This window comes from Schistocerca nitens, chromosome 2 (assembly GCF_023898315.1).
Source record: "Schistocerca nitens isolate TAMUIC-IGC-003100 chromosome 2, iqSchNite1.1, whole genome shotgun sequence".
NCBI classification, from domain to species: Eukaryota; Metazoa; Arthropoda; class Insecta; order Orthoptera; family Acrididae; genus Schistocerca; species Schistocerca nitens.
In genome coordinates this window covers 225,384,235-226,537,667 of record NC_064615.1, presented here as the reverse complement: position 1 = coordinate 226,537,667, position 1,153,433 = coordinate 225,384,235, and the positions used below count along the sequence as shown (strand labels likewise).

Here is a 1,153,433-nt window from a genome sequence, read left to right as displayed (position 1 = left end):
TCTTGGTCTTCCGTGGCTGTTACCGTAAACCTGCGGTGACGTTAACAGTAAATACGAAAATGCATGTCAAGGCTTTCAGGTCAGTTATGACCTTACTATCAAATGGTTGAGCGTGTCCACGTGAAATATCGTCGCGAGACGAAGTGCAATAATATCGTGGTCGGGTAAACCATCTACAATGTTTGATCAAAAGTATCTGGACACCTGTTATGAACATTAATACAGGGTGTGTCCACCATTGGGCTGTATGCCGACTTGAACTGCCTCAGGGACACTTTCAATGATATGTCTGAATATATATGGAAGAATAACAACCCATTCTTCCTCAAGAGACCAAACCAGGTATGCGACAATGGAGTCTGGAGCGTATTGGACGTTCTAAAATGACTTACCAATCTATAGAGGGCCGACTTTGCTCAAAACCCTGGAATAATTTGGCACAGCTAAGACAAAACTGAAATCTTAAAAGAACTGTTAACAGATATACGATATAAAGTAAAATTTAGGAGAGAAATTTCAGAAGTTCAATAAGGTTAATAACAGAAGCAGCAACCAGCCTCAAGTATGGTTTAACAACGTTTATTTGGATCAAACAATGACTGGTTTCGAATTTTTTACGAATTCATCTTCAGATTGCTGTTAAACGTTTCGTTTTTTTTTTTTTTTTTTTTTTTTGTATCTGTTATTGGTTTGCTGTATTAAGACAAACAGAATTCCTTTTATTCAGTATTTCGTAAGCTTCACGGTAGTATATGTTACTCGTGTGAAGCTGGGCCACATTTCATAAGTTTTTATCGTGTGTACTGTCTCCAGGCAGAGAATGGTGTGGTGTAAGATATTTTTCAAAAAACTGAACAGCACTTTCATAATATACATCCACAAATGTATAAACGTGAAAATTCAAAATAAAAACGGAGGTCGATTTCGTCACACAGAAGCATACAGCATATAAGTTTTCACAATATTCCACGTTGTAATAACTTCAAAACCTTTTAATAACGCTTTGCTAGAGGTCATAAGAAATAAATCTGCGGTGAATTTTACCAAATAGTAAACAACAAACCTTCTCGTGGAAATCGGGTTTTCTGCCGGATATCAGCGTCTTCGACTAGGGAACGGCAAACACAACACCAGACTTCGGGCAGGCATAAATATGCGACCCGGTCCAGCAAGCAGCCAGTCTCAGGGAACACTTGATGAAGACGTCAAGTAATGACGTCGAAATTTCGTGTTTGGAAAACGCTGATATCCGGCAGAAAACCCGATTTCCACGAGATGTCATCAAATCGCCAGGAAAGTCTAAGAAATTACAACAAACCTTCTGTCCGTGTGCAGCAAACCAGTAACGGGTACAAAATCGAGGCCCCAGCAAGAAAACAAAACGAAACGTGTAACAACCGTCTGAAAATGGATTTGTAAAAACTTCGAAACCGGTCATGGTTTCTCCCAAATAAACCTTGTTAAACCATACTAGCAGCTAGTTGCTGTCTCAGTTATAAACCTTACAGTATTACAGCCATAGTTCTCAACAAGTCAATTTTCGACAAAAGAGCTTCAAACTCCAATACTTCTCAGTCATCTGCCTGAAAAAACGATCAGAAAATTGGCGTGCGCTACTATGAAAAGAGCATCAAAATTGACACGAAATGGGGTAATTTCACAAGCTGGTTGGTTAGCATCTGCAAATGATTTCGTTATTTTACAAACAGTGCAGAGGTAGCACACAAAACGTAGCAACAGATAAACAGAGAGAAAAGCGGGACTACAAATCTCCTTCGAGAAAGCAGAGCTATTTAAAAACAATAAGTCTGAACCATCAAAAATTATGTTCAAAGTATTGAAATTTGAAAAGCACAGACAATATATTTTCTTTTTCTCGGAGAAGTCCTCATGCCTGAAGGAAGGCAGAAAGATGCCATCAGAGCAAAATTATGAAGCATGGACTTAGCAGTTCATTTAACACAAGGAGTTTGTAATAAAAATATAAGCAAAAACTCGTCATTACTGGGCAGTAATTCAGCCAAAATGAAAATATGCGCCACAAGCACAAATTTCAGAATTAATGGAACATACTGGAGAAATCATGAAAAAGGAAAGGCAGATTGTGAGAAAGATGTTAGAAAATAGAAGAGTAGTAGTAAAATTTAAGTTAAGAAGGATCAGACAGAAACAAACTGAAATTAGGAGAAGAAGGTTAATGTCCTACGATCACATCTAAAAGTGAGACTCAACAGACAGGTCAGGAAAAGCATTTGGTAAAAATTAAATGGCAGAAAGAGGAATAGATATAGAGTGAACAGATGAAGGAGTATTGACCCAAGTGTAAAGCTTACTTACAGGCTTTAATGTGCTCTGTAATGTGCCTGTAACGAAAGAAGAGAATTGATTGGAAGTATGACAGAACGAAAATTTGATGAAATAACGTAGAAACAGTTTATTGCCTGTGGTTTTTTTTCTCCGCAATGGTGTGTGGATGCGAGTGAAACGAGCTCCACTGGAAGATTCAGCAGAATCCAGAATTCTACGTTTCTACGAGCGCCACGCCGCGGCATTGCCTGGCCTTAGATGCGCACCGCCCCTCACCCCCCCCCCCCCCCCAGCCCCCTCTACACCACTCTGGGTACTTCCCAGAATTGTTTCCACAGGACGACGAGGCTAGCGGTGAGCATTCCCGCAACGTTCATGCAAATTCGCGCGTAAACAGGCGGGCCTGAGCTCGCTAATGTACTGCCGCCGTATGCAAACTGACGCCGCCATCTTACTTTCAATAGCCCCCACCCGCACACTACGGCCGAGCGCCGCCGCTACCTACAGCCTCTTCTCTTCTCTCTCTCTCTCTCTCTCTCTCTCTCTCTCTCTCTCTCTGTCCCCCTCCCTCTCTTTCTCTCTCTCTCTCTCTCTCTCCCTTTCTCTTACTGTTCTCTCCCGTTCTCTGCTTCGCCTATTTTGCATCCGAGGATTGTCACACGGAAAGGAGTAGGGCCGCTCTCCGACTATAACAGCCTTCTCTGTAACTGCACGGTTCCTTGCTGCGAGGCGCTTCTTCTTACTCATAGAATTTGGCCTCCTACACGGAAGATATACAGGCCGATTACTTTAACTTTTCTAGCCTTTGATTCCTCCTGAAAACCAACACGCAGGGCGTTGTTGGCAGTTAAAAGTTTCACTGACGGAAGTTGTCAGAGCGGCGCAGGGACGGTTTATCCTGTGGTAATAGCTGAAACGTCGAGCAGTAACTTTCCTGCGCTTTTCTTCTTGAATGTGTTCATTTCTTTCCCCATAAATACCTTACTCTGTTAAGTTTTCTGCTTTCTACTTTCCTATCCATGTGACTGTCTATGTGTAAATTTTCGTCTTTGTTAACTTCTCAAAAGAGAGTTCTTAGCTTTGCATGTCAGAAAACCTGTAGTCTTTAATCTGTGTATGTGATGTACCTTTATGCTCACAAGTGGCTCTATGTAACCATTACTTTTAATGCCTACGAAGATCCTGTGTTTAAAATATCTTGATGCACTATTACGTACATTATATGCAGTCCTTATGTGGATAAAGCATGTGACCAACCAATGTGAATTATCTCACTGTTTAGACCTCTAATGCAAAACACACAGCCACTAAACTAAACAACATCAGAATGTTAATGCAACTTGAATGGACAATCACTGTACCCTAAGTGCGTAAACAATGTTCATCTCTGGCCCTTACAGTCACACTGACTTTCCTGCATGACAGCGGATTACTAGGCTACGCCTTGTGGTTGCTTTCGACTGCTCCGATCTGAAATAAAATATTAGAATAAATGTTATCATGTGCAATGAAAGAGTGTTATGCGGCAGTTAAGTACAAATTTAACAAATGGATCTCGTGAACTGCAATATGAGTTCGATTTAAAAAGTTTTGAATAGCAAGTGGGATGTGAATGTCGAAAAACTTGAAAACTGCTTTGGTCAGTCGTATATTAGCTGATTTGCTGATCATTGTTACTACGAGTATAATTTGAACATCAAACACAAAGCTCTTCTAACTGATTCTTTAGACAAAAATTTCAACATAGAATTAAATCTAAAAGGAAATCATACACTGCAAGCTTTCACTGCTAATACCACTTAAAACTTCCGAGATGATAGGCCGCGGTCGATGTACAAAAATTTCTCCTACTATTTCCTCTCCGACTGCGGGAGTCATCTTCAGATGTAAAGTGGCGAACTGCAATTAGAATTCTATGGAGCGCCGAATATATGGGCAGTGTGGAGGGAACCACAGTCCACTGCGTGACGTCGGCTACGAGATTATCTCTGGTAGTGTCAACACTCTCGATTGAAAGTAATCGATCGTCATTCATTTACCAAGAGGGCGACCACAAAATAAAATTCACAGAGACGAGTGTCATATCGAAAACATAATATTGTCATGCCCCAATGTATAGAGAGGCTATTGAGATTTGTAGACACCGTAATAATTGTAACAGAAAAGAAGAAGGTGTTAAATTAGGTAAAATTTGGATGTCAACATTACAACATAAGAATGACGATCGATTACTTTCAGTTCAGAACCTTGGTACCATCAATGCAGCCGGCACGCCGCAAGCACCACACATCGGAGGGTCCTGTTGCCGGAGTAAAAATCCTTGCGTCGTAGGGCTGTGGCCGATGCGAAGACGAGTACGAATGACCTCGTGCCGTCGAGGGGGCTGGAAGGAAGTACGCCACGGCCGAGTTGTGGACTTGATGACACGGAGCTTGTTGTCGGTCACTTCTAGCCACTCATGTTCCCAGCGACACAGGACCTTATACCTCAACAGCGAGGTGAGAGCATGCAGTGGGATAGCACGCTGAAAGACCTGACGGTCACGACACGCCTCCTTAGCTGCTCGATCAGCCCTTTCATTCCCCAGAATTCCCGCGTGCCCTGGTACGCAGCAGAAAGACACTTGCTTCCACAGTCGCTGTAGTTGGAGGAGGGTGTCGTCGATAGTCTGGGTTCCTTTATCTGCTGGGTACAAATGCTGGAGAGAGTGAAGGGCGCTCAAAGAATCTGAACAGACGAGAAATCTAACACTGGGAGAAAGTCTCATCTGCTCCAGTGCCCGCAAGATGGTATATAATTCTGCGTCGAGGATGGTAAATTCGGGAGGCAGTCTGACCTTGAGGACACGATCCGGGAAGACGACAGAGCAACCAACAGAGTCACCTTGCTTAGAAACATCCGTAAAAACAGCTACATGGTCGTGGTGCTCAGATAAAACGGCAGAAAAGACCCATTAAAAACGGAAGCAGGAGTGCTATCTCTCCTGTACTGCACCAAATCTAAAATCACTCTGGGCCGCTCCAGTAACCAGTGTGGCAGGCGGTTAAAACCCTGGATTTGGGGTCGTACAGACTCCACACTGAGGGACTCTAGCTCACGTTACATACGGATCCCAAACGGCATCGTAGCCCGGGGACGGTGGGAGAAAAGGCGGTCCAGAGGCGGTTGAGCAACAATATGGTGAGCAGGCGAGGTTGGAGCTGCAAGAAACTTACAAGCCTGGCGCACCAGTAGGAGCTGCCGCCGGATGGTAAGTGGCGGTTCCCCGGCCTCAGCACAGAGGCTGGGTATGGGACTGGTCCGATAAGCACCCGGGGCCAGTTGAATCCCCGCATGGTGGACAGCGTCAAGGATCCGCAAATAAGACTGCCTCGCTGACCCATACACCGTGCACCCGTAGTCCAGCCGTGAACGCATAAAAGCCCGATAAAACTGGAGTCGACGCGCCCTGTCCGCTCCCCAAGACCTGTGGCTGAGGCACTTGAGGATGTTCAGTGCCTTCAGGGTTCTGGCTTTCAAGTCTCGTAGGTGTGGTAGCCATGACAACCTGGAATCAAACATTAGGCCCAGAAATCGCACCGTGTCTCTAAAATGTAGTACAGTGTCCCCCATATGCAAGGCAGGCAAATTAAAAGGTCGACGAGAACGATTAAAATGAACACAAACACACTTATCGGCAGAAAACTGAAAACCAGTCTTTGCGGCCCACTCCTATAACCGCCGCACTGTTAGTTGCAACTGACGGCTCACTGTTGCACCACTGGAGGAGGAAGAGAAAACAGTAATGTCGTCCACAAATAAGGAGCACTGTACCGGACTCCTCACTGTAGACGTTATACTGTTGATGGCTATGGCAAAGAGGGTACCGCTTAAAACACTGCCCTGGCGGACGCCATTCTCCTTCTCAAATCGGTCAGACAGTGTGTTACCAACCCGGGTCCGAAAAAACCGCTGAGAAAGACCGAATGAAAATGGGGAGGTGGCCACGAAAGCCCCATTGATACAGTTGTGCAAGAATACAGTGTCTCCAAGTAGTATCATATGCCTTACTGAAATCAAAGAATATGCCGATAGAGTGGTGCTGACGGAGGAAAGCCTTCTGAATAGCCACTTCTAGGAGGATCAGGTTGCAGGTTGTCGACCGTGGACCGATATTTCCGGAATCCACACTGAGAGCGGCTAAGAAGTTGCCTGGTCTCCAAAAGCCAGACCAGACGACGGTTAATCATCCGTTCCCGGGTCTTTCCTATACAGTTCGTTAGGGCGACGTTCCGATAACTACCTGGACACGTGGTGCGGTCCTGGTTTGAGCTGGGGCATCAGAATTGCCTCCCTCCACGAGTTGGGGAAGTTACCCCCCCCCCCCCCCCCCCACATCTTGTCTTAAGCCACTGGACCGATTCCAATCAAACTTTATTCACATATCACTTACTGTCTGGAACGAATAGCTGCGGCGGTCTGGACGACCTACGTATCAAAGGGATGAGGTTTAAAAGCCGACGACGATCGAATACCCAGACTGTATTGATCCGGTATCAAGGGGTGAGAGCACTTAGTGACGTGCAGCAAACTTTACACACAATTTCAAACCCTTAAGAAATTTTTCACCCTGACAACCCTCACCAAATGATGACAGGGAGAAGTTTGTCGCTTACAAGGCCCACATTTTCGCTGTTTCGATTGGAGCATGACACTTTAATTTACTACCTCTTTACTACTAACTGTATTCCCAACACATTCTGAAGACAATTCCCCTGAATGTACCTGAAAAATTCTGCCAATCTTCCATACATAAGTTAGGAAATATGACATCATAAACACCGGGATATGTGAAAAACTTCCGCACCATCATGAGGTTTTAGTTTAGTACGTCTTTACTACTAACACTATTCGCAACGAACATCGTAGACAGTGTCCAAATGTACCGCTGAATTTACCTGAAAAATTGTATAATTGTTCGATGGATTATTCAGTAGATATGACGTCGTAAAGATTGAGTTGCGTAAAAATGTAGCTACAAAGTGGATTTCTCTACAAATATAGGTGAGATACGTGCACAAGTGTGCACCTTGGTTTACTATCGGACATATTTCGTATTGTGAGTCATTAAAACACATTATGTTATTTGTAACCCTTTTTAGTTATTAGGCGTACTTTCAGACGAAAGATATTCTTTTCACTTGACATGGAAGTAGTAAAAATCTATAATCTACGATATACAGCTATTTTTCTTCTGAAACATACATTATTTTTCCAAAATCGGTGAATGAAAATTCCATGAAATCACAGTAAGGTGCTAGGAGCACATCGCGAATTTAATCACTAACTGTTGAAAATTTTTATTTGTGTCTTCAAACAGAACCAGTTCTCAGCGTGCCGAAGTATCATGTTCACGACAAAGGTCTGGAGTGAGCTGCAAATACATGTTGTTCCTGTTCACCGCAACTAGGAAGATGAGTTGGGTAAATTAATAGAAAAATGACAGCAAAATGCAAGCAGCAGAAATGAGATTCTTGAAGAGAGTGAAGGGCTGCACAAAAAGACAGCAGAAACGAAAACTTTCGTAACGTGTTGAACCTGCATGCTGTTTATAAGGAAATAACTAAATAGGTGGAAACAAAGATTGAAACGGGATGAGCGATGAAAGAATGCCCAAAAATATCCTGAAATACAATCCGAAAGAAAGGACAGACGTAGGTGGACCGAGGAAATTGAGGATATCAAATATCTGATGGAGCAGACAGATTCCCAATCCATGCATACAAGACGACTTCAACAAATAGGTAAAGAAAAAATTTTTTTCAGTTTATACTCAGGATGATTCTTATTAACGTTACAAAACCACGAAGCGACGTATACAACGTTAATACAAGTAACTTAATATAAGACACGTGATGCCCCAAATCTCGGGAAATACCTCAAAAGTGGATGACAGATGTTGAACATGTGACGTCATCCGATGGCGTACCTCGCCGCACGTGCAGCGATGGAGCCTGTCTGTCTATAGCACTTGATTATCCCAGACCAAGTCAAGTATTCACGTTGGTGTGGTTCCAGGCCTAATTGCACGATCTTAGCGAGTGGGGCTCAGGGTTCGAGTCTTGGATCTGGCCAGCAGTACTTTTCTGCGTTGCGTTAGACAGTTATGTGTTTGCAGTGAGGCGAGATTTATGATTTGATTTACCGGTCTCGCGGTCTCTGCTGGTTAACTCCATAAACCTCACGTGTGGCGTCACAAGTAAATAAGCTTCCGAACTGCATCGCTACCAGTAAATGACTGATGTGTTCGTTACTAAATAAAGTCGGTAAACAAATAAAGAAGCGACAAAAGACAAAATTACAACAGCCTTTGCTTGTTTACGGCGAGGACAATAATTTTGTGGCTTCTATGTTTACGACAGGTAAGATTTGCAAAAAAGTTTGAAAACAGAGTAGCCTAGCGGAATGATGTGTAGCACTGCCCCCTACTGGAGAGGGTAAGGTCGACAAGCTCAGTCGTTGCATGTGAGGCGAGGTACGTCATCTGGTGACGCCACATGTTCCACATTTGCCATCAACTTTTGGATATTGTCGCGTAATCTCCACCGCACACCCATTTTACTTTATATGGCATAATATTTTAATTAATTTTATATTACTTATTGTTGAGCGCACGACCGATAAAATACGATTTTCACTATTAGTTTCTGCAGTTGAAAATATTTTAACTTTACGCACTTTGTCCTATTATGTGGGGATAGGCACAATACTGAAAGATTTCCTGCTGTGGACGTACGATCTTTAATTTGCGAACTATTTGTATATAACACTGATCTGGTTTGTTAGATATGGAACATGGTATCATTATTGTAACTAATTATGAAAAAAAATGCCCTTTCGCTACTTTCATCTCTTGGAATTCACAGAAAATTACTCTTATTGCCTGTACGGAAGTTACAATATGTTATGTTCACTAAACGTAAACGCTGCAGTGGATTTTTCTTTTTTTAAATATATGAACACTATTAACTACCACGACTAACATGAGAGCAAGAAACTAAAAAAAAAGAAATTTGATTATTATGTTACTAGCCAGAACAGGGTTTGCACAGCAGTCTTTGATCACACACAAGTAAAATTTTATCAGTCATGAATTTTTTACGTAACTGATAACATAATAGCAGCTGCCCATGACCACCTGAAAATGACATCATAAAATCCACAATTTCCCTCTGAAGTCTCCAGGAAGCTGAAAGAGATAATTTTAATGTACCGTTACCTACCCGCTATATTGCGGGAAAACTGCTTTCATTCAATTTAGTTTGAATCTGCCGCGGCAACGGTTCCACAATCGCCGCACGGCTCTGCGTCATGAAAAATTCCTGATATGCTCAAAACGGCTAAGAATGTGGAATGAAATCTTGGGCAAGCTAGCAGTAAATATTACAGGTAATAATTTCTATATTCAAAAATGAACATAAATTGAAAGTACACACCTTTTACAAATATCAGCCTCCAATGGCGTCTTTCTCGATCAAAGGACAAACGAAGGCTACCTACGCATTCCAGCGAGCGTCACAGGCTCTTACAACTTGAACGGCTACAAGAAGACAGAGAGAATAATGTTTTAACCACCACTATTTATAGGCAATTTAATAAGCATCTTTGTAATTGTTTTTCATTATCTGCTTTGATACATACATTCGCCGACTACAGACGTTATTTGTGAAATATACGAGGCCTGTTCAGAAAGTAAGCTCCGATTGATTGCCAAATTGAAACCACAGTGAACATCAGAAATGTTTTACTTGTAACAATTAGCTACACCTTTCAGCTACTTCTCTACGTAGTCGCCGTTCTGACTTAGACTTTTGTCATAGCGTTGTACCAACTTTTCAATAGCCTCATCATAGAAGGCAGCCGCCAGTGCTTTCCGCCAATTCTCCACGCTGGCCTACACCTCGTTGTCTGTGTCAAAATGTTGTCTTCAAAGACAGCGGTTCATGTGACCAGAGATGAAACTCAGGGGGAGACAATTGCGGACTGTATTGTGGGTAATCTCACATTTCCATTTGAAAACGATGCAGGAGCATCTTCATTGCCCCTGCAGAATGCGGCTGAGAATTGTCTTGAAGAAGAAACAGCACGACAGTTATGTAATGTTAGCTGCATAGCTTTAGGCGAAATTTCTCACCAGGCCCTCGTACTTGGCGGCAGACACTATTTTCTAGACATCTTTACGCACTCACTGCGAGCTCAGAAATGAGAAGAGCGACGTGATGCTAACTGGGGTTATACTAGAGACACTACCCAACACATCTGTGCAAAGCTTTATCGGATTTTCATAGTCGTTTCCATTTCGCGACCGATCGGAGCTTACTTTCTGAACGCCCCTCGTAGATACATAAATATTGTACAAACATAAAAAATGAAAAAATTATCTCCTTTTATACATAATCTACAACCATTCATACAGTAATTAAATAATAACAATAACAATACAGATAAATGTTTATTTTTATTGTATTTTTATATTCTACCGATTTTGTAAATGTCTTGCCAGGAGACGTCACAATATTTCCTGATTTTTGCTGCCCCATATGTCTTGTATTAAGTTATCTCAGCGTCATATACGTCGCTTTGGTATTTATTAACGTAAATAAGAGTCATACGAAGCTCTGGAGTCCTTTAAACGTTAAGTTGTATATAGTTATGTTGAATGTCTGTTTACATGAAATCTATTACAAATTCTCTAGTCCTGTTGTTGATGCTTCTTTGATAGACGTAATTAAGACTCTTTCATTGTCTAGAATGGCAATTGTTTTATCTTCATCGATATGAAGTTAGTGTCACTTGAACATAAACAGAGTAATAATAATACCTGTGGATCACAAATGCTAGTTTGCCGTTGTCGGTAGATTATTCATTACCGGAAGTGGTGGGAGTGTCTATCTTGACTCTCTTTTTTCATTTAGTTGTATCAGTTACCAGTTGCCGGTCGCGGTGGTCTCGCGGTTCTAGGCGCGCAGTCCGGAACCGTGCGACTGCTACGGTCGCAGGTTCGAATCCTGCCTCGGGCATGGATGTGTGTGATGTCCTTAGGTTAGTTAGGTTTAAGTAGTTCTAAGTTCTAGGGGACTAATGACCACAGCAGTTGAGTCCCATAGTGCTCAGAGCCATTTTTTGAGTTACCAGTTATATCAATTATACATCGAAAACCAAAAACTTCAAGTTTTTCGAGAAGTCTGTTGTGATTTACTCAGCCGTGGTGTTGGTAACAGCGTGACTCAACTGTTCTAAATGCTACGCTCTTCGCTGGCGCCATTTCAGTCTTACTGCTCAGGCTACACAGTAAACAACTGCTCTTCGCAGCCGGGATTGCTCGACTAGGGAACACCCGTTGTTGAGTATTCACTGCGCCGGCTCGCGCGTGTTAACACTTGGCAAATAAAGCGAAATGGCCGCTACACCACTCAGCGCCAGTACTAACAGCGCGTCATCAAAAAAGCAGAAAGCAATTTGCATTAATACCTGCATTCAAATTGTTTGCATGCACGCTGATTCCGCGGGAGACAGAAAAAAATGAAACACTGCCAGAAAGAACGCTGGCTTAATTTTGCCGCGCTTCGCAGTCCGCTAGTGCTGTAAAACAAAATTTTCCCGAAAAAAAAGAACGAAAAAGAAGCGTAAAAATTGCTCGCATTACGTGGTGCAATTAAGGATGTATTGCATTTTAATTTCGGGCTTAGTTTATTTAAATTAGCCGACTGTTTGTTAGAGTTGACGTATTCCGGCTTGCCGGTTAAATGGAAGAGCAAATTAGGAGGTCGGTCGGAATAAAAAACAGGTTGGGCGCGTGAAACGACGGCCGGCAAAAAAAAAGGAAGGTTCCTTTTTTTCCGTTTATTAACATCAGCGGTTTACGGCTGCCGCCTGGAACGGTGGCCCACTCGCGACAAATGAGAATAGCACTTCGTTTTAATTGGCTCGCGCGCGCTATGAATGCGTCCGCCTTTATGAAGAAACATGCCGGCGTGTTTAGCACTGGTAAATAAGAGGGCGGACACGCGTTTAATGCGGCGTGCTGCTGGTTTGGGCGGCCCAACTGCTTTGCAGGGTGGACGGCATGCATAATGATTACCGCACAGTAACACCCAGGCCTGTTCTGAACAAGTGACGCTTTTCAGATTGGTGCAGCTCCACCTTGTTATCACGTTACGAGTGGTCGACTACAAACAAATGTGTCTGACAAAGGAAGGCCACGACGTATGGATCTCTGATTTATTTGTTCACTTTCAGTAGTCCAATAGCACAACATAACTTGCAAGAAGTAAGGCACACTACTTAGGCGATTTCGGGTAAAGCCGCAAGAGGAGTTTTACGCGTCAGTGATGTGCCGTTTCGTTATGTCTCTCAGCACGAGCTGGTGGCGGTCATTTGACTAGCGTTCAAGTAATTGGCGGAAATAGGTGCTACAGTCCCTCGGCTTGACCAAACAGTATGGATATGAAGATAGTAACTGTTCTCGAAGGAACAGATACCATTGATGACCTTGCAGCTTCTGTAGAATAAATGATAATTACTTGAAACTCTCAGCTGCCGACAGGTGTTGTTGATATACCTCGATGGGGACAGCTGAAAATGTGTGCCCCATTGTGGTATATTAACAACACCTGTCAACAGGTGAGGGTTTGAATTAATTATCATTTACACAGTATGGAGTCTTGCAGCGTTCTGAACATGTAGAAATCGAGCATAATTATCGTTAGACAAGGAGTGGACGGGGACCTAGGCCCATTACGAGTGATGAAGTTGAGACGCCTGGGGATTCTACTCACCCATGATCTATGGAGGACAGCGGCGGCTGGTTACAGGCATCTACACCAGATGGTTTGGGTTCGGGGTGTGAGATAATTCCTTACGAATCTTGGACACGATACAACGCTTTCAATACGCCAACGTATTTGTTGTCTCGCGGTTGTCACATACTGTACTGATATTTCCACTGCCGATGGAACTGCGGATCACCTGCTGGTGGCTTTGGGGTATTTTGTCAGTTACTGGATGATATTCAAGATTCATTATGCCACTTTAGCCTTGGTATGTGGGACGGTGGCCTTGGCATTCCGAACGTCCGCCTTAAAGCTTTGACCCTGTTCATGCTTCCGGTGCTGAGAATATCTCACCGTTTGATGCATGCAGTAACGTCGGCAGCGACTGACAAGGGAACCTCCCCATCGCACCCCCCTCAGATTTAGTTATAAGTTAGCACAGTGGGTAGGCCTTGAAAAACTGAACACAGATCAATCGAGAAAACAGGAAGAAGGTGTGTGGAACTATGAAAAAAATAAGCAAAATGTACAAACTCAGTAGTCCATGCGAAGATTGGCAACATCAAGGATGATCTAAGACGAGGAGAGCCGTGGTCCCGTGGTTAGCGTGAGCAGCTGCGGAACGGGAGGTCCTTGGTTCAAGTCTTCCTTCGAGCGTCCGATTTTATTTTTTATTTTCAGACAATTATCAAAGTTCAGGCACTCACACATAATCAAATTCGCTCTCCAAAATTCCAAGACATGTTCAGATTTGCTTGGAGATATGCAGGATTTGACAGTCTACACACGGAAAAATTTGAAAACGTTAAAAACATGTTTTGACAGAGCACAGGGAAAATTGTGCGACTGTGAAACTGTTGGATTCATTTGTTGCAGTTCATGTGACAAACTCCTATGTTTTCATCACTTTTTTGGGAGTAATTCTCACATCCACAAGAAAATCTAAATCGGGCAATGTCGAAGAATCTTTTTACCCATTCGCCAAGTGTACAAGTTAGGTGGGTCGACAACATATTCCTGTCATGTGACGCACATGCCCTCACCAGTGTCGTATAGAATATATCAGACGTGTTTTCCTGTGGAGGAATCGGTTGACCTATGACCTTGCGATCAAATGTTTTCGGTTCCCATTGGAGAGGCACGTCCTTTCGTCTACTAATCGCACGGTTTTGCGGTGCGGTCGCAAAACACAGACACTAAACTTATTATAGTGAACAGAGACGTCAATGAACGAATGGACAGATCATAACTTTGCGAAAATAAAGAAAAATTTTTCACTTCAGGGGAGACTTGAACCAAGGACCTCTCGGTTCGCAGCTGCACACGCTAACCACGGGACCACGGCACTGCTGAGTTCGGGTCATCCTTGATGTTGCCACCTATCTTCGCATGGACTACTCATTTTGTATATTTTGCTTATTTTTTCATAGTTCCACACAACTTCTTCCTGTTTTCTCGATTGATCTGTGTTCAGTTTTTCAAGGCCTATCCACTGTGCCAACTTATAACTAAATCTGAGGGGGGTGCGATGGGTAGGTTCCCTTGTGAGTAACCAGTGTCACGCTCTTATGATCAGACTGTTCCATTCGGCAACGTCTCGCTGAAACCTGCTCACGTTGCAAAGTTTCTTGTAGGCTGCAGCTACGTCAGCCATGAGCTGCCGTCGTCCAGAGAACTGACGGTCCCAGATATTTATCGTATCCTATAGAGGTGTCATGACATGAACGTGACGTAGCGGCGATACCAGATGCGAGTTTGGGCCATCCTCTGGCATTCTGTGCACCCCGCTCCCACCCAACCGTACTTAAATTCAGCAATTTTTCCTCGTGGTATGTTCTAGTTAATCACGTAATATGCATGGCTCATTCGCCCCTTTGCACATGTTGCTAGATGATGAACACGAATGAACTCCGTTTAGTGTGTGGAGAGGCGATGGAAGTGTGCACTCTGACGTGTCGTATCATAGCGCCTCTTAGCCGTAGCACTTACACAGATACCACACCAGCGCTAACGCTTTATCCGTATGTGACGTGTTTCCCCCCAACAAAAGACTAAAGCGATCAGTTGGGTCGCAGGGCAGGCGGTGAGTAGCGTATATGGCGACAGCAGCATGGACGTGCTGCTGTTTTGGAGGTACTTCACACGGACAGCACGAGAAGATACAGTGCCGAACGAAATATGGAAATCATTATGCCAATTTCTCAAGAAGAGTATTCACGGATCCTCCCAACAGTTGGGGAGTCCAAGTTCTGAGAAGTCAGTTACAAAAGGATACACGAACGAACCTTACGGATTATGAACTCTGAGAAGCCGACTGGCCCTCTTCTTTTCGAGAATTGGAGATTGCGATGTTCCTTTTCTTTGGTATAATGTTGAAACTGAGCTATTTTCCTTTATTGCCGGAGTGCGTAACTGATTACTCTGTTACAATTGTCTGCCTTCAATTGCATTCTGCAATTTTTTAACGTGGTTATTTTTTTTAATAATGCAAAGAAGAAAACAAAGAAAAGAAAAAAGTGGTTATGCACATATCTTGTCATACAATAGCGCTGTGAGTTGTGAGTTCTAATCCCCTTGAATCCAAATCCCTAATCCAAAGCTGTTTCACAGAGGAAGACCGCACTGCAGTTCCTTCTCTAAATCCTCGCACAAACGAAAAAATGGCTGACATCGAAATAAGTGTCCAAGGAATAGAAAAGCAACTGGAATCACTCAACAGAGGAAAGTCCACTGGACCTGACGGGATACCAATTCGACTCTACACAGAGTACGCGAAAGAACTTACCCCCCTTCTAACAGCCGTGTACCGCAAGTCTCTAGAGGAACGGAGGGTTCCAAATGATTGGAAAAGAGCACAGGTAGTCCCAGTCTTCAAGAAGGGTCGTCGAGCACATGCGCAAAACTATAAACCTATATCTCTGACGTCGATCTGTTGTAAAATTTTAGAACATGTTTTTTGCTCGAGTATCATGTCGTTTTTGGAAACCCAGAATCTACTCTGTAGGAATCAACATGGATTCCGTAAACAGTGATCGTGTGAGACTCAACTCGCTTTATTTGTTCACGAGACCCAGAAAATATTAGATACCGGCTCCCAGGTAGATGCTATTTTTCTTGACTTCCGGAAGGCGTTCGATACAGTTCCGCACTGTCGCCTGATAAACAAAGTAAGAGCCTCCGGAATATCAGACCAGCTGTGTGGCTGGATTGAAGAGTTTTTAGCAAACAGAACACAGCATGTTGTTATCAATGGAGAGACGTCTACAGACGTTAAAGTAACCTCTGGCGTGCCACAGGGGAGTGTTATGGGACCATTGCTTTTCACAATATATATAAATGACCTAGTAGATAGTGTCGTAAGTTCCATGAGGCTTTTCGCGGATGATGCTGTAGTATACAGAGAAGTTGCAGCGTTAGAAAATTGTAGCGAAATGCAGGAAGATCCGCAGCGGATAGGCCCTTGGTGCAGGGAGTGGCAACTGTCCCTTAACATAGACAAATGTAATGTGTTGCGAATACATAGAAAGAAGGATCCTTTATTGTATGATTATATGATAGCGGAACAAACACTGGTAGCAGTTACTTCTGTAAAATATCTGGGAGTATGCGTGCGGAACGATTTGAAGTGGAATGATCATATAAAATTAATTGTTGGTAAGGCGGGTACCAGGTTGAGATTCATTGGGAGAGTGCTTAGAAAATGTAGTCCATCAACAAAGGAGGTGGCTTACAAAGTACTCGTTCGACCTATACTTGAGTATTGCTCATCAGTGTGGGATCCGTACCAGATCGAGTTGACGGAGGAGATAGAGAAGATCCAAAGAAGAGCGGCGCGTTTCGTCACAGGGTTATTTGGTGACCGTGATAGCGTTACGGAGATGTTTAATACACTCAAGTGGCAGACTCTGCAAGAGAGGCGCTCTGCATCGCGGTGTAGCTTGCTCGCCAGGTTTCGAGAGGGTGCGTTTCTGGATGAGGTATCGAATGTATTGCTTCCCCCTACTTATACCTCCCGAGGAGATCACGAATGTAAAATTAGAGAGATTAGAGCGCGCACGGAGGCTTTCAGACAGTCGTTCTTTCCGCGAACCATACGCGACTGGAACAGGAAAGGGAGGTAATGACAGTGGCACGTAAAGTGCCCTCCGCCACACACCTTTGGGTGGCTTGCGGAGTATAAATGTAGATGTAGATGTAGAAGACCAGTGCATTCTAGGTGATTATTTTCCGTTTCATTTAATGGATCTTTAATTCCTAAAAAAAAAAATACGAAAAATAAAGAAAGCACCGTAATCGGTAGATCGCCACAGGTTTGTTCATCATTTTTCTTATCTTATATTTCTTTCAAGACTAATCGTATTATTTCGTACATATTACATCTCATAGGTAATAAGATGGAAAGACACGTGTATTTGCATGAATTTTTATCGAATTTCCAATGTTATTTGGCTCTGAACTAATTTTTATTATTATCACAAATATTATGTGACTTTTATTGCTATAGGCAAGTTAAAAACTTTTTAAAGCGTCTCCAAACTTGATCATATTTGGTTGATGAATGAGAAATTATTTCTTGTTAAGATGTTACTGAAATACAGTAATCGTACTTCGCCAGTTTTCGGCACCGATGTTTACTAAACTCATGTGAAACTGTAGGGTTCCAAAGCCTTTTAAATTCTCAAACATCAGTGATGTATATATGCAGACTAAATGATGAATGAAAATTTGTATCAAGGGCAGGATTCGAATCCGGGTTTCTTGCTCACTGGGTAAAAGCACTAACCACTACGCCACCCTAGCACAAGGGCTTTGCAGAACTGCACGGACTATCTTCCCACCTCAATTCAAATTCCTACTTACGCTTCAGCCCACTTGGTATTCCTCCTAAACTCGAACAGCGTCGCAAGGCTCTCCAGCTGTACTGGAATAGTATCTCAGCATCGAACGAAGTGGAGTGAGCTTGCCTGAAACGCAGGCCTAGGTGCTTTAATCAAATGAAACTACAGGGAGATTCACGAAGTTGTGCAAATATAGTGATATGTTATTCTACAAGTAAAACTAAAGAAAAAAGTTCAGATAAACATAGGTCCGCAAATGTTTAGTTACAGAGTTAAGGATATCAAAAAATTTTCCTGAAATGTAGTAGCTTCGCTAATATGAAGCCATCGCAGAACTATACGAGGTTAAAGTAAAGCACGATTTCCATTTATTTTGTTGTTATTGGTCTGGTGAATCGAAAAAAATATGCCCCGGACGTGTATCTGCAGTAGTTTTCCAGAACATCTAGAGAAGCAAAGAAGAACAACGCTATGAAACTGAAATGAGCAACAAAATCTGTGCATACACGTGCAGCTAAATACACTGAACTCGTGAAGACATTTTTGAACATTTATTGTGGATGTATTGTGAAATTTTATGTACACTGTACGACTTCCTTAGCAATGAGCTTTGTTTTTTCCGATTTAACATGACTTCACGTTTGCTATGGTATTAATAAAAGCGGATTATCTGATACATTCAATTTCAGCTAACGTTATTACGATCATTCTTCCAAAATTAAATTCTCTACAACTTCTGAGGAAAACTTTGTGCAATTGTCTTGAATTTAAAAAACAAATTGGGTCAAGTAGTTAATAAATCAAAATTTTTACGAAATTACTTCTTTGTTTCTCTGGATGTTCTGGAAAACGACTGCAGATACACGTCTGGGACATGTTTTATTAGATTCACCAGATCAATAACAACAAAATAAATGGAAATTGTGCTTTACTTTTACCTTGTGCAGTTTTGATATGGGTTCATATTACCGAAGTTGCAAAATTTCATACAAAATCTTTATTACCCGTAACTCTGTAACTAAACATTTGCAGACCTATGTTTATCTGAACTTTTTTCTTTAGTTTTACCTGTAAAATAACATATTAAAGTATTTGCATGTCTTCGTGAATCATCCCGTTTATGGTTCCATAGATGTTCCCAAGTCTCAAACATCTGTGATGTATATAAGAGGACTGAAATGCTTGGATAATGCATGCAGTTGTACAAAGCCATTGTGAGAGAGCATTTGGTTAGCGCATTTGTCTAATGAACAGGACACCTGGGTTCGATTCCCAGCTTTGATTCATGTTTTCATTCGTCACTTCACTCTGCACGTTTACATCATTTGCTAAACTGGTGCATTACGCAGCGGTTGCTTCCAACTTTTCGGAAGAAGAGAATTTTTTCAAAATGTCAGTGAGCTTTTTTTTCTATAGAAAAGCTTAAGATTCCTTGTACATGTGGCAAAACTGTATTCATTGGATGTAGCAGATGCCGTTTTAATTTACGTTTTCCGTGCCTGTACGAAAAATGAAAGCACATCCGACGATTAATCGTACATTCCCCTCGTCTTATAGTGTATTATAACTCACTGCATTACTAAGTACAGTTATTTACCGCTTTATTTCTTGATGTCTGGCAGTCTGGCTGGGGCTTTGAGACTCTGTCTCTCGTCTTTGGAACTTGTGAACCCAAGAACGTCTTTCAGAGGCCTGTTCAAGAATCTATGGGTACTAACTACTGCTCCTCAGTACATTTGTTCCTTACTGAAATTTGTTACAAACAGTATAGCTCATTTGAAATCAACAGCTGACTTCATGGAATCAACGCTAGAAATAAGAACACTTTCCTCAAAGAAGTCACTTTGGTCCAGAAAAGCGTCCATTATTCAGGAATAGACTGCCAGCAGCCGTTAAAAGTGTGAATGGTAATAAACTTCAGTGTCAGAAGATCCTGAAGATTTCATTGGTGGTCAACTCCTTCTACTTCAGTGACGAATTTCACAGTAGAACCGACATGCGTGTGTATCATTAATGATAGCAAATAAGGCGACTGACTCATAAAATCTGACCTCTGCAGATATTCAATATAGCAAAGTGATCACTGAAAGAAAGTGCTGTAAACTAATTTTCTCTTTCATGATGCATAATTACACTAACCTAAGCGTTGTCATATGCTTCTCTTCGTGAAGGGTTTATTGCCTCTTGGATGAAAACATGTTCAAGAGTGTATACTTACTCGATATTCACAAGCACTATTTCACTCGGAATGTATGGAAAGGACTGACCTGTTTATAAATTCATATTTAATATTCTTGTTTTCCGACGTGTTCTACATCTTTGATGGTCTCCTAACTAAGATTCTATGGCAGAAAATGTGCATCCAGTGGAGGACCCACCTGGACACTGTCAATATTCGGAAATATCTCTTCGTGCGACATAAGTATTTAACTGGATGAAACCAGTTTAAGTAATCACTGTAGGTTATCAGATTTTTTAAAATATAAGATGACGTTTATTGCATCATTTAACATGTTATATCCAGGTGAAACCACAATCGTTCAGCCATAACTGTGGGTTCCGTAATTGTTCTGGGTGATGCCTCGTCGGAACTGCGATGGATGAAATGTTAGTTCACTTTGTTACCCGAACGATAATAAGATTTACTTAACCTCATACAATCCTTTGCCACAGGAGTGCTTCATAATCTATAGCTGTCATTGACTATTAAAGCATCACTTGATGCACTATTTAACAGACTCTTCTCCCGAACTACAATGTTCAACATTTACAAAAGTACATTTTTCCTTTTTTTTTTTTGTCATCAGTCTACTGACTGGTTTGATGCGGCCCGCCACGAATTCCGTTCCTGGGCTAACCTCTTCATCTCAGAGCAGCACTTGCAACCTACGTCCTCAATTATTTGCTTGACGTATTCCAATCTCTGTCTTCCTCTATACTTTTTGCCCTCTACGGCTCCCTCTAGTACCATGAAAGTCATTCCTTCATGTCTTAGCAGATGTCCTATCATCCTGTCCCTTCTCCTTATCAGTGTTTTCCACATATTCCTTTCCTCTCCGATTCTGCGTAGAACCTCCTCATTCCTTACCTTATCAGTCCACCTAATTTTCAACGTTCGTCTGTAGCACCACATCTCAAATGCTTCGATTCTCTTCTGTTCCGGTTTTCCCACAGTCCATGTTTCACTACCATACAATGCTGTACTCCAGACGTACATCCTCAGAAATTTCTTCCTCAAATTAAGGCCGGTATTTGATATTAGTAGACTTCTCGTGGCCAGAAATGCCTTTTTTGCCATAGCGAGTCTGCTTTTGATGTCCTCCTTGCTCCGTCCGTCATTGGTTATTTTACTGCCTAGGTAGCAGAATTCCTTAACTTCATTGACTTCGTGACCATCAATCCTGATGTTAAGTTTCTCGCTGTTCTCATTTCTACTACTTCTCATTACCTTCGTCTTTCTCCGATTTACTCTCAAACCATACTGTGTACTCATTAGACTGTTCATTCCGTTCAGCAGATCATTTAATTCTTCTTCACTTTCACTCAGGATAGCAGTGTCATCAGCGAATCGTATCATTGATGTCCTTTCACCTTGTATTTTAATTCCACTCCTGAACCTTTCTTTTATTTCCATCATTGCTTCCTCGATGTACAGATTGAAGAGTAGGGGCTAAAGGCTACAGCCTTGTCTTACACCCATCTTAATACGAGCACTTCGTTCTTGATCGTCCACTCTTATTATTCCCTCTTGGTTGTTGTACATATTGTATATGACCCGTCTCTCCCTATAGCTTACCTCTACTTTTTTCAGAATCTCGAACAGCTTGCACCATTTTATATTGTCGAGCGCTTTTTCCAGGTCGACAAATCCTATGAAAGTGTCTTGATTTTTCTTTAGCCTTGCTTCCATTATTAGCCGTAACGTCAGAATTGCCTCTCTCGTCCCTTTACTCTTCCTAAAGCCAAACTGATCGTCACCTAGCGCATTCTCAATTTTCTTTTCCATTCTTCTGTATATTATTCTTGTAAGCAGCTTCGATGCATGAGCTGTTAAGCTGATTGTGCGATAATTCTCGCACTTGTCAGCTCTTGCCGTCTTCAGAATTGTGTGGATGATGCTTTTCCGAAAGTCAGATGGTATGTCGCCAGACTCATATATTCTACACACCAACGTGAATAGTCGTTTTGTTGCCACTTCCCCCAATGATTTTAGAAATTCTGATGTAATGTTATCTATCCCTTCTGCCTTATTTGACCGTAAGTCCTCCAAAGCTCTTTTAAATTCCGATTCTAATACTGGATTCCCTATCTCTTCTAAATCGACTCCTGTTTCTTCTTCTATCACATCAGACAAATCTTCACCCTCATAGAGGTTTTCAATGTATTCTTTCCACCTATCTGCTCTCTCCTCTGCATTTAGCAGTGGAATTCCCGTTGCACTCTTAATGTTACCACCGTTGCTTTTAATGTCACCAAAGGTTGTTTTGACTTTCCTGTATGCTGAGTCTGTCCTTCCGACAATCATATCTTTTTCGATGTCTTCACATTTTTCCTGTAGCCATTTCTTCTTAGATTCCCTGCACTTCCTAGACCCGTGGTCTTGGGGGAGCGGTTTTGATTCATAATCAAAACGTCTTCGGTCCCGGGTTCGATCTCCGCCGCTGCCTAAATTTTGATAAATTTTCTTCTTAGGATTGATTAACTCTTCAGTCCGAGTTGATGGCGCGCATTGTTTTAGCAGAGGTCATGAAGTGGGGCAGAGTGCTTCATGCTCGACTCTATATTGACCTCCATGGCCTCTCCCATACGACGCTGCAAGTTGCAGCGAGTAGTCGCTAACGTCTTTGGTATCGATGTGAGTTACTGATTTTGGTGAGGCGCCCCAATCTTTGAACGATACCACATAACGCATTGTATTATTGGCCAGTTTTCATTCACAGTTGTGTCACTGATACGTAAGTCGTGTTTGAAAGGTTTTTACTGCTCCGTGCGAACAGAGACTTGGATCCAGATACACATGACGAAAATCTGCGTATATGAAAGGGAATGATTGTGTGGCGTTGTTGACTGAGAGGCCCCGCCCGGGGAAGTTCGGCCGCAAAGTGCAAGTCGTAGTTCAGTAGAAGCCACATTGGGCGACTGGCGTGCCTGTGATGAGGACGTAATGATGATGAGGACAACACAACACACAGTGCACGAGCGGAGAAAATCTCCAACTCGGCTGGGAATCGAAGCCGGTCCCGCTGCATGGAGGCAAGCACGCTACCACCTAGCTAAGCAGACGGACACTGTGTGTGTAGTCTTACACGTCGTATTCCGCATACAGCAACACACTTTGTTCAAAAATGGTTCAAATGGCTCTGAGGACTATGGGACTTAACTGCTGAGGTCATCAGTCCCCTAGAACTTAAAGCTACATAAACCTAACTAACCTAAGGACATCACACACGTCCATGCCCGAGGCAGGATTCGAACCTGCGTCCGTAGCGGTCGTGCGGTTCCAGACTGTAGCGCCTAGAACCGCTCGGCCACTCCGGCCGGCAACACACTTTGAAACACGTCCTGTAAGTAAATTACTATTAACAAACGGATTCCAAGTCCTTGCCTTAGCAGCATAACATGTCCTTTCGCCTCTGCGTCGCGTCCTCCAGTCCCCTCACAATGGCCGCAGGTCCACTCAGACTGTTACCAAATTGAGTGCTAGGGATCTTCTCTACGTCTAAAATGTGACAAGGATGATGGCCTCGCCATCCATTCCCTCCTAGTGCTGAGACTAGGCACTTTACAACTACTCAGGCCAGAAGCCGCAGACTTTATGGGGAGATCGCATCACAAGAAGCAAATAAGTGTGACTCCAGGATTAAATAAAAAAATAAATAACAAATAACAGAAAATAAACAAAATACCAATCCATACAAATTATAAAAATGTGCGTATGTATATAAGTAAGTATGTATGTTTCGTATCTCAAACGAAACTGCTGGACCGATTTCAGTCGGACTTTGTACACGTATTACTTATTGTATTAAAAGAATCATTGTGAAGGTAAGAGGTAAGAACTGCCCACCTATCAAAGGGGTGAGTGCGGGAGTGAAAGAGCACTGTAGCACACAATGTGCAAACACCCATACTTCAGTCATCCAGTATTTGAGCACGAGAGCACTTAGAGATTTGCAACAAATATAACTCATGATTTCAAACTTTTAAGAAAACAGATACCATCTTAGTATATATATATATATTGGAAAGAAGTATTGTACAGATAAGAACAATCAGCCTCCTAAAATATTGGGACGACTGTGATCACATGGAGAGAGAAGGGGGCAGAAGACGATGGCTAGACAGTGAGGGGGAAGGAGATAGATGCAGGTAGGAGGAGACGGACAGAGATAGGGGAGCAGAAATGGACACAGAGTGGAGGAGAAAGGAAAGAGTAGGAGATGGGCACAAGCAGGGGGGAGAAAGCGACAGGCAAAGAGAGGGGGAAGAAGAGATGAAAAGACAGAAGGAGGAGATGTTTAAGGGAAGAGAAGGTGGACAGAGAGAAAAGGGAGAGGAGTAGACACAGAAAGGAAGGGGTAGGAGATGACATGGGAGAGGAGGGGGGAGTAGATGAGCAGAGGGGGAAGCAGCAGATGGACGGGGTGGAGGGCAGAGGACGAGATTATTGATAGAGGGGCAGCAGGAGATGGACAGAGATTACAACAAGATGGAGGAGGTGGACAGGGTGAGCGGGGGGGGGGGGGGGAGATGGACAGAAAGAAAGAGGGTGAAAATGGAAATGGAAATGGGCAGAGAGTGGTGGAAGGGTGAGATGGACAGAGCAGAGGTGAAGGTGGTCAGGCAGAGGGGGAAGAGGGAGACGGACTAATAGAAGAATGGTATAAATACATACCCGGGCAACGTCAGGTACTCAGCCAGTATATAAATAAAATGGTGCAAACGCACGTTTTTGCGGTGGCACTGAACTCTTAGCGAGCCAGTTAGAATCCTTTGGGGTAAAAATTTTGTCAGAAGTAATTGGCTAGCAAGGAGAGGAGGCGTGATGCCACACAGTTTCTGATCTCTTCACGCTCATCAACGTCATTGGTTAAATTCCAAACCTAATGTCCAGCACCCTGCAAACATGTGACACAGTTGGTGATGGGAACGTTACACTTGGCAACCCACTTGGTGCTTTTCGAGAAGAGCAGGCTTTTTACTAGCATCGGTTGTTGCCATCTCAATGACACAAACTTCTCGTTCACTCGTCAGTCACTCACATCTAACGAGTGTAACACTCACACTTCGCGAAGGATAGGTACCCACCTGCGTGAAGAAGGAAAACCTTTCTAATTTGGATGCTGAACCCGCTACTCGTGTCCCATAGCTGACAACACCATACGACTTCAAACCTAGGTTATACAAATGGCGGTAGCATCGCGTACACAAGGTATGAACCGGCAGTATATTGGCGGAGTGTCATTTGCACTCAGGTGATTCATGTGCATGAGGTTTCGACGTGATTATGGCCGCATGACTGTATTTAAGAGACTTTCAACGCGAAGTGGTAGTGGGAGCTAGACGCTTTCACTTAATGACCGAGAGCAGCGTCGTTTGGGTAGAGTTGTCAGTGCTAACAGACAAGTAACACTGAGTGAAATAACAGCAGAAAGCAATACGGGTCGTACGACGAACCTATCCGCTGGAAAAGTGAAGCGAAATTTCGCATTAATTGGCTGTGGCAGCAGACGACCAACGGGAGTGCCTTTGCTAACAGCACGACATCGCCTCTTCTGGGCACATGATCATATCGGTTGGACCCTAGACGCCTGGAAAACCTTGATCTGGTTGGGTGAGTCGTGAATTCATTTGGTAAGAGCTGATGGTAGGGTTCGAATGTAACACAGACCCCACGAAACCATGGATCCAAGTTGTCAATAAGGCACTATGCAATCTTGTGGTGGATCCACAATGGAAAACCTTGATCTGGTTGGGTGAGTCGTGATTTCATTTGGTAAGAGCTGATGGTAGGGTTCGAATGTAACACAGACCCCACGAAACCATGGATCCAAGTTGTCAATAAGGCACTATGCAATCTTGTGGTGGATCCACAATGGAAAACCTTGATCTGGTTGGGTGAGTCGTGAATTCATTTGGTAAGAGCTGATGGTAGGGTTCGAATGTAACACAGACCCCACGAAACCATGGATCCAAGTTGTCAATAAGGCACTATGCAATCTTGTGGTGGATCCACAATGGAAAACCTTGATCTGGTTGGGTGAGTCGTGAATTCATTTGGTAAGAGCTGATGGTAGGGTTCGAATGTAACACAGACCCCACGAAACCATGGATCCAAGTTGTCAATAAGGCACTATGCAATCTTGTGGTGGATCCACAATGGAAAACCTTGATCTGGTTGGGTGAGTCGTGAATTCATTTGGTAAGAGCTGATGGTAGGGTTCGAATGTAACACAGACCCCACGAAACCATGGATCCAAGTTGTCAATAAGGCACTATGCAATCTTGTGGTGGATCCACAATGGAAAACCTTGATCTGGTTGGGTGAGTCGTGATTTCATTTGGTAAGAGCTGATGGTAGGGTTCGAATGTAACACAGACCCCACGAAACCATGGATCCAAGTTGTCAATAAGGCACTATGCAATCTTGTGGTGGATCCACAATGGAAAACCTTGATCTGGTTGGGTGAGTCGTGATTTCATTTGGTAAGAGCTGATGGTAGGGTTCGAATGTAACACAGACCCCACGAAACCATGGATCCAAGTTGTCAATAAGGCACTATGCAATCTTGTGGTGGATCCACAATGGTGTGGGCTGTGTTTACTTGGAAACGACTGGGTCCCCTGGCCCAACTGAACCGATCATTGACTGGATATGACTATGTTGGGCTACATGGAGACCATTTGCACTTATTCATGGACTTTTGTTCAGAAACACCAACTGAATTTTCATGACCGACAATGCGCCATGTCACCGGGAAACACACGTTCGTAATTGGTTTGAAGAACATTCTGGACATTTCGAGAGAAAGATTTCGTCACCCATATCACCCAAGATGAACCCTATAGAAAATTCATGGGACCTGATCGGGAGATCTGTTCGTGCACAAAATCCGGCACAGGCAACACTTTCGCAATTTTGGACGACTGTAGGGGCAGCATGGCTCAATATTTCTGCAGTGGACTTGTTGAGTCCATGCCACGTGGAGCTACTGCACTGCGCCGGGCAAAAAGAGGTCTGAAACGAGATTCGGAGGTATCCCACGATTTCTCTCACTCAGTGTATATCGCAATCACTTAATTTCAGGATCACTTAATTTAATCTGTCATTTTTTTAATGTGATCACTGCAAACTTGGCAATCTGTGTATTCAATAATATTTACTTTTCTTTACTTACTCCATTATTTATGGAGTGTCGTTTTACGGAGGCACATAATTCACTCCCGAAACCAGACAAAAAAAGCAACTTTCGAAAACGGTACGTTCGCGTACAAGGGCCGTCTCTTAACGAGCAATGCCGTTATGTTGGAGATACGGAAATTATTTCCTCGGGAATATGCTCATCTACAGTGGACAGACTTGGATAATTGGTAAAAATTGCAAACATGTGTAGAAATCGTCGGGTACGGATCAGTATCGTTAGAATGACTTGTTCATTGTTCTGTGTGCTGTGTGTAGTCCTTATTTCTTCAGGAATACATTCCAGCAACATTTGTTAAGACGAATAGAAAAACCATGTAAACATCAAGGAGCTGGTATATGCCAGCTACTCAGCATATGCGGAGACGACAGGTAGAAATTTCAAAACAACGTACAAGGAACACAAAGAAGCTCTAAGTATGAAAACATTCTTTTCACCTTTGCTGAACCTAGACGCCTGGAAAACCTTGATCTGGTCGGGTGAGTCGCGATTTCATTTGCTAAGAGCTGATGGTAGGGTTCGAATGTAACACAGACCCCACGAAGCCTTTGCTGAACCTCTAATAAAACACAGGTGTGAACCGCTTCACCTGGAACAGGTTAAGAAAATAATTAAAATGAACAGTTAGAACAGAGAAGTCCTATTATTACGGGAGAAATTTAATATTCAGAATGACCTTGGATTGTTCAAGAAAGTTCAACAAATAGAGATGTAGAATATAACTATACAAAATAGTAACTTGTTCTCACCCCCCCCCCCCCCCCCCCACACACACACACACACAATACTGTTATTGCGATTCCCTGCGCTCAGATGTTCGCTCCTTTCCCAGAAGATATTCAACCACACACGCGCACCATAAAAAACAAATGAGTAACAAACTACGTGCAGACACCACTACACGCCGACAGACAAACGAAAACACATAGTGACGGTACCATTATATACTTTAAACACAAACAACGAACGCACAGTGAAAGTGAAGTGGTCAGTTAAAGCATGTCCGAAAACGCCGAAAATTGGACATCCTGGCGTACGGATGCCATCTCAGTACATCTCCAAGGCAGTACATATGGAATAATGGCATAACAAAATCGTAAGTAGAACCAAACAGACACAAAATTTACTCGGCAGAACGATGTTTTTTACCTGCGAGGAAAACTTTAATATTATAAAATGTCTTGAATCACTATAAATTATGTTTGACGTGCATTAAACCTACATATATTACAAGCCACTCAAGATGCTTCGTGTACAAAAAACGCGAAACGCGTATAGTACAGATCAAACAGCCTTCCGTTTACTCGTAGTAGGACCTCATCTCCGAGAATATAGAACCAAATGAAGTACGATGGAAAGCATAACAAATTAAGTGATAGAATTTTGCTTTCATATTCACTGAACGCATCTGCGCACTTTTGCGTTGTTCAGATTTTTTTGTCAATAACGCTTGGCATATTATCTCCAACGATCCTCTCTTTGCTATTGTCGTAACTTTAGAACACGGTTATTGTAGAACGGCTGGTTTTCGACATTTCTAACAGCCTTCATAGTCTATCTTCCACGTTGTTTAATGCAAAGTCATTTGTCATTTGTTATTTTCCAGCTCCATCACCACATAATAGGTTTACAAGAAACGGTTCAAATGGCTCTGAGCACTATGGGACTTAACATCTATGGTCATTAGTCCCCTAGAACTTAGAACTACTTAAACCTAACTAACCTAAGGACAGCACACAACACCCAGCCATCACGAGGCAGAGAAAATCCCTGACCCCGCCGGGAATCGAACCCGGGAACCCGGGCGTGGGAAGCGAGAACGCTACCGCACGACCACGAGATGCGGGCAATAGGTTTACATAAACAGCTAAAAGACACAGAATGCAGTTTACACAGTAAGCTCTCCGATTATGTAGACGACATTACTCCCACTGAATCAAATTAACGTTGTGACGTCAAGAGCGGTATTGACTGCAAATACTGGTACCAGATAGGCAACGTGCAAAGACTCGCTCAGTCCGCAACTCTGGATAAATTCACGAAGAAATAGGAAATACTCACCTATTGTCCCGTAAATTAACTGTTCGTTCTGGCCACGTATTGCTTCGTTCTTTCTATATAGAACTGAGTTTTGCCGCAGTAACACACACAAGCGTCAATAAATCTCCATCGCAGATAACGTAATTACATTGGGTTTCAAATTCACTGATGAATGAACATAACCTTCGCCCTTTTTAGGGGTAATTTGCGCAGCTTTGGACATTGCAGCATTTTGCCACTTCACGTCCTAATTCTCCGCTAATTTGATCTTATTAAAAGCGGCTCCCGGCCCCTGACGTAATTCGGATCGTAACTCAAATGTGAGTTTTTTAAAATTCTGGCAATTTTTCTCGCTTTTTGGCGTTTTTGCGCTGTCGTTTTGCCGTGGAAAGGCTCGCTGATAGCAGTTATTCATTAGAGTGAAATTCGACTAACAGAGAGTTGTCATACGTGTCGTGCGGGTAACATGATGTATCAAATTTCTCGTTGCTTCTAAATAGCTAGTCGACTTATGATAAAAATTTTACACGTGTTATCTTGAAAAAGAGAAAGAATCATTTTGTGGCGTTTTTGTTCAAATCTGTTCTGCAGCTGTGTTTTCGATGTGTATTTACGCAGTCAGCTTGTCACTTTTTTTCCGTAAGCGACGACCACCAGACGAAATTAAACTATAGTTGTAAACAATTTGCTGTAGACGCTTTAAATAATTTGCGGAGTACATTCGTGTATTTATTGGGTTAAAAGTGCAAAGGTTAGCCGAGGGTTGCTAAGATCATATTATTATCCACGCACTTTTGTTCCCACTTTGTGATCATCCTCTCCATAGACTCAAATCCACACTGAAATCCAAGTAGCACGACATATCTAATTATATTAAACAAGATGGAAAGCTCTCTAAATGGTATTCACTCATCCTGGTAAGATATTTGATGGATTTCAGTATCAGGTCTACATAACGAAGTGTTCCCCTGTCATCACTTCAGTTCTTTACCTTCTTTCAGTTCATAGCTTCACAAGGTGGGTTTACTGACAATTCTCGAGGTAGCTCCATATTTTGAACATAATTAGGGACAGTACTGGAAGTAATATAAAGGCAGGAGCCCTGCGGAAGTAATATATGTCTGAAGCATGTATCTAAATTATTATGAAAGTAGTAAATACATATAAGACATAAACAGTCACGACGGAGTTACAGTTTACTTCAGAACACAAGTAAAAAAAAAAAAAAATGTGGCGTCTGCTTTTCCTGGATGGGAACTGATATAAAGGCACTCGCCATCCTGCTGTGTTATTGCATTGTTAATACTTTGTCCAACCTCCATTCTTCCTAAATACCTCAAAAATATTCGGCATTGATTTTGTTGGGGTTTGTAGTTCTTGCAGCGAAGTTGTTGCTTACTCTTCTCGTACCACTCTTTTCAGCTCACACACGGCCTCAAATTGCCATCCGTTGCGACAGACACGCGTTGCATGTATTCCCAAAATGTTTACAAAGGGATTCAGATCCAGGATACGTCAGATCGGGGTAAGATAGCGATATATTTACCTTCAAACCACTTTTTTGTTGTAATAAAAACATGCACAGATGCATTATCTTGTTGAAACGTTAGTTTCGTGCCCTAGGTCCTCGTACATTCTAATCCAGTCTGTCCCTAGCATATCAGTGAACATACTGGAGTTCATTCTAGTGTTCAGCCAAGCAATGCTTGATTTACCTCTACTGCAGAAGCAGCCAAATCATTCGCGTCATCTTGAAATCCATCCGGAAAGTCTAAATTAGACTTCTCATAAGTAAAGATCACTTTATTCCAGCCTCAAGTCCACGACATGCGTTTTTCAGCAAACTGCATTCTACCCTCTTTATGTTTGGGTGTTAGAGCACGTACCTGCAGTCATTTCTTGAATCTGTTTGTCGTTTGACGAAATTTGTCTTAGACGTCTGGTATTTACTGCTATACCATTTGACTGCATTTGTCAGTACACTGGATCTCATGATATTACATGCACTGTGCCAAATCATGCTAGCTGACAATGTCAATTTTCCTATAAATATTCATGCCTTTATATTGATTTCCACTACTGTATACTGGTACAAGTAGGGGATAAGCGCAATAACTACACTAAGTGATCAAAAGTATCCGGACACCTCCAAAAACATACGATTTTCATATTAGGTGCATTGTGCTGCCACATGCTGCCAGGTAATCCCCATCAGCGACCTCAGTAGTCATTAGACATCGTGAGACAGCAAAATGGGACGCTCCGTGGAACTCACGGACTTTGATTGGGTGTCACTCGCGAGATTTCCACACTCCTGAACATCCCTAACTCCACTGTTTCCGATGTGATAGTGAAGTGGAAACGTGGAGGGACACGTACAGCACAAAAGCGTACAGGCCGACCTCGTCTGCTGACTGACAGAGACCGCCGACATTTTGAAGATGATCGTAATGTTTAATAGACAGACATCTATCCAGACCATCACACAGGAATTCCGAACTGCATCAGTATCCACTGCTAGTGTTATGACAGTTAGGCTGGAGGTGAGAAAACTTGTATTTCATGGTCGAGTGGCTGCTCACAAGGGAACCTCCCCATCGCACCCCCCTCAGATTTAGTTATAAATTGACACAGTGGATAGGCCTTGAAAAACTGAACACAGATCAATCGGGAAAACAGGAAGAAGTTGTGTGGAACTATGAAAAAGTAAGCAAAATATACAAACTGAGTAGTCCATGTGCAAGATAAGCAACATAAAGGAGAATGTTAGCTGATGAGCGCCATGGTCTCGTGGTTAGAGTGAGCAACTGCGGAACGAAAGGTCCTTGGTTCGAGTCCTCCCTCGAGTGAAAACTTTACTTTCTTTATTTTCGCAAAGTTACGATCTGTCCGTTCATTCATTGACGTCTCTGTTCACTGTAATAAGTTTAGTGTCTGTGTTTTGCGACCGCACCGCAAAACCGTGCGATTAGTTGACGAAAGGACGTGCCTCTCCAATAGGAATCGAAAACATTTGATCGCAAGGTCATAGGTCAACCGATTCCTCCACAGGAAAACACGTCTGATATATTCTTTACGACACTGGTGACGGCATGTGCGTCACATGACAGGAATATGTTGTCGACCCACCTAACTTGCACACTTGGCGAATGGGTAAAAAGATTCTTCTACCTTGCCCGATTTAGGTTTTCTTGTGGATGTGATAATCACTCCAAAAAAAGTGATGAAAACATAAGAGTTTGTCACATCAACTGCATCAAATGAATGCAACAGTTTCAGAGTCGCACAGTTTTCCCTGTGCTCTGTCAAAACATGTTTTTTACGTTTTCAAATGTTTCCGTGCGTAGACCGTCAAATTCTGTATATGTCCAAGCAAATCTGAACATGTCCTGGAATTCTGGAGAGCGAAGTTGATTATGTGTGAGTGCCTGAACTTTGATAATTATCTGAAAATAAAAAATTAAAATTTTCACCCGAGAGGAGATTTGAACCAAGGACCTGTCGTTCCACAGCTGCTCACGCTAACCACGGGACCACGGCGCTCGTAAGCCAACACTCTCCGTGATGTTGCCTACCTTGCGCATGGACTACTCAGTTTGTATATTTTGCTTATTTTTTTCATAGTTCCACACAACTTCTTCCTGTTTTCTCGATTGATCTGTGTTCAGTTTTTAAGGCCTATCCCTGTGCCAACTTATAACTAAATCTGAGGGGTGTGCGATGGGGAGGTTCCCTTGTCAGAAGCCACACAACACGCCGATAAACGCCAAACGACGCCTCGCTTGGTGTAAGGAGTGCAAACATTGGACGATTGAACAGTGGAAAAACGTTGTTTGGAGTGACGAATCACGGTACACAATGTGGAGATCCGATAGCAGGGTGTGGGTATGGCGAATTCCCGGTGAACATCATCTGTCAGCGTGTGTAGTGCCAACAGTAAAATTCGGAGGCGGTGGTGTTATGGTGTGGTAGTATTTTTCATGGATGGGGCTTGCACAGCTTGTTGTTTTGCGCGGCACTACCACAGCACAGGCCTACATTGATGTTTTAAGCACCTTCTTGCTTCCCACTGTTGAAGAGCAATTCGCGGATGGCCATTGCATCGAGCACCTACTCGTAATGCAAGGCCTGTGGTGGAGTGGTTACACGACAATAACATCCCTGTAATGGAATGGCCTGCACAGAGTCCTGACCTGAATACTGTAGGGCACCTCCGGGATGTTTTGGAACGCCGACTTCGTGCCAGGCCTCACCGACCAACATCGATTTCTCTCCTCAGCGCAGCACACCGTGAAGAATAGGCTTCCATTCCCAAAAAAACCTTGTATGTGGGATTCGACCCCAGGTCCCCTTCTCACTAGGCAAATACGCTAACTGCTAGGTTGCTCTCGAACAATGGCTCTGTACAACTGCTCGCATTATCCAAGCACTTCAGTCTGCTTATATACATCACAGATATCTGGAACCATATACAGGGTGACTCACGAAGACCTGCAAATATTTTAATATGTTATTCTACAAGTAAAACTACAGAAAAAGTTCATATAAACATAGGGATATACCTGTGGTCTCAGTCTGGCTTTAGCTGTCGCAGCGGTCGCATGCTCCTCAAGTTTTCTCCGTGAACGTTCAGTGTTTACGCCAGCGTTTTCGAGTTTCGTGCTCGTTTATTGAGGTTTTGCACGTGAATTAAGCGTTATCAGTTGAGCATTTTGTCTTCGTCGTGTCATCTTTCTACGTAGTGCTGTTGGGATTTCGGCGTTGTCCGAGATTTCTTCGCTGCAGAACACCATGGCAAACTCCGGGAGAAAAAACACCGTGATTTTCACCTTCGACAAGTACACCCGTCGAGTACAGCCCTCTGCACTTGAAATACACGACTGGATTACCGAGGTAATTGGCCTTAATTCTGAATCTGTTCATACCATGCAGCTAGACTCTGATGAATACTGCATTTTTGTAAAGTTTAACGATTCCGTGAGTGTAGACCGCTTTCTGGGAAAATTTGGTTATGAAACGGAATTTATACACCGTGATGGTACTAAAAGTACTGTAAAACTCCGGAATTCCGAGTCTGTAATTTGGAATGTTAGGGTTTTGAATATTCCCATAGAAGTAGACAACTCGAAAATTAAAGATGTCCTTTCAAAGTATGGGGTTGTCAGGCAAATAGTCAACGAAAGGTGGGCTTCGCATTTCAAGCTGCAGTGCTTTAACAGCATTCGCTCCGTGGAGATGGAAGTGAAGGCAAACATTCCCTCCCACATCTTTGTTGACAGGCACAAGGCGCATGTTATGTACTCAGGGCAAACCCCTACATGTCATGTATGTAACGAGTCTGGTCACCTCCGTCAGGACTGCCCTCGCCGTGTTTTTGTGCTAACAAATAACATTACGCAACGCCGGAAATTAACACTCAACGATTTGTTGCCAGCCAGTAATACAACAGAGCCGGCGGCTGTCGTCGATCCTGTTACTACCTCTGAAATTGTTGCACTTAATGTTAATGACTTTCCGTCTTTAAAACCTGCATTAACTGCTGAAATTCCGTCCCGTGACAGCGAGATTCCCACTAAAAAGCGTCCTCTAGAGTACACTGAAAAAAATGTTGATGAGGACTCTTCCTGTGAAACACCCGTTGCCAGGAGGCCGAAGCCCAGTCCTGAAGATCTGTTGGAAGTGGAAAAAGGAGATGGAATGCAGGTCGATGTGGCTCCCACTTCCGCACAAGGACTTATACCGACACGAACAGATAGTGACGCAGCTGGTAGTGACCTTTCACGGAAATGTGACCCTGAGCCTGAGGTCACGACTGAAATAACCCCATCAAGTGCACAGCCCATACAGTGCGAACAGTACGAGGAAGTACCAAGTAAACAACCTGCTGACTCCGAAGCGCAACGCCGCGCCGAAGGAGGAAATAAACAAGCATCACCGCCTCGCCAGCAAGACAGCACAACAGACACCACGCCGGAACCAAATATTGACGACTAGCAAGCCACGGCCGTTGCCCCATTCAGCCACAGCCGGCGGCAGCGACCGACACCTGGTCTTGCTGTCACGCGTCATGAAGCGAAAGCCACACCAGAGAAGAAAGACATCAAGAACAAGAATATTAAATATGAAATCATCAGGGCCAACACTGACGAGGAGAAAGAGAATGGCCACAGTGACTTATAGCAATGCATTGTCAGGATTTCAGGATACTTTTCTTCTCAAGCTCTTTGTTTAAAAGCAGTGCAGATTTTTCTCGGAAGTTAGTACATGTAATGGGCACACAGCTTGTAAAGATCGTGCCTTGTAGGGAAGCACGTTGCTGCTATAATCATACCGATCCTCATTCCAAATAGCTTCTTCTGGTATGTCTGTGATGCAAGCTTATAGCATTACTACTATTAACATTAATAAAATACAGTCACCTTTGAAATTGGCAGCACTAAAAGAATTCTTGTACCAGTCCGGGACAGATATCGCGTTGCTACAAGAAGTTGCGATAACGGAATTTAGGATCCCAGGCTTGTTTGAAATTGTTAATGTTTCTACGGAAGCCAATATCGGTACAGCCATTCTTATAAGGGAAGGCATTCCGGTGACTGAAATCGAACGACTAGAATCAGGAAGAGCCATAGGCATAAAAATTTTCGATGTGACAGTGCTTAACCTTTACGCCCCATCAGGAAATTCCCACAAATTGGATCGTGCGAAGTTTTTTCAAGATGAACTGATTTATTTATTGAGGAAAAATCCGTGTTCTCTTATACTAGGTGGAGATTTTAACTGTGTTTTAAACCAGAAAGATCAACAACCCAACTTCAACTATTCGCCACAGTTAAAAAAGTTAGTAAGTGATCTACACCTTATGGATGTGTGGGAACTTCAGTACCCGACGTCAGTCGGGTTCACGTATATAAACAGCCACTCCCGCAGCAAATTAGATAGAATTTACGTGTCACCAAATTTGCAAAATTATTTATTAAACGTTGAAACTATTCCCGTGTATTTTAGCGATCACAGTACAGTTTTAACTTGCTTTAATTTAAGTGTACAGCCAACTCGTCGATTCAGAGGCCAATGGAATTTAAATATCTCTGTTTTAACTGACGAAGAACTGGAACAGGAAATAAGAGTAGCGTGGACTATGTGCCTCCGCACAGTAGACGAGCACCCAACAGTCATTGACTGGTGGACTAGGAGGGCTAAACCAAGGCTGCGGAAAGTTGTCATGCAGTATAGTGCAGCGAGGCACAGGGAGTTGAGGAATACAATGGAGTTTTATTATAAAGTTTTAAGAGACTTATATCAACAGGCCCATGATGACGTAATTCGTCTGAATGATATCAAAAAAATAAAAGCCAAGTTATTAAGCATTAAACGGCAACAGATGGAGGGACTCAAAATTAAATCGAAAGCCACATCAGTCGTAGCAGATGAAACAGCTTCTCTGTATCACTTGGTGCGGCATGCTAAAAACAGACGTCTCACTTTAATTGATGAAGTCCAGACGCATACTGGTACGAGGCTCACATGCCAGAAACAAATACTGGACGAAGTCCACAGGTACTATGAAACCTTATATGCCCCTACCACAGTGGAAGATGCAGCTCTCGAGGACTTTCTCACTATTTTAGGTCCACAATTGTCGGGAACAGACAACGCTGACATCCTGTCACCTATTACTAAAGATGAAGTGCATGAGGCAGTGCGTAACTCACCTCTCAAAAAATCTCCGGGACTTGATGGCCTCCCTGTGGAGTTTTATGCCCGCTACTGGTCTATAATTGGGGACAAGATCACTTCCATGGCAAATGAGGTCCTGAACGGAAAACCGATCCCTGCAGAGTTTAAGAAAAGTAAAATAGTACTGATTCCTAAGAGTAAAGGCAAAACCAACTTAAACAATTTTCGGCCTCTTTCGCTACTAAATTCTGATTACAAAATAATTTCGCGTATTATCAACAAAAGACTCTCTGCCTTTTACAACAAAATATTGAGTTCTAATTAATCTTGTTCTCCGACCAGAACGATATTCGAAAGTCTATCTGCATACAGAGACGTCATTGCAATTACCTCAGTGACAAGTATAAAATGTGCGTTAATCTTTATAGACTTCAACAAAGCTTTTGACCGCGTTAGTCATAGATACCTCTTTGCAACGCTGTCAAGAATGGCTTTCCACCCCCAGATTGTGAACATGCTAAGGAATATTGCAACAGGTATAAATGCGAAAACAGCAATCAATGGCCAAACATCTAAACCCATACAGATAAGGCGAGGGGTTCCACGTCTGCTCTGTCCCTTATCTATGTTTTTATTTTCCGTATCTTTAGAGCGCTTCCTCCGCACTGTCAACGCAAGATTAACAGGCATAACATTGAGTGGTGAGAAAACTGTCATACGAGCTTATGCTGATGACGTGGGCGTTGTAATAAGGAATAAGGAGGAGACAGTTACACTGGAAAGAGAAATCCAAAGGTATTGTCTAGCGTCGGGAGCGACAGCAAATGAAAACAAAAGTCAAATATTGAATCTACGGGGCCTAGATCACCTTCGACTGGCATGGGCAAAACAAGACAACAAACATAAAATTTTGGGAATAACCTTAATGGCATGTCCGATGAGGATGGCTGCTTTTAACTGGACGGAAACTAGGAGGAAAGTTCATGGTGCTGTAATGGAGAACATCCATCGAACTATGGACCTGGTGCAAAAAGTCAGATTTATCAACTCCTGCGTTTTGTCTAAAGCGTATTTCACTGCGCAGGTATTTCCAATCCCTAAACTAGTAGCGAAAGGGATCATGTCCACTGTTACCAATTATTTATGGCGAGGAGACATATTCAGGGTTGGTGCGACTACCGTTATACTGGATGTCAGAAACGGGGGCCTCGGTTTGGTGGATATTCGCAATAAAGCGTCTGCTCTGTTCCTCAAACGGACTTTCCATATACTCAGAGAACTTCCACAATGTATAACCGCAAAGCTCTTTGAGGCTGTGACACCCCATAGCCTGCAAGCACCGTTTGATGTGCGAAGGATTAATGCCCGTCTGCAGTATGTGAGGAACTTTTTCCTCGAAGCAAGTTATCTTAGTGACGAAATCAGAAGCAACACACGTATCACAGCGCGCGACATCTTACTTGCAAGGAAGTTAAATGAGGGTAGAAACAAAATCGAAACGAAATTCCCAAATTGTGACTGGAAAGCTGTATGGCGGAACATCAAGTATGGCGGGCTATCTACAGACGCTATTTCCGCATGGTACAAAACAGTTAATAATGTCAAATAGGCTCTGAGCACTATGCGATTCAACTTCTGAGGTCATCAGTCGCCTAGAACTTAGAACTAATTAAACCTAACTAACCTAAGGACATCACACACATCCATGCCCGAGGCAGGATTCGAACCTGCGACCGTAGCGGTCACGCGGTTCCAGACTGAAGCGCCTTTAGCCGCACGGCCACACCGGCCGGCTTAATAATGTCATCAGCACCAACGAGAGACTGTATGGGATCGGTTTAAACCAGACACACCTTTGTGGAAAATGCAATCTGGTGGATACACTCAGCCACAGATTCACCTGTGGTGGCAATGTGCATAACTGGAATTGGATCAGGCAACAAATCGCTTTTCTCACCAGGTCCTCTACGGAATATATAACGCCATCGCTCCTCCTGAGACCAGACATGACATACTTTCCGAAATTAAAAACCAACGCCATTAGCTGGTTACTGGGAAAATATGTTAGTTATGTCATCCACACTATTGGGTCGGACAACGAGATAGAATTCCGCGTTTACATGAAGTGTGAATATGCAAAAATCAGGACGTATCGCAACCACAAGAAGCACTACGGCAACATGCTGAAGATCATTTTTGAAAGAATGGGTGTTGGTTGAATATGTGGAACCACTACAACACCTTGAACGAGAACGAACAGAAGAAATTTAAAAGTCACTTGGTTTCTTATTATTATTTACTATTACCTTGCTTCCGGAACATTTTTTTTTCAAAACATTTTGTTCGAAATTACTCGTGTTCGACTTCCAAAGTATTTGTGTGTTTCGGGAAGAATTGTTAAGTTTTTTTTTTTTTTATCAGTGTTCAGTTTCTACTCAGAGAAGAGGTTTCTTTGTCTTTCTTACATCGGAGAATGGAAATATTGTGTTAAGATTTCTGCACACTTAGTGCTATGACCCAACAGGGAACATGAAAAAGGGGTGGGAGGGGTTTGGGCCTCGACGCACTCGCAGTGCCGTGAACAGACCCCACTGCTAGTGCGGCGTGTACCACGCCCTGACCATCCTAAAAATAAAAAATAAAATAAATAAATAAAAAATAATAAAAAAATAAATAAAAAATAAAAAGAAAATGAAAGTGGTTAATAAAAATTGGATTGCTGAAAAAAAGGAAGGATAAAAAAGTGGATAGAAAAAAAACAAAAAAAGATGGAACAAAAGTGGTAAAAAAGTGGAAAAAAATGGTAAAAAAAGTGGTCTTGGGGTAGCGTCTTTGATTCCTAATCAAAACGTCTTCGGTTCCGGGTTCGATCCCCGCCACTGCCTAAATTTTGATAAATAATCAGCACTGGCAGCCGAAGACTTCCGGCATAAGAAGTCAGCCTCATTCTCCCAACGGCCTTGTCAAAGAGGGCGGAGGAGCGGATAGAGGTTCAGGGCACTCTCTTGTCCTAGGGGTGGGAAATTGCCCCTAAAGGCGGAAGAATCAGCAATGATCAACGACATGAGGATGCAGAAGGCAATGGAAACCACTGTATTAAAGACACGTAACGTGTATCCACAGGACATGTGGCCTGTAATTGAAGAAGTGTCATGATGATCTCTCCATTGGCAAACGATTCCGGAATAGTCCCCCATTCGGATCTCCGGGAGGGGACTGCCATGAGAAAAAGATTGAATAATCAACGAAAGGATAACGTTCTACGAGTCGGGGGGTGGAATGTCAGAAGCTTGAACGTGGTAGGGAAACTAGAAAATCTGAAAAGGGAAATGCAAAGGCTCAATCTAGATATAGTAGGGGTCAGTGAAATGAAGTGGAAGGAAGACAAGGATTTCTGGTCAGACGAGTATCGGGTAATATCAACAGCAGCAGAAAATGGTATAACAGGTGTAGGATTCGTTATGAATAGGAAGGTAGGGCAGAGGGTGTGTTACTGTGAACAGTTCAGTGACCGGGTTGTTCTAATCAGAATCGACAGCAGACCAACACCGACAACGATAGTTCAGGTATACATGCCGACGTCGCAAGCTGAAGATGAAGAGATAGAGAAAGTGTATGAGGATATTGAAAGGGTAATGCAGTATGTAAAGGGGGACGAAAATCTAGTAGTCATGGGCGACTGGAATGCAGTTGTAGGGGAAGGAGTAGAAGAAAAGGTTACAGGAGAATATGGGCTTGTGACAAGGAATGAAAGAGGAGAAAGACTAATTGAGTTCTGTAACTAGTTTCAGCTAGTAATAGTGAAAACCCTGTTCAAGAATCACAAGAGGAGGAGGTATACTTGGAAAAGGCCAGGAGATACGGGAAGATTTCAATTACACTCCTGGAAATGGAAAAAAGAACACATTGACACCGCTGTGTCAGACCCACCATACTTGCTCCGGACACTGCGAGAGGGCTGTACAAGCAATGATCACACGCACGGCACAGCGGACACACCAGGAACCGCGGTGTTGGCCGTCGAATGGCGCTAGCTGCGCAGCATTTGTGCACCGCCGCCGTCAGTGTCAGCCAGTTTGCCGTGGCATACGGAGCTCCATCGTAGTCTTTAACACTGGTAGCATGCCGCGACAGCGTGGACGTGAACCGTATGTGCAGTTGACGGACTTTGAGCGAGGGCGTATAGTGGGCATGCGGGAGGCCGGGTGGACGTACCGCCGAATTGCTCAACACGTGGGGCGTGAGGTCTCCACAGTACATCGATGTTGTCGCCAGTGGTCGGCGGAAGGTGCACGTGCCCGTCGACCTGGGACCGGACCGCAGCGACGCACGGATGCACGCCAAGACCGTAGGATCCTACGCAGTGCCGTAGGGGACCGCACCGCCACTTCCCAGCAAATGAGGGACACTGTTGCTCCTGGGGTATCGGCGAGGACCATTCGCAACCGTCTCCATGAAGCTGGGCTACGGTCCCGCACACCGTTAGGCCGTCTTCCGCTCACGCCCCAACATCGTGCAGCCCGCCTCCAGTGGTGTCGCGACAGGCGTGAATGGAGGGACGAATGGAGACCTGTCGTCTTCAGCGATGAGAGTCGCTTCTGCCTTGGTGCCAATGATGGTCGTATGCGTGTTTGGCGCCGTGCAGGTGAGCGCCACAATCAGGACTGCATACGACCGAGGCACACAGGGCCAACACCCGGCATCATGGTGTGGGGAGCGATCTCCTACACTGGCCGTACACCACTGGTGATCGTCGAGGGGACACTGAATAGTGCACGGTACATCCAAACCGTCATCGAACCCATCGTTCTACCATTCCTAGACCGGCAAGGGAACTTGCTGTTCCAACAGGACAATGCACGTCCGCATGTATCCCGTGCCACCCAACGTGCTCTAGAAGGTGTAAGTCAACTACCCTGGCCAGCAAGATCTCCGGATCTGTCCCCCATTGAGCATGTTTGGGACTGGATGAAGCGTCGTCTCACGCGGTCTGCACGTCCAGCACGAACGCTGGTCCAACTGAGGCGCCAGGTGGAAATGGCATGGCAAGCCGTTCCACAGGACTACATCCAGCATCTCTACGATCGTCTCCATGGGAGAATAGCAGCCTGCATTGCTGCGAAAGGTGGATATACACTGTACTAGTGCCGACATTGTGCATGCTCTGTTGCCTGTGTCTATGTGCCTGTGGTTCTGTCAGTGTGATCATGTGATGTATCTGACCCCAGGAATGTGTCAATAAAGTTTCCCCTTCCTGGGACAATGAATTCACGGTGTTCTTATTTCAATTTCCAGGAGTGTAGATTACATCATGGTCAGACAGAGATTCCGAAATCAGATACAGGATTGTAAGTCGTACCCAGGAGCAGATATAGACTCAGATCACAATATAGTAGTGATGAAGAGTAGGTTGAAGTTCAAGACATTAGTCAGGAAGAATCAATAAGCAAAGAAGTGGGGCACGGAAGTACTAAGGAATGACGAGATACGTTTGAAGTTCTCTAACGCTATAGATACAGCAATAAGGAATAGCGCAGTAGGCAGTACAGTTGAAGAGGAATGCACATCTCTAAAAAGGTCCATCACAGAAGTTGGGAAGGAAAACATAGGTACAAAGAAGGTAGCTGCGAAGAAACCATGGGTAACAGAAGAAATACTTCAGTTGATTGATGAAAGGAGTAAGTACAAACATGTTCCGGGAAAATCAGGAATACAGAAATACAAGTCGCTGAGGAATGAAATAAATAGGAAGTGCAGGGAAGCTAAGACGAAATGGCTGCAGGAAAAATGTGAAGACTTCGAAAAAGATATGATTATCGGAAGGACAGACTCAGCATACAGGAAATTCAGAACAACCTTTGGCTACATTATAAGCAACGGTGGTAACATTAAGAGTGCAACTGTTAAATGCAGAGGAGAGAGCAGATAGGTGGAAAGAATACATTGAAAGCCACTATGAGGGTGAAGATTTGTCTGATGTGATAGAAGAAGAAACAGGAGTCGATTTAGAAGAGATAGGGGATCCAGTATTAGAATCGGAATTTAAAAGAGCTTTGGAGGACTTACGGTCAAATAAGGCAGAAGGGATAGATAACATTCCAACAGAATTTCTAAAATCATTGGGGGAAGTGGCAACAAAACGACTTTTCACGTTGGTGTGTAGAATATATGAGTCTGGCGACATACCATCTGACTTTCGGAAGACGGCAAGAGCTGACAAGTGCGAGAATTATCGCACAATCAGCTTAACAGCACATGCATCGAAGCCGCTTACAATAATAATATACAGAAGAATGGAAAAGAAAATTGAGAATGCGCTAGGTGACGATCAGTTTGGCTTTAGGAAAAGTAAAGGGACGAGAGAGGCAATTCTGACGTTACGGCTAATAATGGAAGCAAGGCTAAAGAAAAATCAAGACACTTTCATTGGATTTGTCGACCTGGAAAAAGCGTTCGACAATATAAAATGGTGCAAATTGTACGAGATTCTGAAAAAGTAGGGGTAAGCTATAGGGAGAGACGGGTCATATACAATATGTACAACAACCTAGAGGGAATAATAACAGTGGACGATCAAGAACGAAGTGCTCGTATTAAGAAGGGTGTAAGACAAGGCTGTAGCCTTTCGTCCCTACTCTGGAGTACAGCATTGTATGGTAGTGAAACATGGACTGTGGGAAAACCGGAACAGAAGAGAATCGAAGCATTTGAGATGTGGTGCTGTTGACGAATGTTGAAAATTAGGTTGACTGATAATTTAAGGAATGAGGAGGTTCTACGAAGAATCGGAGAGGAATGGATTTTGTGGAAAACAATGATAAGGAGAAGGTACAGGAAGATAGGACATCTGCTAAGACATGAGGGAATGACTTCCATGGTACTAGAGGGAGCTGTAGAGGGCAAAAACCGTAGAGGAAGACAGAGATTGGAATACGTCAAGCAAATAATTGAGGACGTAGGTTGCAAGTGCTACTCTGAGATGAAGAGGTTAGCACAGGAACGGAATTCGTCAGTAGACTGATGACCAAAAAAAAACATAGGTCCGCAAGCCGGTCGGGGTGGCCGAGTGGTTCTAGGCGCTACAGTTTGGAACCGCGCGACCGCTTCGGTCGCAGGTTCGAATCCTGCCTCGGGCACGGAGTGTGTGCTGTCCTTAGGTTAGTTAGGTTTAAGTAGTTCTGAGTTCTAGGGGACTGATGACCTTAGATGTTAAGTCCCATAGTGCTCAGAGCCATTTGAGCCATGTTGTTGTTGTTGTTGTTGTTGTGGTCTTCAGTCCTGAGACTGGTTTGATGCAGCTCTCCATGCTACTCTATCCTGTGCAAGCTTCTTCATCTCCCAGTACCTACTGCAACCTACATCCTTCTGAATCTGCTTAGTGTATTCATCTCTTGGTCTCCCCCTACGATTTTTACCCTCCACGATGCCCTCCAATACTAAATTGGTGATCCCTTGATGCCTCAGAACGTGTCCTACCAACCGATCCCTTCTTCTGGTCAAGTTGTGTCACAAACTCCTCTTCTCCCCAATCCTATTCAGTACCTCCTCATTAGTTATGTGATCTACCCATCTAATCTTCAGCATTCTTCTGTAGCACCACATTTCGAAAGCTTCTATTCTCTACTTGTCCAAACTATTTACCGTCCATACAAATACTTTCAGAAATGACTTCCTGACACTTAAATCTATACTCGATGTTAACAAATTTCTCTTCTTCAGAAACGCTTTCCTTGCCATTGCCAGTCTACATTTTATATCCTCTCTACTTCGACCATCATCGGTTATTTTGCTCCCTAAATAGCAAAACACCTTTACTACTTTAAGTGTCTCATTTCCTAATCTAATACCCTCAACATCACCCGACTTAATTCGACTACATTCCATTATCCTCGTTTTGCTTTTGTTGATGTTCATCTTATATCCTCCCTTCAAGACACCATCCATTCCGTTCAACTGCTCTTCCAAGTCCTTTGCTGTCTCTGACAGAATTACAATGTCATCGGCGAACCTCAAAGTTTTTATTTCTCCTCCATGGATTTTAATACCTACTCCGAATTTTTCTTTTGTTTCCTTTACTGCTTGCTCAATATACAGATTGAATAACATCGGGGAGAGGCTACAACCCTGTCTTACTCCCTTCCCAACCGCTGCTTCCCTTTCATGTCCCTCGACTCTTATAACTGCCATCTGGTTTCGGTATAAATTGTAAATAGCCTTTCGCTCCCTGTATTTTACCCCTGCCACCTTTAGAATTTGGAAGAGAGTATTCCATTCAACATTGTCAAAAGCTTTCTCTCAGTCTACAAATGCTAGAAACGTAGGTTTGCCTTTCCTTAATCTTTCTTCTAAGGTAAGTCGTAAGGTCAGTATTGCGTCACGTGTTCCAGTATTTCTACGGAATCCAAACTGATCTTCCCCGAGGCCGGCTTCTACTAGTTTTCCATTCGTCTGTAAAGAATTCGTGTTAGTATTTTGCAGCTGTGGCTTATTAAACTGATTGGCCGGTAATTTTCACATCTGTCAACACCTGCTTTCTTTGGGATTGGAATTATTATATTCTTCGTGAAGTCTGAGGGTATTTCACCTGTTTCATACATCTTGCTCACCAGATGGTAGAGTTTTGTCAGGACTGGCTCTCCCAAGGCCGTCAGTAGTTCCAATGGAATGTTGTCTACTCCGGGGGCCTTGTTTCGACTCAGGTCTTTCAGTGCACTGTCAAACTCTTCACCCAGTATCGTATCTCCCATTTCATCTTCATCTACATGCTCTTCCATTTCCATAATATTGTCCTCAAGTACATCGCCCTTGTATAGACCCTCTATATACTCCTTCCACCTTTTTGCTTTCCCTTCTTTGCTTAGAACTGGGTTTCCATCTGAGCTCTTGATGTTCATACAAGTGGTTCTCTTATCTCCAAAGGTCTCTTTAATTTTCCTGTAGGCAGTATCTATCTTACCCCTAGTGAGAAAAGCCTCTACATCCTTACATTTGTCCTTTAGCCATCCCTGCTTAGCCATTTTGCACTTCCTGTCGATCTCATTTTTGAGACGTTTGTATTCCTTTTTGCCTGCTTCGTTTACTGCATTTTTATATTTTCTCCTTTCATCAATTAAATTCAATATTTCTTCTGTTACCCAAGGATTTCTACTAGCCCTCGTCTTTTTACCTACTTGATCGTCTGCTGCCTTCACTACTTCATCCCTCAGAGCTACCCATTCTTCTTCTACTGTATTTCTTTCCCCCATTCCTGTCAATTGTTCCCTTATGCTCTCCCTGAAACTCTCTACAACCTCTGGTTCTTTCAGTTTATCCAGGTCCCATCTCCTTAAATTCCCACCTTTTTGCAGTTTCTTCAGTTTCAATCTGCAGTTCATAACCAATAGATTGTGGTCAGAATCCACATCTGCCCCTGGAAATGTCTTACAATTTAAAACCTGGTTCCTAAATCTCTGTCTTACCATTATATAATCTATCTGATACCTTTTAGTATCTCCAGGGTTCTTCCATGTATATAACCTTCTATCATGATTCTTAAACCAAGTGTTAGCTATGATTAAGTTGTGCTCTGTGCAAAATTCTACCAGGCGGCTTCCTCTTTCATTTCTTAGCCCCAATCCATATTCACCTACTACGTTTCCTTCTCTCCCTTTTCCTACACTCGAATTCCAGTCACCCATGACTATTAAATTTTCGTCTCCCTTCACTATCTGAATAATTTCTTTTATTTCATCATACATTTCTTCAATTTTTTCGTCATCTGCAGAGCTAGTTGGCATATAAACTTGTACTACTGTAGTAGTTGTGGGCTTCGTATCTATCTTGGCCACAATAATGCGTTCACTATGTTGTTTGTAGTAGCTTACCCGCATTCCTATTTTCCTATTCATTATTAAACCTACTCCTGCATTACCCCTATTTGACTTTGTGTTGATAACCCTGTAGTCACCTGACCAGAAGTCTTGTTCCTCCTGCCACCGAACTTCACTAATTCCCACTATATCTAACTTTAACCTATCCATTTCCCTTTTTAAATTTTCTAACCTCCCTGCCCGATTAAGGGATCTGACATTCCACGCTCCGATCCGTAGAACGCCAGTTTTCTTTCTCCTGATAACGACATCCTCTTGAGTAGTCCCCGCCCGGAGATCCGAATGGGGGACTATTTTACCTCCGGAATATTTTACCCAAGAGGGCGCCATCATCATTTAATCATACAGTAAAGCTGCATGCCCTCGGGAAAAATTACGGCTGTAGTTTCTTCGCAGTACCAGCACAGCAAGGCCGTTTTGGTTATTGTTACAAGGCCAGATCAGTCAATCATCCAGCCTGTAGCTCTTGCAACTACTGAAAAGGCTGCTGCCCCTCTTCAGGAACCACACGTTTGTCTGGCCTCTCAACAAATACCCCTCCGTTGTGGTTGTACCTACGGTACGGCTATCTGTTTCGCTGAGGCACGCAAGCCTCCCCACCAACGGCAAGGTCCATGGTTCATGGGGGGGGGGGGGGGGCGGATTTGAGAAATAGGTCCGCAAATGTTTGGTTACGGAGTGACGGCTAATATAAGATTTTACCTGAAATTTAACAACTTCGCTAATACGAAGCCATCGCAAAACTGTACGAGGTTAAAGTAAAGCGCACCTTTATGAGCTTATGAGGACAAAGTCAATACACGTGAAGCATTGCTTGCTCGCTTTATGAATTCAATAGACGAAATAAAGCACAACCAGTGAAACAAAATTTGTTCATACACGTTCAGCTAAATGCATTGAACTCGGTGGAGACATTTTTGAACATATGTTGTGAATGTATTGTGAAACTGCATGTTCATTGTACAACTTCTTTAACACTGAGCTTTGTTTTCTCCGGTTCAAATTGAATTCACGTGTGCTATGGTATTAATAAAAACAGATTATTTGACACATTCATACAGTTTCAGTTTACGTTATTACCATAATTTTTCCAAAATTAAATTCTCTACAACTTCTGCTGAAAACTTTGTGCAATTGTCTGGATGTTAAAAAAAAAAACTAATTGGGCCAAGTAGTTAATAAATTGAAAATTTTACGAAATTACGTCATTGCTTCTCTGGATATTCTGGAAAACTACTGCAGATACACGTCTGGAACATGTTTTATTAAATTCACCAGATTAATAACAACAAAATAAATGGAAATCTTGCTTTACTTTAACCTCGTATAGTTTTACGATGGCTTCATTTTAGCGAAGTTGTTAAATTTCAGGCAAAATCTTTTATTAGCCGTAACTCCGAAACTAAACATTTGTGGACCTATGTATATATCAACTATTTTCTTTAGTTTCACCTTTAGATTAACATATTAAAGTATTTGCATATTTTTGTGAATCACCCTGCATATATATACACACATCAAAAAAGTTTTGCATCACCCCCGTTCCCAGAACCCCTGGAAATAGGCGTTGACTGCGGATATTGTATCACAGACGCAGTCCCTTTGTTCAGACATGTCACTAAACCGGCCCAAAGATGTAAACAACGATACACGAGCAGCGCCTATTAGTGAAGGGGTCTGCCGGCCGCGGTGGTCTAGCGGTTCTAGGCGCACAGTCCGGAGCCGCGCGACTGCTACGGTCGCAGGTTCGAATCCTGCCTCGGGCATGGATGTGTGTGATGTCCTTAGGTTAGTTAGGTTTAAGTAGTTCTAAGTTCTAGGGGACTGATGACCACAGATGTTAAGTCCCATAGTGCTCAGAGCCATTTGAACCATTTAGAGCCAAGTGAAGGGGTCTGGCAGCCGATCAGTTCCAGTCATTCCACCAGTAAGGAGGTACACGGCACGTGTTGTCTGTAGTTCAAACGTACCTAGACGGTCAATACCGCTGTTCTATCGCGTTCGCATTGTTACTTTGTGACAGAAAGGGCTTTGAAAATGGGAAGTGTCCAGGCGTCTCGGAGTGAACCAAAGTGATGTTGTTCGGACATGGAGGAGGTACAGAGAGAGAGACAGGAACTGTCGATGACATGCCTGTCTCTGGCCGCTCAAAGGCTACTACTGCAGTGGATGACCGCTACCTACGGATTATGGCTCGGAGGAACCCTGACAACAACGCCACCATGTTGAATAATCCTTTCCGTGCAGCCACAGGACGTCGTGTTACGACTCAAACTATGCGCAATAGGCTGCATGATGCGCAACTTCACCCCCGACGTCCGTGGCGAGTTTCATCTTTGCAACCACGAAACCATGCAGCGCGATAAAGATGGGCCCAAAAACACGCCGAATCTACCGCTCAGGATTGGCATCACGTTCTCGTCACCGAAGAGTGTCGCATATGCCTTCAACCAGACAATCGCCAGAGACGTGTTTGGAAGCAACGCGGTCAGGCTCAACGTCTTAGACGCACTGTCCAGCGAGTGCAGCAAGGTGGAGGTTCCCTGCTTTTTTGGGGTGGCATAATTTGGGGCCGACGTATGCCGCTGGTGGTCATGGAAGGCGCCGTAACGGCTGTACGATACGTGTATGCCATCCTCCGACAGAGTGTGCAAACATATCGGCAGCATATTGGCGAGGCATTCGTCTTCATGGATGACAATTCGCGCCCCCATCGTGCACATCTTATGAATGACTTCCTTGAGGATAGCGACATCGCTCGACTAGAGTGGCCACCATGTTCTCCGTCCTATCGAACATGCCTGGGACAGATTGATCCACCAACCACTCTGAGGGATACACGCCGAATCGCCGTTGAGGAGTGAAACAATCTGGACAAGCATTGCCTTGATAAACTTGTGGATAGTATGCGACGACGAATACAGGCATGCATCAATGCAAGAGGACGTGCTACTGGGTACTACAGGTACCGGTGTGTATAGCAATCTGGACCACCACCTCTGAAGTTCTCGCTGTGTGGTGTTACAACACGCAATGTGTGGTTTTCATCAACAATAAAAAGGGCGGAAATGATGTTTAAGTCGATCTCTATTCCAATTTTCTGTACTGGCTCCGGAACTCTCGGAACCGAGGTAATGCAAAACTTTTTTTGATGTGTGTGTATAAGAGAGAACACCGACATGTTTTAGGGCTAAGTTCTTTACACTAAAACAAGAAGGAAAGTGTTTGGCAAGCATAAGCTGTAAAATACATACGTCACGAGCTATGAGTACTTGTTCATCATTGATTCTATTAAACCTCTTCTGCTCCAAGGTCTTCGCTTTCGATATTTCGGGAGGAGGTATTATGAACCAAACCAACAAGAAAAGTCTAGAATGCATACTTTAAGAGATTTGAGCACTTGACCATCTTCGATATGGTGAAATGTATCTCTTCTACTGAATAAATGCCCACAGTTCTTAAGGTATCCGTTTTAGACCCCATGTTTACTAAAATTTTTTCTTGTTTTGGTTCATACTATTTCCTTCCAAAATATGGAAAGCAAAGAGCGTGAAGTAGAAGAGACTTATTTCATAGTATCGATGACGAACAAGTGCTCATAGATCTTAGGGTATGCATTTTAGAGCCAATGTACACTTGACGTTTTTTTCTTATTTTCGTCTAAGGATCCTGTCCCTAAAGCTTGTCGATGTTCTTTCTGGGACACCATGAATCTACAGGGTTTCTCTCTCCTAAGAGTCATCAGGCGCATTTTCTCTGCTTCTTCCGAAGACATCTGCAATTTCGCTTTTGCATTGTGTGGCTAGAGTCAGCCCAAACAAATAATGCCCATCATGTTTCTCGTGAGAGGCGCATTTTCGACCGAAAGCGTCGGTTCCTTTCCCTTGAGAAACAAAACGATTTTTAAAGAAGAATTATACGTGCCCATTCGACAGAGCGGTTCTAGATCATTCTAGCAGTACATTTGTTTTATGGATACGTATTAATAGGGACAGCAAAACTCGAAGGGAAGCCAATATTCCAGTAGTGACAGCACCGTCCTGGACCGCTTTGACTGCTGCCGCCAAGTACCCAGCGCTACTCAATCGTTGCTGGATTGCTGTTTATTCTTCATGTTATACTGTCCCTATTAATACATATCGATAAAACAAGTATCGCAATGGAGTAATTTGAATGCACTTTATCGAATGGGCACTTGAAATTCAGTTTTAGGAATAATTTTGTTGACAATGGGAAACAAATGGACACTTTCTGTTGATACCAGGCGTCGCTTGAACGACCTGATGAGCAATAATCGTTTGGGCTGACTCTAGCTACACAATGCAAAAACGAATCGAAAATATCCCGCGAAACATTAGAGAAAATGCGCCTGACGTCTCTTAGGAGCACACACTGTACATACACCCACTAGTTACGCGCCCTTTGCTTCGCTCGCGTAGACTATATGGCCTTCACATAGTTTTTTTTTCTTTAATCGAACTTTCATGTTACTCAAAAATTGCGACATCTTATGCACTTTTGTCTTCTGTGTTTGGTCTTGTTCGAATGTACTTCAGACCAAAAAGCGGTTCTGGCAGCTGCAGTCCTTGTTAATCCTGTCTTTTTTCATGTGGTGATATTTCCATAGAAACCTTAATCCCCTAATTGACAGATCTAGCTTTATGTATGCTTAATAGGGCCTTAGAGGGTAATAATATTGGTGCGAAAGATGGAAATGTGCAATACACTGGCCTGGATCTACATTTACGTTTACATCTGTGTCCAATCTCAATAAACCGCTGCTAAGCGCATGGCACGGGGTACGTTAGGGCTTCTTCCCATTCCATTCACGTATGGAGTGCAGGAGTAATGGCTGTTTAAATGATATTAAGGACTTTTATTAATCTAATTTTGTTTTCAGGATCCCTGTGGGAGCGGTACGTACGGAGTTGTAGTGTATTCGTAATAATTTAAACTGGTATTGAAACTTTAGTAGGCAATCTTCGGATAGTCTCTTTCTGTATTCAAGTGTTTGCCGAGTTAGTTTCTTCAGGAACTCCGTGACACTTGTAACCTCCCCCTCACTTCTCGACCTTAATAACAGTGAAAACGTAAACCGCGTGTACCTAATGGAAATTTTGGAAAAGCAATCGTCACTGAAGTTAATCCGTCGGTAAAGAGGGAGGAAGGGTTACATCTAAATGAAAGGAAAAATGCAAATGAAACTGAGGAAATTAATTTTGAAAAAGGGTTAAGTTAACAAATAAAGTAAATGTGGGGTCGTTACGTTAACAATTAACTGGTGTTAATTAGATATTTGAGATTTGGGTAACATTACGGTCGCCAGTCCTATGGACAACTACTATAATAACTGGAAAAGAAAGGTTAATGCACATATAATTTGCACTAAAAGTGTGGCAACTGAAGGTTCACACGTGTTGTGTGAAAACTGAATGTTTGTCAGAAGTAATAAATTTCACTGCACTCTGACTTAATTTAGCGAAAGAATTAATAAAACTGGAAAATTGAAAGTTAATTTAGTGACTGAAATTAATAGTGAACTTTGTTTCTGAAGCACTACGAAATAAAATAAAATAAAGTTAGTCTTGGGCTACCTCAACAATCATCTCAAAAGCAACTTGAATCTACGCAATTTAGAATTAAGAGATTTAACTTTGAACTTGAATTAAATGATTATGAACAGTTAACAATAGTAAAATTTAGTACGTACCAAGCTGAGCTGCAGTCACAGGTAAGCTAAAATATGGTAACAAAACTCGCACTCTTAATTTGTGCTTGTGTAATCTAAACATAGTTATGTTTGGTTATTGTAGCCAGCTATGAATACTTAAACTAAACTTTGAAATTAAAACAGTGAAATGGAATGATATCACTTTAATGCTGGCGTTTGAATTTCAACGACACTCGGGTTCATTTCGGAAAAGGAAGGGACCCTGCTTGGTAATGCAATTGGGACAATGAGCAACAAAGTTTCATGCTAAGTTGCTGTATTTAAGTGATGCAAATGGAACAGTTTGAAAAGCAGAGGTCTGCCATACAGTTCTAAAACTTTACGTGCTTTCAGTCTTCCTTGTTAGTTGATTGAAGGTTTGAAGTCGTCGATCGAGGAGGTGGCGAAAATCACTTATTGCCGGCTGTCGCTGTTGCAGAAGCTGGATGTTGGCGCGCCTTCTTCTCGACACGGTCACCAGGCGAAACGGACTCTTGATGTGTGCCAGCTAATATTTCCCGTCCGCGACACCGTGCCAGAAACTATCATATCACGTCGAGCGCAATTACATGCTGCCAAACCCCGAAAGCGCAGCAACTCGCGGGAGCGTCACTCAACACACGTGCTCCACCGTCCTATTCTCGCCAGATTCTGCTCTGCCCGCGCTCCACGCGTAAGAGTTAACACTTGCCCAAGATCATAACCACTTTGGTTCTCGACACGACCTATCGATGTAATCGTTCGATAGCGTAGTTTTCCCTAGGCAAGACCCAGCGTAAAAGCGTAAAAATCGACATAAATGCATATATATATATATATATATATATATATATATATATATATATATATATATATATTGTAAGACAATTACAATATATAAAGCCACCGAAATGTCATATCTTCAGGTAACAAAATAAGGAAAAAATTTATAGTAAAATAGATGGAAATAGGAGGAAATGCATTTCCGGCGTTACACACTCTCCACAAGTCAAATAAACCTGTTACCATTCGTGCTGGTTCTTCTCTGAACACTTTTGATACCCCCTGTTAGTCATATTTCGTACGGATTCCACACACTTGAGTAACACTCTTTGGTGCGTCGAAAGAATGATTTGTAACCAAGCTCCTTTGTCGACAGATTGCATTTCACCAAATAACAGAAGTTTGCCACGTCCTTTACCCAGGGCTGAGCCTGTGTGATCGTTCTATTCCATATCCCTACTCACTGTACAACCATCTATTTGTATGAGTTGACCAACTCCAAATTGTAAATAGTTGATACTGTAAACATGGATGCTATGCCCCCTTCGTTATATGAAGTGTTTAATTTTACATTTCTAAACCACTTTGAAATCTAATTGAGATCCGACTGAATATTTGTGCAGATTCTCTCTGACTGTACTTCATTACAGATAATTGAATCATCTACAGTCGTCTGAGCTTAATATTACCTGCAAGGTCATTAAAATAGAAAGTGAACCGCAAAGGGCCCCGTCATGCTTCCCCGCAGAGGTCGATGACTGTCCGTTCAAGATAGTTTGCTGTGCCTTTTCTACCAAGAAATCTTCAGCCAAATCACAAATTTCGTTTGATGTCCCACACGATAGTACTTTCGATAAAAGGTGCAGGTGTGGTACTACCTGACTTCCTTGGACCATGTGTTTCAGGACGTCGTGTGTGAAAAGCTCGTATTCGGTTTGAGATGATTAGTTTTTTCGGAATCCATGCTGCTTACAAGGGAACATCCCCATCGCACCCCCCTCAGATTTAGTTATAAGTTGGCACAGTGGATAGGCCTTGAAAAACTGAACACAGATCAATCGAGAAAACAGGAAGAAGTTGTGTGGAACTTGCGAGGTGCCGGGGCTATCAGTGTATTTATCACTAAATTCTACTAGAATCCACATATGTAAATCATGCTCTAAGCCCCCCCTATTCTAACTCCGACTTTTGCTGTTGCACAAGGATAAAAAAAATACGCGAACTGACTCTAATCAACCCTGCCAGTGGAGTAGAAGAGAGTTTGGCACCTGCAATAATTTAATTTGATAAATAAGTTAAATAAACAAAGGTTTCATTAGCATAGTGAGGAATGATAGGGTTGCTCTATCGATTAACAGAATGAAAGTTCTGTCCAAAATAACAATATGATTTATTAAGACTAAACACAGAATAGTAAAAGAAACACAGGAAATATAATACATCAAATTGGCTCAAATTTGGAGATTCATACAAACACTATAAAGGTGAAGTTGTCCCTAAACTAGATCGTGAGGATTAAGACGAGGTGGTATGTGGACCCAATTCCTTGTCACTCAAATCTCAAGAGAGTCACACAGCTAATCCAACAGTAATTGCTGTTACTCAAGACAGAACAAAGTTAGAAAAAGACGAACAGGCGCGCTCTGCTGAGCTCTGATTATCACCCAGGAAAATTCCTATCTGCCGGTGCTGCGGACATACATTACCAAAAGTGTCTTCTTGACTGCCAGAACACGATCTGGCGTACCGCAGGCGAGGGCTGGTTGCTTCGACGTCCTCGACCGAAAGGCGACTGCCGACCCCCACAAGAGCACCCGTATAGGCCGAACACAGAACATTTCCGCCCCCACGACAGTGGCCGAGGTTAAACGTTCCAATCAGCAACTCGAAAACCGGCGGAAATTCCACTCCATTGCCGGAGCACTACCATTCCACCAATGGAGATTCTTGGCGCCAATTTCTGTGCTGATTTTGCTACGTCACGGCGCTATGCCCTGAGCAAACCAATCACCGTTACTATTTTGCAGAAAGTGCGGGAATTTTCCCGCCACAACTGCCAGGGTACACAAGTCATTCCCACGCCTCGCTGGTAGCCCGCCAGAAAGTGTTTTCGCTAAGTTTCTCCGAAGTAACGGAACCTCTAGCCCAGCCGCTACTTCACACCCCAGCGGGCGTGTCTCTTGACAATGTCGGCGTCTGCAAAGCATTCACTCGACTGCCTCACACACGTCGGCTTAACCCGCCTGTCACCGGACCACCCGGGTGACGAGAGACGCTGCGTGGGAAGTCCGCGTGTGAAGGAATAGCAGCCCTCCACCGCATGCAAATAGAGAGGAGAGTCGTAAGATAGAAATATGAGAGGGGGCTCATGCCACCTCTCATAGCCCCTACGCCATTTTAGATTGTAATTGGTGAGCGGTTGGCTCACTTAGGAGCAAGGTAGTGAGTCAATCCCCCAAGAACAATCTCGCAACTGGCTCCACATGCCGCACTCTATAAAGAAAATCACTGCAACTGAAAAATGCAGCTCATAGAGGGAGGATTATTTATGATGTAGCCAACTTCACCTTCTTAATATGGAACACTAACACTCACATCACACATCCATACCCAGGGAGCCCCTTCCAAACACCGATTCACGCAGACATTCACGCTCTAAATATGGCCCGGGCATCTGAGCCAAATATGGAGCAGTTTATTCTTTACAATCAGAGTTGGAGTGCTCCGCAATTAAATGCCCAAGATGTTACAACAATTTTAATCATTAAACTAACCTGAACTCACTCACACATGATACTATTTAAGTTAACAATCTCTTTGTGAGCTTTCAGAATCTAATTACAACCTCCGATTCATTCTGTCTCCCTGCAGCAAGAATAACCTTTACAAAATGTTCCCTGAACTGATGGTCCATTCACAATGACAGTGGTGGTATCTGCTTCAGTTTATGGGGACTTCAGGCACACTGTTCGCATACACACAACAATAAATACAAAATACAAAAAAAAACATGGTGTGGAGAACAATACAGTAATTTGTAATAAGAATTACAGTGTAAAACACAAACACATACAAGGTATAACATACATTACAAAACCAACACTAGAGAAAGAAATTTAAGAAAGAAAAAAAAAAGGTTCATGGGGCATCAAATTGTGCATGCACATTGCACAAAGTTCACGACTGTGCTGAGAATGAGGCACTAAATCACATTGTTAGAAATATCCGTAGCACTTCACTAATTACACAGTACTGACATCACATAAGGCTAAACGTCGGGTGTTGTTGCTACGTTGTGGCAACAGCAATAGGGAGTTCTGGAGTGTCTGCAGTACGCTGTTGAGATTGTAGTCAGACCCACGCATATGATCACGGCAGTACGGTAGGAAGACACAGTGATAGGCTCTCCTCACGTCGATTAATTGTCTCTGAGGTATATTTGTTGGGATACATCACTAGTCTAGGTCTCTTCTCTCGCTGGACAGTACTTTACGTTTCCCAATATTGCAGTTCGACAAGGGATGATGGCACGTGGAGTGACTCCACAAGTGTGTGAGGTCATCCATACAGGATCGAACTAGGAGTGACGATTGCTAAAACTGCTCTCTAAAAGAGAGGAGAAGTTAGAAATGAGACCATACATTTGTTAGTGTGGCACGATACTGCTTTGTGTATGCAGATCGGCCAATGCTAGTGAGTTGTAAAAACCCAAACAGGTGAGTATGCCATATAACCTTGTTTATTAGGTGTTCAGGGATGCATACCCCCCATTCAGTGTCATTGGTATAATTTCGGTGGAAAATTATGCCTTTCCGCAAGAGGTAGAACTGCCTGATGGTGGCGTGTCTTCTGTCTATCCATTTCTGTTTCAATAACACTAGGGCAGGGTCCTTGTCTTGCTCCTTCTTGATGTCCTGCATACTACAGGTAATAAAATTTTCAAAGGCTACTTTCTGCATATAGTAAAGGCAGTAGTGATTTTCCTCCAGATCTTCTTCCATGTTGTGCTCAAATCCGATCGGTGACCGTGATAAGGCGTCTGCAATGATGTTCTGACTGCCGGGGATATATTCTATCGAAAAATTGTACTGCTGTAGATGCGATGCCCACCTAATGAGCCGCCTGTGATTAAGCTTTGCAGTCATCAAGAACTCGAGCGCCTTGTGGTCTGTGTAGACCCTCGTCTTGCGACCAAACAGAAGGTATCTGAATTTTTCAAACGCCCATACAATAGCCAGCGCCTCTAACTCGGTTACTAATTCCTCTCACTCTTGGCTAGTACTCTGCTAGCAAACGCAATTGTCTTCCACACCCTGTTTCTTTCATGTACATAGTCTTGGAACACCATGACACCCAGACCGGAGTATGAACTGTCCGTTACTATGCAAAGCTCTTCTGCTAAATTAGGGTGTGATAGGATGGGTGCTTGTAATAATGCGAATTTTAATGCTTTCCATTCGGATTCAGCCGCCTCATCCCATTCCCAAGGAATCTTCTTTCCTGTAAGTTGATGCAACCGAGGACTGCTCTGAGTTTTGACATGTATAAAGCGGTTGTAAAAATTTATGATCCCCAAGAACCCCCTTAACTGCTTCTTTGTCGTTGGAATGGGAAACTTTTCAATCGCTTCGATCTTTTCGGGATTTGGCGCAATGCCCTCACCCGTGATGATATGTCCTAGAAATTTCACAGAGGACGTCCCAAAATTCGATTTTTCGATATTGATAGTCACTCCGTATTCCTTGAATGTCGCTAGGAGTTCACCGAGGACCGCATTGTGCTCTCCCCAAGATTTCTCCGCGATCAGCAAATCGTCCACATAGCTGGTGACATGACGTTTCAAATTATCGCTTAGTATGCCGTCCAGCCCCCGAATGAATGCGGCAGATGAAACGTTCAAACCAAATGGTAGACGACGAAACCGGTAACATCTTCCAAATGCTAAAAAGGCTGTGAACTGTCTGCAATTTGGATGGAGCTCGATCTGCCAGAAACTCGATTTTAGATCAACTGATGAGAAGATTGATATTCCATGGAAGTTTTGTAATAGTTCCTCTAATCGTTCCGGTCTGTCTGTTTCGGGTTCTATTATGGTATTAATTTGTCGCGAGTCCAAGACTAAACGAATACTACCATCTGCCTTCTCGACTACTCTTAACGGGTTATTATAGGCTGAAGCCGTAGGTTCAATTATTCCTTCACTCAGCATTCGCGTAATTTCAGCTGCTACTTTCTGTCGATATGCCAAGGGGATTGGATAGGGTGGCACACGAAACTGGTTGTGCGGACGAACACGAAATTCATATTGGAAGTTCTTTATTGATCCTGTCTTGGGAAGGAAGACCTCCGCATGTTCTACTAGTAATTTATGAAGTTCTTTGCGGTGGTCGCTCCTTATATTCTTTATTGCTTCCACTTTTTCTCCTATTTTCTCCTTTATTTCTCCCATTATTCCGACTTCATTCTCATCCGTGTCCTCTCCCTTACCCGCAACGTCGACCTGTTCTTCCTTTCTGTCTTTCAGACACGCATAGTTTATCCGTACACAGTTAGACGGTAGTTGAGCTGGGATCAGCTGGTCGTCGAACTTAATGTGGACGGGATTCCCTTTCCTCAAAACCACTTCACCTCGTCCTAGATCAACTATCGCTTCATGTTCATTTAGGAAGTCCGTTCCTATTATCATGTCGATCGCCAGATTTGGCACGATCCAGAAGTTAGACTCTATTTTGTGTCCTTGGCAGGAGAATTCCAGTCTTGTTTGTTGGGTGACCTCCGTACATTTACCCGCTAATGCCCCTTTTATTTTGGTTTTCTTAACCGATAGGACAGGCCAGTCCATCTCCTGAGAGCACCTCTTGTATGCTGCCTCGGATATTGCTGTTATGTAGCTTCCACTATCTATTATCGCATTCATACTCTTTTCAGCTATTGCTACTGTGATAAGAGGCTGCCGATCTTGTCGAGGAGTTGCTTTATGTTCCTCGAGCAGGATTTCTGATAAATCTTCGTAATGTATCATCCGTAGTTGGCCAGGTCCGAGATTACGTGCGAAATTCCGGCGGCCTGTGTTCGCACTAGTCTGGCGTCAATCCCTTGTTAAGCTCCCCCTCCTCTGACGTGCATTAGGATTTGCGGGTCTAGTTTCAATCTCCTGGTTCCACTGTTGTCCTTGGTTTCGCTCTCTCCAATTACGGTCGCTTTGGCGTTCGTTATTCCTCCTATCCCAGATTCCTTGTCTAGATTGACCCTGCTCCCTGACGTTCTGGTTTCCGTGTCTTTGGTTTCCATAACCTTGAATAACGTAACCTTGACTTCCGTAACCCTGGTTTCCTAACTGACCAGTGCGATTATGCGATCTGTTGTCGTCTTCTGTTCCTGGCCGGTGGTATTTGTTACTTTGCCCCTTCTTCCTGTCCTTTGCGTCTTGTTTATCAAAGACTACTTCGAGTTCGCGCAATAGACTCTTGAATGCTTCTATGTCAGATCCACACTTGCCGACAAGTGTCTGTTGGTACCTAACTGGCAATTTGGAAAAGCAAAATTTAATGATTTCTCCGTTACTATATGGACTATCTAAAAATTGATTCTTCTTGAGTAAATCATCAAGAAATTTGGTTGCGCTCCTATGCCCGGACACTTCCAGTTCAGGACAAAATATTATTTCCTCTTTAATCCTGTCTTGCGTTTCCTTTGACCAGTAGGTCCGCAGGAATGCACCAACAAATTCCTGATAAGTCCGACACGTCACTGCCACACCCCGCATCTTTTCCGCGGCTTGGCCTTCGATGTGTCCACACATGAATTCTAATTTAGCCTGGGTTGGCCATGATGCCGGTAATGAATTTGTGAACTGCATCACCCAGCTCTTCGGATGCATCGACCCTCCATTTTCTTTGAACTTCTGGAATTTTAGCAACGACAGGAAGTGATTGTGATCGAAATCCGTTCTGATCCTCGCACTGGTGTTGTCACTCGTTTCCGATACTTGCACGTCTGCTGAGTGTCCTGCTCTATCTTGCTGATAACTGTGATGTGCTACCTCTGTATCACAGTGGAAGTGGCACTCAGAATTCACTCTCCTAAGTGGGCTATAATTATTGGAGCTATTACTCGCTGTTTCTGCGTGTGCATTGTTAGTTCCGCACTCGGTCATTGGGCTAGAGCACGGCGGGCTTTTCCTCGGAGACACAATTCTGTGTACTCCATCATGGGTATCCGAACGCGCAGTGCTCGTGTGCCCGTTTTGCTCCAGTTTTGCTATCCGACTCTCTACTTCTTCCATTCGTTTCGTGGTGTTCGCAACCGCGATATTACCTTGAGTTTTTAAGAATGCTAGGGATTTTGAGTGGGATTGTGTTGTACGTCGCAAGCGCCCTGCGAGTTTAGAAGTTGCTTCCGCGACTTTCATTGCCCCTATTGCTGCCGTTTTGGCCAGGCCTGCTACTTTTTGTGCAGCCATTGACATTTGTTTTACTTCTCCACATTCTTTCTTTATTGTTAGTAATTCCCCACGAATTTCCCCTATATGCGAAATTATTGCCTCAGTGTCCTTCTTACGCTGTTCATCAGCTTCTTCCTTCTCCTGCTTACGTTGTTTCTCCTCTTCTTCCTTCTCCCTCTTACGCTGTTCGTCAGCTTCTTCCTTCTCCTTCTTACGTTGTTTCTCCTCTTCTTCCTTCTCCCTCTTACGCTGTTCGTCAGCTTCTTCCTTCTCCTTCTTACGTTGTTTCTCCTCTTCTTCCTTCTCCCTCTTACGCTGTTCGTCAGCTTCTTCCTTCTCCTTCTTACGTTGTTTCTCCTCTTCTTTCTTCTCCCTCTTACGCTGTTCGTCAGCTTCTTCTTTCATTGATCGTAGGAAGCTAAGTATTGGGTTTACGTCATCTTTTTGATCCTCTTCAAACGTGGGAGATGTAACTCTGGACACCTGGGCGCTAGAGCTCTGACGTGACCGAGCTGGCCCCTGTCAGCTCTCGTTCGTTTGATTATAAACTTCTGCTACCGTCTCGACCTGTGTGCCTGTCTCTGTTTCATGCTCTACCTCACTATCATAATCACGGCCGCAACGCTGCTCTGAGATCGCGTCCAAATCACCTTCCTCATCAATGACCCTGTCGTCCTGTGCTGCTAAAAATGTGCCCATCTCATCTCTGAACCTATCCTCGTCAGTAACCTGCCTCTTATCCATTATGCTATTCTCTTTTGTTTTAGATTCGCTCGCTAATAGTCGTGCCTTACTTCTCGTTATCATTCATGAAAAACAAATTTATCTAGAATGCACAATTAAATTAATCTACTCCATATATTTTTACACATAGACATAAAATTTCAACAACGCTGTTCCAACGCTGTAATCACAAACACAATTTGATGTGGTACAGAAACCGCACACAAATCCGACAAAGTGCGATGTGGTACGGACACCACATCAACGAAACACAAAAAAACAATGAACAAAAAAAATATATACACTGAAAACAAAAACTGTAATCATGCGCCGCTACTTAAAACTAAACGCGGAACTACCAGAAAAAACTTGGGTATTAATCAATAAAAAAAATTAGAGAAAAAAAATTTGAATGTTCGTACTAAGAATACTGTTTGTTAATCAGTGATTCTCAGGAAAGATCCGAGGCTAAGGGTCGCCATATTATGCGAGGTGCCGGGGCTATCAGTGTATTTATCACTAAATTCTACTAGAATCCACATATGTAAATCATGCTCTAAGCCCCCCCTATTCTAACTCCGACTTTTGCTGTTGCACAAGGATAAAAAAAATACGCGAACTGACTCTAATCAACCCTGCCAGTGGAGTAGAAGAGAGTTTGGCACCTGCAATAATTTAATTTGATAAATAAGTTAAATAAACAAAGGTTTCATTAGCATAGTGAGGAATGATAGGGTTGCTCTATCGATTAACAGAATGAAAGTTCTGTCCAAAATAACAATATGATTTATTAAGACTAAACACAGAATAGTAAAAGAAACACAGGAAATATAATACATCAAATTGGCTCAAATTTGGAGATTCATACAAACACTATAAAGGTGAAGTTGTCCCTAAACTAGATCGTGAGGATTAAGACGAGGTGGTATGTGGACCCAATTCCTTGTCACTCAAATCTCAAGAGAGTCACACAGCTAATCCAACAGTAATTGCTGTTACTCAAGACAGAACAAAGTTAGAAAAAGACGAACAGGCGCGCTCTGCTGAGCTCTGATTATCACCCAGGAAAATTCCTATCTGCCGGTGCTGCGGACATACATTACCAAAAGTGTCTTCTTGACTGCCAGAACACGATCTGGCGTACCGCAGGCGAGGGCTGGTTGCTTCGACGTCCTCGACCGAAAGGCGACTGCCGACCCCCACAAGAGCACCCGTATAGGCCGAACACAGAACATTTCCGCCCCCACGACAGTGGCCGAGGTTAAACGTTCCAATCAGCAACTCGAAAACCGGCGGAAATTCCACTCCATTGCCGGAGCACTACCATTCCACCAATGGAGATTCTTGGCGCCAATTTCTGTGCTGATTTTGCTACGTCACGGCGCTATGCCCTGAGCAAACCAATCACCGTTACTATTTTGCAGAAAGTGCGGGAATTTTCCCGCCACAACTGCCAGGGTACACAAGTCATTCCCACGCCTCGCTGGTAGCCCGCCAGAAAGTGTTTTCGCTAAGTTTCTCCGAAGTAACGGAACCTCTAGCCCAGCCGCTACTTCACACCCCAGCGGGCGTGTCTCTTGACAATGTCGGCGTCTGCAAAGCATTCACTCGACTGCCTCACACACGTCGGCTTAACCCGCCTGTCACCGGACCACCCGGGTGACGAGAGACGCTGCGTGGGAAGTCCGCGTGTGAAGGAATAGCAGCCCTCCACCGCATGCAAATAGAGAGGAGAGTCGTATGATAGAAATATGAGAGGGGGCTCATGCCACCTCTCAAACTATGAAAAAATAAGCAAAATATACAAACTGGGTCGTCCATGCGTAAGATAGGCAATATTAAGGGCAATCTGAGGCGAGGAGCGCCGTGGTCCCGTGTATAGCGTGAACAGCTGCGCAACGAGAGGTCCTTGGTTCAAATCTGCCCTCGAATGAAAGTTTTGCTTTCTTTATTTTCGCAAAGTTATGATCTGTCCGTTCGTTCATTGACGTCTCTGTTCACTGTAATAAGTTTAGTGTCTGTGTTTTGCGACCGCACCGCAAAACCGTGTGATTAGTTACGAAAGGACGTGCCTCTCCGATGGGAACCGAAAACATTTGATCGCAAGGTCATAGGTCAACCGATTCCTCCACAGGAAAACACGTCTGATATTTTGTATACGACACTGGTGACAGCATGTGCGTCACATGACAGGAATATGTTGTCGACCCACCTAACTAGTACACTTGGCGAATGGATGAAAAGATTCTTCTACCTTGCCCGATTTAGGTTTTCTTGTGGATGTAATAATCACTCCAAAAAAACTGAAAATAAAAAGTTAAAATTTTCGGTCGAGGGAAGATTTGAACTAAAGACCTCTCGTTCTGCAGCTGTTCACACTAACCACGGGCCACGGCGCTCCTTGTCTTATACCGCCCTTAATATTGCCTATATTACACATGGACGACCCAGTTTGTATATTTTGCTTATTTTTTCATAGTTCCACACAACTTCTTCCTGTTTTCTCGATCGATCTGTGTTCAGTTTTTCAAGGCCTATCCACTGTGCCAACTTATAACTAAATCTGAGGGGGGTGCGATGGGGATGTTCCCTTGTTAGTACGGAGGAGGTCATTCTGTTCGAGATATCCAAGATTGTATTATGTTATAATGTTCAGTCTGTTGCAGCCCCGCTACAGGAAATCAGTTTACCATTTGTTTCATTGAATGCAGTGCTACACTGGAGATACGCATGAGCCAGATTTGAAGTTACACTCACTTTTGTTAATGTTCTGAACATAATTTATAATAAGAAATTTATCATCGGGGTAGGTGTTGGCCACGAATGAATTTTTATGCCCTTCGTTAACTAAGCATTAGCAGGTGGTTAATGTAATTGGGGCCCCTGGAAAGTTATTGAAAACGTGTGCTCTCGAATAATGCGCACCCTTGTGAATTTTAAAATTTTCCCGACGAATTGACCAGACAAATTTCGGGCTTGCAACCGGTCGTCGTTCAATACTTCGCACGATATTTCAACTGGGCACCAGGCAGTCATCGTCGCGACGGCTCACCTGAAGATGACTGGCAGGTGCCCAGTTGAAATATCGTGCGAAGTATTGAACGACGACCGGCTGCAAGCCCGAAATTTGTTTGAACAGTGCGCACCCTTGTGGACCAAAGAACTTGACCTTAAATCTTGATTAAGATTATTTTTATTTCGTCTGTAGCTCGTGAAGTAGTGGTTAGCGCCGCTACCTGTAGATAGCGAAGTCCATGGTTCGATTTCGGGCCGGGTCGGAGATTTTCTTCGCTCGAGGGCAGAGTGTTTATGTAGTCCTAATAATTTCATCTCACCTTCATCACAAAGACGCGCAAGTTGCCGAACTGGCGTCAAGTAGAAAGACTTGCACTGAGTGGCCGTCAACCCCAGACGTGGTGTTGCGATCAGTAATGGTATATGGTCATTTCATTTCTTTGTTATTTCGAGTATGGACTCCATGCACTAAGCCTGGTTTTGAAATGAACTACCTCGAGACACCTCTAAATTGCCTGCCCTGATGGCCTAGGTGTCCCCAATGAGGGGGTGGGGGAAGGCGTCCCCCCCCCCCAATCCCCCATCAGGAAACTGGAGTACAGAATTCTCATGTACTTTCAGCGGTGGTCTTTTTCTGGAGAACCCTGGGGGCGCTACCCCAACGCTTTGCAGACCCAAAAGTAATGTCTGTACAGTTCTGGAGAACTTCAATCTTTGACTGCTATTTATTTCGCCGCATGAATTGGATTTGATTCATTTTTTCATGTTGGTAATTGCAATATGAACGATTCCAGTGCACTCTGTGGTGAGAAAGGCGAGACATTTTATTTCGAACGATTCGATGCAGCGAGCATCAGTTTTCGACAACTGAAACGCTGCCAGCCAGTCAGTGAGTCTGCTTTCCTGTTCTGTGAGTGATCAGACACACGGGACACAGGCATACTTGGTCATTCGCTTATTGTTCGATTCTTCCTGACTGTATACGTGATTGCACGGTCAACGGTGTGCCCCGCGTTTCTCTTAGAGGCGTAAGGTGAGTACCAAAAGCCGGCCGAAGTGGCCGTGCGGTTAAAGGCGCTGCAGTCTGGAACCGCAAGACCGCTACGGTCGCAGGCTCGAATCCTGCCTCGGGCATGGATGTTTGTGATGTCCTTAGGTTAGTTAGGTTTAACTAGTTCTAAGTTCTAGAGGACTAATGACCTCAGCAGTTGAGTCCCATAGTGCTCAGAGCCATTTGAACCATTTTTGAGTACCAAAACAGAAAGCTGGCTTACTTGCTCTCCTGCATGTAAAAAATTAAAATTTGCCGATCACTCTTGTGCGAGTCAAAAGTCAGGAATTTTGACACTATCGTTGAATGAAAAAAGGTGAAAATGTAAATCTGAACACTTCAAGAATTATGAGAAATAGGTGACTACAGAAACAAGTCAGCGAGACATTACACTGTATACCGCCCAGCTGAAGACCAGACGCCGGCCGCGGTGGTCTAGCGGTTCTGGCGCTGCAGTCTGGAACCGCGGGACTGCTACGGTCGCAGGTTCGAATCCTGCCTCGGGCATGGGTGTGTGTGATGTCCTTAGGTTAGTTAGGTTTAAGTAGTTCTAAGTCCTAGGGGACTTATGACCTAAGATGTTGAGTCCCATAGTGCTCAGAGCCATTTGAGCCATTTTTTTGAAGACCAGACGCCAGCTGGTAGCGTTCTAAGAAAGGAAACTGAACAATGGTCATTACTGCTAAGTATGCGAAGCTGTCAGAGCAGTAGAAGAGCTGAACTTCAAGGGAAATACAAGGGAAAAAAGTAGACGTCTTGAGCCCAAGGGATTTTATGATTGTCTAAAACAGTGGGTTGTAGAATCTTCTGCAGACAGAGGGTATTGCTACCGCTATGTTGGACACATCGACGTGGCCTGAAAATGGTGGAATGACACGTAGTGAAACAAGTATAAAACCCATATGTCGTCGTTTCGGTCTTCTAAAGAGAGGGATACTTAGAGGATTTCGGGATTATTTGAGGAAGGAATGTCAGCGTCCCTCCTTCCTCTTCTCAGTGCATGGATTCCATGCCTACTAGTGAATGTGAAAATATTTACGACAACAATCTGATGTTTGTTAAATTGGTTGATCCTCCACTGCAGTTGTGTAAATCTATGGGTTATTTACGCTCTTGGTTTGTGAACGGCAGACATCTCCCTACTGATACCAAGAGTAAAGAAAGTATGAAGAGTATAGTAGCCAGGAACTGATGTCAACGTGGAAAATACGCTAATGCTAGGCAATATTAATTACAATATACTTTTATTGTTAAATAAGTAATCTGAACAATCAGCTATATTGGAAACGTCGGTAAACGTCGCTGCATTTTATTTATTTATTTATTTTGAGCGCTACTTTTAGAAGTGAATAGATAACCATCAGTTTTCTGGGGTGTAATAAGCGTTTTGTGTCACGTATAAGATTTAGTTTTAGTGACATGACTCGTTTTGAAACTAATCAACTCATTTGTATAAAAAATGACATTTCTAGAATCTTGCTCCCCCCCCCCCCCCCTCCCAAACTCAGTCCACCCCTTAGCAAGAATTTCTGCGGCCGCCCGTGCCTGAAGGGGCGTGTTGACGGCTATCTGAAGTTAATTACAGGGTCCGTTTGCAGAACGCCGCTGGCGGCCATTGTTTAGAAAGCAAAGCGCAAGGGGTGACGGGCCGGTCACGTGTGCGGCACGTGCTACACAGCGCTAATGCGCTCAGGGCGGGCCTAATCCCGAGACACGTGCCGGCCGCAAACAGCGCTAGCGACCCGACCGAGCCCACAGCTGGCGACGATACACTGCTAGGGAGGGGGGGGGGGGGGGTGGCGGGTCACGCAGGGTTGATGTGTAGGGGCAGCAGCACGGCAACTGTCCGCTAAAAGACGTGTTCAGGGGGCGTAGAGCTGATGGGTAGATTCCGCTAAACCAATACGAACGTGTAACTCTTTGAACTCTTATCGTATGGGTAAAACACAGGGTAAGAAACTGTATTACGAGAGATCATAACTTCAACTGCCTACAGGCATTGAGATATAAGTCAATGGTGAAGGCTGAAAATCTCAGCCAGACCGGTACACGAACCTAGATGCACCGCTTCTCTGGAGCAGTTGCTTTAACCTCCTCTGCCGTCCGGACACGCTTCCAGAGAAATCCAAACTGGACACTTTTGCGCCTCAGTTCTGCAACGAACCGTTGCAGGGCCGTGGAACGCGAAGTAATGGCTGTGATGGTAGGCATACACTGTGTGTACAAAAACAAAGAAACACCAAAAACACAAAATATTACCAACAGTAATATCGTGTAGGCAAAACGGTTGGCATTCAAAACAGGTTTCACTCATCTCTGAATGTTAAATACAGACGCTGTATGGTATTGAAGAGTATACTGTAATATTTCTGGCTTTGTAGGCATCATACTCAGGTACAAGAAGCTCTTTTTAGAGAACCTGAGAAGGCAGCTGTGACAAGATGACGTAATGTGGTGTGAGGTACCTATGGCGGATGATTTGTTCGGTACGGGTATCGTGAGAAAGACCGCATAAATTGTGGTCCTTCTCTCCGACTGGCTGATGCATTCGGAAGTTGCGCGCCAAAATAACAATCTTCTATTATTAATATTAGACAAACTAAACAGCGTATTCACTTGCATGTCCTATTTAAAGCATCTCTCAGTAGCGTGCTATCGTTCCATTATTTCACAAGTATTAGTAACCAACTGAATAATAAAACGACTGCGAAACGAAAAGGCAGACGAAGCATTTCGGAGATCTTCGGATCGCACCTATCTTGGATGGCGGGCGAAGTGATTCGGCTGTAAGATGAGAGCTCCTCTCGGAGGACGGATATGTTGTCCGCCGCGGTATCAGTTAACACTTACAAGGGAACCTCCCCATCGCACCCCCTCAGATTTAGTTATAAGCTGGCCCAGTGGATAGGCCTTGAAAAACTGAACACAGATCAATCGAGAAAACAGGAAGAAGTTGTGTGGAACTATAAAAAAACAAGCAAAATATACAAACTGAGTAGTCTACGCGGAAGATATGCAACATCAAGGACAATGTGACCTCACGAGCGCCGTGGTCCTGTGGTTAGCGTGAGGAGCTGGGGAACGAGAGGTCCCGGGTTGAAGTCTTCGCTCGAATAAAAAATTTACTTCTTTTATTTTCGCAAAGTTATGATCTGTCCGTTCGTTCATTGACGTCTCTGTTTACTGTAATAAGTTTAGTGTCTGTGTTTTGCGACCGCACCGCAAAACCGTGCGACTAGTAGCCGAAAGGACGTGCCTCTCCAATGGGAACCGAAAACATCTGATCGCAAGGTCATAGGTTAACCGATTCCTCCACAAGAAAACACGTCTGATATATTTTATACGACACTCGTGATGGCATGTGCGTCACATGACAGGAATATGTTGTTGACCCACCTAACTTGTACACTTGGCGAATGGGTAAAACAATTCTTCTACCTTGCCCGATTTAGATTTTCTTGTGGATGTAATAATCACTCCCAAAAAAGTGATGAAAACATAAGAGTTTGTCACATAAACTGCAACAAATGAATGCAACAGTTTCACAGTCGCACAGTTTTCCCTGTGCTCTGTCAAAACATATGTTTTTCATTCAACGTCCCCATACTACGGCGCAGTTACCTCGCATTGGACGAACAGATAATAATTGTCTGAAAATAAAAAATTAAACTCTTCACTCGAGGGGAGACTTGAACCAAGGACTTTCCGTTCTGCAGCTTCTCACGCTAACCACGGGACCACGACGCTCTGGGCTTCGGATTTCCCTAGATGTTGCCTATGTTGCGCATGCACTACTCAGTTTGTATATTTTGCTTGTTTTTTTCATAGTTCCACGCAACTTCTTCCTGTTTTCTCGATTGGTCTGTGTTCAGTTTTTCAAGGCCTATCCACTGAGCCAACTTATAACTAAATCTGATGGGGTTGCGATGGGGAGGTTCCCTTGTTAGTTAGCAATGTCTCGTGTGTGAATCAGAGCTCGTTCGGCAGTGCCGGATAACAGACATGTTGTCTGCCGCTGTCGGTGTTAGTTAAAACTTTATTAGCAACGTATGGTTATTTGGACGCATAGTTGAGAACAGTGTGAAATATGCAGTTCATTAATTTGTTGAAGAATAAAAATATTTGTGACTCTAAACGGAATGTAATTGCGCAGTCTCTCGTGTTCTGCCAATAATAAGCGAGTGGCATCCCCGTGTAAACAAACTGATTGGAAATTCAATCACTTCTAAAAGAACAGTTCCTCGCTAAGAGTGTCCGCAGCTCGTGGTCTCGCGGTAGCGTTCTCGCTTCCCGGGGACGGGGTTGCGGGTTCGATTCCCGGTGGGGTAAGGGATTTTCACCTGCCTCGAGATGACTGGGTGTTTGTGTTGTCCTCATCATTTCATCATAAATCACGAAATTGGCTAGATTGGACTGAGCAGCGGTTGGAAATTTGTATGGGCGCTGATAACTGCGCAGTTGAGGGCCCACAATCCAAACATCATCATCATCGCTGAGAGTTTATTACAGTCTCAAGATTACGTTATGTTTTCTGCACAGGGGACAACAACTACAGAAGACTGCAGGTTGGTGAACATTTATTAGAACTTATGCATTCCACTCAGGGCGGTGGAAGCAAATAGGCACCTCGCGTGTATTGCAATCTTAGTACAAATGAAATCAGTGAAACTTCATCTGTGGTAACAGAGAGGAGGTATGAACAAGAAAAATATTTTTGAGTGAAATGGTTTATCATACACACATATGTGTCTCCATCATTTCACCATCAAATGGTTGAAATGGCTCTGAGCACTATGGGACTTAACTTCTAAGGACATCACACACATCCACGCCCGAGGCAGGATTCGAACCTGCGACCGTAGCGTTCGCTCGGTTCCAGACTGTAGCGCCTACAACCGCTCGTCCACAGCGGCCGGCTACGTTGCATCATCCGTAGAAGTGCATAGAGGTGATCCTGTGGTATTCGTTTCGCTTCTTCAATGAGAGTTTACGAGAGTTCTTGGAGAGTCTATTCTGGAACAGGACAAGCACTAAAATGTCTGTCAACCATGTCCCATATATGCCCCATTTGGTGTAGGTCGGGACAAACCTCCGACCATTCTATTACTTCCACGTCCAGGCTTTGCAACACACCCCTGCTGACGCCGGTGACATCGGCGTTGGCATCAGAAGGAATTCAGGGCCACTACCGTGTGCAGCAATTACCACATGGTCCAAAAGGATCTGTTCGATGTACTGCCTGGATGTAAGGCGACCATGCACAACGAGAAAACCCGTACGGCTATCACCACTGAAACTTCCCCACATCATCACAAGGCCTTCGAATTCTGTCGATTTTCTGGACGACATCTGGCAAGTACCGGTCACCACGCGTCTTCGCACTTGAACACAGCCATCACCTTCTGTCAGAGGATATCTGGACTATCCTGTGAATAACATGTTTCGCCAGTGACGAAGTTTCCAGTTCTTACAGGAACGGCAGAACTGAAGACGAGCTGCAAGATGTTGTCGTATCAAGTGGGATACTCGAACCTGTTCATTAAAGTCTGATAGGACACAGTGACTCAAGGGTTCCAGTGGCCCTTGTGAGATCGTCTTGCAGTACTCTGGTGAAATGCACAAGACACCGCAAAGCAGAGACGGCCAGATACTGCCGGATATTGGTCTTCATGGGGGTGGTTGTAATGCGTCGGCGACCTTGTCCAACTCACGTTGTGTACTGACCTGTCTCCATTGTAGCGTGTCCACAACCTATGGATGACACATGGAGAGGCATTGGCATTTACAGCAACACGATCGACAGTCCATCCTTTTTGGAGCTCACAGATCGCCCTTGCAGCTTGCACTGCATCAAGATATCGCATTCCATGTACTCGGTTGATTACAACGTCCACAAATGACAACCGACATCTGAGTAACTTTGTTACTTATAATCCTACCAGTCTGCCCAATATATTGCAGTCAGCACAAATGATCTCATATACACCTGAATCCTGAACTTTCGAACCAGGTTCAGAGAGCACACCTACTCTAGAAAAAAAAAAAAAAAAAAAAAAAAAAGGTAAGCTGAGTTTGGGGCGCATATGGCTGCCTTAAAGCGCTCAGTCACGAACATTGAACAAAATTTACACATCCTACATACAGCTCATAAGGGACGGTTTCTTAACATTTTGGAAGAAGTTGAAATATACATCCACAAAAAGAAAGATCTGGATTTAATTCTCAACGAGCAAAGCGAGTTCAATCATAACGTCTATTTTAATATTTATAACGACTTACTGAGATGATCACTTTCAATCCTAAGACTATTAACCCATATTAGCACCAAAGGACCGTATGGTTAAAATATTTTTATGATATTGATTAATATTAATTAATTTACTATTTTGACAGATTAATGTGTTGAATTTTAGAGTTCATTTATGTAGATTTTTTTCTACAAATAATATTGATACTTTTATGATTTATTTATGTTAATTTTAAACTTTCTTTTGTTGGTTATTTGTGTTTTAATTAGTGTGGCTTTTCTAACTTTATTGGGGCGAAACGTTTTAGGCTACGTTCAGATTCGTAAAGGTCCAAATAAAGTAGGATTTATAGGAATTCAATAGCCTTTTAGTGATGCTATTAATTCCAAGCCGAAGGATGCATGGTGAAAAAGCTGGAAGACGTGTGCAGCGCTTAACGTCGTTGACGGGGCCCTCCTTGCATGGCCCTCCTACCCACGGCGATGGGCATCAGACGACTGAACGGCCCACGGCGCAACACAGACATGGCGGGAACCACGGAAGCAGATCATGGAGGAAAACAAGTCTACACCTGCGCCATGGATATAGAAATCGCCCTTTGTTTTAGATCCTACAAAAGTGATAATTTTATTGTGTATTTCAATATTGACAAGTACATATTTTAACCTTGACATCTACAGATTTTAATTAAGTATTTTTAGAGATAAAAGTAAATTACAAAAATCTACTTAACACAGTATGTGCATATGTAATGTAACAAATGTACCAGGCGCCACCTGTCGGTAATAGCTTTATAATTAATAGAAATGACGTGCATTCCGCCAACGAATTTTATGTGACGTAGCATGTGAAGGTTTCTGTGTGTGGACGGGTTACTCCTACAACCGAAAGTGCAGGTATGTTCTGGTACATTTGATGTTGATAGGACAGGATGAAAAAGGTTTGTATTTGTGAAATAGTAAATTAGCATCATTATCGTTTCAGATCTGAAGATGGTTCTAGAGGAACCGAAACTGGTCATGTAAATAAACATTTTTGCAATCAAGACGGATTATAAGTAACATTGTCTAACCAGTGATTGCAATATCCCATCAGAAATTATGTCTGTTTTTGCAAAATCTGTGTAACTCACTAGAAAACACTGGGATACCAATATTCACTTGCTCCTTTGGGGTCACCTGACTCTGTAACAGCTAACAGAACACGAATGATTTTGATTATTGCCTACCTCTAAAGCGAAGGTCTAAAACCATGCAATAAGACGACACAAAGTACTGTCCGTGTCAAAATAGATTTGACGCACGGAACCTTAGTACATCTGTTCCCCTAATTCTTTGGAACGGTGTCTTTAGCACCTGAAACATACAAAAGGAAGATTGGAAATCACAGCCAGTTAGGGATGCAGGAGGTTCGCAGCTTTCAGTGTGTCTTCGATTACTACCACAGGTTCCTTTCAAGCGCCGGCCGCAGTGGCCGAGCGGTTCTAGGCGCTTCCGTCTGGAACCGCGCCACCGCTACGGTGGCAGGTTCGAATCCTGCCTCGGGTATGGATGTGTGTGTGTGATGTCCTTAGGGTAGTTATGTTTAAGTAGTAATAAGTTCTAGGGGAATGATGACCATAGATATTAAGTCCCATAGTGGTCAGAGCCATCTTTTTTTTTTTTTTTTTTTTTTTTTTTTTTTTTTTTTTTTTTTTTTTACGAATCGTGCAGTCACGCCTCGATCTCTGAGTCAACAGATGGGGATTTTGCAAGACAACAACCATCTGCACCAACAGTTCGACGACGTTTTCAGCAGCACAGACTATCAGCTCGGAGACCATGGCTGCGGTTACCCTTGACGCTGCATCAGACAGGAGCGCCTGCGATGGTGTACTCAACGACGGACCTGGGTGGACGAATGGCAAAACGTCATTTTTTCGGGTGAATCCAGGTTCTGTTTACAGCATCATGATGGTCGCATCCGTGTTTGGCGACATCGCGGTGAACGCACATTGGAAGCGTGTATTCGTCATCGCCATACTGGCGTATCACCCGGCGTGATGGTATGGGTTACACGTCTCGGTCACCTCTTCTTCGCATTGACGGCACTTTGGACGCTACATTTCAGATGTGTTACGACCCGTGGCTCTACCCTTCATTCGATCCCTGCGAAACCCTACATTCCAGCAGGATAATGCACGACCGCATGTTGCAGGTCCTGTGCGGGCCTCTCTGGATACAGAAAATGTTCGATTGCTGCCATGGCCAGCACGTTCTCCAGATCTCTCACCAATTGAAAACGTCTGGTCAATGGTGGCCGAGCACCTGGCTCGTCACAATACGCCAGCCACTACTCTTGATGAACTGTGGTATCGTGTTGAAGCTGTATGGGCAGCTGTACCTGTACACGCCATCCAAGCTCTGTTTGACTGAATGGCCAGGAGTATCAAGGCCGTTATAACGACCAGAGGTGGTTGTTCTGGGTACTGATTTCTCAGCATCTATGCACCCAAATTGCGTGAAAATGTTATCAGATGTCAGTTCTAGTATAATATATTTGTCGAATGAATACCCGTTTATCATCTGCATTTCTTCTTGCTGTAGCAGTTTTAATGGCCAGTAGTGTATATGATTGTATTTCGAAATCAGGAACGTTTCTCTTGTAAACCCTGCGAAAGTAAGCAGCAGTGTGGATGCTATCCCCAGATTAACAAGTATTACATTCTGTGTCTGTGGGACGCCGCCCTGTCCAGGACAGCAGCCACCGGCGCCGCATAGTGGCACTGCGCGCGCTACCGCACGGCTCCATCCGCGGACCCACGAAATTTAATCTGGAGGCGCGGGCCGTCGCGGTGCGGTGCGGCGCTGCGCGGCGCGGCGAGGCGGTCGCGTTATTTTTTATTTATTTATTCCCGTTGTCCTCGGGAACAATGCGCTGCCGTGACAGATTCGTTCCATAAATTACGGCGCGCGGGCGAGGGTGGCGCAGATAATTCACGCGGGCACCGAAACGTCGCGGCTCGGCGCGGCGGCCGCATAAATCACGGCTCGGCCCCCTGGCCTCAGCTACTCTGCTGCGGTGCGGCGCCGCCGCCGCCAAAATTCGCTCTGCCGCCGCTGATACCGGCCCCTGCAGCTGCCCCACACCACCAAATTATGCGCGGAATTGTCTTCCAGCCGCCTGCGCCCCTGCCCAAAAACACTGCCGCCTCTCCTCCAGCACGGCTCTCTGCGCAAACAGTTCGTTAAGTGTCCGGCTGCACCTGCTACTTTACCGAGATGTGGACTGTGGGAAGAAATGAATCATCATTATACACTGAAATTAATTGTAAAACGCAAGGGCGCATTTATTACAAGGTGACCAGTTTCGATCATCGTATGATCATCTTCAGACCTCCAAAACATACTGATGGACAGTGCCTGTACAGGAAGCAGGAACCACTGAGTGATGACTGAAGCTATTGACTATTGTCATTAGGCAGTTCCTGCTCCATGTACAGGCATTGTCCCTCAATATGGTTTTGAAGAATATAATAATTCCAGTCCCAAAGAAAGCAGGTGTTGGCAGATGTGAAAATTACGAAACTATCAGTTTAATAAGTCACGGCTGCAAAATACTAACGCGAATTCTTTACAGAAGAATGAAACAACTGGTAGAAGACAGCGTCGGGGAAGATCAGTTTGGATTCCGTAGAAATATTGGAACACGTTAGGCAATACTGACCTTACGACTCACCTTAGAAGAAAGATTAAGGAAAGGCAAACCTACGTTCCTAGCATTTGTAGACTTAGAGAAAGCTGTTGACAATGTTGACTGTAATACTCTCTTTCAAATTCTAAAGGTGGCAGGAGTAAAATACAGGGAGCGAAAGGCTATTTACAATTTGTACAGAAACCAGATGGCAGTTATAAGAGTCGAGGGACATGAAAGAGAAGCAGTGATTGGGGAGGGAGTGAGACAGGGTTGTAGCCTATCCCCGATGTTATTCAATCTGTATATTGAGCAAGCAGTAAGGGAAGCAAAAGAAAAATTCGGAGTAGATATTAAATAAAATCCATGGAGAAGAAATTAAAACTTTAAAGTTCGCGGATGACAATGTAATTCTATCAGAGACAGCAAAGGACTTGGAAGAGCAGTTGAACGGAATGGACAGTGTCTTGAAAGGAGGATATAAGACGAACATTAACAAAAGCAAAACGAGGATAATGGAATGTAGTCGAGTTAACTCGGGTGATTCTGAGGGAATTAGATTAGGAAATGAGAGACGTAAAGTAGTAAAGGAGTTTTGCTATTTTGGGAGCAAACTAACTGATGATGGTCGAAGTAGAGAGGATATAAAATGTAGACTGGCAATGGCAAGGAAAGCGCTCCTGAAGAAGAGAAATTTCTTAACATCGAGTATAGATTTAAGTGTCAGAAAGTCGAAAAAAAAATGGTTCAAATGCCTCTGAGCACTATGGGACTTAACATCTATGATCATCAGTCCCCTAGAACTTAGAACTAATTAAACCTAACTAACCTAAGGACATCACACAACACCCAGTTATCACGAGGCAGAGAAAATCCCTGACCCCGCCGGGAATCGAACCCGGGCGCGGGAAGCGAGAACGCTACCGCACGACCACGAGATGCGGACTCAGGAAGTCGTTTCTGAAAGTATTTGTATGCAGTGTAGCAATCTATGGAAGTGAAACATGGACGATAAATGCCTCAGAATACCCAAATGTGTTCAGTTTCGTTCTTTAGATGTCCTGCTTTCTGGTATTTTCAAGTTGTTATGTGCGATTCAGTTTAGACAAGAAGAGAACAGAATCCTTCGAAATGTGGTGCTACAGAAGAATGCTGAAGATTAGATGGGTAGATCACATAACTAATGAGGAGGTATTGAATAGAATTGGGGTGAAGAGAAATTTGTGGGATCGGTTGGTAGGACATGTTCTGAGGCATCTAGGGATTACCAATTTAGTATTGGAGGGCAGCGTGGAGGGTAAAAATCGTAGAGGGAGACCAAGAGATGAATACACTAAGCAGATTCAGAACGATGTAGGCTGCAGTAGGTACTGGGAGATGAAGCAGCTTGCACAGGATAGAGTAGCATGGAGAGCTGCATCAAACCAGTCTCAGGACTGAAGACCAGAACAAAAACATGGTTTTGACAACCTGAATTTAAGCATGTGATGATCGAAACCGAAACCTTTTGATAAACGTGGCTTTCCGGTGTACACTGTTTTATAATTAATTTCAAGTATTTTGTTAAACGCTTGCTTTTTCCGCCTATGTCTTCAACAAAAACACTGAATCACACACTACTGAGGCCAATGTAACTTCGATCGACAGTTATGTAAATGAAAGATGAAATGAAACTACGATTCCAGAGACCTTTTCAAGTGTCAAACTTCTGTGATGGATATCTGCAGAATGAGGCGATAGATGAAAATTTATACCAATGCCGGTTCCTATGCCTGGGTTTCAGACATGATCTCCCGTTTCGTTCGATGCTGAGGTGTTGTTCCAATAGAGTTGGAGAGCCTCTGCTATGCTGTCCAAGTACCATGGAGCACAGCATTGTATGTTAGTGAAACATGGACTGCGGGAAAACCGAAACAGGAGAGAATCGAAGCATTTGAGATGTGGTGCTAAAGATGAATATTGAAAATTATATGGACAAATAAGGTAAGGAATGAGGAGGTTTTGCGCAGAATATGTGGAAAACACTGACGAGTAGAAGGGACTGGATGATTAAGACATCAGGGACTGACTTCCACGGTACTAGAGGGAGCTGAAGAGGGCAAAAATAGTACATGAAAGAAATTGGAATACATTCAGCAAATGAGCACGTGTGATTGTGAGTGCTGCTCTGAGATGAAGAGGTTGGCACAGGAGGGGAATTCGTGGCGGGCGGGATCAAACCAGTCAAATGACAGATGACTCAAAAAAGAAAGAAAAAGAAAAACACGTAACTTGATGCGTGAACGGGAATTTGGATCGAGGGCGACGTGTTTGGGTGTTCAGTTGTGCAAAGGGTGGCGTAGTGGTTAGCACGTCTGTTTGGTGAGCAGTAGACCTGTTCGACTCCCAGTTTTGGTACAAAATTTTCATTCGTCTCTTCAGTCTTTCTTTATATACACCATAGATATGTGAGACTTGAAAAGGTCTCATTAGATGATTAGAGCTGCAAATAGAATGGCCTGTAAAACGCATTAGCATTGTTAGTGTTCAGTGCTGTTACCACGTCTGGTAGGGTCGAGAACTGAGTCAGATGTTGAGTGATCACTGTGTGAAGGTCGTGGAGACGTCGCGTACTCACACGAGGCAGTGTTATCAGCACCTGACACTGTTTGAAAGGAGTCTCATTGTTGGTCTACATTTGGCTGACTCGTGAAATCGTGCACTATCCTGATTTGTGGAGAATTTGGATATGATAGTGACCCGAAGTTTAACTGAAGGTGAACGTGACGGCACACATATAGGGCGTCAAGGATCCTATCGATCACTTCTGACCACCACGAGTAAGGATCACCTTATAGTGCACCAACCACGAGAAAGAGTAATGGACTCCCGAAAACATGCTGTGTCATCCTGCTCTTTTGTTCCGATGCCTGCGCTGCCATTAACATCACAACATAAACCACTGCGTTTGTAGTGGTGTCGTGATCAGGAAGTATGGGTTGCTGATGGTTTTCAGCGACGTACAGAAGTTCTGCACTACTCCGGATGACCATCGTCGGTGACAATGGTGACCTCCTGGGGAGAGATCACGTACTCACAGTGTTTTAGATAAGAACAGCAGTGTTACTACTGGCGTCATGGGTATGGATTTAGGACACGGCTGGCAATATTTGAGAGAATTCTGGAGGCATAACGAGTCCTCTTGTACTGCCTTTCAAATGACAGTATGACGGTGCCATTTTCCAACGGGACATTGCTAGTCCACGCAAGGTATATGTCTCTACGGAACGTCTGCGCGATTTTGAGGTATACCCATTGTAACGTCCCTTAGCAAAAGACATATTTTGTAGTAAAGAGAAAATATTGTGTATCATGTTTTGTTATTGTATGGAATTATGTATTTTTTTTATTATTATTTGTTTTAGATAATATCTGTGTCGGCGAGTACTGAAACCGCACAGACGATAAATATCAGCAAAGATGTGAATATACTACTAGTATAAATAATACAGAACGAACATTAATTTCTCTGTCTTCTTCTTGGAGTTGTACGAGTAAGATAGCCTGTGACGTTGCAGTATATGCTAACGTAGTCTTCTTTTGTCATGGTCGATAGATGTACGCCATTACGTACTCATTGTAAAAGGTGTGTATTAGTTAACATATTTGAATGTTTTGAATAGAGTTATTTAATGAAACCTTGCATTATTATTTGTAGTAGCTTGCTTGGAATATTATCCCATCCTTTCGAGACATTTTCAGTTATTTAAATATTATCCGTGGTGCAGAGCTGCGCTACGAACGAACGAGCCGCTGCCGCGGCGCATTCAAACTGCATTAAAAGAAATCTATCATACCGCAAAGAAGCGGGAAGGTAATAGTGAAATAAAATCATCTCTTTCAGCTTCCGGACTTGCAGAGCAGAGCAGCAGATTTTATGATGTGTTTTGCAGGTTGACGCGGGCTGCTGATAATATATTGCTAACAGTACAAAAGAGATAATTTACCTTCGTAACATAATAGGAATTTCGCTGTGCTTAGTTCTGGTCTGGCAAACCTTATAGTAAAAACGTATTTTTCTCCGACAATAGTCTCATGTTCTTGTGCTAGCCGTGGTAATTATTGGTGTTTTATTCTTAACAAAAATCCACTGCAAAATTTTGATGTTGAACAATCTTTGCGAACTGTAACGTCAGTATTTCATAACAAAGTAATTTTCATTTTCAATAACTATAAAGTAGGGAAGATATGTTGACTTTTATAGTGAGTTACAGTAACTAAAAATGTTCCTTTAATAGAAAGCCAGATACAGAACAATAAGAACCCAATATATTCTGTTTTGTTGAAAATTAATGATTATAAAGAAATTCAAGGCACAGCATTACCAAAAGGTATTTCGTGGCTCTTTTCGTATATGCGTTATTACGCGAGCAATAATAAAACAAAATAATAGAAAAGAGTTGACAAAAAGCGAAACCATGGCTATCAAGATCCCCACATCTGTCCCCGATTGAACATGTGTGAAATCAGCTCGGACGTCAGTTGTGTCCCAGAGCCAGTATCCAGGCAATCGAAGAGCAGTTACAACAGTTGTGGGCCATATTGCCTCAGAAGAGGATATGAAGACTTTATGACACCCTTCCCAGCCGACTCAGTGCGTGCATCTAGGCCAGAGCAGGTCCAGCGTCATACTGATAAGTGGGTGGATACTGCCAAGGTCTCTTTAAACTTTAGTCGATATTGTAATCACTCAAATATACTCTCTAATCCCGTCAAATATCTTTTTTTCCTCCTCCCCTTCAAGGTGCTCCTTTTTTGTGAAGCAATGTATGCTGGAATGTAACGATATGACTACACAAACTTTTTCGGCGTAATAACTGATGATATCATTCTCGTGTCTGCCGGCGGATCAACAGTTAATTATCTTGAAACGATATTTCAGCTGACTATCTGGAAGCAGTGTTCAGGTGAGGAAGTCTGGCAGTAGTATTCAGGTGAGGAAGCTGTTTGCTAATCTCTTCAGAACTGATTCCTAGTGCGAACGGTGTTCCCTTTCATACACCGCGGGAAACTAGCAGTGAGTGCACCAGAAATCGTCGCTGTAGTCCGCTAACGCAAAGTTCCTAAATGTCGTCCCTTCTATTCGTTCAGTAGCGTCATGAGTTTTACCAACGCACTGGACTCCTATGAAGGTTGGCAAGGAAGTGTTACACCATCTCGGACGAGAACAACTTGACACAAGAGCTATAACACGTCAAGCTCGTGTTCAAGATGAATGGCTAGTCTGACGAAGAGATTCACCGTGCTTTGGATTTTGTTCTTACGTGGATCACTTTCTTTCCTACCATATGCTAGCCAATATCCAAAAATAGCCAGGGTTTTAAAACGATAGAATATTAGAAGTGTGTTTTCGTCTGCCAGCAGGCGTTAGAACTCTCCTAGGCTCGGTGGCTTGGTTAAAGATTATATAGCACTAGGGAAGTCCACAGGTTAAACGTCCCTTGACATTGATGGGAACTTACATTGCCCAGAAAATTCTCATCGTTAACGACAGATGTTTTGAGCACAATCGCCACATATGGCTGCTGCAACCCGAGAAATCGCAGTGGTGGAGCGTGGTTAACCGAAGGACATAGAATGGTGACGAGACAGATATTAGCACAGGGCACGCTATAGAATTACAACAGTACTGTACGTGAATAATCAAAGACATTTACTTTCTTTTGAGAAGCAGTCTTGTAGAATTTAATAAGCTTTTCCGATTTCTGAATAACGTCTTTTCAGCTCAACAGTAAACTATCGATCTACACTGAAGCTTCAAAGAAACTGGTCTAGGTATGCGTATTCAACTACAGAGATATAGTGCACGATTTGACCAGTCAGCCACATGTAGACCAACAACGAGACTCCTTTCAAACAGTGTCAGGTGCTGATAACAGACTGAATATGGCGCTGCGGTCTGTAATGCCTATATACGACAAAAAAAGGCGGTGCAGTTGTTAGATGGCAGGTTATCAAGATTTAAGTGAGTTTGAACATGGTGTTATAGTCGACGCACGAGCGATGGGACACATCTCCGAGATAGCGATGACGTGGGAATTTCCAGTACGACCATTTCACGAATGTACCGTGAATAACACGAATCCGCTGCTGCTTGAAAAGATCCTGCAAGAACGGGACCAACGACGACTGAAGAGAATCTTTCAACGTGACAGAAGGCAACGCTTCCGCAAATTGCTGCAGATTTCAATGCTGGGCCATCAACAAGCGTCAGAGTGCGAACCATTCAACGAAACATCATCGATATGGGCTTTCGGAGCCGAAAACCTGCTCGTGTACCCTTGATGACAGCACGACACAAAGCTTTACGCCTCGACTGGACCCGTCAACTCCGACATTGGACTGTTGATGACCGAAAACATGGTACCTGGGCAGACGAGTCTCGTTTCAAATTGTATCGAGCGGATGGACGTACCCTCCCGCCGGTGGTCCGAGTCCTCCCTCGGTCGTGGGTGTGTTCACAGCATAAGTTAGTTTAAGTAGTGAGTGAGTCTAGGGACCGATGACCTCAGCAGTTTGGTCCCTTAGGAACTCACACACACACACACACACACACATTAGGATGGACGCATACAAGTGTGGAGACAACCCCATGAATCCACGGAGCCTGCGTGTGAGCAGGCGACTGTTGAAGCTGGTGCAGGCTCTGTAATGGTGTAGGACCTGTGCAGCTGGAATGATACGGGACCCCTGATACGTGTAGATATGACTCTGACAGGTGACACATACGTAGGCATCCTGTCTTATCACCTGCATGTCCATTGAGCATTCCGACGGACTTGGGCAATTGCAGCAGATCAACGCGACACCTCACACGCCCAGAATTGCTACAGAGTGACCCCAGGAACACAATTCTGAATTTAAACAATTCCGCTGCCCAGACATGACCATTATAGAACCTATCTGGGATGCCTTGCAACATGCTGTTCAGGAGAGATCTCCACCCTGTCGTACTCTTACGGATTTATGTATAGCCCTGCAGGATTCGTGGTGTCAATTCCCTCCAGCACTACTTCAGATACTAGTCTCCATGCCACGTCGTGTTGCGGCACTTCTGCGTGCTCGCGGGGGCCCTACACAACATAAGGCAGGTGTATCAGTTTCTTTGGCTCTTCAGTGTAGCTGTGCTGGTTCTCTTACCCAAACTGACTCTCCCATGGAGCTGAGCTGTGGAACTGAGGAGACTCTGTGCTGACGGACTGGGCCCCATGCGCTGCAGTCGGAGTCATTTACGCCTGCGCTGGAGAGGGCGCTAGGGTTTTGTGGTCATCCGGAGAGGGGAGGAACGGCGTCTGATTTGTATCTACTGCCACGCTGGAACCACCCGTTGGGGTTCGCTGATACCGACGTTCGGGCTGGTGGGCTTTTGATGGTCAGCGCACAAGTGGTGTCTTACGACGATATCACAGTTTTTTTTTTGTCATCAGTCTACTGACTGGTTTGATGCGGCCCGCCACAAATTACTTTCCTGTGCTAACCTCTTCATCTCAGAGTAGCACTTGCAACCTACGTCCTCAATTATTTGCTTGACGTATTCCAATCTCTGTCTACCTCTACAGTTTTTGCCCTCTACAGCTCCCTCTAGTACCATGGAAGTCATTCCCTCATGTCTTAGCAGATGTCCTATCATCCTGTCCCTTCTCCTTATCAGTGTTTTCCACATATTCCTTTCCTCTCCGATTCTGCGTAGAACCTCCTCATTCCTTACCTTATCAGTCCACCTAATTTTCAACATTCGTCTATAGCACCTCATCACAAATGCTTCGATTCTCTTCTGTTCCGGTTTTCCCACAGTCCATGTTTCACTACCATACAATGCTGTACTCCAGACGTACATCCTCAGAAATTTCTTCCTCAAATTAAGGCCGGTATTTGATATTAGTAGACTTCTCTTGGCCAGAAATGAATTTTTTGCCATAGCGAGTCTGCTTTTGATGTCCTCCTTGCCCCGTCCTTCATTGGTTATTTTACTGCCTAGGTAGCAGAATTCCATAACTTCATTGACTTCGTGACCGTCAATCCTGATGTTAAGTTTCTCGTTTTTCTCATTTCTACTACTTCTCATTACCTTCGTCTTTCTCCGATTTACTCTCAAACCATACTGTTTACTCATTAGACAGTTCATTCCGTTCAGCAGATCATTTAATTCTTCTTCACTTTCACTCAGGATAGCAATGTCATCAGCGAATCGTATCATTGATATCCTTTCACCTTGTATTTTAATTCCACTCCTGAACCTTTCTTTTATTTCCATCATTGCTTCCTCGATGTACAGATTGAAGAGTAGGGGCGAAAGGCTACAGCCTTGTCTTAATACGAGCACTTCGTTCTTGATCGTCCACTCTTATTATTCCCTCTTGTTTGTTGTACATATTGTATATGACCCGTCTCTCCCTATAGCTTACCCCTACTTTTTTCAGAATCTCGAACACCTTGCACCATTTTATATTGTCGAACGCTTTTTCCAGGTCAACAAATCCTATGAAAGTTTCTTGATTTTTCTTTAGCCTTGCTTCCATTATTAGCCGTAACGTCAGAATTGCCTCTCCTCGTCCCTTTACTTTTCCTAAAGCCAAACTGATCGTCACCTAGCGCATTCTCAATTTTCTTTTCCATTCTTCTGTATATTATTCTTGTAAGCAGCTTCGATGCATGAGCTGTTAAGCTGATTGTGCGATAATTCTCGCACTTGTCAGCTGTTGCCGTCTTCGGAATTGTGTGGACGATGCTTTTCCGAAAGTCAGATGGTAAGTCGCCAGACTCATATATTCTACACACCAACGTGAATAGTCGTTTTGTTGCCACTTCCCCCAGTGATTTTAGAAATTCTGATGGAATGTTATCAATCCCTTCTGCCTTATTTGACCGTAAGTCCTCCAAAGCTCTTTTAAATTCCGATTCTAATACTGGATCCCCTTTCTAAATCGACTCCTGTTTCTTCTTCTATCACATCAGACAAATCTTCACCCTCATAGAGGCTTTCAATGTATTCTTTCCACCTATCTGCTCTCTCCTCTGCATTTAACAGTTGCACTCTTAATGTTACCACCGTTGCTTTTAATGTAGCCAAAGGTTGTTTTGACTTTCCTGTATGCTGAGTCTGTCCTTCCGATAATCATATCTTTTTCGATGTCTTCACATTTTTCCTGCAGCCATTTCGTCTTAGCTTCCCTGCACTTCCTATTTATTTCATTTCTCAGCGACTTGCATTTCTGTGTTCCTGATTTTCCCGGAACATGTTTGTACTTCCTCCTTTCATCAATCAACTGAAGTATTTCTTCTGTTACCCATGGTTTCTTCGCAGCTATCTTCTTTGTACCAATGTTTTCCTTCCCAACTTCTGTGATGGCCCTTTTTAGAGATGTCCATTCCTCTTCAACTGTACTGCCTACTGCGCTATTCCTTATTGCTGTATCTATAGCGTTAGAGAACTTCAAACGTATCTCGTCATTCCTTAGTATTTCCGTATCCCACTTCTTTGCGTATTGATTCTTCCTGACTAATGTCTTCAACTTCAACCTACTCTTCATCACTACTATATTGTGATCTGAGTCTATATCTGCTCCTGGCTACGACTTACAATCCAGTATCTGATTTCGGAATCTCTGTCTGACCGTGATGTAATCTAATCGAAATCTTCCCGTATCTCCCGGCCTTTTCCAAGTATACCTCCTCCTCTTGTGATTCTTGAACAGGGTTTTCGCTATTACTAGCTGAAACTTGTTACAGAACTCAATTAGTCTTTCTCCTCTTTCATTCCTTGTCCCAAGCCCATATTCTCCTGTAACCTTTTCTTCTACTCCTTCCCCTACAACTGCATTCCAGTCGCCGATGACTATTAGATTTTCGTCCCCCTTTACATACTGCATTACCCTTTCAATATCCTCATACACTTTCTCTATCTCTTCATCTTCAGCTTGTGACGTCGGCATGTATACCTGAACTATCGTCGTCGGTGTTGGTCTGCTGTCGATTCTGATTAGAACAACCCGGTCACTGAACTGTTCACAGTAACACACCCTCTGCCCTACCTTCCTATTCATAACGAATCCTACACCTGTTATACCATTTTCTGCTGCTGTTGATATTACCCGATACTCATCTGACCAGAAATCCTTGTCTTCCTTCCACTTCACTTCACTGTCCCCTACTATATCTAGATTGAGCCTTTGCATTTCCCTTTTCAGATTTTATAGTTTCCCTACCACGTTCAAGCTTCTGACATTCCACGCCCCGACTCGTAGAACGTTATCCTTTCGTTGATTATTCAATCTTTTTCTCATGGTAACCTCCCCCTTGGCAGTCCCCTCCCGGAGATCCGAATGGGGGACTATTCCGGAATCTTTTGCCAATGGAGAGATCATCATTACACTTCTTCAAATACAGGCCACATGTCCTGTGGATACACGTTACGTGTCTTTAATGCAGTGGTTTCCATTGCCTTCTGCATCCTCATGTCGTTGATCATTGCTGATTCTTTCGCCTTTAGGGGCAATTTCCCACTCCTAGGACAAGAGAGTGCCTTGAACCTCTATCCGCTCCTCCGCCCTCTTTGACAACGCCGTTGGCAGAATGAGGCTGACTTCTTATGCCGGAAGTCTTCGGCCGCCAATGCTGATTATTTATCAAAATTTAGGCAGTGGCGGGGATCGAACCCGGGACAGAAGACGTTTTTGATTATGAATCGAAGACGCTACCCCTTTTTTTCCATGAGTAATAGAAGAAGCAGCAACCTACGTTTCTAGTAGTTCATTATAAAAATAAATTCCGGTACCGGGAATCGAACCCGGGCCTGCTGGGTGAGAGCCAGCTATCCTAACCACTTTTTTTTTCATTCGAGTTGGGGACGCACATAACTAAAACCATGCTAATAGTTGTAGAAAAGGGCATTAAGAAAGAGAGCAAAGTGCGGAGTGAAGGAAACCATAAAACAAAACTGAATGGTGGAATCCATACCACCATTAACCAGTGCTACATCTTGCACCGGATGGGAAAACTAAAACTGCGAAAACCTTTTCGCACTGGGGACAAAAAGAGGAAATGGGGCAAATACTGCTACAGAGTGTGAGGGTTCACAACGAAACTCTCCATCTGCTGTATCATCCAGGTATGACTTCTCGTAATGATGAAAGTAGATCCCACGTTATACCGTGTAGTGTTCTATCATCGTATTGTAATTTTAGCTTCTCTTACCCGTGATGTTACAGCTACGTGAAGGGTCGTGGAACGCACTCCACAAAAAATTGGAAAAATATTGTCGATACTTTGGGTTACGTAGGATCTTGCAATGTCGTTCCTGCAAATAGTTCCAAAAGTCTAAAGTGTCCTTAGTGCCCTCTTGAAACAAATAATGTCCACGAAGCCACGTCTTTGCATTAGTTTTAGTGCGTGGGTAATACGTTTCATCCGGGAATAAGATAGTCTTGGGGTCGATATGATTCGGCGTTACTCGAAGGAAGTATGCTGACATTTGCCTCACTAAGTGCCACACTGCCGTAGACTCGCCACAGCTAAGACGGTGTTCATCGTTGTCTTGAACGCCACAGCTCGTGCACGTGGGTGAGTCTACCATGTGGATCGCATGTAGCCTTGATCTGGTCACCTACTTACCATTGACAGTGATATACCACATCGCTATGACGTCAGTGTCCAGTGTTATGTGGTGAATTGTCCTCCACACTACTCGCCAGTTGACGTTCGGGTGCTTCCTCTCCACGACGTTATCGGGTCGTCCACGTTGCAGGACCCGATAAACCGTCTTTGCCGTCGCCAGTTGAGTCGCTGGTAAGGCAAGTCGAACGTAACTGAGTTCGAGGTAAAAGACACCGATGTAGAAGAGCGAGGATGGGACGTGGTGTATCGGCACAGGCGGCAACAGGGAGGGCGGTGCTAGTTCTTCTATTAACAAACTGGTCAGACTGTCCGGACGGCGGTGCCATAGTTTGACTAATGTGCTCACAAATAGGGCGACCGCTCTGTCATAAACGTGATAAAGGCCAAGCCCTCCCCGATCCGGGGGAAGGGTGAGAGTCTCATATTTGATCTTGAAAAGTATTCCAGAACTCACGAAGGACCCAAAAGCCGCAAGTATACGGCGAGCTAACATCACCGGTATAGGTAATATCTGGGCGATGTGCGGAATGCGTGACGCTAAATGTGTGTTAACATACTGGGTCCGTTGGACGATGTCCAGGGCTCGTAGGCGGTTGTTGGCAATTCCAGTCCGAACATTTCGTAAAAGCCGCCGAAGGTTGTGAGCAGCGGTCCGTCGTATATCGTCTGTAAAATCAATGCCGAGAAATTTCAAACTATCTCTGAGCTGTAAGGGGGTCACACTGTTCTCAGACAATCCGACCCCGATGTTCATCGCCACCGATTTTGCGACGTTGATACGACTACCAGTGGCCATGCCATATCTCGCTATCCAATTTAGTGCGCTAGCGGTGTCATCACCGTTGCGGATGACAATCACCAGGTCGTCAGCGTACGCTTTACATCGGAAAGTGTGGCCTCGTAACGTCATACCCGTTAGTCGTTTTCGCAGGCCGCAGAGGAGAGGTTCCATGGCCACAGCGTAAAGTAAATGGACAGAGGGCAGCCTTGGCGTATCGATCGAGAAATGGTGAGGGGCTGCGAAGGTCGGCCGTTGACGATCACCTTGGACGTCGCGCCACGGAGTAGTCGCATGACGACAGTGACGAATGGCTGTGGGTACCGCATATGTTGGAGGACCGCTTCCAAATAGTTGTGGTCCACTCGGTCGAAAGCTTGCCTAAAATCGATTGCCGCCAGTGCACCCTTCAGACAACAGACCCTCGCCAATGAGATCAAGTCACGATATTCACTGAGTGCTGTTTTAATATTATTGTCGCCTCCTAATGACGTTTGATCGGGTGAGATAACATTTCGTAGGGTCTGGCGTATCCGCGCCGCCAACAGTCGAGGAAATATCTTAAAGTCGCAGTTCAATAGCGTCAACGGGCGGTAGTCCTGCAGTCGTGAGCCACCGGACGACGGTTTGTGAATAGGAATAATCATCCCTTCCACAAGGGCCGCAGGGAGCGGCACGTCCGGGGATAGTAGTTCGCGACAGATGTCCGTCCATCGGGAGGCTAATAAATATTGAAAAGTCCGGTAAAATTCCAAGGGGAGGCCATCAGGATCCGGAGACTTGTAGACAGCTCCTTTTCTAATGGCGTCGATCACTTCTTCTTCTGTAATTTCTTCCATCAAGGCCGCTTCCATTGGTGGGGTGACGGTGCCGTAAATCGTCTGAGAGACGTCCTCCAGTGCTGTCGGATCAGGGATCTGAGCGGAATAGAGTTGGGAATAATGATTGTAGAACGCTGTGTTTATGTCTTGTTGCGTGGTGAGGCGATGACCGTCCTCCGTGTCGATGAAGCGTATCAGCGCTCGTTGGCGTCGTTTACGTTCACGAAGGACGTGGAACATTGACGGGCGTTCGCTAGGTGTCCGATCCTGCGTCCTCGAGCGGATGATTACCCCCTTTAGGTGGTGTCGCATATGAGCGAGGATCTGAGCCTTAGCACGGTGGACCGCCGTTTGTCGTTCCGGAGACGGCGCCATAGCATCGCAGTCGCGCAGGACCCGGAAGTAAAAGTCGAGTGTATGTCTTCGCCAAGTAGCGTGGTCGCCTCAGTGCCGGTTTGGCGCAGTCCAACCACCAGCGGATCGTTGTGGGATATGCACGGAGGCGATTTTCACACGAATGCCACGTATCCTCAACGGCTTGGCGGCAATCCGGGTACGACAGGTGAGCGACGTTTAATTTCCACGGGCTGCGACTTCTCCACACTTGTTGCCGCCGCAGGGTGACGGCACAAATGTAAGCTGAGTGGTCCGAGAATGCTTCAGGCCACAGTTCCGCATCGTGTGTTCCAGCGGCGAGAGAGCGTGAGACATAAATCCGATCGATACGACTGGAAGAGTGACTCGTGAAGTGCGTGAATCCCGGTCGGTGGCCGTGAAGATGTTCCCAAGTGTCCACCATCTGCAGGTCTCGAATTAGCGTCTCGAGTTCCGGGCACGGATTATGTCGTGGGAGTTGGTCTCTGGGCGCCAGTACGCAATTGTAGTCACCTCCAAACACCAGATGGTCGTGGCGGCCTTGGAAGAGCGGGGCGACGTCTTCCGCAAAGAATCGTGAACGTTCGCGACGTTTATCCGTCCCGGAAGGTGCGTAGATATTGATAAGGCGGACACCCAGTACTGTGAGTGCCATTCCTCTTGCCCCAGGCAGAAACAGGATATCATCCGCCACTATCCCTTCCCGAAGAAGTACAGCGACACCGCTGCCTGTTGGGGAAGCTGGAGAGACGCAAGCATCGTAACCGTACATGCCTGGGAAGACGTCGACGTACACTTCCTGGAGAAGGACTATATCGATGGAAGCAGAGTTCAACATATCCTGAAGCAAGGATAACTTAGCACGCGTCTGTATAGTGTTGATGTTTATAGTTGCAACGCGATTAGTTTGAGGTCTATCCACAGCATCCATGTTGGCCATCAATACCCTTGTAAGGCTGTCTCGTCACTGTAACTGATGGCGGGAAAGGATCATCACTGGTGGGGTAAATTTCCCCCCGTGTCGTCCGACACGATGGGCAAGGAGTGTTCCTCACAGTCGTCCGCCCAGTCGCCATGAAATACCATCGGCTGTAGGTGGCTGTTAGTGGCTGCTGCGGCACTCGGCGCTGACTCCATCGGCTCTGCTGGCTGGGAATCGGCAGCGGCTGTCTGCTTGTGATCCTGTTGTTCTGTGGGGTCGGAGGGGCTCAAGCCGTCACGACGGCGATCTGTTGAGTTTGAAGTTACAGCGGCCTCTGTACCGCCGGTACCGTCGTCGGAATTTCCACAGTCCATGTCAGACGATCGCTGCAAATACCCGTCCGATGGAGCACGCCGCCGTCTCTTGTGTTTTCGCGGGGAACGCTGTTTACGGACGTGTGTTTCAGTATCTGAATGTGGGTGGATGTCTTCAGCTGCTCCGGTGTCTGGAAGAAAAGCCGCTGTCGGCACAACCCGTGGGTCAATGTCCATCCTGGCATCCACGCCTTCTTGCAAGGTCGGTCAGTGATTATCTTCAGGTGGGGGCGCCGTTGTAGAGGCCGGATCCTGTACTGCAGAAGCCATTATGGTCTCGCCATCGGGGGCGGCTATCGGACTAATGTCGTCAGCATCGGAAAAGGTTGCTGCCCGTGTAACTTCGGCGTAATTGAGAGGAAGGGTCGTCACCGTAGAAGGAGTCATAGATTCACCTGTCGGGATTTGAGTAAGCCGTCGTCGGAGACAATCCGACCGGATGTGCCCTACTTGGCCACAACCAGAGCGAGTGCGTGGCTGACCGTCATACATAATGATCGCCCTACATCCGCCGATGACAAGATATGACGGAACATGTTTGGTCAGTTCAATTTTAATCTGTCGTACCCCGTTAAGAACGGGGTACGTTGTAAAGGTGGTCCATTTTTCGGCCATATGGCTGATCACTCTGCCGTAGGGCCGGAAAGCCGCGGTGACTACGTCCGGTGGTACTTCGAAAGGGAGTTCGAAGACGCGTATCGTACGGAGGCCAAGCCCCGCGTGATCGATAGAGACCGCCCCAATACGGCCATCAGAATGTTTGAATATAATATCGTTCGCATGTGCGCTCACGATGCTGTTGCACACCTCGTCACTTACTAGCTTGACGTAGACAACGCTGCTCGTGATAGAGAGATGGATACCAATTATGTCTCGCGGGTCAATTTTAACGTCGTCACGTAGAAAACGTTCTACTTCAAAAGCTCGTGGTCGTGCATGATCGGGTTGAAAACTGATCTTGACGGTGGTTTGTCTGTATGAATGTGCCATGTTGCGTCGGTAGTGATGGACTCTAAACTAGCGGCAACGCAGTAGTAAACAACTACGGGCACTCGCGACCGCGCGGACGGGACGTAAACAAGACGTCCTCGCCGCAGCGCTGCGGAAAGCAGACTGAAATTTGCTTGTGGTATTTCCATTTGAGCAAGATACGAAATGAAGCTCCGTAGTTAGAGAGGATACGTTATGTTTTTGCGGTGAATACAAAATCGAGTCAAATTTACAAGGAACTTGGCAGTATGAACCCACTTCTCACTATGATACTGTACCCCTTATGCATGAATGCATTCACTGATTCGGTTGGAAAGGGTGTCATGAAGGCTTTGTATCCACTCGTAAGGTAAGCTGCCTACAACTGTTGTAACAAGTCTTCGGTATCGTGGATGCTGGCACTGGAACGGACTTCACGTCCGAGCTGGTCCCACCCATGTTCTACCAGGGATAGATCAGAAAATCCTGCCGGCCGCGGGAGTACCTTAACGTCACGCAGACAATTCACAGGTATGCGTGCTATTCGTGTACGAACATTGTCATATTCAAAAGACGGCACCACGACATTGTAGTATGGGAGGTAACAGGTGAGAATGCAGAATTTCCAGAATGTACCACTGTACTGTCAGAGTTCTCTCAGTCAACCATTACCTCACGTCATACCCAATGGGGCCCCACAATACGGCGTCACGAATAACACCGCTGTGCCCCTCCGCAGCACTGTAACAGTGGGATGTTCCCTCAGATCGCCACCATCGTCGATTGTCATTTGGGGTCGTACAGAATTGCAATTCACCGCTGAACACAATTCATCGTCGATTACGGAACCACTCCAAACGCAGCCGTCTGTGTCGTGGTGTTAACAACCTACGAACGGAACGGTAATTCCCTAGTCGCCATTAGGGAGGGCGACGGTTCAAACCCGCGTCCGGCCATCCTGATTTAGGTTTTCCATGCTTTCCCTAAATCGCATCAGGTAAATCCTCATCCTTCCATAATCCGATGGGACCGATGAGCTCGCTGTTTGTTCCCCTCCCCAAAATCAACCAACTACCAACCATAGTCGGGCTGCTGTCAGTCTCTGACCAATGGTGTGGGATGATACAGAATGTCGCAGGAAGTTCATTGCTTGTTCTCGGATGGCAGGCGCAGATGTGAAGGGATTACGATGCGTTTGGTGCACAATGCTCTGATCCTCCGGATGTGGTCGATCAGACGACCTTATTGAGGAGTGCGCTTGCCCTCATGCTCTCGCGCAGTCGTACACTGGGCGCACGTAACGTCCGATACCGTACAAATCTGGATGTTACACGATTAAACCAGCTGGCCATATTCAGATCCACTGTTAAGATGCGACTCTCCAACCGTTATGTCCCGAGGAGCCACTTTGTCCTCGTTGCTATGATAAATGGGTGGAAGGTCGCCAAAAGGACTTGTCACCGTTGGAATCTGGACAGGCCAATGAAAGATAAGTTGACACAAACGCACGCTATTGTGTACTGAACTGGGGACCTAGGAAAGACGGAGAAGCTTCGTCCTGCTGTAGCCCTCAGTTGTTCACAACTCCACAACAGGCCACAGCAGTCCACCCACCTCACCGCCGCCCCACCTCGAGCCGAGGGTTCGGTCCCCAATTGACACCTCCTCCCCCCTCCTACCTCCCCTTCCCCTCCCCGAAACGTTTCATACGGGATGAGTGTAGTCCGAATTGTTTGTGTGGTAGATTAATTATGGTGTACGCCTACGTGGAGACTGTGTTTTTGCGCAGCAAACGCCGACATAGTGTAACTGAGGTGGAATAAGGGGAACCAGATCGCATCCTCCGAGGCAGATGGAAAACCGCCTAAGAACCATCCACAGGCTGGCCGGCACATCCGACCTTGACACTAATCCGCTGGGTGGATTTGTGGCGGGGACCGACCGGCACGCCTTCCTGCTCAGGTTAGACCACGCGGCTAGCTGGGCGGGGAGTGCACCCTAACTGAATATGTTTTACTCAACTTGTGCAAAAGGTTACATTGCTGACATCGTGTGGCAGCCACTGATACCTATAGGCAGAGGCCCAACACAGGCAAGCCTCTATGTACACTGAATATTTGCCGGTAGAACTACCAACAGCTCGGTGTAACGTTCGGCACCAACTAGCGACACTGTTGTGATTTGAAGACTGGCGCCAAGTTTCCCATTGCTTATAACACCGTCCTGACGGTCTTCATTCGTCGGCATGCAGGAGGTTCTCATTTTTGGAGATACTGAAAGCGCCACTCGGGGCGCCCGCAGAAATCTTCGAGGCACTGGCTCCTGCAGTAGCGATAAGCTAGAGTAATACACCCACATACAAGCCACTTTCAGGCTCTGTTTCACAAAGTGGCGTCCTTTACAGTGAAAGCACCTGACACTTTTCACACCCATTTCACATCCAACCAGTCTTGATAACAGCATTAACCAAGGACAACCCTAATGCACACGGTTGCCATTATTCCTGTAACAGAGAACTGTACCTCTAATCACTTGCATACCTGCTGGTGGTGGCGACCTGCTGATGGTAGGCGGGTGTATACGTTGACATCCGACGGAGTTCTCTGGGTGCACCACTGCTTGTGTCAGAATAATTCCAGTACGTCGTCATAGCTGGTGTCACCCTGTCGTGTTTTAATTGTGTGTAGGTTATGCTGGCGAAATGGGACTACCCAGCTGTTGGACATCCGTTCACTGGGCAGCTCTTGTAGTGCCTTCTCTCCCGCCAGATGAAGGAAGCCGTTGGTCTGCTCCCAGTGGGACGCACAGTGTTGGAGACACCTCTACTTCCCCCCACCTCCCAACTTATCACTCTCAGCCCGACCACTGGTCCTCCAGTCCTGGAGCAGCGACCTGTTTTTATTCGCGCGCCGCAGCCACTGCCGCCGCCGGACGCGACGCGACTAGACCGGACGTGGAGTTACGAGTCCCCTGGGCGAGTGCGATATGCGCTGCCCCTAACTCACGCGCGAGCGATTGATTTCCCGCCATTACGCGCGCGGCTACAATTACTTTTGAGAGTTGCGTCGCGTGATTTATCAGACCGGCCTGCGACGGCGCGACTTATCTCGTGGGAGTTTGACAGGCCAGGGGTGGGGGTTGTTGGGATAGGGGGAGGGGGGCGGGAGCGGCACGTCCGCGATCGACGCTCTGCACTGCTGGGACGCACTTCGGCGTCGCTCTCCGCTGGACACCACAAGCCCTAACAACAGTAGCTGTGTGGCAGCGTCAAATGCACCGCCTCACCAGAGCGGGGCCGCAACACTGCCGCGCATTGGACAAGGCTGAACTCCTGCAAATTCTGATGCAAGCTGTCATACTGGAATGCTTTATTACGTGACCCAGTGAAATCAACTACTGATTGTACGAGACAGGTAACATTAAACATGTCGGCGAAACATGAGGGATGATCAATAAGTAATGTAACATTTCCTTTTTTTTTCTCAGCCAGTTTTGGTTGAAAAAATGAGGAATTTGTTAAGGGACGACGTGTAATATTCCTCTATAGCAGGGCTTAACAACTGGCCGGTTTTGAGCGCGAGTACTCGCGTCTGCTCAGGCACGTGCTCGCGAGCAGGTCCAAGGTCACGGAGTAGGGTGGGAGGGGAGGGAGGGGAAATGCGCGCGCACGTTTGAATGTGATCTCGGGTTCTTAGCAGATTTAACTAGCCATCTGAATGCTTTGAACATTTTACTACAAGGTAAAGATCTGCTAATTACTCATTTCATAGATCGAATACGAGCTTTTAAAATGAAATTGACACTTTGGGTGAGTCAGCTGGAAACAGGAAACCTAGCTCATTTTCCTAAATTATCATCCATGCAAGATGTTCACAAAGACTGTGAAAGTTATTCACATAGTTTAGTTGATCAGCGCTTTCAATATCTGACAGCACTAGACAGTGATTTTGATCTGTTCTCTCCATATTCAGCAAATATTTAAGAGATTCGTCCTGAGCTGCAGCAAGAAATTATTGACCTGCAGGGTGACAGAGAATACAGAGACAAATTTCAGAACAAGAAAAACATTTTGGAATTCTACAGACGCTTCCCTCAGGATAGATTTCCTCGTTTGCACAAACTGGCGGCTACAATAATATCAATGTTTGGTTCCACGTATGTTTGTGACCAACTGTTCTCTGCAATGAAATGCAACAACACGCGCCTGAGAAACGCATTGTCTGATCGAAATTTAAACTGCACGCTGCGCCTAAAATGCACAAGAACAATTACTCCGAACATAGACGCAGTTGTAAAGGGCAAAAAGTACAAGATAACCGAGAATCCCACACTTCAGTGACACCTTTCATTGTGTAAAAGTTCACAAATTAATGCGAATGTAGAGGCATACACTAAGCTAATAAAATTATGTGGCATGTGTACATTCTCCTTTATTTGTTTCATTTGTCGCAGTAATAATTCGTGAGTGATATCCCTGCAGGTGGCCGCGGATTTACATTGACTGGCGGCAGCTGTTGTGTGCCCCACGTGACTCTCCCCACTGTCCGCTCTGGTCCGGTAGTGGGGGTAGCGTGCTCGCGCTGCTCCGTGCTCGCGCCTTGCTGCTCACAGCTTGCTCCGCGAGCACGTATGCTGTGAAGCCCTGCTCTATAGCTTCATTAAGTTCCAATAGGTCACGACTCTACACGTAGCGTTCAAAATGGCGTCTGTAACGGAGGTGTGTTACAAGCAGACAGCTGGCATTGAGTTTCTTTTGGTGGGAAACCAGAACATGGCAGGTATTCGTATGTGCTTGAAGAATGTGTGCGGAGACCTGGCAGTGAACTAAGCACGGTGAGACTTTAAGCGAGGGGTATGGCATCATCGCAACTACTGTGGGTCGCGCAATCCTGTCCGATCGCCGGCCGCTGTGGCCGAGCGGTTCTAGGCGCTTCAGTCCGGATCTGCGCTGCTGCTACGGTTGCAGGTTCGAATCGTGCCTCGGGCATGGATGTGTGGGGTGTCCTTACGTTAGTTAGGTTTAAGTAGTTCAAAGTCTAGGAGACTGATGCAACACCGACTCAAAGGAAGGCCTCGGCGCTTGTTGCTGACGTCACGTCAGCTAGGCACGGCGAACACCGGGTCTGTTGCAGGCAGAAACGCCTGGGCGTGCTTATCACTGTAAATCTCTTATTTTTGAACAAAATGTTGGTATTGTTTTGGATTCTGCAGTTTTATTTAGATGAAAGATTTTCTTACTATCGTAAAACTACAATTGAAGATCATAGTTCTGTATTACTGAATCCTGTCGAAACAAACGTAGATCAATATGAGAAGATGCTTTGCCCCATTGCAAGCTTCGGAAATTTTACATTCAAGTAACTATATTTACTTGATCCATTTTGCTATCGAAACTTACCCCAACCCCCTTACAATTAACTCGTTTCTTTTATTTATTTATTTATTTTCTTTGACATCGTCACTGGAAATGTGAACTAATTTACATGTGTAAATGTCCAACTGTTGCCAGTCATTAGATTACAGTCGTTTTCAACGAAAGCAATTCTAAACAGGAAACAAAATAGCTTCATACATCGAAAATACTGCTGAGCTTAAACTTTTTTAAACATGCACATTAGAAAAGACAAATATTCCCCTATTGCAACTGAAAGGAGAAACCTTATAAGATAAAAAAAGTTTATTTGATAAAACAAGTATCTCTCTTTTGCCTCTACTTCTGTCCCCCACCCCTCCCCCAACGTGTACAATCGCAAGATATTTCATTAACATTCAGTGCTCCTCACTCCATAGTCAACCAAGATACCTAAAGAAGAGCACCAATATGTTCACAGTTTCTTGTAAAAGCAACCCAGTACAAACGTAACTTCCTCAGATTTACAAATAAGGTAAATAAGCACGAATTCTGTTGCTGCTGGACCATGAAGTTGTTTTTGTATGTCAATCCTTAAAACAGGTGGAAATTTAAGTTCAGGAGTAAACTATTTGTTAAGAAGTGTAATGAATTGCACAATTAATTGATTCTCTCAGAACAATGTTTGTTGGTCAACTACCGTCAATAATTTCACATTTTCCTGTGTCAGAGAGGGAGACACCACCATTAGGAGTATGCCTGCAACAGAATTGGCGTTCGCCGTGCCTAGCTGACGTGACGTCACGAACAAACGCCGAGGCCTTCCTTTGAGTCGGTGTTGACTGATGACCTCAGATGTTAAGTCTCATAGTGCTTAGAGCCATTTTAACCATTTTAACCTGTCCGATCTCCAGGGTGCCGGCTTGCCACACAACAGCTGTGACTCCTGCAATGCTGGATCATAAGACTCTCATTCGAGGTGACCGACGGATCGCAATCAAACACCTCGCCGCTCGATTGAACGTCTATGTTCGTAGAGCTGGCACACTCGTCCAGAGGTTGGGTATTCAAACGTTTGTGCCCCCTGTGTTCCTCGCCGCCAAACAGTAGACCATAAAGAGCAACGAAGGACCATCTGTGCGTAATTGCTTGCATGTTACAAGGTTGATAGTTACAATTTTTTGTCGAACATCATAACAGGCGATGGAACATGGGTTCATGTTTTCGACGCCACTCCACCTGTCCTGGAAGAAAAAGTTTAAAGCCGCATCGTCGGCCAGTACAGTCATGGCGACGGTCTTCTGGGACTTTGATGTCCTTCTTGATGGTGCCACGATCAACTCTGAAGTGTATTGTACTATCCTCAGCAAATTGAAGAAACGATCTTCACCGTGTTCGTTGCCACAAAAGTGCAAACGAACTTTTCCATGACAACGCTAGTCAGCACAATCGCGAGGAGCTGACAAAATTCCATTGGAGTGTTCTTGACAGCCTGCCTACAGCCCGCATCTCGCACATTTCGACTTCTATCTATTCGGCCCAATGAAGAATAAACTCAAGGGAAGCACTCCGTTGGCTCCGACGTCGATCAGTAGAGTGGCGCCATGAGGGCATACAGGCTTTCCCAGTAGCGTGGCGTAAGGACGCCGCACTGAGCGGTGAGTACGTCTAGAAACACGATTTTGTAGCCAAAAGAGAGGGGAATACCTGCATGGTATATTTTAGTGCTGAATAAAACCAACCTCCTTTCGTAAGAAACAAGTGTTGCATTGCTTATTGAACACCCCTCGTATTTACAGTAATAATGACTCTCGATTGTCGCTTGTTAATGAACATCAAAGAAGTTGCCGGAAATGGTCACCGCTATCGATGCAGCTCTGTAAGACACGCCAGCAGCCCCGCCTGAAGAAACAGACGCAATAGCGCTTTCTGTGTTCTGCTATAGCTCTTAGAGTGAGTGACGATTTTTTGTGTACTCCTGAACCTTCAACTTGCCCATCAGGTACATCTCCCAGGAGAGAGCACTGACTGTTATGATTGTCCTCTCCTCACCGAACACAGCATGAATTCTTGACTAGGTTCTCAAGACAGTCTATGTTGTTGTTACGTTTTGCTGAAAATAGCCTTACAGTCGTTAATTTTCTGTGAAATGATCGATACATGGGCTGAACGTTCCTGGGCGTACTGGTTAGCAATAACAGTTTGGTGAATGAATCGTGTTACGATGGGGACGCCAGATATTGTCTACAAAGCACTAATCCGGAGATTATGCAACGTCTCCTCGAAGAATTGACGGGGATTTCGGCGAGTTCACATCCACTGGCAGGCTGAACTAGGCCAAAGAAATAAAAAAAGAGTAGGAATCCTAAAATTTTGTTTCCACTTCACTCAGAAATCACCGACAGAACTCAACACACCAGCGTTCATCTGCGCCGTTTAACTCGTGCACAAAAGTTATCGTAAGGATACAGAAAGATCTCCTTTTCCACACTATTTCGGTACGACGATCTCTTGGTTCAAATGGCTCTGAGCACTACGGGACTTAACATCTGAGGTCATCAGTCCACTAGAACTTAGAACTACTTAAACCTAACTAACCTAAGGACATCACACACATCCATGCCCGAGGCAGGATTCGAACCTGTGACCGTAGCGGTCGCTCGGTTCCAGACTGAAGCGCCTAGAACCGCCTGGCCACACCAGCCGGCTCTCTTGGTTCGCACACTCCACAACGAACATGTGCTTTTTTATTGTGACTACATTTTATGTAGCAGTCAAGTGACCACTAAGCACTTTTGCTCCTGCCATTAACTCGAAGGTAATGACGAGCGAAGATGCGTTTTGTTTACGAAAGAAAAAACGGAACAGTCTTTCTCAGTACACTAAAATGGCTAAAAGTCTGAGAACTATGTGGTCTCACGAACCCAATGAAGACCGTAGGCGATAATTTGTGCAGCACGAGAACATCAGGCTTTAAGTCATTCTTTGGAAACTCCTTGTGAAAGAGAGGTGTGACAGAACTCCGATTAAGAGCGTCATGCCTTATCCCACTCCTCGCTATATGTTATAAACAAGTCGTCCAGCCACAGATACTTAGTGCTACATTAAAAGCGTGTTGGTACAATTACCAGCCCAAGGAAAGATAGTGCTTACTGTGTCTTCGTGGGGAATAGGACCCGCTTTGTTACTGCTCATACAGTGTTCAAAATCCCGTGGAATTGATTGTTAACGAACACACAGTACTTGACATTTCCAGTAACAAAACAAAGCCTGGGTTCTACGTGGTTGCTGCTTAATAACATAGGACGAGTGCACCATGACTTATCGAAAAACAGTAAACATGATTGATAGAACCATCAGAGATATTTGACAAAATGATCACCGCAAGGGCAGTGTTAAAATCCTTTTCCGTAGATATTACGAGTTTGTACCACGGGGAACAAGGGAGGATAAGGGCATACGTGAATAGCTCAAGTGTGTAGCGATACACTACACGAATGCATATCACAGCGAACTTGCGGTCGTGAATAGGAGGCACCACAAATGCACAGGTATTTTCTGACTTATTGTTAGAAATTGGCGACGGATCATACCCAGAAGAAGATGGTCAAATCGTTTTACCTGGTAAGTTTTGCCACACAGTACTTTGACTTCAAGACTTTCATCATTTCCGTTTATGGAGATCAAATGCAAATAACTCATGAAAACGCTTGGCTTTGGCACCTAGAAACGATGAAGCTGCAAGAATTAACTTGGACATACTTACTCATGTTGAGGGAGATAATGTAGAGAATATCTCTATGAACAGGATTATGGAACAAGAGGACTCTACCAATTATCCGGACGAATTTTTAAACTCTTTTAGTGCACATGGTCTTCCATCACAAAAAATTTATTTGAAAAACGCCGTACCGACTCATCTGTTGCAAAATTTAAGACCAATGGTACAAGACTTAGTTATTTCTAGTTACTTCTCGCCAATGTAACATCATAGTAGAGGAAATTTTGTTGCGAAGTGGGTGAGCGAGTTTTATATCCTGAATGTTATTTCTCTTATCGCTTTAAACGTGTACAGTTTGTAGGAAGCTTGTTTTATTTCATGACCATAAACAGACCACAAGGCCAGACGCTATGTGTTGTGGGCGTGGACCTTAGTGCAAGCTGCTTTTTGTGGGTCTCTGCCGTCTTAGTGAAGCAAAATTCTCTTAAATTTTTCCATGTTATGTGGATGTTATTTGCGTTATAAAACTTTTTTGTGAAGTAATATATACTGCAAAAGTCACTTGTTAATAATATTTTATTAGCACGACGTGGCCGAGCGGTTCTAGGCGCTTCAGTGCGGAACCGCGCTGGCTCCACGGTCGCAGGTTCGAATCCTGCCTCGGTCATGGATGTATGTGATGTCCTTAGGTTAGTTAGGTTTAAGTAGTTCTAAGTCTAGGGGACTGATGACCTCAGATGTTGTCCCATAGTGCTTAGAGCCATTTTTTTAGCACGACGGGTTTCGGCAGCACGCTGCCATCATCAGGTGCATTTACAGTTATTTTTATTTTGTAATTATATGAAGTGAGGTTAGTTTGTTTTGCCGTATATGCTAGTGAGATTATGTGTCGAAAAGACGCCTGTTCAGGAATATAAATATGTTATAGTGTATACATTTGTGATAAGTTTGATTAGTCATTTTCTTAGTGCATTTACTTACATTTTTGTTGGTAATTTCGTGGTCTGGTGCTCAGATCAAAGTGACTAGTACATCATAACTTAACACTTCCATAATTGTTTGTTTACATCAATCAAATGGTTCAAATGGCTCTGAGCACTATGGGACTCAACTGCTGAGGTCATTAGTCCCCTAGAACTTAGAACTAGTTAAACCTAACTAACCTAAGGACATCACAAACATCCATGCCCGAGGCAGGATTCGAACCTGCGACCGTAGCGGTCTTGCGGTTCCAGACTGCAGCGCCTTTAACCGCACGGCCACTTCGGCCGGCTTACATCAATCCAAAGAGTCTTAATGGCTTAGAAAAACTAGCATCTATGCTAAAATAGTAGTATACAGTGAAGATGAAAAATTCGTATCTCGATGTTAATAATATTTTACTGGCAAATATTAGGTGAGTAATAAGTTTTTGTCAATGAAGTAAACACTCAGTGTTGGAAAAGGTTTTAAAGAAGTTAATATTATTAGTTTTAAGTTTATCATTTTGTAATATGTCTCTGTGTCTTGTGCCATGAATGAATATTTTCCAATATTTCCATTTCCCCGTCCAAAAAAAAAAAAAAATAATAATAATAATTAAAAATTAAAAAACGTCTTTACAAAATACTAACGTAATATGTTCCATGATATAAATACAGTTAGATATAAATCTTTTACTTCACTGTGTACTACTGTTTTAACAATAGAAACAATTTTATCTCAGCTTTTGCGTTAATGTAACCAAATGATTATAAAAGTGTTAAATTTTTATAATCTGTGTGTCAGACAACGGCATTACCAACATAAATGTAAGTAAATGCACTAACAAAATGACTAATCATGCTCGTCATATAGCGTACACACCATAACATATTTATCTTCCTGAACAGGCGTCTTTATCGACACAAAACCTCACTGGTACACACAGCAAAGGAAACCATCCTCACTTCATGTTATTTACAATGTAAAAGTAACTGTAAATGCTCAAGATAACTGCAGCATGCAACCGAAACGCGTTGTGTTAGTAAAATATTAGTAAAAAGTGTCAGTTGCAGTATACTTTATTTCATGAAAAACACGCTTTATGTTCATGTCCCCAATCATACTACTTCAGATGTACCAAAGAAGCTTCGTAAGTCAAAAATAAATTCCACATGTACGTAACCTCGGGCACAGGATTTTTCAGCCAATTGTTAGTAAAAATACTAGCTGAGGAAACTAAAGTTTCCCGAGGATTTATTTACTAGCTGAGAAAGCCGCCGTTGCCCTGGTATTTATTTATCATGTCACCCACAATCATTTTTTGGCAAAAATTTTCCATGTAAAGTCACGACGGCTTGTAAAACTTTATTAGTAATATTGATAACATATCCCACGGTCTAAAAATGATAAATATTCATTAAAGACATCATAAAGAAAAAGTAGACACATAATTCGTTGATTTAGTATAAAAAAACTTACGTGCATCTGGCGATATTAATATGCGGCCGAGGTCAATATACAGTATGATGCATTTCCACCCCAACTATGGTATAATCTTTAACGCTGTTGGGTCAGATTGGGTAGTTTCGTATTCTTCCCCTTAGTAATTTAGTGCTGAAGAACATGAATCGGATCAAATCGTATTATGCGTACCACCGCTTTCGGCTCAAAAGGTATTATTTTCAAGACATATTTCCCACCCTGTATTATTAGCCCACTCATTTTTTTGGCTGTTCCCACTATTTTCATCTCGCAGCTCACAGTGTGGTGTGGATTGCATGACTTCGAACTTTCGATCATTCTCGAGGGCTATTTACCCGTGGGAGAACGATCGAAAGGAAGTGAAATCAGAATTAGAGCTGCGAAAACTAAAAGACAGAGTGAAAAGGAAGTTCAGTAAGTAATAACATCTTATGTACTTTGCGAAAGTAATTTTCTGTCAAATATGTGACGTCGGAGCATTGGCGTGTTACTCGTGTGGGAAAGATTGCATAACTGCTTAACTATCTGCACTTAAGATGTAAGGAGACGTATTTCGCTTTAGGTAGTTCAACCGAGATACACATTTAAGTAATTTGGAGCCACCTTGTAATCACACAGAAAGTAGGTTCGGGTGTGGAAGCACCTGGCGAAAGTAAAAAAATAAATTTTGCACCGTACCGAATAAAGTGGAATAATATCGCGGACTCAGTTACACGATGAAAGTTACATCTTCAAAACCAAGAAGAACTGGAAAGCATTATGAAGCAGGATAACGTAGTCGAAATTCCATTGTGTCGAATGAGGTAGGTTACAGTGTTGTTTATAATACTGCTAAAATGCGTTAAAATTTTCTGCTGGTTTTGAGACACCGTTAACATTCTGCAGTAAATGTCTGAGTAATTCATTATTGTAAAACAATAAGTGTCTGGCATCTGATCCTTCTCTAGCACGAGGAAAAGGACTGTAACACATCGATCTACCGTCAACATGTTAATAACTATATTTTCTTATGTGATGGGCTGCGTCGAACAATAACATGAACAAGAAGTTGAAATAAACGTGTGAAACAAAATTAGTTGAAAATATAATTAGATCAAAATTTATTTTGTTCAGTTAATTGATTCAAAACGTATTAAGTGCAATTTAAAAACTAAAATGACGCCGTCATGCATTGGGAATTGACTGCCGTCGTGACTAATTCTGGAGCGTAATCTAAATACCTAGTTCCTGCAGTCGAGGATTTTGTCATATTTCATTTGGTCAGGAAGAGGAATGTTTTTATTCATTTATTTTATTTTATTTTCTCCTTGCTTCCTGTCAAATTAAGATGTGTGCACTTAATACGACTTGAAACGATCTTCTCAATTAAAATGAATGCTTTCGATTGAGTGTTCAGAATTAATGCCACTTCCGTACAGGAAGGTGGAGGGATGCCGTTATAAAACATGCATGGAACAGTCTAGAAGGGGTTTTTACCTAGCAGGAGACGTCAGTTGGCTGTTGCTAATGAAGACTCTGTCACTACAAGATTGGAATACGTCGTGCACCATCGAATTTCAGCAAATAATAAAAACTTTCGCCGCCTTCCTTCTGTTATCACTCCTCTGATTATACTACCTGCAAGCCTCGTCGCATTTCGCGGGCGGCTGTAATGAAATATTAATGCCCAGCTTGTCCGTCTGCACGCCTCCCTCGTCTTAAAGCCTGATTTTTCTCGAGATTCGTGTCAAGCGGAATACCGTCGAGCGGCCGAGTCAACTGGAATTAACGACTCATTCCTGTGAGCGACGACGACGACAACAACGGTAATGGGCTAGGAACAAATGGAGGCGCTGACAAATGAGCAGCGGACACCCGGCCACCGTGCTCACAGGTAATTACGCGGCCGTTCGTTATTACCTGCTATCGATCACTGTGCGAACCGCCCGCGCGCGGAACGGGGCGTCCGAGCCGGTAATAACTGCCGCTTCCTGCGAATACCGGAGGGAAGGGCGCCAAGGCTTCCAGTCTCTCGGCTCATTTACTTTAGAGGCACCGTTTGCAGTTCTGATACTCCATGAGCGCTGTTTCTCAGACGGGTAAATATACGTATGAAGTGCGACCTTGAGAACAATTGAAACGGAAAATTTAATCATCCACACGAAACTTTTATTTATTTTTTATTTTCGTTATGGCTTCTTCAAGGCACACGTTGAAGAGGAGGGAGAGAGACCGCATCCATGTCTTATGCCCTTTTTAATCCGACGAGGGGGACATGGCAAGTGCTATAATCTGATTTCCCAGAAACTTCGCTGAGCGGAAGAAGAGTCAAAATAAGTTGTAACATTCCTTAAAAAAATTATGTGTGTTTGTCTGCCAATGAATACGCAATGCGTAATGTTTGTCTTATGCAAATTTACTGTGTGATGTGTTGTTGAGCAGATAACTTAATCTGTAAAACTAACAGGTGATGCCCAGTTGTTAAACAAATAACTTGATCTTCAAAACCAACAGGTGATGGTTCAAATGGCTCCAAGAACTATGACACTTAACATCTGAGGTCATCAGTCCCCTAGACTGAGAACTACTTAAACCGAACGACATCACACACATCCATGCCAGAGGCAGGATTCGAACCTGCGACAGTAGAAGCAGCGCGGTTCCGAACTGAAGCGCCTAGAACCGCTCGGCCACAGCGGCCGGCAACAGGTGATGCCCATAATGAAATCAATCCCCCAGAAATTTTCCCAGTCTCGTGAACACCGAATTCTATTGCTCTGTACAATAAACGGATAAAATATCTTGTGCAAATAAACAATGTAATAAATTTTCCTTAGATCTAGAGTCGCAACGGATGTAATCATTGTATTCTCTTCTCTCCTCAGTAGGCGTATAAAATATTCAGTCTTGGTACATCGAAGTGCAATGCCGGTCGTAAAAGACCTTCATACAAATAACATTAGTATATTAGCTGATAAATGTATAACATTGCAAATGTTCAGTGAAAATACTGGATACTGGCTCAGCGCTGTGCAGTGCTGCCCAAATTGAAACTGCTACAAACATTAAAACTTTCTAGTTCTGGCACATTAATATTTTTCTGATTCTGATTGAAAAATGATTTCCTTAAAAAATTATTATTGGATGTAAACAAACACGACGTGGAAATGGATAAGGTACCGATAAGGGGATCTCCTAAGACCGAATGCTTCAGCTTGAAAACTGTATTCAAAATAAGGCTTCTCCTTCACAAAATCTTATATCAAACATTTTGCATTATCTTCAAAATCAGTGAACTTCTCAAATGTTCTACAATTCTCACTTACTGGCGTAATTAAAGAATACTTGGATTGTTACATGAGAAACGTCTGACAGCGTTTCACAAAACAGATTCCAAAATTTAACTTCGCTGTTTCAGGATTACAAAACACACAAAAATTACAAATCTGATGTACCTAATCAACCTGATCTAAAATACCTGGTACCTACATTCAAGAGTCAGTACTGTAAAATTGAGCAAAATCCACATATCGCGTTGCTGCATACTTAAAACTAAATATACAAAATTTCATTACCTTACACATTGGTTCCAGTTGCTTTCCTTTTGAGTCACAGTATCAATTCATTACTCTTCTCTAATTGCCATGGACAATGGACAATATTTGTTAACGATCAGTACCATTACAATTCTTGATAATCTTATAGCCTTACAAATTAATAAAACAAACTTTTATCGAAATAACTACGACCTAACATTTAATGGCTCTGTGTGAGAACAGACAATATCATTCATCACTTCATTTCATAAAAACTGTATTACGCTGCGTCCATAGATCAACTACTAAATTCTCACAGCTAGCCACTAGCTGTAAGTCTTGCATCCCACCTATAACAGAGTGCAATGGCAACTGCTACTGCGTTCCGCGCACTCTTACTTTAAATCGCTTCTGCCACTCAGGCAACAACTTTGGTTCAGTGGTGTCAAAGATACAATTTCTTCTACATATGGTAATCGTCTCAGATCATTTTTCATGAAATATACAAGGGTCATCCAATAATTAAAGAGACAAATTGGTGTGGTGGAAAAACTGTTAGCAGGGCAAATTTGGTACTTTTATGACTTTAAGTTGGCATCACTGGGATGAGCCCTGATCAGCTGATGTATAAACATTGTTTTGTTTATAACCTCAAAAGTACATTTCAAGATGGCGAGCCCGCTTGAAACGTCCACATTAGTTGAACAACGTTCTGTTATTCGTTTTTTACTCGTTGAAGCCGAGAAACCAGTGAATATGTACTGCAGAATGTCTGAAGTTTGTGGTGCAGGTTGTATCAATCGTGCAAATTTTTACAAGTACGTAAAGCAGTTTAAAAATGGTCCCGACTCAGTGACTGACGAATGCCGTTCTGGCCGACCAGTTGCAGTTTCAACTACCTCACTTGAAAGTCGTATTGATGATATTATTCGTGCCGAACGCCATTGACTGTGGAAATCATAGTTGATAAGGTTCAAATTAGTACTGGTACACCTCATAACATTATCCATAACAAGCAGAATTACCGCAAAACATGTGCAAGGTGGGTTCCAATTGAGTTGACTCGGCTATACAAAGAAACAAGGTTGAGAGTGTGCACAGAGCTGAAGGATCTTTATGAAAGAAAGGTGAGCACTTCCTCACTAAAATTTTAACTTTTAATGAAACTTGGATCCAAGATTATGAGCCAGAATCAAAAAGACAAAGCAAGGAGTAGAAGCACACCACCTGTCAAGAAAAAATTCAGAACTCAAGCATCAGCAGGAAAAGTCATGTTGACGGAGTTTTGGGATGCTGAAAGTCCAGTTTTTTGTGATGATCTCGAGGAGCAGCGTACAGTGAACAGCCAATACTACACGGATTTGCTTTTAAACAAGGTGAAGCTATTCATGAATGAGAGACGTCGTGGATCTAAGAGGAGAGGTGTGATTCTCCAGCAAGACAATGCACATCCTCATGTTGCTCAACTAACCCATGAAACCATAGACAAGAAGGGCTGGGAAGTACTGCCTCATCCCCCCTTAGAGTCCAGATTTAGCACCTAGTGATTATCATTTGTTTGGTGCAGTGAAGGAGGTATTGCGTGGGAAGAGGTACCAGGACAACGAGGACGTGAAAAAGTTTGTGGGAAATTGGTCCAAACCTCAAGATAAAGAGTTCTGTGCAGCCGTAATAAAAAAGCTTTTAGTCTGTTGGAACAAGTGCATAAATGTTCAAGAGGATTATGTTGAAAAGTGGAAAAAAGAATTTATTTGTAAAAAAACGCCTTTTTCTCCAGACCAATTTGACTCTTTAATTACTGAATGACCCTCGTTTTACAAAATCAGGCTCCACGTACAAGTGGACCCCTCACAAAGTGAGCACCAGTTTCGGCTTATCCGTAGATACTCGACTGTCCTTGAGATCACGAAGATTGGATTCTTCGAGGTGCTTTATGTGTCTTACATTTCAGTCTAGATGGTGACACATATCGGCGTAACCCGATTGTTGTTTTTATTTATATGATTTTATATTATTCATTTATCTCTCATGTGCATAGGAGGTTACAATAAGAATATTTCTTATCGAGTTCGGGGGTACTAGAGCGTTACATTAACTGTAAAATTACAGATGGGTTTAACAATAAGTCTCATACATTTATTATACAGGGTGTTTCAAAAATGACCGGTATATTTGAAACGGCAATAAAAACTAAACGAGCAGCGATAGAAATACACCGTTTGTTGCAATATGCTTGGGACAACAGTACATTTTCAGGCAGACAAACTTTCGAAATTACAGTAGTTACAATTTTCAACAACAGATGGCGCTGCGGTCTGGGAAACTCTATAGTACGATATTTTCCACGTATCCACCATGCGTAGCAATAATATGGCGTAGTCTCTGAATGAAATTACCCGAAACCTTTGACAACGTGTCTGGCGGAATGGATTCACATGCAGATGAGATGTACTGCTTCAGCTGTTCAATTGTTTCTGGATTCTGGCGGTACACCTGATCTTTCAAGTGTCCCCACAGAAAGAAGTCACAGGGGTTCATGTCTGGCGAATAGGGAGGCCAATCCACGCCGCCTCCTGTATGTTTCGGATAGCCCAAAGCAATCACACGATCATCGAAAAATTCATTCAGGAAATTAAAGACGTCGGCCGTGCGATGTGGCCAGGCACCATCTTGCATAAACCACGAGGTGTTCGCAGTGTCGTCTAAGGCAGTTTGTACCGCCACAAATTCACGAAGAATGTCCAGATAGCGTGATGCAGTAATCGTTTCGGATCTGAAAAATGGGCCAATGATTCCTTTGGAAGAAATGGCGGCCCAGACCAGTACTTTTTGAGGATGCAGGGACGATGGGACTGCAACATGGGGTTTTTCGGTTCCCCATATGCGCCAGTTCTGTTTATTGACGAAGCCGTCCAGGTAAAAATAAGCTTCGTCAGTAAACCAAATGCTGCCCACATGCATATCGCCGTCATCAATCCTGTGCACTATATCGTTAGCGAATGTCTCTCGTGCAGCAATGGTAGCGGCGCTGAGGGGTTGCCGCGTTTGGATTTTGTATGGATAGAGGTGTAAACTCTGGCGCATGAGACGATACGTGGACGTTGGCGTCATTTGGACCGCAGCTGCAACACGGCGAACGGAAACCCGAGGCCGCTGTTGGATCACCTGCTGCACTAGCTGCGCGTTGCCCTCTGTGGTTGCCGTACGCGGTCGCCCTACCTTTCCAGCACATTCATCCATCACGTTCCCAGTCCGTTGAAATTTTTCAAACAGATCCTTTATTGTATCGCTTTTCGGTCCTTTGGTTACATTAAACCTCCGTTGAAAACTTCGTCTTGTTGCAACAACACTGTGTTCTAGGCAGTGGAATTCCAACACCAGAAAAATCCTCTGTTCTAAGGAATAAACCATGTTGTCTACAGCACACTTGTACGTTGTGAACAGCACACGCTTACAGCAGAAAGACGACGTACAGAATGGCGCACCCACAGACTGCGTTGTCTTCTATATCTTTCACATCACTTGCAGCGCCATCTGTTGTTGAAAATTGTAACTACTGTAATTTCGAAAGTTTGTCCGCCTGAAAATGTACTGTTGTCCCAAGCATATTGCAACAAACGGTGTATTTCTATCGCTGCTCGTTTAGTTTTTATTGCCGTTTCAAATATACCGGTCATTTTTGAAACACCCTGTATATTATGTGTGGATGTGGTATTTTCAGGGGCCACAACATTTTTAATTTCTCTTATTAGTATACATTATTCTTATATCGATTCTGACATTACTTCTTACTTTTTATTCTTATTGGAAGGGTACAGTACCGCCCGACATTGAAAATAGGTACAACATTCTTCGTTATTCTTCTCAGAACAACATATTTTTGTAATAATAACTCAATTTCACTTAATACACCAAAGCCGGATACCAGTGTAGGAAAGAATGACAATTTATTTATTTAATTGATCTCATGTGCACTCCCACAAAATAAATCCATACATCCAATTTGCTGAGATCTGCGAAATGAATGAATGTATGGTCGTCAGCTAACTGCAAATAGTGAATGGGAATATATGATCATCTTTGAGACAGTCGTTTGGTCACCTTTGGTGGAACCAAAGAGATGAAATTTACCTGAGCTTTGAGAGCCTGAAATGTGGCTGACCAATACGGTACCAAGGTGCTCCCCCACCTCGACCGAGGTGCGAGATGACCTGAAGAACGGCCTTGTTTCAGCACTCTGGCGCTGGATCTTGTGTTGGTATGACCTGTCTTAGGTGTGCTCCGTAAAGACAAAAGAGTGGAGAAAATGGTATGCATGTGAAATTCGTAAGAGTAGTTTGGAATAATTATCTGTCTATTTCAGGAACTTTTTTTTGGGGGGGGGGGGGAGAATTAAATGACAGGCAGGTAATATTAAGGGGCTCGTAGTAATCTTCGGAAGTGACCAACGGTTACAGTGAAACCACGTGTAGCAATAAGTTGAAATACTTGCGAGTGCTAGTACTAAGTTGGAATACTTGTGAGTGCTAGTACTAAGTTGAAATACTTCCGAGTGTTAAAGTTAAGCTGTATTACTGGCGTGTGTACTATAAGTTGGAAATATTTAAGAAATGGCGTGTGTAGGACTTAAAATTAGAGACGAGTACTTCCACGTGGTGAGTACTATGTGAGTCTCAATCTGTATATGAGACAAAGGATAAAGAGAAGTACTCGTCCATGGTATCAGTTGAGGACTCGCGTGTGTGACGAATATGTTTTTAATATTACTTTGCGTGTTATGTTTCCGTGTGACACTGGATTCAAACTCTAATACTCTGAGAGAGAAGCGAGGTGAGTCAGCCGTCTATCCAGCATGCCACTTGGCTTGCATTGCACAGGAAGATGTGCATATATCCTCCAGAGTTCGTAGTAGGAAAGAAAAGTTACGAAGTGAGGTAGTGTCGTGTGAAACTGGGATGAATATTAATTGACGTAGGAAAGCTGAAAGTGATGTGATTCTAACGTTGTGACTATTCTTTGTGTTGTATTCTATGTTGTCAGTGTGATGTATTTCATGTAATTTAAGTATGTGTGGTTTGCATGGGAGAGTAGCAAGAGAGGTTAAGAAGCAGTGGGTTATTCATGTTCCTTTTGTACCGCTCGGTCTGGAGGAAATTTTCGTGATGATGGGTGTGAGAGTCGAAGTGTGAGATATAGCAAAAGATCCACCATCCTATCCAGAATGTGTGATGAATTTCATGTAATTTAAGTATGTGTGGTTTGCATGGGAGAGTAGCAAGATAGGTTAAGAAGCAGTGGGTTATTCATGTTCCTTTTTGTACCGCTCGGTCTGGAGGAAATTTTCGTGATGATGGGTGTGAGAGTCGAAGTGTGAGATCTAGCAAAAGATCCACCATCCTATCCAGAAAGGGCACTGTAGCGTTAGATCATTACGAGACCATAAGATAATCACCAATGTAAAGCCATGCCCACTGGGCGGAGTTTCTCATGTGTAATTGTAGTATAAAATGTAATGGTGTGTTTAGGTTATCTGTGAGTCATAATAGAATTTATCTGAATAAAAAAGATAGTGAAAAGAAAAAGATTGGTGGCATTGTTCTTCGGATAGTGTGTAGTCATGATATCCAGAATTTATAACATGTGCGCCATTCATATTCAGTGCGATGGCCACGTGTTGATCAAAGCAGTTGAGTGAGAAAGAAAATGTGGTATTGCCAGTGCATAGTAAACAATCAGAGTTGTGTAAATTTTTAATAGTCAGATGTGCATTATCCGTTTCCGTTGCGTAATATTCAAACAGGAGAATAATTTGTAGCTTAATTGTGGCTACTAGAGCTCACAATCAGTCATTGACGTTTTGCGATCATCAGCATCATCATAATTTAAGACGGATTATGCCTTTCAGCGTTCAGTCTGGAGCATAGTCCCCCTTATAAAATTCCTCCATGATCCCTATTCAGCGCTAACATTGATGCCTCTTCTGATGTTAAGCCTATTACTTCAAAATCATTCTTAACCGAATTCAGGTACCTTCTCCTTGGTCTGCCCCGACTCCTCCTACCCTCTACTGCTGAACCCATGAGTCTCTTGGGTAACCTTGCTTCTCCCATGCGTGTAACATGCCCCCACCATCTAAGCCTGTTCGCCCAGACTGCTACATCTATAGAGTTCATTCCCAGTTTTTCTTCGATTTCCTCAATGTGGACACCCTCCTGCCATTGTTCCCATCTACTAGTACCTGCAATCATCCTAGCTACTTTCATATCCGTAACCTCAACCTTATTGATAAGGTAACCTGAACCCACCCAGCTTTCGCTCCCATACAACAAAGTTGGTCGAAAGATTGAACGGTGCACAGATAACTTAGTCTTGGTATTGACTTCCTTCTTGCAGAAGAGAGTAGATCGTAGCTGAGCGCTCACTGCATTAGCTTTGCTACACCTCGCTTCCAGTTCTTTCACTATGTTGCCATCCTGTGAGAATATGCATCCTAAGTACTTGAAACTGTCCACCTGTTCTAACTTTGTTCCTCCTATTTGGCACTCAATCCGTTTATGTCTCTTTCCCACTGCCTTTACTTTCGTTTTGGAGATGTTAATCTTCATACCACAGTCCTTACATTTCTGATCTAGCTCTGAAATATTACTTTGCAAACTTTCAATCGAATCTGCCATCACAACTAAGTCATCCGCATATGCAAGACTGCTTATTTTGTGTTCACATATCTTAATCTCACCCAGCCAGTCTATTCTTTTCAACATATGATCCATAAATAATATGAACAACAATGGAGACAGGTTGCAGCCTTGTCTTACCCCTGAAACTACTCTGAAGCATGAACTCAATTTACCGTCAACTCTAACTGCTGCCTGACTATCTATGTAGAGACCTTTAATTGCTTGCAAAAGTTTGCTTCCTATTCCATAATCTCTTAGAACAGACAATAACTTCCTTCTAGGAACCTGGTCATATGCCTTTTCTAGATCTATAAAGCATAAATACAATTCCCTGTTCCACTCGTAACACTTCTCCATTATTTGGCGTAAGCTAAAGATCTGGTCCTGACAACCTCTAAGAGGCCTAAATCCACACTGATTTTCATCCAATTTGTCCTCAACTAATACTCCAACTAATACTCGCACTTTCCTTTCAACAATACCTGAGAAGATTTTACCCACAACGCTGATTAAAGAGATACCTCTGTAGTTGTTACAATCTTTTCTGTTTCCATGTTTAAAGATTGGTGTGATTACTGCTTTCGTCCAGTCTGATGGAACCTGTCCCGACTCCCACGCCATTTCAATTATCGTGTGTAGCCATTTAAGACCTGACATTCCACTGTATTTGATGAGTTCCGACTTAATTTCATCCACCCCAGACGCTTTATTGCACTGCAACATATTGACCATTTTCTCCACTTCCTCAAATGTGATCCTATTTCCATCATCATTCCCGTCTCATTGTACATCGAAATCTGAAACATTACTGATCGTATTTTCACCTACATTGAGCAACTCTTCAAAATATTCCCTCCATATGCCCAAGGCATCAACAGGATTCACCAACAGTTTTCCTGACCTGTCCATAATACTTGTCATTTCCTTCTTACCTCCCTTTCAGAGACTGCTAATTACACTCCAGAATGGTTTTCCAGCAGCTTGACCAAAAGTCTCCAACCTGTTTCCAAAGTCTTCCCAAGATTTCTTCTTGGATGCTGCAATTATCTGTTTGACTTTGTTTCTTTCTTCAACATAACTTTTTCTGTCTACTTGAGTTCTAGTATGTAGCTATTTTTGATACGCCATCTTTTTCCTTTTACAGGCTGCCTTGACTGTGTCATTCCACCAAGCTGTTTGCTTTATCCTACCTTTACACACAACTGTTCCAAGACATTCTTTAGCCACTTCTAGTACTGTGTCCCTGTACCTTGTCCATTCCTTTTCCGTGACTGTAATTGACTACATTCAACTAACCGGTACCTTTCTGAGATCACTGTTATGTACTTGTGCCTGATTTCCTTATCCTGAAGTTTCTCCACTCTTATCCTCCTACATATGGACCTGACCTGCTGCACTTTCGGCCTCACAATACCAATTTCACTGCAGATTAAATAGAGATCAGTGTCATCAAAAAATCCCCTGAATACACGTGTATCCCTCACAGCCTTCCAGAATTCCTGATCTGTTATTATATAATCAATGACAGATCTGGTTCCCCTGCCTTCCCAAGTATACCGGTGAATGTTCTTATGTTTAAAAAAGGAGTTTGTGATTACTAAGCCCATACTGGCACAGAAATCCAAGAGTTGTTTCCCGTTCGTGTTAGCCTCCATATCCTCTCCAAATTTACCCATAACCTTTTCATACCCTTCTGTTCGATTTCCAATCCTGGCATTAAAATCACCCATGAGAAGAACACAGTCCTTGTCCTTTACTCCAACAACCACGTCACTGAGTGCGTCATAAAAACTATCCATCTTATCTTGATCTGTCCCTTCACAATGCGAATATACTGACACAATCCTAATTTTCTTGTTAGACACTGTCAAATCTATCCACATCAGTCGTTCGTTTAAGTACCTTATTGCAAATACGCTGGATTCCCTTTCTTTTCTGATGTAAAGCCCTACACCCCATTGTGCTATTCCTGCTTTGACTCCAGACAGGTAAACCTTGTATTCTCCCACTTCCCCTTCTTTCTCACCCCTTACCCGAATGGCACTAACAGCTAAAACGTCCAACCCCATCTTACTTGCAGCCTCTGCCAACTCTACCTTCTTCCCAGAGTAGCCCCCATTGATTTTAATAGCTCCCCATCTCGTTACTATTCGTTTGCCGAGTCGTATCTTAGGAGTCCCTGGTTTGTCAATTAGAGGTGGGACTCCGTCACCTCCAAAGGTCCGAGGCATTTTGCTCTGATTGTTGCCAGCATCATATTTAAAGTACCGGGGAAGCAGGTTGCTAGCCTTACTTGCCCCGGGTCTCATTGGGTTTTACCCCTAGTGGTTGAGGGACTAACCGGTGGATTTGGTGGTCTTTGCCGTCTGAGCACAAAGGTGCCCACAACTCAGAATATGTCCGAGATGCCCAGCCTTATTCCAAAGTAACTGGTATCCTGACTGTCAGGACCACTTACTTGGCCACTCATACGTTGCCCGTGGTTCATGAACTAGGACATGACAACAGGAACCCACTCCATGAACCACGTTTTGCGATAAATAAGAATAAATCCACTCGCTTGGCAGACCACTCATCTTGCAGGCCTGACTGCTTGATGCCACAGTATGAGCAAGGCATGTGGGTGCCTCTCATTATGTTTATTCTTCAGGAAGATTTGGTGCATTCCTTTTGATGATACTGATGTAGAAACATTCGAAACGTAGACATTCCGAACACAACGTGCATCGTGCGAAAGCAGGTTTGCCACAACGAAATTTTTTCGTATTAATCTCACTCGGGAAAGGAACGCCGTTAATGTTGTTGGTGATTTCACGTGTTGCCAATAATATAACAGCAAATCAGGCACAGCGGATCACTTTACCGATTGCAATAGGAATTTCAGGAAAGCAACTTAAAATAATTTTCTAATCCATTTATTTATTTTTTAAAGTCTTTCACCAGACATAAAATTAGTAGACGAATAAGGACAACATTGTTTCAATATACATTGGAAACATTCGCTTAGTAATCTTATACAGACATAAAATAAAAATTATAATCGGGTGTCGAAGATGAAGCGCAAAAAGTGTGAAGCCGTGACGTTACCAACTGTACCACTGGTTCCGTTGAACTGTTTACTCCCTAAAAGGCACATAAAATGCCTCGAAGACTTTGACCTTCGTTTCCTCAGAAATGGTAGAGTATCTACGGATAAGCCGAGAGACGTGTTCAGTTGACTTTTCTTCGCCGGCCGAAGTGGCCGTGCGGTTAAAGGCGCTGCAGTCTGGAACCGCAAGACCGCTACGGTCGCAGGTTCGAATCCTGCCTCGGGCATGGTTGTTTGTGATGTCCTTAGGTTAGTTAAGTTTCACTAGTTCTAAGTTCTAGGGGACTAATGACCTCAGCAGTTGAGTCCCATAGTGCTCAGAGCCATTTGAACCATTTGATTTTGACTTTTCTTCCACTGAGCGAAGTTTCTAGGAAATCGGGTTATGGTACTTACTGTGTTCTCCTCTTGAGTACTTCCCCCTTAGACGCCCGGGTTCCCGGGTTCGATTCCCGGCGGGGTCTGGGATTTTCTCTGCCTCGTGATGACTATGTGTTGTGTGGTGTCCTTAGGTTAGTTAGGTTTAAGTAGTTCTAAGTTCTAGGGGATTGATGACCATAGATGTTAAGTCCCATAGTGCTCAGAGCCATTTTGAACTTCCCTCTTAGTCTTCCTTTCTTCCTTGTACGAGGGCGTGCTGATAAATAATGGCTCGGAAGTTTTTATTCTCTTCTCATTACAGGCTGAGATATCATGCATATTACTCAGTCGACTTTCCTGCTTTGCTGACGCAAGTTGCTACCCCCTGCTGCCATAGGGCTCCGATCTATAGTATGTAACATGGCGGTGTGTAACATAACCATGTCGGTGCGTAAGAAACGGAGTGCTGTAATCGAGCTTTTAAAAGCACTAATTCTCCTTCAGCATGACGGTGCCAAATCACACACGAGTGCAGCGATATCTGCAACAGTTCGACTCCTTAGGTTCACTGTCATCGATCATGCTGCATATGGTCGAGACTTGACCCCATCTGATTTTCATCCGTTTCCAAAACTTAAGACCTTTGAGGACTTCACTTTGATACTGATGAAACGGTGAAAGCAGATGTGAGGTTGCGTCTCCATCTAACGAAGTCAAACATTCAACAGTGAGCGTATGAAGAAACTGTTATCTCATTTGGACAAATATGTTCGTTACCAGGGTGACTATGTGGAGAAATAAATGTGTACACTTGAAGAATAAAGATGTAGAATGTTACTAAAATGTGTTTTACTTAAAAAGCTTTAAAACATTTCACGGAAAAATAATTGAAGCGTTATCTTTCAGCACGCTATCGCATTTTTTTCCATTGTGGTTTATACCCATTTCTCTAAAAATTTCAAACATTAAATTCATTGATGACAGTGCAGCTCTCATTCAGAATGAGAAAGAAGTACGTGACCTGTTGAGTAGAACGAACTGTCTAATGATCTCATAATAAGAATTGAGACTAAACCAAATAAAGAAAACATTTATGAGGAGTAGTAGAAATGAAATTTGCCATAAAAATAACGTCAAAACTGGAGATGACGAAATAGGTGAAGTGAAGGAATTCTGCTATCTTTGGAGCAAAATAATGCATGGAGGATGAAGCATCGAAGACACAGAAAGCAAGATAGCACAGGCAAGCAGGACGTTAGTAACTAAAAGAAGCCTGTTAGCGTCAAATAGAATTTATCGAAGAAATTTCTGAGAATGTAAGTGATTCAGCTGCCCCTACCGATGTGTTTTATGCAACCTTCAACGCCTTCAAATTCAACATGCAAGATTTTTCACATTTGGTGGTCACTACATGCAAACTATTAGTCCTACAGTAAGAAATGGACAGGCCCTTTGTGTAGGGAATTTAATGTACTAAAATTTTGTAGTTTTGAAATTATTCAACGAAAATATTAAAAGGTGACCTTCAAACGCGTTTTTCTTGAATAACTGGAGAACCATATTCTCGCACGTGGTTTTCGAAGGCATTGTTGGTTGCATAAAACCTATCGGTAGGGCCATCTGAATCAAACTGTATTTCTGGATCATAGCATTATACACTGTTTGGCAAAGAAGTGTAGCTCCCAGAGGAGGAGGAGGAAACAAAACGAAACTTCATTCACTGAGGAGGTACGTGATGTTATTACGGTGATTAAAAACTCGAGTCCAACGTACAGAGAACGTGGGACTATGAGCCATTAGCAGTGTGAGGTTGCATCCTCTCTTGCCTGTATGCATGTACAGAACGGTCTCAGAAAGTTTCAGATGCAAGTGTCTTGACTAAGGTTAGTCCAGCAATGCGATACTCTTCCGCAGGCCTTTCTGAATAACTCTGTAGTCATCTGACATTATAATCTTCCTAAAAACAACAACATCGTTTGCTGACACCCTTACAGAATTCCCTGTCTCTTCTGCTGGATCCTTTATGTACGACGGTTCTTCAGAAAAGTAAGTTACTACACTTCAAAATCAAACAGATACACTACACTGTTTTTCAACATATTCATGAAGTGTCTGTAAACAACAGTAGGAATGTTCTCCCGGCCGTTCAGTATCTCGCGGGTAGACATCCTCTACTTTAATGTAAGAGTAGGCTTCCGCGGCCGTTGTCACTGTCAATAAAATTCTTCTGAGATACTGACCCCATTGTCAACACCCTGAAGAAGAACCATCACTTAGAAGTGATATAGGCAGACAAGGGCAAAGTCCCCGTGGTACTGGACACAACATACTAAAACAAACGAATGGAGGATCCGCTTAATGAACGTATTTGTCGGAAACTAAAGGGTGATGCGACGGCCAAGATAATTAATTCGACACAAGTATTGACTACAATGAACTTCGTCACGGCGAAAAGACTAATACTCCAAATTCCACAGGCACCAAGGATGTAGGGGGTACCGAAGGTCCACAAAGAGGTTCACAGTGGATAGTATTAATTCACCGACCTACAAAGTAGCGAAAGAACAGACACCGAAGATTTGACATGTAGTGATCCACAGAGATTCGTATGCCTAGTACTCCGCCGGCCGCGGTGGCCGTTGCGGTTCTAGGCACTTCAGTCCGGAACCACGCCGCTGCTCCGGTCGCAGGTTCGAATCCGCCTCGGACATGGATGTGTGTGATGTCCTTAGGTTAGTTAGGTTTAAGTAGTTCTAAGTTCTAGGGGACTGATGACTTCAGATGTTAAGTCCCTTAGTGCTTAGAGACATTTTTGAACCTAGTACTCCACCCATTTACTGGCACTTTTAAAGGAGAAAAGTACCTTAGGCACGGATCTGATGGTTAGCCGTGATGTGAAGTCTCTATTCACGAGTTTATCAGTATCGGATACCTTGGTCATCTTAGAGAAACGTGTAGCACCTGACATCTACGGACTAGTGCGCAGCTGTTTAGCGAGCATCTATTTCAGGTGGAAAGTGGAATTTTATGAACAGACAGACGGTGGAACTATGGGTTCGCTCTTGCCTATTGCAGCAGATATCTTCATGGCGGCGTTTGAAGAAACATCTCTCCAGTCCGCACCATTACGCCCTCATTGTCGGCTCCGGTATGTTGATGATACCTGCGTCATCTGGCCATATGGAAGAACTACAGAAGTTCCACCAACATCTCAACCAACAGCGTAGTAAAATATAATAGAAATTTCTGAAGGCGGATCACATGTGGACTGCTGGAATTGCTGCAGTCTCATCCGAAATGCTCTGCTGCAGTTCTTGAAGACTATGAGGGCTGTTGCGATACACCTTAGACTTGAGGGATCCCCAGACAATGTAATCGCGCACTGACAGATTAGGTGACCTGGGTGGTCAGCTAAGGCCGCGACCAGACTGACCTCTGTTAACAGCTCTGTCAGACGTGAAGACTGTATAAATGTGCTTCAAGGTTCGGCCGGCTGTGTGGGCAGCTGCTCCATCCTGCTGGAAGTAACTGTAGGTATTTTTCTCCTCCGTCAATGCTGCCACAAGTGGTTTCAAAATGTTGGCAACGTAACGCGTAGAAGTCACCGCCTGACAAAAGAAAGTGGGACCAATAACGCAGCTTGCACACGCCGCATATCAAACCTGAACCCTCTGATCATGGAATGATGTTTCGTGGAAGTTGTGCGGATTCTCAACTGCCCAGAACCCGTGATTCTGTGAGTTGACGTAACCACTCAGCGAAACCAGGGTTCATGAGACTTAAAGAACAGATCCGTGTCCAAGCTATTGATTGTTGGCTCACTGAACACCCACTCACAAAATTGGAGGCGCTGAGGAGCATCTGCCGGTTTTAATGCGTAAACAACAGACACTTGGTAGGAATGCATGTGCAGGTGCAGGCGGAGTACTTGTCCGCATGATCGGCACGATACGCCGGTCTCTTGCAACTGGCGTCAGGTTGATTCGGTAGGATTCTGAAGCGTTTTATGGTGAAATGCGGAATGTTTTTTAGGCTTGTTCCAAACTGATACGGTTTGACGCCATTTTCGGATTTAGTGTTTCATGGCACTCTTTGCTGGCACTAAGCCTCTCAGCAAACAAGTGAACACAACGTTTCCACGACTTTGTTGTCACGTAAACTTTCCACAGTGAACACCCGCTGCTACATTGTGAGTGCCGTCGCCCCCTTTTTACTGCTCCACGCACCCTGACACAGGCCGCACAGCTTTCTGAAACGGCGTGGATGACTTGGCGGGCGTACTCGTCGTGTGCATACATTGACGTCCAATTGTATCCACTCGTCCGGGCCACTTTTATTTGGCATTATCTTGAATGTGAATAGGCGGCACACCAGGAAGAAACAATGCAACCGTTCGCCTGGCGACACGCCAAACGACTTAGATAGCTAGCATACAGTGCGGCCGGTTTCGTAATTTCACAGCCGTTTGTTTAGCAAGATGCGTTGCCAAGTGAGGTACCTGTAAGCTAAGTGGGCCGCGTCCGTTGTGTTGGCGTAGTCTTAAGCCGTCGGCAGACGTACCGTGCACTCAAGCGTCAACGTTGAGCATGCCCTGCTCACCGTGCTTCTGAACGCTCAGAAACGATGCGACTTGTGCACACGGTACGTGAGCTCAACGTGCCATACGGGACTGCAGCGTTCTCCAGGGGCAGCTGTCGGCTGTATCTGGCTCGCAAAGCGCACTCTACACGAAAACGACCGGCATAAAATTCCTACATTAGCTTTATTAAACACACATCTTCTCCTTTGTCCACGTACTGATCATGTTGTTCTGTCTGTGGTACACACAAATAACAATTTCTATATCCATGAACATGGTGTAAGGCAAAAAGGAAAGTACCATGTCTTGTCAATAAGGGCAACGGTTTATAAACGTTCCATTGCAAATAGTGCGATACAAATTTACAATAGTTCTTCAGATAATATAAAAATCATTTCATCATTCTCACCTTTTAGTAAAACCGTAACGCGTTTCTTACTTGATCACTCTTCCTGTTTAGAAGCAGAGTGTTTACAACGTATGAAATACAAAACTTGAAACAAGAAAGTGCAAAATATAGTACTGCATGTAGCCCAAGCCGTCTTGTAGGTAAAACCAATGGAAGAATCGCATTCCTCAGAAAGAGTGCACTTTCATTTACATGACATCGAATATTATAGAACATTTTTTTATTAAGCTAATAATAAATTATCAGAACTTATTAGAGAACGCAAACGTCAGTAAAATAAAAAATATTTGAATAAGAGTACACTGGGACGCGAAAGAGCAAACCATAACGTGTTACTTACAAATCTGCATCTCTGCTGGTTACATACACAGACCAGACATGATTTATGGTCATGTTTTACGTCTTATCGTATACTGAAACCTGTAACAGTATATGTCTTATTAACTGACATTTAATAATAACAAATTGTACCAAGGACAACTCGTTTTTGATGGATCCTTGATATCCTTGTACCGTGCGTGGAAACCTTCCGCAAACTTTTGGTATTTCTCGCCTCTGTGCCTCTCTGGTGGAACCGCTGGTTGTGTAGAATCTCTTTGCCAAAGAGGCTTGTGATGCGTATGCGGTTCAAATGGTTCAAATGGCTCTGAGCACTATGGGACTCAACTGCTGAGGTTATTAGTCCCCTAGAACTTAGAACTAGTTAAACCTAACTAACCTAAGGACATCACAAACATCCATGCCCGAGGCAGGATTCGAACCTGCGACCGTAGCGGTCTTGCGGTTCCAGACTGCAGCGCCTTTAACCGCACGGCCACTTCGGCCGGCCGCGTATGCGGTTCGCGAGGTGGAATGTGTCAGGGAGCGACGGGAGTCTCGAGTTAGCAGCGGTACGAGGAAGGTGGCGAGCGGGGCCCTGTGCTGGCAGCAGCCTGCGTATGAGCCGAGAAACATCCTGGAGTGATAGTGCGGCCTTGTTCTAGTTGAAAATGCTTCAAATGGCTCTGAGCAGTATGGGATTTAACTGCTGTGGTCATCAGTCCCCTAGAACTTAGAACTACTTAAACCTAACTATCTTAAGGACATCACACATATCCATGCCCGAGGCAGGATTCGAACCTGCGACCGTAGCGGTCGCGCGGTTCCAGACTGTAGCGCCTAGAACCGCTCGGCCACTCCGGCCGGCTCTTCTAGTTGAGAGCCGTTGTATGGAAAGTTGTAATTTGGGAACGAGATCCCCTTTTGTATGCAAAAGTACTTCGGTTGCACAATACTGGTGCTGCCCGAAGGAGATCGGCGGTTAAAGCGACGGCTGGAGATCTGTACAGCCGTCACTATACTGTCGATGTGCCCTCGTTGCATTGACACACGAGTACTGCATAGTTCCACCTGGAGCTGAGTAACTTTAGTATTGAGTACTTGCCCATCTCTGTGTTTTAGTTGTTGTTACTGCAAAATTCTAATTGAGTCTGTCCTTGTGGGACGCCATTAGTTCCACTGTTTCGTGCCTGATCATTTGTTTATTTTAACTGTTCATATTACCATGTTGTCATTGAGTTTACCCTGGTGAGGGCTATTATTTTGTATGCATGTGTGGGACCCGTGGTAACTCATTTATGTTTCAGGCCTTATCACGCCAATTTAATTATGTGTATAACGTATTTCTAGGATGTGTACGCAAGACGGACGTGTGAAATAGGATTGCAAGATTACGGCTCTGTAAATCCACTGAGGTAGTAGCGGATGAATTATAATGCTGCAGATTTGTTCTTGCGTTAAGTAATTAACTTCTGTAATTGAAAAGTTCACGTCTCTTATTTTTGTATTCATCTGAAGGAGTTTCGCACCTAAACTTTCTTTGAAATTGTTCGGTACTCCTGTACAGTAAATGAGCAAATGTTTAAATTGTGGCACAAGAAAATCCAGTGCGTACAAAACTCTTGATAAGGGGGAGAAGGGGGGGGGGGGGGGAAGGCGCTGTAATTTGTTGTTGGGTACTTGAAGTTATTTTGCTAAATTGGATTTGGTTCAAATGGTTCAAATGGCTCTGAGCACTATGGGACTTAACATCTGTGGTCATCAGTCCCCTAGAACTTAGAACTACTTAAACCTAACTAACCTAAGGACATCAACACATCCATGCCCGAGGCAGGATTCGAACCTGCGACCGTAGCAGTCGCTAAATTGGATTTGTCTGAATACTGTTTTTAGGTCTGAGTTGCTTGTTATAATTACTTTCGGTTCCAATTTGACACTACTGTATCACCGGTATTTTACCCTTGATACATTTAATCCGTGTAAATATTATCAATTAAGAGTAAGGCTTGGTTCAAAATGGCTCTGAGCACTATGGGACTTAACTTCTGAGGTCATCAGTCCCCTAGAACTTAGAACTACTTAAACCTAACGAACCTAAGGACATCACACACACCCATGCCCGAGGCAGATTTCGAACCTGCGACCGTAGCGGTCGCGCGGTTCCAGACTGTAGCGCCTAGAACCGCTCGGCCAACCCGGCCGGCAATAAGGCTTGTAATGGTTACCCTTTAAAAGAAGAAAAAAATAAAAGGGTTAGGACAACACGTTTTTAATAGCTGTTGGGTAAGAATTGTTTGCTACAAAGTTTTTGTTTTAAAGGATGTCTGAATTAATGTCAGCCCGGCAACTTACCACTCCCCGACAGCTCTTACCATACCAGTTCCATTCCCTGGAAACGAAATACTTTCACAAAATGCGAGTTACAATAATTATTTAAACACCAATATAGCGTTTCTCGTCATTACAACAAATGGAACAGTTGACGACGGGTTTTCGAGAATCTGCAATTTGTTGGTACTTGGAAACGGGATGTGTACATATGTACTTCAACGGAAAGGCAGTATAATGTCTAGAGACTCTGTACTGAAGAGAGATGGCGTCATCTGACGTAAATAGCGTCCTTCCATCTCACTGTTATACGTTCAAACGCACGTTATTGGTATATGACATGCTAGGTATTGCCCCGCACGTTCGGAAAGATTCCCAAACATGTTTTCCCTACGCTGTGACGTCAGAAGCTCGACACACTCAACGCTCTACCTTCCAATGCACAGTCGTGCGCCGACGCCTTTAGGGGACAAAAGATCTGCAGTTAAGACCTGCTGACAGGGCAGTGCCACAGAATGGACAAGTAATTCAGTTTAATTTTATTCACTTCGCAGACGTCAATAAATTTCGCAGTAATTTCCACTAACGCTTGAAAGCGATATGTATCGGAAGCGGGACTGTCGCGGAGCAAGATATCGATTTTGTTTGCAGCGATGACACATAATCTGCAGCAAAGAATTTCTCTTCGAGCGACAGCATTGACACGTAATAAGCGATAAAGAATACTTACTTTCAGTAGTCTCAGGAAGATGACCGAAGCATCTACAGTTTCCAGTAGTGTTGGTCTCCATGGCGTGATTTGACTCCTAGATGGAGTACCGTTGAAAATTGTTTAGGCTTCTGTTGGGAGTACCATCTACTGCCAAATCACTATACTAGAAATTGTGTGAATTGTCATTGGAAGAACTGCGTCAAACCTGTTTTAGAAATAAGCGATTGTGAGTTCCCATTACACCTGTATTGTAGCAAATGTCGGAAAGGAACAAGAATACGGAAAAACACATGATTCGATAATTCGTGGTTTGCTGCTGGCTACTACATTACATACTGGAAAACACAGTGTCGGAAACTGGACTGTCGGTTAATAATGTTTCTAACTGTTAAGATTTCTGTGAAGAAGTGTTACCTAATTGTGACTAATGACAGTGGTCCAATAGGAGGTGTAAACAAGATTGTGGAAACAGATGAGTCGCACATGTTGTTGTTGTTTGTCGTTGCTGTTGTGGTATTCAGTCCAGAGACTGGTTTGATGCAGCTCTCCATGCTACTCTATCCTGTGCAAGCTTCTTCATCTCCCAGTACCTACTACAACCTACATCCTTCTGAATCTGCTTAGTGTATTCATCTCTTGGTCTCCCTCTACGATTTTTACCCTCCACGCTGCCCTCCAATACTAAATTGGTGATGCCCTGATGCCTCAGAACATGTCCTACCAACCGATCCCTTCTTATAGTCAAGTTGTGCCACAAATCTCTCTTCTCCTCAATTCTATTCAGAACCTCCTCATTAGTTATATGATGTACCCATCTAATCTTCAGCATTCTTCTGTAGCACCACATTCTAAAGCTTCTGTTCTCTTCTTGTATAAAGTGAGTCGCACATAACAACTTGAAAATACGGGAAAGCACGACTTCTAAAAAGCGAAACTGAACACATTTGGGTTTTGTGAGGCATAGAAAGACACTCAAGAATATATTTTGTTGTGGAAGTGTATTCCAGAGCTAAATAAACTTTAGTGTCTCTTGTTAGGAACTTCATCTTACACGGCACCAAAGTAATTACAGATGGACGGAAATCGTACAAGAGGGATTTCACCACGAGTTTGTTAAACATTCTGTCGAATTCGTATCTTCTGATGATCCGCCAGTGCAGAACAAAAAATATAGAGCGATTACGGGATTCCCTGAGATCATCCTTCAAAGGAGAAGGACGACCGAGATGAACTGCACATTTTTGCAGTATATCTACTTCCACAATTTGCGGTTACGTGGCATAAAACTTCCCTGTGAAACTTCGTCAATTTTCTTATGAGATATTGTTAGTGTGTCACACGGCTGTGGAAAAAAAGGACTTATACCGGGAGCACACACTCATGCGGATTTGTCCATGACGAAGACACCGATGACGTGTAAGTGAAATTACATCTGATGTCGTCATTGGACAGTTTTCATCTATTGTTTTTGTTGTTGCCAACGCTGTAACCAAAATCCACATCGTTCGTCTTTGTTCAAATGTGTGTGAAATCTTATGGGACTTAATTGCTAAGGCCGGCCGGAGTGGCCGAGCGGTTAAAGGCGCTACAGTCTGGAACCGCACGACCACTACGGTCGCAGGTTCGAATCCTGCCTCGGGCATGGATGTGTGTGATGTCCTTAGGTTAGTTAGGTTTAAGTAGTTCTAAGTTCTAGGGGACTTATGACCACAGCAGCTGAGTCCCATAGTGCTCAGAGCCATTTGAACCATTTGAACCTTAATTGCTAAGGTCATCAGTCCCTAAGCTTACACACTACGTAACCTAAATTATCCTAAGGACAAACACACACACCCATGCCCTATGGAGGACTCGAACCTCCGCCGGGACCAGCCGCACAGTCCACGACTGCAGCGCCTAGACCGCTCGGCGTTCGTCTTGAATAGTTCCGATTGCTGTAAACAAACTCGATATCTTGCTCTGCAACAGTCGCGCATTGACATTTATCACTTGCAGACGTTCTTGGAAATTACCAATTTCGCCAACCCTACACTCTCGTAATGCACTTTCAATCGTCCGTTCGTTTTTTTTTTTTTCTTCGATAAAGCGAGTATTTTTGATGTAATGATTGGCTTTGCGCACGATTCGGCTCTTTAGAAGAGATGGGGTAAACTGGAGGGTTCGAACGAGCACGTACACACACGTCTTGTGATGGGACAGGTAACGCGTGGCCGGTCGCGCTAGCAGATAGAGCCGTCCACGGACGAACGGCCTACCCTGTGGTTGCTGGGGGCGGAGCCTTCCGCCCGCCCACGTGTATTACATATAATAAAGCGCCGGTGCACAAAGTAAATAAATAACTCACGAGATTACCGCCGCCCGGACGATGTCTCTATTACACGGGGCGTAGCCCCTAAGTAGGCGCCATTATGCGTTTATCACTTCATTATTTGCTTTCGGCCGGAGCAGGGCTTTTTCCGTGGGAAACGTGACCGCGGCAGTACCGGAGTTAAAGTGTTAACCTCTGGCGAGCGGGCCCGGCTGGCCACTAATTGAATGGTCCGCGGCCCTATCGCGACTCGCTGGTCCGTCCTTTTTACAATCACGGTAATTCCGGCGCGCAGGTAATGCCAGTTATTTGCCGGAGCGCTTCGCCGAGCGCGCAGCGGCCCCCTCTAACCACTCGCCGTTCTTCGCGGTGCGCGCCCGGCCACGGACTGTGGTGTAACAGCCGCGGGGAGGTCGTTCTGCCCTCGCGTCGCCGCTTGACCCGTCCGCTGTTATTAATATTCCGAGCGCGGGCCGCCCTCTGCTATAAGCGTCTCCCTTGAATGGCTTCGAACAAGGAGCGCCCCGTTGGCCTCCTTCATCTTGCTGCTCCAAACGAGTGTTTACTGCCCGGGTACGCTGCACGCTACACTGGCGCGCTTGCTATTTTGTAACATCGCGACCTTACCACGCTCCAGGCTGTTTACCGCAGAAGAAGACGTGAGCAAACGTCCCTTCTTCCTTGTCCTCGCCCCCCCTCCCCCTCACCCTCTTCTTCTTCTTCCTACTGTTCTCCCATGGTCACGACACATGTCTCATTCTGGAGAATGTCTTATTTTCCCGTTATTTAAATGGACGAAAATCACAGCTCTTTACTGAGCCAATTGCCGGTTCCAACTCTAACCTACAATCATCTCCACGCCCATAAAAAGTAAGAAGAAAACTAAGCAAACAAATATTTTTCCCGATGGGGATGGCGCTGTCTGCTGGAACAGTGCTATTTGCTTTTGACAGCTTATTCAACATAATAAATCGCAAGGTTCGAATCCTGCCTAGGGCATGGATGTGTGTGATCGCCTTAGGTTAGTTAGGTTTAACTAATTCTAAGTTCTAGGGGACTAATGACCGTAGAAGTTGAGTCCCATAGTGCTCAGAGCCATTTGAGCCATCTAGCGCTACTTTCCTTTAAATTTCAAGTAAGTGCTTTTGGAAGTAAATTGCATTACATTCTACACAACAATTCACTGAGGTGACAAAAGTCAGGGATACCTCCTAATATCGTGTCGGACCTCCCTTTACATGGTGTAGCGCAACAACTCGACGTGGCATGGAGTCACGGCACTGGAAGTCCCCTGGAGAAAATTTGGAGCCACGCTACCTCTTTAGCCGTAAATAATTGCGAAAGTGTTACCGCGCAGGATTTTGTGCACGTACTAACCTCTCGATTAAGTCCTATAAATGTTCTATGGGATTCATGATGGGCGATCTGGGTAGCCAAATCATTCACTCGAATTCTCACTGTTCCCCGGTGACGTGGCACATCGTCGTCTATAAAAATTGCATAGTTGTATCGGAACATGAAGTCCACGAATGGCTCCAAAAGGTCTCCAAGTAGCCGAACATAACCATTTCCAGTCAATGATCGGTTCTGTTGGATCAGACGATCCAGTCCTTTCCATGTAAACACAGCCCACAACGCTATGGAGCCACGACCAGCTTGCACAGTGCCTTGTTGATAACTTCGGTCCATGGTGTCGTGACATCTGCGCTGCACTCGAACCCTGGCATTAGCTCTTATCAAATGTAATCGGGGCTCACCCGCCCAGGCCACGGTTTTACAATCATCTAATGTCCAATCAATATACACTACTGGCCATTAAAATTGCTACACCAAGAAGAAATGCAGATGATAAACGGGTATTCATTGGACAAATATATTATACTAGAACTCACATGTGATTACATTTTCACGCAATTTAGGTGCATAGATCCTGAGAAATCAGTACCCAGCATAACCACCTCTGGCCGTCATAACGGCCTTGATACGCCTAGGTATTGAGTCAAACAGAGCTAGGATGCCGTGTACAGGTACAGCTGCCCATGCAGCTTCAACACGATACCACAGTTCATCAAGAGTAGTGACTGGCGTATTGTGACGAGCCAGTTGCTCGGCGACCATTGACCAGACGTTTTCAGTTGGTGAGAGATCCGAAGAATGTGGTGGCCAGGGCAGCAGTCGAACATTTTCTTTATCCAGAAAGGCCCGTACAGGACCTGCAACATGCGGTCCTGCATTATCCGGCTGAACTGCAGTGTTTCGCAGGGATCGAATGAAAAGTAGAGCCACGGGTCGTAACACATCTCAAATGTAACGTCCACTGTTCAAAGTGCTGTCAATGAGAACAAGAGGTGACCGAGATTTGTAACCAATGTCGCCCCATACCATCACGCCGGGTGATATGCCAGTATGGCGATGACGAATACACGCTTCCAATGTGCGTTCAGCCCGATGTCGCCAAACACGGATGCGACTATCATTATGCTGGATTATTGGAAAAAAATGACTTTGCCATTCGTGCACCCAGGTTCGTCGTTGAGTACACCATCGCAGGCGGTCCTGTCTGTGATGCAGCGTCAAGGGTAACCGCAGCCAAGGTCTCAGAGATGACAGTCCATGCTGCTGCAGACGTCGTCGATCTGTTCGTGCAGATTGTTGTTGTCTTGCAGACATCCCCAGCTGTTGACTCAGGGATCGAGACGTGGGTGCACGATCCGTTACAACCATCCGGTTAAGACGCCTGTCATCTCAACTGCTAGTGATACGAAGCCGTTGGCATCCAGCACGGCGTTTCGTATTGCTCTCCTGAACCCACCTATTCCATATTCTGCTAACAGTCATTGGATCTCGACCAAAGCGAGCGGTAATTTCGCGATACGATAAACTGCTATCGCGATAGGCTACAATCCGACCTTTATCAAAGTCGTGATGGTAGGCATTTCTCCTCCCTGCACGAGGCATCACAACAACGTTTCTCCAGGCCACGCTGGTCAACTGCTGTTTGTGTATGAGAAATCGGTTGGAAACTTTCCTCATGTCAGCACGTTGTAGGTGTCGCCACCGGTGCCAACCTTGTGTGAATGCTCTGAAAAGCTAATCATTTGCATGTCACAGCATCTTCTTCCCGTCGGTTAAATTTCGCGTCTGTAGCACGTCATCTTCGTGGTGTAGCAAGTTTAGTGGCCAGTAGTGTAGTTACGAGCCCAGGAGAAGTGCGCAGGCGTTGTCGTGGTGTTGGCAAAGGCACTCGCGTCCGTCGTCTGCTGCCATGGACCATTAACGCCTCATTAAGCAACATTGTCCTCATGGATATGTTCGTCGTACGTCCCACACTGATTTCTGCAATTACTTCACGCAGCGTTGCTTGCATGTTAGCACTGACAAGTTTAAACAGCCTCCGCTGCTGTCTGTCGTTAGTGAAGGCCGTCGGCCACTGCTTTGTGCGCGTTGAGAGATAAATTTGGTGTACTCGGCACACTCTTGAGACTGTGGATCTCGGAATATTGAACTCCCTATCGGCTTCCGAAATGAAATATCCCATGCGTCTAGCTCCAACTACCATTCCGCTTTCAAAACTCGTTCCAGTCAAACGGCCTTAATCACGTCCGAAATTTTTTCACAAGTATCACCTGAGTACAAATGACAGCTTCGCCGATGCACTATCCGTTCATACAGAGTGTTTCAAAAATGACTGGTATATTTGAAACGGCAATAAAAACTAAACCAGCAGCGATAGAAATACACCGTTTGTTGCAATATGCTTGGGACAACAGTAAATTTTCAGGCGGACAAACTTTCGAAATTACAGTAGTTACAATTTTCAACAACAGATGGCGCTGCGGTCTGGGAAACTCTATAGTACGATATTTTCCACATATCCACCATGCGTAGCAATAATATGGCGTAGTCTCTGAATGAAATTACCCGAAACCTTTGACAACGTGTCTGGCGGAATGGCTTCACATGCAGATGAGATGTACTGCTTCAGCTGTTCAATTGTTTCTGGATTCTGGCGCTACACCTGGTCTTTCAAGTGTCCCCACAGAAAGAAGTCACAGGGGTTCATGTCTGGCGAATAGGGAGGCCAATCCACGCCGCCTCCTGTATGTTTCGGATAGCCCAAAGCAATCACACGATCATCGAAATATTCATTCAGGAAATTAAAGACGTCGGCCGTGCGATGTGGCCGGGCACCATCTTGCATAAACCACGAGGTGTTCGCAGTGTCGTCTAAGGCAGTTTGTACCGCCACAAATTCACGAAGAATGTCCAGATAGCGTGATGCAGTAATCGTTTCGGATCTGAAAAATGGGCCAATGATTCCTTTGGAAGAAATGGCGGCCCAGACCAGTACTTTTTGAGGATGCAGGGACGATGGGACTGCAACATGGGGCTTTTCGGTTCCCCATATGCGCCAGTTCTGTTTATTGACGAAGCCGTCCAGGTAAAAATAAGCTTCGTCAGTAAACTAAATGCTGCCCACATGCATATCGCCGTCATCAATCCTGTGCACTATATCGTTAGCGAATGTCTCTCGTGCAGCAATGGTAGCGGCGCTGAGGGGTTGCCGCGTTTGGATTTTGTATGGATAGAGGTGTAAACTCTGGCGCATGAGACGATACGTGGACGTTGGCGTCATTTGGACCGCAGCTGCAACACGGCGAACGGAAACCCGAGGCCGCTGTTGGATCACCTGCTGCACTAGCTGCGCGTTGCCCTCTGTGGTTGCCGTACGCGGTCGCCCTACCTTTCCAGCACGTTCATCCGTCACGTTCCCAGTCCGTTGAAATTTTTCAAACAGATCCTTTATTGTATCGCTTTTCGGTCCTTTGGTTACATTAAACCTCCGTTGAAAACTTCGTCTTGTTGCAACAACACTGTGTTCTAGGCGGTGGAATTCCAACACCAGAAAAATCCTCTGTTCTAAGGAAGAAACCATGTTGTCTACAGCACACTTGCACGTTGTGAACAGCACACGCTTACAGCAGAAAGACGACGTACAGAATGGCGCACCCACAGACTGCGTTGTCTTCTATATCTTTCACATCACTTGCAGCGCCATCTGTTGTTGAAAATTGTAACTACTGTAATTTCGAAAGTTTGTCCGCTGAAAATGTACTGTTGTCCCAAGCATATTGCAACAAACGGTGTATTTCTATCGCTGCTCGTTTAGTTTTTATTGCCGTTTCAAATATACCGGTCATTTTTGAAACACCCTGTACCTTGTGTACGCGATTCTACCGCCATCGGTATATGCGTGTATCGCTGTCTCACGACTGCACATCTGCCATTAGCAACGCTGAAACAACACTGAAGTATCGTACAACAAAACTGACCCAACTGCTCTAAAAGGGAAAAATTGCGACACGGAGACGTGACGATTTTCGTGCACGTTGGGGCACTTCACAAGTATTTTTCAGTGACATAAACTAAAAAGTGCCGTTCCTTGACTTTTGTCACTTCTCTTGCCGGGGAGTGATAATGTTGAATCAGACTCATTTTACCAATATTGGAAAGCAGGTAATGTTGATCGGAGGTTTTCCACTGTCTGCTTGTACAAGATATGCATTATAGCGATACAGGCTTCCAGTGCAATTAACCAATATAACTTAAGAGCGCTGGATATGTGAATTGTCTACGTTGGGTTCATTGCAGTGCGGAAGCTGCGAACCTTGCAGAACTAGCACTCCTGAAAGAAAGGATATTGCGGAGACATGGCTTACCCACAGCCTGGGAGATGTTTCCAGATTGAGATTTTCACTCTGCAGCGGAGTGTGCGCTGTTATAAAACTTCCTGGCACATTAAAACTGTGTGTGGAATCGAGACTCGAACTCGAGACCTTTGCCTTTCCCGGGCAATTACTCTACCATCGCTTTTTTTTTTTAATCTCATTTTTGTTCGATTTTTTTCGTTGCATCTACTCGGGGCGGACGTCGTAAGACATCCGTTGAAGTTCGTTGTTGATCGATTAGCTCAGTCTTTTTATTACAGCGGGGTGCTAACCCTCTGACTGAACACGCTGAGTTACCGCGCCGGCTACTAAAATGTGGATGGCCGGACGCGGGTTTGGACCCTCGTCCTTCCGAAAGTGAGTCCAGTGTGCTAACCACTGCGCCACCGCGCTTGGTACCATCTGAGCTATCCAAGCACGACCCACGCCCAGTCCTCACAGCCTTACTTTTGCAGGGGAGCTTCTGTAAAGTTTGGAAGGTAGGAGACGATGTACTGGTAGAAGTAAGGCTGTGAGGATCGGGCGTGTGTCGTGCTTGGATAGCTCAGATGGTAGACCACTTGCCCGCGAAATCAAAGGTCCCGACTTCGACTCTCGGTCCGGCACATAGTTTTTATCTGCCAGGAAAGGAGTTTTAAAAGTAAAAACCTTTAATGTCTATTACCGCAATTTTCCTATCGCAGTTAAAGTTCGATAACTAGTTTCGGTTGCTGTCTGTAACCATCTTCAGATCGTCCAACATATGAAAAGACGGTGAATAAGCATTGAAAAGAATCATTAGCTGAAGACATGGAACAGCATGCATTCCTAAGCACGAAAACAATTACAGTTTTTTTTCTCGGGTCATCAGTCTTCTGACTGGTTTGATGCGGCCCGCCACGAATTCCTCTCCTGTGCCAACCTCTTCGTCTCAGAGCAGCCCTTGCACTCTACGTCCTCAATTATTTGCTGGATGTATTCCAATCTCTGTCTTCCTCTACAACTTTTGCCTTCTACAGCTCCCTCTAGTACCATGGAAGACATTCCCTCATGTCTTAACAGACGTCCTACCATCCAGTCCCTTCTCCTTAGCAATGTTTTCCACATATTCCTTCCCTCTCCGATTCTGCACAGAACCTGCTCATTCCTTACCTGGCCGGCCGGTGTGGCTGAGCAGTTCAACGCGCTAGAGTCTGGAACCGTGCGCCCGCTACGGTCGCAGGCTCGAATCCTGCCTCGGGCGTGGGTGGGTGTTATGTCCTTAGGTTAGTTAGGTTTATGTAGTTCTAAGTCTATGGGACTGATGACCTCAGAAGTTAAGTCCCATAGTGCACAGAGTCAACATTCCTTACCTTAACACTCCACCTAATTTTCAACATTCGTCTGTAGCAGCACATCTCAAATACTTCGATTCTCTTCTATTCCGGTTTTCCCACAGTCCATGTTTCACTACCATAGAATGCTCTAGTCCAGACGTACATTCTCGGAAATTTCTTCCTTAAATTAAGGCCGATATATGATATTAGTACAGTTTTCTTCGCCAGGAATGCCCTTTTTCCTATTGCTAGTCTTTTTGATGTCCTCCTTGGTCGATCCGTCACTCGTTATTCTACTGCCTAGGTAGCAGAATTCCTTAACCTCATCTACTACGTGACCATCGATCCTGATATTAAGATTCTTGCTGTTCTTATTTCTACTACGTCTCATTACATTCGTCTTTCTTCGATTTACAGTCAATCCATACTCTGTACACATTAGACTGTTCATTCCATTCAGCACGTCATGTAATTCTTCCTCCCTTTCACTCAGGATAGCAATGTCATCATCGAATCGTATCATTGATATCCTTTCACCTTGAATTTTAATTCCACTCCTGAACTTTTATTTCCATCATTGGTTCCTCGATGTACAGATTGAACAGTAAGGGCGAAAGAACTCTCCTTGTCTTATACCCTTTTTAATACGAGCTCTTCGTTCTTGGTCGTCCACTCTTATTATTCCCTCTTGGCTGTTGTACATGTGGTATATGACCCGTCTCTGCCTATAGCTTACCTCTATTTTTCTCAGAATTTCGAACATCTTGCACCATTTTAGGTTGTGGAAAGCTTTTTCCAGGTCGACAAATCCTATAAACGTGTCTTGGATTTTCGTTAGTCTTGCTTCCATTATTAACCGCAACGTCAGAAGTGCCTCTCTCGTGCCTTTACCTTTCCCAAAGCCATACTGATCGTCATCTAGCGCATCCTCAATTTTCTTTTCCATTCTTCTGTATATTATTCTTGTAAGAAACTTGGATGCATGAGCTGTTAAGCTGACGGTGAGATAATTCTCGCACTTGTCAGCTCTTGCCATCTTCGGAATTGTGTAGATGATGTTTTTCCGAGAGTCAGAGGGTATGTCGCCAGAGTCATACATTCTACAGTCGTTTTGTTGCCACTTCCCCCAACGATTTTAGAAATTCTGATGGAGTGTTATCTATCCCTCCTGCCTTATTTGATCTTAAGTCCTCCAAAGCTCTTTTAAATTCTGATTCTAATACTGGATCCCCAATCTCTTCTAAATCCACTCCTGTTTCTTCTTCTATCACATCAGACAAATATTTCCCCTCATAGAGGCTTTCAGTGTATTCTTTCCACCCATTCGCTCTCTCGTGTGCATTTAAAGTGGAATTCCCGTTGCAAACTTAGTGTTATCACCCTTGCTTTTAATCTCACTGAAGGTTGTTTTGACTTTCCTGTATGCTGAGTCAGTCCTACCGGCAATTATTTGTTTTTCGATGTCTTCACATTTTTCCTGCAGCCATTTCGTCTTAGCTTCCCTGCACTTCCTATTTATTTCATTCCTCAGCGACTTGTACTTCTGTATTCCTGATTTTCCCGGAACATGTTTGTACTTCCTCCTTTCATCAATCAATTGAATTATTTCTTCTGTTACCCATGGTTTCCTCGCAGTTACCTTCGTTGTACCAATGTTTTCCTTCCCAACTTCTGTTATTGCCCTTTTTTGGGATGTCCATTCCTCTTCAACTGTACTTCCTACTGAGATATTCCTTATTGCTGAATCTATAGCATTAGAGAACTTCAGGCGTATCTCGTCATTCGGTAGTACTTCCGTATCCCACTTCCTTGCGCATTGATTCTTCCTGACTAATGTCTTAAACCTAAGCCTATTCTTCACCACTACTATGTTGCGATCTGAGTCTATATCTGCTCATGGGTACGCCTTACAATCCAGAATTCTGAATCTCTGTCTGACCATGATGTGAACTAACTGAAATCTTCCCGTATCACCCAGTCTTTTCCAAGTATACCTCTTCCTCTTGTGATTCCTGAACAGAGAATTCGTTATTACTAGTTGAAGTTTATTACAGAACTCAATTAATCTCTCTCCTCTCTCATTTCTTCTCCAAAACCAATATTCTCCTGTAACTTTTTCTTCTACTCCTTCCCCTACAACTGCATTCCAGTCCCCATTGACTATTGGATTTTCATCTCCCTTTACATACTGTATTATCCTTATAATATTCTTATACACATTCTCTGTCTCTTCATCTTGAGCTTGCGACATCGACATGTGCACCTGAACTATCGCTGTCGGTGTTGGTTTGCTGTAGATTCTGATATGAAAAACCCTATCACTGAACTATTTACAGTAATACACTCTCTGCCCTACGATGCTATATATAACGAATCCTACCGCACTGTACCATTTTCTGCTGCTCACCGATATTACCCTATACTCATCTGACCAGAAATTCTAGTCTTCTTTCCACTTCACTTCACTGACCCCTACTATATCTAGATTCAGCCTCTGCATTTCCCTTTTCAGATTTTCTAGTTTCCCTACCACGTTCAAGCGTCTGACATTCCACGCCCCGACTCGTAGAATGTTATCCTTTCGTTGATTATTCAATCTTTTTCTCAAGGTAACCTCTCCCTTGGCAGTTCGCTCCCGGAGATCTGAATGGGGGACTATTCCGGGATCATTTGCCAATGGATAGATCATCATGACACTTCTTCAGTTACAGGCCTCACGTCCTGTGGATACACGTTACGTGTCTCTAACGCAGTGGTTCCCATTGTTTTCTGCATCCTCATGCCGTTGGTCTATGTTGATCCTTCTGCCTTCAGGATCAGTTTACCACCCCTAGTACAAGAGAACTTTCTGTCCGCTTCTCCACCTGGCCGTTGGAAGAATGAGGGCGACTTCTTATGCCGGAAGTCTTCGGCCGCCAATGCTGATTATTAATCAAAATTTAAGCAGCGGCGGGAATCGAACCAGTACCGAAGACTTTTTAATTATGAATCAAAGACGCTACGCGAAGTACAGTATGTAGTTTAAAACGTCAATGTATATAAGCCAGGTAGTCAACGGTAATTTCGCAGGTTGACTGTTATATGGGAAACTGCCCCGATGCCTTCCCATGTTTATTCACCGTCTTTTCATATGTTGAAAGATCTGAAGATGGTTGTAGACAGCACCTGAAATTAGTTACCGAACTTTGATTGTGATAGGGAAATTGCGTTGAAGACATTAGAAGTTTTTACTTTTGAAAATTTTTTGTTTAATAAACCACATTAAGATCGCCGTCTCCCCTCCTCCTCCCCCCCCCCCCCCCTCTTCCCTCCGTCCCTGACCATTTCAGGCTTGACTGGTATCTTATTTTTCTCATGTCTTGTTTCCGTCATCAGATGCAACGTCTGATCTTTTTCTTCGATCCCTTTGTCTTTCATAAAGCGAAACTGATCGTCAGCTAACCCGTACTCAACTTTCATTTCCATTACTTTGCACATTATTCTTGTCAGAAAATTGTAGCCAAGAACTGTTAAGCTGAGTGTGCGATAGGCCTCACATCTATCTGCCTCCCTGACTGTGTAGGTAGAAGTCCGAAAGTGTGTCTCCAATCACCTAGATTCTACTTACTAAGTAGAATAAGTACTTCAGCAACACTTCCCCCTCCCCCCCTCCACCCCCCCCAGTTATGTTAGAAAATCCAAAGGTATATTACCTATCCTTTCTGCCTTATTTGATCTCAAATCGAACTACGTCTCGAATAACGATACCTATTTCTTCGTCTATTACGTCAGTTGGTATTCCCTTACCTCCACAAAAGCAGTGTGCAGAAGCTAATCTGTGCGGGCTCGACGGAGAATGCAGCACAGTACCGGCTCGCTCACTCTGGCTATTGCGCCCTGTCTTGTCTATCGCCTGACTGCTCCAGTGAGAGGGGCGCGCACCCTTATTAACGCCTGTTGGCGGCCCTTCGTTATCTCGTAGAGTGCACGGAGGGCCCGCAGCCCCCATTATTTAGGACCGGACCTCTGCCCGGCGTTACCTGTAACACTTATTAGCAGCGATTACATTCTCGCCTCCGCCCTTTATACCTGCTCCACAAATATTTTCATAGGCGTCAGTTGCTGGGGCGTGATCTCTTACGTGGGATCTGGTAACCCCAGGGAGAAGGGGTGCAGTAACGTGAGCCGCGTAAAAGTCACTCGGCTCATCCATTTACCTTAACTGTTCGTTGTGGTGGAACACTGGTTTCAGGCAGCCCTCCACGCTGGTCTACCCTGTGCGAACCACTTTATCTCTGCAAAGCTAACGCAACCTACATCAATTTGGATCTCCTTTGTGTACTGAAGCCTATGTCTACCTCTACAGTTTTTACTTGTCTCACTTTCCTCCACTGCTATATACAAAATTTTTTCTTGACGCGTCAGGATGTGTCATATCGTTTGGATAGCTGTGATACGAATTTCTGTCCCCCCCCCCCGGAGTTCGATTCATTAACCCCTCATTAGTTATTGGGTCTACCCGTATAATTTTCAACATTCTTTTGTACCACGACATTTCAAAAACTTCTATTCTATTCTTGCCTGAACTGTTTATCGTCTTCACTTCCGTACATGGTTACTATCCATGCTGATAACTTCAGAGAAGAATGTGTTAATGGACTTTAATTTTTTCAGAAACTCTTCGCTTACTGTTGCAATTTACGTTCTCTATTTCAACCTTCGTCATTCTATTGCCCATATAACAAAACTCATCGAATACATTTAGCACCAACATGCTAATCTAATTTCATCACATTAGTTAAGTCGACTACATTCTGTCACCCTTGTTTTACTTACGCTGATATTCATAATCTCTTTTCAAGATACTATCCATTTCCAGTAAACTGATCTTGCAACTCTTTACCGACTCTGATATTTCGATGTCATCGGGAGCCTCAATGTTTTCAGTCATTCTCCTTAAACTTTAATCCATTTTCCTAATTTCTCCTTGGTTTCCTTTACTCCTTGACTATGTGTACAAATTCAATACCATAGGAGATAAGAAACAATCATTTCCGACACCTTGCTAAACTTCTGCTTTCCTTTCTTCCCCTTCTATTCTTCTAGCTGCTTTGTGGTTTGCGTACAAATAGAAGATAAGCTGTCCCTCCCTAAATATCACCTCCTACCATCACAATTTTAAAGATTGTATCAACAGTGTCAAAAGTTGTCTTTAAATCTATAAATGTTATAAGCGTAGGTTTGCCTTCCTTCCACTTCCAATATAAGACGTAGGGTCTTCATAGCCTCGTATGGCCCTACATTTATGCGTAAAAATGGAATATAAGCTGTCCTTCCCTGAATATCACCTTCACAATTTTTAGGTCTAATGGGACCAAACTGCTGAGGTCATCGGTCCGTAAGCCAACATACTGCTTAATCTAACCTCCGACGGGAGAAGCCGCGCGGGCCGTGACAAGACGACTCAAACCGCGTGACTACCCCGCGCGGCTTGTAATACAAGACGTACTGTTACTATAGCATCGTATGACCCTACATTTCTACGGATACCAAATTGATCTTTTGTAACTCATTCGTGACCCTCAGGTACTTTTGCTAAAATGTGACACTGTTCATTATACACCGCCTTTGACAAGAAGGCAATTTATTTATACAGCATACACAACTTCAAGCACTGTGGCAAGAGCTAATTTAAGAACTTATGGTAGGAAAGGTAACTGAGAAGCTCAACCAAGTCCTCTATGTACAAAATAGACGAATGCACAAAAATACACAAAAGAAAAAACAGGTATAGACACTAAGTATCAGAACCTAACAGGTTTTCCAGTGCTCACTGAAGGACGTGCGCGACAACTTCACTCAAGAAGAACATTGGTAGTTCCACTTTATGATGACTGAACTTTATGCATATCACATCCTTCATTGAAAAGCTTCTGCTTCACAGTCTTTATGAAGGACACCACATACTACTAAAAATCTCTGCTGTGTTGCAGCTACATTTTACAGTCTGGCATTTTTTAAGATTTTTATAATGAGAGAACTCCACAAGTACTTTGGAAAAACAGTATCTATTTAGTGCTGAGAAAGTAAGTAACCGACGAGTACGCCATCTATCCCAAAACACAATGTTCTTCCGGAACAGATGGTGTCTTACCGTAACAGACGACTACTTACTTTCACAACAACGCTTAGATATATATTTTCAATTTTTGGTGAGATTTCGAGAGGAGAAACTAAGGCATTTTGCAAATGAAAAATTCCAAAAATTATGCCCACGGGTAAAACATACAAGAGTAGAAAACAAACAACGAAATGCGCTGATTAAAAAGGGTGTAAGGGAGAGATGTAGTCTTTCACCCTATTGTTCAGTCCATATAGCGAAGTAGCAATGACGAAAATAAAAGAGAGTTTTAATAGTGAAACTAAAACACAAGGTGAAAGGATATCAATGATACGATTCACTGATAACATTACTGAGTAAAAGTGAAGAAGAATTACATGATCTGCTGAATGGAATGAACAGTCTAAAGAGTACAGAATATGGATTGAGATTAAATCGAAGAAAGATGAAAGTAATGAGAAGTAACAGGAATGAGAACAGCAAGAATCTTAACATTAGGATTGGTGATCACGAGGCAGGTGAAGTTAAGGAATACTCCTACCTAGGCAGCAAAATAACCCGTTACAGACAGTGCAAGAAGGACAAAAAAGCAGACTATCACTGCCAAAAAAGGATATTCCTGACCAAGAGAAGTCTACTAGTATCAATGACACGCCTTACTTTGAGGAAGAAATTTCTGAGAATGTACGTTTGGAGGTACAGCTTTGTATGGTAGTGAAACATGGACTGTGGGAAAACCTGATCAGAAGAGAATCGAAGCATTTGAGGTGTACGTACTACAGACGAATGCTGAAAATTCTGCGGAGAATTAGAGAGGAAAGGAATATATGAGAAACACTGAAAGTAAGAAGGGACGGAATGTTAGGACATCTATTAAGACTCCAGGGTATAGCATCCGTAGCAGTAGCGGGAGCTGTAGAGGGTAAAAACTATAGAGGTAGACAGAAGTGGAATAAACCCAGCAAATAACTGAGGACATAGGTTGCAAGTGCTACTCTGAAATGAATAGGTTGGCACAGGGGAGGAATTCGTGTCAGTTCGCATCAGACCGCATCAAACCAGTCATAAGACTGATGACAAAAAAAGAATAAAATATTCAAGTACTTAGTGTTAGAACAGATGAAGTAAAAAGTCTTTTCAAAATTGTTACAAGAAGAAGTGTTGACCGGGCAAGAGCTAAAGTAGACAGATGTAGTTAACCTTGTGAAGTAAGATACGATATACGGAAAAAAAGGCCTGGGGAAAGAATGGTTTGAATTTGCAGTGTTGATGTACGAAACAGGAACATATTCAGAGATTGAGATGAAATGAAATTCGACAGCTAAGTGATCGATAGACTGAAGACTACAAAACAACAGAGTGACGCAATCAAGACTCATCAGTGAATAGTCACGCTGTTTATCATTATATGGTACTTACCTACTACTACTACTGATATGTTTACATTTGTCATTTGTTCAATAATCATAACTTTGATGATTACACGACTTGTATATCTGTGCTAATTATTTATTTTGGTTACAGGCACAATTCTCCAGAACGACAGTGTAGCTTTAATCTCCAAGTTTGTAAATATATCACAAGAAAATTAGAATTATCACTTTTTATGTTTCTTCTTTGGTAAGTGGTAATGTAGAGTTACAAAACCTTTTGCGTTTAATGTGGTTCGTTTCCTTTACTCCTGCAACTAAAACTCAAACATTTTGTTGGCTACCGGCACGCTCTTCTAAACGTAGTAGTTTAACATGGCATTATTTCCTATTTCCAGCCGGGATCCCTTCTCCCTGTGACGAGGAAGGAGCCACGGATGTTCATTGTGTTCTACCTGCTCTTAATTATTAGGCTGATGCATAAGCTCGTAGCGTTTTTGCTTTGCATGTTGGTATTCCGGTTGTCATTTTTTATTTGTCGTTCACTGTTGCTGTTTGAGTTTAGATATTGTCTTTGTGTCATTGTGTTATATAAAGATGGAGTGGAGGTATGGACGTCAAAAATGGAGTAACAAGTGGAGAAATCGGGATAATTCCGATATATTATTCTGTTTGATTTCGATAGAGGGTTAATAGCAGATGAGGTAGCAAGAAACATTTGCGCGGTATGAGAGGATAATGCCATCGAACAGAGCACGACAAGAAAATAATTTTCTCTTTTTAAGGAGAATAGTTTTGACATTAGCAACCCTCCACGTTCAGGAAGATTTTCGGGGTTCGATGGAGATCGTTTAAACGCATTAGTCCTCAATGACCGAAGCCATTGTACTCGAGAACTGATGTATCTGATGACATGTGGTCATCTCACCATCGTGCGACATTTGCATGCAATTAGGAAGCTCAAAAATTCGGGTGTATGGCCACCGCATGCTTCAACCCAAAATCACAAAAATCAGCAAATGGCCATAATCGCATCTCTGCGTGTTTGTCATCAGTTGTCAAGGTGAGCAGTACTGACCATTCCTATCCTGTATTGTTCCTGCTGACGAGAAACGGCGAAGAAAGAAATGGCTGAGCTCAAAGTACCAATTCCTCACACAAACAGCTGCACGCATCCACAAGACAATGTTATGCAGCTAGTGGAACAGCGACAGTGTGGTGTAGTACGAACTGCTTCTCCAATGAGCAGTGATCACTGCTAATATTTGAAGGGCTTATTTCAATAGTGGTACAAGTCCATTACCTCCACTTTTCTGTCTAAAATGCTTCCGAAATTAATGGTCGAAACAAACAGAAAGAAAGGTTCATCTCTAGTAAGAAGCCATATGCTTGAATGTTTTTGGCATCTCAAATGCAGATTTTTCAGCGCTCATTTAACTTTAGGACTCTGTATCTCAGAATGAACAAAAATGAACTTGCACCACTATTGAAATAAGCCCTTCATTTGTTGTCAACAAATGAGAAGTCTTGCACATGCGGTGTTAGTAAAACGACCAGGAAGACTGCGTGAAGTGATGCTACACGATAACGACAGCCCGCATTCCGCTAGTCTGACCAAAAACACTATACAGGAACTGGGTTCGGAAGTCACTGCGCACCCACTATATGCAAGTGATTTTGCGTATCCAGATTATCTTTTTCGCTCTCAGTCGAAGAACCATCAAGGAGCTCCGAACATGGCTCGAGGAGTTCTTCGCCTTAAAATCACATTATTCTTACGGTCGTGGAATCGAAACGTTACCCTAGCGTTGTCACACTGCTGTAAATAATGAAGGAGAATATATTATTGACGGCTAAAATTGGTTCAAATGGCTCTGAGCACTATGGGACTTAACTGCTGTGGTCATCAGTCCCCTAGAACTTAGAACTACTTAAACCTAACTAACCTAAGGACATCACACACATTCATGCCCGAGGCAGGATTCGAACGTATGACCGTAGCGGTCGCGCGGTTCTAGACTATAGCGCCTAGAACCACTCGGCCACCCCGGCCGGCGACGGCTAAAATCTTCGTTATATTATCTGTTGTGTTTAGTAAACGTATGGAAAAACGCTACTAACTTAAGCACCAATTCAATATTTTACATGGTGGTCTGACGCCAGTATTACTACTATTACCAATGCTATTACGTAAACTGAGTTGAAAAAAGTCATGACATAGCGTTATGCGCATATGCAGGTGGTGATAGTATCGGATACACGAGATATACAGGGTGATTCAAAAAGAATACCACAACTTTAAAAATGTGTATTTAATGAAAGAAACATAATATAACCTTCTGTTATACATCATTACAAAGAGTATTTAAAAAGGTTTTTTTTCACTCAAAAACAAGTTCAAAAAATGGTTCAAATGGCTCGGAGCACTATGGAACTTAACAGCTGTGGTCATCAGTCCCCTAGAACTTAGAACTACTTAAACCTAACTAACCTAAGGACATCACACACATCCATGCCCGAGGCAGGATTCGAACCTGCGACCGTAGCAGTCGCGCAGTTCCGGACTGAGCGCCTAGAACCGCTCGTCCACCGAGGCCGGCAAAAAGAAGTTCAGAGATGTTCAATATGGCCCCCTCCAGACACACGAGCAATATCAACCCGATACTCCAACTCGTTCCACACTCTCAGTAGCATATCAGGCGTAACAGTTTGGATAGCTGCTGTTATTTCTCGTTTCAAATCATCAATGGTGGCTGGGAGAGGTGGCCGAAACACCATATCCTTAACATACCCTCATAAGAAAAAATCGCAGGGGGTAAGATCAGGGCTTCTTGGAGGCCAGTGATGAAGTGCTCTGTCACGGGCTGCCTGGCGGCCGATCCATCGCCTCGGGTAGTTGATGTTCAGGTAGTTACGGACAGATAACTGCCAATGTGGTGGCGCTCCATCCTGCTGAAATACGAATTGTTGTCCTTCTTGTTCGAGCTGAGGGAACAGCCAATTCTCTAACATCTCCAGAGGGCAGCAAACTGGCGAAGGTGTAATTTGCACTCGGGTGGCTCATGCACGAAGGTGTCTGACGTGATTATGGCCGCCCGCCGGAAATTAACAGACTTTGAATACGGAATAATAGTTTCAGTTAGGAGCATGGGACATTCCACTTCGGAATCTTTTGGAAATTCAATATTCTGAGATCCAGAGTGTCAAGAGCGTTCAGAGAATAGCAAAATTCAGGCATTAACTCTCACCACGTACAAAGCAATCTCCGACGGCTTTCACTTAATGACCGACAGTAGCTGCGTTTGCATAATCAGTGCTAACAGAAAGCTACACTGCGAGAAAGAACGATGGAAGTTAATGTGCGACATACGACGAACGTATCCGGTAGGACAGTGCGGCGGAATTTGGTGTTAATGGGCTGTGGCAGCAGACGAGCGACGCGAGTGCCTTTGCTAACAGCTTGACGTGGCCTGCAGCCCCTCTCCTGGGCTTCTGACCATGTCGGTTTGACGCTAGACGGCTCGAAAAATGTGGCCTGGTCAGATGAGACCCCATTTCAGTTGGTATGAGATGATGGGAGGGTTCGAGTGTGGCGAAGACCGCACGAAGGTTGTCAACAAGACAGTCTGCAAGCTGGTGATGGCTCCATAATTGTGTCGGCCGTGGTTGCACGGATCATTAACTGGAATTGGTTATGCTGGGCTGCTTTGAGACCATCTGCTGCCATTCATCGACTTCATGGTCCCACACAACGATGGAATTTTTATGGATAATAATGCGCCTTGCCAAAGGGCCACAATTGTTCGTCATTAGTTTGAAGAACACTTTGAAGAATACAAGCGAATGATTTGAGCATCCAGATAGCCTGACACGTATGCCATCGAACACATATGAGATATAATTAGTTCAGGCACAAAATCTTGCACCGGCAAGAAGTGCTCACTTATGAGCGGCTACAGTGGCAGCATGACTCAATATTCCTGCGCGGGACTTCCGACTTGATGGGTCCATGCCAGTCAAGTTGCTGCACTATGCCGGGAAAAAGGAGATGAGACACTGTATTAGGAGATACCCCACGACTTTCGTCGCCTCAGTGTATAGTTATGAGATGTTAGCGGTTGCCACTGAAGTCAGTTGACAATCTCCGTGACGCTTCCCCACTCGCTAAATGAACTTGTGACGAAACGCGTTGTTCTTCTTTGGATCTTCTCTATTTTCTACATCAGTCCTATCTACTATGCATTACAGAGTGACGCGCCATATTCAAATATTGATCGAACGAGGGTTTTGTAAATTTTACTGCACCTTCTGAAGGTTCTTCCAAAGAATCTGTCTGGCATGTACTCTAGCTGCGATTAGTTTCACTTTCAACTGCTCTGTCCGATTACTACCAAAGATATACTGGATATAATTGTTTCCGGTGATTGTTCTGCAACCGTTGTTGTTGTTGTGGTCTTGAGTCCTGAGACTGGTTTGATGCAGCTCTCCATGCTACTCTATCCTGTGCAAGCTTCTTCATCTCCCAGTACCTACTGCAACCTACATCACTCTGAATCTGCTTAGTGTATTCATCTCTTGGTCTCCCTCTACGATTTTTACCCTCCACGCAGCCCTCCAATGCTAAATTTGTGATCCCTTGATGCCTCAAAACATGTCCTACCAACCGATCCCTTCTTCTAGTCAAGTTGTGCCACAAACTTCTCTTCTCCCCAATCCTATTCAATACCTCCTCATTAGTTACGTGATCTACCCACCTTATCTTCAGCATTCTTCTGTAGCACCACATTTCGAAAGCTTCTATTCTCTTCTTGTCCAAACTGGTTATCGTCCATGTTTCACTTCCATACATGGCTACACTCCATACAAATACTTTCAGAAACGACTTCCTGACACTTAAATCTATACTCGATGTTAACAAATTTCTCTTCTTCAGAAACGATTTCCTTGCCATTGCCAGTCTACATTTTATATCCTCTCTACTTCGACCATCATCAGTTATTTTACTCCCTGAATAGCAAAACTCCTTTACTACTTTAAGTGTCTCATTTCCTAATCTAATCCCCTCAGCATCACCCGATTTAATTTGACTACATTCCATTATCCTCGTTTTGCTTTTGTTGATGTTCATCTTATATCCTCCTTTCAAGACACTGTCCATTCCGTTCAACTGCTCTTCCAAGTCCTTTGCTGTCTCTGACAGAATTACAATGTCATCGGCAAACCTTAAGTTTTTACTTCTTCTCCATGAATTTTAATACCTACTCCGAATTTTTCTTTTGTTTCCTTTACTGCTTGCTCAATATACAGATTGAATAACATCGGGGAGAGGCTACAACCCTGTCTCACTCCTTTCCCAACCACTGCTTCCCTTTCATGCCCCTCGACTCTTATAACTGCCATCTGGTTTCTGTACAAATTGTAAATAGCCTTTCGCTCCCTGTATTTTACCCCTGGCACCTTCAGAATTTGAAAGAGAGTATTCCAGTTAACGTTGTCAAAAGCTTTCTCTAAGTCTACAAATGCTAGAAACGTAGGTTTGCCTTTTCTTAATCTTTCTTCTAAGATAAGTCGTAAGGTTAGTATTGCCTCACGTGTTCCGACATTTCTACGGAATCCAAACTGATCTTCCCCGAGGTCCGCTTCTACCAGTTTTTCCATTAGTCTGTAAAGAATTCGTGTTAGTATTTTGCAACTGTGACTTATTAAACTGATAGTTCGGTAATTTTCACATCTGTCAACACCTGCTTTCTTTGGTATTGGAATTATTATATTCTTCTTGAAGTCAGTGGGTATTTCGCCTGTCTCATACATCTTGCTCACCAGATGGTAGAGTTTTGTCATGACTGGCTCTCCCAAGGCCGTCAGTAGTTCTAATGGAATGTTGTCTACTCCGGGGGCCTTGTTTCGACTCAGGTCTTTCAGTGCTCTGTCAAACTCTTCACGCAGTATCTTATCTCCCATTTCATCTTCATCTACACCCTCTTCCATTTTCATAATATTGTCCTCAAGTACATCGCCCATGTATAAACCCTCTATATACTCCTTCCACCTTTCTGCCTTCCCTTCTTTGCTTAGAACTGGGTTTCCATCTGAGCTCTTGATATTCATACAAGTGGTTCTCTTCTCTCCAAAGGTCTCTTTAATTTTCCTGTAGGCAGTATCTATCTTACCCCTAGTGAGACAAGCCTCTACATCCTTACATTTGTCCTCTAGCCATCCCTGCTTAGCCATTTTGCACTTTCTGTCGATCTCATTTTTGAGACGTTTGTATTCCCTTTTGCCTGCTTCATTTACTGCATTTTTATATTTTCTCCTTTCATCAATTAAATTCAATATTTCTTCTGTTACCCAAGGATTTCTATTAGCCCTCGTCGTCTTACCTACTTGATCCTCTGCTGCCTTCACTACTTCATCCCTCAGAGCTACCCATTCTTCTTCTACTGTATTTCTTTTCCCCATTCCTGTCAATTGTTCCCTTATGCTCTCCCTGAAACTCTGTACAACCTCTGGTTTTTTTCAGTTTATCCAGGTCCCATCTCCTTAAATTCCCACCTTTTTGCAGTTTATTCAGTTTCAATCTGCAGTTCATAACCAATAGATTGTGGTCAGAATCCACATCTGCCCCTGGAAATGTCTTACAATTTAAAACCTGGTTCCTAAATCTCTGTCTTACCATTATATAATCTATCTGATACCTATTAGTATCTCCAGGATTCTTGCAGGTATACAACCTTCTTTTATGATTCTTGAACCAAGTGTTAGCTATGATTAAGTTATGCTCTGTGAAAAATTCTACAAGGCGGCTTCCTCTTTCATTTCTTCCCCCCAATCCATATTAACCTACTACGTTTCCTTCTCTCCCTTTTCCTACTGACGAATTCCAGTCACCCATGACTATTAAATTTTCGTCTCCCTTCACTACCTGAATAATTTCTTTTATCTCGTCATACATTTCATCGATTTCTTCATCATCTGCAGAGCTAGTTGGCATATAAACTTGTACTACTGTAGTAGATGTGGGCTTCGTATCTATCTTGGCCACAATAATGCGTTCACTATGCTGTTTGTAGTAGCTTACCCGCGTCCCTATTTTCCTATTCATTATTAAGCCTACTCCTGCATTAACCCTATTTGACTTTGTGTTTATAACCCTGTAGTCACCTGACCAGAAGTCTTGTTCCTCCTGCCACCGAACTTCACTAATTCCCACTATATCTAACTTTAACCTATCCATTTCCCTTTTTAAATTTTCTAACCTACCTGCCCGATTAAGGGATCTGACATTCCACGCTCCGATCCGTAGATTGCCAGCTTTCTTTCTCCTGATAACGACGTCCTCTTGAGTAGTCCCCGCCCGGAGATCCGAATGGGGGACTATTTTGCCTCCGGAATATTTTACCCAAGAGGACGCCATCATCATTTAATCATACAGTAAAGCTGCATGTTCCCGGGAAAAATTACGGCTGTAGTTTCCCCTTGCTTTCAGCCGTTTGCAGTACCAGCACAGCAAGGCCGTTTTGGTTAGTGTTACAAGGCCAGATCAGTCAATCATCCAGACTGTTGCCCCTGCAACTACTGAAAAGGCTGCTGCCCCTCTTCAGGAACCATACGTTTGTCTGGCCTCTCAACATATACTCCTCCGTTGTGGTTGCACCTACGGTACGGCCATCTGTATCGTTGAGGCACGCAAGCCTCCCCACCAACGGCAAGGTCCATGGTTCATGGGGGAACCGTATAATCACACAATAAATGTCTTTCCACCTATATATGCGCGATTTGTTACATTTATACAACCACATGTATATACATAACCAGGAGCCTCCGTATGGTGCGTAGTAGAAGGTACCTTGTACCAATACTGGACCTTTACAGTTTCCATCGCAGAAAGAGCGAAGGAGAAACGACTGTCTATATGCCTCCGTACGATCTGTAATTTCTCTTATCTTTCTGATCCTTACGCGAAATGTACTTTGATGACAGTTGAATTGTTTTGCAGTTGCCTTCAAATGTCGGTTGTGTATATTTTCTCAATAGCGTTCCTCGAAAACAACGTCGCTTTCCCTCCCGTTTGAGTTCCTAAATCATCTCCGTAATATTTGCGTGTTTATCGAACCTACCAGTAACAAATCTAGCAGCCCGCCTCTGAATTCCTTCGATGTCTTCCAGTAAGCGGCAGACTGAGCTGTTCTTAAGAATGGGTCGCGCTAGTGTTGTGTATGCGGTCTCCTTTACGATGAACTACACTTTCCTTAGATTCTCCCAATAAACCGAAGTCGATCATTCGCTTTCCTTACTTCCATGTGTACATTCTTGATCCACTTCATATCGCTTTCCAACATCACAATTTAATCGAGGTTGATGTGTCAAGCAGGGCACTACTAATTCTGTATCCGAACATTACGGGTTTAGTTTTTCCTTCTCAGACTGGGTGTTGTGTGATGTCCTTAGGTTAGTTAGGTTTAAGTAGTTCTAAGTTCTAGGGACTGATGACCACAGATGTTAAGTTCCATAGTGCTCAGAGCCATTTGAACCATTTTTCCTACTCACCTGCATTAACTTACATTTCTTACGTTTCAGAACTAGCTGTCATTCACCACACGAACTACAAAATTTTGTCTAAATCCTCTTGTATCCTTCTACAGTCACTCAGCGACGAAATCTTGTATGTAGGCTGTTTAGGTTTTTATGTTGGTAACGCCACGTAGAGCTTTGTATAAAAATCAGTTACTGTGCTGTGCGCAGTCTGTTTCTGGTTTGCATTGTTGGAATATTTGTTATTGTAGTTTTGGGCAGTTGGATGGGAACAGCATGTAGCGTTGCGCAGTTGGAGGTGAGCCGCCAGCAGTGGTGGATGTTGGGAGAGAAATGGCAGAGTTTTGAGAGCGGACGATCTGGACGTGTGTGCGTCAGAAAAAGGAAATTTGTAAGACTGGATGTCATGAACTGAACACTATTAACGTAAATACATTGTTTGTTCTCCATCAAAATCTTTCATTTGCTAACTATGCCTATCAGTTAGTGCCTTCATTAGTTAGAATCTTTTATTTAGCTGGCAGTATTGGCTCTCGCTGTTTTGCAGTAGTTTGAGTAACGAAGATTTTTGTGAGGTAAGTGATTCATGAAAGGAATAGGTTATTGTTAGTCATCACCATTCTTTTGTAGGGATTATTGAAAGTCAGATTGCGTTGCGCTAAAAAATATATTGTGTGTCAGTTTACTGTTGATCAGAATAAGTAAAGAGAGAAATGTCTGGGTACGTTCAGTTTTGCTCAGCTGTTTGAAAATCAAATAGCGTGAGAGGTTTACCAGCACAGTCAATTCATAATTTTTCTAAGGGGATTTTTCAACCTTCCCGTTTAAGTCATTGTCAGTGTCATCAGGGGACAGTCGCAGATTGCTGCTCAATCCATCCAGCAGATCATTTATGTACCGGGTGGTTATAATTAAACTTCCCCTATTTAACACGTCATAACGCGGAAACTAATTACTGTATGAATACCAAACTTGGTAGTATTAATGTCAAGGATATGGGGAAGAGAAATAATGCGGAATCAGTTCAACTGAAACACTTTTAATGTGTTGCTACGGTACGTCACATCATTGCATACCGGTAACATTACTGTTACAAAAAGGGCTCAGTATGGCACCGACCATCGTCCAGAAGAGACTGACAGCGCACGATTGCATTCTGGACAGCAGAAGAAGCTTGTGCGTAGGTATGCTGGCTACCTCTCTTGATGTGCTGCGCTACAGATAAGAACATTTGTGAATGTTTCCCTTGTAGAACCTGTCCTTCAGGTAGCCGCTGGCAGCTAACGTCCCAAAGATATGGGCGCACATGCGGTTCCCCTTCACCAAAATGTCTTGGCTCAAACTCGTGTAGGGGTTGAACCGCACGTGTCGGATGACTCGCCCTAAATTAGACACTTGTGACGCTTTGGTTAAATTGTCTGGCTGATGGCAAGTTTGCGAAATACGAAGTTAACATAACATATAATAACAGTAACAATAATATCTGGGGCTGAATTAACGACCCATAAGGGATGTAGGCCACACAGTTGCGTTTTGGTTGCAATAATGTTAATTCAGAAAGCAAACTAACAGCGAAAGTGGTCGTATTTAGAGTTACTGTTACACTCGAATGCATATCCATTTGACACAGTTCGATCATTGACAATCTCATGGCGAAATTCAAGTTATCTGCGCGAAAAGTTAAGAGTTCAGATCAGGCACGCGGCTGCTCACGGCTGCTCACGGCTCAGAGACTAAGTCCCGCGATACCACACAACGCGAAATTTTCTGTCGTTTCAATTCCTAGCCACCCCCACAAACAGTAATCCAATGGTGTTAGACCGTGTGAACTCGGTGACCAAGCAATGACTCCACGGTGACCGATCCAACGACCAGGATACGTTGTGTTGAGATACTTTGTCACTGGAGCTCTGTCATGCTGGAAGCACATACGAGCTCGTGTTGCCAAAGGGATATCCTCCACGTATTCTGGTAAACATTTTGAAGAAACTCAAGATACCGTGTTCCAGTAAGATCATTATCTAAAACAACTGGACCCATGAGTTGGTCATCAATAATACCGCACCATACGTTGACTGAGAAACGCCGTTGACCATTCGTTTCCACAGTAGCGTGCACATTTTTATTCGCCCATACATGAGAGTGGCGCGTTTGTTGATTCCGTTGCGGGTAAATGTTGACTCATCAGTGAACAGAATATATGGAATTAATCGCTCACTGGCAGTGATCAATTGACAGAATTCTTGCCGGGCGGCAGCGTCTCCTTCATGCAGATGTTGTACCTTCTGACGATGAAAGGGATACAGACCGTTCTCGTGTATTGTGCGTATCACTCGTGTTTGTCGAACACCAAGTTGGGCAGCAATTCTTCTTGAGCTGGTAGTGGGGTTGTGTTCCACTACTTGAAGAATGTTCTCAACATCATCAAGAGTTTGTTGTACGCGACATTCAGAGACAACATTTACGCTGGGAAGCGTACGACGCTGGGAAGCGTACCACGTTCATGCAATTCATGAAACGCCTTGCTAAACACCCTGCTATCTGGCACTCTGCGATTCGGATATCGTTGTTGGTATTCTCGCACAGCAGCTCTGGAATTCCCACTGGACAAACTGTAGACAAACACCATGTCCCCATACTCTCCATATGTGAAGATCCGCCGGTGGGAGTGGCCGTGCGGTTCTAGGCGCTGCAGTCTGGAACCGAGCGACCGCTACGGTCGCAGGTTCGAATCGTGCCTCGGGCATGGATGTGTGTGATGTCCTTAGGTTAGATAGGTTTAATTAGTTCTGCGTTCTAGGCGACTGATGACCTCAGAAGTTAAGTCGCATAGTGCACAGAGCCATTTGAACCATTTGTGAAGATCCGTGGCATTTTCACTACACAAAAATGTATTCGTTGTTCACGTAACAACACTGTAGTACAGTGCACTACGACAAGCAATGTCGGACCGAGACTTGAGGTAAACAACTGTACGATGCGCAAGTGAACTGCTTACTAACAAGGTTAGTATTTACGACGCTACACGTTCCCGTTCCTAGTTGTTTTCATTGGTTTACCCATAAAGGGTTAAGAAAAGGGCATATGTTTATTAGGAGTTTTTTGTTCAGAATCACCACTAGTACCACTCCTGAAAGCATGTACGTTTCATCCTGACTCACCCTATATATATATATATATATATATATATATATATATATATATATATATATATATATATAATTTCCTGAGAAGAAGGGCTCTTCAAAGATGGACAAACAGAGAGAAAGACAACAAATGGCAAGAAATATTTTTTATGTCGCATTATTAGAAATTAAAAGTTTAGGGTTTTTTCCTTTACCTGTAGTGCTAAAGCTTGCTTCTTGTTAAATTTCATGATTCTGTTTCACCGACAAGTACCTCGTAGTTTTTGATGGGGTTACATAAGTGGCTGCATCTTTTGACGGCATTGAGTTAGAAGCTTAAAGCCAATTGACTGCAGACCTTGATATACGGCATAAATTTCAACTTGATATTCCAGAGAAAAAGGGGCTTCATAGATAGATGGACAACAAATTGATGCTGTAATGGTTCCGCTTTCATCGATAGAGGTACAGAATCTTTAAGATTGGTCGTACACTGCCAGCGACTGAAAGGGTATCTGCATTCGTGCCCCGATCTGTAAACTGGTACAAACGGTCAACACTACCAAAGTCAAAACAGGTGTGTGTGTATGTTTGTGGAAGGAAGCAGGTATGTCTGAGATGTATTTGAGTGTACGTCCGATGGCGACCCTGATAGGATAATGTGGGTGTACTTGTAAGGAGACACGGCAGAACGCGACAGTCAAAACAGGGGGCGGGCAGTTGGGACGTCACATTGCGTTGTTAGCGCGGCGACAGCCTGCCCCTTAACCGCTCATTGTTCCTCTCTCGGGCGAATCCGCCCCTCCACCACCCCCGCGGCCCCGCCCACCCTCTATACAAACAAGCGGCTCGCTCTTACACCCTCATCACTCACTCGTCTAACGCTCCGACTCGCCCTTTTTTGTTGCGCTATTATTGTTATTATTTTCTGGGACGTTCGGTTCTGGCGAGAACAAACCGGAGATCAAGTGATTACCCGCGACGCTGTGGTTAGCCCCGTGGTGGCGGGCCCGAGAGCTACGATTATTAGTTAATAATTTATAAGTCTTGTGTTTCGAGCCCTTGAATAATGCCGGGTTATTACGGCTGGGCGGCGCGCCGGGCCTGCTGTAATTTTCCGTGGGCGCGCGATATGGCACGAGATAAACGGCCCGGCACTGCCCCGGTTCCGGGTTCGATCACCGGCGGACCCGGCAATTACCCAGTGCGGGGGTTGCCGAAGCGTCGGTAGGGCTGGCGCCAGGTGGCTAAGCGCCTCAGTTCAGCCAAATCGCCTCTCCGTCCCTTCCTAGTCTCCTCAACTGCCTTCACTAACACTCCTTTCACCTTCCTCGTCTCGCTTGTCTACCTTTTACCCGTGGCTGTGCAATGTCCGTTCCTCACAGAAGCCTAATGAAGAAAATACGAATGTGCCGAATATCAGACCACCTGTGATCGAATATCGTTCGAGCTGAGTGATGGGACTGAAGAGTTTCTAGCAAACTGAACACAGCATGTCAGTCTCAGCCTAGAGAAGAAGTCAAACGTAAAAGTAAATTTTTATACGTCTTTCTTGCATTCATATTGCTAACTTTGCACCTGGTGGCTAAAATTGGAACTAACATTTTTCCAGCGTACATCAGTTTCGCATTAACGCATTCACAAATCTACCAATTTTCGCGGCCATACGATAATAACAGAGCACACTTGGCCTTTGCCAGTAGCTGCACTTAAAATATAGCCACCCGGTACATAAATGGCCTAGTAAATAATGGAAAAAGTTCGATGCTTTTCGCGCATGATGTTGTATACGAAGAAGTTGCAACGCTAGAAAATTGTACCAGAAGGTGGGAAGACCAACAGAGGATTGACACTTGGTGCAGAGAAATTCAATGGACCCTCAACATTAGCAAATGTAACGTATTATCAATACATAGACAGAAGGACCGTTTATTGTATGACGATACGATTGCAGAACAATCACTAGAAGCTGTTACTTCCATGAAAAGTCCAGGAGCACGCGTACCAAGCGATCTGAACGACCACATAAAATTAATAGCGAGTAAGGCAGATGCCAGACTGAAATTCACTCTAATTCCTCAGGATTCCCCAGGGAAAGTAGTCCATCGACAACAGAAGTACTTTACATAACGCTCGTTCGACCAGTACTGGCTCGCCAGTCAGCGATCCGTACAATATAGGATTCATAGAGAAAATAGAGAAGATCCAAAAAAAGAACACCTCGCTTCGTTATAGGTTCATTAAGTAAGCGCGAAAGCTTCGTGGAAATGCTCAGGCGACTCCAATGGCAGACGCTGCAAAAGAGACGTTCTGCATCATAGTGTGCCGGCCGCGGTGGTCTCTCGGTTCTAGGCGTGCAGTCCGGAAGTGTGGGACTGCTACGGTCGCAGGTTCGAATCCTGCCTCGGGCATGGATGTGTGTGATGTCCTTAGGTTTGTTAGGTTTAAGTAGTTCTAAGTTCTAGGGGACTGATAACCACAGCAGTTGAGTCCCATAGTGCTCAGAGCCATTTTGCATCATAGTGTGGTTTACTGTTAAAGTTCCGATAGCGTGCGTTCCTAGAAGAGTCAAGCAACATATGGCTTACCCCTCTGTATATCTCGCGAAAAAATCATGAAAATACAAATAGAGTGATTTACCAGCAGTTGTTTTCCCCCAAACCGTTCGCTAGTGGAACAGGAAATGGGGGTAGTGAGTCTAGCGCAAGAAGTACCCTACGCCACTTGCTAAGTATAGATGTAGATGTATGTTACAGTATTTCGACCAGTCCAATATGGACAGCAGAGTACGGGAGTGATAATTATATTCCCTTATAAAAAGCAAGGTTAGCAAGCCATGGTGGCCGAACGATTTTGAGCCCGACGTTCCGTTGTGCGAAAGGATTCTTCTGTAGAATACAACATGGTAAACAATTCGAATCAGCCGCCAGCATGAATAGCGTGGCTAGGTACTATCGGTATAGCGAGACATATTAAGACAATAAAGGCAAACTTATGATCCAGCTCTTAGACCAGTTAGATTGCTTTCTGAATAGGCTGGTAAAACGGCTTGATGTTTAGCAGTCATTTATAACAGCTCGCTAGACACAAGATCTGTACTTGAACACTTGGCCCTCAATGGACCATTGCACAGCTCAGACTATACACAGGAAAGTAAATAAAAGTATTTCTGTGGTTTACATCCATATCATTCACGTGGAAATGTGGTAGAGTTTTGGAACATGTAATCTGTTCCAATATTATGAAATATATCATCGAACAATAGGATCTATTCACACATAATTAGCACAATCTCACAATATATCTTTCATACGAAACACCTGCCTCTTCAAAAAAAATGGTTCAAATGGCTCTGAGCGCTATGGGACTTAACTTCTGAGGTCATCAGTCCCCTAGAACTTAGAACTACTTAAACCTAACTAACCTAAGGACATCACACACATCCATGCCCGCATACATCAACCCTTGTTCCATATATCATGAATACGACATTTCGTGGCAGAATTCGAACCTGCGACCGTAGCGGTCGCGTGGTTCCAGAATGTAGCGCCTAGAACCGCTCCGCCACCCCGGCCGGCTACTGCCTCTTCGTTCACAAGAAGTAATGAGTGCCACTGACAGGGGAACTCCAATCGATTCCATATTTCCATGAACCTTTATGACATTATTTCTCACAAGCGGCTTTTAAACAAATCCATTAATTTAGACAACATTGTCTATGGAGCTCAGCGATCTGGTGCTAGCCGGCCGAAGTGTCTGAGCGGTTCTAGGCCCACCCACCCCTCCTCCTCTCTCCCCCTCCTCCCTCCTTAAGAGACAGAAGGATTACTTACAGCTGTTTAGTATTCTGAAAGAAGTAGTAACTGTTAGTCCACCTCCGTAGCGCAGCGGCAGCGTTACCGCCTCCCATGCAGGGGACCCGGCTTCGACTCCCGGCAGGAGACTGGGTGTTGTGTGTCCATCATCATTTTCATCATCAGTAATTCGCAAGTCGACGAAGTGACGTCAGCTAAAAAGGACTTGCAATACGGCGGCCGAACTACCCCGAATGGGGACCTCCCGGCCAACAATGCCATACGATCATTTGCAATATCTGTTAATACATTTATCCCCCTGAAGAAATGTTTGCAATTGCCTACGGAACAATCATTTACCCCGGCGCGAACCTCTTCGTCCGTAGCAAATGGACGGCCAGGAATGCCTTTCTTCAGGCCTCCAAATAACGGAAATCCCATTGGGAGAGATGGGGACTGCACGGAGCATGTGTAAGGGCTTCCCAGCGAAACTTCTGCAGCGTTGACAAAACAGATTTGACAACATGTGGCCGTCGATTTGCTTCGAACGAAGAGATGCATGCCTGGGTACAATCATGCTTCCCTAGGCAACCGCAAACATTTTCCCAAGCGGGCACTGACCGACTTGTCTCTCACTGGGATAAATTATTAACAGTTTTGACGATTACTTTTGAAATAATAAACAGTTTATTACTTTTTTTTCTTTGCCTCGTTGCAATTTGACTAAGCCCTATAGCTGCCTTGAATTTTTATTCATGTTGCTCATTCCGTAAGTAATCTGCCTCTACACCTAAATAACGGCACTCACGCTTTCCACTCGATGGACCTGAGTTCCGTTACTGGTGACACATTTAAAATGACCCGCCTGACACTCAGTCGGTGTCGAATGGAAGTTTGTACATAAAGCTGTGAACCGCACAAGCTTTATTATTTGTTTACCCACATACATTATAAAAATTATATTAATTATACTATATATAATTTTTATAATTATACTATATATACAAAAGCAAAACGAGAATAATGGAATGTAATCGAATTAAGTCTGGTGATGCTGAGGGAATTAGATTAGGAAATGAGACACTTTAAGTAGTAAAGGAGTTTTGCTATTTGGGTAGCAAAATAACTGATGATGGTCGAAGTAGAGAGGATATAAAATGTAGCCTGGCAATGGCAAGGAAATATGTTATCATCGAGTATAGATTTAAATGTCAGGAAGTCGTTTCTGAAAGAATTTGTATGGAGTGTAGCCATGAATGGAAGTGAAACGTGGACGATAAATAGTTTAAACAAGAAGAGAATAGAAGCTTTCGAAATGTGGTGCCACAGAAGAATGCTGAAGATTAGATGGGTAGATCACACAACTAATGAGGAGGTATTGAATAGAATTGGGGAGAAAAGGAGCTTGTGGCACAACTTGACTAGAAGAAGGGATCGGTTCGTAGGACATGTTCTGAGACATCGAGGGATCACCAATTTAGTATTGGAAGGCAGCGTGGACGGTAAAAATCGTAGAGGGAGACCAAGAGATGAATACACTAAGCAGATTCAGAAGGTTGTAGGCTGCGGTAGGTACTGGGAGATGAAGAAGCTTGCACAGGATAGAGTAGCATGGAGAGCTGCATCAAACCAGTCTCAGGACTGAAGACGGCAACAACAACAACATACTATATATAAAGTGTGGTTCACAGTTGATAGCGATAACTGACATGGAGAAGTATACGAAAACAGAAACAGAAACTGTCAAACAAACATAGGTCATAGCTGTGAATGTAATGGGCTCAGATTTCGCCCTTGGTCTACTTTCCCTTATGCAGCGTTGCTCAGTGTGTTACATGGGGTACAGACGCATTTTGGTACTGGTATAAGTCTGAAGCGCCAGTATGGTTCTACGTGGATAGACCGAGTATACTTTGTATCTTCGTCCCCAAAGTCATTTTTCCCAATCCCTTGAATTTTCTTTATCAGAGTCATCTGAAGAGTGAAGTGTGTAGCAATGCCACTGATACTGTTGGAGAACTGAAGCAACGAATTGCACAATCTTGTCAATATAAACTTGATGTTATAGACCTTACAATTAAATGTTTCCCTGAGACATTTAAGTCTCTTTTTATTATCTACGATAATAATCGAAGCAGGCGAAATGAATTAAAATTTGTGCTGCGTCCGGTACTCGAACCCGGATTTTATTGCCTGTTAGGCAGAAAACTTAACCTTTACACTACCACAGCACAACGTCCAGGAGACCCTGGCAGTAGTGACAATATATAAGGAAAATGAATTGAAGTTTGTGTTGGCTTAGGTAGATCGTGCAGCAATGTTGACCATGGTGCAGTGGTAGTGTATTGGTTAGCATTTCTGCCTAACAAACAAGAAGACCCGAGTGTGAACCCCGGCCGTAGCACAAATTTTAATTCATTTCGTCTGCTTCTGTTATTATAAACGTGATGATCCGAAGGTGTTAAAAGGATTCATATAACTACAGAGCGTGCAGAACATGAAACTTGCTGAAGTAGTAAACCCTAAAAAGAAACAACGCACCCCGAAAGAGTTATGCGAAGGGGACGGAAATCGGTAGGTGTGGCGTAAATCAGCAGACAAACAAATGATTAAAATTTCAGAAAATTAGTATGCTCTGCTCAAGAGAAAGGGCTTCACAAACTTACCAAGTAAGTGACGCATTGGTCCTTCTTTGGCCCTCATGTAAGCGTTTATTCAGTTTCGTATTTATTGATCTGTTGGATGACATACTGAGAGATATCATGCCAAATACTGTGCGATTGGTGCGTTGGATCGTCTAAATCCGGAGCTGGAAGGAAAGTCCTGCCCATGATCCTCTCAATCTCCTCAAACGGCGAGGGATCTGGTGACCTTGCTGACCGTGCTGGGGGTTTGGCAAGCGCGAAGACAAGCAGTAGAAACTCTCGCCACGTGCGGGAGGGCATTGTTGTTTTTCCAGAATGAGATTTTCACTCTGCAGCGTAGTGTGCGCTGATATGAAACTTCCTGGCAGATTAAAACTGTGTGTCCGACCGAGACTCGAACTCGGGATCTTTGCCTTTCGCGGGCAAGTGCTCTACCAACTGAGCTACCGAAGCACGACTGACGCCCGGTACTCACAGCTTTACTTCTGCCAGTATCTCGTCTCCTACCTTCCAAACTTTACAGAAGCTATCCTGCGAACCTGCAGAACTAGCACTCCTGAAAGAAAGGATATAGCGGAGACATGGCTTAGCCACAGACTGGGGGATGTTTCCAGAATGACATACTGGCAGAAGTAAAGCTGTGAGTACCGGGCGTCAGTCGTGCTTCGGTAGCTCAGTTGGTAGAGCACTTGCCCGCGAAAGGCAAAGGTCCCGAGTTCGAGTCTCGGTCGGGCACACAGTTTTAATCTGCCAGGAAGTTTCATTGTTGTTTTTGTTATGGTCTTACAGTCCAGAGACGTTTTTGATGCAACTCTCCATGCTACTCTGTCCCGTACAAGCTTCTTCATCTCCCAGTACCTACTGCTGCCTATATCCTTCTGAATCTGCTTAGCGTATTAATCTCCTGGCCTCTCTCTACGTTTTTTGCCCTCCACGCTGCCCTCCAATATTAAATTGGTGATCCCTCGATGCCTCAGAACACGTCCTACCAACCGTTCTCATCTTATAGTCAATTTGTGCCAGGAATTACTCTTCTCCCCAACTCTGCTCAGTACCTCCCGTGGTCTAGGTGTAGCGTCTTCGGTCCCGGGTTCGATCCCCGCCACTGCCTAAATTTTGATAAATAATCAGCATTGGCGGCCGAAGACTTCCGGCATAAGAAATCAGCCTCATTCTGCCAACAGCCTTGTCAAAGAGGGCGGAGGATCGGATAGAGGTTCAGGGCACTCTCTTGTCCTAGGGGTGGGAAATTGCCCCTAAAGGCGGAAGAATCAGCAATGATCAACGACATGAGGATGCAGAAGGCAATGGAAACCACTGCATTAAAGACACGTAACGTGTATCCGCAGGACATGTGGCCTGTATTTGAAGAAGTGTCATGATGATCTCTCCATTGGCAAAAGATTCCGGAATAGTCCCCCATTCGGATCTCCGGGAGGGTACTGCCAAGGGGGAGGTTACCATGAGAAAAAGATTGAATAATCAACGAAAGGATAACGTTCTACGAGTCGGGGCGTGGAATGTCAGAAGCTTGAACGTGGTAGGGAAACCAGAAAATCTGAAAAGGGAAATGCAAAGGCTCAATCTAGATATAGTAGGGGTCAGTGAAGTGAAGTGGAAGGAAGACAAGGATTTCTGGTCAGATGAGTATCGGGTAATATCAACAGCAGCAGAAAATGGTATAACAGGTGTAGGATTCGTTATGAATAGGAAGGTAGGGCAGAGGGTGTGTTACTGTGAACAGTTCAGTGACCGGGTTGTTCTAATCAGAATCGACAGCAGACCAACACCGACAACGATAGTTCAGGTATACATGCCGACGTCGCAAGCTGAAGATGAAGAGATAGAGAAAGTGTATGAGGATATTGAAAGGTTAATGCAGTATGTAAAGGGGGACGAAAATCTAATAGTCATGGGCGACTGGAATGCAGTTGTAGGGGAAGGAGTAGAAGAAAAGGGACAAGGAATGAAAGAGGAGAAAGACTAATTGAGTTCTGTAACAAGTTTCAGCTAGTAATAGCGAATACCCTGTTCAAGAATCACAGTAGGAGGAGGTATACTTGGAAAAGGCCGGGAGATACGGGAAGATTTCAATTAGATCACATCATGGTCAGACAGAGATTCCGAAATCAGATACTGGATTGTAAGGCGTACCCAGGAGCAGATATAGACTCAGATCACAATATAGTAGTGATGAAGAGTAGGCTGAAGTTCAAGACATCTGTCAGGAAGAATCAATACGCAAAGAAGTGGGATACGGAAGTACTAAGGAATGGCGAGATACGTTTGAAGTTCTCTAACGCTATAGATACAGCATTAAGGAATAGCCCAGTAGGCAGTACAGTTGAAGAGGAATGGATATCTCTAAAAAGGGCCATCACAGAAGGTGGGAAGGAAAACATAGGTACAAAGAAGGTAGCTGCGAAGAAACCATGGGTAACAGAAGAAATACTTCAGTTGATTGATGAAAGGAGGAAGTACAAACATGTTCGGGAAAATCAGGAATACAGAAATACAAGTCGCTGAGGAATGAAATAAATAGGAAGTGCAGGGAAGCTAAGACGAAATGGCTGCAAGAAAAATGTGAAGACATCGAAAAAGATATGATTGTCGGAAGGACAGACTCAGTATACAGGAAAGTCAAAACAACCTTTGGTGACATTTAAAGCAACGGTGGTAACATTAAGAGTGCAACGGGAATTCCAGTGTTAAATGCAGAGGAGAGAGCAGATAGGTGGAAAGAATACATTGAAAGCCTCTATGAGGGTGAAGATTTGTCTGATGTGATGGAAGAAGAAACATGAGTCGATTTAGAAGAGATAGGGGATCCAGTATTAGAATCGGAATTTAAAAGAGCTTTGGAGGACTTACGGTCAAATAAGGCAGAAGGGATAGATAACATTCCATCAGAATTTCTAAAATCATTGGGGGAAGTGGCAACAAAACGACTATTCACGTTGGCGTGTAGAATATATGAGTCTGGCGACATACCATCTGACTTTCGGAAAAGCATCATCCACACAATTCCGAAGACGGCAAGAGCTGACAAGTGCGAGAATTATCGCACAATCAGCTTAACAGCTCATGCATCGAAGCTGCTTACAAGAATAATATACAGAAGAATGGAAAAGACAATTGGGAATGCGCTAGGTGACGATCAGTTTGGCTTTAGGAAAAGTAAAGGGACGAGAGAGACAATTCTGACGTTACGGCTAATAATGGAAGCAAGGCTAAAGAAAAATCAAGCCACTTTCATAGGATTTGTCGACCTGGAAAAGGCGTTCGACAATATAAAATGGTGCAAGCTGTTCGAGATTCTGAAAAAAGTAGGGGTAAGCTATAGGGAGAGACGGGTCATATACAATATGTACAACAACCAAGAGGGAATAATAAGAGTGGACGATCAGGAACGAAGTGCTCGTATTAAGAAGGGTGTAAGACAAGGCTGTAGCCTTTCGCCCGTACTCTTCAATCTGTACATCGAGGAAGCAATGATGGAAATAAAAGAAAGGTTCAGGAGTGGAATTAAAATACAAGGTGAAAGGATATCAATGATACGACTCACTGATGACATTGCTATCCTGAGTGAAAGTGAAGAAGAATTAAATGATCTGCTGAACGGAATGAACAGTCTAATGAGTACACAGTATGGTTTGAGAGTAAATCGGAGAAAGACGAAGGTAATGAGAAGTAGTATAAATGAGAACAGCGGGAAACTTAACGTCAGGATTGATGGTCACGAAGTCAATGAAGTTAAGGAATTCTGCTACCTAGGCAGCAAAATAACCAATGACGGACGGGGCAAAGAGGACATCAAAAGCAGACTCGCTATGGCAAAAAAACATTTCTGGCCAAGAGAAGTCTACTAATATCAAATACCGGCCTTAATTTGAGGAAGAAATTTCTGAGGATGTACGTCTGGAGTACAGCATTGTATGGTAGTGAAACATGGACTGTGGGAGAACCGGAACAGAAGAGAATAGAAGCATTTGAGATGTGGTGCTATAGACGAATGTTGAAAATTAGGTGGACTGATAAGGTAAGGAATGAGGAGGTTCTACGCAGAATCGGAGAGGAAAGGAATATGTGGAAAACACTGATAAGGAGAAGGGACAGAATGATAGGACATCTGCTAAGACATGAGGGAATGACTTCCATGGTACTAGAGGGAGCTGTAGAGGGCAAAAACTGTAAAGGAAGACAGAGATTGGAATACGTCAAGCAAATAATTGAGGACGTAGGTTGCAAGTGCTACTCTGAGATGAAGAGGTTAGCACAGGAAAGGAATTCGTGGCGGGCCGCATCAAACCAGTCAGTAGAATGATGACCAAAAACAAAAAAAACACCTTTTTAGTTATGTGATGTACCAATCTAATCTTAAGCACTCTTCTGTAGCACCATATTTCGAGAGCTTCTATTCTCTTCTTGTTTAAATTATTTATCGTCCATGTTTCACTTCCATACATGGCTACACTCCACACAAATACTTTCACAAACGACTTCCTGACACTTAAATACGTATACCCGATGTTAACAAATTTCTCTTCTTCGCCGGCCGCGGTGGTCTCGCGGTTCTAGGCGCGCAGTCCGGAACCGTGCGACTGCTACGGTCGCAGGCTCGAATCCTGCCTCGGTCATGGATGTGTGCGATGTCCTTAGGTTAGTTAGGTTTAAGTAGTTCTAAGTTCTAGGGGACTGATAACTACAGCAGTTGAGTCCCATAGTGCTCAGAGCCATTTGAACCATTTTTCTCTTCTTCAGTTTAAGCGTCGCAATTCCTAATCTAATCCCCTCAGCATCACCGGATTTAATTCGACTACATTCCATTATCCTCGTTTTACTTTTGTTGATGTTCGTCTTATATCCTCCTTTCAAGACACTGTCCATTCTGTTCAGCTGCTCTTCCAGGGCCTTTGCTGACACTGACAGAGTTACAATGTCAACGGTGGACCTCAAAGTTTTTATTACTTCTCGATGGATTTTAATTCCCATTCCGATTTTTTTCTTTTGTTTCCTTTACTGCTTGCTCAATGCACAGACTGAATAACATCGGGGATAGGCTATAACCCCGTCTCACTCCCTTCCGAACCATTGTTTCCCTTTCATGCCTCCCGACATAACTGCTGTCTGATTTTTGTACAAATTGTAAACATCCTTTCGCCCCCTGTATTTTACCCCTGCCACCTTTAGAATTCGAAAGAGAGTATTCCAGTCAATATTGTCAAAACTATCTCTACGTCTACAAATGTTAGAAACGTAGGTTTACCTTTCCTTAATCTTTCTTCTCAGATAAGTCGTAGAGTCAGTATTGCCTCACGTGTTCCTATATTTCTACGGCTGTTCTAAGCTGTTCTTCCCGGAGGTCGGCTTCTACCGGTATTTCCATTCGTCTGTAAAGAATTCGCGTTAGTATTTTGCGGCTGTGACTTATTAAACTGATAGTTTAGTAATTTTCGCATCTGTCAACACCTGCTTCCTTTGGGATTGGAATTATTATATTCTTCTTGAAGTCTGTGGGTATTTCGCCTGTCTCATACATCTTGCTCACCAGATGGTAGAGTTTTGTCAGGGCTGGCTCCCCCAACGCTGTCAGTAATTTTAATGGAATTTTGCGGGCATTATCTTGCTGAAATGTAGCCCAGAAAGAGATTGCCATGAAATAAAAAAAAAACGGAAAGGGGGGGGGGGGTAGAATATCGTCTTTTTACCTCTGTGTTGCACGAGTCCCGTGGACGATAACCAAAGGTTCAATAATGGTTCAAATGATTCTGAGCACTATGGGACTTAACTTCTGAGGTCATCAGTCCCCCAGACCTTAGAACTACTTAAACCTAACTAACCTAAGGTCATCACACACATCCATGCCCGAGGCAGCATTCGAACCTGCGACCGTGGCGATCGCGCGGTCCCAGACTGTAGTGCCTCTGCGGCCGGCAATAACCAAAGGGATATTGCTATGAAATGAATTGGCATCCGAGATCATGACTCCTGGTTGTCGGGCCGTATGGCGGTACCCCATCTTTGTTCAGGTCATCGCCAGGCACGGCTTTGGTCTGATATCTCATTGACCGCGGTGGAACTGTCTTCAGTGATGTGTCCCGCTTCGTAGTGAACCCCGGTGATCAACGAAAATGGCTCTGGAGACGCTTCGGACAGCGGTGGCATACCAACCTAACTGTCACTCGCCATACAGTCCGACGACCTGGAGTGGTCGTCTTATCATAGGGGAACCCCTTTGTCGTCTACGAAACCGCTACAGCACAGCGGTAAGTCGCCGACATTCCACGCTCTTGTTTTGTTACCTTTCATGGTAAGCCATCCTAGGCTTTCATTTCACCAAGATAAGTGTCCGCCCAAACACGGCGAGGGTTTCCTCCTACCAAAGTACTGATAAGTTGACTCTCGGCGCAGTGGCTGGTGGGAGCGCCCGTAAAGGCATTTCCCATTTACAGTCGCTCCCATCAGCCACCGCGCCGATTGTCAACAAAGTTTGCGCGCACAATACTTCATCAGACACGCTCTCTATTCGTGATTGGGTACTGTCTACTAGCGTACACACGGCACAAGGCACGTATTTGCTCAGAACACTGCATTAACCCATATGAGAATGGACACTCAAACAAAGGAACATGCAAATGAAAAAAATAGCGTAAATATTCGCACACATGCATTGAAAGCGAATGAGAAGAAACAAAATAAATATTGACGGTTTTAAGGTCACTAATACTAATACTTTTTCGCAATAATGAGGATGGTGAGATTTTATTTAATCGTATGGTGATTTTATACAATATAAAGTTGATATAAGCCAACTGATTTTATACAATATACATATGACATAAGACGAGATTAAACCTTAAAGTCCGTGTTTTTCAACCAATTGATAGTGAGATAATGGGCTTGCAAAAAATTATGCAGTAGACTGTTGTTTAAGGAAAGAATTTTTTTATAATTTTGAAATTGCTGAGAAATAGTGTTCATACTTGAACAGCATTTACTTGAAAGACAGTCACTATAGGAGACTGACATACTTTAACACAATTAATAACTCTGAAATTTTTCTTAGTGAATATTTGGTGGCTTGTGCTTTTGTGGGATAGGTCAATCTTTTCTTAATTGGAGCGTGCTGTAGGTGGATCGTCGACGTCAGCGTTATTGGTCCATAGCCTTTCAGTGAGCAGTCCAATAATTATCGTGGTGGCGCTGACCCTCTTGTTGGTAGACACCCGCTCGTGGATGCAACAGGACGGCGCGATATTTGTAGAACCCTCTCAGTTACCGTATTTGCAACTGGCGACGTAGGTGAGACATGCTTCAGTCCATTAACAGGTGACGTTTCCCAACGTCATAACGTTCATTAGCTATTAATAATCTTAGTTTTGGGTTTAGAGTTTCCTATTCTTTCGCTACTAGGAACATTTTACAGTAAGACAATCAACAATGGGGCTTTAATATACTGACGGCAAAGAGAACATCATACTAAAAAATAATTAAAGTAGAGGAATGTTCGAGAATACATTTATCCAGTTAACATATTTAAGTAATTAACATTGCAAGATCACAGGTTAATGTAAGCGCGAGATAAGCCACTGCAAATGTGTGTTTGTTGGTACATTAATAACAGGTGAATCCGCAAGACTGTTGAATGAAAACATGTAAAAGTGCATGCAGCGTGTTGTACAGGTACCGGATGTCAGTTTGGAGGAGGGAGATTCATGCCTGTTTCACTTGGTCGGTCAATACAGCGATGCTGGTTGTAGATGACGCTGAAGTTGTCGTCCGATGAGGTCCTTCCCATGTATAATCGACTTGAGACAGACCCTGTGATCGAGGAGGCCAAGGCAACACGTCGACACTAAAGCATGATAGGTTTCAACAGCGATGCGTGGGCGAGCGTTACCCTCTTGGAAAATATTCCAGGGGTCCTTATAGTGAATCTAGCAAGCAGGCAGGTTGCTTGCAGACCATCAACTGGCCTCCTTCTTTTTGGACAACATGGTTGTAGAGAGAAGCAGCGATTAGTATGATTAATCAATAATTCAAAACAGTCTTAATCGCATTTATTATTATTATTATACCGCCAACCGGTTTCAACCCGACGTAGGGGTCATCTTCTGGGCGTTTACACCATTGGTCGACTGGTGGTGGTGTCACTCCTGTCTACATAACGGCAGTTGGGGTCATCTTCTGGGCGTTTACACCATTGGTCGACTGGTGGTGGTGTCACTCCTGTATACATAACGGCAGTTGGGGTCATCTTCTGGGCGTTCACACCATTGGTCGACTGGTGGTGGTGTCACTCCTGTATACATAACGGCAGTTGGGGTTATGTTCTGGGCGTTCACACCATTGGTCGACTGGTGGTGGTGTCACTCCTGTATACATAACGGCAGTTGGTGTCATCTGGGCGTTTACACCATTGGTCGACTGGTGGTGGTGTCACTCCTGTATACATAACGGCAGTTGGTGTCATTTTCTGGGCGTTTACACCATTGGTCGACTGGTGGTGGTGTCACTCCTGTATACATAACGGCAGTTGGGGTCATCTTCTGGGCGTTTACACCATTGGTCGACTGGTGGTGGTGTCACTCCTGTATACATAACGGCAGTTGGGGTCATCTTCTGGGCGTTTACACCATTGGTCGACTGGTGGTGGTGTCACTCCTGTATACATAACGGCAGTTGGTGTCATTTTCTGGTCGTTTACACCATTGGTCGACTGGTGGTGGTGTCACTCCTGTATACATAACGGCAGTTGGGGTCATCTTCTGGGCTTTTACACCATTGGTCGACTGGTGGTGGTGTCACTCCTGTATACATAACGGCAGTTGGTGTCATTTTCTGGGCGTTTACACCATTGGTCGACTGGTGGTGGTGTCACTCCTGTATACATAACGGCAGTTGGGGTCATCTTCTGGGCGTTTACACCATTGGTCGACTGGTGGTGGTGTCACTCCTGTATACATAACGGCAGTTGGTGTCATCTTCTGGGCGTTTACACCATTGGTCGACTGGTGGTGGTGTCACTCCTGTATACATAACGGCAGTTGGTGTCATTTTCTGGGCGTTTACACCATTGGTCGACTGGTGGTGGTGTCACTCCTGTATACATAACGGCAGTTGGGGTCATCTTCTGGGCGTTTACACCATTGGTCGACTGGTGGTGGTGTCACTCCTGTATACACAACGGCAGTTGGGGTCATCTTCTGGGCGTTCACACCATTGGTCGACTGGTGGTGGTGTCACTCCTGTATACATAACGGCAGTTGGGGTCATCTTCTGGGCGTTTACACCATTGGTCGACTGGTGGTGGTGTCACTCCTGTATACATAACGGCAGTTGGTGTCATCTTCTGGGCGTTTACACCATTGGTCGACTGGTGGTGGTGTCACTCCTTTATACATAACGGCAGTTTGTGTCATTTTCTGGGCGTTTACACCATTGGTCGACTCGTGGTGGTGTCACTCCTGTATACATAACGGCAGTTGGGGTCATCTTCTGGGCGTTTACACCATTGGTCGACTGGTGGTGGTGTCACTCCTGTATACACAACGGCAGTTGGGGTCATCTTCTGGGCGTTCACACCATTGGTCGACTGGTGGTGGTGTCACTCCTGTATACATAACGGCAGTTGGGGTTATGTTCTGGGCGTTCACACCATTGGTCGACTGGTGGTGGTGTCACTCCTGTATACATAACGGCAGTTGGTGTCATCTGGGCGTTTACACCATTGGTCGACTGGTGGTGGTGTCACTCCTGTATACATAACGGCAGTTGGTGTCATTTTCTGGGCGTTTACACCATTGGTCGACTGGTGGTGGTGTCACTCCTGTATACATAACGGCAGTTGGGGTCATCTTCTGGGCGTTTACACCATTGGTCGACTGGTGGTGGTGTCACTCCTGTATACATAACGGCAGTTGGTGTCATCTTCTGGGCGTTTACACCATTGGTCGACTGGTGGTGGTGTCACTCCTGTATACATAACGGCAGTTGGTGTCATTTTCTGGGCGTTTACACCATTGGTCGACTCGTGGTGGTGTCACTCCTGTATACATAACGGCAGTTGGGGTCATCTTCTGGGCGTTTACACCATTGGCCGACTGGTGGTGGTGTCACTCCTGTATACACAACGGCAGTTGGGGTCATCTTCTGGGCGTTCACACCATTGGTCGACTGGTGGTGGTGTCACTCCTGTATACATAACGGCAGTTGGTGTCATCTTCTGGGCGTTTACACCATTGGTCGACTGGTGGTGGTGTCACTCCTGTATACATAACGGCAGTTGGTGTCATTTTCTGGGCGTTTACACCATTGGTCGACTGGTGGAGGTGTCACTCCTGTATGCATAACGGAAGTTGGGGTCATCTTCTGGGTGTTTACACCATTGGTCGACTGGTGGTGGTGTCACTCCTGTATACACAACGGCAGTTGGGGTCATCTTCTGGGCGTTCACACCATTGGTCGACTGGTGGTGGTGTCACTCCTGTACACATAACGGCAGTTGGTGTCATCTTCTGGGCGTTTACACCATTGGTTGACTGGTGGTGGTGTCACTCCTGTATACACAACGGCAGTTGGGGTCATCTTCTGGGCGTTCACACTATTGGTCGACTGGTGGTGGTGTCACTCCTGTATACATAACGGCAGTTGGGGTTATGTTCTGGGCGTTCACACCATTGGTCCTATGCTGGTGGTGTTACTCCTGTCTAAATAACGGCCGTTATGTAGACAGGAGTGACACCACCAGCAGTCGACCAATGGTGTGAACGCCCAGAAGATGACCCCAACTGCCGTTGTGTATACAGGAGTCGGGTTGAAACCGGTTGGCAGTAATGCGATTAAGACTGTTTTTGAATTATTGGCCTCCTTCTAACCAAAACACGGCCATCACTGGCACCGAGGCAGAACCAGCGTTCGTCAGAAAACACTACAGGCCTCGACGCTGCCCTCCAGTGAGCTCTCGCTTGACATCACTGAAGTCACAAATGGTATTTCGGGTCGGAGGAAAGCACTCTACACTGCGCCCCGCTCGGAGCAGCCCTTGGAAGTAACGGATTTGTAACCTTACTGGAAGCCATTAGCTGTGAGAAAGTACATGATGAGATCGCACAAGGTGCGTTGAATCGGTCCCCAGGCATTGATGGGCTTCCTGCTGAATTATATCCAGAATTTCGCAACGAAATGGCACCGCGATGGACGGAAATGTACAACGAGATGTTAAATTCCGATGCGCCTATTCTACCGGCTTTTATGGAAGGCCTCCTGGTGCCAGTACATAAACCGAAGTCAGGAATTACGGTCACACATTATCGCCCCATGACCCTGCTTAATGCCGACTATAAGATCTTTGCACGGTTGCTAGCGTCCCGATGTCGTATGTTAATTCGTAGCGTTCTCTCTCCAGAACAGACGACACCGGATGGATCGGCGAATGTGCAAACAGGTACTGGCAAATGCCGTGATGTGATAGCGCTGGCGGAGGAGTGCCGGCTTAAAGCGGCGATGGTGGCGGTTGATTTTGAGAGTGCTTTTGATAAGGTGCGCCACAACTATCTGTATGCTGTACTGGAACAAATGGGTTTTCCAGACCGTTTTACTGGTCTCATTAGAAGGTTTTATGGGGGCGCACAATCCTTGGTACAGGTTAATGGTCGTATAGCAGCGCCCATTCAAATTCGACGATCCATTCGCCAGGGCTGCCCTCTTTCGATGCTGCTGTTCGCGATAGCGTTGGAACCATTAATTGGGAGGCTCACCAATTCTCTATCTGGGATGGAACTACGGGTCTACACCTTCAAATGTCGTACCTATGCGGACGACTTCCTGCTGCTCGTTCGTTCTGAGGAAGAGGTGAAGACGGTCCTTGAACTGTTGTTGGACCACAGTGTGACGGCGGGTGGTGCAGTGAACATGAACAAATCGGCGGCAATGCCGGTTGGAAGGGGCTTTACGCCGGAAGAAATCAGTCCGTTTCCTTATGTGCAACGATTCCGCTATCTCGGCATAGACTTTACCTCATCTGTAAAACATACTGCGGCAGTTAACTACCGACGTATTTTACAGACAACACGTACCATGGTCCGACAACATCTCCTACGGCGCCTTGATCCTTAGCAGCGAGTCGAGTACCTGAACACTTATGTGGTTTCTCGAATGGTGCATATTTCGCAGATCCTGCCCCTACCACTTACGCTCGGACGTCGACTGCAATCAGCACTAGGCTATTTTGTGATGATTGGGTCGCCCCTCAAGGTGCGATACGAAACGCTCACTCTCCCTACGGACAAGGGGGGACTCGGACTTACGAATGTTCACTGCCGAGCGACGGCGCTCCTTCTAGCCACGATGTACAAGCAATGGTGTAGCGGACGTGATTCCCTTACATCCCGTCTACTGGATCTCCTGGTTCCAGCGTCCCTCACACCTCCGGAGGCGGTGGGCAACATTACGCCACATTTTGCGCATGTCTCAACATTTATCGTGGAACTTAGTTATATCAGAGACGAGCTTCCGCGCACGAGACCGCCATGCGCGAAGGATTTTTATGTTTGGCTGATACGACGGATAAGTCGTAATGTCATTGAACTCAAACACCCCAGGTTGCATTGGCCGAAGATTTGGAGACATGTGCACCAAAAATTCCTTCCTATCTTCATTCGGGCACTGTCGTTCTCTGTCGCCTGTGGCAAGTTCAACACCAACCAACGGCTCCATGCAATTGGACTAGTGGACACTCCACTATGCCCGAAATGTCACCAAGTGGATGACGACCATCACCGCTTAACTTGTATCGCGGTGGTGGACGTCTGGCTCCTAGGAAGAAAGATGGTGGCTTGCTACCTCCGTGTGACCCCGCGACATATTACCCCTGCTTCCTTCTTACATCCGGAGAGTGACTACTTTCCGGCGACTAAATCACAGTCGATCATCTGGATCAAAGGTTCGACGATCGCGTACCTCTATGGGGATGCAGCCAAGTCGCGACTTGACTTTTGGTATTTCCTGCAGCAAGCCCACAATGAGGTTCATAGATGGTCACACTATCGGAAAACCTTTGCCAATTATCTTCAGGCAGTCTTTCTTGACCCCCCACGCAGTTGGGATGTGCCGGGTGCAGTCGATCTGCTCATTTGACAGCTGATGATGAACCTCACGCTTCTCTCACCACTCAATATGTAATGCACATACTGTACGATGAAATGATCTACATGTTCCTTTTAACAATCTTTTTAGACAATAAATAAATAAAAACATCCCTGTTCCTTTAAATTTGTGATTTGTTTTAATTTTTTTTTTTTTTTTTTTTTTTTTTTTTTTGCAGAGGATGCATTTCATTTAGTATTTGTGAACTGCCTAATTTTGTATCCAAATAGAATACCAATAAATAAATGTTACAAAAAAGGTCGCAGAGCAAAAAAGAAAAAAGAAAAAAGTTGGTAGAGCACTTGCCCGGGAAAGGCAAAGGTCCCGAGTTCGAGTCTCGGTGCGTCACACAGTTTTAATCTGCCAGGAAATTTCATATCAGCGCACACTCCGCTGCAGAGTGAAAATCTCATTCTAGAAAGATATAATTGCTAAAAGGAACATACAAAACCTACTCTATAATGTAAAGCACAGAAAAAAGGAATAAACTGATAGCGCATCGTAGCGTTATCTCCACAAACTACTTATCATTATAGACCTTCTGGGGGCTCTCGTATCGCTCGACCCTTAAGCCGATCCTGTATACAGCCTTTTAAAATAATTTATTTGGTTAGCTCATTGGGAAAGCGACAGAATTAGAGGTGACTGTTGCCACCACAGAAACGTGCTCCCGAACAGCACAGTGTGACGCAGGCAGTCGTAGTTGGGCGGACAGCACTACAGCCCTCGCACATATAGTGGTGACGCAAGCCGGGGGTTCCCCGAGGACAGGAGAGGAGGTCAGGGCTGTTAATAAACCGCAATAGAGAGCAGGCGGGCTGTTATTGTGAGATTCCGGCGCGGCGATAGGGCGACATGTGGCCTGTCGTGGCTCCCTTGCCCTTGCGCCCTTCCCTCGCTGCACGGGCGCCCTGCGGCGGTATTCCTGGGGAAGGGCACGAGCTGCCTGCTACCGGGAGGGGAGGCGCTGTTTGTGCCAGACCTGCACAACTGCCACAGAGAGCTACGGCTTCGAAGGCTGCTTACAAGGGAACCTCCCTATCGCACCCCCCTCAGATTTAGTTATAAGTTGGCACAGGGATAGGCCTTGAAAAACTAAACACAGATCAACCGAGAAAACAGGGAGAAGTTGTGTGGAACTATGAAAAAATTAAGCAAAATATACAGAGTAGTCCATGTGCAACCTAGGCAACATCAAGGAGAGCGTGAACTTACAAGCGCCGTGGTCCCGTGGTTAGCGTGAGCAGCTACGGAACGAGAGGTCCTTGGGTCAAGTCTTCCCTCGAGTGAAAAGTTTAATTTTTTTTATTTTCAGACAATTATCAAAGTTCAGGCACTCACATATAATCAACTTCGCTCTCCAAAATTCCAGGACATGTTCAGATTTGCTTGCACATATGCAGGAGACGGTCTACACACGGAAACATTTGAAAACGTAAAAAAACATATGTTTTGACGGAGCACAGGGAAAACTGTGCGACTGTGAAACTGTTGCATTCATTTGATGCAGTTTATGTGACCAACTCTTACGTTTTCATCACTTTTTGGGAGTGATTATCACATCCACAAGAAAACCTAAATCGGTCAAGGTTGAAGAATCTTTTTACCCATTCGCTAAGTGTACAAGTTAGGTGTGCCGACAACATATTCTTGTCATGTGACGCACATGCCGTCACCAGTGTCGTATAGAATATATCAGACGTGTTTTCCTGTGGAGGAATCGGTTGACCAATGACCCTGCGATCAAATGTTTTCGGTTCCTATTGGAGGGGCACGTCCTTTCGTCTACTAATCTGACGGTTTTGCGGTGCGGTCGCAAAACACAGACACTAAACTTATTACAGTGAACAGAGACGTGGCTGGCTCTGAGAACTATGGGACTCAACTGCTGTGGTTATCAGTCCCCTAGAACTTAGAACTACTTAAACCTAACGAACCTAAGGACATCACACACATCCATGCCCGAGGCAGGATTCGAACCTGCGACCGTAGCAGTCCCACGGATCCGGACTGCGCGCCTAGAACCGCGAGACCACCGCGGCCGGCTGAACAGAGACGTCAATGAACGAACGGACAAATCATAACTGCGAAAATAAGGAAAGTAAAATTTTCTATCAAGGGAAGACTTGAACCAAGAGCCTATTGTTCCGCAGCTGCTCACTCTAACCACGGGACCACGGCGCTGCTCAGCTCACGATATCCTTGATGTTGCTTATCTTGGGCATGGACTACTCAGTTTGTATATTTTGCTTATTTTTTCATAGTTCCACACAACTTCTTCCTGTTTTCTCGATTGATCTGTGTTCAGTTTTTCAAGGCCTATCCACTGTGCCAACTTATAACTAAATGTGAGGGGGGTGCGATGGGGAGGTTCCCCTGTTAGTAACGCTGTTGATGCTCTGATATAGCGAAAAGTTCCGCAGTTGAGAAGTAGATGTTGCGATCCACAAGACAGTAGATAACAGCATCCAGTACAATGCAGTGTTTTCTCTACATTCGGCAGACACTCCGCGCAGTTGTGCACTCCCATGTGACACAGCTGACAAATTGTTCCTGGCTGTTACGCCGTGGTGCCGATAAACCCAGGAGGAACAATACTTAATTGGCAAGTTCAAGTGGTAGCATATGCGGATGACGTAGCATTAATGGCAAGAAATATAAGGGCATCAAAGGGGAACTACGATACGTTAGAGGAAGCAGCAAGAGAAGTAGGTTTAGAAGTAAACGTCAACAAAAAAGAGTATATGCTGATGGGGGAGCCCAATATAAACGGACAAACGAATTCAATAGTAATGAATGGGAAAGAATATGGAAGATTAAAAACATTTAAATATTTAGGTTCTGTAATAACGGAGGACAATAAAGTGGCAGTATAAATACAAGAAAGGGTAGCGAGTGGAAATCGTTGCTGTTTTGCCTTGCAGAATGTTTTTAATTCCAGGAGTGTTAGTAGGAATACAAAAATCAAAATATACACGACCATATTAAGACCTATAGTAATATATGGATAAGAAGGCTCGGTATTGACATCAAAGGAGGAGAACTGGTTATTGAGATGGGAAAGAAAGATACTGAGAAGGATTTTTGGAGCAGTGAGAGAGGAAGATGGCTCGACAGTAAGAACAAATGTAGAACTACAAACTCCTTGTGGACAGATGGATATTGTTGTTAAAATTTAGAAGGGAAGAATAAGATGGGCAGGACATATACAGAGACTGCCAGAAATTCGGAGTGTCAAGAAAGTTTACAAAAATGGTTCAAATGGCTCTGAGCGCTATGGGACTTAACTTCTGAGGTCATCAGTCCTCTAGAACTTAGAACTACTTAAACCTAACTAACCTAAGGACAATACACACATCCATGCCCGAGACAGGATTCGAACCTGCGACTGTAGAGGTCGCGCGGTTCCAGACTGAAGCGCCTTGAACCGCTCGGCCACACCAGCCGGCAAGAAAGTTTTCATGGGAAAACATGATGGGAGAAGGAGAAGAGGTAGACCCAGGAATAGGTGGCTGGACCATATGGAAGAAAATCTAAAGCGATGGGAATAAGAAATTGGAGAAGGAAGGCGATGGACAGAGAAGAATGGAGGCAGGTGATACAGGAGTCCAAAGTTCTTCAAGGACTGTAGAGCCAACCAACAACAAGAAGAAGAAGATTACGCCGTGGTAGTCTGGATTTCTCCTTAAGGCCCTACATTTAGCCCCCATAAGCGGAGGACATTTTCAATCGTCCCCATAAGCGGAGGATATTTTCAATGGGAATCTTATCTTTTTTGAATATCCGATTCACTTCCTGGCTCGCTACTGACTACAGCAAAATTCCGCTTCCGCGAGATCCCGTGCAGTGACGTACATCACATGTTTTGAATACGCGAGCGGAATTGACCGTCGTCGACTGCCTCGTCCGCTGTTGCTATCACCCCATGGTGGAAGACTGGTACACATCTTCTTCAGCACTGGAATCCAAATGTCATTCAATTTTACACCATTCTCCTCCCAACAGAAATTCCTGGGGTGTTTTACCATCTCTATGGGTCTCTATGCAGCCGTTCATAATATCCGCTTATGGCTACCAGTACTTGAGTACTATCAAAATGAATTTGGTGGTCTTCTGGCAGCAAAGCATTTTCCGAAACAGCTAATCTGTCAGTCTCCCCTCTTCTGCAGTTGCCTATTGCTCTTTTAGCCGTTAACTGACCGATCCTTTTGTAGTAACCAATTACACCTCCCCACAACTACACGGAATCCTATAAATTCCAGCTTTTTCCTGCGGTTGGCGAGCATCCTTGATCAATTTTTGGTGATCTTATATCTTCTGTGTGGGTGTGTAGGTTACCGCGATGTTCTGCTTTTTCAAAATTTTTCCTATGCGGTCAGTTAAAGTGTAACATGAAGGTAATGACTGTAGTGAGTGGGATCAATCAAAGAGAAAGAATATTAAGAACTTAATCTAATTTCCCATGACATTCATCCATTGGTCGTTGAAGCTGATATATGGAACAAAGTAGAAAATTAAGCGAAGATGTAACTGCCTGACAATCTTGTGAATAAAAAATAAAATGAGAGAGGGCTGTCGAAAATGGGCTGCCGTCTCTCAACTTCTCTTCTCTGAACTTGTCTGCTTAAGCATAATAAAGAAGCGAATAAAATTTTTAGCTATAATTGGCATTGTCTCGAGATATAAAAAAGCATGATAATACTATGACGAATACTCGTGGCAGGCCGCCGTTAGATCTCTGTGCTCAGTGCTGCAATACAAACGACTGAGGGGCTTGGCCGCTAGATGTCGCTGATTATAAGCACAGTATACGATGGTGTATTACAAAGCCAGAAATAGCTGCCAGAAGATGGGTCTGATGTGAACATTACCACTTGCTCAGCGGTGCTCCGTGGGTATGCAGATTAGACGGGCGCCCAATCTATCACCCCACATGATATAAAATGATGGATTACCCACGTGAAGCTAACTGGCTACTTGTGAACGCTCAACGGTCGAGCACTTCAGAAAATGTTTCTGAACTTGTCAGGCGTCTCTCGTACTGCTTGTGGTTCGAGAACCTGGAAATTTAAATACAATAATTTACTTTAATGGTAACTGCATGATGCAGTTTGATCTGGTAAAATAATATTTATTCAAACACTGTGAAAAAATACTGACAAAAAAACCGTCGAGGTTATAATACAATCTGAGAATGAATTTACATAATTAAAACAGAACAGTGACAAGAAAAAATCGCCACCAGTATGATGTGGACAATTAGGATTGAGATGGTGCCGGGACACACAAAAAACACAAATTACCTTTTCAACCTTGACTGCACAGTTACGTAATTACACAAAAAAGGTATGAATTCGAGCAAAGACACACAACAGATCGATGAATAAAGGAAGAATTAAACTACTGGCCATTAAAATTGCTAAACCACGAATATGACGTGCTACAGACTCGAAATTTAACCGACAGGAGGAAGATGCTGTGATATTCAAATGATTAGCTTTTCAGAGCATTCACACAAGGTTGGAGCCTATGGCGACACCTACAACGTGCTGACATGAGGAAAGTTTCCAACCGATTTCTCATACACAAACAGCAGTTGACCGGCGTTGCCTGGTGAAACGTTGTTGTGATGCCTCGTGTAAGGACGAGAAATGCGTAACATCACCTTTCCGACTTTGATAAAGGTCGGATTGTAGCCTATCGCGATTGAGGTTTATCGTATCGCGACTTTGCTGCTCGCGTTGATCGAGATCCAATGACTGTTAGCAGAATATGGAATCGGGGGGTTCAAGAGGGTAATACGGAACGCCGTGCTGGATCCCAACGGCCTCGTATCACTAGCAGTCGAGATGACAGGCATCTTATCCGCATGGCTGTAACGGATCGGGCAGCCACGTCTCGATCCCTGAGTCAACAGATGGGGACGTTTGCAAGACAACAACCATCTGCACGAACAGTTCGACTACGTTTGCAGCAGCATGGACTATCAGCTCGGAGACCATGGCTGCGGTTACCCTTGACGCTCCATCACAGACAGGAGCGCCTACGATGGTGTACTCAACAACGAACCTGGGTTGACGAATGTCAAAACGTCATTTTTTCGGATGAATCCAGGTTCTGTTTACAGCATCATGATGGTCGCATCCGTGATTGGCGACATCGCGGTGAACGCACATTGGAAGCGTGTATTCGTCATCGCCATACTTGCGTATCACCCGGCGTGATGGTATGGGCCATGGGGTGCCATTGGTTACACGTCTCGGTCGCCTCTTGTTGGCATTGACGGCACTGTGAACAGTGGACGTTACATTTCAGATGTGTTACGACCCGTGGCTCTACCCTTCATTCGATCCCTGTGAAACCCTACATCTCAGCAGGATAATGCACGCATGTTGCAGGTCCTGTACGGGCCTTTCTGGATACAGAAAGTGTTCGACTGCTGCCGTGGCCAGCACATTCTCCAGATCTCTCAGCAGTTGAAAATATCAGGTCAATGGTGGCCGAGCAACTGGCTCGTCACAATACGCCAGTCACTACTCTTGATGAACTGTGGTATCGTGTTGAAGCTGCATGGGCAGCCGTACCTGTACACGCCATCCAAGCTCTGTGTGACTCAATGCCCAAGCGTATCAAGGCCGTTATTATGGCCAGAGGTGTTTGTTCTGGGTATTGATTTCTCAGGATCTATGCAACCAAATTGCGTGAAAATGTAATCACATGTCAGTTCTAGTATAATATATTTGTCCAATGAGTACTCGTTTATCATCTGCATTTCCTCTTGGTGTAGCAATTTCAATGGCCAGTGGTGTAGAAAGAAACGTCACGTAGTTAACCTGATTACGAAACCAAACATGTGTGGTTACGGAAAGAATCCACTTTGAAGCAAGAATCAGATTGCATAAGAACTTGCATACCAGTAAGGAAGCCTAAAATAGAAACCAGGAAGGGGCTTTTTTCCCTCGCTATATCGCTATTTTCAAGTCGGGAGTGTGCACTGCAAATGCGATCTTACGGTGACTGCCGCTGAGCAATCAAGTCGGGGTGCGCCGAACTGCCAGCCGCTGCTAGCTGTTATTGGGCTGAGCCGATGTCATCCGCTTCGATTCGAGGATCTTGTATCATGCTGATAACTCACCGGGAGTGCGCCTAAGTTCAGTGTGAAACATCGAAGACTTTGCAGAGCACCGAAGTCGAGAAAAACAGGCACGAGCCAAGTATAAGTTCGAATTAAAACACCCATACTAATGCGAATATCCTTCCTTCAGACCTCGGAAAGGCACAACACAATCTTTTCTAGCCAATCCAAAAAAGGAATTAAGTGCTCTTCCAGTCAGGGGTCTGGAAGTCCGTACCCGTGCCTGTTTACACATCTCTGTGTTTGGATACGCATGCCTATACCAGTTTCTTTGGAGCTTCAGTGTATAAATGTTGTGTTTTGATTTTCTATTAAAAAAATGGCTCTAAGCACTATGGAACTCAACATCTGAGGTCATCAGTCCTCTAGACTTAGAACTACTTAAACCTAACTAACCAAAGGACATCACACACATCCATGCCCGAAGCAGGCTTCGAACTTGCGACCGACGCAGCAGCGTGGTTCCAGACTGAAGCGCCTAGAACCGCTGGGTCACAACGGCCGACCTTTTCTCGTAAACCTTAAAGAATATTGAAAGGTCTCTGTTGGATTCTTTTCATGTTAATTTCTTAAATCTGTTATCATTTACGGAATAAATTCCTCTTCTAATTTTATTGTGGTGTTTCTCACTATCTGGGAGGAGACTGAGCAGTGAAACGTGTTACTTTGACAAATAAACAAGAACGATCTGTCACACTACTACACTTTAAAACACAGTTTATATGTAATTCATGTCACACAGTCTCATACGGAACCTACATCCGCTTTCTTTTATATACTGTATATGATAAGATACTGTCATCCCCCTTCCCTTCTTTGTGAGAGGATGAATGAGCAAATGTATTTCTAGTTTCATGCTGGATGGTAGCAGACAAGCCTGTCTGCTAGAGAACAGTAGGACCAACGTCGGAACAGGTAGCTACGCTTTCTAAAAGCAAAGAGGTTTCTATCCTTAGTATGGTCCTGTCCGTCCCTTCTCATGTTGGTATAGGAAGCTGCCTCTCTGGTCACTTCCGTTTGTACACTCCTGGAAATGGAAAAAAGAACACATTGACACCGGTGTGTCAGACCCACCATACTTGCTCCGGACACTGCGAGAGGGCTGTACAAGCAATGATCACACGCACGGCACAGCGGACACACCAGGAACCGCGGTGTTGGCCGTCGAATGGCGCTAGCTGCGCAGCATTTGTGCACCGCCGCCGTCAGTGTCAGCCAGTTTGCCGTGGCATACGGAGCTCCATCGCAGTCTTTAACACTGGTAGCATGCCGCGACAGCGTGGACGTGAACCGTATGTGCAGTTGACGGACTTTGAGCGAGGGCGTATAGTGGGCATGCGGGAGGCCGGGTGGACGTACCGCCGAATTGATCAACACGTGGGGCGTGAGGTCTCCACAGTACATCGATGTTGTCGCCAGTGGTCGGCGGAAGGTGCACGTGCCCGTCGACCTGGGACCGGACCGCAGCGACGCACGGATGCACGCCAAGACCGTAGGATCCTACGCAGTGCCGTAGGGGACCGCACCGCCACTTCCCAGCAAATTAGGGACACTGTTGCTCCTGGGGTATCGGCGAGGACCATTCGCAACCGTCTCCATGAAGCTGGGCTACGGTCCCGCACACCGTTAGGCCGTCTTCCGCTCACGCCCCAACATCGTGCAGCCCGCCTCCAGTGGTGTCGCGACAGGCGTGAATGGAGGGACGAAAGGAGACGTGTCGTCTTCAGCGATGAGAGTCGCTTCTGCCTTGGTGCCAATGATGGTCGTATGCGTGTTTGGCACCGTGCAGGTGAGCGCCACAATCAGGACTGCATACGACCGAGGCACACAGGGCCAACACCCGGCATCATGGTGTGGGGAGCGATCTCCTACAATGGCCGTACACCACTGGTGATCGTCGAGCGGACACTGAATAGTGCACGGTACATCCAAACCGTCATCGAACCCATCGTTCTACCATTCCTAGACCGGCAAGGGAACTTGCTGTTCCAACAGGACAATGCACGTCCGCATGTATCCCATGCCACCCAACGTGCTCTAGAAGGTGTAAGTCAACTACCCTGGCCAGCAAGATCTCCGGATCTGTCCCCCATTGAGCATGTTTGGGACTGGATGAAGCGTCGTTTCACGCGGTCTGCACGTCCAGCACGAACGCTGGTCCAACTGAGGCGCCAGGTGGAAATGGCATGGCAAGCCGTTCCACAGGACTGCATCCAGCATCTCTACGATCGTCTCCATGGGAGAATAGCAGCCTGCATTGCTGCGAAAGGTGGATATACACTGTACTAGTGCCGACATTGTGCATGCTCTGTTGCCTGTGTCTATGTGCCTGTGGTTCTGTCAGTGTGATCATGTGATGTATCTGACCCCAGGAATGTGTCAATAAAGTTTCCCCTTCCTGGAACAATGAATTCACGGTGTTCTTATTTCAATTTCCAGGAGTGTATTTGTGAGGCACCTCTCAGGTAGGCGCCCAGGTCAGTCTGTCTGCGGCGAGCGTCTGAAGTGCTAAGATCTCCGGCTAAGCGCGTGTCTGCTAAGTCCGTAGGCCAATGGATTTCTTAAGATCAGCCCAACTGAAAATTTAATCACCTTTATTTCAGGTTTAGCTCTAAAATATCTAATGTTATCTTAAATTGCAACGCAGTGTAATTCGAGTGTCAAGTTCAGAATATATTCCGGTAGCTGCTTTGTCACTACTTTGTGAGTAAAGTGGAACCACGTGTTGATCAGCAACTCTAACTAGCATCATCAAACTTCAATGCGAATGTGCGTGAGATTATAACGTCTCGTCTTGACAATATTTTTCAATATAGCAACTTTTCTTTATGTTCAACCCACGTGTGGTATACTTTGTGAGACCAGTACCACGTGCTTATACAACTGTTTGACCCATCAGGTTAATAGTAAGACGATAGTTGATGTGTTGGCGGAAGAGCCAACACCGTGTTGCTAGAGGAGGCCGAAATGCAAGCGTTTAAGCTCACGCAGACTGGCGTGAGGTCTGGAACAAGGTAACGTAATTATAGTAGCCAAAAATAGTAAATAGCTTCTGGAATACTTAACTTTAATCCATAATTGGAGAACATCGCTCTTGATGATACATTAATTACAATCTCAATATGAACTGGTAATGGCGCCTTGCTAGGTCGTAGCAAATGGCGTAGCTGAAGGCTATGCTAACTATCGTCTCGGCAAATGAGAGCGTATTTGTCATTGATCCATCTCTGGCAAAGTCTGCTGTACAACTGGGGCGAGTGCTAGGACGGCTCTCTAGACCTGCCGTGTGGCGGCGCTCGGTCTGCAATCACTGACAGTGGCGACACGCGGGTCCGGCGTATACTACCGGACCGCGGCCGATTTAAAGGCTACCACCTAGCAAGTGTGGTGTCTGGCGGTGACACCACAGTAGTAACCAGTTCGAGGTTTTTCTTTAGTAGGTTGCGTTTCGATGTAATTTATTTTAATTATCAAAATTATTGTGAAGTTACACTCTTTGTGTAAACCAAGTTGACCACGTGAAGCATGTGGTGAAAGCATCAAAGTAGGCCTCAGCTATTCTTTTCGGGAAGATTTCACAGAGAGTTAGTATGAATTTAGTATACCAGTGTGTGGTAATTTCATGACGGACAGGATTGCGCTACGAACGTAACTTCTTTGGGTGAAAATTGAATCGGTTGGTTGTGGTTAATTGCCTCTTGCATATGTTTCAACGTTCTTTGTGTGTTATTTTATGAATGCAGTGTTGTATAAAGTCTCCCAATCTTGGCTCCATATTTGATGTGTTCTGTAAGATTACAAACTCACATTTTCACAATCCTAAATAAGGCACCAGTTTAGTTATGAATCAAGTTTAATATGCTGAAATTTCAATGATCAATGTTAAAATAAATTTCCAAATATAAATTGATTTATTTCTTTTTATTTAAATTATATATATCACCGGTTGTCGTATGACTATTAAAAGATTATAATTAATGTTATTCTGGTTGGGAATTCGGTAAGCTAGACTGGATACACAGGTGAAACAGTTGCGAAGTAATGCAAGGTTAACTTTCCCAGACAGCTTACAGCTTTTAACCCGCTTTTATTGAATATCAGCACTGTAATCAGAACAAATGAAAGCAACAACATTACAATATTTGTATGTGTCAAGAATATTTCTTGATCTGTCTAAATAATAATATAAACAACTATAATTTATAATTTGTTAGTGCTGGTTAGGAAAATGTTTCGGATGTGTATCAAAGAGTAAAAACGCGCTGTGTAGTGGCGTGGAGTGACGTCAAGACACGCACGCTCCACAAGCACTTGGCTGCGGATTCTGACGTGATCGGACGCGCGAGTTGCTTGTTAAGCCAGTGTGATGAGAAGTTTTCATTAGCGGCACGACAGCAATCGACAAGCGTGGACAGATTACAAGGCGGCTCCGTTCACATCAACATCCTGCACTACCAAATGTCACTGCTAGGTCAATCCGTGCTCTCAAATGTTGTCTGGAGGTACTGCAACTCTGTCGACGACGGCTGTAGCTTCATCTCTTCAATGACGATCGATGGTAAGGCTGTTATTTCACGCTTTTTAGAACTGTAACGGCATCACCCAGTGATATTGGTGAACTTTTAGTTTTAATAATAATTACTGCTAAACTTTCGTCCTCTGTCATTATTACCCTGGTAGCTGAGTGTTAAAAAAAATGTTGAGCGCGACAGAATCAGTCCTAAGGGTCCACGTTCGATTCCCGTTGTCCTGATCATCATGATTTCATCCCCATCGACGGACAAGTCGCCGAAGTGGCGTCAAATCGAAAGACTTGCACCCGACGAACGGTCTACCCGACGGGAGGTCCTAGTCACACGATATTACCAAGTAGGTCCCATGTCCATTCCTATTACTGAAACAAGCCGAACGTCGTTTATTTGAAAAGAAAGAAATATATCAAAATTAATTTCTGTGCCAGTTCCTTTTTATATTTGTTAATAATTTTGAAAGCAGAATTTCTCTGTTGAGGTACATATTGTTTAGAGGCAAAGTTATTCTTGTAAATCAAAAATAAATTCAAGCATCTGAAAGTAAATTAATTCCTGGTACGTCGAACTAAAGATTTGATTTAAAAGAAAACAATTATTCATACATGCTAATTTATGTAAATTTGTGATTCTCTTTTCCATGTTGGCATGGTTCGTATTTCATGTTGCAATTGTGTTGAGGTTCAGTGGTAGTTGTTTTACTTAAATAATTCTGAAGTTCTCTTTCGTGTTTCTTTGCCAATTCCCAAGTTAGCAAAAGCGAGTAAACGCTACTGTGAGGTTTCGCAACATTACAGTAGGCAGCCTGCAGTTAGTAAGTGTGAGAATTACTTATTCCCAATTCATTTCACTGTGTTTCAAAACGAGTGTAGCAATAAATTAAATTCTTTCTCATTATTATTCCGTGACATTTTTTGTTACTAAAAAGGTGTGTGTAGACTTCTGTTGCCGCACGTATTCAAATTACTCCTTAACTATTATTGTTCGCAGTTTTAATTACTTTGTAAACAGACAGCGCCCAATTGGCCTGGCAATCGTTTTTTCGTTTATTTCAAAAGTATCAGTAAAGTTTATTTTGTATCCCGAGTCCCGTGGTACTCCTTTTCGTTGGAACAATACCTGAATGATTGACCAATTTTTGATAATTGAACGAAATTTAACTGAAAGTTGTCCTCAGAGATAATTTGTTGTAAGCCTCTCCCTCATTAAGCGATGATACATTTTCCTACGGAAACTATTGTCTTGCCAAATTTTTCTTTGTGGTAGGGACACGCGAATGCTGTTAAACATGCCTCTTATGTAAAGGAGAACGTTACAATGCGATTCACCATTTCAGGCTACCAAGGGGTGCACTATGTCATACACCACAGCAGATGGACAAGGATTCGTACTGAATGCACGACCCATGATTGGCGTCATTGTTTTTTACAGACGAAACACGGATCAATTTGTACTTTGATATACACAGACGCCGGGTCTATTGATAACCCAGTAATATCAAACACATTCGACACTGTGTCCCACATGTGGAACAAAGTCATGGTTCAGTTCTGGGGTGGCATTTCATCGAACCACCATATACTTCTCGAGGTTTTGAGGGCAATTTCATTACTCTACGTTACGGGGACGTTATTCTACGACAAATACCATGAGATTGCAAAAAAATACAAAAGTTCTCGTTTTTCATTTGGTGATCTGGACATACTGCAAGAAACATATATGCAGGCCTCAGAGTCAATTTTTGTTTTCTGTGCTGTATTTTCTAAACAAAGAAGTGATGCGGAACTTATGATGAAGTGTGTACATAGACTAAATCATCCGGTTGACAATTTTGGAAAATCGGTAAGACTTTTGTGCATAAAAATGTCTTTAGGCAAAAAATGTTTAAGTATGAAGCGAAATTCGAGGCTGGAATGATGAACATTTTGGTAGGGAAGACGCAGCGTCTTTCTCTGTATGCAGAATTATTGACGAAAGTAGAACCAATTTCCAATTTCAGGTCCCTTTCAAACTCTGTCAGGTGACGACAACGCTGCCTCAGTCGAGTACGAGGCATCTTCGTGTCCTTCACAGTAATCACTCAATATATGTTATTGTTGTTTTTGTAGTCTTCAGTGCAGAGACAGGTTTGATGCAGCTCTCCATGCTACTCTATCCTGTGCAAGCTTCTTCATCTCCCAGAACCTACAGCAACCTACATCCTTCTGAATCTGCTTAGTGTATTCATCTCTTGGTCTCCCTCAACGATTTTTACCCTCCACGCTGCCCTCCAATACTAAATTGGTGATCCCTACCAACCAATCCCTTCTTCTAGTCTCGTTGTGCCACAAATTTCTCTTCTCCCCAATTCTATTTAATATCTCCTCATTAGTTATGTGATCTATCCATCTAATCTTCAGCATTCTTCTGTAGTACCACATTTCGAATGCTTATATTCTCTTCTTGTCCAAACTATTTATGGTCCATGTTTCACTTCCATATATGGCTATACTCCACACAAATACTTTCAGGAACGACGTCCTGACACTTAAATCTATACTCGATGTTAACAGATTTCTCTTCTTGAGAAACGCTTTCCTTGCCATTTGTCAGTCTACATTTTATATCCTGTCTGCTTCGACCATCATCAGTTATTTTGCTCCCCAGATAGCAAAACGCATCTACTACTTCAGTGTCTCATTTCTTAATCTAATTCCCTCTGCATCACACGACTTAATTTGACTACATTCCATTATCCTCGTTTTGCTTTTGTTGATGTTCATCTTATATCCTCCATTCAAGAAACTGTCAATTCCGTTCAACTGCTCTTCCAGGTCCTTTGCTGTCTCTGTCAGGATTACAATGTCATCGGTGAACCTCACAGTTTTTATTTCTTCTCCATGGATTTTAATACCTACTCCGAATTTTTCTTTTGTTTCCTTCACTGGCTGCTCAATATACAGATTGAATAACATCGGGGATAGGTTACAACCCCCTCTCACTCCCTTCCCAACCACTGCTTCCCTTTCGTGCCCCTCGACTATTATAACTGCCATCTGGTTTCTGTTCAAACCCCTGCCACCTTCAGAATTTGAAAGAGAGTATTCCAGCCAACATTGTCAAAAGCTTTATCTAAGTCTACAATTGCTGGAAAGGTAGGGTTACCTTTCCTTAAAACGTTCAAAAAATGTCCGACAGATGGCGCTTCATCTGATCAGAATAGCAATAATTAACATAACAAAGTAAGACAAAGCAAAGATGATGTTCTTTACAGGAAATGCTCAATATGTCCAGCATCATTCCTCAACAATAGCTGTCGTCGAGCATTAATGTTGTGAACAGCACTGTAAAGCATGCCCGGAGTTATGATGAGGCATTGGCGTCGGATGTTGTCTTTCAGCATCCCTAGAGATGTCGGTCGATCACGATAGACTTGCGACTTCAGGTAACCCCAAAACCAATAAGCGCACGGATTGAGGTCTGGGGACCTGGGAGGCCAAGCATGACGAAAGTGGCGGCTGAGCACACGATCATCACCAAACGACACGCACAAGAGCTGATAGTCCATGCTGCTGCAAACGTCGTCGAACTGTTCGTGCAGATGGTTGTTGTCTTGCAAACGTGTGTGTGTGTGTTACGTACCAACAGAGCAGAATTTACTTCGGCTGACAGTCGAAAGAGGCTAAAATCGTATTCTTGCACAGTTGAGCGCGTGTTGTTGTTACAGAGAGGTGACTGCCCGGACGGAGCCGACCACTTTGCAGCGAGCGACCTGCCAAGTGGCTGGTAATCCTGTTTCTGCAGCCACCGCAGGACGGGGTGGGACTGCCGGCGCACCCTCGCGCCTGCTTCCCCCAGCGGGCCGCCGACAAACAATGCAGCCCAATGATAAGTCGCCCCACATTCCCCCGGTGGTGATTGATCAAGGCCGCCCCGGGGGTGAGGGACGGGGTGGTGGCATGCCGCATTACGGGTAACGAGTGCCGCGGCCAGCCGGTCGTAAAATCCATTAACGGCGTCCGCGTGTGCGCTCGCCTAGTTTACTGATGATCTCCATAAACTCGCCGACACGTGCAATCCGAAATAATAAAGTTAATGTCGCGCCGACTTAACCACGAGTTATACGCGCAGGAATCCGTGACAGATGTGATACGACAACTGTTTCTGCCCCGCAACTATTGTCGCAGCTGCCGCGGGCGGTTCGCAGGTCAGTAAAATGCAAATGCAAAAATCGTTGCGCTGTAACTTCATATGAGCTCGCCTAAATGGGGTGCAAAGCGACTGAATGTCGCACTCGGGTGCTGTCTGTCGCATTACCACAAGAGCGTGAGTCAGCTGCATGAGTACAACTTCCTGTTATAATCGTGTACCTACGTGATGGACTTGTAGATTGTAGCTGTCCTCCCAAATTCTTCTTTGTTTATTAAAATGAATCTCCCGAGTGATTTAACATCTTGCTAACAGTTCTTTCTACCTGTATCCGAGCAGTCACGGACCACGTCAATAATACTGTCAGAGCAGTATTTCAGACATAGCTGCGCAACAGCAACGGTTCCATGTATTAAGATTAAAAAACAGCCGACCAGTTGCAAAGGATAAAGTAATCTTCACGTAGGTTTCGATAGATTTAAATCTATCTTCTTCAGAAGGCGCCTGCGGACAATGAACATCGTAATTTATATTAAAGGTATGAAACATAAGCCAAGAATAAAGTTTAACATATATTGGGAGAATCTCGTGTTACAAAATATGAGAAGAATTCCTGGTACTTACAGTATTACATTGACATGGAGTGATATGTCATTGTCGTTTTTACAAACATCTGCATAGCTCCATTAGTCCAAATAAAATATAGCCCTGAGAATAGGGTTTGTCAGACAAATAAAAATAAGTACATGGAAGTTTGAGAGCGCATAAGCGACTGAGTAAAATCGGCCTGCGCGGTAGCACTGCAGCCAGGGCAGGTGGCGCTCAGGTCGTGAACTATGTGCCAATTGGCGTACTGAAGCAACATGTAAAATATCAATATTAATTGCGTCCTTAGATAGAGTGACAATAAATAAAAAGGAAAGCATTTAACACTCCCGTTATGACATTGTGGTAGCCTTAGGAACAGTAACGTAGATACATACATCAAAAGGCAGGTGGCGCTTACGCCGTGAGTTACATGCATGGCATATACAGCCAGAATATTAAAGTTATATTACCATATGAGTGAAATACACATAGAACGTATATAAATCAAGACTTTAAGAATAATCAGTAATGGCTCTTAAGAAATAGATTACGAAACGTGGTCAATAATCCAGTTAATATACATTCTCAGGGAGCGAAGGTTCAGAAAAAGAGAAAATTACATGAGGGCCGATGTAGTGGCAGCCATACATCGTGAGAAAACCACATTGCATAAAAGGTAGTGAGCTTAAAGATTTGAAAATGCATTATAGCTTCCTGAGGAAATAGACTACTGAGGTTACCAACATTACTGTTATATATTAAACAGTACGGGTTTGAAGCCTTCGAAGAATTGTCTACAGGCAAGGTTCAACTGATCGTTCAGTATATTACCGTCTTTGAGCTCTAGATGTTTAAAAATAAATAACTCTTCCCACAGATCTAGTTTCCGTCCTTTGACTTGTCTGTGTAGGATAACCGTGTCTTCTAGCTGTTTACGCGTATGGCCGGCTATCAAGAGGTGTTCAGCAAAAGTAGTGAATATTCGCTCCTTTTTTACCTAATAGATGTTCTTTATATCGTGTTTTCACAGCTCTGCCTGTTTGACCAATATAGTATGAGGGGCAGTTATTACAGGTTAGTTTGTAAATACCTGAATTAGAAAACCAATCGCTGGCAATCTCTACTGACTGTACAAGATTTCTTTTTAAACTGTTATCTGTAGAGAAGGAGACGTTACAGTTATATTTTTTATTTAGAAGACGTTTAATCCTATATGATATGTTACCTAAGAAAGGGATGGAAATAAATTTTTTAGTTTCTGTGGTATCTGTGGGGAGGTTATTACTCAAAGTCGAACAATTTTGGGAAATTTTCTTATTGAGCAGGTAATCGATCATATTCTGGTTGTACCCATTATTAACAGCGATTGCTTTGATGACATTCAATTCCTTTTGTTGATCCGCAGGCGATAAAGGAGTGGTTACCATTCGGTGAATGGTGGAATGAAAAAACGCCAGTTTATGTGATTTTGGATGAGTTGAGTCAGCAGGAATGACATTATCTGAATATGTTTCTTTGCGGAAGATATTGAAATGGAAGGTATTATCTTGTGTAGAAACTGTTAAATCGAGAAAATTAAGTTCACGTTTATCATTTTGAAGTTCTTTTGTGAAGGAAATTTTTTCATGTAAACTGTTGAAAGTATTGAAGAGCTGATCTAACTCATGATCAGTGCCATCAAAAGCAATGAAAATGTCATCAACATAACGTGCATAATAGCGGATTTTGTGGCGTAATTCTGAACTTGAATTGAAGAACGTTGTTTCCAGGGCGTTAATGAAAACCTCTGCTAGAATACCGGCGAGGGGGCTACCCATTGCTAGACCATCTGGCTGTACATACATTTTCCCGTTAAATGTGAAATAATTGTATTTTAAAATGACCTTAAGCAAACCAATGAGTTCCGCAATCTGAGTTTCACTTAGTTTTTTATGCTTAAGAAGATTCTCTTTTACAAGGTCTATGGTTTCATCAACCGGGACATTTGTATAAAGGCTGACGATGTCAAAGGACACCAGTCTAGTGTCAGGTATACAAAGTATAGACTGAATATTGTTAATTAATTCCTTACTGTTTTTTATGGAAAAGTTATTTTCAAATGTGAAAGCATCTTTAATTTTAAAATGGAGGCGCCTAGCAAGCGTAAAGATGCTTTCACATTTGAAAATAACTTTTCCATAAAAAACAGTAAGGAATTAATTAACAATATTCAGTCTATACTTTGTATACCTGACACTAGACTGGTGTCCTTTGACATCGTCAGCCTTTATACAAATGTCCCGGTTGATGAAACCATAGACCTTGTAAAAGAGAATCTTCTTAAGCATAAAAAACTAAGTGAAACTCAGATTGCGGAACTCATTGGTTTGCTTAAGGTCATTTTAAAATACAATTATTTCACATTTAACGGGAAAATGTATGTACAGCCAGATGGTCTAGCAATGGGTAGCCCCCTCGCCGGTATTCTAGCAGAGGTTTTCATTAACGCCCTGGAAACAACGTTCTTCAATTCAAGTTCAGAATTACGCCACAAAATCCGCTATTATGCACGTTATGTTGATGACATTTTCATTGCTTTTGATGGCACTGATCATGAGTTAGATCAGCTCTTCAATACTTTCAACAGTTTACATGAAAAAATTTCCTTCACAAAAGAACTTCAAAATGATAAACGTGAACTTAATTTTCTCGATTTAACAGTTTCTACACAAGATAATACCTTCCATTTCAATATCTTCCGCAAAGAAACATATTCAGATAATGTCATTCCTGCTGACTCAACTCATCCAAAATCACATAAACTGGCGTTTTTTCATTCCACCATTCACCGAATGGTAACCACTCCTTTATCGCCTGCGGATCAACAAAAGGAATTGAATGTCATCAAAGCAATCGCTGTTAATAATGGGTACAACCAGAATATGATCGATTACCTGCTCAATAAGAAAATTTCCCAAAATTGTTCGACTTTGAGTAATAACCTCCCCACAGATACCACAGAAACTAAAAAATTTATTTCCATCCCTTTCTTAGGTAACATATCATATAGGATTAAACGTCTTCTAAATAAAAAATATAACTGTAACGTCTCCTTCTCTACAGATAACAGTTTAAAAAGAAATCTTGTACAGTCAGTAGAGATTGCCAGCGATTGGTTTTCTAATTCAGGTATTTACAAACTAACCTGTAATAACTGCCCCTCATACTATATTGGTCAAACAGGCAGAGCTGTGAAAACACGATATAAAGAACATCTATTAGGTAAAAAAGGAGCGAATATTCACTACTTTTGCTGAACACCTCTTGATAGCCGGCCATACGCGTAAACAGCTAGAAGACACGGTTATCCTACACAGACAAGTCAAAGGACGGAAACTAGATCTGTGGGAAGAGTTATTTATTTTTAAACATCTAGAGCTCAAAGACGGTAATATACTGAACGATCAGTTGAACCTTGCCTGTAGACAATTCTTCGAAGGCTTCAAACCCGTACTGTTTAATATATAACAGTAATGTTGGTAACCTCAGTAGTCTATTTCCTCAGGAAGCTATAATGCATTTTCAAATCTTTAAGCTCACTACCTTTTATGCAATGTGGTTTTCTCACGATGTATGGCTGCCACTACATCGGCCCTCATGTAATTTTCTCTTTTTCTGAACCTTCGCTCCCTGAGAATGTATATTAACTGGATTATTGACCACGTTTCGTAATCTATTTCTTAAGAGCCATTACTGATTATTCTTAAAGTCTTGATTTATATACGTTCTATGTGTATTTCACTCATATGGTAATATAACTTTAATATTCTGGCTGTATATGCCATGCATGTAACTCACGGCGTAAGCGCCACCTGCCTTTTGATGTATGTATCTACGTTACTGTTCCTAAGGCTACCACAATGTCATAACGGGAGTGTTAAATGCTTTCCTTTTTATTTATTGTCACTCTATCTAAGGACGCAATTAATATTGATATTTTACATGTTGCTTCAGTACGCCAATTGGCACATAGTTCACGACCTGAGCGCCACCTGCCCTGGCTGCAGTGCTACCGCGCAGGCCGATTTTACTCAGTCGCTTATGCGCTCTCAAACTTCCATGTACTTATTTTTATTTGTCTGACAAACCCTATTCTCAGGGCTATATTTTATTTGGACTAATGGAGCTATGCAGATGTTTGTAAAAACGACAATGACATATCACTCCATGTCAATGTAATACTGTAAGTACCAGGAATTCTTCTCATATTTTGTAACACGAGATTCTCCCAATATATGTTAAACTTTATTCTTGGCTTATGTTTCATACCTTTAATATAAATTACGATGTTCATTGTCCGCAGGCGCCTTCTGAAGAAGATAGATTTAAATCTATCGAAACCTACGTAAAGATTACTTTATCCTTTGCAACTGGTCGGCTGTTTTTTAATCTTAACTGTCAGAGCAGCTACTTTTCCTTCCTCGTATTTTATCTACGCAAGCCCGAGTAACAGTTCCTTACTCTTAAGAGAAAAAGTCGTTTGGAATATGGCATATATTTCTTTCCTGACAGCAAACATTGTTATAATGCTGTTCTCGAGAGTAACGCGCTTAGAGTATGCCTGCGGGCAATGCAGTCTACACCGAGAAACGCTCTTTTAGTTGAAGCAAACGAGCCCACTTCCGCCTCCCTCCCTCCTCCTCTTCCCCCTGCATCGAAGTCGCAAAGACCTAAGGGCGAAATTTCTACTAAAACAATCACAGTTCACACAAGACCAGATATTACAAGACATCTGTAGTTAATCCTGTTTTGTAATACCTCCAGATACTGGCTCAACAAAAGTCTTCCTTCTGTTGTTGCCGCATACGTGGAACCTCGTCCTTTTCTCAATAGCACTGTGTCTGCACCGAGATTACTCTGCTTTGTCCTACTAGATTACCGTACCAGTATTTTTGGACCACAAGTTGTATTTGACCTGGACTTTGGTTATGGTTATTCACCTCCACAAACATAAAAACTTGGGGTTTAACTGCACTGGCAGTTTGAGGACTGCAGATGGACGTGATTATTGGGGTAGCAGCTGTCATATTGGAATGATATTCAAGCTACGTAAGGAACTAATGATTATGAAAGCTGAACTTTTGGCTACACTACGGGCCCTTCAACTCACCGAGAAGCACCTGGGTTACAAGCTCGTTATCTTTCTGATTGGAGATCAGCGTTAGAGCTATAAAGACATCTGCACAGCGGACGATCTAACCATTCCGTAGCATATGGCATCATAAATGTAATACTACAGATCACAACCTCGAATCAGGAAGTTACCATGTGTGGGATGAAAGCACCCTGTAGCATTGCTGGCAATGAAGCAGTAGACAGCTATCCAAAGCAGCTATCTGTGAGGAAACGTGGAATTATCAGCTGCAGGATTCTATAGTAATTTTATCTGTATGCTGATGTACAACGTATTAAACTCTCTGTGAACGTTGCTCTTCAATGCGTTAAACCTTATATGTACGATGATGTCTGTATGAGTCCTGCTCAGATTTCAAAATTAAAAAAAAAAAGTGATGTGTCTATTCATCACTGCCACAAGATCACCTGCGCTGTGTGTCCGAGGAATCTTTTGCCTGAAATAGGCCTTGTAATAATATCCAGTAAACTACGATGTTGCAAGTACGTTGAGAGTGTTTTTTAAATTTTTATAATTTTTATTTTCTTTTTTAAATTTTTATTTATTTTTTGTTGGTAACGTTTTTGAGAATATAAAATAAACTCGTGATGAAAACGTAAGAGTTTGTCACATAAACTGCAACAAGTGAATGCAACAGTTTCACAGTCGCACAGTTTTCCCTGTGCTCTGTCAAAACATATGTTTTTTCAAATTTTTCCGTGTGTAGACCGTCAAATCCTGCATATGTCCATCGGACGGACGGACGGGCAGATAATAATTGTCTGAAAATAAAAAATGTAACTTTTCAGTCGAGGGATGACTTGAACCACGGACCTCTCGTTCCGAAGCTGCTCACGCTAACCACGGGACCACGACGCTCCTGAGTTGATATTGTCCTTGATGTTGCCTATCTTACGAATGGATTACTCAGTTTGTATATTTTGCTTATTTCTTTCATAGTTCCACACAACTTCTTCCTGTTTTCTCGATTGATCTGTGTTCAGTTTTTTGAGGTCTATCCACTGTGCCACCTTATAACTAATTCTGAGGGGGGTGCGATGGGGAGGTTCCCTTGTTAGAACATCGCCAGGTGTCATGTTCCATCATGTTTTTACAGAACGGTCTGTGTTCGAAAGCTAATTTGTAGGAATTCAAAACCTATTATGCAAAAGCCATTTCCCTTATAGCCCTAATATGTTTCGGCACGTTTCCGATTCTCCTGCTGGTGAACTTTTTGGGGTGTAAGATCGTGGTCCACGAAACTCTTTTATTCCTAGCGTTTCGTCCAGAACTGCTCTGGACATCTTCAGAAGAATTGCTCCTCCGTTGAGTCTTGCGGACTGACGAATCGGACAGCGACATACATGCTGTAGAAAAAGGGACGTGATCAGAGTTACACTTGATAAGCAGAGATGGTTCTTGTCAAAGATAAAACTTAACTATCACTTGTCGTATTGTCAGGGACAAAAAATGTTATGAGGCAGACCGATGGAAGCATGGAACATACAATTTTTCGAAAAGTAACGCAAACGGATAGGTATTTACATAAGATCTCTAATCACTATCCACAACAAAAGAGAGGTGTCATTAAAAGTCTGGCTGATAGAGCCACAAGGATTTGTATGCCGAAATACCTAGACGCCGAATGAAAACATCTAGAGCAGGCTTCGGGGAAAAAGTAAACAGAATTCTATGACCAAATAATGGAAGGTAGAAGGACAAGAATGAGAAACAACGATGGAAGAATACAGTTTCTCTTCCTTTTATTAAAAAAATAACCGGTCAGATCGGAAAGATTTTACAGAAACATGACATTAGACCGGTTTTTACAACAACAAAGAAAATAGATGAAGCACTCCGATCTGCGAAGGATAAACGCCCTCATCTGCCAGCATGTAGCGTACATAAAATTCCGTGTTCATGTGCGAAATCTTATACTGGAAAAATCAAGAGAAGCGTGAATACAAGGCTAAAGCAACACATAAGTCTTTGCCGACTGGGGAAAATAGATAAATCGGCCAGGAAGTCACGAACTGAAGTTTACTGAAAAAAAAAAATTTATCTACGACGACGAACTACTATCCACGGTTATGTAGAGAAGCCGTTGAAATATACACACATCAAAAAATGTTATGCATCACCTCGGTTCCGAGAGTTCCGGAACCTGTACAGAAAATTGGAATAGCGATCAACATGAAAATAATTTCCGCCATTTTTATTGCTCATGAAAACCACACATTGAATATTTTACGGCCGTACAACGAGACCTTCAGAGGTGGTGGTCCAGACTGCTGTAAATACCGGTACCTCTGACGACATTCAGTAGCAAGTCCTCCTGCATTGATGCCTGCCTGTATTCGTCGTGGCATACTATCCACGAGTCCATCAAGGCACTGTTAGTCCAGATTGTCCCACTCCTCATCGGCGATTCGGCGTAGGTCCCTCAGAGTGGTTGGTGGGTCACGTCGTTCATAAAACAGCCCTTTTCAGTCTATCCGAGGCATGTTCGATAGGCTTCATGTCTGGAGAACATGCTGGCTGGCCACTCTAGTCGAGCGATGTCGTTATCCTGAAGAAGGTGATTCACAAGATGTGCGCAATGGAGGAGCGAATTGCCGTCCAGCCGTTACTGCGCGTTCCATGAACACTAGCGGCGTACATCGGCCCCACATAATGCCACCTCAAAACAGCAGGGAACCTCCACCTTGCTGCACTCGCTGGACAGTGTGTCTAAGGCGGTTCAGGCAAATGCCGGGATAGCTCCTTTGAAAGGGCACAGCCGACTTCCTTCCCCACCCTTCCTTAATCCGATTGGACTGATGATGTCGCTGTTTCGTCCTCTCCCACGACTGTTTCTTCCCCAACCAAAGAAGGGACCATGAAACCTAGTGACATATGGACAGTATCTCTGCAGAATCTCTGCACAATTTTTTATCTTTGACGACAGTCGATAGTTATGTTATATCTTTGACAAGGTTCCTCTTTGCTTATCACGTGCAACTCCGGCCACGCCCTTTTTCCTACGGTATATATGTCACTCCCAGACGATCGGCCCGTCAATCGGCAAGAATTAACGGAGGAGCAACGCCTCTGAAGATCACCAGCGCAGTTCTCGACGAAACGTTAGGAACAGAAGAGTTTCGTGGACCACGGACTTACACCCTGTTCGGTTAACCAGCAGTAATGTCACCCAGTCGTGAAAGCCTTCATTCTTCGTTTGTGTTCTGACCAGCAAGTAGTTTTATTTAGGTCTGTAACATATAAACATGATTTAGGTAATAATTATCGCAACGAAAACTAGATATAAAACGTTCTATGTCTATTGCGATTTTTCGTTCACTCTTTAGAAACGTCCGAGTGTTGTACATAACAGAACATGTACCGTGTTGATAATCGTATTTCTACAACACATTAGCATGCGGATGAAGACAGGAAGCAACATAAAGAACTGTAAGCAATCAAAAAGCATAACTGTAAAATATTTTCAAGTAAAAATATATATAGAAAAAAGTGCTTACAGATAAAATGATTTCCTAACTCACCAACTTCACTTTCCAACTTCACGAAACAGAAACGTCATTTTGTTGCAGAAACCAAGTTACACAATACTGTAAGGAAGTTCCTACAGTACGTAACAGTCTAGAGAATGAGGTAATAATCACAGTAGTAAAAAATGTATTTGGACCTGCCTGGTTGTTCTATTACTTTTTACTTAAAACGTTTGTACTTCCCACAATGAATGTATGAGCACACTGATGATGGCAGAAAAATGGCGGAAGATGTCTGAGCTATGAAAGTAAGTTTTGTTTGCGTATTGGGAGGACGTAAATTGCCATAATTAATAACATAATTATCCGGCAGTTCTCCCGTGTTTTTATGGAACAATAACATAATGCTTTGACAGATCTACGCAAAACATCTAGGAAGATAGTTCTACGTATCACTTAGGTATTTTGAAGATGTTTGAATTGCTAGACCCACTAATACACTGCTGGCCACCGTAAACGCAACACCAAGAAAGACAAGAGGTATCACAACAAAATTTACTTTGTAGATAACATGTTGACCAAGCATCAAATGATTACGTTTACAGACGTCTGTAACATGTGGTTCCTGCCAGAATCAGTAGCCAGAGTAGCCGCCATTGTTGGAGATCACCGCTGCCACACGTCTCGGCATTGAGTCAAAGAGACGTTGGATGTGTTCCTGGGGTACAGCAGCCCAAGCAGCTTCCACACGTTGCCAAAGATCATCTGGTGTGGCAGCTGGGGATGTAATCTGGGTCACTCGTTGAGCAACCATGGACCACATGTTTTCTATCGGCGAAAGATCCGGAGAGCGAGCCGGCCAGGGAAGCAATTCAATCTGGTTATTGACGAAGAACCTTTGGACAATGCGTGCCACGTGTGGTCGCGCATTATCCTGTTGAAATATGGCTGTGGCCGAGCCCTGAAGATAAGGAAGGACAACTGGCTCCAGCACCTCGGATATGTAGCGCCGGCTATTTAAAGTACCGGCAATGCGTACTAGAGGCGTGCGAGAGTAATATCCAATACCGCCCCATACCATAATACCCGGTGCAAGACCAGTGTGGCGGAGCATAATGCAGCTGTCCAGCATCCTCTCGCCACGGTGTCTCCACACTCGAATCCGACCATCGTGGTGCTGCAGACAGAAGCGTGCCTCGTCAGTAAAGAGAACGTCATTCCATTCTGCCGTCCACATCCGTCTGTCATCACACCATTGGCGACGGAGACGTCTGTGGTTCTGCGTCAGTGGTAGACGAAGCAATGGACGTCTTGCGGACAGACCACTCTGCTGTAAACGGCGTCGAATGGTACGCGCAGACACTGGATGATGCGTTACAGACGCAATGTGTTGTGCTATGGTTCGGGATGTCACTGAGCGATCCGTTACTGCCATGCGCACAATTTGCCTATCAGCACGTGCAGTGGTGCACCGAGGTGAATGCGATCGACCACGTCGGTCCGTCGTACCCTCCTGCATCCAACGGTCACATATCCGCATTACAGTTGTTTGGTTTCGTCCAACACGACTAGCGATTTGTCTGTATGATAATCCACAATCTCGGTAAGCCACTATCCTTCCTCTGTCGAACTCGGATACTTGATCAAAAGATATTCGCTGTTGTCTACGAGGCATAACTGATCTTGTGAAACAACCACAAGGTAAACACACGTGCCGAACGTACACTCGTCGAAATCGCCAAGCCTTAAATGGCGCTATGAGGTGGCGCCACAGGCGCGCGTGATGTGCGTCTGCGCTGAAATTCTAATCGGTTGCATATCTCATCGCTGCAAATCCATGGTGTAAATTTCACTTGATTCGGATGCTTCCTTCAGGGTGTTGCATTTACGGTGGCCAGCAGTGTAATAATATACTTCTCTGAGAAGACACAGCAGATAACAGTTGAACAGATACAGTAAATATAGAACTGTATCAATAATTTTAAATTAAATGAAGCAGTGAAATTAAAGAATTACGCAGTACATGTCAGAGAACATGACCTGGATGGAACACAAGATTTGCGTTAATTACTTCATGAGGGCGTCTGTATACTTTATATGATCATCAAGAAGCTGAGAGAAGAAAAGTGGCAGCAAGTACACCACAGACTGATGGGACGAAATATTTGGCAGATCAGAGTTGAGCTATATCAGATGTACAGTAACATAACTTCCTGTATGCATAGTCTTTCAACTGTTCTGTCTCCACTCTTCTGTAACTTCTGGACATCAGTTTTCTCCCATTTATATCCTCTTGGGTAAAATAGTCTCCCTTTCGGACATACAGGAGAGAATTAATCAGGGTACATCAGAAAAATGCATCGAACTAGTGAAGAATTGTTTGATATCGCGCTCTTTTCTGATAACGTCCTCCTGTGTAATTCCCCCCCCCCCCCACCCCCCCCCACCCACTCCTTCGTATATGTGGAAGACCGTTTCTCCTCCGAAATATTTCAAGAGGATGCCATAATCATACGGTTGAGGATAGCATATACAAGGTCATATAGCTAAGCGGTTGCAAACTTTCAGGAAAGATAGAATACACCTACAGTAGATAATGGATAGCAATGCATGGTCGGAAACGCGTTTCTGCTATGGTTGTGACGACGCAAAACACGAGTAATAAAGGAGATGAACAGGGTAATAAAATCTGTTTATTATGGTTGGTATAGCAGTACCCAGGAAATAGGAACAAATACCGACACGGACCGTCATCAAAGAAGGTGTTCGAAATTACGACCCTGGACTGTGTTGCAGGCCTTACATCTCCGGCACAGGCAAGATCTGCTGTTCTGGAAAATACTGAGTGTGTCCCGGACTTCCCCGTCCACTGCCACGATGCGTGCAACAAATTCCTCAGCACTGAAAACGGGGGTTTCTTACACCAGCGTCTTGACGTATCCCCGGAAGAAGTAGTCAGCACAGGACCATCTCTGCCCTTCCAGTGTTGACGATACGTTCCATTCTGGTGGCAATACACATCGAGACTGTAATGTGAGATGTCTCCATCATGCTGAATCCATATGACAGAAAGCATCGCAGTGGCTACATGTACGTCTTCCAATAGCTTCTGCAAGGTGAGGTAGGGTGTACTTTTGAAACATTGGGACAACAAGTACCATACGACGAGGTGGCCCCCGACGATGCCGGAACATACACTAACTGAAAAACGTTTCTGGGCTGCACGGGTTCTTGATGCATGTGGGTTCTCCTCCAATCACACATGGGAGAAGGTTGCGTCATCGACGAACAAAATAGTCCAGAATGAGATTTTCACTCTGCAGCGGAGTGTGCGCTGATATGAAACTTCCTGGCAGATTAAAACTGTGTGCCCGACCGAGACTCGAACTCGGGACCTTTGCCTTTCGCGGGCGAGTGCTCTGCCATCTGAGCTACCGAAGCACGACTCACGCCCGGTCCTCACAGCTTTACTTCTGCCAGTATCTCGTCTCCTGCCTTCCAAACTTTACAGAAGCTCTCCTGCGAACCTAGCAGAACTAGCACTCGTGAAAGAAAGGATATACTGGCAGAAGTAAAGCTGTGAGGACTGGGCGTGAGTCGTGCTTCCGTAGCTCAGATGGTAGAGCACTTGCCCGCGAAAGGCAAAGGTCCCGAGTTCGAGTCTCGGTCGGGCACACAGTTTTAATCTGCCAGGAAGTTTCATATCATCGCACACTCCGCTGCAGAGTGAAAATCCCATTCTGGAAACATCCCCCAGGCTGTGGCTAAGCCATGTCTCCGCAATATCCTTTCTTTCAGGAGTGCTAGTTCTGCAAGGTTCGCAGGAGAGCTTCTGTAAAGTTTGGAAGGCAGGAGACGAGATACTGGCAGAAGTAAAGCTGTGAGGACCGGGCGTGAGTCGTGCTTCGGTAGCTCAGATGGTAGAGCACTTGCCCGCGAAAGGCAAAGGTCCCGAGTTCGAGTCTCGGTCGGGCACACAGTTTTAATCTGCCAGGAAGTAACAAAATAGTCGCTGCGAAACGTGGGTCTGTCATGCGGATCTATAAATACCACAGTGAAAGACCACTCGTGGAGCAAAATTGTCTTCGTTCAGTAACTACACGCGCTGGGAGCATGGAGTTGCCACGTAAGACTGCGCCAGATGTTGCTTGTGGGATATCCCAACATGACTGGCCACAGCCCACAGACTGGCACCGGGATTGTTCGGTACCAGCCCCAGCACAATCTTCTCGTTGGCTACTGTTGTTTCTGTTCTCTCAAGTTGCCCTATCTCCTTGCTGAAGGGCCCCTTCTGGGCAACAATCTTCTGTGCAAGCATGCCAAGAACATGTGGCAGGGAGTTTGCCTTTTGTGGTAACTTTAGACGAACAACCGCTGTTCAACTCGCACACTGTCGTCAGCGGCCCCATAAGCCAGATGCATGTCATAGGTTTTTTTCCCACGGCACGAGCCTTGGCACTTTTTTTCCCTCTGCTGTTCAAATTGCTACCCTCATTCGCGTTTCGTCCACTATCTATCACCTGATGGACCGTGTTAATGCGTAGTCTTACCCAGACGCACGGATAACATCACAGCCCAGCATCCTGTGATCCACTTACTAGATAACTAACATGTTGACGGAGGTGACAGTAGAACTTTTGGTCTGGTCACCACGTTGGTGCGGGCGTGGAGGGGCCCCATCTCTTATATATAAAAAAAAAGCAAGTTCTGCGTACGTGTAACGTGCCATGCTACATCCACTATGTCGGCAGCCGAAATGAACCTTCACAGTGGAAGCGGACGCAACGACTGTGCACGTAGTGCATCTGACACCAGCCAAAGCCGTTCAAGATTATTAGCTGTATTAAGCATAATAAAAATGTTTCCTTTCGTGTGTTTAGTGTCGCCACTAACGCGCGAGGAAAGCGTTTCTGACCATGCACTGCTATGCGATTTTGCGTCTCCAAGGTGTACTCTATCTCTCCTGAATGTTTGTAACTGCCGGCCGAAGTGGCCGTGCGCTTAAAGGCGCTGCAGTCTGGTACCGCAAGACCGCTACGGTCGCAGGTTCGAATCCTGCCCTGGGCATGGATGTTTGTGATGTCCTTAGGTTAGTTAGGTTTAACCAGTTCTAAGTTCTAGGGGACTAATGACCTCAGCAGTTGAGTCCCATAGTGCTCAGAGCCATTTTATTCTTTCTAACCGTTGTTCTGTAACAGCCTATATAGGGCGATTTTTGGTAAATGGGGACAAACTACAGGAAACGATGCCTGACAGGATAAGAAGCAGAACGGGTCATATGGCCATATGTCTGGAAAAGCATTCCGAGAGAGGTACATCCTGCCGGCCGCGGTGGTCTCGCGGTTCTAGGCGCGCAGTCCGGAACCGTGGGACTGCTACGGTCGCAGGTTCGAATCCTGCCTCGGGGATGGATGTGTGTGATGTCCTTAGGTTGGTTAGGTTTAAGTAGTTCTAAGTTGTAGGGGGACTGATAACCACAGCAGTTGAGTTCCATAGTGCTCAGAGCCATTTTTTAGAGGTACATCCACTTGAAGGTGGAGACGAAAAATCTTTGACAGTCTAGGTTTCAGTGATTGGAAGGACACACGAGAACACACCAGGCAAGTGGGGATGTTCTGCCTGTACCAGTGTTTTTGCTCCACACTCAAGGGGGCTGTACTGTCGTCCACGACAACAGCTACTATCCGTATCATTTACAACGCATGCAGCTCTCAGTACATACGGACTTGCCTCCGATCGCCTTCCTTTCCGATCAGCATCAACCGGGTCCGTGCGGCCTTGGTCAAATTGTTGGTACCGTTTCAGTACGGCTGGACGCCACATCGCGTTCGGGTCATATACCGCCAGAATTTCACGGTGAGTCTTTGTGCAGTTTAGTCGTTTTGCATACAAGAACCAACTTTATGTTTCGTTGCCACACAGTTTACACGCACTGTGATGCGCCTGTTATCCGTAGCGTAGTAGAGCTGTGTCAGCAGCGTTAACATGTACTCTATCCTGAAGTTTTGGCGCTCTTGTTGCTCAATGGTCTGACCGTGGGATGACATGTGTAGCTTAATTTCTGAAGTTCCTACCAATATTACCCAGGTAAGGTCTATTGTTTATTCACGTAGATACTCTTTGTTCCGGAAGAAATGGTGCTAGTCCACATGGAATTATATCCCAGTAGGAAGACGAATCATAATCTAATCGTGTGTCTATCTGACTTATACACCTTTGTTTACAATTACTAAAAATATTCGTTGAATAATTATGCAGTATTTTACATGACAACATTGTATTTCGTCTGACAAAAAAGCCAGTCGAAAATAAACTTACGCCTTGCGTTTGTAAAAGCTTGCTGCGGTGTGTAACAGAAAGCGCTTCACCAAAACCGTCTTATCCCTCCCTTCGGCGAAAGTCAGTGTTTCGGTGACAGATGTTTCCATTATCCAGTGGCGGCACAGTGAGGTGTGACCTCTGTTTCTGGGAGGGGCCGAGTTTCCCTCAGAGGCTATGAGTCGTGCATTCATTAACGAACGACAGTGATGTATCACCGCAAGCGTTCTCGGGGGAACCAGGGTGGCGTAAGTGATATAACCAAACGGCGCTACAAACAATGAACAAGTAGTTTACGCTCTGAGTGAATACCAATGGCAGCGATACGTCAGGAGGTCAACGATCCGAACCCGTCGCTTCAGAGAGAGTGCTTCTACGCTTCCTAAAGCATACCTATCGTATTTGTAACGGCATTCTAGTATAACACATTGCTCTCAAAACACCAACGTATCTCTAAAAATTGCCTTATGATTGGACTCTTTAGTATCTTGCAGATAGAGCACAAGACGGTGGCACGTATTTCTTGGTCGTCAATATAATTTATATTTATCGTCTAACGATGCATTTCGGGATAACCCCATCACCAGATGTGATATATGAAACAAACAGTATAAGATATTAGAGGCCTGCAGTGTAACAATACGGAGAAGCGGAAAGACGTACGTTTCAAAACCAATACATTGTGCCATGTCGCCTCCTACTCTGTTTCATAGCACCCTTAGTGTCCTATCTGGCACAGACAACTTTGCACGATACAAAGTAAGAATTTTGCCAGTAAGTGGCGTCAATGACAATGCCTGTAACGTCAGGCAAGCTGTTATATGACAACGCTCATTGTAAAAGTACATGTATTTTTTAACTGAGATATATCTATAAGATTTTGTTAATAAAAGAGTCAAGTTGAACGAAGTAGGCCATAGTTGTTACATTTCAAAGTTGCTAGATTCTGAACAGAGGAAGTGACACAAATCGAAATACCTCAGTACATAAATTTCATTTTTTAAAATTTTTGATTTTTTATATATTTTATTTTAATTTTTTGGTTGGGGGTGGGGGGTCTCCAGCCTCAACGAGTTTTGAGAAAGGAAACATGGTCCAGGTAGACTGCACTATTTTTATTATTTATGCAACTGGCCATTTTCAACCTTTGATCGTTTTCAAGCACCTGCGTGCCTGTAATACGTTCAAAAAGCGGGGCATTGGTTTATAGATCATCTGTCTACAAGCTGTCGCATATAAATAAACTCTACAGCCCAAGTTACTTACGTATCTTAAGCTCCTAGTTCTGTGTCGACAACTTAGGTGCATGGTTTCGTGAAGTTTGCAACGCATTCGGACAATACTATTAGCTTTTACCAACAGAAATCGGGACTCATATGACCAGGTCACGGTTTTCCAGTCGTCTATAGTCCAACCGATATGATCGCGATACCAGGACATGAGCTGCTGTCGTGTTGTTAGCAAAGGCACTTGTATGGTGGCGATAATTTCGCATCTTACAAGAACTCATCCACATACTTTGGCTGATCTACAAACACAATTAGGTATCATGTGACATGTTGTACATCGTATATATGACTATATAAAGGAGACTGACATTGTCACGTATGTCTTTTAAATAATTGTTAAAGCTTACAGCATGAAAGGTGAGGGAGTGGCTTTACTATAAAAACGGCGTAAGAAATGATTGCCTATAGTAGTACAAGTTGGAACGCCAATGGAGATGAAACGGCAGGCAGCTCTGGGTGGAAGGCCAGCACAGTTGGGCAATTGATCAGTAATTTTACTGAGGAAATGTAAACTTTGTAATATAAAGTTTTTTTTAAATCTACAGTAAATATATAAGCAGGAACAACGTTCATCATATAGTAGGATTAGTTGCCTTCATCATTCGTTTATGTTTCGATTGTAATTTATAGAATTAAGAGATCCTAAGATCTGCTTCAGGGGGTAGTGGTTCAAATGGCTCTGAGCACTATGGGACTTAACATCTGTGGTCATCAGTCCCCTAGAACTTAGAACTTAGAACTAACCTAAGGACATCACACACATCCATGCCCGAGGCAGGATTCGAACCTGCGACCTGAGCGGTCACGCGGTTCCAGACTGTAGCGCCTAGAACCGCACGGCCACACCGGCCGACAGGGAGGGGGTAGTCATTTTGGTGTTTATTATTTTCCGTTGCGCACATTCACTTTACACCCGCCTGGAGTAGCATCTTGGACACTCATGTCGGTCGTCTGCTGACATAGCGTATTAACGCCAAATTTCGCCCCCCTGCCATAACGGATACGGCCGTCGTACGTCCCCCTTCGATTTCTGCGGTTATTTCACGCAGTATTGCTTGTCCGTTAGCACTGACAACTCTACGCAAACGCCGCTATTCTCGGTCGTTAAGTGAAGGCCGTCGGAAACTGCATTGTACGTGGTGATAGATAACGCCTGAAACGTGGTATTCTCGACACACTCTTGACACTGTGGATCGGAAATATTGAATTCCCTAAGGATTTGCGAAACTAAATGTCCCATGCATCTAGCTCCAATTTACCATTCCGCGTTCAAAGTCTGTTAATTACAGTCGTGCGGCCATAATAATGTGGGAAACTTTTTCATATGAATCACCAGAACACTAATGACAGCTGTGCTAACGCGCTGCCCTTTTATACTTTGTGCACGCGATGATACCTCCATCTGCACATGTGCATATCGCTGATACGTGACTTTTATCATCTCAGTATACAAAAGGGAGAAATGAGTTGCATTATCCATGAGTCTTCCTTCGTGTGCCGCAGAAAGGGGTAAGGTATTCAGCCATAATAACCTTTGACAATTTTTCCAGCCATGAGAAGAATCTAATACATAATAAAATTAGTGACCCATATATATATATATATATATATATATATATATATATATATATATATATATATATATATATATATATATACGAGGTGTGGCTAGAAAAAAACCGGACTAGTACTGGTGAAACAATAAAACGAATGCAATAAGGCTGAAAGTCGCGTGGCCTGTCACGTGACTCTCGCTCCGCTACTGCTCGAGTTTCATCTGCCTCCTGCACTCAGTCTGCCCGTGGCGTCTGTTTTAAGTAGTTGACGTTTTGTCTGTGCGTCGGAAAATGTTGAGTGTACAGAAAGAACAGCGTGTTAACATCAAATTTTGTTTCAAACTAGGAAAATCTGCAAGTGAAACGTTTGTAATGTTACAACAAGTGTACGGCGATGATTGTTTATCGCGAACACAAGTGTTTGAGTGGTTTAAACGATTTAAAGATGGCCGCGAAGACACCAGTGATGACACTCGCACTGGCAGACCATTGTCAGCAAAAACTGATGCAAACATTGAAAAAATCGGTAAACTTGTTCGACAAGATCGCCGTTTAACAATCAGAGCAGTGTCTGAGTTAACAGGAGTTGACAAGGAAAGTGTTAGGCAGATTCTTCATGAAAGTTTCAACATGAACAAAGTGTGTTCAAAAATGGTTCCAAAGTGTCTCACAATTGAACAGAAGGATCGCCGAAGAATGATTTGTTCTGACATCCTGGAAAACATTGAAAGTGATCCCACCTTCTTACAAAATGTTATTACTTGCGATGAATCGTGGTTTTTTACTTACGACCCCGAAACTAAACGCCAATCGATGCATTGGAAAACTCCTGGTTCTCCACGACAAAAAAAAGCACGAATGTCAAAATCGAAATTCAAGACAATGATGATTGTTTTTTTTTTGACATCAAAGGGATTGTGCACATTGATTGGTTACCAGAGGGACAAACAGTGAATCAGCATTACTACATTAGCGTCCTGGCTACCCTACATGAGCGAGTACGGACAAAACGGAACGATTTGTGAAGAAAAAAGTCATGGATCCTTCGCCAAGACAATGCCCCAGCTCACAGTGCGTTGTCAGTGAAGACGTTTTTGGCAAAACACAACATTCCCATCTTAGATCATCCACCCTACTCACCTGATTTGGCCCCCTGTGACTTTTTTCTTTTCCCTAAAGTCAAGTCAGCTTTGAAAGGAACTAGATTTGAGACTGTTGAAGCAGTAAAAGAAAAAGCGACGGAAGTAATGTATGGACTTACCGAAAATGATCTCGCAGCATTGCTATGAACAGTGGAAAATTCGTATGGAGCGGTGTAGAGACCGAGGAGGAGAGTACATTGAAGGAGATAACATGAAATTGTAAATAATTGTAAATAAATGTTTTTTCCAGCATCAGTCCGGTTTTTTCCTAGCCGCACCTCGTATATATATTCACGAAATCATATATTGAGTAGAAGCAATTGTCAAGTGGGTATAATTCGAAAAATAATTGAGGTGGGTAATCATGCAAAGGGGCAAATGATTAGTATGTTCCAATATTTATACTTATGACTCTTGTAACCTGTCTCAGACATTCTTCATCAAATGAAAGATCGTGATTACGATCCTTGGGACGTACAAAAAACTGAAAAGCTCAAACGCAGCAGCAACTCAGCCTATGATCTCTACAAAGAACCATGGAAAACGTAAATCTGGTTGGCAAGACTGATGTTGAACCTAGTCGTCTATAAACGTGCCTCAACCAAACCACCAGAGCAATGGCTAAATTAGGCGGCGTGCACCAACTGTTGGATCTATAATGATTAATTCATTTCATAAATGAATAGGTGATGTCCACAGGGCAGCGTGACCACCTACAATGTACAAAAAGACAGACACCGTTTAGGTCACTTTTTGCATTAGGAAAGGTAAAGGCATCAGAAAGACAATTCTGACGTTGCGGTTGATAGTGGAAGCAAGGCTAAAGAAAAATCAAGACACATTCATAGGATTTGTCGACCTGAAAAAAGCGTTCGACAGTGTCAAATGGTGCAAGATGTTCGAAATTCTGAGGAAAATAGGGGTAAGCTGTGGAGAGGGATGGGTAACATACGTGTACAAGAGCCAAGAGGGAATAATAAAGAGTGGAAGACCAAGAACGAATTGCTCGGATTAAAAGCGATGAAAGGCAAAGATTTAGTCTTTCGCCTCTTCTGTTCAATCTACACATCGGAGAAGTAATAAAGGAACTAAAAAGCAGGCCCAGGAATGGAATTAAAATTCAAGGTGTAAGGATATCAATGCTACGATTCGCTGATGACATTGCTATCCTGAATGAACGTGAATGAGAATTTCATGATCTGCTGAATGGAATGAACAATCTAATGAGTACCGAATATGGAGAATAAATACGGATTAGGAGTAAATCGAAGAAAGACGAAAGCAATGTGAAGTAACAGAAACGAGAACAGCGAGAAGCTTAACATCAGGATTGATGGTCACGACATGAAGTTAAGGAATTCAGCTATCTAAGTAGCAAAATAACCAGTAACGGACGGAGAAAGGAGGAGATCAAAAACAGACTAGCACTGGCAATAAGGGCATTCCTGGCCAAGAGAAGTCTACTAATATCAAATATCGGCCTTAATTCGTGGAAGAAATTTCTGAGAACGTAGGTCTGGAGTACAGACTTGTATGGTAGTGGGCATCGACTGTGGTAAAACCGGAACAGAAGAGATTCGAAGCTCAAAATGGCTCTGAGCACTATGGGACTCAACATCAGTCCCCTAGAACTTAGAACTACTTAAACCTAACTAACCTAAGGACATCACACACACCCATGCCCGAGGCAGGATTCGAACCTGCGACCGTAGCAGTCCCGCGGTTCCGGACTGCAGCGCCAGAACCGCTAGACCACCGCGGCCGGCAGATTCGAAGCATTTTAGATGTGGTGCTATGGACGAAAGTTGAAAATTAGATGGACTGATAAGGTAAGGAATGAAGAGGTGCTGCGCAGAATCGGGGAGGAAAGGAATATGTAGAAAACACTGACAAGAAGAAGGGAAGGGATGATAGGATATCTGTCAAAACATCGGGGAATGACTTCCATGGTACTAAAGGGAGCTGTGGAGGGTAAAAGGTGTACAGGAAAACAGAGACTGGAATATAGCCAACAAATAATCGAGGACGTAGGTTGCAGTCCTACAATGAGATGAAGAGTTTGGCACATGAGAAGAATTCGTGGTGGGCCGCATCAAACCAGTCCGAAGAAATACAACCAGTGCGAACCCCGCCTTTTTTTGGTCATCCTCAAATCACTTTACCTTACTACCCACTTAAATTGGTCACACAATCCCAGCTGGATTTTATCTACTTGAATCAGGTGAGACAAAAATTTGTTTTTCAGTATTTCATATCATTATTAACAGAAATTAAAAAAATAGAATTCTGTCATAATCTACTCATTAGGACGAACAATCTTATGTTAAAGGTTTAAAATAACAAGAAAGTCAGAAGTTGACTCTAAGTCTTGGGGCAATATAACCTTTTGGAAACATTCTCTCTGACATCCTCAAAGAATAAAGAAAGGAAAAACGTTAATAACCAACAATATTTTCGTAGTTCATGTAGTAAAACTTTAGCATAAGATAAGACGTTTTATTACTTATGCACTACTAACCCTAGTCTCAAAACTCTACCCACATGTACCACTATATTTATCTGCAAAATTATATAACTGCACGACACATATTTTAGTGATGTTATAAACACTGAGTTAAGTGAGAAACTGTCTTTTCTTAAAACGCGGGGTAAATTACCACAACTGTACTCATCCAAATATTGACAATGAGATAACTTCGCGCCTTTCAACAAACATAAACGTTCAACTTTTTCACTATCCTATAAATGTGATGCTGATATTATAAACGCTACAAAGTCTAACTTGAGATATTTAACACTAAGTTACTTGCGAAATTATCATGTATTTAAAGTTATTTTATACTAGAAAATTCGTTCTTTAAGGAAATGATGATAGTGGTGTTGCTGGTTAATTACTGGAGTGGGAAGAAATTGAGTGACGATAACAGGGGGTACAGTAGCTGTAAAGTGAATTAAAAATACATACGATGACAATATGCATAATAAAAAAAATGAAACAAATGATACCCAATTTCAGCGAAGCGTAGACTGTCATTTGGAAAATATTCATTTTGGTTCAGCTTTTGTTTTCAAATGTTAACTTATTTTCCGAGTAACTTTTAGTACGTTAGGGCAATAAACTGCGTACTCGGCAACGTGGCAATATAAGCGAAATTAATTTTCTCTGTAGTCTTGTAGAGAGGAAGTAATAACTAGGATGGAAAGTTCAAAATTGGAAAAACATTTTGGAACTCCTAAATAAACTCTGCACTTCGAATAATTAAAGATCTTCGAGAGAGAGAAATCAGCAAGTCGACATATTTTGTTGTGGGGTACTTCATCTTTGAGAAACCAAGGCTTCATTGCTCAAAAAAGGCGCTATAAGAATAATATGCGATGTTTACCCTCGATCATCCTGTGGACATCTATTTAAGTTGGATATTGTGACCACTCATTCACAGTGTATTTATTCCCGCCGTTTTTGTTCCTTGCGACGTCTTGTAATGACATCATTACGATAATGAATTACCACTTTAATGAGTAAATCCCAATGAGTTCATTTCGGTATATAGCCATCGTCACGTGTTCTTACGTGTAATACCGATGCTGCCATATACTGTTTTCTATGGAATTTATATTTAAACGTTGCTTAGACGTTCGTTGTAGACGCACTGTTTATCTGATTTTTTAGATATATACTATCTAGGCTATAGAAAGTTTCTTACCAAGTAAAGCGCCTTCAGTTATGGAAGCTGTCAAGAGGGAAAATAACGCAAAAAATTAATTAATCAATTATTTTGTATAAAGAAAACTTATGTTAAAGTGACACGTTCCACGAAATGTCGTATTCATGATATATGGAACAAGGGTTGATGTATGCGGGCATGGATGTCCTTAGGTTAGTTTGGTTTAAGTAGTTCTAAGTTCTAGGGGACTGATGGCTTTAGAAGTTAAGTAACACAGTGCTCAGAGCCATTTGAACCATTTGATTGATGTATATATGTACTGACTCACCTAAAATACAGAAACAAATGATAATCATTACCCAACCTTAAGGTTGTCTTTAGCACAGAAATGGGTGCACAATGCAGCACCAAAAACTTTTTATCACTTAATAATACAAAACGTCTGACAGACAGCACAGTTAAACTTGAAAACAAACTCCTTAACAGCAGCTTCTACCACACAGAAGAATTCCTGTTTTTGTAATCTGTAAAAGATGGTGGGTAGGAATTACTAATTCACTTCTGTACTTAAAGAAAAAACTTGTAAATGATTAGCATGTAGTCGTACTTAGAGAGGTTTGTGTATATGTGAATGTAAGATGACTGCTGGCCTAAGTGGCCGAGCGGTTCTAGGCACTACAGTCTGGAACCGCACGACCGCTACGGTCGCAGGTTCGAATCCTGCCTCGGGCATGGGCATGTGTGATGTCCTTAGTTTAGTTAGGATTAAGTAGTTCTATGTTCTAGGGGACTGATGACCACAGCAGTTAAGTCCCATAGTGCTCAGAGCTATTTTGAACCATTTTTTTTTTTTTTGTAAGATGACTCGTTCGACCGTCATTACGATTAATCGTACGAATGATGAGTGGAACATGAAATTAACTAACTAACCAGCTTCCATAACAATTTCAACTGAATCTTTGCGAAGTGTCGAGCTGTGTTTTGTAGTAATTCTACATGATTTGCTTCATGTTGTTTTGTTTTTATTTTTATACAGTATTTTCATTTAACCCTACATCTAGTGCTATCGCACTCCCTCTTCTTTCCTCTCTAGTAATTAACTGATCTGATGGATCGAAACTAGCTGTCGAATAAGGCTAACAGAATAATCTGCGCAGAGAATGACGGAGAGGCGAAGATTTACAGCAACTCGCGAGCCGAGTGGGCGTGCGGTCGAAAATAGAATTATCAGGCGCTGCCCGTCCAGCGGGGGGAGCGGACTCGGAAGAAGTCGTGGAGGCGGAGTTGAGCAGAGCGGGTTGGGCTGGGCTGGGCTGGCTCGCAGGTCCGCAGCGCACGAGATAGGGCGGCGCGGCCTCCATCCATCAAACTCTTATCACGGCGACCTCCCGAATTTTGATTGAAAGACATTGAATTAGCGAAAACCTCTTCTGCAGCGGAAATTACATCGGACGATGCGGAGCCCTGCGCGGCGCGGCCGCTTCATCCATCTTGCGCGCGCAGACGTCTCTCCGCGGCAGGCAGCAGCCCGGCCGGGCGGCGGCGCTGTAATCACGGACCACGCTAGCTCTCTCGCCTCGTCCGCCAGCAGATGAGGGCGGGACAGAGCGGCGAGGGCGCAGAGTTTCCACAGGCACGTAGACCCGCCCTACCCACCGTACAGAGGGTGATTTAAATCGCCACCACGGAACGTCGGGCGCAGCAATATACCCTACGAAAACAGTGCTCATACCAACAAGGGCGATGTACTTGCGGACAATATTATGGAAATGGAAGAGGATGTACATGAAGACGAAATGGGTGATATGCTACTGCGTGAAGGGTTTAACAGAGCACTGAAAGACCTAAGCCGAAACAAGGCCCCGGGAGTAGACAACATTCCATTAGAACTACTGACAGCCTTGGGAGAGCCAGTCATGACAAAACTCTACCATCTAGTGAGCAAGGTGTATGAGACTGGCGAAATACCCTCAGACTTCAAGAAGAATATAATAATTCCAATCCCAAAGAAAGCAGGTGTTGACAGATGTGAAAATTACCGAACTGTCTGTTTAATAAGTCACAGCTGCAAAATACTAACGCGAATTCTTTACAGACGAATGGAAAAGCTAGTAGAAGTCGACCTCGGGGAAGATCAGTTTGGATTCCGCAGAAATATTGGAACACGTGAGGCAATACTGACCCTACGACTTATCTTAGAAGATAGATTAAGGAAAGGCAAACCTACGTTTCTAGCATTTGTACACTTAGAGAAAGCTTTTGACAATGTTGACTGGAATACTCTCTTTCAAATTCTAAAGGTGGCAGGGGTAAAATACAGGGAGCGAAAAGCTATTTACAATTTGTACAGAAACCAGATGGCAGTTATAAGAGACGAGGGACATGAAACGGAAGCAGTTATTCAATCTGTATAATGAGCAAGCAGTGAAGGAAACAAATGAAAATATCGGAGTAAGTATTAAAATCCATGGAGAAGAAATAAAAACTTTGAGGTTCGCCGATGACATTGTAATTCTGTCGGAGACACCAAAGGACTTGGAAGAACAGTTGAATGGAATGGATAGTGTCTTGAAACGAGGATATAAGATGAACATCAACAAAAGCAAAATGAGAATAATGGAATGTAGTTGAATTAAGTCGGGTGATGCTGAGGGAATTAGATTAGGAAATGAGACCCTTAAAGTAGTAAAGGAGTTTTGCTATTTGGGGAGCAAAATAACTGATGATGGTCGAAGTAGAGAGGATATAACATGTAGACTGGCAATGGGAAGGAAAGCGTTTCTGAAGAAGAGAAATTTGTTAACATCGAGTATAGATTTAAGTGTCAGGAAGTCGTTTCTGAAAGTATTTGTATGGAGTGTAACCATGTATGGAAGTGAAACATGGACGATAAATAGTTTGGACATGAAGAGAATAGAAGCTTTCGAAATGTGGTGCTGCACAAGAATGCTGAAGATTAGATGGGTAGGTCACATAATGAGGAAGTATAGAATAGGATTGGGGAGAAGAGAAGGTTGTGGCGCAACTTGACTTGAAGAAGGGATCGGTTGGGAGGCCATGTTCTGAGGCATCAAGGGATCACCAATTTAGTACTGGACGGCAGCGTGGAGGGTAAAATTCGAAGAGGGAGACCAAGAGATGGCTACACGAAGCAGATTCCGAAGGATGTATGTTGCAGTAGATACTTTGAGATGAAGAAGCTTGCTCAGGGTAGAGTAGCATGGAGAGCTGCATCAAACCAGTCTCAGAACTGAAGACTACAACAACAACAATCCACAAAAGAAATACAGGCCTTTTGGTACAACAAAACAGAAACGTAATATTCTCGGCGTGCATGTCCAAGTCAATATAACTTGCATGTGCTGCGAATACATAGAAAGAAAGCTACAATATAGCAGGCCACCAACTGGAAGCAGTTAATGCCATAAATTATCTGGGAGTAGGCATTAGGAGTGATTTAAAATGGAATGACCATATAAAATTAATCCTCGTTAAACCAGATGCCAGACTGAGATTCATTGGAAGAATCCTAAGGAAATGCAGTCCGAAACAAAGGAAGTAGGTTACAGTACACTTGTTCGCCCACTGCTTGAATACTGCTCACCGGTGTGGGATCCGCACCAGGTAGGGTTGATAGAAGAGATAGAGAAAATACAGCGGAGAGCAGCGCGTTTCGTTACCGGATCATTTAGTAATCGCGAAAGCGTTACGGAGATGATAGATAAACTCCAGTGGAAGACTCTGCAAGAGAGACGCTCAGTAGCTCGCTACGGGCTTTTGTTCAAGTTTCGAGAACGTACCTTCACCGTGGAGTCCAGCAGTATATTGCTCCCTCCTACGTATATCTCGCGAAGAGACCATGAAGATAAAATCAGAGAGGTTAGAGCCCACACAGATGCATACCGACAATCTTTCTTTCCACGAACAATACGAGACTGGAATAGAAGGGAGAACCGATAGAGGTACTCAAGGTACCCTCCGCCACACACCTCAAGTGGCTTGCGCAGTACGGATGTAGTTATAGATGTAGATGTAGAAGAGACACTGTTGACGATCCACAGCTGCACAAAATAATTCGAAATCAGTTTCCTGCATGGGAATTCCTGGACAACAGGTGTACAGTGGGGGGGGGGGGGGGGGGGCGTTCAATAAGTAACCTAACACATCCCTTTCTCAGCCAATTTCTGTTGAAAAAGATGCGGAATTTGTTGCGGGAATTCGCGGAATATTCCTGCTTTAGCTCCTGTTATTTCCTGGAGTTCGGACACTTTGTGGCCCCTGTAACGGAGATGCGTACCAAGCACAGAGGTGCTACTGAGTTTCTTTTGGAGGAAAACCAGAGCATCGCTGATATTCATAGACGTTTGCAGAATATCTAGCGAGACTTGACAGTCAACAAAAGCACGGTGAGTCATTGTGCGAGGAGTCTGTCATCATCGCAACAAGGTAGCGCAAGACTGTTCGATCTCCCGAGTGCCGGACGGCAGAAAACTGTGAAGGCCTGCAGTATTGAAACGTGCGGACACTCTTATTCGAGGTGACAGGCGGACACCCTCATTCGAGGTGATGGACGGATCACAGTCAGCTACCTTGCTGCATAAGTGGGGTACTCAGAGGCGTGTGTGTGTGTGTGTGTGTGTGTGTGTGTGTGTGTGTCCGCTGGGTTCCCTGCCTCCTAAACAGCAACGAAGGACCATCTGTGAGGAACTGCTGTGCATTGCGAGGCTGATGGTAATTATTTTTTGTCGAACATCGTTACAGGCGATAAAACATGAGTTCACCTCTTAGAATCGGAAATAGAACGGCAGCCTATGGACTGGCGCCAAACCTCCTCTCCTCAGAAGAAAAAGTGCAAAGTCGCACCCTCAGGAGTGCACCATCATACCATGACCTTCATACAGGTCCCTTTCAAGGACATTAAGGGGTTCGTATCTGGTTCCTGGTTCACGCAAGTTGAAAACCCGGCGAAAATCACTGTTCAGACTATACCTGGACTCGTCCGTGAACATAACCTGGGACCACTGTTCCAGTGACCATGTACTGTGCTCTTGACACCAGGCTTTAGGGCCTCTCCTATGACCAGGGGTCTGTGGAATGTACCTTGCAGGTCCCCCGGCGAATAAACCACAGTCGTCTGTAGACTGTGTGTCTGGAGACAGCTGTTCCAGTGGCTGCGGTAAGGTCCCGAGCAAGGCTACCTGCAGTACTCCGTGGCCGTCTGCGGGCACTGATGGTGAGATATCAGTCTTCTTGCGGTGTTGTACAATGTGAACGTCCCGTACTGTAGCGCCTGGACACTTCAACTGTCTGCTGGAATCGTTGCCATAATCTTGAGATCACACTTTGTGGTACACGGAGGGCCCTTGCTACGACCTGCTGTGTTTGACCAGCCTCCAGTCGCCCTCGTATTCTACCCCTCATAACGTCATAGCCGTGGAAAAATTTGCTGTTTTGAGGAGCGCGCCGCAGCGCGTAGCGTGAAGCAGTCGCCCTCCGTTTCTGGAGGTGGCGCCGCTGTGGCAATCGCAGCTTTAGTGTCTTCCTCTGGTGGGAAAGGGGAAAGGTTGCCCGTTCACGTGCATTTAAGGGGCGCTATGAGCTCGGCAAGGGCAGTCTGTCAGTATTGGAGAGTCTGGTTCAAAAATGGTTGAAATGGCTCTGAGCACTATGGGACTTAACATCTGAGATCAACAGTCCCCTAGAACTTAGAACTACTTAAACCTAACCAACCTAAGGACATCACACACATCCATGCCCGAGGCAGGATTCGAACCTGCGACCGTAGTACTCGCGCGGTTCCAGACTGAAGCGCCTAGAACCGCTCGGCCACTCCGGCCGGCTGGCGAATCTGGTCAGTTGGTCAGCCGTGTCAGTGTGGGGCAGTCAGTGTCCGTCTGTCGTCCGGAGTGCTAGTATGTGTTAGGCCGCCAGTCTGCTCGAGTCGGCTCTGGCAATGGTCATGGACAGTTGGATCGATCGGTTGGTCGGTCGAGCACTGGGACACACGATGACTCGTCCGTCTTGAGCGTCGGTGCACGTGAGGTCGCCACGTCAGTCCAGTCGGCCGCGCCGTATAGCGAGGGGTTGTGGCTTCGCGTCCGACACGAGAGCAACAGGAGTCAACCCACGACATCGGTCTGGCCGGGGCGAACTGCGACGCCGTGAGACGGGAGATTGGCGCGCCTTCCTGCGTCCGTTGAAGTGGCTGGCAGCGGACGGTTCGGGAGAGCATTTTTGGGGTGCTGCGCCAGGTCTTCGCTAAAAATCGCAGTTTATTAGAAGTTAAGTGACTGGAGAAATGCTGTTCACTTGTTAAATTCTATTTGTTTTCTTGGTCAGTCCCTCGTCCCCAGCTTGCTCGTTTGTCTCTCGTCCGCATTTGTTAGGCAGTTACTGTCTGTCTGTCTGTCTGTCGTACGTTAATAGCTGCCTTTGTCATTTTTGTCGGAATCGGTGTTAACGAATTTATTGTTTAAAGTGTAAAGGCTGAATTCCTTAAATATGTTTTTATTTTGCCTATCATTTTGCGAGCGGTATATGTGTAATGTAGAGCATGTTGTACATTTTATGTAAGTCTGAATTTCATGGGTTTTATTTAAATACTCATTTTTATAAAGTTTCCACCCTTCCGCCGTAAGAGTCCTTTTAAAAAAATTGCACTTTCGGTGGCAAACAATTTCTTACAAGGGAACCTCCCCATTGCACCCCCGTCAGATTTAGTTATAAGTTGGCACAGTGGATAGGGCTTGAAAAACTGAACACAGATCAATGGAGAAAACAGGAAAATAAGCTAAATACACAAACTGAGTAGTCTATGGCAAGATAGGCAACATCAAGGAAGGTGTAAGCTCAGAAGCGCCGTGGTCCCGTGGTTGGCGTGAGCAGCTGCTGAACGAGAGGTCCTTGGTTCCAATCTTCCCTCGAGTGAAAATTTTAATTTTTTATTTTCAGACAATTATTATCTTACAAACTCTTATGTTTTCATTACTTTTTTGGGAGTGATTATCACATCCACAAGAAAACCTAAATCGGGCAAAGTATAAGAATCTTTTACCCATTCGCCAAGTGTACAAGTTAGGTGGGTCAACAACATATTCCTGTTGTGTGACGCACATGCCGTCACCAGTGTCGTACAGAATATATCAGACGTGTTTACCTGTGGAGAAATCGGCTGACCTATGACCTTGCGATCAAATGTTTTAGGTTCCCATTGCAGAGGCACGTCCTTTCGTCTACTAATCGCACGGTTTTGCGGTGCGGTCGCAAAACACAGACACTAAATTTATTACAGTGAACAGAGACGTCAATGAACGAACGAACAGATCATAACTTCGGGAAAATAAAAAAAAGTAAACTTTTCAGTTGAGGGAAGACTTGAACCAAGGACTTCTCGTTCCGCAGCTGCTCACGCTAACCATGTGACCACGGCGCTCCTAAGTTCACACTCTTCTTGACGTTGCTTATCTTGCACATGGACTACTCAGTTTGTATATTTTGCTTATTTTTTTCATAGTTCCACACAACTTCTTCCTGTTTTCTCGATTGATATGTGTTCAATTTTTCAAGGCCTATCCACTGTGCCAACTTATAACTAAATGTGAGGGGGGTGCGATGGGGAGGTTCCCTTGTTAGTGTTCAAATTCAAATGGCTCTGAGGACTATGCGACTTAACTTCTGAGGTCATCAGTCGCCTAGAACTTAGAACTAATTAAACCTAACTAACCTAAGGACATCACACACATCCATGCCCGAGGCAGGATTCGAACCTGCGACCTTAGCGGTCGCTCGGTTCCAGACTGCAGCGCCTAGAACCGCACGGCCACTCCGGCCGGCAATTTCTTTGTGTGTTTGTACCATTTCCATCCCTCCTACTGGATGCATAGTTAATGTATTTGTGTGGGTTGTTAACATTTTTAGTTTAAAGTAATCTGGTGTGTTGCAGATTTGCAAAAGATTTCTTTCAGAGGTTGTTGTGACTACGGCAGTGCTGAAAGGGAGCGGCAAGCTTCTCAGCCCGAAGGCTCATACTGTCAATATTGTTCTTTCTGCCTCTAAATAAAATTGTAACTTGATATTTCGAGGGTACTTTTCTGCTTATAAATTTTAAATCTGTTTTTGAAAAGGCTTTTATCAATAAAATTCCCATTTGTTAAAGGTAATTTCATTTTCACCGGTTACTCCCTGGCAACTGCTTCCACGCTCAACTAGTGTGAATTAATGTGTTAATGTTCTTGATGAATCGCTAGTAAATAAAGTAAATTCTTTAAGAAAAGATTTTGAAAGTAAATTCGCGGTTCAATCAGTATGTGTTCTTTGAGTCATTTTCAACACACAGTCATCATTAGTGTGGTGTCACCGCCAGACACCACACTTGCTAGGTGGTAGCCTTTAAATCGGCCGCGGTCCGTTAGTATACGTCGGACCCGCGTGTCGCCACTGTCAGTGATTGCAGACCGAGCGTCGCCACACGGCAAGTCTAGAGAGACTTCCTAGCACTCGCCCCAGTTGTACAGCCGACTTTGCTAGCGATGGTTCACTGACAAATTACGCTCTCAATTGCCGAGACGATAGTTAGCATAGCCTTCAGCTACGTCATTTGCTACGACCTAGCAAGGCGCCATTATCATTTGCTATTTATCTTGTGATGCATGTACCGTCAGACAGATGTTCACCAATTATGGATTAAAGTTAAGTATTCCAGAAGCTACGTACTTTATTTGCTAGTCTCCATTACTTGTCCTGTTCCAGACCTCACGCCATCCTGCGTGAGCTTAAACGCGTCCCTTTCGGCTTCCTCTCATTGTGGGTTGGCGCTCTGGCCAATCCACAACAATTAGCACGTCTGAAAACGTCTGCACCGTACTCTGGCATGCACCAACACGCCTCTCCGTAGGTGGATTGCTGCCAGTGCCACCGTGCGACGACCGCAGGTCAAATGCACCGCATGGTCATACGCCGAGATGATTTTAACCCGCAAACGGCCCACCAGAGCGTTGTTTCACCATGTATCAGCATTATCCTTAATTTATGAGCATTAGTGTAGTACCAAACAGTGGCATATGAAAATGTGTACCAGTCCTGGACTCTGTCCGGATTTCTAGTTAATGGCTAGGGTTCACTGCTGCGGGAATCCAAGTAGTGTTGTGAGCATTAGGAGACGAGCTATGTCGATTACGATATAGGATATGGACAGTTGACATACGGGATTCTGCGTCGGTACATGGAGCGTGCATGGATTGGTTCAAATGGCTCTGAGCACTATGGGACTTAACATTAGTGGTCATCAGTCCACTAGAGCTTAGAACTACTTAAACCTAACTAACCTAAGGACATCACACACATCCATGCCCGAGGCTCCATTAGAACCTGCGACCATAGCGGTCGAACGGTTCCAGACTGAAGCGCCTAGAACCGCTCGGCCACAACGGCCGGTTGCACGGATTGCCTAAGTGATTAAGGCGACCACTCGCGATAATTGAGAAACCAGGGTTTGAGTCTCGGCCCAGCACAAATTGTCTTACATCACTACTGGTAAGTAGATCTATAGCTAATGCAGCTGACGTACAGGAATTCGCATTAAGCGAATTAATATCTAAATACCATATTCTCCCAGAGCACCAACTAGGAAAAAAGATAGAAATTATCATACGACGTTATTGGCAGAGGTTGTACCGCCGCCAGGTGCAAGTATTTCTATTTGAAGCCACTTCGGTGAAATAGTGAGGACAACATAAATACCAATCTCCGAGGTAAGAAATTCTTCCATCTGGCCAGGAACCGAAGCCGATACTCCACGTACTAGAGGCTGCGCTAACTAAAGGAAACAACATGAAATCTGACACTGAAATAAAAGGTAAAGTTAATACACATATTTTTACTGTCCGTATATTGCTACACGGCCCGAATTCTAAACCTACCCCAAGCACTAGGATGAGCTAAAATCAAGTGTGTCTCAGCTACTGTGGCGAGGAGACGTTTATACTGTAGTCAGAAAGAGACTGAAAAGCTTCTAAATCTGTTGCAGGATAGGCTGTTCTGAGAAATAATTGTTAAGAAACAATATCGATACGTTGTGCCGTTACTGAATTAATTAGTACTGAAGTTAGCAAATAAGACCGTTGCGCGCTAGAATTCAAACGGCCCGTCAGAGACGGTATCGTCAAAACTGTTCTTCCTTTAGTTTCCTAAAATCTAACGAGAGAGTTATATTTTTTCTTAAGAAATATTTTTCAACACAACCTACCTTGTAACATCCTTATGAAATTTCCAGATTGTTTCTGAGCACGCTGAATAAAGTTGCATTGACCACATGCACACTAAAACCAACAGAAGGAGGCTTGGTCTTCATAGAATTTATCTGATATGTAGTGACCATAACAGCTCTAAGATACAGTAAGAGCTACTGTACCAATATACAGCATAAGTCACGTAAGACGTAACACGCCCCTTTTATTTGGTGAACGGTTGCAGATATCTAAACTCGGATTTCCGCAACTGACAATGTGCCGAGGGCTGCATATTGTTTTGTATTGACAATGCTCCGAACTCCGGTATCAACCGAGATATTGAAACAAATGTTATTTTTTAAATGGAAACATACAGTTTTCGTAATTGCGTTCCACAGCTCTTCGAAAGACATTTACAGTGATATAGTGCTTGTTAGTACTGAAGTTGAAACCTTTCGCAAAATAGTCCGAAAAGAAAAACAAAAATTGGAAATCAATGCGGTCAGAGTCGACTATTGCGGTTTAGATAATTCCAAGCTGAGCTCTTACACCAGCCTCCCTCGTTACACGCAGCAAAGTAAGCCTACGCTACTAACAAGGGAAACCTCCCATGGTTTCTCCCTCGATTTAGTGGTAAGACGGCCCAGTGGATAGCCCGTCAAAACCTGAACACAGATCAAGCATGAGAACAGGAAGACGGTGTACTTCACTGTGAAATGGTACGAATCCGTTACCGTCTCAAACAAATGTGATGAATAGTGAGATCAGGCGAGATACCACATAGAAGTCTCACAGAAATGAAAATAACAAATAAATGGCTGTCAACGATATCACAACAAAGGAATTCAAGAGTCAAAACTTCCAAACGGAACGCAACTTCAAAAGCGTTAAGAACATACACTCCTAGAAATGGAAAAAAGAACACATTGACACCGGTGTGTCAGACCCACCATACTTGCTCCAGACACTGCGAGAGGGCTGTACAAGCAATGATCACACGCACGGCACAGCGGACACACCAGGAACCGCGGTGTTGGCCGTCGAATGGCGCTAGCTGCGCAGCATTTGTGCACCGCCGCCGCCGTCAGTGTCAGCCAGTTTGCCGTGGCATACGGAGCTCCATCGCAGTCTTTAACACTGGTAGCATGCCGCGACAGCGTGGACGTGAACCGTATGTGCAGTTGACGGACTTTGAGCGAGGGCGTATAGTGGGCGTGCGGGAGGCCGGGTGGACGTACCGCCGAATTGCTCAACACGTGGGGCGTGAGGCCTCCACAGTACATCGATGTTGTCGCCAGTGGTCGGCGGAAGGTGCACGTGCCCGTCGGCCTGGGACCGGACCGCAGCGACGCACGGATGCACGCCAAGACCGTAGGATCCTACGCAGTGCCGTAGGGGACCGCACCGCCACTTCCCAGCAAATTAGGGACACTGTTGCTCCTGGGGTATCGGCGAGGACCATTCGCAACCGTCTCCATGAAGCTGGGCTACGGTCCCGCACACCGTTAGGCCGTCTTCCGCTCACGCCCCAACATCGTGCAGCCCGCCTCCAGTGGTGTCGCGACAGGCGTGAATGGAGTGACGAATGGAGACGTGTCGTCTTCAGCGATGAGAGTCGCTTCTGCCTTGGTGCCAATGATGGGCGTATGCGTGTTTGGCGCCGTGCAGGTGAGCGCCACAATCAGGACTGCATACGACCGAGGCACACAGGGCCAACACCCGGCATCATGGTGTGGGGAGCGATCTCCTACACTGGCCGTACGCCACTGGTGATCGTCGAGGGGACACTGAATAGTGCACGGTACATCCAAACCGTCATCGAACCCATCGTTCTACCATTCCTAGACCGGCAAGGGAACTTGCTGTTCCAACAGGACAATGCACGTCCGCATGTATCCCGTGCCACCCAACGTGCTCTAGAAGGTGTAAGTCAACTACCCTGGCCAGCAAGATCTCCGGATCTGTCCCCCATTGAGCATGTTTGGGACTGGATGAAGCGTCGTCTCACGCGGTCTGCACGTCCAGCACGAACGCTGGTCCAACTGAGGCGCCAGGTGGAAATGGCATGGCAAGCCGTTCCACAGGACTACATCCAGCATCTCTACGATCGTCTCCATGGGAGAATAGCAGCCTGCATTGCTGCGAAAGGTGGATATACACTGTACTAGTGCCGACATTGTGCATGCTCTGTTGCCTGTGTCTATGTGCCTGTGGTTCTGTCAGTGTGATCATGTGATGTATCTGACCCCAGGAATGTGTCAATAAAGTTTCCCCTTCCTGGGACAATGAATTCACGGTGTTCTTATTTCAATTTCCAGGAGTGTATGTGTGACAGAGCACTGAGATACTGTGTGATTGTGAAACTGTTGCGTTCATTTGTTGCAGCTTATGTGACAAACGGTTATGTTTTCATCATTTCCTTGTGAGTGATCACATTCGCGTTCATACGAACACCTAAATTCGGCAAGGAGGCATATCTCACTCGCTTACCATGCATACAAATTAGGTACGTCAATGAGTGATTCCTATCATATGACACATCTACTGTCACTAATGCCGTGTATTATGACACACTATTTGTGTTTCCCGGTGGAGGATTCGGTTGACTTGTCGCCTTGTCTTAAAAAAGTTTGCGGTTCTCATTCTGTAGCCAGTTTTGTTGCCGCTGTTAATAGAGTAGTTGTAAGAATCAAGTGTCAATTTAGGTCCCTACCTTACACCTCGCTGTTGCAAACGTATGTTACACCACGACACAGACACAAATTTGAATACAGCGAACAGTGAAAGAAAAAAAAATTGTCTCGAGGGAGGTTTGAACACGGCTCGTCCGCTTGGCAATCCAACATCGTGACCTCTTTATTTTTTTTAGAGAAAAAAGGAACCTTCCCGGCGCCCAAAGGGAGGTGTGAAGTCAAAGTGGGCAGGGGTCGCAACCCGAGACCTGGTCACGATATCCCGTTCCCACCCTTCAGAAACCAAGGAAAGCTTAGGAACCGTGGAATAGGGGTATAATGAACATCGTTAACTTATTTATTTATTCTTTCTTTCGTTCTTTTTTTTTTTATTTATTTAGTTTTGGAATGAATACCACCGAGAATACCAGGAAACCGCGTCACACGAGGAGGAGGGCGTAGCAAGACTTCAGCCTAAGAAGAACATTCCGATTAACAGTGCATATATCCGTACTAAATGTGGAAGAGACGGGGATTAACTATTCATGACAGGAACGCTCGAGCTATGAGGTGGGTTAAGGAAGACACAGCAGAGAAAATTGGAGAAAAATTGTATTTTGGATTGCGGACAACTGCACAGGCGTTCATTAAGGAACTGCCAAAAGTCAAGGACACATTTCTCGCCATCAGGGAGCAAGTAGTTTGCTGCGTGACCACAAAACCACCTCACAAAGTCCGTCTTCGTTTGCGGGAAGTATCCAGCATGCGGAAACAGCAGCTGTTGAGTAGGTATCTGATGAGTCGTACGGGTAGTTAGGGAAAACACCTGTCGCACCAATAACCAGAAACTTCTCGCCGATCTGCATACCAGGCGGTGCTCGTCTGTGTCCATAATATCACAGTCCACACACAACGGGGTGTGTGCGAAGTGAGTCCTGTGAAGGCGTGACCGGCATGCTTGCTTCCCATTGACAGTACGGCACCATGCAAATTGGACGTCAGTGTCAAGATAAGGAGCGCACACCGATCGCAAAACGGCACGCCAGTCGGCTTGGGGAAGTTTGCCCTCAACCACATTTGGTGACGTGTGATGCTGAAGGAAACCATAGATCGCCTTCGTGGATGTGAATTGCGCCAGTAGTATCACAGTACGGATGTTGCTCAGTTCAAGGGCGGCGGGACTTCCGAAAGCTGAACAGGTACTGTAGGGAAGCAGCCTACTCACGCTGTAGTAAATTCACATCAGTTTCCATTGTGTGTCAGCCAGTCTGCTGTAACTAGCTCTGACGTCATAAATGTTGCGCAATACTTTAAAAATCAAGCAAAGAACCTAAAACTTTTCTAGCATGTCAGGAATAATACTAAATTAATGTGTGTTGAATATCAGTTCGATAACTTAAGCCATTTCCGAAATTTGGACGTTTTTCTGTAAAAATCATTGGCGCAACAGAAAAGAGCTAGAGACTTCAAAATTTATATTTAGATTCATCTTTCATAATGATTTAATAAAAACAGTACTTTGGATTTCACAAATTAAGATTTTAGTGGAAATTCATGATTTTTGTGGTTTTCGTCTCAAAACTGAAGGAAGCAAGATAGATTAAGTAGGCTAGTAAATAAGGCTAGGAAGTTAAGATTTAAATAAGTTGGAGGTCCGCTATGACTATGAAGATGTGAAAAGTTTCTTTTGATTACCTATAAAATTATAGCGATAGCGGATCTCAAAAGGGACAGTTCAGAGCTCATCTGCTGCGTGTAGGGTAATTAAATTAATTCTCTCGCCCAAAATACTTAACTTATCCACGTCAAAATTTTATTATCAATACTTACCTGCGTGCTGAATGCACATTTAAATTAAGAGCTTCATCGGCCATCAGCAAAAGAAGCTATAATTTATTATGTAACTTGAAGTGGTGCGTTACTAGCCCAGCGGCTAGTCGGGAGAGCCGATTTGATCAGGCGTTCCCTTAGCCGTCCGCACCGCGGCTTTATATATAAGAGCGTTGCGCGAGGAAGGAAGGCCCCAGTTCTCTCCAGACGCTGAATAACACGCCATCTGTGTCGGCAGTCGCGTCGCGTCGGTATCACTGCTACAAACAGCCTCGGATGCCGTATTCAGTTACTCAAGATGCGCGTAACCATGAAATCATTTCAAGTGAAGTGTTAATTCTGGGTTGACTTTCATTATCTAGCTTCAGTTTGCGTATTGTCGTATTTTCACGTGCCGTCGCGGGACAGACATTCTACCAATAATTTAGCGTGGCGTTTGATGAAATACTCTCATCAAATTATGGCGAGCATTCTTTTCAACATGTAATTCGGACATTTATAGTTGCATCAGCGCATTGGACTCTGAACTGCTCTGTTAGTTAGGTTGTAGGGATACTTGTGTGTTTTTATTTGTGACTTTGAGAATATACTCAACTATTTTGGAAAATCGTTTTGATTAGAAATCCCGGACAATCTCCTAATTCCTCAGAGCTATAAGCTGCAGCTATAATTATATTCTCATCTGAAGTGGGCACTAGGAACTCTAATTACAGGCTTCACGTTTTGTTAAATCGCTTTCTGGGGGCTACAAAGTAAATAGAGAGCCAGTGTTGAGAACGGCGAAAGACAGCATTAACAACACGGTAAAAGCCAGAAACTGAATCAACAAACAAACTTTTATACAGCAACAATATTTCCCTTCTTAAGCGCCGCCCCACATATGGTGCATCGGCCGGGAAATCAACTACGTGAAAGTGATTTTAACTATTCGGATTCGCGAGGGAAATGCGACACGCAGCTGGGCAATAGAACAGTGAAAGTGTTACATGTGCATGTGGACGACGCAATTGGATTAACAACGCATCTGGATTCACGGAGCTGGCACTGAGTCTAGCGGTGCTGCCGGCATCGCGAGTAGCCAGTTTCGCCGCACCGCAGCCGTCAGCCGCAGCAGCCGGAGCCGCGCCTGTAGTTACGGGCCACGCAAACACACAACAGCCGTCGGAGTGCCGTCTGCAGTTGAACGTGCCACGTCGCATCAGTAGTCTTGGTACTCCGCGCCGACTACGTCGTGCAGAAGGAACTAAGTTAAGTGAAAAGCTGTTAAAAATTTTACTAACCTGCACTAAAAGACTGTCGGCGATGGAACCGCCAAAAGAAACTGAGTTTAAACTTAAATTAGAACCTATGTCTGTAGAGGGAACTGTAAATTCAGACAACGTTTCAAGTGGAAATATGCATGGAAGTAGTAATGTTAAGGTGAAATATGAAATATTGTCTCCTGACAGTAGTGTGCGAAGGGGCAATGATTCAATAATAGAGACCCCTGTAGTAAAGCAGAAAGTAGAAATTGTAAATTTATTGGATGATAGTTTCTCTGATGAATTAAAAATGAATCAGTCAGCAGAGGTGGTAGAGTTTAAGAAGGAGAAGTTAGATATAACTGATCAATCTGAAGTTTCATTTAGTTTTGATGATTCTGGTATTGGAGCTAGTTTTTCGTCACCTGAGTGTGATAAAAAGCCAGCGAGTGAGCAACCCAAAAATGCTGGGGCTGTTGATTTAAATGTTATATTACAAGCAATAGCTGCCAGTAATGCTGAATTAAAATCTGAAATAACTGAGGTCAAAAGCAGTAATGCTGAATTAAAATCTGAGATTATGGCCAGCCAAACTAATTTTAATAAACGATTGGAGGTAATGGACGATACCTTCAAGGCTGGTTGCAATAAGTTGAAAGAGGATCTAGACAGTTTGAATTATAAAATTGATTACAATCATGAGGATATTAAGAAAAAGGTTGCTCAACAATTTTCAGAAATGTATAAAACAATAAAATCCGAAGTTGCTGAGGTTCGCAAAGACTTCCAAATGGAAGATGCGAAGCTGGAGCACAAGTTAACAGAAATGATCGAGGCGGAGTCTGAACTGTGCTCAGATAGGTTTAAAGATGTTAATATAAAAGTAAACATACGTCAAGCAGACATAGATGCAATCAAAACTGATACTACTCATATTGTACAAAGAGTAGAAAATGTTGAAATGAAAGTAGAAAATATCAGTACTAACATTGCTAACCTTGAGAGTAAAGTAGCTTAGTAACTTCTGGTAATGGTAGTATACAACAAGTTGTAGCTGCAAACGCCGCTTTTATCGGGTGTCGGCAGTTCTTGCGGTTCGATCCAGATAATAATATCCACCCGCTAGATTTCTGGAACGATTTTGAAGATGTGATTCCACCAACTTGGTCTGAACGAGAGAAAATCTCATTTATTAGAAGCCATTTAGCAGGTGACGCCATGCGTTGGTCAGCTGATGTTATGTTGAAGTGTAAAACATTAGCGGAGTTTAAAACTGCTTTCATTAATGAGTATTGGTCTAGTAACAAGCAAAATGAAGTGTTGAGAGAATTTTGGAGTGGAAAACGCTTCAATGCAGGCAAGGAATCAATTAAAGAGTTTGCTAGGTCATGGATCTCACGTTTGTCACATTTGGCGGAAAAGCTAAAACCGGAAATGATTATATTAGGTCTTGAAGCCAAATTGCCATGGTATTGGCAAACTAGAATTATATCTGCCCCTAGAGACAATCTGGATCGTTTCATTGAGTATCTGGAACGTGTAGAACGTGTTGCTGCCAATGAGGAGCAAGCACGTAATAATAGAAATGCTAATAATAATAGTAGTAATTTTAGGAACGAGCAAAATGGCAATGTAAACATCAGAACAGTAGGTGTTTGCCATCCTAAGAGAGGTAGGAATTGGGGAAATAATTATCAGAACCAACAATGGCATCTAAATGACAGTAATGTTGTTCCAAACAGAATTATGCAGGTAAACAACAGTGCGGAAGGCAATGCTGTGCCAGTTAATTATAATGGAAGTAAAGCAAACAGCAGTAGGCCGAGGCAGGAAAACTAGTTCCCGTCTATGAGGACACTGGCGCTCACCAGGTGGTTACTTTTCCTAAGCCAGTAGTTAAGGGAATTGGTAAGACAGATCAGAATACTCAAACTGAACATGTAGATGAAGAGTCGGTAGCACCTAAGGATACAACAGAAATATTAGATCACTCACAGTATTTGATAGATACCGTGTTAGAGACGCTTTCTAAGTGGGAAGAGCAAGAGAAGGCGCAGCTGTGTAACGATAGGGAAGAGCTACAAAATACTGAATCGTCAGGTGAAGAAGCAGAAGAAATTCATGCTTATATTTACGATGAAGATGGTGTGCTCTTATCTAAAGTGCCTGTGCAGGATGTTGATAATGTACTAATAGATTTAGGACAGGAGGTAAGTGAGAATGTAGAGGGTAGGCCGTTGAGGGTCGATGAACCCAGTAGCTGTGACCAGTTGTCACTTGAGAAGGAAACCGACGATAATGGTGAAAGTGGTTTAGCTGTAACTAATGTTATGCCCGGTCTGGAGGCGCAGAATCGCCCAGACTACAGTAATTTGGGTTATGTTCAGCAAACTAAATGTAATGAAGTCGTGCGGTGTTTAGATTTGAAATTAATAGACCGACTGGAAAAGGCAGCTGAAAATGTAATTCAGGAAACCCCTACACACTGTGACCTAAATGTAATGAAGACAGATGTTGATCACTTTAGTTGGAGACAAATCCAAAAGGAACTATTAGATGAATTTGAGGAACCACCTGTACAACCTAGAATAAGCCACCCTATAATAATAGTGAATATATTGGGTATCAATGTACGTTGTCTCTTAGAGAGTGGAAGTGAGGTGAGTGCGATATCACAGTCCTTCTTTGATGCATTACCAGGTAAAGACAAGCTTACAGTAATGAGGGTATCAGGACTAAGAATAATTGGTGCTACTGGCAAGGTGTCAAAAACAGTAAAGCAAGAAGCTTTGCTGCCCTTTAACATTAATGGTAATTTAATTGATCATCCATGTTTAATTGTAAACAATCTCAGTATTGAGGTTTTAATTGGCATAGATTTCTTGTCAAAATATAAGAGTGTTGTTGACTTTGAAAGAAGCCAGTTAAAATGGTCTTGCCGATAACCGGAGTAATTACAGTCCCTTTTAGTGATAAACATGTAGTAACTAATGATGAAACTTGGGAGCTGCCTATACGAGTTTTGAAAAATAGGAGGTATTGGGACGCAAGTGTTAATCTTAGTAACAGTAAGCTAAACACAGAAGAAGAAGCAATTATTGTGGACAAAATGGAAGCTAAATTGCAGGAAATCGATAAAATTTCCGCCAATCAGAAGGAAGAACTGATACAGGTTCTAAAAGGGTATCATAAAGTATTTTCAGATCGACATGGCGTGGTCAAAAATTATGAATGAATGCTGTAGGGAGGAGGTTGTTCTGTAACCTCTACACAGTGTGGCAGCTGTGCGGTCCCAGCTGTGTGAGATCTTCTTTCCTTTATAGGTCTCACTCACTCTTCATCTTTCCTATCCACAAAAATTTCGACCTCTTCTTTCCAACAAATTAAATTTTCCGGTATGACTATTAAGCCAGCATTCAACTAATGAATGCTGTAGGGAGGAGGTTGTTCTGTAACCTCTACACAGTGTGGCAGCTGTGCAGTCCCAGATGTGTGAGATCTTCTTTCCCTTTCAGGTCTCACTCATTCTTCATCTTTCCTGTCCCCAAAAGTTTCGACCTCTTCTTTCCAACACAAAAATTTTCCGTCATGGCTATCCAGCCATGTGTTCTGTAATTATTCTATCCACCGATTAGTGAAGAAAAATACCTAATGTGACAAACCTAATAGTGACAAACAATAGAGAAGTATGACGTAATTAAGAGAAAATGTATTTGAGTAACAATTATGTATAGTACCCTGGTAATATAGTAAGTACAAAGTATTGTTGTATTGGAAATGGTCCCACAATAATATTTTAAAAAAGATGTACAAATTCGTGTACAAGCAGGATCTGAAGTGGTAGTGGAACCTAGTGTATGCATTAGAGCTAACTAATAAATAGTAAGAAAGAGATTGCTTAGTGTTATGAAAAATATGCAGATAAGTTGTAAGGATGAACTCACCTTGGGTAGCAAGGAAAGGCAGTGTAATAGAATTGAGCAGTGTTTGTGGTTGAGACGTGAAGGACACGTCCCTGAAGTATTTATAAGGTTGGAGCTGGCCATTATTTTGGTGTAGTGTGTGACAGGATACACCTACACGTATTGAGGTTATGAGTTGGAGGCGTGAATGCGACCATAGGTACCCTTATGTTAGATGAGACAGAGCAGCCCATGGTGTCCTATAGGTTTAAGGAATTTAGCATTACGCACGTCCATAAATACTTGATGCATTTTAGTGGTAAGTCGAGAGAGACTACCTGTGGTTTCAGCGTCCGATCGAGTGGAAATGGATTGCCACGTGAGCAAACTGATCAGCTGCAATGCACTAAAGATATGAAATAAATGTGCTATCCTATGCTTTAAATGTTAATAGAGTGAGTGTTAAATAAGTACATACACTAGCAAAGTAAATAAGTAACATAATGGCAGACGTAAAACATTATTTTAGCTCAGCATAAATACACTTCAAAGTAAGTAAGTACCTAATTGCAGATGTGGAACTGACAACAGCAGAGGACCAATAAGTGGATTTTGTAGTCAACTAAACGTAGTGTGTTTTGAACACTCACAACTGTACTATTACCAAAAGTTACTCACATGTACAAAGAAGCTGAGAAAACAACCACTAATCATACTCATACTATCTCTAAGAATAAGGTAATCAAAGATGTCAGCTAAGTGAATAAAATACAGATTTGTCAGGAATGTACCGAGCATTGGTTCAGTGTTCCGACCCATAAATGATAAATTCAGATTAAATAAGATTTATGATTATATGCCTTGAGCATAAATTTTCTCTAGTACATGACTAAAGGCGCCTTGAAAGCTGCCATCGCCAGGAGGACAAACCATTCAAACAGGGATAAGCACAAGGAACTCTCTGTTAGGCCCCACGGAAGGGCATATAACTGTGACGGGGAGGGAGCCGACCCCCGCCAACGGGGGACGATCGTCCTGTACACCTCCAGAATGTCCATCCTCAGCATGTCATGGAGTACAGCCAGTTTGTGGCGTACCCAAATACCATGCGATACGTCTGGAAAGCTGCCATCGCCAGGAGGACAAGCCATTCAAACAGGGATAAGCACAAGGAACTCTCTGTTACGCCCCACGGAAGGGCATATCACTGTGACGGGGAGCGAGCCGACCCTCGCCAACGGGGGACCATCGATCTGTACACCTCCAGAATGTCCATCCTCAGCATGTCATGGAGTACAGCCAGTTTGTGGCGTACCCGAATACCATGCGATACGTCTGGAAAGCTGCCATCGCCAGGAGGACAAGCCATTCAAACAGGGATAGGCACAAGGAACTCTCTGTTGCCCCACGGAAGGGCATATCACTGTGACGGGGAGGGAGCCGACCCCCGCCAACGGGGGACCATCGTCCTGTACACCTCCAGAATGTACATCCTCAGCATGTCATGGAGTACAGCCAGTTTGTGGCGTACCCGAATACCATGCGATACGTCTCGAAAGCTGCCACCGCCAGGAGGAGAAGCCATTCAAACAGGGATAAGCACAAGGAACTCTCTGTTAGGCCCCACAGAAGGGCATATCACTGTGACGGGGAGGGAGCCGACCCCCGCCAACGGGGGACCATCGACTCGTACACCTCCAGAATGTCCATCCTCAGCATGACATGGAGTAGAGCCAGTTTGTGGCGTACCCGAATACCATGCGATACGTCTGGAAAGCTGCCACGGCCAGGAGGACAAGCCATTCAAACAGGGATAAGCACTAGGAACTCTCTGTTAGGCCCCACGGAAGGGCATATCACTGTGACGGGGAGGGAGCCGACCCCCGCCAACGGGGGACCATCGACTTGTACACCTCCAGAATGTCTATCCTCAGCATGTCATGGAGTACAGCCAGTTTGTGGCGTACCCGAATACCATGCGATACGTCTGGAAAGCTGCCACCGCCAGGAGGACAAGCCATTCAAACAGGGATAAGCACAAGGAACTCTCTGTTAGGCCCCACGGAAGGACATATCACTGTGATGGGGAGGGAGCCGACCCCCGCCAACGGGGGACCATCGACTTGTACACCTCCAGAATGTCCATCCGCAGCATGTCATGGAGTAGAGCCAGGTTGTGGCGTATCCGAATACCATGCGATACATCTGGAAAGCTGCCACCGCCAGGAGGACAAGCCATTCAAACAGGGATAAGCACAAGGAAGTCTCTGTTAGGCCCCACGGAAGGGCATATCACTGTGATGGGGAGGAAGCCGACCCCCGCCAATGGGGGACCATCGACTTGTACACCTCCAGAATGTCCATCCTCAGCATGTCATGGAGTACAGCCAGTTTGTGACGTACCCAAATACCATGCGATACGTCTGGAAAGCTGCCATCACCAGGAGGACAAACCATTCAAACAGGGATAAGCACAAGGAACTCTCTGTTAGGCCCCACGAAAGGGCATATCACTGTGACGGGGAGGGAGGCGACCCCCGCCAACGGGGGACCATCGTCCTGTACACCTCCAGAATGTCCATCCTCAGCATGTCATGGAGTAGAGCCAGTTTGTGGCGTACCCGAATACCATGCGATACATCTGGAAAGCTGCCATCGCCAGGAGGACAAGCCATTCAAACAGGGATAAGCACATGCAACACTCTGTTAGGCCCCACGGAAGGGCATATCACTGTGATGGGGAGGGAGCCGCCCCCCGCCAACGGGGGACCATCGTCCTGTACACCTCCAGAATGTCCATCCTCAGCATGTCATGGAGTACAGCCAGTTTGTGGCGTACCTGAACACCATGCGATACGTCTGGAAAGCTGCCATCGCCAGGAGGACAAGCCATTCAAACAGGGATAAGCACAAGGAACTCTCTGTTAGGCCCCACGGAAGGGCATATCACTGTGACGGGGAGGGAGCCGACCCCCGCCAACGGGGGACCATCGACTTGTACACCTCCAGAATGTCCATCCTCAGCATGTCATGGAGTAGAGCCAGTTTGTGGCGTACCCGAATAACATGCGATACGTCTGGAAAGCTGCCACCGCCAGGAGGACAAGCCATTCAAACAGGGATAAGCACAAGGAACTCTCTGTTAGGCCCCACGGAAGGGCATATCACTGTGACGGGGATGGAGCTGACCCCCGCCAATAGGGGACCATCGACTTGTACACCTCCAGAATGTCCATCCTCAGCATGTCATGGAGTACAGCCAGTTTGTGGCGTACGCGAATACCATGCGATACGTCTCGAAAGCTGCCACCGCCAGGAGGACAAGCCATTCAAACAGGGATAAGCACAAGGAACTCTCTGTTAGGCCCCACGGAAGGGCATATCACTGTGACGGGGAGGGAGCCGACCCCCGCCAACGGGGGACCATCGACTCGTACACCTCCAGAATGTCCATCCTCAGCATGTCATGGAGTACAGCCAGTTTGTGGCGTACCCGAATACATTGTGATACGTCTGGAAAGCTGCCATCGCCAGGAGGACATGCCATTCAAACAGGGATAAGCACAAGGAAATCTCTGTTAGGCCCCACGAAAGGGCATATCACTGTGACGAGGAGGGAGCCGACCCCCGCCAACGTGGGACCATCGTCCTGTACACCTCCAGAATGTCCATCCTCATCATGTCATGGAGTAGAGCCAGTTTGTGGCGTACCCGAATACCATGCGATACGTCTGGAAAGCTGCCACCGCCAGGAGGACAAGCCATTCAAACAGGGATAAGCACAAGGAACTCTCTGTTAGGCCCCACGAAAGGGCATATCACTGTGACGGGGATGGAGCCGACCCCCGCCAACGGGGGACCATCGACTTGTACACCTATAGAATGTCCATCCTCAGCATGTCATGGAGTACAGCCAGTTTGTGGCGTACCCGAATACCATGCGATACGTCTGGAAAGCTGCCACCGCCAGGAGGACAAGCCATTCAAACAGGGATAAGCACAAGGAACTCTCTGTTAGGCCCCACGGAAGGGCATATCACTGTGACGGGGAGGGAGCCGACCCCCGCCAACGGGAGACCATCAACTTGTACACTTCCAGAATGTCCATCCTCAGCATGTCATTGAGTACAGCCAGTTTGTGGCGTACCCGAATACCATGTGATACGTCTGGAAAGCTGCCATCGCCAGGAGGACATGCCATTCAAACAGGGATAAGCACAAGGAAATCTCTGTTAGGCCCCACGAAAGGGCATATCACTGTGACGGGGAGGGAGCCGACCCCCGCCAACGTGGGACCATCGTCCTGTACACCTCCAGAATGTCCATCCTCAGCAGTTCATGGAGTACAGCCAGTTTGTGGCGTACCCGAATACCATGCGATATGTCTGGAAAGCTGCCATCGCCAGGAGGAGAAGCCATTCAAACAGGGATAAGCACAAGGAACTCTCTGTTAGGCCCCACGGAAGGGCATATCACTGTGACGGGGAGGGAGCCGACCCCCGCCAACGGGGGACCATCGGCCTGTACACCTCCAGAATGTCCATCCTCAGCATGTCATGGAGTACAGCCAGTTTGTGGCGCACCCGAATACCTTGCGATATGTCTGGAAAGCTGCCATCGCCAGGAGGAGAAGCCATTCAAACAGGGATAAGCACAAGGAACTCTCTGTTAGGCCCCACGGAAGGGCATATCACTGTGACGGGGAGGGAGCCGACCCCCGCCAACGGGGGACCATCGTCCTGTACACCTCCAGAATGTCCATCCTCAGCATGTCATGGAGTACAGCCAGTTTGTGGCGTACCCGAATACCATGCGATACGTCTGGAAAGCTGCCATCGCTAGGAGGACAAGCCATTCAAACAGGGATAATTACAAGGAACTCTCTGTTAGGCCCCACGGAAGGGCATATCACTGTGACGGGGAGGGAGCCGACCCCCGCCAACGGGGGACCATCGTCCTGTACACCTCCAGAATGTCCATCGTCAGCATCGACGGCGTCCGCCCCGGAGACACACGTGTCACCGGGCCGGTTCAGTGGAACATTATCAGAGCTGCGCTCACAGGTAGCGTCAGACGCAGAAAGGGAGGTAACCGCATCAGACGCAGGCGGGGTAAGGGCGGAGTCGGGGGGGGGGGGGGGAGGTGGACGCTGACTGGGAGATGAAGGTAGACGTCGCGTCGTCAGGTGTCAGGGCGTCACAGGACAGCGCACCATCAGTAGCAGAGTCGTGATCCTGTGCAGAGATCCGATGAACGCAGTCATTAGAAGGGGTACGGCGTTGTCGCTTCCGTTTCCTCGGCGACCGTTGCTTCGTAACATGTTGTTCCGTGTCGGATGGCGGGCGGCTATCGTCCGACATGTGGCCAGGTGGCAGAAAGGCGGAGGCAGGTACAGCTCCATTATCAACAACTATGGGTTCGGGACAGGCAGCTTGTGCCTGCTGACGGTTGTCGTTCATTTGTACTGCCTCCGGCAAGGGTGTAGGAGAGACAGGCGAAACGTCCATCACGTCATCGAGAGGAGCCAACACGGGTACCGACTGATTTAGAGGGGCCGTAGCAGGCAGCAGCGCCGCAGACGCGTAAGACAGAGGTAACACAGTGGGCGCCGCAGGAGGAGCGACGTCTCCGGTCGGCGTCTGAACCAATGTCTGTCGGAGACATTCAGAACGGACATGGCCTTCCTGGCCACAACGTGAACATGTACGCGGCTGGCCATCGTTCATGACGACACCCCTGCAGCCGGTAAGAGCCAAGTAGGAAGGAACGTATTTCCGAAGTTCAATTTCTATCTGACGAACACCACTGAGGACGTGGTACGTTTCTAATGTCTTCCATGTGTCATCCACGTTTCAGCCACGTCACTGACTACGTTGCCGTAAGGTTTAAAAGTGGCCACTACAGCGTCCCACGGCACTTCAAACGGGACCTCGAAAACACGCAGTGTTCAGTGGCCAAAACCAGCTTGATCAACCGCGACGCTCCCTATATGTCCGTCAGAGTGTCAGAACTTGAGATCGTCGGCCCACAGCTCGTAATTCGCCAGCGTTATGTACACAATAGTACGGAGGATCTAAAACTGTATTCCGAGAACATCTTGTGGCGGGAGACGAATTTCTTCCCGTATAAAACGTTCAGCTTCTTAAGCCTTCGTTCGTTCGTGATCTAACGTAAAAGTTAATTTACTTGTCTCTTCGCGGTAAGAAAACGCCATGATGGTCAATGAAGTCGGATTGGGAAACAAGCCGCTACCCGTGAAACGTCCCCTTATAACAATTATACAAGACTGTGCTTAAACTGACACACAATATTTTTAGCGCAACGCAATCTGACTTTCAAAAATCCCTACAAAAAATGGCCTTGACTAACATTAACCTATGCGTTTCACAAATCGCTTACCTCACAAAAATCTTGGTTACTCGAACTACTGCAATACAGCGAGCGCCACTACTGCCAGCTAAATAAAAGATTCAAAGTACGGAAGGCACTAACTACTGATAGGCATAGTTAGCAAATGAAAGATTTTGATAGAGAACAAACAATGTATTTACCTTAATAGTCATCAAAAGTCATAATATATATAGGAGTTCATAACATCCATTCTTACAAATATCAAAACTCCGCCATTTCTCTCCCAGCATCCACCACTGCTGGCGGCTCACCTCCAACTGCGCAACGCTACGCGCTGTTCACAGCCAGCTGCCTAACACTACAATGGCGAGTATTACAACAATGCAAAGCAGCCACAGACTGCACACAGCACAGCCAGTGATTTTCATACAGAGGTGGCGTTACCAATAAAAAAACCTAAACAGCCTACTTACACCCGGATGCAAACTGTAACACCCCACCCGTCACTTAGTTGGTTTTGGCGTGTGTTCACCCCAACTAATTGACTAACAGATCAACAGAGAGTGCAAAACTGCCGCAATATCGGATAACGCAAAAAAGTAAAATGGCCCTGTGACTCCTGATAGAACTGCGGTGGCGGTGTTGACATTAATTTATTCAGAATTGATCTCTTTTAATTAAAAAGGGGTGCACATTGATGTTATTCAGCTATTGAACACCATATGCAAATGTTGAACTTAAAATTAATTAAGAAAGTGACTTGGGATTTCAACTACTTGATTGAAAACAGATGCAGCCGATTAGCACAAATTTATTTTAACTTCCGACCTTCAATCATCACATTACAAGACTCTCCTATCAGGCAGTGGTAATAAATTGCGTTTGCGTGGAGTAAAGCGCGATAACTCAAAAGTAATTCCTATTGACTGACCCAGGCGTAATGCGAAGTGCGAGAAGAATTGTACAATACACGGCCCATGAAACCCTCGTGGAAACTTTGCCGACATGATCCAACAAATTAATCAGTGGCCGGAGAGGGTGCAATATCACCGAATACAGCGTGGCGGAGCGTCGTCGTTGTGTGGACGTCGGCCAACCTCGTGGTACTGCAAGGCTGCGCTCGTCTATTCACTCCTAGCTATCTTTCTCAGTACATAGCTGAACCAAAACTTCCTATCTCCAAGCTCAATCGTTCCCTTTGCTAAGCCCTAAACTGTAGAGGTGCTCACACTTTCCCAGGCAAGCCGAGTCAAGAACGCCACGTCCGCCCTCTAGGCAAGCTGGGAACGGAAGACCGCTACAGGGACTTCTCCCAGTCCGCTCTTCGCCTCGGTTTCCCCTCCAGCAAAATCACTTACGCCAATTGCAGCGCAGGTCTCGTTAATTATGCGTCGCTTCCCAGCGCTGACCATTGCCTGCTCTGGGAAGTGAACAAATTCCCACAAAATTTCCCTTCCTCTCAACTTCTGCTATTTAGCACCTCCCAGGCCACCCATCAAGGTTAGCGTCGGCACAAACACCAATTTTTCCGGAATTCTGACTCCCAGGAGAGTATTTCAAATTCCTTGGTTCTACGTTCCCATCGGAGGCCGGCGTATTTCATTCTGTCGCTCTTCACCTGATTTACTTCAGACCCTGTGGACCGTGAATTCAGCGTGAAGTTGCTGTAGTCACGAACACGCGTATTTTGACCTCTGTTGAACGCTCCACCGCAGCTTTGCGCGGCTTTCTCGCATGTTTCACTGAAAACGGGACGACGGACATTTATCAACAGGCGTACAAGCTCCCGGTACACCAGCATGGGGTCAACCATCTACTCACTGTCACTCATCTTAAGGCGGCTGGAGGCCGCGCCCCGTTACCACTTTCTCAGAGCTTGAGCCGCACTAAGCTGCCTATTGTCGCTTCCCTTAGCCGCTCCACCGGCGGCCACGGTCAATTCTGGGTACTTCCCTGGGATAAACTAGCCTGCAGTAATCGACGCGTTTCCACAAAGTTTTCATGTCGTGTGAATTACTTTAAAGCCATCACCCGACAATAATTATTTCAATACGTTCATACTATACCCTCTACAAGATGCACTGTGCTTTGTCAGTCGTTTTTGTTCAGCCCTACTGTTGGCTCAACGTGAGTTAGGTGATCTTTAATGACTTCATGTAACGGGCATAGTTCTTGCCATCTTACAAAACAAATGCGGGCTCGCTAGCAAGCTTCACAACAAGCAAGACGCAAACAAGACGTGGGCGCCTCACCACAGCAAAAGGCCGAGTGATAACCACGACGCCGTTGCTGTTTCACCTTCCTCTATATTACGCTTCTTGTCTTTGTAACGTTCACTATTCGTCTTTTTTTTTTTTTTTTTTTTTTTTTTTTGACAGTTCAGTAAACTTTCTTTCTGTTTTCATGCAAGATCTGTGTTCAGTTTTTGATGGGCTGGGCCCTCTTACCAGGGGGTGCGATGGGGAGTTTCCTTTGTAAGATAAAACGTCATTCCCTACACGACACAGATACAGTGTCAGCTATGATTTTTACTTATGCAGCTGCGGTGTGTGCTGGAATCCTGCGAATCAGATGGGTCATAGTAAAACTATTTCAAATGTGCGTACGTTTCCAGATTTCTGTGGAAACAACTGTGGTTTTGTCAGGCAGTTTTCCAAGACCATTTCAACACCATTTATTTGACATACGTCGTATTGAAGTTGCATGTCTAATTTCTCCACAGTGATCTACATGTCTGTATGCGAGAAATGCTGAAGCGGAAATGACCTGCAGATGGACAACATAGTTCCTGCTAGTTTAGCATTGGTGACGAGTAAACAGTTGAAAGGCTTGATACGAAGACGTAGACTCCCATGAAGGTGTTTACAAAGCAACAGACGATTTCGGCCTACTTGATCTTCACTGTTTTAAGCTCCCTCGCATTCTTTTGCGACGAGTTGCAGTCTCCTAATTAACGAGCATTGCATAATTCTACTCGCCTTTTCAAGCATTTTCGAATGCAGTTAAAAAGTATACCATTCTGTTTAAAAATCTCACTTATCTCAATCGATACAAGAGTTTAAATTCTTTATTATATACCAAAGTACGGGCCCCTTAGCGTACTATCATTTGCCGAAAACCTCGTTTCGATATCTGACACCTTTCACGATATGTAAGGGGTGTTATGTCTTGCCGGCCGCTGTGGCCGGGCGGTTCTAGGCGCTTCCGTTCTGAACCGCGTTGCTGCTACGGTCGCAGGTTCGAATCTGCCTCAGGCATGGATGTTTGTGATGTCATCGTTAGGTTTAACTAGTTCTAAGTCTAAGGAACTGATTACCTCAGATTTTAAGTCCCATAGTGCTTAGAGCCATTTGCACCATTTTTACGTCTTACGTGACGCACCCTGTAAACCAGAAGATGGAGATTGATCTTATTTATGTCAAAGTTCTCTGCTCTTCTGACACGTAGAACTTCCACTGTCATAAAAAGCAAGACGACAGTTCCGACAGTGGCCTTATTCAACAAATACAGACCAAAGTCCGCAACAGCGCCTATGCACCGTACAAAGATTCCATTTACACGCGGCAGCATGCGACAACACTACGGTGGTCTGCTCGTTTCCGTGAAAGTGGGGTAAGTACTGAGGGTAATGCAAGAAGTGGAAGGCCACCAGCTGCCACATGCAACTTTCAGGTTACTGTTAATGACATTTTGATAGAGAATCGATGAAAAACGTTAGAGTATATTTTATATGAGGCAAAAATGTCTGTCACTTTAGTTTACAGAATCATAACTGAAAAGATGAGAAAAATTGCTGCCAAATTGTTTCCTCCTGATCTGAGTGAAGAGTAAGAAGCAGGACGAAAAATAATCGCAGAACAATTGCTTCAAAATTATCGATCGGAAGGAGAACAGTTTCTGAAAAGGATTGTTGCAATTGATGAAATCTAGATAAGAGATTTTGAGACGGAACTGATATCTCAGTCGTCACAGTGGAAAAACTGTGACTCTCCACGGCCGAAAAAATACCACCCCAAACAGTCAAAGGTGAAACTGATGAATATCTTTGCGTATGGCATTAATGGAATCATAGCTACAAATACAGTGCCTTAGGGGACGTCATCAAAAGGCACCTGTTACAAGCTGTGTCTGCAAAATGTTTTCCGCCCGAAAATTCGTGAAATAAGGCCCGTTATGCTGGAATCTGGTGTCCTCATTTTGTACAAATTTGCAAGACTGCCTGCTGCTTTACTAGTGAGAGAAATACTCGTCGAGTATGAATGGAAAACACTCCCCACCCACCATACAGTCCTGATATGAGCCAACCAGATTTGACTTGTTTCCTAAATTGAAGGAACAAATCAGTGGTAAACGCTTTGACGTAACTAATGTAACTTCTAGTTAGGTGATCTAATTAATGAGACAGTACATCACTGAAGGTGACCTATTGGAATACAAAAGCTACCAAAACTTTGCGAAGCTGCAGAAGCAAGAATCAACATTATACTGAAGGCCTGTAAAGGTATTTTGTAAAATAAATGATTTTCTTCAGTTCTATTTTAAGGTGTGCAGAGCATTTAAAATGTCCTTCGTACATGCAGAAGAACCAGCTAACAGGAAGTCCCCTCAATCCGAGAGAAAAGACTGCAGTAAAATTATACGGCTCTATCAAAAGTAACCCACTCAAGAATATCATTGAGTCAAAATTTCTGCAGTACCAATTGGAATATGCTAAGCAAAATGTATCGGGGCGTTTCTTAGTACTAGAATTCTGCAGAACGCGGTACGAGAGTACGGTACTGACGAATGGAAAACTGACAGGTATGCGAGCGACCCGGACACACGCGTGCGTCTCCTGCAGTGGACTACACTCTTTGCAGCACAGGATTTCCTGTCAGACGATCGCAAGCGCTTCGAAAACCATTAGACAAATATGAAGCCTAATGAACGGATGCGCACCGAGCCATTTCGACGCAACTACAAAAACGACTTCCGACTTTACGTCATTCCCTGCTTGCAAGAGTTCGGTCACCATTTACACTACTGACCATTAAAAGCTACACCACGAAGATGACGTGCTACAGACGCGAAATTTAACCGACAGGAAGAAGATGCTGTGATATGCAAATGGTTAGCTTTTCAGAGCATTCACACAAGGTTGGCGCCGGTGGCGACATCTACAACGTGCCGACATGAGGAAAGTTTTCAATCGATTTCTCATACACAAACAGCAGTTGACCGGCGTTGCCTGGTGAAACGTTATTGTGATGCCTCGTGTAAGGGGGAGAAATGCGTACCATCATGTTTCCCACTTTGATTAAGGTCGGATTCTAGCCTATCGCGATTGCGGTTTATCGTATCGCCACATTGCTGCTCGCGTTGGTCGAGATCCAATGACTGTTAGCAGAATATGGAATCAGTGGGTTCAGGAGGGTAATACAGAACGCCGTGCTGGATCCCAACGGCCTCATATCACTAGCAGTCGAGATGACAGGCATCTTATCCGCATGGCTGTAACGGATCGTGCAGCCACGTCTCGATCCCTGAGTCAACAGATGGGGACGTTTGCAAGACAACAACCATCTTCACGAACAGTTCGACAACGTTTGCAGCAGCATGAACTATCAGCTCGGAGACCATGTCTGCGGTTACCCTTGACAGGAGCGCCAGCGATGGTGTACTCAACGAACCTGGGTGCACGAATGGCAAAACATCATTTTTTCGGACGAATCCAGGTTCTGTTTACAGCATCATGATGGTCGCATCCGTGTTTGGCGACATCGCGGTAAACGTACATTGGAAGCGTGTATTCGTCATTGCCATTCCGGCGTGATGGTATGGGGTGCCATTGGTTACACGTCTCGGTCACCTCTTGTTCGCATTGACGGCACTTTGAACAGTCGACGTTACATTTCAGATGTGTTCCGACCCGTGGCTCTACCCTTCATTTGATCCCTGCGCAAACCTACGTTTCAGCAGGATAATGCACGACCGCATGTTGCAGGTCCTGTACGGGCCTTTCTGGACACAGAAAATGTTCGACTGCTGCACTGGTCAGCACATTCTCCATATCTCTCACCAGTTGAAAACGTCTGGTCAATGGTGGCCGAGCAACTGGCTCGTCACAATACGCCAGTCAGTATTCTTGATGAACTGTGGTATCGTGTTGAAGCTGCGTGGGCACCTGTACCTGTACACGTCATCCAAGCTCTGTTTGACTCAATGCCCAGTCGTATCAAGGCCGTTATTACGGCCAGAGGTGGTTGTTCTGGGTACTGATTTCTGAGGATCTATGCCCCCAAATTGCGTGAAGTGTAATCACATCTCAGTTCTAGTATAATATATTTGTCCAATGAATACCCGTTTGTCATCTTTATTTCTTCTTGGTGTAGCAAGTGTAATGGCCAGTTGTGTAGATAGTCGCCACAGAGCTCACTCCATCGTCCAGCTCTGACACAATGCGAAATTATAGTTTCTACATCTCTAGCAGCAAATTAAAGAAAAGATGAAAATAAATGGAAATCTTGATGGAAATCTTGATGGAATTTCTATTGATTGCACTAGCCACAGCCTGTAAAAAAGGGGAAAAAAAACTCTGGTGAGCGTCTGCAAAAAGACCGGCCAAGAACCTGTTTAACACCAATACCAAAACTAAGGGCTCGTATCTACCTCAACACGCAGATCTGGAAGGACAGCTGCAACAGCTAAAAGTACGATGCATCCCTGTACGTGGACTCGCTTTCCCAGAACGATGCATCCCTGTAAGTGGAGACAGCTTCCCAGAAACGTCCAGCAACAACAAAAATTCCAGCAGCGAATTGCACGTATAGACAAGAATCAGGAACACTGAAATTGAACGACAGCCCATGAGTTAAACCGATTTTTTATGTTAAATAGCTATGTACGTTCATAAGATAATGATAAAAGTGAAGAAAGATGGTGTTTGTGCACTGCCACTCACATCCAGTTGGACGTGTGTCATGTACACGAGTGACAGCAGAGATATTGTTTTCTTCTTGAACCGATGCCAGAGCACAGCACAAATGATGAATGAAAACTGTGGTAGGAAAAAGTGTTATCAGGCTCCAAAATAGATAGCCCTGTTATCAAGAGCGCAACGCGAAAATGCTTCTCTCACTAGAACATACGGCGTATCAAAGATACGACGCTCAATAGGTAATGCAACGCATGTTTTTCTGAAAACAGGCTGGTTTTGATCAAACATAAAATTATAAAATATTTAAAAGTTTTTAAAACTTTAAAAAATTTTCCGTATATTGTCTCATTCGAATTTCCATGAAAAATTTTTAGAAAGTGGTAACAAGTTCGGTAGCTTAACCACCATCACATGTAGTATTATAAATGCACTCGCAGTGTGTAACAAAGTAGCATCTTCTATGAAATTCTCATTTTAAATCTTCAGGTAAAGTACTCTACGTACAGCCACGCTATCTGTGACAGCAATGCAAACAAAAAGCCTGGACAGCGTCGTAAAATAAGATTATACTTTGAACTGTCGGTATAATAATTTTCGTTACAGTCGGTAATTGCAAGCAGAGATTTGCTGCGTAAGCTGTAATTGAAGTCAGAAGTAAAACTTAAAACACATATGTTGTACAATCATGGTTGAATCCACACACAGAAGGCCAGTTTTGTAGGGTCTCCTATGTCAATCTCTTCATTTCAGACAAGCACTTGCAACCAACGTCCTCAATTACTTGTTCGATATATTCCAGTCTCTGTCTACCCCTACAGCTTTTATCCCCTAAAGCGCCCACTACGATCGGGAAAGTTACTTCCTTAAAAGGTCTGATACCATACCGTTCCTTATTTTTGTCAGCGTTTCCCACGTGTTTCTCTTCTGGTCAATTCTGCGGAGAACGTCCTCATTTCGTGTCTCATCAGTTCGCCCAGTTTTTAACATCCTAGTATAGCATCGTATCTCAAACGCTTCTTCTTTTCCGGTTTTTCATGGTATATGATTAATTTCCACACAATGCTTTGTTACAAAAGTACGTTCTCAGAAATTTCGTCCTCGAATTAAGATCGATGTTTGCTACTAGTAGACTTAGTTTAAATTTTTGAATCCGATTTTTTTACTGTTGCTTTTATTTTCTTCATGCGTAATAGATGTATCGACTGACCTGTAGGTGCGTAAGACTACATCGCTGTAGTACGCCATTCTTTATCCGAGCACTTTGATATTGGTTGCCCTTTCTTATATTTCCGGTGGTTCTTGTACATATTGAATATTACCTGCCAATCCCTAATGCTCATACCTTTTTTCTACAGAATTTCGAAAATCTTCTCCATTTTAAAATGTCGAATGATTTTTCTGGGTTGACAAATACTATGAACGTGTGTTGTTTCAAGTCCTGCTTCTGTTATCAAGCACAACGTCAGAACTGCCTCTTTCCTCTACTATTATTCCTTTCATCAGTTACTGCAGTTATACTCTTTGCTGAGGGACAGAGAAACACATACAAGTATTTGACTTTTATCTGATTATAAATGGCAGTAATTTCGGGCTAATTATGCTAGATTAACCATGCTGTGCCGCTTATCTTTTGGATGCATTTAGTTTTAATTCCATATTCAGTCCTGTTTTGATAACGTACACAGGTCAACACTGATATTCTTGATAGCTGTTCTCGCTTTGACTGATTTTGCTCTTACGAACAGCGGGATGTCTACAGGATGTCACGTTATTGATAGGAGAGTATCGGATCTGACACCGAAATCTGGGGTCATGCCGAGAAAAACAGCCTTACCTCCTCCCTCATCCAACCTTTTCCTTTCCGCCCCCCCCCCCCCCTCTCTCTCTCGTTCGTCAACACACACACACGCACACACACACACACACACACACAAACACACACACACACACACACACACACACACACACACATGCACACCTCTCCCCCCCCCCCCACACACACACAGAGAGAGAGAGAGAGAGAGACCTCTGAAAATATACGTTCAAAACAAGATTCAAAAATCCGTCCAGAACACATTCAGCTGTTCACCATCAGGTACAAAGTGAGACAGTGCAAGTTATAACTGGAGTTTCATAATGAAGAAAACCTAAAAAACCTAGTGTGTAGACATTTTCTTGCACACACGTACAGAAGACAACTTTCGCATAGAGAAAAATGACTTAAACCACTACAGTTTCTCGTACCAGGAGTAATTTTCGATATTAAGTTCTCGATGCTTACAGAGGACAAACTGTAAAGGAACAACTGCAACACAGTAAAATACAGAAATCTACAGAAACCACAGCAGTTGTTAGAAAGGTATCGAACTGTTTTTTGTTTTCAATTTAGGAATATTAAAGACTGAAATTCGATATGTGCAGATAGCAAAACGCAGTTTTTCCTGTATTGCGCAGAAAACAAGTAATGCACTGAAGATGCTGTACAGTAAGCGAAACATGCCGGGTAAAAATAGAAGAAAATTATGTTTGCGGATCCAACTCAAAAGTACATTTAACTTTCGGCAATTTGTGCTTTGGAGATTCAACAGATTTTATAGGTGGGTATGGTAATAATTCAGTTTTAATGAAAAACGCAACTTAAATGTACTCTCTTGCATACAACATATTAAATATATCATTTTTGTAGTTAAATTACAAACTGCAAATTGTATAGATTTCCTAAGTAAATTTAAATTGTAACAAAATCTGTAGCTCATTATTTATAGCAGTTAGATACCGGGTAATCAAAAAGTCAGTATAAATTTGAAAACTTAGTAAACCACGGAATAATGTAGATATAGAGGTAAAAATTGACACACATGCTTGGAATGACATAGGGTTTTATTAGAACAAAAAAAAACACCCCATATTGCTAGACGCGTAAAAGATCTCATGCGCGCGTCGTTTGGTGATGATCGTGTGCTCAGCCGCCACTTTCGTCATGCTTGGCCTCCCAGGTCCCCAGACCTCGGTCCGTGCGATTATTGGCTTTGGGGTTACCTGAAGTCGCAAGTGTATCGTGATCGACCGACATCTCTAGGGATGCTGAAAGACAACATCCGACGCCAATGCCTCATCATAACTCCGGACATGCTTTACAGTGCTGTTCATAACATTATTCCTCGACTACAGCTATTGCTGAGGAATGATGGTGGACATATTGAGCATTTCCTGTAAAGAACATCATCTTTGCTTTGTCTTACTTTGTTATGCTAATTATTGCTATTCTGATCAGATGAAGCGCCATCTGTCGGAAATTTTTTGAACTTTCGTATTTTTTTGGTTCTAATAAAACCCCTTGTCATTCCAAGCATGTGTGTCAATTTGTACCTCTTTGTCTACATTATTCCGTGATTTATTCAGTTTTCAAATTTATACTGACTTTTTGATCAGCCGGTACATTGGTTTTAGTCTTGTGTTTAATGAAACTGAGAATTCATTTACTCCTCATAAATTGTTGCTAGTGCATAACATATTAATTAGAAACAGAACGGTCTAAGGCGCTGCAGTCATGGACTGTGCGGCTGGTCCCGGCGGAGGTTCGAGTCCTACCTCGGGCATGGGTGTGTGTGTTTATCCTTGGGATAATTTAGGTTAAGTAGTGTGTAAGCTTAGGGACTGATGACCTTAGCAGTTAAGTCCCATAAGATTTCACACATATTTGAACATTTCTGAGAAACAGAAGAAAAAGTTCTACGGTTATGAGTTGGGAAAATATTCCTGTATAGATGGGCCGAACAGAGTCCGTCCTAGCCGCCGAGCTACAGGGCCAGATGCCAGACGCCAGACGCCCGCCAACCAGAAGTCGAGGTCGGGGGTTGAACCCTGGATGTATATCCCCGGCTCCCTGGTAATGGCTGGGCAAGTCCTGGCAACCTCATTGACAGCCCAGACCACCAGGCCACCACCTGGCACAGCCCTGTAGCGTTTACCAGGCGAGGTCGCGCCGTGCTCAAGCTGTGCTGAGCACAGCAGCTACTGCGTCGCCGCCGAGGTAAATGAGATCGACGCCTGAGCGCGCCCATAAGGCCTGGACGCAATGGTCGACACTAGGCTGCTCTACCAAACAAGAGACTGACATGTAGCTGCTCTAGCTTGTTAGAACAGTAAAGAGTTTTCGTTAACGCCGTCTGCCTTGCTGCAACCACCTTTCACCTCCGACGGACTCTGTAGCCCTAGGCAACCCATCGAACCCACAATGCCCAGTTGGCTGAGCCTAGCGCCAAGCCGAAGAACGCCTCTCCACTCCTCAGTAGCGGTCATTGTACAGCAGTCCATTACATTAGATGACTTCCTCGTTCGTAGGCTGGACTATGTAGCGGTACAGATGTACTTCATGGTCAGGGGATAGACTGGGCGGCCATTGTCGGTCGGAGCAGACTGCGCGGCGCGTCGTGCGCCGTGTCGTGTTGTTGTGTTTTGTTGTTTTCACGATAAGGGCACTCCAGCTGGGAGCGGCGTGACCCCTGCCGGAAGCGGGGTCGACCAGGATTCAATCTGGCCGCTAATGAACGCCGGCCGCTGGCCGGGCTGATAAGCGGCGCACAGTAGTCGCGCCACAGCGGACGTCCCCGCTCTCTACGGACAGAGCGTCACTGTACCCCCACGATCCTGTAAGCAGGGCAGCCACTCTGGAAATTAAAGCCGTCGGCACATGGGACGAGTTAGCTAACATTGACGTGGGGCTCTATGAGTTTTGTGACGTCACGAGAAAGACGGGCCGTGGCCATAGAGCATAGAAGTAACTAGAGCGGTCTTCCCGCGGCGAAGGACCAGAGACCGTGTGTCCAGTACCCCTTGGGTACCTACCGCGCCTAGCGCAGCGTCAGTCGCCTAACTGTTTTCCCTGTGTCTGCTTGTTTACTCGTTACCGCATATCGCCTTTCTGTCGGGTTTGCTTTAGATTTGTTGGTTTTCGAGTTATTGCCGACTACAGAAGGCGGAGCTAAACTTTGTTTACCTAAAGACAGGACCAAAGGTTTCCGATAGTACTCGACTAGAATTTGGTATGCTGGCTAACGGTACTGATGGACAATGAAACCGGGTTGAAAGCCGTGAGCTGTCTGGGGAAGTTAATCTTGCATTACTAAGCAACTGTTTCTGCTGGTAACTAGTCTAGGTTTACCACATTACCAATCAGACTAACATTGATTATAATCTTTTACAGTCATACAACAACCGGTAATATCTCTATCTATAAAAAAGGAGAATTTAAATAAAAAGAAAGAAATCAGTTTATATTTGCAAATTTATTTTAAGATTGATCATTGAAATTTCAGCATATTATACGTGAGTTATACTGAGCTGGTGCCTTATTTACGATTGTGAAAAAGTGAGATTGGAATCTTACGGAACACATAAAATATGGAGCCAAGATTGGGAGACTGGATACAACACTGCATTCATAAAACAACACACAAAGAACATTGAAACACATGCAAGAGAAAGTTAACCACAACCGACAGATTCAAATTTTCAGTCAAAGAAACTACGTTCGTAGCACAATTCTGTCCGTCATGTAATTACCACACACTGGTATACTAAATTCATATTAACTCTTTGTGAAATCTTCCCAAGAAGAATAGCTGAGGGCTACTTTGATGATTCCACCACATGCTTCACGTGGTCAACTTGGTTTACAGAAAGCGTATAACTCCACAGTACTTTTGATAATAAAATAAATTCGATCGAAAAGCAATTGACAAAAGAAAAACCTTGAACTGGTTAGTAACGTCTTACTGTTAACCTGACGGGTCAAACAGTTATATAAGCACGTGGTACTGGTCTCGCAAAGTACACCCCACGTGGGTTGAACATAAAGAAAAGCATAAAGAAAAATTGCTATTTTGAAAAATATTCTCAAGACGAGACATTATAATCACACAAGCATTCGCATTTAAGATTGATCTTAGTTAGAGTTACTGACCAACACGTGGTTCCACTTTACTCATAAAGTAGTGACAAAGCAACTACCGGAAAATAATATGAACTTCACACGAGAATTACACTACGCTGCAATTTAAGATAACCTTAGATATTTTAGAGCTAACCCGAAATAAAGGTGATTAAATTTTCAGTTAGGCTGAAGTTAAGAAATCCATTGTCCTATGGACTTAGCAGACACGCGCTTAGCCGGAGATCTTACCACTACAGACGCTCGCCACCGCCAGACTGCAACTGCCTACTGCCAGACTGCAACTCTGCTACTACCAGACTGCCACTGCCTACTACCCAGCGTGCTTCCTGAGAGTGGCTCACAAAGACAAACGGAAGGGGCCAGAGGGGCAGCTTCCTATACCAACATGACAAGAGACGGACCGGACCATACTAAGAATAGAAACCTCTTTGCTTTTAGGAACCGTAGCTACCTGTTCCGACGTTGGTCCTACTGTTCTCTAGCAGACAGCCTTGTCTGCTACCCTCAAGCATGCAACTACAAACGCATTTGGTCATTCATCCTCTCACACAGAAGGGAAGGGGGATGACAGTATCTTATCATATACAGTATATAAAAGAAAGCGGATGTAGGTTCCGTATGAGACTGTGTGACATGAATTACATATTAACTGTGTTTTAAAGTGTAGTAGTGTGACAGATCGTTCTTGTTTACGTGTAAAAGTAACACGTTCCACTACTCAGTCTCCTCCCAGATAGTCAGAAACGCCACAGTAAATTTAGAAGAGGAATTTATTCCTTAAAAGACAACAAATTTGAGAAATTAAACATGAAAGGAATCCAACAGAGACCTTTCATAACCCCAACGCTCCAGGAAAAGACTGTGCAGGGAATTTTCTGGCCATGCTAGGACATTCCCAAGCAGGCTTCTCACACCCTACTTAAACCAAAATTGTAAAGAAAAAGGCAAAAGGTCACCAGCTACTTGCTAAAACACAATAATTTCAAACATCTTTACAATCTACCAATTTCAAAGAGAGAAAGAAAAAAAAAACACACAATCTGTGACACCTATTTAAAAGATCGTGTAGACCTAAATCGGTCAGCAAGTAAAAACAATGGTTCCTATGTCATTAATATGAAAACAATTTCTGGTTGCTACCCTTATGGAGTTCACCAGTGTTTGCTCATTGCAAGAGCCAACTGATCACAGGCAAATTTATGACTGTTTATTAACAAGCAAAATTTATGAAAATAGCAAAGGTGCCACAGCAATTAAAAAGGAACATGAAATAACATCAGTATTACAAGGCAGAACATTACAATGCACAATCCGCAAAAGCAAAAAAAATGATAAGAGGAAAAACATGTTTTACAAAGTGGTTATCGCAAAAAATTCTATATCTTATAAAACTAATAATTTGTCGAATTAAAATAACTATGTGGCACTAATTTAATCACTCTACAATATTTCAGTTAGTTAGCAAACAATGAGCACTGTGTCATTATACTGAAACTACAATAATTATGTGATTGTTACCCTTAAGGGGTTCCTCACAATAAATATGCCCCATGCAAAGGCTAATCGATCACAATCCAATGAGAATGAATAGCAATCTGACTGATAAACGAAGCAATGCCACTTGAATGAATTTACGAAACAAAATAACACAAATCTAATATATCACACAAGAACAAACATTGATCAATAAAACAGTACAATAGTCAACATCTAAAACAAAACTCCAATAAATAAAACACCTGCAAAATACAAGAGTCAAAGTTTAAAAAAAAATATAGAACACCTGCAAAATACAAGAGTCAGGGTTTAATAAATACCAATAAATCGAGTCCCTGCAAAACACACGAGTCAAAGTTTCTGTGACAGAATCACACGTATATGCATTGAACTAAGAACTGTATAATCACTGTTCACTGATACACTCACTAGTTCCACTGTTCCGAGGCACAATATAAGGGGAGGGGGAGGGGGTTCGTCGCCGCAGCTGTCAGTAGGGAGTTTTGTCCATCTGTTGCGTGCAATCCCGCCGTCTCTGCCCTCTCATGAAGTCTCTCCCGTGTCACGTACATCTCGATTTGGTTCCATGTTTGTGTTGTCAAATTCGTGCGGTATCCTCGTTTGACACGCCAGGTTGATATTCTTGGGCAAGGATGACACTTAATGGCTCTTCTTTTGTGCCACCCTTAGCGACCAGAGAACATCGAACCATGATTTACTGTCGTTTGACAGTGGGCATCCGTCAGGAGATGTTGATAGGCGTCATTGAAGTCTGCCAGTTTCTCTGGACAGTATGTGCCAAAAGGCTCCACGCCCTTTGTGTTGTTACATTCTTGAGTTATCCTCAATTGGCTCGCCGGTTTGATATTCCTGGGCAAGGATGGCACTTAGTGGCTCTTCTTTTGTGCCACCCTTAGCGACCAGAGAACATCGAACCATGATTTACTGTCGCTTGACAGTAGGCATCCTTCAGGAAATGTCGATAGGCGTCGTTGACGTCTGCAAGTTTCTTTGGACAGTACCTGTCAAAAGGCTCCACGCCCTTTGCGTTGTTTCTCCGCGGCCGTCTCGTCACGGTCGCGTGCGTGTGGTGCATTGCCAGCAGATGGATTTCCGCGCGGTGGACCGCTCGCCCATCTCAGGTCATTGCCTCGAGGAAAGGGTCGCATGGGGCGGCCGCCCATTAGCTCCAGGTACAAGGGCAAGTGTTTGCGGCGACCCTTCTTTTGTTGTCGGCCGCGCTCCCGAAGTGGCCTGGCTGACAGCGTGTCCTGCTGGGAAACCCGCCAGTTTACAACTAGTCCGGCTGCTCCCGCTGTCTCTTAAGAGTTTTGCCGGTTCGCTTTCACGTTCTCAACTGCATTCACAGAAATTTTTCATCATTCTTATGTGATTACACAATGTCATACATAATACCACTTAGTATTGTCTTTCACAATTTTTAAGAACAAAGTGAAACTTAATTAATTTTTTTTATAGAAATAATTAGATGAATCGACAATATAAAATAAAATTTAAATGACTTGACCATGTAAAAAAAATAAAAGTGAAATGACTTGACAATGTAAAAAAATTAAAATTAAATGAACTGACAATATAATATTTAAATCCACATCACTAATGTGGTTCACTTACGTTTTAATAAATCAAGTGCTACTTATTAATTCACTAAAATGAATAGGATTATCCCTTGTGCAAGTATAGGTCAGGACAGCATAGGGTTCACATGTTATTTACACACACACATGCACACCTGTTGTCTATTCTACAAACTAACTACCCATAAACATGCATTACTCATAATTCTACTTCTATCCACTCCTAGTTAAGCCCACAAGCTACTCCAATTCTATTTCAACACCGTGTATATACCACTACAGCAATGTTCTAATTCGCCCTCTTCTTGACGCTCGCGGCATACGTCTTGTCATATAATGAATATGGAGACTTTCCCTAAACATACACATTAAAAAGAACAATGGTTATTTGCACACCAAAACGTTTATACCAGTACACACACCTGAAAAGAGACTCGCAATTATACATTTATCATACTCATATATTCACACATAAAACAGTAAGAAAATTTCATCTAAAATTACGTTATCACAAGAATTAATCACACAGATGGCTCTGAGAAGGTTACAATGTCTGCACTATACAAGTTATACTACATTTTCTTACCCATTTTGCTGCGATTTCGTTCCTTCTTTAAGTTACCTTTCGCTTCCAAATCAGTTATTTCGCGTGTGGTGGTTATTCTGGATTCATTTCTCATGAATGGCAAAATTGTGGTCACCTCTATTCTGTAAAACAGTATCATCTTAACATATTGAACTTACAACAGACACAAAAGATTCGAATCCTCCTGTAGTTTAAATGACAAATGTTTTGCTTCATCCTTATTACCTTAAACCAAGCTTTCCGTCGTTCCCATAATCAAAATTATTTAATCATCCTCTACCTTCAAGAGGGAAATTTCCTCAGTACAAATCATATAGGCTGCAGTGCATCCCGCACCAGCGAAAACAGTAAGTAGGCTGTAATGCTCACAGCATCAGCAAAACACATAAACGTCGCTTTTCTGGGACAAGTATTAACGCAGAATAAGTTTTCCAGGCTTTGGCTCTACATCAATCAAGACTACAAAAAGGATCCATATTTCCGTTCCATTCTCCATTTGCTGAAAAACTGCTCGTATTTGACTACCACAATAATATTTCAGAGCCACGTAAATTACACAAACCACAATTCTTCTTTCACCTTGAAGGGAATCAATATACTTACGAAATCCACAGACAGCACTTTACGTACTCAGCTATAAAGAACAAAAAAAAGACATATATCATCAATATTAACATATCATCGCATATTGGGAAGCCAATGGTTAAACAATCGTATTATCGCATCCTGTTTTCAAGATTCCAGATTTACTCATTCCTTTCTCAGAGTTCTCCTATCTTAAAATATTCATACATCACGCATACTGACAGATATAGAATAGTAATAGAAAGATAGTAGCACTGAAAGCAGAAAATCGGAAACAAGGCTACTAACAGCTGGGGACCTGGGTTTGCCAGACCCATAATACCCACAGATCGGATATTCCCCTGAGTTTTGCATTAATTCAACACAGATTTTGCTTCTCTCAGGAGCGACTCTTTTCAATTTACACAAAAAAAAAAAAAAAACATAAACAGCATTTCACTCGTTCACAAAGAAACCTTTTATCTTCACATTTGGAACCAACCTAAATCCTAATTGCACAAGGAGAAAAAAATTAAAACATCACTTCAATCAATCACATAAAAACATCTTTATCATTAATTTTTACCAACATATTATTCAAAATGCATGTCACAAATTTTGACTAATCAATTGTTCCTATTCACCGTCCTCTCTACTCCTCACTGCCCTTTCTACTCATTTGCCATGTCGCTCATTTGTTCCGATTTGGCGCTTTCTGGGCTGATCATTTGTCATTGCCAGTTTCGTTCATTTCCATTTACTGGATTATGTCTAGGGTTGGCCGGCCGAATTTCAACATCATGTGGGGCTCCGCCTACAATCCTACTCCCACCGTGTTCATCGTAGTAACGATGCTGGTTGCCGTACCTGTTGCGTTCACGATCTTGTCTACGTCCTCGATCATTTCTGTTGTCCCACCTGTGCTCGCGATTGTTACCCCTGTTTCTATACGGCCGGTCCCGCTTATTGTTCCGTTCGCGTCGCAACGACCAGTCACGCCGCTGATTAGTACTACGGCCACGACTGCGATCGCGCTGCTGTGCCCCGTAATAACTTTGTGCCTGATTAGGCGGGCATTCTGCTGTATTATATTCCAACTCTTGGAGAAGTGTTTTAAACGTTTCCACGTCCTCTTTGCATCGTCCCGCAAGAATGACGTGGCGCAAGTGCATCTGCAATTTGGTGATGCATATCCTAATTAGTTCCGCAGGCCCGTATGGGTCGTATACAAATTGATTTTCCTGCAGCATGTGATCGAATAGGTGTGCAGGGCTGCCGAAACCAGGCTGGTTCAGCTCGTGAATCGCTAAACTGTTGTCCGCTATTGTGTTGCTAACGGACGTGGGACAATGCGTTTCCGCCTCCTGGACCCTCGAGAGTACCTGCGGGTGTTCCCTTTGGCATTCTTCTCTTAGCTCTTGGAAATTCCTAAGTAGCCGTTCTTCGCTTTCTTTAGATTCGGCCTCGCCACTCCGCTTGTCCTTTTCTACGGCTTGCAGACGGTCATCGATTTGTTCAAATGTACGGCCTAATTCTTGGATCGATTTTTCTGATTTATGCGTCATTTGTTCGCCTAGCTCGCGGATCGATTTTTCAAATGTATGCGTCATTTGTTCGCCTAGCTCGCGGATCGATTTTTCAAATGATTCTTTTTGTTCTCGGAACGATTTTTCTGATGATTCTTTTTGTTCTCGGAACAATTTTTCTGATGATTCTTTTTGTTCTCGGAACAATTTTTCGAATTTATCTGCGTTTTCTTTACTTTGTTGCATAAAGGCTTTCATGAGTTCTGCCAAATCAATTTGGTTAGTTGGAGGCAAATTAATTTCTGGCTCTGATGTGAGACCGTTCGATGCTGTTTTGCATTTCGTCTGAAGTATTTCCCATTGTATTTTCGGAACCGCCCGACGCGTTAATATTGGAAATCAAATTATCCCCTTGGTCCATGTTGCTTAAGTTGTCGGACCGCTTACTTTTAGCTTGGTTACGTGTCAGCATTAGTGCAATTTACACCCAGTATGCAACACACTAATCTCAATAAATGTGTCCCCCAAAAATTACGACAGTCACACGAAAGATACTCAACCTAGTACACACTTTTTCACACGCAAAACAAATTTTTTATCTTTGATCGAAACAGTGCAATGTAAAAGCGAGAACAAAAAACACACACACACATATAAAACACACAAATATAGAAAACAAAACAAGACAAACAACACAACGCCGATCAACAACGCCGTGAATCTTTTGAAAGTCTGCTCAGAACAACACAGAAGTTGTTTGAGCGCTGTAGGGAAAAAAATTAAGATTATAACACGCTCGCAATCTAACGTTTCAGAGATTCCAGAGTCTAGCGGAATCACAGAACAGGGTCGCCATGTGTAATGTTGCTACATGAATTTGCTATGCTGAAATCGGTGCTAATATACAATGAAACCGGGTTACAAGCCGTGAGCTGTCTGGGGAAGTTAATCTTGCATTACTAAGCAACTGTTTCTGCTGGTAACTAGTCTAGGTTTACCACATTACCAATCAGACTAACATTGATTATAATCTTTTACAGTCATACAACAACCGGTAATATCTCTATCTATAAAAAAGGAGAATTTAAATAAAAAGAAAGAAATCAGTTTATATTTGCAAATTTATTTTAAGATTGATCATTGAAATTTCAGCATATTATACGTGAGTTATACTGAGCTGGTGCCTTATTTACGATTGTGAAAAAGTGAGATTGGAATCTTACGGAACACATAAAATATGGAGCCAAGATTGGGAGACTGGATACAACACTGCATTCATAAAACAACACACAAAGAACATTGAAACACATGCAAGAGAAAGTTAACCACAACCGACAGATTCAAATTTTCAGTCAAAGAAACTACGTTCGTAGCACAATTCTGTCCGTCATGTAATTACCACACACTGGTATACTAAATTCATATTAACTCTTTGTGAAATCTTCCCAAGAAGAATAGCTGAGGGCTACTTTGATGATTCCACCACATGCTTCACGTGGTCAACTTGGTTTACAGAAAGCGTATAACTCCACAGTACTTTTGATAATAAAATAAATTCGATCGAAAAGCAATTGACAAAAGAAAAACCTTGAACTGGTTAGTAACGTCTTACTGTTAACCTGACGGGTCAAACAGTTATATAAGCACGTGGTACTGGTCTCGCAAAGTACACCCCACGTGGGTTGAACATAAAGAAAAGCATAAAGAAAAATTGCTATTTTGAAAAATATTCTCAAGACGAGACATTATAATCACACAAGCATTCGCATTTAAGATTGATCTTAGTTAGAGTTACTGACCAACACGTGGTTCCACTTTACTCATAAAGTAGTGACAAAGCAACTACCGGAAAATAATATGAACTTCACACGAGAATTACACTACGCTGCAATTTAAGATAACCTTAGATATTTTAGAGCTAACCCGAAATAAAGGTGATTAAATTTTCAGTTAGGCTGAAGTTAAGAAATCCATTGTCCTATGGACTTAGCAGACACGCGCTTAGCCGGAGATCTTACCACTACAGACGCTCGCCACCGCCAGACTGCAACTGCCTACTGCCAGACTGCAACTCTGCTACTACCAGACTGCCACTGCCTACTACCCAGCGTGCTTCCTGAGAGTGGCTCACAAAGACAAACGGAAGGGGCCAGAGGGGCAGCTTCCTATACCAACATGACAAGAGACGGACCGGACCATACTAAGAATAGAAACCTCTTTGCTTTTAGGAACCGTAGCTACCTGTTCCGACGTTGGTCCTACTGTTCTCTAGCAGACAGCCTTGTCTGCTACCCTCAAGCATGCAACTACAAACGCATTTGGTCATTCATCCTCTCACACAGAAGGGAAGGGGGATGACAGTATCTTATCATATACAGTATATAAAAGAAAGCGGATGTAGGTTCCGTATGAGACTGTGTGACATGAATTACATATTAACTGTGTTTTAAAGTGTAGTAGTGTGACAGATCGTTCTTGTTTACGTGTAAAAGTAACACGTTCCACTACTCAGTCTCCTCCCAGATAGTCAGAAACGCCACAGTAAATTTAGAAGAGGAATTTATTCCTTAAAAGACAACAAATTTGAGAAATTAAACATGAAAGGAATCCAACAGAGACCTTTCATAACCCCAACGCTCCAGGAAAAGACTGTGCAGGGAATTTTCTGGCCATGCTAGGACATTCCCAAGCAGGCTTCTCACACCCTACTTAAACCAAAATTGTAAAGAAAAAGGCAAAAGGTCACCAGCTACTTGCTAAAACACAATAATTTCAAACATCTTTACAATCTACCAATTTCAAAGAGAGAAAGAAAAAAAAAACACACAATCTGTGACACCTATTTAAAAGATCGTGTAGACCTAAATCGGTCAGCAAGTAAAAACAATGGTTCCTATGTCATTAATATGAAAACAATTTCTGGTTGCTACCCTTATGGAGTTCACCAGTGTTTGCTCATTGCAAGAGCCAACTGATCACAGGCAAATTTATGACTGTTTATTAACAAGCAAAATTTATGAAAATAGCAAAGGTGCCACAGCAATTAAAAAGGAACATGAAATAACATCAGTATTACAAGGCAGAACATTACAATGCACAATCCGCAAAAGCAAAAAAAATGATAAGAGGAAAAACATGTTTTACAAAGTGGTTATCGCAAAAAATTCTATATCTTATAAAACTAATAATTTGTCGAATTAAAATAACTATGTGGCACTAATTTAATCACTCTACAATATTTCAGTTAGTTAGCAAACAATGAGCACTGTGTCATTATACTGAAACTACAATAATTATGTGATTGTTACCCTTAAGGGGTTCCTCACAATAAATATGCCCCATGCAAAGGCTAATCGATCACAATCCAATGAGAATGAATAGCAATCTGACTGATAAACGAAGCAATGCCACTTGAATGAATTTACGAAACAAAATAACACAAATCTAATATATCACACAAGAACAAACATTGATCAATAAAACAGTACAATAGTCAACATCTAAAACAAAACTCCAATAAATAAAACACCTGCAAAATACAAGAGTCAAAGTTTAAAAAAAAATATAGAACACCTGCAAAATACAAGAGTCAGGGTTTAATAAATACCAATAAATCGAGTCCCTGCAAAACACACGAGTCAAAGTTTCTGTGACAGAATCACACGTATATGCATTGAACTAAGAACTGTATAATCACTGTTCACTGATACACTCACTAGTTCCACTGTTCCGAGGCACAATATAAGGGGAGGGGGAGGGGGTTCGTCGCCGCAGCTGTCAGTAGGGAGTTTTGTCCATCTGTTGCGTGCAATCCCGCCGTCTCTGCCCTCTCATGAAGTCTCTCCCGTGTCACGTACATCTCGATTTGGTTCCATGTTTGTGTTGTCAAATTCGTGCGGTATCCTCGTTTGACACGCCAGGTTGATATTCTTGGGCAAGGATGACACTTAATGGCTCTTCTTTTGTGCCACCCTTAGCGACCAGAGAACATCGAACCATGATTTACTGTCGTTTGACAGTGGGCATCCGTCAGGAGATGTTGATAGGCGTCATTGAAGTCTGCCAGTTTCTCTGGACAGTATGTGCCAAAAGGCTCCACGCCCTTTGTGTTGTTACATTCTTGAGTTATCCTCAATTGGCTCGCCGGTTTGATATTCCTGGGCAAGGATGGCACTTAGTGGCTCTTCTTTTGTGCCACCCTTAGCGACCAGAGAACATCGAACCATGATTTACTGTCGCTTGACAGTAGGCATCCTTCAGGAAATGTCGATAGGCGTCGTTGACGTCTGCAAGTTTCTTTGGACAGTACCTGTCAAAAGGCTCCACGCCCTTTGCGTTGTTTCTCCGCGGCCGTCTCGTCACGGTCGCGTGCGTGTGGTGCATTGCCAGCAGATGGATTTCCGCGCGGTGGACCGCTCGCCCATCTCAGGTCATTGCCTCGAGGAAAGGGTCGCATGGGGCGGCCGCCCATTAGCTCCAGGTACAAGGGCAAGTGTTTGCGGCGACCCTTCTTTTGTTGTCGGCCGCGCTCCCGAAGTGGCCTGGCTGACAGCGTGTCCTGCTGGGAAACCCGCCAGTTTACAACTAGTCCGGCTGCTCCCGCTGTCTCTTAAGAGTTTTGCCGGTTCGCTTTCACGTTCTCAACTGCATTCACAGAAATTTTTCATCATTCTTATGTGATTACACAATGTCATACATAATACCACTTAGTATTGTCTTTCACAATTTTTAAGAACAAAGTGAAACTTAATTAATTTTTTTTATAGAAATAATTAGATGAATCGACAATATAAAATAAAATTTAAATGACTTGACCATGTAAAAAAAATAAAAGTGAAATGACTTGACAATGTAAAAAAATTAAAATTAAATGAACTGACAATATAATATTTAAATCCACATCACTAATGTGGTTCACTTACGTTTTAATAAATCAAGTGCTACTTATTAATTCACTAAAATGAATAGGATTATCCCTTGTGCAAGTATAGGTCAGGACAGCATAGGGTTCACATGTTATTTACACACACACATGCACACCTGTTGTCTATTCTACAAACTAACTACCCATAAACATGCATTACTCATAATTCTACTTCTATCCACTCCTAGTTAAGCCCACAAGCTACTCCAATTCTATTTCAACACCGTGTATATACCACTACAGCAATGTTCTAATTCGCCCTCTTCTTGACGCTCGCGGCATACGTCTTGTCATATAATGAATATGGAGACTTTCCCTAAACATACACATTAAAAAGAACAATGGTTATTTGCACACCAAAACGTTTATACCAGTACACACACCTGAAAAGAGACTCGCAATTATACATTTATCATACTCATATATTCACACATAAAACAGTAAGAAAATTTCATCTAAAATTACGTTATCACAAGAATTAATCACACAGATGGCTCTGAGAAGGTTACAATGTCTGCACTATACAAGTTATACTACATTTTCTTACCCATTTTGCTGCGATTTCGTTCCTTCTTTAAGTTACCTTTCGCTTCCAAATCAGTTATTTCGCGTGTGGTGGTTATTCTGGATTCATTTCTCATGAATGGCAAAATTGTGGTCACCTCTATTCTGTAAAACAGTATCATCTTAACATATTGAACTTACAACAGACACAAAAGATTCGAATCCTCCTGTAGTTTAAATGACAAATGTTTTGCTTCATCCTTATTACCTTAAACCAAGCTTTCCGTCGTTCCCATAATCAAAATTATTTAATCATCCTCTACCTTCAAGAGGGAAATTTCCTCAGTACAAATCATATAGGCTGCAGTGCATCCCGCACCAGCGAAAACAGTAAGTAGGCTGTAATGCTCACAGCATCAGCAAAACACATAAACGTCGCTTTTCTGGGACAAGTATTAACGCAGAATAAGTTTTCCAGGCTTTGGCTCTACATCAATCAAGACTACAAAAAGGATCCATATTTCCGTTCCATTCTCCATTTGCTGAAAAACTGCTCGTATTTGACTACCACAATAATATTTCAGAGCCACGTAAATTACACAAACCACAATTCTTCTTTCACCTTGAAGGGAATCAATATACTTACGAAATCCACAGACAGCACTTTACGTACTCAGCTATAAAGAACAAAAAAAAGACATATATCATCAATATTAACATATCATCGCATATTGGGAAGCCAATGGTTAAACAATCGTATTATCGCATCCTGTTTTCAAGATTCCAGATTTACTCATTCCTTTCTCAGAGTTCTCCTATCTTAAAATATTCATACATCACGCATACTGACAGATATAGAATAGTAATAGAAAGATAGTAGCACTGAAAGCAGAAAATCGGAAACAAGGCTACTAACAGCTGGGGACCTGGGTTTGCCAGACCCATAATACCCACAGATCGGATATTCCCCTGAGTTTTGCATTAATTCAACACAGATTTTGCTTCTCTCAGGAGCGACTCTTTTCAATTTACACAAAAAAAAAAAAAAAAAACATAAACAGCATTTCACTCGTTCACAAAGAAACCTTTTATCTTCACATTTGGAACCAACCTAAATCCTAATTGCACAAGGAGAAAAAAATTAAAACATCACTTCAATCAATCACATAAAAACATCTTTATCATTAATTTTTACCAACATATTATTCAAAATGCATGTCACAAATTTTGACTAATCAATTGTTCCTATTCACCGTCCTCTCTACTCCTCACTGCCCTTTCTACTCATTTGCCATGTCGCTCATTTGTTCCGATTTGGCGCTTTCTGGGCTGATCATTTGTCATTGCCAGTTTCGTTCATTTCCATTTACTGGATTATGTCTAGGGTTGGCCGGCCGAATTTCAACATCATGTGGGGCTCCGCCTACAATCCTACTCCCACCGTGTTCATCGTAGTAACGATGCTGGTTGCCGTACCTGTTGCGTTCACGATCTTGTCTACGTCCTCGATCATTTCTGTTGTCCCACCTGTGCTCGCGATTGTTACCCCTGTTTCTATACGGCCGGTCCCGCTTATTGTTCCGTTCGCGTCGCAACGACCAGTCACGCCGCTGATTAGTACTACGGCCACGACTGCGATCGCGCTGCTGTGCCCCGTAATAACTTTGTGCCTGATTAGGCGGGCATTCTGCTGTATTATATTCCAACTCTTGGAGAAGTGTTTTAAACGTTTCCACGTCCTCTTTGCATCGTCCCGCAAGAATGACGTGGCGCAAGTGCATCTGCAATTTGGTGATGCATATCCTAATTAGTTCCGCAGGCCCGTATGGGTCGTATACAAATTGATTTTCCTGCAGCATGTGATCGAATAGGTGTGCAGGGCTGCCGAAACCAGGCTGGTTCAGCTCGTGAATCGCTAAACTGTTGTCCGCTATTGTGTTGCTAACGGACGTGGGACAATGCGTTTCCGCCTCCTGGACCCTCGAGAGTACCTGCGGGTGTTCCCTTTGGCATTCTTCTCTTAGCTCTTGGAAATTCCTAAGTAGCCGTTCTTCGCTTTCTTTAGATTCGGCCTCGCCACTCCGCTTGTCCTTTTCTACGGCTTGCAGACGGTCATCGATTTGTTCAAATGTACGGCCTAATTCTTGGATCGATTTTTCTGATTTATGCGTCATTTGTTCGCCTAGCTCGCGGATCGATTTTTCAAATGTATGCGTCATTTGTTCGCCTAGCTCGCGGATCGATTTTTCAAATGATTCTTTTTGTTCTCGGAACGATTTTTCTGATGATTCTTTTTGTTCTCGGAACAATTTTTCTGATGATTCTTTTTGTTCTCGGAACAATTTTTCGAATTTATCTGCGTTTTCTTTACTTTGTTGCATAAAGGCTTTCATGAGTTCTGCCAAATCAATTTGGTTAGTTGGAGGCAAATTAATTTCTGGCTCTGATGTGAGACCGTTCGATGCTGTTTTGCATTTCGTCTGAAGTATTTCCCATTGTATTTTCGGAACCGCCCGACGCGTTAATATTGGAAATCAAATTATCCCCTTGGTCCATGTTGCTTAAGTTGTCGGACCGCTTACTTTTAGCTTGGTTACGTGTCAGCATTAGTGCAATTTACACCCAGTATGCAACACACTAATCTCAATAAATGTGTCCCCCAAAAATTACGACAGTCACACGAAAGATACTCAACCTAGTACACACTTTTTCACACGCAAAACAAATTTTTTATCTTTGATCGAAACAGTGCAATGTAAAAGCGAGAACAAAAAACACACACACACATATAAAACACACAAATATAGAAAACAAAACAAGACAAACAACACAACGCCGATCAACAACGCCGTGAATCTTTTGAAAGTCTGCTCAGAACAACACAGAAGTTGTTTGAGCGCTGTAGGGAAAAAAATTAAGATTATAACACGCTCGCAATCTAACGTTTCAGAGATTCCAGAGTCTAGCGGAATCACAGAACAGGGTCGCCATGTGTAATGTTGCTACATGAATTTGCTATGCTGAAATCGGTGCTAATATACAATGAAACCGGGTTACAAGCCGTGAGCTGTCTGGGGAAGTTAATCTTGCATTACTAAGCAACTGTTTCTGCTGGTAACTAGTCTAGGTTTACCACATTACCAATCAGACTAACATTGATTATAATCTTTTACAGTCATACAACAACCGGTAATATCTCTATCTATAAAAAAGGAGAATTTAAATAAAAAGAAAGAAATCAGTTTATATTTGCAAATTTATTTTAAGATTGATCATTGAAATTTCAGCATATTATACGTGAGTTATACTGAGCTGGTGCCTTATTTACGATTGTGAAAAAGTGAGATTGGAATCTTACGGAACACATAAAATATGGAGCCAAGATTGGGAGACTGGATACAACACTGCATTCATAAAACAACACACAAAGAACATTGAAACACATGCAAGAGAAAGTTAACCACAACCGACAGATTCAAATTTTCAGTCAAAGAAACTACGTTCGTAGCACAATCCTGTCCGTCATGTAATTACCACACACTGTTATACTAAATTCATATTAACTCTTTGTGAAATCTTCCCAAGAAGAATAGCTGAGGGCTACTTTGATGATTCCACCACATGCTTCACGTGGTCAACTTGGTTTACAGAAAGCGTATAACTCCACAGTACTTTTGATAATAAAATAAATTCGATCGAAAAGCAATTGACAAAAGAAAAACCTTGAACTGGTTAGTAACGTCTTACTGTTAACCTGACGGGTCAAACAGTTATATAAGCACGTGGTACTGGTCTCGCAAAGTACACCCCACGTGGGTTGAACATAAAGAAAAGCATAAAGAAAAATTGCTATTTTGAAAAATATTCTCAAGACGAGACATTATAATCACACAAGCATTCGCATTTAAGATTGATCTTAGTTAGAGTTACTGACCAACACGTGGTTCCACTTTACTCATAAAGTAGTGACAAAGCAACTACCGGAAAATAATATGAACTTCACACGAGAATTACACTACGCTGCAATTTAAGATAACCTTAGATATTTTAGAGCTAACCCGAAATAAAGGTGATTAAATTTTCAGTTAGGCTGAAGTTAAGAAATCCATTGTCCTATGGACTTAGCAGACACGCGCTTAGCCGGAGATCTTACCACTACAGACGCTCGCCACCGCCAGACTGCAACTGCCTACTGCCAGACTGCAACTCTGCTACTACCAGACTGCCACTGCCTACTACCCAGCGTGCTTCCTGAGAGTGGCTCACAAAGACAAACGGAAGGGGCCAGAGGGGCAGCTTCCTATACCAACATGACAAGGGACGGACCGGACCATACTAAGAATAGAAACCTCTTTGCTTTTAGGAACCGTAGCTACCTGTTCCGACGTTGGTCCTACTGTTCTCTAGCAGACAGCCTTGTCTGCTACCCTCAAGCATGCAACTACAAACGCATTTGATCATTCATCCTCTCACACAGAAGGGAAGGGGGATGACAGTATCTTATCATATACAGTATATAAAAGAAAGCGGATGTAGGTTCCGTATGAGACTGTGTGACATGAATTACTTATTAACTGTGTTTTAAAGTGTAGTAGTGTGACAGATCGTTCTTGTTTACGTGTAAAAGTAACACGTTCCACTACTCAGTCTCCTCCCAGATAGTCAGAAACGCCACAGTAAATTTAGAAGAGGAATTTATTCCTTAAAAGACAACAAATTTGAGAAATTAAACATGAAAGGAATCCAACAGAGACCTTTCAACCGCATATCGCCTTTCTGTCGGGTTTGCTTTAGATTTGTTGGTTTTCGAGTTATTGCCGACTACAGAAGGCGGAGCTAAACTTTGTTTACCTAAAGACAGGACCAAAGGTTTCCGATAGTACTCGACAGAACACAACTGACACACGTACCTCGACACTGTGCAGTCATGTTAGAGTCATTGTGCATTATTAGTTCTGCGTATTCTTAGTGTCTGCTGAAATCGATAGTCATAGAGCAAATAAACATTACAGTACAGTATGCTCATATGGAGAACAGTTAATAAATAAGTAGTTCATTTCTGTCCAAATGAAAAGCGCAAAGGTTTGCTTCGTTTACAAATATATAAAAATTTGACATCTCCTTTTGAGAGGGACGACATTGTAGCATGTCGTGCACAGTTTCTTAGAAAAATGAGAGAAAACGATAAAGATGCGTAAAACCTACAACTTTGATGTGAATCCAAAGTCCAGTACAACAACAATTTCATTTTATTTTCGTACACTTGTGTTATGTGTTAATATCGCATTAAACATTCGTTTCAGTTATTAGACGGTAACACAAGTTTCGTTTTATTTTCTACTTTCCTACGCTTTCCTCTGGAATATATTAAAAGCGAAAATACCATTATTTCGCCGGCCGGAGTGGCCGAGCGGTTCTAGGCGCGTCAGTCTGGAACCGCGCGACCGCTACGGTCGCAGGTTCGAATCCTGCCTCGGGCATGGATGTGTGTTATGTCCTTAGGTTAGTTAGGTTTAAGTAGTTTAAGTTCTAGGGGACTGGTGACCTCAGCTGTTAAGTCCCATAGTGCTCACAAGGGAAGCTCCCCATCGCACCCCCCTCATATTTAGTTATAAGTTGGCACAGTGGATAGGCCTTGAAAAACTCAACACAGATCAATCGAGAAAACAGGAAGAAGTTGTGTGGAACTATGAAAAAATAAGCAAAATATACAAACTGAGTAGTCCATGGGCATGATAGGCAACATTAAGGAGCGCCGTGGTCCAGTGGTTAGCGTGAGCGGCTGCGGAACGAGAGGTTCAAATCTTACCTCGAGTGAAAATTTTACATTCTTTATTTTCGCAAAGTAATGATCTGTCCGTTCGTTCATTTACGTCTCTGTTCACTCTGATAAGTTTAGTGTCTAAGTTTTGCGACCGCACCGCAAAACCGTGCGAGCTTTATTTGCTGGATTCATATTGCCCACGGAATACAACTCACGTATTTAATGCACGCTCGTCCAAAGTAGCGAACAGTCAACTGCCAGCCAGGGAGCCTCGTTAGCAGGAATACTCTCTCTTCCGTGCGCTGTAGTCGACTGACGTCGTGTGTTTCGATGTTTGGTAAGGTATAGCGTCCCCATACTACGGCGCAATTGCCTCGGATCGGACGGACGGACGGACAGATAATAATTGTCTGAAAATAAAAAATTAAACTTTTCACTCGAGGGAAGACTTGAACCAAGGACCTCTCGTTCCGCAGCTGCTCACGCTAACCACGGGACCATGGCGCTCCTCAGCTCATGCTGTCCTTGATGTCGCCTATCTTGCGCATGGACTACTCAGTTTGTATATTTTGCTTATTTTTTTCATAGTGCCACACAACTTCTTCCTGTTTTCTCGCTTGATCTGTGTTCAGTTTGTCAAGGCCTATCCACTGTGCCAACTTATAACTAAATCTGAGGGGGGTGGGATGGGGAGGTTCCCTTGTCAGAGCCATTTTAACCATTATCTGCTACACGCACAGCAGCTTTGTACGACCGTAAAACAAGTTTTATTTTCCTGTTGTTCATTTCGATTGTTTTTCTGTAGACGTGAGTTAACAAAATGACTGTTTGTTTTATTTGCTGCGTTTATACGAAGTATGGTTCAGGAACCGTGTTAACATTTTGACTGAGCTCCGTTAGATCGCTCGAGCGTCATTCGAAACAGCCAATGGCAGACACAGCGCGCTCCGCTAAAACGTCAATTGTAAAGCGAACATGCCAATAACTCCAGTAGTAGGTAACGCTGTTTCCTGAAATCAAGCAGCATAGACTGAAAAAAAAAAAAGAAAAAAACATAGCGTCATGTACTGATGACTTCCGATGTCTTTTTATGTCATTTTTTCTTTCACTTCCAGCTTCTGTTTGAAGTGGCAGCATACGAGGAAGAGAAACACGAGGCAGCTTCGCACTTCGCTTAGCAGGCCTTAGCAGATGACAATAGCCACGCATGTGGCGCATAACTGCCAAACTCGTTCGTGGAGAATCTCCAATGTATCTCACGTATTTTCTCGAGAATGGGAACAGACACGACCCTACTTCTACTGTTAAACAGTTGTACAATTTCGATGTGTTAGCTACATTTCGCACACAGCAAGTCCTAAAACCCACCAAACGTAAACTGGCCAGCGACTATATTTTTCACTGCAAGCTTTTCAAAATATGACCGATGCTGGACTTTACTTCGAAGTGTCACAATAACTATGATCCGTAACGGAAAGAAAACAAGTTCTTTATCAATTTGCAATGTGTGGCTATAAGGTGCAGCAAAATAATATACTCGTATTTGTTTACCGATTAGTTTCCTCAAAATCGAATGAGAAAGCCTCCATGGCGGAGAACACGTGCGAATCCCAAAAGAGTGGTTTTTATTTTTCTACATTAAAACTAAAAGTTTTACTGAGAAACTAACTACAGAAATGGATGCAGTTTTGCTTCATTTACGTAAAACAATATTTTGAAGGCATTGTGTTACGTGCGATACGTGTTGCGTGGTTGTGGGTACCCAGGTGGATGGGGAGCCTTGACACATCTCATGCGGCCCGAAGGCCTCTCTGTTTACTTCTTTGCTCTGTGTCCATGGCGCGTTCGTCACAACAGGTAACTGCCAGTTCCGGCGGAGAGCGAGTAATTATTTCAGACGAGTTTAATAACTCCTAACTGCGTGTTTAAATGTATACAAGCTCTCGATAGACGTTTTTAGAGGGTACCTTTTCAATTACAAAAAAAAATGTTCACATGTGTGTGATATCTTATGGGACTTAACTGCTAAGGTCATCAGTCCCTAAGCTTACACACTACTTAACCTAAATTATCCTAAGGACAAACACACACACCCATGCCCGAGGGAGGACTCGAACCTCCGCCGGGACCAGGCGCACAATCCATGACTACAGCGCCATAGACCGCGCGGCTTGTCAATTGCACAGGGCATAAATTTTAAGTTGACAAACCAGAATAACTCGAAAAATAAGCATCACACGAAAAAATGTGTAGAATCCAAAGCTGAATAATTTCGAGGGGGACATCTGCTGGTGCTAAAATTAGTCCGCCACCCCAGCCCCCTGGGGGTGGGGCTGGAGGCAACTTTAAAATTTCAAATGGGAACCGCCATTTTTTATTGCAGAAACAGATTCTACATAAAAAGCTACGTACATTTCGTCTCAAACATTTCTTTGATTCTTGGTAGTTGGCGCTGTAATTCAAGAAAATCCATGTTCTCATTTTTGCGTGGAAAATAGTTACATATACATAAAGAATACTTATTTACTTCGTAAATTTTGATTCGCTAAAACTAAAACTCTCCCTCTCTCCTCATATGGTGAGGTTTGAGAGAGAGGAATTAGAGTTTTACAAATGTTGACTCAAATTAAGCAAGCACCCCAGTTCTGAGACTTCTCGACAAACAAGAGTGATTACTCCGAATCTAATAAAAAATTAGGTTCGTGAGTCAGATAGTTTTTTAATTAACGAGCTGACGCGTTAGTAAGTAGGATGTTTGGTTAGTTAGTTAGCTATGCAGATTATTTGTTTGATAATTAAAAGTTGTGTAGCCTCATGACCACGAAACAAAAAAAAAAACTTATCAGAATATGCGGAAAAAATTAATATTTGGGTCAACATTTGTAAAACTCTAATTCCTCTCTCTCAAACCCCACCCAATAGCGAATCAAAATTGACGAAGTAAATAAGTATTTTTTATTTATCCGTAACCATTTTCCATGCAAAAATGAGCACATGGATTTTCTTGAATTACAGCGCCAACTACCAAGAATCAAAACAAATGTTTAAGACAAATTGTACGTATTTTTACGTAGAATCAGATTCTGCAATAAAAAATGGGGGTTCCAATTTGAAATTTTAAAGTTGCCTCTCACCCCAACCACAGGGGACTGGGATGGCTGGCTAATTTTCGCACCTGCAGATGTCCCATTCGATAATAATCAACTTTGGATTCTAAACATTTTTTCGTGTGAAGCTTATTTTTCGAGTTATTCTGATTTGTCAACTTCAAATTTACACCCTATGTAATGATTTCCCTTGGGGCGAGCGTTCGCGAAGTGTGGCTCACATGCCGACTAGTATGACGTCACAAGTTCGTTACACAGCCGGTATTTCTCGTGGGCCCCGTGCTATTTTCGCGTTGAGGAATCATTTCATCACGTGAAACGAAAATAAGTTCTGCAATATTTCGCAAACATGCCACATAAAGGAGAAAGAATACGAAGCAAGAACTGCTCTCTACGTCACAGGCAGAAAGCAAGACGCCATACTGCACTTTTCGTGTTCAGTAGAACCCCATATTCGGTAGGTTTCGTGTTATACGTTACTCCCTTTGAATATACACTATGTGATCAAAAGTATCGGGACACCCACACATTACGCCGGTAAATACCAAGCGACGCCTCGTTTGGTGTAAGGAGCGTAAACATTGGACGATTGAACAGTGGAAAAACGTTGTGTGGAGTGGAGTGACGAATCGCGGCACACAATGTGGCGATCCGATGGCATGGTGTGGGTATGGCGAATGCCCGGTCACCGTCATCTGCCACCGTGTGTAGTGTCATCAGTAAAATTCGGAGGCGGTCGTGTTATGGTGTGGTCGTGTTTTTCTTAGAGGGGGCTTGCACCCGTTGTTGTTTTACGTGGCACTACCACAGCACAGGCCTACATTGATGTTTTAAGCACCTTCCTGCTTCACACTGTTGAAGAGCGGTTGGGGATGGCGACTGCACCTTTGAACACGATCGAGCACCTGTTCCGCCTATGGCGGAGTGGTTACACGACAGTAACTCTGTGTAATGGACAGGCCTGCACAGAGTCCTGACCTGAATCCTACAGAACATCTTTAGGATGTTTTTGAAAGCGGACTTCGTGCCAGGCCTCACCGACCGACATCGATTTCTCTCCTCAGTACAGCACTCCGTCAAGAATGGGCTGCCATTCCTGAAGAAACCTTCCAGCAACTGATTGAACGTATGCCTGCTAGAGTCGAAGAAAATTCCTGAAGAAACCTTCCAGCAACTGATTGAACGTATGCCTGCTAGAGTCGAAGAAATCATCAAGGCTAAGGATGGGCCAACACGATATTGAATTCCAGCATTACCGATGGAGGGCCGCCACGAACTTGTAAGTCATTTTCAGCCAGGTGTCAGGGTACTTTTGATCACATAGTATATGTTGTTCCCAAGCACCAGCACATTGAATGTCTCGAGAATGAATCGTCACTAGTACACTCTGTTATAATAAAATGCGGAAGCATCATACTGGTGGTTGAATAATTTTTGTGTTAAGTTCTTTTCACGTTATAAGGCTTGGCTCTGAGCACTATGCGACTTAACTTCTGAGGTCATCAGTCGCCTAGAACTTAGAACTAGTTAAACCTAACTAACCTAAGGACATCAAACACATCCATGCTTCACCTTATAACTCACATGTTATGAGATTAGGTCGTTTTTAGGGCAAGAACTCAGTGGAGATTCATGAAAACGTGTCGTTCTTATTTGTGGTGTCACCGCCAGACACCACACTTGCTAGGTGGTAGCCTTTAAATCGGCCGCGGTCCGGTAGTATACGTCGGAGCCGCGTGTCGCCACTATCAGTGATTGCAGACCGAGCGCCGCCACACGGCAGGTCTAGAGAGACTTCCTAGCACTCGCCCCAGTTGTACTTTGCTAGCGATGGTCCACTGACAAAATACTTTCTCATTTGCCGAGACGATAGTTAGCATAGCCTTCAGCTACGTCATTTGCTACGACCTAGCAAGGCGCCATTATCAGTAGCTATTGATATTGTGAAGAATGTACAGACAAGAGCTACGTTCAACATTGATGGATTAAAGTTAAGTATTCCACCATCTGCGTCCGTTTTTCTGGGTTCTGATTTCCTTGTCCTGTTCCAGACCTCACGCCAGCCAATCCACAACGTTATTACTATTTGTTATAATTGAATTTCAGCTAATAACATTTCGGCGATTAAAGCCCTCATAACAATGTAACATAAAATACGAGGTCAATCTCAGCAGAGTTTTAGCGAAGTGTAGTTGTTTGGGGGGCTGCGATTTGGGTCGGAGAGTAGATCAGTAGCAGTTTCACGTACAACTGTACACAATTTTTTTTTTCACCTTAGGATTTTGTAAAAGATTGTGGGTCTTTGCTATGAAATTAACAGAAATAATTTCTGTAATGTTTGATGTTATGTCAAAATAAGTGCGCTCTCTGTCAGGGGTGAGTGTGTTCGATTTGGTGATCTTTTGTAAGTCGATGAACTTACTCAGTGGACAGATATCTTTCATTCCTGTTTTATTACAAGTTCAAGTATAGCGAAGGTCTTATTTATGTATACTAAAGACAGAACAACGTGGCTAATATGTTGTCAAGAAAGAAACTGTGCGTTTTAATAGAGTTTAGAAAGAGTTTAGATAGGTAGATGGATAATAGAGTTTAGATATTGGCATCTCATTAGTATCTGTTCCATATAAGATTCTCTCCAAAGTGATGCAGAACAGAATAGAAGGTCATCTTGTCCAAGTGATTAGGGAATATTAGGCTGGTTTCCGAAAAGGCTGTTCTTGCCCAGAACTGATCTTTAACCTGAAGAACATCATCAGGTAAAAAAAAAAAAGTACTTGGTCGTGTTTGTTGATTTTCAGAAGGCATATGACTCCATCGACCGACAGGCATTAATGAATATTTTGATATTTTGGAAGAGTGTGGGGTGGATGATACATAAAGAAAGCTGATCAAACAATCTCTCACTAACACAAGTGTCAAAAATAAAATTTATGGGTGATATATCAGGACTCTTTACAATCGGCTTGGGCGTAAGACAAGGAGATGGACTATTCCAACTTCTTTTCAACTGCCTCTTGGAAAAGGTCATTCGAGAGTGGAGAAAGTTGTTAGCCCAAGAAGAAACAAATGAAGAGCGGTTCAGACTTTGTCCTAAGAACAAAGGGGTGTACGTTGACTGCTTGGTCTTTGCGGATGTCCTGGCCGTTTTCGCTAACGACATACAGTCAGCAGTCAACAAGATCAATAGGCTGTCAGAAATTGCTGAAAAAGTTGGACCCCAGATCTCTATTCAAAAGACAAAATATATGACGAAGACCTGGGAAAAATCGGACGAGTTACGAATTTCAGGTATCTCGGTGTAGTCATCCGGAAGAATGGATTAGAAGAAGAAGCAATTAATGTCAGGATGAGGAAGTTAGACCAAGCATACCAACTGACAAAGAATACCTACAGCAAAAGGTCTATGAGTATAGGGGCTAAGTTCCGACACTATAATACAGTTGTAAAACTTGAGGGCTTATACGCGTCTGAAACTTTGACCATGAATAGACAAGGTCAAGCTCAACGGCTGGAAAAGCGAGAGCGTAGGATATTAAGGAAAATCCTAGGTAACAGATGGGTTGATGGACAATGGCGAATGAGAGCAAAAGAGGACTTGTACAGCAAGACAGAACTCATCACAGTCATTAAGAAGAGACGATTGTTATTTTACGGTCATCTCGTGAGGATGGACGGTGACCGACTAACAAAAAAGAATATGGAGTTTCATCCAGTCTAAGAAAACAAGGTCAAGATGGTTCGAAGAATGTGAATAAGATCTGAGGCAGATTGGTATCTCATAGTCCTGGCAGGAACAAATTTAGAAGACTGGTGAACAACTACCAAGGTTTTAAAATGACATCATCCGAAGAGCATAAACAAGCACATCTTGGTGGGTTCAAATGGTTCAAATGGCTCTGAGCACTGTGGGACTTAACTTCTGAGGTCATCAGTCCCCTAGAACTTAGAACTACTTAAACCTAACTAACGTAAGGACATCACACACATCCATGCCCGAGGCAGGATTCGAACCTGCGACCGTAGCAGTCGCGCGGTTCCAGACTGTAGCGCCTAGAACCGCTCGGCCACCATGGCCGGCTTGGCCGGCTTCTTGGTGGGTTCAGAAGGTACTGGCAGGAAGTCAAAGCTGGAACAAGAATAAGAATTAGACAATAAAATTAAATTGATTGTTACCACGCAGTCCACAGAGGCTCAACTCGACAAAAAAAAAAAAAAAAAAAAAAGGTTATCGTAGAAAATCTGGGCGCGTCCATTTCCGTGAACAAGCTGTATGGTTTTCGAGGCAAATAAGACCGACAACTTCCGTTGGAGAGCACTGAGAATGCGAGATCACGATAACCAGCTAGGGTACCGGAGGCTGGATATTCCTCCTCCGTCCATGTCAACGTTAGCTGTGTCGTCCCGTGCGCTTGCGGCTTAAGGGGCTCCGGAACGCCCTATACTTGCAATGTTAAAATAACGCTTATAAATTACATCTTTCCTCACAAAGTATTTGAGGTAGGAAGTTGAACTTTTTACAGATTATTTATTGGAATATGGGCTACAACTTAACACAGGGATTTTACAAAATTTTAGTTCAGTTATTAAAGATGATTTTTTTTTCAATTGTAATGAAAATTCACAACATTTTTTTGCAATTTTTTATTTATATATTCAGAAATATACAGGTTTTTTTTGGAAAAAGGCTGTGTTAAATTATGCAGAAGGTACTGTGTAACATTTACTGAAAGTTTGAAACAAATATGTTTGGAAGATCCTTAGAAAACATGTAATTAGTATGAGAAAATAAAAGTTTTGGGAATCGAGCGACAAAGATTGGATTAAGTTTTTAGTGCATTCCAGGTCCATAGGATGGATTATCTTCATCCTCTGCAAACTCCTCCTCCATCTTCCTCTTGTTCCTCTTCCTGTTTACTCTTGCTTGTATTTCTAGACTCTTTACAGCCCTGTCTGCAGCCCGAAGGCGTTCCTTGTCTAAAGCAAGCATCGCTCGTACCATGTTAGAACCTATCTTCATTCCCATATTTCTAAAATACCTTTGGCTTTCCAACATTTCTCCTTTTCTTAAAAGCCTTCAGAGGATTTCTAATAACTTTACTTTTACTCATTATTATACTTCAACAAAACAGAGACTCAAGAAACAGAATTAATTACGAATATTTTCGAGATAACGACAGAGTAAATAAACATGAAACAATCGACAATCACACCAGCGATATATATTGAACCATCACAGGTTAGCCAGAACACATACTTTATCTCACATCACTAAAATGTACCTGATGAACACGGACGTTAATAATAACACCATTTGACAGCAGTTTAACAGCGCCACAGTGGGTCACGCCCATGTAGAACACATTTCAAAAAAAAAATTTAAAAATAGTTGTAGTCTTCGGAATTGAATAAATGATATGTCTAATAAAAGGTAATAGTCTGCAGATTCAGAAAACGCAAAAAAGTAAAAATTGAACTTTTCATGATTTTGAGCCTTTCCGGAGCCCCTTAAGCCTAAATTTACGCTGCAATCTCGCAGCCAGCGCCTCGCTGCTGACACATCACTGGTCGACCAGGGATCTCGATTCTCTCCAAGGATATTCTGTCTTGTGGTTGTCCACATCGCCAGCTGAGTGGGCTACTTTCAGTGTGTGAAGCAAAAATGATTTCCGCCGGATCATCTGACAACCGATAGTGGTTCGTTCACGAAAACAACATGGTCAGAGACAAGGTGAAAGAAGAAGGGGTGTACATGCAGCCTTTAAATATAGACCGTTCACACCACAGAAAATTTCACCAACTCTACGAGCAGCTCAAAAGTTATACAAGGGACATTTTCAGACTGTTACCAATGTCGCAATAAATTTTCTATTTTATTTTAAGCATTATTGAAACAGAGAAGTTAAAGATATGAAAAGAGGACCAAAGATTATTAATGTAAGTTCTATAAAAAAGCAACCCGTTAGCCGACTCAAATTTTAAATTGCGATTTGATACAACATTATACTCAAATAAAAAAAAGTTTTGCCTGTATTCGTCGTGGCATAATATCCACAAGTTCATTAAGGCAATGTTGGTCCAGATTGTCCCACTCCTCAACGGTGATTCGGCGTGGATCCCTCAGAGAGGCTGGTGGTTCACGTCGTCCATAAACAGCCATTTTCAATCTATGCCAGGCATGTTCGATAGGGTTCATGTCTGGAGATCATGTTGGCCATTCTAGTCGAGCGATGTCGTTATTCTAAAGGAAGTTATTCACAAGATGTGCGCGATGGGTGTGTGAATTGTTGTCCATGAAGACGAATGACAGCCGTCACGGCGCCTTCCATGAGCACCAGCGGCGTAAGTCGGCCCCACATAATGCCACCCTAAAACAGCAGGGAACCTCTGACTTTCTGCACTCACTGGGCAGTATGTCTAAGGCGTTCAGCCTGACCGGGATGCCTCCAAATACGACGATTGTCTGGTTGAAGGCACATGCGACACTCATCGGTGAAGAAAACGTGATACCAATCCTGAGCGGTCCATTCGCATGTTATTGGGCCCGTCTGTACCGCATTGCATGGTGTCGTGGTTGCAAAGATGGACCTCGCCATGGACGTCGGGAGTGAAGTTGCGCATTCATGCAACATATTGCACACTATTTGAGTCGTAACACGACGTCCTGTGGCTGCACGAAAAGTATTATTCAGCATGGTGGCGTTGCCGTCAGATTTCCTCCAAGCCATAATCCGTAGGTAGCGGTCATCTGCTGCAGTAGCAGCCCTTGGACGGCCTGAGCGAGGCATGTCATCGACAGTTCCAGTCTCTGTATCTCCTCCATGTCAGAACAACATCGCTTTGGTTCACTCCTAGATGCCTGGACACTTCCCTTGTTGAGAGCTCTTCCTGGCGCAAAGTAACAATGCGGGCGCGATCGAACCGCGGTATTGACCGTCTAGGCATGGTTGAACTACAGACAAAACTAGCCGTGTACCTCCTTCTTGGTGGAATGACAAACTGATCGGCTGTCGCAGCCCGTCCGTTTAATAGGCGCTGCTCATGAATGGTTGTTTACATCTTTGGGCGGGTTTAGTGACATCTCTGAACAGTCAAAGGGACTGTGTCTGTGATACAATATCCACAGTCCACATCTGTCTTCAGGAGTTCTGGAAACAGGGGTGATGCAAAACTTTGTTTGATGTGTGTAGTTATTTCTCTCCTATCTTCCCAATCTTCAGCCTCGAAATTCCTCTCTCTCATGGCTCCTGTCATCTCTCTTCCCACGCTTTCTTCTTTTAGTAGGTATCTATTCCTTCTTAGAACATCTGTTCTCACTCATGCGGCATAGATGCTCAAAACATTTTCTTCGACCGTTCCCATTATAATGGTGTCCAACTTCATTCTCTTACATATGTCTTTTTCAAATCTTATTCCGTAGTGCCGACCTACAGCAACTCCTGGAAAATTCCATCGCCCTTGACAATATCTACCTCTTAATTTCTCTTGTTTCAGTTCCATATGTTGCTATACTTTCTGCAGTAGTTTTAAATGTTTTAAATATCTAAATCTTCGTTTCTGATCTAATATGCATGCTCCACGGAACTCCAACTGTTTGGCTGCTTATCTGTTTCGGCCAATGCTGCTATTAATTTCGCTTTTACTGGATCAATCCTTTTTATTAATGCCTCCCGTATGATTATAGATTCTACATGCCTTAGTACCCCAGGATCCAACGTCAGATCTTGACCCATTCCTTCACTAACCACATATTCTGTTTCCTGTAAATGAGTAGTTCCACCCCAATTCTCATATTCCCAGTGCAGCTTTCTGCCGTGTACTTTTTGTCATCCTAGTCGTCCGCAAAAATGACTTGGTCATCAGCAGTAACGCAAAGTGTAGAACCTGTTGTCATTTATAGATTCACCCATTCAAGGGCTGGACCATTTCCATAACATGAATGCAGGATTAAAGTTTATTTTAAATAATGCAGATGCTATCAGGCATCCTTCTCGTAACCCTTTGGTCACTGCAACCTCTCCAAGCCTACTCTCTTTGAGGTAACATTTCATAAGTTTTTATATACATATACTTTATGTGCTACTTCTGTCGCATGTAGATTTTAGCGATGATATTCTGTCGAAAAAGCAAAACAATAAATTAGGTGAAACAGTGGAACTAATTTCCAAAAGTTATGACACTCAGTACTCTCCACCATGAATCGGTCTTCATGATCTCTATGACTCTGATGCCACCGTCCAAAAACTGCTGAAATAAGTATCTGTTTAAAACAGTCACTTGTACTTTTTACTCTTGAAATTACATTGTAAGTTCACAACGGATATTACTGTCTGTATTTGTAAGATACTGGGAAAATGCAGCCTCACAGAAAAGAAACCATCATAGAATATTGTTCAAATGGAATCCGTACCAGATACGATTATCAGCAGACTCTGAACGCATACCAGGAAGGTGCAATACCAATGCTCACATGTTTACACGTCGATGTCATCACGCATAAAACAAGTTATCAAGGCTGATGGCGAACCCTGTGCCTACTAGGCAACAGGACACATGCTGAACCGAGGTGACTGAACTCCTACTCATTTCTGCAGAAAATACTGATGTACGTGTCCTCTCTGGGGTGTTGTGCAGAAAAGCTATGGCTGCGGCTCATTCACTTAGGTCACACTGACCACAGTGCCCTGGACACGCACGACTGTGATTTTTTTTTTTTTAAAAAAAAAAAAAAGAACAGAACCTCGATCCGCCCGAGAACACTATCTCATGCCATAACTGCCCCCGCCCCCCCCCCCCGCCCCCCCAGCGATGTCATTCCACACCCCATTGCCGTCTAGCATGTTTCTGAACATTCGTGGAACGTAGGCGGAGAAATGGATGACGCGCACGTAACCCATAGCGTAAAACGGCGTCGGAGTGTCACCCCTGATAGTGAACGATGTGCTACACTGTTCCACTATTGCGCCAGGGCCGAGTAGGATGTAGATCTGTTCTGCAATGGCATTCGGATGTGGTGTCGATCTTCTCGGTGGTGATCTGGGTGGTGCGACCTGAACCATCTCGTCGGGTTCTACGGCGTTTCGTGAACCATTCGTTACACACCCGTTGCACGGGCGAAACACTTCGTCCCACATGTGTAACCACTTTCCGAATGGATGCAAAAAACTCTCTCATGGCAACAATGCGCCCTCTTTTAAACTCGCTGATTTGACGGTACGATTCGCGCAAAGGTGTGCAAGGCATCCTGCACGTCTGCTACTTCTACATCATACTCCGCATGCCACCTAATGGTGTGTGGCGGAGGCTACTTTCGGTACCACTATCTGATCCCTCCAACCCTGTTCCACTCGCGAATAGGGCGTGGAAAGAATGATTATCGGTAAGCCTCTGTATTGGCTCCAATTTCTCGAATTTTCTCCTCGTGGTCAATAAGCGAGATGTTTGGGGGGTGGGGGAAGTAATATGTTGTCTGACTCCTCCCGAAAAGTGCTGTCCCGAAATTTCAATCGTAAATCTCTCCGTGATGCACAACGTCTCTCTTCTAACGTCTGCCAGTGGAGTTTGTTTAGCATCTCCGTAACGCTCTCTCGCCAGCTAAACGATCCCGTGACGAAACGCGCCCGCCACTCTTCGTTGGATCTTCTCTATCGCCTCTATCAGTCCTACCAGATAGGAATGCCAGATAGATGAACAATACTCAAGAATCGGACGAACATGCGCCCTATAAGCCACTTCTGTCGTGGATGAGTTACATTTCCTTAATATTCTTCCGATGAATCAGTCTGGTGTCTGCTCGATCACCAGATCTGTCTCCAATCGAACTCATATGGGAAATCATCGGACGATAACTCCAGTGTCATCCACAAACTGCAATAAATGTCTCTGTACTGACAGACCATCTGCAATAGTCATGGAACTCCATCCAAAATCCTGTCATCTGACACCTACACACCATAATGCATACATGCTTCCACGCTTGCATTTAAGATTCTGGCGGTTACATCGATTATTAATGTAGCAGCATATTACATTTGCCATGGCTTATATCCCACTTACATTAATATGTGATCTTGCAGTGTTAATGATTTAAATATGTTACATAGACATGGCCAAGCGGTTCTAGGCGCTTCAGTCTGGAACCGCGCGACCGCTACGGTCGCAGATTCGAATCCTGCCTCGGGCATGGATGTGTGTGATGTTCTTAGGTTAGTTAGGTTTAAGTAGTTCTAAGTTGGAGGGGAGAGCCATTTTTTTTGTTACATAGACAAATGTCTTCCCGAAATTTCATTGCCCTCAAATAATTATTTTTAGGTGTTGCGATTTTACAAAAGATAAATAAGAAAGGTATTAAAATTAATATTGTATTATGAAAAATTACTAAAGATATCAACAGGTCCTTTAGGACGCATGAATGCGTTATTTGGATGGTACAGTAGCATAACTTTGGACTGGGACGGGGAGAGGGATTAGGGAGGGAGTGTGACAGTGGTCAACTGTACAATGTACGTAACAACATACAGTGACATATGTATTAAGTTACATATTACTGAAAACCAAGTATAGCTACAAAGTAGTATATTGTTGTCTATTACGTAGAAAGGAGAGGAAAAAGACTGTGTTGTGCAATAAGTGTGAGTTACTGATAGCGAATACTCTGTTCAAGAAACTAAAGGGGAGGAGGTACACTTGGAAAACGCCAGGTGATACGGGAAGGTTCCAGTTATAATATGTGACTATCAGACAGAGATTCGGAAATCAGATATTAGATTGTAATGTGTACTCAGGAGCAGGTATAGACTCAGATCACAATTTAGTAATGATGAAGAGTAGACTGAAGTATAAGAGATTATTAAGGAAGAACCAGTACGGAAAGAAGTGGGATACGGAAGTTGTGAGGAATGAAGAGATACGCTAGAAGATCTCTAAGGCTGTAGATACTGTAACAAGGAATACCTCACTACGCAGTTCACTTCAAGAGAAGTGGACATCTCTAAAAAGGGCAGTCACATAAGATGGAAAGAAATACATAGGTACAAAGAAGGTAACTGCGAAGAAACCATGGGTAACATAAGAAATACTTCAGTTGATCGATGAAAGAAGGAATGTAAAGATATTCAAGGAAATTCAGGAATACAGAAATACAAGTCGCTGAAGAATGAAATAAATAGGAAGTACAAGGAAGCTAAGACGAAATGGTACGTAAAAAAATTCAAGAAATCGAAAAAGAAATGATTGTCGGAAGGACTGACTCAGCATATACGAGGGTCACTCCAAAAATCCCTTTTATTCTGCATCTTTGAAAGTTTTACAGTGTTTAGATACATCCTTTAGGAACAATATTTTCATTTCTCCACATAGTTTCCATCCTTCTCAACTGCCTTACGCCATCTTAGAACCAGCGCCTGTATACCCGCATGGTAAAATTCTGGACCAACCTGTTGGAGCCACTGTTTCGCAGCGTGCACAAGGGAGTCATAATCTTCAAACCTTGTTCCACGAAGAGAGTCTTTCAGTTTCCCAAAGAGATGATAATCACATGGAGCCAGGTCAGGACTGTAAGGCAGGTGTTTCAGTGTTGTCCATCCGAGTTTTGTGATCGGTTCCACGGTTTTTTGACTGACATGTGGCCGTGCATGTCGTGCAACAGCAAAACATCCTGCCTTTGCAGATGTGGTCGTACAAAACTGAGTCGAGATGGAAATTTCTTCAGTGCCGTCACATTTGCATCAGAATTTATGGTGGTTCCACTTGGCGTGATGTCCACAAGCAAGAGTCCTTCGGAATCGAAAAACACCGTAGCCATAACTTTTCTAGCAGAAGGGTGGTTTTGAATTTTTTTTCTTGGGTGAATTTGCATGATGCCACTCCACTGATTGCCTCTTCGTCTCTGGTGAAAAATGATGGGCCATGTTTCATCACATGTCACAATTCTTCCTAGAAATTCGTCTCGTACTGATCCAAAAGTTCGCTGCATACCGTTTTTCTTGTTTCTTTGTGAGCCACTGTAAATATCCTGGGAACCCACCTGGCACAAACTTTTTTTAACGGCAACACTTTCAGTATTCTGCTAACACTTCCTTCCCCTATCCCAACGTAGCGTGACAATTCGTTCACTGTGATGCGTCTGTCAGCAGTCACCAGTTCGTTAACTCTTTGCACATTGCCTGGAGTGTGTGCAGTACGACGCCTGCCACTGCGAGGACGATCCTCAATATTGCGGTGCCCGCTTTCATCACGTAACCTGCTTGCCCACCTACTAACTGCACTGCGATCGACAGCAGCATCTCCATACACCTTTTTCAACCTCTTGCGGATGTTTCCCACTGTCTCGTTTTCACAGCACAGGAATTATATTTCAGCACGTTGCTCCTGACGAACGTCAAGCGTGGCAGCCATCTTGAAGACATGCTCTGATGGCGCCACTCAAGGGAACAGGTTGAACTGAGTTTGAAAACAAGCGGGAAGGATGTATCTACACACTGTAAAACTTTCACTCATCCAGAATGAAAACTGTATTTTTACAAAAATAGTGTGCATTTCTTTTGGAGTGACCCTCGTAGAAAAGTCAAAACAATCTTCGATGAAATTAAAAGCAAAGGTGGTTATGTTAAGAACGCAATGTTAATTCCACTGCTAATTGCAGAGGGGAGAGAGGGTGTGTGGAAAGAGTACAGTGAAGGTCTCTGCGAGGGGGAAGACTTGTCTGAAATGATAGACGAAGAAACAGTAGTCGATAGAGAAGAGATAGGGGATCAAGTGTTAGAATCAGAATTTAAGAGAGCCTTGGAAGACTTAAGATCAAATAAGGCAGAAGGGATAGATAACATCCCATCAGAATTTCTAAAAGTTTTGTGGAAAGTGACAACAAAACGACTATTAATGTTGGTGTATAAAATGTATAAGACTAGCGATATACCATATGACTTTCGGAAAAATATCATCCATGCAATTCCGAAGGCTGCAAGGTACAATCAGCTTAACAGCTCATGCATCTAGGTTGTTGACAAGAATAATATACAGAAGAATGGAAAATAGAGGATGTGTTAGATGATGATCAATTTGGCTTTAGGAAAGGTAAAGGCATCAGAGAGGAAATTGCAGTTGGTATTGGAAGCAAGACCAAAGAAAAATCAAGACACGTTAATAGGATTTGTCAGCCTGGAAAAAAGCGTTCGACAATGTTAAATGGTGCAGGATGTTCGAAAATCTTCTAAAAATAGAGGTAAATTATAAGGAAAGACGCGGCCCGAGCCCCGACACGAATTCCTCTCCTGTGCCCACGTTTCATCTAAAAGTAGCACTTGCAACCTACATCCTCATTTGTCTGATGGATGTATTCCAACCTCTGTCTTCCTCTATAGTTTTATCCCTCTACAGCTCCCTATAACACCATGGAAGTCATTCCATGATGTTTTAACAGATGTCCTATCATCCTGTCGCGTCTCCTGTCCATATATTTCTCTCCTCTCTGTTTCTGCACAAAGCTTCATTCCTTAGTTTCGCATTCGTCTGTAACACCACATCTCAAACGCTTCGATTCTCTTCTGTTTTGGTGGTCCCACATTCATGGAGGACGTCAAAAGCAGACAAGCACTGGCTGGTTCTCTGGAGAATGGGCGAAGAAAAAAAATATATGGAAAACAATGAGAAGAAGAAGGGACAGAATGGTAGGACTTCTGTTAACACATCACAAAATAACTTCCATGGTACTACAGGGTGCCGTAGAGGGTAAAAACTGTGGAGGAAGACAGAGATTGGAATACATCCACCAAATAATTGAGGACGTAGGTTGTAAGTACTGCTCTGAGATGAAGAGGTTTCCACAGGAGAGAAATTCGTGGCGGGCCACATCCAAGCAGTCAGAAGACTAATGTCTCAAAAAGAAAAATTGCAGTGTATGGTTTAGGCGTATAATATAACATGCTGATGCACTCTCTTGCAAATTTGTATATAACCTACAATTTCTGGTGCGTATCTTCATATGCTGTAAGTAGTCCGAGTACATCAATATGAGTCTAATGGAAATTCATGTAACATCGCAGTATATGGTCAGGTATATAGTATAGCTCACAGATGCACCATGCTCTGCCAACCCCTGCCCACCTCTCCTACTTGCCCCATGCCTCCCCAGATCAGTCTAGCCATCTGCCACCCCAACACCTCCAACTCCCCCTCAACTGTCCTTTTCCGGTCCTCTCCCCCACTTTTTAATTAAACAGAATTAAGAGGTATAACATAGGTTAAACGTGACGTACGACACCCGCAGGGTTTAAAGAAACACAGCACCTGTAGTTAAAATAATCTCAAATTATACGTAACTCGTTGTGAGGTGCGGCGCCATTAAAGGGGGCAAGTCTTCCATCCTCATACTTATTAAACAATTTATATCCGTGTCAGGCGTAACACCGCTGACACCTCAATAGGACAGAAAGAGCAGTCCGTAACAGCCAAAGCTATCTGGGAGACACGCAACGCTAAATGCCACATACAATCTACACATTAAAGTAATTCATCAAAATTTTGGAATAATCAGCACTCCATACGAAAGCCTTAACAACAAGGTTTAATATCAATTACTTCAGTGGCGCAAGCAAATATCAGAACATGTTTTGATTAAGGCGTAGTTTCTGAGGTGGGTCAATGCCTGCTGTTGAAATCATGTTAGTTAGCTTCAAAACAAGATGTTAAATCCTCAAGGTGATGCTATTTGAGGAATTAAATTACTCATCAGGCCGCCTGGTCCCGATCCTCAACAAGCCTATTCGCAAGGACCTCAACTGCAGTTATCAATACTAGCGACGAGAGAACACGTCGCACTCTAAGGCAGAATGGCTGGGACGACACACAGATTTGAACTGAGCCAACGACGAACTGTCATCTGGGCTCAGCTGACACTTGATAACTTACAGCTGTGCTTTCACACTGAAACGGGAGTACTCAGCAAATTACAGCAATTAAGTACAATACAAAGAACAGATCACAGTCACATTGGCATGAAGTACTGGCATCAATAACACAGTGGCTGCAACTGCGTCTGAACATTAACAAACTTCGTGCAAACAACAGGTCCATCAATCTAGTATATATCAGTGACTCTTGCGGTTTTGAACCAAATTAAACAAACTTCACCTCAAACTTACGACGACATTTAGACACGGCCAGACAATACTTCAAAACTTAACAGAAACAGCTCCAAGGGCAAAATTCAATACAAGGAATTTGTGGCTGGAAATGACTGGAGCTTTGCACGAGCTGAGATTTCATTTCTCTATGTTAATGAGAATTACTAACACATAATCGTGTCTCAGAATATTTAACAGCAGACACTCAAGATAATAAACTGGCAGACGCATTTGCACCTCGCAATCCTCTCTACCGTGACACTGGCAGTGAACTGGAAGGCGAAAAAAAAAACAGGAGCTTGACATGTTTTCCAAAAGCGAGACTGTATAAGGTTTGTAATTCCATTATGGCAGTGTTGAATAGCCCAGACTTCTCCCAGGTTCAGGCACTACTCTACATCAACATTTACATAGATAATACGCAAGCCAACGTGAGCTGCGTGGCGGGTGGTAGCCAGTAGCACTACTGGTCAGTTCCCTCCCTATTCGAATCGCAAACTGAGCGAGAGAAAACGACTGATTGTCTATATGTCTCCGTATGTGCCCTAATTTCTCGTATCTTATCTTCGTGGCCTGACGTGCAACGTACACTATGTGATGAAAAGTATCCCGACACCTGGCTGAAAATGACTTACAGGGTCGTGGTGCCCTCCATCGGTAATGGTGGAATTCTATACGGTGTTGGTCCAGCCTTAGCGTTGATGACGGCTTCCACCCTCGTAGGCATACGTTCAGTCAGGTGCTGGAAGGTTTCTTGGGGAATGGCAGCCCATTATTCATGGAGTGCTGCACTGAGGAGAGGTATCGATGTCGGTCGGTGCAGTCTGGCACGAAGTCGGCGTTCCAAAACATCCCAAAGATGTTCTGTAGGATTCAGGTCAGGACTTTGTGCAGGCCAGTCCATTACAGGGATGTTATTGCCGTGTAACCACTCCCCCACAGGCCATGCATTATGAACAGGTGCTCGATCATGTTGAAAGATGCAATCGCCATCCCCGAATTGCTCTTCAGCAGCAAGAAGGTGCAAAAAGGTGTAGGTCAGTGCTGTGCTAGTGCCACGCAAAACAACAAGGGGTACAAGCTCCCTCGATGAAAAACATGACTACACCGTAACGCCACCGCCTCCGAAATTAACTTTTGGCACTACACACGCTGGCAGATCACCGGGCATTCTCCATACCCACACACTGCCATAGGATCGCCACATCGTGTACCGTGATTCGTCACTCCACACAACGTTTTTCCACTGTTCAATCGTCCAATGTTTACACTCCTTACACCAAGGGAGGCGTCGTTTGGCATTTACCTTTCGTGATATGTGGCTTACGAGCAGCCGCTCGACCATGAAATCCAAGTTATCTCACCTCCCGCCTAACTCTCATAGTACTTGCAGTGGAATCCCGATGCAGTTCGTAATTCCTATGTGATGGTCTGAACAGATGTCTGCCTATTAAACACCCTCTTCAACTGTCGGCGGTCTCTGTCAGTCAACAGACCAGGTCGGCCTGTACGCTTTTGTGCTGCGCGTGTCCCTTCACGTTTCCAGTTCACTACCACATCGGAAACAGTGGACCTAGGGATGTTTAGGAGTGTGGAAATCTCGCGTACAGACGTATGACACAAGGACACCCAATCACCTGACCACGTTCGAAGTCCGTGAGTTCCACGGAGCGCCCCATTCTGCTCTCTCACGATGTCTAATGATTACTGAGCTCGTTGATACGGTGTACGTGGCAGTAGGTGGCAGCACAATGCACCTAATACGAAAAACGTACGTTTTTGAGGGTGTCCGGATAGTTTTGATCACATAGTGTATGTTGGCGGCAGTTAATCGTGCAGCAGTCAGCTTAAAATTCCTGTTCTCTAAATTTCCTCAATAGATTTTCTCGAAAGGCACGTCGCCTTCACTGCAGGGATTCCCATTTGAGTTGCCGAAGCATCTCCGCAACAATTAAGTGTTTATCGGACCTATCGATAACAAATCCAGCAGCCCGCCTCTTAACTGCTTCGATGTCCTCCTTCAGTCCGACATAGTACGGATCGCAAACATTGAAGCAGTAATCAACAATAGGTCGCACGAGCGTCCTATGTGCTGTCACCTTTAAAGGTGAACAAATCTTTCCTAAATTTCTCCCAAACAAGCCGAAGTCGACCACTCGCCTTCCTCACCACAGTTATCACATCCTCCTTCCATTTCATATGGCTTTGCAACGTTACGCCCAGATATTTAAACGGCCTGACTGTACCAAGCAGGATGCTAGTAATACTGTATCGTAACACTATAGGTTTGTTCTTCCTACTCATCTGCATTACATCTACATCTACATCTATACTCCGCGAGCCACCTTACGGTGTGTGGCGGAGGGTACTTATTGTACCACTATCTGATCCCCCCTTCCCTGTTCCATTCACGAATTGTGCGTGGGAAGAACGACTGCTTGTAAGTCTCCGTATTTGCTCTAATTTCTCGGATCTTTTCGTTGTGATCATTACGCGAGATATATGTGGGCGGTAGTAATATGTTGCCCATCTCTTCCCGGAATGTGCTCTCTCGTAATTTCGATAATAAACCTCTCCGTATTGCGTAACGCCTTTCTTGAAGTGTCCGCCACTGGAGCTTGTTCAGCATCTCCGTAACGCTCTCGCGCTGACTAAATGTCCCCATGACGAATCGCGCTGCTTTTCGCTGGATCATGTCTATCTCTTCTATTAATCCAACCTGGTAAGGGTCCCATACTGATGAGCAATACTCAAGAATCGGACGAACAAGCGTTTTGTAAGCTACTTCTTTCGTCGATGAGTCACATTTTCTTAGAATTCTTCCTATGAATCTCAACCTGGCGCCTGCTTTTCCCACTATTTGTTTTATGTGATCATTCCACTTCAGATCGCTCCGGATCGTAACTCCTAAGTATTTTACGGTCGTTACCGCTTCCAATGATTTACCACCTATGGCATAATCGTACTGGAATGGATTTCTGCCCCTATGTATGCGCATTATATTACATTTATCTACGTTTAGGGAAAGCTGCCAGCTGTCGCACCATTCATTAATCCTCTGCAGGTCTTCCTGGAGTACGTACGAGTCTTCTGATGCTACTTTCTTCATTAATTTAAGTTTTTCCACATTTAGAGCTAGCTGACATTCATTACATCCAGTAGAAATTTTGTCTAAGTCGTTCTGTATCTTCCTACAGTCAGTCAACTTCGACACCTTACCGAACATCAAGGCATCATCTGCGAACAACCGCAGACTGGCGCCCACCCAGTTCGCCATATCATTTATGTGTGCAGAAAACAATATCGGTCGTATCACACTTCCATGCGGCGATCCTGACGATACTCTTGCTTCTGAACACTCGCCGTCGAGGAGACCATACTCGGTTCTGTTACTTAATAACAACGCGTGACTCCACTCCGTGCCGTCCAGCCAGCAATCGTCAACCCAGTTCAGTCCAACAGCCATAGCGGCACTGCCCGGCACGTCCCGCTCCACACACTCCTTAAAACGCCTCTGACTTCAGCCGGGCACCAAAGACCTTCGTAGCTTGTAGCTCACAAGCGTCTTCAAACCAAACTGGATGCGTATGGAATATTGCCTCAGGGAGAAAATCTGAGTAGCCCACTTAGATTGTTTGCAGATGATGCTGTCATTTACTGTCTCGTAAAGTCATCAGATGACCAAAACGAATTGGAAAATGATTTAGATAAAATATCTGAAAGGTGCTCACATTGGCAATTGACCCTAAATAAAGAAAAGTGTGAAGTTATTCACATGAGTACTAAAAGAAATCCGCTAAATTTAGATTACGCGATAAGTGACACGAATCTGAAGGCTGTAAATTCAACTCAGTACTTAGGGATTACAATTACCACCAATAACTTAAATTGGAACGATCACATAGATAATGTTGTGGGTAGAGCAAATCAAAGACTGGGATTCATTGGCAGAACACTTAGAACGTGCAACAGGTCTACTAAAGAGACTGCTTGCACCACGCTTGTCCATCCTATTCTGGAGTATTCCTGTGCGGTGTGGGATACGCATCAGGTGGGACTGACTGATTATATCAAAAAAGTTGAAAGAAGAGTGGCTCGTTATGTATTATAACGAAATAGGGGAGGTAGTGTCACAGACACGATACATGATTTGGAGTGGCAATCATTAAAACACCTACATAAGGAGAAATGATCATCACGATAAAATAAGAGAAGTCAGGGCTCGCTCATAAAAATGTAAGTGCTCGTTTTTCCCGCTCGCCGTTCGACTGTGGAACGATAGAGAGTCAGCTTGAAGGTGATTAATTGAACTCTCTCCCAGGCACTTTATTGTGAATAGCATAGTAATCACGTAGATGTAGATGTAGGCACGGGTATATCAGTACCCAAGAATCCATCGATATACCCGTTGCACGGCTCAAAAGTCTTTGTACTATCTTTGAAACCTCGATGCGTGCAGTGCTCCATAATATGTGCTGATGTTTTTTCATCCGAACCAGTGTCACATACGGAAAATTTCCCAGTCACATCACTTCTTAGAGTTGTGGCTCCGTCTCGCGTTCGGATGTGGTTGCGTCCCGACTATTCGTGACGGGGAAGAACAAACTCTGCAACCTTCGTCGTTAGGTAGGCCTTCTGCATTGGACATCCATTCCAGCGTTCCGCAACTCGGCGACATCGGAAACGACGAAGGTCGACGTCAGGTGGCTTGCGTGACTTCAAGCGTAGAGCTCGTGGATTCTGCAAAGCTGCACTTAGAGATAAATTCTACCTTCTAAAGACTTTTCACCCTTCCAGCTTTTCTTTTTAGATTCGGGGATGCAATATTGGATAGAACAGGCAGCCACGGAAAGGGAGTAGATCTGACAACGCCACGATCCCCTTGACGCTATTGCATGGGGGCTTAATTAAATGAAAATGCAAATAATTTTTAAATTGATTTAGTAGGTGTATGTTCGGTTACGAAGTCTCGTAAACGGTTGGCCCTGACTAGTATTATTACGCTATCTGACTGTATAGAACAATAACAAAGAATGAAATGGAAATTTTCATTAACACAATTAATTAATTAAGTCCCCAGCAACTATAAAACCTACGAAACCAAAGCACAAGTATAACTGTTCTGTGTGTGGAAGTATGACTCAACGTACGCATCTGGCACGGTTCTTCTTCTACAACACAAGAAATTTTAAATATCATTTATACTGAATTAATTAAAGGAAATAGAAATACCATAATTACTCAAGAAAACCAGAATTACACTCTAATCCCAGAACACAAGCCAGATGCCTTGTTGACTGAACCTGTAACGAAGCATTATTTACGACATTAAATAATGAAAAATAAATCAAGTTTCGTTACCTTCATATATTGACCAAAATCACTCTAATCATTACAATATATCTCCACACCGACTCGCTATTACCACATCTCAACAAGAACTTTTCAGTATCACATCTCAGCAAGCACTCCCTACTAGCACATCTCAACAAACACTCTCTGCTACGAGTTCTTAACAAGCACTGACTACCACGAGCTCTCCCCAAGCACTGCCCACTACGACATCTCAATAATCACTCCCAGTGGAGGCGGCGGAACAATACTCTCTAGCGCGATCTCTGGCGCTGTGGCTCAGTGTAGCCACCTTTCACTATTCAGACCTAAATCTGCAAGATGGCTGACAGAAATATAGAAACACCTAAAACATAATGCATTACCATGCCTAATACGATATGGACAAAACGTTAACATTTAAAACAACTTACAGGTGTCTCGAAATGGACAAATACAGATCCCAGTGACTATAGGAGATGTGATAATTTAATTCATCCTGTACTCACAAAACCAGCCGTGGGCGTTGTTAGCTGTGCGAACAGGTGTCTGTCATCTGGGAAAACATAATCGCCACAGGGGAACAGACGTGCCACGGGATGGACCTGATCGTCCAGAATGATCACATAGTCCTTGACAGTAATGCGGCCTTGCAGAGTAAGTATGGGGCTCTTGGAATACTAGGCTATGGCTTGCCGAATACATTACCAAACACCCGCCCTGTTTCGCTCTTGGTATGTAAATTCGGCCACAATTTGGAAACACTATGGAAGAAGACTCATCAGACCGAATGACTTTCTTTCATTGCAGTCAAAGTTTTATGGCTCTGCTTGTTACTGGAATTTGCATTACTGATACGTGGTCTTGGAACTGCAGCTTGACCTACAGTTCCCATCTTATCGAACTCCTTTCGTGTTGTGCTGGTGCTGATAGGGTTCGCGAGTGCGACATTTAGTTCTGCAGCGGCTTTTGCAGCTGTCGTCCTCTTTATATTTCGTCACATACCCTTCAATGAGCATCTGTCACGATCAGTCAACACAAATATTCGCCTTTGACATAATGGATGATGTTTACTGTTTCCCATTTACCACGCAGTATAAATTTTCGATACCGGTACCTCCTGAGACACCGAGCACTTTAGGCGACCTCACGGAAGCACCCGACATACGAGCACAACAATTTACCCACGTTCGAACTTACTTTGCTCCGACATAATGCACTCACAACGGTACAGAACACGACTGGCACTTGCAACGCATTGAAGACACTGCACGGGTGCCGCTCGTGGTCGAATACAACAGCTCAACCTGCAGGCCTGGCTGACACCTGCGTTTATGTTCAAGCATGCGTGTGTTGCAGTATTTCCATACAACTGTCCAACCCCTGCATCTTAGTTACATGCGTGCTGTTTTACGACGCAGAGGCACGATATTCTGGAACTGAGCATTGCAACATTGCATAGTCTATCTCCATTAGTTTTCCAGCTGTTCCCGACTATTTTACTGAGTACATTTACATTTGAGCCAAGCTGCTTTGACATGCAAGTGCAGTGCTGTTTATATCGCAGTGCCCGGTTAGGGACGTAGTTAACAGAAACGTCGACCCCTTTAAATAAAATATGTGCCTCTTTACTACGGAGATGGAATGCTGTTGCACCTGTTTCCGTGAGTTTGGGTGGAGTCTCCATTTGCAAAAGTACTAGTTCAGTATGCTGAGATAGCTTGAGAATATACTTTCATAACGCCTCATTCCTTTACTCTGACATACTAATCTCTGGTAAACTGCATACTAGATTTTCTTGGAGGTTGCAACTGGAATGTTGTGTACATATTTATTAAACAGAATGGGAACCTGAACTGATCTCTGAGGGAGATGAGCCGACCCAGACAGATTCCGCCCAGAGGATTAACGAAGATGGTCGGCATGGTACTTAAGCGGTTTTCCACACCCCATAGGTGAATACTGGGCTAGTACCAAACTCTCACCTCAGTTACACAATTTACAAACATTTAGGTAATTTTCACTCACATTCAGATGAATAACGCTACGCACAGTCCTGGGGGAAGGGGATGGGGGGAGGGCGTGGGATGGTTGAAACTAACCATGCCAATCCGTTAATAACCACGCTCATCCTGCGCCGATACGGGGCTAAGGAACAAGAAAATAAGATTTCTGACTTTTCTTTTACTTTAAAAACTACACACATCAAAAAACGTTTTGTATCACATCGGTTCCGAGCGTTCCGGAACCTGTACAGAAAATTGGAATAGTGATCAAGATAAACATCATTCAAGCCCTTTTCATTGCTCATGAAAACCACACATTACATGTTGTAGCACCATACAGCGAGACCTTCGGAGGTGGTGGTCCAGACTGCTGCACACTCCGATACCTCTAATACCCAGTAGCACGTCCTCTTGCATTGATGCATGCCAGTATTCGTCGTGGCATACTATCCAGAATTTCATCAAGGCACTGTTGGTCCAGATTGCCCCACTTTTTAATGACGGTTCGGTGTAGGTCCCACAGAGTGGTTAGAGGGTCACGTCGTCCATAAACAGCCATTTTCAATCCATCCGAGGCATGTTCGATAGGATGGAGAACATGCTGGCCACTCTACTCGAGCGATGTCGTTATCCAGAAGGAAGTCATTCACAAGATGTGCACGATGGGGGGGGGGGGGGAAGGGGCGAATTGTCGTCCATGAAGACGAATGCCTCACCAATATGCTGCCGATATAGTTGCACTATCGGTCAGAGGATGGCATTCACGTTTCGTACAGCCGTTACGGCGCCTTCCGTGACCACCAGTGGCATACGTCGGACCCACATAATGCCACCCCAAAACAGCAGGGATCCTCCACCTTGCTGCACTGCTGCACAGTGTGTCTAACGCGTTCAGTCTGACCGGGTTGCCTCCAAAAACGTCTCCGACGATTGTCTGGTTGAAGGCATATGCGACACTCATCGGTGAAGAGAATGCGATGCCAATCGTGAGCGGTCCATTCGGCATGTTGTTGGGCTCATCTGCACCGCGCTGCATCGTGTCGTGGTTGCAAAGATGGACCTCGCCATGGATGTCGGGAGTGAAGTAGCGCATTCATGCAGCCTATTGCGCACAGTTTGAGTCGTAACACGACGTCCTCTGGCTGCACGAAAATCATTATTCAACATGGTGGCGTTGCCGTCAGATTTCCTCCGAAACATAATCCCTAGGTAGCGGTCATCCACTGCAATAGTAGCCCTTGGGCGGCCTGAGCAAAGCATGTCATCGACAGCTCCTGTCTGTATCTCGTCCATGTCCGAACAACATCGCTTTGGTTCACTCCGAGACTCCTGGACACTTCCCTTGTTGAGAGCCCTTCCTGGCACAAAGTAACAATGCGGACGCGATCGAACCGCGATGTTGACCGTCTAGGAATGGTTGAACTACAGACAATACGAGCCGCGTACCTCCTTCCTGGTGGAATGACTGGAACTCATCGGCTGTCGGACCCCCACTGTCTAATAGGTGCTGCTCGTGCATAACTGTTTACATCTTTGTGCGGGTTTAATGACATTTCTGAACAGTGAAAGGGACTGTGTCTGTGATTCAACATCCACAGCCAACGTCTATCTTCAGGAGCTCTGGGAACTGGGGTGATGCAAAACTTTTTTGATGTGTGTATTATACTTACAGCCTTAACATCATTTACTTCCCCTGTCCACCATTCTCCCCCCCCACCCCAAAAAAAAAAAAATCCAAGTAAATATCTAGGGATTAGAATAACGAACAACTTAAATTAAGCCATCACATGGAAAATGTTGTGGGGAAGGTGAATGCAAGACGGCGTCTTATTGGCAGAACACTTAAAAGATTCAATAAATCTACCAAAGATAATACCTGCATTAGGCTAACCGCGCCAGATCTGTTCATTACCGTGGCGAACCCCCGTCGATGCGGGACAAGGCTCAAGAAAAGAGATTATTTCGTTGAAGAATCGTTGTAGCCTCTTTTTCATCTGCTGGTCTATAGCTTTAAGGAACTCTGAACACACCCAAACAAATGTCTTCAGAGATCCCAAGGCTAAGTTGAGTACACAATCTTTAATAGAATCAGGATACATAGTGAGTCAGCTCATTTTACATAGATCAATGAACGAGTTTTCTATCGAAATAATGAGGTAAGAATAAGTTTATGGGCTATGCGTACATGGTTAATATTAATGAACACGTTATTTTTAGTCCTACTCATTCGACTGCCCTTACAACTAGGTTTTTTTAGGTTACCAGATTTTAAATAAAAATTCGTCTATGAAATAGGAGTTGTCCAGGAGAAACAATTTCGTGTTAAATTTAAAACTTACTTTGCTACCTGTCAGGCATTTTACGTACTGGGAAAAGGATCAAAAATTTTTGTTGCTTCTTATTTAACTCCTTTCTCAGCGTTGACAGCATTGTTAATGGGTAATAAAGGTCATTTTTTCCTCTAGTTTTGTAGGTATTGATTCTTCACAAATTGTGATGGATTAGATTCATTTATGATGAATTTCACTAGCGAGTCTATGTATTATGATGGTGCAATAAAAATGCTTAACTGCTTTAAGACTTACTTACAAGATGACATAGTATTTTTATTTCCAGCTTTTAGGCAATCTATACATTCTTTCTAAGTGGTTTGTTACCCTAGAAAATTGTTCCATAAGACATTATTGAGTGAGAAATTGAAAAATACATTGCCGGAAAAAAATGTAACACCCCCAAAGGACAAGGTCAGTTTATTGACAAGTGAGATGACAGGTAGTCCATCATTGTGGCAAACAAATTCAGATCACACACAAATAGTGGCATTATCATCTCATACTGTATCGCCTTTTGGCGCCAAAGCATGCATGTACTCTCGCATGCAAGCGATCATAAAGGTGACGTATGGCATCCTGCTATAGATGATCCCAGCCATCTAGCTGCTCTTGTTGGAGTTCGGAAATGGTTCTTGCAGGCCTTAGAGAACGAAAAAGTTCCCGCTTCATCATGCCCCATACATGTTCAATGATGAGAGATCTAATGACCTTCCTGGTCCATGGCAGTTGCTGCACCCAATAAGCAGCACGTTTCTCCGCGGCAACCATACGTGCATTGTTCTGCTGAAAAAGCGCGTCACCCTCCCAGGCAAGAAACGGCAGTACCACGGAGATAAGAGGCTGTAAAATGTCGCAGGCACTAGTTACCTTAAAAATGGTTCAAATGGCTCTGAGCACTATGGGACTTAACATCTGAGGTCATCAGTCCCCTAGAACTTAGAACTACTTAAATCTAACTAACCTAAGGATATCACACACATCCATCCCCGAGGCAGGATTCGAACCAGAGACCGTAGCAGTCGCGCCGTTCCGGACTGAAGCGCCTAGAACCGCTCGGCCACCACGGCCGGCTCTAGTTACCTTATCCTGCAGAAATACCGAATGTGACCGTGAGCTGTATCTGACTGGACACCCAAACTATGAAGACTTGGGTGAGACCTGTGTGTCGTGGGCGGATGAATGCACTGTAGAAAAGGCCGTGCACCACGTATGCGTCATACATGTGTACGTCCATCAGTCACATACAGACAAAACCTACTCTCACCAATGAACAGAGCGCTGTTCCACTCTCCAGTGATCTCATTCATGGTACTAGAGTAGCCAGGACTGACACTGTTATGATGTCAGTGGTAGCGTGGCTAAAGGCACACGTGAACTTAATCCTGCAACAAGTTCCCCGACGTCGTCGCTTGATGTTCGGACGGCCACCGCCGCTCACACAATGAGTCTACGTCTCTACTACGTGAACATCCAGAACCTGATATAAAGGTATAGGGGTGTTCCACAGACCACTGTTGAAAGCAGCGACACACTACGGATACATTGGTCCCAGCAATCCCTCGATATGTCTACGAAGCCTTCCTGCAGGCTCACAGTGCAACCCTGTTCAAATGGCTGAAGCTGTTCAACAGGAGTACTTACTCATCGGTGGGGATCGTTGTTCCCTGCGATGAATGTTGCAAACTCCGTTCACCTCTAAACTCAGCTGAGCTACTGCCTGCAAAGTCAAAACAGAGGGTACACAGACAGGACTCCTGACCGCCAATGACCGTGACAAATGAATCACTAACACTACAACACGTTGGTATGCAAATATCATACCCTGGTGTTGAACACAGTCCTTGAGGGTTTTTGTAACATCGCAAATGCTGTTTAACATCCGTTGATAACTTATACTGATTCTGTAGGCCTTGTTACAGAAACTATGGTTAATATGTAATGGATGTAATAGTGTATTTACTTCCGACTGTACATAATTAATTGTAATTATACTAGGTCTACAACTTTGCTTCCGCCGTTTTTTCTCGAAGTTCGGGGCTTTATTGTGAAAAACTTACAAAAAAATTATGATTCATAATATTGCCCATCTCTGACCACTACAGTCTCCCATCTTTCGGATAGCATACGAATCCCGTGGCGGAAGAACTGAGCGTCTTTTGTGAGGATCCATGAATCGATTCAATTTTGCACTTGTTCATACGATCAGGTGCTGGTCATCCAGACCGTATGCCACTGATCGAAAAAGGTGGTAGTCAGAGAGAGCAACGTATGGAGAATACGGCGGGAGATATACCACTTCTCATTTCAACGTTTCCATGTGTATTTTGACGGGTTTTGCGACATGGGGTCGAGCACTGACCTGCTGCAAAATTACCTTTACGTGTCTATCGCCGTTTGTCTTTCAGTACTGGGCTCGAACGCATTAATTGCCTTCGATAATGATGTCATGTGACTGTCTTTGTCTGTTTCAGTAGCTACGAAAACATTCTGTCTTCCACCGCCATGCGGTCTTCGACATCAAAATCACTGTTCTTAAGGCGTTGAAAACATTCTCTGCACGTTCTTCCATTAATAGTTCCCTCACCATTGGTCTTACCCAGCATTTTAAGAGCCACAGCCGCAGACTTATTCGTGTTAAAGCAGAAAATTAAAACTTCCCGCAAATGACGAGAAATGGGAACGTAAGTTGACGTACTTCATCGAGAATAACCTTATGATGCAATCACAAATCGACCAATATTTTTATGGCATTATGTTAACAGATGGCTAAGCTTATTGTGTTACACCTATGACCAACGACCCTAACCCCACTTGCCGCTACTGCCATCTATTGCAAAACGGGGGAAGCAAAGTTGTAGACCTATTAATATAAATATTGTAAATTGCTGGGTAATAGCCAAGGGAACTTTATTTAAATGTAGCAATACCAAAGACGAAATCGCAGTAGCTGTGCCGTTGTTTATCTTTGTGTATGGAGAGTTGTAAGTAGGCTGTTTAGGTTCTTATATAGGTAACGCCACCGCCAGGTAGCGCTCTGTATGAAAATCACTGGCTGTGCTGTGTGCAGTCTGTGGCTGGGTGGAATTGTTGGAATTTGCTATTGTAGTGTTGGGCAGTTGGCTGTTAACACCGCATAGCGTTGCGCAGTTGGAGGTGAGCCGCCAGCAGTGGTGGATGTGGGGAGAGAGATGGTGGAATTTTGAGAGCGGACGATCTGGACGTGTGTCCATCAGAAAGAGTAAATATGTAATATTGAATATCATGGACATATATATTATGACTTTTGAACACTATTAAGGTAAATACATTGTTTGTTCTCTATCAAAATCTTTCTTTTGCTAACTATGCCTGTCAGTAGTTAGTGCCTTCAGTAGTTTGAATCTTTTATTTAGCTGGCAGTAGTGGCGCTCGCTGTATTGCAGTAGTTCGAGTAACGAAGATTTTTGTGAGCTAAGTGATTTGTGAAACGTATAGGTTAATTTAGTCAGGGCCATTCTCTTGTAGGGATTATTGAAAGTCAGATTGCGTTGCGCTAAAAGTACTGTGTGTTAGTTTAAGCACAGTCACGTATAATTTTTCTAAGGGGACGTTTCATATGTCGACCCTTAGCAGGGGATACCTCACTGGAATCTTCTGATTTTTTCTTGTAGTTTGTGTAATTAGTGTAGCTATTGTTTATTGCTAGCGCGTAATTGTAGAGATAATCTTCTTTGTAGTTGTAGTTTTTCATTGTTGTACAGTAAAACAGTTGTGGCATGCATGCAGATTTGCACCAGGTATTTCGCAGCTGCACTTGCAATTAACTAGATATTATTTTCAGTGCTATGTTAATGTTTTTTTCTTATTTTGCTCTTCAAATTGTGCTTTTCTGTGTTATTGTGTGAAATATTGTGACAATAATGGCGTGTGAAAAACGTAATACTAGGCTCAAAACTAAACTAAGAATTGACAGTGAAGACGAAAGCAGTGTGTTAGCGCCACCGTGTAATAAATTAACTAATGTTCAAAGTAGTAATTTGGTAATTGTGCAAGGGAAATGGAGCGGGCTGCAAATAATGGTGTAGACAGTGAAACAATTAGTGAACAGGGAAGCATTATCGATCGATTGGTTGGCAACAGCACGCCTCAGGAATCCGAAATGACAGGACACAATCTCGCAAATACTGTAGATTCAGGTTTTGGGTCCTCACCGTTTTCTCAAATAAGTCAAGACACATTTTCTGCTTTTCAAAATGCGATTATTGCCCGTTCAAATGCACTACCGAATAGCACTGAGGAACATGTTTCAGACACCAGTACATTGTTATTACAGTTACTGCAACAAATGGGACAAAGGCTACAAAAGTTAAACACAACGCTTGAACAAAATCAGAAACAAATGGTACAAAATCTTCAAAAGTTAGACACAATGGAACAAACGCTTGAACAAACACGTGAAGGTTTAACTGCTGAGTTACTTAAAATCGAATCGAAATGTCAAAAAGTCTGTAATGACGTAAAAACTCAAATTTGTGATCATTTTCAACCTATTTTTTCGCGTCATGAAAATGCATTACAGAATCACGAAGCAGCCGTAAAAGAACTGCAAACTATTGTTCGTGAAAACCACGACATCTTGCAAGCTAAAATTGATTCAGTTGCATCTACCGATTCGGTTACGCAACTTGCAAAAACTCAGGAAAACTTAAAGGACACAGTAGATATGATTTCAACACAAATGGACACACTGTAACTTGGTTTAGAAAAACACACCGAGGAAATAAGTTCACTATCGGAGAAAGTAGCCGAACTTTCAGATCAGTTCACTAACTTACACTCCTGGAAATTGAAATAAGAACACCGTGAATTCATTGTCCCAGGAAGGGGAAACTTTATTGACACATTCCTGGGGTCAGATACATCACATGATCACACTGACAGAACCACAGGCACATAGACACAGGCAACAGAGCATGCACAATGTCGGCACTAGTACAGTGTATATCCACCTTTCGCAGCAATGCAGGCTGCTATTCTCCCATGGCGACGATCGTAGAGATGCTGGATGTAGTCCTGTGGAACGGCTTGCCATGCCATTTCCACCTGGCGCCTCAGTTGGACCAGCGTTCGTGATGGACGTGCAGACCGCGTGAGACGACGCTTCATCCAGTCCCAAACATGCTCAATGGGGGACAGATCCGGAGATCTTGCTGGCCAGGGTAGTTGACTTACACCTTCTAGAGCACGTTGGGTGGCACGGGATACATGCGGACGTGCATTGTCCTGTTGGAACAGCAAGTTCCCTTGCCGGTCTAGGAATGGTAGAACGATGGGTTCGATGACGGTTTGGATGTACCGTGCACTATTCAGTGTCCCCTCGACGATCACCAGTGGTGTACGGCCAGTGTAGGAGATCGCTCCCCACACTATGATGCGGGGTATTGGCCCTGTGTGCCTCGGTCGTATGCAGTCCTGATTGTGGCGCTCACCTGCACGGCGCCCAACACGCATACGACCATCATTGGCACCAAGGCAGAAGCGACTCTCATCGCTGAAGACGACACGTCTCCATTCCTCCCTCCATTCACGCCTGTCGCGACACCACTGGAGGCGGGCTGCACGATGTTGGGGCGTGAGCGGAAGACGGCCTAACGGTGTGCGGGACCGTAGCCCAGCTTCATGGAGACGGTTGCGAATGGTCCTTGCCGATACCCCAGGAGCAACAGTGTCCCTAATTTGCTAGGAAGTGGCGGTGCGGTCCCCTACGGCACTGCGTAGGATCCTACGGTCTTGGCGTGCATCTGTGCGTCGCTGCGGTCCGGTCCCAGGTCGACGGGCACATGCACCTTCCGCCGACCACTGGCGACAACATCGATGTACTGTGGAGACCTCATGCCCCACGTGTTGAGCAATTCGGCGGTACGTCCACCCGGCCTCCCGCATGCCCACTATACGCCCTCGCTCAAAGTCCGTCAACTGCACATACGGTTCACGTCCACGCTGTCGCGGCATGCTACCAGTGTTAAAGACTGCGATGGAGCTCCGTATGCCACGGCAAACTGGCTGACACTGACGGCGGCGGTGCACAAATGCTGCGCAGCTAGCGCCATTCGACGGCCAACACCGCGGTTCCTGGTGTGTCCGCTGTGCCGTGCGTGTGATCATTGCTTGTACAGCCCTCTCGCAGTGTCCGGAGCAAGTATGGTGGGTCTGACACACCGGTGTCAATGTGTTCTTTTTTCCATTTCCAGGAGTGTATCTGCAAAGGTGGATGATGATCTGAATGACACAAGACCTGTAGCCTTCACTGACACAGAAGAGTATGAACAAATTAAGAAATTCAAACAAAATCAGAATCAAATTAATATTCAACACAAAAGAGAAATCCGGGAAGTACAAGATCAGTTGACGCAGGTAATACAAGATTTATATATTTCAGAGGACACTCGCGCTCCAATAAGGGAACAGGGACATAGAAATATGGAACAGCCACAAAATAATAACACTAGAGACTTAGGAAATTATGAAAGAAATTGGCAAGGTACACCGAATTTTGAGATGGAACCGCCGAAACGAAGTAACAATGACCGATATGCGACTTGCTGATATGATGATTTTGACTATAATCTGTTTATTACTACACGTAAATTCAAAACATTTAAGAATTCCGTCAACGACATTCATCCACAAGCGTGGCTTCATCAATTCTCTCATTGTTTTCCCCCCAAATGGTCATTAGAGCACAGATTAGAATTTATGTGTGGCTATTTAGAGAATGAACCAGCTGTAAGAATACGATCGGTCATTCACGATTGTCACAGTGAAGGAGAATTTTACCATGCCTTCCTCTCAGCATATTGGTCTCAAGCTACACAAGACCGAGTAAAACATAGCATGATAATGATGAAACATTTCGAACAATCTGAATTTTCCAGTCTTGTGAAATATTTTGAAGACATGTTGCATAAGAATCAGTACCTGTCAAACCCATACAGCCCCTCAGAACTCATCTGCATTTGCTTAATCAAATTACCTGAACATTTACGACATATTATTTTGGCAGGACGTTGCAAAAACGACAATGAAGCTTTTCAGGGACTTTTACAAGAATTGGATATCGACACTGACAATCGCGGGACGCGAAAACAGGAACACAAAAATTACAGGTCACATCCGTAACAATTCCGCGAGGAAAGAAATAATAACTGGACACGACAAGGCTATTCTTACAACGTAAATCGTGACCAAAACAGACACCACCCGTATGACAACCGTTGGCAGAGTAGTAATAATTACAGGGAAAGATCACCTCTCCGCGGTAATGACTATCACAGAGACAATCAGAGAAACAGACAATATGGAAACGGAAATAATTATTATCAAGGGAGACAGAATAACGTCAGACGCAACGGTCCACCGCGCAGTTGTGATTCCGGGAGGAATTCTCCACCACATGACCGACAAAAAAGAAACTATGTAAACTACCGACAAAACGGCAGACCTGAATTTCATCAGAACTGGTGGAATTCTAACAGGGCAGGGCCCTCTCGACAAGGTGAATTTGTAGAAGTTAGGTCTCCTAATCCCAATAACGACGCGCGCCAACAAAGAGACAGACAATGACTCGCACCGCAGCCAGCCACGTGCACCGGCTGGCTCAGAGAAAAATAACATAGACGCTAACATTGAGAAAAATTTCAGTATTACTTACCGACCTATACCGCATGATAATTGCGTTGAAGTTGAAACTCTGCGTACTAGGAAGAGTAAACGATTGCACCACATTTCACATGTAAAACCGTTTATTGAGAGATAATCTGTTTTTTAACTCACTCTTTGGCATAAAATTTTTCGCTTCACGCTACTAGTACGTTTTGTCACACTCAGAAACTGTTAACATGCAACAATGTTTTGAAGTTAACTATCCAGTCTAGAACCTAAGGAACATATTTAGACAGTGTGCATTGTTATAGTGAACAGACGAGACAGTGTTATTGTGTGTACATTCTTGCTTATTAGTTGCACGATTACGTAACAGCTATGAGGCTTACATACTTACAACATGTACCGGTACTGCTAATGAGATTTTAATGCAACATTTCGGTTTACTTGAAAATACATTCTGGATTTAAAGTACTTTCTGAGAGATACCAGATGACACAGTGGTTAGTTTATTTGACAGCTACACGATTATATCACGACGCTACTAATGAGTGACACAATTTATATTATTGTTTTTGCGCTGTATCTGTTTTATATCTGCACAGTTTTTCTGAATTCTTCTGGAAAGTAAAACATGTTTTAGTAGTAACTTTTGTGGTATAGCTACAATGAGACAGCCTTTTCTGTAGCACAACAGTACGTTACAGCACAGTACTTCCTTCATCACGGCAATAAGCGTGATAACTAAGATATCTATACGCAAAGCATTTCACTTTTGATTATGAGGAGGTGAGTACATTGTCTTCAGCAGATTTTAGCTTACAGAGGACGATAGCTACGACAGTTCCACAGAATTATCTTACAGCAAGACGCACATTTAACGATACAGGACATGCATTTGAGTGATAAATTTTGTACTTAAAACATTTATTTTTGAAGATTTTTTAATTACAATGATACAAAGGTTTTCCATGATACATTTCATTTCATTGCTGTAATCTGTAACACCTCAAGGGGGTACATACCTACTTTGTGTACCATGTGTTTGGCAAGCACAAGGAGCCCTAGCTAATATGGTATTTGCTTATACAACTCTACACATCGGTATCATATTTATTTAACACATAAATTACACAGCTATCTGATCATTTAACTGAGAGAGAGAAACATATTTTTACTACATCAGTGACAGATGTTAACGCAATTACACAGCTAGATAATTTCACACTTATGATATTGTATTTTGTCTGCACTGTGTGAACTGTTCATATTTTTTCGGAACCATTGTGATACTATAGGAGCTTTGAATGTCGTATTTGGTGAGGGAGCATGATTTTTAATGTTCGTTGGAGGCAGATGACACTATTGAAATGAACAGAGAATTTTTTTTAGGTTTTGACATTATTGCAGAAAGCTACGACGTTTTGGAGATTTGACTGAGGTGTTATGATGTTATTTTTACGACGACGATGTGTATTATGCTGTTGAGGTATGTTTATGATCAATAAGCTAATGTTGTATGCGAAATTTGATTGTTGTTGTTGTTGTGGTCTTCAGTCCTGAGACTGGTTTGATGCAGCTCTCCATGCTACTCTATCCTGTGCAAGCTTCTTTATCTCCCAGAACCTAATGCAACCTACATCCTTCTGAATCTGCTTAGTGTATTCGTCTCTTGGTCTCCCTCACGATTTTTACCCTCCACACTGCCCTCCAATATTAAACTGGTAATCCCTTGATGCCTCAGAACATGTCCTACCAAACGATCCCTTCTTCTAGTCAAGTTGTGCCACAAATTTCTCTTCTCCCCAATCCTATTCAACACTTCCTTATTAGTTATGTGATCTACCCATCTAATCTTCAGCATTCTTCTGTAGCACCGCATTTCGAAAGATTCTATTCTATTCTTGTCCAAAATATTTGTCGTCCATGTCTCACTTCCATACATGGCTCCACTCCATACAAATACTTTCAGAAACGACTTCCTGACACTTAAATCTATACTCGATGTTAACAAATTTCTCTTCTTCAGAAATGCTTTCCTTGCCATTGCCAGTCTACATTTTATATCCTCTTTACTTCGACCGCGACTGCTACGGGTCGCAGGTTCGAATCCTGCCTCAGGCATGGATGTGTGTGATGTCCTTAAGTTAGTTAGGTTTACGTAGTTCTAAGTTCTAGGGGACTGATGACCACAGATGTTAAGTCCCATAGTGCTCAGAGCCATTTCAACCGTTTCTACTTCGACCATCATCAGTTATTTTGCTCCCCAAATAGCAAAACTCTTTTGCTACTTTAAGTGTCTCATTTCCTAATCTAATTCCCTCAGCATCACCCGACTTAATTCGACTACATTCCATGATTCTCGTTTTGCTTTTGTTGATGTTCATCTTATATCCTCCTTTCAAGACACTATCCATTCGGTTCAGCTGCTCTTCAAAGCCCTTTGCTGTCTCTGACAGAATTACAATATCATCGGCGAACCTCAAAGTTTTTATTTCTTCTCCATGGATTTTAATACCTACTCCGAATTTTTCTTTTGTTTCCTTCACTGCTTGCTCAATATACAGATTGAATAACAGCAGGGAGAGGCTACAACCCTTTCTCACTCCCTTCCAAACTACGGCTTCCCTTTGATGTCCCTCGACTCTTATAACTGCCATCTGGTTTCTGTACAAATTGTAAATAGCCTGTCGCTCCCTGTATTTTACTCCTGCCACCTTTAGAATTTGAAAGAGAGTATTACAGTCAACATTGTCAAAAGCTTTCTGTAAGTCTACAAATGATAGAAACGTAGCTTTGCCTTTCCTTAATCTAGCTTCTAAGATACGTCGTAGGGCCAGTATTGCCTCACATGTTCCGATATTTCTACGGAATCCAAACTGATCTTCCCCGAGGTCGGCTTCTACTAGTTTTTCCATTCATCTGTAAAGAATTCGCGTTAGTATTTTGCAACTGTGGCTTATGAAACTGATTGTTGGTAATTTTCACATTTGTCAACACCTGCTTTCTTTGGGCTTGGAATTATTAACTCCTTCTTGAAGTCTGAGGGTATTTCGCCTGTCTGATACATCTTGCTCACCAGATGGTAGAGTTTCGTCAGGACTGGCTCTCCCATTGCCGTCAGTAGTTCTAATGGAATGTTGTCTACTCCCAGGACTTTGTTTCGACTCAGGTCTTTCATTGCTCTGTCGAACTCTTCACGCAGTATCATATCTCCCATTTCATCTTCATCTACATCCTCTTTCATTTCCAAAATATTGTCCTCAAGTACATGACCCTTGTATAGACCCTCTATATACTCCTCCCATCTTTCTGCTTTCCCTTCTTTGCTTAGAACTGGGTTTCCATCTGAGCTCTTGATATTCATACAGGTGGTTCTCTTTTCTCCAAAGGTCTCTTTAATTTTCCGGTAGGCAGTATCTATCTGACCCCTAGTGAGATAAGCCTCTACATCCTTACATTTGTCCTCTAGCCATCCCTGCTTAGCCATTTTGCACTTCCTGTCGATCTCATTTTTGAGACGTTTGTATTCCTTTTTGCCTGCTTCATTTACTGCATTTTTGTATTTTCTCCTTTCATCAATTAAATTCAATAGTTCTTCTGTTACCCAAGGATTTCTACTAGCCCTCATCTTTTTTCCTACTTGATCCTCTGCTGCTTTCACTACTTCATCCCTCAAAGCTACCCATTCTTCTTCTACTGTATTTCTTTCCCCCATTCTTGTCAATTGTTCCCTTATGCTCTCCCTGAAACTCTCCACAACCTCTGGTTCTTTCAGTTTATCCAGGTCCCATCTCCTTAAATTCCCACCTTTTTGCTGTTTCTTCAGTTTCAGTCTACAGTTCAAAACCAATAGACTGTTGTCAGAATCCACATCTGCCCCTGAAAATGTCTTACAATTTAAAACCTGGTTCCTAAATCTCTGTCTTACCATTATATAATCTATCTGAAACCTGCCAGTATCTTCAGGCTTCTTCCATGTGTACAACCTTCTTTTATGATTCTTGAACCAAGTGTCAGCTATGATTAACTTGTGCTCTGCGCAAAATTCTACCAGGCGGCTTCCTCTTTCGTTTCCGCAATCCATATTCACCTACTATGTTTCTTTCTCTCCCTTTTCCTACTGACGAATTCCAGTCACCCATGACTATTAAATGTTCGTCTCCCTTCACTATCTGAATAATTTATTTTATTTCATCATACATTTCTTCAATTTCTTCGTCATCTGCAGAGCTAGTTGGCATATAAACTTGTACTACTGTCGTAGGCGTGGGCTTCGTATCTATCTTGGCCACAATAATGCGTTCACCATGCTGTTTGTAGTAGCTTACCCGCATTCCTATTGTTTTATTCATTATTAAACCTACCCCTGCATTACCCCTACTTGATTTTTTGTTTATATCCCTGTAGTCATCTGACCAAAAGTCTTGTTCCTGCTGCCACCGAACTTCACTAATTCCCACTATATCTAACTTTAACCTATCCATTTCCCTTTTTAAATTTTCTAACCTACGTGCACGATTAACTGATCTGACATTCCACGCATCGATCCATAGAATGCTAGTTTTCTTTCTCCTGGTAATGACATCCTCTTGAGTAGTCGCCACCCGGAGATCCGAATGGGGGGCTATTTTACCTCCGGAATATTTTACCCAAGAGGACGCCATCATCATTTAACCATACAGTAAAGCTGCATGCCCTCGGGAAAAATTACGGCCGTAGTTTCCCCTTGCTTTCAGCCGTTTGCAGTACCAGCACAGCAAGGCCGTTTTGGTTAGTGTTACAAGGCCAGATCAGTCAATCATCCAGACTATTGCCCCTGCAACTACTGAAAAGGCTGCTGCCCCTCTTCAGGAACCATACGTTTGTCTGGCCTCTCAACAGATACTCCTCCGTTGTGGTTGCACCTACGGTACGGCTATCTGTATCGCTGAGGCATGCAAGCCTCCCCACCAACGGCAAGGTCCATGGTTCATGGGGAGGGGGGAGGAATTTGATTATGCTATGTATTTATTATGATGATATATTGAAGAAGTGTCGACAAATATGTATATGTGTGATAAGGTAAGGAATAATGAGTAGTGGTTAGGATGTCGGAAACCAAGAACCGTACTTTAAGAGTTATGAAATGTGTGTAAATGCGTGAATGTATCACAATGCCAACGAATATTTTTTGGACACTGTTATATTTATAGGATTTTGTTTCTACACATTTGCAACGCAAATTCTCGACCTGTGAAATTTTTATATGAGACTGTCACTGTAGTGCAAACTGGTGTCGTAAATATTTCGGTAAGAAATCTAAGTGACCTTGACGTAATGCGCTGTAGGCGCCAAGCTATGCTACAGTCACCGGAAAAAAAAGCCGTGCCTTTCAGAGGCACACCAAAAAAAAGAGAGGCCATTAACCTTGCTATTGACATTCCTTTCTAGAAAGCATCACAAATACGACACGCTCATTACTTGGAAAGATACTTACATCTGCACACCTGATTATGACAAGCACCTTTCTACAAGAGTTGAGAGAATTTCTACTAACTTATGAAATGCCACATGACTATTGAATGATATTTTTGTGCTTTACTTTGTACATAGTTGTTTATTTCATTTGATATCTGGTTTCCAGCTGTGTTGCAGCATTGGTTTTATAAAATAAAATTAAATGCATATGCTAATGTGAACACTTTCTGTCAACAGATCTATTAAATAATAATTTTATGATCCACATTCTTCGATAAAGGAGCACTTGGAAAGGAAAGAACAACAAGAAGGAACTAATAACAGTAACTGCATATATAATTTTCTTTTCAAGTACTTGGTAATTTTTTGTAGAATAAGTTTTTGTGGTGCGCCACTTTAATTACATAGACATTAAGATGTGAATAGACATTTCCCTTATCTGCATTGTTGTCTTTATTGTACTATTTTTTTGCTTGAGCTTTGTCATGTTTAGATATAAGTTACTGCATTTGCTGCTGCTGTTTGCCAGGCATAGTGCTACTAAATTTCACTTTGTACTACTCTGTTAAGCCAGTTTTACTACTGATTTATTTATCTTGTTGCTGCACATTGGCTCATATTAGTTGTAATGTTGTATTTGCTCTGCTAATTTAGATTTACTGCTGCTTGCTTTGCCAATTTGCATTTTTTGTCATTGCTGTTTGTGTTAATTGTTTTGTACTGCTGCATTGCCTCATCCCTTAGCATATATATCTGGGCTCAGTAGATTTAAGTTAGCTTAAGAGGGGGTAGACTATACAAGAAACTGACTATGGAGAATAGGGAAAAAAAAATGGTTCAAATGGCTCTGAGCACTATGGGACTCAACTGCTGTGGTCATCAGTCCCCTAGAACTTAGAACTACTTAAACCTAACTAACCTAAGGACATCACACACATCCATGCCCGAGGCAGGATTCGAACCTGCGACCGTAGCAGTCGCGCGGTTCCGAACTGCGCGCCTAGAACCGCTAGACCACCGCGGCCGGCGAGAATAGGGAAAAAATGCATTGAGAAGTTATATGAAAAATATTAGGGCCAAAATGAGTATTGTACAACGAGAAATAATTATTTTGAAAGAAATATGAATAGAATACAGAAAGGAGGTATAGATATGACTTTTTGGGAATAATGATGAATGAAGGGAGAGCTCCAAGAAGTAAAGAAAGTTTTGTTTGCAAAACACTGCAGTAAAACAGACCCTGTCCTTTCCTTTTGTATTATTCCGCTATATGTTTGTGTACCCTTGTGTATTTGTATTCTTCCTGTCTTTATGTGTTTAGCTAATAAGATTTATGATGTAGAATTTTTCTGGTACTAAGCTACATTCACTGTGATGAGGAATACTGTTATCCTCAAATATAATTTGCGTTAATAATATATTCTTTACTTTGTAAAGATGTTTAGACTTTATTTATTCTCTTTTGTTTTAATGGTCACGTGTGAAGTTGATGTTTCGAAAGTTATTCTGACCTTTTATATATTTGCTTATGTCATAATACCTGTATCACTGATGTATATGTTATTTCGATTCTTTTGTAAAGCCCATATTACTACAAATGTTATCTCTATTTTTATGTTCTTTAATGATGTATTTTGTACCTTTGTTATTGTATTCTCATGTTATAAAATTGTAATTGACACCAGTTCCTCAAATTAAGTATCATTTCACTGCACACGTTTCTGTTGGTCATAATATATGCACAGTATGTGAGAAGTTGGGACTGTTAGTGTTTGCACGTGTGTTGATAATTCAGCTAGGGACTGGTTAACAGCATTGCTGGTTCTAAGGACAATTCCAAAAACTTCGTGACTGCACAAGTGGTGGTATGGGCTTGCTATATTGTCCGCAAGACTCTTCGGTGGTGGTTGTGCACCTGCACAGTCTCAACAGATGGCTGCTGGCCGTCTCTACAAGGGCTACAGTGGGTCTGCATCTTTGATGGCCCACCAATACCATTATTTCTACAATGACTACAGTGGGTCTGCATCTTTGATGGCCCACCAATACCATTATTTCTACAATGACTACAGTGGGTCTGCATCTTTGATGGCCCACCAATACCATTATTTCTATAAGGACTGCAGTGGGTCTGTACCTCTGGTGGCCCACCAATACCGTAATCTCTAACAAGACTACATTGGTCTGCTCTGTGATGATCTACCTACCAATATTCTTCAAAACTTCGACTGACTCTGCTGTGGGTTTGCTCTGTTGTGGCCCATTACCTGTCTGCATGTCAAGAGTCAGTCAGCACTGTCTTTCCATTGGAAGGACAACACTACTTCTTCAAGACTGCGTGGAAATCCACTACTTCCGTGTGCATTTTCTTTTACTGCTCAGACTTTGAGAAAAACACTGCAATTTTACTATAATGAACGATCAGGGCTGTCTTTGTGGGCTATGAGAAAATTTTAGCTTTTGACCAACATTGTATCAGTAAGTGTGTGCATTTGATTTCTTTGTTATTGTAATTGTGAAAAAGTTTTAACAAATATGTATTGGCCAGTGCCCAAAACAATTTGTAAAATTTTTTGTGGGGAACATGGGGGCTATGTAAGTAGGCTGTTTAGGTTCTTATATTGGTAACGCCACCGCCACGTAACGCTCTGTATGAAAATCACTGGCTGTGCTGTGTGCAGTCTGTGGCTGGTTGGCATTGTTGAAATATTCTCTACTGTAGTGGGCAGTTGGATGTGAACAGCGCGTAGCGTTGCGCATTTGGAGGTGAGCCGCCAGCAGTGGTGGATGTGGGGAGAGAGATGGCGGAATTTTGAGAGCGGACGATCTGGACGTGTGTCCATCAGAAAGAGTAAATTTGTAATATTGGATATCATGGACATATATATTATGACTTTTGAACACTATTAAGGTAAATAAATTGTTTGTTCTCTATCAAAATGTTTCTTTTGCTAACTATGCCAATCAGTAGTTAGTGCCTTCAGCAATTTGAATCTTTTATTTAGCTGACAGTAGTGGCGCTCGCTGTATTGCAGTAGTTCGAGTAACGAAGATTTTTGTGAGGTAAGTGATTAGTGAAACGTATAGGTTAATTTAGTCAGGGCCATTCTCTTGTAGGGATTATTGACAGTTAGATTGCGTTGCGCTAAAAGTACTGTGTGTCAGTTTAAGCACAGTCATGTATAATTCTTCTAAGGCGACGTTTCAAAGTCTCTGCCAGCAGAGAGTAAGCAGAGCAACTGGAGTGATGAAAGAGTGCGGAAGTATTCGTTGGGCCCTCTCGCAGACGCGGTGTGCAGCTGTGCTCGCGCCCATTAGGCGCGCCTGATTCGTTAACCCGCGAGTATTGAGAGCACGCTAGGAGTGGACAGGCGGAGGAAGCTGCAGTTCTAACTACTACGTCTCTCATAAATACTCGTGGTTCTGGAAATGACTCGTGGTTCGCAAACAGCAGCAAAAGCAGCAGCTCAGCCTTGTCATTGGCTACATTCTTCGTTGTCCGCGCAGCTACAAGACTGTTAACTGACAGAGCATTAACTATTTACTGCCAGTTTTGTTTGTTTGCTAATTACAGTTTCAGTCTAAATTTTCTGACTCAGTAACTGCTCATTCTTGTATTGTATTACAGAGGCTTAACAGATTTACAATTTTGAGTATTGACTTCACTCACTTAAAGTAACGTAAAATTTCACTGGCAAAACTAATAAATAAAGAGACAGCACTAATTAAGAATAAGCAATTTCATTTATTCTGTATTTAGGAGTTGTTCATTTGCTAAAAGTAAATTCAATTCAGTCATATAATAATTAACAGTAAATTGCTTGCCCTTTCCCAAGTTTTACGTTACATTGCGCTGAGGTTACTGAAAGCCAATTCTTTTACGTAACAAAATTTCAGTTACTGCCAATCATTTATTTAACCAGAGACATCATTTAACTTTGCTTTAAAAATTTAGTATTTCAGATTAAGTAACTATATACTCAGTGCTTTCTGATTCATTTATTTTCTCGTGCCCTGTTGTTGTGGAAAAGCGTGACAAACTTCTGTTGCCCCGCCATTGATTATTTGCTTGGTTTTCTTTGCCATTACCTTTCTTAAGATTCTAGAGCTTCATTGCCATGGTAGGCTGGCGACAATTCAATTACCCCTTTTTCGCTAACCTTTTATATTATCAGTATTTTATGTATTAAAATTTTATGTGGTTCCCTTTTCCCCCCGTGTGATTCGTGAGTGATTGAACTATATTCCACATATTTAAAAATTGTTGTCAGTGTTCAGATTAGGTTTACAATAGACTCTTCCTTCAAAAGGGTGTGTTGTACAGTTTCGTCCTACTAACCTGTATTATTCTCTTCGGTAACGGTAGACTTACTCACTATAAAATTTCTTAGGCATACACTATCACGGTCAGTTAAATCGCAATCCAGTAGGCCGATAGGAATGGAGAGATTAAATGTTGCCTTCTTGTTTTTTTTCCTGCACTGTATGGCTCTGAGTACTATAGGACTCTGCCGGCCGCTGGTGGCCGAGCGGTTCTGATGCTACAGTCTGGAACCGCGCGACCGCTACGGTCGCAGGTTCGAATCCTGCCTCGGGCATGGATGTGTGTGTTGTCCTTAGGTTAGTTAGGTTTAAGTAGTTCTAAGTTCTAGGGGACTTATGACCTCAGCAGTTGAGTCCCATAGTGCTCAGAGCCATTTGAACCATTTGAACTATAGGACTCTACATCTGAGGTCAACAGCACCCTAGGACTTGGAACTACTTAAACCTAACTAACCTACCCTAAGGACATCACACACATCCATGGCCGAGGTGGAATTCGAACCTGCGACCGTAGCGGTCGCGCGGTTCCAGACTGCAGCGCCTAGAATCTCTCGGCCACATCGACCAGCCCCACACTGTATGTTAGTAGGCTGATTTGCTTGTTTCCAAAAATGGTTCAAATGGCTCTGAGCATTATGGGACTTAACTTCTGAGGTCACCAGTCCCCTAGAACTTAGAACTACTTAAACCTAACTAACCTAAGGACATCACACATATCCATGCCCGAGGCAGGATTCGAACCTGCGTCCGTGGCAGCAGCGTGGTTCCAGACTATAGCGCCTAGAACCGTTCGGCCGGCCGGTGTGGCCGTGCGGTTAAAGGCGCTTCAGTCTGGAACCGCGTGACCGCTCCGGTCGCAGGTTCGAATCCTGCCTCGGGCATGGATGTGTGTGATGTCCTTAGGTTAGTTAGGTTTAAGTAGTTCTAAGTTCTAGGGGACTGATGACCACAGATGTTAAGTACCATAGTGCTCAGAGCCATTTGAACCATTTAGAACCGTTCGGCCACTCCGGTCGGCTGCTTGTTTCCAAGACTAGCAATTACAGGAATAGCAAAACTAGCTGAACTTCATTGTTTAAGGAGCTCAGTAATATAATAAGGGAAGCAGTGTACTGTTCCAATCATCCTTCGGCTCGACGGCAGCCTGTATTTTATTTGTTTCAAAAAGTCACAAACAATCAAACAGAATTCGGATCACTCTGATATAATGTTACGCAAATGGGTTGCTTAGAAACAAACTACAAGATCACAATTTTACCAGCAGCGAAACATTATTTCTGGCAAACTCAATCAATGAATCCGACTGTGCAGTCTAGACACGGATAAGAAGCCAATTAGTGGTGCTGTAGAAATTGATTGTCGGTCGAAGACCCCCGGGACGTGTACAGAAACTGCCTTGGCAGCAGTTTTTACGACCGGGCGGATGTTGACGACTTGATTGCGGACTTGGGGGAAGAATGATGTGGGAGAGGTCATCGACACGACAGCGGAAGTTCCGCGAGTGCTCCGACTGCTATATCTCGCGGGCGGGGAAATAACAGCGGGCTTTGTACACACGGACGGCTCTGAGAAGCGCGCGCGCTTCGTCGCGATGACAACAGAGCGCGAGGGGGTCAATGATCGCTGTCGGCCGTCGCGAGCCGAGCCGGCGTTCGCGTCCGGTGATGGCGCGGCGGCGGACCGACCGCGGCAGAACAAGGCGGGCATTCGGGCCAGCGCTGGCCGGATGTGGCCAGGGGTTATCTGGCAGGAAGGACCCCGCGCACCGATACGAATTAATTAGCCCGTCTTTGGCCCCGCCCTGCCGCCCTCAACAGCCTCCCCGGTCAGCTGTGTGTCAAGAGATCCGGCCGCTGCCAGATGGCCACTGCAGTCGTTTCTTCGTCTCCACATGCCGCGAGTATCAGCAGGTACGTAACTGGCTCACTCCATTCATTCGCTTAATTTCGCAGGTGAGACGAGAGCAAGTTGAGGAGTTTGGTGCTTAGCCAGTATTTAAATTCATTTTTGCACATACTTTTCCTTGTTTACTGGCATTCGGTTGCACCCATACAACAAGTCCACATGTCTAAAAGTCTCAGAAAGTTAAAAAAAATCTTCAGTTACAAGGTGAATAGTACGAGAAACCAAATGTACACTAAGGTGGCAAAAGTCATGGGATACCTCCTGGTACCGCGTCGGATCTCCTCTTGTCCAGCGCAATGCAAAAATGGTTCACATGGCTCTGAGCACTATGGGACTCAACTGCTGTGGTCATCAGTCCCCTAGAACTTAGAACTACTCCAACCTAACTAACCTAAGGACATCACACACATCCATGCCCGAGGCAGGATTCGAACCTGCAACCGTAGCAGTCGCACGGTTCCTGACTGCGCGCCTAGAACCGCGAGACCACCGCGGCCGGCCGGCGCAGTGCAGCACCTCCATATGGTATGGACTGAACAAGTCATTGGAAATCCTCTGCAGAAATTAAGAGGCATGCTGTCTGTATTGCCGTCCATAAATGCGAAAACGTTACGGCTGCAGGGCTTTGAGCACAAACTGACCTCTCGATTATGTCCCTATAAATGATCGATGGGATTCGTATCAGGCGATCTCGATGGGCAGATCATTCGCTCGAACTGTCCAGAAAATTCTTCAAACATATCGCGAACAGTGGTGACCCGGTGACATGAAGCACTGACGTTCATAAAAATTCCAGCTTTATTTGGGAACATTAAGTCCATGAAAAGCTGCGAATGCTCTCCAAGTACCCGAACGTAACTACACTCCTGGAAATTGAAATAAGAACACCGTGAATTCATTGTCTCAGGAAGGGGAAACTTTATTGACACATTCCTGGGGTCAGATACATCACATGATCACACTGACAGAACCACAGGCACATAGACACAGACAACAGAGCATGCACAATGTCGGCACTAGTACAGTGTATATCCACCTTTCGCAGCAATGCAGGCTGCTATTCTCCCATGGAGACGATCGTAGAGATGCTGGATGTAGTCCTGTGGAACGGCTTGCCATACCATTTCCACCTGGCGCCTCAGTTGGACCAGCGTTCGTGATGGACGTGCAGACCGCGTGAGACGACGCTTCATCCAGTCCCAAACATGCTCAATGGGGGACAGATCCGGAGATCTTGCTGGCCAGGGTAGTTGACTTACACCTTCTAGAGCACGTTGGGTGGCACGGGATACATGCGGACGTGCATTGTCCTGTTGGAACAGCAAGTTCCCTTGCCGGTCTAGGAATGGTAGAACGATGGGTTCGATGACGGTTTGGATGTACCGTGCACTATTCAGTGTCCCCTCGACGATCACCAGTGGTGTACGGCCAGTGTAGGAGATCGCTCCCCACACCATGCTGCCGGGTGTTGGCCCTGTGTGCCGCGGTCGTATGCAGTCCTGATTGTGGCGCTCACCTGCACGGCGCCAAACACGCATACAACCATCATTGGCACCAAGGCAGAAGCGACTCTCATCGCTGAAGACGACACGTCTCCATTCGTCCCTCCATTCACGCCTGTCGCGACACCACTGGAGGCGGGCTGCACGATGTTGGGGCGTGAGCGGAAGACGGCCTAACGGTGTGCGGGACCGTAGCCCAGCTTCATGGAGACGGTTGCGAATGGTCCTCGCCGATACCCCAGGAGCAACAGTGTCCCTAATTTGCTGGGAAGTGGCGGTGCGGTCCCCTACGGCACTGCGTAGGATCCTACGGTCTTGGCGTGCATCCGTGCGTCGCTGCGGTCCGGTCCCAGGTCGACGGGCACGTGCACCTTCCGCCGACCACTGGCGACAACATCGATGTACTGTGGAGACCTCATGCCCCACGTGTTGAGCAATTCGGCGGTACGCCCACCCGGCCTCCCGCATGCCCACTATACGCCCTCGCTCAAAGTCCGTCAACTGCACATACGGTTCACGTCCACGCTGTCGCGGCATGCTACCAGTGTTAAAGACTGCGATGGAGCTCCGTATGCCACGGCAAACTGGCTGACACTGACGGCGGCGGTGCACAAATGCTGCGCAGCTAGCGCCATTCGACGGCCAACACCGCGGTTCCTGGTGTGTCCGCTGTGCCGTGCGTGTGATCATTGCTTGTACAGCCCTCTCGCAGTGTCCGGAGCAAGTATGGTGGGTCTGACACACCGGTGTCAATGTGTTCTTTTTTCCATTTCCAGGAGTGTATTTCCAGCCGATGATCGGTTCAGTTTTAAACACAGCAGGTGTTTCATGCAAACACAGCCCACAACCAATTTCCACAGTGCCTTGTTGACAATTTGGCCCCAAGGCTTCGCAGGGTCTGCACCATATCTGCACCACACTCGGACCCTACCATCCGCTCTTACCAATCGGGACTCATCTGACCAGACTACGTTTTTCCAATTGTTTAGGGTCAAACGGATGTGGTTATGAGCCCAGGAGACGAGCTGCAGGCGATGTCGTGTTGTTAGCAAAGGCACTCGCATCGGTCGTCTGCTGCCACAGCCCATTAACGCCAAATTCCGCAGCACTGCTCTAAAGGATACGTTCGTCGTACGTCCCACATCGATTTATGATTTCATTTTACTCGATGTTGCTTGTTTTTTAGCACTGACAACTCTACGCAAATGCCGCTGCTCTCGGTCATTCTGTCAAGTTCGTCGGCCACTGTGTTATCCGCGATGAGAGGTCATACCCGAAATTCTCGAATTCCCTGACAATTTCCGATATGTAGTGTCCCACGCGTCTAGCTCCAACTACCATTTCGCATTCAAGGTCCGTAAATTCCCATTTTGCGACCATAACAAAGTCGAAAAACTTTTTACATGAATCACTGCGTACAAATGGCAGCTCCGCCGAAACACTGCACTTCTTATACTTTGTATACTGTGACCACCTTTCTATGTGCACATCGCTATCCCATGACTTCTGTGACGTCAGTGTACAACGTCTCACAACAATACCGAAATAAATGCATCGGCCCCGTAAGTTCGTAAATTAACAGTCAGATGTGTGTGTGTGTGTGTGTGTGTGTGCGCGCGCGCGCGCGCGCGCTTCCCTGTGTTTATCTCCTCCTAAGCCGTTGGACAGAGCTAAACTTAACTCGGAACACATATCTCTTAGTGTCAAGCACCAATTGTTATGGAGATAGGAATCATCTACCCGTCAGAGTTCAGGATCTACACTCCTGGAAATGGAAAAAAGAACACATTGACACCGGTGTGTCAGACCCACCATACTTGCTCCGGACACTGCGAGAGGGCTGTACAAGCAATGATCACACGCACGGCACAGCGGACACACTAAGAACCGCGGTGTTGGCCGTCGAATGGCGCTAGCTGCGCAGCATTTGTGCACCGCCGCCGTCAGTGTCAGCCAGTGTGCCGTGGCATACGGAGCTCCATCGCAGTCTTTAACACTGGTAGCATGTCGCGACAGCGTGGACGTGAACCGTATGTGCAGTTGACGGACTTTGAGCGAGGGCGTATAGTGGGCATGCGGGAGGCCGGGTGGACGTACCGCCGAATTGCTCAACACGTGGGGCGTGAGGTCTCCACAGTACATCGATGTCGCCAGTGGTCGGCGGAAGGTGCACGTGCCCGTCGACCTGGGACCGGACCGCAGCGACGCACGGATGCACGCCAAGACCGTAGGATCCTACGCAGTGCCGTAGGGGACCGCACCGCCACTTCCCAGCAAATTAGGGACACTGTTGCTCCTGGGGTATCGGCGAGGACCATTCGCAACCGTCTCCATGAAGCTGGGCTACGGTCCCGCACACCGTTAGGCCGTCTTCCGCTCACGCCCCAACATCGTGCAGCCCGCCTCCAGTGGTGTCGCGACAGGCGTGAATGGAGGGACGAATGGAGACGTGTCGTCTTCAGCGATGAGAGTCGCTTCTGCCTTGGTGCCAATGATGGTCGTATGCGTGTTTGGCGCCGTGCAGGTGAGCGCCACAATCAGGACTGCATACGACCGAGGCACACAGGGCCAACACCCGGCATCATGGTGTGGGGAGCGATCTCCTACACTGGCCGTACACCACTGGTGATCGTCGAGGGGACACTGAATAGTGCACGGTACATCCAAACCGTCATCGAACCCATCGTTCTACCATTCCTAGACCGGCAAGGGAACTTGCTGTTCCAACAGGACAATGCACGTCCGCATGTATCCCGTGCCACCCAACGTGCTCTAGAAGGTGTAAGTCAACTACCCTGGCCAGCAAGATCTCCGGATCTGTCCCCCATTGAGCATGTTTGGGACTGGATGAAGCGTCGTCTCACGCGGTCTGCACGTCCAGCACGAACGCTGGTCCAACTGAGGCGCCAGGTGGAAATGGCATGGCAAGCCGTTCCACAGGACTACATCCAGCATCTCTACGATCGTCTCCATGAGAGAATAGCAGCCTGCATTGCTGCGAAAGGTGGATATACACTGTACTAGTGCCGACATTGTGCATGCTCTGTTGTCTGTGTCTCTGTGCCTGTGGTTCTGTCAGTGTGATCATGTGATGTATCTGACCCCAGGAATGTGTCAATAAAGTTTCCCCTTCCTGGGACAATGAATTCACGGTGTTCTTATTTCAATTTCCAGGAATGTATTACGTTGTGAACAATGAAATGCGCGAAAACCTACCGTATAGTGCATGACATTTAACTATATTCCTTCTTTGATCCTGACTATTCACAATATATTTTCTTGACAGTAGGTACAGGTGCCGCTGAATGTACCTACATGAACATATTGTACGAAACATATTTCAAGAGATATGACGTCATAAACACTGAGGTATATGGAAAATGTTGCATCATGCATGAAATTGTAATATATTTATTCTTCACAACAAAGACACTCTATAGTCGAGTCAACTTAGGGAAATACCTGATACCTGGCAGCCCTTTCGACAGCTTTCAACTGCGAAGCTCAAAGAGCTGTAGGCGAAATCGACAGCCCTCGAGCTATGAGGAGACGTTTGCAAGATCGCGTTGTATTCACGGGAAGCAGCTGCGTACAACGTACAGAAAGTGCCCGGACCATGTTTCTTCATTTGGATACTGTACTTATACATTTGTACATTATGCATATTTCTTTGTACCACCGTTTCATAGTTTCAAAGGTGTTCTCGCGAATACATGGAAATGAACTGTTTTCGATGTTTCACTACGAACACAGTTACTTTTTTGGTTTAGTTTCTAATAGAAAATTGGCAAATACATACTGGGGAAATGGCGGATTTGTCAGCAAGCTGTTCATAAACATCTGACTTCTTTTATAAATATCTAAATTCTTCGTAAAGGGCAGTATTAACACATGAGAAGTCGGCCGGGGTCGCCGAGCGGTTCTAGGCGCTACAATCTGGAACCGCGCTACCGCTACGGTCGTAGGTTCGAATCCTGCCTGGGGCATGGATGTGTGTGATGTTCTTAGGTTAGTTAGGTTTAAGTAGTTCTAAGTTATAGGGGACTGATGACCATAGCATTTAATTCCCATAGGGCTCAGAGCCATTTGAACCATTTTAACACATGAGAAGGAAGTAGGTGATGCATTAGAATCAGTTCTATAATCAGGCAGTCGGACACCCTGCTGTATCGAGGGCAGCCGAAGAAGAAGTGATTAATATCCTGGAGCTCCCAGCAGTCGCAGTATGGCGATGGTACGAGGTGAAGTCTAAAAAGGTGTTGTCGGTGGCAGCTGTGGTTGCATTTCTGTCTGGAAATGTTCTGCACAAAGTGTCTCGCGGTCTTTGTGCCAGCGAAGCTGCAGCTCAGACCTTACTTTCCAACATATCACTGGGCCTTTCTGTAACTGCTAATGGATTGCAATGTACCAATTGTCCTTGTGCAAGTCTTCTGTCTCCCATGCCTCTGGTCAAGCCTCTAACCACAGCAATGAGATCTTCCGCGCGAATCTATCGCTCTTGTACCCTAACCGTCGTCGCCTCTTTAGCCAGTTGTTCGGTTTTTTTTTTTCATTCCCCATAACACCAGCATTGCCCTTGATCTACACAAATGAGACCTCTATCCGATTCGGGACATTTCTATGCAGCAGCAGCTCTTCGATAGGTAAGGTAACAAAAGCAATCCTATTACACTTGCCTGGGGCACTCGCGACGATATCTTTGTCCCTGATGTCCAGGATAACTTACTAGGTGCTGTTACTTAATAAGACTTCGAAACCTTCGCATATCTGAGAACCCATTCCGTATCCTTGCATTGTTACAACTATGCTCGGGCAAAGCGATTTTGCCTACAAGCTAAGTTGACAAAATGATGAAAGGTGAATGAATTTTTGTTCCTCGAGAGTATAATAAAGTACATTAATTAATGAAAAGTTGTTACTTATTTCTAACTGTGTAGTACTTGATAATGCTGTCGTGTGACGCAACGGCCGGGACATCACTTCGGTGACTTTAGTGGCCCTAATATACCCCAGTCATCTAATTTAGGAAAGGAGACCTACAATTTAACGTGGATCCGAACCATGTGTCCTTTCTGATGATTCTTCACATGTAGGCTGCATTAAAGACACACCGAGAGAGGTGGCGCAGTGGTTATCACACTGGACTCGCATTCGGGAGGACGACGGTTCAATCCCGTCTCCGGCCATCCTGATTTAGGTTTTCCGTGATTTCCCTAAATCGTTTCAGGCAAATGCCGGGATGGTTCCTTTGAAAGGGCACGGCCGATTTCCTTCCCAATCCTTCCCTAACCCGAGCTTGCGCTCCGTCTCTAATGACCTCGTTGTCGACGGGACGTTAAACACTAACCACCACCACCACCATTAAAGACACACTGAAAATTTCTGTGGTCCGACTGGGATTCGGGTCCCCGCCACCCTCCCCCCAACCCCTCGGTTTTCAGGTAAGTTTTTATCATTAGATCACCAGGTCCTGCATGATTTTTGATGGAAGGATTATTGTGCTGAAATGTGATATAAATCTAAATCGGTATTTCTCATTAACAAATTTTCCTCCTCCCAAGTTTGAGCAGTTCTCATCCCAACAATTCGTAACACTTCGTAAAAGACAACATTGTCCATAGTAGGCTGTATGCTTACATAATTTATTTGTTGTGCGATTGACCAGTTTCAACTACCATTTCATCATCTAGCATATATACATTGGCAGTATGCTCTACGTCCCACGTGAAGTGGCATACAAACTAACTTATAAAACGGTATGCGGAGACGCACTTGAAACTGTCCATATACAGCATCACTTGAAGTTTCATGTGTAGCTTCACATGTGGACTGATAATTTAATTTTACGCCACATCTCGTGTGACGTAGTGCGCACTGTTAATATATAAGTGCTGCATAAAAACTTGGTAGTCGAAATTTACCAATCTTGCAAGAATTAAATGATGTAAAGCAACTACGTACAATGGACAATGTTTCCTGTTACGAAATTTCTGGAGTCAGTCCACATACAAACAAGCTTGCTTGTAACAACATTTAGTGTTCTCTTGGGATTCTGCATTCGACCTTCTTGGAAGTTTAACTTCGTTGTTTTCATCGTTCTTGTTCCATAATGTTGCTTTGGCATCATCCAATTTGGGGTTGCATAGACAAGACAATTAAAAAGCTTGTTCTTTGCATACTGTAGCTTTACGCGTTGTCTTTCTTTAGGCAATGGTTTAAAATCGCATATACTTCGGCATGGTTTTGGCTTATACGTCAGAACCATTTATCATGATTCTTGTCGTTCATTTGCTCTACCTGACGTTCTTCAGGAGACGTATTTGGAAATTTTGTGGTTTGGTCGTTAGGTGTTTCAGTATGGCCCATGAAGAGAACACGATCTGTTGTTTTCATTGTAGAATATTAATGCCTATTAAAACCAAGGATTGACATCACGTTCTTTATACCCATCAGTAGATCATCGAGTGTAGCTGTTTTAAAACAAGCATGGGTCATTATAGATCAACTTACCCCACTTTGCTGTGAATGTTGGAGTAGCATTAAAAATAATAAGATACGAACAAAAAGTGACGGTAAAAGCAATATTGTCTGTTTATACAGCTATAACAAAGAATAACATAATCTCTCACTAATTGTTTCACAAGTGCTTACACTGAGCGTCTCTCGCAATGAACACGTTTCCTCACGCACCCTGAACTGGCACCAGCAGTTTCACTGTGCAAGCTTTGTGTCTCACGGTGCGAAGCTTTAACAGCATCTGTATGGTGGTAAGAGCCTGAAGTATGAACTTAGATTAAGTGACTCGTCATCTTACTTGCCTCGTTACTAATACAAACCGGATGCATTTACAGTAGATGTTTTAACCAGACAAGGTGTACTCTTAGGCTTTCCTTATTACTTTCATATTTCGTTAACCGACCACCTGAGGGCCACGATAATCTTGCAACAATTACATCCACATCGGTATCCAACAAGCTGATTATGTCGCACAAGATTCATTAAAAAATCGAACTCACATGTGTAAAAGAAAGTTTCAAAGGCCCAATTACTTTGCAAGTGAGATAAAGTGTTAAGGATAAGACGTTAAGCATTTAAATATGGAAAGATTAAAAAAGGTCTGAAATTATGCTCCTAGTCTGCTGGAAGTCGCTAACACTGGATGAGAATAGTCTGGATAATTTACGCTCCTTTTTGAGAAAAGCTAGTTTCCTTTTTGAGAAAAGATAGTTTTTCACGAATTTCAATGTTTATGACTCTGTATCTCCTTAACTATGCTTCGTTTAGTGATATAAACTCACAGGATCAGTGATACGTGCGGATAATGTCTGCAAAATGTGTCACGAAAAGAGTCAGTAACAAAGAAGTAATAAATTAAAACATCATGCCTGATGTTGAAGTTTTACTGCACGCACAGAGAAAAGGTAGTAAACGGAATATTTCTTTCATTTCGTCCTTTGTTGGGGATGTTAGCGAGAAAAAGCTTCATAAAGGTTAGAAAGTATATGTAAAGTTTGTTGAAAATCACTAAGCGCTGTCATTTCAAATGTTGGATGAATATAATCATGGTAATTTGCGCGCCATGAATTACACTGCCTCAAGACACATACAAAGTTTCTAATTTTAATACTCGATTGTGTTACATCTTTAACGTGATATTTTAACACTGAAAGAGTATATTATGGCAGCATTTCAAATTGTTAAATGTGGTCAACAATTATATGAAACATCCGAAAACAAATTTTTGTGGTACTTGGAAGGCGCCAGATTGGGAATCTGCAACAAGACGTGTGCGCCGATTTGGTAGTTTAGTAAAACAGGTTCTTGAAGGAAGAACGATTGTTGGAAATAATCTGTGTGTGGTCTCAAGTCTCTCTAATTTTGGCTTCATGGTCTTTTCGCATAATGTAAGTAAGAAGAAATAGTATGTAGGTTGACTCTTCTAGGAACGTAAGTTCTCGGAAATTTAACAGTAAAACTGTCAGTGATGCGCAACGCCTCTTTAGTAAAATCAAGCCACTGGAGTTGTACGAGCGTCTCCGTGTCGCTTTTGCGCTTACCAAACGAACCTGTGAGGAACCGCGCTGCTTTTTTTTTTGACCTTCTCTATTTCTGTCCTTATTTCCTTCGTTCAAGCCAAATGATTGCCATCGATGCACTGAATGGCGTTTGGCTGACCGTTTGGTAGTTGTTTGTTTCTCAGAAACCACAAACATGACTACAGTTGTTCTGAATTCGTGTCGAGTCGTTTGTATAGACCCAGTCCCTCTAGATCTTTTTCGACATTTATATATCACATCGTCCTTGTTTTCAGTTTTGAGTCTGAGATGAAGAAGGAGCATTGCATCCATTTGAAATCATTCAATATTATCACGTGACAGCGAAACCGAAATGTGCGTTTGGGGTTTGTCGCCATATTGTATTATGTTTTAGAATACATTATTCGTTTTTAAACGTAGATCCAGTTTTTATAATGTGGAACCAGTGTAACGTGTAAGATCGTTCCTATTTTCTTTCTAATGCCGCTCTGAAATATCTCTCACAAAAGGTAAGACACTTTTATTATTATTTGTTGACACTCATTTTTGCACGATACTGACGTAACAAATCATGAGTATGTTCTCCAAGAACCCGACGAACTATTCTGCAGCGTTTCAGCATAACTGATTTCTGCAGTTGGTTCAAATGGTTCTGAGCACTATGCGACTTAACTTCTGAGGCCATCAGTCACCTAGAACTTAGAACTAATTAAACCTAACTAACCTAAGGAGATCACACACATCCATGCCCGAGGCAGGATTCGAACCTGCGACCGTAGCGGTCGCTCGGTTCCAGACTGTAGCGCCTAGAACCGCACGGCCACTCCGGCCGGCTTTCTGCAGTTGGCGGCAGATAAAAGGTTTCGCTGCATGCTTTGGGGTTACGCCATTTTCCGGCGTTGCCACAAACACGCAATGCACAGAATTGCTTCCACATAGCTTCTTAACTAATCTGCCAAACCCGTGTATTTGGTCATCTTCTCATCGCAGGTGGTTTCGCAAATTGTGGGGTTGTACACAGCGGTGTTCGTGAGGAACACGGCTTGGTCAGCTTTAATGACCATATCATATCGCGTCAGGTCCACTACGGCTGACCGTTTTATCTGTTACTATGGTGTGGTTCATGTCAGTTTTGATTTTTTTCGTTCGTACTACAGTGATAGGATCGTACCTGTAGTACGGAGCAAAGTTTTCCGTTAACCGACACTACGGTCCCAATATCTAGTAGATTCTGTCACGATCTTCTCCGGTACTTAACACTAGCGGTCTTGTAGTTGATAAACTATTTGAGCTAGCTGGAAGTTACCGGTTATCCTTATTTGTAGAAAATAGACTTGCGTTCCATTTGCCAGACGCCTTATTCTTTTCACTTCGAACTGGCTGGTTAACGGGAATTTGGGTCCATCTTCAGACCTGTTAAATCATATAAAAATAGATGACAACTGAGTTCTAATCCGCTCTTTGTAATATTACAGCACGGTTGTTTTTGTTGTTATTTCGGTCTTTGGTCCGAAGAATGGTTTCATGCAGCTCTCGGTGCTACTCCATCCTGTGCGAGCGTCTTCATCTCCGAGTAACTTCTGCAATCTACATCCTTCTGAATCTGTTTACTGTGTTCAACTCCTGGTCTCCTTCTACGATTTTTAGCACCCACACTTCCCTGCAATAATAAACTGGTGTTCCCTTGATGTCTAGGAATGTGTCCTATCAACCGATCACTTCTTTGAGTCAGGCTGTGCCACAAATTCCTTGTCCCCCCATTTCTGTTCAGTACCTCCTCATTAGTTGGTAGCTCGACCCATCCAGTCTTCAGCACCCTTCTGTAGCACCACATTTCGGAAGCTTCTGTTCTCTTCTTGTCTAAACTGTTTATTGTCCACGTTCCACTTCCATACATGGCTACACTCCAGACAAATACTTTCAGAAAAGACTTCGTAACACTTAAATCTATATTCGATGTTAAAAAATTTCTCTTCTTCAGAAATACTTTTTTGCCATTGCCAGTCTACAATTTATATCCTCTACACTTCGGTCAAAATCAGTTATTTTAATGTCCAAATAGCAAAACTCATCTACTACTTTAAGTGTCTCGTTTCCTAATCTGATTCCCTTAGCATCACCTGATTTAATTCGACTACATTACATTATCCTTGTTTTGCTTTTGTTTATGTTCATCTTATACTCTCCTTTCAAGACACTGCCCATTCCGCTCAACTGCTCTACCAAGTCCTTTGCTGCCTCTGATAGAATTACCTCGGCAAACCTCAAAGTTATTATTTTTTCTCCCTGGACTTTAATTCCTAATCCAAAATTTTCTTTTGTTTCCTTTACTGCTTGCTCAATATACAGACTGGATATCATTGGGGATATGCCACAATCCTGTCTCAACCCCTCCTCAACCGCTGCTTCCTCTTCGTGCCCATCAACTGTTATAACTGCCATCTGATTTCTGTACAAATTGTAAATATCCGTTCTCTCCCTGTATTTTACCCCTGCTACCTTTAGAATTTCAGAGAGAGTCTTCCAGTCAACATTGCCAAAAACTTCCTCTAAGTCCACAGATGATATAAATGTAGGTTTGGCTTTCTTTAACCTATCTTCTACGATAAGTCGAAGGGTCAGTATTGCCTCGCTTTTTCCATTCTTCCGAAAGAGGTCAACAACGCAACCGCAGGCTTGGCTAGCATCTGGCAAGCATTCGGTATTTCCGTCTCTTTTTTCCAACCCCTATACGTCACTCGGACCTGGAATGGACGATGCAAGTTACATTGCCTGTCTTAAGCTACATGAAATATTATCCAGGGTTGTTTTATTTTGTCTACTCTGTATCACTATACAGGTTGTTACCGACTAAATATATTACACTTTTTGTATTTCTTTTGTTCATTTTTCTGGATTATGAGTCCTCTGGCTGCTTTGATTTGGGATAGCACGAATTCTAATGCTGGCCAAACTCTGCACCTCAGAGTGGCACTTCCACTCAAGGCCTTGAATTATTAGCTGGATGTGTTCCAGTCTCTGCCTTCCCCAACTGCTTTTACATTCTAGAGCTCCCTCAAGAACCATTATGTATTTTAACATGTGTCCTGTCAACCTCTCTCTCTCTCTCTCTCTCTCTCTCTCCTTCTTCTTCTTCTTCTTCTTGTCAATATTTGCGACACTTTCCTCCCCGCGCAAATTCTGCGGAGAACGTACTAAACTATTATGTTATCAGTTCTAATTTTCAACGTCCTTATGTTGCACAAAATCTCAAACACTTCGATTCTCTTTTTTTCCGTTTTACCCACGATCCATGATTCAGTACCATACAATTTTGTGCTACAGAGGTACATTCTCAGAAATTTCCTCCACACATGAGGCCTACGTTTGATACCAGTAGACTTTCCTTGGCCAGTAAAATCATCTTAGTGTGCTACATTCTGGTTTCTTGTCGTTGCTTAGTTCGTCTTGTATTATTTTGTTTCCGCGGTAGCATAATTGCTTCACTTCGCCTGGTTGTTCACCTTAACCTAACTATTAAAATAACCTTACCTGTTGATTCACTAAAACGTAAACATGAATCTCAAACGGTTCTTTCAGGTCGGAGGGGTGTTCTGTTTTGCTACTATACAGGCCGAGTGGTGGGTTGGGGGCAAGAAAGGCTTACAACTTCCTAAAAGTCGCAGGAACTACAATAACCCGTTATTGCTGATTTTTCGTTGTAATGCTTTTTAAAATGATGGTACCTTTTACAGCAGCAAAAAGTGCTTACTTTTATTTTTGGAATGAAGATATCTGACCTAATGCATCAACGAAAACTACTACTATGTTAGTTTTGTGCTATTACAACCAAAGTTCAAGATGAAATGGTTCAAACATACTGTAATCATAAAGTATATTAACAATTACGTTTTATTGCAAAATAAAAGATACATAAATGTGAGAAAGTGACGAAGTGCATTCTAGACAAATCGAATATGTCCATGTTTAGGAAACTGCCTGAACCGTTCAACATAATTAGTATTAGCTGTGGTTATTAGCTGTGGATGCTCTGAAGAACTAACTACCAGTGCTTGTTTTTATGTGAGTAAAATTAATCAAATGTAATAATGTGATTTTAAATATTTTCTCTAAATGCCACATCCGTAGCTCATTTTTAGAGAGGGATACTTTAAGACAAAACGGCAACGAACTATTGTAATCATAGCGGCATGGATCTTAGGCGTAAATAAAACTCCCGTGATCATACGTAAGTTCGAATTAATATGAGTATTTGGCTTTTCTGTCGATTGAAGCATTTCTATCATCCGACGTCAGCAACGAAAAAAATTACTTATACTGGCTTGGAAACAGGTACAATTAAAATTAATTATGCTTTTGCGTTAAAAGAGCAGCGATATTTAACCTGTGTTAATTTACGACGAGTATTACGTTTCGCCTACTAATTAGGATGCCTTTTTCTTTTGGAATGTAACTCTGCTATGACAAAGATGGTTCTGGGATTATTCTGGAACGAGAATGGCTAAAGCGAGACGATGAAATTCGTTGCCGTGTTCTGTAGAGTGATACAGTCTATTGTGAGGTTAAACAAGTTTCATTGCAGCGTAAGCGAAGTTCCATCGCTTTGCTTAAAAAAATTAAATACTGTAAGTTGCAACCGTTTAAAATTCTATAGAAAATATTCAGCTGCCTTTAAATTTTCACCAACACAAAAATTCGGCACAAAAGTGCGAGTGACTGTTTATTTCATTTTCTTTCTCACTGAGTTGCAATATTTACAACAAGCTCTGTATAAAGGCCTACATATTCGGCACAAAATCACATATTTGTTCGTCTTACATAATATTTTATTCACATCGTAGTTCAGAGTTAAAGACTGGTGTGTTCACAGTATTTAAAACCATTATCAAAAACCGGGAGATAAACTTTCAATAAAATTCTGAAACAAGGCCAGTTTTTTGAATTAAACAACAGTACATCTCTTTGTATTAAAGGTTAACAGAAATGAAAGCCATACCAAAACATCAAACAAAGTAATCATTTGTAATTGAGGAAAAGAACAAAAAATCTGTACGATGTGGTCAGATGGTAGACTGTTCGACTCCTACAAAAAAAAAAAAAAAAGAGAAAAAGCCATTTGACATACACTTTTAATGACCGTGAAGTAAAATAACCTAGGCTCGGTAAAGATAATATTTTACACACACTAAACACTTCATCAGTTTTGTTGTCTTGCTATGTTGTTTCTGTAACACTCGCCCTTTCGCAAATAACGAAGATTGTATCTCACTCTCTCTCTTCGGGCAGCGACTCTTCTCCAATTTTAATAATCGAAACAAAGGCATGCTTATTCCTTTTTTATCGCATGCAAGGTAATTTAACATGATTTCTGTATGTCAAATATGCCTGTGGTAGGCAACACAAATTTCTAAAGCTAAGTAAAGGCACAGTGTCCACTATTCTGTAAGCATAGGTGAAACTTCCGAACACCAGGCGAACTGCATTGGAAATAACTTATCATGTTATATCGAGATACAAATACATTTAGAAATTTTCTACCCATTATTTTGACGAATATAACAGTTTTTCTACAGCGCGGAGCGAAATGTTTTGTGCAGTTCAGTTAGATTTATGTCTTTTTCGGATTTTGATGCTCGAAAAAACTATTGCGATATGAATTACTTCCAAAATCAGCAAGCAAATGAACATATGTGTGCATGGGAACATTTTTGTGCCAAATGACAGGTCGAAAATGAACACCTGGTTAGAGAAAAATTACGTTGACGCCACACCACTGCGCTTCGTCCCGCGGACGGACTAAAATGTTTAACTGTCCTCTAGGTTCTCTCCGTACCATTGTCCGCCCCGATAGCCGAATGATTGATTGCCGTCCTACGGGCCTGGGTTCGATTCCCGGCTGGGTCTGGGATTTTCTCCGCTCAGGGACTGGCTGTTGTGTTGTCTTCATCATTTCATCCCCATCCGGCGCGCAGATCGCCCAATGTGGCGTCGAATGTAATGAGACCTTGAGAGGTGGCATGAGCCCCCTCTCATATTTCTATCTTACGATTCTCCTCTCTAGTTGCATGCGGTGGAGGTTCCGTTGTTCCTTCACACGCGGACTTCCCATGTAGCGTCTCTCGCCACCCGGGTGGTCCAGTGACAGGCGGGCTCTTCTCACTATGAAAGGGTAGGCTGACAGGTGTGGGGGCCGAGTGAATACTCTCCGGACGCCGACATTGTCAGGAGACGCGGCCGCGAAAGCCGGAAGTGGCGGCTGGGCTGGTGGTTCCGTTGCTTCGCAGAAGCTTAGCGAAAACACTTTCTGGCGGGCTACCAGCGAGGCGTGGGAATGACTTGTGTACCCACGCAGTTGTGGCGGGAAAATTCCCGCACTTTCTGCAAAATCAGCACAGAAATTGGCGCCAAGAATCTCCATTGGTGGAATGGTAGTGCTCCGGCAATGGAGTGGAATTTCCGCCGGTTTTCGAGTTGCTGATTGGAACGTAACCACGGCCACTGTCGTGGGGGCGGGAATGTTCGGTGTTCGGCCTGTGCGGGTGCTCTAGGTAGTCGGCAGTCGCCTTTCGGTCGTGGACGTCGAAGCAGCCAGCCCTCGCCTGCGGTACGCCAGATCGTGTTCTGGGAGATAAGAAGACTGTTGGTAATGTACGTGCGCAGCACCGGCAGATAGGGATTTTCCTAGGTGATAATCAGAGCTCAGCAGAGCGCGCCTGTTCATCCTTTTCTAACTTTGTTCAGTTTCGAGTAACAGCAATTACCATTGGGTTAGCTGTGTGTCTCTCTTGAGATTTGAGTGGAAAGGAATTGGCTCCACATACCACTTCGTCTTAAACCTCACGATCTAAGTTAGGGACAACTTCACCTTTATAGTGTTTGTATGAATCTCCAATTTTAGCCAATTTGATGTTTTATAAATTTGCTGTGTTTCTTTTACTATTCTGTGTTTAATCTTAATAAATCATATTGTTATTTTGAACAGAACTTTCATTCTGTTAATCAATAGAGCAACCCTATCATTCCTCACTATGCTAATGAAACCTTTGTTTATTTAACTTATGTATCAAATTAAATTACTGCAGGTGCCAAACTCTCTTCTACTCCACTAGCAGGGTTGATTAGAGTCAGTTCGCGTATTTTTTTTTATCCTTGTGCAACAGCAAAAGTCGGAGTTAGAATAGGGGGGGCTTAGAGCATGATTTACACATGTGGATTCTAGTAGAATTTAGTGATAAATACACTACTAGCCCCGGCACCTCGCATAATATGGCGACCCTTAGCCTCGGATCTTTCCTGAGAATCACTGATTAACAAACAGTATTCTTAGTACGAACATTCAAATTTTTTTTCTCTAATTTTTTTATTGATTAATACCCAAGTTTTTCTGGTAGTTCCGCGTTTAGTTTTAAGTAGCGGCGCATGATTACAGTTTTTGTTTTCAGTGTATATATTTTTTTTGTTCATTGTTTTTTTGTGTTTCGTTGATGTGGTGTCCGTACCACATCGCACTTTGTCGGATTTGTGTGCGGTTTCTGGACCACATCAAATTGTGCTTGTAATTACAGCGTTGCAACAGCGTTGTTAAAATTTTGTGTCTATGTCGAAAAATATTGGGAGTAGATGATTTTATTGTGAATTTTAGATAAATTTGTTTTTTTTATGAATGATCACGAGAAGTAAGGCACGACTATCAGCGAGCGAAACTAAAACAAAAGAGAATAGCATAATGGATAAGTGGCAGTTTACTGACGGGAATAGGTTCGGAGATGAGATGGGCACATTTTTAGCAGGACAGGACGCCAGGGTCATTGATGAGGAAGGTGATTTGGACGCGATCTTAGAGCAGCGTTGCGGCCGTGATTATGATAGTGAGGTAGAGGATGAAACAAAGACAGTCACACAGGTCGAGACGGTAGCAGAAGTTTATAATCAAACGAACGAGAGCAGACAGGGGCCAGCTCGGCCACGTCAGAGCTCTAGCGCCCAGGTGTCCAGAGTTACATCACCCATGTGTGACGAGGATCAAATTGATGACATTAACCCAATACTGAGCTTCCTACGATCAATGAAAGAAGAAGCTGACGAACAACGTAAGAAGGAGAAGGAAGAAGCTGACGAACAGCGTAAGAAGGACACTCAGGCAATAATTTCGCATATAGAGGAAATTCGTGGGGAATTAATAACAATAAAGAAAGAATGTAGAGAAGCAAAACAAATGTCAATGGCTGCACAAAAAGTAGCAGGCCTGGCCAAAACAACAGCAATAGGGGCAATGAAAGTCGCGGAAGCAACTTCTAAACTCGCAGGGCGCTTGCGACGTACAACACAATCCCACTCAAAATCCCTAGCATTCTTAAAAACTCAAGGTAATATTGCGGTTACGAACATCACGAAACGAATGAAAGAAGTAGTGAGTCGGATAGCGAAACTAGAGCGAAACGGGCACACGAGCACTGCGCGTTCGGATACCAATGATGGAGTACACAGGAGTGTGTCTCCGAGGAAAAGCCCGCCGTGCTCTAGCCCAGTGACAGAGTGCGGAACTAATAATGCACACGCAGAAACAGCGAGTAATAGCTCCAATAATTATAGCCCACCTAGGAGAGTGAATTCTGAGAGCCACTTCCACTGTGATACAGAGGTAGCACATCACAGTTATCAGCAAGATAGAACAGGACACTCAGCAGACGTGCAAGTATCGGAAACGAGTGACAACACCAGTGCGAGGATCAGACAGGATTTTGATCACAATCACTTCCTGTCGATACTAAAATTCCAGAAGTTCAGAGATAATGGAGGGTCGATGCATCCGAAGAGCTGGGTGACGCAGTTCACTAATTCATTACCGTCATCATGGCCAACCCACGCAAAATTAGAATTCATGTGTGGACACATCGAAGGCCAAGCCGCGGAAAAGATGCGGGGTGTGGCAGCGACGTGTCGGACCTATCAGGAATTTGTTGGTGCATTCCTGCGTACCTACTGGTCAAAGGAAACGCAAGACAGGATTAAAGAGGAAATAATATTTTGTCCTGAACTGGAAGTGTCCGGGCATAGGAACGCAACCAAATTTTTTGATGATTTACTCAAGAAGAATCAGTTTTTAGATAGTCCATATAGCAACGGAGAAATCATTAAATTTTGCTTTTCCAAATTGCCTATTAGGTATCAACAGACACTTGTCGGGAAGTGTGGATCTGACATAGAAGCATTCAAGAGTCTATTGCGCGAACTCGAAGTAGTCTTCGATAAACAAGACGCAAAGGACAGGAAGAAGGCGCAAAATAACAAATACCACGGGCCAGCAAGGGCAGACGACAACAGATCGCTTAATCGCGCTCGTCGGTTAGGAAACCGGGGTTACGGAAATCAAGGTTACGCAAGTCAAGGTTATGGAAACCAGAGACACGGAAACGAGAACGTTAGGGAACAAGGTCAATCTAGACAAGGAATCTGGGACAGGAGGAATGACGAACGGCAAAGCGACCGTAATTGGAGAGAGCGAAATCAAGGACAACAGGAGAACCGGGAGATAGAAATTAGACCTCCAAATCCTAATACACGTCAGAGGAGGGGGAGTCTAAGAAGGGATTGACGCTAGTCCATAGGACTCCACCACTTCTCTCACATAAAGGAGTTCGTAGAATAGTAGTAGTGTAAGAAATGTACATAGTAGAATAGGCAAATATATGAACCTTTGTTCGGGGAACAATAATCGTTACATTAATAGATTAAGATTGCTAAAGTGTTAACACGCTGCGTTGTCTTGCATAAGAATTTACTGCTGCTATCCTCTTTTTGTTTATGTTTGCGATCTCCAATGTCGATGGAGTAGGAGACACTACCTTTCCATGAGCAATGTTTTAGTCCTTTCCTATCTGGTGTCCATGTTAAGGGATAAGGATGAGTGACGAGACGTCGCACAAACGGGCGCATACAAGAACGTGCTCTTAGAAGCGTTCTGAGAGGTCGTGATACGCTCCATAGCGGCCACAACCAGTTCGTGAGACGTTCATACCAATGCTTGCAGGCACGCGTCAGTGCACTGCACGATTGTGGTATATTGCGCGATTTCGAGGGTGAATATGGGCAGTATAGTTTTTGCAGAGCTGCGCCGGTATCGTTGTCTTGCAAGTCGGGGTGAACCTGTGAGCATTTGACTCTAATGGTGCCCTAGACGAGAGAAATGAGGGCATAAAAGCCTACCATGCTAATGTGCTGGTTGGGGATTTAGCGTGCTGCTCGTTTTTGTCACAGATGAATCACCAAGGAATTGTACTTGGATATTCGTGACATACTGTGTAGCTGGCGTGTGTTGGGTGTCTGAATCCTCAACAGGAACCAGTCCTGGCTTGGTCATATTACATTGCTTCTGGAAAGGTGTGCTTTGATCGCGAAAACCGCATCACATAGAGAAGGAAGTTGCAACTATAAATTTATTGTCGTGTATAGCCATGGCTAACCCAGTCTCTGGAGTTTCAGTGAGGCGTAATGAAAACTCGGAGGTCATGTCGTACGGCGCGCACATCACTGTCGTCAATAGCGGCGAGCAGCAAGACATCTCAGCGTAACAGGAACTATGTAAGGGTATTGTATAAGGTAAATAAAAAAATAAATAAATAAATAAATAAATAAATAAATAAATAAAATAAAATAAATAAATAAATAAATAAAAGGGAAAGTACGATACTAGGATAAGTTAAACTGTAGGATTTAACAATAACTAGATTAATATTGTGGGGGTTTTCTACCACAAGTGTGGCGCGCGCCTGTTGAGTTGCTATTTTTCAGGTCACCAAACCACAGACCCGAGATGGAGGGACGACGGGCGAGCGAAAGTAGCGTAGTTGCATGTTCTTTATAGCACAGTAAAACTTAGACCTGCATAACAACATAATTTAATTAAAAGACGTAGAATGTAGATCGTTGGGATATGGTAGTTAATTCTTGAAGCATGTCTACTGTCGATCTATATAATTAATAGTAATATTAGTGCGGGCCCGCACATTTAGTTGTTCATCCATTATAAAGCATCAGTTATCACACACCATGTACATACTGAGATCAGTCTCTACACATATATCAAAATAAATTATTTCCATGTCTAGATTAGATGTTATAATGATTGCCATAGATTAATAACTATAAAAGTAAAATAAGAGTGTCTGAAATGACAGACCATCAATGTATCACTATGTAAATTTATTATAACATAGAAGGTCATGGGAAAAAAGTTAGGCTTAAGATTTTTGTCAGAACTGTGCAGATGACGGGTATCGTGGCAATGCAGAGGCCAGCCAGCGCAAAAACAAGAGGTCTTGGGCTACCTGCTAGAGGGCGAGCGTCCCGTCCTACACGCTGACAGTCACCCGGCTGCCTACCTGAGGGATTACACGGGACCCTCGCCCCGCCACAAGCGAAAGTGGGGCTGGCCGTTGACCCTGACACGCGACAGCCTGCTAGCTCTCCGGACGCGGCAGCCGCTTGGAGGGATTCCCTGCGGCAGACCACGTTGTCGTGAGTACACGAAGAAGATCACATATCGTGTCAGAACCTGCGCCTCATGTGCCTCAGGACAGAAAGGGACGCTCTATACTCACCTGTTTGGGTTTTTACAACTCACTAGCATTGGCCGATCTGCATACACAAAGCAGCATCGTGCCACACTAACAAATGTATGGTCTCATGTCTTACTTCTCCTCTCTATTAGAGAGCAGTTTTTAACAATAGTCGCTCCTAGTTCGATCCTGTATGGATGACCTCACACACTTGTGGAGTCACTCCACGTGCCATCATCCCTCGTCGAACTGCAATATTGGGAAACGTAAAGTTCTGTCCAGCGAGAGAAGAGACCTAGACTAGTGATGTATCCCAACAAGGAGATCTCAGAGACAATTAATCGACGTGAGGAGAACCTATCACTGTGTCTTCCTACCGTACTGCCGTGATCATATGCGTGGGTCTGACTACAATCTCAACAGCGTACTGCAGACACTCCAGAACTCCCTATTGCTGTTGCCACAACGTAGCAACTACACCCGACGTTTAGCCTTATGTGATGTCAGTACGGTGGAATTTGTGAAGTGCCACGGATATTTCTAACAATGTGATTTAGTGCCTCATTCTCAGCACAGTCGTGAACTTTGTGCAATGTGCACGCACAATTTGATGCCCCATGAACCTTGTTTTTTTTGTTTTTCTTAAATTTCTTTCTCTTATGTTGTTTCTGTAATGTATGTTATACCTTGTATGCGTTTGTGTTTTACACTGTAATTCTTATTACAGATTACTGTATTGTTCTCCACATCATGTTTTTTTTGTATTTTGTGTTTATTGTTGTGTGTATGCTAACAGTGTGCCTGAAGTCCCCATAAACTGAAGCAGATACCACCACTGTCATTGTGAATGGACCATCAGTTCAGGGAACATTTTGTAAAGGTTATTCTTGCTGCAGGGAGACAGAATGAATCGGAGGTTGTAACTAGATTCTGAAAACTCACAAAGAGATTGTTAACTTAAATATTATCATGTGTGAGTGAGGTCAGGTTAGTTTAATGATTAAAATTGTTGTAACATCTTGGGCATTTAATTGCGGAGCACTCCAACTCTGATTGTAAAGAATAAACTGCTCCATATTTGGCTCAGATGCCCGGGCCATGTTTAGAGCGTGAATGTCTGCGTGAATCGGTGTTTGGAAGGGGCTCCCTGGGTATGGATGTGTGATGTGAGTGTTAGTGTTCCATATTAAGAAGGTGAAGTTGGCTACATCATAAATAATCCTCCCTCTATGAGCTGCATTTTTCAGTTGCAGTGATTTTCTTTATAGAGTGCGGCATGTGGAGTCACTTTGTAAGATTGTTCTTGGGCGATTGACTCACTACCTTGCTCCTAAGTGAGCCAACCGCTCACCAATTACAATCTAAAATGGCGTAGGGGCAATGAGAGGTGGCATGAGCCCCCTCTCATATTTCTATCTTACGATTCTCCTCTCTAGTTGCATGCGGTGGAGGTTCCGTTGTTCCTTCACACGCGGACTTCCCATGTAGCGTCTCTCGCCACCCGGGTGGTCCAGTGACAGGCGGGCTCTTCTCACTATGAAAGGGTAGGCTGACAGGTGTGGGGGCCGAGTGAATACTCTCCGGACGCCGACATTGTCAGGAGACGCGGCCGCGAAAGCCGGAAGTGGCGGCTGGGCTGGTGGTTCCGTTGCTTCGCAGAAGCTTAGCGAAAACACTTTCTGGCGGGCTACCAGCGAGGCGTGGGAATGACTTGTGTACCCACGCAGTTGTGGCGGGAAAATTCCCGCACTTTCTGCAAAATCAGCACAGAAATTGGCGCCAAGAATCTCCATTGGTGGAATGGTAGTGCTCCGGCAATGGAGTGGAATTTCCGCCGGTTTTCGAGTTGCTGATTGGAACGTAACCACGGCCACTGTCGTGGGGGCGGGAATGTTCGGTGTTCGGCCTGTGCGGGTGCTCTAGGTAGTCGGCAGTCGCCTTTCGGTCGTGGACGTCGAAGCAGCCAGCCCTCGCCTGCGGTACGCCAGATCGTGTTCTGGGAGATAAGAAGACTGTTGGTAATGTACGTGCGCAGCACCGGCAGATAGGGGTTTTCCTAGGTGATAATCAGAGCTCAGCAGAGCGCGCCTGTTCATCCTTTTCTAACTTTGTTCAGTTTCGAGTAACAGCAATTACCATTGGGTTAGCTGTGTGTCTCTCTTGAGATTTGAGTGGAAAGGAATTGGCTCCACATACCACTTCGTCTTAAACCTCACGATCTAAGTTAGGGACAACTTCACCTTTATAGTGTTTGTATGAATCTCCAATTTTAGCCAATTTGATGTTTTATAAATTTGCTGTGTTTCTTTTACTATTCTGTGTTTAATCTTAATAAATCATATTGTTATTTTGAACAGAACTTTCATTCTGTTAATCAATAGAGCAACCCTATCATTCCTCACTATGCTAATGAAACCTTTGTTTATTTAACTTATGTATCAAATTAAATTACTGCAGGTGCCAAACTCTCTTCTACTCCACTAGCAGGGTTGATTAGAGTCAGTTCGCGTATTTTTTTTTATCCTTGTGCAACAGCAAAAGTCGGAGTTAGAATAGGGGGGGCTTAGAGCATGATTTACACATGTGGATTCTAGTAGAATTTAGTGATAAATACACTACTAGCCCCGGCACCTCGCAACCTGCACCAAGGCTGCCAGACCTGCCCCTTAAGGGGCCTCCCGGCCAATGACGCGAACGCTCATTTCCATTTTTCCATACCATTTTCTTCCAGCGGAGGTTGACTATTTTCGTTCCCTCCGCCTTGTCACGAAGTGTCACTTGGCTGACGGTGATAAATGCTTCCGCACTGTAGTGCTGAGTCTGTGTTGTCACCTCTGAGACCATACTTTGGTAGATCTGTGGCATGCACTCACTCTGCAAATTGAAACCACGTATCCACTAATAGTATGTACGGATAAAATACTCGTATAATCAAGCATTCATTAGTCGGTTTTGTCATTGACGAGTGTCGTAACTTCATCTCTTCGTTCATTTCGTAAGTAACTCTACCTTCGCCCAGAAGTTCAACAATATTCAGCTCTTTTTAATGTACTGTAAAGAGGCAGAACGGTAATCGTCTTCGCTTGATTAGATTAGATTCAGTTTTCGTTCCACAGACGCAAAAAACGAGATGATTCTCGTGGGTGTGGAACATCTCAGGAAGTATAACATAAAAAACATAAAACAGTTGAATATAATACTTACTACCCCGCTCATTTGTCAGGAGATTGTCAAAATAGGTGATTAAAATACAGTAAACTGGAACAGCTAATATTTACTTAAGCTGGCCAGCAGTCTCTGTTAAGATATTCATCTACAGAGTAGAAGGAGTTGCCTATCAAACAGTCGTTCAAACTCTGTTTAAACTGCGCTTTATCTGAAACCAAGTTTTTAATGGACGCTGTCAAGTTATTGAAAATGTGCGTTCGTGAATATTGGACCCCTCTTTGGACTAAGGTAAGTGATTTTAGGTCTTTATGTAGATTGTTCTTATTCCTAGTATTGGTACTATGTATTGAGCTGTTGGTTGGAAAGAGAGTATATTACTTGTAACAAATTTCATTAAGGAATAAATATACTGAGAGGCAGTGGTTAGAATACAAAGTTCCTTGAACAGGTTTCTACATGACGTACTTGAACTTACACCATAAATGATTCTTATTACACGCTTTTGCACGCTAAAAACTTTTTATCAGTTTGATGAGTTACCCAGAGAATGATCCCGTATGGCATAGTGGAATGAAAGTAAGCAAAGTATGCAAGTTTTTTTAGGTTTATATCTCCTACATCTGACATAATTCTCACTGCAAATACAGACTTGTTTAGGTGCTTAAGTAATTCTGTATATGTCTTTCCCAACTAAATTTATTATCGAGTTGTAAGCCCCGAAATTTAACACAGTCAACCTTTTCGATCTGCATGTCACCGTATGTTATACACATGCTGGAAGGAAATCTCTTACAGGTTCTGAACTGCTTGTAGTGGGTCTTTTCAAAGTTGAATAACAGTGAATTAGCTTTAAACCATTTATTAATGTCAGTGAATTTGATTGGTAGCTATTTCTAAATCTGTACTTTACTTGATACTTATTGCAATGTTTGTATCGTCTGCAAACAAAACAAACTTATCTTCTGGCAATGTAACAGACGAGCTATCATTAATGTATGCAAGATAAAGCAACCTTGAAGAACACCACATGTAATTAATTTCCAATCAGATGAAGACTGATGGCTCACTGCACCGGTATTTTCAACGGCACCTTTGTTTCCTGTTAGTTAGATAAGACTCAAACCATTTACCTGCATTGCTGGTGATACCATAATATTCCAATTTAGTTAAGAGAATGCTGTGGTACACACAGGCACAGGCTTTCGACAGGTCACAGGAAATGCCAGTAGCCTCTCATTTATTATCTAATGAATTAAGTGCATTCTCACTGTGAGTGTAAATAGCTTTCTTTGTATCAGAACCCTTATGAAATCCAAACTGTGACTCGGATAATATATATTTCCAGTCAGATGCTTAAGGAGGCGCTTCAACACAACATTTTCAAATATTTTTGAGAAACTCAGCTAAAGTGAAATTGGTCGATAGTTTGATGGTGTCTCTTTATCCTCCTGCTTGTAAAGAGGCTTAACTGTAGAATATTTTAGACAGTCGAGAAATGTTCCACTGATAAGAGATTGATGATACAAATAACTTAAGATAGAACTCAACTTGCATCAGGACTCTTTGCTTAATTTCATTGATGTGTTATCATAACCACTAGAATACTTAGATTTTAAAGATTTTTTGATGGATTCTACTTCTTTGGGAAACATGAGTGTCATTTCCATTTTACTGAAGTTATTTTTAAAGACTGTCTCAGATGCTCCATTGCACTATTCGCCAAACCTGATAACCCCGAACTGTTAGTAACAGACATGAAGTACTTGTTTAAAAGATTTGCAACACTTGTTACAAAAGTCTCATTTACTTTTAGAGCTATCTGTTCCTCTTTCTCTTTGGCTCAACTGTTTCTGTCTTCACTATAGCCCATACAGTTTCTATTTTGTTGCCCAATGTAGTTATCTTTTTCTCATAACAAAGCTGCTTATATTCCTGGATTACTTGCTTCAATATTTTGCAGCAGTCTTTATAATGGATTACAATGCTAATATCAGAACTCTTTCTAGATACTAAATACAGTATCCTATTTGTCCCGTATGATATCTTTATTCCTTGTGCAATCCATGGTTTATTTTTCAACTTCTGTGTGATTTGACTTACCTTTAGGGGAAAATGGAAGTAACTTTATTAATGAATGCTTTGTATTTTGCGTCTGAGTCAGAACTATTGTAAACATCTATTCAGTTCACGTCTTTCAGCAGTTTCCTGAATTTCACAATTTTTTACTTATTTATTACCCTCCTGTACTTGGATTTAATAGACTTTTTATCCTGACAAGTTTCAACATTTAACGCAAGATGCTGTATGTCATGATCAGATAGCCCATTTACTATTGGTTTTGTGATACGACTTTTTCCTAGATTTGTCTACAAAGATATTATCAATAGCAGTCTCAGAGCATTTACATATCCTAGTTTCAAAGTTCATAGTAGGAAGTAAATTGAATGATAGTGTTACTGGCTGCAATAAGTGTTCACTTACAGAGCTTTTCAATAAATACACACTAAAATCACCAGCAACCACTGTTTCCTTGTTTTTTACTGTGAGATGGGAAAACAGGGCTTCCAGAATTTTATGAACACGTTAAAATTTCCTGAAGGTGATCTGTATATATTTTGATCTATCTACTTGTTGCTCTTCCTCGTGGTCTCCTGGGTTCGCTTTTGGCTTACGTGCTGGACATTCCGAAATTATCCACTTCTCTTCTATTCTCAATATGTGCCCAGGAACTGGAAGCATCTATCTATGTCTGACACTGCATGAAACTTCTTGTGATACTACGTTCTTCTATAGTGGAAGCAGTGGCGCTTCTTTCTGTCCATGTTATGCATAACACCACATTTCAAAGGTATCAGCTAGGCTCTTGCCACTAGCTTCCATAGTCCAGATCTTGCAGCGATGCAAGAACACAGGAAACACAGTTGATTCCACTACGCCCATCTTCTTTGTTTTGGACACTAACCGTTTCTGACAGATATTAGTGAGTTCAACAGTAGACGCTTCGCCGAGTACGATTTGTCGATTTATTTCTTTATCACACTTTCTTTTGTCGTTGATAATAGGCCTTGGAGATACATTCATTCAGTACCTCCGAGTCCCTCAAAGAAATTGTGAGTTCTATTTTATCTACAGCCTGACCATTAATTACTACTAGCTAGGTCGATTTCATGTTAACCTCTTAGACCGAAATTTAAACTGATCTGCATCTACATACGTTCTCCATAGGTCACCGTATGCTGCATCGCGGAAGATACTTTTTACCAGTACTTCTCACTTTCTTTCCTGTTCCGCACGCAAATAGAGCGAGAGAATATAGATTAGCTATATGGCTCGGTACGAGCCCTAATTTCTCTTATCTTATCTTCGTGGTGCTTACGCGATATGTACTTTAGTGGCAGTAGAATCGTTCTACAGTCAGCCACAAACGCCGGTTCACTAAATTTTTTTCAATAGTGTCCTGCAAAAAGAAAGTGGTCTTCCCGGCAGGGTCGCCAATTTGAATTCGTGAAGCATCTCCGTAGTACTACGCGTCTGGCCGTGTGTCGTGCTCAGAGAGCCTGACAGTAAGGTGACTGCACGCGATAAGCTAGAAATCCGGGTTCGTGTCCCTGTCAGGTACAAATTTTCATTGCCGTCATTCCATTACACAGCTGATGGTTGTCCATATTAGCAACTACGAAAATATTTCTTGTACTTATAAATTTTGTCAAAGTCATTCTCTATCCTCGTACATTCATTCAACGACGACGCCTTCCCGTGCGCCATAGCGTCATCCTCAAAAAGCTGCATAATGCTACTCACCCTGTCCGTTAATGCATACAGAGGTCCTGTCACACTTCCCTGGGGCAGTCATGACGATGTCCCTTGTCTCTGAACACTCACCATTGTGGACAACGCAGTGGCCACTGTTACTTATGAAGTCTTCCAACCACTCATAAATCTGGTACCAAACCTATTCCATATGCTCGCACCTTCGTTAAAGCTCGCAGCGTGGTTCGTCTCAAGCGCTTTCTGAAAATCTAGCAGTATGGAATCTACCTCATGTGAGAAGAGGGCATGCTGAATTTCTCACGATTGGTGCTTTCCAAATCCGTGCACATTTGTGGATCCAAACGAAATTTGTTACATTCAGACTGAGACCATGTTCAAGAACTCTGCAGCCAACGTATGTTAAGAATATTGGTCTGTAATTTTCCGAATACGTTCTTTTAAACTTTTTATGTACAAGGTGTCAACTGCGCTTTTTCCCAGTCTCTTGGCGACCTGGAGACTTATTTGTCTTCAACCCCTTCAGTTGGCTTCTCTTCGCTAGGGATGCTTATTACCACGCCTCCATGCGGGAGTATGTCCAACCGTCAAAGGACGCTATGTTTGTACGATCTACAGGGTGATGATTATCGAACTGTATAGAATAAAATCGTCATAACTTCAGAACGGTTTGCGTCAGGACGTTCAAACTGCACGGTTGGCCGCAGAGCACGATGGAAGTTAGTATGTCCCGTATGATTTTGTATAGCAGTGAAGCCCGCTTTCTTTTTGATGGGTTCGTCAATAAGCAAAACTGGCTCATTTGGGGAACTGCGAATCCACATTTCGCTATCGAGAAGTCTTTTCACTCTCAACGGGTGACAGTGTGGTGGGCAATGACCAGTCGCGGAATAATCGGTGCGATATTTCTTGATGGCACGGTGACTACCGAACGGTACGTGAAGATTTCGGAAGATGATTTCATCCCCATTATCCAAAGTGACCTTGAATTCGACAAGATGTGGTCCATGTCTGACGGAGCTCGACCCCATCGAAGCAGGAGAGTGTTTCATGTCCTGGAGGAGCACTTCGGAGACCGCATTCTGGCTGTGAGGTACCCAGAGACCACTGGCATGGGCCTCGACTGGCCGACATATTCTCCGGATCTGAACACATGCGACTCCTTTTTGTCGGGCTGTATTTAAAGACAAGGTGTACAGCAATAACCTCAAAACCTTTGCTGAGCTGGAAACAGCCATTCAGGAGGTCATCGACAGCATCGATGTTCCGACACTTCTGTGGGTCATGCACAATTTTCCATTCGTCAGCGCCACATCGTCGCCAATGATGACAGGCATATTGAACATGATCATAACCTAACTATCTGTAGTGACGTTTACATGTTGTATGATGTGTGTGAACGCCGTAGTTTGTAACTAATTTACGTTTTCTCTACAGGGGTTCTATTTCAGATATTAAAGATACTTTTTGTGTATATATAAAAAACCAGTTTACCACGGGAAATTCAAATATGTAAAGAAAATATTTTGTTTACACATTTGAATTTCCCATGGTAAAGTGGTTTAGAAGCACAAGTACTTTAATGTCTGAAATAGAACCCCTGTCGAGAAAACTTAAGTTGTGGATATATATATATATATATATATATATATATATATATATATATATATATATATATATATATATATATCCACAATTCAGGGCAAACACAGGGACCTTATAGAGAAATACGGGTATGTTGCCGCATCCAGTAGTGATGGAACGTGACAATTTCTTGTTCAACAGCAGGTGGGAAGAATGAGATGTCATTGGGTTATCCTCCGTGCGAGCTAACATCCCATAGATGTTCGGGCTCACATGCGGTTACTCTTCGTCCAAATTTCTTTGCTCAAACTCGTATAGGGGTTGAACCACACGTGTCGCATTACGCGCCGTAAATTAAGCACTTGTAACCCTTTGGTTGGATTGTCTAGCTGATGGCAAGTTTGCGAAATACAAATTTAACATAGCATATAATAAAAATAATAATAATATCGGGAACTAAATTAACGACTCATAAATGATGTAGGCTACAAGCTGCAATTTGGTTAGAATAATGTTTATTCAAAAAGCAAACCTACAGCGAAAGTGGTCATATTTAGAATTACTATTACACTCAAGCGCATATCCATTTCACACAGTTCGATCATTCAAAATTTCATCGCGAAATACAAGTTCGATACTCCACCTCGTTAACTATGCGAAAAGTTCACACCAGGAGCGTGGCTGACCACCGCTCAGAGACTATGTCCCGCGATACCACACAACGCGAAATTTTCTGGCTAAAGACCGACTGTCCGCTTTCGTGTCTCAGTCCGAACTGTACCCTTTGGCGTCTCCAGCCGAACTGTCTATTTTCACGTCTCCATGCGAACTGTCCCCTTTGGTGTCTCGACCAGAACTGTCCGCTTTCGCGTCTGCACCAGCACTGTCTCTGCCCGTCCCCGGCCGCGTTTCCCGCGCGCCCAACATCTTCTCTCAACTGACTAACGTAGTTCCCTTCCTGAAGCCGTCCATCTGATTGGCTACAGCTTATTCTATATTACTTTACATTTTAACATATTTATATAATCCAAGCTTGACCACTTTCTACTTCTAAATAAAGTAACAATAATATCCATTACATAATAAACGTTAAATTCTTTCACATAGAACCAATACAGTTTCCTTCTTAACTTTGAATGTCACAGCCAGTAGCCATGCACCAATGTGTTGTCTGATAAATAAATAAAGATCAAAACAAGTATTAGTCACTAAACATTACAACTAATATTCTATTACCTAATGATTCAATAAGGTGTCATGCTGTCATCGTTCAATGTGTTTTGTGTGGAGGAAATGGTGATCTCATGCTTAACTGAAAATATTGATAATTTAAAATTAACTATGTCTATTGAACGAATGACGTTACAGAGTTGATATTTACAACATTTGTCATTTTAATGGTGCTCTTCTATATGAAATATCGAGCGGTAAGATAGACCAAAGTGTTCAGATTTTAGCATTCAGGTCTTTGTTACAAAAATTGTCAATTTCACTTTAACAGTAAATCCTAAATTATTATAGATATGATCAATATTTAAGTTTTATTGGGATCACCATGAAAATTTATGGAGGATGGCAGATTAAAATTACTGTGGCTTAATTCCCTGCACTACTACAGAGTTAAATAGGTTTCATAAATGTTTCCCTTTACAGCCGATCTTAGGTCCGCCATATTTAACACTGCTACGTCTCCTTGGCCACAAAAGCCTTCTACTGAGTTTCCCCATGACGTAGGTTCTAGTCTGTCTCACTCGCACACTACAGTACTTAGGCCTCAATAAAAAATAGACGCCTGTGAGTCTCCCCATCTTGTGGTGAATCTGCACCCTTTGTGGCATCCGGTCCTCGACGACAGGGTTCGTTTCACAATTCCTGAAGGCTGACTCTTTCGGCCATATATTTAAATGAGATTGCAGTCCTCGTTAACTCACACCCGCCACACCTATGTCATTAAGAAGACCTGCCATAGCTCATAAACTCGTAGCGCGACAGTCAGTCGCTGCCTCGGCAGTAAACCTTCACGCTTCCCAGAAGCAGGTGAATCGAGTTTATAACAGTGGTGTTAGCCGCAGTTTGTGTCAATCTTAACGAGTGGGTGATTTGACTGACAAGTAACCGTCTATGTCATATTTCCGAGTACAGTTGAACTAATAAGTTTCTGTGTTTAAACTGGTTTAGCCTGGTGCTGAAGGTAAATTGACTGCTTGTTTTTACATATCAGTGCTTCTCTAGTTCTGTTATTAATGTAGTACAGGTGTTGAACAGTGATTTATTTTCAAAGAATATACCTAAGAATTTATTTTATTTACCAGCGATTCATCAAGAACATTAACACATTTAATCACACTATGTAAGTGTGGAAGTGGTGGCCAGGGAGTAACTGATGAAATCATAACCAAATTCCTTTTAAAAAATGGGAATTTTATTCACTTTAATAGTGCCTAAAAGCATTTTTTAAAAGAACAGATTTAAAAACAGATTTAAAAAGCACCCTCTAAATTTCAAAGTTACAATTTATTCAGAGGCAGAAAGAAACAAGTTTTGACTGTATGAGCTTTCGGGCAGAGAACCTTGCCACTCCCTATCGACACGGCCGTAGTTACGACCGCTCACAACAGCCTCTGAAAAACTACACTGGTGCAAATCTGCAACACACCAAATTAGTTTAAACTAAAAGTTTTAACAATTTACACAACCACACAAACTATGCACCCCCATAGGAGGGATGGAAATAGTGCAAAACACTAACAATTAAAATATTAATTTTGCCACCAAACGTGCAACATGATTTTAACTTCTAAGAAAAGTCTTACGGTGAAAGGGTGGCAACTTTATATACTAAAATGATCATTTAAATAAAATCCCATGAAATGCAATCTAATAAAATCCCATTAAATGCAATCTTATATAAAATTCTACAAGGTTGTCTAAACAAGTTATGATGCTCTACAGTACACAGATACCGCCTCTCAAGATGATAGGCGAGATCAAAACATATTTCAGGCATTAGACCGTTACACTCCAAGCAATAAATTCTTTAACACACCAAATCCGACAAACATGACAGAGGCAGCTCCGAACGACAGACAGACACTAACTGTCTAACAAATGTGGACGAGAGACAGACGAGCAAGCTGGGGACGGGAGACTGACCAAGAAAACAAGTAGAATTTCTCAAGAGTAAATCACACAACGTATCACCAATCACTTAACTTCTAATAGACTGCGATTTCTCGAGAAGATCTGGCGCAGCACCCCCAAATCGCTCTCCCGAATCGTCCGCTGCCAGCCGCTTCAACGGACCCAGGAAGGCACGCCAATCTCCAGTCTCACGGCTTCGCAGCTCGCACCGGCCAGACTGATGTCGTGGGTTGACTCCTGTTGCTCTCGTTTCGACCGCGAAGTCACTACCCCTCGCTATGTTCCGCGGCCCACTGGACTCACGTGGCGACCTCACATGCGCCGACGCTCAAGACGGACAAGTCGTCTTGTGTCTCAGTGCGCGACCGACCAACCGATCGACCCAACCACCAAAGACCATTGCCTGCGCAAACTCGACCAGACTGGCGGCCTAACGGGCAGACTCAGATGCAGGAACTAAGCCCCGACCGGGCGACCACTCTCTGAGTTCTCTTACTGGCGGAGTGGAAAGACTCTCATTTTGCCGGCTTTAAAGGTTGATCCGAACGGCAGACATACTTGCACTCTGAACGACAGACAAACACTAACTGCCAAAGAAATGCGGACGAGAGACGGATTATCAAGCTGGGGACGAGAGACTGATACCAGACTGACTGCTGGTGAGCTCATAGCGCCCCTTAAATGCACGTGAACAGGCAGCCTTTCCCCTTCCCCACTAGAGGGAGCCACCAAAGCTGCGATTGCCACAGCGTACGGCACGCTCTTCAAAACAGCAATTTTTACCATCTCTCGGGTGTATTACTGAAGAGGTATTTTTAAATTTTCAGAAATGGCACGTCGTCGTGAATGTCGATATAAGTCGGCCGCTGTGACCGAGCTGTTCTAGGCGCTTCAGTCCAGAACCGCGCTGCTGCTACGGTCGCAGGTTCGAATCCTGCCTCGGGCATGGATGTGTGTGATGTCCTTAGGTTAGTTAGGTTTAAGTAGTTCTAAGTTCTAGGGGACTGTTGACCTCAGAAATTACGTCCCATAGTACATAGAGCCATTTGAACCATTTATTGTCGATATAAGCCAGACAACTTCCGTTATATCTGTGGGAAGTTCTCCTTTGTCAGAAATAGGAAGAAAATTTCAACAGCCATAAAGAAAGCATATAAACATTATTTTGGAGTAGAGGTAGGAGACCAAGAAAAGAATGGGCACCACATTTCTATTGTGCTACATGTTACTGCAAACTAATTCAGTGGTGGAAAGGTAAAGAGAATGTGGTGTTGTTCTCTGTGCCTATGGCGTGGGGAGAGCCCAAGGACCACGTTACTGACTGTTATTTCAGTCTAACAAAAATTCACGGTTTTACAAACAAAAAATCGAAGAGGCACATTGTTTACCCAGATCTGCTTTCAGCGAGAATGCCAGTGCAGCATTATATATATATACAGAAAATAGCCGTAGAAAACCATAACATAGTAACACATTTGCAACCACTACATATTGCATTCATTATATACATAAAAACAAACATGTATTACAAGCTGCTGAAGATGCTTAATAATTAAAAGAAGATAAAAGTGTATGGCAAAAAACAAACCGCCTTTAACGTAGTTGCAAAGACGGAACATACCTCTATGAAAAATTAGAGAACCGGCATTTGAAACGAAAAAAAAAAAATTACATCAGGAATCACTAAACATTAACACATGAATTACCTCCTATATGCACAGAGACCAGAACAGTCAATGAGCATCTATTAAACAACGAAAATACGCTAGTTTTCTAAAAGAATATATAAATAAAATTCGAACAATAATGCTTACATGGCTTCTACTTGAAGGGCAGATAATAAAACTTAACTTACATTAACCTCGAATACAAAATAAGTTACAGACAACTAGCTCAAATAATAGTGATAATTTACCAACAGGGCTCAAACTACAAACAGTTTTAACAACGTCATTTAACCAAATGGTAATTGGTACACTCTTTAGCCCTATATTACTGAACGCTCGTAAAATTTACAGTTGCAGTAGGGTATAAGAGAGGACTTTTGTGCTTTATTTGTTATGTAACATATCATTGGAGATCTAATAATGGTAACTGATTAATGTATAGACTGTAAATTAAGACTTCCTTTGAATAAAGTGTGAAGTAGTACATTTTACGACAGTGCAGTGGTGATGTAACATTCTCTCTCTCTCTCTCTCTCTCTCTCTCTCTCTCTCTCTCTCTCTCTCTCCCTCTCCCTCCTCCCCTTTAGTTTTCTAGGGTTAAATAAAATGGGCATTAACTCAAACTTAAAAACAACGGTCCAGGAAGTCAAGAGGGCTCTTAGCAATAATACCTCAGTGCACAGTGGAGAGCATGGTAGCTCACATAGGTCAGAGCTGTTAGGTCGGTGCATACGTTCGCAGTTTTTTTTGCTTTGCATGTTGGTATTCCGGCTGCTATGGGTTTATTTATCGATTGTCATTTTTATTTGTAATTCACTGCTGCTATGTGAGTTAACGTAATGCCATTTTGTCATCTGAAGAAAGTGAGTGGAGCTGTGGACCCTAGAAAATGGATTGACAAGTGGAGAAATCGGAACATTTCCGACAAATTCTTCTGTATGAGTTCAGTAGAAGGGTCGCAGCAGCGGAGGCAGCCAGAACCATTTGCGCCCTGTGTGAGGATAATCCACTGGAGAGAACAAGGCAAGAAAATAGTTTTCTCGTTTTAAGGAGAATCGTTTTGGCATTAGTGACGTTCAGAAAGAACTTCAGGGTTTGAGGAAGGTAGTTTAAACGCATTAATCCACAGTGATCCACGTCATTGTACTCAAGAACTGACAAACGTGATGAACTTCGATCGTTCCACCATTGAGCGACATTTGCATGCAATGGCGAAGGCTGAAAAATCGGTTGTTCGGGTACCGCATACTACACTCCTGGAAATGGAAAAAAGAACACATTGACACCGGTGTGTCAGACCCACCATACTTGCTCCGGACACTGCGAGAGGGCTGTACAAGCAATGATCACACGCACGGCACAGCGAACACACCAGGAACCGCGGTGTTGGCCGTCGAATGGCGCTAGCTGCGCAGCATTTGTGCACCGCCGCCGTCAGTGTCAGCCAGTTTGCCGTGGCATACGGAGCTCCATCGCAGTCTTTAACACTGGTAGCATGCCGCGACAGCGTGGATGTGAACCGTATGTGCAGTTGACGGACTTTGAGCGAGGGCGTATAGTGGGCATGCGGGAGGCCGGGTGGACGTACCGCCGAATTGCTCAACACGTGGGGCGTGAGGTCTCCACAGTACATCGATGTTGTCGCCAGTGGTCGGCGGAAGGTGCACGTGCCCGTCGACCTGGGACCGGACCGCAGCGACGCACGGATGCACGCCAAGACCGTAGGATCCTACGCTGTGCCGTAGGGGACCGCACCGCCACTTCCCAGCAAATTAGGGACACTGTTGCTCCTGGGGTATCGGCGAGGACCATTCGCAACCGTCTCCATGAAGCTGGGCTACGGTCCCGCACACCGTTAGGCCGTCTTCCGCTCACGCCCCAACATCGTGCAGCCCGCCTCCAGTGGTGTCGCGACAGGCGTGAATGGAGGGACGAATGGAGACGTGTCGTCTTCAGCGATGAGAGTCGCTTCTGCCTTGGTGCCAATGATGGTCGTATGCGTCTTTGGTGCCGTACAGGTGAGCGCCACAATCAGGACTGCATACGACCGAGGCACACAGGGCCAACACCCGGCATCATGGTGTGGGGAGCGATCTCCTACACTGGCCGTACACCACTGGTGATCGTCAAGGGGACACTGAATAGTGCACGGTACATCCAAACCGTCATCGAACCCATCGTTCTACCATTCCTAGACCGGCAAGGGAACTTGCTGTTCCAACAGGACAATGCACGTCCGCATGTATCCCGTGCCACCCAACGTGCTCTAGAAGGTGTAAGTCAACTACCCTGGCCAGCAAGATCTCCGGATCTGTCCCCCATTGAGCATGTTTGGGACTGGATGAAGCGTCGTCTCACGCGGTCTGCACGTCCAGCACGAACGCTGGTCCAACTGAGGCGCCAGGTGGAAATGGCATGGCAAGCCGTTCCACAGGACTACATCCAGCATCTCTACGATCGTCTCCATGGGAGAATAGCAGCCTTCATTGCTGCGAAAGGTGGATATACACTGTACTAGTGCCGACATTGTGCATGCTCTGTTGCCTGTGTCTATGTGCCTGTGGTTCTGTCAGTGTGATCATGTGATGTATCTGACCCCAGGAATGTGTCAATAAAGTTTCCCCTTCCTGGGACAGTGAATTCACGGTGTTCTTATTTCAATTTCCAGGAGTGTATAAGCCAAAATCGCAAAAATCAGCGGGTGGCCATATATCCATCTCTGGAGTTCATCATCAAATGGCTCTTACACAACCCCGACCACTCATATGCTATATCGGCACTGGTGACGAGAAATTGTGTTTTTATGCTAATGTAGGGAAAAAATGGAATGGCTGCACCCAAACAAATCAGCAGGTCCTTGTAGAAAGACTTGCACGCAACCTCTAAACATAATGTTTCGCGAATGAGATTTTCACTCTGCAGCGGAGTGTGCGCTGATATGAAACTTCACGGCAGATTAAAACTGTGTGCCCGACCGAGACTCGAACTCGGGACGTTTGCCTACCGCGAGCAAGTGCTCTACCAACTGAGCTACCGAAGCACGACTCACGCCCGGTCCTCACAGCTTTACTTCTGCCAGTATCTCGTCTCCTACCTTCCAAACTTTACAGAAGCTCTCCTGCGAACCATGCAGAACTAGCACTCCTGAAAGAAAGGATATTGCAGAGACATGGCTTAGCCACAGCCTGGGGGATATTTCCAGAATGAGATTTTCACTCTGCAGCGGAGTGTGCGCTGATATGAAACTTCCTGGCAGATTAAAACTGTGTCCCCGACCGAGACTCGAACTCGCGACCTTTGCCTTTCGCGGGCAAGTGCTCTACCAACTGAGCAACCGAAGCACGACTCACGCCCGGTCCTCACAGCTTTACTTCTGCCAGTATCTCGTCTCCTACCTTCCAAACTTTACAGAAGCTCACCTGCGAACCATGCAGAACTAGCACTCCTGAAAGAAAGGATATTGCGGAGACATGGCTTAGCCACAGCCTGGGGGATGTTTCCAGAATGAGATTTCCACTCTGCAGCGGAGTGTGCGCTGATATGAAACTTCCTGGCAGATTAAAACTGTGTGCCCGACCGAGACTCGAACTCGGGACCTTTGCCTTTCGCGGGCAAGTGCTCTACTTGCACTTGCCCGCGAAAGGCAAAGGTCCCGAGTTCGAGTCTCGGTCGGGCACACAGTTTTAATCTGCCAGGAAGTTTCATAATGTTTCGCATCTGGTGGAACAGTGACGGTGTGGTATAGGCTGATTGGTTAATTCGGGGAAGGGCTCCAATCAGCGATGTCATCGGTCCCATCGGATTAAGGAAGGATGGGGAAGGAAGTCGGCATTTGCCTGAAGCGATTTAGGGAAATCACGGAAACCCTAAATCAGGATGGTCGGACCCCGGTTTGAACCGTCGTCCTACCGAATGCGCGTGCACTGTGCAAACCCCTGCGCCACCTCACACGGTGGTGCAGAATACTACGAATTGCTTCCCCGATGGGTAACCATCACTGCTGGCATTTATTATTAACGTCAGAGACGTCTTGCAGACACAGTGCGAGAACAACGACCAGGAGGACTGCGTGAATTTGTGCTGCTCCAAGATAACGCCCGCCCCCAGTCTGTTTGTCTGCAAAAATCATTGTACAGGACGTGAAGCCATTCCGCACCCACTTTATTCGCCTGCTCTTGCTCCATCAGATTTTCACTTTTTGCGGTCTCTGTCGAACGACCATTAAGCGAACATCCTTGAAGAAACTTCCTTTCCGGATGTAAATGCGCTCCGAAGATGACTCGACGAATTCTTCGCCTCAAAAGCACGTGACTTCTACAGTCGCGAAATCGAAAATTTACCCCAGCGTTGGCAGACTGTTGTAAATAGCGAAGGAGAATATATTATTGATGACTGAAGTCTCTGTTATATGTGTCAGTAGTGTTTATTAAACTTATGGATAATCACTGCGAACTTATGCATCAACCCAAAAGCGAAGAAATTTCGCCTAGTACAGGGCTACTATAACTGATTAAATCTCTATGTTCGAAAGTCTTATGTGAACATGTATGTGTATGATTGATGCATAGCCGGCGGGTGTGGCCGAGCGGATCTAGGCGCTTCAGTCCGGAACCTCGCGATTGCTCCGGTAGCAGGTTCGAATCCTTAATGGGGCATGGATGTGTGTGATGTCCTTAGGCTAGTTAGGTTTAAGTAGTTCTGAGTTCTAGGGGCCTGATGACCTCAGATGTTAAGTACCATGCTCAGAGCCATTTGAACCATTTTTTGTTGGAGGAATCAATGGAACCATAAATGCCCAAATTTTGCATTGTGTCCACCGTTCAGCGTTACGAGTGCACTGTCTTCACAAAGTGGTGACGAAGCAAGAAAGGAGTTTTTGCGTGTTGGAATATGCTAGAGGTTTATCTGCGATGACACTGCAGGATGCAAGCAGAAGGAATTAGGGAAAAGAAACGTCATGTAAATAAACCACTGTGTTTTGGCATCTACTCTGGTTGTCTTCTGTAAACAGAAAAGCACTGGTCCACCTGTTGTGCCAGATGCAACAGTGGAATATCTAAGCAAAAGCTTGCTAAAAAAAAGAAAAAGAAAAACTGTCCGAGCAAGCCACGAACTAGGAATACCGCAGCAAACTGTGTGGAAGATTTTGCGACGGCATTTACATTTCAAACAGTACCGCTTGAAGTTCATGCAGCAATTAAACCCGGCGGCAGGTTATGGCCGTCGCCATCAATTTTGCATCACAATGCGAAAAGCACTTGAGAATGAACATTCCCCCTCTAACCAGATATTAAGCGACGAAGCAACCAGCAACCTACCGTTTTACCTGGAAAATTGCCTCAATGCGAGGGTGTGGGACACTGAAAAGCCTCATGATATTGTGGCGCATGAAGAGATTCGCTGAAGGTTACTCTTTTGTTTGCACTGTCATAGACGAAGATGTATGGGTCGGTTTACTTCTATGAGAAGACTGTGATACGTACCTCTTATCTTGATACGTTGCAGCTGTGGTTGTTTCCACAACTGACTGATAATTTCGAGAATTTCATCCTACAAAAAGCTAGAGCACCACTTTACTGGAGCATCCATGTTCGTCACTACCTACACGACGAACTTACAACTCGCAGGATTGTGGGTAGGGCTAAAGGTGATGATGCTCTGTTAACTTTTCCCCCACGTGCTTGACCTAACGCCTTGTGACTTTTAACTTTGCGCGTACAGGAAGGGCTGTGTTTATATACTTCCACTGCCAAGAGCTCCGGAACAGCTCAAAGAACGCATCAAGCTGCTGCATATTCGCTGTTGATTGCAGAGATTATTTATTTCACAGTCACAATTTCGGCCTTTGGGCCATTGCCAAGTGGTACAGCAGAAGCTTGTAGAATATAAAAAATGAAGCACGAAGTGTGTATACAGAATTCAACGCACATTCCTTGTAGACAATAGTATATTATCAAAAGGTGAAAATAACACATAACCATCATACATACTATGAAATGAGGGTACATATGTTTCTGTACAAAATTTTAGGGCAGTAACCTACATCAGATGGGAAGAGGTAATGCGAGCTTAAAGATAAAATGAAATGCAGAGGATAAAATGAAAACACAAAAATAAAATGTATAGGACTTCACTTGTTTCTCCCTCGTTAAAATGTCTGAAAATAAGTGAATAAGTGAAATAAGTGAATATAATAATGATTCATTTTATCCTCCTAATTTCATTTTCTCTTCAATGACACGTTATTTTTTCCCATCTGATGCAGCTTACTGCACTAATATTTTGTACAGAAACGTATGTACCTTCATTTCGTAATGTGTTTGGTGCTTATGTGCTGTTTTCACTTTCTTTTGTAATGTGCTACTGACTATATGGCATGTTCGTTCAATTCTGTATACACACTCTTTGCTTAAGTTTTTGTATTCTTTTGACTTTTGCAGTACTATCTGATAATGGCCCAGAGACCGAAATTGCAATTTAGAAATAAATAACTTCTACAGTCAACAGTGAATATGATGTCCTTTACAAAAATCTAAACTACTGTGCAACCAAACAATGAGATGTTAGTTAATTCATTGACAGTATGTCGGTACGTAATGTATGAAACAAACTTGACTATCGCTAGGACGTGTTTCGTGTAACCTGAGGGGCAGTCACAGAACGTTTATAGAGCGCAAAATCCAAATTTGGTGAGTTTCCGGTTCCATTCGTGCATCAATGACATTAATACATGCAGTACTTTGGAAAACAGAAAGCTCTGAAAGCGAATGGAACATTTATGTTATCCCTGTATAGTGCTGAATTCAATGATGCAGCAAATGTACACAGTAGTGAGAAGCAACGGAGTGGGTACGAAACTAGCATTGCGGGTTGCATACACCAGAAATCAAGGCGCCGCTTTTACTTCGGTGTTCTACCCGCTACTTCCACTCCTGCTGTATTTGCGCGAGTATAGCGCGTCTGAGAAGACGGCGCTGCAGTTGCTTCACACTCGTCGAAACGTTCCCTCTCTCTGGAGTCTGTAGTAGTGCAAGTTTAGCTGTGACGGAATACTGACGTTGAGTGCACGATCTTGCTGTGTTGCGTAGCACTGACAGGGCGAGAATAACCGACTCTAACGAAGCTGTGGTTTCTGAGACTGTACAGGATGTAGAACGAAATTTACATGTTGGAGTGTACATTGTTTAAAATATGCTCCAGAAGAAAAAGAGTGACTTCTAGAAAAAAGTTCGACGCTGTTTTGCACGCTGCAGACAGAACATAAACGAAGTTTGTACAGAGAAAAGAACACCGTTGCATTCTTATTTGTTCTGCTTCTACCATGAGGAAACATACGTATTCCCTCAAAAGAAAACAGGACAGACCAACATCATTCTTATGTCCCTCCAACCAAAAGGAGCGTTAACTACGATTTAGTGGCACTCATGTGCTGCGAAGATATTAGACCATGCAATAACGTTCATGGCTCCGGTTTCAAAAAGGTAGCACAAGCACTCATTTCTGTAGGAGCTGGAGTGTGTTGTGACGCTCTTGTGGAGTCTACACTACCCATCCGAATACGGTTAGGAACAGAGTATTTGCAGTTGCAGACGTTATTATGAAGGTGCTGTCTGCACGTGTTATTACTGCTATCGCCGATAAAAGAGCCTCATTCCAAATTGATGAGTTAATGGAGGGTACACGTAAAATGGCTCTGAGCACTATGGGACTTAACTTCTGAGGTCATCAGTCCCATAGAACTTAGAATTACTTAAACGTAACTAACCTAAGGACATCACACACATCCATGCCCGAGGCAGGATTCGAACCTGCGACCGTAGTGGTCGCGCGGTTCCAGTCTGTAGCGCCTAGAACCGCTCGGCCACTCGGACCGGCGGTACACGTAAAACAACATACACTAGAGTGACTGTATATAATATTAGTTAAACGTCGCATTTGGAGAACAGAGTATTGTCTACCGCCCCAGTTTCTGATGAAGAAACAGCAGTTAGCATTTTGTCGGAGCTTGTTCCCCCTTTCGAGTACTTCACAATTTCTGTGGACTTAATGAAGTCGGCATCTTTCGTAACAGATCAAGGTTCTAATTGAGTGGCAGCACTGAAAAACGTTACAAGACTTCCTTGCGCTTATCATGGTCTTAGCACTTCACTCAAACATACTTTTAAGTCGGAATTTTTAACGTCACAGCCGGAACTGGCTCGTGTAGAAAAGACAATAAACTCGTTTAAAGCACTAGTGGTATATTATAAGACTTTTGGTTGTTCGAAGAAACTCACAAAATCCACTGAAACAAGAGGTCGAAGTCCGATGGGACAGTTTGTTAGTTGAAATGTTCAAATGTGGACCTAACTATTCCAGTGGGACCAAACTACTGAGGTCTTTGGTCCCTAGACTTGCACACTACTGAAACTAACTTATGCTAAGAACAACACACACACCCACGCCCGAGGACTGGAACCTCCGGCCGGAGGGACCACGCAATCCGTGACGTGGTGCCTCAAACTGCGCGGCAGTTTGTTAGTCATACTGGTTTCGGTACGTGATACTTTGATCGAGGTTAAGGAATTTCTCCCACAAAATGAGTTAAGGAGACTTCAGAATATAGATGAGCATTTCCCGTATGAGCTTGTCATATTCCTCAAGCTACTCAAAGAAGCTAGTAATGATCTCGGACGTGACAGTGATCTAAATCTCCATTTACTGCTTCTTTGGCGACGTAACCTTCTATATGAGCACTTGAGTCCTAATAAATTATATAGTGATGCCATGGCAATACTTAATTTAACGTGCAGAAGTTACGTGGGTGGAAGTAATGATAAGATTAAACAGCACTTGTACCACAAGATCGCAACATTGCTTTGTCCCCCCTATCGTGATCTTTCGATGCTGGGCACTAAAGACACAGATAATGTTTCAAAGAGGTTAGTGCTCTGTGTGCAAATACTTCAGGTGAGAGAACAAGTATATACGCCTAATATTCTTTGCTCGTGGAACATGATTATGGTTGAACGTTGCTAAAAACTGCGAAACAGTTCTTCCTACTTACTCGTGATTCAAATGAAAGTACACGAGGCCCATCGAAACTGCAGAAGCCTTTGACGTTCCAGAGGTATGCGATAAGTCTGGACCATACGGACTAACACCGGGAAGTAGCATCGTATTTCTTAGTCGCCGCTACCGAAAAAGACGCAGGGGCGGAAGTCGATATTCTTGGATAGTACCATATGTAGCACGATTAGCTAAGAGCATACTGTGTATTCCAGCCTCAAGTGAGTATACTGAGAGGAATTTTAGTGCTGCATGTTTGGTTGTTACCGAACTTCGCAATCGTCTGGACCCTAATGTTGTGGAAGATGCTTTATTGGTTCAAACGAATAATGATCTGTTAAATACAGGGCTATTACAAATGATTGAAGCGATTTCATAAATTCACTGTAGCTTCATTCATTGACATATGGTCACGACACACTACAGATACGTAGAAAAACTCATAAAGTTTTGTTCGGCTGAAGCCGCACTTCAGGTTTCTGCCGCCAGAGCGCTCGAGAGCGCAGTGAGACAAAATGGCGACAGGAGCCGAGAAAGGGTATGTCGTGCTTGAAATGCACTCACATCAGTCCGTCATAACAGTGCAACGACACTTCAGGACGAAGTTCAACAAAGATCCACCAACTGCTAACTCCATTCGGCGATGGTATGCGCAGTTTAAAGCTTCTGGATGCCTCTGTAAGGGGAAATCAACGGGTCGGCCTGCAGTGAGCGAAGAAACGGTTGAACGCGTGCGGGCAAGTTTCACGCGTAGCCGCGGAAGTCGACGAATAAAGCAAGCAGGGAGCTAAACGTACCACAGCCGACGGTTTGGAAAATCTTACGGAAAAGGCTAAAGCAGAAGCATTTCTTAAACAGGAGATTGGAAAACCGATGGATCGGTCGTGGTGGAGATCATGATCAACAATTCATTTATGTAATGATCCTTTCCAATAGTTTCCTAGAAGTGCGTAGTTCATTTCTGTAATTCTTTCAAGACTCCTCGAAATTTATTTTAATACTTATAGCTTTTCAGAGATAACACCCCACCACGTATTATGTTTTCTGATACGGTCGACAGATTCGGTAATTTGTCAAAAGTGTTTGTGTGTGTGTGTGTGTGTGTGTGTGTGTGTGTGTGTGTGTGTGTTTATGTCACCAAAGGTGTTGGCCTTTATCTAAATAGAGAGCAAGTATTAAAATAAATTTAGAAATTTAAAAGCAGTCTACTTAAACTTCTGTAGCACATGCAGCTAAGAGCATACCGTGTATCCCAACCTCAAGTGAATCTAGTAAGACGAATTTCTGTGGTGTAGGTTTGGTTGTTACCGAATATCGCAGTCGTCTAGACCGTAATGTTGTGTATGACATTTTATTGGTTCACAATAACAATGATCTGTTAAATACTTCTGACGTAGATTAACGTGACACACACCCACGCACACACATATATATCCACATACATCGATGACTTATTTGGTGTAGCGGTAATATATTCTATCTCCACTGAAGCGCCAAAGAAACTGGTGTATGCATGCGCATTCAAATACAGCAATTTGTAAACAAGCACAATACGGCGCTGCGGTCGGCAACGCCTATGTAAGACACCAAGTGTCTGGTGCAGTTGTTAGATCGGTTACTGCTGCTACAATGGCAGGTTATCAAGATTTAAGTGAGTTTGAAGTGGCGTTATAGTCTGCGCACGAGCAATGGAACACAGTATCTCCGACGTGGCGATGAAGTGGGGATTTTTCCGTACGACCATTTCACAAGTGTACTGTGGATCAGGTATCCGGTAAAACATCAAATCTCCGACATCGCTGCTGCTGGAAAAAGATCCTGCAAGAACGGGACCAACGACGACTGAATAGTTCAACGTGACAGAAGTGCAACATTTCCACAGATTACTGCAGGTTTAAATGCTAGGCCATCAACAAGTGTCAGTCTGCGAACCATTCAACAAAACATCGTCGATATGGGCTTTCGGAGCCGAAAACCCGCTCGTGTACCCTTGATGACTGCACGGCACAGAGCTTTACGCCTCGCCTGGACTGTTGAAGATTGGAGACGTATTGCCTGGTCGGAGGAGTCTACTTTCAAATTGTATCGAGTGGTTGGACATGTACGGGTATGGAGAGAACCTCATGAATCCATGGACCCTGCATGTCAGCAGAAGATTGTTCGAGCTGGTGGGGACTCTCTAATGGTGAGAAGTGTGTGCAGTTGGAGTGATATGGGACCCCTGATATGTCTAGATACGTCTCGACAGATGACACGAAAGCATCCTGTCTGATCACCTGCATCTATTCATGTCCATTGTACATTCCGATGGATTGGGGAAATTCCAGCAGGACAATGGGACACCACACACATCCAGAATTGCTACAGGTTGGCTCCAGGAACACTCTTCTGAGTTTAACCACTTCCATTGGCCACCAAACTCCCCAGACATGAACATAATTGAATATATCTGGGATACCTTGCAACGTGCTGTTCAGAAGAGATCTCCACCCCCTCGTACTCTTAGGGATTTATAGACAGCCCTGCAGGATTCGTGGTGTCAATTCCCTCCAGCACTACTTCAGACCTTAGCCGAGTCTATGCCATGTCGTGTTGCGGTACATCTGCGTGCTCGCGGGATCCCTACACGATATAAGGCAGGTGTACCAGTTTGTTCGGCTTTTCAATGTTTACGAGTATGAATCGTCCTTGTGAATCAGTCTGTCAGTTAGCAAAACCGTATGAAAGTCCCTACCGTAGTTTCTGAGATTTCACATACCATGACGCGGGACTTTCAGTTATATTGTGTAGAGATAGTCATCATTCTCACCCAGTGCGTGTAGCGGCAATGCTGTGAGTCCTTGGTAACAGTCACGAAGTCGTGTACTCACTCTACTTTGCTCGCTTGCACAGTACGGCTGACCGATGGGCAAGAAATATCGATATACCAAAGTAGCAATACTTTCCTGTAGCTCTACTGACATATGCCACACATTTCATAACTGCCTATATATATATCGGTAGTCGAAATTGGTCTCCTTATAGTCTATTTTTTCTTGGCTCATAGATACTATATTTCTCACTGGGATATTTCTTGCCAATTCTAGCTTCTACCAATCCTTGCAAACTAGCAGTAAATGTCTCACAGTGGGCTTAAGTTAATTTCGTATTCAGTACTACCATTGAGCAAGATATTTGAACATGAGGGTTTCTGCACTACATATTCATGAAAGCATATTACTTCCGTGTCTCATTTCTACCATTCCAAAGGGTAGGTACGAGATGCCAAACTAACACATTTGGTAACAGTACTGTAGGAGAATGGAGGAAATTACCACTACCTGCTCCGAACTATGAGGCAAAATGAGGCCTTTCCTTATCCCCTGACTGCGTGAATCAAGAAAAGACTTTTTTTTTGTCTCAGTCTTCTGAATGGTTTGATGCAGCCCTCCACGAATTCCTCTCCTGTGCCAACCTCTTCCTCTCACAATATCACTTGCAACTTACGAACTCAATTATTTTCTGGAGGTATTCCAATCTCTGTCTTGCTCTACAGTTTTTGCGCTCTACAGCTCCCTCTAACACCACGGCAGTCATTCTCCTTGTCAGTGTTTTCCATATATTCCTTTCCTCTTCGACTCTGCGCAGAACCTCCTCGTTCCTTACCTTATCAGTCCACCTAATTTTCAGCGTTCAGCTGTAGCACCACATCTCAAATACTTGGATTCTCTTCTGTTCCGGTAGAGAGATGCACTGCAGCAGTAACGTAGACTCGGCCCAAAAGTCGCACACACTACTGCACTGATATTTAATGGAAAATAGACACTTGTTATCTGAAATGCTTATGGTAAGTAAAATATTTCATGATCAGAACACACATCAGAAGTGTTACACTCCCGAGGCGTCTAACGCGTAGTGACAGGTGAAAGATAACGATATTTCGCGATATCGGTATTCCTGTGTCTACAGCATCGAATCTTCCATAAATATCGATATAACATATATCGGTATCCTTTAAAAATTTACCCATCCCTAGTACAGCTGTACCCAGCAAACACGAGCAGCGTTTTGTTGGTAACAGGGCAGCGACGGAGACTTAACAGTTAACTCTCCGAGCGCACGGAGACGATGCGTTCGGAGATGACGTCAGAGCACCCGTTGGCGAGTTTAAAAAGAATTCATGGAGCGGAGCGCGTTTCTTGTCTCAAATACACAGCGACAGGGAAGATGCACACAAATTTCGGCACAGACATAAGAAAGTGAAATAATAACTTTGACAAAAAGAAAAGAACATTGAGCTAGCTGCGATCCCTTTACAACGCCTCAGTGTAAATTCGTAGACTTCCTTCTGGCGACACAGTAGTCAGACGCTGAGTATAACCGAGGTTTTCCGCGGCGCGCTGCAGACGCGCACCCTGCGGCATCGCGCACCCCTCATTACGCGGGGGCGGCAGTTTTACGGCGCCGTCCCCTCTCTCCTTTCCTCTCCTCTCCTCTCCTCTCCTCCCCTCCCCTCCCCCTGCCCTGCGCCCTCCCTCAGCCGCTGCGGTTCTCCGCCCCCCGCCGCAGGCGAGAGCCGCAAACGCAAACATATTGCCGAGCGGCGTGCACGCCGACAAATGACGCCATCAAACGGCCCCGTTTTTATTCGCTCCGCCTCGCTGCGACTCTTTTTATCCCCGGCGTTTTGCCCGGCAAATTGTATATATCTGCGGCAAAGCGCGCAGGGGAGTGAACAGGCGCGCGCGTCCACACACAGTTGCCAAAGCAGCGTGGTGGGGTGCCGTCAGGTAGAGCCTGCGGGAGAGGCGGCTTTTGTTTGTTTGTAGAGCATCTGCTGCTCTGTGGCGCAAATGAATATGTTTATTCTACTAGGGTAGGGGCGCGTTCACAATAACAGAGGTACCCACTTTGTAAAATATAAAAAAATAATATTTTAAATGCACTGAAGCCAGCGAATGGACGAAAATATAGTAACAGCGCGAGAAATCCATGCTTTAACATAAATGCTGATACAAGCAACAGCAGGTTGCGCTGTCGTATTAGGCCACTAACAAGGAAGGAAATTACAATTAAATCAATACCATTAGCTGCTGACAGGCGTAGATATACACCAACGGGGACAGTGGAAAATGTGTCCCCTGACGGGGACTCGAACCCGGGAGCTCCTGCTTACATGGCAGGCGCTCTATCCACCTTACCCACCGATGGCACAGAGGATAGTGCGACTGCAGAAATTTATCACCCGCACGCTCCCTGTGAGACTCACATTCTCAACTATAGTCCACACACTACATTCGTAGTTCTCCTGCCATTATGCCCATTACTCGCGGCAGACAATCCACCGAGTTCTTCGGGACATGTCCGAAAGAACAGATGCCATCTTCATATCGTTTAAGGCTAACCGGCTGATGACCTTCTTCAGTGCGGATGAACACGCATTGCCCGAACTCTTACAGGACTCGGTGGATTGTCTATCGCGAGTAATGGGTATAATGGCAGGGGCACTACGAATGTAGTGTGTGGACTACAAGTTTAGAACTTGGGTCTCACGGGGAGCATGCCGGCGATAAATCCCTGCAGTCGCACTATCGTCTGTGCCCTCGGTGGCTCAGATGGATAGAGTTGTCTGCCATGCAAGCAGGAGATCCCGGGTTCGAGACCCGGTCGGGGCACACATTTTCAACTGTCCCCGTTGATGTATATCAACGCCCGTGAGAAGCTAATGGTATTGATTCAGTTCTAATTTCATTCTAAAGAGCTGCACCGTCACCAATGGCACATGTCCGAAATAACAGATGCCATCTTCATAACAAGGCAGGAAAAAGGAAGGAAGATTGTGTTTAACATCCAGTCGACATTGAGGTCATTAGAGACGGAGCACAAGCTCGGATTGTGTCGAGGCTGGGAAGGAATTCGGTCGTGGCCTGACACGCGACTACTTACTGGAATTAAGGAAAACGTGGAAGAGAGTACGTACCAATATAGCTTTCTTTTTACAGAATCTGTTTATTTAACACTAAATAACCAATTTTTTTTATAAAATGAACAAATTTACAAATTCTTTTGACCTTAAATCTTAAGATGAATCAGCTTTTGCAAAAGTAATCAAAACAGCAAACAATATGGCAATGGTTACAAGAGGGCAGGAACTGCAGCCCGCCCGTTATCGGGTGAAACAGCTGTGTTTACTACCACGCTGGACACAGTGTCTCCTATTAAATGCCGTTCTGCAACACATGAAAACTATATAAGCACCATTGATGACAGGAGTGATTCAATTACTCAAAACAGATGAAGTAACTTTTAATTTGAAAGTTGTATGTAGAAAGGTTCGGGGTTAAGATGCGCACCTGTGCTTAAAGGTTAAACAGACTTGCAAACAATACGACAATGATAAGGCTTACTTCAAAGCAACCAATCTCTTAATTTCAATCGGCACCCATGGCGAGACTGGATCCCAACCCGCCCCTTTTGACAATCTTATTTTGACTAAAGCCCTGGTGACAGTTGGCTGTTAACATTTTCAAAGTTAAACTGATTGTCAGTTATTAAGACCGCTCTGAAGGAACGTCTTGAAACGTTTGTTTTTAACACTTATTAGAAAAGAACTCACTCGGCGGAATCACAAGATACACCTAAAATACATCAATAATGAACCGGTCTTTCAAACACAGCAACGCACAGCTTAGTACAACAGGTTGTTCAGATTATAACTAATGACTGAGAAACACAATTATAATCAAAGAATTGAACCGGTTAACATCTAAATCTAACCACAAGGGCCCTGTTTTGTTTGACGGCAACCCGTGCCATAGTGCATTTGTTCCGGCTGTATTTACGACCAGAAGCTGATTCATTAGAACATTAATGATCGAGTACAAACGAGAAATGAAAGGCAATATAATAGCGGGACGAATTTTTAAACGACAACTACTGTCTTAGTACAATACTACGGTCTTTGAAATTTGTGGTAAGATATTATGGGACCAAACTGCTTAGGTCATCGGTCCCTAAGCCTACACACTACTTACTCTAACTTAAACTAACTTACGCTATGGACAACACACATACCCATGCCCCAGGGACAATTCGAACCTCCGACGGGGGGAGGGGGGGGGGAGCCGAGCGGACCGTGACAAGACGCATTAGACCACGCGGCTACCCCGCGCGGCGACTACTACCGTCTGTATTAACGACCAAGAAGCCGACCGAGTAGAACTCTGAGGGTCGGGTACAAACCAGAAAATAACAAGGAGGGCAAGTAGACAATGACACAAATCACCACGAGGATTACACAATATTACTCCCCTTTATCAGCAAGCAGTTCCATGGATCCACGGTGCATCGCACCGGTTACTGACAAGGGAACCTCCCCATCGCACCCCCCTCAGATTTAGTTATAAGTTGGCACAGTGGATAGGCCTTGAAAAACTGAACACAGATCACTCGAGAAAACAGGAAGAAGTTGTGTGGAACTAAGCAAAATATACAAACTGAGTAGTCCATGCGTAAGATAGGCAACATCAAGGAGAGTGTGAGCGCAGCAGCGCCGTGGTCCCGTGGTTAGCGTGAGCAGCTGCGGAACGAGAGGTCCATGGTTCAAGTCTTCCCTCGAGTGAAAAGTTTACTTTCTTTATTTTCGCAAAGTTATGATCTGCCCGTTCGTTCATTGACGTCTCTGTTCACTGCAACAAGTTAAGTGTCTGTGTTTTGCGACCGCACCGCAAAACCGTACGATTAGTAGACGAAACGACGTGCCTCTCCAACAGGAACCGAAAACATTTGATCGCAAGGTCAGTCAACCGATTCCTCCACAGGAAAACACGTCTGATATTTTCTATACGTCACTGGTGACGGCTTGTGCCTCACATGACAGGAATATGTTGTCGACCCACCTAACTTGTACACTTGGCGAATGGGTAAAAACATTCTTCTACCTTGCCCGATTTAGGCTTTCTTGTGGATGTGATAATCACTCCCAAAAAAGTGATGAAAACATAAGAGTTTGTCACATAAACTGCAACAAATGAATGCAACAGTTTCACAGTCGCAAAATTTTTCCTGTGCTCTGTCAAAACATATGTTTCTAACGTTTTCAAATTTTTCTGTGGGTAGACCGCCAAATCCTGCATATGTCCAAGCAAATCTGAACATGTCCTGGAATTTTGGAGAGCGAAGTTGATTATGTGTGAGTGCTTGAACTTTGATAATTGTCTGAAAATAGAAAATTGAACTTTTCACTCGAGGGAAGACTTGAACCAAGGACCTCTCGTTCCGCAGCTGCTCACGCTAACCACGGGACCACGGCGCTGCTGCGCTCACACTCTCCTTGATGTTGCCTATCTTACGCATGGACTACTCAGTTTGTATATTTTGCTTAGTTCCACACAACTTCTTCCTGTTTTCTCGAGTGATCTGTGTTCAGTTTTTCAAGGCCTATCCACTGTGCCAACTTATAACTAAATCTGAGGGGGGTGCGATGGGGAGGTTCCCTTGTGAGTGGTGCCGATGAAAGCCAAGTAGAAGAGGGCAGCCAGGCCACGAGCGGCCGTCCGACACTAATGTTTCCAACCAACCGACAGGATGTCGGGCTGCTTCTTGTGGTCGACGCTGGCCCCGGTGCAGTACTGCGGTATCTTCCCTCTGCGCAGGCCCTCCTTGCGCAGCTCGTGGTTTTGGCCACTCGGAACTCATGACCACCTCTTGTCGCGACTCTACCGACAATCCCCAAACTTCGTGCCTCTGACTCCTGGGCCAGCGAACCCCGTATGTATGTGGGCAAGCAAAGACTTTCTAAGGACACAACCCACAGATACCAACTCTTCCTTATAGATATTGGCAAAGGAGCCGCAAGAGGGATAATCGATACTATCCTTGAGCCAGTGGCGCGAGACAGAACAGTCTACTAACTCAATGGCGCCACGGCTCAGTGCCCTTTCAAAGGAACCATCCCGATATTCACCTTGAGTGACTTAAGGAAATAACGGAAAATCTAAATCAGGATGGCCGGACGCGGGGTTTGAACTGCCGTCCTCCCGAATACAAGTGTGCTAACAATTGCGCCATTTCGCTCAGTAGACCAGGAACAGCACCTGTGCAACGTCTTCAGTGCTTTCCAATAGTCAGGACAGTGTCCTATGTAGTTGTCAGTGCATTGTGTCGGCACTAAGTGAATTCAAAAGTGGGGAAATTGTTGGTGGTCATCTAATGGATACTTCCGTGAGCAATGGCTCCGGAGTGTTTGGTGTTTCAAGAGGTGCCGTGTCGAAAATTTGTACCGAATACAGGGAAAGCGGAGCGAAAATGAAATTGAGTGTTGAGTGATGGTGAAAGACGGCATTGAAGAGGAATGTGACGAAAACTAAGAGGACGACACCTGCAAAAGTCGCTGTGGAACTGAGTGTCGCACTCGGGGACGCTGTAAGTATCAAAACGATGCGAAGCAGGGAACTGCAGGGCGAGCTGGAATTCCAAAGCCAGTCATCAGTGATGAAAATGCCCGTAACAGGGAAACGTGCGATCTAAGCCGTAATTGGAGACAATGGCGCTATGGAAGAATATCATTTCGTCCGTTGAGTCTTGTACACTGTTTTCAGCTTCTGGCCGAGTTTACGTCCCAAGAGTGAAACATGCCGGCGGTTCGGTGATAACTGTGGCAACGATATCCTGGTATTACATGGTCCCCATTGTTGCTCTGTAATGTCGCGTCACTGCCTTGGCTTATCGGGTCTTTTCAGTGGCACAGTGCTTGTTTTCCAATGGTGCTGTCGTGTGCCAAGGCGACAGGGACCCTCCTCACACAGCTCACAATGTCCAGAACTGGTTTTACGTGGACGAGGATGAATTGTTGCATCCCTCTTGGCCACCACTGAATTAATCAGCCTATACGGTCTACTTGTGGGAGAAGGGTACGTTACTGCTAGCCATCCCCATCATCGTTACTGAACTTATCACTATTTTGCATGGAGAGTGGTATAATATTCAGTCGAATGCCGTACAGGACTGTATTTATCGATGCCGAGAGGAGTGGAAGCTTTCTCGAATGCCAGCGGCTTCCCTACACTGTATTGGGCATGGGAATGTGCTGTGTTTCTCGTGATATTTTTGTCCAACCTATGTATTTAATGTATAATCTGATGCACCATTTATGTTTTACTCTTAGAAAATGTAACTAAAGGTCATTATAAAAAATTGTTTTCCAAAATCTACGCTTAGCAAATTTGAAAGATAGTTGCCAAAATCGGATAGCTTGGAAAAGTAATTAAATAGAATAGAGAAAGGTAATAAATAAGAGAAAACATGATAAGTAGAAATATAATAGAACTTGTCCCAGAATGTTGCACAATCTCTTTTTTTTCTGAACCCAAGAGAATTGCCATATGATGGCTTTCTGGCAGTTGTAGTGTTTAAGAAAAAGAGCTACCCATGTTTCCCAACACATTCTTTTAAAGTGTGTTCAAGGTTATTTCCTTCTGTTAATTGTCGTTCTTCATAAATTATTTATGAGTAAGCCAAAAAAAGGTATATCATTTGAAGGACACTCAAACAATTTAAGCTTAGAGATGGTAAAATACTCTATATTAAAACTGAGTGAAAGTCCAAATCCAAAATAGCTGTTTATTGTGAATAGTTGTTTATTTTGTTTTTACTGTACGAGGACCAGTTTCATACCCTGGAGGTATATCTTCAGGTTATATAAAACTAACACTTCATGTGCCACGAATTCCAAGATAGAAGTGCGCGAAAAAACATGTCACTCCTCGGTAAAACCTTGGATGAAACGGGCAGATGGGCACCCGATCCGAACCACACATGATCACTAATAAAACCGGTCGTCTTACAGTGAAAACACTATAAACCGCTATTACGGATTTTAAATTTCACTCATTTTTAATATAGACTATTTTACCATCTCTGAGATTAAATTGTTTGATGTCCTTCCCATTATGTACAAGAGTTTTACCTGAGGTTGCCCCACCTTTAAGGTACAGAAAAAGGAATACTGTAACAAACTTCCTGGCAGATTAAAGCTGTGTGCCGGGCCGAGACTCGAACTCGGGACCTTTGCCTTTCGTGGGCAAATGATCTACCGAATGAGCTACCCGAGCACGACTCACGCCCCGTCCTCCCAGCTTTAATTCCTCCAGTACCTCGCCTCCTACCTTCCAAACTTCACAGAAGCTCTCCTCCGAACCTTGCAGAACTAGCACTCCTGAAAGAAAGGAAATTGCGGAGACATCGCTTAGCCACAGCCTTGGGGATGCTCTAGAATGAAATTCTCACTCTACAGCGGAGTGTGCACTGATATGAAACTTCCTGGCAGATTAAAACTGTGTGCCCGACCGAGACTCGAAATCGGGTCGAACTCGGATCGCCACATTGTGTACCGTGATTTGTCACGGTAGTAGTTGTAGTAGTAGTAGTAGTAGTAGTGGTAATGGTAAATCATGTGCCGTATGTATTGGTATCTTCAAGTATAAAGAGAAGCTCTAAGAATGCTCGGTAATATGTAAGAGAAGGCGCGAAAGCTGATGACGTTAACACAAGCAGAGGACATTGAGATCGTCCACTTATCAGAAGAAAGGCCTAGTCTCTCCAAGTAAAACAAATGCATGAAAAAAAGTCATTTCATCACATGATAGGGTGAACAATGCAGTAATCGAAAGACAAAATACGGAAAAATTGGTTGGCAGAACATAATTATTAACGTTGTTCATGGAGGGTCCAAAACTGCTACAAAAATGCTAAACCTAAGAGTACTACTCACTTTCACAAAATTTAAATTCTATTACACAAGAATTCATGACGCCTTCCGCAGGCACGTTTTTCTATGTCCACATGAGAAAAGACACGACGTATGTAAGAACTGAGTAAACAGTCATCAGCAAGGCCAACCTTCCTCGCCTGCACGTCACAGTTGTGCGTTTCCGAGACGTCCGGTGTGGGGGGGCTTAAAGTGTCTGAGAGATAAGATAGGCAGGTTCGAAGCATGACGACGCCAGATGCTCGTAGTTTTAACAACGCACTCTCCGGAAAGTGGGCCCTTAGCGCAACAAAGAAAACACTTGTCGGAGGGGTTGGGGGGGAGGGGGGGGCTGAGGCAGCACGAGCACAGTTGTTTAATTTAAGAACAGTGGAGAGAGGGGAAGTGGGGAGGGCCGGGCGAGAAAGAGAGTGGGAGACAAGGGGCAAGGAAACTGCCTTCATCTCTCCCTGCGGAAGGGAAAGGCGGGTGGAAAGAATGACGAGAGGGCACGTGATACAGGGGTCATACTGCACCGCTTCTTCCCACTGCTGCCCCCCACCAGTCGAGAAAAGCCGTTTATATTTTCGTTTCCGACAAGCAGAGCACGATAAGGCAAAACGTTCTTCGTATGGAACCCACCACCGTGCTCCTACAGGAAGCGCTAACCCCTCCACGCGACGCAGCCTAACAGAAGGCGCGAACAAACACACACACATACACGTACGCGGATGCGCGTGTAAATGCCGAGATACGGGGGATGGCTGCTGTCACCTCTGTTGCTATGGCGACACCTCCGCGCGTCGTAATGAGGACGAATGGCGGCGCGTGACCGAATTTCGCGCCTCGCCGTATAAATCCCCGCTGTCTGCACAACGGAGGCGCCACTTGTCAACGATCAGCGCTTCCTGTTGTCGGGGGGAAAATAAAAACCGGCAGGAGGGGAACAAATAGAGCCATCCGCAGGGATAAATCTGCATTAGCGTCCGGGCGGATTTCTCTCTGGCGGCGCTAATTCGACACTCGACCTGGCAGATGCATTTACGTGTCACGAAGTATACACTTTCTGCCTGTTATGTTGGCAGCGCGTGCGAAATAGCTCGCACATTGATACGGATGGGCCCGATATTCCCTTTTCAAACTGGCGTATGACGGCGATGTCAGAAATTCCTAACGTTTAGCATTTAACGAGTGCGAAAGTTACAATTCTACATTGGGCACAATTTGAAAAACATTATTCTATTACGTACTTCCCATCCAAACCAGCAAACTCCAATATATTTCCTGCCTCGTTCAGCTACGCGTGCGAAATATGTCTTCCTGTTACACTTTAACAGCTGTTAAATGCATTCAACGAAAAAACTCGTCCAATGAGAAAAAAGAACCTCACCATGAAGGAATTATCCGAATTGGTCGGAAATAGGTAGATATGATACATGTACAAACAAACAAATCGATACTATTTCGGAAAAAATTTGATTATTTATTCAAAAGAAAGGGCTACACGAGTTGAGCAAGTCAACAGCGCCTTGGTCCAGCTCTGATCCATACCCAAGCAGTTATTTGGCTTGGCACTGACAGAGTTGTTGGATGTTTTACTAAGGAATAATGTGCCAAAGTCTGTCCAATTGGGGCGGTAGATTGTCAGAATCCTGAAATGGTTGCAGTATCCAGCCCAAATTGCTCTAAACGTTCTGAACTGGGGAGAGATACGGAGACTTTGCTGGCCAAGGTGGGATTTGGCAAGCTCGAAGACAACCACTAGGAACTCTCAACGTCTGCGGCCGGTCATTAGCTTATTGAAATGTAAGCGTAGGGTGGATTGCCTTGAAGGGCAACTAAACGGAGCGTAGACTATCTTCGATGTAGCGCTATGCTGTAAAGATGCCATAGATGAAACCAAAGAGGTCCTGCTACGAAATGAAATGGTGCCCTAGACCATCACTCCTGGCTGTCGGACAGTGTGGCGGGTGGTAGTCAGGTTGGTACCCCACCGCTGAAGGGACGTCTCCAGTTTCATCGTCGGCCTGCAGTCTCACTGACTGGAGTAGAATTGTCTTCAGTAATGACTTCCGCTTCGAAATGAGCTCCACTGGCCAGCGAAGACGTGTCTAAAGACGCCCCAGACATCGGTGGGACACCAGGCTGACTACCGCCCGCCATGCGGCTCGACAGCCACGAGTAGTGATCTGGGGTCCTTTTCACTTAATAGCAGGTCCTCTTTGGTTGTTAGCCACGGCACCATTACAGCACAGAGCTAATCGACGATATTCTATGCTCCGTTCATTTGCCCTTCATGGCAAGCCAACCCGTACTTACATTTCAGCCAGATAGTGCCCGCCCGCGGACGGCGAGAGTTTCTATTGCTTGTTTTCATGCCTGATAAACCCTTCCTTGGCCAGCAAAGTCGCCGGATGTCTCCCCAACTCAGAACGTTTCGAGCAATATTGGCTGGGCACTCCAACCATCTTGATATTTTGACTATGTAACGCGCCATTTGGACATAATTTTGCACGATATTCCTCAGGAAGATATCCAACAACTGTGTCAATTCCAAGCCGAATAGCTACTTGCATATGGGCCACAGCTGGACCACCGCGTTGTTAACTTGCTCAATTTATCTTGAATAAATCACCCAATTTAATTTCTTCGTGGTGCTTCGTTCACTTAATCTTAGAGTGTATTTCACGCCTCCTTCAGATAAGAGTATAAAATATGTCTTCCAGCTACACTTCAACAGCCATTAAATAATATAGGCATGTATACTAAGAAACAAAATCTTACGACCACGGGTGGCGTTTCAGGCACATGACGTCATACGGAAAGTATATAAGCGGAGCAGACACGAATACGGAATCGTACGAGCGATGATACGGGCCACAAATGGGGACATCCACTAACATAAATAGATTGTTATGCCCATTGTCTGGAATTGAACATCTCGGAACGGCGAAACTGGTCTGCTGTACGTGTACTGCTGTCGTGAGCATCTACCGAAAGTGCCTGAAGGACGGAGAAACACGAGCAAGCGACAAGGTGTTTGACGTCTATCACAGAACGTAAAGGTTGGAGGCTCGTGCGCTCTGTAAACTGGCATAAGCGTCGGTCTGTGACAGATTCGTCTGGGTCGCCCTCTAACTCGCTGGAAACCCATACTAATTCGTCAGAATACAGACCGAGGACCTATTCGGCCTCGTTAGACGCAATAAACCAATATCCAAAATCATTCCATTTCTTGCTGAAAATACAAGTCGTTGCTGCTACTTCTGCGTCGACTTACGGATGCGTAATCCGGAGAAGAATCCGCTGAATCCAATAGCCGACTCACGGCTGCTGAGGACGCTGCACCTGCTCGGATTGGAAGTCGATGACACCCTGATGCACCGATTTTGCCTCCCGCTGGCGAGGTAGGCACGCCGCTCCGGTATCTCGGCACGGGGACAGAGGTGACCACAGACCACACGCCATTTCAGAGGGAACTCAGTCCCTCTCAAATCACTGCCCGAGTTGTCCTCTCAGGTGGACCGCGATGTGGGATGCCGTGTAGTCGTGCCGAATGCTGAATTTCGCAGTAGATCTTCAGACCTGTGCAATGCTGCAGTTTAGAGCAGCTTCTGGCTCCGGACTACGCATCAGCGCTGGTTACTTTGCTCACGTCAGTACTGGGTGCTGGACTCCATCAGCCTTGGCTTCGGATCGCTGATTGCCTCGTAGGGCAGCAAGTGCAAGAGCAACACTATAACAACGTCACACGTAAGATATTACCACATCATAATCAGAGAATGGAGTACGAACGATGTGAACGCCATCAATCCCACTGATGGAATGCCAAAAGCCAGTGGGAGTCGAGTATTTATGTCGTCGAGGGGAGGATCTGTTCTAGGGCGTCATTAGAAATGATCGAATTGATTCTGCCCTTCCCGAGTGGTCAGAGGTCTTCCGTTTCGCTACATACGCCTAACGAATTTGTTACGGGGTCTTTGCTGCTTAGTCAAACTCCTGTCAGACGTTGTTGGTTCCTAGCTAGTGTCTCTTATGTAATGTTACGGGAGTAACGAAGGCGGTTGGGCCTGCTCTGTTTTAACCATTTTGTGTTTGAAGTCTCTCTTAAAAGTATCGACGGGGCTGTCTTCCTGACACAGTAACGGTATTGATACATTTATGCACCCAGACTGTCGGCTGGCCACTATTCAGCGTGATTGAGTAACATCAGTTGTTAGCACTTTGAATAACTTTTAATTTCGCGATTCCTTACTAATTTCATCGCGTAACAGGTCGATCAGTTTGGCTTCAGGAAAGGTAAACGTACGAGAGGGGCAATTCTAATTTGGCGGTTAATAATGGAAGCGAGACTATAGAAAAATCTAGAAGCATTCAGAGGATTTGTCGATTTGGTAAAAGCTTTTGACAGTGTCGAATGGTGCGAGATGTTCGAAATTCTGAGGAAAGTAAGGGTAAGCTGTGGGGAAAGACGGGTAATATAACTAACTGTACAAGCGCCAAGAGGGAATAATAAGAGTGGAAGATCACAACGAAGTGCCTGGATTAAAAGGGGTGTAAGATTGTTATGTAGTCTTTTGGCCTACTGTTCAATTTATACATCGAAGAAACAATGATGGAAATTAAAAAAAGGGTTCAGTAGTGGAATTAAAACTCAAGGTGAAGGGTTATCAGTGATACGATTTGCTGATGACATTGCTGTCCTCAGTAAAAGAGATAAATAACTACATGATCCGCTGAATGTAATGAATTGTCTGATGAGTACATAACATGGATCGGGAATAGGTCGAAGAAAGACCAAGTAATGAGAAGTAGCATAAATGAGAACAGCGAGACACTTAACATCAAGATTGATGGTCACGAAGTAGATGAAGTTAAGGAATTCTACTACCTAGGCAGCAAAATAACGAGTGACGGACACAGCAAGGAGGACATCAAAAGCAGACTATCACTGGCAGAGAGCGCATTCCCGGCCAAGATAAATCTGCTACTATCAAACCCAGGCCTTAATTTGAGGAAGAAATTTCTGAGAACGTACGTTTGGATCACAGTGTTGTATGATAGTGAAACATGGACTGGGAAAACGGGAACACAAAAGAATCGGAGAATTGAGATGTGGTGTTATAGACAAATGTTGAAAACCAGACGGACTGATAAGGCAAGGAATGAGGATATTTGGTCGGAGTACATGTCTGCTGCAGACATGGTTTTTTCGGATCTTTCCGTTCAGTGCACGTTGTTGATTAAGGGGCCCTGCAGCAAAGAACCCTTACATATTTCTTCACCCGACGATGTCGTCAGTTACAACTGAACTGGGCCCGAGATCACGGCGATTGGACCGTGGATCAATGGAAACGGGCCGCCTGGTCGGTTTATCGTTATACCAGAACGTGAGTCACGTTTAGCGTTATACCAAAAAGACGGTCATGTCCTGATAAGTCGTTATCCAGGCGAACCGCCGCTAAAAACATGCGCAGCGAATCTGACACACTCCATTGGAGCCAGTGTTAGACAATGGGGGGAAGTTCAACTGGATTTCCTTAAGACCTGTCGTAGTAATCGAAGGCACCATGAGAGCTGTGGACTACTTGAACGTTATTGCACTTGCCAGCATTCACACTTTGTGTCTTCCCCAGTAGATATAGCACTACGAGCGGGATAGCTGTGTATTTCACAAGGCAGTGATTTGAAGAGGGTGAAAGTGATCCCACGTCGATGGTCTGGCCGCCAAGTCACCTAATCTGAACCCAACTGGACGCCAGCTCCACGTCGACCAACCACCGGCCTGTAGTATATGGGATCTGTTTGACATCTGGTGCCACTTGTCTCTAGAAAGCTACCGAGGACACGCCACGCAGAATACGTTGTACTGCGTTCCAGAGGTAGACCGACACGTCCTTATGTATGTCGTCGTAATGTTTTGGTTTATCAGAGCCACACATAGAGCACTAAATACTTGAACGATCACATGGTTCCCATTTCCTACAAAAATTTCAGAATATCTCATACTACTTTAAATTTGTGTTCATGCACCGATTTGTTCTAGAAGGCTACTTCTACGCCTAAGGGGCACCCTTTATTTACTTACTATGTGTCAAGCTTTCACCCTTTCTTCCATTTTTCATATTTATAACTTCCAGTATTGTAATAAGAACGTAAAATTCGTTAATATGAATCGAATGGTTGAAAGGCGTCACTTTTCTCTGTATCTCTCAGTGTCTTCTTCTTCTTCTTCTTCTTCTTCTTCTTCTTCTTCCTTAGCGTCTGTCCCGCGTGCTGGCGTGGTCCGCTGTTTTGGTTCAAAAATGGTTCAAATGGCTCTGAGCACTACGGGACTTAACATCTGAGCTCATCAGTCCCCTAAACTTAGAACTACTTAAACCTAACTAACCTAAGGACATCACACACATCTATGCCCGAGGCAGGATTCGAACCTACGACCGTAGCGGCAGCGTGGCTCCGGACTGAAGCGCCTAGAACCGCTCGGTCACAGCGGTCGGCTGAGCCGTGGTCCTACATCTGGAAGCCGGTCATTGCAGGCTTGGACTTGAAGTTGTAGATCATTCTTATTTTCACTGGCCAGTAGCACATCATCAGCATAAAGTAACGTGCAGGGTTAGGTTTTCTGCAGATTTCTTGTGATGGTATCCATGACATTGATAAACAGGAGCGGTGAGAGAGCAGATCGCTGATGAACTCCCACGGAAATAGGGAAGTCGTCAGATAGTCCGGCAGCTGATTGTATCCGACTCTTCGGGTTCTGGTAGAGCAGTCTGGTCCACCTAAAGAGCTTTTCAGGTACTCCATGCTCTCGCAGGGCAAGCCAAATTAACTCGTGTGGCACTCGGTCAAAGGTCTTTTCAAGGTCGAGAAAGGCAAAGTGTAGATGTTTTTACTTCTCACGGTACTATTCGATAAGCGGACGAGCTGCATGGATCTGTCGTCCCACAGCCTTTCACGGATCCACATTGATTGATGGAGATACATAATTTGTCAGACCCTTTTATCGATGATGCGCTCAAATACTTTCATGGTGTGTGACTCAAGGCGTATTGGGCGGTAGTTGTTACATTCAGCTGGACTTCCCTTCTGCTTCAAAATTGGAACTGTTGTGCTCTCTATCTCTCAGTGTCTTCCCTGCAATCCACTACGGAGTTTTCATTTCCGTGGCTTTAGAAACTCCCTTTGTTTTTCACGTTTTCGGTCTTATCTCAGATGTGTATTACACAATTGGTCTCACTATTGTTTTACCTATTCCTGCCTTTGCATGTTTTCCTACATCGTTATTTTTCCAAATAGTGTCATTTAAAAACCCTACCACTTTTTTTGCTTTTGCTACATATGCTGTAACTTCCTTTTCGACGTTTCCACTGCTGGGCAGTTCAATGCTAAGATATTTAAATGTCATTGTCTGTTGGTTCAAATGGCTCTGAGCACTATGGGACTTAACATCTGAGGTCATCAGTCCTCTACAACTTAGAACTACTTAAACCTAACTAACCTAAGGACATCACACACATCCATCCCCGAGCCAGGGTTCGAACCTGCGACCGTAGCGGTCGCGCGGCTCCAGACTGTAGCACCTAGAACCGCTCTGCCACTCCGTCCGGCTATTACCTGTTGAATGACTTTTCTGTCCACTTCCGGTTTGCATCTAACTGTTTCCAAATATGTGGTCATACATTTCGTTTTTTGAGTGGATATGACCATATTTAGGTTTTTGGCTGCCACGTTAAATATATGTAAAAGTGTCCGCAGGTTATCTTCACTGTTTAACATCAGACTTGCATCATCACCACAACAAATTATTTTTATTTCTCCGTCCTCCATTCTATAACCACTATTAAAAAAGTAGCGGGCTTAAAGAATCACCATGTCTAACACCACTATTGATTGCAGCTAGTTATGCTGGATGTAGTTGTAATAAATATCTTCAACTATTTACGCTAGATCTGAAGGAATACCCCTATTGTAAAGCAGGTTTAATGCATCTGTTAACTGAATTCTATCGAAAGCCTACTTTAAACCAATTAAACAAAGATAAGCTTGTCTGTTGTATTCAGTGGACTTGTGTACAATGTGTCTAAGAATAAATATGCATCTCTGCGTGAAGGTACTGCTCCTCTGCAAAGGTTTTAATGCTTCCTATTTTCTTTCCTATTATTTTTGTTATGGATATGATAACTGAACTTTGCAGATTAATCCCACTGCAGTTTAATAGGTCTTTATTCTGTCCTTTTCTGTATGTGAGAATTGTAATACTTGTTCTCAATCTGTCTGTAATTTTATTATCAGTTATAACATTGTTAATGAACTCGGTCAGTTGTTCAGTTAGGGGCATTCTAAACACTTCAGTAATTCATTGGGAATCGTATCTTTCCCCGGAGACTTCCCATTTTTTATCATACTTACAGCTTCTTCTATCTGTCCATGTGAAACAGTTACATCATCTTTCACTTATATACCAGTCTCTGATCTCTCCTCGTTTCCTGGTGATTTTTTTGCCTTTATAAAACTCTGTTAGCCTTTCAATCTACGATTCCTCATTTATATTGTTCGCTTTCAAAATTTCATTTAATTCTTTCCTCTTCTTTCATATCATTTTACAAATTTGTTTCTGCAAACCATATACGTAATGCTGTAAATTTGAGGCCACTTAGCAGGACGAAAGCACCTACTGCGCACACATCATCAGCCTCAGAGAAAACAGGCGCTCGGTGGGCGGACGCGGCAGGTCGGCTGATTTAGGACTGGGGGTGTGTCCGCCCCCGCCAGAGTCCTAGGCAGATAACGCGGCCGGGAAATGGGCCCTCAAATCGAATTACCTGCCGCAAGTGAGTGAGCGCGCGCCGAGCGGCGCCGAATTAAAAATTACGCTCATCTGCATACAGAGCCGCGAGGCCGGGCCCTGCAATTACGCCCTTGTAAATCTCTCCCCCGGCAAAGGGTTGACGCCGCCACACCCCAGTCCGCTGCCTACCGGCCGCGGCCGAGCCACTAATGGCCGAGAGGGATGGTCCGCCCTGCCGTTGCCAGCAAGTAAGAAATTAGGTGGGCCGACCAGCGTTTTCTAGGGCCGAGGTGTGTGCTGGATGCGCGATTGCCTCAACGACACCTGTGACGGCTCATTTAGTGAGACTTTTGCTGTGTCGTCCGAACAAGACGCAACGGGGACGAAAGCACCACAGGCGCAAAGATGCGAGATGGTGTCAGTGCCATAGAGACTCGCCACTTCGCGAGTTCCACCAGCACCGCGAACGACGCTGAGGATGAAGAGCAGCTCTCGCCCACTTGGTTATAGGTCATCGTACAGGGCTGACAGGGAACGTCGTTTAGTGAACTCTACGAAGTGAACAGACAGCTGTTGTAAATTGCATTTGCTATGTACTGTGAAGTTTACCTACGATTATTTGCACTTAGCCATTGAGGGCCTCTTCTGTTATATTACAAGCAGTGTTGCAGACATTAGTATTCAACTAATCACAAAGATAAGTAAACCTTTTTAACTCATTTGTGTGACTTTGTTACTAATTTGGTTGAGTGTTGTAGAACCTTCGTTCTCCTACCAACTCTGGGGCACAGCTGTGTAACACTGGCAGGGAGTAATTGTCTTAGCGGTGTACTGCACCAGACGACGTCTCACGAACTCACAAACTCGGCCTACCGTAACAAGAGTCTCAACTCTGCCTCTACAGCAGTAGCTACGAGTCTTTTACAAAAACTTTAATTTGAACGTATTGGTCAGCTCCGTACTGGTTATTCTTTGGTTGAATGGGAAATGTGAAAAACTGGCTAACTAGGCCACATTCACAATATCTCCCTGGTCTCTGGCGAAAGAGTGGGATCGGTGCATCGACATCTACACCTATGTACATGGTGCTCAAGCCACCGAATGCTGCGTGGCAGAGGGTGCCCTGTACCACTACTACTCACTTTCTTTCTCGTACCACTCGTAAATAGAGTGAGGGATAAACGTTATCTGTATGCTTCTGTACGAGCTCTAATTAGTTTTATCTTATGTTTGTTCTCCTTACGCAAAATGTACGCTAGCGGTAGTAGAATAGTTCTACAGTCAGTTTCAAATGCCGGTTCTCTAAATTTTCTCAATAGTGTAGTCCTCCCTCTAGGGATTCCCATTTGAGTTCGTGAAGTAGATACCTTATAGGTGTTGCGAAACAACTCAAATCACTTAATAAAGGCAAGTCTTCCGGTCCAGATGGTATACCAAGCAAGTTCCTTTCATAGTATGCAGACACAATAGCGCCTTTCTTAGCAATCATATACAACCGCTCACTTGACGAAAGGTCTGTTCCTAAAGACTGGAAAGTAGCACAGGTCACACAAATATTCAAGAAAGGAAATAGAAGTAACCCATGGAATTACAGACCCATATCACTGACCTCAGTTTGCAGTAGGATTTTGGAGCATATACTGTACTCGAACATTATGAATCACCTTGAAGAAAACGACTTATTGATACATAACCAACATGGATTCAGAAAATATCGTTCTTTATTCCCATGAAGTAATGAGTGCTATCGACAAGGGATCTCAGATCGATTCCATATTCCTAGATTTCCAGAAGGCTTTTGATACCGTTCCTCACAAGCGACTGTTAGTCAAATTGCATGCATGTGGAGTATCGTCTCACCAGTGTGACTGGATTCGTAATTTCCTCTCAGAGAGGTCGCAGTTCACGATGATAAACGGAAAATCATCGAGTAGATCAGAAGTGATATCTGGCGCTCCGCAAAGTAGTGTCATAGGCCCTCTGCTGTTCCTGATTTACATAAATGATCTAGGTGATAATCTGAACAGCCCCCTTACATTGTTTGCAGATGACGCTGTAATTTACCGTCTAGTAAAGTCACCAGACGATGAATTCCAATTACAAAATGATCTAGAGAGAATTTCTGTATGGTGTGAAAAGTGGCACTGGCACTAAACAAAAAAAAGTGCGAGGTCATCCACATGGGTACTAAAAGAAATCCCACAAATTTTGGGTGTACGATAAATCGTACAAATCTAAGGGCTGTCAATTCGTCTGAATACCTAGGAATTACAGTTACGAGCAACTTAAATTGGAAAGACCACATAGATAATATTGTGCGGAAGGCGAAACAAAGACTGCGCTTTGGTGCAGAACACTTAGAAGATGCGACAAACCCACTAAAGAGACAGCCTAGATTACACTTGTCCGTCCTTTGCTGGAATACTGCAACGCGGTGTGGGATCCTTGCCAGGAAGGATTGACGGAGGATACAGAAAAAGTGCAGAGAAGAAGGGCAGCTCATTTCGTGTTATCGCGCAATAGGTGTGATAGTGTCACTGATACGATACGCGAGTTGGGGTGACAGTCACTTAAACAAAGGAGGTTTTCTTTGCGGCGAGATCTATTTACGAAATTTCAATCACCAACTTTCTATTCCGAACACGAAAATATTTTGTTGACACTCACCTGCGCTGTTAAAAAAAGTTATCAACAGTTAACGAAATTTGTTTTGTTTTAATTTTTTTGTGTTGGTTATAAAGTACTTCCCCTCTCCCTTCGTAGTACACGTAATGAGTTTAAAAACGCGAAAATGCCTGAAAAGATTAGTACACCTGGAAAGACGACGCAGAATTTGTTCCGATGACGTGGATAGCAGATGTGCTGACAGTGGTTTCAACGTCGTCGGCCAACACATAGCCTAGTGGCATAGCTACCAGATCGCCATCTACGTCTAGCCTTTACTAGCCAGAAGCGTCATACAGCGTGAAGCAAGCGGGAGATATACTTGTGCTTCCTACAGCCAACTGAGCGACTTTGGAAAGGATTAAACTGTGGCCTTCAGAGTGGCGGGATGGACCTTTCGGAGAACTGCCACATAAGTTGGGGCTGCTGCGATGCTTATATCAATAGTCGCCTGAACATTCCCACACCCTTAGACGAGGTTCTGAGTGCCTCACAGCACAGGTGCCCGCCAGGATCGTTGTATTCTATGGGCAGCTGTGGCAGATCGTTGGGCTACCACAGCACAGACAAGAGGTCTTCTGAGCCCAGACGTGTCAACGCGAACTGTTGCGAACCGGCTGTTAACAGTGGGACTACGGGCACGCACACCTCTAGCCCGTATTCCACTCACGCCACAGCATCGACGTGCACGGCTCGACTGGTGCCGTCAGAGGATCGCTTGTAATGGTGGCCCTGATGAAGACAGACTCTGCCTGCACGCAAACGATGATCGTTTTTGCGTACGACGTAGACCTGGTGATGGTGTCTCGTAGAGTGCTTTCGTCCAAGACACACTGGCCCACACCAGGCTTTACGTTCTGCGGTGCGATAAGCTACCACTGTCGTTCATCTGTGGTGTTTCTGGAGGGGACGGTAACCAGTGCTCGGTACGTGCAGAATGTTGTAGACCCGTTCTTGCCACAGGAAGGTGAAGTGTTGATCTAACAAGATAATACTCACCTTCTCTGTAACACCTGTAGCAACTTCCCTGGCCAGTTCGATGTCCGGACTTGCCTCCGATCGAATACGTGTGAGATATGATGGGACGAGATGTCAGTAGTGCGACTCCTCAACAAACACCTCTTACAGGACTATGTGAACCGGTCGAGAAGGCGTGGCGTAACGTATCCCAGGACAGTATTCACCATCTGTTTATTCGACTTGATGCCAGAGTCAGCGACTGCACTGGCGCCCACGGGGGCTACACTTCGAACTAATGGAGGTCTTTCAGCATGAGTCGATGCGTGTTACCTCAGAATACACTCCTGGAAATGGAAAAAAGAACACATTGACACCGGTGTGTCAGACCCATCATACTTGCTCCGGACACTGCGAGAGGGCTGTACAAGCAATGATCACACGCACGGCACAGCGGACACACCAGGAACCGCGGTGTTGGCCGTCGAATGGCGCTAGCTGCGCAGCATTTGTGCACCGCCGCCGTCAGTGTCAGCCAGTTTGCCGTGGCATACGGAGCTCCAGCGCAGTCTTTAACACTGGTAGCATGCCGCGACAGCGTGGACGTGAACCGTATGTGCAGTTGACGGACTTTGAGCGAGGGCGTATAGTGGGCATGCGGGAGGCCGGGTGGACGTACCGCCGAATTGCTCAACACGTGGGGCGTGAGGTCTCCACAGTACATCGATGTTGTCGCCAGTGGTCGGCGGAAGGTGCACGTGCCCGTCGACCTGGGACCGGACCGCAGCGACGCACGGATGCACGCCAAGACCGTAGGATCCTACGCAGTGCCGTAGGGGACCGCACCGCCACTTCCCAGCAAATTAGGGACACTGTTGCTCCTGGGGTATCGGCGAGGACCATTCGCAACCGTCTCCATGAAGCTGGGCTACGGTCCCGCACACCGTTAGGCCGTCTTCCGCTCACGCCCCAACATCGTGCAGCCCGCCTCCAGTGGTGTCGCGACAGGCGTGAATGGAGGGACGAATGGAGACGTGTCGTCTTCAGCGATGAGAGTCGCTTCTGCCTTGGTGCCAATGATGGTCGTATGCGTGTTTGGCGCCGTGCATGTGAGCGCCACAATCAGGACTGCATACGACCGAGGCACACAGGGCCAACACCCGGCATCATGGTGTGGGGAGCGATCTCCTACACTGGCCGTACACCACTGGTGATCGTCGAGGGGACACTGAATAGTGCACGGTACATCCAAACCGTCATCGAACCCATCGTTCTACCATTCCTAGACTGGCAAGGGAACTTGCTGTTCCAACAGGACAATGCACGTCCGCATGTATCCTGTGCCACCCAACGTGCTCTAGAAGGTGTAAGTCAACTACCCTGGCCAGCAAGATCTCCGGATCTGTCCCCCATTGAGCATGTTTGGGACTGGATGAAGCGTCGTCTCACGCGGTCTGCACGTCCAGCACGAACGCTGGTCCAACTGAGGCGCCAGGTGGAAATGGCATGGCAAGCCGTTCCACAGGACTACATCCAGCATCTCTACGATCGTCTCCATGGGAGAATAGCAGCCTGCATTGCTGCGAAAGGTGGATATACACTGTACTAGTGCCGACATTGTGCATGCTCTGTTGCCTGTGTCTATGTGCCTGTGGTTCTGTCAGTGTGATCATGTGATGTATCTGACCCCAGGAATGTGTCAATAAAGTTTCCCCTTCCTGGGACAATGAATTCACGGTGTTCTTATTTCAATTTCCAGGAGTGTAGATTGTGCAATTGATCTGATGTAATCATTTCATTTACTCCATATTCACTGTTCAAACAAAAACCTGGAAACCTCTAAAAGGTCGTACTTTGGTCCCGGAAGTGTATTAGCGTACCGCAGGACGCAAACATGCTTCCATAACTCTATGCGTCTATTCATTAACCTACGGCGAAGTAGTGTAAATTTAGACATTGACTTTCTTCTTCTCATGCCTTGTAGGCTTCTAACCGACATGCCGTTAGTTACAACAAATCGTACCACGAGTGACGTGTTTGCGATAAATCTTCAGTGCACCATTGCATTGGAACGGCATAATGTCACAGCATACAGCATACAAAAACGATGAAATACCACGATGCCCAATACGTCGTCCGAATGCTGTCGAATGTTGTGGTTATACTGACTTGCACTACGACGTCATAACCGTTAGCCAGTCAGCAAAACCCAAGTTCTTGGTTTTCTCGAGATGCAGTACTACCCTTCCCCTTTCCCGGGAGATGAATATCTTTGCAAACGGGTAGGAGCAGGTATGTCTTGTAGTAAAGGTAGAACTTTGACCCGTGCTGCTCTCAGCACGCATAGCTCCGTAGGACACTTGATATAATTTTAAATAAAAATCACTTTTCTCTCTTCTCTCAACATGGACTCCACGGGCAGAAACGATTCACTCTCTTGACGTGTGTGTTTCGTATGAGTGGGTTCGACCAGTCACTTTAACATAATAGCAATACACTACAGCAAGCGGCGAGGATTTGGGTTCCATTCACGTTACTGGAGAACTGGAGTGCTGGAATTAGGTAAAGTAGTGTTTTTCATCCCGCTGAATTTTGAATTTGGAATCGCAGTGGATAACATCGCGTCATTGTTCTCGTTTTTGATAGCTTCAGAACACATAATGAATTGTATCTCTTAGCTCACCATCTGTAAATACCAGTGACTCACAGATTCTTTCACTCGTAAGGCTGCTTACCAACAGTTTGCAAATTAATTTTACGTGCTTTTGTAGCATGATACTCAGAGCAGGTGTTAAAAGTTCCGATACGATGCTTGTCTTTATTCATAACGGTTGAACTTGTATATCCGATTTGTTCATGCATTGTAGTGGATTATTCCATACATTTGGGATTCGAAAATTCTTTTTCTTATACCCTTCCTTCGTTCACAAGTTTTCCACGTGTACCTTCCCTCCATGTTTGAATACTTAATATCTCATACGAAACATGCTCCATTCAGTTACATTGCAGTTCGCTCTAAGCGCACGCTATGAAATTTTCAGCAATCCATGCTGTTGGTGTTGTGGTCTTCAGTCCTGAGACTGGTTTGATGCAGCTCTCCATGCTACTCTATCCTGTGCAAGCTTCTTCATCTCCCACTACCTACTCCAACCTACATCCTTTTGAATCTACTTAGTGTATTCATCTCTTGGTCTCCCTCTACGATTTTTATCCTCCACGATGCCCTCCAATACTAAATTGGTGATCCCTTGATGCCTCAGAACATGTCCTACCAAACGATCCCTTCTTCTGGTCAAGTTGTCCCACAAACTCCTCTTCTCCCCAATCCTATTCAGTACCTCCTCATTAGTTATGTGATCTACCCATCTAATCTTCAGCATTCTTCTGTAGCACCACATTTCGAAAGCTTCTATTCTCTTCTTGTCCAAACTATTTACGGTCCATGTTTCACTTCCATACATGGCTACACTCCATACAAATACTTTCAGAAATGACTTCCTGACACTTAAATCTATACTCGATGTTAACAAATTTCTCTTCTTCAGAAACGCTTTCCTTGCCATTGCCAGTCTACATTTTATATCCTCTCTACTTCGACCATCATCAGTTATTTTGCTCCCCAAATAGCAAAACTCCTTTACTACTTTAAGTGTCTCATTTCCTAATCTAATCCCCTCAACATCACCCAACTTAATTCGACTACATTCCATTATCCTCGTTTTGCTTTTGTTGATGTTCATCTTATATCCTCCTTTCAAGACACTATCCATTCCGTTGAACTGCTCTTCCAAGTCCTTTGCTGTGTCTGACAGAATTACAATGTCATCGGCGAACCTCAAAGTTTTTATTTCTTCTCCATGGATTTTAATACCTACTCCGAATTTTTCTTTTGTTTCCTTTACTGCTTGCTCAATATACAGATTGAATAACATCGGGGAGAGACTACAACCCTGCCTCACTCCCTTCCCTACCACTTCTTCCCTTTCATGCCCCTCGACTCTTATAACTGCCATCTGGTTTCTGTACAAATTGTAAATAGACTTTCGCTCCCTGTATTTTACCCCTGCCACCTTTAAAATTTGAAAGAGAGTATTCCAGTCAACATTGTCAAAAGCTTTCTCTAAGTCTACAAATGATGGAAACGTAGGTTTGCCTTTCCTTAATCTTTCTTCTAAGGTAAGTCGTAAGGTCAGTATTGCCTCACGTGTTCCAGTATTTCTACGGAATCCAAACTGATCTTCCCCGAGGCCGGCTTCTACTAGTTTTTCCATTCGTCTGTAAAGAATTCGTGTTAGTATTTTGCAGCTGTGGCTTATTAAACTGATTGTCCGGTAATTTTCACATCTGTCAACACCTGATTTCTTTGGGATTGGAATTATTATATTTCTCTTGAAGTCTGAGGGTATTTCACCTGTTTCATACATCTTGCTCACCAGATGGTAGAGTTTTGTCAGGACTGGCTCGCCCAAGGCCGTCAGTAGTTCCAATGGAATGTTGTCTACTCCGGGGGCCTTGTTTCGACTCAGGTCTTTCAGTGCTCTGTCAAACTCTTCACGCAGTATCGTATCTCCCATTTCATCTTCATCTACATCCTCTTCCATTTCCATAATATTGTCCTCAAGTACATCGCCCTTGTATAGACCCTCTATATACTCCTTCCACCTTTCTGCTTTCCCTTCTTTGCTTAGAACTGGGTTTCCATCTGAGCTCTTGATGTTCATACAAGTGGTTGTCTTATCTCCAAAGGTCTCTTTAATTTTCCTGTAGGCAGTATCTATCTTACCCCTAGTGAGAAAAGCCTCTACATCCTTACATTTGTCCTCTAGCCATCCCATGTAAGGCATTGTTAATGCAGTTTTCCAAGTTATACGGCGTCATCGTAACTTACTGCTTTCAGCACACAAGCTCCCTATTTGCACTTTGTTATGTAGTATAGGTTACAGAGGACAAAACACTTGCCCTACACAAATCGAGCCTATAAAGTACAATCTGAAAAGACCTTGAAACCGTGCTGTGTGAGGTTTACAGTTAATGTTTTAGATCGATACTCATTTGTGTTAGTTCTAAGTAATCCCACTCTTCGTGACGCTTTGTGTAAGCTTTGCCAAATGCGAACTAAAACTTCGACGCTAGATTTCGTTATTAATGGGCCATATTCAACGCCTGGGAGTTGAAGAAATGTATGATAAAATCAAAGAAATTATTCAGATAGTGAAGGGAGACAAAAAATTAATAGTGATGGGTGACTGGAATAAGGTAGTAGGAAAAGGGAGGGAAGGAAACGTAGTAGGTGAATATGGATTGGGGCTAAGAAATGAAAAAGGAAGCCGCCTGGTAGAATTTTGCACAGAGCATAAATTAATCATAGCTAACACTTGGTTCAAGAATCATAAAAGAGGGCTGTATACATGGAAGAAGCCTTGAGATACTGACAGGTTTCAGATAGATTATATAATGGTAAGACAGAGATTTAGGAACCAGGTTTTAAATTGTAAGACATTTCCAGGGGCAGATGTGGACTCTGGCAACAATCTATTGGTTATGAACTGTAGATTAAAAATGAAGAAACAGCAAAAAGGTGGGAATTTAAGGAGATGGAAGCTGGATAAACTGACTAAACCAGAGTTTATACAGAGTTTCAGGGAGAACATAAGGGAACAATTGACAGGAATGGGGGAAAGAAATACAGTAGAAGAAGAATGGGTAGCTTTGAGGGATGAAATAGTGAAGGCAGCAGACGATCAAGCAGGTAAACAGACGAGGGCTGGTGGAAATCATTAGGTAACAGAAGAAATATTGAATTTAATTGATGAAAGGAGAAAATATAAAAATGCAGTAAATGAAGCAGGCAAAAAGGAATACAAACGTCTCAAAAATGAGATCCTCAGGAAGTGCAAAACTGCTAAGCACTGATGGCTAGAGGACAAATGTAAGGATGTAGAGGCTTATCTCACTAAGGGTAAGATAGATACTGCCTACAGAAAAATTAAAGAGACCTTTGGATAAAAGAGAACCACTTCTATGAATATCATGAGCTCAGATGAAAACCCAGTTATAAGCACAGAAGGGAAAGCAGAAAGTTGGAAGGAGTATATAGAGGGTCCATACAAGGGCGATGTACTTGAGGACAATATTATGGAAATGGAAGAGGATGTAGATGAAGATGAAATGGGAGATATGATACTGCGTGAAGAGTTTGACAGAGCACTGAAAGATCTGAGTCGAAACAAGGCCCCGGGAGCAGACAACATTCCATTAGACTACTGACGGCCTTGGGAGAGCCAGTCCTGACGAAACTCTACCATCTGTTGAGCAAGATGTATGAGACAGGCGAAATACCCACAGACTTCAAGAAGAATATAATAATTCCAATCCCAAAGAAAGCAGGTGTTGGCAGATGTGAAAATTACCGAACAATCAGTTTAATAAGTCACAGCTGCAAAATACTAACGCGAATTCTTTACAGACGAATGGAAAAACTTGTAGAAGCCGACCTCGGGGAAGATCAGTTTGGATTCCGCAGAAATATTGGAACACGTGAGGTAATACTGACCCTACGACATATCTTAGAAGCTAGATTAAGGAAAGACAAACCTACGTTTCTAGCATTTGTAGACTTAGAGAAAGCGTTTGTCAATGTTGACTGGAATACTCTCTTTCAAATTCTGAAGGTGGCAGGGATAAAATACAGGGAGCGAAAGGCTATTTACAATTTGTACAGAAACCAGATGGCAGTTATAAGAGTCGAGGGACATGAAAGGGAAGCAGTGGTTGGGAAGGGAGTGCGAAAGGGTTGTAGCCTATCCCCGATGTTATTCAATCTTTATATTGCGCAAGCAGTGAAGGAAACAAAAGAAAAATTCGAAGTAGGTATTAAAATCCGTGGAGAAGTAATAAAAACTTTGAGGTTCGCCGATGACATTGTAATTCTGTCAGAGACAGCAAAGGACTTGGAAGAGCAGTTCAGCGGAATGGATAGTGTCTTGAAAGGAGGATATAAGATGAACATCAACAGAAGCAAAACGAGGATAATGGAATGTAGTCGAATTAAGTCGGGTGATGCTGAGGGAATTAGATTAGGGAATGAGACACTTAAAGTAGTAAAGGAGTTTTGCTGTTTGGGGAGCAAAATAACTGATGATGGTCGAAATAGAGAGGATATAAAATGTAGACTGGAAATGGAAAGGGAAGCGTTTCTGAAGAAGAGAAATTTGTTAACATCGAGTATAGATTTAAGTGTCAGGACGTCATTTCTGAAAGTATTAGTATGGAGTGTGGCCATGTATGGAAGTGAAACATGGACGATAAATAGTTTGGACGAGAAGAGAATAGAAGCTTTCGAGATGTGGTGCTACAGAAGAATGCTGAAGGTTAGATGAGTAGAACACGTAACTAATGAGGAGGTACTGAACAGGATTGGGGAGAAGAGGAGTTTGTGGCACAACTTGACTAGAAGATGGGATCGGTTGGTAGGACATGTTCTGAGACATCAAGGGATCACCAATTTAGAATCGGAGGGCAGCATGGAGGGTAAAAATCGTAGAGGGAGACCAAGAGATGAATACACTAAATAGATTCAAAAGGATGTAGGTTGGAGTAGGTAGTGGGAGATGAAGAAGCTTGCACAGGATAGAGTAGCATGGAGAGCTGCATCAAACCAGTCTCAGGACTGAAGACCACAACAACAACAGCATGTTCAGTTGACAGCCGCGCATCGGCGGCACCTTTCGTGATGCTGCCAAGAGCATATTCGGGGAATGGACTGTCCTCGTGCCTTAAATCCCATCGAGCATATGCGCGACGCGTCAGAGAGACGTATTGCAATACCTCCATCCAGGATGTCAATCATTAGAATTTCTGGCAAACCTAGTGGTCAGGTGGGAGCACTTCGCAGAGCATGCATTGTCGTCCATGGCGATAGCGCACCCTATTAAGAACCATGTCCCTCCTTTTGTAATATACAGCGACCATGACAAATCTCGGTGACTTCAGAGTAATCATTCTTTGATAAAAATGTCTTTTCTATTCGTCTCCTTGCTTATTTCTTTCAGTTACCTTCTGTACTGTACGGTAGCATTTAGTTCTATTCATGGTCCAAGTTTTATAGAGCTATGTTAGCCGGTAGTGAAACATGATGGGAAAGTTATTTCGTCCCTATGTTTTGCACACCAATTTATAGATTGTGGTAGACGCAAACAAATAGAAGAGTTGTTCATTTAATCTGATTTATTGTCGTACATTTTCCGGCGTCGATATTTCTTTAGTTCCCTGATCCTCTGAACGAATGCAGGGACTTCGGAAAATGATGAGTCAGAAAGGCCTGATGAGTCACAGTTAGCGAGTTACCCTAGTCTTCGCGTGAGGGTACTCACGCTGGCGACCCAGCTATTTACAGTTATTGATGTTGGAAGGGCCAATGTTAACTGCAGGCGAAAGCGATCAGATATATTTATGTAATAAAAGGAACATCTACAGCCACTTGTATGATGTTGTTTGTTATATTTATTTATTGCATATTGAAAGACCTGGTGCTAAAGTACGTACATTTCACAGTTTTCTACATCTACATCGATACTCTGCAAATCACATTTAAGTGCCCGGTAGAGGGATCATCGAACCACCTTCACAGTTCTGTATTATTCCAGTCTCGTATAGCGCTCGGAAAGAATGAACACCTATATCTTTCCGTACGAGCTCTGATTTCCCTTACTTTATCGTGGTGACAGTGCCGCCCTATGTAGGTCGGTGTCAACAAAATATTTTCGTTGTCGGAGGAGAAAGTTGGTGATTGGAATTTCGCGAGAAGATTCCGTCGCAACGAAAAACGCCTTTCTTTTAATGATTTCTAGCCCAAATCCTGTATTATTTCTGTGACACTCTCTCCCATATTTCACGATAATACAAAACGTGCTGCCTTTCATTGAACTATTTTGATGTACTCCGTCAGATCTATATGGTAAGGATCTCACAACCCGCAGCAGTATTCTAAAAGAGGACGGACAAGCGTAATATAGGCAGTCTCCTTAGTAGGTCTGTTCTATTTTCTAAGCGTCCTGCCAATAAAACGCAGCCTTTGATTAGCCTTCCCCACAACATTTTCTATCTGTTCTTTCCAACTTAAGTTGCTCGTAATTGTAATACCTAGGTATTTAGTTGAATTTACGGCTTTTAGATTAGTCTGATTTATCGTATAACCAAAGTTTAACGAGTTCCTTTTAGCACTCATGTGGATGTCCTGACACTTTTCGTTATTTAGGGTCAACTGCCACTTTTCGCACCATTCAGATATCTTTTCTAAATCGTTTTTCAGTTTGTTTTGATCTTCTGATGACTTTATTAGTCGATAAACGACAGCGTCATCTGCAAACAACCGAAGACGGCTGCTCAGATTGTCTCCCAAATCGTTTATATAGATAAGGAAGAGCAAAAGGCCTATAACACTACCTTGGGGAACGCCTGAAATCACTTCTGTTTTACTCGATGATTTTCCGTCAGTTACTACGAATTGTGACCTCTCTGGCAGGAAATCGCAAATCCAGTCACATAACTGAGACGATATTCCATAAGCACGCAATTTCACTACGAGCCGCTTGTGTGGTACAGTGTCAAAAGCCTTCCGGAAATCCAGAAATACGGAATCGATCTGAAATCCCTTGTCAGTAGCACTCAGCGCTTCATGTAAATAAAGAGATAGTTGTGTTCCACAAGTATGATGTTTTCTAACCCCATGTTGACTGTGTGTCAATAGACCGTTTCCTTAGAGGTAATTCATAATGTTCGGACACAATATATGTTCTAAAACCCTGCTGCAGATCGACGTTAACGATTTTGCATGTTACACTACGTTGTTCTACATTTCTAATTTTTTTCTTGAGCAATGAAACAAGAGTAACAACAATGAGTTGGGGAGTAAAATGAACATAAATTGAGGAAAAGAAAACAGAAACAATTTAAAAACTTAGAAGAAGCTAATAGATGATAGGTGAGGTTTTTAATGAGAAAGTGTCCCACTACCTGGCTGTTCCAGGTGGGAGGGCATCGAAACAACTTCGATCCACTCCAATATGAAGCAACAATTTGCATAGATCTAAGTAAAAATGATATTAATATGTTTTTTAGAATTTTTCATTAAATGTAACAAATTAATATATATTTCCCGTATTAATTTTACTGTGGATTACTGGCTATATCATGGCTTTCCCTGTGGGAGGGGAGCCTCGGAAGTTCGTCGAGCCTCGCTTCCCCAGGAAGTTTAACTTCATTGTATTTCTGTACTGTACGCCGTATGAAATTAAACTTAGCAATTATTTACGTGTTACTTAACTATAGTTACAGTCCTTATACATTTTTATACATTTTCTATCGTTGGATAATGTTCAATGTATACTTTTTTTCATTACTCTTATTTTTTTAATATTATATGAATCCATATTGTCTTGTTTGGAGTTCGTTGAGGCGTCCGTGTCAGTGGTTGTGTTGTTGTCGGAATCGTTCCACGTGTTTTGTAGTGGGGTGATTCCTTGTTCTCCGTCTCATGTATGGTCGGTCCTGTCTGTAAGCTGTGTGGAGTGCTTGTGGAATTTTGTTGGTGATGGTTTTTACATCTCATCAGTTATCTGTCTTATCCTTTGTCGTATGTCATTGTGGTGCTGTTGCGGTCGTATGTGTCTCTGAACATTCCGCAATATAATGTGATGTGTTCCGCTGTGCCCAAATCTCCACATGTGCATATTGCTGTGCCACATAGTCCAACATGATGGAGATGTTATGGGTACGGTCCATGTGGACCATACCATGTGTCGGATCTATATAGCTCATGCTCATTCGTTCTGTTGCGTCCCATTCAGTCTGCCAAGTACCATTTGGCCATTTATTAAGTTGTTTTCATGTTATTTCCTGTACTTTGTTCTGTCGTCCCTTTTTAATACAGTATGCTGCAGCTCTGAAAAGTACTATAATGTCTATTGGATACACTCCCTGGACGACGCGTAATACCTCTACACACGCTGTCCCAAACGCTCCTGACATTCTTAAAAGGATGGTTCTCTGTCCGCATCGTACAATGGTTTTGTGTGATGAGAGGCAGGAACGATGGGCCCAGTCGCTGGCTGTAAAACTCAGAATGGACACAAATAAGGCGATATGGTAGGTTCGTATCATCTGTAGTGGTAGTCTACACTGCGCAGTGTTGAGTCTGGCTAGTTTATCCACCAGTTTCGTCGCTTTGTCAGTCGCGAATTTTGCGTCGTCTTTGAATGAAAGTTTTCCGTCAACATGTACTCCGAGGTATCTTGTCGTAAGCTTTCGTTGTATGGTGGTATTGTCAAGACTGATTGTTGGGTTTCTTTGTAATGCTCCCTTTAGCAGTAGGCAAACAGTTTTGTTGGCTGCTATTTGAAGTTTGTTGTTGCACCAGTTATTTGCTCCTGAGTTGGCCGATGTAATTACCATTACGTCATCTACTTACGTAATTACTCCTCTTACCCTGATGTTCTCATCAAAAGTGTTTAAAAGAGGTTCTATAGCGATATCCCAGAATATGGGACCGCATGTAGACCATTATGCGCAGCCTCTTGACGACCCTTTGATGGCCTGCGCTTCATTCTACACCTCTAATGTCGCAGTTGTCTAGGAGACTATTATATAACGGTGTGGGTATCTGCATTTTCTTAAATCTTGCAAATAGTGCAGACACACAGAGGCTATCAAAGTCGCCGGCTATAGCAATTAGGATTGTAACTACATATTTGTCTTGTGACGTTTGTATTGTTTGCAGTGCACTGCTGATGGCGTCATTCATAGGCTTTTTTGTGATATAAACACGAACTGGTGGGGACTAAGGCCGAAGAGCTGTCTGTGCAACTGGAGTCTGTCACACAGCAGTCTCTCCTGAACCTTAACTAACGTGTTTATCAAGCAAATTGGTCAGTATGTTGACAGGTACCATGCTCTTTTTCCATGTCGCCCCTCATTTTCATAAAGTTTATTAATGTTTTATATCATTTCACGGTGGGAAATGGCCGAATACCTCATTCGGCCAGATGAGAATATTTGTACTGAGAGCTCAAATTACTTTTCACTTGATTGCTCTGCATGTTGGGAACTGTATGTGGTCTTGCTTTTAGTTTCTTCTGTTACTGTGCGAGGTGAGCACTGGAGGACGCGACACACTGCGTTTTCGTGGGGGGTCTGCACTTCCACGAACATGGAGAGGGTCGTACACAGTGGGCTTGAATGCTTGGCGGGATTACTGACCTTGGTGAGTTTTGCCTGTTGTATGGAGGGTGAAACGACCTGCGAGCCGTCTGAGTGTCGATACAGTTTGTGTGTTTACCGTTCCGGTGCATGTGGAATGAAGACTGCTGGCCCCGACTGACTGTATTTTCTTAATGTTTCTGAGAATTCTTGTGGACAGTGGGCTGCTGGGTGCGACTGTCTGACGCCGCATGGCTGATGGTCTTGGCATGCTGTCTTTGAAGACAGTCAAACAGCAAGTTCAGTGCCCCCAGCTACAAGCAGAGGCATGATTGGTCAGCTTAAACTGAGGTCAGTTGACGTCATAAAGCCCTGCACGAAATTGGAGAGAACGATCGCTGTTGCCGCGAATGATGTTCTGAGACAGTGTGAGGGAATTTTGGAATCAGCATTGAATGCTGATTCGCAGCTTTTATAGGCTAGTAGGGAGTTGAATGACGTTAGTTTCGTTCTTGTGATGCGCCGGCGCATGGTATTCGGGATCTGATCTTTGTCGGAACTGGACGGCCTTGTTACGTAGTCGCACTTTTTCGGAATCGTTGTGGATCATGACTTCGGTCATACTCCAGTTTCGTGCTGTGACTGAAGACCCAGATTTTACACTGCGTTTTCGCATCTGTACTGACAGGGGGAGTATAGGCGTTTTGCTGTCTCTCTTCCTGGAGATACATCCTCGTGCATCCAGGAGTTTTCCTGCTTCGGCCACGCGAGCAGAACTTAGAATTCTCGGACAGCATTCGAGGTCAGGGGTTGAAGCAGAGTTGCTGCACAGCAAGAGTCGGCGCCTACATCGTCAGAACGCTACTTACCGACGACGTCCTGCAGGTTTCAGGAGTGGTAAAGTATTTTGGGGCTCCGCCATTGTAGGACCTATCATTTTTATACTGAAGTCCTCAGCAGCATTTGTGCTCGCTTTGCTACAAGTCCGCGCCGGCCGAAGTGGCCGTGCGGTTAAAGGCGCTGCAGTCTGGAACCGCAAGACCGCTACGGTCGCAGGTTCGAATCCTGCCTCGGGCATGGATGTTTGTGATGTCCTTAGGTTAGTTAGGTTTAACTAGTTCTAAGTTCTAGGGGACTAATGACCTCAGCAGTTGAGTCCCATAGTGCTCAGAGCCATTTGAACCATTTGCTACAAGTCCACCTTGTTTGTTCCTCCATGTCTTCCCATTTGAGCTCTCACTATCAATGGCGATACTGCATCATAGTTGGGGGAATAATGTTTGATTGATTAGGCCCTCCAGTCATTGTCGTATTGTATCACAGAGCGTAGGAGCCCCTTCTCGAGCCAACTCTTATTCTCATAATAGTTCATTATACCCTAGCCTTTAGCCTGATGTTTGTGTCGACAATCAAGTACCTTTGTGTTCTGATTTATAATAAATCTCATTGTAATATTTAATTTGGTTCCGTTACGTGGATGATACGTTTGTTTTGTGGCGGCATAGTGGGAAGGAACTGGATGGTTTTCACAAATATCTGAACGGGCTCAATCCGAAGATTCAGTTTGCGAAGGAGGAGGAGCCCGGCGGAAGATGAAATTTTCTTGACGTACTAGTTTTCAAGAAAGAAGTTGGTAGCTTGGGCCACACAGTTTACCGAAAACCCACGCACAGAGAGCTTTGCCTACACCGGGACTCGAGCCACACCATCCACAACAAAAGCGAAGCGTCATAAGAACGTTGGCGGATAGAGCAAAAAAAATCTGTGAACCAGAGCTGCTTGACATCTCACCACTGCATTGCTCAAGAGTGGTTATTCTTTCGCTGAAATACAAAGAGCATTAAGACCACCACGTAGAATTCATAATGATGCTCAAGGACCGGTAAAATCGAAAGGTTTCGTGCCATTCATTAAGGACGCGACTGACCGCATAGGAAAAATCTTGAGAAAGCGGGACATCGCGGTAATTTACACACCCACACGGAAGATACAAGATCATCTAAAATCGGCCGCTCGTCAACTGCAGGAAAAAGCATGAATTTGTAGAATTCCGTGTAGCTGTGCGGAGATGTACTTAGTTACTACAAAAAGATCGGTCAGTTAACGGCTAGAAGAGCACAAGGCAACTGCACAACAGGGGAGACGGTCAGATCAGCTATTGCGAAACATGCTTTGCAGCCAGAAGACCACCAAATTCATTTTGATAGGACTCATGTACTGGCAGCCACAAGTGGATACTACGAAAGGCTACACAGAGAGCCCCTAGAGACTGTAAAACACCCCAGGAAGTTTAGTAGGGAGGAGGACAGTGTGAAATTGAATGACATTTGGGTTTCAGTGCTATCCACCATGGGATAGTAACAGCGGACGACGGCAGTCGACAACGGCCAGTTGCGCTCGCGTATCCAAATCCACTGCGCGGAAGCGGGATTTTGCTGTAGTCAGGTAGCGAGCCAGGGTGTGAATCTGACGTTCAACAAAGCTACGATCCCCCTTGAAAACGTCCTCCGCAGATGGGGACGAAACTTCGGGTTTTGAAGTGAAATCTCTTAGACCACGGCGTAATAGCCCGGGATATTTTATTAATTGTGACAATTCCGGCCGTGAAAGTTTACGTTTTACAAAAGCTACTCGTGTTATCCAGTTCCGGCTCCAAACTCTGCCTCAGTCTGGGCAGACGCGAACGGACTGTCCCGGTCTGCAGTTCATCCTAACTATCTGCTCTGTAGCTTTTATGCCTTTACTTGTGGTACAGCCACTGTGGTTGTACGTGCTGAACAACAACTACCACGTACCAACAATCATTTGCAGTTAACGATGATATTACGATTAATTACCCACTGTGGTTGTACGTGCTGAACAACAACTACCACGTACCAACAATCATTTGCAGTTAACGATGATATTACGATTAATTACAGTAGAATTCCCTTTGAATGTTTAATATCAACATCCTGCGCAACAATTCATCTGAGAGAGAGGATTCATAAATACCACCTACATTAGCCAATATAAACACATCTGTATTTCGGAGCCCTGTAGTTACCAGGGCCCGGATTTGAGGGGTTTAACCTTATAGTACTAAAGAAGGACTAAGTCGTACTTAAAGACGTAAAAGGGATTAAATAAGCCTTTCACCGAAATAATAGGGCTTAAGAGGACTTTTGCAGGAAAAACTAGGTTTTTAAATAGAATTTCTGAATTAATATTAAGCGATCTGCGCGAGTGCGCGTTTCCATCGTTATTACTCTTTGCTCAGAGAATTCTATGACTTGCTTGTCGGCCGAATGGCTAGGAACAGTTCTCCTCGTGGCTGCTGGCTGGTCACACCACCGGGAGTTGGCGTGGCCGGCGAATTAGTGAGTCAGCGCGGTGAGCATGGAAGTACATTGCTGTTGATTTTCAAGTGGATCTCGTTATATGGACTGGTTTCTCAGAAAGGAAGGCAGACTGGACGCAACGAAAGCTGGCCTACTTCTGTAACGAATGTGGACTGGTTGTCGCCGAGAAAAGATTGTAAGAACTGGTCACTGTTGTCAGGCCTGTAATTACTGTTGTTTTGAGGGTGTGCTGGTCGGCCATTCAACCGCAGTTAATCTGTTGTTACAAGAGAGGGTAAGTCCCTGAAACGCTATTGGCTGGGAGGTACTTCACTGTAAAATTTCAAGTATCTCAATTAATGGAATCAATCCATGGTGACTGTATTTTGAACGTCCTTACGGCTGAAATAAAATAAATTTTGCTATTTGCCATATTTTTTGTAAGGCATTTGAGATTCGGTTCGTCGAAACGGGGCATTTCGCGAGCTTTGGTATTTCTGTTTTATTCCTTATCTTCATAATTTCTTGATGCTGTTACTTCAAATGGCTCTGAGCACTATGGGACTTAACATCTGAGGTCATCAGTCCTCTAGGACTTAGAACTACTTGAACCTAACTAACCTAAGGAGATCACACACATCCATGCCCGAGGCAGGATTGGAACCTGCGACCGTAGCAGTATGCGCGTTTCCGGACTGAAGCGCCTAGAACCGTTCGGCACGACGGCCGGTACGCCGTTAGCTGCCTGCTGCGTATTTCGAGTAATCTCGTATTTCAGCGAAATAGCGCGACATGTACTGAGGTGACAAAAGTAGTGTGATAGCGACATGCACATATAAATATCGCGTTAGTATCGCTTAGACATGGTATAAAACGGCGGAGCATTGGAGGATCTGTCATCTCTACTCAGGTGATTCATGTCAAAACGTTTCCGTCATGTTCTTGTCCGCAGGGCAGGAATTAATAGACTCTGAACGCGGAATACTGGTTGGAACTAGACGCATGGGACATTATATTTGATAAATAGTTAGGGAATTCAATATTTCGAGATTCTCAGTGTCAAGAGTGTGCCGAGAATACCAAATTTCAGGCATTACCTCTCCGCACGTACAACGCTGTGGCCGACAGCTTCACGTGACGACCGAGAGCGGCGGCCTTTGCGTAGAGTTGTCAATGTGGTACGTACAAAGAACGTTTCCGATAGGACGGTGGGACGAAATTTGGCCTTAATGGGCTCTGGCAGCAGATGAATGGCCGAAGTGTCCTTGCTAATAGCACGACATCGCCTGCAGCGCCTCACCTGGGCTTATGCCCATATCGGTTGGACCCCAGACGACTGGAAAACCACGACCTGGTCAGATGAGTATTTCAGAACCCACGAAGCCGAGGACCCAAGTTATCAGCAAGACACTGTGACAAGTGGTGGTGGCTCCATAATGGTGTGGACTGTATTGATAAGGAATGGACAGGGTCCTCTGGTCCAACTCAACCGACCATCGACTGGAAACGGTTGTGTTCGGCTACTTGGAGACCGTTTTCAGCCAGTGATGGACTTGATGTTCCCATCCAACGCATGGATCACAATGCGCCATGTCACCAGGCACAGCTGTTAGAAAAACATTCTGGACAATTCTAGCGAATGATTTGGCTACCCAAATCGCACGCCATGAATCCCATCGAACATTTGTGGAACATAATCGAGAGGTCGGTTAGTGTACAAAATACAGAATGGAAAAACCTTCACAAAAACGGACGGCTATGGAGGTAGCATGACTCGTTGTTTCTACAGGATACTTCCAACGACCTGTCGAGTCCATGCCGCGTCCAGTTGCTACACTGCGCCAGGCAGGACGAGGTTACACAGGATATTACGAGGTAACCCACGACTTTTCACACCTCTGTGTAACTACAAGGTGATTCGACGAACCCCCTACCAGGAACTTAATTTTGGACAGTAGAGTAGTCGGCTGTGTTTTATTTTAAAATAGTATTCCCTGCACAAGTGTAACTGAGCCTTCAGCTGATCAGCCCCTGTATTCTCTTTTAATCTGCTTGTGTATTTGTTAAACTGCTTTGCTATTACGGAAGCACTTTGACTAAAAATTTTGTAAATCTATTATTCTCTCAATGCAGTAAGTCGCCTTCTGCGCAATCTTGCCACATAGTGATTTATTGCACTGCCTTCTGCGAATTCTGTTGTTTGAATACTCTTCAGTAGTTTCAAAAAGCTTATCTAATGATATGTGGTGCTACAGAAGAATGCTGAAGATTAGATGGGTAGATCACATAACTAATGAGGAAGTACTGAATAGGATTGGGGAGAAGAGAAGTTTGTGGCACAACTTGACCAGAAGACGGGATCGGTTGGTAGGACATGTTCTGAGGCATCAAGGGATCACAAATTTAGTATTGGAGGGCAGCATGGAGGGTAAAAATCGTAGAGGGAGACCAAGAGATGAATACACTAAGCAGATTCAGAAGGATGTAGGTTGCAGTAGGTACTGGGAGATGAAGAAGCTTGCACAGGATAGAGTAGCATGGAGAGCTGCATCAAACCAGTCTCAGGACTGAAGACCACAACAACAACAACTTCTAATGATCTTTTGATTAAAAACTTTTTATAACTCTGTGTTAAAAGACATTCTGCGTTTCCTGTTATCTTTTTGGTATTTTCTTCAGGTAATTTTAAAAGGGTTATCTGTTGAGTTTTTGGTTAAAAACTTTTGTGACTGTGTGTTAAACAACTATCTCACAAACCTGTACGATACTCCTCACAATGAATTTATCCCTAGCAATTTCCAGTCTCTCCCCTGTCGTCTCCCATCGCTTACCACTAAGAAAAACCAGTAATGTGAATTTGTACATTTTAGAATAGAGGTAAGAAATAAATTTATACGCTGCACTGAAGTGAGGAATGTGTATGACGCAATGGCGTTTGTCTTTGTATATCGATGATGTGTCAGCAGGCTGCTGCATAGGTAATATTTGAGGATATTTATTTTTGTAGTTCGCAGTACAGCCCGCATTGAAATCAACACTGTATGACGCAGTGTCTCCTCATTGTCGCTTTGGGAATGTGTTCACACGTCGCTGCGCTACAACAAATCCAGCCAGCCTATACTTAAATGCCATCCAACAATTGAGAAGTATATCAGCGGAATAAATTGGTGACACTTGAGACTATTTATGTTTGTAGTTACGGACTGAAGTCAAGTAGTGAGATTAAATCGTAATTTTGTCATACCTAAACAGAAATCGTCAAAAAATTGGTGGTTCCGGCTGCGAGTTGGGACGACTCCAATCTCACGACAGAGTATCAAGGAAATTTTTGCCAAGCCCATCAAAACCAAGTAAGTAAACGCTGTTTATTTCTGTCTTTCGTTTTATGTACAGTCTTCTTGCTAGTCTTCTTCCCTCGGATTTTAAAATCGAAATGTCAGTTTTGTTCACTTTAAACGCATGTGCTATTCAACTGATGCCCACATTTTACATGATCGCATTGTTATATTTAATTACCACTGTCTTCTTGGTGTTCGTTTGCTTTAATTTCATGTAAGCCATGATAAAAATTCACATTATCTTCAACACAAAGATTATGCAGCTCACATTATGAGCTTCACCAGCAAGAAGGGAAGCAACAGATGAAACCATTAATTTCCTCTAATATAAGTTGTGCAGCGGGCAGCTTTAATTTAGGCTTGTGTCGGTTATTGTGCCATCGAACCTACTACGGAACCCTAGTTTAATAGGTTCCCTGAAAAGTATCAGCGGCTGCAGTGTATCAGATGAATCGATACTGCGCTAAAATTATTTGGAATGTGCTTATTAAAAGGCAACAGCTAATATTAAAGCAGTCACTAGTAACCACAATATTTGACTTTCAGTCACTGACAGTGTGGCAGTTTTGTAGTTAATGTCGTGGTAAGGAGATTAGATTTCACGGCACCAGGAAAGTCCCATCTATTCCTGTGTAAAGATAACTGGAGAACAAGAATCGCAGTACTGTAGCCCCCACTGTCATGGATGCCCTTCCTGTCCTACGGCCAGGAGATGATAAGGATAAGAAATTTTTGCTATTGCTGACAGGCTGTGCTGCCTACATGTTAAAAGCGGGACCAACACTGAAAGGATTCTATCCCACTATATTCCATTGCACCTAGCTTGTTCATGGCCGCACTGTCTTGCAAACCAAGTCAGAAATACTTTTCCTGAGATTAACAATATCATTTTTACTGTAAAGAAAGTATTTCTCAGCGCTATTACTCGCATTCAGTCCGTTAACGATACAGCTCCAAACGAACCTCCCACGTGATCCCATACTTGCATGTTGGTGCACCTGGCTTTTGGCACTTTATACTATGCCGAATACTACCAAAGAGTCAAAGAGGTAGTAGACACATTCGACTCTACTGATCCAGCCTTTATTGAAAAAGCCAAGATGGTCCTTAAGAATAACAAGAATGTTGCATCCTTGGAATTTTTAAGAGCTCTTCATTTATCATTCACTTTACCCATCTAATCATCAACATTCTTACCTAACACCATATTTCGAAAGTTTTGTATTCTCCTCTTGCCGGTCCTGTTTATCGCCAACGTTTAACTTTGTGTAAGATTGCACTACAGACAAATGCTTTCAGAATGCACTTCCTAACATTTAAATTTATATTCAGTGCTAACAAATTTCTCTTTTCCATAAATGGGTTTGTCGTTATTGCCAGTATGCATATTGCTTCCCCTCTTCTTCGGCCACTCTCGAAGACTCAGCTACCGAAAGCTCATATATTTCTTTCAATGTCTCATTTACTAATGTAATTCTCTCAAAGTCACCTGATTTAATTTGAATACCCTCTATTACCCTTGTTTTAAGTTTGTTGCAATGCATCGCAATTGCTAAATATGTGTGAGAATGTAATGTAGATCCTAACCTCTGTCTTCCTCTCTCACCCATCCAACTCCTCCTTCCCCTTATCTTCTCCCTCCTTTCACTGCCAGTCGCCTGCTCCTTCCTCTCTCTCTCATTCTCTTCCTCTCTCTGTCCATCTCCTCCTTCCCCCTCTATTTGTCCGTCTCCTCCTTCCCCCCTCTCTATGTACATTTCCTCCTCCCCTCTCTGTCCTCCTCCTCGGCCCCCTCTGTCGAATTCTAAGCCTTGTTTATCGGTGTTGCCAGGGAAATCTTGATTGGAAACTAAAGTCGCTTAAAATAAATGGGTGAATTGGTTGGGATCATTGGTATATACAGTATGAGAGAGATATTTCCAGCTGCTGGGTCTGTGAGAACAGTAGCTTCAACGACAGTGTTTCGCATGGTTTTAATCTGAGAACGGCTAGAATTCCAAAGTTTCAGATGAGTCATCTTCTACAGTAGTATTCTAATGGTAAACCGAGAAGCTATATGTATAACTTTCCTGTTTTCTAATTAAAAGTGACTGCGAGGAACTCTTACGTAGGCAAATTTGTTTGTATTCATACATAGGAGAAACAATTTGTCTAGTACTTTAAATGCACTGATGTCGTAGTTAAAACTGGCTGCGAAAACGAAAACTAAACCATAGTTCGAGTCGGTCAGTATCTTTATTAGAGTTTTGTGTAAAAATCTGAAGTAAATTGGTCTACAACATTACGAGATTTTTGCTTCCAATGTTGCTAACAGTGTTGGAAAGATCATAAGCTTTGTGTTTCCAGATATTTGCTAGCCTATCGCGAAAAAGTGTGAAGTAAATTAGTCAAGCACTTTTCGAGATTTTTTACTAAGAACTTAACTTTTTTATATAGTTTATGAATGTTTATGTACAACACACACACACACACACACACACACACATATATATATATATATATATATATATATATATGTGTGTGTGTGTGTGTGTGTGTGTGTTCGAACGTTTTTTTAGAGTATTGTGTAAAAATTTGAAGTACATGCTCAAGCGAGACTTTTGCTAACAACGTTTCTACTTACATAGTAGACATACTCTTATACACCACATATATTTGAAAAATGTACAGCCTACGCCCTACCGAAAATTTAGTAGAGAATCATGAATTTGAAATAAATCGCAGGTTTTCAAAATTTTTGGTAAATATCCTGTCGTCATTTGGAAGTGTTTGTAGCCTATGTCTGTCCGAGCGTTTATTAGAATAGCATTTAAAATATGAGCGTAATCGGTCAAGATCTTTCCAGGAATTGCTAAAACCCTTTCTCCTATTAACAGTATATGAATATTTATGTACCATATATGTTTAAAAAATGTGCAGCGTATGCCCACTCGATCGTTTATCGGAAAAACGTATAAAAATCTGAAGTAAATCTGTCAAGACTTTTCGAGAGTTTTGGTAACAGACTATTACTTGTCTTTATATAGCATTTTATATATTAATGTCACTTGTAAGCTGCCAGCTGCCAGTTATCAAAATTTGTTTCTTTATACAATCATCAGGAGATGGTATTTCCGGTAACACACGTAAATTTGCATTCATATTCTGACGCTAGCGCTCACTTTCGAAAAATGTAGGTAGCAAGGGGCATTTTTGTGTGCTAAAGAGCACCAGCGAGTAGTAGGGTAGTGCGGTTATGGGCGCAATTTTGATATCAAATTGATATGGAAATTAATTAAGTTGATCAATTAATCACCTGCATCCCATCCCACCTCCGCCCCGACCACGCCCACCCCCACCCCCAGATGACATCATGTGTTTTTCTCAGCCTGCACGTGTGCCCCAGCCCCTCCCCCACCCCTCCCCCTAGCTCCAGCCTACCCTATTGGTGGGAATTTCGAATTTCGGTGAGAATATCTTTGTTCCAGGGCTGTGCTGACATCCCACCCCACCCCCACCCAGGATCTGGAGAGAAATTAAAATTGGCAGTGCCCTTTCTGGAACTCGAACCTTGGTCCTCCTGGGCAGAAAGCCCAAGTGATGCCTCCTAGCACAAGTAAACCACCGGAGGCGCTTGGAACTGACAGGAAATGAAAAATAGCGGTGCCTTTCCTGGGACAAAAAAACCTGATTCTACTGGATGGAAAGCCCAAGTGCTTCCACCCCAACACATGGAAACTGTCCAGATGCGGGAAAGGAATATTAGGTTAGTGTACTTTATTTTTTTTGTTCGGAAAACTGACGCGAAGATGACCCTAATTACATAATTAATCGCAAAGATCGGGCCTAATTACACAACTGTATGCATAGTGCTACACAAAGACGGCCTAGAATCGCAATACAACTCAAAAATCGACGATGCCATACAACTGGTGGTATCCTGCTGGGAAAATATTTCGCAATACCACTCGAAATTAGCGGAAGACGTACTCAACTTTCCCCTACACCTGCAAGCTGTAAGGGAAAAGGCTGGGGTGTAAGGTACTATCTTTATTCTTTTCGGTGGGAAATACGTTCAACTGACGAGATGCTGGTGTTGTACAGAGAGAAGTTTAAAAAGTGTATAACTGTTGTAAGTAGGCTGTTTAGGGTTTTTTATTGGTAACGCCACCTCTGTATGAAAATCACTGGCTGTGCTGTGTGCAGTCTGTGGCTGCTTTGCATTGTTGTAATACTCGCCATTGTAGTGTTAGGCAGCTGGCTGTGAACAGCGCGTAGCGTTGCGCAGTTGGAGGTGAGCCGCCAGCAGTGGTGGATGTGGGGAGAGAAATGGCGGAGTTTTGAAATTTGTAATACTGGATATCATGAACTGCTATGTTTATTATGATTTTTCAACACTATTAAGGTAAATACATTGTTTGTTCTCTATTAAAATCTTTCATTTGCTAACTATGCCTATCAGTAGTTAGTGCCTTCAGTAGTTTGAACCTTTTATTTAGCTGGCAGTAGTGGCGCTCGCTGTATTGCAGTAGTTCGAGTAACGAAGATTTTTGTGAGGTAAGCGATTTGTGAAATGCATAGGTTAATGTTAGTCAGGGCCATTCTTTTGTAGGGATTTCTGAAAGTCAGATTGCGTTGCGCTAAAAATATTGTGTGTCAGTTTAAGCACAGTCATGTATAATTGTTCAAAGGGTATGTTTCACTGTAAGCATACAGTATCTATCGCTGTTTGATGTCGAAATTTGCTACAGATTCCTTCTCAAAAACCACTCTGCAGCCCAGGTAATCGAAGCCAATACATGATGCCAGAACTGATAGAAAAAATGTGTCCCAGGTTTAACTACACTTCGAAATTGTTGTGAACAAACCAGCACTCATAATGAATGGGTCATAATGCAGCAAATGTACTGGGGAAAATCGCCGTGCTAAGAGACTGCAAAGGGCGCAGTAGTTGAATGTGTATTCTCCTCGATAGGCGTCCACAAACTGTCGAAAATCGAGGCCCTCTTCCTCCCTCCCTCCACCCTGCCTCCTTCCATCCGCCTGCGGGGGACACAGGCTTCTTGAAACGGCCCGATAGTCCACTGAGCATCTCACGCCCCCACTACCACCCTTGCTGCCGCCTGCTTTCGGATTTCCACCATCTGGCAGTCACCGTAAGGCGATGCTCCTACGCCAACCCAATGAAGTGCAACTTGTTCGTCTAAAACATAGCGACAGAGCCCCCACGCACCGTCCCCAAGGCGACTGCTCGCTGCAGACACGCCCCTGCTGCCGCCCCCTTTGTGTCACTCACGATATGCGGCACGTCTTGATGTGGCGATCCTAGACAACACAAAAGGGAAATTAAGTAGTGTAACCCCGCTCATCCGGAGAACGCTCCAGATGACTATTTCAAAAGTTGGCTGCATGCGAAACAGGAAGCCCCTGCCACCTGAAGCGAGTGCATCTTCACGCAGGATGCTATCCTGACCGAGAGAGAGCCATGGCCTGTTATAGGAAACTCGCACACAACAGCCCGTCGTTCTGCACCGGACTATTTAACATCAAATCGACTCCATAATAAAGCAACTATTAAAAAAAGAAAAACACATTTTCGACCATAATAAATGTCCTACATCCACGAAAATAGGCGAAGTCCATTTTCTTTTAGTTTTATGAGCAAAATGGTTATACTTTTTACGTTCGACTGCAGCTGCATCTCATTATTTTGTCACATCCAGTGAATTGTACCGCCACCGATCGCAAATGAACAGCAGAGACATGCCCATCCTGCATAAAATCAGGAAGAAAATAAAATTTGACTATTTTGATGCGAGAACTGCCGATCACCTCCGAATGTCCTCGTTATTTCGAAACTGTCATCAGAGTAAAGAAAAAGTGAGAATTTAAACCCCGAAGACAAAAATATAATCTATATTAAGCAATTTCCTCAAGCTTGTTGAACAAATTACACCACCTGAGAGCATCTCTTGCATTCAATGTCTGTAAATAAACTGTCATGGATATGAAATGACATTAGAGAATACAATCTTCCATGCCACTGGCACACAGTCATTTTACATTCGACAACAAAAAGCTATAATTCAAGAGAACATAGCTTTTACTACACTATTACAGGTCTCCTTTTACCAGTGTGATGCTATATCATACTAGCGTTTACGAAACAAATCATGAGACCGTGTCTCTCCCTGTGTAGCTGGGAGACTGCAATTTCATTAAAAGATATCGCCACAATAAAAAAAAACACATTCAAGAATCATTCATGGTGCCCTAGCCATCTCTTCCACCCACCAGGTGGCACGTCATTGATATCAATTTGATAGACTAATTAATTAAATTGATCATGAGAGTCACTCTGCATGGCGAATAATTTTTTTTCAGTAGTCGGATCACACTCGTCAAGTAGGAGAACTGGGAATCCATGGAAGGAACACGATGTTCTTTTCGAGGAACACTATTGAGAAATGACATGTTAAGCAGACCATAGAGGGGTTCTACAGCCCACAACATACATTTCACGTAAAGACTGTGCTACTAAAAACACGATCATAATGCCCATGTTACGATCACTCAGCATAAAGAGCTGTCTTGAGTCTACAGACACACACAGGTCGCTGGTAGTGTTACCCTTTCAGGCAGAAATGCTGTCCAAAATGCTGTCTGCAATTTGGAATCAAGTCTTTCCACTCAACCACATATTTGCGTTGGATGCTGTAGAGACGTCTTTTAATGGTTGAGTCTTAAAGTCACTGCATCCTCTTTTGCGGTAAGCTGGCCCGCAATTGCAGTAACTTCTCCTTAATATTCTTTATACTGGTACTGGGATGGAGTTGACGTCCGAACCGATTCCACACATGTTCTATCGCGGACCGATCTGGGTTTCTTGCTGGCCAAGGTAGTACCTCAGCATCACACTGGCAGTTCACAGAGACACGTAACATGCGTGGACGAACATTGTCCTGTTGGAAAATCGTACCATGATACTGTCGCATGGGAGGTAACACCTGGAGACGCAGAATCTCCGTGATGTAGCATTGTGCTCTCGGAGTTCCCTCAGTCCCTATCAGCTTCGAGATGGAGTCATTCCTGATGATTATCCATACCATGACGCCTGGAATAACACCACTCTTCCTCTTTAAAATATTGGAAGAATGGGACCTCCTTTCCAGGTCTCCGGCTAACTCCCAGACGATGGTCATCCGGGGCAGTGCAGAACCACGATTCGTCGCTGAACACAATGCGACGCCATTCACCAGCAGTTGCCGGTCATGGCCTCACTCCAGATGCAGCCATTTGTGTTGTGTTGATGGCGGCCTATGCACGGGACGGCTGCTGCTAGTCTGAGACCAGTGGTACCGGATGATACAGATGGTTGCAAGTAGTCCGCTACTTGTTCTCGGATGGCAGGCGCATATGTTAAGGGGCTTCGATGTGTTTGGTACACAATACGACGATCCTTCCCTGTGCTGGACAGACGTGCTCGACTGAAAACTCGACGATGAATAAAACCGCAAAGAGCTGCTAAGTGGTGATTTATTCATGACCGGTTTCGCTGCGTTAAATCAGCATCTTCATGTAGTTCTACGTAGAAAGGAAACTTCCCTGCGGTCTACACAAGCATAAAATTAATTAAGGAAAGCCATTAAAAGAGTAAATCCACGTAAAAGTACTTACAATAGTTTCACATAGTGTAGCGCAAGGAGACGCCCCCAGCGTTCGTAATCACTGAATCCAATCCCAAGAAGAGGTGAAGTCGTCAACAAATAACAACCGGCAGACCAGTGTGGCAAATTGTGCAGGATATGAGGCATAGTGACAAAAAGAAATACAGTCAATGTAACAAATATGGTTAAAATGTAGTACAAGAAACATAAAATTCCGTCAGTGGATGATCTGTCTGAGAAAGTTATCCCATTAACCAATCCCGTTGCTACAAAGATAAAATCCCATAAAAGGATAAAAGAGAGAAGTTGAAACTAACTCCTTAATTATTTTTTGTATTAAACACTGACCTAAAGAATTTTCCCTGACAAAGACAATTCTGACTTAACCTATTCATTTATTACCCCAAATATACAAGCTCATTGCAATCTGACTGCTACACGCTGACAACATGGCTTCCAATAATAACACAAAAGAATGGATCCGAATTGCAAGATATCCTAACAATAATACAAATCAAAAATTTTGAAATTAAAGAAATATGAAATTACACCCGACTCTGTTAACTGTCTAAACTCATTCCAATCACGAACCCCGATAGTGGAAACCCCATTCTTTTTCATAAGTCACTTATCTCACAGAAAATCTTCATAACAGGAACTACAGCAATTACAGCAAGTATCAACAAGAGCCAGCTAAAAAAGAAGATTCTAACAACTATAGACTCTAACTACTAGAAGCCATATAGTTAGCAAAAGAAAAATTTTGTTGAAGGGCAAACAATTTATTTAGGAAATTTTACCTTATTCATGTTACATTCAGTTCCAAAAATTATAGGTTGTTGTTGTTGTTGTGGTCTTCAGTCCTGAGACTGGTTTGATGCAGCTCTCCATGCTACTCTATCCTTTGCAAGCTTCTTCATCTCCCAGTACCTACTGCAACCTACATCCTTCTGAATCTGCTTAGTGTATTGATCTCTTGGTCTCCCTCTACGATTTTTACCCTCCACGCTGCCCTCCAATACTAAATTTGTGATCCCTTGATGCCTCAAAACATGTCCTACCAACCGATCCCATCTTCTAGTCAAGTTGTGCCACAAACTTCTCTTCTCCCCAATCCTATTCAATACCTCCTCATTAGTTACGTGATCTACCCACCTTATCTTCAGCATTCTTCTGTAGCACCACATTTCAAAAGCTTCTATTCTCTTCTTGTCCAAACTGGTTACCGTCCATGTTTCACTTCCATACATGGCTACACTCCATACAAATACTTTCAGAAACGATTTCCTGACACTTAAATCTATACTCGATGTTATCAAATTTCTCTTCTTCAGAAACGATTTCCTTGCCATTGCCAGTCTACATTTTATATCCTCTCTACTTCGACCATCATCACTTATTTTACTCCCCAAATAGCAAAGCTCCTTTACTACTTTAAGCATCTTATTTCCTAATGTAATCCCCTCAGCATCACCCGATTTAATTTGACTACATTCCATTATCCTCGTTTTGCTTTTGTTGATGTTCATCTTATATCCTCCTTTCAAGACACTGTCCATTCCGTTCAACTGCTCTTCAAAGTCCTTTGCTGTCTCTGACAGAATTACAATGTCATCGGCGAACCTCAAAGTTTTTACTTCTTCTCCATGAAAATTAATACCTACTCCGAATTTTTCTTTTGTTTCCTTTACTGCTTGCTCAATATACAGATTGAATAACATCGGGGAGAGGCTACAACCCTGTCTCACTCCTTTCCCAACCACTGCTTCCCTTTCATGCCCCTCGACTCTTATAACTGCCATCTGGTTTCTGTACAAATTGTAAATAGCCTTTCGCTCCCTGTATTTTACCCCTGCCACCTTCAGAATTTGAAAGAGAGTATTCCAGTCAACGTTGTCAAAAGCTTTTTCTAAGTCTACAAATGCTAGAAACGTAGGTTTGCCTTTTCTTAACCTTTCTTCTAAGATAAGTCCTAAGGTTAGTATTGCCTCACGTGTTCCAACATTTCTACGGAATCCAAACTGATCTTGCCCGAGGTCCGCTTCTACTAGTTTTCCATTCGTCTGTAAAGAATTCGCGTTAGTATTTTGCAGGTGTGACTTATTAAACTGATAGTTCGGTAATTTTCACATCTGTCAACACCTGCTTTCTTTGGGATTGGAATTATTATATTCTTCTTGAAGTCTGTGGGTATTTCGCCTGTCTCATACATCTTGCTCACCAGATGGTAGAGTTTTGTCATGACTGGCTCTCCCAAGGCCATCAGTAGTTCTAATGGAATGTTGTCTATTCCCGGGGCCTTGTTTCGACTCGGGTCTTTCAGTGCTCTGTCAAACTCTTCACGCGGTATCTTATCTCCCATTTCATCTTCATCTACGTCCTCTTCCATTTCCATAATATTGTCCTCAAGTACATCGCCCTTGTATAAACCCTCTATATACTCCTTCCACCTTTCTGCCTTCCCTTCTTTGCTTAGAACTGGGTTTCCATCTGAGCTCTTGATATTCATACAAAAATTATATAGCAGTCAATAATTCTACAGCCCAAATATTACCGATCAAACATACGTCATCATACAGTTCCCAGTGTATTTTGCTATAAACACATAATTTCATCTCAGTTTACAATGCTTGTCCCACCAACACAGAATCTCCACTAAGAATGTCATGTCCATAGACTTCCCTATCCACTCGCTAACTGCTAGTCCGCCCAACCACAGAATCTCTTGCTGAGGGCGCAGAGCGCTGTCAGGGATGTTAACACAGTCTATAGCGCTGCCAACATACAAACAGGCTACTTACAAACTTTATTAAGCTCTTGGTGCATCCAATTACAAATAAAATGCAGATGAAGGACTAACCGTCCTGAAACGTTTTAAAGTTATAAACTTTATTTAAGACGCAAAAATCTAGTAAGAACCGAAAATGAACATCAGGTTATAGGAGACCCCATTTATAGAGGCGAACTATGGAACCAGAAGAACAGATTAATGAACCACCTAACATAACTTGAGTCTCAAATATACCACCACAAGAAATGTACACACGATGTACTTGGTTGTCGGGAGGGTAAAGCACTGCAGGCGGTCAGCTGTATACTAAACTGATGTAGATCGCCATTCGACGGAGGTGCTAGCCTACGATGGAAGACCTCAACACGTGAATGACGCAGCAAGATTTTTAGTCTAGCGTAAGTTTGTTCTTCTCGGTGTTTTTATCTGTGTAGCAACGGGGCTGGTTAAAAGGATTATGTTGCTCAGACAGACTGATAGTATCTTATTTTACGCTTCTTGTATTACATTTTAACTATATTTACTACATCAACTATGCTTCTCTTTGCGATAGTGCCTCATCCCCTGCACTATTCGCCCCAACGCGTCCGCCAGTTATTACTCGTTGACGACTGTTCCTCTTCATGGGATTGGATTCTGTGATTACGACGCGGGTATCTCCGTGCGCTAATCCACGTGACACAATTGTAACTACTTTTACTTAGGTTGACTTTTATTGGCAGTCCTTAATTAATTTTTTGTTAGATATTTAGATCCCAAGGACGCTTTCCTTTCTATGTGGAACCATCAAAAGATGCTGCTTTAACGTAGCGAAACCGGTCGTGAATAAATCATCACTTAACACTTTGCCGTCCTCACATCTCGTACAAATTTATTCTCTTGGCGCCGGCAGCGCTAATTAGGATTACTTGGCTTGTCGCCGGCCACTTGTCACCTTTCCGTTGATGACAAGCTTCAAACACATTGACTTTTGTGCGCTTTAATTTTCCGGAAATCTTCTATTTTTCCGTATCGTTCCACAAACTTGAATTTTCTTTTCAAGTAACTTCACTGCAAGTTCTACACTGTTATAATAATTATCCATGCAGAGGTGACGACGCTTTCCATCAGAGGGTGTCAGTATTTCCATCACTGTTTTTGCTAAAGGCTGAGCGCCGGAATATAATATCTTCAATGACGAAATGTATCCCGCAATAGACTCACACAGCATCCGAATGAATATGCCGCATTTCGTAATTTTTGACGGATTGTAAACTTTGAAATTTAATCGTCCAAACCATGGTAGCATTCCTTCATCAATTGAGATGTTTTGACTTAGATTAACCGTTTCTTTAAACTTTTTGGAAAAATAATCAATTACGAATTGTACTTTGACAAGCCAGTCGTCATTATATCGTTTATTGTTGCTGTCGGAAAGATGTAAAAATGATAATATTTGTCTGAATCGGTTGCGGGACATCGTTTTGCGAAATATCGGTGTGTCTAGCAACGGAATCGTTGACCAATAATCATCGATCCTTTCTTTTTTCACAATTCCCATAAGGATAGCAAGCCTAAGCCATTTTCTAACTTCGGGTCCCGTAACGTCAACAAATTTAGCATTTTTTAAATCTAGCTTCCTTGTATTGCAATTTTGACTGTAGTACTTGGTTTCGTTGCTAATACACTGCTGGCCACCGTAAATGCAACACCCTGAAGGAAGCATACGAATCAAGTGAAATTTACACCATGAGTTTGCAGCGATGAGATATGCAACTGATTAGAATTTCAGCGCAGACGCACATCACACGCGCCTGTGGCGCCACCTCATAGTGCCATTTAAGGCTTGGCGATTTCGACGAGTGTACGTTCGGCACGTGTATTTACCTTGTGGTTGTCTCACAAGACGATCAGTTATGCCTCGTAGACAACAGCGAACATCTTTTGATCAAGTATCAGAGTTCAACAGAGGAAGGATAGTGACTTACCGACATTGTGGACGAAACCAAACAACTGTAATGCGGATATGTGACCGTTGGATGCAGGAGGGTACGATGGACCGACGTGGTCGATCGCATTCACCTCGGTGCACCACTGCACGTGCTGATAGGCAAATTGTGCGCATGGCAGTGATGGATCGCTCAGTGACATCCCGAACCATAGCACAGCACATTGCGTCTGTAACGCATCATCCAGTGTCTGCGCGTACCATTCGACGCCGTTTACAGCAGAGTGGTATGTCCGCAAGAGGTCCATTGCTTCGTCTACCATTGACGCAGAACCACAGACGTTTCCGTCGCCAATGGTGTGATGACAGACGGATGTGGACGGCAGAATGGAATGACGTTGTCTTTACTGACGAGGCACGCTTCTGTCTGCAGCACCACGATGGTCGGATTCGAGTGTGGAGACACCGTGGAGAGAGGATGCTGGACAGCTGCATTATGCACCGCCACACTGGTCTTGCACCGGGTATTATGGTATGGGGCGGTATTGGATATTACTCTCGCACGCCTCTAGTACGCATTGCCGGTACTTTAAATAGCCGGCGCTACATATCCGAGGTGCTGGAGCCAGTTGTCCTTCCTTACATTCACGGCTCGGCCACAGCCATATTTCAACAGGATAATGCGCGACCACACGTGGCACGCATTGTCCAAAGGTTCTTCGCCGATAACCAGATTGAATTGCTTCCCTGGCCGTCTCGCTCTCCGGATCTTTCGCCGATAGAAAACATGTGGTCCATGGTTGCTCAACGAATGACCCAGATTACATCCCCAGCTGCCACACCAGATGATCTTTGGCAACGTGTGGAAGCTGCTTGGGCTGCTGTACCCCAGGAACACATCCAACGTCTCTTTGACTCAATGCCGAGACGTGTGGCAGCGGTGATCTCCAACAATGGCGGCTACTCTGGCTACTGATTCTGGCAGGAACCACATGTCACAGACGTCTGTAAAAGTAATCATTTGATACTTGGTCAACATGTTATCTACAAAATAAATTTTGTTGCGCTATCTCTTGTCTTTCTTGGTGTTGCATTTACGGTGGCCAGCAGTGTATATTCAAATAGATCGTTCCCAATATATCATTCTACGATATCCTCGACGCCCTTTGTATCTTTGGGAAATATGTTTGGACCGGGAATCCTTCAAATTTATTATTGGTCCTCGGTAAATCAAAGTCTGACCACTGTGCACTGCCTTCTTCGTCTGATTCAGCCGAATCAGTTGGCAACCGTAGCGTTCGCCGTTCTTGGACGTATTTCACTGTCTTCCAACGATTCTGCTTCACTGCTTTTTTGATATCCAATGTCTTCTTCCCAATCGGCCAAGTCGTCCGGAACGTCAACAAGACGTCCGGGCATTCATCGTAAATAATCCTATTGTCTCTTTCGTCCGCCATGATGAGAGGGCGCAAATGCTTATAAAAACAAAAAAACTTGTTGACGTGTGTAAGTTACTGCTACCTAAACAAAACACCAACAGAATGCAAAAGATACTAAAGGGCTATTGCCGGCCATTGCGCGTTACTATGCTCACGACACCACTGTGGTGTCGCCGGCCACTGAGCGATACTATGCAGACGGCGCCACTGTGGTGTCGCCTGCCGCTGACCGCTATATCGCGTACGACACCCCAAAGGATGGGGCCCCTCCACGCCCACACCAACGTGGTGCCCAAACCAAAAGGTCTACTGTCACCTCCGTATAACATGTTAGTTTTTGAATCAGGAGTCACAGGATGCGGGCCGTGATGTTATCCATGCGTCTGGGTAAGATATTAACATGGTCCATCAGGAGATAGAAAGTGGACGAAAGCGATTGAAGGGTAGCGGTTGTAAGGTCAGAGGAAAAAAAGTGCCAAGGCAAGCGCCAAGGGAAAAAAACGTCTGCGACAGTAGGACGGGTAGTAAGGGCAGTAGCGGCTTGCTATCTGCGACAGTGTATTCAAGGTGTGGTTATGTTAGTGCGAAGTATCGTGCATCGTTACCTTTGCCGTTGCGGAAGCTCGTTGCGGAGCTTGCTGCAGTTGCTGCATCCCTGCAACAGTTCAAGGTCGTTGTATATTAGTGGGCGACCGGTCATAGATCGGCTCACAGACAGTGTAGGGTGTGTGTGTGACTGGTTTGCGTGCTGTGTACAGTACAGTTTTCCTGCGGTTGCCTGTTTTTCGGCGGGTCGAGTATCTGGGGTTACCAGTAGTAGCTGTGTTGCAGGGGATCGCCAGTACTGTCGTGTTAGCTCGCTCTGGACCATAGATGTTTAGTTCCTTGCCAATAGTGTCTTTCGTCTGTTATGCTTCAATCCATGGTTGTGGTCGTAGTTACCCAGAGAAAGGATAAACGGGTTGCGCGAGTGTCTCGTGTTATTGTACAGTCGTGTGGAGAGTTTTTGGAATACCTGCAAGATGGTAACTAGACGATATTCCCGGTGAAGGTCCGCGATGCCTGTGTAGCGCGGAGCGTTGCTTATGATATTGAGTACTTTGTTCTGTATGAGCTGCAGATGGCGCAGGCGAGTGGGCGCAGCGTATCCCCAGACAGGGGCTGCGTACGTGATCAGGGGTCGAATAAGTGTCATGTACATGAACCTAGACACCCTCCTATTCAGTGTGCTACGCCTGTTAAGCATAGGGTAGTTTGAGCCTCGCGTTTGCTTTGTTGGTCACGTGTTGAATGTGGTCCCCCCAGAGTGTTCCCCGTCCAGCCAGACACCGAGGTATTTGATCATCTCGCGGAATGCGCAAGACACCACTGTGGTGTCGCCGGACGGCATAGTGTTAATAGCTGACCATGGTTTTACTGAATTTCAGTTTACAATGAACTTCAACGACTGTGCTGCCCATATTGTACTCCAGAGAGTGCCGAACTACAATCGAGAAGCCACGCTCGGAACACTCGTAGTGCAGCAGCTGTGTGGGTTGGCAGTACCAACAGTAACGAGGTCCACCAGGGGCAGCAGCTGCCAAGCAATGGGCATCACGTGTGTGGATAGCTATTGATCGATGCCTCGTTACATACCGGAGCACTGACCTACGGTGGACAGTTCTCTCCAGCGCGCCAAGTCGTCTACAGTTTCCAGTTACCGCCGCGTGTACAAGCTGCAGTGTTCGTCCGTCGTCTCCGAGACTTGGGCGCCGTAGGCATCGTAGGTCAGGTCTGGACTCTACAAAGGCATCACTCAGAGGCGCTGTGACAGGGCTTTAATATTTAGGAGGACCTATAATAATTTCCAACATCTAACTGTGCTGCACATTCTCCAAGAAGAAGTATCGTTTAAGTTGAGTATTTCTTGGCATTTAATAAATATTATTTTATTCCTAGTTGTTGAGACACTTTATGACTGAAGATAACCTACGCCGCCCTCCTGAATTCCCAATAAGTACGAGGGGCGTTTGAAAAGTCCGTGCAAAAATAAAAACGATTTATGTGTTTGGGGTAAACCTTTTATAATTTTCGACATAGTCTCCTTTTAGACACTTCCTCCAACGCTCTTCTAATTTGTTGATCCCTTCCGAATAATAGGAATACTCCAAGACTGCAAAATAGCTATTAGTTGCTGCAATCACCTTCTCGTTTGAATAAAATCCTGGTCCCGCCAGCCATTTCTTGAAATTTGGGAACAAATAGTAGTCCGAGGGAGCCACTTCTGGAGAACAGGAAGGCTCTGAAATGAGTTGGAATCCTATTTCCATTGATTTTGCGACCACAACTGCTGAGGTGTGTGCTGGTGCACTGTCGTGATGGAAAAGGACTTTTTTGCGGTCCAATCGCCGGCGTTTTTCTTGCAGATCGGTTTTCAAACGGTCAAAATACGATGAATAATATGCACCTGTAACTGTTTTACCCTTTTCCAGACAGACCATGAGGATTATCCCTTCCGAATCCCAAAAGACAGTCGCCATAACCTTTCCGGCCGAAGGAATGGTCTTCGCCGTTTTTGGTGCAGATTCTCCCTAGGTAACCCATTGTTCAGATTGTTGTTTGGTCTCAGGAGTATAGTACTGTATCCATGTTTCATCGACAGTGACGAAACGACGCTTAAAGTCCTGCGGATTCTTCCTGAACACCTGCAAACAATCCTTGCAACACTTCACACGTTTCTGTTTTTGGTCACGCGTGAGCAATCGCGGAACCCATCTTGCGGATAGCTTTCTCATGTCCAAATGTTTATGCAAAATATTATGTACCCGTTCGTTCGAGATGCCTACAGCACTATCAATATCACGCACCTTAGCTCTTCTGTCATCCATCACCATATCTTGGATTTTATCAATGATTTCTGGAGTCGTAAACTCCACAGGGCGTCCAGAACGTTCAGCATCACTTGTGCCCACATGGCCACTCCGAAAATTTTGAAACCACTTATAAACTGTTCTAATCGAAGGTAATGTTTATCAAGCTTCTCTTTAGTCTCGTGAGACGTTTTGCCTTTCATAAAGTAGTGTTTAATCACCTCATGGAATTCCTTTTCCTCCATTTTTTGACAATCACTCGACTTCCTTGATTCACACGAGTGCCAAACACAAAGAAATTCTTGACTGTGAAACTTGGTGTGCATTCTTTCCAAACATGCTACTAACTAAACATGACGTAGATACGTGCCATCTCTCGGACTTTGCACGGACTTTTCAATCGCCCCTCATATTATAAAGCTGTACTAGCCAGCGAGTTTCTTTAGTTACCAAGCCTACCAATGTGGGATCTGACACGTTCAGAGGTGTACAGACAAACGCTTTTCCCTCGTTGAATACACAAATTAAACACGACAGAGCAACGTAATTATTTGTACAAAAGTTCTCTCCGCCATGCGCTGTACAATGATTTACGAATTGTAGATGTAGACGTAGATCGTGGCAAGCTAAACTTGGATGCAATTGTCTTTGTTGCCATGACGGGCCAATTCGGCGAAACGAAAGGAAGAAGCGAATACTGGCTGAATTGGAAGGAACCTTCCACCCGGGTGCCCCGTAAACCAACGAGCTGCGAACCAGGGCAACGTCTCTGTCTGTAGGGTCGTTAACGTCAGCCCACAGACGGACACGTGATTACGCCGGCTTAAAACAACTAGAAGAAGGAGGAGGCGGTCGTACATCATTAAGACGACATTACATCTGATACGCACCGTCCTCTGTTTATAGTCGAATTTTAACCAGTAATTTACACGAGAGGGGGCGAGAGACAACTTATTTAAAGTAGTTACGCCCCGGTTCACAAAAAGGGAGCCCCGGTGGGTTAGGTGGCGGTACTCGCGCCATTACGGCCGACTGGACGGTGTGACGGCTAACGGCTTAACGGCGTGATAATCGCCGGCCATATTAAGGCGGTGGGCGAGAGGCGCTCGCCTTATCGACTGGCCATCGTAAAACTGTGGAGAATGCTTTATGGGCACAAATAGGCCTGCCAGGCGGGCGTAATCGGCGCCGCGCTGGCCTTCATGTGCGCCGCGGCCCCCTTCATATTAAATTAACCCGGCACAAATAAAATTACACCCGAAAACACTCGCGGCCCGCGGCGACGCGCGGCCGTGAACAATATATTACGGATGCCACTGCCGGTCGGTCTACGAAGCGAGAAATTATTACCACTGCCGTGAGACGTCGGTCTCTCCGCCTTCTCGTTACCAGCTTTCCACTTCCTGCCCAGTTTTTGTTTCCCAGTTTCACTCCCCCCCCCATCACGACACCTGCTGACGCGCGCTTGTTCTCGCGCATCATTACCTCGATGTCGGTTAGCTGCAAAATTCTTGAGTATATTCTGATTTAGAATATAGCGTTAAAACTGGCGAACTTCATGAACGACGTATTTATTAGTGACGACAGCGCTCCCCAGCTTCTTAAACTAGCTGAGAAACCCACTGTTACCCAGATATTAAATTACTGTGCCCGAAACCTCGTGCACGTGGAATGTACTTTTGACTTTTTTGTATACGTCTGAAGTACAATGACGGAAAATAAATCGCAACACCAAGAAGAAATTGGGCGACATAAACGAGGTTGGAAGGCGTGTTTCATCATCTTAAAGATGATGTCTATTCGAATTTCGTGCCAGTAGCTAGCAGCGCCGCTGTAAGTATGCAAATCAGGTTTGCCTTAAATACACGCTATAACGGTTGTGAGCGTAAGTTAGCTTTCAGATTGAACGTGGTTAGACGATGTTAGTTAAAAATGACTTTAAGACGGCATTACGGACACCTCACAGAATTTGAATGGGGTTCCACTTGCGATACTGCGGAAAGGATTGGCAGGAATGCAGCCACTGTACATGACTGCAGGTAGCGGTGGTCACGAGAATGTATGGTCAAGAGAAGACCGGACTCAAGACGGCCACCTGGCACTACCGAGAAGGAAGACCACTGTGTTCGGCGCATGGCTCTGGAGTATCGTACTGCATCTGCAGCAAGAATTTCAGCAGCAGCTGGCACCACAGTGACACAGCGAACTGTTGCAAATTTGTTACTTCAAGGACAACTCCGAGCCAGACGCCCTGTAGTGGTGCATTCTACTGACCCCAAACCACCGTCATTTAAAACTTCAGTGGTATCAAGGGAGAGCTCATTGGAGGACAGGATGGTGGTTTGTTGGGTTTTCTGACGAAGGCTGTGTCTGTCCCAGAGCCAGTGTTGGCCGTATGTTGCTTACCAGGAGGACAGTTGAGGGCCTGCAACCATTCTGTCTGCGAGCTAGACACACTGGACCCACACCTGGGGTTATGGTCTGGGGTGCGATTTCATGTGACAGCAGGAGCACTCTCGTCATTATCCCATGTACACTGGCTGCAAATTTGTACGTTAATCTGGTGATTCGACGTATTGTGCTGCCATTCACGAACAGCATTCCAGGGTCTGTTTTCCAACAGGATAATACTCGCCCACATACCACTGTCGTAGCCCAACATCCTATACGGAATGTCGACACGTTCCCTTGGTCTGCTGCCGGTCGGTGTGGCCGTGCGGTTCTAGGCGCTTCAGTCTGGAACCGCGTGACCGCTACGGTCGCAGCTTCGAATCCCGCCTCGGGCATGGATGTGTGTGAAGTCCTTAGGTTGGTTAGGTTTAAGTAGTTCTAAGTTCTAGGAGACAGATGACCAAAGATGTTAAGTCCCATAGTGCTCAGGGACATTTGAACCACTTTTTGAACCTTGGTCTGCTCGATCACCATACAAACAAATTTGCGGATTTTCTTACACGAAACGCTAACGCATGCAAAAATAATTTAACTGTTATTGTATCCTCTGCAAACAGGGACAGTGAGAATGCTCTTTAAGTGTCTTATCGCGTTAGCCACGGAATTGCTAAAACTGCAAACCCTCATTCAATAGTTAGTTAGTTAGTTACATCTACATACTCCGCTAGCCACCTAAGCGGTGTGTGGCGGAGGGCGCAATTCGCGCCAAAGTCATATTCCCCCCCCCCCTCCCCCGCTGTTCCACGCGCGAGGGAAAAACTACTGTCTGAACGCCTCAGTACGAGCTCTTATTTCTCTTATCTTTGAATGGTGATCATTGCCCGACTTGAAAGTTGGTGGTAATAACATATTCTCTTCATCCTCGGTGGAGATCGGATTTCGGAATTAAGTGAGCAGCCCCTTCTGTTTAGCGCGCCGTCTATCTGCAAGTGTGTCCCACTTCAAATTTTCTATGAGATTTGTAACGCTCTCGCGATGGCTAAATGTACCAGTCACGAATCTTGCCACCCTTCTTTATACTTTGTCAATCACTTGAATCAGACCCAACTGGTAAGGGACCCATATTGACGAACAATACGCCAAGACTGGACGGACTAATGTATTGTAAGCTGTTTCCTTTGTTGAAGGACTGCATCGCTTCAGGATTCTACCAATAAACCGCAATCTAGAGTTCGCCTTGCCCGTTACTTGCGTAATCTGATCATTCCATTTGAGATCATTTTGAATAGTCACACCCAGATACTTGACGGACGTTACCGCTTCCAAAATGGCTCTGAGCACTATGGGACTCAACTGCTGAGGTCATTAGTCCCCTAGAACTTAGAACTAGTTAAACCTAACTAACCTAAGGACATCACAAACAACCATGCCCGAGGCAGGATTCGAACCTGCGACCGTAGCGGTCTTGCGGTTCCAGACTGCAGCGCCTTTAACCGCACGGCCACTTCGGCCGGCTACCGCTTCCAAAGACTGGGCATTTATTTTGTACTCGTTCATTAATGGGGATTTTCGCCTTGTTATATGCAGTAGGTTACAATTGCTAATATTGAGAGATAACTGCCAGTCATTACACCACGCATTTATTTTCTGCAAATCCTTATTGATTTGTTCACAACTTCCGTGTGATACTACCTGTAGACTACAGAATCATCGGCAAACAGTCTAAAGCCGCTGTCAATACCATCAACAACATTATTACAAACATTATTACATGTTCCATGCATCATTTTACGCGCTAGATCGTAATGATGTGGAACGAGTCATTTTACATTCACATCGCAAATTAATTTGTACTTACGATTACTTCTGAACATTTCTAAGTTTTTTCTTTATTTCCAAAATGAAAAAAAAATACTAATGTGAGTTAGTAATTCCTACTCACCACGTTTTACACTTTATAATAACAGAAATCCTTCTAGACAATAGAAGGAGTTGTCAAGGAAAACTTCCTCAGATTGTTATCAGATTTTCATTTTATGTCACTGGGTAAGTAATCATTGTTGCAAAGTTGTGCATTTCCTTTTGTGCTAAAAGCAACCTTAGTGTGGAGTAGTGAATGTCATTTTTCCTTCTGGTATTGTAATTATGTACCTCATTGTTCATTATGAAGTGCAATGGATTATTTACAATAAACTTCATTAAGGAATAAATGTACTGTGAAACAGTAGTCAGAATGCCCAATTCCTTAAACAGATGTGTACAAAATGATCGTGGGTGAGCACCACATATTATTCTTACTGAATGTTTTTGCTCAATGAAGACTTTCTTGCTTAAAGTTGATTTACCCCAGAACACTGTTCCATATGACATTATGGAATGAAAATATGCAAAATATGTCAAGTTACTGATTTGTCTCCCCAAGATTTGCAGTTTGCAGTGCTTCTAAGCGCAGGTAAGTTGTCTTAGGAGTTCCAGAACGGTTTTTTTTTTTTTTTAATTCTCATCAACATGAAACCCTAAGAATTTTGAACTTTCCACCCTATTTATTAATTTCTCACCATGTGTCACACTTGTCATTGGTACAGTACCACTACATTTGCGGAACTGAATTTACTTTGTCTTTTCAGTACTGAGTGTGAGAACATTCGTAGAAAACCAATGATACTTTTAAGAACTTTCTTTAACATTTTTTCTATTTCTGTACACATACTTGGATTGATTAAAATAGTAGTGGCGTCTGCAAACAGAACTAATTCTGCTTGTTGTGTACTAGACGGAATATCGTTTAAGTTTATGAGGAACAGCAGAGGACTCAAGACTGAATCCTGGGGAACCCCATACGTGGTTTCTCACTACTCATAATTATGTTCCTGGCCTACATTCCTTTCTTCTGGTTAGATGGTTAGATGCGACATTATCCATTGGTTGGTTATACCATCAATCCTATAAAACGTCAGTTTATCGAGGTGAATACTGTGATGCACACAGTCAAATGCCTTAGAGAGGTTGCAGAAAATACCAAGTGGCGTTATTGTATTATTTAATGCTTGTAAAATCTGGTGACTGAACGTCTAAATGGCATTCTCAGTTGAGCAACCCTTCTGAGATCCAATCTGTGATTTGCTGAGGATACTATTGTTGGTGAGATACTTTTCTACAATACATCATCTTCTCAAAGATTTTGGAGAATGATGTCAGTAGTGAGACAGATCAGCAGATATTGGCATCTCTATTGTCTCCTTACTTCGAAAGTGATTTAACAACGGAATATTTCAGTCTCTCTGGAAAAATGCGTTGAGTTAGTGATGCATTGCCATATTTCAGGTAAGACTGGGCTTATTACATGGAAAAAAAATTTAGCACTATATTGGACCGCCATGAAATCCAGGTGAGATCTTATTTTTGAGAGAATGTATAATATTCTTAATTTCAGAAGGAGAAGTTGATGATACATTCATCTGACTACATTTTATGAAAGTTGCATCTTCAACATACTGCTGTGGTTTATCACTTGAACTGTTGTCTCTATGCTTTCCACTATATTTCAGAAATGATTATTAAATGCATTTTTTATCTGTGACTCATCATTTACAGACCTTCCATTCAGTTCAGTAGTGATGTTGTCATGTTCTGTGGCTGGTTGTCCTGTCTCTCATTTCACTACATTCCATATAGCGTTAAGTCTGTTGTCAGAAGTACTGATATCTGACATGTGCATGTTCTTTGATTTTTTAATAACCTTTCTCAGAAATTTTTAGTAGTTTTCGTAGGATTCCTACTTGTTCTTGCCAAAAGATACATTTCCATTTTCCTTTCGCAAGGTGCTTTAATCCCTGTAGTGATCCATAGTTTTTTACATGGCTGTATAGTGTTCTTTCTGATTAGCTTCTCCTTGAGTCATTCATTATTCTAACTGATTTCCACTGAGGAGTATGCGTACTGTGGGGCATTATGTTATTTATCTTAACTAACTGTGCACTGTGACCACAGAGAGCATTTCTCACTGGGTAAGCAGTTATTTTCTTACTTCGAGCTTCATTGAAGAAAACGTTATTAACTAGTTTCCTACTGTCTTCATCCACCTATGTTGGAAGTTTAATCACTGAGACCAAATTGTGGGATCTAAATAAGGTTCCCAGACCATTTTGCTATCAGAATCGTTTTAGAAAGAAAAGGTTTTTAGAAAAAGTGAGTTGAAGTCACCACAGACTATTAATTGCTTGCTGCTGTCTGAAAGATAACACAGTAAGGAATACAGATTCCTCATAAATAATTCAATATACCTCAGTGGTGATCTATATACAGCTACAATTAAACTTGAACTATTTTTCAGTATTAATTCACAAGCACACACTTTATGTGCTGACCACTACAAAATCTACTTGTCTCAATGTTTTTAAAACTGTGTTCTGTCTTAATGTATGTAGCAACTTCTCCTTTTCCTATGTTATTTCTGCGTGAGTAAGCTGCAATAGTGTAATCTTTTATATGTAACTTATCCAACCCTGGGCCGGCCGTGGTGGCCAAGCGGTTAAAGGCGCTACAGTCTGGAACCGCGCGGCCGCTACGGTCGCAGGTTCGAATCCTGCCTCGGGCATGGATGTGTGTGATGTCCTTAGGTTAGTTAGGTTTAAGTAGTTCTAAGTTGTAGGGGACTGATGACCTTAGAAGTTAGGTCCCATAGTGCTCAGAGCCATTTGAACCATTTTTTTTTTTTTATCCAACCCTGCGGTTAATCGGTGCTCAGACAGGCATTGCGAGTTTAACTTTTCAGTTCTCTCTAAATTTTTCGAATAGACAAGAAGCTGGTCTCCTTATTACTTAATCCTTTAATATTTTGATGAAATGTGCTAGCCTTACTTTTCTGTCCATTATTAAGGAGTTTGTTGGGCTCACTTGTTGTTTTCATTTATTTCAAAACATGATGCCTGAATCCTGATTCTAATCTAAAAAAGGTGTCCCTCTGACACTAGAAACCACATGAATTATGATGTGTGTGGTAGTGGCCTCCCATACGTTACCTGAAAGAAGCTCAGCCTACCTATATTTCCCTTTCCTGTTCAAGTCCTGTTCATGTCTAGTATATTCCCATCACCCCATTGTAGCAACAGGAACTGCACACATACGAGATTTCGTTTCAGTCAACAGCAGCCTGCTCAATTCAGTGTTCACACAGCTCACAGCAGTGTTTACACAGGGCTGGTCATGGCACTGCAGTACCTCTACAAAACTCACATTTGTGTGCATAGTTGCTACTCCTGTTTCATCCAGGTCACGCCTAATGCCGTAATTTCTGTTCTTAGGCGGGCTGTTCCCTCCTTCACCAGCTGTAGTAACCTGATACTCTCTGCCAATCCTTTGCACAAATACCCTATGCCTCTGTCTCCTGGATAAGGCTGGCACTTGCCTTCACAATAGTTGTATCTGGTACCCTGTCACTAATTTGTCGAATAGCATCTGCTCCATACCCCTCCCATGACTACTGCCTAGCAGCAACACTCTTTTCTTTTTGCTCTCGTTCGGTAAAGACCTATATTGATTTTCTTTTCTAAAAGTCTGCTGCATCCTACCGTGACCTTAGCTGGATGAGGCTCTTCCCCTCCAACATTAGGTAAGAAATCAAGTTTATTCGACACTGTTTGTTCAAAAGTAGATGAAACTGAAGAGCTGTTCTATTTTCCCCCATTGCTTGTTACTTTACCCAGTTCCCATATTCCCCCCGCCCCCCTCCTCTCCCATCAATCTATCTGTTTCAAATTTCGCTTGATGTTATTTAGCCTGAAGGACGTAAATCTTAGCTGAAGATTTAGTGTGGCTATGTATAAATGATGTAGTACAATGCATGCCTGGAGAATCTATCTCAAAAAAGTCAATATGGTACCTCTGTCCGACAATAGGATCAACTGCCAGATTAAAGACATGTAACATTATTTATTACGTCGAACATGATGTATCGAACTTTACCTTATATGGCAGACATTTTTTCAAAAATAAGTTTCAACTTATCTCTCCGGTTTCAACAGGAATCAGACCGAGTGCTTTGATACCCTTCACCACTTCCTAGTGGACGAAAGCTTCAAGAACACGGTTAAAGAACATCTGAAGGGGCTTGGAAACACCATCAGAAAATACTTCCCTGCTCTGTCCAATAATAACAATTGGATTCACAATCCCTTCGAAGAGTAAACATTTTTAGAATTCACATTAAGCGCTAATCAAATGGAGCAGCTTCTCTAAATTTCCGTTGATTTTCAGTTACAGAAAAGTCTCTATTATTGATTGATTTTTCGATTAAGTTTAAAGGCGTTCCCAGTGTTAGCGAATAAAGCCATAATGGCTTTATTAACCTTTTCATCTACATACTTGTGCGAAAAGTCGTTTTTCTTCGTATTCGTATTAAAATGTAAATACAGAAACAGACTTCGTGCTGAAAGTAATTTGAGACTTTAACTTCTTTGGTTCCTGACTTCAAAGCTCTATTCCATGGAAAGCAGGCGCAAACTTCTCCCTGAATTCCAAGGCAGGGATGAGTAATTACAATGAAAACATATATTTCTTATTGCAGATAGGCCTACACGTTGAGTAATTTTAAAGTCGTGACTATATCTGCATTAGGTGTTAATCTTTAAGGGTTAAGTTGATTTAAGGTTATTAGACGTTTTGCTTGGAATTAAATTTTATGCATGTCTACTGTACATACATTTAAAAGTCAATGGTTCACCCAACTCAGATTGTTGTAGAAGGGGTTCGTGAATCGAAACAGGTTGGGAATCAACATTTCAAGTTCACAAATTAATGTAAACGCGATATAAGACAGTGCAAATGTGAAATGCTGGTACATTAATAACCGTTGTAATCGCCACAACGTTGAATGCAAGCGTGCAAACGTGCATGCATTGTGTTGTATAGGTTGCATGGCTGTAGCAATTGGTCGGTCAATACAGGGACAGTTAATGCTGTTTGTGGAAGACGCTAGAGTTGTCGTCCAATGATGTCCGATATATGCTCCACTGGAGACAGATCTGGTGATCCAGCAGGCCAGAGCAACATGTCGACACTCTGTACAGCATATTGGGTTACAACAGCAGTACGTTGGCAAGCGTTATCCTGTTGGAAAATCCCTCTCGGAATGCTGTTCTTGAATGGCAGCACAACAAGGTTAACCATCAGACTGACGTACAAATTTGCAGCAAGGATACGTAACATGACCACGAGAGTGCTCCTGTAGTTATACGAAATCGCAACCCACACCATAACTTGAGAAATAGATCCAGTGAATCTAGCATGCAGTAAGTTTGGTTGCGGACCCTCAACTGTCGTCCTTCCAGCCAACAAAGGGCCATCACGGACACCGAGGCGGAACCAGCTTTCATCAGAAAACACAACAGACCTCTGCCCTGCCTTCCAGTGGGCACTCGTTTGACACCACGAAAGTCGCACATGGCGGTCGTTTGAGGTCAGTGGAATCAATAGAAGGCACACCACAGAGCCTCTGGCTCAGAGTTCTCCTTGAAGCTGTGGTGTCAGCTGATATCAAACTGCTGCTGCAGATGCAGTACGATACGCCAGAGCCACATTCACAACGCGACGTTCTTCACTTCCGGTACAACCACGTTGCCAGCCGGGGGCCGGTCTTCTTGCGACCGTACATTCTCGTGACCAGAGCTGCAAGTAGTCGTGTACAGAGGCTATATTCCTGCAATATCGTAAAGGAACATCCAGTTGCTCGTACCTCTATTACACGACGTCGTTCAAACTCAGTGAGTTGCTGATAATGCCGCCTTTGTCTCCTTAAAGGCGTTCTTGACTAACAGCAGCTCACCACGTTAAATTTGAAGGACAAGTACTCGATCAACATTCTGTGTCATCCCGCACCACAGGTCAGAGACTAGCTGCTGCCGGACTATTCGACGCGAAGGTTACTGTTAATACCACAACACAAATAGCTGTGGTTGGAGTGGTGACGTTGCCGAGAAAATTGGACTGCTAATGAATGGCGTGGTGTTATGTGCAGTGTTGAACAGAGATTCTAGACTACCCCAGACGACCAGCGTCGTGGAGTATGGCAGTGACAGGTCCGTTCTTCGAGTATTTTGGAGGTGCACAACAGTGAGACTGAAGATGTCGAGCTGTGGGGAGTAGTAGGGGATGACTTCAGGTCAAGGCTGGCGCAACAGTGCAATATGTAAAGGATATCTTGCATCCTCATGTGTTACCTGTCATGCGATAGTATTATGGTGCCAATTTTCAACAGGACAATGCTCGCTCACACATGGCACGTGTATGTATGAACAGTCTGCATGGTGCCAGTGGCCACCAAGATCTCCAGAACTGTCCTCGATTCAACATGTAAGAGACCAGCTCGCACGTCATCTCCGACCCTGTGCTAATATCGCAGACATCAAGGTCTAGTTACAACGGTTGTGGTACAGGTTGCCTCAAGAGAGGATACAACGATTCTATGACAAACTTCCCAATCGAAATAGGATACGCATCCAGTCAAACGAGGTACAATTTAATAGTGTTAAGTGAACTCATATTGCCAAGTTCTTTGCAAATCTGACTGGATATTGCCTCTCAACCTGTTAGGTTTCATTTCGTTTCGCCTTCCTATCCGGATGCTTCACTATTTTTTTTGTCAGGACGTATATGATAGATGTACGAGGGGCTTTAAGTAAGTAACGGAGCACGTTATTTTTCTCGGTGAATTTCGGTTGAAGAAAAGCATAATCTGTCGTGGGACATGGTGAAATAATGCCGCCTCAGCCCTCACAGTTTCATGAAGTTTCCGTTTGGTGGCGACGCTATACGTACCCTTCAAAGTGGCGTCTGTAGCGGATGTGTGTTTCAAACAGAGCGCTGCCATTGAGTTTCTTTTAGCGGAAAACCAGAGCACTGCTAACTTTCATAGGCGCTTATAGCATGTCTGTGGAACCCTACCAGTGAACAAAAGCAAGGTGAGCCGTTGTGCGAGGCGTGTGTCATCACCGCAACAAGGTCGCGCAAACGTGTCCGATCTCCCGCGTGCCAGCTGACCGCACACAGTTGTGACTGTTGCAGTATTGGAACGTGTGGACACTCTCATGCGAGGTGACCGATGGATCACAATTAAACGCCTCGCTGGATGACTCGACGTCTCTGTTGGTAGGGCTGACACACTTGTCCACCAGTTGGGGTACTCAAATGTGTGTTCCCGATGGGTTCCTCGCCGTCTCACATAAAATCGTAAAGTACAACGAAGGACCATCTGCGCGGAATTGCTTGAGCATTACGAGGCTGATCGTGACATTATGAATTACCTCGAAAAAAACGATTTATTGGCAAACAGACAGCACGGATTCATGAAATATCATTCTTGTGAAACACAACTAGCTATTTATACCCATGAAGTAATGAGTGCTATCGATAGGGGATGTCAAATTGATTCCATATTGTTCCCGGCGGAGGTTCGAGTCGTCCCTCGTGCATGGGTGTGTGTGTTTGTCCTTAGGATAATTTAGGGTAAGTAGTGTGTAAGCTTAGGGACTGATGACCTTAGCAGTTAAGTCCCATAAGATTTCACACACATTTGAACATTTTTTTGATTCCATGTTTTTAGATTTCCAGAAGCTTTCGACACCGTTCCTCACAAGGGTCATCTAACCAAACAGCGAGCCTATGGAGTATTGCCTCAGTTGTGCGACTGGAAAGACACAGTTCGTAGTAATAGACAGAAAGTCATCGAGTAAAACAGAAGTAATATATGGCGGTCCCCAAGGAAGTGTTAAAGGCCCTCTATTGTTCCTGATTTATATTAACAACATAGGAGACAATCTGAGTAGCCCTATTAGATTGTTTGCAGATGATGCTGTCATTTACCGTCTTGTAAAGTCATCAGATGACAAAAGGAATCGCAAAATTATTTAGATAACACGTCTGTATGGTGCGAAAAGTGGCAGTTGACTCTGAATAAAGAAGAGTGTGAAGTTATTCACATGAGTACTAAAATAAATCTGCAAAATTTCGATTAAGCGATAAGTCACACAAATCTGAAGGCTTTAAATGCCACTAAATATTTAGGGATTACAATTAAATAATCTAAATTAGAAGTATCACTTAGATAATGTTGTAGGTAGAGCAAACCAAAGACTGCGATTCGTTGGCAGAACACATAGAAGGTGCAACAGGTCTACTTAAGAGACTGCTTACACCACGCTTGTCCGCCCTATTCTGGAGTACTGCTGTACGGTGTGGGATCCACATCAGGTGGATCTGATGGGTGACATCTAAAAAGTTCAAAGAAGGGCAGCTCATTTTGTATATCGCGAAAAAGGGGAGACAGTGCCACAGACACGATACGTGAATTGGAGTGGTAATCATTAAAAGAAAGGCGTTTTTCATTGCGACGGGATCTTCTCATAAAATTTCAGTCACCAGTTTTCTCCTCCGATTGTGAAAACATTCTGTTGGCACTCACCTACATAGGGAAAAATGATCAACACCATAAAATAAGGAAAATCAGGTCTCACACAGAAAAATGTAGGTGCTCGTTTTTCCCGCGTGCCGTTCGAGATTGGAACGGTAGACAGCTTGAAGGTGGCTCATTGAACCCTCTGCCAGGCATTGTGAATAGCAGAGTAATCACGTAGATGTATATAGACGTAGATGAATTCAAACATCGTGACAGGCGATGAAACCTGGGTGCATCACGTCGAAGCGGAAGCTAAACGGCAAATCATGGAGTGGCGTCTCATCCAGCAAACATAAGCTGACGGTCTTCTGGAACTGTGAAAGGGTTATTCTCTTGAGCCCTCTGTCATAGTGCAACGATCACCTCGGAACAGTATTGTGCTACATAAGGTAACTGAAGAAACAACTTCAGCAAATTCGTCACCACAAAAATGCAAAGGCTTTTCTCTTTCTCCACGAGAACGCAAGGCCTCACAAAAATCTGCGCATACGAGAGGAGAGCACAAAACTTCATTGGACTGTTCTTTCTCACCCACACTACAGCCGGGAAACTTCCGTGTATTGGCCCAATGAAGAAAACACTCCGCGTTAAGCAGTATGTGAATCATACATGCAGCCAGACGTTGACTCCTATGTCGACCAGTAAAGTGGTACCTTGGGGGCATACTGGCCCTCCCAGAGAGGTGGTTGAGGCCATCGCTCTGAACGGAGATTATGTTGAAAGATAGGTTTTTGTAGCCAAAAGAATGGTGATTAATGTAGTGCCCGGGAATCCTGAGTAGAACAAGCCTGCTTTTAGAAAAAAAGTGTTGCATTACTTATTGAACGCCCCTAGTTTTTTATGTTGCTGTTTGCGCCATTTCATAAATTCATAATTTAACGTCGATGTCGTTGGTGAATGTAAATCACGTAGATTATTTGCCAACACCGCACATCCTTACGTCATGACGACTAGCAAAGTCCTGCCGGAGCACGAGCGTTACAGCCTGCCCGCTCTTGGATTCGGGGAGCGGCAACTCGTGGTTTTTATCTCCGCCCTCAGATCAGATCACTGCCTCCTAAGCGGCTTCAGCTCTCCGACTACGTCAGTAAATACGCACAAGCATTACAGCACCAAATTACGGTGATCTACCGACGTGGTTATAAACTACGGCATCGTTACGAGTGAAAGCCAACTTTGGTTCCTTTGTTATTCTTTTTAAGCAGGATACAAGACCTTCGGTAATGTAATCTTTACCGATAAATGACATAACTCAGAAATACCCTTCCATCGTTCTGTTGCTTAAGACGATCGTGTGAAACCCAGCTCGCGCTATTCGTCCACCACTCAGAGGGCCATAGACACGGGTTCCCAGATAGATGCCGTGCTTCTTGACTTCCGAAAGGCGTTCGATACAGTTCCCCACAGTCGTTTAATGATCAAAGTAAGAGCATATGGACTATCAGACCAATTGCGTGATTGGATTGAAGAGTTCCTAGATAACACAACGCAGCATGTCATTCTCAATGGAGAGAAGTCTTCCGAAGTAAGAGTGATTTCAGGTGTGGCGCAGAGGAGTGTCGTAGGACCGTTGCTATTCACAATATATATAAATGACCTTGTGGATAACATCGGAAGTTCACTGAGGCTTTTTGCGGATGATGCTGTGGTATATCGAGAAAAATTGTACTGAAATGCAGGAGGATCTGCAACGAATTGACGCATGGTGCAGGGAATGGTAATTGAATCTCAATGTAGACCAGTGTAATGTGCTGCGAATACATAGAAAGAAAGATCCCTTATCATTTAGCTACAATATAGCAGGTCAGCAACTGGAAGCAGTTAATTCCATAAATTATCTGGGAGTAGGAATTATGAGTGATTTGCAATAGAATGATCATATAAAATTAATCGTCGGTAAAGCAGATGCCAGACTGAGATTCATTGGAAGAATCCTAAGGAAATGGAATCCGAAAACAAAGGAAGTAGGGTACAGTACACTTGTTCGCCCACTGCTTGAATACTGCTCACCAGTGTGGAATCTGTACCAGATAGGGTTGATTGAAGAGATAGAGAAGATCCAACGGAGAGCAGCATGCTTCGTTACAGGATAATTTAGTAATCGCGAAAGCATTACGGAGATAATAGATAAACTCCAGTGGAAGACTCTGCAGGAGAGACGCTCAGTAGCTCGGTACGGGCTTTTGTTGAAGGTTCGAGAACATACCTTCACCGAGGAGTCAAGCAGTATATTGCTCCCTCCTACGTATATCTCGCGAAGAGACCATGAGGATTAAATCAGAGAGATTAGAGCATACACAGAGGCATACCGACAATCCTTCTTTCCACGAACAATACGAGACTGGAATAGAAGGGAGAACCGATAGAGGTACCCAAGGTTCCCTCCGCCACACACTGTCAGATGGCTTGCGGAGTATGGATGTAGATGTAGATATAAAGGCTTTTCACGAGACACATAACAATTGCGGGAGAGATTAGCGGTGTATCAAATGCAACAGGCTCAGGATTGAGGATCTGCAGCGAGACATTACGCAAAAACACCAACAAATCGTTACGAGGAAACAGATTAATGTACTGTGTAAATATTGGTCCCACAACCTATTTCACTCCCAAGCACAGAACCTACATAACAACTCTTTCTTTTCTTCATTAAATCCATTGCGGATGACTAGCTGGAACTGTGATTTGAATTGGCGGTTTATGTGGATAGACCAGCTATGCGTCACACATTTCCCATCGTAAACACTCTGTTGGTGATGTAAGTGATAACTTCTCCGTGTTAGACCTACACATTGCTGACACATAAAGACAGGCCTCCTTGAACAATTAGAAATTTATATTCACATCTAAAATCACTTCATAAAGTCTTTAACGGATAAGCTGAAGAAGCACATAACTTCTATCGGCGTTCTCAAGAAAACCTGCCGTTAAAACACCTTAGAAAAAATATAGTAATAATATATATTCCTTCTACTGTAGAACATAACTGCAACCTACATAGACACATAACCTACATCTTTCCAAATTCATATATGTTTGACATGTATACTTGTAGCTCTTTCGTTCTTTTATTCATATAACAACTATTTCATTCAATCATTTTACCTATAATTCTTTTGTTCTTTATTATTTCATACTGCGATGTTTTCACAAATAGAAGCTTTGTTATTCTACACATCAACAGCTATTCATGCTGATGTATGTCTGTAACTTATGCTAGTAACTAATTCACTCTTTTATTTATGTAGTAAATATTTCACTCTGTTTCTTTAACTCCATATTTTTTGATTCGTATTACACGTACCGGTATATTGACGACGCATAGACAAACTGCAAGGCTGTGCGGTTCGAAATATCCTTTTAGCGGGATATAACATAGGAAATGAAGGGAAAATATGCTACGATTATTTGGAAGTTAACGAAAAGCCTCTCCAGTTGCTTAATTAGAACTTTATTAAGTCCTTACGATCAGCTTTGGCTTTTTATTAGTTTGTTATCCTCTAGGGAGGCAGTGTCAATGATTGACGTTCCTTCTCATCAACATAACAAACACTTGATAATGGTCGGGCATAAAGGCCGAAAACAGTCATGCGGACTTAATAAAGCTCTAATTAAGCAACTGGGGCGGCTTTACATTAACTGCATAACGGTTCCGGAATCAGTGTCCTCGAAACATAGAGAAACTGATAATTTGTGAATGGTTTCATTCATACGCAGTTTATCATTATAGCCTATATATGGACACTTGATTAAAAAAGGAGTAGGGTAGGATAGCAGACATTCTCCCCTACTGCCCAACCTGTGCATCGAAGAAGCAATGACGGAAATTTAAAGAAAAGAAGGTTTACGAGCGGGATTAAAATTGAAGTTGAAACGGTATCAGTGATAAGATTCGCTGGAGACGATGAGTATTGATGACCTGCATGGCCTATTAAAAGGAATTAACAGTGTACCGAGAAAAGAATGAACAGAGAGTGGACTAAAAAGACCAACACAATGAATAGCAGGAATGAGATTAATTATGAACTTAGCAGCAAATTGAGGACCTCTCTGTAAACAAGAAGTGCAGGTGAGGTGATATCTTGAAAGGAAGACGGAAAAAAACACGCATGACGAGGAAGCAAGAACTGTGTAGGAATCAAACCTGCACAGACAAAGAGCACATCCCTCCCAAAAATAAATCCACCAGTATCAAGAAAATTATGCTTAGGTACGAGCTTAGCAAAGCATTTTATTGAAGTGAATCCTGATCCAGAATTATTTTTACACTCCACTGCAAAGTGAAAAATTCATTCTGGAAACAGTTTTTTTATACATCGACGAACTACCCTAAAATAACACAGTATGATTTCATATATGATTGGTCTTTGTTTGCAAAATAATACACAATGATGGTATCGGACTGTTCTTTTGCGTAAGAAGAAAGGAAATAAATCTCACTAGATAAAGTAAGTCTCTAAAGCTTGAAGACATTAAATTTCTTTTTGCTATTGTAAAAGCTTAAATTTTCTGTTTAAATGCGAGACTCAGTTTTTGTTGTGGTCAGAAGCAAAAGTTTCCGGTAAGCAGTTTTGTTACTGTTGTTTTTTTTAACGTCTTACTTCTTTGATGCTTTGATGCGGCTCGCCTCGAATTCCTCTCTTGTGCCAACCTCTTCATCTCAGAACAGCACTTGAAAACTACGTTTTTGATTACTTGTTGCATGTATTCCAATCTCTGTCTTCCTCTACATTTTTGATCCTCTGGAGTTCCCTCTAGCACCGTAGACGTCATTCCTCGATGTCTTAACACAAGTCTTATCATCATATCCCTTCCTTTTTGTCACTGTTCCCTATAAATTCATTTTTCGCCGATTCTACTTTGAACCTACACACTTTTTATTTCATTTGTCCACCTGTTTTTCAACGTTCTTCTGCAGCACCACATCTCAGACGATGCAAGTCTCCCCCGTTCCTGTTTTGCCCTTGTCCGCGATTCACTACCATACAGTGCTGTTCTCCAAACGTACCTTCTCAGACGTTTCTTCCTCAAGTAAAGGCCTATGACATCAGTACACTTCTTTTCGCCAGGAATGCCACCTTTCCTTCGGCTAATCTGATTTTTATGTCCTCTTTTCTTCGTCCGTCATGTATTACGAGGGCTATTCCGAAAGTAAGGTCCGATAGGTCGCGAAATGGAAACCACGGTAAAAATCAAAAATGTTTTATTTGCAACAGTTAGATACACCTTGCAGCTACTTATCTCCATAGTCGCCGACCCGACTTAGACGTGTATCGTAGCGTTGTACCAACTTTCCCATACCCTCGCTATAGAAGGCAGCCGCCAGTGCTCTCCGCCAATTCTCTACGATGGCCTACGGCTCGTTGTCTTGTGCCGAAATGTTGTCTTCATAACCAGCAGTTCATGTGACCTGAGCTGAAACTCAGAGGGAGACAATTACGGGCTGTATTGTGGGTAATCTCACATTTCCATTTGAAAACGATGCAGGAGCATCTTCATTGCCCCTGCAGAATGCGGCTGAGAATTGTCTTGAAGACGAAACAGCACGACAGTTATGTAATGTTAGCTGCATAGCTTCAGGGGAAATTTCTCACCAGGCCCCCGTACTTGGCGGCAGACACTATTTTCTAGACATCTTTACGCACTCACTGCGAGCTCAGAAATGAGAAGAGCGACGTGATGCTAATTGGGGTTATACTAGAGACACTACCCAACACATCTGTGCAAAGCTTTATCGGATTTTCATAGTCGTTTCCATTTCGTGACCGATCGGACCTTACTTTCGGAATAGCCCTCGTACTTTGAACCCAGGGCAGGAGAATTTCTTAGCTTCATCTACCTCGTGATCACCGAAGTTGATTGTAAGTTCATCGCTTATCTTATTTACGCTACTCATTACTTACGTATTTTGTCGCTTTACTATCAATCCACTGTGTGTGTTAATAAGACTGTTCATTCCATTCAACGGATCGTCCAGATCTTGCTCTCTTTCATTGAGGATAGCAATGACATTAGCGAATCTTGTCATTGAGCTGAATTTTAATCGGACTCTTGAAGCTGTCTTATATTTCCCTCATTGATTATTCTATTTATATGTTGAACAGTAGGGGCTTAAGACTGCAGCCTTACACACTTCTTAATACGAACAATTCTATCTTGGTCTCCCATTCTACGCACATCAAAAAAAGTTTTGCATCACCGTCGTTTCCCAGAACTCCTGAAGGTAGAAGTTGGCTGTTCAGAGATATCACTAAACTCACCCAAAGATGTAAACAACCATGCATGAGCAGCGCCTATTAGTAGGAGGGTGTCCGACAGCCGATCAGTTCCAGTCATTCCACCACGAAGGAGGTACAAGGCTCGTGTTGTCTGTAGTTCAATCATGCCTAGACGGTCAATTTCGCGGTTCGATCGCATCCGCAATGTTACTTTGACAAGAAGGTCTCTCATCAGGGGAAGTATCCAGGCCGGCCGGAGTGACCGAGCGGTTCTAGGCGTTACAATCTGGAACCGCGCGACCGCTACGGTCGCAGATTCGAGTCCTGCCTCGGGCATGGGTGATGTCCTTAGGTTACTTAGGTTTAAGTAGTTCTAAGTTCTAGGGGACTGATGACCTCAGAAGTTAAGTCCCATAGTGCTCAGAGCCATTTGAACCATTTTGAACACATATTTACGAACCTCTCAAGCTCAAATTACAGATGTTCAATATGTTCTCCATTAGGTGTCTAATGGAGAACATTAGGTGTCTCGGAGCGAACCAAAGCGATGTTGTTCGGACATGGAGGAGATACAAAGAGGCAGGAACTGTCGGTGACATGGATCGCTCAGGCCGCTACCTACGGATTATGGCTCGGAGGAACTCTGTCAGCAACACCACCAGGCAGATTAATGATTTTCGTGCAGCCACAGGACGTCGTATTACGACTCAAACTGTGCATAATAGGCTGCATGATGCGCAACTTCACTCCTGACGTCCATGGCGAGGTCAGTCTTTGCAACCACGACACCACGCAGCGCGGTACAGATGGGCCCATCAACATGCTGAATGGACCGCTCAGGACATGAACCCAATCGAACATGCCCGGGATATATTGAAAAGGGCTGTTTATGGACGACGTAACCCACCAATTACACTGAGGGAGCTACGCCTAATTGCCGTTGAGGAGTGGGACAATCTGGACCAACAGTGCCTTGATGAACTTGTGGATAGTATGCCACGACGAATACAGGCCTGCATCAATGCAAGAGGACGTGCTACTGGATATTAGAGGTACCGGTGTGTACAGAAGTCTGGACCACCACCTCTGAAGGTCTCGCTGTATGGTGGTACAACATGTAATGTGCGGTTTTCGTGAGCAATAAAAAGGGCGGAAATGATGTTTATGTTGATCTCTATTCCAATTTTCTGTCCAGGTTCCGGAACTCTGGGAACCGAGGTGATGCAAAACGTTTTTTAACTGTGTATATTATCTCTCGATTCTTATGGTTCATCCTTTATTGTCGACCTCATTTTGCTCAGAATTTCGGACATCCTTCGCCACTTTGCATTGTCCAACGACTTTTGTAAATCGAAAAATTTTATGAAAGGTTCTTGATAGACTATTGCTTACTTTATCAAGAGCGACGTCAGAACAGCCTCTCTTGTACTGAAGCCAAACTGATCGTCATCTAACATCTTCAGTTTTCATGTAGGCTTTCACGGCCGGCGTCTTCATCAATAAACACTTCCGGGCTAAGTTGCCGTGGTCGATCTGTAGAACTTCTTCTCCCTGACGTTTCGTTCTCAACTACGGAGAACATCTTCGGAGGTGAGTCAACGACTGGCTGCTAGGAGCTGGGGCCGCCGCTTATATGGATATCGTAGAGGGCGCCACCGCACGTCACGTGGCGTCGATGTGCAGCTATCTCTGGCTATCGTCTGTTCTCTCGATTGCAGGCAATCGATTGTCACGTGATTGATGCAACGTCGACCGCCATATCTTATCCAATTTTAATCCTTCTTCTTTACGATTAAAATTGTATTGATGTTTGTGGATTTCAATTGCCTCTCTATACATACGTGTATAATAATGCGACGTCCTCGCTAGCACGCTTGTTTCACCAAATTTTATTCCGTGATCTCCATCCTTAAAAACATGTTCCGCTACTGCCGATTTGTCGATATGTCCCAAGCGACAGTTTCTTTTGTGCTCCGTCAACCGTGTATTGATGCTTCTTTTTGTAGTTCCTATGTAAACCCTGCCACAACTGCACGGAATTTTATATACCCCTGGGGTGGCTAGGGGGTGACGAGCATCTTTTGTTGATCTTAGGCATTCACTAATTTTCTTAGTAGGTCTGAAAATGGTCTCTACGTGAAACTTGGCTAGTACTTTCCCAATGCGATCCGTGATATTATGGATGAACGGAAGAAATACTTCTCCAGCTGATGGTTGTTACTGTCTCCTATTTTTAGGCATTTTTCTATTTGGGTGAAGTGCTCGGTTAATCTCGTTTTTCGTATAACCATTTTTCGCAAAGGCCATTCGTAAATGATTTAGTTCTTCTTGTAAGTAGCCTGGTTCACAAATATTATTGGCCTTATCCACTAATGTTTTTATGACCCCCCTCTTTTGCCTAGGGTGGTGGTTTGAGTTCTTATGGAGGTAGCGATCAGTATGTGTACCTTTCCTGTAGACCTTATGGCCAAAGGTCCCATCCGCCCGTTTGATAACTGATACATCCAAGAAGTTAAGTTGTCCGTTCTTCTCCTTCTCCATAGTAAATTTAATCTTTGGGTTGATGCTATTTAAGTGTACCAGGAAATCATTCAAGTTTCTTCCTCATGATTCCATATTACAAAGGTATCATCCACATACCGATACCACTTCGAGGGGCTTTTTTTGGCCGACTGCAGTGCTTGATTTTCAAAATATTCCATGAATAAATTCGCAATTGCGGGACTTAGGGGGCTTCCCATGGCTACCCCATCGATCTGTTCATAAAATTCACCATTGTACTGAAAATAGGTCGAGGATAGACAGTGTTGGAACAAGGCTACTACATCAGTAGGGAACATATCGGCTATATGGGAGAGAGCTTCATCAACTGGAACCATCGTGAACAAAGACACTATATCAAAACTGACAAGGATGTCATTAGGACCGACAGTAATTTCCCTCAATTTCTCAATGAAGTGTAGAGAGTTTTTAATATGACTTTCAGTTTTGCCTATGTAAGGTTGTAACAAAGAGGCAAGGTGTCTGGCTACTTCTTGGGTAGGAGCTCCAATTGCGCTGACTATTGGTCTCAACGGAACATCAGGCTTATGTATCTTTGGTAATCCATATAATCTCGGAGGATAAGCCTCCGTTTTACAAAGATACTTTTTAACTTCTGTAGGAATGGAAGACTGTTTTATCAGACGATTGGTGGCATTCAGCACATTCGTTGTGGGGTCCTTTTTCAACTTCTTGTATGTGCTAGATTCCAGGAGATCTCTGATCTTCTTGTGATAATCCTCAGTATTCATTAAAACAGTAACATTTCCCTTGTCAGCGGCAACTATAATAACATTCTTGTCTGCATTGATCTCTCGCAATGCCTTCCTTTCCCCTTGAGACAGATTGCTGCTCGGTGGCTTAGCTTTGCGTAATATCCTGGAGGTTTCCATTCTAATTTCGTCAGCAGAATATGATGGTAACTGACGAATTCCTGCCTCTATATTAGCAATAATGTCCTCCATAGGAATCTTGGATGGAGTTATTGCAAAATTCCCTCCTTTAGACAGAACAGAAAGTTCTTCCTTAGACAATTCTTTCTCTGATAAATTAATAACCGTTTGGGAATTGTTTGGAATCGGTGTTTCCTGTCGACCCTCTTGTAGACGATCAAACTTCTCCTTCTGCCTATTGGAAGACACTTCTGCACTAATCTCCATAGATCTAAATGTTAAACTGTCCACTTTGTTCCAATGACAAAACTGCATAGTATTACTAATAAGTAAATGAAGATTTAGCAGTTGACCATCACATACCGCCAGTCCTCGTCGTGTCTGATGTATCCGCTCACGTAGTAATGCCAGTTCCAAACGAGAGTAAATACGGTTAGCTTGTGCCGAATGAAACATTCTTCTAAATTTTAAAAACTTGGGAACTAAACCGGTATCACGACAGCGTAGCAGAAAAGTGAGTGAGCAAAGTTGTTGACCTTTCTTCTTGCGTAGGTTCTCCAGTCGTCGTACCCTAGTTGACATTTCCTCCCCGTAGAGGCGTCGAATCATTCCATGTAGGCTTTCACGGCCGGCGTCTTCATCAATAAACACTTCCGGGCTAAGTTGCCGTGGTCGATCTGTAGAACTTCTTCTCCCTGACGTTTCGTTCTCAACTACGGAGAACATCTTCGGAGGTGAGTCAACGACTGGCTGCTAGGAGCTGGGGCCGCCGCTTATATGGATATCGTAGAGGGCGCCACCGCACGTCACGTGGCGTCGATGTGCAGCTATCTCTGGCTATCGTCTGTTCTCTCGATTGCAGGCAATCGATTGTCACGTGATTGATGCAACGTCGACCGCCATATCTTATCCAATTTTAATCCTTCTTCTTTACGATTAAAATTGTATTGATGTTTGTGGATTTCAATTGCCTCTCTATACATACGTGTATAATAATGCGACGTCCTCGCTAGCACGCTTGTTTCACCAAATTTTATTCCGTGATCTCCATCCTTAAAAACATGTTCCGCTACTGCCGATTTGTCGATATGTCCCAAGCGACAGTTTCTTTTGTGCTCCGTCAACCGTGTATTGATGCTTCTTTTTGTAGTTCCTATGTAAACCCTGCCACAACTGCACGGAATTTTATATACCCCTGGGGTGGCTAGGGGGTGACGAGTATCTTTTGTTGATCTTAGGCATTCACTAATTTTCTTAGTAGGTCTGAAAATGGTCTCTACGTGAAACTTGGCTAGTACTTTCCCAATACGATCCGAGATATTATGGATGAACGGAAGAAATACTTTTCCAGCTGATGGTTGTTACTGTCTCCTATTTTTAGGCATTTTTCTATTTGGGTGAAGTGCTCGGTTAATCTCGTTTTTCGTATAACCATTTTTCGCAAAGGCCATTCGTAAATGATTTAGTTCTTCTTGTAAGTAGCCTGGTTCACAAATATTATTGGCCTTATCCACTAATGTTTTTATGACCCCCCTCTTTTGCCTAGGGTGGTGGTTTGAGTTCTTATGGAGGTAGCGATCAGTATGTGTACCTTTATGCGAGGTGCCGGGGCAAGCAGTGTATTTAACACTAAATTCTAGAAGCTACATATGTAAATGATGCTCTAAGCCCCCCCTTTTCTAACTCCGACTTTTGCTGTTGCACAAGAATTAAAAATATACGCAAACTGACTGTAATCAACCCTGCAAGTGGAGTAGAAAAGAGTTTGGCACCTGCAATAATTTAATTTGATAAATAAGTTAAATAAAGGAAGGTTTCATAAATGTAGTGAGAAATGATGGGTTGCTCTACCGATTAACAGAATGAAAGTTCTGTCCAAAATAACAATATGATTTATTACGACTAAGCACAAAATAATAAACAAAAACACATGAATTCTAATTTATGATACATCAAATTGACTCAAATTGGACACACATACAAACACTGTAAAGGTGAAGTTGTCCCTAAACTAGATCGTGAGGTTGAAGACGAAGTGGTATGTGGAGCCAATTCCTCGCCACTCAAATCTCAAGAGAGACACACAGCTAACCCAACAGTAATTGCTGCTACTCAAGACAGAACAAAGTTAGAAAAAGACGAACAGGCGCGCTCTGCTGAGCTCTGATTATCACCTAGGAAAATCCCTATCTGCCGGTGCTGCGGACATACATTACCAAACTGTCTTCTTAACTGCCCGAATCACGATCTGGCGTCCCGCAGGCGAGGGCTGGTTGCTTCGACGTCCTCGACCGAAAGGCGACTGCCGACTACCTAGAGCACCCGTACAGGCCGAACACACAACATTCCCGCCCCCACGACAGTGGCCGTGGTTACGTTCCAATCAGCAACTCGAAAACCGGCGGAAATTCCACTCCATTGCCGGAGCACTACCATTCCACCAATGGAGATTCTTGGCGCCAATTTCTGTGCCGATTTTGCTCCGTCACGGAGCTATGCCCTGAGCAAGCCAATCACAGTTACTATTTTGCAGAAAGCGCGGCAATTTTCCCGCCACAGCTGCCTGGGTACATAAGTCATTCCCACGCCTCGCTGGTAGGCCGCCAGAAAGTGTTTTCGCTAAGCTTCTGCGAAGCAACGGAACCTCCAGCCCAGCCGCCACTTCCGGCTCCCGCGGGCGCGTCTCCAGACAATGTCGGCGTCCGGAAAGCATTCACTCGACCCCCCACACCTGTCGGCCTACCCTTTCAAAGTCAGAAGAGCCCGCCTGTCACTGGACCACCCGGGTGGCGAGAGACGCTGCATGGGAAGTCCAGTCAATCGCCCAAGAACAATCTCGCAACTGGCTCCACATGCCGCACTCTATAAAGAAAATCACTGCAACTGAAAAATGCAGCTCATAGAGGGAGGATTATTTATGATGTAGCCAACTTCACCTTCTTAATATGGAACACTAACACTCACATCACACATCCATACCCAGGGAGCCCCTTCCAAACACCGATTCACGCAGACATTCACGCTCTAAATATGGCCCGGGCATCTGAGCCAAATATGGAGCAGTTTATTCTTTACAATCAGAGTTGGAGTGCTCCGCAATTAAATGCCCAAGATGTTACAACAATTTTAATCATTAAACTAACCTGAACTCACTCACACATGATACTATTTAAGTTAACAATCTCTTTGTGAGCTTTCAGAATCTAATTACAACCTCCGATTCATTCTGTCTCCCTGCAGCAAGAATAACCTTTACAAAATGTTCCCTGAACTGATGGTCCATTCACAATGACAGTGGTGGTATGTGCTTCAGTTTATGGGGACTTCAGGCACACTGTTCGCATACACACAACAATAAATACAAAATACAAAAAAAACATGGTGTGGAGAACAATACAGTAATTTGTAATAAGAATTACAGTGCAAAACACAAACACATACAAGGTATAACATACATTACAAAACCAACACTAGAGAAAGAAATTTAAGAAAGAAAAGAAAAAAAAGGGTTCATGGGGCATCAAGTTGTGCATGCACATTGCACAATGTTCACGACTGTGCTGAGAATGAGGCACTAAATCACATTGTTAGAAATATCCGTAGCACTTCACTAATTACACAGTACTGACATCACATAAGGCTAAACGTCGGGTGTTGTTGCTACGTTGTGGCAACAGCAATAGGGAGTTCTGGAGTGTCTGCAGTACGCTGTTGAGATTGTAGTCAGACCCACGCATATGATCACGGCAGTACGGTAGGAAGACACAGTGATAGGCTCTCCTCACGTCGATTAATTGTCTCTGAGGTCTACTCGTTGGGATACATCACTAGTCTAGGCCTCTTCTCTCGCTGGACAGAACTTTACGTTTCCCAATATTGCAGTTCGACGAGGGATGATGGCACGTGGAGTGACTCCACAAGTGTGTGAGGTCATCCATACAGGATCGAACTAGGAGCGACTATTGTTAAAACTGCTCTCTAATAGAGAGGAGAAGTAAGAAATGAGACCATACATTTGTTAGTGTGGCACGATACTGCTTTGTGTATGCAGATCGGCCAATGCTAGTGAGTTGTAAAAACCCAAACAGGTGAGTATATAGCGTCCATTTCTGTCCTGAGCCACATGAGGCGCAGATTCTGACACGATATGTGATCTTCTTCGTGTACTCACGACAACGTGGTCTGCCGCAGGGAATCCCTCCAAACGGCTGCCGCGTCCGGAGAGCTAGCAGGCTGTCGCGTGTGGGTCGCATGTCAGTGTCAACGGCCAGCCCCACTTTCGCTTGTGGCCCGGCGAGGGCTGTCTGCCGCCTAATCCCTCAGGTACACGGCCCCGTGCTGTCAGCTCGTAGGACCGGATGCTCTCGCCCTTCACGTCAGGTGGGGTGCTGACGCTCTTTTCTTGCAGGTAGCCGCAGACCTCTTGTTCCCGCTCCGGCCGGCCTCCGCATTGCCACGATCCCCGTCATCTGCACAATTCTTACAAAAATCTTATGCCTAACTTTTTCCCATGACCTTCTATGTTATAATAAATTTACATAATGAAACATTGATGGTCTGTCATTTCAGACACTCTTATTTTACTTTTATAGTTATTAATCTATGGCAATCATTATAACATCTAATCTAGACATGGAAATAATTTATTTTGATATATGTGTAGAGACCGATCTCAGTATGTACATGGTGTGTGATAACTGATGCTTTGTAATGGATGAACAACTAAATGTGCGGGCCCGCACTAATATTACTATTAATTATATAGATCGACAGTAGACATGCTCAAGAATTAACTACCATATGCCAACGATCTACATTCTATGTCTTCTAAATAAATTATATTATTATGCAGGCTGAAGTTTTACTGAGCTATAAAGAACATGCAACTATTGTACGTTCGAACATGCAACTATTGTACGTTCGCTCGCCGGTCGTCCCTCCATCTCGGGTCTGTGGTTTCATGACCTGAAAAATAACATCCCAACAGGCGCGCGCCAAACACAACACTTGTGGTAGAAAACACCCACAATATTAATCTAGTTATTGTAAAAATCCTAAAGTTTAATTTATCCTAGAATATGGTACTCTATTATTATTATTATTACCTTTTTCTTCTTTTCTTTTTTTTTTTATACAATAATACTCTTACATAATTCCTGTTACGTTGAGATGTCTCGCTGCTCGCCGCTATTGACGACAGTGATGTGCGCGCCGTATGACATGACCGAGTTTTCATTACGCCTCACTGAAACTCCAGAGACTGGGTTAGCCATGGCTATACACGACAATAAATTTATAGTTGCAACTTCCTTCTCTATCAGATGCGGTTTTCGGGATCAAAGCACACCTTTCCAGAAGCAATGTAATATGACCAAGCCAGGGGTGGTTCCTGTTGAGGATTCAGTCGCCCAACACACGCCAGCTACACAGTATGTCACGAATATCCAAGTATAAGTCCCTGGTTATTCATCTGTGACAGTCACGAGCAGCACGCTAAATCCCCAACCAGCACATTGGCATGGTAGGCTTTATGCTCGCATTTCTCTCGTCTAGGGCACCATTGGAGTCAAACGCTCACAGGATCACCCCGACTTGCAAGACAACGATGCTGGCGCAGCTCTGCAAAAAAAAAAAAACTATACTGCCCATATTCATCCTCGAAATCACGCAATATACCACAATCTTGCCGTGCACTGACGCGTGCCTGCAAGCATTGGTATGAACGTTTCACGAACTGGTTGTGGCCGCTATTGAGCGTATCACGACTTCTCAGAACGCTTCTAAGAGCACGTTCTTGTATGCGCCCGTTTGTGCGACGTCTCGTCACTCATCTTTATCCCTTAACATGGACACCAGATAGGAAAGGACAAAAACATTGCTCATGGAAAGGTAGTCCCTCTTATCGCAACGACAGAGGAGATCCCGAACATAGACAAAAAGTTAACAGCAGTAAATTCTTAAGCGAGAAAACGCAGCGTGTTAATACTTTAACAATCTTAATCTATTAATGCAACGATTATTGTTCCCCGAAGAAAGGTTCACATCTTTGCCTATTCTAATATGTACACCACTTAAACTACTATTATTCCACGAACTTCTTTGTGTGAGAGAAGTGGTGGAGTCCTATGGACTAGCGTCAATCCCTTCTTAGACTCCCCCTCCTCTGACGTGCATTAGGATTTGGAGGTCTAATTTCTATCTCCCGGTTCTCCTGTTGTCCTTGATTTCGCTCTCTCCAATTACGGTCGCTTTGCCGTTCGTCATTCCTCCTGTCCCAGATTGCTTGTCTAGATTGACCCTGTTCCCTGACGTTTTGGTTTCCGTGTCTCTGGTTTCCATAACCTTGAATAGCGTAACCTTGATTTCCGTAACCCTGGTTTCCTAACTGACCAGTGCGATTATGCGATCTGTTGTCGTCTTCCCTTGCTGGCCCGTGGTATTTGTTATTTTGCGCCTTCTTCCTGTCCTTTGCGTCTTGTTTATCGAAGACTACTTCGAGTTCGCGCAGTAGACTCTTGAATGCATCTATGTCAGATCCACACTTCCCGACAAGTGTCTGTTGATACCTAACTGGCAATTTCGAAAAGCAAAATTTAATGATTTCTCCGTTGCTATATGGACTATCTAAAAACTGATTCTTCTTGAGTAGCCGGCCGAAGTGGCCGTGCGGTTAAAGGCGCTGCAGTCTGGAACCGCAAGACCGCTACGGTCGCAGGTTCGAATCCTGCCTCGGGCATGGATGTTTGTGATGTCCTTAGGTTTAACTAGTTCTAAGTTCTAGGGGACTAATAACCTCAGCAGTTGAGTCCCATAGTGCTCAGAGCCATTTGAACCATTTTTTCTTCTTGAGTAAATCATCAAAAAATTTGGTTGCGCTCCTATGCCCGGACACTTCCAGTTCAGGACAAAATATTATTTCCTCTTTAATCCTGTCTTGCGTTTCCTTTGACCAGTAGGTCCGCAGGAATGCACCAACAAATTCCTGATAAGTCCGACACGTCGCAGCCACGCCCCGCATCTTTTCCGCTGCTTGGCCTTCGATGTGTCCACACATGAATTCTAATTTTGCCTGGGTTGGCCATGATGCCGGTAATGAATTTGTAAACTGCATCACCCAGCTCTTCGGATGCATCGACCCTCCATTTTCTTTGAACTTCTGGAATTTTAGTATCGACAGGAAGTGATTGTGATCAAAATCCTGTCTGATCCTCGCACTGGTGTTGTCACTCGTTTCCGATACTTGCACGTCTGCTGAGTGTCCTGTTCTATCTTGCTGATAACTGTGATGTGCTACGTCTGTATCACAGTGGAAGTGGCATTCAGCATTCACTCTTCTAAGTGGGCTGCCATTATTGGAGCTATTACTCGCTGATTCTGCGTGTGCATTGTTCGTTCCGCACGCTGTCACTGGGCTAGAGCACAGCGGGCTTTTCCTCGGAGACACAATCCTGTGTACTCCATCATTGGCATCCGAACGCGCAGTGCTCGTGTGCCCGTTTCGCTCTAGTTTCGCTATCCGACTCTCTACTTCTTTCATTCGTTTCGTGATGTTCGTAACCGCAATATTACCTTGAGTCTTTAAGGCCGCTAGGGATTTTGAGTGGACTTGTGTCGCACGTCGCAAGCGCTCTGCGAGTTGAGAAGTTACTCTTGCGATTTTCATTGCCCCTGTTGCTGCAGTTTTGGCTAGGCCTGCTACTTTTTGTGCTACCATTGACATTTGTTTTGCTTCTCCACATTCTTTCTTTATTGTTAATAATTCCCCACGAATTTCCCCTATATGCGAAATTATTGCCTCCGTGTCCTTCTTACGCTGTTCGTCAGCTTCTTCTTTCTCCTTCTTACGTTGTTTCTCAGCTTCTTCCTTCTCCTTCTTACGTTGTTTCTCATCTTCTTCCTTCTCCTTCTTACGTTGTTTCTCATCTTCTTCCTTCTCCTTCTTACGTTGTTCATCAGCTTCTTCTTTCATTGATCGTAGGAAGCTCAGTATTGGGTTTACGTCATCTTCTTGATCCTCTTCAAACATGGGCGATGTAACTCTGGACACCTGGGCGCTAGAGCTCTGACGTGACCGAGCTGGCCTCTGTCTGCACTCCTTCGTTTGACTATAAACTTCTGCTACCGTCACGACCTGTGTGCCTGTCTCTGTTCCATCCTCCAATTCACTATCATAATCATGGCCGCGACGTTGCTCTAAGATCGCGTCCAAATCACCTTCCTCATCAATGACCCTGTCGTCCTGTGCTGCTAAAAATGTGCCCATCTCATCTCTGAACCTATCCACGTCAGTAACCTGCCTCTTATCCATTATGCTATTCTCTTTTGTTTTAGTTTCGCTCGCTAATAGTCGTGCCTTACTTCTCGTGATCATTCATGAAAAACAAATTTATCTAAAATATACAGTAAAAATTATCTACTCACTGTAGTTTTACACATAGACATAAAATTTCAACAACGCTGTTCCACCGCTGCAATTAACAACACAATTTGATGTGGTACAGAAACCGCACACAAATCCGACAAAGTGCGATGTGGTACGGACACCACATCAACGAAACACAAAAAAAAAACAATGAACAAAAAAATATATACACTGAAAACAAAAACTGTAATCATGCGCCGCTACTTAAAACTAAACGCGGAACCACCAGAAAAAAACAAGTTGGGGATTAATCATTAAAAAAGTAGAGGAAAAAAATTGAATGTTACTACTAAGAATCCTGTTTGCTTATCAGAGATTCACAGAAAAGATCTGAGGCCAAGGGTCGCCATTTTATGCGAGGTGCTGGGGCAAGCAGTGTATTTAACACCAAATTCTAGAAGCTACATATGTAAATGATGCTCTAAGCCCCCCCTTTTCTAACTCCGACTTTTGCTGTTGCACAAGGATTAAAAATATACGCAAACTGACTGTAATCAACCCTGCAAGTGGAGTAGAAAAGAGTTTGGCACCTGCAATAATTTAATTTGATAAATAAGTTAAATAAAGGAAGGTTTCATAAACGTAGTGAGAAATGATGGGTTGCTCTACCGATTAACAGAATGAAAGTTCCGTCCAAAATAACAATATGATTTATTACGACTAAGCACAAAATAATAAACAAAAACACATGAATTCTAATTTATGATACATCAAATTGACTCAAATTGGACACACATACAAACACTGTAAAGGTGAAGTTGTCCCTAAACTAGATCGTGAGGTTGAAGACGAAGTAGTATGTGGAGCCAATTCCTTGCCACTCAAATCTCAAGAGAGACACACAGCTAACCCAACAGTAATTGCTGCTACTCAAGACAGAACAAAGTTAGAAAAAGACGAACAGGCGCGCTCTGCTGAGCTCTGATTATCACCTAGGAAAATCCCTATCTGCCGGTGCTGCGGACATACATTACCAAACTGCCTTCTTAACTGCCCGAATCACGATCTGGCGTCCCGCAGGCGAGGGCTGGTTGCTTCGACGTCCTCGACCGAAAGGCGACTGCCGACTACCTAGAGCACCCGTACAGGCCGAACACACAACATTCCCGCCCCCACGACAGTGGCCGTGGTTACGTTCCAATCAGCAACTCGAAAACCGGCGGAAATTCCACTCCATTGCCGGAGCACTACCATTCCACCAATGGAGATTCTTGGCGCCAATTTCTGTGCCGATTTTGCTCCGTCACGGAGCTATGCCCTGAGCAAGCCAATCACAGTTACTATTTTGCAGAAAGCGCGGGAATTTTCCCGCCACAGCTGCCTGGGTACATAAGTCATTCCCACGCCTCGCTGGTAGGCCGCCAGAAAGTGTTTTCGCTAAGCTTCTGCGAAGCAACGGAACCTCCAGCCCAGCCGCCACTTCCGGCTCCCGCGGGCGCGTCTCCAGACAATGTCGGCGTCCGGAAAGCATTCACTCGACCCCCCACACCTGTCGGCCTACCCTTTCAAAGTCAGAAGAGCCCGCCTGTCACTGGACCACCCGGGTGGCGAGAGACGCTGCATGGGAAGTCCGCGTGTGAAGGAATAGCAGCCCTCCACCGCATGCAAATAGAGAGGAGAGTCATAAGATAGAAATATGAGAGGGGGCTCATGCCACCTCTCAAGTAGCCTGGTTCACAAATATTATTGGCCCTATCCACTAATGTTTTTATGACCCCCCTCTTTTGCCTAGGGTGGTGGTTTGAGTTCTTATGGAGGTAGCGATCAGTATGTGTACCTTTCCTGTAGACCTTATGGCCTAAGGTCCCATCCGCCCGTTTGATAACTGATACATCCAAGAAGTTAAGTTGTCCGTTCTTCTCCTTCTCCATAGTAAATTTAATCTTTGGGTTGATGCTATTTAAGCGTACCAGGAAATCATTCAAGTTTCTTCCTCATGATTCCATATTACAAAGGTATCATCCACATACCGATACCACTTCGAGGGGCTTTTTTTGGCCGACTGCAGTGCTTGATTTTCAAAATATTCCATGAATAAATTCGCAATTGCGGGACTTAGGGGGCTTCCCATGGCTACCCCATCGATCTGTTCATAAAATTCACCATTGTACTGAAAATAGGTCGAGGATAGACAGTGTTGGAACAAGGCTACTACATCAGTAGGGAACATATCGGCTATATGGGAGAGAGCTTCATCAACTGGAACCATCGTGAACAAAGACACTATATCAAAACTGACAAGGATGTCATTAGGACCGACAGTAATTTCCCTCAATTTCTCAATGAAGTGTAGAGAGTTTTTAATATGACTTTCAGTTTTGCCTATGTAAGGTTGTAACAAAGAGGCAAGGTGTCTGGCTAGTTCTTGGGTAGGAGCTCCAATTGCGCTGACTATTGGTCTCAAAGGAACATCAGGCTTATGTATCTTTGGTAATCCATATAATCTCGGAGGATAAGCCTCCGTTTTACAAAGATACTTTTTAACTTCTGTAGGAATGGAAGACTGTTTTATCAGACGATTGGTGGCATTCAGCACATTCGTTGTCGGATCCTTTTTCAACTTCTTGTATGTGCTGCATTTCAGGGGATCACTGATCTTCTTGTGATAATCCTCAGTATTCATTAAAACAGTAACATTTCCCTTGTCAGCGGCAACTATAATAACATTCTTGTCTGCATTGATCTCTCGCAATGCCTTCCTTTCCCCTTGAGACAGATTGCTGCTGGATGGCTTAGTTTTGAGAACGAAACGTCAGGGAGAAGAAGTTCTACAGATAGACCACGTTAACTTAGCCCGGAAGTGTTTATTGATGAAGACGCCGGCCGTGAAAGCCTACATGGAATGATTCGACGCCTCTACGGGGAGGAAATGTCAACTAGGGTACGACGACTGGAGAACCTACGCAAGAAGAAAGGTCAACAACTTTGCTCACTCACTTTTCTGCTACGCTGTCGTGATACCGGTTTAGTTCCCAAGTTTATAAAATTTAGTAGAATGTTTCATTCGGCACAAGCTAACCGTATTTACTCTCGTTTGGAACTGGCATTACTACGTGAGCGGATACATCAGACACGACGAGGACAGGCGGTATGTGATGGTCAACTGCTAAATCTTCATTTACTTATTAGTAATACTATGCAGTTTTGTCATTGGAACAAAGTGGACAGTTTAACATTTAGATCTATGGAGATTAGTGCAGAAGTGTCTTCAAATAGGCAGAAAGAGAAGTTTGATCGTCTACAAGAGGGTCGACAGGAAACACCGATTCCAAACAATTCCCAAACGGTTATTAATTTATCAGAGAAAGAATTGTCTAAGGAAGAACTTTCTGTTCTGTCTAAAGGAGGGAATTTTGCAATAACTCCATCCAAGATTCCTATGGAGGACATTATTGCTAATATAGAGGCAGGAATTCGTCAGTTACCATCATATTCTGCTGACGAAATTAGAATGGAAACCTCCAGGATATTACGCAAAGCTAAGCCACCGAGCAGCAATCTGTCTCAAGGGGAAAGGAAGGCATTGCGAGAGATCAATGCAGACAAGAATGTTATTATAGTTGCCGCTGACAAGGGAAATGTTACTGTTTTAATGAATACTGAGGATTATCACAAGAAGATCAGTGATCTCCTGGAATCCAGCACATACAAGAAGTTGAAAAAGTATCCGACAACGAATGTGCTGAATGCCACCAATCGTCTGATAAAACAGTCTTCCATTCCTACAGAAGTTAAAAAGTATCTTTGTAAAATGGAGGCTTATCCTCCGAGATTATATGGATTACCAAAGATACATAAGCCTGATGTTCCTTTGAGACCAATAGTCAGCGCAATTGGAGCTCCTACCCAAGAAGTAGCCAGACACCTTGCCTCTTTGTTACAACCTTACATAGGCAAAACTGAAAGTCATATTAAAAACTCTCTACACTTCATTGAGAAATTGAGGGAAATTACTGTCGGTCCTAATGACATCCTTGTCAGTTTTGATATAGTGTCTTTGTTCACGATGGTTCCAGTTGATGAAGCTCTCTCCCATATAGCCGATATGTTCCCTACTGATGTAGTAGCCTTGTTCCAACACTGTCTATCCTCGACCTATTTTCAGTACAATGGTGAATTTTATGAACAGATCGATGGGGTAGCCATGGGAAGCCCCCTAAGTCCCGCAATTGCGAATTTATTCATGGAATATTTTGAAAATCAAGCACTGCAGTCGGCCAAAAAAAGCCCCTCGAAGTGGTATCGGTATGTGGATGATACCTTTGTAATATGGAATCATGAGGAAGAAACTTGAATGATTTCCTGGTACGCTTAAATAGCATCAACCCAAAGATTAAATTTACTATGGAGAAGGAGAAGAACGGACAACTTAACTTCTTGGATGTATCAGTTATCAAACGGGCGGATGGGACCTTAGGCCATAAGGTCTACAGGAAAGGTACACATACTGATCGCTACCTCCATAAGAACTCAAACCACCACCCTAGGCAAAAGAGGGGGGTCATAAAAACATCAGTGGATAAGGCCAATAATATTTGTGAACCAGGCTACTTACAAGAAGAACTAAATCATTTACGAATGGCCTTTGCGAAAAATGGTTATACGAAAAACGAGATTAACCGAGCACTTCACCCAAATAGAAAAATGCCTAAAAATAGGAGACAGCAACAACCATCAGCTGGAAAAGTATTTCTTCCGTTCATCCATAATATCACGGATCGCATTGGGAAAGTACTGGCCAAGTTTCACGTAGAGACCATTTTCAGACCTGCTAAGAAAATTAGTGAATGCCTAAGATCAACAAAAGATGCTCGTCACCCCCTAGCCACCCCAGGGGTATATAAAATTCCGTGCAGTTGTGGCAGGGTTTACATAGGAACTACAAAAAGAAGCATCAATACACGGTTGACGGAGCACAAAAGAAACTGTCGCTTGGGACATATCGACAAATCGGCAGTAGCGGAACATGTTTTTAAGGATGGAGATCACGGAATAAAATTTGGTAAAACAAGCGTGCTAGCGAGGACGTCGCATTATTATACACGTATGTATAGAGAGGCAATTGAAATCCACAAACATCAATACAATTTTAATCGTAAAGAAGAAGGATTAAAATTGGATAAGATATGGCGGTCGACGTTGCATCAATCACGTGACAATCGATTGCCTGCAATCGAGAGAACAGACGATAGCCAGAGGTAGCTGCACATCGACGCCACGTGACGTGCGATGGCGCCTTCTACGATATCCATATAAGCGGCGGTCCCAGCTCCTAGCAGCCAGTCGTTGACTCACCTCCGAAGATGTTCTCCGTAGTTGAGAACGAAGCGTCAGGGAGAAGAAGTTCTACAGATCGACCACGGCAACTTAGCCCGGAAGTGTTTATTGATGATCTCCAGTTTTCTTTTCCATTCTTCTTTATATTGTTCTTATTAGCAACTCGGATGCATTATATGTTAATGTAATTGTGCATTGATTCTTGCACTTATCGAAATTGCCATCTTCGATATTTTGTGGATAGTATTGTTCGGAAATCTCATGGTACGTCTGCAGTCTCATAAACTCTACACACTAACTAGAAGAGTCTTTTGGTTGTCACTTCCCTGAATGATTTTATAGGTGCTGAACGTATGTTATCAACCCATTCTGTCTTACTTGATCGTAATACTTTGAGTGCTCTGCTAAACTCAGACTCTAATACTGGATCTCCTATGTTTCCTACTTTGATTCAAATTTTTTCTTTTGTCATGTCGCAAGGACAATCCATTGCATTCTTTCTACGTTTTCGATCTCTACTCTACGTTTAACAGTGGAATTCCAGATGTAATGTTACCATGTTGTTGTTGTGGTCTTCGGTCCGAATACTTATTTGATGTTACTCTCCATGTTACCCTGTCCTGTACAAGCCTCTTCATCTTCAAACAACCACTGTAAACTACCTCCTTCGGAACCTGCTTACTGAATTCATCTTGGTCTCCCTCTACGATTTTTACTCCCCTATTCACTCCAGCACTAGATTGGTGATCCCCTAAGGTCTCAGAAAGTGTCCTATCAACCGATCCCTTCATTTACTCAAGTTACGCTACAAATTTCTTTTCTTCCTAGTTCTATTCAGTAGTTCCTCATTAGTTACGCGATCTACCATCTAACCTTCAGCATTCTTCTGTAGCACCACATATCAAAAGCTTCTCCTCTTGTCTAAACTGTTTACCGTTCATGATACATTTCCAGACACAGGTACACTCCATACAAATACCTTCAGAACTGATATTCTTGCCATTGCCAGTCTACATTTTATATCCTGTCTACTTCAGCCATCATTCGTTATTTTGTTGCCCAAAGAGCAAAACTCTAGTACTTTGAGTGTCTCATTTCCTAACCTAATTCTATCAACAACACCTCATTTAACTCGCCTACATTCCATTACCATTGTTTTGCTTTTGTTGATGTTCGTCTTATATTGTTATTTCAAGACTCTGTTCATTCAGTTCAACTGCTTCTCCAAGCACTTTGCCGTCTCTGACAGAATTACAATGTCATCGACATACCTCAGACTTTATTTCTTACACCAAATTTTCTTTTTGCTCAATGTACAGATTAAATAACATCGGCGATAGGCTTCAATGCTGTCTCACTTCCTCCTCAACCACTGCTTCCCTTCCATACCCCTTGATTCCTATAAATGCCGTCTGGTTTCTATACAAGTTGTAAATAGCCTTTCGGTCTCCGTATTTTACCCCTGCTACCTTCAGAATTTGTAAGAGAGTATTCCTGTCATCGCTTTCTCTAAGTCTACAAATGCTATAAACGTAGGTTTCCTTTCCTTAACTTATCTTCCAAAACAAGTCTTAAGGTCAGTGTTGTCTCCCGTGTTCCTAGATTGGAATTCAAACTGATCTTCTCCGAGCTCGACTTTTAACAGTTTTTCCGTTTTTCTGTGGAATTCGTGTTAGTCTTTCCCAAAGTTATAAGTAGTTCTTTCGGGATATCATCCACTCTAGGAGCAGGGGCCTTATCGCCACTTAGGTTTTCCAGGACACCACGAAACTCGTCTCTCACTATCCTAGCTCTCATCTCACCTTCATTTACATTCTCTTCATTTTCTATAAGTTTCCTTTCAACTTGCATAGCCCCTCTGTACACTGTTTCCACCTTTCGGCTTTCCATTCTTTGCCTATACTAGTTCACTGGTTTTCCAACTGAGCTCTTGATATTCATACACCCGCTTCTCGTTTCTTCAAAGGCATCTTAATTTCTCCTTCAGGCGGCATCTATGTTATCCCTAATCATATGTGCTTCTATATCCTTACATTGGTCCTCTAGCCAATCCTGCTTAGCCATTTTGCATTTCCTGTTAGTCTAATATTCTTCGACGTTTGTATTCCCTTTTGCCTGCTACGTTTGCTGCATTTTTATATTTTTGCCTTTCATCAATTAAATTCAGTAATTCCTGTGATATCCAAGGATTTCTTCTAGGCCTCGTCTTTTTACCTATTTGATCCTCTGCTGCCTTCACTGTTTCATCCCTCAAGTTACACATTCGTCTTCTGTTGTATTGCTTTGCTCTGTTTTAGTCAGTTGTTGCGTAGTTGTCCTTCTGAAACTCTCAACAACTTCCTGCTTTTTCAAGTTACTCAGGTCCATTCTCCTTAATTTCCTACCTTTTTGCACTTTCTTCAGTTTTAATCTACAGTTCACAAGCAATAAATTGTGCACATAGTCCAAAGCTGTCCCTGTAAATGTATTAAAATTTAAAATCTGTTTCCGAAATCTATTTCTTACCATTATATAACCAGTCTATATCGTTCTGGTGTCTCCAGGCCTCTTCCACGAATAAAACCTTGTTTCGTGATTTTTAAACTAGGTGTTCGTTGTGATTAAATGCTTCGCTCATATGACATGTAAAACACAGCTTCACTTGCAATGTACCAAACGTTTTAAGAAATTTAGTATACTTTGCATACTACGCTTCCCACTATAAAGATTAGCTGTTCTTCGAACAAATGTATCACTAACATCATCATTTTAGGCCTAAAGCTAACCAGGCAGACAATTTTATCGGATCCATATTTTTTATCTAATTTATATGAATCAGTACACCTCATACAACGAAGAGTATCCTCCTCAGTGTAGTTTAAAATGACCCGTACGGTACTCAAAGACGTAAATATCGCCTTCAACGACAACTATTATGAATGGGAATTTGCTGGCTGTGAGTAAAACGTCACTGACGATAAGATCTTAAAAAAAAAACTAGCATTCGACGACAGCTGAAGACTTCGGGCATAAGAAGTCACCCTTATTCTGCCAACCGTCTTTTCAAAGAGGGCGGAGGAGCAGGAGAGGTTCAGGGCACTCTCTTGTCCTTCGGGTGGGAATCTGCCCCTGAAGGCGGTAGAATGAGCGGTGATCATCAACGGCAAGAGGATGTCGAAGTCAATGGAAACAACTGCACTAAAAGCACATAATGAGTATCCACTGGACACATGGCCTGTAGTTGGAAAAGTATTATTATGAAATTTCCATCGACAAATGATCCTTACTAGCCCCAATTCGGTTCTCCAGGAGGGTACTACGAAGGGGGAGGTGACCATCAGAAAAAGACAGAACAATCAACGAAAGGGTAACGCTGAACGAGTCGGGGCGTGGATTGTCAGAAGCCTGGACTTCGTAGTGAGGCTAGAAGGCTCAATCTAGACGTATTGGGGGTCAGTGAAGTGGTCAGACGAGTATACGGTAATATCAACAGTAGCAGAAAATGGTATAACGGGAGTAGGATTAGTCAAGGATAGGAAGGTAGTGCAAAGAGTTCTCATCGGAATCGATAGCAAACCAACACAGATAACGACAGTTCGGGTATATATGTCGAAGTCTCAAGCAGAAGATGAAGAGATGTGGTAAGTTTATGAGGATACTGAATGGGTAATTCATCACGTAAAGGGAGATAAAAATGTGAAAGTCATGAGGCACTGGAATGTGGATCGAGGAGAAAGGTTACGGAAAATTAGGGTTTGGTAGTAGGAATGAAACAGGAGAAAGATTAATGCAGTTCTGCAATGAATTTCAGCTGACAACAGCAAATACTCCATTCAAGAAACACAAGACGAGGAGATATAGTGGGAAGATTCCAGCTGGATTTCGTCAAGGTCAGGAAGAGATTCCGAAATCAGAAAAAAGGTGTAAGGCATACCTATGATCAGATATAGATCTTATCACAATGCAGTAATAATTAAGAGTAGGCTGAAATTTAAGAGACTAGTCTAGAAATAGTCAATCACAGAAGCTGGAATAAATATTGAGTGGCGCGTGAGGGGGATGGGTGTGGAAAATCAGACAGCGAGGTCAGTGGTCCCACAGTCGAAGGGGACAGAAACTAAGGGAGGATCATCACAACAGCACAATCCAGTCGAGGGAAAAGGAAAACGAGCAAAACATGGAGGCAAAGAAACGTCGGGGCGGCCGTAAGAGTAAAGAACAGAAGGGGGAAGTGGTGGCGATTGGAAAAAGAAACATAGGTTCGGGGAAGATAACGGCAAAAAAATGGCTCTGAGCACTATGCGACTTAACTTCTGAGGTCATCAGTCGCCTAGAACTTAGAACTAATTAAACCTAACTAACCTAAGGACATCACACACATCCATGCCCGAGGCAGGATTCCAACCTGCGACCGTAGCAGTCACGCGGTTCCAGACTGAAGCGCCTTTAACCGCACGGCCACACCGGCAGGCGGAAGATAACGGCAAAGAAACCGTGAGTAATAGAAGAAATGCTTCAGCTGATCAACGAAAGAAGAAGTACAAAAATTTTAAAGGAAAATCAGGACTATAGAAATAGAAGTAACTTAGAAATGAAGGGGGAGACTTCAATCTACCAGGTATAGAATGGGATAGTCACACAATCAGAACTGGAGCCAGGGACAGAGACTCTTGTGACATTATCCTGACTGCCTTGTCCGAGAATTACTTCGAGCAGATAGTTAGAGAACCAACTCGTGAAGCTAACGTTTTAGACCTCATAGCAACAAATAGACCGGAACTTTTCGACTCCGTGAATGTAGAAGAGGGTATCAGTGATCATAAGTCAGTGGTTGCATCAATGACTACAAGTGTAATAAGAAATGCCAAGAAAGGAAGGAAAATCTATTTGCTTAACAAGAGTGATAGGGCACAAATCGCAGAATATCTGAGTGACCACCATCAAACGTTCATTTCTGAGGAAGAGGATGTGGAACAAAAATGGAAAAAATTCAGAAACATCGTCCAGTACGCCTTAGATAAGTTCGTACCGACTAAGGTCCAAAGCGAGGGGAAAGATCCACCGTGGTATAACAATCATGTACGAAAGGTACTACGGAAACAAAGAAAGCTTCACCATAGGTTTAAGAGTAGTCGAATCATAGCTGATAAGGAAAAGCTGAACGAAGCGAAAAAGAGCGTAAAGAGAGCAATGAGAGAAGCATTCAACGAATTCGAACATAAAACATTGGCAAACAATCTAAACAAGAACCCTAAAAAGTTTTGGTCATATGTAAAATCGGTAAGCGGATCTAAATCCCCTATTCAGTCACTCGTTGACCACGATGGCACCGAAACAGAGGACGACCGAAGAAAGGCAGAAATACTGAATTCAGTGTTCCGAAACTGTTTCACTGCGGAAAATCGTAACACGGTCCCTGACTTCAGCCGTCGCACGGACGCCAAAATGGAAAATATTGAAATAAACGATATCGGAATTGAAAAACAACTGCTATCACTTAGTAGCGGAAAAGCATCCGGACCAGACGAGATACCCTTAAGATTCTACAGTGATTATGCTAAAGAACTTGCCCCCTTTCTATCAGCAATTTATCGTAGATCTCTGGAAGAACGTAAAGTACCTAGCGACTGGAAGAAAGCACAGGTCGTTCCCATTTTCAAGAAGGGTCATAAATCAGATGCGAATAATTATAGGCCTATTTCACTTACGTCAATCTGTTGTAGAATAATGGAACATGTTTTGTGTTCTCGTATTATGACGTTCTTAGATAATACAAATCTCCTTCATCATAACCAACATGGATTCCGCAAACAGAGATCATGTGAAACCCAGCTCGCCCTATTTGCCCAAGAAATTCACAGTGCCGTAGACACTGGCGAGCAGATTGATGCCGTATTCCTGGACTTCAGGAAGGCATTTGATACGGTTCCGCACTTACGTTTAGTGAAAAAAATACGTGCTTACGGAATATCGGACCAGGTTTGTGATTGGATTCAGGATTTCCTAGAAGAAAGAACACAACATGTCATTCTTAACGGTTCAAAATCTGCAGATGTAGAGGTAATTTCGGGAGTACCGCAAGGAAGCGTGATAGGACCTTTATTGTTTACAATATACATAAATGACTTAGTTGACAACATCGGTAGCTCCGTGAGGCTATTTGCAGATGACACGGTTGTCTACAAGAAAGTAGCAACATCAGAAGACTCGTACGTACTCCAGGAAGACCTGCAGAGGATTAATGAATGGTGCGACAGCTGGCAGCTTTCCCTAAATGTAGATAAATGTAATATAATGCGCATACATAGGGGCAGAAATCCATTCCAGTACGATTATGCCATAGGTGGTAAATCATTGGAAGCGGTAACGACCGTAAAATACTTAGGAGTTACTATCCGGAGCGATCTGAAGTGGAATGATCACATAAAACAAATAGTGGGAAAAGCAGGCGCCAGGTTGAGATTCATAGGAAGAATTCTAAGAAAATGTGACTCATCGACGAAAGAAGTAGCTTACAAAACGCTTGTTCGTCCGATTCTTGAGTATTGCTCATCAGTATGGGACCCTTACCAGGTTGGATTAATAGAAGAGATAGACATGATCCAGCGAAAAGCAGCGCGATTCGTCATGGGGACATTTAGTCAGCGCGAGAGCGTTACGGAGATGCTGAACAAGCTCCAGTGGCAGACACTTCAAGAAAGGCGTTACGCAATACGGAGAGGTTTATTATCGAAATTACGAGAGAGCACATTCCGGGAAGAGATGGGCAACATATTACTACCGCCCACATATATCTCGCGTAATGATCACAACGAAAAGATCCGAGAAATTAGAGCAAATACGGAGACTTACAAGCAGTCGTTCTTCCCACGCACAATTCGTGAATGGAACAGGGAAGGGGGGATCAGATAGTGGTACAATAAGTACCCTCCGCCACACACCGTAAGGTGGCTCGCGGAGTATAGATGTAGATGTAGATGTAGATGTTCAGGAAAGCTAAGGAGAATTGGCTGCATGAAAAATCTGAAGAAATCGAAAAAGACACGTCTATCGGAAGGACTGACTCATCATCCAGAGAAGCCAAAACGACCTTGCATGAAATTAAAAGCAGGTGTCGTAACATTACGAGAGTAGTGGGAGTTCCACTGTTAAATGCAGAAGAGTTAGTGGATACATTGAAATAGTACAATGAAGTCCTCTGTAGGGGGAAGAACTTGTCTGATGACATGATAGAGCAAGAAACTGGAGTCGACAGGGAAGAGATAGAGTATCGGCCATTAAAATCAGAATTTAAAAGAGGTTTGGACGACTTGGAATAAAATAAGACGGAAAAACAGAAAGCGTACCATCAGAATTTCTAAAATAATTTGGGGAAGTGGCAACAAAATCATTGTTGCCTTTGGTGTGTAGAATGTGTGAGACGTATTAATTGTGCATGATGTTCGAAATTCTGGGAAAAATGGGAGTACACTATAGAGAAAGATGGGTAATATACAATATCTACAAGATACAAGACGGAACTGAAAGACCAAAAAGGAAGTGCTCGGATTAAAAAAAGGGTGTAAGACAGGGATGTAGATTTCAGCCCCTACTTTTCAATCTACACATCGAAGAAACAGTAGCAGAAATAAAAGAAAGATTCAAGCGGGGAATTAAAATTCATGGTGAAAGACACCAATAATAAGTTTCGCTGATGACTTTGCGGTCCTCAGTGAAGAATTACAGGATCTGCTGAATAGAATGAACAGTTATGAGTATAGAATATGGATTGAGAGTATATCGAAGGAAGGCAAAAGTAATGAGAAGTAGGAGAAATGAGAAAAGCGAGAAACTTAACCTAAGGATTTGTGGACACGAAGTAGATGAAGTTAGGGAATTCTGCTACTTGAGCAGCGAAATAACCCGTGGCGGACGGAGCAAGGAGGACATCAAAAGTAGACTAGCACTGACAAAAAGAGCATTCGTGGTCAAGAGAAGTCTAGTGTATCCAACATAAGCCTTAATTTGTGGAAGAAATTTCTGAGAATGTTCGTTTGCAGCACAGCATTGTATGGTAGCAGAAGAGAATCAAAGCATATGAGATATGGTGCTACAGAAGAATGTCGAAAATTAGGTGGACAGAAAAGGCATGCTTTGAGGAGGTTGTCCATAGAATTGCCAAGGAAAGGAAAGTATGCAAAAGGCTGACTAGAGGAAGGGACAAGATGATGGGACATTTGTTAGGACATCGGCGAATTACTTCCATGGTACTAGAGCGAGCTGGCGGGAGTAAAAACTTCGGAGGAAGACAGACGTCGGAGTACACCCAACAAATAATTGAGACACAGGTCGCAAGGAGTATCCTGAAACGAAGAGGTAGGCGCAGAAAAGGAAGGAAATCGACTATATCACTTATATACCGTAAGTTACTTTAATCTGTTAAGAGAAATCACAGGATCCCGTGTATAAAGAACTTTAAGTGGAAATTAGAACGTTCCTTTTGCCGACTGTGAGCGCCATTTTACTCGGTCAGTTAGAACTACGAATTTATTCTCTTTTTCAAATTCCACGATAACTATAAACTACTTTGTGATGTAACCGTGGTCTAGGGATAGCGTCTTTGGTTACTAATCAAAATGTCCTTAGTCCCGGGTTCGTACCCCGCCACCGTTCAAATTTCGAATAAAAATCATCAGCAATGGACAGTGGGTCTAAGGCGTTCAGCCCGACCGGGTTGCCTCCAAACACGTCTCCGACGATTGTCTGGTTGAAGGCACATGCGACACTCATCGGTGAAGAGAACGTGATGCCAATCCAGAGCGGTCCATTCGGCATGTTGTTGGGCCGATCTATACCGCTCTGCATGGTGTCGTGGTTGCAAAGATGGACCTTGCCATGGACGTCGGGAGTGAAGTTGCGAATCATGCACAGTTTTAGGCGTAACAAGACGTCCTGTGGCTGCACGAAAAGCATTGTTCAACGTGGTGCTGTCAGGGTTCCTCCAAGCCACAATCCGTAGGTAGCGGTCATCCACAGCAGTAGTAGCCCTTGGGCGGCCTGAGCGAGGCTTCTCATCGACAGTTCCTGTCTCTGTGTATCTCCTCCATGTCCGAACAACATCGCTTTGGTTCACTTCGAGACGCCTGGACACTTCCCCTGTTGAGAGCCCTTCCTGGCACAAAGTAACGCGATCGAACCGAGGTATTGGCCGTCTAGGCATGATTGAACTACAGACAACACGAGTCGTGTGTCTCCTTCCTGGTGGAATGACTGGAACTGGCCGGCTGTCAGACCCCCTCCGTCTAATACGCGCTTCTCATGCATGGTTGTTTACATCTTTGGACGGGTTTAGCGACATCACTGAACAGTGAAGGAGACTGTGTCCGTGATACAATATCCACAGCCAACGCCTATTTTCAGGAGCTCTGCGAACCAGGGTGATGGAAACCTTTTTTTGATGTGGGTAATAGGTATGGTGAAACAGGGATAGAGAGTCATACGGGGGAGATGGCCAACGGCTTTGATTCTCGAAGTATCCGCTTTGGATCGCTGCTAGTCAGTTGAGACTGAATCTTTGCGGGAGTGACGCGTTGATGTTTGCGTTGACTCTTTATTTCAACCAGAGTAAATATTTTTCATCATTATAGTTTTTATTACACCTTAATTTTATATAACACGTCAATACTTTTTAATTTTTCCGTTAATCAGACTGTGAGTACTTAAGGAAACTTAAATTTCAGGGCTGTATATGTCTACCTCCATACCATCATACTGTTTCTGTTTGCGTTTTAGTCCACAATGTTTGATGAGGCGCTATGGCCACCTCTCTTTGCTGATTGGGAGAGGTGCCCATACCTTCTTTGGGATAGCTAGCCGTCTCGTAAAACTTTGTTTATTTTTCAGCTTTGATGGGAATTCATTTTTTTACATATGCCAACTAAGTATATTCTGAAGACTGTTTCTACTAAAGGCAGATGGAGAGGAAAAACACTTCAAATTGCTATTTATAAACTAAATAATGATAGTTATTCAGTCAGAAAACTTCTATAGTGCTTCATATCCAAGAAAAACCCTAGAGCGAAATATAAAAACCGGCTGTGATTCAAAAACTGCACTGGGCCTATCCATGGTCCTGTTTGTGTTTATCCAATGAGGAACGATTTGTGGGATTTCCTATAATTATCTCTACAAAACGTACTTGTAACAAGCATTTCTGTAAAAATGTGTTAATATTATAGGAGACCCTTTTAATAAGATTTCCTCCTTGTTTTTAAAGTGTTTTGCCAGCAGGCCAACAATGCCTTGCGTGTCTTGCCAACTAACCCGGATAGTTAGGTGAGGTGTCCGAGTATTATACAACTATGAAAAAATACGTAGTTTGAAATTTGGTCTAACATTTTGAACGAATTCTTTTTTTTTGTGAACATATAAAGCAAGATGCGTAAATTTCCCATTGTTTTTGTGTATTAGCGTTTCATGTTGGCCTTTGAAAGAAATCATGGCCATCTATCCCTGTTTTTCCCTAACATCTCCGTCTTCAGGCCACGAGTGGAGGATGCGGATAGGAGAGGCGTGGGGTCAGCACATCGCTCTCCCGGTCGTTATGATGCGATTCTTCACCGAAGCCGCTACTCTTCGGTCGAGTAGCTCCTCAATTGGCATCACGAGGCTGAGTGCACCCCGAAAACTGGCAACAGCGCATGGCGGCCGGGATGGTCACCCATCCAAGTGGCGACCACGCCCGGCAGCGGTGAACTTCGGTGATCTCACGACAACCGGTGTATCCACTGCGGCAAGGCCGTTGCCTTTCCCTAACATCTGCTTGACATATTTGTAATTGTCTTCCGGCTAACACAAAGACCACATTTCTCTCTCAGCTTACAAATTTATTTTAAGATTTCACTATAAAGTGCAACTAACGTCAGTAAAATTGATTACATACAGGGAATGAAAAGTTTGTCGTAGGCGAGGCATGTACAACTGTCCACTAGTTGTGGAAGATACAGTTGTCATATTTCAAGACGTGCGCCGGTGGAGCTGAACACGGTCAATATATACATAAAACATTCCCTTTCTATTAATGAATCAAATGAAAAAAAAGTAACTTTCCATTGCGTTGTCGCCAGGTACAAGAATAATTGTACCTGGAATATTCGAGTGTAGAGATGTTTATTGGTACGAAATAACTTCAGGAAGGAGAGAGCGCCGCGGTCGTTATTTGTCCAGAGGTTTCCAGTGCTCGTGGGCCGCTCGTTTCCAAAGACGATGGAAAGTTTGTGTTGCATAATGGCGGCCGGACTGTCGACGCCGCGTGGACGCGTTTGGCCGGTAATTGATGCCGCCGGCGCGGCGGGTGCTGGGGTCGGCTGCCCCGCGCCTGCCTGCCGCGTTTGGAGCGGCAACAGCTCGCCGCCCGCTCGCCCACGCCGGATCGCGACCGAATTTACGACGGCGGCCTCGAATTATGGAAAGTGGAGCCCGTCCCGACAGCGGGCGACACTTTAGGCTCCACAGGGTGTCCCGCCAGCCCTGCTGCGCCTACTCTGGTCCACCGGAGCAGCGGCAGTCCCAGCACCACTTCGCCTAATGGATCCCACCTGGTGGATGAGTTCTGTCCACGTCGTATCTGTACACGTCTGTAAGAGACCCTCAACAAACTGCATACAATTTTAATGGTTTCGCCAGTAAAATCTAAGACAGACCCTAATGACAAGAACACGGCAAGTGCCATAACTCGATTTCCCAGAAACTTCGCTCAATGTGAGAGGAGACACAATAAGCAAACATGGATCTCGACTTATCCGTAGATACTCGACAGTTTCTTCAAGATATCTTCGAGGCACTTTACATGCCTTTAAGTGCGCCAAATTATCAGCCGAAATGGTGGCTCAGATCTTATCGTCGTAGCTTATTAATTTTGCGTCCCGTGTCCGAAACCCGATTATTGCTTTTATTTATTTTATTTTATTTTGTTTTCATCGATCTACCCATTTCTGCAGAAGGTTACTACACAAATGTTTCTTGTAAAATTAGGGGATCCAAAGCTGCTATATTAATTCTAAAATTACCACTGGATTTCACCATAGGCGTCATACTTCCTTTTATATTCTCATATTCTCGTATTTCATTCTCATATCAACCTTATAATAATCCTTATATTTTTTTATTTGTTTACGTTTCAGGAAGATTTGATGCGTTCTGTTGGATGGTACCGATCGTAGAAACATTCGAAACACTGACATTCCGAACACCACGAGCATCGTGCGAAGGTACGTTTGCCACAGTCACATTTCTTGGTATGAATCTACCCGGGAAAGAAACGTCCTAAACACTGCTGAAGATTTCACACTTCGGCAAAAATTTCGCTGCAAACCATGCGTAACGGTTCACTTCTCCGAAAACTGGCACTTTCAATTGATTATGCATCAAGATACACTACAAGAATTTCACCGAAAAATCGTCCGCCCCAGTAGCTGAGTGGTCAGCGTGTCGGATTGCCGACCTCTGGGCCCGGGTTCGATTCCCGGCTGGGTCGGAGATTTTCTCCGCTCAGGGACTGGCTGTTGTGTTGTCTTCATCATCATTTCATCCCCATCCGGCGTGCAGGTCGCCCAATGTGGCGCCGAATGTAATAAGACCTGCGATATGGCGGCCGGACCTGCCCCGCGAGGGGCCTCCCGGCCAATGACGCCAAACGCTCATCATCATCATCACCGAAAAATCAATCTCAAATAATTACCTCATTTTCTTAATTCACTGGTCAGACCTGGATTCAAGTGCTGGCCTAAGCAAGAAATTTAATTCATTACTTCAGCTTCTATCCCTATCGTAGATAGTCTATTGTTTTCCTCCATTCTGCTACCCGGATAGTGCAATTCGGCTACTTTCTGGAGTTGCTCACTGCATATTCTTGTGTCAGTCTTTCCTCCACCTCCTTTACTTTCTTTATAACCTCGACTTTCGTCTTCTTGCTATTTCCTTTTAGTTTTATTTTTTTATCTTAAGTATTTCATTTAGTTCCTTCTCTGAGTGTACCACTACTACAGTGTCTGTAAATTTGATGCAGTGGATGTGCATACCATTACTTTTGAACCCAGTCGCCTTTTCTTTCATCGTTGATGTTGCCTCTTCAAACAGTATTTCTTTTTATTTTTTTCCTCCTATTTATATCCAGGTCCGTACTTTGACTTTCGTATGTTCTAAAAATTAGTCGCTCGTCCAGTCAGCCAGGTTCTGCTTTCCACATTGCATTAAGTAATAACTTCCAATCAGCCATATCAATTGCCTTTTCTAGGTCGATGTTTGTTGTTGTTGTTGTTGTGGTCTTCAGTCCTGAGACTAGTTTGATGCAGCTCTCCATGCTACTCTATCCTGTGCAAGCTGCTTCATCTCCCAGTACGTACTGCAGCCTATATCCTTCAGAATCTGCTTAGTGTATTCATCTCTTGGTCTCCCTCTACGATTTTTACCCCCCCACGCTGCCCTCCAATACTAAATTGGTGATCCCTTGATGCCTCAGAACATGTTCTAACAAACGATCCCTTCTTCTAGTCAAGTTGTGCCACAAATTTCTCTTCTCCCCAATTCTATTCAGAATCTCCTCATTAGTTATGTGATCTATCCATCTAACTTTCAGCATTCTTCTGTAGTACCACATTTCGAGAGCTTCTATTCTCTTCTTGTCCAAACTATTTATCGTCCACGTTTCACTTCCATACATGGCTATACTCCATATAAATACTTTCAGGAACGACTTCCTGACACTTAAATCTATACTCGATGTTGACAGATTTCTCTTCTTGAGAAACGCTTTCCTTGCCATTGCCAGTCTACATTTTATATCCTCTCTACTTCGACCATCATCAGTTATTTTGCGCCCCAGATAGCAGAACTCATCTACTACTTAAGTGTCTCATTTCCTAATCTAATTCCCTCTGCATTACCTGACTTAATTCGACTACATTCCATTATCCTCGTTTTGCTTTTGTTGATGTTCTTCCAAGTCCTTTGCTGTCTCTGACAGAATTACAATGTCATCGGTGAACCTCAAAGTTTTGATTTCTTCTCCATGGATTTTAATACCTACTCCGAATTTTTCTTTTGTTTCCTTTACTGCTTGCTCAATATACAGATTGAATAACATCTGGGAGAGGCTACAACCCTAACGCGAATTCTTTACAGACGAATACAGAAAATGGTAGAAGCCAACCCCGGGGAAGATCAGTTTGGATTCCGTAGAAATATTGGAACACGTGAGGCAATACTGACCCTACGATTTATCTTAGAAGCTAGATTAAGAAAAGGCAAACCTACGTTTATAGCATTTGTAGACTTAGAGAAAGATTTTGACAATGTTGACTGGAATACTCTCTTTGAAATTCTGAAGGTGGCAGGGGTAAAATACATGGAGCTAAAGGCTATTTACCATTTCTACAGTTTCTAGGTCTGTAACTGTCATAAATTTTTCTGTTTATTTCGAATCTTTTTTTCCAATTTGACATTGTGTCAATATTGCTCCCCTCGACTGACAAAAGTTTTCTGAGGACCGTACATGTCCTAGTGTAAAAAAATCTACTGTGGAGAATCCAACGTTTCAGCCACGTTTACAGTGGCCTACTTCTAGGTCTAGTGCCTTTTTTAAAATTATGACGCTGTACGATACTCACAAAACTTTTAAGTCAACTGTCTATGGGCGCGGAAGCCTACGCAATTAAATGTTGCTTCCCTCGTTCATTTTCCTGATCTGAAGTCAAACTGACCATTGGCTAAGTTCCAATCTAATGTCCTTTAAAACCTGCCTTTAATTACCGACAGTAACACTGTTCAAGTATGTTACTTAAAGGGTAGTCCTCTGTAATTTTTACAGTCCTCATCAGCAGTATCTAGACACTTAATAGTGCATAGTAATATGGGATGTGTTCACCCTCTGCCTTTACGACGGCTTGAACTCTACTTGAACTCTGAATGTCTGTGGAGGAATGGCAGCACATTGCTTCTCAAGACGTCAAAACAGAAAAAGTAGTGGTGAAGGATGCGGTATCTGGCGCGAGGCTGACGTTCTGACATACCCTAAACGTGCTCCATTGGCCTCTAGGTGAAACTATGGGCAGGCCAATCAGTAACCACTTTATGCCAGGGTGGATTGTCATCGTCTCCGAACTGTTCTGTAATGTTTGCAGTACTGTTAACACATACAGCGTTTTCTTAAGCGCAATAAGGGGACCACATCCTAATGACGGGAAACACCCCCATATCCCTTCCGAACTTCACGTGTTGGCATGTAACGTTCTGCACAAATTCGCCAACAGCAAATTCTTCCATACCATTAGCACAAGGTATAGCGTAGCTCATCGCTCCAGATCACTGTTTTCGAGTCATGCACTCTCCAGTGGCGATGCTCTTTACACCAACTCAAACGGCACTTGGCATTGACTTCCAAGATGTGTACCTTACGACGAGTAGCTCCATCATTGTACCCCATTCTTTTTGGCTCCGTACGCACAGTAACTGTGCTAGGTGGACTGCTGGTGGCATTGTGGAACTCACCAGTGTTTCCCTCTGCTGATTTCAGTCGATTTTTTGCTGTCACCCTTCGCTTTGTCCAGCGATCCCTGTCCGTCTGCGAGGCCCACGAGAAAGACAAGGCCGCGGCGCGTACGTCACGAGGGTAGGCCTGAACTCGCTCTCTCACTCAGCTCAGCAGACAAAATGCATTTCTAAATCTGTTAACTCGCAGCTGGGCATGTAAGTACTAACGAGAACTGCATCTTCTACTGGAATCTGCTATTATGAAGTCTTACTGATTGACAGCAATACAACAAAATTTAATTAAAGATCAATACTCGAAATGGCTATAAGCACTATGGGACTTAATATCTGAGGTCATCAGGCCCGTAGATTTCGAAACTACTTAAACCTAAGTAACCTAAGGACGTCACACACATCCATGCCCGAAGCAGGATTCGAACCTGCGACCGTAGCAGGCGAGCGGTTCCGGACTCAAGAGCCTAGAACCGCTCGGCCACAGCTGCCGGCGATCAGTACTCGATATAAATGGTATAACGTCTTGTTTATAGCATCTAGTCTCTTCTGCTTAAAAGTCCTTATTTCATACAAGAAGTGGTGCCGTATTCAACTGACAATCATTTTGGCATGATTTTAATTTTATTGTACCCCAGTACAGCCGCAACAAATTATAAGTAGGCCTAAGGACTTCCGATACCAAAAAACCTGGTTTCAGTGTCAGACTGATCTGTAGCTTAACCCGAGATCAAGGTGAGGTTGGGTGGTGACTGTCTGGTTGTGATGATGATGATGTTTAGTTTGGGGGGCGCTCAACTGCGCGATCATCAGCGCCCATACAAAGTCCCAGTTTTTACACAGTCCAATTTTAACTCAATCCAATGTAGCAACTGTCACGAAGGATGATGATGATCATGACGATGAGATGATGAGGACAACAGAAACACCCAGTTCCCGGGCAGAGAAAAACCGCAACCCAGCTGGAAATCAAACACGGGGCCCCATGATCCAGAGGCAGCAACGCTAGCCACTAGATCACTCTGGTTGTAAGTTGACGAAGCCAACAAGTGTGAAAACAAAAAACTGCATGAAGTTTGTTGGGCTCCGCAGGAATGTCAACACATTTCATCTCTGCATAAGTGCCACTGTGCACGAGTGCCAAAAACTCTCCAAATCTTCCCTATTCTCGACAAACGCTGGAATCGAATTTTTTCGAGCCATTGTGTGATCTGTGTAGCATTTTCGGCCCTTGGAGCCATTCCTGTGATTTTACAGATTACACCCGACTTGAGCGAGGCTATAACAGCAGATCCATGACGTCACAAGATGAGAGGAGGAGCTACAACAGCGTGTTGCAGCACTCGTGGCAAATTCCGCCAACAGAGACTACTTACCCTCTAACTGGCTGCTAGAGGGGACTAGTACGTGCACCAACCTGCTTGTTTCATTTATTAACAGTAGCTAAATTAATCCTCAGATATACTCCAAAATAGCATGGGAGACTCTGTCAGTACTGTATTGTTATGATATATTTAGACCTTCATTTTAGAGTTAATTTTAGATAAGCGATTTGTATACTAGTGAGACACGAACCATTTCGCGCATCATTGTTTTGAATTATTAACAGTAACTAAATTAATCCTCAGATATATTCCAAAATAGCATGGGAGATTCTGTCAGTACTATACTGTTATGATATATTTAGGCCATCACTTTACAGTTTTAGATAGACGATTTATATACTAACGAGAAACGAACCTTTTCGTGCTCATTATCAGTGTACTGAATGACCGTCCAGCAAAGTGGTTAGTGCTGACCAGGCAGGACTAAGTATGACGACATATGTAGCGTCAGAAAATTATACATCAGCTTAGTGTTGCAACAGACTTAACGAATGATTTGTTTTGTTGGGTTTATCATTGAATTTGATTTCTGTGGATAGTCCAGCATACGTGCGTTTTGATTATCTTTCATGTCACTGGGTTTGTTAATGGAACACTGGTTTTGTCAAACGAAAAATGATTACCGAGTACATTACAAATCTGTCAAAGGCAGTGACAGATTTGTAACAAACTCTTCGTGAAATAAGTGTTGCTGGTCCTACATCAACTTCCTGCACGTCACGCAGCGGTCAGTGCTTCAGAAGCTGCTTATTCCGGCTTATGACAGGTGGCTCCATTAATATGATTGGACACTTGGGAGTTACTTTTAGTGATTTGCTTTCAAGCCACTAAGCGCAGTCGCATATTACCTCCAGTTTGCACCGCCGACTGAAACTGGTCGAGGTGAACGCGACTATTTTATTCCAAGAAATAAGAATAAATCTCCCCCGTGAGAGAAGTTTATGGTTGTTTCTTTGCAGTTAACATATATTCTCTATGCCAACTTCGCACTACGGTTAGTGGAGAAATCAGACGGCAGATTTTATTACGAAAATGTTTCTTGTAATGCCGTGCTCCCTGCAATTTCTCCAAACAGTTTTCCTCCTCCTCGTGCTGAAAACATTGAACCTGAGAGGGGCTTAATTGACATCGAAACCGAAAATCGAAGTCCGCAACACCACTAACGTGGGCTCAGGTCCGTGACAGGATCGAGTGTCAGCGGAACATCACACCTGGTGATAGGGCATATACTGTGTGATCAAAAGTAACCGGACACCTGACTGAAAGTTACTTACTAGTTCGTGGTGCCCTCCCTCGGTAATGCAGGAATTCAGTATGGTATTGGCCTACCCTTAAACTTGGTGACACCTTCCACTCTCTCAGGCGTACGTTCAGTCATGAATTCAATATGGTGTTGACCTACCCTTAGACTTGATGACACCTTCCACTCTCTCAGGGCATACGTTCACTCACGTGCTGGCAGGTTTCTTGGGGAATGGTAGCCCATTCTTCACGGAGTGCTGCGCTGAGGATAGGTGTCGATGTTGGTCGGTCAGGCCTGGCACGGAGTCGGCATTCCAAAACATCCCAAAAGGGTGCTATAGGATTCAGGTCAGGACTCTGTGCAGGCCAGTCCGTTACAGGGATGTTATTGTCGTGTAACCTCTCCGCCACAGGTTCAAAATGGTTCAAATGGCTCTGACCACTATGGGACTTAACATCTATGGTCATCAGTCCCCTAGAACTTAAAACTAATAAAACCTAACTAACCTAAGGACATCACACAACACCCAGTCATCTCGAGGCAGAGAAAATCCCTCCGGCAATCGAACCCGGAAACCCGGGCGCGGGAAGCGTGAACGCTACCGCACGACCACGAGCTGCGAACTCTCCGCCACAGGCCATGCATTATGAACAGATGCTCGATCGTGTTGAAAGATGCAGTCTCCATCCCCTAATCCCTCTTCAACAGTGGGAAGCGAGAAGGTGCTTAAAACATCAATGTAGGCCTGTGCCTTGATAGTGCCACGCAAAACAACAAGATGCGCAAGCCCCCTCCATCAGAAACACTACCACACCATAACACCACCGCCTCCGAACTTTACTGTTGGCACTACACACGCTGGCAGATGACGTTCACCGGGGATTCGCCATACCCACAGCCTGCCATGGACCGCCACATTGTGTACCGTGATTCGTCACTCCACACAACGTTTTTCCACTGTCCAATCGTCCAATGTTTACGCTCCTCACACCAAGCGAGGCGTCGTTTGGCATTTACCGGCGTGATGTGTGGCTAATAAGCAACCGCTCGACCATGAAATCCAAGTTTTTTCACCTCCCGCCTAAATGTCATAGTACTTGAAGTTGATGCTCATGCAGTTTGAAATTCCTGTATGATGGTCTGGATCGATGTCTGCCTGTTACACATTACGACTCTCTTCAACTGTCGGCGGTGTCTGTCAGTCATTAAACGAGGTCGGCCTGTGCGCTTTTGTGCTGCGCGTGTCCCTTGACGTTTCCACTTCACTATTACATCGAAAACAGTGGACCTTGGGATGTGTAGGAGTGCGGAAATCTCGCGTACAGACGTATAACAGACGTCACACCCAATCACATGACCACATTCGAAGTCCGTGAGTTTGCGGAGCGTCCCATTCTGCTCTCAAAAATGTTCAAATGTGTGTGAAATCTTACAGGACTTAACTGCTAAGGTCATCAGTCCCTATGCTTACTCACTATTTAACCTAAATTATCCTAAGGACAAACACACACATCCATGCCCGAGGGAGGACTCGAACCTCCGCCGGGATTAGCCGCAAAGTCCATGACTGTAGCACACAGACCGCTCGGCTAATCCCGCGCGGCGACGGAATGATTACACATTGCGGTAACAAGGGGGCCACTAAGCCGTGACATACATAAGCATCGCCCGCCATCAGTACAAGCTGTAGGAGTTACAAGTAAATTTACTAAGCTACCTCCAACTCATAAAAGAAATATAAGCATAGGCTCAGAACAAATGACCACAGTTTAAAAGGAACCCGTTCAGATTTCCACAAATGTACAAAATTTAACTGCTTGAACTTTAGCAACTGTCGTGTTGATTCTGGAACCGCTTCAAAACAACCATTTGAAAGTACCAACGGCTCCGATCAGTGTTTTACGCAATTAGATAGTTATTTAACCACAAACTTGCCCGCGCTCTACACCCTTTCATCACTTCCCTAGTCTCTGGACAAATTTTATCACAGCCGGGATAACTACAATCAGCTCCATCCCATACTCTTCCTTTTTAAATAAAAGTCTCACGGTGGGAGATAACGATAGTCCAATATGGTTCAAATTGGTTCAAAATGGTTCAAATGGCTCTAAGCACTATGGGACTTAACATCTGTGACCTAACTAACCTAAGGACACTTTTCCACTTTTTTTTTTTTTTTTTTTTTTTTTTTTTCCACTAGCTGCTTATATTTTATGACCCACCGTCTAATTTCTTATGGTGGGTCGTATATTGCCACTTAGCCGCTGTGACTGGGTCCGGGGTCCGCAGTGACTGAAAGTAACACCACACCGGCTCCCGTCCCCACTCACACCGTTGCCCGTGTCCCGCCACGTGGAGGCGGGCTCTGTTTGGATCCATTTGATTTTTTTTTTTGTGCAGCATTAGAAAAACTTATAACTAATACAAAATCAAGTAAGATATTAATAAACAAAACGAAATTAAATATTTAGAAAGAAGGAAGGAAGAGAACTGAATAGAGAAGTTATAGGTATAATATGGCCCGTCACCTGGTTGTGGGCGGCGGCCCGGGTCTTGGAATGACCCTCAAGACGCTGGCCACCGCTCACCATGCTTTTAACATCTACCATCCTAAAAACTACCTTAACTAGAAGAGATTAGGGTACGTTAAAGCTAGAAACTAAGACTAAGACCTCCATGTCCAGCCGGCTAAACTATTTACGATATACAATAGAGAGGTAACTGATTTTGTGCTTGGCTCAAAGTTGCTAATGAAAGGGTACTCGTGGTAAAAGTAATAAGGTAATGACGCTAACGGTTTGTGTTGAGCCTGCAAGGCTCCTAGTGGAGTACATCAGGCGCGAGCACCTCCCGGCCCCGCCGACAACACGACCTGAACGGTGGTTTTCCCCGATCTACCATAGGTATCCGTCGGGTTGGGCTCAAAAGAGAGGAACCACAATTAAGATCCTTCCATCCAGGACGTGCGCCGCCTCCTACCAGGGGGGCGTGGGTCCCTTGAAGAGGTGCCCAACTTTAAGCTTCAGATGAGAAGTTCTTAGTATAGTGGAGGTTGAGGTATAGGCTGTGTAGGTTGGTTGTACAAACAGTTCACACTGAGCCAATGAGACTTACAATGATACATGGTGTGGCAGTTAGCACCTTCCGGCCCCGCCAGCAACACAGCCTGAGCGGTGGTTTTCCCCGATCTACCATAGGTATCCGTCGGGTTGGGCTCAAAAGAGAGGGACCACAATTAAGATCCTTCCATACAGACTGTGCGCTGCCTCTTAACGGAAGGTGTAGGTCCCTTGTAGAGGTACCTAGCTTTAAGCTCTTATTGGACATGGAGATGCTGTTAACTATTTATATATACGGTGCAATCTGTTTTTAGGATTGTGTGTGACTTGTGCACCTCTTGTCGGTTGTTCCACTCTGTTCTTTGAATTTGACTTGGTTGACACTATGGATCATCCGCACTGGACGCTTCAATATCTGTGTTGGTGCCCTGGTCTGTATCTGTTTCTTCTTCATCACTCGTGGTGCTAATCATATCTGTATCCCCCTGGGCATCGTGACGTCTGTTTGGACCGACTTGCCTTCGGTAGGGTCTGTTGCGCAAGTATTCTATTTGTTGGATCTTCGAGATTTCGTCCGTTAGTTTGTTGAGTTCAGTCCACCTTTCCGCGTCGCGTATTATGGCATGTAGTTCGTTCTGTGTGTTCAGGCGATTTATGTGTACTGTGTGTCTTATGTTCGTGCGTTGTCCGCAGAAGAAGACAGTATGTTCAGGGGAACCTTCTTCCCCGCATGTGCATCTATTAGTCTGCTGCAGACTCACGCGGTACAGGTGCGTGGGATAAGGGCCATGTCCTGTGATGAAATGTACCATACCGCGGCTGGGATCAATATGTTTTAGTTTTAGTCTTTCCCGGATGTCAGGGAAGAAGTTGTAGACACGGCGGCCCTTATCGCTGTTGGCCCACTCGCTCTGCCAGGTATCCACTCGCCATGCTCTGAGTTGGCGTGTTGTCTCAATCGGTACACCAGTGATCTGCCGAACCTGGTCTATTCTCCCCATCCTAAGCCAGTACATTGCTGCGCGGTACCTGATGGTGATATCTATGGGGAAAATTCCCATGACGACACATAGTGCGTCATTTGATGTTGTGTTAAATGCCCCTGTTAGTCGAAGTAGAACACTTCTTTGGCCTCGACGTACAATGGTTCTGTTGGTTGAGAGATTTAACCTGTGGGCCCACGTACTGGCAGCAAAGCATAGTACTGACTCGAAGAGAGCGCAATGGTATGTTCGTGTCACTGACAGGGGTAGTCTGAATTGTTCCGAATTTAGCCTAGCCAGTTTGTGTAGTATCTTTTCTGCTTTGTTTGTGCATATTCGCATGTGTTCGTGGAAGTTCAATCGTTCATCAATGTATACTCCTAGATAGCGTGTGACTGCTAGTCTTTTTATGTTTGTGTCCCCGATTTTGACTATTGGGTTCCTGCACAGGATACCCTTTAGCAATGTATAAGTTGTTTTGTTTCCTGCTATCTTTAATTTATTATCTGTGCACCATTGGGTTATTGTCCTAAGTGTTCCATTGGCTCTTTCTTCTAGCTGGGCACGGTTATTTGCTGAAACTACGACGAGTAGATCATCAGCATAAGCGACAGCTCCATCTGTCAAGATGTGCTCCTCTAGTAACTGTAGGAGCGGTTCTATAACTATGTCCCAGAAGATGGGGCCGCAGATCGACCCTTGTGGACAGCCTTTTGTAATTCGTTTAATCACTTTCTGGTTGTCCATTTGCCAAACGACCGTTCTGTCTCTGCAGTAGTCCATGAAACTATTATACAGAGACTCCGGTACCTGCAGGTGTCTGAGCCTCTTGAACAAGGACATCACACACATGCATGCCCGAGGAAGGGTTCGAACCTGCGACCGTAGCAGCAGCGTGGTTCTGGACTGAAGCGTCTAGAACCGCATGCCCACAGCGGCCGGTTGTGCAATAAGGTAGGTGAGTAATACCTTGAGAAATACAACTTCCCAGTGAAGCGTGTCATACCTCCCCATTAAACAAGGAAGTTTCCACAACAAGAGGACCAATCAAGCCGGATCCACGGGATGGTGACGATCCAGGCGAGACGTCACCAGCCCTACAGTATCACAATAGCCATAGCTCCACCCAAGTCGTGCAACAGAACTTTCCGTCCGGTATGCCTCAGGCCAGCGAACCGTCTAGCCGCCATACTCTTCAAAACCACCACGGCAATACAGATGTGCTGCACCGTTCGCCACTCAAATCCGTGGCCAGTGCACTGCTACCACTGGGAGCGCACCAGAGCTCGCGTCATCCAATCATGTTTTCTCTCACCGTCGCTAACCAAGAGAGCACTGCTGAGCACCCACTCCTCTGTGTCTGTCGCAACCAGTTGACCACTGTCGAGATACGTGGCAAAGAGCACATGCGTGAAAATGTTAATAGAACAGCAGCGCCACGTCTCAGAGGCGATAAACAGGCAGTTAGAATTTCCAGGAAAAGGGGGCAAATCCACCAATACGCTCCATTTCACGGTTAATCCGCTCTCTCCCATATTTCCAGAATCTTGCCCTAATACACTACTAGCCATTGAAATTGCTACACCAAAAAGAAATGCAGATGATAACGGGTATTCATTGGACAAATATACAGGGTGATTCAAAAAGAATACCACAACTTTAAAAATGTGTATTTAATGAAAGAAACATAATATAATCTTCTGTTATACATCATTACAAAGAGTATTTAAAAAGGTTTTTTTTTCACTCAAAAACAAGTTCAGAGATGTTCAATATGGCCCCCTCCAGACACACGAGCAATATCAACCCGATACTCCAACTCGTTCCACACTCTCTGTAGCATATCAGGCGTAACAGTTTGGATAGCTGCTGTTATTTCTCGTTTCAAATCATCAATGGTTGCTGGGAGAGGTGGCCGAAACACCATATCCTTAACATACCCCCATAAGAAAAAATCGCAGGGGGTAAGATCAGGGCTTCTTGGAGGCCAGTGACGAAGTGCTCTGTCACGGGCTGCCTGGCGGCCGATCCATCGCCTCGGGTAGTTGACGTTCAGGTAGTTACGGACAGATAAGTGCCAATGTGGTGGCGCTCAATCCTGCTGAAATATGGATTGTTGTGCTTCTTGTTCGAGCTGAGGGAACAGCCAATTCTCTAACATCTCCGGATACTGTAGTCCAGTTACAGTAGCACCTTCGAAGAAAAAGGTCGCCATCTTAGCATCAACTGACGCTGACGCCTAGTCAACAGCGCCTCAAGCGAACAAATGTACAACTAAATGAAACTTTATAGCTCCTTAATTCGCCGACAGATAGTGCTTAGCTCTGCCTTTTGTCGTTGCAGAGTTTTAAATTCCTAAAGTTGTGGTATTCTTTTCGAATCACCCCGTATTGTACTAGAACTAACATGTGATTACATTATCACGCAATTTGGGTGCGTCGATCCTCAGAAATCAGTACCCAGAACAACCACCTCTGGCTGTAATAACGGCTTTGATACGCCTGGGCATTGAGTCAAACAGAGCTTGGGTGGTGTGTACAGGTACAGCTGCCCATGCAGCTTCAACACGATACCACAGTTCATCAAGAGTAGTGACCGGCGTATTGTGACGAGCCAGTTACTAGGACATCTTTGACCAGACGTTTTCAATTGGTGAGAGATCTGCAGAATGTGCTGGCCTGGACAGCAGTCGAACATTTTCTGTATCCAGAAAGGCCCGTACAGGACCTGCAACATGCGGTCGTGCATTATCCTGCTGAAATGTAGGGTTTCGCAGGGATCGAATGAAGGGTCGAGCCACAGGTCGCAACACATCTGAAATATAACGTCCACTGTTCAAACTGCCGTCAATGCGCACAAGAGGTGGCCGAGACGTGTAACCAATGGCACCCAATACCATCAAACCGGGTGATACGCCAGTGTGGCGATGACGGATACACGCTTCCAATGTGCGTTCACCGCGATGTCGCCAAACACGGATGCGACCATCGTCATGCTGTAAACAGAACCTGGATTCATCCGAAAACATGACTTTTTGCCATTCGTGCACCCAGGCTCGTCGTTGAGTACACCATCGCAGGCGCTCCTGTCTGTGATGCAGCGTCAAGGGTAACCGCAGCCATGGTCTTCGAGCTGATAGTCCATGCTGCTGCGAACGTCGTCGAACTGTTCGTGCAGATGATTGTTGTCTTTCAAACGTCCCCCATCTGTTGACTCAGGGATCGAGGCGAGGCGATCCGTTACAGCCACGCGGATAAGATGCCCGTCATCTCGACTGTTATTGATACGAGGCCGTTGGGATCCAGCACGGCGTTCCGTATTACTCTCCTGAACCCACCGATTCCATATTCTGCTAACAGTCATTGGATGTCGACCAAAGCGAGCAGCAATGTCACGATACGATACACCGCAATCGCGACAGGCTACAATCCGACCTTTATCAAAGTCGGAAACGTGATGGTGCGCATTTCTCCTCCTTACGCGAGGCATCACAATAACGTTTCACCAGGCCACGCCGGTCAACTGCTGTTTGTGTATGAGAAATCGGTTGGAAACTTTTCTCCTGTCAGCACGTTGTAGGTCTCGCCACCGGCGCCAACCTTGTGTGAATGCTCTGAAAAGCTAATCATTTGCATATCACAGCATCTTCGTCCTGTCGGTTGAATTTCGTGTCTGTAGCACGTCATCTTCGTGGTGTAGCAATTTTAATGTCCAGTTGTGTATATCAAGGTGCAAGTAGCTCCCTTACATGTTTTCCACTATAGTACAAGAATTAACAATAATGTGGTATCTAAGGTATTGCAGAGAAGGAAACGGCGCACTGCTTCTGGAAAAAAAGAAAAAAAAAAGTAAAGGAATAGCTATCCTCCTTCCAGCATCCTTCAAGAAAATGTAGTACAGTTCTTACGGTTAAAAAAAAATCAGTAAACGCCTATCATTGTTGATTTACAATGATCCCTAAGAAGATTCATAATGATTCGGATGTTGAAAAAGGGCCCTCCACCATGTTAAGTGGGTGTTATAGTATCTCGCCCAACCCCTGATCAGTCGACGCTCTTGACGCAGCGGCGCTGTATCTGGCGCCTGTGGAGGACGATAATGACGCCTTTGGTGAGGGGGTGGGTGGGGTGCGCCTAAGCCGCGTGTAATTCCGTCGCCTGCCGCACGGCCGACGAATCCATCACAGGGGGCTCAGCCTGTCTCCGAAACAAAGGCGGGATCACCGGCTTCTCGCCTCTGCCGCTGCCACTGGCTGCTGGCGACACCCCACCGTATCCACCGGCACTCTGCCGCTACGCACCAACTTGCCGTCCGCGTGTCAGCCAGCGCCGCGGAAGACCTGTCCCGACTTTATGGAAAGCTTATCGCGAAACTTATTTGATGAAATCGTTCCACATTCCTCAATAATAAGTGACTGTAACTTCACTTTTTCACGTAAAGCTGTAAAGTGACTGCTACTGATCGGTCCACGATTCTGTATCACTTCAGCTCCATTTAACTCTTTAATTAAATCTAACAGTGCAGACTGTTGGTGCTATGTACTACAGCAAAGCTTTGCTCGACAGTTGGGTGCCATCCCGGGGTGATTCACAGGCTGTGCTGCACGTATTCTGAAGTTGCCGTTTCTGGTAGTTAATTGCTGACGCAATGGTACCTTAGCTCCCAAGGGCCCACTTGAGATGTAGCAAATGTCTATCCAGCATGTGTGTGAACAAGAAACCTTACTGTTGCCATGAAACGACAGAAATTTAGCACCAGCTTAACAGTATTTTCTCCTCGGCCAGTCCTGTATATTGCCCCCCCCCCCCCCCCCCACACCATCTATAACCCCAGTCTATAACAACCGCAAAGCTGCATCAAATTACTTTATTAATCACGACTAGTTTATTGTCACACCATCAAGCAACAAATTGTTGACCTTTCAACATGTAACATCCTTAAAAAAAGTTAAAAGACAGTTCAAACACGGCACCAATCTAGTAAATTGTTAATGTGTATTTTTCTGCCACGTCAGGGAAACTTTCGTAGCGTTTCCCTTAACTTTCATGCTTCAGGGTACTTCATCTTTCATCACATTGGCTACAAACCTGCTGCCACCCCTCCAAAGAGCGTTTGGGCCGAAACAGAGAACTCCGATTTCTTGGGAGTTTTCCCGTGCTGATTGTGCAGTTTGAAGATGTGACGTTTTTTTGTGATGAGACGTTTTATTTCAGAGTCCGTACTCCGAGGAGCTGGCATTTATCTGGTTGTTTACGCATTTTCTGTGCGGAGTTCATCGGGTTATTTCTCTTGTTTGTTTGAAAATGTAAATTTAGCAGGTGATGGACTCTGATTTATGGCTGGAAAACATATTTCCTACCTATCTGCTATACATTTCGTTGATTTTGTACTTATCTGCAAGCTGGGACACCCATTTAAATAGATTCTGACGACACTGGTCCTTTTCACTTTCTATGCATTTGTACAAAAACATTTTTAGTGTTGTAGTTGATAATGGCACAAGGCGAAACTGTCATAGTAATATAAAATGAAGAAGTTGTACAGTCAAATGGCGGAAATACCATCCAAACATTATTAGACGACTATCGATCAAAAATATTAAAAGATAACAAACTCTGATTTGCTCTTGTTTCAGTCTGCCCACTGATGTCAGTCAAAGTCGCAAATTATTTTTTCAAGTTAATTTTCCATGTTTTTGTTTCCCAAGAGTAACATTGGAGTTACATGTTACGCGGTTTTTAGTTCTAAATAAAAGTTTAGTAGTTTGTTACATCGACTTTCATTTATACAATTTCAGAAGATTCGGCGGTTCTTACTCGACCAATACAATCAGGAATACACAAAGGTGTTGGTGTTTCCGCTCTGCCTGGTGGCCAAATTATTAATCGAGTGTTGCATAATGGGCAAAGTTGTTTATTATGGTGACGAGTCGGTGGGGAAGGCAGGTTTTCGTTCCGGACCTCAAACCGTTACTAATGCAGATTAGTTTCAAAGCAAACAGAGGTTTCGAGTATGAATTTCAGTTGCACCATTCCAGGAACGAAGATAGATGCTTAATGAAACCTACACGGCTGTTCGTCCACTGGCGCAACGCATCTGCAACGGAAATGCAACCGCGTTCGCAACGCAACCTTTTGGCTACAGTTCGACGAGAGTTGCGTTGCACTTTCTTCGTCCATTGACGTAACCACATTGCGACCGGCGATAGACTCAAAAGTACGGTTTTTTGTCAGTTTGCTCAACGATTGCAAGCGTCACTCTTAGTAATGTTTTCGTTGTGTATTAAAATTTCACACAGCTTCAACGAAAGAGGAAATTTTCAACTGATTCTTTCATTTTCAATAACCATATACGTTCAGATTTCCATTTAGCGTGAGAGTTCGAAAAAGACGAAATCCAGTTCAAAAGAATTTACAGGACGTCGAAGAAACTACTCGAGGACCTGACTCAAAATTTTCCTCCAGCCATTACCAAAAAGGACAGAAAAAGGAACAAAAGTATGTCAGTTCAAGAAATATCACTGCTTCAGTCGAAGTAAGACGTTAATCAGTATAATGTATAAAACATACAGTGGAGATAACATTAGGCATGAACCCTCATTAAATGGAGTATTATTGTCTTCCGTGGTGATCACAACTTCCAAATGAGCCGCAATTCCCAGGGAAGACGTGTCTGGAGCTGCCCCAACCAGTGGTGCGATACCAACCTGAGTGTGTCCGCCACACTGTCCGACGGGCTTGAGTGATGGTCTGGGGTGCCGTTTCACTTCGTAGCATGTCACAACTCTACGTCGACGATATTCTACACTCCATTTTGTTGACCTTCATGGCAAACCATTGTGACTTACGTTTCAGCAAGACAATTCTCGCCCGCCTACTGCTTACCTTTGTGCTTGTCAAAACCTATCTTGGCCAGCAAGGCCATCGAATTTATCCCCAAATGAGAACGCTGGGGCGTTATGGTCAGCGCCATACAACCAGTTCGGAATTTTGACGATCTAACGTGCCAGTTGCACAGAACTCGGCACAATATCGATAAAGAGGACATCCAACGACTATATCAGTCAATGCCAAGCCTAATAACTGCTTGCATAGTGGCCAGAGGTGGACCAGCGCGTTATTGACTTACTCTTCCTCTTGAATAAATTATTCACTTTTCCCGAAATGTTAATCATTTGCTTGTCCGTACATTGATAGGTCTACTGATTTCCGTGCCATTCGGATAATACCTTCGTTGTGCGTTGATTTTTCTTCTTAGAGTGTATTATACTAAGAGGTGACAATTATGAAGCTATCTATGGGCTTTCTGAACCGACGAAACTGTTTCTGTCATGCTTTCCACAACTGTCAGTGGACTTAGAAAAAAAGTGTAAAAGGTGGAATCCAAAATTTTCGGAACTGGTGTTGCCATCTGGAAAGTAGGAGTAGTAGATCTTTCCACCGCTAAGTGGCGAGAGCTGCATATCTGATGAGTCAGTGTGCGGAGTGGCGTTCAGCTGGGAAGACGTATTGCGTATCTACAGTGATTTCGGTAATACTCTCTCTGGCGTGTGGCGATTTTACGATGGATCCGAGAACAGAACAGCACGTGTGTATCAAATTCTGTGCGAATCCCAGCAAAAGTGCTACGGAGACCCTTGCAATGATTCCACAAGTGTTTGGGGGACAGAGCACGAGCCGTACGCGTGTCTTTGAGTAGCATGCTCGGTTCAGGGCCGGCCGTACAGACGTCGAAGATGATGCTCACACTGGCAGACTTCAACTATTGGTTCGTGCGGATCGACATCGAACCATTCAAGACCTTGCGGATGAAGTGAGTATTGGTTATGGGACATGCCAACGAATGTTGACTGATGAATTGGGCATGCATCGTGTCGCCGCAAAATTTGTGCCAAGGATCTTGACTGCCGATCGGAAGGCGCAGCGTGTTGAAGTGTCCACGGACCTTCGTCAGACGGCATCTGATGATCCAACCTTCTTGTCATGGGTTGTCACCGGCGACGAGAATTGGATTTACGGTTATGACCTAGAGACAAAGCAACAATCGTCCCAGTTGAAGAGCCCGGACTCTCAAAGACCCAAAAAAGCGAGACAAGTGAAGAGCAAAGTGAAGAGAATGATCATCGTTTTCTTTGATACCAAGGGAATTGTGTACAAAGAAATCGTCCTACCGAACCAAGCAGTAAATTTCGCGTACTCCTGTGACGTTTTGCGACGGCTCCGTGAAAACGTGCGGCGATGACGGCCCGAACTTTGGCGTCAAGGAAACTGGCTGCTGCATCACGACAACGCGCCCTGTCACACGTCCTTGCTCACCAGGACCTTTCTGGCAAAAAACAACATGGCTGTTGTACCCCACCCACCGTACTTGCCAAATCTGGCACCTTGCGACTTCACGCTGTTCCCAAAACTGAAACTCAAGTTGAAAGGACGTCGGTTCGACACTATAGAGAGGATTCAAGAAGCATCGCTGGCGGTGATAAAGACCCTCAAAGAACAGGACTTCCAGAAAACGTTCGACCAGTGGCCGAAGCACTGGGACCGGTGTACAGTCCAAAGGTACGGTTTTCAACAGATGGCAGAACCAGACCCGAAAATTTTGGATAGCACCTCGTATGTATCGAACTGTCTTCTGTGACGATAACCTGATGACTGTTTTGCCGGGAGCAGATATTTGAGATTGAACTTTTACCTTCACACACAGTGTTGGTCTGCAGTTGAGGAAGTATGAGTTGCAGGCTGGAACTTATTGTTGAGTGACGATGGCCGGGATGGAGTTGTATTATCTGGAGAAGCCTGTTCGTTTGCATAACCTCTCATCATATTCTTCATCTGCGTGGAGAGTCTCACCGGAGCCGCTTCAGAGTCGCGACTCAACTGCCAAAGCAGTTGTATCGCAGCCGGTTACTTGAAAGTCGCAAGCGCGTTGCGTTGCAAGTGCGTTGCAGTTGCGAGAGTGGACTGACGGCCTGTTGAAACGGAACGTTATGACCCACCACCGCTCTACATGTGGCCTGGATCGACTGTGCGGGCTTTTGTCGTCCTTTCGGCTCTATCTCAGAGCTGACAACGCACCGGTGGAATGTGTTCCAAAGAAGAATAAAAATGGTTTAAATGACTCTGAGCACTATGGGACTTAACATCTGAGGTCATCAGTCCCCTAGAACTTACAACTACTTAAGGGGCTCCGGAAAGGCTCAAAATCATGAAAAGTTCAATTTTTACTTTCTTGCGTTTTCTGAATCTGCAGACTATTACCTTTTAATAGATATATAATTTATTCAATTCCAAAGACTACAACTATTTTTAAATTTTTTTTGAAATGTGTTCTACATGGGCGTGACCCACTGTGGCGCTGTTAAACTGCTGTCAAATGGTGTTATTATTAACGTCCGTGTTCATCAGGTACATTTTATTGATGTGAGATAAAGTATGTGTTGTGGCTAACCTGTGATGGTTCAGTATATATCGCTGGTGTGATTGTCGATTGTTTCATGTTTATTTACTCTGTCATTATCTCGAAAATATTCGTAATTAATTCTGTTTCTTGAGTCTCTGCTTTGTTGAAGTATAATAATGAGTAAAAGTAAAGTTATTAGAAATCCTCTGAAGGCTTTTAAGAAAAGGAGAAATGTTGAAAAGCCAAAGGTATTTATAAATATGGGAATGAAGATAGGTTCTAACATGGTACGAGGGATGCTTGCTTTAGACAAGGAACGCCTTCGGGCTGCAGACAGGGCTGTAAAGAGTCTAGAAATACAAGCAAGAGTAAACAGGAGGAGGAACAAGAGGAAGCTGGAGGAGGAGTTTGCAGAGGATGAAGATAATCCATCCTATGGACCTGGAATGCACTAAAAAGTTAATCCAATCTTTGTCGCTCGATTCCCAAAACTTTTATTTTCTCATACTAATTACATGTTTTCTAAGGATCTTCCAAACATATTTGTTTCAAACTTTCAGTAAATGTTACACAGTACCTTCTGCATAATTTAAAACAGCCTTTTTCCATAAAACTGTATATTTTTGAATATATAAATAAAAAATTGCAAAAAAATGTGAATTTTCATTACAATTGAAAAAAAATCATCTTTAATAACTGAACTAAAATTTTGTAAAATCTCTGTGTTAAGTTGTAGCCCATATTCCAATAAATAATCTGTAAAAAGTTCAACTTCCTACCTCAAATACTTTGTGAGGAAAGATGTAATTTATAAGCGTTATTTTAACATTGCAAGTATAGGGCGTTCCGGAGCCCCTTAAACCTAACTAACCTAAGGACATCACACACATCCATGCCCGAGGCAGGATTCAAACCTGCGACCGTAGCGGTCGCGCGGTTCCAGACTGAAGCCCCTAGAACCGCTCGGCCACAACGGCCGGCGGAATGTGTTCCAATTTTGTACAGAATACAGTAGCAATTATTCGGAGAGTGGGAGGAGATTGTGAATAACGCTAAGATTCGCGCTTTAAACTAACAATTGATAATCAGACATAAGCTGTCAATAATAGCGGTGGCACGGAATGCAATAACAATTAAAGACTAAAAGCGCGGAAGCGCGTCTAAACGTGAACCGATCTAGGAAATAGTCAGTCTGTTACTACAGACCCGCCGATTAGGAATGAACGACGGCTGCGGCGAATGGACGTGCAACTGTTGAGCAACTGATCACCCAGAGGAACCAAGCGGCTAACAACAATGTCTCCTCAACGATCGATAAGCGAACATTGCAGGGTTTGAGCCTTCACTGCTGGTGCCTAGTTCATGTATCCATGCTGAATGCAGTTCATCGGCAACGAAGGCTCGAATTTGCACTTTGGAAATACAACTGGATGACCGCTGCCAAAGGTTGCCTTTTCAGGTGAATTATGTTTTATCCTCCAATGAACAGATGGGCACTGGTGTGTACAGCATGAAACGCCTGAAAGCAAATACCCTGTAAAAATTATGGTGTGAGGAATGTTTTCGTGGCATTCCCTAGGTGATCTCGTAATTCTGCATGCCGCACTGGATCGACACAAGTATGTGTCTATCCTTGGGAGCCATGTCGACTCCCACAAGCAGTTTGATTTTCCTCGACGGCATCTACAGGCAAGACAATGCAACGTGTCACGTATCTCTCAGTGTATATGTATGGTTCGAAGAGCGCGAGGATGAATTTACCGTACTCCACCGCCTACCAAACTACCCGCATATAAACCCAGTCAAGAATCTGTGGCACAGCTTCGATCAGGCTGTATGTGTCATGGATCGTCAATCGAGAAACCTAGCCCAGCTGGCCTTGGCATGGCTCCACATCCCTGTCACTACCTTCTAGAACCTCATTGACTCTATTCCTGCACGTTTCGCAAGGGTCTGCGGTGCAAGAGGTGATTATTCAGGTTTTTGACAGACGGTAACACGAATGTGACTGGAGAGAGAGCAGAACTACAGGGAAACGGCGAGCCAAGCGGCTCCCTGCGCTACAAGGACCTCACAGCACTCCCGGGACAAAACAGTCGCACCCCGAAAAGTGGCGATTCTGAGTTCAAAATACCTAAACTGAAATATACATAAAAGCTAAAACAATGAACGTATTCACGATTGACGATGGCACCTATCGACATCATACATATTAGGTGCATTGTGCTGCCACCTACTGCCAGGTACTCCATATCAGCGACCTCAGTAGTCATTAGACATCGTGAGAGAGCAGAATGAGGCACGCCGCGGAACTCACGGACTTCGAACATGCTCAGGTGATTCGGTGTCACTTGCGTCTGTACGCGAAATTTCCACACTTCTAAACATCCCTAGGTCCACTGTTTCCGATGTGGTAATGAGGTGGGAACGTGAGGCGACACGTACAGCATAAAAGCTTACAGGCCGACCTCGTCTGTTGACTGGCAGACACCGCCGACAGTTGAACAGGGTCGTAAAGTGTAATAGGCAGAAATCGATCCAGATCTCACACAGGAATTTCATACTGCATCAGGATCCACTGCAAGTATTATGACAGTTAGGCGGGAGGTGAAGAAACTTGGATTTCATGATCGAGCGGCTGCTCATGAGCCACACATAACGCCGGAAAATGCCAAACAACGCCTCACTTGGTGTAAGGTGCGTAAACATTGGACGATTGGACAATGGCACAACGTTGTCTGGAGCGACGAATCACGGTACACAATGTGGCGATCTATGGCAGGCTGTGGGTATGGCGAATGCCCGGTGAACGTTATCTGCCAGCGTGTGTAGTGCCAACAGTAAAATTAGGAGGCGGTGGTGTTATGGTGTGGCCGTGTTTTTCATCGAGGGGGCTAGCACATCTTGTTATTTTGAGTGGCGCTGTCGCAGCACAGGCCTACTCTGATTTTCTAAGCACCTTCTTGCTTCCCACTGTTGAAGAGCAATTCCGGGATGGCGATTGCAGCTTTCAAAACGCTCGAGAATATGTTCATAATGCACGGCCTGTGGCGGAGTGGTTACACGACAATAACGTCCCTGTAATGGACTGGCCTGCACAGCGTCCTGACCTGAATCCTATAGAACACCTTTGGGATGTTTTGGAACGCCGATTTCGTGCCAGGCCTCACCGACCGACATCGATACCTCTCCTCAGTGCAGCACTCCGTGAAGAATGGGCTACCTCTCCCCAAGAAACCTTCGAGCACCTTATTGAACGTATGCCTGCGAGGGTGGAAGCTGTCATCAAGGCTAAGGGTGGGCCAACACTATACTGAATTCCAGCATTACGGATGGAGGGCGCCACGAACTTGTAAGTCATTTTCCGCCAGATGTCCGGATACTTTTGATCACATATTTCATGTGTGTGTGTGTGTGTGTGTGTGTGTGCGTATAAAGTAAATAGTATGCTATAGTAATGCAGAATAACTAGTAACTACCCTGAGCTGATGTGTTTTCACGTCTGGGAAATGTGTTATTGCTGCTCATTACGTTTTACTAATGAATATCGATTAAGCACAGCTAGATGGAATTATTTAGTGTCATTACATAGTGGTCGCTCAGTCGATTGCAGCAGTGGGTCTCAGGGTGTTACACGTTAGATATTTTAGGCGCTATTAATTTTCATAATATTAGGGAATTTTTGGTGTTTCGACGGTGGCAGCTGCTGATGCTCCACGCCAAACACTGGCTGGTTTGTATCCACTGACAAAGAACAATGCGACTCGCGTACACATCCTGGCCCTCGCTGCATTCTTAGCAGGTACCTCAGGGCTGACATACAGATTTTATAGATACTAGGGTCGCTTTAGAAGTGTAATTAAGATGAAAGGAAACACTTTGTTGAGTTCAGGTATCTTTTTATTTCTCAACGTGTTCTCGTGTCAAAACTGTCATAGTATGCCTGATCGGAAAATTTTCAGTGTACTCTGCTGAAAATGTAATTGCCGTCAAATTCAGAGAAATATTGACAACCAGTGTTTTCTAATGGAAAACACCTTCTACTCTACATTTCACAGCGATTTAAAGATAATAGATATAGACATCAGATCTACCATAATAGTCGTATAGCTCGTGGGCCCTCTGTTATGTTTCTGAGCGATAATGACAATTGTTGAAGCAGTTAGAGAAATTTTGCTCCCTTCCCTTCATTGCTTCCCTATTTCGCGCTAGAGGTTACAAAAACTAAGGTTAGGCATACGTTCCTGAACATGCGAGCAAGCATGTTGGACGCAACCCCGTGTCGCCCGTTCCACGGCGACCTCACGCACCGCTATTCAATAGACGCCGCTATCTGCGAGCAGGGTAATCAAATCAAGAAATTAGTGTCAGATGCAATCAATGGGCCGCTAATCTATCACATTAGTGCGGCGTCGCGTGCCATAATTAGCTGATAGTGAATTAAACTCGCCCCTCCCCCCACCCCTGTGGTTCTGATATCGCCCTCCACCCCCACATCCTCATATCCCCCTCCTTCCTCCCTCCGACCGCTGGTCCTGACGCCGCCGCCGCTGAAAGCTGCGGGCTTCCATCTGGCGCCTACAAACGTGATTCTCCAGTAGAAGATTTGATGATTATTGTGATTCTGTTTAGCGTTCAGCTTAACCGAGCGAGGTGGCGCAGTGGTTAGTACACTGGACTCGCATTCGGAAGGACGATAGTTCAGAGCCACATCTGACCACACAGATTTAGGTTCTCCGTGAATTCGCTACATCTCTTCAGGCAAATTCCGGGATGGTTCCTTTCAAAGGGCACGGCCGGCTTCCTTCCCCATCGTTCCCTAATCCGATTGGACCGATGATCTCGCTGTTTGGTCCCCTCGCCCAAATCAAAAAGCCAACCAACCACACAGCTTACGTTCTGAGTATAAATTTTTCTTGGCATTCAAACAGTACCATCCAGTAGACACACAATATTCGAAAATCTGCTTCATCTTCGTTGTCAATAGATGATCTACTACCGGTAATTCAGTGGTTTTTTATTTCTCCCATACTGGTCGTCACGCAGCTGGAAGGAATACTTTAAAGAAGTTCTAAATAGAGACCTTAGTGGGGAGGTAGAAGAACAAGAACAAACGGAATACCATGAACCTAGTCCCAGCATTGGTGTAAATGCACCCACGAAAGCAGAAATTCGGGTAGCACTGAAGCAGGTGAAGAATGGGAAGGCACCAGGACCAGATAATATAACATCTGAGATGCTGAAAACAGACTTGGACGCAACTATCGAGTTATTGTACATCCTCTTAGAGAAGATATGGAGAGGAGAAGCTGCCAACGGATTGGAAACGAGGTATTATCGTGAAAATACTCAAAAAAGGAGATGTTACTAACTGCAACAACTGGCGGGCCATTACCCTATTGTCAGTACCGAGTAAGGTACTTTCGAGGATCATTTTAAACCGCATAAAGGATTCTGTGGAAGCACAACTGAGGAGAGAGCAGGCGGGTTTTAGAAAACAACGAAGCTTCCTGGACCTTACCAATACTCTCAGAATTATTCTCGAACAAAGGGTGGAGTGGGAACACACCCTCTACCTTACCTTCATTGACTTTGAAAAGGCTTTCGACTCTGTCAATCGAAGAGCAGCGGACATCGAAGAGAAACTGGCCAGGTTACAGAGAGAGGTGGAAGTTGCAGGCCTCAAGATAAATGTTCGAAAACCAAAGAAATACGGATAAATTCGACCAACACGAATATTCTGGCAATTAATGGAGAGGACGTGGAACAGGTCCAATCTTTCCTCTATCTCGGAAGTATAGTCACAGCTACAGGAGGCGCTGAGGAGGACGCCCTAAGTCGCATACGCAAAGCAAATGGTGCATTTGTACAACTGTACCCTCTCTGGAGAAATAGGAACACCTCAAAGAAGACCAAACTCCGGCTTTTCAATAGCAATGTGAAGGCTGTTCTGTTATATGGTTCAGAAACTTGGAAGGTGACTAACCACATCAAAAACCAACTCCAAGTTTTTATCAGCCGCTGTCTCCGGCGTATTTTAAATGTGAGATGGCCAGATATAATGGAAAACGAAGATCTTTGGAGGGAGACAAATCAGCAACCAATCAATAAACAAATGAAAGAAAGAAAACGGAACTGGATTGGCATACATTGAGGAAACCAGATGGAGCTATTTAAAGGATGAATTTGGATTGGAACCCTCCAGGAGATAGAAAAAGTGGTCGTCCCAAACAGACGTGGAAAAGGACGATCGAGAGAGAAGCTGCAGAGGACGGGAAAACCTGGAGTGAGGTGAAGAGACTTGCAGGAAATCGTACGAAATGGAGGAATTTCGTCACGGCCCTATGTTCCAGAGAGAACGACAGGAACTAAGAGAGATACTGGTTGTACATTGCTCTTGAGCCAATGAAATTAAACAATAAAGACATATTTTACAGTAAAATGTATAAAACAATACGATTAAAATGCAATAAAAGATTATTTATTTATTATAATTGCTCTAAAAACACAGACTGTGAGGTTGTAGATGGTGCTGTAATGTAGATCAAGACACTTTATAAACAGACATTTGATCCAGGACGTCCGTCACTAAAACCTTCGGGAATATTTTTGTTACTAACACACTGTAGTAGTTCGACTGCAGTTATGGAACATGCAGTCACATTTTTTTTTTTTTTTTGTTTTCGTTATGGTTCTGAAAAAGCTGAGAGGTCGCAAGAAGTAGTCACTAGCTGTTAATCCGACGCTTTTATTTTCATGACGTGTTTTGGGCATGGCCCATCATCAGATGACCTGTACAATGCACTATGAATACAATGCTGTGACAAAGAAGTGTTTCGACTTAGAGTACATGTAGTTACAGTACTCTGGTAAGAACAAAACAGTAATATAACATGAACAGCTTACCGACGAATCGGTATCTCTGTTCTTATGTGAATAAAGTAACTGCTTGTATTGTAAGTCGAAAGACTTCCTTGCCATAATATTGTATACATATTGCGTTGTGCAGGTCATCTGACCATGGGCCACGCCCGAAACACGTTATGAAAATAGAGAAGTTCCATTAACATCAACTAGTGACTACTTTTTACGACCTGCGAGCATTTTTAGAATCATAACAAAAATAATTAAAAATAATCGCACGCTTCACTCACAACTTCCAGTCGTACTTAAAGTCTAACGTACCTCCACTTCTTCTACTGGCTATTGATGGCGGAGACTTGCCATAAGTACGTACAAGTGGTAATTTGCGGCAGGCCGGAGTGGCCAAGCGGTTCTAGGCGCTACAGTCCGGAACCGCGCGACTGCTACGGTCGCGGTTCGAATCCTGCCTCGGGCATGGATGTGTGTGATGTCCTTAGGTTAGATAGGTTTAAGTAGTTCTAAGTTCTAGGGGACTTATGACCTCAGCAGTTGAGTCCCATAGTGCTCAGAGCCATTTGACCCATTTTTGATAATTTGCGCAATGGATATTTTAAAGCTACTGAAGTCCCCCAGGAGGGGTACGCTATTCTCATTAATAAAGTAAATTGTCGGGTGATAACCTACCCGTTTCCTAATCTTATCCTGTGGCTACGATAGAATGTCAGGATATGCCGACAAAATCCAGTCCCCCTTTTTAACGAATAAGTTACAAAATGTACACAAGAGACAAGATTAATTGGTAAAGGAAAATACTAAAGGATAAATGCCGTGATATTAACACATTTATTCATCATAAAAAAACAATTTAAAGACACTAAACAATAATTAAAAATCTCTGGTTCTCCCTATATTAATACTGGCCCTTAAACTGTCTGGCTCTGCCCTATAATGTACTCCTGGTCTGTGATTAGGGGCGGTGTAACTGACATCCCCCGTTGTACTAAATAGCAAGAAGGATCTCAAATGGTTCAAATGGCTCTAAGCACTATGGGACTTAACATCTGAGGTCATCAGTCCCCTAGACTTAGAACTACTTAAACCTAACTAACCTAAGGAGAAGACACACATCCATTCCCGAGGCAGGATTCGAACCTGCGACCGTAGTATCATCGCGCTTCCGGACTGAAGCACCTAGAACTGCTCGGCCACAGCGGCCGGCTAAAAAGGAACTACTATCTGAATGAGCAGTGAGAACCCTCAGTGCAGAAAGGAATAGAACACGTGGTTCACCAATGTAAATTCACTTCCCTACACGCTGGTGCATAAGCAAGATCACCGTATGATCAGAAGCTATATACGCAGAACTTCTCGCCTCAGCGAGATAATAGCAAAATTACAGCCTAAGACGTCCGTCGACTGCCGTGGACCTCCAATACGGCTCTCCTCTTCCACGACCCCACAACATCTCCTCTTTTTTTCTCTCCTCTTTTCGCTGCTCAAAGTCTTTTCTCCCCCTTAAATTTGTGTGGCGAATCATCTTTCCGGAAGGCTATCGTTTCTGAACGCCGACCAATCGCAGTTTAGAATCCAGACTGAAGTTTCTGGAAGTTCTTTCTATTTCCTTAGGGAAGTAGGCGACTACCTGCTGCCATGTGTTTTTGGCCGACCAGACCGCCTTCTCACGCCTGCCCGCCGGACACGCGTTCCCGTTTCGCAGGTGGTCCAGCTCAGGGGCGGGTCCCGGCATTACCAGCTCTGGTTGTTTCCCAGTTACCTAACATGCAGACATTATACAATAAATTAAGTGTACTAGACTATGTCAGTCACATACATGTTTTTAATGAGCGAGCACAGACCTGTCTTTTCTGTCACTGAAGGGGCTTACTTATGCCGTAATGGATGTAAACACGGTTTGTAAGTTGTAAAGTAACGCCAACTTATAAAAGTATCCTGTATAATAGTACTAAGATAAAGTTGTTGGCTTTATCCTGGTAGTGAAAGCCAGCACACATTGACCATTGCTGTTGACCATTGCTACTGACCACTGCCATTGACCATTGACACTTAATTGTAGTCGTGGGGCCAGTGTGTTGCGACCAGACGGAACTACTCTCGTCAAGACACAACTGTGATTTCTTTGATGGCTCTGAGAGAAGGTTCATCAAACTACAACACATGAAATATTAGTTCACTTCATTACATAAATGAATTCAAGAGTTGCTTAACTTCCTCGCACTTCTTTGCAACAGGAGTACTGGGCAGTTTAAAACTGTCAATGACTAGCGAAGTATCACTGATCAACAAACTCTATATGTCCATCTTTTCACAGATGGTTGCGGGATCTCGGCTGTTGAGAACAGAATGTCAAGTGAAACTCCTTTCAGCCACCTAAATAGCTTATAACTGTCAATGACTGGCAGAGCATCACTTGATGCACTAATTAACAAACTCTGTATGCCCACCTTTTCACAGATGGTTGCAGGAATTCAACTGCTGAGAACAGAATGTCAAATGAAACACCTTTCAGCCACCCAAATTTCCAAATTATTTTATTGCGCTACCAGTTTCGGTGATACGCTATCTTCAGGCCCCTCTGGTCCAGTCAAAATAGGGCACAGCATTCAGTGACAGGTATTCGTACATTCTTGAGACAACGATCACTTCAAACGTCACTCAGTCGGCAGGTGACGTTTGAGATTATCACTGTCTCAAAATCTAAAGATATCAGTCATTGAATGCTGGCCTCTATTTTGACTGGACTAGAGGTGGGCATCTTCTTACACGTCGGTCAGGGGGCCTGAAGATGGCGTAATGTATGTCGCCGCAACTGGTGGCCCAATAAAAGAACAATTTGGAAAATTATACGGCTGAAACGTGTTTGATATGAGATTCTGAATAAAGAAACTGGACTCCTCCAGTGCAATGTTCAACATTATTAACACTAGAAGTTCAACTAGAAGTTTAACAGTTCATTTGTCCTTACACGATTTTGCTGAGTGCTCTAGCTGAGGTCTCGGACTGGGGCTGAGCTCTTGGATGCTCAAACTTTATTGACCTCAGTGCGAGGACACTGTAGTGCTAGGAAAGAGGCGTGGACTCCAGGGGCGCCTTCCATTCGTCGTTGCCGATTGCAGCATGTCCTTTTTAATGTCTGTGGTACCGATTTGCGTTGCCGGCTTTGGTGTGGCAGGGCGATCTCTGGACGATAGCATACAGTGCACTCAAATTCAGTCCTTGAACGTAGCTGAAGCCATAGCTCTCCCTTCTCCTACGCAACCTCTCTAAGCGAGAGCCCCATTAGCATATAGGCAGCGGAAGAAGTAAATTGTTCGTTGCACATATTTGACATGGTTTTTGAAATACTCCCGATTAAACCCACCGTTATTGACTAGTGTATTATAGCCTAACAGTTTAAAGTAGTTCGACCGTGTGCAACTGATAAAGGTTGATCGGTTAATATGTGCACGAGCGTTGTTTTGTATCAAAGCCAACAAAGCTAATTAGGATGGGTGGTAGCAATAATCGGTACATACTTTGTTGTTAATGTTCTATATCTTTTGTCTAAAAAGCACAAACGAGGCATTTACATCGTCTGACAAAATAATAACGGTTAACTCATCACAGTTCACCTACTAATGTCGTCACACGCCAGTATTCTTCATGTGGCACTGAATACACAGTCCTCACTGCAGTCCAAATCTTGGGTGTCCGGAGCGGTTGTTGCGTAATCACGGTGCACAAATGAACACTTAAACACACAAAACAAATCACTCAGTTAAGGCCGTTTACGTATTTGTTGGAGGTCAGGTCCACGGCTTTGGATGACACATACAGCCGTTAAACAATTGTAAACGCGGTCGGCCGTCCTGCCGAAATCCTAACTGTTCGCTTAGCAGCCTACAACTTAGTTGCTGGGAGTCTCGACACTGACAACCCTCTGGCGCACTAGGCGATCGACTATCGATAGTGTCTACTGCCACCTGCTTGAGGCGAAGATATATTGTTCTCAATACGTAAGGGGCGGCTGACCCCTTACATTTTCACATCTTCGGAGATACCATTTTTGACTATGTTTCAAAAGTCTTGAAACAATATGTTCTATATTTTTAGCATGTGCTTAAAAATTAGGTAATATCTGTATTATACGTGAGAGTAAATTGGTTTCCTGCCTGTAGGATGATTTGAAAATGGTTCTCGGCTCGAAGAGAGTCATCGAGTCAATGAAAAAAGTAAAATCTGCAACTTTGGACTTGTTTTTCGTTGTACTGATTAACAGAAGTTTCTGAGCCCCAGCAACTCCAGCATACTGAAAGTTCATAAACACTTGCTACTGTTCTGCAAAATAGTACTTATTTGGTCACGAATCGCCTTTCGGCTTCTAAGCCATCTTCAGTTGGCAGCTGAATGTAGCAAACACAGATAAACATGATGTGTGACCTGCACTGGTATTCTATCTTCGTTGATTCATTATTGACCATGGAACACCGGCTGGCATGTATTTCTTGAAGCAATAATTTACCAACAGCCGTATGTATTGTAGAAATTTATTTTATGAATTTCTTATGTTCTACCAGTTTCGGCATTACATTGATGCCATCTTCAGGCCCCACACGTTATAGTCGTAAAATCGCTATACACGAAAGGAGCCATATAACTGGACTAACCGCCCCAGTCTGTGTCGCCTGGCCACCAAAAGCTGTTGCATAACGATTTGATTCACGGATCCAGTTATATGGCTCCCTCCGTGAATAGTGATTTTACGACTATGACGTATGGGGCCTGAAGATGGCATCAATGTAATGCCGAAACTGGTAGCACATAAGAAGTTCATAAAATAAATTTCTACAGTACATACGGCTGCTGGTAAATTATTGCATCAAGAAATACACTGGTATTAGCTGAACAGAATTTGGTATCGTCTAAAGATCTCAGCACCACGTCCAAGTTGTTAACGCACATATGTACTACAGACATTAGTGATGTCTATCTGCAATCTGCAGCGACGAATAGGAGAGGATAGAGGAAACACGCCCTCTCTTTCAGCACAGCTGCGCCCTCTAGTGGAGGTCAATATAGAGGCGAGCACATAAGCGCTCTGCTCCAGTTCGTGACCTCAGCTGAAACAGTCAGCATCACTGAATAAGACTTAAGTGTTATTCAAGTCTCAGATTGGTGTGCACGATTGTAAGAGTTGAACATTGTACTTCAAGAGAACAGTTTTGTTTATCAGTGCATCAAGTGATGCTTTGCTGGTCATTGACAGTTGTAAATTACCAAGTAGGATTCTATCACGTTAAGTAAATATTTTTATTTATTCAGATAATAAAATGAGATAATATTTCGTATGTTGTAGCTCAGATGAGCCATCTCCCAGAGCAATCAAAGAACCCACAGCCATAGCTGGACGATTGTAGTTTCTTCTCGTAGCAACATAGAAGTCACAAAAATGACGTAGAGTGTTTATATAGGAAAACATTACATCTGATGTTGCATAGAACAAGCTGCATTCACTAAAAAAAAGGGGGGACAGCAACATTTCTTTTTCTTTGAAAAGCTTTTCTTACCATTACAAATCTGCATTTTATATCTTCTCCATTTCTGCAGTCGTCAGTAACTTTGTCTCCAAAATAGTGAAACTAGACTATACTTTCAGTACCTCATTTCGTAATCTAATTCCCTCCGCATCACCTTATTTAACTCCTTTATCCTTGTTCTATTTTTGTTGACAACTGTCGTATATTCTGTTTTCAGCACACTATCCATTCTATTCAAATGATATTTCAGGTCATTAACTGTCATTGACCGAATCACATTATCATCATCAACTCTTAAAATTTTCATTTCATCCCCCCTGAACTTTAACTTCGTGTACTGAATCTTATTTATTTAAGTCTCAATTACCACCTGGTCATGACTTATAGGTCCAGGAGTCTCTTGTCAGGTAGAATGTCTTTATTTGTTTCGTTGACCAAATCTCCGTACACATGTTCCTCTCTCGCAGACAGAAGCCCATAAGACTGTAACTTACGTTTATGGTTAGAACAACACGGAAAAGTTTGAAAACTGAACTCAAATTCACATTTGTGCGCATTCATGATCGCAGTCTAATCTTGTGACTTGTGTTACTAAAAATAATATGGCCAGTATTTTCGGGCCTCCATCTGCAAGAGAGGAAAATACTGGGATACTTAACGGTCTATGAAACGTGGCAGATTGTGAGACGCTGTCTTACAAAGGTAAACTAAACACTGAGACTCCAATACAACAAGCAACAGTGATCTTTGTTTTAATTCAGTAAGTAATGGAACAGTACAATTTAAAAATTTCTGTGCCCAAAACAGAATCCATGGTTATTTGTGGTCCTCGACCGCTTCAGGCTGGTTCTTAATAACACATCGATTGAGCAGGTCAGCCACTTTACATTTGCTTGGCAGAACGCTCTCATCTTTTTAAACGCCTGATATTGGCAACAACACCGGAAAATTTAACCCGATGGGTAACACAGTAAAACTACACTAAGAAATCAGTAAGGGCAGGGAATAATGCTGAAGTTGTATAGGACTTCGGCAGCACCTGCGGCTTGCTGTCAGATTGCGTGCTTATGGAATACCGTCACTGGATTCGTGATTTCCCGTCAGAGAGGTCACAGTTCGTAGTAACTGACCGAAAGTCATCGAGTAAAACAGAAGTAATTTTTGGCGTTCCCGAAGGTAGTGTTATAGGCCCTCTGCTGCTCGTTATCTCTATAAGCCACTTAGGAGGCAATCTGTGCAGCCTTCGTAGATTGCTTGCAGATGATGCTGTCGTTTATCGTCTAGTAAAGTCATCAGAAGATCAAAACTGCCTACACTAAGCTTGACCCTGGCAGCACCGTTCCAGTTCTTCAGTGTTATGGTGAGGCCTTTCTTCCCGCTCCTCACTCACTCACGGAAGTCCAGAGAGTGCAGCTCCAAGCTCAGTAAGGAATCCAGTACTCTCAAGATGTCCAGCATGTTTGTTACTAATTCTCGTAATCAACGTCTTTACAGTTGCCAAGAAACTTGTTGACAACTTATTTAATCGATACTGGTATCCAAGATGATCTATAAATTTAATTTATTTTTTCTTCAAATGTCTTTCTTTAGTTTGCGATCATCAGAGCTGATGAAAACACTTTATTTCATCTTAGCTTCAGATAACCTACTTTCCACATACCTGAAGGTGTCGCCTTCTTTTGGTAGGGCCGTAATAAATTGTTTCACAACATCAGGTTATACACTGCTGGCCATTAAAATTGCTACACCACGAAGATGACGTGTTACAGACGCGAAATTTAACCGACAGGAAGAAGATGCTGTGATATGCAAATGATTAGATTTTCAGAGCATTCACACAAGGTTGGCGCTGGTGGCGACACCTACAACGTGCTGACATGAGGAAAGTTTCCAACCGATTTCTCATACACAAACTGCAGTTGACTGGCGTTGCCTGCTGAAACGTTGTTGTGATGCCTCGTGTAAGGAGGAGAAATGCGTACCATCATTTTTCCGACTTTAGCCGGCCGGTGTGGCCGTGCGGTTCTAGGCGCTCCAGTCCGGAACCGCGTGACCGCTACGCTCGCAGGTTCGAATCCTGCCTCGGGCATGGATGTGTGTGATGTCCTTAGGTTAGTTAGGTTTAAGTAGTTCTAAGTTATAGGGGACTGATGACCACAGATGTTTCCGACTTTGATAAAGGTCGGATTGTAGCCTATCGCGATTGCGGTTTATCGTATCGCAACATTGCTGCTCGCGTTGGTCGAGATCCAATGACTGTTAGCAGAATATGGAATCGGTGGGTTCAGGAGGGTAATACGGAACGCCGTGCTGGATCCCAACGGCCTCGTATCACTAGCAGTCGAAATGACGGGCATATTATCGGCATGGCAGTAACGGATCGTGCAGCCACGTCTTGATACCTGAGTGAACAGCTGGGGACGTTTGCAAGACAACAACCATCTGCACGAACAGTTCAACGACGTTTGCAACAGCATGGACTATCAGTTCGGAGACCATGGCTGCGGTTACCCTTGGCGCTGCATCACAGACAGGAGCGCCTGCGATGGTGTACTTAACGACGAACCTGGCTGCACAAATGGCAAAACGTCATGTTTTCGGATGAATCCAGGTTCTGTTTAGAGCATCCGTGTTTGGCGACATCGCGTTGAACGCACAGTGGAAGCGTGTATTCGTCATCGCCATACTGGAGTATCACCCGGCGTGATGGTATGGTGTGCCATTGGTTACACGCCTCGGTCACCTCTTGTTCTCACTGACGGCAGTTTGAACAGTGGACGTTACATTTCAGATGTGTTACGACCCGTTGCTCTACGCTTCATTCGATCCCTGCAAAACCCTACATTTCAGCAGGATAATGCACGACCGCATGGTGCAGGTCCTGTACGGGCCTTTCTGGATACAGAAAATGTTCGACTGTTGCCTTGGCCAGCACATTTTGCAGATCTATCACCAATTGAAAACGTCTGGTCAAAGGTGGCCTAGCAACTGGCTCGTCACAATACGCCAGCCACTACTCTTGATGAAGTGTGGTATCGTGTTGAAGCTGCGTGGGCAGCTGTACCTGTACACGCCATCCAAGCTCCGTTTGACTCAATGCCCAGGCGTATCAAGGCCGTTATTACGGCCAGAGGTGGTTGTTCTGGTACTGATTTCTCAGGATCTATGCACTCAAATTGCGTGAAAATGTAATCACATGTCAGTTCTAGTACAATATATTTGTCCAATGAATATTCGTTTATCATCTGCATTTCTTCTTGGTGTAGCAATTTTAATGGCCAGTAGTGTACGTGAAGCCGAGGCAGAAGCTCTTGTTTATTTTTTTTTATCCAGTTTTGAATCAAACAGCACATTTTCCCTTCCAACTTTTGGCATTTGAATTGAGCAAATTCTTACACGACTGTCCCATTTGCAAAGGAAAGAGTTGTAGTTTCTCACAATTCGAACACTCTCGATGTCTTGTACTAATCCCCAGGCTGTACGACAGAGTACGCAAAACACACTTCTTTGACAAACCGAGAGTTTGTCCGCTGCTGTTTTGCGCTACATGTTTGCCACAGATGTATCAGGGTATTTTTTATATAATATGTGGAGTCCCTCCACGCTCAAACCGGCTTGATGACCAACACAAAAAGTCTACAGCCATCCCTGCGAAAGGATTAGTTTTCACTGGAATGAGGTCTAGCAGGATGTGGGTACTGCGATGTTTGCGTACGTCTGGTTGAGGTTAACCTTTAATACGCGCTAATCTGGAGATAGATTGGGTCGAAAATTGAACGAAGGGTAGCGGCTTGAAGGCCATAGGGAGAGAAGTGCCAAGGCATGATCCTAGGGAAAAAAATAACCTGCCGTAGTTGGGTCGGGTTGTAAGAGCAGTAGAGGTTTTCTTGCTGCCTGCGACAGGTCATCCAAGGGGAGGCTTTGTCACTAGTGGGTAACATGCAGGTCGGTACCTGTGAAATTGCGCAGTGTTGTTACTCGGCGGCTGCCGCTGGGTGCCGATGTTGATTTCTCGGTCAGCGTCAGCATACCTGTAATAGGTTCATCATTGTTTTGTGTGCGGTAGGTCATATATCGGATTCACAGTGTAGGAGGATGCTGGCGATTTGTTTATGCGCCAGTGTGCGACTTGTCGGTCCCCCTGCTTAGCCTGTTGGTCGGCTTTAATAGCAGCTGGCATATCCAGCCAACGTTACAGATATGCAGGGGATTGCCGACGTTTGTCGCTTGTTGGTGTGTGTTAGCTTGCCATAGGAGATTATGTCCTAGTTAGTAGTGTCTTTGGCTGCTTATGTTTCCACCTATGGTTGTTATCATACACTCCTGGAAATGGAAAAAAGAACACATTGACACCGGTGTGTCAGACCCACCATACTTGCTCCGGACACTGCGAGAGGGCTGTACAAGCAATGATCACACGCACGGCACAGCGGACATACCAGGAACCGCGGTGTTGGCCGTCGAATGGCGCTAGCTGCGCAGCATTTGTGCACCGCCGCCGTCAGTGTCAGCCAGTTTGCCCTGGCATACGGAGCTCCATCGCAGTCTTTAACACTGGTAGCATGCCGCGACAGCGTGGACGTGAACCGTTTGTGCAGTTGACGGACTTTGAGCGAGGGCGTATATTGGGCATGCGGGAGGCCGGGTGGACGTACCGCCGAATTGCTCAACACGTGGGGCGTGAGGTCTCCACAGTACATCGATGTTGTCGCCAGTGGTCGGCGGAAGGTGCACGTGCCCGTCGACCTGGGACCGGACCGCATCGACGCACGGATGCACGCCAAGACCGTAGGATCCTACGCAGTGCCGTAGGGGAACGCACCGCCACTTCCCAGCAAATTAGGGACACTGTTGCTCCTGGGGTATCGGCGAGGACCATTCGCAACCGTCTCCATGAAGCTGGGCTACGGTCCCGCACACCGTTAGGCCGTCTTCCGCTCACGCCCCAACATCGTGCAGCCCGCCTCCAGTGGTGTCGCGACAGGCGTGAATGGAGGGACGAATGGAGACGTGTCGTCTTCAGCGATGAGAGTCGCTTCTGCCTTGGTGCCAATGATGGTCGTATGCGTGTTTGGCGCCGTGCAGGTGAGCGCCACAATCAGGACTGCATACGACCGAGGCACACAGGGCCAACACCCGGCATCATGGTGTGGGGAGCGATCTCCTACACTGGCCGTACACCACTGGTGATCGTCGAGGGGACACTGAATAGTGCACGGTACATCCAAACCGTCATCGAACCCATCGTTCTACCATTCCTAGACCGGCAAAGGAACTTGCTGTTCCAACAGGACAATGCACGTCCGCATGTATCCCGTGCCACCCAACGTGCTCTAGAAGGTGTAAGTCAACTACCCAGGCCAGCAAGATCTCCGGATCTGTCCCCCATTGAGCATGTTTGGGACTGGATGAAGCGTCGTCTCACGCGGTCTGCACGTCCAGCACGAACGCTGGTCCAACTGAGGCGCCAGGTGGAAATGGCATGGCAAGCCGTTCCACAGGACTACATCCAGCATCTCTACGATCGTCTCCATGGGAGAATAGCAGCCTGCATTGCTGCGAAAGGTGGATATACACTGTACTAGTGCCGACATTGTGCATGCTCTGTTGCCTGTGTCTATGTGCCTGTGGGTCTGTCAGTGTGATCATGTGATGTATCTGACCCCAGGAATGTGTCAATAAAGTTTCCCCTTCCTGGGACAATGAATTCACGGTGTTCTTATTTCAATTTCCAGGAGTGTAGTATTAATAACATCGGATGGGGTACATCCTATACATTTTTGGTGGTGCCGTATCAACGATAAATGAGACTTCGCGCAAGCATTTCGCTGTAGAATGAAACAGACCAGATGTAATTTCCAGAAAATGAAAAAAGTTGTGACTAACCGTGACACAAGAATTACGTGTTGCACTCGAATACTTTGGTGCTATGTGTTCGGTATCCAACTGTACAGAGTTGAGTCTACACGTACATATACATCTAATGATTACTCTGCAATTCACAGTTAAGGCTAGGCAGAGGGTTCATCGAATCACGTTAAGACAGTTTCTCCACAGTTTCACTCTCAAACAGCGCGAGGGAGAAACGAACATTTTGATCTTTGCGTGCGAGCACTGATTGCTCTTAGACGATAATCATTACTTCGTGTGTTGGTGGTCTCAACAACATAACTTCGCATTCTCGGCACAAAGTTGAGATTTCGTAAAAGAGCTCACCGCAACCAAAAACGCCGTTGTTTTAATGATTTCCACCTTATCTCGCATAGGCCGATCACATCCGTGACATTCTCTCCCTTATTTCACGATAACAGAAAACGAGCTACCATTCTCTCAATTATTCGATGTCCTCAATTGGTCCTATTAGGTAAGGATCCCATACCGCACAGCAGTACTGCAGAACAGGGCGGACGAATGCAGCATACGAGCATGCAGTCTCTTTAGAAGATTTGTTGCCTCTTCTAAGGATTCTGCCAATGAAAAGAAGTATTTGGCTTGCCTTTTCCACAACATTTTATTTGTGATCTTTCCAGTTTAAGCTGTTAATTAATTGTAATCCCTGGGTAATTAGCTGAATTGACAGGCTTTAGATAAGTGAAATTTATCGTGCAGCTGCAGTATTAGATAAGAAATTCGAGGCATTTGAAATGAGGGCGTCTCGAAGGATGTTAATGATACCATCGACAGATAGGCCCTTCACAGTTACAAAAGTGGCAATACTGCGGCGCACGAAGAAAGATTTAAAAAGTGTCAATACCATCAAGAGAACAAAACTCGTAACTCGGTCATATAATGCTTCATAACAAATACATTCGGATGCAGCTAATACTTAAAGGAAACATTGATGGCAGACGTGGTCTAGAACGTAGAAACTTATCCTGGCTAAAGAAAGAAAGCAAGTGGTTTGGACTGAGCAGAGAATAGCTGTTCAGAAAAGCCACGGACAAACAACGCGTCATGCTATTAATTGGCATAGCTCTTGGAGGTCGTCACACTTAACAGAAGAACTCATTAGGGAATGCTTATCCGTATAAAATTACACTCTGAATTACTACCACGAAACGGGAACACAATAGCGTGGAACTAAATTAACGGTAATGTGGTGCGCTTCTTTATGCAGATAACACCGGCTTTAAAGGAGGCACTAGTTGCGGTACGAAGAGGAAGTTTCAGTAAATCCAACGTATATGGAAAAAATGCCTCGTCCATTTCTCCATCTTCTCTTTAGTCTCTTTGACTGTGGAAAAGTCTAGGCTTAACTTACATATGTAGGCCGATTTTGGCAAAAGTTCGCTGTTCATCCGTACCACATGAGGTCTCCAGTTTTTACGATATTCTAAGATTTGTCGTACAAGCTGTAAATCTCGAGTGTCTTCCGCAAGTCGACGTTCCCCTTTCTGTCCCCCTTTGGCCCAAATGATGGAAGATGCCGCATTTCGGGGACTCCTTGGTAGTGAGTTGTTGTTGTTGTTGTCGTTGCTGTGGTCTGCCCTGAGACTGGTTTGATGCAGCTCTCCATGCTGCTCTATCCTGTACAAGCTTCTTCATCACCCAGTACCTACTGCAACCTACATCCTTCTGAATCTGCTTGGTGTATTCATCTCTTGGTCTCCCTCTACGATTTTTACCCTCCACGCTGCACTCCAATACTAAATTGGTGATCCCTCGATGTCTCAGAACATGTCCTACCAACCGATCCCTTCTTCTAGTCGTGCCACAAACTTCTCTTCTCCCCAAATCCTATTCAATACCTCCTCATTAATTATGTGATCTACCCATCTAATCTTCAGCATTCTTCTGTAGCACCACATTTCGAAAGCTTCTATTCTCTTCTTGTCCAAACTATTTATCATCCATGTTTCACTTCCATACAGGCTACACTCCATACAAATACTTTCAGAAACGACTTCCTGACACTTAAATCTATACTCGATGTTAACAAATTTCTCTTCTTCAGAAACGCTTTCCTTACCATTGCCAGTCTACATTTTATATCCTCTCTACTTCGACCATCATCAGTTATTTTGCTCCCCAAATAGCAAAACTCCTTTACTACTTTAAGTGTCCCATTTTCTAATCTAACACCCTCAGCATCACCCGACTTAATTCGACTACATTCCATTATCCTCGTTTTGCTTTTGTTGATGTTCATCTTATATCCTCCTTTCAAGACACTATCCATTCCGTTCAACTGCTCTTCCAAGTCCTTTGCTGTCTCTGACAGAATTACAATGTCATCGGCAAACGTGAAAGTTTTTACTCCGAATTTCTCTTTTGTTTCCTGTACTGCTTACTCAATATACAGATTGAATAACATCGGGGAGAGGCTAAAACCCTGTCTCACTCCCTTCCCAACCACTGCTTCCCTTTCATGTCCCTCGACTCTTACAACTGCCACCTGGTTTCTGTACAAATTCTAAATAGCCTCTCCACTCCCTGTATTTTACCCGTGCCACCTTCTGAATTCGAAAGAGAATATTCCAGTCAATGTTTTCAAAATTTCACTTATCTAAAGCCTGTCAATTCAGCTAATTACCCAGGGATTACAATTAATTAACAGCTTAAACTGGAAAGATCACAAATAAAATGTTGTGGAAAAGGCAAGCCAAATACTTCTTTTCATTGGCAGAATCCTTAGAAGAGGCAACAAATCTTCTAAAGAGACTGCATGCTCGTATGCTGCATTCGTCCGCCCTGTTCTGCAGTACTGCTGTGCGGTATGGGATCCTTACCTAATAGGACCAATTGAGGACATCGAATAATTGAGAGAATGGTAGCTCGTTTTCTGTTATCGTGAAATAAGGGAGAGAATGTCACGGATGTGATCGGCCTATGCGAGATAAGGTGGAAATCATTAAAACAACGGCGTTTTTGGTTGCGGTGAGCTCTTTTACGAAATCTCAACTTTGTGCCGAGAATGCGAAGTTATGTTGTTGAGACCACCAACACACGAAGTAATGATTATCGTCTAAGAGCAATCAGTGCTCGCACGCAAAGATCAAAATGTTCGTTTCTCCCTCGCGCTGTTTGAGAGTGAAACTGTGGAGAAACTGTCTTAACGTGATTCGATGAACCCTCTGCCTAGCCTTAACTGTGAATTGCAGAGTAATCATTAGATGTATATGTACGTGTAGACTCAACTCTGTACAGTTGGATACCGAACACATAGCACCAAAGTATTCGAGTGCAACACGTAATTCTTGTGTCACGGTTAGTCACAACTTTTTTCATTTTCTGGAAATTACATCTGGTCTGTTTCATTCTACAGCGAAATGCTTGCGCGAAGTCTCATTTATCGTTGATACGGCACCACCAAAAATGTATAGGATGTACCCCATCCGATGTTATTAATACTACACTCCTGGAAATTGAAATAAGAACACCGTGAATTCATTGTCCCAGGAAGGGGAAACTTTATTGACACATTCCTGGGGTCAGATACATCACATGATCACACTGACAGACCCACAGGCACATAGACACAGGCAACAGAGCATGCACAATGTCGGCACTAGTACAGTGTATATCCACCTTTCGCAGCAATGCAGGCTGCTATTCTCCCATGGAGACGATCGTAGAGATGCTGGATGTAGTCCTGTGGAACGGCTTGCCATGCCATTTCCACCTGGCGCCTCAGTTGGACCAGCGTTCGTGCTGGACGTGCAGACCGCGTGAGACGACGCTTCATCCAGTCCCAAACATGCTCAATGGGGGACAGATCCGGAGATCTTGCTGGCCTGGGTAGTTGACTTACACCTTCTAGAGCACGTTGGGTGGCACGGGATACATGCGGACGTGCATTGTCCTGTTGGAACAGCAAGTTCCTTTGCCGGTCTAGGAATGGTAGAACGATGGGTTCGATGACGGTTTGGATGTACCGTGCACTATTCAGTGTCCCCTCGACGATCACCAGTGGTGTACGGCCAGTGTAGGAGATCGCTCCCCACACCATGATGCCGGGTGTTGGCCCTGTGTGCCTCGGTCGTATGCAGTCCTGATTGTGGCGCTCACCTGCACGGCGCCAAACACGCATACGACCATCATTGGCACCAAGGCAGAAGCGACTCTCATCGCTGAAGACGACACGTCTCCATTCGTCCCTCCATTCACGCCTGTCGCGACACCACTGGAGGCGGGCTGCACGATGTTGGGGCGTGAGCGGAAGACGGCCTAACGGTGTGCGGGACCGTAGCCCAGCTTCATGGAGACGGTTGCGAATGGTCCTCGCCGATACCCCAGGAGCAACAGTGTCCCTAATTTGCTGGGAAGTGGCGGTGCGGTCCCCTACGGCACTGCGTAGGATCCTACGGTCTTGGCGTGCATCCGTGCGTCGCTGCGGTCCGGTCCCAGGTCGACGGGCACGTGCACCTTCCGCCGACCACTGGCGACAACATCGATGTACTGTGGAGACCTCACGCCCCACGTGTTGAGCAATTCGGCGGTACGTCCACCCGGCCTCCCGCATGCCCACTATACGCCCTCGCTCAAAGTCCGTCAACTGCACATACGGTTCACGTCCACGCTGTCGCGGCATGCTACCAGTGTTAAAGACTGCGATGGAGCTCCGTATGCCACGGCAAACTGGCTGACACTGACGGCGGCGGTGCACAAATGCTGCGCAGCTAGCGCCATTCGACGGCCAACACCGCGGTTCCTGGTGTGTCCGCTGTGCCGTGCGTGTGATCATTGCTTGTACAGCCCTCTCGCAGTGTCCGGAGCAAGTATGGTGTGTCTGACACACTGGTGTCAATGTGTTCTTTTTTCCATTTCCAGGAGTGTATATGGAAGGGTGCCCTGAACTTTATCTCTCTTTCTGCCGACAACCATCCATTTTGTCTTCTTGCCGTGTAAACGTAGCCGTTCAGTAAACGTGTTTAACAATTTTGGCAGATCTTCCAGACGAGTGCCAGTGTGACAGTCACATCATCGTATCTGGTATTTTTTATGGTAACTCCGTTAAGTAAAACTTCTCGGTACTTTCCATTAACAACATATTGAAAAACCTTTTCACAAAATACGTTGAAAAGTAATGGGGAGAGAAATTCAATCCTGGAGAACTTCATTCATAAACGATGGTTCTTCTGGCAGCTGAGCACTTCGGTTTAAGCAGAGACTTCCAGTGAGTCGGGTGTAACAGCCATCCAGACCCTGTTTATGGAAGATTATGCACCAGTCTGTCACGCTGAACAGTGCTAAAAATTTTTTTCGTTATCTGTGAAGCAGGTATAAGGATCGACATAAGAATAATGTCTGAAATAGGTGACACTGGTTGAGGAGCGAAGATAAAATTTAGACTATTACAGTCAAAGTTGAAAAATGACGCATCCCTTTAATGACTTTATAACTGTGATACACAACACAAATAATAATAAAAAAAGGTTGAAAGATCGGGTTTCAAGCTCTTTTCAGGGAGGAGGCTATAGTACGTGAAGATGACGGCGAATATTGGAAGACCATACTAAAGATCGCACAAATGTACTGAAACATATTTCGGAGAAAGAAAAAAAAAAAAACAAGATTACCGTCGTCTGATTGATGATGCGGAAGCCAGTCCTGTAATGTATTCTACAAAGACAGAGAAAAGTACAAAAGGATCGTAGCGACCGCATAAGCAGCCAAAAGCGCAATTAATACTTAGTACTGCAAACATTGAAACTGAAACTGACGCAATAAAATCCATTGCATAGAGGCCCAACAATGGCTGTCATCAACGTGAAGTAGATGCACTTTCACTAAATATAACGACAAATAGAGCCAATTAACTAAACAGGCCCAAATCTACAGTAACATACGAAACCCTAACTGTATAACTACTCCATATTTAGTGGATCATCTCAGACAAAATAGACAAGGTATTTTCAAACCCAATTATAGGAATCAGTTCTGCCACTGTTAACAACTTTAGGAACAAATTGATGCAGGACATCTCCCAAACCAACTGAGACACTCAGAAAGTCACGAGTTCATAATGTGATATCCCGTCATTCCAACGAATACTATTTTGGCCAAACAGGTATACATTTTAAAACTGGTTTTAAAGAGCATACTGACTCTCCTAGTGTTAATAAAGCTAACAAATCCGCTATAGGCCGCGCGGGGTAGCCGCACGGTTTAGGGCGTCTTGTCACGGTCCGCGCGGCTCCCCTTGTAGGAGGTTCGAGTCTTCCCTCGGGCATGAGTGTGTGTGTTGTCTATAGCATAAGTTAGTTTAAGTTAGATTAAGTATTGTGTAAGCTTGGGGATCGATGAGGTAAGCAGTTTGGTCCCATAAGATCTTACCACAAATCGACAAAAAAATCCGCTATAGTGAAGCACATATACGACTCATAACACAACGCTGCAGTAGACGTCGATCTTAAAGTGCTTCATACTGTAGAGAAGAACTGTACAATAAACATCTCGGAGGACACTGAAATAATTATCCACGGCTAAAAGTGGCAAAACAATACACTAAACGAAACTACTGATTTCGAGGACTCGCATTTCTTCACAACTTAAATTCAGTACTCTTAAAATAAAAAACAGCGAACGAGTAAGAATATATATGAATCTGTGTTCCAGTGGAATGTCTCAGTAATTGTTTAAAATTATTTTTATACTTAACATCAGTTTGTCGCAGTAGTATTGTTATAAAAACTGAAGTGAGAGAAGTGATGGGATAATTCCGCATATCGTGTCGCTCATAATTTTTTAGCGCAGGATTTCGACGTGGCGTGAACTCAGCAAGGCGCTGGAAGTCATCTTCAGGAATGTTGATATGGCCATATTGCCTCTATAACCGTCCATAATTAAGAAAGTCTTCCTGGTGCAGGATTTTTTGCAGGAACTGACCGCTCAATTGCATCCCGTAATTGTTCGATGGGATTCATGACGGGCGATCTGGATGGTCAAATTCGCTCGAATTGTCCAGAATGTTCTTCTAAACAATCACGAACAATTGTAGCACAGTCACGTGGTGCATTGTCATCCATAAACATTCCATCGTTATTCGGGAACATGAAGTCCATGAATGCCAACAAATGGTCTCCAAGTAGCCGGACATAATCATTTCCAGCCAACGATCGGCTCAGCTGGATCAGAGGAGCCAACCCATTCCATGTAAACACAACCAACACCATTGTGGAGCCACAAGCAGCTTGCACAGTGCCGTTTGATATCTTGGGACCATGGCTTTGGTGGTCCGTGCCACACTCGAACTCTAAAAAACTGGTTCAAATGGCTCTGAGCACTACGGGACTTAACTTCTGAGGTCATCAGTCTCCTAGAACCTAGAACTACTTAAACCTAACTTATCTAAGGACATCACACACATCCATGCCCGAGGCAGGATTCGAACCTGCAGCAGTAGCGGTCGCGCGGTTCCAGACTGTAGTGCCTAGAACCGCTCGGCCACTCCGGCTGGCCTCGAACTCTAAAACCAACTTAAATCGGGACTCATCTGACAGGCCACGGTATTCCAGTCACCTATGGTCCGACCGATAGGGTCACGAGCCAGGAGAGGTGCTGCAGGTGGCGCCTTGCAAGCAAAGGCACTCGCGTCGGCCGTCTGCTGCTGTAGCCCATTAACACCAAATTTCGCGGCACTATTCTAACAGCTACTTTAATCGTACTTCCCACGCCGGCCGCTGGTGGCCGAGCGGTTCTGGCGCTACAGTCTGGAACCGCGCGACCGCTACGGTCGCAGGTTCGAATCCTGCCTCGGGCATGGATGTGTGTGTTGTCCTTAGGTTAGTTAGGTTTAAGTAGTTCTAAGTTCTAGGGGACTTATGACCTCAGCTGTTGAGTCCCATAGTGCTCAGAGCCATTTTCGTACTTCCCACACTGATTTCTGCAGTTACTTCACGCAGTGTTGCTTGTCTCTTAGCACTCACAACTCTATGCAAACGCCACTGTTGTTGGTCGTTAAGTGAAGGGCGTCGGCCACTGCTTTGTTTGTGGTGAGAAGCCGCGCGGGATTAGCCGAGCGGTCTTAGGCGCTGCAGTCATGGACTGTGCGGCTGGTCCCGGCGGAGGTTCGAGTCCTCCCTCGGGCACGGGTGTGTGTGTGTGTTTGTCCTTAGGATAATTTATGTTAAGTAATGTGTAAGCTTAGGGACTGATGACCTTAGCAGTTAAGTCCCGTAAGATGTCACACACATTTGAACTTTTGAACATTTTGTGGTGAGAGGTAATGTTTGAAATCTGGTATTCTCGGGAAACTCTTGACACTGTGGATCTCAGAATACTGAATTCCCTATCGATTTCAAAATGGAATGTCCTATGCATCTAGCTGCAACTACCAGTCCGCGTTTAAAGTCTTTCAAGTCAATTCGTGCGGCCATACGTCGGAAGCAATTTCACACGAATCACGTGAGTACAAATACATCTCCTCCACATGTACTGCCTTTTTATACCTTATGCAGCGATACTACCGCCATCTGTATACGTGCGTGTAGCAACCGCGTAACTTTTTCACCTCAGTGTATTTCGTCGACCAATATCAGAGAAGCGACAGCAATATGTCCAGAAGACATTGCAAGGGACTGAAAGGACCAGGATCGAAACATCAATAGTTAAATGGATAGGAGCTTTGTTTAAACTTTCATCTTGTTTCCACTGCTCATTAGACTTGGTTGTGATACCATGTTTAGCGACCCGTCCCGCCATAGGTTCGAGTCCTACCTCTGGCATTGGTGTGTGTGTGTTGTTCTTAGCATAAGTTAATTTAAGTAGTGTGTAGGTCTAGGAACCGATGACTTAAGCAGTTTGGTCCCTTAGGAACACGGACACATTTGAACATGTTTGATATCGTGTTTTTAAATGTCCATCGCAAGTTTATGAATGTTGGTTAACAAAAGCAGTGGAGCCATGGCAATGGAGGTAACTAAATACAACACAAGCAATTCTATAACTGCTTAATGGGAGTACCTATTTAAAAAAAAATTATGAACACAGCATACCAAAAATATTTTCTCTAGTATTAACTCCTTTTCTTTCTCTGCAAGACGAGCACAACATATGCGAAAGCTATAAAGAGCACATGTAATATCTACGCCTGCTTTTGCTAAGTGTTTTTGTATTACCATTGGTGGGGTTTGTACCTCGAAATATATTGGTTCATTAAATAAGTGAACAATATCTTGTGGCTCGCAGCGGTGGTTAAAAAAGGAAGAAGAGTTACCCCACCGTCTGCATAGTCACAAGAAAAGAGGCGAAATGCGTGCATGGAATTTGTTTGCCTAACCTTATTCGCATCTGAGTCAACCTGAGAGTCTAACAGTTCTTCAAGCGTTTTAAATACGCTACAGAAAGTCATGTCACAAAGAAGACCGCAGATGTGAGGGCACAGAGGGAGGTAAAAAGCGCAGTGAGGGACGAGACAGTCAAAAGAAGTGGGTCCCCCTATTGAAACTGGTCGGTGTGTTTTGACGCGCGGTCACCCGCAGGCGGCGATGTTGGAGCTCCGTGCTAACCGCGGCTTAAACGGGCTAAGTGGAGCAAGTTGAAGGGGTGCGGTAAAGGGGGGGGGGAAGAGAGGGGGAGTGGCGTCGGCCCTACAAGATGTTACGGCGCCAAGTTTTATTAGCGGTTAGCAGCTCCTCCCTCTCCCCGCGCCGTGACAGACGCTAAACATCGCCCCCTGCGCCCGCGACGCGCCCTGTAACCACGGCCGCTCCACCCATTGTTGTCGTCGGCGTCATTTTAATTTCCGCCAACCACCTAATTGAATGCAAAACACACAAAACAAAGCGGAAGAGGGACGGCCGCCTCGGGGAGGGAAAAAAAAAGAAGCGGAAGGGATTTCCTTTTTAGCGCGGTAGGCGTGTCAGCTCTGTGGCGAGCTGTCGCGGGTAGGGAGGGAGCCCCTGCGGCGAGGGAAGTCGTGTGGGCGTGGCCACGACGCAGCCAATAGGCGGCTCTCTTCTCGAGTGCGGCGGGGATGCGCTTGGGTGCTAGGTAGGGGGAACGGAGAGGGGAAAGCGGCTTCCCCTGCGGCGGCCCGGGCTGTCTGCAGCAGTACCTGCTGTTCGCGCCCGAACTCTGAGCGCCGAGCACCGTTCACGACGAGAGACAGCTGGTGCGCGTGCACTGTTGCCAACTGTCCGGCACGCGCGCGGGGTCACCGGCCACTGTGTGTGAGTGCAGTGCTGCAACCAGTCAGCTGAGTGTTGTGGGTGTTGCCCGGAAAGTAGTTGCTGCCATCGGCGAAGCAGGAGGGGACGAACGGTGGGAGAGTCGAAAAGGACTGCGTCAAATTGGGCAAACTCAAATGGGGCAGTGTCGAATGGGGCTGAGTCAAACTGCGTCTCGTCAAATGGGGCAAGGTCAAATGGCTCAGGGTCAAATTGGACTGCGTCAAATGGGACTTTATCGAATGAGACAATCGCAGTTTTAGGAGTGGCGTTGCAGGAGTGAGCGGCATATACAGACTTTCTTCGTGACTGTGACGTAATAATCGGTGTGTTGGAATTAGTCGAGAGGAGATTAAAGGTGCGTTGGAGGAACTGTCGCTGCGCAAATGTTCCGGAGAAGCTGAGCGCTGCTGCCGAGCCGATATGCGCTGCGGCAGACGGCCGTAGGCACCGCGGGCGGCGGCGCCGGCGGCGGCATGGTGCTCGAGTCGGCGGCGGGCGCGCTACCGCCCCCGCTGCAACTGTACGCGGCCGCGGCGGCCGCCGCAGCGTCCGCCTCGTCGTCGGGGGCGACGGGCGCCGGGGGCGGAGGCGGCGGCGGCTGGGCGGCGGGCCCGGGGGCGGCGTTCCACGCACCGCTCGGACACCCGGCGGCGCACCTGGCGCTGCCCGTTCCCGTTCCCGGGCTCGGGTTCGGCTTCCTGCCCCCGGGGCCGGCGCACCGCTTTGCCGCCTCCCTGGTGGTGTCACCGCCGGGTGCGCGCGATCCCGTGGACCCCCGGGGTCTGCGTCACCACCATCCGCACCACCACCATCACCACCACCACCATCACCAACGGCACAGCGAGGACAGCGGCTCGGACGGTGGCTCGCCCAAGAAAGGTAAGTCTCGTTTTGTATTTATTATTTTTTTCGTGTCTGTGTGATTTTTCGTTGATGAAAGCCGAAGGTGCTTTAGTTGTGCGTCGTTAGAACACCGTCATTCAGCATAATCGATGTTTTAAGAAAGCCTCAAACTGTGTTACTAATGACACTAAAACACTACTTAGTTACCTTTCTTGTTCACAAATAGCACAACAGGTCTAAGGCATTTATTCTGTTTTCAGGTGCAACTGTTTGGATGGGTGTTGTTTGTGATGCCTGTGTGTATGTTTCCCTGCCTCTCTGGCCCTGCAGGTGTCTATTTATCGTTTGACCGCTATCATAAAATATAAACGTTCTGACTTTTAACATCCTAATCAGAAGATTCATGTTTTTCGATTGCAGAAAGCACGCACAAACGTCACATAAAATACCAATGTAAGTGGTTGAACTTCAAAATGAGAATTAACTTCTGAAACGTATTGTGCTTGTACTTGATGCACTGTTAAATCAGTATACAGTCATTTTATTGTTAGTATTTAATTCACGTGATCTATTTCGAAATAATACAATTTTATCTTCAGTTGTGCTTGTAGATGTCAAACTCAGGGTCATCTGAAGACGAAATTATGATCTCGAAATCAATTATGTGAATTAAATAACATCAACTAGACAGCAGATTTGTTTATCCAATAGCAGAATATTAAGAGTAAGTACCTACGTGGCCTTACATTTCACACATAAATACTGAAAATTACAAATAGTAGACTGTGACCAATCGTAGCAGTCACACTGTGTATTTATAGATTTTATTTCCAAAGGATCTGATCGTGCAAGACATATTTTCTGTTTATTTTGATCTCTTGTAGGAGCTGTATTGAGGTGTATTAAAGAAACAGCCTAATGCTAATTTTTTCAAAAGACAACATCATACTTGTGACTTAAAATTATTATGGTTTACCGTTATGAATACTGCGTAATAAATCGCTTTGTTAATTGAATAGAAACACAGATATTTGCGACCAATCGATTGTGAAATATTTGTCTACTTCTATTTACTATTTTTCGAGCCATTTTAGGTGGGAAGGCCCTTATATCACTGGGATGCAGTACCCAGCACTCAGAATAATAGAACAAAAACAAATCTCTAATTTCTGCATGCCCCATCTGAAGACGAGGCTAAGATAGCCCGAAAACTATTTTATGGAAGTGAATGAACAATAATTAATAAGTGGCTGGTTTTAGTTATCAGTATTTTTATTCAGTTAAAATTATTTATAAAATCCAAGGGTCTAACATGGGACTTTAGCCGTTTTCAAGTGGATCATAGCGAAAGTTTGGTGTTGTAACTTATGTAAAAATTTAAAAATAACAAACATGAGTGCATTTTATCATCACATGGTCCATCTCCATTGGCTGTGTTCCATTGGCTGATTATATAACCGTTTGGCGTCATTTGTGTAAATAATATGAAAGTACTGGTCATGTTTATTGTTTTTGCGACTACAAAAAACGTACTTCAACATTAAAGCTCTTCTCGGTTGAGGATCTAGACAATATCATATTGGAAGTGGTGTGCCTTAGACATTTTCTAACCTGTGAACTAATTTACCCAGTTGATAACAGTAAAGATGTGCACACCAATATTTACTTCAGTCAAAGAAGTAACTTTATTTTTTTCACGTGTAGCAAGCACTGGAAATGTAATGGTGAGCAGAACACTCACTGAGTATGTAATGTCCACGTTTCATTGGAAGTTTAACATTAATTGATGTATTCTGTTTGTAGGCGAACACACAAGTAACTGTTTTCAGATTGTAACGTCACTGCAGTCATTGATTATTACAACAGTTTCGATCAAAGATTGTGAAACCGAAGTATAATAACATTGTAAAAGAATTTAAAACACGTAAATCAGAATTTTTCACACATATTGAGATTTTATGAGGCTATTATTTCTTGGCAAAGTGCCACATTAATATAATTTATACGGATATTAAGTGAGAGTGTATCAAAAGAACACACTTAATGATGTCACGTTAAGCCTAAAACTAAGTTTTGTGGAGGTACTGTACTAAATTGTGATTAAGGTGTGTAGTTTGTTGTTATTTATACCTCGATCCTATCTAGCCATGGTAAAACTGACGCAGATGAAGGTTTTCTGAAGTTAAGAAATCATTCTTTCTCGTTGCAAAACATTCCGTCCAGTTCTGCAGTAGCTACATTTTTCTTGACGCAGTGAGAACAATATCTTCTTTACTGATCACCTGAGACAGATGTTTTTCGTTGCTGACAAGTATTTTCATCAGCCGGCCAGATTACGTAACAACTTTCCGCTTTCGAAACGATCTTAGCCGTGTACATAAAGTTCATGAAGTTAGAGGACTTGCTGTAAGTTGCTAGATAAATATTTTACTAGTACACTAACGGAATGAAAATATTCCTTTGTTTTGAAAATTAGCTTTTTGTTAGAGAAATAATAACGTTTCTTGCAGTAATGATTATGTCTTTCGGATGAGCTGAATGGTGTTATATTTTGTACCAGACATTTCCATCAGCCTACACTCAGCCACACTGATCATACTACTCCACAAATGTGATTGTAATAATAATGAAGTCACTTCTTTCGCATTTTGAATACTGTTGACAGACGTGTGTCTTGAGTCTGTGGCCAGTGGTCAGCTTAGCATGTCTTTTAATATACATCGAAATTTCCCCTTACGACAGAACTGTCATTATACAGCAGTTTAATGTGCATGATATCGTAATTTATCTGTTACTTCGTATTGTGTCAATAACTGGTAAAAAACGTTAAAGGGGGCATTCAGTTTTCTTTGTAAAACTGCAGTACCTTTTCGTTGTCAATGTTGCTGAATTTCAGTACTCAAAGCAGGGAAATAATTTTGTTATTCAACCCGTGTTGTAGCGGGTGAGAAATAATTGCTTTCGCGTAAGATGAATATCTTTGAAAACTCTTATTCTGGTAAATTGTGTTGCAACGAAAGTTTAATTTAGAGCGTATAAAATTCTTCCGTAATTACTAATATATTACGCATACCCCCACGTACATACTCTGCAAACCACTGAAAAGTGATTAAAAGTTGCCTAATGAACCATGAACTGTAATCTTACTTCGCATAGTAATAGTAGAACAAATTATTCGCTTTTTTCGTTCTTCGTTTTTTCTCTATACTGGATCCTAATTACGCTCTGTGACACCTTAATGATGGTTGAATATCTCTTTCTTCCATGGTGATTCTTTACATGTTTTGGATCTTTGCCTGTTGAGTATATTTATGGACAAAAGATGTCAAAACTGTGCAATCAAAATCTTGTTTACGTTTTGATTCTGAGTGTGCGAAATATCCTGCTCATATCGCTGAGCATGTAATGCATATTGTAACTGCTGCTCGGACGTTGTTTTCGGAGAATAGTCGCCGAACGATTTTTTACTGGGAAAGAAGGAATATATTATACAGCCTTAGTTGAAATAATTGCAAGCAAAATTTTTTATTCTTATACTTGCCATAAAACCTACACTTGTCAAAAGGCAAAGAACTATAACACCTCGATCCTCAAAGAGTTAATCTATAATTTTCACAACTTAACATAATATTTTTATAAAGGCATTAACTGTTTTCACTGTCATATAGAAACAGCAGGTTAATATTACACTGACATTTGACTCGTTGGACACTATTTACTCCACTCTGAAGAATTCTGGTTCGTTAAGCTGATTTTATTTTGTTTCTCAACGTCACTATAGCTGTTTACTATGCATATGACTGTTGTTATTAGTTCACTCTTGTTTCACCCTATGTATGGTTTTTTCTGGTATTCACGGTTAGAGTTGGTGAAATGGATAAAATGAAAAACAAGTAGTAGGCTCTAGCAGGCAGAAAACCTGACGGAACATGACAATTTGCAGTGACATGAGGAGTTGCTTTGGTGGCCTCTCTGAATTACATTATTCGCTGCGGTGCTCTGTTCAATATCTTTGACTATAGCCTCTAAGTTATGTTATGTGGTTGTTGTCCAAGGAATTTGTATCAGTGTAAATTAATTTGCACCAAAAAATTTTAATGCGATGTGTATTCTTCGAACAACACAGTATTGTCAGGAAAGTTATTGGGGATAACTTTAATTGAAATTGTTGTTTGAGGAGACAAGACGCATATGTGCATAATAAAAGCTAAATTTCTTACTGCAGTACGTTATGCGGCCTTTCACGTACTTACACAATAAGAAAATGGAACATCTCTGCCTCGTAAAACAATCTATTTGACCAGACCAGTTGCCTGTACCCTCTTAGTTCAAGTTGTTGAAGATAAGCCTGTTACGCTTTATTTCTCCTATTTAAATTTTCTGAGGATTCGCAAAGAAGTCTTTTTCAAATAAGCAAATACGACGCTTTTGTCGAGTCTTTTCTTACGCTCGCAAAGTGACTTATTACGGATTTAAGATTAGATAAAGTGGAAAAGAATTTTTAAATTTGTATGTTCACTTTACATGATTGTAAAGCCACGGCATGTAATAACAGTATACGTGGAAAATTGAAGTGTTTTTGGTTTCTTGTTCTTGACATGAACTCTCGTTTCTGCATTGTCATGTTCTTGACCGGACTACATTTCTTTTACTATTAGATCTTGTGATAAGCTGAGTAAACGAAGAGCTTGCACAAGAAAAAATAGTTTTCATCTCTGTGCTAAGTGACATACTTCTGTTTCAACGGAGAAGGTTCTTTATATATTGCTAGTTGACTGGAAGTTCTGTCATATTTAGAAAAGTGTTCTATAGTTTTCCGTGTTATCGTGAAAAGTTACAGTTTTAAGTGTTAAACACAGTTTCATTACTGGTTATCGAAATTATTTCAATCAGACTGACATATTTGCCCCAAGGCATTTCATAGTAATGTAAGTAACTTGTAATTCAAGTATTGTATTAAGCTGCTTCAGTTTTTTGGTTGCCCCTTCGGTATGTATATCTCTTTAAAAAAAAGACTGTTTATACGCATCTTACTCCACATTATTTCTTTGAACTGTTGTTTGAACTGATTGATTTACAGTGACAGGACATCAGTTTACTGGAAAATGTTCTGTGTATAAAATGCGATAGTAAGGAAGTACTTCCAAGTATCGACAAAATACGAACAATTTGTTCGTCCTAATCTCAAACGAGAGTTTTCTCTAATTACGTTGTTTATTACAGTCAGTCTGCTAACTGTACCTTTAAACTTAATAAATTGCAGTATTTTTCTAAGGGCTCATGTCTCACTAACAGGTAAGTAACAAGTTTATGAACTACTAATATTACTTTATATTCTCTTCTCAAAAACCGGTTTGACTATGCTGAACGATTAAGTCAGTACTAAGGTACAAGCTATTACTTTTTTCATATTGTATTTAATTTGCAAATCAGATTTTTGTTGTTGACAATGTACACGCGTTAGTGAAAACAAGAAACGACTAGAAATTGTTGAGCATGTCGTTCTCTGACTTAAGGAAGGTGTATTTGACTTCTTTCTTAAAACTTCCAGAACAACTGAAAATTGCCAATAACAGTGACACATTTTCAAGTCCAAGCGGAAGGACTGGCAAATTTTTTGTGCTCTTTCTTCTTTCGCAGATAGTTTAAACCAGATCGTTGTTATTGTGAGTTATCGAAATATTATTGCTGAATGACGACTCACGATTTTTACCTGATACATCCATACTGGTTGGAGGTTTCAGTGACTTACCAAAATAATTTCAGGCGATTTCCCGGTAATCGTCACTATAGGCTGATCCGTCACTATGGGCCATTATCGCCACCTTACCCAGTCCTTACTACCTGTAATTTTAAATTATAATTTTTCGGTGGTCTTATGAAATAAAAATAAAATAAAGCCATTGACCGAAATTTGTTGCTGCTACAATCAGTGCTTTCACATATTTACTCGTGTAAGGCTTTTTTTATACTATGATAAAATTATGTCAAATATTATTATACAGTAGAATGCTTTTTGAGAAAGTCTTTGACAGTGGACTGGGTACATTCATGATATCATTTATAAAACTTAGTGCGTTGTCTTACACTTAACAGATTCATCAGAGATCCAGACGAGTAATACAGACCTAACTAGCTGATTGAAATCTGTGAGTGCCATAAAATTTTACTAAATTAAAACAATTTAAACCTGTAAGAAAAAATCATTTACTATTTATAACAATAGTTTTGACATAATTTCAACAGAATATCCATCACCACCCCTCGAAAAAAGATTGTATGTTGACATAATGAGTAATATACACGTCAGTGTTCCATCTTTCATAGACTTCATTAGAATAGTGCGGAATCTATAAATGGAAGACGATCAAGACCCTTATGTTCCGTATCACCGTAACTGTCCTCCCTCATCATCCAGAGAGTAACTTCCGGTCAACCAGATGTTAAACGATGTGAAATAGACATTAAATTACAATGTTTCACCTGTAATTTAGGAAATACCAGTATTACGCATATACAACAATGTTTTCATACTTCGTTTCACCTGTATACTTGGTGGAGACTACGCACGTGCTTGTGTATTCACAGCCGTGTTTCCTCGTTATTTAAGGTCGTCTAGCGTGCTTCAGACATAAGATTACTGTAGTGTCCGAGACATTACAGCGAAAAAATTCCGGGTCTTGTAACACGAAATATTGAGACAAACGAAGAAGACGGGCGCCATTTAGCATCTTTCGTATCCAGCTGTGAGACTACAAAAGTGTGAAGTGTTATACTGTTATACTTATTGTATTTCAACTACTTTTTCTTCTTCGCACTGTTTTACACTTGAAGCGTTAGGTAGGCGTATTTCCCTCCTGCGATACCGATCTTTTCATCCAGCTTCATTTACCTCTTGTTCCATTACGTTATGTCTGTCTCACTCATCAAAGTTTTGAAAGACAGTTGAGGATTCAGACGAAGAAATTTTTAAAAATGAACTGATTTATATCTGTAGGACACATACACCACACGGGAAGACCCATGCGAACTATACGTTGATTAGAGTACGTATAATAAAGACATAGCTAGGGACTTGAATAAAAAGTCCGCAAGTTTATAAAAGACTATGACTTCGCGATTGGAAGCAAGTCGTTTTGGGAATCTCTGATAATGTTCAAGATCTGTACCTCACCACAGGAAGACAGAACGGATTGTAAAGATTGCGTTTGTTTTGTGCCCACTTCATAGATATTGTAATCCATTTTGTCATCTCATACAAGGTTTCTTAGATGCCCTGAATATTTCGTAGGTCCTTTGAGATACTGAAAATGGTTTTTGACGAATAACACTAGGCAAAGTGATGCGTATCTTGTTTTATGAACATGACAGGCAGCATTTTTATCCGGAGAAGTACTGGACACGTCCAACTTATCTTTTTAACTGCTTACGATATCTCACGGAAGGGTAGGTAACATACTGAAAGTCAGTGTTCCTTGCGAAAAATTTCGGAAAAGTAGCCCCCAAATACTAAATACTTGCAACAGACTTTCGCTTTTTCATTTTATTTTTCTCCCCACTATGTTGTATTTAAACGACAAAGAATTCAAAACGATCCTTTCTCTGTATAATTCTCTTCTGTGTTTATCGCGTTTCCCAGGTGTGTTTGCAAACCGTATCTTTGGGTACGTAAACGCGAATTGCATCCAATATTATTAAAAAAAGTTAGCGTAGTATAATATAAAAAAATAGATTTCCCATTGACTCAGTGGGCGAAACGTTTATGAAAATTTACTTTACCGCGATGCAGATCATGAGTACGTAGATATATTCCTCATTAAATTTTTGTGAAGGAGATCTTCAGACCCATAAGACCTCAGAATATACGGTGAATGTATCGGGAAAGTTGTTAAGGCTTCAAAGCTTCAAAAACGTTTTGGTACTTGCATAATAACGGCACGCTTCTTAATCTCTCTCTCTCTCTCTCTCTCAGACAAACACACACACACATACACACACACAGGCACGAAGAAATCCATGTCCGTTTGTGATATGTTGCACAAAAAAAGAAGGGATCTTATTCAGTGCGAACTAAATTATCCAGCGTTCCAATATTTTTATTTGCATTTGCCTCATTTCTCAGTGGATTGCCTGTGTACTCTCTATTCGTCACGTATTTTCTGTCTCGCTGTACACACATTCAGTTAGTCGTCGAATAACGATATTTGTTGTTTTACCGCAGAATAACGCGAGACAACAGAGCGATGATATACGAGTGTCCCAACAATTTATTCGTCATCCGCCGCACACTCTGTTGTTCGCCGGACGTCTGCTTTCTGCGCTGGCCGATAACGGAGACATTGATTAAGAAGCGTCGTGCGAGAAAGCGTCAACATCGAACCCGGCGCGCGCGTTGAGTTTATTTGTTCGGCAGAATTAGCCGCCGCCCGACGCGAGGGGAAGAAATATTTGCTCAAAAAGACGACAACCGCCGGGCTCGCGACGTGGAGGGACGCGGGGTAGGCTGCCCCTCGGCTCTGCGCATTGACAAGTCGCCGCATATTTCACGGCCGCGCCGTTCTTACAGGTGCGATAAATCAGTATTGTCGTGCAGCGCGGATGCGCCGAGGCGTTCTCCGAGGAGCGCGAGGGCGGCTACACGTAAAAGATTACTCATATCTTCGCCCCGTAATAGCGACCATAAATATTGCTTTCTTCGCGGTAAAAATGGCCGTTGTAGTCGGCCGCGTCTAAAGCGCACTAAAATTAATAAGATGTCACTCATTGTTAGGGGGCAAGCCAATCGCCGTGCCGCCGGCAGCGCCCGAGACGCTGCGTTATCTCGTGAAATATGGCAGGGGGAGGCAGGGTGGGGGAGGGGAGAGAGGAGGCGGTGGGGCGGGGAGCAGGGAGGAGGGGGAGGGGCGGGAAGGTGTCGCGGGAGATTACGACGCTGCAGCGCCGAGACGCTCACGCTCGGCGCGTGTGTTACGAGCAGAGCGTTCTCCAAAACACACGCTCACGTCAAGTCCCTGTCGCATTTGCCCAGTTGTCACCATTGTAGTCGTTGAGTTGGTAGTTGATGGTTGCAGTCACAACATCGCTGTTACAGCTTTTTAGCGGAGCCAGTTCATAGATGTTGGCCCCTAGTGGGTTCGTGTATACCATCGGAGTTCACCCCCTCAGCGTCAGTTAAGACCTGGAGATGGTGTGCTGAGTCACCGAAATTGGTTGCAGTACAGTAGTATATATATATATATATATATATATATATATATATATATATATATATATATAAGCATCAGAACGACGGCTACAGGTGTTCGTTACGTACTCGATGACGGTTTCCGTGATCGAGCTATCGTCCTTTCTGCAGTTCTCATTACACTTCTCCATATTCTTCTTTCATCACGTTGTAGGCTTTCTGCACTCGTGGAACGAACTGCTTGAAGAGCACAGAATATGGACTGACAGGTCGTCAAAGAAGACAGAAGTTAGTGGAGGTTGCGGAAATGTGACCAGCAGTAAATGAAATACCAAAATTGGGGACCACAAAGAAGAAGAAGTGGAGAAATTCTGCTCTCTTTGAAGCAAAATAACATCCACACGGTTATTCTGTAGTTTACACTTAGATGTCTGTCAGAAGGTACATAAACCACTCTCACACTGTTCGCTTACCGTTACACTTTCGAGAAATCTGCATTCCTATGTGGCTAAACCAGTGCAAGGTGCACATTCCCTGTCGCAGGTTGACTACTTATCATCTTACAGGGACAACAAAATTTTTAATTCGTCTTCTAGAAAGTAAATGGCAAAACAGCGGCAAAATGGAACGTTTATCAAAACCCCTTTACTATGATTTCAACATTTATAAAAACGTCTTTTCCAGAAATAATATCAACAACTGGGTTACATGTTTTGGGAGAGGTACATTAAAATGTAGTCGAAATGCGCTAGTCAGATATGAAATTTCGTCTCCATAATAACTAAACATGCTCAACGTGGTTGTTGTCTCACCAATGTACTGCTAGTGCAATAGCGTTATATATTTTATGCGTTAGGAAGTGTTTAGTAAAGGTGTATGTCTGGAGCCTTGGTCGGGAGTGAAACGTGGGCAATAAACACTTCAGACAAGAAGAAAACGGAAGCTTTTCAGATGCAGTATTACAGAAGAAGATTAGATGGGTAGACCACTTAATATAGAGGTAGTGCTGAATGCAAATGGGGAAGGTATCGGTTGATAGGACACGTTCTAAGATGTCATAATATTGTAAGGAAGTGTGTGTGTGTGGGGAGGGGGGGCGGGGGGGGGGGTACACTGGTTGAGCGAGTCAGAGAGATTAATATAGTAAGTATGTTCAAAAGGACCCATTTTGCAGAAATTATTCGGAGAATGAAGAGGCTTGCACATCACATGATAGAGTACCATGGAGAGCTGCATCAAACCAGTCTTCGAACTAAAGTCCACAACAAAAATCTTCGGAGTACAGCATTGTTTTGGTCGCGGATCATGGACGGTGGGAAAAACGGAAAAGAGGAGAATCGTATGAGATGTGGTTCTCTAGAAGGAGCAACAAATTACGTGGACTGATAAGCTAGGAGGAGATTCTTCACAGAACACACGAGGAGACGGATATTTGGAAAATACTGACAGACGCTGGGACGGGATAATAGGACATTGTTCACACATCCAGAGGTTATTATAGGGGAAGACATAGATTGGCACGCATCCAACAAATAACTGAGTACGTAGGATGCAACTGCTGTTCTGAGATGAACAATTTGGGACAGGAGGGGACATCGTGGCTGTTAGTATCAAAGTCAGAATATCGATTATCCAAACCTCACCTTGTCTGAGACATGTACGCAGGCCAGCCGTAATATACCTTTCTTTCTTTATCTTGGAGAACGAAGCGCCTTTTACTTTTTTAGTAAAATGCACTTCGGGCTAAACTTTCGAACTCACCTTTACGGACGAACTGAATGGCGAGACAATCACTATTATCTGTTGCAGTGTTGCAAACAAGGAGGGGGTCACCTTCGGAATGTCAGCTGGGAGGACGCTTAATCATGTTCTTACTGACATTCGACATGATCACTCATTTAACTCTCAGCTCTACATGCGTGCATTCAGAAGTTTGCATCACAAGGCGGGATAAGCCGAAATTTATCTTGCAATATAGATGGAAAATGCGAAAACGACATTTTTCCGTCGATAATAAAAACATAATTTCAGTAAAGTTGGTACATAATGATAAAAAATAATTGAAAATAGAAAGAATGGTAAAGGATAGTGTCAGCTCGTGACTGGCTTCCTGGGGAAAAAATGAAAGGTCATTCGTGAGACTTTATTTATTAAACATTCCAGTTCACTTTGGTGTAGGTTCTTAAATGCCTCCCAAGGATCGGTACCTTATGCCATATGCTCTATATCCATCCAAGAACCTAGTCAGCCTGTGACTATGAGGATTTATTCAGTCACCAGCCGAGTCACAGAGGCAATATACTATACAATCAATTCCCTATCACCAAACGTGGCTTTAAATGTCGACCGGTAAGGAATGTGGGTTCACATTAGATGTACACAGTACAAAAAGGAAACCTACGAAAATTGATTCGATGTTTGCACAGAACAGTCTAAACGACAGATGCAAATACGTAATGGATGCAGGAATTTTACATACAGGTACATACATAAAGACAACATACAGACAACATGGCTGGAAACGCTGAAAATTAAGAGCTCCTGGACAGATTCTAGATTATCAAATCCTTTCGTTGCTTACTGATAGACCTATTGAATTCAACTAAAATACCACGATACAGACCTATTCAATTTTCCGTTGCAGAGTTAGCTATTTTCTTTGTTAACAGCGAAGCACAGCTTCTTGTACTTCTGCAGTGTGGAAGTGTGTGGTATACACATTAGATTTACAACTACCGATATTTCGTAATTAGTATATCTTATTTCACAATTGGGGATATGGTTCATCCCAGACCATTGACGAAGTTTTAAATGAGTAAAGCGAACACCATATGTTAAATTAATATGTATTTTTGGCACTTGTAAAGACATCCATAAAGCAGTTGGACAAGAACTAACTACACATTGGCCACACAGATGAAAGATGAAGTTTATTCTGTTGGTTGACTCTTCTACATGCGCTTTTCTTCGTGGGGGGGGGGGGGGGGGGGGCACGAAATGCTCCCCTGTGCCCCATCTCTTCATCTCAGAGTTGTACTTATTCGCAACATCCTCAGTTCTTAGATATATTCTAATCCCTGTCTTCACCTACAGTTTATAGCCTCTAGAGTTCACTCAAGTACCATGGGCGTTATTCCTCGATATCTTAACACACGTCTTGTCATTCTGTTTCTTCTCCATGTCAATGTTTTGCACATATTCATCTAATTGCCAGTTACAAGGAGAATCTTCTCCTCGTTCATTATCAGTCCACCTGATTTTCATCAGCCTCCTATAGCACCACATCTCAAATGCTTCGATTCTCTCCTTTATTTTTTACGGTTTCTGCACAGTCCATAATCCACACTCATCCAATGCTGAGCTCCAAACGTACAGTCTCAGAAATTTCTTCGTTAAATTAAGGCCAATCTTTGATACTAGTAAACTTATTTTGGCCAGGTATGCCGTCTTTCAATGTGCTAGCCTGCTTCTGAAGCCCCCTTGCTTCGTCTGTCCTGGGTAGTTTTGCACACAAGGTACTAGAATTCCTTTACTTCGTCTACTTTGTGGTCCTCAATTTTGATTTTTATGATTGTTGTTATCTCATTTTTACGGCTCCTCATTAATTTCGTCCTTCTTCGATTAACTCTAAATCCATAGTGAATGCTCATTTAACTATCAGTTCCCTCCAACAGGTCCCGTAGTTCTTTCTCACTTTTCCTCAGCGAATCTTGTCACTGATGTTCTTTCACAGTGAATTTGAATTTCACTTCTGAACGTTTGATTTATTGCCTCTTCGACGTATAGATATAACGGTAGGTGTGAAACATTACATCCCTATCACCTACCCTTTCTAATCCGAGCACTTCCTTCTTAATCTTCCATTCTTATTTTTCATTGTTGGTTCTTGTGCATATTATTCATTTTCCGTCTTTTCCTACAGCTTACATCTATTTTGCTGAGAGTGTCGAACATCTGGCATTATTCTACATTGTGTAAAGTTTTTGCTATTCCACAAATCCTGTGCAAATATCTTTATATTTCTGTGGACTTTTACTGTCCGGTTTTCAACGTATTTCTGCAAAATCACGTATCAGTGCTTTGACTAGGTTCTTTGCTTTTTTCAGGTTTTCTTCACCATTCTTCCTGTCTCCGTTTCACCCGCCCACTCCACAATCTTGCAAACTATCTGTTTAAATACCTTCTTAGTAACTTATACGTCACATTTGGTGCCAGCATATCTTTCGACTGCTGAAGTAAGCTGCTTTCACCTGTATCACCCATTCCACTCTGTATTGCTTCCTTACTTTGCTCCATTTGTAATTACAGGATCGTTTAATCTTCCTGCTTCTTCTACGTTGATACTGAATAGATGGTTATTCGTCCTTCTGATTTTCGACTGTAGTATTCGCTTTTATCTTTTTTGTTTAATTTGTGTGTTAAGCATTGAAGGTCTAACGTTATTTACTGCATAGTTTCCTTATTCACAGTCACACTGCCGTATGGACACATAAGAAAAGAGACAGGGATCGGTAGCTGATAAATAGGTAAACCTCTAATAACATTTTCACCCTACCAAACCTTACTCAGGCTTTGTATACATGTCGGCTTCCTATATAGTTCTCTCCTTTTGATTTCCACATATCCCCGTAGGAAGGCAAAAGGAAACTCGAACACAAAATCTGGAACCCAGAATAAACATTTGTCAGTCGTGCAGTACATCAACTCACTTCAGAAGATTATCGAATTTCGTATTTTTGCTGACGACAGACTTGTGATTTAACATTATCCACATGGGAGAAGCTAACTTCAGTGGGACTGTTGTATAAGGCGCTTTAAAAATTTAATGAAGCAGTTGTGCTAAGACCCAACTATAGACTATCTCTGCGTCTGCAACTAGGTTGGTCCGTTTTCCATCTCACCTATGAAACAGTAATAATAAAGTTTTAAATTACCTTGTCTTGTGCGTCCGCAACGATTCAAAGATGTTTTCCAGTTTCCTCATACGGTCAATCACTTGGAAATAGTTTGAAGGCTAATATCGATATGTGAATTCGATGATCGTGTTAGGGATCAGTTTATGCAAAGCGAAGGAAAATGTCGCTGATAGAATTAGACTGGTACTATGGATATGGAAAGCAAACTGCATATTTTTCTATCAATTCTAAAATCCTTCACCGTGAGGCTTGCTAAGAACGCTTGTGCAAACCATATCATTGAACTCTGTCACTAATAATGACGGCCAGATGCTTTTTTTCGTGGAGATAACGCTTCACCCTGAACGAGGTATAAATCACAATAGTGAACCAATAACCTGTAGTACATTCATATTAGTGAGTGTACTAGTGTTCTGATTAGAACATCAAATTTCTTCTGCCGTTCGTACTTTGTGTGGTTAGGAGTCTCCTGAGATACAGGCAGTTTCCGGCTTTCTTTAATGTCAAGACGATGATGCAGCATGTAACTCGAGAGCTACCAGTCACACAAAACATTGCCCGCCACTTCCACGTACTTTCCCATTCCTCACAGTCGTTATCTGCTTCGAGGAAGGGGGCTCATGATGTACGGCCCTTATGCTCTTCACGAGACTGCAGTAGGTTTGTTGTAGACTGTTCAGTGCAGTTGTTGCAATCTCTCTGTGTAAAACTCTGAATGACCGTTTCTTCTCTTTCTCATTAACAGTGTCATATACCTTTCTTCGTTTTCTGGATTTCCGCGATCTGCTATAAAATTTTCACTTTCAGTGTAGTTCCCAATTATACCATGGACGTCCACAGAAATATATCTCAGTGTGTGCAAGATTGTGAAAGTACGATTTTTGACACAACTGATTCGGATTGTTTAGGAACGTGCAGTATCCCGGAGCTAAATCTCAAAGGAAATACACAAAACGGCAAATTATCGATAGATTCTATTGGTATTTTTAAGGAGAATTACTGTGACACCTAAATACTAAGCGTACTTCATTTGCACATGCACAGTAGATATTTTTTAACGATCATTATGAATTCTGATCCCTTCTCTTTGATTTAACGACTTGAAACTGGTCTCTGTATTATTAAATCCGATGGGTAAGGAAACAGCTAGAAAATATTCACAAAAGACTTTTTCTCATATTTTAGTAATGTCAGATTGACTCCGAAAGTCAAAAATCTGAAACAGCAAAATAAATAAATAAATAAGAGTTATTAATGAAAACACCACTCATTAATACTCCCCAAAGTCGATAAACAGGTAATAACCTTTAAAAATGCTTATTCAAACTTTGATTCAATATATAACATTACATTTGCTTACGAAACCTCACAGCTGATCACGTTAACGAATTTATTGCATTATTTGTTAAAGATGACTGTCAAAATTAATGTGTGTTCTGAAAGCAATGTGTTTTAGATTTTTCTAATGGTTCCCTTCTACAGCTCTACAAGGGCTGTACGAGGAAGTGACGGAGAATAGACTGCTGATTTCATATTTGCTATAGTCAGCAAATCCAAGGCGGAGGCAAGTCATTGTGTCTATAATGCAGATGCAAGGAAAAGATATTCTACTGTCAATTGTCGGTTACTGAAACGCCCAGAGAACATCAAACGATGCTGCGTCCGAGAATACATTTTTATCCGAAACATCAAAGGTGCCTGTAAATTTTCACCATCTATCTTCCATACGCAAGTACACTTCTATCAGTATACAGGTTACTTCATATTATTATAAATAGTTATAGATTGTTACCATTATTGTTATCTCCAACTTTTACTGCTATCGATCTTTTCGTTAGGTTTATGACGTCTTCACTTTCAGAGTTTCCTCTGCAGGTTGATTCGTATCTACCACACTAAAATTTGTCCGGTATGTTTCAGTCTTGGCCTCTGCCCACCGCGTACATTATCTCCCCACTAAATTTTTAACATTCATCTCTACATTTTGTGGTCCTCTGTTTCTGCCTTTCACATTGTTCTTATCCAAAACCCACACGAAGGTGTGCTGCATGGGAACATTTTTTTGCTGTTTTTTCTTCAATGTAGTACATATGTTTCCGTAAAATATTGTATTTTTCTGGAGAAATCATTATTCATATACATCAAACCGTTGTTTCCTAATTCCAAAACAGTACATCCTGTGCATATTTTTATTGTTCTGTTCATTACTTTCGTTCTCAATTGACATTTTTACTCTCAATTAACATTTTTCTCTTCATGCAGCATACAATAAAATTATTTTGTAACTGTAGGTACGTAGAAATTGTCACCTTTGTTGGTGCCGCTACCATACTACAGCACATTTTGTGTGTAAACAGAGAACACATGTCGTCATGTAGGGAAATTTAACGTACCATGTCGCGAGTCTACTATATGTGTCACTATATTTCTGTGTGAACTAAGAGTTTTGTAATGAGCTGAAAGATATTTCATATACCCTCGGAAAGTTCTACCCACGTCTTCCTGTTGGCTTTAATGAGACTGATGTCGGAAGAGCAAAACGACTTTACGGTTCTGTTATGCCTAAAGAAATCAATGCTCTGGAAGCCTTAATACGGTAAAGAGAAGAAATTTTCGAATTAATCAATCCAACAATATTACTCCCTGCCTTAAGAGAAAAGGGAAGACGGAAGGGGAGAAACCCTAAACACCATATACGTCCATTACGTGGAAATCAAAATGAAACCTTCTCATTTTGGTCCTGAGATAAAATTCATTTAGCAGCAATTTAAGACACTTTAAATTCTTGAATGACTCGGTTTTCTAACGCAGAATTTACTAAAAATTTTGACGCTTTAATTGTTTTAATAATCCAATCATGGACCAATTCATTTCACAATAAAATAACCGATTATTTTCTCCATTTAAGTACACGTCTAGGTTTAAACGAGAGTACCATTTGAGGAGAAAGCTAATAAAATGAAGCAGTTAAGGCACTGGAAAGAGACGAGTGAAAGTCGGCGAAAGTCGATTTTCAAATGGTTCGGTACAAAAAATTTGACGGTGTTTCAGTTAAGAGTTACTAATTTTGTACTGCTGGAAAACACGACTATTTGGATGTGATTAGAAGCACACTCTGATTTACAGATTCCAATCCTCTGAATATCAATAATCACAATTTATGCGCAATACCTAACATTGTTATCATCACCATACTGACCTTTTTTCTTTTCTTTTCTTTTGTTTCAAGCCATGCCGTATCACTGTGCTGATTCTGATGCATTTTGTGTGCTTGTCTCTTCAACATCTTATGTATTTTCTGATGCGACTTCCCCTTCTCTTTTTTACCCAAAGTTTTCCGTACTAAGCAACTTACTTGTATATAGCTACGGAAAGCGTTTGAATTCCTTATTTAATAAGAAATATCGAGGCTTCTTTTCTCCTTTCTTACTTTCAAACATGCTTATTGGATTTACTATTTCGTTCAGCTAGTTTCGCCAATTTTCCTCCACAGTCAAATGTCCATCGCCTTAATGGCATCTTGTCTATTGCGAACTGTATCCAGTCATGTAGTATGTTACAACAGACGAACGTCATGTCAGAATATTTCTCTTTTTTCATCCCTAGTATTTCGTTTGTTATTTGTTTTCTTGGTGTAAAAAAGTTCTGCTGGAGCAATTCTTTTTCTTGTATCCACAGAGCTTGTATTTTTGAACTGTTTTGAATATCTGTATGTTTTAAGACATTTTGCACATGCAAAGGTAATGCTTTTTCTTATTTAGACAACCACTTGGGTTCTTTGTGTGTGCAATAAAGACTGTATTATTTATAAAGTTTAAGTACAAGATGGATACAGCAAATCTCATAACAATTTAGCTAAGCCTGTGCGAATAATTTCTTACTTAACGACAAAAAAATGTAGTTCAGAAGTATAAAAAAACTTTGTAAAACAGTTATTTCAGCAAGTTTCGTATAATCCAGTAGTTCAAAATTTTTGTAAGAGAACGCCTTTAGTGTTTTGGTTAGTCTGAAAATTAATTCAAAATTATTTGTCCCTTAAAAAAAATTTCTTAGCGTTTCGTCTCGTAATTCAACCGTGTGACCGATTCAAAAGAATGCTTGCAAATTCTGTTATTTGAAGAAATTTGGTCATTTTGATTGCTGCATTGAGTAAGACAATAATTATTCGTTTGCAGTATGATTATGTATCACCGCACTCCAACAGCTTAAAAAATTTCATCTGCCTTATGCCAGATAGCTGAAAGGCAGATGTTGTTCTAGCAATCGTACTTCTCTATTTAAAGACTCTATTTTTTCACTAGAGATTTTAAAATGTAGTACACATCCCATCGGTACAGTAGCATAGTCAAGATACACAGTGATATGGAATATTTAATAGTATACTGTTGCCTCTTCGACATATTATCTTGTGGCTTACGCGGATCGTAAGTACTGCAACATAAAATGTGACCTGAAGGATAAGCTGGTAGTCAGTGCTTGCATAACTTACATTTACATTTAACTCCATGCTCTGCAACACACTGTAAGTTCATCGCAGAGGGTACTTCCCTTCGTACAGGATATAAGGGCTTCTTCCCGCTCAATTCACGTATGGAGCGTGGGAAGAATGATTGTTTGGACGTGTCTGTGCTTGCTGTAATCAGTATAATCCTGTCCTCGCGTTCGCTTTGGGAGCGATATGTAGAAGGTGATCCCTGAAACCTTGAAAGCAGGCTGCCTCAGGATAGTTTGCGTACAGCCCCAAGCGTCTGCTAGGTCGGTTTCTTCAGCGTTTCCATGATATCCTCCCATGGATCAAACAAACCTGTGTTCGTGTTCTCATTCTTGACGTACGTTCAATATTCCCAATGCGTCCCCCTTTAGTACTGGACCCACTCACTTGGGCAATAGTCTAGGCTGGTCAGATGAGTGTTTTTCATCCAATCTCCTTTATAGACCGATTGCATATCCCTAGTTTCCAGCAGCAAACCTGGTTTACCTACGACTATGTGATCGTTCCATTTCATATCGCTACAAATTACGACACCCAGGTATTTGTATCAGCTGTAGTCGTAGGATACTACGCTTTTCTTAATTTATCAAAAGCACAATTCAGAACATCTTTGCACTACTTTGGAATTTCATCAATATCCGCCTGAATATTTCTAGCTCTTTGCAGTCCGTACATCACTGTATGTAACCATATCATCAGCGAAAAGTCTGAAATTGCTGTTAATATTGTCTACAAGATCATTAATATAAAACATGAACGGCGAGTGTTCCAACTCACTTCCCTGCGGCACAGCCTGAGTTACTTGTATGTCTGTCGATGACTCAAGATAACAGGCTTCGTCCCCTCTACGAAGAAATCCTCAGTCCGCTTACAGATTTCGTTTAACACACCATACAATCCTAACTGCTGAATAAGAGTACGTGTGATACTGAGTCAAATGCTTTTCAGAAGTAAAAAAAATTAACAACTTATCTACTATAAAAATAAACCTACCCAATAGACAATATTTAAACACTAAATAATTATCATTATCCTAGAGATGAAGGCAGGACATAATCTCCTAGAGGATCACTGAGAAAGAAAGAGGGGAGGACCCGTGAAAGTTGAAGAAATGTTAATCCGATCTCCTTTCTAGTCACTGGTTGACGTCAGCTTTGGTGTATGAATGGGCGTTCTTGAATTAATACCTTTACGTTGACCTGCGGTTTCATTTGGGATTCTGAGTATATTTTACTCAGGAACACCGTTGTGAACCCATTACTATATTTTTAACTATCACATTCACGGTTACTATTACATGATAATCTCAACTCAATGTGCGAGGTGCACTTGGACATTCCAAAACGTCTGAAGTGTCGTAACATTACTTGTTACTGACGTATGTCATTAATGTGAAGTGCGTGCTGTGGAATATAGTCGGACAATACGCTTTCTCATCCACTTTAACCGGTCTGTCTTCTGTGTGCAAGAGACATAAGATTTTACGATGTTTCACATACTCCGTATGGGTAACAGAGAATGTAGAACTTTTGTATCCATTACGATCAACTCTGCAGCACGAATAGCTCTAACCACAACAACGGAAAATGGTGTCTGTAACCTTTAACCTCAATTGTTTTTAACGGGTAAGAATCAAATATCTGGTATAGGCTGGCAACAATATTGTTAACAAGTCTCAAAGTGTTAATGGAAAATTTAGGAGTAGCTTTTATTAGCTATTGTTCATAAGACACTGTGCTTTTGAACTATGTTGCAGTATATCAGCTACACGATTGCCTTGCTCTGCTTGTATGAGGGTAACTGTATGAAGCTTCATAAATCGACAAAGATGCTACGTGAGACTCTTTCTTTAACGCACCAATTCCGACTCGTCTACATATCCGCTAAACATAGCGGTCTCAGAAATCTTTGTAGAACGTTACAATCTTTGTGATTTTCTGACGTTTTTCTCTCTACTGATACCTACATTACAAATCAACTACAAATGCTCTTCCGGGTATCCCTTCGTTGTTTCCCTCCATCGACAAGCGTTTTTCATAGGTTACTTTTCCACGTCTACTTTGTCTGAGACCGCAATTTATTATTTATTGCTTTATTAACACGGTTAAGTTTTAGGACCTTTCCTTAATACTACAAATACTTTTGTATTTCTTGCCTTCCATTCTGCTCACTGCTGATCTTTTCTCCCAGGCTCTTCCTCATCACACCGACCTAAGATTTGCCGAGTCCAGAGTGGTGTAATACAAATTATTTGTGCTGTAAATTTAAGAATGTTCATCAGCAACCCGGTGAATGACTTGCTTAACTATTTATTGCTTGTTTATTTTTTTCCTTTATGAATTTTTTTATATCTCTCTTTGAAACCATCATCTCAGTTCAAGGAATACATTGCAGGTATAAGAATAATATTCACACAATTTAAAACCAGTTACTTTGTTCGGGAAACGTGTGCTTCATTTAGAACCGTACGTTTTCAATAAATTGGTGGTAACCACAAAAAGTGTAACTAGTAAAGAAGTACAATGTACAAGAAATATGAAGTATTTCTCATTTTCCAACGTCTTGCTCTTCGTCATACTGCGTGAGTTCTACATAACCTCTGAATGCAATTGGTTCAAATGGTTCAAATGGCTCTGAGCACTATGGGACTCAACTGCTGTGGTCATTAGTCCCCTAGAACTTAGAAATACTTAAACCTGACTAACCTAAGGACATCACACACATCCATGCCCGAGGCAGGATTCGAACCTGCGACCGTAGCAGTCGCACGGTTCCGGACTGCGCGCCTAGAACCGCGAGACCACCGCGACCGGCTCTGAATGCAATTCAGCAGTGCAGTAATGCGATCTGTTTAAATAAGCACTGTCAACTTTTTTTGACAATACCTGGCTCAATAGCTTAAGAATTACGCAGTTTATTATGCATACATTTACATATTTGAAGTTTTTTTGTATTAATTTCTAAATTAAAATTTACTTAGACATCTTTACTTATTCCACATCCACCAGGGCCATTTGAGCCCAGGATTTGTGGAAGAAAAATTGGCCTAACTTCTTTTGTAAACATTTAGCATGCAATTCTTCTTTTTAGACATATTCGAGCACCTCCTTACCATGGGTCCATTAAACAAGTACGTAATCTGAGCCAATGTTTACTATCACAAGTGTTGAGAGTTTGGAGAATGGCAGGTCTTCAATAAATCTGAGGCAGTTTATGTAGCACCTCCCAATAAAATGAAAAAGTAATCTAAATAAGAAGTCTATAAAACAATAATAATTATTCACAGATTTCCTGTTAAGTGGACACGGGCCGTGTTGTTTGGTCAGATATCAATGATGACGAGTACTACGAATATCGGACAGTTGTAAATATGAGTCACTATGTCAGAGAAGCTACATTTCCTGTTCAGTACACGTTTGTTTTGGTCGTCCGCCTTCTGCCTGTTTTAATGCCGTTCTTCATCTCTTTCTGCCTTCATCTAATCTTTCCCTATTTACGTAGGTGCTACACGTAACGTCAACAATAACCTGTTTACATATTCTAATCTTTACCTACACACTCAATGTATCTCCCCAGCTACTATTTATGAATCTAACAACTAATGGAACTTTTAATACGTTCTTTGTTCTACTAACGTTAGTGTACAGAGTTCTTTTCATTAATCATTCTGTTTTTCCACTTCATTCATAACACCATTACACAGCACCACATTTGAAAAGCTTTCATTTAATTCTCATTTTTCAGTGGTCCACGTATCACATTCCGCTACTCCTGTATTCCAGAAGAAAATAATTTAAGAACTTTTATCTCAGGCATCGTCAGTTTATGATATCAATCCGTTAGAAAGAAAGTCGTATCTCACCTCAGCCTATCTCAAAAATGGTTCAAATGGCTCTGAGCACTATGGGACTCAACTGCTGTGGTCATCAGTCCCCTAGAACTTAGAACTACTTAAACCTAACTAACCTAAGGACATCACACACATCCATGCCCGAGGCAGGATTCGAACCTGCGACCGTAGCAGTCGCACGGTTCCGGACTGCGCGCCTAGAACCGCGAGACCACCGCGGCCGGCTCAGCCTATCTCATCCTCTTCCTTCTTCTCAGGCAGTGTCGACACAGTTGGTTGGCGGAACTGATATTGCAGCACTATGCGCCCGAATTATTGAGTCAGCCAGCCTATTCATAGCTAGGGATAAGATATATTATTTTATTTATTTATCGCGTCAGAGGCAAACAACGTGCAGTAAATGGATACGCAGTTTAGCTAAGAACGATAAACGAAGATCTTAATTACATACTAGTATGTTACTCTACTTCCTCTTCTCACCCTTCTCCAACCCCTACTCCTCTCCATTCTCACCAGCCTCCTACCCGCTACATCTTCCTCCCCCCGGATGTAATTTTCTTTGCGAATCCACAACATTACTCCTGAATCGAACGTATCGCACGTGCCTTGTGAATTCGTACATGTCTACAGCAGCGCATCCGATACGCTATTTAAATGCCACGTTATCATTAAAAGACCAGTTGTTTGCTGCTTCAGGAGTGCCTATCAAACTCGTGGCTGCATGATTCACTGCTTTAAAGCTCCAGGCGAATAATCAAACACGAAAAACAAACACAGCCGGGCTGCAGTTAAAAGGCGCACCACGGAAGCTACGTTACGGCAGCTTGTCATCTTTATCTTTAGCCAACAGGGCATCCGAGAAGCGGAAAGAGGAAGTAGATACAAAAATTGAATGCAAACTACCAATAAAAATAGGTATACTGTTGAAAACGGAGACGTAATTTCTCACGATTACGTTACTGGATAATAATCGAGCGGGATGGCGCATGGTTAACCCACTGGACACGCATTCGGGAGGAAGATCGTTCAAATCCCTAATCAGCCATACGTATTTATGTCTTTGAAAAGGACACTGCCGATTCCCTTCCTCATCCGTACGACTCTAATGACCTCGACATCGACGGGACGTTTTACTCAAATTACTTTCCTTCCTTGGGTTTTTTCTTTCTTTTTTTCTCTTCTTATCGTGTTAGTTTGGAGTGAAAACCCAGTCATTCGACGATTTCCGTAGCCGTCTCTCGAAGCTGGTACTACGGTATCTGCACTGAGGTGACAAAAGTCGTGGGATACCTTCTAACATCACGTCGGACTTCCCTTTGCCAAATGTAGTGCGGCAACTCGACATGGCGTGGACTCAAAAGGTCGTTATAAGTCCCTTGCAGAAATATTGAGTCATAGTGCCTCTATAGCCATCCATAATTGCGAGAGTATCACCGGTGCAGGATTTTGTGCACGAACTGACCCCTCGATTGCATCCCATAAATGTTCGATGGGATTCATATCGGGAGATCTGTGTAGCCAAATCATTCGCTCGAATTGTCCACAATGTTTTACCGACCAGTCGCAAACAACTGTGGCCCGATGACATGACACATGGTCATTCCTAAAAATTCCATCGTTGTTTGGAAACATGAGTCCTTGAATGGCTACCAATGGTCTACAAGTATCCGAATATAACCGGGGACCCAGTTTATTCCATGCGAACACAATCCACCCCATTATGAAGCCACCATCCGCTTGCACAGTGCCTTGTTGACAACTTGAGTCCATGGCTTCGTGGGGTCTGCGCTACACTCGAACCCTACCATCAGCCCTTAGCTACTGAAATCGGCATTCATCTAACCATGCCATGGTTTTCCAATCGTTTAGGGTTCAACCGATATGGTCACGAGTCCAAGCGAGGAGCTGCAGGTGATGTGCTGTCAGCAAAGGCCTTCACTTCGGTCATTTGCTGTCAGAACTGATTAACGCCAAATTCTGCCGCACTGTCCTGTCGGATACGTTCGCCGTACGTCCTACTTTGATTTCTGAGTTATTTCACGCTGTGTTGCTTGTCTGGTAGCACTGACAACTTCACGCAAACGCAACTGATGTCGATCGTTAACTGAAGGCCGTCGGACACGGCATTGTTCGTGGTGAGAGGTAAAGCCTGGCATTTGGTATTCTCGGCACACTCTCGACACTGTGGATCGCGGAACATTGAACTCCCTATCGATTTCCGAAATGGAATGTCCCATTTGTCTGGTACAACGACCATTCCGCGTTGAAATTCTGTCAGTGCCCGCCCTGCGGCCATAATCATGTGGGACACCTGTACACATGAATGACATGAGTGCAAATGACAGCTCCGCGAATTCACTATTCTTCCGAACCTCTTGTACACCGCACTACCGCCACCTGTTTAAGTGCATATCGTTATACCATTACTTTTGTCACTTCGGTGTTATATTCGCCCAGAATACTTCGTGAATAAGTCAAAGATTTTGCTTATGATACTAGAAATTACGTCTGTGTCTGCTCTTTAGGGATGCCAGTAGCATTACCGATGTCGTCAGTCAGCAGGACTTGAAACAGACATAATCCTCGAGCAGACTATCCAATTTACCAATTTACAATTGGTCATCCACAAATAGCAGCTTTCCCTGTCAACCAACTGCTGTGTCGTCCGAACAAGACACAGCCAGGGCAAAAGCCCGATAGGCGATAAGATGCGAGCTGGTGCAGTGCCAAAGATACTCGCCACTTTTTGCGAGTTCCACCAACGCCACAGGCATCGGTGAGGACGAAGATATCGACTTCGTCTCGGCCAATTGCCAGTCGAATACGATCCGCCAATGACTGGTCGACAACGGACAGAAGCCTATTCGGAAGACAGAACAGCAGGTATCGCCACTTGGTTATAGATATTCGTCCAGGGCTGACTTAGACAGGGAACGTCGTATAGTGAACTCTTAGAAGTTAACAGACAGTTGTAAATTGCATTTCCTATGTACTGTGAAGTTTACCTACGATTATTTGCACTTAGCCATTTAGGGCCTTTTTTTGTGTTATGGTACGTGCAGTGTTGCAGACTTCATTATTCGACAAGTCACAAACATAAGTAAACCTTTTTAACTCGTTTGTGTGACTTTGTTACTAATTTATTGGAGTATTGTAGAACCTTCGTTCTCCTATCCTGTTATCTGACCTTGTGGCATAGCTGTGTAATAGTGGCAGGAAGAAAATGTCTTAGCGGTGTACTGCACCAGAAGCCATTTCACGAACTCACAAATTCGGCCTACCGTAACAGCAGTGGTATCTTGGGCTTCGCAGCAGTAGCGACGAGGCCTTTATGAACCTGGTGACAAGGGTTTACAGAATGAATCTCAACAGTGAACGTAATGCAGGGTTGCCGACAGTTCACGAGATCGATGAGCCCCTGCAGAGTTTCGATGCCACGTGGCCAGTTCATAAACGACCTGCAACCTGATAACATTGAACGCGTAACACGGTCATCAGGATGCCTATCTAGTGGTTCGCAGGGGCAACAAGAATTTGACTTACGTTACTTAATATAATTACTGATCGAATTTGAACATTTAAAATGCTCTCACAATCTACTCATTAAGAGGTAAAACTTTACTTTAAAAGTTTAACGGAATAAGTCATTTATCACAGTCAGAAACTATATAATTACGTCTTGAGCTAGCATACCTCATGGCGCGCAAATCAGCTAGACTTTATTCATCCAGTATTTAAGAATGAGAGCACTTTCTGACTTCCAATAATCTTCGCACTTAGTTCGAGCTATTTCGAAACTCCACAAAATAATCAAAGGAAAAAGTTTATCCCTAACTACAGTTTGCTGTTCATTCAGTGAAACTGCTGCATCAAGCAAGAGATTTTAATTTATTATCTTTTTACTACAAATTCTATTCCCAACACATTTTCCAGACAGTATCAACTCATACCAATGAACGTGCCTGCAAAATTATGTCATTGTACGTCGCATAGTTCAGGAGATACAGCGTCATAAAAATTGAGACACGTGTAAAACTAGACCACAATAGTAAATTACTTGGATGAATAATCCGGAACTAATAAAACCAACGTAATTAGCGTTTTGCGTCTTCAGCCTTAAAGGTTTTCACGTGCTGAATGACATCAACTGGTTTGTAAAGTAATCATACGTTTGAAGCTATATTTTACTTGGGAGCTCGATTCTTTAATGAACAGGTGTTAGAGGATACAGTCAATGGAAGAAAGGGGACGGATTGAGGACAACTGAATGTACGATGTGCTCCTCGACGCGTTCCCCATGAGGATTTGAGCCACTTATGCAGACAAAGGAAACGGCAGTCATTTCATGAAATTTTACCGCCCTACAGAACACAGGTGGTCACTACAGTGGTAGCTGTCGGTTTAGTCGGTCCGTATGCGATAACAGAGTATTGTGTAGATTATCGGCATCGCATACAAGACTGAGAATTCGATAGAATCAGTGGTTGCCGAGCACAGAATCAGAAACGAGCGTAATATCATAAGGCAAGCATCTTGTCCCAGCGACTGTTTTAGTATCACCAAGGAAACTTTTGGTATGAGATTCGCCTCGACACCTTTATCAGGGACAGCATCTGTAATCTTAGTGGTGCATGGAAGCAGGTGCTCAATGCAAAGAGGTTACAGAAAAATATTTGGGTTAGTGGTTTCTGTTCCAATACTTTCTTAAATACTGTAACCTCTAGTCACATATTAAGCGTAACAGATATTTCCGCGGTCCAAGCCTTCCCATTACACATAATAATATTCTTTGAAGTTCACCAGCCAGTTATTTTAGTTCTTCTTCCACTACAGCGCCTACACAATGAATTAAATTAACTTTGAATTCTATTGCAGAGTCAGGTACAGTGGACGACTAGAATAGATGCTACGGGTATCGTGAAACGACCAACCATCCATGCATAGGCATTTTTCCATTAATTGCTACAGTACAAAATAGTAAACACTGGGAAAAAAATCATGTCTACTGCTTCTTCAGAAGCTATAAATACGACAAATTCTGCTTCTGTTAAAAATAAAAATGGCGGAAACCAAACCAAACTAAAAAAGATTGTTGGGCTATTGCATCGTCTGGGGATGGAGCATAGGCTCCGAGATAAGTTAAAAATAATAGATTCACTTAAAGTTTCCTTGTACCTTCGCTTATAAAAAAAACTGTAATTCTTCGATTACTGTAGCACGTGATTCCAAAAGTGGCTGCCTCGTGAGGACTGGGTTTTGTGTGCTATCCTTAGGTTAGTTAGGTTTAAGTAGTTCTAAGTTCTAGGGGACTGTTGACCATAGATAACCTCAGACGTTAAGTCCCATAGTGCTCAGAGCCATTTGAACCATTGAACCAAAAGTGGCTATAGAGAATTGCTAGCAGCCAACGCGAAGGCGAATATTTCAAAAGAAGACAGTGGAAATGTTTGAGATGAGGTGTTGCAGATTGATGGTCAAGATATAAATCGATGAGGAAAGGAATGTGTGGAAAATGCTAACAAAAAAGAGGTACAAGATAATGTGACATGTATTAAGATATCAAGGACTAATATTCATAGTACTGAAGCGAATCGTAGACGGTACGGTAATCTGACAGGGTATAGTACTGGTCAAAATCAGAAAACAGTCTGTAATAACATGTACAGAAACAAGTACAAATGGGTCGTTGTGTTTGTTTCAGCTAAATACATTTGTTAATATAAGGCCATTGTGTCCCAAAGTGACGCCCAAAAGAACGCGACAATTAATTCTTCATATGTGTAGCCATAGTGTCCATAGTTACTTTACAATTCTTGAGGGCATTTTTGTTCTGTCGTTGCACCTACAAAAATGCGTGATTTTTTGGCTGATTTCTTGCTTACATCGGGAAATCAGCCGAAAAATCACCATCACTGATGATGCTTTACCTCAACAGAGCGAAACGCGTCTGGTGAACAAAACCACGCATTTTTGTAGTTGCAACGACAGAGCAAAAGTACCCTCAAGAACTACAAGAACGCCGGCCGGGGTGGCCGAGAGGTTCTAGGCGCTACAATCTGGAACCGCGCGACCGCTAAGGTCGCAGGTTCGAATCCTGCGTCGGGCATGCATGTGTGTGATGTCCTTAGGTTAGTTAGGTTTAAGTAGTTCTAAGTTCTAGGGGACTGATGACCTTAGAAGTTAAGTTCCATAGTGCCCCCCACCCCCACCCAAAAAAAAAAAAAAAACTACGAGAATGGTCGGATGTTAGTGTAACTTCGTACACGTATGAGTACGAGGTCTGTTAAAAAAATTCCTGAACTTTGTCCACAAAACTTTTCTACACGTACGTTTTACTCATTGACCATGGTCTTCTGCGAAACACTTTCCTGTAAGATTGATACACCACTCCACTTGCGGAACTAGTCTTGGTACGCCTCTCACTGGATCGCGCGAATTTTCTTTCATGTCGTCTATCACTGTAAATCTTCGTTCTTTCAGCGGGGTTTTCTATTTAAGAAGTAAAAGAAAAGTCCGCACAGGCCAGTTCTGGAGAGCATGGAGAATGAGGCAGCACAGTGATTTCGTTTTTGTTGCAGTAGTCGCACACCAACAGAGATGAGTGTGCGAGTGCGTTATCGTGATGCGCACATCTGATCTGATCCATTTCAAATGGTTCTGCACACATTTCAGGCCGTTTCTGTCTCACATTTTCCTACAAGCGTCGCAACACGTCCCGATATTTCCACCAGTTAACAGTTTGTCCCTGTGGCACGAATTCAGGATGAATTAATCATTCAAAGTCAAAGAAAACTACAGCATGGCTTTGACATTTGACCTGACCTGACCTGACGAGATTTTTTTTGTCTTGGGGATCCTTTATCGATCCATTGTGAAGACTGAACCGTGGTCTCAACATCATAACCGTAGACCTACATCTTATCACCAGTTACGATTCTCTTAAGGAACATCTCATTCTCATCTGCGCGATCCAAAAGCTCTTCACAGATTGCGAGGCGAAGTTCTTTCTGGTCTTGATTCATGAGCCGTGGGACGAACTTGGCGACAACACTATGCATTCCAAGATGGTGTGTCAGGATTGCATGACATGATCCAACTGAAATGTTACATTCTTCTGCAGTGTCTCGGACAGTCAGTCTTCGATTGGTACGCACAATTTCGTTGACGTTCGTGGCCTGAACATCGTCGGTAGACGTCGAAGGGCGTCCTGCACGAGGGCCATCTTAAACATCCGTCCGGCCGTTTTTTAACCCCGTGAACCATTCGTAATACCGAGTACGGCTTAAGCTCACGTCACCGTAAGCTTCCTGCATCATTTTTCCTGTCTCTGAAAAGATTTCCTTGAGTTTCACGCAAAATTTTATGCAGACACGATGCTCCTCTAACTTTCCCATCTCGAAATTCGCAAACTGCGCGACACAACGTTATACTCAGTACCGCACTAAGCAATGACTAGCAGACATACAACAGTGAAACTTCGTCAGTTATACATTAAACACACGCGTGTGCCGGGGTGCCAAATGCGTTTCGCTGGCGCAAAATTACGAATGTTCCGGAATTTTTTAATAGACCGGTACACAATCATCGACAGGTATGTAACTGACTAATATTACAATTCTCTCTGCCTGGTAGAATAGTCACAAAAATGCGTTAACGTAACTCTTGTTTAGGATTGTTACCAGGCCTGGGAGGGTACATAAAGGGTGTGAAGAGTGGTCATTATGAATGACACAGAGGTGACGCGTGCTCGTCTGAAACAGCGACATCAGCACCTGGCAACGTTTGAAAGGTGTAGTACCATAGCTTATCGATACCGCAGGCCGCTTACCAAGGAATAGCAGCGGACACGTACAGTATATCCCTTTTATGTTTTGTACATCGTTGTGTGTATGTACCAAGGAATAGCAGCGGGCACGTACAGTATATCCCTTATTATGTTTTGTATATTGTTGTGTGTATGTACTGATACACTGTAATGGAGGTGCAATTAATCGTGAAAAGAAAACAATTTAACTTGAAGTAATTACACCTTGAAGGTAATAGAGATGCACCAATGTCTGAATCTGTGTCTGCTGCGCTACGCTGAGAAAGCTTGTGCCGTGAATAAGCAAAAACTCTCTTGCTAATGCTTGAAAGTCTCGTTACTGTTCTTATTGTACGTCCACCGTCTTACAAGAACATGAGCATATATCATTCAGTCTTTGTCAGAAAGTGTCCGGCGATAACATATTAACCTAGAAAGAATATTAAGTCGGTAGTGGTGATAGAGCAGAAGTAACTTCCGGTCGACTGTAAAACTTTTACTGTTCGTAAATAGGAACTTGTCCTTACATACTGACTCTGTAAGATTCAGTCCAAATTTGGTTATACGATGCGTAGCCGTTCGCAGAATTCTATTAACAACAGGAAACACTTCTAAATACTCTTGAGTGTGCTTGCAGGTCCACCAGCAAACATCATCAACCAAACGTCCGAAATGCCTGTAGAAGCTTAGAAATATTTACTTCCTCAGAATTCACTTCCGAAAATAATAGAGACCAATTGAATTACCATTTCATAGAATTTCCATATATTCTCGCATAGGTTTACAATGATAGAACTCCGATTTCTCTCTCTCTCTTTCTTTATACAACTCTGTACCAGTTCATCTTTTACAAAATGGCACTCACCAATCGACAATTATGCGCATTTCAGTCGCATAGGTCCAACATTAACACTTCTCTATAGTTAGTCTTTTTCCGGTCGCAAAATTTTTACTGTAGCCGACCGCGCGTCACGGAACAACCCTACTTCTCGGAGTAAACGCATCCCTCTCGCAGGCGAAATGCGCTGACTGGACGTATTTGCTAGCCGTCCATGAACATGAAGTGGCGACGGTTGAGAGTTGTCAACAGTGTAGCAGTTAAAATACGTTCGTTGGAAATGCAGTAAAGTGTCAATTAATCTTTTGCTTGCCTGTCCAGATTCCTGCGGGGTATCCTCGGAACAGAACGGTTATCGACTCGCTTCATAACAAAATGGGCCTCACGGTAGGTCTCTATTAGACTGGCTGGCCGCAGCGTGCAAGATTCAGGCTTTTGTGGTATTCGGATGTGACAATGTCCCGATGCTGGACCGGGCCAATATCCTCGGAACAGAACGGTTATCGACTCGCTTCATAACAAAATGGGCCTCACGGTAGGTCTCTATTAGACTGGCTGGCCGCAGCGTGCAAGATTCAGGCTTTTGTGGTATTCGGATGTGACAATGTCCCGATGCTGGACCGGGCCAATACGTGGGGGCAGGCATAACTCGGCGTCAGGGTTCCTCTCCAACACGTCTGATCACCACAAGGGAGATTCACTGTATTGTGCAACAAGCACATCGTAACTCCTTCACAACAGCAGCAAACGAACTAGGGAACTACCATCCTATGTGTAGACTGCCGTTAAAACGTCAACACAAACGTCTGTGTTTGGAATGGTGCCGTCACCGGGAAGCATGAACTGCTGATGAAAGGCGTCTTGTTACGTGCAGTGATGAATACAGGTTCTGCACTACCGCGTATGACGAACGTCGGGGAATAAGGCCGTGATCTGTGGAGAGATCCCATCCACCACTGTTTTGGAGATGCAAAACGGTGTTACTGCACACGTCGTGGTGAGGGGAGCCATATTGATATGACCTCGGGTTGTGGCTGGTGGTGATAGAGAGAATTCCGACGGCACAGCGATATGTCACAGACTTCCTCCGTCCTCATATGCTACCTCTCATGTAAGAGTAACGTGGTAATAGTTTTCAACAGGAGAATACGCGTCCACACGTGACACGTATCTATGTGAACTGTTTGCGTGACGTTGAGATACTTATTTTACCAGCAAGATCTCCAGAGCTGTCCTCGATAGAACCTGTGCTGGACCAGTTCGGACATCAACACAGTCCCAGTGTCGGTATCGAGGATATCAATGACTAGTTACAACAGTTGTAGACCAGCTTACCTGAGGATGAGATACAACGCCATTATGAAACCCAATGGAAAAAGTGTATTCATCCACCCCCAGGGGTGGTACAATAAGTTAGCTCGTAATGTCACGTTCTTCGCAAATTTAACTCGATACTATACTCACTGGAATAACATAGCATATTCTCTCAACACGAGTTTCGTCCTCAACTTTTGGGTGCTTCATTCTTTTGTCACGCAGTACACTGATAAACCAGAACATTACTACCACCTACCTAATAGCCGGTATGTCCACCTTTAGGACGGATAACGGCAGCAACGCTTTGGGGCATGGATGCAATGAGGCCCTGGTAGGTCGCCGGAGGGAGTTGGCACCACATCTGCACACGCAAGTTACCTAATTCCCGTAAATTCCCGGGAGTGGGGCGATGAGCTCTGACGCCATATTCAGTCACATCCCAGATATATTCCATCGGCTTCAGATCTGGCAAGTTCGGGGTCCAGCACATCAATTGGAACTCGCCACTGTGTTTCTTGAAAGACTCCAGCACACTGCCTTGTTGAAAAATGCCACTGCCATTGGGAAGCATAACCGTCATGAATATGTGTACGTGGTCTACAACCAGTGTTCGATACAAGGGGCCGTCATGGTGTCTCGCAAGAGCTCCACTGGACCCACAGATGCATGTGAATATCCCACAGAGCATAATAGAGCGACCGCCATCTTTGTCTCCGCCCCGCAGTACAGAAGGAGCTGTTTCCCTGGAAGACAACAATTGGCCCCCTCCTATCGACATGATGAAGAAGATATCAGGTTTCATCAGACCGTGCAACGCTCTACCACTGCGCCAACGTCCACTGCCGAGGGTCATGTGCCCATTTCAGTCGTAGGTGCCAATCTTATGGTGCTAACATTGGCAAATGCACGGGACGTCGGCTGCCTAGGCTCGTCGTTGCGAGTACTCGATGCACTGTGTATTCAGGCACAGATGTACTCTGCTCAGTATTAAATTCTGGTGTTAGTTCCGCTGCAGTTCGCTGCCTGTCCTGTTTTATCAGTCTGCCCAGCCTATGACGTCCGACGTCCGTAACGAGGTCTCCGTTGCTCCATCATGGCCAGGGGCATCGGCTGGTAAGCACTATCCGATGTCAATAAACTTCACCAACAGCCGTGTACTTTAAGATGTTTTATTTTATTCTGAAAGCAATCAGTTTCGGGCCGTCCGCTGTGGCCGAGTGGTTCTAGGCGCTTCAGTGGGGAACCGCGCTGCTGCCACGATCGCAGGTTCGAATCCTGCCTCGGGCATGGATGTGTGTGATTTCCTTAGGTTAGGTATAAGTAGTTCTAAGTGTAGTGGACTGATAACCTCAGATGTTAAGTTCCATAGTGCTTAGAGCCATTTGAACCAACCGGTTTCGGCAATTCATTTTGCCATCTTTGGGCCCCATGCGCTTTAATCCAAATAAACGAACTTGTAGTATAGGGCCATAAAACACTGTGTATACAAATGCTCCAAACGAAGACGTGGTTGCTGTCACGTCTTCAAAAATGGCTCTGAGCACTATGGGACTTAACATCTATGGTCATCAGTCTGTCACGTCTTCGTCTGAAGCATTTGTACGACGACTGGAATTCACAATATCCAGTGTTTTATGGCAGAAGGGATGGATAACATTCCATCAGAATTTCTAAAATCATTGGGGGAAGTGGCAACAAAACGACTATTCACGTTGGTGTGTAGAATATATGAGTCTGGCGACATACCATCTGACTTTCGGAAAAGCATCATCCACACAATTCCGAAGACGGCAACAGCTGACAAGTGCGAGAATTATCGCACAATCAGCTTAACAGCTCATGCATCGACGCTGCTTACAAGAATAATATAGAGAAGAATGGAAAAGAAAATTGAGAATGCGCTAGGTGACGATCAGTTTGGCTTTAGGAAAAGTAAAGGGACGAGAGAGGCAATTCTGACGTTACGGCTAATAATGGAAGCAAGGCTAAAGAAAAATCAAGACACTTTCATAGGATTTGTCGACCTGCAAAAAGCGTTCGACAATATAAAATGGTGCAAGCTGTTCGAGATTCTGAGAAAAGTAGGGGTAAGCTATAGGGAGAGACGGGTCATATACAATATGTACAACAACCAAGAGGGAATAATAAGAGTGGACGATCAAGAACGAAGTGCTCGTATTAAGAAGCGTGTAAGAAAAGGCTGTAGCCTTTAGCCCCTACTCTTCAATCTGTACATCGAGGAAGCAATGATGGAAATAAAAGAAAGGTTCAGGAGTGGAATTAAAATACAAGGTGAAAGGATATCAATGATACGATTCTCGGATGACATTGCTATCCTGAGTGAAAGTGAAGAAGAATTAAATGATCTTCTGAACGGAATGAACAGTCTAATGAGTACACAGTATGGTTTTAGAGTAAAGCGGAGAAAGACGAAGGTAATGAGAAGTAGTAGAAATGAGAACAGCGAGAAACTTAACATCAGGATTGATGGTCACGAAGTCAATGAAGTTAAGGAATTCTGCTACCTAGGCAGTAAAATAACCAATGACGGACGGAGCAAGGAGGACATCAAAAGCAGACTCACTATGGCATTTCTGGCCAAGAGAAGTCTACTAATATCAAATACCGGCCTTAATTTGAGGAAGAAATTTCTGAGGATGTACGTCTGGAGTACAGCATTGTATGGTAGTGAAACATGGACTGTGGGAAAACCGGAACAGAAGAGAATCGAAGCATTTGAGATGTGGTGCTATAGACGAATGTTGAAAATTAGATGGACTGATAAGGTAAGGAATGAGGAGGTTCTATGCAGAATCGTAGAGGAAAGGAGTATGTGGAAAACACTGATAAGGAGAAGAGACAGGATGATAGGACATCTGCTGAGACATGAGGGAATGACTTCCATGGTACTAGAGGGAGCTGTAGAGGGCAAAAACTGTAGAGGAAGACAGAGATTGGAATACGTCAAGCAAATATTTGAGGACGTAGGTTGCAAGTGCTACTCTGAGATGAAGAGGTTAGCACAGGAAAGGAATTCGTGGCGGGCCGCATCAAACCAGTCAGTAGACAGATAAAAAAAAAGGCGCTTTACGATAAGATTGTATATTTGGATAAAAGCGCACGAGGCCTGAAGATGGAAAAATGAATTGCCGAAACTGATTGCTTTCAGAATAAAATAAAAAAAGTATACATCTGTTGGTGAAGTTTATTGACACTGAAAAGTCCGTAATGAGGGGTATTCGCCCTATCCCACGACGTCTGGACATGGTTTCACCTTGGTTTCACTACATGCTGAAGATACCCACCACAGGACTCCCCGGACACTCGACAAGTCGCGCAGTTTCCGAAATGCTCGTGCCGAGCCTCCGGACCACCACAATCTGTCCTCGGTGAAACTCAGATAGATCACGCAACTTTCCCATTCTACACACGGTCGTACACTCACTGACAGAACATGCACCGTGCATGTGTCTGACTAGCAGTCATCCTTCGCCAGGTGACGCTGCTATCGCCCGGTTGGGTTTATATCGATAGTAGGTGGGTGGTCATAGTGTTCCGGCTGATCAGTTGGTTGGGTGATTTGTGTGAGAGGTCCAAAGAGCGAGATCATCGGTCCCATCGGATTAGTGAAGGATGGGAACGGAAAGCGGCCGTGGACTTCCAAAGAAACCATCCTGGCATTTGCCTAAAGCGATTTAGGAAATCACGGAAAACTTAAGTCAGAATGGCCGGACGCGGGTTTGAGCCGTCATCCTCCCGAATGCGAGTCCAGTGTGCTAACCACTGCGCCACCTCGCTCGGCAGGCTTATCAGAGTATATTGTTTTGATAGAATCACAAACACGATAAAGCACATGTAGCTGCATTCACATTTCGTCACATGCATCAGACACATTCTTCTGTAACACTTTTTCCAGCACTTCTGCCATTGATGGTAACATTTCTGGAACTCATCTTCTGTAATATCCTCCAAGAACCTCGTCACAGCTTTTGCGACATCTTGTGTTGTTTGAAAATGGTGTCCCTTGACCGTCCTTTTCACTCTTGGAAACAGAAAAAAGTCGCAAGGAGCGATATCTGGTGAATAAGGTGGATGTGGTAGTACCGAAATTTGTTTTGAGGTAAAAAATTGCTGTACTGACAGAGCAGTACGGGATGGCGCATTATCGTGATGCAGAGTCTAATTATCAGCAATGTTGGCACGGACACGAAGAACTTTTTTACGAATTCTTTCTAAAATTTCTTTGTAGTAATATTGGTTAACTGTTTGTCCAGGAGGCACCCACTCTTTATGAACAATTCCCTTGGAATCAAAGAAGCACACAAGCATGCATTTCGTTTTTTACTTTGACATGCGAACTTTTTTTGGTCCAGGTGATCCCTTTGAGTTCCACTGCGAACTTTGGCGTTTTGTCTCTGGATCGTACTGAAAAAAAAAAAAAAAACAATTTTCATCACCAGTGATAACACTGCTCAACAATTCTGTATTGATTTCAGTTTGCTCTAACAGATCGACTGCCTCATTTTTCCGTGTTTCTCGCTGTTGTGGTGCGAGATATTTGGGGACCATTTTTGTACAAATCTTCCTCTCACCAAGATCTTCAGTTATTATTAGACGAACCATTTTTCGATTGATGTTCAGTTCTTCTGCAATCATTTTCGCGGATAATCTTCGATCAGATCGTACGAGTTCACACACCCTGGCGAAGTTGACATCCGCCCGTGAGGTTGATGTCTTCATCTTCAACATTCGTTCTGCCTTCACCAAACATTTGATGCAACGAAAAACTTGAGCTCTTGACATAACCTCCTGTCTAAAAGCCTTCTGAAGCTTACCGTAAGTTGTCGTCGCGTTTTCACCCAATTTAACGCAAAATAAAATGGCATACCGTTGTGCAATATTATGCGGTTCCATTTCCATGACGAAAGACACCAACACATGATAACTTATTACAGCACAACTCACGACTGAGCAGTTGCATCGATGTACCGCTTGGACTAGAAGCAGCTTATAGACTAAGGTCAAAGATATTGTGCCTATGCAGGCCTGCACGGTTCCCACATCCTCCAAAGAAAATCAGTCTCTTTATTGTCGCACCTCGTACGTTCTCTTTCTGCAAGGGTAACGTTTCCAGGTAGCGTGAAAAATATTCACACAGATATTCGTCGTAAACAGCGTCTGCTGAACGCTTTGTCGGATGGAAAGCAGCCTTGATGTAGTCGTTCTGCTTATATGACGTACTCGCCCACACAAGTCAAGTGGGCGACATCTTACGAAGTAGGGGTCTAGTTGTTTCCAGAGATTTTTATTTTCTAGTCGTGACCATCGCTATTATCTAGGTGAATATGAAACACTTTTAATGTATCCGTACACGCGAAATAAATGACACGCCTGCAGTCTAGCAATGCGTTTAAGTGCAACGCTGCATATTAGAAAAACGAAGAAGAATGAACGGGGAGCGTTTGAAATGAGAGTTACAGAAGTATGTTAAATATTAAGTGGACAGCTAAAATATGAAACGAAGAAGTCTGAGTAAAAATAGAAGACAGAGGCGAACTGTGTGTGGAAACTCTTATTTCTGTGAAGGACAGGTCGGAGTGACATACGATTAAAAACATGCGTTATTTTGTATAAACTCGTGACGGTTACGTCTTTTGAGGGTTGAAGAGGAAATAGTACGCAGTAACGCACAATTCTCTTGGAGAATTTCATGTATAGCTGATTATGAAATCAACATGTGAATAAACACTACGTTTTCAGCAAAACGAAGAACGCGCCACGTACGACTCAGTAAGACGTTAAGTACCCACTTCAGCTTCTGACATTTATTCCCGAGATATGTGCCACGCGTTTCCCGTGCTTATCTTTTTTAACTCATCTTCGAGATTCAACACCTCGTATATAACACTGCAGTTAAACTGAGACAGGCAAAAATAGGTAATCTGAGTAATTTATTTTCGCACTGAGACGGCGAAGGAAATGAGTAGCTAACGCGATAAACACGACGTAAGTCTCCTGTCATTGGTAATACGGACGCAAAGAAAAAGTAAGAAATAGAGAGTCGAAGCAAGCAGTTTCAAAGAGGTTTGCATATTGTAGAGCAGTGAAGAGCTTTTTGTGACACCAGCTTTGAAAGTTTATCAGTCTGTGGCTATCCACAAACGAAAATGCAGCGCAGTGTGCGCTCCAGTGCACAGTTTTAATTTGCCAGGAAAGTTTCATATCAGCGCACACACTCCGCTGCAGAGTGAAAAATTCGTACCGGGAACAATCCCCAAGGAGGTGGATACGTCATGTAAAAAAGGTAGAAGTCCCAGGTTCAAGTCCGGGTCTTCCACACAGTTTTTATATGCCTGGAAGTTTCATATCAGCGCGTAATCTGCTCCAGAGTGAAAATTCGTACTGGGGAAGTAGCACCTGACGGACGAAGGAACGTGAAATCCCTGGGCTAGCAGGACAGAGCGAATGCGGTTATATATGTGGAAAGGGGCCAAAATAAGTTACTGTCAGTTGCACTCAACATATAAACATACAATCACACAAGCAAGAATCAAAACTCTCAAGGTTTTAACGAAAGACCTCCTTTGATTTAACTTAGATCGGCTGAAGGACACATCGAAAATCCGAGGCACAAGGCCTAAGGAAGGAATTGAGGTACAGACGTTCTTCTGGAGGTTTCACTTCTTCAGAATTTTTTTTTTATCTTCAATATAAATAAGCTGAAAGCCTTAGCTTAAATTTTGCCCATAGAACTCGGCTGAAGGCCTCACATTAATCACGAACAGTGTTACTGCTTAAGGCCGAGACAAAGATTTTCAATGTTCAATCTACATAGGCTGAAAAACTCTGCTGAGGGCCGCATATCAACAAAACAATTTAACGGCTTAAGGCCTAGGAAGAAGAGGTTTAATATTGAAAACGCTTTATCTTAAAATAATTCGTGTAAAACTCAGCTGAAGGCCTCATACTAAAGAATAACAATCTTATGACTTAAGGGCAAGACAAGAATTTTTAATTTTTAATTTAAGAGGCATTAAAACTCGGCTGAGGGCCACACACCATGCAGAAAACAATTTTACAGCTTAAGGTCTAAAGGAAAGAGCTTCTAAATTTCAACTAAAATAGGCTGAAGGATGTATCCTAAAATGCTTCACATAACTCTCGCTGAAGCCCATGTACGAAACCCAAACAATGTCACGGCTTAACGCGCAGGCAAAGAAATTTCCAATTTTTAATTTAAGCTGGAAAACTCGGCTGAAGGGCACGTAAAAACTAGAAAATATTTATTACGGCTTAAGGCCTAGACAGAATTTTTCAACTTTTGACTTGAAAAGGCCGAAACCTCGGCTGAAGGCCACATACCAACTTGAAACCAATTTACAGCTTAAGTCATAGGCACAAGGGATTTTCAATTTTAATTTTGAAAGGCTGAAACTCGGCTGAAGGCCACATACCAAACAAGAAATTTTTTTTACGGCTTAAAGCCTAAGAAGAAAAGTCTTGCAAATTTAATAAGCTAAAACTCAGCTGAAGGCCACACAAAGTACTTAAAACTAAAAAGGAAATCACTATGTAAAACACAAGGAGCGGCGCTCAGAAGGTTCCAAGGATCGGCCTGGGAAGGTAACACTAACGCATGTCTAGGTGAGACAGACAGCCATACCGACAACCTCTTAATCGGAAGGTAACCCAACCGAAAGCCAGCCAACGAACCAACCAACAACATCAGTTCTGCAGCACCCAACCAGCAAAACGACAACAAGATGTCAAAATCACAACGTACTGGATACTGGTGCCCAATCCAGCCAAGTCAGAATAAACGCCCAAAACTACCAACAACACCTCAGCTGTCGAACTACACGCCGTGCTGGAAAGCATCAACACGACGAGGAAAATACACTATCAAAAACTACGTCAACGACCAGGGCAGGTCACCGGAACGTCAACGGCCACAAGGCAGAAGATACCACTGGTACACTTCATTAATGAAGGGATGAATTAAATTAAACACCACACAGGAAGACGGCTGCAATTCTAGCCGACTTCAATGCAAACACATTGTTGCTCACGAAAATCTCCCAGAAAGTAGCAACCAGGATCAAATAAAGAGATGTGATAACAACTGAGGCTTGATAGTAGGTTTAGTGAGCACTGCACTTTAGTGTCCAGGATCGGTGGACGACGAACTTCGTAATCCTCTCAAGAAACGCCTCGCAACTCCAACCATAATACACGCCGCCAGTGGCTCTGGTCTGACAACGCGCCATGGAGACTTTGAAACGTCCACTTTGAACAATTATACATGACTGTGCTTAAACTGACACACAGTATTTTTAGCGCAACGCAATCTGACTTTCAAAAATCCCTACAAAAGAATGGCCCTGACTAACATTAACCTAGCCGGCCGCGGTGGCCGTGCGGTTCTAGGCGCACCAGTCCGGAGCCGCGCTGCTGCTACGGTCGCCGGTTCGAATCCTGCCTCGGGCATGGATGTGTGTGATGTCTTTAGGTTAGTTAGGTTTAAGTAGTTCTAAGTTCTAGGGGACTGATGACCACAGCAGTTGAGTCCCATAGTGCTCAGAGCCATTTTAACATTAACCTCACAAGAATCTTCGTTACTCGAATTACTGCAATACAGCGAGCGCCACTACTGCCAGCTAAATAAAAGATTCAAACTACTGAAGGCACTAACTACTGATAGGCATAGTTAGCAAATGAAAGATTTTAATAGAGAACAAACAATGTATTTACCTTAAAAGTCATAATATATATAGCAGTTCATGCCATCCAGTCTTACAAATTTAAAAACTCCGCCATTTCTCTCCCCACATCGACCACTGCTGGCGGCTCACCTCCAACTGCGCAACGCTACACGCTGTTCACGGCCAACTGCCCAACACTACAATGGCGAATATTACAACAATGCAAACCAGCCACAGACTGCACACAGCACAGCCAGTGATTTTCATACAGAGTGCTACGTGGCGTTACCAATAAGAAAACATAAACAGCCTACTTACAACTTCCTCGCTGCTCTGCCCCAACCGACCGATTGCCACACACAGCACACCTGGAAAATATATCGGCCACACCAAAGGTAGTACAGCAGTACTAGTATCGATACACGCTGCAGCTGTCACCCACGGAGAGAAGACAGCAACGTGATGGCGGTAACCGAAGAAGAAATAAGACACCACTGGACTGCAACGAATGATAAAAAAACAATGCATGACGTGAGCCAGCCACGGCTCAGGAGAGGGTATGATGCAGACTAGCGTAAGCAAAGAGGGCATTCCTGTCTAAAAGAAGTCTACTAGTATCAAATTGTTGTTGTTGTTGTGGTCTTCAGTCCTGAGACTGGTTTGATGCAGCTCTCCACGCTACTCTATCCTGTGCAAGCTTCTTCATCTCCCGGTACGTACTGCAGCCTACATCCCTCTGAATCTGCTTAGTGTATTCATCTTTTGGTCTCCGTCTACGATTTTTACCCTCCACGCTGACCTCCAATACTAAATTGGAGATCCCGTGATGCCTCACAACATGTCCTACCAACCGATCCCTTCTTCTAGTCAAGTTGTGCCACAAACTTCTCTTCTCCCCAATCCTAATCGGTACCTCCTCATTAGTTATGTGATCTACCTATCTAATCTTCAGCATTCTTCTGTAGCACCACATTTCGAAAGCCTCTATTATCTTCTTGTCCAAACTATTTATCGTCCATGTTTCACTTCCATACATGGCTACACTCCATACAAATACTTTCAGAAACGACTTCCTGACACTTAAATGTATACTCGATGTTAACAAATTTCTCTTCTTCAGAAAAGCTTTCCTTACCATTGCCAGTCTACATTTTATATCCTCTCTACTTCGACCATCATCAGTTATTTTGCTCCCCAAATAGCAAAACTCGTTTACTACTTTAAGTGTCTCATTTCCTAATCTAATTCCCTCAGCATCACCCGACTTAGTCCGACTACATTCCATTATCCTCGGTTTGCTTTTGTTGATGTTCATCTTATATCCTCCTTTCAAGACACTGTCCATTCCGTTCAACTGCTCTTCCAAGTCCTTTGCTGTCTCTGACAGAATTACAATGTCATCGGCGAACCTTAAAGTTTTATTTCTTCTCCATGGATTTTGATACCTACTCCAACTTTGCCTTTTGTTTCCTTTACTGCTTGCTCAATATACAGATTGAACAACATCGGGGAGAGGCTACAACCCCGTCTCACTCCCTTCCCAACCACTGCTTCCCTTTCATGTCCCTCCGCACTTATAACTGCCATCGGGTTTCTGTACAAATTGTAAATAGCCTTTCGCTCCCTGTATTTTAACCCTGCCACCTCCAGAATTTGAAAGAGAGTATTCCAATCAACATTGTCAAAAGCTTTCTCTAAGTCTACAAATGCTAGAAACGTAGGTTTGCCTTTTCTTAATCTAGCTTCTAAAATAAGTCGTAGGGTCAGTATTGCCTCACGTGTTCCCATATTTCTACGGAATCCAAACTGATCTTCCTCAAGATCGGCTTCTACCAGTTTTTCCATTCGTCTGTAAAGAATTAGCGTTAGTATTTTGCAGCTGTGACTTATTAAACTGATAGTTCGGTAATTTTCACATCTGTCAATACCTGCTTTCTTTGGGATTGGAATTATTATATTCTTCTCTAAGTCTGTGGGTATTTCGCCTGTCTCATACATCTTGCTCACCAGATGGTAGAGTTTTGTCATGACTGGCTCTCCCAAGGCCATCAGTAGTTCTAATGGAATGTTGTCTACTCCCGGGACCTTGTTTCAACTCAGGTCTTTCAGTGCTCTGTCAAACTCTTCACGCAGTATCGTATCTCCCATTTCATCTTCATCTACATCCTCTTCCATTTCCATAATATTGTCCTCAAGTACATCGCCCTTGTATAAACCCTCTATATACTCCTTCCACCTTTCTGCCTTCCCTTCTTTGCTTAGAACTGGGTTGCCATCTGAGCTCTTGATATTCATACAAGTGGTTCTCTTTTCTCCAAAGGTCTCTTTAATTTTCCAGTAGGCAGTATCGATCTTACCCCTAGTGAGACAAGCCTCTACATCCTTACATTTGTTCTCTAGCCATCCCTGCTTAGCCATTTTGCACTTCCTGTCGATCTCATTTTTGAGACGTTTGTATTCCTTTTTGCCTGCTTCATTTACTGCATTTTTATATTTTCTCCTTTCATCAGTTAAATTCAATATTTCTTCTGTTACCCAAGGATTTCTATTAGCCCTCGTCTTTTTACCTACTTGATCCTCTGCTGCCTTCACTACTTCATCCCTCAGAGCTACCCATTCTTCTTCTACTGTATTCCTGTCAATTGTTCCCTTATGCTCCCCCTGAAACTCTCTACAACCTCTGGTTTTTTCAGTTTATCCAGGTCCCATCTCCTTAAATTCCCACCTGTTTGCAGTTTCTTCAGTTTCAATCTGCAGTTCATAACCAATAGATTGTGGTCAGAATCCACATCTGCCCCTGGAAATGTCTTACAATTTAAAACTTGGTTCCTAAATCTCTGTCTTACCATTATATAATCTATCTGATACCTTTTAGTATCTCCAGGATTCTTCCAGGTATACAACCTTCTTTTATGATTCTTGAACCAAGTGTTAGCTATGATTAAGTTATGCTCTGTGCAAAATTCTACAAGGCGGCTTCCTCTTTCATTTCTTCCCCCCAATCCATATTCACCTACTATGTTTCCTTCTCTCCCTTTTCCTACTGACGAATTCCAGTCACCCATCACTATTAAATTTTCGTCTCCCTTCACTACCTCAATAATTTCTTTTATCTCGTCATACATTTCATCAATTTCTTCATCATCTGCAGAGCTAGTTGGCATATAAACTTGTACTACTGTAGTAGGCATGGGCTTTGTGTCTATCTTGGCCACAATAATGCGTTCACTATGCTGTTTGTAGTAGCTAACCCGCACTCCTATTTTTTTATTCATTATTAAACCTACTCCTGCATTACCCCTATTTGATTTTGTATTTATAACCCTGTAACCACCTGACCAAAAGTCTTGTTCCTCCTGCCACCGAACTTCACTAATTCCCACTATATCTAACTTTAACCTATCCATTTCCCTTTTTAAATTTTCTAACCTACCTGCCCGATTAAGGGATCTGACATTCCACGCTACGATCCGTAGAACGCCAGTTTTCTTTCTCCTGATAACGACGTCCTCTTGAGTAGTCCCCGTCCGGAGATCCGAATGGGGGACTATTTTACCTCCGGAATATTTTACCCAAGAGGACGCCATCATCATTTAATCATACAGTAAAGCTGCATGTCCTCGGGAAAAATTACGGCTGTAGTTTCCCCTTGCTTTCAGCCGTTCCCAGTACCAGCACAGCAAGGCCGTTTTGGTTAATGTTACAAGGCCAGATCAGTGAATCATCCAGACTGTTGCCCCTGCAATTACTGAAAAGGCTGCTGCCCCTCTTCAGGAACCACATGTTTGTCTGGCCTCTCAACAGATACCCCTCCGTTGTGGTTGCACCTACGGTACGGCCATCTGTATCGCTGAGGCACGCAAGCATCCCCACCAACGGCAGGGTCCATGGTTCATGGGGGAAGACAATAATTATTATGTATTACAAAATAATTGAAGAGTCCATGGAAAAAAGGATGAGGGTCAAGTAAACAATGTTTTGAGAAAACAGCGGTTTTAATTTTAAAAGGAAATAACTAAATCCTAAACAAAATACAATAATTATTATGTTTTTATGCAGATAAATAACATATCTGACACATTTTTATTGTGCGATAGACTTTTTGCATTAATGTAGTATGTAAAAATAACATTATAATTGATTCATGTCACAAAAATATAGGCAAAGAGGATGAATGTCCATTCATTTGCAGTGAGATCTATGAATATATTGATTGTGTGATAGTTTTTGAAACACTTAAAATGGCAATTCATAGAAATTGGCCTACATCATTACCTGAAACCCATACTAGGCTTTTTAAATATATAGTACACTTCACAAATGAGCGAGTGATGCATAAAATTTTTGGGCTTTGACAGAACAAAATTTTTTCAGGTGCTGAAGGTCATCAAACTTTGCTTTTGGAATAGGTATAGGTCCATCATATGCTAGTTGAGGGAGGTGAAAGCAGCCGTCAGGTAAAGGTAAGATTTTCCTCATCGGTTTGGTGACAACACTTCCATCATCCATGTCATTGTAGGTTTGCCGATGTAAGATAATTCGAGGATGGTGACGGACGAACTTCAGTTTCCTCACTGGACGTGTCTTAAAGGGAACATTGTTTTACATACAGTGGGGAAAGAAAGGTGGTCCACTATCTGAATATTTCTTGATTGTCACAAGAAATGACTTTGAATGGTCTTGGTTTGTTTCTCGAGTTTCTGAGAATTTCGTTCCACTCAAACGGAAGTTTAACCACAGACTTCCGGTTAACTAGACCCATGTTTTTGTCGCATTCTAAATACGAATGTCCTCTTATTGGAAAAACCATTTTTATTGTACCTAGTCGTTGGTGCTATATACAGTGTAGTGTAGCATTCTAAATACAGAGTAGGTCTTGTTTTGACCTCTATACAATTCACATAAAACTGCAAGTTCCTGTACTTCAGAGTCAAAATGATGAAAAATGAAATCCCACAGCATTGAAAAAACCTCGTCTCCTCCTTTTTTGCCGGAGGTCTGAGGACACGTGTAGAAAATAGCTTCAGAATCTGATAAATGGTGTATGTTAAACAGGTAGAATGATAGTTGCCATCGACAGTAAACATAGTTTTTGCTGAGGCAGGTTTTTCTGAAAGTCCATGGCGATTACTTCTTTGGTCTTGACTTTTTGTGCTGCAAGCCTAGCATTATCCTTTAGTCTGAAAACAGAAACAGCTCGCTTTGGGTGTAATTTTTTTTGCAGTAGATTCTTTAGTTCATAGTTAAGTTTTAAAGTTTTATTCTGAGTAGTAGTAGACAGGTTTACTTCCGAATGAACAGATTTTATTTTCACAGTAAATTTGTCACGGCTGTTACAGGTGTCATACCTTGGATAGTCAAAGGTCAAATTAAATTTGGTGTTAAATATTTTTCTGTTCTTTTCCAGAAACATTTTATCGGCTGGGAAAGCCTTTTTGTAGAGACAAAATATTTTATTCACGTTAAGTTCCTCTGGTAAGTAGCATTTTTGAGACTTAGCTAAACCATAGTGAGACTTTCTGCTTTTAAAGGACTGAATGTGTTTAGTTACAGAATTTACAACATCATCAGCATCTTGTTAGGCCTAGAGTTGTGTTTTCCTCGCATATCCAATGGTGGTAAACCTGTTGTTTTAAGTCTCTGTTGTACATTTTGCAGCCTTTTAGCTGTAATACCATGAAGTGATAAAAAATGATTTGTAACATACAGAGATTTCACAAACTTGTTCATTCCTTATTACTCTCACGGTACAAGAATATGAATATGTGTGAATGTCAGCCTCAGATTCTGGTTTCCTAGGCCGATGACGAGTGACAGGAGAGCACTGTATTAATCCAAAAAGATGCATTGACTGTTTTTCATGTGATTAAATCTGATTAAGCTTAAAAAATAATTTCACTTGCACTTATGTATTTAAAACACTCTAGTTTTAAGTACTTACAGTCTGGTCCTGTTTCATGGCTAATTGACTTCAACTTTTTCATTACATCTTGTATGCGGCCAAAGGATTTTCTTTTCCTTGAATTATTTTCAAATGTTGTATCCTCTTCATTTTCACACATCTTCATTAATATGTTATGGACCAAACAAGGCACAACAACAAATAAACCAACACTGGGGTAACACGCTTCAACGGTTAACACAACATTAAACCACCAACAGCTGGGTAAACTGAAAGCAGAGCACTCTGCAGTCAGCACAGCCAACTAAGTGGACCCTCATCCTTGTAGCTCACATACAATGGCACCCTCAACTTTCTTGACTAAACCACATTTTGTTGTTGGCTGTGTATCCACAGACATTCATCTTTTTAGCCTTACGTGAGTATTTCAACATATTCTGTTGGGGTTCAACTATACAAAATTCACTGAAAGATTTTTCATAAAAAGTGGACCCTTATCCTTATTTCCCTGGACTATAGAATTGCGATCTCGCAAGTCTTTACTCCGAAGTCTATGAACGGCATGTATCACTACAACACACATAATATTTGGTCAAAGCAGAAACAGAATTTTAAATATAATGGATAGCAATGGATATCCCAGCACATTAGTTAAGTTGTCGAAAGAGAATATGTTAAATGTTTTACTTCATGCAGATAATGTCTTCATATTGCAAGAAAAAGAAGAACTTGTACTGTACCAACTGAATTACCTTGGTATGAGACGAGATTTCTAATCCAAGATTAAAGTGGGATACGGATACGGTCCCTTTAAAAATCTCTATGGATAACGTGATTTGAGAACAAGTGTCATCCTTCACTTATTTGCGATGTCAAATTTGCCTACACAGTGTTAAGGATCCAACTGCAAAAATGCTAGGTTTAGAAAATGGAAACATACACACATCAACAAAAATTTTGCTGCTGTTATGGCTCTTCTTGCACCGATCGGAAGTACAACCCAGATGTTACGCATGGGCGCCACTGCTTCCGTTTGAACGTAAACCTTGGAAGGAACGTCTCTGCTGCTTCTCTGCATCAAGCGCTCGTTTCCATGCACAGCTCAGATGGTATCCGCTATCACGGTTAAAGTTATTTTGGCTCATTCTTATTTCAGCAGCCTCCTTAATAACAGAATCCCAGTACATGGAGGCATGGGACAGAATTTTAGTTTCATGGAACAATATTTTATGTTTGTTTGTGAGGCTGTGGTCCGCAATTGCCGATTTCTCCGGTACTCTATTTTTAATATGGCGTTGGGGTTCTGCACAGCGGTCGGAACGGTACGAATCGTCTGACCTATATAATTGCTGTAGTCAAGTGAAAACCTTAAATGTTTTTACAAATATTTGTTCTGGAACAAATCTAGAAAACAAGTGTATCATTTTAATACATTCCTCTCTTTCAACAAGCTTCCTTCAGCTCGTAGAAAGTACACGGATTCGTCTGAAAAACCTTCTTTTGCTCGTGTGCTCAACCACTCGTGCACCTCCTACTGCAGCTCTTCAAAGGAAGGAAATTTCTCTCCTCCCATGGCCTCTCTGAGTGGTCCAGACATGTGGTAACCACTCAGCGCAAAGTATCAAAGTACAGGTCATTAATGGTCGCAGCTATTGTACGGGCAGTACGAGGCCTCCAGCTCTCGTTCTCTCACTTTTCGTCACAGTCCTCTGCAGTGACGGTTCGTCACGAGACTCAACACACACGTTCGCCCGCGTTGTGACTCAGTGGATGGTGTTTCTCCTTTTTCCCCATACGTATGTGGTACAATACTTCGATATAACGCCTCTTGAAACATCAAATACTTTGGCTACCTTAATTATGGAAGCATCTAAATCTACATCTATACTGCGCAAGCCACCAAACGGTGTGTGGCGGAGGGTACCTTGAGTACCTCTATCGGTTCTCCCTTCTATTCCAGTCTCGTGTTGTTCGTGGAAAGAAAGATTGTCGGTATGCCTCTGTGTGGGCTCTAATCTCTCTGATTGTATCCTCATGGTCTCTTCGCGAGATATACGTAGGAGGGAGCAATATACTGCTTCACTCCTCGGTGAAGGTATGTTCTCGAAACTTCAACAAAAGCCCGTACCGAGCTCCTGAGCGTCTCTCTTGCAGAGTCTTTCACTGGAGTTTATCTATCATCTCCGTAACGCTTTCGCGATTACTAAATGATCCTGTAACGAAGCGCGCTGCTCTCAGTTTGACCTTCTCTATCTCTTCTATCAACCCTATCTGGTACGGATCCCACACCGGTGAAGAGTATTCAAGCAGTGGGAGAACGAGTGTACTGTAACCTACTTCCTTTGTTTTCGAATTGCATTTCCTTAGGATTCTTCCAATGAATGTCAGTCTGGCATTTGATTTACCGACGATTAATTTTATATGGTCATTCCATTTTAGATCACTCCTAATGTCTACTCCCAGATAATTTATGGAATTAACTTCTTGCAGTTGCTGACCTGCTATACTGTAGCTAAATGATAAAGAATCTTTCTTTCTATGTATTCGCAGCACATTACACTTGTCTACATTAAGATCCAGTTGCCATTCCCTGCACCATGCGTCAATTCGTTGCAGATCCTCCTGCATTTCAGTGCAATTTTCCATTGTTACAACCTCTCGATATACTACAACATCATCCGCAAAAAGCCTCAGTGAACTTACGATGTTATCCACAAGGTCATTTATATATATTGTGAATAGCAACGGTCATACGACACTCCCCTGCGGCACACCTGAAATCACTCTTACTTCGGAAGACTGCTCTCCATTGAGAATGACATGCAGCGTTCTGTTATCTAGGAACTCTTCAATCCAATTACACAACTGGTCTGATAGTCCATATGCTCTTACTTTGTTCTTTAAACAACTGTCAACGTTCGATTTCACTTAGCTCCGACATAACTCACAACAACACAGAACACTGTTCTGTCCACGACTGACAGTACAGCGTATTGAGAACATTGCAGAGGAACCGTTCAAATACAACAACGCAACCAGCAGGCTTGGCTAGTATTTACGTTCAAGCAAACGCTTCCAGTGATGTTCCCATATTTTCGTCGGACCCTTCAAGGGTGCCAATGAAAAAAAGGCAATAATCGTGTGACACTGATGGCCGCGAGGCCCCGTCCGGGAGAGTTCGGTCACCGAGTTGCACGTCGTATTTCAGGTGACGCCACATAGCGCGGTTTGCGTGTCGGCACGATGAAGTGATGATTAGGTCAACACAACACCCAGTCCACGAGCGGAGAAAATCTCCTCCCGAGCCAGGAATCGAACTTGGGCACGCTGTATGGTAGGCAGACACGTTACTACTCAGCTAAGCAGACAAACAAGGGTGCAAGTGCTCCTGTCACACGAAGATGTCAGCACAGGAGAGAGATTTTCGTGGCGGGACGCATCAAACTTGTCAGAAGACCGATGACCCCTCAAAAGGAAAATTGTGCAGATTAAGCTGCACCTACCCCGTGCCTTCTGAGTCGGGTATCAAAATATGAGTAATAGAGACGCTCCTTAGGGCAGTGGTAACTCAGTTAGACGAGCGCATTTCCGAGACGGCAGGCATGCAAGCGACTACCCTCGCGAGCGAGTGGGCCCCTCGAAGACAGAAGTGGGAGTGTATAAAGGGGCTTCACACGGGCGGTAAACACACGCTTCCCCCGTGTTTGGCTCCCCTATCGCGCAACCGGAGCGTCAGGGGTGCGGCGCGCACGTCCCGCCGTGTTATCGACTCGGGCGCCGCCGGCGAGGGGTGGTTGTCGCCGCCCCACCCTGTTCAACACGCCGGGGTAATCAACGGGGGCCATGCCACGCCGCGGCCAAGTGCTCGTAATTAGCTAGGCGGCTAATTTTATATAGCGGGCCAATACAAGGCGCGTCTCGGAGCGAACCCGATAGTTGGCTGAGACTACTTTCTTTGTGAAATCGCGAGCAAGCAACCTGTTCTTAGGCACTGGCAAGTACATGACAGCAAGAGGGCAGGGAATTGGGTGGACACGAACTCCGCAAACCACAAAAAGTCGAGAAAGAGGATGCGTGTATCCAAGAAGGGAGCCTGAAGTGACAATGACCAGACCGCAATAAAATCCATACATATTACAGAAATAGATGTATACACCTGTATGTGTGTGTGTGTGTGTGTGTGTGTGTGTGTGTGTGTGTGTGTGTGTGTGTGGGCGAGTGGGTGGGTGGATGGGTGGGTTGGTCGGTGGGTGGATTGGTGGGCATGCGTTTGTGTGTGAGTGAATGTGTGTTTGTATGTTCCACATCTCCTCCTAAAACACTGGACCGTTTTCATCCAAACTTAGTACATATATCCCTCACAAGCCCTGTGGGGTGATAACGACCTACCTATCATAGTCCAGAAAATATGACGTCATAAACAACGAGATGCGTGGAAAACTGCCGCGTTATCCATGACGTTTATATATAATTCTTCTCTGCTATTAACTGTATTCGCCTTAAATTTCGCAGGCAGTATCCACATGTACCGCTAAATGCATCTTCTTTTTTTAAAAAAAAATTGAGCACAGTTCTGACTGGTTTGGTCTGATGCCGTGTGAAGAGTGTGATATATTGAAAACAATGTATCCAACTTGACACTATTCCTTGCATTGTGTAAGCACTTAGATATCGATAGTAACAATCTGAGGCCGAAACATGGAAGCGCGATTCTAAGCATTGTTGTGAGACGAGGTCTGCCTGCGAGAGTGGAAGTAGTAGAGAGCTTTGGGACAGACGAAGTTTCACGCTGTTCTCACGTCGGTGATGGCAGATCTTAACACACTCAAGGCCTGATTTCATTTATATAGCCAAGAGAAATTTAGATGTCTTAACTACGCCTGAAGATGGAATTCAAGGTAAAATTCGCAAGCATAGCGCAAAAACAATTTCAGGGTTAGGCTTGTGATTGTGAGTCCGAGTTTGCAATAATCGCATATTTTGTTTGTTAGTTAAAGAAACCTCCTTATCCTCCAAATAATGACAATTATTCTCCACATCAAATTAATATATAACTGCTGTAGTTGTTACATATTAATGTAACTTTGAAATTGAAATAATTTGTTAATCTGGCGCTCAGACATTATTGATACCTATGTCATTGTAATTGTCATTGTCGTTATTAATACTGGGTCATGATGATTTCTGAAGTTTTAAATAGATTTAATTAATGAAATCCTTTCTCACAAGTTACTTAGTAATTCACAGGACCCAAACCAACTCCTTTTTATTAAATTCATTCTTAGTAACAATAAGCTTTAGTCGCTGCTGCGAATTGCTGTAAACCCGATGGAAAAGGCAATCATCTAAAGAGGAGAGTGCAAAACTTAGGGCCAAAACAGATACACTGATACACCACAATACGTCATGTACTCTAATCCAGTGAAATCCGTTGCACAAGTCAGATTCTGTATCACTTGTAAATTCTTGTTCAAAAAAGTAGTCAGACAGCTTATCCAGATGTTAGTTTTATGTTTTTCACGTAACGATCTGTTGAGAGCTTAAATGACAGTGAAACTGATACTCATACAACACGCACACAGCATTATGCCGGTTAGATTCAGTTTACTGTTTTCAGATTTTCCCACAGTCCACGTTTCACTGTCAATACAGTGCTGTACTCAACAATTTCTCCCTCAAATTAAAGCCTATGTTTGATACTAGCACGCTTCTCTTGGCCAGGAATGCCCTTTTTGATGTCCTTCTTGCTCCATCCGGCATGCGTTATTTTGCTGCCTAGGTAGCAGAAGAATGCCTTAAGTTTATCTACTTCGTTACAGCCAACCCAGTTGTTAAGTTTCTCGCACTTCTCAAACTCACTCATGAAGGTCTATCTTGGTACCACAGGTAATTCAGAAGATGTGACGTCATAAACACTGACATCCGTGAAAAACTTCCGCATTTGCTTGACTTGTAAATTTGTTGCTTGTTTTCTACCGACTCTATTCGCAAAACATTTCGCTTACACTGTCCACATACGCCGCTGAATGTACCAATGCAAATATATCATTGTGCGAGACATAGTCCAAGAGACATAACGTCATAAACACTGAGACACCCGAAAGAATGCCACACCATGTATAAAGTTCTAATACATTCATTCTTTACTGCTAAGACACTCCTGCAGTAAGTCAACTTACGGAAATCGCTGACGTATGGCAGCGTTTTGACAGATTTCAAACGCGAAGCGCAAATGGCTACAGGCGATAGCAGTACTCGCATATAGAGCAATGAACAGGCGTTGCCATAGCGACGTTTACAAAACTGCGTTGTAGACACGCGAAGCAGCTGCGCCCAGAAAAGTACAATTCCTTCAATAAATATAACACATAAACATACGTCAGTAGACAGCGTAGAGCATACTAAGTTTTTGGGTGTACACATAGATGAGAATCTTGGTTAGAAAATTCATATTTTGGATCTTCTAAAGCGACTAGGTTCAGCAACTTTTGGAATCAGATTAATAGCCAATTGTGAGGATAAAGAAATTAATAAGCCAACATTCTTTGCATACTTTCTCTCTCTGATGTCATACGGAATAATATTTTGGGGTAACCCAGCATTTAGACAAAAAGTATTCTCTGCTCAAAAGAAAGTGGTTAGAATAATGTGTGGGGTTCATAGTCGCACGTCTCGTAGGCGTCTTTTTAAAAGATTGGGAATTCTTACAACAGCCTCACAGTACATTTGCTCACTAATGAAATTTGTTCTCAACAACATGGACCAGTTTAAAAACAACAGTGACATTCATGATTATAATACGAGAAAAAAAGACTTACACTATCCTTTACTCAACCTATATTTGGCACAGAAAGGGAGTAAAATATGCTTCTATAAAATTTTTCGACAAATTACCAGATGAAATAAAATGTCTGACAGACAGCAGTAATAGCTTCAAACTGAAATCATATGTCCTTGACAACTCCTTCTATATCATAAATGAATAGGAATAAATAAGTCTATAAATATAGTATATGCATTTTGTGCCATTTAAGGGAATGTGGTAAATAATAGAAATATTAATTCTTAACTCTGTAATATATATATATATATATATATATATATATATATATATATATATATATATATATATTAGAAAATCTTGTTTCATATGTGCATTTCTTGTGCACTTGACACGTTCCACATCATAACGGCTACTGTACCGTGCGATTGATCAATGGAACACGGGAAAAAAATCTAGAAACTGCTGAGGACCATGTTTGTTAATTTAGTTACTGTACTTATACATTTTTACATTGTGCATGTTTAGTTGTACGACTGTTCGATAATTTCAAATTTGTTTGCACAGATACATGGACATGAAATTTTTTAGATATTTCGTACAAAAACAGTCTATTTTTTATTTTCGTTTCTAACAGAAAAAAAGTAAAAATGAATACCAGGGCTCTGCCGGGTTTGTCAGCTAGTAAGTAAATAGAGATAAAAAAAACACTCGTAGAAGCGTTTATCCTCCTCAGTCCTTAGATTTTATAGATGAAAATTTTGGTGGTAAATGTGTTATTCTGGAACGAGATAAGATTTAAATACTGAATTTTAGAAACTGAAGTGACTGATTAAAATATTAGGCGTGGCACATATGCATTATGAGGCCTCATATGCATTATTTACTCTCGTAATAAAGCGTTTTCAGGGATTACTTTGATGAATTTTATTTATAAACTGGATACTTAATTTAGCATCAGAAAACTTTTCGTAATTCTGCATTTCTTTGTGTAGTTTCAAAACAGCAGTTTCTTTTTTCTGTGAAACACGGATGTAGAATATAACAATAGATTATAAAAAATTAATATAAATAAAATGAATATTAAAAAATAAAAGCTCAAGGTAAATCTTTAAACCATAAAGAAACAAGAAAGGTACAGCCAAGCTCTCAGAAAATATTTATCTCGCGTAGAGGAAAAACCGAGCGAGATGGTGCAGTGGTTAGCACACTGGACTCGCATTCGGCAGGACGACGGTCCAAACCCGCGTCCGGCCATCCCATGATTTCTCTAAATTGCTTCAGGCAAATGCTGGGGTGGTTCCTTTGAAAGGGCACAGGCTATTTTCTTCCCCATACTTCCCTAATTCGATGGAACCGTGACCTCGGTGTTTGGTCCTCTCCCGCAAATGAACTAACCAACCAACACAGAGAGAAAAAAATCGTATATGGTAAGGAGCCGGAAAGACTCTTTTGTCATGTTAGAGCTTAATTTATAGAACAACTCAACACATTAATAATCAACATTTAAACGAAGCACCATCCGTAATCTGCACATTTGCACTAAACTGAGGGGTGACAGATTGTTGAATAAACCATTCGCAGAAATATACCCGTGCAGGAAAATGACATGGCGTTAGCGCCTGCACACGCTGTACATCGTAAGGATACAGATGGTTCTCATTTAGCATTCTGTCATGTGCATAACGTTACATTTTGCAGCTAATTGCTTTACGCTGACGCTAGTTGTACCACCAGTTCCACGAAGAAGTTTCTCTTCCAGCTGGGGTGTCCCCGTCCTTCTAGGACTCCCCAAATCACGAGTAGCAGGCCTAAATGTCCATGTTTCCTACGACGATCACTTGCTTCAAAAGCGCTCCTGTCGGGACGCCATCGTTCTGGAAATCTCTCCCGATACAAACGCTGAGCGCCAAGGCCATTACCATCTGCTATTCCGTACAGTAAATGGGCGTTTGCCAACTACGCATTTGAGTACACTTTCATTGCACTGTACAGGCAAGCAAGTGCGTGATGAAAGCTAAACAGTCGTTTGTGCTTCCCTGCACAGTCCTTGATCAACACTACATACACTCCTGGAAATGGAAAAAAGAACACATTGACACCGGTGTGTCAGACCCACCATACTTGCTCCGGACACTGCGAGGGGGCTGTACAAGCAATGATCACACGCACGGCACAGCGGACACACCAGGAACCGCGGTGTTGGCCGTCGAATGGCGCTAGCTGCGCAGCATTTGTGCACCGCCGCCGTCAGTGTCAGCCAGTTTGCCGTGGCATACGGAGCTCCATCGCAGTCTTTAACACTGGTAGCATGCCGCGACAGCGTGGACGTGAACCGTATGTGCAGTTGACGGACTTTGAGCGAGGGCGTATAGTGGGCATGCGGGAGGCCGGGTGGACGTACCGCCGAATTGCTCAACACGTGGGGCGTGAGGTCTCCACAGTACATCGATGTTGTCGCCAGTGGTCGGCGGAAGGTGCACGTGCCCGTCGACCTGGGACCGGACCGCAGCGACGCACGGATGCACGCCAAGACCGTAGGATCCTACGCAGTGCCGTAGGGGACCGCACCGCCACTTCCCAGCAAATTAGGGACACTGTTGCTCCTGGGGTATCGGCGAGGACCATTCGCAACCGTCTCCATGAAGCTGGGCTACGGTCCCGCACACCGTTAGGCCGTCTTCCGCTCACGCCCCAACATCGTGCAGCCCGCCTCCAGTGGTGTCGCGACAGGCGTGAATGGAGGGACGAATGGAGACGTGTCGTCTTCAGCGATGAGAGTCGCTTCTACCTTGGTGCCAATGATGGTCGTATGCGTGTTTGGCGCCGTGCAGGTGAGCGCCACAATCAGGACTGCATACGACCGAGGCACACAGGGCCAACACCCGGCATCATGGTGTGGGGAGCGATCTCCTACACTGGCCGTACACCACTGGTGATCGTCGAGGGGACACTGAATAGTGCACGGTACATCCAAAGCGTCATCGAACCCATCGTTCTACCATTCCTAGACCGGCAAGGGAACTTGCTGTTCCAACAGGACAATGCACGTCCGCATGTATCCCGTGCCACCCAACGTGCTCTAGAAGGTGTAAGTCAACTACCCTGGCCAGCAAGATCTCCGGATCTGTCCCCCATTGAGCATGTTTGGGACTGGATGAAGCGTCGTCTCACGCGGTCTGCACGTCCAGCACGAACGCTGGTCCAACTGAGGCGCCAGGTGGAAATGGCATGGCAAGCCGTTCCACAGGACTACATCCAGCATCTCTACGGTCGCCTCCATGGGAGAATAGCAGCCTGCATTGCTGCGAAAGGTGGATATACACTGTACTAGTGCCGACATTGTGCATGCTCTGTTGCCTGTGTCTATGTGCCTGTGGTTCTGTCAGTGTGATCATGTGATGTATCTGACCCCAGGAATGTGTCAATAAAGTTTCCCCTTCCTGGGACAATGAATTCACGGTGTTCTTATTTCAATTTCCAGGAGTGTATTTGATAGCACGTCCTTGATGCAAGTACAGCAATGAAGTTAAACGCAAGTCAACGCAGGCGATGAAGTGAATCACACGGAACAACAAACATTGGCGGCGAACCCTAGAATTATAAGCTGCCGTACATTCTAACTAAGCGTAATCAAGAGAGTATTTTGAACATTTCGTGTAAGAAAACGTTTCATGTCACGCCGGCACATTCTGATTGTGACTGTTTCCCGTGATTAATGTGATTATGAAGATAAGTAGACAATGAGCTCCAGCATGGAAATAAAGCGTTTCCGGAATAATATCCATGTAACACATTTTATTCCCCTTTGTGGGAGGAATGTTTCCTGGAAGTCTGGGCATACGGTTTTGTTACACTCAATGTATTTTGTCAAATGTGGAACCTTTTCGGCCTGCAACCTACATCTGACACGGCTTTTCTGGTTTTTATTCATCAGATCAAGTAAATGCATGACGTGTAACTCCTATGCTGCTGGTGTGACATAGGTTTTAGTGTTCTGGAGCGCTTCGCCTTTGGAACTCTATCATATTTCGCTATTAATAAAATATTACAGGTTATTGTGCCGTGGTCGAATGGGTTTCACATTAAAACCCAATGTTTCGTCCCCATCTGCGTATGACGTCAGTAGGAATCGTAGCTTCTTTGGGCGTCCAGTTCAAACCACGGCTCGCTACAGACTGCAACAAATTTTCGTTCACCCGTGCTCCCGTGTGGTGGTGTGACGTCTCATGCTTTGAATACACGAGCGCAACTGGCTTTTGTCTGTTGTCGTCTTCCGCTGTTAGTATCATCTCACGATGGAAGACTAGAAATAATCTTCAGCACCGGGATCCAGATGTCATTCAGTTTCAAGCCTTGGAATTGCTTTTCTAATGTGAAACGAAAGGGCACATTTCCAAAGCACAGCATATTCTTCCTCAAGTCAGTTTTAACAGAAAACCTGTACACCATCGTTTGAATAAACATATAGCCTTGTCCACTTGAATGTTTATTAGTGTATCGTGTCAAAATCTGAAGTAAATCGGTCAAGATGTCTGCTAAATTTTTAATAATAACGTAAAATAGCCTATATCCGTCCAGATGTTCATTAAATTATCATTTAAAAATTTGAACAATATAGATCAAGAATTTTTTGATGTTTTTTGTAATAACTTTTCCCCCTCATAAATTACTTACATATTTACTTATTACACATTTATTTAAAAATATGTAGTCTATGTCTGTCCAAAGATTCATTCGAGTATTGTGTAAAAATTAAAAGTGAATCGATCAAGAGATTGTCGAGATTTCTGATAATGATGTTTCCACTTTGCATATTACATACATATTTATACATTACATATATATTTGAAAAATATATAACTTACGTCTGTCCCAACGGTCATTAAAGTATCATCTAAAAATTTGTAATAAATCGAACAACTATTCGAGATTTTTGGTAACAATATTTCATCTTTATACATTACACATATCTTGGTAACAATATATCTTGGTAACAATATTTCATCTTTATACATTACACATATCTTGTATATTATATGCCATGTAAATTAAAAATATGTAGCTTATGTCCGTGTCAATGTTTATTACAGTACCGTGTACGAATTTGAAGAAAATCGGTCAATTAATTTTCGAGATTTTTGCTAATAACGGTGAGCCTGTAACATATATCCATCGGAATGTTTACGAGACTATCATTTAAAAATTTTAAAGTAAATCGTTCAACGATTTTTTCTAGCCTGTGTCCATCCAAAGATTTATTAGAGTAGCGGGTTAAAAATCTGAAGTAAATTGGTCCACACCTTTACAATATTTACATTAACTGTGTTGCACCATTGTATCGTATACACACACTTGCATACTACATATGTTAAATAATTACGTAGCCTACGTCCATTCGAACGTTTATTAGAATATTGTGTGAAAATCGTAAGTAAATCGGTCAAGAACTTTTCGACATTTATGGTAAGAGCACTAGACAACGATTTGTCATTATAAAATAGTATATATTTTAAATATATATTTATATGCCATATATATTTCAAAAATATGTATCTATCCATCGGAACGTTTATTAAAGTATTGTGTAAGAATGTGAAGTAAACTGGACTAGAACTTATCGAGATTTTTGCTAATAGTAGTACCCTTTTATACAGTATGTATGTAGTTATACACCGTATACATTAAAAAATATTACGCCTATGTCCGTCTGAACTTTTCTAGAGTATCGTCTAAAAATCTGAATTAAACTGGTCATCTACTTTTCAAAATGAAATGAAATGATCGTGTGGTTGGCCTTGATGTCCCATTCGGGGAAGTTCGGCCGCCAAGTGCAAGTCTTACTTCATTCGGCGCCACACTGGGCGTCTTGAGACCGATGATGAGGATGAAATGAGGAGGAGGACAACACAACACCCAGTCCACGAGCGGAGAAAATCTCCGACCAGTCCGGGGACCGAACCCGGGCCCAGTTCATGAGAGAAAAGCACGTTACCACCCAGCTGAGAAGGCGTCAAGCATTTTGGGGACAACGTTAAAGAAAAGTCTCTTTATGTAGTATTACAGATTAATCATGAGAAACAGACAAGGGAGGACGTACCAGCATGAAAAAAATGTTTTCTTACATGAAATTTTCAATATATCGAGTGGCTACAGTAAGAAACACTTTCCTAAACGAAATGTTTAAAGTGCTCTCCGTAAGCAAGGATACGTGCTTCAACCCACTATCGCATTTAATCCCTGATGCGTATTGTTTCACAGCCTTCCACAATGGGCACGAGAATCTGTACATCTTGTTTCCGGGTTTCCTGCACAAGAGCTTTAAAATCCTCTGAAAATAACAGTCTAGTGGGTATAGATCCGGAAAGAGTCGCGGCAAAGGAACTGATCGGCCTCTACTTACCCATCTGTCACGGACTCTGTTGTTTACAAGCCTACGGTAATTAACACTGCAGTGAGGAGGAGTTCGTTGGTGGATGACATACATTTTATGTCGCACTCTTAAAAACACGTGTTCCAGCAGAATAGGTAGAGAAATAAAAGCCAAAGGTTAGTCAAGGCAACGATAATAACTTGGAGCTCATACAATAGTGAACTGTAACAACATAAATTTCAAAAAGTAAGCAAATCTACGGGATAAGAAGTTAAATCAATAGAAATGGAAGAAAAGACTAAAAAGTCCAAACATACTTCGTTGAAAAATAAGAAAGCAGATACGCAACAGGGAAAGGATCCAATAAAGTACAAGAGGCAGCTTTTTGAAGAATGCGGTGAAGAAGACAACGAAAGCTTATCTATGGACAATGAGGGTTGTATCAGATCCTGTAATTGCATGCAATGGGTTTATGAAGAATGTGCTGGTTGTGGTGAGGGTGATGAGTTGTTTATGTGCGAATATTGCATTGTAGCTCAAGTTTTTAACACAATTTCACTTTGAACGACTGACAAGCGTTAGTGTGGAACTTGGAAATTGAAAGTCTGTCAACATTTTACTTGATTTAGTAAATTATGAATTTATTAGAATATTTTTCTGAAATTTAAATGTATTTCATTCTGTGAATGTGTACCTCCAGCATTAGACAATCCCTTCCTATTCCAAGTGTCCCAAAATCTTCATCTGATTCTTACTTTTTCCTTTCTCTTCTCCAGCCACTTTGCCCTACCTACTTCGCAAAGTAATCATTTTCAGATTTTCACTTACGAGGTATGCAGTTTATAAAGACATACAGATTGATTCCATTATGTCGTTGCCGGCCGTTGTGGCCGAGTGCTTCTAGGCGCTTCAGTCTGGAACTTCGCTGCTGCTACGGTTGCAGGTTCGAATCCTGCCTCGGGCATGGATGTGTGTGATGTCCTAAGGTTAGTTAGGTTTAAGTAGTTCTAAGTTCTAGGGGACTGCTGACCTCAGATATTAAGTCCCATAGTGCTCAGAGCCATAAAGTGGTTACAAGCTTTCAGGGATGGTGGAGAAGGGTAGATGTATCAACAGCAGTAAGGGACCGTGGTCTGGAAACGATCAGGTCGAAAGTTAAAAGCGAAAATCTTTCCGATACCTCTGACAGCAGAATACATCATTTACCAGCATAGTCTGTGCTCAAGTTCCTGGAACGTATCACACCTGTACACCTGTTATTCATCAACGGATGTGGTTCCAACATGATGAACCACCCCCCCCCCCTCCACTTCACATTTCTCTGAGGTTCGAGGAGATCTGGATCAGACATTCTCTGGAAAGTGGATAGCCACAAGTGGTTGTGCTTCGTGGCCAACACTTTCGCCTGAGTTCTTCTTGTGGGACAATGCGGAAAGTCTTGTGAAAGAAACGCCTGTCGAGCCTGAAGAGGATGTGCTGGCGAGAACTATCGTTGTTTGCCTCACTGTTCAAGCGACACCGGGTGTATCAGAAAGGCTATGACAGAACTTTCACTGACGATGTGTGTCTGCATTGACGTTGGGGGAAGCCAATGTGAGGAACTGTTGTTAATGTAGCCGCTTGTGAAATTGGGCAGATAATTGCAATTCCTTGTTAGTGTGCCGTAGGCTTAGAAGCTTCGGTACCTCTGAAGTTACTAGTCCACCAACAGGGGACATTATTTGAGGGTATTGGAGAGTACTGAGCGGCAATTCTTTACGCCATGATCGGGGTTCGGCAGATTGGGTACCTAGTTTGAGCGCTGCGCGAGTCAAAGATGAAACTGTAGTGAACTGCCACTTATACCTTTCGACTCCATCGTTTCCGTACTAGGGCCCCTTATCACAAATTAATTTACATTCAGTGAAAAAGAAATCGCAACGCCTAGGAATTGTGCGACATGAAAGTTGGTAGGTGAGTTTCTATATCTGAACGATTATGTCTACTCAAATTTCACGCCAGTCTCGTAAGAGTGGCTGTACTAGCGCCACTATGGGGATGTAAAGCATGAAAGCATGTTTGCTTTGAATATACGCTGTAACGGTCGCGAGGAAAAGTTACCTTTGAGCTTGGGAGTGGTGAGTTGTGTTTGTGAAGAATGCCCGTAAGCCGACAAAGACACCATTATCAACACCTCAGTGACTCTGAACGAGACAGTGTAGTGAGGCTATGAAAATCTGGATATTCCCTACGCGATATTCCAGTAAAACTTCGCAGGCATGTAGCCACTGTACATGATTACTGGTTGCGGTGGTCACGAGAACGTACGGACGTAAGAAGACCGAGCTCCGGACGTCTACGTGGCACTACCATGAGGGAAGACGTTAAGCGTACTACAACTGTCGCATCGTACTGGATCTGCAGCGACAGTTCGAGCAGCAGCTCGCACCACAGTGACACAACGAACTGTTAAAAAAAAAAAAAAAAAAAAAAAAAAAAAGGCTATGAGCACTATGCGACTTAACATCTGAGGTCATCAGTCCCCTAGATCTTAGAACTGCTTAAACCTAACTAACCTAAGGACATCACACACATCCATGTCCGAGGCAGGATTCGAACCTGCGAACGTAGAGGTCGCGCGGTTCCAGACTGAAGCGCCTAGAACCGCTCGGCCACAACGGCCGGCGAACTGTTACAAATCAGGTCAGACCCCCAGTAGCGTACATTCGACTGACCCTAAAGGAGGAGGAGATTAGTGTTTAACGTCCCGTCGACAACGAGGTCATTAGAGACGGAGCGCAAGCTCGGGTGAGGGAAGGATGGGGAAGGAAATCGGCCGTGCCCTTTCAAAGGAACCATCCCGGCATTTGCCTGAAGCGATTTAGGGAAATCACGGAAAACCTAAATCAGGATGGCCGGAGACGGGATTGAACCGTCGTCCTCCCGAATGGGAGTCCAGTGTGCTAACCACTGCGACACCTCGCTCGGTGACTGACCCTAAACCACCGCAATTTACGGATCTGTGTTGTCAAGTCAGAGCTCACTGGAAGGTAACATGGAGGTCTCTTGTGTTTTCTGAGGAAAACTGCTTCTGCTTCGGTGCCAGAGATGGACCAGCAATCAACCTGCCACCGTCCAAGACACACTGGACCTACACCTGGACTTATGGCCTGGGGTGCGACTTCGTATCACAGCAGGAGCACTCTCGTGTTTATCACACACAGCCTAACTGTAAATTTGTACGTCTAATTAGTCATTCGACTTGTTGTGCTGCCATTCATGATCAGCATTCCAGGGGATGTTTCCGAACAGGATAACGCTCGGCCAGGTACCGCTATTGCAACCCGTCATGCTCTACAGAGTGTCAACGTGTGCCTTGGCATGCTCGATCACAAAATGTGTCTCCAGTGCAGCACATATTGGACATTGTCGGCCGACAGTTCTGGTGTTATCTACATACAGCACTAACCGTCACTACACTGATCGTCCAACCGCAACAGGCATGGAACCTCATCCCACAAACAAACATCTGGCACCTGTACAACACTGTGCATTCACGTCTGCATGCATGCATTCAACATTCTGCCAGTTATACTAGTTATTAATATACGAGCATTTCTCATTTGCGATGCCTCATCTTCCCCTTGCATTAATCTGTGAACTTCCAATGTTAATTACTTAAATACACTACTGGACATTAAAATTGCTACACCAAGAAGAAATGCAGATGATAAACGGGTATTCATTGGACAAATACATTATGCTAGAACTGACATGTGATTACATTTTCGCGCATTTTTGGTGCATAGATCCTGAGAAATCAGTACCCAGAACAACCACCTCTGGCCACAATAACGGCCTTGATACGCCTGGGCATTGAGTCAAACAGAGCTTGGATGGCGTGTACAGGTACAGCCGCCCATGCAGCTTCTACACCATTCCACAGTTCATCAAGAGCACATTGTATTGTGACGAGCCAGTTGCTCGGTCACCATTGACCAGACGTTTTCAATTCATGAGTCATCTGGAGAATGTGCTGGTCAGGGCAGCAGTCGAACATTTTCCGTACCCAGAAAGGCCCGTACAGGACCTGCACCATGCTGTCGTGCATTATCCTACTGAAATGTAGGGTTTGGCAGGGATCGAATGAAGGGTAGAGCCACGGGTCGTAAGACATCTGAAATGTAACGTCCACTGTTCAACGTGTAACCAATGGCACCCCATACCATCACACCGGGTGATACGCCAGTATGGCGATGACGAATACACGCTCCCAATGTGCGTTCACCGCAATGCCGCCAAATATGGATGCGACCATAATGATGCTGTAAACAGAACCTGGATTCATTCGAAAAAATGACGTTTTGCCATTCGTGTACCGAGGTTCGTCGTTGAGTACACCATCACAGGCGCTCCTGTCTGTAACGCAGCATCCAGGGTAACCGCACCCATGGTCTCCGAGCTGATAGTCCATGCTGCTGCAAACGTCGTCGAACTGATCGTGCAGATGGTTGTTGTCTTGAAAACGTCCCCATGTGTTGACTCAGGGATCGAGACGTGGCTGCACGATCTGTTACGGATGAGATGCCTGTCTGCTAGTGATACGAGGCCGTTGGGATCCAGCATGGCGTCCGTATTACCCTCCTGAACCCACCGATTCCATATTCTGCGAACAGTCATTGGCAGCAGTGTCGGGATACGATAAACCGCATTCGCGATAGGCTACAATCCGACCTTTATTCGAATTCGGAAACGTGATGGTACGCATTTCTGCTGCTAACAACAACGTTTCACCAGGCAACGCCGGTCAACTGCCGTTTGTGTATGAGAAAGCGGTTGGAAACTTTCCTCATGTCAGCACGTTGTAGGTGTCGCCACCGGCGCCAACCTTGTGTGAATGCTCTGAAAAGCTAATCATTTGCATATCACAGCATCATCTTCCTGTCGGTTAAATTTCGCGTCTGTAGCACGTCATCTTCATGGTGTAGCAAATTTAATGGCCAGTAGTGTGTGTTATCCTGGCAAATGTTGTCCCGAAATTTCATTACTCTACCTGCAAATTAATTATTTGTTGGTATCGCGATTTTTTTCTGTCAGTTCATTTACCCTTCTCCGTCGTCTCTGAAAGTCTGTACATCACCACGCTACCACCCTGTATTTCATACATTTGTCTACGAATTGAGGCAGGGGAAAAATAATATTGACTCAGCTTTTTCCTATCACATTGTTTACGGGCGGCTACATGGGGCTGTGGAAACAAGGTAGTATATTACCACGGAAACAACTGCTTTGCTGGACGTGGAGCTAGTGCTGCAGGTGACGTGAATGGAGCGTGGCCGCTTTGCATTTGCGACGCGGTTTTTCTCGCGCTCGCGGTCGTGTGATCGGCGCGGTCGTTAGGCGGGCGGCAGTGCGGTGTGGTGTGGTGTGGTGTGGTGGCCTGCGTGCGGCTGCGAGTGGCCGTCGCTGATTGAGCTGTTAGCCGGCGGCGGCTGCACGCGAGCCCCGCTCACAGCCCGGCGTGGGTCGCGCTGGTCTGGTCTGGGCTGGGCTGGCGTCCGCTCGCCTCACGGCCTCGCAGCACGCGACTCTTTTTAACACCCGCGCCGCGCCTCGCCGCCACCACACCGCCCCCCTAGCAGCGCGCCGTCAGCGCCCTCTCTCCTTAACAACCTGCCGGCCGGCGCACTGCCGCTTACGTAGCCTGTCCTGGCGCCGCCGCCAGATGGACGGAGACGGATTTGTTAATCTTTTTTTTTTTTGTTTCTTTATTGTAATTTTAATCACCTATACAGGCGGGCTGTCAGCAGCATATTACGCTGCTCTTCAGCCTTAAGTGGAACAATAACATGACATAGAGGTGATACAGACAATACAAAAAAAACGGCGGGCAAAAAATGGAGATACAAAAAACAATAAACATGAAGCCGTTCACGCTGGACGATAAAACACTAACACTTGTTGACATGGCGCACAAAAACACGGAGGATGGCGACGGCACATATGAACAGTGGAGTTGTAACTGCGAAAGAACGCGAAACACAAAACGAAGCACACACACGAGACACTGATGGCGATGATCTCCGGCGCGCGGATGTTCACTATGCGTGTGCGAGTCTGGGGACCTGCCAAGAGAGGAGGAGGAGGAAGGGGAGTGGGAGAGCGAGAGGGGAGAGCAGAGATGCCACGCGCAGGGGAGATAGGGGGGGAAGGAAGGGGGAGGGGAAGCCCGGGGGAAGAGGGGTGGAGGGAGGGGACGGGGGAAAAGGAAAGAGAAGGGAAGGGAAGAGAAGGGAGGGAGGGTGCCTAAAGGAAAGGACACCGGAAGTGGGGGGTGGGTCAAGGTCAAAGTTGATAGGACAGGTAGATGGAGGGGAGGAGGACATCATCAGGGAGGGGAATTGGCGGAAGCCACCTTGGGAGAGGGTAAGGAGGGTGGAGAGATGGAGACCGGGTGGGACGTGGGAATACAGGCGCGGCAGCGGGCGGGGGTGAGAGAGGAATGGGGAAGATGAGCGGGTGAGGAGGATCGAGTTTACGGGAGGTGTACAGGATCCGCATCCTTTCAAGGAAAAGAAGGAGGTGGGGGAAGGGGATGAGATCGTACAGGATCCGCGTAGGGGAGGGGAGACGGATGCGATAGGCGAGGCGGAGAGCATGGCGTTCAAGGATTTGGAGGGATTTATAAAAGGTAGGGGGGGCGGAGATCCAAGCCGGATGGGCATAACAAAGGATAGGGCGGATGAGGGATTTATAGGTGTGGAGGATGGTGGAGGGGTCCAGACCCCACGTACGGCCAGAGAGGAGCTTGAGGAGACTGAGTCGGGAGCGTGCCTTGGCTTGGATTGTCCGGAGGTGGGAGTCCAGGAGAGGCGACGGTCGAGGGTGACGCCAAGGTACTTAAGGGTGGGAGTAAGGGCGATAGTACGGCCATAGATGATTTGTTACTTCCTCCTCTGAAGTTAAAGTGCAGTCCAGGCTGCAACACAAAGCTGCGGCGAGCTTACTCAGAAAGCTTCCTGTACATATTGAAAGGCTCCTGTTACGGGGAAGGTTCGATTCATGGAAATATCTTTGTAATGGAACAAGTAGAAAGCTTCCTGGTCATGTGTAGGGTTAATAAAGAGTTCTCCTTCTAACGCTTCTATCTTATTTATCATTCTCTCTATCTCTGTGTTGTGTACATAGTTCCGTGTAGTCAGCGCTTGCACAACCTTCCCACTAGAGCGCGCCCCGCTAAGCACAACAGTGCAGGCGCAGCGCTCGTCCGTCTCCGCACTAGGAGATGGCGCTGCCATAGAGACGGACCAAATTCAGCGTCCGCCGATCCGCGTATTAATATGTAACACAGCCAATGATATTGCTGCTAACATAGAACCTTTTCTCCTCGCGGATCACACTCGCGCAGTGATACATGAACGCGCGAGGTATTATAGCGAGTGTACAGACCTCCGATTAGTCAGTCTGCATTAGTCTGCATTTGTCTGCAACAGTCTGTACGAGTTCTACATTTGTCTGTACCAGTCTATAGTCAAGTTTCAGTCTGCGCCTAGTAAGATTACCATATTCCTGTACATAGCCATGAAGATAAATGTATAGACACTTTTGTCCAATATCAGAGATATATGTGGGAATAAGATTAACGTACCGATTGTTGATTGTAAATAGCATCCAGAACAAAGTTAAGTAATTTTTATGCTTGGTATTATTTTAATAAATGTGTGTAAAAATTAATCAAGTTCTGTTTATACACTCCTGGAAATTGAAATAAGAACACCGTGAATTCATTGTCCCAGGAAGGGGAAACTTTATTGACACATTCCTGGGGTCAGATACATCACATGATCACACTGACAGAACCACAGGCACATAGACACAGGCAACAGAGCATGCACAATGTCGGCACTAGTACAGTGTATATCCACCTTTCGCAGCAATGCAGGCTGCTATTCTCCCATGGAGACGATCGTAGAGATGCTGGATGTAGTCCTGTGGAACGGCTTGCCATGCCATTTCCACCTGGCGCCTCAGTTGGACCAGCGTTCGTGCTGGACGTGCAGACCGCGTGAGACGACGCTTCATCCAGTCCCAAACATGCTCAATGGGGGACAGATCCGGAGATCTTGCTGGCCAGGGTAGTTGACTTACACCTTCTAGAGCACGTTGGGTGGCACGGGATACATGCGGACGTGCATTGTCCTGTTGGAACAGCAAGTTCCCTTGCCGGTCTAGGAATGGTAGAACGATGGGTTCGATGACGGTTTGGATGTACCGTGCACTATTCAGTGTCCCCTCGACGATCACCAGTGGTGTACGGCCAGTGTAGGAGATCGTTCCCCACACCATGATGCCGGGTGTTGGCCCTGTGTGCCTCGGTCGTATGCAGTCCTGATTGTGGCGCTCACCTGCACGGCGCCAAACACGCATACGACCATCATTGGCACCAAGGCAGAAGCGACTCTCATCGCTGAAGACGACACGTCTCCATTCGTCCCTCCATTCACGCCTGTCGCGACACCACTGGAGGCGGGCTGCACGATGTTGGGGCGTGAGCGGAAGACGGCCTAACGGTGTGCGGGACCGTAGCCCAGCTTCATAGAGACGGTTGCGAATGGTCCTCGCCGATACCCCAGGAGCAACAGTGTCCCTAATTTGCTGGGAAGTGGCGGTGCGGTCCCCTACGGCACTGCGTAGGATCCTACGGTCTTGGCGTGCATCCGTGCGTCGCTGCGGTCCGGTCCCAGGTCGACGGGCACGTGCACCTTCCGCCGACCACTGGCGACAACATCGATGTACTGTGGAGACCTCACGCCCCACGTGTTGAGCAATTCGACGGTACGTCCACCCGGCCTCCCGCATGCCCACTATACGCCCTCGCTCAAAGTCCGTCAACTGCACATACGGTTCACGTCCACGCTGTCGCGGCATGCTACCAGTGTTAAAGACTGCGATGGAGCTCCGTATGCCACGGCAAACTGGCTGACACTGACGGCGGCGGTGCACAAATGCTGCGCAGCTAGCGCCATTCGACGGCCAACACCGCGGTTCCTGGTGCGTCCGCTGTGCCGTGCGTGTGATCATTGCTTGTACAGCCCTCTCGCAGTGTCCGGAGCAAGTATGGGGGGTCTGACACACCGGTGTCAATGTGTTCTTTTTTCCATTTCCAGGAGTGTAGTTGGTCACCGTCAATCTGCTACTCTCTAAGCGTGCAAGTGTCATTTCTTTCGTCTGACCTAACGGCAGAAGATAAACACGCCACGATAAGACCACGAGACATATTGCTGACACTCGTCTACTTCGTTAGAGCGACAAGTCAAATAATCTGATGGTGTGTGTACCGAAGCTCTTACAGTACGCACACCACACTCTGATAATTACTTCTCTGATTTTCCTTCTCATTATAAATACGGGATTCTATTTTAATTGCCTGGAATAATAGCAGACCAATGAGTTATACATTAATTTATTTTAGTGATTGCAACATTTAACATCTCCATAATTGTGGTGTCACCGCCAGACACCACACTTGCTAGGTGGTAGCCTTTAAATCGGCCGCGGTCCGTTAGTATACGTCGGACCCGCGTGTCGCCACTATCAGTGATTGCAGACCGAACGCCGCCACACGGCAGGTCTAGAGAGACTTCGTAGCACTCGCCCCAGTTGTACAACCGACTTTGCTAGCGATGGTTCACTGACAAAATACGCTCTCATTTGCCGAGACGATAGTTAGCATAGCCTTCAGCTACGTCATTTGCTACGACCTAGCAAGGCGCCATTATCAGTTGCTATTGATATTGTAAAGAATGTACAGACAAGAGCTACGTTCAACATTAATGGATTGAAGTTAAGTATTCCACCAACTACATCCTTTTTTTCTAGTCTAACGTCCTTGTCCTGTTCCAGACCTTACGCAAGCCTGCGTGAGCTAAAACGCGTGCCTTTCGGCTTCCTCTTACATTAGTGGGTTGGCCCTCTTGCCAATCCACAACAATAATAATGTCAATCTCATGGGTGCCTTTACAGCTATAAGCCAACAGATAATGTACTCGGGTAATGAAAGAGGACTGGATGTATTCACATTAATGCTAGTACTTGTGTGGTAGAGTCATACATTCACTGCACACCGGATTTTATTTCATGCATCACGATTAGTATGGTGCAACAAGTTACAAGTAATGCAGCACAGTCGAAATTCGGAGCTAAGGTACATTTCGCGATTCTAAATTAGCAGAGGTCTGGCCGAAATACCCGCACACTAACGAGCCGCTGCACATTGCTTAGAGGCCCCCTTTTATGCTCACCTCCAAGACGTCAGATTTCCCCAGAACGACCAGAATTCGGTCCACAGCGTCTGTCCCTTCTGCACAACGCGCTACTTTATCTCGCAGCCCAATTCCTTTCAGACTCGAACGCTAAGAGGGTTCCTTAAGCAAACTGCCGACTAGGGTCTGCTCCTGCGGTGAAGTCCAAGAATGGAATATCGCTCTCGTTACTCACAACGCTAATAAGACGGGCTAATTCACGTAAGGCACGTGACATTCCCTGGACTATAAGATCGAACCCACGTGTTACTTGGAACCTTCATAGACATTATCCACATGATGATTATTAAAATCGCCCTACAATATATTAATACACAACTTAAATAACAAGAAGAAACTCTCTAGCATCCTAACTGATTCACTGTATTAAGCAAACAGTGGATCTACACATCGCCTACCACGTGGCCACCAAGTCCACGTGTTGGCCTACTATTCAAATTAAATCTCGGGATCGTGATTACTATTCTCTCCTTTCACAATACGTGAATTCTCAGAACATGTAGCAATTTCACAAAACATTGAAAGACACTACACATACCTTGTTATCGCCACTGGGGCGCTCGTGCACAGTGAATCTATAAGTGACACGTGCTATTCTATTTTAATCTCAAAACACGAATGGTATCTCAGACACGTATCTTAATTTAAGATATATCCCAACCTTAAGCTTTACCACCTGTGTCTTACCATTTCATCGTGCTCTTGTGCAACACGACTCAGAGATTTACCATTACAAAGCTTCACACGATGTCTTAAAATATTTCACGGACGCATCTTAATTTAAAATCTGTCTTGATTTCCTAATGCTGAAATAAAAGAGTTAGTATCGTTGTGGCTCACTCAAGGTGAACTCACCAACCATGCCACGCTTTCTTAGCGGAGCTACCCAACATGTCCACTCACCATGAAGTTCACTGCCACAGTGCTTTAGAACAGCACATCACCCAGCATTCTTTTTTGTCCCCGGAAGTCCTCCAAAGTATCTTAAAAGAAGCTCCCCTCTTAATGCCAACCTTACTCACCTCTGCTTGACCAAGACCTGAAGCTTCGACTAGCTGTTGCTCTCTTTGGGGCACCCTTACATCTCTGTCCAGCAGACGCTATCGATTGCTGCAATATTCAAATTGTGCAAATATCTTTCTCTCTCTCTCACACACACCAAATGGGATATTGATTAAGGGAATTACACAGGAAATGCTGGCTTTACAAGGTGTAACATTAATAAATGATCATTCGTTTTGCCTCCCTTGAGTTTTCTATTACATTTCTGTTCTAATTCAGTTTACTTTTATGATTGTCATTACATTTTCTACTCAAACTGAGTTTATTTCTGTGAGAGGGTCCAAGCAGGCACCTCTCAACTCATGGAGGAAGAAAGTACACTGACAGAGAAAAATCGAAACACCAAATGAATAATTAACGTAGGGTAACGAAATTTCGGGAATATATTTGTCTAAGCAATAGATAAACCATTCAAATGTGAAATTCTCGTACATTAATAACCGGTGTTCACTGCTGAATGCAAGCGTGCAGGCGTGCACGCATAGCCATATACAGTGCTAGACGTCAGTTTGTGGGGTGGAGTTCCATGCGTGTTGCATTTGGTCGGTCAGTACAGGGACGGTTACTGCTGTTTGTGGAGGACGTTGTTGTTGTCGTCCGATGACGTCACACAAGTGCTCGACTGGAAATAGAACTGGTGATGGAGCAAGCCAAAGACACGTCGACACCGAAAATGCAGATAAAATACCTACATTTACATCTACATCTACATTTATACTCCGCAAGCCACCCAACGGTGTGTGGCGGAGGGCACTTTACGTGCCACTGTCATTACCTCCCTTTCCTGTTCCAGTCGCGTATGGTTCGCGGGAAGAACGACTGTCTGAAAGCCTCCATGCGCGCTCTAATCTCTCTAATTTTTGCATTCGTGATCTCCTCGGGAGGTATAAGTAGGGGGAAGCAATATATTCGATACCTCATCCAGAAACGCACCCTCTCGAAACCTGGACAGCAAGCTACACCGCGATGCAGAGCGCCTCTCTTGCAGAGTCTGCCACTTGAGTTTATTAAACATCTCCGTAACGCTATCACGGTTACCAAATAACCCTGTGATGCAACGCGCCGCTCTTCTTTGGATCTTCTCTATCTCCTTCGTCAACCCGATCTGGTACGGATCCCACACTGATGAGCAATACTCAAGTGTAGGTCGAACGAGTGTTTTGTAAGCCACCTCCTTTGTTGATGGACTACATTTTCTAAGCACTCTCCCAATGAATCTCAACCTGGTACCCGCCTTACCAACAATTGATTTTATATGATCATTCCACTTCAAATCGTTCCGCACGCATACTCCCAGATATTTTACAGAAGTAACTGCTACCAGTGTTTGTTCCGCTGTCATATAATCATACAATAAAGGATCCTTCTTTCTATGTATTCGCAATACATTACATTTGTCTATGTTAAGGGACAGTTGCCACTCCCTGCACCAAGTGCCTATCCGCTGCAGATCTTCCTGCATTTCGCTACAATTTTCTAATGCTGCAACTTCTCTGTATACTACAGCATCATCCGCGAAAAGCCGCATGGAACTTCCGACACTATCTACTAGGTCATTTATATATATTGTGACCTTCTGTACCAACCAAAAGTTTTCGCTGTTTAATATCTGCTCGGAATCAGAAATATAGTAAAAGCTACGAATCTGTAAACTTTATTACAAAAACTATATTTAAAACTTGATCAACGTAATAGTGTATTTATTTTTGGCTGTACATAAATGATTGTAATTATGAACTTTATTGAAATGTATCGGTAGCAACGACGAAATGGCAGTAGCTGCGCCGTTGTTTATCTTTGCGTGTGGAGAGTCTCCGTCGCGTTGCGACTAGAGAGGAGGCAGAGCAGCCTGAGTGATGAAAGAGTGCGGAAGTGTTTGTTGGGTGCTCCTGCAGACGTGGTGTGCAGCTATACTCGCCCCGATTAGACGCGTCTGATTCGTTAACCCGCGAGTATTGAGCGCACGTTGGAAGTGGACAGGCAGAGGAAGTTGCCATTCCAACTACTGCCTGTCCCATAATTATGTATGCCTCTCGAGACGACTCGGATTTATCATCGAACAGTAGCAGCAACAACAACGCCAGCTCAGCACTGTCGTCGGCTACACTCTTCGTCGTCAGCACAGCCACCACATCGTAAAACTGTTAAGTGATAAATTATAAACTTATTTAGGAATTACCCAGTAACATCTCTGTCACAAAGTATGGCTAACCTCAATAATAACGTGCAATAGGTAAAACTTGTAGGGCACCTGTGTTGTCATTGACCTCAAACATTATTACCAAGCAGGGTCCCTTTCCTTTCGATGCAGTCATCGAAAATTGATTAACTATTTACTGCCAGTTTTGTGTATTTGTTAATGACCAGTTTCAGTCTAAATTTGCTGCATCAGTAACTGTTCATTTTTGTATTGCATAACAGAGGCTACTTAAAGTAAAGCAAAATTTCACTGGCAAAACTAATTTCATTTATTCTATATTTAGCTTAGCGAGTGACTTCTGGTGGCTTGGTCTGTGTATTATTGTTATTTTAAAAGTAAAATCACCTGCGGTTTGCTCCAAGTAAATTCAATTCAGTCTTTCAATAATCAAAAATAAATTTCTTGCTCTTTCTAAATTTTGCATTACGTTAGACTGAGGTTACTGAAAGCTATTTTTTTTACATAACGAAGTTTAAGTTATGCCAGTCATTTCTTTAACGAGTAATTTCATTTAACATTACTTTCAAAATTTAATATTTCAGAATAAGTAAGTGCAATCTCACTGCTTTCAGATTTATTTATTTTCTCGTGAACTGTTGTGCTGTGGAAACGCGTGACAAACGCCAGTGATTATTGCTCAAGTTTCTTTGCCATTAGCATTCTCAAGGTTCTGAAGATTCATTGCCCTAGTGCGCTGGTGACTAATTATCCAGTCTTTTTAGCTAATCAGTATTTTCTTCACGTTATCACTGATTTTTGTAGTAGATATTACGTGGTACCCTTTTCCTCCCTGTGTGTTTCGTTAGCGATTGCACTATACTCCACCCATTTCAAAATTATCATCAGTATTTAGCTTAAGTTTAGAATAGATTCTTCCTTCAGAAGAGTCTGTTGTACACTTTCCTCCAACTAACCGGCATTATTTTCCTTCGGTAACGTTAGCCTTACTCTCTGTAAAATTTCATTAGACATAAGGGGTCACGGTCAGTTATATCGTAATCCAGTAGGCCTATTAGGTAGGGGGAGATTACAGCATATTGGGTTACAACTGCGGTATGAGGGAGAACGATATTCTGTTGTTAAAGATCCCCTGGAACGCTGTTCATGAATGGCAGCGCAACAAGTCGAATCGCCAGACTGACGTACAGTGTTGAAGTCAGGGTGCGTGGGAGTTCTCCTGCTGTCGTACGAATTCGCGGTCTAGAGCATAAGTCCATGGGTAGGTCCTGTGTGTCTAGCGCACAGACAGGTTGAATGCAGGCCATCAACTGGCCTGCAGCACACGGCCACCACTGGCACAGAGGGAGAACCAATCAGAAAACACAACAGACCACCACCCTGCCCTCTAGGAGTTGTCGCTTGACCCCACTGACGTCGCAAATGGCGGTTGTTTGGGATCGGCAGAATGCACGGTGCAGGGCGTCTGGCTCGGAGACAGATTAGCAACAGTTAGTTGTAAACAGACGGAAAAAAAATCGCGGCACCATAAAATTATTACTGTAGAGTAATGAAATTTCGAGAATACTTTTGTCGAGGTAACATATTTCAGTACTTAACATGCAAAATTACAGGTTCATGTAAGCACGAGGTAAGTCGTCGCAAATGTGAAATGCTACGTTAATAACCAGTTTAACTGCCAGATTGTTGAACGCGAGAATGTAAAAGTGCATGCATTGTCTTGTGCAGATGCCGGATGTCAGTTTGTGGGTCGGAGTACCATATCTGTTCCACCTGGTCAGTCAATACTGGGGCGCTTAATGCTGTTTGCGGAGGACGCTGGGCGTCGTTCGATGCAGTCGCATATGTACTCGACTGGAGATGGATCAAGCCAGTGGACATGGTACAAATGGCTCTGAGTACTATGGGACATAACATCCATGGTCATCAGTCCCCTAGAACTTAGAACTACTTAAACCTAACTAACCTAAGGACAGCACACAACACCCAGCCATCACGAGGCGGAGAAAATCCCTGACCCCGCCGGGAATCGAACCCGGGAACCCGAGCGTGGGAAGCGAGAACGCTACCGCACGACCACGAGGTGCGGGTGAAGTCAGTGGACATGCCGATACTTTGCGGAGCATGTTGGGTTACAAAAGCGGTATGTTGGCGAGGGGTGTTCTGTTGGGAAATACCCCATCGAATACTGTTCATGAACGGCAGCACAAAAGGTCGAATCACCAGATTGACATACAAGTTTGCAGTCAGGGTGCTTAGGGTAACCGCGAGAGTGGCCTTGCTGTCATACGAAATCGCACCACAGACCATAACTTAAGTGTAGATCCACTGTGTCGAGCACACAGACAGTTTGTTTGCAGGCCCTCAACTGGTCTCCTTCTGACCAACAGACGGCCGTCACTGGCAGCGAGGCAGAACCAGATTTCATCAAAAAACAAAACTGGTCTCCACTCTGCCCCCAATGTGCACTCGCTTCACACCACTGACGTCATATTGCGGAAGGAACATCCGGTTTCTCGTAGCCCTAACACGCGACGTCGTTCAAACTCAGTGAGGTGTCGATAATGGGGTCTTCGTCATCCCAAAGGCATTCTTGACTATGGTCATCTCACCACGTCCACAATCGTTACAGCGTGTGTTTAAGTCAAACCTGATTTGCATCCTCAGAGTCGCACTACTAGCGCCACTCTTATAAGATTGGCGCGGCATTCGAATAGACGTCATGTATCAGATGTAGAAGCACGCCTACCAGCTTTCGTTTATGTCGCACAACTAGCTTCTTGTTGTTACGATTTCCATCAGTGTAGATTACAGCAGTTATGCTCAAATGAACAGCCTTGCGCAGGATAGACTAGCCTAGAACAGTTTCAAACTCACCTTCAGGCCATTAGCGCTCCCAGAAATTTTTCCAGGTGCCAAGGTAGTGGGGGGGGGGGGGGGGCAAAGTTGAGACATTTCCACTTTTGATATAAATGAGGCGTCAGTTTCGAATATGTCATACCATAAGTCTTGTATTTTACACTACTGGCCATTAAAATTGCTACACCACGAAGATGACGTGCTACGGACGCGAAATTTAACCGACATGAAGAAGATGCTGTGATATTCAAATGATTAGCTTTTCACAGCATTCACACAAGGTTCGCGCCGGTGGCGACACCTAAAAGGTAGTGTGGAGGGGGGGGGCGTCAAAGTTGAGACATTTCCACTTTTGATATAAATGAGGGGTCAGTTTCGAGATATGTCATACCATAAGTGTTGTATTTTACACTACTGGCCATTAAAATTGCTACACCACGAAGATGACGTGCTACAGACGCGAAATTTAACCGACATGAAGAAGATGCTGTGATATTCAAATGATTAGCTTTTCAGAGCATTCACACAAGGTTGGCGCCGGTGGCGACACCTACAACGTGCTGACATGAGGGAAGTTTCCAACCGATTTCTCATACACAAACAGCAGTTGACCGGCGTTGCCTGGTGAAACGTTGTTGTGCTGCCTCGTGTAAGGCGGAGAAATGCGTACCATCACGTTTCCGACTTTGATAAAGGTCGGATTGTAGCCTATCACGATTGCGGTTTATCGTATCGCGACACGGTTGCTCGCATTGGTCGAGATCAACTGACTGTTAGCAGAATATGGAATCGGTGGGTTCAGGAGGGTAATACGGACGCCGTGCTGGATCCCAACGGCCTCGTATCACTAGCAGTCGAGATGACAGGCATCTTATACGCATGGCTGTAACGGATCGTGCAGCCACGTCTCGATCCCTGAGTCAACAGATGGGGACGTTTGCAAGGCAAACCATCTGCACGAATAGTTCGACGACGTTTGCAGCAGCATGGACTATCAGCACGGAGACCGTGGCTGCGGTTACCCTTGACGCTGCATCACAGACTGGAGCGCCTGCAATGTTGTACTCAACGACGAACCTGGGTGCACGAATGGCAAAACGTCATGTTTTCTGATGAATCCAGGTTCTGTTTACAGCATCATGATGGTCGCATCCGTGTTTGGCGACATCGCGGTGAACGCACATTGGAAGCGTGTATTTGTCTTCGCCATACTGGCGTATCACCCGGCGTGATGGTATGGGGTGCCATTGCTTACACGTCTCGGTCGCCTCTTGTTTACATTGACGGCACTTTGAACAGTGGACGTTACATTTCAGATGTGTTACGACCCGTGGCTCTACCCGTCATTCGATCGCTGCGAAACCCTACATTTCAGCAGGATAATACAAGACCGCATGTTGCAGGTCCCGTACGGGCCTCTCTGGATACAGAAAATGTTCGACTGCTACCCTGGCCAACACATTCTCCACATCTCTCACAAATTGAAAACGTCTGGTCAATGGTGGCCGAGCAACTGGCTCGTCACAATACACCAGTCACTACTCCTGATGAACTGTGGTATCGTGTTGAAGCCGAATGGGCAGCTGTACCTGTACACGCCATCCAAGCTCTGTTTGACTCAATGCCCAGGCGTATCAAGGCCGTTATTGCGGCCAGAGGTGGTTGTTCTGGGTACTGGTTTCTGAGGATCTATGAACCCAAATTGCGTGAAAATGTAATCACATGTCAGTTCTAGTATAATATATTTGTCCAATGAATACCCGTTTATCATCTGCATTTCTTCTTGGTGTAGCAATTTTAATGGCCAGTAGTGTACATGTGGCATTAATAACTTACCGTGGCCCAGAGAACTGATGGCTAACTACCTTATATGTGTGTAAAAACTCTGCATTCGAAACGCACATGGGGCGAGGGCGCCTTATCTTGCCCACCAGCCTCCCCGTCCGAAACCCCTGACCCCCCTTTCCTACCCTCCCGTGCTCACTCCCATGATTCGGAATGAAAAGCGCAACAGCAGCAGGGATAGTTAGATCGCCAGTTTCGACGAGAACTGTCTCACTGACGACTCAGGCCGACAGTAGTCGCCCGTGTCTCAAGGAGAAGAATGTTTCTGCAAAAAACAGCAGATACTCGCCAAGTCAGCTGCTCTAACGAGCGAGTAACGCAATTAGCCGCCCAGGGACACCACGGGTGTGGCGGACACGGGAAATCCTCGTCACAGATCTCGGAGTCCCTAGCCGTATCGCCTGCCGTGAAACTTAATTTTACTTCGCTTGTTCATTGGTTCAACTCGAATGCATCTGTATTCTCCCAGCGAGCGTTCTGATGCCATTAGCTTATGCAAAAGTAAGCCATGGATCAGTGCGTCTGAGAATACTTGACATAAGCCTGCACAAAGTAAGTTAATTTTACTGGCATCCGTACACCATAAGGTGACAGAAGTCTTGGGATAGCGACAGTACATATACAGATGGCGGTAGTACCGCGTACACAAGGTATAAAGGGCCAGTGGATTGACGGAGCCGTCATTTGTACTAAGGTGACTCATGTGAAAAGGTTTCCAACGTGTTTATGGCCACATGACAGGAATTAGCAGACTCTGAACGAGGAACGGTAGTTGGAGTTTTGATTTGATTTTATCAGGGAAGCGAAAACAACATTGGTCAAGGCCGCTGCTTCCCGCACCGAAACAGAGTTTACTGTGCGGAATCGTTCCCTGTGTATCTAGTAAAGCCACACAGTGCTCTTGAACAGTGCAAGGAGATCCTTTAACAGTGCTTTACTAGACACAGTTTCTTCAGGTCCCGTTGATCCGAATTTTCTGTGCCTTTTAAACTCCAATGCCTCGTATTCGAAGATCAAAAATGGTTCAAATGGCTCTAAGCACTATGGGACTTAACATCTGAGGTCATCAGTCCCCTAGAACTTAGAACTACTTAAACCTAATTAACCTAAGGACATCACACACATCCATGCCCGAGGCAGGATTCGAGCCTGCGACCGTAGAGGTCGCGCGGTTCCAGACTGTAGCGTCTAGAACCGCTCGGCCCTACCGGCCGGCGATTCGAAGATCAGATGTGATACAGTTTCCTCGCCCACACCACACAACCTACATTTGGGGGTCTTCTTCTATTATTCCCATTGTATATAGGTTTTTTTGAAGTCCCTATGGCCTGTCAAAAGTTCAACTATGAATTTCTTTTCTCTCCTGTTCAAGCCCAGGATTGAGAGACTTCTCTTAGAACATGGCTCCGGCTTCAATACTTTACCACATTTTTGCTTTTGGACCTTAGCACAATGTTCTACATGATGTCTTCTTTTCCAGTCTGGTAATTTTATTTTGATCATCGCCTTGGTGATTATTAGACAGACTCCGGCCCAATAAACGGTGTCATCCTCCCTATCCTGGCCAACCTATCGGCTTCGTCATTACCACTAATCCTTGAGTGACCAGGGATCCACAATAGGTTTACCATATTGCTTTCCCCTAGCTCCACAAGGACTTTGCGGTATTCTACCAGTATCTTTGATCTCGTTGCAGAGGCTGCCAGTGCTTTCAGGGCTGTTTGGCTGTCTGAATAAATGAAAATGCTACGACCTCTGTAGCACCTCAGCAAAGTCTCCTCCACGCACACACTGATAGATATTTCTGCTTGAAACACAGTGGTCATCTTCCATAGAGAGATTGCACTCTCCAGCCTTCGCTGCACTCCGTACACCTAGGCACAAGCACCTTGGTCTGTTTTCGAACCGTCAGTGAACCTGACTATGTCCCCAGTACGGTGTCGCAATTTGATCTCCCAGAGCTCTCTACTTCCAATTACTACACTGAAAGGCTTGTTGAAGCACCTGGGAGTTATTATGCAGGGTGGTCCATTGACAGTGACCGGGCCAAATATCTCACGAAATAAGCATCAAACGAAAAACTACAAAGAACGAAACTCGTTTAGCTTGAAGGGGGAAACTAGATGGCGCTATGGTTGGCCCGCTAGACGGCGCTGCCATAAGTCAAACGGATATCAACTGCGGTTGAAGCGATATTGAATAGCATATTTCATGACAGGTGGATTGGTCTTCGAAGCACCATACCATGGCCCGCACGTTCACCGGATCTGACGTCCCCGGATTTCTTTCTGTGGGGAAAGTTGAAGGATATTTGCTATCGTGATCCACCGACGACGCCTGACAACATGCGTCAGTGCATTGTCAATGCATGTGCGAACATTACGGAAGGCGAACTACTCGCTGTTGAGAGGAATGTCGTTACACGTATTGCCAAATGCATTGAGGTTGACGGACATCAGTTTGAGCATTTATTGCATTAATGTGATATTTACAGGTAATCACGCTGTAACAGCATGCATTCTCAGAAATGATAAGTTCACAAAGGTACATGTATTACATTGGGACAACCGAAATAATATGTTCAAACGTTCCTACGTTCTGTATTTTAATTTAAAAAACCTACCTGTTACCAACTGTTCGTCTAAAATTGTGAGCCATATGTTAGTGACTATTGGCTCTGAGCACTATGGGACTTAACATCTGTGGTCATTAGTCCCCTAGAACTTAGAACTACTTAAACCTAACTAACCTAAGGACATCACACACATCCATGCCTGAGGCAGGATTCGAACCTGCGACGCTAGCGGTCACGCGGTTCCAGACTGAAGCGCCTAGAAACGCACGGCCACACCGGCCGGCGTTTGTGACTATTACAGCGCCATTTATCACAAAGCGAAAAAAGTGGTCCAACTAAAACATTCATATTTCTTTACGTACTACACGAATATGTAATAAAAATGGGGATTTCTATTTAAAAAACGCAGTTTATATCCGTTTGACCTATGGTAGCTTGCGCAGTGGTTAGCACACTGGAGTCGCATTCGGGAGGACGACGGTTCAATCCCGTCTCCAGCCATCCTGATTTAGGTTTTCCGTGATTTCCCTAAATCGTTTCAGGCAAATGCCGGGATGGTTCCTTTGAAAGGGCACGGCCGATTTCCTTCCCCATCCTTCCCTAACCCGAGCTTGTGCTCCGTCTCTAATGACCTCATTGTCGACGGGACGTTAAAAAAAAACACTAACTAACTAACTAACCTATGGTAGCGCCATCTAGCGGGCCAACCATAGCGCCATCTGGTTTCCCCCTTCAAGCTAGACAAGTTTCGTTCTGTGTAGTTTTTTCGTTTGACGCTTATTTCGTGAGATATTTAGCCTGGTCACGATCAATGGGCCACCCTTTATAGTCGGCCGGCATTTCCCTAACCATACCTATGTCTACCTCACTCAGTGTATTAGAGTGAGATCCTGGATACTCGAGTGAGTTCCAGTTATTGCCAGTCTTTAACCTGTGTGCTCCAGCTGCTACCTCCATCTTTACCCACAGCTTAATGGGGCATGTCCAGCATGGTTTCCACTCCAGCAGTGGTTGTTCTGCTAATTCCCCCTGTAACAACTAAGCAGGCCAATCTGTGCACCTTAGCAAGCTCCTTAGCAACTACCTGCTGTTCTACATTTTTCCACCACACTGTAGCCCCATACATAGTTGGAGTTAGACGCACGGGACATTCCATTTCAGAAATCATCAGGGAATTCAGTACTGCGCGATCCGCAGTCGTAAACAATGTGCCGAGGATAAAAAGTTTTAGGCGTTACCTCTCACCACGGACAACGCTGTGGGCGACGGACTTAGCTAACGACCCAGAGCAGCGGAGTTTGAGTAGAGTTTTCAGTCCTAACAGAGAAAGAACACTGCGTGAAATGACATCAGAAATCAATGTCGGACGCAAGACGAATGCGTCCGGAAGAACAGTGCGGCGAAGTTTGGCGTTAATGTCTTTCCTGCCAACACGACATCGCCTGCAGGGCCTCTCCTGGACTTATGACCATATCGGTTGGACTCTAGACGACTGGAAAACTGTGGCCTGATCAGACGAGTTCCTATTTCAGTTGGTAAGAGCTGATTGGAGAGTTAGAGTGTGGCGCAGACTCTTCGAAGCAATAAATCCAAGTTGTCAACAAGGCACTGTGCGAGCTGGTAGTGGCTCGTTTAATGTTGGGCTGGAATGGATTGGATCCTGTGGGTGTGCAGCTGCTTGGAGACCACTTGCAGTCATTCATGGACGTCAGTTTCCCAAGAAAAGATGGAATTTTTGTAAACGAGAATGTGCCATGTCACCGGGCCACAATTGTTCGCGATTGGCTTTGGACAATTGGAGCGAATAGTCTGGCCACCCAGATCGTCCGACATGAATCCCGTCGAACATTTATGGGACACAGTATAGAGGTCGGTTCGTGCACAGAATCGTGCACTCTTTCGCAATTATGGACGGCTATAGAGTCATCAAGGTTCAGTATTTGTGCAGGGGACTTCCAATGACTTGTTAAGTCCAGTCCATGTCAAGTTGCTGAACTACGCCCAGCAATAGGAGGTCCGACGCGATATTAGGATATGGCTTTTGTCACGTCAGTCTAAGTTGGTAAGTGCTACCTAATTAGTCTTGTTTACGTGAATTCGAGTGAAGCACCAAACACAGTAATAAATCAAACAGTGAGGTGCTTGTGCGATGGAGAGAAAACAAATACGAGTAGGATAGCAAGTCTGGTAATGGATATCGAGCGTTTGGCGTCATTGGCCGGGAGGCCCCTTGCGGGGCACGTCCGGCTGGTGCAGGTCTTATTACATTCGACGCCACATTGGATGACCTGCGTGCCGGATGGAAATGAAGTGATGATGAAGACAGCCCAACAATTAGTGCCTGAGCGGAGAAAATCCCCGACCCAGCCGGGAATCGAGCCTGGGCCCGTAGGACGGCAGTCCGTCACGCTGACCACTCAACTACGGGGCGGACAGCAAGTCTACATCTACATTTACATGGATACTCTGCAAATCACATTTAAGTGCCTGGCAGAGGGTTCATCGAACCACCTTCACAATTCTCTATTTTCCAGTCTCGTATAGCGCGCGGAAAGAATGAACAACTATATCTTTCCGTACGAGCTCTGATTTCCCTTATTTTATCGTGGTGATCGTTCCTCCCTCTGTAGGTCGGTGTCAGCACAGTATTTTCGCATTCGGAGGAGAAAGTTGGTGATTGGAATTTGGTGAAAAGATTTCGTCGCAACGAGAAACGCCTTTCTTTTAATGATGTCCAGCCCAAATCCTGTATCATTTCTGTGACACTCTCTCCCATATTACGCGATAATACAAAACGTGCTGCCTTTCCTTGGACTTTTTCGATGTACTCCTTCAGTCCTACCTGGTAAGGACCCCACACCGCGCAGCAGTATTCTAAAAGAGGACGGACAAGTTTAGTGTAGGCAGTCTCCTTTGTAAACCTGTTACATTTTCTAAGTGTCCTGCCAATAAAACGCAGTCTGTGGTTAGCCTTCCCCAACAACATTTTCTGTGTGTTCCTTCCAATTTAAGTTGTCCGTAATTGTAATACCTAGGTATTTAGTTGAATTTACGGCTTTTAGATTAGACTGATTTACCGTGTAACCGAAGTTTAACGAGTTCCTTTTAGCACTCACGTGGATGACCTCACACTTTTCGTTATTTAGGGTCAACTGCCACTTTTCGCACCATTCAGATATTTTTTCTAAATCGTTTTGCAGTTTGCTTTCATCTTTTGATGACTTTATTAGTCGATAAATGACAGCGTCATCTGCAAACAACCGAAGACGGCCGCCCAGATTGTTTCCCCAAAATCGTTTATTTAGACAAGGAGCAGCAAAGGGCCTATAACACTACCTCGGGGAACGCCAGAAATCACTTCTGTTTTACTCGATGGCTTTCCGTCAGTTACTACGAACTGCGACCTCTCTGACAGAAAATCACAAATCCAGTCACATAACTGAGACGAAATTCCATAAGTACGCAATTTCACTACGAGCCGCATGTGTGGTACAGTGTCACAAGCCCTCCGGAAATCCATAAATACAGAATCGATCTGTAATCCCTTGTCAATAGCACTCACCACTTCACGTGAATAAAGAGCTAGTTGTGTTTTACAGGAACGATGTTTTCTAAACCCATGTTGACTGTGTGTCAATAGACCGTTTACTTCGAGGTAATTCATAATTTTCGAGGACAATCTATGTTCTAAAACCACACTGCATATCGACGTTAACGATATGGGCCTGTAATTTAGTGGATTACTCCTACTGCCTTTCTTGAATATTGGTGTTACTTGTGCAACTTTACAGTCTTTGGGTACGGATCTTTCGTCGAGCGAACGGTTGTATATAATTGTTAAGTATGGAACTAATGCATCAGCATACTCAAAAAGGAACCTCAGAAAGTTATTAGCGCGTCATTTAAGATACTAGCAAGGATAATGGATGTACGACTACAGGTTGTAGGTACGTGGTTGATGACATAAGGAAGTCTGAGACTGGTCGTGAGTCGCGCTCGGATAGTTTAATGGTAAGGCGACCGCTCGCGATGAGCGGTAAATCCGGGTTCGGGTCCCGGTCCGGCACAAATTTTCGCTGTCGTCATTCCATCCTACAGCTGGTGGTTGTCCATATTCGCAATTGCGAATACATTTCATGTATTTCACAACGTCTGTAGTCGCCGCAGTGCCTTCGAATAAGCATGTATGTCCGAAGGAACTTCACAAAGTAATTCGGAATAATATAGGCACTGCAAAATCGTAGTAGCAAGTAGGGTCAACGGAGGCTTCTAACCGTTCCGAACTCTGATGAGGACACGTGGTTAAATATTTCACCTGCTGTTCTCAATCAAGGGGACCCCGAAGATAAGGACAGCCAACGGACAGCCATGGCGCGCCTGCTGTGAAAATTAAAGGCTGTGCGAAGCAGAGGTGATCGAGTTGTTTAACCGATACCATCCTCACCAACACTCTGGGTGCTGGGTCTAATGACGATGACAAATGCAGTGTGGCAACCTGAGTTGTCCTCTGAAGCCTCGCACACGGATAGAGTCCTCGTCATGCCGTACGCAGCAATGTGACTCGTCTGGAAACACGACTTGGTGCTACATATCCAACGTTGTCGTCGGCGCACGTCCCTCGGTTGCTGCGTCAAGGGATGCCGTAATGATCGTAGTGCTGACGGCCCGTGGCGCTCGAAGCGTCATCGCATTGTTCTTGCAGGTATTTGTCTTGCTGTAAATAAGGCTATTTCTTGATACATGGAACGTGACGCACGTGTACGGTCTTGCACGACCGAGTGAACACTGTGTCTGTTCCCTCCGGTGCTAGTCACGTGGGTATTGAGTACGGACCTATTGAACTAATGGAATCCATATGTGTATCAAAGTCACGGTATCCCGACGAATGCGAGCAGCAGAATCCCGGAACGATTAACTGCAATCTCACCCAATAGCCCACGGTCCTGAGGCATCATGGTTTAGAGCCACTAGACGTTTATCTTTCTTATAACACGCAATACACTGACAACGATCAAACGCAATTTACAAATGAGAGACCGACTGCGTAATTTCTCCCTTACATACAGAATGTAGATTGCGTTACTCCTACGTACTTGTACTGTTGTTCTAAAATGATAATCATTTGCATGTCGAAGCATGCATTACATTTCACGATAATTTTATGTTTGTTGCACGCCACCTACATAGTGTTCAGTTTTAATAGAGACATAACGTGCTCCAGAAGTGAGCCAGTAATCAGATACTATCGCGTTCTCTCGACACCAACGTACATTCATTCATATTTCTAGGACTCTAACATTCATTACACCAAATGAAAATCTTGTCCATGTGTTTGCGCGTCGTCCATCACCGATACTTTTCTGTGGACAACAGCATCGTCAACCTTATAGTGGTGCTAAGCTGATAAATCGTTTATTACATGGAGCATATAAAGATATGGAAAAACCAAAAAACACAACAAATTACCAAGTATAATACGGAATGAATGAATACAGATCCTGTGTGGTTTTCAAGGCAATCTTACACCAGTATTCCTGGAAAATAATTGACACTTACGATAACGACGATGGATGTGCATAGCGATCCCGCAACACTCTCTCCAAGGTACCCCGCAAGGACCCAATGATATTTACAGCTGATAGCTTTGGTGACCATGGTAGATGCGACAGTTTATACTCGTGCTCACGAGTCCTGGACGGTGCGAACTGTATGCACAGGGACCCTATTGTCTTGGAACACAGCATTGGGGAGCAAAGATTGTACCAAGACACGGACTTGACCAGCCAAGAAGGTCACATAACCCTTGTCAGTAATGAGAACTTACGAAGTTACTATGGTGGCCTTTGAATACCGCTATATGACTGCTCGATCATCAAAGTACCCCCACGACATTTTTCACTTTTGGGCCGTAAACCTGGCAAGAAGATCGAAAAATGTCTGAAAATAGACTCATCCGATCAACTGACGTTCTTCCATTGTCAATAACCCAGATTTTTTAACTTCCGGACCAAGTTTTCCTGTTGCGGGTATTCGCATCACTGATGAGAAACTTTCGACTTCCAGCTCGCCTGGTAATTCCTGCTTATGGAGTTCCCTCGTTGTTGGTGACGAAAGGGTTCGCGAGTGCAACATTCAGTTTTCACTTCTGCAGTGCCTCTTGTCGCTTATTTTTCCTCACAATCCTCTTCGATGATTGTCCGTCACGATCACTCAACACACACTTTCATCTGCAGTGTGACTTAATGGATTATATGCTTCCACTTTCTCTGTATGCAGCATAAATCTTCGATATGATTCCTCTTGAAACACTGAACACTTTGGCTACTTTAGTTACGGAAGAACTAAACATACAAGTAGCAACAATCTGCACACGTTCGAATCCACATAGCTCTAACATAATATTCTCACAACTACAAAGAACTGTTTTCTGAGCACTACTAACACTCGCAATGTATTGAGGGCGATGCACAGGTGCCGTTCGTAATGAAATACAACAGGGCAACTAGCAGGCTTGACTAGAATCTGCATTTATGGTCAAGTACGTATTTCTCGCAGTGTTTCAATGTTTCTGTTGTTGTTGTTGTTGTTGTTGTTGTTGTGGTCATCAGTCCTGAGACTGGTTTGATGCAGCTCTCCATGCTACTCTATCCTGTGCAAGCTTCTTCATCTCCCAGTACCTACTGCAACCTACATCCTTCTGAATCTGCTTAATGTATTCATCTCTTGGTCTCCCCCTACGATTTTTACCCTCCACGATGCCCTCCAATACTAAACTGGTGATCCCTTGATGCCTCAGAACATGTCCTACCAACCGATCCCTTCTTCTGGTCAAGTTGTGCCACAAACTTCTCTTCTCCCCAATCCTATTCAATACTTCCTCATTAGTTATGTGATCTACCCATCTAATCTTCAGCATTCTTCTGTAGCACCACATTTCGAAAGCTTCTATTCTCTTCTTGCCCAAACTATTTACCGTCCATATTTCACTTCCATACATGGCTACACTCCATACAAATACTTTCAGAAATAACTTCCTGACACTTAAATCTATACTCGATGTTAACAAATTTCTCTTCTTCAGAAACGCTTTCCTTGCCATTGCCAGTCTACATTTTATATCCTCTCTACTTCGACCATCATCAGTTATTTTGCTCCCCAAATAGCAAAACTCGTTTACTACTCATTTCCTAATCTAATACCCTCAACATCACCCGACTTAATTCGACTACATTCCATTATCCTCGTTTTGCTTTTGTTGATGTTCATCTTATATCCTCCCTTCAAGACGCCATCCATTCCATTCAACTGCTCTTCCAAGTCCTTTGCAGTCTCTGACAGAATTACAATGTCATCGGCGAACCTCAAAGTTTTTATTTCTGTCCATTCTGTCCATTCAATAATTCAAATCAAAGTAAGTGAAATATTAGCGAAATAGGGACCAAATGTGATCCGCGTGCAGCCGTAGTCAAATGGTGTTACAAAGTTGGTCAAGACCTTAGAAACGATGACGTTGCTGATCGGAAAGGAAGGGTTCAAATGGCTCTGAGCACTATGGGACCTAACTTCTAAGGTCATCAGTCCCCTAGAACTTATAACTACTTAAACCTAACTAACCTAAGGACATCACACACATCCATGCCCGAGGCAGGATTCAAACCTGCGACCGTAGGAGCAGCGCGGTTCCAGACTGTAGCGCCTAGAACCGCTCGGCCACCTCGTCCGGTGGAAAGGAAGGGAAATAGAGGAACTGATTCGTAGCGATTGCGGAGTGACTATCGCGGACATGGCTCAGCAGATGCGCTTCTCAATAGACAGCGCTCTTTCCGTCGCTCGAGATCGTCTTCAGTAAAGGAAATTGTGACTGAGCTGCGTTCACGTGCAGACAAAAGTTTCGCGGGACCTCCTAAGCAGCATGAGGTATGGCTTCATTCATGTCACCCTTACAACAAAGAGAGCGTGTATGGAATAGAGATACACTTCCTTGCCTCCGCGGAAGAAATCCGCAGGTTTGTACTGTGGCAATGCAGGAGGTGATGTACTGCCACTGCACACACTATAGGCGGTAAGATGCTTCAGTTTAGCGGAAGACGATGTTTTGGACCTTTCACACTGTAAGAGCGTGTCTTCTAGTCTGTATTGTACAGCAATTAGGTTCGTTTCAGAGTATGCTGATACAACAGCCCCACACTTAGCAACAGCATACAGCCGCTAGCTCGAAGAAAGATCTGTACCCAAAGACAGGACGGCTACACAGGTCACACCAATATTCAAGAATGGAAATAGGAGTAACGTCCTAGCCGCGCGGGATTAGCCGAGCGGTCTGAGACGCTGCAGTCATGGACTGTGCGGCTGGTCCCGGCGGAGGTTCGAGTCCTCCCTCAGGCATGGGTGTGTGTGTTTGTACTTAGGATAATTTGGGTTAAGTAGTGTGTAAGCTTAGGGACTGATGACCTTAGCAGTTAAGTCCCATAAGATTTCACACACATTTAAGTAACGCCCTATATTACAGACACATATCACTGACGTCGATTTGCAGCGTGAGTTTGGAATGTATTCTGTGTTCGAAAGTCATGAATTATGCCGAAGAAAACGACTTATTGAAACATAGTCACCACGGATTAAGAAAATATCGCTCGTATGCAACACAGCTAACTCTTTATTCGCACGAAATAATGAGTACCAGCCGTAGCGGATTCTACAATTGATTTCATATTTCTAGATTCCCAGAAAGTTTTTGTCACCGTTCCCCATAAGTGACTTCTAATCATATTGTATGCCTATGAAATGTCTTTTCAGTTATGTGACTGGATTCGTGATTTTCTGTTAGACCGGTCAGAATTTGTATCAATTGCCGGAATGTCATGGAGTAAAAAAGAAATGATACCTGGCGTTCTTCAAGAAAGTGTTCCTAATTTACGTCGACGATTTAGGACACAATCTGAGCAGGGCTCTTAGATTGTTTGCAGATGAAACTGTCATTTATCGTCTAGTAAAGCCATTAGAGTGTCAAAATCAATTGTAAAATGAATCAGACAGTATATCTGTATGGTGTGAAGAGTGGCAATTGATACTAAACAAAAGTGTGAGGTCATCCACATGAGTACTAAAAGGAATTTTGCTAAATTTCTGTTACATGATAAATCACACAAATCTGAACGCTGTCAGTTCAACAAAATACTTATGAATAACTTCACTTGTAACTGTTATTGTTGTTGTTGTTGTGGTCTTCAGGCCTGAGACTGGTTTGATGCAGCTCTCCATGTTACCCTATCCTGTGCAAGCTTCTTCATCTCCCAGTACTTACTGCAACGTACATCCATCTGAATCTGCTTAGTGTATTCATCTCTTGGTCTTCTTCTACGATCTTTACCCTCCACGATGCCCTCCAATGCTAAATTTGTGACCCCTTGATGCCTCAGAACATGTCCTACCAACCGGTCCCTTCTTCTTGTCAAGTTGTGCCACAAACTCCTCCTCTTCCCAATTCTATTCGGTACCTCCTAATTAGCTATGTTATCTACCCATATAATCTTCAGCATTCTTCTGTAGCACCACCAGAGACTGTGCTTTATTGGCAGACCACTTACGAGATCCAACCTGTCCACTAAAGAGACAGCCTACACTACTGTTGCCCGTCGTCTTGTAGAGTTCTGTTGCACGGTATGGAATCTGCATAACATAGGATTGAGGGAGGAAATCGAAAAACTTTAAAGAAAGCCAGCACGTTTAGTATTATCGCGAAACAGCGGAGTGTGTGTGACGGATATGATGCGCTAGCTGGAGTGACAAACGTTAAAACAAAAGCTTTTTTCGATACGACGAAATTTTTTCACGGGTTTTTAGTCTCAAATTTTCTCTTCCGAATCATCATCATCATCATCATTCACGCGATCAGGCCCAGAGGACGGCGCGCCACCACAGTTAGAGCTCTCCATCCGTCTCTGTCTTCTGCTATCTGTCTCCAGTTTTCCGTGACTCCCAGCTGCAACAGGTCTTCTCTCACTCCATCGATCCACCTCTTTCTAGGTCTTCCCACTGATCTGCTGCCTGACGGGATACAGTCCATTGGGATTTTGGGCCATCTTGTTGCCTCCATTCCAACAACATGTCCAGCCCATTGCAGTCTTTTGCTTCTCATCACTCCCAAGATGTTAGGCTCCTTGTACAGCTCTTATAATTCAGTGTTATGGCGTCTTCTCCATTCTCCAGTAGTCTGATCTCTGACTGGTCCAAGTATTTTCCTGAGGACTTTCCTTTCAAATGTTAGCAGTCGCTTAAATTCTTGTTTTCGAGTGCTCCAGGTTTGAGAACCATAAAGTACTACTGGCATTATTAATGTCTTATACAACCGTAGCTTTAGTTGTTGCGAGACACTTCTACATTTTAATATAGAGTCTAGAGAGTGATAGTATCTGTTTCCCGCCTGCAGTCGTGCTTTTATCTCTGTTTCAGTTGATGTTACGTCTGTAAAAAATGATCCAAGGTATTTGAACTCTTTCACAGGTTTATACCTGGTGTTGTTCACAATTAAATCTTGAGAGTTCTGGATCTTTCTTCCTATGGTCATACACTCTGTCTTTTCAGAGCTAATTTGTAGACCGATCCTAGCTGCCAATAACTCCAAGGTCTGGATACTTCTCTTCAGATCTTCTTGTGTGCATGCTAATAGTGCAATGTCGTCTGCATAGGCCAGATATGTAATGTGTTCATTACCAATTTGAATCCCCTTGATGTTTTCTTTGTTGAAATCCCGCATTACCTTCTCAAGTGCCAGGTTGAAGAGGACAGGTGATAGCCCATCTCCTTGGCGTAATCCTGTTACAACTTGGAAGCTTTCTGTCATTTGATTGCCTACCTTAACCTTAAGTTTTGTGTCATTTAGGCATACCTCTACCAGTTTGACCAACTTCTTTGGTATACCAAACTCTGTCATAGTTCTAATCTCTTCCGAATGCGACAATATTTTGGTTGCCCCACCTACGTAGGGAAAAATGATCATCGTAATAATATAAGAGAAATCAGAGCGGTCATGGAAAGATTTAAGTAATCGTTTTGCCCGCGCGTTGTTTAAGAGTGGAATGATGGAGAAGTAACTTCAAGGTACTTCGATGAAACACCGTGCCAGACACTTTATTGTGAACTGCCGCGTACTGATGCCTGTTGTACATCCTAGTCCGAAAATCCTTTCACCCCCTGCTCTTTTTTTGGTCATGATGTGTATTTATTTCTTTATTTAGAACGTGTTATAGCATACGTGTGACAAACGTTGATACTTTACGTTCCAGCTTATTTAGCAATCCAGAACATCAGCTTGGCTACTATAATTGTTGCGGCACAAAATGATGCGACGCCAGGTCCTATGTGAAATTTTCCGAAGCATAGGCGGTGTGACTTCTTGAATGCCTTCCTAAAAGCTTGTTTCAATTCGTCAATTCTCTGGTATCGTTGTTACGCGACGCGATGCTTAATTATTCCCCAAAGGGATCGGCGCGGCAAATGCATCCTATCCATTTCTGGGATAACGGTTCACCCAAGAATTCTCGAACACGGAGAGCGTAGTGGGTAGGAGCCCCATCTTGTTGAGGCCAACTACCACCAAGAACGTTAAGCCTCTGGAGCTCTGCAATAAAACATTCATGCAATATTTGCAAATAAGATCTTTGATTCACCGCATTGTCAAAGACATACGGCCCTATGAGGAGCCTACTGGACGCTGCTGTCCAGATCATAGGCCCCCTCCTAGCCCGACAAGAGCGATAAATTGCACATTCTTCTGGGAAGAAAACCTCGCCCCGCCGTGGGAGCGTCACAAACACATGGAGTGATCTCAGCAAATTTCATGTCTCCGCCGCATGCCCTCATCACTCACCTCATTTAGAAATGTTGACCTAAAATATTTTAATTTCAGATCTTTTTTCATGTGCCTAAACATAGTCGTTTTTTGGAATTCCAAGTTCAGTAGATCCTCTCCGCAATGATTTTATGGGAGATCTTGCCACAGAATCCGCCACTGCTGCACATTTTTGTTGTTGTGTTATGGTCGACCTGTGCTCTTTCCGTCCAAAATGGATCCGGTTTTGAAGTGTTTCTGTTGCCATCGCAGTATCGTTAACTTTGGTCGAGATTGTTTCTGGAATCGTCCCGCAAAATCCGATTGTACATCTCTTACGGTCTTCCCGGTGTCTGCACGTTTATGACGCCATGCACTTGCCAGAACGTGCTCTTCCATATTGTACGCACTTGCGTCCGCCATCTGAAAAGAAAGAAGAGAAATATGTCTTATAAATATACATCAGGACCTTGCTGTACATATGCAGAAAGAATAATGATTGTTTCCCGTTATCTGTGTGATCATCTAGAAAGATAGAGGAGCCTGAAATGGTCAACTGTGACACCAAAACCAACTGCACATGAAGAAAAAGTAAATACCGCATTTTACGGACGCTACAGACTATAAGGCGCACCTTAATTTTGAAGCAGTTTTTCATAAAGTAACATTTTTACCATTTTTGGTATTAGACTGCAAAGCCAGACTTGAAAAAACTCTTAGTATATAAAACCCAACTGACCTTTAAAACCCCTGAAAGTCGTCGTATTCTAGTTTTGGTCATTTTGCAACCACATTTAGTCTCCCTCATTTCTTTCACTTCTTCTTTACGAACCCGCCAATTGCGAATGGTTTTTTCTTATTGCTTGAGGTCCGAAATGCGCTTCAGCTGTTCTGTTTCCATGTCTCTCATCATATGCTATTTCTTTCAATTTATAGCCCGCATCATACGAATATCTTTTACTTTTTTCCGTTACGAAACTAGCTAGTATCAAAAATATTGCACGGTTACCAATAACGCAAATCACTCTCAATTCATGTTCACTGGCACTGTAGACTGCAATGACGCAGCATAAGCTAGACCGTGTTCTGGGTTTGTGATGGCGGGGCGCGAGGGAGACAGTGTTAGCAAACTTGTGAATCCCCGCCACTCATGCTCGTCGCGTCAGTGCACTGTTGCTCCCAGTTGAATCCTGTGTTGCCAGATAGAGATTGGTATCCCCTGACATCGAACATATGGCCATTTCTAAGACTGGCGGGAATTTTTAATCAAAAACTGGACGTTTTTATATTATGCATTTTTGTCTTTTATAGACATAGTTGGATAATTTGGCTGTTATATAAAATAAATTATTGATGGTTTACAGCAATCAGCCAGAAATTGTTTCTACGTTACTTTATTCAAAAAGTACAGTTATGGTTTCCAACTTTTTTCAATTCATCATCAGAAGGTTTTTTAATGCTTTCATCAACACACATTATACATTGATTTCCTTTGAGTAAAGGTGAAATTTCCATCTGGCGCATTTGTATTAGCAGTTTTCTTGCAATGCAATAAATTCTCAAGGATGTTTATATTTTCACAGTCACAAACGTTGCACTGCATTGTAAACCACTTTCGTCCGGTCACCAAACGAATTTTCAATGTGCGTTCGAAATCGGTAACGGTACTTTTTGAATAAAGTAACGTAAAATCAATTTGTGGCTGGTTGCTGTACACCATCAACAATTTATTTTTATATTAACTTCGAGTAGAAGACACACCTGAATTTTGGAGGCATTTTTTCGAAGAAAAAAGTGCGTCCTATGGTCTGTAAAATACGCTAGAACTGATAATATTATCGTTACTTCATATAAGGTACTGTTGAAGCTTCGTGGCAGATTAAAACTGTGTGCCGGACCGAGACTCGAATTCGGGACCTTAGCCTTTCGCGGGCAAATGCTCTTCCAACTGAGCTACCCAAGCACAATTCACGCCCCGTACTCACAGCTTTACTTCTGCCAGTACCTTGTCTCCTACCTTCCAAACTTTACAGAAGCTCTCCTGCGAACCTTGCAGAACTAGCACTCCTGAAAGAAAGGATATAGCGGAGAAATGGCTTAGCCACAGCCTGGGGGATGTTTCCAGAATGAGATTTTCACTCTGCAGCGGAGTGTGCGCTGATATGACACTTCCTGGCACATTAAAGGTCCCGAGTTCGAGTCTCGGTCCGGCACACAGTTTTAATCTGCCAGGAAGTTTCATATCAGCGCACACTACGCTGCAGAGTGAAAATCTCATTCTAAGATACTCTTGTCTGAATATCCATCAGAAGATGGATGAACGGAGAATCACAAACCTGGTCCGATACTAGGTAAGCTCGTATTTTTGCTTACTAAACGACACTGCAGAATCGTTTCTATGTACAGTCACAGTCTCGCCATGTCAACTTTCGACAAAACAGTAGCTGAGCACACGCTCGATGGACGAGGGCAGCAACGATTGACGCGAAATCTACGACACCACTTGGCAGTGGCCATGCCGCATTTCTGTCAGTGGAAACGTAGCTGCGCAGTGAGCGAAGGACGCGTTAGCTATGACGCAGCATCGGTCGCCGGTGGCGTGCTGGAGCGCCACAATTAGCGCTGGTTAACGGCCGGGCTAATACATTTGATACAGCGCATTAATCACGCCCGCGCCGCTCGTATGTAATTCGGTAAACAAGGCTGGCCGCACCGCGCCGGCCACCCCCGCCTCCCTCATAATTGGAGTCCGCGGCCCGTACAATTACCCCCAACTCCCACCCCTCCCCTTCCCTCCCCACCCCTCCCTCCCACCCCCACCCTCACCACAGGCCGGCGGGGCCCGGCTCCGTGCGCTGATATGTGCCGCTGCATTAGCTGTTTAACGCTTCCATAACATTCGTTAATTCTATTCATTTTACTACGCGGAATTCATGAATATTTCAATAATAAAATCGTTAAAATGTATTAAACCCCGCCGTCGGACGCTCGAGCGAGACGACGTAAATGGAATGAATTAATGTGCGACGAGCTGGCGCGGTGCGGCTGCGAAACCCCCGGTCTGCCGGCGAATGTGCCAACGCTTTCAAGCCGGCGTAAGCTTCGTCCGCAGCTCACTACCGCGACCGACTGCACAGTATTTACTCAACCTGTAAAGGGGGTAACTCTGGAATCGGTAAAATGCAAACGAGAATTTGGTAATTATTTTAAACGCTGGTCGTTGCGGCTGTGAGTACGTCCCCCTACTAGAGCTACAATGTGAAAGTCGTCTGCTGTCAGACGTATTTCGTGCTGTGTATTCGTGATTCTTGAAGTTTTCCCGGCGTGCTGAATATTTTGTGAGGTTTCGGAATTGCAGCCGGTTCATGTTGACTTCTTGCCACAATAGTTCGACTGGGGACCGTTCAGCCATCTTCAGGTGTCCGCCACTGGATGCGGCTAAGCCGACACCGTGAACTAGTAGTCCTGCAGTCTCCAGTGGCGGAGACTCACCTGAAGATGGCTAAACAGACGCCAGCCGAAATATTGTGGCAAGAAGTCAACACGCACTGGCTGCAATCCCGAAGCCTCATAGAATAGTCACTAGCTTGTCTCAAAGAACCTGCAGTAGTCTAGTCCTACTGGAATGGTATCTGCTGGGTGGAAGCTGTAATGTATGCCTCAGGAAGTCGCGTAAACTTTGACGCGATCGAGCCAATAGGAAAGCCTGGCGGCAAAGCCGGTTAGCAAGGGACGTGTGGTCAGCAAAGTACGACGGTGGTTTGAAAAGTTCTCGGAACGGAATAGAAAAAATGTACTTACATCACTAAAACCTTTTGTATTTTTCAATGTAGATTAATGCACTTGGTCCAACGATGTTCCAGTGCATTGATCCCATCTCGAAAATGAATTTCCTCCAGGCCTGCGAAATAATTGTCAACTCCGGCTATCAATTTTTCGTTTGAAGCTAATCTTCGTCCACCACGAAAACTTTTCAGTTTTGGGAAGAGATGGAAGTCTGACGGAGCCACATCAGGCGAATAAGGCGGGTGTGGCAACAATTCATTTCTTAGTTCGTGTGATTTTTCCATGGCGACGGCACATGGTTTTGAGCCAGCGTCAAGTCGCAGCACCCATTTTGCAGATAATTTTTTCATTTCTAATTCTTCAGTTAAAATGTGATATACCCTTTCAGATGAAATCTGGCAAGCGTGAGAAATTTCACGTACTTTGTAAGGTGCCTCTTACGTGAGGAAGACATTTTTACCAGTTTTAATAAATTATTGTCTCTTATTGATGTATTCACGGTAGTTAGGAAGTGCTGTAGTCCGCAGCCGGCCATGAATCGGAGAGCATTTCCCACCCTGGCTGGCTAGGTGACGAAGCGACCGTATGTCGCGCGTAGTGGGGTGGGGCTCGGCGCTGGACCGTAGCAACAAGCGTCAGCCTGGGAAATATACATGATGGGAAGTACCGCCATCTTGGCGCCAAAGTCACCGATTTTGGTTATTTATATTTAATAATTAAAGTCATTTATGACAACATGAATCCTAGGAGAAGCCTATGGATGTTTGGAACTATTTACCATAATTTTGCCTCGTTAAAATTCACACCCGTTCATTAACAAATGCATATCTTAGTAAGTACGAACTTGATCGGAAATCCACGAACTATGACGAAACTAGTAAGAGATACGGACTGCGTAGTCGGCAGTCGGCGTTAAGAGCTCTTCCTGTCTTGTTCGATGGTAGCCATGCTCTCGGTTACGAGTAGTTTGTGACATGAGTGTTTCAATATTGGTCTAATAGGGATAAAAGTGATATTACGGCATTCTGAATATTAATTTCGAGTAACTAGATACCCCAAAGTTGACCGCCAGCAATTTTAGATAATTAGCTTCCACCGACAGAGACATCCAATGCGCCAATGAAGAATCTGCATGGAACGACATTTACGAGAGCTGCACCGCGCACAGGTAGGAGGAAATCCGACGACACGACCCACCAAGGCGGATCAAGGGAGGTCCGACTTACACTCGCAAATTCCGAGTGGAAATGCTGACTAATCATACTGTACGTCACATATACCACCCTCTACGGACTCTCGGCTGAGTAATAACAGTATACGTGTAGAAGCGAGGGGATCTTGCAACTTTCAATCGGCGATCCTCCATGACCTTTTTGTGCGCTTTTGCTATGATTTCGGGAGTAGCCACACATCTTGGCCGACCACTGCGCGAATTATCATCTAAGCTCTCCCGACAAAATTTAAGTTAATTTGTCCACTTGGCAACAGTTTAATATCAAGGAAAGAGTCCTCCAGTGTGTTGTGAAAAATTTGCATGAATTTCCATTGCTTTCATACTTTTCTTTACGAAGTGCTTAATCACAGCTCGAATCTCGATTTTTCCATTTTCGCAAATCACTACGAGAGAACAGCAACAGAGCCACGTCACCGCCACAGCTCTCTTCCAAGAGCACTGACGTGGCACGTGTTTACAGGTGATAGTCCAGTGAATATCGGGTGAACAACTCGTTGCGCTAGCGCTGACCTCTCGTGGTGATTCCGAGAACTTTTCAAACCACCCTCGTATCTGTGTCATAAGAACAAGCACTACTTCTGCCCGGCGCCGTAACGCTGTGCTTGCGTTTTTAGTTTTGTGGTATCGATAGCTAGGATGCCACGGCGTAGCTGTCAGTTAAGTTGACACTACGACAGACAACGACGACAGCGCCCTCTAGCATGCGCTGTTCAGCTCTACCAGCACCACTGTAGAGTCAGCATATTTGATCTAGAGCAGATGGCCAGGACACTTCGCACCTCATTGCAAAGTTATGTATTCTTGCTACAGTAAAGGTGATTTAAATTCATAGTGCAGTTACCGACGTGTATTACCTTTTCCTGCTCCTACTCACTTCCTTCATTCGGCCAACCTTTCAGTTTCCAGGAGCAGACCCACGCGCCGCCTTCCAGGCGGGATACAAAAAGTATATAGGGTGTTTCCGTAAGAGCGTGCAAAAATCAAACAGGACATATAGGATGCTCCACTGAACAATCTGAAGTGGGGAACCTGGGGTCGGAGAAGCCAGCTTAAGGAGATTATAGGAATAAAATCTCATTGCTGTGTACAGCAGAGGAATTTTCGGAACCAGTTCAGTCGATGCACTATGCGTGGTGCTCGGGATATACTTGATATACATGACTGTCAACTATCGCGTGGCGACATACTAGTCGAAAAAGGTGAGAGACCTCTTTAGAGGAGAAAATGCAGACCTAAAGAGAGCTCAAAACCTGGAGAGTGAATTTATAGTACAAGGAGAGGGACGACTAGGAATAGTCCCTTAGGATAATATGCATTCCTCCCATACATCAGGGAGCGACTGAGGGCGAAAAATGTCAATAATAGTCACAAGATGATTCGCTTTTTAACCGGCCACGAGCCATACCCCACGCATTTGCTGCCTGTAAACTTCGGTGAGGAGGCTGATAGTGCCTGTGAAGAGAGAGGCACCCTATAATAGTACTTCTGTGCTGTGACACTTGGCTGCGGAAAGACGACTAGCACACTCACACGATGATATAACACAATTACTTAGAGATCAGACCTTATGGACAGATCTCAACGACTGCGCAGACAGAACATCTAGAGTGCTGCATGAAGAGTACTTGCAGCAACGAGATTGCAGACAGCAACGAGCACACAGGCGACAAATGACTTCACAGAAGATTCTAGAGAGGTAGACGACAATAATAGTGATGGCAGGTCAGACAACAGTGGCACAGGCAAAGACAGACAGTCACAGAATAAGGGCTGAATGTATAATCATATATATGGCTCTGAGCACTATGGGACTTATCATCTATGGTCATCAGTCCCCTAGAACCTAGAACTACTTAAACCTAACTAACCTAAGGACATCACACAACACCCAGTCATCACGAGGCAGAGAAAATCCCTGACCCCGCCGGGAATCGAACCCGGGAACCCGGGCGCGGGAAGCGAGAACGCTACCGCACGACCAATGTATAATCACTGGAGTGTCACGAAAGCAAGGGTTCAGTAAACACTAATACTAGACTGTCAGGGAAATGTATAAATGAATGAGAGGACATGCTGCCGTGTAAAATATCGTAACATAGGTGTAGGATGACGCCATCTGAAGGCAAGAGACTCAAAGTAGTACAGAGGCACTCGGCCTCGAATAGCGAATAGTGGTTGATTCGGCGGTGGGTACCCGGGAGCGAGAGGATCCGTACTTTACTGAGGTACTTCCTAATGGACGGCATCGGTCGTAGCATTCTATAAATCTAAACTCTTCGCCAGAAGATGATGGGTACGAAACTCATCGAAACGTTGCGACTAGACGACGCCACCACTCGGCTGATAACCCGACAAGAACTCATCATTGGAATACGCTGAGAAAGACTGCAATCGCATAAATCTAAACTCTTTTCTAACTCCCTGTCTTCATAGTATACAAATTGCTAGTTTTAAGCATTTATGTTTACTAATTAGTTTTAAATTTACAAGTATTTTAAGCTGCAAAACAGTTAAACTTTGTCAAAATAATAAGGAAACAAATATCATATTACGTCTACGTACAGTATTGTGAAAGGATGACCTGTCTTAATAACTAGGTGGCAGGTTATTTGTAAATGGCAGCAAATATAACAAACTAAAGTAAATCAAATTTTTAAAGTCACTCAAGCTTTCAGGTTCGTCATCACGTTGTCCTTCCATTCATCAAGTACCATTTGGGGCGTTCATGTTAATATCTGGATGGTCATGTAAAGACACGTGACGCTCTGAATGCTACCACACTAGCTCAGATCTTGTCCATATACTACGTGTTGTAGGACAGAGTTTGCTAAGACATTTGCGTTTTTTGAAAATATTTTTCTCTTGGTGAACAGCGTTTTCTATTGCTTAAAAATGAACACGAACAATTACAACCGGAAGCAACTTCTTTTTTATCAGGTTACGGGTTTCTGTTTGTTTTAGACCATCTCCAGACCTCACACCATGCTGTTAGATGGAGCAGGCGCCATGACTCCACGAACGCTAACAGAACATTTAGCGTTCATGGAGTCGTAGCGTCTGCTCCGTTCACTGCCGCCGACTGCCAGCATGGTGTGAGGTCTGGAGATGGTCTAAAACAGACATAAACCTGTAACCTCGTAAAAAAAGTCGTTTCTTGCGGTTGTGACTCTTCATGCTTATTTTTAAAGACATTTGCACTGCACCAATTACATGTATAAGATGTAATTCACACAAACGCACAGTTAGTAGCACCGTGAGGTCTGTTCAACTACTATGGTTTCAGTTCTGTCTTCATTTGCTTTTATTGGACCCGCCTTTGATTATTCTGCCGCACCATGAGAAACTTCTTGTCACTACGAAATATAAAAACAAAGTTAGTCAGATTGCGTTTATTTGCTTATGGGTCAGGTTCTGTACAAACTGGTAACGTCTCAGGGGATTAAAAAGTCATGTTAGTAGTCTCTTATGAACTACAGGTTGAAGTGTAAAGCAGTGCGAAGTTTACAAATGTAACACAGTAGTGATCTCTTGCCATATTTTTATTTCGGACGAAGAGGTGCGTGCCTGGGTACAATATTGTCTCCATAGGCAATCGCAAACATTTCTCCATGAAGGTAGTGGCCGCCGTGTCTCACAGTGACATAAACGTATTACTAGTTATAACAATTACTTTTGAAATAACAAACAGTTTACTTTCTTGTTTTCCACCTGTCTCGTTTTCATTTGACTGTCCCTTATAGATATGCGGAGATGAAACGGTAACACATTGAAACGATGTATTGACATTTTGTTACTTTACAGGAAACTACTGTTTTTGTTGCACTGAGTAATTTACGAGGAGTTCACCAAGATACAGTAATAATAAACGAAATATCAACTTTCAACTCATGGACATATCTGTTCAAGAGTTTTGCCATAAATTTGCTGCATAGGTTTGTGTTATCTTTTGGCTTAAAATTCTCTTTTCCAAAGCAAGGTTCCAAACATTCTTTCCTACTTCATCAGTGGCAAAACTGTAGATTATACAAAAACAAGATAGGATGTCGAAAAGAAAACAGAAAAAAGACGCCGTAGTAACTTTTTCATACGTTTTCGCATGTATTTTTAAAGGATCGAAATAAAATGACCATTGTGATTCAGTCTGTATTATTTAGACGGAAATAAATACTTTGAAACACTAAATCGTTCGCATCTGCTTGGTAATGATATCAGTCCTTACTTTCATCCTGTATATTCACTTACTTAATCTCGAAAAATGTGTTCGAAATTTTTAATTTTTTAGATTTTTAAAACAACTTTACCTGTGGAACTAAATATCACTTCGTTACACACCTCTTTCAGTAAAACAACGTTGCACAAAATTTCGCAGTTGTAATAAAGAGAGCCGGCCGAAGTGGCCGTGCGGTTCTAGGCGCTGCAGTCTGGAACCGAGAGACCGCTACGGTCGCAGGTTCGAATTCTGCCTCGGGCATGGATGTGTGTGATGTCCTTAGGTTAGTTAGGTTTAACTAGTTCTAAGTTCTAGGGGAGTAATGACCTCAGCAGTTGAGTCCCATTGTGCTCAGAGCCATTTTTTGTAATAAAGAGGAACCAAAGACTAAAAATTTTACAACTGAGATAAGGAAAACTGGACAGTTTTCCAGAGGTTACCTGCAAATAGATGCTGCTGCTACTCAGCTGATCGAAATGTTGGTTTCAATATAATGGCGATATGCACGGTGTCCTTCGCCTACGATCTAAGGCAAAAGCAGCACAGCACCGAGTTGAAAACCTGTGGATGCTAGCCACATCCGTCGGCATCGTGCCAAGACTCTCACCACAACTGCCCAGCTTCAGATGAAACTGCTGCTTTTATCCTAATGGCTTGAGACGTCATTCGCAAGGCGTCATACAAGCACTACGTCAGAATTACGATGAATCAAGTTAAATATACACTCCTGGAAATGGAAAAAAGAACACATTGACACCGGTGTGTCAGACCCACCATACTTGGTCCGGACTCTGCGAGAGTGCTGTACAAGCAATGATCACACGCACGGCACAGCGGACACACCAGGAACCGCGGTGTTGGCCGTCGAATGGCGCTAGCTGCGCAGCATTTGTGCACCGCCGCCGTCAGTGTCAGCCAGTTTGCCGTGGCATACGGAGCTCCATCGCAGTCTTTAACACTGGTAGCATGCCGCGACAGCGTGGACGTGAACCGTATGTGCAGTTGAACTTTGAGCGAGGGCGTATAGTGGGCATGCGGGAGGCCGGGTGGACGTACCGCCGAATTGCTCAACACGTGGGGCGTGAGGTCTCCACAGTACATCGATGTTGTCGCCAGTGGTCGGCGGAAGGTGCACGTGCCCGTCGACCTGGGACCGGACCGCAGCGACGCACGGATGCACGCCAAGACCGTAGGATCCTACGCAGTGCCGTAGGGGACCGCACCGCCACTTCCCAGCAAATTAGGGACACTGTTGCTCCTGGGGTATCGGCGAGGACCATTCGCAACCGTCTCCATGAAGCTGGGCTACGGTCCCGCACACCGTTAGGCCGTCTTCCGCTCACGCCCCAACATCGTGCAGCCCGCCTCCAGTGGTGTCGCGACAGGCGTGAATGGAGGGACGAATGGAGACGTGTCGTCTTCAGCGATGAGAGTCGCTTCTGCCTTGGTGCCAATGATGGTCGTATGCGTGTTTGGCGCCGTGCAGGTGAGCGCCACAATCAGGACTGCATACGACCGAGGCACATAGGGCCAACACCCGGCATCATGGTGTGGGGTGCGATCTCCTACACTGGCCGTACACCACTGGTGATGGTCGAGGGGACACTGAATAGTGCACGGTACATCCAAACCGTCATCGAACCCATCGTTCTACCATTCCTAGACCGGCAAGGGAACTTGCTGTTCCAACAGGACAATGCACGTCCGCATGTATCCCGTGCCACCCAACGTGCTCTAGAAGGTGTAAGTCAACTACCCTGGCCAGCAAGATCTCCGGATCTGTCCCCCATTGAGCATGTTTGGGACTGGATGAAGCGTCGTCTCACGCGGTCTGCACTTCCAGCACGAACGCTGGTCCAACTGAGGCGCCAGGTGGAAATGGCATGGCAAGCCGTTCCACAGGACTACATCCAGCATCTCTACGATCGTCTCCATGGGAGAATAGCAGCCTGCATTGCTGCGAAAGGTGGATATACACTGTACTAGTGCCGACATTGTGCATGCTCTGTTGCCTGTGTCTATGTGCCTGTGGTTCTGTCAGTGTGATCATGTGATGTATCTGACCCCAGGAATGTGTCAATAAAGTTTCCCCTTCCTGGGACAATGAATTCACGGTGTTCTTATTTCAATTTCCAGGAGTGTAATTTTCAGCTACGCTGACGACCAATTATGCAAATACGTCAGTGCTTCCGAAGGACATGGGGTGTCCCTCACAATTTTCTGCTTCTTTTCGTATGCATATAGCATCCACTGTTACTGCACGGAAGCGCTGTAACAAATATGTCCGAAAAGGCTGAGCGGAAATAGTTATTGCGGGGGAGGGGGCGGCGGCGAGGGGTCCAGGTGCTCGGTTCCTATTTCTGTAAAGGGAGCGTGCGGTAAAAATTTTTTGGTGTAGACTGGACCAGCTGCTGCTTGTATATTCTTTCGAACATCGATCGTACTGCATCAGTGTTGCAGTGAATTAAACAAGGATTGAAGCTGATGGCGAGTAAAATTGTGCAAATCGATTAATACCGTTCTGAAAAGATTTTAATTGGCCTGAAATTAATGTTCAGCTAATGGCACCATTTGTGTGAGCACCATTAGGATTGTACGTGCAAAAACAGTGACCCACAAATAACTCCAGACTGGTGCGAGACTGTTGGTTCAAATTTGGTCCACCGGTGTATCGCACCTTGGTCTAAGATTATTGTTAACCTTTCAAAAAAGTCTTGCTACTTTTGGATTTTACGTGCAAGAATCCAAGTTTTACTGGGAGGTTTTTGGAGCGCTCCAGTTCTTTAAACTTGTACGAATCGTTTCAAACTTCGCACGAAGTTAGATAAATGGATAAATTCAAACTGAAATTTTTTATCCTGTAACCTTTATCCATTGTCGAGATACGATGGTTTAAAGTCGAGTTAAGTCTAGCACTTAATATTCTCTCTTACGTGAATTGAATGTGCAGAAACGGTTTAACGTGAATCAAATAAATAAAAAATGCATTATTAGGATACAATTGAACACTCTCATTAAAATTTTTTGCTTTTTTACGTGCAAAAAGCACTTTTCTTGTGGATTTTTACGCGCGCCACTTGTGGGTTTTATATTTGTGTGAAATGCCTAAAATTTTGTAAGATGGTAGACAAATGGATGTAACTGATGCTCGTCCAGTTGTTTTTTGAAAGGCTTATCCGTTGTAACGATGTAAGCAACATGGTTGAGAAGACAATGAAAAAACTTACACGAGATCAGTCATTGCCCGAGCCAACATTAATCCACATCGGTTGCCAAGCTATGGCGGTCTAATATAAAAAATTATGATATAATAACTGCAGGGAACCAGAATGAAAAATGCACCTATCGTAGCACAAAAAAAAAATGAGAATACGTCCTGACAGAATCAGGGATGTAGAAGAAGGGAACTAGCTTTTTGACATATCTGGCACTTCAAAGAGATTTAAATCAAGACATCTTGACATATTCTAACTTCCCCAGCGTACTAAGCTTTAAGAGAGCCCATCCCCCGTTAAATGAATAGTGAGGGACACAAAAACAATTAGACGAACATTTAAGTCCTTTTGGACAATGGGGTGCATCTAAAATAGGAAGAATCCGAGAGGGGATGTACATCTATAAATAGGAAGTATCCCAGAGTAGGGTCACATGCATTCTAAACTTAAATGACAAGTTGTGAGCGCGACATGACATGTGCAATGCTCGATGACATCGTGGCGTATGCCATGTTATATCACATGACATCACGTGTCATATTACTTTACTTGACACGATGCACTATATTACATTACATTGGTACTATTACTAAGAAGTGAAAAAGTGTGAATATGTCAAGACGTCTTGATTTAAATGTGTTCGAAGCTGCCAGATAAGTCGAACAGCAAGTTTCCTTCTTTTACATCCCTAACTCCGCCCAGGACATATTCGCCTGTTTTTTGCTACGATAGGAGTATATTGATCAAACCGGGCTCGAAGAGAGAGGAAAGGCTGAAAATACACAGAAATAAAAAGCATTAGAAATATTTCAAAATAGAACTAATCAAATGCTATTTTTATGTCTGTCAAACGATTCCGTTTGATTAGCGGAATACGAGACTTAAAGTGAATTTTGTCTAGCCAAAGTATTACCAAAGTTATCAATGTATCCTCATCATTGTTTTAATTAATTGATAGTAATTAAACATCATCTTTTAAACAAAACCAGCTGTCGAAATTGAGATATTTTGACCTCGAGATTCGATTGAAATATAGTTTTTTGAAAAGTGTTTTCTAAATAAGTGACAGAATTAAGGTGAGCAGTGTACTTGCATATAGCTTTGCTCGATTCGTTGATACACACTATGTCTCACAAAACCTGCCATGTCACTGCAATATATCTGGAATAGATTCATTGGTCGCAGACCAGTGAAAAGAACGGTGAGTTCAACAGGATAATATCACAAGGCATGCCTGCTTTCAAAAGTACATTGGCGATCTGACGTCAGTCCGAGTTTGTTTACTTTCTCGAATGCCTTCATTCCTCCCTGCGCCAGCTCGTCAATTATCTAGGGGTAGCACCAAGAGACGTATTGTTGCGTCGCTGGGAGATTTACTTTTTATAGTTTACAAGTAGGTACCTTTCAAGAATAACGAAGGTACATATTTTTTCCTCCCACCTATATCCTGCAAAATGAGTCTGTCGCTAAAATCAAAGATATTTTGCAAATTTTTTGTAGAAAACCTTCGACGAGAAAACCACCACAATATCGAAAACAATCAGATACATCTTAACACTACAAGGGAACTTCCAAATCCAAAATGCAATCACAGAATTGAAACATATAATGGCTCAAATGGCTCTGAGCACTATGGGACTCAACTGCTGAGGTCATTAGTCCCCTAGAACTTAGAACTAGTTAAACCTAACTAACCTAAGGACATCACAAGCATCCATGCCCGAGGCAGGATTCGAACCTGCGACCGTAGCGGTCTTGCGGTTCCAGACTGCAGCGCCTTTAACCGCACGGCCACTTCGGCCGGCGAAACATGTAATAAAAGACCAAATTAACATTAGTAAGCAAGCGTTATTTAAACCAACAGAATATGCAGTAGGTAAGTAGAGCTCTTCTAGCCACCACAGATGCAGTGCCACACAAAATAACCAACATACCCACTCATGATTAGCCACCATAGTACCACAGTAAGTTTTTTTAAAGTACATTCAGTTGTGTATGAGGATTTTGTCTGCAAAATGTTTTTGTAAAAGAGTTAATAGTAAAAAAATAATAAATTAAAACGTCGTGCCTGACGTCGGAGTTTTATTACATGAACAGCGAAAATGTAGTAAGCAATAAACTTTTTTCCTTTCATTATTTTATGGAAGATGTAAGAGAGAAAAAGTTTCGAAAAGGTTTGAAATTATGTATAAAGTTTGTTGCAGGTAGCTAAGTGCTCTCATTCTCAAATACTTAAAGAATGTACATTGGGTAAATTGCGTGAATTATGCTGTCTCAAGATTAGAGGGTAGTCTGAAAGATTTCCCTCCTCAACATGAAGATAACAGCATTTGTCAACAAATGTTGGGGAATTTCTTTACACAGGTGTAGTAAGACGCTCGCCAAAATTTTAGCCATTTTGGACATGCAGTTGTTTGACAGTCATTTTGGAAAGTCGATGAGAGTGTTTTCTCTGAAAATGGACAAAATCGAGTATCGAACTATCATAAGTGCCGGCCGTTGCGACCGAGCTGTTCTAGGCACTTCAGTCCGGAACCGCGCTGCTGCTCCGGTCGCAGGTTTGAATCCCGCCTCGGGCGTGGATATGTGTAATGTCCTTAGGTTGGTTAGGTTTCTCGGGACTAATGACCTCAGATGTTAAGTCTCATAGTGCTTACAGCCATTTGAACTATCATAAGTTTTTTTCGTCTGAAAGGCGATACGCCTATGTAAATTAAACGCAAGTTGGACTATATGCACGGGAATTCTGCACCTTCATTTACCACCGTCAAATTTTGGACAGGTGAATCTAAACGCGACCGTACCAGCTTTGATGATGATTAACGTTCATTACAGCTGAAAACTGCAACCACTGACGATAACACTGCTCAAGTTCTCAAAACTGTACCAGAGAAACAGGGAGAACCATTACGGGATCATTCTGTCAAACTACGTGACGTTACTAGACAAGCTGAAAGAGTGAATCGAGGAAAATAGGTAATATTTGCATAAGAAAGAAATTTCGTTCCACCAAAACAATGCGCCGATTCACACCTTAGCGGTTGCCCTGGCGAAATCCACGAATTTCGGTTTCTGCTGGTTGACCACCAGCCTTACTCAGTCAAAAACCACTTTTTTCCCCTTGGCTAAAAGTTAAACTCGCAGGTGAGAAATTTCTGTCGAATGAATAGTCCATCACCTTCGTAAACGATAGTTTTCCAGAATAAGACACTAAGTACGCTCTGAGACAAAATAACGGTACAGAACGAAGGAATTACCCGAATGGGACGGAAATCGGGACTCGTGATGTACATGGACAGACAGACAAATGATTACAGGTTTAGGAAAACTGGATGATTTATTCAAGAGAGCAAGTCAATAATGCGTCAGTCCACCTCCGTCCCCTATGCAAGAAATTATTTGGCTTGCATTGGTTGATAGCTGTTGAATGCCTTCCGAAAGAAATAGTGCCAAATTGTGTCCAATTGGTGCGCTAGATCATCCAAATCCCGAGATGGTTGTAGAGCCCTGTCCTTAATGCTCCAAACGTTCATATCCGGTGACCTAACCGGCCAAGGTAGTCCTTGGTAAGCACAAAAACGAGAAACTCTCGTCTTATGTGGGTGGGCGTCATCTTGCTGAAATGTAAGCCCAGGATGGCCTACCATGAAGGCAACAAAACTGGGCATAGAATATCGTCAACGCACCGTTATGGTGTAAGAAGTCGCGGATGACAACCAAAGAGGTCCTGTTATGAAAAGAAACGGCACCACAGAACATCACTCCTGGTTGTCGAGCAGTATGGCGGGCAACGGTCTGGTTGGTATCCCACCGCCGTCTGGGGCGCCTCCAGACACATCTTTGCTAGTCCTCGGGACTCAGTTCGAAGTGGGACTCATCACTCGAGAGAAGTCTACTCCAGTCAATGAGATTCCAGGCTGAAGACGTGTGTCGAGACACCCCAGACAATGGTGGTTGTCCGCCGTCAAAGGTCCTGACAGCCAGTAGTGATGATCTGGAGTGCTATTTCTTTTCATTACAGTACCCCTTTGGTTGTCATCCGCTGCTCCTCAAAACACAGCGGTATTTCGACGATATTGTACGCCTCGTTTTGTTGCCCTTCATAGCAAGCCATCCTGTGCTTAAATTTCAGCAGGATAATGCCCGCCCGCAAACGGTGAGAGTTTGGACTGTTTGTCTCCGTCCTTGCCAAACCGTACCTTGGCCTGCAAGATCATCACGTCCATCCCCAACTGAGAACGTCTGGAGCATTATGGGACGGACCTTCCAGCCACCTCGGAATTTTGACGGTCTAACGCGCTAGTTGGATAGGATTAGGCACGATATCCCTCCGAAGAACGTCACCATCTCTGAAAATAAATGCCAAGCCGAATAACTGCTTGCATAAGGACCAGAGGTGGACAACTTGCTCAATTTGTGAAGCTGTTTCTGTTGAATAAATTATCTAATTTTTCTGAAATCTTAATCATTTGTTTGTCGATACATGTACATCACATGTATCGATTTCTGCCCAATTCGGAAAATTCCTTCGTGGAGTGTCGTTTTCCTTTGTGTCTTAGACTGTATTATTTGGACGAGTTATGGAAATTGGAGCGTCGCTGGGAGATACTTATAGACTTACAAGGGCATAATAGTTAGAATTAAAAGTAAATTTGAAGAATAAATTGTCTTATATCTTTGTTAGACCGATAACTTTTCAGAATACCCTCATCTATACACATTTTCTAACAGTCATATTTGTCTTACTGTGATAGACCTTTAACGTAGGCTTATACCTCTAATGAGCAGATTATGACAGCATTTTCAGTTTTTAAATTCGGTCTATAATTATATGAAATGTTGGAAACAGGCTTTTTTCATTGCACCTGAGTGCCGTTAGGTAGGCAAGCTGCAAATGGTACTTTGTAACCGTTTTAGGCGTTTAGTAATGTAGATCATTTGCATGCTTTGAAATTTCAGATACATTGCTCTCTCATCGATCTAGGAGTCAATTCCCACATCACGTTGACTTCGACGTTTAAGTGACGGAAATTAATTGGTGCCGCGTCGCGCCAGTCCGTTTCCCAGCCACTGAGACGTCAAACACCCTGCGTCGGTCGCTTTCCCGTAATTCCTGGTAGGCCAGCGCAGCGGAAAATCGGGTCACTTGTTTCGCCAGACACGCTTGGACGGGTCCCCATTTGTATCTGTGATGGGGGTCGCGACACAAAAGACGGACAGCTTTAATTGAAGACCACTGCCGTGTCGCGGCCACTGGGGACGAATGGCCGCTGCCATTTCAGCCGTTCCTCAAGTTCGATCTCCTGACGACTAATTTTCTACTCCGTTATAGCCGAGTTATTTAAAGCTGAACGGCGAAATAAATGAACGTGGTAGCAGCATTACTGCGTTGACAGCAACCTCTACAGCTGTCTGTCCAGGTTCTGAGCAAGTGATTCCGCATGACATTTTTAAGACACGGCTGAGTAGTTGTGAAACCACTACACGAGTATTGCAGAATTTTTCAAATCGACGTGAAGTTCTCATCATAACCCTCTCCTTTTATTTCTTCAAGCAGTGACTGCCTCTGTTTCTGATTTGTACGATTCCTCCATATGATTTTGAGGGGGACACAACCGCAATTTTTCTTGTTTCCAAAGATCTGTACTCTGCATGCCACTCTAAGGTGTGTGGCGGAGGGTAGTTCTGCTGCTACTGTCTGTCCCTCCAATCACTGTTGGCTTTGCGAATGGCGCTTGGGGAAAATGATTATCGGTAGTCCTCCGTATTAGTTCTAATTTCTAGGATTATATCGTTGTCGTCATTTTGCGAGGAAACAATGCCGTGCCCGACTAAAATTGTGGAAGCACCCAGAAGATATGATCAGATTTAAATGTAACTCCATTTATGTAATCACTAGATACGAAAATAGTTACAGTTGCAGTGCCCTGTGTCAGGTACAACTGCCACCGTAGTGAGTACATTGTGTCTGTTCTTTCGGTCATGTCCGAAAGGACAGACACCATTTTATGTAATTCTGCAAGCTTTCGTGGGCGCTGTCACTGAAGTTAAAATCTTCTGCGTTATTAGGGAGCGTTGTATTTCTACTAAAATGATCGACGTTTCGACCCCTCTTCTGGGATCTTCCTCAGGACCTTATAGTGTTCTAGCAGTAGTGGATACCGTAAGATCCCGAGGAAGATCCCAGCAGAGGGGTCAAAACGTCGATCATTTTAGTAGAAATATGACGCGGCTTAATAATCCTGAAAATTTTAAGTTCAGACACTATTTTGATCCTGCATCCACGGAGAATCAAGACACAAATAAATTAAAAACTTAGCTACCAGTGGGCGCTGATTTATATCACTGCTGTCCTAAAATTCGAACCAATCTCTCCTGCTTACTAGGCTGATGCGTCAGCCACTACACCATCCGGACACAGTGGTCACCATAAAAACAGCTGCACCGACTACCCTAGCACGCTTCCCATCAGACCCAAACTGTCAACTTACACCGTGTCCCTGCTCAGTAGCTACATTATTCGCTGCATCTCACCAGTTCCCCTAAGACTTGGAGCTTGGTGTGCATTTGCAGTGAAGGGATCATTGGCTGTCATCTCCTACAGATATGACTGAAAGAACAGACACGACACACATAGTTAAGGCGATGACGGCGAATAATACCTTCAGTGCAGATGCCGTCGGAAATGTCCAAAAGAACGGCCACCATATATATAATTAAGGCTATGATGGCGAATGACCCCTTCGGTCCAGATGCCATCGGACATGTGTTGTAGCGTAGTGAGACAACCACGCCACTCTGAAGTAGCCGAAAGGCACGCGTTACTGACGCAGGCTAGAGATAGGTCTGAAACAGGAGACGTAATGAATGCTATAAAGAAAAGTACGTAGCTTCTGGAATACTTAACTTTAATCCATCCTTGTTGTATACATCGTTCTTGATGAGACATGCTTTATGCGATAAGTATCAATTGCTATGTAAGGCTAATGGCGCCTTGCTAGGTCGTAGCCATGGACTTAGCTGAAGGCTATTCTAACTATCTGCTCTTCAAAGGAGCGAGGCTTCGTCAGTGTAGTCGCTAGCAAAGTCGTCCGTACAACTGGGGCGAGTGCTAGTAAGTCTCTCCAGACCTGCCGTGTGGTGGCGCTCGGTCTGCGATCACTGTCAGTGGCGACACGCGGGTCCGACATGTACTAATGGACCGCGGCCGATTTAAAGCTACCACCTAGCAAGTGTGGTGTCTGGCGGTGACACCACAACATATCCAAATGAACAGACACCACGTATATAATTAAGGCGATGTCAGCCAATGATTCCTTCAGTACACATGCCACTGAACTCGTCCAAAAGAACAGACTCTACATACATAATTAAGGCGATGTAAGCCAATGATCTCTTCAGTGTACATGCACACCAAGCTCCATCTCTTACAGGAATCGGCGAGAGGTCGCGAGTGATGGGTCTGGCGAGAAAGGGCACTATATCAGTAGTGTGTGGTATATGTTGAAAATTTTGTTCTGATGGGAGGTGTGTAGGATAGTGTGCGCAGCTGCAGGGACCGCTGTGCTCATATGGCGTAGTGGTCAGCGCATCTGTCAAGTAAGCAGTAGACCCAAGCTCGAATGCTGGTCTGGCATAGATTTTTAGCTTGTCCCACTGATAAAAATCAGTACCCTTTGACAGCTAATGTCTTTAATTTCTCTGTGTCTTGCCACCACAGTGCATGAGTGATGACGTGTTTATTGTTGTTATTAATTATGAACAGCGTTGTACATTGAGTGATCGCTGTGAAGGACATGGAGATGCCATGTACCCTTGTGAGACAGCGTTATCAGCACTTGCCATAATTTGAAAAAATCTTCACCGTGGATCTCTATTTGGCTGGCTGACCGAATAGAGCAATACCCAGATTTAGAGGGCCTTCGAATGTTACAGTGGCCTGATGTTGAACTGCATGGGAATGTGAGGGCAGGAATACCTTTTGTCAAGATTCCGGTTGACTATGTCCGATCACCACCCCTTCACGTCCGTGCCTGCTGTCTGAGAACAAATAATGGAGTTCCTGCAACATTCTGTGTGATCCTGTATCATTGGCTGTAAACTAGCAACAACCAGGCTGGGGAATTACTGTCCGATTGGTAAGCTCTAGTTAAAACAAACGGCTTCATCTGCAATGATGTCGTGATTGGAAGCATGGACTGCTGGTGAATGGCGTTCAGCGATGAATCGCTGTTCCGCACAATCCTCGATGACCATCGTCGCCGAGTATGGTGAAAACCTGTGGGGAGGTCCCATGGTCCCATCCTTCATATTCTCTGAAGAGACGCAGTGATATTATTTCTCTATTTCTTGCGTCATAGTTTGGGGAGATATCAGGTATCACTTCAAGTCACAACTGGTACTGACTGAGGGAACCATGACGGCACAAAGGCACATCACGGACATCCTGCGTCCTCTTGTGTTATCTCTCATGCAACAGTACCGTGGTGTCATTTTTCACTACGACAATGCTGGTACAGAAACACCACTTGTGTCCAAGAACTGTCTGTGTGATGTTCAGGTATTCCCGTGGCCTGTAGAACCTGTGCAGGACCAGATTGGGCTTCAACTTGGTAGAAGGATATCAAAGAACAGCTTTTGGACCAACTTGGCACAGGAAAGTATGCAACATCTTCCCAATCGAATCAGTGCTTGTGACCAGGTCAGACGGGTGCAGTGTCATACTGACAAGTGGACTCGTACTGCACAGTTATTTGTAAATTTGATCCGATTTTGTAGTCACTGAAATAGTATCACACACACACCCAACCGGTGAAGTTTCATGGGTCCTCCCCTGCTGTGTGCTTCACATTTTTCGGCAGGCTGTGTATGTTGCTCGACTGCTCCCGGGAGTGGTCTCACCTGACCGACCAACTCTGCTGTTGCCGCTTCTCTACTGACAACACAACACTCTTCGGCTCCCTCTATAGCGTGGGGTCCTTCTCTAGTGACATCTAGTGGTCAGTTCGGCATTACACATGGGCGTCTGGATACATTTGATCAGGTAGTGGATTTGAACGTAGCAGACACAACTGTTTTAAAAAGTCTTTGAAAAGCTCTATTTCTTTATTTTTTATATTTTCCCCTTACGTTGAACATGGTCATTTCACTGTTGAACTCTTATACTAACTTTCGCCATAATATTAGGTAAAAATGGTTCTATGTTACTAAGTCTTTTCTCGCATGATCTTCGGCTTATTACCTTATTGTCTTCTTAGATCGTACAAGCCAGTGTTCAGCTTACCATTGTACGAGCCATATTGCTTTGGTACTGGAAACTTACACCTACTATTTTACATTTTTTCGCTGTAATCAAGCTATCCTTCATATCTAAAGAACTATATGACACGTGATGGTGTAACTGTAATTGTTCGGTAGTAACTGAAGCTGACTGTGCAATCTCATTTGATCTTGTATTCTGTTTTGATGTTACATTGCATTTTTCTTCTGTTTTGTCATTTGTACAGCATTGTGAGGATGCTCAGTAACCGAAACTGGCCGTAATAAACAAGTATTACACGGAAGCTTTGTGTGACGCAGTTTTTAAAGTAGATACAGGGTTATTCAACTGCCCCTACTGATGGGTCTTATGCAACCCACAATAGCCCAAAAAACCAGAACGAGATTTTCATATTCTCTCTCTCTCGCTACATGTAACCTGTTAGCCGTACAGAAAAAATGGGCAGGACTTTTTTGTTGGAAATGTAATGTAGTTACATTTTATACATATATTACATTATATATGTTTTGCTAGAGGCCACGGTTTTCGAGTTATTCAAGAGAAACGAGTTTCAAGATCACTTTTATACGTTTTTCATGAATAATTTGAAAACTACGGCCTCTAGCGAAAATGTATCCCAGTACAGAACTTAACTAAATGAAATTTCCTACAAAAAGATCGCGTGCATTGGTTTTCTGTAGGACTAATAGTTTGCATGTAGCAAGTAGGTTCAAATGGCTCTGAGCACTATGGGACTTAACTTCTAAGGTCATCAGTCCCCTAGAACTTAGAACTACTAAAACCTAACTACCCTAATGTCACAAACACCCATGCCAGAGGCAGGATTCGAACCTGCGACCGTAGCGGTCGCGCGGTTCCAGACTGTAGCGCCTAGAACCGCTCGGCCACCACGGCCGGCAGCAAGTAGGAAAATATGAAAATCTTGTGCGTGGTATTTATAGGCAGTGTGGGTTGCATAAAACCCATAGGGAGCGGCAGTAAAAATAAATTAAATAAACATACACACACACACATACACACACACAATAACAAACATACTTCTGAAATATTCGAACTCCCGCCCAGAACAATTTCGACTCTTCACCGCCGGCCGCGGTGGTCTAGCGGTTCTAGGCGCGCAGTCCGGAACCGCGCGACTGCTACGGTCGCAGGTTCGAATCCTGCCTCGGACATGGATGTGTGTGATGTCCTTAGGTTAGTTCGGTTTAAGTAGTTCTAAGTTCTAGGGGACTAATGACCACAGTGGTTAAGTCCCATAGTGCTCAGAGCCATTTGAACCATTTTTTTGACTCTTCACCTGTCCACCATCTTATTTTGGTAGTCTGTAAAAAGTGACAGTGGAAGTTAAATAGGGTAGTTTTTCACTGAAGATGTAGAGAAACCAAACCAGAAAAAGTAAATGAAATTGACTACATACATACAGGGTGTTTCAGAAGTGATGGTCAATATTCAGGGATATGACAGGAATGATCATTCTGCACAAAAAAGTCAAGTCAACATGGGCTGTAAAACGCATCCCTTAAGAGCTATGAGCAATTCTTGATCTTAGATGCTGTGTAACAGGTTTCTTCTGTTGCAAGCTCTATGCTTCCCATAACTTTGCGAAGTGGTAGTATGGACCAAAATAATAAAAAAAATGTCGAGCAAACATGTGCTCTAAAATGCATACCTTAAGAGCTATGAGCACTTATTCATCTTCGCTACTTTGAAATATATATCTTCTAATGAAGAAGCGGTCATAACTTTTAAGGTATGCATTTTAGAGCACATATTTACTGGACATTTTTTCTTTTTTTGGTCCATTCTACCACTTCCTAAAATATGAAATGCAAAGAGCTTGTGGTAGAAAAGATTTGTTTCACAGTATCGAAGATCAAGAATTTGCTCATAGCTCGTAAGGCATGGATTTTAGAGCCCACTTTACTTTACTTGTGTAGAATGATCATTCCTGTCATATCTCTGAATATTGACCATCACTTCTGATACACACTGTAGACACACACACACACACTTTCTCTCTCTCTCTCTCTCTCTCTCTCTCTCTCTCTCTCATACACACACACACACACACACACACACACAGTCTTCCACTAAAATTAAACAGTGTTAAATGAAAATTAAAATAACACAGTTTCTGTGTTCCATTCACCACCTTGAAACCCCTCACCAACGTAAATTTTGAGGAATCCCATCTCGTGTACGGGCATAACATGAATCAATATTAGGTCGCTGATTTACACGACGCTGTCCCTTCGTTTACCAACCGACGACTGTCAGGACGACATGTCGCATGGACTGTAGAAATTCCTCCTAGTATTCTACGACGACGACGATGTTTGGTTTGTGGGGCGCTCAACTACGCGGTCATCAGAGCCGGTACAAAGTCCCAATTTTTACACAGTCCAGTTTTCTTACACAGTCCAATCTACCCACTGTTGCGAATGATGATGAAATGACGAGGACAACACAAACGCTCAGTCCCCGGGCAGAGGAAATCCCCAACCCGGCCGGGAATCGAACGCAGGACCCCGTGATCCAGAGGCAGCACCGCTAGCCACTAGACCACGAGCTGCGGACCCTAGTATTCTACGACACTCAGTCTCGTTCGAATTAGATTTTCGATGACTTTTACTGCAAGTATGTGAAGAAGGTCTGAAAGCTCGCCCAAAGTCATCGCACGCACTCTTATGTGGGGTAAGCCTGTCCTTGACAGAGCTGGTCACAATTGTAAGGCAAGACCGCTAGAAATTAGCAGTACGAGGAGAAATATTGTGTGATGAAATCGGCCAATGGCGAGCACGTTTCGGAGGGTAGGGTATTTCGACGACCCTCTTATCGTGACACTGGGCTATTAGATTCCAGTTTGATGTTCGATGATGATTGGTTTGTGTGGCGCTCAACTGCGCGGTTATCAGCACCCATACAAATTCCCGACCTTCGCTCAGTCCAATCTGACCATTTATCAGGAATGATGATGAAATGATGAGGACAACACAAACACCCAGTCATCAGATTCCAGTGGTGAACATGAGCAGCAATCACGACTTCCCTCATTCAACGTTCCAAGAATTAGATACTACTGATATTTAGAGGAAAAAAGCTATAAAGGAAGATAGAGACTGGAATACGCCCAGAAAATGACGGAGGACCTGTTTGGAGATGAAGAAACAGCCACAGGAGAGGAAGTCGTGGCGGGCCACATCAAACCAGTCAGAAGACTGATGACTCACCCTCCCACCCCCCCACCCCCCCAAAAAAAAATTGCGGTCTGTTGTCGCAATTGTCTTTATAGTGATTACCGGTTTCGTCACAACGCTGAAAATTTTCAGATCCGTTGTACCTGCAGAGCAACCCTTCACTTGTATGTGCTGCGTACTGCCTCCATACTAGCTTCACTATTAGTGACTTACGTGAGCTGTGCACAGCACTGATAATAGCTTGCATAGAGGCTTATAAGAAACCTTTTTCTTATTTTTCTTGCCCCTTTGTCCCTCATCGGTGCAGGGTTGGCATGGTTAGTAACGGTTTTAGTATGCTTAGTAATGGATTTGGCATGGTTAGTCTAACGGATGGTCGGATGTCCTTCCTACTGCCACCCCATTGCCGCCTGTGAAGGACTGTATGAACCTCAATTGTAGTGTCATTTATGTGAAAGCGAACAGAAGTTTTCTAAATGCTTGCGAATCGCGTAACTCAGGAGGGCTTGGGTACCTTCCCGTCATTCACTTAGCGGGATGTGGGAAACCGCCTAAAAGCCACATCGAGATTGGCCCGCACACACATGCCCGTCGTTAGACCACCGGACGGATGCGACACGGATTCGGCGCAACTCCCAGTCCCGGAAGCAGCGGGTACTAAAGCTGTGCGTACTAAAGTACGCACGGCTATCTGGCCTACTGGAGGCTCAAAAGCGATGACCCTTTCAGTACGCCATCCGTTAATGGTACAGGAAGAAAAATTAATAATTGTGATCAGCCACGCACTCTACGTAGATGTATAGACTGAGATAATAGTTTATCTGATTTACTTCCAGCAACGGAAGATGCAAATTGGCGGAGTGCGCTGGTCCTTCTCGGTGCTTCGCCGTATCCCACGACTGCCGAGAGTTACGTCACACAGCAGGGGGGAGGGACCACTAGTGTGAAATCGCCGGCCGCGGTGGTCTCGCGGTTCTAGGCGCGCAGTCCGGAACCGTGCGACTGCTACGGTCGCAGGTTCGAATCCTGCCTCGGGCATGGATGTGTGTGATGTCCTTAGGTTAGTTAGGTTTAAGTAGTTCTAAGTTCTAGGGGACTAATGACCACAGCAGTTGAGTCCCATAGTGCTCAGAGCCATTTGAACCATTTTGAAGTGTGCAATCGTGCCTTACGCATGCGCCATTAGGAGACAGGAGCTCAAACGCTCCAGCCGCTGTATCAGCGGAAGACGCACCCACAATCCAGAAATAGAATTTCATGTAAGAAGAGTCGTTGCATGTATAGGTTCGATAACTGAATGTCACCTCCGGACGAGATAGCTCAATCGTTAGCGCACTAGGAACGCAATTGGGAGGACGAGGCTTCACATCCATTCCAGCAGTTTCGATTTCGCTTTTCCCTAAATCGCCGGGGCAGTTCCTCTGAAAAATACGCAGCAGGTTCTTCCCCGTCCTTTCGCTGTCGCAGCTTGTGCTCGGTCTCTGCTAACCTCGTCGTTGACCGGACATTAAGTCACAATATTCATTTGTTTTTGCAATAAGGAACAATTCTGGCTTGTAACTCACATTTGCGGGAATGAACGGCTCTCATTGGAAGAATCCTAAGAAAATGCAATCCGAAAACAAAGGAAGTAGGTTACAGTACACTTGCTCGCCCACTGCTTGAATATTCATCACCAATGTGGTATCCGTACCAGATAGGGTTGATAGAAGAGACAGAGAAGATCCAACGGAGAGCAGCGCGCTTCGTTACAGGATCATTTAGTAATCGCGAAAGCGTTACGGAGATGATAGCTAAACTCCAGTGGAAGACTTTGCAGGACAGACGCTCAGTAGCTGGGTACGGGGTTTTGTTGAAGTTTCGAGAACATGCCTTCACCGAGGAGTCAAGTAGTATATTGCTCCCTCCTACGTATATCTCGCGAAGAGACCATGAGAATACAATCAGAGAGATTAAAGCCCACACAGAGGCATACCGACAATCTTTCTTTCCACGAACAATACGAGACTGGAACAGAAGGGAGAACCGATAGAGGTACTCAAAGTACTCTCCGCCACACACCGTCAGGTGGCTTGCGGAGTATGGATGTAGATGTAGATGCAGCCGAGATATATCACTGGCAGCATTTTGCAACCACAAGGTCAATATTGTCAGTGATGGCGTATCTCCGGAATGCATTCATGGAAGTAATCTAGACGTCTCATCTGAACAAGGGAGATATTCATCGAAACACGTACCGAAAGGAATAAATCAACTTTGTGACAAAGGTCGAACATTTCATTACTGCTCGAATAAATTTTTACTAGCGACGCCGGGTAGTCATCTGGGCATTTAGTAATGAAATTATGGCGACATTTGTGGCGACATTTGCATTGTGGATCTAAATATCTGTCTACCATTTTACGTAGGATCGATGTTCAGTGTGTAAATGGAAGTAGCTATTCTTAATCTACGAGATTACGTACACTGATGAGCCAAAACATTATGGTCACGGGCTCGTGACGCGGTAAGAAAAGTAGATAGGCTGAGCAGATACGGACGGGGGATCACTCTAGCGAAGATATTGGCTGTATGTCGATATTCATTGAGCTAAGTGACAAGGTGTAGATTATTATTATGAAGAGCCTGTGATCGAGTATCTCGAAAACGGTGAGGCTGGGCGAATGTTCACGTGCTATTGTCGTGAGCATCTACGGACAGAGGTAGAAGAACAGTGAAACTACCACTAGGCACTAAATAGATGACGTGCACGACTCTTCTCAGAATGTGAGGTTCGCTGGCTTGTCTGCTCTGTAAAGTAGGATAGATGATCGCTGGCATCTTTGCCGATAGAACACAATGCTGGTGCACACAAGAGTGTTTCTGAGCACACTGTTCATCGAATATTGTTAACCATGGAGCTCTGAATCAGACCACCCGTACGTGTTCACTCTTGTTAACCCAATGACATCGTCATTTACGTTTCCAGTAGGCACGGGACCGTCGGCATTCGACCGTCGATCAACGGAAATGTGTCTGCTCTTCGAGTGAATCACGTTTTTGCTACACTAGATCGATGGTCGTCCCCACAGACGCCGTCATCGAGGTGAACGCCGGCTCGAAATGTGCAGCACGCCACGGACGCGGGCTGTTGGGAGCAGCATTATGCTAGGAGACATTCTCCTGCGTTTGTGTGGGACCTGTGGTAGTAATGGAAGACATGCTGACAGCTGCGAATAGCCATGTCTTCCCCGACCGCGATGTTATCTTTCGGTAGTGTAGCTGTCGGTGTCTCGGAGTTAGGACCGTGGAACAATGGCTTGAAGAACATTATAGTGAACTCACGCTGATTTATCGGCGACCAAATTCGTCTGATGTAAATCCTATGGAACCCATCTGGATCGCTATCGGGTGCCATCACCGCGTACGCGAATCAGCGGCCCGTTATTTACGTGAATTTCATGACCTGGTTCAAATGGCTCTGAGCACTATGGGACTTAACATCTGTGGTCATCAGGCCCCTAGAACTTAGAACTACTTAAACCTAACTAACCTAAGGACAGCACACAACACCCAGTCATCACGAGGCAGAGAAAATCCCTGACCCCCCGGGAATCGAACCCGGGAACCCGGGCGTGGGAAGCGAGAACGCTACCGCACGACCACGAGCTGCGGACTTTCAAGACCTGTCCGTAAAAATCTAATGCCACATACCTCCACATACCTACCGACAAGCTGTCGGATCCCTGATACGCAGAATCAGTTACGTATTTCGTTTCACAGACGGACAAACAAGTTATTAAACAGGTTGTCAGAATGTTCTGGCTCATCAGTGTTAAGTATTTATTGATGTTAAAGGATACTATATATCTACCATAAAGTATTACTGAACCGCCTAAATTATCAACAAATGTAAGTTTTTCGTTGCGTGTACTTCGTTAAGGATCAGTTAGCGAAATATTGGCAACGCGGATCCGTACCATAAAAACTGCAAACCGTCTAGCGCACAACATTCTTTGATAACCTACTAGATCGAAAGATATACATTAATCGGCGTGTATTCAATGGAGGCTCGATCACATCAGCATAAGAGAAAGCGTTGATCAACTTACAGAAATCGCACAACAGCCCCAACACACGCGCACACAACAATGTTCTTTCCCCAATGTGGCTACTGTCAGCTTCTTGACACTACTGTGAAGGCAGTACGGATTATTCTACGTAAAGAGGACATTCATTTCAAGGGAACGTGGTATTGGGATATCCAACAGCACTTACATCACTATAGGTCCTTAATATTGGTCTCAAACGCTAGATGCGACGATTTTGAAAACAGGCCACATGCCTGCTAACAAATCGAAACCCTCAGTAAAATGAATACCTGCTCCGAATTTTTACTGTGCGATTGAAGATGTAGTAATTTTTTTAATCGATTGTGTGAGATACGACAGTAATAGCGCAAAAATCCTGGCCGCGTTTATTTTCAAGTTCTCTGATGAAACAAAGCCTGTAAAAGTACTTGTGAGTTTCTCAGACTTTCTAAAAGGGGTCATTAATGTTCAATGCTTACTTCTTCCTCCTTGGTACTCAAGTTTCAGGGACAAACTTAACTTTGGATGAGACAATGTTTCATGATAACGAAGTTTGTCTTTCTCTTATCACTGTCATTTCATTGTTCTTTGCATTAAAGTTCAACCTTTACTGTCTCACCACCTCCTCCAATACAATTAGCCATTTTGTTACTCTCCTTCTCCATTTCCCCACACCATTAGATCATCTACTAGCTACATTGTCTTCAATATTTTTATCTCCTATTCGCGCTGCTGCTTCTGCGCTGACATTTTCTCGTCCATAACGGTGATGAAAAGTGGACAGGCTGGTGCATTCCCTTGCTTCTACTTTTACACGATTCACATTTCCCTGATAATTTTCCTTATTCTTCTCATAGTCAATCGTCCAGTTTCCTGCTTCTGAAGGGTTCCTAGATTTTGCTTTTATTATTACGTGTAGCAACATAACAAAATGTTATTTATAGCTATGAAGGCCGAAAACTCTAGAAATGTATTCAAAACGATAATCAGATTCCGACTACAAACCAATACAAATAAGTTTTTCAGACAGTTGTGCTTTGGATGTGAAAGACACATGTTGTCGTTTTGCCCAATGTCACCCTGAGATTTCTTGTTTCACCGGTGCAGCTGTGACCAAAGACCTTCTCTCGTGAGGATTGCCGACGCGGAGAATCGCTGATTCGCTCCCACAGCTGGTTCGCTGATCCGGAAACGAGGGAGAAACAATGGCCCCGCATTAGCCTTTGTCCGCACACTAAAAGCGCTCCATTGTCCAGTTTTGCACGCGTCTTCTCTCAGAGCACAAAGATTACTTCTAGGAACAGAAAACATTTTCCAGCAGGTTCCGCGTCTTCTTTGCTACGGGACGGCCAAGCATTTCTGTGTCTCTCAAAAAGCTTCTATTTGTTGGAGATTTGTTGTAAATGAGAGGAGACAAACATGGGTCAAATGGCTCTGAGCACTATGGGACTTAACATCTGAGGTAATTAGTCCCCTAGAACTACTTAAACCTAACTAACCTAAGGACATCACATACATCCATGCCCGAAGCAGGATTCGAACCTGCGACCGTAGCGGTCGCGTGGTTCCAGACTGAAGCCCCTAGAACCGCTCGGCCGTACCGGCCGGCTGAAAGGAGACTTCAAACAGTTAACTTACGAGATGATTCGCTCTCTGAGTCACATTTCGAACGGGCATACAAGTGGCTTCATAACCTAACTCCTTGAGGTGCAGGTGGGATGGATAGTAAGAGGCGTATTACAAGAAATAACTTCCATTTGCTTATATTTAAATGTTGACAACTCGAAACAAAGTTTAACTAATGCTGCACCATCTTTTGATTGTTTACTAACCTACAGAAGTCATTGTTTTGGATGAAAGGAACAATTGCTTCAAAAATCGTTGCTGCCGCTAATTGCTAAAGCGAGTTGGTAAAGCGAGTTGCTATTAGACTCTGGTGCGCGAAAGGGTTTACAGTTGATGAAATAAATCAGTCATGTCTAGGCAATGGGCCTACAGAAATCAGTGAAGTAAATGTTCGAGATCTGGTGGCGGTATTTAAAAAGTAAACGTACAAAGCGCTCTAGGTGACGAATGAAGTGACAGACCCGATTGATGCTCTGGCTGATCAATTTTCTCATGTAGGTTGCACCTCAATTTGCACGATTGTCACGGGGAAGCTTCAGTATTGCCAACTGAAAGGTGGTGGCGTTTACGTGGAATACTCATAGTTTTATCGTGTGCCTGAACTGACATACGCACTGCTTCCTATACATATAGGTGTCTTTGTTTATAGAGAGTACTAGAATCATAAAATTCAGTTTCTTTATCCTTGATGTGTATGGTCCATAGTTAGTCTCGCATAGTCACACATCACTCATTCTATCTAGCCACAGTGAAAGATTCACCATGTAATTTACGTTCAGAAATCAGTCGAACCAATAATTCTTCTAAGACATTAATTTTTTCCGCCCCTGCACCGCATTCCGACTGTCACGTTCGACCACTCGTAATTCGCTGAACTGCTTCTCAAGCGTTCCCCAAGACAGCGGTATCTAGTAGGGAACACCCCGACCGTCGGGGCAAAACTGTCCCCTCTGGAACCTTCTAGAAAGTCAACGATGTTGTAATTGAAGTTCTCAATTCAAACCATCCATGATATCAGGAAACGTACTTCTACTATAGTTCATTAAACAGGTGACAGTATGCGCACTAGTTAAAAATCTACTAACACTTGCGTGACAGGGTGGCACTAGAACAGAAATGTGGCAACGCGATAACAAATAATCAATAACATATATTAATAGTGATGATACAAAACGTTACTTACCTTTGGTAACATTTTGATGCATGGCACTATATGTCCGACACTTGACACAGTGAAATCTAAATACACCGCCCAGTCACATTACTGTGAACACTGCCTATCTTCGACGACAAAGTGCAATAACCACTCAAAGGAGGCAGATGGCAGCATTAACAATGGAAGGTATACTAGGGAGGGGGAAGGGGAGTAATATTTAACGTCCCGTTGACAGCGAGGACAAGGCTGGATTAGGGGATGGACAAGGAAAAGGCGCTGTGCTTTCAGAGGAACCATCTCGCCATTTGCCTTAAGCGAGTTTGGGAAATTACAGAAAACCTAATGAGAATGGACGGACGCGCATCTGAACAACTGCGCGCTACCCCGCTCGGTGGAGGAGGGTACTTAAACAGTAGAAATTTTTTGACGAATGTGAGTGAAGAACACACTACAGAGAAAGCAGAAGGGAACAGTGCTATTTTCTCCTCTAAAGAGAGGGTTGGGGGGTTCGAAGGAAGGGGCAAGATCAGTTGATACTAGCAACGAATTTGGCAAAATAAATAAGAGATGAAAGTTTCACCACGAATGTTAACAATTATCTGGCGGCTGAATATCTCCACCTGAAATCATACACTACTGGCCATTAAAATTGCTACACCAAGAAGAAATGCAGATGATAAACGGGTATTCATTGGACAAATATATTATACTAGAACTGACATGTGATTACATTTTCACGCAAGTTGGGTGGATAGATCCAGAGAAATCAGTACCCAGAACAACTACCTCTAGCCGTAATAACGGCCTTGATACGCCTGGGCATTGAGTTAAACAGAGCTTGGCTGGCGTGTACAGGTACAGCTGCGCATGCAGCTTCAACACGATACCACAGTTCATCAACTGGCATATTGTGACGAGCCAGTTGCTCGGCCACCATTGACCAGACGTTTTCAATTGGTGAGAGATCTGGTGAATGTGCTGGCCAGGACATCAGTCGAACATTTTCTGTATCTAGAAAGGCCCATACAGGACCTGCAACATGCGGTCGTGCATTATCCTGCTGAAATGTAGGGTTTCGCAGGGATCGAATGAAGGGTAGAGCCACTGGTCATAACACATCTGAAAAGTAACGTCCACCGTTCAATGTACCGTCAATGCGAACAAGAGGTGACTGAGACGTGTAACCAATGGCACCCCATACCATCACGCCGGGTGACACGCCAGTTGGCGATGACGAATACACGCTTCCAATGTTCGTTCACCGCGATTTGTAGCCAAACACGGATGCGACCATCATGATGCTGTAAACAGAACCTGGAATCATCCGAAAAAATGACGTTTTGCCATTCGTGCACCCGCGTTTGTCGTTGAGTACACCATCGCAGGCGCTCCTGTCTGTGATGCAGCGTCAAGGGGAATTGCAGCCATGGTCTCCGAGCTGATAGTCCATGCTGCTGCAAACGTCCCCATCTGTTGACTCAGGAATCGAGACGTGGCAGCACGATCCTTTACAGCCATGCGGATAAGATGCCTGTCATCTCGACTGCTAGTGATACGAGGCCGTTGGGATCCAGCACAGCGTTCCGTATTACCCTCCTGAAAACACCGATTCCATATTTTGCTACCAATCATTGGATCACGACCAACGCAAGCAGCAATGTCGCGATACGATAAACCGCAATCGCAATATGCTACAATCCGACCTTTATCAAAGTCGGAAACGTGATGGTACGCATTTCTCCTCCTTACACGAGGTATGACAACAACTTTTCACCAGGCAAAGCTGGTCAACTGCTGTTTGTGTATGAGAAATCGGTTGGAAACTTTCCTCATGTCAGCACGTTGTAGGTGTCGCCACCGGCATCAACCTTGTGTGAATGCTCTGAAAAGCTAATCATTTGCATATCACAGGATCTTCTTCCTGTCGGTTAAAAATTCGCGTCTGTAGCACGTCATGTTCGTGGTGTAGCAATTTTAATGGCCGTAGTGTATATTAATTGTAACCACCCGGTGCATTAGATTTTTGATGGTCCTGACAAATGTGTGTTTTGGCGCTGTCAGTCTTTTCCATAACGACCAGTTATGCTTGTTATCAGCCTGTGAATAACGTATTTTGATTCATCATATACTTAAGAATCCGTATCTGTAATCAGATTTTAGGTTACTTACATTTTTCATATCCCTTTGTAAGTCTGAACGAGATGATCCTTGAGATCTCTCAGCGTGACTGTATGTTCGTGTCAGAAACGTTACCTATTCGCATGGTCTCACAGACACTTCGCCCCCTCGCTCTTTGTTGTAAGAAGGTAACTTACAGATGGAAAGACGTGTACGACTCAGCGATGGCGCGAGATACGAAGCCGTGCAAACGGGTGATGAATTTAAAAGGAGTAGAACTAGCAGAGTAAAACAGAACCGTAGAAGAAGCTAGGAGGGACTGGGGCTCAGACAAAGCGAGGTGTGGGCGTAACGTGACGGCGCAGTAATGTCAGCAAACAGAAGAGGCAATAACGTGGCGGCGGCAGGTGTTCGCAGGCGCTGCGCTGCGCTGGCGGGGCAGATTCAGTCGCAGATGAGCGCCGCCTTCCCAATTGTGTCGTCATAAAGACGCGGCCGGGCGCACAGCACTCACGGCGTTACGCCGGCAATCGGCTTTACGGCGCGGTCGCTCCGAGTCGTCCGTAATGAAGACGCCAGCCGCACAACGACGGCTCGTCAAGACGGCGAGACGGGACGGGTCGGCCGCCATTGTGGCGCCTCGTCAGCCGTCAGCCGCCACTGTGACGCGGACGATGCGCTCTCACGCGCCGCCTACTGTACAGCGCGGGGCAGGCGCGGCCGCTGTGACCCCGGGCGTCTACCCGTCTCTGACAGCAGGCCGCTGCAAGACGTGGTCGCAATGTGCCCTCGTCCCGAAAGACTCACAGTAAAAGGCATCGCAGGGCGCTGCTTGCTGGCACACTTGAGGAAGCTCTTTCTACACTGCTGGCCATTAAAATTGCTACACCACGAAGAAGACGTGTTACAGACGCGAAATTTAACCGACAGGAAGAAGATGCTGTGATATGCAAATGATTAGCTTTTCGGAGCATTCACACAAGGCTGGCACCGCTGGCGACACCTACAAAGTGCTGACATGAGGAAAGTTTCCAACCGATTTCTCATACACAAACAGCAGTTGACCGGCGTTGCCTGGTGAAACGTTATTGTGATGCCTCGTGTAAGGAGGATAAATACGTACGATCACGTTTCCGACTGTGATAAAGGTCGGAGTGTAGCCTATCGCGATTGCGGTTTATCGTAACGGGACAATGCTGCTCGCGTTGGTAGAGAACCAACGACTGTTAGCAGAATATGGAATCGGTCGGTTCAGGAGGGTAATACGGAACGCCGTGCTGGATCCCAACGGCCTCGTATCACTAGCAATAGAAATGACGGGCATCTTATCCGCATCGCTGTAACGGATCGTGCAGCCACGTTTCGATCCCTGAGTCAACAGATGGGGACGTTTGCAAGACAACAACCATCTGCACGAACAGTTCGACGACGTTTGCAGCAGCGTGTACTATCAGCTCGGAGTCCATGGCTGCGGTTACCCTTGACGCTGCATCACAGACAGGAGTGCCTGCGATGGTGTACTCAACGACGAACCTGGCTGTACGAATGGCAAAACGTCATTTTTTCGGATGAATTCAGGTTCTGTTTACAGCATCACGATGGTCGAATCCATGTTTCGCGACATCGCGGCGAACACACATTGGAAGCGTGTATTCGTCATCACCCGGCGTGATGGTATGGGTGCCATTGGTTACACTTCTCGCTCACCTTTTGTTCGCATTGAACAGTGGACGTTACATTTCAGATGTGTTACGACCCGTGGCTCTACCCTTCATTCGATCCCTGTGAAACCCTACATTTCAGCAGGATAATGCACGACCGCATGTTGCAGGTCCTGTACGGGCCTTTCTGGATACGGAAAATGTTCGACTGCTGCCCTGTCCAGCACATTCTCCAGATCTCTCACCAATTGAAAACGTCTGATCAATGGTGGCCGAGCAACTGGCTCTTAAGAATACACCAATACTTTTAATGAACTGTGGTATCGTGTTGTCATGTTGAAGCTGCATGGGCAGCTCTACCTGTACGCGCCATCCAAGCTCTATTTGACTCAATGCCCAGCCGTATCAAGGCCCTTATTACGGCCAGAGGTCGTTGTTCTAGGTATTGATTTCTCAGGATCTATGCACCCAAATTGCGTGAAAATGTAATCACATGTCAGTTCTAGTATAATATATTTGTCCAATGAATACCCGTTTATCATCTCCATTTCTTCTTGGTGTAGCAATTTTAATGGCCATAAGTGCACATTACCGTCCACAACTGCGGCAGATACGCTTGACAGAAATGCAGAAATCCGTCCCCTGTGCACTTTAACGCGCTCCAGAGCTGATTATGAGTATTTACTTATTTCATTAACCTGATTAGTTTCAAGCCATCAGTAGCTTTAGCTTAACATTTACTTCGAAAACGATAGTAATTTTCCAGTTAATGTGGAAACTATTCCGTCTTATGTGACTGTATGACTTCGTATTTGGAAATGAGGCGTTTCGCTTTATTTGACGTTCTTCAGGGCTCAGTTTTTTGGCTCACACTTGTTACACACGCTCTTCGATACACAGACGCTTCATTCCTGTAACACTACACGCGAAGAAACTTGCCACCTCTTCTTGCAGCTGTGTACCGTACGTCTCTACAAGAGCTTAGCGTTCCAAAAGATTGGAAAAGGGCACAGGTCATCCCCGTTTTCAAGAAGGGATGTCGGACAGATGTGCAGAACTATGGACCTATATCTCTAACGTCGATCAGTTGTAGAATTTTGGAACACCTATTATGTTCGTGTATAATGACTTTTCTGGAAACTTGAAATCTACTCTGTAGGAATCAGCACGGGTTTCGAAAAAGACGATCGTGTCAAACCCAGCTCGCGCTATTCGTCCACGAGACTTAGAGGGCCATAGACACGGGTTTCCAGGTAGATACCGTGTTTCTTGACTTCCGCATGGGGTTTGATACAATTCCCCAGAGTCGTTTAATGAACAAAGTAAATGCATATGGACTATGAAACCAATTCTGTGATTGGATTGAAGAGCTCCTAGATAACAGAACGCAGCATTTGATTCTCAAAGTGTGAAGTCTTCCGAAGTAAGAGTGATTTCAGGTGTGCCGCAGGGGAGTGTCGTACGACCGTTGCTATTCACAATATATATAAATGACCTTGTGGATAACATCGGAAGTTCACTCAAGGTACCCTCCGCCACACACCGTCAGGTAGCTTGAGGAGTATGAATGTAGATACAGATACACTGCTCTGACACACAGTATAATTTTGTTTGCATGTTTTCATAGAACAAATGTATTCGCATTTGCGAACATGATTAGACTTCAGTTCAACCATTTATTGGTGACATATGAAAATTTTGACCGGACCGGAACTCGAACCTGGTTATCTTGAATTACGCTAGCAGCCACTTTACCGCCCATCTGGCACTATGTGTCCACGTCCTGCACCCGCACAGTTGCAGTGAGTCCCGCACAGGGAGAGACTTATTTACTAGTGTCGCAGCCTGTTAGGAATGTAATATCATTTTATAGTGACTGTGCCTTACGGTGTACCATGCAAGTTTCTTCATGCATACATATACTACGATCTACATGTGCATGCATGTCTAAAGGAAATTGTGTATGACACCGAAAAACGATCTACATATGCATGTATGTGTAAAGGAAAGTGCATAGTACACCGCACAACGCAGACACTGTAAAATGGTATTACATTCCTAACAGAAAGAACAGTAAACTGAAAGGAGGCTGGGTGTACGGTGTTGCCGTCTTCGCTCCAGGCTCCAAGATCCAACATCACTACCTCCTCTGGTACCGAGCGAAGTGGCGCAGTGCTTAGCACACTGGACTCGCATTCAGGAAGACGACGGTTCAAACCCGCGTCCGGCCATCCTGATTTAGGTTTTCCCTGAGTTTCCTAAATCGCTTCAGGTAGCGATAGTTCCTTTGAAAGGGCACGGCCGAATTCCTTCTCCATCCTAACCTCTCTGTTTGGTCCTCTCCCCCAAATCATCTAACCGACAAACCAACCTTCTCTGGTTTCATTTTTTGAGGAAGACTGGACTGTCGTTCCTCCACAGACATTCCGACATCTCATTGAATGTTTCCCAAGGAGAGTTCAAGCCATCACAAAGGCGAAGGGCAGAACCCCATATTAACGTCAACTAAAGTGTCAGACAATGCACATCCGAATACACATAGTGATCCTTGGTCGTATTGTTTTGATCCGCACAAAATGCACAAAGTACATGAGATGAATTTGCGCAGAGTGAAGCAGGTTGGAGGTAGGGCAGGCCACGCAGTGAATATCCAGAATGAATAAATATATCTAGGCCCGGTTTTCGCCAAGTTATAGCGGACAAAATGGCGAATTTCCTGATGTTCGCAGCTAATTTTTATCGTTTGTAGTCGACGAATCACGACATGGAGTTTTGTTATTTCCTAATGGAAATGTATACTTTTGTCTGTGGCATTGCCATTTCAAAGAAGTTTATAACAAAATTTCAATGACATATCGTGTACGGGATTTGATCAAATAGTATTAAGATTACAGAGCCCAAACCACTGTTCCGCCGTCAGCGGAAGAGGTTCTACAAACGTCTGCCCCATTATGCTAAAGGTAAGCAAGCTCTTATCTCGGGTACGGTTCGGGGTTTACTAACACAGCTGTCATACCAAGTTCTCAAAATGTTGACCCTGAGCATTGCTATACGGCCGGCCGGAATGGCCGAGCGGTTCTCAGCGCTGCAGTCTGGAACCGCGCGACCGCTACGGTCGCAGGTTCGAATCCTGCCTCGGGCATGGATGTGTGTGATGTCCTTAGGTTAGTTAGGTTTAAGTAGTTCTAAGTTCTAGGAGACTGATGACCTCAGAAGTTAAGTCCCATAGTGCTCAGAGCCATTTGAACCAAGCCATTGCTATACGCTGTAACGTGGTTGTGAGAAAAAATACTGCACGTTGAATTTCATTTGGAGCTAACGGCAGCACAGGCTTGTCTTATCAGATATTTCATGTCTTCGGGAGTCGTCGGTGTTTCTTAATAGACCTCTTGTTTTAATTTTTGACACAGTTTGGTGACTGCGCAGACCATTTTGAGTTTCCTGAACTATTGTTCTCTTAAGAGTGCCTGTCATTATACAAGTAAATGCCGAATGGGAAGGGTGTCCGTCATGTTGGTGCCATACCGATTGCCTTACGCCCAGTGGGATGTCTTCCAATAACTGCAGCAGCAGCGTATGTTAGGAACTCGAGATATTTTTGTGTATTCTGATTCCCATCAATAAAACAGAGACCAATGATGCGAGTCTTGAAAAACACGCACGAAATGTAGACAGACCACGAGCGTCGTTTTTATCCTGTTCTTTGAGTGTGCTTGGGTTTTCAACTTAACTGTTGATACATCCTTCGAACATTGACTTGCCAATGGCTTGTAAACGATGCTGCTTATTTAAGGAAAATTTTGCACAGATGTGCTGCATCACACCCTCATCACTTCACACTTTTCGTAGATAACAGTCGGAGAATTGTAACCAATTCTGGAAGTTTCTCACTCTTGAAACATTCCCCAGGCTATGGATAAGCCATGTCTCCGCAATATCCTTCCTTTCAGAAGTTCTGCAAAGTTCGCAGGGGAGCTTCTGTAAAGTTTGGAAGGTAGGAGACGAGGTACTGGCAGAAGTGAAGCTGTGAGGACGGGGCGTGAGTCGTTCTTGGGTAGCTCAGATGGTAGAGCAAATGTCCCGAGTTCGAGTCTCGGCACAGGCCGCGGTGGTCTAGCGGTTCTAGTTGCTCAGTCCGGAACCGCGCGACTGCTACGGTCGCAGGTTCGAATCCTGCCTCGGGCATGGATGTGTGTGATGTCCTTAGGTTAGTTAGGTTTAAGTAGTTCTAAGTTCTAGGGGACTGATGACCTTAGAAGTTAAGTCCCATAGTGCTCAGAGCCATTTGAACCCTCATTTGGTTGGTGTCTCCCGAGCGTTCGACACGCCTCTTAGTGAAATTTGGATTTTGTGTTCTTGCTGCTAAAATGCATTCCTTTCACCAGTTCTCTTCTTTTTTTCTTGGCGTATTTTACTCTCCACGTTTCCATTGTCTAGAACTTTTTTTATATAATGTTTGGAACGACAGGTCGTGGGTGCTTGTTACGACCCGGATACTCTTCAGCACCCAACCGCACCGCTGCTCCAATAGTTTAGCGACTTTGGGCATAAACGGTATTTATTAGACCGAGCACCGTACAAGTTGTGAATGTCTCAATAGCTTTACGAGCAAGTTATCTAAATGTTACAACAGCAGAACACAAACTGATGGGCTTCAAGCGAGTAGGTAAACACAAGAACCACACCTGAGTTACATGTTTGCTTATTTTGGTATAACAGGACAGACATTTGTGGATCCTCCTTTCCTGACAGTGCGATAGGGGTTTGCAGCATTATTACCTTGATACAATTTCATCAAGTCCAATACATGTTTTGTCGTTGAAGCTCTCTGAGAAGCTTCTTTGAAATACCAAAGAAAAATGTAAGTCGTTGTCGTAATTCAGCGACTGTTAAATTAAACGAAACTTCGTCAGGATACAGGATAAAAATTACTTGCGAAGGTTAGGAAATACCGTACGTGATACTGTCCGCTATCAGTTCAGTTGTGTGTGAATTCCTAAGGGACCAAACTGGTGAGGTCATCGGTCCCTTGACTTACACAATACTTTAACTAACTTAAACTAACTTATGCTAAGAACAACACACACGCCCATGTCCGAGGGAGGACTCCAACCTCCTGCAGGAGGGGCCGCGCAATCTGTGACATTGCGCCTCAAACTGCACGGCCCCTCCACGTGGCCCTGTCCGCTATAATTTGGCAAAAGTCGCACCTCGATGTATTTATTCATTCTTGGTATGTTTGGGGTGGCCTGTCGTAGCAGCCTCAGCCTGTGTAAAAGCATGGAAACCAGAAAATACTGTGTATCAGTGCAGTTCACTGAACTAAAATCCCATCGCCTGCGTGTAAGAGAACGCATGGAAATAATGTGGAAGCCAAAACACTGACCGCTGAATATATTTTAACGCAAGTGAAACGCATCTGGTCCAAATAAGACTTTACACAGTAGTAAAAGAAGGGGAAACTATCATATTGCTTGTAAATTTGCGGAAGAGAGGTCTCAACAACAAAAATACAGCATGTATAACATTTTTAATATGATAAATAGTAATAAAACGGAAGCAAAATACTGTACACTGTTTGAGAAATGCTAAGAAAACAGGCGTTGTTGGACAGGAATAATTATAGGTAATGATGGATGACAATACACAATAGAGGTGAAGTGTATATTTACACCGTATAAAAAAATGGGTCGGGTTTCACCCATGATAACAGGATAACAAACATAAAAACAATGATCGTATTTGACACAGGTCAGACTTCCAACATAAAGGTCGATATCGAGCTCTCACTAGGGACTTTGCTTTCCTCGGGCATTAATCCATATTTTGTACATGGCTACCAAAATGTCGAGGGCTTCTTGAGGGATGTTGTCCCACTCTTCTCTCAAGGCAATTTTCAGTTCGGGGAGGACTGTTTTACTGAGAAACACGTCTGCTAAGAGCGCCCCAGGCGTGCTCCATAGGATTTAAGTTTGGGAAGTACGCAGGCCATTCCATAAGTTTCCAGTGTTCAAATGGTTCAAATGGCTCTGATCACTATGGGACTTAACATCTGAGCTCATCAGTCCCTAGAACTTAGAACTACTTAAACCTAACTAACCTAAGGACATCACACACATCCATGCCCGAGGCAGGATTCGAACCTGCAACCGTAGCAGTTGCGCTGTTCCGGACTGAAGGGCCTAGAACCGCTCGGCCACCGTGGCCGGCAGTTTCCAGTGTGTCGACACCTTAGCGGTTCTGTGTGAGCAGACATTGTCGTCCATAAATAGGAAGTCGGGACATACTTCACTCCTACACAGACGGACATGATCCACAAAAATATCTTTGTAATACCACTGTGCTGTAGCGGTACCTCACTCAAAGATATGTTGCAATGTTTTGCCATTGTGCCTAATACCTGCCCACCCCATAACGCCTGGGCCATACCGATGATGTTCATGAACGTTCTGTGAAATGCAGCACGTTCCCTCCTCTCTCCACACTAACTGGTGGCTCTAATCACTTCCCACAGCGAAGCGGGATTCGTCGAAGAACATCATTCTGGACCACTGTTGGTGGCTCCAACCGACATTCTTCCTACACCAACGAACCCCTCGACGATGGCGTGCTTGAAGAGGGGTGGATTTAACAGGCTTCCGAGAAAAACATACCAGTCTCATTTAATCACCGCGAAACGATTCTGGCAGAGGCACGTGTACCAGTAGCGGCTGCAAGGTACTCAGCGATCTGCCTAGGAGTGAAATGCCGGTTCCTTCTCGGCACTAGGGCTAGGTATCGATCCCTTTGCGGTGTGATGGTTCATCTATAACCACCGACGTCTTTTCGCATACGATTTCCACCTCAAGTTGTTTCTGTAATCACGAGATGACGCTTTTGGAAACAGCCATTACTAGTTAAACGCCTAGAGAACATATGTTAAAATGCGAGAAATTTTCTGTAGTTAGTAATCTAAATATTCGCTGCTGGCTGAGAAAAAAATGGTGAGAAAAGGCTTTCTCGCATTCTCTCAGGAACCGCACATGGCTCCATAGGCTCCTTAAGGTGCACCGGAGCCCACTTCTAATGCAAAAAGAACCAACCGTCCATTTGTCTAAGCTAAAGGAGGTGTGTAATACTAAAATGGTTCAAATGGCTCTGAGCACTATGGGACCCAACATCTGAGGTCATCAGTCCCCTAGAACTTAGAACTACTTAAACCTAACTAACCGAATGACATCACACACATCCATGCCCGAGGCAGGATTCGAACCTGCAACCGTAGCAGTTGCGCGGTTCCGGACTGAAGCGCCTAGAACCGCTTGGCCACACCTGCCGGCCTGTAATACTAAAACTTTGACCCTGTCCTCTAGGATAGTTACAGTAAGACAATCCTTCTGTTGGGCATACAAATGGTCCCTAATCCAAAGGCTATCCAAAACACTTGACCTACCTTCCTGCCACGAGTAAAACCCGAGTTATGAACCCCGGAAAAATCCCGTTTTAATGCGAGGCGTGTTGGAACATATTGATCTCATGCGTACCGATACAGCGCACACGTTACTTAATATGTACCACTTGATAATGACCGACAAGATCTCGGTCGAAAGCTCGGCATATTTTAACCACCTGACGCGGCTGGAAGACGAAAATGGTTCAAATGGCTCTGAGCACTATCGGACTTAACTGCTGTGGTCATCAGTCCCCTAGAACGTAGAACTACTTAAACCTAACTAACCTAAGGCCATCACACAAATCCATGCCCGAGGCAGGATTCGAACCTGCGACCGTAGCGGTCGTGCGGTTCCAGACTGAAGCGCTTAGAGCCGCCCGCCACTCCGGCCGGCGGCTGGAAGACCGAGGAGATTTTATTGATTCATGTCGCCATCAGACCATGCATTCATACATTACTTCATACGTACATTAAACTTGGTTCTTCTGGAAGAGCCGGCCGCGGTGGTCTCGCGGTTCTAGGCGCGCAGTCCGGAACCGTGCGACTGCTACGGTCGCAGGTTCGAATCCTGCCTCGGGCATGGATGTGTGTGATGTCCTTAGGTTAGTTAGGTTTAAGTAGTTCTAAGTTCTAGGGGACTTATGACCACAGCAGTTGAGTCCCATAGTGCTCAGAGCCATTTGAACCATTTTTTTCTTATGGAAGCAATTTTTTGGAACGCTATTTTTCACCTTCCACTGCGGTATTATTCGAGAAACTAGCCGAGAAACGAAGTTCAATAAATAGCGCTCCCGAGAACCGTATTTAAAGCTGTAGCCCTCTATAGAGCAGGTAGTAAATAGAGACATCCACAGTGTTGAAAGCTATACAACAAGAAAACACAAAGAGCGAGCAGTGTTCCAATTTACTTGCTACCGAGAAGCGATATCGGCACAATTAATTCACACCTGTTTACACGACTACCTCGGCGTGGAGTGTCGTCTAGCAGGCAGTCCGGCTGTTAACGATCAGGAATGAGGTCAGACATGACAGCGCTAACGAGCCACCAGGACGAAATTGAAAAATAAGAAATTACGAACGTTTACCAGGATTAGAGTAGCAATCGTTTGGTGCGATTCCCGTTCTCGAGAGCCCGATAGCAATCTGGTTGCGATCGTAAGAACTGCCGCGACGGAATTAATTAAAGCCCCGTAGTCGAGAATTATATATTCGCTGCGGATTCTAGGGCACTTTTTGCATCAGCGCAGAATAAGGGCGATCGGGTCGTAAATCAACGCACGGCAGGGGTAATTAGGGCCAATACATCAACTCATGCGGTTGCAGTCGCGCTTTGAGGACGTGCCCACCTTACAAAGAGCACTGGAAAGGCATTGATTACAAGTCCACGTATTTTAGTTTATAAAAATAATTTCTTCCACATTGAAAACACATTTTTATCGTTCGATGCAACCGTTCTCGAGGAATATTACGAAATCACTCAGTCCGTATGGCGAACACGGGGGAAAGCGTTTGAAATGAAACTAAAGAACCAGAACAAATTTTGTGAAGCAAAAACGTACTGCTGATCTCCAATTTAGTCCCTCCTTTTCTTTTTCGCCGTTGTAGAACTATCTGTCGTTCTTCAGACAAATTTGAGATAGCTGGGAGTATAGCAATAGCGGGTGTCTATTTTCGGCATTTTCTTGGCACCTGAAGACGCCTTCTAGAAAAGCGTGTCGAAAATATAGCATTAGAGTTATTTTTTAATGTGACATGAAACTTTTCTGGGTATACAGCTCGTCGTATTGTAAGAAAACGATTGTCGCCGACGGTTCGACCACGGTTATAATGATCTTGCTATAGATCTACATGAGTATTGTGTGGTCCAAGATCATCTTATACCTATTTCGTCATGCCTGATGTAATATGACGACACAATCTTAAAAACTGGGAGGACAGTAGCGACAAACATGTTAGATTACATCTGGCCTGTTAACCGTGTATGCAATACTGTAGTAGTCGATACAAATGATTAATATAGTATCTGATATGGACTTATAAATCAATTATGCGATACATGAAATCACCTGTAAGTAGTTAGCATACCTTTCGGGCTATAGTCAAGTACAATATGTATGTCTGACATACATACTAATAGCCGGCCGCCGGTGGACGAGCGGTTCTGGCGCTACAGTCTGGAACCGCGCGACCGCTATGGTCGCAGGTTCGAATCCTGCCTCGGGCATGGATGTGTGTCTTGTCCTTAGGTTAGTTAGGTTTCAGTAGTTCTAAGTTCTAGGGGACTTATGACCTCAGCAGTTGAGTCCCATAGTGCTCAGAGCCGTTTGAACCATTTAGCCATACTAATAAAGGTTCGCCATCTCATCTTTTAATCTGTAACGGGAGGTATATTTAGAAACGGAAAGCAGGAGCTAACTGTTCAGATAATACTTTGCTTTTCTTTTACAGACTTAAACGAAAAAGTAATTTGTCGTCAGTAGGGTCTAAAAGTTGTCAAAGTTTTGTTGAAAAAGTTTCAAATTACACATTGTTATTCAGTATTTACTAGTCTCACGACGACAAAATGCAGTTAATTTTGTTAAAAAAATTATTCTAAGAAACATCATGAAATTTCAATTTCTGTTATGTATCCATTGCATAATATTTCTACACAAATAAAAAATAAATTGTTTTAGTATTCAAATGCCTCATTTTTGTTACACTTGTTAATAAAAGACCTTACTCTTCTAAGAAATTTATGGTTTTAAAGTACTGAAGAAAAGATGTTTCAGCCGACCGTGGTGGCCGAGCGGTTCTAGGCGCTTCGTCCCGGAACCGCGCGACTGCTACGGTCGCAGTTTCGAATCCTGCTTCGGGCGTGGATGTGTGTGATGTCCTTAGGTTAGTTAGGTTTAAGTAGTTCTAAGTTCTAGGGGACTGGTGACTTCAGATGTTATGTCCCATAGTGCTCAGTACCAAAAGAAGTTTCACATTCTAGAGCATTTTTTAAATTGTAATAAATTTAAATAACGAATATATATTCCTGTCAGTCGGATTTACTAGTCTCCAAAAAATATAATTTTGTCAACCATATCGTAATTAGGAAACTATTGTAATTAAAAGCTTTATGTTTCTTGAACATTCTCGCGGAAAATGTGAGGTTATAAATACAAGCGAGCGTGCCAACTGCATTTCAATCAACCATCAGAATATCTTTCGTTTTCGACCTGCAATCATGTTACGTCTCATCTCTGTTTGTATTTTGTTCGCATTCCGCATGTTGTGACAGTTCTTGAGGAAAGCTATTTCGACGTAAATAAATGAATGAAAAGACAGTGAAAAATGAATCAATAAAACAGAAATCCTGAACTTGGACAAGGAGCTGAAATCAAGAGGAAACCACAAGTAAAACATATTTAGTTTGTAATCATTTCTCCCCAACGTTAATCATGTGGCGCAAACATGGTGAATTCTGCCTTCAAAAATTCACATTACTTTGTCTGATATTTAATTACCTGGCATACAGGTATGGGAACGGTAGACTAAAAAACGTTGGCCTTAAGGGGGTCTACGAAGGTAACTATATTCAGTTTTAGGATTCCATACCTAAATCGGTAGAAAAGGGACACTTTGTTGTCTGTCTGTCCGTCTGAATGTTCAAACCGCTTTCTCTCAGGACCGGAGAGAGGCATCAAGTTGAAATTTATGTCAAATATTAAGGTCTACGATCCCCTGGTTGTGTAAATAATATAAGCTTCGAAGTCAGTGCCATCAGAAGATACAGTCACATATGCCACATATTTTGATATTCTTAAAGTCATCCATCAAAACATATAGACGAACTGTTTGTATATATATGCTGGAGAACGAGAGATAACAGGATTAAATATTGGTTGGACCATGGATTTTTCAGCCTTCGTTCTAACCTAGTCTTCACCCTCTCCCCGATGTGACAAGACGCTAAAAACAATATGTGATTTGCATTCCACGTTAATCTGCAGGTCCTGTTTCCCCCGTTGGATAATCCATTGTCATCTGAACTATCAGAGACACATAAATTTTCCAGTCTTTTCATGGATAACTGCAGTAAATAGTAACAAAACAGCAGTGAATTTTATTTTGGGAATTTTAATTTTTTTTCCGTTTTATGGAGATGCTCCTTTTGAGAAGTTTCTGGCCGTCAAGTTTCTTGCCGAGCAACCGTTCTCAGTACAGTACTTATACTAAGTAACGAATCCATATGTGTTAGAATGCGCTGAGGCTACAGACAAGCGATCATTGGCATGATAATTACACAGCTACTAGATGGAGTTCAGCAAAAGTATTTTTATTGTTATTATAGCAGAGAAACAGCCCACAAAAGAATCATTTTGAGTTTGGTCCATATGGAACGTTCTTTTACTACATACATCATCTCTTCCTCCGTTTACTGCAAAAGTGACAAAAATTAACACCTTTATTTCCTGATTTTCATTCTTTGGGGCTAATGTCTTCTTTTTGTAGCATGAATTGCTTTCTGTCAGAGTTTGGCTTGCAGCTCTGGGGTTGTTGACATGCTTGGCATTCATCTATCCCATCAGTCTGTGAGCAACATTTCTCCTGAACTCCAGAGGTGGAATTTTCCTGTACAGCTCACAGTACAGTTCATAGGCAGTTACAAATACTTTTTTGATCTTCTACCCAGCCCATGCGTAGAGCTATCTGTCAATATTATTTACAAATCCCTTATTGCAAACTGTAGTCATTTACTACAGAATTGTACTGAATTTTGATTTCATTAATTATGACTTTAATGCCATCCTCCTCCGTTCTGGAGGCAAATATTAATTTTCTTCCATGGTAATTGGAAGCCAGACAGACAATTTTCTTGTCTTTCAGCAACGTATCCGAATTCCGGAGCATGACGTCTTTGCAAGGTGAAAGACCTGAAGGGAAAGTTTTCCTATTTATCCTCATTATGCCACAGATCAAAATGTTCTCTTCTTTTCACTGTCAGGCAGAATAAACTAAATAAATAGGTTTTCAAAATCCTGTCCCCCGTATTTGCCGCAAACCTTCTTTGAGAACTAGCCTGACACATAATTTTCAAATTTTCTCTCAAAGCTTCTTTTCTCCGGTGATAAAAATCAAAGGTAAGAATGTAGCCTTGCAGGTATGCAGTATTCCACAGTTTGTAACCGTGTTCTACAGCCTTTATCCCATTGTGTTGTTTCAACAAGTTTCCTCCTTTGAAGAAAATAAATGAGTTATCTTCGTTTACTCTTACTCCTCCTCCTGTCTACTATACTCCCAGACAGCTTTCTACTGTTAAGAGGGTTCTCATGTAAACAGTCATTTATCCTTTGTTTTTAAAATTTTCCTACAGTCTCATAAACTGATTTCGAACTTCACTGGTGGGCATTCTGTCAAAACTCTTTCAAAAATTGCATATAAATCTAAAGCTGTATGTAAATGGAAGAGGGGACCTCTGTTGTTCTTTCGAAGGAAGAGACACCAAGCACTCATCAAATCTAAAGCTTTTTCAAAAAAAAAATTTAAACCTTCAGGATTATTAACACAATTGCACCAGTATCGATTTTTCATCTTCCCCTACATCAAAAGATGTTCAAATGTGTGTGAATTTCTAAGGGACCCAACAGCTGAGGTCATCGGTCCCTAGTCTTACACACTACCCAAGCTAACTTATGCTAAGAACAAAACACACACCCGTGCCCGAGGAAGGACTCAAACTTCCGGCGGGAGGCGCCGCGCAGTCCGTGACATGGTGCATCAAACCGCTCGGCTACACCATGCGGTATCCCCTACATCTCCAACATTATTATCATCCTGCAAACTTTTCAGACGAGCTACAACAATTCCTACATCTATCAGTACTGCCAATGAAAACTGTGCCAGGACGAAAAGGAGCCTGATCCTTATGCAGGTAGGAGGGCAAAGCTAGTAAAATATGGCGAAAAATATCAAAGAAGACGACAAACTACACTTGTGTGGCAATACATGAAAAATATGCATAGTGTCAGCCAGTACTCTACAGTACCACATGGTTTTCGGCTTATCTCGTAAATAAAAACTGCAGACTTAACAAAAGAGCTGCACGAGAAGAAAATAGGACCTGAACTTAACCATATTTATGTTAGTAATGTGCAAGGTGACAGCCATTCAAGGAATATTTTAGGGAACTGGTTTAAAATAAAATTTTAAATATTTTTTTTAAAGGTCCCACTCAAATCTTTTCAAGTTTTCTCCCAGAGCAACTTGCACTGTGCCTACGTGACACAAGTTGCGTGCCTTTCAGAATCGAGGCAGTTCTGTCCTGTTAAGGAGCTCCGGAACGCCCTATACTTGCAATGTTAAAATAACGCTTATAAATTACATCTTTCCTCACAAAGTATTTGAGGTAGGAAGTTGAACTTTTTACAGATTATTTATTGGAATATGGGCTACAACTTAACACAGGGATTTTACAAAATTTTAGTTCAGTTATTAAAGATGATTTTTTTTTCAATTGTAATGAAAATTCACAACATTTTTTTGCAATTTTTTATTTATATACTCAAAAATATACAGTTTTTTGGAAAAAGGCTGTGTTAAATTATGCAGAAGGTACTGTGTAACATTTACTGAAAGTTTGAACCAAATATGTTTGGAAGATCCTTAGAAAACATGTAATTAGTATGAGAAAATAAAAGTTTTGGGAATCGAGCGACAAAGATTGGATTAACTTTTTAGTGCATTCCAGGTCCATAGGATGGATTATCTTCATCCTCTGCAAACTCCTCCTCCATTTTCCTCTTGTTCCTCCTCCTGTTTACTCTTGCTTGTAGTTCTAGACTCTTTACAGCCCTGTCTGCAGCCCGAAGGCGTTCCTTGTCTAAAGCAAGCATCGCTCGTACCATGTTAGAACCTATCTTCATTCCCATATTTCTAAATACCTTGCACCTTACAATGTTGCCATCATTGAAAGTCGCAACAGCATCATACACACCAAAGTGAAGTGTTTCTATTCCAACAAATACAGTCTTGGGGATTCTCGACCATATAACACTATTTACACTTTCATTGGGGTTTTGAGTTTTTCCGTGAATACACTTTTTCAACAGTTCAGGTGCTGCTAAGTCTCTGAAAATAGGTTTTATCACCTCCATTATTGCATGAGGCAGACTATGCTTATGAGTGTACACTTCACCAGTTAGCAATCCTTTGTTATATTTACACCAACTGTCTTCTTCTTTGGGACACAAGCTATGTTGGGGATTTTCATCGTCTTTATTGTTTACAGTAATAACACATACCTTTGGCTTTCCAACATTTCTCCTTTTCTTAAAAGCCTTCAGAGGATTTCTAATAACTTTACTTTTACTCATTATTATACTTCAACAAAACAGAGACTCAAGAAACAGAATTAATTACGAATATTTTCGAGATAACGACAGAGTAAATAAACATGAAACAATCGACAATCACACCAGCGATATATATTGAACCATCACAGGTTAGCCACAACACATACTTTATCTCACACCACTAAAATGTACCTGATGAACACGGACGTTAATAATAACACCATTTGACAGCAGTTGAACAGCGCCACAGTGGGTCACGAACATGTAGAACACATTTCAAAAAAAATTTAAAAATAGTTGTAGTCTTCGGAATTGAATAAATTATATATCTATTAAAAGGTAATAGTCTGCAGATACAGAAAACGCAAAAAAGTAAAAATTGAACTTTTCATGATTTTGAGCCTTTCCGGAGCCCCTTAAAGCCGCTGACAAGAGACACTTTCAGCCGTCTGCTGAAATCTGAAATTGCTAGCGAATTCATGCTATCGTTTTTAGCCAATAGAGTGCATGGGCTACAGGCCACGTGTGTGGACGCTGGAGCATTCTGCGGTACAGACCACAGTTGCCTCTCGCTCTTGTGATGCAGACCTCGATCAGAACAGACGTCTTTCTTGGGAGACAGAGCCTCTGGCTCCGCGTAACATGAGCCGCCGGCACATCCGTTGCCCAATTATTTAGTTGTTCGTCCTCATAGATTGGCCCACACCTTGTAACTTCCGACCCTAGGCGCGCCCTTTGTATTCCGTATATTGGAATATATTCTCTTTATTTTTCTGCCATTTAACGGCAGCCCTGGATGCCCATTCACAAGTCCTGACCGCTCGATCTCCTGCACATTGTCGTCGTAAGCAGAGTCCAACAATCTTTTCTTCCCTCTTCCAAACCATGTACAGTAAAGACAAAAATTCCTATTAGTTATATGACAGTAAACAAAACAAATACAGTCTGTCCAAAGAAAACCTTCTGTTGTGCAGTGGTCTCGCGATTCTAGGCACGCAGTCCGGAACCGTGCGACCGCTACGGTCGCAGGTTCGAATCCTGCCTCGGGCATGGATGTGTGTGATGTCCTTAGGTTAGTTAGGTTTAAGTAGTTCTAAGTTCTAGGGGACTGATAACCACAGCAGTTGAGTCCCATAGTGCTCAGAGCCATTTTGAACCTTCTGTTGCCTCCAAAGATTATACAAACATATTCTTTGACTACCAAACGACATCTAGAGAACAGTGAAGTGTTCACAACTGAAGGTAAACGTGTACTTAAACGTACCATTCGCCCCGGATGTGGAAAATATCTGTGCAGCCAGAATAAACAAAGATCGAAAGAGGAGGTACTCTGAGTTACCGTCAGGCAACAATGGTATCAGTGGGGTTGTTGGGGCACCCAGCTCACATAAGTGGCAACTAATAAGTGTTGCACCAGGCCACTGATCCACACTAAATTACAGGGTGAGACAGAATAACGGGAATGTTTGAAATGAGTAGTGGCAGCCATGGGCAGGTGGCAGCACTGCGGGTTCGTGAAAGTGAGTAAACAGTTCGCCATTTCAGTAAGCAAGCAGCAGTGGTTGGATATCCCGGGAAAGTCTTCGCAGAATTCTTCATCTTGGTTTAAAATTCCATCCGCACAAACTACAGGTGGTGCAACAATTGAAGGAAAACGATTACCGGTTACGATTATGATTATGTCAACAAATGATAACAAAAATAAACAATGACGATGAATTTCTAGACAAGTTGTGGGTGTCGGGTGAGCTACATTTTCATCTCACAGGTTATGTGAATAAACACAACTACCGTTATTGGGCAAACACAAGTCCTAATGACGTTCATGAGTGCCCTTTACACACTAGTGAAGTGACAGTGTGGTGTGGTATTTCATCACATGGGATTATCGAACTGCATTTTTTCGCAATTGAACAGGGAATCACAATAACTGTCAATCGTTACGTGGGGAGGCTACGAACTTTCGTTATACCTGCATTGAACAACTTCCGAAACGTTCAATAATTCTGGTTTCAACAGGACAGAGCGACATAACACACTGCACGACAATCAGTGGCATAAGTCCGATAATCGTTTGGCAACCGTGTGATCTCACGATTCGGTAACATTCCCTGGCCCCCCTAGGTCGCCAGATCTATCCGTTAGTGATTTTTTCTTGTGAGGCTACCTCAAGAGCAAAGTCTACACGAGTCGACCAAGAACCTTGGATGAGTTAAAACAGAGAATTCTGGATGCAATTCACAGTATCCCAGCTAAGATGTTGCAGCAGTCAATGTGGAATCTAAACAGCAGATTTTACGTATGTACTCGTACAGGAGGACGCCATGTAAAGGACGCAATTTTTTAAAAAATGATAAATACCATCAGTGTACGCGAAAGAACTTGCCCCCCTTCCAACAGCCGTGTACCGCAAGTCTCTAGAGGAATGGAAGGTTCCAAATGATTGGGAAAAAGCACATGTTCAAAATGGTTCAAATGGCTCTGAGCACTATGGGACTCAACTGCTGAGGTCATTAGTCCCCTAGAACTTAGAACTAGTTAAACCTAACTAACCTAAGGACATCACAAACATCCATGCCCGAGGCAGGATTCGAACCTGCGACCGTAGCGGTCTTGCGGTTCCAGACTGCAGCGCCTTTAACCGCACGGCCACTTCGGCCGGCCAAAAGCACATGTAGTTCAAGTTTTCAAGAAGGGTCGTGGAGCAGATGCGCAAAACTATAGGCCTATATCTCTGACATGATCTGTTGTAGAATTTTAGAACATGTTTTTTTGCTCGCGTATCATGTCATTTCTGGAAACCCAGAATCTACTCTGTAGGAATCAACATGGATTCCGGAAACAGCGATCGTGTGAGACCCAACTCGCTTTATTTGTTTACGAGACCCCGAAAATATTAGATTCAGGCTCCTAGCTAGATGCCATTTTCCTTGACTTCCGGAAGGCGTTCGATACAGTTCCGCACTGTCGCCTGATAAACAAAGGAAGAGCCCACGGAATATCAGACCAGCTGTGTGGCTGGATTGAAGAGTTTTTAGCAAACAGAACACAGCATGTTGTTCTCAAAGGAGAGACATCTACAGACGTTAAAGTAACCTCTGCCGTGTCACAGGGGAGAGTTATCGGACCATTGCTTTTCACAATATATTAAATGACCTAGTAGATAGTGTCGGAAGTTCCATGCGGCTTTTCGCGGATGATGCTGTAGTATACAGAGAAGTTGCCGCATTAGAAAATTGCAGCGAAATGCACGAAGATCTGCAGCGGGTAGGCACTTGGTGCAAGGAGTGGCTACTGACTCTTAACATAGACAAATGTAATGTATTGCGAATACATAGAAAGAAGGATCCTTTATTGTATGATTATATGATGGCAGAACAAACACTGGTAGCAGTTACTTCTGTAAAATATCTAGGAGTATGCGTATGGAACGATCTGAAGTGAAATGATCATATAAAATTAATTGTTGGTAAGGCGGATGCCAGGTTCAGATTCATTGGGAGAGTCCTTAGAAAATGGAGTCAATCAACAAAGGAGGTGGCTTACAAAACACTCGTTCGACCTATACTTGAGTACTGCTCATCAACGTGGGATCCGCACCATGTCGAGTTGACAGTGGAGATAGAGAAGATCCAAAGAAGAGCGGCGCGTTTCGTCACAGGGTTATTTGGTAAGCGTGATAGCGTTACGGATATGTTCAGCAAACTCAAGTGGCAGACTCTGCAAGAGAGGCGCTCTGCATCGCGGTGTAGCTTGCTATCCAGGTTTCGAGAAAGTGTTTCTGGATGAGGTTCAAACGGTTCAAATGGCTCTAAGCACTATGGGACTTAACATCTGAGGTCATCAGTCTCCTAGACTTAGAACTACTTAAACCTAACTAACCTAAGGACAGCACGCACATCCATGCCCGAGGCAGGATTCGAACCTGCGACCGTAGCAGCAGCGTGGTTCCAGACTGAAGCGCCTAGAACCGCTCGGCCACAACGGCCGCCTCTGGATGAGGTATCGAATATATAGCTTCGCCCTACTTATACCTCCCGAGGAGATCACGAATGTAAAATCAGAGAGTTTCGAGCGCGCACGGATGCTTTCCGGCAGTCGTTCTTCCCGCGAACCATACGCGACTGGAACAGGAAAGGGAGGTAATGACAGTGGCACGTAAAGTGCCCTCCGCCACACACCGTTGGGTGGCTTGCGGAGTATAAATGTAGATGTAGATGTAGATACGTTTCGTAAATGGCAAAGTTGTAAGATTTCAATTACTATGAATGCAATTTCTTTCCTTCATCACTTCTAGTTTTATTGGATTGTGAAAATGTTCTCGTTTTTCTGTGTCACCCTGTATTATTACGTATGGAGCCCTACTCGTACTTGTGCGGTTTTCTTTTACCTAAGCACCCATTCAGGCCGATAACATTCTGGTTATTCTTTTATATTTTTTAAATTTCAGAGGGTATTTAGCAACACACTTGAATCGCAAGAGATACGTCTGGATACGGGAAAAAACGTTATAACGATTGCTTATGAGGTGACTACTATTCAGAATTTCTCTCGTCGGACAAGCTAACTTTAGCGTGTTGCAAGCACAGCGAGAGGGCGTTCTGCCTCGGGCCACTTGCTGAGCTGTGCGCCGCGGTCGCGGTTGCCATGGCGCCACTGGCCGCCGGGTGTACTCCGGTTTGTTTTGGTCGGCGCCCACCTGGTCTGGACGGCCACTTAGGTGGTTAATTCCGCGGCCCTCGGCCGGGCGGCCATTACGGTCTCAGATTGGCGGTGTCCTCGGGCGTGGGAAAGGCGAGCTATCATTACGGCTGGGGAGGACCGCGCCATCATCCGCAACGACAATGTCCCCAAATTGCTACGCCAAACAGCACACCCCCTGCTCCTAGCGGGGCATTTCTCTCTCTAATGTCTCAATTGACAAAGCCAATGAGTCTGTCGAGTATAAAACGAGGCCTGTGAATTAATGCTAGTGGCCAATTTCTTCTCTTTCTGTGTGTTTTGATCGACACTTCCTCGTTGATGATACGTTAGCAAAACCTTCCGCAATATCTAGCTATTCCTTGCCTACGCAGCCTGTTTAAAACTGGTGCTTCAAAGATAGCTTCGCTGATACGAGGCGCATTCTGCATTATCATTAGCCTACTCTGAGTATCATCAGTTTCTTTCCATCTTAAGTACTACGACGGGTTGGATAGTAAGCGATTAGACTTCAGAGGTTTTTAACCCTAGGTCAACAGGCCACTGGTGGCTCAATAAGTTTTTTTAAGGGGCCTGTAATTGCACCTACACATAACAACAAATCGCTTTTCAGCTTCTTCACTCTGACAGACGAATTTATTTCAATGTTTGGGTTCTGATTGTAAAATTACCTGAATAGTTCGTGTCATATTCACCTGCAAGCTTCTTCAGTGCTCGACGTTTCGATAACTTTGCTGGGATCTTCTTTACGATTCCACTGGTATCACTGTTATCTCTTCGCAGCAGTTACAGGTCAGGCTCGAGGAACGGTTCTTGTATGCTCTTTTCGTGCTTTGTATAGTTCTATTTATCTCGCCAGTTCTGCGAAGAAGGGTCACGAAACAAAAGTTTTCGTGAATAATTTCCACAACATGACTCATTTATCCGCGCGGGATTTGCCGAGCGGCTTAAGGCGCTGCAGTCATGGACTGTGTGGCTGGTCCTGGCGGAGGTTCGAGTCCTCCCTCGGGCATGGGTGTGTGTGTTTGTCCTTAGGATAATTTAGGTTAAGCAGTGTGTAAGCTTAGGCACTGATGACCTTAGCAGTTAAGTCCCATAAGATTTCACACACATTTGAACATTTTTTGAACATGACTCATTCACATGTACACTACTGGCCATTAAAGTTGCTACACCAAGAAGAAATGCAGATGATACACGGGTATCCATTGGACAAATATATTATACTAGAACTGACATGTGATTACATTTTCACGCAATTTGGGTGCATAGATCCTGAGAAATCAGTACCCAGACAACCACCTCTGGCCGAAATAACGGCCTTGATACGCCAGGCATTGAGTCAAACAGAGCTTGGATGGCGTGTACAGGTGCAGCTTCAACAAGATACCACAGCTTATCAAGAGTAGTGACGCGTATTGTGAGGAGCCAGTCGCGCGGCCACCATTGACAGACGTTTTCAATTGGTGAGAGATCTGGATACGGTGCTGGCCAGGGCAACAGTCGAACATTTTCTGTATCCAGAAAGGCCCGTACAGGACCTGCAACATGCGGTCATGCAGTATCCTGCTGAAATGTAGGGTTTCGCAGGGATCGAATGAAGGGTAGAGCCACGGGTCGTAACACATCTGAAATGTGCCGTCCACTGTTCAAAGTGCCGTCAATGCGAACAAGAGGTGACCGAAACGTGACCCCATACCCTTACGCCGGATGATACGCCAGTATGGCCATGACGAATACACGCTTCCAAAATGCGTTCACCGCGATGTCGCCAAACACGGATGCGACCATCATGATGCTGTGAACAGAACCTGGATTCATCCGAAAACATGACGTTTTGCCATTCGTGCACCCAGGTTCTTCGTTGAGTACACCATCGCAGGCGCTTCTGTCTGTGATGCAGCGTCAAGGGTAACCACAGCCATGGTCTCCGAGCTGATAGTCCATGCTGCTGCAAACGTCGTCCAACTGTTCGGGCATATGGTTGTTGTCTTGCAAACGTCCCCATCTGTTGACTCAGGGATCGAGACGGGGCAGCACGATCCTTTACAGCCATGTGGGTAAGATGCCTGTCATTTCGATTGCTAGCGATACGAGGCCGTTGGGATCCAGCACGGCGTTCCGTATTACCCTCCTGAACCCACCGATTCCATATTCTGCTAACAATCATTGGATCTCTACCAACGCGAGCAGCAATGTCACGATACCATAAACCGCAATCGCGATAGGCTACAATCCGACGTTTATCATAGTCGGAAACGTGATGGTACGCATTTCTCCTCCTTACACGAAGCATCACAGCAACGTTTCACCAGGCAACGCCGGTCAACTGCTGTTTGTGTATGAGAAATCGGTTGGAAACTTTCCTCATGTCAGCACGTTGTAGGTGTCGCCACCGGCGCCAACTTTGTGTGAATGCTCTGAAAAGTTAGTCATTTGCTTATCACAGCATCTTCTTCCTGTCGGTTAAATTTCGCGTCTGTAGCACGTCATCTTCGTGGTGTAGCAATTTTAATGGCCAGTAGTTTACTTTAGGCAGCACTATCGCTTCCCCGTTTCTCTGTTTTATCCGTGGATGGCGCATGAGAAGAGTGGTTGCCGATAAATCTTCGTGTTAGCTCGGATTTTCTCGTCGTCTTTATTTCGCGAGGCGTATGTGGGACGAAGGAGTACGTTGCCCGACCCTTCTCAAAAGATAGTGTCTTGCAACTTCAGTAGCAAACCTCACCGTGATGAAGAACGCGTCTCTTGTACTCTGGTGCTTGTTGAGCTTCTCCGTAATGGCCTCGCGCCGACTAAATGATCACGCAACAAAACACGCCGTTCTTCGTCGGGTCTTCGCTACCTCTTCTATTAAGGGATCTGGACGTCATGAGGGCCCAAAAATGCACTTTTGTTCTTTAATAAAATACCGGATTCTTCTTGATTCTAAAAAATACACTTTATGTACAGTACCTCAACATTTTCGTGTTTAAATACCTTTCTGAAGCAGATGCGGCTTGTGAATGCCTTGGTGTTACACTACTGCTAAACACAAAACTTTGCATACAGTGTCTCGTTATTTAATTTTGCCCCATGCTAGAAATTGTTGTGGTAGAACTAAATCCTGTATAAAGAGACCTTTAAGATACTAAACCGTTGGGCCGGCCGGAATGGCAGAGCTGTTCTAGGCGCTTCACTCTGGAACCGCGCGACCGCTACGGTCGCAGGTTCGAATCCTGCCTCGGGCATGGATGTGTGTGATGTCCTTAGGTTAGTTAGGTTTACGTAGTTCTAAGTTCTAGGTGACTAATGAGCTCAGTTGTTAAGTCCCGTAGTGGTCAGAGCCATTTGAACCATTTTTGACAAACTGTTGGTGAAATGTTTCCATGGCCAACACCGAATCCGAATGAAACCTTGAATAATTGCATTTCGGAACGCTTGCCCATAACTGTTTTTGTTGGCATGTCAGCTTTTCAGATTGGAGCGGTGGACGCCGTAACATGTATTAATGATAGAGTAAGAAGCAGATTAAAAAACCATGAGGAGATTCATTGACTGATTGATTTGGGGGGAGGGAATCAAACAGAAAGGTCATCGGTCCCATCAGATTAGAGACGATGCGGAAGGAAGTCGGCTGTGGCCTTTCAAAAAAGAAAAAAATCAGGCAACGTGTCGCTAAAGCTGAAAAAGCTCCTGAAAGCGTGACAACGGGGACCAGAATAACAAAGAAAAGAAAGAAAACAAAAATAAGATGAAAAGGATGCAAGGGATGCAAGGGATGTCGAGCACGCCCCATGTGTCCCCCATTTGGTCCACCGCTGTGCCACCCCGGGTACTGCCTGCACAGAGGTTGACCCCTCACCCGTGGTCGAGTGGGACATCATTCCAAAGCCTGGCAGGCAGCGAAAAACTTTATGAGGGGCCGATCTTAGGGCCTCCCCAGTTCGTTTGACGAATAGGTTTCTGGCGTGATCTGTGGCTGACGATGTCTCTGAGCCAGATACAGTCGTCCACCCTGTTCCAAAGGAAGCTTCTCGGCCTGCAAGGTCTGGGCGTTCACAGAGGATGGGTTTGCTGGTAGTTGGGCGCTACAACTGTAGGGAAGCAGCCTACTCACGCCGTAGTAAATTCACATCAGTCTTTCCATTGTGTGCCAGCCAGTCCGCTGTAACTAGCTCTGACGTCATAAATGTTGCGCAATACTTTTAAAATCAAATAAATAACCTGAAACGATTCTAGCATGTCAGGAGTAATACTAAATTAATATGTGTTGAATATCAGTTCGATAACTTTATCCATTTTCGAAATTTGGACGTTTTTCTGTAAAAATCATTGGCGCAACAGCTAGAGACTTAAAAATTTATATTTAGATTCATCTTTCATAATAATTTAATAAAAACAGTACTTTGGATTTCACAAATTAAAATTTTAGTGGAAATTCAATATTTTCTGGTTTTTGTCTTAAAACTTAAGGAAGCAAGATAGATTAAGTAGGCTAATAAATAAGGCTAGGATGTTTATATTTAAGTAGGTTGGAGATCCGCTATAACTATGAAGATGTGAGAAGTTTCATTTGAATACCTATAAAACTATAGCGATAGCGTATCTCCAAAGGGCTAGTTCAGAGCTCGACTACTGCGTGCAGTGTAATTAAATTAATTCTCTCGCCCAAAATATTTAACTTAGCCACGTCAAAATTTTATTATAATTACTTACCTGCATGCTGAATGCACATTTAAATTAAGAGCTTCATCGGCCATCAGCAAGAGAAGCTATGATTTATTAGGTAACTTAAAGTGGTGCATTACTAGCCCAGCGGCTAGTCGGGAGAGCCGATTTGATCAGGCGTTCCCTTAGCCGTCCGCACCGCGGCTTTATATATAAGAACGCTGCGCGAGGAAGCAAGGCCCCAGTTCTCTCCAGACGCTGAATAACACGCCATCTGTGTCGGGAGTCGCGTCGCGTCGGTATCATTGCTACAAACAGCCTCGGATGCCGTATTAAGTTACTCGAGATACGCGTAACCATGAAATCATTTTCGAGTGAAGTGTTAATTCTGGGTTGACTTTAATTATCGATCTTCAGTTTGCGTATTGTCGTATTTTCACGTGCCGCCGCGGGACAAACATTCTACCAATTATTTAGTGTGGCGTTTGATGAACCTTATCATCAAATTATGGCGAGCATTCATTTAAATATTTATTTTGGACAGTTATAGTAGCATCAGCGCATTAGACTCTGAACTGATCTGTTAGTTAGATTGTGTGGATTCTTTTGTTTTCATCTGTGACTTTCAGAATACAGGACGTTTTTTCACGACTGTTTTTGATTATAAATCCCAGACAATCTCCTAATTCCTCAGAGCTATAAGCTGTAACTATAAGTGTATTCTCAGATAAAGTGGGCACTAGGAATTCTAATTACAGGCTTCACGTTTTGCTAATCACTTTCTGGTTGCCAATATTGTAGTTAGAGAGCCAGTGTTGAGAACGGCGAAAGACAGCATAAATAACATTCTAAATAATAGGAACATTTTTAACAACAATAATTCCACCCGCCTCCGCACATATGGATAATCGGCCGGGAAGTGTTTCAACATTCAAACATGTATACAAAAGTAAAAATTCCACCGTCGCCCCACATATGGTGCATCAGCCGGGAAGTGTTTCAACATTCAAACATTTATACAAAAGTAAAAATTCCACCGCCGCCCCATATATGGTGCATCGGCCGGGAAGTGTTTCAACATTCAAACATTTATACAAAAGTAAAAATTCCACCGCCGCCCCACACAACGTTAGGCCAGTGAGCTCTCCATGCGCATACCGGGGGGAGTCATTCCGAATGTGGAAATGCTGCTTCCGGATGCCATGAAGAGTACAGGGTGCAGCCAACTGCAGGTGGTGGCTCATGTTGCTACCAATGACGTATGTCCCTTTGGATCGGAAGAGAATCTCTCTGGTTTCGGGAAGCTAGCGGAAACGTTAAACACTGCCAGTGTTGCTTGCGAGATTAAGGCGGAACTCACCATCTGCAGCATCGTCGATAGAACCGACTGTGGTCCTTTGGTGCAGAGCCTAGTGGAGGGTCTGAATCAGAGGCTTAGGCAGTTCTGTGACCGTGCAGGCTGCAGATTCCTTGACTTGCTCCATCGGATGATGGGTTTCCGCGTTCTGCTTAATAGGTCAGGAGTGCACTACACACAGGAGGCGGCTACACGGGTTGCGGGGGCTGTGTGGAAGGGACTGGGCGGTTTTTCAGGTTAGAGGGCCTCAGGAAACCACAAAAAGGGCGTCCATCTAAAAGGGGGCATGTAAAACACAGTAAGTTTTAGAAATGATCGGTATTGTAATTGTAAATTGTCATTGCTGTGCTGAGAAAGAACCAGAGCTCCAAGCCCAAACAGAAAGCACTGAAGCTCAAATAGTTAAAAGGATACAGAAAGCTGGCTAAAGCCCGAAATAGGTTCAGCAGAAATTTTTTCAAACGATCTGTGTTCGGGATGCACAGATTAAATAAAGTTGGTGGTGGAGTAGTCATTGCTGTCAGAAGTATTTTGCCTTGTAGTGAAATTGAAGTAGATACTTTCTGCGAAATACTATGGGTAGATGTCATACTTGACAATTGGATCGTTCTACCGACCCCCCGACTCAGAAGATACAGTTTCTGAACAGTTCAAAGAAAACTTGAGTCATTTCGAATAGGTACCCCACTCATACAATTATAGATGGTGGTGACTTCAAGATACCCTCGATATGCTGGAAAAAAATACACGTTTAAATACGGCGGCAGGAATAAAACGTCGTCCCAAACTGTACTGAATACTTTGTCAGAAAATTATTTTGAACAATTAGTTCACGAGGCCACTTGAAAGCAACAAATAATCCTGGCCAAATAGTGACTATCGTTACGAATGCAGGGGTTAGCGACCACAGGGCAGTAGCTGCTAGGCTGAATACCGTAATTCCTGCAACCATCAAAAAGAAACGCAAAGTATATCTATTTAAAGAAGCTGATAAAAAAGGTCTTAACACTGTTTTTAGAGACAGTCTGCAATCCTTCCGATCTGATCATGCAAGCATAGAAAAGTTGTGGAATGATTTCAAGCAGATAGTATCGACAGCAATTGAGATACATATACCACATAAATTAATAAGTGATGGTATTGATCCCCCTTGGTACACAAAACGGGACAGATCGCTGTTGCAGAAGCAGCGAAAAAAGCATGCCAAATTTAAAAGAACGCCAAATACCCGAGAGTGCCAGAGCTTTGCAGAAGTTCGAAATATAGCGCGTACTTCAGTGGAAGATGCTTTCAATAATTTCTACAGCAAAGCTCTGCCTCGAAATCTGGCAGAAAACCCAAAGAGATTCTGGTCATACATAAAGCAAAGTAGTGGCAAGACGCAATCAATACCTTCACTGCGCGATAACAACGGTGAAGTCACTGATGACAGTGCCACAAAAGCAGAGTTATTAAACACGGTTTTCCGAAAGTCCTTCACCAAAGAAGACGGAGTAAATATTCCTGAATTCCAATCAAGAACAACTGTCAAGATGAGAAACATAGAAATAGATATCCTTGGTGTCGCAAAGCAGCTTAAATCACTTAATAAAAGCAACGGTCCAGATTGTATACCAGTCAGAGTATGCTGACGCAATAGCTCCATATTTAGCAGTTATATACAACCGCTCGCTCACAGGAAGATACATACCTAAAGACTGGAAAATTGCTCAGGTCACACCAATACCCAAAAAGGGAAGTAGGAGTAATCCGTTGAATTACAGGCCCATATCGCTAACGTCGATTTGGAGTAGGGTTTTGGAACGTATACTATATTCGAACATTATGAAGTACCTCGAAGAAAACGATTTATTGACACATAGTCAGCACGGATTCAGAAAATAGTGTTCTTGCAAAACACAATTAGCTTTTTATGCTCATGAAGTAATGAGTGCTATCCACAGGGGATATCGAATTGATTCCATACTTTTAGGTTTCCAGAAGGCTTTTGACACCGTTCCTCACAAGCGTCTTCTAACCAAACTGTGTGCCTATGGAATATCGCCTCAGTTGTGCGACTGTATTAGTGATTTCCTGTCAGATAGGTCACAGTTCATAGTAATAGACGGAAAGTCATCTAGTAAAACAGAAGTAATAAGCGGCGTTCCCCAAGGAAGTGTTATAGGCCCTCTGTTGTTCCTCATCTATATTAACGACATAGGAGACAATCTGAGTAGCCGTCTTAGATTTTTTGCAGATGATGCTGTCATTTACCGTCATGTAGAGTCGTCAGATGACCAAAAAAAAAAATTGCAAAATGATTTAGATAAGATGGTGCGAAAAGTGGCAATTGACCCTAAATAAAGAAAAGTGTGAAATTATTCGCATGAGTACGAAAAGAAATCAGCTAAATTTCGATTACTCTGTAAGTCACACAAATCTGAAGGCTGTAAATTCAACTAAATGCCTAGGGATTACAATTACAAATACCCTAAATTGGAACGTTGTGGGTAGAGCAAACCAAAGACTGCGATTCATTGGCAGAACACTCAGAAGGTGCAACAGGTATACTAAAGAGACTGCTTACTCCACGCTTGTCCGTCCTTTTCTGGAGTATTGCTGTGCGGTGTGGGTTCAAGTTCAAAAAATGTTCAAATGTGTGTGAAATCTTTTGGGACTTAACTGCTAAGGTCATCAGTCCCTAAGCTTACACACTACTTAACCTATATTACCCTAAGGACAAACAAACACCCATGCCTGAGGGAGGGCTCGAACCCCCGCCGGGACCAGCTCCACAGTCCATGACTGCAGCGCCCCAGACCGCTGGGCTAATCCCGCGCGGCGGTGTGGGTTCCGCATCAGGTGGGACTGACGAATGACATCGAAAAAGTACAAAGAAGGGCAGCTCGTTTTGTATTTTCGCGAAGTCGGGGAGATAGTGCCACAGACACGATACGTGAATTGGACTGGGAATCATTAAAACAAAGGCGTTTCTCTTTGCTACGGGATCTTCTCATGCAATTTCTGTCACCAGTTTTCTCCTCCGATTGCGAAAACGTTCTGTTGGCACCCGCCTACATAGGGAGAAATTATTATCACGATAAAATGAGAGAAATCAGGGCACGCACAGTAAAATTTAAGTGCTCGTTTTTCCCTCGTGCCGTTCGAGAGTGGAACGATAGACAGAGAGCTTGAAGGTGGTCCACTGAACCTTCTGCCAGGCACTTTATTATGAATAGCGGAGTAATCACGTAGATTTTTAACAGTTTGTTGTGTCACTGTGGTGCCAACTGCCTGCTCCTACAGCTGCTGCAGGTACCCTACGATGCGCGAGAGGCATACGCCGAACACGATGGTCTTCCTTTTCGTCGGAGCCTGCTCTTCTTGCGGCTGTACATTCTCTTGGCCATTGTTACCAGCAATCATGTACAGAGGCTACGTTCCTGCCAAGTCTTTCTAAAATCTCGCTGAAGGAACATCCAGCTTCTCGCAGTCCTATTGCACGACCTCGTTCAAACTCAGTGAGGCGTTGATAATGGTGTCTTTGTCGCTTAAAGGCATTCCTGACTGGCATCAGCTCACCACGCCCAATCTAAAAGGTAACTAACTGTCACGAGCGCTACAGAGTGCATTTAAAGCAAACGTGATTTGTATTCTTGTAGTGGCGCTAACAGCACGTCTCTTGTGCGACTGACTTGGAATCTGAATAGTCATCATCTTTCAGATGTAGAAACATGCCAACCAACTTTAATTAAGTCACACAATCCCTTCTTGGTCACGATTTTTTTTCTGTCAGTGTATACATTGTGAATAGTGACGGTCCTCTCATACTGTCGACATGAATAAAGTGCATAAATTTATTCTGCACTGAAGTTGAAAGGTTATGAATGTCCATGGAGTAAAAAACTGGATATTTTTTAGGTCTTCACTTCATGACCTGATGACTACAAATTCTTGTGTATGATGACCCTACACGTAGTCATGCAATGAGATGAATGGTAGTATGGTATTCTGCCTTACGGCAGGTCTTGTCATGGGTTAAGCCTCTTCCACTTTTGTCTGTCCGTAGCCAATCTTTCCATTTCTGAATGGTTGTCTTCCTTTGTATTGTCCAGCATTTGATAACTTCTTTTTCTCCTTCCCCTTTTTCCCTCCACCATTCCTTCTATTCCATCCTTCAATAAACAGTCCCTCCTCAAACAATATCCAATCCCGTTCCGTTTCCTCTTTCTGATAACTTTCAGCATGTTTCTTTCTTCTCCAACTCTTCTTAATACTTCTTCATTCCTTACTCCGTCTTCCCATTTCACTTCTTCCATTCTTCTACATATCTACATCTCTAGTGCCTCCATTCTTCTTTCATTTTCCTTCCTCAATGTCTAGGTCTCCGCACTATATAGTGCAACGCTCCAGATGTAACATTTGGCAAGTCTTTTCCTCAGATCTTTGTTTAGTGGTCCACAAAGTAATTTCTGTTCAATCTTGAATCCTTCCTTTGCCTCTGCAGTTCTTTTCCTAATTTCTGTTGACCAATACATATCATCCATTGCTACACTTCCCAAGTAATTGAAGTTATTCACTTGCTCTATGTCCTCTCCCCCTATTTTCATGTCCGCAGCTCGTGGTCGTGCGGTAGCGTTCTCGCTTCCCACGCCCGGGTACCCGGGTTCGATTCCCGGCGGGGTAAGGGATTTTCTCTGCCTCGTGATGACTGGGTGTTGTGTGCTGTCCTTAGGTTAGTTAGGTTTAAGTAGTTCTAAGTTCTAGGGGACTGATGACCATAGATGTTAAGTCCCATAGTGCTCAGAGCCATTTGAACCTATTTTCATACGGCATTTTCTCCCCTTTCCTCCAATTACCATGCTTTTCGTTTTCTTCTTGTTAATCTTCATTTCATGCTCTTCTAATTTTGTGTTTAGGTCATCTAACATTTGTTTTATCTCTCTTCCACTCTCTGCCATCACAACCATGTCATCTGCAATTCTTATACACTCCACTCTCCGACCCCCTATACAAGCTCCCATGAGATGAAATAAATTTATAACTTTTTGTTGTAGCTGTTCTCATAGGGTATCTGAGAGACTCTAATGCAGATAAAAATCAGAGACTCTCTTAGTTAACTATCTGCTTATGGAAAATGTGTTTTATGCGCTGGTTAGTGTGAGTAATTTTTACATGAATAGACTCAAAAATTTGGAACACCATTTCACAACACAATTAAGAGGTATTCAGTCTGATGATAAAAAGCTTGTTAGACAGATGTAGTAGCAGAATATTCATTTCTTTTTTCCTAGTTTTGTAGTTCCTAAATTCACTCAATTTTTCGTTAGCCTTTTTCTTCAAAAAATGCGTGGATAAGTATCAAATGAAACTTCCATTTTTCATTTAATCTTAAATTTAATAATAATAACTATTTGTTACATTTGTACACGACATGCTTTTCTCAAGAATTAAAAAGTCATTTTTAAGGCGAAATAAGGTTTGCCTATGGTATTTTATTTCCGTCAGCAAAGGCAAAGGACATGGAAGATTAGCTGAAAAGAATGGTTAGTTTCTTGAACAAGGGTTTTAAGATGAACGTCTACAAAAATAAAAGAAAGCTAATGAAATGTAGTGAATTGGATCTGGTGATTCTGAGGAATTAGTTTAGAAAACGAGACGCTGAAAGGAGCAGATGAGTTTTGACACTTTTCCAGTATAAAATGGCCAAAGACAGAAGTAAACAGGGTATAAACTGCAGACTTGAAATAGCACGAAAATTATTTCTGGAAGAGAGAAACATGTTGTTATCTAATGTAAATGTTAGTACTGTTAATATTTTCTGAGAATATTTGTCAGAAGTGTAGCCTTATTCGGAACTGAAACGATGACGATAATCGATACAAACAGGACGAGAAAAGAAGCTTTTGAATTGTTGTGCTACAGAAGAATGTTGGAGATTCGAGATGAGTAGATTTGATAACTAATTAAGAGTTACTGAATGTAACTCGAGATGGAGGAGGTTTACGGCACGATTCGATACGAAAAAGGAATAAAATAAAAAGATTCATCCAGACACATAAACTGATAGTAAATTTGGTATTGCAGGGAAGTGTTCTAGGTAAAAATTGTAGGCGGCAACCAAGACTTAACGGCAGTAAATTGGTTCATTTGGATGTAGGTTTCAATACTTATGCAGAGATGAAGACACTTGTAATACACTACTGGCCATTAAAATTGCAACACCACGAAGATGACGTGCCACAGACGCGAAATTTAACCGACAGGAAGAAGATGCTGTGATATGCAAATGATTAGCTTTCCAGAGCATTCACACAAAGTTGGCGCCGGTGACGACACCTACAACGTGTTGACATGAGGGAAGTTTCCAACCGATTTCTCATACACAAACAGCAGTTGACCGGCGTTGCCTGGTGAAACGTTGTTGTGATGCCTCGTGTAAGGAGGAGAAATGCGTACCATCACGTTTCCGACTTTGATAAAGGTCGGATTGTAGCCTATCACGATTGCGATTTATCGTATCACGACATTGCTGTTCTCATTGGTCGATATCCAATGAATGTTAGCAGAATATGGAATCAGTTGGTTCAGGAGGGTAATACGGAACGCCGTACTGGATCCCAACGGCCTCGTATCACTAGCAGTCGAGATGACAGACTTCTTATCTGCATGGCTGTAACAGATCGTGCAGCCACGTCTCGATCCATGAGTCAACAGATGGGGACGTTTGCAAGACAACAACGATCTGCACGAACATATCGATGAAGTTTGCAGCAGCATGGACTATCAGCTCGGAGACCATGGCTGCGGTTACCCTTGACGTTGCATCACAGACAGGAGCGTCTGCGATGGTGTACTCAACGACGGACCTCGGTACACGAATGACAAAACGTCATGTTTTCGGATGAATCCAGGTTCTGTTTATAGCACCATGATGGTCGCATCCGTGTTTAGCGACATCGGGGTAAACGCACATTGGAAGCGTGTATTCGTCATCGCCATACTGGTATATCACCCGGCGCCAATCACTACTCCTGATGAACTGTGGTATACTGGCGTATCACCCGGCGTGATGGCATGGGGTGCCATTGGTTACACGGCTCGGTCACGTCTTGTTCGCATTGACGGCACTTTGAACAGTGGACGTTACATTTGAAATGTGTTACGACCCGTGGCTCTACCCTTCATTCGATCCCTGCGAAACCCTACATTTCAGCAGGATAATGCACGACCGCATGTTTCAGGTCCTGTACGGGCCTTTCTGGATACAGAAAATGTTCGACTGTTGCCCTGGCCAGCACATTCTCCAGATCTCTCACCAATGGAAAATGTCTGGTCAATGGTGGCCGAGCAACTGGTCCGTCACAATACGCCAGTCACTACTCTTGATGAACTGTCGTACCGTGTTGAAGCTGCATGGGTAACTGTGCCTGTAAACGCCATCCAAGCTCTGTTTGACTCAATTCCCAGGCGTATCAAGGCCGTTACCACGGCCAGAGGTGGTTGTTCTGGGTACTGATTTCTCAGGATCTATACACCCAATTGCGTGAAAATGTAATTACATGTCAGTTCTAGTATAATATATTTGTCCAATGAATACCCGTTTATCATCTTTATTTCGTCTTGGTGTAGCAATTTTAATGGCCAGTAGTGTACATTACCGTTCAGACTGAAGACGACCACATCATCATCACATTTTTCAATACAGGAACATATTGAAAATTTATTTAATAGAAGTTTTCTATTAAAAGAACGTAGGTGATTTTCATTCTTGTTGGTCAGTTATCAATAAGTAATCGTTCGGTAGGATAATCGATAGTATGTCTGTGAAATTTATTAATACATACTTAATTCGGGAAATGTTTAAAAGGTAGCTCGTTTTCATAACCTATTCTTCCTTTAGTTTCTTTCTGTGGGGTGCGAATATTTATAGACCATACCGAAGGAAGACTTGGCAGGAATGTAGCCTCTGTATATGATTACTTGCAGCAGTGGTCACGGAAATCTACGGCCGCAGAAACAACGGGCTCCGGACGGCAGCGAGACACTACCAAGAGGCATGACTCTCATGCCCGCCGTATGCCTCTGGCACATCGTACTGCATCTGCAGCAGCAACCTGAGCAGCCGTTGGCACCACAGTTACACGACGAACTGTTACAAATCGTTTACTTCAAGGGCAACTCCGACACACAGGCCCTGTAGCGTGCATTCCACTGAACTCAAAGCACCGCCACCTGCGACTTCAGGAGCGTCAAGCGAGTGCTCATTGGAGGGCTCGGTTGAGGTGTCTTGTACCTTCTGATGAAAGCTGGTTCAGCCTCGCTGCCATTGATATCCGTGTGTGGTTAGAAGAGGGCCAGTTGAGGGGGTACAGCCAGCCTGTCTGAATGCTAGACACACTGTACCTATAGCTGGAGTTATGGTTTGGGATGCGATTTCGTATGACAGCAGGAACACTCTCGTGGTTATTCCACGCACCCTGACTGCAAAACTGTATGTCAGTCTGGTGATTTGACCTGTTGCGCTGTCATTCATGAACAGTATTCTGTGGGTGTTTTCCAACAGGATAACGCTCGCCCACATACCGCAGTTGTAATGCAGCATGCTCTGCATAGTGCCGACATTTTGCATTGGCCTGTTAGATCATCAGTTATGTCTCCAATCGAGCACATATGGCACATCATCGGACGACAACTCCAGCCTAATGTCGCTTTTCGGGACTGCTCTTCTGTCCACGTAATTTATCCTGGAAGAAACACACATCAAAGATTTACTGAATGATTGATTTGGGTCTGGGAAATGATGATGAGGAACCTCAGGCTGCAGAAGAAGAAAATGTGCATGCGGAACTGCCACCAGTTGAAGGTGACAGTGAAGAGGCTAAATGTGTGCTACTGCTATAGACTCTAAATGCTGAATATCTATCCTCGTTCTATGAATGCTGTAATTTATGACTGGAATTACCTGTCACCTTATTTACGTCATTTCATTGTAAGCTAGGCATTTTTGTTATTGTTTTTGTGGAATAAAAAAATAGACTGGCAAAAAAAAATTCCAAAACCATGCCTAGAATGACCGACCTAGTGCAACAGGCATCGGTCTCCACCCCAAAAACTGACATCCGACACATGCACAACACAATGCGAGCATGTTTGCATGCTTTCATTCAACATTTCGGTGGTTACACTGTTTACTAATGTACCAGCACTTCATATTTGTAATGGCTTATCTCGCGGTTACGTGAACCTGTGTTCTTGCAATGTTAATCACTTAAATATTTTACCTAATCAAACCTATTTCCGAAATTTCGTTTACATTAATTATTGTTTGGTGTTGCGATTTTTTCCGTCATTGTATTTATATGTCCCTGATGTATCGTACTTCTCATCAGGCGAGCAGACTTACACCTACCACCGACAATAAAAGGAAGAAGAAGTCGAAACTAGAGTTTTAATGATGGCATTTTTACAGGAGGTTCAGACCGGAAGTTCCATGTTCCTCTTCATTACCTTTTATCGCTTCAAAAGCAACTTCAATGGACTGCTGCAGCTTCGCATAACATTGTTTAGGACTACTGTACGGGTGTTCTGTCTTTACTAACTTCGTGAAAACTGAAACAATCATTTTCCAGATTGGCGTCGCGACGAAACAGTGTAGTCTACAACAAATTAATTCAAATTACAACGGTAGGAGTTGAATTACTAGTTGAGGCGACTACGATGGAATGAGTTTCATCGCTCTCTCTCTCTCTCTCTCTCTCTCTATCTCTCTCTCTCTTGAGAAGGAAGGGGAACAGCATAGGCGCTTGTTAGCTGATTGTTTGTCCTAGAGGGCTGCATAATAATACCACACCGCTTACTGTGATCAGTGATAAGCCGTAGCTAAGTATTAAGTGTAATTACGCCGTGGAGAAGTACATGCCCTGCGGTTGGCTCGAATTTCGTCAGTCACGCGGTGAGCGACTTACTTGCTGCCTCGCTATTTTTGTTGCACTAACTTGACAGAAAAGTATCGCGGTATTTTTGGGTTGAGTACAGAAAACTCTTCCTTTCGAGAGATGCTGAAGTTATAAATGAAATGACTTGCCAGTGCTATTGCTTCTGCATTGTCAAAATTCGTGTCATTCTGACATAACACTGTGTCACAACGATGTTTCCATATTCTGCTCACCTCTGTAACTACCGTTTCTGTACTCCCAATGGGAGACGTTTTCTTAAGAGTATAGTGTGCCATTTTGGACTCCTAATTTTCGGTTGTTCCAACTACGCTACATTTCAGTGCAGGATGACCTTAGGGTTTCGCCGACGTTTCAGAGTCATATTCTCTAGAAACCACACTCATAAATTACGGCTTCCTATTGTGTTGATGCGGTAAGTATCTATATGTCTGTCTGTGTTTGCTGAGCACGCCAGCTGGACAGTTGTTCCGGGACAGATAATAACACTGCAGTTTGCATAAGACTTTACCGGTAAGGACAGCTGAATCACGTAAGGACAGCTGAATCACCTCGTGTATCCTTAGCAAATTTCTGCCATAAATTTCTACATCTACATCCATACTCCGCAAGTCACCTGAGGGTGTGTGGCGGAGGGTACTTTTGAGTACCTCTATCGGTTCTCCCTTCTATTCCAGTCTCGTATTGTTCCTGGAAAGAAAGATTGTCGGTATGCCTCTGTGTGGGCTCTAATCTCTCTGATTTTATCGTCATGGTCTCTTCGCGAGATATACGTAGGAGGGAGCAGTACACCTCGTACCGCTTGACTCCTCGATGAAGGTATGTTGTCGAAAGTTCAACAAAACCCCGTATCGAGCGAGCTACTGAGCGTCTCTCCTGCAGAGTCTTCCACTGGAGTTTATCTATCATCTCCGTAACGCTTACGTGATTACTGAATGATCCTGTAACGAAGTACGCTGCTCTCCGTTGGATCTTCTCTATCTGTTCTATCAACCCTATCTGGTACGGATCCCACACTGGTGAGCAATATTCAAGCAGTGGGCGAACAAGTACTGTAACCTACTTCCATTGTTTTCGGAATGCATTTCCTTAGGATTCTTCCAATGAATCTCAGTCTGGCATCTGCTTTACCGACGATCAACTTTATATGATCATTCCGTTTTAAATCACTCCTAACGCCTACTGTCAGATAATTTATGGAATTAACTGCTTCCAGTTTCTGACCTGCTATATTGTAGCTAAATGATAAAGGATCTTTCTTTCTATGTATTCGCAGCACATTAAACTTGTCTACATTGAGATTCAATTGCCATTCCCTGCACCATGCGTCAGTTCGTTGCAGATCCTCCTGCATTTCCGTACAATTTTGCATTGTTACAACCTCTCGATATACTACAGCATCATCCGCAAAAAGCCTCAGTGAACTTCGGAGCCAACAGTTGAGGAGCGTCGTAATGCGTAATAGGCAGACATTTATCCAGACCATCACACAGGAATTCCAAACTGCAACAGGATCCACTGCAAGTACAATGACAGTTATGCGGGAGGTAATAAAACTTGGATTTCATGGTCGAGCGGCTGCCCATAAGCCACACATCACGCTGGTATATGTCAAACGACGCCTGGCTTGGTGTAAGGAGCGTAAACATTGGACGATCGAGTACCTGTTCATAATGCGTGGGCTGTGGCGGAGTGGTTACACGACAACAACATCCCTGTAATGGACTGACCTGCACAGAGTCCTGACCTGAATCCTATAGGACACCTTTGGGACGTTTTGGAACGCCGACTTCGTGCCAAGCCTCACCGACCGACATCGATACCTCTCCTCAGTGCAGTACTCCATGAAGAATGGGCTGTCATTCCCCAAGAAACCTTCCAACACCTGATTGAACGTATGCCTACTGAAGTGGAATCTGTCATCAAGGCTAATGGCGGGCCAACACCATACTGAATTCCACCATTACCGATGGAGGGCGCCACGATTTTGTAAGTCATTTTCAGCCAGATGTCCGGATACTTTTGAACACATAGTGTACATACTCTGAAAACCACTGTGTAGTGCAGTGCAGCATATTACAGTTACTTTCTGTTCCATTCGCCTATTGAGCATTTAAATTTCCGAGTTCTCTTATTTCACCGATAAATAATTCTTTCCGCTGATCGATACATATTGTAAAAGTTGATGTACGTTAAACCTCCACATTCTTCCTCGATCACTGGATCGACTTCGACCAAAATTGGTACACATATCACACATCTTCCAGAAATAAGCACTGTGGGGGTAAAAATCGTCTGCCTTTCGAAGGGGTGAGGGTGAGTGTGAAGAAGAAGCGCAGCCCACGGCACACGAAAAAACAGATTATATTCATTCATTATATGAGAATGGGAATGAGAGCATTTAGTGATTTGTAAGAAACTTTACACATAATTTCAGAATGTAAAGAGATTTTTTTCCACTACCCCCCCCCCCCACCCCCCCACCCCCCTCCCCATACGCATATTGTTCATTTTGTTGTTGTGGTCTTCAGTCCAGAGACTGGTTTGATGCAGCTCTCCACGCTACCCTATCCTTGTGCAAGGTTCTTCATCTCCCAGTACCTACTGCAACCTACATCCTTCTGAATCTGTTTAGTGTATTCATCTCTTGGTCTCCCTCTACGATTTTTACCCTCCACGCTGCCCTCCAATACTAAATTGGTGATCCCTTGGTACCTTAGAATATGCCCTACCAACCGATCCCTTCTTCTAGTCAAGTTGTGCCACTAATTCCTCTTCTCCCCAATTCTATTCAATACCTGCTCATTAGTTATGTGATCTACCCATCTAATCTTCAGTATTCTTCTGTAGCACCACATTTCAAAAGCTTCTATTCTCTTCTTGTCTAAACTATTTATCGTCCACGTTTCACTTCCATACATCGCTACACTCTATACAAATACTTTCAGAAACGACTTCCTGACACTTAAATCTATACTCGATGTTAACAAATTTCCCTTTTTCAGAAACGCTTTCCTCGCCATTGCCAGTCTACATTTTATATGCTCTCTACTTCGACCGTCAACAGTTATTTTGCTCGCCAAATATCAAAACTCATTTACTACTTTAAGTGTCTCATTTCCTAATCTAATACCCTTTGCATCACCCGATTTAATTCGACTACATTCCATTATCATCGTTTTGCTTTTGTTGATGTTCATCTTATATCCTCCCTTCAAGACACCATCCATTCCGTTCAACTGCTCTTCCAAGTCCTTTGCTGTCTCTGACAGAATTACAATTTCATAGGCGAACCTCAAAGTTTTTATTTCTTCTCCATGGATTTTAATACCTACTCCGAATTTTTCTTTTGTTTCCTTTACTGCTTGCTCAATATACAGATTGAATAACATCGGGGACAGGCTACAAGCCTGTCTCACTCCCTTCCAAACCACTACTTCCCTTTCATGCACCTCGACTCTTACAACTGCCATCTGGTTTCTGTACAAACTGTAAATAGCCTTTCGCTCCCTGTATTTTACCCTTGCAACCTTCAGAATTTGAAAGACAGTGTTCCAGTCAACATTGTCAAAAGCCTTCTCTAAGTCTACAAATGCTAGAAACGTCGGTTTGTCTTTTCCTTAATCTATTTTCTATGATAAGTCGTAGGGTCAGTATTGCCTCACGTGATCCAACATTTTACGGAATCCAAACTGATCTTCCCCGAGGTCGGCTTCTACCAGTTTTTCCATTCTTCTGTAAAGAATTCGCGTTAGTATTTCGCAGCCGTGGCTTATTAAACTGATAGTTCGGTAAATTTCACATCTGTCAACACCTGCTTGCTTTGGGACTGGAATTATTATATTCTTCTTGAAGTCTGAGGGTATTTCGTCTGTCTTATACACATACACGTACGAAATAGTGAAAGGAAAAATGTTTGAGGCTTACTACATTTTCACTGATCACGCAGCAAAAAATGCCGCATTAGGCATGACCTTTGAATTTACTGCTTCTTTACTAATACTACTATTCGTAACCCATTTTGCATACCCCATTCGCCGCTGAACCGCCCTGCAAAATCATATCATTCTACGACACATGGTGCAGAAGATACGACGTCATAAACTTTTAGCTGCGTGAATACGAAACTGCTGGCTAAAATTCGCTAGAGGTGTAGGTGAACTATGTTTATAAATATGTGTGAAATATGTTAAACATGTGTGAAATACATGTGACATGTGGAGTGTGCGGGCAAAGCTCCGGGTTAAAAGCTCGTTCTAAATCCCCCGATCGATTTCACCCAATTTGGTATACATATTACTATCGGGAAAGAAATATTTTGGGGAACCAGCAACCTCTTAGCGCGGCGAGGGAAGGGGGGACGAAGATGTGGACGAGTAGAGAGGCGAAAAAAAGGGGATGGTCTAATAAAACTAGAATAAGTATATTCGCGGGCAATGCCGGATACTCACCTAGCTTTATTTACATTTCAAGAAACGATGTTTCATTTTATCTGTAATTTTGGGCCGGTAACGGAGACAGCACCGGATGAGAGAAGCCTCTCGTGGGTAGCGGGCACTGTTCTTCATTAAGCGACTTCCAGGTAGCCACTGCGTCCTAATAGAAAATTAAAGCACCGAAAACTAAGCCGCCGGAATTGAAAACGTCCGCTCCAGATTGTAGCTAACGACATCGGATTCCTTCGGATAAGCCCCACCTAATTGTTTTTGTACGCAAAAGATGCGCACATTTCCAGCCATTCTAAGAGCTCCTCTCTCTATTAGCTTCATGTGTGGAAAAGAGAAACAGTCTGTAAGAATATATCCGGGATATAATTGATAAAATAATTTTATTATACCTTTAAACTAGAAAGTAAAGTCATACGTCATATAAGCCATCTTTTATCCGTAGATCCAATGATTCTGAAGAGCGACCGAATACCTGTTTCTTTTTTGGGAAGTGGGGTGGGGGGAAAGAGGGATTATGCACATACACGCTCGCAAAATATCACTACATCGAAATACGATGTGAGCTTTTCGCTTGGCAATGCATTTAGAAGGCAGCTATAGCTTACATATCCGTGCCACACTGAGGATTAAAGGATTAACCGCTAGCAGTAGAATGCTGTTAGTGGATAAGTAAGAAAGAGAAACAGATTCAACGACTTTACAAATAGAAGTAACAGGATTAGAGGCACTGTAACTGGCATTACGATATAAACTAGTTACTTTCCTTAACGTCTAAAATATGACCATGTGACGAACCGAGTAGCTACGGGAAGTTATTTTGCGTTTTACGCTCGTAACCGCGAAGGATATGAAAAATATTAAAAAATGTGTTAATCAGGAAAAAATAATTAAATGTATACGTATTGAAGCGGGTGACAAAGTGAACTGCTCTGTTTATCTCGTAATGACTTAATTACTGCTTGAGTTAACACGAGACACAGTAAACATTAAAAGAGATAACTGAAATAAAAAACAGCAACGATACGCTAGTCCCATTCGGACCATCCCCTTGCGGCCATGAAGGCAAAGCAATTACATTTCGAAATGGACCACAAAACCCGTGGCTCTAAGTTGTTTGCACGTAACAGAGTAACGCTGGTGCTTCTTGCGGAGGACATCATGATAGCTGCTACGCGCGCATTCTAAGTTGACGCTTCGGAGGTGGTTGGTGGCAGTAGCTAAGTCGACAGAAATAGAATCTTTGACAGGTACTAATTACCATACAACAGCTTCTAACTTTAGCTAGTGAACAACGCTTGTTTAATGCGTGTAGGTGGCTATAATTTAGATTTTTTAGCTACCGTACAACATGTGTCTCTCATAGTTTCACAGATGTTGACGCATCAAACACAGCAATCCCTACAAGGTGGCTGTGAGCAAAAATTTGTCAATATGAGCCGATGTTTTTGATCTCTATCGATCCAGCTACTCCCATCGCTGCCGGAAGAACAGCACCACCGATGGTCGATACAACTTCTACGACATGCTCTCTTACTCATGCATAGTGAAATGGTTGTAGTTGTTTTAATGTTTAAGTCATACTTTTCCGCCTTTTATGAAGCATCATATTGTTTGTTACTATGGAAAGTTCACTGATCAGCCAGAACATTATCGCCACCTAATTAGGTGTCCACCTTTCCCACGGATAACAGCGAGGACCCTCCATGGCATGGAAGCACTAGGTCGCTGAAGGGATATGGCACCACATCTGTACACGCAGGTCACCTGATTCCCGTGTATTCCTGGGAGGGGAGCGATGAGCTCTGACGACACGTCCAATCTCATCCCAGATGTGTTCGATCTGGTTCAGCTCTGGCGAGTTTGGGTTGTAGGGGAGGAGGGTGACGGGGGCAGCACGTCAATTGAAACTCGTCACTGTCTTATTCGAAGCAATCCATCACACTTCTGGCGTTGTGACATGACGCATTATCTTGTTGAAAAATGCCACTGCCATCGGGAAACACGATCGTTATGAAAAAGTGTACATGGTCTTCAACCGACCTGCGATAAATTATTTTATATTCCGGGCAACCGCAGCTGTTGGAAGGCATGATGTTAGGAAGAACTCCGCTCACGACTGATAAAATTTTTGTCTGCTAAAACACGACCGGTTTCGCGGCTTTAACCCGTATCTTCAGGTGAACAGCATTAAAAAATCATAGGCATACCCATCGCTCCTAATCAAAGAATATCGTCATTATTATGGCGAGCGAAAGGTAAAGAAGAAATTCCCCATTCTTTAAAATTTACCTGCATCAGTATGACAGCAGGCCAGTTCAGTGCAGGGCAAAGCAAAAGCGGCCCTCACGAACTACAAAGAGAGACTTGAGTTCGTTCTCCTGATGATGCAGCTTCAAGCCGCGAAACCTGTCGCGTTTTAATAAGAATAATTTATTCCAGCTGTGAGCGGAGGTCTTCCTAACATCACATCCGTGGCCGTCATGGTGCCATTCACGATCTCCTCTGAACTCATGGATGCCCGTGTGAATGTTTCCCAGAGCTTAAATTAAATTTTCCCTGAGACATTTAAGTCTCTATTTTATCTACGATAACGTTGGAAGCTGAAGAAGTGAATTAAAATTTGTGCAGCGGCCGGGACTCAAACCCGAGTCTTCTTATTTACTAGGCACTTATGCTGACCATTACACCACCACAGCATTATGGCGCCGCGCGGGATTAGCCGAGCGGTCTCAGGCGCTGCAGGCATGGACTGTGCGGCTGGTCCCGGCGGAGGTTCGAGTCCTCCCTCGGGCATGGGTATGTGTGTTTGTCCTTAGGATAATTGAGGTTAAGTAGTGTGTAAGCTTAGGGACTGATGGCCTTAGCAGTTAAGTCCCATAAGATTTCACACACATTTGAACATTTTGAGAATTATGGTCAACAGAGCTGCACGAAGTACCGAAGTCAAACACCCTCCCCAACACAGACTCCGATTCACATCTCCCCTTATATTGTCACTAGTAAGCAAAAAGACCCGGGTTCGAGTACTGGCCGCAGCACAAATTTTAATTCACTTCTTCAGTTTCCAATTAGAGACTTAAATGTCTCAGTGAAAATTTAATTTAAGATCTATACGATCACATGTAGTATAGCACTTCCAGATTACGTCCAATGCTGGGGTGCTACTCCAATGTCGGAGAGCCCTGGTAATAGTGACAATATAAGGGGAGATGCGAATTGGAGTTCGTGTTGCGGAGGGTATTTGACTTGCGTAGTTTCGTGCAGCTATGTTGACGATAATGCTGTGGTGGTGTAATGGTCAGCATATCTGCCTAATAAGCAAGAAGACCCGGGTTCGAGTCCCCCAGCACAAATTTTAATTTACTTCTTCAGCTTCCAACGTTATCGTTTCCCAGAGTGTAATGGAGCCGCCGCCAGCTTGTCTCCGTTCCGTAGTACATTTGTCAAGGAGCTGTTCCCCTGGAGGCCGGCCGCGGTGGTCTAGCGGTTCTAGGCGCTCAGTCCGGAACCGCGCGACTGCTACGGTCGCAGGTTCGAATCCTGCCTCGGGCATGGATGTGTGTGATGTCCTTAGGTTAGTCAGGTTTAAGTAGTTCTAAGTTCTAGGGGACTGATGACCACAGATGTTAAGTCCCATAGTGCTCAGAGCCATTTGAACCATTTTGTTCCCCTGGAAGACGACGGATTCGCGCTCTGCCATCCGTATGACGAAGAAGGTATCGGGACTGAACAAACCATGCAAGTCTCAGCCACTGCGGCAACGTCCAGTGCTGATGGTCACGTGTCCACTTCAGTTGTTGTTGCCGACGTCCTGGTGTTAATATTGCCGCATGCATGAGTCGTCGGCTGCGGAGGCCCATCGTTAGGAGGGTTCGGTGCACTGTGTGTTCAGACACACTTGAACTCCGCCCAGCATTAAAGTCAGGTGTTAGTTCCGTCACAGTTCGCCGCCTGTCCTGTCTTACCAGTCTGCCCAGCCTACGATGTCCGACATACGAGGTGTGGCTAGAAAAAAACCGGACTAGTACTGGTGAAACAATAAAACGAATGCAATAAGGCTGAAAGTCGCGTGGCCTGTCACGTGACTCTCGCTCCGCCTGCTCGAGTTTCATCTGCCTCCTGCACTCAGTCTGCCCGTGGCGTCTGTTTTAAGTAGTTGACGTTTTGTCTGTGCGTCGGAAAATGTTGAGTGTACAGAAAGAACAGCGTGTTAACATCAAATTTTGTTTCAAACTAGGAAAATCTGCAAGTGAAACGTTTGTAATGTTACAGCAAGTGTACGGCGATGATTGTTTATCGCGAACACAAGTGTTTGAGTGGTTTAAACGATTTAAAGATGGCCGCGAAGACACCAGTGATGACACTCGCACTGGCAGACCATTGTCAGCAAAAACTGATGCAAACATTGAAAAAATCGGTAAACTTGTTCGACAAGATCGCCGTTTAACAATCACAGCAGTGTCTGAGTTAACAGGAGTTGACAAGGAAAGCGTCGAACAAGTTTACCGATTTTTTCAATGTTTGCATCAGTTTTTGCTGACAATGGTCTGCCAGTGCGAGTGTCATCACTGGTGTCTTCGCGGCCATCTTTAAATCGTTTAAACCACTCAAACACTTGTGTTCGCGATAAACAATCATCGCCGTACACTTGTTGTAACATTACAAACGTTTCACTTGCAGATTTTCCTAGTTTGAAACAAAATTTGATGTTAACACGCTGTTCTTTCTGTACACTCAACATTTTCCGACGCACAGACAAAACGTCAACTACTTAAAACAGACGCCACGGGCAGACTGAGTGCAGGAGGCAGATGAAACTCGAGCAGTAGGCGGAGCGAGAGTCACGTGACAGGCCACGCGACTTTCAGCCTTATTGCATTCGTTTTATTGTTTCACCAGTACTAGTCCGGTTTTTTTCTAGCCACACCTCGTATGAGGGTTGCCCAGAAAGTAATGCACTGCATTTTGTTCCTCAGCCGAAAAAAATGCTGCGAATGCGAAACGTTACGCATGTATTATTGGAAGGCTCCTGAATGAGAGCACCAAGTTTCCGTCTCTTCCGACAGATAGCGTAGCTGCAGGACAGTTTCAAAAAGGTATCTGTAGGTGATGTACTTTAGAAGCAACGTGCCGGCATGGAATTTCTCATGCAGAGAAAGGAACTGTTGGGAATATTCACAAACGCTTGTGCGAAATCTATGGAGCATCTGCTGTCAACAGAAGTACAGTTTAGTCGTTGGGCACAGAGGGTGAGGTCGTCAGAAGGCGGTTCGGCGGAGCTCCACGATTTGCAGCGATCGGGGAGACCGTCCACGGCTGTCACACCTGACATGTTGCAGCGAGCTGATGTTCTCATTCGCGAGGACAGACGCATTACGACTGGGCAATCTGCACTGCACCTGTCAATCAGCAAAGGAAGTGTGGATGCAATCATCCACACTCTTGGATATTCAAAATTGTATGCAAGGTGGGTCCCACGGTGTCTAACGGTCGATCACAAATCGCACAGAAAAAAAAACCATTTGATTTGTTGCAACGTTTTTAAGCTGAGGGCAAGGCCCTCTTCTCCCGGATTGTGACAGGAGATGAAACCTGGCTTCACCATTTTGAGTTGGAAACAAAACGACAGTCAATGAAATGGCGCAATCCCCACTCACCACAGAAGAAAAAAAACCAAAGCAACTACTTCCGCCGGTAGGGTCATGATCACCGGGTTCTGGGTTTGTGAAGGTGTGATTTTCAGTGATGCGATGCCAAGACTTGGTACCATTAATTCAGAAGTATATGTCAACACATTATCGAAACTCAAGACGCGCTTCTTGCGACCTCTGCGCCACGGCAACCCACGAGATATCTTGCTGCAACACGATAACGCTCGGACCCACACAAGTCTGAGGACTGCTGAACACATCGCAAAACAGAGTTGGACAGTATGAGATTTTCACTCTGCAGCGGAGAGTGCGCTGATATGAAACTTCCAGGCAGATTAAAACTGTGTGCCCGACCGAGACTCGAACTCGGGACCTTTGCCTTCCGCGGGCCAGTGCTCTACCATCTGAGCTACCGAAGCACGACTCACGCCCGGTACTCACAGCTTTACTTCTGCCAGTATCTGGCCAGTATCTGGCAGAAGTACCCGAGTTCGAGTCTCGGTCGGGCACACAGTTTTAATCTGCCAGGAAGTTTCATATCAGCGCACTCTCCGCTGCAGAGTGAAAATCTCATTCTGGAAACATCCCTCAGGCTGTGGCTAAGCCATGTCTCCGCTATATCCTTTCTTTCAGGAGTGCTAGTTCTGCAAGGTTCGCAGGAGAGCTTCTGTAAAGTTTGGAAGGTAGGAGACGAGATACTGGCAGAAGTAAAGCTGTGAGTACCGGGCGTGAGTCGTGCTTCGGTAGCTCAGATTGTAGAGCACTTGCCCGCGAAAGACAAAGGTCTCGAGTTCGAGTCTCGGTCGGGCACACAGTTTTAATCTGCCAGGAAGTTTCAGAGTTGGACAGTGTTACACCATCCACCCTCCGGCCTTGACCCAGCCCCCTCGGATTTCCGCTTGTTTGTGTCATTAAAGGATGCCATTTGTGGAAGACATTTTGAGGACGATGAGGAGGTGATTCACACAACGAAGCACTGGCTCCGCTATCAGGACAAGGACTTGTACCGACAGGACATACACGCCCTTCTGGAGGGAGGCCATAGAATGTTATGGAGATTACGTGGAAAATTAGGGTGAATAGATAAAACACCATTCTTTCGTGTGTGTAATTCTCATTATGTTGTATAAAGAACTGTTGAAGAAAAAATGCGGTGCATTACTTTCTGGGCAACCCTCGTATGTAATGAGTTGTGGCGGCCTAACTCTACGACGGCTGGACGTGGTTTCTACATGGGTTCGTCACGTGTTGAAAACACTCACCACAGCACACTCCACGGTTTCCGAAATGCTCGTGCTGAGCCTCCGGGCCATCACAATCTGCCCTCGGCCAAAATCAGATAGATTGCGCGCCTTCCGCATTCGACAAATGGACAGTGCGCTCACTAATACTACATACGCCTTGCGTGTGTCCGACTAGCAGTCATTCCTCGCCAGGTGACACTGGTGTCGCCTCGACTGGTTTATATCGACAGTAGGTCGGTGGTCACAATATTCTGGTCAATCAGGGTATTTTATGATGCATGCTCTGCCATTTTAAACGTTATTTTATTTAATGTGCAATTTCACAATGCTCTTATATCTTCCGCTCGGCAATAATGACATGAAGAATCACAATAAGGAAGAAAATTATGAAACATCATGGCAGATTAAAGCTGTGAGCTGGATCAGGGCTCGAACCCGATATCGAGTACTTGTCCGACACGCAATTTTGATCTGCCATGAAGTTTCGTATCAGTGCGCCCTCTGCTGCAGAGCGAAAATACTTTCTGGAGATCGAGAAAATTGTTTTATTATTCTGAACTAACGCACAGAGGACCCGGCGCATGTAGTGGTAGGAATGGGAGGGGAATTGTATAATAATTTTTTACGTCTTGTATATTTTACGTTCTGCAACTTGTATATCCACTGTATGTAACGAATTATAAGAAATTTGTGTCTTTTATGTAATACAGATTAGGATGATGACTGGCAGCGCCCGAAAGCAGTTGGAAAAAGTAAAATACTACCAACAAGCAGTTTCTCTCAATCAATTAATTACTATTATGATATATTTACAATTCATTATGTCACGATCTCTTCGATGTGTAAAAATATTCACATTTCTGGTTTCGGCAAGTATTTACCATCTTCAGATTCAGTAATCCACTGAGAAGCTTCGTGCAGAAGTATAAAAAAATACAATTATGCACTTTGAACGTCATGAAGTCATTTAACAATTCAATGAGTGCACATCGTATCTTCACATGCTAAAAAACTGTCTTTTATCCTGTAACGATATGATATACATACCTTAAATTGTTAGACGACTTGGTGATAAAGTTCCTACCTGTATTTGTTTATACATCTGTATGAAATTTTTTATTGAATTAAGCACATTTGAAGTAGGCAAACACTTGCCGAAACCGATACTGCGAATATTTTTATATGTCTAAGAGATCGTGATGTAATAAATTATTATACAAAGATTACAAGAGTCGCATGCTTCCAATTGGAAATATGTCAATCTAAAACAAAAAGTCGGAGGAGAAGTTACTTACAGCTTATGTAACCAGCATACGTGCATTCTCCTCGTGTTTTAGTTATTCCGAAAATTCATCTTTGTGTTCATAACACGTACCATATTCTAATCCAAAGGCATGGAACCATATTTTACTTTACGTTTACGTTAATTCTTTGGCAGGTGGAAGAGATACGATGTTTCAGTTTGTAAGGATCCAGCCGTAACTTGAAATATTGTGAGGGCGACAGATAGAAAATGAAATAGATTATGACCACTTCCGATTACAGATGTTTTCGGCACTGCATTTCTTGTTCGAGCATCATCAGTAGTCATTAGACAGTAAAACAAAACGTAAGAGTCCGCGGCTTTTCACCAGCCAGTCAAGAATCGGTATTTTATTTCATTGTTATACGATGCAGATTAGGCCGTTTTGAAATACAAAAACTTATCCATATGTCAAAACACAACAGACTGGTGTGAAATACAAGTTCTTATCGAAAAATAATATCTGGTCATGTAGACCAAATGGTTCAAATGGCTCTAAGCACTATGGGACTTAACATCTAAGGTCATCAGCCCCCTAGACTTAGAACTACTTAAACCTAACTAACCTAAGAACATCATACACATCCATGCCCGAGGCAGGATTCGAACCTGCGACCGCAGGAGCAGCGCAGTTCCGGACTGAAGCGCCTAGAACCGCTCGGCCACAGCGGCCGGCTCATGTAGACCAGAACTGACATTAGTAAAAGTGAGAAAATCTCTAAAGGGCCATTTTTACTAGTGACAGATCTGGCTTATATGACTAGTCTTTTGACATATAAATAAGTTTTTGTACTCCTAAGTGGCCTAAGGTCGAAATCCGGATCGTATAACAACAAAATGGAAATTATTATATTCAAATGGCTGCAGCATCATTCAAACAGTTTACTGTGACTGTGACTCTAGCCAAAACAAAAATTATCACTTGCTATAACGTCCCTGCGAATTTTTCCAAGGTTGCTAACCCGCTAGTCTGAAGAGTTCCGTCTGTACCAAGCAGCTATTGTCAGCGACATCTGTTGTCCACTAGCCATTGGTATGGTTGTGTGTGTGTGTGTGTGCGTGAATGTTTCGAGAGATCGATTGTCCTTTCAGCAGGTGTGTCGAGGCTGTCGCCACAGAACGCGCAGCTCTGAATGCGGACAACGCCCGCCTCCGGTGCGCTTTCAATTAAGGCTGGTGAACAGCGGACGCGCTTGCTCAGCGGTCCTCGCTATTCAGAAAGTGAAAATAAAAAAATAAAAAAAAGAAATCTAATTGAATGTGTGGGCAATGGAAGCGGCGGGCGACGTCGGCGTCCACAATGCCCTAGCCTGCCTCTTGTCGGGCTGGCCGGCCTCCATTTCGTAATCACGAGAGGCGAGAAGAGGAAACGAAAATGTCCTTCTAATTTTATTACCTCCGACGCAGAGCTTTGCTCCGTGCCAGGAACGTGTTTCTGAACGCACAAAGACGGGACAATTTATTTCCGAGTTGGTTTAAAAAAATTGCGTGAGACTACAGATTTGATTCTTACTTGCGCCACACTCGGACGGGGAAATAGGCTCTCGACTGTCAGCGAGAGAGAGAGAAGAGAGAAGGAAAGGAGGGAGTAGGTTTACAGTTAAACGCAGACGACAATTATTCTGCTGAGGCATTAAGCGTTTGGTTCGGCACGAACCGGAGAAGTTCTCCTGTGAATCGATCCAATTCGGCTGCTCGAATGCACTCTGGTTCCACGAGGCTAGCTTTCCACAATCAGCCGGCGAGAATACTGTCCTGTGGGCAGAGTGCAGACGATAAATGACTGACTGGAGTACCGTGGTATACAGCAGATCGCCGGCAGGAAAGCCTAGAAGGAACCTACCGTACTGCAACTCGCACCAGGCTGCATACAAAGTAACTCTTCCAAGAATCGAGAAAATATCTTAATATTGAATTATAGGTGGAAATACTGGCTAAACTTCGTTACATTCTGAACCTTGCTAATTTACACGTTCACTGCGATGCCCGTGCTAATGGTAACACAGCCATCCACAAACCCTTTTTTTCGCGTTAGCAGGTTTACGGTAACGTATTTCCCGAAATCTGAACAGCTACTAGGCACGGATTGTTCTTAAATGAAAATGCTCGCCATACTATTAAGTTTTGGAGGTGTCTAATGCACTCAAGTTTTTGACCACCGATCTGCTCAATATGCCATGCGGAATTACTGTCTTCTGTCATACACAGAATTACTTTAAAAAAATCCGAACTTTCTGAAAAACACACCGAAATAAATATGCCCTCACTTTAAAACACTTTTGGAACATGCAGCGCAACTAAAACCGGCAAATTATAACTTCCTTCGGAGCTCATACTACACACATTGAAAGGCTGAGCTCCGACTACTTAGACTGCCGTAAGCATTCTCTGTCTCCAAGAGAGAAGACGCGCGAAGTATACTCCGTTCTGATTGGTCAGTTTCCTTTAAAGCCAATAGAAAAACATTATTCTCCAGCGTTAGTTCGCGCTTTTCATGACTAACCAATCAACAAATAACACACTTTCGAACTGTACGTTTTCCCGAAATAAATATTTAACATTGTGATATTTTGTTTGTACTTTACTTTATTAACTACACTCCTGGAAATTGAAATAAGAACACCGTGAATTCATTGTCCCAGGAAGGGGAAACTTTATTGACACATTCCTGGGGTCAGATACATCACATCATCACACTGACAGAACCACAGGCACATAGACACAGGCAACAGAGCATGCACAATGTCGGCACTAGTACAGTGTATATCCACCTTTCGCAGCAATGCAGGCTGCTATTCTCCCATGGAGACGATCGTAGAGATGCTGGATGTAGTCCTGTGGAACGGCTTGCCATGCCATTGCCACCTGGCGCCTCAGTTGGACCAGCGTTCGTGCTGGACGTGCAGACCGCGTGAGACGACGCTTCATCCAGTCCCAAACATGCTCAATGGGGGACAGATCCGGAGATCTTGCTGGCCAGGGTAGTTGACGTACACATTCTAGAGCACGTTGGGTGGCACGGGATACATGCGGACGTGCATTGTCCTGTTGGAACAGCAAGTTCCCTTGCCGGTCTAGGAATGGTAGAACGATGGGTTCGATGACGGTTTGGATGTACCGTGCACTATTCAGTGTCCCCTCGACGATCACCAGTGGTGTACGGCCAGTGTAGGAGATCGCTCCCCACACCATGATGCCGGGTGTTGGCCCTGTGTGCCTCGGTCGTATGCAGTCCTGATTGTGGCGCTCACCTGCACGGCGCCAAACACGCATACGACCATCATTGGCACCAAGGCAGAAGCGACTCTCATCGCTGAAGACGACACGTCTCCATTCGTCCCTCCATTCACGCCTGTCGCGACACCACTGGAGGCGGGCTGCACGATGTTGGGGCTTGAGCGGAAGACGGCCTAACGGTGTGCGGGACCGTAGCCCAGCTTCATAGAGACGGTTGCGAATGGTCCTCGCCGATACCCCAGGAGCAACAGTGTCCCTAATTTGCTAGGAAGTGGCGGTGCGGTCCCCTACAGCACTGCATAGGATCCTACGGTCTTGGCGTGCATCCGTGCGTCGCTGCGGTCCGGTCCCAGGTCGACGGGCACGTGCACCTTCCGCCGACCACTGGCGACAACATCGATGTACTGTGGAGACCTCACGCCCCACGTGTTGAGCAATTCGGCGGTACGTCCACCCGGCCTCCCGCATGCCCACTATACGCCCTCGCTCAAAGTCCGTCAACTGCACATACGGTTCACATCCACGCTGTCGCGGCATGCTACCAGTGTTAAAGACTGCGATGGAGCTCCGTATGCCACGGCAAACTGGCTGACACTGACGGCGGCGGTGCACAAATACTGCGCAGCTAGCGCCATTCGACGGCCAACACCGCGGTTCCTGGTGTGTCCGCTGTGCCGTGCGTGTGATCATTGCTTGTACAGCCCTCTCGCAGTGTCCGGAGCAAGTATGGTGGGTCTGACACACCGGTGTCAATGTGTTCTTTTTTGTATTTCCAGGAGTGTATTTTCAATTTCATTCGAGTTAGCTTTCCTTTTACCATAAACTTACTAACATATTATGATACAAAATTCCCCATGGTCTGCATTCACACTGTCTTAAAAATTTCTCACACTTTTTCGTACAGCGTTCATCAGTAGAACAGTGATCTACATATTTACTTTAGACCGCATACAGGCATCATTCACACTGCTGAAAGCATATACAAAACTGTACAAACATAAATAAACAAAAAAGGCTTCAAGAAATAAATATAGCAATTCACGAAAACATTGTCTTGACCTATTTCTTCAATGTCTCTGTGCAGTACTGGATTCTGGTAGATGAAAATTAGAACTACGTACTCGACTGAACCCGTTTCAGACCATCTGTCACTGTGCACGCGTGAGTCATTCTCCCGATACACGGACTCTAGACAAGAGCGATATTAGGTGCCAAGCCTCACTGTGAAATTAGAAGTGTGTGCCAGACCAGGACTCGGATGTAGTCACGGGACCTTCGCCTATCGCGGACAAACCTTGTATGGATTGAGCGATATGGAAGTCTGGACATGACTTAAGCCCTGCCCTTCCAACTTTACTTCTGCCAATACCTGTCTTACGTTCACATGCTAGATCATTTCTTCAAGAAAGCTGGTGGCTCTAGGTTCGAGCATAGCTCTACGTAGATTTTATTGTCGGCCAGGATATTTCAAATCCGCGCACACTCCACTAAAGAGTGGTAACTCGTCTTGGAGGCACTCCTCAAAGTTGTGACCATGCCATTTCTCTCCAGCATCCTTTCCTCGAGGAGTATTTTTTAGCTATGTCAGCCTGCAGCTCACACCACACCTATCCGTTGACACCGTCACGAAGAACCAACACGGAGAGACCGCGTTTTCCAGTGGTCTGTACTGTATGTGACCACCAGCCGTGGCATAAGGATCGGCACGCGTGCTGCTGTCGGACACGTGTTATGGTTTTTCTTTTCCTTTTTAGGGTTCCGTACCTCCGTCGGCAAAAACAGAACTCTTACAGGATCACCTTTTTCTCCGTCTGTCTGTCTGTCTGTACCATTGTTAAAAGTCCTTTTTCTGAGGAACGGGTAGACCTATCAAGATAAAAATGGTTCAAATGGCTCTGAGCACTATGGGACTTAACTTCTGTGGTCATCAGTCCCCTAGAACTTAGAACTACTTAAACCTAACTAACCTAAGGACATCACACACATCCATGCCCGAGGCAGGATTCGAACCTGCGACCGTAGCAGTCGCGCGGTTTCGGACTGAGCGCCTTAACCGCGAGACCACCGCGGCCGGCCTATCAAGATAAGTTTTATGTCACGTATTAAGGTCTGCAATTCCTTGGCGATGTAAAGCAGTGAAGCTTCTAAATCAACGCTGTGAAGAGATACAGTCATGAAAGTCATATCTATTGTAGTGGAAAATTCACTCATTAAAAGCTGTAGGGCACTTCCCCTTGACGTATAATCATGAAATTTGGGAACAAGGAAGGTTTCACAGTAGAAGTAAAGTAGAAATATCCGAACGTTGCTAATTTATAATTGTGTCACACAAAAAATTTTTCTTTTAACGATTTTTATCCGACTATTAACTTGAAATTAAATAAATAAATAAACAAAAATTCTCGAAAGTCTTGGAATGCCTGGGACCGATATGTTACCAGTATCAAAGTCGCCAACAGGCAAAAGTCGTCCAAATCCTCGATTCCCAGAATGGATGGCTTGTCTTTATACGTGCAGGGGAAACAGAACGCTTTGAACGACTATAGGTAGGACGTTCATATTCACTGAACATGTACTTTAGCATATTCTGTAGAAATAATATAGCATTTGAACCACGTCGGCACGCGGATTCAGGGTCAACATCGATATCGCGGCGCAACACCACATACCGGTAAAATGTGCCTGAGGCACCGAAGGGGTGGATCAGTGTGACTTGAGCAGGATGCCTCGCAGACGTATTGGTGACACGTACTGCCAAATCAGGGAGTTTCGAAGAGGGTGTATTATCGGCATGAGAGAATGTCATGCAACTATCCAGAAAACTGCTGCTCGTGTGGGACGAAGTGTTTCGGCAGTGCAACGGGTGTGTGTAGAATGGTTCACGGAAGGCCGTAGAACACGGCGAGATGGGTCAGCTCGTATCAGCTGCCGGGAGTTCTTCAGGGCTGTATGGCCATGGTCCATGGAACTCTTCTATCCCTGACTAAGGCCATACAAACCGGAAGAATTCTCGGCAACTGAAACATCTGGTCGTGAAAGCCTTCACTGTATGATCAGCTCGTATCACCAACACACACCCTCCTAGAACACTGACACCTGATCCGAATGGCGTTGCACGACAGATCTGCACCCTCCTCGGCTCCGGCGCAACAGTGGAACAGTGTAACACATCGTACACTATCAGGGGTAACAGTACGTCGCCGTTTACTACGGCATGGGTTAGGGTACGTGTCGTCCACTTCTCCACCTACCTTTGACGAACGTGCAGAAACATCCTAGACGGTAATGGTGTATGGCAAAACACCCCTGGGAACAGGAATGACATCAGATAGTGTTTTCGGACGAATCCAAGCACTTTTTGTTTGAAAATGATGGTCGAATTTTGGTTCGCCGCAGTCAGGGGGAGCGGCATATGGTAGTGGCTGTGTTCGCGCAAGATATACAGCATCAACTCAGGGTGTTATGGTGAGGGGTGCTATGGGGTATAATCACAAATCATAGTTGGTGCGTGTGTAGGGCACTGCGACCAGTGTGACCTACGTGAATGACATCCTGCGACCCGCAGCTGTACCCTTTCTGCAGAACACCGCAGATGCCATTTTCAGCAAGACAATGCATGACCACATGTTGCTGCACAAACACGTGCCTTCTTGGTGTCACAGGACGTCATCCGCTGGGCCTGACCCTCCTGATCGCCAGACTTGTCGCTGATCGGAATTGTGTAGGATATGGTGAAACTACGGGTACAGCGCTGTGACCCAATTTCGACCACCACAGATGAACTTTGGAACTAAGTGAATGCCGCAGTGAGTATCACAGGACGCCATTCGAGCCTCATACTCTTCTATGTTATCTCGCAAGGACCAAGTTCTCAGGGCCCATATCGGACCCTGTGCATAATAGGCAACAGGGAACACGCTGAACCGAGGTGACTGAAACGCTAATCTTTTCTGCAGAACATACTAATGTTCATGTCCTGTGAATATGTCTCCAGTCGTTCAAGGTGTTCTGTTTTTTTTTTCTCAACTTGAGTGTACATAAGTTTGCATGGACCCCTCAGTGTGCGAATCCAAACTCTTGCGCCTCACCGTCAGTCCTCTATCGCCACAGGACCTTTTTTTTTTAAATTCTTAGTCAAAGAATCTTTGCCGGAGTCATCTGCGCCTGTATATATTTAAATGGACAAGCAGTTGCGCAGGTGCAGATGCACTCTCTCGTCCTCAAACTCGGTTGGCAGTGGATCACAAGGCCGATACGACTGCCGAGAGGCAGAGGATGCAGTGAATGACCGCAAGCCAGAAGGAGTATCCTGACATACGCCCTTAAGCAGTTCCGAAATTTCGTTACACTACACTAATTATTTTTTGGTGTTTCGATTTTTTTTTTTAATTTTCAGGAGTGCAACATGCACATTTATTCAAATCTTCACTCTCTGAAGTCACATACTACGCCCTCACAAATAACTGAACAATTCTGAATGTTACGTTGCGTACGAAACGCAGCTCAAATGAATTTTTACTTGTGACTTCACTCGCCAACACACTTTTCTTTCACCTCTCCTGCTCACAAGTGTTCAAGGAGAGTCCAAACAGCTGCTCATATTTCTTCAAGCACGACGTAGTTGCCGTCCGCCATTAAACAAGTCTCCTTCTTTGCTCTTTTTCTATTTACTACGAGGGCAGATCGGAAAGTAAGGTCCGATCGATCGCGAAATGAAAACCACAGTGAAAATCCAAAATTTTTTATTCGTAACAGTTAGCCACGCCTTGCAGCTACCTCTCTAAACAGTCGCCTCCCCGACTTAGACATTCGTCGTAGCGCTGTACAAACTTTCCAGTACCCTCGACACAGAAAGCAGCTGCCTGTGCTTTCCGCCAGTTATCTACACTAGTCTACAACTCTTTGTCTGCTCCAAAATGTTGTTTCCGTAGCCAGCGGTTCATGTGATCGAAGATGAAACTCAGATGGAGCCAATTAAGTGCTGTATTGTGGGTGATCAAACACTTCACATCGAAAACGCTGCAAGAGCATCTTTATTGCCCCTGCAGAATGCGGCTCAGAATGGTCTCGAAGAAAGAAACGCATGACATTTATGTTATGTGTGCTGCATAGCTTCAGGCGAAATCTCTAACCACATCCACACACTTGGCAGGAGACAAGGTTATCGTAGGCATCTCTACGTGATCACTGTGCGCTCAGAACTGTAAAAAGTTACGTCTTGCGATCGATGGTCTTACTAGAGACACTGCCCAACACATTTGTGCAGAGCTTCGTCAGATTTTCACAGTGGTTTCCATTTCGCGCCAAATCGGATCTTACTTTCAGAATGCCCCTCGTATTATGTTAAACGTAACTTATACAACGTTGTACTCAGTGATGTGTGAAGACGATGGCATGGAACAGGTACTGCATATACCACCCACTGATGTTGACTGCTGACTTTGTATCGGCGTCGTGGTGTTAAATTATAGAAATTCCGCCCCTTGTCTGTCACCCTACGCCACCTTTAGTAATAGGGTACAACGAATGCGAGACATGTCATGCAACATGAATACAAACCTTAATACTGGGCTGGGTATCATCGTTAAGTCAAGCTAAGTAACAATTTTATGTTATACAGTAGAAATTTTACATAATATAGTTGTAACGTTAAAAGTGTGTGACCAACGAATGGCATCATCTTACTAGACTATCCTCTGAGCGACTTAGTGTACACCAAAGATGGAATGAAGGACGCTGAAGGCTGCCTAGCTATGTGGACCTTTATCGACTGCGATCAAAGAAGTTACGCTGCTGCAACACTTTATTCTGTTCTATAAGGCATCCGTGTCGCTAGGTAACCAGCGAACTCCAACAGCTAATCTTTGATCTCCACAAAATCCAGCAGAATGCAGCCCACTAACGTGTTAACGAATGCCCTTGGCTGAGCGATTACATTCTTTCACATTACGTTACACCAGATTGTAAACTTACAACATATAAATTGTTATTTTATATTAAGCTACTTTCTATATATTTTCGTTCCAATACAGAAAACTTCTACAAAATGTTAAATATCATTTAATTCAAGACAATGATTACATAGCATTCTGTGCTAATTATTGGGATGACAGTGCTACTGACCGTGTTGAACAACGGTTGTATGGGTCTTCCGCAGTACATGACACTTATATGTGGGAATCAACGCAATCATGAAGATCACACCCGGCCGAGCCGAAAGCAGTAAGGCAGCAGCGAAGCACCTTTGATCGCTGTCGATAAGGCGTTTACTTTGCTATGTAGCCAGCAGTATCCTACAGTCCCTCTTTCGTGTTCACCAAGTCTCTCTCGCGCAAAACTTAGCTTGCCGCTTTCTCACATGATATTCTGCGAGCTACGAATGAAGGGCAACAGGCAGATTCAATATTTCTAGATTTTCTAAAGTGTCTGACACGATGCCCCATTGCAGGCTGTTATAGAAGGTACGAGCATGTGGAATAGGTTCACAGACAGGCGAGTGGCTCGTCAGGCGTGCCCTAGGGAAGTGTGATAGGACAGCTATTATTCTCTTCATACGTAAATGATTTGGAGGACAGGACAGGCAGCAGTCTGCAGCTTTTTGCTGATGATGCTGTGGTGTACGGTAAGACGTCGAAGATGACTGACTGCAGGAGGATACAAGGTGGCTTAGAAAAAATTTCTAGTTGGTGTGATGAATGGCAGCTAGCTCTAAATGTAGAAAAAAAATTAATGCGGATGAGTAGGAAAAACGATCCCTTAATGTTCGGATACATTTTAGTAGTTCCTGATCGACGTCGTTTAAATATCCTGAACGTTGCAAAGCGATATAAAATGTTATGAGCATGTGAGGATTGTGATAGGAAAGGTGAATGGTCGACATCCGTTTATAGGCAGAATTCAGGGAAAGTGTGTTTCATCTGTAATCGAGACCGCCGGCCGGAGTGGCCGAGCGGTTCTAGGCGCTACAGTCTGGAACCGAACGACCGCTACGGTCGCAGGTTTGAATCCTGCCTCGGGCATGGATGTTTGTGATGTCCTTAGGTTAGTGAGGTTTAAGCAGTTCTAAGTTCTACGGGACTCATGACCTCAGAAGTTAAGTCCCATTGTGCTCAGAGCCATTTGAACCAATTTGTAATCGAGACCACATTTACGACGCTAGCGTAACCTGTACTACAATACTGCTGGAGTGTTTGGAACCCGTACCAGGTCGGATTAAAGGAAATCTTCGAAGCAATTGAGAGGCGAGCTGCTATATTTGTGACTGGCAGGTTAGAGCAACACGTAAGTGTTACGGTGATGCTTCGGTAACTCAAATGGCAATCCCTGCAGGGAAGGAGACGTTCTTTCCGAGGAACACTATTGACAAAACTTAGAAAACCGGCATTTGAAACTGATTTTTTGCCTTAAATATACATAGAGCGTAAAGACCACGAAGATAAAATACCAGAAATTAGGGCTCAAACGGAGGCGTGTGGTTAGTCGTTTCTCCCTCGTTCTATTTGCGAGTGGAACAGGAAAGGTAATGAGTAACAGTGGTACTCGGTCCCCTACGCCACGCGCCATAAGGTGCATTGCGGAGTATCGATGTAGATGTAGGTGTAGACGATGCCGGTGGCTGGCCAGTTATACATTTTACGTTATATTACGTAAAATTTTAACTGCATTACATGTAAATTGTTACTTACAAGGGAACCTTCCCATCGCACCCCCCTCAGATTTAGTTATAAGTTGGCACAGTGGATAGGCCTTGAAAAACTGAACACAGATCAATCGAGAAAACAGGAAGAAGTTGTGTGGAACTTTGAAAAAATAAGCAAAATATACAAACTGAGTAGTCCATGTGCAAGATAGGCAACATCAAGGAGAGTGTGAGCGAAGAAGTGCCGTGGTCCCGTGGTTAGCGTGAACAGCTGCGGAACGAGAGGTTCCTGGTTAAAGTCTTCCCTCGAGTGAAAAAGTTTAGTTCTTCATTTTCAGTTTATGTGACAAACTCTTATGTTTTCATCACTGTTTTGGAGTGATTATTACATCCACAAGAAAACCTAAATCCAGTAAGGTAGAAGAATCTTTTTACCCATTCGCCAAGTGTACATGTTAGGTGGGACGACAACATATTCCTGTCATGTGACACACATGCCGTCACCAGTGTCGTATAGAATGTATCAGACGTGCTTTCCTGTGGAGGAATCGGTTGACCTATGACCTTGCGATCAAATGTTTTCGATTCCCATTGGAGGGGCACGTCCTTTCGTCTACTAATCGCACGGTCGCACGCTTTTGCGGTGCGGTCGCAAAGCACACACACTAAATTTATTACAGTAAACAGAGACGTCAATGAACGAACGGACAGATCATAACTTGGCGAAAATAAATAAAGATTTGAACCAAGGACCTCCCGTTCCGCAGTTGCTCACGCTAACCACGGGACCACGCCGCTCTAGAACCTGTACTGTCCTTGTTGTTTGTTGCCTATCTTGCCCATGGACTACTCAGTTTGTATATTTTGCTTATTTTTTCATAGTTCCACACAACTTCTTCCTATTTCCTCGATTGATCTGTGTTCAGTTTTTCAAGGCCTATCCACTTTGACAACTTATAACTAAATCTGAAGGGGGTGCGATGGGGAGGTTCCCTTGTTAGATGTAACTTACAACACTCAGCATACACTGAAGCGCCAAAGAAACTGCCATAAGTACGTGTGTTCAAACACAGACATACATAATCAGGTAGAATGTGGGGATGCGGTCGGCAACGCCTATGTAAGACAAGTGTCTGGCGCAGTTGTTAGATAGATTACTGCTGCTACAATGGCAGGTTATCGAGATTTAAGTCAGTGTGAACGTGGTGTTACAGTCGGTGCACGAGCGATGGGGGCAACATCTCCGAGGTAGCGACGAAGTGGGGATCTTCCCGTACGACCATGTCACGAGTGTTCCGTGACTATCAGGATTCCGGTAAAACATCAAATCCCCGACATCGCTGCGGCCGGAAAAAGATCCTGCAGGAACGGGACCAACGACGACTGTAGAGAATCGTTGAACGTGACAGAAGTGCAACCCTTCCGCAAGTTGCTGCAGATTTCAGTGCTCGGCCATCATCGATATGGGCTTTCGGAGCCGAAGGCCCACTCGTATGCCTTTGATGACTGCACGGCACAAAATTCTGCGCCTCCTCTGGGCCCGTCAATATCGACACTGATGACTGGAAACATGTTGCCTGATCGGACGAGTCTGATTTCAAATTGTATCGGGCGGATGGACGTGTTCGGGTATGGAGACAACCTCATAAATCCATGGACTCTGCATGTTGCAGGGGACTGTTTAAGCTGGTGGAGGTTCTGTAATGGTATGGGCCTTGGGCTGCTGGAGTGATTTGGGACCCCTAATACGTTTAGATACGACTTTGACAGGTGAAACGCACGTAAGCATCATTTCTGATCAGCTGCATCCAGCCATGTCCGTTGTACATTCCGACGGACTTGAGCAATTCCAGTAGGACAATGCGACATCCCACACGTCCAGAATTGCTACAGAGTGGCTCCAGGAACAGAGTTCAGACACTTCCGCTGGCCACCAAACTCCCCACACATGAACATTATTGAGCTTATCTGGGATGCCTTGCAATGTGCTGTTCAGAAGAGATCTTCACCCAATCGTACTCTTACGGATTTATGGACAGCCCTGTAGGATTCATGGTGTCAGTTCCCGCCAGCACTACTTCAGACATTAGACGAGGCCAAGACACGTCGTGTTGCGGCACTTCAGCGTGCTCCCGGGGGCCCTACGAGGTATTGGACAAGTGTACCAGCTTCTTTGGCTCTTCAGTATATTATTAAGGTTTATATATTTATGTTGTATGACATGTAACCCATAAGTTGTATCCTATTGACTAGAGATGGCGCAGGGCGTCAGGCAAGGGTTGGGGCATCTGCTATTGAACTGCATGACTCCGCCCCATAGTCAGCAGTGCGTGACAGCTGCAGTACCTGTTCTGTGCCATTGTCTCCACTCGACATCTCTGGGCATAAAATCGCATAATTTATGTTTCATTAATGTTTATTACATTTTATGTTTCGTTTCTATTCTTCCGTACTCTGAAATGCAGAGTACAGTCGGAAGATGATCTACATCGTATCGAAACCGGTCAGTACATATGAATAGAAGGGTTTTTAATGCTATCAAGACTGTTCTGTATAACATTTCATTATTATTTCTACTCTCTCTTCGACAAGTGACAGTCTAAACATTATTTCAAAAAATTTCTTACTTCCCTGTTCCATGAACCACTTGTCGCCTAACATAGTGACATCATCTCACACATGTTCCCAATACCAACAGACTTCATCTTCATTTACAGAAGCCGAATAACACTTATAACGTAATGGGTATAGCGCTGCCCTACTTTAACATCCAGTGCATTAATAGTATACGAAAGTGCAACAAAGAAATAAATTAACGTACATTCATTCACATTTTATATTTGCATTAATAAAATCATAAAATAAGACGTGAACACAAATACAGTCAACGAAACAGAAAATAGTGTGGAATTAACACATAGCAAATACATGGGATAAAAAATCTCCTTCTCAACTCCTAAGCAGTGATGAGTTTAATGTAATTAAAATCTACAATACCAAATTCCATAACACTTTTCTCGAAAAGTGAGATAATATTTTCAAAAGGTTGATTATCGTGTAATATAATGGAGAATACCTGAATAATTTAAGCCCCTACGCGACTTCGTAGATGAATAAAACAGTAGTGTTCCTGACCTGAGACGCTGCTTGGTGAAAAGACCATCTGATGAACAAAAACGCTGCAACTGTCATACGTATATAGATAACTGACCGTACAACAATAAACAAGAGACAAGCCAGCCATCCAGAGTCTACCGACAACGCAGCAAAAAATTGTAATCGTATTACATAGTTCCTGTTGTCGGCAAGGACCGTAAGATGGTGCACAGGGTTCTCAAACCAAGTTAACGGCCGCCATTATGTCAGTCTGCGAAGCATATGTAGTGAAAATATACTGTGCTTTATCTTGTATTCCACAAGATTAATATATTGGTGGATCATCCCAAAAACAGGGCCGTAGGAGGCTAATTTGGTCAGTGTTGCCAGAGTTTCTACACTCCTGGAAATGGAAAAAAGAACACATTGACACCGGTGTGTCAGACCCACCATACTTGCTCCGGACACTGCGAGAGGGCTGTACAAGCAATGATCACACGCACGGCACAGCGGACACACCAGGAACCGCGGTGTTGGCCGTCGAATGGCGCTAGCTGCGCAGCATTTGTGCACCGCCGCCGTCAGTGTCAGCCAGTTTGCCGTGGCATACGGAGCTCCATCGCAGTCTTTAACACTGGTAGCATGCCGCGACAGCGTGGACGTGAACCGTATGTGCAGTTGACGGACTTTGAGCGAGGGCGTATAGTGGGCATGCGGGAGGCCGGGTGGACGTACCGCCGAATTGCTCAACACGTGGGGCGTGAGGTCTCCACAGTACATCGATGTTGTCGCCAGTGGTCGGCGGAAGGTGCACGTACCCGTCGACCTGGGACCGGACCGCAGCGACGCACGGATGCACGCCAAGACCGTAGGATCCTACGCAGTGCCGAAGGGGACCGCACCGCCACTTCCCAGCAAATTAGGGACACTGTTGCTCCTGGGGTATCGGCGAGGACCATTCGCAACCGTCTCCATGAAGCTGGGCTACGGTCCCGCACACCGTTAGGCCGTCTTCCGCTCACGCCCCAACATCGTGCAGCCCGCCTCCAGTGGTGTCGCTACAGGCGTGAATGGAGGGACGAATGGAGACGTGTCGTCTCCAGCGATGAGAGTCGCTTCTGCCTTGGTGCCAATGATGGTCGTATGCGTGTTTGGCGCCGTGCAGGTGAGCGCCACAATCAGGACTGCATACGACCGAGGCACACAGGGCCAACACCAGGCATCATGGTGTGGGGAGCGATCTCCTACACTGGCCGTACACCACTGGTGATCGTCGAGGGGACACTGAATAGTGCACGGTACATCCAAACCGTCATCGAACCCATCGTTCTACCATTCCTAGACCGGCAAGGGAACTTGCTGTTCCAACAGGACAATGCACGTCCGCATGTATACCGTGCCACCCAACGTGCTCTAGAAGGTGTAAGTCAACTACCCTGGCCAGCAAGATCTCCGGATCTGTCCCCCATTGAGCATGTTTGGGACTGGATGAAGCGTCGTCTCACGCGGTCTGCACGTCCAGCACGAACGCTGGTCCAACTGAGGCGCCAGGTGGAAATGGCATGGCAAGCCGTTCCACAGGACTACATCCAGCATCTCTACGATCGTCTCCATGGGAGAATAGCAGCCTGCATTGCTGCGAAAGGTGGATATACACTGTACTAGTGCCGACATTGTGCATGCTCTGTTGCCTGTGTCTATGTGCCTGTGGTTCTGTCAGTGTGATCATGTGATGTATCTGACCCCAGGAATGTGTCAATAAAGTTTCCCCTTCCTGGGACAATGAATTCACGGTGTTCTTATTTCAATTTCCAGGAGTGTATTTCCAGCTTGTTGTGTTCAGACTGCCTCACTCAGACAAAATCATACAAAACGGCTTTTACTGAAAACTTTAGGCTCACTGTTAGTTATTCAGAAATGTCATGTCCGACTGTCTTCCTCAATCCTTGTACTCAGTCTCCACTGACCTCGTCGTCCACCACACGTTCTACCTTAATCTTCCTTTGTTTTGTGACAGAGATTTTTCTTAGGCTAACAGAAGTGACCACAGCTGGTTATTGAAAGAAAAGATACGAAACTAACTTCTCTTTGAGCTTCGATACAGTGCATCTAAATTTGCTATTTGTTTAATTTTTATGGTTACTGTAACGTGAGTCTAGTTGGGGATAATCATTTCAGTAGGTTAGTATTAAGAGGTAACTACGGTTACAACGAAAACAAAATATAGCAATGTTAATAGATGGTAGACGGACCGATGAAGTCCTTTGCTAAGTTCCAAGAGATAAGAAAACACCCCAAGACATGGAAGATGGTTAGATGTGACTAAAAAACATGCAAGAGCTTCGACGATCCTTTGCGAAAGCTGGTACTGAATGGAAACGTCCAATGGCGGCTTTAATCCAACAGTGGACGCTACGTTGCTGTTGCTGCTGCTAATGACGATGGTGTGAGATTCGTTTATAAGTATTAAGTGCTCATGAAACATCACTACGCATATAAAATTTTATTTCTTCCCAGCGTTTCCTAGGGCTGATTCGCAAGGTTTTTCTCCAAACAGGAACGATCGTCTATGTGTGCGTCCTTTTTCAAGTTACTATAGCTAGTGCCAAATAATGTCCCTTGTAATGCTTCAATGGAAAATCTACATCTACATAGATACTCCGCGAGCCACCGTACGGTGCGTAACGGAGGCTACCCTCTTCCACTCGCAAATAGAGAGTGGGAAAAACGACTATCTACAGGCCTCCGTAAGAGCCCCAATTTCTCGTATCTTATCTTCGTGGTCCTTACGCCCAATGCTTGTTGGCAGCAGTACAATCGTTCAGCAGTCAGCCTCAAACTCCGGTTCTCTAAATTTTCTCAATAGTGTTGTTCGAAAAGAACGTCACCCTTCCCTCCAGGAATTCCCATTTGAATTCCCGAAGTATCTTGTTCGACCCTACCGTTAGCAAATCTAGCAGATCTTCTCTGAATTGTTTCGATGTCTTCCTTCAATCTGGTCTGGTACGGATCCCAAACACTCGAGCAGTCATCAAGAATAGGTCGCACCCGCGTCCTATATGCGGTCTCCTCTACAGACGAACCACACTTTTCTGAAATTCTCACAATGAACCAAAGTCAACCATTCGCCTTCCGTGCTCAGTCCTCACACGTTCGTTCCTTTTCACATCGCTCTGCAAAGCTAGGCCCAGATATTTAAACGACGTGACTGTGTCAAGCAGGACACTGCTAATGCCGTATCCAAACATTACAGATTAAGTTTTCCTTCTCTTGCGCATTGACTTACATATTCCCACATTTAGGGCTAGCGGCCATTCTTCACAGCAACTAGAAATTTTGTCTATGTCATCTTGTATCTTCCTAAACACTTCGACACTTCATCCTACGACACAGCGTCATCAGTGAAAATTCGCAGTTTGATTGACGATACCCTTGTCTCTGACGAACACTCGCTGTCAAGGACAACATGTTGGATTCTGTTAATTAAGAAGTCTCGGAGCCACTCACATATCTGTGAACTCATTCCATATGCTCGTACCTTGTGGTTTAACGCCATGAAACATGGAATATGCCTGTTGCTCCTCATCCACAGTTCGCAGTATACCATGTGAGAAAAGGGCAAGCTGAGTTCCGCAAGAGCGATGATCTCTAAAACCATGTTGATTCGTGGACATAAGTTTCTCAGTCTCAAGAAAATTTATTGTATTCCTACTGAGAATATGTTCAAGGATATGTAACGGAAGTATCCGTCTGGGTCTCTTTTAACAATGTTGGATATTTTCCCACAATTTTGGATAGGTGTAAATCACGTCCGAATCCAAGCTGCACAAAAATTTTAAAAAATTTGACCGTAAACAAGGCAGTCGATTTTTAACAACTTAAAATTCTTCCTCTCATTCCTCAATCAAGGTGTAACAATAGTACCAACTGCGTGTTACTCAGTGTCCGGATGGATGTATTTCGTTTGGTCGTCACTTCGGCTACGGCTACTTGTGTTTCCCTAATCTACCCCGGTCACCGAAGTGGGGAGAGAGGGTTCACAGGTTAACGTGGAATTTTAACTTCCCCATATCGTCGGCAGGTGAAGGCTAGATTAAAGGCGCACAGAAAATTTCCATGTTCCAACTATGATTTTTTTTTTTCACCAGTCTACTGACTGGTTTGATGCGGCCCGCCACGAATTCCTTTCCTGTGCTAACCTCTTCATCTCAGAGTAGCACTTGCAACCTACGTCCTCAATTATTTGCTTGACGTATTCCAATCTCTACCTTCCTCTACAGTTTTTGCCCTCTACAGCTCCCTCTAGTACCATGGAAGTGATTCCCTCATGTCTTAGCAGATGTCCTATCATCCTGTCCCTTTTCCTTATCAGTGTTTTCCACATATTCCTTTCCTCTCCGATTCTGCGTAGAACCTCCTCATTCCTTACCTTATCAGTCCACCTAATTTTCAACATTCGTCTATAGCACCACATCTCAAATGCTTCGATTCTCTTCTGTCCCGGTTTTCCCACAGTCCATGTTTCACTACCATACAATGCTGTACTCCAGACGTACATCCTCAGAAATTTCTCCCTCAAATTAAGGCCGGTATTTGATATTATTAGACTTCTCTTGGGCAGAAATGCCTTTTTTGCCATAGCGAGTCTGCTTTTGATGTCCTCCTTGCTCCGTCCGTCATTGGTTATTTTTACTGCCTAGGTAGCAGAATTCCTTAACTTCATTGACGTCGTAACCATCAATCCTGATGTTAAGTTTCTCGCTGTTCTCATTTCTACTACTTCTCATTACCTTCGTCTTTCTAGGATTTACTCTCAAACCATACTGTGTGCTCATTAGACTGTTCATTCCGTTCAGCAGATCATTTATTCTTCTTCACTTTCACTCAGGATAGCAATGTCATCAGCGAATCGTATCATTGATATCCTTTCACCTTGTATTTTAATTCCACTCCTGAACCTTTCTTTTATTTCCATCATTGCTTCCTCGATGTACAGATTGAAGAGTAGGGGCGAAAGGCTACAGCCTTGTCTTACACCCTTCCTAATACAAGCACTTCGTTCTTGATCGTCCACTCTTATTATTCCCTCTTGGTTGTTGTACATATTGTATATGACCCGTCTCACCATATAGCTTACCCCTACTTTTTTCAGAATCTCGAACAGCTTGCACCATTTTATACTGTCGAACACTTTTTCCAGGTCGACAAATCCTATGAAAGTGTCTTGATTTTTCTTTAGCCTTGCTTCCATTATTAGCCGTAACGTCAGAATTGCCTCTCTCGTCCCTTTACTTTTTCTAAAGCCAAAATGATCGTCACCTAGCGCATTCTCAATTTTCTTTTCCATTCTTCTGTATATTATCCTTGTAAGCAGCTTCGATGCATGAGCTATTAAGCTGATTGTGCGATAATTCTCGCACTTGTCAGCTCTTGCCGTCTTCGGAATTGTGTGGATGATGCTTTCCCGAAAGTCAGATGGTATGTCGCTCGACTCATATATTCTACACACCAACGTGAATAGTCGTTTTGTTGCCACTTCCCCCAATGATTTTAGAAATTCTGATGGAATGTTATCTATCCCTTGTGCCTTATTTGACCGTAAGTCCTCCAAAGCTCTTTTAAATTCCGATTCTAATACTGGATCCCCTATCTCTTCTAAATCTACTCCTGTTTCTTCTTCTATCACATCAGACAAATCTTCACCCTCATAGAGGCTTTCAATGTATTCTTTCCACCTATCTGCTCTCTCCTCTGCATTTAACAGTGGAATTCCCGTTGCACTCTTAATGTTACCACCGTTGCTTTTATTGTCGCCAAACAAAGGTTGTTTTGACTTTCCTGTATGCTGAGTCTGTCCTTCCGACAATCATATCTTTTTCGATGTCTTCACATTTTTCCTGCAGCCATTTCGTCTTAGCTTCCATGCACTTCCTATTTATTTCATTCTTCAGCGACTTGTATTTCTGTATTCCTGATTTTCCCGGAACATGTTTGTACTTCCTCCTTTCGTCAATCAACTGAAGTATTTCTTCTGTTACCCATGGTTTCCTCGCAGCTACCTTCTTTGTACCTATGTTTTCCTTCCCAACTTCTGTGATGGCCCTTTTTAGAGATGTCCATTCCTCTTCAACTGTACTGCCTACTGCGCTATTCCTTATTGCTGTATCTATAGCGTTAGAGAACTTCAAACGTATCTCATCATTAGCACTTCCGTATCTAATGTCTTGAACTTCAGCCTACTCTTCATCACTACTATATTGTGATCTGAGTCTATATCTGCTCCTGGGTACGCCTTACAATCCAGTATCTGATTTCGGAATCTCTGTCTGACCATGATGTAATCTAATTGAAAGCTTCCCGTATCTCCCGGCCTTTTCCAAGTATACCTCCTCCTCTTGTGATTCTTGAACAGGGTATTCGCTATTACTAGCTGAAACTTGTTACAGAACTCAATTAGTCTTTCTCCTCTTTCATTCCTTGTCCCAATCCCATATTCTCCTGTAACCTTTTCTTCTACTCCTTCCCCTACAACTGCATTCCGGTCGCCCATGACTATACATTTTCGTCCCCCTTTACATACTGCATTACCCTTTCAATATCCTCATACACTCTCTATATCTGTTCATCTTCAGCTTGCGACGTCAGCATGTATACCTGGGATAAGATCCCGCAATCTCTCTGTTCCCAGGCACGAGGTTTAACGCTAGACTTCCAGGTCCGACAATCACGCATTAAAACTTAAGTTCGTAATAGTTGCCGCTGCGGACACGCAGTTGGTCTGCCAATGTTTCTCTTTCCGCAGGGATGGTTTAATTTTTCGTTGGGCAACATCTGTGAGTGGTTCCATCACTTGTTTAGAATAAGACGATGTATGTCTAATTGGCAACACTTTCGCCATTTGGCTTTTCTTTTATTTCTTTTCAGGCTGTTTCATCCATTATTATTCTATAGTCAGTAATCACATTGCATGACGTAGCACATATCGAGAACACCATATTTTCTATTTCTAATAAGTATTCTTGAAGCATATGTAGTTAATTTACACAACCGACAGTGCCGTTAAAGACAATGAGGCCCGGTTAGCCCACCTCTGATAATCCCTGTCCGTACACTCACGCTCGGAGAGAGCAACTCTTTGTCCATCGCCACAAGGTAATTTGTGGAATCCCAGTAGACGGGGTGTGTGTGTTCACCCTCCCATTCACCCTTAAAAACCACTTCGTCGCTCCAAAGAATGCTTTTCTAAAACTTGGAACCGGCTTCTTGTCGGATTCTGTACAACTTGCAGAATTCCATACGCTTTTCCAAATCATCTCCATTTAGGCCTTGAAGTAAAGTAGGTCTGTTGATGTCGTCGTGGTCTTCAGTCCAGAGACTGGTTTGATGCATCTCTCCATGCTACTTTATTCTGTGCAAGCCTCTTCATCTCCGGGTAACTACTACAATAATTGTTTGGAAACGTTCCATAAATATTTCACAAACTCACTACAACTATGGGCATCTTCCCATCATGGTTCCAAAACGATTACACACCGTTCTGTGGTTGACTTTCTATTCATTGTTTCTCAGATAACAACAAACAACGTAACTGCAAAATGATAGTGTCAACTGACTTACGGGTACCATACCCATCTTGGTGACTAATAATTACAGTTTGAAAGGCTTTGCATTCAAACTGACATAGACAAGAAATATTCCTGAAGAGAGAACTGGAGTCGAAAACACTAAAAATTGGACGTAGAGTAGAAATTGGAACAGTCTCCAGAGAGAACTAAAAGAAGAGTTAAATGGCGAAACTGTTCTCGCTTAGATAATTCTACGTGCCTCTGACTGCAAGTAATAGGAAAATTAACAAACAGCATATGTCCTTACGATCATTTACGCAATTCAAAAGTACAATATAATTTTTAATGCAATTTGTCATGACGTCTCTTTTCATAGTACATTTCTCAGAGAAAATGAATAAAAATTCTGAACATTGCATCGAACCCGTCAGTTAATTTCTGAACTTCGTGCTTTTTATCTCCTTTATTAATTTGCACATGATCATAATTAGAAATAATCGACTTATGTAACTGATTGCGACTTAAATTTTGTAACTTTTATGCGCGTTTTGGGGCTCACAGAGGTACGTAACAAGCAGGTGATCCGTTGTGGCGTGCTCTGAATTATTCATAAACAAATTACAATCGCACCGCTGCGTGGCCATTAATTAGGAGGGAGTGGTGAATTACGGAGCGTGACCCTAATAACTGCGCTAATTTCCTGTTTGTAGCCGCCAAATGAGTCGAAGTCTGCCCTTTATACAAAAGTTCGCTATCTCCCGCCGCGCACAGTGCAGGTGCATATTTCCTCCCCACCCGCCGTTTGTTTCTAATTAGTCCCCGAAATGTGTACTGGTAAACGCATCACAATACTCGAAAGGCTCGCTCCAACAGACATTTCGTCCGATACGCCCAGTTCCGTAAAGGCTACTGGGAGAGGAAGGGAGAGGAAAAAAATGGAAAACGCGAGGGGGAAAAAATGAAACAGAAAGGCGAAGGGAGAGCTGTACAGGAGAATTAGTGCAAGGGAAGGAGCTGGAGGTGTTGGACAAGAGAAGGAGGGGAAGGGTGGTGGATGGGGGAGATGAGAGGTCTCATTAAGACGGACTGAGCTGCGCATGCGCAGAAGAGACTGGCGTGGCTCTGGTGCTGCGCTCGCATCAGCGTCGCGCATAATTGCATGTTAATTAGCGGCGAGAGGAGTCAGGAGTGAGAGAGAGAAGCACAAGGCGCCGTTAATAACTGAATTACCTGCGGGGCCAGGCCCAGAACGCTTTACGGCCTTATTAATAGCCCCTTTCTCTCTCTCTCTCTCTCTCTCTCTCTCTCTCTCTCTCCTTCTCTCTTATTTCCGCAGGCGGAGGACCCGCTTCATTGCGGCCGCGCTGATAAAAATAGTTTTCATTATTGGAATGGGCTAATAATTACAGGAAACGGTCCTGTAATTAATCTATTAAGACTGCCGCTCGTTCTTCAGCATACAGAGACCTCGTTGCGAAAAAGGCGTCCGGTGTATTAAGGGAATAGAAATATCGCTGAAAGTGGAAGACAGTGGCTGCGAAGGAAGTGGTTGATTGTTATTGTAACGCTTGCTGACGCACTCGTCAACGCGTGCTATTAACACGGCTGTTGAGTCTGCCCGGGATGCTATACATTTCCGGCACACAAGTTTACCACCTGCTGCATAGGCTTATCAGCACGAAAGTTATTTCCGGAACGGGCGCGTATCGGTCCGACTTTGAGGCATATTGATGGCCGTTAATTGACCCAATGAAAAAGTAAATAAAAAGGCAGCTAAGGGAACCGGGAAAAGGAAATACAAACGTCTAAACAGTGAGACTGGCAGAAAGCGAAAAGTGGCTAAACTGGAATGGCTAAAGGATCTACGCAAGGCTGTAGAAGCAAGTATACTTAGCGAAAGATAGATACCGACGCATATAGGAAGATTAGAGAGATCTTTAAGCAACTATAAGAATATCAAATACTGAGCAGAGAAGGGGAAGCTGAAGGTAGAAGGAATATACTTATATATGGCTCTGAGCACTGTGGGACTCAACTGCTGAGGTCATCAGTCCCCTAGAACTTAGAACTACTTAAACCTAACTAACCTAAGGACATCACACACATCCATGCCCGAGGCAGGATTCGAACCTGCGACCGTAGCCGTCGCGCGGTTCCAGACTGTAGCGCCTAGAACCGCATACTTATAAAAGAGTGTAACTGATACAAGTGTAAATATTTTTATATGAGGTACCTAAATAGGTACACACATCCATGTGTTGGTTGTTTCCTCTCTGTGTCGAACGGTCTTCCCACTAACACGTTACGTAATTTACTATTAGATGTTTTCTGCACGGTCGTAACCGTACCACTAAGTGGACTATGTCTGTCAGTATAGACTAACCAATTTGTATCCATGCATGCACACTGTAACATATGACCTGCTGCCCGGAGGAAAATAAGCATGAGTGTCTTGCTCTTGCCACATGTACTTGGAGGTACTATCCAGCCTAAAAGTATACGACTGTATATTGCTATAATTATGATGCACATACACGCACAGAGACCCTGCAACGGAAATTAAATAACACTATAGAAAGGGAAGAGCATGTAGATGAAGATGGGAGATATTATGATGCGAAAGCAAATTATTGAGAGCCTTTGGAGAGCCAGCCATGAGACAAGTATCAAACATGGTGCGAAAAACACGAGATAGTCGAAATGCATCCAGACTTCAAGGAAAATGTAACAATTGCAATTCCAAACACGACATTTGCTGACATTTGTGAATATTACTGATTAGTTAAATAACACATAGTTCTAAGAAACCAACACAAACTATTTACAGAGTAATGGAAAACCTTATAGAAACCGACCTTGAATGAAATCAATTTGGGTTTTGGAGAAATGAAGGAATGTGATAGGCAATGCTGACAATACGACTTATCTTAAAAGATAGATTAAAGGAACACAAATTACGTTTATATCATTTGTGGACATAGTGAAAGCTTTTGACAATGTTGACTGGAATACACTATTTGAAAATCTAAGATAGCAGGGTAAAATACGCGGTTATATAGAGCTTGCACAGAAATCAAACCTCAGTTACGAAAGGGAGGCAGTTGTTGGGTATGGAGTGAGGCACGGATGTGGCCTATCGCAGATGTTATTCAAACTGTCCATTCAGCAGGTAGTAAAGGTAATCAAGGAGAAATTTCGAAATAGAATTCGGGGGCAGATAAAAACCTGAAGATTGCTAGTGACAATGTAATTTATGTTGTAACAAAAGTTTTCCTTTTTTCAAAATTAATTATGGTTGTGGGGTATTCTGCAAAAAGTCACATTATTGCAAAAGTTGATTGTAAAGTTTTCACGAACTTTTATACGAAAAACGTATTTTATATAGCCGGCCACTGTGGACGAGCGGTTCTACGCGCTTCAGTTCGGAACCACGCTGCTGCTACGGTCGCAGATTCGAATCCTGCCTCGGGCATGGATGTGTGTAATGTCCTTAGGTTAGTTAGGTTTAAGTAGTTCTAGGTCTAGGGGACTGATGACCTCAAATGTTAGGTCCCATAGTGCTTAGAGCCATTTGAACCATGTTTTATATATCATCGTTTCCAAGATATTATCTCTACACGCAATATGACAAATTACCTTTCGGGGTGCGTTTTATCCCTTAGAAGTGAAATTGGGTGCATACAAAAAATATGTATTGCATTATTTTGCTCTCTCTAGACACCCGCCAAGTTTCACGAGTATCGTTTACGGACACTTGGAAATGTTCCCGTATCAGGGGCTCTTAATGCGGACCACATTTCTGTGCCTCGTCCTGGTTTGAGTCCTTCGCCACCCTGGGTAACAACGAAACACTGAATCGTTTTAGATTTATCAGAGTGCAAAACAATTTTAATGCAGGCTATGTTTTTAAATTCATGTTTTGCAGAATTTTATCCGGGCACTGACTGTGTGGTCGCTTGCACTGATGGTTCTTATCAGGGTGTCATTTATAGCTTCATTTACTTGCTACTTTCTCAGTGAATGACGCTCAGTTATATGCGATCTTAAGGGCTCTGGAACAGATACAGTGTCATTTTGTTACCAAATTCTTAATCTACACCGACTCCCCAATAGCCCTTCAGGCTATCAGTCTTACGTACCCAGCAGAAATCTATCTTCAGCCGATCCAAGACACCTTTATCCGCCGCGCGCGATTAGCCGAGCGGTCTAGGGCGCTGCAGTCATGGACTGTGCGGCTGGTCACGGCGGAGGTTCGAGTCCTCCCTCGGGCATGGGTGTGTGTGTGTTTGTGCTTAGGACAATTTAGGTTAAGTAGTGTGTAAGCTTAGGGACTGATGACCTTAGCAGTTAAGTCCCATAAGATTTCACACACACACACACACACACACACACACACACACACACACACACACACCTTTTCCACTTATAGAAGAAGGGATAGGCTCTGTAATGGTGTTGGTCGTGTGCAGTTGGAGTAATATGGGACCCATGATACGTATAGATATCAGTACTCGAATAACATTCTGCAAAACATCAATTTAAAAATAGCGTACAGTATAATTGTTTTTGCACTCTGAAGAATCTAAAATGATTCAGTGTTTCGTTATTACCCAGGGTGGCGAAGGACTCAAACCTGGACGAGGCATAGAAATGTGGTCCGCATTGAGACTCCCTTACAAGGGAACATTTCCAAGTGTCCGTGAACGATACTCGTGAAACTTGGCGGGTGTCTAGAGAGAGCAAAATAATGCAATATATATTGTTTTGTATGCACCCAATTTCTCTTCTAAAGGATAAAATATACCCCGAAAGGTAATTTGGCATATTGCTTGTAGAGGTAATATCTTGGAAACGATTATATATAAAATACGTTTTTCGTATAAAAGTTGAAATGTAATTAACGTTCGTGAAAACTGTATAATCAACTTTGCAATAATCTGAATTTTTGCAGAATACCCCACAACCATAATTAATTTTGAAAAATGAAAACTTTTGTTACAACATAAATTAAAGAAGCATTCAAGCCACACACACCCACGTGTAATAAAGCTGCTTTCTGAAATACCATTTTGCGAATATAAGCTGTACATTACGTGCTGTCGAAGACTTTCAACATATCTAATTAATATATCTAAAAATTCGTTATCATCCTAATTATTTATTTCACTTATATTTGTTTTGCGTTTTAAACTGTTATTTTGCATTTTACACTCACGTTTCTTTGTGTTTAGTTTTCTGTTTCACAAAAGCGTATTTTCTTAACAGAAAATAAAAAGTAACTCATTATTACGATGCAAAATCCTTATATTAATGACAGTCTGTAGAAAAGCGCTTAAAACATAATGTTTTTTGCACCACTCACATAAAATGAAAGAAATTTTCTCACGTAATATACACTACGGAGTACGCAATATAAAATAAAATTGGCCAGGGTTTCAAATTTTAATAAAATTTTCCTCTCAATATCCTGATTTATATCAGGCATATTTCAGAAACTTGGAAGACGTGGAGAAGAAATTTGATTATGTACTTCATTATATTGTTTATCAAGTGGAGAATGACATCATAATCATTCAGCAGAACTAGATCCGAAAATCTTCTCACAGAGTTCTTCCAACATCGAAAGCAGTACATGTCCCACGGCTTCACCTCTGTCGTCGAGCCCTTTGGGGTCCACCTGGTGACCAAGTTTCTTGATGTCTGCTCCGATGCTCTCAATGACCACCCGCCTTTTCATATTGTAAGAGAAACTAATGGTGAGTTTGGACCGAGATCTCGAGAATCTCTTTTTGAAGACCCTTGTGACAGCATTTATATGTGGTAAAGAAACGTCTGACTAGGTCAAAATATATTTGAAAAATTTTTCTTTCGCAATGAGAGAGAAAAATATGTATTATTGTTAGAACCGTTTAGAGTACCGTACCTGAGGACAATAAAATCTTCGTCTGGTGATCTCAGAGGGCTCGACGGCATAGATACAGCCTTGGCGCGTATACAGCTTTCGATCTTCAAAGAACTTTGTGAGAAAATGTTCTGATCTAGTTTTGTTGAATGATTATGATGTTTGCCACCACTTGAGAAACATATAAAAAAGCTGTAGTCACTAATACATAATCAGTTCTTCGATGGATTGGAAGTAACAGCCAACCAGTTGCAAAATACAGACATATTAAACCTTGACCACGGTTTCGACAGTTTTAAGGTTGTCTTCTTCAGAAGATATTGTACGTAGAATCACATGATCTATATCGAATGTGGGAGTCGTTGACTCTGTCTAGTAAATGCGCGTGTCATCCACTTAATCGCCATTTAAGTTACATGATTGAAAAGTAGTAGCTCAAGTGTAGAACTTTGTCTTAAAACTTTGTAAAATATCAAGTTTTAACACGAAGCCGTGGCCAAAGCTTATTAAATCTTTATTCTGCAATTAGTTCGACGTTGATTCCGATGCACTGAAGCTCTTGTAGGCACAGCTGCTGAAGCGCAGCCATATTAAAAATCTTATAATCAATTTATTCTTTTCACCAACACTTACCAATGTACTGAAATATGGCTGATACAAATTAGGGTATTTAGAGAATCACCTAGGACAATTTGAAATCCTGTTGAATTTTGTTTTACATTGTGTTCTCAGTCGTGTATATCATGTGAAAAAATTTCGTTCATTTTATGCGCATGGTGTAAAAAAGTTATGTTTTAAGCATGTATTTACAGATTGTCATTATTGTAATGATTTTGTATCATAATAATATGTTACTTACTATTTTCAGTTAACAAAACACACACATGTCAAACAGTAGGCCTAAACTAAAGTAAAAAAATCGTGAATGTGAAACGTGAAATAACAATTTTAAAGATAAAACAAATATAAGCGAAATAACTAGTTAGGATGATTATGAATGTTTAGATATTTTAATTTGATACGTTCAAAATTCTCCGACAGAACGCTGTGTACACCTTATGTTCCAGAAATGATATTTCAGGAAGCAGTTTTATTACACGTGGATGTATGTGGCTTGAAAGCTTTCAGTTTTCAATATTTATTACGGTGGTGGGGTGTTTTGCAGAATTTCAAATGCTTACAAAAGTTGATTATACAGTTTCCAAGAACGTTAAATGCGTATCAACTTTTTTTATGAAAAACATATTTTCTGTATCATCGTTTCGAATATATTACCTCTAAAACATAATATGCCAAATTATCTATTGTGGTGTGTTGTGCTCTTAGAAGTGGAAAAAAATACGTGTTGCGTTATTTTGCTCCCTCTATTCATAGTATGTTCAAGATCGTCTGACACTTGAGACCGTTCCCTTGCGAGTTCTGCCGCACGCGTTTCCCGAATGGCTTCGTTCCTGGCGGTCTACTTCTGAATAGTCGTTCCACAGGAGGGCGAACAACGGTACGGAATGCAGCTGACTGTGTGGTGGGCAGTAGGCTGCATACGTGACGCATCATGAAGATGTGCCGCCGGACAACGAGCGGTGGTTCGCCAGCCTCAACACAGAGGCTGGGAATCGTCACATAAGTTGCTGTTCCCAACGAAATATTCACAAGGTGAGCAGCATCGATCGTAAAATTGCCTAGCTAACATGGAGACCACACAGCAATCGGAGTTTTATAACTTTTTTGTATTTACGCCCCAAAGCAGTTCGAAGCAATTCTCAAGAATTCTTGAGAAAATCTAACATGAACTTTTCCGAGCGTTCTTGATTTACGAAATAGAACGAATATTCGATTAGACTATGTGGCGATTTGGTAGAATGTTCATCTACCAAGTGGGCTACCTGCGGTCAATTTCCAGTCGATACTAGGTTCTAAACGGAGCGTTTCCATGAACAGCAAAATACATGAAGATGAGAAGACTGGTAATCGCTGGATCGTTGGTCCGAATCTCGCTTCTGTCATTGTTTTTCTTTCGTATTTCTCCATTCATTTCAAATACTTACATCACTACATGTAAAATTCATCAAATATGCACCTGAAGAAGACAGCGAGGCACGCTGTTGAAATATCGTGCGAGAACAACGCGAACATCTGGCTGGATTCCCGAATATCCGAGACGTCATGGAGCAGACATGTTCGGTCTGCTCTCCCCAATTTCTGGCTGCGACATTTTAAGATGTTTAATGTCTCTAACAAGGGGAGGCCGCCAATTGTGAAATTCATACTGCGCATAATAAAAGCTCATGGCCAGAGGTGTAATGTGGCAAAGCACCAAGATGCACTTCTCAGCCGTTGTCGAGAAAATCGACAGTTAAAAGAAACCGTTGTGGTGAAATACTCTCTACGATTAATAACTTCCTACAGCGTCGTGGTGCAGCGGTAAGGGCTCGGGTTCGTAATCCAAAGGTCGCCGGATCGAATCTCGCGCCATGCAACTTTTTTTTTAGTATTTGTTTTTTGTAATATATATATATATATAAAATTCCCGGCAATCAGTTGCAACAATTATGCATATAATAAGTTGTTGAAAGTCGTTTGTCGTGGAAAAACCGGCGACTTCGAACATCATTATGTTTTCCGTAAACAAAGTTGTATTTCACAAATGTTATTAATTGTCTTCATAATGTTAACCACGTATAGTTAACGGAAGACGTAGAAACGATATTCCGAAACGAATACGTGTGGAGTAAGTCAAACGTTCGAATTAGAATAGAGACCCCACGAACACAAATTTGCTGTGGCAGGTATGAAATATAAACTCCGTTACTCGCTCGTTACACTTGAAGAACAGACGTTGAATGGACCGAAACGAGCCGCCGCATAACTAGCGTAGTTGCCTGCTAACTTCGAAAGAAGGTAGATGCGGCCCCTAGCGCAACTTATAACATCGTCGAAAATCAGTGCGGACGGGAGAGCTTTGGTACACCCTGTTAAACAAACGGAAAAATGGAGGCGGTACAATTGGAGAGCGATCCGCCTTCACCAACATGCATAAGCGATTACCGCTGCGCCACGACGCGCGAGAAAGTCAGTAATCGTAGAGAGTATTTCACCGCAACGGTTTCTTTTAACTGTCGATTTTCTCGACAACGGCTGAGAAGTGCATCTTGGTGCTTTGCCACATTACACCTCTGGCCACGAGCTTTTATTATGCGCAGTATGAATCGAATCTGAATTTCACAATTGGCGGCCTCCCCTTGTAAGACTTTGGTCTGAATTTTCGTCAGAGCCGCTACCACCGGTGCAGAGGCCGAGCGAACAGTACCTGCTTCGATCCGAGTCGACCACGAATAGCGGCGGGCGCCGACTAATGTGGGAAGCGTGCGCGCGCACACACACACGCGCGGCGCCAGTTTGCGAACGCGGCGGCCGGTCGAGATAAGCGGCAAGGCGCGAGCGGCTAATGAGGCGGCACCGGCGCCGTTAGCGCTGTGTTTACCGCGGCGGGCCACGCCCACCGATCAATCAGCGCCGCAGGTGCTGCCGCGTCGGGCACCGCGAGGCACGCCGGGACACGGCCGGGGGAGGCGTCGTCCGGAGCTGTCAGCCGACGCTGATGACGCGCCGAGCAAGGCTCGGCGTAGTTCACGAGGCACGCAGAGCGATTAAATGTGAGGACTGTCGCACAAGCCGGCCGCTGTGGCCGACCGGTTCTAGGCGCTTCAGGCCGGAACTGCGCTGCTGCTACGGTCGCAGGTTCGATTCCTGCCTCGGGAATGGATATGTGTGATGTCCTTCGGTTATTTAGGTTTAAGTAGTTCTAAGTCTGGGGGACTGATGACCTCAGATGTTTAGTCCCATAGTGCTTAGAGCCTTTGAACCATTTGAACTGTCGCAAAATCATCTTAACAGATTGTGCACCCATATTGCTGACAATGGAATGGAAAAGGAAAACTGAATAGCTGTTGGCAGACTATCAGTTTGCCTTTACGAAATTGATAATGAAAGCAAGACTTGAGAAAGATCACTATATGTTCGATAACGTAAAATGGTGCAATAAGTTGGAAATTGTGAGAAAAATAGGATTAAATTACAGGGAGAGGCAGGTAATACACGACCTGTTGTACATTAAAAGTGATTTCATCTACATCTACATCTACCTCCATACTCCACAAGCCACCTCACGGTCTGTGGCGGAGGGTACCTTGAGTACCTCTATCAGTTCTCCCCTCTATTCCAGCCTCGTATTATTCGTGGAAAGAAGGTGTGGTGTGCGTACTGTAAGACCTTCGGTACACACACCATCAGATTATTTGACTTGTCGCTCTAACGAAGTAGGCGAGTGTCAGCAATATGTCTCGTGGTCTTATCGTGGCGTGTTTATCTTCTGCCGTTAGTTCAGACGATACAAATGCCACTCGCACGCTAAGAGTAGCAGATTGACGGTGACCAACTTTAAACAGAACTTGATTAATTTTCACACACATTTATTAAAATAATAAAAAGCGTAGACATTACATAACTTGATTCTGGATGCTGTTTACAATTGACAATCTGAAGTTCCGTTGGTCTTGGTACGTTAATCTTATTCTCACATATCTCTGATACTTGACAGTGTGTCTATTCATTTATCTTTATGGCTATGTGCAGGAATATGGTATTCTTATTAGGTGCAGACTGAAAATTGACTATAGACTGGTACAGACTAATGCAGACTGGTACAGACTGGTGCAGACAAATGCATACTGACTAATCGGAGGTCTGTACACTCGTTATAATACCTCGCGCATTCAGGTATCACTAAGCGAGTGTGATCCACGAGGAGGAAATGTTCTACGTTAGCAGCAATCTCATTGGCTGCGTTATATATTAATACGCGGATCGGCGGAAGCAGAATTTGGTCCGTCTCTAAGGCAGCGCCATCTCGTAGTGCGAAGACGGACGAGCGCTGCGCCTGCGCTGTTGTGCTTAGGGGGGCGCGCTCTAGCGGGAAAGTTGTGTACGCGCTGACTACGCGGAACTATGTACACAACAGGATTGTCGGTATGCCTCTGGGTGGGCTCTAATCTCTCTGATTTTATCCTCATGGTCTCTTCGCGAGATATACGTAGGAAGGAGCAATATACTGTTTGACTCCTCGGTGAAGGTATGTTCTCCAAACTTCAACAAAAGCCCGTACCGAGCTACAGAGCGTCTCTCTTGCAGAGTCTTCCACTGGAGTTTATCTATCATCTCTGTAACCCTTTCGCGATTACTAAATGATCCTGTAACGAAGCGCGCTGCTCTCCGTTGGATCTTCTCTATCTCTTCTATGAACCCTATCTGGTACGGATCCCACACTGCTAAGCAGTATTCAAGCAGTGGGCGAACAAGCGTACTGTAACCTACTTCCTTTCTTTTCGGATTGCATTTCCTTAGGATTCTTCCAATGAATCTCAGTCTGGCATCTGCTTTACCGAAGATTAATTTTATTGATCATTCCATTTTAAATCACTCACAATTCCTACTCCCAGATAATTTATGGAATTAACTGCTTCCAGTTGCTGACGTGCTATATTGTAGCTAAATATAAGGTATCTTTCGTCCTATGTATTCGCAGCACATTACACTTGTCTACATTGAGATTCAATTGCCATTCCCTGCCCCATGCGTCAATTCGCTGCAGATCCTCCTGCATTTCAGTACAATTTTCCATTGTTACAACCTCTCGATATACCACAGCGTCATCCGCAAAAAGCCTCAGTGAACTTCCAATGTCATCCACAAGGTCATTTATGTATATTGTGAATAGCAACGGTCCTACGACACTCCCCTGCGGCACATCTGAAATCACTCTTACTTTGGAAGACTTCTCTCCATTGAGAATGACATGCTGCGTTCTGTTATCTAGGAACTCTTCAATCCAATCACACAATTGGTCTAATAGTCCATATGCTCTTACTTTGTTCATTAAACGACTGTGGGGAACTGTATCTAACGCCTTGCGGAAGTCAAATATGGCACAGAAACAGCAGACCTCCCGAATTTTAGCACTGAAGGTTTCATCAGTGTCTGGTTCCAATAGGAATGGAGATATGGGCGATACTTTTTTTTCCAGCCCCTTGCATATACAAGGTGGTCCATTGATCGTGTCAGGGCTAAATATCTCACGAAATAAGCGTCAGAAGAAAAAAAGTAAAAAGAACGAAACTTGTCTACCTTGAAGAAGGCGGAAACCAGATGGCGCTATGGCTGGCCCACTAGATGGCGCTGCCATAGGTCAAACGGTTATAACCTGCGTTTTTTGAATAGGAACCCCCATTTTTTATTAAATATTCGTGTCGTACGTAAGGAAATATGAATGTTTTAGTTGGACCACTATTTTGTGATAGATGGTGCTGTAATAGTCACAACGATATGGCTCACAATTTTAGACGAACAGTTAGTAACAGGTAAGTTTTTTAAATTAAAATACAGTACGTAGGTACGTTTGAACATTTTATTTCGGTTGTTCCAATGTGATACATGTTCTAAATACCACATTAATGCAATAAATGCTCAAAATGATGTCCGTCAACCTCAATGCATTTGGCAATGCGTGTTACGACATTCCTCTCAACACCGAGTAGTTCGTCTTCCGTAATGTTTGCACATGCATTGACAATGCCCTGACGCATGTTGTCAGGCGTTGTCGGTGGATCACGATAGCAAATATCCTTCAAATTTCCCCACAGAAAGAAAGCATACATAGCACACGCCGGTTGGAAATTTTGATCACAATAGCCATACATCAATACGATATCGACCTTTTCCGCAATTGGTAAACGATCCATTTCAACACGGGTAATGTATCACGAAGCAAATACCGTCCGCACTGGCGGAATGTTACGTGATACCACGTAATTATACGTCTGTGACTATTATAGCACCATCTATCAAAAAGCGATAAAAGTCGTTCAACTAAAACATTCATAATTCTTTACGTACTACACGAATATGTAATGAAAAATATGGGTACCTATTTTTAAATAAGGCAGTTGATATCCGTTTGACCTATGGCAGCGCCACCTAGCGGGCCAACCATAGCGCCATCTGGTTTCCCCCGTCAAGCTGGACAAGTTTCGTTCTTTGTAGTTTTTTCGTTTGATGCTTATTTCGTGTGATATTTGGCCCGGTCACTATCAGCGGACCACCCAGTATGCTGCCCTGAATGACAGGCACCTTTTGAGGCAACAGGATCGGTCTCCAGTTTAAGGGGGCAAGAACTGGACCGGCAGGAGAGGCCGAGCGGTTCTAGGAGTTTCAGTCTGGTACCGAGCAACCGCTATGGTCGCAGGTTCGAATCCTGCTTCGGGCATGGATGTGTGTGATTACCTTAGGTTAGTTAGGTTTAAGTAGTTCTAAGTTCTACGGGAGTGATGACCTCAGATGTTAAGTCCCATATGCTCAGAGCCATTTTTTAACCAAGAAAAAAATGGTTCAAATGGCTCTGAGCACTATGGGACTTAACATCTATGGTCATCAGTCCCCTAGAACTTAGAACTACTTAAACCTAACTAACCTAAGGACAGCACACAACACCCAGCCATCACGAGGCAGAGAAAATCCCTGACCCCGCCGGGAATCGAACCCGGGAACCCGTGCGTGGGAAGCGAGAACGCTACCGCACGACCACGAGATGCGGGCTTTTAACCAACAACTGGTTCCGGTTTTCCAGGCCCCAACATGAAGGCTGCCCTACATGATAGGTGTGTTGTGCGAGTAGAATCGGCTTGCTTTATTGAACTTTATTGCAGGGGCTACATGTACCTATGAGGATGGTTGGGGACAGGTTTAGAAGGATGGAGGAGAGTATGGACAGAGTGAGGGAAGGAGGAAATTACTAAAGAGATAAAAGGTGGGGAGATGCATGAGTCAGGTGAAACATGAAGGTGGTGGTGGGCTGGTGGAAACGAAGGAGGGGGAGTTAGAGATGGAAAGAGGGCGAAGAGAATATGGTCAGAGGGAGGGAGGGGGAAAGATATGGTAAGACAGAGAGAGGCAGTGGAGGAAATGGACAGAAAGGTGGAGAGGAGGTGAATAGAGTGGGGAGGAGGAGAGAGATGGAAGTGGCAGGATGAGGTGGACTGACAGAGGGAGGAAGAGGTGGGCACAATATGGAGTTGATAAAGTGTGTTCAATACACATGTCGAATGCATACGAGGTCGAAGCTGCAGGGAACAGGCTAGTATGGCATAACATGGATCTGAACTCTTTTCAAAGCACAAGAAAATATCTTCATCAGAAACAGCCAAGAATTCTGCATGTGTGCATAGATCTAGGACACTTATGATTCACTGTCACCCAGTTGCTCATTTCCCTCATTACCATGCAGCGCTGTCTGAGTGAGGGGAAAGAACAGAAAGACAAGGGGAAACTGGGACACTCCACTTGACAATTGTAGTCGCACAAGGAACAATGGATGGCTTGCATGTGGCTTGGTTTTATGTTCCATATTTCTCAAGAACACACATTCTGAAGACACAATAAAAATTTACATCTACTACAAACTGTCGGCGTATAGCCAGCGGCATAAAATTTCGGTGTTCTTCGGCAGTCATGTTGCTGCGTAATCGTGATGTATTCAATTTCGAAATCGAAAAAAAGCCTTTCATGCACATACGTTCATCGAAACATTGCATCACGTTTACAGCCCTGTTGTGGAGTCGTGGATACTTTACCCGAGGAAAACAACATAGAACTCCTGGACACTTTTAACGTAAAAGAAATTTTTTGAATGATTTCTTGAAGTCTTCTGCTTCCATTTCCTTTACTTCCTGTATGATTGTACAATTTCGGCCTTAGGCCATTTTCAAGTATCTAAAGCGGATGTTTGATACATTGGATACATTAGTGACACTTCTGATTTTGATGTAGGAACAAGTCATATCTGTACGTATACTAGGCGCATGAAAACGAACTTTATGGATGCATTTTTGGCAACAGATTATGTCATATACGTCGTTGCTCCTATGACATCATGTTATGCTTATAAATTAGTTCGAGGCGTTCACGCTATTTTAGGAGCACGTTACTTTCGAGCAGTTCTTGTAAAGCTCTTTTACATAACGTACTTAAAACTAGGAAGATTAGTCACTTTTGTCACCTTAGTGTCGGGTTGCGCCTAAAGTTTCATGCAATCTACGATACTAGCCATTAAAAGTGCTACACCAAGAAGAAATGCATATGATAAATGGGTATCCATTGGACAAATACATTATGCTAGAACTGACATGTGATTACATTTTCACGCAATTTGGGTGCATAGATCCTGAGAAATCAGTACCCAGAACATCCACATCTGGCCGTAATAACGGTCTTGATACGCCTGGGCATTGAGTCAAAGAGAGCTTTGATGGCGTGTACAGGTACAGCTGCCCATGCAGCTTCAACTCGATGCCACAATTAATCAAGAGTAGTGACTAGCGTATTGTGACGAGCCAGTTGCTCGGCCACCATAGACCAGACGTTTTCAATTGGTGAGAGATCTGGAGAATGTGCTGGCCAGGGCAGCAGTTGAACATTTTCTGTATCCAGAAACGCCCGTACAGGACCTGCAACATGCGGTCGTGCTTTATCCTGCTGAATTGTAGGGTTTCGTAGGGATCGAATGACGGGTAGAGCCACGGGTCGTAACACATCTGAAACGCAACGTCCACTGTTCAAAGTGCCGTCAATGCGAACAAGAGGTGACCGAGACCAATGGCACCCCATACCATCACGCCGGGTGATACACCAGTATGGCGATGACGAATACACGCTTCCAATGTGCGTTCACCGCGATGTCGCCAAACACGGATACGACCATCATGACCCTGTAAACAGAACCTGGATTCATCCGATGAAACGATCTTTTGCCTTTCGTGCACCCAGGTTAGTCGTTGAGTACACCATCGCAGGCGCTCCTGTCTGTGATGCAGCGTCAAGGGTAACCGCAGCCATGGTCTCCGAGCTGATAGTCCATGCTGCGGCAAACGTCGTCAAACTGTTCGTGCAGATGGTTGTTGTGTTGCAAACGTCCCCATCTGTTGACTCAGGGATCGAGACGTGGCTGCACGATCCGTTACAGGCATGCGGATAAGATGTCTGTCATCTCGACTGCTAGTGATACGAGGCCGTTGGGATCCAGCACGGCGTTCCGTATTACCCTCTGAACCCACTGATTCCATATTCTGCTAACAGTCATTGGATCTCTACCAACGCGAGCAGCAATGTCACGATACCATAAACCGCAATCGCGATAGGCTACAATCCGACCTTTATCAAAGCCAGAAACGTGATGGTACGCATTTCTCATATTTACACGAGGCATCACAACAACGTTTCACCAGGCAACGCCGGTCAACTGCTGTTTGCGTATGAGAAATCGGTTGGAAACTTTCCTCATGTCAGCACGTTGTAGTTGTCGCCACCCTTGTGTGAATGTTGCGAAAAGCTAATCATTTGCATATCACAGCATCTTCTTCCTGTCGGGTAAATTTCGCGTCTGTAGCACATCTTCGTGGTGTAGCAATTTCAATGGCCAGTAGTGTATCTGTGATGCAACTATTGATGCTGACGTTGTGCAGAGTACGTGAAAGCCCAGATGCTTTCTCTGGAATCTCCAGGTAAGGTCGCAACTTTTTGCCGTGCCTGGTTTCGAGCCGATCTCTTATGCTTGCGTTCGTAACAGCTGCGGCCGCGGCGCCGGTAGGTCGTTCGGCTGCAGAACGGCGTGATGGAGGCGAGGGAGGCGGCAAAAATTTTGTTAATCAAAAGTTTTTCACTTTGTGCCGTCCATTACGGAGGCACTTGTGCAGATCGCCGTAATTACCTGTCCGGCTGTGTGTGGGTCCGCGGTGCCGGCGCGCCCGTATCGACCGACCGCCGACGCGCATGCGCTCTGGCTCACACCTTTAGCGCAGATCGTCGTCTTTAGGAGAACACTCTCGCCGACAACAGTTGCTTGTCGGAATTCATGTTATTCGCCATCCTTTTTCGTCTGTCAGCCTTTATTACGCTAACGTACGTTTGCTCCTTCTTCAATCAAGAGCAGCTTGTAGTACTTGTTTCACTACCGAAATGACAAAGGGATAGAAAAACAATTAAAATCGCTCAAAAGAGGAAAGGCCGCTGGACCTGATGGGGTGACAGTTCGATTTTACACAGAGTACGCGAAGGAACTTGCCCCCCTTCTCGCAGTGGTGTACCGTAGGTCTCTAGAAGAGCGTAGCGCTCCAAAGGATTGAAAAAGGGCACAGGTCATCCCCGTTTTCAAGAAGGGACGTCGAACAGATGTGTAGAACTATAGACCTATATCTCTAACGTCGATCAGTTGCAGAATTTTGGAGCACATATAATGACTTTTCTGGAGACTAGAAATCTACTCTGTAGGAATTAGCATGGGTTTCGAAAAAGACGATCGTGTGAAACCCAGCTCGCGTTACACGTCCACGAGACTCAGAGGGCCATACACACGGGTTCCCAGGTAGATGCCGTGTTTCTTGACTTCCGCAAGGCGTTTGATACAGTTCCCCACAGTCGTTTAATGAACAAAGTAAGAGCATATGGACTATCAGACAAATTGTGTGATTGGATTGAAGAGTTCCTAGCTAACACAGCGCAGCATGTCATTCTCAATGGAGAGAAGTCTTCCGAAGTAAGAGTGATTTCAGGTGTGCCGCAGGGGAGTGTCGTAGGACCGTTGCTATTCACAATATACATAAATGACCTTGTGGATGAAATAGGAAGTTTACTGAGGCTTTTTGCAGATGATGCTGTGGTATATCGAGAGGTTGTAACAATGGAAAATTGCACTGAAATGCAGGAGGATCTGCAGCGAATTGACGCATGGTGCAGGGAGTGGCAATTGAATCTCAATGTAGACAAGTGTAATGTGCTGCGAATACAAATAACGAAAGATCCCTTATCATTTAGCTACAATATAGCACGTCAGCAACTGGAAGCAGTTAATTCCATAAATTATCTGGGAGTAGGAATTGTGAGTGATTTAAAATGGAATGATCATATAAAGTTAATCGTTCGTAAAGCAGATGCCAGACTGAGATTCATTGGAAGAATCCTAAGGAAATGCAGTCCCAAAACAAAGAAATTAGGTTACAGCACACTTGTTCGCCCACTGCTTGAATACTACTCACCGGTGTGGGATCCGTACCAGATAGGGTTGATAGAGAAGATCCAACGGAGAGCAGCGCGCTTCGTTACAGGATCGTTTAATAATCGCGAAAGCGTTACGGAGATGATAGATAGACTCCAGTCGAAGACTCTGCAAGAGAGACGCTCAGTAGCTCGGTACGGGCTTTTGTTGAAGTTTGGAGAACATTCCTTCACCGAGGAGTCAAGCAGTATATTGCTCCCTCCTACGTATATCTCGCGAACAGACCATGAGGATAAAATCAGAGAGATTAGAGCCCACACAGAGGCGTACCGACAATCTTTCTTTCCACGAACAATACGAGACTGGAATAGAAAGGAGAACCGGTAGAGGCACTCAAGGTACCCTCCGCCACACACCGTCAGGTTGTTTGCCGAGTATGGATGTAGATGTAGATGTAAATAATTACATTTTCGTGACTTTTTAGACTCAGATTAAGTTGGTTCTGTTATAAGAGTAAGAGCATCATTAATTCAGATTTTCCTGACCCTTTGAGATCTAACTACATTTCTTTTGTGACATCAATCGAAATACCGTAATCCGCAGCTCCTGTGAGTACGAGCTTTTGTATCTGTAATCCACAAGCCACCTTACGGTGTGTGGCGGAGGGTAATTCGTGTGCCGCTGTCACTCCCTTCGTTTTCTCTTCCAGTCACAACGGTTTGCTGAGAAACGATTGCTGGTAAACCTCTGTGTGATTTCGATTTCCTCTGTTTTTACTGTCATAGACTTCCGCTAGACGTACGAGTACATTGGAAGGAGCAATATATTGGGTGACTGTTCTAGGGGCGTAAGCTCTCGGAACTTTAACGCTAAACCGCACCGTGATGCAGAACACCTCCCTTGCAATGTCTGCCACTGGAATTGTTTGAGCATCTCCCTGACGCTTTCGCGCTTACGGAATGCGCTGCTCTTCTTTGGAGCTTCTCCATTTCCCCTTTCAGTCTTGTCTGGTGCGTATCCCATACTGACGAGCAATATTCAGGTGTTGGTCGAACGAGAATTTTGTAAGTTACCTTCTTTGTGGGTGGATTGCATTCCTGAGGATTCTACTTGTGAATCTCAGTCTGTCTTTTTCAACTGCGATTAGTTTTACGTGGTCGTTCCATTTTGAATCGCTCCGTACGCTTGATGCTTGATATTTTATGGATGTAACTGCTTCCAGTTACTTTTTGCAATCGTGTAATCATGGGTCTTTTTGCCATTTTATGCACAATACCTTACACTTGTTTACATTGAGGGTCAACTGCAAATCCTCATATGAAGGGTCGAGCCTTAGCAGGTCATCCCGCATTTCGCTACAATTTCCTAGGGTTGCAACACCATCGTCGGCAACGGCCTTGCCCCAGTGGATGCACCGGTTCCCCTGAGATCATCGAAGTTAAGCACTGTCGGGCGTGGTCGGCACTTGGATGGGTGACCATCCAGGCCGCCTTGCGCTGTTGCCATTTTTCGGGGTGCACTCGGCCTCGTGATGCCAATCGAGGAGCTAATCGACCGAATAGTAGCGGCTTCGGTCAAGAATACCATCATAACGACCGGGAGAGCGGTGTGCTGACCACACGCCCCTCCTATCCGCAACCTCAACTGAGGATGACTCGGCGGTCGGATGGTCCCGGTAGGCCACTCGTCGCCTGAAGACGGAGTGCAACACTATAGCCAGGATAACGCGCCATGGAACTTTCCGACCCTACCCACTAGATCATTTTCATACAGGGTGCGCCACCGTTCGTAGCGTAATTTGATTTGCGTCGTTCAGTGACGTACTGCAGGAATGCGCGCCAGCTCGTGCCGTATTCGTGTACTAATGAGCTGCCATTTCGAGTGTGACAGTCATATGGAGCGGTGGATTACACAGCATCGAGCCTTTGCTGTTGAAAGTTATTTCAAGAATAACGACTCTTTTATTGCTACCCAACGTCTATTTCGGCAACATTTCAACTTGGGACGTCATGGGAAAGTTCCAGATGGACGGATCATTGTGAGGTGGGTACGTGCATTCCGAGCTCTGTTTGCAATGGCAAAGCGGGAATAAGTGAAAGAACTGTGCGAACACCAGAATCCGGGGAAAATGTTCGTGGCTGCACTGTTGCGTAGCCCAAAAAGATCGTCATGCGCAAACTGTGCATATGTCCGACCGCTCATTCAGGAGAATACTGCACGAAGACCTCCATTTTCACCCACATAAACTGCAAACTGTTCAGGTAAGTAGGCCTCGCGACTGGGATTAACGCGAAACATTCTGCTTAACCATGCGTGGTCTCCTTCGCCAAAATCCACAAATGTCGCACACCATCCTGATGTCAGATGAAGCTCATTTCGAGTTATGTGGTGCAGTGAATAAGCAGAATATGCCTTATTGGAGTGATGTAAACCCGCATGAACAGCACATCAAGCCCTTGCACAGTTCTCATGTCACAGTGTGGTGTGGAGTTGCTTCCTTTGGGATTATTGGCCCTTACGGATGGCAGCGGTGTGGCTGTAACTGTCACCAGTGAACGCTACCTGAAGATGCTGCAAGACTTCGTTCTTCCCCAGTTAGGTATGGTCGATGTGGATGTGCAACAATTATGGTTTCAACAAGACGGAGGGACCTCGCGTACAGCCAGAATTTGCATGGATTTCTTGCGACAGACATTTCTCGGTAGAGTAATTTCCCGTTTCGGTGACATTTCCTGGCCGCCTCGCTCACCTGACCTTTCATGGGCAGACTTTTTCCTTTGGGGCTACCTGAAGCAAGAAGTGTTCCGAACACTGTGCCACCATTCCTGAGTTGAAGGATTGCATCAGAACTGCCGTCGGCAACGTCCCAGAGAATACGTTACGCCGAGTTGTGGAAAGCTTCCTAGATGAATGTGTTGTGCAGAGGAGGCATCATTTGACAGGAGTTATATTCAAAAAGTAATCGACGCGATGGACAATGACTTAAACATTAGTAAATGGCATACCTTTAACTATTAATTGACATAAGTGGCAATAAATAAATTACCGTTACTGTCTGATGGTGTGTTTTTAATATCCTACTATGAACGCTGCCGCACCTTGTATATTGCGGGTACCAATGGTCCTCTAACACCGCTTCGCGGTACGTTCGAAGTCGGGAATGACACTTTGTGTTTTGTTTCCTAGAAACTCTTCAAACCAGTGACGCAGCTGGTCTGATGTTCTTGAAGTCAAGGAATACAGCATCAGCCTAGGCGCCGATGTCTTAAGGCTTTCTACGTCTCGTGGAAGAAAAGCGCGAGTTGGATTTCACGCGATTGTTCTTTAGGGAACCCATGTCGATTTCTGTAGAGGAGATTCTCGGCCTCCAGAAATTTCATAATAAGCGATCATTAAAAAAATGTTGTAAAAGTCGCCGGCCGAAGTGGCCGTGCGGTTAAAGGCGCTGCAGCCTGGAACCGCGAGACCGCTACGGTCGCAGGTTCGAATCCTGCCTCGGGCATGGATGTTTGTGATGTTATTAGTTTAGTTAGGTTTAACTAGTTCTAAGTTCTAGGGGACTAATGACTTCAGCAGTTGAGTCCCATAGTGCTCAGAACCGTTTGGACCATTTTGTTGTAAAATTCTACGAGAAGTCGACGTCAGAGATAGAGGCGTATATTTTAGTGCAACTGTTCGACATCCCTTTATGAAAGCTAATCTTAGCTGATATACTTTCACCCAGAGTTGTAGGTTCACCACTTCATTTGATATTTGAGGCGATATCAAATTTAGATTAACGAACAAAAACGTCACAGGATGTTTGTTTATTATTAACACTTTCAACAACAAAACATGCATCTTACTCATTCAATAATGGCTGCCACTATTGTTGCACCATCGCTCATAAAGGAAAATACGGTGCCATCTGAAGCAATAAACAGCTTGTAACTCCAGAAATGCATATCCTACTATTTCCATCTATTGTACCATAATTTTTCTCTTATTTTGTTACCTGAAGATATAACATTTCTGTGTCTTTATATATTGTTACTATATATATATATATATATATATATATATATATATATATATATATATATATATATATATATAGTGCGAACGCAATATGTCGCCGCCGGATGGATATGTGAGTGTGTGCGAGTGTATACCTGTCCTTTTTCCCCCTAAGGTAAGTCTTTCCGCTCCCGGGATTGGAATGACTCCTTACCCTCTCCCTTAAAACCCACATCCTTTCGCCTTTCCCTCTCCTTCCCTCTTTCCTGATGAAGCAACTGTTTGTTGCGAAAACTTGAATTTTGTGTGTATGTTTGTGTTTGTTTGTGTGTCTATCGACCTGCCAGCGCTTTTGTTTGGTAAGTCTCATCATCCTTGTTTATATACACTCCTGGAAATTGAAATAAGAACACCGTGAATTCATTGTCCCAGGAAGGGGAAACTTTATTGACACATTCCTGGGGTCAGATACATCACATGATCACACTGACAGAACCACAGGCACATAGACACAGGCAACAGAGCATGCACAATGTCGGCACTAGTACAGTGTATATCCACCTTTCGCAGCAATGCAGGCTGCTATTCTCCCATGGAGACGATCGTAGAGATGCTGGATGTAGTCCTGTGGAACGGCTTGCCATGCCATTTCCACCTGGCGCCTCAGTTGGACCAGCGTTCGTGCTGGACGTGCAGACCGCGTGAGACGACGCTTCATCCAGTCCCAAACATGCTCAATGGGGGACAGATCCGGAGATCTTGCTGGCCAGGGTAGTTGACTTACACCTTCTAGAGCACGTTGGGTGGCACGGGACACATGCGGACGTGCATTGTCCTGTTGGAACAGCAAGTTCCCTTGCCGGTCTAGGAATGGTAGAACGATGGGTTCGATGACGGTTTGGATGTACCGTGTACTATTCAGTGTCCCCTCGACGATCACCAGTGGTGTACGGCCAGTGTAGGAGATCGCTCCCCACACCATGATGCACGGCGCCAAACACGCATACGACCATCATTGGCACCAAGGCAGAAGCGACTCTCATCGCTGAAGACGACACGTCTCCATTCGTCCCTCCATTCACGCCTGTCGCGACACCACTGGAGGCGGGCTGCACGATGTTGGGGCGTGAGCGGAAGACGGCCTAACGGTGTGCGGGACCGTAGCCCAGCTTCATGGAGACGGTTGCGAATGGTCCTCGCCGATACCCCAGGAGCAACAGTGTCCCTAATTTGCTGGGAAGTGGCGGTGCGGTCCCCTACGGCACTGCGTAGGATCCTACTGTCTTGGCGTGCATCCGTGCGTCGCTGCGGTCCGGTCCCAGGTCGACGGGCACGTGCACCTTCCGCCGACCACTGGCGACAACATCGATGTACTGTGGAGACCTCACGCCCCACGTGTTGAGCAATTGGGCGGTACGTCCACCCGGCCTCCCGCATGCCCACTATACGCCCTCGCTCAAAGTCCGTCAACTGCACATACGGTTCACGTCCACGCTGTCGCGGCATGCTACCAGTGTTAAAGACTGCGATGGAGCTCCGTATACCACGACAAACTGGCTGACACTGACGGCGGCGGTGCACAAATGCTGCGCAGCTAGCGCCATTCGACGGCCAACACCGCGGTTCCTGGTGTGTCCGCTGTGCCGTGCGTGTGATCATTGCTTGTACAGCCCTCTCGCAGTGTCCGGAGCAAGTATGGTGGGTCTGACACACCGGTGTCAATGTGTTCTTTTTTCCATTTCCAGGAGTGTATATATATTCATTTATGTCGATGTATAATTGGTTTGTTTTGTATTTTTACGCTGGGTCTTGCCTAGGGAAAACTATGCTATCGAACGATTACATCGATAGGTCGTGTGGAGAACCAAAGTGTTTAGGATCTTTGGTAGTGAACTCTGCCGTATGGAGCGCGGGCAGAGAGGGTCTGGCTGGAGGCGGTGGAGCAGGTGTGTTGTGTGACGCTCCCGCGAGTTGCCGCGCTTTCGGGGTTGGGCAGCATGTAATTGCCCTCGATTTGCTAGGATAGTTTCTGAGACGGTGTCGCGGACGGGAACCATTAGCTGGCGCACACCAAGAGCCCGCTTCGCCTGGTGACCGTGTCGAGAAGAAGGCGCGCCAACATCCAGCTTCTGCAACAGCGACGGCCGACAATGAGTGACTGTCGCCACCTCCTCGATCGACGACTTCAAACCTTCAATCAACCAACAAGGAAGACTGGAAGCACGTAAAGTTTAGGACTGTATCGCAGACCTCAGCTTTTCAATCTGTTTCAAAATTACAGCAACGTAACATGAACCTTTGTTGCTCATTGTCCCAATTGCATTACCAAGCAGGGTCCCTTCCTTTTCCGGAATGAACCCGAGTGTCGTTGAAATTCAAACGCCATCATTGAAGTAATATCATTCCATTTCACTGCTTTAATTTCAAAATTCAGTTAAAGTATTGATAGCTGCCTAAAATATTTAGATTACACAAGCACAAATTAAAGAGTGCGAGTTTTGTTACCATATTTTAGCTTACCTGTGACTGCAACCCAGCTTGGTACGTACTAAATTTTACTATTGTTAATTGTTCAGAATCATTTAATTCAAGTTCAAAGTTAAATCTCTTAATACTAAATTGCGTAGATTCAAGTAGCTTTTGAAATGATTTTTGAGGTAGCCCAAGACTAACCTTATTTTATTGATTTTCGTAGTGCTTCAGAAACATAGTTCACTATTAATTTCAGTCTCTAAATTAACTTTCAAATTTCCGGTTTTATTCATTCATTTGCTAAATTAAGTCAGAGTGTAGCGAAATTTATTACTTCTGACAAACATTCAGATTTCACACTACACGTGTCAACCTTCAGTTGCGACGCTTTTAGTGCTAAATATATGTGCATTAATCTTTCATTTTCAGTTATTATAGTAGTTGTCCATGGGACTGGGGACCGTAATTTTCCCCAAATCTGAAATATCTAATTAACGCCAATTAATTGTTAACGTAACGACCGCACATTTACTTTCTTTATTAACATTACACCTTTTCAAAATTAATTTCCACCAATTTCATTTGCATTTTTCCTTTCATTTAGATGTAACCCCTTCCTCCCTCTTACCGACAGATTAACTTCGGTGACGATTGCTTTTCCCAAATTTCCATTAGGTACACGCGGTTTAATTTTTTACTGTCATTAAGGTCGATAAGTGAGGGGGAGGTTACAAGCCGCAGCTTTCAGAAAAACCAAGAACACTTACTCGTAGCTTTGTTGATTGCGTTACTCTGTCGCTATCAGCTGAGACAGTTTCTTTTGTAATGGTGACTTGTTACGTATTTGTTATGACGGCAGAAAACTATGAACCTTGTAAAATGTATGGGTTAAAAATCCTAGATGTAGATCGCAAAAGTATCTTTTTGATAACTAGTTTCAGCTCACCAACAAGCGATCTTCATATCAATATACAACTGTTATTTTATTCGGTATCAAAGAACAACAAATTCTTTTAATTAAAATTACCTTTACTATATGTTCAAATTATTCGTAGATAAATTTTATGGAAGATTCAGTGCTATAAAATAAAAACTGGAGACCCTCAGACATTGTCAGTTTTGTCTGCATGAAAATAATGTTTGTAACATGTTGACTGAAAGGGTTGACAAAATGATAGAAAGTGTAAAAATGTAAAAGAACAAAAATCAGTACAAAAATGCCAGAACAGAAACTCAGTATGATATTATTCTTATGTATATCAAATCATGAGTTTGAATAGGAGGGTACAAATCGGAACTCGGATTTAGTCAAGCCAAAGTATTTTGAAAGTTATCCATTCGCTTCTATCCATGGTTTAAGTAATTAATATATTATTTTCCGTTTTGTGCACAATATTCGTCTTCTTCAGTTTTTCTGACTTTTAATGTAATGCGTGCTCGCTGCCAGGGCTCAACCAGACTAAACCATTACTGATCTTTCCACTAATTTATAGCCAAGTTCGACTCCTGTTTGCGCTCTTTGATGTTCCTTTGTTTTCTACAGTACGCACTTAAATTCCGTGAAAAGCATGTACTCTCAATATTACCCAAAAAAAAGGCATTACGACATTTTATGGCATGGAATGAATGATTCACTCAGCAGAATCAGATTTACTATCAGCGTGTCCATCTCGAGGTCATATTCGATTTAGGAAAGGATGCAGCCGTACAATCACTGCTTTCTGCACTAGCCTTTAAATTGTTCTTTTGTTCTTCTCGAGAGAAGAGCATCCGGTGTAATAGATTCATGAGGACGCATAGTAGAATAATATTTTGACGTAACTACGTAGGCTTTCGCGGAACGTGTCTTGATGTTTCAAGTTCTTCTGGATGTTGTATCGCGTCATTATATTTAAAGTATTTTACGAAAACTACAAAACCGACGTAATGATCGTATTACATCGGCCTTCCTGATGGCAAGACAGGTTTTGCAGGAGGAAAAGTGCCCCTTTTTATTGCATACAAATCGGTGTCAATACGTCATATTTGTGAAACTTCACTCGCCCGAGAATATAACAGGCTAGTCATGACGAAAAGGGCAGTGTAATAGAGTAGCATTCGCGATAGTAAAAGGAAGCCGTTCGTGCGTAGTCCGCGAGTATTTTCCTTCCAATGCTCTTCCTTTCGTCATCATTCAGAGGCCAATAAAGTTTCGTGAATAAAACCTAATGACTCCGATTGTCCGTACTAACTGGGGACACTTTTCCTCCTGAAAAAACAGTCTTGTCCTCAGAAAGCCCGTTGTAATACGGTCGAAACATCGGTTGAGATATTTTGGAAATTGGAAATTTGTGGTAAGGTCTTATGGGACCAAACTGCTGAGGTTATCGGTCCCTAAGCCTACACACTACTTAATCCAACTTAAACCAACTTACGCTAAGCACAACACACACACCCATGCCCCAGGGAGGACTCGAACCTCCGACGGGGGAAGCCACGCGAACCGTGGCAAGGCGCCTGACACCGGTCGGCTACACCGCGCGGCTTTATATTTTATATTTAAAGTATTTCATACAGTGATGCGATGCAACAGCCAGAAGAACTTTAACCATCAGGACAGTATTTCTTTAGCTTTCCATAGATCAAATATTAAAATTATAAATGACTGTGCGCCTGCTAAATACTAGGAAAACATGTTTCATAATCCGCGAGTGCACTACTCCATCAGAAACCAGTGTTTACCGCAGGGAACGGAGTAGTACTTCAACTTTGAAATGGTTGTTTGTCGTTAATCACCTGGTTGTCAACGGTACGTTAAATTCTAACCATCTTTCATTTTTTCTTCTCTCCATTCCTCGGTACTTTCGTACATTTACAGTCAGTAATTAAACTTAGTTAAAGCTGCATAACATCTCTTAGAAGACAGCGACTCTATCTTTCAACTGTTCTAAAGAAAAAGTGGAAACAAAAAAAAGCCAAAGTGGATGACAACTGACCATTGTCTGTACGTCGACGAAGGGACAAAACCCAGTTGATGTGGAGAAACTGAATAAACGATAACACACAAAACATTAGCAGATACGACTATCCCCCACTAGTGGATCAGGGACTGTTTTGGAAATATCAAACAGCTGACTTTACGTTAGGAAAAATTTCATAACGCTGAGTGCCTGATAACCTCACAGAAGCCAAGGGGGTCCGTTGGGTGGAATGCTTCCACAAAATACTTCACTGTGATGGAAGTAAGCCTTTGGCGCATTTGTGTTCTGATAACCGGCAGTGGTATGCGGCTGTAGCATTATGGTTAAGGCAAATAGCCAGACACCGGGTTAGTTAAAGCAAAACAAAAAACATACGTAGCTTAAGTGTTGACTGAATACGAGTATTCGTGTCGGGTTTGCGACCGCATCCTGAAATGAACATTTATAGTATTCTAGCATCCTCTCTGTCGGGCGTTTTAATCGAGACAAAAGTAAATGAAACTGACTGCATTATCGAGGAACTGTTTGTTGCCATGCAGTAGCCGGCGACCTTTCGCAGACGTCAGCGGTCTCCTTTTGCTATGAGAAGTTTTGTCAAACTCAATTAATTCAGGGGAAATTGACGTGTTGTTTTACAGACGAACCAGTACACTCTTTCTGAATATGTGCACGACGTCTGATACAAAATAAACGGAGCTGATTCTGCAAATTTGTTTACTTACCACATATGATCAAGTAATGGCGATGGTGCTCACAGCAGAAGCAGTTCAGCCAACACTCGTTTGCATTCGTTCATTATACTTGTAAACATTCTACATTTTTTGTAAATGAACTAGAAGTACATGAGAGCAATTAACTTAAAAAAAGACCTAAAGTGTGATCCTCTTCCACCAAATTTTACGTAAAAATATAATTGATAACACTATTTGACAACGGTTTCATAAATATGTCCAAGAGAGGGATGCTTACATTGCACAGAGGGAAGAAATGGGGGCGTGGATGAATGTTTGAATGGATTTAAGATCACAATTACTTCTTAAAGTTTCATAACCTGATTCGGTGGATGTACAGTTGATCTTGCTTGTAGGCAGACCAAGTGCTACGGGAGTGTAGCTAGGCCTCCATCTGATAGCACTGTATACGCAAGAACAAGAAATGTGATGATCAATCAAGAAAGCATTTCAAATATCACCTGATAAACAGCAAGTAGTCTCGAAAATCTCAGTTTATGTGCTCTAAAGGCATGCAAAGAAATGAAAAAAGCTTCTGCTGGTAGCAGTTTGTCTTCGCCTTGATTAATATTTCTGCTGAAGGCAGGTTTCACAGTAACGTTCGTTCTCAAATTAGATGCAGATGTGAATGTGGACGTAAAGGCACGTGTGCAATCGTATTTTTAGCGTGGGGTTCATTAAATGACTGGGAAGGAAAATAAATCATAGGTATTTTAGATAAATTCCTGACTATTGAGACTCATTTCAAAAGAAATTGAAGATAACACTTGTTCTGTGATGGGCCACGTGGTATACAGGGTCACTATTTGTGAAAAACTCAAGAAAGAAAAATTCTAGGCACATTAGCAAATTCTTAACATAGTTCAATTACTGGAAACGTGATGTAGATAGCACGCCTAGCCTTTGTACGAACCTAAACTGTACTACGTGCATGCCGCTTGGGCCACGACTTACGTCTTTGAAGAACAGTAGTTAGTTTTGAACACAAGTGAAGGCACTCTTAAAGAGCTGAAAATGCTACAAACAAGTGCAAGTTCAAGCCGACACCTCTCTGCAATTCTCGTAGCTCCTTGCGTGAGGATGGCCATCAGAAAGTAACCTAAGCGTCAGTATCCAGTATCTATAAGCAAGCTACCACAGCAGTCTCCCATGTCAAAGCCCAAAAGTGGCGAGACGAGACAAAACTTCAGAACAGAACAGAATGCTTTGTCCACCATTCAACAGGGCTCTTAAACACGTGGCAAGGCCCGTAGAGGGCTGTGATTCGAGCGTAAACGCTGCCTTCAGAGTAAATACAAGACGACTTGCATTCGTTCGACAAGTCAGAGAAGTAATAAACTAAGCAGCACATAGCCTGGTACAGAATGTCTTTGCTCCAGATTTGCAACTGAGAACTCAAGCAAGAACGAGTAACTTGGCTGTGACATTTAAACGAACGACCTTCACACGCTCGAAACTCTCCTGCTGTCAGCTAGTGTTCCACACCTATCGTAAAAACAAGTCTGCACTAGCGCCCCAAGCGTACAAGTCTGGAACTGCCAATTTTTTCTTTAGCTCTATTACACGGTGTACCTAACGTGTGTCCGCAGCTCTTGGTCTCGCGGTAGGGTTCTCGCTTCCCGAGCACGGGGTGCCGGGTTCAATTCCCGGCGGGGTCAGGGATTTTCTCCTGCCTCGAGATGACTGAGTGTTGTTGTGTCGTCTTCATCATCATCATTCATCCCCATTACGGTCGGAGGAAGGCAATGGCAAACCACCTCTGCTAGGACCTTGCCTAGTACAGCGCTGCGGGTCTCCCGCGTCGTCCCCTACGCTCTGAAAGGAGTATGGGGCTTCCATCATCACCTAACGTGTACTTGGAGAGACTATACAAAGTCTCTCTACGTGCAAGTCTGCGCTAGCGCCCCAAGGGTATGTATTCGAAACCCAGGCTTGCTTACGTCGTTGAGTGTGAAAACTGATAATTTTGTAAAGCCGCTATTTGTGCTATTTACTCCTACTGAAGCTTCTGAGAGCTTCCTATTTATTAAGCAGTTATTGTTATCTTATTCAGCTACAATGAAAAAAAAAAGTTACGATCATAGAGAATTGCGGACTAAAGTGCTCCTTTTATGTCATCTACAAGCAAATGATTATCTATGTTTATGTCTCACAGCATTTTAGACACGGAGGACGCAATCATCTAGGCAGCATTTGCTGTTACAGTGTCCGCCTTAGTCGTTAGGAGAGAGGCACAACGACGATCTAATGCTAGTAGTAGGAATCGGTTTCATCCCTGGCTGGGAAGAAGGACTGAAGACAGGGACATATACTCCCTGTTAATGAAGGAATTGAGGCCCGAAGATGCACAGGAATTTCGGAACTCTGTCAGAATGGCTGTGCCTTGTTGATTGTACCTGACGGGATTTGTGCAAGTGACATGGTAGTGAGGGAAGCTATTTCCCAATAGTGCGGCCGCAAAGATGCACAACGGGCTTTACGGTCCTCATTGATCGCTCCTGTCACAACAAATCTGACTCTTGTAACTTTTCTGTCAGCTCTGTCCTTCCTGGAATGCTGAAATAACATAAAAGATGTCCGCCCCCGGTAGCTGAATGGTCAGCGCGACAGACTGTCAATCCTAAGGGCCCGGGTTCGATTCCCGGCTGGGTAGGAGATTTTCTCCGCTCAGGGACTGGGTGTTGTGTTGTCCTAATCATCATCATTTCATCCGCATCGACGCGCAAGTCGCCGAAGTGGCGTCAAATCGAAAGACTTGCACCAGGCGAACGGTCTACCCGACGGGAGGCCCTAGCCACACGACATTTCATTTCATTTCAACATAAAAGATGCAATCAGATCGAACAATTAAGGTAAGACGCACACATATCGAAAGTAAAATTATATGCACATTTACATAAAACGTTTGAACTCAGAATTAAACATTTGTAGACGCGTATTATTATGGTACAGCGTATCTAGAGAATAATATAGACAGCTCTCCATGTTGTATGCCTCAATAAGTACGGTTATACATTCTTTCCTTCCTACAATAACAAGCTATCATTAGATATAGAGGTTTTTACAACAACAATACACAGAAGAGAATTTTCATTTGTTTTGTTACTGCATTTATTTAAAAAAATTACTCACTGAAAAAGTCTAGAATATCTTGCACAACAACCAAAAGAGTTTCCAAGAGCTCACGTATTTCTCTTCTGCTGACCACACGTGAAAACAATAACCAGAAAGCCCGCTCAAAATGCTGCGTTCTGAGCATGCGCGCAGACACCTCTTCTACTAGTCATGCGCAGATCCCCGGCAGAACAGAACAAACAGTTCCTATTTCTACCCGGCGGATAAGCAGTCTACTGAAATCGCAAGTACACACATTCCGCCGGTAGGTGGCAGTCCTTCTGTTTCTGACTTGCACAGGTTAGGTGTGTCGTGTAATGCCGGCTGCACCGGATCAAAGACCAGTTTAGGACAGAAAAACAGTCGTTCATTAAGGGGAGGTTTACTATCTTTTGGTTCAAAAAATCGATTTTTTTTAAATTGCTTTTCTGGATTCATAAAAGTGTTTGGAATCCACCCCTGAAACGGTTTTTCCCAATACGGAACGGAAATGTTTGTTATTCGCGGTTGAACAAAAAATGCACCTGCGAGAAATCGGCCTTTTTCACGCACCAGTTTTTTTCTTTCGGAGGATGAGTTATTGTACCGGTGCTTGGGAGGAAACACACAAAATTCAAATGAAGGTCTGAACGCGTGTGTTTGGAAGTTAGCCCCCAAGCATTTGCATTCTGGTGCGAAGACCGTGGAGATTGCGACTTTCCTGGCAGTGAGCAGCTTCAACGAAGGGTATTCAGCAATTCAGAAGACCATGACGATGATGGACGTCATCCTGGGACTCTATTCGACGCAGTTCGCCAAGCATTCGGGCGACCACCGGATTCAAGCGGCCGAAAACCGCTTGTCACTGGCCGTACGAGCGGCTCTGGAGCAGCGCAGGATGGCCCAGATCGAGCAGAACGCCCTCTGTGAGGAAGAGGAAGGACTAGTTTATGGACCCGGAATAGCAGATTCAACGTAAGTTGCATAATATTGCATTTATATGTAGTCAAAACTGCAAACGCGTTTTTCTCGAAATGACTCTCTTTTTATCGTGCGGTGTGGTAACTTCAAATCTACCGAACCGATTGGCATGATTCTTCGTTCCGACGAAGCTAACTAAATTCTCTAGCAGTTGTATCACTGGTATTCCGCTCCATCAACTATAAATACTTTCACTTGGTCGACGAAGTCGAAAAATCGATAAAAACCCTATTTTTTTTCAAGTGGCAGCCATTTTGTTTCCTATGCACCAAATAACTTAAGCGAGGTACAACTCCTAAAAAGTCTTATATACTTCGCTAACGTCAACTCAGTTTTGATTTCAGACGAGCCGGCTGACCTGTGACATACCGCGCGTGGAGGTCTACATCGAAATTTTGTATCGTTTCGACGGCACTCCGCCTTTGCTCTTCGACATTTTCGGTCGAAAAAATTCCGGTCTGTAGAGCAAATATCAATAAACATTTTGACCAAACTTGCCATTGATCTCTATAACACACCCCGAGAAAAAATCCTCAAAGAACAAGCTTTTTTCGGACCAAAGATAGTAAACCTCCCCTTAATTCACCACAATGGGAAGAATCCATTTCTTTTGTACTTTCTCTTGCTGATGGTGAGATCGAAGGAGGAGAGATGGATGTCACCAGTCTTCACTCTTCTTTGATGCGGCGAGGCGAGCAGCCACGGGTTCCTCTCGTGTGCCAACTTCTTCAATTAGGCCTAACGTCTTCAAATATTTGTGGGCTGTATTTAAATCTCTCACTTTCTCTACAATTTTTGCGCACAACAGTTCCCTCTCGTACCATAAACATTGCTCCCTGAAGTCGTAACACTTGTCCTACCATCTTCTTATCAGTCTTTTCCGTATGTTACTCTCCTCGCCGATTGTGCGGTGACCCTTGCCATTTCTCGTCTTATCAGTCCTAATTTACATACTCCTTCTGTAGCACCACAATGCAAACATTATAATGCCTTCTTTTCCAGATTGCAGAATGTCAGTGACTGACTACCATACGAGGCCTAAGTTCTAATCGCACATTCTAAAAAATTTCGCCCTCAAGTGAGGCCGATATACCAGTAGACTAGTTTTAAGGAGGAATGCTCTCTCTTCCTGTGCTACTTATACCCTCCTTGCAACATCTGTCATCAATTGCTTTGATTCCTTACTCCTGGTATCGAGCTGTGGTAAGCTATTGGGCACGACCTCAGGTCACGGATGGTAGTAACTGAGGGTACCCTGGTGGCACATTGGCACATCACGGAAATCAAGCGTCCCACAGGTTTCCTTTCCTTCGATGGTATCGTGGTGAAATTTTTCAATAGGACAATGCTCGACCTCACAGGGAAAGCGCGTGTGTGAACTGTCTACGTGATGTCGAGGTACTCCTGTGGCCAACAAGATCCGCAGGTATGTCCTCGGTAGAACATAATTAGATTTCGTCATAGCCGACGACGTAATTCTTTGTCGAACGCAAAGCTTACATTTGCATTATATTACATTGAGTCTCGATTTTTTTTTTTTTTTGAATAGGTGTAGTATGCTGCGTTGTCATCTCTTTCTACTTGTTCTTACCGTCACACGGAAAGGTCCTGTACAATTTGTTGTCGCAATCTTGAGCTGAAATAACAATTATATGTGCAAAATGAAATAGTAATTATATGCTCAAAATGATTGATGTTTTATTTAGTAGGAAGATACTTACTGTCGCGTTCCACTAACTGAAACAGCTTTATGAATTTTTACTGCTTGTCGAATACGTTGGAAGAGGTCGGTGTGATGACTCAACGATCGCGCCGTCAGTGCAGTTCAACATTTACAAGTCGAGCTTGTAGTCTAATGTCGTTACAGAGTCCGATTATTAACAATAATAATCGGACTTCATAACGACATTAAGTCGCAGCAGGCTCGACTTCTAGATGTTGAAATGCTTATACAACAGCGCGATGATGCTGCGCGATGCGAAACACTTCATTGCACTGAAACTTGACGTTAATACGCTCTCGTGTCACCAAACTTCCGCTCAACAACGACGATAAAGGACACTTAAGTGCTCAAGTGCATGGTGTGGAATATACCCCATTCAATACAATCAGGCCTTCACTAGAGGAAATGCCTCACTTATTGTAAAGTACGCCTTTCTGAAACATTTGACAATAAAAAGCAAGAACTTCACTCTGACAACTACTATATTATATTGTCAGTACGAATATAATAAACTTTGTTTGGACTGAGAAGGTTTTGTCCACGAATCAGCATGGTTTTAGAAGGCGTCGATTGTGAGAAACTCAGCTTGATTTTTTCTCATACGATATCCTGCGAACTGTGGATGAGGGTAACAGACAGATTCCACATTTCTGGATTTCTGGTCAACATTCGACACGGTGCCCCACTGCAGGATGTAAACGAAGGTACGTGCATACGGAATAAGTTCACAGATACGTGAACCGGCCGTGGTGGCCGGGCGGTTCTAGCCGCTCAGTCCGGAACCGCGCGGCTGCTACGGTCGCAGGTTCGAATCCTGCCTCGGGCATGGATGTGTGTGATGTCCTTAGGTTGGTTAGGTTCAAGTAGTTCTAAGTTCTAGGGGACTGATGACCACAGCTGTTAAGTCCCATAGTGCTCAGAGCCATTTGAACCACAGATACGTGAGTAGCTCGAAGACTTCTTAAGTAATAGAACCCAGCAAGTTGTCCTCGACGGCGAGTGTTCATCGGAGACAAGGGTATCGTCAGGAGTGCCCCAGGTAAGTGCGACAGGACCGCTACTGTCTCTGTGTAATTTTTTTTTTTCAGTCATTAGTCTTCTGACCGGTCTGATGTGGACCGCCAGGAATTCCTCTCCTGTGCTCCTCACAGTAGCACTTGCAGTCTTCATCCTCAATTATTTGCTGGATGTATTCCAATCTCTGTCTTCTCTGTATACATAAATGATTTGGTGAAGGTGGTGTTTGCTGATGATGCCGTGGTGTACGGTAAGATGTTTGAGTGACTTTAGGAAGATACAAGACGACTTAGACCAAATTTCCAGTTGGTGTGGTGAATGGCAACTAGCCGTAAACGTGGAAAAATATGTTTTTGCGGATGAGTAAGAAGAAAAAAACTGTAATGTTCGGATACAGTATTACTAGTGTCCTACTTGACGCACTCAAGTCGTTTAAATATCTGGGCGTAACGTTGCAAAGCGATATGAGGTGGAAAGAGCGTGTGAGAACTGTGGGCAGGTAAGGCGAATGGTCGACTTCGGTTTATTGGGGAATTTCTCGGAAAGACTAGTTCACCTGTAAGGGAGACCGCAAATAGCACGCTAGTGCGACCTATTCTTGAGTACTGAACGAGTGTTTGGGATCCGTCCAAAGCGGACATAAGGAAGACTAACTTCCCCTGGCAAGACTCTGACGTTATTTGATTTTCAAACAGCTGAGCAAAACTGAATGTACTCAGACATTTCTCTCTTTACTTATTCTGATCATCACTAAACTGACACACACCATTTTTAGCGCAACGCAATCTGACTTTGAATAATTCCTGCAAAATAATGGCCCTGACTAACGATAACGTCCGCAGCTCGTGGTCGTGCGGTAGCGTTCTCGCTTCCCACGCCCGGGTTCCGGGTTCGATTCCCGGCGGGGTCAGGGATTTTCTCTGCCTCGTGCTGACTGGGTGTTGTGTGACGTCCTTAGGTTAGTTAGGTTTAAGTAGTTCTAAGTTCTAGGGGACTGATGACCATAGATGTTAAGTCCCGTAGTGCTCAGAGCAATTTGAACTAACGATCACCTATACCTTTCATGAATCACTTACCACACAAAAGTCTTCGTTACTCGAACTACTGCAGTACAGCAAGCGCCAATACTGCCAGCTAAATAACAGACTGGAGGTGAGCCGCCAGCAGTGGTGGATGTGGGGAGAGAGATGCCGGAGTTTTGAGAGCGGACGATCTGGACGTGTGTCCGTCAGAAAAAGGAAATTTGTGAGACTGGATGTCATGAACTGATATATATATATATATATATAACAAAAACTCAAAACTCTGTCATCTCTCTCTCCACATCCACCACTGCTGGCGGCCCACCTCCAACTGCCCAACACTACACAAGCGAATCTTCCAACAGTGAGTCCAACCAGCCACAGACTGCACACAGCGCAGTCGGCGATTTTCATACCAACATAAAAACCTAACCAGCCTACTTACAAGACATCGAATTCAGATGAGGGCTGCTACATCTGTTACCGGTAGGTTCGAACAACACGTAAGTGTTATGGAGATGCTTCGGGTACTCATATGGGAATCCCCGGAGGAAAGGTGACTTTTTTTCGAACCGGCATTTGAAACTGACTGCGTAACGATTCTACTGCCGCCAACTCGCATTGCGCGTAAGGACAACGAACACAAGGTCTGAAAAACTGCGACTCATACGGTGGCTTATAGACTCGCTCTATTTGCTGGTGGAACGGAAAAGGAAATGACAAGCACTCCCCGCCATGCGCCAGACCGTGGCTTGCGGAGTATCTATACAGATGTAGATGTAATGTTGACTATCCTATTAAACAATTTCTGGTACATTGTTCTAGGAAAACAGGGATTTCAATATAATTCGCTAAAAACAGTTTCGTCGCATAAATATTTGTTTAAACTGGTGAACGTATTCGATGTATTGTCCTTAAATCATCTTCAGACCTTGTGATGGGTATCTCTCTAGAGCAACGTGCTCAGCTAGCCCAGCTGCTGTCACCACCACGGAGTACAAGGATTGAAGATGATCTATGTACAACACATCGAAACCGGTCACCAGTTTAAACAAATATTTGTGCAATAGAGACCGTTTTTGGCAAACTTTATCGCATCAAAAATCTTAAGACCAAAAGTTCTACCAAATTTAATACCCCCAACAGGAAGCCAGTATTATAAACTCCTTTCCAGTGGCAATATCGACGACATCAAGGACCAGTTACGACAGACGTGGGGAAACTTGACCCAGGAGACGATGCAATATCTTTGATACCCTTCCCAAACGAATTAGCACAAGAATTCAGGCCAGAGTGGGGGCAGTATTATCCTTGTAAGTGGGATCATAAGGCCTAGATCACGTAAACGTGGCTCGATTCTGTAATCATTATAATAACCTCACATACCCTCTCGACCCCTAAAGCTTCAGTCTGCTTCCTCCTCCTCTTCCTGGTGTTTCACTGTTTTTTGTGAGGCAGTGTATTTAAAGACGTGATTTGAACGACGAGCTAAAAGCTTTCAGAGAGGACGCGTGTGATGCCTCCTATTGCTGCTTACTGACGCTTCCACCATCAGAGAAACTGTAACGTCCTTTCTCTATGCCTAACCAGTATTCTTCACCTCGTCGAAATACGCGAAAGCGAGGCGACAAGACACTGTTATTGCAGTCAATATTTGTTGATAATGTCCATTCTTGGCGCTAATTTGAGTCTCTATTCGGGGTTACACAAATATTTTAAAGTATCTTCCATTACTATTATTATGTGCGTATGGACCTGGTCGGATCACGCATTACATTTATGATTCGCCTTTCTTATAGCCCATATAACTTTTTAGCCTTCGTTTCTTGATATCTGCGGCAAGGCTGGGCAGTTCTTCTGTTGCTTTGCTCGATTTGAGTCTGAGCCCCTCTTTTGTTTTATCTGGCCCCAGCGTTTTCCTCATGATCTTTCTTTCCTGTTCTCCAGATCGCCTTTTCTATTAAGTACCAAGGTTTCGCTCACGCCGGCGGAGTGGCCGAGCGGTTTTAGGCGCTACAGTCTGGAACCGCGCGACCGCTACGGTCGCAGGTTCGAATCCTGCCTTGGGCATGGATGTGTGTGATGTCCTTAGGTTAGGTAGGTTTAAGTAATTCTAAGTTCTATGGGACTGATGACCTTTGAAGTTAAGTCCCATAGTGCTCAGAGCCATTTGAACCTTTTGTTTCTCTCACGTACAGCACTTCAGGTTTACTCACTGTATTATAATGTTTGATCTTTGTATGAATGGACATACATTTCTGGTTGTACATTTCACGCGTTCTCCCATAAGCTCGTTTGAGCTTTTGTAACCGAACTTTCTGTGCTTCCTTTCCCAACCCTGTTGGTTCTATGATCTCACCGAGATATTTGAAGTGTGAAACTCTTTTGATCTGCCCGTATTTTGTGTTCAGTTCCTGAATGTCGAATTGAGTGCAAATGAACTTGGTCTTCTCGAATGAAATTTGTAGTCCAGCTTTCTCAGAGCATTCCTTGAAGATTTCAGTCTGTTTGATCGGTGTATTTTCGCAGGCCACTAGTATCGCTAAACAACTGAACTTGATATCATCATTATTTCGCCAGAGTTGAAGCTTCCAGTGGTCCTGGGTCTACAATTCTTTCTCCCATTCTCGGATGAATTCCTCCAGAACAATGTTGAAGAGCAGTGGTGACCATCCATCACCTTTTCGCGCACCGTTCTTTATCTCAAGGGGCTCTGACAGTTCGCTCATGAATTTCACTTTTGACTTCGTTCCCGTGAGTGTTTCCTCGATGAGTCTTAATGTCTTTAGATCAAGTCCTTGTTCTTCTAACATGTTAAAGAGGGACTTCGATCGACCGAATCGTATGCCTTCTTGAAGTCGACGAACATACAGGTGATTGGAGAGCTTCGGGTTGTTCTGTATTTCAATAGTATCTTCAAATTGAAAATTTGTTCAACACAAGAACGTCCCAGTCGGAAACCGGCTTGATAATCCCCAATTTTGTTTTCAAGCTGTTCTTGTGTTCTTTGAAGAAGGCACGCGGATACAATTTTGTAGGTGACTTAAAGGAGAGACATCCCTCTGTAGTTATTGACATCTGTTCAGTCACCTTTCTTGCGTAACGGATGGACATATCCATTCTTCAGGTACCTTTTCCGATTTCCAGATGTCTATGATGATTTGTGTGAGCTCTTCAAGTGTATTTAGCCCTGCAACTATACCATCTTCTCCAGATGCCCTGTTATTCTTGAGTCTGAAGATGTGTCTATGGATTTCTCCTTTGGTAGGTGGTGGAGATTCTGCGTATACTTGTGCGCGAGTCTCTTAGGGCCATCTTGATGTGGGCTCCTGGCTGTTGAGTAGCTCTGAAAAATATCAGGCCAATTCTCTACAATTATCTCGTTGATCAGCGGGAGCCGTCTGGTTTTCGGAAACATAAGTTCTGAGGGGTGAATCCTCAAATCCTCCCTGCGAACGACCTGTAAAAGTCTCGGAAGTCTTTTTCTATCGAGTCTAGCTGGTCCTTCATGTGCCTCATCTTTGTTTGTCTGACAATTTTTGAGGCTTCCTTTCTGTCTGAAGAGAATTTTGTTGAGTCTCCAGTGACTTCTTTGAGTTATACTTCTGAAAAGCACTCATTCGTTCTTCCGGTGATTCTTCACATGCGCAGTCCCACCACGGATGTCCCGTATTCTTCTTCAATGGTACTGCCTCTTTGGTTCTCTTGATTATCTTGTTACGGAATTGATGCCAGGTGCCTGCCTTTTCCTTTTCCCACTCTTCTTTGGCTCTGAGCACTATGGGACTTAACATCTGTGGTCATCAGTCCCCTAGAACTTAGAACTACTTAAACCTAACTAACCTAAGGACATCACACACATCCATGCCCGAGGCAGGATTCGAACCTGCGACCGTAGCAGTCGCGCGGTTCCGGACTGAGCGCCTAGAACCGCGAGACCACCGCGGCCGGCGTCCACTCTTCTTTTATGTTGCTTTCTTTGATCTTTTTGGTGTCGAATTTTTGAAGATGAGTTTTCAAAAAAAATGGTTCAAATGGCTCTGAGCACTATGGGACTTAACTTCTGAGTTCATCAGTCCCCTAGAACTTAGAACTACTTAAACCTAACTAACCTAAGGTCGTCACACACATCCATGCCCGAGGCAGGATTCGAACCTGCGACCGTAGCGGTCGCGCCGTTCCAGACTGTAGCGCCTAGAACCGCTCGGCCACCCCGGCCGGCTGAGTTTTCTTGTGGTGGATTCTTTTCGAAGCAAATTTCACTTTGATCCGCACTAGATAGTGGTTAGAGTCACTGCTGACTCCTCTTCGGACTTGCACGTCATGAACTCCCTTCGTGAAGGGTGCGTGATGTCCACGTGGTCGATTTGATATTCTGCGAGAGACTGTATAGGAGATCTCCAAGTCTTGCCATTCGTGTTAGTGAATTTACGGATCGCGAATTTGCCTGCGGTCTTTTGGTATTACTTTTCTCTGCCAGTCTGGGCACTGAAGTCGCCTATCTTCTCGAGTTTAGACCAGAACTGCTCTACCTTCTGCAAATCTGCCTTATTTTCAATGTTCGTGGGTGCATGTACATTAATTAGTGTGTATTTGTTGTGTTCACATTGTATGCTCATTGTCATTAGTCAATTACTTATGGGGGTGACTTCTTCAATCGAATCAACTATGGTCTTATGAACGACAAATGCCATACCCAGGAGTGGGGTGCCACCTCTTCCTATTTGTTGGTCTGTTTTGCTTTTGGAGATACGGTAATTACCATAGTCTAGTGAGTTTTCATCTGTAAAGCGTGTTTCCTGAAGAGCTCGCATCTGTACCTTTTGTCGATCTAATTCTGATGTTAAGATGTGTAGTTCACCTGGTTGTCGTAAGGTGTTGACGTTGAAGGTCCCGATGTAAGTGGGTCTCTCTGGTGGTAGTCTGCCAGAGAACTCCGGCTTTCTCTGTGATCGTGGTAGACCAGGTCCCCCAGATTCCGAAGACCTAGTTGCCGTCCGTTGACGAGTGGATTGGTTACCACCTGGGGTGATTCTGTTGCTACTCTCACGAATCATAATTGCTTATAATCGAGGATTTGTCCAGTGTTTCCACTGGGGGTTTAGGACCAGGGATTGCTGGGACGTAAGGTGTGCAGCGGTACCTACTAGGTAAACAGACGCTGACCACTTTGCCGCTCAGTCCAAGTCATACGCAAAGCGGATTTGAAATTCGGTTCTTCGGCACTCTCTGCCATTGAGGTATATGTCCTCTTCTGCCATTGAAGCCGTTGAACATTTTCTATTCACCTCAGTTGATCCGCTGGTGCTTATTTGGCTAGGCCTTATTCACACCTGTCCTATCTATCTACAGGGGATTCCCCTATCAGCCATTGGGACGCGCCGTGTCGGGGTTGAGGGCTCCCACCCCTGTGTCTCACGTAGGGTTATGACTAGCTCTTACTCATTTCGAAGCTAAACTCGCAAGCTAACCAGGCACGGGAAGTCTCTTTCATTAATAAGTTTAGATGCAAATTATTACTATCAGCAAACTGCGTTGTTGAGCAATTGCCACCAAAGATGCTCATCAACGATTACTAGGAGGCTGATTGGCGTTTCAGAATTAATTGATACCTGTGATTAGTGTAGCACATGTATACCAAGTTAATTTCTTCAACAGACACAGGGTTCATTTAACACAGCACAATGTTTTGCCCCTTGAAAATTATTCCCTTTAATATTAATGTGAGAAAAACTATTATTATTATTATTGCCCAGATATAACCAAATACTTGGTTCACTTCCCGTGATACTCTGTTCGAAATCGTAGGACACGGTTTTTGATTAACACAGTTTCTTTGATATGATTCACTACTATGAATGGTCCCCCCCATGAACCATGGACCTTGCCGTTGGTGGGGAGGCTTGCGTGTCTCAGCGATACAGATAGCCGTACCGTAGGTACAACCACAACGGAGGGGTATCTGTTGAGAGGCCAGACAAACGTGTGGTTCCTGAAGAGGGGCAGCAGCCTTTTCAGTAGTTGCAGGGGCAACAGTCTGGATGATTGACTGATCTGGCCTTGTAACAATAACCAAAACGGCCTTGCTGTGCTGGTACTGCGAACGGCTGAAAGCAAGGGGAAACTACGGCCGTAATTTTTCCCGAGGGCATGCAGCTTTACTGTATGATTAAATGATGATGGCGTCCTCTTGGGTAAAATATTCCGGAGGTAAAATAGTCCCCCATTCGGATCTCCGGGCGGGGACTACTCAGGAGGATGTCGTTATCAGGAGAAAGAAACCTGGCGTTCTACGGATCGGAGCGTGGAATGTCAGATCCCTTAATCGGGCAGGTAGGTTAGAAAATTTGAAAAGGGAAATGGATAGGTTAAAGTTAGATATAGTGGGAATTAGTGAAGTTCGGTGGCAGGAGGAACAAGACTTCTGGTCAGGTGACTACAGGGTTATAAACACGAAGTCAAATAGGGTTAATGCAGGAGTAGGCTTAATAATGAATAGGAAAATAGGGACGCGGGTAAGCTACTACAAACAGCATAGTGAACGCATTATTGTGGCCAAGATAGATACGAAGCCCACATCTACTACAGTAGTACAAGTTTATACGCCAACTAGCTCTGCAGATGACGAAGAAATTGAAGAAATGTATGATGAAATAAAAGAAATTATTCAGATAGTGAAGGGAGACGAAAATTTAATAGTCATGGGTGACTGGAATTCGAGTGTAGGAAAAGGGAGAGAAGGAAACGTAGTAGGTGAATATGGATTGGGGCTAAGAAATGAAAGAGGAAGCCGCCTGGTAGAATTTTGCACAGAGCACAACTTAATCATAGCTAACACTTGGTTTAAGAATCATGATAGAAGGTTGTATACATGGAAGAACCCTGGAGATACTAAAAGGTATCAGATAGATTATATTATGGTAAGACAGAGATTTAGGAACCAGGTTTTAAATTGTAAGACATTTCCAGGGGCAGATGTGGACTCTGACCACAATCTATTGGTTATGACCTGTAGATTAAAACTGAAGAAACTGCAAAAAGGTGGGAATTTAAGGAGATGGGACCTGGATAAACTGAAAGAACCAGAGGTTGTACAGAGTTTCAGGGAGAGCATAAGGGAACAATTGACAGGAATGGGGGAAAGAAATACAGTAGAAGAAGAATGGGTAGGTTTGAGGGATGAAGTAGTGAAGGCAGCAGAGGATCAAGTAGGTAAAAAGACGAGGGCTAGTAGAAATCTTTGGGTAACAGAAAAAATATTGAATTTAATTGATGAAAGGAGAAAATATAAAAATGCAGTAAATGAAGCAGGCAAAAAGGAATACAAACGTCTCAAAAATGAGATCGACAGGAAGTGCAAAATGGCTAAGCAGGGATGGCTAGAGGACAAATGTAAGGATGTAGAGGCTTATCTCACTAGGGGTAAGATAGATACTGCCTACAGGAAAATTAGAGAGACCTTTGGAGATAAGAGAACCACTTGTATGAACATCAAGAGCTCAGATGGAAACCCAGTTATAAGCAAAGAAGGGAAAGCAGAAAGGTGGAAGGAGTATATAGAGGGTCCATACAAGGGCGATGTACTTGAGGACAATATTATGGAAATGGAAGAGGATGTAGATGAAGATGAAATGGGAGATACGATACTGCGTGAAGAGTTTGACAGAGCACTGAAAGACCTGAGTCTAAACAAGGCCCCCGGAGTAGACAACATTCCATTGGAACTACTGACAGCCTTGGGAGAGCCAGTCCTGACAAAACTCTACCATTTGGTGAGCAAGATGTATGAAACAGGCGAAATACCCTCAGACTTCAAGAAGAATATAATAATTCCAATCCCAAAGAAAGCAGGTGTTGACAGATGTGAGAATTACCGAACAATCACTTTAATAAGCCACAGCTGCAAAATACTAACACGAATTCTTTACAGACGAATGGAAAAACTAGTAGAAGCCGACCTCGGGGAAGATCAGTTTGGATTTCGTAGAAATATTGGAACACGCGAGGCAATACTGACCTTACGACTTATCTTAGAAGGAAGATTAAGGAAAGGCAAACCTACGTTTCTAGCATTTGTAGACTTAGAGAAAGCTTTTGACAATGTTGACTGGAATACTCTCTTTCAAATTCTAAAGGTGACAGGGGTAAAATACAGGGAGCGAAAGGCTATTTACAATTTGTACAGAAACCAGATGGCAGTTATAAGAGTCAAGGGACATGAAAGGGAAGCAGTGGTTGCGAAGGGAGTAAGACAGGGTTGTAGCCTCTCCCCGATGTTATTCAATCTGTATATTGAGCAAGCAGTATAGGAAACAAAAGAAAAATTCGGAGTAGGTATTAAAGTCCATGGAGAAGAAATAAAAACGTTGAGGTTCGCCGATGACATTGTAATTCTGTCAGAGACAGCAAAGGACTTGGAAGAGCAGTTGAACGGAATGGACAGTGTCTTGAAGGGAGGATATAAGATGAACATCAACAAAAGCAAAACGAAGATAATGGAATGTAGTCGAATTAAGTCGGGTGACGCTGAGGGTATTAGATTAGGAAATGAGACACTTAAAGTAGTAAACGAGTTTTGCTATTTGGGGAGCAAAATAACTGATGATGGTCGAAGTAGAGAGGATATAAAATGTAGACTGGCAATGGCAAGGAAAGCGTTTCTGAAGAAGAGAAATTTGTTAACATCGAGTATAGATTTAAATGTCAGGAAGTCATTTCTGAAAGTATTTGTATGGAGTGTAGCCATGTATGGAAGTGAAACATGGACGATAACCAGTTTGGACAAGAAGAGAATAGAAGCTTTCGAAATGTGGTGCTACAGAAGAATGCTGAAGATTAGATGGGTAGATCACATAACTAATGAGGAGGTACTGAATAGGATTGGGGAGAAGAGGAGTTTGTGGTACAACTTGACCAGAAGAAGGGATCGGTTGGTAGGACATGTTCTGAGGCATCAAGGGATCACTAATTTAGTATTGGAGGTCAGCGTGGAGGGTAAAAATCGTATGGGAATACACTAAGCAGATTCAGAAGGATGTAGGTTGCAGTAGGTACTGGGAGATGAAGAAGCTTGCACAGGATAGAGTAGCATGGAGAGCTGCATCAAACCAGTCTCAGGACTGAAGACCACAACAACAACAACAACTATGAATGGTCACACTTTAACTCGGTAATAAACGTCCAAACAAAGCGATGCGATGTTTGAATAGTAGCTTCGTCAAAAAGTGAATTTCTGAAATTGGAATTAATAGCGTCGATCTTTTATCGACTGAGACATTAGCGTTATCTCGTTGCTGTCAGTTTTCGAACTTTGGACAATAAAGTAAAAGAACAGAAGTTTACTTTTAACTAGCCCGGCTACCAATGAAGTTAACTATTTCACGCAGTGGCGCATGAACTTAAGACACGGGAATACTCGAGTCTCAAACGCTGAAAGGTCGGACACTACAGTCTCGAACACAAAGACTCCTAAACGCTAAAGACTTCCAGGCGCTGAAGACGTTAACAATTCGTCAGTTGTATTTATATAGTAGTTGGGAAGGAAGAGAGACGTTCGTTAGATACTCTTTGAATAAAGCTCCTTGCTACTAAGCAGATAATATTCTATTCCATTGGCCCTATTCTTTTATATAACTTTCTCCACTTTAAAGCGGGACTTCATGATTTTATGTGAAATATGGGCATTGTTCATGGCCATTTCGAATAAATTTTAGTCTGAAAAACAGACCAGATATGTAATGAGAGGCTACACTCGTTTAAGTGGTGTGCTAGCCCGGGAACCCCGGCCGCGTCCCGGTGTTCAGCTAGCCAGCCGCAGCCCGCTTCGGTGAATGCTCCGGCCTTCTCGCCGGATGCTCCCGGTGAGTCAGGAAGGAGTGATGCAGCGCTTTGACGTCACGCTCGTTGACTACTACAGGACTTTTTCCGACCCCGAACTTCTCCTTTGAAAGTGTGTGCAGCTGTAATCAGCTTCGCGGCTGTTACAAGCATGATTGGCATCTGTGTACGACTGAATGACTTTTCTGTAGTGCCGACAATATTTCGGAGGTTTTTCACGAATATTTTGTGTTTTAGTAAAAGGGGCCCTTCGTCTCCGGTGACCCATTACCGAATAGTAATGTGATTATCATCCACACAGCTGAAAGAGGCTAATTAGCTTTTGTTGTGCGGTAATGTATAGTTATTTCGTCTGCGTGGTAATGTGTAGTTGAACTCGTCATTAGAGAAGCAGTTAAGCTCGTATTTAGTTTCGTAAGTAATCTCGAAATTCTTGAAAAGTAATCAGCAATGGAAAAGTTAATCAGAAATTCAACATTAAACTGTGTACTGCGACGCCCTTGGCGAGAGTAGAGTCTGTTCTGTTGCTTGGTTGGTTGGTTGATTTGAGGGAGGGGACCAAACAGCCAGGTCATCGGTCCATTCGGATTAGGGAAGGATGGGAAAGGAAGTCGAGCGTGCCCTTTGAAAGGAACCATACCGGCATATGCCTGTAGCGATTTGGGGAAATCATAGAAAATATAAATCAGGATGGCCGGGCTGGAGTTTGAACTCCCAAATGCGAGGCCAGTGTGCTAACCAATGCGCCACCTCGCTCGGTCTGTTATAATCATCAAACGAAAAAACTACAAAGAACGAAACTTGTCTAGCTTGAAGGGGGAAACCAGATGGCGCTGTGGTTGGCCCGCTAGATGGCACTGCCGCAGGTCAAACGGATATCAACAACATTTTTTTAAAAACAGGAACCCCCGTTTTTATTACATATTCGTGTAGTCCGTAAAGAAATATGAATTTTTTTGCTGGACCACTTTTTTCGCTTTGTGACAGATGGCGCTGTAATAGTCACAAACATATGGCTCACAATTTTAGACGAACAGTTGGTAACAGGTAGGTTTTTTAAATTAAAATACAGAAAGTAGGTACGTTTGAACATTTAATTCGGTTGTTCCAATGTGATACATGTACCTTTCTGAACTTATCATTTCTGAGAACGCATGCTGTTACAGCGTGATTACCTGTAAATACCACATTAATGCAATAAATGCTCAAAACATCCGTCAACCTCAATGCATTTGGCAATAAGTGTAACGACTTTTCTCTCAACAGCGAGTAGTTCGCCTTCCGTAATGATCGCACATGCATTGACAATGCACTGACGCATGTTGTCAGGCGTTGTCGGTGGATCACGATAGCAAATACCCTTAAACATTCCCCACAGAAATAAATCCGGGGACGTCAGACCCGGCGGACGTGCGGGCCGTGGTACGGTGCTTCGACGACCAATCCACCTGCAATGAAATATACTATTCAGTACCGCTTCATCCGCACGCGAGCTATGTGCCAGACATCCATCATGTTGGAAGTACATCGCCATTCTGTCATGCAGTGAAACATCTTGTAGTAACATCGGTAGAACATTACGCAGGAAATCAGCATACATTGCACCTGTAAGTAGGCTGTTTAGGTTTTCTTATTGGTAACGCCACGTAGCGCTCTGTATGAAAATCACTGGCTGTGCTGTGTGCAGTCTGTGGCTAGTTTGCATTGTTGTCTGCCATTGTGTTGGGCAGCTGGATGTTAACAGTGCGTAGCGTTGCGCAGTTGGAGGTGAGCCGCCAGCAGTGGTGGATGTGGGGAGAGAGATGGCGGAGTTTTGAAATTTGTAAGACTGGTTGTCATGAACTGCTATATATATATTATGACTTTTGAACACTAGTAAGGTAAATACATTGTTTGTTCTCTATCAGAATCTTTCATTTGCTAACTATGCATATCAGTAGTTAGTGCCTTCGGTAGTTTGAATCTTTTATTTAGCTGGCAGTAGTGGCGCTCGCTGTATTGCTGTAGCTTGAGTAACGAAGATTTTTGTGAGGTAAGTGATTTGTGAAAGGTATAGGTTAATGTTAGTCAGGGCCATTCTTTTGTAGGGATTTTTGAAAGTCAGATTGCGTTGCGCTAAAAATATTGTGTGTCAGTTTAAACACAGTCATTTATAATTGTTCAAAGGGGACGTTTCATATGTCGACCCTTAGCCGAGGATACCTCACTGGAATCTTCTGATTTTTTCTTGTAGTTTGTGTAATTAGTGTAGATTTTGTTTATTGCTAGCGCGTAATTGTAGAGAGAATCTCCTTTGTAGTTGCAGTCTTTCATTCTTGTACAGTAAAACAGGTGTGGCACGCATGTAAATTTGCAGCAAGTATTTCGCAGCTGCGCTTGCAATTAACTAGATATTATTTTCAGTGCTATGTTAATGTGTTCTCTTATTTTTGCTCTTCAAATTGTGCTTTTATGTGTTGTCGTGTGAAATATTGTGACAATAATGGCGTGTGAAAAACGTAATACTAGGCTCCAAAGTAAACTGAGAAATGACAGTGAAGGCGAAAGCAGTGTGTTAGCGCCACCATGTAATGAATTAACTAATGTTCAAAGTAATAATTTGGTATCTGTGCATAGGGAAATGGAGCGGGCGTCAAATAATGGTTTAGACAGTGAAACAGGTAGTGAACAGGGAAGCATTATCGATCGATCGGTCGGCAACAGCTCGCCTCAGGAATCGGGAATGACAGAACATAATATTGCAAATACTGTAGACTCAGGTTTTGGGTTCTCACCGTTTTCTCAAATGAGTCAAGACACATTTTCCGCTTGTCAAAAAGTGAATGTTGCCGGTGCAAATTCACTGCCGAAAAGCACTGAGGAACATGTTTCAGACACCAGTGCATTGTTATTACAATTAATGCAACAAATGGGACAAAAGCTTCAAAAGTTAGACACAATGGAACAAAATCAGACAAACACAGCAAAAGCTTCAAAAGGTAGACACAATGGAACAAAATCTTCAAAAGTTAGACACAATGGAACAATACCAGAGACAAACACAGCAACACTTAGACACAATGGAACAAAATCTTCGGAAGTTAGACACCACACTTGAACAAACACGTGAAGATTTAACTACTGAGTTACATAACATTGAATCGAAATGTCAAAAAGTCTGTAATGACGTAAAAACACAAATTTGTGAGCATATCCAGCCTATTTTTTCGCGTCATGAAAATGCATTACGGTATCACGAAGCAGCCATAAAAGAACTGCAAACTATTGTTCATAAAAATCACGACACCTCGTAAGCTAAAATTGACTCAGTTGCATCTACCGATTTGGTTATGCAACTTGAAAAAACTCAGGAAAACTTAAACAGAGGAAATAATTTCACTAACGGATAAAGTAGCCGAACTTTCAGATCAGTTCACTAACTTATCTACAAAGGTAGATGATGATCTGAATGACACAAGACCTGTAACCTTCACGGACACTGAAGAGTATGAACAAATTAGAAAATTCAAACAAAATCAAAATCAAATCAATACACAGTACAAAAGAGAAATCCGGGAAGTACAAGATCAGTTGGCACAAGTAATACAAGAATTACATATTTCAGAGGACACTCGCGCTCCAGTACGGGAAGAGGGGTATAGAAATACGGAACAACCACAAAACAATAACACAGGACACTTCGGAAATTATGAAAGAAATTGGCAAGGCGCATAGGATTTTGAGATGGAACCGCCGGAACGAAGTAACAATGAGCGATGTACGACTCGCCGACATGATGATTTTGACTATAAGCTGTTCATTACTACACGTAAATTCAAAACATTTAAGAATTCTGACAACGACATTCATCCACAAGCATGGCTTCATCAATTCTCTCATTGTTTTCCTCCCAACTGGTCATTGGAGCACAGGTTAGAATTTATGTGTGGCAACTTGGAGAATGAACCAGCTGTATGAATGCGATCGGTCATTCACGATTGTCACGGTGAAGGAGAATTTTATCATGCCTTCCTCTCAGCGTATTGGTCTCAAGCTACACAAGACCGAGTAAAACATAGCATCATAATGATGAACCATTTCGAACAATCTGAATTTTCCAGTCTTATGAAATATTTTGAAGACATGTTGCATAAGAATCAATATCTTTCAAACCCATACAGCCCCTAAGAACTCATCCGCATTTGCTTAATCAAATTACCTGAACATTTACGACATATTATTTTGGCAGGACGTTGCAAAGATTACATTGAAGCTTTTCAGGGACTCTTACAAGAATTGGAAATTGACACTGACAATCGCGGTTCGCGGAAACAGGAACGCAACAATTACAGGTCACATCCGTCACAATTCCGCGAGGAAAGAAATAATAACTGGACACGACAAGGCTATTCTCACAACACAAATCGTGACCAAAACAGACACCACCCGTATCACAACCGTTGGCAGAGTAGTAATAATTACAGGGAAAGATCACCTCTCCGCGGTAATGACTATCACAGAGACAATCAGAGAAACAGACAGTATGGGATATCTTGAGATGCAACGGTCCACCGCGCAGTTACGATTCAGGGAGAAATTCTCCACCACATGACCGACAAACAAGAAACTATGTAAACTACCGACAAAACGACAGACCTGAATTCCATCAGAATTGGCGAGCTTCAAACAGGGCAGGGCACTCTCTCGACAAGGTGAATTTGTAGAAGTTAGGTCTCCTAATCCCAATAACGACACACGCCAACAAAGAGACAGACAATGACTCGCACCGCAGGCAGCCACGTGCGGCGGCTGGCTCAGGGAAAAATCACATAGACGCTAACCTTGAGAAAAATTTTAGCATTCTTTACCGAGGTACCATATACCACATGATAATTTCGTTGAAGCTGGAGCTCTGCGTACTGGGAAGAGTAAAGGATTGCACCACATTTCACATGTAAAAGCGTTTATTGAAAGATAATCTGCTTTTTAATTTAGTCTTTGCCATAAAGTTTTTCACTTCACGCTACTAGTAAAATTTGTCACACTTTGAAACTGTTATCATGCAATAATGTTTTGAAGTTAACTATCCAGTCTAGAACCTAGGGAACATATTTAGACGGTAATTACCACTGCATTGTAATAGTGAACAGACGACACAGTGTTATTGTGTGTGTACATTCTTGCTTGTTAGTTGCACGATTACGTAACGACTATAAGGCTCACATACTTAGAACATTACCAGTACTGCTAATGAGATTTTAATGCAACATTTTGGTTTACTTGAAAATACATTCTGGATTTAAAGTACTTTCTGTGAGATACCAGATGCTACAGTGGTTAGTTTACGTGACAGCTACACGATTTTATCACGACGCTACTAATGAGTGACAATTTACAATGTTGCTTCTGCACTGTATCTGTTTTATATCTGCACAGTTTTTCTGTATTATTCTGGAAAGTAAAACATGTTTTAGTAGTAACTTTTGTGGTATAGCTACAATGAGACAGCCTTTTTCGTAGCACAACAATACGTTACATTATAGTACTTTCTTGATCACGGTAAGGTACGTAATAACTACGGTATCTATACGCAAAGCATTTCACTTTCGTTTATGATGAGGTAACTACATTGACTTCAGCAGAACGTTGCTTACAGAGGACGATAACTACGACACTTCCACAGAATTATCTTACAGCAAGACGCACATTTAGCGCTACAGGACACGCATTTGAGTGATTAATTTTTTACATAAACATTTATTTTTCAAGATTTTTGAATTACAAAGAAAGTTTTCCGTGATACATTTCATTCCATTGCTGTAATCTGTAACACCTGATGGTATAATTACATTAATCCTCAGGGGGGTACACGCTTACTTTGTGTACCTTGTGTTTGGCAAGCATGAGGAGCCCTTGCTAATATGGTATTTGCTTATACAACTTTACACATCGGTACCATATTTCTCTAACACAAAATCACACAGCTGATTATTTAACAGAGAAACAAACATATTTTTACTACGTCAGTGACACATGTTAGCGCAATTACACCGTTGGATAACTTCACACTTACGAAATTGTATTTCGTCTGTACTTTGTGAACTGTTCATATTTTTTCGGAACCATTGTGATACTACGAGAGCTCTGAATGATGTATTTGGTATGGGATCATGATTTTAAAGTACGTTTGAGGTAGATGACACTATTGAAATGAGCAGAGAATTTGTTTTAGGTTTTGAAATTATTGGAGGAAGCTACGACAATTTTGAGATTTGGTTCAGGTGTTATGATGTTATTTTTACAACGACGATGTGTATTATGCTGTTGAGGTATGTTTATGATCAATAAGCTGATTCTATATGAGGAATTTGATTATGCTATGTATTTATTATGATGAAATATTGAAGACGTGTTGATGAATAAGTATATGTGTAATAAGGTAAGGAATATTGGGTAGTGGTTAGGGACTCTGATTTGTGAAAAAGGATGTTGGAAACCAAGAATCGTACTTCAAGAGGTATGAAATGTGTGTAAAAGCGTGAATGTATCACAATGCCGGCGAAAATTTTTTGAACACTGTTATATTCATAAGATTTTGTTTCTACACATTTGTAATGCAAATTCTCGAGCTGTGAAATTTTTTATATGAGACTGTCACTGTAGCAAAAACGGCTGTCGTAAATATTTCGGTAGAAAGGTAAGTGACGTGACGTAATGCATTGTGAGCGGCCAGGTGTGACAGCCGCCTTGAGAAAAAGCTATTAGGTGGAGAAGAAAGAGGCCATTAACTTCGCTATTGACATTCCTTTGTAGATTGTGTTTAGCTAATAAGAGTTATGTTGTACAATTTTTCTGATGATATGTTATTTTCTTTGTAAAGATGTTTAGACATTATTTATTCTGTTCTGTTTTAATGCTCATGTGTGAAGTTGATGTTTTGAAGTTATTCTAATCTTTTATGTATTCACTCATGTCATAATTCCTGTAACACTGATGTATATGTTATTTAGATTCTTTTGTAAAGCTTGTACTACAAAATTGTAATTGACACCAGTTCATCAAATTAAGTAACTTGTAAGTTACATTTCAATGCATACGTTTCTGTTGGTCATAATATATGCACAGTATATGAGAAGTTGAGACTGTTAGTGTTTGCACGTGTGTTAATAATTCAACAAGGGACTGGTTAACAGCATGGCTGGTTCTAAGGACAATTAAAAAAAAACTTTGTGAGTGCACAAGTGGTGGTTTATGGACTTGCTATATTATCCGCAAGACTCTTCAATGGTGATTGTGCACCCGCACAGTTACAACATATGGCTGCTGGCCATCTCTACAAGGACTACAGTGAATCTGCATCTTTGATGACCCACCAATAACATTATTTCTACAAGGACTGCAGTGGGTCTACTACTTTGATGGCCCACCAATACCACAATCTCTCCCAGGAGTACAGTGGGTCTGCACCTCTGATGACCCACCAATACCGTAATCTCTACCAGGACTACAGTGGGTCTACTCTGTGATGACATACCTACCAATATTCTTCAAAACTTCGAATGACTCTGCTGTGGGTTTGCTCTGTTGTGGCCCATTACCTGTCTGCATGTCGAGAGTCAGCACTGTCTTTCCGTTGGAACAACAATACTACTTCTTCAGGACTGCATGGAAATCCACTACTTCCGTGTGCATTTTCTTTTACTGCTCAGACTTTGAGAAAAACACAGCAATTTTACTGTGATGAATGATCAGGACTGTCTTTATGGACTGTGAGAAAATTTTAGCTTTTGACCAACATTGTATCAATAAGTGTGTGCATTTGATATCTTTGTTATTGCACTTATGAAAAATTTTATCAAATCATTATTGGCCACTGCCCAAAACAATTTGCAAAATTTTTTGTGGGGAGCATGGGGCCTATGTAAGTAGGCTGTTTAGGTTTTCTTATTGGTAACGCCACGTAGCGCTCTGTATGAAAATCACTGGCTGTGCTGTGTGCAGTCTGTGGCTAGTTTGCATTGTTGTCTGCCATTGTAGTGTTGGGCAGCTGGATGTTAACAGTGCGTAGCGTTGCGCAGTTGGTGAGCCGGCAGCAGTGGTGGATGTGGGGAGAGAGATGGCGGAGTTTAGAAATTTGTAAGACTGGTTGTCATGAACTGCTATATATATTATGACTTTTGAACACTAGTAAGGTAAATACATTGTTTGTTCTCTATCAAAATCTTTCATTTGCTAACTATGCATATCAGTAGTTAGTGCCTTCGGTAGTTTGAATCTTTTATTTAGCTGGCAGTAGTGGCGCTCGCTGTATTGCTGTAGCTTGAGTAACGAAGATTTTTGTGAGGTAAGTGATTTGTGAAAGGTATAGGTTAATGTTAGTCAAGGCCATTCTTTTGTAGGGATTTTTGAAAGTCACATTGCGTTGCGCTAAAAATATTGTGTGTCAGTTTAAACACAGTCATGTTCAAAGGGTACGTTTCACACCATTTAGATTGCCGTCGATAAAATGGGTACCAATTATCCTTCCTCCCATAATGCCGCACCATACATTAACCTACCAAGGTCGCTGATGTTCCACTTTTCGCAGCCATCGTGGATTTTCCGTTGCCCAATAGTCCATATTATGCGGGTTTACGTTACCGCTGTTGGTGAATGACGCTTCGTCGCTAAATAGAACGCGTGCAAAAAATCTGTCATCGTCCCGTAATTTCTCTTGTGCCCAGTGGCAGAACTGTACACGACTTTCAAAGTCGTCAAGAAATATGGTACTGGTGCAATCGATGTTGATGTAGCATTCTCAACACCGACGTTTTTGAGATTCCAGATTCTCGTGCAATTTGTCTGCTACTGATGTGCGGATTAGCCGCGACAGCAGCTAAAACACCTGCTTGGGCATCATCATTTGTTTCAGGTGGTGGTTCACGTTTCACATGTGGCTGAACACTTCCTGTTTCCTTAAATAACGTAACTACCCGGCGAACGGTCCGGACACTTGGATGATGTCGTCCAGGATACTGAGCAGCATGCATAGCACACGCCCGTTAGGCATTTTGATCACGGGTAATGTATCACGAAGCGAATACCGTCCGCACTGGCGGAATGTAACGTAATACCACATACTTATACGTTTGTGACTATTACAGCGCCATCTGTCACAAAGCGAAAAAAGTGGTCCATCAAAAACATTCATATTTCTTTACGTACTACACGAATATGTAATAAAAATGGGGGTTCCTATTTTTAAAAAATGCAGTTGATATCACCTTGATCTATGGGAGCGCCATCTAGCGGGCCAACCATAGCGCCATCTGGTGTCCCCCTTCAAGCTAGACGAGTTTCGTTCTTTGTAGTTTTTTCGTTTGATGCTTATTTCGTGAGATATTCGGCCCGGTCACTATCAATGGGGCACCCTGTATATAAAACAACCAAAAATGCCCTATCTGAAAAGTGTGACACTGTTGAAATATTAATCGTATCACATGTAAACCATAAGTAGCCTACCTGTTTGCACAATGAATAAGTGCTGTAATCCTGCTATCTCTAAACTACTGCAGCTGTTGCTGCTATTCTAGTTAAACAATAAAAATGCAATCTATTTGCAACGCCTTGTGCAATGCGTTCTTTAAACTTATAGAGACATCCACACAACTTCTGTGCTAATAAATCTCATTACCGCAACGATCATTGTCAATTAAAGTTCTGTTACTGAGAAACTCGGGAAAGCAAAATTATTTATATGAAACTTGAAGTAAAGATACGGATGCTGATTGATGGGAAAACAATAAAGTAACTGTGTTAACAAAACCTTACATCACTAAGACAAAATATTTCAACACTTGAAACATTAAAAATTCACTTTACAGTAATAGTGCAAAAATCTCAACAAATTCTCTTTATTTTCTTACAAAAAAGTGTGCTAGCCGTCTTTGAAAAAAAAAAAAAAGTAAGTCACACAGTGTTACATTATCACAAAAATCTTCAATTCAAAATCAATTACTAAATTAATTCCTACGTTTGGATGTCTCGGCACGTGCGCTATTACAGTACCCTTTGAAGTGTTTTGGTTGCATTTACAAAATAACTCTCCATAAATGAAAAATATTAGAAAATTATTGCTAGCACACAGCACGGCCTAAACACATCTTACTCCATCATGACATACAACCCGACTACTCTTTCTCTGCCGGCCACGGTGGTCTAGCGGCTCTAGGCGCTCAGTCAACCGCGCGACTGCTACGGTCGCAGGTTCGAATCCTGCCTCGAGCATGGATGTGTGTGATGTCCTTAGGTTAGTTAGGTTTAAGTAGTTCTAAGTTCTAGGGGACTGATGACCACAGATGTTAAGTCCCATAGTGCTCAGAGCCATTTGAACCATTTTACTCTCTCTCTCTCTCCCTCCCTCTCTCCTTCCCTCTCACTCTCTCCCTCCCTCCCTCCCTCCCTCCCTCCCTCCTCCCTCTGTCTCTGCCCCCCCCTCTCTCTCTCCCTATCATCCTCTCCCCCCCCCCCCCTCTCTCTCTCTCTCTCTCTCTCTCAAAGACTGCTCTCCACTCATAAGCAAAGGTTCTGCTAACAGTGTCTCGCTGCCCAGCCTCTTTGAAGGATATGTTGCCGCTATTTCTCAAATGCTGTTGAATCTTTACTTTTCCGCGTGACATCCAAAACATTATCAAAATTACAATTTTCTGTATAAAACAAAACCATTACTCGATTTGTTACCCCAATTGCACCTACATCTGCAGCTACCTAACTACTCAGCTGTTCACAATTAAGTGCCCGGTTGAGGGTTCATCGAACCACGTTCAAGCTATTTCTCTACGGTTCCACTCTCGAACAGCGCGCAGGAGAAACGAGCACTCAGATCTTTCCGTGCGAACTCTGATTTATTTTATTACTACGATCGGTCCTCCCTATGCCGTTGAGCGTCAAAAAATATTTTTGCATTCGGAGGATAAAGTTGGAGATTCAAATTTCGTCAAAATATTCGCAACTAAAAACGCCTTTGTTTTTATCATTCGCATCTCAAATCGCGTATCTTATAGCTACATGACACACTCTCCCTTATTTCACGATAATACCAAACGAACTGGCCTTCTTTGAAACTTTCTGGTATCCTTTGTGAGCCGACCGTTGTGACCGTGCGGTTCTAGGCGCTGCAGTCCGGAACCGTGGGAGTGCTACGGTCGCAGTTTCGAATCCTGCCTCGGGCATGGATGTGTGTGATGTCCTTAGGTTAGTTAGGTTTAAGTAGTTCTAAGTGTATGGGACCATGGTGCGATTTGTGCTTCTACCAGTGGGGGGGATGTCTTAGGGGGTTAGTAGAATTATATATGTTACTAGCTTGGACCGTGGCGTTACGCATGGTTAAACAGCTATTTATAAATAGATGTTAATGCCGAAACTCACTACTGACGCGTATCCACAATCAGAAAAGCCATCTCTTGTTATATCTTTAAAAGTACATTATAGGTAAAGCTTATTTACAAAATCATCTACATACGGGTACAGATGTACGAGGGGAATTCAAAATGTAGAGGCACATTTGTGAAAAGTTGTACTTATTCTGATGGTAGAAAACTGAAACATATTAATAGCGTTGATAGTTAGACTTATTAAAAACCTTCATTATTCGGCTCCACAAATTTACATTATATGTAAAGTTTTACTCCAGTGCGTGGGAAATAAACATCCCAGGTTGGGATGCATAAACTAAAACCGGAGGAGGGGATGGTCTGATGCAGAGGGGGGGAAATCCCCCCCATCCCCCCCTGCAAATCGCAAACTGTATGGGACTGATGACCTCAGATGTTAAGTCCCATAGTGCTCAGATCCATTTATCCTTTGTGAATCCTATCAGACAAGGATCCCATACACCAGAAGAGGACGAGCAAGCGAGGTGAAGGCAGTCTAATTAGTAGACCTGTTGCGTCTTCTAAGTCAGGGCTCTCCAGCCGACACCCCGCTGGGTCACATGCGGCCAAACAAGTACCATTGCGGTCCATGAAGTGAGCATCTATCACACGATCGTTAAAAAATTTCCATAACATTCCGTTTGTGTAAAGTTATAATAAATTGAATATTCTCAGTCTGAAACACCAACCAAGCGATGCTATTCTCTCGTTGATCCATACTGCTTCTTTCCCTCTCTGTGAATACTGTTAGTGTTAAGTATATTACGCGCGTCCAAAAATACTCTTCTCCTTCCATTGTGTCCAGGTAACCTAAAAGGTTGGCATCCCTGCTCTAAATGTTCTACGAATGGAATAAAGTCTCTGGTTTGTGTTCAACACAGCATATATACGTAATAGTACGAATTTAAGTTATTCGTAATTGTAATAACTAAATATTTAGTTGAATTGCAAGCCTTTAGACTTGTGTGGTTCATCGTGTAACCAAAATTTAGCGGGTTCTCTTTAGTATTCATGTGGATGATTTCGCACCTTTCATTATTGAGAGACACTATGCAGTTACCGCGTCTAAAGCATTACTAGACGGTAAATGACAACAACATCTGAAAACAATCTAAAAGGCCTCCTCAGATTGTCTCCCGAATCGTTTAAAGAGATTACGAACAGCAGAGGGTCTACAACGCTTCCTTCCGGAATTCCTGATATCACAACTGTTTTACTCGGCGAGTTCCCGTAGATTGTTACGAACTGTGATCCTTCTGACAGGAAATCACGAATCCAGTCGCATAACTGAGACGATGCTCAACAGGCACGCAACTTGATTAGAAGTCGCTTGTGAGGTACAGTATCAAAAATCGTTTGGAAATCTAGAAATATGGAATCAATTTGAGATCCCCTGTCGACAGCACTCTTTACGGAACAAGTTTTATGTCTAAACAAGATGCATACCGCTTTAGGTCGTCATTTACACTGTTCTCCAGATGCTTTCAGTGCTACACAGATATAAAGGTAAATGAGGATAAGAAAGGAAATGAAACATAACTATCCTGTAACGAGCCACGAGAGACCAAAGGTATCTTTTACCAAAATACTCAGGAAATATCTCTGAACAACTTCCGAAATATTGTCGGTCGAATTCGACGTAACTGTTTACCCGCTCATACCGTATGACGCAGGTGTTAACGTACAGGTGTTAAAGCCGTTAAAATATAAAACAAAATGAAAAGTCCAAATAGTTCGCAGTAGCTGTTTATATTGGAGTCTATTTAGACTCTCACACATTCGGTTTCGCAACTTTTAAGCTGTACATTCTGGTGTACTTCTACCCGCCAGTGTAGCTGAGAGCGCTAACGCGCTGCTTCCTGGACTCGGGTAGGCGCGTCCACCCCGGATCGAATTCGCCCGGCGGATTAACGACGAGGGCCGGTATGCTGGCCAGCCTGGATGTGGTTTTTAGGCGGTTTTCCACATCCCGATAGGTGAATACCGGGCTGGTCCCCACGTTCAGCCTCAGTCACACGACTCGCAGACATTTGAAAAACGTTCGCACTATTCCATGGCTTACACTAGACGCAAACAGCTGGGGACACTAATTCCGTCCTGGGGGAAGGGGGGGAGGGGAGGGGAGGGGGGGGGGGGAGTTGGGGTGGCGGCAGGAAGGGCGTCTGGCCACCCTCTAAAACTAACACTGCCAAAAGAATAGTAATAACGCCTCCAGAAAATGATGATTCTGGTGTACATCTGTACAGAAATTTTTAAAAATTACTACTTTGATAATATAGAAATGAAGTTAACTGACGTATTTCCAAAGTCTGAGTGAACAGAATTAAATAAGGAAGAAAGTCTGGTGTATTTCGTTAGGAAAGTAGGTGTGGATTACATACGCCTGACAAAGAACGAGCCTGTTCGTATATAATACATAGTAAACTCCGTCCGAACAGGTCTTGGCAGGCCCAACGGCTCGACCGGTTGCCGTGTCATCCTCAGCCCAGAGGCGTGACTGGATGCGGATACGGAGGGGCATGTGATCAGCACACCGCTCTCCCGGCCGCATGTCAGTTTACGAGACCGGAGCCGCTACTTCTCAGTCAACTAGCTCCTCAGTTTGCCTCACAAGGGCTGAGTGCATCCCGCTTGCCAACAGCGCTCGGCAGACCGGATGGTTACCCATCCAAGTGCTAGCCCAGCCCGACAGCGCTTAACTTTGGTGATGTGACGGGTACCGGTGTTACCACTGCGGCAAGGCTCTTGGCGTATATAATATATAATATTTGTAATTTCGTGTCAATAGATACTTACAATGCTGTGTCATATGGTATAGGGTATAGGGAGATATTACAGAAAGCCGCACAACCAGTCAGCGTAGCTAAGCAAAGTTCTCAGTCTTCTTCCGTTGGTAAAACCATCATTAATTATGAATAACCAGTGTAAACAAACAAAGAAATGGATTTAGGAATCAAAAATTGACCCTTGACTAAAAACAGTGAAGCAGGAACTATAACAAAAATGTGATGAGCACAGTCGCATAGCCCGCATCTCGTGGTCGTGCGGTAGCGTTCTCGCTTCCCACGCCCGGGTTCCCGGGTTCGATTCCCGGCGGGGTCAGGGATTTTCTCTGCCTCGTGATGGTTGGGTGTTGTGTGCTGTCCTTAGGTTAGTTAGGTTTAAGTAGTTCTAAGTTCTAGGAGACTTATGACCACAGCAGTTGAGTCCCATAGTGCTCAGAGCCATTTGAACCACAGTCGCATATAACGTGGAACAATTGACAAAAAAGGGACTGACCTGGGCTACAATCACGCTGAACAGTCTCACTTGACCACTTAAAATAATACTACGGTGCATATGCTCGTAGCGTTTTTGTTTTTTCATGTTGGTAATTCGGTCGCTGTGGGTTTATTTATCGACAGTCATTTTTTTATTTACCGTTCACTGTTGCTATCTGAGTTTACATATTGTCATTTGGAGATAGTGAGTGGAGCTGTAGACGCTAGAAAGTGAAATGTAAAATGAGGAATCGGAACATTCAAAATGGTTCAAATGGCTCTGAGCACTATGGGACTCAACTGCTGTGGTCATAAGTCCCCTAGAACTTAGAACTACTTAAACCTAACTAACCTAAGGACAGCACACAACACCCAACCATCACGAGGCAGAGAAAATCCCTGACCCCGCCGGGAATCGAACCCGGGAACCCGGGCGTGGGAAGCGAGAACGCTACCGCACGACCACGAGATGCGGGCAATCGGAACATTCCCGACATATTCTTCTGTTTGAGCTCGTGACAGAAGCAGTGGCAACCAGCAACATTTCCGCCGTATGAGGACAATGCCATGGGACAGAACACGGTAAGAAAATGTTTTTCACTTTTTACCGAGGATCGTTTTGACATTAACGACTTCAGGAAGACCGTCGTGGTTTGATGATGTTCGCTTAAACCCATTAATCCACATTAAGTTCAAATATCGGGTTTATGGGTACCACATGCTCTAAGCCTAAATCATAAAAATCAGTGAGTGGTCAAACGTGAATCTCTCCTTGATCGACATTAATTGGCTCGTGGACCAGCAACTCCCTGTACAAAGTACTGCGCGCTTCCACAAAAGATAATGACATGATGTTATGCATCTGGTGGAATAGCGACGGTGTGGTATACTACGAACAGCTTCCCCGAGGTGTAACCGTCACTGCTGGCATGTATTGTCAACAACTGGGACGTCTAGCAGATGCAGTCCGAGAACAATGACCAGGAAGACTGCGTGAAGTGATGCTACTTCACAATAACGCCCGCCCGCATTCTGCTAGACTGACAAAAAACATTACACATTCATTCCGCACCACCTCTTTCACCTGCTCTTGCGCCCTCAGATTTTCGCCTTTCCCGCCCTCTATCGAGCATCCTTCAAGGAACTCCCTTTCCGGACGAAAATGCACTCCGATCATGGCTCGACGAGGTTTTAGCCTCAAAACCATGTGATTTCTACATTCGCGAAATAGAAAAGTTACGCCAGGGTTGGCAGACTGTTGTAGATAGTGAAGAAGAGTACACTATTGGTGACTAACGTCTCCGTTATATGTATCTTTAGTACTGTTTGAAATTATGGAAAGACGCAACGAACTTATGCACCAACCCAGTACAGGGGTCCAACTAAGCAGTGCTGAGGGAGGAGCGCACTTGGTAATGAGATGGAACAGTCGCATGTGGATTTTCATATGCCCATACATACTGACTGCGGAAGTTTGTAATGCCATCTGATGTGAACTGTGCTTCATCTGTGACTAATACTAAAGCAAGAAAGTGCGGATCTGTACCACGCTTATACAAGAACCACTGCAGAATATAACACGTGCATGGTAATCTACTGGTGATATGTCCTGTACAAGCTGCAGATGGTAAGTATTCAACTCTAGCACTAGCAACAGTCTCCATAGATTTACATAAAGAACATTCACTTACAACGCTATTCTTTATGTTTTGATAGAAGGAGTGTAAGCTTATTTGTCCGTCGCTGACATAGAAGACCGCAAACCTTCTTTCCTTCCCGTCTGGGCAAGCTGTGCAGTGACTACAGTACATGTAAAGCTTATTGGGACAGGGTAAATGCTAGCTACAATGAAGTCGATAATTCGACTGTAATATTGGTATTTTAATTTGATATCCACCACAACTGACAAAATTTACATAAAGAAATGTGAATTTCTTTGTCCACCCACACACTCCTGAGAATGGCGCATTAATATTTTGCAATTACGAGCCTCTATTACCGGCAGCTGCGTTGATAAATACTCGGCATCTCGCAAGGATAACTAGCAGAGCAAGAATATTAGGTAAGTTGTTGGAAGTGGTTAAGCGTTGGTGAAAATCTCGCTTATGAGCACACAAAGAGCTCTAACCGCCCAATTCTGCACGGAACACGTGTTGGTGCAGTGCTGCGGTACAGACCGTATATCTCCCTTCGAAGACGATGGCCAAGACGCCGTCTCCAAGTCCCGTCTCCCACGCGTACGAAAACGTTGCGGAAGAATACTCAGTTTCGGCCAATGTCGAACGCTCTATCATCGTCGAAATCCCTCCAACGGCATTTCTGAGATCTAGCCAATGATCGAGTAGGTCATAACGCCACTAGGCAAACGAAATTCCCGTCTTCTCCACTTGTTGCCCAGCACTGGTGGCTCCGGATGCCGGGCTATCCCCAAAAGCGCTGTATTGACCCGCGTTTCCGGTGACCGCTACCTGCCGCCCACAGCGGCCCGGCGAGCTACGACCATCTGCAGACTTTTATATTCCACAATTCTCAACTTCCGACACTTTTCACCAACTAAGTTAGTGGCTCAATCATGCAGACATGCAGGGAATACTGCTCGAGAGTGCCTCATATTTATCATAATTCAATACAGTCATGATCGGATGCCCTTGCCAGTCCCTTTATTATTAATACTAATGTTGGTAAGCTAACGTGTAAGAGCCCATGTCCTGGCACCTTACAGGAGTCGTGTGCACAAACTCTAGAATCTTGTCCTCTTCAGCCTGAATTGAAGGTTTTGATCATCCCCTCTCCAAACCAGTAGACATTCGTACGAGGGCCGTTTCAAAACTGCTGCACAGAGCGCATGCGCGTCCGTAGCAGTGGAACGATTCTGGTGCACTAAGTATAAGTTGTGAGACAAACTTTCAGCTACCACCACTTTAGTGGTATGATAAATTGTGTTTTGAGTGAGGTATTCTGATTTGAAATGGAGTGAGAAAATAACTCAGGTCAAACCTTACCTACTGACCATTTTGCGGGGAGAAACACCTTCCGAAATTCACATCGCTCCATCTGAAAAGTTTGTGGGGATAGTGTAATGGATCGAAGTACAGTGTCATGGTGGGCTTCCGCGAAAGAAGATGATCCAAAGAGCGGGCCGTCCGTCGGTATCTGGAACGAGCCACTTACTGTTCCGCTGTCGTAATTAACAACTAATTGCAAGAAGATCGACGCAATTTCAAATGAAGCATACATCCCCGTCTCTTCGGCGTTCAGAAACATAACAGAGAGAAAAAACTTTTATCCATTATAGATGTGTAAGTAATGCAAGTAAATCGATCTCCTAATGTGAATAATTCTCGCCACATTCAGTGCGTACACGTTCCTTTTATAAATTTCACTACAGCTACACGACCCCGACAGTGGTGCAAGCATGCAATAAATATGTGTCATCTGCTGATGAACTGCTAGAAGATTCGAAATCGGTACCGAAAAATAAAATCTGAAGAATAAAACGAAAAAAAGACTGGTTGCAGTAATTTCTGGAAACATTCATAACCGTGAGACTACACAAGACAAAAGTCGCTGCAAAATGGGTTCCTCATCATCATATTGAAGAGCAAAAAGCAACAGTTGCTTCAGCTTTACGAGACAGGAGATCAGTTTTTAAACGGACTGCTGCCGTAGATGAAACATATCAGTATTCGCAGTGGAAATGTCGTGCCTCTCGTCGGGCAAAAAAAAAAAAAAAAAAAAAAAAAAACCGTCGCCTACAGTCCGAAGCCAGGCCGATGATGATTCTGGCTTATGACAAGAATGGAGTCATAAGCAGTACAGAGTGCCCCAGGGAACCACTGTAACAGGGCGAAATTACGTGGTGTTGATGCAAAATTATCTGTAGCCACAAATTCGGCGCCGGAGTCCTGATTCTACATGACAACGCACGACCACAGAGGTTTGGAGAATTATGGGGGGGAGGGGGGGGTAAATCGTTTCGTATTCACCGTACAGACATGACATGTGCTCATCAGACTTTGATTTGTTTCAGAATGCGAGAAACCAGTCCGAGAGCAACGATTTCAAACCACCGAGGAAGTGTAAGATGCAGCGACCCAGGTAATGAGACAGATCAACAAAGATGGCCTCCTAACGGGAATAGAGAACTTGCCGAGACGGTGGTCTGCTGTTATTTAGAGGTTGTTGTTGTTGTGGTCTTCAGTCCTGAGACTGGTTTGATGCAGCTCTCCATGCTACTCTATCCTGTGCAAGCTTCTTCATCTCCCAGTACCTACTGCAACCTACATCCTTCTGAATCTGCCTAGTGTATTGATCTCTTGGTCTCCCTCTACGATTTTTACCCTCCACGCTGCCCTCCAATGCTAAATTTGTGATCCCTTGATGCCTCAAAACATGTCCTACCAACCGATCCCTTCTTCTAGTCAAGTTGTGCCACAAACTTCTCTTCTCCCCAATCCTATTCAATACCTCCTCATTAGTTACGTGATCTACCCACCTTATCTTCAGCATTCTTCTGTAGCACCACATTTCGAAAGCTTCTATTCTCTTCTTGTCCAAACTAGTTATCGTCCACGTCTCACTTCCATACATGGCTACACTCCATACAAATACTTTCAGAAACGACTTCCTGACACCTAAATCTATACTCGATGTTAACAAATTTCTCTTCTTGAGAAACGCTTTCCTTGCCATTGCCAGTCTACATTTTATGTCCTCTCTACTTCGACCATCATCGGTTATTTTACTCCCTAAATAGCAAAACTCCTTTACTACTTTAAGTGTCTCATTTCCTAATCTAATTCCCTCAGCATCACCCGACTTAATTTGACTACATTCCATTATCCTCGTTTTGCTTTTGTTGATGTTCATCTTATATCCTCCTTTCAAGACATTGTCCATTCCGTTCAACTGCTCTTCCAAGTCCTTTGCTGTCTCTGACAGAATTACAATGTCATCGGCGAACCTCAAAGTTTTTACTTCTTCTCCATGAATTTTAATACCTACTCCGAATTTTTCTTTTGTTTCCTTTACTGCTTGCTCAATATACAGATTGAATAACATCGGGGAGAGGCTACAACCCTGTCTCACTCCTTTCCCAACCACTGCTTCCCTTTCATGCCCCTCGACTCTTATAACTGCCATCTGGTTTCTGTACAAATTGTAAATAGCCTTTCGCTCCCTGTATTTTACCCCTGCCACCTTCAGAATTTGAAAGAGAGTATTCCAGTCAACATTGTCAAAAGCTTTCTCTAAGTCTACAAATGCCAGAAACGTAGGTTTGCCTTTTCTTAATCTTTCTTCCAAGATAAGTCGTAAGGTCAGTATTGCCTCACGTGTTCCAACATTTCTACGGAATCCAAACTGATCTTCTCCGAGGTCGGCTTCTACCAGTTTTTCCATTCGTCTGTAAAGAATTCGCGTTAGTATTTTGCAGCTGTGACTTATTAAACTGATAGTTCGGTAATTTTCACATCTGTCAACACCTGCTTTCTTTGGGATTGGAATTATTATATTCTTCTTGAAGTCTGAGGGTATTTCGCCTGTCTCATACATCGTGCTCACCAGATGGTAGAGTTTTGTCATGACTGGCTCTCCCGAGGCCATCAGTAGTTCTAGTGGAATGTTGTCTACTCCCGGGGCCTTGTTTCGACTCAGGTCTTTCAGTGCTCTGTCAAACTCTTCACGCAGTATCTTATCTCCCATTTCGTCTTCATCTACATCCTCTTCCATTTCCATAATATTGTCCTCAAGTACATCTCCCTTGTATAAACCCTCTATATACTCCTTCCACCTTTCTGCCTTCCCTTCTTTGCTTAGAACTGGGTTTCCATCAGAGCTCTTGATATTCATACATGTGGTTCTCTTCTCTCCAAAGGTCTCTTTAATTTTCCTGTAGGCAGTATCTATCTTACCCCTAGTGAGACAAGCCTCTACATCCTTACATTTGTCCTCTAGCCATCCCTGCTTAGCCATTTTGCACTTCCTGTCGATTTCATTTTTGAGACGTTTGTATTCCTTTTTGCCTGCTTCATTTACTGCATTTTTATATTTTCTCCTTTCATCAATTAAATTCAATATTTCTTCTGTTACCCAAGGATTTCTATTAACCCTCGTCTTTTTACCTACTTGATCGTCTGCTGCCTTCACCACTTCATCCCTCAGAGCTACCCATTCCTCTTCTACTGTATTTCTTTCCCCCATTCCTGTCAATTGTTCCCTTATGCTCTCCCTGAAACTCTCTACAACCTCTGGTTCTTTCAGTTTATCCAGGTCCCATCTCCTTAAATTCACACCTTTTTGCAGTTTCTTCAGTTTCAATCTGCAGTTCATAACCAATAGATTGTGGTCAGAATCCACATCTGCCCCAGGAAATGTCTTACAATTTAAAACCTGGTTCCTAAATCTCTGTCTTACCATTATATAATCTATCTGAAACCTGTCAGTATCTCCAGGCTTCTTCCATGTATACAGCCTCCTTTCATGATTCTTGAACCAAGTGTTAGCTATGATTAAGTTATGCTCTGTGCAAAATTCTACAAGGCGGCTTCCTCTTTCATTCCTTCCCCCCAATCCATATTCACCTACTATGTTTCCTTCTCTCCCTTTTCCTACTGACGAATTCCAGTCACCCATGACTATTAAATTTTCGTCTCCCTTCACTACCTGAATAATTTCTTTTATCTCGTCATACATTTCATCTATTTCTTCATCATCTGCAGAGCTAGTTGGCATATAAACTTGTACTACTGTAGTAGGCATGGGCTTTGTGTCTATCTTGGCCACAATAATGCGTTCACTATGCTGTTTGTAGTAGCTAACCCGCACTCCTATTTTTTTATTCATTATTAAACCTACTCCTGCATTACCCCTATTTGATTTTGTATTTATAACCCTGTAATCACCTGACCAAAAGTCTTGTTCCTCCTGCCACCGAACTTCACTAATTCCCACTATATCTAACTTTAACCTATCCATTTCCCTTTTCAAATTTTCTAACCTACCTGCCCGATTAAGTGATCTGACATTCCACGCTCCGATCCGTAGAACGCCAGTTTTCTTTCTCCTGATAACGACGTCCTCCTGAGTAGTCCCCGCCCGGAGATCCGAATGGGGGACTATTTTACCTCCGGAATATTTTACCCAAGAGGACGCCATCATCATTTAATCATACAGTAGAGCTGCATGTCCTCGGGAAAAATTACGGCTGTAGTTTCCCCTTGCTTTCAGCCGTTCGCAGTACCAGCACAGCAAGGCCGTTTTGCTTAATGTTACAAGGCCAGATCAGTCAATCATCCAGACTGTTGCCCCTGCAACTACTGAAAAGGCTGCTGCCCCTCTTCAGGAACCACATGTTTGTCTGGCCTCTCAACAGATACCCCTCCGTTGTGGATGCACCTACGGTACGGCCATCTGTATCGCTGAGGCACGCAAGCCTCCCCACCAACGGCAAGGTCCATGGTTCATGGGGGGTATTTAGAGGTATGGAGATTATATTGAAGGCATTGTCACTTTGTGAAACAAAGAGAACTGAAGCACAATTTTTCTGTGTGCAGAATTATTTGAAATGTCACACGTACAAGGAAGATTCACCTGCACTGCTGACCGTTGTGTGCCGCTGGAAGCAGTCGTGTATACAGAGTCCTAAATCCCGTCCTCTACATCCAGATTTGTGGGTCTTCGACGCCCCCTCGCCAAACCAGGAGATGTAAACTTGTTATGCGCGTACAGACGGCGATGGAGACGCTCAAATGTCTTCCTATCTGGACATCTTCGCTATGAGCCAACGGCCTTGCCGCAGCTGTAACACCGGTTCCAGTCACATCACTGAAGTTAAGCTCTGTCGGGCTGGGTTAGCACTTGGATGGACGACCACCCGGTTTGCCGAGCACTGTTGGCACTCAGTCCTTGTGAGGCAAACTGAAGAGCTATTTCATTGAGAAGTAGCGGCTCCGGTCTCGTAAACTGTCATATGGCTGTGAGAGCGGTGTGCTAATCACATGCCCCTCCATATCCGCATCAGGTGGCGCCGGTGGGGTGAGGATGACACGGCGGCCGGTCGTTACCGTCGGGCCTTCATGGTCTGTTCGGGCGGAGTTTAGTTTTTTAATCTTCGCTATGGGTACCTCTCCTGGTACAAATGACGACCTATCGCAGCCCTTCCGTCCGCCTGACTGTACGTGAAGGGCACTGCTACCAGCTTCTGATTTCAGCACACGTCGAAGGCACATTATTCAGTGTACCCTTCAACTCGGAATTATGCTGTTAATACGGGTATCACCTGTCATGGTAGCCACCTGCGAGAAGAAAAACTGCCGGCCAGAGTGGCCGAGCGGTTCTAGGCGCTACAGTCTGGAACCGCGCGACCGCTACGGTCGCAGGTTCGAATCCTGCCTCGGGCATTGGATGTGTGTGCTGTTCTTAGGTTAGTTAGGTTTAAGTAGTTCTAAGTTCTAGGGGACTGATGACCACAGCAGTTAAGTCCCATAGTGCTCAGAGCCATTTGAACCATTTTTGAAGAAAAACTGCTGGTGAATAGCACTGGTTTCAAGCTCACAAATTTCCAGACTCGCGTTGTAATGGACTTCTTTGTTGTTTATATACAGAGAATACATAAATGAATTTACTCCCTCTGTTTTCGAAACATCTGTATATACACTGATGGAAACAGACAGTGTTACAAAAATGTTCAAATGTGTGTGAAATCTTATGGGACTTAACTGCTAAGGTCATCAGTCCCTAAACTTACACACTACTTAACCTAAATTATACTAAGGACAAACACACACACACCCATGCCCGAGGGAGGACTCGAACCTCCGCCGGGTCCAGCCGCACAATCCATGACTGCAGCGCCTTAGACCGCTCGAGACAGTGTTACACTATGAAGCACAAGTCCGATATTAATCAAACTTCATGGTGATCTTCATTACATAATGGATTTTAATCTATTATACTGTAGCATACAGACCGTATTTGGCCAGAAACGCACAGATTGCAGCAGCGCCATCTCCAGGCAAGCACAGGTGTTATGCAGTACAAAATACAACACAAGTGTCGCACCGTTGTGAGGCGAGCCGGCCTGGCGAGATGTAGAAAGATTTGACACAGCAGTACTTAAACGGAGGGAGGCCTTTCCGCACTAGCAGCTGCTGAAGTGTTTAGTATAATTCCGCAAGGCACAGTAAAGCCAAAGCAAGCGGAGCTTGAAAGCCAGCCGTTTTGTACTGAAGTCACTTGTGTTAGTAAACCAAGACGGGTTCGTGACGCTTGGAGGCATCGTTTGGAATGCTGTTCGTGGGCCGCAAGTCGACTCTGCGAAAGGGCAGTCCACTCTCGCTGACAGAGGCAGGTGTGTCTCCTGCCTCCGTTCGGCCGACGCCGTACTTTGTCAGTATTGCTGGATGGCACACTCAGGCGCCACAGCCACGTTGCTGTTGTCTATACGGAACCATGGTGGGGAGCTGTAATAAAGATATTTGAGAATTTATATTTATCTGTCAGGCTCCGCACGGCATCCCCCTTCACTCCAAATCCACCAGTCTATTACCATACTGTCTTTCCATTCGAAACTGATCTCCACTGTCAATGTCTGTATGAGCTAGCAACCCTCGGGCGTTAATACTCTCGTACTTGTTGTGGCTTGGAAGCAAACGGCCGATTGATGTCATCCTGGGAAATTTCTTGCCATATTTTACACATGCGGCGTCAGTTCTTGAAGGTTACTGACCGCAGTCTGGTATGAAAGTATACGTCTTTGCACCACATCCTAGACATGGGTGACAAATCAGGAGATCTAGTAGACCAGTGAAAGATTGGTACGTTCCTCACGGCGTTTATGAACAGCAGTACGGACTGGAATACACAGTTTAGTACTGCAGTCGTGGAGGGTGTGGCAATAGGGTTTACCAGTCATCACCATCATGAAGGATCAGGCTTCTTAGCTTGTTCTGCCTCAGAATGGTTCACGCTGTCTGTAACGTCCAACTGTTGTCTACTATTAGGTTACATAGTACAGCAACTTTAGTTGTATTATTAGATACGCATTAGACATGGTCTTTCCACTTCAGTCTGTATTTTTCAGTTATATTTGTAAAGAGTCCAACATTTGGTTCATTCCTACTAAAGGTGTTTCTTTTTTAAATAATTTAGTAAGAGAGGAGCTGGGAGTAGTAAGGTTCCAGGGCATAAAAACATGTCACTCAGAAAAACACTATAGGAAGTTGTAAAAATTTCTTTTTCTTTTAAACGGATGAAATTTAACAATTACAAATAAATGTAAGAAAACACGCAAAAGATTTAATATTTGAGAACTGAGAAACTCTCAGTTGATATTTGAAATTATGAGCTTACGTATCGCTTCTATCAAGATAAACGCGCTAAAATGCACAGTGTGAAATTCGGACATTACTAGAGAGGACAGAAAAAGAAAGATTTCAGTAATTTCGGTAAAAGACAATTTTAAATTCAGATATTACTAGAACATAAAAAATGAAAAACGTCATTTCACGCTAGTTCAAAAGAAGGAACATCGTTAAACACTAGCCAAAACGTGAACTGGCACTTGGATGCCAATCAAATGGTTCAAATGGCTCTAAGCACTATGGACTTAACATCTGAGGTCATCAGTCCCCTAGACTTAGAGCTAATTAAACCTAACCAATCTAAGGACATGACACACATCCATGCCCAAGGCCTGCGACCGTAGCAGCAGCGCGGTTCCGGACTGAAGCGCCTAGAACCGCCAATCAATTCAGAAAAACCAACAGAGAATTATAAAATAATGTGAAGTATCGGCTTTACCTAAACCAGAGAAATAATATTATTAATGTGTGGTGTTTGAATGAACAGGAACCGCCCATACAATAATACATAAGCGCCTTGACGGCGCAGAATGATACCTCCAGTGCAGATGCACACTGCATGCGAAGTCTTGCGGGAATCAGATGAAGCTGCGAGTAGTGGTGACACTGGACACTGGGATGCTACGTATGTAGTCTTCGACAAGCTGAGAATTTCGTTTGGATGTAAAGTGTGCTCGGATGGCTGAAGCGATTAGGGCGACCGCTCATGTAAAGTGGGAAATCAGGAATCGAGTTCTGATCCGGAATAAATTTTCTCTGGTCGCTATTTGATTTACTTCACTGCCCAATTGTGACTAATGTCCGACTTTCTCTTATGCCAAGAGAATGGAAATGACTCAGTATACTTCTGTAAAAGAATGTATAAATAAAATTCAAACTACGCAGAGAAGGAAACAGGAAACAACTTGCACAGCTTGACTTCAAACTGAGATTACTCAGGCTAATTCATAAAAGAACGTAGAAAGTAAAAATTTAACCGAGTAAAATTGAACCAGAACTCTCACATGGCTTCAAGAGAAAGTGAACTTACATGAATCCTGAGTGCATAATACGAGTAAATTACAGGATAGACTGAAATAACATTGATAAATTGTCAACAGGACTCAAAGCTCATAGAGAGAAATAGCTTTGAGGTAAAGAATATAAGCAATGTAAATTAGTCCAACCGGTAATCTCATTAAATAGCACCAGTGTTAACTCACGCCTAAAGTATGTAGTATAAAGAACTGTGGCACCGCGGACAGCTCCGAATAGCGTCTTGTACAGTCTACATTTTGAGGCGTCCACGAAACAAGTGCACCAAACCCTCAGCAGTTTCACTTTTCCATTGATAGCAGGCCTTCCACCAAGGACATTAAGGGGTTGGTATTTGGTTCCTGGTTCACGCCAGATGAAAACCCTGCGAGAACCACTGTTGGACTATACCTGAACTCGTCCGTGAACATATCCTCGAACCACTGTTCCAATGACCATGTGCTGTCTTCTTGACACCAGGCTTTACGGGCTCTCCTGTGACCAGGGGTCAGTGGAATATACATTGCAGGTCTCCGGGCGAATAAACCATGTTTGTTCAGTCGTTTGTAGACTGTGAAAACTGACAGAATGACAACTCTTGCTCTCGCCTAAAATGAAATTAAATTTTGGCCGTCGCTTGTAGCGTCCTTGTGCTTCGTAGCTTGTCCTTGGATGGCCACTCTCCAGCTATCGGCGATCGCGATGCAAAAGAGGCGGTTGCTTACCTACAGGCTTTCGATTAAATTTCGAAACAGTGCACGCATCACTTTTCTGGTGCAGTAATGAATGTCCTTCTACTAACAAGGGAACCTCCCCATGGCACCCTTCTCAGATTTAGTTATAAGTTGGCACAGTGGATAGGCCTTGAAAAACTGAACACAGATCAATCGAGAAAACAGGAAGAAGTTGTGTGGAACTATGAAAAAATAAGCAAAATGTATAAACTGAGTAGTCCATGCCAAGATATGCAACATTAAGGAACGTATGAACACAGGAGCGCCATGGTCCCGTTGTTAGCGTGAGCAGTTGTGGAACGAGAGGTCCTTGGTTCAAGTCTCCCCTCAAGTGAATATTTTTTTATTTTTATTTTCGCAAAGTTATGATCTGCCCATTCGTTCATTGACGTCTCTCTTCACTGTAATAAGTTTAGTGTCTGTGTTTTGCGACCGCACCGCAAAACCGCGCGATTAGTAGACGAAAGGACGTGCCTCTCCAATGGGAACCGAAAACATTTGATCGCAAGGTCATAGGTCAACCGATTCCTCCACAGGAAAACACGTCTGATATATTCTATACGACACTGGTGAGGGCAAGTGCGTCACATGACGGAATATGTTGTCGACCCACCTAACTTGTACACTTGGCGAATGGGTAAAAAGATTCTTCTACATTGCCCGATTTAAGTTTTCTTGTGGATGTGATAATTACTCCCAAAAAAGTGGTGAAAATGTAAGAGTTTGTCACATAAACTGCAACAAATGAATCCAACAGTTTCACAGTCGCACACTTTTCCCTGTGCTCTGTCAAAACATATGTTTTTAACGTTTTCAAATTTTTCCGTGTGTAGACCGTCAAATCCTGCATATGTCCAAGCAAATCTGAACATGTCCTGGAATTTTGGAAAGCGAAGTTGATTATGTATGAGTGCCTGAGCTTTGATAATTGTCTGAAAATAAAATTTTAGGATAGAAGGAAGACTTGAACCAAGGACCTCTCGTTCCGCAGCTGCTCAAACTAACCACGGGACCACGGCACTCTAGAGCTCACAACAACCTTGATGTGGCCTATGTTGCCCATGGACTCCTCAGTTTGTACATTTTCCTTATTTTTTCATAGTTCAACACAACTTCTTCCTGTTTTCTCGATTGATCTGTGTTCAGTTTTTCAAGGCCTGTCCACTGTGCCAACTTATAACTAAATCTGAGGGGGGTGCGATGGGGAGGTTCCCTTGTAAGTGGCGTAATGATACAACTCGCAAACGTGAAGTGCATTGTATTGTACAGGTGCAGGATGTCAGATTGTGGGATGGGATTCCATACCTGTTGATTTGGTCGGTCAATACAAAAACGGTATTGCTGTTTGTGGATCAGGCAGGAGTTGTCGCCCGATGATGTCTCATATGTGCCCGACTGGAGACATAACTGATGATCGAGCAGCCCAAGGCAAGAAGTCGAATCGAGAGCATGTTGGTATGTGGTATGTGGGCGAGCGTTATCCTGTTGGAAAACACTGACTGGTATGTTGTTCATGATGTCTGCGCAACAGGTCGAATCACCACATTGGCGTGAAAATTTGCACTCAGGGTACGTGAGATAAACACGAAAGTGCTCCTGCTGTCACACGAAATGGCACCCCAGACCATAACTCGAGCAATGGGTCCAGTGTGTCTAGCACGCAGACAGCTCGCTTGCAGGCGCTCAACTTGCCTACTTCTAAACAACACACCGCCATCACTGGCACCGAGGCAGAACCAGCTGCCATCAAGGAACACCACAACCCTCCACTCTGCCCTCCACTGAGCTCTCGCTTGATATCACCGAGGGCGAAAATGGTGGAGGTTTGAGGTCAGTGGAATGCATGCTACATGGCGTCTAGCTCGGCGTTGTTCTTGAAGTAACCGATTAGTGACATTTCGTCGTGTCACTGTGGTAACAACTGCTGCTCAAATTGCTGCCGCAGCTGCAGTACGACGAATCAGTCCCATACACCGAACACGATGGCCTTCCCTCCCAGTAGTGCCACTTCGCCATCCTGAGCCCGGTCTTCTTGCGACCGCATATTCACGTGACCACAGCTGCCAGCCACCGCGTACTGTGGCTATATACCTGCCAAGTTTATCTGCAGTATGGCAGAAGGAGCATCCAGTTTTTCGTGGCTCTAAAACACGACCTCGTTCAAACTCATTGAGGTGTTGATAATGGCGTCTTTTTGCCTTAAAGGCAGTCTTGACTAACATCAACTCACGAAGTCCAATCTCAAAAGTAACTAACGCTCACGACCGTTACAGCCTGTATTTAAAGCCGACCTGATTTGCATCCTTACAGTGGTGCTACTAGCGCTACTCTTATGCGACTGGTGAAATTTTCAACAGACGCAGAAACGCACCTACCAAGTTCTGTTTATGCTGCACAACACTCTCTGTGTTTCGATTTTTTTCTGTCAGTGTATGTGTATATTCGAGGTGCGACAATAAAGTAATGAAACCGATGTGAAAAAGAAAAATGTTGCTTACCGTTTTAGACAAGTCTAGTGTTGTCTCCTTCAAAGTAGTCCCCTTCTGATTGCACACACTTTTTACCGCGCTTCTGCCATTGATGGTAACATTTCTGGAACTCATCTTGTGCAATATCCTCCAAGACCCTCGTCACAACTTTTTGGACATCTTGTGTTGTTTGAAAGTGGTGTCCCTTGACCGCCGTTTTGACACTTGTAAATAGGAAAAAGTCGCACGAAACGATATCTGGTGAATAAGGTGGCTGTGGTAGTACTGAAATTTGTTTTGAGGTTAAAAATTGCTGCACTGACAGAGCAGTATGGGATGGCGCATTATCGTCTTGCAGAATCTTCAGTTGTTATTGGACGAACCGTTTCTCGATTGATGTTCAGATCTTCTGCAATCATTTTCGCGGATAATCTTCGATCAGATGGTACGATTTCACGCACCCTGGCCAAGTTCACATCCGTCCGTGAGGTTGATGGTCGTCCACTGCGGTTTCATCTTCAACATTCGTTCTGCCTTCACTAAACATTTTATGCCAACGAAAAACTTGAGCTCTTGCCATAACCTCCTCTCCAAAAGCCCTCTGAAGCTTACCGTAAGTTGTCGTCGCGTTTTCACCCAATTTAACGCAAAAAGAAATGGCATACCGTTGCGCAATATTATGTGGTTCCATTTCCGTGACTAGAGACACAAACACGTGTTTACTTATTACAGCACAACTCACGACTGAGCAGTTGCATCGATGTGCCGCTTGGACTAGAAGCAACTTATGGACCAAGGTCAAAGATAATGTTCCAACGCAAGCCTGCAGGGTTGTCACATCTTGCAAAGAAAATCAGTCTCATTACTTTATTGTCGCACCTCGTATATACTGGGTGCTTATAATTGAAGTGCAACTACTCAAGGACGTCCAGTGCAGGCTGTCATTATTGTATGGGAGCGAAACTTGATAGATATGCTAATGCGTTAATGCAGGTCCGATTTATGCTGGAAAAAATTTGATTTCAGTTTCAGCCAGCATGTATAAATCTGCTGCTCTGCAACATCTCGTCGACGTATCCGGTGTTCAAGTTGAACGAACAGTGTAAGTGATGGTTAATAACAAAATGAACTTTATGCCTTTCTCCCTTATTTGACGTGTTCTGCCACACTCTGTTCCTCATCCATTACACATGGAAACATTTCTATACGTCTTTCTTGGATTTCTGGTGGTCAAAAGTGGAACTAAATATTTTTTTCCAACGTAAATTACAACTATCCAGGGGACTCAAAAAGAAAGAACAGGTTTCAGTTGTTTATCACAAAATATGAATAACAGAAATACATTGCACATGTCACTGCATACAGGAAGGTTCTGAGTTTTATGTTCGCACAGACAATATATCACTCACTCAACATGAGCACCATGCACTGGTAGAGAAACCTCGAAACAGCAGTCTATTTCATTTCACACATGAATCAGCAGGTTTCTGATTATTGAATCGAAAGCTTGAACTACTTAATTTCTCAGGTCTTGAAGAGTAGCTGCCATAGACGGAAGAAAGATTCTTTTATGTTCAAAAAGGGTTCAAATAACTGTAAGCACTATGGGACTTAACATTTAAGGTCATCAGTCCCCTAGACTCAGAACTACTTAAACCTAACTAACCTAAGGGCGATACACACATCCATGCCCTAGGCAGGATTCGAACCTGCGACCGTAGCAGCAGCGCGGTTCCGGAATGAAGCGCCTAGAACCTCTCGGCCACAGCGGCCGGCGTCTTTTATGTACCACCACGGAAAAAATCACATGGTTTGAGGTCTGGTGATCTTGGAGGTCAGTGGATTGACTTCATGCAGATTCCAGCACATGAAATGATTTCTCTTGTGGTGCAGTAGCCACGCAACAGCACGTCTCTGTCAAAACTTTCAATCTTCTTCTATCCAGTAACATGTGCGTTGTGTTTGTATCTCTCCTAGTTTGTAATAAACAACTGCAATGTGGTCTTTATTTTCGAATCACCCTGTATATGGATAATCTAGAACCATTTTCCCTCTTATGGGTTACAGTCCTTGAAATGCTGTCACTTTTATTCTATCTGTCGAGATTCTTGTTCAGTTTTACTCAACTCAGGTCATGAAATTTGAACCACTTCTTCAGATTTTCTCATGATAGGTGAGCTCCAGCCCACCAGGTTAACAGAAATTCATGAAAGGGCTCCTCTCCAGGTTATGACATCATTCAATGTTTACCAAACGATTAACATTTATTAAATAATTTTAAAAAAAGGCAACAGTAGTGAAACACAATTAAGTAATGTTTTAGAAATCAGGAGTTCTTCAAATAGTGACTGAAGCATGCTGGGCCCACAACGTAGAGGTCCGTGGATCGAAACGATGCTCTGCTACCAACTCAGCTCCAGCATACCTGGTTAATGGGAATTAATTTATTATTTGCTAAGTGTATCACATTTATTAAACATTTTTAAAGAAAGCAACGACAGAAAACACAACTAAATAATCTTTTAGAAATCAGCACTTCTAAAACCAGTGAGAGGTATGCTTTAAATTCGAAGCAGCGCAATAGCTTAACTAATTCAACACCGATAGCAAAATGTTTAAACAAATATGGTACCTTAAATGTACAAGGCTAAGACAATGGTTTTAAATTGCAGACCCAAGATTTAACACAGTTCTTTGAGAGATCTGAGAAACTTAAAGCAAAATTTTTGAAGGTGAAATGTATTAACGACTAGCACAAACCTAGTAAAACGTTTAAATAAATTTAAATGTCCCAAGGTGACGGAAAGGATTCAAATTACAGACCAAAATGTTTGCAGGTCGAATGTAACAACAGCTAGCACAAATTTAGTAACAGACAAAGTAATTAAACAAATTTAAATGTCCAAGCTAACAAAATGGTTTGAAACTAAAGACATGACAAATTTAAAGAAACATTTTTAAAAGTCAGACTAACAACGACTAGCACAAACTTAATAAAAATATTTAAAGTTGAGCAGAGGAAACTCGATACAGAAAGGGCACGCCACGAAGAGGGATCCAAGCCAAAAGGCAAACACTTCGCAAACTCAGAAAAGATTTACGTCCATGCGAACCAGTGAAGAAGAGACTCAACGTAAGCACGAGTCACCGTGCCACAGAGCAGCTTCCCACAAGGCAGCGGCAGTGAGGAATCCGAAATGCCGGCCAGTAATATCGTGCCGCCGGTGCGCTCACTTTTGTCAGTCCTGGCCAATCGCACGCATTTACTGCAGAAACAATAGCTGGCCCATCAGGCAACAGCAGGTCGCTCGTAAAATAAGCGTCATGCGATTGTAAGAAGATACCCAGAAACACCAACAGTTCAATTAGTATGATAAGAAACTTGTTGCCTGAACAAGCAATATACACTCATGCTCATAAATTAAGGATAATTGCAGAATGCGATGCCACACGACGTGGCACTGCACAAAACTGGCGCTGATAGCAAAGGCACATAGGGAACAGACACGACACAGGTCTTTAAGTCCACGGTATTGGTGATAAGTTGAGAAAACCGTCCCGAAACACATGTGCTACAAAACGCCACTGTTTCCTGCGCATGCACCCCGACATCAGTATGGGATATGATCACCGTGCACATGTACACAGGCCGCACAACGGGTTGGCATACTCTGGATCAGGTGGTCGAACAGCTGCTGGGGTATAGCCTCCCAGTCTCGCACCAGTGCCTGTCGGAACGCCTGAAGTGTCCTAGGGGTTTGAAGACGTGCAGCGATACGTCGACCGAGAGCATCCTAGACGTTTTCGATGGGGTTTAGGTCTCGAGAACAGGCAGGTCACTCCATTTACCTGATACCTTGTGTATCAAAGTACTCCTCCACGATGGCAGCTCGGTGGGGCCGTGCCTTATCATCCATCAGGAGGAAGGTGGGACCCGCTGCACTCCTGAAAAGGCGGACATACTGGTGCAAAATGACATCGCGATACACCTGACCTGTTACAGATGCTCTGTCAAAGACATTCAGGGATGTACGCTCACCAACCATAATCCTACCCCACACCATCAAACCACGACCTCCATACAGGTCCTTTTCAAGGACATTAAGGGGTTGGTATCTGGTTCCTGGTTCACACCAGATGAAAACCCGGCGAGAATCACTGTTCAAATTATACCTGGACTCTTCCGTGAACATAACCTGGGACCGTGTACTGTGTTCTTGACACCATGCTTTACGGGCTCTCCTGTGACCAGGAGTCAGTGGAATGCCCCTTGCAGGTCTCCGGGCGAATAAACCATGTCTGTTCAGTCTGTAGACTGTGTGTCTGGAGACAACTGTTCCAGTGGCTGCAGTAAGATCCCGAGGAAGGCTACCTGCAGTACTCCGTGGCCTCCTGCGGGCACTGATGGTGAGATATCGGTCTCCTCCTGGTAGTTTACACCGTGGACGTCCGTACTGTGGCGCCTAGACACGTTTCCTGCCTGCTGGAATCGTTGCCATAATCTTGAAATCATACTTTGTGCCATACAGAGGGCCCGTGCTACGACCTGCTGTGTTTGACCAGCCTCCAGTCGGCCTAGTATTCTACCCCTCATAACGTCATCAATATGTGCTCTTTGAGCCATCTTCAACATACAGTCACCATTAGCACCTTTGAAAACGTTTGCACACTTACTCGCTGCACCGTACTCTGACAGGCACCAACACACCTCTGCGTATGAGGACTGCTGCCAGCGCCACCGTGCGACGACCGCAGGTCAAATGCACCGCATAGTCATACCCCGAGGTGATTCAAACCCGCAAACCGCCCACCAGAGCGTTGTTTCACCATGTATCAGCATTATCCTTAATTTATGATCATTAGTGTAGAATAAGCTACAACAACACACGGCAAGCGGCGATTAAGAGAGTAAACTAAGAATTTCAAGAATAGGAGAATTTAAACACTTGCGAGAACCAAGAGTAAGTGTATTAATATAACCAAACTGCAAACATAGTTTAAATAGATTTTAAATAAATTTTTGAACTTTCCTTCAGCACTGACAGCAGGTTCTGTTAATAATATAACGATCAGATATCAACAGAAGACAGCCTACAGACCCAATCAGGCTCCAAGAACTAGGTAAGGAATCGCCGTACAACACCCGAGGGTGCCAACAAAAAAAAAATTCACAGCTCTCAGACAGTGCGCATGGTATTCTAATAGGTCTGGCCAGCTCACAATCTAAGACATAATTAAAAGAGCACACTAATCACAAATGTTGTTGACGGCACCAGTAGTGCCTGCGACCGCCATCGCATTTCCACCACTTGCACAGACGGTGATAAGCCGGCACGCGTGGCCGAGCGGTTCTAGGCACTACAGTCTGGAACCGCGCGACCCCTACGGTCGCAGGCTCGATTCCTGCCTCGGGCATGGATGTGTGTGACGTCCTTAGGTTAGTTAGGTTTAAGTAGTTCTAAGTTCTAGGGGACTGATGACCTTACAAGGGAACCTCCCCATCGCACCCCCCTCAGATTTAGTTATAAGTTGGCACAGTGGATAGGCCTTGAAAAACCGAACACAGATCAATTGAGAAAACAGGAAGAAGTTGTGTGCAACTGTGAAAAAATAAGCAAAATATACAAACTGAGTAGTTCAGGGGAAGATAGGCAACATCATGGACACTGGGACCGCAGGAGCGCCGTGGTCTCGTGGTAACGTGAGAAGCTGCGGAACGAAAGGTCCTTGGTTCATATCTCCCATCGAGTGAAAACTTTAATTTTTTATTTTCAGTTTACGTGACAAACTCTTATGTTTTCATCACTTTTTTGGGAGTGGTTATCACATCCACAAGAAAACTTAAATCGGGCAAGGTAGAAGAATCTTTTTACCCATTCGCCAAGTGTACAAGTTAGGTGGGTCGACAACATATTCCTGTCATGTGACGCACATGGCGTCACCAGTGTCGTATAGAATATAACATATGTGTTTTCCTGTGGAGGAATCGGTTGACCTATGACCTTGCGATCAAATGTTTTCGGTTCCGATTGGAGAGGCACGTCCTTTCGTCTACTAATCGCACGGTTTTCCGATGCGGTCGCAAAACACAGACACTAAACTTATTACAGTGAACAGAGACGTCAATGAACGAACGGACAGATAATAACTATGCAAAAACAAAGAAAGTAAAATTTTCACTCGTGGGAAGACTTGAACCAGGGACCTCTCGCTACGTAGCTGCTCACGCTACCACGGGACCACGGCGCTCCTGAGCTCACGTTCTCCTTGATGTTCCCTATGTGGCCCATGGACTACTCAGTTTGTATATTTTGCTTATTTTTTCACAGTTCCACTCAACTTCTTCCTGTTTTCTCAATTGATCTGTGTTCAGTTTATCAAGGCCTATCCACTGTGCCAAGTTATAACTAAATCTGAGGGGGTGCGATGGGGAGGTTCCCTTGTTAGAAGTAAAGTCCCATAGTGCTCAGAGCCCTCTGAACCACTTGAACAGACGGTGATAATAATAATGTTAAGCCCTATTTGGCAAGGTGACACATTATTAAAGCAGAAGGTTCGCCACGGAGAAAATAACACCACTACCGGTGGTATCTTAAAACTAAACAGTACAACACTTTCACTCCGATAGTCACAGCCGAGTATCGCAAATAAGTTACTGTTCAGGAACGCAATGCAGGTGCTCAGCTAACGCCGAGTTGGGCAGGCTCCAACAGTTTCTATAAGCGATACAGATCACACTAACGGTGGGTCCAAAGTTCCCAGAAAGCACAAATTCACAACTCAGGAACTATCACACGAGGCAGGGCAGTAACAACAGAGCCCGCTAACGCCACCAAATCAGATCACACAACACAGCTCGGCAATAGGAAAGAGGGGCCCTTTCTGCGCGACACGGTCAGCTAATCATAACCAAAATCGTTTCCGTTGCAACGGTTACCTCACAGCGAATCGGTCAAGACACAGACCGTGACAACACACGTTTCCTCCAACCGAATTCCTTCCTCCTCGTTCCCAGTGACTGTCCATCGCCCGCCTCGCTAACATTTCCAACCGGAAGACGCAGTACAAGAGCGCCTCCCAGCAACCAGAGGGAGAACGAAACGGATATTCGATCTACAGACCGCAATCGATACGAGTCGACACGTCTGAACAAGCTGGTCACCAGCAATTAACAGTGTAATAAAATTAAAATTAGCACGTCTTAGTGTGTCGTTTTGTATAATCAACCATTTATGAATGATACCGTCAGCACAAAAATTGAGAAAAGTTGGGGCAGTTGGCTACGTTTCTGCGTAATTCCGATGTTATCGCCTCCTTTAGAACTGGAATTCTGCGAAGTACCGTGTTTACCGTTCTGAATTTTAAGAGGAAGAATCCGTACGAATCCACTGTGATATTCTGATCAGTGACCAGTATTATCGAGTGTTAGAAAAAGATTTCTCATGAATGCTCACTGTACTGAAGACAGAATTTGGCATAAATATGTCCATTCTTGACACCCAACTTAAAATAGTAAACACTAGTATCAGTTGCTTTCTTTCAGGAGTGCTAGTTCTGCATGGTTCGCAGGAGAGCTTCTGTAAAGTTTGGAAGGTAGGAGACGAGATACTAGTAGAAAAAGTTGTGAGGACGTGGCGTGAGTCGTGCTTGAGTAGCTCAGTTGGTAGAGCACTTGCCCGCGAAAGGCAAAGGTCCAGAGTTCGAGTCTCGGTCCGGCACACAGTTTTAATCTGCCAGGAAGTTTCACTAGTATCAGTTGTTCTGAATTCTATGCATTAATCTCCAGTGACAAAATGTGAAGTACCTTGACACTGTACAGTCATCTCAAAACTACAATTGCGATAATAAAACATAAATCGTAACGTAAAGCATTTCACATTAAAATTCCGCTAAATATATTTGTATTACCTATTTCATTAAGTGCACTCTGTATTTAATTGCTAATATGCATTTGTCTGTTTTGTGGAGGAGAATTATGACAACCCTATGCGAAGGTCACAGGATCACCTCGGTGCGCTTCCCGGTGATGCGAGCTAGCAGCCGATCCCAGCGCGTGGCTGTGGAGTGCAGACTCGCATGGCGAATGTTGTTGTCATGGTGCCCGACGGCCAGAGAAGCTGCGCCAGGGCGGGGCTTCCGCGTCGCGGAACGTGGAGGGGACGGCGCAGTGGTGGGGGAACGCGCGGAGGGGAGGAACGGCGCTCTTGCGCGCATGCGCGCTCCGTCGCATTCTTGTCCCGGTCGCCGCGCTGTGACGCTGCCGTGGCAGACGCACGAAACTCCGGCGCTTCTGTGGCAAGCGGATGCGTGTTTATCTGATTAAAATATTCACAAGACGACACAGCCCAACGTCTAAGAGTCGCAAATATAATCATGTCAATGGAGCGATAACAAAGAGAGGTTCAGGAGCGGAAATAAAATTCAGAGCGAAGCGTCAACAGTGATTAGATTAGCACACGACATTGCTTCCTCTGTGAAAGTGGGCAACAGTACTTGCTGAATCGAACGAACATTCGGATCGACACGTACTACGGGCTGACAGTAAACGAAAGAAATTTCGAAGTGTTGAGGAGTACTTTGTTAAGGTCGGCAGGCAATGTTCCACTCAAAAAGTGTCTGTCTGCTCTAAAAACACATCTTCCAAGCATTGTTTCAATCTGTTTATTAGCTAACAACATGAGCCCCTGTGAAAACCGCGTATCAAGCACCTGCCTGATAACGTGTAGGGCCCCCGCGAGCACGCAGAAGTGCCGCAACACGACGTGGCATGGACACGACTAACGTCTGCAGTAGTGCTGGAGGATACTGATACTAGAAGTCCTGCAGGGCCGTCCATAATTCCGTAAGAGTATGAGGGGATGGAGGTCTCTTCTGAACAGCATGATGAAAGGCATCCCAGATATGCTAAATAATGTTCACGTTTGGGGAGTTTGGCGGCCAGCGGAAGTGTTTAAACTCAAAGGACTGTTCCTTGAGCCACTCTGCAGCAATTCTGGACGTTTGGGGTGTCGTATTGTCCTTCTGGAATTGCCCAAGCCATTCGGAATGCACAATGGAAATGAATGGATGCAGGTGATCAGACAGGATGCTTCGTACGCGTCACATGTCAGAGTCGTATCTAGGGGTATCGGGGGTCCCATATCTCTCAAACTGCGCACGCCCCGCAACATTACAGAGCCTGCACCATCTTGAACAGTCCCCTGCTGACATGCAGCGTCCATAGGTTCATGAGGTTGGCCCCATAACCGTGCACCTATCCACTCGATACAATTTGAAACGAGACTCGTCCGACCAGGCAACACGTTTCCAGTCATCAACAGTCCAATGTCGGTGTTGACGGGTCCAGGTGAGGCGTAAAGCTTTGTGTCGTGCAGTCATCAAGGTTACTCCAGCGGACCTTCGTGTCCGGAAGTCCATATCAATGACTTTTCGCTGAATGGTTCGCACGCTGATACTTGTTGATGGCCCAGCTTTGAAATCTGCAGCAATTTGCGGAAGGGTTGTACTTCTGTCACGCTGAACGATTCTCTTCAGTCGTCGTTGGTCCCGTTTTTGCCGGACCTTGTTCCGGCCGCAGCGATGTCGGAGATCTGATGTTTCACCGGATTTCTGATATTCATGGTACACTGGTGAAATGGCCGTACGGGATAATACCTACTTCATAGCTATCTCGGAGATGCTGCGTTCCATCGTTCTTGCACCGATTGCAACACCACGTACAAACTCACTTAAATCTTGATAACCTGTCACTTAGCAGCAGTAACCGATCTAACAACTGCGCCAGACACTTGTCTTGTGTAGCCGGCCGCGGTGGCCGTGCGGTTCTGGCGCTGCAGTCCGGAACCGCGGGACCGCTACGGTCGCAGGTTCGAATCCTGCCTCGGGCATGGATGTGAGTGATGTCCTTAGGTTAGTTAGGTTTAAGTAGTTCTAAGTTCTAGGGGACTTATGACCTAAGATGTTGAGTCCCATAGTGCTCAGAGCCATTTGAACCATTTTTTTGTCTTGTGTAGGCGTTGCCGACCGCAGCGCCGTATTCTGCTTGTTTACATACTCTGTGTTTGAATACACATGTCTATACCAGTTTCCTTGGCGGTTCAGTATGTATGCCGCTTGCTGGGAAAGCGGGAAAACATTATCCGCTAAGCCAAAATGCGGACGAAACTGTGTGATGTGTCTTGATGAAAATAACAGGACAACAGCTGAAAAAGTCGCTGCAGTACTGAATATTATTCGCAAACGCTGACGGCACCGAAACAACAGAAAGGCAGCTCCGTAGGAAGGCAATTTCAGAGCGATATGGAATTTCAAAATCACTCAACAGCGATGCAATTGCCCATAACAGAAAAAAGTGGTACCGAGGCCATAATGCCTGGATTATGACGAACGGAAGAGTCTTGGTTTACACTGTTTTCAACTTCTGGCCGACGTTATGTCTGAAGAGTGAAATGTGGCGGTGGGTGTGGTGGTGATTTGGGCAGCATTGCTGCCAAGGATTGTATGACGACTTTGACTGATCGCATTCAGCCCATGGTACAAAGTTGGTTCCCCAATGGTGATGCTGTGTTCCAAGACGATAGGACCGCTATTCACACCGTATCGTCCAGGACTGGTTTTTGAGCACAAGAATGAATTTTCGCTTCTTCCTTGGCAGGTAGTCACCAGATCTCAGTATTACCGAACCTTTGTGGTCTATTTGAGAGAGTAGCAACAGTTTTCCTATACTCTATTAGGCATCGTAGTGTGTTGTGTTTGTGGTGTTTCCACGTTTTACAAGTTAAGAGCTGTCAGGCTTGGCTAGCACTTGGAGGGGTCACCGTCCGATTGCTGTTTGCGTGTAGGGTGCACTCAGCCCTTGTGAGGCCAATTGAGGCGCTACTAGCAAGAGCAATAGCGGCACTGGTCACGGAAACTGACAACGGCCGGGAGAGTGGGATGCTGACCCCATTCCTCTTCATATCCACATCCGGTGACGCCTAAGGGCTGAGGATGACACGGCGGCCGGACGGTACCGTTGGGCCTTCAAGACCTGATCGGACGATGTTTGTTTTTATATGAGCGCTTCTGTGACGTTTGGGAGGTAGGAGACGAGGTGCTGGTAGAAGTAAGGCTGTGAGGACGGGTCGTGAGTCGTGCTTAGACAGTTCAGTAGGTGGAGCACTTGCTCGCGAATAGCCCAACGTCCCGAGTCCGGCACACAATTTTATTTGTCAGGCAGTCTCAATTATAACTAAATATCTCGGAAACAACTTATCGTCAAAAAAAAAATTCCAAGTGAAAAGTTAGCATTAGTTAAGGCAACGTCTGTCTGTGCTATAGCTGGCCACCTCCTAACCATCCCACCTGCGTGGACAGGGTCAATATATTCAAATAGGTACCCACATTTTACTGCATATTCGTATTCTACGTCAAAAATTACGTTCTGTTTACTCAACCTATTGTATTCCATTCGTGGTAGATGGCACTATAATCGATAAATAAGAAGTGTGCCTGTTTTTGCAATTAAGGACCGACACATGTAATTCTAAATTTCATTTACGACGTAAATGGAAACGTTTGTGTTCTAACGGTTGACATTTATATTCAGAATTTACTTTAGTGTTTCAAATTCAATCGTACAGTACAATATGCTTAGCCGTTTCACTGTCTGGCTAGAAACTACACTTAGCTTGATTCGAGGTGAAATGGGCCTCACAAATGTGGATTAACACAAAAAAATCTTAAACGTATTTTCATTTAAAAATAACTACATGACTTTGCAGTTCTTCATTTGTCCAAAAGTTAGAATTCCTTTGCAATATATCAGCCAACCCTGATTTTGAGACGCATTAGCATTCTTAATCTTAATAAAATTATAAACAGCCGACCAGTTGCAAATGGATAAATAAATTCTTTACCTAGGTTTCGACAAATATAAATTTGTCTTCTTCAGAAGGTAACAATTTTACATTATTAAGGACTCATGCACCATCGCCGTTTTTACAATTGTCGGCATAGATCCATGTGTAAAAAATAAAATATAGCTCTGGAATTAGGGTTTGTCACGTTAATATAAAATAGCTCATGGATCTTGCAGAGCTCACTCGTGAGTCGGTTGTGAGCTCTGCAAGACCCATGAGCTATTTTATATTAACGTGACAAACCCTAATTCCAGAGCTATATTTTATTTTTTACACATGGATCTATGCCGACAATTGTAAAAACGGCGATGGTGCATGAGTCCTTAATAATGTAAAGTTGTTACCTTCTGAAGAAGACAAATTTATATTTGTCGAAACCTAGGTAACGAATTTATTTATCCATTGCAACTGGTCGGCTGTTTATAATTTTAATACGTGAAACCGTTGCTGTTGTGCAGCTATGTTTAAAATATTCTTAATACTCCCATATGTCCATCATTAAATGAGAACACAGCATCACTGAGTCCTTATTTCTGAATATTTAACACCACGAACGTATACTTGCACACTCGTGTCCAAACCCTATTAATGAATGACTCATTGGGATTCTGAGTGCACCGAGGAAGTATAGGTGAGCTAGGTCCTGTAAATTGGCTTCATGATTTCCTTAACAGCTGCAGGAATAGAGATACTGTGTTCGAAACGCGGTTCTGGAACTTCAGCGTATCTTTCTTGTTGTATGGTGCGACTTCTGATCATCTGCTTCGACACTGCTGGTGGATTTCCTCCTCACGAGTACCACGTAATTTTACCTTTCCAGAATTGTGGTTACCATCACAGTTACGATTCTTAAAGAGACTGATACTTCCAGTCAAGTTTATGTTCTGTCAGACTACACCAAAGCACTTTCAGAGACACTATGTCCCACGGAAGCCTCAGATTTTTATACAAAACAAAGCCAGGTGGCAGACATTTTGTAAACAGCACGTTAGCCAACACCGAGCGCAGTGTATCTTCTATCGGTAGGTGATACCACAGCCACAGTGGAACATTATACAGTGGCGCCACTCACTGTTGTGAAAGTTGTTATCGTCTTACATTTTTTTTTTTTATTCGTCAGTCTTCTGATTCGTTTGATGCAGCCCGCCAAGAACCACGAATTCCTCTCCTGTGCCAACCTCTTCATCTCAGAATAGCACCTGCAGACTACGTCCTCAATTATTTGTTGGCTTTATTCCAACCTCTGTCATTCTCTATAGTTTTTTCCTTCTACAGCACCCCCTAGTACCATGGAAGTTATCCCATGGTGCCTTAACAGATCATTCTGTCCCTTCTTCTTGTCAGTGTTTTCCATGTGTATCTTTCCTCGCCGATTCTGTGCAGAAACTCTCATTCCTAATTTTCAACGTTCTTTTGTAGCACCATATCTCAAAGGCTTCGATTTCCTTCCGGTTTTTCCGCAGTCCATGTCCCACCACCATACAATGCTGTGCTCTAATCATACATTCTCAGAAACTGTTTCCTCTAATTAAAGCCTATGTTCGATACTAGTAGACTTCTCTTGGCCAGGACTGACCGTTTTGCCAGTGCCAATCTGTTTTTAATGTCCTTCCTGCTCCGTCCATCATTGGTTATTTTGCAGAATTCCTTAACTTCATCTACTTCGTGACCATCAATGCAGATGTTAGGTTTCGGGCTATTCTCATTTCGGCTACTTCTCATTACTTTCATCTTTCTTCGGTTTACTCTCAATTCCTATTCTGTATTCATTAGATTGTTCATTCAATTCAGCAGATCATGTAATTCTTCCTCACATTCACTAAGGATAGCAATGTCATCAGCGAATCATTTCGCCTTGAATTTTAATTCCATTCTTGAACCTTTCTTTTATTTCCCTCACTGCTTCTGTACAGATTGAACAGTAAGACCGGAAGTCTACATCCCTGTATTACTCCATCTTTAATCCGAGTACCCCTAGCGGAAAGAAAGGCAATCGTAAGATTATTGTTCGTTTTTAATTATTTTTCTACTTAATTAACGAAATAGTGGTTATAATTTTGCCTTCCAAGCATTGGTAGATTATCGAGAGACACAAATGATTGTGAAGTGAATGTAAAAACAACCGAATCTAACTGATGCAGTGACAAAGCTACAACTTACTCTTGAAAACATAGTTTCGTATTTGTGTATAATTGCAGCTTAATCTGCTGAAAGCAATAGAATACTAACACTTATTTGACGTACGAGAAGTATATATTTCTGTCTTTTTCCCAACACATAGGCTAAAAATTTTGTGCAGAGTCCAATGATTCGCACGTTCTTATACATCACTCGACTACCTGATACACGAATTTTTTGCTTCAAAAGCGAATGTATTGAAGAGTCTTGTCGTTCGTGACTGAGATGCAGCAACAGTCGTGTAACTGCTTTCTTCTGTGGTAGGCAACAGTTTTATACCTTTTGACTTTTTTATCATGTCTGAGTGGTTTTTCCTTCATCAACAGTTGTGGTCGCTTATTTGGTAAGCTGAAAAAAACTTCATGTTATGAGTAGATATACGACGTCTCTTTGCGAGAGATCACGTCTTGTGCTGTTTACTAGCCGTTTTTTGTTATTAAAAGGAAACGACAATCTTCAGTAAATATCTGCAGTTACAAGAGAATCATAAATAAACTGCTGAGTGAGGTATCGTTACATACCTCCCCAACCTCCTAGGAAAACCAAAGAAAGAGAAATGTGGTGTCAATTATTAATGAACCGTCGATTTTTCTGCCACTACATACTCCCCCTAAAGAAAAACTTTGTTACAAATCAACGTAAACGATTTTATTCGCACTAGTCCGATATAATGTTCGGAAGTGTAGCTTACTGACTGCTTGGAGCGCCGTTGTGGCAACGTGCTTAACAACAGAAATGAGCAAGAGCGTAGTGACCGTAGCTGGGCACAAGACGGTTAATTCTTTAACCTTTGTTGAAGGTAACTGTTCGATTAACAGATTAGCTTTTAAGTTAATTTTAAAAAAAGTTAACGGACTATTTAACTTCCGTTACCTTTCTTGGAGTCCGTTAATTAGTTACTTACCATTTATGACAAAAATGACTCCGCGCAGCCCACAGAAATCGTGTTTTGATAAGTTCGGATCATGTAGGTTTGTGGCTACGTCTGTGCGTGTTCATGATGTAAACAACCGAGTGCGAGCGAGAGTAATTAGAAGTTGGTGGTTAGCCGTCGTTTGTTTACTGAGCTCGCGTTGAGTACTATTTTTTGTTAATGGACTGACTGTGGAAACTAAACCATGGAATCAGATTCTAGCTCTACAACTGATGAGAATCTGCTGCCAAATTTAAATGATTTCACAAATTTTGTATCTAGATCATGAGATCAAATACTTTTCGATTGTAAATTGTGCTTGTCTAAAAAAGTCAACAATTAGGGCTCGCACTTCGAGCCTTAACAATTTGAAACAAAACGTAAGGGAAGTACATTGATTTCTTTACTTACAGTTCGAAGAAACAGTTGATTCAGGATTCAGTTGAGGAAAGTCAAAAAGAAAAATCAGTCTTGGGCTGGCAGCAGTAATCCAGTCAAGAGAATACGGCAGAGAAACGTTGGAGAATGTTTTAGCATTGCAGCAATTGGCAGCGAAGTGTCTCAAACTAGTGTGGACCAATGCATAGTAAACTTTATTGTTACGAACATGATTCCCTTACATGTCATCGAATCAAGTAGTTTAAGATGCTGAGAAAAACTTTAAATTCCTACACTCTCGAGTGCTGCAGTGGAACGATTTTTTTATGTGGGCAAAGACTTTTGCCTCCAAAAAGTCACGCTCTCGGATGAAAACTTCAATATGTTGATGTTCATGAAGAAAAATATTCACGTTATGTCAGATAGTACCGGATTCTCCTGTATTATGGCTGTCCCGTAATTTAACAACGTGAACTAAATAATTATAAACCTAAATGATTAAACGATTATAAACAGTTTTTCTTATTTATCTTCGATGTCCTGTCTAAAATTTCCCAACCAAAAGATTTTTATTTAAGCAAAGGTAAAACGTTTGATTCACTTGGCTAGTTTCACTACACCCACAAGCCAAAGTTTACGATTACGAGCTAAAGATTAACGATTAACTTTAGCTTCCGACCAATCTCCTGTAAATTAATGCTTCTTCGTTTAACGAAGCTAACTTTTTGATTAACGTTGTCCATTTATGGTCGTGACTCTATGTGTGAGACTGTGCCACAGCATAATTTGTGGAGTTTCAGAGATACCCATTCATAAAGAGGTGCTTCTCCAGAACCAGGTTGTTTCACCGATACGCAATTGATGTAATAAAAATTAAAAATAAAATGCTGTTATATGTGATACAGTGATAAATTTTATAGCATTTGAATTACTATCTAATGAACTTTCTAGTACTTGTTTTGTAAAATACCAAAGAATTCTTGTTTTTGCTTGCAAACTCCCTTTAACGACGACCTGTGAGGAGCGAGTTTAGTACGGAAATAACACGCCAGGAGCGCTGCAGTAGACAACTGCCGCGAGTATTCCAAAGAGATAAGAGATTCGCTCGTGTAGAAAGGTGCTTCAGGCCGGCTGCCCCGTGCGTGAATACCGCACGGCAGCAGTTCAGCTCCCGCGACGGGACGGGAGATGGCTGGCTGTGTAGCCCCGGGCGGAACCGGTCGCAACGGCATCTTCATTATCCTGCCGCTGCCGCCGCCGTCAAAATAAAACTAATAATAAATTACGTACACTCCGTCTGTGTACGCCGCCTGATTGAGATATTTAATTAAGGCTTATTAATAATTACGTATTTACGGCACGACCGCGCCGCCAGATAACGGGCAGACGCTGCAGCGTATTTTTATTTTTTGTTTCCACACGGAAAAGGAAAGTGGGAGAAAAAGAGCAACGCCGAATAATCACTGCGTTTAGCGTGTTTCGTCCCAGGACTGTGGGAACCGAACCGCTCATCCCATATTAATAAAACCGACACCTCTCCTTTTTTTTCCTTTTTTTTTTGTTGTGGCCGCCTCTTGTTCGCAAGCAGACTCCATCATGCGGTTACGCCGTTTCGAGAATTTCCGTCTTTAAATGTTTTTGCAGTCTAATTGCGTGCAATAAATGTAGCGAGGGCGTGGAACTTGGCGCTGGCGGGTAGGGGAGTGGCTGTAAATTGTCGGGCGCTTCGGCACTAGAGACCACAGAATGAAAGAGCTCTCGCGGTATTTTGCCTAAGTCAGAACATTAAAAGACATTATTTTGAGGAACTGTATCCATCCTTTAACTACGGTTAATTTAGTCATGTATCGAAACTGGGGCAACATTTTTTGCATAAGAGTCAAGATGAAAAGTTATCTCTTTCATCTTCACGGGAGCAACAGCGTTCTTGAACAACGAATGTGCACGTTTGTATGATATTTCTACTACTTGGCTGAACAAGCTTCTTTATTTATATTACTATCATGATTTCGACCTTAAGCCGTTATCAAGTACAACACTGAAAAATTATTTTGTAGAAATGAATAAAACTTGAGAAGGACCCGAATTCAACATAAGTGTGTCACTCCAAAGTCAGATTAAAAGTTATCGAAGTAATGCTACTCATATGTTGGGTATAATTAGGCTTTGCTAAGTGAAGTCATCGTCAAGACCTATTGAACTGGGTGTCCCGGCGTGTAGGTAAGAACAAAATCACCAAAATATGTGCAGACAGATAGCAAACATATTTTCCATCTATGAAACAACTGAGCCGCAGGATGAACATCAAAACAGTAGTTACATGTGCAGTGAACATGGTCTGAAAATATACTCTGAAAGTTGCTGATTGACTGGTGGGCAGCCAGCCGTTGTGGCCGAGTGGTTCTAGGCGCTTCAGTCCGGAACCGCGCGACTGCTACGGTGACAGGTTCGAATCCTGCCTCGGCCATGGACGTGTGTGATGTCCTTAGGTTAGTTAGGTTTAAGTAGTTCTAAGTTCTAGGGGACTGATGACCTCAGATGTTAAGTCCCATAGTGCTCTGCACTATGTGCTCTACAGTAGTTCTGCCATGTGTCTAACCTGATAGTAATTGCAAAACATACACTATGAGCCCCCCCCCCATGAACCATGGACCTTGCCGTTGGTGGGGAGGCTTGCGTGCCTCAGCGATACAGATAGCCGTACCGTAGGTACAACCACAATGGAGGGGTATCTGTTGAGAGGCCAGACAAACGTGTGGTTCCTGAAGAGGGGCAGCAGCCTTTTCAGTAGTTGCAGGGGCAACAGTCTGGATGATTGATTGATCTGGCCTTGTAACAATAACCAAAACGGCCTTGCTGTGCTGGTACTGCGAACGGCTGAAAGCAAGGGGAAACTACGGCCGTAATTTTTCCCGAGGGCATGCAGCTTTACTGTATGATTAAATGATGATGGCGTCCTCTTGGGTAAAATATTCCGGAGGTAAAATAGTCCCCCATTCGGATCTCCGGGCGGGGACTACGCAAGAGGATGTCGTTATCGGGAGAAAGAAAACTGGCGTTCTACGGATTGGAGCGTGGAATGTCAGATTCCTTAATCGGGCAGGTAGGTTAGAAAATTTGAAAAGGGAAATGGATAGGTTAAAGTTAGATATAGTGGGAATTAGTGAAATTCGGTGGCAGGAGGAACAAGACTTCTGGTCAGGTGACCACAGGGTTATAAACACAAAGTCAAATAGGGGTAATGCAGGAGTAGGTTTAATAATGAACAGGAAAATAGGAACGCGGGTAAGCTACTACAAACAGCTTAGTGAACGCATTATTGTGGCCAAGATAGATACGAAGCCCACACCTACTACAGTAGTACAAGTTTATATGCCAACTAGCTCTGCAGATGACGAAGAAATTGAAGAAATGTATGATGAAATAAAAGAAATTATTCAGATGGTGAAGGGAGACGAAAATTTAATAGTCATGGGTAACTGGAATTCGAGTGTAGGAAAAGGGAGAGAAGGAAACGTAGTAGGTGAATATGGATTGGGGCTAAGAAATGAAAGAGGAAGCCGCCTGGTAGAATTTTGCACAGAGCACAACTTAATCATAGCTAACACTTGGTTTAAGAATCATGATAGAAGGTTGTATACATGGAAGAACCCTGGAGATACTAAAAGGTATCAGATAGATTATATAATGGTAAGACAGAGATTTAGGAACCAGGTTTTAAATTGTAAGACATTTCCAGGGGCAGATGTGGACTCTGACCACAATCTATTGGTTATGAACTGTAGATTAAAACTGAAGAAACTGCAAAAAGGTGGGAATTTAAGGAGATGGGACCTGGATAAACTTAAAGAACCAAAGGTTGTACAGAGTTTCAGGGAGAGCATAAGGGAACAATTGACAGGAATGGGGGAAAGAAATACAGGGAAAGAAGAATGGGTAGCTGTGAGAGATGAAGTAGTGAAGGCAGCAGAGGATCAAGTAGGTAAAAAGACGAGGGCTAGTAGAAATCCTTGGGTAACAGAAGAAATATTGAATTTAATTGATGAAAGGAGAAAATATAAAAATGCAGTAAATGAAGCAGGCAAAAAGGAATACAAACGTCTCAAAAATGAGATCGACAGGAAGTGCAAAATGGCTAAGCAGGGATGGCTAGAGGACAAATGTAAGGATGTAGAGGCTTGTCTCACTAGGGGTAAGATAGATACTGCCTACAGGAAAATTAAAGAGATCTTTGGAGATAAGAGAACCACTTGTATGAATATCAAGAGTTCAGATGGCAACCCAGTTCTAAGCAAAGAAGGGAAGGCAGAAAGGTGGAAGGAGTATATAGAGGGTCTATATAAGGGCGATGTACTTGAGGACAATATTATGGAAATGGATGTAGATGAAGATGAGATGGGAGATGCGATACTGCGTGAAGAGTTTGACAGAGTGCTGAAAGACCTGAGTCGAAACAAGGCCCCCGGATTAGACAACATTCCATAGGAACTACTGACGGCCTTGGGAGAGCCAGTCCTGACAAAACTCTACCATCTGGTGAGCAAGATGTATGAAACAGGCGGAATACCCTCAGACTTCAAGAAGAATATAATAATTCCAATCCCAAAGAAAGCAGGTGTTGACAGATGTGAGAATTACCGAACAATCAGTTTAATAAGCTACAGCTGCAAAATACTAACACGAATTCTTTACAGGCGAATGGAAAAACTAGTAGAAGCCGACCTCGGGGAAGATCAGTTTGGATTCCGTAGAAATACTGGAACACATGAGGAAATACTGACCTTACGACTTATCTTAGAAGAAAGATTAAGGAAAGGCAAATCTACGTTTCTAGCATTTGTAGACTTAGAGAACGCTTTTGACAATGTTGACTGGAATACTCTCATTGAAATTCTAAAGGTGGTAGGGGTAAAATACAGGGAGCGAAAGGCTATTTACAATTTGTACAGAAACCAGATGGCAGTTATAAGAGTCGAGGGACATGAAAGGGAGGCAGTGGTTGGGAAAGGAGTAAGACAGGGTTGTAGCCTCTCCCCGATGTTATTCAATCTGTATATTGAGCAAGCAGTAAAGGAAACAAAAGAAAAATTCGGAGTAGGTATTAAAATCCATGGAGAAGAAATAAAAACTTTGAGGTTCGCCGATGACATTGTAATTCTGTCAGAGACAGCAAAGGACTTGGAAGAGCAGTTGAACGGAATGGATGGTGTCTTGAAGGGAGGATATAAGATGAACATCAACAAAAGCAAAACGAGGATAATGGAATGTAGTCGAATTAAGTCGGGTGATGTTGAGGGTATTAGATTAGGAAATGAGACACTTAAAGTAGTAAAGGAGTTTTGCTACTTGGGGAGCAAAATGACTGATGATGGTCGAAGTAGAGAGGATATAAAATGTAGACTGGCAATGGCAAGGAAAGCGTTTCTCAAGAAGAGAAATTTGTTAACATCGAGTATAGATTTAAGTGTCAGGAAGTCATTTCTGAAAGTATTTGTATGGAGTGTAGCCATGTATGGAAGTGAAACATGGACGGTAAATAGTTTGGACACGAACAGAATAGAAGCTTTCGAAATGTGGTGCTACAGAAGAATGCTGAAGATAAGGTGGGTAGATCACATAACTAATGAGGAGGTACTGAATAGCATTGGGGAGAAGAGGAGTTTGTGGCACAATTTGACCAGAAGAAGGGATCGGTTGGTAGGACATGTTCTGAGGCATCAAGGGATCACCATTAGCATTAGCATTGGAGGGCAGCGTGGAGGGTAAAAATCGTAGGGGGAGACCAAGAGATGAATACACTAAGCAGATTCAGAAGGATGTAGGTTGCAGTAGGTACTGGGAGATGAAGAAGCTTGCAGAGGATAGAGTAGCATGGAGAGCTGCATCAAACCAGTCTCAGGACTGAAGACCACAACAACAACAACAACATTATGAGATCAAAAGTATCCGGACACCTGGCAGAAAGTTCGTGGCGCCCTCCATCGGTAATGCTGGAATTCGTTATGGTGTTGGTCCACCCTTAGCCTTAATGACTGCTTCCACTCTCGCAGGCATACTTTCAATCAGGAGTTGGAAGATTTCTTGAGGAATGGCAGCGCATTCTTCACGGAGTGCTGCATAGAGGAGAGGTATCGATGTCGGTCGGTGAGGCCTGGCACGAAGTCGGCGTTCCAAAAGAATTCAGGTCAGGCCAGTCCATTACAGGGATGTTATTATCGTGTAACCACCCTGGCACAGGCCGTGCATTATGAACAGGTGCTCGATCGCATCGAAAGATGCAACCGCTATCACCGAATTGCTGTTCAATAGTGGGAAGCAAGAAGGTGCTTAAGACATCAGTGTAGGTCTGTGCTGTGATAATGCCACGCAAAACAACAAGAGGTGTAAGCCGCCTCCATGAAAAACACGACCACACCGTAACACCACCGCCTCCGAATTTTACTGTTGGTACTACACACGCTGACAGATGACGTTCACCGGGCAACCACCATACCGACACCCTGCCATCGGATCGCCAGATTGTGTACCGTGATTCGTCACTACGCAAAACGTCTTTCCGCTGTTCAGTCGTCCAATGTTTACTCTCCTGATACCAAGTGAAGCGTCGTTTGTCATTTACCGGCTTATAAGCAGCCGCAAGACCATGAAATCCAAATTTTCTCACGTCCGGCCTAAGTGTCATAGTGCTTCAGTGGATTCTGATGCAGTATGGAATTTCTGTATGATGGTCTGTATAGATGTATGGCTATTATACATTACGATCTTCTTCAACTCTCAGCGGTCTCTGTCAGCAGACGAGGTTGGCCTGAACGATTTTGTGCTGTACGTGTCCCTTCACGTTTCCACTTCACTATCACATCGGAAAAATCTCGCATATAGACGTATGGCACAAGTGACACCTAATCACCTGACCACGTTCTGTGAGTTCCGCGGAACGCTCCATTCTGCTCTCTCACAATGCCTTAATGACCACTGAGGTCGCTGATATGGGGTACATGGCAGTAGGTGGCAGCACAATGCGCTTAATATGAAAAACGTATGCTTTTGGGGGTGTTCAAATGGTTCAAATGGCTCTGAGCACTATGGGACTTAACATCTGTGGTCATCAGTCCCCTAGAACTTAGAACTACTTAAACCTAACTAACCTAAGGACATCACACACATCCATGCACGAGGCAGTATTCGAACCTGCGACCGTAGCGGTCGCGCGGTTCCAGGCTGTAGCGCCTAGAACCGCTCGGCCACTCCGGCCGGCAGTGAGTGGGAAATTTGATGAACTACGCTGCCCATTAGAATTGAAGGATCACTTTTTATAACCCCGCAATTGTTTCCCACTGCGACGCGTTAAGTTCGAGATTTGGCTCCCCCTGTAACGGTGCAAAAGCGTGGCACTCAGCGAAGTCACTGTCGACCTATGCGTCGTTTCAAACAGCAAGGTGTCGACACTTGCGAAAACAAGGCCACAGTTCAGAAGTTTATGTGAGCTGTAACATGAGGTGATTATGTCACATTGACACGAAATTTCGCCACAGTTCTTCCCAACGAAGCTGTGGACGTGTCACGTGATAGAAGGTCATCACATTTCTTATGACGTCTCTGCGATGGAGGCCAGAACGTGGACAACGAGTTTTTAAATTACCCAGGCTTCTTAAAGATAACCGAGGAAAACATTTCAGACACACCCGTTGCTCAGAATCGACACGAAAAGGCCGATGGGGTGGCATAAACGGCGTCAGTAAAATCACCGTTTTCCCTACGGTGTTCATTCCCACACATTTCGCGGTCGAAAGCGACTGTTCGCGGTGCTGCAAGGATTAACAAGATGTCCTTGAGAACTTTGACAGTCTGACACCCTCCGACGTTTCAGTTCTTCCCTAAGGACACTCCCTTATTGAACAAACGTGATCGCACTATTTTGGATAGCAGAGCGACAACAATTCTTGCTCTTCTGTTCAAGCTATAACCACTAGCGAAACTTCAAAACCATTCAATGAAATTTGAAAGTCCTTATGCTTCTTCAGCTCTGCTGTTTTCCAATCCCCCGTGGCGTGATCACGCGGGAGTGCAATATTAACGTGTGCGAGACTGAAACGACAAAGAGTGTAGCGTCCCCAGCAAATCTGTTTTTGTATGAAATTTAGCCCAACTTTACCTCCCCCTTTGTAAAATCTACGTATTACGAAAAACTACATATTCATAAACTGTTATCCAACTTACACTCGTATGCCAACCTTTCACTAAACTGAACCTAATTTTAACTGAACAGTAACTGATCTGAATGCGGCTTGACTTTGCATTAAATGCGCAAGGGAAGTAAAACAAATATCTGGCCATAATCAAAATTTCCACTGGACAACATTGTTGCAATTCTCAGTAGTAAACAGCAAGCAGGCAACGCCTGAACTAGATTTCTGTTTCTGAATGCCTATTCAAACTGTTGCATGTGGTGATGCGTAATGATATTAAATGGGGTTGTGAGAGTAACTATTTCTATGAAGTGATATTCCAAGACAACGCTTTTAGAATGAAGTATATATTCAAAAAGAGAGAGTAAAACTTCGCTTGATCTTCACACATAACTTAGGTATGAGCAATACTACGCTTATCAAAGTGAACAATGATTTTAAAAAGGTACAGTGCTAACAGAGAATTTTTATAAAAGTCAAACAACTTAATCAATTAATTCGTTAATCCTTGATTGAGGGAAGTGGGGTGATCTTTCTCGGAGCTGAGAGCAAGTTGACTAGCTGACAATAATCATTCCGACAAATTAGGCGCGCGGTGCTGCAGTCTTACCTCAAACTTCTTCTGTCCAAAACCAGTCACATTATTCAAAATTTATATCCTTTCACCTTTCATTGTACACAATATACTCAGCCTTGCTGTCCTTTCTTCATCCAGCATATACCACCACAAGTCAACACAGCACTACTAAATACGTCCATCACCTACCACACTTCAACTAAGAATGTTTCAGACTCCACAGAGGCAAAGACTGTGCCACGACAAGACCAAAGATTGTGTAACAGTAACGTAACCTGTTCCCTCTCTGGCGTGAACATCGACGACATACCGACTCAAATGACATGACCGCCTTACAAGGGTCCCTCTAAGCCCTACCCACCTTTCGGCAACTCCCTCGGAGTCACCCACCCACCTTTGTTGAGCACATCAAAAAATGCAGAAATTCCGACATGAAAGCAGCCTGGTAGAGGTTTGTCAATCCCTTCGACACTCCTTGCGTGGGGTTTGCCTACCTTCAGACGCTAGAGCAGTCGCCAGACTGAACTGAAGTTTCTGAGAGGTACATCTGTGACATGCTCGACAAAGTTGCGTGGCTGGCACCGAGGGTCTTGCCGAACAGAAGGTTGTTAGAAGAACCCTTTGCCGAGGGTGTCAGCTGTTTCAGATATTGCCAAGAACATCTTACTGTTGCTCATCGCACTCGGAACTGTTGAAAACAACGAAATGTGTGGGAGTCACCGCCCGAGGGAAAGGGGTGGTTTCATAGACGTCCTTTATGCCACACCTGTGTCGATTGTGAGCAATGATATTCCTGAAATGTTTTCCTCATTCACGCGTAAAAAAAACTACGTGATTTCAAGGCTGGGTATTGCGGTTCTGACCTCCACCGCAGAAGTGAAATGTCGGTAAGAGGGGCTGTGGCGCCCTCCTTTTCGTGTGAAACGTCCACGGTTGCGCTGGGCAGTTGGTTGTGAAATCTGGTGTCAATGCGATATCATTAACCCATCTTGCACGGCACATGACCTCATGAGCAGTGACCTTTTCTCGCATGAGTCGACACCTTGCTGTTTGCAGAGTCGCCGAGGCTGTGGGTGATGTTGCAGCATGCTACGCATTTGCTCTATTACGGAAGTAGGTTGTAGACACCTTTGAGCCACATTTCAAACTTATGTGTCGCAATGGCAGACAGTAACGGGGTTTCGAAAAAGTGGTCCTTTAATTTTGTTACGCTGTGTAGCTGGTGCTACGATGTTCAAGAAACACAATAAGCTGTATTAAAGAACATTGAGAATTAATTAATTGTTGGTGTGGAAAGCGTTGGAAAGTGATGGAAAGTGAGAGGAAGCTGTGAGAAGTCGAGCTGTAGTGTTTACAAGTACCTTCTGAAGAGCGCATTTTATTATTCAGAGAAAGAACGTTACAATCTGGAACCTCCTGTACATAAATAATGCCGGTATAATGCGGCTATCTCCTTGTGGTTGATAATCAGTAAACTGTCGCAGATTTGGTTAAATATAAAGTGAGTGTGTGACTTTATGTGACTCAAACTGGTATCTGTGAACACTGGATCTTCATCCCGTTCGAACATCTCACCAGAAACTGTTCTGCATACATTGGACTTCAAGAAACTGCTGTTATACAGCAGTTCGTCAGTCATTTAGGTTCAAGAATTGTTTCAACGGCAACTTACTTAAGAGGTAACAGAAATCAAAGAGTAGAAGAGTGGAAGAGAACGAAAAACGGTCAGGTTTTCATTCAAAAGTGCAACAGGAATTCATATTTTCAACCAATATATAGTAAAAATTCCTCTCCCAAAATTAGCAAAACAAATTATTTTAGAAGTTAAATCTAATATTATCCACCTTAATAATCAGAGGAAGAGATTATGAAGATAACTGTTACGGTTATTTAGTACAGAACCCACAAGTCTGGGTATCATTACTATTTTTACATTTTTATTTTGTGGCTACTTCGTGCATTGTAAGCGCATGTACACGAACGGTTGAACGCAAACATTCAGGTGATGGAAGCTTGACTTTCGAAACGCGTAGCTATGGATTAGAGAAGTGAGACTGTTCGGACATGACTCAGTATCAGGGATGGGCATGTAGCGACAACCGCATCCTTCTATCGCCCACCGGAGTCGTTTCCTGATATAACCGAAAACTTTAGAGAAAACCTCAGTTCACTTGTACATAAGATCCCCAAACTTACTGTAATCATTGGTGGAAACTTTAACCATCCGACAATTAATTGGGAAAATTACAGTTTTGTTAGTGGAGGGCTTGATAAGACATCCTGTGAAGCAATACCAAAGTGACTAGTTGCAGTTTTATCTGTTTACATTCAGTCAACAGTCACAGGTTCTAAAATATCCGTAACGGATAAACTTAATCTGTTGATGCCACGCCAGGTAATTAGACAGATAGTAACCCCACTCATGATGGAAACATATTGGATCTGACGGCAACAAATAGACCTCACCTCTTTGAGGACGTCCACATCGAAGCTGGTATCAGTGACCATCACGCGGTTGTGGCAGCAATGATTACGAAAGTGCAAAGGGCAACCAAACCAAGCGGATATATATGTTCGGTAAACTTGGCAGAAGATCTGTAGTGTCATATCTCAATGAGGAACTTGGAACTTTCAGTACAGGACGGGAGGATGTAGAGGAACTACGGCTCAACTTCAAAAGGATAGTTGACCATGCACTGTATAGATATATATGGAGTAGAACAGACCATAATGGCCGGCCGGAGTGGCCGTGCGGTTCTAGGCGCTACAGCCTGGAGCCGAGCGACCGCTACGGTCGCAGGTTCGAATCCTGCCTCGGGCATGGATGTGTGTGTTGTCCTTAGGTTAGTTAGGTTTAATTAGTTCTAAGTTCTAGGCGACTGATGACCTCAGAAGTTAAGTCGCATAGTGCTCAGAGCCAGACCATAATGGGAGGGAACCTCCATGGTATAGAGTCACTGTAAAGAAACTTCTAAACAAGCAGAGTTTACTGTATAATATGTGTAAAACGAAGAGTAGGGCAATAGATAGAGAGATGCTGAATGAGACATATTTGGCTGTCAAGAGAGTAATGTCCTCAATGACTGTCGTAGAAGAATATTGTCAAATGATTTTCACAGAAACCAAAGACGTTCTGGTTATATGAAAAGGCTGTTAGTGGTGCCAAAATTAGTGCCCAGTCCCAAGCGAATGAGAAGGTAACTGAAACGCAGGGTGTCAAAGCAAAAGCTGAAATGCTAAACTCCGTTTTCAAATGTTCCGTTATAAAGGAAAACCCGGGAGTATTGCCACAGTGTAATCCTCGTACCACTGAAAGGATGAATGAAATAAGTATCATTGTCAGTGGCGTTGAGAAACGACAGAAATCCTTAAAACTGAACAAAGCTCCAGGCCCGAATGAAATCCCTATCAGATTCTGTACTGACTATACCCTACCGATCTCTTGAACAAAACCGTGCCCAGTTCTTGGAAGAAAAGCGCAGATTTACTCGTCTACAAGAAGGGTAGTAGAAGTGATCCACAAATCTACCTCCAGTATCCTTGACATCAATTTATTGTACAATCTTAGAACATACTCTGAGCTCAAACATAATGAGGTATCTCGAACAGAATGACCTCCTCCATGACAACCAGTATGGATTCCGAACACATCGATCATCTGAAACCCAACTCGTAATTTTTGCACGTGACCTACTGAACATTTTTGATCAAGGCAGACAGTTAGACGCAGTATTTCCTGATTTTGGGAAAGAATTTGATTCAGTACCACACATACGCTTATTGTCAAAAGTGCATTAACACAGCGTATTAAATGAAATTTGTGACTGGACTGAGGATTCCTTGGTAGGGAGGACACAGCATGTAATTTCGGAAGGAGATTCATCATCAGATGTAAAAATAACTTCAGGTGTACCCTAGAGAAGTTTGGTGGGAGCCTCGCTATTCATGTTGTATATTAATGCCCCTGCACACAATATTAATAGTAAAATTTTGCTTTATATATAATGAAGTTATCTATAATGAAGCACTAATTCAAAAAATGTGCATAAAAATTCAGTCAGTTATTGATCAGATTCCAAAGTGGTGCAAAGCTGGCAGCTTTTGCTTTAAATGAACAAAAACGTGAAAACGAAACTTGTAGTATCCTGTGATTATAAAATCGATGAGTCACTGTTGCAATCGGCTACCTCATATTAATATTGAGATCTGACACTCTGTAGGCATATGAAAAGGAATGATCACATAGACGCAATCGTGGGTGAAGCAGATGTTGACTCGGAAAGTGCAGTCACTCTACAAAGGAGTTTGACTAAAAATCACTAGTGCGATCCATCCTAGAATATTGCTCGAGTATGGCACCCATACCAGAGAGGATTAGAAAGGGATGTTGAACATATACAGAGAAGGGCACCACTAATGGTCACAGGTTTGTTTAACCCGTGGGAGAGTGTCACAAAGGTAGTGAAGGAAATGAACTGGAAGATTCTTGAAGATCGACGTGAACTATCCCAAGAAAGTCTATTAACATAGTTTCAAGAACCAGCTTTAAGTGGTGACTCCAGAAATATACTGCAATCCCCTACGTATCGCTCACGTTGGGATCGTGAGAATAAGATTAGAATAATTACCGACAGACTACTGAAAGACCCGAGTCGAAACAAAGCCCTCGGAGTAGACAACATTCCATTATAACTACTGATAGCCTTGGGAGAGCCAGCCCTGACAAACTACCATGTGGTGAGCAAGATGTATGAGACAGATGAAATACCATCAGACTTCAAGAAGAATATGATAATCCCAATCCCAAAGATAGCAGGTGTTTACAGGTGTGAAAATACCGAAATGTCAGTTTAATAAGTCACGGCTGCAAAATACTAACACGAATTCTTCACAGGCGAATCGAAAAATAGGTAGAAGCGGACCTAGGGGAAAATCAGTTTGGATTCCGTAGAAATGTTGGATCTTGTGAGGCAATACTGACCCTACGACTTATCTTAGAAGATAGATTAAGGAAAGGCAAACTTTCGTTTATAGCATTTGTAGGCTTAGAGAAAGCTTTCGACAATTTTGTCCGGAAAACTCTCTTTCAAATTTTGAAGGTGGCAGGTGTCAAATACAGGGAGCGAAAGGCTACTTACAATTTGTACAGAAACCAGGTTGCAGTTAAGAGAGTCGAGGGGCATGAATGGGAAGCCGTGATTGGGAAGGGAGTGAGACAGTGTTGCACCATATCCCATATGTTATTCAATCTGTATATTGAGCTAGCAGTAAATGAAACAAAAGAAAAATTCGGAGTAGGAATTAAAATCCATGGAGAAGAAATAAAAAAATTGAGGTTCACTGATGACATTGTAATTCGGTCAGATTCAGCAAAGGACCTGGAGGAGCAGTTGAACGGAATGGACAGTGTCTTGAAAGTACGCTATAAGATGAACATCAACAAAAGCAAAACGAGGATAATGGAATGTAGTCGAATTATGTCAGGTGATGCTGAGGGAATTAGATTAGGAAATTGTAGTAGATGAGTTTTGCTAATTGGGGAGCGAAATAACTGATGGTGGTAGAAGTAGAGAGGATATAAGATGTAGACCGGCAGTGGCAAGGAAAGCGTTTCTGAAGATGAGAAATTTGTTAACATCGAGTATAGATTTAAGTGTCAGGATGTCTTTTCTGAAAGTATTTGTATGGAGTGTAGCTATGTATGGAAGTGAAACATGGACAATAAATAGTTTAGACAAGAAGAGAACAAAAGGTTTCAAAAAGTGGTGCTACAGAAGAATGCTGAAGATTAGATGGGTAGATCACGTCACTGCTGAGGAGGTACTGAATAGAATTGGGGAGAAGAGGAATTTGAGGCACAACTTGACTAGAAGAAGGGATCGGTTGGTAGGACATGTTCTGAAGCAGCAAGGGATCACCAATTTAGTATTGGACGGCAGCGTGAAGGGTAAAGCAGAATCAGAAGGATGTAGGCTGCAGTAGGCACTGGGAGATGAAGAAGCTTGCACAGGATAGAGTGGCATGGAGAGCTGCATCAAACCAGTCTCAGGACTGAAGACCACAACAACAATTACTGCACGCACAGAGGCATTCAATCTTTGTTCCCGCGCTCCATATGTGAATGGAACAAAAAAACCCTAATATAATGGGAGATATGCTCTGCCATGCATCTCACGAGGGTTTGTAAATATGGATTGCTCACATTTGTATGTTGTATGTCAAATAAGGACAACTTTTTTAGAAGTATTCTCGCAGGCATAAGTAACTGATCAGCTGTCATATTTACGTTTCGGCGAAAATGTAATACATCTGCAACTATACTTTACCCATTCGCAAAGTGTATGGCAGACGACACGACCATAGTACTAGTTATTAGCGTTTTCCCGTTCCATGCAAGTACGGAGCGCGGGAAGAATGATTGAATGTCTTTGTGCGTGTAGTAATAATTCTGATCTTATTCTCATGATCCCAATATGAGCGAAACATTGAGTATCAATTTCAATTCGAGTAGTCCATAAACAAAGCATCCAAGTTTTAATCTTACAGGGTTGTAACAAATGATTGAAGCGATTTCACAGCTCTACAATAACTTTATTATTTGAGATATTTTCACAATGCTTTGCACACGCATACAAAAACTCAAAAAGTTTTTTTAGGCATACACAAATGTTCGATATGTGCCCCTTTAGTGATCCGGCAGACATCAAGCCGATAATCAAGTTCCTCCCACACTCGGCGCAGCATGTCCCCATCAATGAGTTCGAAAGCATCGTTGATGCGAGCTCGCAGTTCTGGCACGTTTCTTGGTAGAGGAGGTTTAAACACTGAATCTTTCACATAACCCCACAGAAAGAAATCGCATGGGGTTAAGTCGGGAGAGCGTGGAGGCCATGACATGAATTGCTGATCATGATCTCCACCACGACCGATCCATCGGTTTTCAAATCTCCTGTTTAAGAAATGCCGAACATCATGATGGAAGTGCGGTGGAGCACCATCCTGTTGAAAGATGAAGTCGGCGCTGTCGGTCTCCAGTTGTGGCATGAATCAATTTTCCAGCATGTCCAGATACACGTGTCCTGTAACGTATTTTCGCAGAAGAAAAAGGGGCCGTAAACTTTAAACCGTGAGATTGCACAAAACACGTTAACTTTTGGTGAATTGCGAATTTGCTGCACGAATGCGTGAGGATTCTCTACCGCCCAGATTCGCACATTGGTTCTGTTCACTTCACCATTAAGAAAAAATGTTGCTTCATCACTGAAAACAAGTTTCGCACTGAACGCATCCTCTTCCATTAGCTGTTGCAACCGCGCCGAAAATTCAAAGCGTTTGACTTTGTCATCGGGTGTCAGGGCTTGTAGCAATTGTAAACGGTAAGGCTTCTGCTTTAGCCTTTTCCGTAAGATTTTCCAAACCGTCGGTTGTGGTACGTTTAGCTCCCTGCTTGCTTTATTCGTCGACTTCCGCGGACTACGCGTGAAACTTGCCCGCACGCGTTCAACCGTTTCTTCGCTCACTGCAGGCCGACCCGTTGATTTCCCCTTACAGAGGCACCCAGAAGCTTTAAACTGCGCATACCATCGCCGAATGGAGTTAGCAGTTGGTAGATCTTTGTTGAACTTCGTCCTGAAGTGTCGTTGCACTGTTATGACTGACTGATGTGAGTGCATTTCAAGCACGACATACGCTTTCTCGGCTCCTGTCGCCATTTTGTCTCACTGCGCTCTCGAGCTCTCTGGCGGCAGAAACCTGAAGTGCGGCTTCAGCCGAACAAAACTTTATGAGTTTTTCTACGTATCTGTAGTGTGTCGTGAACATATGTCAATGAATGGAGCTACAGTGAATTTATGAAATCGCTTCAATCATTTGTACTTTAACTTTTGCTACTCCTTTAACCTTAAACAAAAAATCACTTTTAAACACATGAATGCCAGAATTGTTCATTCAAATCGCGATACTCGGTTTCAGTAGCAATCAAGTGAGGACCCTACGTCGGTTCGTGATCAAGATTGAAGTTATGGTTTCGAGCACGAATTGACGTTTTATGTGATTATTATTGAAATACCACACAAATTAACTTGTCCTCGCCAATATACATTACGTAACTGAGTGTATGAAGTCTGTCAAGCAGTGGCGAAGATTAGTGACAGGCGAAATGGCGGCTAACTGTACTCACGGCTCTTGACGTGCGATCGCTCTATAAAATCTCTTCTTGGCGTCGGATTTTCAACATATTAGAGTCATTCCATTATTCCGTCAATAGCAAATACGAGTAATAGCCCGATCCACATTCGAGGCAAACCCCTTCTAACGCAGATTACAACTGCCTCTCTTAGCACCGTCGATGTGTATCCTACTAAGGCTAGCCACACACTGCGTGTCGTTCACACAAATGAGCCGCACAGTTCGACCGCCAAAGCCACATTTTACATCGCGCCATGCCACTTTCGTTGCGGAGGGACTTCCTTACAGCGTTTACATGTTACAAATACAAGTGCCCTAAGTATGAACCAGCTTTTAATAAACATACTTCTTTCATAAACATATTCATATTATAATAATTTGTAATTTGAACATATTCTTTTGCTTTTTTCATATATACATTTCAAAACTAATTTTCTTGCAAGATATCAAGGAGTTCAAACAACACAGAATGCACACTTCATAAATTGCAGACACACAATTACTTAAAATAAACCTACTCCTAATCGATATAACTGTTACAAGGTTCCCTCGCATTATGAACTGTTCTACTGGGTACATATCTTCCCAGTTCCTGGTCAACTATCCTTTAAACTTGAGCCGTAGTTCCTCTACATCCTCCTGCCCTGTGCTGAAAGTTTTAAGTTCCTCATTGAGATATGACTCTACCGATTTTTCAGCTAGGCTACTGAACATATATATCTTTCTGCTTGTTTTAGTTGTCCTTTGGTAATCATCGTTGCCACATCTGCATCATGGTGAATAATACCAGCTTCGATGTGGTCAACCTCAGAGACATGAGATCTACTCGTTGCCGTTGCCATTAGATCCGCCGTGAGTGGGGTTCCCAACTATCTGTTCTAGGTAGTTTTCAGAGAAGGTGTTTAATAATGTTTCACAGGATGTCTTAACAAGCCTACCACCAACAAAACTGTAATTTTCGTAATTGATTGTTGGATGATTAAAGTCTCCACCGATGTTACAGTACGACTGGGGAAATTATGTACAGGTGAACCGAGGCTTTCTCTAAAGTTCTCGGCTACATCAGGAGATGAGCAAGGCAAAGATGAAAATTGCTTCAACAGTGGTTCACACAGCGACAATCCGGCTTTGACTGAGAATTCTGAGTGAAAACATTTCCCCATAACAGATTACGGATTTCTAGCTAGTCAGTCACGTAGTGGGGCTGTCACCTTATGCCTCGCGTCTTGTGATTTCTCTCGGGGTTGTCTCCCCTAGCCAGGGTTGGTTGGTCGATTTGGGGGGGAGGTGACCAAACAGCGAGGTCATCGGTCCCACTGGATTAGGGAAGGATGGGAAAGGAAGTCGGCCGTGCCCTTTCAGAGGGACCACCCCGGCATTTGCCTGAAGCGATTTAGGGAAATCACGATGGCCGGACGCAGGCTCGAACCATCGTCCTCCCGATTTCGCTAACTACTGGCAGGCCGTTGTGGCCGAGCGGTTCTAGGCGCTTCAATCTGGAACTGCTCGACCGCTACGGTCGTAGTTTCGAATCCTGCCTGGGGCATGGATGTGTGTGATGTCCATAGGTTTGTTAGGTTTAAGTAGTTCTAAGTTCTAGGGGACTGATCACCTCAGATGTTGTCCCACAGTGCTCAGAACCATTTGAACAATTTTTTTGCTAACCACTACGCCACGTCGCTGGGTCCTGGGTGACATCGTTCTAAAGCGCGAGGGACTCTTTAACCCTGTCCCGTTAATTGCATAAAATACGAGATTTCCCAGGTATACGAGATATTCGACCAAGTTTGTGAGTGGATTCAGGACTTCCAAGCAAACAGAACTCATAACGCTGATGAAATCGACGTATGTAAATGTTATTTTCAAGGAATTGTTTAGACGCCCGTTACTCTTTACAGTTTTTATAAATGTTGTAGAGGATAACGTCGAAGGCTTCATGAGGTTCTTTCTAGACTGTGTCTGTAGGAAGATTTCAGCGCCAGACGGATGCAGCGGATTGCTTGAAGAGCTATGGATGATTTTTGCAGAGACTGGCAGTTGACTCTGAACGTAAATCAACGTAACAGACAGTGAAGAAATAGGCGAAACAGATCCATTACTGTTGGGTTGCGCTATTGGCAGTAAATCATTTGAAACAGAAAAAACAAATTACCTTACCGTCCGGAATGACCTGAAATGGAATGATCACTGCAGATGCCAGGCTGAGTTTAATTGAAAGGTTCCTGAAGAAGCATTATTCATAGACATTCCCGACAGAACAGACACCATTCGCGATGAAGCAGCTGCAAAAGGAAAGGGAACGGAATGGGAAAGAGATAGGGCATTGCGGCAATGCAACGGCGAGTGTTGAAAATTAGTGTAACACGGGGACTCGAATTCGGATGCTCCGCATTTCAAGAACGGTTGCCTTAATCGTCTCGGCCATCTTTTTTTTTTAAGTATTTCGGAAACTGAAGCAATGAATAAAAATTTGTGCCATGGCCGGAACTTGAACCTTGGTGTCCTTGCTTGCTAGGCAGGAATGCTAGCCACTTTTAGACCTCTTCATATCACCCATACCACCCCCAAAAACCTGTCTAACCTAAAAACAAAAGCAAAACTAGTGCCTCCACCCCTTTCACCCTAACCAACTTTTTTTATTCGATCCGGGATCTCTTTTTGCCACTACGCCATTGTTTTTTATTGTTTCTAATTTTTTAACAGAATCTAAATAAATTTCCTTTTCGTACCAAAATATCCAGTATCCGTAAAACAGAATAAAATAAAAAAATGCAACACTTCTGAAATTTTTTATGTATATTTAATTATTTTCCATGTTATGGCTTCTGCCAAGATTCCTTTTCCTGGCGCACCTTGACTTGGCCTTACTAACAAAAATAAATTTGTACCAATATAATTAAAATGATGCAAACTTTGTAGCGACTCGCTTTAGTGTTGTGAGCCAACCAAAAATTACCTCTTCATTATGGCAAAGGTGAAATAAGAAGTTTTGAAACAAAGCTACCGGGGGCGGACGACTGCTGAGGTCATCGGTCCCTAGACTTACGAACTAGTTAATCTGACTTAAACTAACTTATGTTAAGAACAACACACACACCCATGCCCAATGGAAGACCCTCCGGCGCATACAGATTCCTAACCCCGCACAGACAGTCCTGGAAATTTGGGCTTGTGGATTTTGAATAGCAGTGACAATATTTGTAAAATTTAAAATGAAAAACATGCGGCAGATGCAATAGATAATAGAAAGGAGTGTAGAGAGTGGCTAAGTGGCTATGATTAAGAAAAAACCACACGCCCGAAATTTTATGGAGCAAGACCAGTTTGAATGGGAGAGTTGGTAGGGATCGCCCTCAGCGAATGTATCTACTTCACACTGAGGACGTTTTTAGCAAAGGCCGGCTTAGGAGTACCCTGATTAAGTTAATAACACTGTACCTCATCATCATCATCATCATTTATTGCATTTGCGGGCCTTTAAGGCCTACAGCAGAATAAAAAGGATACAAACTACAATATAAAAGGAATACAACAAACCGCATATTTTAAAAATTTGCAAAGGTACACATTACAAAAAACACCAGTCAGTCACAATCTCACTGCAGGAGACATTTATTGCAGATGGCGGTCCGTCGCTGTCGGTCCTCAGCCTCATCTTCTAGCGCTGTCGGCTCCGCTTGTTTGATTATGACGAGTACCCGATCCTTCCGTCGCGACTTCGGTCGTCCCTTTGGGCGTCTCCCAGCAGGGTGGGAACGGAGAACACGGTTACGGACGGATCCACAGGCTCGGAGGATGTGGCCAAACAACTGTAGCCTCTTCTTCCCCAATATGCGGCAGATGTGTGGCTTTCCATACCGATGGTAAAGGGCTTCTTTCGTTCTTCGTTCCCATTTACTTTCCACGGTATTGTAGACGGGCCCATACATATTTCGAAGTGCCTTCCTCTCGAATGCACAAATTGCTTCTTTACTTGCTGAAGTACCGGCCATACTAATGTCATGAAAAGCCAAATCTTGTTTTTGAGGGATATCAGCCGGACCGGCCGCTGTGCCCGAGCGTTTCTAGGCACTTGAGTCCGGAACCGCGCTGCTGCTACGGTCGCAGGTTCGAATCCTGCCTTGGGCATGGATGTGTGTGATGTCCTTAGGTTAGCTAGGTTTAAGTAGTTCTAAGTTCTAGGGGTCTGATGACCTTAGAAGTTAAGTTAGGTCCCATAGTGCTCAGAACCATTTGAACCATTTTCTGTACTTGCTTCTGGATGTCTCCAAGGATCACAACATCGTTAGCAAATGCCAGGATTGTGTCTGTTCCCACCATCTCCATTTCTCTGTACCTACCTTTAAGTTTACAAAATCTGGCACTCAAAAGAAATTTTATTCGTTTACAACTGATATTTTCCTGTGTTGAATAACGAGTTTGCCGACCACTAGGCTAGAAGAACGCGACCACATTGCGCTGCATTAACGACTTCGGCACCACCGTGACGTGTAGGCACTGATGTTCAAATGCACGTGAATTCCTAAGGGACCAAACTGCTGAGGTCATGTGACTAGGGCCTCCCGTTGGGTAGACCGTTCGCCGACCCAGACGGGAATGGAACCCGGGCCCTTAGGACTGACATTCTGTCACGCTGACGACTCAGCTACCGGGGGCGGACGACTGCTGAGGTCATCGGTCCCTAGACTTACGAACTAGTTAATCTGACTTAAACTAACTTATGTTAAGAACAACACACACACCCATGCCCAATGGAAGACTTGATCCTCCGGCGGAAGGGGCCGCGCAATCCGTTACATGGTGCCTCAAACCGTCTGGCCCCACCGCGCGCTGTATGCACTGATGTACGGCGACAGGGGTCTCTTTTTGCCAGCCTGGCACTGGCCGACCGCGAGGGTCGTGTTGGTCGTGACATTAGCCGGCATCAGCGCGTCGAGACGACCACCAACCACGCCCGCCGCTTTACTGCCGCGCGATGGCTGTAAACAGCGGCGTCTAATCCCGTTTCAATTTGCATGTATAACGCAATAAAACGATAAATAACGCGCCGAACTGCGGAAAGTGAGCGCGCCTCGCACTGCTCTATTTTTATATTATTCAATCTTGTTACGGTTTTATGGCCAGCCGCCGCCGCGTATCTCGCGTCCCCGGTATCAGATGCGAATAAAGATACCGTTACTCTCCGGATTAAAATAAATGTCTTTATTTTCCCGTAGATGCCACAATAAACCCGGAACGAGTATTTTCGTATGGAAATTGAATCCGGGGAGGGAGGACGGAGAGATATGATCGGGAAATATGTCGTGTTCTCTCGAAACAATGTTGCTGCTAGGGAAGAGGACAGCACTGGAGATCTGTAGATGCGTCGATATCCAGCAGAAACAGCAGGGGAGCCACGAATTCTCGTTGATTCCTTTCCGTTGTTACAAGTCACCAACTGTGTTATTTTGTCTCCGATTTACACTTATGTGGAAGGCAAATGCAATGCAAGATCGTGGATGTAGTGTTAGCAGTTAGCCAACACTACGCACACTACTTGGTTGAGGAGGCCGAATGCACGCGTTAACTCACGCAGGATGGCGTGAGGTCTGAAACAGGATACGTAATGAATGCTATAAAGAAGAGTACGTAGCTTCTGGAATACTTAACATTAATCCATCATTTGTATACATCGTTCTTGATGAGGCATGCTTCATACGATAACTATCAATTGCTATGGCGCCTTGCTAGGTCGTAGCCATTGACTTAGCTGAAGGCTATTCTATCTGCTCTGCAAATGAGCGAGGCTTCGTCAGTGTGCATCGCTAGCTAAGTCGTCCGTACAACTGGGGCGAGTGCTAGTCCGTCTCTCGAGACCTGCCGTGTGGTGGCGCTCGGTCTGCGATCACTGACAGTGGCGACACGCGGGTCCGACATGTACTAATGGACCGCGGCCGATTTAAAGCTACCACTTAGCAAGTGTGGTGTCTGGCGGTGACACCACAGTGGACATGATTCTGCCACTGTGTAGTTTCTGTACGAAAGTCGTAATGCCAATCCACTTGTGCGTACTCTCAAAAGTATTGCTCGTCTCCCTTTGCTGTTAGGTAGAAACGAAATAAGATATTAATGAAGCTCTGCACAATTCATGTAGTATTATTATTTGAAGCCTGCCGCGGTGGTCTCGCGGTTCTAGGCGCGCAGTCCGGAGCCGTGCGACTACTACGGTCGCAGGTTCGAATCCTGCCTCGGGCATGGATGTGTGTGATGTCCTTAGGTTAGTTAGGTTTAAGTAGTTCTAAGTTCTAGGGGACTTATGACCACAGCAGTTGAGTCCCATAGTGCTCAGAGCCATTTGAACCATTTTTTTATTATTTGAAGAGATCAAATTTCTAGCAGCCCACCGATTATGGGGGAGGCAGGAGAACTCCAGAAAGATTTGTATCTCCGCAATTAAATAGGCCTAAATTCAGAAAGGGGTACGGTTACTCTGTATACAAACTGAGCGAACAGGCCATGAAGGCCCAACGGCACTGACCGGCCGCCGTGTCATCCTCAGAAATTCGGCGTCACCGGATGCGGATATGGAGGGGCATGTCATCAGCACACCGCTCTCCCGGTCATTGTTTTCGTGACCGGTGTCGCTACTCCTCAGGCAAGTAGCTCCTCAATTGGCCTTACAGGGGCTCAGAGCATCCCAATTGCCAACTGCACTCGGCAGACCCGGACAGTGACCCATCAAAATGAGCTTCGGTGAGCTGTCGGGAATCGGTGTTACCACCGTGGCAAGGCCATTGGCTTACGTTGTATTTTGCCATCTTATTTTCTTATTTATTTTGATTGTATGCAAGGTACATTACGAAGTTTGCCGGGTTAGCTGCAGAAGAAACAGGAATTAAAATAGCTGGGATAAATATAAATAACCTTAAATATGCAGCGATGCCATCCTGATGGCGAAAGTGAAGAAGACAGTTCATCTTACTGAAGGTGAAAGAAGAAAGTGCAAAGAGTGGACTAATGTCAAGGAAACAAAATTATGGCAACCGCACACATCACTCCGTGGCATATAGGACTAGGAACATGAAGGTAGTTTCTATTTTCAACTATCTGAGTTCCTAGACTTCTTGTGTTGGTGAGTGGAACTACGAAACCAAGACGGTTGTTACTTGGTAGAAAGGCAATGTCCAAACTTGACAATGTTTTAAGGGGCAGGACATAGTTTTAACAACAAAGATCCGTATTGTAAAGGCTATGGTCTTTCCATTTATCATATACGGATGTGAGAGCTGGGCGTGAGAAAGGCTGGACGTCGTGGAGTAGACATCTTTGAACAGTGTTGTTGGAGAAATGTCCTTAGAGTTCCATGGGCTGCAGACGAGAATGAACAGGACCGTATTCCAGCAAATAAAACCAGTTTGCTCTTCGGAAGGTCTGATACCGAACAAAAGCTGATCTACAGTTGGCACATCTTGAGAAGACATGATTTGCTGGAAAAGACCTTAATGCTGGAAGAAGATGGCGGCAGAAGATAAGAGGCACTGATGGATTCATAGGAGTAAGAGATTCCAACCAAGAAAGATTTCTGGAGATAGTGCAATGCAGGAGAAATTGGGATGCTTTAATTCATGGAGTCACGGAGAGTCGGGATCAACTAAACGACAAGAAAGGGAGACAGACACACACACACACACACACACACACACACACACACACACAGAGAGAGAGAGACAGAGAGAGAGAGAGACTAGAACATTACGGAAAAACTAATCATGATGTAAACACAATAAAAGAGAAAATAAACAGTCTGGTTGATTAAAACTTGACTTTGGACCGGGATTGTGTTCGTAGCACGTGCCTATTGGGATGAAAATAGGCCGTAGAGCCCTGATAAATATCATCCACCTTGCATCTGGATAGTTATTTTACTGTACAGCACTGACAGGACTGACGTCGAGAAAGCTGTGTGTTTGAAAATGTCACAGAACGCTACTCCCATAATTCTAAAACGCACGGCATTTTGGTTCCATGCTCTCTGACTCACAGCTTTCTCAGAGACCACTGGCACAGAATGGAAGTTCATGACATGACTCATGAACACCTGCCAGTCCAAATATTAGTTTCTCCATGTTCAGACTATGCCATTATTCCAAAACTGTATAATCATTTATTTAAAGGCCGCTACAGTTGCTGCTGTATGCGTCCATGACCGGTTGCGGACTTCGCATCCAGTCCCTTTTCAGGTTGGTCTGAAAATTGTGCTGTGGTGAAGCAGAATCAGGTGCTACTTCATAATGGCCCAGATGTGAGACCGAGACCGATCACGGACTTATATATCAGCAACTGCAGCGACCTTCCATTAATTACTTTCCTGCCCATCCACTACTGGATAATTTGCTGGACAATTCTACTCAGCCCTATCGGAGTCAGGAGACCAACGTGGGTGGAAGACTGTCTTTTACAGAAACTACATGTCTTATCTGGAGGAATAAGTGGAAGTAGGGAGAGAACGTTGCGGATGATTCCTACACAATAGATACGGCCGTACACTAACAACTCAAGAACCCGGTTTGGTGTGCAACAGTTCTGTAGTAAACAACAAGCTGTGAAGTAGAATAATCGACTCGCTTCCCCATGTTACGCCGCTAAAAGGTGTCCAATCGAATATCTACGTAGGACACTAAATCTTTTATTCCAGTAACAGAAGATGCTATATATTTTTACCTAGTTTGCAGCTGAGGGAAGACTCCCATATGGATTTAAATCGAGAGAAAAAAACTTATAAACATATTCATAAACTTAATGAGAATTGTAACACATAGAATTATTACGATTACAAGTACAACTACTCGTCGAAAAATCAGTTTGCTTTCCTTAAAGAGAACTGAAATGCCCTGCGTAACCTACAGGACAGGACAGATAGAATAATTGTGGAAAGGGGTCAAAATAAGGGGCGGTCAGTTACACTCGAACATACAACTTTATTATTTGATCAGACATTACAATAGCCCAAAAATTTTTTAAACACGCAGCTTTAATCTTTGGGGCTTAATTTAAAAACGGCTGAAGGCCAATAACTTAAAACGCAAGCATAATCAGAAATTTAAAAGGCAAGCCTTATCTTAATACAGTTCTTTAGTTTGGCTGAAATAAACAAGTGAAATTCAAATCAGCTGAAGGCCGAACACTTAAAACTCTAAAACATTATTTTTTTAAAATACCAAAGTCCGTCTGTGAAACAGTTCTTTAAATTAGGCTGAAGGACTTAAGCGTAAAAGAACTCTAATTTAAAACACAGAACCGGCTAGAAGCCATACAAGTTCCAACGACAAGAACAAATTCAAAAAATAAGGCAGTACACACAAGGGCGCCCAGATGTTCGAGGGTCGGCCTGTAATTCAAACACGAACTCTCGCTTAGGTGAGACAGGCAGTTGGGACAACCATTCAGGATCCGACGACAACCCAACCGACCGACAGTCAGCGGACCCACCCCAAGATAACTTCCACTTCACCCGACCAGGGCACAACAGGGAGTTCAACGGAACAACGTACAAGATATTGGCGCCCACAACCAATGATACGCGGAGCTGTCAAACTACACACCGTGCTGGACAGCAACAACACGATGAGGAAACTGCACTGCCTGAAATTTACGTCAACGCCCAGGGCAGGTGACCGGAACGTTAACGGCCACAAGGTGGAAGATTCCGCTGGTGCACTTCAATTCAAATTACCAAATACAGTGAAACTCCACTGGAGGGTGGCTGGAATTCTCCAACTTGAAAACCTCGTTGTTGCTCGCGGGAATATTCCAACAGCCGACTACAAACTCCAAACGAAACAATGTGAACAGTCTTGACTTGCTGGTAGGTGAAATCAAAACACAACTTTCGTATCCAGGGTCGGTGAGCCGCGGACCTCGTAGCAGCGCCACACCCTCCGACACGTGTAGAGACCGCCAGCGGGTCTCGGCCAAACTACGCCCCGCCGAAAGTTCCTCACTGCTCCACGCCAACCGACCGACTCGACAGAGCCAGTACGCCGATAACATTTAAATTAACTTGTCAGTCAGAATTACACAAACTACACACAGTTTCACTTGCTCGAAGAACTAGACAATGCTATCGGCAGTGACTGTACAAAAACAGGGACAAATCACGAGTCGGCACACACAGCCAACACGTTTGCGATGGCTGACCAAATAAACGTCGTCCGGCAAGACGACTGACCGACGACCACCCAAAGTCGTCCCCACTCCAATCATGTGTGTCGGCAACCGTCGGGCGAGTCATGGAGGTCCGGACCTCACTGCTGCCGCGCCCCGACCGAACTTGTGCCACGTGCCAACTCAAACACTGCCAGGTCCGAACTATCTAACAACACACGACGACCGGGGAGTAATACCAGTCCAACAAAGATAACACTGCAGGGCCTGTATCGATAAGCGCTGCTGCTGCCGCTCACGGTCAGGCAAGGCAGCAAATCAGTGACACCAGTAGTTGATAATTAACATAACGAGGTGGCAGTGCGGTAAGAAGAAGACGTAAAATAAGAAATGGCACGAATACGAGCCACACACGGCTCAAGAATAATTTACAAACATGAGTCCTACGTAACAAGTAAATGCTATTACAGCTTTCTGTTTTGGCGTTATCTCTTTCGCGGCAATAAGAGCATTTTCTTTTCTGTGGTAATACAAATTGCTTTGTAAACTTTCTAGGACTGTAATACATAAATTCTTTTTACTATCAATATGTGTGCCATGGTTATGTGCATAAGATATGAAATAAAGTTCTCCGCAGAATCTGCAAGGAAAGGAAAATGCAGAAAAAAAAACCAGAAGCTACAGGATGACAGGACGCATGGTAAGACATCAAGGAATAACTTCAGTGGTACTTTAGGGAGCTGTAGAGTGTAAAAAACTGTAGGTGAAGACAAGAATTGGAACATATTCAATAAATAACTGGGGACGCTGGATATAAGTGCTGCTATTGTCCAGTCAGCCAACGGCCTTGAAGCAGTGGTAATACCGGTTACCATCAGATCACCGAATTTAAGTGCTGTCGGGCTGGGCTAGCACTTGGATGGGTGACCATCCGGTCTGCCGATCGTTGTTCGCAAGCGGGATGCACTCAGCCTTTGTGAGGCAAACTGAGGAGCTACTTGATTGAGAAGTGGCGGCTCCGGTCTCGTAAACTGACATACGGCCTGGAGAGCGGTGTGCTGAGCACATGCCCTTCCGTATCCACATCGAGTCATGCCTGTGGGCTGAGGATCATACGGCGGCCGGTCGGCGCTGTTGGGCCTTTCAAGGCCTGTTCGGACGGAGAGTATACTGTCCATTCACATTAATGTGACCTCCCGTAAAAAGCCTGCATAAGCACATTTGGCAGCGCGGATCAGTGCCACTTTGCAGGACGAAAGTCATTGAGGTTCTCGAAGGTACCGACAGGGATGTGGAGCCACGCCGACTCCAGTGCCGTGGTCAGCTGCGCTAGGTTTCCCGGCTGAGTATCCGTGGCGCCAACGGCCCGAATGAGGTGATCCCGGGCAGTTCGGTGACAGAAGAGTACAGCAAACTCGTCCTGCTGCTCTTCGAACCACGCACATACACTGCGAGTTGTGTGACATTTTGCATGGTCGCACTGGTAGATGCCATCGTGCCTAGGAGCAAACAAACTTCTTGTAGGGGTGGACATTGTCCCCAAGGATAGATGCATACTCCTGTTGATCCGCTGCATCTTTAAGAATGACGAGACCACCCAGGAAATGCCACGAAAACGTCCCCCAGACCAAAACGAATGCAGGGTGTTTGCGTTCATGTTTCACGTCGTACACGACAACGGCCGTATGTTCGATGGAGCACAAAACGTGATTCATCTGCAAAGGCCACCAGTTGCCACTCAGTATACGTCAAGTTGCTGTACTGGCGTGCCTTCGTCGCCGATTAACAGCAGTCAGCATGGGTGCATGAAGCAGGCTTCTGCGGCGGAAGACAATGTTGGTAGCTCCTTGGTTCATCAGGGTGGTCAGATGCTCATCAGTTGCACGTCTATTTGTCGGTACACACAGGCTGAAAATTATTGATCTACATGAAAAAAAACGTAAATTAGTTACAAACTACGGCCTGCACACCCTTTACTCAACATGTAATCGTCACTAAAAATATTCGGATTTAAATTATATATGTTCGATATGTCTGACATCATTGGCGATGATGTGCTGCAGACGAGTAGCGAAATTCTGCATGACTGTCGGAACATAGATGCTGTCGATGACCTCTTGAATGACTGTTTTCACCTCAGCAATGATTTTGGGGTTATTGCTGTGCACCTTACCTTAAATGTAGCCCCACAAAAAGGAGTCGCATGTGTTCAGATCCGGAGAATACGGAGGCCAATAGAGGCCCACGCCAGTGCCCAAAGTGCTCCTCAAGGACATCAAACACTCTCCTGCTTAAATGGGATCGAGCTCCGTCTGGCATGAACACATCTTGTCGATATCAGTGTCACTTTCGATAATGGGGTCGAAAACATCTTCCAAAGCCTTTGCGTATCGTTCGGTATTCACCGTGCGATCAAGGAACATCACACTCATTATTCCGTGACTGGACATTGCACACCACACAGTCGGCCGTTGAGAGTGAAGAGACTTCTCTGCCGCGAAATGCGGTTTCACAGTCCCACAAGTGCGCCAGTTTTGCTTATTGAGGAACCCATTCAAATGAAAGGGGGCTCCGTCGCTAAACCAAACCATGCATGCTCATACTAATTCCCGTCATGTCCCGCTGCCAACCGTGCAGTTTGAACGTGCTAACGCAAACTGTTCTGAAGTTAAGACGATTTTACTTCATATAGTTCAATTACTGTCATCCCATATCTCCGCAACCGTAGTTCACCCGTCATCTACGCCACGTGGCCTCGACGCAGGTTTTGGATAGCGCCATTTTGCCATGCACGGTGTACTCAACCACGGCGACACAGGGACAGTTTACAGACTTAGTCGTTTTGGACATTCTTCCACCCTTGGCCCGAGAGCAAACCATTACGATCTTTTTGAAGTCAGATAAATCACTTCGTTTGCGGGGTACGACAAAGACTGCACTGTTTGCCCCGTCACTCCTGCTAGTACTGCCACCTACCGTCTGTGAGTGGTTGCTACACGTTGACATCGAACATAGGCGGTGGTGATACTAAAGTAACTGGCCGTGTATAAGATGAAAACGTAGGCATAGAATAGGAAGTCGTGAAGGTCCACAAAAAACCAGTCATATAACTGAATGCCTAAAATAGTTTTAGTATCTCTAGTACAATTATTATTTTCACTACAGACAAAATAAACACACATTTGAATGACAAAAAAAAAACAGAAGCAGGGATTTTGAACTCCTGTCGTCATGTATGCAAGTCTACTGTTTATAAGGCGCCACCTTGACAGAGAGAGAGAGAGAGAGAGAGAGAGAGAGAGAGAGAGAGGTGGGGGCGTGGGGATGAAGAAGGAGAAAATCGCACTTTACATACTGCCACCATCACTTGCAAATTGAAGTCAATGTTCAGTGGGACGTGTCGTCCATGTCAGATACTAATAACATCTGCCACGAGTAAAGTTACAATATTGTGTACAACTTCTCTAAAGCCGCATTGGTTCGAGAATATAACCCGTTTCAAACTCGAGGAACGTCCGTCTCGGATTCTCGTATTTTACGTACGGTACCTGGAATAGCAAAAGCAATTTTCGCAGCAGGTATGATGTAGCGAGGTTTATGAAGTCGCAGCAGTTATGTGACAAGAAAAACACGTCAAGCCCGGAATTACCTTATTAAGTTAGCATTTTACGTGACCTGTTCTCACGGGTGGCAGTTAACAGGAGCTGCGAGTCACCGGGCAAGTTTCGCGACAACGAGCGGTCGTTAACGCGCTGGTGGAGGGTAGTCCAGCACTGATTGAATGAACACCATAGATCGTTCGGAAAACTCGAGTACAGCCTCAACGATACGTCGATCGCTGTCTGAGTTAAGCGTCTTTCTTGCCTTGGAAAAAAACAACCACAATTAGGTGTTAGTGCTAATTGTTGTTGTGGTCTTCAGTCCAGAAACTGGTTTGCTGCAGCTCTCAATGCTACTCTATCCTGTGCAAGCTTCTTCATCTCCCAGTATCTACTGCAACCTACATCCTTCTGAATCTTCTTAGTGTATTCATCTCTTGGTCTCCCTCTACGATTTTTACCCTCCACGCTGCCCTCCAGTACTAAACTGGGGATCCCTTGATGCCTCAGAACATGTCCTACCAACCGATCCCTTCTTCTAGTCAAGGTGTGCCACAAATTTCTCTTCTCCATAATTCTATTCAATACCTCCTCTTTAGTTATGTGATGTACCCATCTAATCTTAGCATTATTCTGTAGCACCACATTTCGAAAGCTTCTATTCTCTTCTTGTCGAAACTATTTATTGTTCACCTTTCACTTCCATACATGGACACACTCCATACAAATACTTTCAGATACGACTTCTTGACACTTAAATCTATACTCGATGTTAACAAATTTCTCTTCTTCAGAAACGCTTTCCTTGCCATTGCCAGTCTACATTTTATATCCTCTCACTTCGACCAGTGCGAGTAACAAGACGATAAACGTGGAATTTCTTGAAAATTTAATCTCGAGCAAAAATTTTCAAATGTCAGTCAGGCCCAACGCATTTCTGTCACTTTTCCACTACTACAGCAGTTACAATACAACCAGCGAACTGAGTAGGAGCGTACGGGATGTTACATCAGATTTGCAATTGGAATGCGGAGCTCCGAGCAAACACAATATATCAAGTCCAACGGACAAAAAAATTCAGACGTGAAAGTAACCTCGATGGTATTTCAACGTACTGTTATGGACCATTACTATTCGCTGTATTCATTCAGTAATGTGTCAAAAGATTATGACCAGCTGCTTAATAGCTTGTTTGTCCTCCTTGGGAACGAAATAAACCATTGATTCTGCGTACCAGGGATCCGACATCTGTTGGTAGTTTTATGGAGGTATGTGGCATTAGATGTCTACTCACATGTCATGTAATTCGCGTAAATAACTGGCCACTGATTTGCGTATGCGGTGATGGCGCCTGCTAGCGACTCAGATAGGTTCAGAAAATGGTTCAAATGGCCCTGAACACTATGGGACTTAACATCTGAGGTCATCAGTCCCCTAGAACTTAGAGCTACTTAAACCTAACTAACCTAAGAACATCACAAACAGCCATTCCCGAGGCAGGATTCGAACCAGCTACCATGGTGGTCGCGCTGTTCCAGACTGAAGAGCCTAGAACCGCTCGGCCACAACTGTCTGCTCAGATAGGTTTCAAAAAACTTACCTCAGGTGAATTTGGCGCCGAGACATCAACGCGAGTTCACTATAATGCTCCTCAAACTACTGTAGCAAGATTCTGACTCCAAGATAGGGACAACTATACTGCTGAGATTGCCATAGGCGACGACATCAAGTATAAAGGGATGCAGGTGGTTCGCAGCTGCCAGCGTGTCTTCGATTACTACCACAGGTCTCATTCAAGCGCCGGAGAATGTCGCCCCTAGCATTATATTGCTCCAATGAGCCTGCGTCCGTGAAGCGCTGCACGTTTCGAGTAGCCATTCACCTCGACAACGGCGTTTGTGGAGACGACCATCGATCTAGCGTAGCAGAAAAGTGATTCGCCCGAATAGCCGACACATTTCCATTGATCGACTGTCGAATTCCGATGGTCCCGTGCCCGCTGCATTCGTAACTGACGATGTAGTTGGGTCAACAAGTGAACACGTAGGGGCGGTTTGCTAAGAAGCTTCATGTTCAACAATCTACGATGAACGGTTTGCTTCGAAACACTTGTGCGTGCACCAGCGTTGTGCTGTTTTGGCGGAGATGCCAAAGTTCACCATCTATCCCACTTTACAGAACAGACAAGCCTCCGAATCCCAAGTTCTGTGAAGTCTTGGACGGCCAGCGCCTGGCGGTAGTTTTAGAGTCCTTCTACCTCTTTCCGTAGATGCTCACGACAGTAGCACGTGAACAATCGTCCAGCTTCGCCGTTTTCGAGATACTCGTTCAAAGGCTCTGCTTTATGTCGCTCTCTGACATCCGACCGTCAGTTGGAAAGACTCAGGGGCAGGGATATGGAAAACCGATCGATTAAAAACTATACCGGAATTTTATTTTCGAATGACCTGCGTTTTTCGGTATTTGTTTTGTCTCGGTTATAAATGGTGTTTTTTCTTTTTACTAATAACCGGGTTAAAAACCGAAATATCAATTAGTCAAATCGGAAGTGCTAAAATTTTTTGTTTTTAAATAAATCTTTTGTAAAAAAGACGGGTAATTTTATTCGTAAAATTTCCATTACTTCGCAATATGGTTGTAACACGCTCGGGAGTACGAAAGGGTGGGGTGGGGGGTATCTTATACTGACTTCTCGTTTCGTAGCCGTGCGCCCTGTCCACACCACGTACCTGGTAATCCCGCGGCGGTGGTATTGTTCTGCTCCACAGCTGGCTGTTGGCTTGCCTGAAATTAACTATAGAAAAAATGGAAGCGGGTTTAGGGGAGCCACTCAACGTTTTAAACACAACACTGTTCTATGTCTGGTATGAACATCTATATTCTGAGACGATATGGAAACCACAGGTTGCACTGTTTACACTCTAAATCGTAAATGTTTATCCAAATTAACAATCTTGATGATTAACAGTCCAAAATATAATTCAGACGAGCGTACGCGTAACCGACACGGCGTGGGTGATTGTTGATGATGCGGAAGCCGAATGATCGAACGAAAGTTCTTGTGCTCGTCACACATACAGATATCTGGTAATAGTCCTCCTTCTCACTAGTGATGATATAACACTGTTCGTAAAGTTAATTTTTCAGTTTTCAGTTCTCACTTGTACGAGCGTGCGCGTAACCGTCGCGGCGCGGGTGATTGTTGATAATGTGGAAACGCGATGATCGAACGCACTTCCTCATGCTCGCTACAAGACACGGGCACTTGACTGCACTCTATTGTGGTAACTAGTATTACTGATTCACATTTGTTCATTCTTGAAGACCGAACACGGCGCGGGTGATCGATGCTATGCGACACGCTACGAGAGGATACATAAATACGTTATTAACACCACTGCTCATTTTCAATTACTTCTTGACGCACTTTCCTCTGAACCATTTCCATATGTCATCACTTTACTATAATAGCACTTGTAGCAACACTTCAACCTGAATACTAACAATGCTTCTACATGCAGAGCTACACACTACACAACATAACAGTTTCGTGTCCCGTGCTCGACGCACTACAGACGCGCCTGCCCGCAAAGATACTCCACAGCTAAACGAGCGATAGAACAATACGCTTATGTGGTGTAATTATAGGAAATGGTTAAAAAGATCAGTGCTCTTTTAATAACAATGCCGACAGGAACGAGCAACAATCACGTAGTTTAAGGATTGGTACAGCATTGCTCAGACAATAACGTACCTGTTACCATGTGGCGTGGCCTATTGGATGGTACGCATGTACATGCATTGTACATGACTTGCCCCACCTGATCTAATTGATAGTTTGACGCCGTCGTCGTCTGGAAGTATTTCACGAATTGCAGTACTGATAAAGTACAATGCAAACATTAAGAACGGGGGGACCCGCAATAACCTGTTGCCTGTGACTATGTAATATGCCTTCATTTGCTTGTAGCCCAAACGGACGAATAAGGCGAAAAATAGTTCTTCAACCTCAGTTTTCACCCTATATCACTATTGCTAATGCCCGAATAGTCATATGATCCTTGATTACAACATGATTTTTAAGCAGAGTTTGAAGAAATTAGAATCAATAGGAGAATAATGGCGATTTTTTTTGTGGTATTCAACCATTTAACACTTTTCGGCAAAAGCAGGGAACGGTGTACGAACTAAGTTTGCTTTTTATGTGGCTATGTAGTGTTTTGATTATATTCATCTTGAAACAGAGGGAGTCAAAATTATTCAGTCTTTGTTGGATTTCTGCGTTTATTACAGGAAGTAACGGGAACAGAAAAGCTAAAATCGGTTATTTCAGAAACCTGTTATTGTGAGTGGTTTTAACACTCAGGTTAAACTGGTGTTGAAAAACCGGTATAACCGACAACCGCTGATTTCGGCGATAACCACCACCCCTTCTCAGCGGAAACAGGAGCACCTCTACATCTACATCTACATTTATACTCCGCAAGCCACCCAACGGTGTGTGGCGGAGGGCACTTTACGTGCCACTGTCATTACCTCCCTTTCCTGTTCCAGTCGCGTATGGTTCGCGGGAAGAACGACTGTCTGAAAGGCTCCGTGCGCGCTCTAATCTCTCTAATTTTACATTCGTGATCTCATCGGGAGGTGTAAGTAGGGGGAAGCAATATATTCGATACCTCATCCAGAAACGCACCCTCTCGAAACCTGGACAGCAAGCTACACCGCGATGCAGAGCGCCTCTCTTGCAGAGTCTGCCACTTGAGTTTATTAAACATCTCCGTAACGCTATCACGGTTACCAAATAACCCTGTGACGAAACGCGCCGCTCTTCTTTGGAGCTTCTCTATCTCCTCCGTCAACCCGATCTGGTACGGATCCCACACTGATGAGCAATACTCAAGTATAGATCGAACGAGTGTTTTGTAAGCCACCTCCTTTGTTGATGGACTACATTTTCTAAGCACTCTCCCAATGAATCTCAACCTGGTACCCGCCTTACCAACAATTAATTTTATATGATCATTCCACTTCAAATCGTTCCGCACGCATACTCCCAGATATTTTACAGAAGTAACTGCTACCAGTGTTTGTTCTGCTATCATATAGTAATACAATAAAGGATCCTTCTTTCTATGTATTCGCAATACATTACATTTGCCACTCCCTGCACCAAGTGCCTATCCGCTGCAGATCTTCCTGCATTTCGCTACAAATTTCTAATGCTGCAACTTCTCTGTATACTACAGCATCATCCGCGAAAAGCCGCATGGAACTTCCGACACTGTCTACTAGGTCATTCATATATATTGTGAAAAGCAATGGTCCCATAACACTCCCCTGTGGCACGCCAGAGGTTACTTTAACGTCTGTAGACGTCTCTCCATTGATAACAACATGCTGTGTTCTGTTTGCTAAAAACTCTTCAATCCAGCCACACAGCTGGTCTGATATTCCGTAGGCTCTTACTTTGTTTATCAGGCGACAGTGCGGAACTGTATTGAACGCCTTCCGGATGTCAAGAAAAATAGCATCTACCTGGGAGCCTGTGACTAATATTTTCTGGGTCTCATGAACAAATAAAGCGAGTTGGGTCTCACACGATCGCTGTTTCCGGAATCCATGTTGATTCCTACATAGTAGATTCTGGGTTTTCAAAAACAACATGATACTCGATCAAAAAACATGTTCTAAAATTCTACAACAGATCGACGTCAGAGATATAGGTCTATAGTTTTGCGCATCTGCTCGACGACCCTTCTTGAAGACTGGGACTACCTGTGCTCTTTTCCAATCATTTGGAAGCCTCCGTTCCACTAGAGACTTGCGGTACACAGCTGTTAGAAACGGGGCAAGTTCCTTCGCGTACTCTGTGTAGAATCGAATTGGTATCCCGTCAGGTCCAGTGGACTTTCCTCTGGTGAGTGATTCCAGTTGCTTTTCTATTCCTTGGACACTTATTTCGATGTCAGCCATTTTTTCGTTTGTGCGAGGATTTAGAGAAGGAACTGCAGTGCGGTCTTCCTCTGTGAAACAGCTTTGGTAAAAGGTGTTTAGTATTTCAGTTTTACGCGTGTCATCCTCTGTTTCAATGCCATCATCATCCCGGAGTGTCTGGATATGCTGTTTCTGATTTAACGTAAGACCAGAACTTCCTAGGATTTTCTGTCAAGTCGGTACATAAATTTTACTTTCAAATTCACTGAACGCTTCACGCATAGCCCTCCTTACGCCTTATGATCACTGATTCCCTGTTCTGCACATACAGAGTCGAGAAGTTCGGGTCTGTTTGTTATCAGTAGGTCCAAGATGTTATCTCCACGAGTCGGTTCTCTGTCTAATTGCTCGAGGTAATTTTCGGATAGTGCACTCAGTATAATGTCACTCGATACTCTGTCCCTACCACCCGTCCTAAACATCTGAGTGTCCCAGTCTATATTTGGTAAATTGAAATCTCCAACTAAGACTATAACATGCTGAGAAAATTTATGTGAAATGTATTCCAAACTTTCTCTCAGTTGTTCTGCCAATAATGCTACTGAGTCGGGAGGTCAGTAAAAGGAGCCAATTATTAACCTAGCTCGGTTGTTGAGTGTAACCTCCACCCATAATAATTCACAGGAACTTTCCACTTCTACTTCACTACAGGATAAACTACTACTAACAGCGACGAACACTCCACCACCGGTTGCATGCAATCTATCCTTTCTAAACACCGTCTGTACCTTTGTAAAAATTTCGGCAGAATTTATCTCTGGGTTCAGCCAGCTTTCTGTACCTATAGCGATTTCAGCTTCGGTGCTTTCTATCAGCGCTTGAAGTTCCGGTACTTTACCAACGCAGCTTCGACAGTTGACAATTACAATACCGATTGCTGCTTGGTCCCCGCATGTCCTGACTTTGCCCCGCACCCGTTGAGGCTGTTGCCCTTTCTGTACTTGCCCAAGGCCATCTAACCTAAAAAACCGCCCAGCCCACGCCACACAACCGCTGCTACCCGCTTGTTGCGTGTAGTGGACTCCTGACCTATCCAGCGGAACCCGAAACCCCACCACCCTATGGCGCAAGTCGAGGAATCTGCAGCCCACACGGTCGCAGAACCGTCTCAGCCTCTGATTCAGACCCTCCACTCGGCTCTGTACCAAAGGTCCGCAGTCAGTCCTGTCGACGATGCTGCAGATGGTGAGCTCTGCTTTCATCCCGCTAGAGAGACTGTCAGTCTTCACCAAATCAGATAGCCGCCGGACGCCAGAGAGGATTTCCTCCGATCCATAGCGACACACATCATTGGTGCCGACATGAGCGACCACCTGAAGATGGGTGCACCCTGTACCGTTCATGGCATCCGGAAGGACCCTTTCCACATCTGGAATGACTCCCACCGGTATGCACACGGAGTGCACATTGGTTTTCTTCCCCTCTCTTGCTGCCATTTCCCTAAGGGGCCCCATTACGCGCCTGACGTTGGAGCTTCCAACTACCAGTAAGCCCACCCTCTGCGACCGCCCGGATCTTGCAGACTGAGGGGCAACCTCTGGAACAGGACAAGCAGCCATGTCAGGCCGGAGATCAGTATCAGCCTGAGACAGAGCCTGAAACCGGTTCGTCAGACAAACTGGAGAGGCCTTCCGTTCAGCCCTCCGGAATGTCTTTCGCCCCCTGCCACACCTTAAGACGACCTCCCACTCTACCACAGGTGAGGGATCAGCCTCAATGCGGGCAGTATCCCGGGCAACCACAGTCGTAGTCCGATCGGGGGATGGGTGGGACGAGCTGGCCGTCCCCGACAAACCCCCATCCGGACCCCCACAGTGATGCCCATTGGCAACAGCCTCAAGCTATGTGACCGAAGCCAACACTGCCTGAAGCTGGGAGCGAAGGGATGCCAACTCAGCCTGCATCCGAACACAGCAGTTGCAGTCCCTATCCATGCTAAAAACTGTTGTGCAAAGGACGTCTGAACTAGTCTACAGAGAGCGCAAACAAATCGACACAAAATTTAAACGGTTATTAAAATACAAGATTGCCTAGTAAATGCAGTAATGCTGCTACTTGCGCACTGCTGACACACTGCTCGGCGGCGGAAGGAGACTACGCGATTTTACACTATTCAGGTACTAAAACGCGATGCTACAACTCTCAAATACTATAATACGCCCGAAATTTATGAATTAAACAATGCAAGTACCAAAAACACGCAAAGAAATTAAGAATTAAACTACGTAACAAATGAGTGAGCTAGGAGTATACGACTTGCTGCTGCAGCTGCTTATCCAACGGCGGCAGGGAGCACCTCTGAAGATGTACACTGCATCTCCGGACTTAACGTCAGGAACAAAACTGTTCCATTGACCACGGTAAATTCACCAGCTGCTAAAAATGAAATTGTCTTCTTCAGGAGACCATCGCTCAGAAGAAGCTGTCGTGCCACAGATGATGATAAAAAAAGCAAAGATTCGCGACCGACCGATCACCATGTCATCCTCTGTAATAGCGTCACTGGATGTGAGGCTATGGTGTCACCACGACGGAAACAGTCTCAGCAAATGTGCGTATGAGATTTACTAAATAACTTTAGTCTTAGTCTACTGTTGTTGTTGTTGCTGTTGTGGTCTTCAGACCTGACATTGGTTTGATGTAGCTCTCCATGCTACCCTATACTGTGCAAGCTGCTTCATCTCCCAGTACGTACTGCAACCTACATCCTTCAGAATCTGCTTAGTGTATTCATCTCTTTGTCTCCCTCTACGATTTTTACTCTCCACACTGCCCTCCAATACTAAATTGGTGATCCCTTGACGCCTCAGAACATGTCCTACCAACCGATCCCTTCTTCTAGTCAAGTTGAGCCACAAACGTCTCTTCTCCCCAATCCTATTCAATACCTCCTCACTAGTTACGTGATCTACCCACCTAATCTTCAACAGTCTTCTGTAGCACCACATTTCGAAAGCTTCTGTTCTCTTCTTGTCCTAACTGTTTGTCGTCCATGTTTCACTTCCATACATGGCTACACTCCATACAAATACTCTCAGAAACGAGTTCCTGACACTTAAATCTATACTCGATGTTAACAAATTTCTCTTCTTCAGAAACGCTTTCCTTGCCATTGCCAGTCTATATTTTATATCCTCTCTACTTCGACCATCATCAGTTATTTTGCTCCCCAAATAGCAAAACTCATGTACTACTTTTTCTCATTCCCTAATCTAATTCCCTCAGCATCACCCGATTTAATTTGACTACATTCCATTATCCTCGTTTTGCTTTTGTTGATGTTCATCTTATATCCTCCTTTCAAGACACTGTCCATTCCGTTCAGCTGCTCTTCCAAGTCGTTTGCTGTCTCTGACAGAATTACAATGTCATCGGCGAACCTTAAAGTTTTTATTTCTTCTCCATGGATTTTAATACCTACTCCGAATTTTTCTTTTGTTTCCTTTACTGTTTGCTCAATACACAGATTGAATAACATCGGGGAGAGGCCACAACCCTGTCTCACTCCCTTCCCAACCACTGTTTCCCTTTCATGTCCCTCGACTCTTACAACTGCCATCTGGTTTCTGTACAAATTCTAAATAGCCTCCCTGTATTTTACCCGTGCCACCTTCTGAATTCGAAAGAGAATATTCCAGTCAATGTTTTCAAAAGTTTTCTCTAAGTTTACAAATGGTAGAAACGTAGGTTTGCCTTTTCTTAATCTAGCTTCTAAGATAGGTCGTAAGGTCAGTATTGCCTCACCTGTTCCAATATTTCTACTGTATGTGTTGTATTTAAGAGACTACGGAGTGCAGTAGTGTTGTAGTCTGCACCGCTGTTGGGACTCGATCGCGGTGCCACCGCAGCGGATGCCAGCCGGTTGTGCCTCATCGCTATGCAGAGGGCCGACTGCGCGGATTTATCTGCCGTTCCAGGAAACGCAGCCGGCAGGGCAGTAACAGCTCTATCAACCGAGCGATAGCATCCGCCGGCTATCAAGACATAAAGCCCCCCTTCTGCCCCCCTGTCTTCCCGTCCCTCCATGTACTACTCCCGACACCCGCGGCCCCGCCGCCTATAAACAACAATTTAAATACATAATACGCCCGCATAACTCTGAAGCAGCGCGGCCGTTTTCCCGGCAATAATTACATTTCCCCGAAGATCGTGTCCGAGGCCCACAAATTTGTCAGGCCGGCCCGGGTGCCCCCAGGGCCCTCCCCCCCCCCCCTTCCCCTCTCTCCCACTCCCTCCTCCCTCTGGACTCCAGTACGCGGCTCCTCGGCGCTCCAGCGAGGTCCAGCTCTCCAGCGCGCGGCCCACCGCGCAGCACCGCCTAATTGCCTATTCAATTTGGATGCGCCGGCCATTAGGTTCCCGGGCCCACCGCCGGATTACGCCGATATTGTCTCTTTTTTTTTCTCGGCGGCTTTTATTAATTTTCTGCCTAATTCCTACGGACTTTAAAAGACGAACCAGGAGGTAGGCGCCGGCCAGCTAGTCCGGAAAGATGACCGGGGACGCCGGGGAAAAAGTGACGCCGAGACCCCTCTGGGAAGCAAAGTGAAATATCGTGTTTGTCGTTTTTTGTTCTGCTCTGATGGCTTAATTCAGCCGAACCGACCAGATCGTCTCTCTCTCTCTCAGCATAAATATTTAGTTTACGATGGCCATGCGAAGCAAATTATTTCGGAGGGAGACGTGATGGGAATAGCAAGTGTTTCTCATCGAAACGCGCCCATGTTGTGCGGCTTGGTGCACAATTACTCACAGATTAATAGACGGTACAATACTTCAAGCACACCTACATCTACATGACTACTCCGCAATTCACACTTGAATGATTGACAGAAGGTTCATAGAACCACCTTCAACTATTTCTGCACCGTTCCACCCACGAAGAGCACGGGGGGGGGGGGAGCTAACATTCAAATACTTGCGTGCCAACACTGATTTCTCTTATGTTATTACGATGGTTGTTGTATCTCTATACGTAGACGAGAGTCAACAAAATACACGGTGGTTATAATGAAACTTTCTTTACTTGAGAGGGACCCCATGAAAAGGAGTGATTATAGAACGATGGAGCCTCATGGAAACATTTCTAAGCACATGAAGACGAGAAATAACGAACAAACCACTGAAAGAAACATATTTTAATTTTTTAATGAGAGGGTAACTTTTGTTGATTACGGACCATGTTTGCGTTCCAGGTGACGATCATCTGCATCGTCGACTGCCTGGAACCGCAATAGACATTGCACTACTGCTGCCCGGAACATTTCAGGTGGGATGTTAGCTACCTCCCTCGCTATCCTCATCTTTAATGTGTGTTAATCTCCCCTTGATAAACCCTGCCCTTTAGGTAACCCCTCAGCTACAAATCAGACGCGTTCAAACCTGATGCTCTTGGTGGCCATGCACTTTGGAACGATTGGCCAATGGCTCGGTTTTCCCGAGATGTATTACAGAGTAACTGAGTGACCTCAAAAAGCAGTGTGAGGTGGAGCTCCAGCGTGTATCAGTACACTTGATTCCAAAGCACTTATCTCTCACAGAGCATGAATATTATGTTGGCGAAGCAGACCACAGTAATGTGTAGGGTCCACGTTGCGTGTCCTTAGTCCTGTAGTCCGAGTTCCTCGAAGAAAAATGGACCATTCATGAACTGTGCAATGTAGTCACACCGCACGGTGATACTTTCACTATGCAAGTGAACTTCATGAACGTTCGTTGGCGGTGACGATCCCCAAATGCGACAGTTGTGAGTGTTCCCTGCCCACGCCAACTCACGCATTATAAAAATGGCTCTAAGCACTATGGGACTGAACATCTGAGGTCATCAGTCCCCTAGACTTAAAACTTCTTAAATCTAACTAACCTAAGTACATCACACACATCCATGCCCGAGGCAGGATTCGAACCTGCGACCCTAGCAGTCACGTGGTTCCGGACTGAAGGCCCTAGAACCGCTCGGCCACAGCGGCGGGCTCGCGAATTGTAACTGTGACATTCTCTCCCCTGTTCATCGATAGTACAAAACGAGCTGCCCTTCTTTAAAATGTACCATGTCCTCTGTCAATCCTATCTGGTAACTATCCCGTACCTTCAGCACTACTCCATAAGAGGTCCGAAATGTGCAATGTCGGCAATCTCTTTAGTAGATCTGCGGCGTCTTCTAATTGTTCTGCCACAAAACACGTTCTTTGGTTCGCCATCCCCATAACATTATCTACGTGATCTTTCCAGTCTAGGTTGATTGTAATTGTAATCATTAGCTTATTAGTTGAACGGAAATTCTTTAAAATAGTCTGCATTCCTGTGTAACCTAAATTTAAAGGATTTCTATCGGTACTCATGTGCTGGACGTTACATAATAAATAACACCAGCAGCCACAAGCAAGAGGGTTGCCATGCGCCACCGCCTCCGGCAGACATCTATGGTATATCAGCGTTATTTACTGTTTTATCAATATACGATTTCGTCCTTTATATGTTTATAAGGACTCTTGTTCACTCTTGTAATAAGATCGAAACCGGTCACCACATTAAAAAATTATGCGAACAAGACTGCTTCCAGTTTATTTATAATAATTATAGATCGCTGTTTCCTCTAATAAAAACTATGTTTTTTTAAATATTAAATCATGAAAAGACAAGACGTTTGTATGATGCGAAAAGTGAAAATTGTGTCTATATAAGAAGCATCATTTCTCGCATTACGTACTATTCCGACATCTTGTCTAAACCATTTCACGATTGCTTTTGATCTTCTGATCACTTTACTAGACGGTTAACTGCAGCGTTTGAGAAAAGTCCAAGGGGGCTGCTCAGATTGTCTTCTAAATCGTTGATATAGATGAGGCCCCTGTTGGGGGACAGTCAGGTTAGTACCCCACAGCTGTCCGGGGCGTCTGCAGACACGTCTTCGGCCTGGAATTTTATTGACTGGACTAGAATTGTCATCCGGCTGCTGTGGCCGAGCGGTTCTAGGCACTTCAGTCTGGAACCACCCGGCTGCTACGGTCGCAGGTTCGAATCCTGCCTCGGGCATGGATGTGTGTGATGTCCTTAGGTTAGTTAGGTTTAAGTAGTTCTAAGTCTAGGGGACTGATGACCTCAGAGGTTAAGTCCCATAGTTCTTAGAGCCATTTGAACCATTTGAGTAGAATTGTCTTGTCATGAGTCCCTCTTCGAACTGGGCCCCGATGACCAGCGAACACGCGTGTGAAGACGCCCCCGACAGTGGTGGGATACCATGTTGATTGTCGCCTGCCATACAGCCCAACAGTCATGAGTGATGGTCTGGGATGCCATTTCTTTTCATAGCAGAACCCCTTTGGTTGTCAACCGCGGCACCCTTGCAGTACAGCAGTATGTCGACAATATTCTATGCCCCGTTTTGGTGCCCTTCAGTGCAAGCCTTCCTGTGCTTACATTTCGGTAAGACAATGCCCACCCGGATACTGCGAGACTTTCTACTGCATGTCTTCATCCTTGACAACCCTTCCTTGGCCAGCCACGTCGCCAGATCTCCTCTTAAGTGAGAACGCTTGGAGCGTTAGGGGCAGGTCCCTCCAACTAGCTCGGGATTTTGGCTACCCAAAACGCCAATTGCACAAATGTGGCACGGCTTACCTCAGGGTATCAAGCAACGCCAAACTAAATAAATGCTTGCGTAAGGGCCAGAGGTGGACCGACGCGTTATTGGCTTGCTCAGTTTGTGAAGATATTTCTATTGAATAATTCTTCAATTTATCTGAAATTGTAATCATTTGTAGAATGGATGCCTTGAGGCACTATAACTGATACCCCGCCTAGTACCTGAAAGTGAAAGCACTTTCAAATCATTTCGAAACTTTTTCTCATTGACACCCACGACCACGAAAGTAAGAAAAGGAAAAATGTTTATCGCTTACTACATTTTCGCTATTCAAGCATTAAAATTTCAGCATCAGACTTGACTTTTACTACAGACTCCATTTGCAACAGCCGGCCGAGGTGGCCGAGCGGTTCTAGGCGCTACAGTCTGCTACGGTCACAGGTTCAAATCCTGCCACTGGCATGGATGTGTGTGATGTCCTTAGGTTAGTTAGGTTTAAGTAGTTCTAAGTTCTAGGGAACTGATCACCTCAGAAGTTAAGTCCCATAGTGCTCAGAGCCATTTGAAGCTTTTTTTTTTGTATCACATTTTGTAAACCGAATCCACGTGTAGCACTGAATCTACCTGCAAATTATGTCATATTGCTCTCACAATTCAGGTGATATGCCCTCGTCAACATTGAGATGCGTGGAAAACCAGTTCTTCCTAAGACAGAACGCGAATTACTCACACTATATTCATTCAGTGTTATAGTGAGAGCACTTGGGAACTCCTAACTGACTCTAAGCAAATTCTAAAACTTTCTATAAACGTTTTCATTGTTGCTGTTGTTGTTGTTGTCTTCAGTCTGAATACGGTTTGCTAGAGCTCTCCATGCTCCACTATCCTGTGCGAATCTTTCCATCTCCGAATAACTACTGCAACCTAAATCCTTCTGAATCTGCTTGCTGTATTCATCTCTTGGTCTCCCTCTACGATTTTTCGCCCCCCCCCCCCCCCCACTTTTCCCTAGTACTAAACTGGTGATCCCTTGATGTCTCAGAATGTGTCCTATCAACTGTGCCCTTCATTTAGTCAAGTTGTGCCACAAATTTCTTCTCTCTCCGATCACATCCAGTACTTCCTTATTAGTTACACGATGTACCCCTCTAATCCTCAACATTCTTCTGCAACACCACACTGGAAAGCTTCCATTCTCTTCTTGTCTAAACTGTTTCTCGTCCATGTTTTGACTTCCATATATGACTACTCTCATGACAGATACTTCCAGAACAGACTTACTAACACTTAAATCTATATTCGATGTTAATAAATTTCTCTTCTTCAAAAATGTTTTTCTTGTCATTGCTGTCTACATTTTACATCCTCTCTACTTTGGTCATCATCAGTTATTTTGCTGCCCAAATAGCAAAACTCATCTACTACTTTAAGTGTCTTGTTTCCTAATACCCCCCCCCCCCCCCAGCACCATCTAATTTAATTCTACTACATTCCATTATTCACGTTTTCCTTTTGTTGATGGTAATCTTTTTATCATTCAATTCAACTGTTCTTACAAGTCCTCTCTGACAGAATTACAATGTCACCGGTAAATCCCAAAGTTTTTATTTCTTCCCCCTATACTTTAATTTATCCTCCAAAGTTTTCTTTGGTTTCCTTTACCGCTTATTCACAGTACACATTGAATAACATCGAGGATAGACTACAATCTGTCCCACTCCCTTCTCAACCACTGCTTTCCTTTCATGCCCTTCGACTCTCATAACTGCCGTCTGATTTCCTTAAAAGTTATAAATAGCCTTTCGCTCCCTGTAATTTACCGATGCCGCCTTCAGAATATCAAAGATAGTATGCCAGTGAACATTATGAAAAGCCTTCTCCGAGTCTACGAATGCCATAAGTGTATGTTTGCTTTTCCAAGGTAAGTCGTAGGGTTAGTACTGCCTGGCGTGTTCCTATATTCCTCCGGAATTGAAACTGATCTTTTCCGAGGTCGACTTCTACCAATTTTTCCATTCTTCTATAAATAATTCTTGTTAGTATTTTGCGACCATGACTTATTACACTGTTCGTTTGGTAATTTTCACATCTGTCAGCAACTGCTTTCTTTGTAATTGGAATTATTACATTCTTCTTGACGTCTGAGGGTATTTCGCCTGTCTCATACGTCTTGGACACCAGGTGAAGAGTTTTGTCGTGGCTGACTCTCCCGAGGCTATCAGTAGCTCTGACGGAATATCGTCTACTCCCGGGGCCTTGTTTCGACTGAGATCTTTCAGAACTGGGTCAAATTCTTGTCGTGTTATCATATCTCCCGTCTCTTTGTCATCACATCTCTTTCTATAATACCGGCTTCAAGAACATTCAATAGGGTTTTGCTTCTTAACAATAGAGATTTTAATGCTTGATGTTGAATATTTTGCACATTAACTCATTGTAAGGTAATCCGAGATGTGAAGAAATTTCATACATGACACTTCGATTCTTTAAAGAATCAGTATCTGGGAAATTACTGGTAGTCTTCCATATAGTACAAACCAGAGCCCCACCGACAAACTCTAAGAGGTGGTAGCATGGATCAAAAGAAGAAAAATGCATTCCTTAAGAGCTATGAGCGCTTGTACGTCTTCGATACTGTGAAATACATCTCATCAACAGCAAACTCGTTGGTTTCTTACATACGTGTCCAGTAAACATGGACTCTAAAATGCATTTCGTAAGAGCTGCGAGCACTTGTTCAGTGGAAGAGATGCGTTTCACTGTAGCGAAGAGCAAGTGTTTACGAGACTTTTTTTCTTGTTTTGCTCTATACTACCACCTGTGAAACTTTGTCGATGGAGTTTTGATTTACCCTGAGGATTTCTCTCTCTCTCACAGACACACACACATAGAAAACCACGTTAAGATATTGTTTAAGGTAGGTGCCCGAAGAGGGTGTGCCAAGTCCACTGTAACTGTCAGGGACCTTTTTTAGCCTCCTCTTACGAAACTGAAGGTTACAAGATGCACATAAATAAAAGGAATATAAGATAATGGTGCGCTTAGTTGCTGAACATGTTGAATGGCTCAGTGATGAACACAAATGAGAGACTCTTAAAGTAGCGGAAAATTTTGCCATCTCTAAAATGCAACAAAGACGTAATAGCAAGGACTGTACACGGGAGAAAGGCATTCCAAAGATAGATAAGTAAATAAGAATGTCACTGCTAACAGCAAAAAATATAAACCTTGATACAAGGAAAATACTCATGAAAAGCTACGTTTGGAGAAATGACGTGTTACAGGAGACAGTTCAAGATCACTCGGAGCTACAGAAAGTAAATAAATAAATAAATAAAAATCAGCCTTTGGCGTTATTGGCCGGGAGGCCCCTTTCTGGGAAGGTCCGGCCGCCTTGCTGCAGGTCTTATTACATTCGACACCACATTGGGCGACCAGCGCGCCGGATGGGGATGAAATGATGATGAAGACAACACAACACCCGGTCCCTGAGCGGAGAAAACCGCCGACCCAGCCGGGAATCGAATCCAGGCCCGCAGTAAAAGGCCAACCAGCTCTCGGACCGAACGCGCTGAGCTACCGTGCCGGCATCACTCAGCTATCGGGGCGGACGGATGTACTGAAGGAGTTTGTCAACGAGCTAATAACAGAAAATACCTAGTAAGGAATGAATCGAAGAAATAGGCTGTTTGGACAAATATAACAGCATTTCGTTCTATTGAGTTGCTTAAAATGACGTACTAGTCGAAAATTCTCATAGAGCTCTTATGTTGTTCAATTACAGAGACATTTTTGTTAATGAAGTTAATTATGCGACTGAAATCTTCCGAATAATCCGCATTTTCATCTGCTTCAAATAGAAAGCGTCACGTGATAAGCTCTAAATAATTTAAGGGCAATGGGAGCGTGAGCTAGGCGGAAGCGCGCTCCATTTCATTACGAGAAACAGAACATAATACATAAGGGACAATCAAAAAGTTTCCGTTTCCGACCGTATATGCCACCCAGTGCGACTCCGATGCGGGTATATAAGAACCGACTTGAAGGCGAGCAATTAGTGTGGCATTCCAGTCTTCGCACCGTGCGTAAGGTAAATGCGCAAACTTAAACTATGGCGACGTCATTACTACATGTGTCCAAACAGGACCAATGTGGTGTTATTCTTTTCTTGGCTGCCGAAGGAAAAACACCGGTAGGAATCGATCAGAGAATGCAAAAATGTAAATGGGGCAGCATGTCTGTGAATGCCACCGTTGTGGAATGGTGCGCCAAGTTCAGTGCTGGTCGCGATTCGACAGAAGACGTCGGTCGATCTGGGAGGCCAGTCTCATCCATTAGGGACAACAACAAGCTGGCGGTTGATTACACAGTTCAGGGGAGACCGGCGCGGAAGCATTCGTGTGCTAGCATCTAGACCTCAGATTCGGTAGCGTGCAGCACATTATCCGGCAGCAGTTACGCTACCATAAGCTTTGCAGCAGTGCATACCCCGGGCTTGAATGCCGAAAAAAAAAATACTAAAACCGGATGGCTGATTGCCTGAAGCACCTGATGCACTTCAATGTTAAAGGAAACACTTTCCATGAGTGCACTGTTGCAGGCGGCGAGAGCTGGTGCCACCAATGGGAACTTGAGTCGAAAGGGTCGAAGATGCCGTGGTGTCATCCATCGCCCCTTGTCCCGAGAAGTCCAATAGCCAGCCATCAGTTGGGAATACGATATTGCACGCATGTCCAAAGGAAAAGGCACTGCGGCGACTACAACCATTATTGGATACATTGAATGTGTTCGAAATTGCGAATATGGACAACCATCAGCTGTAGAACGTAATGACGACAATGAAAACTTATGCCAGACCGGGACTCAAACCCGGATTTCCCCCTTTAACAGAGGCACTGCAACATCGTACACTCCTGGAAATGGAAAAAAGAACACATTGACACCGGTGTGTCAGACCCACCATACTTGCTCCGGACACTGCGAGAGGGCTGTACAAGCAATGATCACACGCACGGCACAGCGGACACACCAGGAACCGCGGTGTTGGCCGTCGAATGGCGCTAGCTGCGCAGCATTTGTGCACCGCCGCCGTCAGTGTCAGCCAGTTTGCCGTGGCATACGGAGCTCCATCGCAGTCTTTAACACTGGTAGCATGCCGCGACAGCGTGGACGTGAACCGTATGTGCAGTTGACGGACTTTGAGCGAGGGCGTATAGTGGGCATGCGGGAGGCCGGGTGGACGTACCGCCGAATTGCTCAACACGTGGGGCGTGAGGTCTCCACAGTACATCGATGTTGTCGCCAGTGGTCGGCGGAAGACGCACGTGCCCGTCGACCTGGGACCGGACCGCAGCGACGCACGGATGCACGCCAAGACCGTAGGATCCTATGTAGTGCCGTAGGGGACCGCACCGCCACTTCCCAGCAAATTAGGGACACTGTTGCTCCTGGGGTATCGGCGAGGACCATTCGCAACCGTCTCCATGAAGCTGGGCTACGGTCCCGCACACCGTTAGGCCGTCTTCCGCTCACGCCCCAACATCGTGCAGCCCGCCTCCAGTGGTGTCGCGACAGGCGTGAATGGAGGGACGAATGGAGTCGTGTCGTCTTCAGCGATGAGAGTCGCTTCTGCCTTGGTGCCAATGATGGTCGTATGCGTGTTTGGCGCCGTGCAGGTGAGCGCCACAATCAGGACTGCATACGACCGAGGCACACAGGGCCAACACCCGGCATCATGGTGTGGGGAACGATCTCCTACACTGGCCGTACACCACTGGTGATCGTCGAGGGGACACTGAATAGTGCACGGTACATCCAAACCGTCATCGAACCCATCGTTCTACCATTCCTAGACCGGCAAGGGAACTTGCTGTTCCAACAGGACAATGCACGTCCGCATGTATCCCGTGCCACCCAACGTGCTCTAGAAGGTGTAAGTCAACTATCCTGGCCAGCAAGATCTCCGGATCTGTCCCCCATTGAGCATGTTTGGGACTGGATGAAGCGTCGTCTCACGCGGTCTGCACGTCCAGCACGAACGCTGGTCCAACTGAGGCGCCAGGTGGAAATGGCATGGCAAGCCGTTCCGCAGGACTACATCCAGCATCTCTACGATCGTCTCCATGGGAGAATAGCAGCGGAAGGCTTACACACTGCTGCGAAAGGTGGATATACACTGTACTAGTGCCGACATTGTGCATGCTCTGTTGCCTGTGTCTATGTGCCTGTGGTTCTGTCAGTGTGATCATGTGATGTATCTGACCCCAGGAATGTGTCAATAAAGTTTCCCCTTCCTGGGACAATGAATTCACGGTGTTCTTATTTCAATTTCCAGGAGTGTATTTAGCCTCCGACACCGGGCAAGCAACTTTCAAGTAAAATTTTTCACCTGTACGGAAATGTACTTAATGGATGTACGAGTACAGGTTGTAGGAGCATGGTTGACGACTTATAGAAGTTTGAGTCTTGCACGGATAGCCAAATGGTAAGGCGACGGCGAAAGCAGGAAATCCGGGTTCAGTTCCTGGTCCGGAATAAATTTTCATTATTGACATTACAATCTGCAGCAGATGATTATCCATATTTGCAGCTGGGAATACATTTAATGTATCAGCTGGGAAGGTGACGCTCACCCTATTCTTTGATTACCGGGGCCCATTTCTTATTGACTTCAAGGAAACTGGTTTTTCTATCATCGGTGAACGCTAATGCGCAACGCTAGAGAAACTGAGGCGAGCAATTGAGGCGAAACGTCCGGGAAAACTGCGACAGGGGGTGCTGATGCTTGCGTGATAACGCACGTCCCCATATAGCAAATATCATAATGCAGAAGTTACGTCAAGTGCGAGACACTCGGACACACGCCCTATAGCTCTGATCTCCACCCATGCGATGATCCCACCTTCGGTACCTTAAAACAGGCCTTGAAGAGCCGACGGTTTCAGTCGGACGAGGACGCATCAGACAATTAAGGATTTCTTTATGCAGCAGGACACGGTGTATTACCAAACGGCTGCCTTCTACCTGGTGTATCGGTGGATAAAAATTGCCTCAGAGCTCACGGCGATTTTTCCTGACTGGCATACCGATTCCGGACTGTACGGTCTTCGGACGGAAACTTTCCGTTCGCCCCGTACATATTACCAAGAGCTCTGATTTCTTACTGGTATCAAACATACAGGGTGACAACTATATGAAACATCCGAACGGTTTGCGTTAGGGCGTTCAAACGGTACTGTTGGCCTTGGGGCGTGATGGGAATTAGTATGGTTAGTATGATTTGGTTTAGCCACGAAGCCCACTTCCATTTGGATGCGTTCGTCAATAAACAAAACTGGCGCATTTGGGGGACGCGATCGAGATGTCTCTTCACCCTTAACAAGTGACTTTGTGGTGTGCAGTGTCCAGTCATGGATAATTGGTGCGATATCTCTCGATGGCATGGTGAGTACCGAACGGTACGTGAAGGTTTTGCAAGATGATTTCAGCTCCATTATCCAAAGTGACCCTGATTTCGACAAGATGTGGTTCATGAAGACGGAGCTCGACCCCATCCAAGCAGGCGAGTGATGTCCAGGAGGAGCACATTGGGGACCGCATTCTGGCTATGGGGTACCCAGAGGCAACTGGCGTAGGCCTCTATTGGCCGACATATTCTCCAGATCTTTACGTATGCAACTCCTTCTTGTGGGGCTGTGTTAAAGACAAGGTGTACAGCAATAACGTCAAAACCACTGCTGAGGTGAAAAAGACCAATCAGGAGGCCATCGACATTGTTGATGTTCCAACACTTTAGCGGGTCATGCAGAATTTCGCTATTCGTCAGAGTCACATCATCGCCAATGATGGCAGGTGTGGTGTCACCGCCAGACACCACACTTGCTAGGTGGTAGCTTTAAATCGGCCGCGGTCCATTAGTACATGTCGGACCCGCGTGTCGCCACTGTCAGGATCGCAGACCGAGCGCCACCACAAGGCAGGCCTCGAGAGACGTACTAGCACTCGCCCCAGTTGTACGACGACTTTGCTAGCCACTACACTGACGAAGCCTTTCTCTCATTTGCCGAGAGACAGTTAGAATAGCCTTCAGCTAAGTCCATGGCTACGACCTAGCAAGGCGCCATTAGTTACTTCATGAATCTAAAGAGTCTCACTTGTATCATCAAGAATGCTGTATACCAAAGGACGATATAAAAGTTAAGTGTTCTAGTAGCTACGTTCTTTTCTTTATCACATTCATTACGAATCCTGTTCCAGACTTAACGCCAGACGGCGTGAGTTGACGCGTGCCCTTTCGGCTACTTCACTGTGGACTGGCTGCCTTAACAGTCCACTACAGCAGGCATATCGAACGCGCCATACCCTACATCCGAATATCTGTAGTGATGTTTACGTGTTGAATAAAATGTCTGCACGCCGTAGTTTGTAACTACTTTATGTATTTTTCGTATAGTTCAATAATTGTCACCCTGTATTTCACTGATCATCAGGTATGTAGACTTCCGTTTACGCTATGAAAGCCACTCTAAGGAGCGTGATGTTTTCTGCTGCGTAATATATTGAAATCGTATCTAGTTGCGTCGATGAATGTACTTTCGACACAAGGATTGCTTATTACGCCCCATGCGAGTTAAAAATGTTATTTTCATGATGCCTGCAATAGCCAATTATTGGAAGTTTCCAAGTTTTAAGTTCGGGATATAAACACAGAAGCACTAATTTTTAAGTGTTTTAAAGGTGCAGCCCTTCGTCGTTTGAATTGTGTTAACAAAATAATGTATGATCTCATGTTACGTGCACAACTGGTAATGCTTTTGTCCTTGTGCTACCTTCGGACTTGAATTTCTGAATTCCGAAACACATCATGCACACTTAGTGGTTGATGGAATCATTCTTCACGTGCTGTGAGACTTTTAATGCGACCTAGGCAATTTAACTGCAGATCTATGCATAGTTACTAGAATGACCGCTAGTGGAGGTTCGAGTCCTCCCTCGGGCATGGCTGTGTGTGTTTGTCCTTAGGATAATTTAGGTTAAGTGGTGTGTAAGCTGATGACCTTAGCAGTTAAGTCCCATAAGATTTCACACACATTTGAACATTTTTTTGTCCGCTAGTCTCCAACATGATTTTATGTTACATCTGTATTAAATGAACCTTTATTGCAATGAGAATGTTGAGAAAAGTGCAACCATAAAGAACACCAGTGTCGCCATCATGTATAGTTAACACAAATCCCTTTAAAGGTCTTGGTCTCTTCCCCTAACTTTCAAATTTCACGCAACCACAGCACGTCACACACATTATACATTATATACGAACTAGTGACGTGTAAAACTCGCAAACAAAACACTCACAGCATTTAACAACGGATTTATTAGTTCCATGACGAGTGAATTTTCTAATCAGTATTCTACGTCACATACCTTTTCTTTTAATTCCGCCCCCCCTCTCCCCCACCCGTCTTTTCCTTTCTTGATTTTACTTCTTTCCAACAATCGCTAAGGAAAATACCTTTTCTCTATCTTTAAGCGTACGGATTCACTGTATGTTTTTTTCTGTTAAATCGCTAATTTGCTAAATGGCCTAATAACATGCTAGCGAGCTGAATTATTAACGTAATATTTTGCCTTTCGTTTCGTTTCTCCTTCGTTTTGGTTTATACACACACACACACACACACACACACACACACACACACACACACACACACACACACACACACGCACGCATACATACACATACACACACACGCACGCACAAGCGAACTCAGATGTCTTTTCTCCACTAGTACGAAGAAAAAAGGTTTGCAGTTGCTGGGTTCCCGCCAAAGAGAACAAAAGTCTGTCGGACAGTGTTTCACGCTGTAATGGGGTCTGGAAATAAAAGCAGATGGAGCAACTTAGCAAAGACGTTTGTGAAGTTTCCTTCTCGAGATAGCAGATAAATGGGTTTGTCTCCATGTTTCCAGCAGTGCTGCTATCTGGCTAACCTCCTCCTACCGAAGTTGTCTCGGTGCCTTATTTAATATCAATTTCAAGCGAGACGATATGCGGCGTGGTCCAGAGGAGAAGTTTGGACGACCCTTCTAACCGTCATAGCGTCTTGCTGAGAAGATGGCCTCAACAAACATATAAAAATACGCCAGAAAGGAGAGTACATCGACAAGTTCTCGGAGAGTTTCTCAAGAGATTTCGCAATGATTTCTGTTTAGGTAAAATATTTTCGCCGTAAAAAAAATATAAACATCCACAAAGAGAATTGGTGCACTGCACGAAAACTGTTCTCGACCAACAGTGTGTAAACAGGAGGATAGAACAACCCCTGAGACATTGTACTATTGCAGCACTTAACAAATGGTAAGGATGCTTCTATGAACTAGAAGGCGATTATTCCGGGAACCGAGCTACGTACACACAATTTAGTTTAGATACGTTTCTTTCTATTCAATCTGTATATTGAGCAAGCAGTAAAGGAAACAAAAGAAAAATTCGGAGTAGGTATCAAAATTCATAGAGAAGATGTAAAAACTTTGAGGTTCGCCGATGACATTGTAATTCTGTCAGAGACAGCAAAGGACTTGGAAGAGCAGTTGAACGGAATGGACAGTGTCTTGAAAGGAGGATATAAGATGAACATCAACAAAAGCAAAACGACGATAATGGAATGTAGTCGAATTAAGCCGGGTGATGCTGCGGGAATTAGATTAGGAAATGAGACACTTTAAGTAGTTTTGCTATTTGGGGAGCAGAGAGGATATAAAATGTAGACTGGCTATGGCAAGGAAAGCGTTTCTCAAGAAGAGAAATTTGTTAACATCGAGTATAGATTTAAGTGTCAGGAAGTCGTTTCTGAAAGTATTTGTATGGAGTGTAGCCATGTATGGAAGTGAAACATGGACGATAACTAGTTTGGACAAGAAGAGAATAGAAGCTTTCGAAATGTGGTGCTACAGAAGAATGCTGAAGATAAGGTGGGTAGATCGCGTAACTAATGAGGAGGTATTGAGTAGGATTGGGGAGAAGAGAAGTTTGTGGCACAACTTGACTAGAAGAAGGGATCGGTTGGTAGGACATGTTCTGAGGCATCAAGGGATCACAAATTTAGCATTGGAGGGCACCGTGGAGGGTAAAAATCGTAGAGGGAGACCAAGAGATGAATACACTAAGCAGATTCAGAAGGATGTAGGTTGCAGTAGGTACTGGGAGATGAAGAAGCTTGCACAGAATAGAGTAGCATGGAGGGCTGCATCAAACCAGTCTCAGGACTGAAGACCACAACAACAACAACAACGTTTCTTTCTAATAAGCAGTGACACTCATTAGCAATCTGTTAGCAGTGAGTTTATGCAATGCTATATCACTGACAAACATTTGTCGACACAATGATATTTTCTTTTTAATTGTGTTCCTTTCTGCAAGACAGCAATGTGCGAAGTGCGCAGTTTTTGGGATATCAGCGATAGAGTAAAGCAATCATTCGCTAAAGCAACGTACACTAAGGAATACCTCCTAATAAAGTGTAGGATCTCCTTTTGTCCGTACTCATCCATGACTGCGAAAGGGTTGCCCTCCAGGACAGTGTGCACAAACTGACCTCTCGGTTAACTCCCATAAATGTTCGATACGATTCATGTTGGGCGGTAGATGCAGATTCTGGATTGTCGCACTAAGCGGAATTGTAAGGTGGTTAGTACTTAACACGCGCATCTGACAGCAACGGAACTTAAATTCATATTCTGGCATCCAAATGCCGTTCCTCCCACTTTCCCCCCAATCTGGATGGTCAAATAATTCACTCGGTCTGTCCAGAATTTTCTTCGCGAAGAATTGTGGCCCAATGACGTGGCACATTATTAGCCATAAAAATTCCATCGTTGTTTGGGAACATGAAGTCTATGAATGGCTGCGAATGCTCTCCAAGTTACTGAACATAACCTTTCCGAGGCAATGTTCAGTTTGACCAGAAAACCCATTGCATTCCCTGTAAACACGGCACACACCATTATGGGGTCACTACTCGTTTAAAATTCAAGATGAGAAGATATCATTGATAAGTGTTCGAAATTAAGATGTCATTTATTGTTTGGCTACCAGTTTCGGCGCTTCAGTGCACCCTCTTCAGGTCTTAGCTGATACTGTAGTGGTAAACACCATCCGTATACACGATGCATCAGTGGGCAACATCCGTGACTGGCTTACGCAGACGTCCTGTAACCGCGATGTGGTCTCTCCAGCCATCGACTGTCAACTGATGAGTCGATAGTTTATGGCTGGAGAGACCACATCGTGGTTACAGGTAGTCTGCGTAAAGGAATTACAGATGTTGGCGACTGACGTATCGTGTATACAGATGGTGTTAACCCCCGCAGTGTCAGCTAAGGCCTGAAGAGGGTGCACTGAAGCGCCGAAACTGGAAGCCATACAATAAATGACGGCCGGCCGCTGGTGGCCGAGCAGTTCTGGCGCTACAGTCTGGAACCGCGCGACCGCTACGGTCGCAGGTTCGAATCCTGCCTCGGGCATGGATGTGTGTGTTGTCCTTAGGTTAGTTAGGTTTAAGTAGTTCTAAGTTCTAGGGGACTTATGACCTCAGCAGTTGAGTCCCATAGTGCTCAGAGCCATTTGAACCATTTGAGCCAATAAATGACGTCATAAGGACGGCTGTTGGTGTTTTATTTTCTTGCGTAAGTGAACGTCAGAAGTTCGCCAGACCTCCAACCAAGAGGATAGACATACAAAAGTCACTGATAAAATTCGCTGATGACGTTGCTATTCACAGTGACTGCGAAGGAGAATCACAGGATTTGCTGAATGGAATGAACAATTTAATAAGTACAGAATATGGACTGAGAGTAAATCGAAGAAAGACAGAAGTAATGAAAAGAAGCAGAAGTGAGAAGAGCGAGAAACTTGACATCACGTTTGAAGGTCACGAAGTAGATGGAATTCAGGAATTCTGCTACCTGGGCCGCAAAATAATCAACCAGGAGGGGGCAGAGAGGGCATAAAAAGCAGACTAGCACTGACAAAAAAGGCATGCCTGGCAAAGAGAAAGCTACTAGTATCAAACATAAGTTTTAATTTGAGGAAGAAATTTCTGATACTCTACGTTTGGAGGACAGCATTGTATGGTAGTGAAACACGGACTATGGGAAAACCAGAACAGAGAAGAGTCGAAGCATTTGAGATATGGTGCTACAGATGAATGTTGAAAAATAGGCGGACTTATAACGTTAGGAATGAAGAGGTTCTGCGCAGAATCGGTGAGGAAAGGAGGATGTGGAAAACACTGACAAGAAGAAGGGACAGAATGATAGGACATCTGTTAAGACATCGGGGAATAACTTCCATGGTATTAGAGGGAGCTGTAGAGCGAAAAAAAAAAACTGTAGAGGAAGACAGGGACTGAAATACTTACAGAAAATTATTGAGGATGTACGTCGCGCTACTCTGAGATGAAGAGGTTGGTACAGGAGACGAATTCGTGGCGGGCCGCATCGGACCAGCTGGAAGACTGATGACAACCCAGCTGACACAGATATCTGTTGTCAACTTGGACCCACGCCTTTGTGGCGTCTGCGTCCTGCTCGAACCCTACTACAACTCTTACCAACTGTAACACCCCACCCGTCACTTATCTGGTTTTGGCGTGTGTTCACCCCAGCTAATTGGCTAACAGATCAACAGAGAGTGCAAAACTGCCGCAATATCGGATAACGCAAAGAAAGTAATAAGGCCCTGTGACTCCTGATTGAACTGCGGTGGCAGTGTTGACATTAATTGATTCCGAATTGATCACTTTTAATTAAAAATCGGTGCACATTGATGTTATATGCAGCTATTGAACACCAGATGCAAATGTTGAACATAAAATTTATTAAGAAAGTGACTTGGGATTTCAACTACTCGATTGATTGTTCAAACAAATTTCGAGCTTGCAGCCGGTCGTCGTTCAATACTTCGCACGATATTTCAACTGGGTACCTGCCAGTCATCTTCAGGTGAGCCGTCTGCGTTTGCGACGGCTCACCTGAAGATGACTGGCAGGTGCCCAGTTGAAATATCGTGCGAAGTATTGAACGACGACCGGCTGCAAGCCCGAAATTTGTTTGAACAGTCAATTCGACGGGAAAATTTTAAAATTGACATACTTGATTGAAAACAGATGCAGTCGATTATCACAAATTTATTTTAACTCACGATCTTCAATCATCACATTACATGACTCTCCTACCAGGTAGTGGTAATAAACTGCGTTTGCGTGGAGTAAAGCTCGATAACTCAAAAGTAATTCCTGTCGACTGACCCAGGCGTAATGGGAAGTGCGAGAAGAATTCTACAGTACACGGCCCATGAAACCCTCGTGGAAACTTTGCCGACGTGATCCAACAAATTAATCAGTGGCCGGAGCGGGCGCAATATCACCGAATACAGCGTGGCGGAGCGGCGTCGTTGTGTGGTCGTCGGCCGACCTCGTGGTGCTGCAAGGGTGCGCTCGTCTATTCACTCCTAGCTATCTTGCTCACAAGGGAACCTCCCCACCGCACCCCCCTCAGATTTAGTTATAAGTTGGCACAGTGGATAGGCCTTGAAAAACTGAACATAGATCAATCGAGAAAACAGGAAGAAGTTGTGTGGAACTATGAAAAAAATAGCAAAACATACAAACTGAGTAGTCCATGTGCAAGATAGGCAACATAAAGGAGAACGTGAGCCCAGGAGCGTCGTGGTCCCGTCGTTAGCGTGAGCAGGTGCGGAACAAGAGGTCCTTGGTTCAAGTCGTCCCTCGAGTGAAGAGTTTATTTTTTTTTTATTTTCAGACAATTATTATCTGTCCGTCCGTCCGTCCGTCCGATGCGAGGTAACTGCGCCGTAGCATGAGGATGCTACATCTAAACAAACATCGAAAGACACGACGTCAGTCGACAACAGCGCACGGAAGAGAGAGTATTCCTGCTAACGAGGCTCCCTGGCTGGCAGTTGATTGTTCGCTACTTTGGACGGGAGTGCATTAAATACGTGAGATGTATTCCGTGGGCAATATGAATCCAGCAAATATAGCTCGCGACTTCAATAACAAGGTCAATGAATATTTTTCGAACTGTAAGTTTGCGGTGCGGTCGCAAAACGTAGACACTAAACTTATTACGGTGAACAGAGACGTCAATGAACGAACGGACAGATCATAACTTTGCGGAAATAAAGGAAGAAAAATTTTCACATGAGGGAAGACTTGAACCAAGGACCGCTCGCTTCATAGTTGCTCACGCTAACCACGGGACCACGGCGCTCCTAACCTCATGTTATCCTTGATGTTGCCTATGATGCACATGGACTACTCAGTTTGAATATTTTGCTTATTTTTTTCATTGTTCCACACAACTTCTTCCTGTTTTCTCGAATGATCTGTGTTCAGTTTTTCAAGGCCTATCCACTGTGCCAATTATAACTAAACCTGAGGGGGGTGCGATGGGGAGGTTCCCTTGTCAGTACATAGCTGAACCAAAACTTTCTATCTTCAAGCTCAATCGTTCCATTTGCTAAGTCCTAAACTGCAGAGATGCTCACTCTTTCTCAGGGAAGCTGAGTAAAGAACTCCATGTCCGCACTCTAGGCAATCTGGGAATGGAAGACCTCTACTGAGACTTCTGCCAGTCCGCTCTTCGCCTCGGTTTCCCCTCCAGCAAAATCACTTGCGCCAATTGCAGCGCAAGTCGCGTTAATTATGCGTCGCTTCCCAGCGCCGACCAATGCCTGCTCTGGGAAGTGAACAAATTCCCGAAAAATTTCCCTTCCTCTCAACTTCTATTTAGCTCCCCCAGGCCACCCATCAAGGTTAGCGTCTGCACAAACACCATGTTTTCCGGACTTCTGACTCCCAGGAGAGTACTTCAAATTCTTTGGTTCTACATTCCCATCGGAGGCTGGCGTATTTGATGCTGTCGCTCTTCACCTGATTTACTTCAGGCTCTGCGGACCGTGAAATCAGCGTGAAGTTGCTATAGTCACGAACACGCATATTTTGACCTCTGTTGACCGCTCCACCGTAGCTTTGCGCGGCTTTGTCGCATGTTTCACAGAAAATGGGACGATGGACATTTATCAACAGGTGTACAAGTTCTCCATCTGTTTCCAGGTACACCAGCATGGAGTCGGGGTCAACCACCCACTCACTGTCACTCATCTTAAGGCGGCTGGAGGCCGTGCCGCATTACCGCTTTCTCAGAGCTTGAGCCGCCCTAAGCTGCCTGTTGTCGCTTCCCTTCGCCGTTCCCCAGCCGGCCACGGTCAACTCTAAATGCTTCCCTGGGGTAAACTAGCGTCCAGTAAATCGACTCATTTCCACAAAGTTTTCATGTCGTGTGAATTACTTTAAAACTATCGCCCGACATTAATTATTCCAATACGTCCATACTATACCCTCTACAAGATGCATTGTGCCTTGTCAGTCATTTTTTGTTCAGCCCTACTGTTCGCTCAACGTGAGTTAGGTGGTCTTTAATGACTTGATGTAAGGGGCATAGTTCTTGCCATCTTACACAATTGACATCCGAATCCATCTCCCCAGTTCACTGTTTTTCAGTCGTCTAGGATCCAACAGATATAGTCACGAGCCAAGGACAGGCGCTGCAGGCGATATCGTGTTGTCAACAAAGGCACTCGAGTTCGTCCTCTGCTGCTGTAGCCCATCAACGCCATTCGCCGCATTGTCTCAATAAAAAACATGATCATGTGGCATTGTTGGCCTGGAGGACCCATTAGGGGAAGTTCGGCCGCCGACTGCGAGTCTTATTTCAGTCGACGCCACATTGGGCAAGCAGCGTGCCGGTGATAAGGATGAAATGATGGCCGGCGGTGGTTCAAATGGCCCTGAGCACTATGCGACTTAACTGGCTCAAAAATGGCTCTGAGCACTATGGGACTTAACATATGTGGTCATCAGTGCCCCAGAACGTAGAACTACTTAAGCCTGACTAACCTAAGGACATCACACACATCCATGCCCGAGGCAGGATTCGAAACTGCGACCGTAGCCCCGGCAGTGGTGACCGAGCGGTTGTAGGCGCTACAGTGTGGAACCGAGCAACCGCTTCGGTCGCAGGTTCGAATCTTGCCTCGGGCATGGATGTTTGTGATGTCCTTAGGTTAGTTTGGTTTAAGTAGTTGTAAGTTCTAGGGGACTGATGACCTCAGAAGTTAAGTCCCATAGTGCTCAGAGCCATTTGAAACATTTGATGAAATGGTGATGAGGACAACACAACACCCAGTTCACGAGCGGAGAAAATCTCCAAGCCGGCCGGGAATCAAACCCGGGCCCGCTTCATGGGAGGCAAGCACGTTACCACCCAGCTAAGCAGGCGGACATTGTCCAAATGAACATTTTCGTCGTAGGTCCCACTTTCACGCAATGTTGCTTGCTTTATAGCACTGACAACGCAAGGGTCACTGCTCTCGCTCGTTACGTGAATGCCATCGGCCACTGCGTTGTACCCTCTTGACACTGTGGATGTCGGAATATATAATTCCCTAACGATTTCCGGAATATATAATTCCCATGCGTCCAGCTCCAACTACCGTTCCGCGTCCGAAGTCTGTTTATTCCCGCCGTGCGGCCATAAGAACGTCGGTAGCCTTTTCAAGTGAATCACCTGAGTGCAAATGTCGGCTCCGCCAGTGGACTGCCCTTTTATACCTTGCGTAGGCTATACTTCCGCCATCTGTATGTGTGCACATCGCTATCCCATAACTTTTGTTACCTATGTTTATGACCAAAACATCTAACGGCGGTCGCAAGTCATACTCGGATGTAGGCACAGTACTTTAAAGGAAGAGTAATAAAAACAGGAAAAAGCTAAAAGTCGTCCTTTACTGCTACACACTCAAGTAAAACAAACAACGGCCGATTACATCGACACACGGACGCACATGCCGTCCGGCATGTAATGAATACGTAACGAGAGGAGCAGGCCGGACGCAGTAGCGGCGACCCGAAATACTAGCGCGATAATTCGTGTGTTTAACGTTGCGCCGGGCCGGAGCGTATCGGCCACTTGGTGTACGCGGCGTCTGCTGCGGCCGCGCGGCCAGCTGGCTCTGCCCGAGCGCGGGCCGGGATTGAGCCATCAGGAGCGGCTGGCGCGGCCCCGGGCGCCTGAATAATGCATGCCGGGCCGGCCGGAGCCACCTGCTGCGGGCCACGGCGCCATTACAGAAACAGAAGCCCATCGCGCCCACAACCAATTAACAATTGAAATCCGGATGGCTGGCAGCGCTATGGTAATGCACGAGGAAATATGTATGCGGCGGGCGGGGCTCGGCGTGATGGAGCCGGCCAGCTAGCCGCGTGTTTATATTTATTTATACGCGGCGCGGCCATTAGCCGAGCGAGTGGGAGCGAGGTCGTAATGGCCCTCCACGTCTCCGGCGGCGGCTCCCGGCTGGAGCAGCGTCGTCGGCGTTTCCGCCATCTCTCCACATGGGAACATGCGCGGCCGCCGCGGACGGTCGTTACGTTCACAACACCACGCCTCTATTGTTGCTGTGCACATGCCAGGGAATACACGATACATCGATGTCTCTCACGTCTTCAGTATGCCGATCCCTGGCGCACGTCCGTAACCCCCCCCCCCTCCCCACTCCTGGAGTGACAGAAGGTATGATGGCCACTGAGCCTCGACTATCGACGGCCCGATTAATCTCATGCCCCAGAGTGCACTACGGAGGTGGTGTCTCTGGTTTCCTTGAGTGCAGAGGAACATGACACTAAGGTCTGTGGGGGCCTACAGGACACTTCCAAGAGGGGCCCTTATCAGTAATAATGTGGCTCTGTCCGCTGGACATCAAAATTAGAGAACAAGCAGCATGGTACTGGGCCAAAGAAGGGGATATCATGAAAACAGGGGACGTACTGGGTGTTACGGTTGAGGACGAGGGTGAAGAGTTGTGGCTGGAATCATGGGAAGCGGAAGAAACTAGTCGAAGAATGTTTGAATTTTTACCGGATGTGAAGGAACGACTAGGTATGAAGTACTTCGAACCAACCCGGGAAATGTTCCATTTTTTCACTGGACATGGGCTCTACCCGACATACCTATGTCGGTTTGGGAAGAGGGCTATGCCCGCGTGTGTCAGTGGCGCATCGGGGAATACTCTTGACCATGTTGATATACTTAACTTGAAAAAGTTTTTTACCTTTATCTTTAAATTTTTTATTTTCTTTGTTGGTTTAAAGATTTTATGTTTCTCATTTATTTAGTGAAATTTTTTAAGAAAAGTTAATAGATTTACGAGTGCCCCCTTTTCAGTGATGTAGCAACCACACTACGAGACCAGTTACCTAACAATGACACTTACCACATACTGAGACGTGAAGACACATTTCAAACTCTGAACAGTTTGGCAAACGAGGTATCACGGAAAGTGTTGACGGAATATCTGAGGGACATTCATTAACTACGAAGGTCACTCCAAAATAAATGCACACTATTTTTTTAAAATCCATCTTTTATTCTACATGTTTGAAAGTTTTACAGTGTGTAGATACATCCTTTAGGAACAATATTTTCATTTCGCCACATAATTTCCATTTCCATTCACTACCTTACGCCATCTAGGAACCAGCGCCTGTATACCCGCACGGTAAAATTCTGGACCAACCTGTTGGAGTCACTGTTTGGCAGCGTGCACAATGGAGTCATCATCTACAAACCTTGTTCTACGAAGAGTGTCTTTCATTTTCCCAAAGAGATGACAGTCACCTGGAGCCAGGCCAGGACTGTAAGGCGGGTGTTTCAGTGTTGTCCATCCGAGGTTTGTGATTGCTTCCATGGTTTTTTGACTGACATGTGGCAGTGCATTGTCGTGCAACACCAAAACATCCTGCTTTTGCCGATGTGGTCGAACATGACTCAGTCGAGCTTGAAGTTTCTTCAGTGTCGTCACATATGCATCAGAATTTATGGTGGTTCCACTTGGCATGATGTCCACCAGCAAGAGTCCTTCGGAATCGAAAATCACTGTAGCCATAACTTTTCCAGGAGAAGGTGTGGTTTTGAATTTTTTTTTTCTTGGGTGAATTTGCATGATGCCACTCCATTGATTGCCTCTTCGTCTCTGGTGAAGCCATGTTTCATCACCTGTCACAGTTCTTCCAAGAAATTCATCTCCACCATTCTCGTACTCTTCCAAAAGTTCGCTGCATACCGTTTTTCTTGTTTGTTTATGAGCCACTGTCAACATCCTGGGAACCCACCTGGCACAAACCTTTTTTAACCCCAACACTTTCAGTATTCTGCAAACACTTCCTTCCCCTATCCCAAAGTAGCGTGAAAATTCGTTCACTGTGATGCGTCTGTCAGCAGTCACCAATTCGTTAACTCTCTGCACATTGTATGGAGTTTGTGCAGTACGAGGCCTGCCGCTGCGAGGACAATCCTCAATATTGCCGTGCCCGCTTTCCCACCTGCTTTCCCACCGACTAACTACTGCGATCGACAGCAGCATCTCCATACGCCTTTTTCAACCTCTTGTGGATGTTTCCCACTGTCTCGTTTTCACAGCACAGGAATACTACGACAGCACGTTGCTTCTGACGAACGTCAAGTGTAGCAGCCATCTTGAAGACATGCTGTGACGTCGCCACTCACGGGAACAGGTTGAACTAAGTTTGAAAACAAGCGGGAAGGATGAATCTACAAAATGTAAAACTTTCACACATGCAGAATGAAAACTGTATTTTTACAAAAATAGTGTGCATTTCTTTTTGAGTGACCCTAATCCGTGATTAATAACCAACGCCAAATGCGCCCAGTACCCTAATCCTATACCGCCTGTGCGTGGACAGGCCGACTTACATCACAGTTGGAATCCGCCATGTGCAGGACTAGGGGGAGTGCGACAACACCAAATCAGGACATACACAGAACATGACATAGAATAGATCTTAGATAGTAGGACTTAGAATTAAGAAATTAAAATAGGAACCTGCAGTGATGAACATCCTAGGCCAGCCTACTGTCAGGGGCACGCTCATCGGGATTAGCTCGGTGAGCAAGGCTGCATAGTGGGTTTATATGTTTGCTGACACACCTGTGACGCTGCAGGCAGTAGGGATTAGACATAAGTAGCTATTATAGAGCATTAGTAGTAACAAAGTTTCCCACTGTAATTCTGTACTGGCTGTAGTTCACTTGTAAAAACTGTAAATTAGCTGCAATTATAATGATATGTAACGTTTAAGGACTCACTAATCATGTAAGATGGTGGGTTGAATATGGATAATTATAAAGATTTGTGAATAAAGGAAAAAAAGAGTATACAGGGCGATTCAGCTGCCCCTACAAATGTCGTTTTATGCAGTCCGCAATGTTATATCTGGCTTTCAAAAACTACGAGCTAGATTTTGATATTCTCTCGCTCGCTGAGCGCAAACTGTTAATCCTATAGAAGAAATGAACGGGATCTTATCGGTAGAAAAATTAATGTAGTTAAATAATGTACTGGGATATATTTTCGCTGGAGGCGACGGTTTTCGAGTTATTCAAGGAAAACGAACAAAAGTGACCTTCCGAGACACCTCCACCGCAACACTTATCACTCACCAGTCAGGATTTCTAGTATGTTGTTCGTGGCACTCCCTCCATGTTAGTTTATCCTTAACACAACTTCCACGCATAGTAATAACAAAGAAACGTGAATAAAATACACTCCTGGAAATGGAAAAAAGAACACATTGACACCGGTGTGTCAGACCCACCATACTTGCTCCGGACACTGCGAGAGGGCTGTACAAGCAATGATCACGCGCACGGCACAGCGAACACACCAGGAACCGCGGTGTTGGCCGTCGAATGGCGCTAGCTGCGCAGCATTTGTGCACCGCCGCCGTCAGTGTCAGCCAGTTTGCCGTGGCATACGGAGCTGCATCGCAGTCTTTAACACTGGTAGCATGCCGCGACAGCGTGGACGTGAACCGTATGTGCAGTTGACGGACTTTGAGCGAGGGCGTATAGTGGGCATGCGGGAGGCCGGGTGGACGTACCGCCGAATTGCTCAACACGTGGGGCGTGAGGTCTCGATCGATGTTGTCGCCAGTGGTCGGCGGAAGGTGCACGTGCCCGTCGACCTGGGACCGGACCGCAGCGACGCACGGATGCACGCCAAGACCGTAGGATCCTACGCAGTGCCGTAGGGGACCGCACCGCACCGCCACTTCCCAGCACTGTTGCTCCTGGGGTATCGGCGAGGACCATTCGCAACCGTCTCCATGAAGCTGGGCTACGGTCCCGCACACCGTTAGGCCGTCTTCCGCTCACGCCCCAACATCGTGCAGCCCGCCTCCAATGGTGTCGCGACGGGCGTGAATGGAGGGACGAATGGAGACGTGTCGTCTTCAGCGATGAGAGTCGCTTCTGCCTTGGTGCCAATGATGGTCGTATGCGTGTTTGGCGCCGTGCAGGTGAGCGCCACAATCAGGACTGCATACGACCGAGGCACACAGGGCCAACACCTGGCATCATGGTGTGGGGAGCGATCTCCTACACTGGCCGTACACCACTGGTGATCGTCGAGGGGACACTGAATAGTGCACGGTACATCCAAACCGTCATCGAACCCATCGTTCTACCATTCCTAGACCGGCAAGGGAACTTGCTGTTCCAACAGGACAATGCACGTCCGCATGTATCCCGTGCCACCCAACGTGCTCTAGAAGGTGTAAGTCAACTACCCTGGCCAGCAAGATCTCCGGATCTGTCCCCCATTGAGCATGTTTGGGACTGGATGAAGCGTCGTCTCACGCGGTCTGCACGTCCAGCACGAACGCTGGTCCAACTGAGGCGCCAGGTGGAAATGGCATGGCAAGCCGTTCCACAGGACTACATCCAGCATCTCTACGATCGTCTCCATGGGAGAATAGCAGCCTGCATTGCTGCGAAAGGTGGATATACACTGTACTAGTGCCGACATTGTGCATGCTCTGTTGCCTGTGTCTATGTGCCTGTCGTTCTGTCAGTGTGATCATGTGATGTATCTGACCCCAGGAATGTGTCAATAAAGTTTCCCCTTCCTGGGACAATGGATTCACGGTGTTCTTATTTCAATTTCCAGGAGTGTATATTCGCCATTAATAAAATCAGAGCTTGGCGTAGTTACATGCTATAAGGCAAGGTTTTCAATTTATCCAAAAATGTTAGTTAAGTAGAGAAGGCTTTAGACAAGATATCTACCAAACCACCCGACAAATTTAAGTACAAAAAACGAAAATACAGATCCTAAGTTACTTTGTGCAGTTTAAACAATAACGATGAAGAGTGTTATCTTAAACACTCCCTCGCTACATCTTATTTTGTCCGAAATTTCGCACTTGTGAAAGGTTTGTGCCAAAACTATGCCGTAAGACCTCACAAGTGAGAAGAAGGATAATCGAAGAAACGTGTGCGTTTATCTTCTTGAGAGGACTGTCAGTCACGACGACTGGTTCATTCGCGTGATTCCAGGTGATGAATCCTGGATTTTTGAGTACGATCCTGAGACAAAGCGGCAAAGTTGGAACTGCCATCTTCTCGATGAAAAACGCTCGAATGATCAAATCAAAAACCAAAATGGTGCAGATTTTTTTTGACAGTAGGTTTACCGTGTATGAAGTATTTGTCCCTCCAGAACAAACTGTTAACCAAGCGTTTTACGAAAATGTCTTTGAAATGCCCAGGGAAAGGGCGAATCGAGTGAGACCGGATATTGCCGACAAGTGGGTGCTTGATCGTGAGAACGCCCTATGTCGCACAGAATTTTTAACCACAAATCATTCCTGTTGTTCCATAGCACCCCCCCCCCCCCTATCCACCTCATCTGGGGGTTTGTGACTCTTTTCTTTTCTGGGACTCTGCAGAACATTCAAAAGAATGAAGTCCTTAGCACCTGAGTCGTTTCAGCGCTGCTGCCGAGACCGGAAACAACTTCGTCGGTGTACAGTTCCCGAAGGGAATTACTTTGAAGAAGGTAGTATTGTTGTTTGAAAAAAGTGAAAACTTTGGTAGATAAATAATCGATCTCACTACTTTTCTCACACACCTCGTACATCAGGTTTCCCTGTTTCGCCTGTGAACGAAAAACGCATTTAATGTCGAATTTGTTGAGTATCAGTTTGATTAATGAAGATATCACTCCAGAATACGGCATGTAGGACGTTCCAGTGGTTGCCTCCGTGTCTTCATTTAAATCCCTACATTGAATTCGCTTTGATCAAAAAGCGATACATAACGGTTTATCAGAGTAACATTCCTGTTGGGACACCGTTCGGGAATGATGCAGCGCGCCTGACAGACTGTTGCGATCTGATACCACATATGCTCTGTGTTCCGGGGCGTATGACACTACAGCTTTGTGTAGGGTGATGACAGCAAATATAAGGGCTAATAAACTCAATGAGGCATGCAGAAGGGGAGGAGGAAACGTAATAATAAGCGAGCAAAATCGTTCAGATGGCTCTAAGCACTATGGGACTTAACATCTGAGATCATCAGTCCCCTAGACTTAGAACTACTTAAACCTAACTAACGTAAGGACATCCCACACATCCATGCCACGGCAGGATTTGAACCTGCGACCGTAGCAGCACCGCGGTTCCGGACTGCAGCGCCTAGAACCGGCCGATATTCTCCATCGTTGTGCCGTTGGTCAGACGGAAGGGAATTCGTTAAATTGTTGGTCGGTCCTTGGGCCGTCCCTAGTTTTGGCTGCCATCCGATTACCTAACTTCAACTCTTGGCTGCCTGTCTCATCTCACGTTACGTTTGAGCTACCTTCCCAGGCCGACCCTTGGAACACTTCTGAGCACCACTTGTTCTGTGGCCGGCCGGAGTGGCCGAGCAGTTCTAGGCGCTACAGTCTGGATTCGCACGACCGCTACGGTCGCAGGTTCGAATCCTGTCTCGGGCATGGATGTGTGTGATGTCCTTAGGTTAGTTAGGTTTAAGTAGTTCTAAGTTCTAGTGGACTGTTGATCTCAGAAGCTGAGTCCCATAGTGTTCAGAGCCATTTGAACCATTTGAACATGTTCCGTTTGTTTTAAATTTTGATTTTCATTTTAGTTGAAGTATTCAAATGGTTCTGAGCACTATGGGAGCACTGTGGTCATCAGTCCAATAGAACTTAGAACTACTTAAACCTAACTAACCTAAGGACAGCACACACATCTATGCCCGAGAAGGGATTGGAACCTGCGACCGTAGCGGTCACACGGTTGCAGACTGAAGCTCCTAGTTGAAGTATCGTGCGAGGTCTTTGGTCGTGTTTTAATTCAGTTTTTTGTTTAATTTTACATAAAGGCCTTCAGCCGTGTTAAATTAAAATTTTGAGCAGTGATTGTTATGGAAAAACATTTTTTTTATTCTTAGATATTTTATTCTTAAATTGTTTATAATCCAGGCCCTAAGCCTTTAGTTGTTGCATGTGTTAGGTGTGGCCTTCAGCCGAGGATATGCGTATCCCCTTTAATAAGGCCTTCAGCTGTGTGTATTCTCTAAAGAAAATTTTTTTATTAGAAGCAAGGGGGTTTATTCTAAATTATTTATCTGACTTGTTGTTCAGGCCTTCAGCCGTTGTTGCAAATTTGTTTGTGGCCTTCAGCAGTGCAATAAGTTAATCAGGCTTCGGCCGTTCTGCTGTAAGCTTAAAAAGAAATTTTCTTGCTTAGAAAAAATTGTTTATTAATGTGCTTTGATTACAGTTTGTAACACCATGGCTCTAATGCTCTACTGATTTATTTTGCTTTTGTTTCATTTAATGTTACATCACTGAGCTTCTGTAAGTGTGTTTGATAGAATAGAGAACACAGAATTGTATACTCCTTTCTTTGTTAAAACTTTGGTGTCATGATTTGATTGTATGCTGTGTAGCATATCTGCCGTTTAAATGCTTTGTCCCATTTGGAGGGAACAAAACTTACTGTATATAATTGTAATTTTGTGTGAATAATTTTTTGTAGACATGTTAATAAGTGCAAATGTTCTGTGTTATTCTATGCGTTTGTTTGCTGTTATGTAAACTGCTGATCCTCACTTAGGGCTCTTAGTATTCTGTGTATAAAAGTTGTTGTGGTTCCCCTCGGGAACGGAACTGTGTAGCGCGCGCAAATTGTGGTTGGCCTAGGTGGAAAAGGTGGAGCTGATAGTCAGTCGGGGACAAGCTACGAGTCGGGGACAAGCTATCAAACTGTGCACTGCCATGTAAAAGATGCGTATTGTGCTAGTTTCGAGAGAGGCTTTTACTGCTACTTTCCAATGCCTCGGATGGATGGATAAATAGCTGGAACTATTCTGGAATTTGTATCTGTCGTCGCCACCAAGAAATGACAAGAGTCCAGCAATTCAGTCTGTGAATCCACCTACCAACATGCAGTTGCCACCACGTTGCGCAATCACTGTAACGTAATACTATAATGATGTACAGTGAAGGATCAGCTTAATGGATCTGTTATTGTGCTCAAATACAAGGTAATTTATATCTGAATTTATGTACCAACCTTGAATTTTCTCCTCATCATAACACCTCTCAGGTTCCTTTCCGTTTGAACTAAAGTGTTTACCGAGTGTCCTTACTGAAAGTACGTTAAAACCCAGTTTTCTATTTAATGCCTCTTGAACATAGTAAAGAGAAAGTTAAAATTAATGTGTCTAGAGAGTGAGTTGAAGTTAATGATGCTTGATGAAAATAATTTTCCTAGTAAAACTGCTTATTAATGTGTTGTTGCCAACTTCAAATTAAAAGTTCTTAAGACTGAGGCTTATAAAGTTTTGCTTAGTAAATGATCACATTACTGCCTGTTGTAAATCGCAGAAAGTGAGTCAGTATCTTACATAAATGTTAATTTTATGTCTCACGGTAGTAAAAGTGGAAAACTGCATAGTAGAAAATTATACGTTCACGACTACTAAGTGTTTGTCTCTCTTGTGTGCTTATTAACAGTATAAAGACCACTCAGTTTGTGTAAGCCCTGAAAGTGATAGTGTTTTTCTATACCTGTTATAATTTTGCAAATAGTTTGTGCTGCTCTAACTGTTAGTTTCCACCTTACCGTAAACATATGTATGTGTCAGAATTAATTGCACTCGCTTGTGGCCAAGTATAGGTTATGTTATCCGTTAAAATTACTAATAACTATTTTCTTCAACGAGAATGTTAATCATTCTTTTGCCTAGTTAGGCTGGCGACCGTTTTCCATTATCAGTTAAACAGTGCAGATAGGCAAAATTTTGTTTGTTACTGTTCAAACATTTACGTAATTTTGACTTTCATTTCCGATAAGCCACCTCTGTTAGGTACAACGCGGTCAAACAACAAAATTCCTCTCAGAGGGTAACACTGCTCTGCTGCTTTATACCATAATTGCTTTTACAAAATAGTTTTATGTCATAAACAGTTTCTAGCATTGAGGTTGTGGTGCAGTAATAGTAGCAGAGTGGCAGTGTTATACGTGGCTTTTCCGTGACAGGACTAATTGTTCTGTTGGGACATCGTATGTACAAAGCCAAACTTGGTATTTGATTGAATAAGCTACGTAAATACGCTGCAGTAGTGTTATAAGTTGTCCTTCAGACGTGTAGTGTAAGCCTTCAGCCGCTAATTGTTTTCACTACATGTTTTTTTTTTTTAAAAGATATTTTACCTTCTATTTTTAATTGCTTTTGATTTCTAAGCCAGTCCTTCAGCCGTTGTTGTGTTTGCTGTGTGGTTTTGGGCTTTCAGCCCTGAAAGAATCTCAAGTTTTCTTTAACTAGGTCTTCAGCCGTATTGTTTAATTGCGATCCTTAAGCCAACGTGTAAATAAGTGGTTCTTAGAAAATAAAGTCGTGTGTTTGATTGTGCAACCAACATAACTGTTTTCGGCCCCATCCACAACCTTAAACTTATCCTGTGCGCTCTCTGGTTACCTACCAATCAGGTCTCACAGGAAGTTTTAGTTTTTTGGCATGTTGACCACAAGACGCGTAATATTTAAACATTGTGTTTTGAAGATATTGTGAGGGAGGGGTCCGAGAATATATCTTCCACCTGTACACCTGCGTTATCATATCGCGAAGGTGTACCTATTATAAATGTTCGGAAGTGTACTGCAAGGATGCAACCTGCATACTTACAAGAGCGACAATTATTATTTTCGCTTATTTTCGGGACAAATCTGAACAAAATCAGCATTACTCGCCATCTTCATACGTCGTGAGATAGGAGAGACTTCTCTGCGTGCGTCTTTCAGTATCGAAATTATTATTTTATGTAGAAGTGAACTCGCAGGCAAGTTTAACTGAACAGTTCGTATGCCCATTTGTTTCTGATGCATAAGTGTTGGTTTTATGTATTTTAAGTTTACTGTTTGTCATGATTGATGATACTAGGGGTACGAACTAGGATAAAGTAACAATACGTACGCAGTTTTGAGTATTTTTATGTATATTAAGTTTTCTGTTTGTTAGGATTGAGGATGCTAGTGATACGAACTGGGTTAAATTAACAATACGTACGCAGATTGCAATATTAGTAATCCGAAGCAATCTGTATTGTGAAGTTTACGGATCAGTTTTCTCATGATCTGATTGTGCTACTGATACGAACTAGGATAAAATAATGCCCGGCGGGGTCAGGGATTTTCTCTGCCTCGTGATGACTGGGTGTTGTGTGATGTCCTTAGGTTAGTTAGGTTTAAGTAGTTCTAAGTTCTAGGGGACTGATGACCATGGATGTTAAGTCCCATAGTGCTCAGAGCCATTTGATCCATTTGATAAAATAATAAACCGTATGCAATATTGCAGTTTTATTAAACCGAAGAAAATATCTTTTAGTAAAGTTTAGGATTGTTCTATGTCATCTGCATTCGCGAAATTGAATACGTGCGTTGTGAATATGGCTCTTACGCTGTGATAAATAATGACAGCGGGGAGACAGTTTTCTTAATAGTAAAGGAAGAGTGTAACCATTATAGCGTATAAGGTTAAACACATGAGTGAATTCCTAATAAGGCAATAATAAATACACTGTCTCAGTGCATACAGCCATTTATTTGGTTCCCATATATGGAATCAAAAACGTGAATTGATCGACTGGCGAGGCCATGACTAAGCGGGTCCACTTTACATACTCGCGCAAATTACCGCTATTAACTGCGACAGCACATGATCAGTCGATGCCAGCTAAGGGTGCGCTGTGAGTCATTGTTGGCACCTGCCACCTAAGGCGTAGGCGGTAAGAGTGAGGGCTAAGTATTCTCAGTAATGTCCTTTCTGGAAACGGCACGGACAGACTTTCCTTTCACAGCATTAGTTTTTCTACTACCCACTACAATAGCAGCATCTCTTTATCTTCGGCATTCTTAGCACTGTCGAAAATTTTGTTCCTCACGTGGGTACAATTTAAATATTGTTCCCGTATCTACACTCCTGGAAATTGAAATAAGAACACCGTGAATTCATTGTCCCAGGAAGGGGAAACTTTATTGACACATTCCTGGGGTCAGATACATCACATGATCACACTGACAGAACCACAGGCACATAGACACAGGCAACAGAGCATGCACAATGTCGGAACTAGTACAGTGTATATCCACCTTTCGCAGCAATGCAGGCTGCTATTCTCCCATGGAGACGATCGTAGAGATGCTGGATGTAGTCCTGTGGAACGGCTTGCCATGCCATTTCCACCTGGCGCCTCAGTTGGACCAGCGTTCGTGCTGGACGTGCAGACCGCGTGAGACGACGCTTCATCCAGTCCCAAACATGCTCAATGGGGGACAGATCCGGAGATCTTGCTGGCCAGGGTAGTTGACTTACACCTTCTAGAGCACGTTGGGTGGCACGGGATACATGCGGACGTGCATTGTCCTGTTGGAACAGCAAGTTCCCTTAGCCGGCCGAAGTGGCCGTGCGGTTAAAGGCGCTGCAGTCTGGAACCGCAAGACCGCTACGGTCGCAGGTTCGAATCCTGCCTCGGGCATGGATGTTTGTGATGTCCTTAGGTTAGTTAGGTTTAACTAGTTCTAAGTTCTAGGGGACTAATGACCTCAGCAGTTGAGTCCCATAGTGCTCAGAGCCATTTGAACCATTTGAGCCAAGTTCCCTTGCCGGTCTAGGAATGGTAGAACGATGGGTTCGATGACGGTTTGGATGTACCGTGCACTATTCAGTGTCCCCTCGACGATCACTAGTGGTGTACGGCCAGTGTAGGAGATCGCTCCCCACACCATGATGCCGGGTGTTGGCCCTGTGTGCCTCGGTCGTATGCAATCCTGATTGTGGCGCTCACCTGCACGGCGCCAAACACGCATACGACCATCATTGGCACCAAGGCAGAAGCGACTCTCATCGCTGAAGACGACACGTCTCCATTCGTCCCTCCATTCACGCCTGTCGCGACACCACTGGAGGCGGGCTGCACGATGTTGGGGCGTGAGCGGAAGACGGCCTAACGGTGAGCGGGACCGTAGCCCAGCTTCATGGAGACGGTTGCGAATGGTCCTCGCCGATACCCCAGGAGCAACAGTGTCCCTAATTTGCTGGGAAGTGGCGGTGCGGTCCCCTACGGCACTGCGTAGGACCCTACGGTCTTGGCGTGCATCCGTGCGTCGCTGCGGTCCGGTCCCAGGTCGACGGGCACGTGCACCTTCCGCCGACCACTGGCGACAACATCGATGTACTGTGGAGACCTCACGCCCCACGTGTTGAGCAATTCGGCGGTACGTCCACCCGGCCTCCCGCATGCCCACTATACGCCCTCGCTCAAAGTCCGTCAACTGCACATACGGTTCACGTCCACGCTGTCGCGGCATGCTACCAGTGTTAAAGACTGCGATGGAGCTCCGTATGCCACGGCAAACCGGCTGACACTGACGGCGGCGGTGCACAAATGCTGCGCAGCTAGCGCCATTCGACGGCCAACACCGCGGTTCCTGGTGTGTCCGCTGTGCCGTGCGTGTGATCATTGCTTGTACAGCCCTCTCGCAGTGTCCGGAGCAAGTATGGTGGGTCTGACACACCGGTGTCAATGTGTTCTTTTTTCCATTTACAGAAGTGTATTAATGTCTTTAAAACTGCCAAAAAAAAAAAGGGCGTGTACGACTCACATCACGTGACACTTGGTTGGGGGAGAGTGTACATTTTTCAGACCTTCGTCTCAAACCAGTCAAATAACAGAAATTTAACATACTTTCTTACTTCATTTTAAAATGGTAGCTTTAACTTTTATGTGCTGCAGTGGTTTTTACTTCGGTAAATTAAGGTTTTTCCAAGTGTGATAACATGTTCCAAGCTACACCGTGATCATGTACCTGGGTACCCATATATATGTTCTAGTGGAAGTGGAAGTTTCAGGGGATGTATCCCATCGCTGGTGATAGTGCACCTTCACTGGCCCTTTTAGTCAAAGTGGATTACTTATTCCAGTTCTGTCAAACAATACACATCGACTACGGATAGTGCAGTATCACTAGTGAATGTATACGTTCACTGCCAAGAGGTAAGGAGTGTGAACCATGGCTGTAAAAACAAAAACAGTCGTCCTTCGAAAGTTGCATTTATCACCTGTAATTTGAAAACATAGTCATATTATGTAAAATTCATTTATTGCAGCAGGGACGTGGACTATGCCACTTTGATATGTACAAAGTATTTTTGTTTTTGCAAAAACATCTCGGAGTCTGACATTTCTGCTGGCAGCTGAAGAATCCCTGGGCGCGTCCCATCGATTGAGACGTCGCAACTGTCCCCTAAGGGCAACAGTTTTCTCTGCTGGAACTTCCTCCTCTGAGATTCTTCTTAGAGGGCAAGTACTGAACTGGGACCTGAAACAAAGTGTAGCTGTAGCCGCAGTGGCATATCGTATCGTCCCTTCCATAATCATTTTTAAAAAACCAATTTATTACCGTGCGTATACTTGGCTCAGCCCACCATCTCTCTTTTTCCTATTCGATAGAAGCCATCGGCCGTCCTCTCGAGGACGAGACCGAAAATCGACATCCCTGACACCCTGCACATGCCCTTCCCCACCACAGTAGTATAATGGAGCATTCGAGCATTCGCGAACGTTGTGGAAAATTATAGTACATTCTCGAACCTTCTGGAAGACGGTAATATTGTGGGATATTCTGGAACATTATCGTCGAGCCATCCGGAAGATTCTGTAATACACTTCTACTTTCATGATTGCTTCGATTTTGGCGGAATTGCATACTTGCGAATTATTTTTGAATATTCTTCCCAAAGGCGACCGTAAAATTCGATACACTGCTTTCTTTCGAATAGTTCCTCCGACCGAGCGTTCGTACCCAGAAACACCTTTAGACTCCCTCTAACGAGTGCTCTCAAAATCAAGCCACCTCAAAACTGTACCTCGCAGAGATGTATAATCGCTCGTTCTCACACCTCACAGAGATTTTATTTGTTATTGTACCGATCGAGCAGCAGCATCCACGACCTCATGAACTTCTTCATTTCGGAGTAGCACTTGCATACTTCGTCCTCATTTACTTTTTCCATCCATTGCAGTCTCTGTCCTCCTCTACAACTTTTATCCTGTATAGTTCTGTCTAGTACCATTGACGTTATTCCCGTATGCTTTAACGCATGTCTATATCATCCCGCCCCTTCTTATCAGCGTTCTTTGTATGTTCCTTTCTTTCTTCACCGATTCTGCAGAGAACTTCCGCATTCCCTAACAGTCCACCCAATTTTCAATATCCTTATGTAGCACGACATCTCAAACTGGTTTTCCCGCTATCCATTATTCACTACCACACAATGCTATGCTCCAAACGTACATTCTCAGCAATTTCTTCCTCAAATTGAGGCCTATATTTGGTACCAGTAGACTTTCTTTGGCGAGGAATGCATTCTTTGCCTGTGTTAGTCTGGTTTTTATGACCTCCTTGCTTCATCCGTCATGGGTTATTTTGCTACCAAGAGAGCGGAGTTCTCTAACTTCGTCTATTTCTTGATCATCAATGTTGATGTTAAGTTTCTCGCCTTTCTTATTTCTTCTTTTCCCTACTTTCATTTCTCTTCGGTTTCCTGTCAAATTACACTCCTGGAAATTGAAATAAGAACACCGTGAATTCATTGTCCCAGGAAGGGGAAACTTTATTGACACATTCCTGGGGTCAGATACATCACATGATCACACTGACAGAACCACAGGCACATAGACACAGGCAACAGAGCATGCACAATGTCGGCACTAGTACAGTGTATATCCACCTTTCGCAGCAATGCACGCTGCTGTTCTCCCATGGAGACGATCGTAGAGATGCTGGATGTAGTCCTGTGGAACGGCTTGCCATGCCATTTCCACCTGGCGCCTCAGTTGGACCAGCGTTCGTGCTGGACGTGCACACTGCGTGAGACGACGCTTCATCCAGTCCCAAACATGCTCAATGGGGGACAGATCCGGAGATCTTGCTGGCCAGGGTAGTTGACTTACACCTTCTAGAGCACGTTGGGTGGCACGGGATACATGCGAACGTGCATTGTCCTGTTGGAACAGCAAGTTCCCTTGCCGGTCTAGGAATGGTAGAACGATGGGTTCGATGACGGTTTAGACGTACCGTGCACTATTCAGTGTCCCCTCGACGATCACCAGTGGTGTACGGCCAGTGTAGGAGATCGCTCCCCACACCATGATGCACGGCGCCAAACACGCATACGACCATCATTGGCACCAAGGCAGAAGCGACTCTCATCGCTGAAGACGACACGTCTCCATTCGTCCCTCCATTCACGCCTGTCGCGACACCACTGGAGGCGGGCTGCACGATGTTGGGGCGTGAGCGGAAGACGGCCTAACGGTGTGCGGGACCGTAGCCCAGCTTCATGGAGACGGTTGCGAATGGTCCTCGCCGATACCGCAGGAGCAACAGTGTCCCTAATTTGCTGGAAGTGGCGGTGCGGTCCCCTACGGCACTGCGTAGGATCCTACGGTCTTGGCGTGCATCCGTGGGTCGCTGCGGTCCGGTCCCAGGTCGACGGGCACGTGCACCTTCCGCCGACCACTGGCGACAACATCGATGTACTGTGGAGACCTCACGCCCCACGTGTTGAGCAATTCGGCGGTACGTCCACCCGGCCTCCCGCATGCCCACTATACGCCCTCGCTCAAAGTCCGTCAACTGCACATACGGTTCACGTCCACGCTGTCGCGGCATGCTACCAGTGTTAAAGACTGCGATGGAGCTCCGTATGCCACGGCAAACTGGCTGACACTGACGGCGGCGGTGCACAAATGCTGCGCAGCTAGCGCCATTCGACGGCCAACACCGCGGTTCCTGGTGTGTCCGCTGTGCCGTGCGTGTGATCATTGCTTGTACAGCCCTCTCGCAGTGTCCGGAGCAAGTATGGTGGGTCTGACACACCGGTGTCAATGTGTTCTTTTTTCCATTTCCAGGAGTGTATATACTCATCAGACTGTTCATTCCATTAAACAGATTCTGTAACGCTTTTTCACCTTCAATGGTGATAAGAGTATCATGGGCGAATCTTGTCATTGATGTCCTTTCATGGAGAATTCTAATCCCACACTTGAACCTTCATTTCATTTCTGTCACTCCTTCCTGGTTGAACAGCAAGGGCAGAAGATTGCGTTTCTGTCTTACACCCTTTTTAATCCTCGTCTTCGTTCTTCGTTTTCCATTCTAATTGTTCACTCTTGGTTCTTGTACATACAGTGTATTTCGTTTTCCCCAGTAACTTACCCCCTTTTATTAATAATTTCGATCATTTTATATCATTTTACATAGTCAAACACTTTTCCTAGACGGACAGTTTCGATGGAACTGTTTGTTAATTACCAACAGTACTAATGCTACCACTTCATTATAAGTAAGTAACGCGTACAGTGTCTAACAGAGAGTATGGTTTGTACGTATCACTTTGCTATAAAACAAGTAACTTTCATGTAGAAGCGAATTTTGTCTTTATCCGCATTTTTATAGTTTGACATTAGTGGGTAAACATCGCGAATTGAAGATATATCATTATTGGAAACTATCAGAACATAGAGCTAGCTGGCTTTTTCAAATACAAGGAGCATAGCGGCAACGGCGAAACCATCTTATGATTTCACGTCAAACGGCTGTGAATGTCTTTGATACTAGTCCGTACCCTTTAGAATTTTTGGCTCTCTAGCTACGGATAGTATGTGTGGCGGGAGAAGATGATCGTTCGGTTTGCGAGCATTTTTTTTTTTTTTTTTTCGTAATGTGTGTATGTGTGTGGGGTAGGGGGGGGGGAGAGCGGACAACTTCGCTCCATTGCTTCTCGCTGGTCACGCCTTTGTAAGGGATATAAAAGAACTGATTCTCACTTCGTAATTAATCGTCTTCCTACATACGGTAGTTATTTGTGAAGGCAATCTCGGTTCTATAGCTCCGTTTCTCGTTGACCTCTGGTCTAAAGTTTATATCTTTAGGCTAGGGCATTTCAGGATAAAGATTCCATGGACGGCGCTTTCACCCTTTAACCACGCTGTATTATAAATTAGAAGTTTTCTTCATAGATGCTGCCGTTACCCGTCACAGTAATAAGCGCATAGACACGAAGAAATAATTAGAGATACCTTTGGCGACGTGGAGGTACTTCCTAATTGGCAGGCTACTGGAAAGGAACTCCGTGTTTTCTTTCCCCCTCTCTCTCTCTCTCTCTCTCTCTCTCTCTCTCTCTCTGCCTCGACAAAAAAGTCATCCACTTTGAAGTGCCAATAAGCATATATTAGACGTGCTTTCTTACGCTTGCAGCTGTGTGTCTCAGAGAAATCTTTTTGTGACCATATATCAACTGATTTGACGCAGGAGCCGTGACTTCCATTTAAGATATAATCTATAAGGCACGCCGGGTTCCCTTGTTAACTAACGAGCAGCCCACCGTAAATTAAATGAGGAATAATGCTTTCGGTGCCTCTTAGAACCAAGCCAGGGTCGTGAGCTGGTGAGCTACTGTTATCCCTCGCTACCGGTGTCGGCATTCCAGATTTAACGTTTCCTTGCTTTCTTAAATTACTGTAGACACATATCCTTTTCCATACAGAGCCACAGGTTGGCACCTTCACCGCATGTCAGTGTTGACCCTTTCCATGGAACACACAAGTAGAGTAATACAGTCTTATTTTTGGATTCGGCCTGCGTTCTATGAACAGTAACAGGTAGCCTAAGGCTGTGCGGATTTTGTCCTGTGGTCCGAAGAAGATGAGTGTCCTTGGATTAAGAAACTGGTTATATTCGAAAGAATTGAGGAAGAAATGTTTGTGGGTGATGATCTTATAACCGTTTTCAGTACGTCGCGTCTTGCAGTTCTCAACTATTGAAGAAAATGCATTTTTAAATGTTTTTTACCTAAGCTGCTGTTTATTTACTGGCTGATTAGTTTAAGGCTTAGCCCGTTTTCAGAAGCCTTGTATTTTTTATTTAGGATATGTTTGGTGCGGACAGTTGCATTTATGTCACACTTAAGTGCATCTCAGATCTTCATTATCCAGCATGATATGACCCACGTGACAACGATATTTTATGTACAGTGGAGAATTTGTTCTCATTGGATTACACTGTGCGTCGACGCTGACGTTTTTATCGTAGGTGTTATCGTAATTTTGGATCAACACCTGTCAAAATTACGATAACGTCTGTGATAAAAAAACCAAGCAAATAAGCAAGACTACACACAGTGTAATCCAATGAGAACAAACTCTCTATTATACATAAAATATCGTTGTTACATGACTCACATCATACTAGACAATAATAAGCCACGGTGGTCTGTGCTAAGCAACGCTTGAGGTGAAAAGGGTGACGCCATTGGACAGTGGATGACTGGACACGAGTGACTTGGAGTTATGAATCACTCTGTACCCTGCGGGGATCCGATTGAAGGGTTTGTGTTTGACGGATGCTAGAAAACGTTACGGTATGGGGGCGTTTTTCATGGTAAGTGTGTGGTCCCCTTTTTACTGCCCAGAAAACGATGCATAGAGATCTATACGGACACACTTTACAGTATTGTTTAGTGTGTACTGTAAGGAACAGTTAATTTACTAATACATTTTTTCGCGTTTCGATGTTAGCCGTCACAAGAATACTGATTCAGCTACAAACCAGAGGACTTCGCAGTTACGTGGTTGAACTGAACGAACGTGGCTAGTGTACTCAAGTATATTTTAAAGTTATTTTGTTGTCTCCAATTTTGTTATTTTAGTTACGTTTTAATAAATGTTACAATGTTTTAATATTGATATCGATCTGTATCCTTAATGGCATTATTAGTTTCTCCGTATGGTTGTATGTCACGTGTCTATGTTTTTGGTAAAGTGCCTTCTATTGTATTTACCCTTTTCATACTTTATAATAATTTTTGTTATCATAATGTGACAACTGACATTCCTATGGTTATTTCCTGTATATATGCCGTCTAGTAATAAAGAAGTTTCTTTGTTTCTACACTCCTGGAAATGGAAAAAGGAACACATTGACACCGGTGTGTCAGACCCACCATACTTGCTCCGGACACTGCGAGAGGGCTGTACAAGCAATGATCACACGCACGGCACAGCGGACACACCAGGAACCGCGGTGTTGGCCGTCGAATGGCGCTAGCTGCGCAGCATTTGTGCACCGCCGCCGTCAGTGTCAGCCAGTTTGCCGTGGCATACGGAGCTCCATCGCAGTCTTTAACACTGGTAGCATGCCGCGACAGCGTGGACGTGAACCGTATGTGCAGTTGACGGACTTTTGGCGAGGGCGTATAGTGGGCATGCGGGAGGCCGGGTGGACGTACCGCCGAATTGCTCAACACGTGGGGCGTGAGGTCTCCACAGTACATCGATGTTGTCGCCAGTGGTCGGCGGAAGGTGCACGTGCCCGTCGACCTGGGACCGGACCGCAGCGACGCACGGATGCACGCCAAGACCGTAGGATCCTACGCAGTGCCGTAGGGGACCGCACCGCCACTTCCCAGCAAATTAGGGACACTGTTGCTCCTGGGGTATCGGCGAGGACCATTCGCAACCGTCTCCACGAAGCTGGGCTACGGTCCCGCACACCGTTAGGCCGTCTTCCGCTCACGCCCCAACATCGTGCAGCCCGCCTCCAGTGGTGTCGCGACAGGCGTGAATGGAGGGACGAATGGAGACGTGTCGTCTTCAGCGATGAGAGTCGCTTCTGCCTTGGTGCCAATGATGGTCGTATGCGTGTTTGGCGCCATGCAGGTGAGCGCCACAATCAGGACTGCATACGACCGAGGCACACAGGGCCAACACCCGGCATCATGGTGTGGGGAGCGATCTCCTACACTGGCCGCACACCACTGGTGATCGTCGAGGGGACACTGAATAGTGCACGGTACATCCAAACCGTCATCGAACCCATCGTTCTACCATTCCTAGACCGGCAAGGGAACTTGCTGTTCCAACAGGACAATGCACGTTCGCATGTATCCCGTGCCACCCTACGTGCTCTAGAAGGTGTAAGTCAACTACCCTGGCCAGCAAGATCTCCGGATCTGTCCCCCATTGAGCATGTTTGGGACTGGATGAAGCGTCGTCTCACGCGGTGTGCACGTCCAGCACGAACGCTGGTCCAACTGAGGCGCCAGGTGGAAATGGCATGGCAAGCCGTTCCACAGGACTACATCCAGCATCTCTACGATCGTCTCCATGGGAGAATAGCAGCGTGCATTGCTGCGAAAGGTGGATATACACTGTACTAGTGCCGACATTGTGCATGCTCTGTTGCCTGTGTCTATGTGCCTGTGGTTCTGTCAGTGTGATCATGTGATGTATCTGACCCCAGGAATGTGTCAATAAAGTTTCCCCTTCCTGGGACAATGAATTCACGGTATTCTTATTTCAATTTCCAGGAGTGTATTTATACAGATGTTCTAGATGTTGGCCAACTATGTACCACATGTTAAAATTACTCAACTTTTCGGCCATTGAACTAGCTCCATTTTATCAGTCCAAATTACCCAATATCATTGACATCATATACTTGTAAATAGTTATCTGTGTTGCTCTTGTTTTTAGTGGGTGGCACTGGTGATCAGCATGGATGTACTGTGGCACAACCTAGTGACCAATTCGTTGTACCTCTCTGAATTTGCGGAATCGGCCGCCATCCGCTCAGCAGGACTTTCAAATACAAGCGCCGCCAGTTACGCCGCTGCGTTTCCTACAGCCACTACCACGACACGAGGCGCTTCCAGGAACGATTACGCCTCTGCCAATGAGATGCAAACCTCACCTCTCTGGAGCTCCAGCGGCGTTTGTATTTAGTTGGTGTATTCATGGACTAAGTTCATTTTGTGTGTTTGTCAGCTTAGTAACATTTACAGACTTTCATAGTGGCCAGGAGCCAGCCTTTGTGGCCGAGCAGTTCTAGGCGCTTCAGTCCGGAACCGCGCTGCTGATACGGTCGCAGGTTCGAATCCTGCCTCGGGCATGGATGTGTGTGTTGTCCTTAGGTTAGTTAAGGTTAAGTAGTTCTAAGTCTAGGGGACTGATGACCTCAGATGTTAAGTCCCATAGTGCTTAGAGGCATTTGAACCATTTCAACCATAATGGCCAGGGATGGGCATCTTATGAATAGACATTATATTGAAGAGTGACAGATTTATAAACCTATTGTATCTGTATATATTTTTATATTCAAACGACAGTCGCTGTATATACAGCAACAAAGTTATGTATTACTTTTACTATTTGAAATTAGTTATAGAATAAATTAAGATTTGATTGCTCTGTTTATGAACGGCATTTGTTCCTCGCTCCTGTATCCACTAAAGAAACACACGGCGTGCAATGTAAGACATAACAGTATTCACAATCTGAATTCTGTCAGTGCACTCATGTTCGTTACAAATCAACCATGGAACTATGTAATGCTCTGGTTTTCACCAGAACCACAGTAGGTATCTTTCGCAAAATGTTGGATGTTTCTAGTCTTCATGCATAGTATGGTTCCACTTTACTAGACGAGCCTTATCTATTTTTATGTGATGTACCATTCTGATTGCTTTACGCTAGCCCTAAGTGCTTCCGTAAATTCATATTACATATGTATCTGCATATGCAGATTCGGATAATGGCTAACGCTAAAACATGTAAAGTGCATTAATAAATGAGGAATACTGATTTCAAGTTTGTGTGCACTACAATTCCTTCATCTGCGACCAATTCAGCGTATGCAAACTACTTAAATTATTCAACATGGTCGCCTCCCTCCTGGGTGCCTTTATGCCACAACTCTGATGAGCTAGAACGCCGACATCACTCCTCACCCCATCGTCCAACATCATTACGCTCTATATATTTTACACATGTTGTTGGGGCGACCTCTGTTTATTATACATATTTTTTGTGAAAGCCAAGATCGCTTGATCTTAAGACCCTTATTTCAATTACTAGTTTCGACAGAATCCTCCTGCCATCCCGGCCGGAGTGGCCGTGCGGTTCTAGGCGCTACAGTCTGGAACCGCGTGACCGCTACGGTCGCAGGTTCGAATCCTGCCCCGGGCATGGATGTGTGTGATGTCCTTAGGTTAGTTAGGTTTAAGTAGTTCTAACTTCTAGGGGACTGATGACCACACCAGTTAAGTCCCATAGTGCTCAGAGCCATTTGAACCATGCTGCCATCTTCAGACTGGCACTACAGTTGCGTATACGTTGACACACATGTGCCGTCGACATTTTGGGAACAATGTATTTACACTTTACCAAAATGTCGATGACACATGTATGTGGACACATACGCAAAGTGTAATGCCAGCCTGAAGGCAAGAGCGCTATTCTGTCGGAACTTTAACTGGAACGAAGGTCTTAAAATCAAGTGATGTTGGCTTTCACAAAAAATATGTACTACCTTCTCTGCTTTTGGCTCTTGATGAGCAATTGCTTTCCAGTCCTCCGCAGACATTCTGACGCGTCATCGAAAGTGTCCCCTGACGAGTTCAAGCTGTCATAAAGGCTAAATGTGTACAAACGCCACATTATTGTCAACTGATAGGTGGCTGATTACTTTCGCTCACATAGGGTAAGTGCCGAAACCTGAAACATACTTCCAGAAGGATTTTATTGAAACTCACTGGCACTTCCGGAGCCGAAGCATGCCCGTTTACAAAGCTGGCTTGAAATTGGACTTGGAGATAAACACATTAGTGAAGACGTCAGCGCCCTCTTCCGGCATCGTCGATCGTGGAGAGAAGCGGCCGAAACCTGACACAGTTACGCTTCCAGAAGATTTTCATTGAAAATTTCGAGCACTTCTGGAGCCGACGCATGCGTCTTTACAAAGTTGGCGCGAACTCGGATGTGGAGATAAACGCGTTAGTGAAGATGTTAACGCCCTCCTCCGGCGTCCTTGATCGTGGAGAGAAGTGTCCGAAACCTAAGGCATTCACACTTCCAGAAGGTTTTCATCGAGACTTTCTTCTGGAGAATATGCACACGTGTTAACAAAGCTGGCACGAAACCCTGTCGTGCAGATAAACGCATTGGTGAAGACGTTACCGCCCTCCTCGGGCATCCTCGGTTATGGAGAGAAGTGGCCGTAACCTGAGACAGTCATATCTCCTGAAGGTTTTTACTGAAACTCTCGGTCACTTATGGAGCTAACGCAAACGTGTTTACAAAGCGGGCATGAAAGCGGACTTGGAGATAAACACGTTAGTGAAGATATTACCGCCCTCGTCCGGCATCCTCGATCGTGGAGAGAAGATCCTCTGGCCATCGATAGGGCAGTAGCGACGCAGCCAGGCCCCGAACCCTCGTGGCAGCACGTACTGTGAACCGAGACGCCAGCAGCGGCGGCGGTGGCGGGCGCCAGAGATTCCGCCGCGATTGGAGAATCGGCGATAGCATCGCAGGCGCCATTAGTTCCGGCGTATCCGCGGGACGGAATAAATTACGCACCGACGCAGAGTGTGCGCCACACACCGGTCGGCGCGTTTTTACGCACGGCTACGCGCCGCAGCGGCTGCGTCGCGTCGCTCCGTAGCTGTCCACAGCGGCCTCGTCCGTCGCGGTTCACTGGCTGACGCCGGCCCACGCCCTAATCGCACACCACCCACCACACAGCAGACAACAGCCAGCGCTCTGATTTACGACGACCGTACGTCGACCGCCGTAACTCGACAGATCGCCTAGCACAGTTCGTCTCACGTCTATTACTGTAACTACAGTTCCGTAGTTTTGGTGCACAAGATAAACGGCGTAGTAAATGGTAGGATTACCAGTTGTATTGGTAATACTGTTCGGGAAAGAAATATAACTGAATGCGTAAGACAGATCCTCGGACACGATGGCTTCTCCATATTTCTTTTTCTTTTCTCTTAACTGTTTGTTTCGCACATAATTTGAACCGCACTTCATTCGGTACTAGTTCACTATGCATTTTATATACCTACAGAGTATGAATTGCATTTTTAAGTAATAAAAATAGCTAATCGTGGAAAATCTGCGCTTTTATGTAGCACAAGCAATTACTCCTGATGCAAGTACAGTTCACGTGCACCAACATAAAAATATATGTTGTTGCTTTTGTGGTCTTCAGCCCTGAGACTGGTTTGATGCAGCTCTCCATGCTACTCTATCCTGTGCAAGCTTCTTCATCTGCCAGTACCTACTGCAGCCTACATCCTTCTGAATCTGTTTAGTGTATTCATCTATTTGTCTCCCTCTACGATTTTTACCCTCCACGCTGCCCTCCAATACTAAATTAGTGATCCCCTGATGCCTCAGAACATGTCCTACAAACCGATCCCTTCTTTTTTCAAGTTGTGCTACAAACTCCTCTTCTCCCCAATCCTATTCAATACCTCCTCATTAGTTATGTGATCTACGTATCTAATCTTCAGCATTCTTCTGTAGCACCACATTTCAAAAGCTTCTATTCTCTTCTTGTCCAAACTGTTTATCGTCCATGTTTCACTTCCATACATGGCTACACTCCATACGAATACTTTCGGAAACGTCTTCCTGACACTTAAATCTATACTCGATGTTAACAAATTTCTCTTCTTCAGAAACGCTTTCCTTGCCGTTGCCTGTCTACATTTTATATCCTCTCTACTTCGACCATCTTAAGTTATTTTACTCCATAAATAGCAAAACTCCTTTACTACTTTAAGTGGTTCATTTCCTAATCTAATTTCCTCAGCATCACCCGCCTTAATTCGACTACATTCCATTATCCTCGTTTTGGTTTTCTTGAAGTTCATCTTATATCCTCCTTTTAAGACACTGTCCATTCGGTTCAACTGCTCTTCCAAGTGCTTTGCTGTCTCTGACAGAATTACTATGTCATCGGCGAACCTTAAAGTTTGTAACCTCCCCACAATAATATTTATTAAATGAACCAAGTATAACCTTCCCACAAAAATAATAATTAAATATGAATCTAACCTCTGAACAAAATTGGTTCCCATTCATAATCTCTGTGCAGAAATGCAGTCATATTTAATGTACCCACAAAATTCTTTTCTCATTTAATGTTAAGTTCGAAACAGAAAAATTCCTAAACCACAAAATAATAAAAAATTCAGTAACCTGGTAGATTTTATGACGACAGCAGCGCTGCGCCTCGCACCTGTACTCTGAATAAAAAAGCAAGAATTCTTACCTCAATAAAAACTGCGAATATATCTGCTCTTACCTAAAAACTTTTTCGGCACAGCTCCGTGCAATGCTGGCCTATGCTTTGTGATTCGTGAAAGGAATAATTATTCATTGGATAAAATCTTTAAATTGAAATGAATGTTTTTTTTAAAAAAAAATTACTTTATATTATAAAAATTATTATTGGGGCATTTTTTAAAAGAAATTGGATGACAGTTAACATACATTACTAGATACGCGCAAGGCTGCTTCTTTACCTTCTACAATAATACTCATCCTCCAGAGTCCAGACCAGAGCAGACTGCAGACAAGCGCAGACGCGCGCCGACTACTGCACACTATCGCCGACTCACGCATACAACAACACAAGACTACTGCAGATTACTGCTGAAGACTAACGACAAGCAACAACTAACTACATACTGCTCTCTGGTCAGAGACTCTCCTTACAAGTTTTTATTTCTTCTCCATGGATTTTAATATCTACTCCGAATTTTTCTTTTGTTTCCTTTACTGCTTGCTCAATATACAGATTGAACAACATCGGGGATAGGCTACAACCCTGTCTCACTCCCTTCCCAACCACTGTTTCCCTTTCATGTCCTTCGACTCTTATAACTGCCATCTGGTTTCTGTACAAATTGTAAATAGCCTTTCGCTCCGTGTATTTTACTCCTGCCACCTTCAGAAGTTGAAAGAAAGTATTCCAGTCAACATTGTCAAAACTTTCTCCAAGTCTACAAATGGTAGAAACGTAGGTTTGCCTTTTCTTAATCTAGCTTCTAAAATAAGTCATAGGGTCAGTATTGCCTCACGTGCTCCCATATTTCTACGGAATCCAAACTGATCTTCCCCGAGGTCGGCTTCTATAAGTTTTTCCATTCGTCTGTAAAGAATTCGCGTTAGTATTCTACAGCCGTGAATTTTTAAACTGATAGTTCGGTAATTTTCACATCTGTCAACCCCTGCTTTCTTTGGGATTGGAATTATATTCTTCTTGAAGTCTGAGGGTATTTCGCCTGTCTCATACTTCTTGCTCACCAGTTGGTAGAGTTTTGTCAGGACTGGCTCTCCCAAGGCTGTCAGTAGTTCTAATGGAATGTTGTCTACTCCCGGGGCCTTGTTTCGACTCAGGTCTTTCAGTGCTCTATAGAGTGATTTTTTCCACCGTGTGCAAACTCTACGGATTGATCGATGAGAAGATACGGGACAAAAAAGGTCTAATAAACTTGTATCTAGAAATGCATGGTTGCCATGTTAGGGACCATTTATTGGATCATAAATTGTTACAAAGACTGCGGTCTAATACGCTTTGTACCATGCAGCCACAGTTGCAATACGTGTTGAAAATGGTTTCCATATACCTCAATGCAAGCGTGTACGAGCCGTAGCACGTTCACATCGGCCATGCTGCATCCGAACAGTGTCAAGGGCAGCATGAATGCGCTGCTCCAGTGTCTCCACATCTGGAATAGGCTCTGCATACACGATGCTCTTGAGACAGTCCCGTAATCAGAAATCGCACGGGTTGAGATCCGATGAACGAGCAGGCCAAGCAACTGGACCACCCCGTCCATCCATTGACCAGGGAAGACACGATTCAAATGCGTCCGGACGTAAATGGTGAAGTGGCTGGAGCACCATCATGTAGAAACCACATAACCCTTCGAATCATCAGTGGGACTTCTTCCAGCAGGGGAGGCAAAGTCACCCGCAAGAAACGCCGACAGTTACGGCCTGTTAGGCGACGTGGAAGGAAAAGTGGTCACAACATACGTTCGCCAGTTATCCCGGCCCAAACATTCCGGCTGCACCGATGCTGATGATTCGCTGTCACTGCACCGTTGGGGCTTTGCATACTATCCCACAGATGACTATAATGAAAGCTGAAAATACACTATGTAATCAAAGTATCCGGACACCTGGCTGAAAATGACTTACAAGTTCATGTCGCCCTCCATCGGTAATGGTGGAATTCAGTACGGTGTTGGCCCATCCTTAGACTAGAACACAGCTTCCACTCTCGCAGGCAGTCAGGTGCTTTCTTGGTGAATGGCAGCCCATTCTTCACGGAATGCTGCACTGAGGAGAGGTATCGATGCCGGTCGATGAGGCCTGGCGCGAAGTTGGGGTTCCAGAACATCCCAAAGGTGTTCTATAGGATTGAGGTCAGGACTCTGTGCAGGCCAGTCCATTACGCCGCTACAGGCTGTTCACTATGGAAAGGCGCTCGATCGTGTTGAAAGATGCAATCGCCATCCCCGAACTGCTCTTCAACAGCAGTGGGAAGCAAGAAGGTGCTTAAAACATCAATGTAGGCCTGTGCTGTGATAGAGTCACGCGAAACAAGACGGGGTGTACGACCCCTCCATGAATAATACGGCAACACCATAACACCACCGCCTCCGAATTTTACTGATGGCACTACACACGCTGGCAGATGACCTTCACCAGGCATTCACCACACACACACACACACACACTGTGCCATTGGATCGTCACATTGTGTAATATGATTTGCCAGTCCACACAACGTTTTTCCACTGTTCAAACACCCAATCTTTAAGCTCCTTACACCAAGCGAGGCGTCGTTTGTCATTTACCGGCGTGATGTGTGGCTTGTGAGCAGCCGCTCGAGCGTGAAATCCAAGTTTTCTCACATCCCACCTAACTGTCATAGTATTTATTTATTTATGCATTTATTTTACCTGGCAAGATTAGGGCCTTCAGGCCCTTACACCTAACCAGGCATACTCAGATTCAACAAATTTCAGTTTCTACAGAACATTAAGGACATATAACATGTTATACAGTATTTATGTTAAAGAAAAAAAATAGAGATTATAAACGTAGTACAATGATAATTATAACAATCAAAAAATAATTATAACAATCAAGAATAATAATAATAATAGTAGTGACTATGTATATGAAAGTAAACATATTTTTCTTTTACGAATGTCAGTCCTATTGATAGTTGGGAATTTTCTCGTTATATTCTTGCAGCTTGTGAGTTATTCTCATCAAGCAGAGTCGTAAGACGATAGAATGGGGTGAAAGAGATATAGAAGAGGTAGATAGGTTAGAGGAAGAGAAATAGAGTGGTAAAACTCGAAGCTATGATGGAGAGGAGAAAGAAAGAGATGAGAGGGGCACAACAATGGTGGCTATACCGTCCCTAATATGTAAGTCTTGAGTTCCCTCTTGAATGTTGAGTGGTTCTGGATAAGACGCAGATCACAGGGGAGCGCGTTCCATAGTCGTATGGCTGAAATGGAGAATGACACGGAGAAAGGTACAGCCAAGATGCTAGACGTATCCGATCTGGTATTGCGGTTGTGGAATGATGATAGGCATTTAATGTGAGAAGATAAGTATTGGGGGCACCAGTGGCTAAGAAATCGATGAAGTAAGCACATCGTGTGGAGATCGCGTGCCTTATGTGGGCGTATCCAACCTAGCTGGGAGTATGAAGGACTGATATGATCATACAACCGTATATTGCATACGTATCTAACGCAAGCATTCATCACTAGCTCGAGGCATCTCGAATTTTCAATATTTGTGCCGTGTTGAACTACATCACAGTAGTAAAGATTAGGCAAGACTAGTGTTTGGACTAATTTTTGTTTAACATGGGTTGGAAATATTTTTCTAAATTTTTGAATTGCATGTAGGGAGGAGAGCGAATTCCGGCAAGCTGTGACTGTTTGTTCTTCCCAGTTTAGGTGTTCATCCAAGATTATTCCAAGGTCTTTTACTGTTTTTTGGTATGGTAGTTGGGTACCATTGAGGAGTATTTGAGGGACTGTTTCGCGAAAGTACCGACTGATTAACTTTGGATGAGATATAGTACTTGCTATGGATCCTAATATAGTTTGGAATTCCTGTGTAATGGTCCGGATAGATGTCTGCCTGTTACACATTACGACCCTCTTCAACAGTCGGTGGTGTCTGTCATTCAACAGACGAGGCCGGCCTCTACGCTTTTGTGCTGTATGTGTTCCTTCACGTTTCCACTTTACTGTCACATAGGAAACAGTTCACCTCGGGATGTTTAGAAGTGTGGAAATTTCGCGTACGGACGTATTACACAGGTGACACCCAATCACCTGACCACGTTCGAAGTCCGTGAGTTCCGCGGAGCGCGCCATTCTGCTCTCTCACGATGTCTAATGACTGCTGAAGTCGCTGATATGGAGTACATGGCAGTAGATGACAGCACAATGCACCTAATATGAAAAACGTATGTTTTTGGTGGTGTCCGGATACTTTTGATCACGTAGTGTACCACTCAGCATAGAGGTGGCCTCATCTGTGAATAGGACTGATGACACAAGTCCCGGAATCGTGGTTGCCTGGTGAAAAGACCAGTGATAAAACTGCCCCCCGATGTGGAAATTCTGTCGCTAGTAAGCCCTGCACGCACTGTAAGTGATAAGGGTAGTAATGGAGAACGTTCCACACGGTCGTCTGGCCTACCGTGTACTGGCAGTCCAACTGTCTGGTACTGACACGGCGGTCGCCTTCCGCAGAGTTAATCACATTTTCCTCCATGTCTAATGTCCGAACATTTCGGGTACGTTCTTCATGATTTCCTGCTTCCTGAAGCGACCCTGACTCAGAAAAACGGCGAAACACTTTTACAAACATTGAGTGCTGTGGTTGTTGTCGGCAGAGGTAGGTCTCCTGATACCGTCTTGCTGGCCACCGCCGCCCGTTGCCATATGCCTTTCCGTAAGTAAACACCATGCCCGAGCTGTGGATTCGAATATGGAACCATTGTGTACAACGCTGTATCACATCCACTACAAAGTTAGTAAGTGAAATGAATCGGACACAACAATGCCAATCACTATAGCAGTAGAGGGCCTTGGGGCATGACCTATTAGAAACGGTACCACCCTCTAGGAGGAACCCATGCATACTGTAACAGTTGCTGCATGGTACAGCGCGTATTAGACTGCAGCCTCTGTAAAAGTAATGACTGAATAAATAGCCTTTAGCATGGAAACCGTGCATTTCTGGACATAAGGTCATTAGACCTTTATTGTTCCGTATCCTCTCATCGATCGATTCCTAGAGTTTGTACACAGTGGAAAAATTAGCCTATATAATTCTAATAATAATTATTATTTTTCACTCAGCTGAACGCTCTTCATCATGATCGAAGTTTCCTGTTATTACTGATAACCGTGAAAGTTTTTGCGAATGACATAAAAGCTGTGCAATTGTTGTTATTATTGAAAGTTTTTATGAATGACAAAAACTGTATTTCGCTTGTCCGTCCTCTTTCGAAGTATTGCTGCGCGGTGTGGGATCCTTACCAGGATTATCGCAGTACACCGAGAAAGCTCAAAGAAAGGCAGCACGTTTGTATTATCGAGAAACAGGGAGAGAGTGTCACGGACATGATACAGGAGTTGGGGTGGATATCTTTAAAACAATGGCTTTTCTGATTGCAGAGGGATATTTTCACGAAATTTCAATCACTAACGTTCTTCTCCGAATGAGAAAATAATTCGTTGGCGCCGACCTACCTAGGGGGAAACAAACATCATACTAAAATAAGGGCCGGCCAGTGTGGCCGAGCGGTTCTAGGCGCTTCAGTCTGGAACCGGGCGACCGCTACGGTCGCAGGTTCGTATCCTGCCTCGGGCATGGATGTTTGTGACGTCCTTAGGTTAGTTGGGTTTAAGTAGTTCTAAGTTCTAGGGGACTGATGACCTCAGCAGTTAAGTCCCATAGTGCTCGCAGCCATTTGAAACATTTGAACGAAAATAAGGAAAATCAGAGCTCGCACAGAAAGGTGTAAGTGCTTGTTTTTTATCTTGCGCTGTTCGACAGTCGAATGATACAGAATTAATGTGAAGGTGATTCCATGAACCTTCTGCCAGACATTTGAGACTAATATGCAGAGTTTACATGTAGACGTATGAAATATTGACGAGATTATATAATGGTTTTCTTATTTTACCTTTTCCTTGACGAAATGGGCGTTTTCTAGCGTTATATGATAAATCTGTGTTGTCTTCTTTATTTTTACTACAACATTCCTCTGTTTCACGTCACAGGTTAACAACTTTCGAACAAAAGACTTATACATTAACAATTTAAATTTTGCTACAAATATTGTTTATCTGTATGTAACAGACAGGAGGAGAACTACGTAGAACAAAAATGTCCTGCAGGTTGCCTGGTCCTTTATAAAACCTCACTCAATATCTAGTCAGTTCATCACTCCCGGGTTTTAGGGGAATCTTAGTAAGTCGAAAGAAAGCGATCGTTATGAGTTAACGTCCGACAGGTAGGCAGCACATCTAATGTACAGGTAATATGCATATACGACCTTAACTGACCAAAGCTATTAGGAAAACTAGTCTTACTTATGATAACCTACAGTAGCCTATGGTAATTTTACAGTTACGACCTTGTTAACTAGTACTTAAAAACCAGTTTAAGCTATAATAGAGGGATTACACTATTTTTGTCATCAGTGTGGCTCGAGTATGTTAATGTAGAATTAACAATATTAGAACACAAAAGTGCAACTACGGGTTGGCAAGAACACTACCAACACCATCTTTGAATATGTTCAATATCTAAATCTACCCCTGTATATCCCTCGCAAGCTACCTTATGGTGCGTGGTGGAGGGTACCTTGTACCACTACTACTCATTTCCTTTCCTATTTCATTTGCAAACACAAACGACTGTCTGTACAGGGTGGGTGAGAAGTCGCTCTTTAGTTTTAAATGTCCGTAGTTTTTTTTAACAAATATTTGCTCATGGAACTCGTTGCAGGCGGTTCTCAGGACCATGAGAATGTGTGTACTACACTACAATTCCACATATCCTCTGCGCTGCCGACCAAACGACCTAAATGTACAGGAATGTCATCAACTGATTTCTGCAAGAATGTCATAGGTACATTTCCGTGACAACTGTGATCCTCAGCTCCAGTTCATCTAGTTCAAAATGGTTCAAATGGCTCTGAGCACTATGCGACTTAGCTTCTAAGGTCATCAGTCGCCTAGAACTTAGAACTAATTAAACCTAACTAACCTAAGGCCATCACACACATCCATGCCCGAGGCAGGATTGGAACCTGCGACCGTAGCGGTCGCTCGGCTCCAGACTGTAGCGCCTAGAACCGCACGGTCACTACGGCCGGCCAGTTCATCTAGTGTGCGTGGTTTGGTTAGATACACCTCTTCTTTGGCCAAAGCCCGCAAGAACAAGGCATAAAGGGTGAGGTCAGGACTTCTCGGAGGGCATTCATGGGGTCCTCGCCATCCCTGTCAACGTCCCGGAAAGTGTTCGTCCAGTCAGTCACGAACGGTGCAGGCAAATTGAGATGGTGCTCCATCTTGCTGAAAAAGGATATCCACGACACTACCCCACTGTGCTATCAGTGATCACACGAATTCAGCGATACCAGTCGCTGTTGGATCAGTCAGACGTTCCGCGGTCATACCGCACCAGTCTGTAGATTTTGGTCGACTTTGTGAATTTCCAGTTATAATTCTTGGATTTGCTTCTGCCCTACAACGGCAGTTGTGCCGATTGACGAATCCCCTAACATAAAACACCACCTCATGTCTCCAAATAATGTTCTTGAAGAAATCCGACCAATCGTTATGCCATGACAGCATAATTTCGTTCTGCTGAAGTAACTGCCTCAACTTGTGATCTTCTTCCCCTTCTGTGCCGATACTTTTGTTGGAACTTTCACGGTATGAATACCAGTGTTGTCTAAATTATACAAGTCCTGGGGTTTGAAAAATGTGGTCATCTTATACCGGGTGGTTATAATTAAACTTTCCCTATTCAATACGTTATAACGCGGAAGCTAATTACCGTTCGAGTCACAAACATGGTAGCCTTAATGTCCATGGTTTCCATGCGTCACAGTGTCATCGTCTAGTTCCAACTATGGCCACCAGGTGCCGTGATCAGTCATCGTGATTCATAGTCTCACACAAATGACCAGTCGCAGTGCGTTTGTTGGCATATCAACATGAGCTTGGACAAAAGGAGTAGGGCATTACTGGTGAAGCTCTGTTATCAAAACAACAGTAATGCTGCAGCTGCACTTAGAGAATATCGCTGGCTGAAAGGATTACGTAAGGCTCCTCTTTCCCTACCTGCTGTGCGGAGTATAATGAAGAAGTCTGAATGAACTGGAGAACTGGGCGTCGCTCCGGGAAGTGGCCGACGACCGGCTGCAACTGAGGTGGTTGATGAAATCGCTGTTGCTATGGCAGACAATGCTGCGCGCAATTCCCGATCTTCAGGCAGTGCGCGTGCTGTGTCACGAAAGTTGAACATCCCGTGATCCACTGTACGGAAGGTGCTTCAAACCATTCTCAAATGGTATCCATAAAAGATCCATATCGTGTAGGGAAAGCAGAAAGGTGGAAGGAGTATATAGAGGGCCTATACAAGGGTGATGTACTTGAGGACAATATTATGGAAATGGAAGAGGATGTAGATGAAGATGAAATGGGAGATACGATACTGCGTGAAGAGTTTGACAGAGCACTGAAAGACCTGAGTCGAAACAAGGCCCCCGGAGTAGACAACATTCCATTGCAACTACTGACGGCCTTGGGAGAGCCAGTCCTGACAAAACTCTACCATCTGGTGAGCAAGATGTATGAAACAGGTGAAATATCCTCAGACTTCAAGAAGAATATAATAATTCCAATCCCAAAGAAAGCAGGTGTTGACAGATGTGAAAATTACCGGACAATCAGTTTAATAAGCCACAGCTGCAAAATACTAACACGAATTCTTTACAGACGAATGGAAAAACTAGTAGAAGCCGGCCTCGGGAAAGATCAGTTTGGATTCCGTAGAAATACTGGAACACGTGAGGCAATACTGACCTTACGACTTATCTTAGAAGAAAGATTAAGGAAAGGCAAACCTACGTTTCCAGCATTTGTAGACTTAGAGAAAGCTTTTGACAATGTTGACTGGAATACTCTCTTTCAAATTCTAAAGGTGGCAGGGGTAAAATACAGGGAGCGAAAGGCTATTTACAATTTGTACAGAAACCAGATGGTACTTATAGGAGTCAAGGGACATGAAAGGGAAGCAGCGGTTGGGAAGGGAGTAAGACAGGGTTGTAGCCTCTCCCCGATGTTATTCAATCTGTATATTGAGCAAGCAGTAAAGGAAACAAAAGAAAAATTCGGAGTAGGTATTAAAATCCATGGAGAAGAAATAAAAACTTTGAGGTTCGCCGATGACATTGTAATTCTGTCAGAGACAGCAAAGGACTTGGAAGAGAAGTTGAACGGAATGGATGGTGTCTTGAAAGGAGGATATAAGATGAACATCAACAAAAGCAAAACGAGGATAATGGAATGTAGTCGAATTAAGTCGGGTGATGTTGAGGGTATTAGATTAGGAAATGAGACACTTAAAGGAGTAAAGGAGTTTTGCTATTTGGGGAGCAAAATAACTGATGATGGTCGAAGTAGAGAGGATATAAAATGTAGACTGGCAATGGCAAGGAAAGCGTTTCTGAAGAAGAGAAATTTGTTAACATCGAGTATAGATTTAAGTGTCAGGAAGTCATTTCTGAAAGTAATTGTATGGAGTGTAGCCCTGTATGGAAGTGAAACATGGACGGTAAATAGTTTGGACAAGAAGAGAACAGAAGCTTTCGAAATGTGGTGCTACAGAAGAATGCTGAAGATTAGATGGGTAGATCACATAACTAATGAGGAAGTATTGAATAGGATTGGGGAGAAGAGAAGTTTGTGGCACAACTTGACGAGAAGAAGGGATCGGTTGGTAGGACATGTTCTGAGGCATCAAGGGATCACCAATTTAGTATTGGAGGGCATCGTGGAGGGTAAAAATCGTAGAGGGAGACGAAGAGATGAATACACTAAGCAGATTCAGAAGGATGTAGGTTGCAGTAGGTACTGGGAGATGAAGAAGCTTGCACAGGATAGAATAGCATGGAGAGCTGCATCAAACCAGTCTCAGGACTGAAGACCACAACAACAACAACAACATCGTGCAGTAGGACGCACAACGACGGGTTGACTTCTCTCTCCACTTTCTAGCAAGCAATGAGGTTGACGAGGGCTGACCCTGAACCATGCTACGGACAGACGAAGCTCATTTTTCTCTAACGGGTGAGGTGACCACACAGAATTGCTGAGTGTGGGGATCTTTCACTCCAGTCACTGTGCATGAACTTCATCTGTATGGTGAACGTGTCACCGTATGGTGTGGCTTCACGGCTACGTTCGTCATTGGCCCATTCTTTTTTGAACAGCTTGCCGCTCAAGGACCAAAGACGTGCCGCGTGACTGTCCAGCGTTACTGCGATGTGCTTCGCCAGCATGTCATACCCGCCTTCCAGGAGAGAGACGCTTTGAACTCGACAGTTTTTATGCAAGATGGGGCCCCACCGCACATTGCTTGTGAAGTCCTCCTGCTTCTCTTAAACACATTTGGAAACTATCGAATTACCAGCCGATCGCTATCAAATGCTTGGCCGGCGCGATCGCCTTATCTCACTCAATGTGATTTCTGGTTCTGGGGCTACCTGAAGGACAGGATTTACCAGCGGACATTCATAGATAACAAGAGGGGCAACCAGCACACAAACGGGCATGTTTCGTTCTACTGTGCAGCATGTAATCCTGCGCTTTCAGACTCTTCTAGACACTGATGGGCGCTATATGGAGCCCCTCCTGTAGCGGTAATGGTAGCGATATGCAGTGGTATGATGTACAGTAGCAGCACATTTGAAATTGTTTCAGTTAAATTGATTCTGCATTATTTCGCTCCCTCATGTCCTTAGCATTAATACTGCCAAGTTTGGTGCTCGTACGGTAGTTAGTTTCCGTGTTATAACGTGTTAAATAGGGAAAGTTTAATTATAACCACAAGGTACTTTCTGCCACGCTCTCTTTATTGTAACTGATTGCTCAGGCAAGATTAGTTCCCGCTGGACGACGAACTCATAATGAAATATTCCGTTGTCGAGACGCATTCGGCCAATTCACTCCCACGCTATCTACTTTACATCATGTCTCTGGAAACTTTAGAAAAAATGGTTCAAATGGCTCTGAGCACTGTGGGACTTAACATCTGTGGTTATCAGTCCTCTAGAACTACTTAAACCTAACTAACCTAAGGACATCACACACATCCATGCCTGAGGCAGGATTCGAACCTGCGACCGCAGCGGTCACGCGGTTCCAGGCTGTAGCGCCTAGAACCGCTCGGCCACTTCGGCCGGCGGAAACTTCAGACTACAGTGTAAAGAGCACACTGAAAGCTAACTTCCTGACATCCTGACTCAAGAAACAGATTGGCAAAATGTTTGCTGGAATCTGCAAGTTTGTCGCTGAATACACGGTATTCTGGTTTGCATTCTGCTTTTAGGATCTCGTTTTTCCTCGTTTTCTGGCAAACGTCTGTGCGATCAGACGTGACGTACGCTAGATTCTTGACTCACACTGCTTACAGATTTTCTGGAACTTAAAACTTCCGCAACAATAACTTCCATAGTTTCTCGTGGCACCTATCGCCCTCTCCTGTTGAACACTTACGATTCCTCGGCCTACAGTAGAAAAAACGTCATTATAGCCAATTTTCAGGCATTTATCTTACAGACACTATTAAAATATTGCAATTTGTGTAGAAATGGAAACAAAACCAATTCGCATTCACTGGGGATCAATTGTAACACGTTATAGTCGTCCCCAAGGGCATTATTACAACTGACGACATCATTCCACATTAAGATTAAGGCTCAATAATATACTCTATTCAACCAGAATATCTAAACAATATCTGCATAATTGAATGCTGGCTGACAAATTAAAAACTTAAATGAATCTCTGTGAAGGTTGCTGGTCTAGTTGGCAGTTACGTTTATATTCTGTCAGACGTGAAGCTGATTAAATCGAATTAATAATGTTCGTTAACTGTCTCCAAATTTTTCTTTTTGCAGAAAGGAATTCAGTGTCTTCATCGTCCATGACGTATTGAATCTCTATCTTAAATATCAGACAAATGCGAATGTCGTTAGCTCTTGGAATACAGCAAACACCAACACTGCGTAATATATATAACAAAGAATCCCGAAAAACTTTGCTAAAATCGTTTATCAGCGAATGACTCTGTCTGTCGTGAAATGCTCCATGCGATTTAGGAGTCAGGGAGATCGTCTAATGTGCTACGACGAAGCTCAGCTTGGAGGGTGATCAGTTATTTTATGTTGTATATTAACATGCAATTCCGTTTTTTAAACGTTTGCGTGAATCGCAAGTCCTTCATCCTTCCCTGTATCTTATGTAGAGAAAGTTCCTGGTACATGAAATAGGATTCCATAATTGTCGAGGACTACAGTGAACGTATCTTGATTAATGTAGATAATTATATTTTTTTCAGAATTTAATGTGGGCATCGGACGTTATTTGATAAATTACAACTGGAAGTATTGTGAAGAAAATCTCGCAAGTTCGTAATGCTATCCCATGGAGTAAGCGTTGCTTGTTTCGTAGGGTACATAGCCAACTCCTGTAATCATTTCCAGATCATCACTTAACACACATACCGAGAAGTTCGTAGAGGGATGGGGGTAGCATAACAGCCACACAAAAAAAATTATAAATTAAATTCTAAGAAAAGTTGAACTGCTATAACGTACATTTTCAAATACACTCCTGGAAATGGAAAAAAGAACACATTGACACCGGTGTGTCAGACCCACCATACTTGCTCCGGACACTGCGAGAGGGCTGTACAAGCAATGATCACACGCACGGCACAGCGGACACACCAGGAACCGCGGTGTTGGCCGTCGAATGGCGCTAGCTGCGCGGCATTTGTGCACCGCCGCCGTCAGTGTCAGCCAGTTTGCCGTGGCATACCGAGCTCCATCGCAGTCTTTAACACTGGTAGCATGCCGCGACAGCGTGGACGTGAACCGTATGTGCAGTTGACGGACTTTGAGCGAGGGCGTGTAGTGGGCATGCGGGAGGCCGGGTGGACGTACCGCCGAATTGCTCAACACGTGGGGCGTGAGGTCTCCACAGTACATCGATGTTGTCGCCAGTGGTCGGCGGAAGGTGCACGTGCCCGTCGACCTGGGACCGGACCGCAGCGACGCACGGATGCACGCCAAGACCGTAGGATCCTACGCAGTGCCGTAGGGGACCGCACCGCCACTTCCAGCAAATTAGGGACACTGTTGCTCCTGCGGTATCGGCGAGGACCATTCGCAACCGTCTCCATGAAGCTGGGCTACGGTCCCGCACACCGTTAGGCCGTCTTCCGCTCACGCCCCAACATCGTGCAGCCCGCCTCCAGTGGTGTCGCGACAGGCGTGAATGGAGGGACGAATGGAGACGTGTCGTCTTCAGCGATGAGAGTCGCTTCTGCCTTGGTGCCAATGATGGTCGTATGCGTGTTTGGCGCCGTGCAGGTGAGCGCCACAATCAGGACTGCATACGACCGAGGCACGCAGGGCCAACACCCGGCTTCATGGTGTGGGGAGCGATCTCCTACACTGGTCGTACACCACTGGTGATCGTCGAGGGGACACTGAATAGTGCACGGTACATCCAAACCGTCATCGAACCCATCGTTCTACCATTCCTAGACCGGCAAGGGAACTTGCTGTTCCAACAGGACAATGCACGTCCGCATGTATCCCGTGCCACCCAACGTGCTCTAGAAGGTGTAAGTCAACTAACCTGGCCAGCAAGATCTCCGGATCTGTCCCCCATTGAGCATGTTTGGGACTGGATGAAGCGTCGTCTCACGCGGTCTGCACGTCCAGCACGAACGCTGGTCCAACTGAGGCGCCAGGTGGAAATGGCATGGCAAGCCGTTCCATAGGACTACATCCAGCATCTCTACGATCGTCTCCATGGGAGAATAGCAGCCTGCATTGCTGCGAAAGGTGGATATACACTGTACTAGTGCCGACATTGTGCATGCTCTGTTGCCTGTGTCTATGTGCCTGTGGTTCTGTCAGTGTGATCATGTGATGTATCTGACCCCAGGAATGTGTCAATAAAGTTTCCCCTTCCTGGGACAATGAATTCACGGTGTTCTTATTTCAATTTCCAGGAGTGTATTTGTTAAAATAAAGTAGGTCTACCTGGAAATTAGTAGAAAAAAAATTCAGAAAGTTTTCACATATTGACGTTATGCAATACATTATGGGAATTTCTATAATGTTTGTATAAGCTCTGAATGTCTTACAATTAGATATTGGTATCATAGTCTTTTTTATTGATAGTTACCAGGTGCCACAAATGGTCCACGTGTTTGCTAAAACTAGTAGGAGCTTAAGTAAAAGGTTTGACATCAGCTGATGGTGTTACTACACAAATATATCTTTCATGAAACATATAACAGCTGTGGAGTTCGACGCTGAGCTCGTAAAAATCTACTGCTTCACATAAGTGATGGTGCAAAACAGTGTACGAATACTTTGTAAAGCGGAGAAGCGATCGTGAGAGCGACACCGTTATAACGTTGCATTCGTTAATCCGCTGTTGGCGGTATGTTGCGTCATTCAAATGAAATAGGTGGCCCCTGCCCCGAGCAAAACACCTGCTTCAATCACTCATGCCAATTTCCGATCCTGGTGCCCATCATTATCGTATGTCTGGCAGGACGATGAGTGATTTCTGAACGCAGCTTCATCAGACACGACGACTCTTTTCTGATTGCCGGTTGTCGACATTTCCATCGCCCACTTTTTATAGGTTTCTTAACAACAGCCTTTAGCAATAATAAAGGATAGCAGAACAGATGAAATTTTTTCGGTCCTCACGCTGCAGTAGCTCCAGGTAGTAACTGATAAATTACTCCTGAATTTGTAATTACAGCAGTAAGACTTGTTGTGCAGCAAAGCCAGTGTTGACTGAACGGTAAAATTTTATTGAACCATGGCAACCCTTATAATTTCTTATAGAGAGTGGTGTTGGATGCCGACAATAAAAGTAGGAAACACTAGAGTTCATCACATCCGAAATGAAAATGTAAAACTAAGATTAGGTGTAAGTGTTCGTAGTATATCGGAACAAATTGAAGGACATCAGAGAAATAGTTGATTCACCTTGAAAGAATGGCCCACACTAGATATAAAGATGTGTAACTACGAAGTTAAAAGGAAACATAGTGGAGGAAGCCCTCAGAAAAGGTGGAAAGAAAAAATTTGAGATCCTAGAATACGGAACAGTCTTGACCAATCCATGATATGTTTGGCAATGATGTTGAAAGGATAACGTACTTTTGCAGTTACACATTTAGTAATTGATGAGAATTTTACAGAAATCACAAGAGTTCCACATCTGTGGATTCTTAAAACACCATTAAATTCATGAAATTTTAAACTTTTTGTGCCGGCCAGGGTGGCCGAGTGGTTCTAGGCGCTACGGTCTGGAACCGCGCGACCATTACGGTCGCAGGTTCGAATCCTGCCTCGGGCATGGATGTGTGTGACGTCCTTAGGTTAGTTAGGTTTAAGTAGTTCTAAGTTCTAGGGGACTGATAACCTCATCAGTTAAGTCCCATAGTGCTCAGAGCCATTTGCCTTAAACTTTTGTCAGCGTACACATTCAGCAAATTGAAGGTAGAGGGGAAGAAACGAAAGGAAATGCAAGGAACTGATGATAACAGCTACATCGGGACTTTATGCAGACTCAGCGATGATGAGTGAAGATGAGGGCCAGACTTGGTCTCGATCCCGGTATCTCCTGCTTACTAGGTAGTTGCTTTATCCACTGCCACCATCCGGACACAGTGTTAATCGCAAATGCTCGTCACACTCCCCGACCGATAGACATTCCCACCTAGCGGCTCCCCTTATCCACAGGCCCCGTACATGTCCTCCGTGATCGCTAACTTTAGATTCATCCTGGAGGTCGAACGTATATGTGCATCTGCTCTGATTTTTGCGGTTTCATCGTTCAACGACACATATCAGTTATATGAATGCATCGTGTTTATACTTTCCGACATACTACCACCTCTCAAAATACCGATAGCGAATCGATACGTTTCATTCCTTGAGTGTTTGTAACATCATGACGGAATCACCTTTTGTATGGCTTTCTTCTTCGGCAGAAAAAAGTCTGTGTACACTCTATGATACGACAAAGGAATAAAACCTAATGAGATGGAAATCGATAGATGTGATGTACACGTACAGACAAACAGATGATCACAATCTCAGAGAAAAATGGATGATTTATTCAAGAGAAAGGGCTTCACAGATTGAGCAAGTTGGCCCACCTCTGGCTCCTACGCAAGCAGTTATACGGCTTGGCATTGATCGACAGAGTTATCGGGTGTCCTCCGTCCGCCCCGATAGCTGAATAATCAGCGTGACGGACTGCCGTCCTCAGGGACCCGGGTTCGATTCCAGACTGGGTCGGGGATTTTCTCCGCTCAGGGACTGGGTGTTGTGCTGTCTTCATCATCATTTCATCCCCATCTGGCTCCCAGGTCGCCCAATGTGGCGTCGAATGTAGTAAGACCTGCACCAAGGCGGCCGAGTCTGCCCCGCAAGGGGCCTTCAAGCCAATGACGCCAAACGCTCATTTCCATTTCATAGCATGCTGGATTTGGGAGTTATTTAATCAAAATCCCTAGATGTCCCACCCACAACGCTCCAAACATTCTCAGCTGGGGAGAGATCCGGCGATATTGCTGGCAAAGGTAGGGTTTGGCAAGCCCGAAGACAAGCAGTAGAAATTCTCGCCATGTGCGGTGGGCGTCATCTTGTTGAGATGTAAGCCCAGGATGACTTGCCACAAAGGGCAACAAAACGAGCCGTAGAATTCTTCGATGTGCCGCTGTGCTGTAAGGGTGCCCTGGATGACAAGCAAAAGGGACTTGCTACGAAAAGAAATGGCACTGCAGACCACTGCTCCTGGTTGTCGGGCTGTACGGCAAGTGAGGGTCAGGTTGGTATCCTAGAGCTGCCTTGGCACGTCTCCAGACCCATTCTTCCTGGTCGTCGGATCTCAGTTCGAAGCGGGATTCGTCACTGAGACAATTGTACTCCAGTCAATGAGATATGATCTGAGTTCAAGGAACTTAGGTCTTTGTCAATTTTATTGCGATTTATGTCAATAATTCGACCAAATAAATTACTGTTAATCTCAGTCTTGACTTATATTTCAAAATTCTTTACTTGTTCTACAACTTTTCCTGCAACTTTTCCTGGCTATGCGGTGTAAAGTGGTTCAAGTGGCTCTAAGCACTATGGGACTTAACATCTGAAGTCATCAGTCCCTGGACTGTGCGGCTAGTCCCGGTGGAGGTTCGAGTCCTCCCTCGGGCATGAGTGCGTTTTTGTCCTTAGGGTAATTTAGGTTAAGTAGTGTGTAAGCTTAGGGACTGATGACCTTAGCAGTTAAGTCCCATAAGTTTTCACACACACATCATCAGTCCTCTAGACTTAGAACTACTTAAAACTAACTAACCTAAGGACATCACACACATCCATGCCCAGGCAGGATTCGAACCTTCGACCGTAGTGGTCGCGCGGTTCCAGACTGAAGCGCCTAGAACCGCTCGGCCACATCGGCCGGCTGATAATTTCAACACGAAATGTGAAAATCAGCATTATGTGGAATACAGATATTATGCCTAACTTGAAACTTATTATTAGTTTCGAGCTTATTTCTCGTTCAGTCCACGGAGGGGTATGAATAGAACAGCAGTGTTAATCATATTTTTTATGCACATTGGTTTTTGGGGTGAACTACGATATGTCAAACTCAGTTTCGAGCCAGGAGAACCAGAAACAAAGTTTCTCGGGCTCGAAAAAGTTTTTTCAATGCCAAATAAAAGTACTGCATGGATTGTGATCTTTATTCTGTTTTAAAAATAAAAACTGTTTAATCTCTAATTACTTTGTTGTAACATTAAACTGATGCTTTGTTTGTTAATTCATTCAGTCACTGACATCACGTTTAGAAATTATATCTTTGAATCCGCGAGTCGCATTCTGAGAAGTAACGAAGAGCTTTCGAACAATATTACCCAGCGGGATAGTGCAGTGGTTAGCACGCGAGAGGACGACTCTTCAAACCCGCGTCCAGCTATTTTGATTTAGGTTTTCCGCGATTTCCCTAAATCGCTTAAGGTAAGCGCAGGTATGGTTCCTTCGGAAGGGCTCACGGAGGCTTTCCTTCTCCATCCTTCCCTAATCCGACTTTGTGCTCCGTCTCTAATGACCTCGTTGTCGATGGGACGTTAAACACTAATCTCCTCCTCTTCGAATAACATGGCTTTGACTAAAAAATGACACCTCATGTGCTAAAATAAACGTGTTTAACGGACATTGTTCTTTTATTAAGAGAAAGGACATTAACATAGACTTCGTTTTCATTATAACAAACTTAAATACATACTCTACTGGCCATTAGAAGTGCTACACCAAGAAGAAATCCAGACGATAAACGGGTATTCATTGGACCAATACATTATACTAGAACTGACATGTGATTACATTTTCACGGAGTTTGGGTGCATAGATCCTGAGAAAACAGTACCCAGAACAACCACCTCTTACCGTAATAACGGCATGGGCATTGAGTCAAACAGAGCTTGGACGGCGTGTACAGGTACAGCTGCCCATGCAGCTTCAACACGACACCACAGTTCATCACGAGTAGTGACTGGCGTATTGTGACGAGCCAGTTGCTCGGCCACCATTGACCAGAAGTTTTCAATTGGTGAGAGATCTGGACAATGTTCTGGCCAGGGCAGCAGTCGAACATTTTCTGTATCCAGAAAGGCCCGTACACGACCTGCAACATGCGGTCGTGCATTATCCTGCTGAAATGTAGGGTTTCGCAGGGATCGAATGAAGGGTATAGCCACGGGTCGTAACACATCTGAAATGTAGCGTCCACTGTTCAAAGTGAAGTCAATGCGAACTACAGGTGACCGAGACGTGTAACAAATGGCACCCCATACCATCACGCCGGGTGATACGCCAGTATGGCGATGACGAGTACACGCTTCCAATGTGCGTTCACCGCGATGTCACCAAACACGGATGCGGCCATCATGATGCTGTAAACATAACCGGGATTCATCCGAAAAAATGACGTTTTTCCATTCGTGCACCCAGGTTCGTCGTTGAGTACACCATCGCAGACGCTACTGTCTGTGATGCAGCGTCTACATCTACTACATTTATACTCCGCAAGCCACCCAACGGTGTATGGCTGAGGGCATTTTACGTGCCACTGTCATTACCTCCATTTTCTGTGCCAGCCGCGTATGGTTCGTGGGAAGAACGACTGTCTGAAAGCCTCCGTGCGCGCTGGAATCTCTCTGATTTTACATTCGTGATCTCCTCGGGAGGTATAAGTAGGGGGAAGCAATATATTCGATACCTCATCCAGAAACGCACCCTCTCGAAACCTGGCGAGCAAGCTACACCGCGATGCAGAGCGCCTCTCTTGCAGAGTCTGCCACTTGAGTTTGCTAAACATCTCCGTAACGCTATCACGGTTACCAAATAACCCTGTGACGAAACGCGCCGCTCTTCTTTGGATCTTCTCTATCTCCTCCGTCAACCCGACCTGGTACGGATCCCACACTGATGAGCAATACTCAAGTATAGGTCGAACGAGTGTTTTGTAAGCCACCTCCTTTGTTGATGGACTACATTTTCTAAGCACTCTCCCAATGAATCTCAACTTGGTACCCGCCTTACCAACAATTAATTTTATATGATCATTCCACTTCAAATCATTCCACACGCATACTCCAAGATATTTTACGGAAGTGACTGCTACCAGTGTTTGTTCCGCTATCATATAATCATACAATAACGGATCCTTCTTTCTATGTATTCGCAATACATTACATTTGTCTGTGTTAAGGGTCAGATGCCACTCCCTGCACCAAGTGCCTATCCGCTGCAGATCTTCCTGCATTTCGCTACAATTTTCTAATACTGCAACTTCTCTGTATACTACAGCATCAACCGCGAAAAGCCGCATGGAACTTCCGACACTATCTACTGGGTCATTTATATATATTGTGAAAAGCAATGGTCCCATAACACTCTCCTGTGACACTATCAGAGGTTACTTTAACGTCTGTAGACGTCTCTCCATTGACAACAACATGCTGTGTTTTGTTTGCTAAAAACTCTTCAATCCAGCCACACAGCTGGTCTGATATTCCGTAGGCTCTTACTTTGTTTATCAGGCGACAGTGCGGAACTGTATCGAACGCCTTCCGGAAGTCAAGGAAAATAGCAACTACCTGGGAGCCTGTGACTAATATTTTCTGGGTCTCATGAACAAATAAAGCGAGTTGGGTCTTACATGATCGCTGTTTCCGGAATCCATGTCGATTCCTACAGAGCAGATTCTGGGTTTCCAAAAACGACATGATACTCTATCAAAAAACATGTTCTAAAATTCTACAACAGATCGACGTCAGAGATATAGGTCTATAGTTTTGCGCATCTGCTCGACGACCCTTCTTTAAGACTGGGACTTCCTGTGCTGTTAGAAGGGGGGCAAGTTCTTTCGCGTACTCTGTGTAGAATCGAATTGGTATCCCGTCAGGTCCGGTGGACTTTCCTCTGGTGAGTGATTCCAGTTGCTTTTCTATTCCTTGGACACTTATTTCGATGTCAGCCATTTTTTCGTTTTTGCGAGGATTTAGAGAAGGAACTGCAGTGCGGTCTTCCTCTGTGAAACAGCTTTGGAAATAGGTGTTTAGTATTTCAGCTTTACGCGTGTCACCCTCTGTTTCAATGCCATCATCATCCCGGAGTGTCTGGATATGCTGTTTCGAGCCACTTACTGATTTAACGTAAGACCAGAACTTCCTAGGATTTTCTGTCAAGTCGGTACATAGAATTTTACTTTCGAATTCACTGAACGCTTCACGCATAGGCCTCCTTACGCTAACTTTGAAATCGTTTAGCTTCTGTTTGTCTGAGCGGTTTTGGCTGCGTTTAAACTTGGAGTGAAGCTCTCTTTGCTTTAGCAGTAGTTTCCTAACTTTGTTGTTGAACAACGATGGGTTTTTCCCGTCGCTCAGTTTTACTCGGCACGTACCTGTCTAAAACGCATTTTACGACTGCCTTAAACTTTTTCCATAAACACTCAACATTGTCAGTGTCGGAAAAGAAATGTTCGTTTTGAAGTGTTAGGTAGTCTGAAATCTGCCTTCTATATCTCTTGCTAAACAGATAAACCTTCCTCCCTTTTTTTATATTCCTATTAACTTCCATATTCAGGGATGCTGAAACGGCCTTATGATCACTGATTCCCTGTTCTGCACTTACAGAGTCGAAACGTTCTGGTCTGTTTGTTATCAGTAGGTCAAAGATGTTATCTCCACGAGTCAGTTCTCTGTTTAACTGCTCGAGGTAATTTTCGGATAGTGCACTCAGTATAATGTCACTCGATGCTCTGTCCCTACCACCCGTCCTAAACATCTGAGTGTCCCAGTCTATATCTGGTAAATTGAAATCTCCACCTTAGACTATAACATGCTGAGAAAATTTATGTGAAATGTATTCCAAATTTTGTTTCAGTTGTTCTGCCACTAATGCTGCTGAGTCGGGAGGTCGGTAAAAGGAGCCAATTATTAACCTAGCTCGGTTGTTGAGTGTAACCTCCACCCATAATAATTCACAGGAACTATCCACTTCTACTTCACTACAGGATAAACTACTACTAACAGCGACAAACACGCCACCACCGGTTGCATGCAATCGATCCTTTTTAAACATCGTCTGTGCCTTTGTAAAAATTTCGGAAATATTTCTCTCTGGCTTCAGCCAGCTTTCTGTACCTATAACGATTTCAGCTTCGGTGCTTTCTATCAGCGCTTGAAGTTCCGGTACTTTACCAATGCAGCTTCTACAGTTTACAATTACAATACCGATTGCTGCTTGGTCCCCGCATGCCCTGACTTTGCCCCGCACCCTTTGAGGCTGTTGCCCTTTCTGTATTTGCCCAAGGCCATCTAACCTAAAAAACCGTCCAGCCCACGCCACACAACCCCTGCTACCCGCTTGTTGCGTGTAGTGGACTCCTGACCTATCCAGCGGAACCCGAAATCCCACCACCCTATGGCGCAAGTCGAGGAATCTGCAGCCCACACGGTCGCAGAACCGTCTCAGCCTCTGATTCAGACCCTCCACTCAGCTCTGTACCAAAGGTCCGCAGTCAGTCCTGTCGACGATGCTGCAGATGGTGAGCTCTGCTTTCATCCCGCTAGCGAGACAGGCAGTCTTCACCAAACCGCAGCCATGGACTCCGACCAGATAGTCCATGCTGCTGCAAACGTCGTCCAACTGTTCGTGCAGATGGTTGTTGTCTTGCAAACATCCCCATCTGTTCACTCAGGGATCGAGACGTGGCTGCACGATTCGTTACAGCCATGCGGATAAGATGCCTGTGATCTCGACTGCTAGTGATACGAGGCCGTTGGGATCCAGGACGGCGTTCCGTATTACCCTCCTGAACCCACCGATTCCATATTCTGCTAACAGTCATTGTATCTCGACCAACGCGAGCAGCAATGTCGCTATACGATGAACTGCAATCGCGATAGGCTACAATCCGACCTTTATCGAAGTCGGAAACGTGATGGTACGCATTTCTCCTCCTTACACGAGGCATCACAACAACGTTTCACCAGGCAACGCCGGTCAACTATTGTTTGTGTATGTGGAATCGGTTGTAAACTTTCCTCATGTCAGCACGTTGTAGGTGTCATCACCGGCGCCACCTTGTGTGAATGCTCTGAAAAGCTAATTATTTGCATATCACAGCATCTTCTTGCTGTCGGTTAAATTTCGCGTCTGTACCACGTCATCTTCGTGGTGTAGCAATTTTAATGGCCAGTAGTGTATTTGTTTTCCGATACGATGTAAGTTTGCTTTCGGTTTATCTCACTCTTTCTATTCACTCCATTATACGGTATGTCATCTGGTCATGTTAAGCGTGTTGGTCACCAGAGCGAACGAGAGGCCTCTATTGAGACGCTTGCGCTGACCGGCAGGACGGGGTCTCGGAAGACCGCGTTACTGACTGTGACTCGTGGTCGCCGTGTGTTGCAGACGTGGACAGCGACGACGTGTGCGGCGGCGGCGGCAGCAAGCGGCGGCGGTCGCGCACCAACTTCAACAGCTGGCAGCTGGAGGAGCTGGAGAGGGCCTTCCTCGCCTCCCACTACCCCGACGTCTTCATGCGGGAGGCGCTCGCCATGCGCCTCGACCTCAAGGAGTCGCGCGTCGCCGTAAGTCCCTGACCTACTACTGCGTACGCTCGTCTTCACAAACTGCTGGGCTGTGTATGAGTTTGTTGCTGCCTACTTGGACAAAATGTCCACTTGGTTTAGTCAACGGCACTCTCTACATGTCGATAAGAATGAAAAAGGAGATTGTATGTTTGATGACGATTAGTTTGACTTAAGGGGGTAGGACGTCAAACGGGCCGACTTCGAGAAGGAGAGGCACCACAGTAAATTTTAATTTACACTGCCTATACTTTTACAAATAAATTCATAAAACTTTGTCAGCATGACCAGGAAGGATTCAGGATTCACACTCATAGCAGTGGAAGTTTAAAAGCACGAAAAAATAATATTTTTTAAATGTGACATATCATGATTTTTTTCACTTACTGCTGGCTGCTTTGTTGCTATAGATACACTTTTCTTCATAAGTAAGAGAGATTCTTCGATGAATTTTGCACAGCTTACAAACCATACTTACAGGTGTACGAAACTCTAGAATTTATTTAATCTGTGGAAAAATGAATTAGCTGTTACGTTTTAAACTTCGTGTTTAGAGAAAACTCAAATTTTATAGTTAATTATCTCAATTTTTACCGCAGTTTTTAAAAGATTTGGGAAATTCTAGAGTTTCATACACCTATAAGTATGGTTTGTATGCTGTGCAAAAGTCATCGAAGAATCTCTCTTACTTATGAAGAAAAGTGTACCTACAGCAACAAATGCAGCCAATACCAAGTAAAAAAAATGATGAAATTTCACACGTAAAAAAATTTCTTTCGTTATGTTTTTGAACTTCCTCTGCTATGAGTGTAAATCCTGAATCCTTTATAGTCATGCTGACAAAGTTTTATGAATTTATTTGTAAAAGTATAGACAGTCTAAATTAAAATGTCCTGTGGTGCCTCTCCTGCTCCAAGTCGGCCCGTTTCACGTCCTACCCCCCTTGCCTAAGGGCACTAGAGAGTCACTTCTATATCCATACGTACAACACGAAAGGAAAATCCCATTATGAAAGCCGTCAGTGGCTCCGAAAGGAGTTCATCTACATCTACATCTACATGGATACTCTGCAAATCACATTTAACTGCCTGGCAGAGGGTTCATCAAACCACCTTCACAATTCTCTGTTATTCCAATCTCGTATAGCGCGCGGAAAGAATTAACACCTATATCATTCCGTACGAGCTCTGATTTCCCTTATTTTATGGTGGTGATCGTTCCTCCATATGTAGGTCGGTGTCAACAAAATGTTTCCGCATTCGGGGGAGAGAGTTGGTGATTGCAATTTCGTGAGAAGATTCCGTCGCAACGAAAAACACCTCTCTTTTAATGATTTCCAGCCTAAATCCTGTATCATTTCTGTTAAACTCTCTCCCATATTTCGCGATAATACAAAACGTGCTGCCTTTCTTTGAACTTTTTCGATGTACTCCGTCAGTCCTATCTGGTAAGGATCCTACACCGCGCAGCAGTATTCTAAAAGAAAACGGACAAGCTTAGTGTAGGCAGTCTCCTTAGTAGGCCTGTCACATTTTCTAAGTATCCCGCCAATAAAACGCAGCCTTTGGTTAGCCTTCCCCATAACATTTTCTATGTGTTCTTTCCAATTTAAGTTGTTCTTAATTGTAATACCTAGATATTTAGTTGAATTTATGGCTTTAGTTCAATATATAAAGACAAAAATTATTGGTCAATTTGGCCCAGTACCATCAACTGTCTGACAAATAGCAAAGCAAGTTCTAAATGTAACTTTAAATCATTTCTCATGATCAACTCCTTCTATTTCATGGACAAATTTCTATTCTTTTTAGAACCGTTAGCCCGTAAAAAAGCTAGTTATAAATTGTACTGGCATGACATGAGTAGGACGAAAAAATAGCGTGTTCATTAATGTTAACACCAATCACGTATAATGTGTGTACATCGTGTAAACTGACTCGTTCCATATACGAGGGGCCGTCAATAAGTAAAGCAACACATTTTCTCGGCCAAATTGTGTCGAAAATATGCGGAATTTGTTGTAGGACATCGTGGAATGTTCCAGTGGAATGTTCCCGCAGATATTACTAGGCGCTTGCAGGATGTCTATGGTGACCTGAAAGTGAACAAAAGCACGATGAGTCATCATCGCAACAACATCGCGCACGGGACAGTACGAACTGCCTATCTCGGATTTGAAATGTGTGTGTGTGAAATCTTATGGGACTTAACTGCTAAGGTCATCAGTCCATAAGCTTACACACTACTTAACCTAACTTATCCTAAGGACAAACACACACACACCCATGCCCGAGGGAGGACTCGAACCTCCGCCGGGACCAGCCGCACAATCCATGACTGCAGTGCCTTAGACCGCTCGGGTAATCCCGCACGGCCATGGATTTGATTCATACTGACAAGCGTGTAGGGCATGTCGAGGACTTTAATGTATGTAAACAGGAATGCGCAGCTCTCAACCGTGGTAGAAATAATCAACTTGAAAATTTTAGACGCCCTTATGTGCTTTACACAATGAAGGTATCAACAGCGAGCGAGTAAGCGCTTATGTTTATCAGAGGAAGGCTGCTGCATTGAATCTCGGCGCCGGTAACTTTTTCTTATTCACCCTGTAATTCTAACAACAGATTAATTATCAAGTGTAAATTTTTCCTTATCTTTATCCCGAAAGACGGGTAATTTTTTTCTTCAGGAGACTGTAAAAAAGCGACAATGAGACGTTTCAAATCAGTATCATTTTATTTCTGATATTGTGTCTAAATTTGTAATAAGCAAGAAACTGGAACAGGCATGCGTATTCAAATACAGAGATATGTAAACAGACAGAATACGGCGCTACGGTCGGCCACACCTATATAAGGCAACAAGTGACTGGCGCAGTTGTTAGATCGGTTTCAGCTGTAATAATGGCAGGTTATCAAGAATTAAGTTAGTTTGAACATGGTGATATGGTTCAAATGGCTCTGAGCACTATGGGACAACATCCGTGTTCATCAGTCCCCTAGGACATTGAACTACTTAAACCTAACTAACCTAAGGACATCACACACATCCATGCCCGAGGCAGGATTCGAACCTGCGACCGTAACAGTCCCTCGGTTCCAGACTAAAGCGCCTAGAACCGCACGGCCACAGCCATGGTGATATAGTAGGCACAAGAGAGATAGAACACAGCATCTCCGAGGTAGCGATGAAGTGGAGATTTTACCGTACGATCATTTCACGAGTGTATAGTGAATATCAGGAATCCGGTAAAACATATGATCTCCGACATATCTGCGGCCGTAAAAGGATCCTGCAAGAACGGGACGGACGACGATTGAAGGGAATCGTTCAACGTGACAGAAGTGTAACCCTTCCGCAAGTTGCTGCAGATTTCAGTACTGGGACATCAGCAAGTGTCAGCATGCGAGCCATTCAACGAAACATCATCGATATCAGATTTCGGAAATGAAGGCCCACTCGCGTACCCTTGACGACTGCACGACACGAAGCTTTGCGCCTCGTCCTGGCCCATCAACATCGACATTGGACTGTTGATGATTGGAAACATGTTGCCTGGTCGGACGAGCCTCGTTTCAAATTGTATTGAGCGGATGGACGTGTACGGGTGTAGAGACAACTTCATTAATACGTGAAATGATAACTAAATCAAGGCCCTAAGCTGTCGACAATCGTTGATGTATATCAACAGGGACAGTTGCAAATGTGTGCCCCGACCGGGACTCGAACCCGGGATCTCCTGCTTACATGGCAGACGCTCTATCTATCTGAGTCACGGAGGGCACAGAGGATACTGCGACTGCAGGGATTTATCCCTTGCACGCTCCCCGTGAGTCCCACATTCCCAAATTAATGTCCACACACTACATTTGTAGTGCCCCTGCGCATTACACTCATTGCCCGCGGCAGACAATCTTACCGAGTCCCGTAAGACTTCGGGCAATGCGTGTGCATCCAGCACAGAAGAAGAAGGTCATGTCCGAAAGAACAGATACCATCTTCATATATCATTAATACATGGACTCTGCATGTCAGCAGGGGACTGTTCAAGCTGGTGGAGACTCTGTAATGTTGTGGGGCGTGTGCATTGGAGTGATGGATCTCCGACAGGTAACATGTAAGCAAGAGTCCTGTCTGATCACCTGCGTCCGTTGTTGTCTATTGTGCAATCCGATTGATTTGGGAAATTCCAGCAGGACAGTGCGACGCCCCGCGCGTCCAGAATTGCTACAGAGTGGATCCAGGAACACTCTTCTGAGCTTAAACACTTCCGCTGCCCACCAAACTCCACAGACATGAACATTACGGAGCATATCTGGGATGCCTTGCAACGTGCTGTTCAGAAGAGATCTCCACCCCTCGTACTCCTACGTACTTGTGGACAGCCCTGCAGGGTTCATGGTGTCAGTTCCCTCCAGCACTACTGCAGACATTAGTCGAGTCCATGCCACGTCGTGTTGCGGTACTTCAGCGTGCTCACGGGGGTCCTACACGATATTAGACAGGTTATCAGATTCTTTGGCTCTTCAGTGTGCCAGATGTGACGTCCACACATCGGAGCCAACAAAAAGACTGTAGTATCTTGACTAATGGTGCTTCCGTCTTTTCTCCGAAACGGAGAAGCGACCCAATGTGTGATGCAGCTTCTGACAAGGGAACCTCCCCATCGCACCCCCCTCAGATTTAGTTATAAGTTGGCACAGTGAATAGGCCTTGACAAACTGAACACCGATCAATCGAGAAAACAGGAAGAAGTTGTGTGAAACTATGAAAAAAATAAGCAAAATATACAAATTGAGTAGTCCATGCTCAAGATATGCAACATTAAGGAGTGTAGCGGCTTAGTAGCGCTGTGGTCCTGTGGCTAGCGTGAGCAGCTGTGGTTCAAGTCTTCCCCCGAGTGAAAATTTTAATTTTTTATTTTCAGACAATTATGAAAGTTCAGGCACACACGCACAATAAACTTCGCTCTCCCAAGTTCCAGGACATGTTCGGATTTGCTTGGACATATGCAGTATTTGATGGTGCACACACGGAAAAATTTGAAAACGTTAAAAACATATGTTTTAACAGAGCACAGGGAAAACTGTGCGACTGTGAAACTGTTGCATTCATTTGTTGCAGTTTATGAGACAAACTCTTGTGATTTCATCACTTTTTTGGGAGTGATTATCACATCCATAAGAAAACCTAAATCGGGCAAGGTAGAAGAATCTTTTTGCCCATTCGCCAAGTTTACAAGTTAGGTGGGTCGACAACCTATTCCTGTCATGTGTCGTATAGAATATATCAGACGTGTTTTCCTGTGGAGGAATCGGTTGACCTATGACCTTGCGATCAAATGATTTCGGTTCCCATTGGAGAGGCACGTCCTTTCGTCTACTAATCGCACGGTTTTGCGGTGCGGTCGCAAAACACAGACACTAAACTTATAACAGTGAACAGAGACGTCAATGAACGAACGGACGGATCATAACTTTGCGAAAATAAACATTTCACTCGAGGGAAGACTTGAACCAAGGACCTCTCATTCCACAGCTGCTCACGCTAACCACGAGACCACGACGCTCGTGAGCTCACACTATCCTTGATGTTGCATATCTTTGGCATGGACTACTCAGTTTGCATATTATTTTTTTCATAGTTCCACACAACTTCTTCCTGTTTTCTCGATTGATCTGTGTACAGTTTTTCAAGGCCTATCCACTGTGCCAACTTATAACTAAATCTGAGGGGGGTGCGATGGGGAGGTTCCCTTGTGAGTGTGGGGCACCCCGGCGCACTAGAGCAGCGCTACGACGCGCCAGATGGCCGATCCCGCGGGAGTCGCAGTAAACGCTGTCCTGGGAGTCGGAAGTCGCTCACTAGACCGCTGGGAGGGGCCTCTGCTCTTTATGGCCCGAAATGAACCGCGGCTGTCTTTACGAGCGGACCAGCTGCGATATCATTGCTGTACAGGCCATTCAGCGAGGGCAGAATTGCCCTGAGGTGGACTATGCAGAAGCGTCACTTGCGCAATGTTTGCGACAACTGTTAGTGTAGTCGGCGAAATGGAAAGAGGTTCTGTCGCCATCGGCATTTTGATTGGTACGAAACAGCTCCCTGCTTGTCTCTTTTCCGTGTCATTCGGACACTGTCTGAGAAAAAATGTGAAACATTCAGAGGGGAAGGAGGAAATGAAAAGAAATTTCAGGGGTTCAAAGGGTATGTGATATTAGAAGAACGTTATGGTTTACCGTCAAGAGTTGCTGATAAAAATTATTTATTGAACAAGTCGTTTCGATCCACAGATCATCATCAGGTTCGTGAAACCATTTACAGCATAATAGTAGGCGATAAAACCGATGGCGTCAAACAATAAAATCCATGAATTCGTCACTGTTGTTAGATAGTAAAAGACTATATCTCAGTCATAAAACCTGTATGGCGGTACATCAAGTATGCCGGGCTATTTACAGACGCTATTTCTGCATGGTACAAAACAGTTAACAATGTCATCAGCACCAACGACAGACTATGTGGGATCGGTTTAAACCAGACACACCTTTGTGGAAAATGCAATCTGGTGGATACACTCACCCACAGATTCACCTGTGGCGGCAATGTGAATAACTGGAATAGGTTTACATATTAGTGGATTCTATAATAACTTTTAAACAGAAGACTGTTTAACAATTTTGCAAGAAGACATTACAATCAAAATTGTGGGAGATCTCGAAGAATGGAAACTTTCAAATTTCACTGATTAAAACGTCATGAATGTCGGAATATACTACTAAATTAAATGCATGAGAGGACACATGTAAAATGAATCAGTTTATACTTTAAAGCTAAGGCTACAACTAAACCGAACTTCGTTATTATTTATGTTTGTTATGTGCCGCTATAAGTTAAAAGCAGTTGCATATATATATATATATATATATATATATATATATATATATATATATATATATATATATATATATATTGCAGATGACATGGTGATTCTATGTCAGGTCATTCAGAGCAGTACAAAACAAAAAGTGATTCTTAAAGAAACAGTAGAAAGAGCAGGGCTCCAAATACAATTTCGAAAAGAAGAAAAACTCATCTACCTAAATCCTGGCAGCCAAAATTCTGAACAACAAATACACGAAAATCAAGAGAGTTCCTCAGACAAGATATTTAGGTGAAACAATTCTGAAAACTCGCCTGGAAAATATTGGTCACGAAATTCGTTGTCACAAAAGACATACAAGGTGTCCCAGAAATGTTATGACAGACTTGAGGGGCTGTAGATGGTGTCTTGAGGAACAAATAGAGCATAGGAACCCGTGCTCGGAAATGTCATCCAACGACGCTACAGAGCATCGAAGTTACAGGCACCAGCGCCTGCCACAACGCCGCCCCTTCTGCAGCAAACGTGACACTGTACACTGAAGGACTATAGGCAGAATGTCTGGCAATGTTGTTTGTTATTCAGTGGTCGCGGCTGATGCCACGATCGCAAGTGGAGAAAGTGGAAATAGGTGTTGCGTAGACAGACTTTGTCGCCGATGAATGCGATCCTCTGTTGCCTTGTTGCACAAAGGTTTCTGACACGGGTTGCCATAAGAAGTTTATTTTTGTCCTGTACACCGAAAAATAATGGTGATATTAGAGGTTTCGAAGAGAAAAATAAATTACTGGTGAAAGCCCATGTCCGAAACTGTCATCAATCAAGGCAACAGAACATCGTATTCACCGGAGGAAAGGCCTTTCTACGGAATAGCTAGCTCCATCTCCTCCATTGGCGATCGTGGCAATCAGTCACGATAACTGAATAACAAACAAAACTGCGAGACTTTCCACCGACTGTCCGTCAGCGTAAAAATCGCGTTTGCTGCCGAAGAGGCAGCCAAGGAGCAGGAGCCGGCGCCTGTAACTTCGATGCTCTGCAGCATCGTTCGATGACGTTTCCGCACACAGGTTCCGATCCCCGATTTGTTCCTCGAAACACCCTGTACATATTTTCGAAGTTTGTCGCAACATTTCTGGGACTTCCTGTATAAAACAAGAAATGCGCCTCAAATTACGCGAAACTTAGATACTACAACACGGTCATTGAAGTAGATTATCTTTATGTAACTGAAACATTAATTTCAAACAGAAACAGAGACGAAACTTCCTGGCAGATAAAAATTGTGTGCCGGACCGAGACTCGAACTCGGGACCTTTGCCTTTCGCGGGCAAGTGCTCTACCAAGCACGATTCATGACCCGTCCTCACAGCTTCAATTCTGCAGTACCTCGTCTCCTACCTTCCAATCTTCACAGAAGCTCTTCTGCGAACTTCGTCCGCAGCAGGTAGCTCAGTTGGTAGAGCACTTGCCCGCGAAAGGCAAAGGTCCCGAGTTCGAGTCTCGGTCCGGCACACAGTTTTAATCTGCCAGGAAGTTTCATATCAGCGCACACTCCGCTGCAGAGTGAAAATCTTATTCCAGAAAAAGAGACGTTAAAGAATCAAAGACAGAGAACAAAAAGTAATCAGGAAATTTTTGAACTAAATTATGGAGAAGGAACATAAACACTAAGAGCAAATAAAGAGACTGAAAAGTATACCAACATTTTTTCGACATGAAAAAACACAGGCATTAGAAAAATGGAACCAACCAGATTAACCAGGTTGTTGATTTCTACGAAACTCCCAGTAAAACTAAAACTGAAGCAATAAAATGGATCTGTCCACTTCAAGAAGAACTGAAGAACGCAGGAATAACACTACTTTATGTAACAGACAGAAAAACGTTTAAGCAGAACATTCAGAAGTGGACAGTTAGCCTGTCAGAAAAAAGCAAGAAGATCCAAAGAACGTGGACTTATGAGCAGAAAATGGCGTAAAATTCACGGCGAATGAAGGTAATGTGGATACAAAGGAAAGCTGAAACAAAGCTCTGGAAAAGTTCCTTGAAGCGTGAAGTACCGAGAAGGGAAAAGAAAACGAAACGAAACTTCATGGCTGAGAAGGTATGTGATGCTATTTCAGTGACTGCAACATCGATCCAAATTTACATAGAGTTTGGCAGTATGAGCCCACTTGTCAGTATGAGGTTGCACCCTGGCTGGCCTGGATGCGCGCACTGAAACAGTTCCTCCTACCGCCCCTGAGGCAAGCAGGCCACAGCTGTTGTAACTAGTCCTTGTTGTCCTGGATGCTGGAAATGGGACGTAGTTGACGTCAGAGCTGGTCCCACACGTGTTCCATCACGGTCAGGTCTGGTGATATTTCTGGTCACAGAAGTACCTCAACATCTCGCAGACAGCTCATAGAGAGAACTGTCTTTTGTGGACAAGCATCGTCCTGTCACATGAAGGGTAACACATGGGACGCAGTAGGTGGATAATGTATCTTTCGGCCGCCAGAGTCGCCTGAAACACTACCACTCCCGACCTGAAGTCGTACCCCTTATTGTATTGGTTAAAAACAGTCTTGGTTGCAATTTTCAACGACGCGCTTCACCTTATTTAGGCATCTTCAGGTTATCTTTTCTAGTTGGACGCGAGAGACACCAAGATCTGGATAACGCGTTCCCGTTCACAGGAGCGAGTAACAGAATAAGATGGGGGCTCAGGTAGTAAGCATAATGCAACGGGAGCGCGTTATGCAGATCTTGGTGTCTCTCGTGTCCATCTAGAAAAGATAACCTGAAGATGACTAAATAAGGCGAAACGCGTCGAAAAATAAAAAAGTAAAATTGCAACCAAGACTGTTTTTAACCAATACTGTTAAGCACTGGTTTGCTGTATGCCACTTATGGATTGGAAGAATTTCTTCGTACCCCTTAGTAGGGCTGTTAATAAAATATCGATATAGCGATATATTTTCCAAAAAGTATCATATATCTGTTATACTTTTCCACCGATATTTCGGTATATCGATGTCAAAATGGCAATGGCGAGTGCCGATACTTTTATTTTATATTATTTTTTCACAATTTTTATTAAATATTTGAAGTTGTTCTTTTGAAGTTGTAGTATAAGATAATTTTGCTTTCACTGTGTGGAGTCTTACTACTTTTTGAGCTTTCATCAAGTCCAATCTTCCTCTTTTGACTGTCTGAAGCAATTATATTTGGCACAAGGGAAGAAGCCCGACTGCACTGAGGGTGGCGGTGTGAATGGAATAACAAGATTTCCGATGTGAAGAAATAGCACACCAGTTGCGTTAAAAAACAATTTGTAAGCAGCTAGTGTGCTACTTCTTTACTTCGGCATTCTTCAAAAAAAGTTGCTGCAAACGATGAACAAAGCTCTAAATGATAAGACTGGCCTTTGCGATAGGTGGAGACGTGTCAAGTGAAATGCTGACGTTATCGGCACTCGGCGTTAACAGCAGAGACTGCAACGTTTAGCTTCAGTACGCTCTTTTGACACTACAACTGTTAGGTCGCTAGTGTTGGCAGAAATGAAAAAACGGGGAAGTCGGCATGAAGTGTTCCGTACAAATCCGATACGTGACGAACCCTAACGACGGACCCTTCGGACACCTTTCGTTGTGCCACTCGCGTCTGCTTACCATTGTTAGCAAAAAGGTTATCGCCTAGTGTGAACATGCATCGTTTTCCTTTCATTTCTTGCTCGAAGGGGGGTAGGCAGCTTGTTGATGCACGAAATATCTAATAAATTTCCTTTAATTTACTTCTATGGCCACAAACATTTTGTCCACAGATTACCGGTGTCGGTCTATAATGACCATCTTCAGTCCTAATGTACTGCAGCCGTAGCGATGAAATATCTAATAATAAATCAGTACTTAAACATACAACTCTAAAACCGACAGATTGTTTACAATGTGCAGCAGATATTTTATAGGCAGGTGCGTCGATACTTTTTATGTCGACGTTTTTTCCGTGAATATATATATCGATACTTACTTTCGATGTATCAAGGGCCTGCCAAGATACATTTTTAAATATATCGATATATATGATTACCGATATTTTTAAGAATATCTGTAGTCCTCTCCACTGCCTCCCCACGCCATTACACCAGGAGGAATATGCCGGGACTTTCCAAAACATCGGAAGAATGGAACCTATTCCCAGGTTGCCGCCATACTCGTTGACGATATTCAATCAGAGTACTCCAGAATTGCGATTCATCGGTAAACGCACACGACGCAATTCACTATCAGCCCATGCTTCAAAGTCTGGGCACTAATGTGGCAGCGGCTGGTTATTGACATTGAATGTTGCAGGGGGTCCATTACTCGTCAGGAGCAGATGTGGAGGGGTTACGAGGGGCTTGGTGTATAATAGGGTCATTCTACCTTGTGGTGGTCAGACGTGGTCGGCAGTAACCTTAACGACGAGCACGCCTTCACCTCGTTCTCACGCAATCCAGCATCCGGTTAATGTGAAATCCGCATGTCTCACATATCTAGATGTTACACGATTCGACCACCTGGCCAAATAGTGATCGACAATGACGCCTCTTTCAAAGACTGACTCACACGAGTACGCGGCAACTCCGCGAAACTCTCGTTATTAACATACACGGATAATTTTTAACGTTAACAGCTGCCAAATTATGATACCGACTTCGCTTTCTTTAATGGAACTTCTTCTTGGTGGCACTGAGAAGACCCATGAAGGAGGATTTTAACGAAGAAACACGTATGGAACTTGAAAAATTGAAATTATTACGAAACAGGTAACTTTAGTCTCATTTTTAATTTTATAGCAAGTAGGAACTGAACACAATACTCTACTCCATTTTGGCCCGATGCAGAAACAGTGGTTCAATGTTCCAAAAATAGAAAACAGTCTCTGTTGCGTTTTATTACTGATGATGCGTTTGGCGCTGTTAGTGCATCTTGAACAGAAGAGATGGCGGCTTTCGCTTTAACGGCATCATATCAACGGCTTTTAGATATAACTCATGCGGTCTCCGCTGTTCGAGACAATTTTATATTCCGTAAGAGCGTGCAAATATTTAACATGACATACAGAATGCTCCACTGAACAATTTGAGGTAGGCAACCTGGGGTCGGGGATACCACCTTACCGGGATATAATATGAAGAAAATCACATTACCGTGTACTTTTTTATTTACATTATTTACAGTTAACAGCAAATACCATCACTGACGCAATGAACGTCCCATTTGTACTGCATCTTACAAAATGTACTGAAACTGCCGGCCATCAATCTCAATGCAAGAATGACATCGGAGAACAAAATTCTGACGCACCCAGACAAATATCCCTGGTGTGTTTCGAATCACATCACAGGCAGCTAACAATTCTGGCAACTAATTCCACTTCGGTATCCATTGGGGTTCTCAAACACAGGTGCCTTTAGACAAGTTTACTTCCGTATCTCCTCAAGCTGGCTTCTCCGACCCCAGGTTTCCTACCTGGAGCTTTGTCTATGTCCTGTTACACTTCTGCACCTTCTTACCCAAATACCCAATGTATGCGGTATAAGGAAATGTCCTGGTTGACTCATCATCGCCCAGAGCAGACTACTAGGGACAGAAATTTGAAATTTGCAACGCGTCGTTTAAGATGGGGCTTTTCGAAATTCCACAAGGGGGAAATTACGGAATGAAATGTTTTTTTTTAAAGAAAATACATCACTTTTAAGAAAATTTTGAAGCTACAACTGCTAAAATTGGTATTTGGCTTCTCTAGCTGAAGTAAAGAAATAAATGTTTAGGCATTTCCGGAAATTTAACCCCTACGGGTTAAAGAATTACTAGTGTTTTATTAAAGAATTACTAGTGTTTTTAAAACTACATCTATGAAAACTGGTATTTGACGCAATGGTTACAAATAAAAAAAATATTTGTGTCATTTCTTTTATACTTTCAAAATCTAAAGGGGTGAAATAGGGCGTGAAATGTTACAGGAAATGTTTCATTACGAAAGCATTTTTAAAGCTAAATCTATCAAAATTTGAATTTGGCTTCTCAGATGGAAATAAAAAATTATGTTTCATTGTTTTCGAAATTCAACCCGTATTGGGATGAAATAGAGGATGAAAGCTTTTATGGGGATATTTCACTATGCAAACATTTTTACGGCTAAATCTATGAAAATTGGCTTTTCTGTTGGAAATAAATAAAGATATGCATTTCACGGTTTTTGAAAATTCGCCTCCTAAGGGGGTGAAATATGGGTGAAATGTCTTACGAAAATATTTCATTGTGAAAGCATTTTAAAAGCTAAATATTTGAAAATTGGTACCTGGCTCCACGGATACAAATGAAAAAAGATACGTGTTTAACTGCTTTTGGAAATAGGGAGTGAAATGGGGCCAGACTGATTCACTGATTCATCATCGCTCCACCAAAACCGGTAAGGATAGAAAGCTGGAATTTGGAGAGGGTGTGAAGTTTGTACTGTAGGAGTCGTTTAAGAAGGGATTGCTCGAAATTCCGCTATTAAGGGGGTGAGATAGGAGATGGAAGACTTTTTCAAAGTTTGAACTACGAAAATTGGTATTTGGTTTCTCAGTCAGAAAAAAAATTCAACCGCTTAGGGGTAGAATAGTCGGTGGAAGAATTTTTTGAAAATAAATCATTGTTAAAGAAGTACTACAGTTTTTTTTAAAGCCATATGAAAATGATATTTGTCTTCTGAGTTAGGAATAAAAAATACGTCTTTCAGGGTTTTTGGAAATTCGGCCCCTAAGGGGGTAAAATAGGGGATGAAAAAGTTTAAAAAATATTTCGTCGTACTGAAAAAATTTTAAAGCTAAATCTACGGAAATTGGTATTTCTCTTCACGGTTAGATATAAGAAATATGTGTTTGGGACTGAAGGTTTCTATAGAATGACCACCAGAAGAAGGCAAAGTGCATGATTAACAGGAACTTTGGACTCCAGGTACGAGACTCAATCTTTCGTCAGAAGTACAATCGGCAAGACCATTGTTGAATCGTCTTAATTAACGTGAAAAGTTTAGAAGGTGTTGCCATTTTGTGAACTACATAGCCGCGCGGGATTAGTCGAGCGGTCTAGGACGCTGCAGTCATGGACTGTGTGGCTGGTCCCGGCGGAGGTTCGAGTCCTCTCTCGGGCATGGGTGTGTGTTTTTGTCCTTAGGATAATTCAGGTTAAGTAGTGTGTAAACTTAGGGACTGATGACCTTAGCAGTTAAGTCCCATTAGTTTTCACACACATTTGAACATTTTTGAAAATTTGAACAACATAAAAATTCGATTAAAGAGGAACAAAAAAATATCTGTGCAGACCATAAAGTGTACGTGAGTGAAGCACCGTGCGCTAAGCTAGTGGCAAGTAAAGCATTTGCAACAGACACCGTTTCTATTTTTGGAACAAATATGAAGTGTGCGCGAGCTGTTCATTAATTTCCAGGATTCCTTAAAGTTTCCGCTTTTTCCACTTATTTTCTAGTGAAAAACAAGGAGCGTTATTAGTGACTGGGAAATTAATGCTCTCGAATACTCAGTGTCCGTATTTTTCATTATTCTAAATGACTTAATATGGCATTTAGCATGAAGTGCGCTAGCAACGTGAAGCTACGAAAAAAGTTTGGCGTAATGGGAAGCGAAGTAGAAAAAGTTAGGGGCTGACAAGCTGTGTTCACCGAAACTGTAACCGCGGCCTTCGCTAAAGAGAAGCCTACTATGGCTTGTAAATGAGGCAGACGCCGTGTCAGCAAGACAGCGGCCACTCGAGCCGGGAGTTTATTCTGGGCTGCGCGTGGAGAAGGCGGGGTGGCAGCGACGGCGGGAGCCGGCAGGCAATTAGGGGGTGGCGAGCGCAATCTGGCCCCCGCACCAGCGCCGGCAGCACCACCGCCAACGCCGACACCGTGGCGTGACGTCTCGAGCCTCGCCTACCCACCCCACCCAGGGTACAGTCGCGGCACCGACTAAACCGTCTTCCAAGAGCGCTGCAACTCTCTCCACATACTTTGCGCATCAATTGCGTAGGCTTCTACCAGGTGGAAGACAAATTTCACCCTACTGGTCCGCACGGGTGCAAGCAAAATGGCCCGTGACAAACACTGCTTGCTTCATCGGTTTTCAAAACCGCCTATTGTACAAACAACTATTCTTTTTGGTGCCTAAATTTGTTTCGACATATTTGTGCCATCATCAGCAAGCACTTTTGTTGGAGTCTGTAAAATGAACACGCGTTTTAAGCAAAAGTTGTTGGAATGAACATTAGGCTTGAGTATACTTCAAATCAACCGTGGTTGTTGCGAGTGGCGTTCAATAAGTAATGCCACGTCTTTTCTTTTTTCTTCTTTTTTTTTTTAATTGACCGAAGATTCATTTAATTCAAGATTCTAAGGCATCCTAATTATTCCGCACTCTTTTGGCTACAAAAAAATATTTTTCAACATAATCTCTGTTCAGTGTGATGGTTGGTACGTGGTTTCCTTTATTCGTACCACACTTACCCACCATATATTTGATATCATAAAAGAGGAAGCGGGATGGAATCATGGTTCGTAGTCACAATTTATAATTAACACAGTTTATTGACATTACGCCTTTTAAAGAATTTGAAAATTACAAATTTTGGACCAGCCACTACATAAAGCTTTGTAAATACAGTTAGAAACCCAACGTACTCAGTACTCTAATAAACAATCCCTTAAGAGAATGTTATAAAAAAGTTGATGTGCCAGGAATTTATAGAAACCTTAAGCATAGCAATTATCAATTACTTCACATAGCCACTTCATTAAACTCCTTAAAACCAGTTATTTCAGTAAGATGGCCACACTTATAACATTCTTCACTAATATACCCTTGCACTTGTTAAAAGGTCAATTACAAACTTAACGTTGCTGGGCACTAATACCCCTCGCTTTATTTCCCTTATTAAGTAAACAGATTTACTGACAAACTTCAGAATTCTCTCAAAATACATATAATGAAACAGTTGCCAGTAAAGGGTGACTTAATGACACTTCAACACTGCTGCCAAGCTAAGATTCAATTACATAACATGATAGAATCACTTACATAAAAAACTACAGCAGAAACGCTGATCATTAAAAATGAATGGTCACGTGCACAGACGTGTTAATAAAGGACTACCAGAAAGAGCTGATCAAGGAACTCACAAGGGAACCTCCCCATCGCACCCCCCTCAGATTTAGTTATAAGTTGGCACAGTGGATAGGCCTTGAAAAACTGAACACAGATCAATTGAGAAAACAGGAAGAAGTTGTGTCGAACTGTGAAAAAATTAACAAAATATACAAGCTGAGTAGTTCATGGGAAGATATACAACATCAAGGAGACGGGAACGCGGGAGCGCTGTGGTCTCGTGGTAACGTGAGCAGCTGCGGAATGAAAGGTCCTTGGTTGAAATCTTCCCTCGAGTGAAAAGTTTAATTTTTTATTTTCAGTTTATGTGACAAACTCTTATGTTTTCATCACTTTTTTGGGACTGATTATCACATCCACAAGAAAACCTAAATCGGGCAAGGTAGAAGAATCTTTTTACCCATTCGCCAAGTGTACAAGTTAGGTGGGTCGACAACATATTCCTGTCATGTGACGCACATGCCGTCACCAGTGTCGTATAGAATATATCAGATCTGGCTGGTTCAAATGGCTCTGAGCACTATGGGACTAAACTGCTGTGGTCATCAGTCCCCTAGAACTTAGAACTACTTTAACCTAACTAACCTAAGGGCATCACACACATCCATGCCCGAGGCAGGATTCGAACCTGCGACCGTAGAAGTCGCGCGGTTCCAGACTGCGCGCCTAGAACCGCGAGACCACCGCGGCCGGCATATATCAGATCAGTTTTCCTGTGGAGGAATCGGTTGACCTATGACCTTGCGATCAAATGTTTTCGGTTCCCATTGGAGAGGCACGTCCTTTCGTCTACTAATCGCACGCTTTTGCGATGCGGTCGCAAAACAGACACTAAACTTATTACAGTGAACAGAGACGTCAATGAACGAACGGACAGATAATAACCATGCAAAAATAAGGAAAGTAAAATTTTCACCCCAGGGAAGACTTGAACCAAGTACCTCTCGTTCTGCAGCTGCTCATGCTACCACGGAACCACGGCACTCCTGAGCCCACATTGTCCATGATGTTGCCTATGTGGGCCACGGTCTACTCAGTTTGTATATTTTGCTTATTTTTTTACAGTTCCACACAAATTCTTCCTGTTTTCTCAATTGATCTGTGTTCACTTTATCAAGGCCTATCCACTGTGCCAACTTATAACTAAATCTGAGGGGGGTGCGATGTGGAGGTTCCCTTGTCAGCAGATTCTATGCAATTTAAAGTTTAGCCAGTTGCCAGTTGCTAATATTTAAGGAAACAGGTTTGTATAAGAACAGGTTACATACAATATATATTTACTATCTACCAGCTTCACCCGCCTTGGTGGAAGGACGGTAAATACTAAACTTTGAAGGTGGTATGTGAACAACTCCCGGTAGTGGCCAGGTTCTTAAACACTGCCAGGCCTAGACCTCGGATGACATTTCACTCCCCGCCAAGGCGCTGGCACAATCAAAGGTTTTTTGCGCGAATCACAATGACGTTCCAATAACTCTGAAACATAGAAACTCTCGGCAGAACCTTTGACTCGATATATGGGTAAGCGTGTAAAGGAACATGTTACACTACTGAAAACAAATTCGCAACTTTGACCTTAAGCATTTTACACATGGACAACTGTATTAATACAGTGCAGGCTTTCAAAAAGCCAACAAAAAATCATTTTATGACAAGAAACACAGAGTACTAGAAAAACTTCTGAGAAAGCTTTCAACAACCGGCCACCATTTTACTAGGCCAGCTGAACTCTTCTACACCATCGTAAAAAGTTCGACTAGGAAAGTCTCACCACAATAATGAAATTGAAATGCCTATGAGTGCGTCGGTTAACAAACACAATTACGACCACATACTTCATATCACGTACACAATACGAAGGAGCAGGTTCCACAGCTTCTCCGCTTCACTTCAAATTTTGTTCCCAGCGAAGTCACAGAACTTGTGTCTCCAAGCTGCCCATGTCGTCAAAACGCCCGACCAGTTTCACATCACAACGTATAACGGTCATCACGCTCGTTCGGCAGCCGTTAACACTCGTCTCCCAGGGAATGTCACGAGATCTCGAGAGTTACCCGTCGAAAGCTAACAACCAACTCGCTTCGCCCGCCAACCAGGAGGTTAAGACACGCGAAAAGTAAAGACAGCTTAGCTCAACCACAATAGATCTCAACGATACATGAACAAAATAACACCGGTGCCAGCTCGCCACGGCTCAGGTCTTCCTTTACCTTACTGGGACGGCCTGTATGCCCACATGTTACCAGTCAACCGGTCGACGTCGGAGCCGTTACGCTGCATCAGTGGCCTCCCGATCATCCACGTACTGCTTCCCACAGAGTGCATCTTTCGTTGGTCCAAACAGATTTAAGGTGCTGGATCCTGGCTGCTGGGGAGAACAGTCCAATGAAATCCTGTGAGCTCCTGTCGGGTGCGCAACCTTGTGTGAGGCTTTGAGCTGTTACGAAGGAGACGTTCGTTTGCGTTTTTGTGGCAAGGAACACTGAAGTCATTTCTTCAATATCTTTAGGGTAGCACAGTACGCGTCAGAGCTGATCGTTGCACCATGAGAGAGATCATCAATCAGAACAAACCCTTCAGGGCCCCAGAAGACTGTCGCCATGACTTCACCGTCTGAGGGTGCGGCTTTCAACTTTTTCTTCGGAGGAGAGGTGCCATTTTGTTTGCGGTTCGAAGTCATGAACCCACGTTTCATCGCCTGTAACGATGTTCGAAAAAAAATTGTCACGAACAGCCTTGTAATTCCGCACAGGTGGTCCTTCGTTGTTCTTTATGCTCTTCTGTTAGGCGGCGAGGAACCCGACGGGCACAAACCTTCGGGAACTCAACCGGTGGACGAGTTTGTTAGTACTAATAACAGAGTCCTCCAGCTGAGCAGCGAGATGTTTGATTGTGAGCGTTCGCACGTTGCAACATAGCAGGTGTGTGGGGCCGGCTGTCACGCAGGAGGTCGGACATGTTTGCGATGATGACAGACGCCTAGCGCAACGACTCACCGCGCTTTTGTTCACTGCCAGGTCTCCGTAGCCAGTCTGCAAGTACCGATGAATATCTGCAATGCCCTTTTTTCTGCCAAAAAAACTCAATTAGAGCTCTCTTCTTGGAGCGCACCTCCGGTACCTACGCCCTTTTGCCGGCCGGTGTGGCCAAGCGGTTAAAGGCGCTACAGTCTGGAACCGCGTGACCGCTACGGTCGCAGGTTCGAATCCTGCCTCGGGCAGGGTTGTGTGTGATGTCCTTAGGTTAGTTAGGTTTAAGTAGTTCTAAGTTCTAGGGGACTGATGACCTTAGAAGTTAACTCCCTTAGTGCTCAGAGCCATTTGAACCATTTGAACCTACGCCCTTTTGACAGGTTCGTGTAAGCCACCAATCATCGGAACTTCATGAAACTATAGCGGCTGAAGTGGTAATAGCCGGCCGCGGTGGTCTCGCGGTTCTAGGCGCGCAGTCCGGAACCGTGCGACCGCTACGGTCGCAGGTTCGAATCCTGCCTCGTGCATGGATGTGTGTGGTGTCCTTAGCTTAGTTAGGTTTAAGTAGTTCTAAGTTCTAGGGGACTGATGACCACAGCAGTTGAGTCCCATAGTCAGAGCCATTTGAACCATTTTTTTGAAGTGGGAATATTCCACCACGTCACAAAATATTCAGCATTTTTAACTGAAACTGACCGAGAAAAAAAGTGTTACATTAGTTACTGAACACCCCTCATCCTTTATTCTTTAGAATGTTAGGTTCTGTTATTTCTTGTTTGCGTTGTTATACACGGTGTACATTGTTATACAGGTGTAGTGGCATATGTTGAGGAGCCGGTAATGTATACTAATTCGTATAAAACATTCCATATGTAAACAGTTTATGTTGGTTGCTTAGATACAACTATTAGAACTTAACTCAAATAAATAATGAAGGTGTTAGCAAAGCCAAGCGATTAAATTCAAAGCTGATTTTCATAAATTACGCCTCTGACTTCAATGCACTTTCGAGTTGTCTTGCCAACATCACGTGGAGCTCTTTTGAGGAGGTCTCAATGTTCTTTTGCGGGTGCCGCACGATCAATTCGTGTCTTCTATTGCCGACCGGGGTGGCCTAGCGGTTCTAGGCGCTACAGTCTGGAACCGCGCGACCCCTACGGTCGCGGGTTCGAATCCTGCCTGGGGCTTAGATGTGTGTGGTGTCCTTAGGTTGGTTAGGCACAAGTAGTTCTGAGTTCTAGGGGACTGAAGACCTTAGAAGTTAAGTCCCATAGTGCTCAGAGCCATTTGACCCATTTTTTTTGTCTTCTATTCACTTTTTCTTTGTAGACCTCGCCTTTCAACCATCGCTACATTAGAAAATCTGATGGGGTTTTGGTAGCCAAGAAACGTGTCCGTTTATGCCAGTACTGGGCGTAGGTGATGTGTCAACTGATGATTAGGATGTGCAGGGGGCGCGTTATGGTGGGAGAACGTATCCATCCGTGCAGCCGAATGAACCAACTCCAGTAGTGCTAGGAGCTCATTTTCAAGAGTGTAGATAATGGGGCCCGCATGATGATGCGGTAAAAGAAGAGGCCCATTCAGCTGTCTGTTTGTCGTTACGTGCCTTACAGTTTCAGAGAAGCGTCACTGGAAATGTGTTTCCACATAGTAATTGGGTTTTCTTCTTCCGACTACCGTTGTGAGTTAATTATTTGGTTTCATTTCCATGGAACGTTTTGCACGTTAAATCGTAGCCTAGAGTCGTTTAATATTCACATCAAGAATTACTTTCTAAATATGGCTACATCCGATCATTTATAAGTGCTTTTTATTTTTATTGTTTTTTATTTTCATTTTATTTTAAGTGTACAGATCTGAGTTAGTAATTCCTACACGCACCTTCTACGGAATTCTTCCACCGAAAGGGATGTCAATGAGAAACATTTTCGGGTTGTTTTCAAGCTCGACTTTACTGTCTGTCGGACATTATATTTCCCTGGGTAAGTGAGCATAAATTTTTGCACCCCTTTTTCTTCTAAAGACAACCTTGGCCTGTAATAATGAATCTAATTTTTCGTTCTGGTATTGTAATTAGGTACAATATTCTTCCTTTTAATCTGTAGAGGGTACAATATACTCATGAGGGAATACATACACCGTGGAGCCGTAGTCAGAATGCCCAACTCATTAAACAAATGTCTACAACATGATCGTGGATGAGCACTACATATTGTTCTTACAACACGCTTTTGATAAAAGAAGACTTCCTTTCTTGAAGATGAGATACTTCAAAACATCATTCCATATGACATTATTGAATTAAGATATGCAAATATGTCAACTTGCCGATTTCTCTCTCCACAAGATTTGCAATGATTCTAAGTGCAAATGTGGCTGAATTAAATTTGTTTCACGTGCAGAACTGAATATATTGTGTGTGTTTAAAGCTGGGGATAAGGCCATTCATTGAAAACCAATCAACGGTTCTTGTAAGGAGATTCTTTCCCATTTCTTCTGTTTCTGTATGTAGGACTGATTACAAGACTAATGTCATCTTCAGAAATAACTAACTCTGCTTGTTGTCTATTAGAAGGAAGATAGTTTACACATAGAAAGAATAGGTGACCTAGGGTTGAGTCTTGAGGAATCCCAAACGTGATTTCTCCCATGTCAGAATTACGTCCACGGACTATATAACTTGAATCACCAAATACAACTTTATGCATTCTTTTTGTTACATACGACACATCCAGTCATTGACAATACCATTAATCGCGTAGAACGTCAAACTATCTACAAGAATACTGTGATTCACATAGTCAAATGACCTAGATAGCTCGCAGAAAATACTACTCAGCACTATTTTCTTATTTAATGGTTGTAAAATTTGTTGAGTAAACTCGTAAATGTCATTCTCAGTAGTTCTGAAACCCAAACTGTGATTTTCTGAGGCTATTAGTGTTGCTCAGGTGAGACACTATAATAGAATATATCACATTCGCAAATTTTTTGGAAAACGATGTCAGCAGTGAAACAGATCGGTAGTTATTGACATCTATAACCGCCTTTCTTAAAGAGGGATTTCACAACGGTTTATTTCTATCTCTCTAGAAAAATGCCTTGATTTAGTGATGCATTACATATTTCAGATGAGATTGGGCTTATTTTATGGGAGTGTTATTGATACCATCACCATTGAAAGTGTCTTCATCAGTAAAGAGTATTGATAGGATTACTCACCGATGTGCAATTAGCTAAGGATAGATGCCCTACCAACGTAAGCTCTGTCTCAGTCTTGCCTGTGGAACACCGATACACGTAGAAGTTCTGCGTGTTCTTTTTGAAGGGCTACATTCTACCGAATGAATACATTCTACATCATTTACGTTCTGTTCATGTTTACATATAGATAATATATTACTGATAGATACTGCAGTGGCCTTAAGCACTTTAGTGGAAACAAGAGTAAACACTCTTTGAACTGGTACTCCATGATTAGGAAACCGTGAACCATATTCTCTACAAGGAACAGCGATGTTTCAATTACACAATTCGTACACATATACCAAATCGGCGTATTCAGCATTTGTAAGTACGTGCGACACGTTTAAACGATACAATGGAATTGACTAACAAGTCATAATCACAAACACAGATGAAAAATTCAGTTATCTAAACTCAAACACAGCTTCAAAACTTCAACTACTAAACAAAATGAACACTCGATTAATGGACCCATTTGAAATGGAGTACCAACACGCGGAATGACAACTTGTCTATGTAACCAGTTGTATCACTGAATCAGTAAAAATTAAACACATATTATATGGAATGTTTTTGAAGTGATGGGGTCGGGGAGGAAGCGGTAAGACGCTGGACCGAAATTACATCATACATATTGCTTAAAATAATTTATTGCACAGAAATTCAAATATCAGCATTTAAACTCAAAAACCATTTTTAACTTTCACAGAATGAATAACACATGCTCTGTACTTCATATTACAATTTCTGATGACCTCATTCTACAAGGAATAACAACTGAACAAACTAATAGTGATCCACATGAAACTAAGCTGAAACCACAAATTTTACACACTGACTACAGCTCAGAAAAAGAGAAGGTGTCAAAACTTAAATGAATTTCATAGACTTTAGATGACAACTATAAAATAACAGGCGCGCCTGACATAAAGGTCAAACCCGGAGTTGAGCAACATAACTGTACGTACGAAATTTTAACGTAATCCAATTACAATATTTCCACATGATCAAGCTGATATGAACTTGCAACTGTAGTATAAACTACACTCCTGGAGATTGAAATAAGAACACCGTGAATTCCTTGTCCCAGGAAGGGGAAACTTTATTGACACATTCCTGGGGTCAGATACATCACATGATCACACTGACAGAACCACAGGCACATAGACACGGGCAACAGAGCATGCACAATGTCGCCACTAGTACAGTGTATATCCACCTTTCGCAGCAATGCAGGCTGCTAATCTCCCATGGAGACGATCGTAGAGATGCTGGATGTAGTCCTGTAGAACGGCTTGCCATGCCATTTCCACCTGGCGCCTCAGTTGGACCAGCGTTCGTGCTGGACGTGCAGACCGCGTGAGACGACGCTTCATCCAGTCCCAAACATGCTCAATGGGGGACAGATCCGGAGATGTTGCTGGCCAGGGTAGTTGACATACACTTTCTAGAGCACGTTGGGTGGCACGGGATACATGCGGACGTGCATTGTCCTGTTGGAACAGCAAGTTCCCTTGCCGGTCTAGGAATGGTAGAACGATGGGTTCGATGACGGTTTGGATGTACCGTGCACTATTCAGTGTCCCCTCGACGATCACCAGTGGTGTACGGCCAGTGTAGGAGATCGCTCCCCACATCATGATGCCGGGTGTTGGCCCTGTGTGCCTCGGTCGTATGCAGTCCTGATTGTGGCGCTCACCTGCACGGCGCCAAACACGCATACGACCATCATTGGCACCAAGGCAGAAGCGACTCTCATCGCTGAAGACGACACGTCTCCATTCGTCCCTCCATTCACGCCTGTCGCGACACCACTGGAGGCTGGCTGCACGATGTTGGGGCGTGAGCGGAAGACGGCCTAACGGTGTGCGGGACCGTAGCCCAGCTTCATGGAGACGGTTGCGAATGGTCCTCGCCGATACCCCAGGAGCAACAGTGTCCCTAATTTGCTGGGAAGTGGCGGTGCGGTCCCCTACGGCACTGCGTAGGATCCTACGGTCTTGGAGTGCATCCGTGCGTCGCTGCGGTCCGGTCCCAGGTCGACGGGCACGTGCACCTTCCGCCGACCACTGGCGACAACATCGATGTACTGTGGAGACCTCACGCCCCACGTGTTGAGCAATTCGGCGGTACGTCCACCCGGCCTCCCGCATGCCCACTATACGCCCTCGCTCAAAGTCCGTCAACTGCACATACAGTTCACGTCCACGCTGTCGCGGCATGCTACCAGTGTTAAAGACTGCGATGGAGCTCCGTATGCCACGGCAAACTGGCTGACACTGACGGCGGCGGTGCACAAATGCTGCGCAGCTAGCGCCATTCGACGGCCAACACCGCGGTTCCTGGTGTGTCCGCTGTGCCGTGCGTGTGATCATTGCTTGTACAGCACTCTCGCAGTGTCCGGAGCAAGTATGGTGGGTCTGACACACCGGTGTCAATGTGTTCTTTTTTCCATTTCCAGGTGTGTATTAAACACTGTAAGAAGTATTATGCAATAGTTCAGTGCAGTGGCCAGTTTTGGAAAAAACATTACAATAATCACGTAACTTGAGTTAGTGAAGAACTCTTAAAATTTAAAGCCTAAGTACACAGATACAAAACACCATTAATCATAGACGCACAGCCTTTTAAAGAAGGTATCTACCTAAAGGAGCCGATTTCTTTATTGCAAGGCAATTAAATCAGACAGTTAAGGAGACAAAATAGAGATGCATTAGTTACAGCTTGGAGATCAATACGAAATTTTTGTAACTGACAGTCCCCACAGTACACAGAAGATAAACAGCGCAGTAATAATTACATACAACGGGACGAAAGAAAAACATTATGTAAGAGTCTGTCTCCAAATAATAACACACAGATGGAAGCCCCACAGTCAGATGGCTACTCCGCGCGTTTTTTAAAACGTCAGTCATCAGTGTGGCCTTTACAGTGCATTACGTAGAGTGGAACATTTGGATAGAAATACTTGAAACGCAGATTTGTTACCACCAGCACCGATATACAAAAAACATAAGAGGAGGGGCCCTTGCACTAAACGAGGACCGAATTAGTGGTGTCTGTTACACACAATAGCTACTGGTGCAAAACTTACCAAAAGACGACCAACTTGAGGTATAAATGTTGACAGGAGAGTAAGATCACAACTCGGATTTCAGACGTAACCAGGGCGTGGGAATACCATAAGAAGCACAGCAATTCTCACCGTTTGATGGAAAACCCGGAAGAAGAGAGTCACCGCACCTTAGCTTAGCTCTCAAGACTAACTAGAAATAACGTAGTGGCCACAGGCTCCCAGAGTGAAGCAGAATTGACGAGACCCCCGTAGTAGTCACCGAGCGAGGTGGCGCAGTGGTTAGCACACTGGACTCGCATTCGGAAGGACGACGGTTCAATCCCGCGTCCGGCCATCCTGATTTAGGTTTTCCGTGATTTCGCTATATCACTTCAGGCAAATGCCGGGATGGTTCCTTTGAAAGGGCACGGCCGATTTCCTTCCCCATCCTTCCCTAACCTGAGCTTGTGCTCCGTCTCTAATGTCCTCGTTGTCGATGGGACGTTAAACACTAATCTCCTCCTCCTCCTCCTCGTAGTAGTCCGCCAAAATGTCACCAACCCATTGCGGACAAGACCCCGCGCCACAGAAACCCAGAAAACCACGCAGTACCTTGACTTGTTCTTTAGGTTGCTGACAGAGCCGTTCAAGACACACGCGCCTCTAGCAATCGCAAAGTGGCCCCCACTATTACTCAAGGGACATCGGCACCGAACACACCACTGCCGAGTGTTTCGCGGGCTGTCACTGTACACCGCGCGGTGGTGCAGTGGCTAGCGCAATGGATTAGCGTTCGGGAGGACGACGGTTCAAGTCCGAGTCGGGCCATACAAATTTTGGTTTTCCATGATATTCTTAAATCGCTCGCGGAAAATTGCGGGATAGTTCATTTGAAAAGACATGGCCGATTTCCTTCCCCATCCCTGACACAAGCAGAGCATGAGCTCCTTCTCTAATGACTTCGATGTCGACGGGACGTTAAACACAATCTTCCTCTCTTCCTTTTCTTTCGCTGGGCGCCGCTACTCAACACAGGTACATGCAATCCAAGCCTCTCCAACCGCAATGCGCACGCGCCCAAATATCCTGCGGCTCTCTGCAAAAGAAACCCTCTGACGGGAAGTTTCTAGAGAGCAATCGAACCAACCAAGGAGGTAAACGGTACAGCAAAATCATCGCAAAAATCGTTTGCTACAAGCCAGACGGCGTTGTCGCAATTCTATTCCGAATAGTCTACGCCTCAACCTCCTAAAATATGTACAATTCCCCTTAAACAGACTAGTCGTTCGCTGTAGTCATTTCAGAATATTCTGTATATTTTAAGCCCATGCCGAGGCATGAGCAGTGATTGAGTTCGTAATCTCCTCAACTCGTCAGCGCGGATTTCGGCCTCATCGAATGACTTCAATAACTAGTAATTTACCCAGGTGCCTGCACTTTTCTCTTGTTAATCATGAGGCGGCATTGTGAGTAGGATATTCAAGATGGATTGATTCCTTTAAATAAAAATGGGCACTAGTAAGCTAATGAAGAAACTGTAAAACACAGGTTGTGGCCAAAAACAAAAAACTTACTTTTCATAGCAGCAGCAAAGCAATGCGAAATCAGAGTTGTTTTAGAAAACAGCGGTTAACAGCAAAAGTAAATACTAAAAAATATTTCAAGAATTTCTGTTCGTACAAAAATATTTAATCCAAGAGGCAACGAGAAGGCTCCATTTAATCGGCTTGAGATGAGAGAATACCGTGTTCGGATACCGGCTTCTTTAAGCCAGAGCCGTCAGTGGCTTATGCTGGACAAACAATTTTCCATCGCAGAGCTGTTAGCGTCTATCAACATGTAGATTGAATTCCCAATATTCTGCCTTTACAACCTACGCCTGCCAAAACTATAATAATTTAAATATTAATTAACTGCACAGAAGCAAATTAATGAATTTCGTTAGCACTGAATGCATCATATGAGGCCTTGTAGTGGATTTTATCTCCACCGTGCGGGAATACCAAAACACACACGAGGGAAGTTCTCCACATGTACGACCATGATAAAAAGCTCTGTGATTGAGAAAAAATAAAAAGTCACAAAAATGGTTATATGACGCACCACAACACTTCTCTTTTAGTAAAGCAAATACTAGAAAAATTCGGAGTAGGATTTAAAATCCATGGAGAAGAAATAAAAACTTTGCCGGCCGAAGTGGCCGTGCGGTTAAAGGCGCTGCAGTCTGGAACCGCAAGACCGCTACGGTCGCAGGTTCGAATCCTGCCTCGGGCATGGATGTTTGTGATGTCCTTAGGTTAGTTAGGTTTAACTAGTTCTAAGTTCTAGGGGACTAATGACCTCAGCAGTTGAGTCCCATAGTGCTCAGAGCCATTTGAACCATTTGAAATAAAAACTTTGAGGTTCAAATGGTTTAAATGGCTCTGATCACTATGGGACTTAACATCTGTGGTCATCAGTCCCCTCTTTGAGGTTCGCCGATGACATTGTAATTCTGTCAGAGACAGCAAAGGATTTGGGTGATGCTGAGGGGACTAGATTAGGAAATGAGACACTTTAGGTAGTGGATGACTTTTCTATTTGGGGAGCAAAATAACTGATGATGGTCGAAGTAGAGAGGATATAAAATGTAGACTGGCAATGGCAAGGAAAGCTTTTCTGAAGAAGAGAAATTTGTTAACATCGAGTTTAGATTTAAGTCTCAGGAAGTCGCTTCTGAAAGTATTTGTATGGAGTGTAGCCATGTATGGAAGTGAAACGTGGACAATAAATAGTTTGGACAAGAAGAGAATAGAAGCTTTCGAAATGTGGTGCTACAGAAGACAGCTTAAGATTAGATGGGTAGATCACATAACGAATGAGGATGTAGTGAATAGAATTGGGGAGAAGAGGAGTTTGTGGCACAACTTGACTAGAAGAAGGGATCGGTTGGTAGGAAGTGTTCTGAGGCATCAGGGGATCTCCAATTTAGTATTGGAGGGCAGCGCGGAGGGTAAAAATCGTAGAGGGAGGCCAAGAGATGAACACACTAAACAGATTCAGAAGGATGTAGGTTGCAGCAAGTACTGGGAGATGATGGAGCTTGCACAGGATAGAGTAGCATGGAGAGCTGCATCAAACGAGTCTCTGGACAGAAGACCACAACAACAACAAAATGGATAATTAAGGTTACAACTGTATCTTTTGGATTGAGCCACTTAGCTTTTCTGTTTCCTGTACTACACTAATGTGCAAAACTTATGGACGACAGTAACATTCGCATGATGTGTTACTGCCGAGCACCATAGCCCGATAAAACTTGGAACATATTTAGAAAGGACTGCTATATTATGGCACAGAAATAAATACGGCATGAGACAATCAAAATGACACTTTTCGTCGAAGACAATAATTACTCTGAATACACTATGATTAATTATGGTCGCCTGGACATTACAAAAGGCGGGACATGGTTCTTAATAGGACGTGTGATCACTAAGGACGGCAATGCATGCTCTGCAATGTGCTACAAGGTTGGTAGCAAATTCTTGCGGTAGGACGTTCCATTCTTCCACCTGTGACGTTGACGACAGCTAGATGATTGTTTTTGTATGTGTGCATCTGAAGTACGTCTTAACGCAAACTATGCGTGCTCTATGATATTTAAGCCGAGTATCATCACGTTCCAAGAGCTTCTTCACCCCGCTGTTCAATGCTGTCGAGCATTTCCATAGAAATGAAGGTCTGTTCGACAGGTTCGAGAGTGCATCAAGATAGTAACTGTTCCGAAAGAACAGATACCAATGATGACCATGCAGAAATGATAATGAATCGGAACCCTCAGGTGCCAACAGGTGTTGTTGATATACCTAATTGGGACAGCTGAAAATGTGTGCCCCATCTGGGACTCGAAAACGGATCTCTTGCTTACATGGCAGACGCTCTATCCATCTGAGCCACCGAGGGCACAGAGGATAGGGCGACTACAAGGACTTATCCCTTGCACGTTTCTCCTGAGACCTACATTCTCAACTGTCCACAACCTACATTCGTAATGTTTCTAAAGGATATATTCGCACATAAGAATGCGCACACTTTGCCCTGACTCTTACGGGAATCGCCACCTTAGGTGGCGCGAGCAATGAGTGAATGGGCAAATATGCTTTAGGAATATTACGAATTTAGGTTGTGGACAGTTGAGAATGTGGGTCTCACGAGAAGCGTGCAAGGGATCAGTCCACGCAGTCGCGCAATCTTCTGCGCCCTCGGTGGCTCAGATGGATAGAGCGTCTGCCATGTAATCAGGAGATCCCGGGTTTGATTCGCGGTCAGGGCATACATTTTCAGCTGTCTTCATTGAGGAATATCAACAACACCTCTTGGCAGCTGAGGGTTTCGATTAATTACCATTTCGTTTGAGAGTGCATCACGCATTTCTAACTCACGGTGTATGAATGCACGTTCAGCGTTGTCGAACACGATTGTTTTGGTGGTCCAGATATCACGGGGTGGGAGGGAATTACGTTGCATAGGGTTACTGACCTCCAAATCTTCTAACTCAATACAGTCATCGGTCAACGTTATCGTAACACTGTACTCCTTCCCCAAACGCCTCTTTTCATGGGTGCATTCGGCCCTGACTTGATTTTAATGCTTGACAAAGTGCAATTCCACCGAGTAGCGCAGGTGGAGGAACTCTTGGGACGAGAGGCTAATTGATAAATGAACTGGCCTGTCCTTCTCCCATCTTATTCCCATCGAGCACGTGTGGAATTGGTTTGGCAGACTTATTGCAGCACGTCCACATTGCGACGTTACCTAACGGCGACAGCTTAAGACTTGCTCTTCCTAAACAGCGTTCCATACGAGCAGACCAGTTGCTTCTTTACCTTCGGTTACTCGTACTTCAGGTGCTGTGGCTATCGACGGCTCTGTTTAAAAGAATAATAGCTCATTATAGTCATAGGGTCGAGCGCGCAAGTCTGCTTTCACGCCCAGCAGCTAATTCGCAGCAAATAATAAACTGTAAGTGTGATCATGCAGTCAAATAGTCTATGCATTGGCTAGAATTACCAACTAATAAAATACTCACAAATAGAAAATAAAAGATAACTGAACAATTTAATTCACTACTGGCTATTAAAATTGCTACACCAAGAAGAAATGCAGATGATAAACGGATATTCATTGCACAAATATATTATACTAGAACTGATATGTGATTACATTTTCACGCAATTTGGGTGCATAGATCCTGAGAAATCAGTACCCAGAACAACCACCTCTGGCCGTAATAACGGCCTTGATACGCCTGGGCATTGAGTCAAGCAGAGCTTGGATGGCGTTTACAGGTACAGCTGCCCATGCTGCTTCACCACGATACCACACTTCATCTCGAATAGTGACTGGCGTATTGTGACGAGCCAGTTGCTCGGCCACCATTGAACAGACGTTTACAGTTGGTGAGAGATCTGGAGAATGTGCTGGCCAGGGCAGCAGTCGAACATTTTCTGCATCCAGAAAGGCCCGTACAGGACGTGCAACATGGGGTCGTGCATTATCGTGCTGAAATGTAGGGTTTCGCAGGGATCGAATGAAGGGTAGAGTCACGGGTCGTAACACACCTGAAATGTAACGCCCACTGCTCAAAGTGCCGTCAATGCAAACAAGAGGTGACTGAGACGCGTAACCAGTGGCACCCCATACCATCATGGCGGGTGATAGGCCAGTATGCCGATGACGAATACACGCTTCCAATGTGCGTTCACCGCGATGTCAGCAAACACGGATGCGACCGACCATCATGATGCTGTAAACAGAACCTAGATTCATCAGAAAAAATGACATTTTTCCATTCGTGCACCCAGGTTGGTCGAAGAGTATACCATCGCAGGCGCTCCTGTCTGTGATGCAGCATCAAGGGTAACCGCAGCCATGGTCTCCGAGCTGATAGTCCATGCTGCTGCAAACGTCGTCGAACTGTTCGTGCAGATGGTTGTTGTCTTGCAAACGTCCCCATCTGTTGACTTAGGGATCGAGACGTGGCTGCACGATCCGTTACAGCCATGCGGATAAGATGCCTGTCATCTCGACTGCTTGTGATACGAGGCCGTTGGGATCCAGCACGGCGTTCCGTATTACCCTCCTGAACCCACCGATTCCATATTCTGATAACAGTCACCAGATCTCGACCAACGCGAGAAGAAATGTCGCGATACGATAAACTGCAATCGCGATAGGATACAATCTGACCTTAATCAAAGTCGGAAACGTGATGGTACGCATTTCTCCTCCTTACACGAGGCATCACAACAACGTTTTACCAGGCAACGCGCGGTCAACTGCTGTTTGTGTATGAGACATTGGTTGGAAACTTTCCTCGTGTCAGCACGTTGTAGGTGTCGCGACCGGCACCAAAGTTGTTTGAATGCTCTGAAAAGCTAATTATTTGCATATCACAGCATCTTCTTCCTGTCCGTTAAATTTCGCGTCTGTAGAACGTCATCTTCGTGGTGTAGGAATTTTAATGGGCAGTAGTGTAACAAGGACTATTGTAACGTCTGTAACTGATGACGAGAGAGAATTATGTTCAATATTGCTTATTGAAGAAAGGACATCTCAAATAAGCAGGTTGTGGTTCTACGATATTCAGTTGAAATACAGACAGAAAAAATCCATATCAAATGCAGTAAAGTTACATTGAGGGCGTTTCGAGAATGGTAACAAAGTCCCCAAACTAAATTGTCGTCAAAGATACGCGAAAACTAAGTCCATTTCATGATCACAGTACACGAAACATTTATCGCTCAAAAGAGTTCATAGTTCACCATGATGATTCAGAAATTAACATGAGCGATACAAAGAATAGTAATCCATACTCGGTCTGTCGTCAGTTACGTAGTATAGGCGGCAAAAGTCAGAGTCCTACTTCGGAGCACATTCAGATCTCTCGAAATATGAAGTCCCTTGAAAATTTAAAAGTATTGTAACGGCCGTTTAGGCCGTTTACCGCCCAGAATCCATCAGCTACACGACCGAATAAAGCATTGTATCACTGGAAGGTCTGCCTTCTTGAAGAACACACGTAAAACAGTCCAGGTTCGCTCCCCTGAGCCCTTCACTCGAAAAGTCCTATTCTCCACATGACTCCAGCGATGTTTCGCCACTTTCCAACTCTCATTGGCTGAGAGCCATCCTCACCAAAAATACGTTCTCAACCCCTACAGACATGATTTGACTCACTTGATCACTTTCTCATACAAAACTATTATATTATAACAATATTTAAATAAAACGAAATGTTATGATTCGGTTACATTCAGACAATTTGCATTAAATATAAGTAATAGTTGGTTAATAAGTAAATAAGACAGCAATCTTACGTAAGTGCGCTCACGTTAAATGACAATGAATTGTCGTTAAATATAGTTTAAACAATTATTGCAGCCTGCTTGTCAGGCGTCCTTTGGCGTCCTTCAACAAAGGTGGTCTCCGCTAGCACATGCGATTGATCACTTTTAAATTAGCACAGTTTTTTAATAGCACTTGCAATAAACATTTAAATAAAGTTACGGGCAAATTAGTAAAAATTCATTAAATAAAAACACAAGTATAACAAAATATGAGGTGTTCATGCTGCATTCATTTGCTGTGTAAATGTGGAGAATAGACGTTCTGACAAACATTTGTAAAATGAAAAATACGTTAAAAAGCGTCGTAAATCAATAAATAAAACAGATACAGGTACGTAACTTTCAGGCATGATACACTCCTGGAAATGGAAAAAAGAACACATTGACACCGGTGTGTCAGACCCACCATACTTGCTCCGGACACTGCGAGAGGGCTGTACAAGCAATGATCACACGCACGGCACAGCGGACACACCAGGAACCGCGGTGTTGGCCGTCGAATGGCGCTAGCTGCGCAGCATTTGTGCACCGCCGCCGTCAGTGTCAGCCAGTTTGCCGTGGCATACGGAGCTCCATCGCAGTCTTTAACACTGGTAGCATGCCGCGACAGCGTGGACGTGAACCGTATGTGCAGTTGACGGACTTTGAGCGAGGGCGTATAGTGGGCATGCGGGAGGCCGGGTGGACGTACCGCCGAATTGCTCAACACGTGGGGCGTGAGGTCTCCACAGTACATCGATGTTGTCGCCAGTGGTCGGCGGAAGGTGCACGTGCCCGTCGACCTGGGACCGGACCGCAGCGACGCACGGATGCACGCCAAGACCGTAGGATCCTACGCAGTGCCGTAGGGGACCGCACCGCCACTTCCCAGCAAATTAGGGACACTGTTGCTCCTGGGGTATCGGCGAGGACCATTCGTAACCGTCTCCATGAAGCTGGGCTACGGTCCCGCACACCGTTAGGCCGTCTTCCGCTCACGCCCCAACATCGTGCAGCCCGCCTCCAGTGGTGTCGCGACAGGCGTGAATGGAGGAACGAATGGAGACGTGTCGTCTTCAACGATGAGAGTCGCTTCTGCCTTGGTGCCAATGATGGTCGTATGCGTGTTTGGCGCCGTGCAGGTGAGCGCCACAATCAGGACTGCATACGACCGAGGCACACAGGGCCAACACCCGGCATCATGGTGTGGGGAGCGATCTCCTACACTGGCCGTACACCACTGGTGATCGTCGAGGGGACACTGAATAGTGCACGGTACATCCAAACCGTCATCGAACCCATCGTTCTACCATTCCTAGACCGGCAAGGGAACTTGCTGTTCCAACAGGACAATGCACGTCCGCATGTATCCCGTGCCACCCAACGTGCTCTAGAAGGTGTAAGTCAACTACCCTGGCCAGCAAGGTCTCCGGATCTGTCCCCCATTGAGCATGTTTGGGACTGGATGAAGCGTCGTCTCACGCGGTCTGCACGTCCAACACGAACGCTGGTCCAACTGAGGCGCCAGGTGGAAATGGCATGGCAAGCCGTTCCACAAGACTACATCCAGCATCTCTACGATCGTCTCCATGGGAGAATAGCAGCCTGCATTGCTGCGAAAGGTGGATATACACTGTACTAGTGCCGACATTGTGCATGCTCTGTTGCCTGTGTCTATGTGCCTGTGGTTCTGTCAGTGTGATCATGTGATGTATCTGACCCCAGGAATGTGTCAATAAAGTTTCCCCTTCCTGGGACAATGAATTCACGGTGTTCTTATTTCAATTTCCAGGAGTGTAGTTGTAGTGCAACGCTCTCATCTGAGATACCGCTCGTTCAAATCTTATGAAGCGATTAAAAGTTGTTAATTGTTACGTTCATTGTGTAAATATTTATTCACTGTGAACTACACTGAAGCGCCAGAGACACTGGTATAGGCATGCGTATTGAAATACGGAGATATCTAAACAAGCAGAATACGGCGCTGCGGTCGGCAATGCCTGTATAAAATACCAAGTGTCTGGCGCAGTTGTTAGATCGGTTACTGCAGCTACAATGGCAGATTATCTAGATTTAAGTCAGTTTGAATGTGTTGTTATGGTCTGCGCACGAACGCTGGGACACAGCCTCTCCGAGGTTGCGATGAAGCGGGGATTTTCCCGTACGACCATTTCACGAGTGTACCGTGAATATCATGAATCTGATAAAACATCAAATCTCCGACATCGCTGTGGGCAGAGAAAGATTTTGTAAGAACGGGACCAACGACGACTGAAGAGAATCGTTCATTATGACAGAAGTGCAACCATTCTGCAGTTTGCTGCAGATTTCAATGCTCGGCCGTCAACAAGTGTCAGCGTTGAAACATTCAACAAAACATCATCGATATGGGCTTTCGGAGCCGAAGGCCCACTCGTGTACCCTTGATGACTGCACGACACAAGGCATTACACCTCGCCTGAGCCCGTCAACACTGACATTGGACTGTTGATGACTGTAAACACGTTGCCTAGGTGGACGACTATCGTTTCAAATTGTATTGAGTGGATGGACGTGAATGGTATGGAGACAACCTCCTGAATCTATGGACCCTGCATGTCAGCGGGCTGGTGGAGGATCTGTAATGGTGTGGGGTGTGTGCAGTTGGAGTGATATGGGACCCCTGATACGTCTAGATACGACTCTGACAGGTGATACGTACGTAAGCATGCTGTCTGATCACCTGCATCCATTTATGTCCATTGTGCATTCCGACGGACTTGGGCAATTCCAGCAGGCCAATGTGGCACCCCACACGTCCAGAATCGGTACAGAGTGGCTCCAGGAACACTCTTCTGATATTAAACACTTCCGCTGGTCGCCAATCTCCCCGTACTCTTACGCATTTATGGACATCACTGCAGGAATAATGATGTCAATTCCCTCCAGTACTACTTCAGACGTTAGTCGAGTCCATGCAACGTTCTTCTGGGTACCAACACCATATTAGGCAGGTATATCAGTTTCTTTGGCTCTTCAGTGTATTAACTTCTGCAGTTATAGTGATATTGAGATACAGTTGTGTGTTTGGATGTGCCTTATTTTTCGGAGATCGCAGACCTATTCAGATTCGGGCTAATATCTAACTGTGATGTATTGTCGAATCTCAGAGAGTTGTAACTTAGCCATCTTTAAGATTATCTGACACTCCATTTCCTGGAGCATCCCCTGCACAAAGGACATGCGAGTAACAGCCGTCCAAATTGCCAGCGTCGTGATTTTCCCCACATTCGGTCCTTTGCTAACGCACGTGACCTCCTGGAGCGGCCTGTCCGGCCTCGTCGTTCTATCGGCCCTGGGACCGCACAGATTCGCAGATAAATTCACCTTACCTTGTACAACTTCTAGGAGGCCGACTAGCTCGCCTACATGCGCGTAACGTTACACGCACCAGCGACCATCCAGCAGATGACAACCGCACTGGTGGAACAGTGGTGCGCCCTCACACGATAACTTTTTACCTGCCTCGTGGCCAGCATGGGAAGACACTGCAGAGAATTCACTGCCATCCGTGGTAACCACACGCCCTGTTAAGTACCACGTCCCGTCGTTTGCAGCGTCCAGAGAATCATCAGGACTCGCGGTGACTTCAGTTTAATTATTGCCTTTGAATAAGAGTGTCATTTCTGTTTGTATCATTGTGTATTTCTTGCAGTTTTCTTCTGTACCATACTGTAGTAGTTGCTTCTATGTATGGCCGACGCTTCAAGGACCTAAGTTGCTTGGCACCGACACATCACGGGAAAGGTACCTCCGTCCTTAAGTTTGGCACGCCAGTGTGTATTAATGAACACTAAACTAGGTCTGAACCATAGCAAGGAGCAATTATTTTTATTACCAAACAGTTTAAAAACATAACACAGTAACTGTTCAAATAAGACCTTATTATATGTTTTATTATCCTCTTAGCGAAGAATTCTTGACCAAGATCTCAAAGCTAGTTTTGTACTTTTCCCTTTAACACATCGTTGCCGTTGATCTTGATGCCATACAAAGCTTCTTTCATCGGTTCAAACAAAAATCCGAATGGAAGTCTCATTGCAGCTGTAACATCTACTGGGAATTTGCTGACCACCAGATTCGCACATTATATGCGTTCACATTTCCACTTAAGTGAAATGTCGATTCGTAACTGAGCCGACACGATCCAGAAAATCTTCATCGTCATGCAGCAGTATTTCGGTTGCGAAGTTGGCAGGTAAACCGTTACCCGTAGGCTTTAGAGTTTGTGAAAACTGTGAACGATAAGGACGTAGTTTTAAGCGTCTCTTGAAAAGTCTTCACACAGGTGTCTCTGGAATTGCTTATTGGCGACTAGCCTTCGGAATTGATTTCTGGGAGCTAAGCGTCATAGACTATCACTCGTTCAACACGTTCTTCAGACACTATTGGTCGTTTCCCCCTTAGCGCACAATCTGTTTGAGTTGTTCTTCCATTTGATGTATTTTGTATAATTATGAGCTGAATGTAATAATTGCTACAAAGATTTAAACACGTATAATTCATTTGAAACAGCATGTACTTTCTTTCAAAGGACACGCCACCATAGCTGAGTGCTTAGACGTTATGTTTACGTAAATATTAATCTAACAAATGAGCAACACTCTTCGCAAGGTTGTCAAATAACAGAACAGTAGTAGGTGAAATAGACAGCCAAACACTAACAATAAATGGTGGTTTTCAGTTAATCATTACCATAGTTTCAACGGATTTAAATCCGTCTTCCTGAGAAGCATTAGTAAACGGTCTGTAACAATTAATTAAAGCTTCCGGGATAAGAGGCCGTGGTCGAAAAGTAGAAATTCTTCCTCCTGACGTTTCGTTGCCAGCTGCGTGCAACTTCTTCTGAGTCACCTCAGAAGAGGTTGCAAAGACGTGGGCCGTGAAAGCCTACACGCTAATCTCCAAATAAAATGTTTCGAGAACACTATGTACGTCCGTATATAAAAGTTAAGGCCCTAGAATCAAGGGCTTGTCACATCAGTAAAATCAGACCATGTTAAGACCTACACGCCGTAGCATGCATGCACTGTTGTTACAAGCCATTGATTCTAGTGGCCTTAACTTCCGTATATGGACTTACAGAGCGTTGTCGACACATTTCATGTGGAGACAGCTTTACTGACTTTTTGCTGATGTGAAGTTTATTTCTTGTTGTTCTGAGAAAGACTGATTTAAATCCATTGAAACGATGGGAAAGGTTAATGGAATACGACGATTTATTGCAACTGGTTGGCTGTCTACGTCACCTGCTACTGTGTAGCCGTCGGTGAAGTGCAGCCATGTTCAAAATACTGACTTACAGAAGTTTCAGCTCCCTGCAGTAGGCATTGTTTAGTTATTGAAATCCACGTACTTTCACAAAATAACTGTAGTGATTGAAACTTCCTGGCAGATTAAAGCTGTGTACCGGACCGAGACTCAAACTCGGGACCTTTGCCTTTCGCGGGCAAGTACTCTACCATCTGAGCTATCCAAGCACGACTCACGCTCCGTCCTCACAGCTTTACTTCCGCCAGTATCTCGTCTCCTACCTTCCAAATTTTACAGAAGCCCTCCTGCGAACCTTGCAGAACTAGCACTCCTGAAAGAAAGGATATTGCGGAGAAATGGCTTAGCCACAGCCTGGGGGATGTTTCCAGAATGAGATTTTCACTCTGCAGCGGAATGTCCGCTGATATGAAACTTGTCTCCGAAATATCCTTTGTTTCAGGAGTGCTAGTTCTGCAAGGTTCGCAGGAGAGCTTCTGTAAAGTTTGGAAGGTAGGAGACGAGATACTGGCAGAAGTGAAGCTGTGAAGACGAGGCGTGAGTCGTGCTTGGGTACCTCAGATGGTAGAACACTTGCCCGCGAAAGGCAAAGGTCCCGAGTTCGAGTCTCGGTCCGGGACACAGTTTTAATCTGCCAGGAAGTTTAATATCAGCACACACTCCGCTGCAGACTGAAAATCTCATTCTGGGAACTACAGGGTGAAAAGTAATTAAACCGACAAACTCTGGGAGGTTTTAGGGGACATCAAAACAAATATTTTCCCTAATGTCATTTTTTCCTATGAGGAGTATTTAAACCGGTAGAGGAAGATTTCTCTGCCGACAAATTAATTAAACCAACCAACACTTTTCAATTTTTTTATGACCAAGAGACAATTCATTGACACAACCCAATTTCAATTACAGTAGATTTTCAAAAATGCCTCCATTGACACGTAAACAAAGGTTACACCGTCTGATCGTGTTCTGTCTAACACGGGCAAAAACCCCAGGAGTATCCTGAATTGTTCCTGCTGCTGCTACCATCCGGGCAACCAGATACTCTTCTGATGCAACAGGAGTTGCGTAAACAAGGTTGCGCATCTCTCCCCACAAAAAAAAGTCCAGAGGGGCCATATCTAGGGATCGAGCAGGACCACCTCTGCCAATCCACGATTCTGGGAATCGTCGGTCCAGGAATCGACGCACACGACGACTGAAATGTGCCGGCGCGCCGTCAAGTTGGAACCACATGCGTTGTCTTGTAGGGAGTGGGACGTTTCCAGCAATTCTGGCAATGCTCTGGCAAGAAAATTGTAATAGTGCCTGCCATTTAATGGCCTAGGTAGCAGATACGGCCCAGTTAAACAGTCCCCAATAACACCGACCCACACATTAACGAAGAACCGCACTTGATGAGCGCTAGCAACTGTGGCATGTGGGTTATCCTCACTCCAAACATGAGAATTGTGCATGTTGAAGACTCCATCACGCCTGAACGTTGCTTCATCGGTAAACAACACAGAAGATGGAAATGCAGGATGCATTTCACACTGTTCCAGGTACCACAGCGAAAACTGTGCTCTGGGTGGATAATAAACTGGTTCCAGGTTGTGAACACGCTGTAAGTGAAATGGACGTAACAATTGCTCTCGAAGGACTGTTCCAGGTAATCTGCTAAATGACCCGGTCTCACGCAGACGTTGGTACACAGCAGCAAAGGTTGTATGATGCGGAATATGGCGATTAGGATATTGTTGTTGATAAATCCGCTGTGCAGGTCGTCCGCTGTGCTGCGCTACGTAGTACCATATCAGTGTACTCACTCCAGGTGTATCGCTCCATTAGTAAACAGAGACAATGCACTGCTGTACTGGTGGACAGCAGTTGCCTACAACTGAAGAGCGTAATACGCCCTCTAACAACTGAAGAGCGTAATACGGCCTCCACCGATTTAAAAAAGCTTTTGACAATGTTAACTGGAATACTCTCTTTCAAATTCTGAAGGTGGCAGGGGTAAAATACAGGGAGCGAAAGGCTATTTACAATTTGTACAGAAACCAGGTGGCAGTTATAAGAGTCGAAGGGCATGAAAGGGAAGCAGTGGTTGGGAAAGGAGTGAGACAGGGTTGTAGCCTCTCCCCGATGTTATTCAATCTGTATATTGAGCAAGCAGTAAAGGAAACAAAAGAAAAATTCGGAGTAGGTATTAAAATTCATGGAGAAGAAGTAAAAACTTTGAGGTTCGCCGATGACATTGTAATTCTGTCAGAGACAGCAAAGGACTTGGAAGAGCAGTTGAACGGAATGGACAGTGTCTTGAAAGGAGGATATAAGATGAACATCAACAAAAGCAAAACGAGGATAATGGAATGTCGTCAAATTAAATCGGATGATGCTGAGGGAATTAAATTAGGAAATGAGACACTTAAAGTAGTAAAGGAGTTTTGCTATTTAGGGAGTAAAATAACTGATGATGGTCGAAGTAGAGAGGATATAAAATATAGACTACCAATGGCAAGGAAATCGTTTCTGAAGAAGAGAAATTTGTTAACGTCGAGTATAGATTTAAGTGTCAGGAAGTCGTTTCTGAAAGTATTTGTATGGAGTGTAGCCATGTATGGAAGTGAAACATGGACGATAACCAGTTTGGACAAGAAGAGAATAGAAGCTTTCGAAATGTGGTGCTACAGAAGAATGCTGAAGATAAGGTGGGTAGATCACGTAACTAATGAGGAGGTATTGAATAGGATTGGGGAGAAGAGAAGTTTGTGGCACAACTTGACTAGAAGAAGGGATCGGTTGGTAGGACATGTTTTGAGGCATCAAGGGATCACACATTAGCCGGCCGAAGTGGCCGTGCGGTTAAAGGCGCTGCAGTCTGAAACCGCCAGCCTGCTACGGTCGCAGGTTCGAATCCTGCCTCGGGCATGGATGTTTGTGCTGTCCTTAGGTTAGTTAGGTTTAACTAGTTCTAAGTTCTAGGGGACTAATGACCTCAGCAGTTGAGTCCCATAGTGCTCAGAGCCATTTGAACCATTTTTTTTTTTTTGATCACAAATTTAGCATTGGAGGGCAGCGTGGAGGGTAAAAATCGTAGAGGGAAACCAAGAGATGAATATACTAAGCAGATTCAGAAGGCTATAGGTTGCAGTAGGTACTGGGAGATGAAGAAGCTTGCACAGGATAGAGTAGCATGGAGAGCTGCATCAAACCAGTCTCAGGACTGAAGACCACAACAACAACAACATAGGGAAAAATGACATTAGGGAAAAATATTTGTTTTGATGGCCCTTACAAACTCCCAGAGTTTGTCGGTTTAAGTACTTTTCGCCCTGTATAGTAATTGTCTGGGACGTTTCGCTTTATCTCTCAGCAAAGAGTCGGATCCGACGATATGTTGTAAATGACAGCCTGCAGTTTCCTTTCTCGTGTAGGTTCCGCTGCACCACTCTGGGGTCTACAATCTCGGATCACCCTGTACGCCACTGAACTGTTGCAGTCAAGAGGGCTGTCAGTGAGGCCGGAATGAGTCTCGATTCGGAACGAGAAATCGAATTTACCTGACGAAACGTTGGGAAGACGGGGCGAACGTAATTGTGTCGTCTGCGGCGGGCCCTTTCGCCGGGCACAGCGCGGCTGCGATTGGTCACGGCGCGACTGCGGGGGTCCCCGGATTACCGATTGGAGTCGCGCAGCGGGCGACCGCCGCGTCGGGCCGGCGCCGGGTCGGGAACACTGTGCACAAAGCGCCGCCCGCCCCGCCGCCCCCGCCGCCCACCGCCGCCGCCCACCGCCTGTAATTGAATGTCGCGCGGACACGCACGCCGTGCCTTATCGCGGCGCGCAAACGAGCTGCCTGAACGACGAAAAGGCGGGCCCGGCCGCTGGCTGCTAATTAATTACCCAACGTGGCGTGCCGGCCCGCCAATGTCTTCATCAGCGCCGACGCACTGGCCACCTGCCAAACATGCTTCACCGCCCCACAGCACTGCAGCATACCACCACAAACGCTGCGGATGGTGCATAATGTCGGAAGCTCTACGAGGCCTTTCGTAGAAGATGCTGATCATTATGGGACGGCTGTAACGCCAGAAGGCTTCCAAAACACCCGCAGAGGATAAATGTTTGCTGCATGGAGTGGCACTTAACTGTGGACGTAAATAAATGTAACAAATTGTCCTTAAAGACGTGAAGAGATCCGCTACTATTGGATTACACTATTTGTGGAGAATCGCTGGAAACTACAACATACTTAGGAGAAACCACGCTGGAGGAACATAACAAATCAGGTGCCGTGGAAAAACTGGTAGCGGCCGGCCTTAGGGCCGATTGGTTTGGTTTTGGGCAAATGTAGGAACACGCGAAGCAGCACTCACCTTGCGACTTGACTTAGAGGATAGGTCGAAGAAAGACAAATATACGGTTATTGTTAATAAAATTTTCTCGCCTTCTAGACGCGTCATTGGTTGAAATCCCACGAGCTTTCGACCCAGGTCTCCTCGGGCATTGTCAAGTGGTAAATGACTCAATATTAATTTTTAAAATCAACGGCCTCAGTTGCACAGAATCCCTACATTTCCGTAGGTTTCAGTCGGAATAACCCAACCTTCTTCAGAATAAAAGTAACTACCGTTTGTCCATAGGGACATCGTCAAGCTAAAACCGCAAATCCATAAATTATCGTCATACTGTAAAAAATTATCTGAAACTGCCTCGACCCCACTTCGCGACCGCGATGCGGCAGCGCCGGCCGAAGTGGCCGTGCGGTTCTAGGCGCTGCAGTCTGGAACCGCGAGGCCGCTACGGTCGCAGGTTCGAGTCCTGCCTCGGGCATGGGTGTGTTTGATGTCCTTAGGTTAGTTAGGTTTAACTAGTTCTAAGTTCTAGGGGACTAATAATCTCAGAAGTTGAGTCCCGTAGTGCTCAGAGCCATTTTTGATGCGGCAGCCACGAGTGCTGTACTGTAACTGACCGTAGCGTCATGAGGCTCGCCTTGGCGGACACAATACCTTGTGCCTGCGCATAAACTGTGTGAACGGTACATACTGGGAGTTAGGTTCACGTCTTGTCCCAGCAAGTACCGTTCACACAGTTTATGCGCTGGCGCAAGGTATTCTGTCCGCCTAGGCGGGCCTCATGACGCTACGGTCAGTTACAGTAGAGCACTCGTGGTTGCCGCATCGCGGTCGCGAAAGTGGCGCCGAGGCAGTTTCAGATAAGTTTTTACAATCTGACGATAATTTACGGGTTTGTGGTTTTAGCTTGACGATGTCCACTATGGACAAACGGTAGTTACTTTTATTCTGAAGAAGGTTGGATTATCCCGACTGAAACCTAGATAAATCTATGTAATCTGTGCAACTGAGGCCATTGATGTTTAAAATTAAAATTAATATTTATGTGGTGTCACTGCCAGACACCACACTTGCTAGGTGGTAGCTTAAATCGGCCGCGGTCCATTAGTACATGTCGGACCCGCGTGTCGCCACTGTGTGATCGCAGACCGAGCGCCACCACACGGCAGGTCTCGAGAGACGTACGAGAACTCGCCCCAGTTGTACGACGACGTTGCTAGCGACTATACTGACGAAGCCTTTGCTCTCATTTGCCGAGAGACAGTTAGAATAGCCTTCAGCTAAGTTAATGGCTACGACTTAACAAGGCGCCAATTGTATCAGTGCATGTATCTTACGAGTCTCATTTGTATAGTCAAGAGAGATGTACCACAAGGAGTGATTAAAAGTTAAGTATATTCCACAGACGTATTTTCTTTATAGCAGACATAACGTATCCTGTTCCAGACTTGACGCCAGTCGGCGTGTGTGTACGCGTGCCTTTCGGCTTCCTCCTCAGTGTGGCGTGACTAGCTTGTTACGCCACAACAATTTATACAGTAGCTGACAGGGCCACGGAAAGTTGAAAATATTTAAGTAAATGACTCGCGTGTAGCCGTTGCCTTGCCGGTACATAGCCGCTCTGCTGGCTGTGACGTCACTGGTGCTCTCTTCCTCGCCAGCTGTGGTGGTGTTTGGTTTGTGGGGCGCTCAACTGCGCGGTCATCAGCGCCCGTACAAAGTCCCAAGTTTACACAGTCCAATTTTTACACAATAAAATGCATATTGACAATATCGAGCAAAGCATTTCCGAAAAGAGGATTTTGTTAACATATAATATGAAGTATACAAGATTAAGTGTTGAGAAATCTTTTCTGAAGGTACCAGTCAATTTTTAAATAACTGAACTCACGTGTATAAAACAGCTTTAAACGTCTTGTTACCTTACAAATGAGTTAATGTGTTAAATAATAGGCGTTAATCATGTGAGGGAAAATAAGTTTAGAAAAGGTTTGAAATTATGCTTTAAGTTCGTTGGAAGTCTCCCAGAGCTCTCATTATGAAACACTGGATGATTACAGACTGGGTAATTTGCGCTCCTTTTAAGGAAAAACAAGTTTTCCCGCATCTGAGTGTTTAAGACGTCATATCTCCTGAACTATCGGTCGTATAATGATACAATTTTTCACATAAATTCTCTGAAATATGTAAAAACTGCCTACAAAGCGTGTTGCGAATAGAGTTAGTAGTAAAGAACTAACAGATTAAAAACTCATGCCTGATGTTCAAGTTTTACTGAGTGTTTTATTTTAACGAGAAGCTAGATTCTCACGCACTTAAATATCTGTGATACCATATTATCTCCTGAACTGTGTGCAGCACAATGATATAATTTTGCAGGTACATTTAGTGGTATATATGGACAGTGTATGCAAACTTGGGAATCGACTGGGTAGCAAAGAAGTTGATGCTGAAGTTTTACTGAATGAACAGCGAAAATGTAGTAAGCGATAAACGTTTTTCCTTTCATCATGTTTTGGGAGATGTCAGCGAGGAAAAAACCTCGTAAAAGTTTGAAATTATTCTCAAATAATGGATGAATAAATCTGCCTCAAGACAAAAACACAGTTCTAACTTCACAAGTTGCGACATAGTAGTGAATACAAGCAGTGATCGAAGTAGTGCCAAATGTTTTTTATTCCAATCTTTGATCACAATATAAAGTCTTTCTACGATGACCGGTTTCAGTCAGTAATGACCATCTTAAGATCCCTTCTACACCATGTCCTAATGTGGTTAAGCGGTAATGGCATCTCAAAACATGTAAACACACTCAGCAAAGCACCATCATGTTGAACTAAAATATGGTGTAAAGTAGGCCACATAGTCCACGCAGTCATTTTGCAACTAGCGTGACTGTACAAAACATACTGAAGTGCGGTCTGTTTTGTGCAGTAACGCCAGTTGCAAAATGACTGTGTGGACTATGTGGCCTAGTTTACACCATATCTTAGTTCTACGTGTCGATGCTTCGCTGAGTGTAGTTATATATTTTGACGATGCCATTACGACTTTATCACATTATAACATGGTGTAGAAGGGATCTTAAGATGGTCATTACTGACTGAAACCGGTCATCGTCGAGGGACTTTATATTGTGATCGAAGACGAATAAAAAATATTTGACAGTTCTCACAGTAATACTTACGTCATTGTGTTAAAGTTTCAACATAACATTATATCTGTTAAAGAATACAATATGATTGCATTCTGAATTTTTAAATTGGGTCAATTACTGCGCTGAATGTTGAAGATGAAACTTTCGTAGCGCCTGGGAGCCGTTAGTTAAGCAAGTGGTTCTCGGTTCCAGGTGTAAGTGGGCTGCTTCTGTGTTGGCAGCGCTGTGTAGCGCTTTGCATTGGATCTCTGACTGCGCTTTCTTTGTAAGGGACTCTGTGGCTGGTTGTTGTTGGAAGTTAATCGCCAGTAGTGTTGGGCAGTTGGAAGTTAGTCGCCAGCAGTGATGGAAGTTCTGTTGGGCAGTTGGAGGTGAACAGCCATCAGTAATGGATGTTAGATGTGAGTAGCTAGCATTGATGGAGGGTAGAGGTCTGAAGTGTTAACGTAGGTTAACGATCTGTACATGTTATACTTGGAGATTGAATATTATTGATGATTATATAACTTTGTACTAGATGTCAATGACGATTTATATTCGTGTCTCAACTGGATGTCACATTATTAATGTAAAAAAATACATTATTTGTTTTGCAACAAAATCTTTCCTTTGCTAACCACATGCCTATTAGTAGTTAGTGGCTTTAGTAGTCAGAATCTTTTATTTAACTGGCAATATTGACGATCGCTGTATTGCAGTAGTTAGCGTAGTGAAGATTTTTGTGCGGTAAGTGCTTAATGAAATAGGTTATTGTTACGATTTATTTTTAGTCAGGGCCATTCTTTCGAATTAATTATATGAAGTCCAGTTATCTTTTTTTGAGCAGTCAGATTGCGTTGAGCTAGGATATTGAAGGTCAGTGTTGACATGATAAGAATAAGTAAAGAGAAAGTACGCTCAGTACGTTCAGTTTCACTCAGCAGCTTCAGAATCAAATAACGTAGAAGTTTCAACCTCTCATTTCATTCAGCAGTTTAAGTACAGAATCACAACTGAAAGTAAAGAAGTTTTAAGGGTTGCGAATTACGGGATAGTCTCTTAGTAATATACATAGATCTGGAGTATAGCCTTGCATGGAAGTGAAACTTCGACGATAGGTAATTGAAACGAAAGGAAGATAGGAGGTTTTGCGGTGTCGTGCTATAGAATATTGATGAACGTTGGGTGGGTAGATCTAATAACGACTGTGGAAGTACTGAGTCGATGTGGGGAAAAAAGACATTTATGGAACAATTTGAATTCTGGAGGAATCGGCTGATCGGACACATCTTGAAGCATCGAGGAATTTACAATTTTGTAACAGAGAGAAATTTTGGGGTTAAAAATTGTAGAGAGAGAGAGAGAGAGAGAGACAGAGACAAATACTTGAAAACAATGAGGAGGTTCGGATGGTTGTAAGCTGCGTTAAATATCAAGAAATAAAGAAAGCTACATAGGATGGACTAACATGTGGAGCTGTATCAAAACAGTCGCCGGAGTGAGGATCACAGCAGCACCAAACAATCCGTAACTTCACGTTTGAAATTAATATTTTCTCGGGGATTAAAATACGTATGTAACTAGATCGTTGCAGACGTACTCTCCGCTTCACACGGTAAGGTGGCTTTCGGAGTATAAATGTAGGCATAAATGTACACTACTGTTTTGTAAAAAGCGAAACGCTCACAAACAATGATCTGAAACACGCCACGATAACAGGACGTACAGAAGAGCGAATACGTAAACGATTGAAATGGAGGAGAGGACGCGCACGTAGGCTCGTTGGCGCTCTCTTGTGTGTGACCGGACATGTCAGGGTCATGTAACACCTAGTAAGTGCGGAGCCTTCTTACGAAGTGGAAACGTGTAACCAAGCGCCACTAGTGTCACCGACATCACAGGGTGGAATATCGGCACACGAGTGCGTTCGAACGGGGCAGAATGGTTGACCTCAGGGAGGAATCAGTGGAGAGAAGAGGGTCGTACAAAGTGCCAACGGGCTACAAGCCCGCACATCTTGAAAGCAGTCTGAACAGTTACCGCTGTATCAGAGAGGTTTCACCGCCCGAGGTACTGCCCTTCCTGCAGGCCGTTCCAACTGCCATATTTCAGCAGGACAACGCGCGGAAGTAGGTGGTGAGGAACGTGCAAGCCTCCATCGAAGAACGATGGGTGGCACTGCCTCCCTGACCTCCCGTTTCGCCTGCGTATGTCATCCATCGAACGTATCTGGGGTACGGTTTGTCGGTAACTCGTTTAGTTCAGGTGCTCCCGCAACCACAGTTGATGCTTTGTGGAGGGCCTAAAAACCGCGTACCAGAGTATTCCCCAGCAGCTTATTCAGGCGCCCTTTGATTCTACGCCACGACATCAAGCGGCTCTGATTGCCTCACGGGGGGACACTACACCGCACTGAATTTCCACAGTCACGGTGTATGAACACGTCTACATCTACTTCTACATCTACGTCCACACTCCGCAAGCCACTTGACGGTGTGTGGCGGAGGGTACTCTGAGTACCTCTACCGGTTCTCCGTTCTATTCCAGTCTCGTATTGTTCGTGGAAAGAAAGGCTGTCGGTATGCCTCTGTGTGGGCTCTAATCTCTCTGATTTTATCCTCATGGTCTCTTCGCGAGATATACGTAGGGGGGAGCAATATGCTGCTTGACTCCTCGGTCAAGGTATGTTCTCGAAATTTCAACAAAAGCCCGTACCGAGCTACTGAGCATCTCTCTTGCAGAGTCTTCCACTAGAGTTTATCTATCATCTCCGTAGCGCTTTCGCGATTACTAAATGATCCTGTAACGAAGCACGCTGCTCTCCCTTGGATCTCCTCTATCTCTTCTCTCAACCCTATCTGGTACGGATCCCACACCGGTGACCAGTATTCGAGCAGTGGGCGAACAAGTGTACTATAACATACTTCCTTTTTTTCGGATTGCATTTCCTTAGGATTTTTTCAATGAGTCTCAGTCTGGCATCTGCTTTACCGACGATTAGTTTTATATGGTCATTCCATTTTAAATCACTCCTAATGCCTACTCCCAGATAATTTATGGAATTAACTGCTTCCAGTTGCTGACTGCTATATTGTAGCTAAATGACAAAGGATCTTTATTTCTATGTATTCGCAGCACATTACACTTATCTACATTAAGATTTAATTGCCATTCCCTGCACCATGCGTCAATTCGTTGCAGATCCTTCATCATTTCAGCACAATTTTCCATTGTTGCAACCTCTCGATATACTACAGCATCATCCGCAAAAAGCCTCAATGAACTTCCGATGTTATCCACAAGGTCATTTATATATGTTGTGAATAGCAACGGTCCTACGACACTCCCCTGCGGCACACCTGAAATCACTCCTACTTCGGAAGACTTCTCTTTATTGAGAATGACATGCTGCATTCCGTTATCTAGGAACTCTTCAATCCAATCACACAATTGGTCCGATAGTCCATATGCTCTTACTTTGTTCATTAAACGACTGTGGGGAATTGTATCAAACGCTTTGCGGAAGTCAAGAAAAACATCTACCTGGGAACTCGTGTCTATGGCCCTCTGAGTCTCGTGGACGAATAGCACGAGCTGGGTTTCACACGACCGTCTTTTTCGAAACCCATGCTGATTCTTCAAGAGTAGATTTCTAGTCTCCAGAAAAGTCATTATACTCGAACGTATGTTCCAAAGCTCTACAACTGATCGACGTTAGAGATATAGGTCTATTGTTCTGCACATCTGTTCGACGTCCCTTCTTGAAAACGGGGATGACCTGTGCCCTTTTCCATTCTTTTGGAACGCTACGCTCTTCTAGAGACCTACGGTACACCGCTGCAAGAAGGGGGGAAAGTTCCTTCGCGTGCTCTGTGTAAAATCGAACTGGTATCCCATCAGGTCCAGAGGCCTTTCCTCTTTTGAGCGATTTTAATTGTTTCTCTATCCCTCTGTCGTCTATGTCGATATCTACCATTTTGTCATCTGTGCGACAATCTAGAGAAGGAACTACAGTGCAGTCTTCCTCTGTGAAACAACTTTGGAAAAAGACGTTTAGTATTTCGGCCTTTAGTCTGTCATCCTCTGTTTCAATACCATTTTGGTCACAGAGTGTCTGGACATTTTGTTTTCATCCACCTACCGCTTTGACATAAGACCAAAATTTCTTAGGATTTTCTGTCAAGTCAGTACGTAAAAGTTTACTTTAGAATTCATGGAACGCCTCTCGCATAGCCCTCGTCACACTACGTTTCGCTTCGTGTAATTTTTGTTTGTCTGCAAGGCTTTGGCTATGTTTATGTTTGCTGCGAAGTTCCCTTTGCTTCCGTAGCAGTTTTCTAACTCTGTTGTGCCACGGTGGTTCTCTTCCATCTCTTACGATCTTGCTTGGCACGTACTCATTTAATGCATATACGTCTGATGCTACTTTAGTGTCATGTCCCTAGACGATGGAATAAATTTCATCGTGATCACATCTCTCGGGCTTGGTGGTTCGCTTTCTCGAAACAGTAGTGTAGATGCACATGAAAATTTAATCAATCAGGGTGTAGTTCTGTGTATCCGTTTGCGATCGTAAGGGGACTGCTGGGATTGTCGTTCCCCTCCAAGTGATTTCCTCATTACGAGCTGTCAGCAGACGTCACCACGTCGTAGGGCACTGCCATTAGGCAGAGAGGGCTGGGAGAGCAGGTTTGGGCGGGGCGGGGCAGAGGGGAGGGGTGTGCCCGCCGCCGTTGACTGTGTCCGGCGCCGCCGAGACGACATCGCTCCGGCGACAGACCGCCGCGGCCCCGCCCAGACCTCAGAGCCGGCTCCGGCTGGTGATGGATGGCCTCTCGGATTACGGAGGCGCGTGCGTGTGCCCGGGCCGGCTGCGTGCACGCGTGCGCGCCGCCTCGCGTTACGCACCCGCCACGCCAGCGCCCGCCCTTTTATTGGCACCAAATAGATTCTGGCCGAGCGGCGGCGCTAAAGTTCGGCACGTGTCGCGACCGTGGAAATCGAACCGCCCTCCTGCTGCACGGTACTGAACACATTTGCTACAGCTGCGATTGTGTTATTATCTGGCCGTAACTGTTTTACCAATTCACTAGTCGCTCTTCGGAGTCGCAGCTGTTGAGCAACAACTTTGGTTGATATGAAACTTCCTGGCAGATTAAAACTGTGTGCCCGACCGAGACTCGAACTCGGGACCTTTGCCTTTCGCGGGCAAGTGCTCTACCAACTGAGCTACCGAAGCACGACTCACGCTGGGCGCTCACAGCTTTACTTCTGCCAGTACCTCGTCTCCTACCTTCCAAACTTTACAGAAGCTCTCCTGCGAACCTTGCAGAACTAGCACTCCTGAAAGAAAGGATATTGCGGAGACATGGCTTAGCCACAGCCTGGGGGATGTTTCCAGAGTTCGAGTCTCGGTCGGGCACACAGTTTTAATCTGCCAGGAAGTTTCATATCAGCGCACACTCCGCTGCAGAGTGAAATTCTCATTCTGGAAACATCCCCCAGGCTGTGGCTAAACCATGTCTCCGCAATATCCTTTCTTTCAGGAGTGCTAGTTCTGCAAGGTTCGCAGGAGAGCTTCTGTAAAGTTTGGAAGGTAGGAGACGAGGTACTGGCAGAAGTAAAGCTGTGAGTGCCCGGCGTGAGTCGTGCTCCGGTAGCTCAGTTGGTAGAGCACTTGCCCGCGAAAGGCATGGGTCCCGCGTTCGAGTCTCGGTCGGGCACACAGTTTCAATCTGCCAGGAAGTTTCATATCAGCGCACACTCCGCTGCAGAGTGAAAATATCTCATTCCGGAAACTTTGGTTGGTCAGAGTCAACTCTGCATATTACGTTCAGTACTACAGGCCAGTGCGCAACCAGTTCTGAAGGAAATGGGTACGGGGTAACAGAATCAAACATTTCTTAATGAAACTCATACAGCAGATGAAAAAGGTAAAACAGTGATACACATTGAGGTGACAAAAGTCATGGGATAGAGATGTGCACACATACACACGGCGTTAGCAACGCGTACAAAAGGTATAAAATCGCATTGCATGCAGCTGTCATTTGTATTCAGGTGATTCACGTGAAAGGTTTCCAACATGATTATGGCTGTACGACGGGAATTAACCGACTTGGAATGGGAAATGGCAGTTGAAGCTAGATGCATGGGACAGACATGTGTCGACAGAAGTGCCGACACAGTGTGATTTGAGGGGACCGCTATGCACGCTATAAACACACGAAGGATGGCGTGAGGTCTGAAACAGGATACGTAATGAATGCTATAAAGAAAAGTACGTAGCTTCTGGAATACTTAACTTTAATCCATCCTTGTTGTATACATCGTTCTTGATGAGACATGCTTTATACGATAAGTATCAATTGCTATGTAAGGCTAATGGCGCCTTGCTAGTTCGTAGCCATGGACTTAGCTGAAGGCTATTCTAACTATCTGCTCGGCAAAGGAGCGCGGCTTCGTCAGTGTAGTCGCTAGCAAAGTCGTCCGTACAACTGGGGCGAGTGCAAGTAAGTCTCTCGAGACCTGGCGTGTGGTTGCGCTCGGTCTGCGATCACTGACAGTGGCGACACGCGGGTCCGACATGTACTAATGGACCGCGGCCGATTTAAAGCTACCACCTAGCAAGTGTGGTGTCTGGCGGTGACACCACACAGACCATGTTCGAAATCGTTAGGGAATTCAATGTTCCGAGATCCACAGTGTCGAATTTCAGGCATTACCTCTCACCACGGACAAAGCAGTGGCCGGCCGCCTTCACCTAACGACCGACAGCAGTGACGTTTGCGTAGAGTTGTCAGTGTTGACAGACAAGTAACACTGCGTGATCAAAGTGGGACTCAGGCCTAACGTATTCGTTAAGACGATGCTGCGGCAGCATCCGGCTGATGCGAGTGCCTTTCCTAACAGCACGACATCGCCTACAGCTCTTCTTCTGGGCTCGTGACCACATCGGCTGGACCCTGGACAACTGGAAAACCGTGGCCTCGTCAGATGAGGCCAGATTCCATTTGGTGAGAGTTGATGGGGATTCGAGTGTGCTGCAGACCCCACGAAGCTACGGACCCAAGTTGTCAACCAGGCACTGTGCAAGCTGTACACTATAGAGAAAGGTGTGTAATGTTTCATATGTAGCATAACTCAGAGGGAACAATAAGAATAGAAGACCTGGAAGAAGTGCTCGAACTGAAAAATGCCTCAGATATCGCTCTCCTCTACAGCTGAAGCTCTGCTTCGAAAACTAAGCAACGGAAAACGAAAAGTGGGTCGTAGTTTGGATTAGAAGTCAGGATGAAAGGATATCAATGATAAAATTTTCTGATGACATTGGTATCCAGTGTGGAAGTATTTTTTATTTGCAGAGCCTGCTGAGTAGGATGAACAGTCTACTAAGTGCAAAGTACGAAAGTAATGAAAAAAAATTGCAGTAAAATTATAATAGTAACTTGAGGCCCCGTAGTAGACTAAATGAGAGAACTGCACTACCTTGGAAAGGAAGTAATATACGACGAACGAAGCGAGAACGACACATAAAACAGACTGGAACATATAAAGGAAAGCATGTCTCGCGAAAAGGTGTTCACTGGTATCCTACATAAGATTTAACTCGAGGAAGAAATTTGTCAAACTGTTCCACTAGGCCACCAAATAGTAGCGAAGCTCTAATCTAACTCTTGATATTAGTACTTTTCACAAATAATCAAAATAAACATAAATAACACTCATAAAACGTAACTCCCACAACGATCTGTTTCAGTCCTTACCCCTCAGTGCTTTGAGAAGTAATACAAGGAACAGCATAAGAACGGTTTATTAATGTTTTTAAGTTAATGTTGCAAGAACTGATTTTTCTTTCTCTTATTCTCTATTTGTCGTCTATTCGTTATTCCATTTTGTTACTGTTGTTGCCAAAGTACGTCTAGAGGTGTTCACCTACTTGCTAAACAGATTTTAGGTTCCCAATTTTGTTACATATACACTAGTAAGTGGAATGTAACAGATCGTTTCCCTATTTTTTCCACTTTTTATTACAATCTTCACTGATAATCACAACCAGTACAACGTAACAAATCATTAAATTCCACACACAATTGCCTCCGAAACATTTCTTGACTTCTTCCAGCCAAGGAGCAAAACACTCGCAAAGGTATAAAATGTCGTATGTATCGATGACATGGTAATACTAGCCAAATGCGCAAAATATGTACGACTGTACTGAAAGTACGTGACTTGAATGAAAATAACCTTCATATTGGTGTATACAATGCTTTGCAAGACGTAAGAGTGAAAGTGACGTCCGCTACCACTGCCAAGTAACAGCTTGATGAAATTTGGACCATAATAGGAATGCTGCAATATAGTACAGAATGTTACCGAAACAAATACGCAATGAGAAGAAAAGAAAAGACACTTTTCTTCAGTGACAATAATTACACTGAAGTTACCACGATTTATAACGGCACGGTGAACATTACAAAAGGTGGGACGTGGTTTTGAATAGGGTATGTGATCATTACGAACAGTATTACGTACTATCATATAGCTAAACGTAGGAACACGTCATACATCCAGGAAAATTGGCGGTTGTGGTCCGTGTGTTTTGTTGTGGAGAGGCATAATGTTGCATGCTCGTACTGACCTCCATATGTCTGAACACAGTGCACTCGCCGGTTATACACTAATGGAAATTGAAATAAGAACACCGTGAATTCATTGTCCCAGGAAGGGGAAACTTTATTGACACATTCCTGGGGTCAGATACATCACATGATCACACTGACAGAACCACAGGCACATAGACACAGACAACAGAGCATGCACAATGTCGGCACTAGTACAGTGTATATTCACCTTTCGCAGCAATGCAGGCTGCTATTCTCCCATGGAGACGATCGTAGAGATGCTGGATGTAGTCCTGTGGAACGGCTTGCCATGCCATTTCCACCTGGCGCCTCAGTTGGACCAGCGTTCGTGCTGGACGTGCAGACCGCGTGAGACGACGCTTCATCCAGTCCCACACATGCTCAATGGGGGACAGATCCGGAGATCTTGCTGGCCAGGGTAGTTGACTTACACCTTCTAGAGCACGTTGGGTGGCACGGGATACATGCGGACGTGCATTGTCCTGTTGGAGCAGCAAGTTCCCTTGCCGGTCTAGGAATGGTAGAACGATGGGTTCGATGACGGTTTGGATGTACCGTGCACTATTCAGTGTCCCCTCGACGATCACCAGTGGTGTACGGCCAGTGTAGGAGATCGCTCCCCACACCATGATGCCGGGTGTTGGCCCTGTGTGCCTCGGTCGTATGCAGTCCTGATTGTGGCGCTCACCTGCACGGCGCCAAACACGCATACGACCATCATTGGCACCAAGGCAGAAGCGACTCTCATCGCTGAAGACGACACGTCTCCATTCGTCCCTCCATTCACGCCTGTCGCGACACCACTGGAGGCGGGCTGCACGATGTTGGGGCGTGAGCGGAAGACGGCCTAACGGTGTGCGGGACCGTAGCCCAGCTTCATGGAGACGGTTGCGAATGGTCCTCGCCGATACCCCAGGAGCAACAGTACCCCTAATTTTCTGGTAAGTGGCGGTGCGGTCCCCTACGGCACTGTGTAGGATCCTACGGTCTTGGCATGCATCCGTGCGTCGCTGCGGTCCGGTCCCAGGTCGACGGGCACGTGCACCTTCCGCCGACCACTGGCGACAACATCGATGTACTGTGGAGACCTCACGCCCCACGTGTTGAGCAATTCGGCGGTACGTCCACCCGGCCTCCCGCATGCCCACTATACGCCCTCGCTCAAAGTCCGTCAACTGCACATACGGTTCACGTCCACGCTGTCGCGGCATGCTACCAGTGTTAAAGACTGCGATGGAGCTCCGTATGCCACGGCAAACTGGCTGACACTGACGGCGGCGGTGCACAAATGCTGCGCAGCTAGCGCCATTCGACGGCCAACACCGCGGTTCCTGGTGTGTCCGCTGTGCCGTGCGTGTGATCATTGCTTGTACAGCCCTCTCGCAGTGTCCGGAGCAAGTATGATGGGTCTGACACACCGGTGTCAATGTGTTCTTTTTTCCATTTCCAGGAGTGTAGTTACTGTGACAATGACTTCATTTTTACGGGTGACAGTGCGCGACAATATCGAACAGGATAAGTGGAAGAGTTGTTGCAACGAGATCTTGGGTGAAGCGGCTGGCCTGTCCGCTCCCCCTACTTCACTCCCATCGATCATGTGTGGGATACTTTGGGGAGTGGAATGGTGATGGTGAGGTGGCCCTCGACTATGCAACCACAGCTCAGAGTTGAAATATTAAAAGTTTTGGCTGGTTTCGTTGTCTAGGGGCTACGATACGTTGTTGACGCATTACAAGCCAAATACTACTGAGTCTACAGTATACAATATTAATATAAACATGGATCGAATGGTCAAAGATTCCTATCACTCGGCAATTGCGTATGTAACATAGAAATTTATAAATAAAAGATTGCAATTAAATAAAATCTGCAGGTACTTTCTTAACGACTTTAGATGACGAGTAGGTTAGTAGAAGCACATTTGAGAATGTGGTATATTTCTGCAAAACACTGTTTGGTGTCGATGGTCCAGCGATTAAAATATAAGTTGAATAACAGGGAAATAATACAGTCCTATTGTACGTAATTAGTTATGAACAACAACATAGCACGCAAGATATTCACTTCTAAGCGCACACTACGTCTTCACTGTAGAAGCCACGGAAATCTCACAGGTGCACAAGGCAGCACTACAAAATGTTTCTGTCTGCCGTGACCACGCGCAAACCGCTCCACACTCACCAAGTCGCTTTCCCGCGACTCTCCCCGTGTCCTGTGCTGTTCTGTTCTCCCAATTCCATCGAGTCTCCCCATTCACAAACAGAACACTTTCCAAATACTGGCTGGTTCAAATGGCTCTGAGCACTATGGGACTCAACTGCTGAGGTCATTAGTCCCCTAGAACTTAGAACTAGTTAAACCTAACTAACCTAAGGACATCACAAACATCCATGTCCGAGGCAGGATTCGAACCTGCGACCGTAGCGGTCTTGCGGTTCCAGACTGCAGCGCCTTTAACCGCACGGCCACTTCGGCCGGCTCCAAATACTGGATTTATATTTAGATAACTTGTAATTAAGTAAATATTCCTACGGCTGGAACATAAACACGCTCTAACATACATTATTAAATACAGAAATAAATTAAATAAACATGTATCAAAGGAATAGCAAGCAAAAGTATGCCAGTAGCCTAATGTCTCTGTGCTTTCTAACACACAGTAAACATTTCACCAATTTCTTCATGAATGGTATATATCGGATATAAAAAAAGACATATACGAATAAATATATTTATAAGCATGCTGCTAACGTTCTTTCGTGTAACTGTGGAGTACTTATGGCCTGACGCGATCGATAGTAATCGGCCACTTTGACCTGCAATAAATCATGTACTATTCAAGTTAAGTGCCAGTAATTTATACCAGTTTAGGTTTACACTAATAGCCTTCTAAAGACACGTCGATCGAGAAAATCAGATGAAGCGTTTAGATTTTGGAAATTCGTTGCTGGGTGTTACTTGTACAATTTACAGTCAGATACTAAACTTTAAACTAATAAAGATATTGAAAATCTGATTGCACCATCATAACTGAAGTGCAGATATGGTAATGTACATGTTTCTTTTTGAGGTATCATCATCCATCTGGCTACTATTAATTGCTATACGAACTGTGAAATTATATTGATTGGCGACTCCATGTTGTCTTGTGCACAACGACCAGAATAACAGGTATACTTGAAAAAAAGAGACAGCATTGGTCGTATATTTTTTATTATTGCAAAATCGATTTTCTGTCACTGAGTGACCATCTTCAGTGCTATATTGTATAACTTAAATTGGGATGCACTGTTGTCACTAAGCTTACGGCGATCACATAGTCTATGACAACAGTGCATCCCAATTTAAGTTATACAATATAGCACTGAAGATGGTCACTCAGTGACAGAAAATCGATTTTGCAATAGTAAAAAATATACGACCAATGCTGTCTCTTTTTTCAAGTAGAACTGTGAAATGTCTGCTATTATGGTTTCACAAAGTCCGCAATCTTTGGTAGTCCCGGCATAGACATCTCCTTCATCGACACATTTTCTGTGCGCCACAATCCGCCCATTACCTCACAGGATACATAGTGCAGCACATCCACATCCACCAAAGACCATCCAGAAATTGTGAAACGCCTGGTGGAGGAATGGAACGCACTAATACAAAAACTCCTTACCAACCGTATGACAGACAAGGGAGCACATGGTAGAGCATGCACTGCCGTCCGAGGTATTAAGAACCATATCACGTCTTTTGCAGGGTACACAGGACTATCATAAATCGTGGCGACCTTCGCGTAATTATTGTCGTTCAATAAAAGTGTCATTTTTGTTCGTCTCACCGCGTGTTTCTTTCGGCTATCTTCCGTAGCATACTGTAGCATTTCTTTTTACGTACGGTCTAAATTTCATTGAGCTGTGTTATCGACAGTGATACGATATGCGAAAGTTCGTTTCGTCTTTAAGTTTTACACAGCATTGTTCGTAAATCTCACGTTTATAACACCTGAATGAATTTTTTAAAAATAGATACTGTGCGAGAAATTTTATACGCTTGCGGTGTGCATTAAATGAGTTATTGCGTTCTTTACTAAACGTCGAGAGTGTTAAACTGAACCGTTCCATTGCAGAGTGAAACATGGACTGTAGGAAGACGGGAAAAACGAGAATTCAGGCATTTGAAATGTTGTGTTACTCGTGGACGTAGAGAATTAAATGGATCGATGTGATAGGAAATAAGTAGATTCTCCATAGGTTTGTAAGGAAAGGAATATGTGGCAAACATTACATAGAGCAATGATATGATAACGGGACATGTGTTAAGGTCAGGGAATTAGTTGGAAATAGGAAATTGGTGGTACGGTCTTATGGGACCAAACTGCTGAGGTCATCGGTCCCTAGGGAATTAGTTCAAATTCAAATGGCTCCAAGCACTACGGAACTTAACATCTGAAGTCATCAGTCCCCTGGACTACTTAAACCTAACTAACCTAAGGACCTGCGACCGTAGCAGCAGCATGGTTACGGACTGAAGCGCCTAGAACCGCTTTGTCACAGCGGCCGGCTGGGAATTAGCTCAATTGTGGTAGACAGAGCTACAAAGGTTAAAATATGTAGTGGAGGAAGAGTGTAGAATACATAGAACAAATAAACGAGGACGTTAGCTATAATGACTGATGGCCTCCTCACACCTCACCCCAAAAATAAGACAAAATATTAGGGTTTTTGCTGTAAAATGGAAATGCCGTGTGGCTAGGGCCTCCCGTCGGGCAGACCGATCGCCTAGTGCAAGTCTTTCGATTTGACGCCACTTCGGCGACTTGTGTGTCGTTGGGGATGAAATGATGATGATAAGGACAACACAACACCCAGTACCTGAGCGGAGAAAATCTCCGATCCAGCCGGGAATCGAACCCGCGCCGTTAGGTATGACATTCCGTCGCGCTGACCACTCAGCTACCAGGGGCGGACTTTGCTGTAACATTGTCGGAAACAGTGTTTGACCGCTTTTTGCCTAATAGCGAGCAGCTGTTTGCCTGATTGTATCTCCTATTTCTTCGGTATAGATATCTAGGTACCTAGCCATAGTTCGCGCAGCTCCCCCCGTCGGAGGTTCGAGTTCTGCCTCGGACATGGGTGTGTGTGTGTGTTGTCCTTAGCGTGCGTTAGTTTAAGTTAGATTAAGTAGGGTGTAAGACTAGGGACCATTGACCTCAGCAGTTTGCTCCCATAGGAATTTACCACAAATTCCAAAGCTATCTAGGGGGCTAGATACTACTTGAAACTTCTGTCGAGAACGATATAGGTTGAAGTTTTATAAGTAGCTTGAGAGATGTGCGGCGTCTCTCTTCGAGAATCTGCGGTATGAGACTTTTCATCATTTCTTCAAGGTCTTTTCGAAAAGCAGTCGCCACGTGGAGTGGCCGCGTGGTTTGAGGCGCCATATCACGGATTGCGCGGACCCTCCCGCTGGAGGTTCGAGTCCTCCCTCGGACATGGGTGTGTGTGTGTGTGTGTGTTGTTCTTAGCATAATTTAGTTTAAGTTAATTTATGTAGTGTGTAAGTCTAGGGACCGATGACCACATCAGTTTGGTCCCTTAGGAACTCACACACATTGGAACATTTGAAAAGTAAGGTTCGATCGGGCGTGAAATGGAAACCACACTGAAAATTAAAAATGTTTTATTAGCAGTGGGTTGCTACACATTTCGGATACTTCTCTGCACAGTCGCCGCTACGACCTAGACATCTGTCGTAGTGTTGTACTATTGTCTGTGACAAAGTGTTGCCTTCATTGCCAGCGGTTCATGTGAGCAGAGTGATCCAAGTCCTGGCTGTATGGTGGGTGACCAAACAATTCCTATCGAAAACGCTGCAGGGGTGTTATCATTGCCCCTGCAGTGTGCGGCCGAGTATTAGCATGAAGAAGGAAATCCATTACAGGTACGTTATGTGAGCTTGCATGGAATCAGGCGCAACCTCGCAGCGGGCACCATACTTGACAGCAGACACTATCGTTCTAGGCGTTTCTACGTGCTCACTGTGTGCTCATAACTGTAAAGAGCGACGTGACACAATCGACAGGTGTACTAGAGACACTGCCGAATACACCTGTGCAAAGCCTCATCAGGTTTTCACCGTGGTTTCCATTTCACCACCTGTCGGACTTTACATTCCGACAGCCGTCATATTACACTAGTTCACCTGTCAAACTAGCCTGTGCCCCTTCTCACCCTCCTTTCTTTGTGGTCCTTGATACAGATCCCACTCGCTTGGGCAGCGTTCATATGTGGGCCGGATAAGTTGTTAAAATTCTCATAGTAGCTTTCCATTTGCTTTCCCCACAGCTGTGCCTCTATTGTCGCATCATTTCATATGTCTAGAGATTGCTACATCCAAATAGTTACACTATGACTCTATTTATGACTGTTGTAAAATAATACAGCATTCTTAATGCTCTGTCACCTTGTGTACAATATACCAAAGGGCATCCAACCATGTTCGAATACGCGGAGTGGAGTAGCAAATTTTGATTTCACAGACTTCCAAAGACGTACACTTCCGAACAGACTGCCTTTATTTTGATTATTGCCTTGTTTTTATTTCAAAATAAAGCTATTCTTATTCAGTTTCATAAAACATATTCTTTCAGTCCTTGCTCTACTTTAACTTCAGCACCTGTTCGTAGGTATTCCGGGGGTCGATTCTTTTTAGTAGTTTTAGTGTTGTACAATAAATTAAAAATAATGTTGTATTATTGAGTTAGATAACGTAAGAATTACAACGTAGAGGTAGGTGCTTATTAATAGCGGTCCTGTGTCATAGTAGGGGAAATCCGTCGACAAAATGTCGAGGTTGTTCAGGGACATATTCTGAGTGTTTTTGTATAAAAGACCCCTAGTGTGCGGTGCCCCATTACAGAGTAATGTTTGATGTTTTATCCTTACGTATTTTAGAACTTCTATTGCACTGAAAATATGTGCACAATAGTACAAATGTCATCGGTATGCGCTCTGTATCTTCTTTGGAAACAAAGTTGTCCAACTCAGTCAAGGTACTTGTAGAGAACGATAACTCTCACTTTAATCTTCGCCTTTAGAGCTGTATTCAGTAATGCTCGGATCTGTCTTCTGGTCTCTTTTTCATTTCCTTCCAGTTGTATGGCTTTACATTAACAGTGAAACACAGGAATGTGGCTAGGTTTACTGATAGCGGTTTGCCGCTATGCACCTCATTTATGGGTTCACCGAACGCAAGAAGTGGAACAGCGACTGCAGTCACATTTCAGTATCTCTGCTTCGTCTTCGGATCGATGGAGTACAGTGTGTTTTGTCCTAAACGATTTGGTGATTGCATACAACAGGCTTTTTCGAAGAAACGAAGATAAATGGGGCAAAAAATGAATAATTCATAATTGCTCTATTACCCTGTAACGACCGTCTGGAGATCACTGGTCTTCTATACCGAAGTACTTAGAAAATATCCCTGAACAGTTTTCGAAATCTTGTTGGTTCACACTGAATATCAGGAGATATAACATAACAATCGTTAAAGGATTAGAACAAAAAGTAAGGTCGTATGACATTGTTGGCTGGGAGACCCTGAAAGACAGGCTCAGCTGCCTAATTGGAAAGATTTCAAATGGTTCAAATGGCTCTGAGCACTATGGGACTTAATATCTGAGATCATAAGTCCCCTAGAACTTAGAACTACTTAAACCTAACTAACGCTACTGTCCGGAACCGCGCGACCGATACGGCCGCAGGTTCGAATCCTGCCTAGGGCATGGATGTGTGTGATGTCCTTAGGTTAGTTAGGTTTAAGTAGTTCTAAGTTCTAGAGGATTGATGACCTCAGAAGTTAAATCCCATAGTGCTCAGAGCCATTTGAACCATTTTTGAACCTAACTAACCTAAGGACGTCACACACATCCATGCCCGAGTCACGATTCGAACCTGCGACCGGAGCAGTCGCGCGGTTCCGGACTGAAGCGCCTAGAACCGCTCGGCCACCGCGGCCGTCTGGGAAAGATTTCCTGCCCTTCGCGTACAATGGCACCTTCCCTTTGCAAAGTATGGGAGTTGTAGGTTTCGTTCTGTCTCATAAGTGTATGTCACTGTGATGGCTGTGTGTGTAGTGTGGTGTTATATTTGTGCTGGGTGATGACGAAGGAAGCAGAAGAGTGAAACCCGATGCAGGAACTAAGCCTACTCCCCTGGCTGCCGAGCGTAATGTCCCCATCCGATGGACCACCACCAACAGTGTCACATGCCCTTGCGGGACACGGTGGACACGTTTGGAATTTAATGCAGGACGTTCGCACAAAGTTTAGTAACTGAGAACTTTACACCACTAGCACCCCGCCTCCGTGTTGCCGTAAAGGCATAGGGAAAGCAGCCAACAACACTTGGCGTACCCACCCAGGTACTGGCTACGCCTAACATTGCTTAGCTTGGGTAGTCTGATAAGAACCGGAGCATTTAACGAGGCAAGGCTGTTGCCTGCACTATAATAGATGTAATATCAGTTTCTGAAAAAAGGAAACTTCTGTATTGGGACACTTCGTCCACCAGTAACACAGGCATGTCCGGCGGGTTGCAGGAGTGTAATATATGCAGGCAACGCTCTTCGGGAACCAAATACACACCTGGAAATGGAAAAAAGAACACATTGACACCGGTGTGTCAGACCCACCATACTTGCTCCGGACACTGCGAGATGGCTGTACAAGCAATGATCACACGCACAGCGGACACACCAGGAACCGCGGTGTTGGCCGTCGAATGGCGCTAGCTGCGCAGCATTTGTGCACCGCCGCCGTCAGTGTCAGCCAGTTTGCCGTGGCATACGGAGCTCCATCGCAGTCTTTAACACTGGTAGCATGCCGCGACAGCGTGGACGTGAACCGTATGTGCAGTTGACGGACTTTGAGCGAGGGCGTATAGTGGGCATGCGGGAGGCCGGGTGGACGTACCGCCGAATTGCTCAACACGTGGGGCGTGAGGTCTCCACAGTACATCGATGTTGTCGCCAGTGGTCGGCGGAAGGTGCACGTGCCCGTCGACCTGGGACCGGACCGCAGCGACGCACGGATGCACGCCAAGACCGTAGGATCCTACGCAGTGCCGTAGGGGACCGCACCGCCACTTCCCAGCAAATTAGGGACACTGTTGCTCCTGGGGTATCGGCGAGGACCATTCGCAACCGTCTCCATGAAGCTGGGCTACGGTCCCGCACACCGTTAGGCCGTCTTCCGCTCACGCCCCAACATCGTGCAGCCCGCCTCCAGTGGTGTCGCGACAGGCGTGAATGGAGGGACGAATGGAGACGTGTCGTCTTCAGCGATGAGAGTCGCTTCTGCCTTGGTGCCAATGATGGTCGTATGCGTGTTTGGCGCCGTGCAGGTGAGCGCCACAATCAGGACTGCATACGACCGAGGCACACAGGGCCAACACCCGGCATCATGGTGTGGGGAGCGATCTCCTACACTGGCCGTACACCACTGGTGATCGTCGAGGGGACACTGAATAGTGCACGGTACATCCAAACCGTCATCGAACCCATCGTTCTACCATTCCTAGACCGGCAAGGGAACTTGCTGTTCCAACAGGACAATGCACGTCCGCATGTATCCCGTGCCACCCAACGTGCTCTGGAAGGTGTAAGTCAACTACCCTGGCCAGCAAGATCTCCGGATCTGTCCCCCATTGAGCATGTGTGGGACTGGATGAAGCGTCGTCTCACGCGGTCTGCACGTCCAGCATGAACGCTGGTCCAACTGAGGCGCCAGGTGGAAATGGTATGGCAAGCCGTTCCACAGGACTACATCCAGCATCTCTACGATCGTCTCCATGGGAGAATAGCAGCCTGCATTGCTGCGAAAGGTGGATATACACTGTACTAGTGCCGACATTGTGCATGCTCTGTTGCCTGTGTCTATGTGCCTGTGGTTCTGTCAGTGTGATCATGTGATGTATCTGACCCCAGGAATGTGTCAATAAAGTTTCCCCTTCCTGGACAATGAATTCACGGTGTTCTTATTTCAATTTCCAGGAGTGTATATCAGTATTCCCGGATGACAACATCAACACCTGTTTGCTTTCGTGTATAGCGGACGCTGCACAGGCAAGCGGTACTTAATTCGCCAGTAGGAGGCACTTGTATTCCCTTTGGGGCGCGAACACACTAGGCCAAGGAAGGCCAACGATCTAAAGAGACTGGATTCGACCGAACGTTTGGTCCCTATTGCCTTGACGTTCGGCTTCTCATTCAAACCAAACAAAGTACTTGGGGCTAAGGGATTTGGCCATGAGGAATCGCAGTTGACTCTGATAAGTTGCCGACAGTGCTCCCGGTTTGTTATTGTTGTAAAGCAGCGTTTTAATTAATTTCACCGACTGATATTATAAGGGATGAACAGCATTAAGCAGTCGTCGTATGTGCAGCATTTATTTTACTGCAATTAGCTGATTATCAGAGAATGAAGAAGAAGAAGAAACGACGTTTTTGGACGGCCTCTTTTTCTAAACGTAGGAAACAGCTTTAATTCATATTTAACTAGAAGAATGTAAAAGGTTGAAATTAACAGTACAGATAGTCTGCAAAAATCAGGAGAGTCCTCTAACTGCGAAGGTATCAAGAATGGTGCCCCACAGGCCTCAGTATTCGTTCTCTTATTGTTCTTAATACATATCAATGACTTGCCACTCTATACTCATGAAGATGCAAAGCTAGTTCCTTCTGCTGATGATGCAAGTATAATAACCACACCAAACAAACATGTATTAGCTGAGGCAATTGTAAATAATGGTTTTCAGAAAATTATTAAATGCTTCTCTGCAAATGGACTCTCACTAAAGTCTGAGAGAACAACGTATATACAGTTCAGTAAATGGCATAACACCATTGATAAATATTGACCTTGAACAGAAATCTGTTGCTAAAGCGAGCGTGTGCGTCGATGAGAAATTGAACTGAAAGAAACACATTGATGACCTGCTGAAACACTTAGGTTCAGCTACTTATGCTATTAGGGTTATTGCAAATTCTAGCCATAAACTTTCAGTAAATTAGCTTACTATGCCTATTTTCATTCCCTGCTTTCATGTGGCTCCATATTTTTGGAAAAGTCATCATTAAGAGAAAAAGTAATTATTATACAAAAGCGTGTAATCAGAACAATAGCTGGAATCCACCCAAAATCACGTTGCAGATATTAATTTAAGAAACTTGGGATATTCACAATACCTTTGCATTTCTTGTTATTACTGGCCCATCTCAGTTCAAAAACAATAGCAAAGTGCATAGTTGCAACGCTAGGAGAGAAGACGATCTTCACTATTCGTTAAACCGGACTTTGTCATAGAAAGGGGTGAATTATGATACCACAGAAATCTGTGGTCATTTATCAAATAGCATTAAAAGTCTGACAGGTAGCTAAAAGTCTGACAGATAGCCAGCCTGCATTTAAAAACAGATTAAAAGAATTTCTGAATGAAAACTCCTACTCAGTGGATGAATTTTTAGATATAAAGTAGTAATTATGAAAAGAAATTTAAAAAATTGTGTTTACCGTAAAGCCGAACTGAAATAGGGCTATTTCACAATTTTTTTCTAATTTCTTATAGCGTTCGTTACCGATTCTGTCAACAGTTGCAATGCTTATTTTTCCTACTGAAGCTACAGATTTTAGATTGTTATTCAATTGCGTTGGTCTTAAAACTCTCAAAGTTAACACTAGGTTTAGGAAAGCTGCACCTACAGCACAAAATTAAGAGTCACTCCCAGTTTTGTTTGTTTCTCTTTGCCATTCACGGCTAAATGATGTCGATGAAGACACTGTACTCTTTTTCACATCATGCATTTCACTTTCTAATAACTGAATTATTTCGCTCAAGGCGTCTACTCTTTTCAGTTTGTTTTCATGATCACAGATCATCGGGTCCCATACACATTCTCGTTCACGATAAGCACCTATCGGCTTTAATGTTCTCACCATATTTCACTCTATACTCCAGCATTTTAAACACAATAAATACACACCATTAGCCAGCACAGGCTTTGCCTACAGGGGAATCAGCGACTGTAGAAATTGTCTCAGGACAGCCACAAGTCGCACTCAGTATGTTTTACTGACTGATTTCGCTCTTTAATTCAACAGCTAGCTGTAAATTCCAGAGCTTCCAATGGTGCTCTTGTTGAATTAAAGAGTGAAACTGGTCACTAAAACAAGTGCGACTTGTGGCTGTTCCAGAAATCCTAAAAACACGCCCATTCTAAAGGCACAACAAATCGCTACTGAATTAGCGAACATTTCACCGGGTGTCCACACTACGAGAGAGGTCGCAACGCCAACCAACCTTCAACGCTTTGATGTTCCCGCCAGCGGACAGAACCGCAACCAAGGCCAGCCGCTTCGTTGGCTCCGATTTGCCGCCCGTACACGCTAAGCAAAAGTCGGCCAACGAAGTGGCTGACTGCCGTTCGTTGGCCTTCGTTGGCCTAGAGTGCACGAGCGCTTAGACGCGGCGAATGCTTCCGCCTTGCCACGTGACAGCAAGTATGCCGCTGAAATGGTATTTAGGTAGCCGTCCAGCAATAGACCTGCCAGTTTTCAACCGCCACAGCTACTTGGAAGTTACGCCTCTGCAACCGCTACGAGCAGTCTCCGGTTAACTTTGGGCTTCAGGACTTTTGTGTCCGTGGGTAGTCAATGACTTCTGTGATTGAGTTTAAAGGCTCATACCCAATATTGGGGTCCACTGGGCTTAGAATTTTACTACGAAATATTATGCGGTGATGGGAGTTCAACCCGGCATATTTACTTCATGTGTTAGTGTATTTGACACAAACTATAGGAATTTTTGAGAACATTTTATCGAGGAGAAACAACGATCAGGCTAAAAGTAAAAATGGAATAAAAAGTATCGACCGCAATAGAATATAACATTTAATTTCAATGGTTACCGGTTTCGGTCCGAAGTTGACAGTCTTCAAACCATTTAGACCATAATGGTAGACGGTGGTGGTGAACGAAACAGATGTTACGCCTCCAAGAACGTCAACTGCTCATTGCTCAACGACAGCTGAATCATAACACCTGCTCCATTCACCACAAACGCCTACCATCACCGCATAAACGATCTGAAAATGGCCACATTATGACTGGAAAAAAAGTTTTATTGCGGTAGAGACTGCTTCTAACCCATTTTTAAACAAACTATAGGAGACAATTATTCAGTATCAGTTATCGATAAGGAAGATCATTGACTTGCGGTCACATAATCTCCCCAATTCGCTGCATCTGTGGACATTTGATGTGAATCATTAGTTCATGCTATTCAAAATTAAAGAGTTTATGGTTTTTTTCTCCACCTAGGTATTTTATCTTTTTTTTGTGAACTCGCATGAGGTCACCACAGTCATATTAGATTAGGTTTGGTTCATAAGAGCCGGCCGAAGTGGCCGTGCGGTTAAAGGCGCTGCAGCCTGGAACCGCAAGACCGCTACGGTCGCAGGTTCGAATCCTGCCTCGGGCATGGATGTTTGTGATGTCCTTAGGTTAGTTAGGTTTAACTAGTTCTAAGTTGTAGGGGACTGATGACCTCAGCAGCTGAGTCCCATAGTGCTCAGAGCCATTAGAACCATTTGGTTCATAAGTTCGTAGCGTTTTTGTTTTGCATACTCGTATTCCGGTTGCTATGGGTTTATTTATCGATTGTCATTTTTTATTTGTAGTTCACTGTTTCTACATGAGTTTAAACATGGTCAATTTGTCATTTGGAGATAGTGAGTGGAACTGTGGACGGTAGAAAAGTGCCAAGGGAAGAAATTGGAACATTTACGACGTATATTCTGTTAAAGTTCAGTAGGGGGTGACAGCAGCGGAGGCAGGTAGGAACATTTGCCCCGTGTGTGTGGGTAATGTTATTGGGCAGAGGACGACAAGAAAATGGTTTTCTCGTTTTAAGTAGGACCTTTTGACATTAGTGACTCACCGCGTTCATGAAAGCCTTCAGGGTTTGATGAAGATTGTTTAAATGCATTAATCCACAATGATCAAAGTCAGTGTACTCGAGAACAGGCAAATGGGATGAGCTGTGATCATCGTACCATCGTGCGATATCTGCATGCAGTGAGGAAGGTTCAAGAGTCGGGTCACGGGCACCGCATGCACAAGCCAAAATAAAAAGGAAATCGGCGACTGACCATATGTACAGCACTGTTTACTCGTTGGCCCGTCAACAACACAGGCCGTTCCTATCCTATATCGTTACTGTTGACGAGTAATGGTGCTTTTACGCTAACATATGGAGAAGAAAGGAATGGTTGAACCCTAATAAATGAGCAAGTCCCCGTACAAAGACCTACGCGCATTCCTCAAAAGCTAATGTTATGCATCTGGTGGAACTGCGACGCCGTGGTGTACTACGAACTGCTTCCCTGAGGTATCACCGTGCTTGCTAACATTTATCTTCGAAAAATGACACATCTTGCAGACGCAAAACAAGAACAACGATAAGGAGGACTGCGTGAAATGATGCTACTCCACTATAATGCCAGGGCGCATTCTGCTAGACTGACAAAAAAACACTATACGTGAGCTGGGTTGGGAAGTCATTCCACATGCACCTTATTCACCTGATCTCGCGGCCTCAGACTGTCGCCTTTTCCGTTCTCTATCGAACAACCTTCAAGGAACTTCCTTTCTGGATGAAAATGCGCTCCGAACTTGGCTGAACGAGTTCTTCGCATCAAAACCACGTTATTTCTATAGTCGCGGAATCGAACAGGTACTCCAACGTTGGCGGAGCGATGTACAGTGTGAAGGAGAATATATTATTGATGACAAAAGTCTTTGTTATAAAAACGCTACGAACTTATGCACCAACCCAGTAATATTAGAACTGTAGTGCAACCATATATCGGCGTAGGTACTATGTAACAATGAAAAGAAATTTAAAACGTAAGTATTGCAGTGTGTAAGTCACCAGGGCCATGTTTTGCAAAGGTATAATTCAAATCCCTCTTTAGCTCTCCTGACGTAGGTTTTCTATGGTTTCAATAAGTACAGTGAACGTCGGAAAGCCTATATAGGAGCGACCTAAGTCTCTTTACATCCTCATCTTATCCCTAATTTTGCTCCATCCTTTAGAGAGTCGAAGAAGCAATGAAATAAACCTGCCCTTCTTTCTATTTCACAAGTGCTTTGTCCTCCAAATCATTAGCGATGTCTTGGTCTCTCGTCCCACCAACTGGTGCTCCCGCATCCACCGGCATTGCATGCAGCTCACCGATTTCATGCTGTCGTGTTCCCTTCTTCTACGTTTCTTTTCTAGTTTTTACAGCTCCCTTTTTTGCCCCGCGTGTTTCTCCAAATTAATATGTCCGTGTCTGCGGGAAAATGACGTGCGGCCGTTTCCGCGTCTCTGGAGGGAGCCGCGTGCCGCCTTCACAACTCCGTGGGGCCAGCGCCTCTCCAGGCCCAGGTAATGGACAGGGGTGTCCACAACGATCTCTGAAACGTGGCCGTCCGCACTGTCGTCCTGGATAGATACAGACATTACTAGGTCATCTCTGGGATAGGTATAGACATTACTAGTTAATAAAAAAAAAATTGTTCTGAGCACTATGGGACTTAACTTCTGAGGTCATCAGTCCCCTAGAACTTAGAACTACTTAAACCTAACGAACCTAAGGACATCACACACATCCATGCCCGAGGCAGGATTCGAACCTGCGACCGCAGCGGTCGCGCGGTTCCAGACTGTAGCGCCTAGAACCGCTCGGCCACTCCGGCGGGCCTTACTAGTTAATCTCTGGGATATGTATAGACATTACCAGTTAATCTCTGGGATAGATATAGACATTACCATTTCATCTCTGGGATAGGTATAGACATTACCAGTTCATCTTAGCGAACTATTTCAGAAGTGACCGAACCTCTTTGGCATCCGTTCAGTCTTACTCGATCATCATTTTTTTGTTATGTAATCGCAAGTCAAAATGTAAACTATTACTACTGTACCCATTAACGTGTGTTTACCCATGATCTACACTGTAACAACCACCTTTTACAATGCTGGATAACATATTGACAGAATTTTTAAAAATGAAAATTCTTAAAATGTTTCAAATTAAACATTAATTATCCCTATCCCATGACACATATTCTATTGCAATAAAAATGGAAATAGACTAGTATATATTCGTGACCAAAGACATAATTTCTTTGTTTGTAGTTGTCAGTTTCCTGTGTAATTCAGTGCGGCCCAACAGGCATTCTCTTTTGTCAGCCTCTTCATTTGAGAGCTGCACTTCCATCCTACGTTCTCACTCGTATTTGATGGATGTATTCCAGCCTCACCCTTCCCCTATAGTTTTTACTCTCTACAGCTCCTTGTAGAACCGTAAAAGTTATTCACTGATGTCTTTACAAATGCCCTGTCACCCTGTTCCGTCTTCTCGCCACTGTTTTACGTATACTCCTTTCTTCGCCGATTCTGCGAAGACCCTCCTATTTTCTTATCTCTGCAGTCCATCTAATTTTCAACATACTTCCCTAGCACCACATGTCAACCGCTTCGATTCTCTTCTTTCCGAATTCCCTGCAGTCCATGATTCACAACCATACAATGTGTGTGCTACAAACATACATTCTGAGAAATTTTCGCATCCGATTAAGGTCGATGTTTGATTCTAGCAGACTTATCTTGTCCGTAGTAATCTATTTCTTATCCCTCTCTTTCTTCGTGCGTCGTGTCTTCTCTTGCTTCCAGTCGATAATCTGATTTCTGCAACTCCTCATTACTTTCGTCCTCCTTCGGTTTACTTTTAATCCGTAGTGCGTACTCATTAGAATGTTCATTGTGTTCAAAAAGACCCGTAATTCCTCATTATTTTCAAAAAGGATGTCAACGTCATTGGCTAATGTTAAACTTCATATTCCTTCACCTTCAATTTTAATCCCAATCTTGAACCTCTGCTTCTTTCTTTGGCATGTTTTCTTCTACGTGAATACTGAGCAGTAGTAAAAAAAAACTACATCCCTACGTTGCACCCTTTTTAATTTGAGCATTTCAGTCTTCTTAACCCCATCTTATCGCTCCCTATTAGTTCTTGTGTATACTGTACATGACACGTCTTTCCCTATAGCTCCCTCCTGTTTTTGTCATAGTTTCGAGCTCCTTCCGTCATTTTACATTGTCCTTCCTCTATATTGACAAATTCTATGAACATCGCTCGATTTTTCTTAAGTCTAGCCTGTGTTATCGATCGAACTGGACTCTGGTTCCCTTACCTTTCCGAAAGCCAGACTGATCGTCGTCTAAGAGATCCTGAATTTCGTTTTTCATTCTTCTTCATACAGATCTGGTATTCACGTCAAACCCAAATTGGATCAGATATTTTCGGTTCTCGAACTAAAACTGCGAGGTGCCGGGGCTAGCAGTGTATTTAACACTAAATTCTTCTAGAATCTACATATGTAAATGATGCTCTAAGCCCCCCTATTCTAACTCCGACTTTTGCTGTTGCACATGGATTTAAAAAAAATACGCTAACTGACTGTAATCAACCCTGCCAGTGGAGTAGAAAAGAGTTTGGCACCTGCAATAATTTAATTTGATAAATAAGTTAAATAAACGAAGGTTTCATTAACGTAGTGAGAAATGATAGGGTTGCTCTACCAATTAACAGAATGAAAGTTCTGTCCAAAATAACAATATGATTTATTAAGACTAAACACAAAATAATAAACAAAAACACATGAAACATTTACAATACATCAAATTGGCTTAAATTGGATACTCAAACAAACGCTGTGACGGTGAAGTTGTCCCTAAACTAGATTGTGAGGATTATGACGAAGTGGTATGTGGAGCCAATTCCTTGCCACTCAAATCTTAAGAGAGACACACAGCTAACCCAACATTAATTGCTGCTACAATAGTGAGAACTCAGACGATGAACACCCAAGACAGAACAACGTTAGAGAAAGACGAACAGGCGCGCTCTGCTTAGCTCTGATTATCACCTAGGAAAATCCCTATCTGCCGGTGCTGCGGAAATACATTACCAAACTGTCTTCTTAACTGCAAGAACACGATCTGGCGTACCGGAGGCGATGGCTGGTTGCTTCGACATCCCATCGTGGTGATGATAATGTCGCGAATATAGCCCGAAACAAATTATCCTGGAACAACCAGACCAAAGACTTCCTAGCAATACAAATGCGCCTCTGAAGTACACGAAGAAGGCTCGCCACACAATCACTGACGGTACAGTGATTGATTTTATCAAGCGAAGTCACACTGTAACTCCGATACAGTCAACTTTAGCCAAAACTGCTCAAGACAGACAACAAAGGCCGCTTGTACGCAGAATGCTCAATTGCCAACTGTATTCAGAAAGTTACATTGAAGTCGAAACTTCAGCAACTTCGTCAAACAGTTACAATTAAATGAAAGTATATTAGGCAGCCAATGGAAGGCCGGCTGTCCAGAGCGGCGAGGGCTCAGTCTTGTAACACTCCGACCGAAAGGCGAGAGCCGACTGCTCTAGAGCACCCGTACAGGCCGAACACAGAACATTCCCGCCCCCACGACAGTGGCTGTGGTTAACCGTTCCAATCAGCAACTCGAAAACCGGCGGAAAATTCCACTCTATTGCCGGAGCACTACCATTCCACCAATGGAGATTCTTGGCGCCAATTTCTGAGCCGATTTTGCTACGTCACGGAGCTATGCCCTGAGCAAGCCAATCACGGTTACTATACGGCAGAAAACGCGGGAATTTGCGCTCCAAGGCTGCTTGGGAACACAAGTCATTTCCACGCCTCGCTGGTAGCCCGCCAGAAAGTGTTTTCGCTAAGTTTCTGCGAAGTAACGGAACCTCTAGCCCAGCCGCTACTTCAGGCCCCCCGGGCGTGTCTTTTGACAATGTCAGCGTCTGGAAAGCATTCACTCGACTCCCTCACACCCATCGGCTTACCCTTTCAAAATCAGCAGAGCCCGCCTGTCACCGGACCACCTGGGTGACTAGAGACGCTGCGTGGGAAGTCCGCGTGTGAAGGAATAGCAACTTTTCACCGCATGCAATTAGAGAGGAAAATCGTAAGATAGAAATATGAGAGGGGGCTCATACCACCTCTCAAAACTATTAGTGATTTGGGCGAAGGAAACTTAGATTAGAATGAATTCCAGGTAGTCCAGGTAGTCCAGGTAGCCCATTTATCCCTTCCAAGGATTGCCAGCTATGCTTCAAAGGACAGATAATAACAAACGGTATGGGGAACTATTCTGATCAGCTAATTTATTGGGCCAAGCGTGTGAAGTAAATAAAATAAATGTATGTAAACAACAGCCGAGGTATAATCTTCAAAAGTCCTTTAATTAATTTAATTTCATTTGATCATACACAGTAGGCTTTCACGGCCAGTATTGACTTCACTTCAAACATCCAGGGCTAAGAGGCCGTGGTCGATATCTAAAACCTTCCGTTTCAAGGATAATTCATGCATTTCGGCCATGGCCTCTCAGTCCTCGAAGTTTTAAATGAATTTAACTTTATCTTAAAATTTTCTTTTTAACTAGTTGCAAACACGTATATATGATAGGAAACGTGGAATTTATGGGTACTTTGTTTTCAGAAGAATGCACTAGCATGTTGAAAAGGAAGTTCAGTGAATCGGAACTTTTTGTTTGAACCTTTTTTTTTGTCATCAATCTACTGACTGGTTTGATGTGGCCCGCCACGAATTCCTTTCCTGTGCTAACCTCTTCATCTCAGAGTAGCACTTGCAACCTACATCCTCAATTATTTCCTTGACGTATTCCAAACTCTGTCTTCCTCTACAGTTTTTGCCCTCTATAGCTCCCTCTAGTACCATGGAAGTCATTCCCTCATGTCTTACCAGATGTCCTACCATCCTGTCCCTTCTCCTTATCAGTGTTTCCCACATATTCCTTTCCTCTCCGATTCTGCGTAAAACCTCCTCATTCCTTACCTTATCAGTCCACCTAATTTTCAACATTCGTCTATAGCACCACATCTCAAATGCTTCGATTCTCTTCTGCTCCGGTTTTCCCACAGTCCATGTTTCACTACCATACAATGCTGTACTCCAGACGTACATCCTCAGAAATTTCTTCCTCAAATTAAGGCCGGTATTTGATATTAGTAGACTTCTCTTGGCCAGAAATGCCTTTTTTGCCATGGCGAGTCTGCTTTTGATGTCCTCCTTGCTCCGTCCGTCATTGGTTATTTTTACTGCCTAGGTAGCAGAATTCCTTAACTTCATTGACGTCGTAACCATCAATCCTGATGTTAAGTTTCTCACTGTTCTCATTTCTACTACTTCTCATTACCTTCGTCTTTCTCCGATTTACTCTCAAACCATACTGTGCACTCATTAGACTGTTCATTCCGTTCAGCAGATCATTTAATTCTTCTTCACTTTCACTCAGGATAGCAATGTCATCAGCGAATCGTATCATTGATATCCTTTCACCTCCTATTTTAATTCCACTCCTGAACCTTTCTTTTATTTCCATCATTGCTTCCTCGATGTACAGATTGAAGAGTAGGGGCGAAAGGCTACAGCCTTGTCTTACACCCTTCTTAATACGAGCACTTCGTTCTTGATCGTCCACTCTTGTTATTCCCTCTTGTTTGTTGTACATATTGTATATGACCCGTCTCTCCCTATAGCTTACCCCTACTTTTTTCAGAATCTCGAACACCTTGCACTATTTTATATTGTCGAACGATTTTTCCAGGTCGACAAATCCTATGAAAGTGTCTTGATTTTTCTTTAGCCTTGCTTCCATTATTAGCCGTAACGTCAGAATTGCCTCTCCTCGTCCCTTTACTTTTCCTAAAGCCAAACTGATCGTCACCTAGCGCATTCTCAATTTTCTTTTCCATTCTTCTGTATATTATTTTAGAAATTCTGATGGAATGTTATCTATCCCTTCTGCCTTATTTGACCGTAAGTCCTCCAAAGCTATTTTAAATTCCGATTCTAATACTGGATCCCCTATCTCTTCTAAATCGACTCCTGTTTCTTCTTCTATCACATCAGACAAATCTTCACCCTCATAGAGGCTTTCAATGTATTCTTTCCACCTATCTGCTCTCTCCTCTGCATTTAACAGTGGAATTCCCGTTGAACTCTTTATGTTACCACAGTTGCTTTTAATGTCACCAAAGGTTGTTTTGACTTTCCTGTATGCTGAGACTGTCCTTCCGACAATCATATTTTTTTCGATGTCTTCACATTTTTCCGGCAGCCATTTCGTCTTAGCTTCCCTGCACTTCCTATTTATGTCATTCCTCAGCGACTTGTATTTCTGTATTCCTGATTTTCCCGAAACATGTTTGTACTTCCTCCTTTCATCAATCAACTGAAATATTTCTTCTGTTACCCATGGTATCTTCGCAGCTACCTTCTTTGTACCTATGTTTTCCTACCCAACCCTGTGATGGGCCTTTTTAGAGATGTCCAATCCTCTTCAACTGTACTGCCTACTGCGCTATTCCTTATTTCTGTATCTATAGCGTTAGAGATCTTCAAACGTATCTCGTCATTCCTTAGTACTTCCGTATCCCACTTCTTTGCGTATTGATTCTTCCTGACTAATGTCTTGTACTTCAGCCTACTCTTCATCACTACTATATTGTGGTCTGAGCCTATATCTGCTCCTGGGTACGCCTTACAATCCAGTATCTGATTTCGGAATCTCTGTCTGACCATGATGTAATCTAATTGGAATCTTCCCGTATCTCCCGGCCTTTTCCAAGTATACCTCCTCCCCTTGTGAATCTTGAACATGGTATTCGCTATTGCTAGCTGAAACTTGTTACAGAACTCAATTAGTCTTTCTCCTCTTTCATTCCTTGTCCCAAGCCCATATTCTCCTGTAACCTTTTCTTCTACTCCTTCCCCTACAACTGCATTCCAGTCGCCCATGACTATTAGATTTTCGTCCCCCTTTACATACTGCATTACCCTTTCAATATCCTCATTCACTTTCTCTATCTGTTCATCTTCAGCTTGCGACGTCGGCATGTATACCTGAACTATCGTTGTCGGTGTTGGTCTGCTGTCGATTCTGATTAGAACAACCCGGTCACTGAACTGTTCACAGTAACACACCCTCTGCCCTACTTTCCTATTCATAACGAATCCTACACCTATTATACCATTTTCTGCTGCTGTTGATATTACCCGATACTCATCTGACCAGAAATCCTTGTCTTCCTTCCACTTCACTGGCCCCTACTATATCTAGATTGAGCCTTTGCATTTCCCTTTTCAGATTTTCTAGTTTCCCTACCACGTTCAAGCTTCTGACATTCCACGCCCCGACTCGTAGAACGTTATCCTTTCGTTGATTATTGAATATTTTTCTCATGGTAACCTCCCCCTTGGCAATCCCCTCCCGGAGATCCGAATGGGGGACTGTTCTGGAATCTTTTGCCAATGGAGAGATCATCATGACACTTGTTCAATTACAGGCCACATGTCCCGTGGATACACGTTACGTGTCTTTAATGCAGTGGTTTCCATTGTCTTCTGCATCCTCATGTCGTTGATCATTGCTGATTCTTCCGCCTTTAGGGGCAATTTCCCACCCCTAGGACAAGAGAGTGCCCTGAACCTCTAACCGCTCCTCCGCCGTCTTTGACAAGGCCGTTGGCAGAATGAGGCTGACTTCTTATGCCGGAAGTCTTCGGCCGCCAATGCTGATTATTTATCAAAATTTAGGCAGTGGCGGGAATCGAACCCGGGACCGAAGACGTTTTGATTATGAATCACTCCTACCAAATGTCGTGAGAAGTATTCATGCGAAAGTTTAAAATCATTCCCGACTTGAAACAAAATCAAGATGGTCATTATCAGTCGAAGATTTATCGCATAGACGGAATGGAAAAAGAGTCGTTACACACCCAAGAAATCTTCTCTCTCTGACAGAAAGAGAAGAACCGCTTCCTCATTTGAAGAAGAAGAGTAACAGTAGCGATAAAAATCAGCAGTACACCCTTCACTCACTCTTAGCAGTAGGGGAAGAAGTCTACGAAAGTAAGTCGAGCGTCAAAATGCCGACAGAAACAAGGCAGCTTTCTTGTGGAAATAATCTAGGTTGATGTAGCAAAAAACTGACGCATGTTTGACCTGTCAAGCTCTGTCCCACGTCACTCAGATCCTTGGTAGGAACCTATCTCTCACACCTTCCCTAAAACAGTAGGCAAGGGTGGGCAGGATGAGGAGAGGAAAGAGGAAACAGTCAACAGTCTTTCCCTTCTCTACCACTGGACCTGCGACGGGCAGTGGTCTGTACTATTGGCACCAAAAATTATTGAGTTACCAATAGAAATCATTCTCAGCTTAGCTTGTTCTGTTTCATTGTTTGACGTTCATAGCCTCCCAGTTTCATTTATATTTTATGTCCTGTACCATATGTTACCCCAGAGTTGAACACACAACGCTGACATATCGTATTAAGTCATGTAAATCCACCTGATCGAAGTGTTAATGTTGTGTTGGCAGAAGAGCCAACACCGTGTTGCTAGAGGAGGCCGAAAGGCACGCGTTTAAGCTCACGCAGACTGGCGTGAGGTCTGGAACAATTAAAGGAGTTATAGTAGCCAAAAATAGTACATAGCTTCTGGAATACTTAACTTTAATCCATAATTGGAGAACATCGCTCTTGATGATACATAATTACAATCTCAATATAAACTGGTAATGGCGCCTTGCTAGGGCGTAGCAAATGACGTAGCTGAAGGCTATGCTAACTATCGTCTCGGCAAATGAGAGCGTATTTGTCAGGGTAGCATCGCTAGCAAAGTCGTCTGTACAACTGGGGCGAGTGGTAGGACGTCTCTCTAGACCTGCCGTGTGGCGGCGCTCGGTCTGCAATCACTGACAGTGGCGATACGCGGGTCCGACGTATACTAACGGACCGCGGCCGATTTAAAGGCTACCACCTAGCAAGTGTGGTGTCTGGCGGTGACACCACAGTTGACCTTTGAAACTTTAGTGCAAAAGTAAATTTTGAGATATAACACCGAACTTGTAGTTTCACTTGACATCAATAAGTCACGGTAAAACATAACGAACAGTTTGTAGTTACCTGACGTTATCAGTGTAGAGACAGCGATCTGTTATTGCAATAAATATTGATTTTTTGTAAATATGTTTACTAGCCATTATCGCATATAGGAAAATAGATTACTTGCTTGGACCGTCTACGATCGTCTCCAAATCTGAAAGATACTGAAATGGAGGGTTACAAGAAAATATTTGCGTTCAACATGAATGGTATTTACAAAAAATTTTAACAAAGTTATAGTACAGTTCATACCAGAATATAAAAGCACTGTTTAAGATCAGAAGACATTTTTTCAGTAGGCTATTAACAACGCGAGTAAATCTCAACTGTGATGTATATACATCAACTCTCAAAAAATGACGTGAAATCGGCATAGCATCATCATAATGTAAGAGTATATGTGTGATAAATGACAAGCTATAACGTGAAAAAACATTACATTAAAGGCGTACTTGCGAACTTGTGCTTGTAATATAAGTTTATAGCGAGTATAGATAAACACTGTTGTCGTGCATTGAAAGTGACACAGAAAAAAGCCGTGCTGTCTGATGACACTGACAATCAAAGCCTCCATAAACTGGTTGTAAACAAACTGACCGATGTTAAGTGATTACGCACATAGCTGAAGAAAGCGCCAGAAGGTTCCAGCGCAGTATAATACAATTTGTAGTACTACAATAGAAAATATACAGTTACTTTACAAAATAAAAACGAAAAGTTGTTGTCATAAAATCATTAGAGTAAACTGAACAAGTTGCATAAATACAAATATGAAGCTGCACAGACAGAAGTTCTTGCAGATGGCGTGCAACTAACAGCTGAAATCTCAAATAAGAAAGACCGAAGCAAAATGTCCCTGCAGTAGTGGAAATTTTCATACTATGAGGCTCTGGCTTACAAAGTTATTGTAGGGCACAAAACCTATGCAATTACACATCTAAAAGTGATCATTAGTCTGCATTAGAGAATATTCAAAGATTATCTTGATGTCTACACCGTTTGCAGTTTTTCCTTAGAGCATCTTCTGCATTGAACCATTTACAATGGAGTAGCGAAAATCAGACGCCCTTTTGGTACATCATCAGATTGTGCAGACATACGTGACCCATCAGTCACAAAACCGTGTACAATGTAAAAGACACCAAGATAACCAGATAGGTAATTCGTCCGTCACGAAACATCTAAATCATGAAGTGGACCTTGAGCACACTAGCCGGCTGGTTTGCTCGAGGTTCACTTCATGGTTTACATGTTTCGTGACGGACGTGTTATATCTCCGGTTACGTTGGTGTCTTTTACATTATATGTGGTATTGTGACTGATGGGTCACGTATCTTGCTATATTTACACAATCTAATGATGCCGCAAATGGGTGAAACGCGTCATTGACATTAAATAATTTCGCAACCGAGACTGTTTTTGTTCTGAACCTCTTTTAAACCATCTGTTGTAACAACCTCCTAAGATGGAATGGGAAAAGTAGACAAAATTTGTGTTGTTGTTGTGGTCTTCAGTCCTGAGACTGGTTTGATGCAGCTCTCCATGCTACCCTATCATGTGCAAGCTTTTTCATCTCCCAGTTCTTACTGCAACCTACATCCTTCTGAATCTGCTTAGTGTATTCATCTCTTGGTCTCCCTCTACGATTTTTACCCTCCACGCTGCCCTCCAATGCTAAATTTGTGATCCGTTGATGCCTCAGAACATGTCCTACCAACCGGTCCCTTCTTCTTGTCAAGTTGTGCCATAAACTCCTCTTCTCCCCAGTTCTGTTCAATACTTCATCATTAGTTATATGATCTACCCATCTAATCTTCAGCATTTCGAGAGCTTCTATTCTCTTCTTGTCCAAACTATTTATCGTCCATGTTTCACTTCCATACATGGCTACACCCCAACAAATACTTTCAGAAACGACTTCCTGACACTTAAATCTATACTCGATGTTAACAACTTTCTCTTATTCAGAAACGCTTTCCTTGCCATTGTCAGTCTACATTTTATATCTTCTCTACTTTGACCGTTATCAGTTATTTTGCTCCCCAAATAGCAAAACTCCTTTACTACTTTAAGTGTCTCATTTCCTAATCTAATTCCCTCAGCATCACCCGACTTCATTCGGCTACATTCCATTATCCCCATTTTGCTTTTGTTGATGTTCATCTTATATCCTCCTTTCAACACACTGTCCATTCCGTTCAACTGCTCTTCCACGTCCTTTGTTGCTGTCTCTGATAGAATTACAATCCCATCGGCAAACCTCAAGGATTTTATTTCTGCTCCATTTTAATTCCTACTCCGAATTTTTCTTTTTTTTTTCCTTTACTGCTTGCTCAGTGTACAGATTGAATAACATCGGGAATTGGCTACAACCCTGTCCTACTCCCTTCGTAACCACTGCTTCTCTTTCATGCCCCTCGACTCTTATGACTACCATCTGGTTTTTTCTATAAATTGCAAATAGGCTTTCGCTCCCCGTATGTGACCCCTGCCACCTTCAGAATTTGAAAGATAGTGTACCAGTCAACATTGTCTAAAGCTTTGTCTGAGTCTACAAATGCTTGAAACGTAGGTTTACCTTTCCTTAATCAATCTTCTAATATTAGTCGTAGAGTCAGTATTGACTCAATTGTTCCACCGTTACTACGAAATCCAAACTAATCTTCCCCGATCTCAGCTTCTACCAGTTTTTCCATTCGTCTGCAAGGATTAGTATTTTGCAGCCATGATTTATTAAACTGATAGTTCGGTAATTTTCTCACCTGTCAACAACTGATTTCTTTGGGTTTGGACTTACCGTATTCCTCTTGAAGTCTGAGGGTGTTTCGCATTTCTCATAAATCTTGCTCACCAGACGGTAGTTTTGTCATGGCTGACTCTCCCAAGCATCAGTAGTTCTAGTGGAATGTTGTCTACTCCTGGGACCTTGTTTCGACTTAGGTCTGTCATGTTTGTCAATTTCCAAGTCCTTTGATGTCTCTGACAGAATGACAATATCATCGGCCAACCTCAAAGTTTTTATTTCTTCTGCATGGATTTTAATACCTTCTCCGAATTTCTCTTTTGTTTCCTTTAATGCTTGCTCAATATACAGATTGAATAACATCGGGGAGAGGCTACAACCCTGTCTCACTCCCTTCCCAACCACTGCTGCCCTTTCATGCCCCTCGACTATGATACCTGCCATCTGGTTTCTGTACAAATTGTAAATAGCATTTCGCTCCCTGTATTTTACCACTGCCACCTTTAGAATTTGAAAGAGAGTATTGCAGTCAACATTGTCAAAAGCTTTCTCTAAGTCTACAAATGCTAGAAAAGTAGGTTTGCCTTTCCTTAATCATTCTTCTAAGAAAAGTCGTAAGGTCAGTACTGCCTCACGTGTTCCAGTATTTCTGCGGAATCCAAGGAAAATAAGGGAAAGTTTTCAAATGTACAGTGACTTCATTTTGAATTTAGTGGCATTAAAGCTTCAGAAAACCGTGCACATAGCACGCCCGGTTTTAGTGAACGTCGAATGCTCGTGAAACGTATGGTGGTGAGCCATGAGTTTGTCCCGCGCAGTACACTCCTGGCCGCAGCTCAATTAACAACGCGCAATCTCTTTGTGCGGGCGACGCCCCTGCAGGCTTGCACGGGACGAATGGGGGCAATTAGTTCGGGCTGCTGTCGGGATGCGTTTAGATCGCGGCGTGGCGCGGCCTGGAGGGATGAATTACCGGAAACGGGTGCTTACTCTCGCCGCCGCATTCAGCAGTGATAAAATGAGGTCAGCGCCGGGGTGCCCGCCATCTGCGAGAATTACTCATTCTGTCCAGGCGTGAGGGAGCGCGTTAAAATAGAAGCTGTGCAACAACTGTATCACAGCTGCTGGTATCGGAGCTGAGGAAACGGGCCGGAGACAACTGTGACCATATTTCTTCAAAGTCACTTACTCATATTCCTTGAAATTGTGTAGATAACATGAGCGTCATACGTAATGAGTGGCGAAGCTGCCAACAGGACGCTGAAAATTTATGGCCAAAGATAATGCACAAGGAGAAATACATATTTATGAGTGTGTCTTCCACTGTAATTAATCTTTGCCCCCGTCCCCTCCCATGCCTCCTGTTTCTACATAACAGTGAAGTTGCGAAGCGGTTAATGCAATGCACGCGCAATCGTGAGGGACACGCTTCAAATCCCCGTTCACCTTCCATATTTGGATTTCCAAGATTATCCTAAAACGAATAAGGGGAATTCTGTGTTATTTCCTTCAAAAAAAGACACAGCCGACCTTTTTTCCGCTTCAGCACCCAAGCTGAACTTGTCTGCAACTACAGTGATTCTCCACAAACCACCGTTCAGTGGGTGGCGGCGGGTGCATCGCACCAATTTTATCGAATTTGTTTCTTACATCTACATCTACATCTGAATGAATACTCTGCTAATCACACTTAAGTGCCTGGCAGAGGATTCATCGAAACATCTTCACAATAATTCTGTATTACTCTACTCTCGAACAGTATGCGGAAAAACCCCTACGTCTTTCTGTAAGAGTTCTGATTTTCCTTATTTTATTACGATCATCGTTTCTTCCTATGTAGGTCGGCGTCAATAAAATGTTTTCGCATTTGGAAGAGAAGATTGGAGATTGAAATTTCCCGCCGCAACGAAAAATGCCTTTGTGTTAATGATTTCCACTCCAGATCGTGTATCATGTCCGTGACACTCTCTCCCCTGTTTCTCTATAATACAAAACTGGCTACCCTTCTTTATCTTCCTCGACGCACTCTGTTAATCCTGCTCGGTAAGGATCCCACGCCGCGCAGCAGTACTCGAAAAGATGGATGACAAGCGTTGTGCAGGCAGTCTCTTTAGTACATCTGTTGCATCTTCTATGTGTTCTGCCAATAAAATCTAATCTTTGGTTCGTTGCCGTGCGGGATTAGCCGAGCGGTCTAGGGCGCTGCAGTCATGGACTGTGCGGATGGTCCCGGGGGAGGTTCGAGTTCTCCCTCGGGCTTGGGTGTGTGTGTGTTTGTCCTTACGATAATTTAGATTAAATAGTGTGTAAGCTTAGGGACTGGTGACCTTAGCAGTTAAGTCCCATAGGATTTCACACACATTTGAACATTTTTTTGGTTCCTCTTCCACACAACGTTTTCTATGTTCCGTTTAAGATGTTCGTAATTGTAGTTTCTAGATATTTAGTTGAATTTATTGCCCTTAGATTTGATTAATTTATCGTGTTTCCTTATAGCACTCATGCCGATGATCTCAAGCTTTTCATTGTTTACGGTCAATTACTAATTTTCGCGCCATACACATATTTAATCTAAATCGTTTTGCAATTGGTTTTGATCTTCTGATGACTTTACTAGACAATAAAGAACACCATCTGCAGACGACCTAAGACAGTTACTCAGATTGTCTCTTAAATCGTTTATATAGATAAGAAACGGCAGAGGGCCCATAATACAACCTTGGGGAGCCAGAAGTCACTCTACATCTACATCATACTCTGGAAGCCACCTAATGGTGTGCGGCGGAGGATACTTTAGGTACCACTATCTAGTCCCTGCAACCCTGTTCCACTTGCGAATAGTGCGTGGGAAGAATGATTGCCGGTAAGCCTCTGTCTTGGCTCTAGTTTCTCGAATTTTCTTCTCGTAGTCAATACGCGAGATGTATGTGGGGAGAAGTAATCTGTTGTCCGACTCTTTCTGAAAAGCTCTGTCCGAAATTTCAATAGTAACTCTCTCCGTGATGCACAACACCTCTATTGTAACGTCTGCCCATGGAGTTTGTTTAGGATCTCCATTACGCTCTCTCGCCAGCTGAACGACCCCTTGACGAAACGCGCCGATCTTCGTTGGATCTTCTCTGTCTCCTCTACCAGTCCTATCTGATAGGGATCAGAGATAGATGAACAGTACTCGAGAATCGAGCGTACAAGCGCCTTATAAGCCACTTTTTTCGTGGATGAGTTACAGTTCCTTAAGATTTTTCCGATGAATCTGAGTCTTGTGTCTGCTTTTCTCACTATTTATTTTATTTGGTCATTCCATTTAAGGTCGCTCTGGATAGTTCCGCCTAGATATTTTACGGCAGACGCTATCTCCAGCTGTTTGTCATCAACAGTGTAGCTGCATTGTAGTAGATTTCTTTTCCTGTGTATGCAAAATATGTTACTTTTATGTTTTACTCGATGACTTTCCGTCGGCTACTGCGGGCTGTGACACTCTGACAGGAAATCAGGAGTCCAGTCACATAACTGACACGACATTCTATAAACGCGCAATATGATTACAAGCCACTTGTGAGGTACTATGTCAAAACCTCCTGGAAATTTATAAATACAGAATCAATTTGAAATCTCTTATCAATAGCACTTACCACTTTGTCGAGTAAAGAGCAAGTTGTGTTTCAGAAGAACAACGTTTTCTACATCATTGTCGACTGTGTGTCAATAGACCTTTCTCTTCGAAATAATTCACAACGTTCGAACACAATATATGTTCCAAATCCTGCCGCATATCGACGTTAATGACATGGGCTGTAATTTAGAGGATTACTTTTATTGCCTTTCTAGAATACTGGAGTGACCTGTGCAGCTTTCCAGTCTTTGCATAGAGATCTTCCGTCGAGGGAGTGGTTGTGTATGATTGTTAAGTATGGAGCTATTACATCTGCACACTCTGAAAGGAACCTAACTGATGTAGAATCTGGACCTGAAGATTTGTTTTTATTAAGTGATGTAAGCTGCTTCATTACTCCGAGGGTATCTTCTTGTACTTCTTAGTTACTCATATTGGCATCTGTTCTTGATTCGAAACCTGGAATTTTTACTTCGTCTTCTTTAGTGATGGAATTTCAGAAGGCTGTGTTTAGTAACCCAGCTTTAACAGCAGTGTCATCGATAGTATTTCAGTTGATATCTCGCAGAGAAGGCATTGTTTGCGTCTTGCCGCCAGCATATTTTACATATCACCAGATTCTGTTTGGTTTTTCTTCCAGGTTTCGAGACAAAGTTTCACTGTAGAAACTATTATAAGGATCTCGCATCAAACTCTGCGCTAAATTTCGAGCATCTGTAAAAGATCGCCAATCTTGGGGATTTTGCGTTCGTTTAAATTTGGCACAATTTTTTCGTTGTTTCTGCAACTGTGCTCTGACCTGTTTTGTGTACCGGGGGAATCACCGTTGTTTTTAATTTTTTTTTGTATAAATATGTCTCACTTGCTGTCGATACTATTTCACTGAATTCAAGCCACATCTGGTCTACACTTAAATTCTGAATTTGGACGGACTTTTTCTTCTTTTGGGCGCTAAGAAGACTTCCACATTTTTATTTCTGTTTTTGAAAAGGAGTGAGTGAATTTTAAAATTTAGGAGTTATTTTTACTCAGAAATTGATGCTCTCTACCCTTCATGTATGACACTTTTTATTTGGAGTAGCCCTTTATGGAACATAAACGTAACGCAGCTTTCCTGCCGACCTTTGATGATGACTGTGGCTAATCGACTGGACCGATGCTAACACTTAAGTTGGTTCTTTTACGAGAAATTTTAATTTCTTTCATCGGCTTTTTGGATATTTTCTGGAAGATCTACAGTTTTCGAGTTAAAAAGGAAAAACTGAAAAATGTCAAATAATTTCGTGGTTTTCCGGCCCTCAAAAGTTCAGTACAAACCATAAATCGTCGCAGACTCATTTAATTGTTATTTGGGGTACCTAACATGGATTAAAATTATTTCCAGCTTGTGCACGTTTATTGGCCAGCAAATGTCTAATTTACCTACATTAATCCCAGGAAAAAATTTTCCTGATCAACTTTTTTTATTTATATACAGGCTATCTCCAAGATTAATAAGGTGATTGTAAAACATATATCCTACTTTGTATGTTGTTTCCTCTGTTGTATCAGTATAGCTACAATCTACATTCAGATTTTCATTTTAGGGTGCAATCGTGCACTTCTCACTATTTTGACGTTGACGGTCCTCGCTTTATCTTGCGCTTTTGAGCTCCCGGACTGTTTCAGAATATACTAAATGTTGTAGAAAATTAAAAATGATGTACCAACAAGAGCGTACTACTACAGCTACTAATCATGTAGTAAAACTATGGCTGAAGATGAAAGCTAATTAACCGGGACAACATGCATCGTTGTCCAACAAACTCTTAGCAAACGGTCGGTTTAATGCAGAGATTTGTGCGATTGCCTAACAATAAACGAATGGGAGTGTAAAGGCTATCAAATCTGACTTTTAAAGTTATGTTCTAAGTTTCAACTACGCAGTGTAAACGAAGAATTAGTTGAGTTTTGTGTAATCTTGAAACATGGAAATGTCGAGTATTATGAAAATTTGCTACCTTCAGGCGCATATTACTACGGCCAATATTCAGTTTTGTCGTACTTGATTTTATAAATTGTGTGAGCCTCGTATTAAAGCAAACAACCCATTAAAAATCGCATTTTGAAAAAAATGACGTTCGTTGAACTTCGTTAAAACGGTCCTCAATTGTTCTTCCTGCGAACCATTCGCGACTGGAAGAGGAACAGGTGGAAGTGGTACGAAAAATACCCTCCGCTACCCTCAGTGGGGTGGCTTGCGGAGTGTAGATGCTGATGTGTATGACGAATTGTTTGGTAAAGACAGTCTTACTAGCCGATCTCGCATGACGGTTCTCAGCACACACCGACTGAGTCATACCCATCCCAATCCCTAGTGAACAATTCAGTCACACTCCAGCAATGATGAACATTTTGGTGTGAGTTGAGCCTTTCCTCGACCCGAGAGTGGAACGGCGAGGTCCAGAGGAGAGGTTTCCGCCAGTGACTGGGAGGCAACGTGGCGCCAGGGGTCCGGCCGGCAGTGGACAGCCCTGGGCGGCAGCCCCCGTGATTAAGTTGTAGCCGGTGTTTAGCGAGAGACAAAAAGCCGCCAGGGGTGGCAGCAGAGCCATGCCGGCCTGATTGAATTGTTACAAGAAAATTGCTGTTGGCGGCCACAGGGGGGTTTCTACACGGTCTTCCCACACACACCAGGCGCCCAGGTAGGCAGGCGTGGGGAGATCGAGGCAGGATGTCTTCATCTCGCTCTCTCCTACCTTCCTCTGTCGCTTAAAGTTGTATCTGCAGCTATAACTACATACATTCTCCGCAAGCCACCGTGTGGTGCATGGCGAAGGGTACCATATACCATTACAGTCGTGTCCATTCTCGTTCCACTCACGAATAGAGAGAGGGATTAACGACTGTCTATATGCCTCCATACGTGCCTAATTTCTCTTATCTAATCTTCGTGGTCCTTCCGCAAAAATTTAGTTGGCGGTAGTAGAATCGTTCTGGTGTCTGCCTCGCAGAAGGAACGTCATTTTTACTACCAGCGAATCTCACTATATATACAGGGTGGTCATTGATCGTGACCGGGCCAAATATCTCACGAAATAAACGTCAATCGAAAAAACTATAAAGGACGAAACTTGTCTAGCTTGAAGGGGGAAACCAGATGGCGCTATGGTTGGCCCGCTAGATGGCGCTGCCATGGGTCAAACGGATATCAACTGCGTTATTTACAACAGGAACCCCCATTTTTTAATACATATTCGTGTAGTACGTAAAGAAATATGAATGTTTTAGTTGGATCACTTTCTTCGCTTTGTGATAGATGGCGCTGTAATAGTCACAAACATATGGCTCACAATTTTAGACGAACAGTTGCTAACAGGTAGATTTTTTAAATTAAAATACAGAACGTAGGTACGTTTGAACATTTTATTTCGGTTGTTCCAATGTGATACATGTACCTTTGTGAACTTTTCATTTCTGAGAACGCATGCTGTTACAGCGTGATTACCTATAAATACCACATTAATGCAATAAATGTTCAAAATGATGCCCGTGAACCTCAATGCATTTGGCAATACGTGTAACGACATTCCTCTCAACAGCGAGTAGTTCGGCTTCCGTGATGTTCGCTCATGCATTGACAATGCGCTGACGCATTTTGTCAGGCGTTGGCGATGGATCGCTGTAGCAAATATCCTTCAACTTTCCCCACAGATCCGGTGAACGTGCGTGCTTCGACGACCAATACACCTGTCATGAAATATGCTATTCAATCCCGTCAACCGCACGCGAGATGTGTGCCGGACATCCATTAAGTTGGAAGTACATCGCCGTTCTATCATTCAGTGAAACATCTTGTAGTAACATCGGTAGAACATTACGTAGGATATCAGCATACATTGCACCATTTAGACTGCCATCGATAAAATGGGGGAAAATTATCCTTCCTCCCTTAATGCTGCATCATACATTAACCCGCCAAGGGCGCTGATGTTCCACTTGTTGCAGCCATGGTGGATTTTCCATTGCCCAATAGTGCATATTATGTCGGTTTACGTTACCGCTGTTGGGGAATGACCCTTCGTCGCTAAATAGAACGCGTGCAAAAAATCTGTCATCGTTCAGTAATTACTCTTGTACCCAGTGGCAGAACTTTACACGACGTTGAAAGTCGTCGCCATGAAATTCCTGGTGCATAGGAATATGGTACGGGTGCAGTCGATGTTGATGTAGCATTCTCAACACCGACGTTTCTAAGATACCCGATTCTCGCGCAATTTTTCTGCTACTGATGTGCGGATTAGCAGCGACAGCAGCTAAATCACCTACTTGGGTATCATCATTTGTTGCAGGTCGTGGTTGACGTTTCACATGTGGCTGAACACTTCCTGTTTCCTTAAATAACGTAACTATCGGGCGAACGGTCCGGACACTTGGATGATGTCTTCCAGGATACCGAGCAGCATACATAGCACACGCCCTTTGGGCATTTTGATCACAGTAGCCATACATCAACACGATACAGACTTTTTCCACAATTGGTAAACTGTCCGTTTTAACACGGGTAATGTATCACGAAGCAAATACCGTCTGCACAGGCGGAATGTTACGTAATACCACGCATGTATGCGTTGCTTACAGTCACATAGCGAAAGAAGTGTCCAACTAAAACATTTATATTTCCTTACGTACTACAGGAATATGTAATAAAAATGGGGCTTCGTATTTTAAAAAAAAGGCAGTTGATATCCGTTTGACCTATGGCAGCGCCATCTAGTGGGCCAACCATAGCGCCATTTGGTTTCCCCCTTCAAGCTAGACGAGTTTCGTTGTCTTTAGTTTTTTCGTTTGATATTCGGCCCGGTCACTAACAATGGACCACCGTATATATATATATATATATATATATATATATATATATATATATATATATATATATATATATAAGAGGTACGGCCAAACTTTCAAGAAAAATTCCTCACACACAAAGAAAGAAAATACACTCCTGGAAATTGAAATAAGAACACCGTGAATTCATTGTCCCAGGAAGGGGAAACTTTATTGACACATTCCTGGGGTCAGATACATCACATGATCACACTGACAGAACCACAGGCACATAGACACAGGCAACAGAGCATGCACAATGTCGGCACTAGTACAGTGTATATCCACCTTTCGCAGCAATGCAGGCTGCTATTCTCCCATGGAGACGATCGTAGAGATGCTGGATGTAGTCCTGTGGAACGGCTTGCCATGCCATTTCCACCTGGCGCCTCAGTTGGACCAGCGTTCGTGCTGGACGTGCAGACCGCGTGAGACGACGCTTCATCCAGTCCCAAACATGCTCAATGGGGGACAGATCCGGAGACCTTGCTGGCCAGGGTAGTTGACTTACACCTTTTAGAGCACGTTGGGTGGCACGGGATACATGCGGACGTGCATTGTCCTGTTGGAACAGCAAGTTCCCTTGCCGGTCTAGGAATGGTAGAACGATGGGTTCGATGACGGTTTGGATGTACCGTGCACTATTCAGTGTCCCCTCGACGATCACCAGTGGTGTACGGCCAGTGTAGGAGATCGCTCCCCACACCATGATGCCGGGTGTTGGCCCTGTGTGCCTCGGTCGTATGCAGTCCTGATTGTGGCGCTCACCTGCACGGCGCCAAACACGCATACGACCATCATTGGCACCAAGGCAGAAGCGACTCTCATCGCTGAAGACGACACGTCTCCATTCGTCCCTCCATTCACGCCTGTCGCGACAGCACTGGAGGCGGGCTGCACGATGTTGGGGCGTGAGAGGAAGACGGCCTAACGGTGTGCGGGACCGTAGCCCAGCTTCATGGAGACGGTTGCGAATGGTCCTCGCCGATACCCCAGGAGCAACAGTGTCCCTAATTTGCTGGGAAGTGGCGGTGCGGTCCCCTACGGCACTGCGTAGGATCCTACGGTCTTGGCGTGCATCCGTGCGTCGCTGCGGTCCGGTCCCAGGTCGACGGGCACGTGCACCTTCCGCCGACCACTGGCGACAACATCGATGTACTGTGGAGACCTCACGCCCCACGTGTTGAGCAATTCGGCGGTACGTCCACCCGGCCTCCCGCATGCCCACTATATGCCCTCGCTCAAAGTCCGTCAACTGCACATACGGTTCACGTCCACGCTGTCGCGGCATGCTACCAGTGTTAAAGACTGCGATGGAGCTCCGTATGCCACGGCAAACTGGCTGACACTGACGGCGGCGGTGCACAAATGCTGCGCAGCTAGCGCCATTCGACGGCCAACACCGCGGTTCCTGGTGTGTCCGCTGTGCCGTGCGTGTGATCATTGCTTGTACAGCCCTCTCGCAGTGTCCGGAGCAAGTATGGTGGGTCTGACACACCGGTGTCAATGTGTTCTTTTTTCCATTTCCAGGAGTGTATGTTATGCGGACATGTGTCCGGAAACACTTACTTTCCATGTTAGAGCTCATTTTATTACTTCTCTTCAAATCACATTAATCATGGAATGGAAACACACGGCAACAGAACGTACCAGCGTAACTTCAAACTCCTTGTTACAGGAAATGTTCAAAATGTCCTCCGTTAGCGAGGATACATGCATCCATCCTCCGTCGCATGGAATCCCTGATGCCCTGATGCAGCCCTGGAGAATGGCGTATTGTATCACAGCCGTCCTCAATACGAGCACGAAGAGTCTCTACATTTGGTACCGGGGTTGCGTAGACAAGAGGTTTCAAATGCCCCCATAAATGAAAGTCAAGAGGGTTGAGGTCAGGAGAGCGTGGAGGCCATGGAATTGGTCCGCCTCTACCAATCCATCGGTCACCAAATCTGTTGTTGAGAAGCGTACGAACACTTCGACTGAAATGTGCAGGGGCTCCATCGTAGTTGAACCACATGTTGTGTCGTACTTGTAAAGGCACATGTTCTAGCAACACAGGTAGAGTATCCCGTATGAAATCATAATAACGTGCTCCATTGAGCTTAGGTGGAAGAACATGGGGTCCAATCAAGACATCACCAACAATGCCTGCCCAAACGTTCACGGAAAATCTGTGTTAATGACGTGATTGCACAATTGCGTGCGGATTCTCGTCAGCCCACACCTGTTGATTGTGAAAATTTACTATTTGATCACGTTGGAATGAAGCCTCATCCGTAAAGAGTACATTTGCACTGAAATAAGGATTGACACATTTTTGGATGAACCATTCGCAGAAGTGTACCCGTGGAGGCCAATCAGCTGCTGATGGTGCCTGCACACGCTGTACATGATACGGAAACAACTGGTTCTCCCGTAGCACTCTCCATACAGTGACGTGGTCAACGTTACCTTGTACAGCAGCAACTTCTCTGACGCTGTCATTACGGTTATCGTCAACTGCACGACGAATTGCCTCGTCCATTGCAGGTGTCCTCGTCGTTCTAGGTCTTCCCCAGTCGCGAGTCATAGGGTGGAATGTCCCGTGCTCCCTAAGACGCCGATCAATTGCTTCGAACGTCTTCCTGTCGGGACACCTTCGTTCTGGAAATCTGTCTCGATACAAACGTACCGCGCCACGGCTATTGCCCCGTGCTAATCCATACATGAAATGGGCATCTGCCAACTCCGCATTTGTAAACATTGCACTGACTGCAAAACCACGTTCTTGATGAACACTAACCTGTTGATGCTACGTACTGATGTGCTTGATGCTAGTACTGTAGAGCAGTGAGTCGCATGTCAACCCAGCACCGAAGTCCATTACCTTCCTTTAATTGGGCCAACTGGCGGTGAATTGAGGAAGTACAGTACTTACTGACGAAACTAAAATGATAAATGAGCTCTAACATGGAAATTAAGCGTTTTTCGGACACATGTCCCCACAACATCTTTTCTTTATATATATATATATATATATATATATATATATATATATATATATATATATATATATATATATATCACCACTGTGTCCAGATGGCGAAGCGGCCATTGCATCTGCCTGGTGAGCAGGAGACCCAGATTCGAATCCTGGTACGGCACAAATTTTCAACTTTCTCCATTGATTTCAATCTGCCGACTGGCAGTAAATGTCATTAATAATTTTGTGTCTTGAATCATAGTGGCTGCAGGATGATGTCTGAAAGAACAGACACCTCATGTATGGTTAAGGCGAGGACAGCCAACAATCAGATGATCACTTCAGTATGGATGCATACCACGCTGCATCTCTTACGGGAATAATGGAGGATAATGGGCAAGGGGTACTACATCAGTAGCGTGTGGCTACGTTGAGAATTTGAGTCTGATGGGAGGTGTACTAGGGTTTTCCATACAGTTTCGATGATATCTCAGTCGGGATGGCGCAATGGTCAGCGCTTCTGTTTAGTAAGCAAGAGACCTGAGTTCGAATGCCAGTCCATCACGAATTTTCAGCTTTCCACATTCATTTAAATCATTGCCCACACGAAGTTAATTTAATTAATTGCTTTGTGCTTTGAAACAACGTTAGCCTCGCTTAAGATAGCATTCCACATATGAAGACGTCGGTAGTAGACTTCGAGCCACACGCTCTGCGTGGCATATGTGCTGATATCCTGGTGACGGACATCTCCGAATGAATGGCGGGTTGCTGCCTCAAGTCAGTCTTCAACGCTATTCCATTCTAATTACTATTCTAATTCAATCTAAATCCTTGTATCGTTTTACGTGTGTTTTTATAATATTTCGTTTGTATACCGTTTACCGATGTATTGGTACTACCTCTACACTGTGTGTGTTACATGGTTAACGTGCCTATTCAGGACACGCCCTGGCACATTTATAGCTAGCTGTAGTCCGCACTTGTTTCTTCCCGAATTGGGAGCTGTCAGCCGTCAACCTCTGTTACTCATGCGGAGCTGTGTCCCGTATTTTGCTTCCGCTGCATGTCAGTCAGTATTTTCGTTCAGCTCAGTGTCGGATACTTTCCACCGGATAGTTTCACTTCGAGTAATCCTGTATGATTCGACTGAACGCTTTTGTTTCTATGAATTCGGAATATGGTATTCATGATGCAATGTCAGCGGCTGTGTTCAGGTCATGTTGTCTGTCATGGTCTCTTACGGATTCGCACATAACGTCATGTGTGAAATTTGTTTGTCGGGTCCGCATGTGTAGTGTTCATTGTAGAAGTATATGTTCAGTGCATCCTGGTTCCACACAGGAACACCCTACTCGCTGAGCGAGGTGCATTTGAGGTTGGTGTTAAAAAGTGCACCATGTCTTGACTGGGGTCCGCATGGTGTGTTTTCAATCGCTTCCGTATAAGGAGGAAAAAGGAGTAAATTCGCTACCTTTAACATTACCTCGCCACTGTTTTAGTTGGCGCTTGACCCATACAATTTTCCCTGTAATTTCCATTACTTCGTCTAACATGACTGTATACAGCCAATATGTCCAATATGTCGTAGCTCTCTAGAGGACTGTTAGGTCAGTCGGATGTATGAGCTGGGGACATGAAAACCGATCAGTTAAAACCGATACCGGTATTTTAGTTCAGGATAAGCTATATTTTTCCGCGTTTGTTTGCTCTCGGTTATAAAGGATGTATTTTTTTTAAATTTTTTGCTAATAACCCGGTAAAAAACCCGAAATATCAATTATCCATAGCAGCAGTGCTATAATTTTTGCTTTTAAATGAATCATTTTTAAGGGTATTTTTTATTCGTAAAATTTCCACTGCTAAAAAAATATTGCATCGTTATACAAAATGTGAGAAGCGACCAGCACTATTTTAATAATATTGTCGTCAGAAACGAGCAACAAACAGATGGAATAAGAGCTGGTACGGCACTGCTGAAACAATAATCTACCTGCAACCATGTTGTGTGGCGTAATCACAGGAGGAGCGAAAACAGACTTGCGACATGATGTAGAGAGATAACTTAGAACTTAATATTTCACTCACAGAATTATAAATTAGCTAATCTGTTGCCCGTGTCTACATAATATACACTACTGGCCATTAAAATTGATACACCACAAAGATGACGTGCTACAGACGCGAAATTTAACCAACAAGAAGAAGATGCTGTGATATGCAAATGATTAGCTTTTCAGAGCATTCACACAAGGTTGGCGTCGGAGGTGACGCCTACAACGTGCTGACATGAGGAAAGTTTCCAACCGATTTCTCATGCACAAACAGCAGTTGACCGGTGTTGCCTGGTGAAACGTTGTTGTGATGCCTCGTGTTAGGAGGAGAAATGCGTCCCATCACGTTTCCGACTTTGATAAAGGTTGGATTGTAGCCTATCGCGATTGTGGTTTATCGTATCGCGACATTGCTGCTCGCGTTGGTCGAGATCCAATGAGTCAGTAGAATACGGAATCGGTGGGTTCAGGAGGGTAATACAGAACGCCGTGCTGGATCCCAACGGCCTCGTATCACTAGCAGTCGAGATGACAGGCATCTTATCCGCATGGTTGTAACGGATCGTGCAGCCACGTCTCCATCCCTGAGTCAACAGATGGGGACGTCTGCAAAACAACAACCATCTGCACGAACAGTTCGACGACGTTTGCAGCAGCGTGGACTATCAGCTCGGAGACCATGGCTGCGGTTACCCTTAACGCTGCATCACAGACAGGAGCGCGTGCAATGGTGTACTCAGCGACGAACCTGGGTGCACGAATGGCAAAACGTCATTTTCTCGGATGAATCCAGGTTCTGTTTACAGCATCACGATGGTCGCATCCGTGTTTGGCGACATTGCGATGAACGCACATTGGAAGCGTGTATTCGTCATCGCCATACTGGCGTATCACGCCATACTGGCGTAATAGTCACAACGACCCATGGCTCTACCCTTCATTCGATCCCTGCGAAACCCTACATTTCAGCAGGATAATGCACGGCTTCATGTTGCAGGTCGTGTACGGGCCTTTCTGGATACAGAAAATGTTCGACTGCTGCCCTGGCCAGCACATTCTCCAGATCTCTCACCAATTGAAAACCTCTGGTCAATGGTGGCCGAGCAACTGGCTCGTCGCAATACGCCAGTCACTACTGTTGATGAACTGTGGTATCGTGTTGAAGCTGCATTGGTAGCTGTACCTGTACACGCCATCCAAGCTCTGTTTATGTCTCAATGCCCAGGCGTATCAAGGCCTTTATTGCGGCCAGAGATGGCTGTTCTGGATACTGATTTCTCAGGATTTATGCACCAAAATTGCGTGAAAATGTATTCACATGTCAGTTCTGGTATAATATATTTGTCCAATGAATACCCGCTTATCATCTGCATTTCTTCTTGGTGTAGCAATTTTAATGGCCAGTAGTGTACCTTTATCTGCTTGTAGCTTTTGAAACAGACAAATTAACATGAAAAATAGCGTTCACCAACGTCAGTTTTCACCCTTTAGCACTGACTATTCGTGATGGCCAAACTGTGGTATGATCCCTGATTACAAAATGGTTTTTGAGCAGAGTCCCAAAAAATTAGAATCTATAAGAGAGTACTGGTGACTGTAGTATTCAGCCACTTATTTTTCAAGAAAAGCAGCGAACGGTTGACTAAATTTTCTGTATTTGCCTACTTAGTTTAATATTTTCATACTGTTATTGTGATCTTCAGTCCGAAGGCTGGTTTGCTGTAGCTCTCCGTGCTACTCTATACTGTGCGAACCTCTTAATTTCCGAGTAACTACTGCAAGCGACACCTTTCTGAATCTGCTTACTGTATTCATCTCTTGGTCTCCATTATTTTCACCCTCCACACTTCCTCTCCAATACTAAATTGATGGTACCTTAATATCTCACAATGTTTTCTGTCAACCCATCCCTTCTTTTGATTAAGTTCTGCCACAAATTTCTTATCTTCCCAATTCTATTCACCACTTCCTCATTAATTACGTGATCATTCAGTAGCACCACATTTCTAAAGCTTATATTGTCTTTTTATCTAAACTGTGTCTCGTCCATGTTTCCCTTTCATAGATGGCTTCTCTCAAGAAAAATACCTTCAGAATAACTTCCTAACACTTAAATCTATACTCGATGTTAACAGATTTCACTTCTTCGGAAATGATTTTCTATCCACTGCTAATATACGTTTTATCTCCTCTGTCTTTCGGCTGTCACCAGGTATCTTGCTGCCCAAACAGCAAAACTCATCTACTACTTTAAGTGATTCGTTTCCTAATTCCGTTACCCCGTTTTGCTTTTGTTGATGTTCATCTTATATCCTCCTTTCAAAACATTGTCCATTCCGTTCAACCGCTCTTAAATATGCTTTGCTGTCTCTGATAAAATCACAATATCATCGGCAAACTCAAAGTTTTTATTTCTTCTCCCTGGATTTCCATTCCTATTCCAATTTTTTCTTTGGTTAATTTACTGCTTGTTCAGTGTATAGATTGAATAACATCGGGGATAGACTACAAGCTTGTCTCATTCCCTTTTCGACCAGTGCTTCCTTTTCATGCCCCTCGACTCTTATTACTGCCCTCTGGCTTCTGCACAAGTTTTAAATAGCCTGTCGCTCCATGTATTTTAACCCTGCTACCTTCAGAAATTCAAAGAGAGTATCCCAATCAACACAGACAAAAGCTACAAATGCTATACATGCAAGTTTGCCTTTCCTTAACCTAGCTGCTAAGATACTCGTAGGGGCAGTATTGCCTCGCGTCTTCCTACATTTCTCCGGAAACCAAACTGATCTTCCCCGAGGTCTGCTTTACCAATTTTTCCATTCTTCTGTAAGGAATTCGTGTTGGTTTTTTGCAACGGTGACTTATTAAACTGATAGTAGTGCAGTTTTCACTTCCGTCAGTAACACAGTAACAGATTTCTTTAGAATTGGAATTATTATACTTTTCTTGTAGTCTGCTGGTATTTCGTCTGCCTCAAACATCCTGCACCCAGATGGAAGAGTTCTGTTAGTGCTGATTCTCTGAAGGCTATCAGTAGTTCTGACGGAATGCGTTCTACTCCCGGCTTAGTTCTTTCAGAGCTTTGTCAAATTCTTCTCACGTTATCATCTTTCCCTTTTCATCTTCATCTATGTGCACTTCCCATTCTATAATATTGCTTTCAAGTTCATCTCCTTTATACCGCCCTCTATATGCTCCTTTCACTTTTCAGATTTCCCTTCGTTGGTTAGGACTGTTTTACCATGTGACCTCTTGATATTCATACAGCTGCTTCTCTTTTCCTCAAAGGCCTCTTTAATTTTACTTTAGGCGGTATCTATCTTTCCCCTAATGAAATTATACTTCCAAATCCTTACATTTATGCTCTTGCCATTCGCACGTAGCAATTTTGTACTTCCTGTCAATCTAATTTTTTAGACGGTTAATTCTATGTGTCTTGAAAGTGAGGGATTCAAAATTTTTCAGTCTGTGTTCAATTTCAACGTTTATTAAAGGAAATAATAGGAATAAAAAACCGAGAAACGGTTATTTCAGAAACGGATTTTTTTCAGCGGTTTTAATACTCAGCTTAAACTGGCGTCGACAAAGTCGATATAACTGAATACCGGTTGTTTCAACGATAGTTGCCATCTCCGTTTTGAGCACCATCACACGGTACTTCCACTGACGTGGTGCTGAAAGCCTCTGATAACCTCAGCAGAAACTTTCTTTGACCTCGTCTAACAACGGTTCTGATCGTTGTGAGACAAAGCCTACGTTCCCATGTGCTCGCCGCGAAACGTATCATTGATTTAAACAAGGGACACTGATACGTTCGTAGAATTTGCAATAGAAGCCTGTAACTGGTTGTGTTGACGCGTGCGAGTTTGACTGAAAATTGGTCTGTTTTCTCAGTTGGCTGTTTCATGTATTGCTTAAACGTCAGTCGACTGTCAAATTATACCACAAATTGGTTACATGATTTCTGTGAATATTTGCATTCTGTAGTTCCATGACCGGGTCCCTCTGTAGTTCTACTTTCATCAGTACACACACTGTCTTATCCGGGCCCACAGGGAGCTAGTTTTTCAGGCGCCACTTGCCCATCCTGTGTAGAATGCCACTGGCTTTGCTTTCCAGTTCTCTTCCTTGAGTACAAACAACAGACCATCAACGTATGCGACAATCCCATCTGTGTACGTATCCCTGTCAATTTTGGGTAATAGTTTCGAATCGTGAAGATATACTTCATTAATCTTTCTTTGAAATGAATAACGCAATGGAACAGTTCAGTTTAAATCACTTAATTACTTCCTGTAATTGTTGTACGATTGAACAGTTTCGGTCTTAGACCACGGGAAAATATCTGTACAGAAATTCATCGATGAGACATAATGCTATACAAGTCTTTGAACCTGTACGCCTTTCAATGATGTCCACTGTCAGATCGATTGTGAGTGCAAGAATCGTAGCTGCCATAAAACCGGTATCATTGGCACCGTTTGAACGAACGCATGTCATCGTTTTAAAATTACATGTATTCCACCTAATACAGCTCTCAACGTATACGTTATGGCCGCACAATTAAAATTTTGCGGACGTAAAACTTGAGGGCATTGGTACGTGAAATACATGCAATCTTAAAGCTATTCAAATCAACATAGCGGCAGAGACTTGAATGGCATAACTTCTTCGACGATGCCCACCTGGAAACCGGGATCAGCTGTACCAAAATTATTACCAAAATACAAAGGGCACCCAAAAAAAGAAGTGGATATATATTTTCAGCAAGCTAGATATAGAGGCAGTAGTGCCGTATCTCAACAAGGACTTCGAAACATTCAGCTCTGGAGACGAACGTGTAGTAGAACTGTGGCTCAACTTTCAAAGAATATTTGAACGTTGATTTGATAGAGACGCACCCAGTAGAACAAATAGTTCATTGTGGGAGGCGCCATTGTATGCAGTCACATAAAGAAATAGAGACTGCTGCATAATAGGTCTACAATTAAAAAAAAAATAGCGCTACGCACATGAAGATGCACGAAGGGGTCAATGCGTGAAACCTTCAGCGACTATCGTTGCAGAATGTGAAGGCTGTTAGTGGCAGCAAAGTTAGTCTCCAGCCACAAATGGACGGGACAGGTACTAAAACTGTGGGTAGCAAAACCGAAAAGCAGGAACGCTGAAAGTTTTAAAACGTACCTTTACAAATAAAAATCAGTGATACAGATATTTGGCAAAATGCGTGTTTAAAGTCGGTGATAGACATAAAAAGTCTTCAGAAATCGTTCTGGAATGTGTTCCTAGAAAATTACTTTAAACAATTCAGGGGCCCGCAGGAAGTATAAATGATTGTGGAAACATTTGTGACCTCTTTGCAACAAATAATCCTGAGCAAATGGGGAACATGATGACGGATTCTGGGATTAGTGACCAAATACCGTAACATCGAAACTTACCAAAAATAAAAGCAAAATACATGTAATTAAAAAAACTTGACGCTCTCCTGAGAAAGAGTCTCTATGCCTTCAAATCTGGCTATGTCGGTGTAGATGTGTTTTACATTCAAAGAAATAGTATCGACGGCAATCGGGAGATAGGAACCAAATAAACTATTAAGAGATGGTACTGACCCCCCATGGTACACAAAACAGACTGGAAGGTAAGTCGGTTCGAATCGAGCAGGTGAATGATATTTTCATTCCATTGCTTGGGAAGGCAATGCGTCAGGAAGTGAACGCATGTGACACTGATGATGGAAATCCGTCCTTCGCATGGGGACCTTAAGCTTGGCAGCCCCCTTGCTGCTATTCGAGAGGAGTAGTCTTTGTGCCGATACATTTCCCTTCTGTCACCATCATCATACAACGCAAACATAGAGCTAGGCTATAGAAGCATCCATTACACCCACATACACTGCAGAAATACACATACGACACAACTATCACATATCTGCATGGTAAGGGAATAAAGTGCGCGGTGGAAGAGCACCCTTTCCGATAGGCCGCTGAACCTACCCCGTCAGATATTCCAGCCAACAATGCCATAGGATATTGACATTTAATACGTAGTTGTAACAATTTGTGGGCACAAAAAATGGAACTGTAACATAGCCTCACTCGTGTATAAATAACGTGTCAGAATCAGGTTAATTGGTAGAATACTAGGGGAATGCAGTCAGTCGACTCAGGAGATGCTGAAAAAACTGAGCAGGCAAACGTTTGAAGATAGACAGAAACTATCCCGAAAAAGCCTACTTACAAAGTTTCAGGACACTGCTTTCGGTAATAAATCTAGGAATATTGTTTCCTTTCAGTTTCAACATTTGTTGACACGGAACCATCAACATAATTAAATTTCATGAAGCGTTTATCAACGACTTTGTCAATACTTGCACTGCTATATTTAGCGACTAGTTTCAAACTTATCAACGACTCTGTCAATACTTGCACTGCTATATTTAGCGACTAGTTTCAAACCTTTCAGGCTCGTTTTCTAGCCTGGTCTATTCAGACTGTACTGTAAATTCCTAACCTCAATAATTAACATCAAAGTGGCGGCACATGCCTTATAAAATGTTTGGAGAATGAATTTCACAATCCACACGTGAGTTTGACCTGCCACTCGCGGATTGTGACATTCAGTTTCCAAAAATTTTGTAAGGTATGTTTGCCACTTTGATATTAATAATTAAGATCAGATACGTTCAGTGCAGCCTCAGTAGGCTAGACTTGAAAATTAACCTGCAAGGTTTGAAACTGTTCGCCAAATGTAAGTACTGCAGCTGTTGACAGATTCGTTAGTAAACGCCTTATGAAATCCAGGAAATACCACAACCCAATTCGTATTAGGGATCGCGAGGACAAGATTGGATTACTGAGAGCGTTTAAGCAATAATTCCTTCCGCACTCCATCTACATCTACATCATTACAATTCACAATTAAGAGCCTGGCAGAGTGTTTCTCGAACGACCTTCAAGCTATTTCTCTACAGCCCCATTCTCGAAAGGCGTCTATCTCTGCGAACTCTAATTCCTCTTATTTTACCATGCTGATTATTTCTCCCTACGTAGGTGGGCCCCAACGGAATATTTTCACAATCTGAGGAAGAATTTGGTGATTGAAATTCCATGATAAGATCCTACCACAACGAAAAATGTCTGTTTTCGTGATTGCCGCCCCAATTCGCGTATCATATCCGAGGCGCTCTTCACCCTATTTCACGATAGTAAAAAACGTGATGTCCTTCTTTGAGCTTTCGCGTATCATATCCGCGGAACTGTTTCCCCTATTTCGCGATAATACGAAAGGAGATGCCCTTCTTTGAGGTTTTTCGATGTCCTCCTTCAATCCTGTCCGACGCGGATCCCAAGCCGCCCAGCAATATTCCAAAGACGGCGGACAAGCATACAGTGAGCACTCTCTTTAGTAGAACCGTTGCACTTCCAGTAAATCGCAATCTTTGGTTTACTTTCCCCACAGCGTTGCGTATTTGATCGTTCCAATTTCAGTTATTCGTAGTTGTAATCTCTAGGCATTTAGTTGAATTTATAGCCTTTAGATTTGTGTGTTTCACTATGTAACCGAAATTTAGCACATTGCTTTCTGTTTTCTTGTGGATGACTTCACAATGTTCACTACTTACCGTCAATTAGAATTTTTGACATCTAAATCATTCTGCAATTGGTTTCGATCTTACAAGACGGTAAATGACAGCATCATCTGCAAAAAATCTAAGAGAGCTGCCCATATTGTCTCCTGTTATAGACCACGAACAGCAGGGGCGTACAACTCTTCCTTGGGGAACCGCAGATTTTAGCACTGCTTTATTAGATGACTTTCGTCAATACTACGAACTGTGAGCTTTCCGAAAGTTACGGGAAAAAGCCATAATAACTGGTTCAAATGGCTCTGAGCACTATGGGACTGCTGTCGTCATCAGTCCCCTAGAACTTAGAACTACTTACACCTAACTAACCTAAGGACATCACACATCCATGCCCGAGGCAGGATTCGAACCTGCGTCCGTAGCGGTCGCGCGGTTCCAGACTGTAGCGCCTAGAACCGCTCGGCCACTCCGGCCGGCCAATAACAACTGCTTCAATGAGAAGTACCTTCTGCCATAGACTATACAGTGATTTGCAGAGAATGAATGTAGATGTATACATGTCTATCGTTGGCCCCAGAAGTGAATGTGAACTGCTAATATACGTCAGTACGATTCGTGTGCTATCTGTTCACCGACGCGAGCGAACCGAAGATATCTATTTTCCCTCCAAAGGTCTCCTCTCCTTTTGAATAAAGAAGATTTATGTTGCTCTCCGACCCACCAACTGGAGCGTCCCCTTTCCGTCTTCGCCACATCGTAAATTCGAAGGCGTGCCTATTTGTCCTCGTGGTCAAATAATTCCTGTGAGGGCGGTGACTAACGAATTTTGTGTTGTACGAGTAAACACTTCTGTTTAAGTTATTAGATGCGTTTTGTCGGCCGACGCATCCAGTTCCGGCAGCACTGGCTGAATTATAAGGCGACATAATTCCGGCCGTTTCCCGAGAAATGCCCCGCCGGTATCTCCCCCCCCCCTCCTCCCCCCCTATCCTCCACCCCCTGTTGGAGGGTTTGGCGCGGCGGGTCCGTAATTTCAGTCGCTGAGCACCTGTTGATCCGGCTGATTTATGGCCGTATGGGTAAAGACGGTAATGAAGCTGAGATGGGTCTGACAGTTGATCGTAACGGCCGGGCCCGTGGCTCCAGGGCCATTCCAGGCGGCCGCGCTCGCTGGAGTGAGCACTTCCGCCCTCTGGAGCTGGAACGAGGGCCAGAGGAGGGCGATATCACACCAGAACCGCTCATCCGCGTTTGTGAAGCAGAGCCAGCTGCTGGTCATAGATCAGCTCCAGATCTTAAGTGCTGCGTCGAGAGTGATGTTTAATTCAAACTCCAGCACATGCCTCAGTTTGATGGTCTACGGAAGTGCACCCTGGCAGCATGAATATCAAACGACATTTCGGTTCAATTGCAGGTCAGCGATGTCGCTATTTCAGGATAATAGGAGAAGTTTTCTTTGTATGCATTTCTCTGTAATGTAAACTACGGTTATTCAAATGAAAACTTTAGAAATGAAATGAAATTCCTAAAAGTTATAGTATTCATTCCAGTCGATCGTTGACTGATCGATTCACAAACCGATTTTCAAAGTTACTTTAAAAATAAAACTGTCACGGTTGCAAAGTTATTTTTATTTGAAAGTAACGCGTTTCGCCTTGCTTAGTCGTCATCAGATTATGTAAAACCATAAAAAGAAGTTCATTGCGTCAGCTACCAAATCTCTGCGTCATACGCGCACACAGACGGTTTTATGTGTATGTGACCGACGTAGAGCTTTGCTGGCTGACGGCGTGAATTTTATTTGACAGTTTTACGGAATCCGCTGATGCTTGACAAAGACGAAACGCATTATTTTTAAATCAAAATAACTTTGCAACCGTGACTGTTTTGTTTTTAATATAAGTAAGTTCGTTGGAGTTGTACTTGTGTTTCGATAAATGACTAGCAGTTGGCAGCCAGATGTTGCATCACAGGAAAAGAAGTCCCGTCAATGCCAAGATGGCAGCCACATCGTCGATTTGCACCACGTTCGGGCAGCGATCTGTGATTCGAATTTTGAGTGGTGGAGCTGTTAACCTTACAGAAATGCAAAATGCGTTTTTGGACGAATTGGCAGTGTGTGTTCCTACAGTAAGTGCACGGGCGGTGCAGAAAGTTTATTAGAGGCGTAACTTAGGTGGAAGGCGCTCCGCACCCGGGGTAAGCAATCCGAGGCAAACCGTGTAGTACGAACGAAATCACTGCAGCAATCGCAGTGGGACAGGTGGAGGAAACCAGGCGTACTACTGTAAAGGATTCATTAAAATGTCTGGGAGCTGTATAGATGCCAGTTAACGCTGAATTCTTTTGGGCAACCTTCTCATCATTTTCAGGGCAGAGCTAATGGATTAGTGGAGGAAACTGTTACAGCAGATGAAACGTGGGTGCATTATTACCAGTTCGAAACGAAAATATAGAGCAAGGTATGGCGCCGTACCCCTTTGCCAAAACCAAAACAATTGTCACTCTACCGGCGACAGGAAAACACTCACTCTCTTTTTGGGACCGAGCGAGGTGGCGCAGTGGTTAGCACACTGGACTCGCATTCGGGAGGACGACGGTTCAATTCCGTTTCCGGCCATCCTGATTTAGGTTTTCCGTGATTTACCTAAATCGCTTCAGGCAAATGCCGGGATGGTTCCTTTGAAAGGGCACGGCCGATTTCCTTCCCCATCCTTCCCTCACCCGAGCTTGCGCTCCGTCTCTAATGACCTCGTTGTCGACGGGACGTTAAACACTAATCTCCTCCTCCTCCTCCTCTTTTTGGGATGCCAAAAGAGGTACTTTCGGGGAATCACATGGAAAGAGAATTAACAGGGATTGCTCAAGTTTGCTAAGAAACTATCTTCGCCCTGCGATCAGGAGTAAAGGGTGAAGACTTCTGAATGCGGGTGTTTTGTTGCAACACGACAATGTTCATTCCCCAGACTGGCCGTTCAGGCACACGAACAGTACAGGATTGAAATCTGAATATCTCGAACATCTTCCTTACTAACCAGACCTCTCTCCGACTGGCGTTGATGTGTTTGGATGGCTCAGACAAGTACTGGGAGGCAAACATTTCAGAAGCGACGAAGAGGTGCATGCTGTGGTACGAGAGTGGCTGTATCCACAAGAAAAAGAATTCTCTTTCCGAGGTATCCAGGAACTACCACGAAAAATGAGACATCTGCAATTTTTGTACATTATCTCGTTAGCATAAAACACCGATGGAAAAAAATCTCAACGCCAAGAAGGAGCTGTGTGACATAAACGAAAATGGTGGCTGTTTTTCTTCATCTGAATGATGATGTCTATTCAAATTTCGATTCACTCGCGTAAGAGTGGCTCTAGTTGCACCACTGTGAGGATCCAAATCATGTTCAGTTTAAATACACGCTGTGACGGTCCCGAGGGTTAGTTACGTTTGAGACCGGACTTGGTGGGTTGGTGCAGGACAAGAATGCCTTTAAGGCGGCAAAGATGCCTTTATCAACTCTTCCTTGAGTTTGGGGTCGTGTAGTAGGACAATAACAAGCTAGATGTTTCTTCTGCGATACTGCAGAAAGACTCAGCGAGAATGTAGCTACTGTACATTATTGCTGGCAGCGATGGTCATGGGAAGGCATGGTTGCAAGAAGCTGGGCTATGGACGGCTATGTGGCACTACACTAACAGAGGGAAGACCATCATGTTCGGCGTATAGCTCTGGTGCATCACACTGCATCTGCAGCAGCAATCGATGCAGACGTCCTGTAGCATGCATTCCACTGGCCTCAAACCATCGCCATTTGCGATTTCACTGGTATCGAGCGAGAGCTCATTGGAGGACAGTGTGAAGGCCTGTCGTGTTTTCTGATGAAAGCTTGTTCTGTCTTGGTGCCGGTGATGGCTGTGTGTTGGTTAGAGGGAGGCCAGCTGAGGACCTGCAACCAACCTGTGTGGCTGCTCGACACACTGGACCTACACCTGGAGCTATGGTCTGGAGTGCGATTTCGTATGTCACGAGCACTCTCGTGCTTACCCGACGTACCCTGACTGCAAATTTGTACGTCAGCCTGGTGATTCGACCTGCTGTGCTGCCATTCACGAACAGCATTCCAGGTGGGGTTTTCTAACGGATAGCACTCGCCCACAAGCCGCTATTGTAACCTAAAATTCTCTGCAGAGTGTCAAAATGTTGCCTTGGCCTCTTCGATTACCAATTCTTCCTTCCTAACGAACACATGTGGTACTCCTTCGGACGACAACTCCAGCGCCATTCACCAACAGCATTAATCGTTCCTGTGTTGACTGACCAAGTGCAATGGGCATGGAACTCCATCTCACAAACAGACATCCGACAGCTGTGCAACACAATGCGTGCACGTCTGGCGGTTACACCAGTTATTAGTGTACCAGCATTTCATGTTTGTAATGACTTATCTCGCACTTATATTAACCTGTGATCTTGCATAATTAATCACTTAAATATGTCACCAACAAAAGTGTATTCCCGAAATTTTATTACTTTAATTATTTGTTGTGTTGCGATTTTTTCCGTCGGTGTATCAAAAATTAAGATTTTCATTTGTATCTCTTTCATATATAAAGCATAAAGCACTACATTCATGATTTGGGAAACAATGTCGAACTCACTGTCTGGCGAATCTGAACCAGATTGTCGTTATTGCCCTAAACTGTTCCATGTGAATGCCGGGATGGTTACTTCAACAAAGAGCACCTACACTCCCATGTCCCTGTCTCCAAATGGCAGCGTGAGTTAGCTCGAAACTGACGTTTAGCGGTAAATTTTCATTCCAAATATGTGGGCAGCTGACTGTTGTAAACGGCTGCAGTCTTACGTATTTCCTCGGTGTGTGATCATTCTCGCAACTCCTTGAAACATATGTTACGACCAAAATAGAACGGTATTAATTGAAGACTGGCAATAGCGACAAAAATACTTCTACAAAGAAAAAAAGAGGCATTTGTTTACATGTAAGTGTCTGGAGTGTATCCTCGAGTGGAAGTGAAACGTGAACGGGAAGACTTCAAGTAAAAGAGAACAGAAGCTTTATAAATTAGGTGCTGCAGGCGTACCTGGGTAGATTGGGTAAGTAATGAAGAAGTGTCAAACCGAAACGGACAGAAATGAAATTTGTGCGACAACTTGAGTAAAGAAACAAACCGGTTGACAGAAGACATACTAGAGCAACAATGAATTGTGGGTTTGGTAACGGAGAGAAGTGGAAGGGGGAGGGGGGGGGGTAAACTGTAGAGAGAAATCAAGTCAGTTTTAACCAGATGGGCGTTTCAGTTGCAGAGATGCAGAAGCCTGCACACGAGAGACTTTCGTGCAGAGTTGCATGAAAGAAAGCTTCGCACTGAAGACCACGATCACAATATCTTTTGACTTCGAAATACTTCACAACAGACAGTACAAGAGAGGAAAGGGATACAATGAATAAACTTAGAGGAAGTAACAGCAGAAAACATACGAACGACTTCAAACAGTATTTGGTCAATGGCGCCGGCCGCGGTGGTCTCGCGGTTCTAGGCGCTCAGTCCGGAACCGGGCAACTGTTACGGTCGCAGGTTCGAATCCTGCCTCGGGCATGGATGTGTGTGATGTCCTTAGGTTAGTCAGGTTTAAGTAGTTCTAAGTTCTAGGGGACTGATGACCACAGATGTTAAGTCCCATAGTGCTCAGAGCCATTTGAACCATTTTTGGTCAATGGCTTCTAGGTTATGCAGAAAATTTAGGAAAAAGTCTTCTAGCTGTCTTCTCGTTCTCTCACTACAGACAACACAGTGGCCCAAGGCCTTCACTAACGGTGGATAGCAGCGGCGTTAGCGTAGAGTTGTCAGTGCTAACAGGCAAGCAAAAAATTCGTGAAATAACCGCAGAAATCAAAGTGGGACGTGCGACGGACGTATCCGTTAGGGCAGTGCGGCGATATCTGGCGTTAATGGGCTTATGGCAGCAGACGACCGACAGAAGTGCTGTTGCAAAAGTACGACGTCGCCTGCAGCGACTCTCCTGGGTTCGTGACCGTATCGGATGGACCCTAGGCGCTTGGAAAACCATGGCGCGGTAACATTTCAGTTCGTAAGAGATGATGCTAGGGTTGGAGTGAGATGCAGACCCCACAAAGCCATGAACGCAAATTGTTAACAAGGCGCTGTGCAAGATAGTGGTGCTGCATAGGGGTGTGGGCTGTGTTTACGAGGTTCGTTCAGTAAGTAATGCCCCACATTTTTTTTCTCAGGTTATATTGACTATTAGGAGTCAGAATTTGGTGACAGTATACATCAACATGTCTTGCCCATGTCCTACTTTTCTACGTAGTGTCCATCACGTTCTATGGCCGTACGCCAACGTCGTGGAATAGCATGTATTCCCCGCTGGTAAAAGCTCTTCTCCTGTAGGCGTAGCCATGTTTTCACTGCATGACTGACATTCTCGTCTTCTTCTAAGTGCGTTCCCCGTAGAGAATCTCCTTGGGCGGCCCAGGGAGATGGAAATCCGAGGAATAATGGCATTCGCAAGATTCGGCATGTCTGGAGCAGTGGCTGTGACAGGACGTCCCGAGCGTGGCTGATCATGGAGCTCTGTTTCTGCATTTCCTGTGGCTGTAATTTTATTTACCCAACTGTACTCCTATCAAATGCAGCATCGCCATACACTGCACACAAATGTTTATGGATGTTCACCACGGTTTCTTTTCTCTCTCTCTCTCTCTCTCTCTCTCTCTCTCTCTCTCTCTCTCTTTTTTTTTTTTTTTTTTTTTCACACAAGAATTCAATAACAGCACACTGCGTGTAGATATGGGCTTGGATGCGGGTAGGTGGGGATGTGGGTTGGCCGAGAGGCGTGTCGAGATACTCCGTGCAATTACGATAGACATTGTGTCTGGGTGGCGCAGTGGTTAACGCAACTGGCTAGTAAGCAGGAGATCCTGGGTTCGAATCCCTGCCCAGCACATGTTTTTCATTCGTCGCTGCTGATTCCGCATAAAAGTCCCGATGCAGCTGGTATCATTAGTTCCTTCCCTTTCCTTCCGTTTCTCCCTTCTCCAGCTTCAGTTTCCCAGTTTCCGTTTATGATGATGATGGCAATGATGAGAGAAGGGAGAGACTGAATCCCCGTACCAGCACGCCGCGTACTCCTTTCGAATAGCAGCAAGCCGGGCCGCTCAGCTTAACGTCCCCATCCGACGGGTGAGCCACCATGAACAGTAGCGTGACGTGCCCTCATTTCATGAGACACTGCGGAGAGGTATCGAATTTAATCTACCACATTGACTCAGAGCCTGCCGACCAGGAACCTTTCGCCACCATCTCTCCTCCCCTTGTCGGCCAAATACTGGCAGCGAACGTTTCATCAACCACCAGGATTCGAACTGGCATGCCTCCAAGTCGAGCGCCAACGGATGGGCGTTCGTTGCCGACCTCGGCTACGGAGCCGGTGCAACACAGATATCATAATAACTCTGACACAGGCGAAGAAGGACTTCTTCACTGAAAGAACTCTGCTGATAACAGACATTAAGACGGAAATGAGCAATTTGTTCCAGAAAATGTATGTCTAGAGCAGTGGCTCCTAACCTGGGGTTAGTTACCCCCTGAGGGGTAAAATGAAGTTTTGTGAGGGGTAAAAACAATAGGGTTCAGTTGTGTTTCTGTCAAGAAGCTAAATTGTTTTCAAAAGATTATTACTATTACCACTTTTCATAAGACTGTAATAATGATTACATAAGTTCCCAAAAACTAAATTTGTTTTTCAAATCACTAGTAGTAACACGTGACGCAATGTGGGTGATGTTACAGCTTCTGAAACGAATGTATGAACAACATCTTCTTCACTTAGTCCATCACTATACACGTAGTCTGTACTTTGTACAACCACTCTATGAAAGTTAAATTGAGGCATACACATCCTGTACGCTTAAATATCTCATGAAAATGGTTTCTCCGAGTTGTAGGTGGTTCCCGCAGTGGATCAGAAATTGTTTCATTATTTACTTCGCGACAGTTAATTGAAGTAATTGGCAGCGCGACACAAAAATAACTATGTAATAGCTACTACATTGCTCTGGGGACCTAAACAGTATTATCATTAATATTATTACTATTATTGACACAGAACGGTTGCCAGCCTGGTGTCTTCCAATTTCCTCCGTTTCAGAAGTAAGGTGTCCAGCAATCAAGTGATTTCCAAACAGTAAGTGCAGAGTTCACATTTAACTTGTTTGATTTTGAAAGGGGTCGCAGGGTCGGGATGAAGGTGTTATTAGGGGCAGGGATGCCGCAGAGGAAGCATGTTTTGTAACAGTTGTCTACGCTGAATGCAGGCAGTTAGCTTTCTCTTCTCAGAAAGTGTTGCAGGCAGTACTCGCGATCCACTGAGAGTTGCACCTTTCTTTCCTAAAGAAAGGTTGTTAGAAATAAGCATTATCAATTAGTTCATTGACCCTTTAGTTCGTTGTTTAATAAAACACTTACAAAAAATAAATGTCATTCACCTTTTGTCAATTTAAATATAAAAATTTCAATGAGAGGTCTTTTTCATTCTACAGTTTAGTTAGGCGCTAATATCGATGGTGATGGGGGCGGGGAGTGGTAGTGGGGGTGGGGGTGGGGGTGGGGTACTACCTAATATCTGACACTCAGGGTTAGTGGTCTCTGAAAGGTTGTGGACCATTGAACTAGAGCACAACGTTGTCTGGAAGTGAAACGCGGAATGTCGCAAATTCGGAGAAGACAAAAATTTGGAAGCATTTGAAGTGTATTGATACCGAAAATGTAAAGCATGAAACACTGAAATGAATGGGCGAGGAAAGACTTTATGGAAGAGCCTTAGCGGAAAGATGGGCATATTAGGTCGAATATGTGCTACAGCTGCTGGCGGGATCAGTAAAGAGAAGGGGGAACTGTTGGTGCAGGCAAAGAGAAGAGTTCTGGAATATGCCAATCAGGAGCATGTTTCATTTAATGTTGTCTTACACATTGATTACAATAAAACATTCCGTATAACACGTGCCCAATTCCCATTTGTTACAGGGATATGTATGTTAGAATGTAACTCAAATAAATTCTCATAAAAGATGTTAAGTAAAGACAAATATTTAAGTTAGAAGTTATTTTTATGAATACCACCACCGTCTTTAATAATCTTTCCAATTCTCTTGTCATTACCAGGTGCAGCTCTTCACAGACCGTCTTGGCGTTTTTTCATGGGGGGGGGGGGGGGGGGGGAGCTCTTTGCATCGGTCAACTCGTCTTTTGTGTTCACTTTTTCCTTGTCGATTTCAACTTTCAACCAGTCCCACAGGCAAAGATCTAAACTGCTTAGGGGACTTTGGTAACCAAGAAACTTGGCTATTTCACCTGATCCGTCTCTTGAGGAATGGTAGGTTTAGACGATGTGTGACCTGATGACTGGAATGTGCAGGGACCCCTTTCATGCTGGAAGAAAATACTCATCTTTGTAGTAGAGGGAGCCTCTTTCAATAATGATGGAAGCTCGTGCTTCAGACAATGTGAATAACCGGACACCATAGGAGGATACGGTAACACATCATGCACAAAACCTAATTGTCTGTCGTACCATTCATAGATAAGAGTAGTTTTTATCAGAAAATTTATTGATAAGCAATTTTTTTTTAATTTGTGGTAAGGTCTTGTGGGACCAAACTGCTGAGATCATCGGTCCCTAAGCTTACGCACTACTTAATCTAACTTTAACTTACGCTAAGGACAACACACACACCCCTGCCCGAGGGAGGACTCGAAGCTCCGGCGGAGGGCGCCGCGCGGACCGTGACAAGGCGCCCTAGACCGAGCGGCTACCCCGCGCGGCTATAGATAAGCGTTGCTGGAAAGGTATCTCCACAAAAACATGTACGATTTTATCGGGCTTCCGATGTGAGTTACGAGTGTTATTGATTCGTACGATATTGCAGTGTCTGTGTTATTCCGAATTACGATGCAACGTTCCTTCGGGCATGTATACATGTCCAAAGGAACATTGCATCGTCTCTCGGAATAACATAGGCAGTGCAATATCGTATTTATCCGCCGACACCGCGTACGCGACTTTCAAGTAAAATTTCTCATCTGAACTTGAACATCCATAATGGATATACGAGTACAGGCTGTAAACACATGTTTGACGACATATGGAAGATTGGGTCTGGCCGTGAGTGGTGCTCAGGTAGTCTAATCGCCCTGTTCGTCTTGTTTTCCTTTTTTAATTAATAAAAAGAAAATAAACAATAAATTGTTGCAGTCACCGACAGCAAATGTACTTTTTTTTCTTTTTTATGTGGCGGTAGCCACTTAGTATGACCTCCTATTCTGATTCATTTCTTTTGCGTAGCAAGTTGTAGGGGTCTAAAAGAATTAAAAAATTATGAATAACCTGTCAATACCAAGTGAGGGTCCAGCACAGTGAAATGCCTGGGAGGGGGGCGGGAGGGGGGATGGAGGAAGGGGGAGGGGCGAGAGAGACTACCGCCAGGCCTCGGAATTTGACCCCTATCCACCTCGTCTCCACCCAGCCTGAAGCTGACTTATCCGTTCTTTTCTGCCGAAGGAAAAAAGTGGACAGTGTAGCTGTCAGTCAATAGCGGGGTCTCTGAAAAAAAAGTGGCATCAGAGTTCACTGGTTCATTCCCCGGCATCTCCACAGTATTTTATTGTTATTTAATACGTCATCTGAAGAGGTTTTTCGGTACGTTGAAGTATCAAACGGGAATATATGTTTTCTCAGAGAGTGAACAGCGGTCCTCATGGCAGAAAACTGTAGATTTTCTGTTCTATTTGCACTAAATTATCAATGTAAAACTCGTTTGCTTGACCTCTCAACCCAAATCTGTTATTTCGGGGTGGTTGAAAAGGTAGACGACAGCAAAAAACAAAAAAAAAAATAGTAAGGCAACGCCTCAGTACAAGCGTTAAATCTAGGTTCGAATCCCGCTCTGACACAAATTTTCATCGTCGTCATTCCATATTTGCAACTGGGAATGACTTCAATTAACGAATGACACAATTCGATTTCTCTTCTTTCAACTCTTTCTCGTTAGAGTTGAATCTGCTGCAAATGATCGAAACAGATGCTGTGCATACGTTATTCCTGCCATTTTCTTGTATGTGGTACGCGTAGAAGTTCTGCGTGTGCATCTCGAATGACTACGTTCTGTGACTAGGTTCTGTTACTACGTTCTACTAACAGAATTCTGTCTTCTACTTCTTTCACTTACTGTTCAGTTGGACGTTCAGATGGTATTTGACTGCTGGCCACTACATCAGTCTCACGCAGATTACAAAAATCACGAATAAACACTCTTGCATCTGTTACTGTGAAGTTAGGAGACTGTATATCGTATTTTCTGGAAGCAGTAGAAGCTGCGTTTCCTTAAAAAAAATCTTATATCGGCATAGTGAGGATTTGTGAATACGTCCGAAATGCTTAAGATTGTAGATCAAGGTAGAAATTATTTTTAGGGAGTTTGTTTTTAAGATTCATTTCTATATAGTGTGTCATAAATGATAAAATATGTCAAAACCGCGATTTACAGCATGGGATTCTGGCGCATCTGAGCGCTCGGATACAATCGATATGACACTATATTATTTACCGACGGAAGAGGGTCCTAATAGATTCGAATGCATCACAGAGGGCATTAGTTCAACTTAAATTCTTTTCTCAACAAGAGGTCTCTTCGTCACATGGTTCGTGAACGGTAAACAGTCTGAAAATACTTGCTTGTTTCGTGCCTGCTTAAACTGCCACTACGCTTGTTTCTTTTTTTTTATACGAAAAAAACGTGAGTGCTTGAAAATGACAAACAGACATTTTACGGACAGCAAAGTTTCTAAAAGTAATGCCAATCGTTCAAAAAACCGTTCGACTGGTTAGCGGAAGCCAATAATCGATATAACTTGGAATATCGAAATGACACTGATTCGAAAAAGCCGAAAATAAGGCCAACTGTAAGGTGCTAGCATTGCCTGTTAAAGGATTGCTCAACTTCAATAAAGACACATGTCGGCGGAAACTACACTCCTGGAAACTGAAATAAGAACACCGTGAATTCATTGTCCCAGGAAGGGGAAACTTTATTGACACATTCCTGGGGTCAGATACATCACATGATCACACTGACAGAACCACAGGCACATAGACACAGGCAACAGAGCATGCACAATGTCTGCACTAGTACAGTGTATATCCACCTTTCGCAGCAATGCAGGCTGCTATTCTCCCATGGAGACGATCGTAGAGATGCTGGATGTAGTCCTGTGGAACGGCTTGCCATGCCATTTCCACCTGGCGCCTCAGTTGGACCAGCGTTCGTGCTGGACGTGCAGACCGCGTGAGACGACGCTTCATCCAGTCCCAAACATGCTCAATGGGGGACAGATCCGGAGATCTTGCTGGCCAGGGTAGTTGACTTACACCTTCTAGAGCACGTTGGGTGGCACGGGATACATGCGGACGTGCATTGTCCTGTTGGAACAGCAAGTTCCCTTGCCGGTCTAGGAATGGTAGAACGATGGGTTCGATGACGGTTTGGATGTACCGTGCACTATTCAGTATCCCCTCGACGATCACCAGTGGTGTACGGCCAGTGTAGGAGATCGCTCCCCACACCATGATGCCGGGTGTTGGCCCTGTGTGCCTCGGTCGTATGCAGTCCTGATTGTGGCGCTCACCTGCACGGCGCCAAACACGCATACGACCATCATTGGCACCAAGGCAGAAGCGACTCTCATCGCTGAAGACGACACGTCTCCATTCGTCCCTCCATTCACGCCTGTCGCGACACCACTGGAGGCGGGCTGCACGATGTTGGGGCGTGAGCGGAAGACGGCCTAACGGTGTGCGGGACCGTAGCCCAGCTTCATGGAGACGGTTGCGAATGGTCCTCGCCGTTACCCCAGGAGCAACAGTGTCCCTAATTTGCTGGGAAGTGGCGGTGCGGTCCCCTACGGCACTGCGTAGGATCCTACGCTCTTGGCGTGCATCCGTGCGTCGCTGCGGTCCGGTCCCAGGTCGACGGACACGTGCACCTTCCGCCGACCACTGGCGACAACATCGATGTACTGTGGAGACCTCACGCCCCACGTGTTGAGCAATTCGGCGGTACGTCCACCCGGCCGCCCGCATGCCCACTATACGCCCTCGCTCAAAGTCCGTCAACTGCACATACGGTTCACGTCCACGCTGTCGCGGCATGCTACCAGTGTTAAAGACTGCGATGGAGCTCCGTATGCCACGGCAAACTGGCTGACACTGACGGCGGCGGTGCACAAATGCTGCGCAGCTAGCGCTATTTGACGGCCAACACCGCGGTTCCTGGTGTGTCCGCTGTGCCGTGCGTGTGATCATTGCTTGTACAGCCCTCTCGCAGTGTCCGGAGCAAGTATGGTGGGTCTGACACACCGGTGTCAATGTGTTCTTTTTTCCATTTCCAGGAGTGTATAACTCATGAAATACACATAAAATTACATTAAACCTTTTCGTAACTTGTGAGTCGCTGTTTTTTCTACTGTAGTACATACGATTTCTGATACATACATTAATTTTGGTGCATGTTTTTAAAACGAATTTTTGGTCGAAAAATTGACTTTTATTTTGTTAAAAAAGCATTCCTTTTAAATATCCCTACGCACTACGCTAGACAGTATCTCAGTTTCAAAGCAGTTTTTAAAATTTTGTTCTAGGTTGAAAAACGTGGCATTCAGATCTCCCAACAACTGCCCTCGCACTCCGCTAAGGCCTTTCGTCGATGTCGTGTAGTATCCTTTGGGTGCAGGATTTTTACTTAAAAAAAACACATCATACGATTTCAATGGTGTACAGTAAAGGCCTAAAGGTAGTTTTGTAATTGGGTTGTTACATTATTTAATAAAATACCGTTTCCAAAATCGAATGTCATGCTGGTCTAACCCTTAAATGATACAGTACAATTAGACATCAAATCACACAGCCGAAATATTCAGTTATGTTAACTCACGCACAACTTCACAACTTGAACTTCAAAACAAAGAGGACAATCGAAAAATAAACCCACACCAACTAGATTACCAAAACGCCAAATAAAAACGTTTCTCTGGGACCAAGCAAAATTGAACAGACTTCAAATGGAATGTGTTATTCGAATTAGTCTACAACTACTACCTCGTAAAATGTTTACGATTGCGTCTGAAACACCTTTCAGAGAATGTAGGATGTCGAAATTGCGCAGAGGTGAGACTATCGCCGTAGGATAGTAAAAGGTGAACTGCCTCAAATCAGATAAAAGACTAACAAGGAACTCCTTGGGTGCGATATCGCAAAAGACCAATGATGTTTATGACATTCGATGCCCCAAATATTGACTACAATGCAACAAAAATATTGGCTGTTAAAGGTAACAGGGGGTGGAACTGGAGGTATCCATTGGTGAGCACAGCATGAGGCTGTGGAGCGTAGCTGAACTACTTAGTCGACGAGTAACTCTCAACATCGTTACAGTGATAGTGGTGTTGATACAAAGCAGAGCAACGGCAACGATAAACAAAGCAAACATTGCGTTATATCTCCAACAATAGTTGCTGAAGTTAACGTTTCGTCGGAAAGGTACCCAAGGAATATCTCAGAGTGAGAAACACGTAGCAGGTGAAATATTAGCGTTTCTGCAAGATGAGTCAGTGGAATGTGTGGTGCCGTATACGCTCGACTCTATGAACAAGTTACATGAAGAGTATAATTATGGCTATACGAGCTTGACAAGTGAAAATGATACTGTAATAAATGTCGAGCCATGTGGTTCATCCTTGTCGGACAGGGAGGCACAAACCGCGTCTCCAGTGAAACGCAGTAAAGAACAACCGTTTTTCAATAAACGGGTAGTAAACATAATTACGTTCGTGGAAGAATATCCGCAGCATAGCAAAGAAACGGTTATGACCAGATTTCGAATATGTCAACAACAATATGACCGTGTTGTGCGTAAGGAAAACTACAGATTTTGAAGGGAGGATAGCCTCACTTCTTACAAAAACTGAAAATTCAAGAATGCTCTATACAATTTAAAAAAAAATGGCTCTGAGCACTATGGGACTTAACATCTATGGTCATCAGTCCCCTAGAACTTAGAACTACTTAAACCTAACTAACCTAAGGACATCACACAACACCCAGCCATCACGAGGCAGAGAAAATCCCTGACCCCGCCGGGAATCGAACCCGGGAACCCGGGCGTGGGAAGCGAGAACGCTACCGCACGACCACGAGATGCGGGCTCTATACAATTTACAGGATGTGCATGAGAGTGACCTATTATGTTATGCATATCAAATAGCGCGCGACATTGGTTACAGTGATTTCAAGGGAAGCGGTGGATGGTCGCATAACTTCAAACTATGCTACAGAACTCGAGGGCGTAACGCAACAAAATGTAAAACAAAGCGTGAACTTGACGATGTACAGCAAACTGCAGAATCGCCTGAAAATTTGTGGAGGATACAAACAAAGTTATCTCATCGCTCAACAAGGAATTAGTTTTCAACTCCGACAAACGGGATTTGAAGAGGAAATGCATATGAAAGGAACCCTCGAAATTAGAGGTACCAAGAGAGTTGTATCAAGATCAGCTAACATAGCCCCCTAAACCCATTCGTATACAATTACGCCGCCTGTTAATCTGGATAGTAAATTGGCTGGGAAGTTATTTATTGTGCTTTGAGAAGTTGGAGGTGCTTTGTCCCCTACGATTCTTTCTCGTGTGTGTGATCTTGCAAGGGCATTAGGGAATATTTACGTCACAGCAAGCACAAGCGGGAAAATAGGCGTAAGAGAACTACGACTATGGTATGAACACTGCCTTTGGCCAATAACTGGTCAAAATTAGCTTTTGCTTGAGTCCTAGTCTGCGTGTAATAATCATAGTCCTTTATGGCAAACTACCCCTCCTGAAAAGTTTGTACCACTGAACTAATTCAACCTCTGGATGATCGTTTTTTCCCGTGTTTTCAAAAATGGCTCTGAGCACTATGGGACTCAACTGCTGTGGTCATCAGTCCCCTAGAACTTAGAACTACTTAAACCTAACTAACCTAATGACAGCACACAACACCCAGCCATCACGGGGCAGAGAAAATCCCTGACCCCGCCGGGAATCGAACCCGGGAACCCGGGCGTGGGAAGCGAGAACGCTACCGCACGACCACGAGATGCGGGCTCCCGTGTTTTAAAACATATTATTGCACTAGCTGCAGCTACACCTTAAAGGATAGCCAGTTTCACGATAAGTTCTTAAGTTCCACTACAGACTATTTCGCATTCGGTTACATGCCGCACATTCCATCAGTTCTTATCACCCAGTTACACCAATAAGACTCTATATGCATTCTTCGGGAGTGGATACCTAGCTGATTGTCCTGCATGATTTGTAAGTCCCGAGGAGTCCGCCTTCGTTCTTGATGTTGAGAACGCTTGTGATCACTTGGTGCGCCCTTTTTCTTTCGGTGTTTATGGTGGAAGTTAGTGGTTTGTTTTGTTTTGCTCTTTTCTTGAATGTCGACTATGTCCATTTTGTGAAGTGTAGTACATATTTCCCTTAGAATATTAATCTCTGCACCTCCCAGACACCCATTTCCTGTCGCCCTCCTGACGCACATGGCGAGTCATTACTGACGGCCGCTGTGGCCTAGCGGTTCTGGGCGCTTCAGTCCGGAACCACGAGGCTGCTACGGCCGCAGGTTCGAATCCTGCCTCGGGCATGGATGTGTGTGATGTCCTTAGGTTAGTTAGGTTTAAGTAGTCCTAAGTGTAGGGGACTGATGATCTCAGATGTGCTTAGAGCCATTTGAACCATTTTTTTTAGTCATTACTAGTTAATATTTTTCTGTCACAACTCTTAATATAGTACTTTCAAATGAGCCTTACTAAAGATTTAACTTGCGACCTTGACTCAAGGGTTTCCTTGTGAGAGTTACAAAAGAAGAAACGTTAGCAGCGTAGAATCTCCACAGAGCTTCCTCAGAAATAGAGTGAAATGGGAATTTTCGGCACACTTGTAGGACAATTTCCTTCACGACACACACACAAACACACACACACACACACACAGAGAGAGAGAGAGAGAGAGAGAGAGACCGACAAACAGACAAACAGAAAGAAAGAGAGAGAGAGAGGCGTGAAAGATGTACGCTGATGGTGTGTAGCAATAGGAAGGCTGGGTGTAACCAGAGCGATCGTAGCGCAGGGCTGAACTTGGGAAGGCGGATTGAGTGAAAAAGCCGCTGGCATCGTTAAGCTGTGCGTCGCGCGTCGCCATCTTGCGTGATGGAGTGTGCGCGGCGACACATGAATAATTCAGCATCCGGCAGCCACCACGAGCCATGGGCCTAGCGCTCAGGCCCCTGGCTTCCTCCGCCTTCCAAATCCCTGCCCCTCCCCAAATTATTCCACGGGGAAGACGCTCTTCTGCATGTACCCCCTTCACTCTCCACTAGATACCAGTAAAGTCTGTGTTTACACTTGACACAGTAAGAATAATATAAAGGGAGGGAGCAGGATGAATAAAAGCGTTCTTCTTTAGGAAAGGTAATCATGAAGGCTCAAGCAAAGTCAGATGCATACTAACTGAACTTAACCCTCCAGTGATTGACTCTAAACATTATCACAGCTGTCTTTCAATTGGCGACCCTGTAAAGATACAGCTACACTGTGTAAGCCAACTATGTTGCTTCGTATTGTTTTGAGTATGCCCTACTTGAAAGGCAGCTTTCAGAATAATATCCTAAACAAGTGCGCTGTTGTACACAAAGCGTAGTCCCAAGGAACATTTTGAAAAGAATATTCCGGAACTGACAGTACTTGCTTTACACAATTAACAGCATAAATGAATATTTGAGTGAATTTTATGATCGGAGCTATTTCTGGCAGGTTCATAGTGTGATTCAAAGAAAGTATACCTAATTCCCTTTGATTGTAAATCAAGTGCGAAGAACATATATGGCTCCATCTGACAACCTAACACATTTCTACATAAAATCTGAAATATAAAGATTTATAATAACAATGTCAAAAATAATATGACAGCAGCAAGCAGTCTTGGAATTTCCACGCTGTCACTTACCTTGGAACCAGTCAATGAAAAGAAATACAAAAAAGCTTTCGCTGATTGCACTTCTGAAAGAGTATATGTTGAGCGAAGTTTGGGCTCACACTGACACATCGCTGCTACAGGCAGGGGGTGGATGAGAGTTAATCAATGCTTGAAGTTAAGTACAGACTTCAGAATGCATACAAGGAACTATCAATGGTAGTGGAATGCATGTAAATCATAGATGCTGTTGTTCAGTAGACGACTTTTTGGATGCAAGCCATACTCGTTGATAAGGAAAAAAGTACAGTTGTCCATTCATAGACCACGTGGCATATTCGGCCACCGCATAAGAAAGAATTAAGCAAAGAAGATTTCTAGACAATTAGAAACTCTTGAAATCATTTAAATAAACGAGACTGTGAAATAGTAAATGTACCTACTGTTCGGACGGATTAATGAAAAACTGACTCTGTACCAAGTGGATCAAAGACATCTACTTCACTGAACAATGAACGCTAAGTATGATCGTGAGTGAAGTCACATTAAGGGCCTGAAAGTAATGGAAAGCAGTGTTGCAACCATCAGCAGAATGCTAGCATCAAGTATAAGCTAATCGCAACGAATAGTAAAATTATCTAGTGATGTGTCCAGGACATTTGAGTCATGTCTTGTATCATATAGCAGGAATGTAATGTGGTGATGGTTTTCGTAACGTCGTATGTTGTGCTTCATTTTATCCTCTGATCAATTTTGTTGTTATGCTAATTCTGAGAAGCCATTTTATCTATAACACTTTTTTTACATCACCTCCTTAGTCAAATTACTCGACTGCCAATTTCTTACAAATTTCCGTATTGAAGACCGAGATGTGAATGTTGTAGAATATATAATATTTTTTCTGTAGAATAAAATTTTGGAAAAACAGTTGTAAGATGGCTATAATTTCGCACTTCACAAGAACTCATCCATATTCTTTGCCGTGATCTACGAACACAATTAGGTATCATGTGATAGGTTGTACATCGTGGCCGGCCGGTGTGGCAGTGCGGTTCTAGGCGCTTCAGTCTGGAACCGTGTGACCGCTACGGTCGCAGGTTCGAATCCTACCTTGAGCATGGATGTGTGTGATGTCCTTAGGTTAGTTAGGTTTAAGTAGTTCTAAGTTCTAGGGGACTGATGACCACAGATGTTAAGTCCCATAGTGCTCAGAGCCATTTGAACCAATTTGTACATCGTGTATATGAATATATAAAGGAAACTGATATTGTCATATACATCTTGTAAATAATTGTTAACGCTTATTGCATGAAAGGTGACGGAGTGTCTTTATTATAAAAAACGGCTTAATTAATGATTGTCTATACTAGTAGAGGTTGGAACGCCAGTGGAGATGAAACGGCAGGCAGAACTCAATCTCTGGGTGGAAGGCCCGCACAGGTGTTGGTCCTGCTTAAACACAGGAAGTAGCTAGACAGACGTCGTGGCACCTGAGCTCTGGAGCATAATAGGGTGACGGCCGGCCGCTATTGTGGAAAGGGGCCGGAAGGATAACCGGATAATACTTCCGAACGCTGAAAATCTTGGGCGCAGGTGAGAGTAACGAAGAAGCGGCACCTCGGAAACCACGCAGGCTGGGTTATTTCCAAGGATTTTTACTCAGAAGCGTACCGTTGTACGAGTATGGGTTTTTCCTCGCAAACTTTACGCGCTGGACGACAAAAGACTAAAATATGATTGGTCGGCGTTCGGAAGAATTTGTAGAGAGGGAGCACATTCTGTGGTTTCGGTAATATGATTTGTCTGGGCGATTCCCGCTTACGCTGCGGAGAGTTAAGCATCACTGATTGTCGCTGCTGCTACTCGAGATGTCGGGACGGGGAAGGGGACGCAAAGCTGCTGCCTTGGCGGAGTTGCTGCTCACGCTAGCAGGAACAGCCGGGAAGAAGAAGCGGAAGACTGCAGCGCAGTGCTTTCGCTGTCAGAAGCTTGGCCGCGTCGCCAAGCACTGCAGCGGAGCAGTTGCGTGCTTGAAGTGTGCGCAAGCACACGACACACGTGACTGCAAGAAGCAGAAGGACGTCCCCTGCACCTGCGCCAACTGCGGCGGCGCACACGCGGCCAACGCCCGTTCCTGCGCCTACAGGAGAAATTGGCGCGGACCGGAGAAGAACACGCAGAAGCAAGTGACCACCACACACGCAGAGGTGGTCACTTGTACAGAAGACGTCGTCACCAGGCGCCTTAACGTCGCCGTAGAAGAAGCCATGTCCGCCTTCAAATCCGCCATGGCGGAAGAGAGGGCGGCCATGCTGGCGGAACTGGGCGAGGCTCGGCGTCAGATTGCTGTGCTGACGCAGGAGCTTCGCTCAGCCAAAGCAGCTTCCGCCACAACAGAAGACACCGCCACCCAGACGACTTCTCCACGTGAGAAGGAGTTCGCGACGGTGGCCACGCAGACCGACGAGCCTGCCGAAGGGGAGGCGACACAGCTCAAGACAGACACCGAAGCAGCAGCTCAAGAAGAAGAGTGGGAAGAAGTCCCATTCCTCCCGCTTCCAGATATGTACAGCGCAAGCGCTGTAACGAAGAAGATCGCTGCATCGCTTCGTGATGGTACATACCCCCACCACGACAACCCCTATCCTTTCGTTCCACCTAACCATCCTAAACCTCAACTCCCACATCGCCCAGTTGGGTATCCAGAAGGCCTTCTTGGTCTTTCTAGGGAGGAATTCAATCTCATTGATTCCTACCCTATCTTCACAGAGTGGCAAATGCGCTGTATCATCATCGCTCTGGTCAACAGAGAGTATGATAAAGCAGGATACATTACCCACAGTATCCCAACCGAGGGAGAGCCCTCAGCAACAAGTAAGAAGAAGAAGAAAAATCGTCATATCGACAAGCCCAAGAAATAGGTCATCGGCACTCCTTGCCAGTCCAGAAATACCTACCAGTACAGAAAGAAGATTCGTCAAGATTCCCAGGGGAGTAAAGGCCAACAGGCCACAACTTCCAACCGAACCTCCTCACAGTGAGGAAGTCATAAAAGGAGCAGCAGCAGTATGATTTGTCTTCGAAACTACGATGGTGGGGAGCCAAGCCTTTCTGGGCTGTAGAGACGAGGTCTTCCGTTGTGAGCACCCATGTGTGACAGTCGCTCGATATCAGCTTCTTTGATACAGACGGATTTGCTGTCCTTGCTCTCAGGAGAGTTTATAGTTAGAACAGTTAGGTACTGTACTGTTGTGAACCTATACGATTCTGGGCTTCACTTTCGGGTTGGAAGTCGTCGTTGAGAACACAGCGTTCAGTAATTGAGAGCACTTCCTCTGCCTGTACTTACACCGAACTCCGTCCTTGTAGTTGAGAGTTCGCTTTTCTCGGCTGTAGAACACAGAGCAGAGAAGACAGTATTAGAGTATATCAGTCAGAGGACCGCCTTCTACCGTCCTAATGTTTGAAAGAGTTTATGTGTGGCTGGAGTTCTTCCATCGTTGCAGACGAGTACGAGAACCATCACTTCGACACACCAAACGCAGTACATACGGTGGTATCGCAAATTGCTTCAGCTTATTAGGGCTATAAAAGCTAAACAGCTGTGGTCACGTTAGTTTATTCCAACTGAGGTACCACACCACCGTAGATCATCTTTGAAAGTAGTGTCTTCTAGTGTTTGGTACGTAGATGATGTCAGTCATTTCGCGTTATTGATATTAGACCATGCAGTCATAATAGGGGGCAGAGTTGGGCAATTGGTTAGTAATTTTACTTAGGAAATGTAAACTTTGAAATGTAAAGTTTTTTTAAAATGTACAATAAATATATAAACAGGAACAACGTTTACCATTTAGTAGGACTAGTTGCCGTCATCAATTACTTTTGTTCAAATTGTAATTAATAGAATTAACAGATCCTAAAATCTGCTTCAGGGGGTAGTCAGACAGGGCCACATCTTCATATTAGCTTATATTATTCTCCGTTGCGCACAATCATTTTACAGCCGCCTGGAGTAGCATCTTGGACAACGACATTAAAAATTTAATTTAATTATGAATTTTGATTATAGAGTAAAAGTTTTACATTTCGACTTTTAAAAGTGTGGAAAATAATTTAATTTTATGGCAACGTGGTTTGTATTCCCGTAAGGGTTCATTTCGCTGAGTCCCTGCACCATCGAGATGCTTGATTTTGGTAAATCCCTCGAAGCTCAACATCCGGGAGACTGATTTCGGTGTACGACATTGCAGTGCCTGTGATATTCCGAAATACGATGCAAATGTCCCTTCGGACATGCATGTGTATCTGAAGGAACAGGCACTGAGGTGACTACAGCCGTCGTCAAATACGTGAAATGTATTCGCAGTTCCAGATATGGACAACCATCAGCTGTGTAGTGGAATGATGACAAAGAAAATTCGCGCCGTAGCAGGACGCGAACCGATTCCTCGCTTATGGCAAGCGGTCGCTTTGCTATTTGGCTATCCGTGCACGACTCACGGCCAAACCCAAACTTGCATATGTCGTCAACTACGTGTCTACAACCTGTACTCGTACATCCACTGTGTGTTCCCATGCAAGGAAGACATTTCACTTGAAAGTCTCTTGCCCGGTGTCGGTGGATAAAAACGATATTGCAGTACCTGTGTTACTTGGAATTACGACGCAATGTTCCTTCGGATGCGTATGCATGGAAGTTAGAGTCTTGTTGTGAGTCGTGATAAGGTGGCCAAATGCTGTCAGCACAGTAGCTCAGCGTGACCTGCCCTCTATAATAAAAAAAGCTGAGGGAATGGATCGACGATGAACTTGAGCAGGTGTCATGGGATCCGCCCTGAACAAATGCAACAAACAATAATGAACAGAATGAGATTTTTTTTTAATTGTATGGCGACCGCTCGCAATAAGCTGGATATCCGCTTTCGAGTCCCTCTCCGGCACGAATTTTGACTGCCGTCATTCCATTACACAGCTGACGGTTGTCCGCATTCACAACTGTGAATGCGTTTCGTGATTTCAGTGTTTTCTTCCAGCCAACTGACGTCAGTACACACCGAGAGAGGTGGCGCAGTTTTAGGTTTTCCGTGATTTCCCAAAATGCCTTGATGGTTCCTTTGACAGGGCACGGCCGACTTCCTTCCCTAATGCGATGAGACCGATGGCCTCGCTGTGTGGTCACCACCACCAAACATGCACTGGCCTGACTGCCCGAGTAGGTCTTCGTACGCGGAAAATGGTCCGTGTCCGCTAAGAGAATCATTTGTGGGTTGATGCTGTCAGGAGTCGTGTGTGTGATGAAATACACTGGTTCGTGTTAGGCAGGGTACTGGACATAGGTACAGCTAATAGGTGTGGTAGCCACAGCGCGCATGTGCCTAGTAGGAAGGAGACGAGGGTTCAAGTCCCAGCCGTGGCACAAATTATAGTTCATTGCTTCAGTTTATTTCTTATAAGATTCACAGTGAGTTTTGGCCACTCAGTTTGTAACGCCTTGTCCGCAGCTCGTGGTCGTGCGGTAGCGTTCTCGCTTCCCGCGCCCGCGTTCCCTGGTTCGATTCCCGGCGGGGTCAGGGATTTTCTCTGCCTCGTGATGACTCGGTGTTGTGTGATGTCATTAGGTTAGTTAGGGGACTGATGACCATAGATGTTAAGTCCCATAGAGCTCAGAGCCATTTGAACCATTTGTAACGCCTTGTCGGTTTCCCTGTTGCAGGTGTGGTTCCAGAACCGGCGCGCCAAGTGGCGCAAGAAGGAGCACACGAAGAAGGGCCCGGGCCGGCCGGCGCACAACGCGCACCCGCAGACGTGCAGCGGGGAGCCCATCCCGGAGGAGGAGCTGCGGCGCAAGGAGCGCGAGCGGCGCGAGAAGAAGCTGCTCAAGTCGCTGGAGCGCCAGCAGCGCAAGCTGGCCGCCAAGGGCGTCGCCGTCGACCTGGACACGCTGCGGCGCGAGTGGGAGGCCCAGCAGCAGCAACAGCAGCAGCAGGCGGGGGGCGGCGGCTGCCGCAAGGTGGCGGGGGCGGCGGCGGCCGCGGCGGCGGCGGCAGCGGCGGCGGTGTCGCGCCACCAGCTTCTGTCGGCGCACGACTCGTCCAGCTGCTGCAGCAGCACCAACGCCTCCACGGCGACGGCCCGCGACGTCGAGATCGACGTGGTGGGCGACCCCTCCGAGGACGAGTCGGCCGCCCACGCAGACCAGCCGCAGTTCGACTCCCCTAACTCCCACGCCACCCGACCGGAAGACTACGGCTCCTTCCAGCCGTTCCAGCAACAGCAGTTCCACCACCAGCAGCAGCCGCTGGACGTCCCCAAGTCGCCGTCACCGCCCGCGTCCAGCGACGCGGCCAAGCAGCGCAGGCCCAACCCGTTCAGTATCGAGTCGCTGCTGTCGCGACCCGACGATCGACACCTGCGGCACACACCCCCGGCGCCGACGCCGCCCCCACGCGACGCCGGGACGCTGTGCAGGCCGGCGCCCGTCTCGCTGAGCGGCGGCGTCCTCATCGGCAGCAGGACGCCGCCCACCGGCTGCTTCAGCCACCTCATCACTGGCTAGCGACGCGCCGGCCTCTCCACCAGCGCACATCGACACCTGTCTGACAGACATCAGCTATCACTGTAGCTTCCAGACTAACATCTAATCGGACCTCTAACATCGTATGCGTTTTTCGAAAACGGAAAATCTGAATTATGCTTTTCCTGAAAAGTCATGAAACGACGGACTGGTTTTAGCTTACGAGACGGTTCTGATAAATCTTTAGCTGCAGACATAGCTTGCTGATCACCGAAGTTAAGCACTATTGGGCAGGGCTAGCACAGCACGGGTCTTCGGAGCACCGTTGACAAGCAGGATGCACTCGGACCTTATGAGGCCAATTGAAGAGCTGTTGACTTAGAAGTCGCAGATCCGGTCACGAAAGCTGACAACAAATGGAATAGTGGTGTGCTGACCACATGCCCCTCATATTAGTATCCAGCAGCGCCTGTGAGCTAGGGATGACACTTCGGTCGGTCGGTACTGTTGGACCGTCTGAGTCCTCTTCCGATGGAGACATAGTTTACGGATTCAAAGTCCTAGAGTACTGGACGTTTCGACCACTCTGCTTGGACCATCTTCAGCATCCGCTCTGCAACCAGCGAAATCGGAATAATCCCAAGCAGTAAGACTTCGTTTCCGTTAATAGGAGGTGTAAGAGAAAAGTAATGAGACAGATTCTTTATCTACCAAAGTTTTTATTTATTTATTTTTTTTTCAAACAAGAGAATTGTCCCCTTCAAAGAAGCTCCCTTCAGCAGCTACACACCAGCAGAATCGTTGTTTCCAATCTTGGTAGAAGCCGTGAAAGTCTTCAACTGTAAGGCCTTTACCATGTCGGTCACATTCTTTCGAACGTCCTGCAGAGTCACGAAATTATGTCCTTTTAAGACATTTTTCAGTTTCGGGAAAAGAAAAAAGTCGCAGGGACTGAGATCAGGTGGATAGAGGGTTAGTGGAACAGAAATGCTTTTTGGGGTCATAAATTCCGTGTTGAAAGTGACCATGCGTCATGAGGGGTTGTCGTGATGCAGTATCTACTTTCCTGCAATGTCCAACCTCACTCGATTCACCATTTTCCTGAGCCTTTCAAGGATATATTTATGAAACATTTGGTTGACAGTTTGTCCTGGAGGAACATATTCTTTATGCTAGTTGGTCAAGAAAGGTAACTGGCATTGTTTTGATCTTTGATTTGCTCAATTGAACTTTTTTCAGTCGAGGAGATATCTCATTCTACCACTCCTCACTTTCCCACTTTGTCTCAGGATCTTACTCAAAAGTTCACAATTCATCACTTGTGATCACACGACTGACGCATTCGTGGTCATTGGCAATGCTCTCAAGAAGATCAGCGCATACGTTTCTTTGATCGTCTTTCTGCCTAGCTGTTAGGTTTTTTTGGCACTATTTTGGCAGAAATCTTACGCATGTGAAAAATTTCGGTGAAAATTTGTCGTACGGTAAAAGATTTTTTTCAAATTTATTTGATTTAAGTACAGTAGTCAAGCCAGAAACCTAGAAACGACAGAGAGGTTTCACCCCACTGTAGCCCTCAGTGGTTCACATCCTCACAACAGGCCACAGCAGTTCACCGACCCCACCGCCATGCCACGTGCCACGCCGAACCCAGGGTTATTCCACCCCCCCCCCCCCCCTCCGGGGAACGTCTCGTGTCATACCAGACAAGTGTAACCGCTAATGTTTGCTTGGTAGAATAAGTATGGTGTATGCATATGTGGAAATGGTGTTTGCGCAGCAGTCGACGACACAGTATAACTGAGGCGGAGTAAGGGGAACCAGCCCACATTCGCAGCCGAGGTGGATGGAAAACCTCCGGAAAAACCATCCACAGGCTGGCCAGCACACCGGACTTCGACACTGATCCGCTGAGCGGATTGGTGCCGGGGACCGCCAAGCATTCCCGCTCGGGAAGCAGTGCGTTAGGCCGCGCGGCTAGGCAGCCGGGTTCCAGTCAAGCCAGTAAATTACAGAAAATTTAAAACAGGCTTGTCTAATTACAAAATACGATGAACGTGAAAAGACCACCCACCATCCTTCTTATTAGACTTCGGTCTGATCTCAGAAGAGCACACACGCATTCGACGTTTTCGTCGGTTTTCGAAGTTAGAAGTCTCCCTGAGCAAGGTTTATTTTCTCCGTGTTTGTCCCAACGAAAAACTTGTGCTCTTCATGTTCCCCATAGACGTTTCAAAAGTCACATTAGCGATTTCTAGAAGTTTAGTACAAAACTTGATGGCATGACGTTGCTCCAAGTTCCGCTGTTCCATTTTCATAACACACAACAAAAACACAACTCCTCAAATGGCGCTCTCAAAATTCATGTGATGGGTGTAACGAGCTGAAACTCAGACTAAGCATCTGGAAGGAATGAACACATCGGTCTACACTAACAGAACAACACAGTGTTGCCAAATCGCTCGCAGTGTTGTTAGGCTCATTACTTTTCTCACGGAAATATCTTTGTCTATTAGTGTTTCTCGTTTTTGAAATCTGCCTTATACAAAACAATATTTATTTTTATTTACTGAGGCAGGTTTTGACACCAATGTGTTATCTTCTATGGGTCAGAATTCTTTCTGTAAAGTGTAATACAAAATTTATATTCGTCTATTGTAGGTCTAAAAATTATAACATGTGCATTTTGTTTTGTTTGTTTTGATTGCTCACCTGAAAATTACATTGAAAGTGAAAATGCATTCCTTCAGATATGTTTTTACGTCCTTTCTTGTCATTTTGGCGGCATGTCATTGCAAAGTAGTCATGAAGAACATTTGTACATTTTTGTGACACACAGAAGATGACACATAGATCTCGAAACATGTCTGGGTGAATAAAAAGAAATAGCGTCTTGCATCAGGTGGATAAAAAAAAACACGTTCTGTGTCGGAAAAACGGAGAAACCTCAAGAGAACTTCCGACCGGAGCAAGATGAGTCTCTGTCTCCGAACCTACACTGTAGAAAGTCTTCCACCTGCTACGTGTATACAAATGAGGTATTCAGAATAATCCTAGGTATTGGTGGGCCACTTTTTATAAACATTTTCGTGGTCATGTTATAGGTTCTCACCTCAATTTCGATTAGAATGGAAACCCAGTTTACCGCCCTGTCATTTTCTCAAGTAAAAAAACAAAAACCCAAAGAATAAATAATTATTGTTTCAATGTTCATGAAACTGGGTAACCACATATTCAAATGTTTTCTGTTGCTAGACTGATTATTGATGAATGTTTTACTCCCTGCTACGCAAAGAGAGGCCAACGCAGGTAGAGCCGCTTTGGTACTGGTGATGCAGATTCTTCAGTCTTCCAGCGACAACTTATTAAATGCTGTTCACACATTCCGGGACAGCTCTACGATTGCCATTCCATCAAGCAATTAATCTCAGCAGGTCAATGACCCATCTATGTCGACGCATTTCTGTGAAGGAGTGTAGGATTGAGAATTGAAGTCTAACAGCTCTGTAGCATCATCATGAATATCTTTCTCTACCTTTTTACTTTTAAGCACTTGGCCGCCACCCTTTATTTTATTCCGTACGATCTAAGCGTGAGATGTCAACTGTATTTGACTTAAAATCAACAGAGTGAGTAATTGTGACAGTGATGTGAAACTTTCGTATAGCAAAGAGATAGAAAATCGAAACAAGATACTGCATTACCTTTTCTTAACCATTTACAAAAAAAGTCTACACTACAGATATATCAGCACTGGCTTATGGGATCTAGCGGCATTACTAACTGACGTGTACTCCAAAAATCACCGAAAGCTTCGATGAACGCCTATTGCGCAGCAGAGATGGAATTACATCCTACTGTAATGGTTATGTAACATTACATGAACAGTCTTGAATCTAGACTGATATACCATGTTGTTGTGCTACGTCCGATCAAACGTACTACTTAGGTCAGATTCGTTCTCCAAAAAAATCCTTCGATCCATAAGTGTAGTCCTGCGAATTTAGTTGAAGGCTTTTTGTTGATATTCGAAAGTATAAGACATCTACAACCATACTGTAACCGGAGTGGTAATGCTGCAGGGTTGCCTTTGTGCAATTAAGTATTTGAGAAAAGAAACGGACTTCTGCATTGAACTTGTTCCTGAAATGTGTCCAGACAGCTCAGAAGGTTCGAAATTACCTGAGACAGGCCAAACTAAACCTTCTGTTCAGGAAAACCAATATTTTACAGAGGTTCAGTACTTAAAATTGACAATAGTAACAATAAATGCAGAGAAAGAAGGAAACAGGATATCAATCGTAGTGACACCTTTTAATCTAAGAGTGCGCGGTAAAAGTGAAATGGAGAACACACCTTACTGAGACGGAGCTATTGGATTCGGTAGACGTCACCTAATGAAAAATGTTTCTCCAGTGGACTCTGACGGAGACTAATATTCGATTTCCTGATATTGAAGCAATAATCAGTGTTGAAATATGATTTTTGTTTTCATTTGCCTATGAACTCTGTGAAGCGCTGAAGTGTATATATACTATATGTGCTGTGACATGTACGTGTGTCCGAAATTTGTTGATCTAGTGTTGACGAAAACTGGAAATGGCTGTTAAATTCATTAACTTCCTCTCCATATGAAAAGTTGGAGCTGAGAAAAACCAAATGAAATTTGGTCTAGCTTTTCATAACTTGTACATATGAAACCTTTAATATTTATTCTTTAACAATGGTTTCAGCCTGTCTGCGAGACAACCACAATGAATCATTTTAGGGGCAACTGTTTCAGCCATTTTCAGTTTTACTGTTGAGAACTTAACACTGAAATGCTAATAGAATGAGACAAAGTTTTCCACATTTTCCGATAAAGAGAACCACGTTCTGACCGATTTCGAAAGTATGATATTATGTATAGCAGAGTCTTATGTTTTCCATTGTAGCCCAATAATTTAAGATCTACTTCTCGGCACAACGGCTGTCTAGCTCCCATACTATTCTGTAAAGTCGATAGAGTAATTGTCCATTACAATTTAACAAGACTCTGTAATGTGAATATCAGTTCACTGTAAATGAATCGTATTTATGTTGTGTTATCATTAAGACAGTAATATTTATTTGCTAATCGATTGAATTTTTCATTCGTTATCCCTTACCTGCAGTATCCATTCAACAGCACAGCAGTTTCAAGACAGAGAATGTAAATCTACTGCCCCGTGAGTATCCAAAATAAGTGAAAAACAGAGTCGACTGCCGGATATTTTCCACTACATTGGAAAATATTTTGAAAGAAAGTGCAGGTTTTAGAATATACTTACAACAAAAACTTAAATACATTTCTTTTTTTAATTTGGTTTTGGTTTATTGAACCATACTTGCCGGTAGCTTTTTACAAATATGAAATCATGGATACACGGAAATCACAACGTAAACAGTTTAAGATTATTTTAAAAATTCCTTGTAGATACAGAGCTAAGCAATCGTGGAGTATCAACTGCAGACAAAATAAAATGCAAGAAAGAAGTTAACATTCATTGGATAGCATTCATCTGCACATTCGACTGTTTATACTGCTCCACATGGCTCACCTATTTCGTATACTAACATTGTTGTGTCGCATGAAATAAAAAAAGATCTTTTTGTATTTGAGGATATTCATGACACATTGAAACGGGAGCAAATGTCGGAAGTGTCCCCTTTCATCTCACAAGGTTTCAAGGTAAACTGTCCGCTGTGTTTCGAAGAAACTGCTGGAAAACAACAGGCGGTTAATGTCTCCTTGTCCATTCTTCTGGCAGCCGCAGTAAGATTTATCCTTAATTTCTGTCAAATGTGTGAAGGAGTTGAACCATGGTTGGTAAACATTCGCACCGAGGTAGTTACCAACTTCAAGCTCACCCGAAATTTTCGAGACCAGGGGAAGCTTCTAATTTCGGGTTTGGCCATTATGGGAGTGAAAGGCGGCAATTCACCACGTAATCTTTCTTGGCCAGTTCCCATAACTCCGAGGTCTGTAGACCGACGTTCCTTACGTAAACAGAAACAGTGACCTCCAAATAAATCTTTAACAACAAAGTCGTGAGGAGCAGTGTAATCGCCTACATGACAGAGGCACAAAAAGATGCGTGAGTTTTTCTGCAGAAAATAAAACTGCCTCTCTGATCCTTGTAATAACTGCTACCATTCAAGTACAGCACAAATAATTTCTGTAAACACTCTGCTGCCCTGGTATACGAGGTGTGGCTAGAAAAAAACCGGACTAGTACTGGTGAAACAATAAAACGAATGCAATAAGGCTGAAAGTCGCGTGGCCTGTCACGTGACTCTCGCTCCGCCTAATGCTCGAGTTTCATCTGCCTCCTGCACTCAGTCTGCACGTGGCGTCTGTTTTAAGTAGTTGACGTTTTGTCTGTGCGTCGGGAAATGTTGAGTGTACAGAAAGAACAGCGTGTTAACATCAAATTTTGTTTCAAACTAGGAAAATCTGCAAGTGAAACGTTTGTAATGTTACAACAAGTGTACGGCGATGATTGTTTATCGCGAACACAAGTGTTTGAGTGGTTTAAACGATTTAAAGATGGCCGCGAAGACACCAGTGATGACACTCGCACTGGCAGACCATTGTCAGCAAAAACTGATGCAAACATTGAAAAAATCGGTAAACTTGTTCGACACTTTCCTTGTCAACTCCTGTTAACTCAGACACTGCTCTGATTGTTAAACGGCGATCTTGTCGAACAAGTTTACCGATTTTTTCAATGTTTGCATCAGTTTTTGCTGACAATGGTCTGCCAGTGCGAGTGTCTTCACTGGTGTCTTCGCGGCCATCTTTAAATCGTTTAAACCACTCAAACACTTGTGTTCGCGATAAACAATCATCGCCGTACACTTGTTGTAACATTACAAACGTTTCACTTGCAGATTTTCCTAGTTTGAAACAAAATTTGATGTTAACACGCTGTTCTTTCTGTACACTCAACATTTTCCGACGCACAGACAAAACGTCAACTACTTAAAACAGACGCCACGGGCAGACTGAGTGCAGGAGGCAGATGAAACCCGAGCAGTAGGCGGAGCGAGAGTCACGTGACAGGCCACGCGACTTTCAGCCTTATTGCATTCGTTTTATTGTTTCACCAGTAGTAGTCCGGTTTTTTTCTAGCCACACCTCGTATTACATGCATTCAGTGACATCGCTCACTCCAAGAGGTAAGAAGAGATCCAGGCGAAGTCCATATGAAAGGTGCTCAGAAGAGATTAGAAAACATTGCTGCAGCAACATGAATTTGTAAAGGTGAGGAATACAGTGCGGGGAGATACCTGCATATATTTCAGGCAAGTGGATGTGAAATGGATGATGATGACAGTGGTGCTCCTCATGCAGTTCGAAGAACGTTATAGACTTCCAACGTTTGAGACAGATTTGTAACAACTGGTGGAATGTCTGAGTCATAACGCCAACCTCACCTGCGTTATCCATTCACAAGGGCAGTTGCTTCAAGACAAAAAGGTAAATGTACTCGTCCGTAAGTATAAAATGTTGATAGCCTCTAAAGGAAATATAGGGTTCATCGCCAAAAATATTCCAAGATGCTACTCCAGGTGGGTGTAAAAATAAATATGCGCAAAGGAAAATACTAAACATGAAAATGAAGATTTGGCCCAGTCTAACTACCCCCTGAAGCAGATCTTAGGATCTCTTAGTGGTGATATTACTTCCTTCTTCTTGCTCTATAACATATACATTACAAAATAAAACATAAATGAACGATTAAGGGAGCTAGTACCTACGAAATGCTTTATTCTGCTTATACATTTATTTTAGATGAAAACACCTTCACATATCATAAATGTTTCCATATCAGTGTTCAATGGACATAAAGAGATACAAATGAGTTTCCTAACTAATATTACTGATCAATTGCCCAAATCTGCCCTTTTATGCCTATGCGATCTAATATGAATAACGCGAGATGGCTGACATCATCTAGGCACCAAATACTAGGAGACACTACTTTCAAAGATGATCTACAGTGGTGTGCAACCCCAGTGGAAATAAAGTTACGTGATCACAGATATTTAGCTTTATAGCCCTAAGAAGCCGAAGCGATTAGCGACATCACCGTATGTACTGTGATCGGTGCGTTGGGGTGATAGTTCTCGTACACGTCTCCGACAACAGAAGAACTCCAGCCACAGAATATGAAAACCAAACTCATTCAGACACTAGGACGGGAGGAGGCGTTCCTCTGACTTGTGTAATCAAATACTGTCTTATCCTCTCTGTATTCTACAGACGAGAAACGCGAACTCCCAGCCACATGGATGGATTTCAGATAACGTCTCAATGTAAGTATAGACAGAAGAAGTGCTCTCAGTCATTGAACACTGTGTGCTTAACGACGACTCCCTACCCGGAGGCGAAGTCAAATGGTTCAAATGGCTCTGAGCACTATGGGACTTAACATCTGTGGTCATCAGTCCCCTAGAACTTAGAACTACTTAAACCTAACTAACCTAAGGACATCACACACATCCATGCCCGAGGCAGGATTCGAACCCGCGACCGTAGCAGTCCTGCGGTTCCGGACTGAGCGCCTAGAACCGCTAGACCACCGCGGCCGGCTGCGAAGTCCAGAATCGTATAAATTCGCAACAGTACAGTGGCTAACTCTTCACTGACTTTAAAATATCCTGAGAGCAAAGACAGCAAGCCCGTCTGTACCAGCAAAAGCTGATACTGAGCGACCGTCAAATGCGGGCACTCAAAACGGAAGACCTCTTTCTCTCCACCGCTGGCTTCCCAGCAAAGCTTGGCTCCCCTCCCTCATAATTGCAGAAGGCGAATCATATTCTGGAAACCATGCAATATTCTCCTTCTCTACATATTCTTCCGAACCATGACCAACCATACTTTAGTTTTTTGTCGTCCAGCACAGATAGTTTGCGAGGAAATGCCTATTCCCGTTAATTAGGGATTCATACAATGGTACGCTTCTCAGAGTAAAAACACTCGGAAATAACGCAGCTTACGTGATTTCTGAGGTAACGCTTCCTCGTTCCTGTCTGTTGCGTCCAAGATTTTCAGAGTTTCCGAAGTATAATCCAGTTAATCTTCTAGCCTCACTGCATAACTGACCGCCCGCCATTCTATTGTGCTTCAGCGCTCAGTTGCTCTGACCATCTACACTGGACTATTTCCTGTGTTAAGCAGGACCGACACATCCGTTCGGGCTTTTCCACCCAGGGCCTCAGTTATGCCTGTCGTTTCGTTATGCCTGTCGTTCCAACCGCTGCTAGTATAAGCAATTATTCATTATGCTGTTTTGATAATAAAGACAATCCATAGCCTTTCATGCAAATAAGCATTAACAACTGCTTACAAGGTGTACGTGACAATGTCAGTCTTCTTTAAATATTCATATATAAACGATGTACAGCCTATCAAATGGTACCTAATCCCGATTGCAAATCACAGCAAAGTATGTAGATGAGTCATTGTAAGGTGTGAAATTATAGCCACCTTACAATACCTCCCCACCCCCCAATGAGTTATTTTGTGTAGGGTGGGGTAATTCATATAGTATTATCTCACCCAATTCAAAATATTGTAACCATCAATTGTCCGTACAACCGAACTAATAAGAATATGAGGGAAGGGGAACTATTGCATCATGATATGTTCTTCTACTGTCATTCTATATTCATTCATGGGCTTACTACTATAAATTTATTTACTACATGTTTATTATTTAATCTGTGTGTTCCTTATGATTGGATGATTGCTCCGAGGCATGACAACTGGAATATACAATAACACAAAAGATAGTCCACGTTATCGAAAAGAGATTTAACTAACATTACAAATTTTTATTCTCTTTTAAAAAGACTTAAGGCCCATGCTCTCTGTCATTCATCAAAGACACTGGTTGAGGCAAGAAATAATAAAGTATTTCAAATCTTTTCAAAGTGGTCGTCCAATAAATTACAAGTGCTTCATTTAGCCTTTAATATGCAATACAAGGAACTACGTCAGTTATTCTAGAGGCTATCTGTTGGTCATTATACACACATCAAAAAAAGTTTTGCATCACCTCGGTTCCGAGAGTTCCGGTACCTGTACAGAAAATTGGAATAGAGATCAACAAAAACATCATTTCCGCCCTTTTTATTGCCCATGAAAACCACACATTGTATGTAGTACCACCATACAACGAGACCTTTAGACATGGTAGTCTGTATTGTTGTACACACCAGTACCTCTAATACCCAGTAGCACGTCCTCTTGCGTTGATGCAAGCATACTTTGTGGCATACTATCCACAAGTTCATCAAGGCACTGTTGGTCCAGATTGTCCCACTGCTCAACGACTATTCGGTGTGGAGCCCTCAGAGGGGTTGATGGGTCACGTAGTCCATAAACAGCCCTTTTCAATCCATCCCAAGCATGTTCGATAGGGTTCATGTCTGGAGAACATGCTGGCCACTCTAGTCGAGCGATGTCGTTATCCTGAAGGATGTCATTCACAAGATGTGCACGATGGGGTCGCGAATTGCAGATCATGATGACGAATGATGCTGCAGATAGGGTTGCACTATCAGTAGAAGGATGTCATTCACGTCTCGTAGAGAGATTACGGTGCTTTTCATGACCACAAGTGGCATGTGTCGTTCCCACATAATACCACCCCAAAAAAGCAGGGAACCCCCACCTTACTGCACTCGCTGGACAGTGTGTCTAAGGCGTTCAGCCTGAGTGTGTTGCCTGCAAATACGTATCCGACGATTGTCTGGTTGAAGGCTTATGCGACACTCATCGGTGAAGAGAACTTGATGTCAGTCCTGAGCAGTCCATTCGGCATGTTGCTGGGCCCATATGTACCACGCTGCATGGTGTCGTGGTTCCAAAATGGACCTCCCCACGGACGTTGGGAGTGAAGTTGCACATCATGCAGCCTATTGGGCACAGTTTGAGTCATAACACGACGTCCTGTGGCTGCACGAAAAGCGTTATTCAACATGGTGCCGTTGTTGTCTGTGTTCCGCCGAGCCATAGCCCGTAGGTAGCGGTCATCCACTGCAATAGTAGCCCTTGGGTGGCCTGAGCGAGGCATGTCATCGACAGTTCCTGTCTCTCTGTATCTCCTCCAGACCTGAACAACATCACTTTGGTTCACTCCCAGACGCCTGGACACTTCCCTTGTTGAGAGCCCTTCCTGGCACAAAGTAACAATGCGGATGCGATCGAACCGCGGTAGTGACCGACTAGGCATGGTTGCACTGCAGACAACACGCCCTCCTTCCCGATGGAATGACTCGTACTGATTGGCTGTCAGACCCCTTCCATCTAATAGGCACTGCTCACACGTGATTGTTTACATCTTTGGGCAGTTTTAGTGACATCTCTGAACAGTCAGAGTGACTGTGCCCCTGATACAATATCTATAGTCAACGTCTATCTTCAGGAGTTCTGGGAACTAGGGTGATGCAAGACTTTTTTTAATGTGTTTACAATTATATAAAATTCAGTGAAACATCCTGCTTAATTTTACTTGGCCATATTTATTTTCTTGGCTTGCATTAAAAAAAAAAGAAAAAAGAAAGAAAGAAAAGAAAAGAAATTCACAAACTGATGGTCGAATTCTAGTGTTTCCCTAATGTGCATACTATTTAAACATTTGAAAAATCTGTTGCTCTAAAGCGTTCTTTGACAGACACATTTACATTTGTTGTGACAACTAATATTTAATAAGAGTTCGGAGTGGCCACCAATTTTAACTACTGTTCTCATTCACAGTGTATAGAAATGGAATATATTAATATCTTAAAACCCATAGCATCATTATCCAAGAGAACGACAAACAATAGTTTTACATAAACAAATACTTAAAAACGTTGAATAACATAGCATCATTATCAAAGAAAATGACAAACAATATTCTTACATCAATAACAAACAATATTTTCTTAAGACTACCCTGTAAAATTAGTACATGATGTTAACAAAAATGATAAATATATCAGAAACTGTTAGTTTGTGGGCGTAACTGTTCAGTATTCATCAAATTATACTCCTTTTTTTATTAAGAGTCATACACAGATTCGGAATTCACGACACATTTTCATCTTCATTTGTATACTGGGGTGGAAGCTACAGTTTTTGTGGGGTTTAGGAAGCGAAAATTGAACAACTGGGCTTTGAAAGTCAGTCTTTGGTCCCTCAGCCCATTGCTGATCCCATCAGGTTACAAGTTTGTTGCAGAGTTGATGATGTGGAAGGATCCTCAGAATATACAGCAAGGTATGTGGGTGTATGTTTTGAAACAGCCAAGTTGCTGTCGAACTTGCATACAGCATGAGGGAGGTACAGCAAGGTGGGATCTTTATAGGTCAGCTAAAGTTGTTCTGCATCGACTAGGAGAAGTGTAATGGTATCTAGTCTTCAGTTCTTCATTTTTCTTCTTTTTTACTGCGTTTTTTTTTGTGTTCCTACATTTCTGTTCTTCATGTCGCTTCTTTCTCTTGTATAAATATAGTGTTTTGAATAGCTATGTCGGTGATTGTGGACATGTAGGTTGTCGGTTTGGTGACATTATACATGGAACTTGAGTCATTGTGTGTGAATCAGGTTCCTCAGAAGTCAGTGCCAGGTGACTGAATGCTACAGATTATGATGTTTATCAGTCTGTCTGACAGAGAGCAGCAGAAGGAAAAGCAAATAGCGTTCGCAGTTCCATACAGCTATTAGCAATTGCGCTGTAGGATTAACTGACTGTATCATGTGTGCAATTTGCTTATCTCATCTCCATCTTGTAATACAACTGTGGAGACAAGTCATTAGAGGCTGTTTAAAAACCCATCTTGACTCGACTCAGCAGGGCTGCTGCGGATTGCTGCTTACTACCTTGCTCTGCCATCGCCTGCCACCTGAGGCCTTCAGGCAGTCGCATTTGAATAGGCCAGCTGTTTGCACAAGTCCACGACATGACTTCGGCTTACGGACGGCATCCCTTGCTTCCACTTTTCTCTGCAGCTGTGCTGTTAGCCACCTGTTCCATTTGCGCATAACGTTGTTGCTTCCAGTGTGTCTCGTAAAAGCTTTTTGTGAAGCCTGTACCCACTAATACATACAATTAGTTTCTTATTCACACAAACAATATACAGTAAATAACACAAAATCATTGACCTGTTTGTGTTGTGAAATATAATTTTTTTAAGATGCCCTCATCAGTGTAGTCATTTATCTTTACAGTTATTATTGTTCTAATTGTACTATCAGTCAATACACTCACTTATTTACTCTTATTATTCTGATCGAAATTTCATATACAAAGTTAACGTTAATTATAAAGAACACATTCCTCAACCTCTGTAATTTAGTACCTATAAAAATACTTATTCATGAGTTATCCAAATGTTAATAGATCCCAATGTTAATAACTGCAAATACTGCTGGTTGAACTACTTGTTAAACTACTGGACAGTAGGATTTTTATACTAGTCTAACTACAACCCTATTCATAGTACTACACTGTCGTCTGATTTCATGGCTCTTGATATCGTCATGGATGTCGTCATGAATATCTGTGAATAGTAAAGTGCACGCCTGCACAAAACATACACAAATGAATGATTAGGCGGGCCTCTTCTTCATTTCGTGCTTAGGCTTGTTTCCTGTGGACAATCATAAACTACATAAAAAGTTCAGTACAAAATTACTGATACTTTCCTTAATCACCGTGTCACGTACCTTCTTTCATGTTTTTACTCGGTCATACCTTCTCTGTCACTGTACTTTCTCTGGAGCAGCTGCTATTACCTTTATCTGTCGTTAACTGTTCCTTTTATGTTTACAAAGTTACATTTTATTTTAATAGTGGTACCCTCACATGTAAAGATTTTAGTGCATTATGTAAAATCAGCGGTCATCAACAGGACTGCCTTGCCCATATGTATTACCAACGATGTCATGTGCTTTGAATGTATAGCATTTCGTACTTTCCTTTATTAATTTTTACGTCTCTATATCCCCTTCTTACACGTCCATTCCATGACGCTGTAACACTTAGACAATATTTCTGTGCGCTCTCTGAACAGACATAAATACAACTCTTCCACATACAAATAACAGTGCGCTCTTGCGTAGCCACGTGGAGCATGCCACCTAGTACTCTCGTGTCTCTGAATGGAGACAAATCATACTTGGACAACACACCTGCATGTCACCGCAAACCACTACTAGCAAATCACTCATTTATGATCCCATTGCTAAACATGGAAAATAGACACTCATTTCATTAAGTAGCTCTATGATCTTTTGAAAATGCTGACATTCTCTGCTAATAAGTTCCACATCAATTGGATAACAAACTCACCTATTCACACATCTTCACAACATTTTTTTTCAGTGTCACACGTTTCTTATTTTTACTTTCTTCCTTCATGGACAGATAGCATATCTTAAACTCCAGACACCTTTTGAATTGTACATTTAGCTTGCTGTGCAGATAGTTACAGCCTACACAAAGAAACATACCATAATTTTATCTCTCTCTCGACATTTTGCCCTTTTATGTACCTACTGTAGTACCTCTTTTAACATGATAATAGTACAGAAAATATTGGTAGTTCTACATATACCTTCAGTGCAATAACTTAATTGCTAACTATACAAAATAAACTTTATTTTCGCCATACAGGCTCCTTCAATTCTTCCTACTTATACTATAAATGGCTTGAGATGGTTCACACGATGGCTTCCCAAAGATTTTCCTGATGTCACAGTCTCAATTTCAACCGCAATTGCGTGCGCTATTCTTCTTATACGTACAGGGCCGCTACATTTCTTGAAGAACTTTTCACTTAGGTTCATTTGTTTATTGGACAGCCTATAAAACTTAACTAAGATTCCAGAATGAGATTTTCACTCTGCAGCGGAGTGTGCGCTGATATGAAACTTCCTGGCAGATTAAAACTGTGTGCGCCGACCGAGACTCGAACTCGGATCGGCGCACACAGTTTTAATCTGCCAGGAAGTTTCATATCAGCGCACACTCCGCTGCAGAGTGAAAATCTCATTCTGGAAACATCCCCCAGGCTGTGGCTAAGCCATGTCTCCGCAATATCCTTTCTTTCAGGAGTGCTAGTTCTGCATGGTTCGCAGGAGAGCTTCTGTAAAGTCTGGAAGGTAGGAGACGAGATACTGGCAGAAGTAAAGCTGTGAGGGCCGAGCGTGAGTCGTGCTTCGGTAGCTCAGTTGGTAGAGCACTTGCCCGCGAAAGGCAAAGGTCCCGAGTTCGAGTCTCGGTCGGGCACACAGTTTTAATCTGCCAGGAAGTTTCATATCAGCGCACACTCCGCTGCAGAGTGAAAATCTCATTCTGGAAACATCCCCCAGGCTGTGGCTAAGCCATGTCTCCGCAATATCCTTTCTTTCAGGAGTGCTAGTTCTGCATGGTTCGCAGGAGAGCTTCTGTAAAGTCTGGAAGGTAGGAGACGAGATACTGGCAGAAGTAAAGCTGTGAGGGCCGGGCGTGAGTCGTGCTTCGGTAGCTCAGTTGGTAGAGCACTTGCCCGCGAAAGGCAAAGGTCCCGAGTTCGAGTCTCGGTCGGGCACACAGTTTTAATCTGCCAGGAAGTTTCATATCAGCGCACACTCCGCTGCGGAGTGAAAATCTCATTCTGGAAACATCCCCCAGGCTGTGGCTAAGCCATGTCTCCGCAATATCCTTTCTTTCAGGAGTGCTAGTTCTGCATGGTTCGCAGGAGAGCTTCTGTAAAGTCTGGAAGGTAGGAGACGAGATACTGGCAGAAGTAAAGCTGTGAGGGCCGGGCGTGAGTCGTGCTTCGGTAGCTCAGTTGGTAGAGCACTTGCCCGCGAAAGGCAAAGGTCCCGAGTTCGAGTCTCGGTCGGGCACACAGTTTTAATCTGCCAGGAAGTTTCATATCAGCGCACACTCCGCTGCAGAGTGAAAATCTCATTCTGGAAACATCCCCCAGGCTGTGGCTAAGCCATGTCTCCGCAATATCCTTTCTTTCAGGAGTGCTAGTTCTGCATGGTTCGCAGGAGAGCTTCTGTAAAGTCTGGAAGGTAGGAGACGAGATACTGGCAGAAGTAAAGCTGTGAGGGCCGGGCGTGAGTCGTGCTTCGGTAGCTCAGTTGGTAGAGCACTTGCCCGCGAAAGGCAAAGGTCCCGAGTTCGAGTCTCGGTCGGGCACACAGTTTTAATCTGCCAGGAAGTTTCATATCAGCGCACACTCCGCTGCAGAGTGAAAATCTCATTCTGGAAACATCCCCCAGGCTGTGGCTAAGCCATGTCTCCGCAATATCCTTTCTTTCAGGAGTGCTAGTTCTGCATGGTTCGCAGGAGAGCTTCTGTAAAGTCTGGAAGGTAGGAGACGAGATACTGGCAGAAGTAAAGCTGTGAGGGCCGGGCGTGAGTCGTGCTTCGGTAGCTCAGTTGGTAGAGCACTTGCCCGCGAAAGGCAAAGGTCCCGAGTTCGAGTCTCGGTCGGGCACACAGTTTTAATCTGCCAGGAAGTTTCATATCAGCGCACACTCCGCTGCAGAGTGAAAATCTCATTCTGGAAACATCCCCCAGGCTGTGGCTAAGCCATGTCTCCGCAATATCCTTTCTTTCAGGAGTGCTAGTTCTGCATGGTTCGCAGGAGAGCTTCTGTAAAGTCTGGAAGGTAGGAGACGAGATACTGGCAGAAGTAAAGCTGTGAGGGCCGGGCGTGAGTCGTGCTTCGGTAGCTCAGTTGGTAGAGCACTTGCCCGCGAAAGGCAAAGGTCCCGAGTTCGAGTCTCGGTCGGGCACACAGTTTTAATCTGCCAGGAAGTTTCATATCAGCGCACACTCCGCTGCAGAGTGAAAATCTCATTCTGGAAACATCCCCCAGGCTGTGGCTAAGCCATGTCTCCGCAATATCCTTTCTTTCAGGAGTGCTAGTTCTGCATGGTTCGCAGGAGAGCTTCTGTAAAGTCTGGAAGGTAGGAGACGAGATACTGGCAGAAGTAAAGCTGTGAGGGCCGGGCGTGAGTCGTGCTTCGGTAGCTCAGTTGGTAGAGCACTTGCCCGCGAAAGGCAAAGGTCCCGAGTTCGAGTCTCGGTCGGGCACACAGTTTTAATCTGCCAGGAAGTTTCATATCAGCGCACACTCCGCTGCAGAGTGAAAATCTCATTCTGGAAACATCCCCCAGGCTGTGGCTAAGCCATGTCTCCGCAATATCCTTTCTTTCAGGAGTGCTAGTTCTGCATGGTTCGCAGGAGAGCTTCTGTAAAGTCTGGAAGGTAGGAGACGAGATACTGGCAGAAGTAAAGCTGTGAGGGCCGGGCGTGAGTCGTGCTTCGGTAGCTCAGTTGGTAGAGCACTTGCCCGCGAAAGGCAAAGGTCCCGAGTTCGAGTCTCGGTCGGGCACACAGTTTTAATCTGCCAGGAAGTTTCATATCAGCGCACACTCCGCTGCAGAGTGAAAATCTCATTCTGGAAACATCCCCCAGGCTGTGGCTAAGCCATGTCTCCGCAATATCCTTTCTTTCAGGAGTGCTAGTTCTGCATGGTTCGCAGGAGAGCTTCTGTAAAGTCTGGAAGGTAGGAGACGAGATACTGGCAGAAGTAAAGCTGTGAGGGCCGGGCGTGAGTCGTGCTTCGGTAGCTCAGTTGGTAGAGCACTTGCCCGCGAAAGGCAAAGGTCCCGAGTTCGAGTCTCGGTCGGGCACACAGTTTTAATCTGCCAGGAAGTTTCATATCAGCGCACACTCCGCTGCAGAGTGAAAATCTCATTCTGGAAACATCCCCCAGGCTGTGGCTAAGCCATGTCTCCGCAATATCCTTTCTTTCAGGAGTGCTAGTTCTGCATGGTTCGCAGGAGAGCTTCTGTAAAGTCTGGAAGGTAGGAGACGAGATACTGGCAGAAGTAAAGCTGTGAGGGCCGGGCGTGAGTCGTGCTTCGGTAGCTCAGTTGGTAGAGCACTTGCCCGCGAAAGGCAAAGGTCCCGAGTTCGAGTCTCGGTCGGGCACACAGTTTTAATCTGCCAGGAAGTTTCATATCAGCGCACACTCCGCTGCAGAGTGAAAATCTCATTCTGGAAACATCCCCCAGGCTGTGGCTAAGCCATGTCTCCGCAATATCCTTTCTTTCAGGAGTGCTAGTTCTGCATGGTTCGCAGGAGAGCTTCTGTAAAGTTTGGAAGGTAGGAGACGAGATACTGGCAGAAGTAAAGCTGTGAGGGCCGGGCGTGAGTCGTGCTTCGGTAGCTCAGTTGGTAGAGCACTTGCCCGCGAAAGGCAAAGGTCCCGAGTTCGAGTCTCGGTCGGGCACACAGTTTTAATCTGCCAGGAAGTTTCATATCAGCGCACACTCCGCTGCAGAGTGAAAATCTCATTCTGGAAACATCCCCCAGGCTGTGGCTAAGCCATGTCTCCGCAATATCCTTTCTTTCAGGAGTGCTAGTTCTGCATGGTTCGCAGGAGAGCTTCTGTAAAGTCTGGAAGGTAGGAGACGAGATACTGGCAGAAGTAAAGCTGTGAGGGCCGGGCGTGAGTCGTGCTTCGGTAGCTCAGTTGGTAGAGCACTTGCCCGCGAAAGGCAAAGGTCCCGAGTTCGAGTCTCGGTCGGGCACACAGTTTTAATCTGCCAGGAAGTTTTATATCAGCGCACACTCCGCTGCAGAGTGAAAATCTCATTCTGGAAACATCCCCCAGGCTGTGGCTAAGCCATGTCTCCGCAATATCCTTTCTTTCAGGAGTGCTAGTTCTGCATGGTTCGCAGGAGAGCTTCTGTAAAGTTTGGAAGGTAGGAGACGAGATACTGGCAGAAGTAAAGCTGTGAGGGCCGGGCGTGAGTCGTGCTTCGGTAGCTCAGTTGGTAGAGCACTTGCCCGCGAAAGGCAAAGGTCCCGAGTTCGAGTCTCGGTCGGGCACACAGTTTTAATCTGCCAGGAAGTTTCATATCAGCGCACACTCCGCTGCAGAGTGAAAATCTCATTCTGGAAACATCCCCCAGGCTGTGGCTAAGCCATGTCTCCGCAATATCCTTTCTTTCAGGAGTGCTAGTTCTGCATGGTTCGCAGGAGAGCTTCTGTAAAGTCTGGAAGGTAGGAGACGAGATACTGGCAGAAGTAAAGCTGTGAGGGCCGGGCGTGAGTCGTGCTTCGGTAGCTCAGTTGGTAGAGCACTTGCCCGCGAAAGGCAAAGGTCCCGAGTTCGAGTCTCGGTCGGGCACACAGTTTTAATCTGCCAGGAAGTTTCATATCAGCGCACACTCCGCTGCAGAGTGAAAATCTCATTCTGGAAACATCCCCCAGGCTGTGGCTAAGCCATGTCTCCGCAATATCCTTTCTTTCAGGAGTGCTAGTTCTGCATGGTTCGCAGGAGAGCTTCTGTAAAGTCTGGAAGGTAGGAGACGAGATACTGGCAGAAGTAAAGCTGTGAGGGCCGGGCGTGAGTCGTGCTTCGGTAGCTCAGTTGGTAGAGCACTTGCCCGCGAAAGGCAAAGGTCCCGAGTTCGAGTCTCGGTCGGGCACACAGTTTTAATCTGCCAGGAAGTTTCATATCAGCGCACACTCCGCTGCAGAGTGAAAATCTCATTCTGGAAACATCCCCCAGGCTGTGGCTAAGCCATGTCTCCGCAATATCCTTTCTTTCAGGAGTGCTAGTTCTGCATGGTTCGCAGGAGAGCTTCTGTAAAGTCTGGAAGGTAGGAGACGAGATACTGGCAGAAGTAAAGCTGTGAGGGCCGGGCGTGAGTCGTGCTTCGGTAGCTCAGTTGGTAGAGCACTTGCCCGCGAAAGGCAAAGGTCCCGAGTTCGAGTCTCGGTCGGGCACACAGTTTTAATCTGCCAGGAAGTTTCATATCAGCGCACACTCCGCTGCAGAGTGAAAATCTCATTCTGGAAACATCCCCCAGGCTGTGGCTAAGCCATGTCTCCGCAATATCCTTTCTTTCAGGAGTGCTAGTTCTGCATGGTTCGCAGGAGAGCTTCTGTAAAGTCTGGAAGGTAGGAGACGAGATACTGGCAGAAGTAAAGCTGTGAGGGCCGGGCGTGAGTCGTGCTTCGGTAGCTCAGTTGGTAGAGCACTTGCCCGCGAAAGGCAAAGGTCCCGAGTTCGAGTCTCGGTCGGGCACACAGTTTTAATCTGCCAGGAAGTTTCATATCAGCGCACACTCCGCTGCAGAGTGAAAATCTCATTCTGGAAACATCCCCCAGGCTGTGGCTAAGCCATGTCTCCGCAATATCCTTTCTTTCAGGAGTGCTAGTTCTGCATGGTTCGCAGGAGAGCTTCTGTAAAGTCTGGAAGGTAGGAGACGAGATACTGGCAGAAGTAAAGCTGTGAGGGCCGGGCGTGAGTCGTGCTTCGGTAGCTCAGTTGGTAGAGCACTTGCCCGCGAAAGGCAAAGGTCCCGAGTTCGAGTCTCGGTCGGGCACACAGTTTTAATCTGCCAGGAAGTTTCATATCAGCGCACACTCCGCTGCAGAGTGAAAATCTCATTCTGGAAACATCCCCCAGGCTGTGGCTAAGCCATGTCTCCGCAATATCCTTTCTTTCAGGAGTGCTAGTTCTGCATGGTTCGCAGGAGAGCTTCTGTAAAGTCTGGAAGGTAGGAGACGAGATACTGGCAGAAGTAAAGCTGTGAGGGCCGGGCGTGAGTCGTGCTTCGGTAGCTCAGTTGGTAGAGCACTTGCCCGCGAAAGGCAAAGGTCCCGAGTTCGAGTCTCGGTCGGGCACACAGTTTTAATCTGCCAGGAAGTTTCATATCAGCGCACACTCCGCTGCAGAGTGAAAATCTCATTCTGGAAACATCCCCCAGGCTGTGGCTAAGCCATGTCTCCGCAATATCCTTTCTTTCAGGAGTGCTAGTTCTGCATGGTTCGCAGGAGAGCTTCTGTAAAGTTTGGAAGGTAGGAGACGAGATACTGGCAGAAGTAAAGCTGTGAGGGCCGGGCGTGAGTCGTGCTTCGGTAGCTCAGTTGGTAGAGCACTTGCCCGCGAAAGGCAAAGGTCCCGAGTTCGAGTCTCGGTCGGGCACACAGTTTTAATCTGCCAGGAAGTTTCATATCAGCGCACACTCCGCTGCAGAGTGAAAATCTCATTCTGGAAACATCCCCCAGGCTGTGGCTAAGCCATGTCTCCGCAATATCCTTTCTTTCAGGAGTGCTAGTTCTGCATGGTTCGCAGGAGAGCTTCTGTAAAGTCTGGAAGGTAGGAGACGAGATACTGGCAGAAGTAAAGCTGTGAGGGCCGGGCGTGAGTCGTGCTTCGGTAGCTCAGTTGGTAGAGCACTTGCCCGCGAAAGGCAAAGGTCCCGAGTTCGAGTCTCGGTCGGGCACACAGTTTTAATCTGCCAGGAAGTTTTATATCAGCGCACACTCCGCTGCAGAGTGAAAATCTCATTCTGGAAACATCCCCCAGGCTGTGGCTAAGCCATGTCTCCGCAATATCCTTTCTTTCAGGAGTGCTAGTTCTGCATGGTTCGCAGGAGAGCTTCTGTAAAGTTTGGAAGGTAGGAGACGAGATACTGGCAGAAGTAAAGCTGTGAGGGCCGGGCGTGAGTCGTGTTTCGGTAGCTCAGTTGGTAGAGCACTTGCCCGCGAAAGGCAAAGGTCCCGAGTTCGAGTCTCGGTCGGCGCACACAGTTTTAATCTGCCAGGAAGTTTAACTAAGATTTTTTGTTCAGCTACAAATTCCCTTACGTGCTTCTTTTGGTCCACGCGCACCTTGCTCTTCTCACCAGCGACCCGAATATTGCGCAAAGCCTCCTCCACTTTGGCTACGTTGTTGGCGCGTCCTTTGTGGAAAATCGATGTCCTCGAATTTTATATGGAGAGTCCCTGTACTTTAGAAACATCACAGGTGCCATTAGTGTAGTAACGCATGGGAGCTCGTTTATCACGAAATGAAAATCTTTAAGAAATACATCCCAGCTAACATGACTCTTTCCACACTATAGTCTACGTAAATTATCCAAATCTTTCATCGTTCTCGCCACGGGGTTCGAACTCGGATGAAATCTACTAATAAACATGGGCTTTATTTTATACCTTAGAGTTCATTTCCATACCTTTTCTAACTAACGCATCTCGTACCTTTGTTTTTTGTACTGAATCCTTACATTTAGTGAACAACCTATCTGAAATAGCTGAGAGTTCACTTCCACTATCTTTTACAGCAGTACCCATAATTCCTCTAATTTGTACTTTAACACCAGATAGATTTCCGGTTTGGGTAACGTTTCCTTTTCTTCAAGTAATATCTCCCTCGTGTCCTCGTGATCTATAATATTTATGTTGTTACTTCCGAGGCGGTTTATGGGCGCACTTTCACTAGAGCCCGTCGTCTGGCCTAGTCACTATTCACTTTCTATGTCATTTTGGCCTACTCTCCCAGGCTTAGGTGGTACAATTTCGATTGATTGTTCCCGATTCCTGTTGTTATTCATTCCACCCCTTCCTTGGTCAGATCGTTGACGAATTTCTCTATTGTCGCCCATGATGCGCCATTATTTTGTGGCTCTCATCTGCGTTCATTTTGTTGCCTGTTTTCCACAGCTCTTTCACCGTACATTGTTCCCACTACGATATCTGTGGTCCATTTTTTGGTGAGGCGGCTGATTTACATTGTTTTGCCAATTATGGGCTCTATTATTCCCTCCGTTGTTCTCCCTTATTTGACTTTGCACGTCTCTCTGCCTACGTTTTTCTCGTGCCTGCTTCTCGTTGAAAGCGAACTCCAACTTCCTTAGGACACTCTTGAATCCTTCTACATCACTTCCTCGTCGGCCAACGATAGTTTTCTGGTAGGACATTGGCAGCTTCATGTAACAAAACCTTATGATCTCAGCCAGTGCGCATGGATCGTCAAAATACTGTTTTTTTTTTTTTGGTCAACTTTTCGAAATACTTCATCAGACTATGGAACCCTGAACTCTCTAAGTCTCTGCTCATCATTATTTCCCGTTTGATCCTGTCCTGTGTCTCCTTGGAACCAGTATTTGTCTAAATACATCACGAAACTCTTCGTATGACGTGCACGTTTTTGTAATGTTCCTCATGCATTCGGCCGATGTTATCTCGTCTTTGTAATGCTGGAATTTTCGTAGAGAGATAAAATGCTTAAAAGCGAAAAGTTATTAAAATTTCTTCCCGCTCGGCCTACCATATTCTCACTTGGGGCTAACATTTCCTGTCTACCGTTACCTTGGGCATCTTCTCTTCTTCTCCCTGTCACGTTTTCATCACTGGAAAAACGTCCCATAGTGCGCGTTATCGGGTAACAATTACGCATATGAAATGTCTCATTGCCGTTCTCCGTCTTCGCGATTTGCGACCCAGCCGTGCCCTGTGTAGACGCGGGGGCCATATCTCTAGCGATATTTCGCTGCTCTGCGGATACGCTTTCAGTCTGTAGTTGACAAGCAACTCTTACATTCGAGCACATTCTAGTATCAATATGGCTTGGACATGATCGTGCTGATTTTGAACTGGCTTTTTCGATTTCTGATATTTCCAAATCGCCTACTATTTCTTTTCTGAGATGTTATTTTTGACTAAGTTGTGACTTGCCTTCCTGAGATAACTGCTTAATTGCGCTTTCTACGATTTGTTTAAATTGTGAGAGCTCCACGGTCAATGCCTTATTTGGCGCAATTTCTGTCTTTTGCAGCTGCGGTTATGCGCCTCTATCTATCTTTGTCGCACTTTTTGTCTTCTCCAGTGTTTCAAGAGCAATCCGCTTTGCCCTCCTCGCTAGTAATCGCACCTCGTTCGCGGTTCTTCTGACCTCCGCAAGCTCCCGTTCTAGTTTTGTCTGGAGCGCTACTATCACATTTTTCACTTCCCTCGTTTCATGTTTTAGCGACTGGATCTCGACACTAGCGTTTTGATTTTACTTCTCATTTCAGAGAGTACTGTATCATTCCCCCTTTTTATTTTCCCAGTTCAGAGCTGATCTTCAGAATTTTATTTCCCATTTCACTTCCCATTGCTTTTAGGTGTACAAGGATGTCCAACACACCTGTGTTATCTAAATCTTCTCTCCATTTGTGACTTTCTCTTTGTCTACTCTCGGGTGACCCTCTTCCCTTTTCCCTTTCCATTTCTTGATAATCAAGAACGTCATCGCCGCGCGCCCCTGATAACCTGCCTCGTGACGATCTCACTGACGATGATCTATTTGTTCCGAGTTCTCTGGCGCTCCCTGCCCTATAGTCCCGTATCTTCACGACTGCCTCATCTTCACTATCAGATTGCCCATCACGGGCTTGACTATGTCTGCCATCCTCAAATAGTTTCCTTGGATCGGTATTCTCCTGACATGTGCCTTGTGCTGCTAACAAAGCTAACTCTTTCTACATCTACATCTACATTTATACTCCGAAAGCTACCCAACGGTGTGTGGCGGAGGGCACTTTACGTGCCACTGTCATTACCTCCCTTTCCTGTTCCAGTCGCGTATGGTTCGCGGGAAGAACGACTGTCTGAAAGCCTCCGTGCGCGCTCTAATCTCCCTAATTTTACATTCGTGATCTCCTCGGGAGGTATAAGTAGGGGGAAGCAATATATTCGATACCTCATCCAGAAACGCACCCTCTCGAAACCTGGCGAGCAAGCTACACCGCGATGCAGAGCGCCTCTCTTGCAGAGTCTGCCACTTGAGTTTGTTAAACATCTCCGTAACGCTATCACGGTTACCAAATAACCCTGTGACGAAACGCGCCGCTCTTCTTTGGATCTTCTCTATCTCCTCCGTCAACCCGATCTGGTACGGATCCCACACTGATGAGCAATACTCAAGTATAGGTGGAACGAGTGTTTTGTAAGCCACCTCCTTTGTTGATGGACTACATTTTCTAAGGACTCTCCCAATGAATCTCAACCTGGTACCCGCCTTAGGCAACAATTAATTTTATATGATCGTTCCACTTCAAATCGTTCCGCACGCATACTCCCAGATATTTTACAGAAGTAACAGCTACCAGTGTTTGTTCCGCTATCATATAATCATACAATAAAGGATCCTTCTTTCTATGTATTCGCAATACATTACATTTGTCTATGTGAAGGGTCAGTTGCCACTCCCTGCACCAAGTGCCTATCCGCTGCAGATCTTCCTGCATTTCGCTACAATTTTCTAACGCTGCAACTTCTCTGTATACTACAGCATCATCCGCGAAAAGTCGCATGGGACTTCCGACAGTATCTACTAGGTCATTTGTATATATGGTGAAAAGCAATGGTCCCATAACACTCCCCTGTGGCACGCCAGAGGTTACTTTAACGTCTGTAGACGTCTCTCCATTGATAACAACATGCTGTGTTCTGTTTGCTAAAAACTCTTCAATCCAGCCACACAGCTGGTCTGATATTCCGTAGGCTCTTACTTTGTTTATCAGGCGACAGTGCAGAACTGTATCGAACGCCTTCCGGAAGTCAAGAAAAATAGCATCTACCTGGGAGCCGGTATCTAATATTTTCTGGGTCTCGTGAACAAATAAAGCGAGTTGGGTCTCACACGATCGCTGTTTACGGAATCCATGTTGATTCGTACAGAGTAGATTCTGGGTTTCCAAAAACATGATACTCGAGCAAAAAACATGTTCTAAAATTCTACAACAGATCGACGTCAGAGATATAGGTCTATAGTTTTGCGCATCTGCTCGACGACCCTTCTTGAAGACTGGGACTACCTGTGCTCTTTTCCAATCATTTGGAACCTTCCGTTCCTCATCTCATAGGCTCTCTTGACTACCCCGTGTATTTGCCATTTCTATATTGTTATAACTAGTGATCAGTTGTGCTACTAAGCGCTCTTTCGCCCTAGTTATCATGGACTGATCCCTGATAACAGTTCTCTCTTTATAGTACACACAATTTACATTACCCACATTAATTGTGTAAAGGGCATGTAACATAAAATACCTACAACAAAGAAGCTAAACAAATGGCAACGTCGTGATCGAGCAGTGTCATTACAATAGAATCAAAATACATAAAAAGGACATAACATAAACATCAACAAATTGCAGTAGCGGGCTGAAGCGCAACGCCTATGAAAAGAAATACAATAAAATACACAAATATTATTTTTAATGTTATCGCATGACTTCACCACTGCAAACTGTACATGGAGGCTGGCTATCACTATCAATAACACCTAAACATCAAAAATGCTTCTGGGGTTTCAAACCTCTTTATGACTACTATCAGAAGACTCTACGTAGATCCTGGTAGGATAAGCGGTATCCAAGATGGTGCTTCATGCAAGTATAAAAATTATGTGCGCAGTGGAAAATACTGGACGCTAAAATGAAGATTTTGCCCTGTCTATCCCCTGAAGCAGATCTTAGGATCTCTTAATGGTGATATTATTTCTTCCTTCTTACTCTTTAACATAGAAATTACAAAATATAAATAAAAGGTTAAGGGAGCTAGTACCTACAAAATGATAAATGTTGTTTCTGCTTATAGTCTACATTGTACATTAAAACCCCTTGATACATCGCAAATGTTTATATATCAATGTCAAATGGACATAAACAGATACAAATGAATTGCCTAACTAATATTACTCATCAACTGCCAAAATCTGCCCCTTTTATGACTACACTATCTAATATAAATAACGAGAGATGGCTGTCATCATCTAGGCACCAAATACTATGAGACCCTACTTTCAAAGAAGTTTTACAGTGGTGTTGTGTGCTGTCCTTAGGTTAGTTAGGTTTACGTAGTTCTAAGTTCTAGGGGACTGAGACCATAGATGTTAAGTCCCATAGTGCTCAGAGCCATTTGAACCTTTTTTTTTTTTTTTCAGTGGTTTGCTACCTCAGTGGAAATGAAGTTACGCCATCACAGCTATTTAGCTTTATAGCCCATATAAGCTGAAGCGATTAGCAATATCACCATATGTACTGCGTCCGGCGCGTCGGGTTTGATGGTTTTCGTACACGTCTGCAACGACAGAAGAACTCCAGCCACAAAATATTTAAAAAAACCTCATTCAGACACTATGATGGCAGGAGGCGGTCCTCTGACTTGTATAATGTAATACTGTCTTCTCCTCTCTGTGTTCTACAGACGAGAAATATGAACGCCCAGCCCCAAGGACGGAATTCGGACAACGCCTCAGAAGAAATGCTCTCAATCACCGAACGCTACGTGCTTAACGACGGCTCCCTACATGGAGGCGAAGTCCAGAATCGTATAAGTTCAGAACGGTACAGTGTCTAACCTTTCACTAACTATAAAATCTCCTGAGAGTAAGACAAGTCCGTCTGTACCAACAAAAGTTGATTCTGAGCGACCGCTAACTACAGGCGCTCAAAACGGAAGCCCTCTTTCTCTCCACTGCTGGCTTCCCAGCAATGCTCAGCTCCCCTCCCTTGTAACTGCAGAAGGCAAATCATATTCTCGAAACCACGGACTATTCTCCCTCTCTACATATTTCTCTGAACGCCGACCATCCATATTTTAGTCTTTTGTCGTCAGGCAGGGAAAGTTTGCGAGGAAATACCTATTCATGTTAATTAGGGATTCATAGAATGGTACGCTTCTCACAGTAAAAATCCTCGGAAATAACGCAGCCTGCGTGATTTCCGAGGTAATGCTTCCTCGTTCCTCTCTGTCACGTCCAAGATTTTCGGCATCGGTACAATCCGGCCGGCCGCTGCTCTATTGTGCTTCAGTGCTCAGTTGCCCTGACCGTCTGTCTTGGGCTATTCCCTGTGTTAAGCCTGACCAACATACTTGTGTGGGCATTTCCACCCAGGGCCTGAGTTGCGCCTGCTGAGGTTGCGGCAGCGTTCATAGCAGGATATTAAAAACACACCATCAGGCAGTAATTGTAATTAATTTATTACCTCTTATGTCAATTAATAGTTAAAGGTATGACATTTACTAATGTGTAAGTCATTGCCCATTGCGTGGAGTACTTTTTGAATACGACTACTGTCAAATTGTAGCGTCGCATATAACTCATTCAATTACGCGGGAAAGATTTTTCTCTCATTGGTTGACCAAAATGCGTCTGCACGTCTGCAGAGTTTTGCAGTAAGGTTTATTCCGTTAGGTCAAGCTGTATTTGGAGGCTGGCAATGAATCCTCTAGCCCCGGCCGTTGTGTGGTCGGCTGCTAGCGTCATAATGCCATCTGTCGCGGTGTGCGAACCGTGAGAACTGCTCTGCGAGGAGCGTACTAAGATCACTTATTCATCTCACCTAAGAAACTAAATAACTATGATAAATATGATCTGTTTATTTTAAAATTTGGTATAAGAACTTTTGTAATTTAGAAGAATAATGCGTAAAATTTTCATGCGGATAACTTGAATAGTTTTGAAAATATAAAAAACCTATTAAAAATTACTAACCGACACTTAGTAAATTCAGATAGGAATCACGAAAGTTTAAGTTTCTTCGTCATTTGAAAATACTAACAGCACTTTCAGTGCGCACAAGTTATTTTTAAATAATTTTAATTCTAAACCTTTAATAATTTTGCTTTCGCAAGGAAAATAATAGTTTAAAAGTTGATATTTATATTTTGTGTCAGGCTGGGAGTAGATGAGAGTGAATGTGACTATGTATGTGGGGACATACGTCTAATTTCACATTTATAATGTATTACACCATCTGTAACTAGCAAGTGTTACGTAACCAGGATATCCTGAAAACGATGGATCCCCCTAACTGGTGGATGACATGTCTAGAAGCGTTTGCTTCTGTAATAAGGCAGCCAGAAAGATAGTAAGAGGATACATCTACATCTACATCTACATTTACATTTATACTCCGCAAGCCACCCAACGGTGTGTGGCGGAGGGCACTTTACGTGCCACTGTCATTACCTCCCTTTCCTGTTCCAGTCGCGTATGGTTCGCGGGAAGAACGACTGTCTGAAAGCCTCCGTGCGCGCTCTAATCTCTCTAATTTTACATTCGTGATCTCCTCGGGAGGTATAAGTAGGGGGAAGCAATACATTCGATACCTCATCCAGAAACGCACCCTCTCGAAACCTGGCGAGCAAGCTACACCGCGATGCAGAGCGCCTCTCTTGCAGACTCTGCCACTTGAGTGTATTAAACATCTCCGTAACGCTATCACGGTTACCAAATAACCCTGTGACGAAACGCGCCGCTCTTCTTTGGATCTTCTCTATCTCCTCCGTCAACCCGATCTGGTACGGATCCCACACTGATGAGCAATACTCAAGTATAGGTGGAACGAGTGTTTTGTAAGCCACCTCCTTTGTTGATGGACTACATTTTCTAAGCACTCTCCCAATGAATCTCAACCTGGTACCCGCCTTACCAACAATTAATTTTATATGATCATTCCACTTCAAATCGTTCCGCACGCATACTCCCAGATATTTTACAGAAGTAACTGCTACCAGTGTTTGTTCCGCTATCATATAATCATACAATAAAGGATCCTTCTTTCTATGTATTCGCAATACATTACATTTGTCTATGTTAAGGGACAGTTGCCACTCCCTGCACCAAGTGCCTATCCGCTGCAGATCTTCCTGCATTTCGCTACAATTTTCTAACGCTGCAACTTCTCTGTATACTACAGCATCATCCGCGAAAAGCCGCATGGAACTTCCGACACTATCTACTAGGTCATTTATATATATTGTGAAAAGCAATGGTCCCATAACACTCTCCTGTGGCACGCCAGAGGTTACTTTAACGTCTGTAGACGTCTCTCCATTGATAACAACATGCTGTGTTCTGTTTGCTAAAAACTCTTCAATCCAGCCACACAGCTGGTCTGATATTCCGTAGGCTCTTACTTTGTTTATCAGGCGACAGTGCAGAACTGTATCGAACGCCTTCCGGAAGTCAAGAAAAATAGCATCTACCTGGGAGCCGGTATCTAATATTTTCTGGGTCTCGTGAATAAATAAAGCGAGTTGGGTCTCACACGATCGCTGTTTACGGAATCCATGTTGATTCGTACAGAGTAGATTCTGGGTTTCCAAAAACGACATGATGATTAGTTCTAAAGTATATTTCAAGCATAGTTTTCTTTTGATTTTCGTTTCGTTTGGTTTCGTGAAACATTTTGTGAAATGTTGCAATATGAAATGACGTAGATGCATCTGTGAATACTGATTGGAGTAAAGCGGTCTGCGCACGAAATTGATCATGAAAGGTTAACCTCACTGGGTGATCATTTTGATCAACCAATGAGAGAAAAATCTTTCCCGCGTAATTGAATGAGTTATATGCCCTGTGAGCGACGGTTTCAGTCGTGGACTCGATGTCGGACGAGAAGGTCATGTTAACTGTGTCCGAAAAAATTATCTATAAGAAGAAGAAATGACGGTTAAATCGCGCTCGGTTTATATCGCCGTGCTAGCAGATGCAATTAGGGACATTTCGGTGAAGTTTTGAGAGGTTTTGGAATGTTGGTTGCAGATTAAACCGCGTGTGAAACTATCGGCCTTTGTGAATATTCTGAGTTGCGTGTTCCGTATGCATGTACTGAACATTTTGGCGATTATCTTCTTTCGAAGAATCCACTGAAAAGGACCGAATGTGAAATCGTTTTGTAACAGAGTGTTGCCTGTGTGAACCTCGTAATATTTCGGGTTGGACTTAGTGTGGTGTCACCGCCAGACACCACACTTGCTAGGTGGTAGCTTTAAATTGGCAGCGGTCCATTAGTACATGTCGGACCCGCGTGTCGCCACTTTCAGTAATCGCAGACCGAGCGCCACCACACGGCAGGTCTAGAGAGACTTACTAGCACTCGCCCCAGTTGTACGGACGACGTAGCTAGCGATGCACACTGACGAAGCCTCGCTCATTTGCAGAGCAGATAGTTAGCATAGCCTTCAGCTAAGTCAATGGCTACGAGCTAGTAAGGCGCCATTAGCATTACATTGCATGAATCTACAGAGTCTCACTTGTATCATCAAGAACGCTATATACAAATGATGGATTAAAGTTAAGTATTCCAGCAGCTACGTACTTTTCTTTATAGCATTCATTACGTATCCTGTTTCAGACCTTCACGCCATCCTTCGTGTGTTTATAGCGTGCATTGCGGTCCCCTCAAATCACACTGTGTCGGCACTTCTGCCGACACATCACTTAGCACATTTCTGGCTGTCTTAGGTGTGATATAAGCTGCACGAACTAGTAGTAGATGTACTACCAACGTAAATATGGGCTTGGTGAGATAATAAATGAAAAGTACCGTAATAAACCATCAGTATCTACAAACAAACATTTTCAATGAAGGGATGAAGCACCCAGGTTGCCCGTTATTAATAGAGATTTAGAGGATTATCTTGTTACTGGATTGCGCGGACTTTGTAATCGTAAGTATGGACGGTGGTTTTCTTCAGCGCTGATTTTCTCATCGTCTACATAGTACCTAAGAATGCAGAGCAACGGTTGATGAATGGACACTATACTGAGGTAGGTGGACATTAAATAAATCGCAAAACGAAACCCGCGCCGCCGCAAAATGATGCCCCCTCTGCACAACACATTCATCTACGCGGCGTTGGAAGCTTTCCATAACTCGGCGCAACGTATTCCTCGGGACATTGCCGGCGGCAGTTCTGATGTGAACCTTCAATTCGGGAATGGTGGCATAACGTGTTCAGAATACTTCTTGCTTCAGGTAGCCCCAAAGGAAAAAGTCTGCACATGAAAGGTCAGGTGAGCGAGGTGGCCAGAAAATGTCACCAAAACGGGAAATTACTCTACTGGGAAATGTCTGTCGCAAGAGATCCATGCAAATTCTGGCTATATGCGTGGTCCCTCAGTCTTGTTGAAACCATAATTGTTCCACATCAAATGTTTCAAATGGCTCTGAGCTCCATGGGACTTAACATCTGAGGTCATCAGTCCCCTAGAACTTAGAACTACTTAAACCTAACTAACCTGAGGACATCACACACATCCATGCCCGAGGCAGGATTCGAACCTGCGACCGTAGCGGTCGCGCGGTTCAAGACTGAAGCACCTAGAACCGCTCGGCCACACCGGCCGGCTGTTCCACATCCACATCGACCATACCTAATATGGGAAGAACGAAGTCTTGCATTATCTTTTGGTAGCGTCCACTGGTGACAGTTACAGCCACACCGCTGTCATCCTCAAAGAAATAAGGGCCAATAATCCCAAACGAAGCAACTCCACACCACACTGTGACACGAGAACTGTGCAAGGGCTTGATGTGCAGTTCATGCGGGTTTACATCACTCCAATAACGCATATTCTGTTTATTCAGTGAACCACGTAACTCCAAATGAGCTTTATCTGACATCAGGATGGTGTGCAAAATTTATTTTGGCAAAGAAGATCACGCATGGTTAAGCAGAATGTTTCACGTGAAACCCAATAGCGAGGCCTAATTTCCTGAACAATCAGCAGCTTATGTGGGTGAAAATGGAGGTCTTCGTGCAATATTCTCCGGAATGGGCAATCGGACATATGCACAGTTTACGCATGACGACAAGCAGATATTTTTGGGTTACGCAATAGTGCAGCATGAACATTTTCCACGGCTTCTGATGTCCGTACAGTTCTTTTAGTTCTTACCCGTTTGCCACTGCAAACAGAGCCTGTTGTTCGAAATGCACGTACCCACCCCATAATGGTTCGTCCATCTGGAACTTTCCCATGACGTCCCAATTTGAAATGTTGCCGAAATAGACGCTGGGTAGCAATAACAGAGTCGTCATTCTTGAAATAACTTTCAACAGCAAAGGCCGGTATTACACTATCAAATTTCTTTGTCCAATATCTTTGTCCAATATCTTTGTCAAAGATATTTGATAGTGTAATAGGGACTTTGTCAAATGTCGTCCAATATTTGATCAAATCTAGGGCCTCGCTGTATATTTGATCAAAGAAACCGCTTGTCTTCTGTTCACTGCAATGTGACATGTTACCACATGGAGCGCTAGCATCGCTGCAGCGTTCTGTCGTCTGTAGTGTTTTTATAACCATTGCCGGTAAATACAATTGGTGTGTGCAGACAACTACAAAATTAATAGAGATGTCTGAAGCTGATGAGGCGCTTTACAACGTGAGGCACCCTGAATACAAAATAGATTAAGAAGATTGGAGACCTGACCTGACCTAACCTAACCTAACCTAACATAACATAACATAACCCTCTCCTGTGTCAAGGAATCGGAGTGTTACATTGAGCCTGTCTTCTGAAGATCTAGCAGTTCTTAAGTGAATATTGTGCTTTGTGATATGAGGATACACTTCATTGAGCACATACATAAATATATGCTCATCCATTCTTAAGTAATTGATGTACGACTTGACGTCTTCCACTGTAAGCTCACGTAACAAGTTTTGTTGAATGCTTTTATCGTGTCGTCGTAACACCCACGGCTTCACCCAGATTAGATTCGTTTTTCGTTCCATAGATCCGTGCTGAGGAGATCCTCGTGGATGTGGAACATGTCGATTTTTTTAAAGCTGAAATAACAATACTAATAGTATGAATAAATACAATACATCATTTGTTTCTATTAAAAATTTCGCCAATGGAGTAGAAGGAGTTGGCCAGTAGTAAGTCTTTCAGGCTCCTTTTAAACTGATCTTTATTTCTAACTAAATTTTTTATGTTTCCTGGCAAATTATTGAAGATGAGTGTTCCTGAGTAGTGGACCCCTTTTTGAACTAAAAGAAGTGCTTTTAAGTCCTTGTCCAGATCATTTTTGTTCCTGGTATTGTATGTATGAACTGAGCTGTTTGTTGGAAAAAGAGATATATTATTTAGGACAAATTTCATTAAGAAGTAAATATACTGAGAGGCAGTAGTTAGTATACCCAGTTCTTTGAAGAGGTTTCTGCAGGACGTCCGTGAATTTACTCCACGAATAATACGTATTATACGCTTTTGGACTCTGAAAACTTTTGTTTGACTTCAAGATTTATCCCAAAATATTATCCCATATGACATTATGGAATGAAAGTAGGCAAAGTATGCAAGCTTTTTCATTTTTATGTCACCTATGTCTGCCAACACTCGAATTGCAAATACAGATTTGTTAAGGCCTTTCTGCAGTTCTGTGGTGTGCTCCTCCCAACTGAATTTATTATCAAGTTGTAATCCCAGGACTTTTAAGACTGTCAACCTCGTATGTATGATTCCATTTTTCCCCCACTTCTTTTCCGCATGTGCACACAATGCAGTTGGGGTACGTACAACTGCTGCGGTTAATAACAAGTTGTTGTCAGCCATCTTGAACTTTGACGAAAAATTTGATGACAGTGTAATACCCCCTCTAGCGCTACGTCAAAGATCTTTGTCAAATATATTGGACGGAATATTGGATCACATCTTTGATCAAATCTTTGACAAAGAAATTTGATAGTGTAATACCGGCCAAAGCCACGATGCAGTGCACTGCACCGCTCCGTATCACACACATGGCAGCTCATTAGTACACGAATGCGGCACGAGATGGCTCGCATTCCTGCAGTACGTCATTGTACTACACAAGTCAAATTACGCTATGAACTCTGCAGCACCCTGTATAAGCAATTATTTATTATTTAATTTTGATAATAAAGACAATCCATCTTGTTTCGTGCAATAAGCGTTAACAACTATTTACAAGGTGTTATGACAATGTCGATCTTCTCTAAATATTCATATATACGATGTACAACCTATCAAATGGTACCTAATTCCGATTGTAAATCACGGCAACGTTTGTAGATGAGTCCTTGTAAGGTGCAATATTATAGCCACCCCACAACATTTCATTTCATCGTTTTCTACTTACGATTTCATTTCACGCTCCTATTTCATGTGATGCCATAAACTAGTAGCTATAGAAGGACGAGCTGAAATATCTCAATTATCTATGTGACAATACCTAACATTAGCAGCTCACCTATCCAGGATTCACTCGCTGTTACGTACTTCACTCTGTGAGAAATCCTTACTCTCGTTTTTGACGGTGGTTACTGTGGAAAGGTAGGAGGTAGTTTGGCCTCAATTTGTTGGGTGGACGAAAGCCCCTGATTTTGTGGCGACTTTACACATCAGTGAGTGATCACGCAATCTTAGCCAACGTCGTTCAGCTGTAAACTAGTCATTGTTGCCTTGTGTGCGAAGAATCATCGCTGCGAGAAACCGTTGATCTCGTAGTCTTACGGTTGCAGCATTTCGTTTACGGCCCATGCGCATACTGAACAAATGTGGCATACAGTCACGAAGATGACCATTATTATAATAATCAGCAGCTTTGCATTCAGCCTGACTGGGTCACTATGGTAAAAGTCATACAGGAGGCAAGGGTAAACTTTGTTGTTCATATGATGCGCTTCGGAATTCATCCGTAATCAGACATCCAGGATCGATTAGTGCACGTAGCTATGGCGTTTCAAGTTGTGTGTCAAACAAACGCTCGCAGACTAGTTTCACATAAAACTTGAAACGCCATACCTACATGCAGTAATCGCTCCTGTATGTCTGATAAAGGATAAATTCCGAACCTCGTCATATGAGCAATGAAGTCAATTCTTTCCTGATGTTGACTTTTACCTTTGAGACGCCGTCAACCCTAATATAGAACTACTATTATTTTAATTTAAAGTTTGATGCCGGATAAGAAATACAAAAGAAATATTTCTCGTTGTGTTATATAGTTACAAATTAACAATTTTCGGATTTTCAACCTTGGTTGTCCTGCGAAAAAGGATGGTCCATTGATCGTGATGGGCCAAATATCTCACGAAATAAGCGTCAAACGAGAAAACTACAAAGAACGAAACTTGTCTAGCTTGAAGGGGGAAACCAGGTGGCGCTATTGTTGTCCCGCTAGATGGCGCTGTCTTAGCTCAAACGGATATCAACTGCATTTTTTTAAAAATAGGAACCCCCATTTTTTATTACATGTTCGTATAGTACGCAAAGAAATATGAATGTTTTGGATGGACCACTTTTTTCGCTTTGTGATGGATGGCGCTGTAATAGTCACAAACATATGGCTCACAATTTTAGACGAACAGTTGGTAACAGGTAGGTTTTTTAAATTAAAATACAGAAAGCAGGTACGCTTGAACATTTTATTTCGGTTGTTCCAATGTGATACATGTACCTTTGTGAACTTACCATCTCTGAGATCACATGCTGTTACAGTGTGATTACCTGTAAGTACCACATTAACTCAATAAATGCTCAAAATGATGTCCGTCAACCTCAATGCATTTGGCAATACGTGTAACGACACTACTCTCAACAGCGAGTAGTTCGCCTTCCGTAATGTTCGCACATGCATTGACAATGGGCTGACGCATGTTGTCAGGCGTTGTCGGTGGATCACGATAGCAAATATCCTTCAACTTTCGGCACAGCAAGAAATCCGGGAACGTCAGATCCGGTGAACGTGAGGGCCATGGTATGGTGCTTCGACGACAAATCCATCTGTCATGAAATATGATATTCAATACCGCTTCAACCGCACGCGAGCTATGTGACGGACATCCATCATGTTGCAAGTACATCGCCATTCTGTCATGCAGTGAAACATCTTGCATGGTAGAACTTCACGTAGGAAATCAGCTTACATAGCACCATGGTCGCTGATGTTCCACTTGTCGCAGACATCGTGGATTTTCCGTTGCCCAATAGTGCATATTATGTCGGTTCACGTTACCGCTGTTGGGGAATGACCCTTCGTCGCTAAATAGAACGCGTGCAAAAAATCTGTCATCGTCCCGTAGTTTCTCTTGTGCCCAGTGGCAGAACTGCACACGACGTTCAAAGTGGTCGCCATGCAATTTCTGGTGCATAGAAATATGGTAGGTGTGCAATCGATGTTGATGTAGCGTTCTCAAAACCGACGTTTTTGAGATTCCCGATTCTCGTCCAGTTTGTCTGCTACTGATGTGGGGATTAGCCGCGGCAGCAGCTAAAACACCTACTTGGGCATCATCATTTGTTGCAGGTCGTGGTTGACGTTTCACATGTGGCTGAACAGTTCCTGTTTCCTTAAATATCGTAACTATCCGGCGAACGGTCCGGACACTTGGATGATGTCGTGCAGGATACCGAGCAGCATACATAGCACACGCCAAATGCATTGAGGTTTACGGACATCATTCTGAGCATTTATTGCATTAATGCGGTATTTAGAGGTAATCACGCTGTTAACAGGGTGCGTTCTCAGAAATGATAAGTTCAAAAAATTGATTCAAATGGCTCTGAGCACTATGGAACTTAACATCTATGGTCATCAGTCCCCTAGAACTTAGAACTACTTAAACCTAAATAACCTAAGGACAGCACACAACACCCAGTCATCACGAAAATGATAAGTTCATAAAGGTACATGTATCACATTGGAACAACCAAAATAAAATGTTCAAACGAACCTACGTTCTGTATTTTAATTTAAAAAACGTACCTGTTACTAGCTGTTCGTCTAAAATTGTGAGCCATATGGTTGTGACTATTTCAGCGCCATCTATGACAAAGCGAAAAAAATGGTCCAACTAAAACATCCATATTTATTTACGTACTACACGAATATATCATAAAAATGGGGGTTCCTATTAAAAGAAAACGCAGTTGATATCCGTCTGTCCTATGGCAGCGCCATCTAGCGGGCTAGCCGTAGCGCCATCTTGTTTCCCTCTTCAAGCTAGACGAGTTTCGCTGTTTGTAGGTTTTTAGTTTGACGGTTATTTCGTGAGAAATTTGGCCAGTCACTATCAATGGACCACCCTGTATATAAATTCAGGATATATAACTCACTTAATCCATAAATATTGAGTCTTTAGCAACAGTTCAACTGAACAGTGAGTTATGGGCTCTTTGGTGAAGGTATAGTTGGTGTGGGTTGACATTGTTTATGATGATGCACTTAATGGTAGCTAGATGCATGAAGAGCAGCCGATCACTTGTTTTATTGGCGGGCCACAGACGTGACAGGTGAGTCTTAATGGTGCCACTTCTGGGAATATGGTAAGTCGCAGAAGGCACGACAGAAGAGTCATAGTACACCACAGGGGTCACTGGCCATAGAAAGCGGAGATCCCGGAGCGGGGCAGCAGCGTATTGTCGCTGCGGTCAGAGGCGGAACTTTTTACGACTGCTCTCGCTGAGTTACGACACACTGAGGGAGTGGAAATAAGTTCCCGGCTGGAACGGAGCGCATTCTACCGTTTCGGCAAGGGTCCTCATGTTGTTTTCTGGAAAGATTCCTGCAAGATCGGTGTCAGCTACGCCGGCGAAAACATTTCACCGGAAGGGGCGAAATGGGACGACATTGCAGGAGGCCGGACACTGGATGGCCAAGAAAGATGAGGCGCTGTTTTATCAGGGCACGTCGATTTGTGGGGTCCTGCCCACTCGTCTCTTATAGAATGCCTAAAGGATGGTTCTTTCTCGGATAGCTATACAAAAATAGGTGGAAAGAATACATTGAAAGCCTCTATGAGGGTGAAGATTTGTCTGATGTGATAGAAGAAGAACAGGAGTCGATTTAGAAGAGATAGGGGATCCAGTATTAGAATCGGAATTTAAAAGAGCTTTGGAGGACTTACGGTCAAATAAGGCAGAAGGGATAGATAACATTACATCAGAATTTCTAAAATCATTGGGGGAAGTGGAAACAAAACAACTATTCACATTGGTCTGTAGAATATATGAGTCTGGCGACATACCATCTGACTTTCGGAAAAGCATCATCCACACAATTCCGAAGACAGCAAGAGCTGACAAGTGCGAGAATTATCGCACAATCAGCTTAACAGCTCATGCATCGAAGCTGCTTACAAGAATAATATACAGAAGAATGGAAAAGAAAATTGAGAATGCGCTAGGTGACGATCAGTTTGGCTTTAGGAAAAGTAAAGGGACGAGAGAGGCAATTCTGACGTTACGGCTAATAATGGAAGCAAGGCTAAAGAAAAATCAAGACACGTTCATAGGATTTGTCGACCTGGAAAAAGCGTTCGACAATATAAAATGGTGCAAGCTGTTCGAGATTCTGAAAAAAGTAGGGGTAAGCTATAGGGAGAGACGGGTCATATACAATATGTACTACAACGAAGAGGGAATAATAAGAGTGGACGATCAAGAACGAAGTGCTCGTATTAAGAAGGGTGTAAGACAAGGCTGTAGCCTTTCGCCCCTACTCTTCAATCTGTACATCGAGGAAGCAATGATGGAAATAAAAGAAAGGTTCAGGAGTGGAATTAAAATACAAGGTGAAAGGATATCAATGATACGATTCGCTGATGACATTGCTATCGTGAGTGAAAGTGAAGAAGAATTAAATGATCTGCTGAACGGAATGAACAGTTTAATGAGTACACAGTATAGTTTGAGAGTAAATCGGAGAAAGACGAAGGTAATGAGAAGTAGCAGAAATGAGAACAGCGAGAAACTTAACATCAGGATTGATGGTCAGGAAGTCAATGAAGTTAAGGAATTCTGCTACCTAGGCAGTAAAATAACCAATGACGGACAGAGCAAGGAGGACATCAAAAGCAGACTCGCTATGGCAAAAAATGCATTTGTGGCCAAGAGAAGTCTATTAATATCAAATGCCGGCCTTAATTTGAGGAAGAAATTTCTGAGGATGTACGTGTGGAGCACAGCATTGTATGGTAGGGAAACATGGACTGTGCGAAAACGGGAAAGAAGAGAATCGAAGCATTTGAGATGTGGTGTTATAGACGAATGTTGAAAATTAGGTGGACTGATAAGGTAAGGAATGAGGAGGTTCTACGCAGAATCGGAGAGGAAAGGAATATGTGGAAAATACGGATATGGAGAAGGGACAGGATGATAGGACATCTGCTAAGACATGAGGGAATGACTTCCATTGTACTAGAGGGAGCTGTAGAGGGCAAAAACTGTAGAGGAAGACAGAGATTGGAATACGTCAAGCAAATCGTAGGTTGCAAGTGCTACTCTGAGATGAAGAGGTTAGGACAGGAAAGGAATTCGTGACGGGCCGCATCAAACCAGTCAGTTGACTGATGAAAAAAAAAAAAATACAAAAATTTAAGCAAATTACATTACTGGTTTTTATTACAATAAAGTAGAGTGACAATACTTAACTTCGGTTTACAATGTCGCGTTGCAAGCCATTGGCGACATGCAAATAATCAATGCCGCTCGCTGTATAGAATGTCCATGGAAGTAATGGATATGGATCACAAGTAGCAGTTCTTCTGGTGCTCTCTTCTAATCCGGGTCTGCCAGTGTGCGTCTTCTACTGTCCGGCCGAGGCTGGCCGGAGCGGTGGTTATATAGAGTCTGCTCCTCTCGTGCTGCGGTCCTAGTCAGCGAACTATTGACTCACGTCGTCTTACAGCCTTCTCTGCTCTTGCGTTCTACATCTTCGTACCGGTGCTTGACGTTACGCCGGAACAAGTAGCACGAGCTGCTCTGTTTACCACACGTAAAAAATAACGGTGCTCTGTTTCCCACACGTGAAAAATAGCGGTGTGTTGAGTGGGATTCGATCTTGGAGAAGAGGTCTGATTTGGTCTCGGAAGCTGGGCGCGAAGGTGGATCAGAACAAGAGGAGGAGATGGAATTACGGTGTTCGACCTGATGACGGGCGCGCTGGGCACCACACCTCGACATTTCAACATGGGCATGGTGAGCATGTAGCAGCACTGGACCAGGAATGCTTAGACTGAATTTCTCTAAATTCATCACGCCTCACAGCAGCAGCACTCGCTGTACGATTTAAGCGGACTGTGGTAGTTTGTTTCATGCTCCAATTCTCGATCACTGTCATTCATATTAATATAATAAACACAGTCGGCTCGTCTTACCCTTTTTTTTTACAGTCAGAATTAAAGTCACCACCCTTAGTCCAGCTTCTACATCTACATCTACACCTACGTAGGTACTGCGCAAGTGGCCGAACAGTGGGTGGTGGAGGCTACACTGTACCACTGCTAGTCATTTCTTTCCTGTTCAACTTGCAAATAAGGTGCGGGAAAGACGACAGTCAGCATTCCTCGGTACGAGCCCTAATTTTTCGTAACATATTTTCCTGGAGGCAATTACTGAAATATGAAATAAAATCATCATAACTTCTGAACGGTTGGCGTTAGAGCGTTCAGACTCTACGACTGGCAGCGGTGTACGATGGGAATTAGTATCCGCATGATTTGGTTTAGCCCACATTCATTTTCATGGGTTCATTAATATACTAAATTGGTGCATTTGGGGGACTGAGAATCCGCATTTTGCGATCGAGAAGTTTCATCGCCCTCAACGGGTGATCGTATGATGTTCAATGTCCAGTTACGGAATAATCGGTGCGATAGTCCTTGATGACACGGTGACTAGCGAACGGTACGTGAAGGTTTTGGAAGATGATTTCATCCCCATTATCCAAAGTGTCCCAGATTTCGACAAGACGTGTTCACGCAGAACGGAGCTCGATCCCATCGAAACAGGAGAGTGTCTGATGTCCTGGAGGAGCGCTCTGGTGACCGTATTCTGGTTCTGGGGTACCCAGAGGTCTCTGGCATGGGCCTCGATTGGCTGCCATGTTTTCCGAATGTGAACATAGGCGACTCCTTTTTTTTGGAGCATTATTAAAGACACTAACCTTTGCTTAGCTGAAAAAAGCCATTCAGGAGATCATCAACAGCATCGATATTCCGACGCTTCAGCGGAGCACGAAGAATTTCGATATTCGTCTGCGCCACATGATCGCCAATGAAGGCAGGCATATCGAACATGTCATAATCTAAATACGAATATCTGTAGTGACGTTTACATGTGGAATAAAGTGTGTGCACGTCGTAGTTTGTAACTAACTTATGTTTTTTTTTTCACATCAATAACTGTCACCTTCTATGTTCGCGACAGTAGAATCGTTCTGCAGTCAGGTTCAAATGCCGGTTCTCTAAATCTCCTCAACAGCGTTCCTCGGAAAGAAAGTCGCCTGCCGCCCAGAGATTCCCATTTGAGTTCCCGAAGCAACTTCATAAAACTTGACTGTTGTCCGAACGTACCGGTAACAAATTTTTTCACATCAATAACTGTCACCTTCTATGTTCGCGGCAGTAGAATCGTTCTGCAATCAGGTTCAAATGCCAGTTCTCTAAATCTCCTCAACAGCGTTCCTCGGAAAGAACGTCGCCTGCCGCCCAGAGATTCCCATTTGAGTTCCCGAAGCATCTTCATAAAACTTGACTGTTGTCCGAACGTACCGGTAAAAAAATTTTTCACATCAATAACGGTCACCTTCTATGTTCGCAGCAGTAGAACCGTTCTGCAGTCAGGTTCAAATGCCGGTTCTCTAAATCTCCTCAACAGCGTTCCTCGGAAGGAACGTTGCCTGCCGCCCAGATATTCGCATTTGTGTTCCCGAAGCATCTTCATAAAACTTGACTGTTGTCCGAACGTACCGGTAACAAATTTTTTCACATCAATAACTGACACCTTCTATGTTTGCGGTAGTAGAATCGTTCTGCAGTCAGGTTCAAATGCCGGTTCTCTAAATCTCCTCAACAGCGTTCCTCGGAAAGAACGTCGCCTGCCGCCCAGAGATTCCCATTTGAGTTCCCGAAGCATCTTCATAAAACTTGACTGTTGTTCGAACGTGCATGTAACAAATTTAGCAGCCCGCCTCTGAACTGCTTGGATATCTTCAATAATCTGACCTGTAATGGATCCCAAACACTCTACAGGACTCAAGAACAGATAGCACTAGCGTCCTTTATGCGGTCTCCTTTGCAGTTAACCACTCTTCCTAAAATTCGACCATTCGTATGCCCTACACAGTCATCTCACGCTCATTCCACCTCATAACGCTTAGCAATGTTACGCCTATATTTTTTATACGACGTGACTGTATCAAGTAGGAGACTACTATGCTGTACACGAACATTACAGATTTGTTGCTTTGCCAAGTGTCTTATATATAATATTATCGAAATGTTATGTTGACCAATGTTCCATTTAATGCGTACTCACAGAGCGCCAGTGTCGGCCGTAATTATCTTATGGTAGCACTAATGCAGTAATGCGGAACCGATTTATGCTCGAAAAAGTTAGTACCAAGTTTGGTCACCAGGTGTATATCTAGCGCTCTGAATGCGAGAAAGACGTATGGAAATGTTTCGCTTTGTAATGGCTTGGGAATGGGACGTGAGGAGAAGAGATCAAACAAGTGAGAAAGGCATTATATTGATTTTATTATTAACGGCCGCTTATACAGTCTGTTTAGTATGAGCACTGGGGATGTATACTAGATGCTGCACCCGTAAAACGCCGCGATCAGCAATTGCTCACAGCGATGGTTCTCCGCTCACACGTCCCCAATGGCTAGTTTACAGCTGAGCGACGTTGGCTAAGATTGCGTGATCACTCACTGATGTGTAAAGTCGCCACAGAATTGGGTGCTTACGTCCAACCAACAAAATGAGGCCAAAATAACTCCTGCTTTTCCACAATAATCATCGTTAAATCGAGAGTAAGAATTGCACACAGAGTGAAGTGCGTAACAGCGAGTGAATCCTGGTTACGTGAGCTGCTAACGTTAGGTACTGTCACATAGATTATTGAGATTTTTCAGCTCGTTCTTCTGTTGCTACTAGTTTATTGCATCGCATAAAATAGGAGCATGAAGAGAAATCGTAAGTACAAACGATGTTTCCCCTGTCTGCATCAGCTGATATGATATTCATGTGCCTGAAACCAAACGTAAACAGTAATGAAATCCTAAACTCAGACTGGAATGTATACCGCAGAGACAGGCTGGACAGTCAAGGGGGAGGCGTGTTTATAGCGATAAGAAGTGCAATAGTATCGAAGGAAATTGACGGAGATCCGAAATGTGAAATAATTTTGGTGAAGGTCACGGTTAAAGCAGGCTTAGACACGGATGTCTCTATAGGCCCACTGGCTCAGCAGCTGTTGTGGCTGAGCACCTGAAGGATAATTTGGAAAATATTTCGAGTAGATTTCCCCACCATGCTATAGTTCTGGGTGGAGATTTTAATTTGCCGGATATAGACTGGGAGATTCAAACGTTCATAACGGGTGGCAGGGACAAAGAATCCAGTGAAATTTTAATTTTTTAAGTGCTTTATCTGAAAACTACCTTCAGCGGTTAAACAGAGAACCGACTCGTGGCGATAACATATTAAACCTTCTGGTGACAAACAGACCCGAACTATTTGAAACAGTTAACGCAGAACAGGGAATCAGCGATCATAAAACGGTAACTGCATCGATGATTTCAGCCGTAAATAGAAATATTAAAAAAGGTACGAAGATTTTTCTGTTTAGCAAAAGTGACAAAAAGCAGATTACAGAGTACCTGACGGCTCAACACAAAAGTTTTGTCTCAAGTACAGATAGTGTTGAGGATCAGTGGACAAAGTTCAAAACCATCGTACAATATGCGTTAGATGAGTATGTGCCAAGCAAGATCGTAAGAGATGGAAAAGAGCCACCGTGGTACAATAACCGAGTTCCAAAACTGCTGCGGAAGCAAAGGGAACTTCACAGCAAACATAAACATAGCCAAAGCCTTGCAGACAATCAAAAATTACGCGAAGCGAAATGTAGTGTGATGAGGGCTATGCGAGAGGCGTTCAATGAATTCAAAAGTAAAGTTCTATGTACTGATGTGGCAGAAAATCCTAAGAAATTTTGGACTTATGTCAAAGCGGTAGGTGGATCAAAACTAAATGTACAGACACTCTGTGACCAAAATGGTACTGAAACAGAGGATGACAGACATAGGCCGAAATACTAAATGTCTTTTTCCAAAGCTGTTTCACAGAGGAAGACTGCACTGTAGTTCCTTCTCTAGATTGTCGTACAGATGACAAAATGGTAGGTATCGAAATAGACGACAGAGGGATAGAGAAACAATTAAAATCGCTCAAAAGAGGAAAGGTCGCTGGACCTGATGGGATACCAGTTCGATTTTACACAGAGTACGAGATGGAACTTGCCTCCCTTCTTGCAGCGGTGTACCGTAGGTCTCTAGAAGAGCGTAGCGTTCCAAAGGATTGGAAAAGGGCACAGGTCATCCCCGTTTTCAAGAAGGGACGTCGAACAGATGTGCAGAACTATAGACCTACATCTCTAACGTCCATCAGTTGTAGAATTTTGGAACACGTATTACGTTCGAGTATAATGACTTTTCTGGAGACTAGAAATCTACTCTGTAGGAACAGCATGGGTTTCGAAAAAGACGGTCCTGTGAAACCCAGCTCGCGATATTCGTCCACGAGACTCACAGGGTCATAGACACGGGTTCCCAGGTAGATGCCGTGTTTCTTGACTTCCGCAAGGCGTTCGATACAGTTCCCCACAGTCGTTTAATGAACAAAGTGTGATTGGATTAAAGAGTTCCTAGATAACAGAACGCAGCATGTCATTCTCAACGGAGAGAAGTCTTCCGAAGTAAATTTCAGGTGTGCCGCAGGGGAGTGTCATAGGACCGTTGCTATTCACAATATACATAAATGACCTTGTAGATGACATCGGAAGTTCACTGAGGCTTTTTGCAGATGATGGTGTGGTGTATCGAGAGGTTGTAACAATGGAAAATTGTACAGAAATGCAAGAGGATCTGAAGCGAATTGACACATGATGCAGGGAATGGCAATTGAATCTCAATGTAGACAAGTGTAATGTGCTGCGAATACATAGAAAGAAAGATCCTTTATCATTTAGCTACAATATAGCAGGTCAGCAACTGGAAGCAGTTAATTCCATAAATTATCTGGGAGTAGGCATTAGGAGTGATTTAAAATGGAATGATCATATAAAATTGATCGTTGGTAAAGCAGATGCCAGACTGAGATTCATTGGAAGAATCCTGAGGAAATGCAATCCGAAAACAAAGGAAGTAGGTTACAGTACGCTTGTTCGCCCACTGCTTGAATACTGCTCAGCAGTGTGGGATCCGTACCAGATAGGGTTGATAGAGGAGATAGAGAAGATCCAACGGAGAGCAGCGCGCTTCGTTACAGGATCATTTAGTAATCGCGAAAGCGTTAAGGAGATGATAGATAAAATCCAGTGGAAGATTCTGCAGGAGAGACGCTCAGTAGCTCGGTACGGGGTTTTGTTAAAGTTTCGAGAACATACATTCACCGAAGAGCCAAGCAGTTTATTGCTCCCTCCTACGTATATCTCGCGAAGAGACCAAGAGGATAAAATCAGAGAGATTAGAGCCCACACAGAAGCATACCGACAATCCTTCTTTCCACGAACAATACGAGACTGGAATAGAAGGGAGAACCGATAGAGGTACTCAAGGTACTCTCCACCACACACCGTCGATGTAGATGTAGATTGTAGTATATTTACAAGCCAATGTTCAAATCACAGAACATTTCAGAGCACTGCTGTTTATACATCGTTAAGGTTCACGGTTATCTGCGTATTTAAAAATTGTACAAACTTCTTGGGGCGTCTAATAATGTAATACGAAGTAAATATCGTCGTAGATAAGATGTAAATGTAGCGGAGAAGCCATAGATTACGTAATAGGAGTGGAGAAATTTCTGCGCTTACCATAAGGCGATCCATCACATTATACATACGACCACGAGAGAGCATGCTGCAGTGTTTCAGATCGTGCGTACGACTCGGAGGACGCCATGTTAAAGGTGAAAATGCTTTACATTCCACAACATAAAGTGTCAATTAGTTCTTGGCTCAGTATGTTTTGCATTGATCCTTACTCAATGTTAACATCTGTGGAGAGTCTTTACAAAATCATTCTGCAATGGCTTAGGAACTTCAAAATCACAAGTTATCACGTTTGAACTTTCGTTGCAAAAAGAAAACATTGGTCAGGAGCGAGTAGGACTTACGTACTGGAGATTCCGCACAAACTTCCTGGTTATGTATATAGCTAGTTCATCCATTCTGAGAATCAAGAACCTCAACAATTTTTGCCTGTTATCGACACTGATACTGCCGAGATATCAGTCCCACGGATTCCAGGATTTTCGATAATGTTTTAATTTCAATAACATGAATGTGACAGAGTCATGCGGGAGGCAGACCCATTGTAATAATCAGTGAATTTATCCATAATCATAGATCCAGTACCGGTTACTGCACGTACATGTGGCGTTTCAAGTTGTATGTCAAACACACAGTCGCAGACTAGTTACACATACAAACTGAAACGCCACATCTACGTGCACTAATCGGTCCTGGATGTCTGATCGAAGATAAATTCCGGAACGCATCACATGAGCAATAAAGGCTATCCTTGTCTGACGTTTGATTTTTACCGTTGCGACCCAGTCAGACTGAATACAGAACTACCGATTTTTTTAAAAAAATTTCGAGTTTGACGTCGGATAAAAAACGATTAAAACAATTTTTTCGTGTGATATAGTTAAAAATTAGCAATTTTCAGACTTTTTTCCTTTCGTTGTACTCGTTTTTGTCAAAATTCATGATTCTAGGTCAATGGGAAGTACCCTCTAATTTTCGATAAATGAGTTTGCGAGTCTAAAAATATGTGACATACATGGCCGTATCTTTCAACTGAACTGACTTAGAAGCTAACGTTAATATAACAACCAGAGGCCATGGACCTTAGCATGGGACATAAACTTCTACTTGATACATCTACCTGTTTCTGAGAAAAATGGTTTTCAACAGTCGGATAGAGAGACAGACGTAGAACAAAAGCGATCCTATAAGGGTACCATTTTTACCGATTAAAGTACGAAACTTAAAAATAAGAAGAAGGGTAACACAAACTACACACCCGATACTAAAAATTTCCTTACTTCCATTCCAGAGAAACCGGTATTACGAAAGCAACTGCAGGTAAAAGGTGTCATTCATTGGTGAACGGTGTTTGAGGGAGAAACAATTTCATAAAAGTTGTTTCTGCTACGCACAACTGTAGGATACCATAAGTGTACAAAAGGAACTAGATGTTTCACTGCGAGGAATCTTTGTTATTGGCCTCTAGGTACATAAGTAAAACCGGATCAAACTTACTGGGACGCCCTCCGTTGAAAGCATCTAACTCTCTTTTCAGACACTGTTTATTAACCAAGAATGTAAATTTACTCTAACGTTAACAAATAAGTACTGTGGCAAACAAAATCTCTGCCTGTTAGATTAACAAACTTACTTCTAAACGAACTAAACAAATACACTCACACACACACACACACACACACACACACACACACACACACATACACACATATATACACATGCGCGCGCGCGCGCGCACACACACACACATACACAGACACACAGGGTGTGTGTATGTGTGTGTGTGTGAGAGAGAGAGAGAGAGAGAGAGAGAGATCAATTACACATTAATGTCAGTTTTTAATACGAATTCAGCGAGAATTTAATGAATGTTTACATTCCTTTTCGCACCAATATAATCACATTCGAGGGAATTTCTGAATCATTTTCACCCACCGAGCGGGGTGGCGCAGTGGTTAAACACTGGACTCGCATTCGGGAGGACGACGGTTCAATCCCGCGTCCGGCCATCCTGATTTAGGTTTCCCGTGATTTCCCTAAATCACTCGAGGCAAATGCCGGGATGGTTCCTCTGAAAGGGCACGGCCGACTTCCTTCCCAATCCTTCCCTAATCCGATGAGACCGATGACCACGCTGTCTGGTCTCCTTCCCCAAACCAACCGACCAACCATTTTCACCAACTCCCTAAGCAGCGAGTCAAATACTTTTCTGTTTCTTAATGAGACAATGTATGTGTAGTTGACGTCCTTGATCTCTCAGCAATCGCAGCGTCGTCATGGTATGACATGAATTCTATGAAAATGTTGTCGGTAGAAGACGTGGTGGGATTTCAGTCTGACGATGGTCCTTACGAACCGCCTAATGCTTCCCTTGTCAGTACTTTGCAGCGTACCATTGTGCCTTCGGCATACGTAGGTGGACTCGTCTGCAACAGGTGCCCATGTGCAGATCATTGGGCACCCACTTCGTGTTCTATTCACTATGCCCATGTTTCCTACTACGGGTATTATTTGACCAGCTGAAGTTCATCTGTAAGTCTGCAGGTTTTCGTGCCATTGTCACTGAAGTTAAAATTTTCTGGGTTATTAGGCCGCGACATGTTTCTTCTAAAATGTTCGACGTTTCGACCCCTCTGCTGGGATCCTCCTCAGGCTCTTGTGGTGCCCACTACTGCTAGAGTTCTAGCAGTAGCGGACACCAAAAGATCCTGAGGAAGATCCCAGCACAGGGGTAGAAACGTCGAACATTTTAGAAGAAACATGTCGCGGCCTAATAACCCAGCAGACTTTAACTTAAATTCATCTCTCTTGTATTTCGTTCATTGCTGCGTCCTTCCTACCCCAGAATCCTAGCATGATCTTTGATGCATATATTGAGGTGACAAAAGTCGTGCCGGCCGCGGTGGTCTGGCGGTTCTAGGCGCTCAGTCCGGAACCGCGCGACTGCTACGGTCGCAGGTTCGAATCCTGCCTCGGGCATGGATGTGTGTGATGTCCTTAGGTTAGTTAGGTTTAAGTAGCTCCAAGTTCTAGGGGACTCATGACCACAGATGTTAAGTCCCATAGTGCTCAGAGCCAAGCCACAAAAGTCGTGCGATAGCGATACGCACTTACATAGACGGCGGTCGTATCGCATACATAAAGTAGAAAAGGGCAGTGCACTGCCGGAACTGTCATTTATACTCAGGTGATTCATATGGAAAGGTTTCCGACCTATGGCCGCACAACGGGAATTAACAGACCTTGAACGCGGAATACAAGTTGGAACTCGACGCATGCGACATTCCATTTTGAAAAACATTAGACAATTCAATATTCCGAGATCTGTACTGTCAATAGGGTGCCTAGAATACCATATTTCTTTCATTACCTCTCACCAAGGAGAGCGCAGTGGCCCATGACCTTCACTTAACGACTGAGAGCAGTGACGTTTGCGCAGACACTGTTAATGATAACAGACAAGCAATACTGCTTGAAAAAGTCGGAGAAATCATTGTGGGACGTATGACGAACGTATGCGCTATGCCAGTGAGGCGAAACGTGGCATTAACTGGCTGTGGCAGCAGACGACCGACGTGAGTGCCTTTGCTAAAAGCCTCTCTTGGGCTCTCCACTATATCGGTTGGAACCCAGACGACTCGAAAGCAGTGGCCTGGTCAGATGAGCCTTGATTTTCTTTCGTTTGTATTGCTTAGAATAGCATAGTGTCGGTCAGACTGTCAGTGAGAGAGCACTGCGAATTCCTGCTCCTAATAAAGCGAGTATACCTTTTGTTTTACGAGTTTCTAAAAGGAGCATTGGCGGCCGAAGACTTTCGGCAAAGGAAGTCAGCCTCATTCTGCCAACGGCCCTGTCAAAGAGGGCGGAGGAGCGGATAGAGGTTCAGGGCACTCTCTTGCCCTAGGGGTAGGAAATAACCCCTAAAGGCGGAATAGTCCCCCATTCGGATCTCCGGGAGAGGACTGCCAAGGGGAAGGTTACCATGAGAAAAAGATTGAATAATCAACGAAAGGATAACGTTCTACGAGTCGGAGCGTGGAATGTCAGAAGCTTGAACGTGGTAGGGAAACTAGAAAATCTGAAAAGGGAAATGCAAAGGCTCAATCTAGATATAGTAGGGGTCAGTGAAGTGAAGTGGAAGGAAGACAAGGATTTCTGGTCAGATGAGTATCGGGTAACATCAACAGCAGCAGAAAATGGTATAACAGGTGTAGGATTCGTTATGAATAGGAAGGTAGGGCAGAGGGTGTGTTACTGTGAACATTCAGTGACCGGGTTGTTCTAATCAGAATCGACAGCAGACCAACACCGACAACGATAGTTCAGGTATACATGCCGACGTCGCAAGCTGAAGATGAACAGATAGGGAAAGTGTATGAGGATATTGAAAGGGAAATGCAGTATGTAAAGGGGGACGAAAATCTAATAGTCGTGGGCGACTGGAAAGCAGTTGAAGTGGAAGGAGTAGAAGAGAAGGTTACCGGAGAATATGGGCTTGGGACAAGGAATGAAAGAGGAGAAAGACTAATTGAGCTCTGTAACAAGTTTCAGCTAGTAATAGCGAATACCCTGTTCAAGAATCACAAGGAGAGGAGGTATACTTGGAAAAGGCCGGGAGTTACGGGAAGATTTCAATTAGATTACATCATGGTCAGACAGAGATTCCGAAATCAGATACTGGATTGTAAGGCGTACCCAGGAGCAGATATAGACTCAGACCACAATATAGTAGTGATGAAGAGTAGGCTGAAGTACAAGACATTAGTCAGGAAGTATCAATACGCAAAGAAGTGGGATACGGAAGTACTAAGGAATGACGAGATACGTTTGAGGATCTCTAACGCTATAGATACAGAAATAAGGAATAGCGCAGTAGGCAGTACAGTTGAAGAGGAATGGACATCTCTAAAAAGGGCCATCACAGAAGTTGGGAAGGAAAACATAGGTACAAAGAAGGTAGCTGCGAAGATACCATGGGTAACAGAAGAAATACTTCAGTTGATTGATGAAAGGAGGAAGTACGAACATGTACCGGGAAAATCAGGAATACAGAAATACAAGTCGCTGAGGAATGAAATAAATAGGAAGTGCAGGGAAGCTAAGACGAAATAGCTGCAGGAAAAATGTGAAGACATCGAAAAAGATATAATGAAATTAAAAGCAACGGTGGTAACATTAAGAGTGCAACGGGAATTCCACTGTTAAATGCAGAGGAGAGAGCAGATAGGTGGAAAGAATACATTGAAATCCTCTATGAGGGTGAAGATGTGTCTGATGTGATAGAAGAAGAAAAAGGAGTAGATTTAGAAGAGATAGGGGATCCATTATTAGAATCGGAATTTAAAAGAGCTTTAGAGGACTTACGGTCAAATAAGGCAGAAGGGATAGATAACATTCCACTAGAATTTCTAAAATTATTGGTGGAAGTGGCAACAAAACGACTATTCACGTTGGTGTGTAGAATATATGAGTCTGGCGACATACCATCTGACTTTCGGAAAAGCATCATCCACACAATTCCGAAGACAGCAAGAGATGACAAGTGCGAGAATTATCCCACAATCAGCTTAACAGCTCATGCATCGAAGCTGCTTACAAGAATAATATACAGAAGAATGGAAAAGAAAATTGAGAATGCGCTAGGTGACGATCAGTTTGGCTTTAGGAAAAGTAAAGGGACGAGGAGAGGCAGTTCTGACGTTACGGCTAATAATGGAAGCAAGGCTAAAGAAGAATCAAGACACTTTCATAGGATTTATCGACCAGGAAAAAGCGTTCGACAATATACACTCCTGGAAATTGAAATAAGAACACCGTGAATTCATTGTCCCAGGAAGGGGAAACTTTATTGACACATTCCTGGGGTCAGATACATCACATGATCACACTGACAGAACCACAGGCACATAGACAGGTAACAGAGCATGCACAATGTCGGCACTAATACAGTGTATATCCACCTTTCGCAGCAATGGAGGCTGCTATTCTCCCATGGAGACGATCGTAGAGATGCTGGATGTAGTCCTGTGGAACGGCTTGCCATGCCATTTCCACCTGGCGCCTCAGTTGGACCAGCGTTCGTGCTGGACGTGCAGACCGCGTGAGACGACGCTTCATCCAGTCCCAAACATGCTCAATGGGGGACAGATCCGGAGATCTTGCTGGCCAGGGTAGTTGACTTACACCTTCTAGAGCACGTTGGGTGGCACGGGATACATGCGGACGTGCATTGTCCTGTTGGAACAGCAAGTTCCCTTGCCGGTCTAGGAATGGTAGAACGATGGGTTCGATGACGGTTTGGATGTACCGTGCACTATTCAGTATCCCCTCGACGATCACCAGTGGTGTACGGCCAGTGTAGGAGATCGCTCCCCACACCATGATGCCGGGTGTTGGCCCTGTGTGCCTCGGTCGTACGCAGTCCTGATTGTGGCGCTCACCTGCACGGCGCCAAACACGCATACGACCATCATTGGCACCAAGGCAGAAGCGACTCTCATCGCTGAAGACGACACGTCTCCATTCGTCCCTCCATTCACGCCTGTCGCGACACCACTGGAGGCGGGCTGCACGATGTTGGGGCGTGAGCGGAAGACGGCCTAACGGTGTGCGGGACCGTAGCCCAGCTTCATGGAGACGGTTGCGAATGGTCCTCGCCGATACCCCAGGAGCAACAGTGTCCCTAATTTGCTGGGAAGTGGCGGTGCGGTGCCCTAGGGCACTGCGTAGGATCCTACGGTCTTGGCGTGCATCCGTGCGTCGCTGCGGTCCGGTCCCAGGTCGACGGGTACGTGCACCTTCCGCCGACCACTGGCGACAACATCGATGTACTGTGGAGACCTCACGCCCCACGTGTTGAGCAATTCGGCGGTACGTCCACCCGGCCTCCCGCATGCCCACTATACGCCCTCGCTCAAAGTCCGTCAACTGCACATACGGTTCACGTCCACGCTGTCGCGGCATGCTACCAGTGTTAAAGACTGCGATGGAGCTCCGTATGCCACGGCAAACTGGCTGACACTGACGGCGGCGGTGCACAAATGCTGCGCAGCTAGCGCCATTCGACGGCCAACACCGCGGTTCCTGGTGTGTCCGCTGTGCCGTGCGCGTGATCATTGCTTGTACAGCCCTCTCGATGTGTCCGGAGCAAGTATGGTGGGTCTGACACACCGGTGTCAATGTGTTCTTTTTTCCATTTCCAGGAGTGTAAAATGATGCAAGCTGTTCGAGATTCTGAAAAAAGTAGCGGTAAGCTATAGGGAGAGACGGGTCATATACAATATGTACAACAACCAAGAGGGAATAATAAGAGTGGACGATCAAGAACGAAAAGCTCGTATCAAGAAGGGTGTAAGACAAGGCTGTAGCCTTTCGCCCCTACTCTTCAATTTGTACATCGAGAAAGCAATGATGGAGATAAAAGAAAGGTTGAGGAGTGGAATTAAAATACAAGGTGAAAGGATATCAATGATACGATTCACTGATGACATTGCTATCCTGAGTGAAAGTGAAGAAGAATTAAATGATCTGCTGAACGGAATGAACACTCTAATGAGTACACAGTATGGTTTGAGAGTAAATCGGAGAAAGACGATGGTAATGAGAAGTAGTAGAAATGAGAACAGCGAGAAACTTAACTTCAGGATTGATGGTCACGAAGTCAATGAAGTTAAGGAATTCTGCTACCTAGGCAGTAAAATAACCAATGACGGACGGAGCAAGGAGGACATCAAAAGCAGACTCGCTATGGCAAAAAAGGCATTTCTGGCCAAGAGAAGTCTACTAATATCAAATACCGGCCTTAATTTGAGGAAGGAATTTCTGAGGATGTACGTCTGGAGTACAGCATTGTATGGTAGTGAAACATGGACTGTGGGAAAACCGGAACAGTAGAGAATCGAAGCATTTGAGATGTGGTGCTATAGACGAATGTTGAAAATTAGGTGGACTGATAAGGTAAGGAATGAGGAGGTTCTACGCAGAATCGGAGAGGAAAGGAATATGTGGAAAACACTGATAAGGAGAAGGGACAGGATGATAGGACATCTGCTAAGACATGAGGGAATGACTTCCATGGTACTAGAGGGAGCTGTAGAGCGCAAGAACTGTAGAGGAAGACAGAAATTGGAATACGTCAAGCAAATAATTGAGGACGTAGGTTGCAAGTGCTACTCTGAGATGAAGAGGTTAGCACAGGAAAGGAATTCGTGGCGGGCCGCATCAAACAAGTCAGTAGACTGATGACAAAAAAAAAAAAAAAAAGGAGCGAGTTCTGAAATGGATAGGCACTGTGTTTGCGGTGTAAAATGCGAGCTGGGTTGGTGACCCTTCGCCCACAGCTGCAGGCAGTGTTGGCTTCCGTCAGACAGCTTGAGGCTGCTGCCAAGGGGCATCACCATGGGGGGTCGGACACAGGGATATGAGGGACGTTGAGCACGACTGACGTGCCCCCCGATCGATCCACTGCTGTGGCCGCCCAGGGTACCGCCTGAACTGAGGTTGACCCACCCGTGGTCGAGTGGGAGATCATTCAAAAGTCTGGTAGGCAGCAAAAGACTTTCCATATGACCGACAGTAGGGCCTCCCCGGTTCGTTTGACGAATAGGTTTCGGGAGTTGTCTGTTGCTGGCGAATTCTCTGAGCCGGATGCAGTCGTCCACCCTGTTCCAGAGGAAGCTTCTCGGCCCGCAAAGTCTGGGCATTCACAGAGGGTTTGCTGGTAGTTGGAAGCTCCAACGTTAGGCGTGTAAATGGGGCCGCTTAGGGACATAGCTGCCAAGGAGGAGAAGGAAGCCAGCGTGCACTCCGTATGCATACCGGGGGGAGTCATTCGGGATGTGGAAAGGGTGCTTCCGAATGCCACGAAGAGAACAAAGTGCAGCCAACGGCAGGTGGTCGCCCATGTCGGTACCAATGACGTTTGTCGCTTTGGTCTGGAGGAGATTCTGGTTTCTGGTGGCTAGCGTAAATGGTAGACTGCTAGTCTTGCTTCCGATATTAAGGCGGAGCTCACCATCTGCAGCATCGTCGACAGAACCGACTGTGGTCCTTTGGTGCAGAGCCGAGTGGAGGGCCTGGATCAGGGGTTAGGCGGTTCTGTGACCGTGCAGGCTACAGATTCCTTGACTTGCGCCATCGGGTGGTGGGTGTCCACGTTCCGCTTATTTGGTGAGGAGTTCACTACACACAGGAAGCGCCTACACGGGTAGCGGGGGCTGTGTGGAAGGGACTGGGAGGTTTTCTAGGTTGCAGGGTCACTGGAAACCACAGAAAGGGCGTCAGTCTAAAAGGGGGCGGGTAAAACACAGTAAGGTAGTTATAGAAACGATCGGTATTATAGTTGTTAATTATCGTAGCTTTGTTGGGAAAGAACCAGAGCTCCAAACCCTAATAAAAAGCACTAAACTCAAATAGTTACACGTACAGAAAGCTGGCTAAAGGCGGAAATAGGTTCAGGCAAAATTTTTTCAAAGGATCTAAAAGTGTTCAGAAAGAATAGATTAAATACAGTTGGTGATGGAGTTTTTATTGCTGTCAGAAGTAGTTTGCCTTGTAGTGAAACTGAAGTAGACAGTTCCGGCGAAATAGTATGGGCAGAGGCTATACTTGACAATCGGACTAAACTGTTAATTGGATCGTTTTACCGACCCCCGATTCGGAATATATAGCTGCTGAAAGGTTCAAAGAAGACTTGAGTCTCATTTCAAATACGTACCCCACTCTTACAATTATAGTTGGTGGCGACTTCAATCTACCCTCGATACGCTGGAAAAATTAAACGTTTGAAGCCTGCGGCAGGCGTAAAACGTCGACCGAAAAAGTACTGAATGTTATCTCAAAAAATTATTTTGTACAATTAGTTCATGAGCCCACTCGAAGCGTAAATGGTTGCGAAAGCATACTTGACCTCTTATCAACAAATAATCCTGGACAAATAGGGAATATCATGACGAATACAGGGATTAGCGACCACAAGGCAGTTGGTGCTAGGCTGAATACGTTATCACTCCTAACCATCAAAAAGAAACCCAAAGTACATCTATTTAAAGAAGCTGATAAAAATACTCTTAACTCCTTTTTAAGAAACGGTCTTCATTCCTTTAGATCTGATCCCGTAAGCGTAGAAAAGGTGTGGAATGATTTCAAAGACATAGTATCGACGGCAATTGAGAGATTGCGAGATGCTTTTTATAATTTCCACAACGAAACTCTGTTTCGGAATCTGGCATAAAGCCCAAAGAGATTCTGGTCATATATAAAGCACACCAGTTGCAAGACGTAATTAATACTTTCTCTGCGCGATGAGAACGGTGAAGTCACTGATGACAGTGCCACCAAAGCAGAGTTACTAAATGCGGTTTTCCGAAACTCCTTCACCAAAGAAGAAAAAGTAAATATTCCGTGTGGTGTCACCGCTAGACACCACACTTGCTAGGTGGTAACTTAAATCGGCCGCGGTCCTGAAGTACATGTCGGACCCGCGTGTCGCCACTGTGTAATCGCAAACCTAGCGCCACCACATGGCAGGTCACAAGACACGGACATGACCTCGCCCCAGTTGTACGGACTACATAGCTTGCGACCAGACGTACGAAGCTTTCCTCTCATTTGCCGAGAGACAGATTGAATAGCCTTCAGCTTAGTCCATAGCTACTACCTAGCAAGGCGCCATTGTATCAGTGCTTATAGCTTACTAATATTCAAGAGAGATGTATTCCAACAAGAGAATTAAAGATAAGTATTAAACCGCTACGTACTTTTCTTCTTATTCATTAATAAGTCTCATGTTCCAGAACTTCAAGCCCGTCTGCGTTAGTTTAGCGTGCACCTAGCTACCTCATTGTGTCTAGACTGTAGGAACTAGACACAACATTATTTGGCGACGAGGATGGGATGCCGTGCCCACGTTGCCTTAATTGATTGTACTTTGCTCTGATTTGCTTGTGTCATGGCTTCGCCACAATCTCCAGATGTACTGTCCGAATTTTTTCGCTTGCAGAATCAGCAGACGCAGGCGTTATTGGAAGCCCTTGGACAGCTCGTCCAGGGTCACCGTGCGCTGCAAACCGATGCGGCAGCCGCCGCTTCTTCGCTACCGCTGCCTTCAAACGCTGTTGCACCTTGGTTTCGTAGTTTTGACGCAGCTCAAGAGTCGTGGACTGAGTGGTCCCGACAATTTGCCTTCCATCTAGCAGCTTACAGAATTCAAGGTAATGAGCGGCAGCCGTTTTTGCTTTCTTGTGTCGGTGTGTCTACCTACCGTGTGATTGTGAAATTGTTTCCCCGACGCGACGTAGCAACTCTGTCCTACGAAGAAATTTTGTCTGCTTTAGATGCCTATTTCAAAGAAACAGTAAATGTAGTTGCAAAACGGTATACGTTCTTTCGTACAAAACGTACGGCCGGTCAGACTAATAGGGAGTGGGTTGCAACTTTGCAAGGACTTACTAGGGAGTGTGCATTTGAATGTGACTGTGGACTTCCTTATTCAGACACTATGGTGCGTGATGCAATAGCACAGAACGTTTCTGATGTTCGCATAAGGGAACAGATTTTGAAACTAGTAAATCCCTCCCTTCAACAAGTGATAGACATATTGGATAGGCAAGACACACTTGACTTTGCTCAGGCATCATTTGAAACTTCGCCAGCAGTGTGTCACATTAACCGGCCCGCCGGGCCCGCTGCACGGGACGCTACGCGGCCCTCGCGCCCATCGCAGCAGCGGCCGCCTAGATTGCAAACACGTGCGCCGCGTAAGCAAGCAAATGCCGTGAAATCATGCCCGCGGTGTGCAACTAGACATTCGCGTGAAAATTGCCCGTCACGCCAAGCTATTTGCTTTTACTGTCGAAAGAAAGGACATGTTCAAAGTGTTTGCCAGAAAAAGCTTAGATCAGATAATCACAATAATTCTAGGCCTTTTGCTTCGCGCCGGAATCGAACCCAGGACAATCGGGCTCGTGGACCTTCACCCATGGACATTCATGCAGTTCATTCCCACCCGTCCAGTGACACTTTAGCTAACAGTGACTGTGTTCGTCCCACAAACAGTGTGCGTCGACGTCGCCGGAATTCCCGTAAAGTCGCAAGTGCTTCTGTACCTGTATCAGTTCAAATTGCAAGTGACAGTCGCTCTTGTCGTCAACAGGGCAATAAACTTTTTGTGGACTTAGACTTTGGAGGCAAAGTGATCCCATTCCAGCTCGATACCGGAGCTGCAGTTTCATTGCTCAATCACGACACGTACAAACAACTGGGCAAACCGCCATTGCGTGCCGCAAATGTTAAGTTAACTAGTTACTCAGGACAACAGATCCCTGTGTTAGGCCAGTGCAGCCTTCTTGCCACATACAAGGGACAAACAAAACTTGTATCATTTTACGTTCTTCGTTCTACTTCTGCAGTGAACTTGTTTGGCTTAGATTTATTTCAATTATTTAATATGTCTATAGTAAATCAGGTCCTATCAGTGAATCAGACTGTGCCTTCCGCCAGTGTTTCTAGTCTTTGTGAAGAATTTGCAGACATTTTTGCACCGGGCCTTGGTTGCGCTCAGAACTATGCTGCACATTTGGAACTGAAAGACAACGCGCAACCGAAATTTTTCAGAGCGCGCAATGTTCCCCACGCATTGCGTGATGAGGTCGCCAGAACATTAGCCGATTTAGAATCTCAAGGTGTAATTGAACGTGTGCAGGCTTCTCTCTGGGCCTCACCCTTAGTAATTTTGCCAAAACCTTCCGGAAAATTGAGACTTTGTGTGGACTTCAAGGCAACTGTGAATCCACAACTTGTGACTGCTACTTTTCCTTTGCCCCGCCCGGAAGATCTTTTTGACAAACTGTGCCCGGGACAATATTTTTCAAAATTGGACCTAGCAGATGCGTACTTGCAGATACCTGTGGACGAAGAATCCCAGCGCGTCTTGGTGGTAAACACGCATCTTGGCTTGTATCGCTTCAAAAGACTGCCATTCGGGTGTGCATCCGCCCCTGCTTTGTTTCAGCAATATTTACAAACTGTTTGTGCGTCGGTCCCTACTGCTGCGAACTATCTGGACGATATTGTGATCTCCGGAAAGACAGAAGCCGAACATTTGCAACATCTCCGAACATTCTTTCAGGTATTGCGTCAGAATGGTCTTCGCTTGAGGAAGGACAAATGTGTGTTTTTTGCTCGGGACTTACCCTACCTGGGGCATGTCATAAATGCCCAAGGTATACATCCGAGTCCAGAGCACCTCCGTGCCATACAGGATTTGCCTGCTCCGCAGAATTTAAAACAGCTACAGAGTGTGCTGGGTAAAATTAATTATTATGCAAAGTTTGTGCGCAATGCTTCTTCCATTTCAGCTCCGCTTCATCACTTACGCCGTAAAGGTGTTCCGTTCGTCTGGACGACGGAATGCGAACGCGCCTTTCGCCAGTTGAAATCGGCGTTACTTTCAAATACTTGCCTTACGCCATTCGATCCCCAGAAACCCCTTTTGTTGATGGTAGATGCATCGGATTTCGGGATCGGTGCTGTGCTTGCGCACAAGGATGGCTCGCATGATCGCCCTATTGCCTTTGCGTCAAAATTGCTCTCATCTGCGCAAAGAAATTATTCACAGATAGAGAAAGAAGCTTTAGCTCTCGTGTTTGGTGTTACCAAGTTCCATGACTTCTTGTATGGTCGTCACTTTACCATCATCACGGACCACAAACCTTTGACATCGCTTTTTCATCCGAACAAGCCTGTACCTCCACGTACAGCGCAGAAATTCATTCGCTGGTCACTTTTTCTCTCGCAGTACCGCTACGATATCTTGTATCGGTCCACTGCTCAGCACGGAAACGCTGATGCGTTGTCCCGTTTGCCTGTTGCTGAGGATAAAGCATTCGATTCTTCCGAACTTGCTTGCATGTTCATTGATTCGGAAGCCGATGACGTGGTCGCTTCGTTTCCGATTGATTTTCGTCGTGTCGCTACAGCCACAGCTGCTGACCCTGTCCTTGCTACTGTTTTGCGTTTTGTTGCTACGCAATGGCCCTTGTCAAAGTCACGGATCGAGGATCCTTTGGTTCGCCGTTTTTTTGCTCACAAGGAGAGACTTTTTGTACGACGTGGTGTTTTGTTGTTGCGTTCCGATAATGATCAATCCAGAGTCGTGGTCCCACGTTCGTTACAGTCCTCTGTCTTAAAGCTTCTTCACCAAGGACATTGGGGTATAGTTCGTACGAAACAACTTGCTCGTCAGCACTGTACTTGGTTCGGCATCGATGCTGTGATTACAAATATGTGCTCCTCTTGCGTGGCGTGTGCCGAACAACAATCCGCACCGCCGCGGAAATTCTTTGCATGGCCGAAAGCCACTTCCCCTTGGCAACGCTTGCACATCGATTTTGCTGGTCCATTCTGGAATGCTCGATGGTTGGTTGTGGTCGATGCTTTCAGTCATTTTCCTTTTGTTGTCCGGATGTCTTCCACGACGTCTTCTGCCACAATCCAAGCCTTGTCTGCTATCTTTTGCATTGAAGGTCTTCCGCAGACTATTGTTTCCGACAATGGCCCACAATTCATGTCCGCAGAATTTCAGTCATTCTGCAAGGCCAATGGTATTCAACATCTGACGTCCGCGCCGTTTTCGCCTCAGTCAAACGGTGCCGCTGAACGATTGGTCCGGACTTTCAAGTCACAGATGTTGAAATTGAAAGAATCGCATTCTCGGGAGGACGCTTTGTTGCTCTTTTTGTCATCGTATCGCTCTCAGCCCCGCGATGGTCGCTCGCCGGCTGAATTGCTCCATGGTCGATCTCATCGCACCCTGATGTCTTTGCTGCATCCGCCGCATCAGGTTCCTGTGCAGCGGCAGACTCCTGCTTTTGCTCCTGGCGACGTTGTCTATTATCGCAACTATCGCGGTTCACAGCGTTGGCTCGCAGGGCGCATTCTTCGCTGCCTCGGCCGCGCGATGTATTTGGTTTTGGGGGCCTCTGGTGAGGTGCGTCGGCATCTCAATCAGCTGCGCCTCTGTCGTCGCCTGGGTTCTGCCGCTCCCCGTCTGCTTTCAGCGACGGAGCCGTCAGGTCAACGCCTTGGGGACCCATCTACTGGCTCGCCTCATCCCCAGGTGTTCCCGACGCTGCCTTCCATTTTTCCCCATGGCGTCGCGCCGCCGCCGCAGCAGCCGCCGCCGCCGCCGCCGGCGCCGCCCGCAGTGGACGCGTCGCTGCAACCGCCTGGCGCCTCCCTGGGTCACGCGCCGCCGCTCGCTTCCCGTGACCCGCCGTCCTCCGCCATGGACCTCTTGCCCGCTCCGGACCAGATGTCGTCTTCGCCCGTCGGGTGCTCCGACCACATGGAGGTCGACCCTTCGGCCCCTCTTGTCTCCTTACGTGCGCGTACACCTCATGCTGACGTGCACCCTGGACTAGGTTTGCAGGCGTTTCCTAGCTCCCCTCGGACCGAATGGCCGGGTGCGGGTGGCACAGCCTCGCCTGTTGTTAGGCTCCCCACCTCATCGCATACGTCAACATGGGGTCCTCCCCACGGCGGGCGGAAGCCTTATCTCACGACCGTTCGCCGATTTGCGGGGGAGGAATGTGGTGTCACCGCTAGACACCACACTTGCTAGGTGGTAACTTAAATCGGCCGCGGTCCTGTAGTACATGTCGGACCCGCGTGTCGCCACTGTGTAATCGCAAACCTAGCGCCACCACATGGCAGGTCACAAGACACAGACATGACCTCGCCCCAGTTGTACGGACTACATAGCTTGCGACCAGACGTACGAAGCTTTCCTCTCATTTGCCGAGAGACAGATTGAATAGCCTTCAGCTTAGTCCATAGCTACTACCTAGCAAGGCGCCATTGTATCAGTGCTTATAGCTTACTAATATTCAAGAGAGATGTATTCCAACAAGAGAATTAAAGATAAGTATTAAACCGCTACGTACTTTTCTTCTTATTCATTAATAAGTCTCATGTTCCAGAACTTCAAGCCCGTCTGCGTTAGTTTAGCGTGCACCTAGCTACCTCATTGTGTCTAGACTGTAGGAACTAGACACAACATTCCGGAATTCCAATCAAGAACAACTGCCAAGATGAGAAACATAGAAGTAGCTATCCTCGGTGTGACAAAGCAGCTTAAATCACTTAATAAAGACAAGGCTTCCGGTCCAGATGGTATACCGGTCAGATTCCTTTCGAGTATGCAGATGAAATAGCTCCATATTTGGCAATTGTATACAATCGCTCGCTCGCAGAAAGTTCCGTACCTAAAGACTGGACAGTTGGTCAAGTCACACTATTACTCAAAAAAGGGAAGTATGAGTAATCCACTGAATTACAGGACCTTCACTAACGTCGATTTGCAGTATGGTTTTGGAACATTTACTGTATTCGAACATTATGAAGTACCTCGAAGGAAACTATTTACTGACACGGATTCAGAAAAAATCGTTCTTGCGAAAGACAGCTAGCTCTTTATACTCAGAAAGTAATGAGTGCTGTCGACAGGGGATGTCAACTTGAGTCCATATTTTTAGATTATCAGAAGACTTTCGACTCCACTCCTCATAAGCGTCTACAAACCAAACTGCGTGCCTATGGAGTATCCCCACAGTTGTGCGACTGGATTCGTGATTTCCTGTCAGAAAGGACACATTTCGTAGTAATAGACGGAAAGTCATCAAGTAAAACAGAAGTAATATCCGGCGTTCTCCAAGGGAGTGCTATAGTCTCTCTATTGTTCCTCATCTACAGGGTGGTCCATTGATCGTGACCGATGCGTAGTGCAGCATCTCGAAATGGCATGGAATCACCAAGTCCCCTACAGAATTCCTGAGCCATGGTTTCCCAATAGCCGGTCATAATTGCGGAAACGTTGCCGGCGCAAAATTTCGTGCTCGAAATTACCTCCCGATTATGTCCCGTACATTTTCGGTGGGTTTCATGTTGGCCCATTTGAGTAACAAAACAAAATCATTCACTCGAACTGCCCACAATGTTCTTCAAACCAATCGTGAACAACTTTGGCCCGGTGACAAGAGGCATTATCACCCATGAGAATCCCATCGGCATTTGGGAATGGCTGAAAATGGTAGACGAACATAACCAGGACCCAGTCCATTACCGACAAATACAGAGCCCATAGACACCACCAGCTTCCACAGTGCTTGATGCTAATTTGGGCACATGGGTTCGTGGGGTCAGCGCCATACTCGAACTATACCATCGGCTCTTTCCAACGGAAATCGGGACCCACCTGACCATACCACAGGATTTCAGTCGTCTAGGGTCCAAACGGTTTGGTCACAAACACTGGAGAGGCGCTGCAGGCGATGACGCGCTGGTAGCAAATTCACTCGCGTCTGACGTCTCCTGGCATAGCCCATTAACTCCATATTTCGTCGCACTGCCCCAACGGATACGTTCGTCCTACGTTCAAACTTGATTTCTGCTGTTATTTCACGCAGTATGACTTGTCTGTTAGCACTGACGACTCTACGCAAACGCCGCTGTCCTCGATCGTTAAGTGAAGGTCGATGGTCAATGCATTGTCCGTGGTGAGAGATAATGCCTGAAATTTGGCATTCTCAGCACACTCTTGATACTGTGCATATCGTAATATTGCATTCCCTAACGATTATCGGAACGGAATATCCCATGCACCTAGCTACTGCTAACCTTCCGTTTTCGGAGTCTATTAATTCCCGTGGTGAGAGGATAATCACGTCGGAAACATTTTCACATAAATCACCCGAGTAAAAGTGACAGCCCTGCTAACGCGTTACCCGTTTCTACCTGGCGTAAGCGGTACTACCACCATCTGTATATGTGCATATCGGTATCCCATGAGTTTTGTCACCTCAGGCAAATACTCATACCTCAGCTACACTTCCATGAAATTATTGTACTCAGTCTGTACCGCTGTAATTTCAAATGCAATTCCCGCAGAGAAAGTATGAAGTTAGAAATTATGTATTAGTAACATTAACACATTGCTTTCACTGAATTTTAAGTTGACAAACCAGAATAACTCGAAAAATAAGTTTCACACAAAAAATGTGTAGAATGCAAAGTTCATTATTTTCGAGGGGGACATCTGTTTGTGCTAAAATAGCCCGCCACCCCAGCCCCCTGGGGATGAGTTGGGAGGCAACTTTAAAATTTCAAATGGGAACCCCCATTTTTTATAGCAGAATCAGATTCTACATAAAAAATTACGTACATTTTGTATAAAACATTTGTTTTGATTCTTGGTAAATGGCGCTGTAATTCAAGAAAATCCATGTTCTCACTTTTGCATGGAATATGGTTAGGGATAAAGAAAAAATACTTATTTACTTCGTAAATTTTGATTCGCCAAAACTAAAACTCTCCTTCTCTCCCCATTAGGTGGGGTTTGAGAGAAAGGAATTAGAGTTTTACAAATTCTGACTCGAATACGAGGAAACAATTAATATTTGGCTCAACATTTGTAAAACTCTAATTCCTCTCTCTCAAACCTCACCCTAAGTTAAGAGAAGTATATATTATCTACATTTATCGGTAAGAAAATCCATTTTCGAGTTTGCTAATAACTATAATCAACCTAAAATAGTTTTAGTAAATTAGTAATTTTTACCACAGGCTTTTCTGTTGCCTTAATAGAAATCTCGTTTTGTTTATTTTCTCAATTCTTACACGGAATTAGTTATTTTTTTAGCTCAGCAAATATACAAGGTAAACAGCATGCATAGTTTAAAATTATTTGTTCACTGTCCTGTAATGAATTGCATCAACCAAAATGCAGCCCCTCTATGAATGCTGCTCTCGAACACTGGATGAGCTGGTTGAAGTTCGCAAGCAGCTGGAAATCGCCCTCACTACTGTCATACGATTAGCAGCTGCTGCGAATTAGTGTGTTGGAAGAGCTCCAGGAAGTCTATCCTCTCCTGTGGATACTGTCTCCTGTGCAGAAAGTACAGAATCTGTTATTACTCGCCCACTTCACTGCCACAGTGTGGACGGGTACCAGGGAGGACTCAGGGTGTTATACAAGTTCGAGGTGCTGTCTTTCACTGAAACTGAAAATGAGCCAGTGGGACTCATGTCACCTGTTTTGGGGAAACCTGTTTTCTCCGGTGTCGAGGCAAATCCAGAAGGGTAGTGGTCTATCAAACGTCGGCACTTCAAAAGTACGACGACCCCTTGGAGAAATGACGGCAAGTGACAGGAGAGGACACCAGGTGCACTTCTTGTGTATGCCTGGAGGCGTCAATCAACATGCTGAAGAGGCTATTCCTGCAGTCATTGAGGGAAAAGGATGCAAGCAACTGCAGACTGGTGCGACGTTGGAAAAAATTATGCCTGTCGTCTGAGATCCGAGGTCATAGATTAATCATTCCAGTGACTGGTAGAGAAGGCTGAGAAGACGAGACTTGTGCACGGAATTTCAATGAAGATCACAATCCCAGAAATGATCATGGACCCTTGTTCCAGAGTCGACTGGAAGAACTCAACCAGGGACTTCGAAAGTTCTGTGACAAGCTAGGCTGCGACTTCCTGGACTGGCGCCATGGGATTGAGAATTATAGGGTGCTCCGAAATGCGTTAGGTGTGGGTTTCACATCAGAGGCTGCTACCCAGGTAGATGACTGTGTGTGGGGGCACACAAGGGTTTCTTTGATTAGGCAACTCTCCATCCAATCCAATACCTCCCACAAGTGATACTATTAAAATCCTAGTGGTTAACTGACGAAGCATTCGCAGTAAAATGCCAGAGTTCGAAACTCTCCTGAAGAGCAGTGAATCTCACATGATAGTAAGTACAGAATGCTGATGGGAACCTCAAGTTGATAGCAGTGAGATTTTTGAGGATAAATTAAGTGGACGTCGATAGGATAGGCAAATGGGAAATGGAGGTGGTCTGTTTGTCACAGTAGACGAGAAAATCACATCCACCGAGATTTAAATTGAAGCTGCATGTAAGATTGTTTGGGTAGTACTCACTATGAAGGGTTGGTAATTGGATCCTTGTATCGCCACAAGATTCCTCTCTTGGCATGACCGAAAGCTTTATAGAAAACCTCAGTTCGCTTGTACATAAGTTCCCCAGTCACACTGTAATGATCGCCTGAGACTTTAATCATCCAAGAATCAACTGAGAAAATTATAGTTTTATTAGTGGTAGGCGTGATAAGACATCCTGTGGAACATTATGAAATGCGTTCTCTGCAAACAATTTAGAACAAATAGTACGGAGCCCCGCTGATGATGAAAACGTATCGGATCTAATAACAACAAACAGACCTGACCTCTTTCAGGATGTCTACATCGAAATTGGTATCATGATCACGTCGCAGTAATGACAACAGTCATTACCAAAGTACAAAGAGCAGCTAAAACAAGCAGTTAAATATGTATATAAGAAATCAGTAATGTCATATCCTCATGATGGAACTTGCAACTTTCAGCACAGGGTAGGAACTTGTAGAGGAACTATGCCTCAAGACTGAAAGAATAGTTGACCGCACACTGGATAGATATGTGTCCTACAGAACAGTTTATAATGGGAGGTATCTTCCATGGTATACTTCTAAGGAAACAGAAATTAGTGCATAATAGACGTAAAAGAAAGCGTAGGGCTGTAGATACAACAATGCTGAATGAAACGTGTTTGGCTGTCAAGACGAAAATATGCGAAGCCTTCGGTGACTACCGTAACAGATTTAGTCAAATGACCTTTCACAAAACCCAAAGAAATTCTGGTGGTATGTAAAGCGTCTTAGTGGCACCGAAGATAGTGTCCGGTCCCTAGCGAATCAGACAGGTACTCAAATTGAGAGCAGCAAAGCAAAAGCTGCAATGCTTAACTGTTTTCAAATGGTTCATTACGAAGGAAAATGCAGGATTATTGCCCCAATTTTATCCTCGTACCACTGAAAAGAAGAAGTATTAGTGTCAGTTGTGTTGAGAAACAGCTGGAATCGTTAAAACTGAACAAAGCTCCAAGGTCCGATGAAACCCTATCAAATTCTACACAGATTTTACAGCTGAGTTAGCCCATCCGTTAATTATAATGTAGATTCCTACCGCCCAGTATCTTTGACTCGATTTCTTGTAGAATCTTAGAACATATTCTGAGCTCAAACATAATGAGTTATCTTGTACAGAATGACCTCCTCCAAGCCAACCAGCATGGATTCCAAAAACATCGATCAAGTAACATCCGACTTGCACTTTCTCATACGACATACTGAAAGCTTTGGATCAGTATTTGTTGATTTCCGAAAACCATTTGACTCAGTACCACACCTACGCTTTTTATCGATAGTTCGATCATTTGAGGTATAAAGTGAAATTTGCAACAAGACTGAGGACTTTTCGGTAAGGAGCACGTTATCTTGGATGGAGAGTCTTATTCAGATGTAGAAGTAATTTCTGGTGTGCCCCAGGGAAGTGTGATTGGACCCTTGCTGTTCATACAGTATGTTAAAGACTTTGCGGACAATGTTAATAGTTATGTCAGACGATGCAGTTATCAATTATGAAATACTGTCTGAAAGAAGCTGTACAAATATTCACCGAGTTCTTGATAATATTTCGAAGTGGTGCAAAGATTGGCAACTTGCTTTAAATGTTCAGAAATATCAAGCTGTGCAGTTCACAATACAAAACAAAAAATAAAAAAAAAACGTAGTATCCTTTCACAATAATTACAATGAGTCCAAGTTGTAATCGGCCAACTCAGATAAATAACAGGGTACAACACTTTTTAGTGATATGAAATGGGATGATCACATGGGTTCAGTTGTGGGTAGAGCAGGTGGTAGACTTCAGTTTACTGGTAGAATACCGGGGAAGTGCAGTCATTCTACAAAGGAGATTGCACTCTAGAATATCATTGAAGTGTGTGAGACCTGTACAAAACAGGTCTAACAGTGGATATTGAAAGTATAAAGAGAGGGGCAGCACCAATGGTAACAGGTTTGTTTGATCCGTGGGAGAGTGTCACAGTGATGCTGAAGAAACTGAACTGCCAGATTCTTGAAGATAGACGTAAACTATTCCGAAAAAGTATGTAAAAATGTTTCAAGAACCGACTTTAATTGATGACTCTAGGATTATGCTACAACCCCTTTCATATCTCACATAGGGATCGTGAGGACAAAATTCTAATAATTACTGCACGCACAGAGGCATCCAAACAATTAGTCTTTCCACGTTCCATAACTGAGTGGAACGGGGAGAATCTCTAGTAACTGATACAGTGCGACGTACTGTCTGCCATGTACTTCGCGGTGCTTTGCGGGGTATGGATTTAGATGTAGATTGTTGCTTCTCTGTTAACACTGTTTTGCTAAAGCAGTTGCTCGCGGTCGTTGAGTGAAGGCCATGAACTTTTGATGCAGCCCGCCACGAATTTCTCTTCTCTGCCAACCTCTTCATCTCAGAATAGCACTAAAAACCCACGTCCTCAGTTATTTTCTGGATGTATTCCAGCCTCTGCCTACCATCTACAGCTCCCTCTAGTAGTATGGATGTTATTCCATGTTGTGTTAATAGGTGTCCTACCATGCTGTCCCTTCTTCTTGCCAGTGTTTTCCATACATTCCTTCCCTCGCCGATTCTGTGGAGAACCTCCTCATAGCATACTTTATCAGTCTACCCAATTTTCAACATTCTTCTGTAGCACATCGTAAATTTTTCGATTCTTTCCTGTTCCGATTTTCACAGAGTCCACGTTTCACTACCGTACAATGCTGTACTCCAAACGTACATTTTCAGAAATTTCTTGCTCAAACTATGTCTATGTTTGATACTAATAGATTTCTATTGGCCATGAATTCCCTTTATGCCAGTGCTATTCTGTCTGTTATGTCCTCCCTGCTGCGTCCGTCACTGGTTATTTTCCTGCCTAGGTAGCGAACCTCCTTACCTTCATCTAGCTCGTGGTCACCAATCCTGACGTTAAGTTTCTCGCTGTTATCATTCTGCTACTTCTCATTACTTTAGCCTTTCATCGATATACTGTCATTCGATATTCTGTATTCATTAGACCGTTCATTCCTTTCAACAGATCCTGTAATTCTTCTTCAGTTTCACTGTCGGTAGCAATGTTATCAGCGAATCGTATCATTGATATCATTTCACCTTGAATTTTAGTTCCACTCTTGAACTTTTCTTTTTATTTCCGTCGTAGCTCCTTCGGTGCATAGATTGACCAAAGGGGGCCAAAGGCTATATCTAAATCTTACACTTCGTTAATGGTCTTCCACTCTTATTCTTCCCTCTTGGCTCTTATACATTTTGCATATTGCGTATTACCCCTATTTTTCTCAGAATTTCGAACCTCTTGCACCATTTTACATTGCTGAAGGCTTTTTCCAGGTCGACAAATCCCATGAACGTGTCTTGATTTTTATTCAGTCTTGCTTGTTTCCGACAGAAACGCTTCTCAGGTGCTTTTACCTCTCCTACAGCCAAACTGATCGTCATTTAACACATTCTCAATTTTTTTCCGTAAGGAAGCTAGAAAATCTAGAAAAGAGAAATGCCTGAGCTCAATGTAAATATAGTGGGATCAGTCAAGTGAAATGGAAAGAAGACAAGGATTTGAGGTCTGATGAGTACATGGTAATACAGTGATAAGCTAAAATATTATGACCACTGCCCACCGCGAGATTGTATGCTGTCTTGTGGCACATGACGGGGTAAGAGAAGTATGTGAGCGGAGCAGAGACAAACGGGGAAACATATTAGCGACGATAAGTGGCGCAAATACGGAAATCTGTGGACTTAAGCGACTTTGACAGAAGTCAGATTTTGTGGAGCACTGCCTGGGGGCGAGTATCTCGTAAACGGGGAAACTGGTCGGCTATTCGCGTGCTGCTGTCGTGAACAGCTACGGAAAGTGGTAGAAGAATGCTGAAAACACGAGTAGGCGACAAGAAGTTGGACGTCCATACCTCATCACAGAACATAGGGATCGGAGGTTTTCCCGCTCTCTAAAGCAGGATAGGCGGTAATTTAGCAAACCTGACAACAGAGTACAGTGCTGGTGCAGGCGCAAGTGTTTTGGAGCACGCCGTTCAGCTTACTTATTCTACCAAGCAAACATCTGCGGTTACACTCGTCTGGTATGAGACGTTCCCGGTGGGGTCCATTGGGAGCCGAAACGCACAATAATCCTGCGATCGGTGTGGGGCGGCGGTGGGGTGGGTGGACTGCTGTGGCCTGTTGTGAACCACTGAGGGCTACGGTGGCATGAAGCCTCTCCATCGTTTCTAGGTCCCCGGTTTAATACATGCATGCATACATACAGGGTGTTTCAAAAATGACCGGTTTATTTGAAATGGCAATAAAAACTAAACGAGCAGCGATAGAAATACACCGTTTGTTGCAATATGCTTGGGACAACAGTACATTTTCAGGCGGACAAACTTTCGAAATTACAGTAGTTACAATTTTCAACAACAGATGGCGCTGCAAGTGATGTGAAAGATATAGAAGACAACGCAGTCTGTGGGTGCGCCATTCTGTACGTCGTCTTTCTGCTGTAAGCGTGTGCTGTTCACAACGTGCAAGTGTGCTGTGGACAACATGGTTTATTCCTTAGAACAGAGGATTTTTCTGGTGTTGGAATTCCACCGCCTAGAACACAGTGTTGTTGCAACAAGACGAAGTTTTCAACGGAGGTTTAATGTAACCAAAGGTCCGAAAAGCGATACAATAAAGGATCTGTTTGAAAAATTTCAACGGACTGGGAACGTGACGGATGAACGTGCTGGAAAGGTAGGGCGACCGCGTACGGCAACCACAGAGGGCAACGCGCAGCTAGTGCATTAGGTGATCCAACAGCGGCCTCGGGTTTCCGTTCGCCGTGTTGCAACTGCAGTCCAAATGACGCCAACGTCCACGTATCGTCTCATGCGCCAGAGTTTACACCTCTATCCATACAAAATTCAAACGCGGCAACCCCTCAGCGCCGCTACCATTGCTGCACGAGAGACATTCGCTAAAGATATAGTGCACAGGATTGATGACGGCGATATGCATGTGGGCAGCATTTGGTTTACTGACGAAGCTTATTTTTACCTGGACGGCTTCGTCAATAAACAGAACTGGCGCATATGGGGAACCGAAAAGCCCCATGTTGCAGTCCCATCGTCCCTGCATCCTCAAAAAGTACTGGTCTGGGCCGCCATTTCTTCCAAAGGAATCATTGGCCCATTTTTCAGATCCGAAACGATTACTGCATCACGCTATCTGGACATTCTTCGTGAATTTGTGGCGGTACAAACTGCCTTAGACGACACTGCGAACACCTCGTGGTTTATGTAAGATGGTGCCCGGCCACATCGCACGGCCGACGTCTTTAATTTCCTGAATGAATATTTCGATGATCGTGTGATTGCTTTGGGCTATCCGAAACATACAGGAGGCGGCCTGGATTGGCCTCCCTATTCGCCAGACATGAACCCCTGTGACTTCTTTCTGTGGGGACACTTGAAAGACCAGGTGTACCGCCAGAATCCAGAAACAATTGAACAGCTGAAGCAGTACATCTCATCTGCATGTGAAGCCATTCCGCCAGACACGTTGTCAAAGGTTTCGGGTAATTTCATTCAGAGACTACGCCATATTATTGCTACGCATGGTGGATATGTGGAAAATATCGTACTATAGAGTTTCCCAGACCGCAGCGCCATCTGTTGTTGACAATTGTAACTACTGTAATTTCGAAAGTTTGTCTGCCTGAAAATGTACTGTTGTCCCAAGCATATTGCAACAAACGGTGTATTTCTATCGCAGCTCGTTTAGTTTTTATTACCGTTTCAAATATACCGGTCATTTTTGAAACACCCTGTACATACATATGATAGTTCAAGTATGTAGGACGACGTCGCAAGCAGAAGATGAAGTCATAGAGGAAGTACATGAGGATACTGAACTGGTAATTCAGTACCTAAAGAGAGATGAAAATCTGATACCCATGGCAATGGCAACTGCAAGGCGGTTGTAGGGGAAGGAGTAGGAGAAAAAGTTACAGGAGAATATGGGCTTGGTACTAGGAATGAGAGAGCAGAAAGACTAATTGAGTTCTGTAACAAATTTCAGCTAGTAATAGCGAGTAGTCTGTTCGGGAATTACAACTGAGGAGGTATCTTAGGAAAAGCCCGGGAGATAAGGGAAGAAAAAAATGGTTCAAATGGCTCTGAGCACTATGGGACTTAACATCTGAGGTCATCAGTCCCCTAGAACTTAGAACTACTTAAACCTAACTAACCTAAGGACATCACCCACATCCATGCCCGAGGCAGGATTCGAACCTGCGACCGTAGCAGTCGCGCGGTTCCGGACTGCGCGCCTAGAACCGCTAGACCACCGCGGCCGGCGATAAGGGAAGATTTCAGTTATATTACATTACGGTCAGGCAGAGATTCCGAACTTATATAATGGATTGTAAGGCGTACCCAAGATCAGATTAGACTCAGATCACAATTTAGTACGGATAAAGAGTGGGCTGAAGTTTAGAAGACAAGTCAGGAAGAATCAGTGTGCAATGAAGTTTTCAAAGGCTGTAGAAGCTGCGATAAGGAATAGCTCAGTAGGCAGTTCTGTTGAAGAGGAATGGACATGTATACGCAGGAGGCGGCTACACGGGTAGCAGAGGCTGTGTGGCGTGGACTGGGCGGTTTTTAGGTTAGAGGGTCTCGGGAAAACACAAGAACGGCTTCAGCCACAAAGGGTACCGGCTGAACACAGGAAAAACGTAGATACAGGAACCATTGGTATAACTGTTGTAAATTGTTGTAGATGTGTTGGGAAAGGAGGAGGAGGAGATTTAGTGTTTATCGTCCCGTCGACAACGAGGTCATTAGAGACGGAGCGCAAGCTCGGGTTAGGGAAGGATGGGGAAGGAAATCGGCCGTGCCCTTTCAAAGGATCCATCCCGGCATTTGCCTGAAGCGATTTAGGGAAATCACGGAAAACCTAAATCAGGATGGCCGGAGACGGGACTGAACCGTCGTCCTCCCGAATGCGGTTGGGAATGTACCAGAGCTCCAAGCGCTAATAGAAAGCTCTGATGCTCAAATCGTTATAGGCACTGAAAGCTGGCTAAAGCCGGATATAAGCCCAGCCGAAATTTTTGCGAAGAAAGAAACGGTGTTCCGAAAGGATAGACTAAACTCGGTTGGCGGCGGCGTGTTTGCTGCTGTCAGAAGTAATTTAACTTGTCGCGAAATTGAAGTAAATACTTCCTGTGAGTTAGATGGGCAGAGGTCATTGTTGGCAACCGGAATGAAATAATTGGATCCTTTTACCGACCTCCCAATTCAGATGATACAGTTTGCTGAAAGGTTCAAAGAAAACTTGACTTAGATTTCAAAGACGTACTCGACTCATACGATAATAGTTGGTGGTGACTTTAACTTACCCTCGATATGTAGGCGAAAATACATGTTTAATTCCGGAGGTACGCATAAAATATCATCCGAAATTGTGCTAAACGCACTCTCTGAAAATTATTTCGAGCAGTTAGTTCATGAGCCCACGCGAATAGTAAACGGTTGTGAAAACACACTTGACCCCTTAGCAACAAATAATCCTGAGTTAATAACGAGCATCAAAACCGATTCAGGGATTAGTGAACACAGGGCTGTCGTAGCAAGACTGAATATTGCAATCCTCGAAAAATAAGCGAAAAATATACCTATTCAAATAAAGCAGATAAAAATTCACTTGACGCCTTCCTGAGAGACAATCCCCACTCATTCCAAATTAATAATGTAAGTGTAGACCAGATGTGACTTAAATTCAAAGAAATAGTATCGGCAGCAATTGAGAGACTTATACCAAATAAATTAACAAACGAAGGAGCTGATCCACCTTGGTACACAAAACGTGTTAGAACACTGTTGCAGAAACAAACATGCCAAATTTGAACAGACGAAAAATCCCCAAGATTGGCGATCTTTTACAGAAGCTCGAAATTTAGTGCGGACTTGAATGCGAGATGCCTATAACAGTTTCCGCAATGAAACTTTGTCTCGAAACCTGGCAGAAAATCCAAAAGGTTCTGGTCGTATGTGAAGTATGTTAGCGGCAAGAAACAATCGATGCCTTCTATGTACGATAGAAATGGAGATGTTGTTCTTGTTGTGGTCTTCACTCCTGAGACTGGTTTGATGCAGCTTTCCATGTTACTCTATCCTGTGCAAGCTTCTTCATCTCCCAGTACCTACTGAAACCTACATCCTTCTGAATCTGTTTAGTGTATTCATCTCTTGGTCTCCCTCTACCATTTTTACCCTCCACGCTGCCCTCCAATGCTAAATTTGTGATCCCTTGATGTCTCAGAACATGTCCTACCAACCGGTCAATCCTTACCCTTCGACCATCATCAGTTATTTAGCTCCCCAAATAGCAAACCTCATTTACTACTTTAAGTGTCTCATTTCCTAATCTAATTCCCCCAGCATCACCCGATTTAATTTGACTACATTTCATTATCCTCGTTTTGCTTTTGTTGATGTTCATCTTATATCCTCCTTTCAAGACACTGTCCATTCCGTTCAACTGCTCTTCCAAGTCCTTTGCTGTCTCTGACAGAATTACAATATCATTGACGAACTTCAAAGTTTTTATTTCTTCTCCATGGATTTTAATACCTACTCCTTATGGAATAACGTCTCAGTTATGTGACTGGATCTGTGATTTCCTGTCAGAGAGGTAACAGTTCGTAGTAATTGACGGAAAGTCATCGAGTAAAACAGAAGTGATTTCAGGCGTTCATTATCTATATAAATGATTTGGGAGACAATCTGAACAGCCGTCTTCGGTTGTTTGCAGGTCACGCTGTCGTTTATCGGCTAATAATGTCATCAGAAGATCAAAACAAACTGGTAAACGATTTAGAAGAAATATCGGAATGGTGCGAAAAGTGGCAGTTGACCTTAAATAACGAAAAGTGTGAGGTCATCCACATGAGTACTAAAAGGAACTCGTTAAATTTCGGTTACACGATAAATCAGCCTAATCTAAAAGCCGTAAATTCAACTAAATACCTAGGTATTACAATTACGAACAACTTAATTTGGAAGGAACTCACAGAAAATGTTATGGGGTAGACTAACCAAAGACTGCGTTTTATTGGCAGGACACTTAGAAAATGTAACCGACCTACTAAGGAGTTTGCCTACGCTACGCTTGTCCGTCCTCTCTTAGAGAAGTGCTGCGCAGTGTGGGATCCTTACCAGGTAGTACTGACGGAGTACACCGAAAAAGTTCAAAGAAAGGCAGCACGTTTTGTATTATATCGAAATATGGGAGAGAGTGTCACTGAAATGATACAGGATTTGGGATGGAAATCATTAAAAGAAAGGCGTTTTTCGTTGCGACGGAATCTTCTCACGAAATTTCGATCACCAACTTTCTCCTCCGAATGCGAAAATATTTTGTTGACACCGACTTACATAGGGAGGAACGATCACCAAGATAAAATATGGGAAATCAGAGCTCGTACGGAAAGATACAGTTGTTTATTCTTTCCGAGCGCTATACGAGAATGGAATAATAGAGAATTGTGCAGGTGGTTCGATGAACCCTCTGCCAGGCACTTAAATGTGATTTGCAGAGTATCCATGTAGATGTAGATGTAGACATCTCTATAAAGGTCTATCATAGAACTTGGGAGGAAATTCATACCTGCAAAGGGTAACAGAGAAATACTTCAGTTGATCTATGAAAGAAGGAAGAAGAAAAACGTTCAGGGGAATTCAGAAATACAAGTCACTTTGGAATTCAATAAATTGGAAGTGCAGGGAAGCTAAGACGGCTGCATGGGAAACGTGAATAAATCGAAAAAAAAAGATTGTCCGAAGGCCTGATTGAGAGTGTAGGAAAGTCAAAACAGCTTTCGGTGAAATTAAAAACAAAGGACGTAACATTAAGCGTGGATTGGAAGTTCCACGGTTAAACTCAGAAGAGAGTGCAGATAGGTGGAAGGAGTACACTGAAAATCGCTATGAGGAGGACTTGTCTGATGACGTAATAGGAGAAGAAACAGGAGTGTATACAGTAGAAAGAGGGGATCCAGTATTAGAATCAGAATTTAAAAGAGCTTTGAAGATTTGAGATTAAAAAAGGCAGAAGGTATAGATAACTTTACATACAGAAGGTGTAGATAACTTTGCATCAGAATTTTTAAAATCGCTAGGGTAAGTGGCAACAAAACGACTAATCACGTTGGTTTGTAGTACGTATGAGTCCTGCGATATGGCATTTGACTTTCGTTCATCCACACAATTCCAAAGATTGAAAGAGCTAACAAGGGCGAAAATTATCGCGCAGTCAGCTTAACAGGTCATACATCCAAGCCGCTAACAAGAACAATATACAGAAGAATGGATCTGAGGATCTGTTAGATGACCCAGGCCATACGATACTGCAATGCTCAGGGTGTAAATACCTTGTGGTTGCACGTGTTTCAATGCTGAGCGATATATAGATGTGCCATCAGCACTTCCATAGCAGTTATCATATTATGATCAGGGGTCTAACCTAACTAGCAACAGAGACACAACTTTGAAATTTAGTTTGTTTAATGTAAAAATATTTACTGTTTTATCTTTTATGTATTCATTTAACTCCAGTTTGGGTAATAAAGATTGTGTAGAAAAAAAGCAGTTTCTTTACTGGAATTCATTGCGTTATACCTGAAACAATATTGTCAGTTCCGGCGATCGAAATACACATGGAGAGTTATAGAATTTGTTAATATAGTGGTATATAAGAATTCAGGGCGCAATCTACATGTTATTAGGTTGCTTGTCCTCTAATTAAAACGGAAAAAGAGAACAATAATTGTTTGGATTCACCATCTTCGCTTGTATGCGACTCACCCGTCTAACCTTTTCCAGTAATCAGGTAGGAAGAAAACCATATACATTTTGTTTACTTCTGCCACAGTCGTTTCGGTTTATCTGAACAAGGTTTTCTCCCTTAATATTGTGGTAACAGTATTAGTTGTATTATTGTAACAAAGAGCATTGTAGGGGATAGTAATTATGTTAAAAACTGTTTAGCTGCTTGTCAACACTGCTTGCATGTATGTTCCCCACCCTTCGTATATAATTTGTTGTGTGAGGTTTCAGTAGAAAATATTTTCCTCTCCCTGTGTACATGCCATCAATATTACATTCAATGAAACTGACGTTTCGTAGTTCTATGACATTGTCTGACTTCCATTAATTAAGTTCCTGGTTCCGGTGGCTATACTCACGCATACAACAATAATAAAAAGAGGGATTACTCCATGCATCGAAAGAGGCGTCGGCTTACACGATGGAATTCTCATCCAATGAAACACCGCCAAGATACAGTATGACGATCCAAGCTGATAGTATGTCAATAACATTAGCCTTGCTCTCTATAGTGTAAACACTAATTTCAGTTAGTGGCGTCTAAGGCGCGAATGGCATCCTGTGATACAGCCATCCATGCTGCATTCACCTGGTTCCACAGTTCATCTGTGGTAGTTGGCATTGGGTCACAGTGCTACACCTGTCGTTTCACCATATCCCACAGATTTTCGATTGGCGACAAGTCCGGTGATCTGGCGGTCCAGAAAACACGTGTTCGTGCAGCAACAAGTGGCTGTGCATCGTCTTGCTGTAAAATGGCGTCTGGGGTGTTGTGCAGACAGAGTATGGCTACGGGTCGCAGGATGACATTCACGAGGGTTACACTGGTCACAGCGCCCTGGACACGCACCAACTGTGATTTGTTTTTGTACCCAATAGCAATCCACACCATGAGGCCTTGAGTTGGCCCAGTATGTCTGGTGCGAAAGCAGTCACTGTGATGTCGGTCCCCCTGTCTGAGGCGAACCAGAATGCGAACATTATTGTCAAACGAACAGAACCTGGATTCGTTCGAAAACACTACCTGATGCCCAGTGACGTCGTTCCATACGTGATTGTCACCTACCATGTTTCTGCACATTCGTCAAAGGCAAGTGGAGAAGTGGACGACGCGCACGTAACCGATGCCGTAATAAACGGTAGTTGACTGTTTCCACTGAAAGTGTACGGTGTGTTACAATCTTCCACTGCTACGCCAGACCCGAGCAGGATGCAGATATGTCCTGGAGTGCCGTGCGCATGAGGCGTCGATCATCTCACCGAGGCTGGGGGGGGGGGGGGGGGATCTGGATGCTGCGACCTGATCCATCTAGTCGTGTTCTTGGGCCTTCAGTGAACCATTCTGCACACACCCGTCGCACTGCCGAAACACTTGGTCCCACAAGAGCAGAAATTTCCCGGATGGATGCATCACGTACTCTCATGCCAACATTGCGCCGCAGTGATCCGACGGTACAGTTCGCGTATACGTCTGTGAGGAATCCTGCACGTCTGCTCAAGTCACACCGCTCCATTAGTTTTGGTTTATAACGACACTGGGAGCTGCGGGAACATTCTACCGATGGGTGGTGTTGCTCCGCTATATCGAAGTTGACTTCGAACCCGCGCGCCGACATTATTCAAATGTTAATCATTTCTGCAGATCATTCTACTGTGCACATCCTGTGAAAATGAACGTCCTATCTAGTCGTTCGAGGTGATCTGTTTTTTTATTCTTATTATTAAATGGTATTATCTAGACAGAGAACGCTTACTCTGCTCAGCAATTATTTAATTGGCATAGCAAAATAAAATTGTTTTTATGTGAATCTGAGTAATCGTGGCAAATATCTCACCAACCATGAAAATGTGCAACGCAGCGTTTCATATAGCTCTTGGAGTGCAGTGGGAATGTGGAGTTTGTTACGCTACGTGGTAGCGTTCTCGCTTCCCACGCCCGGGTTCCCGGGTTCGATTCCCGGCGGGGTCAGGGATTTTCTCTGCCTCGTGATGACTGGGTGTTGTGTCATATCCTTAGGTTAGTTAGGTTTAAGTAGTTCTAAGTTCTAGGTGACTGATGACCATAGATGTTAAGTCCCATAGTGCTCAGAGCCATTTGAACCATTTTACGCTACGTGTCACAGTTGTCGGCGTGCGAGTTCACGTTTGACAGGTAAGAGGGGTTTGTAGCAGGCCACGTGGTGGCTGAGCGTGGCTGCCCACAGCGGCTACAGCTTTGTACTTCGTCCGCTAGATTTCAGCGTTCTTTGATGTCTGCTACTGGAGTGGACACCATGTCTGAAAGCATGTGGCCGGTATTTCCACTCCTCGAGAGACTAAAGAATTTTTCAATGTGTAACAACAGTGAAACACTGAGAAATCAAGATACTCTAATAAAATGAGAACCCAGTAAGAAAAAAAATTGGAAATTTGTGGTAAGTTGTATGGGACCAAACTGCTAAGGTCATCGGTCCCTAAACTTACACACTACTTAATGTAACTTAAACTTACTTACACTAAGGACAACACACAGACCCATGCCCGAGGGAGGACTCGAACCTCCGACTGGGGCAGCCACTCGATCCGTGACAAGGCGCCCGAGACCGCGCGTCTACCCTGCTTGGCTACCCAGTAAGATACTAGAAAGACAATACCACGGAAATAAAGGGAATGTTATAGCAAGTGCGAGGGTATATGCCCGCCCTAGGTGCGATGAATAGTTTTTAAGTTATTCAGTGATAAACAACTTATAAAATGTATGAGCTTTAAAAATTTGTAACTCGGTGACAACGACACCGATTTTCATAAACGAAGTATCAATGGACAAGTTTCGTTTAGACCTATCAGAGAATCAAACCAAAACTGTGTTAATGTTAACATTTTTGAACTGCAGGCCGGAATGTGTCTTCAGTGCTGAATTTAGCCACAAGGTTAATTCACATCGTAAAAGAAGCGGCAGAAAATAACAATAGTTAGGAAAGTACAAATAGGTTCATAATTAATTGTTTATGTATGTTAACAATAATATCAACAACAATAACGTTTTTCGTGTTAAAAGTGTAATTTGAGCGAAAACCAGTGAGTATTTGCGAGCAGTCTACGTGTGAGATGGATGCGCGGCGCATCGGTCGTCTCGTGAAAATATTCAGATTTTTCTAAGTACCCAATAGTGGACTTTGTAAATGTTCGTGTGTGTCGCCAGTGAACAGTTAGTAATTTTTTCGAGCTGTGGACTTAAGAGTATCTTTTGTCAGGGGACGATTCTGAGCTCTGAAACTTACCGCCTACATAGAGTGTGGATGCGGACTCGTTTGGCAGTTAGAATCAAAGAACTTCAACTTGAATCTGAACCAAGTCGGACACAGAATTTTTCGAGGCTTTGAAATAGGTGGGGACCTAGACGAGGTACTGCTTGACTATTTACGTTCTCGCTCACTATAAACATTCGTTATTGGAAGTTGATTGAACTTCTTGCTGAGGGTCGTAGGGAAAATCTAAGCATTTCGTGAAATTCAAACCCTTGTGAACTGTGAACTTTATTACGCAAATGGTTGCCTGCATTGTGTTGAATAATTTGGGCAAATGTGTCGAGTTGGTCCCTAGAAGTTAACGTAGCCAGACTTGGAGAAACCCAGCCTTACACTGTAGCCCGTGATGGTCTGCTACTAACTAAAACTTTAATAGATAATTGACACAGCAGTGCTGGGGACTCAGGTCTGTTTCAGTGATCCATGGAACATTGACTTTGAATTTACATTTGTTTAGTTCAGTACTTCAGTTTTGTTTTTACATTTTCAAGTTAGCTAGAGCACGTAGGAATTAGTGGACAGTGCAGTACAGCCGCAGGAGGCAGTCTGTTATAACAACTCCCAAATACAAGGCCTCGCATAAACACATTTTCTGTAGAATAAACTGCTGACACTCTGCCTGCTGCGTCAACAGCGAAAGTTACCCGTGATACTGAAGAATGTTGCACACAACGTGTAGTATACTACGTCCGCATCTCGTGGTCGTGCGGTAGCGTTCTCGCTTCCCACGCCCGGGTTCCCGGGTTCGATTCCCGGCGGGGTCAGGGATTTTCTCTGCCTCGTGATGACTGGGTGTTATGTGCTGTCCTTAGGGTAGTTAGATTTAAGTAGTTCTAAGTTCTAGGGGACTGATGACCATAGATGTTAAGTCCCATAGTGCTCAGAGCCATTTATAATATACTACGCATAGTAACTGGTGCTAATTTTGATGATAAAATCACTAAGAAATCTATAAAATTTTACCAACTGCTGAAGGCAAGAAGCGATTGATGGCAAGTAATGATCGACCGCTGACTGCTGAGCCCAAGTCGGCACAGAATCGTCTAAATAGGAAATACTTGGAAACGAATAATTGATTTGCAAAGAAACTTGCACGTAAATTCGTATAACTGTGTTCAAAATTGCACATGTAACATTACTGGTATCAAGGAACCCCTTGAGTGCGAGATCGCATACTGAATCTTTATTAAGGCTCTTTTGTAAGTGTTGCGGTAACACTTACGACAGAAAAATATTGGCTGCTAATGACTCACCATGTGCGTCAGTAGCGCGACAGAAAATAATGTCCGGGAGGTGCAGAGATCAACCTTTTATGATTGTGTGTGTTACACTTCACGAAATGGACATCGCCAGAATTCAATAAATGTTCAAAATAAACCATTAAAAACCATTTACTTTCAACATGAATACCTAATGAAAAATTGCGCTCCACAGTGACCACAAGAGTTCGCAACATCAAGATCGATAGCGAAGTCCTTGGGAGTTACGAATCGTGCAGGACTCTCAGCTAAGTGCCCACTTTAGGAATGCATATAGAATCATATCGGTGTGACGGGATGATGGTAACTCATGAAATGTGACGGCATGCAACCGAATGCGAAACATTCTGTCGTGGAGCTTATCGTGGAGCTGGCTGTTCTTTAAGGTGTAGCTTCAGATAGTGCGATAATATGTTTTATAGGCACGGAAAAAAACAAACATCGAGAGGCTCAAATTGTCCAGTGGTTCCAGGTGGTGTGCTACAATATCACACACTTTTCAGAAGGGATAGTTTGCTGTAAAGGAGTGCGATTTTTATAGGCAGAGAAGAAATCAAGCAAAAGCAAGTAATTTAAACCAGCTATTGGCCAAAAGCAGTACTCATAACATAGCTGTATTTCTCTTACATCAATTTTCCCACTCTTGCTTGTTGTGACGTAATTATTCCCTATTGCCCTTGCAAGATCTCACACACTCACTTCTCGCAGCGCAATAAATAACTTTCCATCCAGTTCACCATCCAGAATAGCAGTCGACACCATTATAAACGAATGCGTGAAGGCACTGGTTTTAGTTGGTTTTGATACAACTCTCTTGTTACCTCTTATTTCCAGTGTTCCTTTCATATGCATTCCTCTTCAAATCCCAGTAGGTCGGAATTGAAAACAAATTCATTGCTGATAGATGAGAAAAGGTTTCCTGTGCATCGTCAAGTTGACGCTTTATTTGAAATTTAATTATCTTAGGCCTCCCAATTCTGTAGCACTGTATAAAGTTATACAACCCTCCACTGTTATCTTTGAAATCACTGCAATCTATGTGGCGCACAATTTGATGTGCATAACGTAGTACGTCACTGGCATACAAATCCTGCAAACTGTATGCAGCATGTTTGAAACGCGCAGAAATCCATTTCTGCAACAACTGCTCCTGTCCTCCCTTGAATATCCGTAGTTTTTCTTCACTACACGGTCACACTGCTGCGGACTTATTCGAAATCTGTTCATAATTGTTTTTTTAATACTCCGTATATGTTCTTTTACATACGAAATTATGTTTAGCACCCGCTCGTTGGACGACGATTGTCCGTTACTACCTGTCCGACAAGGATGATGAACTCCGTGGCTATGCACACGTTTCAAAATCACTTTCATTTACTGAGCACCCATCGTCATCATTGTTATTCATCACGTACATTGTCGGCACAGTCGAGGGTATACACCACACATTCCACTCATTCGTCTTGCAGAAACGCTAATATTGCATCTGTCGCTTCTTTCACACTCTGAAATCTGCATAGCAGTCTTTGAATGGCTATCACTGTACGGGGACATTTTTAGACCTCCCAATAAAGGTGCGTTGATTACACTAAAGCTGTTGCCAAGGTTTTCTTTTTCTTGTGACAAGACTGAAATGAGGGGGGGGGGGGGGTCAGATGGCAAAGGCTCTGGATTCTATTAGATATAAGAATTTTTGACATTTTGCAGCCTGTCAGCAACTGTGATAAATTAATATGTCAAAAAACCGCCTCAGTTGCGAAATGTTACTGGTCTTTACCCAGGTTTCAGCTAGAGTAATCTAGCCTTCATCAGAAGCATAAAAGAAACTAATACATGCCACAATAAGGCACGGTCAAACATAAAAAGCTAAAGTACTGTGGTATAACGTCAAGGTACGTTACTTAGCTGAGGAGCAGCCCCGGCCCCACTTCGTGGAAAGCAGTCGGTTAGCCGCGTTCGCGGCATTCTTCTGTAGCACTACATTTCAAATACTTCTCTTTGTCTTCTGTTCCCGTTTTGTATGCACGCCTACAAAGTCACACGTTTTGAAGTTCATATTAGAAGAGTACACTAAAGCTGTTGCCTAGCGCTTTTTTTTTTCTTGCGACGAGACTGAAATGAGGGGAGGACTTTCGGGTCTTCAGACGGATAAAACTTTCATCTGCGCACAATATATTTTATTCAGTGACAAATATTTTGAATTGACTGACGGTGTGGCTATGTGGAGTGCTTTATCCCCCGTAGTCGCTAAACTTATTATGGAGGTCTTTGAGGATATGGCCCTGAAAACATTTACTTTTGAAGGCTACCTCTTTCTTGCTTGGCCACATGGAATAGATTCTCTGTACCGATTATTGGACCGTTTTAATTGTCTTCATCCGAACATAAAATTCATGATGGAGATTGAAAAGGAGGGAAGTTACCCTTTTTGGAAGTACTGGTTTATAAAACATATGAAAGAACTACTGGACACAGAGTTTGTAGAAAATCGACACACACTGATAGGTATTCACGGATTACCAGCTGTCATTCAACGTTTCAAAGTACAGGAGTCCTACGGACCTCTGTCAAAAGAGCATATGTTCTGTCCGAAGCTTAGAATTTACCACAAGAACTGCAACATCTTAAGGACCTGTTTAATCATGACAGATATACGGACAGACTGATTCAGCGTGCCTTTAAGTTTGAACCATTACCTAAACCAGCTGAAGACACTTTTAGTTCTGTGGCTTTCCTTCCACATGATGGGAACGTGTCTGTCAAGATAGGTAGGCTTTTAAAGGAAAACGAAATCAAATGTGGATGCCTTCTGTCGTCTAAGATTAGAGCACTTCTTGGCTCTGTTAAGGACGAATTATGTTTGAGGAAGTCTGGAGTTTACAAAATACCATCTGAGAATGATAAACCATATACTGACCAGACTACTGGACCGTCGGTGACAGATGTGTTGAAAAAAAAATGGTTCAAATGGCTCTGAGCACTATGGGACTTAACTGCTGAGGTCATCAGTACCCTAGAACTTAGAACTACTTAAACCTAACTAACCTAAGGACATCACACACATCCATGCCCGAGGCAGGATTCGAACCTGCGACCGTAGCGGTCGCCCGGTTCCAGACTGAAGCGTCTAGAACCGCTCGGCCACTTCGGCCGGCAGATGTGTTGAACATCACCGCCATACGCGAATATTACAGCTTGAGAAATCTGCAGTGGCTGGTCTTACAGAGGGACGTACGATGCTATGCAAAGAGACACAAGCAATGTAAATACCTGGGGTTGAGTTTTAAAAGAATCTGTCGAAATCAGACTAATAGATAATAGCATTAACTGTCATGATGGATACCCGCTAAGTAAAACTTGGAATCCTGTTTTATCAGACATGAAGAAACAACGGTATTGGAATCGGCCGGCTATGAGTAATAATCTTTAACAATAAATCGATTTTGTACAGTAATCACCACTGGAGGCCCTGCAACTTTTCTTGCACCAGGGGGCAGCAGCAACGTTTGAGAGCTGGCTCATAACCTTAGCGCATACTCTTTACTATTTCCGCTGCGTATAAAGGTCCTGTCATTCACGGTTTGAATCAGTTATCGGCGAGAGTGGCTTAGGTTTTCTCACCTAATGATGCGGGCCAGGTGGACCGCGGAAATATTGTGTGCAGATGACAGGTTGATATAGCTGCAGACAAGAATTTGGTATGAAGTAAATTAAAGCTTCTTACTGAGAGTGTATTTAGCGTGATATACTTCACGTAATATTAGTAAATGACTCTTAGAAATTTGGCACGTCGGTTCCCGTGGTGGCAGCCAATAGTATTATCTCCTACTAAATTGGCCCTATTTCTTTCGGAATTGGTGCGAACAGTGTCATCTGTTACCTGCCTCTCACCCAACGTCTTACGTCATGCCTTATCCACTGCAATCTCAGCTACACTGAGGACTTAATCTTCGGATGGAATCTTATGACTTCGAAATCAGAAATGTCACATTTTACACGTAGTGACGAAACAGCATCCTGTCGAATATTATTCTCATTAGAAATGAACGCGCTCGTCTAACACAAATGAAGGAAACATGATTCGACTCCAATGTTTTCTCATCTACGTAAACTTTGAGGAGATCGAATCCAGAATATTTAATTTATGGCAGGATTCACTGAATATAACACTCACACGCTCAAGCTAAATTCATAAACTAACAAAATATTTTACCAAACACAATGGGCAAGTGGTGGTGTGCTCGTGTCTGATAACGTATTGGTGGACACCGCACGACTAGCGTATTTGATCGTCAAAATGGGATTAACATCTGAGGTCATCAGTCCCCTAGAACTTAGAAATACTTAAACCTAACTAACCTAAGGACATCACACACATCCATGCCCGAGGCAGGATTCGAACCTGCGACCGTAGTGGTCGCGCGGTTCCAGACTGAAGAGCTTATAGCCGCTCGGCCACAGCGGCCGGCATTTGATTGTCATAGGACAATAATCCACACACAAAAACAAGGCAATATAAAAATGCAGATAAGCGCTCATAAACAAAATAAACATGTATATATGTGTACCAAAAAAAAAGCACAGGAAATAACAAGTGAGGACTTTGGTGTCTGTGGTAATAATTGTAATAAAGAGAACATTTTACAAAGATACCAGGCTTACAAAGAAACTACATGAGTAAAACCAGTTGATCTGTTGGAAAAAATGTGATTTTACTTCTCAGTTTTGGAAGATACTGAAAAAATAGCAGTTCAGTGTACTAATCTACAGTTACGCAAAATCACTGACAATGAGAAACAACCGCTGTTTTAGGAAAAAGTCTTTAGACCATTCTTCAGAGAAATACTTCGTGGTAGCTGAGCTTTTCAGCAATGTTTGTGGACGTCGATGTCTGCTTCCTTGATGCATAATCCTTGAGCATATAGTCCAGGAATTATCACCGTCTTGCTGCTCTTCTTGATCGTAGTAGCCCATCGTGAACGCAGCAGGAATGCACGATGTTTAGAGCTTCTAGAGGCAGTGACGAAAGTAAGGCACGCTTCATTCAATTAAAGCATGGTTGATTGACTCGGAGAAGGGGACTAGGGCATTGTCCCATCGGATTAAGGAAGGATGGGAAGGAAATCGACTCTGCCCTTTCAAAGGAACCATCCCGGCATTTGCCTGAAGCGATTTAGGGAAATTACGGAAAACCTGAATCAGGAATGCCGGACGTGGGTTTGAACCGTCGTCCTCCCGAATGCGAGTCCGGTGTGCCAACCACTGCGGCACCTCGCTCGGTAATAAAGTAATAAAAGCATGACTTATACCGACGTCATAATGTTGTTAGTCATTAGTCGCAGTTTTTGGTTCGATCGCGTGTCGCCACATTTCACGGTACAATAATCCACAATAACGAAGAACACTAATGTAGTTACAATTTCAGTTAACAGTGCGCGGTATGCATCAAACAATTCTTACTGTGAATAATAGCCACCGTACCCTCACATCAGTCGCACGGCGATCGACACACCGTACAATCAGTATTAAGTTCTTACTATCAAGTCAGGGCAAGGAAATGCGTTACCATATTTCATTATAATTTTACCATCCTCGGTTTGCACTGAACAATATCTGCCTGCAACCAAAACAGTGCACTTACAGCATTTACGCAGCTTAGCGGTCTGCACGTCATAGTTCTTAACGTTTACAAGCCGAGTAGAAGTTTCGGCGAGTAATCATTGTGACGTGTGTGGCAAGTACAGTAGCTCCTTATAAAAGGGACACACCGAAACCACCAACGGGTATCACATTTCGTTGGTGCTTAACCCTAGCATTACCAACGGGGGGGGGGGGGGGCCTCGTAGGCCCACTGACTCAGTTTTTCTATGTTGTATCCACACCCTTTGATATATGAACTTGAAAGCAAAGGTAATTGTTCGTTATTGAATGTACTATTGAGTCATTACAGAATTTCGGAATAAAAATGTAATTAAAATTCATTTACTTGATTTAATTCTCTGTGGGCCTTAGAAGCCCACCCGCTGGTAATAGCAAGGAAAGATTTACGAGGTTGAGTCTCTCGTTTCAAATTCTTACCATGAAACGAATTTTGGCATTGTTGCCTTCAGACATATTATTATGAAGCGGACCATTGTTATTTTCAGTGTTTCTGCTGCTGTTGAACCAGCAACATGAGTAGACATCGTTTACGTGATAGTTCCATTGAAAGAGTGCTAGAAGAAGTTTTGAACGAATCAGATTTAGAGGAAAGTGAAGTGGATGATGATGTGGAAGAAATTAGAACTGATTCATCGTCTGAGAATGAAGATGAGGTTGAAGCCAATCCACCAGATGATAATGATACGGAATGTGATAAATTCATTGCAAAAAGTGGACGAGAGTATATTACGAAGCCATCTCGACAATATCGGCGTTCTGTACAAAATATAGTGCGAGAAAGAATGGGGCTAGGACAACAAGGAAGAATTGCGTCTCCGAAAGAGGCTATAGAGCTCTTTTTTACACCTCAAATTATGAATCTAATAAAACTACACTCAAATGAAGAGGCTTCTCGACTAGGTATTCAGCACACAGATGAAGATGAGTTATTTTGTTATATAGGACTCTTGCTAATCATGGGTTCAAATCATGACAATAAGATACCTGTCCAAGATTTATGGTCTTTGCTTCAGGGCCGACAAGTGTACTATGGATCAATGAGTCGGACCCGATTTTTCGAATTGACTAAAATATTGAGGTTTGATGATAAGAACACAAGAGAAATTCGTCGCCAGACTGACAAGTTTGCTCCAATGAGGGAAATTTTTGAAAGCTTCAATTCTTCACTTCCATTGTATTTCATTCCTGGTCTACATACAACAGTGGATGAGATGTTGTCTTTGTTCCGTGGTCGCTGTCCATTCAAGGTGTTTCTAAAAGAAAAACCTGGAAAATACAGCATTCTAATTCGAATGCTGTCTGATTCTGAGACTAGATATGTGATCAGCATGGACATCTATACAGGCAAGTCAGGAAATACACAGCATGCAAATGGACCGATGGAAATTGTAAAGAGACTAATAAAACCTATTGAAAAATAAGGCCGTAATGTTACCACAGATCGGTACTATACTTCAGTGGAGCTTGCTGAGACTCTATGGAATGATTTACACCTCACACTTGTTGGCACCCTACAGTCTAACAGACGACACATACCTGAAGAGCTGAAGACTACAACTGGCCGCAGTTTACACTCTTCCATCTTTGCTTATACTGACCCTCAGACACAGAGGCCACCAGTTACTCTTGCATCAACGCTAATCCGCGAGAAGCCAAAACGACTGCTGTTGATGCTTTCAACTTATCACTCAGAAGGGGTGTTGAATGAAGACTCAAAAAAGACTAACATAAATCTTTTTTATAATTCTACAAAGGGAGGCGTGGACACCATAGACCAGATGGCAAGACACTACAGCACAAAGAGAGGAACAAGGAGATGGCCTTTGTCCCTCTTCTACACACTCATTGACATAGCAGCAATAAATGCATATTCACTCTTCCTCCTCAACTTTCCGAATTGGAAAAAGAATTTGCTAAACCGCAGAAGAGTTTTTATCACTAACTTATGTCTCGAACTAATAAGATCTCAAGTAGATAAACGGGCACAAAATTTGTATGGACTTCAGAAGCCAGTAATAATGGCAATGGAAAGCATCACACAACGGAAGCTCAGCTGCTCTGTAGAACCATCATCCTCAACAGCAGTACCAGGAACACGTGGACGGTGCCACCTATGCTGCCAAGAAGCTGCATCTAAAAAGATCAAGTACAACAAGCTGGGAAAGTCAACTGTTACCTGCTCTCAGTGCCACAAACACGTCTGTGGGAAACACTGCAGGAAGACAGTGTTGTGTGAAAAATGCGTTGCAGAATGAGACAGTAAATTTTGTTTGCTTCATGTAGTGTATCGAATTAAAAAAGTCGTTTTTATAAGAAAACACTATTTTGAAACATTATTCCAAAAGATATATAAACTGAATCTCGTGATTTGTTCATTTTATTCCTATTATAATAACATCTTTTATTATCCAGTATACAAAAACAATGTCTAAGCATTTTGAATTGTTATTAGAGGTATCAGAAGTAAATAAACTTGATTTATGATAAAATAAATTGTGGTATTCTTTATGGGCCTTTGAGGCCCCCCCGTTGGTATTACATGTAACAAAAAATACGTTGGTAATGCTAGGGTTAATACTGTCGATTTGCCGATATCTTTCTACACTGCTCAACACATCTCGATTCACATTAGAGTTTCAAAAATTCCGAATACCTCAACTTACAGTTTCATATAAAATTAAAGCTTCACAGTATTCGGTTCATGGAAACTGAATTTAAACATGTTAACAAACGTGAGAAAGTACAGCATCAGAATAAATGAAAATAGCAGCTACATGCATGACAAGCGCTGTTGCACAAAGAAAGAAATTTACAGAACTCATTGTGGAACACATCGTTCAATTTATCACGAAAATAAAGCAGAAAACAAGCAAAAAGAAAGCGCAGGAATTTAAAAAAAATGTCTGTACTGCCGTTCAGTAGCGTTTCCCTCGCAACGTGTGTAAATGACACGCCGTCAGTAATCACGTCACGGGAGGCCGCGAAATAGGAGTTATCATATCTCAATGAGGAAATAGAAACATTTAGCGCAGACAGGAACATGTACACGAACTGTGGTTCAATTTTAAATGAAAACATTTCATGTTGGGAGGGACTCTCCAAGGTATACAGTGACTGTAAAGATTCTTCTGAAGAGACAGTGGCTGCAGCATAGTACACCTAAGGCAAAGCATAGGACTGTAGTTAGAGGCATACTGACTGAAACACATTTGTTTGGCAAGAGAATCCTTCAGTGACTACCGTAGCAGAGTTTTATCAAATGATTTTTCACTCAACGTAAAGAAATTCTTGTCTTTTGTAAAGACTCTTATTGGCACCAAAGTTAGCGTCCAGTCACACTTGGATGAGACACGAAATGAAGTTGGGGTAGTAAAAACAGAAATGCCAGATTCTGTTTCAGGTGTTCCTATTCAAAGGAAAAATGAGGGTTATTGCCCCAATTTAACTCTCGTACTACTGAAAAGTGAATTAAATGCGCTAGTGTCAATGACTTGAGAAACAACTGAAACCGTTAGCCGGCCTGTGTGTCCGAGCGGTTCTGGCGCTTCAGTCTGGAACCGCGCGACCGCTACGGTCGCAGATTCGAATCCTGCCTCGGGCATGGATGTGTGTGATGTCCTTAGGTTAGTTACGTTTAAGTAGTTCTAAGTTCTAGGGGACTGATGACCTCAGATGTTAAGTCCCACAGTGCTCAGAGCCATTTTGAAACCGTTAAAATTGAAGAAAGCTCCATAGTCCAATGGAATCCCTTTCAGCTTCTACACTGAATCTGCTACAAATTTAGCTCCTCTTTTAACTATAATCTATCTTAGTTCCGTGTCCAGTAGTAGGAAGAAAGCACTGGCCACACCAACCTACAAGAAGGGTAATAGAATGTCCTTGACATCGATTTGTTATAGAATCTCAGAACATATTCTGAGCTGAAACATAATGAGACATTCAATAAAATTCATCTAAGTGTGAGGCCACATTATCAGTGTGTTAAATGTCAACGTTTCGGTCACTATTGCAAATGGCCTTTCTTAGGGTTTTTCATTGAGGACGCCTATTTGCAGTGATGGCCGAAAGGTCGGGAGTTATAGGCGTTAACAATGGAGTCATATACCCAGAAAATTTTAATGGAGTGAGACAGTGGCGGTGGCAGACTACATTTACATGATGAGCTTCTCTAAGGGATTGACTTACTCCAAGCAAACCAATATGGATTGCAAAAACATCGATCATCTTTTCTCACAGGTCCTACTGAAAGCCTTGGATCGAAGTATTCAGGTATATGCAGTATTTCTCTATTTCCGAAAAGCATTCGAAACAGTACCACATCTACGCTTATTATCAAAAGTACAATCGCATGGAGTGTCAAGTGAAATTTGTGACTCAGTTAAGCAGTTTTTGGTAGGGTTGACGTCACGAGTTATCTTGGATGGACAATCGTCGACAGATGTAGAAGTAACTTAGGGTGTCCTCCAGGGAAGTGTATTGGGACCATTGCGTTCATGTTGTGTATTACTCAAAAATGTTCAAATGTGTGTGAGATCTTGTGGGACTTAAGTGCTAAGGTCATCAGTCCCTAAGTTTACACACTACTTAACCTAAATTATCCTAAGGACAAACACATACACCCATGCCCGAGGGAGGACTCGAACCTCCGCCGGGACCAGCCGCACAAAGGTTCAAAGGCTTTGAGTACTATGGGACTTAACTTCTGAGGTCATCAGGCCCCCAGAACTTAGAACTACTTAAACCTAACTAACCTAAGGACATCACACACATCCATGCCCGAGGCAGGAATCGAACCTGCGACCGTAGCGGTCGCGCGGTTCCAGACTGTTGCGCCTAGAACCGCTCGGCCACTTAGGCCGGCCCAGCCGCACAGTCCATGACTGCATCGTCTTAGACCGCTCGGCTAATCCCGCTAATTCCTAAGGGAGAAAACTGCTGAGGTCATCCGTCCCTAGACTTACACGCTACTTAAACTATCTGAAACTAAGAACAACACGCACACACACACATGCCCGAGGGAGGACTCGAACCTTCCGCGGGAGGGGCCGCGCAATCCGTGACATGGCGTCAAGACCGCGCGGCCACTCCGCGCGGCTGACCCATCCTAGAGTGTTGCTGCACTGTGTGGTTTTTGCACCAAACTGGAATAAAAGGGGTTACTGATCATATAAAAGAAAGGTAGCACGAATGGTCACAGGTGTATTTAGCCTGTGCCAGAGTGTCACAGAGATGCTGAAGAACCTTAACTGGCGGGCTCCTGATGATAGACGTGAATTATCCCGAGAAAACCTGCTAACAAAGTTTCAAGAACCTGCTTTAAATGATGATTCGAGGAATATCCTAGAAACGGCTGGTGTCAGACCCGTAGGGATCGTGAGGACTAGATTAGATTGATTAAAGCCTGCATGGAGGCATTTAAACTATCATTCTTCCTGCTCTACATATGTGAATGGAACGGCAAAAAATTCTGATAAATAGTCAATGGTTTTATGTCTCCAGCTTTGTCGTCAAATAGGGGGTGTCTAGGAGTCCTTGGCACTCGGTTCGCTAAACAATCAAATGAAACAAGATTCTTGCTGCATTACCGTATTACATCACCCAAAGTGACCCTTCATTGGGTCAAAGAGATGGGTGGTGGAAGGTGCGAGATCCGGTCTGTAGGGTGGATGAGCAAGAACAGTCGAATGAAGGTTTGTGAGCTCCTCTCTGTTGCACAGACTTGTGTCAGGTCTTGTCATGGGGAAGGAGAAGTTCATTTGCATCTTTCTGTCGACTAACACGCTGAAATTGTTTCTTTACTTTCCTTAGAGTAGCACAATACATTTCATGGTTGATCGTTGCACTATGTGGGAGGACATCGAACAGAACAACCACTTTAGAGTCTCAGAAGACCGTCGCCGTGACTTTACCAGCTGAAGGTGTGGCTTCGAACTTCTTCTTGGAGGAGGTGTAGTGTAGTGATATAGCATGGACTGCCGTTTTGTTTCCATGTCGAAATGATAAGCCCATGTATCATCACCCACGACGACTTTCAACAAAAAAATCTCACTAACAGCCTTGTAACGCCAAACAAATTTGGCACACATGGTCCTTCGTTGCCCTTTATTGTCTTCTGTTAGGCGGCGATAACCTGCTGGGCACAAACTCTGAGTACATCAACTGGTGGGCGAGTGTGTCAGCATTACCAACAGAGACGTCCAGTTGTGTAGAGATGTGATTTTGATCCTCCTATCACCTCAGATGAGAGTGCCTGCCCATTCCAGCACTGCAGGAATCTCTGCTGTGTGTGTCAGCATTACCAACAGAGACGTCCAGTTGTGTAGAGATGTGATTTTGATCCTCCTATCACCTCAGATGAGAGTGTCTGCCCATGCCAGCACTGCAGGAATCTCTGCTGTGTGTGGCTGTCGGGAGATAAGACGGATTTGCACGACGTTTTCGCGATGATGACAGACACCTCACCCAACGACTCATCGTGCTTTTATTCTCTGCTAGGTCTCCGTAGACATTCTGCAAGCGCTTAAGAATATCTGTGATGCCTTGGTTACCGCCAAAAAAACTGAGCGACAGCTCTCTGCTTGGAAAGCACCACCGTGACAGACGCCATTTTGAAGGATGTGCACAGCGCTGCCTCCTATAGGAACTTGATGAAACTACAGGTGCTGGAGCGGGAATATTCCACGACGTCTGGCAACAAATTTCGCGTTTTTCCAACCGACATTGGCTGAGAAATAATGTGTTGTATTACTTACTCGTAATACCAGAAATTCTGGAGTAATCTTGCGTTCTATGCTACAGTATAACTGTGTATAAGGACCTTTTACATAATTGGTGTATAGAGTTGCATTCAAAAGCAATGTGTCTTACAGAGTGGGTGTGTTTGAAGCCGATGTTAGTTTCCACCGCCACATTACGTTAGCGGATTAGACGCGATGAGCAGACAATAGCGTGGTATTACCGGATTGCTGAGAGTTGGTGCCTAAGCTGCTGGGGCACCGCATCAGCGAGGGGGGACGGCCTTTCAGGAGAACACACACACACGCACACACAGCACAGTGGCAGGGCCGTCGCGTCAAATCTCACGCTAGACTGTACGCCGTAACGAGGCGGCGCCGTAATTATAGTTTATTCTCGAGGCGGCCGCTATTGCTTATTACCCACAATTCAGAGCCGGTGTCCCCAGATGCGCCGCTCGGACGGTCAAAGCGCCGGCTAATTGCGGCGGGCGTCGCACCTAATAGGTGGAACGGCGGCGCGGCGCGCGGCGCGTTAAAAGTGACGGCGCGCCGTTTGGCGGGCGGCGCGGCGTCGCGACGCCGGCGCCAAACTGCCGCTGCCGCTGCCCGCCAGCTAACGGCCACGCCGGCGCTCCGCACGCGCGCCGTATTAATCAACCAGTGCCGGGGGCATCTGCCCCACCCACACACCACACCACAAACCCGCAGCGCTTTGCGAGATCGCCGCGGTGTTCCGGCAATGCCTAATGCAGTGCGCTGCATGCCCCGCGGGTTTATCCGTTTAGCAAGGGAAAAAAGTGTTGCAAAAATCCACTTCTCTAATGTTCAGTAAAATCTTTCTAAAGCCAAGATCGGATTAAAATTTCTTTATTTACAAACAACCGGTTTCGACAGACTTTGCTGTCATCTTCAGCTCTGTAATATAGTGCATCTAGCGCTATGACATCGCATTTGAAATGAAAGCTTTTAGTCTGTCACTACAATAAATGGAAACGGAACTGTACAATTAGCGTACCTTCAAAAAATTTTATTCTAAAATATCTTCATTTTGAGTTGGACCCGCCAGGGTAGCCGAGAGCGCTAACGCGCTGCTTCCTGGACTCGGGTAGGCGCGCCGGCCCCGGATCGAATCCGCCCGGCGGCTTAACGACGGAGGCCGGTGTGCCGGTGTGCCGGTGTGCCGGCCAGCCTGGATGTGGTTTTTAGGCGGTTTTCCACGTCCTACAAGGTGAATACTGGGCTGGTTCCCATGTTCCGGCTCAATTACACGGCTCGCAGACATCTGAACACAGTCGCACTATTCCATGGATTACACTCGACGCAGACAGCTGGGGTACACTGATTCCGTCCCGGGGGGTACAGGGTGGTGGCAGGAAGGGCATCCGGCCACCCCTTAACCATAATGTGCCAAATCCGATTAACGATGGCTAACCCTGCATAACTGCGGGACGAGGCTCAAGCTACAGAATCTTCATTTTGAGTTGGATCTCATGCCAAGTTGCCATGTAGATAAAATAGCAAATTACGTAAATCAAAACGTTCCTCCTGCACAAGGCGATATAAATCAATATATGTAGCGCTCAATAGATGATTGTTACGCCATAAGAAAATACAGTAATGTGCATTTTATATTGTACTTTGAAGTAACAATCATCTGTTGAGCGCTATACATATCGATACGGTCATGTGCACAAGGTGCCTTTTTATTTTAAATGCTTCTTTTATGAAAAACATTTACAAAATATACTACCCTTTATCTACGTGACAACTTGGTGTGACATTCGTCTCAAAATGAACACATTTCATAGCAAAAGTTTTCGAAGGTATGTGATTGTACAGTTGCACTTCCATTTCTTGTAGTGCCAAAATAAAAACTTTTATTTCAAATGTGACGTCATAACGCATGATATGAGATATATTCCATGTGTATGCACTATATTACAGACCTGAAGATGACAGCAAAATCTGTGGAAATCCTTTATTCGTAAATAAAGACATTTTTATGTGACTTTATAAAGTTTTTACCAATTAAAACAAATCACCCCTTCTGATTTATCAACACGAGGTATTTCAATCTCTATTTTTTTCTCAACAGCACGATATCACGAGTAGATCCATGTCGCACTCAACTTGCTCCACGTCTTTTCAATGAATATGATCTCACTATGCCAATTAATTGTATCTGTCTGTCACGAAGTATAGGGGGAACTATTTTTTTACGCTATGTCATAAGGAGCGTCTCACTTCTAACCACTGTCTCTCGTCCCCCCCCCCCCTCCCATTCCATATGCAAAAGTCGCAAATTGGCGTAGCTGGCAAAAGTTCAGCTAAATTTCATAAAAAATTTAAAAAGTTAATAAAACCCCTTAGTATCAGGATCTCAAATAAATAAAATTAAGTGATGACTATTTTCATCTGAGAAACTGCTGGAACTGAAGATCTGTAGTTGTGGCGAAGCAAGGAAGCGCTAGTGAGGGTAGAAAATTATAATTTTTTTTCCATTCGCTAAGCCAAGATCAGTCCAACAGAGCGCCTGACATATGCCGTGAGTTTCAAACAAAGAGATTGCTCTATATACTTATATAAAGTTAAATATTTAAATATTAATTTAAAACTTGGTCGGGTTATGTTAGACTGTGAAAAGGTTAAGTATTGTGGATCTCAACATGGCTCGCTAATTATTTTCTTTGCAAATCCACTTTCGGTAAATTCTAAGAGTTGCGTAATATTAAAGCTAGAAAGTTCACTTTTGGAATAAGGTGCAGTTTATCATAAAAAGGAAGTTCCTCTTTCAGTTTTTGACTTATTCCACTTTTTTCGAAGTATTAGACATACATAATATTAAAGTTATGGGGTTCTACTTCAATAAGATTTAGTTTAGCATAAAAACATATGGAGAAAGTTTCCATGGAGATATCTATTTTTGAGTTATTAAAAAAGTCTTTTTTCGTACCTAAATTTTGTAAAAGTACTTAAATTAAGTAACCTTCGTTTTCAAGCTACAAAGCCAAGACGGCAGCACTATATCTACTATATGTAATAACGAAGCTGTATGAAGTTTCTATATATTATTATAATTTTTCGAGGTACAGAAATTAAAACAGGGACAGTACAGAGGCCACCATCTACCCTTGGTTCCGTTTAAAAAAAAAATGTGCAGCTCAAAATTTAAGAGTTATTGCACCAAGGAATTTCCAGAACTTAAGTAACATAAATATATACTTGCAGTGAATTTGGGATAGCCGTTAGCCTTCAACTAACAACGATATAAGTAATCATACAGTCATAAAGGGTGCTTACTGGGTGCTGCTGCCTAAGCTGAAAGCGCTTTTGATACAAGTGTTGCCATCGCCGTCCACACCGGGCATAGACGCTGACGGAAAGAAAATCGCAATACCAAGAAGTTGCGCGACATAAACGACAGTTGATAGGCGAGTTTCTACATCTGAAAGATAATGTCTGTTGAGATTTATCGCCTGTCCCTTGTAGCATCACTACGAGGAACCAAATCAGGTTTGCATCAAATACACTCTGCAATAGCCGTCAGTGCTCCATGACCGAGCGAGGTGGCGCAGTGGTAGCACACTGGACTCGCATTCGGGAGGACGACGGTTCAATCCCGTCTCCAGCCATCCTGATTTAGGTTTTCCGTGATTTCCCTCAATCGTTTCAGGCAAATGCCGGGATGGCTCCTTTGAAAGGGCACGGCCGATTTCCTTCCCAATCCTTCCCTAACCCGAGCTTGCGCTTGGTCTCTAATGACCTCGTTGTCGACGGGACGTTAAACACTAACCTAACCTAACTAGTGCTCCATGGACTTTGCACAAGTGTTTGTGAATATTCGACACAGTTTCTTTCTCTGCAGTGAGAAGTTGAATGACGGTACTCTTCTCGCAACGTACATCACCTACAGACGCCATTATGAAACTCTCCTGCAACTGCTCTATCTGTCGGAAGTGGACGGAATCTAGGCGCGCTCACTCAAGAGACTTCAAATTATACACACGTAACGTTTCGCATTCGTAGCAATCTTTTCGGTTGAGTAAAACAATTGCGTTGTGTTATTTTCTGGGCAACTCTCGTAGAACCACTGCAAGAAACTACTCGCGGACTGGATAGTCGGTGAGCGCTACCAATAGAACAATAATAACAAATAAATTGACAGTAACGCACTTAGAGCAATATTTAACCAGGAAACCTCTCAGCTCAACGCAACATATTTAGCACGTTGGAAGTATCCTGCCCAGTTTGGTCCAGTAGACCGCAGTTAAGTTCAAACGCCAAACGTTAATCAAATTCAAATATTACGCCCTTGGAGCGGAACGGAAAGGTATCCATGTGTCCTCACGCGGAATAGAAATCAGCTCACTAGCCTAAATAGTACGAAAGGTTGAATAGAGAATGTTTTCCAGGGTGGGCCAGTAAGATTTAATTTTTTGGGCTACAGTAATTAATGGTTCATTAAAATAATATAGAATATCGCGAGACTTACAGGGTGAAAATTATTAAAAAACTTAAATTAGTCACAAACTACGTCGTGCACAGATTTTATTTAACATGTAAACGTTACTACAGATATTCGGTTTTCGGTTATGAGACCATCGATATGCCTGCCATCATTGGTGATGATGTGCCGCAGACGAATAGCGAAATTCTGCATGATCCGCAAGAGTGTCGGAACATCGATGCTGTCGATGACCTCCTGAATGGCTGTTTTCAGTTCAGAAGTGGTTATGAGGTTATTGCTGTACACCTTGTCTTTAATACCGCCCCACAAAAGGAGTCGCATGTGTTCAGATCCGGAGAATATGGCGGTCAATCGAGACCCACGCCAGTGGCCTCTGGGTACCCCATAGCCAGAATGAGGTCCCCAAAGTGCCCCTCCAGGACATCACGCTCCTGCTTCGATGGGGTCGAGCTCCGTCTTTCATGCGGCACATCTTGTCGAAATCTGGGACACTTTGGATAATGGGGATGAAATCATCTTCCAAAACCTTCACGTACCGTTCGGCAGTCACCGTGCCATCAAGGAATGTCGCACCGATTATTTCGTGACTGTACACTGCACACCACACAGTCACCGTTGAGGGCTGAAGAGACTTCTCGATCGCAAAATGCGGATTCTCAGGCCCCCAAATGCGTCGATTTTGCTTATTGACGAAGCCAACCAAATCAAAACGGGCTTTGTCGCTAAACCAAACCCTACAGCGCACTCTAATTTCCATAATGCCCCGCCGTCAACCGTGCAATTGGAACGTCCTAGTGTAAACCGTTCAGAAGTTAAAACGATTGTATTTCATATAGTTCAATAATGGCCATCCTATAAGTTTCAAGGTACACGCCGTTGTAGGGTGAGAATCAGCACAACAGTTCAGTAATGATACATAAGACATAAGTAAACAGCAAAGAAGAAAATATAAAAAACTTCACTTCAATAACTTGTTAAATTTTGAGCAAATGCGATACCAGGGTGACCCATCGGGAGGCCGTTAAAAGCGGCGCTCCTGGTAACGGAGGACTTTACATTCAAATTTGGACACAGCATGTGGGCGGCAGCCACGAAATTCTAAATCAGGAGGCTGTGCTGAAGCACCAACCGGAAGGCAACGCCCCTGCTTAGTCAGAGAGTAATGGCCAAAGCAGAGGTTCCTATCGCAACAGGAGGTACACTGAGAACACCAAATACTGACAAGAAACCGCTTGATTGAGAGGTTTGCAAGTTCAATTTTTAGTAGGACTCATTTAAAAGTGTTGTGTTATGACAGGAAAAATATTAGCTGTAAATGGCTAACCAAGTGCATCAGGAGGGCGAAAGAAAATGAGTGTCCGGAAGGTGCAGAAATCAACCTTCTATGGGATGCGTGTTACTCTTCACAAAATGTTCACAACAAATCATGGGCAACGAATGAAAACTGGCGCGCCACAGTGATCACAAAGATTCGCACCATCAAGATCGAAAGCGTATTCTTTGGGGGTTACAAATCGTGCAGGACTTCAGCTAGTTACTCTCTCTTAAAGAATGCATATGTAATCATATTGATGCAACGGGGTGATGAGAACTAACGGAATGTGATGGCATGCAACCGAATGCGAAACAGTCTGTTATGGACCTTTTCGTGGAACTGGCTATCCTTCAAGGTGTGACTGCAGATAGTACAATAATGTGTTTTATAGACACGGAAAAAACAGAAATTGAGAGAGCGAATTTGTCCAGTGGTTCCAGTTCGTATGAACTGCAATGTTACACTTTTCAGAAGGGATAGTTTGCTCTAAGGGAGTATGATTTTTACACCCAGACTAAGAATCAAGCAAAAGCAAGTTATTCTGACTAGCTACTGCCAAAATACAGTGCTCGTACCATAGTTGTTGTTCTCTTACGCCCATTTTCCCAGTCTTGCTTGCTGTGAAGTAATTGTTTCGCACTGCCCCTGCAAGAAAGAATCGTTAGGGGCAGAGTACCTACGACACTCTCTTCGGATCCCGACTGATTGGAATTGAAAACAAAATTATTCCTGAACGATGGCAAAACTACAAAACACCAACCCCAAAACATACTCAGAAGTACAAAAACAAACAGAAAACAGTGGTGTGCATGAAATTCTGCTGTGAAAAACATAAGAAATGCATAGAGCTGCAGAACAACTAAAAACTAGACCAAAATTATCAGTGTCTATTGCAGAGAAACATCAGCGATGCGCTAGCAGACGGAATTTCCCGATGTAAGTGAGAAATCAAGCGAAAATCAGCGCAAGTACAAAGTAACATATTCTTAACGAACTGTTTTTCCATCTTAAAGGAAACCAAATGTAAATAGCTTAGTTACAGGACACTGCTGATGCTTCACCTCAATAAAGTGAAACGGGTCTGGTTTAAAAAGTCATACAGTTTTGTAGTTGCAACGACAGAACAAAAACGGGATAAGTTTTTTTATCTCATCCACAAATTTTTGGACCGATTTTGCAGCTTGCTGTGCGTCGTCAAGCTGACGCTTTGTTTGGAATTTCATTACCTTAAGCCTTCAAATCTGTTGCCGTATTTGAAGTATGCATCCATCCACTACTTCACTTGACATCACTGTAAGCTACGTCGCGCGGAATTTGATGTGCGTAACGTTAATGGTCAGTATCATGTACACCGTGTAAATTGTATGGAGTATTTTTGAAACGCTCGAACACCAGTTTTTGTAACAATCGCTCCTTCTCCTCTCTTGAATATCTGTAGCTTTTCTTATGTGCCACACTGTCATATTACTGCGGATTTATTCGAAATCTGTTCATAATAGTTTCTTTACTACGCTTCGGACGATCTTCCATGTACGTACTTGTCTTTAGTACACGCTCGAGCCTGCCGGGGTGGCCGAGCGGTCCTAGGCACTACAGTCTGGAACTGCGCGACCGCTACGGTCGCAGGTTCGAATCCTGCCTCGGGCATGGATGTGTGTGATGTCCTTAGGTTAGTTAGGTTTAAGTAGTTCTAAGTTCTAGGTGACTGATGACCATAGCAGTTAAGTCCCATAGTGCTCAGAACCATTTGAACCATTACACGCTCGCTGGAGAGCGATGGTTCTTTACTAAGTTTCACTGGAGACGAGATTTGTGGCTTGCTGTCCGACAATGATGATGAACCACGTGGTTCGACACCTGTTTCCATACCACTTTCACTTGTTAAGCATGTGTCGTCATCACTGTACTTCTCAAGTACATTATCCGCACAGTCGAGCGTATACGACACCATCTTGCAGTAACGCTAATATTTCGTCTGCCGCTTCTTTCTCATTCTGCGAAATTCCTTGGCTTCCTTTCTGAGGCCATATGAAGTCCGGTAGCTGTCATTGTAGATATAATGTAATGATTGCTTTGCTTGTCGTTGACATTACTCTGCCTTTTATCGACACCACAAGCTCTGTATTTCTGGTGTGAGTTGCTTGTCGAACCTGTAGCCTCGTGCTGTGCTCAACATTGTTTAAGGAACCATATGCACTCGAGCACAGACGAGATTTGATTTAGTGAACTTAGAGTATATGTATCGATTTTTTAAGACAAGACAAAGAAAAGTAAAAGAGTTAACACCGCTCTCTTGTCGCAGCCAATAGGCATCTATACTCTTATGTCATTCGTTGACCTAGAAGGACGTAATATTTTGTGTGGCTCCACAGTTAGCCATATTGATACTTACTTGCAGAAAAGAGGCGCAGGATTAATATGTCGCTCTCATTTGTGAATTATCTGCAATTATTTACCTAGAATTTTACGTGTCATTCATATCGTAATGTATATGTTGAAATGAATATATGTTTTATTTAATCGTATGCTTTTCTCTGTTTTAGTAGTTTTAGTCACCCCATTGTTATGATTGAAGCTGAAGTCATATATCAGACTTTGTCTACAAAAAATATATAATGAGCCCTGGCTACGTTCCGTACATCTTCGGACGTGCGAAGCTCGATAAATTCACGGTGTAAATTGCGTTTACTTTATTGTGTGACCTCAATGAACAATGCTACGTAAGATTTTATGAAACATTAAGAAATTCAATTCCAATCTTAAAGGCGAAACAAACTTTAATCTCTCATTTACTTAACCAAACAACAATAATTATTATTATTACAAATTATTATTATTATTATATTATTTTATTATTTTATTTTTATTTGTTAAAATTGGACATCTCCAGCCCCTCTCCCTGTTGCCATTAGCAGCCAATATTGCGATTGCTTGGTAGACAATACGTGGGGCGTTGAATGCCATAGACATCAGAGGTTTTTAGCGGACTCGCACTCAAGGTGTTCCTTGACCAGAAATGAACCTTCCTCGGTTAAAGTTAGCTTCGATAAATAAGAGTTTCCGAACGTTCTCACCGAGAACATCTTGTGAGGTGTCAGCTGAAGAATAACTGCCGATGTTGTCAGTAGCTCGGGCTTCTTCCCGCCTGCTCCCATCAGAGTGCGCCCACGTCAGTCCACTGATTGCCTTCCACACGTCCTCCTAGGAAACACGCCGGTGTGTTCAGGAGACAAATCGGCATTTTATACGTTATACAAATTTATAAAAATTATTCCTGTTGGGTGGATGGTTGATGCCATGTAACGTCCCTTAGCAAAAGACATATTTTGTAGTAAAGAGAGAACATTGTGCATCATATTCTGTTATTGTATGGAATTATGTATTTTTTTTTATTATTATTTATTTTAGATAATATCTGTGTCGGCGAGTACTGAAACCGCACAGACGATAAATATCATACAAAGATAAGAATATACCACTAGTATAAATAATACAGAACGAACATTAATTTCTCTGTCTTCTTCTTGGAGTTGTACGAGTAAGATAGCCTGTGACGTTGCAGTATACGCTAACGTAGTCTTCTTTTGTCATGGTCGATAGATGTACGCCATTACGTACTCATTGTAAAAGGTGTGTATTAGTTAACATATTTGAATGTTTTGAATGGAGTTATTTAATGAAACCTTGCATTATTATTTGTAGTAGCTTGCTTGGAATATTATCACATCCTTTTAAGACATTTTCAGTTATTTAAATAGTATCCGTGGTGCAGAGCTGCGCTACGAACGAACGAGTCGCTGCCGCGGCGTATTCAAACTGCATTAAAAGAAATCGATCATACCGCAAAGAAGCGGGAAGGTAATAGTGAAATAAAATCATCTCTTTCAGCTTCCGGACTTGCAGAGCAGAGCAGCAGATTTTATGATGTGTTTTGCAGGTTGACGCGGGCTGCTGATAATATATTGCTAACAGTACAAAAGAGATAATTTATCTACGTAACATAATAGGAATTTTGCTGTGCTTAGTTCTGGTCTGGCAAACCTTATAGTGGTTGGTTGGTTGGTTGGTTGTTTGGGGAAGGAGACCAGACAGCGTGGTCATCGGTCTCATCGAATTAGGGAAGGATGGGGAAGGAAGTCGGCCGTGCCCTTTCAGAGGAACCATCCCGGCATTTGCCTGGAGTGATTTAGGGAAATCACGGAAAACCTAAATCAGGATGGCCGGACGCGGGATTGAACCGTCGTCCTCCCGAATGCGAGTCCAGTGTCTAACCACTGCGCCACCTCGCTCGGTGTAAACCTTATAGTGAAAACGTATTTTTCTCCGACAATAGTCTCATGTTCTTGTGCTAGTCGTGGTTATTATTGATGTTTTACTCTTAACAAAAATCCACTGCAAAATTTTGATGTGAAAAATCTTCGTGAACTGTAACATCAGTATTCATAACAAAATTAATTTTCATTTCCAGTAACTATAAAGTAGGGAAGATATGTTGACTTTTATAGTGAGTTACCATAATTAAAAGATGTTCCTTTAATAGAAAGCCAGATACAGAACAATAAGAACCCAATATATTCTGTTTTGTTGAAAATTAATGATTATAAAGAAATTCAAGGCACAGCATTACTAAAAGGTATTTCGCGGCTCTTTTCGTATATGCGTTGTTACGCAAATAAGAATCGAGCAATAACAAAACAAAGCCAATAATAGAGAAAAGAGTTTTTACGAAAAGTGAAAGCCACCACAACGTTTCTCTCCTGTTTTGTCCAGCCCTTGAGTATAGATGTCGAGCTATGTCACATTCACATGTGGAGTGTTCGCTTTACTATCATTTTGTAGTCTAATCTACGTTTTCGTTTATTTCATTATTTATTGTATACCCTCAGCTTTCCTACTTGATATGCATTTGTGTCACATACCATTGGGCAAAAATTTTTTACTTTTCTTCTTATATACGTGTATTTTGCATACATTTTTCTTAGATATTCCGGTGTGTACTGATGTTTAGCACATATTTGTTAATCAATACTTCTGTTTATTGTTTAATTGTTGTATCTCATTATGCACAGATCTATTACTTTGTTCGTTATGATTATAACTATGTGTACTCGCATGCCATCTATCGGCATTTTGGTGTTTTGTTGTGTGCTGTGTTTCCTTGTGAGCTGTTTGCTTACAGCACTGGATGGGGCCACATACTATTGGTCCCATTATCATCCCTCAATACATTATTTTCGTTGACAAGTTAAGGTGTACAATTTTATATGCAAAACAATGTATATCAATGCCGACTTGCGAGATGGGTTTCTGACCTGCATACTCGTATCTTTGGCTTATTCATGGCGTTGTGGTATTTTTTTTATATATACTGTTTTCCCTTTACTTCTTATGTTTTATCTGAATCTTACAAGCTTTATTTTACAAAGATTCGGCTCTTTGCATGCGTGTCCACTGTGATGCATATGTTGTCATTTTAGGAACAAACGCTTTGTTTCTTATAATCAGTATGTATTTACGTTTTGTCTTTATTATTAAGGGTTGTATGATCCCTTTTCATACCTTACCTGAGTGCAGTTTTCTGGTATTATTTCAGATCTGAAAGATAGCTTTGGAGAAAAAAGAAGGAGCTATATGAATATCAAGACCTCAGATGGCAAACCAACACTAAGCAGAGACTGGAAAGCTGGAAGGTGGACGGAATATATAGACTGTCTCTATGAGGGAAGCAAGCTTAAGTACCACATTATAGAAAGAGAAGAGAAAGTAGATGAAGATTAGATGAGAGATTTGGTAAACCGAGAAGAATTTGACAAAGTGGTGACAAGATGCATGGAACAGCTTTCATACCCGGAGAATTATTCAGATCCTTGGGAGAGGCGACCAAGACGAAATAATTCCACCTGCTGAGGAAGATAGATGAGACAAGCGTAATTCAGGAAGAATGTAATAATTTCAGTGACAAAGAAGCAAGTTACTAACAAGTTTCAATACTACTGAAGCGTCAATTTAATAAGCCATGGTTCCAAAATACCGAAACGAATTAGTTACAGAAGAAAACTGATACAAGTCAATCTCGAGGAAGATCAGTTTGGCTTTCAGATAACAGAAGGAATCCGCGAGGCAATACTGACACTACGACTTATCTTAGAAGATGGGTTTGTGGCGCAGGATTTCGGAGCAGTGTGGGATTTGGTTGAGAGCTGTGTAAGCGCAGGTTTTTAACGAAATGTTTTGTTTTATTAATAATAGTTTAAAGTGCCAGAGAATAAACATAAGTAAGCAAGTCGATTACTTGCATTCCATCTTCTGATCACTCAAATTTAAAGTAAAAAAAAAATTAAGTTTTTAAAGAGGACAATAATAACAAGTAATAGTACTCAACACACTAAGATGACAAAAGTCATGGGACACCTACTAATATCGTGTCGGGCATCCTTCTGCTCTACGTAGTGCAGCAACTCGACGTAGTGTGGTCTCAATAAGTCGCTGGAAATCCCCTCTAGAAGTAATATAGCCACTCATAATTGCGAAAGTGTTGCCGGGACAGGATTTTGTGCACAAATTTACTTCACGATTATGAGCCATAAATATGGATGGTCAAATCATTCGCTTAACTGGCTACAATGTTCCTTGAACCAATCGCGAAAAATTGTGTCCTGGTGACGTGGTGCATTGTCATCTATAAAACTTACGTCGTTGTTTGCGAACATGAAGTCGGTGAATGGCTACAGATGGCCTCCAAGTAGCGAAACATAACTATTTCCAGTCAATGATTTGTTCATTTGGACCAGAGGACCCAGTCCATTCCATGTAAACACAGCTTTCACTGTGTGTTGTTGACAACTTGAGCCCACGGATTCGTAGGGTATGCGCCAGACTTTGACCCTACCATCAGCTCTTGCGAACTGAAATGTGACTCATCTGACGAGGCCACGGATTTCCAGTAGTCTAGGGTCTAACTGGTATGGTCACTATCCCAGGAAAGACTCTGCAGGCGATGTCTTGCTGTTACCAAAGGAACTTGTTCCGTCGTTTGCTGCCACAGCCCATTAACGCCAGATTTCTCAACTGCCCTAACGGATACAGTTGGCATATGTCGCACATTGATTTCTGCGGCTATTTCACGCACTGTTGCTTGTCTGTTAACACTGACGACTCTACGCCACCGCCGCTGCTCTCGGTCGTTAAGTAAAGGCCATCGGTTACTGCTTTGTCCAAGGTGAGAGGTAAAGCCTGAAATTGGGTATTCTCGGCACTTTCTTGACGTTAACGATTGCCGAAATGGAATGTCCCACACATCTAGCACCAGCTACCATTCCGGGTTCAAAGTCTGGTCATTCCCGTCGTGCGGCCACGATCACGTCGGAAACATTTTCAGACGGATCACCTGAGTATAAATGACAGCTCCGCCAATGTGCTGCCCTTTTATGCCCTCTGTACTGGATACTACCGCCATCTGTGTACGTGGATACCGCTATCCCATGACTTCCTTCACCTCAGTGTATAGCTCTGGCTCGCAGAAACTATCTTTACAACAGGCATTGAAACAATACTGCTAAGCAACACTAGCTTATCATAAAATACAACACCCACCTGCAACCAACACCTTAGCCATACACAGGAGAGACAACACATACAATAACACAATGCCGGTCTCTGTGGCAGAGCGGTTCTAGGCGCTTCAGTCTGGAGCCACGCGGCTGCTACGGTCGCAGGTTCGAATCCTGCCTCGGGCATCGATGTGTGTGATGTCCTTGGGTTAGTTAGGTTTAAGTAGTTCTAAGTTTAGGGGTCTGATGACCTCAGATGTTAAGTCCCATAGTGCTTAGATCCATTTGAACCATTTAATAACACAATCTAACGCGACGGAAGAAGGGAACATATAATCAAACATGAACTGGTAATAGAATTACAAGACTTACCCCTGTGATCTAATTACAAGTGACACGCCTCGCCGTACATTTTCGCTTCAATTACATTTATATTGCAATCCGAACACATGACAACCTCGCTGTGCGTTTTCAGTTAAGCTGCCGTTATGTAAGTACTGCTCTACGTACACAGGCGTAACGTTTCCCGACAGTGGTGTGACAGTTCAAATTATTGTCATAAACTAATGCCAGCAAACACGCAGGTGTTGCCAAACGTGATGGCACTCAAAGCCCAGCTTCTTCAGTATTGCTTTGATGGAGACGTTCTTCCGCAATTCCTCCCTGCGTATCTTCTGGACGTAAGGAGGAAACACCGTCTGCTGCCCCAGCCACACGAGGTCTGCGTCACAGCTGTTGACATCGTGTTGACTGTTGAAGTCTGACTACTCTGCTGCCTTCAAAAGTCAAACGAATGACACTGTTTCCTTCTCCAAGATTCGCCCCTTTTCACCGGATTAAACTGCCAACTCGTTGAAGCACGGCAAGTTGATAACAAAGCACGGCCGACGCATCATGCCGGGCCCAACACCGAACCCAGGACTTGTCAGTCACTCCCACAGTGGCCCCCGTTGCTGGCTCAAGTTCATGTGGCTATTTTCACTCTGCACTGCAGACCCAAAACCCAGCTGCTGCTGATTGACCACGTCCAAACTGCAGCTGGCTGATCAGGTTCAGCCTCTCAGAGCGGTAAACGTGACCCAGCGTGGCGTCCTACATCGGCCAGTACTTCATACAAGGTCTTGTCGGCTGCTGCTGGCCAGAGGTCTCAGAGCTGACTTGAGGATGTTATTTGCTTCACCTGTCAACGGCTGTGTCGTGCCACCACAGTAAGGCTCTGATTGGGGCTGCATCCGCCTATGCGCTCACATCAGCTAACAGTGACAGGACTTGAGCTCTTAAGCGGCGCTGGCGACCAGGTGGGACTACAGACGGGTCACGAAATTTAGTTTCATAGCACAGGGTGAAGGAAGAAAAAACTACGATTACAGCACAGTAGATTTAGAGAAATGTTTTGTCAAAGTTAATGGCGAGTTTCCTGACGTTCTGCCGAGTGGTTGTTTGTAAACTACTGGTCATTAAAATTGCTACACAAAGAAGAAATCCAGATGATAAACGGGTATTCATTGGACAAATGTATTATACTAGAACTGACACGTGATTACATTTTCACGCAATTTGGGTGCATAGATCCTGAGAAATCAGTACCCAGAACAACTAACTCTCGCCGTAATAACGGCCTTGATACGCCTGGGCATTGAGTCAAACAGAGCTTGGATGGTGTGTACAGGTACAGCTGCCATGCAGCTACAACACGATATCACAGTTCATCAAGAGTAGTGACTGGAGTATTGTGACGAGCCAGTTGCTCGGCCACCATTGACCAGACGTTTTCAATTGGTGAGAGATCTGGAGAATGTGCTGGCGAAGGAAGCAGTCGAACATTTTCTGTATCCAGAAAGGCCCGTACACGACCTGCAACATGCGGTCGTGTATTATCCTGCTGAAATGTAGGGTGTCCCTGGGATCGAACAAAGGGTAGAGCCACGGGTCGTAACACATCTGAAATGTAACGTCCCCTGTTCAAAGTGCCGTCAATGCGAACAAGAAGTGACCGAGACGTGTAACCTATGGAACCCCATACCATCAAGCAGGGTGATACGCCAGTATGGTGATGACAAATACACGCTTCCAATGTGCGTTTACCGCGATGTCGCCAAACACGGATGCGACCATCATGATGCTGTAAACAGAACCTGGATTCATCCGAGAAAATGACGTTTTGCCATTCGTGCACCCAGGTTCGTCGTTGAGTACACCATCGCAGGTGCTCCTGTCTCTGATACAGCGTCAAAGGTAACCGCATCCATGGTCTCCGAGCTGATAGTCCATGCTGCTGCAAACGTCGTCCAACTGTTCGTGCAGATGGTTGTTGTCTTGCAAACGTCCCCATCTGTTGACTCAGGGATCGAGACGTGGCTGCACGATCCGTTACAGCCATGCGGATAAGATGCCTGTCATCTCGACTGCTAGTGATACGAGGCCGTTGGGATCCAGCACGGCGTTCCGTATTCCCCCCCTGAACCCACCGATTCCATATTCTGGTAACAGTCATTGGATCTTGACCAACACGAGCAGCAATGTCGCGATACGATAAACCGCAATCGCGATAGGCTACAATCTTACCTCTATCAAAGTCGAAAACGTGATGGTACGCATTTCTCCTCCTTACACGAGGCATCACAACAACGTTTCACCAGTCAACGCCGCTCAACTGCTGTTTGTGTATGGGAAATCAGATGGAAACGTTCCTCATGTGAGCACGTTGTAGGTGTCATCACCGGCTCCAACCTTATGTGAATGCTCTGAAAAGCTAAAGATTTGCATATCACAGCATCTTCTTCCTGTCGGTAAAATTTCACGTTATCACGTCATCTTCGTGGTGTAGCAATTTTAATGGCCAGTAGTGTATTTTATGCCCTGTACTTTGACGACCAACGCCGCGATCTTCTTCAGGAGCTGCGAGTTTTCCTGTGACGTGCAGTCGCTGCCTGAACTCCAATCAAATGGCGAACTGTTGTTGGCCTTGCGCCACTTTTTACAGCCGAGTTCGATTTCCGACGCTCCCTACGTTATGTGATCCTCTTTTGTTTTTCAGAACTCGCACTGACATTCCGCGAATAGCAGATTCTCTCAGCGATTTCCTGCTTTGGTGAATGCGATGGTCTGCGAGATTTTAATAAATTGTCCTAATTAAACTGAAACCTCCGTCCCTGTTTATTAGCTTTTCTGACGTCTTTACTTCGATAGACTCCTTAATTATGCTGACCACGAACTGGTCTCATAGTATCTGATTCCATTATTGTGTTCGAGGTAGCGCTCCGTGACAGCTCATTTGCTTGTTGGTTTTAGTCGGATGTGACGCTGATGTTCCTCGCATTCCTTCTCGACTGCTCCGACAGTTTACCCAACGTAAGACAGGCCACATTTGCATGGAATGCGTAATGGCTTTCGGATACCTAGCTCGTATTTAACGTTACGAAGAATGCTTTTTATCTCAGTTGGAGGGAGCGAAATACACTAGATGCCACGTGCCACGTGCCACGTTTACATAAGAGTCTACTGATCTTTCTAGATGCGGAGCCAACTAACAATCTTGTAAAAGTTGCTGTTTTTCTTGTTACCATGCTCGCTAAGAATAGCTGTAGGGAGCGTAGTACTTCATGTCACGTACGTCAACAAATGCATACATCCACTTTTTTTCCAAATGTATTAAAAAACTAGAACCTTTAGACATATCCCAAACAAACAACACAGAATGCGTCAACTACACTCCTGGAAATGGAAAAAAGAACACATTGACACCAGTGTGTCAGACCCACCATACTTGCTCCGGACACTGCGAGAGGGCTGTACAAGCAATGATCACACGCACGGCACAGCGGACACACCAGGAACCGCGGTGTTGGCCGTCGAATGGCGCAGCATTTGTGCACCGCCGCCGTCAGTGTCAGCCAGTTTGCCGTGGCATACGGAGCTCCATCGCAGTCTTTAACACTGGTAGCATGCCGCGACAGCGTGGACGTGAACCGTATGTGCAGTTGACGGACTTTGAGCGAGGGCGTATAGTGGGCATGCGGGAGGCCGGGTGGACGT

General features: G+C 44.0%; 1 protein-coding gene, 1 non-coding gene and 1 pseudogene across 2 annotated transcripts; all 3 read left to right on the top strand.

The window, feature by feature from the left end:
* The first annotated feature begins 515,399 nt into the window (after window positions 1–515,399).
* On the top strand, window positions 515,400–1,042,478 carry LOC126234334 (homeobox protein unc-4 homolog). The gene is made up of 3 exons (XM_049943019.1): window positions 515,400–515,563; window positions 914,893–915,071; window positions 1,040,951–1,042,478. The coding sequence occupies exons 2-3, from the start codon at window positions 915,021–915,023 to the stop codon at window positions 1,041,791–1,041,793; spliced, it is 894 nt and encodes a 297-aa protein (XP_049798976.1). The 5' UTR covers window positions 515,400–515,563; window positions 914,893–915,020; the 3' UTR covers window positions 1,041,794–1,042,478.
* LOC126237957 (5S ribosomal RNA) lies at window positions 732,836–732,953 on the top strand (annotated as a pseudogene).
* Trnat-agu (transfer RNA threonine (anticodon AGU)) lies at window positions 1,024,045–1,024,118 on the top strand. Its single transcript has one exon. It is a non-coding gene; the product is annotated as a tRNA-Thr (tRNA).
* Window positions 1,042,479–1,153,433: the final 110,955 nt, after the last annotated feature.

Bases quoted from the DNA above. Each gene is read 5' to 3' on its own strand.
- LOC126234334 (XM_049943019.1), top strand. From the start codon at position 915,021: ATGCGGGAGGCGCTCGCCATGCGCCTCGACCTCAAGGAGTCGCGCGTC. The intron at 915,072-1,040,950 runs GTAAGTCCCTGA...TCCCTGTTGCAG, and splicing joins TCAAGGAGTCGCGCGTCGCC to GTGTGGTTCCAGAACCGGCG.